Here is a 1,153,433-nt window from a genome sequence, read left to right as displayed (position 1 = left end):
AGGCAGCCTTTTAAATGTTTACTATAATGTTCACAACTTTATCTAGTTTCTGAAACATTCACTGACAAAGATTCTGTCATTGATCAAACTCTACTCAGGCTCCCCTGAACTCTTTTTTCAACTGGGCCTGACTTTTGGATTTCCATGTTTGTCTCTACCTTTTCCAGTTTTAGCAAGAATTCTGCTAAATTAGTTTAACCAGAACCCCCTACCCTTGAAATTCGCTCACCCTTGAAACCAGGTTCCTCATCCTCCAGCATCTTCTAGGTTATGCCTGAGGACCTTGGTCTGCCTTCAGCAAGAATTCTGTTAAACCAGTTTATCCAGAATCTCCCCTTACCCCGATGTTTCCTCTTGGTAATTTTCTATCCGCTGACCTCACACTGCTCCTTGGTTGTAAATTCCCATGCTGTATTTGAAGTCGAGTCCAAGACCCCATTGCAGTGGTCTTCACATCTATCATCATGGGCCCCCTTGAATAAAATCTTCCTTACCATATTTGACAAGTGTCATTGAATAATTTTTTCTTTAACATCATCTACCCATAACCATAGTCTTAGTGTGACTGCCCCTTGGTCAATGAACTAATGTTAAAATAAAAATGTTGAAATCAGGGGCTATTAGGGTCTGAGAAGACTTGAAAACAGTGTTTATCATTAGGATATAAGCAGTTCAACATTAGGATGGGAGTGTGGATAACTGGGAGGGCTCAAGATTTTATACTGGGACCCAGTGTTTCAAGGGATGTCCATACAGGACTCAGTGCTTCAAGGGGTATGGGCTTTGGCAGCTCATTAACCTTCTCTGAACATTTGAAAAGTGGAGATGGCAACATTTACATTTTAGTACCGCTATAATTTAAGGAGAAAACACACGTATTGTATCAGTCAAGACAGGCTGAGTCACACCATCAGAATAAACAATCTTCTGACCTCAGAGGCTTAAAACAAAGGTTTATTTCTCACTTCCATGCCCACTGTAGATTAGCTGGGAGTTCTGCTCCATCTCATTTTTGTTGATACTCTGGGAATTAGAGCAACAGATCAGCCACTATCTGCAACATTGCCAGCTACTGTGGCAGAGGAGAAACTCTCTGTATGGTCACAAATTAATCAATAATGTTTTGCCGAGAAGTGAAGTATGCCGCTTCCACTCATACCCAGCCCAACCTCAAGAGTGCCAGGAATATGTAAGCCTACCATGTGCCCAGAAGTAGAAAGATAAGTGCAATATTTAGCAACAAGTTCAAGTACAAAGCCTGACACACTCAACAAATGATAATATCTACCATAATAATTATACAATACAGTCAGTTCTCAATAGGCTGATATTCGATGGACTTTTGTTACAGTTGTCTGTGGAAGAGAGGCTGCCTGCAATTCCCTCCCTATCTCACCCCTTACTCCCCTGCCTAGTATATTATCTTCTTTTGGTAACTTATTCCCCAAGTTTTTGTTGTATACATAATTTCCTAGCAAAAAGACAGTATTTTTCAGTTAGGAATGTTCATGTGTCTAAGAGCAAATGGATATAAGTGGAATGGTTGTCCTTGAAAGGCCATATCCTTCTCCATCTTTTCTCTTTCCTGATGGTTAGAATATGGACCTGGTGGCTAGAGACGAAGTGGCCACCTTGTCCCATGAGTTAACTTTGGAATAGATTTCACCAGTAGAACTGCAAGATAGAAGACCCACTGTTCTAGTTCCAAAATATCTGCATCTAGACTTTAACTTCAGAGATAGATTTCTAAGTTATTTCACTCACAGCTATTTTGGATTTCATTGCTTCTTTCACTTTTCAATTATGAAGAACTGGACAGGACCTAGCAAATTTACACACAGATGTATTAATTAGAATGCATTTGGCTGCAGGTAATGGAACATCCAAATTAATAATGGCTTATACACTTAAGACACCTAGAACTGTCTAGTCATAGATGGTTATATAGTTTTGATGCTCAATAGACTCAGATTCTTTCTGTCTTTCTAATCTGTGGTCTTTAGCATGTTGAGTTTGGTCACTATATGGTTACAAGGTATCTCCTGCAAAGCTAGTTGTTCCCAGTAGTACTCAAGGCACAAAGAGGAAAGAAGATCTCTGTTATCTCTATTTTTATCAAGAGGCAATAACATTTACTGATCTTTATCACTGATCTCTGCTCCTCTCCCCTCCCATCCACCCAGCAAGGAAATTTCTTCTTTAGTATCTAGAATAAAGTCACTTGCCCACCCCTAAACCAATTACTAGCAAATGGGATTGGAATTATTACGTACAGTTTAGGACATCATGACTCATCTCCCAGGCTAGAGAATGGACTGTCCTTCTCTAAGTATGCTGCTGCCTAAATAAAATCAGAATTCTATAGATTAAGGAAGAAGGGGGAAACAGTATCCATCTCAGCAGTTAAAGTATCTCTGATTTCTTCTCTCCTTTGGTACTTAGCAAGTCATGCAGTGCCATGCTTATTCTAAACACATGGAACTACAAAATGAAAGGGTAGAGAGGAAGGATATCTTACTACTACCCTGCCTTTCATCCACCCTCCTACCTTCAGTTTATTCTCAAACAGCAAGCATCGGCTACTTTACTTTTTAAACAAATCATATGTTACTACCATTGCTTAAAACCCACCAAAAATGTGCTATTGCCTGGATGAAAACATCCACACCTCTGACTGTCCTCTACAAGACCCTGCACTATGTGACCCTGGCTTTCCTCAGTTCTACATCTCATGCCACTGTCTCCTTTCACTTCTCCAACAGCAAGGGGCTTCTGATAGTTTTCCAAGAGTTATGGACTCATTCCCACCTTGGAGATTCTGAACCTGCTTTCATCGCTCTCCACAAAACTTTACCAGATGGGATCCTCCTTGTCCGTTCCAAGTACCTTCTCTGAGAGACCTTCTCTGGCCATTCAATCTAAAGGAGCTCCCTCCATCCTGGCTCTCTCTTTACCTGGTTTTGTTTTCCCCATTGTAATTTCACTATTTGAAATTATCGTAGGAATGCATTTATATTCTTTTTGCATTTTCATTCACTGTTCTATCCCCACTAGACTGCACGCTAAATGAGAGCCAGGGTTTGTCTGTTTTCTTTGTCTACAAAGCTCCAGCAAATAGACCAGTCTCCGGTACATGGTAGGTGCTCAGCAGATGAACAGAAAGTTGGGGTATGCTGGAAGTATTCTTCCCTGCTTGGCTAAAGACAATGGCATAAAATCAATGTTCCTTTGTCTCTAAAAATGAAATAACATCCTACCTCATCAAGAGTATGTTGTCTCAAATCTATAAAGGGTCCTATAAAACAGTTATTTAAAAAGTAATGTAAAAAACCTATCCATTCATTTAATAAGTAGTAGTGTTTTAATCTATGTAGCTCACTGAATTTGTCTAAACCTGACTTAATTTTTTTTTTATTATAGTCTCCATTTTACTCAAGATGGCTGTTCAGGAGGCTATGCAATTGCCTGTGAATGCTATGGTCCATAATTTAGCAGATATGGAACAAGGAGACTAAAAATGGAACATCATCCTCTTTCCAAATTTATAAAAAAACTAAAAACTGTCATCAGATTTTGACTTCACCCAACATGACACCCAACATCAACTGGTAAAGCTTCTTCTTGGGTATGTGGACATACTTACTATTTACATGGAGCTTTTCTATGAAAATTTGGAATACAGGACATGGATCAAGATTCATTGTGGACATGGAAAGGGAGTTTATAAGTAACAAAGATGGAGTAGAGAAGTTACACAATTCAACAGGCAAGGATAGGTGGGGGCAGATCCTGAGAGAAAATCAAACTGATTACACAATGATAATTCCAATATGCTTGTCAAAAAAAAGGGCTAATCAAAAAACTGAATAAAATAAAACCTTTTGATAAAAACCTTAAAAGTGACAGCATTTGAGTTGCAAGTTGTTTAAATCAGTTCTGAAATGAAACAGTGGTTTGTCCACTATGCTTCAGGAAATAGATGCTCGCTAAATAACTCCTTCAACTTTTTTCTGGCATCTATTGATTATATCCATAGAGATTAGGAGGAGAAGGCAATTAAGTTTAAAATTTAATGGTGTTCTGCTGCTGTTAAATTACTGGCTGACTCTATCAATGCGTTGACTTGGATAGAAATCTATGCCCCCCCGACCCATGTGCTAGAAAACTCTATGATGCCCTTTCAGCTAAATTATAATAATCACAAGCAACCAAATAACTAAGAACCAGGGATCACACAAGGTCCCTGTACAGAGTGACAACATTTGCCTATAGGATTTGCCTAATCTACATTTTTAAAGAGGCCACTTAAATTGAAAATAACAAGCCTTGAGAGTTGTTTTGTTTACCTTACTAGTTGCCAATTTTGGAATTCACTAAATGGTATACATACCACACTCATAACAAAAAGGAAGCTTTTCCTACCAATGACAACTAAAATATATATATTCCATGGAATTTCATTTTGCTTATCAGTCAATGAAGTCTCTGATATATGTCATAATTTAATCTGGAAAATGCCTGGTTACTATCAAAGGAGATGATTCCATGTAACATAAAACAGCATATTAAGTAAGCCTAGAATTATCAATTTACTCGGTGACAAGGAACTATCCTGATGATATGACTTAAGACAAAACTAGTAGTAATCAGATATACAGTAGTGACAAGGAACTAGAACATCTTATTTTCTATAGAATTTATCTGGAATCAGTTACTATATTAGTCTTTTCTCACACTGCTAAGAAAGACATACCCAATAATTTATAGAGGAAAGAGGTTTAATTGACTCACAGTTCCATATGGCTAGTGAGACCTCACAATCATGGCAAAAGGTGAGTGAGGAGCAAATGCACGTCTTACATGGTGGCAGGCAAGAGGGCATGTGCAGATGAACTCCCCTTTATGAAACCATCAGATCTTGTGAGACTTACTATCACGAGAACAGCAAAGGAAAGACTTGCCCCCATGATTCAATTACCTCTCACCAGGTCCATCCCACACCACATAGGAATTATGGGAGCTATGAGATTTGGGTGGGGACACAGACAAACCATATCAGGTATCATTATGTTTGCCAAAATTTATTTCTTTTTAATTATATATTTTGGAAAAAATAAGTGTAGATATGTATTTAGGAACACTCAAAACACAGCAAAATACAAATAGAAACCCAAAAATCTTCTAAGCTTCTTCTCTATTTTATCTGCCATTGTGCTGAGAATTCTCCAGCATTTTCCAAAGTGTAACTTTTAACAGTGAAAATGTATTCTGTTTTTATCAATGTCTCACAATTACTAACTGCATTATTGCTGCATAGTTTGATTTTCCCCCCACTTTTGCTGAATAAACATCTTTGTTCCAACCCAGACAACAGCTCTAGGAGTGACTGTTTCTTTTCTCCAAAGGTATTTAACCCATTATATATTAACAGCCAAAAGTGCTACCAGAAAACTGGGTGTAAGTCACAGGGCGGAGTACCAGAAAATCAGTGGAGATGAACAGGTCTATGCTCTTGTCCTGAGTCCTAGGACAGAGCAGCCAGAGTTGCCTTCTATAGGAAAGACAACTGGGACCACAGGCAACTGTCTTCTGCTTGAGGACAGATGAACATAACTGAGACAGTTTTTCATTCTTACTGACATCATGGTGATACGTTGTGGTAGGCTTGGGTTCTACCTAACATTAGAGTTTCCTTGTGAAAGGAACATAGAAATATGGCAAGGGTGGAACACTAATTGAAAACTTCAGTCCCTCTTCAATTTGTCACCTCTACTAAGATTCAGTGAGAACAGCCTGAGCGGCTGAGAACAGATTGGATGCTGGTAGGGGAAAAAGAATTGGATCACATAGCCAGGTCCAACTAGCTAAAAATCTCTAGATGGGATGGAGATATATATATGCAGCTTTCATTGGCCTGGGTTCCTTCAGGGTATCCTGGCCAGATTTTTTTTTTTTTTTTTTTTTTTTTTGGCATAGTCTCACTTTCACCAAGGCTGGAGTGCCGTGGTGTGATCTTGGCTCTTTGCAACCTACATTTCCTGGGTTCAAGTGATTTTCATGCCTCAGTCCCCCAAGTAGCTGGGATTACAAACATGCACCACAACACCCAGCTAATTTTTGTATTTTCAGTAGAGTTGAGGTTTAAGTATGTTGGTCAAACTGGTCTCAAACTCCTGACGTTAGGTGATCCACCCACCTCAGCCTCCCAAAGCGCTGGGATTACAGGGATAAACAACCACACCTGGTTATTTGGACTCTTACCTGCCCTATCTTGGGCTCTAAGAGCTGATCTTCTTTATCTGTTTCTGGAAGAAGATTTCATTTTAAGATATATTTCTTTTCTTAAATATATTTTTTAAAATTTGAAGGAAAAGTTCTAGTCTAATGGGGTTCCCGAAGTGTGATCCCCAGACTAGCAGCATCAACATCACCTGGGAACTTGTTTGAAATGCAAATTATTGGACCCTAGCCCAGGCCTATGTAATCAGAACCTTTGCTGATGGGAGGCAGGAGGTAACCTGTGTGTTAACGAGCCACTCCAGGTACTGCCTCTTCTCATCCCTGGCATCTATGTGGGTGAATATTCACTCTCTGTTTCTCTGGGTTCCACCCTTTGGAAGGAGCGAGAGAAGCTCTGAATCTATAACACAGAGAAGAGGAGGAGGATGTGCTCCCAGAGATCTTACCTCTGAATTCAATACTTAAAAATATAGTTCAATTGCTTTTATTAGGATAGTTATGTTCCTCCTGGCATGTACCCTATACCATATTATGCTAAAAGTCTGTCTCTTCCCTGGACCTGAGTGGCAGTATTAAAAAAATAAAAATCCTTTATTCAGAAGGAACCAGACCCTAGGTAGTGGATGCTGAAGAAAAAAACACAATTTCCTGCCATCCTTGTATTGACATCTTCCACAAGGTAAGAAGAGAGGACCTGGATGTATCAGATGGTCTCGGATGGAACAGGATGCTCTAAAGTTTCCTTCCAAATCTGGAATTCTGAGATTTGAAAGGATGGATATATTTTGTCCCATCCCTTTTTTAACTTCACTAATGCCACCTATAGTCAATTTTCAGCTAAATTTTTGCTGTTGGGAGAGGAGGCATTTTTTTAAAAGCCTCGTGTTTTTTTTTTTTTTCCCTTCTGAGACCAAGAAAAGCTGTTTCTTAGCCATACTGGGAGATTGAAGGAACAACCATAAAGTAATTCTTTCAGAGATGATGTGCAGTTGTCCATCTCTCAAGCCTCGATAAAGGGCCTTAACACATGTTTCCCTCATGATCTACCTAAGCAAAGCAGTGGTTAATTACTCTGTGGATCTGAACAAACTAATATTAAAAGCATAACCCAAGTTTAAGGGGAAAAAGCATGACATCTTTATTATAGTTTCTAGAGCTTCAGGTATCTCTGATTACACATGAGAAGTTTACCTTTGTTTATCAATTTCTTTTATTTCTTTTATTTCACTGGGGATGATATTCATGAGTATTTGACTGGGACATCTTAAAATGAAAGTCTTATATGGGTAAATAGGGAATTAGGAAAAAGGTGGCAATGAGCTCTCTTCGTATTGATTTTATCACTCATTTCAAAGATGAGATAATACTTTCTATCAATAGCAAATACTTTCATTCGGCTCCCATAAAACCAGTATTAGTTTCATTTATTTTGTCCTCACAGTTAGGATTCAGTTATATTTATTCAATTCTCAGAACTTGTATTTTACAAAATGAACAGTTTAGTCTGAATCATTGCTTATTTCTCCCAGTGTATTAAAAAACAGAACAAAAGTATCATTTCTTTGAAATTAGTCACTACTTAAGAGTTTTTATTTATTTCTAAGATATAGCTTCTGAACTCAAGATCAAAGTAGGGGAAGAATTTTTCCAATAACTTCAAGGCTCCTAATGTTATAAAACCTGTCTACTATTTTTAAAAATAGTGTTATTGCTTATTGTCCTACAGGTTAAGGAACTTATTACTTGTAATGGACGTTGTGGGGTGCCACCTGATCCTCCCTGCTCCCCTCTCAGGACAAGACACTCATTCCCTCAGCTCCTGCAAGGGAAATTGCCCTCAGCTGATGAGTATTTCCTTGCCCAAAATGGTACCCCCCTCCCAGGGAGCACCCTGCACTCAATGACAGGCAAATGTGGGGATAGCATGGCTGCTTCTTTGCCTAAGGGAGAAGAACTCTGAAGGACTCTCACTGTGAGAACAAGGCTAAGGCTTTGTGGTGACTGTACCACAACTCAATTCCTTTTTCTGCTGATTGCTGCTTCCTAGCCCTGCCTCTCCCACAGATGCTGATCCTGAAGACATTATGCAATAAACCTCCTGAAAGTAAATCTGTTTTAGGGTCTGTTTCCCAGGGAAACTGCCCCAGATATTACTAAGTATAACTGGATTTACATTCAGGGTTGCCCGTTTTATAGAAGTAGTGATACAGTTAAGAAAAAAAAAAGTGGGAAGCACTGTTTAAAAATGTCTCTACTCCAACCACGAAAGATTGTTTCCTGAGCAGTTCAAAGTGACCTTCATATGGAATGTTTGTACATAAGACACCCGGAAATGTCATAACAGTAGTTGCCAACATGTTATTTATTTCCTTTTGAGAATCTATAGAGCCACTTTGGGAAAAGTGGGGTGAATAATAAACTTAGAATCAGATTCCTGTGTCTTAATACTGGATTCTGAGTTGACGACTTTGGATAGACCACTTAACTTTCCTGAGTCCTCTTAGAAATTATGAAACAATGAACAGGTATATGGTCCTCATAAAAAACAAGCTGTAATTCTGGCTTATCAAACGTCCATATACTAATTCATAGAATGCTTGTGTAGTAGAATAAGACCAGATGTATTAGTTAGTTCTTGCATGATATAAAAAACTACCTGAGACTGGGTAATTTATAAAGAGGTTTAACTGGGTAATTTATATAGTTCCACAGACGGTACAGGAAGCATGGCTGTGGAGACCTCAGGAAACTATCAATCATGGTGGAAGGTAAAGAGGAAGCAGGCATGTCCTACATGGCTGGAGAAGGAGAAAGATAGAGAGAAGGGGGAGGTGCTACACACTTTTAAACAACCAGATCTCATGAGAACTCATTTACCATCATGAGAGCAGCAAAGGGAAAATCCACCTCCATGATCCAATGACTCCCCACCAAGCCTCTCCTCAACACTGGGGGCTATAATTCAACATGAGATTTGGGTGGGGCCATAAATCCAGACCATATCACCAGATAATTAAAATGTTTAATCGATTCATCCTATGAGTTTACCCATGAGTAAAGGGTAAACTATTTCAAAGTATTTCAAAGCACGGTCCATGAGACAATGTCATCAGAATCACAAGATATTTGCTAAAATGCAGATTCTTGGATCTTATTTATGTGCGGACTCTAAAAAAGCTGAACACATAGAAACAGAAAGTAGAATGGTAGTTACCAGGAGCTTGGGGAAGGAGGGAACTGGGAAAATGCTGATCAAAGGATACAAAATTTCAGTTAGAAATTGAAGAGATCTATCATATAACATGGTGACTATAGTTAATGACAATGTATTATATTTTTGAAAATTGCTAAGAGAGTAAATTTTAGGTGTTCTCACCACAAAGAATGATAAATACATGAGGTAATACATATATTAGCTCAATTAGACATTCACAATGTTTATGTTTTTTAAAACAATATATTGTACTTGATATATAGTTGGCCCTTGAGCAACATGAATTTGAACAGTGCAGGTCCACTTACTTAGGTTTTAAAAAATAAATGTATTCAGAAAATTTTTTGAGATATGTGACAATTTGAAAAAACTAGCAGATGAACTACGTAGCCTAGAAACAGCAAAAACATTAAGAAAGTTAGGTATGTCATGAATGCATAACATACATTTAGATAGTAGTCCATTTCATCATTTACAACCATAACATATACATAAATCTATTATAAAAAGTTAAAATTTATTAAAATTTACACACACACACACACTTACAGGCCATACATGGAGCCATTCACAGTTGAGAGAATGTAAACCAAGATAAACATGCACTATTAATCCTAACTGCATAAAATTAACTGTAGCACATAGTATACTACTATATAATTTTGTAGCCCCCTCCAGTTGCTATTTCAGTGAGTTGAAGCATTACAAGTACCTACTTAAAATGCCACATGACTCTAATTGTCTCTGAGTGAACAGTACATCTCTCCAGTAAATTGCATACTGCAGTAAAAAGTGATCTCTCATAGTTCTTCTGAATTTTTCATCATGCTTAGTGCAGTATCATAAAGCTTGGGTAACACCATGGGACCCATATGAGGCGCCACTAGTGATGGTTGAAGTGTTTCTAGGAAACAGAGGAAATTTATGACATTACAAGAAAAAGTTGAATTGCTTGATTGAGGTCTGCAGCTGCAGTTGCCTATCATTTCAAGATAAACGAATCTGGCTTAAGGACCATTGTAAAAAAAGAAAAAAAAAAAGTGGGAAGCTGTAGCTGCAACTATGCCAACAGGCACAAAAACTTGCATGTTTTGCAGAATACCTTTTTATATCATATTGAAATTAAGCTTTTATATGGGTGCAAGATTGCTATAAGAAAGGCATACCCATAGACTCCAATGTGATTTGAGAAAAACAGAAGTCATTACCTGACAGCTTAAAACAAAAGGAAGGTGAAAGATCTAAACCTGGAGAAATTAATGGCAGCAAAGGATGGTTTAATAGTTTTAGAAAGAGGTTTGGCTTAAAAGATGCCAAAATAACAGGAGAAGCAACTTCTGTTAACCAAGAGGCAGCAGACCAATTCTCAGATGCTGGGGTTTTTTTTGAGACGGAGTCTTGCTCTGTCACCCAGGCTCGAGTGCCCACCACCACACCCGGCTAATTTTTTGTATTTTTAGTAGAGACAGGGTTTCACCATGTTAGCCAGGATGGTCTTGATCTCCTGACCTCGTGATCTGCCTGCCTCAGCCTCCCAAAAGTGCTGGGATTACAGGCGTGAGCCACCGCTCCCAGCCCTTCAGATACGGTTAAACAAATTTTTGAGGAGAAAGAGCATCTGCCTGAAGAGACTTTAAATGAAGATGAAAGTGTCCTATTCCAGGGGAAAGAAATGCCACAAAGGACATTTATTGGTAAGGAATAGAAGCAAGCATCAGGATTTAAGCCAGAAAGCTAACTCTATTGTTTTGCGCAAAATGCAGTTGGGTTTATATCAAGATTGCCCTTATATATAAAGTTGCTAACCCCTGAGCCTTGAAGGCAAAAGATAAACACCAATTTCCAGTCTTTTGGTTGTACAAGAAGGCCTGCACAATAAGAATCCTTTTTATCTGAATTGGTTCCATTGATGCTTTGTCCCTGAAGTCAGGCAGTACCTTGCTAGTAAATAATTGCCTTTTAAAGTACTTCTAATATTGGGCAATGCTCCTGGCTACCAGAACCTCATTATTAATTCAACAATGAAGGCATCAAGTAATCTGCTTGCTCCCAAACACCATGTATTTAATTCAACCTCTATATCAGGGAGTCATAGGACTTTTACTACATGTTTAAGGCTCCTTAAACATGACACTCTATAAAAAGTTTTTCAGTGCTATGTAGGAAAACCCTGAGAGAGGACATAATGAAAGTCTGGAAGGATTACACCATTGAAGATGCCATTGGTGTTACATAAAAAGCTGTAAAAGCCATCAATCCTGGAACAATAAATTCCTGCTGGAGAATGTATAATGTATCCAGATGTTGTGCATGAATTCATGACAAGACCAATCAAGAAAACCTTGAAAATGATCATGAATATGGCAAAAAAAAAAAAAAAAAATTGGGGGGATGAAGGGTTTTAAGATATGGATCTTGAAGAAACTCAAGAGCTAATGCACACCAGACCAGAGGAATGAATAGAAGACAAACTGATGGAGATGAATGCATCGGAATCTGATCATGAGGAAGAAGATGGAGAAGCAGTGTCGGAAAACAAATTGACCTTGGACAGTCTGGCAGAAGCATTCCAATTATTGAAGACTGCTTTGACTTCTTTTATAACATGGGTACCAAAACTAAAGCAAATGGTGGGAGGAGAATTGGTTCTATATAGAAACATTTTTAGAGAAATGAAAAAGCAAAATCCTCAGACAAATATTATGATGCATTTCTGTAAAGTTACTTCAAGTGTGCCTGCCTCTCCTGCCTCCCCATTCCACCTCTTCTACCTGCCTCTGCCTTTTCTATCCATGAGACTGCAAGACCAAGCCTTCATCTTCCTCCTCCTCCTCAGCCTAGTCAATATGAAGATGAGGAGGAGAATGAAGACTTTTATGATGATCCATTTCCACTTAATGAATAATAAACATATTTTCTCTTTCTTATGACTTTCTTAATATTTTCTCTAGCTTACTTGATTGTAAGAATACAGTGTGTAATATATATAATATACAAAATACATGTTATCAACGGTTTATGTTATCAATGAGGCTTCCAGTCAACAGTGGGCTATTAATTGTTAACTTTTGGGTGAGTCAAAAGTTATAGATGGAGTTTTGACTGTCTAGGGGGTTGGTGCTCCTAACCCTGTGTCGGTCAAGAGTCAACTATATACATTTATTTGTCAATTAAAAAATAAAAACAAACAAAAAATGCAGATTCTTGGATGCCACCCTAGCCTACTGAATCAGAATAGCTGGGGTTGGCCTTAGGGACACAGCATTTTAAGTAAACATTTTTGGTAATTCTTATGCAAATTATAATGAAGAGTAGAAGAATAAGCATGGGTGTGGAGGCTCAAGGAGGGAAAGGAAGAACTGAAATAGCAGCTGTTATGGACCAGCAACAACAATAACAAATACTTATCACTAAGAGCTCAGGTGAGGATGGAAAAACTGGTCCTTACATAGTGTCCAAATGGCTCAAGATTTCTAACTCTTCTTAGAAGCTCAGGGATGGGCTTAGAGGTAAGAGATTCCTCTACTAATCCAGAGCTGGGGGCTATATCAAACAGGATACAGTGGAGAGATATAGATATGGGCTTCCAAATTCACAGTTCTTGTACAAGGCTGTTTGAGATAGCTGACCCTAAAATCTGAGAGTGGGAAGGAAGGACATTGAGGCCAGTTGGGATTTGATAGGCTGGGGAATAGGGTGGGGACAATGGGGCTCACAATGCTAGTAAAATCAAGTTCAGTAAAAGCAACTGAATAGATGTGGTGAAAGGAAGAAGAATTCAAAGACAGGGAAGAATATTTAAGAGATTTAGTACGTATGATGATCCTGTATTTCTTATAGAAATAATGCTGGAGAGCCTGGAAAAGCTGTCACTGTTCTTTTATAATTCCTGTGTCAATTACAGTAGGTTCTCGTATTTTGAAGTTGCAGAATCTTCATTTAACAACACAATTGCAGTCAGTGCTATAAATTTACAAGTTGCTGTAGGTGCCCCATTGGTACAGAACATCTGTTAACCTGCTTCAACTTCCACAGGATGTGCAAAGAATTAATTTCTCATTTCAGCCCTTCTCCTTAAGCCTTTATTTACTCAGAGGCACCTGAGAATGAAGTTCAGATTTCCAGCAGAGTGTCAAGGTGAGAGGCCCTAGAAGTTACTGCATCTTTATCAATAAAGAATATGCATGCAGAGGATTATGGGAAATATGAACAGCTCAACTGCAATGTAAACCTTGTAGCTAATTGTCATTTAAATCATGGGGTTGATGAATAACATCCCAGGAATAATGAGTATTCAGCCTGACAAATAGTTCCTCAAAAATTATCTAACACAATTTTGGCATATTGCTATTTGTCAAATTATTCCTATGCCAGATGCTTACACAGAATCTGTTGCCCATTGCCAAATGGCCTAGCTGTACATTTTCTCATTAGATAGAATTGATATTCTATGCAGAGAATGTATCAAATATAATTAAGAACAAAGAGATTTGTATTTGCATTTTCCATCTACAAAACCACTGCACACCTCCACTCATCTGGAGGTTCAAGCCCGTATATATGCCATCCTCCTCATGTGGGGCATCCAGAAGCCTCCAGACTTACCGAGGATAGGGTTACAGCTTGCATTTTGATCAGAACAGCAATGAAAAGTGACTTGAAGAAGAGTTGCATTTAGAACATGCACCATTTCTGTCATTTTGGAAACATGCTGTATTTTCTGATTGCAGACATTTTCACATCCTAATATAGGACCTGTCAGTCCCCAGCACAAATTAAACAAGGGTGAAAGGAATCTGCAATGGCTCTCTTGTCAAGACAGAGGGCTTGGGGCACTACCTCTGACCTATTCAAACCCCATCATTCTTAAAAAGAATTCAAAAATCTGGAGTTGGGTAACTCTCAAGGTTAGTAAGTGCTTATGTCTCTGGAGATTAATTCATTTTTTGAATCTTACTGAAATAAAGCAATTCTATAGCAGCAAGGAAAAAAGCCCCAAGTATCTAGAAACACTGTAGTGTTTCAAATGAATTTATATTATCATTCAAAGAGGCGAGTAGATGAGCCCATGATTGACAACTACAGTTTTCAACATTTACAATTCCCTCTTCAGGGATATTCAGAATCGATTGAAAAAGAATGCAGTGTTTAGGAACTACTCAGGGGTACTTTCAGTAAAAATGCCTTAAATAATGATTGTCCAAAGCTTGCTAGACACTTTGTAAATGTCAGAAACACATTAAATATGTTAAATGGCCATGTTCAATATCTAGAAAACAACACAAATGATTTACAATCAATTTCACACATGCCCTGGATGTCTCCCTGATAGAAAACAAAGACGTCCTCTTTGACTGGGGCACATGATTCCAAGTCTTCATTTTGGTGTAGAATTCAAACTCACATGGCTGCTTGACACAATATAGGGCATTTTCTGGGGGCAAAGTTGTATTCTTTGGGGCTGAATAAAATCTGATGTTGAACATATCTTCCCTGGCTGATTAAGGATAGTAGTAGACATGTTCTTACTGTTTTTTTGTTTGTTATTTTTTTATTTTTTTATTTTTTTGAGACAGAGTTTGCTCTGTTGCCCAGGCTGGAGTATAGTGGCATGATCTCTGCTCACTGCAATCTCCTCCTCCTGGGTTTGAGCGATTCTTCTGCCTCAGCCTCCCAAGTAGCTGAGACTACAGGCGCCTGCCACCATGCCCAGCTAATTGTTGTATTTTTAGTAGAGATGGGGTTTCACCATGTTGGTCAGGCTGGTCTTGAACTCCTGATCATAGGTGATCCACCCACCTTGGACTCCCAAAGTGCTGGGATTACAGACGTGAGCCATGGCACCCAGCCAACATGTTCTAATGAAAGTACAGTGCATAAGAAAGCAACTTGTCTCCTTAAAACTGAATTCTCCTTTTAGATCACAACCACATGTCCTTTAGGCCTTCTCAGGCTCTCCTTCTACCCATCCTTACTCTTCACCATCATGGAAACATTCAGGCCCTTGGTCCTTTTATTTTCTCCCAGCCATCCTCCCCTCTCTCGGCCTCTCTTTCTATCCTGGGTGATCATCTGAACAACTCCCTCAGAAATCTATCCAGATTCTTTCACAGTTCCATCCTATCATCACAGTGTCCAGGAAAACCTCCATGCAGAACAGCACAAAACTTGCTTGTCACATTAAATGTATGGTCTCCCACTTAAGTTAGGCCATCAGAACTGACCTTTAATCCTTTTATTATCAGCCAACTCCCTGTCTCATTTTGGAATGGCCAATTTCATATCACCACCTCTCCTCTCCAGCCCACACAACTCTTTCATTCTTAACAGATGGCTCTGATCCCTATGGTGTGGAGAGAGTCTCATCTGTCAGTTTGGTCTTGTTGACTTTCTGTCCAGTGTCTTCTCATGTCATTATACCTGTATAAATCCCACTTCCATTTTCACCACTATACTTCTTTTCTTTTTTTTCCCCCCAAAATCAACCTCTTTTGTGCTCAGAATATTTTTGAATGTACAGATGGAAGGGGAAGATGACAGGGATGTGTGGATATGACTTCAAGGAAAATGCCTAATAGCCTTTTTTTTCTTTGTGATGCAGGAGTGTCTTCAGCACCATCTCTTTCTCCCTCTTTTGAGACATCACTACATCAGTCATTTACTTTGTCTTGCATTCCTTCAAGTTCCTCCTCTACTGACAACCTCCCTTCAGTCTTATTAATATGCTCTAGTCTTTACCCTCTGGATATCAGTCAACTGCTCTCATAATCAACATTTCTGATGCATTCATTTAACAAATGTTTATTGAGGACTTACAAATTATGAGACACTATGGTAAAAAGAACTCTCTAGGCTTAAAATATTTATTTTCCTATTGTCCATTCATTGCATGAGTAGGGTGGCCAGATGTAATTTTTCATCTAAATCTGGAAAGTGACTGCTTCATAGCCTGGATATTGGGACAATGGGCATAAACTGGGCTACCCTATTTGTTACTCACTGCAATATGAAAAGATAATTTCATAGTAATGAAGTCAAGAGCCTGGACTCTAGAGCTAAACTGCCCAAATTTGAAACTTTGGCTGCATCACTTATTTGCTGTGTTTCTTCAGGAAAGTAATGTAACTTCATTTTCATTCAGTTTACTCATTGTAAAATGGGGATAACCAAGGTGCCAATCTCATAAGATTGTAGTTTCAAATGAGCAATGTAAAGTGAGTTTAGTTGCAGTAGAGATATAAGGACAATACCAGATCATAATTACATAACACTTACTACATGACTACAGGCATGGCTACATTATTAGAGTCATGTAGTAAGTGTTATATGTAATTATGATCTGGTGTTGTCCTTTTAACTCTACTGAAATTAACTAAGAGAAACTATACATTTCAAATTTCCAAAATGTTGGGACCCCCTTTTCTTCATCTTTTATTGCATTTAATACTTCTGAAAAATCTACTTCCTTGGTCTCCATAACACCTTCATATCTGGATTGTTTTCACTCTTGTGCAGTGGTGTTTGGGGGGTCCTTTTTATGGGATCTGATCCTTAAAATACACTGTTGCCTGGGCACCTGCCCATGAGCCATTCTTGAGCCTCAAGCTCTCCTTGAGTAATGGAACTCACTTTCATGGCTTCACTTACCAACAGACTGTGGCTCACTAGTTAAATTCAAACTTGTAACAAAGACCTCTTTGCTTTCAGGCTCATACATCCAATTTTCTGTTAAACATTGCTACTATATGTCCCAGCTTTATCTCCAACTCAACATGTCCACAACAGATTCCATCCTCCTCACCCTAAATCTGCCTTTCCTTTCCTACTCTTTAGTTGAATGAATCATCAATAGCCTTAAAGTACAAACTAGAAACTAGGCAAATAACTGTTTTCCTCTATTATCCTCAAAGCTAATGAATCATGAATCCCATGGTTACATTGTCTCCAATGGATTGTTTGACTGCATGCCTCCTTTCCAACCTCAGAACTACAATTTTAACTCCCACTCTTATCATTCCTTGTGTGGATCATGGCAATCATCTAACTGTTCTACCTGCCTCCAGTTCTGCCCCATAAAATCCATTTTCCATGAGTCTGACAGTCTGTGCTGTGCCTGGCAAAAGGGGCTGCAAACAATGTCCAGCTCCAGGCAGGTCCCGTGAGTGAGAAGAGCAGGCTAGAGTAAGGAAGGAAATATCATCTCTTTCGTTTTTCTTGAAGCATGTGGACCTTCTGTTCATTCACTTTCCCACTTTTACCAAAAGTACTTTGTACTCACGTAGACATGAATACAAAGAAATATATCTTCACCATAAGAAAAATGTGCTTTAAGCTTGACGATAAATGGCCACACTCATTGGGCTCAGCGTTGGCAAGGAAACAGGAAGTGGGGAGATTATAGACACCTGGAGAGCCCATGTCTGCTCCAAATGAGACATCATTACTCAGATGCCATGTGCAATACGGACTCAGAAATATTAGATCTTTCTGTTTTTTTGGAGCGAGGGTAGTCTTATTTTTAAATATAGGAAGAAGAAATTCAATATACACATATGTAATTTAGATTTTTCTAGAACGTCACCAATTTGCAATTTCTTTCTAAAACATAAGTTTGATCATATAAATCACCTACTTAGAAGACATTAGGGTCTCCCACCCTCTATAAAATACTGCCTACGTTCTCTAACATAGCAGGTAGGACCTTCCCTATTCTCGCCCTTACCTCTCCCCTTTTATCTTTGGGACTTCATATTTTGGAAATGATGAAATGAGTCTCATTTCCTGCATACAAAGCTCATATCTTACTTCTGTTCTATGTATGATGCTGTTCCCTGTAGCTGTAACATCAATACTTCTTTCTTTGCCTAATTCCTACTCAACCCTCAAGGCCTGGTACACTGCCTCCTGCAGGAAGCCTTCCCTGCATCTTTTCTGCACATTTCTCTCTCACTGTACTTCACTATTTTGTGGAGATGTGTCTGTTTTTCCCACAGTAGACTCCAATCTCCTTAAAGGTTATATTTGTACCTTAGCATGGAAATAAACCTAGCATGGACACACAGTAGGCAGCCAATGAAGTTGTGTTTTTTTAAACAGCACTAATGAAAACTGAGTAATAGGCAGCTCAAATTCTGATACTACCTTGTGGCTGCTTCTCTAACAGCTATTAAGATCTCTTAGAATTAACAAAGTGTTTTATAGCCCACAATGTCATTCCAACTAGGTTATTTTTTTTCTTCTCTACATCAGCCTAATAAGAGAGGTTTAGTCCCATTTTACAGTGAGAAAATGAAAACTCAGAGATGTTAGCCGACTTATTCAGGTTACACAATTACAGAGAAGTTATTAAATTTCTTTCTACTGCCTTTCATATCCAGTTTTCCTCTTACAACATTAGCAGTTGAAGTATTCAATGTACTCTGAAGTTTCAGTGGATAGACCCACAGGGTCTGTGGCCTTAAACAGGAAAAAACAAAAATCACCTCTTTCATTAACCTTTAACTGCAATTTAGCATCTCCTTCAACTATGAAAGAATGCAACAAACTACCCTTGAATTAGCAGTACCTGTGACTTTGTCACAAATAGAAATCACAAAGATTTTTATTTAACAGTACAGTCGTATTAATAGAATCATTGAAAGGTTTATTCTCTTCATTATTTTAAAACTCTGGTTTCTATTAGACTCACTGATGGATCTTGTTATTTACTGCATTAATAAAGAAGCATGCATATTACTCTCTCTCAAATTTACATCTAAAAATATTTTGAAAATTAGATTTCAACATAATTGATTTTATTAGTTGCCATATATATTTTTGCTTTATGTATTTAAAAACATTATCCTCAGAAGGTGTCTGTGGATCTTATAACACTGTTAAGGGCTCCATGGCACAAAACAGATTAAGAAGCCCTGAGACTTCCTCCTCATTTCGTCCTTTTACTAGGAGATGACTCCAGGGATGCAAATGTCTCTCACACAACCTACTATTCTCTGGCAGAATTGCTCACACCCTCCACCAACTACAGCAGAATTCCTGAGCTCACTTCTCAGCTCTGCCACTTAATACTGAATGTGTGGTGTGGGTAAATTATTTAACCTTGGTGCTTTAGTTCTCTCCTTTGTACCTATCTTATAGGATTATTGCAGGATTAACCAACTTAATAAAGTGTTTAGATCCATATCTGGCAAGTCGTGCTGTACATGTTGATTCTTTTATTTACTGCTTACAGCATTCTTTCCTAAGAACAGAATATAGCTTTTCTAGGCAGAACATAGCTTCAGAATACTTCCCCACACAGGCTTGCAGCAGCTACTAACAACTGATCACAGTTCACTCAAGAGATGAAAATTATTTGCCAGCCTTGGCATTATTCATTTCATGAGTCTGGGTTTGTTTCTCTATGGTTTTTAGTTACATTACTCTACGCAAATGTATATTTTTTTAAATTTTCAACTACCACCCACACCCACCTAACTGTTGTCTAGAACTTTGGAATAAACCTTTGGCTTGTTAGTGATCAGATCAGAAACTGGAGAGTTTAGGAGCAATGGTCCTGAAGCAAGGACAATTTCTGTAGAGCAGACAAGAGGCTCATTGGGTGAATGAGTGGATCCTGAGCAAGTGATGCATAGTGGATGAATTAAGCAGTCAAGTCTAGCAAATTTAGGGGAGGGAACTGCAGTGGACAGAATGAAATAGCCAACAGTTTGGTTTCTAGACAGTCAGTCAATCCTGCTTCTAGCACTCCATAGTGAGATGACCTCGAGAAAGTTCTTTTAGCTTTCTACATCTCAGTTTTCCTCTCCATAAAATAGAATAATCTTACCACTAATCTTAGGAGGCTGCCATTGTGTGTGTTGGAGCTGATAAACATAAATGCCTACAATAATACATGGCACATGTATGGATATTTAACAAATGCTAGCTCACTTTTCTTTACCCACTTTTAAAATAAGGGGGCTCATTCCAACACTGTTCATATCCTTTAAAAATATATTTTCCAAATGGTGACAGCAACTGACCCAACATTATGAAAGAGAATCTGATTCTCCAACTTTCGCTGTTGGAAAACTCAGAAATGCAATGGATGGATCATTAGTGCCCCTAAGGTAAAGCACAGTGATCAAAGCCAAGAAGTCACCGGATTGATGCAGATGTCTCCCTTCTGACTACTCCACTCCACTAAAGATGACCTCATTAAGTAGTGATTGTATTCAGATTATTTGGTTCTATGCCATAGACACTTTGTTTCGGTTTCTGTGCTTCGGACGCAGATGAGAGTGTGTGTCTAATTAACTGGACATGCAGTGAACCATTCATCATATTGATGGAGCTTCTTTGCAACCTCAAAAGGGAAAGTTAACCTCTATGTCTTTTCTAGAAGCCATAAGTTTTAGATGAAAGCTGATTTTGTGATTCTTTTTAGACATAAGTCTTCTATCTATCTAGAATAAACTGGGTACTGAAGTAGGTAATTCGAATACCTTTAATTTTTATTATTTAATGACAGGCATATATAAATGATTTGTCCTTATAATTGAATATGCTGCTGGCAAACTCCTGCTAATGTCTAACTCCAGGTAATGAAGAGAATTTATGTGAGGCTCAGATAGAAGGGAGGGGGCCAGGACTCTTGCTGTCTTCTTCCATACTCACCTCCCTATTCTTTAGCTAGGGATCAGCAAATTTTTTCTGTAAAGGAACAGATATTAAGTATTTTTGACTTTGCAGGCCATATGGTCTCTATTAAGACTATTTATTCCTGCTGTCATAGTGTGAAAGCAGCTATAGATAATGCATAAATAAGGAAGGCTGTATTACAGTAAAACTTTATGCATAAAAATAGGCTAGACATGGAGGCTCGTGCCTGTAATCAGAACACTTTGGAAGGCTGAGGTGGGAGGATGTCTTGAGGCCAGAAGTTCGAGAACAGCCTGAGCGACATAGCAAGACCCCATCACTACAAAAAAATTAAAAAGAAAAATTAGCTGGGTATAGTGGTATGTGTCTGTGGTTCCAGCTACTTTGGAGACTGAAGAGGGAGAATTGCTTGTGCCCTGGAGTTTGAGGCTTCAGTGAGCTGTGACTGTACCACTGCATTCCAGCCTGGGCAAAGAGTGAAATCCCATCTCTTGAGAAAACAAATCAAAACAAAGAAACAAGAACAACAGCAGAAAACAAAAGGTAGGCCAGATTGGGTATGCAAGATGTAGTTCTCCAACTTCTGCTTTAGGCTGTGGTTCTCAGAATATGTTCTCAAGAACAGCAGCAGCATTTGGAAATTGTTTAGAAATGCGAATTTTTGGTCCCTGCCCTAGAACTCTGAAGAAACTTTGAAGACGAGGCCCCCAATCATCTTTTTAAACAAACCCTCCAGGTGATTCTGATGCATGCCAATATTGGAGAGCCACCGATTTAGGCCAAGAGGTCTTACATCTTATCCAAATAGAAAAATTCCCTCCTAGTCAGTTTATAGCTGGAATTCATTTCAAAAAATGTTCATGCTGAATGTTAATTTCAGTGTCTTCAACTACATCAGTATTTATATATTTGTTCAATATAAATATCTATGGAGAATTCTTCAGAGAAAATTAGTTTGCCCATACTTCATTGCATAAATCATTTATTCATTTGTCAACTAATTAAAACAATATTCTCGCAAAGTAGATAATCCTTCAGTGCTAAATTCTACACAAGTGCACATCCTACCACTACACAAATTTGGATCAAACACTGTGCAATCAGAAGGCTTTCTTGCAACTAAATTGGAGTGGTCGTTATCACTTTCCAAAAATGCAAAAATAAAAATGGCAGAAATAGAAAATGTACTATACATAATCTGCTAAGTAGATGTCACAGTAAACCAGCTAATTTTGCAGCAAAGAAAATAAAATGCTCAAAATGCAAGGTTTATAAAGTATGAAATGTCTTAGAGATGTAAATATCAGCATGTCTAAGTTTTGTCTAATTATCTTTGGGTTATGACAAAAACTGAACACAAATATGGGCTCTAGTCTCAAGATAATCATTCATATTCCTTTTGAATTACTTGGCCATAATTGATCAGTTAGATAACTATATAATTTAATTAAACAACCCTGTGATATAAGGACAGCTACCAATATTTTGTAGATAACAAAATGTGGTGTTCAGAAGGAATAGAGTAGTGCTTGAGATCACAGGTTATAAATGGAGAAGGTGGGATTTAAATCCAGATCCACTGTATGTATGTATGTATGTATGTATGTATGTATGTATGTATGTATATTTTTTTTGTAGAGACAAGGTCTCGCTATGTTGCCCACGCTGGTCTCAAACTCCTGGCGTTAAGTGATACTCCTGACTTGGCCTCCCAAACTGCTGAGATTACAGACATAAGCCACCACAATTGGCCTTGAGAGCCACTGTATTTAAAAGAAGAGCTTTTGGTGTTTTAGACATGAAGTCTTTGCCCATGCCTATGTCCTGAATGATACTACCTAGGTTTTCCTCTAGGGTTTTTATGGTATTAGGTCTAACGTTTAAGTCTCTAATCCAGTTTGTGTCCTTTGTAGGGACATGGATGCAGCTGGAAACCATCATTCTTAGCAAACTATCACAAGAACAGAAAACCAAACACCGCATGTTCTCACTCATAGGTGGGAACTGAACAATGAGATCACTTGGACTCAGGAAGGGGAACATCACACACCGGGGCCTATCATGGGGAGGGGGGAGGGGGGAGGGATTGCATTGGGAGTGATACCTGATGTAAATGACGAGTTGATGGGTGCTGACGAGTTGATGGGTGCAGCACAGCAACATGGCACAAGTATACATAAGTAACAAACCTGCACGTTATGCACATGTACCCTAGAACTCAAAGTATAATAATAATAAAAAATAAATTAAAAAAAAAAAGAGGCCGGGCGCGGTGGCTCAAGCCTATAATCCCAGCGCTTTGGGAGGCCAAGGCGGGCGGATCACAAGGTCAGGAGATCGAGACCACAGTGAAACCCCGTCTCTACTAAAAATACAAAAAATTAGCCGGGCGCGGTGGCGGGCGCCTGTAGTCCTAGCTACTCAGGAGGCTGAGGCAGGAGAATGGCGTGAACCCAGGAGGCGGAGCTTGCAGTGAGCCGAGATCGCGCCACTGCACTCCAGCCTGGGCAACAGCGTGAGACTCCGTCTCAAAAAAAAAAAAAAAAAAAGAAGAGCTAGCAGCAGCAGCATTTTGTATTACACACATACAGAATACACATATTCCTCCAAATATTCTTAGGGAGTTATAGTACAATGATTAACTCTTCACTCAAGATTTGTACTTCCTTACATGATGTAGCATTGTTACTGGAAAGCTCAGCCAAGGGCTACAATTCCCAGGCTCCCTTCAGTTAAGTGGGGTATTGTGACTTCACCTGGCCAACGGTATGTGAGAAAATAATGCTTGCCACACAAGAGTGACAGAGAAAAGAAAGAAGACTTGAGAACTCTTTCTAGGGAATAACATTGGCTGTGATAACTGGTAGGTATAAGTTATGGGAGAAAGACAGACTAGGGACTTTCTGAGTACTTGAAAGAACTATTTTACCCAAAAGACAACTAGCTCAGATTTTTTTAAAAAACATATTTCACTGTTTGAGGCTACAGCAACCCTTGGACTTCCAAATTTGTATGAAGAAGTAGGTTGTGAGAGTGAAGGAGCTCCAAGGTGGGCACACTGCCTGACACTCCTTTCAGATGAGGCCATAGAGGATGATGAAAAAGAAAACCTGTAGGGGTGCAGAGCCAGGGCCATGGAGGAAATGGACCAAGGGCTCCTCCCATGTGGGAATCTTTACGATGCTGCCTGGCAGAATCTCACTTTGTTAGGAAATGGTGATCACTGTTTCTTTTCCTTTCTTCCCTTCTTTGAAAGGGAGTTTTAACATTGCAGTTATTCTGCTCCTGACACAACACCTATATGTTTTGTATTTGGGATTTGGTGAGGGACAGATGATTCATGTTGTGGTTTATAGGAAGGCCAGACTATGAGGAGGAATTCCATTTAGACCTTGATATGATTTGGCTGTGTCCCCACCCAAATCTCATCTTGATATGTAACTCCCACAATTTCCACATATCATGGGAGAAATCTGGTGAAAGGTGATTGAATTATGGGGTCAGTCTTTCCTGTACCGTTCTTGTGACAGTGAATAAGCCTCACGCGATCTGATTGTTTTCAAAAAGAGAGCCCCTGCACAAGCTCTCTCCTCTTGTCTGCCACCATGTGATACATGCCTTTCACCTTCCATCATGATTGTGAGGCTTCACCAGCCACATGGAACTGTAAGTCCAATAAACCTCATCTTTTTTCTTGTAAATTGCCCAGTTTCGGGTATGTCTTTATCAGCAGCGTGAAAACAAACTAATACAGACCTGAGGGAGAAACTATTCATGACCTGGAGGTCCTAGACTGTGAGCTAGATGCTTGCAGGGTAGAACTTAGGGCTGTCTCTCTTTGGGAAAAGTAGGTACAGATACTTGGTGGCCAGACATAAGCATAGTGAGGGCAATAGGTAACTGCCTTCCAGGGTTCTGTGCTTGTGCTTCTTAGAGGAAGGATGTTACCAGGAAGAGGCTGTCTTACCCAGGACTGTAATTTTCAAGCCCCTTGCAATAAGGTGGAACCCCTCACCAATGCAATTTGAGTGTATGTAATCTGAGTCATTTCTGAGCCAAGGTAATTAAGAAGTAGATGGACCTTCTCCACTCTCCGCCACTTGATGTGGATGCCTTTAGCAGTCACACATAACAGAGCCACAATACATAAGGATTGAGGCTTCCTGAATCACCACATGCAGGAGAGCTACCTGCCATTCGGGTACACCTGAATCAGTTTTTATGTGAATGAGAATTAAATATCTATTGAATTAATCAAGAACGTGGAGGTATATAGGACTATAACATCAAATTACTGACCCTCAATCCTTATCAGCTATCTGATGGAGAGAAACAGTTTATAGTAAAGATTGCCTGTGAGATATTTAATTTATTCTTTTCTGTAGTTGCTAAAATCCATTTCTAGTTTCAGTCAGACTAGTTGAGTGCTGATGGCTACACTGAGCCATGTTGTGTATACTACCTCGTTGTTAACAAAGCATCCCATAAATTTTGTAGATTTAGAGTACAGATTTCTCCTCCTTCCCTTCTTCCCTGCCTCCCTCTGTCTTCCTCTTTCTTTTTCCTTCATTCACTCACTAGCAGCCACTACATGTCACATACTCTACTGGGATATTGAAATGTGATAAGAATATTAGTACCGCCATAGTTTGAATATCTCCTCTAAAACTCAGGCTGAAACTTAACAGTATTGAGAGGTGGGGACTCCAAGAGATGACTAAGTCCCATGAGGGCTCTGCCCTTATGAATGAATTAATCTCCTCATGAATAAATGAGTCATCATGGGAGGGGAATGGATGGCCTTCTAAGAAGAGGAAGAGAGACCTGAGCAAGCACATTAGCTTAGCCCCTTTGTCATGTAATATTCTTTGCCACGTTGGGATTCTGGTGTCCCCACCAGCAAGAAAGCCCTCTCCAGATGCAGCTAGCTCCTAGGTGTCCACAACTGCAAGAAATAAATTCCTTTCCTTTATAAATTACTCAGTTTCAGGGATTCTGTTATAAGCAACAGAAAATGGACTAATTAAAAAAATTGATATAAGGAGTAGGGTGGTGGTGATCATGAATACCTGAAAATGTGGAAGCAGCTTTGGAACTGCATAATGGGCAGAGGCTGGAAGAATTTGGAGGAGCAGGATTCTGGTGAGGCCTTAGAAAACAGGAAGACTAGGCTACAGCCCATGTATCAGTATATAATCACACATCTGGCCATTTATCCTTCCATGTAAACTGCACAACCAGGTACACTGCTCAAAGTTCTGCCTACTGGGAAGATATCGTTTCACTGCTGTCCTTCAGGGATGTCCTAGAAAGTGGCTGTAGTACTGCAGCTGTCTACTCTTAGGTGGTGTCTGCATATCATGCAGAACCATCTGTGAACCAGGCCCTAGTCTTCTCTTCCTCTGTCAACTGATCATAGGGAATGCCTCATGAGGCCGTCAGTGCAGGCTGGGGGAGAAAAGGCAGAGTGGCAGAGGTGCAGACCATGGGCATCTGAGACACTTCCTGATGTAACTTACTTGTACCTTCAGGGTCTTCTTGAGCCCAATCACGTATATAACAGTTCTATTTGATGATGGAGTGCTGCTGTGCATGACCCACTTTATGGCTAGATGGGTCAGAAAGCACCCAGTTCATGATAGGCAGTTCAGACTGCATGGTGAGCTGACGACCCATAGTTAAAAGTTCAGTTTCCACCAAAGCACAGTAACAGGCCAAGAGCTGTTTCTCAAAAGGAGAGCAGTAATCTGCAGAAGATGGCAGGGCTTTACTCTAAAGTCTTAGAGGCCTCTGCTGTGATTCACCTATGGGGGCTTGCCAGAGGCTCCAAACAGCATCACTATCTGCCACTGACACCTCAAGCACCATTGAATCTGCTGGGTCATATAGCCCAAGTGGCAGAGAAGCTTACATAGCACCCTGGACCTGTTGCAGAGCCTTCTCTTATTCTGGACCGTGCTCAAAACTGGCAGTCTTTCAGGTCACAAGATAAATGGGCTAGAGTAACACACCCAAATGACGAATATCGTTCCTCCAAAATCCAAATAGGCCCACTAGGCCTTGTGTCTCTTTCTTGGTTGTAGGAGTGGCCAAATGCAGCAACTTATTCTTTACCTTAGAAAGAGTATCTCGACAGACTCCATGCCACTGGACCCCTAGAAATTTTACTGAGGTAGAAGATCCCTTAATTTTAGTCAGATGTAGTTCCAGAGGGAGGAACATTGCCTCCAGGAGACACAACAATGATTCCATTAAACTGGAAGTTAAGATTGCGACCTGGACACTTTGGACTCCTCCTACCTTTAAGTCAATAGGCTAAGAAGGGAGTTACAGTGTTGGCTGGGGTGATTGACCTGGATTATCAAGATGAAATCAGTCCACTACTCCACAATGGAGGTAAGGAATAGTGTATGTGGAATACAAGAGATTTTAATATTACCATTCCCTGTGACTCAGGTCAATGGGAAACTACAAGAGCCAATCCAGGCAGGACTACAAATGGCCCAGACCCTTCAGGAATGAAGGTTTGGGTCACTCTACCAGGAAAAATTCATGACTTGAGGCGTTTGCTGAAGGCAAAGGGGACACAGAATGGGTAGTAGAAGAAGCTAGTCATTAAAACCATCTATGACCATGTGACCAGTTGCAGAAATGAGGGCCGTAATTGTCATATTTCCTCCTCCTTTTGTTAAAAACATGTTTGTGCATGTATACACTTGTGCTAAAAAATTCTTCATTTTGTTTCCTTTTTCCTTTATCATGTGACCTAAGATTTATTGACTTCTGTATTAGTCCGTTTTCATGCTGCTGATAAAGACATATCCAAGATTGGGCAATTTACAAAAGAAAGAGGTTTAATGGACTTACAGTTCTGTGTGGCTGGGGAGGCCTCACAATCATGGTGGAAGGTGAAAGACATGTTTCACATGGTGGCAGACAAGAGAAGAGAGCTTGTGCAGGGAAACTCCTGTTTTTAAAACCATCAGATCTTGTGAGACTCATTTACTGTCATGAGAACAGTACAGGAAAGATCTGCCCCCATAACTCAATCACCTCCCACCTAGTTCCTTCCATGTCATGTGGGAATTGTGGGACTTACAGCTCAAGATGAGATTTGGATGGGGGGACACAGCCAAACCATATCAATTTCATATCAGAATTTAAGTGTTGTTAACTTTACGTAATAGCATTTGAGTTGGGGATTGGTACATTTCCAGTTGTTCAAAGGAAGTTGTATTATGTTAGTCATAATTATGATATTATTGTCCTTATTTGAAGATTATGTATGATCTCAGTAGTTGTGTATGCATTCAAGTTGACAAGGAGTGGACTTGTGATGGATAATATTGAGAGTCAACTTCATTGGATTGAAATGCAAAGTATTGATCCCGGGTATGTCTATGAGGGTATTGCCAAAGGAGATTAACATTTGAGTCAGTGGGCTGGGAAAGGCAGACCCACCCTTAATCTGGGTGTGTGCAATGGAATCAGCTGCCAGCGCAGCCAGGATAAAAGCAGGCAGAAGAACCTGAGAAGACTAGACTGATTTAGCCTTCCAGCCTACATCTTTCTCCCATGCTGGATACTCCCTGCCCTCAAACATAAGATTCCAAGTTCTTCAACTTTGGGACTCAGACTGGCTTCCTAGCTCCTCAGCCTGCAGATGGCCTGTTGTGAGGCCTTGTGATTGTGTGAATTAATACTCCTTGATAAACTCCCCTTTATCTATATTTATATCTCTATAACTATTCTATTACTTCTGTCCCTCTAGAGAACTCTGACTAATACAGCTTTGTAGACTGCCAAACTCAAGAGCGATATACTAGGATATATGGTAGAAGAAATTTCTATGCGAAATATAGAAGCTTCATGGTTACTTTTGTCCCCTTACCCTGAGATTTGGGAGGAAAAGAATAATTTGAAGACAGAATTTATAATTAAAAGGAAAGAAGAATAGAAAGATTTGGAAAACTCTCAGCCTGGCCATGTAAAAAGTGACAAAGCATGTTCAGGAGAGAAAAACCAGTGAGGTAGCCCAGTAACTATTTGCTAAAGAGATTAGCATGGATAGAAGGGAGCCAAGTATTATTCTACAAGACAATGGAAGAAAGATCCCAAAGGCATTTTATAGATCTTTGAGGCTGCTGCTCCCATCACAGGCCCCGGGGGCTAAGAAGGAAGAATGATTTCAGGGAACAGGCCTGACACTCTCTAAATGGGCTTGCTGCTCAGGGATACCACAGCACTTTGCTCCCAGAACCCTGGTACAGCAATTTGTGGCCTCCCTAGCTGTGGCTCAAGTGGCCTCAATTGAGATGAAACCCACTCCCCAGAAGATACAAGCCATAAGACTTGGTGGCATCAAAGTGGTGCTAATTCTGTAGGCATGCAGAAGGCAAGAGCTATGGAAGCATGGCAGCCTTCACCTAGATTTCAAAGAATGTGTCAGACGACCAGAGGGCAAGGCAGAGACTTATCACTGGGGTGGAGCCACCACAGAGAACTTCCTCTAGAGCAATGCTGAGTGGAAAGGTGGGTCAAAGGGACTCCAGAGGGTCCCCACCAGAACAATGCCTAATGGAGCCATGAGAGTGGGACTAACACCAAGGTCCCATAACTGTAGAGCTAACAGTGTTCAATGCTGCCCTAAGTGACCTGGGTAGACTGAGTCCAGCCAAGCTGCAGGGGTGGGACTGCCCGAGGTCTTGGGGGCCCAACCACAACTGTTGTGCAGAGGATGCAGACATGGAGCCAGAGGAGATTGTTCTGTTATTCTGGAGTCTTTTTTTCTGAGACAAGGTCTCATTCTGTTTCCTGGGCTGGAGCACAGCGATACAATCCTGGCTCACTGTAACCTCCCATTAGGCTCAAGCGCTCCTCCCACCTTAGCCTCCCAAGTAGTTGGGGCTATTGGCATGTGCCACCAGACCCAATGAATTTTTGTATTTTTAGTAGAGACAGGGTTTTGCCATATTGCTCAGGCTGGTCTTAAACACCTGGGCTCAAGCAATCTGCCCAGCTCTATCTCCCAAAGTGCTGGTATTACAGGCATGAGTCACTGCACACTGCTACTCTGGAGTCTTACTACTTAATGTCTGCTCTTGGGTTTTGGACTTGCTTGGGGCCTGTTACTCCTTTCTTCTAGCCTATTTCTCCATTTTGGAATGGTAATGTGTACCCTATGTCTCTCCCACCACGTGTCTTGGAAGTAGATACCTTGTTTTGATTTCACAAAAGAGTAGATGGACTTTTGAGTGGGTGCTAGAACAAGTTGGGACTTTAGGGCTATGGAGTTGAAATGAATATATTTGTATGTGAGAAGGATATAAGTTTTGAGAGGCCAGGGGTGGAATGCTATGGTTTGAAAATTTGTACCCTCCAAAACTTACGTTAAAACTTAATCCCCAGTGTGGCAATATTGAGAGGTGGAGCCTTTAAGAGGTGGGGCCTTTAGAGGTGATTGGGTCATAAGGACTCTGCCCTTATGAATTAATTCATTCCTTAGTGAATGAGTTCCTTAATGGATTCATGAGTTTTCATGAGAGTGAAACTGGTGGCTTTATAAGAAGAGAAAGAGAGAATTGAGGTAGCACATTCTGTCCCCTTGCCATGTGATGCCGTGTTGCCTTCAGACTTTACAGAGTCACTCCTAGGAAGAAGGCCCTCCTAGGAAGAAGATGTAGCCCCTTGGCCTTAGGCTTCTCAGCCTCCAGAACTGTAAGAAATAACTTTATTTATAAATTAACCAGATACAGATATTCTGTTATAAGCAACAGAAAATAGACTAACACAACTGTTTTAAACAATATTTTCTTTATGTAGACCTGGACATATTTCTCTTTAACATTTTGCCAAGAATAGCTGTTTCTCTCCTAAGCAACAGTCTGGATTAAACTGGGAACATTCTAAATCTTGTAACCAATCTTGTTTCCCTCTTTGCATTGCCTGTTAGAAGGCTTACAGCCAAATTTGCGACACATTGCTGGCATATTTATAGGCTTGCGTGACCTTCTCTCAGTTCCCTCTCAGCTTTCTCTTAAACTTCTTACCCTCATTTCCCCTGTCTTCTTTCTTCTTTCATGTCTATATTACATTTTATGTTTACATTGCTGTGTGGGATTCATCCATGTAAGTTACATTTGCTCTTTTATAAAATATTTATAAATAAAAAGGGAAAGAGCAGAAGCAGTTTTCAGCACTATTGAGAGTTTTCTAATAAAATGGGCAAAATCTGGACAACAGAAGTGGGGCTGTATCTGCTAACAAGAGCCAAGGTGTCACCAGGAAAGGCATCTGCCTTCCTGAGTGCCAGGGGTTATTCATATCCAGTGACTCGCTGTTCATCTGTGAAGCTCTACACTGATTTCATCACAACTTTCCACAGAGACATCTGTTGGTTCCACATTTGGGTTAAATTCAAATCAGAGCCCAAGTTTTGGAATGGACTCTGAGCAATCCTTACATTTATTCTATTTTGTACAATATACACCTGCTGGTCTCACCTGCTTGGGGACTACGTTATTAGATGACCAATTAATGAACACTTGCTCAAATTTCAACATTAGCCTGGAGCTCAAGAAAGCAATTTGGCCCCAACTTGACTTTGTAAATTTTTTACCTATTACTCCCTGAGGCCTCAGCCAAACTAATTGGTGCCTTTGAAACATGCTTTGTGATTTCTCTCCTCTCTGTCCTGTTTCTCCTATTAACTTCACCTGAGTTAAGAACAATAGCTTACATCTATCAAACATTTATATGCCAGGTATTTACAAATCTTTTTACTTATTAACATGTTCAAAGCTAGGATAGATCATATAAGGTAGATACCATTATGCCCACTTTACAAATGAAGAAACTAAGGGCAGGGGATAAGAGTGGAATTCCTTTCATGTCTATATTACACTTTATCTGACTGTTTTGGAAATATCCATATAAGTCACCTTTAATGCCATATGGAATGTTTATAAATTAGAAATTAAAAGAACAGAAATAATTGTGTTTTCAACAAGAGCCAGAATTTCAATCCACTCTGCCTTATTTCCCAGCCCATGCTCTTAACCACTACAGCTTTGGTTCTCAACTCTGGTTATCCCTTAGTATCCCTCATGGAGCTTTTAAATATGCAAATGCCCAGGCCCTGCTTCAGCTCAATCAAGTAAAAATATCTAGGGGGTGTCCAAGCCAATGATATTTTAAAGAACCTCCCTAGGTGATTCTAACATGTAGCCTGGCAGGAGGTTAATCTTACTCTTCAATTTCCCTGATATGAAGGGCTTCCTTTTTACATGGTTAAGATATGTTAATCTCAGTCCTTCTTACTTTTTCTCTGTAAGTAGAATGAACACTCCCCTTGCCATAATGATCCTTGATGCAAAACCAAAAGCATGTATTCACAGTCATTTGGCTAAAATGTCAAGATTTCCTATGGGAGATACTACTTCTTTCATAATCTCCACTCTATTTTTTGCCAGCAAAACTGTGATGTAACTTTGTTATCCTAAATATCAGAGCACTGACCTAAACATCAGAATGGACCTGTATCCTTTCTGACATTTCTTGGATTTATTCTCTGTATTGGTTAGAAATCTGGGTTCTAAGTACAATGAATAGCAATTATACTAGAAAAAATTTAATTCCTGTGCTATGTAGTGATACGTCCAAACACAAATCTAACCATATCATTCATTGACATAAAACCCTTTAGTGCCTGATTCCATTGCTTTTGGGCAGCTTCAATGTCCACCATGGCTACCAGGCTGCTGCATGAGCTCGTTCCTAATGAGATTTCCAGACCCATCCCACACCCTTCTCTATCCAGGCACATTGAACTTCTTGTAGCTCCTTGGATTCATCAGGATCCTTCTTGTTGATGCTGGGCTTTTGCACATGCCATTTTCTGCCATGGACATTCGATCCCATCCTCTTACCTAGTCACTTAGAGTCCCAGACTGGATGTTAGTTCTGATGAGAAGCCATCTAGATCACCCTCCCCATTCCATCATTTAACACCCTAACCTCTGCTCTCAGAGCACTCTGGTTTCATCTCCGTCACAGCATACATCACACAACTTTGCAATCATCAGTTTACCTGTCATTTCCCCTGAACTTTATAATCATTGAAGCAGAAATCATGTCCTATTGGTCACTCTATCTGATGCTCAGTATTAAAGAGGGTTAGTATTTGCAGAATGAATCTTCTGATTTGGTATTTTCTTGGGCCTTTCATGTATCATTTTTGGTTTAGACAGGAGGTAGTATTAGACATATTTCTCTTGAATTCCACAGACAATGCAAAATGAAGTCCTCAAAAATGACAAGTTTTAGACAAATCGTGTTAACTCTGAAATGTATACCAAAATTCTGTCAGTCAGTCAGCAGACTGGCAAAGCCATTTGTAGTGCTTTCCCATCTGAACAATCATTTAGTATATTGAGTAATTCTACCCGTGGTCAAAAGTTCTGCGTAAATTCATCCTAACATGTGTTTTGTTCCCTCCTGGAACATTAGAAAAAGTCATAGATAGAACAAATGTCTGCTTGAGATCTTTTTTTGTATCAAAATAGAAGAGAAAAATTCATAGCACATGAACGCAAAGAAGGTGCCAAAGCTCTTCAATATACTGTAAAACAGACATCTTAGGTATGGAATCTGACAAAGTTCTATGGTTGAATCTGTTTATATTCAGTTTATTGTAAAAAGCAGCCAAGAAAATATTTACATTTTCTTCTATTGCTTGTAACAAGCTCATTGCTAGAAGAGGCTGTATTTAGACAGAAGTACAGAGGAAATGGTTGAGTCTTCCTTGAACAGTCCTTCAATTGCTGCAAAAACTAACTTGGTCCACACCAATCCCAAGTTACCACTTCACGTAACACCAGCAACTCAAAAGGAAAATAACATAAAAACTTAAGTTTATTTATTTCAGATGATACAAATGCTTAGAAGAGTTCATTGCCAATTCAGTTTTGTTGATAGAGATTATTGTAGCTTCTATAACATTAAAAACATCGGGTTTTTGACTGATTCCACCAAGTACAAGGACTTCAACTTTTCTCTGATATCCTTTTGCAGAAAACTTAGAGTACAGATAGTTCAATTGAGTCTGTGATACACTCAGGACAAAAGAGTCTCCTTTACACATAAACAGCACTCAAGTGTAAGTCTGGGAATTGTTCCTATGCTGTCTTCATTTCTCCATTTAACAGTGAAGAGTCCGAGAGATGGCCCACCAAATCTGTATCTCACATCAATCCTTTCAATTGTTAGAACTAATACTTATTGAGAACTAATTCTGTGCCAAGTGCTCTACATGCATTTCTTAAATAATTCTCATCATTACATTGTGAAGTTAAGTTCTTGTAATTCCTGTTTTCAGATTTGGGATCTTAAACTTAGGATCATAGTAGAGCTGGAACTGGAATATAAATCCATCTTTGATCTTGTCCCACTACAGAAGTACAAAAGACATGAATTATTTGAGCATCTGTACCAGGCATTGTGCTGGGCATTGGCATGCAGCTGTGAACAAGACCTTCATGAACTTTGCCTTCATGCAGCATTTGTTGTAAAGAAATAAAGAGAGTATTAAAATGTAACTTAAAGTGGGAAATTGTGTTCCAAAAAGGGAAGAACAAGATATATAGTAGCTTACCTCAGGAGGACTTAGATTAGTTTTTGGAGGCTGTGTATGATAAAGACTTTAGGCAATAAGAATGAAGATCCTTCAGTAATCAAGGTGAAAAGGTGACAATGGCTTGAGCTTGGTTATTGGATAGAAATTGAGATGAAAAGAAGGGAAAAGATGAAAGAGAATTAGGCAGAGGAATTAAGGAGGTCTGATGACAAAATGGACATGGGCCATGAGGAAGTGAAGAAAGACGAAAATGTTTCCCAAGAGGCTGGTTTGAATAAAGAGTAAATGCAAATGCTATTGAGTGACGCTGAAACCATGCTCAAGTAAGCAGACTGGTGGAAATGTGTGCTCCATTTTGAGCATATTGAATTTGAGGTGTCTTTGAGAAATCCAAATGGAGATGTCTAATAACTACACGAACAAAATGACCTAGAGTTCGGAAGAATGGATTAGGCTAGCTGCATAGACTTGGGAGCTATTTGGGTCTCTGAAGCCATGAGAATGAATGAAGTAACCTAGGGCGTCTCTATAGTGAGAAGAGAAAGGCAGCTCTTGTGTGAGGGCTTAGAGAAGACCAAAGTCAGGGGTAAGTCAATCTGTACCTAATGTGCCCCATCTTCAGTGAAATGCACACTCCTAGTTCCTTTTTGAATTCCATCATGCATATGAGATATTTCATTTCCAGAGATGCTGTGATGACCAATGGGAGTTTGGGAAATGAGTGTCTTCTCTTACTTGGACTGGGATTAGAAGATGTCCTCAATATCTTCACTTCTGAATAAAAACACAGCCTGTCACATTCAATTTCTCTCTTCTCTTCATGCCTGATGGGATACAGACTTCTATGTCATGACCAGCTTCTTTTTGTTTCTTTGCACACATTTCTGGAGGTTTGAAAGTCTTATTTTATGGTTGAAGGTAATCAAATGAGGAAAAGGTACACAAGTACAGGCATTACAATCAAAATTGCAGTTCTAACTCATGGTTTCTTATCTTAAGCTGTAGAAATGCACTCATTAATGAAAATACAAATTTAATATATTTTCTGAGCGCATTATTGCTATTATAATTGAGGGCTCACAATATGCATGGAGATTGGATTACACATTTGTGGTTTATATGAATTTTCTTGTTTAGTATTCCCTTCAACTCTTTGATGCTATATTATTTTCATTTTCTTTTTACAGAAAAAGAGCTGTGATTCCAAGAGGATAATATGTTTAAGGACATGTGACTAATCAGTGGCAGAATTAGGGTTGAAATTTAGGTGTCTGTGTGTTCCAAGTCACAGTGATTTTAAATTGCCATAACAAATTTCCATTTGTCTGTTTGAGAATGAATGCAATCTTAATGTCTTTCATAAGTAATACTATCAGATTGCTGGGGTTGAATTTTGACTCTTCAACCTGGTAGCTATGTGACCCTGGGCAAGCCCCTTCTTATCTTGAGCCCATTTCCTTATCATTAAAATGGCGATAATAATAATAGTACCCATCTCATGAGTTGTTATAAAGATTAGGTATCATAATGTTGGTAAGATTTTCAGTAGGATACCTGACACGGTATCAGTCCTCAACAACTCTCAGTCCCTGTAGTTATTATTATAATTCTTGCATAAGGGCTGCTAAGAGCAATAGACAATTTCTATAGTGCAAATGTGGTTTTATTATATTGTTTCTCAAACTTATGTGCTTGAAGATTTTAAAGGGAGCAGGACTTGGTAATGTGAGAGACAGCCATTTCTCCATCATCTCTTTCTTCACAAAATAGACTTATAACACCTGCATTTGAATTTTACAACACTATATTACCCCAGATTTCATGGAAGGTTGGTCAGGCATCCTTTGGTATAGGTGTTATAGAGGCTTTTGTGGGGGGTTAGGAGGGAGCTACATAGAACATGGTGTTGTCAATCCATAAAGAAATAAATTGGAGTTGAATAACTTAGGTGCCAATCAGGAAAAAAATAAATTGACATGAGCCTATAGTTATCTACCATGTTAAAATAAACCCTAAATGAGAAAAGCCCTTTACCCAGATGCCCTTCTCCTGTATAAAGAATCTCCTAGTTAACACAGTATCTCAAGACTGCTTAAGACAGTAAGCAGAATTGAAGAGAGCAATGATTTAAAATTTCCATCTGAAGGTTTTGTTTGTTTGCTGTGTGTGTGGAGTTGTGAGGACTCTTTGTAGCAGTGTGAATGGTCGGGAGTAGAGAGTGAGTGAGACATTCAGGTGACAGCAACCCTGTGTGGGTAACAGCATGTATGGAGGCTGGTGATATCAAAAAGACAATTTGGCTTGCTTTGCTTTGGCATTGTCTGAAGTGTTAATATAGAGGTTTTGAAATCTGTTGTCAGACACTTCATAGGAGATTTTTGTCTCCATAGAGGGCTCTCAGTGCTGTCTCCTCACTCACAAAATTCTAAGTTGACTGATTTACACAATTTCCCACTACAGATTCCTTTATTGCCCCCTCTAAGTACATGATTAGCATGACTCAGTTTTGAGAACTATGTTAGGTAATAGAGACACACAGTTTAATTACTACACTACTTATTGTTACTTCTTGTTTGGCCCTATCTAACTTTTCAGCCTTCTGTCTCTTGCAATTTTATTGTCCTATGGGTTTCCACCACCATGGTTTTCTCTCAATGTTTTGATCAAAACCCGTGGCTTTTCTGCATGCTGTCTTCTATGCCTGCAGTGCTGCTCACCCACTAGCTTGAGCTGTAACCTCACATTTCAGGCTTCCTGTCACGTCTTCATGGAAGTCTTCTTAGCTCCCCAATCTCCATTACATTCCTTGTTATTGCATCCTCTCCAAGGACAGAATTCTTATTCTTCTGAATGTGTGGTTTACTTGTATGTGTTTAGGCATGATTAAATTATGGTCTGTCTCTCCTGCTGTACTGTAGATTCCATGAGAGCAAGGGGCTGTCTTCGTTCAGCATTATGTGATTAAGCATTTGGCATAATTCCTGGCACATAGTCAATGCTCCAAAAATAATTGCTGAATGAATGAATGAGTTAATAAGTCTCTCTAGCAGAGGAGATCACTAGTCAACAAAGATTATAGTACATTGTAGTGAGTTATGAGAAATGTTATACAGGCTGTTCCAAGGACCTAGAGGTGGACATTATTAACTTTAGGCATAGTGTCTTCAGGAAGGACCTCTGGACTTGGTGATCTAAGTTGAGTAATGAAGAATCAGATGGTGTGAAGAAGGGGTATTGAGGGTGCATTTTAATCAGAGGGATTAACTAGGGTTGAGATATGAGTCTAGATAATGGCAGTCTTGAAATTAGGAAATGAGGAGAAATGGATGGATTTGGAATGTTTAAATACAGGGAACATGAATGCTGATGGTTTGTATGTTGGAGGAAGAGCTTAATCAGGAGGCTAGTGTGACTGAATGGTGTTATTGTTCTCCTAGGGAGCAAATATAAGAAGTGAACTGGTACTCTGAATCCTTCCTACCTTTGCTTCTGATCTTGTTTTCTGCCCATTATTTCCAGCAGTTCCCACATGGGGTCCCATATCTATCCCTATCATGTCCCAGAAGACATAATCTAACTTCTCTAAGGCATCAGGTTCCTCCCTTGTAAAGGGGGAATAGTAGTACCTATCTTATAAGGCTTTTATGAGGATGATATAAGTAATAAATTCAATATGCAGGGTCTAGCATATAGTAAGAACTCAGTAACTACAAACCAGTAAAATTACCAGTTTCAGGCTACTACGCTAAATAGTGTCCCATTTAGTTGAGAAGATCATTGCCAGCTGACATGGACTTAACCTCCCTGGTTTGTAAAGAAAAGAGAACAAGGCAGATATCCAGAATGAGCCCGTGATGAAAGGCAACATCTCCCATGAGATAGAGCTATGGGGAACACAGATAGGCTGCCTCCTGAAATCAGTATGTCAGTTTCAGGTGCCTCGAGGCATGCTGTGGAGCAATCTCAGCCCTTGAATTCCATGACCCCATGTATATTCTCAAAATAACTTCCCTTTTTACTTGAACCACTATTGAGAAGGTTTAGGTTTCTTGCACCTGGGAGAGCATTGATGAGAAGAGGCATTCAGTATAAAACAAAATTAGTGTGTAGGCACCAAAGGAGACCAGGAATGACAACTTCTAAGTTAGCATGTGCAGGTCATTCTAAATTTAAAGGATGTGACCTTCCTTTGAATGAGTGGCTAGTTAACTGCCCAATCATTTTACGAGCCTAAGTAATATTAATTGATAGTCCATTACATTTTACCCTCAATTTTTAAAATGATGCAATAAGGAAAATACCAAGTAATATCAGATATTATTGGACTTGCTTTTCATTTCATAAGTGAAACAGGTGAAATGGGGAAGGTGAGCGTGTTCCACCAATGTCCTAGGTCAATTGATGATCTCAAACTCATCCGTTCTTACATAGTTGGTGCATAAGATTTCCTTCCCATGACTACTCCACCCATCTAGGAACCCAGGTTTCTCCTCTCATCTCCTGGGGGTCACCTATGCAGGGTAGGAGGCTAAGGAAGTCTAAGGATACCTGTGGTTTATGACTTTTGTTGGAAAATAAATGTGCAATATCTAGCTGCTCTTAATGGATGGTCTTCACTTGAAGGCAGCTAATAAAATGGCTTGAACAAAGTGTATTGAGCTGTCATGTACAGTGTTCTCTTGGCTGGAGGTTGGAGATATGGATCTTTAGGTAAAGTCACATCTCTCTGGTACTAGTCACAGATGGCCTTTACTCTAGTGGGCCACATCCCGCTACCCATGTGGTCCTTCCTTCCTCCTCTCCCTCTGCTCTCAACAGTCTGGGGAACACGAAAAAACTCATTCTTCAATTCTAAATCTGAATACCTTAATAGGTTTTAAATTTAAATTCCACATGTTTGGGCCTCTCTTCTCTGGTTAGTGGGTGCATTAGTCCATTTTCATACTGCTATAAAGAAATACCCAAGACTGGGTAATGTATAAAGGAAAGAGGTTTAATGGACTATCATAGTTCCACATGGCTGGGGAGGCCTCATAATCATGGCAGAAGGCAAAGAAGGAGCAACAGCACAAATTACACAGTGGCAGCAAGAGAACATGTGCACGGGAATTGCCCTTTATAAAACCATCAGATCTCATGAGACTTATTCACTATCACAAGAACAGCATGGGAAAACGTGTCCCCATTATTCAATTACCTCCCACTGGGTCCCTCCCATGACACATTGGGATTATGGGAGCTACAATTCAAGATGAGATTTGGGTGGGGACACAGCCAAACTGTACCAATGGGTAATTCATATCTTGTTGTTTGAACTTGTATGGGGGGGAGGTGGTAGGTTTTCAGAAATTCAGGGAGCTTCAGAGGATGGAGGAACATATATATCATTAATTTTTAAAAATATTACTCATCTGTATAAGTTTATACGCAAGTCCCAGAAGGGGATACAAGTTTTACTACTTCCTTATATAAAGTTATCAGATTCTTCCGCATAGAAATGTACCGGTATCCTCGGCAGCTTCCGGTGTTGTTGCAGAAGGACAGGGCTATAGATTTTCCTAGAAGTGTGAAATAATTCACAAGATTTGCTTGTTATTCATATGGACAGCCCATTAATAACACAGGACCCTAGAATCCTGCCTTATCTAGGCTGCAGCCCAGCTAAAGGGATGTGGAGCTGACTCCTTAGATTTAGAACAACATTTTTCCTGCTTTCTGGAAAAAGAAAGAATGAAAAGTGCTATCATATCAGAGAAGACCAGGTATTTGAAAACACCTGAGCTCTCTGGGGAAACCAATGACTTGGCGGCTACTTTGGGGAAATTTCTTTGTGAATTTGAGGTTATGTGTAAACAAGTTTATGGCAGCTAGGTAACTGACAAAGATTTCAGGTGTGCTGTGCCATGACCTCTCTCTCTCTCATACACACACAACATACACACCGTGACAGATGTTTATGCACAGAATTTTGCTTCTCTCAAGTGGCTATATTGATGGGCTTTACAATGAGACTTCTACATTAAGTCTAGGATATGCACTAAATATAATTTTATATATAGTTTTCACATTAAAATGACATCAAAATTCTTGAAATATTTCTTAGATGATACCCACAGTCATGAATCTGATCCTGTTGAGAAAATGCAGAGAATTAAACATCCAAGAGATGTTGCTAAAGTCATTGCAATTATACTGCACATAATTTGTATTATGTTCCCCAAACAGCCAGTCTAATCACAAAATTTCCTATTTATCATCTTCTTTTTTGGTGAATCTCAAAGAGAAGAGTGGCTAACTAATTGAGTTTGTAAGTCATTTATCACTGAGTATGATTTAAATGTAATTTTTCTCTCTCTCTTCCTTAAGTCTGGGTATTACCAAACATTTTATCTCTGCCTATTTGATTGATGAAACACTGTAGTTCAGTGTTTAATTTACATTTCTTCATCTGACTGATGGTAAGCATTTTTTCCATGCTTACCAGCCATTTTTATTTCTTTCAGTGAACTACTTAAGATATTTCCTTGTGCTAAAAAATTTAGGTTTAGACCAGTCTATACAATATAATATCATTTGTATTTATAAAGTTTTACATGTCTGTATCTGTAGGCCTGTGTGTACCAAAACATTTTCTGTAAGGATATGTAGAAATATGACAAGGATCATTTCCTCTGGCAATTATGATGTGAGAGGATTAGAGGGAAAGAAAAAAAATGAAGAATTACTTTAATTTGTATTCTTTCTTTGTTAGGTTTATACACATATCTTTCTTTTGTAAAAATTTTTAATTGATAAATAATTATGGGGTATGATGTGATGTTTTGATATATATTTCTATTATGGAATATATGCATACATTTATATTCACAACAGATTATATATATTACTTTGATTAAAGAGTATATTTTTCTACAAAATTAATTTTTTAGAAAAAAACTTATTTAAAATTAGTTTATTCACTTGAAATTAGTAGAGAAATGACTGTATGAGCTAGTTACCACACATTCCATTGTCTTTAAGGATCAGGCAGGAAATCAACCTGTCAGAGCCCAGTGCAATAATAAGAAATAGTGAGCCTTGTAGGAAACCGGAGTGTCCCATATAAAGGCATGCAAAGTCAATTTTTTCAACAGTCTGCCAATCTCAGGAACAGGTCTGAGAATGGTTTTTGCCGGTGGGCTGGCGGCTGGCAACTGGCAACTGCTGCTCTAAACCAGAAAACAAACAAACAGAAAGATGACAACATCTGCTCTTGGACAGATACATATGATGACCGAATTCTAGTTGTTTTTGTTAGGAGGAACAAACGTAGACACCTATCTTTTATTAGGCACTATAAAAAGCTTTGACAGTTCTTGTACATTCATCCTCTTCTTCCTCTTATGGATGCAGACTTGGATCCCTCACACTCCTGTACATGCTTAGGTGACAAGCTGGGGACTAAATGCTGTTTCAAAGAGGATTTACATACAATTCAGAAAGTATGCCTGAAACTGCCATCACTTCATAAAGATGCTATGCAAGATCCTCTTCTAATAAGAACAATGGAATTTCCCTTTATAAATGTCTTCTGATAAAGTCATATGTGTTCAGCATTCCATCTACTAAACAAGCTTGGGTGTGTTTAAAAAGAACAAAGCAAGTTTCAAACAGAGACAGTTATGAAGGGACCACAGCCAGACTTTGTGGCATGCACCTGTGATCCACCACAGCAATGCATTATCTCAGTATTTCATTGTGTGTGGATTATAAGTAACAAATGGCAGAACCAAAATAGGTCATCTTCTCTGTCCCCTAAAACATTTAATATTTGTGAATATATATAGGGGCTTAAGTTTTTTCATACTATGCTTGCTCTGGAAGCTCTCTAGATGATTTCCAAGCTGCAGTTGAGCCCAACATGTCACTGAGATACTATAAATCACATCAGTATAGGATCAGTTGTGTACTGTCTGGCCAGCCAGTCTTAGGAAACACACTGAGCTATCTACAGGCATCACACTATCCATTAACTCAGAAGACTTGAAAGATAATCCTGAGAAACAAATCATTGTACAGATTCCACAGCACCATAGCCCCAAGTTTATTGCATGGAACTCTGAGGACTAGAGGAGATAAAAAAACTTTACAGTTAAAAAGGTTCTAAAAGTTTGGGAAATACTGTGTTCAAGTTTAATAAGTTACTTGTCTGCGGAACTTCTCAGAGCCTTTAATACACTATCATGTTTTGGAAGGCTAAGCAGAGGCTACCATACATAATCCTTTTCACATATAGCTCATGTTATTCTATGAAAAACTGTTGCTGAATTTCAAACTTCCTTCAATTCTCAAACCTTTTTCTCTACCATGGCTGTCTCTAGGAAATATGATGGTATGTGGTCAAGAAAATTGTATCATGTCTTTTCCCAAGGAGCAATCACCAGAAGGAACTTTTGCAGAAGTTCTTGTTCTAGAATAATGCCACTTGAAAAAAAATTAAAGTTACATCCTCAAATAAATTTTATTTTGTTAAAAAATAGTTATAAACTGTAACACTGAATACAAACAGTTCTCAGGAAAAATGAATCAAGCCATTTTATGGATAGATGTATTAACGTTCCTTCTAAGCATTTATTTATTAACTTCTCTCTTTTACTACCCTTAATCTCTGACTCTCTCTTTCTCATATGCTTTGTATGTTTCTTGCTCTCACTGTCTGGTCTGTCTTGCCTCCTTCTTGTCAGTCTGTCTTCCTGGGTCTAAGTCTTTATGTATCTCTTCTCTGTCTCATTTGCTCTTATCTTGGGGACTAAGTATGATGAGCCAGGAGCAAAATGTCCTGTTATGTTGTTAAGTTCTGCCTCTTCACAGAAATAGCAGGATGATTTTTTCATTGTATTAACTAAAGATTTTTTTGTTTTGTTTTGTTTTGTTTTAAACTTGGGTTTTCACTGCTGTGAAAGAAAGTTCTCTGATGTAACCTGGGCTTTTGTTAACACTTTCTCTTGCTGGTGATCCAGTATAAGAAGACAAGAATACCAGGTGAATGTTGCTAGTAAACAGTCATTGAAATGGTCATAATTTACATGAAAGGAAAAGACAGACTTATGAACTTATCACGAAGACTTTTTCTTAATTACAGTGATGCTAAAATCCACAATGCCTTAAAGGACCTCCCTACTAACAACTAGTTAAATGCACCTCCCCATATTTATCCACGTCAGAAACAGATAAAAATTACATGACAATAAAATCCTAAATAGAGAAAACTGCACAAAAATTTCACCACTCCCACTATGCTTAAACAATGAAGCTTCAATCATTCTATAAAAATAAAAGCACTGAAAGAACTGCTTCTAATTGCTCCATAACAATGACCTAAGAAAGCACAATCATCTTTATGATGTAGAAAGAAAAGGGGCAGGTATTGCCCAATGAACTGAGTGTTTCTGTAAGCATCCACATGGTTGGGCTCATTGCCCTCTCACCCAGATATTTGGCATCTTATAAGAATGCCCTTGGAATACAACATGTGTTCATGTTAGTTAAGGGTTTGCCTATGCTTGATGAATGGTGAGCCCTGTAGGCAGCCCTGGCTGACCTTCTGGCTCTGCCATGACTGGCTGTGTGATTTTTGAGCCAGTCACCAAATCTCTCTGGTCCTCAGTTTCCTGGTGAATAAAATGGAAATAATAGGAGGACACACCTTACAGGGTTAGAGTTAGAATTAAGTAAGTGTATAAACTTAGAGTAGTTGGGAGAGTGGCACATAGTAAGCCTTAAAAAATGGTAACTATTGTTTTTATTATTACTGGTATTAATTATATTCCATTATTTTTACAACTTTGAGATCGATACTATTTTCATGCCCATTATAGATTCATTAGAATCATAGAACGTAACTTAATAAGCCCTCCAGAAATTTATTTTTGTTTGTTTTATATCATTTGTTTGGAAAAATTGTTCTCAAATAAATAGGTGTGTTTTGAATCATCATCCTCTTGTTTATGAATCTTTATTCGATTTTAACTTTTAGTCCCTGAGAAGTACTTGGAAATTAATGAAAGGCTGTAGGTAATATTTTTAGTTGTTCTCAACTAGAGATATTGAGTAGCATGCTACCTACTTCCATTTTGGGTTATAGATTAATTAAGTAATAATTAGGGTATAATGATTTACCTTCCTTCAGAATAGTGCTAGGCACAGGTTCAAGGATATAATGCTTTTATAAGTATTTATAAATGACTATTTCATAACTTAATTTGGCAAGTGTGTATTTTGGTGTTTTCAATTATTAGAAAATAGAATATCATTTTTGAAACAAAAGAACACCACTTAAAATTTTCTCCAAATATATATACTTTTGAATAAGTTGCTAAGGTTTTACCCCAAATTTTCTGTTCTATTTTCAATAATCTGCTCTCAGACTCTCAATCTTAAAGCAATCCAATATATGCTTCTTTTAAAATGATAGCTGTTCTCTTGTTTTTGAAAACACTGTAAAAGGCAACTGACCTGCAATTTCAGAGGAAGACAAATAAGAGCAATTGGAACATTTACCATGGGAGATTCACTGCATAAGTCAGAATATGTTTAGGACAAACATGGTGTATAAATTATCAACTGCTGTCATGCAGAGAAGTTGATGCCTGTCTATTCTTAGGGAACTGAGATTGGGAATGCAAGAAACACTGCAAATGCCATAAAGTGGAGAGGATAGTTAAATAAATGGTGTATCCACCTCTGAAAAACCCACATAGCTATTAAAAATAATTTTTTGAAGAATATGTATTCCTTGGGAAATGATCATCATATATTAAGTGAAACAAGCCATCCATAAAACTTTGCTGCAGCATTTTAGTTCAATAAAATACCTACAATGTGAGTTTGCTCTTTAATAGCGGGGTAAGACTGGAAGGACATATATTAATATGTTATCTTACAATGTAGTAATAATCCCTGGGCAATGATATCATGGGTGATTTTAGTGCATGGATATATCTCTGAAGTTTTCAAAATTCCTATTATAAACATGCATTCCTGAAGATAACTTACCAGTGTTAGTAATATCCATGATAATTAGTTGGAAGCATTTCTAAGAAAAGATGATGGCTAAAATTCCACCGTATTCAATTAATATGAAACAAAACTCATATAAAAAGTTTCTCTCTAAGGATTATCCACATTTACTAGTCAGATAGAAAACAGATATTATCATTTAGTGAGCCTTTGACAGGAGTCGACATTGTGCAAAAAACATTATATAAAAGATTTCCTTAATCCCCAGAACAATCTTAAGAAGTAGAAATGTCTATAATCCCTGTTATACAGATGAGCAAACTGAGTTTAGGAAGCAAATTAATCATTCTATCAAAAATACAGATGAGGAAGCTGAGGTTAGAAAGCAAATGTCATTCTATCAAAAATGTCATTCTATCAGTAACAGTTACAGCTCTGATTCCATCCAGGTATATCAAATTTCTCAGTCCATGATGTTAATAACTACACTGAAATTTTAATTTCTATTCACACTTTAATTTAATTTTCATTCAGAGATCTAGGCCACCAAAACAATTTTGATCATAGCAACACAATAGACTTGCCCATACATGCCAATGGATTGAAGGATTTTGGAATAGAATGTTACCAAAAATATAAACAATAAACATGAGAATAAAGAACACTCAATACTTTATTGACTTTTACCTGGAAGACAGAAAGGATAGCCCTTTTGTTTGAACCAACCACACCAAAGAGTTCAGATTTTCCAAAGTCGAACAGTTTTCCTGAGATAAAAATATTACTGTTATGTGGCTTAACTTCTCACAATCTTAGGGCTAGATACCATTTCCCCCTCTGTCAGCATAGCAATGCATTGCACTTTGTGTTTTGTATCTAAATCCTAAAGGCAATTCTATTTCTAGATCATTAGAGATAAAAATGAACTGGAAACAAAACAAAGATTTATAGTTAACGGCTTCAAGGCTTTCTTTGGCAAAGAACATGAGAAACCATCATGGTTTTGTTTTATAATGCTTATTGGCTTCTAGGCCAAGAGTTTCTTCTTTAAGAGAGAGGGAAATAGCTTTACTCATCTAACTGCCTGCCTTCCCTGCATTAGAGGTGCTCACTGTGTTGACTGTAGTGTAGAGTAAGTAAATAATCATAGTGCTAGTTTTTCAACCTCAGTATCATTGACATTTTGAGCTGGAGAATTCTTCATTGTGGGGATTCAGGGGAGCAGGGGTTGTCCTGTGTATTGCAGGATGTTCAATAGGATTCATGGCCTCTACCCACTAGATATCAGTAGCAGCTCCCTTGTTGTGACAAAAGTGTAGACCTAAATATCTCCAGACATTATCAAATGATCCCTGGGAGAAATTGCCGTGGTGGCTCATGCCTGTAATCCTAGCACTTTGGTAGGCCTAGGCGGGAGGGTTGTTTGAGCCCTGGAGTTCGAGACAAGCCTAGGCTACATAGCACGACCTCGTCTCTACAGAAAATAAAAGAAAAATTAGGCTGAGGGAGAATATTTTCTTGAGCCTGGGAGTTTGAGGCTGCAGTAAGCCATGATGGTGCCATGGCATACCACCTGGGTGACAGAGCAAGACCCTGTCTCTAAAAAACAAAAATAAAATAGCTTGACCTTCCCATGGCATATAATTGACAGCTGTATATGCCACATAAGCTTGCTCCTCTGACTGTGACTAGTTGGGCAAAGGTTGACGCATTGGCCTAACTTGGGCCAATCACATCTTGTCTTCTCAGACAATGTATTAAGACACAGAAACTGAGTCAAATGTATATGTGCCCTGAAGCAGTACAATCATGCTAAGAGAGATTAGAGTCAGTACCATGGAAGTAAAAGCCTTATATCATTCTCTAATTTATGAGAAGGTAAAAATAAAAATCTTGAAAAGAGACAGTCTACACAGGAGAGAATTAGGCAAACAGAGATCAGAGACAGTATGTTCCATGAACAAAGAAAATGAGATGACAGCTGCCTGAAGAACTTACAAATTCCAAGAGGTTTGGCTGAATTTCCTATAATTGGTTCACCGAGATTCCTTTATTTCCTTAAAATACTTCCTTTTTACTTAGCCTAGCTTGAGTGTGTTTCTCTTTCTAACCACCTACTGATCCATAATGAAAATACATAACATGAATCGATCTAGAAGGTGTCCTTCCTTATCTATATCTAGAGGAAGAACAATGAACACCAAGCCAAGGGATTCAGGTTCAATGTCCTGTTATGTGAACTAAGCAAGTGACTCATTTCTTTGAGTCCTCCTCCTGATTTCTTAAATAAAGGATTTGAAAATCAATGCACACCCAGCTTTAAATTATGAAACACAAAGATGGGAGGAGAGATTTATAGTCCCTTTGCACCTTGGACTCATTGCTTGGCAGTAACATATAAAATTGTCTTAAAGCTGGTGGTCTAAATTTGGTATTAGAGTCCATTATGCTGGACTGAAGAGTCATTCGAGCCATGGGTTATCAACCATGGGATGAATGGAACACTATTCAACCCTTCCAAGCCTCGGTTTCTACATGTTGAAAATGGTAGAGAAAAATGAATCTCCTTATGCTAATCAGTTTCCATGGTGCCCCCCAATGATCCCTGCCTGCTGGTCTTCCAGCCCTTGTAGTCTACCACCACAATGAATAGGGGCTGGTGGGTATAACCTGTAGGATATTGTGGAAATAACAAAGTGTAACTTCTGAGGTGATGTATAAAGGCTTCTGTATTGTTTTCTTGGATTACTCACTCTGAGGGAAGCCAGCTACTTCAAGCTTTTTACACCAAGATTTTATGAGAGGGTGTTCACAAGGCAAGGAACCAAGACCACCTCCCAATAGCCATGTGAACAAGCCTTCTTAAAACCATTCTGCCATGTCAGTCTAACCTTCAGATCTTGACTGCAACCACATGAGATGCTCTAAGCCAGAACCTCATAAGTTTAATTCGTGACCCACAGAAACTACGACATAATATTTTCTGTCTTAAGCTGTTAAGTTTTGGGATCTGTTATATCGCAATAAAGAAAACATATACTGCTTTGTCGAATTGTTGGAAGGATTAAATAAAATAATGCATGAGAAGTGTTTAGCACAGGGTTTGACCCATACTGAGGACTCAGGACAATTATATTTATTCATCAGTTTTTCTGGAGCACCCAGAGTGGTACCTGGCATATAGTAAGTGCTCATTAAATATGTGTTGAATGAATGTTAGGTGTTGCTATATTTATTATCATTATCACCATCATCATTCTCTATAGCCTCAGTCCAAAATCATTTCCCAAATGAGCTGGACCTTCAAGTTTCTTGACCTAAAAAAAATTCCTTTACCCTAATTTGCTCTAAAAAAATTTCAAAATAAAGCTATTTGAAACCCCAGAACCCAGAAGTTTAGTTCATTTTGTGCTGCTATAATGGAATCTGAGACTGAGTACTTTATAATGAATAGAAATTTATCAGCTCACAGTGCCAAAGGCTAGGAAGTACAAGATCAAGGCATCAGGTAAGGGTCTTCTTGCCGCATCATCACATGATGAAAGACAGAAAGGCAAGTGTGCAAGAGAAGTATACACTTACCCTTTTATATTAGCATTAGTTCTACCCATAAGGGCAGGCTCCCTGATATGACTTGGATTTATGTTCCTGTCCAAATCTCATGTCAAATTGTAATCCCCAGTGTTGGAACAGGGGCCTGGTGAGAGGTGCCTGGCTCATGGAGGCAGACTTCCCCCTTGCTGTTCTTACGATAGTGAGTGAGTTCTCACAAAATCTTGTTGTTTAGAATTGTGTAGTACCTCCTCCTTTGCTCTCTTCCTCCTTTCTTGGCCATGTAAGACCTGCTTGCTTCTGCTTTACTTTCTGCCATGATTGAAAGTTTCCTGGGGCCTCCGTAGCCATGCTTCCTGTACAGCCTGTGGAGCCATGAGCCAAATAAGCTTCTTTTCTTTATAAATTACCCAGTCTCAGGTATTTCCTTATAGCAGTGTGAGAATGGACTAATACAGTTCCTCACAGCCCAACCACCTCCCGAAGGCCCCACCTCTCAATGCTGCAATGGCAAGCAAATTTCAACATGGATTTTTTTGGGGAAAAAACATTGAAATCATAGCACCAGAGAAAAAAGAATTTAAACTCTGCTGAGGCTGGCAATTGTATAACTTTTTAACACTTTGGATGCACCTTCTTCATTATCTGGAACCATAGCAGATAAAATGAGAAATTACATTATGTACAGTGAAGACCATATGAACTTTTCAAGAGGTAAAGCCAGGTACCTACCGTCGACACAGGAAGGCCGGTTTCTTGTTGTTCCAGCCACTTTTCCAGGTAGACAGGAACACTTTACTGTTTGTGACCTCTCCTCAATGCGATTCTTGTTACAACATCGGTGTGCTGCTATCACTTCACACGTCCCTCCTTCTGGCAAGAGAGAAAGAACAGGGACACTGATTAGAAATAACTCAGTGACTATTCGAGCCTCTGGGAGTACATGTAGAGAGGTTGAGGAAAGTAACTGAAATTATAGAAACAGTTTCCATGAAATATAATTACAAAAGGACTCTCTTCTACTATATGTAATCACAGAGAGGACAGTGCTGTACTTCCAAAGCAACAAAGAATACCAATGGATAGCCCTCAAGATGTGGCAATTCTGGGCTGTAGGTATTGAGAGGCAGTAAAGCAATGAATGCCTGGAACTAACACACCTAATAAAGATGCTGCCTGATTTAAATGCATATTTTGGGAGCCATCTTTTGTGTTATCATCAGATTTAAGATTCTCTGAGCTCTCTCTATTGACAACTGACACTCCAGTGATACAGAAGCTACAGTGCCAGAAAAACTGCCCAGAAATCAGCTCTCCTTTCCATTGCCTGCCTACTTCAAGGGGGCTAAATAGAAAATCTATTCGGGATATATTTCCCAAATCTAGACTTCATCCACAAATGAAAGAAAGAATTGCTTGAGAAAATGGGTAGGTGCTTTAAACAATGTCTCAAACTGCAGGCCTGGTCATATAGCTTGACTTAATTGTAACAGTTCATCCATGCATTCATCAGAATGTATTGGCAAACTAATGTGTGTCACCCTCCACTAGGTTCTTAGCAGGTGAACTGCCAGCTCCGTGTAAAGGTTGATAAGCATCCAAGTGGGTCTTTCTGGCCTACAGGAAATCAGCTAAGCCAGATCTCTAGGGACACATAAAAGATACACCAAGTGACCAGAAAGCAGGAGTCAACTTTCTCAACATCAAGTTTGGAGTTCAGAATAGACCCGGTCCACTTAGGATTCTTGGCATTTAGGATGCAGTTGGCAAAAATTCACCAAGCATTTGTTAAGCAACCTCTATATACAAATTACTGTGTGATAAACTATATGGATGATAATACATCCTCTGTACCCAGAGGATACATATGGACACTTCGAAAACATTGTAAAAAAGAAAAGGAGGGAGAAAGGAAGGAGAGAAGACTTAAGAGACAGCTTCATGCTTTCATCCTGTCCTCTGAGAACTGTGTAATGCAGCGATCCTCAGTGCAGTGGTGGCGAGGTGTGACGCTGCTCCCGCCTCGCTAGTAATAGCTGGCCAGTTTGGAGATATTTCTGATTGTCATCACTGGTTGGAGCACACTGCTACTTGTATCTTTCAGGAAGGAAGCAGGGCTATGTTAAACATCCCACAATGCCCAGGATGGCCTCCCATAGAAACAATGATCTGGCCTAAAAGATCAATATTGTGAAGATGTCGAGAAACCCTGGCCTAACATGGAAGAAACACAAGAGTCTCTGATTTTGAGTAAACTAATTATGTTTCTCTCCATGGGAGGGAAGAGTTCAGGCTTTCACATCAGCCTCTTTTAGTTTGAATCTCAGCTCTGTCACTTACTGAATGCCTTAGTTTCCTCACCTGTAAAATGGGAATAATAGTAACACCTGTATCACAGGGTTGTGTGAGTAAAAACAGAGAGAACACATGTAAAAGGGTTAGTGCTGAGCCTGACACATGGTAAAGAGTCTGTATATGCTTCCTATAATAAGAATACCAGAGTGACTGGATATTATTCATATCTTTGTAGGTGCCAACAAAGGTATAAATTTATATCTTTGGTGCCAACAAAGATATAAATAACACACTTTCTGTCTTAGAGGGATTGAAAATATGGTTTCTCCCGGAATACTCACTCCTACCTCCCATCCCTCCAACCTCCTCACTCTGACATAAATGATTTTACCAGTTAACTCTCCTTAGAGCTCAACTCAAAGGTCAGTTCCTTAGAGAATGTTCCTCACTTCCACCATTGTTCATTCTATTAGCACCCTACACATTTCCTGTGTGTAGTTGTTCATGTCTGTGCCCTAGCCAAACTGTAAGCTTGATTGGGGTCAAGGTCATCGCTTGTCTCCTCACAGCAATGAATGGGAATTTTTGGAACAAAGGACTGGTGTGGTACAGGTATTTCTCTAGGGCAACCACCTTGGTAAGCTGTGTACAGGAGGAGTTGGAGAAGTACAAGGTAGCGAAGGAGAAGAAATAAATGGCTCTTGCAAAACACTGAGTAGAAGAAAGAAGGCTGCAACTTGCTCATGGAAGAGTGCCTTACTATCTCCACATGCACAACACTGGGATTCGAGTTAATGGAATAGGGCTAATCATATATTACACTCTTTAACTCAGACACCTGCAATCATGTCACTTTAGCTTATAATTGTCAGCTACAAATACCCTCAGTCAAGTCAGTAATAGCTAGTTCAACACTTCACGAAAATGCCACTAATTTTAACATCACCTCTTGGCTCTAATACAAGAGTGGAGCAATATTTATGATTGAAAATGGCACAAGGCACATGAAAGCTCTCAGGATGTATTTGGAATCTCATATGATTTACAGTCAAGTCAACGGACACAATGACAGACATACCAGATTGCCTGAGTTACTGCACTGAGTTAAATAATACTGACAACAAGGTGGGCACTGAAGGGCCAAAGCCTGTCCCTCATGGCACTGCTGTCAATGAGAAAAAGGAATGCTTCTCTGCCACTCTTTGAACTCGCTGCTATTTCTGGAGCTCTGATTCGGATGCTGGATGCTGTATTAATTATACACATTCCAGCAATGTTACAAGGTATTGTCCCCACATTACACATGAGAAGCTGAAGCTCAGAGGGGTTGAATAACTTGCCCAGAATCACGTAAGTGTGACCCCAGTCTACTAGATCCCAAAACTCGTGCTTTTTGCATCTTTTCACAAGTGATTATTCCTTGTGGTTGAAAAACTTCCAAGAAAAAGTTTGACACTTGGCTTAGAAAGGTTATCAAGGTTGAATATCCGAGCCACCCCTCCTCCCCACATTGTGACTGTGACCTTATTCGTTTTGTTTGTTTGTTTTGAGATGGCGTTTCCCTCCTGTTGCCCAGGCTGGAGTGCAATGGCGCGATCTCGGCTCACTGCAACCTTTGCCTCCCAGGTGCAAGTGATTCTCCTGCCTCAGCCTCCTGAGTAGCTGGGGTTACAGACATGCACCACCATGCCCAGCTAATTTTTTTGTATTTTTAGTAGAGACAGGGTTTCTCCATTTTGGTCAGGATGGTCTCGAACTCCCGACATCGGGTGATCCACCAACATCAGATGATCCCGACATCAGGTGATGGGCCCTTCCAAAGTGCTGGGATTATAGGCATGAGCCACCACTCCTGGCCGATTTGTTATGATTCTCTCTTTTCTTCCCTTTCCTCCATGGACACTGTTTTGACAGTTACTGCATGAGCACCCTAGGCACGTACCCCGTGAGGGTCACTGTATCACCTGAGACACACTCCCAACAGATCTCTGGCTCACCCACTCCCCACTCCATCATTGCTCAAATGTCACTTAATAAGAGGCACACTTGACACCTGTCTACTCAAAATAAATCATACTCCCCTTAGCCAGTATTCATGAGCTCCCTTGCTTTATGTCCCCTCACTCCCCTGCCCCCAACACCTGTAACTTTCAAACACAGTATATAATTTTCTCATGACATTATTGTCCATGTGTCCCACTGGAAATCAAACTCCTCCGGAACATGGATTCTTATTGTTTTATGTATTCAACAATGTGTGGAATATTATCATCAAGGTTTAAAATGTGCTTTTAACACATATTTTATTTAATTTTCAAAGCAGTTCAAAGATGGAGGTAGAACTATTATTATTTCAGTTTTCTAGAGATGATACAGACTTAGAGCAAGCAATATAGCCATGCAACCAATGGTAATAATAATAGTATTAAAGAAATTAATCATTTATTGAGTTTTTCCTATGTGCCCAATACCATAATAAACACATCACAAATATTTATTTCATAGGAGAAGCAACTGCGACCAAGAGTGACTTAGAAACTTGCCCATGTTTCAACCTACAGAATGGGAGAAAATTTTTACAATCTACCCATCTGACAAAGGGCTAAGATCCAGAATCTACAAAGAAATTAAACAAATTTACAAGAAAAAATCAACCCCATCAAAAAGTGGGCAAAGGATATGAACAGACACTTCTCAAAAGAAGACATTTATGCAGCCAACAGACACATGAAAAAATGCTCATCATCACTGGCCATCAGAGAAATGTAAATCGAAACCACAATGAGATACTATCTCATACCAGTTAGAATGGTGCTCATTAAAAAGTCAGGAAACAACAGATGCTGGAGAGGATGTGGAGAAATAGAAATGCTTTTACACTGTTGGTGGGACTGTAAAGTAGTTCAACCATTGTGGAAGACAGTATGGCCATTCCTCAAGGATCTAGAACTAGAAATACCATTTGACCCAGCCATCCCATTACTCGGCATATAACCAAAGGATTACAAATCATGCTGCTATAAAGATACATGCACATGTATGTTTATTGCAGCACTATTCACAATAGCAAAGACTTGGAACCAAAAATTTCCATCAATGATAGACTGGATTAAGAAAATGTGGCATGTGTACACCATGGAATACTATGCAGCCATAAAAAAGTATGAGTTTATGTACTTTGTAGGGACTTGGATGCAGCTGGAAACCATCATTCTGAACAAAGTATCACAAGGACAGAAAACCAAACACCGCATGTTCTCACTCATAGCTGGGAATTGAACAATGAGAACACCTGGACACAGGATGGGGAACATCACACACCAGGGCCTGTCATGGGGTGGGGGGAAGGGGGAGGGATAGCATTAGGAGATATACCTAATATAAATGATGAGTTAACGGGTGCAGCACACCAATATGGCACAAGTATACATATGTAACAAACCTGCACGTTGTGCACATGTACCCTAGAACTTAAAGTATAATAATAATAAAAAAGAATATCCAAACAAATTTAAAATGCAAAAAGAAAACGAAACTTGCCCATGTTTTACCTAGCAAGGAGCCAATAGCATTGAGACCAGAACCCAGACCCTCATCCCATATACAGTGCTCTTTCCCCTGTCCCACCCTCACATACATGATGTCATTTCCTTGAAAAAGGGAGAAAAGCTTGGTAACTGGGAAATGACGAATGCTCCATTTTCATTAAAGACTTGTATATAAAGTCAATGACCCCAGGGCATATCTTCCTTAGATGCACAGATGGTGGCTTTGCACACAGGAGGCCAGGAAGGTGTTGCTCTAAATAACAGGCTTGTCGGTTTTGACAAGTTGAACTATGGCCTCAATTACACATGGTGCTCAGGTACACTGGCGCAGAGCCCAGAACTAGGTCTTGGTGGACACAGTGGAACCCCACAGGACCCCAACAGTTGGAAGATCTGATTGGCCCATCATACCTAAATCTCATTCCCAAAGTTTATGTTGTGACAGATCTAGCCACAGTCAAATGGAGCAATTTAATCTTTCAATCTATCCTGCCCATGGAAGCCTGGACTTGTATTAAAAAACTAAAAATATTAGCTCTTTGGCAGGAAAATTCACACTTACATAACTTTGCTCTGAAGATACATTTTGTGGGGCTTTATGGATTATCCAAGGGGGCTCAGTTACCTCCACTCTAAGAAAGGAGATAAGCTATTTTTAAAATTCAGTATAATAATCTATTCTTCACAGAGATTCTTCTGCTAATGAAAAAGTGAAATCAATCATACTTAGGTGATTATCAGCTATCTAAAGGAAGTATTAAATGACAAATATTTGATTGATACATTATTAACTAAAGGCTAGGCTTTATTCACAGATTCTTTTAGCTTTTACATAATATACTTTCCTGTTTCAGGGTCCCATCAAAGATACCACATTACATTCAGATGGGTAGATGAATGAACAAAATGAAAAATGAATAACAAATCTGTCATGGATTTCTGAATGATCAAATGATATGGAACCTAACCGAGAGGGGTGTATGCCTTTGGTATAGCAGAGTATATATACAGAGTATAGTAAGCTTGTAAAATACACACCTTCCCCCATTCCTATGTGTTTTTCACTTCTTGGCTATATCAAGAGCTCACCTTTACTTGGGTCCACCCATGATACAGTGAGAAGGTGATCAAATTCTATCAGGATATAAAAGGACATAAAATTCCTATTATAACCACAGAGATAAAATTTTTCAAGACTCCCTCAGACAAAAAGGTTCTACTTATCTACTGCCCCCATCAGCTGGCTTCTTGGAAAAGGAGAAAGGAAACCAAAATGTTCCCCAGAGTTGCTCTCAATGAAAGGGAAGAGTTAAGTTTGTCATACCCTTTCTGGAAATTAGAAAATGTCCATTTTAATCCAATGTATCTGCATTTTAAGGTTTACCTTGTGAACTATCCTTTCAAACTTAAGTGCCAAGGTCATTTCAAACTGATAATATTTGTCATTGAAATGTCTTTCAGACTTTTCCTTGGTGTCAATGCCTATCCATTTCTAAATTTCATCTCAATCCAAGTCAAAATGATTTCAAGATGATCTATGGTTTCTCAAAGCTAAGTCATCTAAGTGCTTCCTTAGAAAATGCAGCTTCCTTTCTTTTTTTTTGCTTATGGAAAATAGCCTCTCTCTTGGATTTCACCCAGGATCTGTAGATCTAAAAAATAAGACAGATGAAGTAACCTATCATCTAATGGCAGAGGATGTAGAATAAAGAACAGGCTAGTATGGAGGTTAATTGTACTACTCAGATTTTCCAGATTATTGTTTCTGTTATCAGTTAATCTGCAGAAAACACATATCTAAAATATCTATAAAATTATTCCAAACCCCTAAATCTAGCATTATAAGGGATCCCATTGTTCTTTCCAATTAGGAGGTAAATGCTGTAATTATCTGGCTAATGCACACTGATCTGAAAAATTTGGATGTGTTAAATGTACTCTGCTTTCCAGTTCTCTTTCTGCCACAAATCTTCAAAACAGTGGTCTTTCTTCTCATTCATTTTGCTCATGTTGACCCAGGTATTAACGAGAAGGTCCCCTGCAAAAAAAAAAAGCTCCATGGGGCATCTCTCTAGTTTCCCATCTGCTCTTTTCTCTTGGGTTTATCAGAGCCCTGAATACATTATCAAACCATTTTTAACAGGAAAAGAAAGTTTCTAATATCCAAAAAAGAGAAAAAGATAGCATTTCAAGACTATTTCTGGCAGCAGCAACTCTGAGCTGGAGAAGTTAAAAAAATGCCGAGTCCAATATGCTCCTAGCAATGATCCCTTCTTCCCAACTCAATGCATCACTGTCTTGACCTATACAAGTGAGGAAACAAGGAAGATAAATTGCTAAGGATAATGTTTCTTTTAAAAGGAGTCCCCACTGGTGACAATTATGTGTCATGATGGAAAGGGAAGAAGAGGTTAGGAATGACTGGCAGGCAGATGAGTAAAAGCTTGACAACTGGCATCATAAGCCAGGGTTTGCCCCCAGATTGGATATTTAATAGAAATAGCTCATACCAACCAACTGGATCACTCTGGGCTACAAACTGGGTCAACTTTTTAGAATGGACACCTATGGGAATTTGCAAATGTCCGATCTTTTTCATCTGCCAGGGAATTGGACATTCAGTAGTATCTTTTGCTGTTGGTGATTGTATTAGTCTGTTTTCACACTGCTGTAAAGATACCACCTGAGACTGGGTAATTTACCAATAAAAGAGGTTTAACTGACTCACAGTTCCGCGTGACTTGGGAGACCTCAGGAAACTTATAATCATGGTAGAGTGTGAAGGGAAAGCAAGTACCTTCTAAAAATGTGGCAGGAGAGAGAATGCTGGGGAAACGGCCACTTTTAAAATCATCAGATTTTATGAGAACTCCCCCACCATCATGAGAAGAGCATGGGGGAAACCACCCTCATGATCCAGTCACCTCCAGGCAGCTCCCTCTCTCGACATGTGGGATTACAATTCGAGATGTGATTTGGGTGGGGACATAGTGCCAAACCATATCTATCAGTGGTTTCATGTCCAAGACAAAGCATAGCCAAACAATTTAAAATTATCACAACAGCAGGTTTTCTGGGAAAGAAGAAACGATGCTAAGTGGGTAGTGTAAATTGGAATAGAGAAAATTGCTTTAAAAATAAAAAGAGAGGGAATGTAAACCTAAGCCTTGTACATGTACATGTATGTGGGTATTGCTGTGGTGGTCTTCCTGAACCATACTCTGAGATATATTCTCCTGTGTATGATCCTACATCTCCTACATAATTCTTGTACAATAATATTTACAGTGTGCATGATTTTGATTTTTTAAAAATAATGTATTGCTTTTCCTATAAAGAGGAAGGACAACATTTTTTTTTTTTCCTGTTTTACCACTATCCCAGTACTAAGCTTGAAATCTGGCACTTGTTTGGTCTGTATATAGTTGTTGAATGAACCTTTTCCTCAGAGACTCACTTTTGACCCCCATTATATGTCCTCTTAGCAAGCTGAACTTTTGTTTTTCAGCATGACTCCTAACTGGAATTACGGGCTTGTTGTCTAGCCTGTTTGGCTGGGCACTCTATGCTGGCAGGAGGACCACATCTTGTTTAATTCTTTATCTCTTGTGCCTGGAATAATAGTGGGCAGTCACACATTTACTAAATTATTAAATGACTGAATGATGAAAGGAAGGAAGGAAGGAAAGAAAGAGAGGGAGGGAAGAATAGATGGAATGTAAAGGGAAAGAAAAGGAAAATAGAAAGGAAAAGGTAGAAGAAGAAAGATAGAATATATAAATTAATCCTCTTTTGGGAACTTCTTCTGAACATCCATTATGTGGATATTTTCACAAAGATGAATTTGAATAAGTGTAGCTTTTGCAAATATGAGAACTTCCAATATACCTTCTAGAGAAATCAACTTGGGATTTTGGTTTGGGATGGTGTCAAAACATACAAAGGAAAAACTTTTTACTCTAAGTGAAATAGCTTTAAAATGAAATAGCAATTAAAAGTAACTGTGAGGAAACTTCAGTTCCCGTTAATAGGCCAGGATATATGCTTATAGCCAAAGGCAACTTTTGGAGAAAATGAATAAACCATATTTAAGGAATGTTAAGACTGACATGATTATTAGAATCCTTGCCTTTCCACTTTATTACAAATGGTTCCTTTCTTTAAAAGCTGTAATATGTAAGAAAAATCACAAATTTTTTTCAGAGTCACTTTTACAGGACTTCTTGATCAAGGTTTTATAAATAGCTTTTTTGGAATTCATTGTAGTGGGTGTCAGAAATGCATATTTAAGACTGTGTTTAAAGTGCTTTATTGACCCAATGGACTGGAAGGAAGCCCTGAGTGTCTTTGTCTGTAAATCATTGACAAGAGAGACACTAATGGATCTTTAAGCATGTTTTGGTTGAAGAGGGCAAAATAGCTGCTTGATTTGTTTATGCTTGTGATTAAACAAATTCCCATCCATTCTCTCCCAGGGTCCTTGGGTATGTAGAGGAAAAAGGTAGGAAAACGGAAGAAATTCTGGGCAGGACAACAATGTTTGAAGCAGGGTAGCATAATGGATAGGATCACAGATTCCAGAGCCAGGCTGCAGAAACAAGTCCTGGGTCTGCTGCTTCCTATTATTTTTCATTCCATATTTCAAGGTTCTCATCTGTAGAATGTGGATGACAGCATCATGTTTACAGGGTTGTTTTAAGAGCTACACTATTGCCTAGCTGAGTCAATGGTCTTGGTTTAAGAATAGGGTTGAGGGAGATCCAAAGGGGATTTAGGTCAAGAATACTGCATCCTATAGTGAATAGTAGACACATTATAGCCATTTTTCTAAGCCTTATTTCATTTCAATTCTTGTCCTAATCACAGTAGAACACAACTTATTTATTTTAGATGTTAGCTCAGGGAACCTGAAGGGCATTGATGCTGTGATTCAGTTTCCAGAGACTAACATTGACATCCAGGGTGAATGCCCTGGATTGCAATAGTTGCAATAATTCTTATACTTAACAGGTATACGAATTAAATAAATATAGGCAAAGTGATTATAATAATACCTGGTTCAGAGTAGGCATGAAAATTTACTCTGATATTACTAATACTATTGAAGTTATCATCTTTGACCAGGTCCTAATTGTTGGTGGGAAAAATATAACTCTTATTTTTTCCCTTTTTCCACCAATATGGACTACTCCTCACTCTTATCTTTCTACTCTCATTCCAAGCTATCACGGAGAAACTACATTTAGGCATCATTATCTCCCCGAAATAAAATTGCTAAAAGTAAGGTAATACCACAATCAACTCAACACCCATCCACTAGATTTCTTCATTTTTTTAAAAGAAGAAAATGGCTTATACAATGGATATGTTGAAATTCTACTGTACAAATAATTTTTAGTAACTGGTCTACCCCCATGGAAATACATTTTACCCAAAGGTGCACCAATGAGGTTACAAGAAGACACTTGATTCCTTACTGCTTTTTACATATTGTGGAACTTTTACTCTTTCCCAACAAGGATGCGTCAGAGAGCATGAGGAAAGGGAACCCTTGTAATGGAGTGGACATCAGACTGCCTTTGGGCTACTCTCAGATCTGCCTTCAAATTTTTGTTAAAATAAGCCTGAGGATATATCTTCGTTTTTCTATTCTCTGTCCTCAAATTTGCTTGCTTGATGTAGACTTTCCTTCAATCATTCCAAATTAATGCAATCTCAGAAATGAAACAACTGAAGGGGAAGTTTCTACCTCAAAGTGGGGCATTCACCCTGAATGTCAATATAAGTCTCTGGAAACTGAATCACAGCTTCCCTGAGCCAACATCTAAAATGAATAAGTTGTATTCTACTATGACTGGGACAAGAATTGAAGTGAAATAGGGCTTAGAAAAACAGCTATATCTACGTTCATTTTAGGGTGCAATATTCTTGACTTAAATCCCCTTTGGATCTCCCTCGACCCTATTCTTAAACCGAGACCATTGGCCCAGCTAGGCAATAGTTGATCAGGCTTTCCTTCACCATTGCTATCCTTTAAGGCTGAGAATGACATGGAAACAATTTCTAGAACAGACATAGGCCATGCTATTTTATATGAATAACTCCTCTGGCTATACTAATTTTTCTAAAATTATGTAACACACTGACATAAAAGACTAAATATACTAATATATAATATAATTCTGAATAATTAACATCACTTTGGTTACTAGCCGGATGATTTGGAGCAAGTTGTAACCTCTAAGCCCTTGTCCCTCTAAGCAAAATGCCTAAATTTAATGGATACTGTGAGCATTACAGATTGTATATGAAAAGTAATTAAGAAATCGAGCAGCACATAGTAGGTATATTATAAATAAGGGCTGCCATTCTCCTTGTTATTAATATAAAAATTGAAACCCAATTTCAAAGACAACACAGGAGGAGGATGAAAGGGTAGAATTCTGAAAGGTTGGAAAATGGAGTCATTTGCCTTTTAGGTTCCAGGTTCCAAAGACCCCAAATTTCTGAGCTGTTCCTGCAATGGCAAGTGGCCTAATGTGCTCTTTCCATTGCATACTCACTTTGTCTAGTCTTTTTGTTTTTTTGAGATAGGGTCTCACTCCATTGCCTAGCTTGGAGTACAGTGACATGATCACAGCTCACTACAGCCTTAACCTCCCAGGCTCAACTGATCCTCCCACCTCAGCCTCCTGAGTAGCTGGAACTGCAAGCACATGCCACTGTGTTTGGCTAATGTTTTGATTTGTATTTTTGTAGAGATGGGTGTCACCCTTTGTACTCTCTATGTATTACTCCTAGCTTATAAACCATGCTGGTCTCGATCTCCTAGTTTCAAGCAATCCTTCCGTTCTCAAGTGATCCTCCCACCTCGACCTCCCAAAATGCTGGAATTACAGGTTTAAGCCACTACGCCTGGCCTCACTTTGTCTACTCCTACCTCTTTATTCATTTTTGTTCTCTGTTTCTTTATAACATATTTAATGATATACAAGCAGGAATACATGCTGAGAAAGAAGCCCAACAATAATTGTTAACTTCTTTTTATTCTCTTAAAATGAGATACTTCCATTATTGTTCACAGATAAATGTTAAAAGGAACATGGGTGGTGATTATACACAAACTCCTTTATGAAGATATAAAGGTACAGTCAACAAAATAAAGCAGACACTGCAATATGAAGACTCCAAATCCATCACTTCTAAACCATAACTATTTTATGATATTTCTTTTCTCCAGCTAAATGAAAAAAAATGCCATGGAACAACATTTTTGAATTGGCTGAGAAGTGAAGATGAGAAGATCAAGACAAAATCTGAGATATTCAAGGAAGAAGTGGCCGTTAAATACTGTCCACTTTAGGGCCAGATGCCCGTCAGTGGGCCCTCTTGCTGAGCCATAAACTGATCTCAAACTGCAAATCACCCCCTTTTTTTTCTTTTTGAAATAGAGTCTCGCAGTGTTGCCTGGGCTGGAGTACAGTGGCACAATCTCAACTCACTGCAACCTCTGCCTCATGGGTTCAAGCGACCCTCCTTCCTCAGTCTCCCCAGTAGCTGGGATTACAGGCACTTGCCACCACGCCTGGCTAAGTTTTCTGTATTTTTTAGTAGAGACAGGATTTCACTATGTTAACCAGGCTGGTCTTGAACTCCTGACCTCATGATCTGCCTACCTTGGCCTCCCAAAGTGCTGGGATTACAGGCAAGAGTCACCACATCCAGCCCTTTCTTTTTCTTGGTCCTATAGGAGAACTGCACACCAATCCACAGATGTTAGATTTTACTTTCATCTATGGGCCACTTACTAACCACCTCCTAAATAAACTGTTAAATGTTTTGGAAATCTGTTATGCAGACACTAAAATTAGGGTTTTGCTTATGTCTAACATATTCCATAATTGAGGATTTTGTGAAGAAGTTGTCTCTACAGTGTCAATGAATGGCATTCTTTTAAATCTCAGCAGGTCTGTGAGTGGTAGGATGGTTGAGAGCATAGTGTTTGAGATTGAATTTTGGGGTCATTGACTAGGTTTTAACTGCTTCCACTCTTTATTAGCTAGATTTATCTCAGGAAAATCATACAAGCTTTCTATTCTTAGTCTCCTCATCTATAACATGGGGAAAATAGTAGTATAATACTTTCATCATGAGGTTGTTGTGAGGATGAATGAGTAAACACAGGGAAAGCACTTGGAAGAGTGTGGGAGTACAGGAGCAATGTGTTTGCTCTGATGCTGTTACTATTATTAGTGTTAGCTGGGGCAGCCATTAGGGATGCCAATGACTGTCTCCTCCTCCTGGGCTTATGGTAGTTACTGACCCCCTTGTGGGAGGAGGAGGCATTGACTGTTTTTAGTCAACTGGGTGTTAATGGACTTGACATATCACTACCAAGCTGAGCTTTTAATTGTCTGTGCAAGGCCTTCCAGGGCTCTCTTCCTGCTGGTGTGGCAGCCAGTGGTATTTTAGATCAAGGATCAGCAAAGTTTTTCTATAAACATCCAGATTATAAACATTTTCAGCTTTGTGGGCCATCTGGTCTCTGGAGCAACTACCCAACTTTGCTGTTATATCACAAATGCAGCCTCAAATGATATATAAACAAATTAGTGTAGCTGTATGCCAATAATATTTATGGAAACTGAAACTTGAATTTGTGTAATTTTTATGTGTCACAATTTCCAGCCATTTAAAAGGTAAAGATCATTTTTAGCTTGTGGATCATAAAAATCAGATGATGCACCAGATTTGGCCTACAGGCCAGTTTGCCAACCCCTATTTTAGACGGTGCTTGCAGCAGAAGTTCTAGTCCCTGAGTAACTCCTGCAAACACAGCCACACTGATGAATCACAATGGATGTGTTGTATGATCAAGCAATAAACTTTTGCCATTTGAAGCCTGTGAGATGTGGAGGTTGTTGCTGAAGCTTAACAAACTCACTATACAGTCTACTACACAGTCATGCCTCACTTAATGACACGGATAAGTTCTAATAAATATGTCATTAAGTGATTTCATCTTTGTGCTAATTCGTAGAGGGCACTTACACAAACCTAGATGGTATAGCCTACTACAAACCTAGGCTAGATAGTATAGCCTATTATTCCTAGGCTACAAACCAGTACGGCATGCTATTGTACTGTAGGTGGCTATGACATAATAAGTATTTGTGTATCTAAATCTATCTAGACATAGAAAACATACAGTAAAAATATGGTATTCTACTGTGTTATAATCTTATAGGTCTGTTGTTAACTGAAACATTGTTATGGGACACATGACTATTATTCTTTAAGATCATGACAGCAAAAGAGATGCCTTCCACCCTTAACAGTATTTAAGTAGCCTCTGCAAATATGTTTACTAATAACTGTTGGGTGGAGCTATTTCCAAGACTTTCACTCAGTGAAATACAGTCTTTCAAATCCATGTCTTCCATGCAGAACTAGAATGAGGTACTTTTGCTTATCTTTTGCCTGTGCATATATACCTCATCCAAGACAAGAGTCTGGCCCTTGTCATCTGGATATTTTATTGGTTTAGCTGAGAGGTAATAACAAAGTATATATTTATTTATATTTTGAGGGCTGTGCCTCACATCCATAGCCAGAGAGACCAGAAAACACACATTTAGGAGAAAAGAAGGCAAACAGAAATCTTGATTTGTGTTACACATTGTAGATGTCATTAACTATGACTCAAGTAGAAAAACTTATTACTCCTCTTTTTGACAGTGATGACAATTTAATAGTATTTGACTCTACCGAGTTACATACAGCATCAGCAGACATTGAAAGACTGTTTATCAAGATGATAAACAAGTTTTTCTTTTCCTCTCTGGCTGCATGGATGTGATCAGAAGTCTAAGACCATCTGAATTCACTTAGTCTGGCCACCAGGCAGAGGCTAAGCTACCTGGGACCATCTGTGCTTGAAATGAGCTTCCCTTAATAGACCCTCTCCAGGCATGTCAGCACTAACAGAGACAAGTTTGCATGAACGAATGAGCACCCGTGCATTCAGGGTGAGCTTCGGGGTGGAGGGAAGGGAGTTAGTTATACTGGAAATCCTACTCTCTGGAAATCTCGTGCTCACTAATTTCAAACTGCAGAGCTAGTTTTGTCTTCTGGGTTATGTAGCTATTGCAAAGCAGGCTGGCTAAATTCTTGATATGCCAAGAACGTAGAATTAGTTTTTATGGGGAAATTATAATAAGAAACACTTGTCAAATAAGTATTTGTTCTTAGTATTATTGCTATTGCTAGCTGTAGCAGTCATTAATGTTATTAGTTATTTCTACTCTGTAGCAGATACCTGTTCTTTCTGTCTGCCCAGCAAACAGTCCTACTTCTACTGATGACTGCTTCTTCTTTCTTCTAGGGAAGCCAGTGACCTCTCTTCCCCATTTTCAGTTCATGGAGTTTGGGAGGTGCTGATTTCACGCCCTGCTACAAGAGAAGACACAAGACTGAAGACTGGTAATGAAGATAATGACATCTCTAGTGACCAGGTGGTTGTTAACAAGGGCTGGTACTTGGTCCAAGCTATACACAAAGAGATCCAAATGCAGAACATTTATTCTTGGGGAAGTAGTAGAGTGTTTTCCTCTAAGCATTACTGATGAAAAGATGTAAGTCTGGAACTTGCCACTATCTAAGCACCATGATGGAAAAGCCTGCAGGAGAATGGAGTCAACCCAGAGGAACACTGAGTAGAGAGGTGGAGCAGCTCCTGACACTATGTTAGTATTATTTGATGCCACTGTGCCGGAACCAGGGTGCTGAACTTTAGCCAGTAAATGCCTTTTTTTCTTGATTGAGTTTGAATGAGATTTTCTGTGATTCACAATACAAAGAGCCATGAGGTACAGTTGTATTCAAAGTATCAGGAAAATTCTCTTTAGTTATCTCTTGTGGATTTGTTACATGCAGAACTCTGTAAATGCCAAAGTTGACTGAGGCACTGCGCTAGTTCCAGCGCCACCTCCTCAAGGAAGCCCTCCTTAACCTCCTGATTGGGTCTGTGACACTTCCCTCTTTATCATCCTGGATTCATGACTTCTTCCACTTCAGCACATTCACAACTGCAATTTTATATGTGTTTGTGAAATACATTGTCTGCCTCTACCAAGAAGTGCAAACTCCACGAGTTGGTGGTCATGCCTGCTTTCACTGATTGGGTTATCCCAAGTGTCCAGCACAATGCCTGGCTGTGGAAATCACTGCTGCCAACACAATATTCATTCTCTCCTTTTTCTGTATGGCTAGAACAGTAATTTGCCCCCACATTCAAAAATATTTTTCTGTCCCATTCACAGCTGTGGATGAACACCTGACACATTTCTTGTCAATGGTATAAAAATGAAAGTCCATGAGGCCATCTAGGAAGATTGCACATTCCTGACATAGTCACTGCTTCTCTTGTCTGTTGTCTCATTACCACCTAGTGTATTTTCTCCTCAAGTATATAGTTAGGAAATAATTAGGTAATTTCCATATATAAATTCCAGTATAAATGTCCACTAAGTTTGATATTTGAATCATTACCAATAACATCTTCTGTGAATCAACAGTATGTATAAGATTTACACAAATATAAAAACAGATTTGCCTCTTAAAGAATCTGATTGGTTAGAGAGGAATAGAATTTAGCAGTTTCTACTTCACTCAGCCTGAATACGACTCTGTTCTCCTTGTAGTTGGGAGGATTACTGGGGTTCAAATGCTCATGGTTCCTTATCAGGGCTGGAATAAGCAGCATAAGCAATAAAGCTCTCTTGAGAATCTTCGTTGTATGTATAGACTTCGTTGCTGGAATGCCCTATAATTTTGTAATTACTCTGGGTGTCACTGGCTGGAATATTGTCATTGTATTTTATAACTGGTTAATCTCAACAAATGAAACTTCTTGAACCTTAATTTACTTATCTGTAAAATGGGAATAATGATGACTACTACTATATGTAGTTGAAGTCCACTGTTATTGCTTGCCTATGCCTCATTCCCTCTTTTGGTAACAGCGCACCTGGTTTCCTTTGTAGAGTGATCACCCCTACCCCATTTTCAGTCGATGCAGTGCAAGTGAACAAGGGCTCCAGGAGTGGGATTGTGACCTGGCCAAACAGCACGGTCTTTTCCCAGCCACAGTGAGTGGCTTAAGGATGGGCTTGTCATCCAAGTTGGTTAAGTCAGACTAGACCTGGGCTATGTGGAAACATTGGGAAAGAAGCAGCTTTATTTCTATTGAACTTGAAAATGTGAGCTCACCTTTGGAGAGATCCTGTGTGAGTTGAGATTGAGCTGACATTCAGACCAGTGCAGAGAGGCGATAGAGATGAACCTAGCCCTTGTGACACCTTTGAGCACTAGATCCAATGCTGCCAGCTCTACCTCTCTAATTTTTGTTTCTGCATGTCAATAGATGGTCCTCCTTTTATTTGCTTCATACAGAATTAAGTTTTAGTGTTCCAACAATGTACCTCATTGAGTAGTTATGAGGACTGAATAAGAAAAATGTGCATAAAGCATTTAGCACAGTGCCTAGAACACAGTAACCACTCAAAGTGGGCAGTCATTTTTGTTACTATTAATAATATATATCCATTATTATGAAATTGTTGGAATTTTATTATCCTAACATGAATTATGGGTCTGCAAGAATTGTTGAATATCTTTAAATTTACTGAGAGCAATTGGGAAAGAGAATCAGTTAGATATAGATTTTCTGAGACTTCTACTGAAGGTGAAGTCCAAATAACTCACCATTATTGACTCCTAGCAATTGATTAACAGTCAATTGAACTGATTCTTAGTCAACTGGATGGTTGAGCCTCTGTTGTAAAGAAATCCCAAACAATAGAGAAATGAAATAATTGGCAAAATATTAATACTACAGTGAAATCTCCTGGGCTCAGTAATCTCCCAAACAGGGGTTCAAATCCCAACCCTCCTGCTTATAAACCATGTAAAATGGATACATTACTTAATCTCTCTGAGCTTTGTAAAATGAACACCTTCTTCATAATTGTGAAAAAGAAATGGAGTAATATGAACTGTTCGGTATAGCCGAACTTGGATTGTAAAACTGCATAGTTATTATCACTTTTGATATTTTAATTATATTGACTGTCATGAATAAGCTAGTTCAACTCTAAAGTTATGTAAATTAGAACTTAACATTCTTATGGCCAAAAAATAATGATTAATTGTCATTTGATCAATGTAGAAGCGATGTGTGGAAATAGAGTAATTTGGATGTTAAGTTGGTTAGACTAAATGAGAGAGAAATTTTTCTACTTTATTTAAAATAATGCAATTTTTGGAATATAAACTTATTCCTTTAGATAAGTTGTAAATAAAGAATGAGTGACTCTGCAGTGAGCAGTCTGGAAGAAAATGAACATTCTTCTTTGATTAGATGTCTATTTGCCAGCAGACATTTTATGACTGATAATCTGAAGAGCAGAATATAGTTACTGAAGTTTCAGTTCCCTGAACAAACACTTACATAAGTTAATGTTCATAATGAAATAACATCAAGGAACAGTTAGACAAAAAATACATAAATTTCAACCTAAGGTTAAAGTTTTCTTCTTCACGGTAAACTATATTCAGGTTAATGGGATTGACATGGGATCTGACGCAACTGGGGAGGCCCAGATGCTTTATACTCTATTTCTACTGCAGTCAATAATACAGGAAAGACATTTGTAGGGATGCTAGCTCCAGACAGCATTTGTGAAAATGGAAGATCCTTCTAGGGTTTTTATGGTTTTAGGTCTTACATTTAAGTCTTTAATCTATCTTGAGTTAATTTTTGTATAAGATGTAAGGAAAAGGTCCAGTTTCAGTTCTCTGCATATGGCTAGCCAGTTTCCCCAGCACCATTTATTAAATAGGGAATCCTTTTCCCATTGCTTGTTTTTGTCAGGTTTGTGGAAGATCAGATAGTTGTAGATGTAGGTGTTATTTCTGATGCCTTTGTTCTGTTCCATTGATCTCTATATTTGTTTTGGTACCAGTACCATGCTGTTTTGGTTATTATAGCCTTGTAGTATAGTTTGAAGTCAGGTATTGTGATGCCTCCAGCTTTGTTCTTTTCGTTTAGGATTGTCTTGGCTATACAGGCTCTTTTTTTGATTCCATATGAAATATAAAGTAGCTTTTTCTAGTTCTGTGGAGAAAGTCAATGGTAGCTTGATGGGAATAACACTAAATTTGCAAATTACTTTGGAAAGTATGGCCATTTTCATGATATTGATACCATTCAGGACATAGGCATGGGAAAATATTTCATGACTAAAACACCGAAAGCAATTGTAACAAAAGCCAAAATTGACAAATTGATCTAATTAAACTGAAGAGCTTCTGCACAGTAAAATAAATTATCATCAGGAAACAACAGATGCTGGAGAGGATGTGGAGAAATAGGAACACTTTTACACTGTTGGTGGGAGTATAAATTAGTTCAACCATTGGGGAAGACAGTGTGGCAATTCCTCAAGGATCTAGAGCCAGAAATACCATTTGATCCAGCAATCCCATTACTGGGTAAATACTCAAAGGATTATAACTCATTCTATTATAAAGACATATGCACACATATGTTTATTGTATCACTGTTCACAATAGCAAAGACTTGCAAACAACCCAAATGTCCACCAATGATAGACTTGATAAAGAAAATGTGGCACATATACACCATGGAATACCATTCAGCCATTAAAAAAGAATGAGTTCCTGTCCTTTACAGGGACATGGATGAAGCTGGAAATCATAATTCTCAGCAAACTAACACAGGAACAGAAAACCAAACACTGCATGTTCTCACTCATAAGTGGGAGTTGAACAATGAGAACACATGGACACAGAGAGGGGAACATCACACGCCAGAGCCTGTTGGCGGGTAGCAGGCAAGGGGAGGGAGAGCATTAGGACAAATACGTAATGCATGCGGGACTTAAAACCTAGATGACTGGTTGATGGGTGCAGCAACCCACCATGGCACCCTGTGTAACAAACCTGCATGTTCTGCACATGTACTAGGAACTTAAAGTAAAATAATAAATTTAAAAAAGAAAAAAGAAAGAAAATCGAAGATCCTCATGAGAACAGTCTTAGAGAAACAGCACCTTTCTCCTTTTTATTCTCCATAGTTTTGCTCAAGTCTTTCTTGGTTAATACTAAGATTTTTCCTCCAAACAATATGGCAAAGAACAAAGTATGACTGGAGATTGGAGTGCTGGGGTCAAAATGAAGGAAGATGCCATTGGAGATGAGCACAAAGGAGAGGGTGAAAGACAATCAGTTGTAAATTCATACTGGACCTTAAAATCCATTTTAAAATTTTCTTATTTTATTCAGAGGACACTGAGTAGCTCTTAAAAGATTTTAACAGGTAAAATAACATTATGAAAGCAGCATTTTAATAGAATTGTTTAAACTTTTAAGGACAGTTTGGATAACTTCATGTATGGATAAATTTTATGTTATCCTTCTACTAGGCCTATGTCCAAGAATAACAAATACATCCATCAAAGAAGTATGCAGAAATGTCCACAGCAGTTTTGTTGATTATAATCCCAAATTGGAAGTAACTCTGATGTTTATCAATAGCAAAACTAAATTGTGGTATGTTTCTACAGTAGAGTACTGTACAGCAGTAAGAAGGAAGAATCTACTGCTACATGCAACACAGTCAATGAAAGCAGCCAGACACCAAAGAGGATATAGTATAGAAGTCCATTTAAATAAAACGTTCTTTTTCGTTTTGTTTTTAAAGACAAGAGTAACCTGTAGTGCTAGAAGTCAGGAAGCTAGGACAGTAGCTACCTTGGGAAAGGTAGCAGAGACAGAGAAGGGACACCAGGGATACTTCTGGATTGCTGGTAACATTCTAGCTCTTGATGTGAGTTGTGGTATCATGGGTGAGTTCAGTTAATGGAAATCCACTGAGCTGTTCACTCATGACTTGTCTGTTTTTCTCAACATATATTACATTTCAATTTTAAAAATTTGTCTTAAAATGAAGCAAACACTAGAATTCTGATTTCTAAAATCCTCATCTCAACAGGGTTTTTGCTCTAAAATAAACAAAAACTGAATGACCAAAATCAAAAGTCCTCACAAAATAATAAGGAAATATAAAGTAAATCTACAAATATTTTCCCACAGTTTGGCAAAAATTATAAAAAATGCTAATATCAAAGTTGGTGAAGGTATGCAGACACAGACACTCTCAAATACAATTGGGAAGAATGTCCATAGATATATTATTATTATTATAGTTATTATACTTTAAGTTCTGGAATACATGTGCAAGTTTGTTACATAGGTATACATGTGCTGTGGTGGTTTGCTGCACCCATCAACCTGTTATCTACATTAGGTATTTTTCCTAATGCTATCCCTATCTTGCCCACCACCCTTCAACAGGCCCCAGTGTGTGATATTCCCCTCCCTGAGCCCATACGTTCTAATTGTTCAGCTCCCACTTATGAGTGGGAACATGCGGTGTTTGGTTTTCTGTTCCTGTGTTAGTTTGCTGAGAATTATGGTTTCCAGCTTCATCCATGTCCCTGCAAAGGACATAAACTCATTCTTTTTTATGGCTGCATAGTATTCCATGGTGTATATGTGCCACATTTTCTTTATCAAGTCTATCATTGATGGACATTTGGGTTGTTTGCAAGTCTTTACTCTTGTGAACAGTGCTGCAATAAACATATGTGTGCATGTGTCTTTATAGTAGAATGATTTATAATCATTTGGGTATATACCCAATAATGGGATTGCTGGGTCAAATGGTATTTCTAGCTCTAGATCCTTGAGGAATTGCCACACCATCTTTCACAATGGTTGAACTAATTCACACTTCCACCAACAGTGTAAAAGTGTTCCTATTTCTCCACATCCTCTCCAGCATCTGTTGTTTCCTGACTTTTTAATAATCACCATTCTAACTGGTTGAGATGGTATCTCATTGTGCTTTTAATTTGCATTTCTCTAATGACCAGTGATGAGGAGGTTTTTTTTTCATATGTTTGTTGACCACATAAATGTCTTCTTTTGAAAAGTGTCTGTTCATGTCCTTTGGCCATTTTTGATGGGACTGTTTTTTTCTTGTAAATTTAAGCTCCTTGTAGATTCTGGATATTAGCCCTTTGTCAGATGAATATACTGCAAAAATTTTCTCCCATTCTGTAGGTTGCCTATACACTCAGATGATAGTTTCTTTTGCTGGGCAGAGCTCTTTAGTTTAATTAGATCCCATTTGTCAATTTTGGCTTTTGTTTCAATTGCTTTTGGTGTTTTAGTCATGAAGTCTTTGCCCATGCCTATATCCTTAATGGTATTTGCCTAGGTTTTCTTCTAGAGTTTTTATGGTTCTAGGGCTTACATCTACATATTTAATCTACCTTGAGTTACTATTTGTATAAAGTGTAAGGAAGGGGTCCAGTTTCAGTTTTCTGCATATGGCTAGCCACTTTTCCCAACTCCATTTATTAAATAGGGAATCTTTTCCCCATTGCTTGTTTTTGTCATGTTTGTGGAAGATCAGATACTTGTAGATGAGTGGTGTTATTTCTGATGCCTCTGCTCTGTTCCATTGGTCTATATATCTGTTTTGATACCAGTACCATGCTGTTTTCGATACTGTAGCCTTGTAGTATAGTTTGAAGTCAGGTAGCATGCCGCCTCCAATTTTGTTCTTTTTGCTTGGGATTGTCTTGGTTATATGGGCTCTTTTTTGGTTCCATATGAAATTTAAAGTAGTTTTTTTTTTTTTTTCTTATTCTGTGAAGTAAGTCAGTGGTAGTTTGATATGGATAGCATTGAATCCATAAATTACTTTAGGGAGCATGACCATTTTCATGATATTGATTCTTCTTATCCATGAGCATGGAATGTTTTTCCATTTGTTTGTGTCCTCTCATTTTCTTGAGCAGTGGTTTGTAGTTCTCCCTGAAGAAGCCCTTCACACACCTTGTAAGTTGTATTCCTAGGTATTTTATTCTCTTTGCAGCAATTGTGAATGGGAGTTTACTCATGATTTGGCTCTCTGTTTGTCTATTATTGGCGTACAGGAATGTTTGTGATTTTTCCACATTGATTATGTATCCTGAGACTTTGCTGAAGTTGTTTATTGGCTTAAGGAGTTTTTGGGCTGAGATGATGGCGTTTTCTAAATATACAATCATGCCATCTGCAAACAGATAATTTGAATTTCTTTCTTCCTATTTGATTACCTTTTATTTCTTTCTCTTAACTGATTTCCCTGGCTAGAACTTCCAATACTATGTTGAATAGGAGTGGTGAGAGAGGGCATCCTTGTCTTGTGCCAGTTTTCAAAGGGAATGCTTCCAGCTTTTGCCCATTCAGTATGATATTGGCTGTGGGTTTGTCATAAATAGCTCTTATTATTTTGAGATTCATTCCATCAATACCTAGTTTATTGAGTGTTTTTAACATGAAGGGGTGTTGAATTTTATCAAAGACCTTTTTTGCATCTATTGAGATAATCATGTGATTTTTGTCATTGGTTCTGTTTCTGTGATGGATTATGTTTATTGATTTGCATATGTTGAACCAGCCTTGCATCCCTGGGATGAAGCTGACTTGATTGTGCTGGATGATTTTAATGTGCTGATGGATTCGGTTTGTCAGTATTTTATTTAGGATTTTCACATCGATGTTCATCATGGATGTTGCTCTGAAATTTTCTCTTTTTAGTTGTGTCTCTGCCAGGTTTTGGTATCAGGATGATGCTCGCCTCATAAAATGAGTTAGAGAGGAGTACCTCTTTTTCTGTTGTTTGAAACAGTTTTTGAAGGAATGGTACCAGCTCCTCTGTGTATGTCTGGTAGAATTTGGCTATGAATCAATCTAATCCTGGCTTTTTTTTGTTGTTGTTGTTGGTAAGCTATTAATTACTGCCTCTATTTGATAACTTGCTATTGGTCTATTCAGGGATTTGACTTTTTCCTGATTTAGTCTTGGGAGGGTGTACGTGTCCAGGAATTTATCCATTTCTTCTAGATTTTCCAGTTTATTTGCATAGAGTTGTTTGTAGTATTCGTTGATGGTAGTTTGTATTTCTGTGGGATCAGTGGTGATATCCCCTTTATCTTTTTTTTTTCTCTGTGTGTGTGTGTGTGTGTGTGTGTGTGTGTGTGTGTCTATTTGATTCTTCTCTCTTTTCTTCTTTATTAGTCTGGCTAGTGGTCTATTTTGTTAATCTTTTCAAAAACCAGCTCCTGGATTTATTGATTTTTTGCAGGGTTTTTCATCTCTCTATCTCCTTCAGTTCTGTTCTGATCTTAGTTATTTTTTGTCTTCTGACAGCTTGTGAATTTGTTTGCTCTTGCTTCTCTAGTTCTTTTAATTGTGATGTTAGGGTGTTGATTTTAGATCTTTTCCACTTTCTCATGTGGGCATTTAGTGCTATAAATTTCCCTCTAAACACACTGCTTCAGCTGTGTCCCAGACATTCTGGTATGTTGTGTCTTTGTTTTCATTGGTTTCAAAGAACTTATTTATTTCTACCTTCGTTTCATTATTTACTCAGTAATCATTCAGAAGCAGGTTGTTCAGTTTCCATGTAGTTGTGCGGTTTTGAATGAGTTTCTTAATCGTGAGTTCTAATTTGATTGCACTGTGGTCTGAGAGACTTGTTTGTAACGATTTCCGTTCTTTTGCATTTGCTGAGGAGTGTTTTATTTCTAGGTATGTGGCCAATTTTAGAATAAGTGCGATGTGGTGCTGAGAAGAATGTATATTCTGTTGATTTGGGGTGGAGAGTTCTGTAGGTGTCTATTAGTTCTGCTTGGTCCAGAGCTGAGTTCAAGTCCTGAATATCCTTGTTAATTTTCTGTCTTGTTGATCTAATATTGACAGTGGGGTATTAAAGTCTCTCTCTATTATTGTGTGGGAGTCTAAGTCTCTTTGTAGGTCTCTAAGGACTTGCTTTATGAATCTGGGTGCTCCTATATTGGGTGCATATATATTTAGGATAGTTAGCTCTTCTTGTTGCATTAATCCTTTACCATGACGTAATATCCTTCTTTGTCTTTTTTGATCTATGTTGATTCAAAGTCTGCTTTATCAGAGACTAGGATTGCAATCCCTACTTTTTTTTTTTTTCTTTCCATTTGCTTGGTAAATATTCCTCCCTCCCTTTATTTTGAGTCTATGTGTGTCTATGCACATGAGATGGGTCTCCTGAATACAGCACACTGATGGGTTTTGACTCTTTATCTAATCTGTCAGTCTATGTCTTTTAATTGGGGCATTTAGCCCATTTACATTTAAGGTTAATATTGCTAAGTGTGAATTTGATCCTGTCATTATGATTCTACCTGGTTATTTTGCCCATTAGTTGATGCAGTTTCTTCATAGTGTTGATGGTCTTTACATTGTGCTGTGTTTTTGCAGTGGCTGGTACTGATTTTTCCTTTCCATATTTAGTGCTTCCTCAGGAGTTCTTGTATGGCAGGCCTGTGGTGACAAAATCCCTCAGCATTTGCTTGTCTGTAAAGGATTTTATTTCTTCTTCACTTATGAAGCTTGGTTTGGCTGGATATGAAATTCTGAGTTGAAAATTATTTTCTTCAAGAATGTTGAATATTGGACCCCACTCTCTTCTGGCTGATAGAGTTTCTGCAGAGAGATCCATCGTTAGTCTGATGGGCTTCCCTTTGTGGGTAACCTGACCTTTCTCTCTGGCTGTCCTTAACATTTTTTCCTTCATTTCAACCATGGTGAATCTGATGATTATGTGTCTTGTGATTGTTCTTTTTGAGGATTATCTTTGTGGTGTTCTCTGTATTTCCTTAATTTGAATGTTGGCCTGTCTTGCTAGGTTGGGAAAGTTCTCCTGGATAATATTCTGAAGAGTATTTTCCAACTTGGTTCCATTCTCTCCAACACTTTCAGGTACACCAAACATAGGTTTGATCTTTTCACATGGTCCTATGTTTCTTGGAGGCTTTGTTCATTCATTTTCATTCTTTTTTTTCTCTAATCTTGTCTTCATGTTTTATTTCATTAAGTTGATCTTCAGTCTCTGATATCCTTTCTTCCACTTGATCAATTTGGCTATTGATACTTGTATATGCTTCACGAAGTTCTCATGCTGTGTTTTTCAGCTCCATCAGGTCATTTATGTTCTTTTCTAAACTGGTTATTCTAGCTAGCAGTTCCTGTAACCTTTCATCAAGGTTCTTAGCTTCCTTGCATTGGGTTACAACATGTTTCTTTAGCTCAGAGGATTTTGTTATTACCCACCTTCTGAAGCCTACCTCTGTCAATTCATCAAACCCATTCTTGGTCCAGTTTTGTTCCCTTGCTGGCCAGGAGTTGTGATCCTTTGGAGGAAAAGAGGCATTCTGGTTTTTGGAATTTTCAGCCTTTTTGTGCTGCTTTTTCCTCTTCTTCATGGATTTATTGATCTTTGGTCTTTGATTTTGGTGACCTTCAGATGAGGTTTTTGCATGGCCGTCTGTTTTGTGATGTTGATGCTATTGCTTTCTGTTTGCTAGTTTTTCTTCTAACAGTCAGGTCTCTCTTCTGCAGGTCTGCTGGAGTTTGCTGGAGGTCCACTCCAGACCCTGTTTTTCTAAGTATCACCAGAGGAGTTGCAAAACAGCAAAGATTGCTGCCTGCTCCTTTTTCTGGAAGCTTTGTCCCAGAGGGGCACCCACCAGATGCCAGCTGCCTCTCCTGTATGAGGTATCTGTCAACCCCTGCTGGGAGGTGTCTCCCCAACATAAGGCACGGGGGTCAGGAACCCACTTGAGGAGGCAGTCTGTCCCTTAGCAGAGCTCAAGTGCTGTGCTGAGAGATCTTCTACTCTCTTCAGAGCTGGCAAGCAGGAAATGTTTAAGTCTGCTGAAGCTGTGCCCACAGCCGCCCCTTCCCACAGGTGTTCTGTTCCAGGGAGATGGGAGTTTTATCTATAAGCCTCTGACTGGGGTTTCTGCCTTTCTTTCAGAGATGCCCTGCCCAGAGATGAGGAATCTAGGGAGGCAGTCTGGCTACAGTGGCTTCATGGTTCTGTGATGAGCTCTGCCCAGTCCGAACTTCCCAGAGGCTTTGTTTACATTGTGAGGGGAAAACCCTCTACTCAAGCCTCAGTAACAGGGGACTCCCCTTCCCTCATCAAGCTTGAGTGTACCCGGTTGACTTCAGACGGCTGTGCTGGCCATGAGAATTTCAAGCCAGTGGACCTTAGCTTGCTGAGCTCCATGGGGATGGGGTCTGCTGAACAAGACCACTCACCTCCCTTGCTTCACCCCTCTTTCTAGAGGAGTGAATGGTTCTGTTTCACTGACATTCCAGGCACCACTGGGGTACAAGAAAAAGTCCTGCAGCTAGCTCAGTGTCTGCCCATATGGCTACCCAGTTTTGTTCTTTCAACCCAGGGCCCTGGTGGTGTAGGCACCTGAGTAAATCTGGTCTGCGGGTTGCAAAGACCATGGGAAAAGCATAGTGTCTGGGCCAGATAGCACCATCCCTCACAGCACAGCCCCTCATTGCTTCCCTCAGCTAGGGGAGGGAGTTTCTTGTTCCCTTACACTTCTTGGGTGAGGCGACACCCCACCCAGTTTCTGCTCACCCTCCGTCGTTTGCGCCCACTGTCCAACCAGTCCCAATGAGATGAGCCGGGTACCTCAGTTAGGAATGCACAAATCACCTGCCTTCTCTGTTGGTGTCGCTGGGAGCTGCAGACCGGAGTTGTTCCTATTCAGCCATCTTGCCCGGGAATTCACCAATAGATACTTTTTAAAAGAATATAATTTGGCAGTATTTACCAATATTTCAATGGACATACCCTTTGACCCAGTAGTATCAATTCTTAAAATCTCTTCTATTGATATTCTTGCAAAAGTTTACAAAGTTATACATACAAAGATATTAAATGCCTTATTCATAATAGAAAAAAATGGGACAGTTATTAAAGATAATATAAGAAATGAATACAGTATTTTTAGTCACAAAGAGGCCAGGCTGATGAAAGCATTTTGTGTATGGCCAGTGTTTCCTCTGGTAAAAAATGTGAGCCTAGAAAGCCCTGCCAAATACATATTATATTTAAGTTGACATACGATCATTTATAAATCAAGGCAAAGCATGTCGTGGTCTTACAGATACAAAGTCTCCCCGATTCAGAATAAAGACTGTCTAGGCATGTTTCCCAAAATATCAACCTACATGGATGAACTTCAAAAACACAGAACTCTCTTTAGAAATATGGACAATGTGCTGCTTAGCAAACCCACAGTTTTATTTTAATTAAATAGTAATTTGACCTTTAACCCATGGTCAGAGGTACTTTTCTTACTTTCATAGTTAAAAAAAAAAAAATCACTCAAAAAGTATAAATTAAGTGAAAATTACAACCTAATTTTGTAAGAAACAGATTTCAAAGTAAAGCTGAAGTATTAATGGCTAATCACATGGAGATCTCTATTCTATTATGATAGAAACTAATTATTAAGGCTTAAAAACACCATCCGAAAGGTCCATTCTGACCCTGAAGTTTACATTCAAAAGAAATCAGATGGCCATACATTCTTTAAAAAGAAGAGTGTCTTTATTAAAAATGATTCATTTCAGTAGAGTTGTCAGTTTCAGAGTTTTGGAATATAGGACGAAAGGGTCTGACAAAACTAAGATCCTGTTAGCATGCCATCTAACTCCGTAGATGTGGGAATTTGTTGGGAAAAGCAAATAAAAAGGAGGCTGGTGGTTAGATAAAAAAAAAATTCATAGGTGGCAAAATGAGCTGAATATAGCAAAAATGGAAAATTACAGAGACAAATGTTAGCTATGATATATTAGAGAAAAAATGCATAGATACAGATGAAAAAGAGGCTTAGAGCAATAATGTTTAAAAAAAATAGAAAGGCTTAAATTGACAGTGAATGCACATTGAGGCCTCTGTGTAATATGGTTACTAAATTTGCTAATGTGCTTTGGAGCTTTATTAATAATGAATCCAATCATTTTTTCCTTTAAATCTATACTACCTTTTCATAAACATATAGTTCATATCTAGTGATTCTAATGTGTTCAATCAATGCCATGTCCCCTAAAACCCTCTAGTAAAAATTGTTATTTTTCTGTATATCTCCAGCCACCAAGATTTCTCTGACCCTAACTTTTTCTAATGTGAGTTAAAACAAGAGGAATTTTACTGTGGTTTCTAAAAATGACATATTGAAATACTGAATATGCCTTTTCAAACTATATAGAATATGCCTATTATGGAATTCAGGCTTAACATTCATTCATAAAGTAACATGAGTTATTTTAGTGGAATAGGGAAATTCCACTTTGAATCTCAGGAATTAGTTTTCAGGATATAGTCAGAAATGGTTTAGATACTTTTGTTAAACACAATAATAATTGTTTTTCATAAAAACCTAGAGCTGAATGAAGTGTATATTATAAATAACCTTCCAAGGTTGTGGTCTCAGAAAGTAACCATGAGTTCCTCCTCCATGAAGAGGGAAAAAGTTTTTTGTATCCCTGTTAGAGCCTGCGTGTACTACTGATGGACCTCATATGGGGAATCTTTGATTACAGCAGAGAACTGCTTTCAAGTTATGTCCTGAGTGAGAGCAGAAAAATGACTCACTAAAGGAAACAGAAAATCTGGGAAAATAAATCAATCTAATGCACTATCATGCTTTTATTTCACCAGCACCCATCATAATGCCTGGCTCAGAGTTATTTATTAGTAAATGCTTGTTGAAGGTTGAACATGGAGCAAACTCATACCACAATTCTCTGTTGAGATAAAACATTTCCATGGCACAGAATAGCATGCATAAAAATTGCCTGAGTGGCACTATTTAATGTAAAATATAAATAAATGCCCTAATTTCTTTAATAAATAAATAAATACCCTAGGCTCCATGAACATTATGTTTAACCAGTGACCTTAAGGAGAGGCTTATGTGTAACTGGAGAACTCCAATAATCTCTTCCTTAGTGTCTTAAAATAGTCCCCTTTTGCAAACTGAGCTATAGACTGCCATTTTGAGTCTAGCATAGAGAAAGTCAGATCTGTGAGAAACCTAATTATCACTGAAAGTACAATGTCTGGATTTATAGTCACCAGAATTTTTAGTCCTGCTTTCAGCCAACAACAAAGACAGATTTTTGAAGCTGTAGATTTTGAGATTCATTCCATCACACTCTTCTTGTGCTTAAGGGCTTCATCCGTAAGAAAGTGTCTCTATGCAGACACCAAAAAAAAAAAAAAAAAAAAAAAAAAATTAGGCACAGAGTATATGGATTTAATTTTGAACTTTACAAAGAAAATTCTGAGCACACTAGCAATCTAGATGTAGGGCAAGTATATGCATTTCCATATCAAACCAATACACACAAGAGAATAATCTTTCTTTCTAAACTAAAGAGTCTTGCAAATTGATCTCATGGGAAATTGTTTCTAGGACCTAATTCTTATGCATACAATATATTTCAAAAATGAATCAAAGGGAAATGGTATTGTCTCAAACAAAATAAGCTTCTGGCAGGCAAAGCTGCAGCTACACACATCTCTATAAACTTTACACCTACTAGCTACAGAGCAGACACCCAAGAGGCCAACAGAAAAGAAAGCAATAGTCTACAAAACTAATTCATCAGCTACACAGCTGGCCTTCTGGAGCCAGCAGTCTTGGTGAAGGCAAACAGTTCCCTCCAGGGAAGGGAAGGATAGTTGTCAACAAAGATGGTAGTAGAAAAACCTATCTGTAGCTAGGCCAATCTCCTCTAGGATTGTCAGGCTAGATCATGTGCATAGCACCCTAGATGAGTTCTCAACACTTGTAAAATGGAATTGATTGACCCACATGTGGACTTTTCAAATATGTGCTCTCTGTGCACAAATATCATCTACAAAGGATAGTAGAGACAATTAAAAACAAAAACAAACAAACAAAAAAAACTCGTAACCACCTCAGTCACCACACATCACCAGAGAACAACCTAACCTAATTTAAAAAATGTGATATAATTACGATTGTGGATTGTAGTGTCATATAAAAGTGCTTCAAATTCCAGCTGTGTCATTTGTTAGTTGTGTGACTTTGGACATTTTAAGTAGTAAATCTGAGTCTCTGTTTTCTCATATAAAAAATAAGGATAACAACAGTATCTGTCTGGTGTTACCGAAAAAATATTATTCATGGTGTGGAGAATGAATTTGGCACACTGTCTTGTTTATAGCAAGTCAGCAAAGTTTTTCTGTGCAGGGCCCGATAGTGAAAGTATTAGGCTCTGGGGGCCATGTGAACTCTGTGGCTACTTGTAACACAAAAGCAGCCACATTTTAGCACTGTAGGATGGCCAGAGTTAACACTAATATATCACACAGTTTCAGACAACTAGGAAAAGGATACTCAATGTTCCCAATATTAAGAAATAATAAATGTTCAAGATGATGGATATACGAATTACCCTGATCTGATCATTGTATGCTATATGTATCGAAATATTACTATATATCCCATAAATACGCACAATTGTATTTCAATTTTAAAAAATTGAAAAGCAACTACAAATAATTTGTAAATGAGTAAGTGTAACTGTGTTCCAGTAGGAAACTACTTAAAAAACAATGAGGCAAGTTGAGTTTGGCCTACAGGCTGTAGTTTGTAATGGTTTCTAGACATGCTTAACAATAATATTATGAATAAATCTAGTCATAGCAAATACTTGAGATTACCTACAACGTGCCACATATTGCACTAAGTGCTTCATGTGGATTTATTCAGTCTTTATAACAACTTTCAAGGTAGAAATGAATAGTGTATCCTTTTAAGAAAAGATAAAACAGGCCCAGAGTCTTTAAGTGCCCTCTCAAAATCCCACAGATAATATGGTGAAAAGTAAGGATTCAAATCTAGGTTTTCAGGTTTTGAAGTCTTGTTTTTTTAGCCACTTACTCTGACACTGACTATTATGTACTAATAACCTGGTTTAGTGAGTACTTTAGTCTTTGATTAGGATTTTATGCTGGGGAAACACCATGTTGTTTACACAGTCATTGGAAAAGTTTTCAAAATAAGTAAAAGTTTATTCCACCTATGGGAAACAACTTGAGAACAGTTCTTTCTATCTTCCTTGTAATAGTCTAGATGCTACATTATCTCATTTAATCCTCAGAGGGAAAAAACCCAGTGAGGTAGGCTCTATTATTACCTCCATTTAACAGAGGAGGAATGTGAGGTTAAGAAAGGGCAACTATCTTATCCAAGGTCCCACAGTTAGTAATTATAGAACCAGGATATATATCGGTTCAAAATAAAGGGACACAGAATAATCCAACAAGCCAATGAAAAACAAAAAAAGCAATGATTGCAATCCTTGTTTTAGACAAAACATACTTTAAACCAACAAAGATGAAAAAAGACAAAGAAGGGCATTACATAATGGTAAAGTGTTGAATTCAACAAGACCTAAGTATCCTAAATATATATGCACTCAATGCAGAAGCACCCAGATTCATAAAGTTCTTGAACACCTTAGAAGAGACTTAGACTCCCACACAATAATAGTGAGAGATTTTAACACCCCACTGACAACATTAGATAGATTATTGAAGTAGAAAATTCACAAAGTTATTCATGACTTGAACTCAGCACTGTACCAAGTGGAACTGATAAACATCTACAGAATTCTTCACCCCAAAAGAACAGAATATACATTCTTCTCGTTGTCACATGGTACTTACTCTAAAATCAATCACATAATTGTAAGTAAAACACTTTTCAGCAAATGCAAAAGAACTGAAACCACAATAAACAATCTTTCTGACCATAGCACAATCAAATTAGAAATCAAGACAAAGAAATTAACTCAAAACTATACAAGTACATCTAAATTGAATAACCTGCTCTGAATGGCTTTCAGTTAAATAATGAAATTAAGACAGAAATCAAGTTTTTTAAAACAATGAGAACGAAGATACAACATGCAAGAATCTCTGGGACACAGCTAAGGCAGTGTTAAGAGGGATTTATAGCACTTAAAGTCTACATCAAAAAGAAAGATCTCAAGTTAACAACCTAACACCACAACAAAAAGTAGAGAACCAAGAGCAAACCAATCCCAAAACTAGCAGAAGATAAGAAATAACTGAAATTAGAGCTGAACTGAAGAAGACTGGCATATGAGAGTCATTTAAAATATCAATGAATACAGGAGGCATTTTTTTGAGAAAATTAATAAAATAGCTCTACCACTAGCTAGACTAATAAAGAAGAAAAGAGAGAGGATCCAAATAAATACAATCAGAAATGAAAAAGGGAATGTACTACCACTGACCTCAGAGAAATACAACTGACCATCAAAAAATATTATGAACACCTCTCTGCACATAAACTAGAAAATTTAGAAGAAATGGATAAATTCCTGGACACATACATCCTCCCAAGACTGAACCAGGAAGAAGCTGAATCCCTGAATAGACCAATAATGAGCTCTGAAATTAAATCAGTAATTAATGGCCTACCCCCCAAAACAGCCCAGGACCAGATGGTTTCACAGCTGAATTCTATCAGATATAAAAAGAAGAGCTGATACCATTCCTGATGAAACTATTTCAAAAATTGAAGACGGACTCCTCCCTATCTCATTCTATGTGGTAAGCATCATTCTGATGCCAAAACCCGGCAGAGATACAACAACCAAAAAACTTCAGGCCAATATCCTTGATGGACATCAATGCAAAAATCCTTAACAAAATACCAGCAAACTGAATCCAGCAGCACCTCATAAAAGCTTCTCTACCACGATCAAGTAGGCTCCACCCCTGGAATGCAAAGTTTGTTCAACAGACACAAAACAAGAAATGTGATACATCACATAAACAAAACGAAAGACAAAAACCACATTATCTCAATAGATGCAGAAAAGGCTTTTGATAAAATTCAATATCGCTTCATGTTGAAAACTCTCAATAAATGAGGTATTGAAGGAACATACCTCAAAATAATAAGAGCCATCTATGACGAACCCACGGCCAACATCATACTGAATGGGCAAAAGCTGGAAACATTCCCCCCCAAAACTGGCACAAGACAATGATACCTTCTCTCACCACTCCTATTCAACATAGTGTTGGAAGTCCTGGCTGTTGAAATCAGACAACAGAAAGAAAGGAAGAGAGTAAGTCAAACTATCCCTCTCAGCCAATGACATGATCCTATATCTAGAAAACCCTACAGTCTCAGGCCAAAGACTCCTTAAGCTAATAAACAAGTTTGACTAAGTCTCAGGATACAAACTCAATGTACAAAAATCATTAGTGCTCCCACATCAACAACAGTCAAGCTGAAAGCCAAACCAGGAACACAATCACATTCACAACTGCCACAACATAAAATAACTAGGAATACAGTTAACCAGATAGGTGACAGATCTTTACAAAAAGAACTATAAAACATTGTTCAACAAGATCAGAGACGATACAAACAAATGGAAAACATTCCATACTCTTGTATAGGAAGACTCAATATCATTAAAATGGCTATACTGTCCAAAGCAATTTGTAGATTCAATGCTATTTCTATTCAAATTACTAATGACATTCTTCACAGAACTAGAAAAAAGTATTTTAAAATTCATATGAAACCATAAAAAAAAGCTCAAAAAGGCAATCCTAATCAAAAAGAACAAAGCTGGAGGCATCACGCTACCTGACTTCAACCTATAATATGGGGCTGCAAAACAGCATGGTACTAGTACAACAACGGAGACATAGACAAATGGAACAGAATAGAGAACCCAGAAATGAGGCCACATAACTATGATAATCTGATCTTTGACAAAGCTGACAAAAACAAGCAATAGGGAAAGGATTCCCTATTTAATATATAGTGCTGGGATAACTGGCTAACCATGTGCAGAAGATTGATACTGGACATGTTCCTGACACTATATACAAAAATCAACTTAAAATGGATTAAAAATTTAAATGCAAAAACTCAAACTGTAAAAACCCTGGAAGACAATCTACATTTAAGATTACAGTCTTAAGTGTAAAATCCAAACCTCAAAAAAACCCTGGAAGACGACTTGGCAATACCATTCTTGACATAGGAACAGGCAAAGATTTCATGATGTAGATGCCAAAAGCAATTGCAACAAAAGCAAAAGTTGATGAAAGAGATTTAATTAAACTAAAGAGCGTCTGCACAGCAAAGGATACTATCAACAGAATAAACAGGCAACCTAGAGAATAGGAAAAAATATTTGCAAACTATGCATCTGACAACGGTCTAATATCCAGCATCTATAAGGAACTTAAACAAATTTACAAGAATAAAACAACCCCGTTAAAGGGTATTAACAGACATTTTTCAAAAGAAGACACACATGTGGGCCAACAATCGTATGAAAAGAAGCTCAACATCACTGATCATTAGAGAAAGGCAAATTAAAACCATGAGATACCATCTCACACCAGTCAGAATGGGTATTATTAAAAAGTCAAAAAATAACAGATGCTGGCAAGGTTGTGAAGAAAAAGGAATGCTTATACACTGTTGGTGGGAGTGTAAATTTGTTCAGCCATGGTGGAAGACAATGTAGTGATTCCTCAAAGACCTAAAAACAGAAATACCATTTGACCCAGCAATCCCTTTACTGGGTGTATTAGAAAATATACCCAGTAAAGGTATATTTTCACACTGCTATAAAGAAATACCTGAGACTGGGTAATTTAGAAAGGAAAGAGGCTTAATTGACTCACAATTCCACATGGCTGGGGAGGTCTCAGGAAACTTACAAACACGGCAGAAGGCAAAGGGGAAGCAAGGACCTTCCTTACATGGTGGCAGGAGAGAGAGGAATGTGTCAAAGAGGAACTGTCAAATGCTTACGAAACAATCAGATCTCATGAGAACTCACTATCATGGGAACAGCATGGAGAAAACCTCTCCCATGATGCAATCACCTCCCTCCCTCAACATATGGGGATTACAATTTGAGGTGAGATTTGTGTGGGGACACCGAGCCAAACCATACCTTTCTGCCCTTAGCCCCTCCAAAATCTTAGGTCTTTTCACATTTCAAAACCAATCATGCCTTCCCAACAGTCCTCAAAGTCTTAACTCGTTCCTGCATTAATTCAAAGATCCACAGTCCAAAGTCTCATCCGAGAGAAAGCAAGTCCCTTCTGCCTTTTTTGATTTTGTGAGCCTATAAAATCAAAAGCAAGTTAGGTACTTCCTAGATACAATGTGGTTACAGGCATTTGGTAAATGCTCCTGTTCCAAGTGGGAGAAATTGGCCAAAACAAAGGGGTTACAGGCCCCATGAAAGTCTGAAATCTAGCAGGGTAGTCAATAAATCTTAAAGCTCCAAAATCATCTCATTTGACTCCATGGTTCATGTTCTTGGCATGTTGATGCAAGATGTGAGCTCACACAGCCATGGGCAGCTTTTTCACGGGCTGGCATTGAGTGCCTGCAGCTTTTCCAGGCACATGGTGAAAGCTGTTGCTGGGTCTACAATTCTGGGGTCTAGAGGATGGTGGTCCTCTTCTCGCGGCTCCCTAGGCAGTGCCCCAGTGGGGACTCTGTGTGGGGGCTCACACCCCACATTTCCCTTCCACACTATCCTAGCAGAGGGTCTCCATGAGGGCCCTGCCCCTGAAGCAGACTTCTGCCTGGACATCTAGGCATTTTCATATATCCTGTGAAATCTAGGCAGAAGATCCCAAACCTCAATTCTTCTGTGCACCCACAGGCCCATCACCACGTGGAGGCTGCCAAAGGTTGGGGCTTGCATCCTCTGAAGCAACAGGCCGAGTGGTACCTTGGCTCCTTTTAGCCATGACTGGAGCTGGAGTAGCTGGGATGCAGGGCACCAAATCCTGATGCTGCACACAGCAACAGGACTCTGGACCCAAACCATGAAACCATTTTTTTCTCCTAGGCCTCCAGGCCACTTGTTACTTTTAGGCTGCCAGGCCTGTGATGGGAGGGCTTGCTGCTAAGATCTCTGACATGCCCTGGAGACATTTTCCCCATTGTGTTGGCGATTAACAATTAAATCCTCATTATATATGCAAATTTATGCAGCCAGCTTCAATTTCTATCAAGAAAATGGGACTTCTCTTTTCTATTGCATCATCAGGCTGCAAATTTTCCAAAAAAAGAATGCTCTGCTTCCTTTTTAAACATAAATTCCAATTTCAGATCATCTCTCTCAAGTTAAAATCACCACAGATCTCTAGGGCAGGGCAGAATGCTGCCAGTCTTTTTGCTAAAGCATAGCAAGAGTGACCTTTGCTCCAGTTCCCAATAAATTCCTCATCTCCATCTGAGACCACTTCAGTCTGGACTTCATTGTCCACATCACTATCAGCATTTTGGTCAAAACCATTCAACAAGTCTCTAGGAAGTTTCAAACTTCCCACATCTTCCTGTCTTCTTCTGAGTCCTCCAAACTGTTCCAACCTTTACCCATTACCCAGTTCCAAAGTTGCTTCCATATTTTCAAGTATCTTTATAGCAGCATCCAATTCTCTGTGGTACAACTTTACTATATTAGTCCCTTTTCACACTGCCATAAAGAAATACCTGAGACTGGGTAATTTGGCGAGAAAAGAGGTTTAATTGACTCACAGTTCCATATGGCTGTGGAAACCTCAGGAAACTTTCAGTCATGGTGGAAGGCAAAGGGGAACCAAGGACCTTCTTCACAAGGTGGCAGGAGAGAGAGGAGCATGTGAAGGACCAACTATCGAACACTTATAAAACCATCAGATCTCAAGAGAACTCACTCACTATCATGAGAACAGCATGGGAGAAAACCCTCCCTATGATCAAATCACCTCTTTCCCTCAACATGTGGGAATTACAATTAGATATGAGATTTGGGTGGGGGCACAGAGCCAAACTGTATAACTGGGTAATACCCAAAGGAATATAAATCGTTCTATCATAAAGACACATGCACAAATATATTCATTGCTGCACTATTCCCAATAGTAAAGACATAGAATCGACTTAAATGCCTTTCAATGGTAGACTGGATGAAGAAAAATGTGGTACATATACCCCATGGAATACTACACAGCTATAAAAAGAATGAGATCCTGTCCTTTGTAGTGACATGGATGGAGTTGGAGGCCGTTATTCTTAGCAAACTAATGTAGGAACAGAAAACCAAATACTGAATGTTCTCACTTACAAGTGGGATCTAAATGATGAGAACACATGGACACATAGAGGGGAACAACACACACTGGGGCCTACTTGAGGGTAGAGGGTGGGAGGAGGGAGAAGATCAGGAAAACTAACTAATGGGTACTGGGCTTAATAACTGGATGATGAAATAATCTGTAGAAAACCCCCATGACACAAGTTTCCCTATATAACAAACCTGTACATGTACCCCTGAACTTAAAATAAAAGTAAAAAAAAAAAAAAAAAAAGAACTAGGATAGAATCCCAAGTTACTCAATTCCAAGATTAAACATTGAACCACTTAAACACTGCAATGAAATGTCCCTTTTCAGTTCAGGAATGTCATAAAATTGATTCAGGTTGAGGACCTGGAGTTCAAAAGGCCTGTATCCTGATCAGTTTTGCAGACCCTTGGAGATGGGCTGATACAACAAATACTAGTGCAAAGACAAACAAAAGATAAAGTTTAAAACAGAGTAGACGGTCAATGAAAAACATCATTTAATTAGGAGAGTGGTTCTCAAAAACTCCCTGGCTGTGCCTTTGGAAGTCTTTAAAAATATGTAAATACCTTGGCTGCTTTTTTAGAGATTATTTCACTTTTGACTAGAGTATAGCTAAAATCAGAGGTTTTCTTTCCCCTCCATTGTACATTATAAGCCTCTGTGGGATATTTATATATGCATATACAAAAAATAGGCTATAGCAATTGTCTCAAACTTGGCTGCATATGTGAATCTTTGTATATGTAAACTACTTAGCACTGAGCTTGATACACAGAGAACTTTCAAAACATATTAGTTATTACTGTTGATTAAGGTTGTTAAGCATGAAAAAGCAGACTTCATATCTGTTTTAATGAATTGAATTGAACAAAGAAAAGAATGATTCATAGTAGTCCTTGGGAATCATCTATAAGTTAATCTGATATTGACTTTTCTGAGGCATGAAAGTTGATTGGGCTTACTTATATACAAAATGTATAGATCACGACTTCCTTAAGGTCAGGGACAACATCTGATTCATCTCCATTCTTTTTTGCCCACTGACTTGTATGGACTAAGTATGCCAATATGTACTTTCTGAATGACTCCAAATATGCTTTGTTGGGTAAACCAGCACTTAACGATTTTAATCAACTATGTTTGAAGCAAAATAGGTTTAAAACTTAGTTGCATGGTAATAGAAAGTCCTGAGAGATATTGTCAAATGATAACACCACTGTCTGGAGTGGGATACACAATAGAAAACAGTCCTGCTCCTAACAAAAGCAAGCTCTTGCCTTTGATGACAAGCACTGATCCAAAAGCAGAGAGAAAAATGAGGCTAGAAGGCTATTTATGTTTGGGAGAATTACAGTTCAGGTGGGAACACACAAAAAAATCTGGCAGAATCATGCCAAAAGAGGATCTTCTTATACAAAGATTTGGTTTTGATAAGATCAGCACCAGATAAATTCATCCCCAAATACAATTATTCTGAAATGTGATTAGCCTATGGAGAGTTGACGAAGCCTTCGCCAAGAGAGAAAGGTGGTTGGAGATAATGCTCTTCTTTTACTTTTGCACTGGAGGATGATTTTGCAGGCAGAGAGATAAGAGGTGTTGAAAGTAATGTGATCCATAAAGAATGTATAGAGACAGAGTATCTGAGATCATTGAGATAATACGAAAAGGCTGAGCTGGAGTTCTTAGCAGGGATGGGGACATTTATCTCGCAAGAAAGCATAATAAGTAACTTAACAACAAGGAGACCTGGAAGTAAGCGACTTTCATCAATATCAAATCATAAGATGAATGCTTAACATGATGCTGGCATAGCATTGTGGGTTTTAGAAATACATGGGATGGGGTTATAGATGATGGAATGGTTACAGGAGTTTTAAAAGTCATTTTGTGCATCAAGGCATGCTGAATTGTAGAGTACTCAAAGAGCCAATTTATTGCCATAAATATTAATCTGTTAAAACCTTTATAATCAGTGAACTCTCACTTTAAATTCCACCTTTGCATTTGATTGTACACAGAAGGGTTATTTTTATTTGTATCAGTATATATAGATAACAGTACAGAAGGCAATTGAGAGTGGTTAACTTGCTCAGAACTCACTCCCCCTCACTCCTTTCTTCTTTACAGAGACAAGCCCTTTACAGCTCTGCTCCATCCATATGGTTACGGTGTATATAAAGTATGATCATGTTTATAAAATATGACCCCTGCCTACCAAACCTCAGTGGATTGGCCAGGACTGGGAAACTGACTCAAGCTGCACCAAAGTGGATTTAGAATTCTCGTATGCATCTGACTGGTCTCTTAAATAGCAGCATTTAATCACCGGAGTTGTGGGTGGCTACGTTTCACCATGTGGGATGAGAAGCAGAGAAAGCTAATTTGCAGGGTAGAGATGTAAAGAGGAGAGTGACACCATCTTTGGTCTATTTCTGAGTCTCAGATGCATTCCTGCCCTCAGGTTCCGGGAGACATTGTATTTCCTTATAATAAATTTCCTCCTTGTGTTGTATTCTTGCCCAAGTGAGTTTCTATTCCTGTCAAACAAGAGTCTGAACTAATACAGAAATGAGCTCTAGCTGTTTGCAGAATGCATTCAGTTTTACTCCTGAAAGGGAGTCCTAACAAAATGAATGTTTGCTAGGCAGAGTGACCCAAGTGTTCAGTGTGAATACTGATAAGCATTTCCCTCACATTGGAGTTAGATTTGAAAATCTGGTCTCAAATTAAGATTGGCATATCTGGTCTTCCAGATGGTGACTCGTATCTTGATGTAAAATGAAATGACTTGTGTCTCTTATGGTAGCTCTGACATCAACATTTATTACACTGTAGAGCGTGCTGTTGTCTGCTGTGTGAAACATACTCAAAAGGTATTGTTTGCCAAGGGCTTCAATGAGGAAAACAAAGCAGAAAGAGGGCATGGGGTACCTTAGAAAGGGCAAAGCAGGTAGAGCAGATAACCTGGATTCTAGTCTTATGTTTCCTTGAGCAGCTTGAGTCCCTCTCCCTGAGTTGATATGGATGAAGCTAAACAGAATGGCGTAATGAAAGAGTATGTTTTTAGGGTTAACTAACCACATATTCAAATCTCACTTTTGCCACTTACTAGTCTTGTGACTTTAATTTAGTTACTCATGCTTTCTGAACCTCAGTTTTTTCCTCTGTAAAATAAAAATATATGTTCTTCTTCTCTTATAGAATTAAAAAATAAGAAATAACATAAAAGCTGGGCACTTAGTAGGTGTTCATTACATAGTAGTTACCATTATGAGGCCAAATCAACTTGTTGGATTTAATTCCCTTATTAACTTATTTATGTATTCACTCCTCCCACAAATATTTTATCTGTGCCTGCTATGTGCCAGGCACTGTGTTAGGGGCTGGAATTGCACCCGTGGGAAAAAAGCGGTATCTATGTCTTCATGATGCTTACAATTCAGTGAGCACTAGAGCAAATGCAATGGATGATCAAATTTCTTGGTCTTTGGAGACCTCATCATGGTAGAGGAACCCTACATGTTCCTGTCTGAGCAGGCAGTGGTCTTCCTGTTTACTATTATTTTAAATGCAATGTTCGTGAACACCTTTTCTTCCTCATGCTCATGCTTCCACAACCTGTATGAGGATTTAAGCATGTGGATAATTGTCTGCTGGCCACCATTTGCAAGGCTATGATGTGAACCTTTGTTGTAGGCAACATCCTGGTACTCAACAAATGGTCGTAAAAACTTGCAATTTAAAAGTGAAAGATATATTGACTGTGAACTTTACATATTGCGGGAACAATTTTTTTCCCCACTGAGATTGAGGTCAAATGAATCCATTTCCATCTCCAGTAGAAAGTTTGCCTGAGGACAGATTGGGGGCCTTGTACACTGGCTTCCTTTATAAACCTTGACAGTTCTTCAAATATGTTTTGTATTTTCCAGCAGACTCTTTGGCTTAGCTTCTTATTGGGGCTATTCTTTAGTGGCTTTCACTTTTTTTTCCCCAATGGCTGATTTTTTTTCTTTGTTTTTTTTAGTGCTGAATGTATTGTTTTCCATCTGATTGATTCTGCTATTTCATTTTATTAATTCAAACTTTCTTGCATGTGGGTCTTTGCAGTTTATTTCCCAAATTGTGTTTTTCCAGCTCAGCTTTGGCCTCTTCCTGAAAACAAGGCTATACTGCATTATGCTCTGAAATTTCTTCACCTGCAGTTTCATATCACCTGCTGGTTGCATACTAGGCTATTTGTCATGTGATTAGCAATTAGTAAAAACAGCATTTTGATCACAAGCCCAGAGGAACACCAAAGATTGGTAGTCCACCTTCAAACCCACCTGGCTCTCTTCATCAAAGTGCTCATTAACTCAGAGTTTGGGCTTCCATACTGTCAGTTTCTGGGACTGATTATTCTCCATTAAAGTCTGGATCCATGTCCACAACAGCCTTGTCTTTACTTGCATGTACATTTTCAGCTGTCACTAAACCATCATACTGCCATCAAGGGCCAGAGAAGTCCAAATATTGCAAGGCTATGTTCTTCAGAGATTCCTGGGGCTTTGGCCAGACCACAAAAATAGTCATCACTGTCTTTATTGTATTTCAAAACCCAACAAATAACTACTAATGTCTATGATGCTTTGTTCACTTATTTTCAACCTGTGGGGCATCTTAAATAACTTAAATATTTATCCAAAAATTTGGATAAAAGTGGGAGAAATAAGGAGGCACTCTTATCAAATACTTTCTATGTGTTAGACAGCAGATCTCAAACTGCCTACAAAGTGTTGGCCCATTAGATACTAGCTTACATAGAGATTTTCAGAAGTGTAAATTAGTCCCAAAATAAGCATCTAGATTTCTAGTTTCTCTGAAAAATATCAGGTTGAACAACATTGGATCACAATGGGAACAATGCACTGGTACTGACACTGACCAGTAGCACCATTCCCAATTAAAAATAGTGTGTGTTCACCAGTTCTCCACACTCTCTAATACTCTTCTCTGTCTCCAACTTGGCCACTTTTGTTTATTTTTAAATTTTATGCATCCCGTGTGCATTTAAGGTTGCAATATCTAGCTTAGGTGATTTCAAGCATTTTAACTTCACAAAAACCCATTTATTGCAGCACTATTTACAATAGCAAAGTCTTGGAACCAACCCAAATGCCCATCAATGCTAGACTGGATAAAGAAAATGTGGCACATATACACCATGGAATACTATGCAGCCATAAAAAACAATGAGATCATGCCCTTTGCAGGGACATGGATGAAACGGAAAACCATCATTCTCAGCAAACTGATACAGAAACAGAATACTAAACACCTCATATTCTTGCTCATAAGTGGGAGTTAAAAAAATAAGAACACATGGACACAGGGAGGGGAACATCACACACTGGGGCCTGTTGGGGTGTTGGGGGCAAGGGGAGGGAGAGCATTAGGACAAATACCTAATGCATGCAGGGCTTAAAACCTAGATGACAGGTTGATGGGTGCAGCAAACCACCATGACACATGTATATCTATGTAACAAACCTGCATGTTCTGCATATGTATTCCTGAACTTGAAGTAAAATTAAATTAAAAAAGAAATAAAAATCATCTGTAGTTTACCAATGAAAAAACAGAGGCTCAGAGAAGTTTTCTTTATAATAAGACTGGACCCATGCTTATTTACATTGCATCAATGGGGAGAGGGGAAAAATACTACAATCTTTTTTTAACAGAAGAGTCAATAAGAAAAATAAAGTATCTCTGACTTGCTTGGCCTGTTGTGCATTTTGTTCAGTGATTTCTAGATTACTACAGTAGTTCAATTTTATAGTTAGAAGCAAATCAAAAACAGTTAAAGGTGGAAAAAGGCAAAGCAATGCTCTAGAAGATTATACCGCAAAGCATCTTCTCAAACTGATTCAACCACATGATCATAGTTAGTTAAGATGATAGATTATTTCCTGACACTCCCCAGTTTATTCAGGGATTATGAGTCCAGACAATTAAAAAAAAAAACCCAGCGAAACACAAAACACCGGAGGAGTTTTAAGAAAGAGAACAGTCATTCTCCAATTGTCTAGGAGTACTTTTGTGGCTCTTATGTGTGGTTGCATGAAGATAACTTCTAATTCTCATAAGGTTTTCAATTTCCCACACACTTAAAAAAGGAACTCCATCATCCTACTTGTAACATTTCTTAAGAAGTTAACAATTCATTTTGAGTTTTTGCCGTAAACGTTGAGTTACTTCACTCTGGTTAACTTTAGGTTCCAAAACATTTTTAAAAAAATTATCAATCATCTATATTTTAAAACAAATATATATTTAGGCATTCAGTTTCCTGAGTGGCTTAAAGGCACATCGGTGGTCTTGTTTTCTTTTATAATGTCTGAATGGAGGGTCTGTCTTGTCTTTTGAAGGTGTGGCACTTGCAAATATTTTGGGAGGGAACCTGGTTTTTTTCTAATAAGAATGTGCAAATGTGCACACCATTCTAAAAACAGGAGATCTTGTTTAACAAGAAGAGTATTTGGAGAAACAACACAAGAGGCAGCATCAATTTATATTGAAATTGAAAACAATGTGAGAGTGAGTGATGGCAAATCCCTAAGAAATGGAGGATTTAAATTGAACAAGGGCTATAAAATGGAATTGGCTAAAGGAAAACAATCATTCAGAAACTAGATAGGACAATATCATCTATGAACTGTGACTACTATTGGCTAATAACCGATGAGGTGACAGGGTTGATAGCACCAACTTTAAAATGTGGACCTCATAAATATTTTGCTAACTTCAATCATTTGTTTAAATACATATATCCTTATTGTAGGCCTGATTTCTTTGCAAAGAATAAATTGAAAATTCACTTTAGCAAATTTTTTGAACTTCAGCAATAATGTATCGATATATAATGCCAGCCAATGCATCACCTTTTTCTTCATATCAGCTATAAAAGATATTCTGATCCAAGGATTTATCAAAAGCTTATCTTAACTATTACAATGGTTGGTGGCCTTTGTTAGCCTTTCATTATAAAACAATTTACATACAGGACACATTAGATTTATTTTGGGTGTGTGTGTGTGTGTGTGTGCCTGCACCAACATAAGTGTGTGCTAAACAAATGTTCTAGAACATCTCTCTTCTAACTAGGCATGAAAGATTGATATTATAAAACCTGTTTTAAAGAAGTGAAGTTCCTGCTATAGCAAAACATAGGCCATCTATTTTGACAATGTCATAAGGTCATATCAAGCAATAAAATAGTGATTTACATATATTTTTATATACTCTACATAATAAATTTTATGTTCATCAGGTGCTTTCATAATTCTCCCACCACCCACTAGTCCAGGACCTACTATCAAGTTAATTCACAGAGAAAACAGCAGGAGAGAAGTAGTGGTATAAGCAATGAATTCAGAATACATTCTTGTGTGATGCTGTCTTGCTTCTAAATAGTAACTACTCCACAAATGTGTTGCCCCCCACTTTCCCTTGGGTTTAGATAGAGTAAGTTGGTGGAGATTTTGGTGGCACAGATAGAATGGATTTTTATTTTGTGTTCCCCTTCCCACATATACCTGTGCAAATAAGTCAATACAAAATGATATTAAGGAAATGAAAGAGGGAATAGGGGAGATAAGTAGAATCATCATGGTTTTCTTTTTCTATTAAAGAAAACATTAAAAAAAAAAATCTCAAGATGGCCTCTGGTTAGTGGACAGTCTGACATCCCTGCTGTCCTTATGATGTTCTGTGTAATGGGATTTCTTTTTACTTAGACTATGTTATCTATATGGGCCACAGAGATGTAAGGGCTTCAAGGCCCATCAGAAATGATTTTGCGGTCTAGTGATAAAGTCACTAAAATTCTGGCCCCAAAGGTGACCTCCCACCAGGGACTGAGAAACATCTATTCTCTCTATTGGATCAAATTCCACACTGCTCAGCACCTCCCTTGTTTAAAAACTAACCAGAGAAAACATATATTAATCTAACATTAATTTTTTGGGTTTATTTCATCTCATAAATTTAATTTGATTAAGAGATTATAAGAGACAATGGTGAGGTGGAGCACACTTTTAAAGATTATATGAGTAGTCTGTTACTTGAGAACAAAAAAAATCCTGAGGTTTTTCACTTGGGAATGTGGACAAAATGAAATTCCAGGCAATTAACTGGCAGAATTGCATGTATATTTACACGTAGAATGGCTTGCTTTTCATGGTAATTAGCTTTTAGAGTATCACTGGGGATTCAAATAAATGTATGGAAATGTGTACACATAAATCAACTGTTTGCATTTGAGTTAATTTGTTTCACCACTAGATATGGGCAGCAGCTAAGTGAGCCATTAGTGTTGAACATTAGTTTTACAAACAATAGAACCACTCCCTTCACCCAAACAGTTGTCCTTTATTTTTTTGTCTCCTTCCTAGAACCTGCCTTATTAGAACTTTTATATTCCACTTCTCAATCTTGGCTTAACATTAGAATCACCCAGGGAGCTTTAAAACAAACACACAAACAGGCAACACAAGTGAGCAGATGCATGGGTCCTGCCGCAGAGAGCCTTTTATTTTGTCTGGGGTACGGCTGGACTAGATTTTCAAAATCTTTTCAGGTGATTCTAATGTATCTGAGGTTGTGTACCACTGAACAACACAACATGAGTTTCGTCAGATATTAGGAACATCCCTCTGATTATCACAGCTTTTCCAGCCCTGCCTCTTTGCTTACAAGTGACTTGTGTGGTTCTTGACATGTTTAACCTTTGCCTCCCAGTGGAGGAAAATCATGGCATAGGACCACTGACGGACACTGAAAGTTGTTACTAAACAACTTGAGAATGCGTTTGACCTAACCTTTGTTTCCTTTTGTCCCATTAAATCTCATCACTGCAAGATTATTAAAGCCTAAAGAGATCTTGCACATTTTTATAAGGCAACTTTACCATGTTAAGCAGGAAGCTGGTAAACAGGTTGAGATTACTGTAGAATGACACTGTCATTTACAAGAATTCTGATTTCCCATGAGGGACCTAAATTACATTACACTTGAAGAGACTTCTGTGCCAGAAACATCCCACTTAAAGCTTTGGGTGGGTCTTAAAAATAGGCAACCTCATCATTTATGTGCTGGCACCATCTAAAGTGCTTTGCATGAGGTAACTTACCACATTCTCACAACCACCCCACAAGGGAATGTAGCACCTTATAATCATCTTAAATAATATCACTATTCCTGCTTAAGCGGTAAGGAAACTAAGGTTAACTTAGAACTGGGGGGTAAGGACAGTGAGTTTTAGACACTTTGAGTTGGGGTCAATGTCCAGAGTGTCAGAATTGACAGGTCAGAATATAAACACATTTGAACATGATCAGGCGCTAGATAGACAGATATGATTCCTGGTTTTTCATTCTAAATCTTGCTTCTAATAATAAACGTGAGCTCTGGTTATTGAGCATATACTATTCAATCGGCACTTCACTGGATACATCATTTAATTCCTTTAAAACCCACAAAAGCTAGATGAGTAAAATCATTCCTTTTGGTATATAGAAGAGAAAATTTATGCTTAGACAAGTAAAATAACCTGCCCCAAGTCCAAAGCTGGATTTGAACTGTCTGGTCTTGAAACCTCTGTTTTGAAGCCCTGCCACATATTGCCTGCCTGTAAGGAAAGGTATTATAGACGTTTGTATTCACTACATTACACTACTTCATGGTTCTTTACATTTCCATCCAGTGAATTCCGTTTCTCCATTGTCGACATGTATGCTTAAGAAGAATCAACACTACATTGTGTAGTGGTTTGAAAACAAGGACTTGGTGTAAGGATGTTAAAGGAGGACTATGAATTGCTGCTTTACACAAGAATCCTTGTGCCCTCTGTTCTTTCTGAAAGTTAAGATTTCAAGCTGTTTTCCTTCACACTCGTCCTGTGACAATTCTCTGTTGGACTCAGCTACAGACAAGAGGGAAACTGGAAAGGACACTCATCCATTGATATTGTTGGGCTGTGTCCCTACCCAAATCTCATCTTGAATTGTAGCTCCCATAATTTCCATGTGTTGTGGGAGGGATCCCATGGGAGACAACTGAATCATGGGGGCAGTTTCCCCTATATGGTTTGCATGGTAGTGAATAAATCTCACAAGATCTGATTCTTTTTTTTTTTTTTTTTTTTGAGACGGAGTCTCATTCTGTTGCCCAGGCTGGAGTGCAGGGCACAATCTCGGCTTGCTGCAACTTCTGCCTCCTGGGTTCAAATGATTCTCCTGCCTCAGCCTCCTGAGTAGCTGGGACAACAGGCACATGCCACCATGCCCAGCTAATTTTTGTATTTTTAGTAGAGACAGGGTTTCACTATGTTGGCCGGCTGGTCTTGAACTCCTGACCTTGTGATCCACCCACCTCGGCCTCCGAAAGTGCTAGGATTACAGGCATGAGCCACTGCACCTGACTGATCTGATGGTTTTATAAGGGGAAACCCCTTTCACTTGGCACTCATTCTCTCTTGTCTGCCACCATGTAAGATGTGCCTTTCACCTTCCACCATGATTGTGAGGCCTCCCCAGCCACAAAGAACTGTGAGTCTGTTAAACTTCTCTTTCTTTGTCGATTACCCAGTCTCAGGTATGTCTTTATCAGCAGCATGAAAATGGACTAATACACCCATCTTTATTTGAAGTGTCCTATGTGGTAACTCACATCCTTGATTTTTTGGGTCAACATCCCTTCTCCCTCCTTACCTCCTCATCCTTCTCATTGACAAAATATCTTGTCCATTCTAGTGTTGGAACATCCAAATCATATTTCTTGCCTTCCTCTGTAATTTGGAAGTTCTATAAATATCTTTAGCTGTGGTCCTTCCGTTAGAAGTCACATATAACTTTCAGGTTTAAACTTCTGTGCATACCAATACTGATTCCATAAGCAGCAGCAGGTAGAGGGGCCAGAAAATGGATTTTACAGTCAGAGCGACCAATGTTCAAGATCTAGATCTATCATTTACTATCTGTGTATCTTATAAAAATTATTTAGGATCTTAGGTAAGAAGCTCAGTTTTCCCATCTGCATAATGGACCTCAGCATACTTACTGGGTAATTCATTATACAATGCATACGAAGTGCTAATCACATTGCTTGCTTAGTGTATATGAGCTGCTACAACAAACACAACTACTATTATTATAACAAACTGTGCCTCCCTCCAATAAAAGAGTCTTTCAGCTTCATGATCAAGGTCAAAGGCATAAGGTCCCTTACAGACAAGCCAATCATCACTTTAAAAAAAGGATGCAGTGGAGATTCTGCAGACAGATGTTTAGGTTCAAATCCCTGCCTTGCCACTTTCTGACTGTGTGACCTTTGATAAGGAACTCAACTTCTTTGTGCCTCAGTTTCTTCATTTATAAAATGAGGATAAAAATAATATTCATATCATAGGGTTGTTGGAAAGATTCAGAAGTTAACAGAAGAGTTAACATATGGAAAGTTCTTAGAATTCTGCCTGGCACATATGAAGGAGTATTTCAATGTTAGTTATGTTAATTATTTCAGTTAACTTCACCCCAAATTTACAGTGAAAAAAACAGAATTGAAGAATATATAGTCTTTGCTTTTCTTAGATATATATCTCAGTTTCCCTAGAAACTTTTTACGTTTATACATTTTAAACTTAGATATCCGTACGTTTATAAGATAAATACATTTCTCTAGAAATGTCTTCCTTGAAATGCATCCTTCTCTTTACTGTCTTTATCCTTTTTAATTAAGTCTGTGTACCAAATCTCTCTTTACGGTGCTCTTCTTTATCATTTTCTAACTTCTTTTTTGAAATTTTGGAGACGTGCCTCCCAATTCAAACATGGTATCCAAGCTATGGAGTGTAAATAATAACTGCCATGAATCATAGTTTTCTGAAGTTTCCTTCTAGGAATCACCAAAAGTGCCTGTTAAGTACCCAGTTATCTGGCCTCTCCCTGGGAAGCCCTAACTCAGCAAGTCTGTATTGAAGTCCAGGGATCTGAATTTTAAACAAATATTACAGGATATTCTTAGAGCTAGATCCTTCTGTCCTAAGTGCTGACTTAAAGCTGAGATGGGAGACAGCAACAAGGCCTCCAGCTACACTTAATTCTGATTTCACTTTCTGTTGTCACTCCTCCCAGCCCCAGAGGGTAAATTTCTCAGCTTTTTTTCCTGTGAGCAATTGCTCTCAAACACACTCTGCAATCTTCATTTCTGAGATTCCTAACCTCTAGTAGCTCCTGCTTTCAAGCCACCAAATCTATCAGCTGGAAACAGTTTTTCATGGCATGTTGAACAAGACAGAGACAATGTGACCCCTGAGACACCGTAGAGTAGGGAAATGGGTAAAAACTTATGTTGGCAACGTTGTAACCTTGAGAAATCCCGCAAGGCTGCCTGTGTCTTGAGTTTGTGTACTCATAAAGACAGAAGCTGTAACTTGCCTTTCTTTTTGGATATATTGGGAGATTTCATTCGTTATTCCAGGCAAGAAAATGAGCCAAAGGGTCATGATTTACTTCTTTAAAAAGAACTGGGATGTGGAAATCATAAACTAGTGGAAAGAGTAACATCAGGAATTCCCCATTAGATAATTGGCAATATCGTCCAAAATAGAGAAAAGTTTGATTCAACCAATTTTAAGGTCAGAACAGTTAAACTGTATTATCAAAAAAAGCCCGCAAGACAGGGCTTACATCGTTTAAAAAAAAAAAAAAGAGAGAGAGAGAGAAGAAAACTAATTTGGGATTAAGGTGCTTTAAAACTGTGTATATTCTCATTCTATTACTCATTATCTACTAAGACATGCCCCACATTTAATTTCAGAGTAAAATGTGTTTGGAACTACACACATTTGTAGACCCTACTGTATCATCTCTTTCCTGGTGAGTGACATCATCCACCAACCACTTGTCTCCCTGATTTTTGGTTCTGCCTTCCAAAACCCTCAGACAGCTTGCTGTTATGTAGCCCCTTCTTAGAAACTCCTTAGGACTTTACATTCACTGCAGGAAGGATCGAACTGCATTTCCACTCCATTCCTGTAAGGAAACTAACCTCTCGTTATTTAATTATTTTTGGCAAACAAACCAAACACAAACCAACTCAGATACTTGTACATTGAGAAGGTGTCCAACAGATATGTATTAAATCAAGTCCATAAACCCCATACCAATAAAACCAAACCCAACATTATAGCTTGATTCTCTGTGGTTTTTGCCTGTGCTGTTTCCTGAGTCTAAGATACCATTTCTCCCTCTCTAGTCCGTGAGAATGCTTATCATTCAAAGCCCAGCCAAAATGCCACCTCTCTGGTAATGCTTTGCAAGTCTCTAGGAGCAAAGTTAATAACGACATCTCCTTTTAACTCTCACAGCATTTAGTATAGACTCTGATTATGGCTTGTGTCCAATACACCTGGCAGTCCCTCTAGGCCTGTATACAAAACATGTTTCCATTCTCCTCAGAAACCAGCACGGCACAGTTTGGACATTGAGAAGGTATCTAATAGGTATGTGTTAAATTCAACTTATAAACTCCATACCAACAAAACCCAACCCAACCTTATAGCTTGATTCTCCGTTGAAAGAAAAAAGTAAAAGACATTTTCTCCCTCTATTAGATAGTCAGTTTAGTTTTCAAAATCATTTAGTGCTAAGTTGGGGACTGGTTGGAATGGTTAGTAGATGAGTGCCATCATGTTAGTAAAAAGATCATTGATTTTGGATTTACACAACTCTGCAACTCACTGCCTCTGTAAGCTCAAGTAAATTCATTACCTTCTCAAGAGATTTAGTGCCACCTGTAAAATGGGCATAAGATACATCTCACAGATTTTTGTGTCACAAGTAAATTAAATAATGTGCAAAATCACCTAACACAAAAGGTTACAAATAATACATGCTCATGAAATGTTGGTTCTCTCCTTTGCTTTCTTTCTCATGTCTTACCCAGTTTTGTTGGGTTACAGTTTAACCTTTTTTTTTTTAATTTTAATTTTTTATTGATACAAAATATTTTACACACTTAGCGGGGACATGTATTTGTTACATGACTACAATGTGTAATGATCAAATTGGGAATATGGGGTTAGCCATTACCTTGAGTATTTACCATCTCTATGTGCCCATAACATTTCAAGTCCTCTCTTGTAGCTACTTTGAAATCTGCAAAGCATTGTTGCTAACTATAGTCACCCTGCTCTGCTATCGAACATTGGGGCTTTTTTGTCTAACTGTGTTTGTACCCACTAACCATCTTCCCTTTTTCTGTGCCCCCACTCACCCACACACCTTTCCCTGCCTCTGATGTCTATCATTCTATTATCTATCTCCACGAGATCAATTTTTTTAGCTCCTACCTGTGAGTGAGAACATATGGCATCTATCTCTCTGTGTCTGGTTTTTCACTTAACATAAAAACTTCCAGTTCCATCCATGTTGCTGCATGACACAATTTCATTCTTTTTTATAATGCTGCTTTTTTCTTGCTCAACACTTAGTGATACAGCCAATGGATTCTGACTTCCCACCTATACAATAATTATTTTAATACTTGAGGGCCATTGTGAGGTCATCCTTTAGATGACAGTAATTAGAGTTTTCAGCAAACTTGCATTTTGCCTTATTATTTCTTTAGCATAAAACTATACCATGCTTTTATCCATCATCATAACAGAAGACTGAAATCATAACATGTATTTCTTATGAACATTAAACTTAGTGATTTAAAAGCCTCTCACCAGCTTTTTAATATTCAATGGATAATAACTGATATTAATAACTTCTAGTTTTCATTAGAGTACCATAAACTTTTTTCATGGTTGCGTTATGTTGTCAAAATGCTAATGTATATAGTACAGTGATTTTGTTTCTGCATAAAATGTGAGCATTTCCATATGAATCAGTGATTTTAGCATTGTTGTATCTTCATAGGAGGCCCAGCTGTGAGTTTAAATAGAAACATATGTCATACTTACATGTACAAACAGTATTTCAAATGACTAACTGTGGCAATATTAATGGTACCAACTTGAAATTTTTAATCTGCTGAGTGAGCAGATTTGTGATTTAAGAAAACCCAACAACCATACTAAATGACATAACCACCAAGTAGCTGCTACTGTAGTTTGTGCCGTTTTCCTTCTACTCATCATTCCTTTCTCCATAAATATTGGGTGAAAAGTGAATTTGGCATCCTGCTCTATGATGAAAATTTAGTTATGCCAACATATGTACCAGAATACCACAATGTATAACATGTTATATTATGGCTGTAACTAGGCAAACAGCCTACAGAGATAAGCACCTATATTCTACTAAATGGTTAAACTGTTACTCATAAAAGTCTTGCATGTGCTCAAATGGTTGCTCAAAAGGGCTGCTAATAGTGGTGCAGTCAAAGTATTCTCTAGATGTCACACACCTCTATGAGGATCTGTGGAGTAAACATTCTCTGCCAAATCACCATGACATTTAGCATGAGGAGGCATGGAATTAAAGTGCCATCAAAGTTGGTTATGTACTCTTATTATTCAAGAGGGAAAAACTGTACCATACTTCAATCATAGCTGCAAATAATGGAGAGGCATTGATTGATCCTGATAATTATAAATGGGGGTCTAAAAAACATACGCTACCAGAATGGTGAGCCTATGACCCCACTTCATTTGAGATCTTATAAGGGAGCAGACTTGTATTTTTGTGTTTGATTTATACATGTTTCATTCAGTGTGTCTCATATCAAGGTCCTCACTAATAGGTTCTACAAAATGGCTCCTCATAAAACTAGAAAAGTGGTCCCTCTGATGGAAAAAGCCCTCTGTTTTGACACTGAAATAAACTTTAGCTTCATGAAGGGGCATTTGGTGGCTTAGTTTCCTATTACTGTTGTAACAACTTACCAAAATCTTAGTGGCCTGAAACAACACAAATTTATTATTTTACAGCTCTGTAGTTCAGAAGTTTAACATGGGTCTCACTGGGTTAAACTCAAGGTGTCAGCAGGGCTGTGATCATTCCTGGAAGCTCTAGTGGAGAATTCATTTCCTTTGAGTTTTCTGGCTTTTAGAGACTGCCCACATTCCACGGCAAATGGCCTCCCTTCCTTGATCTTCAAATCCAGTAATGACAGATAGAGTTCTTCTCACAGCATATCACTGCATTCTTTTCTTCTGTCTCCCTTTGTATTTGTATTATGCCAAACCAGATAATTCAGTATAATCTCCCTATTTTAAAATCAACTAATTAGCAGCCTTAATTCTATCTGCCACCTTAATTTTCCTTTTGCCTTGTAGGGTAACATATTCATAGGTGCTAGGGATTGTGGGGGCATCATTGGCGGGATCATTATTCTGCCTATCACAGTGGCCGATCCAAGTATTACTCAAGTCTGTTCTGCAATTTTTGATTAACGTGATTTTAAGAATATTGACCTTTTGCCATAGAGCATATGGGAAAAACTTTACATGTTTGCAATATGATATGTGAACAATAAAAAGGGAGATTTCTCCTTGGAGAAGGGTAGCATAAATAATATGACATCTGGCCCAAGAGTAGGCAACAGTGCACTGGGTCCAAAACTTATGATGTCAAACAGATTCACGCAAGGAAAAGACATTTTGTTATAGTGGTGAGACCCAGGTACAAAAAGTGGTGGATTGGCCACAGCCTTGACAGAAGATGATACCTGATTACTTCTACATGTTGGATGATTATTGCTTTAGGTGGGATTAAACTTCTTAGGTAGATTGAGGTCTGGAAACAGAAAATCAATTCAGATCACTCAATTGGTGACAACGGTTTATACAAATGGTCATAGAAGGATTATTATCTTCTCCATTATGCTACATGCTTACCTAAGAATCAGCATGGTATCACTAATACATGCCATAGACTCTGTAATTCTGAAGGCTGCAAGTTTTATTTTAAAGGAAGGGTAACATTTATTCACCAGCAATAACTCCATCTGAGGGCTGTGAGCGGCTGCAGGGATGGGGAAGGTAAGTAGACCATAGATTTGCAGTATGGGGGAAAGGCAATCAGTCTACCTGGGAGGTGGGGATAATGAGACATGCAGATGATGGAATAATATGTAACCATTTAAAAAGGGAAATCATATTATACAGTGTCTGAGAGAGTCCACCAGTAACTAGTTTTTCTTGGGCAAGTTGCTTGACTTCTCAAACTTCAGTTTCCCTGCCTGTTAGATGAAAACAGTGATAGAACTGATATAATGCCTCAGATTTGTTGAAATGTTAATGAGATGTAAATATCTTAGTACAGAGTCTGACATATGGTATGCCATCAATAATACAACTGGGTATAATTGTAAGTATTATTAGCTCAATAAGATGACATGGAAGATCTCCAGGATATAAAAATAATAAAAATCAATAGAACTAGAACGATTCAGTGTTTTAAATAAAAATAATTCAAAAGTATGTATACAGAAAGTTCATATAAGCATAGAAAAATGTCTGAAAATACATACCCCTAGTTGTTACCAGTAATTCTGGGAGCAGAATTTGACTTTTAGCTTTATTGCTATAATAACAATAAACAGCCTTGTTGAACGTTGGTTCCCTGAAAATACTACCAAAACAATCTGCTGATAAATAGTCCATTTAATAAATACATAATACTTCTGTAAGAATAGCAAGAAGGCACATGAATCAACATGTAAAGCATATTTAAACATTTTGTGTAACATCTGAAGGTTTATATAATCTGATATTATTCTATCACCTTTTAAAGAAAAATTCTCTCTCCAGTTTCCAAGATCCCAAATCTAAACTAAAACAGACCATCTTCTTCATAATTCCTTGGGAACTTGAACAGGTGTAATTGGGAATCTCCAAGTTCAGGAACACTTACATCTCTAAAAGCGATATAAAAATGCCCTGTCAGTCCACCCTCAGGCTGCCTTTTGCACAATATAACAAGAATCAGAATGCTTGGAAAGAATACAGTTAGCAAGAGCCATTTTCTCCCTGTGTCTAGTCTCAGCAACACTTTAACCAATTGTCAGCTAATTGGAGTTTTCTCCTTGGCTGGCTAAGCAGAGAAACACTACACTGACTAGTGTGGGGAGCTCCATCTTCACAATAGAAGGGGTGGAAATGGCCTGAAAGTACACAACTATGACCCTAGCTTCTTAAGGAATTAAACAGCAGCCAAAACCAACAAATTAAACCAAACGAATTATTTGGTTTTCTGAGAGATTTGACATTTTTGCCTTGCTATTAATCCTAGTTATTTTTTCTGAGAACAGACACTTCCACCTTAACTGCGGGCATCTATCAATGATTAAAGTGATAACAAATGTATACATAATGAACACTTTTTTTTCTTCATGAAGATGGACAAGGTTTCACTCAAGTAAGTTGCTAAATAAGAAACATGTCTTCTCAATCTGTGTTTTGAGAAGATTTACCTCTATTCTAATTAAGCAAATAGTCATTGAATCCTATGCAGTCTGTGCAGCTCTAGGAGACTCAGAAGAAATAAATGTTGGAGATACAACTCTTGTCTCAAGGAGTTAACAGTGTGATTGGCAAGAGAAAACACATACATGGCATCTTTATCTCTGCATGACAAAGGCCATACTGACATCAACCCTTAAAGGTTTTGTTCACCTGTTTTCTAAACAAGGATGCTAGCCTGGGAACACAGCTGTAAAACACCTGGTGCTAGAAAGACTTGCATCCAGATACTAGCTGTGCTAGTTCCTGGGTAGGAATTGTTTTTTTTGTTGTTGTTGTTGTTGTTGTTGTTTTTTGAGCCGGAGTCTCGCGCTGTCACCCAGGCTGGAGTGCAGTGGCCGGATCTCAGCTCACTGCAAGCTCCGCCTCCCGGGTTCACGCCATTCTCCTGCCTCCGCCTCCCGAGTAGCTGGGACTACAGGCGTCCGCCACCTCGGCCGGCTAGTTTTTTGTATTTTTTAGTAGAGACGGGGTTTCACCGTGTTAACCAGGATGGTCTCGATCTCCTGACCTCGTGATCTGCCCGTCTCGGCCTCCCAAAGTGCTGGGATTACAGGCTTGAGCCACCGCGCCCGGCCCCCTGGGTAGGAATTGTTAAGCAAAGCATTTAAATTTTCTTTTTTTTTTTTTTGATAGGAAATATATATATTTTAAATTATTATTATTATACTTTAAGTTCTAGGGTACATGTGCATAACGTGCAGGTTTGTTACATATGTATACTTGTGCCATGTTGGTGTGCTGCACCCATCAACTCGTCAGCACCCATCAACTCGTCATTTACATCAGGTATAGCTCCCAATGCAATCCCTCCCCCCTCCCTCCTCCCCATAATAGGCCCCGGTGTGTGATATTCCCCTTCCCGAGTCCAAGTGATCTCATTGTTCAGTTCCCACCTATGAGTGAGAGCGTGAGGTGTTTGGTTTTCTGTTCTTGCGATAGTTTGCTGAGAATGATGGCTTCCAGCTGCATCCATGTCCCTACAAAGGACACAAACTCATCCTTTTTTATGGCTGCATAGTATTCCATAGTGTATGTGTGCCACATTTTCTTAATCCAGTCTGTCACTGATGGACACTTGGGTTGATTCCAAGTCTTTGCTATTGTGAATAGTGCTGCAATGAACATACGTGTGCATGTGTCTTTGCAGCAGCATGATTTATAATCCTTTGGGTATATACCCAGTAATGGGATGGCTGGGTCATATGGTACATCTAGTTCTAGATCCTTGAGGAATCGCCATACTGTTTCCCATAATGGTTGAACTAGTTTACAATCCCACCAACAGTGTAAAAGTGTTCCTATTTCTCCACATCCTCTCCAGCACCTGTTGTTTCCTGACTTTTTAATGATTGCCATTCTAACTGGTGTGAGATGGTATCTCATTGTGGTTTTGATTTGCATTTCTCTGATGGCCAGTGATGATGAGCATTTTTTCATGTGTCTGTTGGCTGTATGAATGTCTTCTTTTGAGAAATGTCTGTTCATATCCTTTGCCCACTTTTTGATGGGGTTGTTTGTTTTTTTCTTGTAAATTTGTTTGAGTTCTTTGTAGGTTCTGGATATTAGCCCTTTGTCAGATGAGTAGATTGCAAAAAGTTTCTCCCATTCTGTAGGTTGCCTGTTCACTCTGATGGTAGTTTCTTTTGCTGTGCAGAAGCTCTTTAGTTTAATTAGACCCCATTTGTCAATTTTGGCTTTTGCTGCTGTGCAAAGCATTTACATTTTCAAAAATTCTTCACCTACATAATAGCTATAAGGATGAAATGAGATGATGCCTTAATGTGTTTAGCACAATATATGTATGTGTGTGCGTGTGTGTGTGAATATGAAATATTCCATATATTTCAATTTTTATAAGTAGCAATCATCGTGAGTCAAAAGAAGCTCCATTTGAATTCTGTATGCTGCCTTTTATAATCTTGGGAAATAATATAATCTCTCTAAGTTTTAGTACCCTTGGTGTGAGAAGCCACCTCACAGGATGGTGGCAGGAATTAAATGAGACACTGCATGTAAGTTTAGCTTGGAGCCCAGTACATGGTTAAGTGCTCACTGATGGTAGCTATGGTAGCTATTGATTTTGGAAAGATCTTGTTCTTTGGGAGGCTGCACAAAATGACTGTTTTACTGTACCTAAGATTGATGACTCTATATGTTTCCTTTCCTTTCACAGAAAGAAAGAACCCAAGCATCTGTGCACACTGCCTTGTGCTACATGCTGAGCTTGAGTTTTATCCCTTTATATGCACAACCACCCTTAGGGACAAGTATTAATCACATAATATATATGAAGAAACTGAGGCTCAGGAACAGTGCTTTTCCTGGGGCCATGCATAAGCCTGAAATCATGGAGTCTGCAGGTAAGTGCTCTATCACTCAGTATATCAATTTGGTTTTTTATTCTAACCGAAGTACTGGATTCAGAAATCTAGTGCAGGACATCCCTCTATAATGGTGGTGTTCAACAAAACTTTCTATGATGATGGAAATGTTTTACATTTGTGTTGTCTAATAAAGGAGTTGCTAGCCACTTGTGGCTATTGCTATTAGCACTTGAAGTATAGCTACTGTAATTGAGGAGCTGAATTTCTAATTTCATTTCATTTTAATTTTTAAAATATTTATTTCCTTTAGCCAGGATTTGAACTTATTTAATTTTAAATAACAAATTTAAATAGTCACATGTAGCTTGTGACTACCAGTTTGCCCTACAACTTGCCTAGCTACAATCATTCAGTCTTTGCCTGAACACCATGAGTGACAGGTTGCTTATCACCTTACAAGCAGTCACTTCATTGCTTTCTAGCTTTGAACGTAAGAAAAGCCTTCTTTATGTTGAACTAACATCTGTTTCCCTCTAACTTTTACTTACTTGGCCTGTCTGTATTTTTCCCTGGAGCTATATAAAGTATGCTCAATCAGTTTCACAAAATTGTATCCCCGAGTGCTCTTTACCATGTTCCCAATTATGAAACAGTCTGGGATTGGGGGATTTTTATAAGGCTAATACGGGGATTGAAAACACTGGGGTGATGCTATAATGGTGGAAATAATAATCATTACAATGCACTAAGCACTCACTACATGCCAGGTATTGCTCTCAGGCCTTTACACATATTAGGACATTTAGCTATCATAACAACCGTACTGGCTCGGTTCTATTTATTGGCCCAATTTTATGAAAAGGGAACTGAGATAAATGGAGGTTAAGTGACTGAACAAAAGTCATATGCCTCAGAAGTGGTGAAACTACCATTTGAAATGGGGTAGTTTGAATTCAAAGTCCATATTCTTAATTGTGCTGCAACCTGGCTTCCCAAGTCCAGAGTTAGAGGAACTAAAAGAGCCCAAAAGTAGGACTATGTTGATTGAGGGTCTGGGGCTCAAAACCCTTACCCTCAGTAAGAGAGGGTTGAAGAAGAGAGCATGATAGACCCCCTCTGCAAGACCCTCACAGTTTTTTGCAGAACTCTGGTCTGGCTACCAAACACCACTTCCCATATGCCCACAATGAAAAAAATGGAAAAGGTGCTCTTGTCCAGGGATTTCACACCAACATTTCCACAGGGATCTGAACGACCATATAAATGAGTGAAGAGGATTGCTTGTAATGATTTGAATGTTTACGTCCCCTCCAAAGCTCACGTTGAAACTTAATTCCCCTACAACGGTATTGAGAGGTGAGGCCTTTATGAGGCAATTAGGCATAAAGGCTCTGGCTTCATGAATGGATGTCTGGCTTGTAAAAGGGCTTGAGGGGACAAATTTGTCCCTTCCATCCCTTTCATCATGTGAAGACACAGCCTCTGGAGGACACATCCCCTCTGGAGGACACATCCCCTCTGGAGGACACAGCCACAAGGTACCATCTTAGAAGCAGAGAACAGTCCTCACCAGAGACTAAATCTCTTGGTGCCTTGATCTTGGACTTTCTAGCCTCCAGTACTGTGAGAAATAAATTTATTTGTTGTTAATTACCTAGTCTAAAGTGTTTTGTTACAGTAGCATGAATGAACTAAGGCAGTTATTTAAGTATATTTTAATTTCCTCAAATTTGTTCTTGCTCAATTTCTTTTTCTAGATGTTTCATATTCTCTTCACTGTATGGCAAGAGGAGGTAACAAGTGATGGTAATGGCGGCTGTCACTTGGTCTCATTGCCTGGGAGGCAATAGAGAGTAGGGGAGATTGGGGAAAATGGAGGCACATATCATGCCTAAAAGAGCAGTAGTATCTCAGCTTCAGCTTATCACTGCTAGATGTAAACACAGGGCTTTTGTTCTCCGAGTTGTCAAGGGAAGTGTGAAATCCACATCAGATCACCTGAGCTTTCAGAGGAAGTGTGAAATCCACATCTGTTATGTGAAATATTTCACTTTTTGAATATTGACAATTTCATTAAAAGAAATCACCCTGTACTAAAAGCATTGTGGTATCCTAGATTAAATCTTGGGATAGAAAAAAAAAAAACTTTAGAAAAATAAGTGAAATTCAAATAAAATGTGGAGTCTAGTTTTTTTGTTTGTTTGTTTTTAACAAACAAATGAAAACCCCTCTAGTCAAAACTTGAGTGTCAGCTAGTGTATATACATATAGTCCACTGGCTGCTAATATGTAATCTCTAATCCAGTCCAAGCACCACATTTAATGGTGAGAAAGCTGAGGCCCAGAGATCAAAAACACTTTGCTTAAAGTTGTATGAATTAGTTACAGCATTTTTGTCTGAAAACTGCATTTTGTACTGCTCAGGCCAGGGTTGATTAATTCTGGAATTACAATAGAGCTTACTCTTTTTTAGTCCATATGTGGAATAAAGCAAGCCTGGTGGATTTTGCTTGCGGAGTTCATCACAAGTGTTAAAACGTTAGGAGACTGAAATGCTGTGTGACCTTTGACAAGAATGCTTCCTCTTCCTTCCCTACTGACCTCCCTCCTCTGCTCTCTGCCTCAGGCTCAATTTTTCTCTTTCCTGCCTTTTTCTGAATATTTAGAGTTTTTCTTCTATTGTTTCCTACTTCCCTGTAGCCATTGTTGCACGAACGGCCAGATTATACAGCAAATAGTGGCTATGAATACAAAACAATGTACTTATCCACAAACCTAGATCAGAAATACCCGGTCGTTAAAGCATCAAAAACTTTTCAAACCCACCAAATAAAAATTACTACTACAGTGCTCATACCACAATAATCACATGATGTCCTTGTGCAGCTGAGCATAACCGATAAGGTGAGAATCACCTATAAATGGCTTACAGGCTATATCAGGCTTTACTTAAGAAAGAAAGACACAATCAAGTCTATCTTCACAATGTGACTTCTAGGAACAGAGACAACCAAAGAAACAAAAGCTACAGACTCCTTGTTTGTCCAAAGATAGACCAAAGACTACTAGTGCTTGGTGCTTGGATGAATTGCACAAAGCTGATGGGAGACAACTGAATGAAAAATCAGAGTTGGGGATAAAATGACTTAATTCCAGCCCAGTAGAGAGCAATAAATCTGTGAAGTATGCTTTTTTCTCCAGTGAGCACAATTTAAGGACAGATAAGGGAGTCATCTCATTTGTTAAAAGGTACAATTTTAGGGGAACAAAAAAGTCATTTTCCTGGCATGGTAGTTTAATACTGGGTCAATTTGGCTTCTTCGCTTTTTAATTCTGTTTTAGATTTGCTCAGAACAGAAGTCTCCGAAAGCAGCCCTATATCCTGTGAAGGTCGTCATAGGTAGAGGAGGTAACTGACAGATGTGGGCTCTAGGTCATCCTCACTTTCCCTTGCTTTGCTTCCAGGTCTTCTTCCCAACTTCTGACCCTCTAATCACCAGTGTCCCCAGGCCTATCACTGACAGTGGTACAACAGCCTTCCATGCACTTCTGTCAGTTTTCTTCTGCCATCCCACTGTGACTGTGGCATCTGCCTTCCTACTGACAGAAACCAGAATACGTCATGCCAAATAGGTCTCTTTGACATAAATATGGTTGAGCTAAAGACAGTTAGGCAGCAGCAAATAAAGGAAGAATGCTTTCTGTCCTCCCTTCTTTTCTACAGACAGATGGAATATAAATTCTCCTTTATTGGAGAAAACTCTTACCAGCTCAGATATGGCACCAGAGGAATCTACAAACAAATCTTACTCCATTAGTTCACTTCTATATATTTACCATCCCATAGTTTTTCACCTCTGGAAGCCTAAAACTACTTTATTTGCCTTGTCACTTCTCTACAATTTATTGTTATTTTGTTGAAGATGCTATAGGAGCTAGAGTTCTAAGGCATTGCCTTCAATTACCTTTCACTGAGGTTTCCCTGCATGATGTGTACTGCATGCGTTAATAAACCTGCTTGTTTTCTCTTGTTAATCTGTCTTTTATTACAGGGATCTGTCCCACCTACCAATTTATTACTTGAGGAGAAACTGTATTTCCTCCCTGATATCATATTCCTATGCAAGCTCCTACTTGTTTACCTACAAGTGCTTAAGAGGGTGGTTAGTGATTTTTCTCAGATCTCCCACCTCCTTCAGACCCTCACTTTCCTGGTTTCTCCCATAATTGTCTATTCTTATTTCTATTATACATCTCTATTCCTTAATGCTCTTAATAGTCCTGCTTTCCAGTGTGGAAGAATAGAACATGCTGCCCCCAAATAGAAATCCAAAATAGGACTGCTGAGCTGAAGACCATTAAGATGAAGCAGACGTAGGATAGCTCTCTGACCTCACTCTACTTGCCTAAAAACAAGACAGAGCTTTGCAAACACAAAGGTAAACTTCTCCCTCTCTGCTGGGGAGAACAAAGGTTGACCACTGAAGACAGCTTTACACCCTCATCAACCTGAAGATGATACCAGAGGAATCCACATTAATAAGCTTTTCTGCTATAACTAGCCTTTCTCTTCCAGTTATTTGTCTTCCCCCTTAAATTGCCACCTCTAGAGACTCAAAGTTCTTTTCCTTTGTCTTGTTACCTCTCTAAAAATGTATAGATCCTTTTGGAAGATGCTATATAAGCTGAACTTCAAAGTCATTCTTAGAGAACTACTCCATCTGAGTGTCCCCCATGAATATATATAAAATACATGTTAATAAACTTTTATTTATCTCTTGTTAATCTATCTTTTGTAACAGGTGTCCATTTTAACTACAAACCTAGGGGGGTTGAAGAAAAACCCCTATACTACATTGAATCTGCTTAATACACTAAAAAATTCTCTGGTGTGGTATTTACCGCAATTTATCTGATCCCAACAATCATCTTGGTTGCTTATCAAAAACACAGATTTCTAGAACCCATCCTAGGCTCAATGAATTGGATTGTCCAGGACAGGGACTGAAACCTTGCACTTTCAACAACCCAGGTTACTCTTTTAATTAAGTAACTTTGGCTACCATTTCTCTAGTGCTGCTGTTCTTACCTGGGTGGCACATTAGAAACACCCAAGGAATTTTAACGATGCCGATGCCTGGGTGCTAGCACCAGAAATTTGGATTTAGTTGATCTGGAGCATGGCCTGAACATCAGGAATTTAAAAAGCTCCCTGTATGATGCCAATGAGCATCCAAAGCTGGGAAGCCCCACTCTACTGGAATACAGGTAAGCCACCTATTAGGAGGGAATACTTTCCTTCCATCTCACTAGTAAAGTATGACAGTACCGTAAGTTTCAGCATAGGAATTCTTAAATAGAATTTCAAAGTCAGTTTCCCAGCTACACGGGTCTTGGTCTTTTAGCAATGCCCTCATTTCTGCCCTCAGATTAGAATATGGACACCAGAGCAGTTAAGTGGCTGGTCCACGGTCACATGACTACTTATTAGGTGACCCAGCATGGAGCTCTTTCTGACACAGATAAACAACCTCTTCATCAATGCTTAATTGTGCCTGGAATAAATGTTCGTACATGTAATTGGCTCTGTCCTGAAGATGTATCCTGCTGCTTTTCTGTTAAAAAGGAATTTAAATTACATCCAATAAACAAACAGGAAGTACGATGCCTGTCCTTGTTTTATAGGAGCAGTTATGCAATTTTATAGTGTATAAGAAATACCTTGGGACTTTTAAAAAATGCAGATCCTAGATGGCTAATTCAGGAAATCTGTGGTAGGCCTAGGTATCTGCAGTTCTAATCTAATTATAAGCATGTATCCCTCCCATCCATCATAATTCTACTGCAAATAGCCCAAGGACCAGCCTTTGAGAAGCTCTGCTCTGTTACTTGGTATAAGATATTTAAATAAGAACAGCGTGTATGAGATACTGGCATAACATAATTAAATAAGAACAGCATTTATCTCTCATTGTATATAACACATACTCAACATTTTGTTTTTTTGAATTTGTGCAGAACATTAAACTCTCAGGTCTTCTAGAGCAGGGATTATATCCACAGCCTCTTAAAGCAGTGCTTCATCAAACAAAGCCAATTGAGGCACTGAGTATGTACCAATTTCTTTCTTATTGCAGTCTTGTCATCCACACTTTGGCCCACCAAAGTTTTTAAGATAATATTTGCTACTTACACCAATAACTATACATATGCATTGTTCAGTTTACAACCCTTAAATCAGAGTTATAGAGTCTAAATTGTACAGAGGCCAGATAAATACTGCTAATGACTCAAGTAAACTGGGTTGGGAGTTCATAGGGAGTAGTGGGGACTGTGGCAAACCATACAGTTCTTGTGTGTGAAAAAGGACCAGTTGTTAATTGACTCAAGGCTGTTATGGTGAATATGGACCCAGAGATGCTGATCTTCTGGGCTCCCTTCCCCATCCCCACTAGAGAAGGTGATAGTCTAGATCACATGTTCATAATCTAAGACCTAATGGCCAAACCCAACCCCTACCTGTTTTTACAAGTAAAGTTTTATTGAAATGCAGCCACACCCCCTTTCATTTGCATATTGTTTATGGTTGCTTTCTCCCCACAATGGAGAAAGTTGCTTTCTCCCCACAGTGTTTGTGGTAGAGACCTGTAACCCTCAAAGCCTAAAATATTTACTATCTGGCTCTTTACAGATACAATTTGCTGCTTGCTTATCTAGACTTTTTTTCCTATGAAATTTTAAAATGCCAGTTGAAAGTGCAAATAAAACACACATGCTGAAGAACTAAACATATGTTACTGTTAACTCTTCCTCTTGTCTATATGGGTGCGGTAGGACTTTATCGGCCTTTATTAGTCTTTGCTATACGCTCCAAGGGATCTTTATTTCTGTAACACCTTTTCGTAAGAGAATATCATGTCCAGAAAAATGGGACTTATGTGCTGTGATTTCTGGTACAAATTTTTAGCAATTAGAAAGCATTTTGCTTGTGAAAACAAAGAAAAAAGTAGGCACGGATGACTTTGAATTTGAAGATGGTAAATGCTGATTTAAACACTCCAAGCCAAAATCCCCCAAAACTTGAAAAAAGAGATAGTCAAGATAACAGAGCCTGTGGGAGAATTGATCTCAAATTTTATGAAAGCCTTAGAAAATAGCAGAATTTTCTGAATCCATAGGGAATGATTCAGGAGAAATTTCCAGAAAGGAGGAAAAAAAAAATCAGTCTCCTATAAGGAAACAAGCAGCAGATTGGCATCAGCATTGTAATAAGGTTTTAGCATCAGAAATCCTGTTTGTTTTAGAAGCAAAAAGCTTCTAGACCTTATATCAACAATGTTTTAAAATTATTAAAAGCCATTCCTTTTGCTTTCACCCTAACCCCCTCTTTAATATGAATCCTTGATCTTCCTACTGCAGTTTTTCAACCATGCTACTTTTCATGAAGTAATGTGATCTATTTGATTATTTAGGGATTGCAGTAATTCATTCTTACATTGCATGTTGAGTTTTTAAAATTGCTTTCAGATGTTCCTGGGGTGGAGAAGAATGGGAAGAAAACAAGGATCATAAAGAAACTTTGACTGAAATATTACAGAACCAGAGCAAGTTGGAAGCCCTTTGCAATTTATTAGTGTTTCAGGAGTCAAATTTAATTAATAGCTCAGAGAGAAACAGGATGCCCGAATTGGATCTTACAGCCTAAATGTTCCCTCCTCTAACCTCTCAAATGTATCTACAGGAACAAAATTAGAAAAATAGGTCTCAGGTAGCTTGCAATGGTTGTCTGTTACTTAAATTTCTAGTTCAAGAAAGCACATGAGTAAGATGAAATAAGCTCTGTTATTTAAGTGGCCAAATATATTTGACGGAAGAAGATAAGATTAGTTTAGGCATTGTATCTGAATGTGTATTCTGGCTTGGAATTTATGAAGCAGTCCGTAAGTATAGTGATAAATAAGTGTAATGATACATAAAAAATGCAAATACTAGTTAGTATAGACTTACTGTGTGCAAAGCTCTGCAGTGAGCACTTTACATACATTATGTCATTTAATTTTTACAAGGTCTCATTTCATCTTACATGCAATATCACTGAGGTATAGAGCAGTTAAGTAACTTGCTCTAGATAACACAGCTAGCAAGAGGTAGGGGTCTAAGTCAAAAGCTCCTGCTGGTAGCACTTTTACCTTTCCAATAACCCCCTGAGGAGTGTCCGCTTTACAGATAAGGTGTGAAAAGGCTCTGAGGAATCAACATCAGGGAATTAGTAAATGGCAGCATCAGGACTAGCACTAAGTCTTCTGATTTTGGTTGCCTTTCAATAATGCCACACTATTCCCCACCTGAAACCCTTGCAGCCAAGAATTTCAAATGGAGAGAGATAAAGAATCCAATAGGAGAAAAGACCCAATAGGAGAAAAGTGGCTTGGAGATGTTATCATGAACAAGTTGCAGAAAAGGATAAAAATAAAGACCCCAAAATGTACCCTTTCAAAAGGCATATCATAGTTGACTGTTGCTAGAATATATGATGTGATTAAAAAGTAACCTCTTGCCTCTACTTTTTATAAAAGTAAAGGCAAAGCTAGTGATTTCTGAGCTGGAATCAGAGTGGCCCTATGGGCCAAATGCAGTCTAATATCTGTTACTGTAAGTAAAGTTCTTTTGGAACACAACCACGGTCATTCATTTTTATACTGCCCATGGCTGCTTTCATGTTGCAATGACAGAGTTGCACAGTTGCAACAGAAACCATATGACCTGCAGAACCTAAAATATGTACTGTCTGATCCATTATGAAATAAATAAGTTTGCCAAGCCCTGTCCTAAAGAAATGCTAAGTGTTATACAGAAAGTGTTATGGTGCTGCACTACAGGAGAACCATTTCCAGCTTGGCTGAGAAGAAAGTGACGTTTCCTGCAAACAGTAACACAATTTAAAACTCTTGCCTTTGCCCTGGAGAATACTCAGTCTTGGTAGATCCAGAATGAGAAAGCAAGGGAGAGGATAGCAAGAGAGAGGAGAGAGGAATTGTAGCATCATTCAAGGCATCCCTGTGAACTGGTAAAGCAGACAACTAGTATTTGCAGAGTATGTTAAAGGGAAGCAAAATCTTTCAGAGACTCAACAGCAAAAATCACACTTTCTGCAAAAGTATAAGCAGTAAGAGCATTCCAGATGAAAATGATGTATAATAATGGCTATGATTCAAGAACTGGTCATCCCAGAGTAGGTGACATAAGACGAAAGTAAGATCCTATATATGGGATCACAGTGGAGAAAACAGGCTGAACCAATGCAAAGAACCTTCTGAGATAAGGTATAGAACTAGTTCCCTCATAGAAAGATCTTAGGATCTTGGGCATTTGCATCACTTAGGTTATACGTCATGATACTGATTCTATCAGTCCTCTAGCCTCTGCTATTTGCTTGTAAAATACACCCCAGCTTGCTAAAACATTTTTTTTTCTGGCATCTTGTATCAGAAAAAGAAGTTAGGAAGCACCGGTACATCTCATTATTGAAGACTATGGAACGACTCTAGACAGAAAATTTAAACTTGTGAAAATTACTTTGTGGCTTGAAGCCTCTGAAGTCTGCTTAATTCACTTAAAGGAATTAATCTATAGCAAGTTCTGTGTATAGCAGTGGTCAGATTCATTCTCAATCAGTCATTCTCAATCAATGCTGTTGTCACCATAAAGGCCATGAGTTAAAGAACACTCCCAAATACTGTTGCTTTAAAATGTTTGAGCTGCTAGAGACCTTTATGACTATGGTCGTCAAAATTTTGGGGCCCAGAGAAGAAGAATGCCAGATAAGCAGCATCTGCTGCTGAATATTAACACAGATTGCCTGTAATCTCAGCACTTTGAGAGGCTGAGGTGGGTGGATGGCTTGAGCCTAGGAGTTCGAGACAAGCCTGGGCAACATGGTGAAACCCTATCTCTACAAAAATACAAAAATTAGCTAGGCGTGGTGGTGCACACTGGTAGTCCCAACTACTCAGGAGAGGCTGAGGTGGGAGGATCACCTGAGCTTAGGAGGTTGAGGCTGCAGTGAGCCATGATCATGCCACTGCACTACAGCCTGGGTAACAAAGTAAAACCGTGTTTCAAAAACAAACAAAAACAACAAACACACACACAAAACTTAATTCCATCCGAGTAGGCTGCCCATCCCTCTAGTACTTCTAAATATTTTGGCTTCTGAATTAGACAAATCTGATCCACGTGCAGCTAGTGAGGTCCCAAGGAACAGTGTAAAAAGAACAGCTGCCAAGCAGCCAGCCATTCCTTCTGGAAAAATTCTAAGCAGACTGTTAGTTGGCTGGCAGAGGCAGGCATGTAAGTTAACAAGCTTCTCTCTCCAGCCAATCTTTTCTATCTTTATCTCTTAAGAAGAGAATGTGCATCTCATTACCAAGTATCCCCAGCATATCTTTTGATCTACCCTTTCCTATCCCCATCTCAAAAAATATGGTATAAATTCTGAATGGGATACCTCTGGTTTTCCAAAATCTTCATTTAAAAAACAAATTCCAACATTACAGGTTGTAAACACAACACTTCTTGCAAAGGCCTTTTTATTATTATTTCTAGCTGTAAAAGTGCTTCCCAGGCAACAGCAAAGACTTGAATGAGATGGTATCTCTCTGCCTTAAAGAAATGCTTGAACATGATCTCCTGGGTCTCCTTGGCCAGCTTAAATGTCACTCTACTGTTCATATCAACGGATTGCTGATTTCTCACGTTTTCTCCTGACTTCTTACACCCTGAGTGCTGTTAATCCCCTTTTCTATTTTCCTCAAGTCAGAGGATTTTCCTGTGTAAAAGAGCAGCTCTATTTCTATATTCATTGGTTTTCTTTGGAAATTGCATTCTGTTATGGAAGGAAGGGCTGCAGGGATGAGAGCTACAAGCAGATGAGAAATACACAGCAGCCACTCACTGGTCCTTGATTCTGATTTCGTCTTCTAGGCCTCTCCGCCTGAACGAGTTAAGGATTAGATCTGGACCTGGTTGCTCACTTTCATTCCAATTCATTGTGACCTCCTGCCTTGATGACCGATCTGTGGGAATTTGGCAGGAAGTAGGGTGTCTCCAGAGGTTAACGGTTGGTCTGATTCAAAATGGTGATCTCTTCCAGAATGTAGACTGTGAAGGTGGACATTTTATTGCACTCCATATGACACCAATCTCCTGAGATCTGAGATCTAAATGTGAATGAGGCGCTAGATTTCACTGAATTTTTTTTTTTTTTTTTTGAGATAAGGCCTTACTCTGTTACCTAAATTATAGCTATTTTGAAGACTGTAAAGGAACTTAAATAAATTTATTTATAACTTTTGCAGTCAGTGATTAAGAGCATAATTTCCAGTGTTGGATAACCTGTGTTAGCTGCTACTTGACTGGTACAGAGCGTCACCTCTTTCTCAGTTTGCTTATCTATTAAATAGAAATAATAACAGAACCTAATAAAATAACTCAAGGATATTTGAGAATAAAAACAATGACACAAAACACTTAGCACAGTGCCTGGCAGCTAAAGACTGTGTAGATATTTATAACTACCGTCTTCCTTATCTCTGTTGCTAGGTAGCCAAGTCCAGCTAAAACCCTAAAACACAAGGAAGTAACCTAGCCGAAGATGTAGAGCTAGGGGGCAAAGTCAGGGCTAGAATCGGGGTTACTTGATAGTCAATCCAATCTGACAGTCAGAGGAATGAGAACAATGAACTCCTATGTTAATGATGCAGTCCTGAAAAGCTTTTCACACCCAAGCCTGTCCTCACACACATCTGTACTCTGGAATTCCTTGATGGGATTATGATCTAAGAAGCATCATTCAACATACATAGCATTTAGAGCCATGTAGACTTGGGTTCATAATTTACTTCCACAAAGTCATGACTTATACCAGAGGTTCCCAAACTCCAGTAAGGTCATGTGGTACTTTAGTGTCCCAGTAGTATTTCACTGTGTAAAGTAGGCCCCCAAAACACTTAATATTTCCATTTATTAAGTTGTTCAAACACCTTAACAGATGTTTATCTTCTGATGTTTTAACGTCTGTTTGAAAAAATATGCATGATTTGAGATATTATAAAATGTCACATAATATGTGAATATATCAAATATTATAAAAATATAATAAAGTCTTATGTGGCCCATGCCTGTAATCTCAGCACTTTGGGAGACCCAGGCGAGCAGATCACCTGAGGCCAGGAGTTCGAGACCAGCCTAATCGACATGGAGAAACCCTGTCTCAACGAAAAATACAAAATTAGCTGGGTGTGGTGGTACATGCCTGTAATCCCAGCTACTCGAGAGGCTGAGGCAGAAAAATTGCTTGAACCCGGCAGGCGGAGGTTGCAGTGAGCCAAGATCGTGACATTGCACTCTGGCCTGGGCAACAAGATCGAAACTCCGTCTCAAAAATTAATAATAATAATATTGCTGCACACCTCTTAAAATGTCAGAATCAGATTGGACAGCAGCATTCTTTTTTCTTGTTCTATATTGATTCTCACATAGGGCAAGCTTTTGTTCACAGCAACTACTACAAACCTGGCTACACAAACATGACAACATAAAAAATATATGTGGCAACAAGTACAGTAGAGATATAGTTTGAACCTGAAATGCTTTGAACTCGTAGTTGCCCAACAGATGTCAAGTATCACTGTAGTTTCCTAGAAAATTTAAAATATCCTGCAAAGCTCTGTAAGATCACTGTAGTATCCAGGGGTGCCTCAGCATGGAATTTGAGAACCCCATACTTAAGCCAATCTCTACTTTATTATCTTTACCTACAAGTCTGAAGAGACTACTATTATACATAACATTTGTTTTTTTTTTTTTTTTTTTTTTTTTTTTTTTTTGAGACAGAGTCTCGCTCTGTCGCCCAGGCTGGAGTGCAGTGGCCGGATCTCAGCTCACTGCAAGCTCCGCCTCCCGGGTTCCTGCCATTCTCCTGCCTCAGCCTCCCGAGTAGCTGGGACTACAGGCGCCCGCCACCTCGCCCGGCTAGGTTTTTTGTATTTTTAGTAGAGACGGGGTTTCACCATGTTAGCCAGGATGGTCTCGATCTCCTGACCTTGTGATCTGCCCGTCTCGGCCTCCCAAAATGCTGGGATTACAGGCTTGAGCCACCGCGCCCGGCCTACTATACATAACATTTGTAAGAATAAAATTAAATAGTGAAACTTGAAAGCACAGAGACTAGTATGTCTCAACCTTTAGTGTACATAAGAATCACATATTATCCTCTTTTTAAAAATGTAAATTTCTGGTCCTATCCCCAGAAATTCTGACTCAGTAAGATTGGGGGTACCTCAGAAATCTGCATTTTTAATCTCACCAGGAGATTTACACGTGGGTGGTCTGAAGACTTATACTTGGAGAAAAACTGCTTGAGATGTAACATTATTTGGGATATGTTAAAATGCCAGCAATTTAGAAAAGATGATTAACCTATGACATTTGCTTCTTAATGGATAATGAGAAAACTTGAAATGATACCAGTGGGTTGCTAAGTAAGTTGCTTTCATCCAAGTCCCCAGGTAATCAATCTATAGATCCTCACCCACCCCTACACAGTGCAACCTGACAGCACTTTGTTAAAGCAACTAAACCTATAGGAAATTTGATCTTTGAATAAGAAAAGACCTTGAAAGGGAAAAATATACTCTGTGTGTGTGAAGAATCTACTATTAAATCTTAAAGGCTGTGCTGTATAAAGTAAAATTATTGTTATTAAATTCTCCACAGATTACAAGGTAGCAGCAGCTCATATTGTAAAGGCCAGATTGGGCCTTTGTGATGCCCAACTCGCTAAGCACAAGGGATGTAGACTTTGCCTCTTGAAGGATATTTGCCTACAGCACAATACCAATAATGGAAATAATATCTGATCGTATAAAGTTGAGGCTTTTATTCTCCATAGAACTGAGAAATGATGAGAGGGGCACTCTGGGAATTTTCCCTTTAGATTAAATATTTGAATCATGACTGTCTGAGACAATCACATTCAGCTCGAAAATTACTTTGCTATCTCAAGCACGCTGAGAATAAAAGACACTTTTGGTATCACAATTAAGACATGAAAATCTTATTTTCTGCAGGATTTGTATAGTTAAGAGAAAAAAGTATTTGAATGGTACTTAATGTTTAAGCTAAATTTAGCCGACTCCATCTTCTGCACTGATATGGGAATAAACAAGTTCACAGCCTTTCGGAACTGATTAAAGAAACTCTCCAGAAGCTCATCAGTTTTAAGCAATATGAGACAAGAGAAACAAAAGCCAACTGGACAACCACTTTGTTGTTCTGCATCAAGATGACAAATCTTAGGTTTTCTAGTACCTTCTTACATTTACTTCCAAACTGGTTTGAATCTCACATGGGGCTGATACATTATGGAGTCTTTGGAGGACAGGTAGCATTTGTTTTGTGGGTTTATTCCCTTTATCTTACTTTTGCCAGATCCAGTGATCATTTCTAGGGAGGTCACCCAGCTTTCGGAATTGGTCAAAAGGGTGGAAGCCTTCCATCCATTCATAGCTCAACTAGCTTTAAGGGGAAGATGGTAACCATTTGATGATGCAATTTCTTCAGCAAGATCCCATTCTTCAAATTGTGCCTTCATTCAACCACCAACTGAAAATGCCACTATTTCCAAAACCATCTTGGTACTCAGGGCCTTTTCAGGCTAACCTTCCATTCTACGTCTCCCCGTTTTCCCTATCAAACTCCAGTCAAACTGAATAACTGAGATTTCTTGTTTATACTCTCTGGTCCTCTATCTCTAATCTTTACTTCTGTGACTCCTCCTGAAACCAACTTTGCAAAAATTATAATTCAGGAAATTATGACAGTGAAAGAGATCAGACCTAACAAACTCCATTTTCTTCTAACTTTTGAGCTGTCTTTGTTCATTTCTGGACAGAGGCTGAACTAACCTTGAGAAGGAATGTAGTTTATAGTTGAACTCTGAAAATTCTGAAACAACAAAATTGGTAATAGCCCCTTCTCCTCCCAAAAAAAACACCCTTCTTTCCTGGGGACCAGTCTGCCTTTGTACGACTAACAAATTAACTAAAAAATTAGAAATTATGGTTTAGGAGCCATGCAGTCTCTGGCTGCAAGAGCTTGAACCTCCCCAAATTTCTCCTGGGAATAACATCACTATTGAAAAACCTAAGATCAGTGTTTGAGATATTTTGCAGCCCCTGCACTGGGTGCATCAGCTGACACCACCCAGACAGGTTGTCTGGCTTAACTAGTTCTGCAATCCCACCTACGAAAAGAAGACAGCAAGAAAAATTTACTTTGACCCCCTTTGATACCATCTCCAACCCAACCAATCAGTACTCCCCACTTCTTGAGCCCCTAACTGCCAAATTATCCTTAAAAACTCCAATCCTGGAATGCTCGGAGAGACTGAGTTGAGTAATAATAAAACTATGATCTCCCACACAGCCAGCTCTGTGTGAATTACTCTTTCTCCATTGCAGTTCTCCTGTCTTGATAAATCGGCTCTGTCTAGGTTGTGGGCAAGGTGAACCCATTAGGTGGTTACTCTCTTATTCTGGAAAACTACCTCACTCTTTCCTAACTTTTATACATCAACATCTTACCCATTATTTAATGCTACCTCTTCCAGGAAGGCTTCCCTGACTCTCAATGTCTCTACTGTAAGTCTGTTTTCTTTTATCTGAATTCATAGCACACATCTCAATTTGCCCTTTATTTTCTTCCTGAGATTAAGGAAATGTGAATACAGGTCAGATTTCCTGTCTTCCTCATTAAATTGTAACTTTAAAAAAAATCAAATTTAGTTTTGTATCCATCCCAATATTTAAGACAGGGCATATCACCCTATAAATGTGCAGTACTTGAATTAATTAGAGAAAAGAATGGATGTGTACTTACTCCTGGAAATCCTTCCAGTGATCTAATGTGCCTAAGGTAGAAATGATTGAGTTTTCCCGTTCAAAGAAATATCCACAGGAAAAAAAAATGGGAGAGGAAAATACACAGAATATGTGCCCATCACTCAACTCTAGGAGGAGGGGTCAGTTGCTAAGGAGGACAGTGGGATACTGAGTCTACTTAAAGGAAACTTTACCCAGTCTCATTCTTATGCATAATACTTGGCAAAGGAGAGACTATTTCCACCATTCAAACGCTTTCTACATTTAAATGCATTCCATTCACATGAAAAAAGTAAGAAGGCATTGACATATATCCTGTTAAGTACATTCTCCAATGCAACAACAAAGGTTAGTTATCTGGATTTCATGTAGCTTATTTCAGATGGAATCAGAAGACAGGGAAGGAAATCCCTTTCGGTCCACTGAAACCATGGCTATTTAAATTCAAAGAGAACCTTAGTTTCCTTTCTTATACCATGAGGAACATGTAACAAATGATAGGTTGTGATCTTTTAGGATTCCATGCTGTCTTCTACAGTAGAATACTCAATTTGCATGTATATCAAAAACACAGTGGCTTGCTTTCAAAGCTTAAAGCACCATATTTTCATACTGGTTTTTGAGAAGCACTTAAGTCTCATTTATTGTTTTGATCGTGTATGAGAACAAACTCAGGCAGTATGAAAAAATAATTAGAAGAAAATAAAAAGGATAAGAAACTCTTTAGTGGAACAAATAGTATTCATATCAGAAGATGGTTGTGGGAGATGTCTCATAGCTGAATTTTGTGAGCTGATTGTTAAGCTACAGGCAAATCCAAAGCAGCCATGGTGGGAATATTTACACCTTACAAATTGGTGAACAGTACAAATCATAGCCCCGCCACCCCTCTCTTTTAGAGATGGTTTACCAGCATACCACTGATTAGAGGCTGGCATAGTTACAGTTTGCAAACAGGTGGGGAAAAAAGATTGCAATATCTTAGTGATGTTTTCTTTCCTCAAAAATCTACATTAAGAACAAAAGTGGCAACAACATATTCAAAAACACTGGCAATGTTTAAGAAGAGTTGTACACATTGCAAAAATGCGGTTATATTTAGAACAAAAGGATTGTAAGTCACAGCTCTATCAAATAAAGCATCGAAAGAGCTTTTAATAAACTTTTTCAGTACACATATTGCTTCTGTTTCTCATATAGTATATATTAATATAATGTCTTCAAAAAATAAATGAAGCTTAAATTTGTCTTTCTCTAATTGGGTTGGCTATTACTATCCATACTGCCATAATCATTTATAAACAGTAATCACAATCTATACTGAGCCCGTGTCTCTAATCATACAAGTCTCTGTATCTTTATGATTAAGTTTAACATGGCAAAAATGTTATGAAATTATAACTTTAATGAGACATAAAAATAAAATCTTATTTTAATTTGTAGAAAACTTCAGTTCTTTTAATGCCATGCTCAGAATCCAATGACATTTCAGTGACTATGAGAAGAAAAGGAAGGGTGACTATGGTAGATGTAAGCACTGCTGCGGTTCTTTACATACCTATCCTGCTCTCAGCATTCACACTAATTTCCATATTTCTCATCACATTGATGTTGGTTTTGGCCATGTGACTTGCTTTAGCTAATTTAAGGTAGGTGAAATTGATAGTATGCCTGTTTTAGTCCACATTCTTGAGAGGTATTGCATGTTTCTCTTGTCTTCTTGTTATTGATTGTGAGAAGACTATGCCCTAGGAAGATGCTGCCCTTTAGCTTGAGCCTCAGAAGGAAAAACTTGGCCCATACTTGAATCCAGTCTACAGCCCAAATCCAAGTCTTGCTTAGATCTAGCTTCAGACAACTCACCAACCCATAAGCAAACAACAAATGTCTCAAGGCATTGAGTTTTAGTTTAACATGTTATACAGCAGTATGGTAGCAACAGCTGATTAATACAGTTAGTAGATGTTAGGTTAAAGTGGAAATTATTACAAACTTTCTTCATGATAACTTACGTAAATCAACCTTGTATAGGTTTAGAAAAAGAAAGCAAAGTTTTGAATCCTGGCTCAATAGTTTCAAACGCCTCTAACCTCAGTTTTGCCATCTATAAAAAGAGGACAACGATGTTCACAAGTTTCTGGTGAGGATGAACAGAGAATTCTCAACACAAAATGCTCCATTATAAAGGGCTCAACATAGAATATGGCACATAATAAAAGCTCAAAAACTGATATCTGTGTTATTTTTATTAGATAGCATTTATCTAACATTCACTGTTAACAGAAGTGTGAATACTAACTGAAATCTAGAAGAGAAACAAAGCATATTTTTGTTTTAAACTCAGAGATCGCTAATAAAACAAAACCACCTGCAAGGCAACATATTCAGTACTGACTGTAGAACACAGCCAAAGGCAATTGCTTTGGAATTAAACACAGGTTTGGAACAGGGATTTTTTTTTTTTTTTGAACACCAATAAGCACTGACCATATCAAAAAGGCTCTGTAAAATTTGATGGATGAGTTCCATTACATAAGTAAAAATTAAAGCATGGCCTCATCCCAGTGTTGTTAACAACAGGCATGAAAGATCCATAGCAGGTAGTCCAGAGTTCACCAGGGAGAAGAGTTTTCAACACAAGCTTGTACTGCAAAAACAAATACCCACATCTTTAAATGAACTCCAAGCCAAAGAACCTTAAGCTTTGCATTTGAACGCCAGCTAATCTAATTTGACAGAAACCCACTAAGTGATCAGAAAATTCAACCATGTGGTCTTCAGTGAATTAATTAAATTGGTTGGGGACTCAATGTCTCAGGCATGCCATACTGCTCTTTTTTCAGGTGGAAGAGAGAAGATAGGCAAATAGAAAAGAACGTGAAGTTTAGGTGGATGTGTACCTCACTTCACATACCTAGGATTCCCCTCAGAAGCTACAATGTGCCCCATCCCTGTGTCTTCCTGATACTGTTTCATGATTACTTTAAGAAATGCAGTACTTAAACATTTAAGAGGATAGATCTTCTAGTAAGTGTTCTTACCATAAATACACACAAAACAAAAAACAAAAAGAATAACACAGGGACACAGGAAGCTTTTGGAGGTGATGGGTATGTTTATGACCTGAATTTTGGTGATAACATGAGTATATACATATATCCAAACTCACCAAATTGTATGCATCAATTATGTGTAGTTTTGTATACCAAAGCAACTTTTTTGTATACCAATTGATATGGTTTGGATTTGTGTCCTTGCCCAAATCTCACATCCACTTGTAATCCTTAGTGTTGATTGGATCATGGGGGTGGATTTCCCCCTTGCACCCATGACAGTAAGTGAGCTCTCATGAGATCTGATTGTTTAAATGTGTGGCACCCTCCCGCTGCCGTCTGCCTTCTCTCTCTTCCTCCTGCTCCAGCAGTATAGGACTTGCCTGCTTCCCCTTTGCCTTCACCATGATTGTAAGTTTTTTGAGGCTGCCCCAGCCATGTTTCCTGTGCAGCCTGTGGAACTGTAAGCCAATTACACCTCTTTTTCGAAACACATTATCCAGTCTCAGGTAGTTCTTGCTGTAAAGAAGTGTGAGAACAGACTAATACACCAACTATATCTCAATAAGCCTGGAAAAGAGCATAATATTTCAACTAATCTAAATTGTCAAACATTAGGCCGGGCACGGTGGCTCACGCCTGTAATCCCAGCACTTTGAGAGGCCAAGGTGGGCAGATTTCCTGAGGTCAGGAGTTTGAGACCAGCCCAGACAACATGGTGAAACCCTGTCTCTACTAAAAATACAAAAATTAGCTAGGTGTGGTGGTGCATGCCTGTAATCCCAGCTACTTGGGAGGCTGAGGCAGGAGAATTGCTTGAACCCGGGAGGCAGAGGTCGCAGTGAGCTGAGATCACGCCACAGCCCTGCAGCCTGGTGACAGATCAAAACTCCATCTCAATAAACAAACAAACAAACAAACATTAACGGACACAGAATCACCTGGAAAGCTTGTTTAAAATGCATATCCTGCCCAGACCCCAGGTATTCTGATTTAATAGTCTATAGTGATGATTGTAACTTTCCTTTTCATCCTCATACCTTTCAAGCAGATAGTTTGAGGATCATACTTTGAGGAATATTAAACTACACTTAATAGAAAGTCCCAAACTTTGGTTCTTGGCCAAAGATGTGTTTTCTCACCAATTTGGTGGTGGAAAAGAGGAAATTTCACATAGATATTCAGTGTTCTGGATTTTCTTTAAAACTAAGATATAGATAATTCTTGAGCCTAGCTCTTTCATGATAAAAGCACATCAGAGGTGAATAGTGTCACAAAAGTCAGTTAGGAGGATCCCAAAAGCATGAAAATGAGAGACCAAAGTCACTGAGGAAAGGATGTCAGAATTAAGGTTTTCAGATACAGAAACCCAGTTCCCATGGCTTTATAATAATCATAGTCAGCATTTAAGGAATGCATGCAATGAAAGGACCCCTCTGCTAGGTGCCTTACATATATTGCTTCTAATCCCCACAACAACTAGACAAAGTAGATACTACGTTCTTTACTGTCAAATTAGAAAGCCAATGATCAGAGAGAGGAAGTGTTTTACCTAACACAGCTGGCAAAAGGGTGGTGCTGGGTTCCAAGCTCAGGTTTGCCAGGCTTCAAGACTCCCCTCTTCCTTAATAATCTGCAACTTTTCCAACTCAATATATTAAGGTGGAAGAGATGTGCGGAACAAGTGTTGAAAGGAGTGTGCTGGGATTTGGGAACCGCAAAGAAGGTGTACAAATGACAACTTGACAAAGCAACAAAGGAATGTTTTCCATAAGTAAATCTTCTTTATTATTATTATTATTTTTTATTATTATTATACTTTAAGTTCTAGGGTACATGTGCATAATGTGCAGGTTTGTTACATATGTATACTTGTGCCATGTTGGTGTGCTGCACCCATCATCTCGTCAGCACCCATCAACTCGTCCTTTGCATCAGGTATAACTCCCAACGCAATCCCTCCCCCCTCCCCCCTCCCCATGATAGGCCCCGGTGTGTGATGTTCCCCTTCCCAAGTCCAAGTGATCTCATTGTTCAGTTCCCACCTATGAGTGAGAACATGCGGTGTTTGGTTTTCTGTTCTTGCGATAGTTTGCTGAGAATGATGGTTTCCAGCTGCATCCATGTCCCTACAAAGGACACAAACTCATCCTTTTTTATGGCTGCATAGTATTCCATGGTGTATATGTGCCACATTTTCTTAATCCAGTCTGTCACTGATGGACATTTGGGTTGATTCCAAGTCTTTGCTATTGTGAATAGTGCCGCAATGAACATACATGTGCATGTGTCTTTACAGCAGCATGATTTATAATCCTTTGGGTATATCCCCAGTAATGGGATGGCTGGGTCATATGGTACTTCTAGTTCTAGATCCTTGAGGAATCGCCATACTGTTTTCCATAATGGTTGAACTAGTTTACAATCCCACCAACAGTGTAAAAGTGTTCCTATTTCTCCACATCCTCTCCAGCACCTGTTGTTTCCTGACTTTTTAATGATTGCCATTCTAACTGGTGTGAGATGGTATCTCATTGTGGTTTTGATTTGCATTTCTCTGATGGCCAGTGATGATAAGCATTTTTTCATGTGTCTGTTGGCTGTATGAATGTCTTCTTTTGAGAACTGTCTGTTCGTATCCCTTGCCCACTTTTTGATGGGGTTGTTTGTTTGTTTCTTGTAAATTTGTCTGAGTTCTTTGTAGGTTCTGGATATTAGCCCTTTCCTTACTCCTTATACAAAAATTAATTCAAGATGGATTAGAGACTTAAATGTTAGACCTAATACCATAAAAACCCTAGAAGAAAACCTAGGTAATACCATTCAGGATATAGGCATGGGAAAGGACTTCATGTCTAAAACACCAAAAGCAATGGCAACAAAAGCCAAAATTGACAAATGGGATCTAATTAAACTAAAGAGCTTCTGCACAGCAAAAGAAACTACCATCAGAGTGAACAGGCAACCTACAGAATGGGAGAAAATTTTCTCAATCTATTCATCTGACATAAGTAAATCTTCTATGTCACCAGTAATATTGTGAGATTTTCTTCTTTTCTAAGGACATTTTTACTTGAGCACATCATTCAGTGGCAACTGGGTGTTCATTCTAGCTATTGATATCATCCAATATTTATCCAGTAATTTTTATAATTAATGAAAATTCTTATAAGTGGACTCAACCTACCAAAGTTGGAATACGATTTTATGTGTCTGATACCATTACGTGTATGTGTATAAAAACATGCCTTAGGCCGGACATGGTGACTCACGCCTATAATCCCAGCACTTTGAGAGATCGACGTGGGGGAATCATGAGGTCAGGAGATCGAAACCATCCTGGTTAACATAGTGAAACCCCGTCTCTACTAAAAACACAAAAAATTAGCCAGGCGAGGTGGCGGGCGCCTGTAGTCCCAGCTACTCAGGAGGCTGAGGCAGGAGAATGGGGTGAACCTGGGAGGTGGAGCTTATAGAGAGCGGAGATTGTGCCACTGCACTCCAGTCTAGGTGAGAGAGCAAGACTCTGTCTCAAAAACAAATAAATAAATAAATAAATAAAAACATGCTTTATATTTTATAGGATATCCTCCAATTAAAAATAAAAAATTGGTCCCACTGTTCCCATAACCATTGGAATGGCCTAGAAATTTGAGTTATTCAGCATCTGAAACCCATTTTAATCCAACTATTTTAAAGCTTAAAGGGATACAAAGTTCTATGTAAGATCATGTGTATAATCATGAGTATGGAAAAGTTGATCTCTGTGTGGATAACTCATTCATTGCTATTTCCCAGAGGGAAAAAATGGGCAGTGGTACCATAGAAAAACTCAGAGTTCAAGCCCAAATAACTAAATAATAGACCTAATAGTCTTGTTCCTGGAAAGCAAAGTGCTTATCATTTTTTATGTCTCTGACTCTCCATTTATTAAAAAAAGCATTGGTGATAACATCCATAATTCCTTTTAACTGCAAATTCTATCAGTCTAAAAGAATTATTAGCTTATCCTATGAGGAGAAAGAAAAGTCATACCAAATGCTCTTATAAATAAAAGTCATGTAACAAAAGCCATAATGCAAACACATTTCTCATGAAGCTTGTGAATACTCAACATGATCACATGACAAAACCCCAGGCACAATCACCTTGACAAATTACTAAGGTTTACTAATCTATGGTACTGCTCTGCTTCAGAATATACAAAAAATTACATTTCTTTATTCCCTTTAAGTTAGGTATGCTCTTGTGACTACTATTGGCTAATGAAATGTGATGTAAGTGACATGTGACACCTTGGAGTCAAAGTATTTAATTGCTGGCGCCCTGTTTTCCAACCCTCTCACTTCCTATCCCTCAGAAGATACAACAAACAGCAAGATGATAGACCCTTCATTGATATGGGTCCCTGAGGAACCCATATCAATGTATCTCATTGACTTGCCTCAGACATGTAACATGAGTGAGACATATAGCATGAGTGTCAAAACACTGGGATTTCAGGGTGAATTTCCTATCACAGCAAAAATCAAAGTGTGGTGCATGATCAAGCAGCACTAGTATCAGTTCAGAGATTGTTAAAAATGCAGAAACTTAGGCCACATCTCAGAACTAGTGAGTCAGAGGCTGCATATTAACAAGATCACCAAGTGATTTGTATAAAAATTGAGACACATTGAGAGTCTATCCTGACTTATACAATGTTTAAGTAACTGTCCAATGTAGATATATTTGAAAGATCTAGCTTCCTCTACTGAACATAAACTCCTAGGATTTTCTTCAACATGTTCAAAAGTTGTTTCACAAATTGACAAATGTAGCAACAACAACAAAAGAAATATAGTATCCCAGCACTGCTTTGAACTATGCCTAATAGTATGAATGTTCTCTGTTCCTATCTTGAAGAATGAAGAAAGGAAAACACATATAGAAATGGCCCTACCCATACCATTTTTTTCTATGTATAAACACATAGTAAAATCATTACCACAATCAAGCTGTTCATCACCTCATAGCATTATTTTGTGTGTGTCATAAGCTTACCATCTACTCTCTTGGCAAATTTAAAATATACAGCATATTAACTATAGTTTCCATGTTGCACATTAGGCCTCCTGAACTTATTCATCTCATAACTGAAAGTTTTGTACCCTAGGACCAAGATCTCACCATTTCTCCCACTTCCTGAAATCCTGGTAACCACAGTCTCACTTGTTTCTATGAGTTTGTCTTCTTTAGATTCCATATGTAAGTGAAATCACATTATACTTGTCTTGCTGTGGCTGGCTTATTTCATTACAATAACATCCTCCAGGTTTATCCATGTTGTAATCGACGGCAGAATTTCCTTCTTTTGTAAGGCTGAACAATATGCCATTTCTTCATTCATTCAGTAATGAACACTTGGGGTGATTCTATATCTTGGCTGCTGTGAATAACGCTGCCAGTGAACATGGGAGTGCAGATATCTCTTCCACGCACTGATTTCATTTCCTTTGGTTACACACCCACAAATGGGATTGTTAGATCACATGTTAGTTCTATTTTTTAAAATACTTCTATTTTAGGTTCAGGGGTAGATGTGCAGGTTTGCTATATAGGTAGATTTTGTGTCGCGGGGGTTTGGTGTACAGATTATTTCATCACTCATGTAGTAAGCATAGTACTCAATAGTTTTTTGATCACCTTCCTCCCATCCTCTACACTCAAGTAGGTCCCCTTGTCTGATGTTCCCTTCTTTCTGTTCATATGTACTCAGTGTTTAGCTTCCACTTATAAGTGAGAACATGCAGTATTTGGTTTTCTGCTTCTGTATTAGTTTGCTTAAGATAAAGGTCTCTAACTTCATTCACATTGCTGAAAGGATATGATCTCATTATGTGCAGTAGTATTTCACTGTGTATACTTACATTTTCTTTATCAAGTTTACTGATGGTCATTTAGGTTGATTCCATGATTTTGCTATTAATAGTTATGTGATAAACATACACATGTATGTGTTTTTATGACAGAATGATTTATATTCCTTTAAGTATACATCTAAGAATAGTATTGCTGAGTCTAATGGTAATTCTGTTTTAAGTTCTTTCAGAAATTGCCAAACTGCTTTCCACAGTGGCTAAACCAGTTTATATTTCTACTAGCAGTGTATAAGCATTCTCTTTTCTCCACAACCTCACCAGCATCTGTTATTTTTTGACTTTTTAGGAATAGCCATTTTGATGGTGTGAGATGGTATTTCATTGTGGTTTTGATTTGCATTTCTCTAAATGATTAGCAATGTTGAACACGTCTTCATATGGTTATTGGTTGTGTGTTCTATTTTTAATTTCTTGAGGAACTTCCATACTGCTTTCCATAATGACTCTACCAATTTACATTCCCATAAACACTGTTCAAGAGTTTCCTTTTCTCCATATTCTCATCAACACTTGTTATCTTTTGACTTTTTGATAACAGCCATTCTAGGAGGTGTAAGGTGATACCACAGTGATTTTGATTTATATCCATGGTGAGCGATGTTGAGTACCTTTCCCCGTATCTGTTGGTCTCCCCCATTTAAATGCATGTCTTCCTTAGGACAATGTCTATTCAGGTCCTTTGCCCAATTTTTATTTAAAAAATTTTTGTTGTTGTTGCTGTTGAGTTGCATGAGTTTCTTATATTTTGAATATTAACTCCTTGTCAAATACATGGTTTGCAAATATTTTCTCTCATTCTGGAGGTTGCCTTTTCATTTTGTTGACTGTTTGCTGTGCAATAACTTTTTAGTTTGATATAATCTATTTATTTATTTATTTATCATTTATTTTTGCATGTGCTTTTGGCCAAAAAATTATTGTCAAAACAAATGCTGTAAAGATTTTCTACTATATTTTCTTCTAGGAGTTTCATGGTTTGAGATCTTACGTTTAGATCTTTAATCCATTTGGAATTGATTTCTATGTACAGAACCAATTTCTTTTTTTTTCTTTTTATATGTGGATATGCAGTTTGCTAACACCATTTATTGAAAAGACCCATGGTTCATTCTTAGTGCCTTTATTGATGATTACTTTACAATATATGAATGGTTTTACTTCCGTGCTTTCTGTTCTGTTCCATTGGTCTGTGTATCTGTTTTACACCTGTAGCTCTGTAATATAATTTGAAATCAGGAAGTGTGATATCTGTTTTTCTTGCTCAAGATTGCTTTAGCTTTCAGAGTCTTTTGGTGATTCTATGCAAATCACACAAATTTTGTAATAACCTCCTAAAAGATGCATGATTTTGGCTTCAAACCATTACAATAAATATCTTTGTAATGGTATAGTCCTAGTTATCAACTTATTTATTTTTCAAAAAGTCTGTTATCTTACTAGCATTCATTATTTTTAAAATATTTTTCAAGTACCTACTATGTGCCTGAACTATACAATATAAAATTCATCATTTAAAGTGAAATTTAGTTGCATTTAGTACATTCACAGTGTTGCAAAACCATCACCACTATCTAGTTTGAGAACATTTTCTTCAGCCCAAAAGGAAAACTTGTACCCTCCAAGCAGTTACTCTCCATTCCTATCTCCCTATAACCCTGGCAAACATTAATCTACTTCCTGCTTCAATAGATTTGCTCATTCAAGATATTTAATATAAATAGAATTATACAATATGAGACCTTTGTGTTTAGCTTTTCAGTTAGTATCATGCATTTTAGGTTCTTCCATGTTATAGCATGTATTAGTACTCAATACTTTTAAGATTGAATAATATGTCATTGCATGGATATACCACATTTTGTTATACTTCATCAGCTGATAGACATTTTTTTTTTTTAACCTTTTGGCTATTGTGAATTGTGCTGCTGTGAACATACTGTAAAAATTTTTGTTTGAACACCTATTTTCAATTCTTCTAGGTATGGAACTATTTTTAAACTGTGAGAAAGACACAGATGAAATTCTCTGTCTTCAAGGTATTTAAATCTAGTAAGGGCAATACAAATATTTATTGAGAATAGAAAATGTCACAGCCAGATAGACTAAGACCATTAAGGCAGTCTTTAAGCTAAATATCTCACAGCTAAACATTTCCAAAATTATACAAACCAAATAAATGAACAAAACAGAGTCATGAAGCTTAGTAGTTTATTATGTCTTATTCCAATCCCAGTTCTACCACCTACTAGTTATATGACCTAAGGTAACTTAATTTCTCTAAGCTTTGATTTCCTCCCTTGTAAACTGTGAATACTGATAACATACCTCGCATCCCAGGGTTGTTTTGGGGATTAAGCGTGATAACACACATAACGCACAGCAAGAGCTCAATAAATCGTCATTTCTATTATGTGCACTTCAAAGCAAAATAAGACTTATGACAAAGTAAAAACATATGAAGGGGACCTGGTATAGCTCTCCAGATCCCCTTATGTTGCTTTATTATTGAAATAATCCACACAGTAAGTAATCCATTTATGTGGTTTGATGAAGCCAGCCTTACTCTCCAGTTGCAGAAATACACACCTGGACCAGCTTGGTTAATAGAGGACTCAATCACATGGCCAGATTGATGGTTTCAGGAAAGGGCATGCAACCCAAACTGAACCAGAATCTGAAGTGAGGGTTCTTATAACAACCCTGGAAGAGAAAGGCTTCTTTGCATCTAAACTATGAGGATGTAACCTGTAGTCCATGATATATGGACAAAGCCAGTTTCTGTAAGAATTAGTTCAACACACGTATATAAGTGGTATTGATACACAGTCACATATTTATTAACATTCTCTGAGCCCGTGGACCCAGCTATCACTGCAATTAGATGCAAAAGAACACTTCAGTTCATGTGTGCATGTGTATATGTACTTATGTAGTTATTTTGCCAGCTTGACTTGGGGTTTGGTCACTTTTAACTTAAAAAACCAAGACTAATGCAAAATTTAACCCAGAACCAGGTGAATTAACTTTTTATACAATTCTAAATTAATAAGACCTGAGAACCCTGCCATTTCTCTATCTCTCAGCACATAATTTTCTTCATAAACATGATAGGTCAGAGCTTATTCATACACAGCCACAGGCTGCCTCTGTCTCTCCTGTTTCCAACTTTATGCAAGTAAAACTCCTCCAAAGTATAAGGTTAACCAGCAGCTAGTATTGAAGATGTGTTCCTGGAGCCTGTAGAAAGCCAATGGTCAACATATGAGACTGTGGGCATTAAAACAAAGCAAAACAACAAGTTCACAAGAGTTTTGTTTGAGTAGAGTAAAAAGGCTCTGATAGTCAAGAACTGTAGCCTCTAAACTTTGAAGCCAATCTCTAACATGTCAATTACCATCACCACATGGAGTACAGACTTATCCCATGACAGAACTGGCACTGAATAGATATGCTGGCACAGATCATTCTGGAGGGGCAGTCTTTGGAAACATGGGCACCAAAATGTATCATTTTGTGACCACAATTAAGAGTGGTCACAAGCGGCCAAGTGTGGTGGCTCACATCTATAATCTCAGCATTTTGGGAGGCCAAGGCAGGTGGATCACGAGGTCAGGAGTTCGAGACCAGCCTGACCAACATGGTGAAACCCCGTCTCTACTAAAAATACCAAAACAAAACAAACAAACAAAAGGAGCCAGGCATGGTGGTGCGTACCTGTAATCCCAGTTACTAAGGAGGCTGAGGCAAAAGAATCCCTTGAACCCGGGAGGCAGAGGTTGCAGTGAGCCAAGATCGTGCCACTGCACTCCAACCTGGGTGACAGAGTGAGACTCTGTCTCCAAAAAAATAAATAAATAAATAAATAAAAATAAAGAGTGGCCAGAAGCAAGACTATTTACTTCTCTAAGGAGGCTCGGGAGAGGTAAGGGCACAGATAGAATCACAGTGCTTAGTAACATCATGGGGTTACTTTTTTTTTCAATTTTGTACATGGCTTGGAACCATGCTGCCATTTTGTTTTTGCCTTCCTATTTGACTTTTATTTCATAACATTTAAAAAAATCACTCCTCTTGGTTTACCACTAGTCATCTTTCTTCTTAGCTTCTATGTCATTGTTCCCTACCATTAAGCTCTAATTTCTAGTTCAACTTCGTCTGTTTCTGCTCTTCAGAGATGCAAGGCCATATATACATTCATTATATATAAAGAGTTTATTTTTAAAAATGAATAAAAAAATAAAGAGTATACAGAAATCGGTGTCACTTGTGAGTTGATACTCAGGCAAAGAGAATTCCAAAGGAAACTGCATAATAAAAATGAATAGGTAACACATCTATGCCTCACATTAGTCTGCTGGTTTATGCAAGTCCCTGAAAAATGCTGTAGACAAATTGTGATAATCCACCAAGTTTGAAATGTTTGTTAACATCTCTCAGAAAACAGCTGAAATGCTTAGACTAGCTTCCCAGCCCAGCAGACACTTTCCCCAGCAATTTTAGCTGAAGGGGCTTCAAAACTGTGTAATAACTACTTTCCCCAAACACAAATCTGAAACTAAATAGGATCATCAAGAAGAAGAGACTGTCCTTCTGAAACTGGGACGGCAATTGCTGTGTTCAATAAAAATAGCATCTTACCCAACATCAAAAGCAATTTTATGAAATTGGTAATTTCAACACTCCACACAGCCCAAGCCAGGCACTGGGGAATGTATTTGTGAGAGCAACACAAAATCCCAGTTGATCACCAACCAGCTGATTCATGAAAACCAGGCATGTAGAAAATATAAAATTTGAGGCTGGCTTTCCAGTTTTGCAAAATGAGAAAAATGCGATCCTACCCAGTGTCAAAATGTAACATGTTTTTATACCAACAGATTCATAGGCCAACGTTAACCAAGCTGAACAGGGCATAGGCCCTTGAAGGTACCATATTAAAAAAAAAGTTAGCACGCATGTAATCAATTAGTAGTCTTAATACCCAGATGCCTCCATTAAAAATTTCTCCATGTTATAAAAAGCTACAGTAAGAATTCAAGGATTTGGAGAGTGTCTGGTTTGTAGACCACCTGGGTCCATACCTTTTTCCTTATGGAGACTGATAGTAAAGTAAGGCAGCTCTATGTCTTGCTTTAAATGATATAATCCATTTGAAAAGCCTTCATTAATAAAAACAAGTCTTAGCATTTATGAGATGTTGGAGATTTTTATGCATGTTAGTTAATTATGAATAAATGATACTGAACTGTGCCCTGGGCAGTACTAATACCCCAACTAATGCCGTTTATTGAGTACTCACTTTGTGCCCAGCACTGAGCCAAGGATTTATATGAATTAACCCATCTAATCTTCTCAACAAGCCTATGAAGTTAGTATTGCTAGCTCAATTTTACCGATAAAAGAATTGAAGCTTAGAGATGTTTCATATTTTGACCAGTTTCATGCTGCTAGCAAGTGGTGATCTAGTGCTTGAACCCAGATTGGTCTAACATCAAAGCTCACACTTCACTCACGTTGCATCTCCTCAGTTATACAACCATTTTTCTTCCAAGTTTTTATAAAAATGTATTTCTTATAAGTACTTTTTTACTAAAGTCTGCTAAAACTGTAAATGATAGGCCTCAAATTTCTGAAATAGTCTCCCTGTTAATATCCAAATACATCTGAGAAAGAGAGAAATTTTGTATTATTCTGTTCTCATGCTGCTAATAAAGACATACCTGAGACTGATAATTTATAAAGGAAAGAGGTTTAATGAACTCACAGTTCCACATGGCTGGGGAGGCCTCACAATCATGATGGAAGGTGAAGGGGAAGCAAGACATGTCTTACATGGTGGCAGGCATGAGAGCTTGTGCAGGGGAACTCTCCTTTACAAAACCATCACATCTTGTGAGACTTATTCACTATCACTAGAACAGCACAGGAAAGAACCACCCCCATGATTTAATTACTTCCCACTGGGTCCCTCCCACAACAAGCAGGAATTATGGGAGCTAAAATTCAAAATGAGATTTGGGTGGGGACACAGCCAAACCATTTCAGCAATCTAATCTATAATCAATAATTTGGAACTCTCTATTTAAAGATGTCCAAGCTCTGTTTTGTGGTTTTGGGTTTGTCACATGACATCTCTCAGTCCCTATTTATTTACCTTTTTCAAAGGAGGTAATAATTCTTATTTCTCAGAGCCTTAAGGATGAAATTAGATAATACTGAGAGATAAGTGTGATATTGTGTCCATCTGATAATAAGGGATTTTCAAATTCTGATTTTCTTTCCTTCTGCCATGATCATCCTTTTTACTTTATGGTGAAAAATGTATATATTCTTTCAAATATCAAGTTCTGATAATGAAATGGCCACATAGATTCTGATAACACAGTGGCTAACAGGCAGCATGGACAATGCAGGGTTTTGCAGGACAGCAGGTGTGAATTGCAAGCAAACTTCCAGGTCAACATGGCCAAGACTGATGTGAATATATGATATCTTAAATGGGAAATACCAATGAGGCACAGATATGACCAGTGAACCCAGCAATTTCCCAATGGTGCTTATTCTGTCACAGTTCCTCCCTCTCCAGGCTTAATTTCCAAAGATAATTGTCAATGACACAAACCAAAGGCTGCAGTAAACAGTCATTTAAAACAACTGAAGACACATTTGAGGTTCAAATATGTGACAAAAGGAACACTTCAAAAGTTGGTTTTGTTCAATAATAGTATCAGTAAAAAGGAAATCCAGCATTTTCTGTCAGTCTGAAAATGTTACTTCCTTGTTTGTCAAGTAAAAATAAGAAAATATGTAGCTTTAGGGAAACATTTGGGACTTAGGAGCACCATGAATTCCATGAAGTCCTAACATTTTCTTTAAATTGCCATTTGTTTGAATTCTCAGACTTTCTAATTCTATTTCAAGTCTATTTATAAATAGCTAAGATCCAAAAGTGTTTACATCTGCTGCCCTGTAATGAGCCCTTTGTGTAACAGCTTCCCAATCACAAAGGAGTGATTGAGAATTTGGGATCTGGGTTCGAGTCTCTGATTTATCACTAGCAAGATAAGCGACATTGGGCAGATTATCTAACCTCGCTCAAATCCTAGCTTTCTCACTTAAAAAGGGGGCTTAGAAGAGCCTCTGGGATTCTTATAGAGTTATGGGAACTGAATAAGCTTATGAAGAATTGAATACATGCTGGCTATTATGATTAACACAACTGTGGGTCTTAAAATCCTAACTGGTTTACCTCAAAGCCCACAGCCATTTCAGCTCCTAGAGGGGAATTTTCTAGTTTGTTCCAAAGTTTACTCTTGATTTTACAGAAAATGAGGCCTAAGTAAAACGAGGTTAATTGACATGCCTATGTAACATAGCCAGAACATAGACTAAAATAGTTGCACAATTAATAGAGTGATAAACATACTCACTATCATGATAGTAGACACAAACATGCACTGAGCATTTATCTCATGCCAGGCACTGCTCTAAAATCTCCACATGTTGCCTAATTGAATCATCACAACAGTCTGAAATGTAGATACTATTATCACCCTTAGTTTGCAGATGAGAAAGAGATTGAATAACTAGCACAAAGGTCACATAATTAGTATTTGGGAGGCTAATTAAACCCAGATCTTGTGGCTCTTAACTCAGGCTCCTAACCACATTGCTGTACAGGGAAATATATGTGTTCAACTTAATCTTCTGGTACAAATGATGACATTGATGTCTTGGTGCTGTTAAATAATTATTCTAGGGTCACACATCTAGTAAGGGACAAACAGACACTTTAGTTCAGACCACTTCTTCTATTGCAATGATTTCCAAACTTCTGGGATTTTTGTGAATAAAGTTAATGAGAGGGACAGACACACTCTTGACTGGTGTCAGCTTGGAGCAGATCTGGCAGTAGACCATGATGCCCTTCTGCTGAATACAAACAATTTCATAGAATACCCACCCACATTAGACAAGGCCACTCTGTGACTGTGATAAAGACTGGCAAAATGAGACAACTTTCTAACTACGTCTGAGCATAGACCATAACACAGACACAAGCTAAACTACAAAAGGGACCAAACCATCCCTTTCCTGCCTAAAGAGTGACTGTTATTTCTTTGCTAATTACTGCTTTAGCTCCATTTCATTTCTCCCACCTACTTATAAGAATAAGATACCCAGTATAGAATTATTTCTACAAGTTGGTGCAAAAGTAATTGCAGTTTTGCCATTTTAGTGGGGGATGGGCATATGATTTAGGTTTAATTCTTAGCCTCCCAAGTACTAATTATGTGACCTTTGTGTTTTACAGTGGCAACAAATGCAATCATTTTTGCACCAACCGAATACTTTGCGAGCACTCAATTCAGGGCAAAACCATGAAACCTCTCCAAATTATGTCACAAGCCAAATCCCACAACAAATCCTTCCCTACATGCCTTCTGTGACTCCTTGCACTTCCAAGGTGTGCTCCCTCCCCTTCTGTTACAAGCAAGAAATTTAACATTTATTGACTACAAGTGTATTCCTAGTATACTTCGGTGCTTTTTGGCTGTACTGGCATAGAATTTTCAAACATATTTTGTTTTATGAGAAGATGTGTATATATAAATATTTAAAATTAGCATCTAACATCTATGACCATTGCTGTTAAAAGAAAGTATATTTATTAACAAGGCTATATTTATCAACAAGGCATAGAAAAATATCATAAACAAACACAATCCACAAACTGTAGTGAATACTAATTTAGCTCTATGAAAAAAATGTCTATTTTGTCCTTATTTTTCTTAATTCATTTTGGTCTAGCAAAACCTTTGTCATGGCCTAGCACTGCCAGGAAGAAATCTGGGCTTTGGAAAATCGAAAATCGAAAGCATATACTACAATTTGGAGATGGTGGAGGCTCTTCAAGAAAAGTACAAAATAAGGTGGGAAAATTGGTATTTATGGAGAATGAAGAAAGAAATGCAATAATTTCTGGAGTCTTGGAGACATAGGTGCCCTTCTTCTGATATTTCCTTAGGCGTTTTACCAGAGACACATAGACAGATTATTCCTTATTGCTCTCTGGCTTGCCCTCCCAACCTGGAACACAACATAAAATGCTTGTGCAAGTGAGGGTTCCAACCCTAAAGTTTCATATGTTTCATAGCAAATCTGTCAGTTGCTAGCATTTGGTAACACTGCCTCATGTCATGCTGCTTCAGAGAATTATTTTTCAAGAAATGAATTCTAATGAATCCCACAGGTTAAAGGAATAAACAATATTTGTATCATTCGGTTCACTATCTGACTGTTGGCTATTTGTCCTCCTTCCCTTTCAGCTTAAAACTACCATACACATTTTAGCCTTGAAAAATCATAATTTTGATAGCTGAAATTACAGAGTTACACATACAAGGACAGTCCACTCAAAACCTTTTGGGCAGAGAATTGTCAATCACTGACCTGTAGTTAACTCAGATGCTGTTGCTTCCTTTCCTCATAAAACTCAATGTTTTATTTGGTTTGGTTTGGTTTCTAATTCCCCTTCAGCCTTCCTTTACATTTGCGTTGGCTCCTCTTTCCTGACTCTTCAACCTGTTCCCTAGTTCTGGCCACGTGAATCTATTCATTTCAGTGAATTTTACACAGCTGGGTAGGCCTTCAGGTGGCAGCTAATGTATTGTACAGGTGGCTGCATAAATCCTGATTCATTTCAGCTGGAGGAGGTAATGTTCTCCCTGGAATATGTTTAGTTCACCTGGGCCTAGGGCAGACAGTCCTGGTCATACTGAAGCCAGTGTTTAGGGTGAGATGATATGTGGCAAAATCACATTAGGATTTTATGTAAGCTTTATTTTTCAAAACATCTTTTAAGATAAGCCATGGCTTATTGACCACAACTGGTCCTGATTTTCCTTGGCATAGTGATACTGTGTGCTATAGTGGGAGTGTCCTGGTACTCAGAGAAAGACTTTTTTTTTTTTTCTTTTTTTTTTTTTTTTTGAGACAGAGTCTTGCTCTGTCCGCCAGGCTGGAGTGTAGTGGTGTGATCTTTGCTCACTGCAACCTCTGCCTCCAAGGTTCAAGAGATTCTCCTATCTCAGCCTCCTGAGTAGCTAGGATTATGGGCATACACCACCATGCCTGGCTAATTTTTGTATTTTTAGTAGAAATGGGGTTTCACCCTGTTGGCCAGGCTGGTCTTGAATTCCTGAGCTCAAGTGATCCACCTGCCTCAGCCTCCCAAAGTGCTGGGATTACAGGCATGAGTGCCCGCCCCCTGACTATTACCATCTTTAAGGGACCTTGTAGCAGCCAACTCCTGAGCTCAGGCCATCCTCCCACCTTGGCCTCCCAAAGTGCTGGGATTACAGGCATGAGCCACTGTGCCTGGCCACAGAGAAAGAATTTTAACACTTGTCTGAACTTGGTTGGGCAAGACATGTAACTTCTCCAAAATTTGGTCTCCTAATAAAGTGGATACAACTGCACTGACGTCTTAGGATTGTGAGAATTAACTGACATAATTGAGTCTCTGGCTTCCTTAGGTGAAGATGTGTCTTCCTGAAGGTATATGATGATTTTGAGGGGAATAAAAAGTCAAGGGCACAAACCCAGCAAATCTTAGAGAAGCATTAATTTTACTTAAGGATTGAGCTTTAAATAATTTAATGAGTATGTTAAAATACTATTTTTATGTCAAAATAATTATGGAGCTTGAAGCAAAATATGGATGCTTTCTTTAAAGATATCTATAATACAAGATTAGAGAAAATTTGTACTTGTATATGTAATTTTAGCTTATGGCCCCAGGCCCAGGAAATTAGAAAATTAGCCTTCTCTGCCATTAGGCCTAGTTTGGTTTAAAATTTAAATATGTAAAATTCTTTTGTATTTATAAATTTCACGGTAAGGTTTTGGCATAATCTTAGTGTACATGTAGCTGTGGGAAAAAAACTCTTTGTCTTTGGGAATGGATAGAGCTGAAATGCATGGGAACTTCTTTTCAAGTGGAAATACATTTTTTATGAATGATATTAATGGAAGAGAGAAGGAAGTGATTATTCATATTTTGGCCCTTTTCAGGAAACCTTGGAGATTTCAGTCGACTGTTTCCTTTAAAATGGCAGACTATCATCCTCCTGTGGTTTTCATTGCTTCAAAGTCCAGATGGAGACTGAAGTGGGCTGGCAGAGCTAATAAAACTTAGAGAGCAAGGTGGGAGGAGGTGATGGGGATGGATGAAGGTAGGGAGAGGAGGGACATGGTCAGGAAAAGAGGATGGGAGATCAATGGTGGCTTCCTGTTAGCCAAATACTTAGCAGGCACCCAGCATGCAGCTTCCTGAAAAGTCCTAGCATTTTAAGTTTCAGACTTATTTTATTATTATATGCCATTTTCACCTAATGACACTTAGAAAAGTCAAAGCTGAAAAAGAAAGGTCTTGAGTATTTGGTTCTTACATATTTACAATTTCATTTATTTATTAACTTACTTCCCTCTTTCCTTCTCTCCAACATCAAAGGAAATATTAATTAAAGACACTCCAGAGAAGATGGCAATACTAATAGCTAATTTATTGAGCCTTAAATATGGCATACAGGCTTATTAAATGTTATGACTAAGCTATTGAAGTAGGAGCTACGATTATCCCCATTTTATGGGCATGACCAAGAGGGGTAATAATAATAGCAGCTAATGTTACGGAGGGTTTCCCATGTGTCAGGCAATGTTCTCCTTGCTTTTGTATATTAGACTACATCCACATCACAATAATTCCAGGAAGCAGGTCATATTTATCCCCTATTCGAGAGAAAAAGATACTCAAGTAAAGAGAGATTAATTGACTTGACATAACGTAGTTGGCAAGAGGTAGATCAGAGATTTCAACCCTGACAGTCCAGCCTTGAAGTCCATTCTGTAATATAGTCTGTGTGGCCCCCAATGTCGAAGAAAAGTGGAAACTTTACTCTGTTCTGCTGGAGGAGATATTAGGGCTGGACTTTGCCCAGCGCCTCCTTAGCACCTTCTTACTTTGTCTCATTGGGAAGAGGGAGCCTATCTGACTGCAGACCCAGTGAGAAGGAGGTAAGCAGGAGCACTGCTTTGGCTCCCTGTAGGGTAGAGCCTGTTCTCAGGCTGCATGCTTTCTCAAGTTCCTGCCTTGTGACACAATCTAGAGTCTGAGGTTAGAGTAAGAAGAATCTTTAGAACATGGTTTTCATCAGAAAACTGGCTACAGAGGTGACAGAAGAGCTTTGAAGCCAAAAAAAGAGATGAGTATTAGCAGTAACAGGGAGCCACCTCTGGCCCTGGGTCAGAGGGAGAGCCCAGGAAGGTAGGTTTACTGGAACTAAGTACCAGAGTCCAACAGTAGAAGGTGGAATCATGATAGGCCTTTCTGCCAGGATCTGGAACCAAGGAGGAGATAGGCTTGCTGCAGACAACATGGCAGAGCAGAGAGGGAAAAACACTCCTGCTTCTCCTTATCCCCCATCAGTACAGCCCATTGGCTAGACCCAGCTGGCACAATAGCCTGGGAAGTGCAGTCTGCAGTGGACAGCCTCTCATTGCCCAGAGCAGAGCAGGGCAAGGATGATGAGTGTATTTGAAAGCATGATGACTCAGGACGCACCCCTGCATCCATTCAACTTGGAGAGGAAGATACAAAGAAGCTAGGCTGTGGCCACAAACCAAAGCCTTGTTCTCAAACTGCTTTACCAGTAACAAAGCCAAAATGTTATTTTAATCTTCATTTTTAAAACATATATCATCTCTCAATTGACTTGGATTTTACTGGAAAAAGAGAAAGGGCTTGATAAGTAGTATATTCTACCCTCACCTCAAATGGTGAAACTTAAGGTTAAGTGTAAATATTTATGTGTGTGTATATATATAGGTATGTATATATGTACACACACTGTATATTTACTCAAACTGCACATAAAATATTCAGGTAAAATTATCATTTTAGAAGTAACACCGTTTTAGTAGTATTCTTATCACTTGCTTTATCAAAGCTATCAAGCATTCTAGTGTTACTATGAAAATAACTAATTATTTTTATGATAATGAAGAATTTAAATAGCTCAGTAGGATAAAGTAGATTCAAACCATGGCTTAGTTTCCCCCATCTTTGGAATACTAAACTGGAGTAAAGGATTTAATGCTTCTAATACGAAAACATGTCTTCTAAACTCTTTTTTTTTTTTTTTTTTGAGTTGGAGTCTCTCTCTGTCGCCCAGGCTGGAGTGCAATGGCACAATCTCCACTCACTGCAAGCTCTGCCTCCCGGGTTCACGCCATTCTCCTGCCTCAGCCTGCGGTGCAGCTGAGACTACAGGCGGCCACCACCACTCCCGGCTAATTTTTGTATTTTTTAGTAGAGACGGGGTTTCACCATATTAGCCAGGATGGTCTCGATCTCCTGACCTCGTGATCCGCCTGTCTCGGCCTCCCAAAGTGCTGGGATTACAGGCGTGAGCCACCGCGCCCGGCCCATGTCTTTTAAACTTTAAAGAAAAAAAGATATTTCTCAATCCATTTTGAGCATTATGAATTTATTTTGGGATGCGGATATGAAAAAGTGATTTTTACCTAAGGGACAAAGCCAAGAATGAATTTAACTTAATCAAAGTCCTAAGTGGTAACAATGGCACACAACAGCAATGCATATCCATGTGACAACCCTGGACAAAACTTGAGCAATAAGCCATTCAGGCAGGGTTTCTCAGCTTTGCAGTATTGATATTTTGGACCCAATAATTATTGTTGGGGATGAAGATTGCTCTGTATAATGTAGGATAAATCCCTGGCTTCTACCCACTAGATACCACTAAGCCTCTTCCCTGCCATCCCCCACCAAGCATCAGTCATGACAAACATGTCTCTGCTATTGTCAAATGTCCCCGGGGTAGGGGAATGATGAAGGAAGGGGGAAAAATAGCACCTGGTTGAGAATGCTGTTCTAGAGATTTACGTTTCTCACTTACATTATCCTTGGTTGTGACTGTTCTCTATTTTTATTGAAGTAATTCAAATTTTAGCTTTAAACACCACACACACTGAACTGTATTCTACTAGTGTAGAAGTAATATCCAAGGATCAAATCTCTTTGTGGGATTAAATATTTTTATAACTATCTCTTTTATGTCCTTAAGGTGAACCAAATTATAGTCTTAATATGCCAAATAGGACCCAAGATACCTCAAGTACATTGTGAAATGAATATATTTGCTGAGGACAGTAAAGGAGGAGGAGAAAGAATCATTTCTAAATAAAATGCTGTCTTCTGAGATATCTGCATTAAGGTAATTGTTTTAAAAATGGACGTTTATTAGTGTTATGAATTCTGTTTCTAGTTATGAATTTAACTATTGGGATCCATTTCTTTTATTAGTAGGTATATTACGTAGTGTATTTTTACTGAGAAGGACATCATTCAGAGGGTTTAAGTTCAATTATTTTTTAGGTAAATAAGCCTACTTAGAACAGATTACTTTAAAATCTTTTAAGTAATCATGAGGAAAGAACTAGTTTCATGTTTTCATGTAATACAACTTTCTCAAACAGTTTAAGAAAGAGATTTATCCTCTTCTATCACCTGTAATAAACACTGGAAACAAAGTAAATTAAACACTCAAAGAAGAAAACCATAACAAGAAATCAAAACAATTTAAGATTGGATGGATGGCCAGGAGAGCTGAATTCTGGTCAAGACTGTAGGAATGCACTGCAGTGCAACCTAAGCTTTGTTATTTCTGTGGGTTTCCATTCCTCAGCAGAAAGACATTCAAGCTTGGTGACTTTAAATATCCCTTATACCTGAAGGATCTATGATTCTATTAATAAATGTCTGTCTAACATATTACTCTCCTTTAGACTTAGGGCCTTCCAATTTCTACATATAATGACTTCAAGGATATTCAAATTCTTTCCATAAAACTCAATCATCAAAGAGGCCATCCTTGATAGCCAGGAGAGGGAGATGCATACAGTGCATCCAATCCCTTAAGCCGAAGTGTGTCACCATTAGAAGGACACAATTTGCCTTGGTATTGGTGGTCTCATCACCAGAGAGCTAAATAAGTCTCAGTGTGTGTGTGTCTGTGCATGTATTTAAATTTCTATCTTACTGACAAACTGGTTGGCAACACATGTACTATAAAACTAACATAACATTATAATTCTATTAGAATGAATATTTCATTCATCTATATTCTCAACTCAAGGTGGCTTCAGGTGCATGTGACCAATGCAATTGCAAAGGAGCCCAGGCTTAGTGTTCAATGTTCAGTAGTCATCACGTTTAAATTATTAGGGTTTTATCATAGTTTCTGTTTTGTAAGTGAAGTTTGATGAGACAATGGAGCATGTGTCAAGGGCTTAGAACCTTGGCTCACACATGGTCTTGTCTCATATCTCCTGCAGATTTTGATAGGCTACAAATCTGCCATGACGCCTTGAATAAAACCTACCTGGGATGGGTCCTTGGCCATCTGCTTCCACACACATGGTTCCCTGGATCCCTGTCAGCCTCCCCACCTCTGCCTCACTCAGCAGCTAGTGCCTCCTCCAACTCACTGGTGCCACATTGGTCTCTTCCTCTCTGTTCCTGCTCAATGACTGCTGCTACCCTCTGGGGATCAGAGCACAGGAAGGGTTTGGGATGGGAGTGTGTATCTACATTGTTTTGGGGTGGGGCATAGCCAGGGTCATCCCTGTTTCCAGCTGGCAGCACCACAGTGAGTTTGGCAGGTGACTTGGTCACCCCTGATTCTGGTACCAAACACACTGCAAACCTTTGGATTTGAGTCCTGCGGGAAGGGTAATTTACAGGCTCCCAGGCACTTGTTCACGTCTGTACTTATCAGCAAGTGTCTCTAAAACCTGGACAAGTACAACATTAAATAATAAATAAAAACAGCAAATATAAAACCCACAACATATCCAGAAGACAGAGAGACTACAGAAGAAAGAATGAAGTTTTAATTTTAGTAACTTTAATGGTACTTCCCCCCTACTTTTTGAATAAAAGCTCCCCATTTTCATTTTGTGCTGGGCCCATGAATTATGTAGGTGGTCCTGTAATCAATAATTATTGAGCATCTGGCATATTCCAGGGACCATGATAGGTACAGGGGACCCGACAGTGAGCAAAACAAAGCACATTTAAGCCAGCAGGGAGTTTTCAATGATTTCATCATGACCATCCTGCCTTCCATCCCTGAGATTCTGTCAAGACTCTTTTTTTTTTTTTTTGAGACTGAGTCTGGCTCTGTCGCCCAGGCTGGAGTGCGGTGGCCGGATCTCAGCTCACTGCAAGCTCCGCCTCCCGGGTTCACGCCATTCTCCTGCCTCAGCCTCCCGAGTAGCTGGGACCACAGGCGCCCGCCACTTCGCCCGGCTAGTTTTTTGTATTTTTTAGTAGAGACGGAGTTTCACCGTGCTAGCCAGGATGGTCTCGATCTCCTGACCTCGTGATCCGCCCGTCTCGGCCTCCCAAAGTGCTGGGATTACAGGCTTGAGCCACCGCGCCCGGCCTCTGTCAAGACTCTTTTTAAAGGCATTTCCTATACACTGGTGGGAAATTAGCAAAATCATTTATGATAGCATGATTTGCTAGCTTATCAAGTCTTTTAGTTTCCATCCCTGGGTATCCCTCCCAATGGCAGGACTATATGTCCTCTCATTGGTGATCTCGGGAGTGGCCATATGACTTTCTTTGACCAATGGAATGTGAGTGGAAGTGTTGTGTGTCACTTTCTGATAGGCATTTTAAGAGCCAGCACATAGCTCACCAGCTCTCTTTACCTTCTGTTACAGTGGCTGGAAATGTTCTATATGAAAGTTGGTTCTTTAGCCTTAGATTTAGGAGGGAAGGCAACATGGAGAAAAGCTACAACTGACATATAGCCTAAGTAAGATGGTTGTGGCAACTTGGTTGTGGCAAATGACTGAGATAGGAGTTGTTTGTTAATGCAGCATAGTCTAATTGTTCTCACTAAGCCACCAATTGATGACCTTTCTCTTGAAGAAAGGGGCCTCTGTTAAATCTTCGGAAATTTGGTCTGAAAGGCAGGACATGTAAACACATAATATCCATCATTATATTCAGAAAACAACAATCTTTTAAATGATACATTGGAACTATTTTTCCTAATACTCAATTTCCATTCCCTTCCACAACTCATTGCCAAATTATTGAGTCTTTAATTAATATGTATTTAGTTTGACTTACTTTTTGTGTTATCTGTACCAGCTATTTTAAATATTAAGTTAGTTCTAAGTCACTCATACACTGCTATCAGAAAAATGAATGAATGCAATTCATTGCATTGAAAAAAAGAGAGTGAGAAATAATGGAGGCATTGGGCTATTTTTGTCATTAATCAAAACACTTTAGAAACATTCATTCATTATGCTGTCTCTACTTTTTCTCCATATCTTAGTAAAGTAGATGAGAAAGTAACCAAATCCACTGAATTCAAATATTGACACATAGTTTAATAACTTCACCAACTCATTCAACACCTATTTATTGAGACCTACTATGTGCCAGACACTGTTGCAGGCATGAATCCCCTGGTACCTAGTATGGCATCAGGCATGCACAAAGTGGTCAATAAATACTTGTTATAAAAATGGGAATTTAATGAATTCAGTATTTACTCAAACCACCTCATAAAAACTGTAAGTTTTTATTATGTTTTCTGGACCCATTACTTTTCTTTGTCTGAAAGGAGATGCCAAGAAAAAAGAGAGAAAAAGCCCAGACCACTGCAAGTTAGCACCTAAAAGGCAGAACATTATGAAAAGTCCAAACAACATTACAAACACATTATTCTGCAGAAGATTTAAATCTAAAGCTACATGAAACTGTATTGGTTAAGAATGACTTCTATTTCCTTTTCTACCTGAGGGTACATCCTGAGGTATTTTAGGACAGGTAAATTTTCCAAGTCACTCTAAATTTATTTAACCAGTTTGTTCATTTCTAAGGGAAGGAGTCCTCCCCAGTGGGGTGAACCTCCTCCTCACTCCCTGGGTATTACTCAGTTTTGTCAACTTCAAAACTCAGGCAGTAAGAAATGAACATTTGAAACAAACCATTTCATTACGTGCATTCGTACAGTTATGGAAAAAAACAGTCTTTACTCAGCTTAGGCTAGTGAATCCCTCATTTAATTACAACTGGAAAGGTCAGAAACTTTTTATCGTGCACACATATTCTCTGGGAATTATCTAGCTCTGAAATATAATTAATCACCCTCTGTCATGCTTTCATTATATGCAGGGCCCTCCAGAGCCATTGCTTTCTTCTTTCTTCATTCATATTCCTCTGACCTTCCTCCTCATAGACCTCAGGTGAATTTCATCGACTGCTCAGAAATGACTGGATATTGTTAAACCCATTTGTCAACCACATTATCAGCTCACAAATACGAGATCTCTGCATATGTTTAGCCTTTTCCATATATAGCAGCCCAAGTATTAACATGGAAGGCATCTGTCAATGTTGACGAAAATTAAATTTCAAAACTACTGTAAATAATAAAGCAGTCATATAAAGATTATTTCTCTGGAGCATAAGCTACTAGTAAACACAATTTGCATATTGTGCTTACAGCTGTTTCAACATGAGATGTTTGTTGTGCTTCATTAAAATGATTTGATTTGTCAGATTCTAGGATAGTCAAAAGTCTGTATGAAGAACTATGTAAGGAAGTTTAGTGACATTTTTGATTTTTAAAGCTAGGCACATACGGCATAGGAGGAATAAAGTGAACTGAGTAATATATCTTCAGGAGAATTATTAGGGTGTGAAGGTGGGGAAATTCACCATTAGCTCAATTCCAAAACTATTTCTCTGCCCCAGCAGAGCCATTAACACTTTCCATGCATAACTTAATGGAAGTAGAATGGCCATTCCCAAAGCAAGCTGAGAGGACATGAGGTCCTTCCACACCAACAACTGAACGTGACAGAATCAAGCATGTACTTGGTAACTAAGCATATCTCGGACAAGTTTTCTGTGGAATTGATTTAACTGGAAAATTCTTTAACTTTCTTTTTTTGTCCATATCCAGTCAGAAAGCATAAAATCTAATTGCTCAGTGGGACTGGAAAAGGGCATGTGAATTGGCATTCTCTCTTCCAGGAAGAGAAGAGCTAACCTTTCTTAGAAAAATGGTTAGGGCCTCTGTTTCTTTATGATTTCCACAGGAGAATACTCCATGAACCTTTACTTATTGAAGTTCTCTTTAACAGAGAAGAAAGTCTTTATTTTGTGTCTAATTGATGATTTTCTTAATATATTTTCTTTTTCTCTCAGTGTTATATAGTGATATGTACTCATATATAATATTTATAAGAATATATCAATATGTGTACAAATATCTTGTGACCTAAGAATAACTATGGTAAGTCAATCTTTAGCTAACTTTCTCAAACTATGGACCTGAACATTCCTTTAAACAGAATTTGTGATCTTTTTAGTCCTGAAGCTCCTCCTGTTTCATTAAGATGGGGAAGCTGGGCGGAGCATCTCTTATCACAGGTTATATATTTAAAAAGAATGTTTAAGGTTTCAAATATAAAAGCACTTGCTAAATGCACTTACAAATGAAGCACTAGTATCAGTGAAAAGGCAACTTATTCATTGACTAGTAGCCATCACAAATCGTGATCTTGTGTATGTACAGACACAAATATGTGTACTATATAGTAATACTTTATCAAAAAGCAATCCCATCAGAAGAAAAATTTGTCAATCATTTTTATCTTATCTAATGATGTATCTTTGACAACAATCTGTGGAACACAGCAGGAGAATCTGTGTGTAGGGAACAGAGGAAGTGACAGGAATGATTATGTGTTGGTGGCTTGACTTTGCTGTAACTCTGTAGCAAAGTGGCAGATATTAATTCCCTTTATGAATAAGTCTCCAAATAAAGCTCAGTTCTGAACATACGATTAACCCTATGGACAGGAGCAGGTGTTCCTATTTGAATTTTATTTTTGAAAAAGTACACTTGCCTACTAATTCACAGGTCAACTATCGCTACCTAATCGGACCAGGTGTTCAATACAAAGGGTAGTTTCCTCCTAAAGGTTTTTCATAGACTACCATAGGTAAAACAACAGCCAAACACTAACTGAACAAAATCCTAAAGCCTAGCCAAATAAACAAGAATGATGGGAGCCATCTTAATCCTATTCAAGGGTGTACTTAGATGTTTACCTTTAGGCAGAATAATGGAGTGAAAATTGTTGCTTGGAATAATGCTGAAAAAAAAGGATTCCTTTTTACAGTTCTACTTATTTTATAATCAAACATGTAAGGGATATTTGATATCTGCAGGCTAATATTCATACACACTTCTTAAAATAAAATTAAAATACACATTTCTCCACTTCTAGCTTCTATGGAAATCGACTTTAACTCCAGGGCCTGAGAATGAGGCAAGGGCTATCAAAATAATTCAAGTTCCAGTCATAGTGATTGATTTAGGCAAACAACACAAGTCCATCCAGTTAGGGCCAAAGAGAGTGAGGATTAGGGCTTTTCTTTTCTGTACTCTTTTCAGAGAGGTGCATACCATTGTCCAGGCGTACACTGCAGAAGGACAATACATCTGAGGGGATACAATTCATATTGATACATCTTCAATATTTTGACTTTTTTCTTATTTTATCAGAACTTTGTCAACTCCAGCATACATGGTTTCCATATTTATTTGAACAATTTTGGGGAGACAGATGATGCTAAAACGTCTTGTTCTAAGAAAATTGGCACATTTGGACAATTTCCAAACAAATGAATGTAAAGACTGTTCTTCTACAAGTTATATGCAGATCATTATGCTTGGACATGGGATAGACAAGTTTAAGAATCAAGAACGTACCTATCTAGCATCTAGCATGACAAAAAAATAGCCTATGATTTGAAGCAAGGAGTTTAAATAGATAGGTTTTAGAATGCAAGACAATGCTACACTTTCAAAACTATTTGCTTTCAAATGTAATTGTTTACTGTTAATTTGGTATGATGTTTTAAGCAACATTAATGTTATAAACAACATGATGAGAAATATAGTTTGGCTCTGTGTCCCCACCCAAATCTCATCTTGTAGCTCCCAGATTTCCCATGTGTTATGGGAGGACCCAGTGGGAAATGATTGAAACATGGGATCAGGTCTTTCCCATTCTGTTCTCATGATAGTGTATGGGTCTCACGAGATCTGAAGATTTTAAAAATTGGAGTCTCCCTGCACAAGCTCTCTTTTTTGCCTGCTGCCATCCATGTAAGATGTGACTTGCTCCTTTTTGTATTCCACCATAATTGTGAGACTTCCACAGCCATGTGGAACTGTAAGTCCAATTAAAACTCTTTCTTATGTAAATTGCATAGTCTCAGGTATGTCTTTATCAGCAGCATGAAAATGGACTAATACAATAAATTGGTACCATGAATGGGGTGCTGATGAAAAGATACCTGAAAATGTGGAAGTGACTTTGGAAATGGGTAACAGGCAGAGGTTGCAACAGTTTGGAGTTCTCAGAATAAGACGGGAAAATGTGGGAAACTTTGGAACTTCCTAGAGACTTGCTGATGGCTTTGCCCAAAATGCTGATGGTGATAAGGACAATAAAGTGCAGACTGAAGTGGTATCAGATGGAGATAAAGAACTTGTTGGGAACTGAAGATGACTCTTGCTATGTTTTAGCAAAGAAACTGGTAGCATTTTGTCCCTGCCCTAGAGATCTGTAGAACTTTGAACTTGAAAGAGATGATTTAGGGTATCTGATGGAAAAAATTTCTAAGCAGCAAAGCATTCAAGGGGTGACTTGGGTGCCATTACAGGCATTCAGTTTTATAAGGGAAGCAGAGCATAAAAGTTCAGAAAATTTACAGTCTGACAATGTGATAGAAAAGAAAATCCCATTTTCTGAGGAGAAATCCAAGCCTGCTGGAGAATTTTGCATAAGTAATGAGGAGCTGAATGTTAATCCTTAAGACAATGAGAAGAATGTCTCCAGGGCAGCCCCTCCTATCACAGACCCAAAGGCCTAGGAGGAAAAAGTGGTTTCGGTGGGCTGCGCCCAGGATTCCCGTGCTGTGTGCAGCCTAGGGACTTGATGCCCTGCATCATAGCTGCTCTAGCCATGGCTGAAAGGGGCCAATGTAGAGCTCAGGCTGTGGCTTCAGAGGGTGGAAGCTGCAAGCCTTGGCAGCTTCCACATGGTGTTGAGCATGTCAGGACACAGAAGTCAAGAACTGGTGTTTGGGAACCTCCACCTAGATTTCAGATATATGGAAATGCCTGGGTGCCTAGGCAAAAGTTTACTGCAGGGGCAGGCCCCTCATGGAGAACCTCTGCTAGGTAGTGTAGAAGGCAAATGTAGGGTCACAGCCTCACACAGAGTCCCTACTGGGGCACTCCTAGTGGAACTGTGAGAAGAGGACCACCATCCTCCAGACCCCAGAATGGTAGATCCACCAACAGCTTGCACCTTGCACCTGAAAGAGCCACAGACACTCAATACCAGTCCCTGAAAGCAGCCAGGAGGGAGGCTATATCCTGTGAAGCCACAGGGGTGGAGCTGCCCAAGATCATGGGAACCCACTTCTTGCATCAGTGTGACCTGGATGTGAGACATGGAGTCAAAGGAGATCATTTTGGAGCTTTAATATTTGACTGCCCTGCTGGATTTTGGACTTGCATGGGTCCTATAGCCCATTTGTTTTGGCCAATTTCTCCCATTTGGAATGGTTGTATTTATCCAATGCCTGTACCCTCATTGTATCTAGAAAGTAACTATCTTGTTTTTGATTTTACAGGTTCATAGGTGGAAGAGAGTTGCCTTGTTTCAGGTAAGACTTCGGACTATGGACTTTTGAGTTAATGCTGAAATGAACCGAGACTTTGGGAGACTGCTGGGAAGGCATGATTGGTTTTGAAATGTGAAGATATGAAATTTGGGAGGAGCCAGGGACAGAATGATATGGTTTGGCTCTGTGTCACCATCCAAATCTCATCTTGTAGCTCCCATAATTCCCATGTTTTATGGGAGGGACCCAGTGGGACATGATTGAATCATGGCAGTGGGGAGTGGGTCTTTCCTGTGCTGTTCTCTTGATAGTGAATGGATCTCATGAGATCTGATGGTTTTAAAAATGGGAGTCTCCCTGCACAAGCTCTCTTTTTGCCTGCCACCATCCATGTAAGATGTTATTTGATCCTCCTTGCCTTCCACCATGATTGTGAGGCCTCCCCAGCCATGTGGAACTGTAAGTCCAATTAAACCTCTTTCTTTTTAAATTGCCCAGTCTCGGGTGTGTCTTTATCAGCAGCATGAAAATGGACTAATATAATGAGCAAACAAAATTTAGCATACATAAACACTTGACAGCACTGAAAAAATAAATTCTCTTAATAAAAATGAAGCGATGTTTTAAAAACCATACAATTGAAGCTAAATAAACTTCACTATCTTTTAGCATTGACATTGGCTTCTCCAGAATAGAAAGGATTAGACTCATTTCAAATATAAACAGCATGATTATGTTGATCATAGAAATTATCCAGAACTAAATTTTAAAATAAATTTATTTCTTCACATATTTATCATTAACATATATCACCTTTAAGATTCAAATTTATGACAGTGTTTAGATGAAATATAATTTGAAAAGTTATAATGAATATGAATATGAACTACAAATATGAACTATTTCAACAATATAAACTATAAATTGGAAATTTACCAAGGAATATAGTCGTGTGATACTGGGGGAACATCAAGAACATGGGGAACTAAAACTTATACATAGTTTTCTTACATTTAGAACATCTCTTGTTGAAGTACTGAAATATTCATGGCAATAATTCACCAGAAAAATATTCCAAACACTTTTATTTAAAAATATTTAGGGTATACTTAACTTAGTTGATACTGGTAATTGAGAAGCCAAGACCTTTGCTTCTCAAAATTAAACAATAGCTACTTAAGATCTCCATTCCTGCTAGAAAAAATAGTGAAGTCTATGGTTTGATTATTGGTACAAGTAAGCTTTGAAAGTATCATAATTTGTTTTCCTGAAAAAAAGACAAGAAATGTTTACATAACATCTAATATATGAGTGTACTTGAATCTTAAAAATTTACATATTCTACTATATTACTTCTAACAGTATGATTTATTTAATTTTGTAGAGTAGCTTATATGTTTCAATAATTATTGATAAATTACTCATAAACTAACTTTGGAAATTTCCTCAAGAAAGAGTTACCTTTTTCTAATTTGCACAAAAGTGCCATGTGGGTTGGTAGTAGTCTTTACTACTGGGGAAGCAAACTTCCTCCTTCCCACTGACATAAAAGAATATATAATCCCTGGAGCTGCTAGAACTACTATCCTGCCATATTAACACCAAGGAAGTGGAGTATGCAAATCAAGAGAGAACCTAGGTTCTGGTGACATGATTTGAGGACTACGTTGAGACCCCTTTGAAGCCATCACTCCCATCTGTTCAACTCTGTGGGGCAATACATTTACTTATATTTTAGATCAAATAGTTTAGGTGGCAGTTTCTGCCACTGTCAACAAAATCCTAAATGATACAAATCCTGAGAAAATTATTCATTCACGAATAGCTATTTCCAGCATCCAGATAGAAAAGTGCTAGTCAGGTACATCTGTATTTGGGTCTCTCAGTGTAAATATTCTGGGCTTCTTCCTATATTTATGCCCAATGGCTACTTACATGGTTTTGTTATAGGATAGACATGGGTTAAATTTTCTCTTGGCTAATTATTAGTGCTGTGGCACAAAGTTTGTGTGAGTATTAAATGAGGTAAGAGGTATAATACCTTGGTTATTGTAGGTGTTTACTAAGTGACAATAATTATTATAGCTTATGTCTTCCTTTTCCCTTCAAGGTACTAGATATCTTTGGGCATATTATAATTGATTATTATTTCACTTTTGTATTTTATAATTCATTATTGTATTCAGAAAATATGCCTTGGACACCTATTGTATGCTTTGTATGTTCTAGACTAAGGATCCAGTGGTAAAGAAAATAGACAAATTATTCACTTTTACAGAGCTTTCAAGGTTGTGGGATTCAGAGTACCAGGGGTGAGGTAAACCTTGAATTAGGAAGACTTTTGGGTTCAGATATAAGTGATGAGGAAGAATTAGCAATGTGCAGATCTGTGATGAGAGCATTCCAGATCAAGGGTAAGGGTTCTGAAGCAGGAACCAGCTTGGCTTCTAGGGATGTGAAGCAACTTGTATAACAGTAACATACTGGAGAAGCAAGGTGATAAAGATTGGAGCAGTAGGAAGGAAGAAGATCATTCAAGCTGCTAGGCTAAAATATTAAATTAAGATACTATTCAAGTGAAATCAAAGCTTTCCAACCACCTGTTACTTTTAGGTGAGTGAGTGAGTGTGTGTGTTTGTGTGTATGAGATGGGACAAGCTATTCACTACTTTGTAATGGCATCTCTTTCTCTCTGTCATTGATAAGCATATGATCAAAATAAATGAGCATTATCTTCCTGATGAAATCATTTGATGAGAATGACGAATTTTCCATGCCAGTGTAAAGGAGGAGGATGATGAAAACAACCTCACTATTGTTGACTATAAAATGCATCATGTAGTTTTACATGAACAAACTAGTAAATAAGAAGCCTTTTTTGTGTGGCTCCAGTGGTGCAGTTGGCTAGCATGTATGTGGTACTTATAAGAAACTTTTGTCCCTCTGAATTGTTTGTTATAAAGGCATCAACTTACTAAGTCATCTGTTCTGGGTAATAGATCTGTACAGGAGATAGCAAATTCACTAAGACAGGTAGGAGGGAGTATAGAGAAGCAACAGTAGTAGCAAAAGTATTTCTAATTTATTATAACATGAATACAAATAACTCTTTTTCATAAAACTAAAATAAAAGAGCAATAGCTTAGAGTATGACCACTCCAGGGGTGATAGCATTTTAATGAAAACAGAATGCAACATATAAAGTGAAATTTTGGATGTCAAGCAGTGTATATAAGACAATTACCTTCGGTATAAAGCCTTCAGGGGGCCTCTGAATTCATATAATATTATTGTTTATAAATCATAGGTTTTTAGCACGTGAATGCTCCATCATTTTGAGGCTCCTTTTCAAATTAGGAAGTAATATTTTCATTATGTCACCCGATTTATTACTATGCTTGGCATTTTGGGGAGTGATTACACATATTCATTCAACACTTGGCAATAGTAAAAATGAGCATTTTTTTCTTTAAAATATATAACAATTTTAGAACACTCAAGAAGGCTAAAACAGTCATATTAGAAACCAATGAGGTAACAAGGGCAATTGTGAGTCTCTTGCACGCTGATTAGCTATTTCTTATGCATCTTTACATATAACTAACCCTGACCTCAGCTCACCTACTCACATGGAGCTCACCCCTCATTAGGTCTTTCTAGTTCTTGGAACCCACCTTCTCAGGAATACTTAACTCTCCAGATGAAACTAATATGCTAAATCAAGAAAGGAGTCTGGAGTACTTTAAATCTCCAGTTTTTTCAAGTGCCTTGCCCTGTGCAGCTAAATGAAAGTAACAATCATATAGTAGAGATAAAATACAAATATTGTTTCAGAAAAAAAGTAGAGGCAAATCTCCAGTAAAATCACAAATAAGAACTGGACAAAGCCATATATCCAGTAAGTTTGAAAAATTAACATGTCGTATTACTTATGTATGTAGTTAAGTAGCTAAGTGTTACTGATGAATGTAGATGTTACTGATCCAAATATCAGATTGCTGGATGTGTAGAATTTGGAGTTAGTCTGTATTTATATACTTGGTGATTACTTTACCTATAAGATCACTCTAGACTGGCAATGGGATGCTACAACAAATATATTTGAACTATCTCTTTCTCATTTTGAATCCCAAGGTTGAGCAAATGATTCTTATTTAAGCTAACCAAAGAATTCCAAACTTTTGAAAAATGAGGTACAAATAAACATTCTAAGTAATGTTTTTCATCATTGTATTATAAAATGGACTTTGGTCTTAGAAAATGTGGAATGAGAAATAATAGCTAAATTTAGTGATGGTGATTAGGCACACTGCTATGTGCTAGGGCAATGTATTAAATTCTTAACACATATTATCCCAATAATATTATCATTATTCACACCTTATTGATGAAGAAACAGAAGCTAATAGTAGCTACATGGATTTCCCGAGTCATATGGTGGATCTGATATTTGACTAGTCCTTGCTGGAGCCAAAGATCATGTTCAAAACCACTACAGGTTTTAATGTTTTGAAATGTTAGTAAAAGTTTATAGAAAAGAAATGTAGGTATTTGTCAGAAAATCATCAGAAATATGAGAATTAAGCTATAATTGGTCTCGGGGGAAGCATCGGATGAGGCTGTTACAGGAATGTGGACACTCTAGAGAAAGATCCATCCCTGCTCCTGTGTAGGGGAGATTCAGCACCAAGGATAGCAACCTAGGTGGCTTACCCACAGGAGACCACAACTCAGTCCAAAGACCCAGAGACAAATGACTCTGTGGTTGGGACAGATTTTTACATAATGTAGTTCCAGAGACAAGCTTTAGCTCCTCTGAGATCTAGATCCATCCAGGGGGTGGAGGGGGAGGGGACACTCAACAGATTTGTATAAGACCAAATTGAAACTGTTCAGTCAAAATCTATTTTTGACAGCATGTAAATTTAAACACATACACAGAAACACAAACACAACTGTATGTTTGAGTTTAAAAAGAATGTTTCTGAATATGTGAAAACTAAACTCAGGCAAACCCTCTAGGGTAGCATGCAAGCCTTAGATATTTCAAAGTTAATAACAACCTGATAATTACTGTCACTTAATTAAATTTTTGCAAGGTCAAACCCAAAGAGAGACGTGTTATTTCCCCTTAGACACTTATCCCACTGGATAAACATCCCACCCAGTAAAGCGGAGATACAAAGCTATACTGTAATAAAAGTTAAAAGAAATACAACTACCTGGATAAAGACCATGAAGGTCACACACTAGACAATTATCAGGTAGCATTTAACCAACTCTAGTATTCTCCTAACACCTGGTCTTCCTTTTGGAATCTGAAGCTCCCTTGTTTGTATTTTCTCTGCAATAACAGTTTCAAATATCTAGCCCTTGCGTGAAGTCATGGTTTTGTATTTTTTCCTCCTCTCTGTTTTCAATCACCAAAGCGTTTTCATTAGTAACTTATTCCAATTCATTGTTTTCAAACATTTTAAATCTATGCCTTACCACACAAGGTATTATTCTAGGTGCTGTATTTGCCCATGTAATACTTACAGCTGCCTTGTAGTGTTATTATTTCCATATTACATGAAGAAAATGAGGTGTGGAGTCACCACATAATGTGCCATAGTTCACACAGCTAGGAAGCGGTGGAGCAGGGTGTGAACCAGATTTTTGGCTCTTAAGTTTTTGTCCTTAACAACTTCACTGATGGCTCTCAATATTCATATTACATATCCTCTTCCCTTGGTGATACTTGAAAACCCACTAGAGGCATAAGGCACTTTCTTTCCATCCCCTCACCCCCAACCCACTGGAGAATCTTTTAATTATTTACTCTAGCTAGGAAATTTATTAGTGTATCCCTACAATTCTCAGAGATCTAAAGAGATCTAAAGTGATTACTACTCTAGAAAATTACATTTCAAGGAATTCTCCCTTACCCTGAGCCTTTATAGGTTGAATTGTGTCTCCCCAAAGATATATTGAAGTCCTAACCCCTAGTACTTACACATATATATATATATGAAATAGTTTTATTAAAGATATAATCATATTAAGATGAGGTCATTAGAGTGAGCTGTAATCCAATATGACTGGTGGCTTTATAAGAAGAGAACATCAGGAAAAAAATACATGGGAAAAACACCATGTGACAACAGAGTCAGAAACTAGAGTTATGCACCTGAAAGCCAAGGAATAATGAGGATTGGTGAAGCTAGAAAGAGACAAGGAAGGATGCTACCCAGAGACACTGCAGACACATTGATTTTAGACTTCCAGCTTCTAGAACTGAAAGAGAGTAGATTTTTGTTGTGTTAAGCCACCCAATCTGTGGTACTTAGTTTTGGCCATCCTAGGGAAAAAATACATTATTTCATATTCTATTTTTACTGCAGTTTGCAGGAGGAGAGGTAAAATGGAGCTATTCTGATAAAAAATAGCTACTATGGGGTCTACTGGGGTGACTTTTTGCCTGGCCCACTAAAACACAAACGAAAACTGAAAACACCCAACTAAACAACTATATAAACCTTCTTTGGACAACATTTTCCTTGATAACTTAACTGTTACTTCCTCTTACCAACTGACCAAATAATTAACTAGCATCAAGAAGAATTTGCTTATTTCTCCATTTTAAAACTCTGACATTGCCAAATCATTCTTTAACTTCTCTAAGTAATTAAGTATTTTTTTATTATATTTCAGTGGCTGTTTGAAAATAATAGCCTGGAACAATGGTAAAGAATTTATCTCACTTCCTGGGTACATAGGAATGGTTATCACTTATTAGTACAACTCCTGGGAGTAAAATAACATCTGCAAACTTTATGAGCATCTCAATATCTCAAGGTGGGAGGTGGGCACAGAACATGATACAGATTCAAATCACACCCCTCATTTAGATTATTTAGAAAAATTTTCCATACTGAAAAATATAGCCATACTAGAAAGGTAAAATGATAGCCAGAAAGACCTTTTGCTAGGTTCAAATATAAAGAAAACTTTACGAAGAAAGTTTCTCACGGTGCTTACAAATTTGCTTGTATTAACCTAGGCTTTAACAAATAAAACCCTGTAGTATTTTGAATTTTGGATGGTTTCTTCTGTATGCAACCTTCTCCTTTACATTTTTTTCATATTAGGCATATATCATTTAAATCACATAGCTATTGTGTATTTTCTATTTTAATATGAACAGGACAAAAATATGGTTAGAATACTTTCACATGCTTTTAGACACCTTCATTTTCCCACATTTAAATATCCAATTTCAGATTTCTATCATTTTCAAATAGCTCTGCCTTAGTCTTTGTGGGTAAAACTATTCCTGTACACTTCAATTTCCACGAATGTAATGTCCACCTTTGTTAAGCAAGCACTGTATGGTGGGTGCAGTACTAATATTTGAAATTCTAGTGAGTATATTTCCAGCGTAACACAAGTAAATAAAAAGCTTTTATTTTTCTCTCTCTCTTTTTTTTTTTTTTGATAAGGGAAAGGGCTGTGGTTTCCTGACTGCTTTTCAAATACATGTCAGCAAACCAGTTGCTTCGTTTAAGAAATTTGTCTCTTTGTGACATACTTTTAATCTTTCAAAAGAATTTTTATAATGAGGACAATTGGACCAAAAATCATTGTTTTGTTTCCTCTTTAGGCAGAGTAAATGGCTAATTTTTGAAGTGTTATGTTAGGGTCAACCAAAAGCTCCCCCTTTGTAAAATCTCTCTTTATCGATATTTCATCATTTGGAAGGATCTTTATATATCTATAAATTCGGTTAAAAGCAATGTGGTTCTAGAAGCCTCCTGCTAGAAGACAAATGTTTGTCCTTGACAGGGTAACATGGAAATCTAGAAATATTTATCTGTGTAGCTTTTTATACAGTAAAAGTACTTTCATTCATGACATCTCATTGATTTCTCACAATAATGCTGACAATAGAAGTGGGTCATGTTTATTGAGCATTTTTTATGTACCAGGCACCTTGACATATACTTCTTTGAAAAAAACATGTAGTCATCACAACAATCCTATGAGGTAGATTACAAATATTTTTCCCATTTAAAAAATGAGAAAACTGAGATGCAGAAGTTTAAGTAGTTTGACTAAGGTCACACAGGGACAATTAGTAGTAGAACTTACACAGAACTTGGGTATTCTGGCTCTAGAGCCCTTATTTTGAACTTCATTTTATAATTAGCCCCATTTTATCAATGCATAAACTGAGGCTTAGGGAAAATGATTTCCTCGCTGGTTTGTACAGTTAGCAAATGTCCCAGTAGGGATGAACATTCTGGTCTCCCATACTTCTGGCCAGGTGGTCTTTCCTGTAGGAGAGACTGCTTCCTGTTTCCCAGTCATCCAAAGGTGTTCAGTTAGCACCTTCTACACCAGACATTGTCCTAGATGCTGAGGATCCAACAATGGAAAAGACAAGGACTCCGTTCTCTTGGAACTGTTATGAATAACAGAACAAAGATTCAAAATTAAAAAAAGAAAGATTAACAAGGAAAGAAAAGGGCAACGGATAAGTAGCTGGGAGAGTACATTGCCATTACCAGTTATTAGCATATGAACTGTTTACTTTTCAGAGTAGCTTAGCTGTCCTTTGGAAATGTTCTGTATTAAGAGATCATGATAAATTCTAATGGGAGAGACCAAAGGCATTCTCTGAGTGGGAAGTGCCATTCTGGACATGTATATGATGTTTAATACATAAGAGATGGTCAGTAAATAGTCACTGAATTTAACTGCCTTTCTTGGGAATTCTTGGAGTCTCTAAAGCAGTTAGAGGTCACTGGACTGGCCTGGAAATAAACACTCTATCTCTAGTAGTTTTATTTAATGAATTAAGATTTAATGTAATTATTACTTTGTAATGTAATTACTACTTTGGCCTTCCAAATTCCAACTACAACTATTTCTCTCTCCCTAAATGAGGGCAAAAGAAAACACCTGATCTTCTGTGGTGATTATTTTATCAAATATTTATAAAATATTTCATCATTTTATCAAAAGATAAAATAACATGATATAAAAATGAGTAATTAATCGAAAAAGAACTAGGATAAAATGAACTAAGAATAAAAAGCTGAACAAATCTTCCAATAAACTAAGAATACAAATATAAACTAAGAACATAAAACTGAATAAATTTACCAAAACAAAATAGATTTCCAAAATATGTACATTCAATCAATGCTATCATTCTGAAACACAATCTTTCAACTTGGTCTAGACAGTTAAATGATGTTCTTTCTTGCTTTCCCACATAAGTACCAGTTGTCAGTCATCTGATAGACTTCTGACAGTTTTTAGAGTATTGGCTGAGTCTCCAATGCTAGTTTTTAACTCAGTTATGACCCCATTATCTTAAATAGTTCAGATGCTCTTTCTCTTTGACTTAAAAATTCCATCTTTTTCATGTTTCATTAAATATTTTTTAAATATTGTTTTTTTAAAACCATGCAAATGTATTACTTTTAGAAAAGGTGCTAAACATTTTGTTTAGTGGTTGCATGAATCTGTACATGTGATAAAATTCTATAGACCTATTGTATTTGTCTGTTCTCATATTGCTATAAAGAACTACCTGAGACTGGGTAATTTATAAAGGAAAGAGGTTTCATTGACTCACAATTCAGCATGGCTGGGGAGACCTCAAGAAACTTACAATCATGGTGGAAGGGAAACAAGGCACCTTTTTCACAAGATGGCAGGAAGGGAAATGAATGCAGGAGGAACCAGAAAACACTTAAAAACCGTCAGATCTTATGAGAACTCACAATCTCAAGAACTGCATAGGGGAAACCGCATGCATGATTCAATTACCTCCACCTGCCCTCTCCCTTGACACATGGGGATTACGGAGATTACAATTCAAGATGAGATTTTGGGTTGAGGACACAGCCAAACCATAGAATTCTGCCCCAGCCCCTCTCAGATCTCATGTCCTCACATTTCAAAACCAATCATGCCTTCCCAACAGTCCCCCAAAGTCTTACTTCATTCCAGCATTAACCCAAAAGTCCAAGTCCAAAGCCTCATCTGAGACAAAGCAAGTCTTCCTTCCACCTAGGAACCTGTAAAATCAAAAGCCGTTTAGTTACTGCCAAGATACAATGGGGGTAGAGGCATTGGGTAAATGTTCTTGTTCCATTTTTTCTCACATTTGGCTAAGGTGAGAAATTAGCCAAAACAAAGGGGCTACAGGTTCCATGCCAGTCTGAAATCCACCTGGGTAGTCATTAAATATTAAAGGTCCAAAATGATCTCCTTTGACTCCATCTCTCACATCCAGGTCATGCTTATACAAGAGGTGGGCTCCTACAGCCTCAGGCAGCTCTGTCCCTGTGGCTTTGTAGGGTAAAGTCCCCCTCCCAGCTGCTTTCAAGGGCTAGCATTGAGTACCTATGGCTTTCCCAGGTACATGGTGTAAGCTATCAGTGGATCTATCATTCTGGGGTCTAGAGGATGGTGGCCCTCTTCCCTCAGCTCCACTAAACAGTGCCCCAGTGGGAACTCTAAGCAGGGGCTCCCATCCCACATTTCCCGTCCACACTGCCTTAGCAGAGGTTCTCCACAAGGGTTCTTCCCCTGCAGCAAACTTCTCCTGGACATTTAGGCAGTTCCATACATCTTCTGAAATCTAGGCAGAGGTTTCCAAACCTCAAGTCTTGACTTTTGTGCATCTACAAGCCCAACGACACATGTAAGCCACCAAGGCTTGTGACTTGCACCCTCAGAAGCAGTGGCCTGAGCTGTATATTGGCCCCTTTTAGCCACAGCTGGGATGCAGGGCACCAAGTCCCAAGACTGTACAATGCAGCAAAGCCCTAGACCTGGTCCACAAAAGTGATTTTTCCTCCTAGGCCTCCAGGCGTGTAATGGGAGGGACTTCCGTGAAGACCACTGACATGGCTTGGAGACATTTTCTCTATTGTTTTGCTGATTAATATTTGACTCCTGGTTACTTATGCAAATTTCTGCAGTCAGCTTGAATTTCTTCTCTGAAGAAGGGTTTTTACTTTCTATTGCATTGTCAGGTTGCAAATTTTCCAAACTTTTATGTTCTGCCTCCCTTTTAAATGTTAGTTCCAATTCCAAACCCTCTCTTTGTGAATACATAAAACTGAGCACCCAAGTCATCTCTTGAACTGTTTGCTGCTTAGAAATTTCTTCTGCTAGATACCTTAAGTCATCTCTCTCAAGTTCAAAGTTCACAGATCTCTAGAGCAGGGGCAAAATGCTGCCCGTCTCTTTGCTAAAGCATAGCAAGAGCTATTTATCTTGTGTATTTTTCAGAGTAGCTTAGCTGTCTTTTGGAAATTCTCAGTATGAAGAGGTCATAATAAATTCTAGCGGGAGAGACCAAAGGCATTCTCTGAGTGGGAAGTGCCATCCTGGACATGTGGAACTTTGCTCCATTTCCCAAGAAGTTCCTCATCTCCATCTGAGACCACCTCAGCCTGGATTTCATTGCTTATATCACCATCAGCATTTTGGTCAAAACCATTCAACAAGTCTCTAGGAAGTTCCAAACTTTCCCACATCTTCCTGTCTTTTGAGCCCTCTAAACTGTTCCAACCTCTCTCCCTGTTACCCAGTTCCAAAGCCACATCCACATTTTCAGGTATCTTTCTAACAGTGCCCCACTACCTAGGTACCAATTTACTGTATTAGTCCATTGTCACTCTGCTATAAGAACTACCTGAGACTGGGTAATTTATAAAGGAAAGAACTTTAATTGACTCACAGTTCAGCATGGCTGGGGAGGCTTCAGGAAACTTACAATTATGGTGGAAGGCAAAGGGGAAGCAAGGGACCTTCTTCACAAAGTGGCAGGAAGGAGAACGAATACAGGAGAAACTACCAAACACTTATAAAGCCATCAGATCTTGTGAGAACTCACTATCACAAGAACAGCACAGGGAAAACACCCCCATGATTCAATTCCCTCAACCTGGTCTCTCCCTTGACACATGGGGATTATGAGGATTATGATTCAAGATGAGATTTTGGGTAAGGACACAGCTAAACCATATAAGTGTTTTTGTCCCTCCTTTTATCTGTTCCATTCCCTCAGCTACAAGATTTTTTGATCACTGCTGCAAGCCCTTTCAATGTCCTCCTTTTTCTGTCCCTTCCATTTCATTCTTTTGATGTCCCCTCCCCAAATGGCTTCTCAGCATGACACACACATTCACTTGTCCATGGTTATTTATAGTCCCTTCAGCCCCCACATGGACCCTCACTTCCGTAGTCCAAATCAACTAATTCAGTATGTTGGATCCCTAGTTCAAACTCCTGCAAGAAATATCTAAGTGGCTCCACTAGAAGTAGTGTCCACCTCTGGCTGCCACCAAGATAGGGTGTCATTAGCTTGCCCTGTGTTCATCAGGGACTGAGGGCACAGGTTCACTGGGGAAGATGAAAGGAAACATAGACATTTCCTCCAACTAATGGATGAAAAACAACTAATGGGCAGGGAAAACATCTCCAAGTCCAATGAAACAATTTTGTCTGAGAGAGAAACACTTTTATATTACTTTTGAAGTGTTCAGAAAGTATAAATTATATTGATTGCAAGAAAGCATTAGAATCACAGTAAGTTCTTATTGAGTGAAAAACAAGATAAATATAGCACTATTGGAAAATGCTAGACTTACTGAGCTTGTTGTAATAATTGATCTAATTAAGTTCAAAATAAATAGAATATTAACTTACAAAGAATCGAAATTTCACAAGGAAGAAAGCAAAAGAAGGAATATGAACATATAGAAATATTCTTAATACAGAAGACCCCAAAAATGTAAAAAAATTGAATGATCAGAAATCCCACTGATATGAGGAGAGGAAGATCATGCTGTAAACTTTTCTTTTCATTAAATAATTTTCAAAAATGACCAGTAATATTACCTATTTCACTGAGGATGATAATATCTATCATTAAAAGAGGAATACACAAAACTGAATTTTGAATGCAATAGTTCCCAGACGTTATTGCCCATTAGAATCACTAGCCGAATGTTTAAAAGATAAAGATGGCTATGTCCCACCCTAGATCTATGGAATCAGAATCTCTAGGAATTGGGGTTGGAGGTGGCGGTGGTGTCTCAGTCAACAAATTTGTTGTAAATCTTCCCAGGGGCTCAGGGTGAAGACCCAGAGTGACTATTCTGAAGACTTAGGAAGGTTCCATGTTGTTGACTTGTGTGCAAGATTAAAGATAGTCTAGTTATGCTTTAATGCTTTAAGTAGTCCCTACAACCTTAGTCAATGAAGAGAAATACCCTAATCAAATGGGTACTTACTTTGGTTTCACTTAAAATAAAGATCACCATTGGTGACAGGGTCTACTGTGTTTTGCAACGTCTGATACCCTGCTACCCCTTCAGTGTCATCCTGTGTTATATACCTGCTTACTTTCTAACCTCCAGCTACATGGGCTTGCTCTGACCTCCTTGAATGTCCTAATTTACCTTCTACCTCAGGGTGTCAGAACATGCTGTTCCATCTACCTGCAAGGTCCACCCTTCTCTCCTACGGGCTGGTTAACACTCTTTCATATTTTGGGTTTCAGTTCAATTATAGAAGCCTTTGTGACATCTCCAATTAGGCCACTTATCCCAAACACTCCAATATCATCATTTTCCCAAACTTCATGTGCTATTTACTACTGTTAAATTTTCCATTCCAGTAGTAAATTTTTCCATTTACTACTGTTAATTTCCATTAACCATTTTCCCAAAAGGTTATTTGATGAACAGGTCTCCCCAGTGATAACAAGCTCCCTAAGGGTAGCAGCCATGTCTGTATCTTTTCACCATTGTATCCCAAGCACCTAGCACAGTGTCTGCACATGGTACACTTTCAATAATTATTATGTATATTAATATAGAGGCACACAGGTGGGCAACTTGTATGTTGAAACAGGAAGTGTATCCATAGAGACAAGTCAGTTCAATAGAGACCTAAAAGCCAGTTTGTTAAGAGCCTATGCAGAGATATTATCTTTTCTTTTCTTTTCTTTGAGTATCTTTTTGAGCCCCTAAAAATCACTTGATACCTTGTATTATTTTAAAGGATAATCTGAATATATTAAGTTGATTCTATCGTTCTGTGGCTGCTTAGCATGAAAACATCTAGATGAATTTGTATCATATTCCAAGGGTATGTTTAGGATTATGTGGTCTAAATAGAGATTTCAAGGGATATGTGACAGAAATTCATTTAGGCGGCTCTTGGGAACAACTCAACCAAACAGGCAGTAATTCTCCTGAGAGGCTAAAACTGAAATTCAACAGGTTACCATGTGGAGAGACAAGTCACGTGTTTTAAAAGGCTATAGATAAAAACAATGAACATGGATGTCAAATATGAACCCAAACAAAAAGTCATGAGGGTAGGTGGTCCAGATTGCTGGTGTTGACTTTGGTAAAGTTGTAGCTCACATGGACGATTCTCTAGAGCAAGGATCCCTCATGAGAAGTAGCTATGATTTATTGGTTTATCTCTATTAATTCTCATGTGCAATAATGGTGCTCATTTTCCAAAGAAGATTAACTTTATCTGTTGTCAATGGAGAATCAAAGCTCTTTATCTTATATAACATGATTTTGTTTTCATCTATACTGATTTTTATTTCAAAAATAATACATATCTTCTCTGTTCAAAACTGAAACATAGCTGGGCTTGGTGGCTCATACTTATAATGCCAGGAATACAGGAGGTGAAGGAGAGAGGATCACTTGAGGCCAGGAGTTAGAGACTAGCCTGGGCAACACAGCAAGACCCTGTCTCTACAAAAAAGAAAATTAGCCAGACATACTGGCACATGCTTGTAATTCTGGTTACTCAGGAGGCTGAGGCAGAAGGATTGTTTGTGCCTAGATTGAGGCTGCAGTGAGTAATGATGACATCACTGCACTCCAGCCCGGGTGACAGAGAAAGACCCTGTTCCAAAAAAGAAAATAAAACAAAACTGAAACACCAGGGAAGTCAATGAAAGAAAACAAGTCTCTCTCCTTTCCTTCTTTCTATGTAGGGGCAAACAGGCTTGACAATTTTGTGTGTTTCTTTTCCAAACACACACACACACACACACACACACACACACACACACACAGCATTAGACTGTGTTGTCAATTAAACTTTTTAAAAAGACTTAAAAAGTCTTTTTTTAACTGAAAAAATGGGTCTTAGAACTTACAGTCAAGATAAAAGCACTGATTTTCCTAACAAAGTATGAAAAAGAATTGCTTTAAAAAGCTACCAACCCACTACATCCTAACTTTAGGATTTATAATCATCATTGGCAATACTTAAAGGAGATGATTTCCTTCTGCCTCCACAAATGTCGTGGAATCTGATTCAAAATCCCTAAATAATTAACTCTGTACATATTATTAAATTTAAAATACCTTATATTTACATTTCATTTTACAGTTCGCTGGGACCTTTCCCTCTACATTATCTCATTCAACTGTCACAGCAAATATATGGGCTCAGGGGGTTGACTGAAGGGGACAATACTGAGGCTTAGAGAACATAGAGAGATGTGCAAAGACAGAGAGCAAATAGGAGAAGCAAGTTCAAATCTAGAGCTTCTGACTCTAAATTCAGATTCTTCCCTGTGAACCGGTGCTGCCTAATATAATCATTAGCCATTCGTGGCTACTGTACACGTGAAATGTGGCTGTGTGATTCAAGCATTAAATTTTTTCTTTTTTTTAATTGAGACAGGATCTCCCGCTGTCACCCAGGCTGGAGTGAAGTGGTGCGATCATGGCTCACTGCAGCCTCAACCTCCCAGGCTCAAACAATCCACCCACCTTAGCCTCCCAAGTAGCTGAGACCACAGGTGCATGCCACCATGACCAGCTAATTATTTTGTAGAGATGGGCTTTCACCATGCTGCCCAGGCTGGCCTCAGACTCCTGGGCTCAAATCATCTGCCCATCTCAGCCTCCCAAAGTGCTGAGATTATAGATGTGAGCCACCAAGCCTGGCCCAGGAGCGGCATTTTTAATCTTATTTAAATGTAAATTGACAAATGGAAATAGTATAAAACATTTTTTTCTCTAAATGTGACTTGTTTTGGCAGAACTGCATTTTACTTTTACTGTTGAAAGTTTATTGTCAGAATATAGATACACTGAAAGTGTCATAGATACATTGGATTTGAAGAGTTGGTATAAAATTAAAAATACAAAATATCCCTTTAATAAAGTTTTATACCAATTACAAGTTAAGATGATATTGGGGATATATTTGGTTAGATAAAATATATTATTGCAAGTAATTTCACTTTTTTTTTTACTTGTTAAAATGTGGCTACATGAAAATTTAAAGCAATATATGCGGCTTACATTTTACTTATATTGGGCAATGTTGTTCGGAATTACACTGTTCCTTTCGATTCCTTGATTTAATTGTGCATAGAAAATTAAATTTTGAATTCTTGTTGTTTATTGCATAATTTTACAGTTAAGAATATTATAAAATATTTCCCAAAATAAAGAAGGACTCAAGAAAGCATAAAATCAGAGACAATTGTAACTGCTGAGAGTATGTTTTAGTAATGTTCCTCTGAGTGCATTTCACAGCAAATGAACAAAAAATCCTAAATCTTAATCAATAGCTTTGCAGAGAGATTCTCTGTGCTTTGATCAAGTTGTGCTTCTTTGTGTTTTTTGACAAGGTTCTCTTTTCTCCTGACCTCGTTCGTAAGAGGGCTAGAGGGAGCAGTCCCTCAGTGGGCCTCAAAATGAAATCAAAAGGGCCTTTCTCACCACAGTTCTCGACCTGGAAATCGCTCTTCAATTTCCCCCAAAGGTCTCCAAAGACCAACTTCTTTGCCCTGACTTCCGTTTCTGCTGAGAAACCTAAGATATTAAATACAAATGCTTTATGAAGAGAACAATAGCTCACATTGATCAAGCACATGTGCCAGGAACCATGCTAAGTCCTGATCTATGCAATATCTCATTAATTCTTACAGAGACCCAAGGATGCAGACACTGCTATTAATCACAGGACTGGTTACTTTGCCTATGATCACATATCTAGAACGAAGTGACAATAGGATTTGAGTTGTCTATTTGATCCTGAGTACACACTCTTTTTTTTTTTTTTTTTTAATTTATTTATTATTATTATACTTTAAGTTGTAGGGTACATGTGCATAACATGCAGGTTTGTTACATATGTATACTTGTGCCATGTTGCTGTGCTGCACCCATCAACTCGTCATTTACATCAGGTATAACTCCCAATGCAATCCCTCCCCCCTCCCCCCTCCCCATGATAGGCCCCGGTGTGTGATGTTCCCCTTCCTGAGTCCGAGTGATCTCATTGTTCAGTTCCCACCTATGAGTGAGAACATGCGGTGTTTGGTTTTCTGTTCTTGTGATAGTTTGCTAAGAATGATGGATTCCAGCTGCATCCAAGTCCCTACAAAGGACTCAAACTCATCCTTTTTTATGGCTGCATAGTATTCCATGGTGTACAACCCCATCAAAAAGTGGGCAAAGGACATGAACAGACATTTCTCAAAAGAAGACATTCATACAGCCAACAGACACATGAAAAAATGCTCATCATCACTGGCCATCAGAGAAATGCAAATCAAAACCACAATGAGTACACACTCTTAATTAACCATTACACTTAAGTCAGTCTCCAAGATAATTGATGGGGTTGGTCTACAACAGGGATTTTTTTTTTCTATTTTTATTTTACTTTAAGTTCTGGGATACATGTCCAGAATGTGCAGTTTTATTACGTAGGTATACATGTGCCATGGTGGTTTGCTGCACCTATCAACCCATCATCTAGAGGGATTCTTAATCTGAGCTCCGTGGGTGAATGTCAGAAAGTGTGTGAAGATCCTGATGCTCTTTCAACATGCTGCCAGCATATGATTATTTTTTCCCTGGGGAGAGGATCTATACTTTCATTACACTATTAAAGGATCTCATCAACTATGAAGGGTTAAGCACCTTTGGTTTACAGAGGTAAATCTCCCAGTGAATTTTTCAGCTAGAAGGTTGTAGCTGTTAGTACAAACTTGAGGAATTTTTTAAAAGAAAGTCATCCTTTTATACTAGCGGTCTAAAAAAGGTACAGGATTGAATATGTAGCTTTTGAGAATTCATGAGAGAATAAAAGCGAAGCAATCAATGAAATGCCTCTTAATCTAACCTGTGGATAAGAGTAAGGAAGTGATTGTCTTTTTTGTTTTTGTTTTTGTTTTTCTAGTAGCTCTCACAGGATCAAAATGAAAAGAGTCTAGATACAGTGGCTCTCAACTATAATCCCAGCACTTTGGGAGGACAAGGCAGGAGGATCCCTGGAGGCCAGAATTTCTAGACCAGCCGGGCAACATAGCGAGACCCTGTCTCTACCAAAATGTTAAAACAAACAAACAAAAAAAACCAATTAGCCAGGTGTGGTGGCATAGCACCAGAAGTCCCAGCTACTTGGGAGGCTGAGGCAGGAGGATCACTTGAGCCCAGGAATTCGAGGCTGTGGTGAGCTGTGATTGTGCCATTGCACTCCAGCCTGGGCGACAGAGTGAGGCTTTGTCTTTTAAAAAGAAAAAGAAAGGAAAGAGGCAAACGATTATGAAAACACTTACATGAACCCTAAAGCATATGTAAATGAGAATTTTTTTTTTTTTTTTTTGAGACAGTGTCTCACTCTGTTTCTTAGGCTGGAGTGCTGTGGTGCAATCACAGCTCTCTGCAGCCTCGATTTGTCGGGCTCAAGCAATGGGAGTATGTATGGTAAATAAGCAAAAGAAGACCAAAAAGAAAAGCTGTGAAGAAGACGGTTTGGGAAAAGAGGAAAAGAAGACAGATGCCTTGCCCTTCCTTAAATCTCTAGGTAGATAACACACAGCTACTAAGAATTATATATACAGAAGTAAACTAAATGTTCTAAATAGCCTTAATTGTATGGAGTAGATAACATCTAATGTAATATATGAGGGGAAAAGAATAGTTTATGTCTAGGTTGATTTTTGGCTAGGAGGGAAGATGGTGATGAGAGAGTAAATTACATGAGTGAAAACTGAAACCGTATTTACTAAAACTGTGGTTGTATATTTTTTACTCCATTGGTACAAAATTCTCTAATTCTTGCAGCCACCTCCCAGATACTTATAGAGAACATATCAGATACCTTTACTGTATTATCTCCCACTAGATGATTAGATTTTAAAGACAGGACAACGCATTTCATTTCCGTTATCCCTTGTATGGCAGGTGACCCAGGATTCTCTAAATAAGCATGCATTTATTTGGAAGGGAGTATTCAGTCTAGCATGATTTGTGGTTTTGGGGACATAAATAATATTTTGGTTCAAAATACTTCGAAAATTTTTTTAACATGATCCAGATGTTTTTTGCAGGGAATGAACATTCTATGTTATATTGATTCTGCACTACCTTAACGTGTGGATTGTTTTTTGGCCTCCACTCCCTTTTTTTATACAATGACTTGTTTTCATAGGATTCTGTCAACAGTAGTATGTAGAGTAGTTAAGAGTATAAGTTCTGCATGTAGATAGTCTTAGGTCAAAATCTCCCTCCACCACTTAATAGGTCTTTGGTTTTGGGTAAGCCTAGGTCTAATATATTGTTGTAAATGGAATCTGCAATACTACCCACCTTGTTTTGGGGATTAACTGAGATCATTCCTGTAAAGAGTTTAGCAAAACACTAGGCACGTAAAAAACTACATAAATGCTATAACATTATTTTCAAAAGTGCCTTCTAGCTCCATCAATTGTTCATAGTTGCATTGCCAATTGTGCCTGGACCTAGACAACATCTTATAGTCCAAGACTCTAGCTCTAAATATCTCTCTTTCTATTAACGTAATAAGGGAAACTTTAATGTGAGCTGAAGTTATTTCAATTCAACACCTATATATTGAGCCCATATTGTTGTCAGATCCAAAAATCTTCATAATTGAGGTAGATAGAATCAACATTTCTTGAATATTTTCTATGGGTCAGATCCTGTTCTAATCCTTTCACACGCATCATTTTTACTTGATGTTCAGAGCGACACTAAGGCTGTTATTTTTCCCCATTCTACAGACGAAAAAAAAATAAAGCTTAGCAGGGTGAAATAAAACATGCAAGAATTTATAGTTATTAAATAGAAAGTTAGATCTTGAGGAAAAAAGCGGATTTTTTTTCTTTTTAAATAGTATTAAATCTATTTTGAGCTGAGGCTTTCACATTTATCTATTCACAGTTGATAACGAGTAATTTCTTTTAAAAATTATTTCACACATTCAGATCAAAGGTTATAAATTAATAGTTAAATATATTGGAGGAGTGCATTCTTTTTAAAGCAGCAATATAGATATCAATTAAGGAGAAAATTAGATATATTTTTTGACTTATGTGAAGAGAAGAGATTTGCTATAGTATTAAAGGGTTTTTAACTACAGGATAGTAAGGTAATTAGGAAGCTGTCAAAGCTTGTTATGTTATCTTGTAGCAGTTGGTGTTCAGAATATTTCTTGTTACTCCTGGTCTGAATGGGATGTGGTTAATATGCAGCTTCAGTCAACAAAGGTTCAAAGGGGACAATTTAATTACGACTCTGTAACTTCTTAATTTTCAATTATTATGACATGGGGGAACTGCCCTTGAGAAAGGGTAGTTAAAAGACATTCACTACTCATATAAGATTACAGAAATAGACAGACGTGAACAAGAATAATGATTACTGCTTGTGTATTTTAAGAGTTTTTTCTTACATGTTAACATGGTAGTAGATTGAATAACAGTTTCTCCTAAAGATTATTCCGTAGAACATTACTACTAGTATTATGTGATGTTTGCAGGTCTTCCTGTAAGAACGCTTTTACGGAAAAACAAATTTGAGAAATACTGGGTTAATTAAAGCTAAAGAGTAATTTTTTTCCTGCAGAATTTCTCAGAAACATAAGTAATATATACAGTAAATTATCAAGAGAGTTCTTAGATCAAATATGCCAAATTATTTGACCATGGAATCTTTATTTTTCCATAATACTTTGAAACTAGAGTTCAACAGAATATTCTCTGGTATATTGGTATAATGGATAAAAACCTTAATTTTAAGCATAAGAGTCAAGACACCTGGGTGCCTAGTTCTACCACTTACTTGCTTATTTATTACACAAATCCATTGGTTTACTCATTCATTCATTCATTCATTCATTCATTCATTCATTCATTTCCACTTAAATGATTCATCTCAAATTAACCTGAGCAAAACAGAATTATTCAGTTTGCTCCACAAATCTCTTGTCTGCTCAATCTTAATTAACAGTACCATTACTCAACCAGTTGCTGAAATTAAGAACCAGGGAGACACCCTTAATTTCTCTTCTTCCCTCATTCCTCATTCTATTCATTTGCAAAATTTGAAGGTTCAATTTCTAAAACATAGCTGACATCCAGCTACTCATTGCCATCTTCACTCAAATCCTAGCCATAATCATTTCTCACAAGGACTACTGCAGCAGAACATTCTAAATGTTCGTCCTGCTTCAACTTTGGTCCACAAAGCAGTCAGAGAGGAATGTCTTTATAAAATAGCAGCTAGTCCATATCAAGCCTCTCCTAAGAATATTCCAGTGTCTTCCTGTGACTCTTACACTAACGCCAAAATATGTTTTTGGGCAGATGTAGCTCTAATTATGAATGTAGTAATGCTTCTACAAAATAATAATGGGAACTATCTTTATGACCTTGGGATAAGGAGAGATTTTAAAATAGGACACAGAAAACATGAACCATAGTGGAAAGATTCGTAAGTTGGACCACATTAAAATGGAGCACTTATAGTCACGAAGACACCATTAAAAGAGTGAAAACGCAACCTGTATAGTGGGCTTTTATTAATACAAACAATGAACAGAAAATTCATATGCAACATTTGAAAATACTGTATATAAACAATACCTATGTATTTAAAAAGCAGAAACCAATAAATATGGGTTAGAGACATGAACAGGCACCTTAAAAATATACTATTTCTTCACCAGGCAGTGGTCCCATACTTTGTGAAAATTCATTGAACTGTACATTTATGATATGTGGTTCTCACTTCAACAAATGTGACAAAAATGTTATGTACCCAAATACTTGAAGACGTGAGCTAACCTCCTTGGAGAATGAAGTAACTTGGCCTAGTTTCAATACTTAGTTATTTCTACAATGATCTTCACAAAGCTAGTCATTTTTATCTTTGAAAAGATAGGCATATTTCATTTTTTCCCCCTACAGGGTAGTACTAGTAGAGCATTTTAGAATAAGAATTGCATGATTATATAAAGCCCTAGCTCTCCCATATCATGAAACAGTCATTAATAAGTCATTGAATCTGCCCATACAGTAGCATTTAATACAGATGGAGTTCTCACTGTTACGTTTTGCATAAGATGAATAAACAAAGAATCAAAGAACAAGGGATATTAATATTGTAAGTATGATATTTAATTTGAAAACAGGACAGAGAGATATTAGCATTGAAAGCAGATAGGCAAAAATGTCTGGATGAGAAATAGAGGATAGACATCATTAAAAAGGTGGGCGAGGTAAGAATACAAATAAAGGGAATCTAGCCTTGCTTGACAAACAGCTGCACCAACTCGGTGCAAATGGCGACATAATCTTCCATAGGCAAGTGCTCCAGGAAGCTGAGCCAATGAAATGGAATTTTTCCAGAGTCATTCTGCATTTTATTTGGCTCATTTCTGCTTTCACTGACTTCTTGGAATTCAACACAAATACAAGCCCAAGGATAGCTTTACCTTAGCAAAGCTGCTTAAAAAACTAAATGTTCTTTTTGCGCCTATGGCAATGTCAGGGATCCACGTGGGCCTGGAACCAGGCTCTGTTTTGCACCGCGGAGTGAGCAGCAGCATATGCGTGAGAGTTATTACCGCAAGGAGCAGATTTTTCTACTTCTGCTAATTCTGGATTAGAAACTGCCGTGAACTCTCAGCCATGAAAGGAGAGGGGAGATCACTCATGACCAGAGAGCAAAGTAATGAGAATTGAGAGCAAAGGAGGCTTCCAAACTCAAGGAAAGGGCTTCTCTAACAGGAATCTACCATGGCTCCCGGACAGTGGCCTGTGAAAATTGATATTTAAGAAAAATTAAACAAAATGGATCTAATCAGTTTAGGGTACTCAGAAAAAATTTTTCAAAGAAGCCCCCCTTAACAAAAACAAAAAGCAAAATCCTCCAGACCCGAGAAGTAGGCCTGTTGAAGGATCTAAAAATGTCCTTCAATCCAGGCAAATAAGGAGTATAATTAGATTTCACAAATGGGCCTTGCTTCGGGGTATCACGGAGGGAGGGATAAATAGCCCTAATTGGAAGTTTATATAGTGTGCAATGCAAGCCAGGAAACATCCACTGTTAAAATAATTTCCTCGGATGTATTTTTAAACACTTAAAATGCATACGGAAGCAACAGGAGGTACCTTTAAAGCCACTGGGAGGAGAAATGATGGAAAACTGAGGTCCGAAGGACTGAAGAATGTGGTGAGATGGTTCTTGCAGAGTGCCAGATGCACACTTCTGGACTTCAAGGGACAGAGAGCAGTGCTTAATGCTCCCTGTCCCGTGAAGGCAAAGCAAAAAATATCATTGCCCCTTATGGTGATTTTCATGCACAATAACTTCAACCCCAAATGGAACTCATCTGTTCTCTCAAGGAGGAGGGTGGGGGAGCAGCAAAGGTCAGAGCAGAACAGCTGCCATTAAAACAAAGCGACTGGATTTAGGTTTTCATAGTTAGCAGGAGATGAATGAAGGGCAAAGAGCAGCCTGTTCCTCATGTAATAGGGCGATAATAGGAGTCACATTTGGGCTGCTATATTCTACTTTGGCTTGTGTCAGCTTTTCCATTACACACACAGCTTTTCAGGAAGGTGATAATTCAATTCAGGAGTAAGGAAAAATAAAAGGAAAGTAAATTAACTGAGGGCTGAGACTTGGCAAATAGGGTCTCCACTTGGACATGCAGAGCCCCAGGAAATATGAAAGCTGATCACTTTTAATTCTAGGCCGGAGAACTGACTGTTCTCTGGCACTTTTCTTTGTACTGTGGCTGACTACGGGGGCCCCACAACTGCTGTGTTTCCCTTGCTGGAAGTGCGATGAGCCTCTCTTCCAATTGTACAGCACCAAGGATGGCCCTGTTAAGAGCTTGATGTCAGGGGGCCTGGCTCTCCTATTGAGGTGGTCTCCTTTTGTTATACCAGCACAAATAATAGAGTTTTTCTCTCAAATGTCCCGTATGGATTTTCTCTCTTACCCTTCTAGTTAGAGTGAATACTCTGTATCTTGATTATTCTTTATTACTACAAGCTTGTGCTTGTCCCCTCATATTCTCTGGGACAGCCCCGGGAAGATGTCAGCAATGACTTCTCCATAACTCAATTCCAGTGCCTACATAGCAGGTACTCAGAAAATACTTGCTGAATGAAATTCAAGAGCTGGTTTTTGCAATTCCTAACTTTCCTGGGTGTTTTTCCTCCTCCCAGTTCTTCCTTATTAATCCTTCTTTGCATCCTCTGGGATCTCTAGTTCCTTTGTGCACTCTCTGAGTGTTGAGGGTCTTCAGTTTCTGCTAGCTCTTTTGCCCATTCCAAATATTTTCCTGATCTGATTTCTTTCAAACTCTGAGCTACAACTTCAGAGACAGCCTGACATCTTTCTCTCCAGGCCAGACTTCAGTGAGGAGCTCCTGTCTCACACAGTCAACAGTTTTCTCTTGGATAGCCCAATGGACAAATACAGACTCATTCACTCACCCCTCAGCTCACCTAATAATGGTCTATTTTTAAAAAATATTTTTAATTTAAATTTTTAAAAATTTATTATTATTATTATTTTTAGATGGAGTCTTGCTCTGTCACCAGGCTGGAGTGCAGTGGTGCAATCTTGGCCCACTGCAGCATCTGCCTCCTGGGTTCAAGCAATTCTCCTGCCTCAGCCTCCTGAGTAGCTGGGACTACAGGTGTGTGCCACCACGCCCAACTGATTTTTGTATTTTTAGTAGAGACGGGGTTTCACCATGTTGGCCAGGATGGTCTCGATCTCTTGACCTTGTGATCTGCCTGCCTCAGCCTCTCAAAGTGCTGGGATTATGGGCATGAGCCACCACACCCAGCCTGGTCTACTGCATGTTTCAGTCTCCTAATTCATAAATCTTGGCCATATATTCAATGATTGGCTATTCTTGCTTCATCTCTTTGTTCTCATGTTGTTGGTTGAAATATTTAATGCAAATCTCATTACTTTTATCATTTCACCCTTAGTGACAATTGCATGATCACACTCAAAAATCTTTTCACGTTAAAAAAATATCAGGACCCAAACAAAATCCACATAAATTGCATGTGATTGATATGTCTCAAATCATTTTTAATCTGTAACAGTTACTTCTTACTCCCCTTTCTCATGCCACATATTTGCTGAAGAAACTGGGTATTCAGAAGTTTTTTTATATAAAGTCATTAATTTCCTGTGGTACATCTTACCTTATATTAATAAATCTCCTCTAGCACTATATATATGTGTGTGTGTGTGTTGCTATATATGTATATATGTTGCTATATATATATATATATGTTGTTTGACATTTTCGAGGCATACATGCACATATAGTAACATCTACAAATCTTAAAACTATGTCTTCATGAATTTTTACATATCTATGTATAAGCACCATCCAGATCAATATCTACAACACTTTCATCCTCCCAGAAAATTCCTTTATGTCCCTACAAGTCATCAGGTACTCTCAGAGGTAAATCCTATTCTGACTTCTACCAACATAGATTGGTTTTGCCTATTCTTGCAATTCACGTTAATGGACTTATATAGTATAACTCTTTTTGCCTTTCTTCTTTCACTCAATATAGTGTTTTGAGTTTCATCCATGATGTTGAATGTATTTGCAATTTGTTTGTTTGTTTTTTACGTGCAGGATCTGGCTCTATCACCCAGGCTGGAGTGCAGTGGCAGAGTCATGGCTTAGTGCAGCCTCTAACTCCTGGGCTCAAGTGATCCTCCTACCTCAGCCTCCCTAGTAGCTAGCTAGGATTACAAGCATGTGCCAAGTTGGCTGGCTAAAAAAAACCAAAAATTGTAGAGACAGGGTCTCACTATGTTTTCCAGGCTGATCTCAAACTGGGCTTCAGCAATCCTCCTACTTCAGCCTCCCCAGTAGCTAGGACTGCAGTAGCATACTATAGGCATATGCTAATTTAAAACAAAATTTTTTTTTGATAGAGATGGGGTTCTCACTATGTCGCCCAGGATGGTCTTGAACTCTTGTCCTCAAATGATCCTCTTGCCTTAGCTTCCCAAAATGCGAATTTACAGGTGTGAATCACCATGCCTGACCTTCTCTTTTTTATTTCTGGGCAATTTTGTATTGTATGAACATAGCACAGTTCATTTCTATCCATTCTCCTATTGACGGACACTTAGGTAGTTTCCAATTTTGGTTACTGTGAAGAAAGTTGCTAAAAGCATGACTGGGCAATCTTTTTGAAGACACATGCTTAGTGAAAGAATTTCTGGGTCAGAGGAGAGACATATGGCTTATTACAAATTCCCAAAAAGTTTTTTTTAACATTGTAACATTTGACATTCTCACCAAAGATGTACAAGAGTTCAATTGGTTCCACATTCTTATCAACACTTAATATTATCATTCTTTTATATTTTGGCCATTCTGATGGATTTGCAGTGATAGCAAATGTATTTTTTAATTCCCAAATCCATGCAAGAAAATTAAGAATAACCCAACAATTTCAGAAGCATTGAAACATTAGTAGGAGCCTACTATTTAAAGTGATACCTTCTGACATCAATAGAAGTTCAATTAAGGATAGTAGGGATGAAAAACACAGAAAGATTCCAATCTCATTTAAATCTTCGCTCTTTCAAAATTATTTGGCCAAGGTGGGCATTGATGCAGATTCAATATCAAAAGCCTAATGACAACCTGGTCAGTTGCAGATAACATCATAAAGAGCAACAGGCATTCTGCATTGCAGGAAATATCAGGTCTTGTCTTCTGGTTAAAGTTGATGTATCCTTTTACTTATGGCATTTACTTAACTTGATGGGATGTGCAATACTGCACAACCATTTATCCAGGAGGATTGAACTGATCAATGAAAATTTTGCCAATTATGCAGCCATGCAATGTATAAAAGGAAGTTGAGGGCTGATAAAAACAGCCACATGCTCTTAAAGCCAGGAATGATTACCCATCCCTGCTTTGTGCTGTGGGATGTGTTGTGGGGTAGGATGAGCTAGGAAGGGAAGTAACGTTTGCTAGATACTTATAATAGGCCAGGCATATGCTAAGACCTTTTGTGTAGATATAATTTTGAATCTAATTAGGTCCTCACAAAAGTACTTCAAGGTGGGTTTTATTACTCCATTTTATTGAAAAGGAAATTTATGCTTAGAGGCATTTAGGAGTGTTCACTGCAAATGCTCAGGGCCAGGATGCACCCAGGAATGTAGTAATGCCATGGAGTTTTATCTTACAAGAATGATGAGGAATATATTAGATTTAGAGGTATAAAAATTATGCATAAATTACTTTAAAAATCTTTTTAATTGCCCTCAAACTAGGACATACCTGACCTGGTGTGTATAATCCAAAACAGTAATACATGTGCATACTGAAGCTTGAGAACCAGCTAGTTAGACTATAAGAAAAACAGTCATGTGCAGATTCAGGGCTCTTGTCCCCTCTGCATTTTAAGATAGTTATCAAACCTCTAGAGTGAGGAAGTATAGCAGCAAGACCTCAAGCATTCCTGCTTGTGTGCAGGGTTTACTTATTTGGTTTAAGTATTAATTCTCTATTATCATAAAGCACATTACATGTCTTTATTGTTCTGAGAGTTTAAAAATATAGTAGATTCACAGCTTCAATGAGGAAGGTTACCTTCCAAAATCAGCCATAAAGTAAAATATTATGCAATAGGATTCCTTTGGATTCCTATCGTATTATAAATAAAACTGAGTTTCAGAGAAATTTAAGATATGTGCCCAAAACCCTAGTATAATTCAGGACCAGAAAGTAATATCAGCTCATCTGATTACAAGCTCCAAGGCCCCTTTCATGGATCAACTGACCAACAGTTTAGCAATAACAGATCTAGAATCAATTAACCTGGAATTTGATATACTTCAGATCATCTCATTGAAATAAAAGGTTGGGGGACTTACCCATAAAATTACTGCATACATCAGGCTTGATTCACTAGAGAATGAAAGCCAGTAATTTCCCTCTTCACGGACAAGATGCTTTAGGATAGCCCTTCCCAGCCTTGATTTTGCTATGATACTCATAACAGACGATGTTCTTCAGGGAGCAGAACACACTCCCTGGGTTGTTCCCAGGTGTGGACTCCATGAGTTTGCTCCAACTGTGCTTCCTTGTCTCGCATTCAAGGGAACGCATCAGAATGCAAGGTAGTTAAAATGACATTGCCTGGAGAACCTTGAAAGCTCTTAATTTTGTATTAAGAAGTAAGTCATACACAAATGACTGTGTTTTAACTATTACTTAGAGATTATTTTTTGTGACACATTTACTGTCACAACTCCACAAGGTCATTGGGAGAATTATGCACAAGAATGCACAAAGTACTCAGAACAGTGCCTGATCCATGGTAAGTGTGCAATACCTGTTGTCCATGATCACCGTTATCAAGAATGAGAAGAGAGCAAAGTGATGAGATGGTTGGGCTGTGTCCCCACCCAAATCTCATCTTGATTTATAGTTCCCATAATCCCCATGTGTCGTGGGAGGGACCTGATGGAAGGTAATTGAATCATAGTGGCAGTTACCTCCATGTGGCTGTTCTTGTGATAGTGAGTGAATTTTAATGAGATCTGATGGTTTTATAAGGGGCCTTTCCCCCTTTTGCTCAGCACTTCCTCTTGCTGCCACCTTGTGAAGAAGGACATGTTTGCTTCCCCTTCCACCGTGATTGTAAGTCTCCTGAGGCCTCCCCAGCCATGTTGAACTATGAGTCAATTAAACTTCTTTCCTTTATAAATTACCCAGTCTCAGGTAAGTCTTTATTAGCAGCCTGAGAATAGATTAAAACAATGATTCCACTCTCTTCTGTGGATCAGAAATAATATCAATCCTTTATTATAAGGAAGTCAAAGAAGTGAATAATGGTGCCACAACTGCATCCACTCTTTTAAGTATCTCAAGCAATGTAAAAGCTTCCCATGGGACCAGCCGCGGTGGCTCATGCCTGGAATCCCAGCACTTTGGGAGGCCAAGGCAGGTGGATTACTTGAGGTCAGGAGTTCGAGACCAGCCTGATATCTGTCTCTACTAAAAATACAAAAATCAGCTGAGCATGGTGGGGTGTGCCTGCTACTCAGGAGACTGAAGCAGGAGAATCACTTGAACCCAGGAAGTGGAGGTTGCAGTGAGCCAAGATCACACCACTGCGCTCCAGCCTGGGCAACAGAGCAAGACTCCATCTCTCTCTCTCTCTCTCTCTCTCTCTCTCTCTCTCTATATATATATATATATATATATATATATATATATATATATATATAGTTAATGTGGAAACTGGTGCCCAGCAAAATCAAAATATCTTAAATAACTACTTCTAGAGCTTGATATCCTACCATGTTTTCAGCACTCCTGGGTTTTAAAACACTAAAAATAAAATATTAACATGGTATAAAGATAATCTCAAGAGAAACACGGTATAGTGTTTTCTTTTTGTGGAATTTTAAGTCGTTTTGTAATGTATGAAGCTGCCAGTTTATATCCATTCTTCCCTTTAACCTTTTGAGACTTAATTTGCTTATCTATAAAACCTCAGTTAAAAGATTTATCATGCCTATCACACAGGGCTGCTGGAAGAATCAAAAGGAACAATGTAAATAAAAAATTTAAACAACTTATTGTAAAATATTTTATTAGAAATTTAATGGATTTCTTATTCCATAAGAATATTCCATAGGAATAAGAAATAAGTTACATACCACCATAAAGAACATTATTATAATATATGTATTTATCAAATATCATCTCATTTAATTCTCTAAAACACTTTTTAAAATAGATACTGTTGTTATAATCATTAAAAAGTAAGGAGATTAGGTGTCAGAGAGGATAAGCTAATTGCCTAAGAACACAAAGTTGAGAAGAACCAAGATCTGAACTTATCTGAAGAAATTGGTTATTATCCTGAGAGTAAATGCAGTTTTATTATTGTCATTTGATTCCTATTCTGGCACAACCTAAGCAAATTGTGTCTCCATCTTTACAGTTCTCTCCAATCCCTGAAGTCCCATGACCCAAATTTTTAGATCCATGAGAGTGATATAATTTGGGTTCTCCTTCAAATCAAAATATTTCTAATCATCCCACTGTGCAGAAAGGGGGAAAAAAAAAAAAGTCCGCTCAATGCATGGTCAATTCCTTTAAAAGTGGAGGTAGGGTTGTTTTGTAATGATGCAAAACCACTGGTTTATACCATGCTTCCATTTAACCATATGATATCCTGCCTAAAAGGTGGTCTTTACCATCTGAAAATTTTCCTAATTCACTTACCAGACTGCACCAACAAGACATAGAATGTTGAGACTGCCTAACAATGAACCACCGAACAGGGCAGAATGAATGCCACTAACTTTGTAACTTACAAAGAGAGATTGCCAGCCAGGGTTGTTAAAGGGATCAATGGTATTGAAAGAATGAGTTGTGGTGAGCAGAGTATTGACCATTGAAAAGAGTGATGGACAATTATAGTCTCAGTCCAATATCAGTGTTATAAAGGTCACTGTTGAAAGATGTCTCAGTTCCCCTTTTTAAAAGTCCTTTTATGCTTGATTACAGCTCTTCTTCTTCTCCATTATTCTGTTTTCTCAAGGGCTTCTTTCAGAATCTTAATGACAGTGAATAGCCCCATTCAGCAGACAGTAAATATATGACCTACACTAATAGCTTTATTAGAAATTTTACATTCTGTATATAAATGATAATTTGGGAATACAAGAATTTGGGAATTTTGTGTGGGATGAGAATTTGAGAAAATAAGAACACTATGCAAGACTTCAATCAGCACGTTACTTAAAATGGAAAAATCTACAGTTGTATATCATTAAGGCTACAAATTGAAATTTCTCCAAAGTCAAGAAATGAAAAAAGTGATGGTTCTCTAGGTGGCATTTGTTTCCTCACTGTTATCTGTACTGTGTAATGCACATGTTGTGTTATACTTAAAACCTAGCTAGTAACTGGGAACACAACCAAAGAGCAAAGCCCATATTATGACTTAATATTACATGGAAAACTATCTCCTTGGCATTTCTATGTTTTTATGAGATTTCTATTTGAAATGGGAAATTTCCTCCTGAGCAAATGTTTTTAATATAAGTTTCAGGAAGGAGGATACCGAGAAGGAGAGGAAACAGTTTTTTGTTTTTTGTTTTTTGTTTTTGAGACGGAGTCTGGCTCTGTCGCCCAGGCTGGAGTGCAGTGAGGTGATCTCAGCTCACTGCAAGCTCCGCCCCCCGGGTTCCCGCCATTCTCCTGCCTCAGCCTCCCGAGTAACTGGGACCACAGGCGCCGCCACCTCGCCCGGCTAGTTTTTTGTATTTTTAGTAGAGACGGGGTTTCACCGTGTTAGCCAGGATGGTCTCGATCTCCTGACCTCGTGATCCGCCCGTCTCAGCCTCCCAAAGTGCTGGGATTACAGGCTTGAGCCACCGCGCCCGGCCTAAGGAAACAGTTTTTCTGCTCTGACTTCCCACAGTAGTGACTATGTATTATTATGTCAATCTCTGTCACCAGGTTATCAGGTCTAGAGAAGTAGAATCTATGCCTAATTCTTCTCCGTATGACCCGTAGCATCTAATGTAGTCATGTAAAGACAGTGCCAACATTTGTATCTTGATAAGATGAATAATTAGGGGAGGGATCAGATGAATCCAAGAATGAACACCTGTGCATCATCCAAGAAGCATAAAGTAGTGGCTACCACACTTACCTGGGCTCCAAGGTTGGCAAAAGAACTGTATAAAGAATAGATTCCTCGACTCCTCCCCAAATTTCTCATGAAGGACAATTTCTCATTGTACAGACTTGAAATCTAAATTTTAAGAAAAGTTTCCCAGTTGAATAATTTTTAGCTAGCCTGGTTCTAGTCTATGTAATGATATTTAGGAAACTTTGAGATCAAGGAAGGCCTTGGTTCTAGGTCAGACTTGGCTGATTAATTTCACTTCACAAGCCAACTCTGCGTAGTAGTGACTATTGAGGATCTGATACTCAAATTTAGTCTATGATCCAGGAGTATCATCTGGAACTTATTAGACTTATTAGGGAAGATAAATATCAGGGCCAGAAGCAGACCTACTGAATGAAACTCTGCGTTGGAACACAATCTCCAGTGATTCATATATACATTAAAATTTGGAAGCACTGGTCTAGAACAATGCTAACAAACTATGATGTGTGGATAGGCAGAATCTGCGTCATCTGGCAACTTGTTAGAAATGTGGAATCTTAGTTCCCATCCCAGACCTACTGAATGAGAATCTATGGGGGTGGTTGGTGTGGGAATGTGTATTTTAACAAGCTCTCCGGGTGATTCTTAGGTATGCTGAAGTTTGAGAACCATAAGTATAAAGCACTGTGCTAAGAAAAGGTGCGAGGGACACCTGGGCTTACAGCAAAAAGATATCTTGATCAATTAATACTATCTACCCAGGTGCAGAAGGGGGAAAGCGATGGCATCACCTCTGCCCTAGACAGAAAACTTGATGCATGGCTGTGAGCTTTAAGACAAATACATAGGACGCACGAGGAAATCAAAATTCTTACTAGAATAAGAAGTAAAAGATGAACAACAACCTGCCTCCCTCCAAAAAAAAAAAAAAAGGGATGGTAGCAAAAATAGAAAAATGATTAAATTCTGTGCGGATAAAACAAGTGTGGCAATATATTGGTAATTATTGAAGCTGGGTGACTGGTAATGGGAGTCTTAGTTTGTATTATTTGTACTGCTTTTGAGTGTACATGAAATTCTTTATATAAATAGTTTGGAAATAAATCCATCTGGAGACATATTATTATAGCCTGAGAAGTTAGGAAACATTACCAGTCTTTTAAGACTGATAATATCCATTGTCGGTGTGAATGAAGAGAAAAAGAAACTTGCAGCTACTGTTGGTGAGACTGTAAATAATTATGGCCTTTATGAAAGGCAATTGAGAGTACCCATTAGAATGTTTAAACATGCTTCACACATATTGACCTGGCAATTCTGTTTCTAGCCTATCTACAGAAAAAGTCACTCATTTGTGTAAGGATACTGTATAAAGGGATGTACTGGGCTTTATTTGTAATAACAATTTTGAGAGAATCTATGTATCTATTATGATGGGACAGTTTCGTAATTGTGTTTTACTCATAGCATGGACTATTGTACAATTATTTCTAAATGACTTATGCCTAAATGTGCTGACCTGAAAAGTTGTCATGATATACTGTTGAGTAGAGGAAAATGTCTATTGTCCCCTTTTAATTGGGATGGAAAGACGACCTTAATGCTTTTGTGTGTATTTCTCCACACTTAGACAAGAATCTAGAAGTCTAATACTAAACTTTTAGTTGTTATCTTAGAGAAGGAGGCAAGGATTATGTCTGTTTTTCGGAGGCTGTCCATCACTTTTAACTTAATGTAAGTTTGTACTATTTTTTCTATCTTTTGCATCTTGGGGTCCATGTAAAATAGTTCCAAACAGTAACATATAAATGGATGTTATTGGGAAAACTCTTAAGTTTGGAGAAAGCTCTTTTATGGGCTCAGATTCAGGGAGCACCTGCCTTTTTTTTCCCTTTGCCTTTTCCCCTTTTCCAATCTGGAACCTGGACAAATACCTTAAGAAGGAGAAGCTGTTTTGCAAGCTTGAAACCAATGGTTCTATGCTTAGAAGTGGCACAAGAGAAAGCCAGAAGGATCCTGAGTACTCGATGGAAGTATGAATTCAGAGCATCAGCCCTGGTTGACTCTCTTTCAAATTTCTTATGCAAATGAGATAATACCTTTAAAGTCTAAGTTAATGTTTTTCAGGTTTCTTCACTGACAGCCAAATAATTGCCAGCCAAAGCATTACTTAACTATCTAGGTGTCCTGGTATGAATCTGGTATGAATAGAGGTGGAATACACATTCTAATATATGCACTAATATATATGCAAGTAGGTATACATAAGGAGGTAACTTATACATCTTGTTCTCATGTATTTCCAGCCTTAGCACAGTGCCTGGCACATAATTTCATGAAGGAATAAATAAATCCATGAAAGAATAATGTATATACTTATCTCTCAGTTGTGGGATTATAGATGATTTTAATTTCCTCTTGTATACTTGCCTATATTCTTTGAATATTTAAAATCAGAAAAAAGTCATTTTTAAAATTATTTAAACTGTATAGGAAAGCTAGCTATATAGTACAGCTTGATGAAGTGGAACTGTGTTATTCTACAGATTTTAGCATATTGCATATCAAACCTTTCCCTCCTCCCTCCCTCCACAAACTATTTTAAAAATAGAATAAAATCCTGGTAAAACTCAAGACAGATATTAGTCTGATCCTCCATCAGGATGATAAAGGAGGTTTACTCTACAATTATATTACATATTTATAAAGTAAAACTTAGAAGAAACTGGTTTCTTTTACATTGATGGATGTCTGATCACAAACCATAAGAAATAATAAAATATTAAGCATCTTTGTTTTCTGTTAAGAATGCATGTGTGATATACAGCATTTCAACTCAGGGGACATATTTATCATACTTCTTGCACACAAATCAACTGAACTTTGCACACAAACAACTGAAAACCCACTGGGTGGCACAACAACTTCTGCAACATTTTAGAAAGTGGCATGGCATTAATACTTTTATACCAGTGTTCTCAATAGAGCCATCTGGCAATGTCTGCAGACATTTTGGGTTGTCGCAACAGGGGGCATGCTACCAGTAACTAGTGAGTAGCAACTAACGATGCCACTAAGCAATGCTCAGGACAGCTCCTATGACCAAGAATTATTCAGCCCCAAATGTTAATAGCATTGATGTTGAGAAGTCTTGCTTTAGACAATTTTTTTCCTTTCTTGTTATTCAGTCTGTAGCTACTCTTACAAATGGTTTGACTACTTTGCCTTCTGGGTTTGTTTTTTTTAAAAATTGGGTTATTAAATTACCAATTGGCTGACTGAATTTTAACATTTAAATTGTTTTTATCTAGTCTTAGAATTGTAACAGTAGATATATAGTCACTGTATTGTAGAGCTGTCTTCATTCAATGAATATTTACTGAGAGTCTAACAGGTACTAGATGGGGCCCAGATACTAAGTTTGCAGAAATAAGTGGGAAGACCTGGTTCCTATACTCAGGCACTTACCATCTAGTGAAACAGAAAAGACCCCTAATCCTCAGCAAACAGCAGGCTCAGTTAGGTAGTCACATTTGGGGGCAGCATAATTAACTTTGAATTTGAACTCGAGTCCCAAGTCCAAATTCCAGTTAACCATTTCTTTCTTTCTGTGTATTAAACAAACAGCACAGTCCTGCTTCCTGATTTCTGCTCTATTTACTCTAATGCTTGAAATGCTCTTTCTTTAGATCTCTTCTCCACTAGCCCTTTTGTCCCATTCAGGTCTCCGTTCAAATGTCACCTCCTCATAGAGGATATTCCTGATCACTGTCTCCTCTAAACTTTCTCTATCCCATTGTTTTGCTTCATATACTTTATCTGAAATTATCTTGATCACTGTCTCCTCTAAACTTTCTCTATCCCATTGTTTTGCTTCATATACTTTATCTGAAATTATCTTGTATACCTGTTTAGTGTTTGTTTCCCCTACAGTGATTTTTTTTATGACTTATATAAAAAAAAATCCCCTAATCTTATAAGACCTTGGATGATCTGAAATCTGACAATGCAGATGATCTTGCTTGAAGCCCTTTTTCCTTCTTTCTCCTTTCCAGTCACACTGGTTTTGCTCTGCACCTTCAACAGAACACATTCTTTCGAAGCCTTTGGACATCTCTCCTCTCTTCCTACCCCTTGGCAGTTATCTTTAAATATGACGTCTTCCACTCCCCCACAAAGATTGCCCTCCATATTTCTCCTCAACATTACTTATTACATTTTAATTATTTGCTTATTTTGCTTGCCTTCTCTTTTAGTCCTAGACCTATAAAGGAAGGACTCTTGTCTTCTAGTTCACTGCTATCACCCCAGTACCTGCTATAATTTCTTCCTTAGATGTGCTCAGCAAATACATATTAATACATATATATATATATATATATCTCAACTTTATCCTGCAAATTTAAAACTAATTTTTAAAAATAAAATTTAATACAACATATAACATAACTTATATCTTTTTTGCCTGCCTATCTCAAGAAATATTAACTTCATAGTCCCACCCTGACCATGCTTCTGCTTTTGCAAATTGTATATGGTCTACGTTAATTTTGCAACAACAACAAAATGACAAAAATAATGTCCTTTGGTAATGGAATCATTTCTAGAGAAAGCAGCTAAACAAGAGAGAAAGAGAAACAGAGAGAGAGAATGCGCAACCAGTCGTATCTCATTAAATTAAAGCAGAAGCACACATTAGACTTTTGAGTATGGCTAATGATACACAAGCTAGACTGCCCCCAGACCCCACCACACAGTTATATGTGGGGGAGGGGAAAAAAGCAAACACCAAAAATCCTCACTACTTTTGTGAAATCTTGATGATTTGATTTATGGGTGCTGTAACTATCTAGGCTCCAAAGTCCTCCCAGTGGAAAATATCGCTTCCCACAGCAATTCGGGCAAACTCTGAAGAGTAGTCAAAGCAGGTTGTGTCTTGTCCTTGAGAATATTAGCTGTAGAACGATTTTTGCAAACCACACTGTGAAGCTCACATTGATCTGCCAGCAGTGTTTGAATCTGCAGGCAGAAATGAACTTTGGCTTTTCTTGAATGTATTGGCATCCCACACTGTTTTGCTCTTCTATTAATTTACCATTTTTCTCTGAACACTAGATAGAAAAATGTTGGAGGAGGTTTGGAGAGTTTTCTCTTTCAAATTCCTCATTTAATAAAACTTTCATCATAGCTCTTTTTAATCTCTTGCCCTTCTTCATGAAAACCATCATCCTAAACACCATAAAATGAAACATAACATTCAGAATATGGGTTTATGAAATTTGTAGTTTGAATTTGGAATTGGAAATTCGTGTACGCAACTGAATAGACTGTTTTGAAACCACCCTAAGTGTAAAACAGAAGAGATAATGCCATTTCAAGGCCAGCCAACTCCCACAGTTCTTAATAAGACTTGCACTCATTTCTTATTTCTTGGCAGGTTATCTCACATCTCTACCTTAGGGCCTGGCAAGAAAGCTGGTAAGAGCAAATCAGTGCATCAAAGCCATGTGAATTTAACGAAAGAGTTGGTCTGGCTTAGAGATTTTTAGAAATTAGAATAAAATGTTGACATACTAGTCCCTTAGAGGTTGTGTTGTACCTGCTCACATTACGGACAGTGAAATTGAGTCCTAGGGATTTAAAAAGAAATTTGGTGTCAGTCACACAGCCAGGGATAAGACTGGAATATTTCTTCCTGTGCATTATACTATTACCACCTAGTTTAGCTCACCGTTGTCTCTACCCTGGATTTCTCTGAGAAATTCCTAACTGATCTTCTAGCTTCCATTCTTATATTCTCTTGTTTATTTATAGAAGCAAGAGTGGTTTTAAATCATAATTTCTATTACTGTAGTCCTTCGCAAGATACAAAGAGGACAATGCAAACTCTGACAACACATTACAAGGCCATGTGTGATCTGGCCTCTTCCTTTCTCCAACCACAACTTTTACCACTGTCCCTGACGTACTAAACTTTAGCCATGCTTGTCATTTAGTCTGCAAACACATCTTACCCCAGGGCCTTTCCACTTGCTTTCCCTTCTGTTTGGAGTGGTTTCCTTCTTCCCCTTCGCATGGTTGAAGGCTTTTACTCTATATCTTAGCTTATTGCCTCCTTTCAGAGTCCTTTCTTTATGAAAATGAGGCTGGCACGAGTCGTAGTAATATTTGTTTCCTTGCTTGCTTTCTTTTTTTCATAGACTGTGGCATAATTTGCAGTTATTCATTTTGGGTTACATATTCCGCCCCCCCCCCCCCAATTAAAATACAACTCCCATGGATAGCATAAGATAGGGACAGAACAGGCCAAGCCAGGCCCTCAGTTCATTCATATAGAATAAAAGAAAAAAGAAAGAATGGGATTTGAATTCAAACTTTGACAGCCCAACTCGGTTTCTAGCTATATGAAGATACAGGTATTAAGGGAAATGTAATTTTAATATTTTTGTAGTTTCTGCCAGTACCCCTTATTGCTTGACCTGACTTAAAGGCTAGCTTTGGTTTGAAACCATTTAGGATGTCCTTACAACGTATGAAAACTAAATCCACAGGAATGTTTTCCTGAGAATTTTAGATCCTATTTGAATCTTTTGTTTCATAGATGAGGAAACTACAGCCCAGGCAGATGAATTACCACAAGTGTCACAAAACCTGATGGTATTCCTAATACTTTTCTTTTTAAAAAGTCCGGTTTCTCAAAAATAGGATAAAAGTACTGTTTGGCCTCACTTGCACTGAATCATTATATTCCATTTACTGCATCCCATTATACTAATAATCACATACTCATCCATCACCAATTCTTTAGTGATTTTATGATATGCCAGGTCCCATGTTACATGTTTTATCTTATTTCATCCTCTTAACCCCATATGCTTTAGGTCAATATGCCAAATCATTGAAGAAACAAGGAAACTTGGGTTTGACAAGCTAAGCAGGTAAGGTCACCAAGGTAAGAAAAGGCCAAGCAAGAGAACAACCTGAGGGCACATGGATTGCCACATTTTAAGCTCTTGCTACTACTCTGCCTCCCTAAGTGGAGCTCCAACAGCACACAGACGCTAACGTGGTTTTCCAGAGCATTGTGTTTTATTACAAAAGAGCAGCTTTTCACCTGGTGGGAATAGGCTCTTTTTATGTAAAGTGATTTTTATCTTTGGCAGAAAGCAACTGCAATACAAAGTCATATTTCACTCTGCTCAGAGCTTGGATCTCCACATACATTGTCGTAAGTCAATAGGATTGGGGAAAGAGAATTTCCCCCGAGCATCTATTTATAGTTACACAGTGCAAATCACTGTACACTTGAAAATCACTTAACCATATTTCAATCATGTTAGTGAAACCCTCCAGCTGGTATCACATCCCTGCTTCTGAGGTGAATAAACTCATTGTATATATTTAAGAGTATGTTTGTGTGTGTGTGTGTGTGTGTGTGTGTGTGTGTGTGTGTGAGAGAGAGAGAGAGAGAGAGAGAGAGACAAAGAGACAGGGAGAGAAAAATCTAATATGGAAGCGGGGAGATGAAATACAGGTGGATGTGATCCAAATGTTTCCCCAACTCCCATCCTCTGAAATATTAACTCTTTGGAAATTGTAGGGTATTTGGCAAAAACACCTCATTTGTGATTGTGACAAACATCAGAAAATGTTCCTCAACATCATAACTTTGTTGCAAAACCTGGGGCTCTCTATCTGTTGTCCAAGTTTCTTTAAGGAATGTGCCATTTTACTCCCTTTGGGTTCTTAGAAATCGCTGTTTTTCCCATCCAACATTCTTTCTTTCTTCTTCTTGGAATAATACCCCAGTTTTACTAGGGAAATCATCCTTGTTGCATTCTGAGTTATGTGGGTTGAGTGTGGCTGATGTGGACCAGGCCTGGTCAATTAGAGGTAGACAATTCCATCCCCAGATCATATGATAACCAATGGAGTGTGAGTAAGGCAAAGCCAGACCTATGAAATGTGATCCTAGGGCTGCTGTGGGTCTGGCTGAGAAGCAGGAGTTGTGTGTTTTGTTGGAATGAATGACCTGGCAGAAAATAGGCCTGGAGGAGTGGCTAATGGTCATCCTTGCCCCCTCATGAAGATATGTTTTCTGAATTTAAAATCAATCCAGGAGAAAGCAGCACCAAGAGAAGAAGGGCAAAGGGGCAGGGTGGGGTAGAATTTGATACTGTTTGACCCCTTGCCTCCTGTCATGTCCCAAATCAGCTACAACTTTGTGAACTTCAGTTAGTTAACCCAATACATTTTACCTATTTTTCTCTGCTTAAGCAGTTTAGATTGGGTTTCTATCATTTTCAATGAAGACTCTTGATTAACATGGACTGAAAATCAATGTTTTTAAGAAGTCTTCTATAGAAACAGAAAATGTTATCTTTTCATCACTCTGTGAGCTTTCTTAAAAAACAAAAGCTCATATATGCTAAATGCCCCCATGTGCTTCATTAATAAATTTTAAATTGTGGCTTGACTTTTCTCTACTGTTTAATCCATAATATATCCCATAGCTGCCAGTGGGCTAGTCAAGCACACCCTCTAGGAAATAAAGTTATATTTGACCTTCCCTCTTGTTCCTTCATCCATAGTATCAGCTCTAATTAATGAGGGTACCTCCAGCCAAAAGGAAGGATACTTGAGTTTGGAAGAGCCTTTTGGTAGACCTGGGTTATACTTTCACCCTGGGTCCACAGACAACCTGGTCCTCTTCATAAATTCTTTATACATAACAATAAGCAAATCCCATATGATTGCCCTGACAGGGGAATCGATGCTGCATAAAAACACCAATGAGTCTTTACATTGTACATGAGAACGGTCTTTTTTTGGTCCACATAAAACCAAATATTTTCTAACTTCAAGTGTAGGCAACATAAGAGGTTTGAGGATGCTCTGTCTTCTTCTGGACACAAACACACCAAGTGCAACAAGAGTCATCTCAAAATATTAGAAGCTAACATTTATAAACCCCCATGTTCTGATAACCTGTCATAGAAGCCCCTCCACAACCCCATTGGGTACCCATCACTTTCAACCTCATTCGAAACAGGGACTTAGAGGGATTAAGAAAGTGATGAAGCTGGAGCTACAGTGGCACAATCAGTTAGCATGCAGAACTTGTACAGATAGTGATGAAGCAGATATTGAAATTTACTTCCGCCGAAATCTAGAGTTCTAAGAAACTCCAACTCCTTGGCACAAAGAAAGGGAAGAATACATTTGGATATGGTTTCCTGCAACATGCCTTTTAGCCTGAAGAAAGGGGCACGGAGACTTTCCAAGGTAGGCACAGAAATTATTTCGCCAAATGCACTTCTGAGTAACCAGTTCGACCACAGAAAATGTACTCAGAGGAAAGGAAAAGGTAGAACTGAAAAGTTACAACATGCATAGGGTCATATAAGGCTTGTATCTTTTCCTTCCCTTAAATATTAAAAAAAAGAATCCTTCAAACTGGTTGGTTGGTGTGCATTAAAACTGGTTCTCTCTTTTTAAAAAAATTTTACTTGTTTTTAATTCTCTTAAAAAATTAAATAGGGTCTTTCTATTTTGTTCAGGCTGGTCTCAAACTCCTGGCCTCTGTTGATCCCCACATCTTGGCCTCCTGAAGTGTTGGGATTATAGGCATGAGCCGTCACTCCTGGCCAAAATTCATTATCTCTAATCCCACTGGAAATGTGTGGACCATTGTCTTGAAACTTCTCAAAGTGTTGCCCTGGTGTCAGCAGCATCAGCATTACCTGGAACACTCACAGGAAGGCAAAATCTCAGGTCTTACCAAAGACCTATGGAATCAGAATTCGTATTTTTTTTCAGAGTTGGGGGTCTCACACTGTCCCCCAGTCTCACACTGTTGAGTACAGTGGTGCAATCATAGCTCATTATAACCTCATCATTATAACCTGAACTCCTGGCTCAAGGGATCCTCCCACCTTAGCTTCTGGAGTAGCTGGGACCACAGGCATGTGCCACCACGCCTAGCTAGTTAAAAAAAAAAATTTGTAAAGACAGGGTCTCACTCTGTTGCTCAGGCTGGTCTCAAACTCCTGGCCTCAAGCAATCCTCCTGCTGTGGCCTCCCAAAGCACTGGGATTACAGAAGTGAGCTAATGCACCCAGCCAGAATCTGCATCTTTAATAAGAGCCTCAAATGATGCATATGCACATTACAATTTGGGAGAGATGAGTCTGAAACAGTTCGGCAAAAGTGTGTTCTTTGGATAGGCAGCATCAGCATCAATGGGACTACGTTAGAGATGAGAGAGAAGGGAAAGAAAGAAGGGAGGAATGAAAGAAGGTAGGGAAGAGTTGGGTAAGGAAATGAAGGGAAGAAATATCCACATTAGTTATAAATTCTTACATGCCAGAATGTAATGGGGTATTGGAATTAATGTTAGTTCAGTCAGGCAAGACAGCTTAGTGTAATGAGTTAGTGTCAGCTGCTCTGAAAGTTTACATCTTTTTTAATTATCATGATTACCCAACTGACTGGTTTCTTTCTAACAGCAGAAAAGTGCAGGGAGCATGTGAGTTAAGCAACATTAGCAGCCCCTACAGCACATGCATAAGGCAAGCAGAGTGGAAATGTCAATCAGGCAAGAGGTGGATATTTTTAGGTTCCTGGAAGACAACCAAAGGGCTTTGTTTGACCCTGTTTTCCCCGTATCAGGGTGCCTGGTCTCTACCCACTATTCATCCATTCTTTTCTTTGCTATCCCTTTCACCTTTCATTTCCTTCACCATATTTTCTCCCAGTGGGAAGAAAAAATGATGATAATACCCATCAAAAAGAGGTCAAATATCACAGGAAGAAAATATCTCAAGGACTCTAATATTTAGCTAACAGTTGAACTGCCTGGCCACCCCCCTCCACGTCTCCACACCCACAATGAGTTGAGTCATGGGGGCCACACGTTTTTGGTCTCCCGTTTGAATCTGCTAAAACTCAAAATGTCAAAGTTTCAGCAATATCTTAAAATATGTCTTTCCTCCTTTAAACTGAAATGGTGCTCTCTCTCCTCTTATTTTCTTATATCCTGAAGTAGCTGTCCTTTTTTAGAATATTGTCTCTCAGAGCCAAAACTTTGGTCATCTTTTCAGAATAAGGAGGACTCAGAATGGCAGTCAAATACCTTAGAACTTTATTTTTGGAAGCTGATGTTATAAAAGAGACTAACAGTATGATTCTGAAAACATGCCTCACCTCTTAACACCTCTTTGAAATGAAGTCAGAAATTTTCAATACAAAGAACAAGGAAAATGCATTCTCTGGGCTGCCAATAGCAAGAGACTAGCTCTTCTAATGAGTTCATGACTAAGAAAAACTCCAGAACTAAGTTATCTTTGCCAGTTCGTATTTATAGTAGCATCTAGCAGCCTTAAAATAATCTGACAATTGTCTAGCAGAGATTTATCGTGTGCAACTAGTCTTCCCATTGTGGACTACTTATTTGAAGAAATAAGAGGAGTCATAGAAAATGTACTTAGAGGAAAAGAAAAAGAAGAACTGAAAAGTTACAACATGCATAGAGTCATATAAGGCATATATCTTTTCATTCCCTTAAATATTAAAAAAAAAAAAAAGAATCCTTCAAATAACCTGTGCTGGATAGAACAAAACTTTCAAGACTCAATAGAGAAATCTCAACATAATCAGTTGTCTTTGTATGAAGGAAAGTCTCCAAAAATTCTCTGCACAAATTTACTTGAATCAAGGCACCAATCAAAAGCACTTCCATCTATAGGGTGGGATAATTCTTGGGATCACTAGGTACACGGGCTTGGTTTCCCACAGCTGCACCTCACATTTTGGCTTCAAAACTCATTTTCCATATAACTTATACGAGTTTCTAAAACTTCTGGAGTTTGGTCTCCTTGTCTGAAATGATAATGACGTGACAACCATAGACTCTATATAGAACTATTTTGTTTGAGTAAAATGATACATGTTAAGGGCTTAGCATACAAGTATGGGTTCAGTAAGTTTTTTACAAATGTTTTAAAATTGGCAAATAGTGATTGTATTTTTGGGGTACAATGTGATGTTTTGATATATGTCCACAGTGTGGAATGATTAGATGAGGCTAATTAACACAGCAAGTCTTCTCTGCGTGTTCCTATAGAACAGTTTACACAAATGAGTCGGAATAAACTTGACTTGTTGTGAGGAGAAACTCAGTTTTCTCTTGTTAATGATTCCCCTGCGGAGGAGGATTATTTGCATGCAGGAAGACTATCAATGGGAAATCTGTTTTTAGTGGCACCCAAAGTCCCCTGTACCTTTGGCAATATTCATAGGAGAAACTGGAGTCTATTAATTCACAGAAGGTTCTTTTGCTTGACTGAGCCCAGGAGTGGATGTGCCTCATTAAAGATTAGTCAGGCAGGACACGTAGCTTCAAATTATGATAACAAGCCAATTAAAACCACATCCTTATCCCTGAGAGTTGGGCAGCATCCTCTGGAGAGGTGGAACACAGAAGACAGGTTAACTGCTGAGCCAGAGCTGCCAGATTCTTTGGCCTTCCTTTTCCCATCCTTGCTATGTGCCAAGCATCTGGGAACTGTGTCTTTCTCTGTTCTCACCTAGATCCTTTACTCTGTGTCTCCTGGAATGTCCCATTCTCCCAAATCCACATCAAATAGTTTGCAGCCCTATGTTCTAGAAATGCAGAATTTCAAATGTGCAACAAGTCTTGGTAAAGGCAGAAAAAAATACTGTATCCTCCAGAGAGGTATAAAGATGAAATGAGTTTCTGTTTGTGAAAACTCTTATAAACCATAAAAAACAAACCAAATGTCAGTATCATGCGGAATGGTAGTGAAGGGGTGTCAGAGATTTACTTAGGACCGGGCTGTTTATATCTACTCTTTTGGGTAAAGACAGCAGTTATGTTTCTTATAAAACCTTCAACTTCACAACCCTTGTGACACAGATCTCTTCAATTAAAGATATTTTATATCTCAATCTCATTCTTTTAAGCTTCACTCTCTACCAACTGCTGGGACACCTTTATTACAGTGCGTAAAAGCTTAAATGACCATCCTGGCTGTAAATTAAAGTGCACGACATGAGAAAGATGACATTCCACTCCCGTCTCAACTCAGCCTGAACACTGACCACTTTTCCTTAATAGTATCCTTATCACGGGTGCTTTCTTTTGCCTATGAAGGAAAGCTTTTATGTCCTAACATGCAGCAGCCTGGCACAGGCAAGGAGAATAAGAACTTACTGATGATGTCGATAGAGCCTAATCTAATAGTGCCGTTCAATTTAGAAACTCAAGACATTAGCATTCCAGTGACTATACAATTTTTTTCTTCTTAATATTCAGAACTTTTACTTTCAGGACTAAACCTTTTAGGGTGACATGCTAGAGCTGTGAAGTGTCCCAGAGAAACAGCCCTATACCACTAAGGCCTGGCATTTTAATTAGCCATGTCGGGGTTACACCTGCAGCCCAGATGTAGAAGGCTGACTCAGCTTCTGCAGGACGCAACAGTTCACAGCCACGGGAATTAAGGGATCTGAGTGTCTTGGGCTGGTTCTGTAATGAGCCTCAGCAAGAAAGTCTCCTTTCAACCAGCTGTAAGGCCATGCTTTTCTGGTTCTCGTCATCTTTCTCAGGCCTGGAGGTGAACACAGTTAGTTCAGGCCTCGTATCACTGTGTGCCCTGGAAAAGTTGCTTCGCCTGGTGGGACAGATCAGAACATCTTTCTGAGGCTTCAGAATTCATAGAAATTCCCACCAGGAGTGTCAAGTGTGACGTGGATAAACCTTGACAAAAGTCAAAAAGCTGGTCTTGGTAGGATGCCTGGTAAGTGTGCTAAATTACCTTTAATGAATGAATGAGGTGACCCTGATGATGGAGAGTCATTTTCACATAAAAGGACCCCACAAATTAGGTTGACATGGAAAGCAGCCAGGCCAGGCCCCTTTGGAATACACAGCAAGAATGCTGTGGTTAGACTTCCTAGCAAGGAAGAGAAAGAAAATGAAATCAACACCTGGTAATGGCTGAGGGAAATTAAACAGGAGTTCAGGAGCTAAGTGATCAGAGCCTCAGAAAAGGTTTTGGATGAAATTATTTTAAAAAGAGCTTCCAAGTTTAACAGAATCATGATGAGGTGAAGATAAAAGTTGGGATTATGGAAATGATACTAAATTGAACACATATCTAGCTCTGCCAGCAAAGTTGTGTATGAGTTTTTAAATTTCATATATTAAAAGCCACAATTTTTGCATACATTTTCACATAAATATGAGAATTCTATATGGAGAGACGTATTATTATAGCAGATCTTAATAGTTATCAATAAACTCTTAACGTCTTTTTATGCATTTTTTTTTGAAAACCTGACCATCTCTGTTTTCTCAGATGCAACACTAAATTGCTCAAATTGTGAAGATCTTGAAATAAACAATTACCTATCGCTAAAATAGGTTTTAAGCGATTTAAGCAGATTTTTCTCAAAACTTTTCCTGTGAGGTATAATTTCTTTTCTTTTTTCTTTTTTTTTTTTTTTTTTTTTTTTGAGACGGAGTCTCGCTCTGTAGCCCGGGCTGGAGTGCAGTGGCCGGATCTTGGCTCACTGCAAGCTCCGTCTCCCAGGTTTACGCCATTCTCCTACCTCAGGCTAGTTTTTTGTATTTTTTTTTAGTAGAGATGGGGTTTCACTGTGTTAGCTAGGATGGTATCGATCTCCTGACCTCGTGATCCGCCCGTCTCGGCCTCCCAAAGTGCTGGGATTACAGGCTTGAGCCACCGCGCCCGGCCCCTCTGTGAGGTATAATTTCTATAAAGACTTTCACTGACTGTGTTAAGCTCATAATAGGTAATGCTAGTTTACTTCTGTACTAATAGGAATTCTAAGATTTACTTTAAAATGATAACACTGAAACATTGTGTTCTAGTAGTCACTACCTACCCATCCTCTGTCATTGAACTTTTATAAGTTAACTGGCGTAGTTTTCACACAGTTGCTTCCATTTCCTTGGCTAGAGTGACTGTAAGAGAACCACAGCCAGGTAAATCTTGCAGACACATAAATGGTGATGAAAAGGTAAAAGATATTAGGGATGTACGTTGACTGTTTCCAAACTTCAATAATCTATGTGCCCAATATGTGCCATCTCCACAAATGACCTGAACTATGGTTTATTTTGCAATCTACTTTGTTTTTTTGTTTTTTGAGTCAGAGTCTCGCTTTGTCACTCAGTCTGCAGTGCAGTGGTGTGATCTTGGCTTACTGTTAACTTTGCCCTCCTGGGTTCAAGTGATTCTCGAGCCTCAGCCTCCCGAATCGCTGGGATTACAGGTGCCTACCACCATGCCTGGCTAATTTTTTGTGTTTTTAGTAGAGATGGGGCTTCACTATGTTGGCCAGGCTGGTCTCAAACTCCTGACCTCAAGTGATCCGCCCACCTTGGCCTCCTAAAGTGCTGGGATTACAGGCATGAGCCACCATGCCCAGCCTCAAATCTACTTTATTTTGAACCAAATGATTATATTTAAAAAAAACACAAAATTCTATATAGCTGTTATTTGGCAAATCATTCTCATTTGTAAATAGAAGATACACAGATATTGACATGCATTAAAATAAATGAAGAATTTTGAAATCAACGTTTGTCTAAATATGGTATTCCCAAAATCACCTTGTGTGCTTGGATACATGAAACATAGGTTTATAGTGTGATAAAAAGACCTAGACCATGGACGAAGGATGCTGGGTGCCCAGTGCTGTGCTGGCCTGGAACAGAGAATGGCAGGGAATGATATCCTGGATTGAGAGGCAAGATACGTGACTTTGAGTCCTGACCACCCCACCACTCACTTGCTGTAACTGTTTGAGCAAGTGGCCCAGCCTCTCTCAGCTTCATTACTTGTTCTGTAAAGCGAGGTCATAAGACGAAATCTCTGTCATCCCTTCCAGAGTCAAATGCCAGTAACTTCATGACTAGAAGTAAGTCCCTGGGCCTCATTATCCCCTTACAAAATGTGTGTGTGTGTTGTTGTTGTTGTTGTTGTTTTTGTTGTTGAAGTATCTGTTCCACCTAAGTGGGATTATAGTCAAATTTTGAATATGAAAAATTTGAATTTTTGTATATGTTCCACAAAAAAAATGACAAAATACAAGGATGAAACTAGTCTCTATTAAAGAAACTAAACAGCACATTGTATGTCAGGTATTAGCAAATCACAGTGAAATTCCATGGTATAATATATTGGTTTATACCATAGAAATATACTTTTACCTATTTTCAGGGGTCAAAACTCCATGTGATGGATATTAGAATCTCTGAATTGAGACTAAGAGTTTGAGTCCAACCTGGGCATTATAGTAAGACACCATCTCTTAAAAAATATTTCTGAATAAAATCAAACTTCCAACCCTATGAGTAATGAGTAATACTCTAAAAACCTGTATTATGCTGACTAACAGAAAATGTGTGTTCTATCAGGGGTGACTGTCTTTTCACATGGATATAACAATCCATGACTCAAATAAGCAATGTCAGTGTTTTCAATAAAACTACAGAAATTATTAAAACTTTATGAGATCTGAAGATTTAAAATGCATACAACATTTAATGTCTAACATCATTTGAACCATGACATCTGGCCTAACCACAGTTCCAAATGTGTTCACAGCTACTGTTTGACCCAGCAATCCCATTACTGCATATATATGCAAAAGAATGTAGATCACTATGCTAAAAAGACACACACAGTCATATATTCATCACCACGATATTCACAATAGCAAAGATATGGAATCAACCTAGGTGCCCATCAATGGTGAATTGCATAAAGAAAATGTGGTACATAGATACCATGGAATATTACACAGCCATAAAAAAGAATGAAATCATGACTTTTGCAGCAACATGATGGAGCTGGAGGCCATTATTCCAAGCAAATTAACACAAGAACAGAATACCAAACAATGCGTATTTTCACTTATAAGTCGGAGCTAAACGCTGAGCATACATGGACATAAACATGGGAACAATAGATACGGTGGACTACTAATGGGGGAAGGAAGGATGTGGCATGGGTTGAAAAACTGCCTATTGGATACTATGCTCACTACCTGGCTGGGTTCGATATACCCATGTAACAATCATATATATATATATATATATATACCCCCCATATCTAAAACAAAAGCTGAAAATTAAAAAAAAAAAAAAATCCTAAACCTAGGACTTAGGGTTTGGGTAGTCACTGGTTAGTGAATCATAATGGGAGGAAAAAGCAAGAATACAAACTCTGAGAGGATTATCTAGCAGATGGAAACAGTTCCTAAGTTGGATGGTATTTTGGTCAAGTTGACAAAGCCCTTAGTTCACTTTGAGATTGAGCAGAGAGAGTTTCTCAGACTTGCTCAACATAGATCATAAATGATTCTACATAAAGAAATAAATCATCTTATAAAAGTCTGTCTTTTAGCAGGTATGTGATATAAATTTTTTCTATCAACTTTTTCTATCAACTTCTTGTGAAGGGACATCTCAATTAAAACTAAATCCCTTTTCTTGGCCATTTTGTATCCTAACTTGTGGAGTTCCACAAGTGTTAAATTGTTGAACTAAAGAGGTTAAGTTGATAAGGAAAGTAAAGCTCTGGAATATGCAGTTAAATCCCTAATGGCATAATTTGGTTAGGATGTCATAAAATGTAGTCCCAAAGACTTACAGTGGCACCAGGGAGCTTTTGGAAATTAAGAGTGTCAGGCCTCACCCCACACTCACTGAGTCAGCATCTGTAGTTTATCAACATCCCCAGATGATTTGAGAATCCCTGCCCATACATGCTTTGGGGAAGAGCTAGATGTGAGTCCTGGCACCCTGGTCAGATTCTAAGTTACTGTGTGGGCACTCTTGATTAGAATCCAGCAGAGCCTGAGATTTCCAAGGGTCCAGAGGTGAGATCTGTAGCGACTTGAAAATGGCACTTATTGGCTGTTCCTGACAGAAGATGCAGAAGAGAACAAACCCACAGCCAATATCATACTGAATGGGCAAAAACGAGAAGCATTCCCTTCAAAAACTGACACAAGATAGGGATGTCCTCTCTCACCACTCCTATTCAACATAGTGTTGGAAGTTCTGGACAGAGCAATCAGGCAGGAAAAAGAAATAAAGAGTGTTCAATTAGGAAAAGAGGAAGTCAAATTGTCCCTGTTTGAAGATGACATGATTGTATATTTAGAAAACCCCATTGTCTCAGCCCAAAATCTCCTTAAGCTGATAAGCAACTTCAGCAAAGTCTCAGGATACAAAATCAATGTGCAAAAATCACAAGCATTCTTATACACCAATAACAGACAAACAGAGAGCCAAATCATTTGTGAACTCCCATTCACAATTGCTTCAAAGAGAATAAAATACCTAGGATTCCAACTTACAAGGGATGTGAAGGACCTCTTGAAGGAGAACTACAAACTACTGCTCAATGAAATAAAAGAGGACAGAAACAAATGGAAGAACATTCCATGCTCATGGATAAGAAGAATCAGTATCGTGAAAATGGCCATACTGCCCAAGGTAATTTATAGATTCAATGCCATCCCCATCAAGCTACCAACAACTTTCTTCACAGATTTGGAAAAAACTACTTTAAAGTGGATATGGAACCAAAAAACAGCCTACATTGCCAAAACAATCCTAAGCAAAAAGAACAAAGCTGGAGGCATCACGCTACCTGACTTCAAACTATACTACAAGGCTACAGTAACCAAAACAGCATGGTACTGGTACCAAAACAGAGATATAGACCAATGGAGCAGAACAGAACCCGCAGAAATAATGCCACACATCTACAACCATCTGATCTTTGACAAACCTGACAAAAACAAGAAGTGGGGAAAGGATTCCCTATTTAATAAATGGTGCTGGGAAAACTGGCTAGCCATATGTAGAAAGCTGAAACTGGATCTCTTCCTTACACCTTATACAAAAATTAATTCAAGATGGATTAAAAACTTAAATGTTAAACCTAAAACTATAAAAATCCTAGAAGAAAACCTAGACAATACCATTCAGGACATAGGCATGGGCAAGGACTTCATGTCTAAAACACCAAAAGCAATGGCAACAAAAGCCAAAATTGACCAATGGGATCTCATTAAACTAAAAAGCTTCTGCACAGCAAAAGAAACTACTATCAGAGTGAACAGGCAACCTACAGAATCGGAGAAATGTTTGCAATCTAACCATCTGACAAAGGGCTAATATCCAGAATCTACAAAGAACTCAAACAAATTTACAAGAAAAAACAAACAACCCCATCAAAACATGGGCAAAGGATATTAACATACACTTCTCAAAAGAAGACATTCATGCAGCCAACAGACACGTGGAAAAAATGCTCATAATCACTAGCCATCAGAGAAATGCAAATCAAAACCACAATGAGGTACCATCTCACACCAGTTAGAATGGCAATCATTAAAAAGTCAGGAAACAACAGGTGCCGAAGAGGATGTGGAGAAATAGGAACACTTTTACACTGTTGGTGGGACTGTAAACTAGTTCAACCATTGTGGAAGTCAGTGTGGCCATTCCTCAAGGATCTAGAACTATAAATACCTTTGACCCAGCCATCCCATTACTGGGTATATACCCAAAGGATTATAAATCATGCTGCTATAAAGACACATGCACACGTATGTTTATTGCGGCACTATTCACAATAGCAAAGATTTGGAACCAGCCCAAATGTCCATCAGTGATAGACTTGATTAAAAAATGTGGCACATATACACTATGGAATACTATGCAGCAATAAAAAGGATGAGTTCATGTCCTTTGTAGGGACATGGATGCAGCTGGAAACCATCATTCTTAGCAAACTATTGCAAGGACATAAAACCAAACACCGCTTGTTCTCACTTACAGGTGGGAATTGAACAATGAGAACACTTGGACACAGGAAGGGGAACATCACACACCGGGGCCTGTTTTGGGGTGGGGAGAAGGGGGAAGGATAGCTTTAGGAGATATACCTAATGTAAATGACAAGTTAATGGGTGCAGCACACTAACATGGCACATGTATACATATGTAACAAACCTGCACGTTGTGCACATGTACCCTAGAACTTAAGGTATAATTAAAAAAAAAATGCCCTAGCATATTTCTGATAGAGTTCAGTTCTGTGACTTCTCAAGGAAGTAAGCAAACCTGGAAAAACATATTCAACTTCTGATACTCCAACAAGCCCAAAGTGAGGTTGGACTAGAAGGTTTCCAATATTAGGTATAAATTGGTATATTTGTTATGTGGCTCTGAGAAGCCACACTATTGATAGTTGGTCTTTCTTGTGCTGTGGCATTAGCATTATCTGGAGTTTTGATTAGAAATTATTCTCTGAACACTTAGATTCACCATGGTAACCACTCAACTAAACAGAATGACTTAAAGTCACACACAGTTTCTTATTCTTCTGAGAAAATAATTAGAATATACTTTTGAGTGAATAGAAAGTTGATTATAATTTTGTAAAAAGAGAGCATGGTTGGTAATTCTCAATACAGCCAACAACAGGCCATGCTCAAGTTCTGACCAATTGAAGTCAACACATCACATCAACTTGAATCATGTCAGCCATAAACCACCAGTGTATGCTGACTAAAGGTCAGCCCTGGTTTCCAAACCAATGTAACCATTGAAAGGAAAATGTTTTGAAATATTTTGGATTTACAGAAAGTTGCAAAGATCCTACAGAGAGCTCTTCCATACCTTTTACCCAACTTCTCCTAATATGAACACCTTATATAACCACTGTGCATTTGTCAAAACTAAGACATTAACATTGGCACATTACTATTAACTAAACTTTATTTGGATTTCACCGTTTTTTCACTTTAGTCCTTTTTCTGTTCCAGGATCACACGTTGCATTCAGCACACATATCTCCTTAACCTCCTCCTGATCTATGATATCTTTCTTTCCTTGTATTTCATGAGCTTGAGAGTTTGGAAGAGATATTTTATCAAATGTCCATAAAATTGAATTTTTCTGATGTTTCCTTATAATTAGGCTGGGGTTATGAATTTTGGAGAATAAAATCACAGAGGTGAAATGCCTTTCGTATCACATAATATCAGGGGGTACATGATAACTTATCGTTGGATATATTAACCTTGGTAACTTGGTTAAGGTAATGTCTTCCAAGTTTATCCACAGTGAGGTTACTATTTTTACCATTTTATCAGTTTCCATACTCTGTTCATTGGAAGCAAGTCACTGAGTCTAGCTCATACCTAGGGGAAGGTTGGCCGCTTTTTAGAGGATGTAACAGTCCCTTCTAAGTTTATTGCATGAAGAAATATGATTTCCTCATTTGTGAATGACAGTAATGATAATTAACTCAAAAGGTTATTGTAAGGATTAAATAAAATCACGGGTATTATACACTTAGCCCAGTGCTTATCACATACTAAATGTTCATTTGTTGATGTAATCATTGATTCAACAACTATTAATTGAGCACCAACCACATCTTGTCTGAAGCAGAGTACAGTACTTAAAAAAAAAAAAAAAAAGATGGACACCATCCATGGCTTTATGAAGTTAACTGTCTATTGGGGAAGACAGAGGTTCAACAAGCATATAGAAAACATGACTCCACAAATTATAATAAGTTATACAAAGGAAAAGGTCAATATGTCATGTTGGAAATTAGATTAAGGATGGGGAGAAGCTAATTTAAATTCTGGGGTCGGGTGGCTAGGCTTTAAAGGAGTGCCATCCAAGAAAGTTATGTTTAGCTGAGATCTAAAGGATGAGCAGGAGTGAGAGATAGAAAGTGTGAATGGCAGATGTCCCGTGTAGCAGAACAGCAGCTTGCAAATACCCTGAGACTGGAAAGAACTCCATATAGTCAAGGGCCAGAGAGAAGGCTGGCATAAGCAGAGCTTTATGAGTGAGGAAATATATGAGATGAAGCTGGAAAGGAGGCAAGAGCTTGATGCTTCCTGTTTATCTAAAGTCCAACCAATGAGTGATGCCAAGTGCAGGAATGACATGAGGTAGTAGAGAATCATAAGAAATGATATTGGCTGCTGGGTGGAAAACAGACTGGAGGGGGCACAAATAGTTCCAGGGATGTGACTATTGTGGCTTGTACAAAGGTTTTGGGGGCAGATGGTGGCAGCAGAGAGAGAAAAGCAGATGCAATCACTTGATAACACTTGATAATCACTTGATAACACATAAACATATATCAAATTTCCTCCAGTCGTCTTCTCCCAATTACCTAAATTGATTTATATTATAATTAACCCTCCAATTTTACAACCCTAGAATCAAATTTGCTGTCCTCCTCTTCCAGAGTGTCCAAATAACATTCTACACAATGCTAAGGCCATGTGCATTAAACTGTGTACAAGACTATGTGAATTTAAGAAACCCCAAAATAATTTTACACATGGAATTCTTTCAATGACACCTTTATCTCTTATGGTAGACACCTGAGAGTAACACCATGGATCAAGCACTGTTAAAAATGTGACTTTGTACTACAATGCATGGCGATAGGTGCTATTATTATCCCCACTTTACAGATGTGGTAACTAAGGCACAAACATGTTAGGTAGCCTACTCAAGGTCTTGGTCTCCCAGCCAGTCTACCTGCTCTGACCACTGTGACACACCTCAGAGCTAAGGAAGTCCTGGTTTGAGAGAACCCCTCGTATTGAAAAAGCAGCCTTTCTCCTGTGGCTAAAGGAAGACTTTTTGAGGTGAGGAAGTGTATTTAGAAACTGTGGAAACTCCTCAGTAAGTAGGCACTAGGACCTCCCTCCAGAGTCATCCAATATCAAGTGAGAATAAAAATTCCTTTATTCTACTCACACCTAAAAGGAATATTATAGTGCCTCAATCTAAAGGTGCTTGGAGTAGCCATCTGATCTGATGTTAGAATCTAATATTTGGAAAGTATTTTAATGCACTTTTCTGGCTTTGATAAACAGTATGTACTCTAGCAGAGTTAGCACTCTGAAAGGAAACAATTATTAGTAAATGGATTCATTAACAAATTAATTCATTCACAAATTATCAGTAAATTGATGCATTAGCCCCTCTTCTGTTAATTAAAAGTGTTTGTTAAAACTGAAATATCAGTGTATTACAGACTTAACTGCCTATTAGCCAGAGAAATGGACTAGTCTTTCACTTCCTATTAGCCCATCTCCAACCATCCCCACTTTGGACACTTTAGTCAATATCTTCAGAAGAGAGAAAATCCTAAGAAGCCTAGGGTCCCTTAAAAAATAAATCATTATCCTTCACAAAACAAACAGGCAAACAAATAAATTTAAAAAAAAAAAAACCTGTAAAGGTCTCAAGAATGGGCTTTGGTTTTCTATTAGTGATCCTCTGTGCTGTGGCTATTGACCCTGGTATCACCCGAATGGTCACAGAGACAATATTTAGCTCCAAACCCCAGAAATAAAGCGGGATATATGGGTATATAGGTCCTGTCACAATAAATGTCACATTTAATAGTGGTGATTACTGACTATACACTAAGACCTTAAAAAAAGTTGTCAATTCTCAATATTTCCTTGGTACACTGAAGAGTTGGTGAATATTTTTCATTATCCAGACTTCATGATTACTGCAATCAGAACCAAACCAATAAATGTAAATGAATGTTTTTCTAAATTGAACACAAACAAGATTTACAAAATATAGGTTTGTAAGCCAAACCTAATAAAAGAGAAAGAATAATATTTAATTAAAAGTCATTTGAGAACTAAAGAGTATTCTTTATTCCTTCTCTATCCATTCACATTTCTCAGATTGAATCATTCCACTTTAATCTTATTGTTTGGGTCAGTAGATGACCTAAAGATGAATGAATACTATTCATCTGTTTCACTAGCACTTATTTGATTTATTGCTTCCTTTTAGGCAAAATAGCCACTCTTCAGAATGATTTTTATTTCCTGCTGTAAACCAAATATTTTTTGAGTGACAAGTAATTCATTACAAAATTCATTTTCTCCCTACCTTTTCAATGAGGCCAAGTGGCTGCTACTTCCAAGGCTAGTGTTTTGGGCAGAGTGTCAAATTACCTTTTCTATTTATTGTACTGTGTAGGCTGGCACTGTGGGTTTAGCTTACTGCTGGCAGGATTAATTTAGCATTCTCTAACCAATCAAACAATCTCATTGCTGTCTTCTGCCTATATAATAGAATGGCCCTTAGTATATTAGAGTCAGACATGAATATCCCAGAAGGTCACTTTCAGAGAACTGAGACTTAATTGTGGTAGATCTACTGCTAAATCCTGGGATCATTTGTAATATTCCTATATATCTTTACCTTTCCTTTACCTTACCTTTATCTTTATTTCCACAGAGGAAATAACTTGGCATCATAACATCTCTTTGGTTCCCATATGAATAGATTCCAGTAGTATTATTTAGAAAGTGACCTCAGTAATTATAGTCCCCTCCCTACCATGGAAGCCATACGGAAGTGTTTCATTTCAGCGATTAATGCAAATGATGGTACAAGTATCTTCCTTCCAGGTTTAAAAAAGTCTTCTGAGATTTCACTAAATTTTAGGTAGGCATTAGCTGACATTAATGAAAAAGCATATCTAATTACTTTCACTAACAATCATCTTAGGTGGTTCAATTTTGATGTGATTGATTTTCATATTTTTCTCAGTAATTATTTCACTGTCTTTGTCCCATATTCTAATATTGAATTATCAAGTTATGTGTTTTATCCATGTTGAAGACCAACGCCCAGTAGGAACTATACTCATTTCTCAATGGATAGACAGATTAGATAGATAGATAGATAGATAGATAGATAGATAGAGAGACAGAAAGATGGATACACAGAGTTCCCTGCATAACTTTCAGAATCCCAAAGAAACTGATGCTCCAGCTATTTTTACAGATTTACCAATTATGTTTGCATCTTCTATAAAGTAGGAAAACAATGAATCAAAACCCAGTTGCCACATGATAATGACCTTCAATCTGAAACTAATGTCACACAATAATGACCTTCATTCTGCATTAACCTGTATTAGAAGGGTCACAAAACCTGTTTCAACTCCAGAACCTTGTTATTTAAAACATACTACCTGTTTCAATATTGTGCTCATTAGACAAACATCTGACCTTCTAATTTAGTATCATTGACCAAGAAAAATGTCATGATAAAATCCTCCCCATGAGAATTCAGAAAATAATCATTGTACAATCGAGCATTACCGCCTACTATTGGCCAGAAAGTTGAAACATAACCCAATCATCACCTGCCATGCATCACCATTAGGGTTCTTCAGTCTGGTTGGAGAGAGAAAATATTAACACAAGATAGTTCAACAGCAATGCAAAGGGGTAGATGAGCATGCAGTAAGTAGTGCACAAAATCAGAGCTACAGAAATGGAAAGAAGTGAGAAACAATGTTTAGACAGAGTGGCCAGTGATGGTTTCACAAATGGGTAAGATTTGAAGTAGGTCTTACTTAAGAGATGGATAAGATTCTGTGATCATAGAAGACTGGACCATTTGGGAAAACCATCTGGGAAGCAAGATTAAAGTACACAAGGTCAAGGAGATGGGACTGTAAAGGGCATGTTCATTTTGACAAGTATACCAACTTACCTAGTATACAGTGGGAATTATAAACAGCAACCTCAAAATGTAACCTTTATTGAGTGCTTTCTATGTCCAGCTATTTTTTCTAAATACTTTTCAAGTATTAGTGCATTTAACCATCATACCAGAAATATGAGGTAGTTATCATAATTACTTACTGTATTAGTCTGTTCTCACACTCCCAATAAAGACATACCCAAGAGTGGGTAGTTTATAAAAGAAAGAGGTTTAATGGACTCACAGTTCCACATGGCTGGGGAGGCCTCCCAATCATGGTGGAAGGTGAAGAAAGAGCAAAGACACATCTTGAATGATGGCTGGCAACAGAGCTTGTGCAGGGGAACTCCCCTGCAACTCCTCCAACTGGGTCCCTCCCACAACACATGGAATTATGAGAGCTACAATTCAAGATGAGATTTGGGTGGGGACACAGCCAAACCATATTACCTAAATTTCACAGGGCAGCCACAGAAATTTTAAGTAGCTGGGCAATAACATAAGTTTAGTACGTGGTAGAGCCAGAATTGGTACCCAGGCAGTTTGGCTCCAGAGAGTACTTATAGCCACTATTCCTAACTGTGTCAATGGCTGCAAAGATAAGACAGATGCCTGAAGATGTCTGATTATAGAGAGTAGTGGAGACTGTGGGGAACTGGAGAGCTCTTGCCCCATCCAAAATGGGCAGCCACTACTCAACTTTAGCTTTGTGGGACCATGGGCCCAGTACTGTCAGATTCAATTTTTTAAAGAGATATCAGAAACATAATTTGAAGTAATTTTTTTTAAGAATAGCATGTAGTCAAAATGTAGTCTGAAGGTGACCAGTTTGAGACATGAGAGAATAAGAAGGAATGAGATGGAACATGTAGGCTAGTACTGGATCGTTGAGGAATCCTGGGAAGTGGGAGCAGACAAGACTTGAAACCTGAATAGTAAGAGGAGCAATGGAAAAGAAGGGTTACATCTGGTAAATGTCATAAGAGATAATTAATTGGACCTGTGACTGGAGAGGGAGATTTGCTGACATTTAGATCAAGGAAGAAGATGATAAACAAGCCAACTGAGATTATGAGTGAAGAGATCTCAAAGACATCTCATTGCCTTTATAAAGCCAATGACAAAGCACATATACATGGAATTATCTGTTGAGTGACTTAGAAGCTGGGCTGTGATTATAAATGACTGAGCCTTGGGAACTGCATAGACCGCAGTGCGAGTCCCGATGATGGGGCTTCCCACATGTGTGACATGGATGAGTTAGTTAACATTCCTTTAGCTTCAGTTTCCTCACAGGTAAATCACATCACTCCTTCGCTAGCACCTACATATGGCTGATCAAAAGAAAGAAACCCAGTGTTTTTTCCTGCCCTCCAAGGCTTTGGCACTCTCTGTCAGCTCACATTCCTCCAACCCCTCTCAGCATATTTCACTCACAGAGGCCATGCTGTGTTCTTCACAAGCACCGTTTCTGCCTCAGGACCTTTGCACATGATAGTTCTTCCACCTGAAATGCTTTCCCTCTGAGCTCACAACATCCCTTCTTTTAGGTCTCTGCTTAAATATCATCTCCCTGATGTCTCCTCCTCCTTCTCCCCTTCTTTTCCTTCACTTTCTCCTTCTACATATTGTCTTTCTCCTCCACTGAAATGCAAACCTTTGTTTTCTTCATTGCTATATCCATAGCACTTAGGCTGTTGCCTGGTCTAGAGTGGGCATGCAATGAATGAATGAAATGAAAGTGACAAAAGAAGAGAATATTGTAACTCCTAACAGAGAAGTGGCATGTAGATAAAATGAGAATATGTGTCTTAGTACTTAGCATACAGCCATAGCAAACTTTTTTTTAAGTAGCTAAAAAGGATAGGAAATGCCAAGCTGTGGGCAGGGAACTGGAGTTGGGCCCTAGAATTTAGAATCTGAGACTATGAACAGGCTTCTGGGCGGCTCAGTCTGTATCCATTGTCACCACTCATACTCTCAAGGGTCTATTGTCTGAGTTCTTGAGGAGACTTCTGAATGTTACTCAGTGAGAAGTAGATTAGCCACAATGGTGTGTTATAGACTAATAATTTATTTTGTTTTATTTTTCTTGCTTAACAATAATCTACAAGCTGCCATTTATCGTTGCTTGTGGTAAGTTGGAGATTTGGGAATGGTATGGTATGAAACTAAAAGCAATGAAAAGTTGAAAGAAAGCAAATGCCATTTCTATCATATGTATTGTAGTTATTTTAAAAATTACTATTACATTACCATAATAAGAGAAATAGGATTCCTTTTCTGATTTTGTAAGTAATTATATCCTTTAGGAATAGTCATTGACTTGGAATTAGATCCTTGTCCTGCAGGGTCAGGCTCCAGGGAAGAAGGAAATTGCTAAAAAAAATCAACAAATGACTAAGAGATCATTTAGGCTTGCCCAATTTAGCTATTTTTTTTTTTCTCGGAATCCCTGTCTAAATCCCCACTCAAGTAATTTTTGTTCTGCCTTAGAGACTGGTCACCTAAAAAAATAAATAATAGGTGGGAATTTTAAAGCATGCAAAGTACCTCTTAGCTGACTGAGTACATCAAGGTTTTGGGAAAAGAGCTAGTCTCTTGAGAATAGGGAGTATTGTGGGTTATTCCTAGGAAGCCTGGAGAGATGCTGTGGGGACACCATGGGGACAAAATACGCAGTGGAAGTTAGTTCAAGGGGCCAGGCTGAGCCAGGAGTAATGTGATTCCTAGTTTAGTTTCTAAACTCCTAATATTAAGCATTGGTGTATTGCACTTTCTTGGACTACTATAAGCAAGTGTGTCTTATATGATAAGCTCATACTATAACCTTACCCTATAAGATCAGTTCTGTGACTGCTCCAAATGAAGCCAGAATGCGTAAACAATAACAGCCATGTGTACCTCTGCAGGGCATATTATTATTGTCCCCTTTGGACAGATAAGCAAACTGAGAGCCAGTTTTGCCCAGGGTTCCACAGTTAGTACATGGCGAAGTCTGGATTAAAATCATCACACTGGATGATGAGGCGGGGACAAAGCTGTAGGTGATGAGAGTGTATGGTTACTCCCTGGAAATGCTTTTCCTCCCAGAATGAATTTATTGTATGACTTAATATTAATAAATTAGTCTCAACATACATTTGGGAGATAGAAAAAGCTGAAGGAATAATAAATGTTTCTAGAGCCATTTTTCATTGTTTGGTGCTATTCTAGATACGTGGCCTTCAGAGGCTGTGTGATTGAAACATATGAATCACACTAAAGTGGTCTACCCGAGAGGAGACACTCCACATCTGGCTCTGGAGGGTACTCACAAAAAAACCAACAAATCTGCTTGTCAGGGCTTCATATAGGGTCAATGGTGTGCCTTTTCTACTTTTAGCAGCCTTAATTTAATTCTGCTTTTTTATGACTGAGTGGGCGAAAGGGACCTCAGAAAGGCTTTTTGATTTTCCCTTTTCAGGTTTCTTCTTCTTTCTCCATGCTACTTGATCTTGGTCCTGACTTTCTGCTGTCCTATGCCTTTCAAATCCAGGGTTGGTAGATGGGTGGTGGAGGGTACCCAAGTTGTTTTTTCCTCCTGAGCAGCCCTTTTACTGATAATAGAATCTCAGTTTCCTCTGGGGAAACACCACTCTTCTTATGCCATTTGATACATAGGACAAATGACACATCTCAAGCCCTGACAGTTGTGATTTTGTCAGTGATGCCTTATGACTCAAACCAGGTACTGAAACTGAGTTGTCAGAGCTGTGACTAAAGCAGCTGGGGAACACATTTTCTCCCAAGTGGAACTGCTGAACTAGTGGAGTTGAAGCCTGGAATTCCCAAAGAGATCTTGACATGGGAGAAAGGGTCTGCCTGGTAGTGGGGGCAACATGGGAAAGGCAGAGTCAGGGACTGGGGGAGATCAAGTCCTGGGGGTAACATCCACATGCCTCCATCTGATTATTTCCTGGGTTATTTTAGTCACCTGAGTGAATCTGTTTCTTTTGGTGCTTAAGACCATTTGAATTGGGTTTCTGAAGGCAGGTGGCCTGTGTGTGGGTGATGTGTTGTGCTGAGCTCCTATTACCTTCAGTAGGGAAGGCACCAGGTTCAAGAGGCTGAGGAAGAGACCCAGAGCCAGCAAATAAGATCTGGGGTTTTATTAGGGGCTTCTATACCAGTGACAGAGTCCAGTGGCAGAGGGCTGGACAGGAGAACAGCCTTAATTACAGAAATGATCCCATGGCAAAGGGCTGGACAACATATTCGCCTTCCTACAGTCCAGTGGCTGTAGGCTGGACAGGAAAACTACAACCACCTGCAAACATCATGCAGTTTATACAGCATTTTTACTTAACACCCCCCCCAACGACCTCCACCTGGCAAACTTCATCTATACCCTGTCCCCTGCCCGCCCCTCAACCACCCCGCAAAACTCAGGACTCAGATGTTTATCATAGATAAGGGGTGCATCTCCTGGTTGGCCATTCCTGGACTCCCCAGCTCTGAACACACATTCAGGTGCATCTTCCATACAGGGTCATTCTCAGGGTATGCTTAAGTTATTGCTGTCAGGTGCATTTACCCTACATTGTCTTCCGACCAAGCAAGTCAACTGTAATAAGATGTTTACTTTGAAGTCTGGTTTCTGTCACTTTGTGAACTTTTTAACCTCCAAATGGTTTATCTCATCCTTAATCTTTTCTCAATATTTTTATTTCTATAAACATCAAGGCTAAGGCAAATTGAAGTCTTCTCCCCACTAGTCATCTACAATTATATAGCTTTATCAAGTGTTTCTACTTACTGGTTCTTATTGAGGTTTTGTATTAACCAAACTGGGGATTTCTTGCATTTATAAAATAAGAAGCCCCGACCTTACACATTACAAACAAATATTTATGCAATATTGTCACTGCATAAGGGTTATGAGAAATTAACATGATGAATATTTTTAGTGATTATCATTACACTTTTTTGTTTTTAATGAGCATATGTTGAAAGTCGGTTATGTACAGAAGGCTCACATTCACCCTATTCTCAAAGTCTAAGCCTTAATGTGAGAATTTTCCCCTAACAGTCTGCAACTAAGTACTCCAAGTGAGGTCATATCTAAGTCTGCCTTTTAGCCAATAGTGGCTCAATATTCAAATTATCTTTACTTTATGAGGAATATAAACTGTAACCTGGAAATTTAAGGCACCCTTCCAAAGTTATCCTATATTATTAACACAGACAGAATTTCTACTAATTTCTATACAAAGAGAAAGGGAGATCGGACCAATTGATTCAGGCTCAGTGCCCAACTTCAGGAGAGCTCAGAGCGCAAGATACCCACCAGAGCTTGATTCAATTAGCCAGAGAGACTTGCTCCTTCACATTCTGCAACAGAGTCATGAATTGTGTTGCTGTTTTAAAAAATATATACATATGATATTCCTTTACCCCATACATGACTGCATTCAGATTGCGGCTAAAACGAACTTGCAAAAGTGGAAAGGATGTATAAAGTACAAATAAAAATGACATGGTGGGGAGAGGGAAGAGAGTAAAGTACGATCACCCGTACAGCTCTGCAGCACCCGGCCTTCAGTGTGCATGAATGTGAAATAGCCTGGCACCTCCAGGCCCCTCAGCATACCTGCAGCATGAGGGACCTGAGGTGGCTTCAGGCAAAAAGCACTGCAAAACTGACAAGGTTCCTAATGCTGTCCACTTGAGCAAGTGTGCTGGAGTTCACCAGAGCTGGAACTAGGACAGGCGTTAGTTCTGGTGACATCTGGGGAGAAGAAAAAATAATTCTTGCACATGCTTTTTTTTTTTTTTTCTCTCTAAAGCAAGAGGAGAAGAAATGAGAAAATTCCTAGCAAAAAGGAAGAGACTTTTGTCCAAAGAATGCATATGAAAGAAAGAGATTCAATTAGTATCTGAAGGAACATTTAGGTGGACTTTATCACAACAAAATTTTGTTTCTAATCACACTCATCTTTCAAGATCCAGGGAAGGAGGAAGAGAGGGAGGACAGAGAGTCAGTATATAGAGTAGGTGGAGGTATTATTAATAATATATCGATGTTCACTATGTGCCAGGCATGGTGCTGATCATTATATGTAGTCATTTATTTCTCACATCAAGCCAGTGAGGTAAGAGTCATTTTTTCATATGACATTTAACTGACAGAGGAATTAAGGCACCAAGAGTCAAAGCACCCTGATTCCATGTTCTAACATTTATCATGCTTCTGAATCCTCAGATTTCCCCAATCTGGAACTCCTTTTGATCTATAGGAAAAATGAGGCTTTGCCCATTTTCAAAATGTCTTAAACCCTCGTAGAATAGCCAAGATTTGAACCAGTCTGAGCAGAAACAGCTGTGGAACTACTTCACTTGATGCAACAGAAGCGATATTCTTAGATGGAGATAGTGCTTTGTCATTTGGAGAGTTCTTTCACTGTATCATCTCATTCTGTATTAACAATAGACCAATGAGGTCTGTAGTTACCTTCTCAACTTTTTTTTTTTTTTTTCTTTTTTTGAGACGGAGTCTCGCCCTATCACCCAGGCTGGAGTGCAGTGGCGCGATCTCGGCTCACTGCAAGCTCCGCCTCCCGGGTTCACGCCATTCTCCTGCCGCAGCCTCCCGAGTAGCTGGAACTACAGGCGCCCACCACCACGCCCGGCTAATTTTTTTTTTTTTTTTTTTTTGTATTTTTAGTAGAGACGGGGTTTCACCATGTTAGCCAGGATGGTCTCAATCTCCTGACCTCGTGATCCACCCGCCTCGGCCTCCCAAAGTGCTGGGATTACAGGCGTGAGCCACCGTGCCTGGCCACCTTCTCAATTTATAGAAAGAATATTGAGACCAACAGACGGAAAGCAGATTGAATAAGATTATTAGAGACTCTTTATTCTTGGTTCAGGTGTGTTTCCTCAGGATGGTTGGGACCTCTGGGAGGTTTGGGCACAATGAAGGCAAATAGATGCCAACAGTTCCAAGGCTCACGTGGCTGATTTCACTACAAGCTCCACATGGAGATGTGGAAACAGGCATGGAAATAGCAGACAGAGGATGGTACCAGACATCGTCGTTGACTCTAAAGATAGAACAGGGAACGAAACACACAGATCCCTGTCCTCAGGGAGCTTACATTATTGGAGACTGTTTTGAGTCACTTTATTACCCATGCCTGTGTCTTATACCACATCCGCTTTATTAACCTGGCTGTCCTAGATGAGCCCTCTCTTATGACTCTTGTAAAATACTAACATATTTCCTCTTGCTTCCAAAAGACCAGCTTATACATTTCACAAAACAAGAAAACAATAAAAGCTAATCCTCAAGAGCAAAACATTTATTTCCTTTGTGATCTGTACTTGCAGGATGGGCAGGTTTAGAATTAGAAGCTCCTCAAGGTCATTTAGCAAGTAATCAGTAGAGGAAGCAAGGCAATTCATCTTCTGATATTTGCTCTATCCATGAGATTTTCTATTTGCTAAAGGTGACCAAAGTATCAAATGTTTATGAAAGAAAATGGAACTACAGTAAAACTCTGCTATCAATCCCCTTCCGAGGAACGTATGGTATCCGGTGACCCTCCTGTTCACTTTGTCTTAGTATCCATATCTATGCAAGCCTCCATGAAATGAAAAGTAGAACATTAGAAATATATTTAATTGAGGGTGTAACATGTAAATCACAAAGAAATCATTACTACAGGTTAATGTCCGGGAAAATAGCCTATTAAGATTTTTAAAAAGAATTAGAGACTCAATAAATAAATAAAGTCATCCTTAGCTGCATGACCTTTGCTGAAAATCAACACAGCTTTGGAAGAAGTTCTGTTAAATACAAACCAAGTAAAAGGGAGCAAAACTGTTCTAGATGCTCAGGCTGTAACTACTGGCATGACAAAGTGTATGGGCAAAAACTGATTCAGGATGAAGACTACCATTTTATTTTTTAAAGTGGACATAGATAATATGTCAAATGCCTGCTCAAATTTCATAACCAGTCTCCAAACCTCCAGCTGAGTTCTTGAGATAGAAAAACGTATTTTTAAGGGTCTTCTAAAGAGGTCATTGGTCCTGACTATACAACATAATAAAGTCTTGATAGATGAAAAGCCTTAATTCTGAGCTTCCTTTGGCAAGAAAACATTTTATTCCTAAGCATATCATAGACTTTCAAGTCAGATAGATATAGATTCTACTTTGTGTCACACTGTCTTCATGACTTTGAACAAATCACTTAATTTTTCCAAAACTTAGCTTCCGTATTTCTAAAATGTTGATAATAACAATATCCTACATGCTTTTTTATTTTTTGCAAATAATAAATAGTTAATAATGCAGGGAATGTGCTTAGAAATATGCCTGGCACACGGTAGATGCTCAAACATTTCTAATTATTTTTACGTAGGACATGTGGTTTATTTAAGGACTATGTACCTTTAAATAAATCATGCTGGCTAGGGAGAGTGACTCACATCTATAAAGCAATGCTTTAGGAGACCAAGGTGGGTGTTTCTTGAGGCCAGGAGTTTGAGACCAGCCTGGGCAATATAGCAAGACCCTATCTCTACAAAAAATAAAATAAAATAATCATTCTTTGATTCAATAGGGGAGACATAATCTTTTCAACAAATGGTGGTAGAGCAATTGGATATCCACAAGCAAAAGAAATAAGCATAAACATAAATCTCACACCTTATAGGAAAATTAACTAAAATGGATCATGGTCATAAATCTAAAAGATAAAATACTAAAATCTCTAGAAAAAAAATAGGAGATCTTCTAAATCTAGGACTAGGCAAAGAGTGCTTAGACATCAAAACAACAATCAATAAAAGCAAAAATTCATAAATTGAACCTCATCAAAATTAGAAACTTTTGATCTGCAAAAGACCCCATGAAGGGGATGAAAAGGGAAACTAGAGTTTGGAAGAAAATATTTGCAAATCACATATGTGACAATGGACTTGCGCCTGGAAAAAAGATCTCTCAAAACCCAACTTAATTATAAAATAGGTAAAAGACATGGGCATTTCACTGAAGAGGGTATTTCTGTGGCAACCAAGCATATGAAAAGATGTTCAACACCAGTAGACATTAGGAAAATGTAAATTAAAACCACAATGAGATTTCACTACACATATATCAGAATGACCAAACTGAAAAAGAGTGGTCACACCAAATGCTGGTGAGGATGCAGAAAAGCTGGATTGCTCATACACAACTGCTAGAACTGTAATATGGCACAGTTGCTCTAGAAAATAGTTTGGCAGCTCCTTTAGTAACTAAAAATGGACTTACCATACCACCCAGAAATTGCACACTGTGGTATTTCTCTCAGAGAAGTTAAAACTTGCTTTCCTTGGAATGTCCATGGCCTCTTTATTTATAATGGTCAATAACAGGAAAATTCTCAAATGTCCTTCAATGGGTGAATGGCTAATCAAACTGTGGTCCATCCATAACTCTGAAATATTACTCAGCCATAAAAAGAAGCGAACTATTGATACACACAACTTGGATGAACCTCAAGGAAATTATGCTGCATGAAAAAAGCCAATCTCAAAAGGGTATATATGATATGATTTCATTTATATAGTATTTGAGATATAGAGACAGAGAAGAGATTAGTAGTTGTGATGGGTGGGGCAGAGGTGAGGAGGTATAGGTATGGCTATGAAGGAGTAGCTTAAGGAAGCCCCATGGCAATGTTACATTAAATATCGTAATTCTGGAGGGTGGTTAATGAAGGCACGCATGTGAGCATAGATGTACACACACACACATGCAAATGAGTACAAGTATAACTGGTGAAAACTGAATAAGCTCTGTAGATTTTACCAATGTCAGTTTCCTGGTATTCCTTGATATTATACTGGTATTATGCATGATGCTAATTAACATTGGAGGAGGCTGTGCAAAGAGTACGTGAGACATCCTGGTACATTTTCTTTGTAATTTCATAGGAATCTATAATTATTTAAAAATAAAAAGTTAAGGAGATTATTACAGCCAAGGTGACAGAGCAAGACCCTGTCTCAAAAAAAAAAATCATTAAAGAAAGATAAAGCTCACTGGTATGATTAAGATATATGATCCAGTGCCAATCACCACCCCCAGATCTAGTTTTCAGCCAAAATCCAGGGAAGACTAATAATCATAAAATCATACAATCCATCAGGGATAAGTTGATCTTTTTTCTGCTCTCTGTTCAAGAGAATAAATATCAACTTAAAAAGGTTCCTAGGAAATAGGAGATAAAAAATGTAGTTTATTTCATCACACTTTTTCCAATGCACACACACACACATCTCACATCATTACTTAAGAGTCACCATATGCTAAGTGTTACATACAACATACACAGAGATATGCTATGTAGTCTACATCAAAATGACAGTTTATATAACAATATATGCCTGCACTTAATTCTTACCGATAACACTTAAGTAGGACAAATAAATGGCATTTTCAGTTCCCAAACTAAATTTGTGATGTTAGGCAAATCAACTCTCAAAATAGTTTTTAATATGGCAATTAAACTAGGTGATTTTAAAGACTCTAACTATAATTAAATAACATCTAATTGCTAGGAACAAAAATTCATCAGGCACAGATGCTAGAGATGTATTATACTTTAATATACAGGAAAACCTCATTAATTTAGACACTGCTAATTTAGAACTTGTAACCATTTAGCATGGTTGCTTTATATGTCACAGTTTTAATATTTAAGAAAAGAAGAATTGTTTAGACTGTGCAAAGAAGAGTCTAAGAATATTTATTCAAACAGAGCACACTTTTAAAAGGATCAGTGAGTACTTTATTTGTTCTCGTGTATGTACTAGACTGGAAGGGTTCATTAGAAACATTCTTATCTAAACACAGAGTCATAGATGGACTTAGGATAATGCCACAAGCAGGGCAGGAGAAGGGACAAACCTTTGCAGAAGATTCTCCTAAGCTCATTCATTTCAACAAAAGGCCCTTACCAGCTCCCATCTGAAGCTGTGTAAAGTATCTATAGAGCTTGTTAGTGTACAAACCTGATTTTAGGCTGTATTACTGCAGACTTAGGCAGGGCAAGGTGTTGGTCAGGCCAAAGCCAAGGGTTAATAGTTTACAAAACAAAATTAACATGACAGAAGGGCAAAACAAAATCTCTGGAATTAAATTTTTGTGTGGTACTATTCAGATAATTTGCAAAACTTCAAGATTTTCCAATTACAGATTTTATGTCTTTCTCACACCCTACGCTTTCTGTTAGTTCTTTTGGCTTTGGCTCCAAAGTGAAATGGACTTTTTGGATTTTTGGTTCCATGGGGAATGAAAAACAAAACCTTTGAATGAAGCATTAAATTAAATGGGATGCTAGTGTGCCTGCCACACACCCTTTCCTCTGCCCATTCATAGCCATCTATCCATTGCCTGGAAAAGAGGAGGAAAAGTTGGGTCCTTTGTCTTAAGAAAGTCATAAGGAAAACTAATGATCCAGTTCAAAGGAAATTAAAAGGCAACATTGTTGCTCCCAAGGCACCATGGGAAGTGACTTAATACCGCCTAGGAAAAGCATACTTAGCTGGAGTTCAGGATTTGTGTTCTGTGTTTCACTCTAAAGTACTATTTCTCTTTGCACTGATTTATTTGTAAGCTGAAAACACAATTCCTTAAAAGTCATGAAGAGTTGGCCTTCTCAACAGTTTTTTCCATTATATGTCGAGTCTCCTGTGGAAATAGTATTGTTAGTCCAAAAACATCCCTAGAAGGCAATTGGGCTAATCTCAGGGTATCTGGAAAAGTAAAAAGAACATCACCAAGCAACTGCTGCATTCTTTTCCTTCTGTTTGAATCTGCAATAGAGACAGATTTGATTCATTTTATACTCCTTCCAATAGGATCAAGTACCAAAACTTTTAGTATGAAATAATTATTCTTATTTGCAATTTTATGAAAAATATAAGTACTATTTTGCAACCCTAATTTTTTTCTTTTAACTGCAGATAACTGACCTAACCACTGTGAAGACATAAAAAATTCATTCTTTAGTTTAAGTAGGTGAGCCCAAAATATGCTGTGATGATTTACATCTATGGTGGTGTTTTTGCCATATCTCAATCAAGGAAAAACATCAAAATATTCACACTAGTGCTGATTTTGTCATCTCAAAGCTTTCTTTGGCAGAAATAAGTGTGGCCAAAACGAAATTACTTAACACTACTTGCCATTCTGTGTCCATGGTTAAGTTGCTTTCTGTCTCTGTGCAGCAAAGCCTAGACTGATAAAAGGAGGTATGTCTGCTTTATTCCCTGACAGTACAAATCAGTAAAGGAATATACATGAGTTCTTTTGAAAAGACCTTGTAAAAATTACAGAGCTTCAGAGGGCATGCTGACCTCTAAAGGAGGGGAAGGAAGCAAGATTTTTCTCTCCTTCCTCTCTGTCTACTCTGTGTCTTTCCAAAGGGAGTGATATCCACTTAACAGTTCAGATACTACGACATACTAGGTCTATGTCACAGAATGGTTCCTGTTTACTAGTGGGCAGGGTCGCTGTGTAGTCAAAGGTCATGTAAACATGATGCAAGGGTGAGCATGGTGCTCCTTCTCTCTATGCAGCTGGAGTGATTTTAAAAAAGGAAGGGTTATGCTATGTTCTAAATCATACATCTTCTGGTACTCTCTTCTTTGCCCTCCTTTGTGCTCCTATGGAGTTGACCAATGACAACAGTTTGAGATTTGCCTTTGTATTCAACAGAGATGGAAGTCTTGCATTTGGCTAGATGATACTCTTTGCCTCCAATTTACAAGAGTTCTGACCTGCTATTCTGTATATTCTTAGTTACACATGCAATGTTATTGTGCTTTCTTAAACAACTTCCCTTGTTCACTGGTCTCCTAAGGGGACACCATAAAGTGGAATGGTATAGTTGGGAAGAAGATATGAGTATTCCGAGATCATTTGCCATAAAATATCCAAGAGCATCCCATTCTCTTCATCATTTCTAAAAGGATAGTAGAGAAAACACTGGATTGGCGTCAAAAGGCTTGTGGTTCTAATCCCAGCTCATATATAAACTTGGGTAATCATTTTACCTCTGTAATACTCTATTGTCTTATGTGTAAAACCACCTATTTTACAAAAGAGCTCCTGTGAACATCAGATTTCAGAATGTATAAGAAAGCCTTTTACACCATAACTTATAAACACCATTTATTTATAAAGTGCTATTATATATTTAAAAGGCAAATTCACTTGTAGTGAAACCATCTGTCTTCTCATCTATAAATGTGTCAACAAGGTTGTTACAGGAACATGGGGGCTGCAAATGGTTCTGACTAATTGTCTGAGGGATTCAGTCGATCAGTTGGCTGTTTGCTCTCCATGGCACAAAAGAAGCAGATGGACTGCTTCCTTCTCCCTGACTAAACCTGCTAATTGTTTTGGCAACTAAGCCTTTGAGAGATTAGAAGTTAAATGAAGCACTACTTAAAATCATATATGTGTGACTTGAGAGCTATCCAATAAGCACAGGCCCTTCTTCAAATGCTAGTAATATCATCATCATGGTGACTCTTTTTGTTTGGGGCTGGGTCACGATAGGGGTGTCGTTCACACAGAATTTCAGGTACTTCTCCTGGATAAAAGGTGAAATATTGGGAAAAAATATCCTCTACCAAATATTCAGGAAGAAAGGATTGTATCTGTTTTACCATAAAGCGGAAGTTCAACACAAAGGATTGATAAATAGAAACTCAGGCACATTAATTGTAAATAAGTTTCTGCATTTAAATTCAGCACTCCTGAGTTTAATAACGTATTGATGAACTTCGTAACATGATCTCAAGTCAATGCAGTCATAATTCTTAGTTCTTTCTTCCGTAATACACGTATTAATACTAAATTCTTGACAAATGAAAAGGGAGGTAAAAGGAAGAGAGAGAAAACTAAGAAGATTCCTTACTATTTGATTCAGGTATACATAAAAGTTAATTTTTGTCTAAAAAATATAAATACACACATCTCTACCATGATTCAAATCTGTGCTTCTCAAAATTACTCTCCAGTAAAAATTTAATATTCAAAAAGCGGTATTTCACTAAAGTATTTCCACCTGGGAAAACTTGCTTAGAAATTAACCTAAGTAAATCCATAAATCAAAAAAGTGGGATATGTTTTAAAGCCTTCACCCCCAAAGAATTCCATAGATCATTAGTTTCTACAAGTTTCAAACCTAAATATTGATCTAAATCAAAATAACCTTAAACTATGGGTTTAAATACTCATTAATAAGGTAACATTTTCATTCGGTGTAAATGTTCTCATATAATTAAGTATGCATTGATTGAGGCTATGGAGAGAAGAGAACTAGGAAAAATAGTGAGTTTAAATATTATGATTATCTGAAATGTCCATGTTTCTGTTAAGATATTACAAAATATTTAATCATCAGCCATCAGTTTGGCAAAGGAAAGGATTAACAAAACAATTCCACCCTTTCTTTTGGTATTTAGCAACTTTGTGCCAGCTTTTGATTAAACAGTCTCATTTAATCCTCTACCAAGTTGTCATCATCAGGAAATAAAATTTTCAAAATTAGCTGACTATATAGGTCATATAATATACTATGCATGGAAAATTAAAATTTCGTTTCTGCACAGTTTAGTTGGAGGAAACCTGTAAACTGCTTCTTCCAGATCTTACATCTGGCATCACATTGCCAATTCTTCAGAGAAAATCCTGAATTTCTTTATTCAGTTCATGTAACCAATAAGGAAAATTAACTGGTAAAATCAAGAAGGTCTGAGAAATCCCACAAGGTCCAGGTCTCAGCCTGAGGGAGGAAGGTTCTTCCCGGGGTCACCTATCTCAGCCCTAATGGTAGTGGTGTTACCAGCCCTCTGATGTCAAAAGACCACCTCTTGGGCACTTGTACAGGCCCATTTGAAGGGCTGTATCTCAATGGGTGTGAACTAGACAGAAGCTGACCCAAGTTCCTGAAAAAGCACCTGAAGCGAACATTACCATGGTGACCTATGAATGTTATCCATACAGTGACCAGTAAAGGTTAGGTTTCAGCATTTAGTGGTGAGGCCTTCAGCTACCCTAGCCTTCACCTTCATGGAAAAAGGAAAAAAAAAATAACAAAAAGCAAATGAGCAAAAGCAAGGAGGGCAGACAGATCTGATCAAATTAACACCCCAGTTTCAGTGATGCCTCTTTATATCTGCTATTATGATGTTTTGTAAAGTTCTCTTTAATTCTTGGCAGTCAGTCAATCTCTTGATACTCTAATCTCCTATTACAGTTCATAATCTTTATATTCAACTTTCTATCCCAATTACTATGTGATTGTTCATTTCTGATTGGACTCTGACCAGTTCAACATCTTTGAATACACTTTGACTTTTTAACAATAAGTAAGGAATAAATCTGTCATTGAACAAAAACCAATAAAATTTTAAGGCAAAACGTATATAGGTAAAAAAAAAAAAAAAATCAGAACCCTATTATATGTTGGTTACTTTGAGATAATCTGCCTCCAAGTTGTGTCACCCCCTCAGGATGTCAGGAGTTAAATTCATGAAAACATGAATTCATACATACATGCCTTGTTATCCATTTGTACCTGATGTGTGCATAGCATTTAAAACCAACCAAGTCAACGATCTACTTAGGATCAGCAGTGCATGTTATTGCTATGGTCTGAATGTTTGTGTCCTCCCAAGCACCCCCCTCCAAATTCATATGTTGAAATCCTAACTTCCAAGGTGATGATATTAAGAGGTGAAACCTTGGGGAGGTGATTAGGTGATGAGAGCTCTGCCCTCACAAATGGGACTAGTGTCTTTATGGAAGAGGCCCCAGAGAGTTGCTTTGTTCCTTCCACCATTGGGATCACATTGAGAAGACACCATTTACGAACCAGAAGGCAGGCCCTCACCAGAAATTGAAACTGCCAGAGCCTTGACCATGGACTTGCCAGTCCCCAGAACCTTGAGAAATACATTTCTGTTGTTTATAAGCCACCCAGTTTATGGTATTTAGTTATAGCAGCCTGAACAGACTAAGACAATGATCTATCTTGTGTATCTTGTCTTATAACATTACATATGTTGAGATATTATTCAATGTCTTAGTGTTCAGCAAACATAATCTAATTTTCATTAGAACAGCCTATTCATGTCTGAGATCTTTGTTGAAGCCCCATTAATTCAAGCACATGTTTTATGAGCTCTTATTGATGTGCTGTCAATAATTTTCCACTAAGTATTCCATGATCGTGATCTCATGAGAAGGTGCTACTCCTGCCAACATAACTCAGCTGGGAAATTGGAGGAAGCAGTTTCAGTGATGACTTCCTTCCATGTAGCTGTTTTATGTGACCAGGCAGGGACATTCTAATGGACACTTAGTTTCAAGAACAATTAAAGCCCACTTTAAGAAATACATTTTCCCATGAATAATATTAGCACACTGTGAATATGAAAGACTACAATTGGAATATTTGAGTTAGCAGAGTTTTTCAACAACCTCAAGCTTTAATTTATTTTTCCTATCATGCAGTTGGTTAGCAAATATCTGCCTCCTGAGTAGGTTCAGTCGATTAGTACCTCCTTTCAGTACATTTTGTTAGAATAACTCTGTCACAGAGTACATTACAAAATAATGAAAGGGAAGGAGTTTAAGTGGCTTTAGCCAAGTATTTTGGCATATATGAGAATGCCATTTCTCTTAATCTCACTAATGATAGTAATTTATACATTCATTTTGAATGGACTGGCTTGTGGAAACTTATTTGTTAGAGTATAAATTATTGAAATCCAGCTATAACCAACATAATTTTTTAGTTTTTTAACAAAATGTTTAGAATATTACCTAGTATGCCCGGGGGAATTAGAGGGGTGAATAATGAAGTGTCTCAGAATGTCTACCTTTATTATGAGTGGCCCTTTCCCTTGGTTCTGTCCTACTTAACTATGAGCCTTTAGGTGTTGCGCCTTTATTGAGCATCAACTTTGTATAACAAGGTAGACTGGCACAGGTGGGTAGTGTTGTGGTGGTTTTACTCTCAATAATTATATTGATGAGAAACATGTTAATTGAGACTTCCAGTTGCAGATGCCAAAAGTTAACTCAAATCAGCTTAAACAAATAAGGAATATTTAGAGCACCTCTTGGTGAAAAAGTCCTAGAATGGTGCTAATTTCAGAGATGGCCATGTAGATACTCAACCGATGTGAGGAAGATTTCATCTTTCTCTTTCCCATATCTCAGTTCTACTCTCTTCTACTTTATTTGCACTCTCAAGAAGTTTCCATGTGTGAAGTGGTTCTTTGAAGCACCAGGTTTACACTCAGCCCCTCTTAAGTCCAGCAAAAAGACAGCTTCTTTTTACCAGTATATGTATCAAGGTTCCAGGTCTGAGTCTCACTGGACTACTAGGGGTCACAAAACACTTTGATTGGCCAGCCATGCTTGATCTACAGAGCATGGGGTAGGATAAGCACCAACCAGATCATAATGACCCCTCCAGAGAAAAAATGAGCTACTCTATGGGAAAACTAGAAATAGAAACTGAGCCGATACAAACAAAAGTTCTGCATTCCCAGAAGCTGTTATTTTAGTGAAGTATGAACCTAGAATGCAATATTTAATCCCCACAATACCACCTATTTCTTAGAATCATTCTATGTTATTTGCATATGAGACAGCTGGTGCTGAAAAAAAATTAAATAACATGCCCAGAATTTTATAACTGGTAGGTGTCAAAGCTGCTATCAATATAATAGAGGCAAAGTTATTCCTCCTGAAGAGCACCAGTTCATTTAGTCATAATCTCAAAGACGGATTTCATAACTAATGTGTGAGATGTGGTAAGATACGGTGAGTGGAAGTGTTTAACTCAAAAATATTCATCGATTAGAATAAAATAAGATTCCTACCTAATTCGCTGAACTCAAAGTCTCTCCACAAAGTTGCCATATATGAGGAAATAAAATAGTTAAGGCCCTCACAGAACAGCAAATAGCCCCTTTACCTTGAACTGAGGTGAAAATGCATATTGGCCTCTAAGAACAACACCTTCAGAACTCCAGCAAACGTGTATATAAATGTGTGTGCACACAAGATGGGGGCAGGGGTCAGGAATGATTCAAGTGTTTATTACATACAATAGAGTTCATCTGTGCTCCTCACTAATTCATTCAAGGATCTCTACTGAGCATGTACACTGCCAAGGATTCACAGAAAGTTGCGTCAAATAGACATCAAACTACACTGCTTGAATCAAAAGTCACCTGCTCTGCCACTTTGCCTTTATGTGATTTTCAGTGATTTTATAATCAGAGGAAATCTAAGTATGTTTACAGCAAACACCAATGACATTGTTTTTTTTTGTTGTTGGTTTCTTTGCTTCCCAAGGCCGAGAATAAAATGTGGGAGAAACTAACCAATGAGTGAAAATGTGGGCAGTGTTGACTCTATCTTGAAAGGCCAAGCAGAGCTTTGGTGAGCCAGGTGAAAATTCAAACAGTGTCACTTGGGAATGTGTCAGAAACCAATCTTTTTGGAAACAGAAAAATGGGAACTGTGGCTGCACAGCGTGTTGGAAGAACCGGTGCTTTTTTATACTTTTATTGCACTCAGAGTTGATGAATCCTAAATACTCTCCCTTGGGTTAGCATTGACAGTTTTATCTCCAAAAGAGGAGATACTCAACATATGAAGGTGGCATTCCTGTTGCTCCCCGCTCCCCAACCCCTATATATATCTTCAGGGATTTAATGTGAAAGAAACCTAAATCTGTGTGCTTGGAAAGCTGCCATAGAAGCAACTTCCCTCTGAGAATGCCGTCGACTTCTCTCATCACCCACGAAGTCAGTATCTAGCTTCTTTCTGTAGGAGGCCAATTCCAAATGCAGTTTCCAAACACCTGCCACTGCTGTTCTTTGATTTCACTCTCAAATGCCATAGTGGGGAATCTGTTCAAGCAATCACCACCCCAGCTGATAACCCACAGAAATATCAGCTGCTGGATAATCTGTATGTATTCTTCCATCCTGTTATGCTTTGTGGAGGTACAGTGATATTCAGCAAAGCCAGATTCAGCAGTGAGCAGTGATGAACAGCAGGGACCTCCTGGCTTGAATTCCACCATTACCATTGCTTTTCTGCCAGTTTTGGTCTTTTCTTCTTCCTCATATTTCCCTCATTTTTTCTTGTCAGTAAAATGGGAATTTATTTAGTGCTCTAGACATTAAAAATTAGAGTGAGACTAAAGACAAGATACAGGAAGATGTATGTATGCCCTATAACCTTTGCTTCATTAAAAATAATAAGGTCCATCTGGTATAGACAGTTTCAAGACCTTTGTAATCCTGGAAGTTCCAGTATAAAAGGACTCATGAATTATTATTATGCTGCTGAGAAATGTATGGCTTTTTCAGTCTACAGATTCAATGCAATTCTTATCAAAATGCTAGTAACATTCTTCACAAAAATAGAAAAAACGATCCTAAATTTTGTAAAAAACCATGAAATACCCTGAATAGCCAGAGCAACACTGAGCAAAAAGGACAAAACTGGAAGTATCACACCACCTGACTTCAAAGCTGTAGTAACCCAGACAGCATGGCATTAGTATAAAAACGGACACATAGGCCAATGAAATAGAATACAAAACCCAGAAATAAATCCATGTATTTACTTCAACTGATTTTCGACAAAAGCACCAAGAACATACATTGAGGAATGAACATTCTCTTCAATAAATGGTACTGGAAAACTACATTATACTAAAAAGCTTTTGCACAGTAAATGAAACAATCAACAGAGTAAAGAGAGAAGCTGTAGAATGGGATAAAATGTTTGCAAACTATTTATCTAATAAGGAACTAATATCCAAAATATAAAAGGGACACAACAGCAAAAAAATAAAAAATAAAATTAACTCAAATAACCTCATTAAAAAATGGACAAAGTATCTGAACAGAAGTTTCTCAAAAAAAAAAAAAAAAAAAAAGATATACAAAAGGCCAGGGAAAAAATGAAAAAATGCTCAACATCACTAATTATCAGGGAAATGCAAATCAAAACCACAATGAGATACCATCTTATCCCAGTCAGAACAGCTACTATCAAAAAGGCAAAAATTAACAAATGCTGGCAAGGATGCGGAGAAAAGGGAACTGATACATTGTTAGTGGGAATGTAAATTAGTACAGCCATTATGGAAAGCAGCATGGAGATTCCTCAAAAAACTAAAAATAGGCCAGGTGCAGTGGCTTATGTCTGTAATCCCAGCATTTTGAGGGGCCGAAGAGAGAGGATCACTCAAGCCCAGGAGTTCAAGACCAGACTGAGAAACATAATGAGACCTCATCTTTACAAATAATAAAAAAAAAATTAGCCAGGTGTGGTAGTGCGTGCCTGTAGTCCCAGCTATTTGGGAGGCTGAGGTGGGAGGACCACTTGAATCCAGGAGTTTGAGACTACAGTGAGTTATGGCTGTACCACTGTATTCCAGCCTGGGTGACAAAGCTACTAAAAAAAAGAGAAAGGAAAAAAAAAAAAAAACCACTACAAATAAAATTACCATATTATCCAGCAATCTTGCTACTGTGTTACTTATGCAAAGGAAAGAAAATCAGTGTACTGAATAGCTGCACCCCCATGTTTATTTCAGCACTATTCACAATAGCCAAAATACAGAAGCAACCAAAGTGTTTGTCAATAGATGAATGGATAAAGAAAATGTGATACACAATGGAATACTCTTCAGACATAAAACAGAATAAAATCCTGTCATATGCGGCAATATGAGCCTGGAGGACATTATGTTAAGTGAAATATGTCAGGCACAGAAAGATAAATACCTCATGTTCTCACTCATATGGGGGAGCTAAAAAAGTTGAGCACATAAAAGTAGAGAGTAGAATTGTGGTTATTAGAGGCTCCTGAGAGTAGCAGGGAGAGGAGGATAGGGAGCGGTTGATTAACAGATACAAAATGACAGTAGATAGGAGGAATAACTTCTAGTGTCCTATAGCAGTGTAGGGTGACCTTCGATAATAATTATTTACTGTTTATTTTCAAGTATCTAGAAGAGAGTTTGAATGTTCCCAACACAAAGAAATGATAAATGTCTGAGGTGATAGATATGCAAATTACCCTGATTTATCACTGCATACTGTACACTTGCATCAAAAAATCTCTGTATCCTATAAATATGTACAATTATTAAGTGTCACAACTAAAAATAAAAGGAAAAAAAGTATGGCTTTTCCAGTCTGTAGAGACAGAAAATAGATTAGTAGTTACTTGGGCTAAGGGTAAGAAGAGACAGTTATTGCAAAAGGGCACGAGGAACCCTTCTGGGATGATGGAAATGCTCTAAAGCTGAGTGTGGACATGTCTGCACCCTTTGCAAATTTCTTAAGTCATTAGATTTTACCTTTAAGACAAGTGGATTTTATGGTATATAAATTATATCTCAATAAAGCTGTTAGCAAAAATCAAATAGATTAAAGCATGGGTAGATTGACAGATATATGCTAAAGCAAATATAATGAAAGGTTAATTGTGTAAGCTATGTGTTGGTAATGAGTGTTCATTGTTCAATTTTCTACCTTGAGTATTGAAATGTTTATAATAAAATGTCAGAAAAAATACTTGTGTACAAAAATTTGTATCTCTATGCTTGGTGGAAAGGATGGACCTTTCACTTTGTATATTCTGTGTAAATACAGGAACATACACATGCATTTAAATAAACACAAAATGTAAACATACAAAAACCCTCATTGTCTTTGATAAAAATACACTAAATATGACTAGTGATTAAAGAGGGCACTCAGTAAATGGTGAATGAATGATAATTACATAGTTATTTATCTGTTTGAAAAATGGGCAAAAGATCTCAACATTTATTTATCAAAAGAAGACAAACAAATTGTCAACAGGTATATAAGAATATTCAACATCACTAATATCAGAGAAATGCAAATGAAAACCACAATGGGATATTGTCTCACCCCAGTTAAGATGGCTTTTATTGAAAAGACAATAAGTAACAGATGCTGGCAAGGATGTGGAGAAAGAGGAACCCTCATACACTGTTGGTGGGAATGCAAATTTGTATAATCACTATGGAGAACAGTATGGAGGGTCCTCAAAAAATTAAAAGTAGAAGTACTATATGATTCAGCAATACCATTCCTTGGTGTATATCCAAAGGAAGGAAAATCACTATATTGAAGAGATATCTGCAGCCACATGTTTACTGCAGAACTATTCACAAGAGTCAAGATATGGAATCAACCTAAGTGCCCATCAATAGATGAATGAATAAAGAAAATGTGGTACATATACATAATGAAATACTATTCAGCCATGAAAAAGAATGAAATCCTGTCTTTTGAAACAACATGGATGGAACTGGAGGATATTGTGTTAAGTGAAATAAGCCAAGCACAGAAAGACAAACATGGCACATTCTCACTTACATGTGGGAGCAAAAAAAAAAAAAAAAAAAAAAAAAAAAAAATTGATCACATGGAGATACAGAGTAGAATGATGGTTACCAGAGTCAGGGAAGGTTCATGGTGGGGCAGCAGGGGGATGAAGAGAGGTTTGTTATGGGTACAAAAATATAGTTAGATGGAATAAGATCTAGTGTTTGGTAGCACATAGAGTGACTATAGTTAACAATAATTTATTGTATATTTAAAAATAACTAGAAGACTAGAATTGGAATGTTCCTAATACAAAGAAATCATAAATGTTTGAGGTGATGGATATTCCAATTATACTGATTGGATCATTACTTATTCCATGTTTGTGCTAAAATATCACATGTACCCCATAAACATGTACAACTCTTACGTATCCATAAAAGTAAAACTAAAAATTAAAAAAATAGTTACTTATTAAGCCATCACCATAGGTCCTGTGCTATTCTAAGGATTTTACATACATCATCACATGTACTTGTCATAAACGGCTGTTTGGGCCAAGCATTATATATATCTCCATTATATAGGTGAAGAAACTGAGCCTTAAGGGGGTTAAAATACACATGTAAGTAGAGAAACTAGAATCTGAAACAGGTCTGACATCAAAGAATTGACAGCTATATTTCATTCTAATGCATGCACATTGAGAGCTGTTCATATGACAATGATCACAATTTAATTAGTCTAATTTCTTCTTCCTACCTACCAAAAAGTAATGATTAACCATGTGAAGAAAATGTCAACTATGTTATAATCATCTTGGCCATGCTATAGTTCCAGCCTATGTTTCCACATTTCTCATTTCTACATTAGAAAAGTATTTTGCATCATTTGGCAAAAAAAAAAAGCCCACCCCAAAACAAAACAGTGCCTTGTGCTACTACTTTGATTAAGTTGGGATTTTTAAAATCCCATCTCAACCACAAACCAGTGAAAATGGTTGAGCAATGACATTTTAGACTGTAAAGTAGCAGGTATTTTTTCTGTTTTAGAATAAGATATCTTTGAAGAATTTCTCTTTTTTCACCTAGTATATAAGGATTTCTTATATATGTTTATTTCACAGAGGTAAAATTCTTATTTTTGAACATTGTAAAAACATGAGAAAGCAATAGCAGATCTTAGTTATCTGCTTGACTGCCAATGAAGAAAATCAGTGAGGAAATACTCACTGTGACTTCCAAATCTACTCCAACCCAAAATGCTGCTATGACTATTGTGCCTATCTGGTTCAAAAATCACAAGTCCATAGCCAAGATTTCTTGAATTTGATAAAAATGAAGCCTCCTGCTTTTTAAAAGTCGAGCCAGATGCCATATTTAGAGGGGGCAGATAGTGGGTGGCCAGGGAATCAGAGAAGCGAGTGGAAAACCATCTTGGGCAGAATGAATTCTTCAAGAGCAATCTTTGCTCTTTAAATCTCTCCCCCAGTGTCCCTTTTTTCTTCTACTTTCTCCCAAATTTCTTCCTCCAGCCTTCACTTAACCTTAAGTATTTGAACAAGGGCTCAATATAGGTGGAGGGAGGGTGCCATTCTCATCTGTTTCACTTGCAAGTTCAACACCAGATGATATGTGGTTTTATTCCAGTCTTGGCATAGTTTCCAAAGTTAGTTTTACTAACAGGCAAAGAATTGTTGCTTTTAAGTCCATTAAACATGTGTATATTGAGAACTAGTACATTCTAAGCTCTGTGCTAGGCACCAGGACTACAGAGACAATAGGTAATAAACCTGGTTCTTGAAACATTCATAGTATAGTAGGAGAGATGGACAAGTAAGCAAATCAATCACTAAGCAATCGAGCAGGAGTAAATGAAACAAGTAAAAGTACACAGCCAGATGGTACTGCTAGAACAGAAAATATTCAGTAATAATGTACTTTCTGCAGAAATATTTTTGAGCCTGATTATCATGGCTGACATAGCAGTTGATATTTGTAGAGGTCTGCCAGGTATAGTGGCATGCACTTGTAGTCCTAGCTACTTGGGAAACTGAGATGGGAGGATAGCTTGAGGTTAGGAATTCGAGGCTACAATGAGCTTTAATTGTGCCTATAAAAGCCACTTCACTCCAGCCTGGGCAGCATAGCCAGACCCCATCTCTAAAATAAATTAATAAATAAAAATGTAAAAATTAGGGAAAAGAACAGTACTTATAGAGGGTTTACAATATGCCAGGTGATGTAATGATGCTTTCTATCCATTATCTTGTATACTCTTCATGATAACTCAGTGAGTAAGTACTTTTATTCTCCCAGTTTTCACAGAGGAGCAAACCTCAAATGCATCTGCTGAAATAGCCTGTGTTCTATCTTTCCATCCTGAGGGCTCAGCTACAAGCTACTTATGCACTTGTCAAGCTGTCTCCAAGCTGCACCCTTGGCTGTTTTCTCCACAAGGCAGTTTCCAAAATAAAGTATATGCTCCACTCCAAGTTACAGCCAGTGATAAAACATATCCTTCTGGGGAATCACTTTTTACTTATAATGTACAGACCTTGCTCCATGGAGCATCTGTGGTGGGACAAAAAAATCATTTTAATAAAAAGAAAAGCCCCAGATGCTCCCAATATTGCGTGATAAATTCACACCCTGTTTGGGAAATCACCATGGATTCAAGCCAGATCTGTATAGAGAAAGTTAATATCCCTGACCAAAGTTGGGAGAAAAAGCCAACACTCTATTCTATAATATATAAGTGGTCAGCATTATATTTTCCATCTTCTATTCAGCCTTTCACTTAATGTCTCCTTTGTGGTCTTTTGTGATTCAGTATTTCCCCAGTATGCCTGTATGGAGCCTTGCTACATGGAAAGTTGCATTTTGAGTTTGAAGTACTCATCTTCCAAGTTCACCTAGAGGATGGAAACAGGATGTCACCAACTTGGCAAGGCTTTGAAGGGCCTGGCTGAATTCCAGCCCCCATAATTATGTTCTAATCTGTCTTGATTCCCTTTCCTCATTTTTCATGTAATGTTCTTAACACAGCCCAAACCATAATTTCATTGCTTTTTAGCAGGAAGGGAAATTAATGGATGTACTCTGAGATTATCTAATGACATGATTTATTTTTAGTTCTATTCCTGTTAGAGGAAACCTAAACAGAGATTGCTAGGATACAAGCTAATCCACATTAAAGAAATACAAATTTTTATGTGAATATTTGCATGTGCTAGAACTATTTGCCTTGTGTTAAAAAACAAAAAACAAAAAAGCAGACATTTTGAGATGTTTAACGACTAATCAATCCACCCCAGTAACAATGACTTGACTCTGGACTTTCAGCAGTTCATTGTTTCATTTGTGTGCATCTGGGCTCCCTTATAATAGTAAATGTTCTCTAGAGGACAGAGGCCAAATCAACTTCTCTTATGTGCCCCACAACCCGTCGGCCAAGGCTGTGTACTCTTTACTCCTCTGAACTGCTAGTCAGCTTCCTGGTGGTGCTCATTGGCGGTTGCTACCTTTTGTAAGATTTGTTTTCCCAAGCTTGTGCTAGGGAGATGTGGTAGGGAGAAAAAGATGTGGTAGGGAGAAAAAGCACTGGCATCAGGATGGGGGCTCAGCTGGGAAGTGACCAGACTCTGAGAACTATTGGTTCTCTGGCTTGAGCCAAATCACTTCTGAACTTTCGTTTGTCTGACTTCAAAAGAAAGCTAATAATTCATGTTCTGCCTACATCTCAGGGTGGTTGAGAGTAAAAGTCTTAAGTAGTATAATATACATGAAAGTACCTTGTAAAATGTGTTACACAATGAACATTAATATGAAGAAGAGGAGGGCAAGCAATGATGAGGCTGCCTCTCCATTCGGATTAGGTCCTTGAGGCCAAGGAGAATTTATCTCAAGTTTTATTTTCGTTAACCGCTTGTATCTCCTATATTGGAACTTCACCAAAAGGCATGACAGACATGGGAGTATGTGGGAGTGGAGTGGGGAGGAGGGCAAGTAAATATTTTGAATTGATAATTCACATATGCATATAAAATGATGTCCCTAAGAAGCATGAGAGTCATTCATTTGAACATGAAGCACAGTGGTGGAAAACCTATGATTGTGATGATATGGTTGTTTCTCTCCCTCTGTTAATAGGCATGAAAGCATGCCAGACACTTTGGAGCACGTCAGCCTGCCCATGAGTGAATAGTATTGGCATATGGCACAAAATCATTTTATTTTCAGCTATACCCTGACCCCTTGTTTTTAATTGTCTGATCAAGAAGCTCTAAGGAACAGTGGGAAAGGCAGACCCTTGAGACTGAGAAAGTCACAACACTTTTCCATCAATCAGTCAGTCTTTCTTTGAACAAGTAAACTGAACTCTGAAAACGGAACCTAAATTTCAATTCTGCTAATGACTACATGCAGCAGGAATATTCTGTTTTGTGAAGTACGACTCTTTAACATCATGTCTCAACTACAGGCTATAAATTTATGTATAACCAAATCTTATCTCTCCATACTGATGGTTTTCAAAGTGTTTTCATATGGATCTTTTTTTTTTTTTTTTTTTTTTGATGTTCACAGCAAACCTGAGATAGAGATATTGTTATTGCTTCATTTTCACAGATAGGTTATCTGAGGCTCAGAGACTTCAGAAAACATGCTCAAGATTATACAAGTTTCCAAGTAAGAATAAAGACAAAGAATTTAAGATGTGGAAATTCAAGCTTAGAGAAGTGAAATACCTTGCCTGACGTTTCATAATAAGTAAATAATAGAGACAGGACTTGAAGCTAAGGAGTCTGACTCCACTCTGGCTACCTCCTCTGCATGTTGGATACCTGATTCAGGGCCTGGCACATAGTAAGTGCTCAGGAAATACATATTTCCTATCATTATCAGTATCTACACCTTACAGTAGAGAGGGCAGACAAGATGAGAGGAGACATGACCTCTCCAAGGTTGCCAGCTGGCCCTCCTTCTGTGGCACCATATTTCCACCACAGGCAGGAATTATTAGGTAATTTATTTTGACTGTTACTCTCTATGGATTTCTTTGGTGTGGGTAAATTTATTTTAAATAGATGACCCTATAAAAGTTGTTATGAATAAATGGGCACAAGATCCTGATTAGACATTGCAGGTTGTTGAAAACTTCCCATTCATGTCTCCTCTTGACATGAGAGTACACTGGGCTTAAACCCAGGGGAATAAACGAACACTGAAACAAGTAATAAAGTGCCACAAACCAGCCAGGTGTGGTGGCTCATGCCTGTAATCCCAGCACTTTGAGAGGCCAAGGCGGGTGGATTACGAGGTCAGGAGTTCAAGACCAGCCTGGCCAACATGGTGAACCCTTGTCTCTACTAAAGATACAAAAATCAGTCATGCGTGGTGGTATGCACCTGTTGTCCCAGCTACTCGGGAGGCTGAGGCAGGAGAATTGCTTGAATCCAGGAGGCGGGGGCTGCAGTGAGCTGAGATCCTGCCACTGTACTCCAACCTAGGTAAGACAGCGAGACTCCATCTCAAAAAAAAAAAAAAAAAAAAAAAAAAAAAAAAAAAAAAAAAAGTGCCACAAGCCAAAGGTTTTGGAAAAGTTAAACAGCAAGGGAGGCAATCAGCAGTCACAGGCTCACACCTCCCGGCTTTTAACCCCCTCCCTGACTGAAAGTCTAGAATCTCCTTTTGCTCTTATTGACTATTTATATGAGCTAAAAGTCTTTTAGAAGTTGTTTGGTGTAAATGTCTAATTTAAAAGAAGTGGAAACTGAGGCCCAGAGCAATGAAAGGAACTGCCATAAATGAGAGCCTATGAGCCTCAGCCAGGAGGGTGACTCTGGTCACTAGCCTCTCTGTTCAGTGACCTTTGCTACCAACTGGGTACGGTCCCTCAAATGAAAGGCTACAGGCTAGAAAGCTTTCAGGAAACAAACACACATCTCCAGGTTAAAACGCCTCTAATTTCCGGATTTCTAGAAAGCCAAAAAGTTTGCCACAGAGACCAAGATGAGATTAGCAGTCCTTCGGCATAGGTTGCAAAAATTTTACAAACAGAGAATTAAAATTTATTAATTGACTGTGTTTTCCTCTGTCCAAGCCTGGGCCCCACAGGGTGGACATCAGTGTAATCCCTTATCCTTGAAGAAAAGCTAAATCAGCAGGTGTGTGGAGGGGGAAGGTCAGAGTTCTGGGGTGGAAGACACCTGCTTGAAGGGCATGTCGGTGCTCCTCTTAGTCTTAATTCTTTCTTATAAGGATGTCTTAAATTCGCCTACATTTACCTTTATTTACCAAAGGTAATTCATACATGCATTTAAATCTTTCTAAAATATTTTACATTTTATATTGACTGAGAGAAGCAAACCAGAAAACATCAGTCAGGGGGAGGAAAAAATAACCCACCCCCACCAAATACTAGCAGTTTCCCACTACTCGCATGGTTATTGGCTGTAAAATCTGGGTTCAATAAATTTTATTATCATTAATTGCATTCTAGACAAAAATTCTGGATTAAGGTTTAGTCAGATTCATATATTTGATGTTGAAGTATTCACATAAACATGGCTGTATAGCATTGCATTCAATTTTAACTGCGAAAGTTAAAAAAAAAAGCATGGTGATGCCCAGAAGGCATTGATCAATCACAGATTTCAGCCCAAGATTGCTAATAACTTCAGGTGTGCCATAAATTACTTTTGCCCTGATTAGCATTCATCATGGCCCTGGATACATAGCCATTACTGAAAAGACCCTGCCACTTTTCTAAATTTCTTCATCCCAACAATGAGCATCGGGAATAATCCCTTGAGTTGCTAAGTGTTTAACTTCCAAGGCTGTGGGCGGTTTCCCACAGTTGCATACTATGCGTCTCTGTAGGTAAAATTCTGGGAAGGCTCACATTTTTATTAGAAGGACATGGTGATGATAAAATTAAAAGGGCCTAACAGGCTTATGTGCATATAGATGTAGGCACATACATACATATATACGTACACACATACTCTGAAAAAAATTAGAAATCGTTTTAAGTTAGTTTTATTTGTATGACTTAGTTACGTTGGTTGTAAATATTCAATGATACTATTGAATAACACAGTGTATATAAAGTATTTAACATAGAATCTGAAACATAGTAAGTGCTCATTTATTGAAAGATGATTTTGAATGACAACTCCAGCTTGCTTATTGGCAGAGATTTCCTTTCAAGTATAAGTGGAAATATTGAGAGGCTTAATAAGCAATCTCAACCTTAAGTATGTTGGAAGTGCCTGAGTAATCATTTAATAGGCCCTCAAGGAATCACACTGATTATTTTGACAGGAAAGATGTTCACCCATTCTGAATACCTACCTAAGTCACCAAACTTGGCTCTGAAAGACTTGTTTTCTTCCAAAAAAGAAATCAAGCCTCAAAGCATTGTCATACTTGTGGAAAAAAAAATCCACAATGAAGAATATTCAATAGAAAGTGATATTTTAAAAAGCAATACTGGCCAGGCATGGTGGCGCTTGTCTGTAATCCCAGCACTAGCACTATGGGAGGCTAAGGTGGGTGGATCGCTTGAGGTCAGGAGTTTGAGACCAGCCTGGCCAAGATGGTGAAATTCCGTGTCTACTAAAAATACAAAAATTAACTGGGTATGGTGGCAGGCACCTGTAATCCCAGCTACTTGGGAGGTTGAGACAGGAGAATCACTTGAAGCTGTGAGCCAAGATCATACCACTGCATTCCAGCCTGGCGACAGAGCGAGACCCCATCTCTAAACAAACAAACAAACAAACAAATAAATAAATAAAATAATAAAATACTCTCCACCCTCCCCCAAAACAGACATATTAAGAAGTATGCTCAATGATCCTCCATTAGAAAATATGTTTAATCTGCCACATCGAGATGGAATAAAGATCCTGCACAAATAAACTTGAGAAGTTAATTCAACCAAATTTATTGATCAAATAGATATTGAATACCTGCCAAGTAGAAACATAACTAAGCTAGTAACCCTGAAGGCAAAATGAGGTGGATATATGAAGAAAAATGGCCTTACTCTTCATACAACTCAGAAAATGTCAGAGACAAGCAGGTAAAAGACCAATTCTTTTTTCCTTACTTTTAACTCTGCAAATAAAGATATATCAGAGGAGGAAATAGGAAGGACAATATATTGCTTTCCTGTATGGCACAAAATTCATCTTGTGAAAGGTACAATAACCTAACAGTAATGATATCAGATGAAGTTTGCACTAAAGGGCAAGACAAACTATGTCAGCTGTTTTTCAGGCTTGGTTTTGTTCTTCTAAAAATGGGTGGCATTGCATGTGTTAACTTTTAACTTGTAAATCAGAACCACGAACATAAATAAGTCAGGCTTTCTCTTCCACTCCTCTCATCCTCAATAGAATTATGAAAGTATAATAAAATGAAAGTTAGAGGATTTTTGGTCTGCTCAGATCTAACAGTCATTCATCTTGAGGGAGTAAGCTCTCCACAATTGACCCCAAAACACCTTCCGGGTGTCATTCCCTATTATATTTCAGTGTTCAACAAATACACCACGGATTTTCATTCTATTTCACAAATAAGTATCCAATTTTTGTGTTCAAATTATATTGCAAAATGTGATTGTTAGTGGTGTCTCTAAAGGGATTAAAATAATCAAATAGCACAATCAAATCATATTTATTATAGACCATATTCATTGAGAATCTCTGAACATTTGCTCATTCTATTCTCTCTACCTAGATACCCTGCTAGTTGCAATACTATTGAACCTTGTTTGAAATAATTTTTGAAACATAAATATGCTTTTTCTCTTTTCACTTTCTGACTTTTTAGAATTTTACCCCAGTTGTTCTAGTGTGTCCATCTGTTTGAGGGTGAAAGAGGAGGAATATTAGGAATTTAGGAACAGAAACAATATTGGGAGAAAGGTAACTTTTTGCTTTTGACATGTAAAAAAAAAAATGACATTGTTGCAAAACAAGCACCTTACTAGCCAGGCTATTTTCTTAAGAAAATATTATCTAAAGTTGTTGTATTTCTCTTTTAATATATCAAGAGCCAATCTACTCTCTTATCACAGAATTTTATATAAGGAAGATCTAGATAAGAGGAGGAATGGGACAAACCCATTCCCCCTTTTATTAGACCCTAAGAAATAATGGGAAGGAGAAAAGAGAAGGAAAGAAGAACAAAATTGAGTCCCAGTTTTCTTTATCCTAGGTTGAAGTCCAGTAAGTAAAGTTAATTAGATGAGCAACAGTAATACTGAAGTCAACTAGAGAGTATTTGTTACTGCACCAAGATGGTTTACAGGCCAGTTCCTGCACCAGTGGGTGGCCATAGTGAAGCAGAGGAGTGGCCAGAGGGAAGTCTTGAGGCTTTACATTCCTGAGCTACACTTGTGTGACTCGTGGGACTTGAAGCTGCTAAGGATATGGTTGGAGGCTTCTACAGGGGTGCTGTAACAGAAGTAAGACCACTCTGTTTCCAGGAGCATAAAGCAACCCAGTTAAGCCAGGTCTTGATGGAGATCACAGCCAATTCTCAGAGGTATCTGTGGTACCAGTGGGGACAATCTGAGAATGAGTCAGCTAGGAAGCTCCATGCACCCAGGGATGCTGAAAGAGATCTACTCAAGAATACCATGAGTGACCCTTAGAGCCAGCAGCGCAGCAAGAAAAAGATGAAGGAGTATTACTCAGTGAACAGAGGAACCAAAGAACACTGTGACCCAAGGACCATAATCCATCTTCTCCACAGAGACTGAGAGAGCCATACTCCTTTACCCACACACCTGATGGCATTTTGAAGAGTATCTTGGAGGTGGTGATGGAAATCTGAGATACTGATCATTTTGTACAAGATACTAAATTCCTCCTAAAGAAACTGTTTGAACTGGCAGATTGGATAGAGCTGTAAATCGGAATGGACATCCATCAGTAGTTTTTTTTTTTTTTTCTTTCTCTTCACTAATGAGTGGGTCTAAAAATCTTATGGAGAAATAAGACCATATTAATTATAGACAAATTAAAAGAACAGCACACTCAAGTTGTAATATGTGCTAAAGTTGTGAGCCTGCTTTTATCCCAGGCTCAGCATAAATGCCCCCTTATCTGTGAGATTTTATTCAGCTTGAATTAATCACTTTCTCATTTAAGTTCCATAAGAGCTCACTTTAGAACTGGCTTCATTCAGCCTTGTTTTGCAGACAATCTTTATATATCTTTGTTACAAAATTAAAAACTCTTTGAGGACATCTATCCCAGTGATCATATAAATTTCACATCTTGAGTTAATGAACCAGCTGAATTTGGAAGCTAAGTGACATTCTTTTCTAATTAAGAATGTTTTGTTTCAAAGGTCTAATCCATGCTCTACAGTTCATATTTCGACTTACACAACTAATTGGGGACCTATAAAGCTTATTAACCAATTTATCATATTAAAACCTCAAAGGATTGGAGAGGACAAAACCTTCTTTTGTATCGATTACTGATTATTGTCTAGCTATTGTTTTTATTGGCCTAATACGTATAAGGTCTCTTATTTTTTCTGGCAACAAACTATAATCTGCAAACATATAACCAGTGCTGAGACAAACTTGGTACCCATCCAGGACAGGCAGAATTTAAGATGGTCCCAGGGTTTCTGAACTTGGGTGTATACACCCTGTAGAATCTCTTTCCCTTGAGTGTGGGCAGGAAAAGTGATTATGATGAGATATCATTCCCTTGATTAGGTTACTAATCAGTTGACTTTGAGTTAATGAAAAGAAAGATTATCCTGGATAAATGTCATTCAGGTGAAATGTTTAAAAGGTGAAGCATCAGAGACATGTTCTCTGGAAGGCCTGGAAGAAAGCAAACAGCCCTATGTGAGAAAAGAGGGCCCCTTGAGTGCTGCCTCTAGAAGCTGAGAGTGATCCCTGGCCAACAGCCAGCAAGAAAGTTAGTTGGATGGGCCTGGATGTAGAGGCCAAACTAGAATGAGAGTTTATAAAGACACCTGTGTTTATACACAACTGCTGTTGGCAAAGGCCAAAAGATAAGGTAACAGAGTGCTATAACATGACTTCCTAAGCACTGTGAGTTCTAAACTATATTTTGATATTCAATTCAATAATGTCTGTATTAGTAAACTATATGCAAAGGTAGATCTAACTCCTCTAGGTTTTACTTTGCTATAGTTTTTGTCAAATTAAAATACTTTTAAAAAGTGTCTTTGGGTTATAACGAAACTGTTCTGGAGGGGAATATAAATGCATTTCTCACTGTCTAGCTATGCCTAAGATTTATTTTTTTAAGTTATAATAGCTGTAGCCATATTTCCCTAGTGATAAAAAGAAATCCCCTTAGTAATCCCTACAAAATCCTAAAAGGCTAAAAAGCAATGAAGAGGATTTCTAATGGTAAGTTATAAATCCTTTTAGAGAACATCTTGGTTTAAAATAATTTCAAAAAAAAAAAAAAAAAAAGGAATGCTTAGGAACGGAGTAGTACTATTTAGAACTCCTTCAGCAATATCAAGGACACTCAAAAGGATTTCACATTCAGAGCTAAGATGAAATGAAGTTACATTTGTGATGGTCACAGACAGTAAGAAACTAAAGTTATCGAATAAACAACACTATAGTCCCTCAGAGCCTGATGGAAATTCAGCGGCCACTTATTCAGCTCAACCCAAGTCCAGACTCTTCTCTGCATGAGTGGTAGCAGGGAATGATCTCATCACCTCATGAGTCAATGTATTTCTCAGGTTAATTAAGCAGAAATTTAACTCAATGTAACTTTTGATCTTTCTTACAAGTTTTGTTCTCTGGCATTCCAGAGAAGAAGCTCTACCTTTCTTCTGTCTGGATGCACCTCCAGTATTTGAAGGTAGCAGTTACTGGTATTAACTTTCATAGTCTGGATACCTATAGGAACAGGTATGAAATACAAACAAACATAAATATATGAGACATAAAGACACAATGGAGTGGTGATCACTGTGAGACTGACGCCCCATAGACTAATTCCTCATCCCTACACTGTGACCTTGGAATCAATCACAAGCCAGAAATCTGGATTATCAAGAATAAGAATATACTCTCTTTTAAAAGCTGTAATTAATTAACCTATATATTATTTAAAAGCTGTAATTAACCTATATATTAAGAAATTACATTTGATCCTTCTAAGTATGTCATTATGTCAAAACATGCTATAAAAATGGATATTTTAGAACATCATTTATATCTTAAAGCTGTTTGCCAGTCAATGTTGAGAAGATAATCTGGAATCTACATCTATTTAAATACATAGAAATGAAAATCTTGGGACTTTTCATTTAATTTCTGTAATTGTTACCTGAGAGGCTGGAATTTTCTACATTGAATTAATCCTGGAAAATTGAAACATCAAATCATGTGGGATGCCAATTAAATCTCCAGGAAACATATTGTGTAAAGATTCATTTGTCATAAAGATCTGAAGACATGAGAAGTGCTTCAGATGCTCTTCCCAGGAAGGCACACAGCATATGGCATTTAGTATATAATTTCAGAGGTTCACCTAAACCTTTAAAAGGTTTTTATTTTATTCAAATCTAAATACCCTTCAATAATAATAATGATGATAAAATCTAACATATTAGGCAAGAAAAAATAAATTTACTATGAAAACTAAATGAGATAGTAAGTGTGCTATTTCAGATTGTCTTTGTAAGAATGAAATAAATCAATACATATAAAGGGTTTGAAAAACACGTTATCTTAATTGTCATACCAACCCTCAAATTTAATAAAATATTTTAGAGCAGTATCAGATTTATAGCAAAATTATGAAGAGTACAGAGTTCCTATATCGCTACACAGCAGTTTCCTCTATTATTAATGTCTTACATTGGTATTAGTATGGTACACTTGTTACGATTAATGATTCAATTTCAATATATTATTAACTAGATAAAGTCCATGCTTTATTCAGATTGCCTTCGTTTTAACTTAATGTCTTTTTTTCCCCCTGTTCTAGGATCCCATCCATCCAGGATAATTGAGCCATCTGTCTCTTTAGTCTTCCCGGCTGTGACAATTTCTCAAACTTTTTCTTGTTTTTTTATGACCTTGGCAGTTTTGAGGAGTACTGGTCAGATAATTTATAGAATGTTGCTCAATTTCTATTTATCTGACCTTTTTCCATAATAACTGAGATCATGGGTTTGGAGGAGGAAGACCACAGAGATAAACTATCATTTCTATCTCATTATATCAAGGGTAGATAATATTAGGTTGATGCAAAAGAAATTGCAGTTTTCGCCATTAAAAGTAATGAATAAATTACATTAAAAATAATAGTGAAAACTGCAATTACTTTTGTTTGTGTTAACTTGGCTGTGGTAATTTTTGCCAGGTTTCTCTATTGGAAAGTCACTCTTCCCCTCACTCGTTTTTCCATCCTTTACACTTTGGAAGAAGTCACAACTCAGAGTTCATACTTAAAAAGCAGAGTTGTGCTCTCCCTCCTTGAGGGTAGAATTTCAGTCTAAATTATTTGGAGTTCTCCCGCATGGTAGATTTGTCTTTTCTCCTCCATTTATTTATTCAATCGTTTATATCAATAAAGCCAATGGATATTTATTTTGTACTTTGGCTTATCATCCCATATCACTTAATTCATTTTGTTGCTCATTGCTCCAGTGCTGGCTCTTGGGAGCTCTTCAGTTGGTTCCTGTGTCCCTTTGACTCTGTGATTATGGAGTGTTGTCTTTTTTGAGCCTTTTCTTTCTTGCTGTTACTACAAGATGCTTCAGGCTCATCTTGTATATTTCCTGTCCCATTCCTAGAATTATCCAAATTTTCCAAAAATCTCTGGTCTTTTTAATTGAATAATGGTATTGGAAACTATGATCTGGGCACTAAGTGCACTCACTGCTATGTCAAGGAAATATATGTGTATAACAATCCCACATACATGCACATTTAACCCATGCTCCTGTGGAATACAACTTTATCAACCCAATCTCAGTGCTTATGCACAGTCTCTTTTTCCTTTAGTTTTACGGACTACACATTTCCAAAATTACTAAAGTCAGCATTGTTCTCCCCTTCTGCCTTCAGTGAAGGTGTTTTATATATTTTAATAGAGTTAGGTTTTTTGGTCATATTCTGCATTTATCAGGGATTCCCCTGTTCTTGAAAATGGTTTTTTAAAATCTGTATACATTAAGGTGCACTGTTATGTGCATTCAAGTTTAATGGGTTTTGACAAATGCGTTTTGTCACATGTCCACAATTAGACTAACATACAGAATAGTTTTTCTGCTTTAAAAAAATCTTCTCTGCTTCAACTATTCAATCTTGCCTCCTCCTGAACTTCCGGCAACCACTAATGTTTTCACTTTCTCTGAAGTTTTGCCTTTTCCAGAACGTTTTGTGGTTGGAATAATATAGTAGGTAGCATTTTCAGATTGGATTCTTTCACTTAGTAACATGCATTTAAGTTTCCTCCATGTCTCTCTGTGGCTTGATAGCTCATTTATCTTTTTGGCTGAATAATATTCCATTGAATGAATGTGCCACAGTTTGTTTATCAATTCACTGATTGAAAGACATCTTGGTTGCTTACAGTTTTGGATGTTTATGAATAAAGCTACAATGAACTTGTGTGTGCGGGTTGTTGTGTGGACAAAGGCTTTCAAATCAGTTGGGTAAATAGCTAGGAGAGCGATTGCTGCATCATAGGGTAAGATTATATTTAGCTTTATAAGAAACTGCCAAACTGTCTTCTAAAGTAGCTATACCATTCTTTATTTCCATCAACAATGAGGTCCTGTTGTTCCACATTTTTGCCAGCATTTGGTATTGCCAGTTTTCAAGATTTTCGCTATTCTAATGGCTCATTGTACCTTATCAGAAACGTATTTTGCACATATTTTCTCCCCAGTCATGGCTTGTCTTTTCATTATCTTAACAATATCTTTCACAGAGCAGAAGTTTGTAAATTTTAATGAAGTCTAGTTTATTATATATTCTTTCATGGGTCATGCTTTAGGTGTTATATCTAAAGACTTGTCACCAAATCCAAGCAAGATTACCTAGATTTTCTCTAACTCTCCATTTTTCAGAAGTTATATACTTTATTTTTTCAGATGGCAAAATTGGGATGTGAAGATTAACTGGGCCAAGGTCACATAGCCTAAATTTCAAATTAGATTGTCTGACCTCCAAACCCTGTACTCTTACCACAATTTTATGCTTCTTGAGCACCACACTGCTTAGTGTGAAGATTAAATAGAATAATGCATGGAAAGTGTTTGGCGTATAGGGAGTATGATCTATTTATGATTATTGTTCTTGTTATTCCTCTTAGGTGTATACATTATGTCAGGCTTTGATTTCAGTTATAGCCACATAAATTCATAGTGAAACCTCCTTGTCATACTGGGCTAACGATGCTTCATTGAATTTAAAGTAGTTTTATGGAGCTTTATATTGATACGATTAAATAATGCAGAAATCTGAGTGTCCATCATTTCACAGATCAGCAACAGTATATACAACCTCTAAGCAAAAGTGCAACTTTCTTTCTTATTAAGACACTTGGACTAAGATTGTAGAGAACTCCCCACTCACTACTGGGTTCTCTCTTTTCTTCCCACTTAAAAGAAAATTGACATGTATTATTTTAAAAACAGGGAGAATAAATTCTCCTTTGAATGTAATAAATAACCAAATACAGTATAGGTAAGAGGAGGCAGTTTGAAAGGGCAAACTGCAGTTGCTGATGATAACTGTTAACATTTTTTGAGCTCTTTGTGTTAGACACAGAATCAAGAATTTAGCACATAATATCCTACTTAACCTCATATATTATTATTATATTTATTTGAAAACCAGGAAATAGAAGCCCAGAAAAATTAAGGAACTTGCTCAGTCACACAGTGAGAAAGAAATGGCATGAGAGTGAACTCTGGTCTCTCTGAACCAGGAACCTGAGCTCTTGAGCACTATGCTCCTCCAACCAATAAAAATCACAGTTACGTGGACAGAACTTAATTGCACCAAATTTTGTGCAAAGGGAAAGACCTTATAGTACCTAAGAAACTGAATGGGAGAATTTTAGAAGACTATATTAAAAGCTATATCTATGCCATGTGGCCAGGAGAGTATCAAAGCATCACAGCTTCTACACTCAGAGATCAATTCCTGATTGGTTTAATAAGGAAATAATATTGTTCCAAGTGTGCTTGGAAAATTAAGGAAATGCCTGAATTCTACAGTAACTAGAAAGCACGAAAAGGACAGACAAAGCATTTGGACCATGTTGAGTGTCAAGAGCTGTTGATGTATGTCAAGGAAAAGACCAATATCCCAGCTGATCTATTCCTTCTAATAAGGAATCCAAGAAACCAATACTAATGTGTTTTACTAGGATACTCAAAATCAACTGAGAAACAGCTTTGACACAGCCCAGTGGCATACTGCAGTAGACACATATATACATAGCTAATATTGGGAACAATATTACCTACTTTGTAGTTAACTCTTCTTTATATAGTCTTTTTTTGTGTATAATAATAACCATCTGAGGTTAAGGCAGGCAAAAATCAAATTACTTTTTATGAAAGTCAAGGTTGAATTGATTCAATATTGGAAGAAGGTGCTAAAGGCTCTCCTGGCTTTAAGCAGAACTTTCCCACTGACTCCAATGGTAAGAAGTTCTAAGCTGGATATGTCTTCTGATCACAAACTTTTACTGTGAGTGCAATTGCTAAACTGGAGGTCATTATGCAGAAAGATGTGGCATGTGACTTACTGTAATATACTGATCAAATTACTCGGAATACGTAAGTTGCACATCTTCCTGGCTGGGTGTGGAATTTATGGAATCCACACAGGCTTGATGACATTTCTCTGAAGATCTAATATCTTTCATATACTCCAGGCCCTACCCCCTGACTCCATAGGGAGCTTGGGGGTAGAATACATGAAAGTAAAGGGAAGGTATCACTTTTGGGAACAGCACTCTGATTTCCTCCTGGGATATTACTTCTCTTAACTACACAGAGCCAAGCTAGATCAATGAGCTCTCTTTTGAGATTTTTAATATTAAGCAGAAGGATGCGAAAGGGGAAAAAGACAACAAGAAAATAATGATGGCATTCATTCATTCCAGAAGTGACAACTTGAAGAGACTGTGAGCTAGATCTGGGTGCTATGTCTTAAATTATGGACACAGCTTGATTTTTCCCTTTTAAAGTTATTTTTCCAACATTTCCTTCAATTTTTCAAGTCTCCTGGTAGTCATCCAATAAATTCAGTTTCCACTTGCATTAGCTGGAGTTGGTTTCTTTTTTACTGGGAACAAAGTGTTATAAGGGATTATATCATCCAACAGAATCAAGGACTGACTTCTGTTGAAGTGCAGAGGAGCTAATAACCTCACTAGGTGTGTTATATTTTTACTCTCTCTAAAATGATTTTTTTGAAAAAATACCACCATTTGTAAGTTAAGTTAGCTAGGCCCAGAGGAGGGTTAATGAAAGGGAATGTGGCATATCCTGAGAGTTTCTAAAGATGACTTTTCCTCCTTTGGCTGGGACTGTGGGCTAGAATCCCACCTGGAAGCTTAGTGTGTGATTAAACCACATAGCTGAGTGTGTCAGTGCAGCACCAAGTAAAGATCGCACACGGGTCAGGGATGAACAACTCCATAGCAACCATCCCCTTTCTCCAACCCCACCCATCATTGCTTCAACTTCTCACTCTGCTGGCCTTATTTAGACATACTTCAAAAAAACTGATTGGCATATTGTATGGATAACACCAAGAAAAGGAATTCCAGGTAAAGTACAATTCTGAAAGGGGATAAAAGCTGAGAAGATGTAATAACCAGGTGAATGGATACACACTTATATTGTGTGAGTGATTCATGGATTTAATAATGTTTAGTGGGAGGAAAGAAAAATGACTGATCATTGCAAGGGGAAGATGTCTTATTTGAAAGCCAAAGTCATCTGGACTTGTAAGGAGACAAAAAGGGGAACAAAGATAATAGCAGCTGAAACTGACCCTCTATTTTCTAACTAGTAGCAAGACTGAGTAGCCCAAAACACAAAGAATATCATGTTGCTTCTCTACTAAAAAGTTCTCAAAGGCTGCCATTAAATTTAGAAGTGACTCACAGAGTACTATGTGATCTGGCCTTTTTTTCTCATTACAATCTCATCTCTCACCCTTCTCCTCCCCACTTTGCTTCAGCCACACTATTTTTTTTTTTTTCAGTTCTTGAACAGACCAATCTCTTTCCTGGTCTGATTTACCCCTCCCTCCCCAAGCAGCTCCCCGTCTTCATATTATAGGCTCATACTCAGGCTGTTGCTCCTGGGTCAAATGCCATCTCTTCAGGAAAGCCCACTATGGTACCCTGTCCTAGGGAACCTCCACTTACCACTCTTTTCCATCTCAATGGTTTTATCTTTATTATGAAGCTCATGGCAGTCTGTTGACTTGATTAGAGTTTGCTATAGGTTGGATATTTGACCCTCCGAGCGTAATGCTAAAATGTCATTTCCAGTGTTGGAGGTGGCACCTAAAGGGAGATGTTGGCCATGAGGGTGGATTCCTCATAAATGGCTTGGTGCTGTCCTCACTGTGAACAATGACCAGAGTTCTTGCTCTGTTAGTTCCCATAACAGCTGGTTGTTAAAAAGAGCCTGGTGACGTTCTTATCTCTTTCTCTTGCCTCGCCTCTCTTTATGGATCTCTGCACACACCAGCTCCCTTCACCTTCTGCCATGAGGGGAAGCAGCCTGAGGCCTTCACCAGATGCCAGCACCATGCTTCTTATGCAGCCTGGAGAACTGTGAGCCAGAGAAGCCTCTTTTCTTTATAAATTACCCAGTCTCAAGTATTCATTTATAGCAACACAAATGGACTAAAACAGAGTTTCTCCACTCTAGACTATATGCTTCATGAGGGCTGTCATTCTGTCTATCTCAATCACCACAGTATTTTTGGTACCCAGAAGGGTGATTAGCAGATGGCAGAATCTCAGTAAATATTTTCAAATATCCAAATTCAGATGGAATCATTATGAAAATGAAGGCATTAGTCAGTATGTTTAGAATCTTTTCTCTTAAATATATTCTTCACACCAGGAAAATGATCTAATTGAGAACAGCATATAGAAAATATACTTTATAAGTATAAATTATATGTTATATCTACATATTGGAGCCTCCAAGATGGGCACCAGTGATTACTGCCACCTGGTATTCATGTCTTTGTGCAGTCTTCCCCCACACTGAATGAAACTAATCTGTATAGTCAATGAGATATTGTAGAAATGATGGTGCATGATTTTTGAGACTAGGTCATAAAATACACAGCTAAGGCTGCCTTGTTCTCTCTTGGATCACTTGCTTGGGGGAGACTAGCAGCCCCATAGAGAAGTCCAGATGATAAGGGACAAAGGTCTCCTTTGAATAGCCAGCATCTGCTTGCAAATTATGTGTGTGGGTTGTCTTAGCATTGGGTCCTCCAGCCCCATAAAGCTTACAGATGCCTGCAGCCACAGTCAATATTTTAATTACAATCTCATGAGACAATGACCACAGCTGGAAACCACCCAGCAAAGCCAGTACTGGAAACTGTGTGAGATCATCAATCTTGTTTTAGCTGCTCAGTTTTGGAGGTTATATGTTATGCAGAAATAGATAACCAACAAACTGTCTCCTAGGGTGTGGAAGATAGTAAACATTACAAAAAGGGTAACTAGCAGCAGGAGCTGCATCAGTAGTAGCAGCAACAGTAGGGTGGCTCACTGAATAGAGTTTGGGAAGAATGGGTACACATGTTAGGCAAAAAACTGTTGAATATTTATAGTCCTTCTCAGCCCTGAGAAGTTGAGACATTGTGTATTGTACATCAAAACACATTCCCTTCATCATGCTAGACTGAAGGGTAAACATTGGAACTTTGAGATGATTCAGTGGGTCAGGTAATACCGGAGGATATGATCCATTTGGTAGTAAGTCCCAAGTCTATACATACCAGACTTTACCTAATGGATGAGCAGCTAGCAAAGCCCTTGATCACAAGAGATTAATTTATGCATATTCACACTGATAACCATGGCAAGAATACCTGGTCTGTCAGGATGGTTCCCAAAGGCATCTGTAGGTCCAACTTTCATGTCAGAGGAAAAACTCTAAAAACCAGGCCTTAAGACAGCTTGGTTTTCCTGACTTGAGTCATGATATTTATGATGAAGCCTTGCAAGTTAGATTTCATTTTTTTCGGGTTTTGATAACTGAATAACACTTCTAAGGTAAAACAAATGGAAGGTGTTAAATAATAGAAAAACCTTCAAAAATAGGAGTTGGTGGTAACAGGAGAGACAGTTCCAGTTATTTTCTCCGTTTCTGTTTCTCTCAAATACAAGCTCATTACAAACCCGGGCCAAGAAAAAGGGAAAAAAATTGTGATGGAGTTTGGCATTTTCAGACCATGTTTAACTGGAAAAAAATTAAAAGTGATGCTGATGAGTTTAAAAGATATGCCCACAATTTCAGCCACTATGGGCTCCACATCTATAGATTTGAACTATGTATTTTTGATTTGCAATCTGAGACAATAAAGTATATATAAATTGTGTGGGTTTTATGTCTCTTATTATAGCTGTATTTGTAGTATAAAATGAGAAAAAAGTAAGTTCCCCAACTTAACAACAAACATGAACAATATAAAGAAAAAAATTTTTAGGAATGTTATAGCATTTGTTGATAGAATGATAGCATTTTAACAATTTAAAAAATCAAAATCTATGACTGCAATTTTGAATCAATGTCTAAACACATTGGAAGCCAGAAAATCACAGGCTGAAACTGCTGAGAACACATATAATGTAATAATGCATGTGGGAGACAGCAAATAAACTGGTTAAGAAGCAAGAAGGGACAATGATAATATGATATGCTACCCTCTTAACTTAATTTTCTATGAGAACCACAACATTTCTATGTTGCTTTCCATTTGTTATAGAGCCACATTATCCATTTTTTATCTAACAGTCTTGGAAATTACTGCTGTATAATGTAATATCCTGCATGGAAGGTTAGGCATGTTCCAGGCTGTATTAGTTTTCTATTGCTGAATTAAAAAATCACCACAGATCTAGTGGCTTAAAACAACACAAATTTGTCACTGCACTGTTTCTGTGTATCAGGAGGCTGCTATGTTTTAGCTGGGTCCTCTGCTCAAGGTCTCACAGGCTGAAATTAATCTGTCAGCTGACTCTGTTCTCAAGTGGAGGCTTGACTGACTAGGTGAAGATGTGCTTCTGAACTCCTCAGGTTGCTGGCAGAATTCATTTCCTTGCAGTTGTATGGCCAATCGTCCCATTTCTTTGCTAGTCATCGGTTGGGTATCCCTCTTGGCACCCAGAGGTTACTCGCAGGCCCTTTCCATGTGGCCCCATCCATGAAATGGCAGTTGTTCCCCCAAGGCAAGAAAGAGGACATCTCTGCAGCTTGGAATTTCTTAGACATTTTGTCTCTTCCATTACGCCTGCTTTTTAAAGGGCTCCCCTAATTAGGCCAGGCCTGCACACACTCAAGAGGAAGCACTTATTCAGAGCACACTAGGTAGTAAGAACCTTGGGGGCATCTTAGATCCATGCCTACCACCCAGGCGTACAACCTGGAGGAAATTTTGCACAGCAGGGCAGCCTGAGCTACAGCATATGCAAACAACCAGAAGGCCTGGCTTGGTACTTTTTTTTTTTTTTTTTTTTTTTTTTCCTGTGGGGAGATTAAATCCCTGGGGTCCTGAAAAGATAGAGGTTAAAATGTTGTTCAGGCCAACTGGCATTACTTTCTTTCCCAAATGAGAATGAGGTATTGCTGGATCTGAGTTTGGTTCAAACACCGGAAGGATCTATATTAGAGCCAATCCCTTAATGGAAGAAGCCAGATTGGGTAGCCTGGTCCTGATTGGTGACATAAGCCAGACTACAATAGTGCAGTGGTGGAAAAATGAGTCACTTCTTTTCTTAAATCTGGTGGGACCATACATACACAGAAAATGCATCCCAGAAGTTTCTTGGGGCCAAAAGGAAAAGCTCTGCCCAGGCGTGTTGCATGAAGTTACAGCTTGCTGTAACTACTTGGCTGAAAGAAATAGGAACCTGGCTAAAACACTGCTCCAATCCACATGACGAGTTCTAAGGCTGTAAATGCACGATGGACTCTGCCAATGCTGCATGTTATTGAAATAAAATGACCAGGTTTGTACTGGTGCATGGATCATAGGCAGAAGGAAGGAATAGCTTCCAAACTTCCATATCCTTTATAAGGCAGTGATTGGAATATTGCATCTTACCAAGAAAAATACTGTAAGGTTTTTAAAAAATAATCCCATCTTCTCTTTTTTCATACAATGAAAAATATAAACGGACAGTGTTGACATTCAAGTGAATATAAAGCGAAACAGTGAAGGAGCTTATCATTTATAAAAGTCTCTGAGTCTGTTGTTACTCCATTGCTACCCGCGTAAGGTACTTTTCCAAGTGCCAAAATTATAGAATGAGATTGGTGATCAATAAAAGGAAGCATTCTTTATTTACTGTGTGGCCTTGACTAAGCACTTGGTTTTTGTTCTCAATTTTCTCTTTCGAAAAATGGGAATAACAAGGGCATCTAACTTCTAGAGATGTAGTCATCAACTGAGATATGCAGTGCCTGACATACAGTAAGGGATTAGTAAACATTAATAATTACTACAACTACTATTACTAGTGCAAGTACTATCAGAATAGATATTTTAATGAAATTTTTATTGCTATAAAATTGTTGACAACAAACGGTGTGTCAATGCTCAATTGGTAGTTCTTAAATCTTAGTATGCATCAGAATCCTGTGGTAGGCTTGATTAAACAGTGAAAGCTAGACCTACCCTCAGTTTCAGATTGTGTAAGTCTGAGGTGGGGCTCTGAGAACTGACACGACACACTCATGATCACTGTCTACTCTGTGAAGTTTCTCACTTCATTAACAAAATTTTAAAAATAGTCAATCCAGTGGTTAGACAATACTCTAGTGCACAGGTAACATGTGGTCACATTTTTCACTTTTATGAATTTTTCTGATGGTCTATAAAAATAGCACCAATTAACTATCACATTTTGATATGATTTAATCTGGAAAACACTTAAAAACCATAATGTTTAGCATCTTGAGGCTCTGCTTTAAGAACAAGAAAGTTTCAGAAAACAGTAACTTTATGGGTCTTGGTTACCAAAATGTCACTCCGTATTAGTCAACAGAGAACAGTATCTCCATTTTGTGATAATATGGGGCTGAAAAATACTGTTTTCTAAAAACCATTCATCATTCAATTTGATAACATTCAGGGTAGTCCCTACCAGGCAAGTTATGATTAACTCTGACTTCAAACATTTAGTTTACTACATATATAATATGTCTGGAAGTTTTTGATGTTGAATTACCCCACCTTCTTGATAAAAACACCTTATCACTTTGGGGAGTGTTAAGTCATTTCTATTCTTCATCACTGTGCCGTGTGGGTGACTAACCTCAGCTCCTAGTTTCTGTGGAGATCATGTGACTAGGTCTAGCCAATCAGCATGTTTCCTTCTCCGGGCTAGGGAAACTGGGCATGCAGTCCAAGTTGGTCCAATGAGATACAACTGCAGCACTTTGCTTGGAACCACTTGGAAAAAAGTTATCTTGGGCTTAAGGTAGTTAAGATGATAGAATGTGAATCAGAAGCTAGGGGTCGTTCTCTTGTCCGCACACAGAAATATTTTGCCAGATATGACCAATCCAAATGAGAGCGGAGCTCAGAGAGAAAGTGTAATTTATGGTGACATTGAATAAATGAATCCAACTATGCCTGAAGCCATGACATCATTATTTTTTATCCTCATATGGGTGTCAGTAAATCCTCTTTTTTACTTAAGCCGTTTAAATTGATTTTTATATCCATAACTGAAAGAGTCCTCAATAATATCATTTGGGAATTATTATATTTTTTATAAAACATGAATAACGATATCACCATGTAGTTGACAATATTTTATAGTATTTTATGACAAATCAGAGACATATTAAAGAGAGAAAAAGAAAACATCTATCTCATTTTAAGACTGTCAACATGCTATTATCTGCCATTGGTTGTTATTCTACATATTCTTTTTTCTGACAAAGTATCATGTTGTCTACATTGCTATAGAAGTAAATTCAAATCAGCCATTATTCTATCTCCTTAATAAATACATAATGTATCTCTTTCAAACTATTTCATAATATTGACATAGTTTAAAACCTACCCCCAAATTCTTTAGCATTCACCAAAGACTGCTGGTTTTTTATGTGTAAATCTGTGGTTTTAAAAATAAAGCACACAAAAAAGAATAAAAACATTTAAAAATCATTTTAATCTCTACATGACACATGGAATGATAAAAGAATTTTAGGTTATATTTTTAATCAGGGGGTGACTGTGTCATGGTGACTATATTTTCATTTCTACTGCAAGAAATTCTAATGCATTATAACCACTGAATATTTTTGCACATCTCCTGAAAGCTCAGTTAACTGTAGAGAAAATCCATATAAAATTTAACTTTTCCCTTTTTTATGTTAATATTTTCCTAACTAATATATTTTCATATTAGTGTAAAGAAGACAAATTTTGTGACTAATTGTTCTTTTTCCTTCATACATCCTTTGGTGAATGATAATGTTGGTTTTCTGGGACACCACTTGTACTTATTTGTACTTTATTAATAGTCTATTTCTGCGGAAATTCATGTCAATTGCAAACAAATGTAGTAGTTGAAGAAAAGATCATCTAGGGACATTTTCTAGTCTTCAGGAGTCAAAAGTCATGCTCAGTCCACTTTTGTCTCTTTGTAGTAACAGAGCTACCAAATAGTGTCAGAATCTTTCAGCTTTTGAGCTCTAAATAGCCACATTTCACCAATGTGGGAAGAGAGACCGAGAGAATTTGTGCCTTCCTTAGGGTCACAGAGTCCTGATGGACACCTGGCCCTGTGTTCTTTTTCATTCCTCATATCCCCTCATAGTCATTTTCTTCTTCATAAAGATGTGATGACAAGATCTAGGATATCACAGTGTATACTGGCTAGACAACAGACACTGTTAAGAGGGGTTCTGAAATGAACATAACCAGGACCTCAGTCCTTGTAATGATTTCCAATGGGTTTATCAACTAAGAGTTTCAGCTCATAAAGCACAAACCCTTGTTATTGAATGAATTTAAATCATCTCTGGAAAAGTGTGATGCCTAAAAACCACCTGTATCTTACAGAATACATTAAAAGAAATCCTTCCTCACATAATCCTTGCAGTGCAGTGCTATTAAAAGTCATGGTTCATTTTCTGGGGCTTAACTGGGTTATGGAATTCCAACACATTACATACAAGGTCAGTTTTATACTGTATGCAGATCTGCAATTGGCCAATCTACTTTATAATTCTATAATAGGATATGATTTACTAAATGGAATAGTTATGCTTGAAGTAAAAGGGAAAAAAAAGGAAGTGGGTTTATAGGACATCTGGGAGGCCAAATGATACAGTGAGAACAGGCTGTAGACTAGGCAACTGTAGATCTTCATTATCTCGTAGATTAGTGATTAACTCACTGGATGACCTTGAGGAAATCACTTCAGCCTTGAGAATTTCAGTTTCCCCATAAAGGGAGTTGAAAAATTTCACCATCAAAATAAGTTAGAGCTCTATATGGGAAGCCTGTTAGAGAGAATGTAGTGAATATTTGAACATTTGTGGTTGTTGCTTTTAATCTGTCCTTTCTTTTGGGATTAGCCCCCTCTTCACTCCTTGTGAGTCCCATGGGCTGCCAATCCTGCTTATGCCTTCTTGGCCTCTGCAAAGGCACATGATTCAGAACTATCTGTAAAAAAATCCTTTCCCTCCCTCCCTCAGGACACAACTATTGGTCCACAGCTGAGTACATCATCAAAGAAGGACAATCAGAATCACTTTTGGAAATTCTATGGACAAAGGGGTTGGAAGGTTAAACTAATTTTTCTGGAGTTGTTAACCAAAAGATCAGTGTAAGTGGGGATTTTCCCATGATCATCTCTGTTACCAGGTGAAAAGTTCCTAAGAATGAAGCCAGCCCAAAGGAGATTAGAGATGAAAAATGGAAAGAGACTTCTGTTTCCATGTTCCACATCTTAGAAACTTGGAAGTTGCCACTTCACCAAAACAACAAGTCAAAAGCTGAACGAATGGAAAAAATCACAAACTAATTTTAGGTCCATAAAACAGATGAGATCACAGGGCAAAATCCTGTCCCCCGAATTGGAAAGACAGATAGGTGGATACAGAGAATCACAATATACCAGGGCAAAAACCTCCCAGCAACAAGTGCTACGTAGGAAAACCTTTACTGTAATCAATGAATTGCTGAAGGCTTGGTGTAGACAAGTCTGAGAGCTAAAAACTACAAGGGGATGTGGTCATGTGGGGGGGTGGGCTTTGAAACTTTTGTGACTTTAACCTCCAGAAGCTCAACCAGGTTCTCACAGTGAATATTGGAGAAAAATCTCCTGGTGCTTCCAGCCAGGAGAGGGAGAAAAGCAATCATTTTGAAATATACCAGAGCACTGTGTTCTTAACCAGGTATACCACTAGAAGAAACTCGTTACCTAGAGCCTTACTTGCTGGGGTTTTATCAGAGCCTAACTGACATGGGGGAAGGACAGTACCCAACTTTAGTCAGTTCAAGTTTTTCATGTGAGAAAAGAGAAATACCTATTCTAGCTCACTCTAACCACCTAAGGGGGAAGAAAAATAACTGAAAAACATGAAGTTCACAGTACAGAGGCATAGGCTTACCAAAATCCTGAAACCCAATTATAGGACACTTCCCCTCTTCTCACACTTTACCACCACCTTACTAAAGATCTTTTTACAGCAGTTGCTTTTACCCAGTACATAATGTCTGGTTTGCAAGCAAAAATTACAAGGCATACTAAAAGACAAAACACGTAGTTTGAAAAGTCAGAGCAAGCATCAGAAACAGACATGTCAGGAATGCTGGAATTAACAAACAGAAAATAACTGCAAATTTCATTCAAATCAATGTCAGACACCAAACCACAGATCCAGGAAGGTCAGAAAACATCAAGCAGAATTAAAAAGAAAAGAAAAAGATGCCTACACCTAGGCACATCATTTTCAAACTACAGAAAAGGAAAGATAAAGTCCTGAAAGAAGTTAGAAGGAAAAGACATCTCACCTGCAGAAGAGCAAAGATAAGAATTATACCAACTTCCCTTCATAAACTACACAAGCAAAAAAGAGAGAAAAATGAAATATCTGAAGGATTGAAAGAAAAAACAGAAGTGTAGATTTTTGTACTCTGCAAAATTATTCTTTAAAGTGAAGAAGAAATAAAGTTTTTTCAACCACAAACTGAGAGAATTAGTCAGTAAAGGTGCCTTAAAGAAATGTTAAAAGTTCTTTAGAGAGAAGAAATATGGGTCAGAAATTCTATTTAAAAAGATCTATTTAGAAAAGACAAGCATTGAAGAAAAAATAAGTGAGGGTAAAATAAAATTTTTTTTATTCTTCACTGATTTAACAGAAAACAGTTTGTTCAAAATAAAAATAGTAACAACATATCAATTATGTATGCTCATATTACCATATATAAGATATATAATACTTATTTTTGGTTATATATAAGTAAATTTCACTAGAGAAATGATACAGGGGATGAGAGGAAGAAATTAGTATTGTTTTGTTATTGTAAGTTACTCACAGTACCCATAAAGTAGTATATTGTTATTTAAAATTTGGCTTGATTAGTTGTCAATGTATATTGCAAACTCTAGAATAACACTACATAAGTGAAAACAAAAGTAACAGAAGTATAACCACTAAATAAGTTGTAAAATAAGTATTTAATATAGTTTGCTAAAGAAAGAAGGGAAAATTGGATTATAAAAAATGTACAATTAAAACCACAAGGCAGAAAAAGAGTCACAGACAAAAATAGGAAAAAGAACATAAGCAATAAACAGAAATACTAACGAATATGGTAGATATTAATGAAACTATATCAATAATCACTTTGAGCAACAATGGTCTAAATATACCAATTAAAAGACAGGGATTGCCAGAGTAGATAAAAAACAAGACCCAACTAGATGTTGTCTACAAGAAACCAACTGTAAATATACAGATATACACAGATTAACAATAAATGGAAAAAAATATACTATGCTAATATTATTTAAAAGAAAGTGGATGTCACTGCTGTGGTCTGGATATAGTTTGTTTTGTCCTCACCAAAAGTTATGTTGAAATTTGATCCCCAATGAGGTCGTGTTAGGAGATGGGACTTAGTGGGAAGTATTTGGGTCATGAGGGCTCTGCTTTCATGGGTGACTTGGTACTGTTTTTGCAGTAGTGATTGAGTTCTCATTCTGGTGAGACTGGATTAATTCTCACAGGAATGGATGATTTCCCATAAGAGTAGGTTTACAGAGCCAGGATGCCTGTTGGGTTTTTCCTCTACCTATGTGTCAGCTTCTCCACTGAACTTCTCCATGGTGTTATGGCACAGCACAAAAAGTCTTCACACAGAAAGCCCTCACCCAAAGCCAGCAGATGCTGCTGCTATGCTTCTTGTACTTCCCATCCCATAGAACCATGAGATAAATAAACCTGTTTTCTTTATAAATTACCTAGTCTCAGGTATTCTGTTATAGAAACAAAATAAAGTCAGATAGTGGTTATATTATTTCAGACAGGGCAGACTACAATGCATGAAAGTTACCAGGGATAAAGAGGGACATTGCACAATGATAAGAAAGTCAATTCTCCAAGAGGACATAATAATCTTTATCTATACGCCTAATAACAGAGCATCAAAATACATTAAGCAAAAACTGACAGAACTGCAAAGAGAAATAGATGAATCCATTATTATAGTTGGAGACTTCAACACCCTTATATTAGAAATGAATAGATCTAGCAGGCAGAAAATCAGAAAAGACATAGTTGAATTCACCGCCACCACAAGTGAACCAGATAAAATTCACATCTATAGATTTCTTCATCCAACAACAGCAGCTCACACATTCTTCTCCAACTCACACAAAACACTCACAAAGATACGCCACATGCTAGGTCATAAAATATACTGTAACACATTTTTAAAAATATAAATTATAAAAAGTCTGTTCTCAGATCACAATGGAATCAAACTAAAATTCAGTAATAGAAAGATAACTAGAAAATCCCGAAATACCTGGAGATTAAACAATACATTCCTAAATAACACAGGGATCAAAAAAGAAATCTCAAGATAAATTTTAAAATATTCTGAACTAAATAAAATGAATGAAAACAAAAACACAACTTATCAAAATTGTTGGGATACAGTCAAAGCAGACATAAAAGAGAAGTTTACAGCATTGAATGAATATATTAGAAAATTTAAAAAGATCTAAAATCAAATATCTAAGCTTCTACCTTAGTAAATGAGAAAAAGGAGAGCAAATTAAACCCAAGTAAACAACAGAAAAGAGATAATAAACATTAAAGCAGAAATCAATAAAATTAAAAACATGAAATCAATAGAGAAAAATCAATTCGATCAAAAGCTGATTCTTTGAAAAGATAATTAAAATGATAATCCTTAGCCAGGCTAATTAAAAAAAAAAAAAAGAGAGAGAGAGAGAATGCATACAAACTACTAATATTAAAAATGATATCCTTTCATTTTTAATGTTAGTGCATGCTACAGATCCCACATACATTGAAAGGATAATAAAGGAAGATTGTGTACAACTCAGTGCTCACAAATTTAATAACAGGTGAAATGGACTAATTCTTTGAAAGACACACTCTGCCAAAATTCACATATGAAGACATAGACATTCTGAATAGACTGATATCTATTAAAGCAATTGACACAATCATTAATAACTTCCTTAATAGAAAGCATCAGGCTTAGATGGGTTCACTGGTGAATTCTATCAAACCTTTAAGGAAGAAGTTGTATTGATTCTTTACAATCTCTTTTAGAAGACAGAAGCTGAAGAAATACTTTTTAACTCATTTAATAAGGCCAGCACCACCCAAATACCAAACCAGACAAAGATGTTGCCAGAAAACAAATCAACAGATCAATATCTCTCATGAACTTAGAGGCAAAAATCCTCAACAAGAAATTATCCAATCAAATTCAATGTATAAAAAGAATTACGCACTATAATCAATAGGGATTTATTCAAGATTTGCAATGCTGATTCAATATTTGAAAATCAATTAATGTAATTTATCATATCCACAAGCTAAATAAAAATCACATGATCATATGAATAGATGCAGAAAAAGCATTTGACAAAATCCAATACCCATTTATGACTAAACACTTAGTAAACTAGACATAGAGGAGTACTTCAACTTGATTTTAAAATGTACAAAACACCTACGACTCACATTATATTTAGTGATGAGAAACTAGAAGCTTTCCCACTAAGATCAAAAACAATGCAAGGGTGTTGCCTCTCACCACTCCTTTTCAATGTTCATACTGGAAGTCCTAGCTAATGGAATAAGACAAGAAAAGAAAAAGTATACTGATTGAGAAGGAAGAAATAAAACTCTTTGTTCTCAAATGGCATTATTATGTAGAAAATCCAAAAGATTTAACTGAAAAACACACCTAGAACTAATAAGGGATTATAGAAAGGTTACAGGATACAAGTTTAATACGCAAAAGTCAATCATTTTCCTATATACCAGCAACAAACAGGTGTAATTTGAAATTAAAAACACAATACCATTTACATTGGCACCCCCCAAAATGAAATATTTAGTGTAAATCTAACAAAATATCTTTATATGAGGAAAACTATAAAATTCTGTTGAAAGAAATTAAAGAACTAAATAAATGGAGAAAATTCCATATTCATGGAAAAGAGGATTTAATATTGTCAAGATGTCAGTTCTTCCCAGCTTGACCTATAATTTCAATGCAATCCCAGTCAAAATCCCAGAAAGTTGTTTTGTAGATATTGACAAATTGATTCTGAAGCTTATATGGAGAGGCAAAAGAATCAGAATAGCCAAAACAAAATTGAAGGAGAAAAATAAAGTCGAAAGACTGACACTATCTGCTTTCAAGACTTACTATAAAGTTATAGTAACCAAGACAGTGTGGTATTGGCAAAAAGAATAGACAAATAAATCACTGAGACAGAACAGAGAACCCAGAAATAGATCCATAAATATACTCAATGATCTTTAACAATGACCAAAGGAAACACTATAGAGAAAGATAGTGTTGTTAACAGATAGGGTTGAAACAACTGGATATTTATGTGCAAAATCAATCAATCAAGACACAGACTTTATACTCTTCACAAAAATTAGCTCAAAATGGATCACAGACCTAAATCAAAATGTAAAACTATAAAAATCCTAGAAGATAACATAAGAAAAATTACAGATGACCTTGGGTTTGGTGATTTTTTTTAGATATGACAGCAAAGGTATGATCCATAAAAGAAAAAATTGATAAGTTGGGCTTCATTAAAATTAAAAATGTCTTTTCATTCAACAGACTGAAAAGACAAACCACAGAATGGGTGAAAATATTTGTAGAGGCATACCTGATAAAGGACTGTTACTCAAAATATAAAACGAACTCTTAAAACTAAACAATAAAAAATCAACAACCTGATTAAAAAGTGGACCAAAGACCTTAACAAAATCTCACCAAAGAAGGCATAGAAATTATAAATAAGCATATGAAAAGATGCTCCACATCATACGTCATCAGAAAAATGAAAATTTAAAAAAATGAGATATTACTATATCATTTGGCTATTAGAATGGCCAAAATCCAGAACACTGACAACACTCAATGCTGGGTGAGGATGTTTGGAACAACAGGAACTCTTAATCACTGCTGGTGGAATGCACAGTGGTACAGACACTTTTGAAGACTGTTTGGTGGTTTTTGACAAAACTAAACATACTCTCACCATAAGATTCACCAATTGTGTTCCCTGATATTTACCCAAAGGATTTGAAACTAATGTCCACACAAAACCTTGCACACACATTTACAGTATTTGTATTCATAATTACCAAAATTTGGAAGCAATGAAGATGTTGTTCAGTAGGTGAATAGATAAAACTAAGATACACCCAGACAGTGGAATATTATTATGTGCTAAAAAGAAATAAACTATCGGCCGGGCGCGGTGGCTCACACCTGTAATCCCAGCACTTTGGGAGGCCGAGGCGGGCGGATCACAAGGTCAGGAGATCGAGACCACGGTGAAACCCCGTCTCTACTAAAAATACAAAAAATTAGCCGGGCGCGGTTGTGGGCGCCTGTAGTCCCAGCTACTCGGGAGGCTGAGGCAGGAGAATGGCGTGAACCCGGGAGGCGGAGCTTGCAGTGAGCCGAGATCGCGCCACTGCACTCCAGCCTGGGCAGGGCGACAGAGCGAGACTCCGTCTCAAAAAAAAAAAAAAAAAAAAAAAAAGAAATAAACTATCAAGCTCTAAACAGACATGGATAAAACTTAAATGCATATTATTAAGTGAAAGAAGTCAGTCTGAAAAGGCTCCACACTGTATGATTTCAACTATAAGACTTTCTGGAAAAGGCAAAACTTTAGAAATTGAGATTTTCCTTTTTAATGACTAATATCACCATTCATTCATTCATTAAATGAATATTTATTGAACAACTTTTACATGGTAAGCCCTGAGGGTACAGTAGTAAACATAACAGACAAAAATATCTGCACCTACATAACTTACATTCTAGCAGGACCAGAGTTACATTACATTTAACTACAGATAATTCAAGTCTTAGAAACTTCCAACCCACCTATATATAGGAACAATTAAATGCAGAGTGACAAATAATACTATATACCTTAGAGATCTCAGCTTTCCAAATGCTTTTTCTCACCAGTGAATTTGGAAATAAGTTTATCATCAGAGCCTGAAGGTACATTTGTTAAGTGTTTAAACAAGGGCTCCTGCTTGCTGTTTTGACAAAGATATATTCATGCTTTGCTTGATTGTACACTTCTGTAGGAGAGAATTTTGAGCAGTCCCTGTCAACTAAAGTTAGATTTAATAAAACCACCAGCCAGCAATTAGAAAAAAAAGGCATCGACATTTCCTTCTTTATAATTAGATGTTGCCACTGATATGGAGAATAAAGGCACCGTGGTCCTGAATTCTGAATGTTGCCTGGTGGAATTTTCATTGCATTTCCCAAACCCCAGAGGAGCATGTCCTGCTGATTGAACTGTCATAAAACCTGCCAGGTAAAAATCAAGTAATTCTAAAAGATACACCTGATCTTATAAAGGCAAATACTCCATACCATATCCACTTATTTCTCTTAAATTTCATCATTTTATTTTAAAAAGCAATATAATATACTCAGGGAATATATATTTTAGCACAGCATAAACATTCTCTTTATGGGCTAAGAAAGCTGGCAAATCATTCTAAATAGACTTGTATTGGTAATACTTAACATAGTAAATTATTACACATTTACTTCAGTTGGTGATTATATATATTTACCAATTACTGCTGGGGTTTAAAGCATATCTAAAACATGATTCTAGACCTTCTAGAAGAAAGTGACACATGTTGAGGCTGTGATAGGTCATCTAATATATTGGAGTTCTACTATATTTTCTTGTCCAGGATGTCTTCTCCCACATTACCCTGGTAACAAAATACCTCTTTCCTCTGTGAAATTCATGCCATGCAATTGGTGGAGACTATCATCACTTTCAATGACCAGAAGGATGTGGTTGGCTTTGATCAAATAATCCAATTCCTTTGGCCAAAGTGATTAGTTCAGTTGTTGATAAATGGGCTAAACAGGGCCAATTAAAATTCTTCCTAGGACTGTTCTAAAGAAGCTATGGGGCATGGTCACTCAGCAGGCATGGATGGTGGCCATCTTGCCGCATAGTGAAACAGCCAGTCTGTGAGATGGACAGGGGCAGGGAGCACTGACAACAGCAGTTTGAGCCTTGGTTCAAAGCACAAATGAAACATAACACAGAAAAATAGAGCAGGAGTGAGAATGAGAGACAGAAATATGATAACATCATTTTTTCTCCCTATATGCAATACTCTGGGACTTTGAAAATATTTTAGGCAATAAACTTCCCTTTATTTTTCCTTATACTAATTTGAACTGCATTTCCTCAACTAAAAGAATGCTGAATGCACATTGGAAAGCAGGTGAATCAGAACAAATATAGATCCCACATAAGTATCACCAAAATTGACTGATTTATAGATAGATTGATTGATTGATTGACTGCTAGATTTGGTCAGTATTTGGTCAGAAAAATCTAGAAAATCTGAGACCATTAGAAAATGCTTCCAGGAGGACTGAAGACACAGAACAATGAACTAAATGCAAATTGTCCATTGGTATGAACATACTATTGTCATTTTATCACTTTTGAAGACTTAGGGGAAAGTTACAAGTTATGTGAACAGAAGAACGTCAAGGCCAGATGGGAGCTGCTTATACACAGATGTGAAGGGCAGAACCAGGACGCTGATTCTTGACCAGTATCCACTTAATTATACCTGTCCTTAGATGAGGATTATTTCTCAAAACTTCAGCTTTGTGACCTGTGGCCCATTTTCTAAAAGCCCAACTGTCTCTACAATTTTATACATTTCTGATGCTATTGAGACCAGAAGAAGAGAGAAAATATTTTTAGATATGTAAATTATAAGTGACAGGGGTCCAAGACATTTTCACAGCAGTAGATTCCATCCATAAACATTTTGTCAAGCACCTACTACTTTCCAGGGTAGGTGTTGAGAGTTAAAGGAAATACAAAGACATATGTGATATGGATCTGTATGGAAAGACAGAAGAAAAAAGAAAACATTATAAGAACCCTAATGAAAAGTAGAAATCTCTGTGGCCTGATATATTCAAACACAGCATGATCATACTAGGGATGGCTGAAAACAGGATTTCTCGGCCTTAACATGGTTGACAAGTTGGGCTGAATAACTTTCTGCTATGGGGGTCTTTCCTGGACCTTGTAGTATACTGAACAGCATCCCTAGTCTCTACCCACAAGATGCCAAGTAGCAAAACAGGTTGTGACAGCCAAAAATGCCTCTGGACTTTGCCAAATGTCCTTTCGGTGGGGCAGTTACCCCTGATTTAGAACCAGTGGTCTAGAGGTACTGATGTTTAGAGACAGAATGGTCATAATGTTGAATTTTAGATAAGACATGATCATAAGCATCTATATACAAGAAGTCCTCAAACTCAAATTGTTAATCCAGGATGCCAATAATCCCAGAAGCCTGCGGCAGTCTACCATGGGTAGGGGTGGTGTAAAGGCACAAGAAGTCTTATGTCATATTTTCCTGGGGCACAGACTTATCCCTTGAGGATTTAGAAAGAAATTAAGCATTCTAAGTAGTAATTTAAACATCCATTTTTATATTTAAACAAATGCACATATATTACAAGGCAAATCCAAAATTATAGTAAGGCTTGAAAGAACATTTCCAAATGCTCTGGGCTATTTAAGGCTATAGTTACAACCTCTGCAAGCATACATTCAGCCTCTTGATATGAAGAGAACACTGAAGCAGCATGTGAGGACCCAGACATGGATGGGCATGTCAGGGATAGATCCGCTTCAAACAGGTTTATAGGAAATTAAATGGGCATACCTAAAAACTGACCACTCCAGAGAAATGTGGGAGAAGACAACTATTACTAGTTAGTACTGATAATGATGATGATGGCGCTCACTCACCTGTAGTGAACACTTCCTATATGCCAGTCTCTGTGTTATACATTTTATCAACAAAACCTCACACCAACCCTGAGACAGCTACTGACATCACTGCCATTTAAAAGATAAGGAAACTAAGCCTTCATACTTTGAAGTATTTTGTCCTAAGTTGCAAAGCTAATGTATTAGTTTGCTAGGGCTGCCATAATAAAGTACCACAAACCGTGTGGCTTACAACAACAGAAATGGATTATTTCACAATTCTGGAGGCTGGAAGTCTGAAGGTACATTATTTCTTACATGGATATTAGGTACTCCCTGCCAACAACAACAACCACCAAAATATTGCTTCCATATTATTTAGTTATATATTTTTTAGTATAATATATCTTTCATAATGATTGCACAGCAATTGATGTTGAATCAATTGTCATCAGCATATTTGTAAAGAAAATTCTCTGGTTAGTCTCATCTTTTTAATTTGTTCTCAGTGGCTATGGAACTCCAATCTTGCACACTGGAAAAATCTAAGCAGGGAAAACAATGGAGATTTCCATTTGATGTTACTTCAGCCACCAAGGTACATAGGAATGCTCCTCCTAATGCCTCAATTTCTCCCCAGGGTAGAACTATACATGCCCTATGTCGTTTGGCTTGGTAGTGACTCCTCCCAGTGGAGGGACGGTATGCATTCCTACCCCATTGACTTTGAGGCTGGCCATTCTACTTGCTTTGATCAGTGGGTAGAAATGACTGTGTTCCAGTTCTAAGCCATAATTGTAAGAGTATTACAAGATTTCACTAGTCCGGTTGAGTTTCTGCCCTTTGCTGTGGGAAAAACATGCCCCAGAAAGTTATTAGTCTTTCAGCCCAAGTCTCAGAACAAAGACGCATGAAGTAGACTTGAACCTGACACAAAGCCTAAAGCCTAAAAATTTTAGGCTTTTAGACATTTTAGGCCTAAAGCCTAAAAATATAACTTAGCTCAGCAAAATTCAGCCAAGGTCAGCAACTGAACTGCAAACCCACAAACCTACAAACGAATGTTTGCAGTTGTAAGAAACTGCAGTTTGAGGGTTGTTACACAGTATTAGGGCAGCAGAACTTGACTAACACAGCTACCATATGTGATAGATACAGAAGACACCTGTTCATTTTTGTTGCAATCCACTGTAAAGCTTGGCTTTTTAAACCTGAAAAACGTGATACACAGAATTTCTCTAAGAACAATTGTGTTTTCCTATTGATTCACATAATAATTTCAGACACATTTTTGCTTAAGGAAAGATGTTTTCTTTAAAATGATAATAGAACTGATACTCAAAAATGCAGCAACCTTAAACGAAACTGTGTTCAATTCTCTGTTTTTCAGAATGCAAGAAACTATTGAGTATCCATACATGAAAAGGGGAGACACTAGAAGGAGACGTCTGACTTTTCTGTTTTCTTGTTGTTTGCTGTTTTAAGTTTCAAAGGTAGTTGTTTTAGATAAGTATTATTTCTGTAAATTCTACTGAACTTCTTCCCTTTCTTGACATTTTTGGTAAAAATCTTAAAGTTAGGGGACAATGCTTTACTATGTCTTAAACTTGGCATTAAAATACCTTTTTATCACAAAATAATCCATGTTTGAATAGTAGAAAAGTACCTAAAATAAAATATCTCTCCTACTAGATTCCATTCCTTAAATACCACAGTTAGCAGCATGGTATGTATAATTAAGATTTTTTCAACTTTTCTGCTATCCCAACTTACTTTGGAGCTTATTTTTTATTTATTTGGAGCTTATATATAGTCACAGCAAGTACTGTGACTAATTCCTCATACTTAAAACACTTCAGCGATTCTTTCATCCTCTTGGAGCTCAGCATCTTATTAAGGTTTAAAGAGACTACCATATCTGCCCATGCCTACCACTGGGCTCAGATCAAGACACCCTCAACTTTACTTTGTACATTTTCCTTTTCAGCCCTCGTGTGCTTCTATGGATGCATTTCCACACTCCATTCCCTATTCTGAATTATATCATAGTCTCCTCCATTCCTGAGTAAAGTCCTAGTCAAGTTTCAGGTCTCAGCTGATCCATCACACCCTCCAAGACTACTTCTTTTACTTCCTTAGACTAGATAACACCCCTTGTTATATGCTTAGAGTGTCCCTTTTATTTCCCTACTAAATCATTCATTAAAATTTTATTTAATTTTTTAATAGTAATGATTTAATATAAAGACAAATCACAGGATGTGAAATATTTCAAGATCAATGGATAAATGATTATTGTTCAACAGAAAGGAAATTGATATATAAAATAAGTATAGCACAAGAAAAACTGCATTCCATTTCTCTTAACTTTTTAGATTTTGTTTGTGAATTATACAGCTCTCTAGAGATGCTCCTGTCAAATTCAGATTCCATTCAATGGGATGATGAAGGCACATCATAATGGTGCCCAATGAGCAACTTGCGGTATTCCCATCAGACACATTCAGTTTCTCATCAGTTTTCATTTGTAACACACTGGCAGATGCCATGACCACATGATGGAACATGGAGACCAGGTGGTCAAGGAGGTAGAACTTTATCCTGGAGTTACCTAGTCTTCAACCTTTTGCCAAATGCACCATTTTGGAGAGAATTACAGAGCAGGAGAGGGGAAAAGACCTCATTTATTATAATTTTAATCACTCCTGTTTAGTTTTAATTGTCATAATCTCCATGAGAGCAAAAGCTGTATCACTCAGTCCCTTACAGCATCTGGATCTGGTACATAGTAGTTACTCAGTAAATAGTTGTTGGACTAGAGCGAATAGTGCTCTTATAGCTGAAAAGACAAGAAGCACTCAGGAACTAAAGCTGATGATATACGTAGGCAGGACTTTGGAAAGGAAAGGGAAACCAAACCAAAAGCAGATAAACCAAGAATATAGAAAGAGGTCCTACACTTAGAACTCACCTAAGAATGGTTGAAGCAAAGAAAGTGAATAATTTCTTCAACAGTGACTGAATGACGTTGAAGTGATTGAGTGACATTGAAGAGTTTACGAAAACACTATCAAATCACATCTTAGATAATGACTACAACAATCAGGCCTCCTGAATTACCCACAGTGAAAATCAGGTGCCCATTATCATGTGGCTTATGGGTTTGTATTTGCATAAAATCTATATGAAACAAAGTTTACCTAATATGTTGTAAACTTAAGATGAGCAGTGGCCCTTTTTTTAAAAAAGTCATCTTTCCCTTTCTTTGATTCTACTCTCTTTGCTGTGATAAAGTTTTGTGGCAAACTATAGAGTTAGGATGAGCTGATGAGCAAAGTCCAGTTTGACCTATCCATAAGCATGTCCTCAAATATTTCAATTCATCAATCCTACAGGTATGTACTAAAGCCAAACCAATAGAGACACAAAGAAAGACAAAAATAATTGGATACACTTTTAGCTTAGCATCGTTAGTGTGCCACAAGTTTCGGCTTCAGTTTACCTGTGAAGATAATTAGCTTCATTCTGACCATAGTTACGTTTTTCCACTGCTTGAACTGGCTTAATAAATACCGCCAAGCTGAATAGTCCTACATGTTCTGCAGGAAATGCCCTTAAGCTATAAATTAATTCATACTACTCTGAGTACGCACTCAACTTTTTGCCTTGTTGTTGAGGATTCCATATGAGGAATATCAGAAGAAAAAGTATGCCATGTAGAAAAAATATATATTATAATGTGTTTACCACAGAATTTAAAAATGGAAAGACAGAACAAAACAAAACAAAACCAAGATAGACACACAATAGACTCATCATAAAACAGCATTCACTTCTCCCGTCTCTTCACATGGGGATTTCCTGTAGGGTTTATTTTAAGTCCCCACCAAGACCAGCTGAATCCAAATATCTGAATTTCATAAGCTACGCAGATGAGTCTTAAGTTTTTTAAAACATAAGTAGTACAATGTACGCAGTGTCCAATATGACTAGGAAGTCAATGTGGGGTGAGAGGTATTTGTTAAAATTGTGCCTCAGGATAGATACTTTCTTTATTTAATTCATACTCTAGTCTAATTGGAAGTTAACATTATTTTGCTTGGAGAAGCTCAAGATACATAGTTAATTAGGAATAAATGAAAAATTTATCTTTCCATGGTTCATAAAGATATATTAAGAAAAAAAAAAAACTTAACAGTCCACATGGTGAATTTCCTATTCTGTTCTCACAAACTCCTCCCAACACACATACCTTTATTTACCATAGTAAGAAACTAAGGCTATGGATCTCAAATTTAATGTGCAGCAGAATCCCATGGGCACCTGCTGAAAACACAAATGTTCCCACTGACACAGAGTGAAAACAAGAAGACTAAGGAACTGCCTGGGATTTACATTTTACCCAGATTCCAAATGACCCTGAGGTTAGTCATCTAAAGAACACACTGTGAGAAACAGAGCAATGAGGTGATGGACTCTAAAAGGGTAGTTTTCCTACCTCAATATTTTGTCTTCAGAAAACAAATGAAATGAACAACGAACATCAACTTCAAATGGGTATGTGGAACCATTTTCATGAAAGACTTAAAAATGTGTTCCCAGTGACATATTGCTATCATCGTAAACTTATCCAGAAGTATAGCCAGGCTCCCAGCATCAGAAAGACTGCTAGGCTGTAATGCAGTGAAAGCAAGATAAGCTGTGATCTAATTAATCATCTCTTTCACTACAGGGTAATGTAGACATAAAAGAAGCTTTTGGTGACTGACATGAATCCTGAAGGAAAAAAAGAATGACAAAATGTAAGAATTCGTTAGTATCTCTTTCTGACACCACTCAAGAAAGAGATCAGGCTGATTTCACATGACTGATAGCAGTTCTTTTGACAGAATTTCCCTCAAGTGAAGAAAGACAATTCATTCAGCCACAGTAGCTTGATATAAATATCTATGAGGCTCGCCAGCTTCCTTTGTTCTAATTTATTCTTACCAAGCAATCTCTGTAACTGGGTCTTCAAAGTTCACTAACACACTAGGAGAAATTCCCCCACGTCAATGACTAATAATACCAGTGGTGACAATAAGAATTCCAGCAGTGACAACAGCAATATTAATGGCAGCTCCTTTTGTGCCAGGCATAATGCCAGACCCTTCTCCTGCATGATCTCATTTTATATTTGAAGCATCCTATGAGGAAGGTATAATTACTATCCTCATTTTAGAAATGAAGAAACTGAGGCTCAGAGACTTTAAATAGTTCAAATTAAATAGACAAGCTTTGATTCAGGTCATTTTTATCTGAATTGAGAACTTATCCACTATATTTCTCACCTTGCTCCCCTTCCTGGACAGAGTACCAGTCTTTGGCTCAGGGTGTGAACTTCGAAAGGCCCAGAGCTGGAAGTGGGAAGGTCTCACTGAGACCATGAAATCAAGATGATGGGCAGAGCTCTGAGAGGGCAGGCATATTTGATACGTGCAAAAAAGTTAGCAAAAAAGGCTTGCCAAGCCCAGAGCTGATATTTAAGCAGGGAGTACAGAGCCAAAAATTTTAAAAATGGAAATAAGAGCAAGGACGGGGTTGAATGGTAGTGAAGATCAGTCTGAAGCAACATTTAACAAAAGTTGCTCTCTGGGGCTATATTTCTTGTACCAGAAAACAGTGGCATTTAGGTGAGTCTACTGAATGGAAAGAGCCAAGGATGAAACAGAAAGTGCTAGTTATCGCACTCATTACATCAGTCTTCCTCTTTCAATAAGCCAACATCTACTTAGCATCTACCATGTGCGCAGCCATGGGAATACGATGATGAACAAGATTAGTCCTCACCTTCACAGAACTTCCACTCTATGATTTTACATTCCAAAATTCTGGGTCACACTCGAAGAACTTTATTTGGTGCAAATCAGTCCCCGAGAAGATAATCATTAGTGTACCTCCAATTGGAAAGTCTGATCATCTAAAACTGCTGACCAGCCTGGAACTATGAAGACACAAGCATGGTCACAAGTCTTCCCCCTTCAAAGTGCACACCTGGCCTTGCATCCATGAAGGAAACAGAGAGCTCCAAAGAGCAAGCAAACAAACAAACAAAAACAAACAAACAAAAAAATCACTAATCTGGATGATAAAAATTAATCAAAAGAAGCATCACATAAAATGTTGGTCAGCATCAAAAGTCATTGTTCCCTACCATGGTTTTGTCCTTAGTGCAAACAGCATGGAATTCAGAGTTTAAAAAAACCAACTTTCCTCTCTCCCTAAGACACTTAATGGCCTAACGGAAACACAAAGACTGAATTGCAAAAGCCAAGGTTGGTTCTGTAAACATAACAAAAATATAAGAGATATTAGTTTCTAATTGTTATAGATACATAAAAATAAAATTAGATGCTAGTTTCTGATGGTACTCTCTCTCTTTCTATATATATATGTGTGTGTATATATATACACACACACACAAATTATATACATATATATATACAATTTAGGGAGATACTACTTTCAAATGTATATACAGCAAAACATTTAGAAAGATAGCTAAGAAATAGAAAAAAACCTTTAAGACATGCAGAATAGATGCAAAGAGAAAACCATCCATTTAAAAATTCTGTATTAAAGCCAAATGACTATTTAAAATAGCAAACGTAGCAAGTGATGTGGTGGAATCAACCTTGCAAACTTATTTCTATCAATGTCCAAAAACATTAGGCAGTATGGAATTTAGTGTTCTCTAATTTAGAATTTCCTAAACAGAATGCAAATAGCACTTAGAAATTTAATTACATTAAAATTAAAAACTTCGTTCGTTTCAAAAGCAAGGAAGGAAATAAACACCCTCAAGAATATGAATAGGCAATCCACAGAATAGAATATGGAACAGAGATAACAAGGTCTTATATTCAGAATATAAAATAACTTCTACAAATCTTTAAGACAAAGCTAGACAACCCAATAGAAAAATAGGCAAGAAACGTAAATGGACACTTTATAAAATAGAATATCCCAATGGCAAATAATCACACAAACAATTGCTCGACTTCATTAGTAATTAACAAAATGCAAGTTAAAGCCACGATGCTACCATAATACTCACTAAAATGGCCAAAATTAAGAGGACTGACAGAACCAAGCACTGGCAAGAATTTAAGGCCAAAAGGATTACCATACATTGCTTCTGGGATAAGTATAAAGTGTGTAACGTGTCAGAAAACTGCTTGGCATTTTCTACTAAAGTTAAACACTGCTTTGCATATGATGATCCAAAATCCCACTCCCAGGTATGTGCTTAAGAGAAATGCATGACACGTGCTCCCAAAACACCTATAAGAAAGTTCATGGCATTGTTACTTGTAATAGCCCCAAATTGAAAACCAGTATTACAGAGGATTTCTAAAATTTATCATATAATCATACCATGCAATGATGAGCTATATCACCCAACATAATCAATTTCACAAATCTGCTGTTGAACAAGTGAAGCCACAATGAGTGTATCACCACTGAAAATTCAAAAATAGACAAAGCTAATCTCTAGAGTCAAATAGGATCATACCTTAGGCCAGGGGTGAAGGTGATTAGAAGGGGCATGAGAAAGCCATTTAAGTCTGATAATGTTTTATTTCTTTGTTTTTTTATGTTCACTTTGTGATAATCCATTAAGTAATACATTATATTTGTACACTTCTTTTTTTTTTTATATGCTATACTCCCCTAAACACAAAAAGATAATGAGAGGCTGCTTATAAACAGAAGGTGATGTCAAATTTTGCGTGGAGGAGACACATAAAAGACAATACTCATGTTTTATTTTTTATCCACGCCAAATAATGACAGGTAAAATGAATTTACTCAGAATTCAAGGCTTCATTATTGACAAGGTACTCCTAATTTCCATGAAAGTTTGGCTCAAAACTAGGAATATAAACTTAAAGATGGGATGGATATCTAAGAAAAGCAAACTGGCTTTTTTCCTACAAACTTCACACATTCTCAAGAAACTGCTAATTACCCACAGAGATAAGGAGGACAGATGATTTTCAGAAGAATCATATGTGGGCTAGGCCCATGGTATGTCTTGAAGGAACCATCTCCGAGCAAGGTGAGAAATTAAAGGCCATCCCAAAAGCTTGAGCTTCCTCAGCAGCCTGGAGCAATTCCATGCATCCTGAGCACTTACTAAAGAGCCAGGCACACACTAATATTTGATGAATGAATTAAAGAGAGGGAGGAGGGAGGAAGGAAAGTCCAGGCAGGTTGGGTGCATGGATAAAGGACGATAAGTAGACAGGTAGAGATACCTACAGAAGAATCAACAATGATCTTATCTCCAGGTGGGGATGGGATAAACATTCTTCTCATATATTAATCATACACCTACAATGTGTCTTTCCCAGTACAAGAGATGAGGCATACAATGGTGAAAGAAAGGGAAAAAAAACAAAAGACTAACTTCAGTTCTCACGTCTTAGTAAAACACAGGTTTCACTCAATGGTCTATTATTACAATGAGAGAGGGGTTGTGTGATGCTTTGGAGCACATCACACTGGAATGCTTAAAAGAGAACCATAGGAACTCGGAGACATCTTCAATTGACTGCTCTGTTTTCAGGCTGTTCTGGGTACTTCTGTGGAAGGGTTAGGGAAGCACACTAGGAACTGTTTAGAAATTCTCCACTGGTTTCTAATTGCCCTGGCAATAAAACCCAAAATCCTCATGATTAATAACAATTATTCCCAAAGAGTAGAAATGTATTGTAAGAGATCCTCAAGATGATATTTGCTAGCACGCCAAAGGGGGAGCTAAGGCAATAAACATCTCTGAGTTGTACAATGAGAAAGTTGTTTTTTCCAGCTTTCTTTCCAAGGAGAAAGCCTCATGTTGCTAGTAGGCTGGAGGACTTTACCTCCTATCACTGCTCACCTTCCTTTTTGACAAGTAACAGTCTTCGTGCTCAGCATCTTCTAATGAAAACAACATTGAGTTAGAATTTAACAAATTCATTGTGTTTCAGATTTATTTATTTATTTATTTAATTTATTTGAGACAGGCTGTCACTGTTACCCAGGCTGAAGTACAGTGGTGCAATCATGGCTCACTGTAGCCTCGATTTCCTAGGCTTAAGGGATCCTCCCACCTCAGCCTCCTGAGTAGCTGAGACTAAAGGCAGGCACCACCACACCTGGCTAGTTTTTACATTTTTTCTGTAGAGATGGAGTTTCTTTAGGTTGCCCAGGCTGGTCTAGAACTCCTGAGCTCAAGTGAGCTATCTGGCTTGGCCTCCCAAAGTACTGGGATTACAGGTATGAGCCACTGCAACTACAACAGTTCATTTTCAAAGTGACTTTCTACTTAGGTTAGATGATGCTATGGTTGCATTTACATAGAGATACAAAGTTTTATTTTAAAATAAATTAATTGAAGACAATAAGTGAATAGATTTAATACAACAAATTAAGGAAATAACAGCACAAGCTGTACTCTGGTGGAACAAACCATGAAAATGTTATGAAAAGACCAAAGACTGGAAAACACAGGCTTATAGCATCCCTGAGGTTCCAGTCCCTTCTACCTCCTTACATACCACAAGCTTCTGCTCTCTTGACCCGCCATTAAGGCTTCTGTGTTTCAAGTCCATTCTTCTTTACTGATGTTGGCTCCCCAAATGTGATTTGCTCTATTTGGAAACGTCCTTTCCCTTCTTTGTCCCTCCTTACCCTCACTTTACTGACTCATCCTTCCAGGTTCCCTTTAAACGTTACTTCCTCAGGAATGCCCTTCTTGCTGTCTCCCATGTGGACTGGTTCCTCTGGCTACACATCTCCACTTAGTGCTTGCTCAGATGTCTGTCTTTCCTGACAGCTGAGGAGCTTCATGAGAACAGAAACTTTTAGACACTGTCTTGGCAGAGTTCCTGACATATAGCAGGGTTAAATATTTGTTGATTTAAATTGAATGAAGAAAAACAGCATTTCAAATGAGAAATTAAATGTGTTAACAGTGACTGTTCAAGTGAAGGATGTAGAATAACATCCCGGTTGTGTCTGCAGAACACACTTTCCCATGTCTTGGCCCACAGGAATCTGCTTCATCACATTGGGTTGAAGAGTGAACATTTTTAACAAGTAAAATGGTGGTCCACAGGGCACTATCAAAAATATTAAGTCTATACATATGGCAGTCAACATTCTTTGGGCCTGATATCTTTCTTTCTCTAGAGCAGTTTCACATGAGTGAGTAGTTAACCTTTGCTTATTTAATCAAACCTAATATTCATTCAACACCTACTTTTGTTAGCAAATGGGAGCTTTCATGTTCCCAGTATATATTGGAGTTAATCAATAGTCCTGCTTTAGGGATAGAAAGGACATGCCAAAAAACACCTACGTAGCATTTCAGACTGTTTTCAGGGGCAAAAAATAATAATTTTTATCCTTACAGGGAATAAAAATCAACCCTCTTTCCTTTTGCTTTTCTTACACACACACAGCGCTTATCATCATAAATGTAAAAAATATGTTGGTATGCCTTCTAGCTACAGTGTTTCCAAATATAGACTCTAATAATTTTCTAAGCCTCCAGCCCTGCAAAGTTTATCAAACTTGATATTTGCTTTCATGTAGGACTTAGAATGCTTTGAAATTGCTGTCATGTAACATGTGGAGGTGATCTATTTCATCACCATATCCATCCTCTGTCAATCATCTGAATTATTATAAATATTAGTATCAACCTAATCATTTGATTCCTTATTCATGGAAATTCACAGAAAATTTCAGGGAGAATATGGTATGTATGGCACTTTTTGATGTCCAGTTCCTCTCTGAGGCATATGAATGTAAAGTGTCATATTGATATCCCAGAGAAAAGCAGTTAACGTTAGTGTTTGCATAAGACATTTGAGTTTTTTGTTCAGGTTACAGATTAGGAACAATTACATTAAATTGTACTGAAGGGGAATATCTTTTTGAGTATATTAGCTTTGCATTACAGAAGACCAAGGTTAGCTTACATCCCTCATTGTGGTTATCTCTGAAGCACATGGCATTATATAGTACACATTTGTGCATTCATTTTCCCTGACATGTTAACTACAGTTACTACTGTTTTGTATGCATCACTTCCCACTCTCAGAGCAAAATGAGAACTATAGAACTGACTCTGATCTAAATAGAATGTGCTTAGGAACAAATATGCTATCACAATCCCTTGTATTACCAAAGCGGGTTGGAAATCACCACACAGGTATTGAAAGAATGAACAGTCCCTAAATTCAAAAGTGATGCATGAACAAAATTATGTGTTTCAATTAGACTGCATAAGCTGTGAAATGATCAAATAACCTTCTCACAGTTGAGGGCAGCTAATAAATAATAAGAAGAAATATATAGGATCCAATAGTCTTCTGATCATAATAGTTCCATCAAAGTCTTTATTACATCAAAAATATAGTTTGTCTTTAAATGGGAACTTCATCAAGCTATTAATATGCACCTCACTTTTATACCTCACTAAAGACAATACATCTGAAACATAATAAGTTGCTGGAGTGTTCCAATGCACGACAATGCATGACTTCTAGTTCATTACTTCCTGATGTTATGACATTGCTGTCCAATCCTGGGGCATAATGAGGAGCTCGAGATCTTGTACTATCACTTAATGAAGTTCAATTAAGAATCATTAACCTTTGCTCCACTTCTCATACTTGATGCACAAAAGTGGTCCTGGGAAAACTTTAAAAGGTGAACTTGGGCAAGACCAGTCAATGGATTTTTTGAAGAGTTAAAGCCCTCTCAAACCACCATTTCACCCAAAGCAGTGGGGCAGGTGATACTATTGATTGATGACAAAACTACACACATACTGCTTAGGTCAAATGTATTGAGTAGTGCAAGAATTTTCTGATAGGATAATTATTTGGGAGAGTTGGTTGAACCAACTGAAATAAAGATACATGACTTTGATGATTTGTTTCAACATTTTATCTATGAACCTCTTCAACCTAGACACAAATTACATTTCTTTTTATTATTTTTTCGATGCAATCCAACCTATTCTTATCACCACCATATGCATAAAATATAAATAGCATCCATAAAACACGACATTATCACTAAATAATAAACTAAATTGGCTGAAATTGCTAATAAGTGTGTATAGTGCATAAAGCGATATGTTTTACATAGGATTTACAAGAATGCAGGGTTTATATACAGAAATGGCTTAAAGGCTGTAAGACATTACGTTAAAACACACGTTAAAATGTGTATGTGGATAAGCACTTTCAAAGGTTGTTTTTACTTTAAGTACTTTAAAAGGGTGTTGGATGTTGTTCATGTTAATGTGATAAATTCAGTATTCTATAGGATCAGATAAATCAATAACGAAAGTACCAATTGAAGCGAGAAACTAGTACAATAATTTCTAATTCCCATTTCTGATATTTGGATGTTAAGCTACTAGTAGTTTTGAATGAAATCCTACTGCATTGTATGTAGCACTTAAACCTTAAATGTCACCACCCCAGAAGCTGACGGCACCGTGCATCACACTATACATCTCATTCATTTTTATCTCCATACTGAGCACAACACACAGTACAAAACTGGAGCTTTTACAAAGCGTGCTGAATAAAGAAATGAATAGTATCCAATTTTCCACCTGGTAATGTAATACTGAGAAATCCACTAAGGGTTACATAGTTTGTCTGTCTGTTTATGAATTCATTTATGTTTGAGACAGGGTCTCACTCTGTCATCCAGGCTGGTGGTGATCTTCTTGCCTCAGCCTCACCAGTAGCTAAGACTGCAAGTGCATGCCACCCACACCCAGCTAATGTTTTTTACTTTGTGTAGAGATGGGGTCTCACTGTGTTGCCCAGGCTGGTCTCAAGCTCCCCAGCTCAAGTGATCCTCCTGCCTTAGCCTCCCAAAGTGCTGGGATTACAGGCATGAACCACCACCCCCAGTCTATAAACTGTATTTATCATACAGTTTAAAAGTAAGGAATCACATCCAGATCTTTAAGACAATGTTTTTAGCTCTGCTCTGCTTCTTTCATAACTTAGATTTCACCCTATTTTACAGATGAAAGAGTTGCAACCTCCACTCTTCTCCTTTTGATGTGTGCTAAGAGAGCCCACAAGAGATGTCTAAGCCATTTCCAGTCGTCTCCGGTAGGAGTCTAGTATTCTGGGAACTTGTCTTGATCAATAGTTTCTAACATTTTTGTATCTAAGACATACTTTCGATAATCAGAATGTTTGGAACCACATCTGAAGGGAATTTTTAAGAGATAAATTTGAACAGTGCATAAAAAATAATAATTACTCTGTTAGCAATGTATTAGTGTAACAGTTTCTAACAGCTAACTCACCATTGGTTACCCTGAGTTTACTTCATGGTTACTGAGTGCCTCCAACATCAGTTATTAGACCAAAACTATAGTCATTGGAACAGAAACATTTACTGCCTTGACTTACATAATTCTAAGGAAGTTTTTTTCTTTTCTTTTTTTTTTGTATGTTCTATTCAGTGCACCATCTTTCTCTGGAGTAAGGTATATTATTTATCTACTGTTGCATAACAAATTACTCTAAATGTTAGCAGCTTAAAACAACACACAGTTTCTATAGATCAGGAGTTGGGGCATAATTTGGCTGGGTCCCCACCAGCAAGCGCCACCTGACTGAGTCTCTCACCAGGCTGCAATCAAGATGGCAGGGACAACTGTGGTCTCATCTCAAAGCTCAACTAGAGAATGATCTGCTCACTCATTTGCTTGTTGGCAGGGTTCAGTTCCTTGTAGTTTGTTGGACCAAGGGCCCAAGCTTTTTGCTGACTGTTGGCCAGAGGTGGCCTTCTAGTCCGTACTTTGTGCATCTATGCAGCATTGCAGCTTGTTTCATGAAAGCCAGCTAGCCTAGAGAAGGGAAGACCGAGAGTGCCAGCAAAATGGAAGTCATGACTTTTTATAGCCCAATCTCAGAAGTCACATCACTTCGTTTTTGCTGTATTCTGTGGTTGTTTTTTTCCAGAATAAAGTCACTAGGCCTAGCCCACACACAGAGAGAGGGGATACAGAAGGGCATGAAAACTAGGAAGAGAGGATCGTCAGGGGTCTACCACACACATAATGGGCTGTGGAGGCCAGGGAAGAATTGTAAATGACTGAAGCATGTCAGTTGCCAAGAAAAATAAGGGGTGGTAGGGACTGGGGCAAACTAGGAGGCATATATCTTCTCTAGAAGGGGCAGACACTACTCAGCTCCTACTGACTTTTTCCAACTGGCTGATTTTTCAAAAGAAACCATAAATCCCAGTATTTATGATAAATCATCTGAACTTCTCATGTTGGGACAATATAGGCTAATCAAACAAAAATTGCCTACAGGCGTGATGCAGTTCTCGTTCAGTATCCTGTATCTCTTGTTACTAGTTATCTAGCTCCTCTGCCATTTCAGCTCACAATCTGAAAACCAAGCTCAACATGAGTCTGACATATATAAATAAAATAGACTGGGTATGGTGGCTCACACTTGTAATCCTAGCACTCTGGGAGGCCAAAGCAGGTGGATAACCTGAGGTTGGGAGTTTGAGAGCAGCCTGACCAACATAGTGAAAGCCTGTCTCTACTAAAACTACAAAAAAAAAAAAAAAAAAAAAAAAAAAATTAGCCAGGTGTGGTGGTGCATGCCTGTAGTCCCAGCTACATGGGAAGCTGAGGCAGGAGAATTATTTGAAACTGGGAGGTGGAGGTTGCAGTGAGCCCAGATCGTGCCACTGCACTCCAGAATGGGTGACAGAGTAAGACTCCCTCTCAAATAAGAATAATAAATTTTAAAATTATGTGTTATAGGCAGGGAAGAATCACGCAACTGTCAAAATTTGGTGTACACTAGCTGACTTGCTTACAGAGTTTAAGCATAATTAATAATTTATTTGCATTCACACAAGCATACATACAAATAAATGGGGTCAGGTAAATGAAGGACAGATGGGAAGACTGTCCTCCCAAATTTCAGGAGCATGCATTCAAGCGAAGTTGCCTTATTTGACAATCCAAAAAATAACTATTTTCTACTTCACATGTCTATTATCCAACTCATTTATTTGATAAGTAATAAGTGAAAAAATCTAGCATTGTGCAGTTACATCAAGAAGAGGCAGATTAGCTGATGTTACTTTGGAAACTTTACAAAGAAAACATTTTCAGTGTTCTCCAGGGCTGCAGTTGCAAACAAGATGTTCTTTAATAAATCACTAGATAAGTGCTTGTTATTACATTATTATTTAATAATTTAGAAACCCAAGGAGTACAGAAAAAGAAAACCCCTAGTTCAATTTTTACAACTTCACTTTCTTTAAAAATGCAGGCCAGTGTTAAATGAGGAAAAACTGAAAGATGAACAAAATGAGCAGGAACAACATGATGCAAATTTTAAAATCTAATGAGGATCAGAATTCCACATCCATTCTGTGATACTAATGCACTCAAATTAAGTTCTGAAGGTCATTTAGTAATATAGGGTTGTAAAAAGCCTAAAAATATTTTCTACATACAGAGGAGAAAAATCAAAGAAATATGCTGATCTGGTATATGCCTTAGAATTTTAAATTTTAAAAATATCAAAACTGGTGTTCTGTTCAGGGAAGATGAGGTGATATAAAATATAGTTTTCCTGGAAGTAAGTTATGACCTAATGAAATTATGAATAATGATGTGTGTTTCAAAATAGCAATAATGTAGTCTTGAGTGGTTCTGCTATAAAAAGCTGCTCTTATTCACCAAATTAGTGTGTTCCAAGTACCACCTCATCTCCTCCTTGATATGTTAACAGTAAAAACATATAACATCTCACAGTTTATTACAGAATGCACTGGCTACAAAATGGCCCCAGACATGTGTGTTTGGGGATTTCTCCTTTGATCCACAAGGAAACTTACTGACTTTCTTCAAGCCATTCTCCAAGACCAGCTGGAAGCACCTCCTTAAACGGTATCCCTTATTACATCATCTCTTCTAGGGATCTCACTATTCTCTAAATTGAATCTAAACTCCTTACATGGGTAACAAAGCCCTGTGCTACTCTGTCCATTTTTCCTTTTCCCAGCTAATCTCATTATTCTACCTTACCTTCCTTGTGGTCCAGCCAAGTAGCCATCTTTCAGATCCTTGTGCATGCCAAGCTATTTCCACCCCAGGGCATATAAACCTGTTGCCCTTCTAGCCTGGAGTGTCTTTCCTGAGCTTGTTTTCGAGCCTGTTTGTCAGTTAGGTAGCAGCTTTATAGATACCTCCTCCTGGATGCCTTCCCTGAACACTCTGAATGAGTTTTCATACCCATCTCTCCATTATTAATTTCCATCTTAACCCCTTGCTTGCTTCATTCCTAACACCTATAAAAAAATCATGATCATTTTACTTCTTTGATAACTTTTTTGGTCTGCTCCTTCCACTATAATATTAAATAACAAGAAAGGGATTATGCCAACCCTGCTCATTATTATTTCCAGCATCTAATCAGCACATCTGGCACAGTGGAAGCAACTGATAAGTATGTATTGTATGAGTGAATGAATGAAGAAATAGATGACAACTTGAAAATAAATTTTGGTTAGGCCATTACACAACTTAACATAATAAATAGCTACCATGTACCAGGTATGGTGCTTTGCAGGGTTATGTTTTTAATTTGATAACCATCCTCTGAAATATCTACTATTATTACCATCAGAGTATAGAAGGGGAAACTGAAGGTCATGGGCATTAAGTCATTTGCCAAAAGCCAAGACAGATTATAAAAGGAGTAGGAAGAGCATTTGAACTTGGTTCTCTCTTCCTCAAGACTTCCAGCTTGTAACTGTTATATACACCATTAATAGTTAAGCCCATGTGGAAAATCAGGAGTTTCTAATTATTTAGATTGGGACTACATTTTAGATAACTGCTTAAAACCACATTTAACTTGTACCCAAGATGACAATGTATCTAATCACAAATTGAATATAATAGTTCATTCCTATTATATTCCTGATTACTACAGCTAGAAGTCTCAGGATGACAAGTTTCTCTCTTCAAAAGAACAAAGTAGTGGTAAAGAAGCTCAAGAAGCACAGAATCCCAGGGCTTTTTTCACTAGTGAGGTTTTCCCTTTAGCCACTAGCTCTGTAGCTACATCTAAGAGAAGTCAAATGTGAATCTCAGTTTTCTAAAAGAGCTGGTTCTAAACTTCTCTGATCATTAATGGTGATATACCAATTAAATATCCCAGAGCAAATTCGAGGGAGCATGCCTTGGTGTCTACTTGGCAGAAATATATGGGCAACTAAGGAATTCTCTGCATCCTACTTTGATGAAATATGTTACCAATTCTGCCTAATTAGAATTACTCCTTTTCTCTTTTAATTACATCCCTATGCATATTTGTCCTCATTCATAGAATATAAACAGTTGACACCATCTGAGTTTCTGTAATATTTACAGTTTCAGTAAGGTCTATGAAGACTTTGGTGCAAACACCAGTTCTCGATGATCATCAGTCAATAAAACATCTTAATTCAAATGCCACCAGGAACCAGATGAGCAATATAGTGAATCATAAACAACCAAATCAATTTCCCCCCACATTCCTCCCAGAACTAGCAAACAATTTACTCCCAGGTTGAACTTTTGTGCTGAGTTTCATCCCAGAGTACAACTTTACAATGGAGTTTTAAGCCCCGAAATTGCTGATGTAGCCTTAATTATAACTATGCTGGTGACACCATTCTAATGAACTGTTTGCTATTTTATGTGGCCTGGGTATCCCAGGTGGGGCATTGTCTAAATGCACAAACACATTGGTCAGTGTTTAGTGGGAATGGAGAAGTGGTAAATACGTATGTGTATGTGTATGCAACATGAATTATGCAAAGTTTAATGAGTATAATATCAAAATGGTAATAGCACTTCCCATTATGGGAAGTATTTGAACTAATGCAAATACTGTCAATTAAAAAGCTTTATCAAAATTATAGGGGAGACTAAATGATCTGTAACCTTTATTATTTATTTGGTGGAGTCTCACTGTCACCCAGTCTGGAGTGCAGTGGTGTGATCATAGCTCACTGTGACTTGGAACTCCTGGGCTCAAGCAATCCTCTTGCCTCAGCCTCCCAAATAGTTAGGACCACAGGGACCTGCCACCATGCTCACCTAGTTTTTCAATTTTTGTAGAAACGGGGTCTCAATATGTTGTCCAGGCTTGTCTCAAACTCCTGGCCTCAAGCAATTCTCCCATCTTGACCTCCCAAAGTGCTGGGATTATAGGCATGAGCCATGGCACCCTGCCTGTAAACTGTATTTATATTTATGCATTAGTCCATTTTCATGTTGCTGATAAAAACATACCTGGGACTGGGAAGAAAAAGAGGTTTAATGAATGTACAGTTCCACATGGTTGGGGAGGCCTCACAATCATGGCGGAAGGCAAAGAGGAGCAATTCACATGTTATGTTGATGGCACAGGCAAAGAAAAAGCTTGTGCAGGGATACTCCCATTTTAAAACCACCAGGTTTTGTGAGACATATTCACTATCACAAGAACAACGTGGGAAAGACCTGCCCCCATGGTTCAATTACCTCCCACTGAGTCCCTCCCACCACATGTGGGAATTCAAGATGATACTTGGGTGTCAACATAGCCAAACCATATCATTCCAACGCTGGCCCCTCCCAAATCTCATGTTCTTACATTTCAAAGCCAATCATGCCTTCCCGACAGTCCCTCAGAGTCTTAACTCATTTCAGAAAGAACTCAAAAACCCACAGACCGAAGTCTCATCTGAGACAAGGCAAGTCCTTTCCACCTGAGAGCCTGTAAAATCAAAAACAGGTGAGTTATTTTCTAGATATAGTGGGGGAACAGGCATTGGGTAAATACAGCCATTCCAAATGGGAGAAATTGGCCAAAACAAAGAGGCTACAGGCCCAATGCAAGCACATAATCCAGCAGGTCAGACAAATCTTAAAGCCCCAAAATTATCTCCTTTGAATCCAGGTCTCACATCCAGGTCACACTGATGCAAGAGGTAGGTTCCTATGGTCTTGGACAGCTCTGCCCTTGTGGTTGTGCAGGGTACAGGCTTCCTCCTGGCTGCTTTCATGGGCTAGAATTGAGTGTCTGTGGCTATTCCAGGTACATGGTGCAAGCTGTCAGTGGATCTACCATTCTGGGGTCTAGAGGACAGTGGCCCTCTTCTCACACCTCCACTAGGCAGTGCTCCAGTAGGGACTCTGTGTTGGGGCTCCAACCCCACATTTCCCTTCCATACTGCCCTAGCAGAGGTTCTCCATTAGGGCGCTGCCCCTGCAGCAAACTTCTGCGTGGACATCCAGGTGTTTCTATACATCTACATTTAGGAAATCGAGGCAGAGGTTCCCAAACCTTCATTCTTGATTTCTATACACTTGCAAGCTCAACACCATGGGGAAGCTGCCAAGGCTTGAAGCTTGCACCCCCTGAAGCCATGACCTGAGCTCTTCATTGGCCCCTTTCAGCCATGACTGGAGCAGCTAGGATGCAGGGCACCAAGTCCCTATGCTGCACACAGCACAGGGAACCCTGGGCTCGGCTCACTTTTTCCTCCTAGGCCTCTGGGTCTGTGATGGGAGGGGCTGCCATGAAGACCTCTGACATGCCCTGGGGAGATTTTCCCCATTGTCTTAGGCATTAACATTTTGTTCCTTGTTACTTATGCAAATTTCTGCAGCAAGCTTGAATTTCTCCTCAGAAAATGGTATTTTCTTTTCTATCCCACTGACAGGCTACAAATTTTCTAACTTTTATGCTCTGCTTCCCTTATAAAACTAAATGCCTTTAACAACATCCAAGTCACCTCTTGAATGCTTTGCTGCTTAGAAATTTCTTCTGCCAGATACACTAAATCATCTCTCTTAAGTTCAAAGTTCCACAAATGTCTATGGCAGGGGCAAAATGCTGCCAGTCTCTGCTAAAATATAACAAATGTCACCTTTGCTCCAGTTCCCAACAAGTTTCTCATCTCCATTGTTCATGTCACTATCAGCATTTTTGCCAAAGTCATTCAACAAGTCTCTAGAAGTTCCAAACTTTCCCACATTTTTCTGTCTTCTTGGGGGCAGAAGAGACCTGCCCCCCATGATTCAGCTACCTCTCACTGGGTCCCTCCTACAACATGTGGGAATCTAAGATGAGATCTGGGCGAGGACACAGCAAAACCGTATCAATTTACTTATTTCCTTTATTGCAGTGGACCACACTTGTCTTTCAAATCAAAATAACAACCACCATTTTTCAGTTCCAGGCAAACCAATGCTTTTCGAAGTATAATGTGCCTATAAAGCACAATCCAGTTAAAATTCAGATTTTGATTCTGTAGGTCTGGAATGGGGCTTTTTTTGCATTTCTCACAAACTGCTAGTCCATGTCATTGTTTATTTGGAATGAAACTTCTATAAGAGGTTTTAGTTATCATTGCACTGTTTTTATAACATTCAATAATCACTTTTAAAATATGTTGGGTGATAGATTCATATCTCAAAATATGAATTTTCTTGCAAGTTAGAAATATAATTTTTAAAAAATTAAATATCCTATAACCCTGCTATTTGACATTGTTTAAGTTGCAGTTCTATAGCTGTTTCAAAAACCAAAAAGCTTCTGAAAAAAAATCAATGACTTTAAAAATGAAGGGAAAGGCTCTAAAAACACTATAAAGAAAGGCAAACAACTAGTACAATATACCACATTGCTTATTTGCAAGGGTCCTGAGAAATAGCAGAGTTAATGTTGAGAAGACATAAAGCAATATGAGAGTGAAAACTTGTCGGTCTCCATGCCCCATCCTATAAATGTACACTCAAAGGAAAGTGAGTCTTGAATTCTGCAAGTTTCTTAAGTGTTTGAAGTTTTTAAAATAGACCCTTCATATAAATATATATCCCCTTACATATTTAAAATCTAGAATGCCAATTCGTGTATGTGTGGCTGTATCACTGACATTTCATCAGATATAATGTCAAAGTTGTGAATCACACAAATCATTCAAGAGCCACTTTGCAAATACTTGAGTGGCAGCTCACACCCAGAAATGTATGTGTTTTCTGACAAGTTAGACTTGTAATTCATCCATTAAATATGACAGAATATATAGTTATTTCTATAGGGCTCTTAAGTGGCCTCTTTACATTTTTGTGGCAGTTTTTACTACTTAGTACATTTGAATGATGTACATATTTCAAGTAAACCCGCCAAGCTTAATAACAGTATCTCATGTTTTCTTTGATTTATTTCAGAGTAGGAATTGGAATCATCAGTCATGGAATGCAGCTTTTTTATATAATCATTAGTCACATACTGTGGTTTATGGGATACTTTTTTATATTGAGCTCAAGGACTATAGCTCTTGAGCTAACCCTCCATTTTTCCTTAACAAATTCCTCAGATTTTCCCTAAAAATAATACCCTCATGTTGCAAAAGAGCAGTGGCTTTGAGTATATTCACAGAGTTGTGCAACCATCTCTAATATGTAATTTTGGAACATTTTACCACCCTAAAGAGAAACCCCTGTCAATTAGCATTCACTAATTGACACTCTGTATTCCTCCCTACTATCAGACCCTGAAAATACTAATCTATTTATGTCCCTATAGATTTACCAATCCTGAACATTTTTTTTTATAAATAAATCATCTCTTATGCGGCCTTTTGTGACTGCCTTTATTCATTCAACATAAAGTTTCCAAGGCTTATTTGTGTTGCAGCATGTATCAGTATGTCATTCTTTTTTTATAGCTGAGTAATATTCTCTTGTATATATAAATTATTTTATTTATTGATTCAGCAGCTGATGGACACTAGGGTTGTTTCCACTTTTGGGCTATTATGAATTATGCTGCTGTAAATGTTTGTTTATATGAGTTTTCGTATTTTCTTTTTTTTTTTTTTTTTTTTTTTGAGACAGAGTCTTGCTCTGTAGCCCGGGCTGGAGTGCAGTGGCCGGATCTCAGCTCACTGCAAGCTCCGCCTCCCGGGTTTACGGCATTCTCCTGCCTCAGCCTCCGGAGTAGCTGGGACTACAGGCGCCCGCCACCTCGCCCGGCTAGTTTTGGTTTTTTTTTTTTTTTTTTTTTTTTAGTAGAGACGGGGTTTCACCGTGTTAGCCAGGATGGTCTCGATCTCCTGACCTCGTGATCCGCCGTCTCGGCCTCCCAAAGTGCTGGGATTACAGGCTTGAGCCACCGCGCCCGGCCGAGTTTGGGTATTTTCAAGGCTTTTTGGCATATATCTAGCAGTGGAATTGCTGGGTCACGTGGTAATGCTATGTTTAACATTTTGAGGAACTACTTAAGTGTTCTCTAAAGTTTCTGCAACTTTTTATAATTCCACCAGCAATGTATGCATGCATGAGGGTTCCAGTTTCTCTACATCCTTATCAGCAGTTGTCACTTTTTTATTTTAGCCTCTTAGGAAGTATGAAGTAGTATTGCACTGTGGTTTTGATTTGCCTTTCCCTAAGGATTAATTATGTTGAGCATCTTTTTATATGCCTAGCCTCCATAATTTCTGATGAAAAGTCATCTGTTAGTCTTATTGAGGAGCCTTTGCATGTGATAAGTCACGTTTCTTTGCTGCTTTCAAGATTCTCTTTGTTTTTCAACAGTTTGGCTATGACATATATAGGTGTCAGTTTTATTGAGTTTATCTTGGTTGGAATTCATTGAACTGCTTCAATCTGTAGATTATTATTTGTCATCAAATTTGGGAAGACTTAGGCCATTATTTCTTCAAATTTTTTTTCTTCCTCTTCCTCCCTCTTCTCTCCTTCTAGACTCAATCATCTATATAATGTTACACTTGATGGGATCCTAAGGTTTAAACTTCTGTTCATTTTTCCTCATTTTGTTTTCTTCATTTTGCTCAAATTGGACAATCTCAATTGACCTATCTTTAAGTTTATTTTTTTCTTCTGTTGATCTTTTCTTTTGTCCCCTCCAGTAGCTACTTGATTAGCCATTGATTTTTTTTTAATTGCAGTTTTTGTAATTTTCAACTCTAGAATCTGTATTTGACTCTTTTTAGTGTGTCTTTATTGACAATTTGTATTTGGCAAGACATTGCTCTCATACTGTCTGCAATTCTTTAGAGATAATTTTAGTCCCTTAAACATATTTGTAATTACTTAAAGTCTTTGCATAGCAAGTCCAACATACATTTTCCTGAGAGATAGCTTCTATTGATTGGCTTCTTTTCCTGTGTATTGGCCATATGTTTCTTTTTTGTTAGTGGACTTTTAAAATATATAATCTGGATACTCTGAAAATCAGATCCTCCCTCACCCCATATTACTTTTCTATTGCTGTGAAACAAATCACCACAATTTAGTAACTTAAAACAACACAGATTTATTATTTTGAAGTTCTGCTGGTTATAAGTGTAAAATGTGTCTCACTAGGCTAATATTATCATGTCAGAAGGACTGCATTTCTTTCTGGAGGCTTTATAGAACAATCTATTTTTTTTGTCTTCCAGCTTCTAGAGACTGTCTATATTCCTTCACTTACAGCCCATTCTGTCTTCTAAGTCATTAATGAGTATTTCAGTCTTCCTCACATTGTGTCACTCCAATACTAACTCTTTTACCTCCCTCTTCCACATTTAAAGAACCCTTGTGATTACATTGCACCCATCTAAATCATCCAAGCTAATATTGTTATTTAAAATTCAGCTGCTAGCAATGTGAATTCCTCCTTGCCGTGTAACATGTAACATAAATTTATAAGTTCTAGGGATTAACACATGGGCATCTTTTGTGGAGAGCATTATTCCGCCTATCATACTTCCTCGGGGCTTATTGTTGCTATTTGTTCTTGTTTTGGCTGTTGCTGTTTGTTGGCTTAATGAGTTTCCTGGATGAATTCTGTAAAGTATGTATTTGTGTGTGTGTGTGTGTGTGTGTGTGTGTGTCACCTGTATCCATAGAAGTCTCTATGTCTCTGCTTAAATGGCTTAGTGGTCAGGCAGTGATTGAACAAAGATTTCCTTAAATGACTTGAATCAATAAGACCCCAGCCTCTGTTGAGGGGCTGTGTGTTTATGAGCATGCCTCCAATGCTCTGGTAGTTTATAGCTCTGCCCTAGCCTTCATGTCCTACTCTGTGCTGAGTCTCAATGTCAGTCAGAGATTAAAGCTTGGGGCATTTTCAGTTTATTTCTGGGGATAAGCACAGCTCTGCACATGCATGTTGCCTTCTGGATTCCCAGAAATATATTGGAGCATTTCAAATGCCTCTATGGATATCTCATACCCCAATTTTCCCTTTAAAATTTTTTGGTCAGCCTCCTGTTTGTGCCACTTGTACAGCTGCCTCAGAAAGCTGCAACATTAAACAACTGCAATTGAATATTTTTGACAAACACCCTGGGGATAGGGCTGTTTGTGCAGAGAAATTTCAGTCAGATTGTATAAAAACAAGTCCTGGACATTGGACAATTATAGGGAGCCACTGGATAAGTAAAATAGTAAAAATTTTCTGGGAAGAGGTCTTTTGGGGACCCCCAAAACTATTTTTCCCTTAAATGGCTGCTAGACTGTTGGTTTCTAACAAGTACCATGGTTGTGAGTCTATTGGTTTTCAAGGATACTGCAGATTTGAGCACAGGGTGATGAGAATAAGGCATGTTAAATTCCATAAATCTTGCTCTTCTTACTGATACTCATGTTTTTTCTGAATAAGTGCTCCTTAGACTGTTATAAGCCTTTAGTTAATTTCCAGAGCTCTACAAAAGTTACATTTGAGGACTTTTGCAAGTGTTCTCATTGCTTTTATGGAGAAGCAGATTTTGGGGAGTCCTTATTCTATCATTCTGGAAGGACTTCTTGAAAGGTCTTTCTTAACTGTCAATATCTCTCTACCTTTTCTGTAAGTAACATACTTTGTCATTACAAGGACATCTAATCTTCTGGCCAGCTGCTGAAGGCACCCAGCCATCAATCTTTTAAACATTTGCTACAAACAAAGTTACCTTTCTCTTCCTCACCCATATACTATTATTGTAATGCCTAGTTAAAAAGTAACTTTTTGCTAAAAATATTCACATCACCCACAGAGTGAGATACAGACTCATTGTCATGAACTTTGGTGTGCATCAAATATTTTGAACTTTCATTTGTTATAATCTTGCCTTTAGCCATAGAATTCTATATTCATTTTTTATTGCAGAGTAATGAACTGCCTTAAGACTTATGAGTTTACAGCAATGATTATCACTTGTTAGACATAAAGTTCTGTCTACTAAATAAGATGTTCAGGGCTACATGATCAAGCAGCTATTGCTGCATGGTTTCTGTAGGAAAGGAAGTAGAATTTGTTTGGATAGGAGACTCCAGTTCAGGTTTCCTCATTTGTAATCAGATGTTGACTAGGTCTAGAAGATTCACTTCCAAGGTGATTCAATCATAGAGCTGGCAGTTTGGTACTAGTTTTTATTCAAGGGCCTCAGTTCCTCTCAACGTGGGTATCATCAAAGGGTTGAGTGTCATCATGACACAGTGGCGCATATCCTCCGGAGCAAGTGATCCAAGAGAGCAAGGAAGAAGCTGCAGTGCCTTTTATGACCTAGCTTTGAAAGTTGCACATCATCACATTTGGCATATTCAATCAGTCATACAAGACCAGCCTTGATTCAGTGTGGGAAGGGCACAGATACATGGAGACAAATCATTTGGGAACATCCTGGAGGCTAACTACTATAGTATCTATTTTGTCTAAGACCCTGCTTAGGATATTAAAAAAAAAAACTTATAAATATGACCATTCCTTAAAGAAGAACAAATTTATTTGCAGAGGAAATGGCATGCATTCCAATAACAAAAATACTACTACAGATAGCTGATGTGTCATAAATGAAAGAAAGACAATATACTTTAAAAGTTCAGAGAAGGTAGAAATTCCATTCAGCTTCCAGAACAGGGACTTTGGGCTGAGAGGGACTCCTGGTTGTAAATAAGAAATCAAAAAGCAATTGTCTATTTTTTAGTACCAATAAATTCTTAAGCTAAAAAGGAAAGTATGCACATTTGAACTGCTGAAGTCAAAAGCAAATTTAGACTCCTTGTTTAGAAATAGACTTGCAACCTCATGGCAAGCAACACAACTCCAAAATAATCAAGAATAATTTTTAGCTAAACCATTGATACCAGAATGCATTCATCACAAGTATAATTTGCTACCAGGATCTAAAGAAAAGACAGTCATTTCTGGATTTCAACTCCTAGACTGGAATAGAATTAAACAGACATTATTTATAACTAATTAAGATCTACATTATGACTATTTTCAGAAATGTAAAGTTATATCACTATCAACCACTAATACTTGCTTTAAAAGCTAGCATATGTATAAATATACAAGGGAGAATTAACGTGTGGTTCTAAATACACATTCTGACATTTCAGTGAATGATTTGCACCATCATTACTAATCTGTTGAACTTGATTCATAGCACATATTTATCCAAATTTTTATAATTCATAGAAATACATTTATTCATCAAGTTTCACTGTAATTACAGCAATTGCCACGGGGCTAGAAAGAATAGAACCCAACACAAGAGATAGTGATTCCTGTGATTTGCTGTTGAGCAAAACAAATCAAGCCTTTTTCTTGTTTTTTGTATCTGAAAGAAGCTTATTAGGACAAATAAATAGACACAAAGTTTTAAAATTCATAATAATCAGTAGCCCCTAAAATGGGAAATTTTGCTGTCAAAACTGAATAAAAAATAGAGGACACTATCACAGGACAATGACATTGAAAGTGACTTTTAAATTTACCTGCAAAGTTGTCTTCACAGATTCTTTAAAAAAACACCTGGGTTCTCCTGTTTTTAAGCTTTGTCCTAGGAATTATTTATTTATTTATTTATTTATTTAATATTTTGGGGGTAGGGAAACAATGTCTCTGTTGCACAGACTGGAGTACAGTGATGCAATCTTGGCTCACTGCAGCCTCCACCCTATCTTGGGAGTAATTTAGACTTCTGTAACTTTTATTAAACTATTTCAGCCTATGTTAGGTGTTCCTTGGTGCAGTGGTTCTCAAACTTGTTTGTCCCTGCTGCCCTTCTTAAAAATGCTTATACCTGATGTAAATGACGAGGTGATGGGTGCAGCACACCAACATGGCACAAGTATACATATGTAACAAACCTGCACGTTATGCACATGTACCCTACAACTTAAAGTATAATAATAATAAATAAATTTAAAAAAATGCAGATTCCTTAAAAATGCAGATTCTTTACTACTTAGTATGGTTGATTGATTGAGTCCCCCAACTCTGCATTTTTAACTTTTTTTTTTTTTTTGATACGGAGTCTCGCTCTGTCGCCCAGGCTGGAGTGCAGTGGAGAGATCTCAGCGCACTACAAGCTCTGCCTCCCAGGTCCATGCCATTCTTCTGCCTCAGCCTCTCCAGTAGCTGGGACTCCAGGCGCCCACCACCACGTCCGGCTACTTTTTTGTATTTTTAGTAGAGACGGGGTTTCACCACATTAGCCAGGATGGTCTCGATTTCCTGACCTCGTGATCCACCCGCCTCGGCCTCCCAAAGTGTTGGGATTACAGATGTGAGCCACCGCACCCGGCTGCATTTTTAACTCTTATGCAGTGATTCTGAAGCAGCCATCTGACACAACTTTGAGAATTGGAGTATTACTGTATGGGAGCTATGTTTTCAGAGCATAAAGGAAACATCTCACATTTTCATTCAGCAGACCTGAGTTTATGTCCCAACCACAGCACTAACCAGCCAAGTGACCTTGGGAGACTCATTTTACCTCCCTGAGGCTCATTTGAATAATGGTGAAAACTCCTGTTTTGTGCTGAATAGTGCTAAAGACGAAAAGAGGCAGCATTTGCAAAACCCTTCATAAACCTTAAAGCCTCCACCTACAATATTGAGAATATTCTTACTGCTGAAGCATCTGCCAGAGGTGGCCAGTTTACATCCTTGATCTTATTTATCATTCAGAAGATATTTACTGCATGTCTACTGGGTAAGGCTTCACGGCGGATGTACTTCCCCTGGCCCTTACACAAGCCTATAAGGGGATTTCAGGACTCACAAATGGGCAATTAAACCTCCAGCCTCTTCCTGAGAGTTCTGCCCTCCATTTGATTCGCAGAACTTTCTTCTGATGATTAAATTGGCACCTCTGTACGAAAATGTTCCCTTCCCATCCTCCAGGGAGGGGTGCTCTCCCATTATGCGCTTCACAAGGGAGGAGTGTGGCAGGCTTTGCTGTATATTGCACACTGTTAATTTTTAATGTGAAGAGTCAGACTCTGCCGGCTTCCTTTACGGTACGGATTGTGCTGCAGGCTTCTCATCCACTGTGCAACACAACCCGTTGGCTGTTGCCGAGAGGTAGCTTTACCTTTCTAGGGGTGTCAAAATGGCAAATGATTTAGTTACTCTCTAAATAAAGGGGAAAGAGGACTTAACTCTGCTCATTGTAAGCGACTAGTCTGAAAGAGCCTCAAACGCATGATAATATAATTGGATGACAGACTGTCTGACAAGTGAGAGGAAAAAGAACGCACTAATAGGAAGGAGGAAGACACAAACAACTACGGGGAGAAAAGTGGCTCAGGAAAGGGGGATCCTGAAATGTAGATGGGTTTAAGGCCCACTGTGATTAAAACTTTTAGGTATCCCCATTGTCCATAGGATAGCAAAATCTTGTCCCCACAAATAAGATCTTAACAATGAAGCTTCAACCTACTTGTTCAGTCTTCAAGCTCTGGCCACACTGAATTTCAGTACTGGGAATGTGCTATGCTCTTTCATACCTCCATGCCTTTGCTCAGAATTTTCTATCTTCGATCTGGCATTGCAATGTCTACTCACATCACTTTTCAATTTCCTATAGAGAGTTCAAGGTTGAGCTGGAGTTCTCTAGCTCTTGTAGCCAGAACAAACTATTCCCTTCTCAGTCCTCCATGACCATTTAAAATATGGAAATATTGTACTAAATTTGATTCACTTTCCTAAATATTTGAGTGCATACTATGTGCCAGGCACTGCAGTAGATGCTGGGAATATAGCAGTGAGCAAAACGAAGCCATTTGTCTTCTAAGCTAACTACTCATTTATTGTCCATCTTTCCTTTTAGACAAGAGGGCAGGGTTTTGTCTGTTTAGTTCATCACTGTATTCCCACAGCCTTAGAAATGTGCCTGGCACATAGAAAGCACTTGATGAATAAATATTTGTTAAATAAATAGCCTTTACCTTAATACTAAATTCTACTCTAGGATGCTAGTTAGTTACGCTTTTCAAAACACACTTTAGGCAATTTGAGAGTATAAGCCATACCTTCTTTGCCTGTTATATCTTCAGAGTAGAGCAAAATAGCTGGTATGTAGCAAATGTTCTGGAATGAATTAAACTATCTAAGCTTATTATTTTAGTTTCTTCTATATACTTCATATTCAAAAGCTGGGTAGCTATGTTAGACAATTATTTCTCCTGAGACAAATTAAAACCAAAGTGTAACCCTAAGAAATCTTTCTCTAAATATAGGGCTTCAGACAGAATTGGGAGGGGACATAATCTGCGTGCATGGGAGTTGCTTATTAGGCAGTTTTGCTGGTGAAAGAAAGATTTTGGGAGTTCCTACCTTATGCCACAGAGACTGTTGCAAATTTACTAACATTTTTCATTGTTAGAGGTGTTGATACAGAGAGGCACTCATCAGATAGAAGGTGAGATTCTAAAATTCCAACAGTTGATAGTTGATAGTCTCCATGCACAAAACATCATAGACTTCCGAGCTACCATCTATTTTCAGATTCTCTTTTGGGTTGCTGTCCCATGACCTGAACTTTACCCTTCTTAAACAACTGTGCAAAGAGTTAATGTATGAACAGCTATTCTTTGTTTATTCACAACATAGAAGGAAGAGGATTCATGGACTACAAAATACAGGGATATACATAACAGCATTTAAGTAATTGGCTTTAATTATATTTTAGGGAGTCGGGGTGGGAGAAATACATTCTTAAAATGATATATCTGCAAAGATGTTTACACAGTCACTAAATGTGTATTGGAATGAGAGAAAGGAATCAATTCGGTTACATTCCAAGTGGATGGGGAAAGTAGAATTGCAGGGAAAATACATCATAGGTAATCCACAAAGTGGGTAATCATATGTGAAAACTTGAGAGCTGACCCTAACAACTAGATTTTAATTTCCCCATGTAACTACCTCCTACACACACACACACCCATTGCAAAAGGAACAAATGTGGTAGATGAGATCATGAGGCAAAAGCTGGGTAAAAGCAAAAGTGCATAAAAAATGGGAGGGAGAATGTAATGAAAAAGAAAAGATTTGGCAAAAATGAAAATTTGTCGAGTTTACAAAAACCGGGAATATTCTAGAGGACATACCCAGGGCAATTACCCAAGGGGGAAAAAGAGGATTTATTCAAAACTTGCTTGATGACACCACTATGAAGTGTATTTCAGGTGATAGCAAAAGTTACAATACCTTAAAGGCCCTTTTCAGAATTCTACTTGAATGTTTGCGAATTCCACAATAGTTCACGTACATTAAATAGCTTACTTTGAGATTCTGTTTGAAAAAATATCATTCAGAGGCAAGACCTATATGATGTTTCTACCCTGAGTGAATTTTTATGGCCAAATTAGGAACCTGGGAAAAGAGAGATTGTAATAAACGTGCTGACTCAGCAGTTAACTGCAGAATGGCAATGGGATATTATTTTAATGATGCTAGAGCTGAAATGCATCATTCCTGAGATTAGCATATCTGCTAAAAAAATACATTCAGCAATCCAAGCTAAAGCATTTTGCCAGTGGTCAGCAGAAAGAGGATTTTTGCACAAATGGGAAGACTGGGATACAAGATCAGCTCAGAAAATTTTGAAGAGATTACACAATTTATAGACCTAAGAGTTTAAACTGCAAAAGTCTAAATGGGATTTAGTTTCTTTTTGTTCTGGAAGTGTGTTCTTTAGCAAGTTCCCTGGCAGAATTTGACTGGTTACATGGTCTACTTACCTGCTCCTTCCCATCCTTCTAGTAGATCTTCCAGTTTATTAGTTAAAAATTAAGTCTCTTTAATTAGTTCATCCATAAGAAAGCTATTTAGTACTGATGGCAAACCAGGTACTTGAGATACTCCAATGACCAAGATCCAGCTTCCACCCTTAAAAATGTCATAGTTTAAAAGGGAATACAACCAAAACAGCTAGTAATTTCAGTCCAGGGTGAATTATGCCATGATAGAGATAAATAAGTATAAAAGACTATGGGAGCATCATAACACTATGGGAGCACAAACATGTCTGACCCCAGTTTGGGAAGATCAATGAAATGAAAGGTTTAAGCCTTGACTTAAGGGTTGATTCAGCCTTTACTCTACTTTTCTAGAATAATTAACAGATTCAAAGTACAGCATCAACTTCATCAGACACTAAAATCAGTTTAATGCCCACATATGGGCAGAACCAGAGGATGAAATGGAGAGAGCAAGTATTGGCCAAAGGTTATACAGCAAAGACATTGCATATCTTACAGGGAAATAATGTTGGCTAACTCCCAGACCACAGGCTTAACCCAGTGTACTAAACTGGAGTCACCCTGTGATTTTTTACCATTGTCAGTACTTAGTTAAAATCAAACTAACACTGGAAAATGATGATCAATACACAGAGAAGTACTCCTTCAGAAGATTACATAGAAAGAAAAAATAAATTGTTATGCCCTTGAAAGAAAAGCTACTTTTATTTAAGTTAATAAAGCTTTATTTGTTCTCTAGCCGTTAAGTTTATAGAAATTAAAAGTCTTTACTATTTGTCTTTTGCCAACATGAATTTAAAAGTGGCTTTAAAAAATCTCATTAACATTGTGCTTTTTTTTTTTCTGTCCCAAGCTGATTCAATACAAAACAGATTACCTCCTGTCTATGCCACTAAAGTGCACATAAATATTTCACAAACCAATTTATCTAAAAATTTTGTCATTCCTCATTCTGAGTCTGGACATAGAGTGCACTAGAAAGCACTTTAGGTTTTTCAGATAACATAATCAGAGAGGCAAGAGTATATTATATTTCCTTTTCTGCCTCTTGTCTGGGCTTCAAATATTTCTCTTGGAGTGTTTTCAGAATTTTATTATGTCAGATTGGCAAACACACAGTTAATGGGATCCCAGAAAATACTTAATTGAGATAATTGAATAGTCAAAATAAATTCTACACTATTGAGCCATAGGGGAAGGAGAGAGAGAGTAAACTTAGTTTTACCAATTATGATGGGAAAAAATTATAGTCTTAATGAGCAGAATGGTCCAGACTAGGGGTCCCCAACCCCTGGGCCACAGACAGGCACTGGTCCACAGAGGTGAGTGGCCGTCAAGTGAGCATGACTGCCTGAGCTTCACCTCATGTCAGATCAGCCACACATTACATTCTTATAGGAGCCTGAACCCTATTGTGAACTATGCATGCAAGGAATCAAGGCTGCACACTCCTTATGATAATCTAACTAATGCCTGATGATCTGAAGTAGAACAGTTTCATCCTGAAACCATCCCCCAACCCCATCTGTGGAAAAATTTTCTTCTACAAAACCAGTTCCTGGTGCCAAAAAGGTTGAGGACCACTGGTCTAAACCACTGAGAAATACATGCATAGAGTTGAGGGACCTTTGATCCTGAAGTCAAAGTTAGGAAACTGAATGGCCCTCTTCTGCTGTTTTATTATCAGGCTTTATGTGAGTAATCTATTGCTTCTAGACCAGCACTTGGCAAATGTTTTCTCTAAAGAGCCAAAGAGTAGAGAATTTCTGATCTGTAGGCTCTACAACCTCTGTTGCAACTCTTCAGCTCGGCTGCTGTAGTGTAAAAGCAGCCACTCACAGTCAATAAAAAAGAAATGAGCATGACTGTGTTTCAAAAAGAATTTTGCGAAAACTGGTGGTGGGCCAGTTTCGCTGACCCATAGTCTAGAGAATTAATAATTATGAATCTGAAGGTAAAACCCAAAAGGTACCAGGGAACACTAATCAAGGAGAAATGATCAAGTCTCCATGCCAATAAGACTAAATATAAGTAAACAAGGCCCAGCTTAAGGAGGAAAAATACGAACTCAAAATAATAACAAAATGGGCTTTGAGTCTGAAATCTTAGCTTTGCTATCAGGATCTGTGCTTGCCTAGTTTTCTCACTAGCAAAATGATATAAGCAAACTTTTATTTCCCCCCTACTATTCTGACTACCTTAAAGATTATTTTGAAGCTGAAAATGAATATTTTAAAGTATTTTGGAAAAATATAAGGTGCTATACCAGTGATAGAAATATTATAAAATGATTTACACAACTCATACATTGCTGGGTTCCATCACCAAATTCTGGGCCCTAGAGTTTCTAATTGAGCAGGTCTGAGGTGGGGCCCAAGGTCTAACATCTCTAATCATTTTCAAGAGATATTGATACTGCTAGTTTGGAGAACACTTTGAGAACCTCCACTGTAGCCTCTTAAAATAGAACATAAATCCCGTGGTAGAAGTGGAGGTTAAGTACACAGATGAAATTCCAAACTAGAAAATTTAGGATTAAGTACAGATTTATATATAGCGAGTATCCCTAATCATAAGCCTAAATTTTTCATTCAGCATATCATAGCATTATATCTTGTATGGGAAAATTTATGTCCTTGGGATAGAGGTAACATTGTTTTCTTAGCTTCCTAACAGATCCAGAGAAATACACTTAGATTGTATTGACATCAAAGTATCATCATAACATTACATATATGTATAGTAAATATAGTTATGTAGAGTTTCAAACAAAAGCAGTTAAACGCATGATCCCGATTTTTTTTAAGATGTGGAACTAAATGGATAGTGACCCACACACTTAACACCCTGGGTATTTGCATTTTGACCCACTTGAAATCTACATGCTGTGATCATTGAGTGTGTGGGCCATCATCCATTGAGTGTATGGTCAGAAAGGCCAGTTGTGGCAAGACAGCATGGGCGCTGGAGTTAGCCAGACCTGACCTAAACCCTTTCTCCCCCAGCTCTGTGAGGGCATTGGAGGTAGGGTTCAGATAAAAGCACAGGCTCCAGACCCTGACCCTCTGAATGGAAATCCTGTCCCCACTTTTTAATGACTATGTGATGGTAAGGAAATTGATTAATCACTGAGTATTACCAAAAATGGCTAATGAAACAAGAATTGATTAAGTGCTAGATGCTATTGTAATTGTTTTGCAGATATTGTTACATTTAATTCTCACAATTCTGAGGTGAATACTATTATTATGTTCACATTATAGATGTGAAACTGATGAATAGGGAGATTAAATATCTTCTGTAGAGTCAATTAGCCAGAAAAAGACATATCTGGGGATATCATCTTAGGCAGTTTGACTCCAAAGCCCATTATGCTCTACTGTAAAAGTTGGCACACTAAGGCCCTCTTGCTAAAGCCAGTCACTGCCTGATTTTGCAAATAAAGTTTTATTGAAACACAGCCACGTCCATCATTTACAATATCATCTATGGCTTCTTTCATATTACATGCCAGAGTTGAGTGGCTGCAACAGAACAAAGAATATATGGCCTACAAAACCTTAAATATTTAATTGGTCCCTTTATAAAAAAATGTACACTTACCCCTGCTCTATGAGGCCCTATAATTAGCTGTCTCAGTTATCTGGCAAGTTACTTCATTTATTCCAGTCACAATTTCCCTCACTATAAAGTAAAGATCATACCACTGACCTTGCAGGAGCCCAGGAGCTTTCCATTTCTACTATGCACTTATTCACTCTGCCTATTAGAGGAAATGTAATCTAAACACAGGTTTGGTCACCTGATGCTTGCAGAGGCCAATTAACAAGAGCCAGGTCTAGTATAAAGGAAAGTGACTTTTTATTCCAAAGCTAGCTTAGGGGAAGAAGTACAGCCTTCTTCCCTTAAGAGGACTGTTTGGCTTTTGGAGCAGAAAGTGAATGCTTTTAAAAGGGGTGACTATATAGGGATAGAAATTAGCAGGTGGGGGTGGTCCATGTGCTAGTTCAGTGCCTTATCTACTGAGCAGCTGAGTTGGTGTCTTCATGGGCATAAATAGGTTTTAATGGTGGCCAAGAACTCTCTGGGTGGGAGAAAGTTTGTAGTGGGCATACTTTAGGTTGTAAATCAACTGTTATCTCTCCAGGCAACCTCGTGGTGGTTAAGAGTTCTTTTCTGGAATTTGCCCTGTAGGGAGTGTCCAGTGAAGAGGAGGTAAAAGGTTATTATTTGCATCTCTAAAAAACTAAGTAGGAAGCGGGGAACAGGGGCAAATGGAGAAGGGAAAAGAAAAAAAAATTTAAAAAATAGTAATTCATTCTCTTTTTCTTAGAAAAATGAGGATATTCAATTACAGAAAGTGTTGCTAATAATTTCTTAAATTGTTTGACCACAGATGTTCTGGCATGTTTCACCTCTGAAAGTCTCCTGTTAATACCATGAAGAACTATTTTTTCAAGGAGCACAATTTGGGGAATTTTAATAGGCTCATGGTCCAGCTGCCTCATTTCCAGATAAAGAAACAACTCAAGCATTTTGCATAGGGTTTCACCGCCAGTCAGGCAATGAGGGGATTTGAATCAGCTCTCCTGATCTCAGAATGGGGCTCCTCACCCCTGCAGGTGGTGTGCTGTCATCTTCTATCCAGTCCTCTCCCATGTTCTTTCCAGTCACATGGCTTTCCTGCTGTCTATCAACCCATTCTTTCTTTTTTTTTTTTTTGTTTTTTTGAGACAGTCTTGCTCTGTCGCCCAGGCTGGGGTGCAGTGGCCGGATCTCAGCTCACTGCAAGCTCCGCCTCCCGGGTTTAGACCATTCTCCTGCCTCAGCCTCCCGAGTAGCTGGGACTACAGGCGCCCGCCACCTCGCCTGGCTATTTTTTTGTATTTTTTAGTAGAGACGGGGTTTCACTGTGTTAGCCAGGATGGTCTCAATCTCCTGACCTCGTGATCCGCCCGTCTCGGCCTCCCAAAGTGCTGGGATTACAGGCTTGAACCCATTCTTTCTTAAGACAAGACTGCGAGCTCTTTGAAACTAAAGTTCATATCCTTCTCATCTCAGCCCCCAGCAAATTGCACAATGCTTGTAGTGTGGTTGGCATTCAGTAATTGCATACTGAATGAATAGGAGATTGAACAAAAGCCATGCCCTTCCCCAGCATTTGGGATTTCATTTCTTCCTTCAGTCACCATCTTCTTTGTCTAACTTTGATACAAGGTGCAGATTTTCTCCAAACTACAAGAATTTCTCCTTACTTCAGTATATGCAAAATACCCTCTGTCACAAAATACATATATGATGCTGTAACTTGTATTTATTTCAATTAAACTACATGAAATCAAGGGCACATATTTGTAAAAGAAAGGAGACATACGCAAATGGCAAAGGATCCAAAAAATTGTAAGGTCGTTACAAAGTGAGGCCTTCTCATCTCAGTACAACTCTAGCGTTTAATGATGTATTCTGCACATGGCATGGCCCTCTATTCTAGCCAATGACTGTATCTTATATTCAGTTGAACAAAGACTAAAGTTTCCTAACCCTGAAAACTTGGCTGGGTAGGACTTTTTGATTGATGAGACCTCATAGCCATCTCCAAGCTGACACGAAAAATGGCCACAATGTATCTAGTATCTATGTCATCAAGATTCAATAAAGAGAAAGGTATATCAGCTTCATGAGCAAGTCATACAACTTACACCTTACAAGTTGAATTTGAAACCAACCCCTATCTGTGATGCCCTTTCACCATACTGTATGCTGCACACATTCATTGCTTGCAGAGTCATGAATAAGAAAGTAGGGATTCCCAAAGCTTGCTGGGAAGCTAGCTGCCTGGACCACATCACAGAGTGGGGAGGCACTTCTGAATCGGAAATGTGGCTGAGAAATTTCAGTAATATGAATGCCAGTGTAAAAGATTTGCCAACATCTGAAGGCCATTTCCTCTCAATCTGGGACTGTCAGGCAAATAAAAGGCAAGCAGAGCCATTGGACTGGGCCTCAACATTTGGGTTGCTTTCCAGCAGCAGATTTTGTAAGGAGGTTGGGTGAGCCTCATCATAGATTTTAATTTCCGCTCATTCTAAGAGAGAACTATTGATCTCTGGAACTTGTTAAATCTAAGACTGAGGGAATAGATTGAGAGTAAAGGGACTCAAATGTGAAAGTTGGCCAGACCTCACAGGTTTTCCTCATAAGTCAAAAAACAAGACACAGTTTTTCATTATTATAACTCAAGTCTTTCAATCCAAGAATACATATTTTTGTTAATAATAAAACCAAAGGTGGTATCTGTCTATCCACCTAGCAGTTGATTATGCTAACAACAGTTCTGAAATGAAATCTGTAGCCAGAGCTATTTGGAGATAAACAGAAGAAGCCAGCCCTATTTGGAAATGACTAAAGAGACCACATATGAGTTTTTATTATCTTGGTTAAATAAATGGGAAACATAAAACCTGGGAGATGAGACCATAAGATTTCTTCGTCATTTCTATTGATTAGAAAACAGCTCAAGAAAAGACTCAAAACTATTTAAAAATAAAACTGTATTTTCTTTTTTTTCCTGTTTGCTCCTGTGTCATCCAAGCAAGGCAAGGCTTTTTCCCCTCCTCTTTACAGCAGTTGGGAGAAATGAGTTTCCAGTAAAGAACAAGCTTACTTATCAGATGTTCTTGATAGAGCTGTGATCATCTTTATTGCAATTATTTTTGATATCTCTTGGCAACGTTCCGTTTTCTGATTTAAGATCATGGACCTATAAAAGTTTCCTACCTGCCACTTAACATTGACCTCAGCACGAATTTCTACAGGATGCTCAAGAGCATGTTGTAAGCACAAAGACAGCAAACAAAAATAGAGAAATGCAATTAAATAAAAAATAAATGTAACAAATAATAATGGTTTTCCCAGGTCCTTTCTGAATATGCTCCAAACATGTTTTTCTATATCACACTTATTGTTTAAGTCAATCTGAATTAAAATACAAGAGCTAGGCTAGGATAATCTGGCATTAAAACATAAAAGTTTATTAATATTGCCAGAAAGAACCTGAGAACATTTTCCCCAGGACTTATAAAGGCAGTAAAGCACAGTGGTTAATGGCGACAGAATTAGGATATCTGAGTTCTAACTCATCTTCCTCATTTACTAGCTAAATATAGATATAAATCTCAGAGAAGTAACATAACCTCTCCGTGCCTCAGTTTTTCATCTATAAAATAGGAATATTAATATCAACGTTAACAGGAAGGATGACATGAATTAAAGCTAGTACAAGACTTATTATTTTCCCAGGCACAGAACACATACTCAGTAAATTATGGTTATTAATATTACAAAGATGAAAATGATTCTGTTCATCATTTGAAAGTTATATTGTTAAATACCCAATTCAAAATGTAGGTCACTGAACTGTTTTCCCTTCTGGATACAATACAGATAAAACAGGTTAACATTAATAGATCATTTTATTGCAGAACAGACATGTGCTGAGCAACGTTTATGCATTTACTCATTTAGTGGGCACAGCAGCCATATCTGTTCCTATTTTTCAGATGAGGAAACTGAGGGCAACAAAGTCATGTAGTTTGCCTAAAATCTCAATAAGAAGCAGACCCAGGAGAAAATAAAACAACCAAGCAGATAAACAAGAACATCTACCTGATTTCAAATCTGATGCTCATGACTAGCAGGCAACGTTGCTTACAAATTCAGATTGTATGCCTGCTTTTGGATCTTCATTCCTTCTTATTTCCCAGAGATCTAATTAGAAGGGCTAGTCTGAAAACCAAAATCTCAGAAATACCATGACTGCTGGTTTAAGAGTCTGTCCGTTTATCCAGACCTTATTTGGGATGCCGGATCCTCCTCCCTGATTCTGCTGCAGTAAGCCCAGTTTGGTACTTGTGCTTTTTTACCATGTTCCAGGCTAGTATATTCTGCCACCTCCCTTAGTTTCTTCAAAAGAACTCAGATGTCAGAAATGGTACCCTTGGGCCAAATACAGTCTGTCTGACCCTGGGGCTTGGACCACCTGGTACTTGAAGGGGAAAAAAAAGTAATAACCTAATTATTGCAACCACCTGCCTGCCACTGCGGTTGTGTTCCTGACTGCGGCCAGGTGCTATGCTGGCAGGCTTGGACCAATTAGTAATTGTAACTGAAGCTGAATGCAATTAATTACATAACTTTAAGCTGTTCAAATTTGACACCCTGCAATTACTTCATGAAACTGGGATATAATGGAAGTTTACAAGAAATGAAGAGAAATTATTATGAATAAGATTTCCATCAGTATTTTCTTCAGGTTTGGATCATACTCAATCTTCATGTATCATATTCACATCCAACCCTTTCCATTTTCCCTTTATGGATGGAATGATTTGTTAATTTCCAACTCGTGGCCCAAGACTTTTAAAAGGGATGGCTATTACTCTCATAGATCACAAGGGACAATCACTTCCCCTTGGGCCACACAGTGACAGGCCTTCTACGAGGTATAAGAGAGTGGAATAGAGTGTGAATTAAGGAGTCACAGGGATTAGGGTTTGAGACATGGCTCCACTCTGAAATAACAGGGCAGGCGATATCCTCACTCAACTTCCATACCCTCATCTGTAAGTTAGGGATGATATTAATGCTGGAAAAAGTAAGCAAGACAGAATCTACAAATTGACTAACATAATATCTGGCATAAGATAAAGGCTTGGTAAATGCCATTGTGCTATCCCTGTCTGCTAATGCTGCACAGTTCTGGGGGTTGGCAAGCCTTCTACTGAGACTATCAGAGTTATAGCTTCCCCACTGACCAGGCACTGCAGAGTGACATAGTGGTTGATGACCCAGGACTTGGAGTCTGCTGTACATGGGTTCTTGTCATGATTGCCATCTCATGAGGAGTGTGTCCAGAGATAAGTAATACAACTTATTCAATCTCAGTTTCCACATCTTAAAACGGAAGAAATGTTACTTACCTCATAGGACTGGTTTGTTGATAAGGCATGGGCCTGATATAAGTAATCAATATAATCAATGCATTTCAACTTTTATTTATGGCAAATTTTTAAAATTATGATTTGTATTTTTCTCTTGATCTTTTCCCCTATCTTCATTCCAGAATGGTAGCCAAGCCTTTCTATGCCCTCTTCCTCCAGTATATTTGGTGGGGGGAAGAAAATAGAAGTTAAACAATGTCCCAAGGACACTGGGGAGAATAGAAGTGGTGTGTGTGTGTGTGTGTGTGTGTGTGTGTGTTTGTGTGTATGTGTGTGTGTTGAAGACGGTTGGGGGAGTTATGTGAGAATGACGAAAGTTCAAGGTGAAGGAGAGGAGAACTACCCCCAAGGCAGGGCCCTCAGAACAGGGAAAGTCACATGTGTTCCCTGGCAAAGCCTAGGGTATGAGCAAGAACACTGAGCAGATGACTATATGGCTTCTCTAAGAAAGGCGGACCTGGTCTCTGGATTCCTATGTGGGATGAAAGAAGAGACATATGAGCCTCAAGGAAACAGGGGTTTGGAATAAGAGGATTGCCAGCTGCAATGTAATAAGCTAAAGATACTCCATTTTGCAACTAAGTTCCCTAGATTTTACTATAATCTAGAAGCAAAAGGAAGCCCCAGTAATAATTGTAGCAGGAGGTGGCTGAATGCTCACCAAACCCACTTTCCTGCTTAGGTACACTGGGAAATTACACTTATCAGCTTTCCCTGCAGTAAAGGTGGGATGTTGCAGGTAGATCTGGCCAATGGATTAGGGGAAAAAGTGATGTAGACAATTTCTAGGTCTCTAAAACCCTTCGGGTGATGTGCCATACTCTTTCTCTTTGCTTATTAGCTGACTGGATGCAGAGGAAGTAGGGTAATTTGAGGATGTTTTAGAAAATATTGGCAAAAAGAGATGAACAGATTCAGGATCCCTGAACACCACATGAAAAGTCACCTGCCAAATAAGCAATCAGACAATGGTGAGACTAAGAAATTAATTTGCTGTTAAACCACTAAGAATTAGATGCTGTTTATTAGGCTGGCTAGCATTAATTACTCTTACTAATAAAAGACCTGACATAGAATTTTTCATCAACCCTAAAGGATGGGAGTTAGAAAACAGAATTAAAGTGATTGAAGGGGAACAGAATATAAGGAAACTCATACTTAAGTTTGTGCATAGCTTTCTTATCATAAAAATTGAACTTTTCACGCAGCAATCTAAGCAACATGTAGGCAATAGCAATGAAAAAAGGCAAGTATTTCTCTACCATGGATTGTTCTGATGACTAATTCAGGGGAGTCATATGACAGGGTTCTCTCGCTCAAGGAAAATGTCAAGGTTGGAGTGGCTGTTTCTTAGCCATGAGAACACCATGGATTCATCAGAAACAAGATTCTTAACCAACTCATGAAGTTCTCTCTGCAAATACAAGTGATGCTAATTCCTGGTGGCTTACAATGAGTAAAACATGAACAAATAAAATAAACAAGTCTTTCAGAGCTCAATTCCAAAGACCTTCAAAGCCACAGGAGAGCTTTGCAAATGACAGCTCAGAAGCATCCTCATTTCTATTCACATCTTTCAGCTTTCCCAACAAAATTCCTATTCTTTCCACTCTCTCTCACATACCACCTTCTCAGCTTCTAATCATGATCTCCTAACTCTCTCTGAACTGCAGCATTTTTTAACTGGTCCTTGAAAGTGTCCTGTGACATGTCATAAACCACTGTATTCATTTCAGTGATTTGAAGCATCTGGGAAATAAATTTTATTAACTCCAATAATTGGGTCTCATGTGAATAGTTTGCTATTGGATCTATATATAGACACACCTGGTCGAGCACGGGATCAGGTTAGATTTAGTATCATTTAAAAATATTTGTTGAGAACATTGTGTTACCTATAGTCACCTAGGGGAAAATGATAGCTTTACTATGAGCATGAAGAGTAACTAACTCATTTTGTCCATTCATGGGTGAGAAGGGCATTCGTTGGTTTATTTGCCCAACATCCATTCCGTCTTCTTGTACTATTAAGACCCAACTTCCCTTTGGGGACCAAGTGTCCCTCACTCTCAGTTCATGTGGCTTGTAAGCAGCTGGTCCCACTCTCCATTTCCTCCTCCCTCTAGTTTCAGGACTTTGGAAAATATTCAAGTTTGTCTAGGGCATGCCACCCGGCTGACTTCTGCTTCGTTCGGAGAGGAGTTACCCAGGCCCAAGTCCCTAGGACTTTTCAAGGAATTATATTGAAAGATGAACTCTTTCCATTGGGAATTCAAACCTGGCAGAATATAAGCCTGGAGGTGGTGGTGGCCACCTCATCACCACTTTGGAAGTGCTACTTAAGAATAAGGCCAATACAGAGGAGAGGCAAGCCAAAACATGAAGAGAAGAGAAAAGTATCTGTGATGATTGTGGTTGAGTGCCTAGATGGAGCTATATTTTAAAAGAGCAATTAATGACCTTTTGAGCTTCAGCTACTTTGATTTGGGTTTCTCTAAAAGCATCAAGTCTTCATATCATGGGACTGAATTTAACTGATAGCATTAGGGTCCGATTTCTGTGGTATATTCACACATCTTTTACTTTGGACTGTCAAAATTGTCTTGCTCACTGACTTGCACCAGGGTTTTACAGCACTATCACTGTGTTTACTTCTTATGGAACTTGTCAAAAAGTTATAAGCTTTTCACATGAGTAAAAATTATATAGATGTCTGGGAGGTTTGGGAAAACTGCAAAAAAAAAAAAAACAAAATGCAGATTCCTGAGCTCTGAACCCAAAGAATCTGACTTAGCAGGTCTTTTGACTGTTCCACAAACCAGCATTCTCAACAAACAGCCTAGATGATTCTGATGCAGGTAGACACACTTTCAGAAACAGTGCTGTGGCAAAAAGATCAGAACTCAGGGCTCTGAGTCATATAGAAATTAATTTCAAATCCTGCTTCTAGGCCTACCAAATTATTCTTTTGGGCAAATTTCTTAATCTTTGTGTCCCTCAACTCCCTAATTTATAAATGAAGATAATGCCACCATAGAGGGCTTTACAAGATAATGTTTATGAAGAATTTAGCACCGTGTCTATTATATAGTAAAACTCCATTAAATGATGCCTATTGGTAATTCATTTATATGAATGAGCTTCTCAGATAAACTAATCATTGCTAATTAGAATCCAGTAGCATATAAGATTTTGCAGCAATGAGACATAGAATGTATAAATTTTGGTGTAGAACAGGGGAAGCAGGCTATATTCCTCAGTTCCATAGTTTGAATGTGTTCCCCAAAGTTTGTGCAATGGAAACTTAATCCCTAATGCAACGGTGTTGATTATGGTGATTACATCATAAGGGATCTATCCTCATAAACGAATCAATGCCATTATCACAAAAGGGGTTTATCTTAGGTGTGGGTTAGTTATTGCTGGAGTAAGTTTCTAACGAAAATCGTGAGTTTGGTTCCCTATTCTCAGTTCTCATGCTTTCTTGCCCTTCCAACTTCCACCATGGTATGACTCAGCACAAAGGTCCTCCCTTGCCTGGAACCTTGATATTGGACTTCCCAGCCTCCAGAACTGTGAGCAATAAATTTCTTTTCTTTATGAATTACTAAGTCTGGTGTATTCTGTTATAGCAACACAAAGCAAACTAAGATATTTAGCCTGATAAATGTTCTGGTATACAAAGGACAGGAAAATACCAAGAAAAGCTGCCTACCTTACTTTATAATCTTGCCTAAAGCCACTTAGGACATTAAGTTTTTCAATATAATTTTAGCCTTCACACTGAACATTTTTGTACATTAAATAACAATAGCCTAAATACATAAGTGAGTAAGGCAATGGAACTGGCATAGTATTACAAAATATGTTGCAGCTTGTGTAACAGTTACAGCTATACAAAGGAGAATGTTAATGGTAAAAGGTGTAGAGGGATAAAGAGGATAGTTGTATGAGGTATAAATCTATGTGACATTGTTATACGAAATACAACTTTTGAAGGATGGCCGTCCTCAGTTTAACAAATAGAAGCCCCGTCAGCAAGTCACTTAGTTTCTTTAGATTCTGGTTTCTAGAGTATAAATTGAGGAAAATAAAGCCAATGTTATTAGGTTGTGTTGAGGACTCAACAAAATGACTATGCAATACTCTTAATAAAGTGCTAGACATATGGCTAGTGCTCAACAAAAGTAGTCATTACTATTATTTCTTATTTTGGTTTTACTGAAGATCTTGTTTTTTAAAAGCTGACAAAAATGAGGATTTTTTTCCTGAAAAGAAACATTTTTTAATATTTTTACAGACATGACAGTGAGGAGGGGAAGCAATCAGAAATAACCTAACTCATCAATTTCAATAGGTGGGAAAGAAAGAAAGAAGTAAATGAAAGGTTAAAACAAGTACTTCCTGCCAGGACTGTCTTATAACACTTCATTTCTCAGATGAGACCTTGGTTAATATTCCTCTTGGTGAAGCAGCAAGAACCCACCAGCACCAATCATGGCTCTCCTGTTAAGGAGTCTCCAACAGCTACCTCCAAAATCCATTTTTTAATGATTTTCCTTTGTTGCCATAACAGTTGCAAGAAAAAAAAAATCAATTCTACAAATTTCTTATTTTCCAAACTGCCCTGGGTTTTGGCTGATAAAACAATGATTTAAGTCAATGGCTGAGGTGGGAATTTGAGTATGTTCTTCAAGGATAATCACTAGGCTCCTCCTTGAGATGCATTTATTTTTAACCAATTACTCAACCTCTCAGTGTGGTGATTAAACAGAGAGGTGTAGGAAACACAAAGAGTGGGAACTGCAAACCAGTTTCATTCGTCTTTGTATCTTAGGAAACTGCAGGTGTGTGTTAATGAATTACATGGCTGGTAAAACAAAATTAAAGGCAGCTGCATGTGTTTACAAAACTGCAGCAGCAAATTACAGGTATCTGTAGCATCCATAATTCATCCATAATTTGACAATTTTCATATTACTGAAATAAAGAATCAAGTCATGCAGAGGATTACAGTATTTGCCTCTCAGCACAAGAGACCTTGCTTCATTACCTATGCAGTATCTCAAATGAAATAAATACAGCTTTTCAGGTGGAGGTGGACCTTAAGATAAAGGAAGAAAGTATTGCAGAAAACCCAGCCCCCAGTTCCATCCCTTATGCCTCTAACTTCTATTTCCTTGTCAATAGAAGAAAGAGTTTGCACTCAACTTTTAGAAACACACATGCTAGGTCTTCTTTTGACATTGTTTCCTAATTCTAGAATCCTGAGGTAAGTTTCTTAAGACTGTGCTATAGTTTTGAAGTTTGTCCTCCCAAATATCAAGTTGAAATTTTATCCCAAAGCTGGCGGTGAGGTCTAATCTGAGGTGTTTTGGTCATGGGGACAAATCCCTCCTGGCAGGCTTGGTACCATCCTTGCTGTAATGAATGAGTTCTTGCTCTCTTCATTCCCACAACAGCTGACTGTAAACTACAGCCTGACACCCCTCTCTCTTGCTTCCTCTCTTGCCACGGGATCTCTATCTCCACACACTGGATCCCCTTTGTCTTCAGCCATGAGTGGAAGCTCCTTGAGACCGTCATCAGAAGCAGATGTTGGTGCCATGCTTCTTGTACGTTCTGCAGAACTGTGAGCCAAATAAGCTTTTTTTCTTTATAAATTACCCAGTCTCAGGTATTCCTTTATAGCAACACAAAACAGACTAAGATAGACCTTATGCCTTCATTTCAACTTATTTATCTGTGAAATGGGATAGCCTTAGTGACTGACTCAAAGGGTTTTTTACATTTAATTTAGTTAATTAAGATTAATTGACTTCATACATGTAAAGTGACTAGTGTAATGGCTCACACCAAGTAAGCACTTAGTGAAAATTTCACTATTAATATCTCCAAACTTCAGTTTTCTTAACCATAAGTTGGGGGTAAGAAACGTTGCTTACCACATATGGTCATCAGGGGGATGGAATGAGATAATGCATGCAAACAGCTTAGCTTCCTTCCAGGCACACTCACTATTACAGTCAGTAATACACATAATAATAGCAGCAGTTGTATCTCAAATAGACAGAATAAAATAATATTGCTAATTATTTAAAAATTTCTTTTATATATACATTCCAAGACAGGCTTATCACTTCTTTGGAAAAAACATCATTTTGGTATTCTATATTCCATTTCAGAGTGATGCAGATATTATTGGGGACTGGATTTTTACAAAGTATCTTGTACTTGAATAAATTTAATCTTGATAAAAAATCCCTGTATAAAGGGATGTCCTGTGCCTTGGAGGGAGAACCCTTAGCTCTGCCTCCCGAAAGAAGGCTGAGCAGAGTTGCACCTGGACTTCTCTGCTGCTTGATGAGGATGAATCAGGAGGCTGCTTTGGAAAGCTGCCGGAGTTGGCAGGAAGGTTGAACACAGCACGGAATGTGACAGAGACAGCGCTGAGAAGCTACAGAGACACAGGCCAAACGCTTTTCTGAAATCCGTGTGACATTCCCAGAACCAACTTTCTCAAGCGCCCATCATTGCACGGATGAGATCAAGGGCCTGGTGTTAACTATTACAATTCCCACCACTGAAATTTTGGAAGACAAGACAATGAAAATGTATAGTAAATTTAAAATAAACTTTCTGAGCCAAACTGATCCGAACACATGTCAAAGCTTATTGCCCATTAATAAGGGCCTCTGCGGGCAGGTTACATTCATGCAAAATGATATGAGAGAAGGAGGTTAAATACATAAGGCTTCTTGCAAAATACAGACTGCTGTGCTATGTTAAATAGTTCAAAAGGTCATATTTTTACCAGTGGTAGGATAAATTTGTGACACAATATGTAGCCATCTTCAGATATGACCCATTAGTCAAAAACAACAAGTAATCTATGAGAGAAAAAATGACAAGCAAATTGATCTGTGGCTATTAATTAGACAAACTAGGTAACAAAATTTCTCCTGCCTCTTCCACATAGAACCAATTAACACTGAGAGGCTGAGCAGAGGTCAAAGACAAGAACATTGGCAGAAGCAGAGTACTGCTTTTTCTCAAAATTCTGTAGCATATAATCAAAGGCACCAAACAACTGACTTATTTCTCAGAAATTGAGTCAACATTTTTCTCTCACAACAATAAAGACACTTTGTAACATTTTATATGTGTTTGGCACATCATTTTACCCAGTGTGTTTTCTCTGCCACATTTAATGCTCACAACAAGTCTAAAAGGTAGGCAGGGCAGGTGTGAGTCCTGTTTTCTACACGAGGATCAGGACATCTAGAGAAGTTCAATGTCTTTGCTCAAAGCCTATCATTAAGCAGATGAAAGAGCCAGGGATGGAATTCATGTTCAATAGAGCTACGAAAAAAAAAAATGTTTTGCCCTCAAATCTTTCAAGTGTTTCAAGAAAATTGTGTCTGGTTGGAGCCTGTGGTAGACACAGAGACATGCATTCAATGCCATGGGCAGTTTTGAGGAGTGTTTCATATTCTTTTATGTGACGGTCAGTCAGGTGGGGCCACTGGAGGAGACAGGAGAGGCTCAGGAAAGCAAGCTTATCATATTAACAGGCTCTAGAGATTGAAGGCATGGCGTGTCGCATGGGGCCACGTGGGAGAGACGTTAGGGTGGACAAGAGGCAGAGGCAGGAGCAGAAAGTTGGGAGGTAGGGATATTTTGCAGACTTTTTTGGAGTTTTCTTGGGAAAGGCAGGGGCAGGTGAACTATTTAAGATCAACTATTTTGGATAATTTTGGCTGGCTCTAAACTATAGGAGTGGTCCCTAGTTGCCTGATACCTGTCCCTGGAGTGGTTAAAGCAGAGGAATGTTGCCTTCTGGGTATATGGGCCAAGTTAAGGAGGTATGGCTCTGGATTGCTTAGTTTCCATATCAAGGGTATGCTCCTGGCTGAGTCCACTAAGAACCGATTAGTTCTAGGAGGGGCAGTCTCTCCCCAACTAGAAAGTTTTTTTTTTTAAGATGTCAACACATCATTATATAGAGAATACACACACACACACACATATACACACACATATCTAGTGTATGTGTGTGTGTGTGTGTGTATATATATATACATACCAAAGGGGTATTTAAAGGTCCTTGTTCTCTCTTTCCACTAAATCCATCAGCTCCCATATCTCCAAATTCCCAGCCTGCTTTAAGCCATTTAAGTCTTTTCAAATAAGAAAGCTATTGTATAAATGTAGGCTTACCACTTCAGAAATTATCACCTTTAGCATCTAATAAACAATGTTATTAGATGAGCTATTTTCACTGTAGGATTTTCTCCAAGTGTGTTCTGTTAGAATTTCCTATGCTTACACTGACAGACTTCAACCTCAGTTATAAATTGGGATCACCCACCGAGAGTTAAAGAACTACTGAAATCTGGGTTCCACCCAGGAGATCCTGATCTACTCTTAAGATATTTATAGATTATGTAAGGGGAATTCTAGAGCAAACCATAAGAAACATGTTCTTTAAAAAATATCAGGACTTCTCAGAGCCTTTAATACATCCATGCATCATGTGGGTCCCCAAGATGGGGAACTATGGTTTATGGTGCTTGGCAAACTTATTTTTACTCCACAGTCCTTTGGGTGTTGAACATCTCCTGAGATTCTTGTTCCACACTAGCCCCTGAATGCTGGGAGAGGAGAAGGAATGTTTTGATGGGATCTGAGCTTTATCAAGAGTCAGGCACCTCCTAAGGAGAAAGACTGCATCTAAAGATAGATGAGATAAAGACAAACTTCCTCATCTACACCTTGCTACACAAAGTGTGGTCCCTACGCCAGCCTCAACAGAACCCCTGGGAGCTTGTTAGGAATGGCAGAACCTCAGGGTCCCATCTTAAACCCACTCAACCAGAATCTGCATGTTGACAAGATTCCAGGGCAGTCATATGCATGTTAAAGTTTAAGAAGCAGTGCTCTACTACACCCGTTTTTCTCAAGCTTCCAAAATTCCATCATTCTGACATTGAGGAAACTTCTACCAATGTATCAACAGAGGTTCCTTCTGTAGAAAATTTTTAACATTCTATGGAAAAAAGTAATAAAATCCAGGGTTGTGGTTGCACAAACTTGAGGGACAAGGAGGGCAGTGACAGAGAACATGAGGTGGACCACATCCTCCGGGTTGTGTAAACCAAAGAAATAGTTTCAAAATGGAGGCTATACCGTTTGAAAGATGAAGGTTTTTTACGTCAATTTTGTCCAGGAGCTTTAATGAATTCAAGTTTATCACTACAAGTTACTACTTTTTGTGTACTTCATAGGGCCTAGGCATCTGGATGCCACTTTATCATCATTATTTTATATTATCATCACAACAACTCTCTAAGATATGATCTATTATTGTCCCCAATTTTTTGATGAGGAAATGGAGGTCTTTATGAGTTTGTAAAAGACATTGTGTTCAGGTTAAAAGTCAAAGAGCATAGAGTTAAAAGTAGCAGAAGTTGGGATTTGACCCTAAGTTGAACTCTGAAAACCGCACTCTTACTACAGAAAAACTAAGTTAAAAAAATTTTAAGACGGATTATTGAAGTGGGAAATTAAAGAAGAGTTTAGGGATCATATTTGAAGAGAGATTGATATAAAAATTGTGGCCAGAATGTGTTCTTAGGAAACATATTCTTAGTTTTGCCTAATTTTAAATAAACCGTGCATAAGTAGCCAATGGGGAAACAAGCATTTGTCACATGATTACAAAGTCCAATCATATTAACAAATAATTTTCATAGCAATTTTGAAATCTACAAATAGCTACCATCTTGTTTTATCCCCACAGCAATTCAGTGGAGAGTTTTACCATCCACTGGTAAAAGGACAAAGTAAAGCATGGAAGTCCTGAGATCTCAAAGTCAGGAAGTGATGGTCATAAGATTAAAAGTCGGGTCTTAAAAACTTCAAATGCTGGGCTCCTTATACTTCAGTACGGCCACCTTCCCAACCATCAGATAAATAGTAGGTTCTTCAAAATAAAAGATAGTGCATACCTCAGTCGGCCAACCCAACATGGACAGCCAACATACGGCAAAGGAAAGGGCTCATAGAAATAAATGGATAAAACAACAATAACAAAATTTAGAAAATGACTTCCAAGAATTTTTCACACTTTAGCAGACGCTCGATGCTAACAAATGGTTGGTTCTGGTACCTAGGAGCACAGAAAGTTATTTTCCCACAGCCCTTAAATTTGTTTTTTGGGGTTTTTTTTTTTTTTTTTCCTCTTTCAAAAAGAATGTTTCTGCCAAGTTTTCTCAAAAACAAAAAGAACTTTAAAAAAAAAAGACTCCTCCAGGGTTCCTGCTGACATAAAGTGCATGTTGGAGATGCAGCTGCCTGTTAGGCACAGTCAGGAGGGTCCATAGGAACAGGGACACAGAGGAACCAAACTAGGTTATGGGTAAAAAGTACCCTGGAATTCTAGGATTGGCAGGGATTTTAGGAGGTCATTTAGTGCATTCCTTTGTCTCCAGGAATGACTCATCTTTCCCCATTAATTTAGAACAAGATTCATTCTATTTTAGAGAATCTGTGAAACAACTACTGTTAGTCTTGGTTTGACTCAGTGGCTCTCAACCAGGGCTGATTTCTCCCACCCTGTTCCCCACCCAAGGAACACTTGGCCATGTCCAGAGACTTTTCTGGTTGTCATAACTGGGGATGTCCTAACTGGCATCTGGTAGGTTGAGGCCAAGTACAATGCTAAGAATCCTACAACAGACAGGACAGTCCCCATGACAAGGAATTATCTGGCCCCAAAGTAAATACGCTGAAGTTGATAAATTTCACAGAAGAGAGAAAGGGAGACCATCATGCTTTGCATATTGCTGTCAGAATGTTAGTAGAAAGATGGATAATGTGATGTTTAAGTATACAAGGACCTACCCTGTAATGGGACTAAATTTATTATGGTTCAGAATTGTATTTCTTCATAAGCCAATGTAGTACCCATTTTTGTGTGTGTGTGGCCGGACTGACATAAATCCCTACTTAGCTATTAGACAGTAACGGCCATGAGGGTAGAAACTATATATGGTTAATCTCTATTCGTCTAGGACCTGCCACAGGGAATAGCACATAGTAGGTATTTAAAATATGTTTTATAATTCTCTATCTAAAACTTTTAAGTTATCTAGTTATGTAAAAATAGCAAGATGGATTTTCACAAATAAGGAATATGTACTTGAGATTTTCTGTCTTGAACTTAAAGACCATTTTGTGTACTTGCTATTTTGGGGTTCCCTAGGTGAGGCATCTTAAAGAGTCTTCCAGAGCAATTGAAATCAAGAAGTCTTCGTGACTTCAAATGGGGCAGGACATGTTATATATATGAAGATTTTGTACACTAAAAAAATAAATAAATAATGATTTCCCAAGTGAGTCGCAAAGTGAAAATCACAGAAGCAGATTCTCCAATTTGTGGATGTTGCTTTGCTTTCCAGAAGGGCAACCCTGTTTAATTATGCACTGGTCCACTCCATGGAAATGAGCTGCCTCTGAGAGGAATGTCTTAAAGAGAATCAGAGCTGAGCAATTCAAGGCATGGGGTGTATTTAAAGTGCTCTTGGAAAGCTACCAACTACCACTATCATAGACACAACCCATTTCTGTTTTAACAGGAACTTCTTTAGCCCACCCTGTTAGAGTAGGAGGTTTTGCCAACTTCCTTTAGACTTTAATTGATAACACACAAATCTGTTGCCACAGATGGCTGGGTGGGCAGCATCTGAAGCTGAGATCTGGAGAAAGGCTTCCCACCCCCAGCAAATGCAAGAACGTTCAAGGACTGCACATGCACAGTGCACCATGGAAACAGAATTGAGGGAGGAGCTCTGGGCTCCACACTAAAGCACAGGGGGTTTGGATTAAAGGCGTCCTTAAATGCAGAAGGTTGCAGGTTCCCAGCTTGCCTTTCTATCACATGCTAATAAGACGACATGGTTTCGAATCCTAGCTATACCAGCTAGTAACTGTATGATCTTGGGCACTTTAACTTCTCTAAGTTTCACTTTTCCCATATGCAATAGAGATTGATACTAACATTTTCCTTTGGATATTTAGAGAAGCTTGAATAAGAAACAAAGCAATTTTTTCATTAGCTATTTGCATTTCCTCATGTATGGAACAAAACTACCCTGGAGATAATTACTATTTTTTTTATCTTTCCCCAATATGCCATGTGGGATCTAGGTAACTCTGCTAACCTAGGGGTAAAAGGGCAGAAGCCAAAAGTCAAGGACTTTGGTAACTTCAGATTCTTCGGAGATTACTGGTGGAGACTCACAATATGCCAAGTGCTCACAAGAAGCTTAAATTGACCTGGGAGGGAAAATGTCTTGGAATGGGGATAAAATTTGCTGAACTGGTTCTTTTCAGTGGCAGATGACTGGAGTCAACCAAAACTGCCTTGAGGAATAAATAGGAAGACATCTGTCAACCCTCATCAGAGATGAGAAGCGCAGTGGAAAGCTTCAAGCCAGGTGGTATCCAGTTGTTCAAAAGAAAAGATCAGGGCCCTGTCTCTTTCAATGGTTGGCCTTGCTTTCTTTGGTGCTGGCTTCAGTCAGCAAGGCTCCCTGAAGCAGTGGCCCTGAGGAGCTCCAAGCCTACATCCTTTCACTGTCAAGGCCAGCAGACCAAAACTTATCTTTTCCAATAACTCTGGTATAAGTATTAGGATTTAGTCTGATTTGGTCAGGCCTAGGTCATGGGTCTAGTTGGGCAGTGGGCATCCCACCAGAACCGGGTAGATTGCAAGGGCAGAGGAGTTATCAATAAAAGGAGAGACAGAAGTCAGTTCGGCAAAAACAGAAACATCCGCTGCACTTGCTGACCACCTGAGTTCTCTCTCTTAATAAAGGGCTTACCTACCTCTTTCTCTCCTGTGATATGATGAGGATGATTATGGAATTGAGTTCAACAAGGCCTGGAACTATGAGTATATTATGTATAGCTGGGCTGCCAGGAGATTCTTGTGAGGTATTTACATCACATTAAAGAAGTGTCCACCTTAGACACAGGGGCCATGTAAATGTCGTCTATTTCTTGTGAAGCAGTTTGGCTACATGAGAAAAAGTAGATTCTCACAAGCTGCTACTCACCATTGACCCATGGCACCCCTTTAGTTATTCTTAGACTCCAAGGAGCTGAGGTTATTAATGCCAGAAGGGGAGACTAGCTTAGGTACAATATTTTAAGTATAAATTCAGTCTGATAACCTCATAGGCAAGCAGAAATTTGTATTCATTCTAGAACGTTTCTGCCATGTATTTCTCTAGCTCAGGTTTGGTATGTTTCTTTTTAAGCTCATTGAAGTCACTTTAACCAACTATACATGGTTTTAAAGACAACAGAGCACCTGGGATTCACAGTTGTACAGAGTGAATGATAGGAAGCAGCAGGGCAGTAAAGGGGCTAAATGCCAAGATTTTGAAGGTAGGCATAGTGGGCTCTAATGCCCTAGGCAAATTATTCAACTCCCATGAGACCATTTGCTCTTCTATAAATTAGAGATAAGGTTAATACTGACTATTGCCACTGAGTACTTTCAATGTGTCCTAGGCTTAGTGCTTTATGTGCTTTAATGCACTGAATTCTCATACCCAACTCCAAGAGGTAGCTATCATCATTACCTTTATTTTACAGACAGTGGCACAAGAAGTTTAGGAACTTGACCAAAGTTGCAAGTCAAGTAAGTGGCAGGAAAGTGTTCAGCCCAGGACTTATACAGCATAGGCACTCAAAAAATGTTTGCAGTGGGAGAAGAGTTGGTAATACACGCAATTCCTCTTTTAAGAAACGTATAGTCCAAATGTACAGGATATCATCCAAGATGACTGAGGAGGAAAACGTATGATTCTTCATTGGAAAATGCAGTAGTTTAATATTTCCAGAAGAGAAGGTTTGTTTTCAGATTCTAGTAAGACAGCATCATACTCAGCTACCTCTGAAAAATGCCCAAGCTTCTTCCTTCAGAGTTTTAGGAGCAGATCACCTTTATATGCAATAAGTGAAGAAGGGCATTGGCCCCAAAGCCTGCTGTATTTTCTGAATCAACGTTGATAACCAACGTCAAGTGCTGTTGTCACCGAATTACCCTCCCACGTAGGCTGTGAATAGATGATATGACAGGCTAAAACTTGAGGCCACCTCAATTCACCCACTATGTATTCTTCACTGCAGTTTGAGATGCAAGAATCAAACTGAGCACCATGAACCACAGGAGAGCCAACTTGGGTGACATTTACTGTTTATTGACATATTTAGAATTTCACTCCAGTATTTCATTTAGTCTTAACAACCACTCCATGAGGTACTATTATTATCTCCATTTTGCAGATAGCAAAACAGGTTCTTTGACATTGCCCAATATCACATACAGCTAGTAAGCCATAGAGCCAGCCAATAATAAAGAAGTTATACTCTTAACCACTATATTCTCAGTTTCCCACATTGACATGGGTTGAAATAGAGCAGGAGATGAGTTCAGATAAGTAAGATGAGGCTTGTTATTGATTGCTTGGGATTCCTATACCACACTCTAGGCTTAATCAAAATGCAAAAACCAAAGTTGGCATAATTACATGATCTTAACTTTTTCATGCCCTTAGGGTATCCAAGTCATGAAAAAATTGCTGAGACCCAAGAAATCTCCTAGTTCATTCTATAAAAGGAAGCAATCTAAGTGTCCCAATTGTAATTAGCAATTCCACATATTTACTTCTTTTCTAAAGAAGAGAACAAGGAAAGAAATGGCCACAGACCCTGTCATTATGATAACAAGACTCACTGTGCTCAAAGTGAATCAATATCTCCCCATAATGTTACTTGTTTTCCACTGAATTCTTGGCAAATTATACAGAGAAAAGCAATGCTTACAGTACATTATTACATTGGTGTTAGGTGGGGAATTATTCATTTCCACATATTATTGAAACAGTGTTCACTCTACAGAACCTATTCCCAACTCTAACTTCCAGTGGTGTGTATTTCTCCTCTTATTGCTATTTAAATACACAATTACTTTCTAAAGTTAATTGACCTGATATTTGGTATGTCAATGTTTGCAAGTGCTAACATAAGTAAATATTATGTATATAATGACTGATATAACAATGCAGTAGAAATTCATTTCCTAATGGAATTTTCTTAATTAAAATATGTTGGTAGTTTCCAGAATTCCAAAGGCACATCAGTGCACATCTAAAACACAGGACAAAAACAATCTGCCTGTTTCTACATGGTCACACTCAAGGGCAGTAATTAACAGAGCAGAGGAACTGTCAATATGCTGGTTCATTCTTAGTTTCTCCCTTTGACAGAGGCCCACAGATCCTCAGTTTCACTAGTCCTGGCAACTTCCAGCAATGTCAAACATATCCTAACTCTACCCTGAAATGACTTGCAATGACTTGGTTCCTTACTAAAGGCAACCTCACCATTATAAAAACCAACTATCAATAGTAGCAAAAAACAAGGGCAACTTCCAGTATTACTGAATACACATCATGTGCTTAGTTCTGTGCTAAGTGCTTTATACTAGTTATTTTATATAAACTGCTCATGTAGATAGAGTTTCCATCTTATACATGAGGAAACAGAGGCCGAGATAGTAAATATCTTGTCTCATGTTCCATCAGCTCGTAAGTGGTGGAGATAGGATTCCAATCCATCTCTGCTTCATTCCAAAGCTCATAATTTTAACAATTGCTCCACCACCTTTTATATAAACTAAACAGAATGGCTAAAGAAAATCAGCCTTGATAACAAACATTTCATGTTTACTAGTCAGGATAGAAGAAGCTGTGCTATGGTAACAATCCCAGACTCTTTGACTAAACGTAAGGCACAAAACCCGAAGTACAATGTGGAACTTTCCTAGAGCTCCGTGTTCATTGCAGTGCTCCTGGTGACTTTTACCTGTGGCTCCACCATGTCAACATGTTTCTCATGGTGAGGCACCTAAAATCTGAAGGGATCTTGCACTAGCTCTTAAATGCTTCAGCCTACAAATAGCATATCAATTCTACTCTTGGCCATTCCTTGTCACATGGCTCTGCTTAACTCTAAAGAGGCTGAAGAATATGGGGGAAAACATGGATATTCACTGAGCAGCAAATGTCTCTACTATGTAACTTTTGATGATTGTTAAGTAGGAAAAGACCTAATGGGCTGCTCTCTCACCTTAGGTATATACAAATATATTCTATTAGACGGTTTCAAATCCTTTGCCCTAATTTCCGGGAGGTAAGTGTCTACTCATTGAATCCAGTTATCCACTTTTTTTTTTAATAGTAGCTAAGACTAGTCATGTGTGGTAACAAAGAACTGAGATATTTGGCTATAAGAATATACTTTTCATAAAGGTAACTGGAGTAGCAAGGCATGGATTTGGACATCTTTAGTGCTTTAGGGCTACTAGTATAACATTGCTATTTTTCTCTCAACAGTTTTTATGGGAAAAGATCAAGTTTCAGTGCCAGCCAGATGTGAAGATGACCTATTTGGGCCTTTCCTTACAGGCCTCTTGTGATTTACTGTTTATGCTTCACTTTCTGGCCACAGCTGACCAACACAACCACAGGTTCAAAGGATATCCACATGTAGGCAATGACTTGTGTGATAGGTATCTTTCCTTTATCTGTTTCTACTTCACTCAAACCTAGAGGCAAGATTTCAGAGTGGGAAAACCTCTGCATCTATGCATTTACTAGTCTTAGTTTCATTTGCTTTTTCTGTACTCCAGGAACCTATCAAGTTTCTAGAACTTTCTCTCAAGTTTCTAGAACTTTCTATCATGCAGTATTGCATGGTCCCACTTCTTACTGCTGCTGCTACTCACAGGTATGCTGCAATTTAGAACATACTTTCTTGGCTTAAAATCAAACTCTCATTTTCTGAATATAATCTGATGGGATAAATTACTTAAGAAAGCCAAAACATTGAAGGAAGGACAACACTTGTCAAGGCTTGCTCTTTCATTTAATTATACAATTGAAAGAACAACAAAAAATAGAACCTCTGGGAATGAAAAAAAAAAAAAAAAAAAAAAAAGCAGGGCATCTATATGAAATAGTTTGAAATGACTAAATGCTTGAGGTTTTTTTGTTTTGTTTTTCTGTTCAGAGGAGTCTCTTAACTTATTCCATGAGAACAGGAGAGAGATTTTTTTCCCATAAAGCACTCCTATTTCTAGATCTTGAGCAAAGAGTTTAGAAAACAATATTCCCCAGATATAATAGAAAAGTCATTCTGGTGCTCTCAGTCTTCTCTTTTAAAAACTTATATTCTTGAAAAACTATTCTGAGATTTTTCCCTCAGCCAAATCCTTTGGGTCTGAGTGGGTGATGACGGTCCTTAATGAATAGGTAAAAAGAACACTGAAGTATCCTTTGAAATTTCAGCAAACCACTGGGCTAAAACTTAGTATCAACTGCTATACAGATTAATTGATCCAAACCATGTCTCTCCAAGATGCACACTGATGGAAGAGAGAATCCAATGCACAAAGTGAATTTTAATCATTTCTTTTTGATCCGTATCCATGGAAGTAGGAGGCAAATTAAGAAAAAGGAAAAAAAAAAAATCCTCTGTGCTTTCCCTGGTGTCTGCTACTCCCTCCCTTTTTCCATTTAGGAACTCAAACACACATATTCCACTTCCTTCCCAATGTATTCATTTTAAAAAGAGAGAAGCAACGAGTGCACCCTGTGAAGGGGTTGCCATGGAGAAGCCGTTCCAGGTAAAGAACAGTCACTACGGAAAAGTGGCATGCAACTTGTCAGCAGAAAGGCTGCAGCAGCCCCAGAGCGATCATAATTTCTGTCCCCACTAATATAAATACAACCACGTTTCTGCTGGTCTCCAGAAAAGGCTCTGTCCTTTTATGGGTGTACCTGTACCTTACAGCAGAGCTGCAGCCTATTTGTATTTAAGTCAATGTATATTTCAAATGCATGCACAGGGTGCCATATTTAACAGAACCCTAACGACAATGCTTTGTTGAAAGCCTTTTCTCCTCCTATATAGCATTTCTGTTTTGGGGTTTACTTATAGTGGGTTACATTTATAGAATTCTGACTCCTGACCTCTGCCAGTGTGAAGGAAATATAGGTCTATCATGTGTTGCCTTAGTTTGCCCTCATTCTTGAAACTAGGCTATCAGTCAAAATGAGAAGAATTTTGACTGATAATTGACTGATAAAAAGAAAACTATTCTATTTTCCCTCATTCTTGAAATGAGCTATCAGTCAAAATCAGAAGAATATAATGTGCGAGTCAATCTTTCTGAAATTCAATCTGTTTTTCTCTGCTGGCTGAGAACTGTTTAAGAGTATGCAAGTAAATTTAGGCTTGTTTATTAGACTTCAGCAAAATGTCCCTGGTTTTAATGAAAAGAAATACATTTATATGCACATGAGATTCACCTCCCCCCAAATATGTGTGAAACATACATCTGGCATCATATCTACAGTTGTTTAAATGTAAAAGAAAAAGGGAAATCTTGATAAAGTAAAAGAAATGAAAAAACAGCTATTGTCATTCAGTAACAGCTGTTTAAATAAACTGCTATTCAGAAAGCCAAAATGGTTTAATCCTTAAAGGATCAACTTCCAACTTTGAGCATACAACAAATACCACTGATATTTCTTAAGCATCTATTGTATTCCAAGCACAAGGCAAGGTGTGTTCATTTGACCCTCAAAGCAACTCTATGAGACGGTAGTTTACAAACAAGAAAATAGAGGCTTGGAGTTGTTATGCAACGTGCCAAGTTATTTCTATTTTGCTAAAGCCAACCTGGGGGTTTGAACCTGGGTCTTGTAGACTCTAGAGTCTGTGCTTCCTTTTCCATGCTGCCTGGAAATCAGGAAATTCCCAAATTCAAATGCAGGATCTCAGATATGCAAAGCATGTGCCTGCCCTACCACTGAGTCCTGGGACAATGTCAAAGAAGAAATTACAGGCTTTGTTTGGCCAGAGCTAGCTACACTGGATATGTATTACAGCAGATATTGTTCGATGACTACCCAAAATCGATTTTCCCTTCCTCTTTACTAACAGGTGGCAATGTGCCCAGTTAAAAAAACTGCATTTTCCAGGCTCTCTTACAGATATGTGTGGCCAGTGGAATGTAAGTCATTCAGCAAAGCTTTTTAAAAGAGTCTTACTTGGCTGAAATGAGACCTTTTTGCTTCTCCCCCTGCCTTGTTCTTCCTATCTGGAACACCACCTCCCCAGCCACCAATGGCGGAAAAATGAGCAATAACTCATAATCACAAAGCAAGCCAGAAGATAGAAATCACGTACTAAGAAATTTCACATGCCTAAAGACAGTGCCTCAAGTTCACGCATCATGTTATGTAAGAGAAAAATTAACTTCTATTTTATTTAAGCCAGTATTATTTGGGGTTTCTGTTAAATGAAGCCAAAACTAGCTTCAACAGAAACTTACGTATTGTTTGAATAAGAAAGAAAAGGTAACTGATTCATGTCTTTTCTTCCCAATGACAGTAACCTCCTGGCGGCTAGAGACCCTATCGCCTATATTTCCTTTTAATATCTCCCCAGCATCTATAATTTTTCCAGACAAATAGCATGGAGTCAATAGGTATTTGTTTACTTGACACAGTGGACATTTTAGAAGAAGCACTGAGCAAAGTCTAACTTTCTGGATGTCAGCTTTTTTTAAAGCTAAGCCCAACTTACATCTTCTAACTATAAGAAAATGTATTCTGGACAGATTCCAGCAGGCCACTGACACTGACTGACAATAACAACCAACTGTTCCTCAACCTGAAGAAAACAAGAACCCAGAATTAAATTTGTCTCTCTAAATGTCAGTGGTTAACAAAGGAGCTAAATGGATCTTTAAATAATTACAGTTGGCAAAGAAACAACCATATGTACATGTATATATATAATATGTATACACACACACACGCACGCAGTCCTTTTAGAAACTTACCCTATTAAGCATTTGAATGTGACTTGAGTGTTGGTCTCCTGATTTAACCTCCTTTTCCTTCAGAACTCACTGTGTCCTTGTTCACCTTCAGAACATTGAATCCATTCACTATCAAATCTCCAATCTCCCTTCCACTCTTGTGCCCACTTTGCATATTCACTTTTCCCTTTTGCACAGGCCATTCTAGAAGGCTTTCTTCTCTAGCCAAGGACTCCAATCAATCCATCATTGTTTTTTGTTTTTTTCCAGTTGTCATCACACTTGTCATTTCAGCTGAATCCTATCTCTATTCTGAGGTCCAGTCCAACTCCCACACTTCTCAAAAGTTCAGTCCTGACTATTATGACCTCAGAAATATCTTCATCTTTTGTGAGTCCCTCTTTCGTTAACTCTCTGTCCAATTAATTGTATCTTTACTTAGAACTACCCTTTTCTCATATGGATATATGTCCCCTCAGCAAGTTTCTAAGGTTTTTGAGGGCAAAGACTGTGTCCTCTGCTGCTTTGGCACCCATTGACTGCCATGCTTCCTAATATCTAGTAAGCTTTTGTTAGTGAGAGCAGCTTGGTTGTTTGCCTTTGGGATTTGGATACAAAATCAATGTGCAAAAACCACAAGCAGAGAGCCAAATCATGAGTGAACTCCCATTCACAGTTGCTACAAAGAGAATAAAATACCTAGAAATCCAACTTACAAGGGATGAGAAGGACTCCTTCAAGGAGAACTACAAACCACTGCTGGAGGAAATAAGAGAGGACACAAACAAATGGAAAAACATTCCATGCTCATGGATCAGAAGAATCAATATTGTGAAAATGGCCATACTGCCCTAAGTAATTTACAGATTCAATGCTATCTTCATCAAGCTACTATTGACTTTCTTCACAGAAGTAGAAAAAAACTACTTTAAATTTCATATGGAGCCAAAAAAGAACCCATACAGCCTAGACAATCCTAAGCAAAAAGAACAAAGCTGGAGGCATCATGCTACCCGACTTCAAACTATACTAAAAGGCTACAGTAATCAAAACAGCATGGTACTGGTACCAAAAGAGATATACAGACCAAGGGAACAGAACAGAGGCCTCAGAAATAACAACATACATCTGCAACCATCTGATCTTTGACAAACCTGACAAAAAGAAGCAATGGGGAAAGGATTCCCTAGTTCATAAATGGTGTTAGGAAAAGTGGCTAGCCATATGCAGAAAACTGAAAATGGACCCCTTCCTTAAACCTTGTAGAAACATTAACTCAAGATGGATTAAAGGCTTAAACATAAGACCTAAAACTATAAAAACCCTAGAAGAAAACCTAGGCAATACCATTCAGGACATAGGCATGGGCAAAGACTTCATGACTAAGACACCAAAAGCAATATCAACAAAAGCCAAAATTGGCAAATGGGATGTAATTAAACTAATGAGTTTCTGCACAGTAAAAGAAATTATCATCAGGGTGAACAGGCAACCTACAGAATGGGTGAAAAGTTTTACAATCTATCCATCAGACAAAGGGCTAATATCCAGAATCTACAAAGAACTTAAACAAATTTACAAGAAAAAATCAAACAACCCCATCAAAAAGTGGGCAAAGGATATGAACAGACACTTCTCAAAAGAAGACATTTATGCCACCAACAAACATATGAAAAAAAGCTCATCATCACTGGTCATTAGAGAAATGAAAATCAAAACCAAAATGAGATACCATCTCACAGCAGTTAGAATGGCGATCATTAAGAAGTTAGGAAACAGCAGATGCTGGAGAGGATGTGGAGAAATAGGAATGCTTTACACTGTTGGTGGGAGTGTAAATTAGTTCAACCATTGTGGAAGACAGTGTGGTAATTCCTCAAGGATCTAGAACCAGAAATACCATCTGACCCAGCAATCCCATTACTGGGTATACCCAAAGGATTATAAATCATTCTACTATAAAGACACATGCACACGGATGCTTATTGCAGCACTGTTCACAATAGCAAAGACTTCGAACCAACCCAAATGTCCATCAATGATGTACTGGATAAAGAAAATGTGGCACATATACACCATGGAATACTAAGCAACCATAAAAAGGATGAGTTCATGTCCTTTGCAGGGACATGGATGAAACTAGAAACCATCATTCTCGGCAAACTAACACAGGAACAGAAAACCAAACACCACTTATTCTCACTCATAAGTGGGAGTTGAACAATGGGAACACATGGACACAGGGAGGGGAACGTCACACACTTGGGCCTGTCCAGGGGGTGAGGGGCTAGAGGAGGGATAGCATTAGGAGAAATACCTAATGTAGATGACGGGTTGATGGGTGCAGCAAACCACCATGACACGTGAATACCTATGTAACAAACCTGCACATTCTATATATGTATCCCAGAACTTAAAGCAGAACAATAAAAAAAAAGGTTAAAAAAAAATAAGGAGGTTCTATGATCATTCCTATTTCACAGGTAAAAAAGCTGAGACACAGAAACTAAGCAATGTACCCCATTCTACATCTGCTAAGTGGCGGTGCCAGGATTCCCGGCAAGGCTCTTGGGCTTTAAAAGCTGAACTCCAGCCTGGATGCTACAATGATTGTAAGGCATGAGACTTGAACACTGATGGCTGTATGCAGCCCAGCCCCCCGGTGGCAGGGCTCACATAGCATCCAACTCTGCCTGCTCAGTAGCTAAGGTCTGGACTTAATTCTTTGTGGATGTAACAGCTCACAGTAACCGCTAAAAAGTTTGCTTAATCTACCCAGGAGCATCACTAATAAGGACAGTAGCAGATTGAAGAAGGGCTGCAGCATGGCAGTGGAGAGTCTAAAAATAAAAATAAGGATGCAGGAAGGGTAATACTTGAAGGTAATTAACCGGTGCTCTTCCTCCCTCTGTGGAGAACAAAAGCCAGCTAATTGGCCAGCTTAAACAGCTCTGACAGCACCTTAGAGCCCAGCTCTTCTCTTGTGTGTGTGTGTGTGTGTGTGTGTGTGTGTGCATGTGTGTGTCTGTGTGTTCAGAGATGATTATGGCAAGAGGGTATTACACATCACCCAGACTGTGGAAAAATATGGGATCTTCTGAGAGGAATTATAATAGAGTCACTGATAAGTGCAAAAAATAGCCGTTGCTAGCTATGGTTTCAAAGGTCATGTGCATGACTAGTTATATATGGTGCAGGGAATCTCTCTGGGACAACATAACTCACCAATTCACTCATTTCTTATGTGCTTATTTCCTAAAATATTTAATAAGAGCCTACTATGTGCCATGCATTATCCAGTTACTAAGGATGAAATGATGGAGTCAAAAAACCTCCCTATTTTCGTGGAGCTTGTCTTTCACATTGGGGAGGCAGACCACAGACACACCCACCAATGAATGAACAAGAAAATAACAAGGAAAGAGACAGTGCAATGAGCTAGAAAAGGATAAGACTCTAGCCAGGGATGACAGGGAGGTATCAGATGGAAAGGTAATATTTGAGCAAAGGTGTCCAGGATGGGAAGGAGTCATTCCTACAAATTGCTGGTGAGAAGGGAGCCTTTCAGGCAGGTGGATCCAGAAGTGCAAAGGTCCTGAGGCAGAAAATAGTCTGATGTGCCTGAGGAAGGGAAATGTAACTGGAATGTAGTAGGAGGGGGAACGTAAGATGAGAAAAAGGTTGGAGAAGTGGAAAAGAACCAGAGAGAAAGGACTTGTAGGCAGTGGCACAAACTTGGCATTTTATTCTCAGAAAAGAGAAGTTTTTAGAAGGTTGTAAGAAAGAGAGCACCGTGCTGTGCTGTGGAGAGTAATTTGATTACTGGGTGGAGAAATGGTATTCAATGGAATTAGATGAGAAACAGGAAACTAATTGGGAGGCTGCTGTGGAAGCCTGGGAGGTTTGGTTGAGTGTGGTAGCAGCAAAAATGGAAATAAATGAAAGGGTTAGAGCTGTATCTTGGAGAAAGAACCACATTTGCCTTTTACCCAAAGGCTCCACTGCCCCAAATGTCAGCAGCAAACTGCTATAGTGCCTAAAATTCCTGGAATTAAATAATTAAAAAGTTAATGGGTTATGTTAGAAACTAATTCAAAAAAATGATTTTAGATAGTTTTCTTCCAGCCCTAGCTTCTTAAATGAATGGCTGCAATGCTGTCCACTAATTCTTTACCTTCACGGAGACCCTTTGGGCTTTTCCTTCCAGGGCAATGCCTGCTCTGTTTTCCTGGGAGGGTTGTCATGAGAAGTTAACTTATTAATACTAACTAAAATAAAAGCCTTTAAGGCTTTATGCCACTTTCCAAACTAAAACCTGTGTATAAAATTTTGCTCAAAGAAATGTGAAAATAAGTGTTTTATAGTCAAAGACACATATAGGCTTCTATATTGCGGGACTTATCAGAGCCTTTAGTGAGCTAACATGTATGAGAGTCTCCAACAAATAAGAAAATAACAAGGAAAGGAACAAGGAAATCAAGTCTGCTGTATTTCTCAAACTTACTTCAAGGAGGAACTTTTTTCTTTCAGGCCATGTGGTTCCAATTCCCATGGAACCCAGTTTGTCAAACACGGTATTACAGAGATGAGAAAGACTACTACTGAGACACACCAGGAGATCTTTCAGAAGGCCTTTTGAATTTTAAAATTGAAAATCTCCCATCAAGGAAAATATATATACATGCTTTAAATAATAAATAAATAATCCATGCTTTAAATAAAATTTATAAATTTTATTATAAATTTATAAATAATCCATGCTTTATACAAAAATTATCATGTTATGGAACCAGCAACTTGCCTAGGTCTAAGACATAAGGCATTGGTCTCAGAATAAAATGGAAAGAGATGCTTATGTAAGATACCTTGGAAGTGTTTTCTTCCTTACCTACACAAGAAACCTGTGAGGTAGTAATTATGATCCCCATTTAACAGATGAGAACACTGGAGCTTAAAGAGATTGAGAATCTTGCAGTAGTTCATCCAACATATGTGTAACCAACAAGTGTACTTCTAAACTTTACACAATATAGCTCTTTTTAAATGCTGGGATTAGGTGCAGCAGTCCTTCAACTAGTGTGGCCTCTATTCTAATTCGAACTGCAAGTAGCAGCGGAGAACAGACAAGGCAGTCACAAGGTTTACATCCCAGCTTTACCACTTCTCAGCTGTCTGATGTTAGGCAAACTGCTTAACCTCTCTGATTTCTGGCTAACTTGTCTGAACCAGACAGAAGACAACAATCCCCCTCCTGCCCCACTCACCCTTAGATTTGTCATGAATATTAAATGGGACAACACCAGTCAAGTACTTAGCGCAACTCCTGACAAGTGGGGAGCCCCTATGAAATGTTTAGACTCACTTTGTATAATACCATTTGTAGAAGTTGGGATTTTATTTTAGACAAATTACCTACTGAGGTAATTTTATGTCTAGTCCAGTTTAAATGACAGGATAAAAGCTGAATATTTTCATTTCATCTAGGAGAACTACCTTGGTCTAGAAATCAGTTTTGAGTAAAGGCTTTCTTTTCTTTCTTTCTTCTTTGTTTCCTGGAAGCACTCAGTTTGGAGTTAACTCACTGAGCCTGAGGAATATGAGAAAAATTGGAATCCCAGTGAGAGACAAGGACTTAGTTGCTGATGGCTAAATGATTCCCAGGGTCCTGCTCTAAGTACCAAACATTTCCTCTCCACAGAGCATATCTACATTGCACCAGATGGGCAGAAGAGCAGGGAGGACCAATCACAAGAATTTGATAGACAATCAGGTAGAACAGTTATGCATGTTTTGGCGGGGAAGACTGCTCTAACTACAAATCAAGCTTCTGATTTAAAATCACACCTTATTCTTGCCTTAGTTAAATCTACAAGAAACCAGTTTTTGACCTTTAAAACACAACATCAGCTTGTTCATAGTCCCCTTGTGAGTTGCTTGTCTACTTAATGAAATTGTTGCCTGCTAATAAAGTTGTGGTTGAAGTCCTGCCTCGTAGCCATTAACCTCAGGATCTGCGCACAATTTTCTCTTTATTACACTGTAAAGTCCCTTAGCAGTGGGATGTAGGGTCTTGCTTAGAATTGAATTTGGATGGTCTCTAATCATGATGAGTTTAAAATGGGATGCAAGATGTTAGATTAGTATAAAGACTACATGGAATTAAGTGTGTAGCCTCTGGGGAAATCCTGCCTGAGTCTGAGTCTTGGCTCCACTGATCATTAATGGTGCGACCCCTATAAGCTTGTTCCTTCAGTTTTAAAACCTGAATAGCAATTATGATAATGATATCTACCCTACATCAGTGACTTGTTATGAGGACTCAAGGAGAAGTAGAGGTTCTGAACCATAATAAACACTAGCTATCATTATTATTACCAATACCATCATCATCACCACCACCATAACAGTGCCATCAGCATCACCACCACCACCACCGCTCCCATCAGCATCACCACCACCACCATCACCACTGCCATTAGCATCACCACCACAACCATCACCACTGCCATTAGCATCACCACCACCACCATCATCACTGCCATCAACATCACCACCAGCACCTTCATCACCACCACCACCACTGCCATTAGCATCACCACCACCACTATCACCACTGCCATTAGCATCACCACCACCACCACCACCGCCATCGGCATCACCAACACCACCATCATCACTGCCATCAACATCACCACCAGCACCTTCATCACCACCACCACCACTGCCATCAGCATCACCACCACCACCATCACCACTGCCATTAGCATCACCACCACCGCCATCAGCATCACCACCACCACCATCATCACTGCCATCAACATCACCACCAGCACCTTTATCATCACCACCACCACCACTGCCATCAGCATCACCACCACCACCATCACTACCACCACCATCATCACCACCATCACCACCACTGTCATCAGCATCACCACCACCACCATCATCATCACCACTACCATTACCACACCACTACCATGATCACCACCACCACCACCACCATCATCACCAGCACTACCATCATCACAACCATCATTACCATCACCACCACCATCATCACCACCACCACTATCATCATTACACTACTACCATCATAACCACCACCAAGGTCACCACCATCACTACCATCAATACCAACACCTCCACCATCATCCACTACTACCACCACTATCATCATGATCACTGTCACTTTGTCCACAGCAGCAACAGGCGTGCCATGTTTCACCCAAACCCATTAGCCAAAATCTTCAAGACCTACTCAATATATTATACAACATTATGACCAAACAACATTACAACATTATAACCAAAAACAGCCTGAAAGCTAGCAAGATATTAGACAAAAGCTTTACTGGCAGCAAGGTTGAGTCATTAGTGCTGTTCACTTTAGTCTCTTATAGATAGTTTAATTAAAATGTTCTGCCCTTTGTCCATTTTCTATCTCTCACACATTGCCAATGACCTTAACAGTTTATTATTAGTCATTAAACAAGGCTCATTCTCTTTTTAAAGTTTATCTATACAGACCTCCCCCTCCTCCTTTTCAGTGACCAAGAGGAGGCAGACTTGCTCAGGAACTCCATAATTTGGATTGGTGAATTTTGCTTGCGTTCTGATTGAGTCAAAAGTCAGCTAAGATTATTCATGAGTTTGCAGTTTCTATTAATTGTTCCTGTAGTGAAGCTCTAGTGTATGTATTTTATCTTTTCAGGCTACGTAGTAATATCAGTTGTTCTCAGTCAGTATCTGGAAACCTTGAGTTCATCAGATTCTGCAGATTAAGTGCTCTAAACCTTAAATCTTTTCCTCTAGAAAAGATGAAATTATGAACCTATTGCCTTGAAGAGTTCATGCAGGCCACCTTTGTGTATTGAAAGCAGGTATCCACACACTGAAAGAGCATCCGACATTCTCAGTTCAGCCTAAGAGGCCTGTTATGTTATTATGTTTGCAAGTAAAATGTGTGGCCAATTGAATGTCCACATAACATAATGTGCCTCTGATACTAGCTTCCCCTATTGTGCCCAAATATTGTCCCATGATGTAATGTTAAGTGTGCATCTTTCCATAAGCTCCCTCTTGAAAGGTAAGCACCAAATAGTTCACCCTCATCTATTATCCAAACCTGGGGTGGGCCCATAACAGGATCAATGAGTGTAGCTGACTTATAAAACATTTATGTGCTTGGAATATATACATTTTTGAAAAGAGAGAGAATCAACAAATTTGCCAACTTTTTTTTCCTCAAGATTTTGGGGGAAAACTGAATGCTTGTCAGGACCAAAGATAGATGTAACCTGGCAAGACATAAGAGCCCTCCAAGGAAGATTTTGACATCCTTTACCACATTTCTGGTGCCACATTTAGTAAGTAAAATTGAGCAGTATCCAAGTGGTCTTCTCATTATCAAGTTCCAGGAAGTATGTTTATTCATTCACTCACGGACTCCATCATTCAACTAGCATTTGCCAATGCTTATGGGTGGCCAGACGCTGTGGTAGGCACTGGGGAGGCAGCATGGAACAGGACAAATGGAATTTACAGTAGATTTGCACAAAGACATCGGTTTCATCAGTAGGGCTTTGGAGCAGTTTATATCTTACTTTGGGTCACCAGAAATCAGAGCCTGAGACAAGGACCTGAAAGGTGATTCTAGGAGACAGGAGTGAAGGAGCAGAGACAGTGATACAACTAAGGCTCAAAATCAATTAATGGATGTGTTTCGAAGGTCTCTGTTGCAGGCATCAGGGGTTCCTGAGAATCCACAGAGCTACTGAGAAGCACGCAGAACACTTTCTAGAATCATCTACCTGGAGGATGAGGGGCTGCAGGATTTACCTACCAGTCTTTATCCCCACTGGTGAAGGTTGCATTGGGGCTCCCTTACACACAGGCTGAGCACACTCAGTCACTGTTGGAAAAGGCCTTGAAGCAGAAAGATAATTGAAGTACACCCGAGGCAGGCACTACATGTATAAGGTGAGTCTGAGCTGCCACAGCACTGCCCACCACAGCAGTGGCTAAAATGAGGGGTGAGCTGAGGGGATGTGATGTGGGACACCAGAAGCAGTCATAATCATTCTTTTAACAAGCATTTAAGCCTGCTTCCAGTGCTTTCAGTGACTGGCTCCACGGTAGGATTCCATATGTGAGCTTAAAAAGACAAAGGGCTTCCATAGCTCAGATATTACAATGGCTCCAGGCAGGGGCTGTGTCTCTCCAGTGTATTTAGAACATCTTTTATCTCATAGCCACAAACCAAATAAACAGATTTGGTGGTGAGATTCACTTTCGCTTTTTGAAGAGTTTTAAATGTTAGTTTTCAAAACAACAAGCAGTAGTAGCACTTGTAATAATAATAGCAAAAATCACAATAGCAGCACAGGTAGCTCTTACTACATACGAGGCTCTATTCCAAGTGCTTTGTGAATATCAGCCCTTTTCATCCTCACAATAATTCAGTAACATAAGTACCATTATTATCAGTCCAACTTTACAGACAAGGCAACTAAGGCACAGAGAAGTACTGTGCTGAAATTCACCCAGGGTGATACAGACAGTGGGATGCAGGATAAAGATTCAAACCTATGAACTCAGAATCCAGATTCTGTGCTCACTACATTCTACTTCTGCAGGCCTAAAGGAAAACCTGAGCATTTCCTCCATCTTCCAAGTATATGCATCCTTTTCATGTCTATTTCAAGCACATTCAGGTATTACAAGAGTCTCAGTCAATGCCAAGTGGATGCTGATTTGGTTTGCTTCTATTCCAAAACTGAAAGAAAATACAGAGCTTATCCAACGAAACCCCAACTCTAACGTGCCTCCCCTTGTTTTTACCCCCTTACCCATACTTACAGAAGCTCTAAGACAGCGAAAGTTCTGCCTTTTGGACAATGACGTGTCACAGGTGGGTAGTGAATGAGCAGGTTTCAGAAGCTCTGTTCAGTCAAGGGGCTAGGAGCCCAGGCTCTGGACCTAGATTTACTCGGTTCAAATCCTGACTCATAAATTCTCCATGCATTGGTTTCCTTCTCTGCAACATGGGCACAAAAGAGTGCCTAATGAATTAGATAATATTTGTAAATTCCATAGTACAGTGTTTAAGACACTGTGGAATTAACATAGTAGAGCACTGGCTATTATCATTATTTCTCCCCACTACCATACACTTGCATGGGAAGAGTCCAAACTATTAACTTAGGTGTTCATGATTCCATTTAAGAATGAATAAAATGCTATGAGTAGGCTTCCCTCACAAATGCACATATCACACAATTTTATATACTGTCTCAGAGACATTACAACCCACTGAGCATCCTTATGGGCCACATACAGACATCTCTAGACAGACCATGTAAAGTTATCTGATAACTCCCACATTAGCCGGGAAGTTTTCTCAGAAAGTATAGAGTGACAAAAAGCTGCATCAACTGCTAAGAACAGTGAGACCAGACAGAAAGAAAATAGAAGAAGCTTCTGTCATGTTTCATCCCCCAATAATTATAAAATCCGTGTAACCATTGAGTGACAAGGCTTAAAGCCAGCACATTTAAAATTTTCATTAATTAAGCTGAAGACAATATTAACTTACTTCAAAATAACAATTTAAAAAACCCTCAAACTCTTTATAAATGAAGGCTAACACAGATAATCAAATCAGCAAAAATTTCATGGACTCCTTCAATTAAAGGGACTCCAGACCCTCACACTTAACATAGTCCAATGGTCTGACCTAAGGAAGCTTTTTTAAAAACCCAAGATTACTGAAGGACAGTGATAGCTACAGTTTCTAGTGAATAAATAGAAAACTTTTTTTTGGAAAAAAAAGTGTCATTCATTATCAGAATATAAAATCAAGGTAGATATCCTCCTAGAGCATCTGGTTACAGAAAGCAAAAGTGGCTTATTGCAGCAGGACAAATAACCAGTTTATTATTCAATCTGAAACCAAACTTCAGATGAACCACATGGATTTAGAAATACTTCCAGTGGACACAATGTTAAACCAGTTGGTCACTAAAGGCAACTTTAGACCAAACCACTGTGTTAATTGGGAAGAGATAAAATCATGCTAAATGAAATAGATTCAACCATTTAATAAAAACTATCAAGGGCAGACCATCTCTTTTCAGACAAGTGAAGAAGCCTTACCAGACTGGAGATCACTGCAAACATGTATACCCACTACGTCTTCTTGGGCAATATAGTAGGGAAAGTTCTATGTTATCTCAGGCAGGACTCCTCTACACTGGGGCAAAGTAGTGCAAGAGAAAATGACTGTTTTCCATTCTCTCCATGTTCCTCTTCAGTGTCCTTCACCCATGTGTTTCTGTTGGACAACATCACTCCTCCCCAGGTACTTTGGGAAATATGTAAACCTTAAATGCTATGCCAAAGGCAACAGCCCACTCTCTGTGTTCTTGTTGCCGCTTCTCCCTTTGAGTGCCTCTACTCTCCTCCACTCTTCTGCACTCACAATGCATCTTAGTATCTAAGGATATAAACCTGAGAAGCTTGATGGAGTGTCATCAAGAGATAAATCATGCATTTTCCTAAGGCAAGAGGAAATGTTTGTGCAAGAAATGTCTGGGGTAGGGAGGGAAAGAAAGGAGAGAGGAAGGGAGGAAGGAAGAAATCTACAGACAGATTTTTGGAAGAAAAGGGTTGTTTTTTTCTTTACTGCTCTTTCTAGTAGGTTAGCCACCTCTCCTTAATGAGTCATGAAAACTTGCTGTATGTAAATATGTGTGTGTAAAACATATACATATTTTATATATACCTGTAAAATACAGATGCACATATGAAAATGTAAAAATCTGGTGTATAATACACACACACACACACACATACACAAATATATAGACACACACACATATACACAAATGGCATGAAGCAAGTTATGCTAAGAGCAACTGAAATCTTCATATAAAAATAAATTTCTTATTTATTTCAAGTTCTATTTACGGGATTATAAGCAACTTGCTTTTTTCAGGCTTTGCCTTTTAAAAAACTACAAATGTGAAGTATGCCAATGACAAACTATTAGGTTTATCTTGACACTGAATTTCATTAGGACATGGTCCTAAATTCATATTTAACTCATTTTCTCTCCTCATACAGGATTAAGTGTTCTTGTCATGTGAGTTGCTTAAGTTGCACATTTACGTCTAGATCCATATAATCTTTTCATTCTATTATCTTCATTTGCGATTCTTTTTCAATCTTCACTTCCTCTAGAACACATGTGATTATTTAATTTTTGATAACTGGTATTACACAGAAGACAAAACATTCTTCTGGTCAAGTGTGTTTATAAACATTATGAAATCTGTACATTGCAAGGATCACTTCTCCTAGTGCTGGTGTCATTGCCAATGGGAACATGAAATGCTGGCCATATGCTGGAATGGGAAATCCTCAAAATCATTAGGAAAGTTAAATTATGTAGAAAGCTTCAGAACTAAATAACATAAAGAACAGTCATATCAGAGACCTAGACAGAGAAGAGCACCATGAAAATTTGACTCTTGAGTTAGACAGAATGAGGTTTGAATCCAAGATCCACAACTTACTGGCAGACCTCCATTTGTTTCTTGGTAAAATCGAGTTAAAAAGAGTACCCACCTAATGAGATAGCAATGAACGTAAAATAACAATATAACTAAGGGCCTAGCAGAGTGCTTCGTTTTGAGAGTACATTGAGTGTTCTATAAACATTAGTTGGTATTATTAATAAATACAAAATACCTCAATATAGTTATATACATCCTGCAATTAATCTTCTCTCCTCCCTGCAAAATTACAGGAATCATTCTAGGATGCCTGCAAAATTACAGATACTGTAAATAAGAACCAGACTAAAACTTTGGAAGGGATGGACACCCCCCCACCTTTGAATTCATTGTCAATTGCTAGAAATGGCAGTGTATGCTACATTTTGATAGATCTAGATGAAAAAGATATGATGTTGAAAAAAATAGTAAATTATGTACATTTATATATTAGTACTTTTATATTCAGCCATGAACACTACCTAATTTTAAAAGAATTAGAAAAACTCATGTTATTGAATTAGGGACACCATGAGAATTTAGTATCCCAGCTGGTTCATTTGCACTCCAAACACACACTGTTCTTATTCAACTACAGCCTGTACATTCAGTTCAAGAGTGTTCTTCAAAAACCTTGTTAGTGAACTTCAGATTTCTTGGAACACCAAAAATAAGCTTGCATATGTGAAAGATCCACTGACACAGAATAATGAGTTCTGCCAGGGTTTTCAAAAACACAGGGAAATTGTCTTATTTTCTGTCTATCATTTAAAAATTATTGAGCCAGAATGACTTGAGTTAACTCATAGGAGGTCTCAGCTCTGGTTAGGAGTATATACACAGTACATACACACACATACACACACACACACACACACACACACACACACATTAATGTACAACGTTTGAGAAGTCTAAATTAAAATGTGTTCTATCAATAGTTAGAATAAGATGCCTTATAATAAAGCATTTTTCAGCCTGCATTGAAATATTATTAACAAAGAGAACTAAAATATACTTTTCCTTGGAGAAATCTATATTTTGGCTTTTCATCCCAATACTGATGACTCAGTAATGGACACGAGCTGAGACAAAAAGCGACTATAAGAAAGAAGAGACTATTGATTCCAAACAGGATTTTAATTTGTGATTTAGGCCTCCATCTAACTCATGTATGAAGTTCTTAAATGGTCTTTAGTTAGCCTTTCAGGTATGTGTCCATAAAAACTGGAAATAATCATTACATTCCTAAAGGTGATAGTTACCTGGGAAAAATATATTAGTGCCTTTACTATTTCAGAGATTCCTTTTTATTTTTTAGGAGGGTGAAATCCCCTGAGAAGATCCCCTACCATAGGTTTTTAATAAGGATCCCCAAAGACTCATGAGAAAACATGCTTCTTCCATAAACTTTCATAAAAGAACAGGCACATAATAAATATCCGTTGCATACAAACATGAAATTAGGTAGTGCTTTTTCTTCATGTGGCCCTTTTCTTTAAGTTTATGAACCTCACCTCAAGTAAGCTGAGGCTGTATCATTTCTTTAACCCTCTCACTACGGCAAAGAGATTTACATAGAAATATAGAGGTTGGCCAGGCATGGTGGCTTACACCTGTAATCCCAGCAATTTGGGAGGCTGAGGTGGGTGGATTACTTGAGATCAGGAGTTCGAGACCAGCCTGGCCAACATGGCAAAATTCCATCTCTACTAAAAATGTAAAAATTAGCCAGGTGCAGTGCTGTACACCTGTAATCCCAGCTACTTGGGAAGCTGAGGCACGAGAAGCACTTGAACCCAGGAGGCAGAGGTTGCAGTGAGCCGAGATCGTACCAGTGCAATCCAGCCCAGGCAACAGAATGATACTCTGTCTCAAAAAAAAAAAAAAAAAAAAAGAAAAAAAAAGAAAAGAAAAATAAAATGAAATATAGAGGCTTACTATGAAAACCAAATGACAAAATCTCGCAGGTAAGCAGGACGACTTGAGTATTCTTTACTGCTCTCCCACATCCTACCCTACTCTGACTTTTAAGGATTTCATAGTTCTCTTAAAGGAAGAATGGACTGAAATTTCCTAGCAGACATTTGCATATGGATGCTCCTTTTTCCCCTTGCTTTAACCTAGGTCAATAGTTCTCAAACTTGAGTATACCTAAAATTTACTTTATAGAGTTGCAAGACACTAGGCATATAAAACGGTATAGGTAACCCAAATAGCCAAAACAATCTTGAAAAAGAAGAAAAAGATTGGAGGTCCCACAATTCTTAGTTTCAAACTAATTACTATAAAACTACTGTAATAAAAACAGTGTGGTACTGGCATAAAGATGGATATATAGACCAATAGAACAAATTAGAGCACTCAGAAATAAGCCCTCACATATCTGCTCAAATGATTTTTGACAAGGGTGCAAGATCATTCAATGTGAAAAGAACAAACTATTGCATAAATAGTGTTGACAAAACTGGATATCCACATGCAAAAAGAAAAAAAAAAGTTGGACACTTACCATATACCATATACAAAAATTAATTCAAAGTGGATCAAAGACCTAAACTTAAAAGCTTAGAAGAAAAATAGGGGAAAGCTTCTTGACATTGGATTTTAGCAATGATTTCTTGGATATGACACCAAGAGCACAAGCAACAAAAGCAAAGGTAGATAAATTAGACTACATCAAAATTAAAAACTTATGTGCACCAAAGGAAAAAAATCAAGAGTGGAAAGGCAATGTATGGAATGGGAGAAAATATTTCCTAATCATGTATCTGATAAAGAGTTAATAGACAGAATGTATAAAGTACTCCTACTGTTCAACAACAGCAACAACAAAACCAAACAACTTGATTAAAGATTAGGCAAAGACTTGAACAGATGTTTCTCCAAAGAAGATATACAAATGGCCCATAAACTCATGAAAAGATGCTCAATGTTAGTAATCATTACAGAAATGCAAATCAAAATCATAACGAGATACTACCTTATATGTATGGCTACTATCAAAAAAAAAAAAAACCTAAAAATCAGAAAATAAGTTTTGACAAGGATGTGGAAAAATTGGGTCGTTTGTACACTGTTGGTGGAAATGAAAAATGATGTTGTCCCTATGGAAAACAATATGATGATTCCTCAAAAAATTAAACATAGAATTACTATATGATTTGTCAATTCCATTTCTATACCAAAAAGAATTAAAGCAGGGTCTCAAAAAGATATTTGTACATCTGTGTTCATAGCTGCATTATTCACAATAGTGCAAAGGTGGAAGGGACCTAAATGTCTATCAACAGATGAATGGATAAGTAAAATGCATTGTATACACTCAATGGTGTATCATTCAGCTTTAAAAAGGAAGGAAATCTTGCTACATGTAACAACATGGATGAACCTTGAGTACATTATGCTACATGAAATAAGCCGGTCACAAAAAAGACAAATACTGTATGATTCTAGTTATTTGAGGTGTCTACAGCAGTCAAATGTATAGAAACAGAAGGTAGCATGGTGGTTGCTAGGGGCTGGGAGAGAGGGGGACACAGAGAGTTGTTGAAAGGTATAGAGCCAGGGTCCCTAACCCCTGGGCCACAGACCAGCACCAGTCCAGTTCCCTGTTAAGAACCGGGCCACACAGCAGGAGGTGAGGGGCAGGTGAGCAAGCAAAGCTTCATTGTATTTACAGCTGCTCCTCATGGCTCGCATTACAGCCTGAGCTCTACCTCCTGTCAGATCAGTGGCAGTATTAGATTCTTATGGGAGCGAGAACCCTATTGTGAACTGTGCATCCGAGGGATCTAGGTTGTGTGCTCCTTGAGAATCTAATGCCCGATGATCTGTCACTGTCTCTCATCACCTTCAGATGGGACTGTCTAGTTGCAGGAAAACAAGCTCAGGGCTCCCACTGATTCTACATTATGGTGAGTTGTATAATTATTTCATTATATATTACAATGTAATATTAATAGAAATATAAAGTGCACAAAAAATGTAATGCACTTGAATCATTCTGAAACCATCCCACCCTCGGTCCATGAAAAAATTTTCTTCCACAAAACCAGTTCCTGGTGCCAAGAAGGTTGGGGATCACTGGTACAGAGTTTCAGTTCTGCAAGATGAAAAGCTCTGGAGATTGGTCACACAACAGTGGGAATATAATTAACACTAGTGAACTGTACACTTAAAAATGGCTGCAGTAGTAAATTGTATGCTGTGTGTGTTTTACCACAATTTTAAAAAATATATTGGCCACATACATAAAGATCAAAGGTAATTTTGACTATATGAAAAGTTTCATTATAAATTAATGAAAATTTTTAAGACATAACACTTACATTAAGCTGTGATTCCACTATGCTTTCGGGCTATTTGTTATTGTGTTCCCTATTTATAAAGCAATATAATTATAAGAAACTATAAACATCGACTAACCCAGATTTTTCTGGTTACTAAAGAAGAAACTGTGAAACTCTCATTTGTAGAAGTAACCCACTGCCCAAGATTATATAGAGAGTTAATGGGATTAAAAACCTAGAAATATTTCACTGTGCTTTTGCTGTCTATTGAAAGATAGTGTACTTCATCCCTGAATACTGATAACCTATCATTAAATTCAGTTGGGGATTACAGCAAATTATACCGGCCACTCTAATACACCACATCCCATCCTTATTAACTTGGTTTTCCATTTAACTTGTAATCTGATACACTGTTGCCACTCCTCTGAGAATGAAAGCGAGCTTGGGAAAAAATCTCACAGTATGTTATTAATGTGCTCCTGAGAAGTTTTGCGTAAATTGATTCATATCTTCCCATATCTTGTTGTACTTTAACTTAACCAAAACCCCAGACTGGCTCCAAGGGAAAATGAAGGGCACTTAATAATGCAATGAGGGGAGTAAGTTTCCATGAAGAGACCACAGTGTAATAAAACAATTAATTAAGGATCACATGGAAAAAGAAACTTATTTGTGCAAACGAGAACTGCTGAGAGGCACTAATAAATGATTATTTCATTCATTCAACATTCAACATATGTAGAGAGCCCCACTCTATGCTAGCCATTTTTCTAAATCAGAGATCAGCACGTGGTTTCTGTAAAGGGGCAGACAGTAAATATTTTAGGTTTTGCAGGCCAGATGGTCCCTGTCACCGACTACTCAACTTGCACAGTGGCATGAAAGCAGCCATAGATATTAAGTAAATCAATGGGCAATGCTGTGTTCCAATACAACTTTGTTTATAAACCCAGGCAGGTGGGCTGGATTTGGTCCAAAGCCCATAGTTGCCAACCTTTGTTCTGTGCCTTGGAAGACAAGGGTGAACTAGGTCCAGAGGTCCTTGTTTTCATGAAGCTTATATTCTAACAGACAGGAGAGGGCAAGCAGACAAAGATAAATAAATGAACAAAAGAGTATCATGCGATATTGACAAATTTTGATGACCTGAATCTAGAGTAGAGCTTGGGAAGCACTACTTTTTAAAAAGTTCTCCAGGTGAGACCTCTGGTCAAATAACCTTTGTTTCTATAACTGTGGTTGGGAATAATTAGATTGTTAATGTTAATTTCATTGAAAGAATAACAGAGAAATAGTGAAGTTGAATGAATGATCTACCAATAAATTAGCTTCTTCGATATACGAAGGCCAACATATGTGCATTATTATTTTTTTTTTTTTTTTGAGACGGAGTCTCACGCTGTTGCCCAGGCTGGAGTGCAGTGGCGAGATCTCGGCTCACTGCAAGCTCCGCCTCCCAGGTTCCCGCCATTCTCCTGCCTCAGCCTCCCGAGTAGCTGGGACTACAGGCGCCCGCCACCGCGCCCGGCTAATTTTTTGTATTTTTAGTAGAGACGGGGTTTCACTGTGGTCTCGATCTCCTGACCTTGTGATCCGCCCGCCTCGGCCTCCCAAAGTGCTGGGATTACAGGCTTGAGCCACCGCGCCCGGCCCATATGTGCATTATTAGTAGCATGGCTGATTGAGATACTTACACTTCACTTATATAAGAAAGCCAAATAAAATTGCCTTATGTGTATAATATAAATATCATGTCGGTGTTTAAGCATTTCTCAGATTGACATATTTTTATTAGAGGGTTGTCTTCCATATCATTACTAGAGGGTGGTTCATCCCCAAATTTTGTTTTTACAGAAATGTTTTGTGGTGACAACAGGACATGTGTTACACAAGGATTACAAGCAATTCTGATTCATCCCTAGATACATTGAGCAGGTTTTGAATTAGATAAACAATCCTCTTATCACACACAAAAAAATAGGATGGGGAGCAGCACATGGGAAGAAACCGATAAGGTCTAGGCATCTCCTGGTTAGCATTCTGCTGTGTTTTCTGCTGACTGGTCTGCAAAACTGAGAGACAGGGACACACCTCCAGCATGACTGAGACGGTTCAGGGAGCAAGGAACAAAGCACTCTAAGGGGCACCTTAGCTAATATGGGTTGCTATTCAAATCACATCAAAACTTCAACCTGTTCCATTAAATGAGAATGAGAATAGTCATTTCTCACTAATCCTGGGGCTCATTATTTGGTCTGTGTGCCAGAACTATTGTACTAGCATTCTACTTTTACACTTAACACCCCAAAATGACAAAGAAGGATTTAACGCTTATCTGGTTAACCCAGTTTTTGCTTCAGAGATAAAATAGTAGTGGTATCATCTGGGAAGCAATAATGGGCTGATTAGGTTGTAAGCAACAGATTCACAAATGCCACTCTTGAACTCCCATGATGCCTCTCTCTCTTTAACAGTTTCACTATGGAATATACCACGCTAACAGTAAGTGCGTAAAACGTAAGTGCAGTAACTAATTAATTACTGTATAGCAAACTGTCATGTAACTGCCACTCAGGTCAAGAAATAAAACTTTGCCAGTGTTCCAGAAGGTTCCTGGCTGTCCCTTCCCAATTATAATCTCCTCTTCCCCTTCTAAATGTAACTGTAACCAGGGGTTCTGACTTTTTTACTTATCACTTCTTTGTTTTTCTTCATGTTTGTCTTCTATGAGCTATAAATTATGTTATTGTTTATTTTTGCCTTGTTTATTTGCCTTATTTTTAAGCATTATATAATTGGAATAATATAGCATGTATTCTTTAAATCTGACTTCTGTTGCCCAATATTCACCATGTGAGTGAAAAATTAACTGTAATTTTTCCTTTTCACCGTTGTGTAGGATTCCATTATATGAGAATATCACTATCCATTTTACAATTGATGGACATTTAAGTTGTGTTAAGTTTAGGGCTATTACACATAATACTGATATGAACACTCATATATATTTCTTAGTATACAAATGCACATAGCTAGATATGAAATTACTAGTCTGTAAAGTGTTTGTATCTTCAATTGTATTAGCTAATGCTAATATTTGTCAAAGTGTTTCATACCAATTTACACTCTTACAAGCATCATGTAAAAATCGAAGTTGCTCATATCCTTTTTAGCACTTGGTGTTGTTAGGCTTTAATTTTAGCTACTCTGGTAGGGATCTCATTGAAGTTTTATGTTTCCCTAAGGATCAATGAGATTGAGCATCATCTCATAAGTTTATTGGCTCCTGTATATGCTCTTTTGTGAACTAACTTATTTTAAGACCCTTGCCTATTTTTATCATTTAGCTCTTGCTGAGTGACAAACTATTCCACAACTTAGTAATTTAAAACAATAAGCATTATTTAGCTCAGAGCCATTGAGCCTCCTGGTAGTTCTTCTGCTCCAGGCTAGGTTTAGCTAATTGTGACTGTTCTGTGGGGCGTATACAGGCTGAATGGGGGCTGGATGGTCTAGGATGGCCTCACTCACATTCTGGCAATTGGCCAGCTTAGGACAGGGCTGTGGGGAAGACAAGGCCACATCTCCTCCATCCTCCTGTAGGCTATCTGAGATCCAAGAGATCTAAGGGCACAGAGAGATCTGAGATACCAGACCAGCCTGGCCAACATGGTGAAACCTCCTTTCTACTAAAAATACAAAAATTAACTGGGCATAGGTGGCGGGTGCCTGTAATTCCAGTTACTCAGGAGGCTGAGACGGGAGAATTGCTTGAACCCAGGAGACAGAGGTTGCAGTGAGCCGAGATGGTGCCACTGCACTCCAGCCTGGATGACAGAGTGAGACTCTGTCTCAAAAAAAAAAAAAAAAAAAAAAAAAAGAACTGCACCCCAAACCGTCATGGTCACTTCTGCAGGATTTTACTGGCCAAAACACATCACAAAGGATTCTACCTTTTGATGAGAGTTACTGCAAAGTCACAAAAAGTATGGATAAAGGAGGAAATGAATGGTCAGGGCCATTACTGCAACTAATCTACAAACCACTTTTCTATTGAGTTTCTTTTTTTCTTAATACTTTGTAGGAACCTTGTATAGGGTCTTTATACAAATCTTTTGATGGTTATTTGCATTTCATATTTCTTCTTCCATGCTGTTAGAACCTCTTTAATTTTGTTATGAAATCGTTTAATGAAGAGAGGTTTTAATGTACCTAAATATGTCAATATTGATGTTAATGAATAGTATTATGAGTCCTATTAAAATCTTTGTCTATCCAAGCTTATATTCTCCTATACTTTATTTTTAATCATTTACTATATTACCTTTCACATGTAAGTATTCAATTCATCTGGATTTGATTTTTGTATACTGTGTGAGTCAGGTGTGAAGTTTGCTTTTTCCATATGGATTTCCAGTTTTCCCAGCACCGTTTATGGAAAAGACCATCACTTTCCTACTGCTCTGCCGCACCACCTTTCTCTTGAATCAAGTGTTCTTAGGTGTACGTGTTCGTTGCAGAAATCCATTCTGTTCTATAGCAATCTTTGCCTATCCTCACGATAATATAAACACTGCCTTAGTTACTGTAGTGTTCAAATAAATCTTGGGATCTGGTGCGAAAAATTGCTCTTAGCATATTGTTGATTTTCAAGAGTGTCTTGATTATTAATAGGACTTTGTATTTCCATATAAATTTTAGAATCAGCTCACCAATTTCTAAAATACTACCTGTCAAGATACTGACACCCAACATTGAGTGTCAAAAGTAATCTAAAAAATTAATTTGAGGATAATTGATAGCTTTAGAATTAAATTTCTTCCAGTCTATGAATATAATATATATTTCTATTTAGGTCTTTTAAATTTCTTTAAATAATGTTTTATCATTTTATTGATAGGAACATTCCATATCTTTTATAATTGTATTCTTTGTATTTGATTATTTTGATATTATAAATGGTATTTTTAAAATTTATTTTTTCTGTTTATTTCTGGCATATAGGAATTTAATTGATTTTTATATTTACCTATTCAGCAACCTTGCTAATATCACCTATTACTTATTTCAACATCTGTCAACCATGAATGTATTATTTCTTCATTGCCAATCCTTATTTTTTTCTTGCATTACTGAACTATCTAGGGCCAAGGATACAACGTTAAAAAATAATGTTTATAGCAAGCATCTTTGTGTTAATCCCAGATTCTAAGGGAATGGGGAGAGGGTCAACATTTAACCATTGAATGTAATATCTATTTATGGTTTTGGTCAATATAATGTATTAGATTAAAGAAATTCTCTTGTTGATTAGTAAGAACTTTTAAACTCTGAAATAATTTTATTAAACACTTTTTCTGCATTAATTGAAATGATTTTCTTCTTTTATTCCATTAATGTGGCACATTACACTTAAAAATAAGAAACGTTAAGCAACTTTGAATTTCTGAATAAGTTCATTCAACGGGATGCATAGTTGAATTTGATTTGCTAATTATTTGTTTAGCATTTCTACATCAACACTCATGAGTTAGATAGTCCTATAATTGTCCTGTCCTGTAATACCTTTTATGAGTTTTCTTGGGAGGGGCCCACTGACCACAGGGAACAGATGCCCACTGTTAAAGCTTGCCTTGCTCTGTCTCTTCTCCATGTGAGTAAAGCATTTTTTTTTTTTTTCATCCAGTGCTTCACTGTGTTATTTTCCTTGGTGACTCTGACACCAAGATGCAATGGACAGAAGTGCTTGAACTTCTACTCCTGATAATAGGCAACAGATGTTGATTACCCAACAGTTAGTGTTTTCATGGAGCATCTTTTCCTATTCTTTTAGTGAAATAACTATCTGAAAAATAACTGGCTTTTAATTGGGATATTTAATGCAATTATTAATGTATTTGTAGACAATCTACTAAGAATACTACTAATCTCTAAACAATCTACTAAGAATTTGTCCTGCCCTACATTTCTTCTTTCTGTCTCTCTCTCTCTCATGTGTGTGTCATGGATTATTTATTTCTACTATTCTTTTTAAGAATTATAATACACTTTTTGAAATTATTTTGTTATCCTAAAGATTAAAACATATTTTCTTAACTTAGCATAATCTAATGCTGATTAGTATTTTTATTTTTACCCTCTTCCCCAGAATTTCAAGAAACTTAGAACACTTTTGCACAATTTATCTGATGTTTATGCTATAAGTATTATATATTTTAATTCTGCCTATGTCATTTATATTCGTAATCGATTTACCATTTTACTCTGAATCCCTTCTTAATTCTTTAAGTTTCTCTCTAGGAACATTCTTTTTCTGTTTGTAAGATCTTTCTTTAGTTTTTAGTTTGGGTATTACTGACAAAAATTACTCAGCCTTCGTTTATATGTATTTTTATTTTGCCCTCTTTTTTGAAAGTTATTTTTATTGGGCATAGAATTCATGATTGGCAGCTTTCTTTCTCTTGGAACACTGAAAATATCAGCTCATTGTTCTTCTAGCTTCCATGATTTCAGTTGAAAAGTTAGCTAGTAGTAGATTCCACCTACCCAAATAGTGGTCTAGGAAATAGCAGCACATTATATCTTGTTACTTTTGATTATGTTTTGAAATTTTATTTTAAATGTTGCTTGTAAAACTAATTTGATCTATAGTGATAGCCTATATTTCTACAAGAAAGATGATCATTTTGTTTCAGCTTGGCAGCTCTGCCCTAGCAGCTCAGGATCACATTAATTCTAGTGTTGGGGACTGAGATTTGGGAGGAGGGGGGCATTCAAACACCTGTTACTGTGGTGAAGTCTTTGCGATGTCTGCTTTACCTTTGGTTCATCCTTGCTCCTAGGGCACCACTCACCTTTCAGGATCCCAGACCAAAGCAGAAAGGGTTTATAATAGAACCCACCGCTGGTAGGCTCTGGACTCCAAGTTTTTTTCATTTTCCAAGTACTGCGAGCTGTCAAAATTACTTTTATGCCAAATAACCGCCTCTTTTAGATAGGAAGATAGCCATAGTTTATCTCTTTCTTTCACATCGTACATGCGATTCATCACCAAGTCCTCCTGTCCTACCTCCAGAATACATCCTTAATACATGATGGCTCTCAATCTGCAATGTGTGCCCTAAATATTGTCCTACTTCGCCTCCTGGTTTCCACCCTTGCATTTCTTAATCCATTCACTAAACAAATGTTTAAAATTAACCACCTATGATTTCTCAAACATCTAGAGGCAGAAATACCATTTGACCCAGCAACCCCATACTGGGTATATACCCAAAGGAATGAATATAAATCATTCTATTATAAAGAAACATGGATGTGTATGTTCATTGAAGCACTATTCACAATAGCAAAAACATAAAATCAACCCAAATGCCCATCGACGATAGAGTGGATGAAGAAAATGGGGTACACATACACCATGGAATACTATACAGCCATAAAAAGGAATGAGATAATGTCCTTTGCAGAGACATGGAAGGAGCTGGAAGCCATTATCCTCATCAAACTAAAACAGGAACAGAAAAACAAACACCATGGGTTCTCACTTAAGTGGGAGCTGAACCATGAGAACATATGGACACATAGCAGGGGGAACAACACCCACTGGAGCCTGTTGGAGGGAGCGGTTGGGAGAGATCATCACAAAGAATAGCTAATGGATGCTGAGCTTAATACAAGGTGATGGGTGGATCTGTGCAGCAAACCCCCATGGCACACGTTTACCTATGTAGCAAACCTGCACATCCTGCACATGTATCCCAGAACTTAAAATAAAAGTTGAAGAAAAAAAAGAAAAATTAATAAAACTAAAATCAGCCACATAATCACATCAATTATATTATGAGGCTCTGCAGTTTAAAAGTCTCCAACAGCTTGCAACTGAACTTGAAGTACTTTGTTTTTCTAACATCACCTTCTTACTCTGGTACTCAAGGCATTCCGTGGTTTGCCCTCTACCATTCTCTTTAGATATACTGGAATAACTTTTGTTCTATGAATAATCCAAATTAGTTCCTTCTTTAGTTTATTTGTACTCATAGTTTCCTTTATCTGAAAAACAACAACAACAATAACAATTTTCTTAGTAAATCTCTTTCTTAGTAAATCAAGAGGAGCAGCCTCCTCTTGGTCATGCAGTTTTTCCTCGAATATTACCTCTTCTTAGAGCCCTTCACTTATCATTTCAGCAAAGTCTTCCTCCTTTACCAATGCTCTTGTGTATTACTCTATTTAATTTTATTCATAGCATTTGCCACTTTGATATTCTTTTTTATTCCATGCAATAAACTTCAGTCAAAGATAACCTGAAAATATCTCTTTTTTTCCAATATAAAGAAGTGCACCTGAAAATGACATAATTGATTAAAAAATCAAGTCAATATAAAGAGATAACACATGAAACTATGTGGCACCATGATGCCACATTGCTGAAATAGAGAACACACAGCACTGGATCTTACACATAAATCACTAATCTAGTCCCGGCCTTATGAATTCAGCCTTCCTATAGCAATCTAATTCTCTTCCTTTCTATCCTTCACTCCAAATATCCAATTTGATATCACCCACTTTCCTTCTCAAGAAAACATTTTTTTTTTTTCTTTTCAACTCAAAAATCTACTTCTAACCTATCCAAAGGGACTGTCACAGAAGCAAGCAAATAATCGGGTCAACAATGTGCACCATAATAGAGAAAAACTTAACACTCTAAATATTCATTAACAGGGCTTTGGCTAAGTACATTTAGAGCTTCATTATATGCAGCCTTGAGGAAGATCTGTAGATATTTTCATGGAAGAAGTTAATAATAAATTAGCAATTAAAAAAATGTGTAGAGTATGACAATATGACAGAGCTTTTATTTTTAAAATCTCTCTATATACACACACATATGTATTAAGTCACCCCTACAGAGTGAAATGGGATTGGGTAAATATTATTATTTTCTACTTCTAGACCTCTGTTTTGTTTTAGTATTTCATTTCATATTATGTTTTTATAATAACAAAAGACAAATTAAGCTACTCAGAAATTTAAAAAATCATATTCTGTTTTGAACATTTCATTTAGGTATTTTTTTTACCTTCATCTAATCAGCAATGACAGCATTTCAAGGTATTGAAAATTACTAATGTGCTTGTCAAGCTTTATACTGTCTAGATTAATTTGTTCATGTCTAGTTTGGCAACGATTTCCAGGAACCTTAATCCCAGGGTACTCACCAACAAATGTTGTGGAATCCCAAGCCTAATACTGTAGGCATAGTAGCCAGTGGCTAGAGTGTATCATAATGCTTAAAATGCTTAATTCTTTACTTCACACACACACACACACACACACACACCTTCAAATAAAACATCTTTCCTACTATCCTATCTTGGCTTTATTACACTAGACATTACATAGAGAAAAGTTACTTCAGTAAACAAACATTTTTTGTCCTTTTTTTTTTGTCTTGGGACCATTGATGCATTAGAAAAAATAATATTTAATACAATTCAGTTCAATTAGTTTGTTGCATCCAAAAGCAGCTCTCACAGCTTTTATCTAACAAGTTTCTACTTTTTTGACATGAAATAAACACTTTAGAGGACAAAAATCAGCTATTATATACCATTTGACACATCTCTCTCATAAAGTTATACAATAATGAAGGGTAAAAGGTGACTCCTATAAAAGGTGATTTTTATAAAATCCATAAAAAAACCTGGTCAGAAATATTAGAACATAATGTGATTAGAAAAAAATCCAATCAGCCCGTCATTTTCTGCACTTCCTCACCCATATATTATAGCATTGAATCACCAGGGTTTGGCATGAGTAGATAATTTAGTTCTTAACAAGTATTTAACAGAATTTGTACCCTAATGACTAGGGCAGAACCATCCAAGGGCCTCTGTAAAATCAATAAAAACACAAGTGGTAAATTGGAATAGACATCAAATTATGTGCTAAAAGACATTTGCTCCTTGAATTTGGGTTTAAAACTAGACTCTGTTAATTGGTGCTATGTCAGAGTATCAGAAATCATACTAAATGCAGCCACTCCTGGAAACTTAATTGAGAGGGAGAATTCTAAGCTCTTTAGTCTCGTAAAAGATATGACATATCTCTAAAATTCATTTGATGGACTAATAGCAACTATAGCTCACTTGGCAGTTCAGAAGTATCTTTCATGTCCAAACAATTATGACAATTGATAACGTTAGAAGAAAATATTGTAGAACCAGGTCCCAAAGAAAATATTTAGCTTAATTCATGTTTATACTTTGATTTTTCTTACTTTGTAAGAAACTGCCAAACTGTTTTTCAAAGGTGTTTTGACACTTTGCATTCCCACCAGCAATGGATGAGAGTTTCAGCTGCTCCACATACTAGCCAGCATTCCAAGTTGTTTAGGGGTTTTCCCCTTTATTTTAGCCATTCTTTTAGATGTATAATATTATATCTTGCAGTGGTTTTTTTTTTTTTTTTTTTTTTTTTGAGACGGAATCTTGCTCTGTAGCCCAGGCTGGAGAGCAGTGGCGCGATCTCAGCTCACTGCAAGCTCCACCTTCCGGGTTCATGCCATTCTCCTGCCTCAGCCTCCAGAGTAGCCGGCACTACAGGCGCCCATAACCACGCCCAGCTAATTTTTTGTATTTTTAGTAGAGATGGGGTTTCACCATGTTAGCCAGGATGGTCTCCATCTCCTGACCTCGTGATCTGCCCGCCTCGGCCTCTCCAAGTGCTGGGATTACAGGTGTGAGCCACAGTCACTTATGGTGCCTTAAATTTAAATTAAATCAAATCAAATTAAATTAAAACTTTAGTTCCTCAGCTATACTAACCACATTTCAGGGGCTCAATAGCCTCTTTGGATGGTGGCTACTGTATTGGACAGAACAGCCACTGATCACTTCCATCATTGTTCAGTGTTCCACTCGGATAGCACTTCCCTAGAAGTTTCATAGTTTTAATTTTATATTTAGTCTTTGATATATTTCAAGTTAATCTTTGTATATGATGTGAAGTATGGCTAAAGTATTTGTTTGTGGTTTTGTTCTTTCTTTTTTTGATTTTTCATATGAATTCCAAATTGTCCCAGTAACATTTTTGAAATCCACTTCTGTGTTTATCACCATATGATTTTTGTGTGTGAAAGTTAGATACAAGGGCTTTCCTTTGGCATTTTAAAATTTCTTTTAAACAAGCATACCTGGGAATAAAATATTAGATACTGAAAACTGTGGTTGAATTAGGCTCATCAAATTTACCAAGCAACACTTGCATTACCTACCATAGGCTGTCTCTCAAGCCAACACCAGTTTCTGACATATCCTGTCCACAAATCTTTAAGGGACTAACCTGTGAATACTGGGTAGATTAGGCCTGGTTTACATAGGGAGGCAGCTGAAATGTAAGGGAAAATTAATCTCTTGCAAAGAAATTATTGAATAATCTAATCAAGGTAGGAAAACATCACTGTATCTCCTTAATAGAGACATAGAGACAAGCCTCTGCAAATGATCCTCTGTTAGTGGGGAAAAAGTGTGACTGTATTTTTTTTATAAGTTTACTTAGCAGAAACTATGTATTTCTTAGATGAAATTTTTCTGTTTATCTTCTCCCATTTTAATTCTGCTTTAGATTAAACGAAGCAAATACTCAATTCTGTGTTTTATCACAATACCATCTATGGTTTTTGTTGTTTTTCATCTCTTTCACTTTATTTGGTCAATTTTGAAAAACATATTTTTTGCTTAAAGAGCAGTCATAGGATTGAGATAACCTCACCTTGATTTTGTGATATTTTTCAAATTAATGTAACAATAAAATAAAACATGTTTGTTTAACTGGCGGAACATTTTAGAATCTAAAAATTATTTTGACATGACTGTGTTTTTGTCCATTTGCAAAGTCTCAAATGTTAGGGGACTCTATGGTACTACTGGAATATGTGCCAACCAATAGTTTAGTTTTGACACTGATATATTTTGAATGTTTGTCCCCTCCAAATCTCATGTTGAAATGTGATCCCCAATGTTGGAGGTGGAGCCTGGTGGAAGGTATTTGGACCATAGGGGCAGTTCCCTCATAAATGGCTTGGTATTGTTCTCACACTAATAAGTTCTCATCCTATGAAGATTTACGTGAGATCTGGTTGTTTAAAAGAGTGTGGCACCTCCTCGCTCTCTCTTGCTCCTGCTCTCACCATATGATACATCAGGTCTCCCTTTGCTTCACCATGACTGGAATCTTCCTGAGGCCTTAACCAGACACAGATGCCAGCACCATGCTTCCTGTACAGCCTGCAGAACTGTGACCCAAAATAAACCTCTTTTCTTTATAAATTACCCAGTCTCAGGTATCCTTTTATTGCAATGCAAAAGCGGACTACTACAGACACATAGTTTAGAGCAGGGGTCATCAAACTATTTTTTCCCCCGAAGGACAGATAGTAAATATTTCAGTCTTTGCATGCCCTAAGGTCTCTATCACAACTATTCAACTCTGCTATTATAGTACAAAAGCAGCCATAAACAATATGTAAACAAATGAGCTTGGTCATCTTCCAATAAAATTTTATTTATAAAAGCAGGCTCTGGGCCAGAGTTGGCTTCCAGGCTGTAGTTTGCTAACTCCTGGTTTAGAGATACAGATCTTTATTTCCTCTCCCTCGAAAAAGAGAAAATTCATTTGAATGTAATTTGTTTAAAAATAAATAAAATTTAATGACAATATATTCCATTTAAAGCAGACTATATATATTCAAGGAATGTGATATTTTTAACCACAATAAAAGTAATCAAATTTTTTTATATAAATAGTAATAAATTTTTCTGCTAATTTATTTTACAATTTTTACATATATTTTTCACATTTAAAATTTCTATATCTTACCATACACTTGAAAAGATAATAAAGACTTAATTGAATGATGTAAGAATTCTTAGACAATTGTAATTGTTTTATCTAAGTTCATCACCCTAGTAGTTAGCTAAATAAACACAATAGACTCATATTAATCTGAGTTTTTTAAACCCCTCTGTCTCTTAATGACCAGAATCAGACTGATATAAAGTGGCCATGAGTACAGAATGTGACAGTTATTATAATAAGAGCAATAAAGACTAATTATTATACACATGATGATCTAACATTACACTTTAAATTCCTGTGATGCACTGGCGACACATAAAGGATGAGTCAGTAAATCAGGCTGATGAAAGACACATGCAAATAAAGTGGGAAACTTAAATCAATGGGAAGAAGCTGTCTGAAGACCTGGGTTCAAATCCTGATGCTACCTTCATAGGCAGGTGCTCTGGGATTCGAGAAAATCATTTGTATTCTCTGTGCATCATTTTTTATCATCTGTGTGATGAGGTAATAAAAGTACCCACTTCATAGGTTCAATGAAGACTGAGGGATATGATTCATGTAAGGTGTTTAGGACAGAGCCTGGCACATAACAAATGCTCAGTGAGTATTAGCTGCTGGTATTTAATTATTTTGATGACGATGATGGTGGTGGTGGTGATGGTAGTAGTGGTAGTGATGACAATTAGAGTGCTGAAGCTTAAAACCTTAGCAGATTCAGGGAATTCTGATACTCTTCCAGACACTTATTAATTCAACATGAGTGAATTATACTAATCTTGTGGCTTTTCCTCTGAGCTATGCTAGGTGAGTGGCTAATAAAATAAATGCATGCAAATATGTTAATTGGTACTGGTGAATAATAAAGATGTATTTTCTCCTTTAATAATTAGTCATATTTTAACAAAAATTCAATATCTAAACTTAGGAATGAATGGCTAAGGCTGGAATTACCATGACATATAATTAATAAGCATGTTTAAAAACAAGGAAATCTTTAGCCACACTTACCACACAATACTTCCTCCTCATATATATTGGGTCAGCCCTTCCTGCAGCCTGCAGCTAATTCCCCTGCAACTTCTTCTAAAGGGTGGGAATTAACAGTTCTTACCAAATCTGCCTCAACACTTGCAGGGCCTGAAGCAAGAGTACAGATTGAGACTCCTCAACCCACCTCCCCTCATCCTCACCTCTGGCTCCAGCCTGCACTGCAGGGAACAGAACACGTGACTTTGGACACCAGAGTCCTTTATCTCCAAACTTGGGTAATGTGTACTCCTTGGTCACTCCATGCATGCACACTCCCAGCATTCTTCTCTGACGTTAAGAGAATAAACTCAGGGAAGAAAGAATCTGGAAACAGATTCAGGGCCACTTACGCTGAGAATCCTAGGGTCTCCAGTACCCAGAACTTGACGTGGGTAGGAGGACACTGGTTCTGGATAGACACAGTCCTTGGCACGAGCATTCTCAGTTCATAGGAGCACAAACAGAAAAAAGCCAGAGCTGGACCCTTAAGCCCAAGACCTTGTGCCAGGGCTAGTTGGCCTAGTCTAAAGGTGGTACAGACCATAACTAGCTGAAGAGAAATCTAAGAATCCGAGAGGTTATACAACTTGCCTCCTTGCCAAGGGTAAAAATAAATTATAAGTAGAGATAACCTGCAAGTTCAGGCACTATTTTCCTATCTACTTAGAAATGTACCAATAAACTTATAATAATCATAATATACAACGGCAAGTTCAACAAATTTTTATAGGAGTGCTGATCTGAACCTCACCCCCGGGTAAAACTCCAGGAATTCAGTATGGGAAAAAAATGAGAGCCAACCTTCTATGCATCTTAATGGTTAACTTACATTGATGTTTCTACTTGGTTCCCCTATTAATTATGGTAGGGTAAAAATTTTGCTATATACATAATTGAATGGTTGGACAGAGAGCTACAGAATGTTGCAAAATTGTAATATCACAGTTACCTGAGAAGTAGATAATTAAATGGTAGTAAAAAAGCAGACTTTTAAATCTTAAGCAGAGTATTTAAAGAATTGGAAAGGGGTTTTAGAACTTTCAGAGTAGGAGAGTTAACAGCCTTTTAAACGGTTAAGAGATGCCATCAGCCTCACATCTTAGGCCAACCTTGACGTTTCTACCTAAAATGAATTAGCATAAGAGGAAAGAAAGGAAGGCTTTCCACTGAATCTAAAGGCATAATAACTTCCAGAGTCAAAATGTCAAAAAGGTATCAGCTACTCTAACACCTTCACCTTTATTCTTATAAAAAATGAAACAAAATCTGTAATGCATTTTTATTTTTGACAAGACACTTGGTTAAAAAATTGGTCTGACCCTACCCCACCTTGAAGAATCTGACCTACTTAGCATTATTCATGCAATTTTCTCCATCTGGAACCATCCACTTTGAGATCTGTGTTAATCTGGGTCTCAGAAAATATGCTTAAGGAGTAACAGGTCACACAAGCATCAGGAGTTGTCCAAAAGTAAAGATAATTTCTGCTTGGGTATAGGAGGAAGTTGCTGGTTTTTGGAGAGCACTCCATGACATGACTCCACTCTAAAATTCCCCAAGTCTTCCCAAGAGAAACCATCTCCAGTAGAACCTAGCAATGGTCTCAGTTCTCCATTGCATTTCTCAGCCTCAGTCTTCTCACAAGACATGGGAAGTACTGCTTTTTAGTACTGCTTGTGCTCTCCTCTTTCCTTTTCAAAACATAGAAGGCTATTCCTACTGACTAACCTTTTGACTTGTCATTCAAAGCCTTTGAAATCACACCTTCAAGCCTTGGAAATCACACCTACCTTGAGGGCCTGTTCTCTCCTCTTTCCCACATCTAAAATAGGGGTCTGTATCAGAGGATGGAGGGTGGGAAGAGGGAGATGATCGGGAAAAATAACTAATGGGTACTAGGCTCAATACCTGGGTGATGAAATATTCTCTACTACAAACTCCCATGACACAGGTTTACTTATGTAACAAACCTGCACATGTATTCCTGAACTTAAAAGTTAAATAAAACCAATCTTCCACCAAAACAAAACAAAATAAGTGTCTAAACCTCTAGTGGCTAAAGTGGATGAACAGGTAACTAAACATGTGGTGCTGGCTAGGTATGCCAACTTATATGGTTTTCCTGCCTTTTTTTCCTGCTGATGGTTTTACCATGTTTTGTCTTGTGCTATCATAATGTGTATCTTTATTACATCATTTCCTAGGATGGAGAATTCTTAAGAAGAGGGATGAAATCTCATTCATTCTTGATTTCACAGTATAGTATCTGAAACACAAGGTATGTTAAAAAAAATCCCTTCATTGAATTATTGAAACAGACATCAGGAAATATGCCTTTACTGATTAATAGATCTATGTTGGGTCAACAGATAGCTGGAATCATTGAATGATAAATGACAAAAGAATGCTTAGAATGAAATTGAGCTGAGTGGAGTCTAAATATGCATGAAAGACCTATTGACAAGCAGTATCAGACACTAAATTTGGAATTGAGATTCAGAAATTAAAAGACCCATCTGGTGGCCATGACAGTCCCATGCTAAACCAACACCCTCTGTTGTCCAGGCTGGAATGCTCTTGGCCCGCTACAACCTCCACCTCTCAAGTTCAAGCAATTGTCCTGTCTCAGCCTCCTGAGTAGCCAGCATTACAGACCCTGCCACCATGCCCAGCTAATTTTTGTATTTTTAGTAGAGACAGGGTTTCACCATGTTGGCCAGGCTGATCTTGAACTCCTAACCTCAAGTGATCTGCCTGCCTCAGTCTCCCAAAGGGCTGGGATTATAGGTGTAAGCCACTGTGCCTGACCTTTCTGCATGTTTATAGCTTTTGTGGTTTTTTGCTTTCTTTAATTCAAATTTTATTTTATATTCAGGGATCGTATGTGGAGGTTTGTTTCCTGGGTATATTGAGTGATGCTGAGGTTTTGGTATGATTGATCCCATCATCTAGGTAGTAAGCATATTACTCAATAGGTAGATTTTCAGCCCTTGTCCCTCTCCCTCCCTCCCCTTTCTAGTAGTCCCCAGTGTCTATTATTTCCACCTTTATATCCATGTGTACCTAATGTTTAGCTCCCACTTATAAGTGAAAATATGTGATATTTGCTTTTCTGTTTCTGTGTTAATTTTGCTCGGGACAATGGCCTCCAGCTGCATCAATGTTGCTGCAAAGGGCATGGTTTCATTCTTTTTATGGCTGTGTAGTATTCTATTGTGCATATGTACCAAATTTTCTTTATCCAATCCATTATTGATGGTCACCTAGGTTGATTATATGTCTTTGCTATTGTGAATAGTGCTGCAATGAACATATAAGTTCATGTGTCTTTTTCATAGAACAATTTATTTTCCTTTGGGTCTATACCTAGTAATGGGATTGTTGGGTTGAATGGTAGTTCTGTTTTTAGTTATTTGAGAAATTGCCAAACAGCATTCTACTGTGGTTGAACAAATTTATTTTTCCACCAAGAGTGTATAAGGGTTCCCTTTTCTCCATAGACGCACCTGTTGTTTTTTGACCTTTTAGTAATAGCCATTCTGACTGGTGTGAGATGGTAGTTTATTGTGATTTTGATTCACATTTCTCTGATGATTAGTGATATTGAGCATTTTTTTCATATATTTGTTGACCACTTGTATGTCTTCTTTTGAAAAGTGTCTGTTCATGTCCTTTTCCCACTTTTAAATGGGGTCATTTTGTTTTTGCTTATTGAATTGTTTAAGTTCCTGATAGGTTCTGGATATTAGCCCTTCTTCAGATGCACAGTTTGTGAATACTTTATCCCATTCTGTAGGTTATCTGTTTACTCCATTGATAGTTTCTTTTGCTAAGCAGAAGCTCTTTAGTTTAATTGAGTCACACTTGCCAATTTTTGTTATTGCTACAATTGCTTTTGAGGACTTAGTCATAAATTCTTTCCCAAGGTTTATGTCCAGAATGTTATTCCCTACGTTTTCTTATAGGATTTTTACAGTTTGAGGTCCTAAATTTAAGTCTTTGATTTGTCTTGAGTTAATTTTTGTACGTGGTGAGAAGTAGGGGTCCAGTTTTATCCCTCTGCATGTGGTTAGCCAGCTGTCTCAGCACCATCTATTGAACAGGCAGTCATTTTCCCCAGTGCTTATTTTTGTCTACTTTGTTGAAGATCAGATGGTTGTAGGCATGCAGCTTCATTTCTGTGTTCTTTATTCTGTTCCATTGGTCTATACATCTGTTTTTGTACCAGTACAATGTTGTACCAGTTACTGCAACATTGTAGTATAGTTTGAAGTTGGGTCATGTGATACCTCCTTGTTCTTTTTGCTTAGATTTGCTTTGGCTATTAGTAATATGCTCATAGCATTTATATCTCCCTCTACCATAGCACTTACTACCCTCCATTGGAATAATTTGCACAAGTCCATCTCCACCCACCACCCTACCCTGTGCTCCTCCTTGCAGATATCTCATCATTTGACTGGCACAATGCATTGCATATCACCAGAGGCCACTAAATATTTGGTGAATAGATGAATCCAAAAAGAAGACCCTAGGCAGACAGAGGCCTAGTAAAAACTCACTAAGTATAGAGGTTAATGCCTTTATACATTTATTTTTATTCTTTCTATTTTATAGTTTTGGAAACTGAACCTCTGGGAGATCTAGCAACTTCCCCCAAATCACAAGACAGTGGCACAGCATAATAGAACATCTTGGTCTTCTTAAGAAGACATCAGTCATTTAGATGCATGTAACAGAAACATTTTAAAAAACAGTCACACCTTAAAATATCTCAAGTTGAGAGGTTGCGCTTTTTTTCCTCCATTTGACACATTCAAGTATTGACTTCCATCACGATTCTGTTAAAACACTGAATCTACTGCAAAGTTTCATTTGAAAGGAATAACATAATTCTGCACAGTGAGACCACAACAGGTTCTTTGCAGTCAACAGTAGCTACAGGTATTGCCTGTCCGTCATGTGCTGGTCACTAAGAGCATCATATGGGTAATTTCCTATTTCACATTTGAGGAACCTGAGGCTTGGGAGGAATAACCTGTCAATGCTTTCAGACCTGGCAAATGTGGAAGTAGGATCTATACTCCTATCTACCTGACAATGGAGGCCATGTTTTGTTGTGCCATGCTGTGGGATTTCTCTTTCCGAGAGCGTCTGCCTCAACTCTTTATTCCCTTCCCTGCGGGAAATCAGTCCAGTACTGTACATTTCCACGGTCCTCTAGTAGTCCTTCTTTCACAGCTCTGAATCTATTTTATTGTGCATACACTCATTCAACAAGTATTTATTGAGCACTTACTAAGTTCCAGGCACTGGGCATAGCAGTGAACAAGATAGACAAAATATCCTGCCTTGCCTCCTGCCAGACTATAAGCCACGTTTAGGCAGGGGACATGTTTGCCTTCCTTCCTCTCATATCTTATTGAATGAATAAGATCATTAAATCGACATGGATTCAAAACACTGAATAACTGCTTTGAGACAACAGAATATAAACCCATATTATACATGGAGCCACCTCATCTAATGCTCACTTTAGGGCAAGTGAGAAGTGTTTAGTATTGGTGTGCCATGCAGCAAACATGGAACCAAACACAAATGGGGAAGGAAAACAGAGACAATAACTTGTTTTGTTTACTCTCACATAAATAAAAACTAACTGCTCTTCAATCTGAACATAATTGTTGTGGCCTTGAAGCTGAAAGGTGTTCATTTCAAACAAGGACTACTATGAGAAAAAAAGTGTCTTCTATAAAAATCTACATTAATGAAGCTGAGATTCTGTAATTACAATCATGTGAAATCCAACCCCAGGTTACACTTCCCATTGCTTGTGTGTCAGGTGATCATTTCTCTTATGATATGCTCATGGTGAACACAAGGTTGGAAAATGCATCTACAGTGACAAAAGATAATTCTTTTGCTTAAGAATGATCCCAGAGCATCTGTTATTAAATCTCTCAGCTCACAGAAGCACAATGTAAACAGAAAGGAACACCTAGTGAAAGAAATATTCAATCAGGCCCCAGATACCATTTCACCTGCTGAAGGCGCCTAGGGGTATACACCTGCTGGATGGTAATTAGGTGTTTTCAAAAACTCTCCAATCTATCTGATTGCTTTCCACTATTACCTCTGAGAATAACTTTCCCAAACTCTCACTTCTAAACTATATAAAAGTGCTTTGCGATTCTAATTCTCTTAAGGTGCAAGGTGTGTGTGTGTATTTGCGTATTATCTAGACACAACTCCGTGTTAGTGGCAGTGTCTTTCTTGTTAGACATCATGCCTCTATAATAGGAATTAATTTAGCCTGTAATTTAAGAGTACAGGTTTTGTTATCCTTTATCCCAGCTTGACTGTGAATACAAGCTGTCTGACTTTGGAGAAGTTACCTAACCTCTCTGAGCCTTAGTTTCCCCAGCTGAAAAAATGTAGCTAGTGCTACTACCTTACAGGATTTTTGAAAGAACAAAATAAGATGATGTATCCAAAACATTCTTAATGAAGGAAATTCTCTGAAGTCAGCTCTACTGTCTTGGCAAGGCATTTAGCCTCTCTGACACCAGTTTCCTGATCTGTAAAATGAGAACACTCATTCATGGGCAATTTTGCCGGGATTAAATTAATTAATATGTGGATAGCAAAGATAACAGAATCAACCTAAGTGTCCATAAATGGATGAATGAATAAAGAAAACGTGGTACATACACACAATGGAATACTATTTGACCATAAAAAAGAATGAAGCCTTGCCATGTGAAGCAATGTGAATGACTGGAGGTCATTATGTTAAGTAAAACAAGCCAGGCACAGAAAGACAAATATTGCATGTTCTCACTCATATGTGAGAGCTAAAATGTTTAATCTCAAGGAGGTAGAGAGTAGAATGACAGTAGAATGGAAACTGTGTGTGGATGGTAGGGGGAGAATGAAAAGAATTTGGTTAATGGGTACAAACACAGTTAGATGGAACAGTTAGAAACAATGTATTGCATATCTCAAAATAGCTAGAAGAGAGGTTTTGAAATGTTCACAACACGTAGAAATGATAAATGCTTGAGGTGACGGATATCCTATCTGCCATGACTTGATCCCATAACACATTCTATGCATGTAACAAAATACTACGTGTACCCAATGAATATACACAAATATTATGCATCGATAAAAATAAACAAGTAAAGTTAAACATGTTTCTTTAAAATTAACTAATTAATGCATGGAAAGTGCTAACACAGTGTCTGAGATGACACAGTAAGTGCTCAATAAATGTTACCTATTAGTAGCATTGTTACTTTTGTTATCATAAGCCTCATCACCACCATCATCACTGTCACCACCGGATAATCTGATTAGGGGTAAGGACCATGTCTTACAAATATTTCCCCAGCCCATATTTTGGGAAGCTAAATATTCCTTAAAATTTATGGGTGGCTATCATGAGAATTTTTGGATGAAATCTCTACAGCATAAAGACATACCACCATGGAAAGTGGGTCCTGATTTTAATAATAAGAGATTAAACCTGTAACATTAAAAACCAATATTCCAGGACCAGCATACAAAGCTTTTTATGTCTGAGTGCCTACAGGCTTGACTAGCACCAAGCAAAGGTATCTCATTGTAAAAATATTTCCAAATAGCAGTCTTTGAATTAATAAAAACTGGTTTTTTTTTTAAATGACAAGACCACTTAAATGAAACTCAGAGATATTTCCACTTCAACTGATATCAAGATCAAAGGATTGCATCTTGTGGGATGTCAGAAATAAGAGAACTTGTAAGTGGCAGAGGTTAGAACCTAAGAGGTATATCAAATGTGGGAAGAACAGGAGTGTCCAGGGAGCTGTAAACACACTTTGGAAAACAGCCCATCAGATCTGTCTGGCTTGAAGACAAAGAACCAGAATGCTGCCTGCCTGAAACCAAGCCACTTAAGGGCCTCTGAGATGGTCACAGGCCATTTCCATGATGGGTGACCTTGTATAGTCTGCCATAGGAGTAATTCTCTGAAACTATCAACAGTTATTCTACAAGATGACTCCTTGTTAATCAGAGAAAAATGACCAACAGGAGCCAAAGCAACTTCTAGTTACGGTAAAGGACCAAGTCTGTGTTCAATTTCTTTTTTCTCCCTTCTCTTCTCTGACTTTTCATATCACCCTATAGGTTGACACCTGGGATAGTGAAGCAGCAAAAACACTAACATCCACTCAGTACTTGTGATATAAGTACAACACTATGGGGTAGGTGGCCATATCTCTATTTTACACATGAGAATACTGAGCCTCACGGGGTTAAATAACTTGTCAGAGCTAGAATTAGAAGAATTGATCTCTCTCCTTCTATTCTTCCATGAGAACTGGCTCAGTATGTCTGTTCCCTACTGTAACCTCAACACCTAATGGATACTTGTTAAGCGTTCTTCAGCAAATATTATTAACAATCCACTTTCTCAGCTACATACAAAATCTGACTTTCTTAATATCTGTCATAAAATGCATATAGGAAAGTCTGTTTCTTTTGTTCCTTCGTTTAACAGATAGTTACAAGTCCCTACTGTGTTCCAGAAACTGGAGATACTTCCGGGAATATAGTAGACTAAGAGCCCTGCCCTGTGGATCTTATCTCCTAATTGAGGAAGTGAGATAGTAAATAACAAAGTCAATAAATAAACAAATTACTTAGGATGTCAGAGAAAGATCCATTGGTTCAGAGAAGATGAATAATAACATCAATCACAAACCCACCAAAGATGGAATCATGATGGATAGAATTAGGGTTTTGTTAGGTATCATTTTTGAAAATGTTAAACTGGTATATATTTTATATTTTTCATTTATCTTAAATCACAGTACCCTAAGCATCCACCTCCCCACCCACTCTAATGGGCACCTGAGAGAAAGAACAGGCATCATCTACAATAACAAAATCCTTGTTCATGTTGGCTGTCAAATTAGATTTATTTTCAGTCCATAACATGAAAATAGTTTTGACAGTCAGGCATTGTCAAAAAGAGAAAAATATATGTAAATTGCAAAAATTTCCTTTCCATACTAAGAGACAGGCCTGGCGACTATATCTATGAGGTTTTTCTATATGCCATGGGTAGAGGAAACTCAGGATAGAATATACTGTAAGTTCCCATCTAAGGGGGAAACAGAGAATGCCTCTAGTTGATAAGAAACTTGGATTCTTATTTTTCATCAACCTCTATCCACCTTTGGTAGCCAATCCTCAGGGGGAATAATAAGAACACAAGATATATTGATATGGGATGCTGTAAGCAGCTTTCCACCTATAGCTCTGGGAGAATGCAACTAGCAATGTACAACCTTCTGACCTGGAGCAGCTGCAGAAGAATATAAATGGCCACATCACATAGTCAGACAGAAAGTGACCCATTAGACTGACCTACCTCCCCAGATCCCACCACAGTGCTGCATAGATTGGGATGATTGGGATAATATAAGAAAGATCTAAAAGTTTCTGGGATCTCTTAGGCACAATATACAGTAGTCAAGAAGGGCCTGCCATGGGTCTGCTAGGAAAGTTTTTAAGGTCTTCCTCAAAGCTGAAATAAGGAGGATGGAAATCAGTTTAACATCATCATGGCTCAGACCCAAAGGTAGCAAAATTAGAGCAAGTTATGGGACAGGAAAGAGGAAGTAGGAAGGAAAACCATGGTGGGAAGAATAAATTCATCAGCTGTGAATTTGAGAGACATATACAGAAAGAGGCTCAGTGACCAGGCCAGACAAGAATTAAACTCAATAAAGACCAAGAAGAGCCCAGATAACAGTCCAGCTAGCCGCTCACTCCAGCATTCTTTCCTCCATCACTGAGAGTACACAAAAGCCTTTTTCTTTGTTCAACACCATCTTGGATTTTGAGGAAGGACAGGGAAAACTTTTGAGAGGAAATAAACATACATAAAGTGAATTTCATGTATTAATCTGACTGATTATGTATTCAAAAGAAACTGAGCTAAATTGAAAGAGACTGTTTAAAACTAGCAGGTAATAAAATACTTAAAATTAAGTTTTTCCCAGCCAGCCTTGTTCAGCAGAAACAATAAAGCTAATGGAGTTGTAGTGTGTAAATCTTGGCCTCTGGGTTAAAGGGATACTAACTCAGCGATTATGATTTATCCTGCCTTCTTCTGTATGCACATGGAGCCAGCTGATTTTATTTTAGTACATTTGGGGAGTGCAATTGCTATTCTGGTGGGTGTCCAGATATTAGGAGTTTCTGTTTATGACTTCTGAGAGCTGTTTGTTGGAAAGAAGTGTCCTTTTGCCTGCTAATGTAACTATAAACTCTTTAATGAAAACTGCTTAATCAGCCCCATGAAAGATTTACCTGAGATGGAAGGAGGAATTTATGGGCAGAACATGACTCACTTTCCTTCCTATTTTCTTGTCCATTTATCACTGGTCTAAAACTCTTCTTGAAAAGTTGAAATCTCTCCCCATGCTCGTATCTGTTCTTCATAGCTTCTTCCCAAGAAGTCATCCTTCACCCAAAGCATGTAAGAATACATGCTGACCTCCACCTTCTCAGAACCTTTTTCTCTAAATACCTCTTAGGCTTCTAGATCTTTCTGACTTTTTCTCTATAACAAGTCACTGTTGACTGAACTATTTTCCTCTTCAGGTATATTTACATTTTGTCAGGTTTTATCACAAATCTAGAATCAGCAGTCCAATCAGGGATAAAGCCTTTAGGCATCAGGAAAAAAAAAAAAGGTATGTGTTTCATTCATTAATGCTCTCAAGTCAAAGACCAATAAAAATACACCTTAATTTGAACAATGTTGGGTTTATTCACTTGCTGCAATGAGGAAGAGCTGATGCTATTGGGACTGAGGTGATTTGGGTATTGGAGAGGGCTTATTACAGAATTTGGGCTTATGTTATGTGATTTGGGAGATAATTTCAGGAAATGGGACATTGTTTTGAATTGGATGTTGTCTAGAAGCTGGGGTAATTCTACAATTGGGTATCTTAATAATTCTTACCTAGGAGATGAAAACATAGGACAAGGTGAAAACTGTTAAGGAAACCAGCAGTCACTCAAACTGTTATAGGAGATACTTGGTCAATTTTTGTGGTTTGGAAAATGTTTACGCTTTTGTCTCTGTTCTTAAATGATTAGAGTTCTAGTCTTGATCCCAGCATTGCAGCGTGGTCTTGTGTGATGTTGACGTTCTATGAAATCATTTGGGTTAGCCAGGTGAACAACATGGCCACACTGCATGTGTGAGACTGGCTCCTGCCTCTCAGGGCTGCTTTTCTTATCTTCAGTTTGCTCATTCATTTATTCATTTGTAGTGGTTTATCAAAATTAATGAGTATATAATTCATTGAACTGCTTGCTTGATTTTGATCTGTTCCTTATATTAGAAAATAAGCTCTATAAACTCAGACACCATGTTTACTTTGCTCGTTATTTTATACCAATAAAATATACTTTTCAGTGCCATGAAACAAAGCACCTGTCAGACTGAGGAATCTTGGAAGGTCTCAAGTCAGATACTGATAATTAAGTTAAATATTATGGTTTAAAGCACTGGAGAAGTGAGAATGGATAGAAAGCCAGCCAGCTATTTTGTGCTCCCAAAGCCACATTTTCAATGGAAAAAACAATAAACATACTAATTTTAAGACATATCATTTGTTCTCAGGTCTGGCCATAAAGGCATACTTCTTTATTAGACTATTTGTTTCAGATAACCTGCCAAGCTATTTAAAATGCCCAATTTTCAACACTCCATTATCCCCAGAGAGAAGTCTGTAGGTGTCCTGGGTGATCAAAAGAAAGGTTTAGGGAAATACTAACTTATATTGTCATTTTATAGGGTAAATCATTCAGCTAAGATTGTCCAGTTGATTAGAACAACATTAGACAACAACAAAGTGTTCCTCATCAAGAAAGCTATTCTGAAACAGATTATTCTTGAAATCAGACTTGATTTCAAGATATTTCAGTGCTCCCCTAATACTTAGCTCAGATTGGATTGTTTTAAAAAATAGTATTTTTCCCATGTGTCCGAATACATAAATATTTAGTTGTTTTGTTAGCTGGGAATCTTTCTGAAGATAACAGAGTTGGAGTCAAAGAAGCAAAAGTCTTACTAACATTGATTTTCAGTAGCGTTACCACTAACATCCTGGTGGTCTCTGACCTGTCTTTTAGAAATGCACTTCTCTCAGCTGGGCAGATTAATTGATTCTCTCACCCAAGTAAAAGTCATCCAGCCTCTTTGAGTGCCAGACACTTTGCCAGATTCCATAAAAACAGTAGTAAATGGCAGATATAATTTTTGCCCTCTGAGGTTATAGTCACAAAGGAAAGCCGATATTGAACAAGGAATCACTGATGAACTGAGTGTCACCAATGAGAGGCACGAAACACAACTAGACATGCAGAATGCCTATCCAGACCCACAGGGTCACAGGTGGAGGGGAACAACATGGGGTACAAAGCAGGAAAAACAGCACTGGCTAAGATGTCTTTGTATGTATTGTGGTTTTGAGTTGTGGTTTCCAATCTGACATTTATAATTCTAATGATACCAAATCTTAGTGTAAAAATGAATTGTCAGTATCCTGGTCATGATATTATACTATAGTTTTACAGGATGGTACCATTAGAGGAAACTGAGTAAAGGGTACACGCGATCTCACTATACTATTTTGTAGAACTGCATGTGAATCTGTAAGTATCTCAAAATAAATGTTTGATTCTAAAAGACAGAAACATATCTTGCAGGGATTTGTTTGTTTTATATGTTGGAGAGAAGACTCTTGGGTTATTAACCAATGATGACTCAGCTGTCACAACTCCAAAAGCACTGAAATTCTCAGCTATTTGGATGCCTGGCTCACATTAATTGCTCTTCACATCTTTGGTGATTGAATGAATGAAGGAATTCTTAGTGAGTAGAAGGGATCAAGCTGCTAACCTCAACTGCAAAGTCTTGGTCATTATAGTGAAATCTTCACTTCGTGTTTAAGGGGGAATCTTAGGAGGTGAGCCGGTCAATTTCATTTTCAGAGATCACACATATAATAGCTCGTGAGTCATGAACATGTTTTTAAACTAGAAATTGTAATTCAAGCCAGGGTTGTTTACATTTGTGCCTTTAATATTTTATCCTTTATTCCTAACAAGACCTAGCCCAGACATTGAGGGACTAGCTAAATACAGATGGCTGAATTATTAAAAAGGATTCTCTCTGAGTGCCTCAGGAGCTACACAGGCTTTTCTAGTTAACATTTCCATCTAGGCAAGAGGGGTCAGGACCACACTTCAACCACAAAGACTGGAGTTGGCAGAGTCAACCATGATAATATGCCCCTGGAATTCATGGCTTGGGTTTCCCTGGAAGGTGTAATTAATAACCCACATGCATCCAACCACTAATAGAAGTAAATGTCTAGTATTGGCTTTCTCTCTTATATCCCACACTGAAACTGGATAAACAAACTTCTTTTCTATCTTTTCCAAGATGTACCAAACCTCTGAATTACATTTAAAGAGTATTCATGTTTATTAACTAATTAATCACCAATCTGTCCACCTATACTTCCATCGTCATAATGAAGAGGAACAGCTAATGTTTATTATCTACTTGCTACGTAACAGCCAGTTTGCTGAAAATTTTATAAAATTCATATCATATCATTTAAACTTCACGAAAAGTATTACCTCCATTTTACAAATAAGTAAATTCAGGCATATCAAGATTAATTGCCTTACGATCACTTAGCCAATACTGAGAACTCCCAAATTTAAACTGCTAGCCCTGAACTTTCTCTTGAGTTTCAGGCTCACATATCCAGCTTCACATTCAAACATCTCCAGTTGTATGTCTAATAGGTGCCTCAATCACAGCACTTGCAAAACCAAAATCTTGACTATCCTCCCCTACCCATCCTCATGAAAACCTCAGGACACTCCATTCAGTGAATGGCAGCCACCATATATCCAGTTGCTTGGGCCAAAAACTGTAGAGTTATATTGAACATCTCCTTCCCTCTCCCCCTACATCCTAGTTACCAGCATGTCCAATCAGCTCTACCTTCACATAGAGCCAGAATGTGGCTGTTTCTCACCGTCTCCAGTGAGACTGTTGCAATCTCTCACCTTGTCAACTGTAATAGCCTTCCAGCTGGTCTTTCCACTTCTGCATTTGACTTTCTACAGGGTATTCAAACACATATAGTGAGGATAATCTTTTAGAATTTTATATATCAAATCACTCCTTGGCTCAGAGCTCTCATTGTATTTGTTGTTTTATCATCCCTACCTCTCAGCTTGGCTTTGATAGATGGAATCAATATTCATAACAGGGTCCTTGACGATTTCAGTGTAAACTTCCAGTAAAAAAACAATGAAAAACCCACAGCTTCAAAATTGCTAGACTGACAGAAACTAAGAAATTATCCAGTTCTGTGCTCTCATTTTCAGAGCAGGAAACTGAAGCTTTGGAATATTTGATGACCTCCAAAGGTCAAGTAGTTAATAATTAGCTGAACTCGGTTTCATATTGAAGATCCCTGGTTCCCAGCCAGTGCTTTATACATGATGTCACACTGTTTCCACCTTCCTGGTTGCTCTGAGCGGAAACCTCTATATGTGTCAAAACCACAAATGATCAATACAACCAAAATCTATGAAAAAATAAATTCTGAGCATTTGCCTGATAGCACCAACTTACTGTGGCTGTGGAGGCAGACAGTATGATTCCTATATTATTTTTCAGTTAAATTAATACAGGCTATGGATGCTTTGTAAGTACATATTATTATTTTCAAGTCCACATTATGGTATTATTTATGTAAAATATTTTAATGGCCTTGGGAAGTAATTGCCAGCTGTATTAACCTTCTCACTGATGATAAAGACTGTCTCAGCAAAAATAAATGTTGTCACTTCAAACTAAATTTAAATGATCTTGCTTTATTTATTTATCATAGAAGTAAAAAACACAAACACATGAGCTGTGTCTAACATGGTTGTAGTCCCAGAACCTGGCACATAGTATCAACTCAATAAAAGTTTATTGAATGAATAAATAAATAAGTAAACAATGTTTATACCAAAATGTCTATAATAGAAAAAAAATAAAAATATATAAATTCTAATAGTAAGAGATTGTACATATAATTCAGGTGATGTTCACAAAATGAAATAAAATTCTCATGAAGTAGACGTATATTTATTGGCATGGAAAACATTCAAAGTATGTTGCTCCATTTAAAAAGTTGGTTATGAAAAGTTGATGTTTAATATAATGCTATGTTTTAAATACAAGGATGGATGGATATATGGACAAAGAGAAGGAAGGAAAGGAGGGTGGGAGGGAGAGAGGGAAGGAAGAAGGAAGAATGGAAGGAAGAAGGAAGGAAGGAAGGGGGGGAGGGAGGGAAGGAAGGAAGGAACGAAGGAAGGAAGAAAAGAAAGACAAAAAGTCTAGGAGGATATTTTCTAAAATGTTTTCTGTAGGTGGTAGTTATAAATAATCTATTTTTATATATTTTTGTGTTAGCAAAATTGATCACTTGTATTAACATTAATTATTATCTTTTTAAATGCCTGGCACAGACAGTCAAATTTCACTGTCAACCCCATGTCCTCTAACTGAGAGTGAAAATATTGATAGTAATTATTTTCTTTAACCATCATCACCACCAACAAAAAACCTCCCAAACCAAATTAACATCTATTTCCCAGCATTTTCAACTATTGTCTCAAAAGGATTTCTACTGAAGTATCTGAGTATGAGAGCTTTACGGATTTTGTAAATCAGATTCTATTCCTTTCTAAATGCAATTCCTGTACAACAGTAGGTATCCAATGGTAACTAAGCAGGGTTATTTGAACAATGCATAAATATTTCATAGTGTGCAAAAAGCCACAAATGCCAAACTAAAATGTCTGCAAACATGCAAGATTTCCAGTTCCAAGAATGTAATTATTGTCTTGGGATTTGCGGGGTGTCTTGTTGAAGACCCTTTTCATTTTGATAAAACGATAATGTTGCAAGGAGAATAATGCTCTAACATTCTATGTTAACCTCAATGGTCCTGATCAAGGGGAAAGATTCCTTTTGTAAATGATTTAAGAGAACACTACCTAAAGCCTTTTGTTATCTGTTAGCCTAAAGAATGCCTCTCTACTAGTCCACTGTCTGGGAAAATATCACAATAGGGGTTTACATCACAGTAGAGTGTGTGGCCACAAGTCTGACAACTTCAAAATCATTATTAGCAAAAGCTGCCATCACCATTTAGGCTGCATTAAAAGTAAGTTTTGGTATTTCATCTTCCTTTCCCCTCATTCTCATTACAGAATAAAGATATTTTTAAAATATCCCAGTAATTCAGATATAGATTTTAAAATTAGAAAGAAAAATTATAGTCAAAATGTTTTATACAGTTCTATAAGAAGTTTATTTTATAAGAATAAGTGAAAATGAAAAGTAAGAATGCTGCTTTAACATGCAACAATCAGAGATGCTTCCAAAAATCAGATAATTGAGACGTACAAAATACACATACTGCTGAAATCAGACGGCAAAGAGAAAGAAGAGAACTTCTGCAAATTGTAAAGGATCACCCAGAAATTCACTTGCATCTCCAAGAAATCCCAAAGATACCCTGGACTCCACACAGTTACCGACACCTGACCCTGGTTAAATGCTTTCCTGGATAAACTCAAATGACTAAATGCCCTCAATAACCTGGAAACTATGCTGGGAGTGTCTGTGACCCTAGACTACTTTGAGAAAGGAAAGGAAGTGACCTTAGGTGGTTTACCTCATAGACCACTAGTCAAATCAGAACATCAGGTAATTGTCCACTTCCAGATGCTTGATTAATAACTGCCCATTTTAGTATTACTATTTACAAATAAGCTGTACTTTGTGTAAACAGAGACAATTCCTTCAGGGCAGAGGAGAGAATAGCGGGTTCATCAAGAGGCAGATGTTGATTTTCTAAAACCAAAATTACTGAGTGCTCAGCTTCTGCAACAAAGATCCAGACCTGTGGCTAGAACCTTCCATGTTAGGTACACCTGTTCAGGCATGGCTGGATATTGTGTTGCAGATTCATTACATGAACTGTGGAAAGAGATTTGGGGAAATGCTTCAGAAGAATACTAATGTCCTTACTTTGAGGGAGTTTATTGAAAACCCCCTCAGCTAAAGAATATCCTTTCCCTATGCTCTGAGTGGCGAGGTAGTTCCAGTGATTTCTAAATATGTGACAGGAACTTGGATTATTGAAATAGGCAGATATACTCTTTGGAGTGGATAAAAATCAAAAAACAAATAAAAGCCACTTCAAAGCTCTACAGAAGGCAGCAGCTTGATCTTCCGTCTCTTATGAAGATCAGGAGTGATGATAACCATCAAGAACCATATTTGACAATGTACCAAAAAATTCTGTCATGTTTGATATTACAGTCACATTTAATCTCCAGGAGAATCACTGAAATGCCCACTCTAATTCAGGCATTACCATTTGCCTTGCCATGCTCAAAATGTGTTCCTTTGTGCACTAACCCTACAAGTTATTCCTCAAAATACATAATCATGATCAAATAAGTTAGGAAATATTGCATACTATGTATGCTTAGAGGTTTCTAATGGTGGTGTTTCACAATTAAGGCCTTGATAAGTCCTGTTGGAGAGAAAACGGTTAACTTTCTTTAATTGAATGTCTCCAGATTTCTTTAACCACAGAATCCCTTTAGTAGTTACTGACTTTAGACTTATTATCCTATAATCTCTATAAAATAAAGATAGCAATGCCTTACTCTCAGGAATTATAAAAAGGGTTAAGTGAGAAAGTCCCTGACTCACAGTAGGTGAGAAATCCCATTGTGAGTCCATTTTATCATTCCTATATTGTAACCCCAAAGTGTTTCATATGTTTATAGTGTACTAATGATACATGGATAACGAGATAAAATTTTTATGGCCTGGAGTTCACATTACAATGGGGAGGCAAGTACATATAGCAGTGACTCTAACGTAAGAACAGATATTTCAAAGTGCTACAACATAAGTACAAAGAATTAAAGAGTATAGGAGAGAAGGCAGTTGATTCCCACTGAAGTATGGGGGATCCTTTTTTTTTTTTTTTTTTTTTTTTTTGAGATGGAGTCTTGCTCTGTCTTCCAGGCTAAAGTGCAATGGCGCAATCTCGGCTCACTGCAACCTCCACCGCCCAGGTTCAAGTGATTCTCCTGCCTGAGCCACCCAAGTAGCTGGGATTACAGCCACCTGCTACCGTGCCCAGCTGATTTTTGTATTTTTTAGTAGAGATTGGGTTTTGCCATGTTGGCCAGGCTGGTCTCCAACTCCTGACTTCAGGTGATCCACCTGCCTCAGCCTCCCAAACTGCTGGGATTACAGGCGTGAGCCACCATATCTGGCCGGGGACTAATGTTTTAAAGGAGACAAGACTAAGAGTTAGAGGTGAAACCTGAATTTTGGAAGCATCCTGGCAGAGAAATTTTTTGGACTGATCTTCCAAGCACAACGTATAATATAAGCAAAAGCACAGCAGCATAAAAATGTGGCAGAAAAGAGCTATTGATATAACAAAGACATACATAAAGAGAAATTATTACCTTTTCTAAGCTGGATGTGAACAAAATTCTTCTATTAATCTACTTCCAATGCTAAATATATATTTTAAACATAAAAATAACGTAATAACTCCACTAAACAGGTGCCTGCCACACCCACATTCCTCAATCAGGGAAACTTTCCAGGTCATAGTCCCTACTCAGGGATGGGCCTAGACAGCCATGTAGTGTACCCACCACATCATGTATTTGGTCACCTCCAGAACTGAGGGTACCCAGCCAATTAGCTGGCCAAGAGCCCACGTGGTATACTGGCATGAATAGCATTGCCTACAGAGAAATGAACTGAGCCATTAAGATTTTCACTCTATGATATTTAAGTAGGAAAATATGGAAAGAAGAGTCTTTGCAGTGATGTCTGAATTTGAATGCATGCAAAGAAAAAAGAGGTTCCTGTGGTAATACACAGGTCGGGAGGGACCCTATCAAGATACGTGGTGAATGTACTGAATTTATGAAGAAGCAGTGATCATGAAAAAACAGAAGCTGAGGGAGAGAAAAAAAATATCAAAGCTGAATGTCAGCTAGTTGATAACGGACCAGCAGCAAGAAACGATGCCAAAAGAAGGCAAGACCAAGAAAGTAGCTGAAGCTGGGAATTGCCAGAGCATACAGGATCTTCTACTGCTCAGACCTGCAGTGATGCTTCCCATTCAGCTCCATTTCCCATGAGCCACAATGGTGTCAGAATGCCTGTTCACAGATTGTCAAGAGAGCCCAATATGGCCTAGTGACCACAAACATCCATGCACTTGTGCTGGTCTGAATGACTCTGTTCCATGCTACTAAATGAGCTAAATTAAACCAAGTTTGGAATAAGAAAGAACAAGGAAATCATCTACAATCTCACTGCTCACACATAATGATCACTTTGTGGTGTTCCTCTCTGGTCCTTTTAATGTATTATTTTACTTGAAATGTTTTTCATATAAAATCTATAGAAAACAGGTAATTAAAATTCAGATAATTCAAACAAAAGCAAAAGTGATTATCACCCCAAATATTTAACTACTTAGAAGTTAATAGGTTGGGGTTGAAGGTTTGGCACAGTTGATTGCCTCAATTAATTTCCTTACTGCCCAGAATGTATTTCGTTTCTAGATAGAGCCCTTCTCTGATGTTGGAAGCTCTCTCTCATTTGGTATGTGCATGACATAAGACCTAGGCTTCACATTTTTCCATTCGGGCTCCATTATGCTGGTGTGTACTTTGCAACTACAAAGAAAGGAGTGAAATGGAAGGCTGTGAACTTCATTAATATTAAATATTAATCCTTCACAAATTAAGGTGCAATTTGCCCTTAAATGTTAAATGCATTCTTACAGCATCCCTAAAGGGTAGGTAGAATACCTCCTCCTTATATATGGAGAAGTGGATAAAGCAAGAAGGGCAATGACTTTCTCAATGTCAAATAGCAACATAATTAGTAACGACAACCAGGACTTGATAGCTCTGAAGCTCCATTTCCTTCCATTTAGTCTCACATTTTTAGATGCCTCCAAGGTAGCTGAAACAGTGTCAGTCTCTGAAAGACACAACATAAATACAATTCATTCCTCCCTTCAAGGCCCTCACTGTATAGTGTGACAGTCAGACATAAACAAAGTATTATAACACAATATAAAACTAAACTCATCATCATCATCGTTATCATCATGATCAACAGCAACAGCATAGCGGTTGCTTTGGTACTAACTTAAACTCTTTCAGTGCTCAGACAACCAAAATAATTTAAGTACTATGCATTGGTCCATTTTACAGATGTGGAAACAAGACTTTGAGAGATTAGTAATTTGTTTGATGTCACAAAGCTAGAAAATGTTATATTTTAGGACCTGACTTCATGTCTATCAGATAGCAAAATTCAGGCTTATAACCCTATGTTGATGTACCTCTTATATTTAAGGTTTCTATAAATTGCTTCAGGAAAAAAATGAGGAATAAATTAATTAGGAAGTAGGAACAATGGAAAAACCCCTTATGGCTTATTGGGTTCTGTGAGGGCTACTTTAGAATTCTCTTTTATCAGACTGTCATCTCCAAAGACCACTACACCACAAGTAAAAACAGTGGGTTCAGGCCCTTGCTTTTCCATTCAGCTTTCACCACAAATGCTTAAATAACAGTGGAACAACCCAACAAAAATCTCACAACATTTCTGTGATGCTCTCTTAATTATGCTGACGGAAATTTTTCCTAGATGATTGGGATGGATTTCTTTTTCCTATGAAAGATAGTGGATCAGCCAGGCACAGAGGCCTGTAATCCCAGCACTTTGAGAGACTGAGGCAGCAGTATTGCTTGAGCCCAGGAGTTCAAGACCAGCCTGGGAAACATGGTAAAACCCCATCTCTACAAAAAATGTAAAACTTAGCTAGGCATGGTGGCACGTGCCTGTAGTACCAGCTACTAGGGAGGCTGAGGAAGGAGGATGGACTGAGCCTGGAAGGTCAAAACTGCAGTGAGCCGAGATTTCACCACTGTACTCCAGCCTGGGTGACAGAGCAAAACCTTGTCAAAAAAAAGAAAAAAAGGAAAGAAAGAAGGAAAGCAAGATAGATAGTCGTTCTTGGTCCATCACCAGTAGTGTTGACATTGGCTTCATTTTTCTACCCACTTGAGACACTTGGGAAATTCTAATAGTTAGAATGTTGACTAACTTAGACAACATCTTAACTGCTGCTTCTTCATGATATGTAATAAAGTGGCATTTACTTTCAGCAGCCCCCTTGTTAAAGTCATTGGGATTTAAAGTGGTGTAAAATGAAAGCAATTCATTATAATTCCACTGAAGTAGACTTTCTTTGTGGGGTTGAATGTAATATCCTAGTTAGGTTTTCAATATTCTTATCACAAACTACAAGTTGGTTTCTGAATCAGCTTATAGAAAAGGAACAAAGAGGAAGGAAACTCATTGAAGGTGACAAATAGTCTATTAGCCTAGGAGTAAGAGTCAGTCTCAGAGGTCACAGGCTTCAATGGAAAGGCAAAAGACAGCTAATTTTATCCCTAGTGCCAATAGTATATCTGTACAGAAGGTCAGGCAATCACTATGCAACCTGTACAAAGTAGGCACCACCTCTGGCCTGTCTCAATGCAATATTGTATACAAAAGAAATAGGCAAAGTCATAGTTTTAAATGCGTTTCCACTAACAGTGTCTACTGACCCTGGCTCTGTCTTCTGTGATTCTACTTTGTCGGGTCCTCAGTCTTGCAAACCAAAGGAACACTTTTGTCACCTGCCAGATTCATGGGGAAGGTTAATCATGCATAATCCAAAGGACTACTGTTTACAACAGAAACATCTTGTTGCAACAATTTCAGAGAATTCAGAAATGCAACATTCTATATGTTGACAACTATCCTGGAATGGCAAACGCAAAAATGACCTAAATAGCTTGTTTTTCAAGACTCAAGAAGTAATTTTCAGGATTCAAGATTGAAGCAATTTATCCAAAGAAAATGTAGATGGTGGTTATGAGACAAGCTCTAGAGTCAGATAGAACTGATAAGAATTTCAGCTCTGCTATAAAATAGACTTGTAGATTACTTCATCTCCCTGGGTCTCTGTTTCCTAATATGTAAAATCGAGGTAAAAATCAAATCTCTCTTTCAGTCAGGGTTACAAGTTTTGTCGGAAGCCTTATATACTTCTCTCTTTTTTATTTTAGTGTCATTATATCCCTTTGCTGTAGGCACTATTGTTTTCCTTCTTTTTATTGATGAGGAAATTGAGACTTCCAGAAGTTTAATATTTGCCCCAGGTCATAGAGCAGGAAATAGTTCCACTGGGATACAACCTCAGGAATTTGAACTTGAGCATCAAAGTTTCCCATTAAGCTTCTATACAGCCTCTAAAGCAGGGGTTCCCAATCCCCAGACCACGGACCAGTTCCAGTCCACTGCCTGTTAGGAACTGGACCACACAGTAGGAGGTGAGCAGCAGGCGAGCAAGTGAATTTTCATCTGTATTTTCAGCAGCTCCCTGTCACTCGCATTATGCCTTGAGCTCCACCTCCTGTCAGATCAGTGGTGGCATTAGATTCTCATAGGAGCAAGAACTCTACTGTGAACTGCATATGTGTAAGATCTAGGTTGCAAGCTCCTTATGAGAATCTAATGCCTGATGATCTGTCACTGTCTCCCACCACCCGCAGATGGGACCGTCTAGTTGCAGGAAAACAAGCTCAGGGCTCCCACTGATTCTACATTATGGTGAGTTAATAATTATTTCATTATACATTATAATGTAATAATAGACATAAATTGCACAATAAATGTAATGTGCTTGAATCATCCTGAAACCATACCCCCCACCCACTCCAGGTCTTGGAAATTTGTCTTCCACAAAACCCGTTCCTAGTGCCAAAAAGGTTGGGAACCACTGCTCTAAGCACTCACTAAATACATATCATCATCACCATCACCATCATCATTACTACCTCCACCCCTGCCATTCTACTGTAGCAACTCCTACCACTGCTGTGGCTGCTACTAAAACTGCTGTGCTACTCTCACCACTAGTATAACTAATATACATTGGAGAAAAAAAATATTGTGCATAGAGATGCGATACTTATCTTTTAAATATGGAAACATTTTAATTCCAACAGAATTTTCCAACTAAACCTTATTAGACAGCTTGAGAGGAATAGGGTATGTCCCACTGAGGAAAGTTTTCCCAGACAACATGGCCACTCTCATAGTGCTACATTTATTCTTCTGTTTATGTTCTCTTTAGCAAGATAAAAAGGAAAAAGAAAGAATTAGGAGGTGGGGGACATATTTGTTAATTCCGCAAAATGAGAATCAGCATAGAACACTGAAGAAGCCCACTGCTCTAGTCCCGTGGACCTTTGCTAGGGCCTGGCTTTGCCATGTGTTGAAGATGAAACCTGGAGTAAATCACTCAACCTCGAGGGACTTCTTCTTTCTGACATGTAAGATCAGGTTGCCTCTAACTCTAATATTCAGTAAGTCTATAAAAATATCTTCTTATAACAAAGCACTAGGTGTAAGTGATCCTTCGAGAAACCCAAAACAAACAGAAAAGCCTACCCAAAGGAGGTCTCTTCTACTGGTTTATCTATTTATTTTCTAATTAACCAAGAACGAGGATAGCCTGTCTTGAAATTTTCTTTGGAAGCCTGGAATTTAAATGCATGTCATTGCACACAGTATTTTCTCTTCAGAAATCCTTCTAATGAGCCAGGGGAAGAGTACATTGTTCCTTTTTAGGTAAATTTCAATGGAGTCCTTTGTATTCTAACAAACTAATTAATGCTGAAGACTACAAGAGCCAAATAACACTGCTCTGAATGTTTTATGTTTGTAGTGTTCTTTTCAGTTTACCAGAGCTGTTGTTTATACTAGATCATGTGTTTCAAGCTTCAGACAAAACTAGTTACTAAACTTTAGATCCATAATGTCCAACTGCCTGTAGGCATCTCTCTGGGGACACCCCACAGGTGTCACAAACTCCACAGCCCAAAACTGAACTCACTAAATCTGTAAAAACTCCCTTTTCTGCTTTATCTCTGTGGTGTCACCATTCACCTAATTCCAAAAGAGAAACGTGGCTCTTCGCCCCTCTCTTCTTCCTAACCTCTCTCTTGAAAATCAGGACGTGCCTATTTTATCTCCTAAATGTTTCTTGGCTATCCTTTCTATCCTTGTTCTCTCTCTTCCCCATCTGTCACAGGACTCCTGCAGGTCTGCTTGACTTGTCACCCTGTCTCTGGTCTTATTTTTTCCCAAATCCATTTTCCACATTTCTACCCTGGAAACAACTAAAACACCACCCTCTGTAACTCCTGGGAATGGTTCTCCATCACTTTAAAATTCACAATATAAAACTCAAGGACCTTCACAACCTGACGTCTACCTACTTCTCTAGCCTCACTTCCCATACTTCACACTCAAGCCACACAAGCCTGCTTCTTGTATCTGTGCTGTTGCTCATGATATCTGCTCTGCCGCAGAGGCCACCTGCTATTGCCACATCCGGTCCTTCACTAGGCTGACTCTTCCTCACCCTGTAAGCCTCAGTTCAAGAAGTATATCCTCCAACCACAAAAATGCAAAGAGAGAAAATATTAAACCACTCTTAACAATGTTACTGAAATGTTCTAAGCAAATTACAGGCATTGGTCTATTTAATTCTTGTAGTGACTATATGCATAAAATACTATTGCTATTCTCATTTTATAGATGGTGATACAGTTTAGATATTTGTCCCTACCCAAATCTTCTGTCTAATTGTAATTCCCAGTGCTGGAAGTGGGGCCTGGTGGGAGGTGTTTGGGTCATGAGAGCGGCTCCCTCATGGCTTGGTGCTATCTTTGTGACAGTGAGTGAGTTCTCCCAAGATCTGGTCATTTCACCATGTGATGTGCCTCTTCCTCACTTTGCCTTCTGCCATTAGTAAAATCTTCCTGAGGCCTTCCCAGAAGCCGAGCAGATGCCATCACCATGATTCCTGCAAAGTCTGCAGAACCATGAGCCAATTAAATCTTTTTTCTTTATAAATTACCCAGCCTCTGGTGTTTCTTGATAGCAATGCAAGAACAGGCTAACACAGAGGGGAAACTGAGGCACAGAACTACTAAGTGGCACAACTAGCAAGTGGCAGAGCTGGCATGAGAGCTGGAGCTCCCTGGCTCCAGAGTTCTGTTTCAAACTGCTATACCACACCTCTTCCAGTGAGCCTTCCCTGATTTCCCTCCATCACCCCATTCTCCCCACTGATGATACATAGTTACTGGAAGACCCAGAACTCTTGATTTCCATCTGACACATTTTGGCTATGTTCCCACCCAAATCTCATCTTGAATTGTCTCTCCCACAATTCCCATGTGTTTGGGAGGGACCTGGTGGGAGGTTGTTGAATCATGGGGGCAGGTCTTTCCCAGGCTGTTCTCATGATAGTGAATAATTCTCAGAAGATCTCATCTGTAAGAGGGAGCTTCCCTGTACAAGCTCTCTCTTTGCCTGCTGCCATTCACATAAGGTATGACTTCTTCCTCCTTGGCTTCTGCCTTGATTGATAGGCCTCCCCAGCCACATGGAACTTTAAGTTCATTAAACCCATTTTCCTATATAAATTACTCAGTCTCAGGCATGTCTCAGCAGTGTAAAAATGACTAATACAGTAAATTGGTACCAGGAAAATGGGGGACTGCTGAAAAGATACCTGAAAATGTGGAAGTGAATTTGGAACTGGGTAACAAACAGAGGTTGGAACAGTTTGGAGAGGTCAGAAAAAGACAAGAAAATGTGGGGAAGTTTGCAACTCCCTACAGACTTGTTGAATGGCTTTGAGCAAAATGCTGATAATGATATGGACAATGAAATCCTGATCAAGGCGTTCTCAGATGGAAATGAGGAACTTGCTGGAAACTGGAGAAGGTGATACCTGGTACATTTTAGCAAAGAGACTGGTGGCATTTTGCCCATGCCCTACAGATTTGTGGAACTTTGAACTTGAGAGAGATGATTTAGGATATCTGGAGGAAGAAATTTCTAAGCAGCAAACATTCAAGAGGTTACTTGGGTGCTGTTAAAGGCATTCAGTTTTATAAGGGAAGCAGGGCCTAAAAGTTCAGAAAATGTGTAGCCTGACAATGCAATAGAAAAGAAAATCTCATTCTCTGAGGAGAAATTCAAACTGGCTGCAGAAATTTGCATAAGTAAAGAGGAACCAAATGTTAACCCCCAAGACAATAGGTAAAATGTCTCCGGGTATGTCAGAGGTCTTCCTGGCAGCCCCTCCCATCACTGTCCTAGGTGGAAAAGATGGTTTCCTAGGCTTGGCCAGGGGGCCCCTGCTGTGTGCAGTCTAGGGACCTGGTGCCCTGCATCCCAGCTGTTCCAACTGCAGCTAAAATGGGCCAAGGAACAGCTTGGGCTGTGGCTTCAGACGGTGCAAGCCCCAAGTCTTAGCAGCTTCCATGTGATGTTGAACCTGCAATTGCACAGACATCAAGAATTGAGGCTTGGGAATCTCCAACTAGATTTCAGAAGATGTATAGAAATACCTAGATGTTCAAGCAGAAGTTTGCTGTAAGGACGGGACCCTCATGAGGAACCTCTGCTAAGGAAGTGTGGAAGGGAAATGTAGGGTCAGAGCCCCCACACAGAGTCCCTGCTGGGGCACTGCTTAGTGAAGCTGTGAGAAGACGGCAACCATCCCCCAGCCCCCAGAATGGTACAGCCACTGACACCTTGCACCTTGCGCCTGGAAAAGCCATAGACACTCAATGTCAGCCCATGAAAGAAACGAGGAGGGAGACCGTACCCTGCAAAGTCACAGAGGCGGAGCTGCCCAAGACCATGGGAACCCACCTCTTGCATCAGTATGACCTGGATGTGAGACATGGATTCAAAGGAGATCATTTTGGAGCTTTAAGATTTGACTGCCCTGCTGTATTTTGGACTTACGTGGGGCCTGTAGCCCCTATGTTTTGGCCAAATACTACCATTTGGAATGGCTGTATTTACCCAATGCCTATACCCTCATTGTATCTAGGAAGTAACTAACTTGCTTTTTATTTTACAGGCTCATAGGCAGAAGGGACTTGTCTTGTCTCAGATGAGACTTTGGACTGTGGACTTTTGAGTTAATGCCGAAATGATTTAAGACTGTGAGGGAATGTTGGGAAGGCATGGCTGGTTTTGATATGTGAGGACGAGGTTTGGGAGGGGTGAGGGGTGGAATGATATGGTTTGGCTGTGACCCCACCCAAATGTCATCTTGAACTGTATCTTCACAAGTCCCACCTGTTGTGGGAGGGACCCAGTGGGAGGTGGTTGAATCATGGGAGCAGGTCTTTCCCATGCTGTTCTCATGATAATAAATAAATCTCACAAAATCTGATGGTTCTATAAGGGGGAGTTTCCCAGCACAAGCTCTCTCTTTGCTTGCCACCATCCACATAAGATGTGACTTGCTCCTCCTTGGCTTCTGCCGTGATTGTGAGGCCTCCCCAGCCACATTGAACTCTAAATTCCTTAAACCCTTTTTGCTGTATAAATCACCTCGTCTCGGGTATGTCTTTATCAGCAGTGTAAAAATGGACTAATACACCATCCCAGTGATTTATCCATTATGGCACATACAAACCATTATTTTCCAAAGTCCAGTCTTAGCAACACCTTCATTACAATGTTCCAGTATATGTATTAAAAACTGCAGTTACTCCTTTTCTTAAAACCTTCCAAAAATGCATAGTTCTGTACCTCCCCCAGACCTCTTGAATTAAACTCTCAAAGGGCAGAGCACCGGAACCTGTGTTACTGACAACCTCTGTATTAGCGTCTATGCACATAAAATAATATGGGGATTAAATCAGATAATGCATGTATGGTACTTAGTCCGCAAATTCTCACATAATAAGCGCTCCAAAATGTTAGCCCCTGTTGTTTTTATGGCTGTCCTTATTACTGTTTGATACAAAGGAACAAGACTAAACAAGAGCTAATGAATTTTCTATTTACTAAGAAAAAAAGTAGAAAAGAAGAGAGATGATAAACCATGTTACTAGAACCATAACACATGAGGTCTTTTGTGATCAGGCAAAGAATAATTTTGAAGGAAATAAAAAGTTTGTGCTTTCCAGGTCCATGTTCTTTCGGGTTTGTCTTAGGTAAATCACGGGAGAAGAAAAGATACAGATATATTTTTATTTTAGCAGTTCTATTCCTGAGAATAGTGGCGCCTATTTAAGTAACATGACCCCAAGTACAGGAATTAGGGTGATTAAAGATTTAAAAGCTTAGAACCATCAGCACTGTCATACTATGAAGTCTCAAGTCTCAGAAAAGCAGAAATAGCCAGCTAATATAAACAAGAAAAATCCGTCTGAGCTAGAAGTAAGTATCTTATTCTGGAAAAGAAGATCTACAATAAAGTTAACCCCTTGAGGAATGCATTAAAGTCCTTGATAGACAAAATGACATCTTGAATATAATATCCCATAGCTTCAAAATCTTGCTTTTTCTGTATGTCTTCTTTTATATGTATCACTTATTGAAACCAGTTGTTTAACTTATCTTTCATCTAATGGTCAATTTGAAACTTTTTATTAAGTTAAAAGTATTTGCTTAGCATGTATTAATTCCTAATCTCTAGTCACCAATGCCCAAAGCCAGGTGATCTGTTATGACTTATTTTCTTGAGTTACTGAAGACATTACTGCCATGTGAAGAATTGCAAGAATGGCAAATGTCAAAGGAAGCAACAAGAAGTGTTACGGAGGCCGACAGTAACTTTTGTTTTGTTTTGTTTTGTTTTTATAAAGCATTTCCTAGTTTCTTCATTAGAATAAGTATTGTTCTTGTTATAATTGTTTATGTATCTGCCTTTCTACTACTCCTGGACAGTAGGGACAGGGTCTCATTCAACATTGTGTCATTAGATTGAGCAAAGAATAGGCAATCAGTAAATGCTAGTTGAATTGAAGGAAAGAGGGAAGAAAGGAAGGAAGGATGGAAGGAAAGGAAAGGAAAGAGGAAGAATGGAAGGATGGAAGAAAAGTTGGTTTCTGGATGGTCATAATGCTTAGCAATTTACAGTTAAAATGGATGCAAATTCAAAACTTGCAATAACAACACAGTGAAAATAATTCTGTAAAACCACTCCCTCTACAAATAAATAGTAAATGCCTACCATGTGCAGGAGCATGCTAGGTCCTAAAACTAAGTGCTTGTATTACCTCTCAAGCCATGTACTAAACAAATACAATAACCACATTCCTCACTCTCATGGAGCCTCCAGTCTTGGAGGAAAAAGGACATTAAACTTTTAATGGAAAGTCGGTTTATTGTGGCCATTGGGGAAGTAATAAATGATGGAATGAATAACAAAAAAGCTGGTGAGAAACTCTGAATATATTTAATGAAAAATATCATGAAGGAATGGGAGTGTTTAACCTGGAGAAGATTAAGAAGATCATAAAAATGCTCTGGGACAATTAAAGAGGCATATCCTTACGTTAGGCATATTTAGGATGGCCATGGAATGCAAAACAAGGACCAAAATGTAGATGTCACAAGGAAGTAGATTTGGGGTTAATTTGAGGAAAACTAATCTCATTATTGACCTCCAACTTGAATCCTGGTCAATATTATGGAGACAGTTAGAGCCTACTGCCTGGCTCTATGCCAGTTGCCCCAAATCAAATCCAATGAGAAAGTCTATGAGTTATTCTACATGGAGTTGGTCATCTTGCTTGGTACCATGTCAAAGACTTTACAGCATTGACTATTTTTATTTAATTGCCCCTAAAAATCCCTGTGCCTTACGGAAATCTGTCACTCTCCCACCCTGACAGAGAAATAGAGGCATCAGCTTATAAAAACCCCAGACTGGCCGGGCGCGGTGGCTCAAGTCTGTAATCCCAGCACTTTGGGAGGCCTAGACGGGCGGATCACGAGGTCAGCAGATCGAGACCATCCTGGTTAACATGGTGAAACCCCGTCTCTACTAAAAAAAAATACAAAAAACTAGCCGGGTGAGGTGGCGGGCGCCGGTAGTCCCAGCTACTCCGGAGGCTGAGGCAGGAGAATGGCGTAAACGGAGCTTGCAGTGAGCTGAGATCCGGCCACTGCACTCCAGCCTGGGCGACAGAGCGAGACTCCGTCTCAAAAAAAAAAAAAAAAAAAAAAACCCCAGAGTTCCCTCCTCGCGTTCTTCCCAGCTATTTTGTATATCTTCCTCTCTGTCCTGAATTCAGCAGATCTTAGTCCCAGGTTATCCTGCCTCAGCTTTCTGTTACCTCTTGATGCCTTTTATAATCTTACAATAATTCCCAGAATCACCTGAAGGTTTTATCTTGTGAAAATCAGAAATTATGTCTTCATGGTCAGCTCCTCTCATGAAATATTTGGTTAATCTACTGTATCTCAACCTACAGTTGAATTCTCCTTCTACCTGGTTATTCTGTATAACCTGGGTACTGCTCAGTTCTTTGCAACCTGAATTTATTTTATATTTTCTAGAACTGTCTGAGATATATACCATTCTTGCACCACTCAGAGAAAAAGATGGTGATGTTCTTTAGACAGATACACATTTAAAAGCAGAAGCACAGTGCTTACATATATCTACAGAGGGGTGTATATCACTTCTTTGCATTTATTTATTTCCTAAATATTTGTCAAGCTCCTACCATGTACCAAGCACATTCTAGAAGCTGGATTATAGCACTGGACCAAAGATAAACTTACCTGCTCTCATGGAACTAATTCTTTGTTGGCAAAAAAAAAAAAAGAGCACACAAACAATACACTCACCAACACAGAAATGTGTACGTACATATATGGCACATATGGCTTTATTGATACAAAATAAAATGTAAATATTTTATGTATTTGATAAATTTTGATGTATGCACACACCTGTGAAACCATCACTACAATCAAGAGAATTTCTGCCTGCTGCTTTATAATCTCTATCCAACTCCCTCCCAAATAACTACTGATCTGCTTTCTATCACTATTGTTTGTATTTTCTATACATTTATGTAAATGAAACCATACAGTATGTACACATTTTTGTCTGGCATAATGATTTTGACATTTATCCATGTCGTTGCACATTTCAATAGTTCATCAGTTTTTATTGCTGAGCATCCTATTGTATGGATATATCATAATTTATTTCTCTATCCACCTGTCGATGAACATTTGGGTTGTTTTCAATTTTTTGCTAATAAAAATAAAGAGAGATACGTTGATCAATAGACAGATAGAGGCACATAAATGTGTGTGTGTATATATACACACACACACACACACATCTATGTATATACACATATGTATATGTATATGTCATCTCTATATCTACCTATGTAGATACACGCATATACAAATTCTTCTAGGTCTCTACTCACAATTTGTACTCTCCAGCACTTTCACTGGCTCCCTTGTGGGTTCTAAGTCAAAAGGCATTGACAGAAATACGTTTGGAAGGCTGTGAATAGGATTCAAGCATTCAGCAGGAAAGTGCTCAATAACTTCAAGGATTTCTTTAAACATAAAGGGGAAGGCACTGGGACCCTCTCAGTTGTTCACTACGTGCCCTTGCAATGTGCTTGCACACTCAATACATTGCCCATCACAGCAAGATGCTCTCATTCTAGTTGAGAAAATCTCCCAGACCTCGAAGATCACAGACTCCGATTTATGTGATCAGGTAAAAATGTATTCTACAGTCATCCTTGGAAAATCCCAAGTAAAACAAATTAAAAGACACAAAAACCCCTACAATATACCAGGAGAGCAAATCAAAACTGAAAAACTGTGCTCCGATAAAAATTAAAGTTACAATAGACATTCATAGTTAGTTGCTCTCTGTCTGTGGTAGAGGTAGAAGTACTCCAATCTCCCTAATTTGATGGCTGTTACAGTTTAGATTACAGATGATACAAACCGAATACACAATCAAAAGGAAACCACTTGCAAAGCTTAAAATCTAGCCTTATACATGATTTTGCTCTTCTTGATGGGTCTACATTTACTCATGAACCCATAGCTCTGGGAGGCAACCGACCATGGAAAGTGATAATTAGCTAAGATGTACATATCAGGGCAATTAGTTTATTTTTTTCTCAAAAATGCAGATATTCCCCAGAAAGAATAAAGAAAAGAGTTTAAATGAAGAGAAAAGATTCCTAGAGCTTGCATCTTTGCTGATGTTATTAAATTTACAACACAGGACAATTTTATCATTAAAATTATACAATGGCATAACCACAACAGGATAATTCTCAAGCAGAAAATGGCAAAAAAAAAAAAAAAAAATTACACAAAACACAAAATATTTTCTGAGGAGTTAAGAAGCTTTCTTGGACAAGTTATGTTACCATAAAATATTAATGTGTGCTCATTTGTCATGTGTTAATTAGCAGAATAAGCTGTAGGAAGTCCGGATTACCATGCAAATGTTAATTAGGTCATAATTTATGTTAAACATTTCTAAGTTTAGGAGCACCGCGTCTCATTTAGCAGCAGTTGAACTTTAGAAATAATTTGCATGTGCAACTGCTCGTTTTCAATTTTAATATGACAGTCACTTCATTTTAATAAATACAAGAAACTGCATTTAAATAATAGCAAATTCTGGACTAATTTGGTCACAGCCAGTGCATTTCCCCAGGAAATTGAAACTTTGTCCTTTCATCACTGTTCAGGTAATAAAAAAATAGGCTTCAGAAGATATTTTTCCTAAAAGAGCCCAGAGAGTCCTCCTGACTCCTCATCAACTATCCCCACTTCTTTTTTTGGAGAAGTGTCCTCCCAGCTGGTTTTTCACTTCATCCAGGTTGGCCACCTTCCTTTCCCATCTCATCATGTTTTTACCCCTCCACTAGGGTGTGCTACACAGCAGTATTCTGCCGGTTCTCCCCTATTTTGCTTTTACATATTTGAATTTATCTTTCTTTAAGCTGTCAACTTGTTAAGTTTATTTTTTTATTCTGTTGCAGAATTCCTGTAAGCCACAGGAAACTCACATTGGAAAGGTAAAAAGTCCTTTATCCCAGGTAGGAAATCTTCGGAAAGAAAAGCAATTCTGGCATCGCCAGAGTAGGTAACCTTTTTATTTACAACTACACTGGTTCCAAACAGCCTTCCTAACTTATCTCATGCCATGGACTCCTTTAGTAGTCTGGTGAAGCCTATGCATTCCTTTTAAAATAAAGTAAAGGATTAAAAAGAAAACTAATTATAATGAAATAACATTTTAAAAATGTGTGATATAATAAGATGTATGCTTCTTTATTAATGCATTAAAGAACGTAATCTGACTGCAGGTCTGCAGGTCTGAATAATGACTGTAATTTCAAAATACCTGTAGTAAGAACCCTAATTGAATTTTCAAGCCATCTGTATTTCAACAGTATAAAAATACCTGAGATTTCTATTGGTGACAAAGTCACAGAACTCTAGAAGGATATTTTTAATCAATGTTTTCCTAACTTAAACTTTACATTATAATAATGAAATGTAACCTTTTAAAAATATTTTTACTTTCAAAAACTATTTTCATTTTATACTTTTTGTCCATATGCAAACTTTTTAAAAAAATATATGTATAATTATGGTGCATGCCAAATTTATTGCATCTTTAATGGTTTCTTATTACCAGTAGTACTATTTAAAATGTTCTCTAAGATGCGACCCACTATTAGCTCAAGAAGGGAAAATATGTAGCTCAGTGGCTGGGGCCTGGGTAATCCCAGCCCTCATCACCCGCAGCCCTGAGTTTATTTTACATTTGGGCTTTCAAATAAGCTTTGATTCACACTTTTCTTTTTTAATGTGAATTTGCTGCCAACATTTTAAAATTCTAACTTGCAAATAAAAACCCAGATTTCAAACTTCTCGTAGGCAATGCTGGTGCTGCATTTCTACATGGCAAGGATCCACTGGAGCTGAGCCTGTTTTTTTAAATCTGGATACAGTGTCCCCTTCTCCAAAATCATTTTTCTTTTTAGGTTACCTGTCTTGCCCCTGTGGGCATTTGAGTTGGCAGCAATCACCTGTTAGATTATAAAGTTCAGACTTCTTAAGACTGCCACTGAAGACTGTCAAAAACTAGTGTTTGTAGCTAATTACTTTTGAGAGCTTTTGGTGTTACTATTTCCCCAGAAAAGGAATTGATAACTTTCCCTACCATGGAGCATTTCTTCCCTTCTTTGAACCCAAGAGGACTGCTTCTTCATTATGGTTATCTCTTAACCAGGCCACATCCAAATTTCAAATCATAATTCAAATATTACCTCTTCTATGAATCCTCCCCTACTACTTCAAACTGAAATATTTGTCTCCACTCTTGATGTGCAGCCACCAGAGAACAGGGATTTCAGGTTATGGTTTAGATTTTTCCACTGAAAAACCCTAGGGTCAGGCATATGTATAGGAAGTCACAATTCCTTGTTGATTTTATTTTCATTGGTTTGGTCAAGAACCTGCTTTTTGTTTTGTTCATGCTTTGTCCTTGCTGTTTATTTGTTTGGTGTTCACTTTCTCAAGAATACATTATTCTCCAGAAGTCATGAACTAGTCTTTCAGGGCCTGTGCATTATTTTAAACGACAAAAACTTTGCTTATTTGACCATGTTTCTGGCATCTCTTGAAAAGATTTGCATAGGATCATAGTCTTGGGCCTGAAGCCCCATATGGCACCTACTGGTTGCAAGTGAGTAGCAGAAGTCTCCCTTAACAAAAGCATAGGAGCTCCAGTTTCCTACAGTCCTCACCATCCCCTACTATGGTGCCCTTGATTCACCTTGAGAGTCTGTATTACCTACCTCCTCCCTACCCCCAGAAATAGCTTGGTTTGAGACCACTTAGTCTACACAAAAATAAGATTGTTAGAGAAAAAAATAAGTGATCGTCACTAAGAGGTTTTGGCTGTTAGAAATGTAGTAGCAAAAGATCAACTGATAGCATCTAAAATAAAATACCACACACTTATGTCTAGTATATGCTTTTTGGAAGCATTGAACCCCCTACCATGTCTTCAGAAACAAAAACCATATCGTTTGAGGTATCATTTCTACATTTCCAAATAAAAAGGAAAATTTCTCTTTGATGAGGGATAAATGTGATATATTCAGGGCACACAAAAAGAGAGAAACCATGCAGCACCAGTGGTTCAACCTCCCCCTCCTTCCCTGAAGGGTGTTTTGTGCAGAAAGATGACCTCATCCTCAAAAATAGAGGTATTTCTTGAATGTTCATAATGTACCTTTAATCATCAACTACAGTTTTATTCTTCATGTACATATCTGCTCTTTTTTGGAATCTACTTCCCTTTCAAGACACTGCACATGATCAATAGTGCTTATGACCTATGCAAAATGCACCTGTTATTATGGTCTTAAATCACCACTTTCAAGCTTCAAGCAAATCCCCCTTCCCGGTTTTCAGTGATGTGATAAATAAGTGCATTTTCATCCTGCCTGTACCCTCTCTAATTCTGAGGATGGATGTGCCATTCCTACTCAGACCTTGCATCCCTGCACTGATTCCCACTGTGCCTTTTAACCGGTTCTCATGGAGAAGCCCTTGTATGATGCTGAATGTACTCAGTCTCCTTTCTCAGGAATTCTTCTCTCAGGACACACAGACTGAATTACATGTAGAATTCCTGAAATGGGAAGTCTATACAAACAGAGAAATTTATCAACCAACATAATTGTTTTTAAAATTATATATCATTTCCATAATCAAGATGAAAACACAACTCTCAACCTGACACTTAATAAATCTCCTTTTCAAAGTCTTCTAGCTGATATATACCATCTTCATATAGCATCAAAGAGAGAGACAGACTCACATATGCCATGTCACAGAGCTTTCCACGGGGAAGTTTCACAGTATTCTCATTGGCTCCTGTCCACTCAGTTTCGGCAGATATTTATTTTCTACAACTGTTAGCTCCATCTCCAAACAAAGCTGAGAAAGAGATCCAGAGAGAGCCAGCAAGAAAGAGAGCACACACACGCTAAAGAGGAATATGGTCAGTACACACTTGAACCTATGTCAAACCCACTGTGGGATCTGTTCAATCATCCATCCTGACAAGCTGGTTTGTGATGGTGAGACTTGAACAATCCACATTTTCATTATATAGAGCCTAACCGCTAAGAAAAGCAATCAAAAACCAGCTAATTGAATTATCCATGAGCCCATTTAAAGAAGAAATATTGCTCAGTAAAATTATACAGCCTCTCTCAAGCCAGCCCCTCCAACTCTTGTATCTTTTCTCTAAGGCATATGTACCTGACATCCATGACAAAGACCCACAGCAAAACAGTGACTGACCCAAGAGACATGGAGGCCAGTTTCCCCACATTCACAGGGACCAGAGAAATGTTATGCATAAGCAAACAAGCAGCTCACTGTAAAAACATGATGCAAGGATTTCTGGAGAAGGACCCACCATCTCATTTGCTGGTCTAGAATAGTCCACGCACCTGTCTGCTTCTCTGCCTGAAATTCTACCAGCCAAGTTTCACTCCTTCAAGGTAAAGTGTTATGGCCTAAAACAATGTTCTTTCAAAATATCTGCCCCAGGCTGACTTGAAGTTGCATCAGTCATTTGTACGGCCAGTGTCTGCCTTTGCTGGTTTCTATCCATGGAAACCATGTATTTGGAGCTGCTGTGTGGAGGTGGTGCCACAGTAGAAGGCTGAGGAAGACAGGGATTGTGAAAAATTGTGAGGGCACTGGCACTTTAGGAAGGTGACACCCCCAGAGGGAAAAGGGAGATTCGGAAAGACACACACACACACACACACACACACACACACACAAACACACACAGTTGCAATGGTGGACTTTTGAGGTGATGAGGCACATAAGTCAGAAAACAGTATGGAGGCATCAAAAATAAATGTCTCTTCCTTCCCAGTTTTTTTTATTTTTTTCTCCTTCAGTGAGCCTTGATTATACATGGAGCGAGCCCCTTTAGCATTCAGGAGTAAATTCTCACTTCAGCCTAAAGAAAGCTGTGTGCTTAGCTGGCTCCCCTAACCCTCAGAGGAGGAGGCCAGGAACAAGCCTGCGGGGGCTCCCCAGCTGCCTCCCAGGAATAGATTTATTTGCACCCAGCAATTTAGGCTCAGGTGCTCTTCTAAGTAAAAACAATTATGTTCACTCTGCCCTGGCACTTGGGTTAATAATTCCCAAATGAGTCAGTAAATCAAACAAGAACACTTTTACAAAAGATCTTATTTTCTCTGATTCTTTAATTCATTTACCTAGGGCTGGCCCTTGGCTAAGCTGTGGACAAGATAAAGACTATTCATTATCGGCTCCCTATATCACAGGCCCCTCTGTCATTGTGCAGATACACACTGAGTGCCCCTTGCTTACTGTAGAGGTCAGGGTGCTGCTGTGGCCCCTTACCTGCATCTGTACTCCCTATCCAACATTCCCCTCTTGCTCTCAAAACCCACCTGTTTGTGTTCTGCTCTCTCAGAGATGTGTACTATTCCTTCCAGGGTAGCTTATTAGTGGGTAGAATATAGGCTCTGCGGTTAGGCTCCCTGAGCTCAATTCCCACCTCTGCCATTTGCTAACTCTGTGACCTTGAGGAGGTTACTTAGCCTTTCTGCCTCAGTTTCCTCATCTCTGCATTCAAATGATACAATCTACCTTCCAGGGTTGTTATAAGGAACAAATGTTTTATATATATAATATTTGTGGTGTGTGTGTGTGCACGCGCGTGTGTGTGATTAGTGCTGTGCCTGGCACTTTCCATGCACCCAATGAGCATTCGCTGTTGCTATTATTATTGTAAATGACATATAAGGCATAGTCCTCCAATTGTATAGTCTTCTTCTTCAGGCTGTTCACGTGAATTTTCTCCAAAATGTCTTCTCAGCTCCTGAAGAAAGTTTGAGGAGGCAGTAAAGAAAGCACCTTGATATTATTTATACCATGAAAGTGATAGAAACAATAACTTATTACTCATTATCATGTGGGAATTTTATATATAATAGCAAATATCTCCACAATTTGGTCTCATCTTCAGCAATCACTGGTGGTTTCTGATCCTGAAACCTCCCAATTTACAACCTTTTTCTGCCTTGCCACCAGAGCTTATCTTTGTAAATAGTTATGGACCGAACCCAAAGATACAGCAGCCATAGAAAACATTATACAAGCCTTTTTCTACGGGCTATTCATTTAAAAATAATAAAACTATAGTTTTTAAAAGTCTGAAAACAGGTATCAATATACAACTCTGTTCAACAAGCAGCAGTCAGTTGTTTTCTGAGAGACATTACTAAATGTGTCTGGCTTTGTGTATCACTTTGGTTAAGAACATTTTTTTCTTTACCTCTGGAATTTAGAAACTTACTATATTTTCAACATTGACTCAGGAGTGAAAAACTGAGCTCTCAAGTATGTCTATTAATAACTCAGAGACCTTGTGAACATTCATTACTCCCCAGGACTCTATGTGTCTATCTGGGAAATGGTAAGGGAGAGAAGAAGGAGAAAACAATCTCACAGAATTGATTCAAGCTTAAACACCTATATGTGAGAACACCTTGCAAATGGAGATCATCACAAAGATAAAGATCATTATTGTTATGTTGCAATAGTCAATGTTTTTGAGCTGCTACTATGTACTGGGAACTCTCTTAAATGCATTTTATAAATTTTCTTGCTCAATGCATATAACTACAATATAAGATACAAATCTTTATTTCCCCTATTTTACAGATGAGGAAACCAAGGCTTAAAGTTGTTGCGTAACTCTCTGAAGGCCACATAGCGAATAAGTGATAGACCTGGGAACTTGATTTCACTAACTAGATTATTAGCATCTATACTAACTATAGTTCCAGCAGAAGTAGAGACATCACTGCTTCCACTTTAGCTGCAAAGATGATTGTCATCCATTACACCTGTGATGAGTTTCTTATTGCTGCAGTAGCAAACTACAATGAACTTAGCGGTTTAAAATACAAAAATGTATTATCTTGCAGTGAGATAAGGAGTCTGAAATGCATTTTGGGGGGCTTAAATCAAGGTGTCAGCAGCGCTGCACTCCTTCTGAAGGTTCTAGGGGAGAATCCGTTATTTGCTTTCTCCAGCTTCTAGAAGCCACCCACATCACTTGGCTCATGACCACCTCCTCTGTCTTCAAAGCCAACCATCGCGTCACTCCACCCACTGCTTCTGTCGTCACATTTCCTTCTCTGACTCTCACCGGAGGCTGTATCTTTCACTTACAAGAATTCTTGTAATTACATGGAGTCCACTCAGGTAGTCCAGGATAATCTTCCCATACCAAGATCCTTAACTTAAAAACACCTGCAAAGTCCCTTTTGCTATGTAAGGTAGCCCATTCACAGGGTCTGTGGATTGGGATATGGACATCTTTAGGGAGAGTCCTTATTTTGTATGTCACACACTGCAATGACCAAGTTATAAAATTACAATTAAAGAATTGTTTCCAATATATAAAAATGGAAAGGAAGCAGATTGCTTCCACCCTAGCATATTTCCTGAGATGAAGTTCCATATTTAAATGAAGCATTGGAATTGATATTTTCTCATTAATTTAGTAAAATGATTAATGAGATGTGCAACAGAGGCATGAAGAAAATACACAGGATCACCTCTTTTCAATGCTGATGAGAGGGAGCTGGTCTTGGGTGAATACAGAAGTTCTGTTTCAAGTGATGAGATTCGGCCCCATAACATAGATAACTGAAATATCTCTAACTATGGACCATTAGACACCATTTGAATTATCACACTGCCAAATCTACAAACTACAAATTTCTATTCCTGGCTCCCAATTCAAGAGGGTGAAATATACGTTGATTCCAGTTCAGAAGAGGATGCTCTGCCCTCAGTGGGGAAACAGAATTGCTGGCCAAGGGCAGAGGAACTTAAAATATGTGTCAGAGAGGGGATGATGGGCAGAATTGTAGCTTTTTCCATAAAAACTCCTATAATAAGTCGTGACCAGTCAGCCACTCCCTTAACACGATGATGTCAACTTAACATGGGTCACAAGTGGATCTCAGTATTGCAACGGGTGAGCAGTAACAAATGCTCATTTTTCCTACTTATCTCATCCAGACCCCTCAGTGTCTCCAACCAAATTCCTGCTGCCAATGTCTGCATACTTAAGCCAGAATTTGCTTTTTCTCTTGGAACTACAATTAAACCATCCTATTCGTGGCCAGCATGCTGAAAGTGCCTGGAATTTAAAACCCGCTAGGAGTAGCCCTTCACCAATGAGTCTCAGAAATTGGCATGTAAATCTCCCACACACTTTCTTCTCTATTGGGAAATTTCTGAAACATGTGTTTTGCCCTATTTCCCAGAGTTCCCCCATGGGATTAAGCTCTGATTGCTCACTATGATAGCTGGCTTAATAATGTTTCTTTGAGGCCGGGCGCGGTGGCTCAAGCCTGTAATCCCAGCACTTTGGGAGGCCGAGACGGGTGGATCACGAGGTCGGGAGATCGAGACCATCCTGGTTAACACGGTGAAACCCCGTCTCTACTAAAAAATACAAAAAAAAAAAACTAGCCGGGCGAGGTGGCGGGCGCCTGTAGTCCCAGCTACTCGGGAGGCTGAGGCAGGAGAATGGCGTAAACCCGGGAGGCGGAGCTTGCAGTGAGCTGAGATCCGGCCACTGCACTCCAGCCTGGGTGACAGAGCGAGACTCCGTCTCAAAAAAAAAAAAAAAAAAATGTTTCTTTGATTGATTGGCTGTCTTATCTTCACTGTATTATATTAAAGTGTTTTGCATCTCCAAAATAAACCTGGATCTACCTCAGGATCTAATTCTGGAGTAATTAGACAGTTGGAACTTGGGTGACCACCCATCTTGTTTGCTCAGGATGGAGGGTGTTCCTGGGACATGGGACTCACAATTTTAAAACCATCACAGTCCTAGGAAAAGCATTTCAAATTTGCCTAGAACTTGCACCTTTTCAGGATGTGGCACTTTCAGTACTAAAATCTGGGAACTCAGGTTGGAACTCAAAGTAGTCCTAGGAAACAGATCTTTAGAATTGGTCTTTGCAGCTAGAAACTAGCAAAATGGCAACAAAATCACCATTGCTAGTCATGAGTGGAATGGCGTGCTATGAAATCATAACTGCTGAGACTCTTACATAAGATTGAATTGGGATGGGGCACAGCTGGAAGAGGATGCACTAGCTTATGCACTTTCTCTAGCAGTTGAGAGATAGGGTGGCAATGGTCATTGGAAAGACTGTGGAATTAGATAGTTGGACCAAATACCATCAATGAGCTGAAATAAGAAAATGACAGGCTCCCGTGAGCTGAACACCAACTCAGGGCACAGTGTGGAAAGCCAGAGGCCTCTCTGGCATCATTTAAAGAAACTCTCATCTTCTGCAGGCAGAGAAAAGATCAGGCTGAAAATCAGGGCTAGGACCTGATGTGAGAAAAGAACTGTCTAGAGTGTTGAAGTAACAGCCCCAGCCAACATTCTAAGGCAGAGCATAGATAAAGAAGATGGGAAACCCTGAGATATGTCCAGGGAGAGGGACATCTGGGTAAATGCACTCCAGACTCGAACTCTCAGGTTCTCCTTAACCCTCTGAGACTTCAGAAGTTATCTACATCTTATTTTTAGAGTATAGCATCCTTTCCTTGCTGGGAGACCAAGCAGAAGCTTCACCTAGGAGGTGGCCTTGGGAGATGATACTTGCCTTCCTCAAGATCTGTCTCCACATTCCAACATGGCTTGACTAGGGAAGCACTTACTCTGCTTCAAGAAGTAAAGAATTATTCAATAACTGTGTTTCAAGATCTGATTAACAGGTAGCTACTGAAACTGGGAAAACAGGTGTGGCAGTGAACTCTGAGAGTTCTGTACCGTTGGGGTAGGGGAAGGGAGCAAAATATAGTGCTGGGTAATGGAGTTTATTGATATGGAGGCACTCACCATACAAGGCAAGCAGGGAATTAAACCACACCACCTCTTGGCCCCCACACACATACACACACATGAGTATCTACCAATGACACTTAAGAGTTGGACTATAAATACCTTTGCTCCTCAGCCCTTACGTGAGATGGTTCTGAGTTGTGCGCTTTGCAGATTTCCCAGAGTTTCTTCAGGGAATTAAGTTTCTTTCGCTCACTATGGCAGGTGGCTTGGTAATTAACTCTTTTTTGACTGCCTTCCCTTTCCTTTCATACTTCCCCACTCCTGGTCATGTTTCTTACCATCCAATTAAAATGCTTCCACCAAAATAATTGCCTGAAGATCTGCTGGTGGAAGACCCTAAACCAAAGCGTAGAGGTACATATCTCATTATAAAAACTTCAGAGGATAGTCTACCGCAAATAAATAAAAGAAAAACATACTTAGTACTAGATTAAGAAATTGAGGATCATAAACTTGTCTAATAGTATAACTAGTGCTATAACCTTAGATCTTAAAATAGTGTCTGGCAAACGGTAGCTACTTATTAACTGTTTGTTAAATAGATTAATAAACAAATGAATTAATAAGATTAACCCCAATCAATTAGACTCAGAGGTTGTCCAAGCTTTGCCTGTAAATCGCCAGATAGTAAACAGTTTAGGCCTTGCAGGCCGTACAGTATGTGCTATGACTATTCATCTCTGCTGTTGTAGTGTGAAAGCAGCCATGGACAATATGTAATGAATGAGTGTACCTGTGTCTCAATAAAACTTTATTCACAAAAGCAGAACATCAGATTTGGTCCATAGGCCACATGTCTTAGTCTATTTTGTATTGCTATAAAGAAATACCTAAGGCTGCGTAATTTATAAAGAAAAGGGTTTATTTGGCTCATAGTTCTGTTGGCTAGAAGACTGAACATCTAATAAGGGCCTCAGACTGCTTCCACTCACAACAGAAGATGAAGGGGAGCTGGAGTGAAGAGATCACATGGGGAGAGAGGAGGGGAGGTGCCAGGCTCTTTTTAACAGCCAGTTATGGTGGGAACTAATAGAGTGGGAACTCACTCACTACCCTCCCTACTCCCCTGACCTCTGGCTCCCAAAGGGAAGACATTCATCTTCTCATGAGAGGTCCATCTCCATGACCCATGCCCCTCCCACTAGGCCTCATCTCCCAAAACTGGGGATTACATTTCAATATGAAATTTGGACTGGACAAGCATCCAAACTATAGCAACAGAGTTTGCCAATTGCTAGTGCAAATAAAAATCAAAACCATATCAAAACTTCATATCTGTGAAGGGGAGGCCAGAAAACTTGTGATTTCTCTGATGGCTATTTTGATACTTTTTAAAATGTAAAACTACGTCAGTCATAGTGGCTCATGCTTGTAATCCCAGTGCTTTGGGAAGCCGAGGTAGGAGGATCACTTGAGGCTGGAAGTTCAAGATCAGCCTGGGCAACACAGTAAGACCTCATCTCTACAAAAAAAATTTATCAATTAGCCAAGTGAGATGGTGCATGCTTATAGTCCAAGCTACTCGGGAGGCTGAGGCAGGAGGATGGCTTGAGCCCAGGAGTTCAAGGCTGCAGTGAGCTATGATTGCATCACTGCACTTAAGCCCAGGTGACAGAGTGAGAGCCTATCTCTAAAAAATAATAGTAAAATAAAATATAAAATTATTTTCCAAGAAACTGATTTCTCATTTTTTGTGGCCCTGCTTTGCTGGAAGCTTGATTTGCCATTTGGTTGTCTCTACATCACATAAATTACTGTGAAATGCAATGTTACAAAATGAAGAGCAGAGGCAGATTCCATAGCCTGCATAAAAGTAAATAGATACATTAAAATACAGATGCCAAGGTTTTGGAGGAGAAATATAAAGAGATAGACTATCTAGTAGGTAGATCTGATTTTGTTTCCATTCCTACTAGAAAAAGTACCAGCAGACTCTACAGGTAGCTTATGCTCATATCTTAAATGCCAACACTTGTCACGTGTAGATTAAGGTCTTTATCACATCTGTTAAGATATAAATAGGCAACCTATGGGGAGTAAAACTTGAAACAGTCATCAGGGGAGTTCTCCTTGGCTCCTCCATGTAAAGAAGTCCCCACCCCCACCAGCTACTCTGTTTCCCAACACACTACTTTATTTCTGCCATTGCACTCATCATATCTGAAATGTTTGTATTTGAAAATTGTCCGTGCTAGTGTTAAAAAAAGTCATGAAGACTTTGAAACGGACCAGAAAAGACTGCTATAGAATGCTGGATGAAGTTTAACAGATACTCCAGGGATAATATGATTTCATGGGGTACACACACACTTTTGATGGTCTTTCAAGAAAAAAAAGTTAAATTGCTGATGGTGCCAGTGAAGTAAATATTTCCTGTCCAATGTAAGGCAAATTATTCCCGCTTGTGGTGATGAAAACAAATATTGTCCAGTAGAGATTATAAATTTTTGTAAATCCAGTTCTCATTTGAACCAATTATAAACTCTTCCTGTTCTCCTTATTAATTAGTAAGTCACATAAATCTTTGACATGTGTTCATGTTGTATTTGTGGGAGTCATGATTTTACCTTTTTGAAAATTATCCTTTAACACTAGACACAATATTCATAAGTGAGTCAGATAGAGGATGTTGTCTTGTTCAATATCGTGCCAGGTACATAAGGGAAACAGTAAATATTTGTTTGGTGAGTGAAGAAATGAACAAATAAATAAACAAATAAAGTGAATGAAGATGTTCAAATAGGATGTAAAGCCAGGAGACAAACCTAGCTACAGTATAAAACTTTCAGAAATGCCAAGTAAGAGTGTAAGTTGTGCGCTGATCAAGAGTTGCCAGAGTTCTGTGTCCTAGTTTATGAGGTGTATCTTCTCAGAGGATTTCCTTGTTTAATGATCTAAAGTTCCACCTGGGCTAGAGGAGGATTTAAAAACATTGTGAGGACATTGGAGGACTCAGAGTAGTTACAGGAACCTGGGGATATTTAGGTGAAATTTGAGTATTAAAACAAAAAAAAAAGAGTGCCACTGAGAAGGGATAGTTTGATGGAGATGGCCTATTGAGAGCCATTGTTTAATAAAAATTCTCTAGCAAATTCATCTGTCAAGTTGAGAGAAGATCTCAATACTTAGAAAATAAGAGAAAGAAGAGGTCATGGTGGTTTCTTGACAGCAAAGAGCTATTAACAATTACTCCAGTGTGGTGAAATTCAGTACAGAAAGCATTTTGAATGGGGATATTCCATTTCAAAAATCATGAAGTTATAATGTTGAGAGTTAAACAGGTGTAAATAATAGCTTTGCACACTTTTCATTGACAGACACCTCAGTAATTTATGGAAAAAAGACTTCCTTAAATTACAACAAAGATGAGGAATTCTGGAGTCTGTCCTCTATCTTCTCAAATTTTCCTATATTCATAGAAATTATAGAATGCAAAGAGTATCATTTGTATTCTTAAAAGGACTCTCCAAAATTCAAAATTATTTTAGAAGAAAATTATGTAGTTTTGTCAACTAGCTACCTGGTGTATTTTTAAAACGACAGCGTCATTAAAAAAAAATAACACTTCACACCTAAATTGACTTATCTTGACAAAATATTTCCATACATCTTTTCAAAGCCTGTGAGTCAGAGAAATCATGATGATGATTTACAGATCATGTGAAATACTATGATATAAACAGTGCCATATATTAGAGGGTAAAAGTTCAGAAGTGACATATACAATCTAAATGAGGTTTCTTAACCTCAAAACTAATGTCATTTTGAGCCAGGTAAGCCTTTATTGTACAGAACTGTCCTATATTATAGGATTTTTAGATTTTACTGGCCTCTACCCATGACATGCCAGTAGCCCACTCTTCCCTAGTACGACAATCCAAAGAATCTCCAGATATTGTCAAATATCCCCTAGGTGGCAAAATTACCCCTGGTTAATAACCACTGCTCTGAATCCATGTAGTTCTAATAGGTTATTCAATTTTAACTAGTAAATATCTGTGTCAGATCTGATTCTTAGTAAGACTATTATTCTGTTGTCTTTTCTCCAATAGAATTGCAGTGAATTCTGCCAGTAAGAAAGCACAGTAATAGTAGAAACTGAAATGAATATAATAGAAACATTTATTCACTTCTGTAATCCACATACGCTAAGCCTAGCATATGGATTAGCCCATGTAATCCATCTCCCCTAACAACCCTATGAGCCAGGTGTATTTATCATTCCTGTATTACAGATGAGAAAACTGATGGTTAACAATAATAAATGTGTGCATATAGTTGGCAAAGTAGAAAGTCTTCAGGCTGAGATACAATACCAGGCAGGTTGACATAGACTATACTTTTAATATCTATGCTGAGAAGTAAACTGTTTTTTCTCACACTATGCAGCTGTAGGAAAAGATACTTCGGCTTACGGGCCAAACAATGGCTGGTGGGTCAAATCCAGCCCACCACCTGTTTTAGCAAATCAAGTTTTACTGGAACACAGCCATGACTATTCATTTACATATTGTCTTTGGTTGCTTTCACACTAAAAAAACAAGTTGAGCAGTCACAACAGCGACTGCAGGGCTGGCTAAGACGACAAATAATTATTCCCTGGACTTTTACAGGAAAAGTTGGTCAATGGCTGATCCCTGCTTTAGAAGCTGAAAATCTGGCCCCTTAAATGGTAAGTGGCAGAGCCAGAACTTGAATCCAGCCCTGTCTGGGATCCAGGCTCTCACCCACAGGGCTCTGCTGAGGACACTAGGAATGGCATCCAGCACAGACATAGAGCTTACTATATGTCAGGCACTTTTCTACACATTCCTATAAGCAAACTCATTAATCTTCCCAATAATTCAGTGAAGTATCATTACATGCCATAGCAGATGATGGTGGTACCTAGCCCAAATCCCCTCAGCATTCACTTCTACACACTGAGGAATTTTATTTCCTCACCTTAGAAGCACATTGGATGCAAACACAGGACAAGTGGCACATGCCATAGCATAAATGGCCCATATGCAACCTTCAAAGATTCTGAGGGTGATACATCACTCAGGGGCCCTTCTATACTCTCTTGAGTACCCACGTCCTCTCAGTGGTAACTGGTTTGCTAATACATCCTTCATTGGTTTTTCCTTCTTCCCTACTGCAATTCCTCTCTTCCCAATCTATGTTTCCTGGCATCACCTTCCAAAGGAACTACATATAGTTGAATTCTTGTTTCGGAGTCTGTTTCTGAGGGAGTTAAAACTAAGATACACCATTTTTACAGGCAAGAAAACTAAGGCCCAGAGAGGTTATGTAACCTGCCTGAAGTCACACAACTGGCAATTGGAGATTTGAACCAGGACATCTAGCTGCAGAGTCTACAGTCTTATCCAAACCATTCCCACAGAACAGTCATTTATGGTAGTATCTAAGTATTCCTGTTCCCCTTTCTCTACAAAGCAGGATAAACACACTATCATGAACACCATCTTTGGGAATTTATTCAGAGAGGGATGAAAGTCATCTGAGGGTGGAAAAAAAAATATGCAGAAAATGCTCTCTTCCTGCTCCTTCCCCACCCCTCCTAAAAAGGACAGAGTTTCTGTTATGATGGCAGTCAATTTCTGTGCTGCCAGCCAAGTGAGAGGGACAGAAGGAAACTTTCCTCTCTCTAGTCGTAGAAATTAACATCTGTACACTTCCTTTGCTTATGCTCCACTGCCAGCCTCAACTGGGAAATAGTCCCTCCAACTCCAAGTAACCTATCAGGGCTACCATTTCCCCAGGCCTGATAATAGTACAATTCTGTCCAGGTTCCATTACTGAGATGCAGAATTCATGTGTGCCCAGCAACACAAATCACATTTCTTCTCCTCTTCAGTGTTGGAAAACAAACAAATAATCGCTCTCTTTTCTTTAGGGATTAAAAAAACCCATATACTTGATTGATAGACAGCTACCATAATTCCTCATCTGCAGCCCACAATCCTCATATAATGAGAGGCACTGAAATCATTCTGCCTGTCACACAGACACCTGGTGGCTGAGCAAGAGCTGCTCCCCAAGGAGAAAAGCCTTTCTTCAATAGACACTCTAGACACCATAGGCAAAGATTTAGAGTTCATTTCTTTTTGATAGCCTATGAGTTGTAAAAAAAAAAGGAAATTTCTAAGAACTTCAGTGGTCTTAGAGAAAATGAGTAATTAAGCCAGGGCCACTGCATATAGTTATACATTATAGGCTATGATTGGTGTCCCCCTAGAAATGTGCAGTAAAAAATGTGCCCAGCTGTAATGTAACTTAGTACAATCACTATGGAGAACAGTTCGGGGGTTCCACAAAAAACTAAAAATAGAACTTCTATGTGATTCAGCAATCCCACTGCTAGGTATATGCCCAAAAGAAAAGAAATCGGTATATTAAAAAGAGATATCTGCACATCCGTGTTAATTGCACCATTATTCACAACAGCCAAGATTTGAGAGAAACCTCAGTGTACATCAGGAGATGAATAAATTTTTTAAAATGTGGTACATATGCACAATAGAGTACTATTCAGCCATTAAAAAGAATGAGACTTTGTCATTTGCAACAACATCAATGGGATGGGAGGTTATTATGCTAAGTGAAATAAACCAGGCAAAGAAAGACAAACCTCACATACTCTCACTTATTTGTGGGAGCTAAAATAATTAAAACAATTGATTTAATGGAGAGAGTAGAATGATGATTACCAGAGGTTGGGAAGGCTAGTGGGGGGAGAAGGGGAAATTAGGGATAGTTGATGAGTACAAAACTATGAAAAGAGAGAACGAATAAGATATAGTATTTGATAATACAACAGAATAACAACAGTTGACAATAATATATTATACATTTGAAAATAACTAAAAGGGTATAATCGTATATTTATAATACAAAGAAAGAATAAATGTTTGTGATGATAGATGCCTCATTTATCCTGATGTGATTATTATGCATTGTATGCCCATATAAAAATATCTCATGTACCCCATGAATATATTTACCTACTATGTACCCACAATTTTTTTTCTAATTTGAAAATATCCCCCCAACTATGCATGACAGCCCTGCCATAAGCCCGTCTTCAACATTCATGAACCCCACATTCACCTATTTTGCCTAATACATTCTTATAATCATAGATATTATATTATTTAATATTAATGATTTGCAGAGGGAGTATCAGAATGTTTCCACTTGTCAGAAACAGAGTACTCAATTAACAGTACTTACATTTCATAAAGCAGGAAGAAAGGAAACAGGCAGTTCTGGGGTTTGTTACCTGCATGATTCTATGATGTCTGGGCTCTGGGTTGATTTCTCCACAATTAAGCTTGGGTTCCTCCTCTTGGTTAGAAGATGGTTACTGCAGCTCTAAGCATCATCCCTCACAATCATGTGGCCAACTTCATCCATTTGCATAACCTGGAAGGCCCTTGCAGTGATCGAGTCTCCCTCTCTTGCAGTAGAGTGATGGAGTCAGAAGCTTCTGACATTTCTGAAGTCTCTACAGCTATCATACCTATTAGGTTGGTGCAAAAGTAATTGATTTTTGCCATTACTTTTAATGGCAAAAGTTGTTGTGTCTATTGGGTGATTATATTGGCAGGTGTCTTCTTCAGGTCAGGTTATTGTGCTCCTGGGTTCCATAGATGTAAATATTGCCAATATATCCCCACCCTTCATTACTTAAAATAACTTGAGTCTCTATTCGTTATAGCCAAATAGTATAACCAATCCACTCAACTGTTAACAGAGAAGGGTATTTCTCCTTGACAGCTGGATCCAGCAAAATTATGTGGTGTTTCCAGAAGAAAGAACAGATCCCATTAATTCTGGTTCATTTCAGAGATGAGGGCTTCCCATCTTCATTAAAAGTGGCTGCTACCCATATAAAATAAATTTTCCCTTGGGGCCTTCTGTGAAAATTCAGTTGGCTGCTATGCCATCCCTTTGTGGTGAGCCCCTTCTTGAATTTATGCATTTCTCTCATATTTTATGTGAACTTTATTTCAACTGGAAGGTTGTTCCAGAATTATTTCATATCTTGGGCCAGGTATGTGGATCTATGTCAACATCAGAGGAAGGATATTTCGAATCTGCATAAAAGTTTCCTAAGCTGAAAGATGTGCTAGTGCCCCCATATAAGATCCTAGACTTATCTAAAGGAGAGAAAAACTGCTCTCACTGTAGATGCTTTATAAAGATGTGTGTAGCACCCGTAGCTTGCCTACCCTCATGGGGATGAGAACAATTGAGCAGATAAATCTCAACTACTTTCAATATTAAAACAGTTTTTCATAGATATCACACTAAGATAATGAATGAAGCAAAAGCTTTATTCAAATATGAAACACAGTGCTTGCATATTTGTAACAACTTCTGATGCAAGAGGTATATACTTGTTTTTTTAAAAAATCAATATGCCTTATGTGATACTATAATACTTGCCAGGGATAAACCAATATCATCAGGTTTAACCTTATTTTAGACACAGTACAGCAGCATGTACAGTACCGTTCAGGATCTAGAGCCAGGTCTCTGGCAATGACTGGAGGCTGTGTTCAAGTCCTAACTCTATCACTAGCTGACTGTCTAGCCAAACAAATTACTTAACCTCTCCAAATATCTGTCTACTTATACATTCAGTTGGCTTACCTACCATATAGAGTGTTATGTGAATTAAATGAGATAATCCATAAACGACCCTTATCATGATGCTTGAACTCAGTAAACACCCAATCAATATTTATCATCAAAGAATCAACTTACTCAACATTGATCTTAACAATAAGACAATGGGACCCTAACTGGACAATTTTGCTGATTTATTTCTAAGATTCTTATAGCCAACCATTTGCTTAAAAAGTTGAAAATGTATCATTGCAAACTTAGTAGCACAATTGTTAAAAAGTTGAAAATGTATCATTGCAAACTTAGTAGCACAATTGTGAGAGAGTGTATTAATCATAGAAAAAATTTTAATAAAGTTGACATTAAGTATTTTCTGGAATTAATGAAATAATAATACATTTAGAAGTCTGGTTAACTATGTCTTTGTTTTAAGGATAAATTATTTTGCACTCCTACAATCAGAGTCACCTAAATATAACCTTATCAATGTAGGGAGCAATACAAAAAAATTATCTAGACCTGTGTTCCATATTTTCATGTAGTACAGAAACTAAATAAAAATATGGATTTGTTCCAAATCCTGAAAACCACTGCCAGAATCACTATATTCCATCCAACACTGTGGTTGCAAAAGTAAGTATCCTCAATGGGAATATGGCTTACATAAATAATGGAGATAAGAGAAAAATGAAGGAATTACTGTAAATCTAAAAGGAGCTGTAAACCTATTAGGGGAAAGATACTGCCAGGGGTCAAATTAATTAAAACATGTCACTAAGCTAATTCCCAAAACTTTAGTAATTAATTTATGACAATATCATTAGAATGCTACTTCAGATTATTTACAGCTATAGTCACTTATGAATAAGGTATTTTCTAAGGTACAAAGTGTCCTCAGCCTAAGAATGTTCCCTTTGTTAATTTTCAAAATGGAATAAAACTTGAAATATAAAGAAATGAATGATTAAAGAGTGGAAAAGGACTTAAGAGATCATCTAGTTGCAGAATAATACATACACATCATCTGTGCCACCACTCCCTTCCCTAGTGCCCACACTAGACATACTCAAGCCAAGTACTGTATTTGTCCTTAAAGAATGCAAGGTGACTATTCCCAGTCACTGTCACTCCATACTAGGACTCAAGTCTCAAGACCAAGTCCATTGACCATATATCTAGTAGCAGAATCTCATCATTCTACAGATGTTGAAACCAAGACTTGGAGAAAGAGTTTCCCAAGGCTGCACAATTTGTGGTAAAGGCAGAAGAACCCAGATTTCCTGACTATGCATCTAATTTTCTACAATACTAACTATGGTGTATTAAATTATTGGTCCCAGTTCTTCAGCTTTTCTGTATGCTTATCTTTTGCCAGATACCTTTGTAGTTTATCTAACAAAAGAAAATGTAATGCACCACCTCTGAACATTGGTCTCGCACATATGACTTTATTTAGCCAATGGATTATAGGGATAGTTACATTGTGCCAGTTCCAAGCCTAGGTCTTAAGAGGTCTCTTGTATTATTTTTGCCTTATTGCTCCTCTGCCATTGCCATGAGAAGAGCTCCATTTGGATAGCTAATGCCCTTCTACCTAGGCCAGAGAATGAGACACAAGGAGCAGACCTCAGCCAACTGGTCCCACGACTCAGAGCAGAAACTCCCAACCAAGATCAGCACACTCCTAGTTGTATAAGTGAGCCAGCTGAGATAAGCTGAGGTGCCCCCAGTCAACCCACAGAGGCCTGCAGAAGAAGAAAATGCTACTATTTTATGTCCTGAGTTCCTGTGGGTATCTTTCCACACAGCAATACCCAATTCATACAATTATGATGAATATGTGATCAAAATTACTATCAAGTAACTTCTATATACCAGTTATTTTGCCACGTTATGTCTAATCCTCACAACATTTCTGCAGCAATAGTATTATCATTCCCATCTTAAAGACTGGGAGAAGAGACCCAGAAAAATTTTAAAACTTGCCCAAGGTCTAACACCTACCAAGTGGCTGGACCATAATTTGAACTCTGGTCCAACCATAAAATTCCATGTTCATTCTTTAGTAGCACACTTTCTCTCTCTCTACTTTCATCTTCTATTTGACTATCAATGTCAATATATCAATGTAAAACAAAGAAATTGTTTTCAGTGTCTTGAATGAAGAGAATATATCTGTTTCCTTAAACCATGAGAGAACCCAGGCCCAGGCTGGAGTGAAACAGCCAAGAGCGAAAGCAGCAGGAGGTGAAGTCAGGGAGGTGACTGGAGGCAGGATTATCCAGGGCCTCTTGAGTCACTGCAGAAAGTTCAGATATTTTTCTGAGCAAAACAAAGAGCCATAAAAATGGGCAACATGAGCTACTCGCCACGTTTTCACTCAACAGATATGTAATCATCATTTTGTAAGACACTAGGGTTTCAGTGACAAACCATAAAAGAACAAAAGCCACTACCATCACAGAGTTTAATGTGCCAGAGATAAGACCAAGATATTAATTGAAGAATTAAAGATAAAGGTAACACTATAATTGCAGTGAGTCCTGCAAAGGAGAAGTACCTAATCCTTTAAGAGTCTGAACTAGGAGAGAAGTTGAATTAGGAAAGAAGAATGAAGGAACAAACGAATGAATGAAGTAACAGAAAGGATTCCCATCCAAGTCTAAGGACAAAATGTTTGTGAAACCTGGTACCAGACTTGGGTCTTCAAACAGTAGAATCCTAAAATCGAGGACTGTGATTTTCCTAGCCTTTTTGTCTGAGTGGAAAATGTTGACTCGGATAATGGGCAGAGGATTCTAGGTCAGAAAACAGAAATGAATTTTTCTTTATTTTTTTAAACATGTATACATATGTAACAAACCTGCACGTTGTGCACATGTACCCTAGAAACCAAAGAATAATAAAAAATAAGTAAAAAAAAAAAAAAAAACAGAAATGAATTTTTCTTGAAGACTCCTACATGCATTCCTAGAAATAGCCTACTTCAAAATAAATGCCCTCAGCAACAACACAGGCAGGTTTTGACTCTGGCAAGCGGCATCCGAGAGCCTGCCTGTAAAATGACCCGGGAAGAAAGAAATCTAGGAGAGAAAAAATGTTTAAATCCTTCAAGCAGCCTTAGCCTCTTTTAGAATTCAGAGGGGAAAAAAAGGCAAAAGTCCAGCTTCACTTTTAGATGCCAGAGAAAAAGAACTCATAGAAAATTCTATGAATAATGGACTCACTTTTTTATTTTTCATGTGTGGCTTCAGATTTTTTCTTTAGTAGCAAAAGCAAAATTGAACTACTTCGAAGAATTCTGATATATATTAAGTGAAATTAGTTTCTGAAATAGACTAAATGCTTATGTGTTTTGGTCTGGCTGATCTTTTAATCATCTACCTTGAAAACACACATTATATATGTATATAGCGAAAAATAAAAATTTGTGAGTAATTTATTTGAAACTGAGCAGTATTCCTCATTCTATTTGAATAGTTCTTTACTTTTAAAAGAAATTATTTAAACAAGTTAATCTTTCAATTAATTTTTTAAAACAAGTCTTCTTCCATCCCTTATAGAAAATCTCAGAGGTTCAGGGGACCCAGGTGGCTTATAAAGAACAAAAATAATAAATTATTGCTTAGACAATTTTAACAGTCCCTTTTCTCCTTCCAGTATCACCACTTTCCACTTTAAGTAAGTAGCACCAGAATCACTCAACAAAGAGTGAAGCAAAAGGCAGCACCTGCCAGTTTTTTACATAAAGCAGTGCACTCTCTGTTAACATACAAACTCAGAATGGTACAATATAGGCTGGGCACAGTGGCTCACACCTGTAATCCCAGCACTTTGGGAGGCCGAGGTGGGCAGATCACCTGAGGTCAGTTCAAGACCAGCCTGGCGAGCATGGTGAAACCTCATCTCTACTAAAAATACAAAAATTAGCCCGGCATCATGGCGGGCATCTGTAATCCCAACTACTTGGGAGGCTGAGGGAGAAATGCTTGAACCCGTGAGGTGGAGGTTACAGTGAGCCGTCCAGCCTGGGTGACAGAGTGAGGCCCCATTTCAAAAAAAAAAAAAAAAAAGAATGGCACAATTTAAATGGTGATTAAAATGAAAATTAATGTGCACTTGAAAGTTTGAGGAATTGAACTGGAGTCACCAGCCTCTGTACCTCTCAACTATAAAACAGTAGCAAAAATAGTACCATTCTAAGATATGTCATGAAAATTAGTGCATAAACACATAGACTATGCACAGCTATAGTTGGTGCTCTATTTAAATATAATATATAAAGTTTTTGCTTGTTTGTTTGAGATGGAGTTTCGCTCTTGTTGCCCAGTGTGGAGTGCAATGGCACAATCTTGCCTCACTGCAACCTCCATCTCCCAGGTTCAAGAGATTCTCCTGCCTTGGCCTCCCAAATAGCTGGGATTACAGGCATGTGCCACCACACCCAGCTAATTTTTTGAATTTAGTAGAGACAGGGTTACACCATGTTGGTCAAGCTGGTCTTGAACTCCTGACCTCAAGTGATCCATCCACCTCGGCCTCCCAAAGTGCTGGGATTACAGGCATGAGCCACTGCGCCCAGCAATATATAAAGTTCAATGTTTTCATTGATCAAAATTGAAAACAGTATCTCCTAGGTATAATGAACAATGATGTAATCATTAGACCAATGTAAAGAATTATTATGGTCTCAAACATTGGGGAAAATATATATTGTTTAGTTTCCCAAATATAAAGTTAAGTCTATAAATACAGTACCCTATAGGCTCAAGGCAGGTAATGCAAATTAGGGTAGGAAAAAACTGAAAGTGGAGGGGTGAGGAGTCTATGATGAATTGAGGTCAGTCATGGGAATGAGAAGGCTCATTGTGGCCAAGTCTGTCAATTTTCCCATTAAAGTAGAAAATCTGGATTTTTTTTATATTTTAAAACTATTGGCAAATAATGCAAAACTGTTGAACAACATGATAACAGCACTGATGGTGTCCATCCAAAGCTCTTTGTAAGATATGTTTGCAGTCTCTACTCTAGGTCCATGATTTTCAAGCCATGGTATATGGAGAACCAAGAGCTCAGATAGGAAACAAAGAATTGTGCTCAACAACCCACACTTTCTTGGGTTGTCTAGGCCCTTCTTTCACCAGAATAACTCAAATTTTATCTTTTACTGTAGATAAGATACATTTGAATCAAAGGTGAAGAAATTGAGAAAACTCTGGTTTGTAGTGGGAAAAGTCCTTGAGAACATGGCTTTTGCCCATTCTAGACCAAATGCTCTGACTGACTGTACTGTTTCTCCATACAGCTCCAGCACCTAGCACAATACCTAACATAGTAGACACTCAACAAAGAGTTTTCAATACCTGAATGGTATTGAAAAAAAGTGAGCGAAGTATTAGTTTCCAAACCTTTTCAACCCAGGTTCAGTTTCTAAACCTCTCCAATTTGAGTTATCCCTATTAGGAAAATGGGAGAAAAAAAAAAATCTGTCCTTCACAGGGATGGAGCAAAGATGCATGAAAGAATCTATAAGACTGGCATAATGTTCTCAGTAAGAATGTTTCCATTGCAACTCAAAAGCATATATGTTTGTTCTCTCACTTTAATCCACGCATAAACTCTTGGGGAGTACAAAAACTGAAGTTTGGTAAACAAAATTAGTTGGTTCCATTATTTTTAATCAGGTCACTTTACATGCGAGAAAGATATGTTTATGTAAAAGAATCTCAACACAGAGTCTTTCAGGAATGTAAACAATCATACAAGGTGGAGGAAGAGCAACTGAAATAAAAGGGATTTTTTTTTTTGTTTTTGGATTATATATTTATTTACAGCGAGGCACATGCCTTTATAATTACTAGCCATATTGTTTGCAAATAAGATAATTAATGTGTACATTTGCAATAATCTTTGATGTTTGGCAGAAAAGAGGCACTGTCTTAATGCAATTATCAAAACAATGTTACATATCTCAGAGTTGCATAATCCATGAATGTGCAGGGACCGAGAGCAATGGGATTTTCATTGGCGATGGATGTGTTATTAAAGAAAAAAAGTTTTGAAATGGAAAGGAATTTACTACTTCGCTCAAAAGTTTTTATTTTGTAAAAATTGGTTGAACAAAATAATGGGGATAAATATAAATTGTAAAAGACTAGAACAGTGATTCTCAAACATTGGTGCTCATCAAAATCTCCTGAAGGGCTTGTTTAAACATATTGCTAGGTCTCAGTGTCAGAGCATTTGATTTAGTAGGTCTGGCAGAGGAAGGAAGGAATCAGCAATGTGTACTTCTAACAGGTTCCAGGTGATGCTGATGCTGCTGGTATGATGACCACACTTCCTGAGCCACTGGACTAGAGGAAACCATAACGATCTTCTCAAAATAAGGGTAGATCATTAGTCCCACCACCAGAGCACCAGGAAAAATTACATTCTCTTTAGTTGATATTAATGTAGGCACTTTCTTGGACACGGAGTTTATATTGGAGCTTCAGAGTCATTAAATCAGAGACTAGGTTTCTTGACTCTACTCAGTTGAACCCCACCTGTAGGAGCAGTGACCCTCCCTTGAGAGAAGGTTACAGAGAGACAGACTTCATTTGTTTATGGGACAGTCAGAGAGTATTAAGGTGATTGGCTGGCTCAGCAGGAGGGGAGGCTTAAAGGGAATAGGAGCAGTTTTGAGTGACTGAACGATGGAGCCGGTGAGTAAGATTGCCTTGCAATAGTGTTTTTCTCAAGAAACACAGCAAGCCAAGATGTAAGGTACAGTTACAAATGTTAAAAGAATAATTTGAATATCATCCCAAAAATATTTATTAAAATATAGCCATAAACACAAAACAATGTTGTAGCAGATGCCCTCGATGTCCTGTCCACATCCTATCAGAAAGCATCGCTCCACATACCAGCAGCTTCCTACTGTGCATGTCTGTGACCACTGGAGGACTTTCTATGAACATAAATGCAGGGAGATGCTTGGCCCACCCACAGGGCAGATCAGAAATGTGTAGAGTGATTAGCCCTGGGAGCGTCCCCAGCCAATAAGCTGGAGTTGGTGGGTTAATACCCTGGTTTATTCACCCCTCCAGTGGACTTCTCTGAGGCATGTCCTTCACAGTCCCCTAGAAAGCCCCAGCAAAACTGAGTCTCCGTTGTCTGCGTCAGCAACTCACTTATGGAAGCAACACATATTGGCTGCTTTCCCTTCCCTGTCTCATTTGCCCACTTGTATCTCTGGAGATCATCAATGACCTCCAAGTAAACTACCTGACTCAAATCCTTGTTTCAAGGTCTGCATCTGGGGTAATGCGGCTGTTCATTCAAGCATGGTTTAAAATAGTAAGAAATATAAGAGATTGTCTATCATAGGAGATCCATAAGATGAAATGCTACGCAATCTTTGAGGGGGGAGAAATTTGCAGAATAATAAGAATGACATCTTATCAATTGTATAAAATACACACATGTACAATAGTATACACTTTTCTTAGTGCATATATATTATATAAAAGCCTAGAAAATGACCTAAAAAGACTCAAACTGATTATTATGACTCTCCTTGCATAGACAGGTAATTGTTAAAGAGTACTTGTCCCTTATCCATAACGTTTCCACTTTTACATGGTGATTATATTCATGTATTATTCTCTAATAATTACTAAAACAATTAGAAATATACATAATTGCTAATATTAATATGAGTAAAATCACCTATGAATACTCTGGAGAAAAACATTTTTTAAAGTCTAGGATTTCAACAATAGAAGATTAAGCAAATGAATTATGCTATATTCAGAGAATAAGAAACTATGCAATTAATACAAACAAAACAGTAGCCATCAATCAACTAGTGCTGATATGGGGACCAGCATATGGCAGGGCTTGCATATAGAACAGAGGATAAGAGAGACACAGCCCTTGCCCACTTGGAGTTTATAGTGTACTAGAGAAGGAAGATACTGAAGCAGGATCATGTACAGTGAAAGTTATGTATGAGTTAAAATGCAGATATGGGTGATAGATTAGTAGAAAAAAATAGGCTACTGAACTGAACATACAATAGCATCCCTTTTTATGAAAATAAACGTGCACATAGATTTATGCATTGTAAACAAGATGAGAGGTTACATAATGAAATGGTAACAGCAATGATCTCTTGGTAGTGAAATGAATTCAAAAACATCTTGGCTAAGCATCTCCAAGAAACTAGGGTTGTTGTTTATCTTCCTACTTTTAATGTCATTGCTTTTCCGACAAGTATTGACCCCTGCCTAGTTTTTTTAAAGTTTCTTTTAAAAACAATAGCTTCTACTTTAAACTGCTTATAGTTCAGCAAATGTGACTACCCCAAACCCTAGGTTCCATAGATTAATACTGCAGCTACGCAAGCATCATTTATACATCCACTTGACATCCACTGAGCTCCTGCTAGAGTTCGGGCTCTGTGCTGTGTGCTGTGGATTTGGCTGTGAACAGAGAGGAACGTGGGTTCTAGCCTCAGAGGGCTTACTGTCCAGGAAAGAAGACAGGTTCCACAAAGCACTGGACAAACTCTTACACTGACCTCGATACAGAATTCCTGATTGGTTACCCTGAAATTACACCTTCCCACCAGCATTGACTGAAGATTCCTGGGACACAAAATCTTGACTTTCTAAAGGTTTTGATGATCTGTCTCGATTTTTCCAACTTTCTTCTTGGTCATCACCTTCCCAAAGTGACCCACTAAAAAATCATAAGGAAGATTTTTCAGACTCATTGTTCTGAAATATGACAATGAGAGTCATTAAAATTATGAAAAAATAGGATAAATAATTCTACAAGGCAACACAGTCCATTAAACTATACATACTGTAGACAAAATTCAGCATCGCCCTGTGATTTCCTAATGCTTCTATCTGTGGTCTGTTAATGGTACAATCAGCAGAGAATCATTTATAATATAATAATTCAAATACCATAAGGCTTTTATGCAATCTATGGAAAGGTGTCTTGTGGTTTTCTTTGTCTTTCTTTTCTTCATTTCTCTGTTTCAGAGAGAGAGAGAGCGCGCACACAATTTTCTTTGGATTGCATTCCCACTTGCATAAAATGGTATGCCATGAAAATATGTTTTCTTCCTGTTGTCCTGTCTGGCCAAAAGATGCTTTAAAAGGATTTGCTTAAATTGGGCCTTCAGAGCAGTAGAATGCATCTTGCCAAAGACCGTCTCTCTCTACATTGCCTCTGGAGTGATCTCTCTAAAATGCAAATCTTACTGTTTCTCTTCCCTGCAGAAACCACTGAAAAAGACCCCTTCCACACACCAGAGGAAAAGATTAAAATATTTATAGGCTGATTTTTTTTCACTAAAACTGAAAGTAGTTTTACTGAACTGTATTTCCTCCAAAATGGACTACCTACTTTATTGAGTAAAAGAATGTCATTGGAAAAAATTGGAAACTGTAGTTTAGACATAAAATATTAACACCTAGACATTTTTTAAAAGCAGCAACAAGAAGGTAACTTTCTAATCTTTCCACCTGAAGCAAGACTGTGGGCTTGGAGATGCTTCATTACAGTCTTCTAAGATAGAAGGACAAATTCTCCAATATGATATACAAGGCCCCGCACATCTGGTCCTTGCCTCTTTGGCATCATCTCCAGACAAAAGCCCCTTCATAGGTCACCCACCTGCCATTCTACACTCCTCAAGTTTCTCTGGACACACTGCGCTCGTTCATGCCCATTACCTTTCTACTTTTTCTTTCTTCTGTCTGGAACACCCTTCTCCTACCCTTTTCTGCCTGGAAACAAGTGCACTCATTCTGCAAGATGTGCCACAGCTACCATCATTTCTACATTCTTCCCTGACCTCTCCCAATAAAAAATTAATCACTGTCTCCTCATAGCTCCATGTCATCGCTGCAATTATCATGACACATCTAACAATCACATATTTGTCTGTTCCACTAGACTATGGGTTTCAGAAGGCAGGACTTAGTTCCTGGTGCAGGACTTAGCACTTCATAGGTGTTAGATAAGTGCTCAATAAGTGAATGATTGTACAAATGAAAAAACGAATGTCAATGTGGCAAAACAGTATTCAAAATCCCATTGATCTCAGAATGGTTAAGACTACGTTTTCCTTATTTGAAGAAATGGCTTTATTACTAAATGTTCTGGGCTCCTGAGAACCACATTGGCAAGGAAATGAGATGAATTGCCCTTGAAGTCAGTCTGTCTTTGGGGATTCACAGAGTAGCCTTCAAGCTGCAATATTTATTAGAAAGAAGGTGGCCAAGATTTGGAGGCAGGGCAGATGGATAAGTAGGAGAGAGTTAAGGGACTCACCTTCACCAGTAATTGTGCAACTAGTCTAACCTCATATGGATTTACCAAGCCTTCTCTGAAGGTCACCTGTAGCCAAAGTTGACATCTAGGAATTGGTGGGCTCAGAGAGAGTTTTCCCCAACTTGAAAGATAGAAGGTCAAAATAAAGAGAGGTGACAGGGTCTACGATTTTAGGCAAAACTTATAAATGATGCCAAGGGATCTTTTTGTTGTATATTTTATTCACTATTTTAAAATTTACTTAGAGTAAAATTCCTTTTTTTTTTTTTTTTTTTTTTTAACGGCGTCTCACTCTGTCACCCACGCTGGAGTGCAGTGGCATGATCTCAGCTCACTGCAACCTCCACCTCCCGGGTTCAAGTGATTCTCCTGCCTCAGTCTCCTGAGTAGCTGTGATTACAGGTGTGCTCCACCATGCATGGCTAATTTTTTGTATTTTTAGTAGAGATGTGGTTTCATCATGTTGGTCCGGCTGGTCTAGAACTCCTGACCTTGTGATCTGCCCACCTCGGCCTCCCAAAGTGCTGGAATTACTGGCGTGAGCCACCACACCCAGCTGTAAAATTCTTTCTTTTTGGTGAACTGTTTCATGAGTTTTGACAAATTCACAGCCATATAACTGCAACCAGTATCTCAATATGTGGAGAATTCCCACCACCCTCCCACCAGAATTTCCTAACACTGACTCTTTGTAATCAATGCCTACCCTCAACCCCAGCCCCTGGACACCATTAATCAGTTTTCTATCTCTTTTTTGCTTTTTCCAGAATGCACATAAGTGGAATCACGTGGTTTTGTGCCTGGCTGCTTTCACTTAGCACTAACACTAAGTGATTCGGCCCTGTTGCTGCATGTTTCTGCAGTTTGTTCCATTTTATTGCTATTCCATTGTGTGGCGGCACCAGTTTGTTTACCTATCCAACCCATCAAAGGACGTTTGGAGTGTTTTCAGTTCCTAGTGATTGAATAGAACGTCTATCAATATTCACACGTGGTTTTCGTGTGAACATAAGTTGCATTTCTTTCGAGCGAATACTCAGAAGTGGGATTGCTGCTTCGTAAAGTGAATGTATGTTTAATTTCATAAGAAACTTCCAGTTTTCTGAAGTGATTATGTCATTTTTTGTTCCCATACAATTGTTTCACATCCTCGTTAGCACTTGGCATTGTTGGGAATTTTTCGATTTTTGCCATTCTAATCAGAATTTTTTAGATGAGATACTTGGAAATAGAAGGTGAGATTTTAAACAGATAATAATTATGCATAATGTTATAAAATAAATTAGTATTAATGATATACTAAAAATAGAGAGATTTTTTTTAACCAAATATATTAAATATTTAATCAACGTAAGGAAAAGAATGAGGGAATATACATAGAATCTTGGGTTTGAGAAGACAGAGTATATGACTATTAGCAAATAGGTTTGTGCTGAGTGAGGAATGCCTCAACATTGCATGTGAGAAATAGCAGTCATTGAGCTGATAGGAACACAGGCTGGCCTGGGCCACAGATCTCTGGAAATAAAAGTCTAATTATAGACCATAAATCAGAGGGTTGCTTTGTTTCTTAAAAATATATCTGAGATGAGGCAAGATCTGGGAAATAAATTACAATTATTGACTTTTTTTTAAAAAGGCCAAAGTGGTGTCATGGTAAAGTAGGGAGAATGTAAAAGTCCACTGGATAAGAAGCCCTGTCTGTAAATATTGGGCAGGTGACCCAAAGCCATGATGTTCAGGTGGAAATAAGGAGAACTTGTGAGCAAGCCCTTAGATGCCACCCAACTGGGCACCGCTATATAAGGATGAATGTGTAACCAATAATCAATAGATAATACATCGGGTTTGGAGTGTGAAATTTTAAAATTTCCCCTTTCTAAAATAATATCACATTTGCCAGCACAGGCGTCCAGCCCAAAATTCATCTCAGAATTCATGTCTTTCCCCTCTCCTCCGATCTATAGTGTTCCCAGTATCTTTCTCCTCCAAACTGTCAGGTAAACAAGGACAGAAGAATCCCTACACTCTGGAACAGAAAGTGTTCCTTCTCACCAAGCAAGGACATGAAATGGTAATAGCAATTTCTTCGTTGTCCACTCAGAGGAAGATGAGTACTAAAGCAGAAATCAGCATTTTGTAAAGACACTGGTTTATGCCTCCTGCTGAAAGCTAGGTCACAATAGAGTCCATTTAAGCTAACATGAAGAGCATGGAGTCTGAAATCAGACTGCTTGGGCTCAAATCCCTCTCCCTTACTTGCTAAATGTGTGACACTACTGGACAAGTTATGAAGAGCTGTGCTGCAGGTTCCTCTTAAGTAAAATGAGGTTAGTAATGGTAGTACATTATAGGTTTATGGTGAGGATCAACTGAATTTATACAAGCAAGGAGACTAGAGTAGTGCCAAGTGCAGAATAAGTGTCTCATGTTAGCTGTTATGTTTACATTTGATGTTATAGTCATAGTTAACAGCATCCTATAGCAAGTAAAGGAAGCATTCCAGGGGCTCTCAGTCTCCTTTCATGCTAAAATCACATGGCTCATTTTTTCTTTCACAAGCCCAAGGTACTATTTCTTTGGCTTAATCTATAAATTAGGTAATGGACACTGGAGGTGGTTATGGGTAGCAAGTAGGCAATGTTGTACCTGCAGAAGACACCACTGTCTCTAGTTTGAGGTCAAAGGTGAAGAGGGATTTCACAATGAAGATCTTTGCTCCTGTCTATACAGCTTTGCTTTTTTACAGAGTGATTATGCTTTCATTTATTTCACAGTGATCCTGTAACCTGTCCATATTTCTTCCAAATGAACTGATCTGAAAAGTACACCAAACTCCTAAGTGAAAGGTGATATGGGATATCTAATGATAGTGTCTATGTGTTCATCACATTTAATCCAAGGGAGGCTGTAAACTGTATTTCCAGCATTTATAAGCAGATAATGATGTCCTCTAATAAAGATTTTTTGATGGGGAAAACATATATTCCAGTTCCTCTTCACACAGAAAAGAAGAAATACTGTCTGCTTTAAAAAAATACTTCATACACTAATTTTTTCATTCTATCCATTCCTTAACAAGGAAATATCTAGCATGATTTAATCCAGCAAATCACAAACTGATATTTGTCATATCATATTGGCTTACATGCATATAAAAGTACTATGCTCTCAGAGGAGGTACTGAAATTGGATGGAGAATGTTCTTGTTTAAAAGATAAATGTCTAGCATAATGCAAAGAAAATATCAATGTCAAAAGCTAAATGCTTGCATTGTGAATGCCTTTAAAAAACATACAAAATAAAATGAAAAAGTACAACCATTATAATCCAATGCTCCCAAAGGATATAAAGATAAATGACTTTTTGAGGTAGAATGTTCCAGATATGTCAGGTGTTGAAAGTCAAAGTATAATCCCCAACTGTGAGGACAGACAGAAGGTGAAGATCGGAACAGCTGAGCAAGTTGGCAGAAAAGGAAGTGAGTATGAAAGCTCAGTTACAGAAAAATACGAGTGCTCACTTTTATACAATGAAATAGCAACTAGGTCAATGGAAAAACGTGGAAAATTACAAGAGATGTTAGCTATTTTTGTGGAAAATTGAAGGCAATTTGACCACTTTTTCATTATTGTAAAAGTGTTTCACAACTAGGTATTACCTTCCTAAGTGACTGTTGAGTATATATATTTTCCTTCAACCATTTATATATAAATGTTCTTGCTTCTGACTTATTGGGGGAAATGGAAGGATATCATACATAGGAAGGAAAAGGAAGAGAATGAGGAATTGGGAGGTGACAAGAGAAGAAACAAGTTGAGCAGGAGTAGGAAGCAAGTGCTGAAAAGAATTGAAAAGAACTGAAAAGCACAACAGCAAATCATTAGTTTACACATTTTGACATTCCCCCAGATTCTTGGCTCTGTAGGTCCTAAGGAAGATCCTTTTGTTTTCCTGGGCAGGATGATATGAGGGTAAAGCTCAAGAGGAACTGATTTCTGTACAAGAAATGGCTTGAGGTTCCACTGAAGGAATCAGACACAAGAGTCTGGGAGGGAAAAAGCAGAACCGGAGAGAAGGAGGAGTGGGAAGGAAAGTGGAGCCAGGCAGTGGAAAACGGGTGGTTTGGAGTCTGGAAAAACATGGAAGATGATACAGACTGAGATATGGACAGGAGAATTTCAGCAAATTCTCACTCTGTGTTCTAGGATGTAGTTCTTTTTGTACTACCTCTACAAAAGTCTGTCAACAAAGGCCTACTTTTCTTATAAAATTTTTGCCATCACAATGGTGTTTCTTTTGGATATGTGAGTGAGTTGAAATGAGCTCTGGGTGAGGGCTGGATGCCCAGCATTTATATGGCATGAGAGTCAGAGGGAAAGAGGAGAGAAGTGTTGAGATCAAAACAAGGGTAGACTAAACATACGAACATTTGATAATTTTAGCACATTTCTTTCACATTTACTCTCCCTACTTTAGTACACTTGCTCATCTAGGGAGAATGTTTGTCTACCTTTTAAGGCATCGTTTAAAAAAAAAAAAATGCCTTTTCAGAGCTTCAACTAATGAACCTCACATAGACCAGAGAAGCTGTTACTTTGTTCTCAAAGATCAGGCAGCCAAAAACCAAAATGGTCTGAAAAAAACATGAAGGTACCTGCATGACATTAAAGATTTAAGATTAAAAATGCAATGAAATCTCAGAGAATATAAAAATATCAAGACTTAGATGTCAGTGCACTCAATAAGTAAATGGGTAAACACTGCAGCTTAGAGAAGGAAAATTTATAAGAAGATTCAAATCGGTATAGTTTAGAGATTAACTACTAAAAAACGTGTCCCAACGATTCTGGCTTGATTTATAACAATGGGATATGATTCAAGCAGTATCTAGATTTGAACAGAAAATGAAGCCATGGGAAAAATAATAGAAGATACAAGTCATCCAATCTAACCGTCTGACAAATAGTATAGGTCGGGGTTATTTTGGGATGGATGTTCACATAATGAAGCCTCAAATTTTTTTAATAAAATGTTTAAAATTGCTTGTTTCATGTATTAATCATCATTTTTAATTACTGGCCACTCTGCTAGGCTTTGGGATTTATGGCAAGCCTGCCACATAGGAACATTTCAGCAAATGGAAATGACGATTTTCATCTTTCACCCAGCCAACTCCTCCACGAACAAGGTCTTTCCCAGTCCTTCTAGATTGGAATGATTATTCTTTTCTCTTCCTCACACCTTTACTCAGCATATACTTCTTGCCTTATATTATTTTTCATTTATAAGCACTGCCCACTATTTCCGAGTGATTTGCGATAAAGTATCCTTTGATTCATCCTCTCCTTTGGCACTTGTAAGTGGTAGCATAGCACCCCACATAAATGTTTGTGAAATGAAATAAGAACCCAGATGGGATATAAGATTAGTCAGCAGATGCCCCATAAGGAAATGAATTCAACATCAATTTCTCAATACAAATAAATTCAGGCCCCAATCCATACTGAATATTTATCTTTTTATAATAATGATTGTATTAAAACATTATTGACTCAAACGTTCAGGTCTCTAATCTTCCATAAGGACTTTTTTTTTCTAAAAATTGACTGAGAATTGATTCTGAATAAGAACTTCTAAGTTAACATAGGAAACAATCCCAAAGCTTGAAATTGATGTATAATAGCCAAAAGAGTAGCAACATATTTTAGAAGCTTGATCATCTCAAAATCCATGATATTTCTTTTTTGTTGGTACAATTCTTTCTGGTAATGAATCTAAACTCTTGTAAAGTAGTATGTGAGCCGATTTGTAGTCTCTCTAAAACCACTAAAATGGGGACATCCTTTCTATTCCTAAGGGTACATTGCTATAAGGAGCAAACCAACAGCATCTTATTTAGGAAAAATCTCAGGCAAAATACAGTGCATGAGAGATAGACAGATGGCTTAAAATTCCATCAAGTGGAGTATATACCCAAGGATTATAAATCATTCTACTATAAAGACACATACACACATACGTTTATTGCAGCACTGTTCACAATAGCAAAGACTTGGAACCAACCCAAATGTTCATCAATGATAGACTGGGTAAAGAAAATGTGGCAAATATACACCATGGAATACTATGCAGCCATAAAAATGGATGAGTTCATGTCCTTTGCAGGGACATGGATAAAGCTGGAAACCATCATTCTCAGCAAACTATCACAGGAACAGAAAACCAAACACTGCATGTTCTCACTCGTAAGTGGGAGTTGAACAATGAGAACACATGGACACAGGGAGGGGAACATCACATACCGGGGTCTGTCTGCTGGTGGGAGGTTAGGGGAGGGATAGCATTAGGAGAAATACCTAATGCAGATGACTGGTTGATGGATGCAGCAAGCCACCATGGCACGTATATACCTATGTAACAAGCCTGCATATTCTGCACAGGGATCCCAGAACTTAAAGTAGAAAAAAAAAAAAAATCTCCATCAAGTGTGTGCTGGTGAAAAAAAAAAAAATTAAAGCATGAACTGGTTTCGTTTTTATAATGTGTTTTACTCTTGTGACATTACTGTTTGCCTAATAATTTCATCCATTTTATTTCCATTTATCTTTATTCTCATGATATTTTAAGTATATTCTCTAATTTCTTCATCTTACAAAACATCAAGTTAATATCCTCAAGAAAAGTTAAATAGAAGGGAATTCAGCTTACACTTGATGGAAGGTTGAAGATCAGGTTCTACTGAGGTTCTGATCATAGGATCTCTGCAGACTAAGCTGGCTTCTTACCCAAACATTTTCAGATGTATTTTCCCAGTGGTTTTCTTAACTATCATCCCATTCCAATTTCTGACAGCTGGGATGTACGCAAGGTAAGGAAACTAACGTGCATTCAGACAGAAAACCCCATGAGGTTGAGACCATGCTGATTTTGTTTATTACCATATTTACAGGTCTTGGCTCCTGAGGGCACTCAAAATACTTTCAGAATAAATTACCAAACTTAATGCTACTTAAAGTCTAGGCATTATTACATAAGAGTACATCCACTACTTTATGTATTATAGTTCATATGCTATAATTGAAGTGGGCTCTATGTTTGCATCACAGCAGAGTATAAGACAGTAGCCACTGGCCACTGTACAAGGAGGTCCCAGGCTTCACTTGAAATGTGGCTAGTGAGACTAAAAATCAATGTGCAAAAATCACAAGCATTCTTATACACCAGTAACAGACAAACAGAGAGCCAAATCATGAATGAACTCCCATTCACAATAGCTTAAAAGATAATAAAATACCTAGGAATCCATCTTACAAGGGATGTAAAGGACCTCTTCAAGGAGAACTACAAACCACTGCTCAGTGAAATAAAAGAGGACACAAACAAATGGAAGAACATACCATGCTCATGGATAGGAAGAATCAATATTGTGAAAATGGCCATACTGCCCAAGGTAATTTATAGATTCAATGCCATCCCCATTAAGCTACCAATGACTTTCTTCACAGAATTGGAAAAAACTGCTTTAAAGTTCATATGGAACCAAAAAAGACCCTGCATTGCCAAGACAATCATAAGCCAAAAGAACAAAGCTGGAGGCATCACGCTACCTGACTTCAAACTATACTACAAGGCTACAGTAACCAAAACATCATGGTACTGGTACCAAAACAGAGATATAGACCAATGGAACAGAACAGAGCCCTCAGAAATAATACCACACATCTACAGCCATCTGATATTTGACAAACCTGACAAAAACAAGAAATGGGGAAAGGATTCCCTATTTAATAAATGGTGCTGGGAAAATTGGCTAGCCATAAGTAGAAAGCTGAAACTGGATCCTTTCCTTACTCCTTATACGAAAATTAATTCAAGATGGATTAGAGACTTAAATGTTAGACCTAAAACCATAAAAACCCTAGAAGAAAACCTAGGGAATACCATTCAGGACATATGCATGGGCAAGGACTTCATGTCTAAAACACCAAAAGCAACGGCAACAAAAGCCAAAATTGACAAATGGGATCTAATTAAACTAAAGAGCTTCTGCACAGCAAAAGAAACTACCATAGAGTGAACAGGCAACCTACAGAATGGGAGAAAATTTTTGCAATCTACTCATCTGACAAAGGGCTAATATCCAGAACCTATAAAGAACTCAATCAAATTTACAAGATAAAAACAAACAACCCCATCAAAAAGTGGGCAAAGGATATGAATAGACACTTCTCAAAAGAAGACATTCATACAGCTGACAGACACATAAAAAAATGCTCATCACCACTTGTCATGAGAGAAATGCAAATCAAAACCACAATGAGATACCATCTCACATCAGTTAGAATGGCAATCATTAAAAAGTCAGGAAACAACAGGTGCTGGAGAGGATGTGGAGAAATAGGAACACTTTTACACTGCTGGTGGGACTGTAAACTAGTTCAACCATTGTGGAAAACATGTGGCAATTCCTCAAGGATCTAGAACTAGAAATACCATTGACCCAGCCATCCCATTACTGGGGATATACCCAAAGGATTGTAAGTCATGCTGCTATAAAGACACATGCACACATATGTTTATTGCGGCACTATTCACAATAGCAAAGACTTGGAATCAACCCAAATGTCCATCAGTGACAGGCTGGATTAAGAAAATGTGGCACATATACACCATGGAAGACTATGCAGCCATAAAAAAGGATGAGTTTGTGTCTTTGGAGGGATATGGATGCAGCTGGAAACCATCATTCTCAGCAAACTATCGCAAGAACAGAAAACCAAACACCGCATGTTCTCACTCATAGGTGGGAATTGAACAATGAGATCACTTGGACACAGGAAGGGGAGCATCACGTACCAGGTCCTATTGTGGGGAGGGGGTAAGGGGGAGGGATAGCATTAGGAGATATACCTAATGTAAATGATGAGTTAATGGGTGCAGCATACCAACATGGCACATGTATATATATGTAACAAACCTGCACATTGTGCACATGTACCCTAGAACTTAAAGTATAATAAATATATAGAGAGAGAGCAAAAAAAAAAAAGAAAAAAGAAATAAATTTTTATTTTTTACTAATTTATTTAATTTAAATTTTAAAACTGATGTTTGATTTACTTGCTAGAACATTTTAAATATGGTTGAAACAACTCAAGTATGTGAATCAATATTTATAACTGTAGATTTTATAAAATCTAAATGCAGATCAAGTATTTTCAAGAAAAATTGAGCATCTGAATTGAGATGTGCTGTCAGTGTCAAACATACACCAGATTTCAAAAACTTGTTACAGAAAAAAAGCAAACTATCTCATTAATAATTCTTTATACTGATTACATGTAGACATAATTGTAGTGGGCTGATAGCCTCCAGAAAGATATGTCCATGTCCTAATCCCTAGAACTTATGAGTACTACCTTATATAGTAAACAAGCAAACATTACCTTATGTGGTTAAAAAAAAGTGTGATAGAGAATCTTGAGAGAAGGAGCTTACCCTGGATTATCCAGGTGGCCTTAAATCCAATGACAAGTTTTCTGTTAAGAGTGAGGTTAGCCGGTCACGGTGGCTCATGCCTCTAATCCCAGCATTTTGAGAAACCAAGGCAAGGGGATAGCTTGAGCCCAGGAGTTCAAGAACAGCTTGGGCAACGTGGAAAAACCCCATCTCTGCAAAAAATACAAACATCAGCCAGGTGTGATGGCATGTTCTTGTAGTCTCAGCTACTCAGGAGGCTGCGGAGAAAGAGTCACCTGAACCTGGGGAGTTTGAGCCTGCAGTGAGTCATGATTGTGTCACTGCATTCCTGCCTGGGCAATAGAGTGATGCTCTGTCCCGAAAAAATTAAAAAAAAAAAAAAAAAAAAGAGTGAGGCTGAGGGAGATTTGACAGGCAGAAGATGAACAGGTAAGATGGCAATGGAGGCCAAGATTGGAGTGATATGGCAACCACAATTCACCATCCACAAGAATCTGGAAGAAGCAAAGAAGGGATTTTTCTCTAGAGCCTCCCATGAGAGAGTAGCCCTGCTGACACCTTGATTTGGTGTCTGGGACTTCTGTTCTCCAGAATCATGACAGAAAAAATTTCTATTGCTTTAAGCCACCCAGTTTGTGGTAACTTGTCACAGCAGTCATAGAAGACCAATAAAGTATTTGGGCCTAAAATAATATTTAAATTATTTTCATCTTTTTGTTCAACTTCTTTATGTGTCTAGCTAGAAAATTTTAAATTATAGATGCAGGTAGATAGATAGATAGATAGATAGATAGATAGATAGATAGATAGATAGAGACACTTATTTTTTTTTGTTTTTTGAGACAGAGTCTCGCTCTGTCACCCAGGCTGGAGTGCAGTGGAATGATGTTGGCTCATTGCAACCTCCGCCTTTCAGGCTCAAGCAAGTCTCCTGCCTCAGCCTCCTGGGTAGCTGGGATTACAGGCATGTGCCACCACGCCTGGCTAATTTTTGTACTTTTTGTAGAGACAGGGTTTCACCATGTTGGCCAGGCTGGTCTTGAACTCCTGGCCTCAAGTGGTCCACCCGCCTCAGCCTCCCCAAGCCCATCATATTTCTATTGAACTATACTGCTGTAGAATAAACTATCCCAGAGTGCCTATTTTCCCAAATATTTTTCTTGGGATTTCTATCTCTTAGGTTACATATGTAAGAAACCTAAAACCCTCTTCAGCTCACAAAGTGATGAAACGATAGCATGCTATCATCATTCCTGGAACATGGAATCCTCAATTTATGTTTGGGAATTAATTTATTAAGTGTTAAATTGTAGGTTTCTTTAGTCATTCAAAAACTTTAAGCTGAGAACCCTAGTTAATACATTAGATAAGAGAATTGGCATTTTCAAAGTTTCCATTAAGATGAAAGGAAGATTGAAATCCAACATGATAGAAAATAACAGAGACAAATTTAAAGTCCACACTTAGGATCAAATAGCAAGCTGTGAAAACAGAGACAAGGAGATGTGACTTCATGGTGACATGTGTGAAAGAGACCTGGGGGTTCTCAGTGATGGCAGACTCAATCCGAGTTGGCAGGCTGATACATCTGCCTATTGTGACCTTGAATTGTTCAAATAAATATCGGGGTTCCACAAATGACAGTAATGTCTTAGGCCACAGCTGAGCCATTTCGTATGACAAACAATTATCCTGGAAAAAGGACAGTCCAGGAATAACATAGGAACTGTGTTTACAACTAAATGGCTGTTCACTGAGAGATGGCTGGCTCTGCAACCTGCCACAAAAATAGAAACAATCCACATCTTCCCTAGCCCCAGTATATTCAGGAGTCTGCTAAATATTGGGAGATAAGTCTAATTTCAACTCCCCAGTATTGAAACAGTCTACCTTAAAAGGTAGTAAACCTCTCATGTCTTAGAGAAGACTCTCAGAAAAGGGCCCACCATGAAGACTCAGAATATTGCTTACTTTTCTTAAGAATGAACTCTGATATAATTTAGATGTGTGTCCCCACCTAAGTCTCATGTTCAGTTGTAATTCCCAATGCTGCAGGTGGGGCCTGGTGGGAGGTGATTGGATCATGCAGGTGGTTTCTCATGGTTTAAACCATCCCTGCTTGGTACCATCATCATGATAGTCAGCTTTTGATTGTTTAAAAGTGTGTGCCACCTTCCCCCTCTCTCTCTTCCTCCTACTCCAGCCTGTGAAGTGCCTGCTTCTCCTTTGCCTTCTGCCATGATTGGAAGCTTCCTGAGGCCTCCCCAGAAGCAGAAACCACTGCGCTTCCTAGATAACCTGCAGAACCCTGAGCCAATTAAACCTCTTTTCTATATAAATTACCCAGGCTCAGGTATTTCTTTATAGCAATGCAAGAATGAATTAATACAACCTCCCGGGGTAACTGTGCACTCTTTTTCAGAAACAAGGTACATTGAAGTGAACAGTAGTTACATACATCAGAACAAGGTACATAGGACAGTAGTTAGGAGCATAGACTGCAGACTGAGACTGCCTGGTTTGAATCCTAGCTCTGTCCTTTACTAGGTGTGTGACATTGGGAAAATTACTTTGAGTTTCTATCTCCTCATCTGAAAAACTGGGATAATAAAAGTTCCTACCTCCTCAGGTTATTGTCAGGGTTAAATAATACATACAGATGTGTATATGTGGGTGTGGGTGTGCAGTGCTTAGGGTAGGGCACAGTACTTAATAAAGACTCCATAAGTTTTTGGTATTATTATTACATCAGAAGAAAAGGACATTTAAATCTGAAAAGTCTCTCTTTAAAATTCTTCTGTGTTTGAAAATCATAGTAACTTGCCATTTGGATTTCTGTTAGACGATTGGGAGAAAATGTACCCTCTCGGTGGGAATGGGATTTCTCCATTGCCCATAATATCAGCTTTAGCAGCAAAAGGCCTCTCATTCCCCACCTGCTGGACCAGTCACCTCATCCTCACAAGGATTTGCCTGTGGGCCAACCCCTGCCCTCACTCCCATGACCAAAGAGTCATGCAGTTCTGGGGACCAGGGCCACTGAAACAAGGGAGGAATTTCATTTTTAGTAAAGAGCTGAAGGCTGTGGAGGAATTATGTAAATACTTACATTAGATTTGATAGGAAATAAAAGGAATGGTCTTTATCTCATGTGATCCTGAAATTTTTATTTATTCATTCATTTAGTCTGCAAATATTTATTAAGAGCCGTCTTTTTGCCCTCTAACATAGCAGGGATCAAAACTGATGGCAATCCCTGCCCTTGTGGAGCTTACATTCTTGTGGAGGGAGACAACAAGCTTGGTAAGTAAATGAGTTATAGTAAGTTAAAAGGCAGCAAATGCTACTGCAAAAATAGGACAGGAGAATGGAGATGTGCAGTTCTGAGATGAGGGTGAAATTAAAATCAATAAAGAGGTAAGGGAAGACCTCACAGAGGAGGTGATATCTGAGCAGAGACTTGGAGCAGGGAGAACGTATATCATGTAGACATCTGGGGAAGAGCATTCCAAGCCAAGCAGGAGTCAATGAATACAGATGTGTGCCTGTCTTTAAAGGGCCAGCACAGAGCCCAGTGTGGATAAAGGAGAGTGAGCAAAGAAGAGCGAAGTAGGAGAAGATGCTGTGGAGCTAATGGGGGTAAAAGTTGAGGGCATATTATTAGGGCCCTTTGTAAGGACTTTGACTCTTACCCTGAAATAATGAAACCACTGTGTATGGGTTTGGGACAGATGACTGACAAGACCTAACTAACTTTTTAACCTGACCACCTGCCTGCTGTGTGAAAAATATAGATTGTAGAATACAGACTGTGGCAAAGGTGAAAGCAAGATACCACAAGCCTACAATCCACCTAGAGGAAGTTGTGACTGGGCCCTGGGTGACAGCAATAGAGGTGGTGGGAAGTGGTTTGAGTCTGGATACATCGTGAAGTTAGAGAAAGATAGCTGTTCCAATACATTTAATGTAAAATCTGAGAAGAATGGAATGTAAAATCTGAAGACAGTAATTGGCAATTCCTAGGTTTTTGATGTGAGTGAGGAATGGAAAAGATGGAGTTGCTATTAACTGCGATGAAGAAAGGTACGGATGGAAGAGGTCTAGGGACAAGGGAAGATCTGTTTTATAATTAAAAACATTTTGCCCAGGCCAGAGAAAGGAGTCATCCCCAATTTCAGCATGCCCCAAAACAATATGGCAGAAAATCCAACCAATGAATCAACAATCACTTGGCAGAGGAGGTTTTGAGGCAAATGAAGTGTCCAATGAAAGAACAGTCTTCATGGTTACTAAGACGACTTCCAACTCTTTATTTCTGAAATATGATTTTTAAATACCTTAACAACATATAATTGTGTGTGTGTGTGTGTGTGTGTGTGTGTGTGTACACACATGCATTAAGGAGATTGTCTAGAGAGTCCTTTAAAATCTTGACAAAATAATTGCCTCAGCCTTATTCTACCCCCAAGAGATGGAAGGTCAGAGATTAAAGCCAAGTTTCACAAAACTAAACCTGATATGTAAACGCCATCTTCCTGAACCATTAACAGGAAAGCAGCAGTTGGTAAAGACATTTGTGACACAGAAATATTGGTAAACCAGGCTAGCCTTCCCATTTTTTCTTCTCTTCTTTTGGCCTCACAATGTACTCTGCCCATTAAGGCAAATATTTTAGCTAATAAGAAAAACTGTTTATTAAATAATTAGCTCTTAGGAAGCCTAACTTTCCCTAATACAATTTTTCTTCAGCTGGGGTCACTCTGCACTACAAGAATGTTTAATCAAAGGAAGGGGGAGAGGAATAATATTGCCATACTCCTAGGGTTTGAAAATAACTCATTTAGCACCTAAAATTGCAATGTCCCCTGCCATCACTGTTTTCCTAGCTTCATTAATTTTTTTCTTCCAAAGTCAGCATCCACCCTTACAAGGTTTCATTTCCTATCATCATCAAGGCATTTATAGGCATTCATCCATGACAAATGTATGCATTTGATCCATAACTGATTTATCTGCCTACCAACTAGAAACAGATACAGTTCTGGATGTAAAAATAAGGAGAATAAAAAATGCTTAGGATAATATAAAAATATCACCTACTTACTGAATTTGCCCTATAAAAATCTCATCTGAAGCAAACAGCAACATTCCATACAGTGTAGTATTGAATGCTTTGACCTTTTATTCCAAGGTGGCAATTCTTCTTAAAACTGGGAATCAGTTCACAGATTAGATTCACAAATGAGAAGGTGGAGAGAGGGCAGGAGAGAGTGAGCAAGCAAGACCTTTAGGTGTTTGCTATCGGGAAGAGACTTGATGGAGAAAAGGAAAGAAAGTTCCATAGCCTCAAAGGTTTGCTTCATTTTTACTTAAATGAGGAGTTGGGCCATATGATATTTCATTCAAAAGTCGGCTATATGAAACAAAACAAAACAAGCTTGATGTCATGTTTTTTTTTTTTTCACACACTGGATTATTCCCTTCTCAAATCTACACTTTTGCCTTCTTTATAGACTGAGTAAACTGATCCAACAGTTGGATATTTAAGTATCCAACAAATACTGAAATAAGCTAAGATATCTAAGCTTGGATATCTAGGAATGAAAGAGTACTGTCACAAAGAAAATATCATTTTCTAACCACTAAGGCATTTTGTGGCCATATCATGAATGCTGTTCAACAAATGGCTCTTGCTGTCTGCCTTCTGGGAACATGGTAGAACTGTACTTCATGGCCTCTTGCTACTGGGTTAAGCCATATGACCAGGTTGGGCCAATGAGCTGTGATGCAAGTCACTTCCAAGTCAAGGCATTTATTTTATGTTGAACCTACAAAACACTCCTTTTTCTGCCATGGTGAACAACACTGTTTCAAAAAGATGCTGCTCTGAATTCTGGATTGAAGACAACGTAGAGCACAGTCCCCAGCCAACCCTGGCAGACAGTGGCATGAGCAAGAAAGAAGTATGCATAGAGATATGGGGCTGATTGGTTACCAAAGCATCACCTGGCATATCCTGGCATACATTTACTTCCATCTTAACACTGTCCATCACAACGAAAACTAATGATACTAGCAGAGAAAGTTTCCGTATTGTAGTCTATAAGAGCATGGGATCTGGAATCAGATTACCCTAGTTCAAATACTGGCTTTACCACTTACTAGCTGTGCACTTTGAGCAAGTTATTTAACCTCTCTGAGCCTGATTTCCTTCACCCGTACAAAGTAAAAAAAAAAAAAAAAAAACAAGAGTAACTTTCTCACAGTGGTAAATATAAGGATTAATGAAATAATATAGAATGATTAGCACAGGGCCAGGAACATAGTAAACAATACAAATCTTAAATTAATATGTATATAAATCTTAGACATAATTGAAGGAGAAAAGTTATATCTTTTTCTTCCAAAGCCAGCTTCCACTCTGTCTTCTCCTACCTTGAAAGCATTTACATGCATTAATGGATGACCAACCAATGCATTTTCCCTTATATTCTTCTGATTTTCTCTAATTCTGATTTTCTCACATTCTGCCTCCTGACTAAAGGCAATGTTAGTTTCTTTGCCTATAATTCTTTGCTACTCAAATTCCATCCCTTACTCTTGGCATAACCCATTCCTACTTCTTCAGGTGATATTTGAAGCACTGCTTTTCGCTGAAACTTTGATCCGTGTAATAGACCCTCCCCCCCAACCAACAGCCCCTCCAAGAAAGGAAAGAAGGATGGACAGATAGGCTTGGAGCTACCCAGGGGCCATAGTAGAAAGACAAGAATGTCTGTCCTGTCAGGAACCCCACTTCATTTACCTAACAGTGGATATAAGTTTAGAAATACCATGCTTCTGCCTCCAAATGTTCTATTATGATGACAACTTTCCTGAATTATCACTTTTATATTGTTTTCTGTTGATGAATAATACCATATCCTGTAGAAACAACTTTACACCAGATCTTATTCACATAAACTAGTACATCAATAGGATTTTCTGCTTACAATAATAATAAACTACCCTTACTGGTTTTCAACAATTTAATTAAATACAATCAAATCTAGTTTGTTTTGGCAACCTATTAATGTCACAATTGAATATAAACAGACTCATGAAAAGATTATAATTAATAAATCCTTTACACTACTGTACAATTACTCTGATGCTCAGCTTGCCAGAAATACTTAACAGCATTTTTGAAGTATGTTAATGAGGACAGTAAAAAAGAGATAATAAAGTTTGATCAAAGCACTTGGTAAGGCTTCTATATGGTTTTTGCCCCCTTCAGTAGAGAGCTAGTGCCTGTTGGGTACAAATTCTTAGGAGATCCTGAAACACTAATTGTAAATTTATCATCATCTTATAATGTCTTTAATCCATGGCTTTTACTATATAGGCTATTCTCTCACACTAGCTCACATTCCCTGGAGTCTCAACACATAAGAAACTGACTATTGATACTTCTTTTTTTCTTCTTCTTTTCTTTCTTGCTAGAGCTCAAAATATTAGACACCGTGTTAGGTAATTCTTAATATACATAGATGTCATTTTGTATTCAGAGTATAAAATACAGGGTACATACAGCAGTATAGACAAAACACACATATGATACCTTGGGATGCACATTTAGGTACCATTATGTTTATTAGAATATGCCTGGATTTCTTCCTTTAGTGATTGCAACCTATGATAAAAGGGTGACGGATTATTGTAAGAACAACACAATATTGAAAAGAAAAAAAAATCCCAAGAAGTGTGGATACACACTATAAGATTTCAGCTGACTTGCAGCTCTTTTAATAGAATTATAACATGATTATAATCCAGTCTGAGGCTCACAAAACACCAATGCAAACTTTTGGATTATTTCCCTTTAATGAGTTATTGGTCAGGTATCTTCATTAATTAGTCAAACTTCCCTATTAGTTGACACCACACAGACACCAGACACCACTAAACTTTTTCTTTTTTCTTTTTTTTTTTTTTTGAGACAGGGTCTTGCTCTGTTGCCTAGGCTGGAGTGCAGTGGCGCAATCTTGGCTCACTGCAGCCTCCGCCTCCCAGGTTCAAGCAATTCTGCTACCTTAGTCTCCCAAGTAGCTGGGATTACAGGCACACCACCACGTCCAGCTGATTTTTGTATTTTTAGTAGAGATGGGGTTTCACCATGTTGGCCAGGCTGGTCCTGGACTCCTGACCTCAGGTGATCCACCCTCCTCAGCCTCCCAAAGTGCTGGGATCACAGGTGTGAGCCACTGCGCCCGGCCAGACACCACTAAATTTCTTAACTAGACCACCTTCACCTGTAATTACATACACAATGTACTTTTGGAAGGAAGGATACAATAAGCATTGACCTGTTTATATTGACTTAGAACATGTGGCCAACTATTATGTATTCCATAGGAGAGATTAACCATAAAAATCCATATCATGTACTGTGTTGAGTACATGGATTTTATTATCGGAAGACTCAGGTGTGATAATAAGTGAGTAAATAAGTCCAAGTTGTAAAACTTCTATGTGCATCTTTTTATATAATAAAATATTATGAGCATACAGGTTAGTAGTAGGCAGTTTATCTCTTCCATCCTTGCTCTGACATTGACATATTTACATAAAATATAAGAAGATATCATATCCTAAACACCTACTATATGGCAGATGTAGAACAAACATTGTCTCTATTTCTTACAGAATACACATTATCTCTATGTCTTACTTCAGCCTGCAAGGTAGGGAATTAGAAACTGGAATCCTCACTCGATGGGTGAGGCAGGGAAAGTTACACTGACTTGCCCACCCTTAGAGCAAATAAGTATAATAATGATAGAGATGGGATGTAAACTCCTGGTTGGCCTAGTAGACCAAGTTTCCCCTATCCCCACAGATCCCTCAGACCAAGAGTCACTGGTAGAAAAGAGGGTGAAGGCAGGTATTTAAAGACCTGCAAGCAAATCACCTCTTTGCCCAATTTCCAAAGACGTAAGTAGATGCTGCATGGCCCATCTTGATGGGACAACTGAATTGCGTAAAAGAACAGCCTATCCCAGGAACAGACGACATGTTTCATCTCAAAACAAAACAAGTAAGTCTATGTAGGGCACTTAGCCCATTATGTGACATATAGTAGTGCTGGATGATGATTCTTCTGAGAGGAGTTATTCTAGTTGCTTCTGAATTCATTCCTGTCTCATTTAATTACTCAGTGACTGGAGAACTATACTGTGCTTGGAAGGATTCAGAGGTTGAATCTGGGTTCAGACACAAAGCATATAGTAATTGATCAGCAATGTCTCCTGGAGCAAATCATAGGAAGAATGTCAGGAATTTGCCATCACTAGCTAAGGGGCTATTTTTGGAAGAGAGGGGTGTTGTTGTTTTGTTGTTGTTGTTGCTGCTGCTGTTATTTGTTTTTGATGGTGACAAGAATTGGAAAGGGAAATTTCAGGTCTGATTATACAGGCAATTTCTACCTGACATGCTATTGGGCTATGGGTCCAGCAAGTTTTATTTGAAAGACAGCAAATTCTATATTTTAGCAAAAAGACACTGCTGCAAATGATCAAATCACTTACCAGAAAGGTCAACCCATTATACAATATTCTAGGTAATTTATAAAGTCTCAACATGATAAATGCCAAACAATCTTATGAAAAAGTTAAATTGCAGTTGGAGAGCATTCTTTTCCAGTGTGAATGATTTATAACTTCATTTTAAGTAAACCAAAAAATCTACACTAAAAGCAAGTCTAATAAATGTAGATTTATCCTATGCTGCTGCTTCCCTGACTGGGGCACAAAAGTGTCTTCAGAGTCTAAAAGAATTTACTGGGAAAAAGTAACCCTATAAAAAATGCTTGAAAATTAGGCACTGTTAATCCAGAAAGGAAAGAAAGCATGCTTTCAGCCAGGCCTGTTTGCATAGTGAAATGAAGAATCAAGCATTATTTAGCTGCAGTACTCAAAACTATTACATGATATAGAACAAGCTAACTGCCCAAGAAACAGATGTCTGACTAATGTAGAACAATGCTCCTCAACATAGAAATTTGCTGTTTAATTTCAATTGACCAAGAGTAGATTGCTGATATTCCTAAAAGTAGTACTTGTTTGTAATGGAAACCTGACTGAGAGTTGGTACACAACCTAAGTTTTCCTTTTATGTTTATACTTATTATGCATATTTTGCAAAGTTTTGTACAAATGGGAATAACAGTACCAACTCTGTAGGGTTTTGGTGCAGAACAAATGTCATATCATAAGAAACATCCCATATTGGGGCCTGTATACAGAAGGCACTCAGTAAACCCAGCCATTATTCAGAAGCTGGCAAAACTCCCAACTTGCCCTCCCAAGCTAGGTGAACTTAAACAAATCCATTAACATATTCTTTTACATTTTTGTAATTAGAAAAATGGGAAGATGTTCTACCTCATGAGGATATTGTGAGGATTAACTGAAATATCAAATGCTTAAGATTGTTCTTTCATTTAGCAAGTATTTATCTGGCCCTCACTGTGTGCCACACTGTTTCAGGCATTGTCAGACTGCTGAGTTCCTTACCCTCACATAGCTTGTGATGTGGTTAGGGAAATCAGAGTTAAATCAAGGACTATAGTAAAGTGTCATTTCTATTACTACTAGGTAACTGTAGTCCTCTGCACCTAGGAGGTGCAATAAGCCATTTGTTGGATATGGATATAAATATTAATTTTGTTGTAAGTTAAAAATAATTACTATCCTTAGGTTTGAGTTAGAGTTACGCAGCTTCCTTTAATATAATAACCAGATGTTTGAAATCAACAGTTATGACACATCTTGTCTTTCATTGCACAAAGATACCAATAACTCAAAGGTGTGAAAGGTCCCACAGGGCTCAGAGAGTCTGGCCAGAACATGGTTGCCACGTCTTTGACAATTGGCTGACTTGTGTTCCATAGAGACTCTCATTGTGACACTGGGGCTCTTTCCATCCATCTCCATCTGTGATCATCAGTGTACACTGACAAGGCAGCCTTGAGATTATAAAACTAAGTAATTAAGAAATAAAATCTTGTTTTCTCTTTAATTGGAATGATACAAAAGTTTTTCTAACTAGTGCGGGCCCTCTAGCCATCAAGGTCTGCTACCCCATCCTTTAACACTTGCCTGTCTCTAAGTGTTTACTTGTCCTGTTCCTTTGGGTTGAATATACTACCCTTCTGTTCCTTCTAGCTGACTTCCTACCCAACCTTCAAAGTCTAACACAAAATCATCTCCTTCATGAGGGCTTCCCAAATCTTCTCTGCTCAGAATGAATTGCTTCCTGCTTTATGATTACGTAGTACCCTATTCAGTTATGACCCGTAACACAAGCAGCTTTGCATCTTAGACACAGAGTTAGAGAAGAATCAGGCAAGGACTCGAAACTTTCTGGAGGTAATACAAAGTACGTTTTCCAACTCCCAGAAGTTGACAGAACGGTCTAAAGCTGCACTATCTTAAACAGTAGCTCTTGGACCTGTATGGCTCTTTAAATTTGATTTAATTCGAGTTAGGTCATTTTCTTCTTTTTTAATGAAAAGAATTTCATGGCACACATTTTTTGGATAGAAGAGATACTCTGAAGATGGTTAGCCAATTAACCCACATAGGTGATGGTCTATGACTCTCAACTTGCATGCCAGTGTCAATCAATTGACAGGGAGTGCCCGGAGAAAGATTGAAAAAATTCTAAAATCACGTGTAGGCTCTGTGAGAACAATTACTGTGATTGATTAACCTAGGCTGGTGATAGATAGAAGTCTGGAGATTGGCAACATGCATGCCATAAATTTGCTCTTACTTCTAAACAATCCTGCAAGCAGCTGTCAAAAATGTTGCCCTACAAATGTTCACCCAGTGACCTAGATTCTCAAGCACCTGTCCAGTAGGTGGCATCTTGCATGTTCATCAGATAAAGAGATGTAAAAAGCTACAAAACCAATTCATTTTAATAAGACCCCCATCTGGGAAGCTTCCAAGTGACTTGTACTCATGTCTTATATCTTATTATTTTATTTCAGAATAGGGGATTTATTGATTTAGTTATACCTTTTGCTATGCCACATATTTTAAAGTCACAATTTTTATAAAGGGCTGACCTCTAGTTACCATTTCTCCATAGAACAGTGGTGTTCAAACTTTCCTTGACCACAGCACACTGAGTAGGTGAAATATCTAATTTCTGTCTTCACTTCCCAGTGGAAAAGTACTTAAGTAATAAATACTTGGAAAGAAATTTTTATGAATCACTAATTATTGCTCATACAATAAGAAAAACATACTAACATGCTCTTATATTATAAAATGATGCCCTATGAACCAAAAAATAAAAGATAAGTGTTATGGGCCATGAGAATATGTTGCAGAGGTTCACAGGCAGTGAATGTCACCAACAATGTCACCATACATCACCACACAAGCAAATTTTAAGGTATTTACAAATACAGTTATGTATCACTTAACAACAGGGATATATTCTGAGAAATACATCATTAGGCGATTTTGTCATTGGGTGAACATCAGAGTGTACTCACACAGACCTAGATGAGATAGACTACTATCCACCTAGGCTATATGATATAAATTATTGCTCCTAAGCTACAAGCTGTATAGCATGTTATGGTACTGAATATTGTAGGAAATTGTAGCACAACGATAAGCATTTGTGTATTTAAACCTACCTCTAGTACCTGGGTGATGAAATAATCTATACAACAAACTCCCATGACACAAGTTTACCTATATAACAAACCTGCATATGTATCATTGAACAGAAAATAAAAGTTTAAAAAGTGTCTAATTAAACCTAGAAAAGGTACGGTAAAAATACGGGACAACTGTGGTATAAGCCATTCAGCATTATGCAGCATATGGCTATACATGTTTTAGCAATATAGAATATAGATAAAGAATATAGATAAAGAATATAGATAAAATATTTTCTAAACCACAATTAAGCCATGTCTCAAAGTCTAGTCTTCAGCAAATTTAAAATCCAAAATATGTAAACATCCATCATTACAGACTATAGGGTTAACCCAATCATCCACAGCAAACTTAATTGATAATGATGAAACTAAACCACTACTAATTTATAATTAAAAAACAAGGACCACAGCAATTGAAAATCACTAACAACTCAGGACAACACTCATGATACACTGATAACAAATTATCCTTCTCCACATTGCATGAATTCTAATTCTTTGCACACAGAAACTTTGCAATGTTTCCAAGAGCTGGCAGCCAGTTAAAGAATACTGAATTAAGGAAGTTCAGTAAACATTAGTTAATGTAATTTATAGCAAAATGATAACTCAGTTGTTTTACTAATAAGTAGCCTTTATTCATAGACAAAATGAATATATATGATACCATAAATCATTTTCCCAAAAGAGAACCTTGGGTTTCAAGATAAATTTACAACTCACTAGAGGGCTACAGACTAGATTTTGAGAACTTTCATAAAGTATTAAATTAAGAGTTTTACATATGCATCTCTATGCTGCTTGATGCTTCTGTTTTATTAGATTTGCTGATTACTATTTTTTCCCAACCATAATCAAAAAGAAAATTAGGCTGGGCCGGTGGCTCACTCCTATAATCCCAGCATGCTGGGAGGCCTAAGCAGGCAGATCACCTGAGGTCAGAGGTTGGAGACCAGCCTGGCCAACATGGTGAAACCCCCGTCTGTACTAAAAATATACAAATTCACTGGGTGTGGTGGCATGTGCCTGTAGTCCCAGCTACTCAGGAGGCTAAGGCAGGAGAATCGCTTGAACCTGGGAGGTGGAGGTTGCAGTGAGACAAGAGCGCACCGTTGCACTCCAGCCTGGGCAACAAGAGCAAACCTACGTCTAAAAAAAAAAAGAAAGAAAGAAAGGACATTAATTGATTTTTAGCTGAGATTCAAATGAGACTCAAGAGCGAAACTATGTCTCAAAAAAACAAAAACAAAAACAAAAAAACAGAAAGAAAATTAATTGATTTTTAGCTGAGATTCAAATAAGGCTACCGAATAGACTACTATCTTCATTACATCAAAGCTCTCTGTTTACCAGAGGCCCAGTAATACCATTTAGCTTACAGATACAATGTTTTAGCCTCCTGGGTATAATCATCCACAAAGTTTTCAAATAGTTTTAGCAGAATGCTTTTTTACATAAGAAAAGGTAATTTTGAATCAGGCTATGTCAAATAGATAAAGTTAATAAACCAGTTCCTTGGGTAGTTTAAAACTTATTTGGCAGAATATACTTCACTGTTTATGGAACACATGAATCCCCCTCTTGGAGCTACTAGGTACAAGATGAAAATTGTTGAATTCCTTCCCACCCTCTCATCTGGAACTTTGCAATTTGACAACTTAAAGGAGGTCTCAAAAGCTCCAGCCTCTGACTCCTACTCTGGAGCTCTTTCCTCATTACCATGTGATATTTTTTTAAAAGGTTTAATGTGATGTTTTTCTACCACTTTTTGAATTTTAAAGAATGTAAAGTTCTCACTCGGCTAAAGCTAGGTTGATCAATAAATAATTATTGAATACATACCCAATATTAATTCAGTGAGAAATAAGACCTGCTGACCTGCTGATCCTAATCCAGTATACTGTTAATTTCAGGAACAATGAGGTGCTTTACCCCTCACCTGTGTGGCAGCTCATCTGAATCTAGGAGCTGACATTCTGTATTCACTTGAAAGCATATGGGTCAATTAGTCCATTCTTCATCCACAAAAGTGGAAAATAAGAAAAGTCCTTTGGATGTATACAGATTCAGCTTGGATTTATTCTTGTGTGATATGAAAGCATGCCTAGAAAAGAAGGTCTAGTAACTGCACAGTAAAGGCAAATGCTAGTAATTGCATCAGTAGAACAATGGCCACACCTGTGAGAGGTGTGAGAGATGTGAGAGGTCTGTGAGATGTGAGAGGTGTGAGAGATGTGAGGATGTGAGAGGTGAGGATGTGAGAGGTGTGAGAGATGTGAGAGGTCTTCCTCCCTTGCAAACTCAGAGAACAACTTGGTTTGACTCCTTCCCTGCGTGAAAGAAAGATTTGCTTAAGAATAGGCAGATCCCTCAGCATTCCTATCCATCTTCTTGGAGAAACCCTGTGATAATATCATTTTTCTTTTCTTTTTTGGACCTTTATTATATGAAGTTGGGAAAAGAGAAAGAAATAATGGGCCAACAGAGTTCCCTAAGTGCTTTGCAGGTATTATCTTCGGGGAATTCAATTAGTTATACAAATTTTAAACAAAATTCATCTTCTCTTTATTCCCAAAGAAAGGAAAAAGTGCTTGTCTGGTGTTACTTTCTCTCTGCTACAAAGGTAAAGTGACTTTTTCTCTTGATATCAAAAGATTTGGAAAATAAAAGTCCTTTCCCTATTTGCCAAGTGAAGCCTCCTCTTCAGTCCCTCAAGACAACTCCTATAATCTTTTCCAAACTTATAGAGGGGAAAAATCCCCAAACCTGTGACTGAAAACCTTAGGGATTTAATTTTTTACTACATTTGTATGTATAATCTTTGAATTATTTTGAATGGAGTAGGTGTCAAAATTGAATAGAGTCAAATATCTACGTAAAGATACACACAGAATACATGTATGTTATACTGACAATATATGTCACTCTCCATTTGAGAAATCTCAAAATTATAAACACACATACACAAATGCACATACATCCGTATGTACACACACACTCACACACAAGTAGTAACAACTAAAGAACAGTTTAAGATTCCACTAGAACCTTCATTCCTCCTTTTCTTAGTAATTAAACAAGTATTTTCTGAGAACCTATTATGTGCCAACTCAGTAGAAGTGAGAGATAAAAAGATGAATATCACAGGATTCCAGAATTATCTTGGCCCATGCTTCTCATTGCATGTAATCTGAATAGGCATGGTAGATGCTACCCAAATAAAAAGTGTCTGGAAAATTTTAAACAAAATCAGATTTCTTACCTGCAAATCTTTTCAGAACTTTCATATACTTACAAGCACTGCAAATCTCCAGGAGGAGAACATAACAAACAGTGGGTGTTTCCCAGCAGGTAATTTCCACACTTTTGTCCAAGGAGTATCTTGAGAAGACAGTGTTTCATGAAGTATAATTCTGAAATGCTGGCCTAGACATTTTACTGGATTAAGACCCTTAAAAGGAAAAGGGCCTCATGATATTTTCCTGCTTATTCTCCCTTCTTTTTTCTTAAACTGGAAACATGGTTTGATATCTCTCTAATTTTACCGTTGAAACTCTATCACTAATATTTTAAGCTTTTTGATAAAAAGCAATATATGCTCATTCCAAAAATGCATCCAAAAAATAAAAAATTCTAGGAAGTTAAAAGTTGAAGTCATTCTAGTCCTCTCACCAGATTTAACTACCACTGTAGAAAGGATGTTTATATCCTTTTTGACATTCTTATGTATGTGCAAATATGATTCTTTTCTCCAAAATTATTTTGAAGCAGAGTATTCTATTCCTTGTTTTCTTCACTCTGCAATGTATCATGGGCATTTTTCCACATGGGTAGATAGACATATTCTCATCCCTTGAAATGGCTACATCAAATCCCATTGTGTGGGTGTGCTATGATTTATCAATCCCCTTTTGACGGAGATGAAACTCCTCTCCAGTTTTTTCCATTAAAACCATTGTTGCAATAACTATAGCTTAACATATATCTTTTCACATTTGTCTAATAATTTTCTTAGTATAAGCACCTGGAAATGGAAGTGTCAGGATTTGCACATTTTACCTTTTGGGAGATGTTACTAAATTGTTATCAAAAATGGCGTGCCAATTTATCCAGTTAAGCTTTGATACTTTTGCACAAAGTTTAAAATTGAAAGAATTTTTAAGAGTTCAAGTTGTCTTCTTAGGTAAACTTTAAGAAATTAACAATTAAAGGCTAATCTTCATTTTTGCCATTTCTAAATATTTTTGTTTGCAGTGTAGTATAACATCTATTTTCCCTAATGAGGAGTTGAAACCACAGGCTTGAGCTCACATAAGTAAGAGTTTTTATAGCATTGTAATAATTTTCTTATAAGTTCATAGGATCAGCAGGAAATATTTATTTGCATCTCTACTTGGCTTTGATACTATAGGGTCTGATCAAATATCAATAGCTGCACCCTGACTCTACAATGAGGTCAATATGATCAATCGGATGATCGATGGATTATCACTAAGCACCAGTTTGCACCAAATAACAACCTGTCTGCTCCAATCCTTAGGCCAATTCGCTATACTTAGCAGCCTAGCACTGGTACGCATTCTTAAAGAGCCAATATGCGACTATGGTTGTTGCTACTATTTCTTTTATATTACAGTTATAAAACAACCCTTTATTGTAATGTACTCTGGTATTCTACTGCATATTCTTTGAGCAGCTTTCAATAAAGTAATATTGAATAGTAAGATATAAATAAACATAAGGCACACAAAAATGCTTTTTAATATTTTAACAAAAATATCATACTTTAAAATGGATAGTGATGTTCAGTATGCAATAATCAAGGCATAAATGAATATATCTAACATACGTAGTTTGCTTAATATAGCTGTAAATCAGGTCAAGTATAAATTACACAGACAACTCTATTCAGAGTAATCTTTTTATATATCATTTCCATACACCCCTGTCAATAAAATAGCAGTGACTCAGGAATAAATGATTCATTAAGCACTTAAAACTTCTTGTCTCATGTAATTTATCTATATAATTTAAAATTACTGAAGAATCCCAAGGATCTTTTCTTGCTAAATTATTTTGAGATGATTTATATTTTACTAAGTTTCAAGGACACCTCCCCCCACCACACACACACACATTCAAAATTAGGTAACTATCAAAATTGCTGTCATAATTCATATATCCATAAGGGGAAAACTCATCCTAAAATAGAAAATTACAATTAGCAAAAACCATTCAATCTTTTTTTTTTACCTGTTACACAAAACAACCTGGTGATTATAAAGAGTTGAGGTGTCTATTTTAATTACCTGAAACAACTGAACACCACTTTTGAGTTTTCATTGTTCAGTGTGTCTTTTTAAAATGAAATGTCCTGTCTATAGCTTTATAATGAAAAATAAAAAAAAAAAGCACAAGTATTCTTCAAGTTGTTAGGGTAATTTCCTACATCATTCCCCAAATAAAAACTTGATCCAGCCAAATATTAAATTATTGAAATTACAAATCTGTTAATCTATAGCACATTTTACTCATTAGTGTAATTTTAAAATTCACTTTCATGTGATTGACTGTTTTAATCTTCCTTAACTAGTGAGTAACTGAAAATAAATGGTGCATTCCTAATACTATAAATATGAAAAATAGGAAGTACTTAGGGACTGCAGGCGAATACATTAAAATCAGTCAGTTTTCTAGTTAACATATTCTCATTCTGTTTGTGTAAAAACCCACTGCATTGAGAAGACAGATCACAAATTCATGGCCTCACAAAAACATGGTCTCGATTTCATGTTATGACAGCAGAAATTGGCCCAAATCTCTAACCATTTCCCCTAAAGGATCCTGGCTGGCTGGTGCCATCCAGGTTAGGCAATCTGAATGAGGGGAACATCATGTCAAATTCCACTCATCTGTCAGTGTAGTGGATTATTTCTTGAGAGACTGAAATTGGCTGTTTGCTGTCTGAATACCATCAATCTTACCATGTAGGGAACAGCCAAACTGCCTGTAAGAGGCTGGGTGGCAGAGGGTGGGGATGGGGGGGGAGCCATTCCTAATCAGGTGAGGAGGCAGCTGTAAAGCTTTCACTCTCCCTCCATTCAAGGCTCTGAGTGAAAGATTTGTCATTTTCCACATTTCTCAGATACTTGGTATGCACGTGGAGTCTGCCCGCTCTTGCTTTATGAAAGAGGTGATTTTTCAAGCTTAGGCAAATGTGGCAGAGCTCAGGGTCTGCGGGTGTCTCATTTTTTCTCATCATGTCACTTGTTTTAACCGATTTGAGAAAATGAGATTATGTTTTTCCTTTTTGCTCATTTATCCAGCAATTTATTTATTTATTTGTTCATTTAGGGGTGGATTGTCACAGATAACTGGCCCTGATTTCTATCTTGTTTTCATACACATTTCATTAGTGTCCCTGGAGATTTAAGACCTACAAGGCAAAACGTCACAACTCTAATCCAAAAAAGGCATATTTTTATTCTTAAAATCAAAAGATTGTATTAAAGGATCTGACTGGAATAATCTAGAATATGGCTATGACCAAGATCTATCACCTTAATCTTTGCAGCTATTGTCAAAAACCAAGTAAACGTATTATATAGAACTATTGGATGTTAAGTTTAATATCATTTTAATCATTCTGCATCTAGGAAGGGATATTTATAGTTTCTTCATTTCAGCAATAAAGTTGAAATGAGTCTCAAATGTATTAGCACTTGGGGTCAAAATTGGTTTCAGTGCTGCAGTTTCTTGGGGTATTTGACACACAGATCAACTATGCATTCGTTGATAATACACAAATTCTAAGGAAGAAAATGGAGCAAACAAATATTGAGTTTAATTTCAGCCAGAACCTAATATGTGATTTTCAGTTTAAAAATATGATATTTTAATAATAAGCCCTATACAGACATAAGTTTAATTATTACACATAACCCGCACAGAAAAACTCCATATATTCACTGATTAACAGAGACAACTATGTGAAAGCTTGTTACAAATGGTACTGTATCTATTTCATGATTATATGCATAGAGTAAAATAAGACACATAGCATTGGTGGTATATTCTAGCCATGTACCACATGGTTAACAAAACAATAGCAAGAGAAAAAAAAGAGTTGTTGCCTTGGCTATGTGGATTATTAGCTGTGTGAACAGCAAAACTTCATTCATCAAACATCCCTGGCTTGCAGGTTTACAGTCTATTAAGTGGGGACATCAGTAATTTCCAATATTTGTGAAGAACTTTACAGCTTACAAAAGACTTATTAGAAGTTATTTTTACTATATTTACACCCCACCTCACCCCCACCACCACCATATCTATAAATGGGAAATGAGAGCAGAAAAGTCAGTTGTCCAAGGTTATGTCACTAACCTTAAGTGACAGACTTGGATGGCCAGCCCTGAGCCCTGCCTTCTCCCCTCAGCCATGTGCCACTCGCCAGTTCTGCCATGGCCACCCTCAGAATGGGTGTGCAGTTCAGATGAGACCAAGTTTTGACATAATGAAAGTTTTCAAAAATTATATGCAGGGGCTCACACTTCTGCAAAGAAGCTATTTGGCATGGTCACTTGGTGCACTGAGAGGCATTTTCCCCTCCTAGGGACACAGGCTCTGGCAGTGAATCATACTGATCTGACTTCCAAAGACAGCTATTCCCTGTGTGGCCTCAGACAAGCCACCTAACCTTTCAGAGTTTCTGTTTCCTGGGCAAAAGGGGGAGAAATTACACCCATTTGCATCAGGATTCAACTAAACAGTGTGAATTAATCCTAAAAGCCCTGCCTAAAACATACGCGTAATAGTTGTTTTACCATGAATTCTTACTGTTGAGCATCACAACGAGTGCAAATGTCCCGCATTGTTCATTATTTATGACCATGTAGTGAAAGACATTTGTGCCAGAACTGACTGTGATTAAGCGATTGGAGGTAATGTGGGAATCTCAAATTCACTTTTGTTTTCCCTCCATCTCGGTTGCACTGAGGCTTGAGTGACTGTTCCCGCGCCAGGCTCCGGACACAGGATGCAGAAATACAAGCGCGTCCTGAAGCAGGGCGGTTTCCATGCCCACCTGCAGGGGCACTAGCGCCCCCTCGCCTTCCCTCTCAGACCAGGGCGTGGGGAAACAGGATGGCGGGGCCCAGAATCAGCCCCCAGCCTCAGCCCCAAGCACAAGCCAGCCCCACCCCTTCTCCCGGGGCGGCCCGAACTCCAACACCCAGCAGGCTTGCGCGCTCACTGCAGCCTGGTGCAGGCGCGCGGGAGGACCCTGGGCTGCATCCGCGCTCTGACAAGCCTGCCCCCAGCAGGGAAGCTGAGCCCCGAGAGGCAGCAAGCGGGGCCCCGGAAGGTATTGCTGGAGGACTGTACAGAAGAGCCTGGAATCGGTGTCCAGGCCGCCTGAGGAGCCAGGGAAAGGCAAGGGCGTAGACGCTGGACCACGCAGCAGGAGGAAGCTCGACGGATGGGAGGAGGCCATTGATGGGATTTGGAGAGGCGGGTGGAGGGCTGGGAGCACTTCAGAACTCAGCATCAGAAACTTGGGCGCGCAACTGGTCCCCAGAGCCCGAACTTGACCGTCGCGAGAGAGGAAGGGAGGGGAGGGAGGGAGGTTGGGTGGAGGGTGAAGGCGGGGTGGGTAGTAGAAGGATGCGAAGGCTGATGCTGAACAGAAAATGGAAGGAAATTTTTCCGAGAACCGGGGAAGGTAAGGACAATCGAGCTGGGAGGGACTGTAATGAGAAAGCTGGCGAGGCAAAGAAGGAGAGCAAAATCCAGATTGAGGAGCGAGGCCGTGGATGGGTGAAAAATACACTTTGAACATTAAGAGGAAGAAAGCAAAATGCGTCCGGAACTAAAAATTCAATATAGGGAAAACAAAACAAAACAAAAATCAGGTGGGAGGGACCTCATCCCTGAAACTGCCAAAAGAGAGGGAAAAATGCCACTGAGCATACCGGAAGAACAGAAAGTGAAGGGAGAAAGGAAAGGAGGCATATTATACCAGACAAGAAATAGTAAGTTACTTTTTAATTTCTTTTCATTGACAACTTGCTTCCAAAGTTAATTTGGGGACTATGCCCCCAACAAAATTCTTAGCCACATACAGACCAAGATTATAGTAGGTAAAATCCTCAAGTCTTGAAAGTTATTCCACCTTTTGCAGAATATTCTGCTATTGGCCAAAGCGTCCAAAAACAGATGACTTCTACTTTTCAAGGTGTGTAGAAGCAGGTGGGGTGACACTTAGAAAAACCCACCTTTTCTGAGAAATTAATAGGAATACCCCCAAGACATTTTGGCACACTCCCCTTCCCCCAAAGCATCCGGCCAACAATATGTCTTGGAATTCAAAGGCAAGCTGCCCACACTACAGCACTTTATGTCACTTGCATTCAACCATCTGTTAAGGAAACAGTGGTAAGACTGGAGGAGGCTGCAGTGGATCCAGCTCCTGACTTACCTGGTCTGTGCAGGTGATGCTGCTGGAAAGTGTGCTGAAGGGATCCATGGCAGAGTAGCATTGCACAAGCACTTATCCACAAATACAGGACCCAGGACATCGCAGAGACCATTGCCATTCTCTAAAGAGAACATTCGACAGGAAAGGTTACCCGCGGCTTCAAGCCCCCAGCTCAGTCAGCCCCACTGATGAGGGAAGGGAGGTCTCAGACGTCATGTTCCTTTGCTACTTCTCTGGCTAGAACTAATGATCCAGCAGAGGTCATGCCATGAAGTGGGATTGAGGGAAAGCCCTTTTCAGATGATCATACATTCATTTTTTTTCTTAATTCTGCAAAACTCCAAGGATTGCCAAAATGCAAAAATAAAGTTTTAGACTATCAGTCAGTTTAAAACAATGCGTGCTGACTAAAAATCCTACTTTACACAATGATCTTTAAACTATAGTTATCTCAGGCACTGAAAAGCTGCAGACTCCTCCTGTTCATTCTAACTTCATTGCAAGTCTGACATAAGCCTGGAAGGAAAGAGTGGGTTCTTTTTTTTTTTTTTTTTTTTTTAATTCTACAGTCATGAATTTTTAATTGCAATGCTGTCTTCTAAACTAAGTAATCATTTCTCAGAGGCATGTTGTAATCTCCTGATAGAACCGATCCTTTTGACTGGACCAAAGAATCAGAAGGGATTGTGTTTAGCCAGAATGAGTTTCAGATGCAAGACCTATGCTTCTATCCTAGAGCAAGCCATAATTTACAATATTGCTTAGCCTCCTTAGATTTCATTGTAGCTTTTGTTGTACAGCATTGATGAATATGCATATACAGGTGGCATATGTATTTATGGATGAATATGTACCTTTTCTTGGGCACTGAAACTTTGACAGTCTTATCTGCACCTGTGAGGATCTTAGGAACTACAAAGGCTCAACTGCGCTATATATTGTCCAATTTCTCAAACAACACCTTATGCTGCATTTCATATTGCCAAATTAATCAAACTTGAAGCACCGTCCTTACTCAGCCAGTTATAGGGAAGCATTTTCTACACAAGAATCCAGTTAACTGTATGCTTTTCTGTTAGGTCGAGAGGACTTTGGAAGAAGATTTCTTTCTTTCTTTTCCTTTTCACTGTCAAATCATACCCTTCAAAAACCTCAACTATACATTGAAAACGTGCTAGTAACCTCCCAGCCTGGCTTCTTTATTCATGAAAATTGGTTCTTTATTAAAAACTGTGATGTTCAGAAAACAAAAATATACATCATATATATGCACATAATGCAGGCTCATTTGTGGATTTTAGCAGACAGATACAGCCTTGGAAGGATTTTAGGACTATAATAGACAAATGGTGACAACTATAATTAAGGGCAAAGTAGGAAAACATTATTTTCAACAGTTTGGTGCTATTCATGCCTAAGTCTGTGATTCAGATGGAGCATTCACTTTCTAATTAGTTTCACTGCCCACTGTTTACTTTTGTATACAACATACTTTGCCTTATTGTTTTCAGAACTATCGGGATAACATACATGCATTCTCTTCAGTGGAAATGAATAGCAGCACCCCTCCTGTGAAACCTAAAATGAATGTATTTGGGGACTTTTTCAGAATACCCTGCAAATTACAGAAAGACAAAAACAGAGATGACTGTGAATGTATTTACTGCTTGTGAATTGCAGTTAAAATGTACTAGAAATTCACCTAAACTTGAAAGAAAAATCCTGCCACAACCAAAACTTAATAGTTTTTCAATGACTGCTTTCTCTTGCTCATTTCTTCACCCATATAGATCCTACTACTCAAAAGGATTACTGTGACTTGATGCTTGCAATATTTTCTTTTTTAATTTAACTTTCTTTAATTCTCAGCATTACTTCCAAACCTCCTGCATGCCACTCTCACTGCTTGCTCTTTTACCAAGAGGTTGTCTCAATGTTATTAAGTGTCTTCCCCAAATAAAGCATTCAGCCTTGCACAGTTCTCTAGATATGCCTGGATATGCTTCAGATCTGCTTTCTGAATCTTAAACCCTCAAATATGCTTCTTACCTGAAAAATCCAGCCAAGAGCAGAGTACTCTATTAGTGTTCATTGGAAAGATCTAACACTTTTTAAAATCCATCTGTGCCACAATTTGAAATCTTTTTTCAAAGAGCTTCCCAACAATCTTCTTTATCAGGATTTAAAAAAAAAAAAAAAAATGTTACTCTCTTCCGATCCTATTTCCACAGTTAAAAAAAAAAAAGAAAAAAAAAGAAAAAAAAGACATCGGTTCATTCAGACTGTATTGTCAGAAAAGGAGCCAAGGTTTGAGGGGTGGAAACCTTGTCATTTTCACCTTTAAATCATCTCCTGGCGTCACCTCTGCCTGACGAGACCTTTGAAGTGATGGGGAGATAATGTGCAGTTTCCTGATGAGAATCGGTTTATAGTTGCCGATGGACCATCCCCACTCCAGTGCATTCGGGGCAGAGTAAGGCAGCAAAATGTAGGAGCAGGGCTGCTATACGGTGCTGTAAGTAGCAGTAGTCTGTTTCAATACATCCCTCCGCTCCAAAGTATCACATGTCTTAAAGTGACATTACCCTCTATTACAGCTACAGTGAATTGTAATATCTGCCCACTAACTCTTCAACAACTCAAGCAGCGCTTTAACACTATATTGCCTGATTTATTATGTTAGAGGTCCTACTGATACCACTGATTTAACAAAAGAGTAAAGAGGGAAGGAGAAACAAGAAAAAAAGCGTTCTGCAAAATACTGATAGTATTAGTGGGAGTTACACTTCTCACAGTAAATGGGAAAGTGAAATATAAGCCATTTCTTACCTCTTAATGTTCTTTTTACCAGTAAGTTAACCACAAATATTGTCAGGTTTATACTAATTTAAGTCTGCTGGTTGTTTCAGCAGTTAAATAGGAGACTAGAATTTACCTGGAATAGGACATAGATGCATATATGCATAAGTCCAATAAAAACCTTCTGAACTTTTTGAACATGTTTAATAAATAAAAATGTGTTATTTTTAGCACCAAATGAAGAAATATGCTCACAGCTCTTTTTAAAAAATTTTTTCTCTCCTTCAAATAACATGCTGGGATAGGGAGGGAAAACACTCAGGAGTTCAATGTCTTGTTTCTCGTACTATGGTTTGAACCCTTTCTTTTTCAGAAATACAGTATAATTTTGCCTAAACTTCAGGGATGCATAGAAAGGGATTCAGTTTTCATTTGTCAATTGCACAGGTGATAATTCTCTGAAATACCCTCAGTTATTTCACAGATCACTTATAAAGCACCTACTATGTGTTAGGTGCCTGGGGAACAACGCAGAAAACATGATTGATGAGATCCTCACTGTTATAGATCACACTGTCTAGTCTTTTATGGTGTTTTCAAAATCAAGGTAGTTCTCATAATATTCCTTCCTTGGAAACATTTTGAAATTCCCCAGGATACTCTCTTGCCTTTCAGAGGCCCAATAAAGAAGGTCCAATGCTGCTGCGCATCTTTGCAAGTGATTCTGTTTTCTCATGTTACACACAGTGAGAGAGTGAGGGATCCTTCAGACTCACCAATCTTGTCAATTGGTCTTTCACATTGCACAAAACACACATAATAACTCTTTGTAATATAACAACTGTTCACTAACTCTTACATCTAAACAGATTTCTAAGTAGTAGTAAATATTAATCTCACAGTTAAAAATTAGTTAAAAATGCCAAAGTTCTAGTTGGTATTGCATGTTTCACATCTGTGCCTCATTCTTGTTGTTCATGAGTATGTACAGAAAGTTTACACTGACTGTACAGCATCAAGATAAACAAACAAACAAACAAAAAAACAGCAGTGGTGGCAGGTAATGTTTATAAAACCTTCACCAGATGCTAGCACATTCTATAGTATGTCTTGTAAAGTCTAATTTAATTCTTTTTACCAACCCCATAAGATAAGTATTATTATTATTATCTCTGTTTCACAGTTGGGGAATGTGAGAGGAGACAGGAAGGTTAAAGAACGTACACAAGGTTGTATGGTAGTAAGTGATAGAGCAGATTTCAAGCCCAAGAGAACATTTCTAAACACTGGAATAAAATATTTAATGGAAAAAATAATCCAAAAATATAGCTATTATATTTTCTCATTTCTTTAGCATTAAGATAGTCTCAAAAAATGATTATTCATTCTTTTTAGAGGTACATATTACACCAGGTATTTGAAATACAGAAGTATACAAGACAGCCTTTGCCCCATGATTATTGTTGGTTGTGGTTTTACTATGCTGATGAATTAAAATTAAAAGGAAGTTCACCTTTGCTAATAAAGGCTACCATTTTGAAAACCTGTAACCATTATGTTTTTCATTTCTAGAGATTAAAATAAGGGTCAAGATAGTTACTTCCATAATTAAATTTAATCCACCACCTAATGGACTACATTCAAGGTAGTCAGATAGCCATTGTTGAAAATTAAGAAAAAAAATACTGGAATAAAGACTTGCCTTAAGTATCATTCTAAATGTATGTAATGAAGCAAGAATATCAACAGAGTTCCATGTTTTTCTTCCAAATACCTTGTATACCATTGCATTACAGCCAATGATCATTTGTCCTAATAATGTAAGAATCAACATATATTGATCTTTGAGGCCATTTAGTGTATTCTCCCAACTCAAAGCAAAACTAGTCTCACATTTTTCAGAGAAGTTGAGCCTTTCCATCTTCTGACCATGGCAGGATTGCACTTCCTGATCCATTTAGGGTGGGGTATGCCATAAGGTTCAGCCAATAAGGTGTCTTTAGAACTGATGGCATTTCCTCAAGCAATAGAGCATTTAATTGCTGAAGTGACACCCTGAGATCTCTTCTTGCCTTTGAAGCAGGGACAAGCTGTGCTATCAGCCTGAGTCCTTGAGCAGAGGCCTCCTCTTCCCCTACCAACCTTTGATGGATCTACATAGTAAATAAGAAATAGTTTTTGTTTAAGCAATTACAACTTCAGTGTTATTTGTTATTGCAGCATCATCTAGTCTATCCTGACTGATGAAAACTTTATCTCGTAATTCACTTATTAATTGAATTTTTATGTTCCATGCACTGTACTAAGCCATGAGGAGAGCATTATACACATCAGTAATCACAACTATGTCTTAAAAATACAAAGCATTCACAAGGTAAACACCAAACAAACAAACAAAATCAGTAACAAAAAAAAACACACACACAACAAAATAAAACCCAACTACTGCTTAAGAAAGAATAAAGATCCTTAGTAGCAACAGGGAATGCACACAGTTTGAAAGAGAAGCTAAATCATTTTCTATCAAACTGGTGATATTCCATACTACAATTTGAATCTGGATCCGTAAGGCAGAATTTTCAGTAACTGTAAGAAAAAGAAAATGGGAGACAAGATTTTTCTTAGGCTGGAAAAAAAGATAACCTTCATGTAGGAGTCTCATTTTTCACCTCCAGCAGCCTAGCTCTACAATTACTTTATCAACTGTGATTCCTCATTGCTTATCTTGTCTGTCTTCCAGGTAGAAGAAAAAGAAAGAATAAGGTCCTTTCTTTCATTCTTACACTTCTCATTTCTTTATTCTTTATTCTCCTTTTAGCACAGAGAGAAAGCTGAAATCCCACCAGCTTCATCTCCTTTTCTCTAACCAAAGCAATACATATATATTTTTATGGCAAATAAGTAGTCCCTTTTTTTTTTGCAAGGATATGAACATATATCAGAAGCACATAAAGGTCATGAAAATGATTGCTTTGGCAATAATAAAAACAATAATATGATTTTTTGGTTTATAAAACTTTCAAATCCATAGCTGATTTAAGATCAGATCCCCCAAAGCTACTCAATTCCAATGGCCATTCAACAACCCAATAGTTTGAGCCAGAAATGAAGACTCTTCTGGACATGTCTCTCCCCATAAACTTCCGCATCCAATCAGTCACTACTGCCTACTAATTCTACTTCCTGTTTATGCCTCAGATCCATCCAGTCTGTCCCTCTCCATTCAACTACTGTCGTCCAGGCTACCATCATCTTTTACCTGAACTATAACAAGTATACTTGTCTTGGAGTATGTAGCTCCCACCTGTGTCTCCCCGACTCTGCATCTGGAGGGAGCATATTTGAGACACATGATGATTATGTCACTCCTGCTACTTAAAAACCTTTCAATGGTTTCCCATTGCACTTAAAATAAAGTCCAAATCTTATGTCCGTGGTTGACGAGGCTCTGCATGAACTGGCCCACCTACTTCTCTAGCTTCATCTCTTACAAACGTTCTAACTCTTGGCTTCTAGTAGACTCTTCTCTTGGATTCTTGAATAGGATGGAGAAACTTTCTTTCCAAAGCCTTCTCTAGTGCTCCAGACAAGATCAGGTCATTGTGCTATGTCCCCTTATATCCCTTGGGACAGCACATCTAGAATATTAAATAGCAGTATAAATAGCAATTTCTGGAATTATTTGTTTAATGCCTGCTTTATCTCCTTACAAGAATCACCATGAGGGCAAGGAGGACAAGCATATTGGTCATTGCTGCATCTTCAGAGTCTAACATACTGCCTAGCATATAGTAGACAGTAAAATGCTTGAATGAATAAATGAATAATAATGAATGAATCAAAAATAAAATACTAATTCACCATCAGGATGGCATGCATAATGAACTGCCTTTACAGAAATAAGTAGATTTGACCAGGCGTGGTGGCTCACGCCTATAATCCCAGCACTTTGGGAGGCCGAGGCAGGCGGATGGCCTGAGATCAGGAGTTCAAGACCAGCCTGGCAAACATGGTGAAAGGCCATCTCTACTAAAAATATGAAAATTAGCCAGGTGTGGTGGTGGGCACCTGTAATCCCAGCTACTCAGGAGGCTGAAACAGGAGAATGGCTTGAACCCTGGAGGCAGAGGTTGCAGTGAGCCAAGATCACCATTGCACTCCAGCCTGGGTGACAAGAAAGAAAAGAAAGAAATAAGTAGATTTTGTGACCCTCCCCATAGGCTTTGCTCGTTTTTTTGGTAGGTAATATATTCATGTATGAAGTGGTGACCCATATTCAGGGTGACCACCTTGCCTTGTTGCGATAACACTAAGTAAAGGGAATTGGCCTGTACACTGTTTAAAACAATGGCTACTTGCCACTAAATTTGTGTTGGATTTTATTTTATTTTATTTTTATTTTTATTTTTATTTTTTGCTAGAAGAAAAAAAAATGAAATCATTGTGAATTTTCCACCCTGGTTCTCAGGATTTGATATCCAATATGATCTGATGGTAGATCTCACACCTGATCCCTGGAGAATAAAAAAAGTCGTCTACAGATGTTAAAAGTCAAAAGAAAGCACTTAGAATTTCAGTATATTGGACCTAGAAGAGACCCCCAAAATCTCCTTGTCTAGCCTGTTATTTTTAGAAGAAAGATGAAGACATAAGAAAGGGGAAGAGGCTTACTCAAGGGAACATGGCAAATTAACCAGCATAGATGATGTTAGAATACAACTTTCCCAATCTAATGTCGCTCTTTTGTGTGCTTCCCCACCCTCCAACGTAGACACACACATACATACAAACACACACACACACACTCACAGAGAGAGGGATAGAGAGAATAAGAGAGAGAGAGAGAGAGCAGTATTCAGTAGAACTTTCTGCAATGTTGAAGATGTTCTCTATTTCTGCTGGCTAATATGGTAGCCACTATTGGTATGTAGCTATTAAGCATTTGAAATGTCACAAGTGCAACCAAGAAACTGAATTTTTAATTCTATTTAATTTTAACTATTTTAAATTTAAGTAGCCACATTTGGTTGATAGCTACTGCATTGGACAGCACAGTTCTAGAATATACCAGCCAGGTCAAGAAAAATAAAACGTGTGATTTTTCAATAATTTTTAGTAAGCTAGAAGAAAGATCTTTAATTACGTGATAGTAACCTTCCAGGAAGAGAATAGCATAGAAAGAAAGAAGTAGGATGTGTTTGGTTACAATTAACAGAAAAACAAATAGGCACACACAAAATTCAAACTGGAGTAAATAATAAAGAAGATGTACAGTTTCCTATGGGTTGATAGCCCACAGGTGGCACTCACTTGCAGGTGGGTTTGATGAGCAGTTCGACTAAGCCATCAAAAACTAGCTCATTTCAAACTCTCTCTGCCTTCCAGAATTTCTATTCATTCTAAGGCAGGTGTCTCATCACGGCTGAAACATGGCTGCCAATGGCTGCCTGGGCTATGTGCTTCCTCATCCACATAGGAACAAGAGAAAGGATTGTTTTGGGTTTTCTCACATGAGCAAGGATTATTTATTCCTAGCTTCCTCCAGCAAACTACTAGTCATGCCTCATTAGTTTAACTTGGGTCACTTGCACCTCCTTGAGCCAGTGACCTTGAACAGGGGGAAAGATCACATTGTTGGGCTTAGAGCTACAGTACGTGCCACATCCCTAACTCTGGAGAGCATCCCCCAAAGAGATGCATTCAGTGGGGGAGGGTGGCACTTAAAGGAGAATCAGGATAATAATGGGAAAAGGAGAATGAATATTGAAGGCATGATTATAATGTTGACTAAGGCCAGTAAAGCTTTCATATATACTTTTAGGACTAAAGGACTTTGACATGTTTTATAATTTCTTCCTACTTATAAAATAATGTATTCGTATGTTAAAGGGTAGATAACTCAAGATCTAAACTAAAAGTTTTAAAAGTCATCTATAATCAATCACACAAATGTTACCAGCATTCACATTTAAGTATACATACTTCTAACACTTTTTCAAACATGCCTATTTGGTGCTTTTTTTTTTTTTTAAATTGTAATTTAATATATTGTTTTTTGTTTTTTGTGGGTTTTTTTTTTTTTTTTTTTTTTTGAGATGGAGTTTTGCCCTGTGACCCAGGCTGGAGTGCAGTGGTACTGATCTTGGCTCACTGCAACCTCTGCCTCCTGGGTTCAGATGATTCTCCTGCCTCAGCCTCCTGAGTAGCTGGGATTACAAGTGCCCACCACCATGCCCAGCTAATTTTTGTATTTTTAGTAGAGACGGGGTTTCACCATGTTGCGCAGGATGGTCTCTATCTCCTGACCTCATGATTTGCCCGTGTTGGCCTCCCAAAGTGCTGGAATTACAGGCATAAGCCACCGCACCTGGCCAATATGTTTTTATTATGTTTTACGATTTTTCATTGTATTTTTTATATTTTATTATTTTTTTCTCAAAATATCACATTTTTCATGTCAGTCCTTTAATGGTGCTCTTAATCCACTTAACCAATCTAAAGTACTGTACTTTTGTTTCTTGAAATATTCAACATCCATTTGTTGCTTGTAAATTGTGGTTGATTTTACTTTTGTGGCAGTAAATTTTTTACTACATGAACCAAATATTAAAAACAGGAATGCCTTTCTTTTTCTATGGGATCCTACATAGTGTCAGTGGTTAACTACAAAAAAAAAGTAATCATACATGTATCTTATTTTCCTGGTGTGGGTTTAAGTACTATTAACTTTTCTTGACTTCGTATGTTTATATTTGATTTTCCATTAAGTAAATTTCTGAAGAATAGGAGTTTTTGTCTTACTATTAATATAGCTTATTATTCTCTTTTATCTGGCTTGAGTTTTTAATTATGTGAACTAGACAATTTCCAGAAATAGTAGAAAAACACAGGAAAATAGAAATACATATATTTTAATCTATACCTCTTTAGGTCTTCCTCCTTTCATTTATTTATTTTTTAATGTGGTCAGAGAGGCAATCTAATAGCAGGAATGAGAAAATAAACTCTGGAGTCAAACTGCTTGAGTCTATTTCAGCTCCACCTCTTACTAGCTGTTGGATTCTGTGTAACTTCACCTAAGTTGCCTCACTGATACCTGCTTCAAAGGATCATTGTTAGATGCATATCAGTGTATCTGGTACACTGTAAATCTCTATAAAGTTTTAAAATTAAATTTGATTTATTTGGTATAATTAAGATTTTGCTTAGAATTGTAAGATGTTTTCTCACTTCTCTATAACTTTGAGTGTGCAAAAGTATAGAATTCTACTGAAACATTCTTTCTATTTGAAAAATACTTGCTCTGTCTTTCATTTCTACCTACCATTTCCCTTCTCCTTCCTTTTTCCTAACTCGGCTTGCTTTTCCAGATTAGCTTCTTGATGTCATTCTCTATGGAGTTTCTCTTGGCCTCCCAAGTCTAAGTTAGAGATCCCTCCTCTACACTCCCACAGATTCTGTCAACTGCACTTGCTGTAGCATCTATTGTTCTGTGCCATATTTCTCCGTTATTGTCTCCCCACTAGACTATCTTTTATATCCATATAATTAGGCAAAGCAGCATAGTGCCTTTCAGTTCCTCAAACATATTATACCATTCTTTTGTTTTGTTTTGTTTTGTTTTGTTTTGTTTTTGAGGCCAAGTTTTGCTCTGTTGGCCAGGCTGAAGTTCAGTGACCTCGGCTCACTGCAACCTCTACCCCCCAAGTTCAAGGAATTCTCCTCCCTCAGACTCCTGAATAGCTAGGATTATAGGCACACACCACCACACCTGGCTAATTTTTGTATTTTTAGTAGAGATGGGGTTTCGTCATGTTGGCCAGGCTGGTCTCGAACTCCTGGCCTCAAGTGATCTGTCCACCTTGGCTTCCCAAAATGCTGGGATTACAGGCGTGACTCACCACACCCAGCCATATTATCCCATTCTTGACTCAAAGCTTTTTCACATTCTGTTCTCTCTTTCAGAAACATTTTTCCATTCTGTTATTTTCCCAAATAGCCCTTTCTTTATCCCCCCTGATTTCAGGGATACTTTCTCTGACCGTATCGGTCCTTTCTTGAAAATATGCAATTATTTCCCAATGCACAGAATATAATGTCTGATTTTTAAAAAAACTAGGTCCAGCATGAACTGATATCCACCCCTATTTCCAAGCTAATATTATTCCACTTTTCCCTAAACACCTGCACATGCACCATGCTCCAGTCACTCTGGTCTTTTCTCACTAATTCATTTGGGCAGTCATTCATTTACCAAGGATTCACTCAACAAATGAGGTACGGAGACTAGAACTCAATTCCTGGTGAAGAAGATAATCACTGCCCTGCTTTATACACTCCAAATCCTTTCTAGATTTAAGGCCTTTAATGTGCTATAAGCTCCTGTTTTATTTATCACTGTTCACTCACCATCTGGCAATGAACCTGGCACATAGTAGGTGCCTAATCAATATTTATAGAACATATGAATACATGAATGTGTGAATGAATGAATACACAGTCACTTCTCATTTATTCGTGTTTTAGGTGTTTTATGAATTTGCAGCAAGATTCTAAGCAAGCGGTTGGCAGTGGGCTGAGCAGGGAGGAGGCTGGGAAGAATTTCAGATGATGTGTCTGTATGTGTATGGGTGTTTGTGTGGGAATCTGAGTCTGAGAGTGCCTAAATGTGCATCTCCAACCTCATCCTAGTGCCAGAGGAAAATGCTTTTTGCATCACTTCTTGTTTTCTCCACCCTTTTGTCCCCTTCTTCTAACACACCCTATTGACAGTACGCCTTCCCTACTCTTGGTTTCCACCCTCACATTCAGGTTTTTGCCATAGTGTAATGGAGAACATGTGGTATCTCTGGGAGTCCCAGCTCAGGGAGAAGAATGTAACAGTTACAAGTTTAGAGTACAGAAAAAGAGAATTATAAAAGGGACTTCAAGGGAAGAGGGGATGAGAACACACATAACATGCTCATGTTTGGAGTCCCTAAGCCAGAAATCCTCAATCCTGGCAGTAATTTACAATAATCTGGAGAGTTTTTAAAACTCTAAATGCCCAGGCCCCCACCCAGATCAATCAAATCAGGAACTCTGGAGACGGGACTCAAGCAATAGTGTTTTTCAAAGCTCCCTAGGTGGTTCCAATTTGCAGCCAAGTTTGAAAACCACTGCACTAAAACAAAAATGTACGGCAGAAGGCCTCTGGTCACTATGGCAACCCCCAAAATACCTGCAATTTCTTGTTATTTAGTTGCCAACGAAGAGATATGTTCTCTGTGTTTAACAGATTTAAGTTTAGCCCAAGCTAGGCATCTTTATTGAATACTTACTATGTGCTTGGTACAATAATAGCTACCATATAAAACCTCTATTTCATTAATTTTTTTTCTAGTTGTATTTAACTGTGTAGATCATATGAAACTTAAGTGTTCCAAGCCATGTTTGGTAGATTTCATGGTTGCTTCCATTACTTATGATCCTTCTTGATTTTCACTTATGTAACCACAATCTCCCTGCCAAGCTAATCGCTGGTTCCAGAAGTCTTTCCTGTAGTTCACGGTAGCCCCATTCTCTTGACATGATCACAGATGTGAACAAAAGTCAGTTTGGGCCAAAGTTATGCAAGGGCAAGCTTTCAGGAATCTTCTAAAAGACATTTCCTCCCTTGTCTAAGACAGCCTCAGAAGTGATCTTCTATTTTCATCCAGAGTTGTATAAAAAAGCATGACATTAACCAGGAGTCATTAACTGATATTTTCAGATCCTGAAGAGCCACCAACCCATCAGGATGAGGCTGACACCCTGGAAAGAAGAGTAAACAAGTTGGGGAAATGTCCTTTGTTGAATCAAACCAATCCGAAAGTCCACTCAACACTAGGCTTGCCCTGTGATGAATTAAAACAGCTTCAGTTGGGCTTTCTGTTACTTGGAATCAAAAGCATCCTAACTAACTGAGCACTAAGACACAGCCTACAACGATGGAAATATAAAACCAAGATTATCCTATAGATAATTTAATCCAGACTCTCAGTTTAAAAATAAACAAACTAAGATTCAAAGACCTGAAGTGCCTTGTGTAAGGCAACACAGTCTACCTGGGACTGTATTACCTAGAGCTGGGCCTGGACCTCAAGTGTCTTCATTGCCAGCTCACTGCTCATTCTACTAAACTATAAAGACATATTCATTGTGAACATTCACTTTAATTTTCCATTCGTGTTAAATTACTTGTAATGGCCCTAATTTTTGAAATGTCGTAAATTTCCTTGGAAGGAACTCTCTCTAGAAATATATATTCTCATCCCTCTCTCAACAGACACACCCAAAACTTATAGATACAATTTGATTGTTAAATGTAGACATCATGAAAGAATATGGAAAACTGTTAAAAATACATATCACACAGCTCACCCCCAACCAAGAAAAAAATTAAAAATTCTACCAGGCTAGGCTGCTTCACTAAATGATGTTGCTGAATATATAAAATACTTGAATCTAAATTTGAAAGTGCTCCCCCCTCCCCTTGATTAACCAGATTGTCCCCTCCCCTATATATAGGAACGCTATGTGCCTGAGCCCACTTGCCATCTGTCACCACATTTTCCAAACTTCTCTTCCACCCCCTCCTCTTACACAATCTTATCACACAGAAATATTAGATTTCAGGGATTTGTATAATTTCATCAGATTTTCTGAGCAAAGTAAAAATAGAAGATGTACTGGTATACTAAACTGACTCAGTTTTTGAGTGTCCAACACATATCTACGGTAGCCAGTAACGCCCTTTACACAGACCTTATGTGGCCAGGAATAGCAAGAATAAGGTTTTTATTTTTCCCCCTGTAGTATGGTATTTCATATTAGGAATTTTCAGGCATTCCCCATATTACAGAGAGGAATTTGGATAGTTTCCAGAGAGTCCTGACTCATATAACATTATATTGCTTTGTTTATTAGCTTTTGTAAAGTTTAGTAAGTTTTCCCAGATCACTGGAAAAAACTTACAAGCCAACTTGGGAGTATCCATATTGTTGTTTCCCCCTTACAGTTTAGGAGATGAATTCTAACCATCTAAATATATGGTACCTCTACTCACCCAGGCGCTTTGGCCAGAAACTTAAGAGTCTTCTTAGTTTGCTGTATTCCCTACCTCTCAGAACCAATCCATCAGAAATACAAGCTAACGCTTTTGTTTCCAGATCCCACAGGAAGTCTTTGAAGAATATCCAGGGAAATTGGCTGTGAAGTATCAAGCCTACTACCCAATACACATTTGTTAAGGATGGTCCTGTGAACTAGGTTCTTTCCTATTTCGTTCTTTCCTATTTCTCTGCATGTGTAGGAGAAAAGAGCTTGTAAGAAGCCCCCTGTTGTGTCTACTAAGCATCTTACTTTCTTCCATCTGCACCCCTGATGGCTCTGAAGGATTAATCAATCACAGACCATTCTCTGATCATCCGGGTGGTCACATGACTCAAGCGGTGGTCACATAACTCAAGCCTGACCAATCAGGAATTCCCATGCTCTGTCAGCAGAGATTGGCTCAAGTGTGGGCACATTACCAAAGGAAGAACACAGGGGAGGAGGGGATTTACTTCCTTTATAACAGGGCTACTGGTGGCTACTTTTATCTTTGAGGAAAAAGGTTACATGGGGAAGCAGAGAATACAATCACACCCACAAGCGAAGGAGGAAAACTAGGGTTGAAGATTTGAAGATGGAGAGAGAGAAGGAGGGAGAGGGATAAGAATAGAGTCTAAATGAAGGTTACAGACTATGGTTTGCCTTCTGTTTTTATAAATTAAGTTTTACTGGAATACAAATATGCCCATTTGTTTATGTATTATGTATACTTGCATTCATGCTACAACAGTAGAATGGTTGGAACGGATATCGTATCCAATGGGTTATTCCTGACTGAGGGCACATGAAGTATGTTGCCCTTCTCAAAGATCTTATAATTTAGTGAAGGGCAAGAAATGTAAATATTAAAGTACATTAAGATAATGGGAATAAGGATGAAATGCAGGATAGAAATAAATCTAACAAAATAACAATGCTAACAACAATGATAATGTTCCTGATGACGACAGATACCACTGATTGATTGCATAGTGGCACTGTGTTGCCTCTTTAAGTATATTGTCACTCATCCTCCAAACAACCTTGCCAAATAGATGTTTCAGTTAGGATACAAAAATGTTTGCTGTAGTAACAAGCAACCCCCATAGCTCATGCTGCATATCCAGGGGGGATCAGTAGGAGGATTTGCTTATTATAAACAGTCAAGATCCCAGGATAATGAAAGCTTTCTCCATATGTTTTCATTTGCCTCACTGGGGGAAGGGACCATTGTAAATCACACACTGTCTCTAAAAGTGTCTGTCCACAAGTGAAACACATCCCTTCCACTCACATTTCATTAGTCAAAACAAATCATTTAACCATTCCTAAACTGAGAAGTACTGGTGGAATGTAATGCTACCATGTGCTTAGAAAGAGAAGAGCTATAAATATTTAGAGAATGCCAGTGCATTAGTCAGGGTTCTCCAGAGAAACAGAACCAATAGGATATAGATATATTGATAGATTATAGATGATAGATAATATAGATATAGGTATAGATATAGACATAGACATATGAGGAGATTTATTAGGGGAATTGGCTCACATAATTATGGAGGCTGTGAAGTCCCACGACAGGCTGTCTGCAAGCTGGAGATCCTGGGATGCCAGTAGCGTGGCTCAATCCAAGTCCAAAAGTCTCAGGATCAGGGAAGCTGATGGTGTCAGTCTCAGTACAAGGCCAAAGGCCTAAGAACCCAGCAGATTGCTTTTGTAAGTCCTGAAGTCCAAAGGCTGGAGAGCCTGGGGTTCTGATGTCCAAGGACAGGAGGAGAAAAATGTCCTAGCTCTAGGAGAGAGAAAAAGGAAATCTTTTTCTCTCCTTTTTTGTTCTATCTGGGCCCCCAGCCAATTGGATAGTGCCCACCCACATTGAGGGTGGATCTTCCCCACTCAGTCCACTGATTCATGCACCAGTCTCCTCTGGAAACCTCGCAGACACAACCAGAAGTAATACTTTCCAGTTTCCTAAGTATTCCTTAATCCAACCAAGTTGACACCTGAAATTAATTATCACAACCATGAATCTTTACTCAAATCAGTATCATTAGTATTCACTTTTCTAATGAGAAAACATAGTAAGATAAGTTAGGAGACTTCCTCAAGGCTGTCAGCTAATAAGTAGTCATGTTAAAATTGAACCCAAGTCAGTATGAATCTAAACCCCAAGGCATTTTTTTTTTGTTTTACCATGTCACAGTCTTTTCTCATCAGCTTTGTGTTAGTTGATTGAATAAAATAGTAAATTCACATGATGTAGGACCAAGCAGGACATATAAAACATTTGGGTTTGATGAGCTTGGAAATAGTAAACCCTTTAATATTTCTAATAAAGACATTTACATTATATAAGCAATACTTAATAAAGACATGGACAGCAGTTTTGACCAGAGAATTGGGTCTGCAGTGGGATAAGGGAGCAGTATAAAAGTTGGAATAAGATAATGCAAAAAAAAAAAAAAAAAAGTGAGGGAGAGATTAAAGAGGAAGACAGAAGTGAGTAGTTAGAAGGGAGGTTTCAGACAGAGACCTTTCCTGCTCTTGAGTAGCTTAAGTATAATTCTTTCCTAAAAGGTGCAAGTTCAAATATTTATGAGACAGAGTTACTATTCCTTTTAGAGGCTTGTCAAGTGTAAGAGGAGGAAAAATCTGTTTGTGAAGGGAGTTTACAGTATACTTAAAGTTTATTTTAAAAATAAATAGGACTTGATAGATAGGGCAATAAACAACAGGCCCCATCAGTAACCTGCCAGGAGCACTAACAGGAAGCATCTGTAGGCTGCCAAGAGCCAGAAATAAGAATGAACAATTCTTACCGTCAGAGTCATAGGACAAAGTCACAAGTCACAAACAAAGTGACAGGACAAAGTCAGAGTCACAAACAAAGAGGATATTTGGGATGCAGCATCTCTAAGCCAAGTTACTCTCTGTTATGGTCACACTCACAGTTATGTGAAATACACCCACGCAGGTAAAATCACATCTGAATCAGATGTTGCTGGTTCCCTTTGCTATGAATTCCAGGTTTTGTTTTAGCTTGAAATTATGACACAGCACACAAAAATATATGGGGATCTTTAGAGAAATATAATAGCACAAAGATATTAAACATTGTATGCTGTCAGTAATTAGGAAGTATATGTGGTCAAGAAGAGTTTATGTGTTCTCTCCAACCACTTATTCTCTTAATATTTATATGTATTAAATGTACACAGGCATGACTATTTATTTAGGTGCTCCTACAATATGCTGGGCATGATTACAGGAGCAAGGGATGCAGACGTGAAGAGGAGAAACAATCTTTACCTTCATAGAGCCTCATATTTTACTGGAAGAGTAAATCGAGGACACAAATGCACAAGGTGATTAAAGATTGGGGCATGTGATCTGAATGTATGAAAAGAATGATGTCGTGGAAAACCTGGGGAACAAGGAGTGGAACTGACTATAGGTAGTGGTCAAGGAACCCTTTGGGGTACTAACCTTTGAGGTGAGAACTGAAAGGTAATAAGCCAACCATGCAATGACAAAGCATGATATATATTTGGGCTTGCTTCAGTTATAGGTCAGTGCAAAAGTCATTGCAGTTTTTGCAATTTTAATGGTAAAAACTGCAATTACTTTTGCACCAACCTAATAATAAAGACTTTCTTTCTGGAGACAAAAATATAATAGAGCTGGGTTGTAAAGCTCATTGGATTGAGGATCTGAGCTTTGTTCTTTCTGAGATCTGAGATCCGTCTCTGTTCTGCCACTTAATAGCTGTACACTCTTAAGTTAACCATCTAAATTTTATGAGTGCGGATTTCTTCATGTGTAAAATGTGTGGGTTGGGCCGGCAGATCTCTAAAATCTCCTCTAGCATGAAAAGTCCATACTACTTTGTCTTCTGTTGCCACTGCAATAGTGTCCATATGCTTTCTCTCAACACACCACACACATACACATGTAAGAATATGTGTATTAAGTCTTCTACTTGCAAACTGCTGTCAGGAATTGACCCTGGGAAAAATAGGAAATGATTTTTCAATACGATTTGAATATAAGTGAAAATCAACCTTAGCCCCTTACTCGAAACCCTACTTTGCTGAGGTAACATATTAGCTATTCCATAAAGGTCCCTGGCCTTTCTCTTATCTTAAGACCTTATATTAGAGAATACACCACTCCCCTTTCTCAAACTATCCATCAGTGGCCACAGCTTTGGATGCTCCCTGTGTGTGTGTGTGTGTGTGTGTGTGTGTGTGTGTGTGTGTGTCTATGTGTGTCTATGTGTGTTTGTGTCTGTGTGAGACTCTTCCTCCTTATTCTCCCCTCAATGCAACTCAACCCAACTGTGTGTAATGGGCTGTTTGATGACCTGGGGAATAATGGGAAAAGATGAGGGAGGCCAACAGATTTGCTTCCAAGGAATTTGGATTTGGGATTCTAAGATAGTGGATGGGTTAGTTGCAGGGCCCAAAATGAAGGACACACAAAAGGCTACAGACGCATAATGATGACAAAGCATTCAAATGCAGCCCATTGACTCCATGTCTGTTGAGGCTCTCAGAGCTGTTTAAATCCAGACTCATTTTCCAGTTCTGTCTCCCACGAGGCCCAGGCCTTATAGTATTTCCTGCCCCTGATTTCTATGAAATTTCTCTGGGTCCTATCAGCAATCACATTTCTACTTGACGTACCTTAACTGGAATTCTTTCAGTCACATTACATTCACTAAAACAAAGGGTGGCTCATTCAATAAGATAAACTCCATGAAGATGTTAATGGTGACCAGATTTAGAAACAGGAGTAAGAAATACAAACAAGGGAAAGGCTCTGCTTTCAAGGAATAGAGGTCAGGTGATCAGGAGCTGCTGGCACGGGGAGAGGTAAATGACGCCTGTTGCAAAAAATGGATTCCACAAAATGCAGTTTGGAGTAGGGTTGGGGAGGTGCTCCAAAACTGGCCTGGGAGGATCTAAAAGAGAAGAGTGGGAGAAAGAATTTTGGCCTACAATTTTGCTAATGAGAAGTACTCAATTCCACAGGATAGAAACTGCCCTCAAAGCTCCCAGAAATGTTTATCTTCTTCTTCCAGGTACCTTCCAGCATCGTGCCTAGCATACAGTAAAAGTGATAATACTACTACTTATTCGTGGGGGCTTGAAATTGTCTTTCAGGTGCCACATAGAAAGACATTCTCTCCTCGTCATTCTTTAAAGAACTCTATTCTTCTCCCACGGAACCACTCATTAAACATTTTTGTTAATTCTGTGGCTTATGATTCTCCACTTAGGAATCATGGGTAGGACAATTAAGCTTGTCATTTTTAAGAAGAGGATGGTATGGAGTGATTGCCCAGTAGTCACTTCCAGCCACCAGCTGTGATGAGTCTATAAAACATTTTGTTTGAATAATGCGTGGGAACTTAAAATACAGCACACTGTTACAAAAGGTAGAAATATTCTAAGTCAAGTTATTTCTCCTCATAAAATAGTATCCCCCACCTCCAGTATTAGCAACAAAGCAGAATTATTCTGTATTGCTTGAAATGTAAACATCTAATGCTTAAGGAATGACTGAATAGATATTAAACCTAGTTTCATCCCATGCTGTAGACAGGCAAAGTTCTAATGAGAGTAAGGCTGAGCAAAGGTCATTTAGCTGAAAGATGCTTATTTGGATTGAACATCTTCTCTGCTCTAGGGTAAGCAAGGACAGATCGGCAATCAGCTTATAAAAGCAGGCACTGTGTGCCATCCATAATGTAGACCTATATATCTGACCTAAAAAGGCCACCACTCATGTTTCCAGAGTGGAAAAATGCATATGAAATACCTTACCTGTAAGAAAAGATCCTTCTGTTTAGCCAGAAGTGGGCCAGCAAACTGATACCTTGACAGCATGCTGGAGAGTCTAGCAAAGGGGGCAGGAGGGGATGTAGACTTCATTCCTGCCTTGTCTCAGTCCCTAAAGCACAAGGACATCTTTGCTCTAGAAAAATGACACTTTGTGTAGGTGCAGAATTTTTAATCATGTTCAATTGTTCTCCCAGAGTAAAACCTAATCGTCGCTACAGATGCAACTTTTCTAAAGTCACCATGTTAATCACAGTTGTTATTTCCTGACCATTTGAGTAGCTCTCAACATGCTATCCAAATTTTGATGATCCATGGGGGGAAGAACAGGATAAATAGGGAAAGGGAGATAGATGGGGGGGTTCTTATCTTGAGCATTTTAATTAATCCAGTCTCATAAAGTAATTTAAATCAATGGATGGTTTAAGTCTGATTGTCAAAGCATTCGTATTGAAATGGAAGCCTTGGAAATAACCTTAGGAAGCATTTTTTCATAGTTTGGATCCAACTCTGTCCAGAGTGCTCAATCCAGGGCTGGAGAAACTTATAAATGGTTTTCCTTTCCAAACAATCTGAGTGACAACCACATCATACTTCTTTTAAGACAGATGGTGAGAGCACAGTTTGCCTTTCAGTTTCAATTCACTGCCATCTTTTATAAGCAGCATGGTTAAGTGAACTGCTAAAGAGAATGGCCTCCCAAGCCATTCTGCCTAATTTTAACAATACTGGGATGAAACGTCATGCTTTAATATTATGGTTCACTTTCCCAAAGTGTTTTATGAAACTTGCCTTAAATTTGCCATCCGAGATTCATATCTGATAAAATGTAGGCAACCTCCCTAAAAGTAAATACACAAAAAGTTGGCAATTTTTCCTATGTTCCTGACACCATTGTCTGCCTCTTGATTTGTGTGGGTGTTCCCATTTCCAGAACTCTGGCTCACGTTGTTTTCATAATTCCATTTTTTTATGTCCCATGATGCCCTGAAAGAGAAACCAAGATCCACCAAACTCTTGAGTATACCATCTGGATTTATGTTTGTCTTGAATACCAACTTACTGAGTGCTTACTGCGGACCTCCCACTATGCTAAACCTTACATTTTTTATCTGTGTTAATCACACAATACTGAAAGATTAATGCCATTTTATAGATGAGAAAACAGCCTCAGATAGGTTAGGTACCTTTTCCAAAGTCATATATCTCATAAATAGCAGTACAGAAATGCAAACTTGGGTATAACGTTAAAGCCCTGCATTCTAACCTTCACTGAACAGCACTTTCATTTAATTCCATTGCTCACGGGGATGCTTGAGCACTGACTCTAGTAACAAAGCCTGATCAATAGCAGACTTACCTTTGAAATTGCCCCCAGTCCTGTTTTGGTGGCTTCCCACTTGACCACTAAATATCTGTGTTATTTTGTGCCTAGACTGGGTGAAAAAATAGTTGATTTTCTTTGGGGTAGGTACAGAGATAGTTCAAGCAGTCCTTGCCAAAGAAAAGAGTGGCTATCATCACTTATATTGAATCTCTTTCTACCAGGGAAATTACAGACCTAGACTTATATCCCAAGCTTATATCCCAGAGCTCAGCATTTAGATATGCAAATATTTGTTGAATAAATGAACAAGTGTATGAACAGAGACTTCATTACCCAGGGACAAGAGACTGCAATGGGAGAGCCTTTTACTCTACCTTGCTTTGAACAATGATACTTCTGATACCAGTTCTTTCCTGATTCCTGGGTGCCAGTTCAGTTATCCAGAAATATCCCCAGAAACAAAACTTCCCTTGGGTCTTTCCCTGATAGAAAGCCCTGTCCACCAAGAAGCTTACCATTTATTTTAGAATAAATTTAACTTTTCTCAGGTGGCACTGTCATAATACTCTCTCTGTACTTAGCCTCCCGGGCATGAAAAATAAAAAATTTTTAAAAAGAGAGTGCTTTCTGTGCTTTAAATTAATCAGACTTCTGAACAACTAAATGATGTTGTTAGTGATCTATCATTTTCATTAATTCAACATACATATATGGAGCCACAACTGTGTGCCAGGTATATTCTAAAAGTATGGATTTTATGGGTATGAAAATGAAAGGGACAAGAATCTTTGCTCTAATGAAACTTAAATACCAGTGGAGGGAGCCAGACAGGAAGCCAAATAGAGAAGTAAAACGTAAAGTGTGTTGGGAGGTCACAAGCAGCAATAAGAGAAACAGAGTACAGAAGAAGTGGGGTATGCCATGCCAAGGGCAAGGTGCAAATAAAATAGGGTGGGAATTAGAGGTTACACATGCACCCCCATTAAGAAGAGATATATTGACGTCCTATTTTCCAGTGCCTCCAAATGTTATCCTATTTGGAAACAGATTTGTTGAAGATGTAGCTAGCTACGATAAGGCTATACTGGAGTAGAGTGGGCTCTGAAGCCAAAATGACTGATGTCCTTCTAAGAAGACAGGGTGAAGACACTCAGGGAGAGCACCATGACAACAGAGGCAGAGACTGGAGGGATACAGAGACAAGCCAAGGAACACCAAGGATGTCTGGCTGTCACCAGAAGCTAGGAAGAGGCAAGGAAGGATTGTACCTAGAGTCTCAAAGGGAGTACAACCCTGCTGGCACCTGGATTTTTCTAGCCTTCAGAACCGTGGGAGAAGAAATATCTCTTGTTTCCTAAGCCCCCTGGTTGGTGGCACTTGTAATGGCAGCCCTAGGAAGCTTGGGCAAGGAGGCCTCGCCTATGAGGATGGCATCTGAGAAAAGACTTGAAGTTGGTGAGGGTAGATACAAAAATAACTCAAGCAGTCCTTGCCAGATCAAAAGAATGGCTGTGATGCAATGGTCATTGCTTATATTTAACCCCTTTTTACAGTGCAAATTCCCAAAGTTCAGAGACCTAGTCTTATATCCCAAGCTTGTAGCCCAGAGCCCAAAATTTAGATATGCAAATATATGTTGAATAAATGAATGAACAAACAAACAAGTATATGAGCAGAGACATCATTACTCAGGGACAAGAGACTTCAGAGCATGTAGCTATCTAGGGGAGAGGGAATACAAAATCCTAAGTCCCTCAGGTAGGAATGTACTTAGCACAGAGGTCAGAGTGGCTGGGGTAGTGTGAGAAGAATAGCAGTCAATGAAGCGAAAGGGTAAATGTGACACAAATACCAAGGGTCTTCTAGCACAGCAGTGTTCAAACTGAAGCTCAGCATCATAATTATGCGGGGGACTTGTTAAAATACTGATTTCTGGGCTCAGCTCACCCTCAGTATTTCTGATTCAGTAGATCTGGGGCAGGGCCTGAGACGATGTATGTCTAACAGCTTCCGAGGGGATACTAATCTTGCAGATCCAGGGACCACACTTTGGGAAGTACCGCTGTAGGCCATCCTAAGGACTTAGGCCTTTGTTCTGAGTTGGCTAAAATATTTTTGAGGGTTAGAGCAGAGGAGTAACACAGTGTGACTTCCTCTTCAGCAGGAAACTATTTGGGTTGAGAATGGACTGTAAGGGATGAAGACCGGAGGCAGAGTCCAGTTGTGAGATTAGTGTAACCAAAACTGCATAATGTGAAGCATCTACTAAAAAGTAGACATGAGCAAGTATGCACTGCCTGTGACCCAGAGAATTTCAGGAGTGGGGAGGAGCAGTTGCATTTGTTCACAGAAAACAAAAATGTAAATAAGATTTGACTTCCCTGGTGCCTTGAAAGCTTGGCATGCTTAGAGAGGAACATTTATTTCATAGGAATTATATTGCTTCTGAGGGCCACTGGCTTCCCCTCCATGTGTAGCCAATTTAGCAATCAAGCTCATGTCACATCTTGAAAATTTTAATAGGCCCTGTAGGCATCCCCTGGAGTTGATTGCCTGGCTTGCTTTTGAAGGAAAAAAAAGGGGTCTTTTCATTCCACCCTCACACCAACTCAGAATCCTGTGAATTTTAAGACCTTTTGTTTGAGTAGCTAATGAGGACTCCAATGCACATGCTCTGGTAAAGTTCTCAGATCATTCACAGGGTGACCTTTAAGAATGTCCTAAAATAGAATATATATTATCTTTTTATATAAAACCCAGATCTCACAGTAGAAGAAATTCCCAAATATGAAGAATAAAGCAAAATACCAGGATTAATAATGACAGGAAAACAGATATTTAGAAGAGAACAATGCATTCAAGCTTTTTGAAAGCATTTGATTTCTATTACCACATTTCCCTTTCATTCTGTGTGTGCTCCCACCTTCCCATTCATCTATCATCTTGGCAATATGCTCATAAAATCTACTCAGATCCCTTCAAAAACATCATGGTTTTAGGTCTTACTTGTTTGAAAGGAATTCAGAATTTTATAATTTGGGTTTTACAAATACCATAGTTAAAAACAAAAGGGTATTTTGTTTAAATAACCAAAATCTTCATGAAAGATATAGCTTAGGACCTTTCTATTTCAACATAAAAAGTGAAGTATCTTCCAAGTCTTACTTAGACCACTTAAGAGCTGATATACTGTATCATTAGTGATGTGACTGTAAGCAAAACTTAACTTCTCTAAGTTGATCTCATGGAGGCAGAAAGTAGAATGATAGATACCAGAGGCTGGGAAGGGTGTATGGGTTGGGGGTGAAGAAGAAAGATTGATTAATGGGTACAAATATATAGTTAGAAGGAGTAGTTTTTAACGTTTGATAGCAGCACAGGGTGACTATAGTTAACAACAAAGTATTGTGTATTTCAAAATAGCTAAAAGAGAATACTTGTAACATTCACAAAACATAGAAATGATAAATACTTGAAGTGATAAATACCCTACATACCCTGACTGGATCATTGTACAGTCTATGGATGTAAGGACATATCAAATATATCCTATAACAATGTACAAATACTGTGTTACAGAAAAGAAAAATAAATAAAAACTTCTCTGTTTCTCAGTTTCCACATCAGTAAACTAAGGAAATTTGGACCCTTCACTTTTATTTGGAGTCATGAAGGCCCCAGTAAATTCAAGAATCAGCTAATTTAAATTGTACTATTTTGCCCTATATTTATTTTGACTTTAAAAAAGGAAAGTTATTTTAATGCATGTCTTCTAGGATATTAAAACTGAGATCAAACTTCAAGTTCCTTTGGAGGCTAGGCTAGTAGCATCAATGAGTGAAGCACGTAAGAGGCAAAGAAAACAAAACCAAGAACAAACAAGGTGCAAGCTAGGAGCAGGTAGTGAAAACTTCCAAATAAAAAGCAACTGGTACTCAGCTCCAGGCTGTGCAATGCATGCAATGCAAGAATAGAGACCCAGGTTTGTTACACAATCCATTTCAGAAGCTCAAAATACTCATTTTTGTTGTTGGTATTTAAAACACCTGGATTTTTTTTTTTTTTTTTTTTTTTTTTTTTTTTTTTTTCTGAAATGGAATCTTACTCTGTCGTCCAGAGCTAGAGTACAATGGTGCAATCTTGGCTCACTGCAACCTCCACCTCCCGGGTTCAAGCAATTCTCCTGCCTCAGCTTCCCGCATAGCTGGAACTACAGACTCGTACCACCACACCCAGCTAATTATTGTATTTTTAGTACAGACAGGATTTTACCATGTTGGCCTGGCTGGTCTCGAACTCCTGACCTCATGATCTGCCTGCCTCAGCCTCCCAAAGTGCTGGGATTACAAGTGTGAGCCACCACACCCGGCCTAAAACATCTGGATCTTTAAATCACAAGCAATTCTAATGTGAAACATTTTATCACTATGTGGACCAAAGCAACATGTCTTCTAACTGAATCCAACCTGAAAGCTATAAGTTTGCATGATGAAAGCCATATTGTTGCATGCTAAATGTCCATAAGGGGAGTATCAGGTCACAAGAATCCTCATCTTAATTAATTTTCTCTCTGAAAAATATTCGGTTGGTGCAAAAGTTATTGCGGTTTTTGCCATTACTGCCAATGACAAAAACCGCAATAACTTTTGCACCAACCTAATACTAGCCTTATGCATGCCCCTACAAGAAAAAAGTTAGGTGTTCATAATAGACCAAGATAGACAGACAGAAAGACAGGCATGGGTTATAATAAAAATGCTAACAAAACAACACAAACTGGTTTTCCTGAGGGGCCTTAGACAACTGCAATTTGACCTTTCTGACTCTAAATCAAGATATTCTTTATTTCTGATCACTTGCATTGAAATGGTGAACAGAAGTGGTCAGAATCATGAGAATTGTCCCAATGCCCTAAGCTAAAAAATAGACAAGTGAGGATATAGTTGACACTATATATAGGATTTTTTTCCTTCCATGGAAAGACTAAAAGGATTAAGTAGTAAGCACCCTTAGGATATCTAAGTGGCTTTTTTTCTTTTCCTTTTTGTTTTACTAACAATATATTTGATATGCAGGGGCCCATAAATAATTTCAAGAAACAGTATTTAGATTTATGGATTTGCTATATAAATAAAATTAGACTTTTGTCAGCTTGTCTACTGTTACCGCATCACAGGAAAAATGTGTGGATGAATTTTCACCAATTTTGGAGAGAATATTTGTGAAGATTTGAGTGATAATAGAGGTTATGTTCTGCATATCAAGTTGGATTCCTTCACAAAGATCTGAAAGTCTAGAGTAATTTATTTGAGAGAGAATTCTGGGTGGCAAGAAGGAAGGAAGGAGAAAAAGCCAAGACAGCTGCATCACTGAACTGGTGATGACTATAAGCACCTAGGCTCATTCCCACTGGGGAATGTCTGAGAACCATAACGAATATGTTTCAGAATGGTCCCTTCAAAAGCCAGAGAGACTGGGACATTTATCCATAGACTCTCATCCTCCAGTGGTTGGGATTTACCCTGGGTATTATCTTCCTTGCATATGAACACTACACATGGCTTGGGAAGAAGTCTTGAGGCAGAAGAGCAGAGAGTTACTGGGGGCATTTGATGTGGGATGACCTCAGCATCATAGGAACCCTCCATCACATCAGCAGCTGCTGTGTAATCCAGGTAGAACACACACACACACAAAATCTGCTAAATTATGTATGCAAAATGGAAGGTCATCACTGAGAAAGGATGCTATTCTTCAAAGCTTGAGAACTTAGGAACAAAGAGAAATCTATGCCTTTTCCAACTGAGAGAGAAAAGCTATCATCACCATATCGTGACAGCCAGCACTGTTGGGCACTGACTTTGAGCAACACTGTCCCGTGTGTTTTGCGTACATCCTTCATTCGGTCTTGCCACCACTTAATGCCACAGGCACTATTTTTATCCCCATTTTATGACAATCAAACTAATGATTGGGCAGATTAAGTCATAACACTTTATTATACCAAGAGAATAAACACTAACTGTGTTCCAAATGCATGCTCAAACCAAGTCATAGAGAAGACACCTTGAATTTCAGGCATTGATTTGCCACAAGCTGCTTCACACGTGGGCAGCCCTCGAGAATATTCCTGGACCAGTAGCCATCAGGATATATTTATTTCATTATGGTTTATGATTCTCTCCCTACCCCCCACCAATTCTATCAACTCCTTTATTTAACGTATAATGACCACATAAAAGGAGAACAATCTCAAGGTAGTAAGAAAAAAATAAGTGTACTTTTTCAGGATTAGAGAGGTTACAAATGAAAAATTTGCTTTCTCAGCATAAATACACATACAGTTATCTCATTTAGTGCTGCCAACTAAAGAACAACTTGGATATAACACCATACTTTTCAGAAATATTTTACATTAAATATATACATATGTATGCACCTCTTTCACCATATATTGGCTTTATGATTCTCCTAAGCAATGATCAGTACACCAGTAAGTCACGAATAAAAAATTTTCTGAAAACCTAGTTAAATTATCTGGGTAAACAAAACTCATGTTAGAAAGGTCTCATGGCTATTGAACTTTCAAGAAACACACCTACTCCATGTCACAGGATCCACTCATAAAAATCAAGTGTTTGTGAACGTGTATCTGAAAAGAAATTCACATTAAAGGGAATTATTTCTTAAAAGAGAATTTTTCTCTCCTGCTGGGTATCACCCTGCGGGGCTCTAAAACAGAGGTAGGTGTTTGCAATTCATGACTTCAGAACCACTTGGACACCAAAGATGTGTGTGCCTCGTGCAGAGACCTCACTTCTCTTTCATGGTAACTAATGACTCCCATACCCTCTGCTCTGTTGGCTTCCAATAAAGGTTTTGAATACCAAGGTAGAGAGAATGGAGAAACAAGTAAAGAATGGAAAAGGAACTGCTGAAAAATAATGGGTAAAGTGTCACAATGAGCAATTTTCTTCTAATTTATTTAATTTTGTTTAGGCAGGCCAAGTGGGTAAATGTTGTGGGTGTGGTAAAAGGAGTCCTGGTAGGTGAAATAACATGAAATCCTCTTAATGATGCCAACCAAACTGCTAAAAACTGATACCTGGCAATTAAGATGTTTATCCACCTAGATTATTACTGCTTTCTTCTCTGTTCTTCGTAGACGTCTCCGTGATCTGCATCTCAGTTGTGGCTCAACTAAAGAGGTTTTGTGAAACTGTTTTCAATTTCATTCTATTAGTTAGATAACTAAGTTAATTTTCTAAGATATAAAATCATACTGAGAAACAGACATACACACTGTTGCAAAAGTCTTTTCTATGTTACTTAATACAAAAGTATTAAATAAAGTAGAAAAGAAAGGAAAAGTAGACAGCTAGAAATTGTAGACATAAATGCTGATGGACTTGGATGTGATATGAGTTGATTTGTCCAGCATATTAACATACGTTCAGAGATGCTAGTGTCTTGTTTAGTCCCTTAATTTTTCTTAGGTAGCTTTGATTTTTAAAGCATATGGTTCTGCTAACAACTGGCCAAAAAATATTTGCACATGAGACTTTGCTTTTTTAAAAAATAATTAGTGCCTACAACAGTGAATTCTTTGCAGCTGATTACTTAAGAATAATACAGTCACATGGATATTTAGGGAGGATTATGTGAAAAACATGTTTCTGTATTTTTATGATCGTATAGTAAAGGGGAATGGACATCTTAGGACTTTCGCTTAGCCTTCACAGCCTCCTTGATACGCCTGATGCAGTATGTCAAGTTATAGGTGGACATATATAATTGGATTTTTCTAGGGATAAGGGCCATGGCTTTCATCAAAGTCTCAAAGGGGTCTAGGACATCTCCCCACAGCATACACAAAAAAGTAAGACCAACCAAGAGAAAATAAACAATTCTGAAGAGATGGTAGATCTTTAATTGCTTTTGTTGATCTTCTCTTAAGTGATGAACTGCTGGATTTCTTTGAGGGGCATCAAAGAGTCACTCACTCTATCTCATGTTATTTGCTCCATATATGAAAATCATTCTAGGCCTCTATTTGGGCAAAATGTTCCTCTCATAAACACCTCCACGGTATCCGTGTTTTAGACATAGCCAGTCTTAAACAGTTGGATACTCCTTTTTGCTTTGACTTGTAGGAGGTTTAGGGTCAAGTCTATGGCCTGTTTCCAGCAACTGTACCAGACTTTAAAGTCTATATGTCTGTGATTGAATTTAACCCTGGAATGTAATAGTTTTTCTAACCTTATACCCAACTCCCTCTAATATTTATGTTATTATTCTGTGCCTTATGTTATTTTTAGAAGCTGTTTTAAACTCTCATACCCATTGAAATAATAAAGCTTGTGAGGAAAATTAAACCCAGGGCAATTAGGTCACACTCCTATCATTTCCAGCCCTACTCTTGTTTTGTTTTTCCTGGTAGCACTTAAAATTAATCACCTAACAGTATATTACATATCAATTTATTTATGAGTGTCTATTTATGAGTGTTGTCTGTTTCTCCAACAGAAGAAAGTAAATACCACTGAGTCAGAGACATTATCTAACATGGTCAGTCTTGTATCCTTAGTACCTAGAACAAAGTCAAGCCCTAATAGGACCTCAGTAGAGATTTGCTGAATGAATCTAGTGATCTCAGTTCATAGAAAAGGTTATTGATCAATTGATCCACAGAGCTCAGCCAGTTAACTCCCTCCTCTGTGCTCTTTTGACTCCTGTTGAATTTTCCATAGCATTCAAATAGAATCATTTTTAAGTTTGGCAATCTCCTAAGCTTAGATAGAAATCCATTCTATATACATGAATGTTCCCTGTTTGAATAACAATATAATTCTTCCCACTTGTTTTAAGTGATTCTAAAAGGAGGAAATCATTGACTTTACAAGAATTTTGTAATTGGAAATCTGGGTACATTTTAGCAAAGGCTAATGGATGCATACTTATTTTTCTGTGGAGCTCTGTTTCTATAGTACCTTGAACGGAACTCTTATTAAACTTTTAAAGATATTCAAAACAAGCTTTCTGTTATGTCACTAAGGAAAATTAGAATACTGTTTGTAGCCTTATACCAACTTCAGTTACATGGCCCTTAAATCATCATTTATATACTCTCAGTGTTCAGCAAAGAACAAAATATGAGTCCCATAGAATTTGTGGTTTGTTTTAAGGACGCATGAGAGTACAATTGAGAACCATGCAATTCATAACAAATTCAATCTAGACAAGACAGTGTACTATTAAATGAAGCGCCACCTATTTCTTCTTTCCCACAAGAGGCTGAAGAATGGAAGTCATTCACTCAAATATGAAATTCATGAAACACTTTAATTCTATGACAGCCATACACCAAGGAACAGAAAAAAAATTATTTCATCTCATAATGTTTTAGAGACCTCAGGCAAATGTAAACTGTAGATGCTGTTAGACATTAAGGATTCATTGTGAGTACTAAACAGCGAAACTGAAAGTCTACTGGTTTATTTGAAATTTCATGGGATTCTAGTAGGAGATTTATTAAATTATTTACCAAACTTCAACGGGAAAGATTACCATTTATTCGGTCTGACTATAATGCTGATAGGCTTATTTCTTTCACAATGTGGTTTATATTAAGTGATAAAATATATGGTAATTAACATCTAGCGTCTACCATTAATTCACCAGTCATGATTCATTTAAATAGAAGACAGCAGTTCTTCTATGAGCTGACTCACTGGTGATTAAACATTCCCACAATTTTGTAATAAGATTTACCTTCTGTCAATGAGATGCATCTGGGTCCCAGAGACCAAGGTTTAGTATTTATACACAGAAAATGGTCCTCTATTCACCAATGTCTTTTGAGGAAACTATCTACATAATTCCCATCATAGCTGGTTCCATATAATTCATCTTTAAATCTTTCTGAACATACAGCACTGGATACTATTCTTCTCTTAAGTGTGTATGTTCTTGCTAAATATTTATGTCCATGAATTACATATAGTCATATATATATATATATGTATATACACATATCCATATATTGTGAGCATCTGTATGCGTCCAAGATATGATGTGTATCTGCATACACACAGACATTGTGGGCATCTATACACATGGCAAAATGGAAGTGGAGAACTAGAATTAAGCCAGGTAATTCTGAATAATAGAAATTTCATGGAGAGGATGGAAGAAACAACACCAGTGATGATACACAAATATCATGCAGAAGAAGGACCTAGCAGCATTGTTGCAAGATTGTAAAGTAACCAAAATCTCAAGAGGACAGATGACAAAACTTGCTTTATCTCAGATAAATGTGTTTCCTGGTGAAGAATGCCTCCTAGGTGATAATTGAGTCCAGTAAAATGGTAAGTTATAGAAATGAGAACAATGCTAGCCTAAAGCAGGACCGGTGACTACCAAGACTTGATGACAGAGGACTTGGGAAGAAAGGAACGGGGAAAAGTTGAACACAGAGAAGACAGCACAAAGAGTTTGTGACTTTGCAATGAAGGGTGGTTGCCTCCAGGTTCTGATCAATGGAAAAGGGGGCAGAAGAGAGTGTTTTGAAGATGCTATTCTGCTGGCCATTAAGGTGGAGGAAGGGGGCAGAAGACATGGAATGCAAGCAGCCTCCAGAAGCTGGCAACCTCAAGGAAACAGATTATCCTCTGAAGCCTCCAGAAGGAATGTAGCCCTGCTGGCATCTTGATTTTTAGCCCCATGAGACTTCTGATATACAGAACTGTAATAGAACCGGTCCTTTTTTTACATCACTAAATTTGGGGTAATTCGTTATAATAACAATGGGAAATTAATATACTCTTTCCTACCAGGAGTGGTCTTTTCTCATGTGAATTTGCTGGAACTATATTATCCAGTAATTTAGAAACAATATTTGGGTTTGAATAAACTTCGTTCATCTTCCATTTTGCCTCTGTCTCCCTCAGTTTAGGGTTGAGTGACTTATATGCTTGTGGGTGTTTTATTTTCCAGCAAGAAAGATCCAAGGAATTCATATCATTTCCAAATGAAATTTCACTGTTCAAAACATTAAGCCCCATAGATCTCATACTGCTTAAGGTAAATTACTTAAGACAAACTTTAAAACAACTTAATAATAAATAAGAAATCTTTTTTTTCATTCAATGAGCAAGCAATAAAATAACTTCAACTTTCTTTTACCCAATTTTAAAGTTATTTTAATTTATTAATACTGGTTCTGTCAGAACAAAGACTCTTAAATGTGTTTGATAACTTGATGATTCTGTTGTGAGAGAAAAGGTAAGCTCTAATATCTCAGAGCTTATAGAGAAGTAGCACAGAGTCATTTTCACAGTCCATTTCACATACTCTCCCTGTTTGCTCCTTAAATCAATTTACATGTCCCTCAAGGAAGAGTGTCTATATATTTTGTCCATTATAACTCAGCTAATTCCTCATCCTTTATATTTATTCCCACCGAAACTGAACACATCAAGGGCCTCCCTGGGGTCTCTGCCCAGGGCTTTATAACCCTGAAATGGGCTGCCTCCTTTCCTTCTTGGCGTTTGCTACCAAAGAGAGTCTAGATCTGACAGATGCCTTCAATTCACATTCATCCAAGACTAACCAAAAGAGACACTGAACGGTTAGTTTGTAATTCCCTTATTGTATCATTTTGCTTAAAAACAAAACAAAACTAGTAAGAAAAACAGCAAAACACAATGTGAAGCCCACAACTTTGGAATCAGACTCCAGTTTACACCCCAACTCTTCGCCTGCCTGATGTGCAACTTTAGACAACTAGCCCAATCCCTCAGCTTCCATTTTCCCACTCGTGTCATGCAAGAAGCAGCAGTATTTCTTTTAACCACTTGTTACGGGGACTAAATGAGAAGTTGTCTTCAAAGCTTTTATATAGTGCTGACTGATGGCAATTGCTTGATAAAATGCCACTATCACTCTTCCATCTCTTAAATAACTATTTTAGAACAAGACCTGTTACTTAACTTCTTTGGGTGGCATCTTTATCATCTGTTAAGTAAGGAAATTTGACTAGATAATACTGTATCATTTCTCCTTTAGTGATGCAAATTTACAATACTAAGGACAATAGAAATATAAAGTGCATGGTTGTAAAAGTGAAGGGATAGTTCGGTTAAAGGATATAGAAAGAGAGAATTGCATTGACATATGTTTCTACAACTGTCTTTAAGCATTTTTTATTTGTCCACAGTTTATTTAACAGACTCCTATGGGACTACCTACTCTATCAGGTGTTATTCTAGGCTCAGAGGATTCAACAAGAAGCACAACAAAGATCCTGCCCTTAGGCAGCTTACATTCTGGTGGGCAGACCAATGACAAACAAATGTATAGAAACATGTCAGGTGGGGGAAAGTGCTGTGAAGGTGGATAAGGCAGGTAGGGGAGAGTGACTGATGGGATGGGGAGAATATTAATTTATTTTATTTTTTAGTGATACATATTTGTACCTATTTATGGGGTCCATGTGATAACTTGTTACATTCATATGTGCAACGTTCAACTCAGAGGATTTAGGGCAAACATCAGAGGATTTAGGGCAAGCATCACTTCAAATATTTATTATTTCTATGTTACAACTGTCTTTTACTAATAATCACTCTCATATTAGCTATTAAGTTCTATTGTGCCGTAGATCATTTGGAAATATACTGACCTGTGAGGTATCTCCAATCCAATTTTATAATAAAATAAAAGCTAATATTTGTTATTTATTCTATGGCAAACACTGTTCTATGTGTTTTATGTTTAACTCATTTGATCCTTGAAAGACTCTCATACACACACATAGGCACACAGTATATGGGGAAACTCAAGCAGAATTTCCCAATGTAATTATTCAATAAAATTTTACTTTAAGTGCCCTCCCTGCAGGATAAAATTGATTTGTGCTATGCCCTCTCCCTCTGCCTTTATACTTTGTCCTTTTCTTTTTCTTAAGAACACACTTGAAATTCTAACTTGAAAGTAATTTTGAATATTTAAAAAGGTTTTATAATTTTTTTAAAGTTATGTGTTTAGCATAACAGGGTCTAGATTAAAGTGTCAAATGTCAAATACAGGAAATAAACAGATGATTATGCGATAATGAGGCTTAAGTGCTGGCAGAAAAGCTTCAATCATTTTGAAGGAGAAACATAGTAAATAAAGAGTAAAAGCAGGAACTATGCCCAAGAACAATTAAAAACTCTAGGGCAGAGCTGTCCAATAAAAACAGAATGTGAAGCATACATGTGAACCACATATATTATTCCATATTCTCTAGTAGCCCACATTATAAGAATGTTTAAAAACATGTAAAATTAATTATAATGGTATATTAAACACATTACATCCAAAATATTTTTATTTCCATGTATAATGAATATTTAAAATTATTAATGAGATATTTTACATTCTTTTTTAACAATTAATTACTTGGCTGGGCATGGTGGTTCACACCTGCAATCCTAGCACTTTGGGAGGCAGAGGTGGGCAGATCACTGGAAGCCAGAAGTTCCAGACCAGCTTGGCCAACATGGTGAAATCTCATCTCTACTAAAAATACAAAAATTAGCCAGATGTGGTGCCATGAGCCTGTAGTTCCAGCTACTTGGGAGGCTGAAACAGAAAAATCACTTGAACCCAGGAGGCAGCGGTTGAAGTGAGCCAAGATCTCACCACGGCACTCTAGCCTAGGCAACAGAGCAAGACTCCATTTCAAAAAATAAATAGATAAAATAAAATAAGTTAATTTATAATTGAGAAATAAAACTTGTATATTCTGTACAACATGATGTTTTGAAATGTTTGTATATGTTATGGAATGGCTAAATCACACTAATTAACATAAGCATTACTTCACATACTTATTTTTTGTGGTGAGAACACAAAATCTACTGTCTCAGTGATTTTCAAAGGTGAAATTCATTGCTATTAACTGTAGTTACCATGTTATACAACAGATCTCTTGAACTTACTCCTCCTATCTTAGTGGAACTTTTTATCCTGTAACCAACATCTCCCTGACCTCACCCTCCAACCTGGTAACCACCATTCTACTGTCTGCTTCTATGAGTTCAACTTTTTTAGATTCCATATACAAGTGAGATCATGTGATATTTGTCTTTCTGTGCTAGGTTATTTCACTTAACCTAATGTCTACTTAACCTTCATTTATGTTGTCACAAATGCTACTTGGGGGGCTGAGACAGGAGAATCGCCTGAACCCGGGAGGCAGAGGTTGTAGTGAGCTGAGATCATACCACTGCACTGCAGCCTGGGTGACAGAGCAAGACTCCATCTCAAAATATGATAATAATAATAATAATTGTTATTATTATTATTAAATTTGCTTAACAGTTTCTCTTCATTTCACTTAGTCACCAAAACCAGATCTTTGGTTCTAAAAAATTGTCAAGAGATAAAGGAGATAAGCATGAAGAACATAGGTTTATACTTCCAGGAGCTATATATATATAAAAAAAAAATGTACAGGGAAAAAGTTGTGTTAACTATATTATCATAGTAAATCATTACATCAACATTTGTATTAAAAAAATAGATAGATTAGAAAACATTTTATCAGGAAATTGTTAGAAGAAACAGGTGAATTAATTAGTTACTGTCATTAGTTGGATCAATAACAATTCATTTATTCTAGACTGGTTTATTGCAAATACAAAGTGTTCTTCCAAGTAAGAATATATGATTTTATGTTAGAATATGCTAGAAAGTGTTTAAAGAATTTTGGAAAAGCATACAGTTAAAGAAGTAAATTGTAGTTGGCATTCTTTCTTGGTGAGTAAAGTCAGTCATAGGTTCATGAGAGAAAAATCTAACTAGTTTTTAAAAAGCTTTTTCAAAAGCTTTACCTTTATTAGTCAAGGTAAAGCAGAGAATACATACTGTTGATTTAAAACAACAACAACACCAATGTTTTATAGTTTTTAGTTTATAGGTCTTTCAACTCCTTAGTAAAATTTATTTTGAAGTTTTTTTGATAATATCATAAATGGGAGTGTTTCCTGATTTCTTTTTCAGGTAGGTTGATATTTGCGAATAGAAATGTCATGGATTTTTTGTATGTTGGTTTTATGTGTTACAACTTTAATGAATTCATTTATTAGATATAGAAGTTTTTTGGTGGAATCTTTGGGGTTTTCTATATATAGGATCATGTCATCTGCAAACAGAGATAATTTTACTGTTTCTTTTCCAATTTAGATAGCCTTCATTTATTTTTCTTGTCTAATTGCTCTTGATAGTGCTTCTAGTACTATGTTGAATAGAAGTTGTGAAAATTAAGAATGTCTCCAGAGATTGCTAATGTCCCCCAGTTGAGGGTGGGGGCAGCATGCCCAGTCAAGAACCACTGTACAAGATTGACTGGAAAGTGAGTTGTGCTGTTGTTGTTGTTGTTGTTATTTCATGGAGAGGAAAGGATTCAAAACTGAAAAAAATACATCCAATCAAGCGATGATTTTGGAAGCAAGTTTTCCAAGCCAGTAAAACAGCAAATGCTATACCTGATAATGAACTTGAAAGTCCATAAACATACAAAGGATTTGTGTGACTGAAGCACACAAACGAAGAAGGAAATAGAATCAGAGAGGTAGCAAAAGACTTTCAGGTCATGACAGAGAGCTTAGATTTATTCTTTCTTTAAGTGTGATTAGAAATTTCAATAAAAGAGAGAATTTCTGATTAGCTGTGAAGTAAGAAATGTTCTGACTAGACCTTTAAATGTGGATAGGCCTGGAATTTTACAGCCTGGGATGAAAGATAGAAGTATTCCAGGAATGGATAAGGGATGGGAGATGATAAATTCTGGCTGGGCTGGCACCTATTTCTGTGTAGAAATAGGGTTTTGGAATTGTCAGAAATGTAGTCTAATGCTGGAAAAAGGGACATCTTCCACTCCAACCACTACTGGGATGACAACTTGGAGAAGCTCTCTCAAGGAGATTGTGTTCCGGGCAACACACTGGCAGCAGCTGTGAGCTGTGGTACCCACTGTGTGTATATAGATTCTGGCTCAGCTCCAAACAAAAAGGCCCAAAGCCAAGGGCAGGTGGAGCAACCCAACACAAGCCAGAGACTGACAACCCAGGGACAGGCAACTAACAGCACAAAGATGTCAGCAACTTGAGTTTAAAATATTCTTGTTAGAGGTTTACAGAGTCAACACCTTCAGACCAATGGAGACAAAGATAACAGACTTTGGGTCTTTATTCTAACTCCCTTGCTGTTGTTTTGTCACTATGGAATTAGCATGTTCAAGGCATTCTTCTAAGTGCTTGCATTCATTTTCTCACTTAATTTTATGAATGATCCTATGGGGCAGATTCTCTTATTTTCAGTATTTTTTTAAATAAGACACCAGAGTCTAGAAATGTTCTGTTTCTTGCCCATGCAATTTGAAACCTCAAAAATCTGATTTCAGCACAACTTCTTTAGCCACCATATAATACTCAAATAAAGCAATAAACACACTGTAGCACTCTGATGAAGCAATGACAAAAATGAAATCACCTGCCAAAAATCATATCTGGCTAATTCCTAATAATTTGAGGAACAATTACTACTAAATTGCTAGGATTTGACCTTCAACTAGTACCAACTGTACTGTATATGAATTGCCTAGTTTAATCGTCGTAAAAACCTATGAGAAAAGTCTTATTAGTTATTTCAATTTATAGATGAGAAACTTGAAATACAGAAATCTGAAGCATCTTGTCTGAAGTCATACAACCAGTAGGTGGTGGAATTGAGATTATAACCCAGACAGTCAACTACCCAGTGCTTTACTCTGATACTAAATTATTGAACCCAATTTTCTCCCAAAGAGGAAGTGTTCAGAAACTCAGAGCTTTATTTGATAAAAATCAGGTGTATTATTTAAAATCTAGACAACATTATTTAAAAGAATTTCACAAACAAGGACATCTGATAATGTCATACACCAAGGCAACACTTTGGAAAGCTTCCCTTATGTTCTTACTGTTTGTGCAGAAGTTTTAAAGAAAATACATTAAATTCATTTGTCAATTTATTTCACATGATATCTGAATTTACAAATAAGTCTATGGAAAGACGACTTGGTTTCTTGATTCTGTAATCTTGTATTAATGCACTGTACAGTTGATGGGTTCAGATATTTCCAAGTACCTTAGGTAAGGATCTGTCCCTACTCCATCTACTCCCCCACCTTTGAATCTTCTAACCAAAAACAGTTTGAGAAACCAGCAAAGACCAAGAGTTCCAGAAGCCACTGTCAATGTTTTAGAATTTGTATATTTGTATGAGTTCCAGTGTCTGACATAGGAATGACAGAATGCCACTATGTATGTGGTAGCATACTTCCTGTGACACCAGGGTCACGTAAGAGACTGACCCAACCTGTTGGTGACCCAATCTATTGAAAATTGTCTATTCTTGAGCAAGAAAATTGTGAGCATTAAGAGGCATCCATGAGGCAGTGAAAATAAGCCAGGGCTTGGCATTAGAAGTTCTAGATTTGAGTCCTATTGTACTGTACAAGCTTTGTGGCCTTAGGCAAGTCACTCTAACTGCTGAAAGATTAGGGCTTTTTACTACACGGGAGGCAGCATAATCCTGACCATGGCTATCGGGAAGATTGGAGTGCAGATCAATAGGACAATAGATGCATGAGTGGTTTAAGGACTGTACAATATTCTAACAACAAAAAGAGGCATTCATAATATTGATGTCAAACAGCCAATTACACAACTGACTCCACTAAACTAGGGATAGCATGTCTCTCCTCTGTGCTCAGGTCTTTTTCACAATGGCAGTGTATGCTGAAGCAGAGCTGATACAAGCCAGTGTGTTCTGGAGATATAGGAGGGATGAAGCTAATGTGAGTAAGCCATTTATGCTTATGGCAGTTGCTCAAGATAGAAATGGAAAGTTCTCCATGTTTTAAGGCATTAAACAATCAGTTTAGTTACAACCAGTGGGCATGAGATAAACATTGCAGACCCAAGGGCAACTATCTTTGTTATCTTTAATATAAATAATAATTATTAAAATAATAATAGCAGCACATGTATTGGTCAACTACTTTTATAAACAAAATGCTCTAAGACTCATAGGCTTAACACAATTATTTATTCTCAATTCTTCAACCAGCATATCAGCTGGGGATTTGTTAATTAAGCCTGGGTTCAGGCAGGCAGCTCTGTTTCAAACTGCAAGCTCACTTGGACTTAGATCCTCAGTGTGGGCTGGGCTCATGTGTGTTCATTCTAGAACCCAGGCAAAAGGGGCAGCAGCTACCTGGAGCAAGGCCTTTCCAGGGCAATGACAGATGGGCAAGACAGCACTTGCATAAGTATATTTCAGACCTCTGTCTAATCTACATACATCACATTCACTAGGTGCTTACTGCATGTTCAAGCAATTGTTATGAAGAACTTTACCCCCATTGTTTTATACGATTTTCATAACAACCCTATAAAGCAAGGTCCATTTTTATCCTAGTTTTATAGATGAGAAAACCAAAGCAAAGAGAAGTTAAGAAAATTTACCAATATCCCACAGTTAGTCAATGTTCAAGTCCAGATTTGAGTACAAGTTTTGTCAGTACATTCTATTGATGACTTAAATCCTTGTTCATCAGTATTGCAATTAAAATGGGGCTAGTTTCAGAGTGTTGAATATATCTGGGTTCCCATATCATAACATTTAAAACATATTTCTTATTTATATCATGGAATATTTGCTATACACAAGCATTCATAGCACACATCCACATGGTAATGCCTAATAAAACAAACACATAAAAATCTACCACCTATTCACAATAGCAAAGACTTGGAATCAACCCAAATGTCCACCAGTGACAGACTGGATTAAGAAAATGTGGCACATATACACCATAGGATACTATGCAGCCATAAGAAAGGATGAATTTGTGTCCTTTGTAGGGACATGGATGCAGCTGGAAACCATCATTTTCAGCAAACTACCACAAGAACAGAAAACCAAACACCGCATGTTCTCACTCATAGGTGAGAACTGAACAATGAGATCACTTGGACTCAGGAAGGGGAACATCACACACCGGGGCCTATTATGGGGAGGGGGGAGGGAGGAGGGATTGCATTGGGAGTTATACCTGATATAAATGACAAGTTGATGGGTGCTGACGAGTTGATGGGTGCAGCACACCAATATGGCACAAGTATACATAACAAACCTGCACGTTATGCACATGTACCCTAGAACTTAAAGTATAATAATAAAAAAAAAATGGACGTATTGGTTCGACTGAAGGAAACAAAAAAGGAAACAAAAAATGGAATTAAATTTTTTTCTGTTTTAATATAAAAAAAAAATCTACTACCAAAGAACTAGACTATTACCAATATCCTCGTATGATCCTTCTCTGGCTCAACTTCATGACTCCTCCCTGAAGGTAACCACTATCTTGAATTTTATACTTGTCATTCTCTTGCTTTTTGTTAAGGATAGATTGATCACACATGTCTGTACCAAATAGTTTTGCTCAACTGTGCTGTCACCTGTATCTAGAGTTAATTTATTTTTTATTGATGTGTAAAAATAGTACAGTTGATAAATATATTACATCAGTTATCTTACCAATGAATGCTGGTTTGCTTTTAATGTTTTGCCATCATAAATAATGCTTCTATGAACAATCTCACTAGTAATGTATGAGGGTTTCCATTATGCTAAATCTTCAGCCATCCTTGGTATTGTCAGACCCCATAAATTTAAGGAAAGTAAAAAAATATTTTATTGTGATCTTAATTTCCATTTCTCTGCTTACTACAAAGGTTTAGCACATTTTCATAAGGTGATTCATCATATATGTTTTCTCTTCTGTGAACTGCTTGTTTATGACCGTTGCCCATCTTCCTATTGCATTATCTTCCTGAGTCATATAGGTTATGTGTCTGTTTATACAGTACATTCACATAAACTTTTCCATTGTATATATCATTAATATTCTCTCTCAGTTTATGGCTTATCTTTTTATTCTCTTCACAGTAAATAGTGAAAGGATTTGTCAGTCTTTTCCTTAATGGTTGATATGGTTTGGCTCTGTGTCCCCACCCAAATCTCATCTTGAATTGTACTCCCATAATTCCCACATATTGTGGGAGGTACCCAGTGGGAAATAATTTGAGTAATGGGGGCTGTGTCCCCCATACTGTTCTCATGGTAATGAAAAAGTCTATGAGACCTGATGGTTTTATCAGGGGTTTCTGCTATTGCATCTTCCTCATTTTCTCTTGCCACTGTCACGTAAAAAGTGCCTTTTACCTCCCACCATGATACTCACCATGGCCTCCCCAGCCATGTGGAACTGTAAGTCCAATTAAACCCTTTTTCTTCCCAGTCTCGGGTATGTCTTTTTAGCAGCATAAAAGCAAACTAATACAATGGTTATACTAGTTTGAATAGTGTCCCCCCAAAATTCATGTCCACCGGAATCTGTGGATGTGACCTTATTTGGAATAGGGTTGATACAGGTCACACTGGATTAGGGTGGACCCCAAATCAAAACACTGTTGTTCTCTTAAAAGAAGAGAGAAATTCAGACACAGAGACAGAGGAGACACATGGAAGACAGTCATATGACAAAGAAAGAAGACACTGGAATGGTGCAGCTGTAAGCCAAGGATGCTAAGGACTGCCAGCAAACATCAGAAGTTGCAGAGGCAAGGAAGGACTTCCCCAGATATTCAGAGGGAGCATGAGCCTGCTGACACCATGACCTCGGACTTGCAGCCTCCGGAAATGTGAGAGGAGAAATTTCTATGTTGTAAGCCATGTAGTTTGTGGTAATTTGTTATAGCAGCCACAGAAAACAAATAGAAAAATTTTTTACATCTGAAAGCTGTGAAGATACCCTGTAGATTACCTTCTGAAGTTTTAAAGACTTGTCTTCACATTTAAATGTTTTTAATTTATCAAATACTGACTTCGCTTATGGATGTGAGGCAGGGAATTAATTGTATTGATTTTATTGTTTGGGTTTTGTTCTTTTGTTTGTTTTCGGGTAATAAATTTTTCCAGTACCATTTCCAATACCATTTACTGAAATGTTCATTTTTCTTTTATTAATTCACAAAGCAACGATCACATACTAAGGTGCGTTATTAGAGTGGGTTTCTTTTTAGGATCTTGAGTCTGTTTCAATGGCTAATTTGCCTACCACACTATTCTGGGCAAATAATTGTAACTTTATTATAGTTGTTCTTATGTGGTAAAGCTAGACCTTTCACATTCCTCCCTTTGTTTTGTTTTGGTTTTTCAGGAGTCTCTTGATTGTTCCTGGTCATTTGATCTTCCATTAAAATATAAAACCAGCTTATAAATCATTTCTTAAATGTCTGTTGGGATTGTGATTAAAATTTAATCTCTAGATCAACATGGAAGAATTAATATTTTTACAATATTAAGCCTTTGTATTCATAACTTTTATTGTCTATATTTTCAAATAAAGTAATAAAGTACTATATTTCTCCACGTTTTGCACATTTACTGCTAAATTTACCCCTAAGTACCACACATACTTTGCTGCTAATATAATATTACCTTCTCAAAATTATGTATCCTAAATTTTTGGTTAGTGTATATAAATGCAATTTTGGACTGCTGGTGTTACATCCATTCACCTCTCTACCTTCTATTATTTTGACATATATATATAGATATATACATGTATATATAGAGATACCTAGATTATATATATATACACATATATCTCATATATATATATATAGAGAGAGAGAGAGAGAGATCTTTCAATTTTTTGTATGGATAATCACGTGCCAAAAAATGATAAGAGCATGATGTTTTTCTTTTCCATCTTTTACATTTTTTTCCTCTTTCTTTCCATGCTGCACTGGCTGGGACCTGCACCACAATGTTGGATAGAAGTAGTAAAAATGAGCATCCTTGCCTTGTTTGAAGTTTTAAAGATAACGTTTTTAATGTTTTACTATTAAGAATTATATTTACTGTAGGAGTTTTTTGGTACTCTTTAATAGATTAAAGAAATTTCCTTTTTATTCATAATTTGCTAAAAGTTTCATCACAAATAAATGTGGAATTTGTTAAGTGCTTGTCTGACGTCTGTTGAAATCATGTTGTTTTAATCCTTAAATACATTAATGTGGAAATTACATGAATAAACTTTTAATTTTAACTCACTTGTGAATTTTTGGAATAAACTCAGCTCAGTTTTGGTGCATTACCCTTTGTGTAGATTGCTGAACTTTATTTTTCTAAAACAGATTGCTGAATTTTATTTTTCTAATATTTGGGGTAATGTCTTTGCATTTATATTTTGAGTAAGATCACTTCTTGTTTCCATTTTGGATCATAGAATGAAATTATGTGATAGTATCCTTTTTTTGTATCTTGTGAAATAATTTTTATAAAATTGCAATGATTTGTTCCATAAAGTTTTGTAGAATATCCTATAAAGCCATCTAAATCTGGTGTTTTCTTGGTTTGAAAAAAGAAATTTATAAAGCTAAATCATACAAGGTTTGAATGATATAATTAATAAGCCTGAATCTATAGAAGACTATTTTATGAAGTACATATATGTTTAGAGTTATGTCTTGGGCCTATCAAGTTGATAAGCCACATTCTTCTTAAACCAATGTGAAACTTTCGTAAAATCTTACCATGATCTAGGCTAAAGAGCAAGACTCGGCCCATTTTAAGGAATCAGCACTATTAAAAAGATTAACAAGACAGATAATTCTAATGAGATGGATGCCTGACAGACCTTTCAGTAAAGATAAAGTTCTGTAAATCTCCTACTGTGATGTTAGATTTGTCGGTTTCTTTCTGTAGTTGTAGCAATTTTTGCTTTATATATGTTGAGACTATTTTGTAAAGTACATACATATTTAGAATTATATCTTCTAGTGAGTTGAGATTTACTTTTAGTAAATGATTTTTGTCTCTAAGAATATTTTAAATTAAAAAAATTCGGGTACATAGCAAGAGTATACATGAGTTATTTTTATATAGTCCTTCAGTACATAAAAATTACATCAGGGCAAATGGGGGTATCCATCACCTCAAACATCGATCCTTTGTGTGATAAACAATCCTATTATAGTCTTTCAGTTATTTTTAAATATATAATTAAATTATTATTGACTATAGTCACACTGTTGTGCTATCAAATATGAGATCTTATTCATTCTTTCCTACTATGTTTTTGTAACCATTAACCATCCCCACTCTCCCCAGCAAGCACCACCACTACCTTTCCCAGGCTCTGAGAATCATCCCTTTACTCCCTGTCTCTATGAGTTCAATTGTTTTAAGTTTCAGTTCCCATAATATGTGAGAGTATGCAAAGTTTGTTTTTCCATGCCTGTCCTATTTCATTTAACATAATGACCTCCAGTCCCATCCACATTGATGCAAATGACAGGATCGGATTGTTTTTGTGTGTTTTTTATTTTACTTTAAGTTCTGGATACGTATGCAGAACGTACAGGTTTGTTTCTTCGGTACATATGTGCCATGGTGGTTTGCTGCATCTATCAACCCATCATCTAGGTTTTAAGCCCCACATGCATTCGCTATTTGTCCTAATGCTCTACTTCCCCTTGCTCCCCACTCTCGACAGGCCCTGGTGTTTGTTGTTCCCCTCCCTGTGTCCGTGTGTTCTCTTTGTTCAACTCCCACTTATGAGTGAGAACATGAGGTGCTTGGTCTTCTGTAGGTGTGTCAGTTTGCTGAGGATGATGGCCTCCAGCTTCATCCATGTCCCTGCAAAGAACATGATATCATTCTTCTTTATGACTGTATAGTATTCCATGGTGTATATGTACCACATTTTCTTCATCCAGTCTATAATTGATGGGCATTTGGGTTGGTTCCATGTCTTTGCTATTGTAAACAGTGCTGCAATGAACATACATGTGCATGTGTGTCTTCATAGTAGAATGATTTATATTCATTTGGGTATATACCCAGTAATGGGATTGCTGGGTCAAATGGTATTTCTGGTTCTAGATCCTTGAGGAATCCCCACATTGTCTTCCACAATGGTTGAACTAATTTACACTCCTAGCAACAGTGTAAAAGCATTACTATTTCTCCACAGCCTCACCAGCATCTGCTGTTTCTTGACTTTTTAATAATCACATTTTGACTGATGTGAGATGGTATCTCATTGTGGTTTTGAATTGCATTTATTTGGTGATCAGTGATGTTGAGCTTTTTTTCTTGGTTGTTGGCTGGATAAATGTCTTCTTTTGAGAAGTTTCTGTGCATATCCTTTGCCCTCTTTTTGATGGGGTTGCTTTTTTCTTGTAAATTTAAGCTCCTTGTCGCTTCTGGATATTAGACCTTTGTCAGATGGGTAGACTGCAAACGATTTTCTCTCATTCTGTATGTTGCCTGATCACTCTGATGCTAGTTTATTTGCTGCGCAGAAGCTCTTTAGTTTAATTATATCCCATTTATTAATTTTGGCTTTTGTTGCAATTGATTTTAGGGTTTTCATCATGAAGTTTTTGTCCATGCCTATATCCTGAATGGTATTGCCTAGGTTTTCTTCAGGGTTTTTATGGTTTTGGGTTTTACATTTAAGTCTTTAATACTCCTTGAGTTAATTTTTATATAAGTTGTAAGAAAGGGGTCTACTTTCGGGTTCCTGTGTATGGCTACCTGGTTTTCCCAGCACCACTTATTAAACAGGGAATCTTTTTCCCATTGCTTGTTTTTGTCAGGCTTGTTGAAGATCAGATAGTTGTAGATATGTGATGCTGTTTCTGAGGTCTCTGTTCTGTTCCATTGGTCTATATGTCTGTTCTGGTACCAGTATCATGCTGTTTTGGTTACTGTAGCCTTGTAGTATAGTTTGAAGTCAGGTTGAGTGATGCCTGCAGCTTTGTTCTTTTTGCTTAGGATTGTCCAGGCTATCATATTGTTTTTTATGGCTGAATAGTACTGCATTATGGATATGTACCACATTTTCTTTATCCATTTGTCTATTGATTGGCACTTAGGTTGTTTCCAAATCTTGGCTATTGTGAATAATACTGCAAAAAAAAAAAAAATGAGAGTAAAGGTATCTTTTCAATATACTGATTTCCTTTCTTTTGGGTATACACCTAGCAGTGGGATTGCTAGATCACATAGTTGCTATATTTTTTAGTTTTTTGAGGAAACTCCAAGCTGTCCTCCATAGTTGTTGCACTAATTTACATTCCCTCCAACAGTGTACAAGGGCTCCCTTTTCTCCATATCTTCACCAGCATTTGTTATTTTCTGTCTTTTGGATATAAGCCATTTTAACTGGGGTGAGATAACATCCCACTGTAGTTTTAATTTGCATTTCTCTCATGATGATGTTTAGCATCTTTTCATGTGCCTGTTTGTCATTTGTGTGTCTTCTTTTGAGAAATGTCTAGTCAGATTTTTTTGCCCATTTTTAAATCAGAACATTAATTTTTTTTCCTATAGAGTTGTTTGAGCTCCTTATATATTCTGGTTATTAGTCTCTTGTCAAATAGGTAGTTTGCAAGATTCTGATTCTAATTCTGTTGGTTGCTGTTCACTTTGTTGATTGCATCCTTTGCTGTTCAGAAGCTTTTTAACTTCATGTAATCCCATATGTCCATTTTTGCTTTGGTTGCCTTTACTTGTAGGGTATTACTCAAGAAATCATTGCCCAGTCCAATGTCCTTAAGTGTTTTTCCCAGTGTTTTTGTGTAGTAGTTTCATAGGTTGAGGTCTTAAAGTCTTTAGTTCATTTTTATGTTATTTTTCTGTATGGTGAGAGATAGTAGTCTAGTTTTATTCTTCTGAATCTGGATATCCAGTTTTTCAGCACCATTTGTTGAAGAAATTGTTCTTTCCCCCAAGGTATGTTCTTGGCACTTTTGTAAAAAGTGAGTACACTGTATGGATTTATTTCTGGGTTTTCTATTCTTTTCCATTGGTCTACGTGTATGTTTCTAAGCCAGTACAATGCTGCTTTCGTTACTATAGATCCATAGTATAATTTGAAGTCACGTAATGTAATTCTTCCAGTTTTATTCATTGTAGCCAAAACTTAGGATAGCTTTGGCTATTCTGGGTCTTTGCAATAAATCTGTACATTACTTTGAGTAGTATAGATGCTTTAACAATATTGATTCTTCCAATCCATGGACATGGAATATCTTTCCTTTTCTTTTTTTTTTTTTTTTTTTTCATCTTTAATTTCTGACATCAATGTTTTATAATTTTCATTGTAGAGATCTTTCTTGGTTAAATTAGTTCCTAAGTATTTAATTGTACTTGTAGCTATTGTAAATGGGATTACTTTCTTGATTTCGTTTTCTGATTGTTCACTATTGGCATATAGATATGCTACTAATTTTTTATGTTGATTTTGTGTGCTACAAATTTACTGAATTTGTTTATCAGTTCTAACAGTTTTTTGATGGAGTCTTTAGGTTTTTCCAAATGTAAGATCATAACCTGCAAACAAGGATAATTAGACGTCTTCCATTTTAACCCATTTATGCCTGAGGTTGCAATTTTTTTAATTTGAAAAATCAGACTTTGGTGATGACCTTAAGCAGTAGGATATAAATAACTCCCACACGTTTAGCGTTCCAATAATGGAACACTAGGCATAAATGGGTTTTGAATGCCCTTTATATCTTTCTCCTGTCTGATTACTCCAGCTAGGATTTCCAGTACTATGTTGAATAACACTGGTGAAAATAGACATGCTTGTCATGTTCCCCATTTTAGAGGAAAGCCTTTCAGTCTTTCCTCATTCAGTATGATACTAGCTATGAGTCTGTCACTATGGCTTTTATTATGTTGAGGTACATTCCTTCTATAACCAGTATTTTTAAAGTTTTTATCATGAGAAGATGTCGAATTTTTAAAAAATTTTTTCACCATCAGTTGAAATGATCACATGGTTTTTCTCCTTCATTTTGTTAGTACGATGTATCACACTGATTGATTTGCATATATTGAATTATTCTTGCATCCTTGGAATAAATCCCATTTGGTCATGATGAATGACCTTTTTAATGTGTCGTTGAATTTAATTTTCTAATATTTTGTTAAGGCTTGTTGCATCAATATTCATCAGGGATGTTGGTCTGTAGTGTTTGTTTGCTTGTTTCTTTGATGTGTCTTTGTCTGGTTTTGGTATTAGAGTAATACTGGCCTTGTAGAATGAGCTTGGAAGTATTCCCTCCTCCTCCATTTTTCTGGAATAGTTTGGATAGGATTGGTATTAGTTCTTTAAATGTTCAGTAGAATTTAGCAGTGAAGATATTGGGTCCTGGGCTTTTCATCACTGGTAGACATTTTATCAGGACTTTGATCTCACTACTAGTTATTGGTCTGTTCAGCCTAATAGTTTTTTAATCAATTAATTTTTTTCTGTATTGATTTACATACATTAACCACGTATTTGTCTTTTCTAGCACAGTTCTAACATCAAAGAGTTGGCCATACTGTACGCAAAAATAGACTTTTACTTGGTAAATACCTGATTATTTTAAATAGCTTCCTTATTGCTCATTTATTTTTATTTCATCTTTTCTTTCTTTAAATATTTCATAAAGTAATTTTGTATTTTGTTTCGGATATTCCCATATTAAATAATTAGGTGTCTAAATCTGATTGTTTGCTTGCTTTTGCTGACTCTCACCCATGGTGGTTTTTGGACTCCTATTGGTTGACCTCAGTGAATTGGAACCCTAGGGGGTTATACTGGGGATACTTTTCACCATGTGGGATTTGCTTCTGGACTTGCTAAGAGCCAGAAGATGCTATTAGCCAGGAATAACTTTAGACCCTTTAAGGGCACAGGCTAAATCTAGGAATATAATGTTCTGCTCATGTAGTCATCCTTGATAATCATGTTCTCCTGACATTTAGAGATGGACAATACTCAAGCGTATGCATACATAATTTCTGATGATGTATCAGATGCCTCTTCTACAGCACTTTATATAACTTCTTTGTACCATCTCTCACTCTAGCCACTGATACCATAATGGCCTCTCCCAAGTTTTGATGAGCTTCATACTGGTACAACCTTACAGTGACTCATGCCTTTTTAAAGTCAGATCAATTTCCAACATTTTATGCTTTTCATTTTCTGTGTCATACAATATACCCAAGAGTTCCTTGAAGGTGAAATTTTGCCCCACTTCACGTACCTCTTGCTTCCTGACCCAAATTTATCTAAGACACTATGCCACGGGGTGCCTACAAGAAGTTGCTTAATTCTTGGAAATGTGGGATAGTTAATGCCATGGGGCTACTTCTGACCCCTGGGGGCTGGAAACATACAGATAAATGTTTCTCCATCCTCAAGATTAATACCTCAGAAACGCATTTCAAAGGGTCTAGTACCAGAGTGTCCCTTAATAGCAGCCAACCCTATAACTCATCCTTATATTGGCTTTCTTTATTTCCCTGTTCATCAAGCTTATCTATTTCCCCTGCTCCCTGGATCATTTCTCCAGTAAGCTTCCTGCACTCAGAACTTTGTTTCATACTCTGATTCCTGGTCAACCTATCCTAAAACAGAACAAGATTAGGAAGAAAATAAAACAGAGTAAAATGATAGAGTGATTGGAGATGAGGAGAAGAAGCTCAAAGAGCCTTTTAGGAAGACAGGACAGTTGAGCTGAGATCCAGAGGTATAAAAGGAGTCAACCCCATGGGAATGTGGGTGCTGTCTTCTAAATGCAGAAACAACTGGTGACAAAGCTCTGAGGTGAAAAGAAATAGAAAGAAAATCAACGCAGTAAGAAAGGAAGTTAAAGGATTAGTCAAGGTCTACTCCTAGAAGACCTTATCAGCCACTGTAGAGAATCTGGGATTCATTCTGATTGGATCAAGATGGCTTTTGAGAGTTATGGGAAGGAGACTAAGACAATCTGATTTGTACATGGTCAAGAAACCTGCTAGGCAGTCCTAAGAGTCAGATCTCAAAAACTGTGTTCATTGTTTAAAAATACATATAACTCGCATTGCGGTGGCTCACATCAGGGATCCCAGCACTTTGGGAGGCTGAGGCAGGTGGATCACCTCAGGTCAGGAGTTCGAGACGAGTCTGGTCAACACGGTGAAACCCCATCTCTACTAAAAATACAAAAATTAGCTGGGCATGGTGGCGGGTGACTGTACTCCTAGTTACTCGAAAGTCTGAGGCAGGAGAATCTCTTGAACTCGAGAGGTGAAGGTTGCAGTGAGCCAAGATCACACCATTGCACTCCAGCATCAGTGACAAGAGCAAAACTCTGCCTCAAAACATATATATGCATATATATATATATATATAGCCATACATACTAAGAACAATTTGAACTTGTTCTGAATTCATAATCTTCGTTTTGTATTTAAGAAAATTTCCTTATGTCTGTCTTCTATTAGTTTGTATCTGAAGCCACATTACCTCTTCAGCGAATGTAGCAATCTTTGATGCTAAAAATAAACATCCTGGTATATAAATATCTGACTGTGTCTCTGTTTCCAGGTGACATAATCCAAGTAATAAAATTACTAGGCCAGAAATTGTAATTTTTTCTATTCCCTGTTACATTCAGTCAACTTATCCTAAATGAGGAGTTTGATTTATTAATTTCTACTTCTGCTAGCTTTGTTTGAGAATGCTCACCTCACTGCAAAGTCACCAGCACTCAGCCCAAGTGGTCCTTCCTTTGATAGGCAATCTGAGAGTATAAAAATGACCACACAAACTGAAACTGTACAAAGGGATCTTAATAGCCAATAGAAAAATGGCAATTATTCTATGACCTTCAAAACTTTTTGTTAAATCATTAAAACTTACTCTCAGTTATAAATGTATAGAGAAATTTAAAAGACAGTAAAATGCATATATTTAGTAGAACACTAAACATTAGAAACATTGAAAAGTAAGGTGTGCTATGAACTTAATTGTGTTCCCTCCTCAAATTCATATGTTGAAACTTTAATCCTCAAAGTGACTGTATTTGAAAATAGGGCTTTTAGGAGGTAACTAAAGTTAGATGATGTCCTCAGGGTGAATCTTATCTTACGTGATTGGTGACCTTATAAGAAGAGAAGGAGAGAGAGATCTCTCTCTTCCCTCACTTGCATAAAGAGAGATCATGTGACACAGTGAGATAACAGCTGCCTATAAACTGAGAGAAGCAGCCTTGGAATAAAATCTAGTTAGCCAGCCCTTTGATTTTAAACTTCCCAGACTCCAGAACTATGAGAAATAAATTCCTGTTGTTTAAATCACCGAGTCTATTGTATTTTGTTATGATAGCCTGAGATAAGACAAGGTATTTTATTTCTCTATTAAAAGGAAAACAAAAAGTTGGGCATGGTGGCTTGTACCTATAATCCCAACTACTTGGGAGGCTGAGACAAGAGGATTGCTTGAACCCAGAAGTTCAAAACCATCCTGGGCAACACAGGGAGACCTCATCTCTTAAAAAAAAAAAAAAAAAAAAACATAAAAAAATTATACAAGTGCAGTGGCGCACACCTGTAGTCCCAGCTACTTGGGAGGCTGACATGGGAGGATCTCTTGAGCCCAAGAGTTTAAGGCTTCAATGAGCTATGATTGTGCCACTGTACTCCAGGCTGAGCAACAGAGCAAGACTGACCCCAACTCTAAAACCAAACAAACAAACTTATCAAGAGTAGTTTAACCAGTGCTTGCCTTCCTCTTCTCATCACAGAACTTCTATACTCAAGCCGAATCTTTTCTATACCTTGGCAAATTGTCATACTCCATTTTAAATCTCAATTGGCTTCCAACATTTTATCCTTCAGGATTTCAATGTCATGAAATATCTTCAGGAGTTTCTTGAATGTGAAAATTTTTTCCTAATGTCACTTTCTCTAGGACATCTTCATACTTTCACATCAATCACTTTTCTCGTTTACATTGACAAGTTCACCTTCACTAAGTTCCACTGGCTATATATGTAGAATCTCTCAAATGGTGGTAGTGTTAATGTTCCTACAGTTAGCTCTTTCTTCTCTGATTTCACCCACATTCAATTTTCATTTCAGTTCCAGTATTATCGTTTTTTGTTTCCTTCCTCCATTTTCATATTTATTGGCCAATTTCTTAATTCAGCTATCCATTTCTGTAAAATGTCATGTGGTTCTATCACTGGCAGACAAGAGGCAACACAACTACATGCATTGCTGTCTGTGCATAATCTAAATAACAGGTGCACAGTGACCAATTGCCAACGGTCTTTGAAAGGAATGACATCATGGGTCTCTAGTTATGATGCTCATCTCTTATTTATGTAGTGATTTGTAGATTGAAGAACTAGTAAGAGAAGACTGGAATTCACACAATTACAGTTAATATTCTGTGGTAACTGAAATTTGAACTGTTTTTGGAGGGCTGGTGTTAGTAAATTAACTGGTGGTGAATGAAATTTGTGCATGTCACTACCACACAAAACAAATACTGAGTATATTATAATGTTTTTCATCTTCATCATTTAGATAGATGAAAGGTGACAAGTCTTGGCTTTTTTTTTTTTAATTATGCATTAAGTTCTAGGGTATATGTGCACAATGTGCAGGTTTGTTACATAGCTATACATATGCCATGTTCGTTTGCTGCACCCATCAACTCGTCATTTACATTAGGTATTCCTCCTAATGCTATCCTGCCCCAGCCCCACAACCCCCAACAGGCCTCTGTGTTTGATGCTCCCCGCCCTGTTTCCATGTGTTCTTGTAGTTCAACTCCCACCTACGAGTGAGAACATGCGGCGTTTGGTTTTCCATCCTTGTGATAATTGGCTTAGAATGATGGTTTCCAGCTTAATCCATGTCCCTGCAAAGGACATGAACTCATCCTTTTATATGGCTGCATAGCATTCTATGGGGTATATGTGTCACATTCTCTTAATCCATTCTATGCATGACGGACATTTGGATTGGTTCCAAGTCTTTGCTATTGTGAATAGTACCACAATAAACATATATGTGCATGTGTCTTTATAATAGCATGATTTGTAATCCTTTGGGTATATACCCAGTAATGGGATTGCTGGGTCAAATGGTATTCTGGTTCTAGATCCTTGAGGAATTGCCACACTGTCTTCCACAATAGTTGAACTAATTTACACTCCCACCAACAGTGTAAAAGCATTTCTCTCACTCCACATCCTCTCCTGCATCTGTTGTTTCCTGACTTTTTAATGATCACCATTCTAACTGGTGTGAAATGGTGTCTCATTGTGGTTTTGATTTGCATTTCTCTGATGACCAGTGAGGATGAGAATTTTTTCATATGTCTGTTGGCTGCATAAATGTCTTCTTTTGAGAAGTGTCTGTTCATATCCGTTGACCACTTTTTGATGGGGTTGTTTTATTCTTGTAAATTTGTTTAAGTTCTCTGTGGATTCTGGATATTAGCCCTTTGTCAAATGGGTAGATTGCAAAGATTTTCTCCCATCATGTAGGTTGCCTGTTCACTCTGATGATAGTTTCTTTTGCTGTGCAGAAGTTCTTTAGTTTAATTCGATCCCATTTGTCAATTTTGACTTTTGTTCCCATGGCTATTCGTGTTTTAGTCATGAAGTCTTTGCCCATGCCTATGTCCTGAATGGTATTGCCTAGGTTTTCTTCTAAGGGTCTTACATTTAAGTCTTTAATCCATCTTGAGTTAATTTTTGTATACAGTGTAAATAAGGAATCCAGTTTCAGCTTTCTATATATGGCTAGCCAGTTTTCCCAGCACCATTTATTAAATAGGGAATCCTTTACCCATTGCTTGTTTTTGTCAGGTTTGTCAAAGATCACATAGTTGTAGACATGTGGTATTATTTCTGAGGCCTCTGTTCTGTTCCATTGGTCTATCTCTCTGTTTTGGTACCAGTACCATGCTGTTTTGGTTACTGTAGCCCTGTAGTATAGTTTGAAGTCAGGTAGCATGATGCTTCCAGCTTAGGATTGTCTTGGCTATGCAGGCTATTTTTGGTTCCATGGGAACTTTAAAGTAATTTTTCCAATTCTGTGAAGAAAGTCATTGGCAACTTGATGGAGATGGCATTGAATCTGTAAATTACCTTGGGCAGTATGGCCATTTTCATGATATTGATTCTTCCTATTCATGAGTATGGAATATTCTTCCATTTGTTTGTGTCCTCTTTTATTTCGTTGAGTAGGGGTTTGCAGTTCTCCTTGAAGAGGTCCTTCTCATCCCTTGTAAGTTGGATTCCTAGGTATTTTATTCTCTTTGTAGTAATTGTGAATGGGAGTTCACTCATGATTTGGCTGTTTGTCTGTTCTTGGTATATAGGAATGCTTGTGATTTTTGCAAATTGATTTTGTATCCTGAGACTTTGCTGAAGTTGCTTATCAGCTTACGGAGATTTTGGGCTGAGACCATGGGGTTTTCTAAATATACAATCATGTCATCTGCAAACAGAGACAATTTGACTTTCTCTTTTCCTAATTGAATACCCTCTATTTCTTTTCCTTGCCTGATTGACTTTGCCAGAACTTCCAACACTATGTTGAATAGGAGTGGTTAGAGAGGGCTTCCTTGTCTTCTGCCAGTTTTCAAAGGGAATGCTTCCAGTTTTTGCCCATTCAGTATGTTACTGGCTGTGGGTTTGTCATAAATAGCTCTTATTATTTTGAGATACTTTCCATCAATACCTAGTTTATTGAGAGGTTTTAGCATGAAGGGGTGCTGAATTTTATCAAAGACCTTTTCTGCATCTATTGAGATAATCATGTAGTTTTTGTCACTGGTTCTGTTTATGTGATGGATTACATTTATTGATTTGCATATGTTGAACCAACCTTGCATCCCAGGGATAAAGCCAACTTGATCGTGGTGGATAAGCTTTTTGATATCCTGCTGAATTTGGTTTGCCAGTATTTTATTTAGGATTTTCACATTGATGTTCAGCAGGGATACTGGCCTAAAATTCTCTTTTATTGTTGTGTCTCTACCAGGCTTTGGTGTCAGGATGATGCTAGCCTCATAAAATGAGTTAGGGAGGATTCCCTCTTTTTCTATTGATTGAAACAGTTTCAGAAGGAATGGTACCAGCTCCTCTTTGTACCTATGGTAGAATTCGGCTGTGAATCTGTCTAGTCCTGGACCTTTTTTTGTTAGTAGGCTATTTATTAATTATTGCCTTAATTTCAGAACCTATTATTGGTCTATTCAGAGATTCAACTTCTTCCTGGTTTAGTCTTGGGAAGGTGTATGTGTCCAGGAATTTATCCATTTCTTCTAGATTTTCTAATTTATTTGCATAGAGATGTTTATAGTATTCTCTGATGGTAGTTTGTATTTCTGTGGGATTGGTGGTGATATCCCCTTTATCATTTTCTATTGCATCTGTTTGATTCTTCTCTTTTCTTCTTTATTAGTCTTGCTAATGGTCTATCCATTTGGTTGATTTTTTCAAAACACTAGCTCCTGGATTCATTGATTTTTTGAAGGAATTTTTGTGTCTCTATCTCCTTCAGTTCTGCTCTGATCTTGGTTATTTCTTGGCTTCTGCTAGCTTTTGAATTTGTTTGCTCTTGCTTCTCTAGCTCTTTTAATTGTAATGTTACGGTGTCGATTTTAGATCTTCACTACTTTGTCTTGTGGGCATTTAGTTCTGTAAGTTTCCCTCTACACGCTGCTTTCAATGTGTCCCAGAGATTCTGGTACCTTGTGTCTTTGTTCTCATTGGATTCAAAGAACATCTTTATTTCTCCCTTCATTTCGTTATTTACCCAGTAGTCATTCAGGAGCAGGTTGTTCAGTTTCCATGTTGTTGTGTGGTTTTGAGTGAGTTTATTAATCCTGAGTTCTAATTTGATTGCACTATGGTCTGAGACACAGTTTGTTGTGATTTCTATTCTTTTACATTTGCTGAGGAGTGTTTTACTATCAATTATGTGGTCAATTTTAGAAAAAGTGCAATGTGGTGCTGAGAAGAACGTATATTCTGTTGATTTGGGGTGTAGAATTCTGTAGATATCTATTAGGTCTGCTTGGTCCAGAGCTGAGTTGAAGTCCTGAATATCCTTGTTAACCTTCTGTCTCATTGATCTGTGTAATATTGACAATGGGGTGTTAAAGTCTCCCATTATTATTGTGTGGGAGTTTAAGTCTCTTTGCAGGTCCCTAAGGACTTGCTTTATGAATCTGGGTGCTCCTGCATTGGGTGCATACATATTTAGGATAGTTAGCTCTTCTTGGTGAATTGATCTCTTTACCATTATGGAGTGGTCTTCTTTGTTTCTTTTGATCCCTGTTGGTTTAAAGTCTATTTTATCTGAGACTAGGATTGCAACCCCTGTTTTCTTTTTGCTTTCCATTTGCTTGGTAGATCTTCTTCCATCCCTTTATTTTGAGCCTATGTGCATTTTTGCACGTGAGATGGGTCTCTCAATACAGCACACCAATTATTCTTGACTCTTTATCCAATTTGCCAGTCTGTGTCCTTTAATTGGGGCATTTAGCCCATTTACATGTAAGGTTAATATTGTCGTGTTTTAATTTCATCCTGTCATTTGATGTTAGCTGGTTATTTTGCCTGTTAATTGATGCAATTTCTTCATAACGTCGATGGTCTTTACCATTTGGCATGTTTTTGCAGTGGCTGGTATTGGTTGTTCCTTCCCATGTTTAGTGCTTCCTTCAGGAGCTCTTGAAAGGCAGGCCTGGTGGTGACAAAATCTCTCAGCATTTGCTTGTCTGTACATGATTTTATTTCTCCTTCACTTATGAAACTTAGTTTGGCTGGATATGAGATTCTTGGTTAAAAACTCTTTTCTTTAAGAATGTTGAATATTGGCCCCCTCTCTCTTCTGACTTGTAGGGTACCTGCTGAGAGATCTGCTGTTAGTCTGATGGGCTTCCCTTTGTGGGTAATCCAATCTTTCTCTCTGGCTGCCCATAGCATTTTTTCCTTTATTTCAACCTTGGTGAATCTGACAATTGCGTGTCTTGGGGTTACTCTTCTCGAGGAGTATCTTTGTGTTGTTCTCTGTATTTCCTGAATTTGAATGTTGGCCTGCTTTGCTAGGTTAGGGAAGTTCTCCTGGATAATATCCTGAAGAGTGTTTTCTAACTTGATTCTATTCTTCCTGTCGGTTTCAGGTACACCAATCAAACGTATATTTGGTCTTTTCACATAGTCCCATATTTCTTGGAAGCTTTGTTCATTTCTTTTCACTTTTTTCTCTAATCTTGTATTCTCAGTTTATTTCATTAATTTGATCTTCAATCACTGATATCCTTTCTTCCACTTGATCAAATCGGCTACTGAAGCTTGTGCATGTGTCATGAAATTCTTGTGCCGTGGTTTCCCCTCCATCAGGTCATATAAGGTCTTTTCTAGACTGTTTATTCTTGTTAGCCATTCATCTAATATTTTTTCAAGGTTTTTAGCTTCCTTGTGATGTGTTAGTACATGCTCCTTTAGCTCGGAGAAGTTTGTTATTACTGACCTTCTGAAGTCTACTTCTGTCAACTCATCAAACTCATTCTCCATCCAGTTTTGTTCCCTTGCTGGCGAGGAGCTGCGATCCTTTGAAGGAGAAAAGGCGCTCTGTTTTTTAAATTTTCAGCTTTTCTGCTCTGGTATCTCCCTATCTTTGTGGTTTTATCTACCTTTGGTCTTTGATATTGGTGACCTACAGATGGGTTTTTGGTGTGGATGTCCTTTTTGTTGATGTTCATGCTATTCTTTTCTGTTTGTTTATTTTCCTTCTAACAGTCAGACTCCTCAGCTGCAAGTCTGTTGTAGTCACCAGCAGAGGCTACAGAACAGCAAATATTGCTGCCTGAGCATTCCTCTGGAAGTTTCATCCCAGAGGGGCACCTGCCTGTTTGAGGTGTCTGTTGGCACCTACTGGGAGATGTTTCCCAGTCAGGCTACATGGGGTTGAGGGACCAGCTTGAGGAGGCAGTCTGTCCATTCTTGGAGCTCGAACGTGGTGCTGAGAGAATCACTGCTCTCTTCAGAGTTGTCAGGGACATTTAAGCCTGCAGAAGCTGTCTGCTGCCTTTTGTTCTACTATGCCCTGCCCCCAGAGTTGGAATTTATAGAGGCAGTAGGCCTTGTTAAGCTGTGGTGGGCTCCACCCATTTCATGCCTCCTGGCCTCTTTGTTTACACTGTGAGCTACTCAAGCCTCAGCAATGGTGGACGCCCCTCCCCCTATCAAGCTGCAGAGTCACAGGTCGAACTCAGACTTCTGTGCTAGCAGTGAGCAAGGCTCTGTGGGCATGGGACCCGCCGAGCCAGGCAAGGGAGGGTATCTCCTGGTCTGCTGGTTGCTAAGACTATGGGAAAAGCACAGTATTTGGTCAGGAGAGTACTGTTTCTCTAGGTAGAGTCTGTCACAGCTTCCCTTGGCTGGGAAAGGGAAATCCACCCCTTGCACTTCCTGAGTGAGGTGACACCCCCCCCTCCTTCAGCTCACCCTCTGTGGGCTGCAGCCACTGTGCAACCATTCCCAATGAGATGAACTAGGTACCTCAGTTGGAAATGCAGAAATCACCCATCTTCTGTGTCGATCTTGCTGGGAGCTACAGACGGGAACTTTTCCTATTTGGCCATCTTGGAAGCACTTGATAAGTCTTGTTTAATAAGTTTGAATCCTACCTCTCAAACCTATCAGCTGTATGATTTGAACAAATTATTTATTCTAATCCCTTCGAGTTTCAACATCTTTATTTGTAAAATAGAGCCAGTAGCCGCACTTAACATTATTGTTTTTTCTTTTGGTTATCATTCATTGGGCACTTATGTGCCAGGTAGGACGCTAAACATGTTAATATGGTAAATTCCTAGTAAAAGTTACATTTAATTTTCCCTTTCTTTGGGGATTTTAGTGTTTTCCATATTGTTTGGTAAATGGTTTCTTTATCTCCCTCAAAGCTGCAAGTTTGGCTTACAAGTTTCAAAGATATTCTGTTCATATCAGATGCTATTCACCCATAAGATTAGAATACACAGCCAGGTGCAGTGGCTCACGCCTGTAATCCCAGCACTTTGGGAGGCCAAGGTGGGTGGATCACGAGGTCAGGAGATTGAGACCATCCTGGCCAACATGGTGAAACCCTGTCTCCACTAAAATACAAAAAAAAAAAAAAATCAGTTGGGTGTGATGGCACACACCTGTAGTCCCAGCTACTCAGGAGGCTGAGGCAGGGAAATCACTTGAACCTGGGAGGCGGAGGTTGCAGTGAGCCGAGATCACGCCACTGCACTTCAGCCTGGTCAGAGGAAGACTCTGTCTCTAAATAAATAAATAAATAAATAAATAAATAAATAAATAATACACCTCAGAACCGTCATGACCTGCATATAAAGTCTCTTTACATAAGGCTTACTTTAAATGAATAACTAAAATAATTAATAGTTAATCTGTGCACTAATGTTAAGTCAAAATAATTGATATTATCTGAAAATGACTATATCCTTGATTGATAAAGCCTTTTGTATTGCAGCACAATACTTACAACTGAGAAATGGTGACTTTAAAGTCATACCACTATTGACTTTGAAGAGTGCCTCCCTATAGTTTCTGTAATTTTAACTTTTAAATTCCTAATTTAGTTAAGCAATTCACAAGAATTCTATTACTGACTTTATAAGTCATAGCTCCCAAACAAAATACTGATGAAACCTTCAATTCTACAAAAATTACATGCCCTTGAGAGAGTTACTATTTTTAGAGACATTTTATCTTTTCAGATGCAAAAGGGAATCTTGCATGTACAGATGGGCATCTTCTTTGAGGCATATGCTAAGATAATAAAACCACAGGCATTTCTTCTGCATAGAATTGTGTCACAGGATTGTAATGCACAAGACTGCTTTGAAAATACTGTTTTCTAACTTGAGACCTCGGTCATAGGTAGGAAAGAGAACCAAAGTCACTGGACACAATGAGGAAAAGAAAAAGATTCTTTTGCATTGAGTATTTTTAAATGAGTATACAGTATAGATTAGTCACTACTAATGGTTTGAAAAGATAAAGAAAACCAAAAGATACACACAAACCAGCTACCATCACTTTTAAATTAAATTTTAATGATTCTGTGTCATGTTTTCATGAAGGTGAGTTTAGTGTGATCCTTTTAAGAGTAATATCTTCCCTTGAATCATCAGAGGTGTCTTTTAATAATTATCTTCTTAGAATTGTTAACCTGAAACATTGAGATTATATATATTTAGTACAGGAAACTTCAATCATTACAGTGTTTTAAGTAAGAGGAAACCATACTAGCTAAGATAAAAAAGAAGAAAAATACCAAGTACTAGGAGCTCTCATATACTTCTGATGGCAGTGAATTGGCAACCACTTTTGAAAAGTGATGTTTCTTACCAAAGATGTAAACATGCACACTCCATAACCCAAACGTCCATTCTTAGATATATTCACAACAGAAATATGACATGTGTTCATAAAAAGATATATTAAAGTATTTATGAAACATAATCCCCAGCGTTGGAGGTGGGGCTTAGTGGGAGGCGTTTGGATCATGAGGGCAAATTCCTCATGAATGGCTTGGACTATTCCCTTGGTGATAAATGAGTTCTTGCTCTGAGTTCACAGGAGATCTGGTCATTTAAAAATGTGTGGCACCCCTCCACACACACGCTCTCTTTTTCCCTTGCTCCTGCTCTGCTATGTGAGATTGCCTGCTCCCCCTTTGTCTTCCACCATGATTGTAAGCTTCCTGAGGCCTCCCCAGAAGCCAGGCAGATGCCAACACCATGCCTCTTGTAAAGCCTGCAGAACCACAAGTCAATTAAGCCTCTTTTCTTTATAAATTACCCAGTCTTAGGTATCTGTTTATAGCAATGCAAAAATGGCCCAATACAGCCCCTACCATTTGGGTAGGAACTACCCAAATGCTCATCCCAGTTTAGTGGATTAATGGTGGTATATTCACTCATCATCAATGCAAATGAACCATCTGCAATGACATGTAGTCTGGTGGGCCAATCTTTCAAACTTAATGGTAAATGAAAGACCTCAGACACACACAGGAAGTACATATTATATAGGATTCTATTCTATGAAATACAACACAGGCAAAATTAATCTATACAATTAAAAAGCCCAAATAGTGGTTACTCTGGAGAGTAGGGAGATTTGTGTCTATAGGTAGCATGAGCGGGCTTCTAAGATGTTTGTTTGTGAGTGCTAGTCACACAGTTGTTTTCAGTTTGTGAAAACATGTTGAATGGCCAATTTCATGTGCACATTTCTCCATGTAAATTATATTTTAATAAAATTTAAACAGTAAAAAATAAAAGCAGAATGCTTTTAAGATAATGTGGTTTGCTCACTTCAATTTATATACTGTTTTCCACATTAACTTTATAATAATCAACAGCAAAGATTTCTTAATAACAAAACTATCATCTTCCCTGCAGAATATTTTTTAATTAACTAGTGATTCATTCATAAAACACAATGCAGAGTCTAGTTCTGCCACAAAATGGCATTGCTGTAGACATCATCATAGTAATGTCACTTATTTTTCTGATGTGTTTAACCAAATTAGTACATCTGAAGATTGCAGAATAAATATTTTATACCCCACTTTAGAAAGGCATTTTATTACACAAACATTAAAATCTCCTTCCAGAAAATACAACCTAGTTAACTGAATTTGTATCCTACTGAAGTTTCCTTAGCTCTTCAAGGAAAAATACATAGCGCCAAAATTACCCTTGAAAATTCCCCAGTGATGTGGTACACCAGAGATTGAACGACAACTCATAGTCTATACAAGATAGATGGTTTTTGCTTTAACACTAATTTGATCACTTTTTCTCTGATTGAAGATGAGATAAAGGAACTAGCTGGTATTTATGACCATACTAATAAGAGGAAACAAAAATATCAGAATCCCATCAGCCTCAGAAGCACCTGGAAGCTGTAAATAACCAAGGCAACAGCAAAGTCACAGAGTCCAACTCAGAGTTCCTGTAGGACGTACTCTCACTGGGTAGAGTGGCTGGTTGGATTGCCCTTATTTAAATTATTTTCCCTTTTGCTTTCTCCCAGTCACTATCCCTGACCCCAGTGTGGTGTACTCATAATTGAATTCATAAAATTTTTAGTTTACCCTTCTGAAAAATCAGAATATCTACCTTACATTGTAATGGCAAAATGTAAATGTATCTAAAATGCCTCCTGGGCAGCATAGTATCCAGCATGTCGTGAGTGCTCAGTAAATAACAGCTATTATTATTGTGGTAGAAGAATGTGAAAATAAATAAAAGGTATCAAATTATGACACAGTCCCAAAACAAAGTTTAAAATTAATTACCCTTTTTCAAACTGTGCGGAAAAATTTTAAAAATTTTAAAAATATGTATGATTCACCTCACTCAGCACCCTTTTCCCAAAACTCAAGATCATGTGGCCACCATGGCTCCCTTTCCATTCCCCTGGCAATATGGCTTTGATGGCGCACCATCAAGAGGTAAAGCGCATTTCTCAGTCCACTGGATGATAACTGACTATGGAATGTTTGGCCATCTGAAATCAGCAAAAGGGGCTGAGTGCCTGTTCCAGATTTGGGCCTCCAGAAGCAATGTGGGTTCTCACTTTGTCTCTGGGGACTCTGCCTCAGTCATGAGCATAACCTTGGGCTAGCCTGCACGAGGAAGAGAGACAATGTGGGTCAGAGGCCAGTTAGCCTACTTATGCCAGTTGAGGTCCCAGATACCTGCCAGACCCACATTGATCAGCAAAGCCACCAAAGCCAGGCTACAGCTCCACTGTGGTCACTCACAGCTGACCACAGACACACGAGAAGACACACTAGTACTGCCCAGCAGAATCATGAGCCAAATACACAATTGTTATTTTAAGTCAACATATTTTGGGTGAATTTTTACTCAGCCGTACCTATCTGATAGAGACTGTATATTTTCTAATCCCTTCAAAATTTTTATTTAACCCTAGAGCATTAATTGCAATGTGTGGTTCAGACACATTGTAGTATTCCTACACATTATGTAATTATGTTCAGACATTCCATAATATTCCACAAAGACACATATATGCACTAACCTAGGGGCTGGGTGTAAAAAAATGTGTCCCACTGATTCACCTCTTTCATAATAGAGTATCCATGGACCTACAATAACAAAGACTTAGACCTTAATCACCAGCATAGTCTGGTCATTTTCTATCTGTCACATTATAAATAAATTATTTAACCAACATGTGTATCAGAGATTCTGGCCAATGTAGTTGGGCATGCATCTTCTTTCAAACTTGATGCACAATTAGGAAATACCTAACTGAGAAGATCAACTTTAAATACCAGCTTAGAATCATGAATAGTTACACAGGGGTAGGTACTTTCAATCTTTTTAAAATTTAAATAGGTAAAAAGGAACATATAGGCTGGTCACAGTGGCTCATGCCTGTAATCCCAGCACTTTGGGAAGCCAAGGTGGGTGGATCATGAGGTCAGGAGTATGAGACCAGCCTGGCCAATATGGTGAAACCCCATCTCTACTAAAAATACAAAAAAATTAGCCAGGCATGGTGGCGTGTGCCTGTAGTCCCAGCTACTCGGGAGGCTGAGGCAGAAGAATCACTTGAACCCAGGAAGCACAGGTTGCAGTGAGCCAAGATGGTGGCACTGCACTCCAGACCGAGTGACAGAGCAAGACACCATCTCAAAAAACAAAATATAAAGAAAAATTAAGTTTATCTTCTTTCGCTGTTTCATTTTAAAGGCAGCGTCATCATTGCCAGTGTGTTATGTGTGCTTCCAGGGACACTCCATTTGTTTTGTATATATATTGTATATGCATGCATATTTGCATGTATGTTTACCTGCTCCCCTTCTTGATGCTTTGCATTTTACAGTTTGTTTTGGAACTCGTTATCGGTATGCATAGATTTTAAGGCAGAGAGACTTGAAATGAGATGAGCCCAGGCCAAGGCATATGGGTGTTAGTGCTGTTGAGTGACGGTAATGGCCAGTCCTCCAGTATCTAGAAGACTGTTAAAAGCTTCACATTTTTCTATTCACCTTTCAATATTTTTTGTATTCCTTTCACTGACAGGGTATGATTGCCAGACATTGGGGATCATTAGATGCCATTTTTTTCCTCTCTCTTTGAACCAACATCTAATGAAGCCATCCTACATGCTTAAGCCTGCAGTTATCACTGATTTAAATAAAAAATCAGTCCCAAAACTTGAAAGGGCTGAGAGAATAGGACTTCAATTTGGACCTAGCTCTTATAAGGGTTTAATTATTTGTTTATGGAAATATTTTATTGTCTTAATGATATTAGTCATTACTTAATAAGAAGTCATGTATTGCCTAAGACTGTCTTATGTGGGGGATCAATTTACATCCTTAAAAGAAAATCAGATGCTGAGAAAAGTAGCAACCAAGTGTCAGAATGTCTGGTTTATAGACCCCAAGCCCAGAAATAATTAGATCATGCAGGCGGTGATCTTACAGATGCAAGTACTGTGTTGAAAGAACAACACCACACTTACTCAGAAGCCAAGTTTATCCAACTCAGGATTCTGCATCTTTCAGAGGAACATTTGTGGCTAGATGATTGCCCATCACGAAATCACCTTTAAAAATAGAATAATGCACCACAAACACATCTAAATTCTTTTTAGCATCTAGTACAGCAAAACAAATCAGTGATATAGTTTCTAAATTTCTGAAACAGTTTCTAGTCTGCAATATGTTTTGAAGAGATATGGCCTGGGTTTGGTTTGGTTTGGTTTTGGTTTTGGTTTTTTTTTCTTTTCATTTTTACCACCTACTTTAGATGACTTGAGCCACATTCTGAAGATATAAAGTCAATAACATAGTAGCAAGTTATTTTAATAAATTAGACCTACAGTTCTTTTTTAATAATCAGATTAAATTCAGGATACATTTCCTATCATCAGAATTTCCAAGTGCTTAAAATCTGGGACAGATTTTTTTTCAGCAATGTTACAGGAACTAATGTGGGAGGAAGAAGGGGAGGGGGAGGTGGAAGAAAAGGAAGAAAAGGAGGAAGAAAAGGAGGAAAAAGAGGGGGAAAAAGGCAGGGCGGGGGGAGGAGGAGGGAGGGAGAGAGGAAGAGAACCAAGATAGTCTACTCCCAAAAGTAGTGTTTCCATGGAGAAGCAATGCTATTAGAGACACTTAGCTTGCAAGATGACTAGGAGACATTCTTAACTTTATATTGGAAGATTACCGTGTATGCTAGTTTTATCTCATATGAGGCAGCAAATTTTCTTAGAATACCAACAAGTGGGCTTCAGAGAATTGTATAGTGAGGACACAGTGATCACTACAAAAATAAACAAAAGCTTTCGGTTTATTTCTTACTGGGAGAGAGTCTGTAAAAGGCTGAACTTTTTGAAAAGTGAAATCTGATGCAAAAACTTCATCTAAGGAAACATTAGCTTGAACATCCGGGGAGGTGGGAGTAGAAATCGTTTCACACTATTTTTTCCTCTCTATTATATTTTCTCTTCCTGATAATTTTGGGAATAACATCATGTCCTATATTCTGCCAGCTACTGCTAATGCTCTGAACTTTCAGTTCCTGCCTGGCAGGGATCCATCAATCCACAGTCTTTTCACTATTAAATCTATTTCTCAATATAGGTCACTTGAGTCCAAATTACTCAGTTACAGATAAAATATAACCCTCCACTAGAGGGATGTATTTTTATCCCAACATTCAAAGAGCTGCCTTTTTAACATGGCCCAGTGTTAATGGAGGTTACACTCACAACTCTTCAAGAAGAGACTATCACTTAGAAATCTACTCTCCCTTGATAATTAGGTTTAACTTCTATTAACATAAAATGAGAATTATGTGACTTAGAGGAAGTGAGATAAGATGCCTAATGATGAAAGTTGTGACTTCTCCATATTGCAGAGGTCTCTTCCGAAATCGTATTACCATTTAGGGAAATGCCACTATAACCGCCACAGCTGTTGTCTAGAACCCAAATATTGAGAAAGAAATTAGGAAGCTCTGTATCAAGTCTTTATGTTGTTAGTGACACTGAACTTCCTCATTCGTTATTTTAAATAATGACTTATTGTACTTCATTGTAAGGGAGATTCAATTTCTGAGTGTATAGTTGACCACAAGCAATGTATTCATTTTTTTTTTTTTTTTCTCAATGTCTCTTATTACCTCTTACAGAAGGGCCTAGTAAGGCTTTTATGCCAAATCCTGATTTGGCTTTAAGTCACTATATATGTCCTATTCTACACATTTAACAAGATGTAAATGCAAATTTAGGCATCTATCAGATATTTAGCAAAGACCATAACACTTAGACAATTTTCATCAAAAATTTAATGTTTATAATATTGAAAAATCCACTACTTATGCAAGTGGTATATTGAGAATATTATTTAGGAAGTTTTACCCTTAAATCCTAATGTTTTCCTACTAATATGTTACATAACCAAAGAAAAGTTATATTACCTAAATCACCCGTTAGAAAAACTAACATTAAATAAAGACCACCAGTTGAGCTCATGGAATTATCAGAGCACTTTGTAATGATCGTTCACGCACATGGGGAACTTTTTCAAGCAAACTCATATGTGGCATTCAACTGGGATGAGAGATTGGGTTAAATAAGACCCTCAACAGAATCCTGAGGCACCGAAATGTATAAAGGTCACCAACTAAGGTATTTTATTCTTAGGAAAGTGTACTCACTAATGGCTTATTTACTTTTACTTTTAACAGTGTTAGCTATTTCATTTTCCGGTACATATTATTAACAAATAAATTATAAATAGAAAGAAAGCTCTTAGGGCACACTTTCTGCAAGAAGTGCTGTCTAATATTGAGGCAAAGTACAGAAAATAACAGCATCGTATGCGAGTATTCAAAAAGCGTACTCCTCTTGAATCAGCAAAGGCACCTCAAGATACCTCTGTTTTCCACATGGTTCGACAATAGGGAAAGAGATAACCCCCAGGCATCTTGTACAGAACGTGAAATTCTGTTCAAACTGCAACTTAAGATGGCAGAGAAAGCCACAATCCATTGTAGAAAGGCTTTCATTTTATGGCTAAAATGGTTTCTTATTGTTATTGTTAAGGTTTTTCCCACAGATGACATAACTACAGTTAGCTAAGCAAGTCACCTGTGACAATGTGAACTTGCCACTGTCATAAAGGAAACAAAGTTACTGTGTATGCTTTGATTATAAACTACTGGGAATCAATTTCATTTGACCAATACTGAGTCCCTACTCTAGGCAAAACACTTGGCATGGAAATGCATTGAAATGAATAACTTTGTTATACATATAAGTAAAATTTCTAATCTATTTCATTTAATTAATTTATTTACTTTTTTCTTTTTTTATTATTATTATACTTTAAGTTCTAGGGTACATGTGCACAACATGCAGGTTTGTTACATATGTATACATGTGCCATGTTGGTGTGCTGCACCCATTAACTCATCATTTACATTAGGTATCTCTCCTAATGCTATCCTTCTCCCCTCACCCCTCCCCCAGTGTGTGATGTTCCCCTTCCTGTGTCCAAGTGATCTCCTTGTTCAATTCCCACCTATGAGTGAGAACATGTGATGTTTGGTTTTCTGTTCTTGCGATAGTTTGCTGAGAATGATGGTTTCCAGCTGCATCCATGTCCCTACAAAGGACACAAACTCATCCTTTTTTATGGCTGCATAGTATTCCATGGTGTATATGTGCCACATTTTCTTAATCCAGCCTGTCACTGATGGACATTTGGGTTGATTCCAAGTCTTTGCTATTGTGTATAGTGCTGCAATAAACATACGTGTGCATGTGTCTTTATAGCAGCATGATTTCTAATTCTTTGGGTATATACTCAGTAATGGAGTGGCGGGGTCAAATGGTATTTCTAGTTCTAGATCCTTGAGGAATCGCCATACTGTTTTCCACAATGGTTGAACTAGTTTACAGTCCCACCAACAGTGTAAAAGTGTTCCTATTTCTCCACATCCTCTCCAGCACCTGTTGTTTCCTTACTTTTTAATGTTTGCCATTCTAACTGGTATGAGATGGTATCTCATTGTGGTTTTGATTTGAATTTCTCTGATGGTGAGTGATGATGAGCATTTTTTCATGTGTCTGTTGGCTGTATAAATGTCTTCTTTTGAGAAGTGTCTGTTCGTATCCTTTGCCCACTTTTTGATGGGGTTGTTTGTTTTTATCTTGTAAATTTTTTTGAGTTCTTTGTAGGTTCTGGATATTAGCCCTTTGTCAGATGAGTAGATTGCAAAAATTGTCTCCCATTCTGTAGGTTGCCTGTTCACTCTGATGGTAGTTTCCTTTACTGTTCAGAAGCTCTTTAGTTTAATTAGATCCCATTTGTCAATTTTGGCTTTCATTGCCATTGCTTTTGGTGTTTTAGACATGAAGTCCTTGCCCATGCCTATGTACTGAATGGTATTACCTAGGTTTTCTTCTAGGGTTTTTATGGTTTTAGGTCTAACATTTAATTAATTCATCTAGTCATTAATGACAATGGCCACTAGAAAATTTTTGTACCTATATCTTACAAACCCTTCCTCAGCCTATCAAAACACAGCTTCAAGAAGAAAAATGGATTTTAATAATAACAATAGCAAAGCCTTCTCTAGACTTAGCTAGGTTTCAGACACTGTTCTAAGTCCTTTGAACACATTACTTCATTTATTCACTTAATCCTTACAATCTTTTGCATAATAGGTACAATCATCACCCTTATTTTTGAGGCAAGGAACCCACCCAGAGTTATTTGGAAAGTTGCTCAGGGTCTTACAGCAGAAGTAGCAGAACCAAGATTCAAAAGCCAAAGTTTTCTGGACAGAGAGGGAGGATTATCAGGATGTTCACGGATACGGGTTTTAAAACAGTCCACAAAAGAAATGTTGCAAATATCCTGAATGCCAGCTATGCTATATTTTGATCTATCTATTGAGTATAATGGTCACTTTTGGGGTGATGGGTACACTAGAAGTCCAAACCCCACCATTAAGCAATATATACATGTAACAAACCTGCACATGTACCCCCTGAATCCAAAATAAATAAAATTTTAAAAAACAATAAGAAAAACAAAAGTTTTTATTTTATCTTCCAATAAAGAACTATCAACGTGCTCCGGCTAAGTCTGAGTAGATATTTAAAACTCTCCAAAAGTTGTTAGGATTTGTTTCAAAGGACTGGCCAAAGATACATGCATTGCCTATCACCTGTTCAAATGCAAACTGCCTCAAAGGGCCAAAATGCCAGAAATATTGGATAGCCTTGTATACAATGGCCTAAGAACATTTTCTTTTCAATCTGGTTTATCACACAATATTCAAAATTTACTATTATTAATGAATCATGAGAACTAACGTTTCAAATGCATAAGAAAATGTAAGCCATAAGAGATTAATACAATTGTGTGCATGAAGAAAGATTCTTGGTGAAAGCAATGTCTGAAAGAGTGAATTCTTTTGGTTACAAATGGTGGAAACCCAGATCAAACTAGTTTAGGTAAAAGGGGTGGGAGGAGATATTTTACTCACTCATAAAACTAGAAGGTCACAAGTTCAGCTGACTCAGAAGCATAAGCAACGTCCCCAGGAGTCTGCCTCACTTAGCTTTTAATTCTTCTTCTCATGGTATGTGGGCTTCATTCTCAGGCCCATGTTTCCAGAAGACTCAGAAGATAGCAACAAGTAACCTCAAATGTGCACCTTTATTGATGAGCTACTAAATCTCAGATAAAATTCTAATTGGCCTGACTTGGATTGAGGGCCCTTTCTTGACCTAATCACTGCAGCCTAGAAGTCAAAGAACCCATAAGGTTGTGCCAGCACAAAGCTGGTCAAAACTTGGAAGAGGCCATCATTGCATCAGTGACTAGAGTAACAGACGGCACAAAGAGGTTGTATAAAATGCCGTATAAGAGACATCTGATACACTGTCAGAGGTTATGTATGCATACAGTTGAATATTGTTTGTCTCTAGAATTCAGGAGAACATGACTGTCAAGGATGACTAGATGAGCAGAACCTGAGATTCCTAGATTTATCCTGTGGCCCCCAAAGGGTTTAAAGTTGTCCCAGGCTAATAACATCCCCTGGCTCTTAGCAAATGCAAAAGCAATCCCCCATGGTGGAAAGTATTGCCAGTGTAACCCCCTATGTTTCCAAAGCATTAAGGTCAACCAGTAGAAGTCCACAAACCACCATGGGTGAGAGTCAGCAAAGGCAAGCAAACAATCAGATTTAGACACCTAATTATTTAATATAGGAATATCAGAGACAAAATATAAAATTAGTCATGAATTATAGTAACAAAATCAAAGAACCTGTGGGGCTCTCCCTGAGTGCCTGCATGGGATTCACTGCTTAACAGGGCACCATGGCAGTTACCCAAAGGAAAAATACAATGTTTTCTTACATGAAGAAAGGGGAAGATATGTTGGACAGGTAGAAACAACATTTGACTACTACTATCATGATTTCCCCATGGAAAAAGCTCAGATTTCATGCAGGGTAACAACTTCCTTGTATTCAGGGATAATTATGTGTCAAGCACTGTGCTAAGCATTTCACGTGCCTCCTTTAATTCTATGGCAATATTGAGGTAGACATGATTGTTATTATTTCTAGGAATGATGTGAAATTGTGTACCAATTCACCTACACCAGCTATTTACACCAAGACCTTTCTAATTGGCCAATGCCCCTTTCAGTTAATTGGTTCCTGTGCCATACTAGTTGATATATTTCAAATAACCAGTTCTGCTTTTTCTTTTGTTTCTTTTTGAGACAGGGTCTCACTCCATTGCTCAGTCTGGAGTGCAGTGGTGTGATCATAGCTCACTGTAGCCTGAAGCTCCTGGGTTCAAGTCATCCTCCCACCTCAACCTCCCAAGTAGCTGGGACTACAGGAATGTGCCGCCACACCTTGCTGATTTTTAAAAAAATTTTGTAGAGTTGAGGATTCTCTATGTTGCCCAGGCTGGTCTTGAACTCCTGGGCTCAAGCAATCCTCTCACCTCAACGTCCCAAAGTGTTGGGATTACAGCTATGAGCCACCAGACCAGGCATTCCTATTTATTTCCACACTGAGACTCACAGGGTTTCATAATTTAAAAATGTAAATTCAGTAAGTACACATCCACTAGTAGGAACTCAGTAAATTTTATTCATTATTAATGCTAATTACTGTTAGCATAAACATGACAAATGTTATAGGGGCATTATATTTTAATGGTTTAAGATATTCATTAAAGTGTAATTTTCGTAGAATAAAATGCAAATTCTATTTAAAGTGCACAGCTTGATGTGTTTTGCCCAAAGTATGTAGCCTTGTAACTACCACCACATAACACAGACATTTCTCTCATCTCAGTTTTCTCTTGCCCCTTTGCAGTAAATTCTCTCGTCTCTCTCTGGACAACCACCAACATGCTTACTGCCACTATAGTTTTGCCTTTTCTAGAATTTCATATGAATGGAACCATATAATACACAATCTTTTGGATTTCTGTTCTATTGTTCAGTATAACAACGAAGTATCTATTGAGAGTCATCTATGTTGGTGCATTTATAAGTGGTTTGTTCGTTTTTACTCTTTAATAGTGTTTTATTGTTTGGATATACCACATTTTCTTTATCTATTCACCAGGTGATGAAAATTTCAGCTGACTCTAGTGTTTGGATTTCACAAATAATGCTGCTTTGAATATTCACTGCAGCATGACAAATCTAGGGTGGACAGTAACTGTTGAGCAGTTAATCCCCTGCAGTTTATCCCATGCATGTTCATTTTCCTTGGGTAGATAATAAGCCAGAAAAGGAACTGACGAGTCATAAAAACAAGTACAAGCTTAACTTCATAAAAAACTGCCAATCTGGCTGTAACATTTTCTCATTTCCACCAGCAATGAATGAGAGTTCCATTGGCTTTACATACTTGCCAACACTTAGTATGGTGAATCTTTTTAATGTCAGCCATTTTAGTGGATATCCAGTGCTTGTTTGTGAATTTAATTTTTATTTTCCTGATGACCAGAGTATGGAACACATACAATATGCTTATTTGCCATCATATATCTTTCTTGGTGAAGCGTCTGTTCAAATTTTTGTACATTCTCAATTTTTACATGTTTTCTTATTGAGTTGTAAAAGTCTTTCACAAGTTCTGGATACAAGTTCTTAACAGATATATGGTTTTGCAAATATTTTTTACTGATCTGTCAATTACCTTTTCTTAAGAGTCTTTCAAAAACAAATGGTTTTTAACTTTGATAAAGTTCAGTTTATCAATTGTTTTCTTTTCTGGTTAATATTTTTTGTATAATACTTAAGAAATCCTTGGTTAAACCAAGGACACAATGTTTCTTTTTCTTGGTTTTATACACGTTTTATGGTTTTAGGTTTTATATTTAGGTTTACAATTTATTTCCATTTAATTTGTAAATTGTATAAAAATAAGCGTTGAGATGCTTCTGTATTTCACCCCAGATACTTAATTATATTACTTTTCTATGGCAGCTATAGAAAATCAACACAAACTTTACTGTTTTAAAACAATGCAAATATATTATTGTGCAATTCTATAGGTTAGAAGTCCAAGTTGTCAGCAAGGCTACATCTCTTTCTGGGATACCTGGGGGGGAATTCATATATTTGCCCTTTCTAGCTTCCCAAGGCAGCCCACATTCTGTAATTCATGGCCTCTTTCTCCATCTTTAAAGCCTGCAACATTGGATCCAGTTTTTCTCTTCTACCATCTCTCTGGTTCTTTCTGCCTCTCTCCTCTCAAGAACACTTGTGATTACAGTGAGTCCACCTGGATAACCCAGTTTATCTTCCTATTTTAAAGTTAACAATTTGATTTGCAAACTTAATTCCTCTTTGCTATGTAACCAAACACATTCACAGGTTCTGAGGATTAGAATCTGGACATCTTTGGGGTGGGGGTGGAGGCATTATTTTGTCTATTGCATCAGCTGTATCAGGGCTGTGTGTTACGAAGACTCCTTTTCCCATTGAACTAATGTGGTGCCTTGGTTGAAAATCAGTTGACCATGTACGGATCTATTTCTGGATTCTATTCTATTCCTCTGATTTCTTTCTCTATCTTTTAAACTGGGGGTCTCCAATCCCTGACCTATGGACTACTTCTGGTCTGTGGCCTGTTAGGAATCAGGCCATACAGCAGGAGGTGAGTGAGCAAAGCTGAGCTCTGCCTCCTGTCAGATGGGTGGTGGCATTAGATTCTCATGGGATCATGAACCCTATTGTGAACTGTGCATGAGAGGGATCTAGATTGCATGCTCTTTATGAGAATCTAATGCCTGATGATCTCTCACTGCCTCCCATCACTGCTAGATGGGACCATCCAGTTGCAGGAACACAAGCTCAGGGCTCCCACTGATTCTACATTATGGTGAGTATGTAATAATAATAGAAATAAAATGTACAATAAATGCAATATGCTTGAGTCCCATCCCATCTCAACCCATCTGTGGAAAAATTGTCTTTGACGAAACCGGTTCCTGGTGCCAAAAAGGTTTGTGTTTTAAACAAAACCACATTGCTTTGTTCACTGTAGACTTAGGTCAGTCTTGAAATCAGTTAGTATAAGCCCTTCAACTTTGTTCCTTCTCACAATTATTTTGGCGATTCCAGATCTTTTGTATTTCCATATGTGGATTTTTTGTAGGAATTGTATTGGGTCTATATGTTGATTAGAGAATGGACATGTTAACAATATGGAGTCTTCAGATTGCGAACATAGTATCTGTCTCCATTTATTTAGGTCTTCTTTATCTCAGCACTGTTTTGTAATAATTAGTATACAGGTCTCACATATCTTTGTTAAATTTATTTCTAAGGGCTATACTTATTTCAGGTTCCATTGTCAATGCAATTGTACTTTTAATTTCTTTTTCCAGTTGTTCATTACTGGTCTTAGAAATGCAGTCCTTTTTTGTATATTGACCTCAGACCTTGTGAAGATACTAATAGCTTTTTAAATATATTCCTTAGGATTTTCTACATATATGACAATGTCATCTGCAAATAAAGATAGTTTTTGTCCTTTTTGTACAATCTTATCTTTTTTCTTCCCTTATTGGACTGCAGAACAATACTGAATTGAAATGGTGAAAGCAGACATTCTTCATTCTTCCATATTTTTGGTATAACAAATTTAGTCTTTTACTAAGTATTATGTTTACTGTGAATTTTTATAGAAGCCTTTATCAAGCTGAGAAAGTGTTTTTAAATGCTAGTTTCCTGAAGTTTTTATCATAAGTGTTAATTTTTAACAATTTTTTCTACTGCTATCAAGATGGCCAAATAATTTTTCTTCTTTATTCAATTAATATGATGAATTGCATTGAGTGATATTTGAATATTAAGCAAATCTTCAATTCTTGAGATTAAAGCCTCTTGTACGTGATGAGCTATTCTTTTTATATAATGTTGAATTTGATTTGCTAATATTAAGAATGTTTGCATCTATATTCATGAGAGCTATTGGCCTGTAGTTTTCAGTTTTGGGAATATCTTAATCTGGTTTTGGTATCAGTGTAATACTGGCCTCATAAAATGTGTTGGGAAGTGAACCCTCTTCTATTTTCTGAAGCAGTTTTTGTAAGATTGTTATACTTTCTTCATTAAATATTTGATAGACTTCACTAATGAAGACACCATGTCCTATCGTTTTCTTTCTCAGAACATTTTTAAATTACAAATTTAATGTTTTCAATGAATATAGGGTTATCTAAGTGCTCCATTTATTCTTGAGGCTATTTTGGTGAGTTGTTTTTCAAGATATTTGTCCATTTCATCTAAAGTGTCAAATTTATTGGCATAAAATTGTTCATAAAGTTTCCTTTTATTGATTTATGCTCTTATTTTTATTAATTCATTTCTTCTACTTAGTTTGCTGGATTTTGCTAGCTTCTTATGGTGCAAGTTTAGATCTTGATTTGAGATGTTTCATCTTTTAAATACAAGCATTTAAATCTATAAAAGTGCTGCTGAACGCTGATTAGCCACAATCCACAAAACTTAATATGCTTTTCTTTCATTTTTGCCGTTAAAATGTTTTCTAGTTTTTAAATAATTTATATGATGATAAAAAATACATAAAATTTAGCATTTTAACCCTTTAAGTGTACAGTTTAGTAGCACTAAGTACATTCACACTGTTGTGCAGTAGTCACCACCATCCATCTCTAGAACAACTTTGTCATCTTCCCAAACTAAAACTTTATCCATTAAACAATAACTCCTCGTTCCTTCTCCTCAACCCCTGGAAACCACCTTTCTACTTTCTATCTCTACAAATTTGACAGTTCTAGGTGCTTCACATAAATGAAATCATACAATATTTGTCCTTTTCAGTCTGGCTTATTACACTCAGCATAATGTTTTCAAAGTGTATCCATGTTGCAGCATGTGTCCGAAATTCCTTAATTTTAAGGCTGAATAATATTTAATTGTACATATGTACCACATGTTGTTTATCCATTTATCCATCAATGAACATTTAGATTAATACCACCTTTTAGCTATTGTGAAAAATGCTGCTGTAAATGTCAGTATTAAAATATCTCTTTATGTCACCATTTTCAATTTTTTCCGATATATACCCAGAAGTAAAATTTGTAACTTCTTTTTGAACATGGGTTATTTATAACTGTATTTTTTATCATCCAAATATTTCGGTGATTTTCCAGATAATTTTCAGTTATAAGTTCATAATTTAATTCTATTATAGGGAAAACATTGTATGATTTAAATATTTTTGTATTTGTTGACATTTGTTTTATGACCCTGCATTGGGTATATCTTATATCTTAGTGAATGCTCCACGTGTTTGTGAAAAGAATGTATATTATTCCGTTTAGGCATAAACTATTTTACAAATGCCAGTTTCTTCATGTTTGTTTATATTGTTCAAATTTTTTTTTTTTTTTTTGAGATGGAGTCTCACTTTTTCACCTAGGCTGGAGGGCAGTGGCACAATCTCGGTTCACGGCAACCTCTACCTCATGGGTTCAAGGAATTCTCCTGCCTCAGTCTCCTGAGTACCTGGGATTACAGGCATATACCACCACGCTCAGCTAATTTTTGTATTTTTAGTAGAGATGGGGTTTCACCACGTTGGCCAGGCTGGTCTCCAACTCTTGACCTCAGGTGATCCATCTGCCTCGGCCTCCCAAAATGCTGGGAATACAGGTGTGAGCCACTGCACCCAGCCTATGCAAATTCTTTTTAATATCGTTACTGATTTTTTACCTATTTGTTTTAATTACTGAGACAGGAGTTTTGAAATTTCTAACTGTACTTGCTAATAATTGTTAAATTGTCTATTATCTTTTCAATTCTGACAGTTTTTGCTTCATGCATTGTGGAGCTCTGTTACTGGGTACACAGACTTCTATAACGGTTTTATAGAACCATTGTTCCTGTTGTACTGATCCTTTTTGTAATCAAATATCCCTCTTTGTCTACTAATACTACTTTATCTTGTTTTCATAGATTGAAAAAAATCTTGTTTTCTTTTTAAATAAGTGTCATTGTACATATTTAAAATATACAACCTGATTTTACAAAATACATATATAGAGTTAAACGGTTACTATAGAGAAACAAATTAACATATCTATCATGTCACATAGTTACCCATTTTTCCTTTCTATAGCAAGAGCAGCTATAGTTTTCTTATTTAGCAAAGATCCTGAACACAACGCATTATTATTAACTATAATCTTCATGTTATACATTATATCTTTCAACCAACACTCTTTGTCTTAAAGTATAATTTATGTGATATTCATATATCCAGTTTGTATTTTCTTTCTTTCAATGTATCTCTGACAAAGAGTTAATTTCTTTAATTCACAAAGGGCTCAAGCAAATCAGTCAAAATAGTAAGAATGGGCAGTGTTTATGAACAGGCAGTTTATAGGGGAAAATAGCATAGACCAATAAATGTAAGAAACATACTTAACCTCACTAAAACCTAAAGTAAATACAAATCACAATACTAATGCTATATCATTGTGCCTTAATTAGATTGGGAAAAATAACAAAACATTGATAATAGTATATATTGGTAAAGATTTGGGAAAATAAATTCATCACTTTTCATGGCAGTATTCAACTATTTGGAGAAGCTATTTGGCAATATCTATCAATATTAAAAATGCACAAAGCATTTGCATCAACAAGTTGAGTGCTAAGAATTAACTCCATAAATAATAATAATAATAAAATACTTGCAAAAGTATACAAGATATAAATATAGACATGTGAATTGCAGGATGGTTTTAATAGCAAAAAATTGGGAAAATACTTAAATATTCATTTTTAAAAATCAAGTAAATAAATTATGGCACATCCCTACAATATAATTCCAAGTTGCCACTAAAGGAGGTACATCCATATTTCCTAATCTAGACAAAAGTCTATAATATATTAAGTGTCTTTAAAAGTTATGAAATAATAGGTTTTATATAAAAATAAAGAAAAATAAAAACTCTCTCTGTGTGTGTGTGTGTGTGTGTGAATGCATAGGTTAAAAAAAGTCCATACCATGTTTTCTCTCAATAGTGGTACCATGAGTGATTGTCACTTTATATTGTAGCATATTTTCTGAAAATTTTACCAAAAACATGAATTATAATCACTAAAATAGGATGTATATTTTATATACATAAACAATGGGCAGGGATGAAGAGAGGTGTCAAAATAAGGAGGTCATTTATGACAAATTAGGTTTTCTACTTTGAGAATGTTTGCAGTTGTTTATGGCAGAGTGTGCCTTCCCCTAATCCTTCAGCTTCACCAGTCCTAGCCCACCCCTACAGATCACTGGGAGCTTCTGGGTACCTGTCTGTCCTGGATACTCACTCAGGCTCCCCTCTGTTGTAGCCTCTTTCTCTCCTGAGAGCATTTCTCAGGCCACCTCATTCATTTCCTGTTTGTCCAATGTCTTGGATGATGGGGGCTGGTGGAGGTAGAAAAGTGGAGAGCTTCTCATCAAATGCAAAGGCTGAGGACCTGGACTGCCTTCCCTCACAATCTCCTCCAGACCCTGCTTCTTGGTGTCTGACCCTCACTGGGTTTCCAAACTGCCAGCCACACAATGAATCAATTTACTGTCATGGCCAGTGTTTTAAAAAACTACAATAGAACAGAATAGAAAATATCAAAATGTGTCATGTGCATTAAAGGCAAGTATTGCTTACAAAAACTTTTGTTTGGGATATATATATGTATGAACTTCTGGAAGTCCATCCAGAAAGCCCCAGCCCCTTTCCAATTTTGGGCTCTTTCTCCTCCTACCAAACCAGAAAATCGCCAAAAAAAAAAAAAAAAATGGTGAAAAGGAGAGCAGGACTCTGACCTCTCGTGGTGGCCAGGTGACTTCTGGTGGATTACACGGTCTCCACCCAGATCCCAGCAAGGATCATAGCTTAACATTGGAATATTAAAGCATGGTCTTGCTTTAATTCTCAACTGGGGAATTCTAGCATACAAAATTCTGGTTCTGAGAAGTCTTCTCTCTTTTTTGCTTGACTCTTTTTGTTTCTAGTTCAAGTTTTTCAGTTGTGAAGTATTTGGGCCTTTACCTCTGGAACAGAACAATTCACCATCAAGACTTTGCCTTCTATCATCTCCTTCTTGTCTTGCATTGCTCTGGGACTGACCACTCCTTTCACTAACATCTGGTACTCTGGCGTGGTTTTCTCCTTGTTGTTCTGAACCACAATGTACTTCTATTTCCCTGAGTCATAGACCCACTCCTGAGAAATGAAAAACACTTTTATGTTCGCTAGGGAGAAGTAAAAAGGTTGAGCCATCCTTCTAAAAGAGCACCAGGTGCTGAGGCTTCATGTACAAAGTGGTGCTGGCATCTATGACGCACTGCAAGGTCAGTTTCCGCTCTGTTTGCACCAAGTTTGGCAGGATCTTCATGAGGATGCTGTTGATGGTGTAAGAGTTTTCTTGACCCTCAAAGCATGAAAAGAGAACTATCAGTAGAACTCAGGGTTACCCCAGTAGGATCCCGAGGTTAAAGACTGCCAGGCGTAGTTAGTTCCACCTTCAGACCATGCCTTTTGGGCAGAAGACACTTCCATACTTCTGTGCTCTTCAAATTGTTCTGTCACCATGTCCTTCCTTCCAGTCCCTCTTCTTAAACTTACTATTTGAATAGTGTGTATCATTTTCTATCCTTTTACTTAGAGTTTATTTGTGTCTGTAAAGTACAACTTTTATAGACAGATCTTGGTTTTTAAAAATCCAATCCAATATTATTTTTCTTTCATTTAAAATATTTAATCCATAAATTTAATGTGATTATTATATAACAGGATTTTAGACTGCCATTGTGCTATTATTTTGTCTCATCCTTTTTTATTCCTCTCTTCCTCCTTTCCTAGCTTTTCTTTGGTTTTCCACAAATAATGTAGTATGTTATTTTACCCTCTGTTAGCTTTTAACTATATTTCTTTGCATGTTTTTAGTGCTTGCTTAAGGGTAACAACATGCATTGTTAACTCATGATAATTTTCTTAGATTTGATATTGAATAATAATAACTATTATTATTATTATTGAGACAGGGTCTCACTCTCACCCAGGCTGGAGTACAGTGGCACAATCACTCCTCACTGCAGCCTCATCTCTCCAGGCTCAAATAATCTCTCCACCTCAGCCTCCTGAAAACTTGGGACTACAGGTACGCATCACCACACCCATCTAATTTTTTTTATTTTTAGTTGACACAGGGTCTTGCTATGTTGCCCAGACTGGTCTTGAACTCCTGGGCTCAAGCAGTCAGCCTGCCTTGGCCTCCCAAAGTGCTAGGATTACACGTGTGAGCCACCACATGTGGCCTTGAGTTCTTATTTTTATTAAAATATCAGAATCTTAAAACAATACAGTTCCATTTACCCTCCATCTTCCATGCTATTGTTGTTACATATATTATACCAATGTACTTTATAAACTCTATAATATCTTTTCAAAAATATTTAAGAGAGAGGATAAAATATTTGTATAATCTTTTATATTTCACCACATTTTTTAAATGCTTCTTATTTCTTTCTGCAAATTCACATTACCATCTGGTGTCATTTTCCTTGCACTCAAAGTTCCTTTAGTGTTTCTGGTACTGCTAGTCTGCTAGCTATAGATTTTCTAGGTTTTTGCCTAAAAATTTCTATTTCATTTTTACATTTGTAGAATAGTCTTACTAGTTATAGAATTCTTGGCTGCCAGTGTTTTGTTTTGTTTTGTTTTTTTTAATTACTCAGTATGTTGAATATGTAAGTCTAATGTCTTCTGGTCTGCATTATTTCTGGTGATAAATGAGCAATTGATCATATTGTTTTTCTCTTTCTACTTTTTGCATGTAATGTGTTGTTTTTCTCTTGCCACTTTTAAGATTTTCTGAGGTTTTTGTGTTTTCTTTTTAGGTGTCTTGCTCTAGTGTACTGAGATTGGATTGTTGGCGGGGTGTGTGTGTGTGTCTTTATATTATTTGGGTTTCATTGAACTTCTTGAATCACTAAGTTAGTGGGTTTTCTTTAGCAAATTTAAGAGGATATGGGCCATTCTTTCCTCAAATTTTTTTTGTCTCTTTCTCTCCTTCTTCACCTTCTGGGACCCCATTCACACACATGTTGAACTATTTGATGTTGTTCCACAGTTTTCTGGGGTTTTGTTCATTTTTGCTAAATGTTTTTTTCCATGTTTTTCAAATTTGATAATTTCTACTGATCTAACTTTAATTTCTTCTTCTTCTTTTTAAAGACAGGGTCTCCTTTTGTCACCCAGGCTACAGTGCAGTGGCACAATCATGGCTCACTGTAGCCTCGACCTCTTAGACTCAAATGATCCTCCCTCCTCAGCCTCCCAAGAAGCTGGTGCCAGAAGTGCGTGCCACCATGCCCAGCTAATTTTTTATTTTTTGTAAAGACAGGGTCTCCCTCTGTTGCCCAGGCTGAGCTCAAACTCTTGGGCTCAAGCAATCTTCCTGCCTTAGCCTCCCAAAGTGCTAGGATTACAGATGTAAACTACCGTGCTGGCCAATTTCACTGATTCTTTATTCTGTCATTTCAGCTCTGTTTATGAGCCCATATAGTGAATTTTTCATTTCCAGTATTGTACTTTATAGTTCTAGAATTTCCACTTGTTTTTTTCTTATTGCTTACATTTCTCTGTCACAATTTCCTATCTGTTTATTTATAAATATTATAGTATCCTTTAATTACCTGAATGAATTTAAAATTGCCTCTTTGAAATCTTTACCTGCTCAATATATCATCAAGGTCCATTCAGTGTCAGTTTCCACTGACTATCATGCAAACTCAGGCAAAGAAGCACCATCATGTTTCTTTGTATATCTAGTAATTTCTTGTTTTAAATTAAACGTTGTAGATTATACCTTGTAGTGACTCTGAGACATCTGAGAATTATTGGTTTGCTTGTTTTATTATTTTCATTTGAGTAGGCAATTTGACTGGTCTAGATTCAAGCTATGAAAATGGTTTCCCCTATTACGTACAGTAGCAGGTGTTTATAGTTCTGGGGTCAGTCAGAGATTTGGGGAAAGTTTGTACTCAGACTTTGAACTTCAATACTTTTGCATCTTTCTCACTTCCAGAATTCCTTTTTAAAGGTCAAATATTTCTGTCCTCTTGGTTTTATAATCTACTTCAAACTGGTACGACTGGTTGGGGTAGTTCACTGGGGGAAATCATGAACAAAAGCCATAAAATATATAATTTTTGCCAGTCATGCCACATATAGTAGTCCAATTTTTTAAAATATTTGTTATTAATATAATTTAAATGATTATGAATTTGTAAGGAACAATAGAGATCCTACCTATACTTTATTTAGTTTATTGCAAATGTAACATTTTGAAAAACTACAGTACAATATCACAACCAGGATACTAACACTGACTGATATAATCCACTGATCTTATTTATATTTCCCTGATTTACATGTATTCATGTGTGTGTGTGTTTGCATATGTCATTCTATAAAATTTTATCGCATAGGTAGATTCACATATTTACCACCACAATCAAGCTACTCAACACTTCCTTAACCCCAAGGATCCCTTTTATGACCAAATGCACTTCCCTTCACCCCCATCTCTCTTAGCCCCTAGAAACCACTAATCTGTATTCCATTTCTCCAATTTTGTCATTTCAAAATGTTGTATAAATGGAACTCTACATTACATAACCTTCTGACATTGACCTTTTTCACGTAGCATACTTTTTCAGAGATTCATCCAAGTTATGACAGAAATCAATCGTTATTTTCTTCTTATTATTGAGTTGCATTCCATGGAATAAATACACCACAATTTGCCATTCACCTGTTAAAGGTTATCTGGGATGTTTCCAGTTTTAAGCTATTATGAATAGCTGCTATGAACATTTGTGTACAGGATTTTTTGTGAACATGGGTTCTCATTTCTCTGCATAAATGCCTAAGAGTGCAATTGCTTGGTTATATGGTAACTGCATGTTTAGTTTTGAAAGAAACTATCAAACTATTTCCCATAATGACTATCATTTCTCACTGTCACTAGCATAAGTGATTATTGTCTCCACATTCTCACCAGCATTTGGCATTGCTATTATTCTTTACTTTAGCCACTCTGATAGATGTGTAGTGATATCTGATTGTGGTTTTAATTTGAATTTCCCTGAAGGACTCATAGCTAGTATATATAAGGGACTCTCAAAACAATCTTAACAAACAATTAGAAAATGGGCAAAAGATATGAAGAAATGTTTCACTGGAGAAGACATACAGGTGGCAAATTCCAAATATGGGTCTTTTGACACTGTTTTCTGAAGAAGGACTTGCCTGGCATCTTTACATCACCATTACTGTATGTCCACGGTGTAACGCTCTAGAGTCATTTTATTATGTAAATAAGGACTTGAAATTACATACAAAAAATTTACAGCATAAGTATCATGTAAAATAGAATTTCATCATATATTTTAATGTTGCACTATTAAAAACACAAACAGGCTATGTGTAGATAATGGAATAGAAATAAATATACCAAAAGTTAAAATTATCTTTGATAATAGTAATATGAGTGATTTTTAAATCTATGTTCCATTTATTTGTACTGGTGGGAAGTTAGAAAGTCAGCTTCTATGATTACTAAACTGTGTTTAGCATTTTTATTAGGTTACAACTTAATCATTGCTGAAAATGTGTTTCCCAAAGAGGTTAATGAAAATTCTAACTTGAACATTATGCACAGTCACAAGAATTTCTATTTACTCTCTGTACTCAACTTTAATAAGGCAGTACATTACCTTAAATCTCCTGAAATCACAAGTAACTTCAGATAAGAAAAGCATGTAGCCTTTTCATATTAAGCACATGTTTAGGTAATGATTACTACTAGATTTAGTGGTATCATCCATACAAATTACATGCACATAACATGTTAACTATAGTAACATCCTATGAATAATTTGAGCGAGTTTTAACAGTATTCTAAAATGAGAACTTTAAGGCTAGCCCACTAAAATAATTAAATTAGTATGCAATAAATTAATGGAAACTACCCCTAAGGAATATTATCCAAATATGAGATATATTTTTAGTTGAACATTTAAAAACAATTCACATACAATAAATAAAAATTCAGCAATGAACTAAAACCTTTATGGACATTTAGGCAAAATCTCTTAGGAAAAGCTAGGCCCTGAGCAATTCGTTCTAATTTGCTAAAGATGATATTTTCGAGTTATTGAGTAAATTAGGGTTTCCTATGAATGCAGCTGAACATTCTGGATTAGCTTAGACAAATCCATATAATCTACTTAAAATTTATTTTGGTTCTTTGTTTTCCCCCAGAACCAACAGGGAAATCCTTGCTGCCCAAAAATCAGTAAATCCAGCATATCAAATTCAGTCATTTTGACTCAATTATTATAGACAACATTCCAGAAAGTTGCGATTTTTAATTTATAAAAGTTCATAAACACCTATAATTAAAAGAGAACTAAAAATGACTTATAAGATAATGAAACCATTCCCATGCCAGGATTAGAAAATTCTGAAATCTCTAGGTGGAGAGTATAAACCTTTTTTCTTTACCATAAGGCCATTAACATTTAAAAATTGGCAAGGTTGGCATTTCATGTAATAAATAATTTCTTATGATATTACTATCCACACATCAATGCCAGAGGCCCATGTTCCAGCCTGACCTAGCCATGCTTGTCTGGAAGTTGCCAAATATTACTTTTAAGAACATTCTTTTTGCCTGCAATAAGAGCTAGAGAAAAAATAATCCTCAGAGCACAATATTAATAATTAGTATGCTGATGATTAGTGTACCTTTAAGAGCTCATAAATTAGAAGTTCAAGTCATGAATACTGCAAACACTCCACTAATACATATGCTCCTAAAAACACAGTGGACCATAATGAGGGAGCTGAAAAGGGACAGTCTTAAAAATTTGTATATTATTCATTTCCCATTGGTTTTTATAACAAACAACTCCTCGAAGGAAATGAGCTGCCAAAGAAAAGTTACAGCAAAGTAATCCTGGGGCTGGGACTGAATCAGAGAATAAGAAAATATTTTATTAGTGTTGAAAATTCTGCCCCCAACAGATAGAGCAGCGGACTGGCTATAAAAGGTCTGGTTTGCTCCCTGTGGCCACAGGGGATGAGAATTAAAGATTTAACTCACTGCATCTGAAAGGCATTTTAAGTTTTTCAACAGAAATGAAAATGTGGCAATATGCTTATACTGATATCACATATCTCAGAAAGCCCTGCCAAAATTTCGCAGCAGCCAATATCCTCAATTTACTTCCTCTAGTAAAATGTTAGTTTCTGCTTTAGGGGTCTTATTTTAATTTGAAAACATCCCATTGAGTATTGAGCATATGTGATGAATTTATGCCTGAGGGCTTTCCCCTCTTGGTGCCATTTCCATTTCGGAACATTTTGTTGAATAGGTACATGTTGTACCTTGATAGAAATACCCAGTTGATGGTTTGGAAGGTTGGTATGCCCAGGATGATGTATTGGTCTTTTCATTTTTTTTCAGTGATGTATTTGGCGGGGACATATGGTAAGGACTGAGAATGCACAAAGTTCACTTCCATCAGAGAATTTATGTTTCGGTGAATTGAGCTCTCTCATCATAAACTTTTATGTTTCCCCCAAAAACCACACCCACTGACCTAAAGCTAGCACCCTGTAGCACACTTTTCTAAGAGACTCCAATGATAGATAGATGGTCTTCAATTCCAGTCCTTCCCACCCCACTGGCACTATGACCTTGTAGGCAAATTGCAGTCTTTGACTGTTCTAGGAGTTACACTGTAAGATGAAATTTATTGTTTTTGCAAAAATGTTAATGGAGATGGCCTGTGCTATGGACTGAATATTTGTGTAACACCCCACTTCCCAAATTCCTATATTGAAGCCCTGTTCCTCAATGTAATGGTATTAGCAGGTAGGTCTTCCAGAAGCATTTAGGTTTAGACAAAATCCTGAGGGTGGAGCCCCATGATGGGATTAATATCCTTTTAAGGAAAGGAAGAGGCACAAGATCTCTCTTGCTCTGTTCTCTGCGTGCATACATCAAGGAAGGCTGGGTGAGGACATAATTAAGAGCAAAGCCCTCACCAGAACCTGACCATGCTGGCACCCTGATCTTGGACTTTCAGCCTCTGTAACTGAGAAATAGGTCACTCCCATTTATAAGCCATACCCAGTATATGGTAATTTGTTATAACAGCCTAAACTGACCACAACAGCCTACTAAGTTCTTATTTGGTTTTGAAATTAATTACAGCTCAAAATAAGAGTTAGCTATAACTATTCAACCCTGATTGACACACTTTGGACACACTTTGAAAGAACTGTGTTCACACTTTATTAAGGGAGTTTAATCCTGGGGTAAGAAGAGTAACAGAAATGGGGACGTGAATTAGGGAAGGAAGGGAAACCAAAGCAGGGTGCTGCATCGGCAAGCTGACCTTGGCTTCCCAGTAGAACACAGCGCCATCACTCAGTCACTCAGAAGCCACATGGAATGGCCATGTTGAAGAACGGTCCATCAAGGGGAATGGTAGCAATACTATCTGTGGCTCCTTTCCCCTCTCCTATCACTTACTGATTAAAGTTCTCCCAATGGGCTATTATCTTCCCTGCACTTTCATATCGTGGTACAAGGTCCTTCTAGGCAGTTCTGGGAAAGCCAGAGCATTGTAGGTCCAGATCCGGAGGCTGGAACTGCTACGGACCATGCCACAGTGAGTACAACCAAGCCTAGGCTTTTGTCCCTAGGGAAGGGAATGTCCACAGGAACTTTGGAAACATGAGAACAGGAGCCTTCCCTGGGCCATTCCAATAGGATGCTGGGCAGGTAGTTGAGGCCCCAAGTGACGGGGTGCAGGCAGACTGAGCAGGCATGAGGTGGCACATAACCTGGATCTAGTACCTCTCGCCTTGTGATGGACCCATCTAAAGAATATGTGGTTCTCGTAACAACATGGGTGGAACTGAAGGCCATTATCTTAAGTGAAACAACTCAGAATCAGAAAGTCAAATACTACATGTTCTGACTTATAAGTGGGAGCTAAATAAAGGATATACATCAAGAGTGTGGAATAATAATCACTGGAGACTCTGAAAGTAGGAGGGTGGGAGAGGGATAGGGGATGAGAAATCACTTAATCAGTACGATGTACACTATCTGTGTGACGGTTACAATAAAAGCCCAGACTTCACTACTCTGCAACATATCCATGTAACAAAACTGCACTTGTACTGCCTAAATTTATACTACATATATATGTGTATACATACACATACATATATATGCACATATACATGTATATGTATGTGTGTATAAATGTATGTATATATACACATATATGTAGTATAAATGTATATATGTAATATAAATGTGTGTGTATATATACATACACAAACAAATACACACACATATACATATATATGGTTCTTCCTCATGGATAGAAGATGGGTCAAGGACACTTTGTAAAGTACCTCTGAACAAAAACATGTCGTTACTTATATGGCAGCAAAAGCCCACTGCATTATTGTTTAGCCAATTTAAGCCCTGGATAGAGAGAACTGCAGTAAGATTTCAATATGCTTCTTGACCTTCAGGGTTTTTGACTCCCAGAAATCTTTCCCAAATCTGATGACTACAAGTCAAGCATTTCTGTTCATGATGACTGAAAGAGAGATATGGCTGCTTGGAAGCAGAGGATTGATGCAAATGACTTTGGCTACAATGCTATTTTTAAGAAATGTTGCAGATATTGAAATCTAAGGCAACAGGTATCATTCTGCAGAAAATATGTTTCACCAGCTGGTGCCACTAGCCAGTCCTCTCTTACAACTTTTTTGCTTCCAATCCTCTCTAGGGTCTGGCTGGGCAAATAACTGATTGTGCTGTGTCTATAATCACTTTTCCAGTTATCCTCCCAATTAGGTACTGACCCTTGCTTTCTTCTGCTAAGATGCACTTGTCCTTAACCTCCAATGGATGTGAACAGCTCACTGACTTAGAGAGGTGCCTCTGTATCAGCATGTCTGCCTGAGATTTCTAACTTCCTGCCTGAATCAGTCCTTTCTGCAATCAGGAGCTTAATTCCTATTTTTAAATAATGGCAAGGAAGCAGCGGATGGTAGTGGCAGCAAAGAAAATGGCATTGAAGTGATTTGTTTCCTCATGTGTCTCCAATTGAAAGGGCTCCTCAAGGGCAGAAAACATTTCTTTCTGAGCTTTGTATCCTCAGTGTCTAAGCCAGAATTTGCCCTATTGGAAAGACTCAACAAATATCTGTTAAATAAATGAATGGCACAAGACAAGGGGAAGAAGATTGACTCTAAAAAGCAAAAACATAGGGAATAGTGGAAAGAAAATTCGTATTTTTCCATCACAATGTTATGTGGAATATCACATGAAATACCTTTATGTGAATAAGCAGGATGTAAATTATGTGTATATTTATCATGGCAGTTTTTTGGTTTTTGTTTTTGTTTTTGTTTTTTGAGACGGAGTCTCGCTCTGTCACCCAGGCTGGGGTGCAGTGGCCGGATCTCAGCTCACTGCAAGCTCTGCCTCCTGGGTTTAGGCCATTCTCCTGCCTCAACCTCCCGAGTAGCTGGGACTACAGGTGCCCGCCACCTCACCCGGCTAGTTTTTTGAATTTTTTAGTAGAGACGGGGTTTCACCATGTTAGCCAGGATGGTCTCGATCTCCTGACCTTGTGATCCACCCGTCTCGGCCTCCCGGCAGTTTTGTTTTTTAAAAAGTATATAATTACAAACATTGACATGCATATATATAGAGAAACATAAAGGAAAACATTTCAAGGAAATGCAGCAAAATGTAAACAATTGGTATCCGTGGCCAGTGGGATTACAGGTAATTTTTGTTGTATTCTTTATATTTTTCAGATTTTTTCTAGATGAACATATAATTTACAATTCAAAAAGTGATGCTATAAAGAGTCCACCCAAAATTCAATAAAGAAAAGAAGAGAGGGATGTGGAAGAAGAAAGTCATTTTATAATTTATTAGAAGATAGGATAAAGACTGTGCCTACTGGGGCAAAACTACTCCTACAGTGGACCTTCTTCATCTGAGCTTTTGCTTTCTGTGGTTCAGTTACCCAGGGTCAACCGTGGTCCAAAAATATGCAAGTACGGTACAATAAAAAAAAAGTTTGAGAAAAAGAGACCACATTCACATAACTTTTATTACAGCATATTGTTATAATTGTTCTATTTTCTTATGATTGTTCTTAATATCTTATTGTAAATTAAATTTTATCATGAGTATGTCTGTACAGGGGAAAAAGAAACATTATATTTAGGATTCAGTACCATCTGTGATAGGCATCCACTGGGAGTCCTGGGACAAATTCCCCAAGGATAAGTGTAGACTACTGTACTGCCACTCATAATCCTTGTCATCATCATCATCATTATCATCATCATCATCAAATAATGTACAGGACATTGGGTGAGGTAGAGTAATTCTCCCTAGAATATACTTCTGCCACATGGTTTTCTAATAGTTCAAGTCCTGTACCACAATATCAGTGGGGATGGAAGAGACTCCTCAAATAATCACAGGGTGAAGATTTGGGGCACCAGGAAGTCCAGCCACTACTCTTGCTACATACCCAGATACAGACTCAGTCTCCCTAAACAAAACTCTACTGGTCCAGGGACAGAAAGCCACTCTGTGATCCTTGTTCCAAATTCTTGCTCTGTGGAACTTTTTAAACCTCTCTTCTTACACAACACAAAACCTAACAAGAGGATTGGAAGAGTTGTAGAAGCAAGCTCTATGATTACAGAGAAGAGGTTCTCAACAGGAGGCATTTGGTCCCTAGGGGACATTGAGTAATGTCTGAAGACATTTTTGATTATCACAACTCCGGAGGAGAGTGGGTGCTATAGACATCTGACACGTAGATGATCCACATTCTACTTTGCACAGGATAGCCCTCACGACAGAATTATTTGACCCAAAATGTCAACAATACTTAGGTTGAGAAACTCCATTTTGAATATGAAAGAATGGGTCCAAAGTGAGACTTATTACCACTGTCACCATTAAGAAGGTCCACATCTTGGCAAACAACAATGGAATGGTCAACTCTAGGGACTAACACAGGTATCAGAAAACCATTGCCATCCAACTATGGGTTTCAGAGCTACACCCTGCTTCTTAGATCCACCTTGGCAGGAAAGATAACTAACTTGATACCACAATTCATGATTGGAGAACGGCAACAGAAAACTCAAGGCTTCCCCTCGGGTGCCTGCAGCAGAAAACGCAGAAGTCAAGACAGCGTGCCTACACTTTATTTCCGCATTCAAAACCTTTGTCTACAGAGCATCTGGTTGGCACAATCTAAATTAAGAGATACTGGGAAATGAAAGTTTTGCTTTCACAACCTTGCACTATAAATGGAGGGTAGGATGGCTGTTGACTAAGTTACTTTCCTACACCTGCCAAAATATCATATTTATATTTAAACACAGTCAGTGCTCCCCACCAGACTGTTTCTCATTCCTGGATTTGTCATTCCTGAATTCTTACTCTGATTGGTCTCTCCATTGGCTGGCTTTGGTTTTCAGGAGAGTTTTCCCCCAGCAAGAGCTCACAGGCTCTACATTTCCTGATTTCTTTCATGTTTGACAATATTGCTCTGCAACCATTAGAAATGAAAGCAACATTTGTGGGTAATCTCTCACTGGGTGGTGCTGTCTCTCCCTCACGCACTGCAGACAGTGCTTTCTGTCTTCTGGCCTTGGATGTCAACATGGAAAAGTCTGAGGCCAGCCGGATTTCTTCTCCCAGGTACATAATTTGCTTTTTCTGCCTGGAAACCTGAAGGATGGGACGTGCTGAATCTATGTGTGCTCGTGGATCTGCAGATGTGATTTTCTCTTCATTTTGGGGAAATTATTTTGTGTTATATCGTTGAATACCCTTTTTTTATTTTTATTTTTTGCTTTGGGAGTAATATCCACCTTAGAGACACCACTTATTTTTATGCTGCTTGTTTTAGTCTTATTTATCTATTAGCATTCTTACTGTTTTAATCTCATCTGGATTCACTGTAATTATGTATAGTCTCCCTTCTATGTCAATAATTAAATTCTCAATGTTGATTCTCTTACTTGATATTTCTACTTATTGATCTGTTTCCTTGAGTCTACAAATCACTCTGTTGTTTTTATAGCTAATACATGAGAAATGCTGGACTCAACAAGATACATCATGAAAAAAGTTGGTATGCTTCCTCCCCGTCTCTTCCAACCTGTACTTTGTGTTATTCTTTTCTGTTCTTACGTGAAAAGTGAGATAAGACCCAAAGCTTCTCTGGTCCCTTTCAAGTCACAAGAACAATCTCATTTCAGTAATTACAAAGTCCACTTTAAAGTATATTATGACTGTAAATTTTAAATTGTTCTCCTTCCCTAGTTCAAATTCACCTCAGGAGGGGAAGTTTTTAGTGAGTGCAGGAGGTGTGGTTGCTTCTCTTTTCCCACTGTCCCATCCTTCCACACTGTGATGGTTAATATTGAGTGTCAACTTGATTGGATTGAAAGATGCAAAGTATTGTTCCTGCGAATGTAAGGGTGTTGCCAAAGGAGATTAACATTTGAGTCAGTGGACTGTGAGAGGCAGACCCTCCCTCAATGTGGGTGGGCACCATCTAATCAGTAGCCAGCATGGCTAGGATAAAAAGAGGCCGAGGAGCATAGAAGGGCTAGACTGGCTGAGTCTTCTGGCCTCCCATCTTTCTCCTGTATTGGATGCTTCCTGTCCTTGAATATCGAACTCCAAGTTCTTCAGCTTTTGTACTTTTGGACCTACATCAGTGGCTTGCCAGAGGCTCTCGGGCCTTCGGCCACAGACTGAAGGCTGCACTGTTGGCTTCCCTACTTTTGTGGTTTTGGGACTTGGACCGACTTACTTGCTCCTCAGCTTGTAGATGGCCTATTGTGGGACTTCACCTTGTGATTGTGTGAGTCAATTCTCCTAATAAATTCCCTTTCATATATACATCTATCCTATTAGTCCTGTCCCTCTAGAGAACTCTGATTAATACACACAGCTTCTTTACCAGCTCCATTTCTGAGGCCTGAAGACTGTAATCCAGGAGGAAGTCATGGCTTAGGAGTTGAGCCTCCTGGAGGGTGGCAGGAATACAAATGCAGATTCCTACATGTGGGGGCTCTATGGTGCTTCCTAGGACATCCTCCCATGGGGAACTTCCAATCACAGCTCCTATGACTCTAGCAATAACTTTGGTATGCTTCCTAGTCTAATCTTATCCCTGGAATTCCTACTCTCCAACACCCTCCTGGGTCACGTGGCCCCCCATGGAAGTTCTCTGGGTGGAAACTCTTTCACACTGCCTCTGTGAAACCATACATCTTTCCTTAATATGGAGATAAGCACAGATGGTTCCAACTCACTATGGTTTGGCTATGTTTTTTCAACTTTATAATGGTGTAACTGTACTTTAAGTACACACAAAACCATTCTGTTTTCATTTGTAGTACAATATTCATTAAGTTACATGAAGCAATCAACATTATTATAAAATAGGCTTTGTGCTAAATGATTTTGTTCAACCATAGGCTAATGTAAGTGATCTGAGAACATTTTAGTCTAGGCTCAGCTATGATGTTTGGTAGGTTAGGAATATTAAATGCATTTTCAACTTAGAATAGTTTCAACTTACAAAGGGCTTATTTGGATGTAAAGCCAAGAAGCATCTGAGGCCAGGCATTGTGGCCCACACCTATAATCCCAGCACTTTGGAAGGCCAAGGTAGTGGGGGATTGCTTGAGCTCAGGAGTTTAAGACCAGCCTGGGCAAAATTCTGAGACTGCATTTCTATGAAAAAAAAATTAAAAATTAGCAAGGTGAGGTGGCATGTGCCTTTAGTTCTAGCTACTTGGGAGGCTGAGGTGTGAGGATCACCTAAGTCCAGGAATTTGAGGCTGACTGCATCACTTCTCTCCAGTCTGGGCAAAAAGAACAAGACTCCATCAAGAAGAAGAAGAGAAGGAGAAGAAGGAGGAAGATAAGTGGCAGAAGGAGGAAAAGGAGGGGAGAAGGGAAGAAGGATGGGAGGAAGATGAGGAGAGGAAGAGAGAGAGAAGAAAGAAAAAATATTCTGTCTGTATAGCGTAGTCCTCTTTGTTTTACCACCATAGGCCTAAACCAGAATGAACAGGCATCTATCTCCACTAGTGTTTTCCTTGCATCACTTAAAGTTGGGCTTAGGTTGCACACACAGCTCTCCCCTCCTCCATAAGGGAAGGTGTGAAAACAAAGGGATGTACCACACCATGCATTTCCTCATATCTTCCTCCCACCTTAATTGCCAGAGGTGGGTATTATCATAACCTGACTAACCAGCTTTGCCATCTCTTAGCATGTACTGCTTTGGTGACTTAGTTTCTCACTTTAGGATAAGAGGGTACATAGCATCTATCATATTTTAAAATATCATATGTCACATGCAATAATTGAGACATGTTTATACTTAAAAAAGTAGTCGTATTAATGTTCTCTTGTTGCCGTAACACATTACCAGGCTTAAAACAACACAGATTTCTTACCGCACAACTCTGTAGTTTAGCCCAACATGAGTATCACAGGGCTGAAAGTAACATTTTAATTGACAGGGCTTTGATCATTTCTGGAGACTGCTGGGGTTCCTCAATGTGGGGAACACCATGTCCTCATCGTTACACTGTGTATCAAGGTGCCTTTCCCTCTTCTGGCCAATGAAGGGCAGTCAAACCATTTTCCCCCAGTATTTGAATTTTGAGGGCAGTAATTTAAGGTTGGAATCCACCAGAGTTATTTCATTGCATCTGCAAGAACTTGAAATGACTGGTCATTTATTTATACCTTCTAGATCCCTGGCATCACTGCCTGTGTGAAATCATACATCTTTTCTTTACATGGAGATGGCCCTGATTTCTGTCCTTTCTGAATCCTGGATATTTATCTAGTCTCTTGGCTCTTTGAGCTATATCTTATCTTCCCAAGAAGCTTTTTGGACGTTTTTTCTGTTTGTTTTTACCCGAGTTAGCCAGAGTCCATTTCTGTTAGTTTCTACTAAATAATCTTAACTGATACCTAGTGTTAGTGTTAAACAGAAGCAAGGAGCAAAAGGCCTTTGGGCAGTGATTCTGTACTGTCAATTTCACGGGTAAGTTCTGTTGCTATGTTTCTGTGACATATTGGATCCTAAGAATTGCAGATCAATTATAGCTTAGTAAAATATAATACTTCATTTTGCCTCACTCAGGGAAGAATTCATTTTGTTTGGGAGAAGTCAATGAAAGAAGGATAACTAATAAAAATTCAGTGTTTCTTTATAGTGATTTAGGTTTTTGCTGAATTTGAAATTTTTATGCCAATACTGCATGGGTCACTGATTTAGACAAATTAAAGACATAAATCATATGAAAGCTGTAATTGCCACAGTTGTTTGGTTTTCACTTTATATTTATAAAACCTATTTGTTTTGCTCTATTTTATTGCCTCTGCTTTACCTGTTTTTGTTGTTGTGCTAAAACAGTTTCTTCCTCGAAATATCCATTTACCTATGCCCTGCTTGGAAACACTGTGGAATCATAGTTTGGGTAAGCCGAGCTTTTCCAGTTTGCCAGACGTAACACCTTCAAAAGGGAGCCAGTTTTTGTGCAGTAACATTCATGTTATTATCAATCCATGAGGAAGTCCTTTGAGAGATATCTGGGTAAATAAGTTCCTATCCAGTATATTACAATGTAAAATGATTCTTTTAAGGAATTTGTTCCTTAATTAGTAATTAATTATAATCAATAATTAATTATAAAGAATAGCTACTTTATTAATTTATAGGGCATTTATTATATGCTAGTTGAAGATAACATTAAATTCAGTTTTCACAGCAACCCAGTGATTTAGGAATTTATTATCTTCAATTCATAGATAAGGAATCTGAAACTTAGGGAGCGCAAACAACATGGTTCCCATTCACACAGAGGCAGAGCTAGAATTTGAAACCAGGTCTGGCTGACTCAAAACTAATTGCTTCCAACAACACGAACATTTTGGCTTTTATCAAATTTCCACTCACCTCCTAATTAATTCAAACTGTGTTTATATTTATTTTAGACAATTTCATCAAAACAAAAGCACACATTTTCTATGTTATTATAAAGAACTCAGAAATTTCAGTAGGGGGTCGACCTTTAAGATTGGACCATCTATCCAACTTGGGAATGATTGTTCAGACATTTACTATGATACTGTAGAATCCTTGTTAAATCAGTAAATGAAGGGGAGTGCTGAATAATCCCTTTAAAAGCAAACTCCCAAAAAGGTATACTTTTCAGGGACCTGTGAATTTGAACCATGGTCCCACCCTCTCTTGTATGGCAGCAGTTGGGAGATTTCGGTGAGCAGGACTAATCTTTTTCCTGACTGAGTCATACTCATGGGAAAACAAAAATAAAGTTAAATGACGGAACTTGAGATCTGGGAAGAATCTCAATACAGTCCATCCTTTCCTTTTCTATATGGTGATACTAAACACGTACAGTTGATCCTTAAACAACGTGGGGTTTAAGGGTGCTGACTCCTCGCACAGTTGAAAATTGGAGTGTAACTTTTGACTACTCAAAAACTTAACTGCTAATAACCTACTGTTGACCAAAAGTCTTACTGATAATGTAAACAGTCAATTAATACATATTTTGTATATGTATTATATACTGTATTTTTAAAGTAAGCTAGAGAAAAGAAAACGTTATTAAGAAAATTATGAGGAAGAGAAAACACATTTACAGCACTGTACTGTATTTACTGATACCATAAGTTTATGTTTTCTGTTTGCAAAGTCAAATGTCTGTCTAAAATGGGCAAACAAAGCTGCAGACCTCAATCAGGTACATATCAAGCAATTCAACGTTTCCTTGTAATGTCATGACTTTTTTTCTGTTTTGGGGAGCACTTCCAACATCACTAGAATGGGTTCTATGGTGTTATTTGAGGCTTACGGTATTGCACTAAACACCATGAAAAATACATGAGAACTATGAGAGATCACGTTTTACTGCAATATGCAATTTACTGGAGAGGTGAACTGCCCACATAGAGATGATCAGTATCACACAGCGTTTTAAGTGGATACTCGCAACACTTGAGCTCACCATAATAGCAACAGGAGGTGGCTATGAAATTATTACAGTAGAACAGTATGTACTACAGTTAATTTTTGCAGTTAGGCTTTAACACAGGTCTTTACCTTTGTTTACATTTCTCTTGACTGCAAATAGTTCTATGTTCAGTCTGTGTTTGTGTGGGTAAGTTCTGATACATTTTAACTTTTTGTAGTAGATTTGTGTATATTTTATGATAGTAAAGAATAAAATAGACCAGTATCTACACATAGTTTATACTCTCATGTCACACTTAACTTTTTTCTAATTTTTATTCTTTCTAGTCTATGGGGTTCAGCTGCAAGTTTTTCAAATTGTTGCAAGACTCCAAAACATTTCCCAAGATATGTACTAAAAAAAAAAAAATTGCACATCAGTAGATCCAAGAAGCTCAAACTTGTGTTGTTGAGGGGCCAACTGTACTTAAATATATATTCTTCTTAGCACTTTATGAGTATTTGTGTTCTACCTGTGTCTGTACATTTGTACATATGACATAATGAAGCATTTTACATATGACATAATGAAGCATGGCAGTTAATTGCAGGCTCTGAACTCAACACCCGGGCTCAAATGCAGGTTCTGTCACTTACTACTTGTCTGGCCTTGGAAAAATTAATTTAGTTGCTCTGTGCCTCGTTTTCCACATCTGTGAAAAGGATATCATAGCAGAACCAACTTCACAAGGTTTTTGAGGATTAAATACTTTAACATTTGCAAAGCACTTGTAAACATCCTTAACATATAGTAAATGCTTGATAATTGCTAGCTATTATTTTTATTTTGTATATATATTTAGGTGTGTGTCTCAAATGTTTAAGAAAACACTTGATACTTGATACTGAAAGAAAATGCCCTTAAAAAATGAATTCCATGTTTTTGTCACAATAAAATGATATAGAAATTACTCTTCCAAGGCCAGGTGCGGTGGCTCACGCCTATAATCCCAGCACTTTGGGAGGCCGAGTCAGGTGGATCATGAGGTCAGGAGATCGAGACTATCCTGGCTAACACGGTTAAACCCTGTCTCTACTAAAATACAAAAAATTAGCTGGGCATGGTGGCACATGCCTGTAGTCCCAGCTGCTCGGGAGGCTGAGGCAGGAGAATCGCTTGAACCCAGGAGGCAGAGGTTGCAGTGAGCTGAGATCGTGCCACTGAACTCTAGCCTGGGTGACAGAGTGAGACCTAAAAATAAAAAAAATTAAAAAAATTAAAAAAAATAAAATTACTCTTCCAAAAGACTTGCTGCATACACATTAACCTATTGGGCTAATATATTAGTAAGCTTAGTTTCATTTTTACTATTGGGTAAAAACAGCCTCAAAATCTCATTGACTTGCAACAATTAAGTTTTATTTCTGGATCACACTTCACATCCGTGTCAATCAACTGAAGATGGGCTATGCATCACCTCATGTATGCCTCATCTGTGAAAGAGCAGCTCATGTCTGGAGATTTGCTGGCCTAGGGAAAGTCTCATGGTAGAGGGAAAAGGGAGCACTGACTAATCACTCAATGACTCAACGACTTTTAAGGTTTCTACTTAAAAACAACACATATCACTTCTACTTGTTTTTCACCTGCCAAATCAAGTCACATGATGTAGCCTAACATCAAAGGGTCAGGAATGTATGATCATCCCATGGAGGGGGAAATGGGAGGGGAGGAGAAGAAAACATTGTGAAGAATAATACTGTTTCTACCATATCTAGCAATAACTATTATTTATTGAACAATTACTATATGCTAAGCTTTGTGCTACATGCTATTAGAATTATTATAGCTCATCTTTACAAAATTTCTGTAAGGTACATGTTTTTGTTCCTTCTTTATGAATGAGGAAACTTAGACACCAAAAAGTTTGATTTATTCACCTACAATTCTTGCATTAAGCTCAGTGATGAGTATTTCACTTCACTGGAGACACATAACCAGCATCTTTACCTGCATGGAATATTAGTAGAAGAGACTGTTTAACAGATAATTATTTGATCACAATCAGGATTAAGCGCTCAAGGAAGAGGTATAGGATGTCCTAAGAATAAATGCAGAGAGAGGTTAAGGAAAGTTTCTCTGAGAAAATGACCTTTCACCTGAAATCTTACTGATGAATAGAAGGTAGCGGGACAAATAAATGCGTGAGTGGATTTTATGTGCAAAAGACCTGAGAAGAAAAATGATACTGTGCTGATTTTATATTGACACAGTCAAATGGCTGATGAGAATATGTCAGAAGTCACAGCAGAGGAAACAAGGTGTTTTAAGGGAAGTAAAAGAGAAGTTCTATACCCTAGTGGGCATGGGTTCCAATCCTCATTTTCCCACTTATTATCTGTGTGATATCAAGCAAGTTAAACAAACTCTCATTGCTTCAGTTATCTCAACTACAAAATGGGAATAGAATGGGGTACTTATCTTAGAATTTTTTGAGTCAATTTTTACAAAATATTAAAACAGTGCCTAGGACACAGTGTTCAGTAAGTTTTTGCTTTCCTTACTATTATTACGAAAGCACACTGAAAAGGAAGCACAGTGGCATAGCTTTGGAGCAATCAGTTGTCAAAGTGGCCAATTAGAACAATGAACCAAACTGACAGGAACAATCATGCCATTATTCACTCACCCTGACAGTGCAATTAAGCAGTGCATAAGAGGTGCCGGCCCCACAGTGTGTCACTTTCCCCCACAGAACAGTGCTGGGTGAGGGTCAAGTGGATGCACCGCAGATGGGGGAATCAGCACATTGCCAAGGAGCACCTGTCTCTTTATGAGCTCATGTAGGGGGCAGGGTAGGGGGACAAGAGAGGGAAAAAGGTGTAAGAGAGGAGAAAAGGTACAAAATCAAAGTGGAGAAAAGTGCCTCAGCCATAGCCCCTGATAAAAAGGTATCAGCCAGGTTGCCTGGGCAAGGAAAGCAGCTGTGCCAAAGAGCATGGCTGGCCCAGTGGGCTTGAGCCCTTGACTGCAATTCCCTCCAGAAAACTTCAGTGCACTGCCTGTGCACCAAGTATGGTGTAGGTTGAGCAGCTTCCTCATGAGGACGTCCAGGCAAAACCTTGTATGTGATTGCCTATGGTTGGATATGAAAGATTGCATGTTGAATTTTAGGCTTGGAACCAGACTCCTGAACATTCAATCAGAGCTATAAATTTCGGGTGGCTAATCTACTCCCACGAAGTTTCCTAGCTGCTGATCATACTGTTATTGGAGTAAGAATTGCAGCAGGTCATTGGAAAGAGACTTTGCCAGTCTCAGTCATTTTTAAATAACCTTCTGCCTCACCTCAAAGGTTTTGGAGTCTGACTTTCTACCAGGTGGAAGGCAACCCTGGCACATTGCTGAGTGCCACTCAAGGTGAATGCTCCAGGTATATCAACCCCCTAGTGTTCTGAGGCTTCACCCACTCAAAGGCAAATCCTGCAACTTGTTTCAAGAAAGAAAATGAAAGGTCAGTGTTACCGGGATGAGGTTAAATGGTAGCTCAAGATGAGGCTGGAGAGCAGAAAGGGACCAGATCAAAATATACATGAATCCACCAAGGTTGTATAGCTAAATCCAGAGGGAGTCAAAACTCAATGCCACGTGCACCTGGTTCTTCAGCCTTGCTCAGTACACTGAGCTAGGTCAGAAAAAAAATCATTTGAAGATGATGATGGTTCAGGAAACTGTTTGGTTATTTCCAGGGGAAAGTAGTGATATTAAACATATGTCACTGGCAAAAATAGAGGAAATATTTGCCTGGGATCCTAGAATGAAATGTTGGTCTTTTGGTCTTAACGACAGAGGATGAAGCTCACAGGTCTATCAAGCTGGTGGGCAATGACAGTCCAGAGAAACGATCTGACTCCAATAGTCTACTAGTGCAGATGTGTCTAATGCCCTCTTCAATTCAGCATTTAGCTTTTCCATGCAACTTAATGAGGGGAAAAGTAAATCTGAGTCAATGATACATCTGCTCGTAAACTTCCATTTGTTAAATATGAAGCAAAATTCTGACAGCCATAAAACAGGGGGAACAGTTGTGTGTTTGTATTAAAATATCATTGAGATAAGCAATAACCAGCAATCCGAGCAAAGGAACATCTGCGATATTATCAAGCTATTTCTGACTGAGTCATCTCATGCTGGGAGAAAACACAGGAAAATGAAGTTATCACTTGTGGTGTTCTTAATTGAGTTAAGAAAGGACTCTGGTGTGTGCGTGTGTGTGTGTGTGTGTGTGTGTGTGTGTGTGTGTGTGTATGTTCCCAGGGTAGGCCCTAGAGATACAACAGGTGTCATTTAAAAACAAATTTGTAGCTGATTCTGAAAGTTCAGCACAAATCATGCACTGCCACCACCTTGAAAATAAAATCCTGTCCTGATAATTCCTAGAATAAAATATAAGCACTCAAAGCCTTATAATCATTGCATCTGCCTATACTGTTTGCATATTCGAAAGGACTGTTTTGTTTGACATCTGGAAGGAAGGTCGTATATAAAAACATTCGATAATGCTGGTTTTCAGGTTTTTACCATGAGAAAGCTCAACTGATAGGCAAAAATTCTTCCATAATAGATTCTAATATGGGCTTAGTAATTTATTAAGTGCATATCTTGGATAAAGATAAAACAAAAAAGATGCTTATTACACTGAATTATATTCTATACAAAATATTGGATCAATGGTATCAAGATAGTATTAATAAAATGTTGCAAGAAGCATTGGAAGTAATTTACTGTTACTCTGTTATTACACAGATGGTAAAAATGTACCCATATTCATGAAATCGCATGGCAGGAAGGATTCATAGGTTATAAAAAGGTCCAACATGCCTGGATTAAATATTAGATTTTTGGCCATGAATAAATTAATCATACTGAACCTCAGTTTATCTATCTCTAAAAGAGGAAAAACATTAGTCTTATCTTATAAAGTTCTTGCATAATATAAATGAGATAATATGTTTAAACTGCTAGGGTACAACACTCTCCTCATCAGAGATCCTTAGTAAGTGGTTCTTAGTATCTGCTTGATTATAGCTGAAAAAAATGGAATTTAGTTAGCAAGTTCACTACATCAAATTATTTCTGCATATACAGTAAAAGAGAAAACGAAAGCCAAAGAATCCTAGATGGTGGTACATTTTGTCAAGTTTTTCCAGACCTTCCTACTAAGTCCATGAAAAGCATACCAGTATACCCAAGGCAGTCCACAATTTAAATCACAAGTTTTAACCAGACCTTTTTGCCAATCTAAGTAATGCAAAGAACAGGTAATCTTAACCTTAGGATAGACTGCAGAAAACTAGACACATCAAATGATCCTCTAACTTAACTCTCTAGGCAGTGGAGAGAAACAGGTACTTTTAGCCTCATTCCCAACAAGGTGAATTTTGCCAGGTGGTTATCGTTTTGGCACAGTCATGCCTTGTGCTTAGGATGTCTGACTCACCAATGTCTTCAGTCTCCCTATACATCTACTGAAAACAAAGAGCCCACAGCCCAAAAGCCATTTATATGGACAAAGTCCAAGTCAGACATGCAGATATGATATGGACTGAATTTTAAAGACAATTGTCTCTGTGTGTGTGCCTCCATTCAACATGGAGATCCCTTTGAAAATCACCTTCAAACAGGAAAATACAAAATAAACAGCCGGTGACTCGAAATAGAAATGTAAGTAGTGCAAACTCTAGTCGTCAGCTTAAGTTTGTGTTATTTAATAATATCAGCTATAACTTTGTGCAGTGCCTTTTATCCATACTTTATTAATCAGACAGCACATTAAAAATATAAAATATTAAACAATAATCAGAAATACCAAAGTGGGGTTGTTTTACTTCTAGTACATGGTTCCTATTTAAATATAAACTACCTAATACAAATGTGTAATAAATGTATGCATTTCTCCCAAATGCTCAGCTTCTTTATGAACAGATTGACCTTCATGACAGCTCTATAAAATGGGAATAGACCGGTGTTTTACCTTCATTTTCTATACAATATACTATGAGAATAATTACTTTCAGTGTGATGTTTGTTGGTGCACAATGGAATTGGTGCCCCCTAAAGGTGTACAGCATGACAGCCCCATTTGCTTCTCAAATGATGCCCTCATTTTAAATATGTTTACCAAAATTATTCCAAGACTCTGTTGCCTGGGTTTTTTCCTATAAATGCTTGCTCTGAAATGGACAGCATCTACATTCTTGCTTTGCTTGAGTTCTTACAGGTATTGACTTCAGCCCTTTTGATAAGGAATTAGAGACATCTACCAGTCTTCCAAGTTCTAAGAGTCATGCACATCAGGGGTCTCCCTACCCATCCCACAGGGGAATCTCAGAACCAAGCGACCTTATCAAACACAGCAACTGAGTATCAAGAGTTGGCTAAAATGAATCATCGGTACATGAAAACCTAAAATACCTTTTAAAATATCACAGGACTCACACTTTATGAATTGGCAGCTCTTAAAGCATTTATACTCAGTTGCTGGTAACTTTATGGTTACATAAAGATTTGGAGTGAGTGACAAAAAAAAAGTCACCAGCATGGATCCTCTAGACTTTAGTGGTTTAGTTTTAAAGTTTTTACTTTGGATTGTTATCTTTATAAATGCATTGTTTAACATCATACAAGAACCTATTTGTTATCCTTAATTGTGGTTTACATTAGAGTTTATATAGATTGGTTTTTGATTAGCTCTGAACTCTTTGTCCAGGGACAAAAAAAGTAATTTCCATGAGAAATTGTCAGTAGTTTCTATGCTATTTAAAACATACTTTTTAACAATGCATGCTGTTATGATGATGGGAGCAACGATCATTTTTAACTACATCTAACCTCAGTTGTTGGGTTGTGGGAGTAAAATAATATAAGGTTTACATGTAATCTAAAATAATTGAGGATCTATAGTTGCCAATTTGCATGAATGTTTTACAAAGTCTAACTGATTCTTCCAATAATAGAATTTTTAGTTTATATTGTCTCAAAATATTTGAATTTATATTTATACCAAATAAAAAAGTAACATGGACTAACATGCCATTTCTCCACATATGGTTTAGAATCTCCTGGAGGTGCTTATTATAAATCCTAGGCCCCTCTCAAGTTCTCATGAATCAAATCATGTGAACATTATTATGGTAAGATAGTGGTTGGTTTTAATGTTGGAAGTTACATAGTATAATTGTGGCTGTTTGTTGTTGTTGTTGTTGTTGTTATTCCCATCCTAAAAGTAAGGAAACTAAGACTTAAACTTGCCAGAGTTTACTTAGATTATTTAATAGCAGGTCCAGGACTTAAACCCACATGAATACAATACCACAGCCTATACACTTAACCAAATGCTTCAAGATTATCCCAAATTCACATGAAATTTATAAATTTACACAAATTGAGTGTGTGAAAGATTGGCATAGAATATATGTAAGAGAAACAAGAGAGATGAGAACAGCGTGCAAAGACTGGAAAAACAGAAAGGTTAGGTTTGCTTTGGGACTTCAGGTATAACTGATGGGACAAGCTCCGTATAGGGAAGCATCCAGAATTATCAGGCTGGGGAAAATGCTGGGGAGCAATAGCGTGGTTTCTGACTAGGAACACTAGTCTGTATGTCTCTCTATGCCCACAACTCAGGCCGCCTCCAAACTGGGCCACAGGAGCATTGTGAGTGGGCTCTCTCCTTCAGTCTTGCTTTCCCAGTGTATCTACCATGCTGTGTTCACAGTGCTCATTCCAAAATGAAAATCTCGGGTCATTACTCTGCTTGAAATCTATTTTGATGTCCTATTACCCTTAGAATAAGGGAATCCAACATGCACATCATGGCTTTTACCGCCATATAAAATCAAGCATGAATGTCCCTCCTTACCTCTCCATTCTCCACCTCTGATGATGTCCTTCCTCTGTCTCTGCCTCCACCTAGGCTTCCCACTCACCCATTGCCCTCTAGTAACACAGACATACAACTTCTTCCATTTTATTCCCAAGGCCATGATCTTTTCCCCTATTTGGACTTTACATATCCTGGACCCCTGCAAGAAACATTTTTGTATCATTCATAGGCATTTCATCTGCCAATTCATCTCCATTTTTTTTTTGTTGTTTGTTTTGTACTAGAGATGGGGGTCTCACTATGTTGCCCAAGCTGGAGTGCAATGGCTATTTACAGGTGTACTGCAGCCTGGAACTTCTGTGCTCAAGCAATTCTCCTGTCTCAGCCCCCTAAGTAGGTAGAGCTACAGGAGCATGCCACCATGCCCGGCATGCATCTGCCAATTCTTACATATCACGTAGCTCTCTGTTTACTTAAAATCCTCCGTACCTCCCTCAACCAACCTACCCAGACACATTTACTATTACTACCCTTGCTCATTCTAGCATGTTTCTCACAGTGTCATAATAAGCTTTGTGCTTTTCTAGAAACCTCATCAGAAGTAGTATTCCCTTAGGTGCAGTCATGCTCCGTCTTCTTTACTGGGGAACCGGTATAGACTCATCCTTACTATACTGCCTGCCAGTAATTGCTTGACAAATATTATTTCTCAAATACATTAAGAGATGGATGGGCAAATGAATGGCTGGGTAAAATATGACAGAGGACAGGTGAGTAAATATAATAAAGAATACATGTGAAAAACATAACAGTGTAATTTAATTGCCTTAGATAAAGGAATCAAAGGATAATATATTTAATACCTCAATGTATCAAAGCACTCTTTTAAAGATAAAAGAAATCCATTTCTTCAATGTATCTCTACAGGATGTTCACAATTTCTGGAAACGCAGATAATAATTTATTTTCTGTAAAGATTTATTTGATGATATTATAATAATAATAGTGATATATTTGCCCGTTTCTAGATTTTTTGGACACCCATAGATATAAGCACTATGCAAATGACTTTCACAATCCTTGCTGCCCCAATTTCTGCCTGATTTGGGGTGACTTCCAGCCCTTTTAGTTGGGGAAAGGGGAGAATTAGTTGATGTGATTAGGTGAATCAGGAACATCTCATTAATCTGGTGCATGCTACCTACGGCTTGTTTTATCTAGTAGCCTCTTCCCACCTTTAGCATCGAGGGGGTTCATGTGACAGGCTGATGAAGCATGCCAGTCAAGAGTATAGCCTTTTGTGTCACATAGACCTAGGTTCAAAGCCTAGCAGAACAGTGTCACCTTGGAACACTATAGGCCTGTTTCCTGATTTGTGAAATGAAATTAACAAACGGGCTTTTAAGAAATTTATTTGAGATAATTGTCTTGATTTTTGAACTAGTCTCAGTTTATCTTCCTTTATTTTTCAGGTAGTTTTAGCTCCAAAGTAAACAAACAACAGGCCAAACTACATCTTCTCTGTGACCTAAACCCCGTGTCTTGAAGCACGGTTCTGATGTAGTATTCCTGACAGTTTTCTACTGGGCAGTATCTTAGCCCCCAACTTAAGCTTATGTTTGTATCTAGTACTTCCTCATCCTCTTATTTATCCACCTATTTCTTATAACACAATTACTTCCTGATGCCTAAATCTCACACACAACTCTGCATACCTAAATAATGTTTTTGCACCACCCTTGTATTAAGAAGTGGACTCATTCCCTGATACTGTGGCCCCTACAGAAAAACCCATCAGCAAGTGACAATTTTCCTCATTGCTCTTTAAAAATGATACTTAAAATGAAACTCAAAATAACTCTAGGGTGAAGGAATAATATATAAGTAAACAAAACAATCAAAAGCTTGTCTACCTAGAAATCAGGAAAGGTATTGATCAAGAACAAGGTGCAGAAAGACGGCTGGTCACGGTGGCTCACACCTGTAATCCCAGAACTTTGGGAGAACAAGGTGAGTAGCTCCCTTGAGGTCTTAAGGTCAGGACTTCAAGGCCAGCCTGGCCAACATGGTGAAACCACATCTCTACCAAAAATACAAAAAGTAACCAGGTGTAGTGGGGGACACCTGTAATCCCAGCTACTCGGGAGGCTCAGGCAGGAGAATCGCTTCAACCTGGGAGGCAGAGTTGCAGTGAGCCAAGATTGCGCCATTGCACTCTAGCCTGTGTGACAAGAGCGAAACTCTGTCTCAAAAAAAAAAAAAAGTGCAAAAAGAACACAAGATCCAGACACTTTCTATTATGGAAGAGAAAATATGACACATGAAGAAAAATATTCCTGTGTGAATGTTCCATATGCATATTACTATCTCAAATTATATACAAATCATTACTAATGGTAGGTTTCCTAGTGAGGGGAACAATTAACTTTCCTTACTGTTTATTCCCATACTGCTTATTACATTTGTAACTTTTACAATATTTTACTATTATTTAAGACAATAGAAAAGTACTATGGTGAATTGTTCTGCAAAAGTACAAATCCTGGTCTATTTTTAGACCTTTTGTTCCAGGCCTGAAAATCTTCCCAGAGTTTCTTAGTTTAGTATTTTGGGGGCATGATTTTGAAGTATTCTGAGACATTATGCTGCATATTAGTTTCTTTAAAAATAATATTTCCATATCAAATATTAAATTCTTAAACTTTTTGTTAATGCTTCAAATATTTCAGGATTGTGTTATACTTCCCCTTTTCAAAGGAAACCACTCTTTGCATCTGCTGCAGTTAGAGCAAGAAACATCCTTCTCTCCAAATTGTCTTTTTTATTTTTTACTGTTGTGTTACAGCACAACCTTCTGTGTTCAGCATACAAATGATAGGTGGTAAAGATATCGTGAGTTTGCATGCATAATAAATATGGTTCCATTTGAGTAGTTGGTGAGTATTTCATAATGCAAGAGTAGAAAATGGGGCAATTTGAATATTTTGGGAGGCTTCAATATATATTCACTGTGCATGCATATACATATTTACATACAATTTTCAACACTCTTATTTATAAGCAAATAGCCAAACAGACCATTATTTCTATGTGGACCCATATGACACAGTCAATGGTTTGGAAAATATAGGCTAGTTAACTAACTCATTATTGTAAAATAGAAAATGCAAGTAAGGTATATCAGCTATTTGAAACATAAGCCACTGAAGTTAGAGTAGCTCTCTTGGAATCAAATTTAGGAGCGATGTTTAGATGTAAGTCCTCTCGTTTTTGTAATATTTAAGAGCACATGGAAATATGAAACATTTGAAAAAGCCATTTAGAGTAAAATGGGACTCAAGACCTTTCTATAAAATAAGCTGGCAAATCAAAAGCAACGTATTCCTTATGATTTTACATTTTCATTTCAGGGCATGTTATATTGGTTGGGCCGCAGCTTCTAATGCATTTGGTCGTTGGAATCACAAATGGTAATACCTGTAGAGAGTGGTAAAGTAAACGTAATGAGCTCTTACATTGGTGTCAGAGTCTCTGTGGAAGTCAACTAGTTGAAATTACTCAAAGAAGTAGAAAGAGGAGGCAGACACATAGAAACGAGTTAACTTAGAGAGTTAAGGTGTCACAGGCATGTGACCGATGCAACCAGCGCTCCGTCAATACCCATCCTGCTAAAACAGTGAATGAAAATGACTGATCTACAATTTGCATCCTCTTCCAGTCCATCAACTGAACATTATTAAAACCAGTCAGCCAAAACCTATTAGAACAGCACTCACGTATGAAACAATGCCCAGGTCTGCTTGTTCTCCATTTTTATGCACTGCTACAGGACTATAAATATTCATCGTAATGTAACTGAAAATTATTGAAGTGAGAAAAAAGAGAAACAGGGAAGCCATTTGCTTCAATTCATAAACAGCATCTGTTGGGAAGTTATTCATAGATTGCTTCAGGGCCTGCTGAGCAGCAAGCCCACGGAAAAGGATGCCATTGCAAGCAAATTGGCGCAAACTGCATGGAGATGCCATTAGACATGATTCACTGACAGCCGGGGAGAATGATCAGGCACTGGGTTGTTTTATGTGTTCTTTTATCACTGGGACACAGAACTGCCCTCCAGCCAAAGTCTCACACAGTTCAAATTAGACGAGCAACCTTCCAAGTACATTAAGGCCTAACTAGTGGCTAGGGAGAGTTAGGGAAACCACCACACTCCAGGTGATAGAACTTGTTCATCTGCCCACACCTTAGGCACGCTTCAAATCCTGCCTGCACAACTTGGCAGATGTGAACGTCCCTGGTAATACATTGTCCATCAAAAATTAAATGTTAAAGAAAAAACTTTTGAGAAGGTCCAAGCTAAATCAGCGGTGCGTTAGCCCCGAACGGAGTGAATCTGAATACTCACCACTTAGCAAAGCAATGCGAAGAAGAAAAATTAGCAAGGAACTCTTTCCAATCTGGCATTGTGGTGAAGTCGTATTTCATCAAAAACTGGATTTATGGCTTCCTAGTCAAAGCCCCAAATTCAGTTCAAAAAATAAATAAATACAGGAAGAGCTTTCAAATGTGAAGTGATCATGAATAAAATAGATGGGTTGATTTAGTAATTGTTTATACACATATATTGATTTATGTGTTTGTGGTTAAAAGGCATTTTCGAGACTGAGAAAGAAAATATTTATCTCAGATTTTGGGTGTTTTTCTTTTTTTTTTTTTTTTTTTGGCAATGTGAGTGTTGTCTGTTTCAAGCTGAACCCACTGATTGATCTTAATATCACTAAAAGATGAACAACCAGGCACAATGTGTCTAATATGAGGCAATAAGAAAGTTTTACACTTCTCTATGAAGGACCCTTGTTCTCACACACACACACACACACACACACACACACACACACACACGAGAGAGACAGAGAGAGAGAACCTAAATTGGATCAGGCCTTTAGATCTAGTTACCCCTTTATAGAAAAAATCAGGGGACAGGAGGACACATTAACACCACGAAAGTGCCATCAGCAAATTTCAGGGAAAACTACAAGATGAGTGACCTGATTTTCCCAACAAACAAATTGCAAAGAAAACAAAAGGATGGGGAAGGGAAGAAGAAACTTACAGATTTAAAGAGAATTAAGAGATATATCAATTAAAGGCAGTGTATTGACTTTGCTTGCCTCCTGATTTGAATAACCAACTGTGCATTCCTCAAAGGAATAAATAAATATAATACATATATATGTATTCAGAGAAATTTGAATACTGACTAGATACTTACGGTTTTCAGGAATTGTTAATATTTTTGATACAGTAATTGTATTATATTTTTAAAGATTCCTTATCTTTTAGAGACACATATTGAGATATAGGCTTCAAAATAATCTGGCTGGGGATGGAAGGAGCAGGTAGGGTACAGAGAAAGGAATTTTACTTGGTTTGATAATTATTGAAGCTAGGTAATGGGAACACGGGGATCTGTTAGACAGTTCTCTCTACTCTTTGAAGCCTCCCATAATCAGTTTGCATTACTCCATAGGTAACTCATTCAGTGTTTTGCTGGATTTGGCTCACACTGGCTCAAAAAAATGACTGTCAAACTTTCAGAAATTTTATGAGCCTGTTGTTAAAGCACTGACAGCTTCAAATCAGCCATGGCAGTGTATTTATATCATGAAAATCAGCTAATGATGCAAATCAAGGTTGCCTTTGTTTTTCCTGAAGAATTGATTGTTAAACATGAACTAGCACACCATTGCTTCTACCCCAACGCCAAATACAAAGAACTACACACACACACACACACACACATACACACACACACACAGGAAAAATAGAATTAGGAAAACCTCATCAGTAGCAGAAAGGGCTGAATTTTCAGCTTAGTTTCCTCTACTCTCCCTCCCCATCACCACGTATTGTTAAGCTGCCTCAGATCCCAAGCTGGGGTAACCTATGGATCTATATCCAATCATTCCTTCCTATAGCAAGTCCTTACTGTTTTTCCTCCTATCAAAATGTATCCAGCCTGTGGACATTTTCCAACAGGACATATTTTGACATAGACCAGTCCTCAAATGATCAGATTAAATGATTCTTGCCTAGGTGTGAAGAAGTCTAAATCCTTCTAAAATAATTTTCTTTGAAAGTTTCTGGGCTTTTGGGAGGCTTCATATTCCTGTGTAGTTCTGTATCACTAAAGCTCCTTCATACTCATTGTTGCATTTACTTATTTTTTTTTTATTCTTAATATTTACTAAGTGACTGTATATTTCATACAAGATCAGTTCTCACTAGCACGTTGTCTTAATGCCTTCTATCAAAAATATAAGCTAACAAGGGGGTTAAAATGATCTTCCTCTGGCAAATAAGGACCTTAAAAAAGGGGATAAATGAAGTGTCTTATCTGAGGCCACTGGGCTAGTTAGGGACAAACCCAAGACCAAAGCCTCAGCATATTTTCTATCCTAATCTAAAAATCTTTCTACAAGCCACCAGTACATTGTTTGCATAAACATGGCAGGTTTGCATAAACGTGTGGACCACAAAGGAAAGAAATTTCAAAGGCATTTTTTCCTTTCCCGCATGCATTGGTAGGAAGGTCGCTAGCTAGTTAAGTCCAATTCATAAGTATTTATTGAGTGCCTATATAACAAATGTGCACCTACTAGATGCTATCAGGAAATGAAAACATCCTAGATTTTATTTATTTATTTATTTATTTATTTATTTATTTATTTATTGAGACAGAGTTTCACTCTGTCACCCAGGCTGGAGTGGAGTGTGGTGATCTCAGCTCACTGCAACCTCCGCCTCCCGGGTTCAAGCAATTCTCTGCCTCAGTCTCCTGAGTAGCTGGGATTACAGGTGCCCAGCACCACGCCTGGCTAATTTGTGTATTTTTAGTAGAGATGGGATTTCACTATTTTGACCAGGCTTGTCTTGAACTCCCGACCTCAGGTTATCTGCCCTCCTTGGCCTCCCAAAGTGCTGGGGTTACAGGCATGAGCCACCGCTCCTGGCCCCATCCTAGATTTTTAAAACAAGAGAGACACTGGTTCCCTGAATTTGTAGTTATCCTAGATTGCCAAAAGGGTGTGCTTTGTTTGAAATACTGTGATTTGCAAAATTATGCGGTTGTCATTCCTGGTTTCTTCATGCATTCCAACAGAAGCCATGCCAAACGTATCCAGGAAACGTTTAGAAGGCTGGGGCTGTTGTCCCATAAACATCTAAATTTTCTGCATTTGCATCCTTCTCAAACTAGATGAGTAGGACCAACAATCCCATCAGCACTCAAGGTTTCCTTCTGCTTTTCTGTAACTATTCATTCTAACTCAGATCCTGCAACGGAGAAAATGGACAGGTGTGGGGGAAAGATGTGATCTCCATGCTAACACTAAATAAAATGGATGCATTCTGTCCCTGTGTGCTCTTGGTAGATATTTGAGTAGAAACTAAGTGCTCCTAATTGCTCATTAATTCCACTATCTTTTTTCATGTGTGTATTCCTGTATTTTACTATTGACCACTTGCTACCTGTCAGGGACTATGATAAGCACATGGGATATGACTGGGAAAGATTCTGACTCCAAGGAGCTCACAGGCAAGTGAAAGGGAGACTTATGAGCAAAGATGCAAGTATATGAGAGTATGCAAATTACTATAATGGGGCTAAATACCAAAGAGTTCAATGGGAACACGGAGGAGCACTTACTTACTACAGGCGAGGGTCTATAGTCTCAGGTGAAAAGAAATATTCTTAGAGGCTGAGACATATAGGTAAAACCTGAAACACAATGGGAAATGTTTCCAGTGAAGTCATTAAATGGGGAGTAGACACTGCAGACCCTGGAAACACCATATATGCTAATGTTGGGAAGATCCCACCTTGAGGTGTTCTGAATCTGTAAGTTTCAAGTGAAACCCAGGAAAGTATATTTTTAGCAAGCGTCACCAAGAGATTCTTGTGCAAGTGATTAAAAACTTCAAGAAGATTGATGGCAACATGATTATCGTTTCAACTAGTTCAGAATGCGATCATCCTGGAAAATTTGTCTCAGGCATCCATGAAGCAACTTGTTTGGCACCATTTATATTGCCAACTTAAGTCATGTCATACCTGTTGTGTGTAAGCTTTGGAGGCTAGGAATGTAGTTCAGGCGGTGGATCAGATATCTACCAAGCTGGAAAGAAGGGCAGGAGTATGGAATGCTTGAGGAATATACCACAAGGTGTATAGTACGAAAGGAGGGCTCCCCAGCGTGGAAGATGCTGAACCAGGACCCAAAGACAGGATGGAACATGTAAGGGAGGGTACAAGCATTTCAGGTAATTGAGATTTGTAGTTTCAATGTCTGGACTGAATGTGGGTTTGGCTTCTTCCTACCTGTGACATTCAGCAGGCTGTATAACTTCTCTTTGCATCAGTTTCTTCATGTGTAAAATGGAAATAATAATTTCCACTTGGTAAGACTACTGTGAAAGGCATATAAAGTGATTCATTGAGTAAAGTACTTAAGGGACCTAGTACATAGTAAGTGCTCACTCAATATTTATTGAATAAAAACTAAAAACTAGTTATCATTACTTTGATCTATTGGGTGTCCCAGTCTTGCTACAACCTCAACAAATACTTCTGGAAGTGATGGCTCAATATGCCATCTCGAAAAAGCAGGTATGTTATCAGAGAACCATTGCTTTCAGTTGCAAGGGGCAAGAAATAATTTTGTTCCAGTTCTTTATTTTGCAGTGGGCATAGTACAGTGAAAGGAGCAGAGATTTTGAAATTAGATGTATCTAGGATTCTGTATAACCTTGAACATGTTTTACATACTCTCCCAGGCTTGGTTTCTTCAGAATACAATAAGTGTATAACTCTCAGAACTGTTAAGAGACCTTATTAATGCATTCACTCAAAAAATATGAATTAAGCATTTACAGTGTGTGAGAAACTGTTCCAGGATCTGAGGATCAGCAGTGAACAAAATAAATGAGAGATCCCTGCCCTCATCTAGCTGACATAGACGAGAAAATGCAGATGTATTCATTCCCTAGGGCTCTGCAACCAATTACTACTAACTGGGTGGCTTAAAACAACAGAGATTTATCTTCTGGTGGCTAAAAGTCTGAAATCAATGTGCCAACAGGGCCACATTCCCTCTAAAGTCTCTGGGGAAGGATTCTTCATTGCCTCTCCTAGCTTCAGGTGGTTGCCAGCAATCCTGAGTATTCATTGGTTTATAGACACCTCACTCAAACTATTCCTCCATTGTCATTGGCACTCTCCCAGGGCGTCTGTGTGTCCAAATCTTCCTCATCTTATAAGGACACTAGTGGTTGGATTTAGGGCACACCGTAATCCAGTGTCATCTTAAATTGACTACATCTGAGAAGACTACTTCCAAATAAGGTCACATTTACAGATACCAGGGGTCAGTATTTTAAAATATATTTTGAAGGAGACACAATTCACCCACAACAGGAGGTAATGAACAACCTGACCAGGTAATGTCTGATAGGAAGATCCTGGCTTCCAGAAGACCCTTGGTAATGATAGGTAATACAGGTAACATATCTTGCTCACTGTTTACATATAAGGCCATAGATCTGCCTTGCTCACCAAAGATCACAAACCCAATATATTGGAAACTAAAACTCTGGTCAAATAACTTTCCACAGAAGGAAGGCTCTTTCCAAACACTAGTGTCTCCCCAAATAGGTTATTCATAGGCCTTAATGCTCCTAAAAAATTGGGGGGAATTAAGTGGATAATCTTTATCTTTAATGAGTATTTATTCCAATATTTGTTGGAGGAACTATTACAAACACAATAAACTCGTGATTTTACAAATAACACTTATGATGTGTTTAATAGAGTTTAAAAATTTCTAATTAGCTATGTATTGTAGATAAATTAATAGAAAAAGTTGAGGGAAGAGTTGGTAAGTGGCTATAGAAAAAAATGCTGCAGTGATACTTGAGTAAAGCAAGTTTTCAGAAATACCATATTCCTACGTGTTATTTCTCTGTTCATCCTGTCAAACAAACTAGCATCCATGGTTATATGTTTAACATGAATCCAATTTGCAAAATGCAGTTTGGGAAATTCCCCAGTTGGAGCATTGAGCATTGTATTAGGCCATTCTGGCGTTGCTACAAAAAAACACCTGAGATAGGGTAATTTATAAGTAAGGAGGTTTAATTGGCTCTCAGTTCTGCAAGCTTTATATGAAGCATGGTGCTGGCATCTGCTTGGCTTCTAAAGAGGCCTCAGGAAGCTTACAATTACGGTGGAAGGCAAACCGGGGGCAGGCACTTCACATGGCAAAAATAGGAGCACAAGAGAAAGACAGTGGTGGCGGGAGGTGCTGTACACTTTTAACAGATCAGATCTCGTGTGAACTCAGAGCAAGAGCTCACTTATTACCAAGGAGATGGCCCAAGCCATTCTTGAGGGATCTACTCCCTTGATTCCAATACCTCCCACCAGGCTTCACCTCCAACACTGGTGATTACAATTCAATATAAGATTTGGATGGAGACATATATCCAAACTATATCAAGCATGAAGACTATGTTTGCATGTCAGTGACCTGCTAATGATCGTTTCCCTCAAATCAACATCTTTTCAACAAATGGTGCTGGGACAATTGAATAGCCACATGCTAAAGAATAAAGTTCAACTCCCCCTCACACCACATAAAAAATTAACTCATTAATATCTGACAGGGGTATACATTTGACACGTGTGTGTGTGTATCTATTACTGCAAGTTATTTCTTCCACTTGGGGGCTTATCTTTTTACTTTCTTGATGGTGTCCTTTGATCTATTTTTTTCTTTGATTGTTGTACTTCCTTCTAAGTATTTTATAGTTTTAGCTCTTACATTTGGGTCTTTAATCCACTTTGTGTTCATTTTTGTATATGGTATTCTCTCAATTTTTGCTTATCTTGGAATGTCTTTATTTCTCTTTTATTTTTGCAAACAGTTTTGATGGATTTATTGGCTTACGGTCTTTTTCTTTGAATACATTGGCTATATCATCCTACTGTCTCTGACCTTCATGGTTTCTGATGAAAAATCAGTTAATATACTTGTGGATCCCTCGTAAGTGATGAGTCACTTTACTCTTCCTACTTTCAAGATGATTTCTTTGTTCAATTTGTTTATGATTTGTCTAGGTATGAATCTCTTTGAGTGTATTCTACATGGAGTTCATTGAGCTTCTTAAATACACAGAGAAATTTTTTTCATCAGATTTTGAAAATTTCAGCCATTATTTCTTTAAATATTCAATCTACCCCTTTTGCTCTCTTCTCTCCCTCCAGGATTCCCATTATGTGTAGGATGATACACTTGTGTACCACAGAAGTCTCTAAAGCTCTGTTCATTTTTCTTCCTTCCTTGTTCCTTCTGTGTCTTAGACTGGATAATCTCCATTTACTTATCCTCGAGTTCAATGATTCTTTCTTTCACCTGTTCAAATTTGCTGTTTAGTCCTTCTAGTGAATTTTTTATTCCAGTTATTATACTTTCAGCTCCAGAATTTCTATTTAGTCTTTAAAAAATGATTTTCATATCTTTCTTGGTAGTCCCTATCTGGTACAAAATTGTTCTGACACTTAAGTTTTATTTTTTTAACAGCAATAACTCAATTTATTGAATGGATTGCAAAAGATATGAATCAATGTCTATATATACCATTCAAATTTAACTACAAAGAATTCGCATTTTTGAAGTAGAAACAATGAGTACTTATTTCATATAGACTGTTTCTGTATCTTTTTTCTATTTTTTATTTTATTTATTTACTTTATTATACTTTAAGTTCTAGGGTATATGTGCACAACGTGCAGGTTTGTTACATAGGTATACATGTGCCATGTTGGTGTGCTGTACCCATTAACTCGTCATTTACATTAGGTATATCTCCTAATGCTATCCCCCCCATCCCCCCACCCCACAAGAGGCCCCCGTGTGTGATGTTCCCCTTCCTGTGTCCAGGTGTTCTCATTGTTCAATTCCCACCTATAAGTGAGAACATGCAGGGTTTGGTTTTTTGTCCTTGTGATAGTTTGCTCAGAATGATGGTTTCCAGCTTCATCCATGACCCTACAAAGGACATAAACTCATCCTTTTTTATCGCTGCATAGTATTCCATGGTGTATATGTGTCACATTTTCTCAATCCAGTCTATCATTGTTGGACATTTGGGTTGATTCCAAGTCTTTGCTATTGTGAATAGTGCCGCAATAAACATACGTGTGCATGTGTCTTTACAGCAGCATTATTTATAATCCTTTGGGTATATACCCAGTAATGGGATGCCTGGGTCAAATGGTATTTCTAGTTCTAGATTCCTGAGGAATCGCCACATTGTCTTCCACAATGGTTGAACTAGTTTACAGTCCACCAACACTGACACTTAAGTTCTATAAACATATTTCTTTTAGATTTTTAAGACATACTTAAAATAGTCAATTTAAAGTCTTTGACTATTTATTCCAACATTTGGGCTTCCTCAGGGACAGTTTCTATCAATTTACTTATTCTTGGTCGGGCCATACTTATTTATTTGCATTTCTCATAACTTTTGTTGGAAGCTGGACATTTTACATAATATAATGTGGAAACTCTGAAAGCCAGAATTTCTCCTCCTCAGGGTTTATTATTGCTGATTGTTCTCGTGTTCTCATTCCGTAACTTTTCTGAACTAATTCTGTAAAAGCAGTACTCTTCATTTCGCTTGGTCAGTGAAATGTTGCTCATTAGCTTAGTGGTTGCTAATAATTGAACAGATGTGTTCTTAAACACATGAAACCGATAGCTCTTCCAGTCTTTGCTGAGTGGCGCTGCATGTATGTTGGGGCATACCTTGAATATGCAGCCAGTCAGTTGACAATTTCACCTTAGTCTTTACTTCTTGCTAGCACAGAACCTCAAGGTCACCCAAAGGTGAGAAATTAGGACATTCACAGGTCTTTCCAGAGTATCCACACAGCCCTAGCCCTGGACCTGTGTGCAGCTTTATACATGTGCATGACCTTCTAAATTCCTAACAACATGTTGAAGTTTTCCAAAGCCTTTATAGACTGTCATTCTCCAGCTTTTTATTTTAAGTTTTTTGGTTTAGCCTATTATTTGACCCAACTGTTGTCTATTGCATCAGGCAGCCACAAAGTTAAACATTTGGCTCTAAATGTTTTTGACAAATGTCCTTAAGAAAACAGATTTCTTCATTTGGTGAGATGGAAGTCGGGTCAAATAAAGACCGCTTTGCAAGTGAGGTCTTTCCAGGAACCACCAAAAACGTCATATAATAACAATTGTCTGGAAATGAGCTCCAACCACATTCTGCCAGTAGCCCTTCCAGTGGCTACTATGTTGCTGGTTTTCACTGTGATTATGGTCTGCTAGGTTTCCCTTTTTCTTTTTTTTTTTCTTTTTTTTTTTTTTTTTTTTGAGACCGAGTATCCCTCTGTAGCCCAGGCTAGAGTGCAGTGGCATGATCTCAGCTCACTGCAACCTCCACCTCCTGGGTCCTGGTTCAAGCAATTCTCCTGCCTCAGCCTCCTGAGTAGCTGGAATTACAGGCACGTGCCACCATACCCAGCTAACTTTTGTATTTTTAGTAGAGATGGGATTTCACCATGTTGGCCAGGCTGGTCTTGAACTCCTGACCTTGTGATCCACTCACCTCGGACTCCCAAAGTGCTGGGATTACAGGCGTGAGCCACGGTGCCCGGCCTGTGGTCTGTTAGTTTTCAATGCTACTGTGGAGCTGGAGAGAGGGAGATAGAAATAGAGTACATTAAAATGCAACAATGTTCACTCTTCTTATGAAGATTCACTTGTTTTTTAGAACAAATGTTCCCCAGGTTACTGCAAGCCCTTGGTTAATTTCCAAAGTCTGAGAAAGTTGGTTCTGATCATTTTTGCCAGCTTTTTCATTGTTTTTATGGAGAAGAGAAATTTCAGAGATCCTTACATCATCATTTTTAGTGCTGTCACCTCTGTCCTTCTTTCTTCATCTCTAAAAGCATGGTTGGCTTATAACCTGTACTGTACTGACTCTTCCCTTTTTCTCCCCTGGTTTTTTTTTTCCTCTCCCTTAATTTATTCCCAGAAAATACTGTGTATACTATGTGTCAGGGCTGGGTAAAGATGCAAGTGTCCAGTTTGGTCAGTGTTCAGAAGATGAGAATAATTGAAGGGTAAGTCATTTTAAAATTTATTTTGTTCCCTCTAAATGGTGATTATTTAATTAACTATGTTGATATTTACACTACAATAAAACTATGTACCAAAGCACACACATTAAATGGCATTTGTGTCCTGACACTGGGAAGGAAATACATAATGAGACCATCACCTACCAAAGCACACACAGTAAATGACATTTTTGTCCTGACATTGAGAAGGAGATACACAACGAAACCATCACAAATTCTAAAGCTGATGAATATAGGTTGACTTCCTCCTTTTTAATTACATCAAGAAATACATATTTTCTCTTATATGGTCTTCCTCCCCGATAACCCAACTTTCAAGTTTGACCCACATGTACCTTTATTTGGTAGTCAGTTTCTTAAAAAAGCAAAGTTGCTGTTGTTGTTTTAATAAATTCACAAATGTTGCTAAATATAGGAAACAGTCAAAGATATCAAAGCCTCATTGAGATCTTGATGCTGGGCAGTTATCTGGGCTTACTCACTAGCAAAGTGACTTATGACTTATTCTTTCACCTTACCCAAAAAATTTGAATGCTGTTACCTGTTGCAGACCTTTGAGGCTACCAGCATGTAGCTTAAACTGTGAGCTTTTGAATAATAAGGACCAAGGCTTCTGTGCAAACTTTGGAGATTTTTTATAGTTGCTTTCTAGAATAAAAAAGCCAGTAATACCTAAGAGCAAAAGTAGCATCACCAGTTATTTTCTATGCCCTTTCCAGTCAGACTTGACCTTTTCTTCAATGCTTCCCCAAATTCCAAATTATTTTCTGCCTGAGGGAAGGAAAAGCATTTCCTCCTGCCAGAGACAGCCAAGATGCTGCAGAAGCAACAGCTGGCCAGAAGTGATTTTCTGTGATTTTCCCTTCCTGTGGAGCATGCCAGTCATAGAAGTGGATCATTATGTTTCTAGGTAAGAATCCCAGATTGGTAATTCTTTGGGCTTTATTTAACTTCTTTTGTTTGATGAACATTACCAAGCATGCCTCTATACTCAAAGGTCTAACATTTACAGAGCATAACCAGAAATACGTCTGACCAAATAGAATGATGGAAATTATTTCAGCTAAGGCTAAAATGACAACATTAAGACAAAACTTATGCCATAGCACCTTACAGCAATGAACTCACAAAAACAAGACACAATTTAGGAATGGTTATAGTCCTGAGGTCTCCTAGGCAGTTGGGAAATGGGAGCTTGGGTTTCAGTATAAGAAATTATTCACTAAATGGAAACTCAGTGTTCCAAGTTTGGCCAGGGTTTGGTCACATTAGGGAATTTGTTTGCCATTTATTTCCTAAATATTTTGGTTTAGAGACTTTGAGTATTTGTTTTCAGATCTTGGAACTAAAATGTAAACAGAATTTGTTGGTTAGTTTCTTAAATCATTATGTTGAGAAAGAACCCCTATCCTCTTCCCCAACTGGAGAACAGTTCAGGCATTTCCTAACTACTCAGTGAGGCTACTTTGATCTGCCAGAGACAAGGTCAGTAGTACAAATGGTGACTGTTCCACTGGACACATTTGTCTGCCTCTGAGTATGGCCTGAAACATCTGGCTGGGACAGAAACTCACAGCCACTTTGTTCACTGTTACAGACAGATCATGAATGATATGGGTCTGGGGGAGGGAACACACACAACAATGTCCTGGACACTTATTTTAATTCATGAGGGAGATAAGGAAATAATAACCTTGCTCTTAATGTGAATTCCAAGGAGGGAGCTAAATAAATCACCTCTACTCTATGCACACCATTATTAATCTATACAAATACTCGTCAATTAAATTAGATTACACTTGAAAAGTGCTTGGCATTGCAGCCTGACACATAGTAAGGCTTTTTGTAAGTCTTAGTGGCAATGAATAATAAATCATATTCTGAACTACTTAGTGTTTATTTTGCATGCACTTAACATTCCAACAGAGAAGATGACGTGGAAAGACACAAGACAAAGTGCTCTTTGTAAACTCATTGGGCATCATGTAATATTTCATATGTCTGAGAGGTCAGATGTTTGGCTTTTGAACATGAAAGAATGTTATGTGGGTGTGATTTTGGGAGGAGAGATAGAATATCAGCAACTATGGATGTGAGAGGTTTCAAGAAACACAATTAATGAAAGTGTAATGTGAATTGTCTGACACTTACCTCCTTTGTGGACACTATGTATAGCCAATGATCCAATAACATTCAAATCTTTGAATGTCTATGGGTTAAACAATAACATACTACTTTGTTTCAATATCCTTTGTGTAAGGCCCTTAGTTAATTTCTGCTTTGAGACTTATTTCAGGAAAATCGCTGTCTTTTTAGATTAATATATCTTCCTTCTATTTTCAGAAATCACACTGCTTCACTTGGCATCTTTCTTTTGTTGCTTTAGCCACTTTAGGGTTATACCTCACTTTATCACCCAGGTGGGTAAAATCTGCTCAACCAATATGTGGAGTGCTAAAAACATCAACTCCTTCTGCTTTCTCCAGACAGTTTAGAGATATCTAACCCTATCCAGTGTTTGAAGTTGCTTTAAGCATATAAAAGTATAAAGAATAGCATAAAATAGCATTCACAAGATAGCATTTATAAGAGAGCAATGTGGTACTATGGCAGGTTAAGTGTGATTCTCATTCGGAAAGCTGGGGTTCAAATACAATTACTTGCCTCTTCAGCTTCTCCATATGCCATGGTTCTTTGTCTTTGTTCCTTTGGCTTACCTGGCCAGAATGCCTTCCCCTGCTCTCCTCTTACCTAAGCCTGGTCATTAGTCAAAACCTTTCAGTTTCCACATCTTTGGCAGATCCCTTGTAGACAGCTCATGTCAATCACTATATTTCTAGTCCTCCAAAGATAGTGAATGGCTCAGGAGAATGTGTGACCCCCAAATAGTCTCACCGAAGTAAAGTGCTTGAGTGCCTAAGATTTGCGCTGAAACCACTTGAAGAAGAGGGAAAAGAAAAAAGGAAAACTAACAGGCCACAATCATAGGGAAAACCAGCAATGTAGTAGCCACTGGAAGGGCCACTGGCAGAATGTGGTTGGAGCTTTGGCAAGGCAAAGACTCCTTTCCAGAGAATTGTTATTATACGACCTTTTTGGTGGTTCAAAAAGGGGCTTGCTGGTGGCCATGTTGATGCCCAAAAGGAAGAAGTTCCCTGAAATTAACACCAGCACTAAGGAAAAAAGCTTCAAGAGACAGAGACAACATACACCTTTGGGTATTTAGATCCAGTCCTGCCTGAAACCATGTACAAAGGGACTTTCCAGATATTGAGCAATTAGTTATCTTTTATGGTTAAGCCTGTTTCAGTTGGATTTCCCTACTGAAATGCTGAAAGCTGCTGCTGAAAGCCTACTAACTAACATACCTACAGCATACACAGTACTAGGAATTCAACAGTAACTAAAGTAAATGTAGTCTCTGCCTCATCAAGTTAACATTCTTGTGAAATAGGTTAAGATGTCAATGAGTCATAATAACTGCTAATGATGGAGACATACAGAGGGCTGTGGGAGCTCTCAGAGGACCACCTGATCCAATGTAGGGGAGCCAGGGAGGGGGAGACTTCTCTGAGGAAACCCCACCAGATGAATTCCCTGCCAATGTTCCTTGGGGTCAAATTAAAGATATTACGTTTTTGGCCTCAAATTGAGTGCGCAGTGAGTAACAATGTTGATGCCTAGCCATAGGTACCATTATTATAACTCTAAAACTATAGCTTTACCTTAAAATTCCCACCCAGTAAGATGTCATCCCTTCATTCTATTTTAATAGCTAGATTTGCATTATTCATGATTATTGCCTCAAAAACATAAATTATCTCAGCTGTTCAGCCATCATATATATAGTTTCCAACCGTTCCACCCACTTCCAATCAGAATTTTGGCCATGGCCCCAGTTGGTACTGAGAGAGAACACATAAACGTTAAATACTATAACAATCTGTGGTAGAAGGGAAAAAATCAGCAACTGACAGTGCTGCAAAATATAACCAGGAAAACAAAAATACCTCATCCAAATGCCCATTTTTTTTAAAAGTGATACACGCTGACACAGCAATCTTCTGTTGGGTTTAGTAAACCCGTCAAAAAGCTGATAAAATGAACTCAATAAAACCTTTTTGGTGTCCCTTTTCCTGAGAAAATAGTAGAGTTGGTGAACGCTTGAGCAGTAGATTAAATATCAGCAACTCAGGAAGGACAACATGAATTTCCATGCATTATGTACATATTAATTACATGGCAGAAGTTGTAAGAACTGAACATTTAACCCTTAGCTAGAAATTTCAAAGGACCAATAATATTAGGATGCTTAATATCTGGTCTGAGAGTTTTTCTTCCCAATCCATGTGCCCTTTGATAATTAGGTATAAAAGGTTTTCTGAGTAATTGCACACTAAGAGATCCAGGATGGAACGTTATCAAGCTGTTCTTCAAAATACCTGTATAAAAAATGAGTTCAAATTAAAAAGCACAAGAGAAAAAAAACACGCACTGAACTGTAAAATTATGCTGAAGCTCTCTTTGATCAAGATATTTCAAACTTGGAAGAATATGTGAGAAATAAATCTACAAGGGTAGGACTGATCAGATGTGGCGGCCGATGTCCAAGGCAGTCCTCAATGATTCTTGCTTCCTCATATTTATTCTCTTGTGTATTCCCTTCCCACAGCGAATAGGGCTGGTCTGTGAAACCAAATGAGTATTGCAAAAATGAAGTGTGACTTCTGAAGTCAAAAAAAAAAGGTGTTGTGGCTTCTTTCTTTTGAATCAGACACTCTGGGGAAAGCCAACTGCCATACTACAAGGACACCCAAGCAACCCTCTATAACAGACCATGCTGGGAGGAACTGAGGCTTCTTATCTGCAGCCAGCACCAACTTGCCCATCATGTGGGTGAGCCACATTGGAAGCAGATCCTCCAGGCTCAGTCAGGCCTACCAACAGCTGCAGCCCTGGCTGACATCTTGATCATGACCTTCTGAAACACCGTGCACCAGAACTACCCAGCTAAGCCACTCTAGGATTCCAGACTCACAAAACCCATGAGATAATAAATGAACATTGTTGTTTTAAGCCCCTGTATTAGGCTGTTCTTACATTGCTATAAGGAAATACCTGAAGCTGAATAATATATAAAGAAAAAAGGTTTAATTGGCTCAAGGTTCTACAGGTTGTACAAGCATGGTGCCAGCATCTGTTGCGTTTCTGGAGAGGCCTCAGGGAGCTTTTACTCAAAGTAGACGGTGAATTGGGAGCAGGTACATCACAAGCCAAAAGCAGAAGCAAGGGGAGGTAGAAGGTGCCACACTTTTAATTGGCCACATCTCGTGAGAACTCAATCACTATCACAAGGACAGCACCAAGCCATGAGGGGTCCTCTCTCATAACCCAAACATCTCCCACTAGGCCCCACCTCCAACAGTGAGGATTACAGTTCATGTGACATTTGGCAGGGACGTATATTCAAACTATACCAGCCCCTATATTTTTGGGTAATTTGTTATGCAAATGATAGATAACTAATTCACTAGACAGATTACCTCAATTTTTTTCTCTAACCTCTAGATTGTAAAGTGATTATTTAGTAATAGAAGACACATTTATTGTTCTAAATATCCATCTATGGCTGATTACTACTTCATCTGCAAGGAACTGTTTGGTAAATGATGATTGTACACATCCATGCATCTATAATATCTCTCTGTACCTTGGTCTTCAAGTAATTGTGAAATAACAAAACTGGCAAAAGACCATGAACATCCTTAAATCCAATCCCTCTTCAACATGCTGGCTCTATTTTTCCCAAACTAAGCCTAAACACCTTGAGTGAGAGTAACTTATTATTCATCAGAATTCATTCAAAATCTCTCAAGCAAATGAACTCAAGCAGAATGTATCTCCCTGTGAATTCCAAATACTGACTTCGAACACTAGTTCTTATTCTTCTCTGGTCAGTCTTTTCAGATTACCGAAGAAAATGTTACCTTCTGATTTGAGTTCTCTCTTACATAGGATAAAGTATCCAGCACTATCTCATAAGATATCATTGAACCCCTGACATCCCTGATGCTCTGAACTTGCCTCAGTTTCTCTATAATCAGAGCCCATTAACTAGCAGGCTACAGATTTGTGGAGCTTTCCTTGTGCTTCTATTTGATTATTTCCAGAGATTTGAACTTGGACGCTTTTTGATGCAGCATGGTCTTTCCAGTACCCGTAAGTCCCACAGCTCTTTCCTTTTTTGTAACTCTGTTCACTTCACCCATTTCTTACCTTTCTGTCCCAGGACTCCTAGAACACAGCAAATATTTCTGACCTACAATAGGTTACAACTTCTGCTATTCCTGTTCCACATGCCACAAGTGGGGTTGATTCAGAAAGCTTTCCATGGTTATTGGTGGGATGAAATCAGGACTTCATCACCTTCGTGGCTCATTCTTAGGCATTTTAAGTTAATAAGTATTTATTAATCATCTCCTGAGTGCCTCGAATCAGAAGCTATGTTGAATCATATAGAAAACAGAAAACTCGGCAGGTGCAGTAGCTCACACTGTAATCCCAGTGCTTTGGGAGGTCAAGGCAAGAGGATTGCTTGAGACCAGGAGTTCAAGACCAGCCTGGGCAACATAGCAAGACTGTATCTCTATTAAAAAAAATTTTAATTAGCCAGACATGGTGATGCACATCTATAGTCCCAGATACTCAGAAGACTGAAGCAGGAGGATCACTTAAGCCCAGGAGTTTGAAGTTGTGGTGAGCTATTATCATGCCAGTGCCTTCCATCCTGGGTGAGAAAGTGAGACTCTGTCTCTTAAAAAAAGAAAAAGACAGAAAACTTGCCAGTCCACATCTGAAGGCCAAGGAGCTGTGTCTGTCTTATTCATCCCCATTCTGCTGCACACAACCTAGCACGTAATGACTATGCAACCCACGAGGAAAGGGAGAAAGCAAACAAACATGCTACCCTAACTGAAAGATGGAGTCAACAACCAGCAAACCTCAACTGATTAAATACAAGCAATAAGTACTTGAGAAATTTAAGCAGAGGGAGATTGTCTAAGCTTCGTATGGTCAGAGGAGGGGACGTGGAAATATATGAATTCCTTACTGGCCAACTGTGATTCTGCTCAGTCCATAGTACGAGCCTCTTTGAAGAACAACCACTTCGAGTGTGTTTAATCAGGGCCTGGCAAGAGCCACCTCTCCTTTTGCTCCCTGGTGCTGGCAGCCTTAAGGACCAGATTTTGTTGTTGTTGTTTACTATGTGATTTAGTGATGATATAAATTTGGGAGAGTTAGCTCTGAAGTGTTTTTACCTTTCTATTAAGGAAAAAGTTATAGTGGATCAAAAATGTAGGCTGCGAATTGTTCTCAGTGAGGAATATGAGGGGGAAATAAATAATCCACGGCAGACCTCAAGAGGTCTATCTTTATTGTTTGTTTCATGGTACACACATCCCGCAAGCCTCAAGTAGAATAATTACTTCTCTAAATATCAGCTGAAGGGGGGGACCAAATTCAGCACACAATGGCACTAGACTTTTAATTCCAGTGACAGCTAAAACACCATTAAACTGTACTTCAAGTCTTTGAAGTACTAAAAAGTTCGGTTAGAAAATAGTATATGGCCATGTATCCAATTTAATAGCTAACATAGTTTCTCTCTCTCTCTCTCTCTCTCTCTCTCTCTCTCTCTCTCTCTGCAGTTGAGAAGACATTCAAAGTACAAAGGAATGGTACTGGAAGCTTTAAAGACCCAAAGTAAAGTGGCAAGTCTTTTAGAATGAGTTAAAAGGGATATGGAGGTTATAACCTCCTCTTCCCACTTCATTGTCATTATCCAATCATATTGGATAGTCTTGAGAGGCAGTGGGGATTATTGATTACTGATTAATAGCATAAGCTTTCTCTGAGGTCAGACAGACCTCAGTTTGTCTCCTACTCTGAAGCTTACACAAGGTTGCCCTGATTCAACAACGTAACTCCTGTGATGCTCAGTTTTCTCATCTAAATATGCAGATAAGAGTAGTACTTACCTCGTAAAGTTCTTAGAAGGATTAAATGAAGAGATATATGGTAATCATTATAACTGTAAGCCATATATTGAGAGCTTATTATGGACCAAACTCATAGCTAAGTGGCACATCATCTCTTTTAATCCCAACAGTGGTGCTTCTCTTTATCAATATAGAGAATAATAACAAAAAACAAATAGGAGAGAGAATTACATTGGATTCCATTTATTTATTTTATTCTATTTATGAGGAAGTGTCAACAGGCCACAGGAGGAGAAAACACGAACTCCACATCTGAACAGTCTCTCCGGATCCTCCTTAGACAAAGCCATCCCAGAATTTTTTACTTTTCTCACCTGCCACTAATGTCCTTAAGAAAGGAGTCCATGTTCTAGTTATAACCTGATAATACTGTGTGTAGTGACTCAAGGCGTGCACCTGTGGTCACATCATCTGTTTAAGCAGCTAGTTCTATAGGCAGCACTTGTCATCTAGGACCTCTATTTTCCCCTTATTGAGCAGATTTTAAACCAGATTAACCTGATATTCTAGGAATTTTTATGCTTCTGAACTTTTATTGTTATCACAACTACACTTAATGGAATTCTCTCCTCCATTTGAGCTCATCCTGTTGGATTTTCATTTGGATTTTGACATTTTTCACATTAGCTTTCCTTTCCAACTTTGATATCACCATCGTATTGTAAGGAGTCTTTCACGATAATCTTTAAGCCAAAAAAAAAAAAAAAAAGCCAAAAAAAAAGCAAACTGAAGCCAAACAAACAAAATGACTTCATTGTCACTATAAAGAACATGAAGAAGCATTTCCAACATTATCTAGAGTCCAGCAAATGAAATACCATGTCCGACTCTGTCCAATGTGCAGTAACTGACATGCTGTCTACATCACCTATCAGTATGAAACATTTGTATATCCATACCTCTAGTACTTTAATTCTCAAGCCATGAAAGAAAATTTTCCACAGAAAATACTAGGAAATTACAAGTTACAATTTACTACAGATTGAAAAATGTGCAGTTATATGGCAACAAGTTGACTTCAGGCATTCCCTGAATTTTGAGATTCTAACTTTGTGCAAAGCAATGTTCAGTTACTGAAACTGGAAACTGCCAATGAAAAATGCATTTCATTATCAGGTTTATGAGTTATTCCTGTGCATGTTGAAACTTGTAGAATTATCTGTTCTACTTTGGATGTGACCAGATCCTTTCATGATATTAAATACATACCTCTTTGTTTCCTGTATTCTGACACAAGAAATGAAGCAGGAGGCTTTATCAAGAACTGATGAAAAGACACTTTTCATACATCAAAAATGTTCATGTGAAAGAAATGTAAACAGCTAATAACTGTTTATACTGAAAGAACAGTTTCCATTTTGTAAGGTTAAAAATTATTTAAAATATGCAACCATAACTCACCAGATATTGAGAAATAAATCTATGAATGGCCTATAAATATGTACAGTTGTAACCACTTAATCAGTAAAATTACATATAGAATATATCAAAGTTATTTTTAAACACAGAGCAAAACAAATGTCCAGAAGTTCGTCTACAAACTATGAATTTCAGAGAAGAATGTTCACTGTCAAGGATATTATAGGTTATATGTTTAGAAATCCACATGGACTTCTAAATGGTTTGTTGGCTCATTCCTACAACAACCTGTAGAAAAGAACTGACAAATCTTGTGGCTTATTCTTTTTTTTTCCTAAAAGCCATTATTAATGACATTTTTCTCAAATCATTTTCCTAAGAGTGCATCATGGACCAGATCTTGCCCACAACATTTGGGCTAAATGGATAGTAGCAAGGTTTTATATTCAGTCACATCTAGGCTTGATTCCAAGTTCTACATACAGCTTCTTAACTCTGTGACCTTTGACTCATTACTAATTACTAATTACTCATTCTCTGAGCCTTGGTTTCCTGATCTGTAAAACGAGGATTGAAATGGTTTTAGAATATGAATATTCACAATGTTTTATAAAGGAAGATTAACTCCTTTTTCTTTTTTCTTTATGAATTCTGAAGATTAATTTTAAGAATTTCCCTTTACTTCCTGGCATGATTTAAAGTTTAGGTTTTTGATTCTGAAGTCAAACTTAAAAAAAAGGGCAACTTAAAAAAAATTTTGGTTGCTAATAATTTGAATTATGAGTTTAATGAATCCTTCCTGTCAACTGTGAAAGAACAAGAGAAAAAATAATTGCAAAAAGAAAGAGAAGGAGGTGAGGGAGGGGCAGCATAGAGACCAAAGTAAAGTGGAAGAATTACTTTAAGGAAAAAAAAAAAAAGGCTCTGAGATGTTAGAATCTGATCCTAGAGACAATTGCCTTGAAAGATAAAAGATTATCCTACCCCTCAAGAACCAGCTTGCAAACTCCTGGAAGGATCACTTGGAGTGGCACTGTTCACATCTACTAAAGGGTCAGGTGGAATATAAATGATCACTCTCATCACTACCTGCTTAGCCATCACAAAAGGAAGAACCTTCCAAATTATTTTCATTGGAAAGCCAAAAGAGCAGTATATCACCTGCAAACACCCTGCAAGAGTGATGCCTATTTATGGAAAACAACTTGGTAGATGTCACCTAATTAGCCCAAGTGACACCTCGCTAATACACAACCTTTCAGGGCAGGCCCCTAAAATGATAATGAAACTCTCGACACTAATTAGGGTGAGTGGAGAGGATTCCTATCTATATGAGGGGTAGGTGAGGTGAGGTTAAACTAAATAATCCCAAGACCCTCATGCTGAAACCATGATTATATACTGCATATTAATTCCTGCCTCACTGTGTTCTTGGGAAGATTAACTGAAACGACTTATGTCAAGAGCTTAATATTGTAAGAATTCAAAATAATAGCTATTTTCATCATTATCACAGCTGCAGTGTCTTTTAATGTTATTGGGGCATTAAGAAACATGAACATGAAAAGAAATAAGAAAGTGGGATAAATGACAGGGTGTACTCTCAAACTTGGCAAGAGTTAATCTCCTCATCAAGAATTGCCAGAAAATACCAGGCAATATCATGGGATCATTGCAAGAAAAGCTATCTTAAAATTTTACACTTCTGACCTGTACGTAATCTAATTCAACCATACCTTGCTATAGATGTGCAAACACTGACAAGAGTTGAAGCTTCCAAAAATGTGTTTTTAATAAAAAAAAAATCTAGAAGTAATTTTTTACTTGGTGCATGACATATACTTCTGACTTTCTTCATTCTAGGTATAAGGGCTGTGCTCTCAAGAATCAATTCCATTGAAAAGTTTTAAAAAATCAAAGTGTAGTAATCAATGTGCTTTTTGACTGCAAGTGAATCTCCATTCAAATCAAATGTACTAGAGAATTTACTGGCCGATACAATTGCAATGGCTCGGGCAGAAGAACTTTAGGAAAGAACGGATTCAGATGTGCCTAAACATTATCATCACAACTTAGCTTCTCCCTACTCCCTATTAGCTTTTTTTTTTTTTTTTTTGGTTGACTTTTCTTGGGTAGGTTCTGTTCTTTGGTTAACAGTCAATACAGTAATCCTAGTTGAAAGATGACTCCTGTTTTACAACAGTTAGACCAGAAGTCCAAAGATTGAATGTATTTGTCTATATTGGGCCTTGTGAACATTACTGAAAAAAACATTGTGACCAAGATCTATGTTCATTGCTCTGGCCTGGGTCCTATGGCCTCTCCTGGAGATGGAAGAGCAGTAAATCATTACACAAGTCAAAGGAATAAAACTGGGAAGTTATTCCTCAAAACAAACTGGGAAGCTGTTAGCAAGGAAAAAAAACAAAAAACAAAGAAAATAAATGCAGGACAAGAAAAAAACAACAGATGCCTACTAAAACTACTTTTATGAGAATACAGAGAATGTTAGGATGGACAAAACCCAAGTATAAATTCAAAGTTCTTCAGGATACATTATTATTGTTTTCAGAGCTCAGGCAACTGTCCAAGTCTTAAAGCACTTCCACAGAATGCATAAGGTCAGAGGTCTGCAGACTCTTGTCTCTCATCTCTCTTCATTGACTTACAAATCCTAAATCAGGCATTTACAGTTAAATTGTGGTTCCCTTACCATCTTAATGACCAGTTTTATGCAATCTTATTGGTCATTGGATCGATCTTATTCAGTTTCAAAGACAACCCCAAACATCAAATTGACCTTTTCAGTCTAGTGTCTTTTTAAAATCCTAGACACTGTCTCCTTCACTCTCGCTTATGGTTTTCCGATCCATTTTTTTCTTCTGCTTTCTTCTTTTCCACTCTTCTCCTATACGCTCTCACTCATATATATGCTTTCACAACAGATTCTTGAATTCAACTTCACTTCGGCCTTTATTTTTTCTGTGTCAAATAAAGATATTGATTAAATTCTACTCTATTACATTTATCCACAAGTATCCAAATTCTGGGCACTTATTTCAGACACATGGGTCACAGGAACAAGTAAGTCATAGAAAATCTCTGTTCTCATGGAATTCCCATTCTGGTGAAGGAGACAGACAAACGTGCCACTTACTTATGCTTCCTTGATTACTGCTGTCCACCATGACCTGTGATCATCATAAACTGGGTGGTTTTTCAAAACACATTATCTGATTTAACCTTGTCAACTCTTTCAGGGGAGTGGAGCAAATTCCACTGACCTCATTTTACAGATATAATTGAACCAAGAGGCAAAGTGAGATCATTAATTCAATCATTCGATAAATATCTACCTAAAATATGCCAGATACTATTTTAGAATTTTGGAACTCTATCAATCAATAATATTGACATGAACATTATCCTCATGAGCCTAGTGAGGGACAGCAATAAATAAAATGATAACTAAAATGCGTATGAAGTTAAACAGAAAATTCGTGGTGGATGGACCCAAAATAGTTTTCAGCATTTCTAACCTAAGCCTGCTATCCTCACATACAGTAGGACCACTCTCTCCAAATGATAATTTGACTAAAATCCCTGCAAGGATGAAGCACCAGCAACAAAAGCTATTCTTATCTTCATGTCTGCTACATAGGGCAGGCCTAAAAAAAAATCTGTAATTCCCAATCAAGACCATGCTGCTACTTCACAAGGAATTCTGCTAACCCTACCTCCTCCAAACACCTCTACTGTTCAACATTGTATGAAGGTCAGATCAATGCAATGTGATAAGATGGATTGGATAGGATAGGATAGGATAGGATAGGATAGGATAGGATAGGATAGGATAGGATAGGATAGGATAGCAGACAGCTCAGCTTCTATCTCAGGCAGCTTTGCTACAGAGACAAAGTTCCTAACCATTCTTTTATGCTTCCTCTCCCCAAAGAAGCCCTTCATAAGTGACAAGTACAATTCACAAAAGAAAAAACATAATTTTTCCAAATGTTAAGTATTGACTTATGGATAGTATAAAGCAAATAACAAAGAGAATATAAATAGCTATTGTAATGCACCGCAAATAGGATTAAGTATTAAGTATAGTATTAAGAACAGATAAGGACTGTTACAAACTAGGTAGAAAAAATGAGCCAAAGATGTGAAGAGGCAAAATAGAAACCCAACAGCCAACAAACAAACCAACAAACAAAAACAAACATAACTTGAATCAGCAACTAAACTACTGCAAGTTAAATTAACATTTGGATACCAATTTATACTCTTCAAATAGGGAGAAAAATATCAGACTTCACAAAGTGTTGATAACAGTATACATTTCTGGAAGGAATTAAGTTGCCGCAATCAATTCTGAAAAGAGTTGTCAATATATCGATAATTTTTAAAAGAACATAAAATTCAACAATTCCATTTCTACCTATAGATTCTATAGAAGCTCTTGCACTTATGTCTCAGAAGACTGCTCAAGAATGTTTAGATCAGCATTCATGAAATTGTATTATAATCAAGCTAAATATCCATTGACAGTAGAAGAGATAAGATGGAATGTAGTAGAATTTAAGATTGAAAAGCTATACCTATATGATTCAACACAGACTTTGAAAACATAAGGCCAAGTGAAAAATGTATGTTGCAGATTGTTACATATAGTATATTATAACTTCTGGATATTTTTAACACTCAAACAATACAATATATATGTTGTGTTGCATATATATAATATTATAGAAAAACACTTTCAAGAATACAGAAAAATATTTCCTAGAAATAGAAAAACATGACCTGGAAGGAAACAAGCACAGCTCTGGGAAGGGTAGGAGAGAAACTATGAATTGGGAGGCATAAAGGGAATGTCAACATTATCTGTTAGGTTTTGTTTATTTTACATTAAAAAAATATGAAATAGACTGACAAAAAGCCTTTATCAATGTGAATATCCCACCATTTGTTATATGCTTTTCTATATTTTCCATTTTGTGTATTTCTCAAGATTTAAAAGACCAAACAAGACAACTTTCTGTATGCTTGCTACTTTCTATTTCTACCTGTGCATCATTCTCCATCTCATCATTCCAGACTGGCAGAAGAGCATTATGATTAAGAAATGGTACTCCACATACCAAAGAATAAAATCATGTCTTTTTCAGCAACATGGATGAAGCTGAAGGCCATTATCCTTCAAGTGAAATAACTAAGTTATTTCTAAGTGAAATAATTTAGAAAATCAAATACTGCATGTTCTCACTTATAAGTGAAAGCTTCACAATGAGTACACATAGACATACAGATGGAAATAATAGACAATGGAGACTTCAAATGGTGGGTGGGTGTGTGGGAGTATCAGCTTAAAAATGACCTATTGGGTACAATGTTCACCATTCAGGTGATGGGAATACTAGAAGCCCAAACCTCACCATTATACAATATATCCATTTAAAAAAAATAACCTGCACAAGTACCCCCTGAATCTGTAAAAATTAAAATATTTTTTCAAATAAACTAACAAACAAGTATATAAATAAATAAGAAATTGGGCCCTATAATGAGAAACTCTTTGATTCAAATGTCAGCCTTGTTGTGTATCTGGCAAGCTAGTTAACTGCTCTCTGCCACAGTTTCCTCATATGTAAATGAGGAAAAATAGTAGTACCTACAGTGCAGGGATGTTGAATGGAATGAAGTGATACATGTATTAATAAAATACATGTACTATAAATACATGTACTAATGAAGTGATACATGTATTAATAAAACACTTAGCACAGACTGGCCCTGGTAGATCATGTCATGAAGACGAGTGGTAGGGAAAGCAGGCTGTGTGGCAACTTGTCCAGGAGCCTGTGCTGGGCCAGAGTCTTTGCCCACCTGAAAATGGCACCTCAGGCTTCCAACCCAGAAAAGAGGTCATATCCATTCATCTCTGCATCTTTCGCACTGGGTCTTCCCTATCCATAGTAAGTGATCATTCAATATTTAACCGAATAATTACTATTCAGACAGCCATAAGTGCAAGGCAACAACAAGATATCCAAAGAAAGAAATCACTGACATATACATGTTAGCCTTTCTTTATTTGAATTACTTCATTCAATAAATATTCCCTGAATGTTGTCATACACTAATGCTACACAGAGTGGGATCCATGAACCAGCAATTTCAACATGAGAGCATGTAGAAAATGCAAAACTTGGGTGCCATTCCAGGGCCACAAAATCAAAATCTGCATTTTAACAAGTTTTGTAGGTGATTTATATTCAATGTAAAGTTTAAGCACAAGTATGACGGTCTATGGGTGCTCATATCAAGACCTAATTCTGATTTTTTTTTTTTTTAATGGGCTGCCTGGGTTTAAATCCTGACTCTGTCATCACTGTGTGACCTTTGACCAAGTCATCTGGCTTACCTGAAACTCACTCCTCCTATCTGCAAATGAGATATTAAGTACCTATCTCACAAAGTTTTTGTAAGAACTAAAAAATTGTCCCAATAGAGTTATTTAGCATAGCCATGAGGTTTTACTTTTATGTTAGTTTTGTTAGTAAGTGATGTCAGTTTTTGTTATTAATGTAAACATTTGGAAGAAAGAAAAATAGGCAAATGAAGACATGGAAGAAAGAGGGGGCAGAACCTGCATTAGGGGAAGAAATTGAACCAGAGGAAAAATGGCTTCTGGAGGTGCAATGGTGAGAGAATAGGACAGGATAGAGGATCTGAAAAAAGGTTTGCTATGTGTTAACCCTGAAGTAGATTTCCAGCTACATTATATACCCACTTCTGCTCTAGAATCCAATGCAACTGGCCTTTTCTTCTTCATTTCTTAGAAACAAATTTTGGTAGTGGTGATGGTGGTTTATTTAGGTATTCCGGATTTCATATCTTATTTTTTAAATCCAGCTCCTACGGGATCTTGTATTTTTCAATGCATCAATCAGAAACCACACATACAGTATAGATTTTTTGCCAATGTTGGAGTATTCTATCTACTCCTCTTTAGCACCAGAAATGTAACTGAAGTACTGAGCAAAGTCCTGCGTCCTTCTGTAGGAGCTATCTCCCCCACTGCCTTCCATGATGTCCTGTTCATGGCGTTCTCTCTCCTGGATCATCTTCTACTCATACCCTGCTGTAGTCCCTACTAGAAAAAGTAGCAAGCAGATGACTATAAAATAGTAATTCTGATGTTGCCACACTGCTTACAATGCTTAATAATTGCCCATTGCTTTTCAGATACAGGTAAAATTCCTGCCCCCATTAAGATTGAGTCTTTATTAGCTTAGCTTTCCAGTCTCATAATGCACACTTTCCTTTCTCTCTCTCTCTTTCCAGCCATAGCATCCTTTCAGTCCTTTCAACACTCCCTGGCCCCTCCAACCCAGACCTGACTCACACAACCAACCTTCCACTAAGACTGCCCACCCCTGGTTGCCACTACACTCATCCAATTTATTTTATTTATTATTTATTTTATTGTTTTCTTTGAGACAGAGTCTCACTCTTTCACTCAGGCTGGAGTGCAGTGATGCGATTTCAGCTCACTGCAACCTCTGCTTCCTGGGGTCAAGCGATTCTCCTGCCTCCGCCTCCCAAACAGCTGGGATTACAGGCAAGCACCACCACACCAGGCTAATTTTTGTATTTTTAGTAGAGACAGGGTTTCACCATGTTGGCCAGGCTGGTCTCAAACTCCTGACCTCAAGTGATCTGCCCAACTTGGCCTCCCAGACTGTTGGGATTACAGGCATGAGCCACTGCACCAGGCCTATTCTTCAGAGTCACTCCAGGTATAGTGTCTTCTGGGAAGCTTCCATAGCAGAGGCATGGCCCACCTTAGGCCACATTATCTGGCTTGATGCCCTCAGAACACAATTTTGCTTTCTTTTGGATCATTACCTTAGTTTGAGGGTTTAAATACACTGTCCGCTATGTTGGTTGACTCTCACACACAGTGACCTGTTCCGTGTTATGTATAACCTGTGAGGATTTTTCTCTCTTGCTCCACAGACAAGGAAACCTGAACTTTAGCCCACACTCCCACACTCCTCTCTCTGGTTTTCAGGGGTTTCTTTTTGTTTTTCCTTTTTTTTCTGGTCACTGAGGACTTCTCTGACTTTGGAGGCATTTAGTTCTACTTTTGAAATGTTTCGTGTTTGTTTGTTTTGAGACACGGTCTTGCTCTGTTACCCCGGCTAGAGTGCAGTGATGTGATCACAGTTTACTGCAGCCTTGACCTTTTGGGCTCCAGCAATCCTCCCACCTCAGCCTCTCAAGTAGCTGGGACTACAGGCTCCCACCATTGCTCCTGGCTATAAAATGTTTATTATTATATTTTTTCCAATGTTCGACATATTTTGAAACTAGAGGACTTCTTGTTATCCTCGTACATAATATTATGAAAAAAATATAATTACCTAAGAATGCAAATACATATTCTATTATTTAAGAAAACTTGTCTATTTCACAACATTGGAATCTCCATGAGAAAAGGGAATGTATGTGTTTTGGTTCATCACTGACCTCAGTGTTTTTTTCTTAATCAATATCTGCCACAGAGTAGGCACTCAAAAAATATTTCTTGAATGAATGAACAGATCAGACCCTGAAGGATGGGGGATTTTTCTTGGAGCACTTTGCTGAATAGCAGGCTGAATTTAACCAAAGGCGATATGACAAATTCCAAGATGTTCAACATTCTCCCAGGCACTTGCAGATGAAAGCCTCAGAGTCTTTGATCACCAGAAAATGTGGCTCTCCCACTAGTCTAAAGTCATTAATCTTTAAAGCATTTTTCACTCCATCCATCCTACACTTAAGTTTCCATATTCTTCATTAATTCTGACATCAGCAGTCTGAATTCCTCCGAGGCCCAAGGCACTAGAGCTCTGCCTTCAAATACCAAGGGCATATTTTTTAAAAGACAGGCATAATTTTCGCCCACAAGATTTTGTGTAACAATATTACCAATTAGCCCCTTGTACCATCCAAATAAATTGCCTACTAGTCATCACTTTAAGGGATTAATTGACCATGCAAATACTGAGAGGCATAAAATTCTGCTGCCAAGCAGGGACCTAGTTAAGGCCCCTTTATTTCTCCTTGGGAGCAAACTCCTTTATATTTTAATCATATTGTATCGTTTAGATAAAAATTACAAAGTTCACTTAAGTTTTTAGTCCCCAGGATCATCCTCGATTTATCTGTTCTTTGCCATCTGGGTTGGGCCAGCCTTTCTTCAAAGATTTCACATGAAGAAGGCAGCTGTTAGAAGGTAAATGTTAGAACTCCAGCTGGTTTTCCATCTCTCCTTTAGTGCCTTGGAGAGAGCAACCATGGCAGAATTCCCTCTGTGAACAAAGGAAGTCTACGCTTATCTGAGCTATGGATGGAATTAGAATGTTGGTCATAGGCAGTCCCTTAAATATCCTCCAAGTCCAGTGAAGTGTTAAGGAAGTGAATAAGGTGGAGTCTATGAGGTAGGGCTCCAGTGGGAAACAAATGGCACAGTCAAATAGAATAATAAGGAGAGTTTTGATGAGGGAATTGTTGACAGAGGGTGCAAGAAAACTATAAAAGCGGTAACAGTACCCTGATGTTAGTACCCACAGAGCTGTTCCCACTTCTTAGCTGGAAGGGGACAATGGGAGGGAACTATTATCAAAACCTGGAAAGAAAGACTTACAGAGAGAGCTGCCTTCTTAGGAGCTGTGGTTTCTGTTTAAGGTGACAGCCAGTCCAAAGTGATCCCTTTGAGAAGGAACCCAAGGGAATAAAATACCGCAGTCTCCCTTTCCTACCCCCAACCACTACCCCATGTCCTGCCAGTGCTCCCCATTGGCTGATCCTAACAGGAAGCCAAAATCAAGGGAGTTCTCCAAGGCATCCCAAGTGCTCAGTCTTCTGAGAATGGAGTGTGGTGGAAAAAATAAAATGTGAGTGTACATCTGGAGGAGAAAACAGAAGGACTCCAATTCTGCTGGGATCAGAATCCTGTGTTCAAAGTCAGCTCTGTCTTAACAAGTTGATTAAACTTGATCAAGCTATTTAATCTCTGGGCCTCAGTTTCCTTATCACTCAGAAATTGAACAACAACAAAAAAAGCCCACCTCATAATGTTTCTGGTCAAAATACCCTATTTTAAGATAAACATCATTATTTGATTAATTGGCTAGGAAGAGCAAAGAAAGGAAGAAAAAGAAAAAAAAAAAGCATTGAAGTTTAAATGTGCAGAAAAAGACAACATATTTACATGTATATAACCATACAAATAAAATGTCATTTATGGAGCTATTATACTTCACCAAGTATATAGTAGTAGCTTTGCACACATTTAATTCTCACTGAATTAATAGGTGATATTCTTAAACCCATTGTACTGAAGACTAAGCTCAACTTATAGCCCCATTATTATAAATACGACCTTTAAAAATGCTTACCAGCTAGTCATTAACATCCAATTTTAGAAAAGAGAGAAAATGGCAGAGTACTGGTTTTTAGTAAGAAACTCATAAAACTACAGTATAGAGAAAAGTACATTTTATTAAGGCCTCTGTATTTACCAGGATTGGTGAAGTTCTGGAATGTTAATTCACCAGAGAGGGTCACTCTCGTAAGTGCTTTAGAGGCCTGTAAGCAAAGCTATTGATTTCTTCTTCTGCAAGACTTTATTTACAAGTTTATTAACATGATCAACATCAAAGTAACTTGTGTCTCAGGAACCATAGTTGTTACAAGAAAGCAGTTTCTCAGGAGACTGCAAGTTTAATCACATGATTTGGAGGCCATTCAACTCTGTTCCATTCCCAAACTAGGTGGATTTTATCTTCAACGCACATCACATTTAGAAAACTGGCCTCATGGGGTCTAGTAATGTGTTCTTTAATAAAGACCACTATGGTGGCAAAAATGAAGGACACTTTGCTGACTCATCCATGAATAGAATAAGAAGAAAGTTCTAAAAACCAAAGCCACAATGAGATACCATCTCATGCCAGTCAGAATGGCAATTATTAAAAAGTCAAGAAACAACAGATGCTGGTGAGGTTATGGAGAAAAAGTAACACTTTTACACTGTTGCTGGGAGTATAAATTAGTTCAACCATTGTGGAAGACAGTGTGGCAATTCCTCAAAGACCTAGAGGCAGAAATACCATTTGACCCAGCAATCCCATTACTGGGTATATACCGCAAGGAATATAAATCATTCTATTACAAAGACGCATGCATATGTATGTTCATTGCAGCGCTATTCACATTAGCAAAGACATGGAATCAATCCAAATGCCCATCAATGATAGACTAAATAAAGAAAATGTGGTACATACACACCATGGAATACCATGCAGCCATAAAAAGGAAAGAGATCAAGTCCTCTGCAGGAATGTGGATGGAGCTGGAAGCCGTTATCCTCAGCAAACTAATGGAGGAACACAAAATCAAACACCACATGTTCTCACTTATAAGTGGGAGCTGAACAATGGGAACACATGGACACATGGTGTGGGGGGTGGGGGGTGGAACAACACACACTGGTGCCTGTCAGGGGATGGTGGGAGGCGGCAGAGGATGAGGAAGACAAGCTAGTGGATGCTGGGCTTAATATCCAGGTGATGGGATGATCTGTGTAGCAAACCACCATGGCACATGTTTACCTAAGTAACAAACATGCATATCCTGCACATGTACCCCTGAACTTAAAAATAACAGTTAAAGATTAAGGCTAGGTGTGGTGACTCACGCCTGTGATCCCAGCACTTTGAGAGGCTGAGGTGGGTGGATCACAAGGTCAGGAGATCGAGACCACCCTGGCTAACACGGTGAAACCCCGTCTCTACTAAAAATACAAAACATTAGCTGGGCGTCGTGGCAGGCACCTTTTGTCCCAGCTACTTGGGAGGCTGAGGCAGGAGACTGGCATGAACCCGGGAGGCGGAGCTTGCAGTGAGCCAAGACTGTGCCACTGCACTCCAGCCTGGGCGACAGAGTGAGACTCTGTCTCAAAAAACAAACAAACAAAAAAGTTAAAGATTAAAAAAAAAATACACACTGTTTTGCTACTCATGAAAATATATTGACTTTGGTTCCCATGCTTTATAACTGGTGGAAAATTCAATACCATGACTCACCTTCATCTAATATAGGGCCCTGAAGCTCCCAAGAGCTTTTGCCTCCTACTCTCAGGAAATCCACACCACAGCCACATGATGAACATGTTCCTTCCGCCCCCGCTTGTGGGACAGGTTGAGAAATTTGTCTAAGGTGGTGTCCTTAAGCGTGTCTTCTTAAGAAGCCGAATCTGAGCTCCACCTCAACCTCTTCAGTCAGAATCTCGGGGCGCTGAACAAGTTCTTCAGGTGATTCCAATTGATGCTCAAGTTGAAGAATTACTATTCTATACCAGATTTATTAAATTTACCTGACCTGATAAAACTCACCTGGGATGTTCTTCTTCAACCAGGGCTTCTAGCTGATCAAATTGGTAGCCTCTGAAAGTCCCTCCCACAGAAAGTCTGGTCTCAGTGGTTCTCAGATGGTGTTACAGACTGAATTGTGTGTCCCCAAAATTCATATATTATAATCCTAACCCAATGACCGCATTTGGAGATAGGAACTTTAGAGAGGTAATTAACTTAAAATGGGACCAGTAGCGTATACTTTAATTCAATACAACTGATGTTCTTATTAAAAGAGGTGATTAGGACACATAGACACACCAGGGGCACACAGACACAGAGACACAACCACGTGAAGAGGTGGCGAGAGGGCAGCTGTCTGCTGATCAGAGAGGGAAATCTGAGAAGAAAACCAACCTGGGGATACCTTGATCTTGGGCTTCCAGCCTCCAAAACTGTTAGAATATACATTCTCATTATTTAAGCCATTCAAACTGCAGTACTTTGTTATGGCAAAGTATCCATATTTTCAATAGGCACCACAGGTGGTTCTTCTATTCTAGCCAAGCTCGAGAAATAGCCCCGCTCATGCTTGCCTTTCAGATGTGGTCTTTAGAACAGCAGCTTCAACATAACAACGACTGACTCAGAGTCTGCATTTTAACAAAATTCGCAGCTGACTTACATGCAGAGTAAAGTTTGAGAAGCATTGCCATGCACCACAATCTAGGGTTGTCATATTTAGCAAACAAATATTTGCAATATTTGAGACATATTCATACATACATCTATAAGTATACACATTTATACTAAAATATTCATTGTTTATCTGAAATTCAAATTTATCTGGGCGTCCTGTATTTTAACAGGCAACCCTACCACAACGTCCTCTCTCAGAGCATAGAAGGAAACTGGATTGGTTCACCAGAATGATGTCAGAACAAGATGGCCAAAGACTCAACTCTAGTTTCTAAAAGCATCCTTCAGTATCGTGTGTTTCTTATTCCCAAATTGAATAATGTAACAACACTGGGAAGGACTGATATTTCCATTAGTTAAACAAAATAGCAAAACCTGATGATATTGTCTAATCTTCAGGTACTGAAATTTCTCACTGGAAGCATCTATATCAATTCTCACCCTTAAAGCTGACAGCTTGTTTTCTGGAAGGCAGCCCTGAATTCAGAGCTCCTTATCACCCAAACATTCTCAGAAATATCACATGGTTATTTTTTTGTGATAGTGCCATCTCTCTCAAAGTTAAAATACCAGGTCATTTATTTTGTTACTTCTAAAAGAAAAAAAAAATCACAGAATGCTAGCACTTGGCTCAGCTACCCACTATCAGTGTCAACCTTGGCAAGTAACTTAAACTCTCTGAGCCTTGATTTCCTCATGTATAAAATACGGGTACAAAGAGTATCTAGTATACAGAGTAGTTGTGAGGGTTGAGTGAGTTAATGTGTGTGGTCAGAAGAGTGCCTGGTACAATTGTAATTGCTATGAAGTGTTACCTATTGCTAACAAGGAAGTGGAAGTTCCCAGATAAGACTTTTTTCAAGCATAGACCCTGAATCCCTTAGGGTCCCTAAGTCAGAATCCCTTAGGGTGCCTTTTAAGAAATATATACAATGGAATAGTACTGGGCCATAAAAATGAACGAAATCATGTTTTCCTTTGCAGCAAGATGAATGGAACTGGAGACCATCAGAAACAAAGTCAAACGCTGCATGTTCTTATGTATAAGTGGGAGCTAAATAATGTATACATGTGAACATAGAGTGTGGAATGATAGACATCGGAGACTCCGAAGAGTGGGGAGGATGAGAGAGGAGAAATTCATTAATGAGTACAGACGTCACCACTATGCAATATATCCAGGTAACGAAAAGACACTTGGACCCCCTAAATTTATAAAAAAAAAAATTAAAACAAATTTAAAAAGTAGATTCCTGGGTCTCGTCCACTGAATCAGAATCTCAGAGATCTCTGATTATTACAAGTATCCCTCACCCCAAAAGTGATCCTGAAGTACATGAAAGTTTGAGAGGCCTGTTATGGAGGTTAGAAGGCCTGCCCACTTCTCAGTGGCAGTATCTTTGCTACCCAGTAGTGTATGAAATAGACAGATGCATGACAAAGGACTCAGTGCATTCCACTAGAGGGCTAAATACAGTGGAAGCTTAAGTGGTTTTTCCAAGGTAACAAGTTACCCTAGTAACAGGCAGAACCAGGATTTTAATGCGTATCTCTGACTGTAAAGATCTGCTCTCACCCACCCCACCAGCAGGAGCACAAATCTACCCAGAAGAGACTTTACCTGCATCTGATGATAGAGGAGAATGAAGTCTTCCAAAACTACTTCTTCTCTGAAGAGACCCTGTACTGAACAGTGGACTCCAACATCCCTGTGGAAAGGGTGGGACCTCCCAAGTGCCCTGCTAGAGCCAGCCTTGACAATGAAGGCCATCTATCTGCTGAGGAGAGCCTCACTTTGGAGCAGCCCATACCTGCAGGCGAAGGGCTCACATATCCCAGAAGAAGCCTGCAACCTGAGAACTTTCTTTGAGAAACAGAAGTTTTTAATGTTTAGAAGAGGAGACGATCAACAGCTTGGTCTCTACAACAAGTCAATGTTAAAGAGGAGAACAAAGGTGGAGGGGATTGCTCTTGATGGAAAGACACTTAAGAGATGCAACAATCAAACGTAATAACTGGTCCTTGGTTGGATCCTAATTTGAAAAGCGTTCTCACTCATAAGTGGGAGTTGAACAATCAGAACACATGGACACAGGGAGGGGAACATCACACACCAGGGCTTATCAGGGGGCGGGGGGCTAGGGAAAGGATAGCATTAGGAGAAATACCTAATGTAGATGATGGGTTGATGGGAGCAGCAAGCCACCATGGCACATGTATGCCTATGTAACAAACCTGCACATTCTGCACATGTATCCCAGAACTTAAAGTATAATAATAAAAAAAAAACTAAAAAAAAGAAATAAAATAAAAATTAAAAGTTGGTGTTCAATGTTAAGAAATAAAAGCTGAAATGGCATTTTGGACAACTGGGAATTTTTTTAATGGACCGTATATTAGATATTAGGGAATTGCACTTAATTTTGTTAGGTACAATAATTATATGGGAAAAGTTCTCACTTTTATGAGACATATATTTACAGTAGTGGGTGAAATATCATGATAGATATGTTTTATTTTTAAATACTTAAGAAAAACATATACCAATCAAGTATGGCAGAATGTAATCAGGCTGAATATACTTGCTAGCTATATGTTTGTGTTCATTGTACTGTCCTTTCTAAATTGCTGTGGGTTTGAAATTTTTATAATGAAATGTAAATTTTAAATAACTGAATTGGACATTTGGGGCCAGTTAATCCACTTTTAGAAACTTGTCAATATTCATTTGTTTATTGAAAAAATATTCCAAGCAATAAGAAAATATTTAGACAAGTACTTAAGTTGAGTATTGCAGGGCTATACATAATAGGCAAAACTTTTTTAAAGAAAAGCTAAACATCCAACAATTAGAAGCTGTTAAACAAATAGGCAAATTGTAGTTCATGTACACAATGAAAGATGTGCATCTCCCAAACACAATGATACAAGTGTTTGTTTCCAGAGTCATAGAGGAAGGTATTCAAGATAAATGTATTATGTGAAAAAGCAGGTACATACCAGCATGCGTGCTGTTTTGCAAATGATCCCATTTTGTGAAAAGAATCATATATTTATTTAATAGTGATTTTACAAGCTAATGTGCATTGAGAACTTAATATTTTCCAGCCCCTGTGCCACATTATAGGATTATTTTAATATCATCACAATTTTCCAGACTGGGAAGTTGAGGCACAGAGTGGTTATATAATTTGCCCAAGAGCTCATACAGCTAAAAGAGACAGAACTGGGATTTCAACCAGGTTTGTGGGATTTTTCAAGCTCAAAGCCCTTACTCACTGCACTGATCTCCACCCAGGAAGACAACATACCCAACACCAGCACATTAATATGGATTCTGATTGTGTGGTGGAATGATGGGGAATTGTTTTTTGTTATGCGTCCCTGTAGCTTTTCCTTTTTTCTATAAGATGTATTACCTGGAGCTCTTTTCATAGTTTCAGGAACAAATCATAAAAAAAGATGGGAAAAAAATGCAACAATGAGCAGAATTTTCTGGATCTGGGCCCAGACATCCATCATCATCTGGCTGTGTAATGCTGTCTGCTTACTCTGCTACTACCCTGGGAGACTGTTTCTAGTTACCTGCTCTAAATTTCTCTATGTGTTTGCTTGTGCCTGGCTTACACTGAGAATGCAATCTGTCTCATTTTGTCGAGCCTTCTTGCCTTGATAAACTTCCCTTGCAATAATATCTTCTACTTTGTTGTAGATTGTATTTTCCAAAGATGGTGATAACAATATCTCCCATCCCACATGCTGTGAATATATGACTTCGCCACTCCTGTATAAAGATATGTTGTCTATATCCCTTCCCCTTGAACCCAGTGGAAATTTGTGACTGCCTCTATCAGTAGTATGTATGGCGGAAGTGACTCTATATGATTTCCAAGGCTAGATCATAAAAGATAGCACAGTTTCTACCTAATTATTTCTTTTCAGGGATGCTTGCTCTTGGAACTGGGCCACCATGCTGTAAGGAAGTCCAGGCCACATGGAGAAGCCATGCATAGGTGTTCCAGCCAACAACCCCAGCTGAGGTCCTAACAAAAGCCATCACCAACCACCAGATACATGAGCGAGACCTTGAGATGAGTCTAGCCTAAGCAGTATCAGAGTGAAACTACAAGAGAGATTTGATCAAGAAGCACCAAGTTGAGCCCAGTCCACCTCCAGAACCATAACAGATAATAATATATTGTTATTTTACATCACTAAGTTTAGAGTATTTTGTTACACTGAAATAGATAACTGATACATAGTTGGATAGTACATTGCAATTTATGAAGCATTTTTACTTTCATTCTTATAACTCTTACAATCTTGTGAATGTAGATAATAAGATTCTTTACACAGAGGAAAAAGCTAGAGCTCTGAGAGTTAGGAATCTGGGATTATAAATATGAGAGAACTGGGCCTAAATCCTATTTCAGGTACTTACTCTTAATAGCTACATGCTCTTAGACAGTTTACTTAAATTTTGAAAGACTGTTTCTTTATCTGTAAAATGGGTATAATAATATTACCAATCTTACAGGGCTGAGCAATGGGTTGTCTAATGCATGTGAAGTCATTAGCACCACCTCATCTCAATAAATGTTTCTGGTTTGGGGGCCCAATACCTTGGAGGGAGTCTTGACTCCTTTTTCTCATCCCTCATATTAAACCCTCAGCATATTCTAGTAGCTCCAGCTTCAGCATACATGAAGAACCCCATGACTCCTCCCAATCTCCACTGGTCCAAGCCCCTATCATCCCTCGCCTTCATTAGGGCAATTGTCCCTAGGGTCTTCCTACTCTACCCTGGCATCCACATGAGTCTGTTTTCCATACAGCTGCAGAAGTGACCCGGCAATCATGGAATTGGGTTGTGTCATGCCTATGGCTTCCCATTCAGCATATGCTAGCTGCTCCAGCTGCAGCATACATGAAGAACCACATGCCTCCTTATTCCACTCAGAGCAAAAAGTCCCAACAGGAAACAGCCAGGCCTGTGGGCATAATCTGCCCCCTGTTATCTCTTCCACCTCATCTTCTTCCACTTTTTCCCCTTGCTCACTTCCCTTCTGCCTTGCTGGCCTCTTTACTTCTCAAAAGAACCAGGCCCTGTTCCAGCCTCAGGTCCTTTGCAGTTGCTCTTCCCTGCACCCAGGAGACTTTTTCTCCAGGCATCTACTGGGCTCATCCATCCCTTCTTTGGATACTTTACTCAAATGGTAGCTCTTACTAAGGCTTTCCAGGACCATCTTATTTAAAATTGCCACCTTCCAGTACCCCGGCACTCCCATCCTCCTCCCTAATTTACTTTCTCTCTAGTGCTCATCATCATCAGACATTCCATATGCTTCAACTTATTTATCTGTCTGTCTCCACCTATATCCAATAGAGAGTGGCCTTTAAATTTCTGCCAGTTGCGTTTGTTACTTAAGTCTGAGAACCTAGAATACTGCCTGGTATATAGAAGATATTCAATAAATATTTGTTGATCATAAATGAGTGCTCGACAATTGATTTAAAATTTTCTTGAAGGATAGCTATTGTCATATTATTATAATTAAAACCCAAGTTTTCTGACTTCTACCTGTATATCCACTTAGTGGGTTGATAAGTGGCATCCTCAAAAGATATGTCCAACTCCTAAACCTCATAACCTGTGAAAGTGGCCTTATTTGGTAAAAGAGTCTTTGCAGATGTAATTAAGGATTTTAAGACGAAATCATTCTGAATTTAGCATGGTCCCTAAATCCAGAGGAGATTTCCCTGAAAGAAGAAAAAAGGCATAGAGACCCAAGACGAGATGACCATGTAAAGAGGGAGGCAGAGACTGGAGTAATGCATCTGCAAGTCAAGAAACATGAAGGACTGTAATGTAGCCACCAAAAGCTAGGAGAGATACATGAACTGATTTCTTCTCAGAGCCTCCAGAAGGAAGCAACCCTGCCAACACCTTCATTTTGGACTTCTGGCCTCTACAACTATGAGAGATTACATTCCTGTTATAAGCCTAGTTTTGTTACAGCAGCTCTCAGAAACTAATACATCTGCTACACCCTGATGTCTCCTTGGACAGCAAACTGGTCTCCAACTCAGTCTGGCAATCTGGACTTGAGCTTATTCTGACATCAAGCCTCATTATAAACTGTATGCCATTTTTCCATGTGGACAAGCACCTTGGCACAGCCTCTATTCTAGCCTTGGTACCATGTTGGCCACTTCTCTCACCAGCCTGGTCTGACCTCTGATCTTGATGCTTCCCAGCTTGCCCTGACCACGGCTCAGTGCTGCTGCAAGTGGCTGATAAGGTTCCTTGGTCCTGCCTCTGTGCCTGTATTTCCAAGTACCATCTCTAGACCTAAGTGGGCTGGACAAAATACAGCATTCAGAACCAGAACAATTGGTCTTTTGAGTCCCAGCCAACTGTCTGTGGATCACTCAGGGCTCCATACCAGCTGGTGATCTCACTGCCCCTCTGAACCTTCTGGCCAGACTGCATTAATAAACTGCTGAAAGAACCTTGGGTTCCTGTAACTTTTTCCAGCCTGATGTCTACTGTGATATTTAATTTATGTTGTTAGGAAATAAAAGAAGTGCACTCCTTCCTGCTTAAAATGTTTACGTCAGCCGAGACCTGGCACTGCTTTTCCTGTATCATGAAGAGAGAGCATTAGGAGGAAGATTTTCTCTCTGAATCCAGAAAGGTTTAGCAACATCCTCCTCCAAACAGATTGGGACAACATCATTTCAGATTTCCTAAAGCTTGTGGATAGATGAGGACTCCCTTGCACAAACTGGTACCCAAATGTCAAAACCTCTTTCTTCTTAACCTACAAACAGGGATTGGCAACTAAACAGATAGATTTCAAAATATGTTCTGCTTCCTGTTAAGCAAGCTGTCATGCTCCCAATCTACCCTAATTTGTCAAGTCTTCCCTCAATTCAGGCAAGATGAAGCAAGGGACACCCACTTCCTGCCCACCTCCTCCACCCACCTCCTTCCTTTACTCATTCACTGAGAGGGAAGCCTTCACTTTAAAAATAGAATTAAATATATATATATATAAGAGCAGAGCTCTCAAGTACTCATCAAAGGGAAGTTTTTATCTCTGAATAGATGAAGGCTAAGAAAAATAGTTTTCTATCTAGGTTGAAGATTTTTCAACACAAAAAGAAATTCCATTCAATTGGCCCCATATGTATTGAGTATTTGTGTACCTAGAATAGTATGTTTATGAAAGGCCTGCTCCCCCTTGCATCTAAGTTCCCCAAGGGCAGGTATTTTTCTCTATGTTGACTAGAGATACTGCTTCTAATGGTCCTGGTGCATAGTAAGTACTCAATAAATACATGAAGAATGTTGAATGAAGAAAGTTGAATCCTCAGGGAAGAAAGCAACTGGAGATTCTGGGAGAAACTTCAGAGAAGATCCTAAAATTCCAAAGCAGCCAGGCCTTCTGGGGATAATCTAGTCTATACCTGAATTTTTTATTAATGATAATAATAGCCAGGGCTTATTACCGAGTGCCAGGCACTGAGCTGAGCTCTTTAGTTTCATTTCCTTATTGAATTATGTTGTTCTCCTTCTTATTCATATGAGGAGATAGGCGATCCAGGAAAGAAAGTAAGTAATCTTAGGTCACACAGCTAGTGAATGGTCAAGCCACGATTCACACCCAGGTTTTTGACGCCAGTGCCTAGACTCCAAGTCTTTCATATACTGCCACTTTTTATAGTTCAGTAAACTGAGACCTAAAAAGTGGAAGAGGCTACCCTAGTTTGCACACCACAAAAGCAGCATGGAGAACTTAAACTTGACATTACTGGATTCTTAACTCAGTGTTCTTGCTACAACACCACGCTGCCTCTTATCACTAGTAAAACCAGGAATTTTAAAACTTCAGCTCTTCTCATAAAAATGTTTTCTCATCCTGATACTCTTCCCTTTGGTACTTGGAAAGAAATCTGGTTGGTATCTTTAGAAAAAACCTTTTTAAAAATCAAAAAATTCTTTTGAGAAAAAGCAACATGTTTGATGACCAAAAGAATAAAGGCTTTTATTCACCTAGAAAAAGTTAACCTGCTTAAAATATTAATATAGTGTTTATATACTGCCTTTCTTCCAGGAACTGAAAGAATTTAATATAGCTCATTAATTCTTAGACTATTTCTGTGAGAGAAGAGAACAAGCATCATTATCTATATTTTAATATGAGGAAACTGAAGCATAGAACCAACTGGAGAGTTGGGAAATAGAGCAAATTTGTATTCCAAGCCAAATGCGAAAGACATGATCATTAAGTCAAGCTACAGCTAGAATGTTTGTTGAATGTGGATCATTTCTGTGAGGTACGTTGGCCTTTGTTGAGGTGCCTTGAGAAGACCATGGCATGATAGCTTTAATCAGTCAGTCCTATGATTAATAGAGCATTTTCTTGAAGTGACAATTTTTAAAACATGAGTCTCAAATTTGAGAATGTATCAGAATCACCACGATGGAGAAAACACACATTGCTAAATCCCGTCCCCGAAGTTTCTGATTCACTCACTCTGAGAAGTGGCTAAGAGTCTGCATTTCTCACAAGTCCCCAGGCCATGCTGCTGCTGGTGGTCCCTGAACATGCTTTGAGAACCACCCATCTACAGTGAGTCGCCATTGCAGATGGCCCTGCCAGAGGTCATATACAGACTCTGCAATGAAAGCTGCCCAGGTTTGAATCCTGCTCTGCCACTTCCTAGCTAAATGACCATTAATAATTCATATGATTCATTATTTTGTATTACAATTTCTTTTGAAAAAAAAATCAGGCTTATGATCATTTTACACAGCATGCAGCAGATAGGAAGTGCTCAATAATTGTTAGCTACCCTCCTATTTTGTCATGACTTAGGCTATAGGCTTAGAAACCTTGCCTGATGCTACAGAAGCCCTCATTAACGAGGTATCATAAATTAGGAAATATCCCTCCCAAGAAGTTGGGCAGTCCCTAGGGAAATTAACATCAGGCAGAAATCTTAATTATGGGAATGATCATGAAATTTGCAAGGCCTGATACTTTGATCAACAGGGAATATTATTTTAGGGCATGAACTCACAAGGTTTCCTTTAAAAGTCCTGTTAGCAAGGGTAGGGACATGAGCTTTGATATATTTCCAGAGAGTTAAGTACTGTAACAAATTATCAAATTTTAATGATGCTGGTGAAGATAACTATGTTTGATGGAGGTGTATCCAGAAATACTTAGTCTGAATTCTAATGAAAGAGATTTTCCTCCATTCCTAGGTTGCATTTGTTCCCCGCTCAGAAGAAAGGATTCTGTGTGTGTGCTAAATGATAATAGTATGTCAGAAATTTTACCCAAGTTTAACAATTCTTCCAGAGAAATAGAGGATTTATTCTCCATAATTAAATCAAATCACCAACAGAATGTAACAGAAATGATGATGTGCCTGTTCTGTGACTGTCTTAAGAATGTATAGCATCCTCTGCTTTTGCACTCTGGGGAAGGCCAGCTACCATGTAAGATCTGAATATCCTAAAATTGCCAGGCTGTGCTAAGTCCAACCTAATCGTGTGAACTGAGTCCCAGATCAGGAGCTCCAGTCAATACCCCAGCCAACAGGCAGCTCTGATTTCCCTGCCATGTGGCTGAGGCTATCTTGGAAGCAGATTCTCCAGCCTTCATCAAGCTGCCCCAGCTGATGCAGTTTGGGACCAAATAAATAAAATGGTTATTTTCTTAAGCCACCTAGTCCAGTGTGGCTTCATTCATGAAGCAGCAACAGATAACCAGAATAGCTAACTTAAAGAATAGCCCAGTGCTGTTTACTATAGGCACTCTGCATAAAAGTTCATCTTGATACAGCCCTAACCAGCCCACAGTGATTTCTTGGTGCTTTGTAATACATATCGATTCCAAATAAACAATTATGCATATGTTATTTGATACCAGTTACTAATAACAATTTTTTTTACTGTTCTGTTCACAACTTTTTGATTTTTATATCAAGGAAGAAGGCCAAGGGAAATTCTCTTTCTTGATCTTGACTGTGACAGTCTGATGATCTAGACCTAACATTTCATTACTTCTCATGTTCATTTTTTATCATTAAAACATCAGGAAAAAAAGCCAACTGGTCAAAAGTACAAAGGTGATGACTTAATTGACCAGATGGCTTCGTGTGTATTTAAAACTGCATGCACCCCAGTGCATTTGGAGTCCGATGATAGAAAGATGCCGACTGCACAGTGACACTTCCCATCCTCCAGCCTTACATAGCCTGCCTTGGTAGAACCACACATTTCTGTAGGTGATGGGGACCACTGTGCACAGTCAAAATATCTAAGTTTTGTCATTGCCCTTCACTTTTACCACTGCACTTTCCAAAATGAGAGAACACACACAAAATCCAAATGTACAGATGAGCAAATTGCTGCTGCATAAATCTTTCATAAGATCTAATTTTGTTCTATTTTAAGCCCTGAATAAAAACTCATGCATATCCAGTTGTAACAGCCCGATACTTCTCTTAAAAGAGAGCTAATTCTCAATGGAACCATTTCTCCAGATTTCACATTCCCTCTAAATCTTTCTTTTCCCCCAAAGAATAGCAGGTGGTTATATCAACGGTTTGCTATACTAAGGAGACTAGAATATGTATGAAGCTTGTGTGTTTACTTTTGCAACCGTGGGGCTTTCCAAAACTTCTGCAAACAGGTACTTTAACCTCATGAAAGGTTTCATGGGAATTGAATACAGAGAGACATACACCTACAAAAGAAATGAATTGTACTATTTGCATAGTACATTTGTCTTCTGCTGCCTACAGGGAGGAAGGAAGGTAAGCACTCTGGGAAGAGAATTGTGCTTAGACTGCAGTTAATTCCATGGCTTCCTGGCAAGTTATTGCATGTTGGAAGCTCAGTATTCCCATCTATACAAGAGAATAGAAATGTCTCCCCATGAATGAAGCAAAATAAATGAGGTGTTTGGAAAAGCACATTGATATAAACTCTACACAGGCAAAGAACTATCATAATGATATTATTATTATTATTATTAATATAGTCTTAATTACCTCTAAATATTAAGAATCATTATCATTGTTGGTTATCTGTTTTGCACTCTTTGAAAAATTATCTTTACTACAGTAGTAGTTCTAGACCTTACACAAGTTAATTTTTCATCCCTAAGGATCTCTTTTTTCCTCACCCAATATGGCGGAGTTGTGAAGATTACACAAAATAACCTTGGAGTGCATCATCACCACTTTAGCACTCTATCCTGGGAGCCAATGCTGATTCAAGACCCTGAGTGCTTCAACCAGGGTTTCACCACCACAGGAGATTCCCCCAGTTTTATTCTTCTGCATCTGGCTCCCAGAATGAGGCAGCTGCTGTCAATACCCCGCCCACCTCATATCTTCTCAGCACAGCTCTGAGCTGACCTGCCATCAATATGCCATCATCTTCCCTCTCTATCTTTCTACTTTGCCACCTGAAGACTTTCTTTATGTACCCAAGAGCTCCACTAGCCTGTGTGCTGGGAAAAATCTCAACCAATGATGGATGGAAGTTGGTGAATAAATAGCCCCGCTTCTCACTGCAGCACTTCTACCATGCTTTCTAGAAGATTTTTGATGATTCTCGGGAAGATCGAGACCCACCTGTCTACAGCAGTAACCCACTCATTAACATTCCTTTTAACGGGCTTTGCTCTCTCGCCTCCTTCACCTTCCCCATTCCTTCACTTGAGCTTCCTGGTTGACTTCCAAAACAAACACATGAGCCAAAGACCTTGTTTCAAGGTCTGCTAGCGGGAGATCCTAACTAAGTCACCAAAGTCTGGGATGGATGTGCCTGACTTGCCAAGCTTATCATTAGCCCTTGTCCTGACTGTACAACAGCCCTTGCCAGGATAAGTGAGTGCCTGGCATTTTCAGCTTCTATAGTGACAGTAATTATATAAGCTCTGTCTCTGTGGGATCTTTATTTTCTATGTTCTTCAAATATCAAAATATTTTTAGATACATACAATAAAAATTATAAATATCTGCTACTCAATATTTCTTTTATCAAGAGAAGGAAGCACACCTAGCTTTGTATTTCTCTGGTATGTAAATATGTTCTAAAAATTCAAACATCATCTCTGTCTCTACTGCGTGGTTCTCAAAATCTGTTTATGAGCCCTCATCGTCCCTGAGCTCCCCATGAGACTTCTGGGGCTTTTTGATCTGATGTTACAGTCAACCAGCAGGTCCACTCTTTGATAATCCAAAGACTAGAAGGGAAATTGAGACACTGTCTTTAGCTCTCAGCTAGACGACAATCTAGTTAAGAAGACGATCATTTGCATAAATAATTCTGATTTAAGATGAACTCTGGCTAATGCTGCAATGGAAGTACAAAAAACAGGATACTGGGGAAAGGAAGGATTCATTTCCAAAGAGGAAGTCAGGAAAAGATTGGGCATTTAGCCATTTACAGACTCAATGTCATCTCTCAGACGAGGGCAACATGGCCATTTAAAGCATAGCACTAATCTGAAAACGTGCAAAAGTTGCTTTTGGCCCTGTGAGCAATCTGTAGCTACAAGAGTGCTCCTGTGAGTGACATGGTTTGTTATAGATTTACAGGGAACTCCTCTAGGGAACTGCATCTAGCAGTTATCCAAGTATGTACCTAAGTAAGCACAAGGTCAAGACCAGGTCAAGTAGGGAAGATGACCACGTACTTGACACAACATTGAGACTCTGGCAGGACAGGGAATTTGTTCAGGAGATTTGCACTCACGGTCATATCCCATGAATCTCCTTCATGTTTGGGGAGAATCGGCTGTTTATTGGCAATGGCAGGGCTGGTCCATGTTGGTCGGCAATGTTTTCTCTTTTTTAGTAGCCATAGCTTACAACTGAGCTATCAGGAGCTGGTTACACATAATGCTTTGGCAACTCTTGTACAGCACTGTACAAATGTCATATGTTAGCACTTCTGTAATTGTCATATTTCAATTTCTGGTGTATCTTCTTATATCTAATTCTAATATATAACATAATATTCAATATCCATGTGAGAGTTTGATGGCTTTGGAGGCAAGGAACAGAAAACCCATCTCAAACCAACTTAAACAATAAGGAAATTTTTACTGCCTTACATATCTGAAAATTCTAGAGATAGGCAAGACTAATCAATACCTGAACTCAGTTTCTTTGTGATTCTCTTGGCTGTCTCTCTTCTCTCTTAGCTTCATTCTTGAGCTGGTAGTAAGAAAGCTGCCATAGTTTTACCATGGTGATGTCCTTGGTGGAGAGAAGCCATGTTTTCCAGTGGCTTTCATTTTTCCAAATGCTCCCTGTAAACATTGTGTCTTGTCTCCTTCTCCTGGACTGAGATGCACACTCTTTCCTGAGTCAATTCTTCTGTACAGCAATGGTTGGTTGTCCTGGATTCCTATACCAGTTACTGTCAAGGAGACAGGAAACAAATCAGACCCATCCTGAAGCTGGGGACAGGCTCCCCTCCTCTGAAGCATTTGTTGCTGATATGGTTTGGCTGTGTCCCCACCCAAATCTCATCTTGAATTGTAGCTCCCATAATTCCCACTTGTTGTGGGAGGGACCCAGTGGGAGATAACTGAATCATGGGAGCTGTTTCCCCCATACTGTTCTTGTGGTAGTGAATAAGTCTCACGAGATCTGATGGTTTTATAAGGTGAAACCCCTTTCATTTGGTTCTCATTCTCTCTTGCCTACCTTTCGCTTTCCGCCATGATTGTGAGGCCTCCCTGGCCATGTGAAACTGTGAGTTCATTAAACCTCTTTCATTTATAAATTATCCAGTCTCGGGTATGTCTGTATCAGCAGCGTGAAAACAGGCTAATACAGTTGCCACAAGGGGGAAATCTAAATGCCCAGAGTAAGTCAGGAAGGAACGAGTGAATTACAAACTACATCCACCACGTTAGTGAAGATTAAATGGCTTACGACAGGTAGAGCACTTGGATAATAACTGTGATATGGAAAAATGCTTAAATAATATTAACTGCTCTTTTTGGAATGTTAAAATTACTAACTAACCCATTTTTCTAAATAAAATTCTAGAAATTCAGGCAAAGAAAAATTGGTGTCTAATCAAAAAAAATTATATAAACTATTTTATAGATTTTTTTACTTGCCCAGTGATTAGGTATTATATATTTTCCAGTAGAATTTTTTTTTATTATTATTATACTTTAAGTTCTAGGGTACATGTGCGTAACGTGCAGGTTTGTTACATATGTATACTTGTGCCATGTTGGTGTGCTGCACCCATCAACTCGTCAGCACCCATCAACTTGTCATTTACATCAGGTATAACTCCCAGTGCAATCCCTCCCCCCTTCCCCCTCCCCATGATAGGCCCCGGTGTGTGATGTTCCCCTTCCCAAGTCCAAGTGATCTCATTTTAGTCAATCAATATGTTTTAATATCTGCACCATGAAAGACACAATTACAAATGCTACATGAGACATTAAGTGTAAAAATATAGCTTCTTCTAGGCACTTGGAAGCTAACACAAAACATACATACCATATCAGTGTACAATAACAACACTCGAAACAATATTGAATAATAAGTGAAAAGCTAATATTTATATGTAATATAAATATGTATATATAATCTATATAAAAATAGAAATATTGAAGAACTGTTTCAGTACTATAGGATTTAAGAACCTGGTCATTAATGCCATGGAACGTATGGTTTGAATTCTTGCCCTAGCATTGGCATCTGAGTGATATTGAGAAACTTGTTAATCCTTCCCTAGCTTTACTCCTCTGTACCTATCTCATCGGACTATCTAAGGGTTAAATTAAATTAACTGATGCAAATAACTGTTGACACTGCATCTGGCACATATTACATACTCCAAAAACATTAGCTACCCTTAGAATCACCATCCTCATAATGAGTCAGGTTTACAAATTTGATCTCAGTTTTAAAGGAAGTGTATGAAGCTGAAAGGTTAAAAAAAAAAAAAAAAAAAAAAAGGAGATAGCTGATCGTGTAATCACAAGTCACACTTGGGAACTTAGGGAACAGCCAAATAGGGGCAGAAGAAGACTCCAGGTAATAACAGGTCATATTTATACAACATCATCTCACTGAATCCTCACCCTTTTTAAATTCAAGAAAGAACAGTACCTAAGGTATTGAAGGTGCCACATGAATAACTGTTCAATGGGTGATGATGGAATAAAAATAAAATAGTTAATAAAATGACTTGCTTTTAGTGTTTGACTAGTAAACAGCAAGGATGAAACTAGAAAAGAACCCAGGTATTCTAATTCCTGATCTCTTTTTCATGTTTCCTATGATACTCAACTCCCTCCATGTAAAGAACTAAGAGAGAGAAGTTTGGTAAAAAGCATCTCTAGGGAATGTAATATCCTGAAGCTCAGGTGCACCCCTAAGAAACAAATGCATTACGTTCTCAGAGTTAGCACAGTGTGCGGGAAAGCACGCAGGTCAGGTGAAAGCTTCAATTTGTCCTTCACAGCTCTGTGACCTTGAACAAATTACTTACCTTATCTGTATCTCATTTCCGTCATCTATAAAAGGGTGTAAAATACTCATTCTCATCTCGTAGAATTGTAAAGATTCAGTGCAGCAATGCATGGAGGGCCTTTTAGGACACTGCTGGTTTTTCTTTGGGTTCTCCCCACTCTATATTTGAATCTATGCAATTCACAGCTCTGTTCTCCCTTTGTCAGAGACTTTGATGTTTGCTTTTCCAGCTCTAGGAACTACATATTCACAAAGAAGGGATGGCAGGGATTGCTGTTCCACTGAAACTCCTGCAGGGAGACAATCACCTCCCTCATCACACACAGCATTCAAACTAGAGAAAATGGCTGCAATTTCATTTCCATGAGTCTGACACTCAGGACTGGCCTGAGTATCAATGCCCACATATTTGGGGTCCGGTGCAAAATGAAAATGTGGAGTTTCTTATTTCAAAGCTATTAAAAATTTCAAGACAGGAACAGCAGAGCGTTAAACAAGGTATGGGACCCTTTTAAGCTCATGCACAGGTTGCACACTCTAAAGCCCATTCTGCTGATACTTTAAGCACCCTCCTTCCCATATTCCTTTAGGGCGGAGGTATATACAATGGAGATTCCGTTGCTATAACTTATCCACCTATGTAGTCAGCCTTTTGCTACTTTTGTCCCAAATGCCTGACTGTAAGTGTTCCTCCTTCCTTTGATCTTTGCGTTAAATTTACTTAGAACTCTGAAATCCAACTACCTAGATTCACGTTTGCATTCCACCCCTTACCAACCTGTATGACACGGGCATATTACCTAACTTCTCTTTACCTTTATTTTACTGCGTAGTGTAAAAATCCTGAAAATTGAGGATAATGATAATAGTAACCTTATAGACCTGTGGATTAAACGAGCTAATAATATAAAGTTTATGAATAGCATCTAATGCAGTGGTTCTCAACCATGGCTGCACATTCAAACCTCTTGGAGAGGTGTTTAAAACTTCCATGTTGCTGGGTGCCCACTCACAACCAATTGGATCAGAGTGTTTATGGGTGAGGCCAGAATATTGGTAGTTTTAAAAAGCTCTCGAGGAGATCTGAGTGATCAAGAGAGTAGAGGACAAAACTAGTCTTGTGCATGGCAAGTATTCAATACAGTGTTGGCTAGTTAATACACAGTGTAGCTAAACAAAGAAGTAACATGTTCTGCATTTCAGTTCTTCCCTTGGATCTACTCTGCATCTGGCTTCTTCTCTCACTCCCATCTGCTTTTATCCAACGTGTACCTGAAAGCAATGTAAATCAACACCGAAGATGTCTTAAGGTGTTCCCACTGAGACGAAGGTGCCTTTGAATACAGGTCTCCCCATTAACCTCGAGATGAGAGGGGGAAATGTCAACTTCTCTAACAGGGATCTTTCTTTTGATATCAAGGTGGGCTGTATTCCAAAAGCTTGGCACACAGGGGGCATTAGGGGACAGGGAGGACTTCAGTCAAGTCACCAGAGATCCTTAAATAATGCAAAGCAGAGAAGCAAGGCAGCGATGAGAATGTTAATTTCTTGAGCTCATATTTCTCTCCCATCAGTGTGGATAATCATCTTTTGAAAATGTCCTTTTGTCATATTTATGATGGTGACACATCCATTATGAATACAGTGGCTGATTTGCAACATGACCTGACAAATATTGAACGTTCTAGACTACATTTAATTCCACGATAACTAAAATCATTTGTGTTTCTTTGTAACCAGAAAGGGTTCAGATTATATAAAGCTTAAAATAGGAAGGACTTTATGACTTGTCCTTCACAATCAGTCCAACAACCAGGACGTGGCTTGGGGTTGAGATAGGAGCTGTAGGAGCGGAGCCAATTTGACCTCAAGATCAAGAGGATTTCAATTTCAAGCTGAGGTTCAGGGACACATTTTTGGAGGGAAGCTGGATGAACTAGTGACAAATGGTTTGCTAAGTAAAAGTCAATGACCATCTCTTCCAGCTAGGTCAAGGAGTCAGTTTACAAACCCAAGGTCTCTGAAACTCAGACCATAAAATCTACTTGGGGAGAATCTCAGAGGCCCGAATTCCAACATCCAGTTGTTGAATAATTGCTACATTTGCTGTGATTCTGAGTCTAAGAGAAAGGAGGAAATCCTGCCTGAAAGCTATTTATGTTCTAGTTGGATTCCCAATTCCTAAACACCTGAGAAAGAAACTCCTAAAAGGTATTACAAAATAACATAAGTTTAGATGGCAAAAGAAGCATTATAGTCAGGACAATGTTTTCAATGAATTTTGCAATCATGGTGAGTCCTGAAGTTCGCTGTGTAGGTTAAAAGAAAGATTTCTTTTTTGAAGAACAGAAGAGAATAAACTGAACTAGTCTAAATCATAGTGATTTTCTTTTAGTTAAGGAAATTGTTAGGATTAAGTACTGTTTTCTAAAAGTTTTGTTTCATTTATATATGCTTATATATGTGCATCTTAGATTATGATGTAAAATGGAATTTTGCTATCGTATTCAAGGTCCAAAAAGAATGAAATTCACCATTATTAGGGGACAGAGTCTCCTCAGGGCCCTTAGGGCAGAATTTACAAATTGATGGTTCACAGGATACATATAGCCCATTAGCAGTGGGTCGATTGGAAATTTTATTGTTGTTGTTTTATGGTTCACAAAATGAGGTTTTGAAAAAATAAGAGTAAGTGGTCAGCAGTTAAAAGCCGGGAGGTTTCATATTTTAAAAACACAGATTTTAGCTGGGCACGATGGCTCATGCCTGTAATTCCAGCACTCTGGGAGGCCGAGGCGGGTGGATCACCTGAGGTCAGGAGTTCAAGACCAGCCTGACCAACAAGGTGAAACCACATCTCCACTGAAAATACCAGAATTAGCTGGGTGTAGTGGCAGGCGCCTGTAGTCCCAGCAACTCGGGAGGCTGAGATAGGAGAATTGCTTGAACCTGGAAGGCAGAGGTTGCAGTGAGCCAAGAGCGCGCCACTGCACTCCAGCCTGGGCAACAGAGTGAGGCTCTGTCTCAAAAATAAAAAACAAAAATAAAAATAAAAAAACAGATTTCTAGCTTTTCTTCAAATACCAGAACATTTGGAAATAATGAGTCTGTTTACCCACAGACCAGGAGTGCCCAGAAAAACTTTCTTCCGAAAAAGGAAAAGTCTGATGGGTAAATCATGTGGATCGATTCCCACATTATTCTTTATCCCTGTATCTTTTGGCTTGACAATGATTGGGACCTGGTAGGTGCTCTTGCCCCAGCCTACATTTTTGACCTTGTTGCTCACCCACCTTCTGTTGCAGTCAAACTGAAGAGCTAAAGTATCCAAGAATAGTTCCGGCAATCCTCTAAATGTGTAACACACTTTCTTCACCTCAGACCCTCTGCTGGTTGAAATCTTTGCCAAAGCCCAGTCCAAACATACAGACCTTCCAAAAAGCTTTTCTGAATCTTGTATCTCCTGATAGTTTCCATCCCTGAATCGCCCCAGTATATTCTCTACTGCCCTTGACGTACTCTATAATTCTGTACTCTATAATTCCCTAAAATATGTCATTCTTATTTTTCATCATCTGTCTCCTTGAGTAGGTCATGAGCTCCCTGAATGCAGGAACCATGTCACATTTGTCTCTACTTTACCATCCCATTGTCTAGGCCAGTGAATTGCGTATAGCAGATACTCAATAATTGCTTGATGAATTGCATTACAAAAGATTTCAATATAAGCTTATTTATTAAAAAAAAAAAGGAAAACAATCCAACTGTCCATCAGTTGAGTTTGAATAAATCAATTGCAGCACCTCCATACAATGAAATACTCTGAGACTAGTAAAAGTGATTTAGCTCTATATTTGGTGATATATTATAGAAAGATGTTCAGGGCATATTACTAAGTAAGAGAGCAATTGCCAGAACCACAAAGACATCATTATCTGAAAAAAAATTTGAATAGACACTTTTATGTGTAAAGAAAATCTAAAACAATATTTATTCATTCATCTCACAAATATTTCCTGAATTCCTACTATGAGTCAGAAATTATGCTAAGAGCTGCACGTATAAGATTTTACTAAGCAGAATCTCTATGAACATGGAGTTTAAATAGTCCAGTATGGGAGGTAAAGAAAAATTATATGCAAGAAAATAATGACTGCAACAAAGAAAAATAAAGCAGAAAAATTGGATAAAGAGTGACAAAACTAACGTGGAGAACATTTCTATATTAAATAAAGTGGTCAGAATACAACTCTTCAATTAGGGATTATTTTTCCCAGAAACCTGAATGAAATGAAAGAAGAAACCACATCGTTATTTGGAGGAAGAGGATTCCAGGTAGAGAGAACTCAAGTGGAGAGGTCCTGAGGTACAATTGTACTGGCTGTGGTGAGAGACACGAAGGAAAAGGAAATGCAATATGAAATGAGATCAGGAAATTAGTGTGACATCACATTATGTAATGCCCTATAGGGGACTTTGAGTCTTATTCTGAGTTGAGAGAGAGGCTGGGCAGGCATTAGAAGAATAATAATACGTTTGGTAATGAACTTCGTAAGTTCAAGTGATCTGTTAGACCTCCAAATGGGAGGTAGTTTGATACTTTATCTACCATTCAGGAGGCATGTGTAAGCTGTGTTATAGATTTGGGATGACATATACAATGGTATTTAAATCCATTTTCTAGGTTGACAAGACTACTTTGAAAATAAATGCAGAAAGCAAAGGGATCTGAAAACAAAAAATAAAATTTTAAGCCCTTCCAACTATCTGAATGGACCCCTCCTCTCAGTCGCAGGCTTTCAAAGTTAACCTGAAAAACTACTTCAGGCTATAATGGGAAGTGGCGGAGGAGAAGGTGGTCAGATATACTTCATTACCATGAACATTAACAGAAACCTTAAGACTGATAGAACAGACTCTAAGTCTGATAAGAAACATTTACAATCTGTTCTCTCTAAAGCCTGCTATCTGGAGGCTTCATCTGCATAATTAAATCTTGGTCTCCACAGCTCCTTATCATAACCCAGACATTCTTTTCTTTGCATAATAACTCTTTCAACCAATTACCAATCAGAAAATCTTTAAATCTCCCTATGATCCAGAAGTCCCCACTTTGAGTTGTCCCACCTTTCTAGACCAAACCAGTGTACATCTTACATGTATTGATTGATGTCTCGTGTCTTCCTGAAATGTATAAAATCAAGCTGCACCCCAACTACCTTGGGCACATGTCATCAGGACCTCCTGAGGCTCTGTCATGAGCAGCGTGGCCTTAACCTTGGCAAAGTAAACTTTCAAAATTGATTGAGACCTGTCTCAGATACGTTTTTGTTCACAGGTTTGAGAACTGAGCTTCATGGCATTCCATCATTTAGGGGTCTGGAAGATTAAAGAAGCTGAACAAGCATTACTTACAAGGGGAGGTCTGAGAAAGGAGGATAAAGGAGAGAGCCACATTAAAGGAACTTAATGAAGAAAGTACAGTAGTAATGAATGGATGCTTACAAGCTTAATGACGGCAGCAATAGCTTTTGTTTATGAACATCTCTATTGATAAACTCCAAAGAGCCCAGATGAGGATGTCAATAGTGCTATAAGGCTATCCAGTTGATGGAATGAGTAGCAGATATTTCCTCCCTTGGCTAATTTTCCTAACCTTTGGGTATCACCATCTCCAGTAGTTCAACCACAGACATTCCTTTTGTCAGGTAACTAAAGAAACTATACACTGTCATTGTGTTTTTTAACAGAAGTCAGTAGAAGACAGTATGCTAGTAGGTGGGGTCAGATAATTATACAAATCATTTACACCTGGCATTTGCATGTTACAACACGATTATGCAGCGTGCCATTCTAGATTTTAATCTTATTGGGTTTTTATATGAGCCTGGTGAGTTAGGTTATGCAGATATTGTTACAATTATTATTACAGTAGAATTGCATCTTACTTGGCAGTGGGGTTCTAAAGTACATAAAGAGAAACTTGTATATAGCCAAAATTACCCGTGAGAATTTTTTCTCTCAAAAACTCCAACACACTCAGTTTTCCTGCAAGTATTAGAATTTGTTGCTGCTTCTTCCACTCATGCCTGGTAAAGTGGATGGCTTCTCTTTGGGCTCATGCTGTTCAAGAAAATAGAGACATGTTCAGTATAGCAAGATGCATGCTATTTCTTCATTTTTTTCCTTAGCGTTCTTCTTCCTTACCTCTTTTCATAAATATTTATGACCTCTGTTACATATCAGGCATTATCATAGGTGTTGTATATACTGTTGTTAAACACAGGGACTATATTCTTGGTCTCAGCAGGCTTACAGTCTAGCATACACTGTGAGAAGCACATGTGATGCAGGAACAATAGTCCAGACCTTTGGCACACATGCTATTGCCATTTATGGCTAGCAGAACTCTTGCACTAATTAAATTATTTCTTTTCCTCTTACAGAGTGCTTGTATTTGAATTTGCCTAAGATAAACTCCCATCAGATGCAATTCTATATTACCATAATACAAATAAAGAAATAGGCTTAGAGAGAAAAGGTGGCTTCCCAAGAGTTATACTATCATAGCAGAATTAGACTTTAAATCCCGGTTTAAAAAATTTTACATCCCATGTTCTCCATCTTCTGTTCTAGACATCTCTTCTCTCCTCTGACATAGTTACTCTTTTGGGCTAAGTCTACGCCTTCCCTTGTCTCTCCTAAATGGGACAGCATGGCCTTGCTCTTGTCTTTTGCTTGTCTTTTGCTCTTGACTTTTCCCTCCCCAGATACAAATTTCTGTTTCTATCCTCATCTTAGCCTCACCTGAAGAAAATGTGGCTAGAAACGTCTCCATTGCTTAGACATTTTGCTGTTGGTATCCTTGACACTTGGTCAGAATTAACCCAGGCATGGCTATTGAATAGAAAGTGCTTAATTTCACTTTACTGACATCTTGACTTTCCAACTTCCCTGGAGATTCCATTATATTCCTACAACCCAGGTAGGGAATTGTCATTTTTACTGAGGATAAACCTATTTAGGTGAATGTCCCTCTGCAGAATCATTTATCTTCCATTCCAATTTATACTGTAGACATGGCTCTTGTCCAAAACACGGTGATTTATTAGGGTTTCTATTTAGGACTGTGTTTATAGACACTATGCCCTACATTGTGAGATTGTTAAAGTAAGAAATTCCCATAAAATTAAATTTCAAGCAGAGCAAATTGTGTGGGGAAGGAGAGACAGGATTGTCTGAAGTACATTAATTCTTACTGGTGAGACTGTGAAACCCTTTGTATCATGTCAGGTTGACCTCACCAATTACTCGGTAAAAGTAGAAAGTTAAAGCAATGTGACTTCATTTAGGTAAATAGATGTGCTGTATTATGAAGCTGCTCTAAATGTTTTTGAATAGTTGCCACTTTAATTTTATGATATAATGACTTGGTTTAATTTCTTGGTCATTTGATGAAGTTTTTATGTTCACCTGAGGTAAGCTATGAGAAGGAACAAGTGATTACTTGCAAACAGAGACCTTTACAAATTGGATTTCAAAAATAAGGGGAAGAAAAGGGTGAAGTCTCCAGATCCTTTTCTTCACTAAAGAGCCATGGGCATGCAGTCACCTTTCAGTGCCTCAGTTTCTGTCAGGTTAAGAAATGTTAGCTGCTATAAGAAGCAACCTTAAAATCTCAATTGTTATTTGTTCACTCACTTCAGTATAAGGTGTTTGTGTGGGAGGTGGGTTCTGGCCCTTCCAAATTGTGACTCCACCATTTTCAGCAAATAGTCCCAAATTAATGCCATTTGAAAGTTTTCTCATGGTTACCACCATTGCCCTTATGAGAAAACTATTTTCAACAGTCAGCTCCCTCTTTCCATGATTTTCTCTTACCTTTTTCCTACACTACAGACTGGCTACAACTTTAACTTGGATACTAGTGAAAGAGTCGGCTATCTCTTTGATACCAAATTATTACATTGGAAATAAATGTTTACATTGTTATCTACCTCTAATTACGTAACATTTTAGGCTTCTTCATTACTCAAGTATGTGAAATAACAAATTTAATAACTTTTCAGTTCATTGATTCTGGATGTGTTTTTCACGAAACTTCAGCCATAAGAGAAAAGATATCTGGTTGATTCAGGAAAAAAAAAAAAAAAAAATACAACCTTTTTTCCAAAAAGCATTTTCTCAAAACAATTTTTCAGTGTAATTGAATGGTATTTAATATTCAAATTCTTCTCTTCTTTCTTTCTCCTCTGAGGAAAAGCAACTAAATTACCAAGTAGATTTCAGATCACCAAAAAGAAGAAACCAGCAGGAGGCTTAACACTTAGTGTCTTGGATTTTTTTCCTACTACCACACAGTCCATATTTTTTCTTTTATTGTACTTACTTAACTCCTTCTTCGTATCTACACATGACTTATTTACACTGGTAATTTTTCATTATTTGCAGTATTTACTATCTAAGGTTTGCGGTGGCTGGTTTTGCACTGTTTTTAGTTTAAAAGTTTGTTGTTTTTGTTTGGCTATATGAGGTATATTCCTGCACTTCTTTACTTCCTGCCACTGTGTAACACCATCTAATTATTCAAACCAAGATTATTTGAATAATTAATACTTTATTCCACCTTTGAGAACCTCACACATAGTCTTGGCCCTACAGAAATCATCTGTGTGTGGAATTTCACGAGGGTGGGATTTAAAACATGTCTTATAGGAAGGAAGGGAACATGAAGAGCAAGCCTTATGATGCTGAATGGGGTAATAAGTTTACAGGTAGAATGTGCAAAATACAAGGTCTATTTTGGCAGAGTTAGAGAACAATTTGGGGAAATGGATGAGACCCAGATAAGGATGCCTCATATAAACCCCTAGAATATTTAGACTCTAGAGAAGATTCTTCAAAGTATATTTCAGAAAGCACAATTTCCTTACTGCTCCATAAGAAGAGGAAATCATGTATTTAAGATATGCTTCATATGACTTTTACCTCTATTATTAATGTAGAACTTTGGTTTAATGCTTACTCTTGCTCTGAACCATGGCTAAGTTTACTATTTGCATTATCATTTGTCGTTTTTGGTAGGTAGATACTATCATCACCAACATCATCATCATTGTATTTATTATTTATTGTTGTGTAACAAATTACTTAAAACAACCATGAACATTTATTCTCTCACCTTTTCTATGGGTCAAGAGTTTGGTAGCATCTTGCCTGGGAGTTCAGACTCAATGTCTCTCATTTAGTTGCAGTCAAGTCATCAGCCTTAGCTGAAGTCCTCTGAGGGCTTGATTATGTCCTTAGGATGCACTTCCCACTTGGCTTGCTCACATGGCTGCCATGTTGGTGCTGGTTATTATTGGTTGAAGGTTTTTTCTCTACATGGGCATTCTAATGGGCTCTTAGAGGGTCCTCATGACATGGCAGTTGGCTTCCTCCAGAGCAAGTTATCCAAGACAGAGCAAGGAGGAGATACAGTGTCTTTCATGACTCAGCTTTGAATACAACTCTGCAACATCCTGTGGGCTACACGAGTCAGTCCTTTCTCATGGGGGAAGAGACACTGTGTGAACACAGTGTGAGAGGATAGTTGCAGGCCATTTCAGAGGTCATAATCATTATCTAGTTTTGCAGATCAGGGAACTAAAATCAGAGAGACGAAGTCATTTGACAAAGAACATAGAACATTGGGAAAGGTCACTTAAACCCAGACACTCTGATGTAGAGAAAGCAGATTTTGAAACTATTCTATATTTATCTCCAACAGATGATTTCTTTCTTAGTGTCACATGGATATTAACATAATAGTCTGATAAATCTTTCTGTCATGAAAGTGCTTTCCAAACTTACGAGTTTATCTTTTCTTTTTCTTTCCTTTCTTCTCCCTCCCTTCTTTTTCTTCCTTCTTCTTTTCTTCCTTTCTTTTTCTTTCTTCCTTTTTCTTTCATTTAAATAGAATATTAACATCTTGAAGAACATGCTTTGGGAAATGTCACTGTAGGAAATAGGGATAATTAGAAGATTCTAAATAAGACAAAGAAATGAAGAGAATGGTATTGGGGTAGATTAATTTGATAAGTGTGGGGGACAGATTGGTGGGAGAAGGAATCAGAGGCATGCAAATGTGTTTTGTTAAGAAAACAGAAACCAAACACACAGACAAAGGCAAACAAAAAGCAAAGGACTTCTGCACATGTGACTTGGAAAAAAAATCAAAAGAGAGTGAAATAATGCAGGGTGGTGAAAGGGGGAGAGCAGTCTACAAAGTACATAAAGCAGAAGAGTAGAGTGGTTAAAGGCAAAGCACTGAGTCAAACACGTCAGGCTTTGTTTCTTAGCTCTGCCCTATAAACCAGGGGATATAGGAAAAGTCACTTCAAAGCTCTCTGACCCCAAACTTATTCGCCTGAACAGACAGGCAAAATTACGGTACCTCCTGTTGTTGGAAGAATTAAAAATCACATGGTAAATGTTCATAAAAGATCTTTATTATTATTTTTCATATTGAACTATAATTATCTGAAGAAATTCAAAATTAAGTGAATATTTATTATAAATAGGATATTAATTTTTTTAAACTTTTTTCAAAACCTCAGAACTCTGTCCTTGAAGGTCTTGTAAGTGATTAATGTATCATGATAAATATGACATTGTTCTAGTTGAAGGAAGGAGCCTACCTTCTTGCTCCCATTCCTTTTCTATCCTGCAGTGTTAGTCAAAGAAACTGTATAGAATGCCAGGAAATTTGCAAGGTGCTTTTTGAAAATCATCAGATTAAAACCAAACCACCAGTGCCAATTTCTGAGATGAACTATGAGAAGATCATGGTACAAGTAGAAGAGATGTTTCCCCACAGACCACATATAAATAGAGACAGATGAATATATCCTAATGCAAAGCATCTGCAACCCCAAAAAGCTTAATTCTAGAGCCAGAGAGGAGAAAAAGTGAATAAGCAATAAGCTTGACTACTGACGTCAGAATTTAGTTTTTGTTATTACTAATGAACATAGATTTCCATAAATATTCATCATAACTTTGCAGGGCAGGTGCTGAATCTTATTTACTGCCATATCCTCAGTGTCTTGCTCAATACATACCATTTAATGATGCTTGATAAACATCAGTGGAATGAATGAATGATGGAGTCAGTGGATAAAGAAATGAATGTTTGCATGAAAGGGTTCAGTAGAAATGAGAATAAATGGATGTGACAAATAAACACTTAAAAAGAAGAATAAATACAATTTCACTAAAAACTGATGCACTGAATGAAGGAAAGAAATTTCCTGACTTATAAGAAACAAGACAGCTCAACTTTATGATTCTCTTTTGGCTTAAAAAGTCCATACTTCTAATGTTTTGTAAGTCACAAAGTTCTCTACATCTTTAAGCTTCACTTCAAGACTGCATCAATAGTACTGAATTTCACAGAAATTTGCAATTGAGGAGGAAAAGCCCATTTCAAAGAGAAGGTAAAAGAATGCACGTCTATTATATATCAGTTACAAAATTGAAAAAGTTTTTAAAAAAGAATTTGGGGCCTGTATTAGTCAGAGTTCTCTAGAGGGACAGAACTAAGATGGATAGATATATATATTTATATGTATATACACATATACATATTTATATGTGTATATATATAAACATATATAATATATGTAAGATATATATCCATATATAGATATATATGAAAAGGGGAGTTTACTAAGTATTAGCTTACACAATCACAACGTCCCACAATAGGCTGTCTGCAAGCTGAGGAGCAAGGAGGGCCAGTCTGAGTCCTGAAACAGAAGAACTTGGGGTCCAGTGCTCGAGGGCAGGAAGCATCCAGCACAGGAGAAAGATGTAGGCTGGGAGTCTAGGCCAGTCTCTCCTCTTCACGTTTTTTTGCCTGCTTTATATTCACTGGAAGCTGATTAGATTGTGCCCACCAGATTAAGGGTGGATCTACCTTCCCCAGCCCACTGACTCAAATGTTAATCTCTTTTGGCAACACCCGCACAGACACACCCAGGATTAGTACTTTGTATCCTTCAATCCAATCAAGTTGACACTCAGTATTAACCATCACAAGTCCACCCTGTGTCAATTTGAACCCATACACATCTCCTGAGATCATAAATAATCTTCAAATAAAGACAATAATAAGGACATAATTATGCCTAGCATAATACAACTATCCTTAGAACAACGGGAAATGCAACAATCCCCAACGCAAATACTATTACATAAAGTTAACAATACTTAAACGCTGATATGAAGTCAGTACATCTTATGTCACATGATAAAGGAAAAGGAAATAAAATGAAGATTTTTCTTAGTAGAAGTGTATACATGCACAAACATGTTTTTCACAAAAGAAGGAGGAAATACTCATGACAATTACAGTCCTTGTTTCTGCAGCTGGTCACGTGGTCATAGCTGGTATTGGTGACTTCTTCTGCTTCCCATTCTGTATTTCCTTTGCCTTCAGCAAGCATCTCAGTAGGTCGTGGGGTTTTTTGTTTTTTGTTTTGTTTTGTTTTGTTTTTTTCCTGGTGGAGTGACCCAAACCTTCATTCCTGAGGGATCTGGGCCATTTGTAGTCCTGCCTGGATTGGACTGTTGGAGTTTCCCGTTGACCTTAATCACATGGCATGGGAATACTAAGAGATGCCCTATTGTAGCTCCTGTATTCCACGCCTATGCTTCCTTACCGCCGTTGTGGAGTAAACTGATTTCATCTTGATAGTCCAGGTCAATCACCTCAGCCAACACTGTAACTCCCTTCTTAGCCTGTTGACTTAAAGGCAGGAGGAGCCCAAAGTGTCCAGGTGGCAACCTTAACTTCCAGTTTAATGGAATTTCTACTGTGTCTCCTGGTGGCAGCATTCCTCCCTCTGGAACTAAGACCTCTAGGCCGGCAGAATGTAATGTCTTGGGAACAGGAAGAAAAATTTTGCTAGTGCATCACTAGGGGTGATGGTGACTGGTGCCACTTCTACTTCCGCCCCTTGAGTCCTGGACTTGTGAATCCTGGCTATGAGAGAAACAGTACCATATGTGGGACACTGATTCAGAGCATACATGGCCTTCTGGAGAACTCTGCCCCATCCTTGCAAAGTGTTGTCACCTAGTTGGCATTGTAATTGTGACTTCAAAAGGCCATTCCACCGTTCTATTAATCCAGTTGCTTGAGGATGTTGGGGAACATGGTAAGACCAGTGAATTCCATGAGCATGAGCCCACTGCTGCACTTCTTTAGCCATAAAGTGAGTGCCTTGGTCAGAGGCAATGCTGTGTGGAATACCATGCTGGTGAATAAGGCATTCTGTGAGTCCACGGATGGTAGTCTTGGCAGAAGCATTATGTGCAGTATAGGCAAACCCATATCAGAGTAAGTGTCTATTCCAGTGAGGACAAACTTCTGCCCTTTCCATGATGGAAGAGGTTCAATTTAGTGAATCTGCTACCAGACCGCTGTCTGATCACCCTGAGGAATGGTGCCATATCAAGGGCTCAGTGTTGGTCTCTGCTGCTGGCAAACTGGGCACTCAGCAGTGGCTGTAGCCAGGTCAGCCTTGGTGAGTGGAAGTCCATGTTGCTGAGCCCATGCGTAACCTTCATCCCTGCCAACATGGCCACTTTGTTCATAGGCCCACTGAGCGATGACAAGGGTGGCTGGTGAAAGAGGCTGAGTGGTGTCCACAGAACGGGTCATTCTATCCACTTGATTATTAAACTCCTCCTCTGCTAAGGTCACCCATTGCTGAGCACTCACATGTGATACAAATATCTTCAGTTTTTGACCACTCAGAGAGGTCCATCCACATATGTTTTCCCCAGATTTGTCACCAGTTTTCCAATCATGCTTCTTCCAGGTCCCTGACCATCAAACCAAACCATTGGCTACAGCCCATGTATCAGCATATAATCACACATCTGGCCATTTCTCCTTCCATGCAAAGTGCACAACAAGGTGCACTTCTCAAAGTTCTGCCCACTGGGAAGATTTCCCTCTACTGCTGTTTTTCAGGGATGTCCTAGAAAGGGGCTGGAGTGCTGCAGCTGTCCAGTTTCTGGTGATGCCTGCATATCATGCAGAACAATCTGTAAGCCAGGCCCTAGTCTTCTCTTCCTCTGTCAACTGATCACAGGGAGCTCTCCACGAGGCCATCATCACTGCAGGCTGGGGTTGAGAAGACAGGGTGGCAGGAGTGGAGATCATGGGCATTTGAGCCACTTCCTCACATAACTTACTTGTGCCTTCAGGACCTGCTTGAGCCCGATCACACACACACCACTTCCATTTCATGATGCAATGCTGCTGCTGTGCCATGACACTTTATGGTTAGATGGGTCAGAAAGCACCCAGTTCATGACAGGCAGTTCAAGTCACATGACTTGATGACCCATGGTCAAATGTTCAATTTCCACCAAAGCGCCATAACAGGCCAAGAGCTGTCTCTCGAAAGGATGGTAGTTATCTGAAGAAGATAGCTCCAAAATCCTAGAGGCCTCCACTGTGATTCACCTATTGGGCCTGCCAAAGGCTCCAAACAGCATCCTGTCTGCCACTGACACCTCAAGCACCACTGGATCTACTGGGTCATATGGCCTAAGTGGCAGAGCAGCTTACACAGCAGCCTGGACCTGTTGCAGAGCCTCTCCTATTCTGGACCCCACTCAAAACTGGCAGCCGTTCAGGTCACTTGGTAAATGGGCCAGAGTAACAAACCCAAACGAGGAATGTGTTGCCCCCAAAATCCAAATAGGCCCACTAGGCATTGTGCCTTTCTTGGTTGTAGGAGGGGCCAAAGGTGGCAACTTATCCTTCACCTTAGAAGGAATATCTTGACAGGCCCCATACTACTGGAGCCCCAGAAATTTCACTGAAGTAGAAGTTCTCTGAATTTTAGTCAGATTTATTCTCCATCCTCTGGCATGCAAATGTCTTACCAATAAGTCCAGTGTGTTTCCAAGACTGCTCACTGGATCCAGTCAGTATAATGTCCTCAATGTAATGGACCAGTGTGATATCTTGTGGAGGCGAAAAATGATCAAGGTCCTTCTGAATAAGATTGTGACACAAAGCTGGAGAGTTGATATAGCCCTGAGGTAGGACAGTAAAGGTATATTGCTGGCCTTTCCAGCTGAAGACAAATTGCTTCTGGTGGGCCTTATGGAGAGAAATGGAGAAAAAGGCATTTGCCAAGTCAATGGCTGCATACCAGGTATCAGGAGGTGTGTTAATTTGCTCAAGCAATAAAAATCACATCTGGTACAGCAGCTGCAATTGGAGTCACCACTTGGTTAAGCTTATGGTAATCCACTGCCATTCTCCAAGATCCATCTGTCCTCTGCACAGACCAAATGGGAGAGTTGAATGGAAATGTGGTGGAAATCTCCACCCCTAAGTCTTTCAAGTCCTTGATGATGGCACTAATGTCCGCAGTCCCTCCAGGGGTGTGATATTGTTTTTGATTTACTATTTTTCTAGGTAAAGGCAGCTCCAATGGCTTCCATTTGGCATTTCCCATCATAATAGCCCTCACCCCATGCAATTTTACTCAGTAAAGCAAATGATTAGAGGTCTTAGGGCCAAATCAATCTCAACCTATCCTCAAACTTTAAATGTGTAAGAAGCCTGGCTCACTGGCGTGGAGCCAGGCATGCAAAACACCCACTTCTGGTACCAAAATCTGTATTAGTCAAGCTTCTCTAGAGAGACAGAGCTAATATGATACATATAAAGGGGAGTTTATTAAGTATTAACTTACACAATCACAAGGTCCCACGGTAGGCTGCCTGTAAGCTGAGGAGCAACGAGAGCCAGTCTGAGTTCCAAAACTGAAGAACCTGGAGTCTGAAGTTTAGGGCAGGAAGCATCCAGCACAGGAGAAAGATGTAAGCTGGGAGGCTAGGCCAGTCTCTCCTCTCACGCTTTTCTGCTTGCTTTATATTCACTGGAAGTTGATTAGGTTGTGCCCACCAGATTAAGGATGGATCTGCCTTCCCCAGCCCACTGACTCAAATGTTAATCTCTTTTGGCAACACCCACACAGACACACCCAGGATTAATATTTTGTATCCTTCAATCCAATCAAGTTGACACTCAGTATTAACCATCACAGGGCCTATGATATTTGAGGAATGGACATTAAGGAAGAACTATCTATAAGACAACTGGGGTTGTGGTAGAAGACAAAATAGGTAAAAATGAAATGCCAACTCCATATTTGCACTACACCATGAGCATGAGTCTTTATGTTGAATAATAGGAATGAAGATCACTGATTAATTGGGTGAATTGACAACACAGAGGTCAGTGAGTAGAGATTATAAACATGATAATGACAATCACTCACAATTACTAAGCATTTACAATGTCAGGTACATTGGTATTTTCTTTTCATGTATTATTATATTTAATTATTCTGGCACTTCTGTGATAAAGATCAGAGATTTGCAAACTTCCTTTGTAAGGACCAGATAGCAAATAATTTAGGCTTTGTGGGTCCTATCATCCCTGTTACAACTATAGCCACGCACCACATAATGACATTTAGGCCAATGACAGACCACAAAAGTGGTCTCAGATATTATAATGGAGCTGAAAAATTCATATCACTTGGAAAATTTCTATTCCTTAGTGACAATTTCCAGTCCTGCAAGTTCCATTCATGGTAAGTGCCTTATGCAAATATACCATTTGTTATCCTTTATACCATATTTCTACTGTACTTTTTCTATGTTGAGATACACAAATACTTCCCATTGTGTTACAATTGCCTAAAGTATTCAGGGCAGTAACATGTTGTACAGGTTTGTAGCCTAGGAGCAATAAGTGATACCATCTAGTCTAGGTATGTAGTAGGCTATCCCATCTAAGTTTACATAAGTACACTCTATGATGTTCAAATAATTAATGAAATTGCCTAACAATGCATTTCTCAGAAGGTATCCCCCATTAAGTGATAGATGACTGTACTTAATTCTGCAGTTGTAGGAGGAAGCAATCATGTATAATACACAAATAAATGGGTGTGGTTACATTCCAACAGAGTTTATTACACAGCAGGCAGCAAGCCAGATTTGCCAACCCTGGATGTAGATCATCATTCCCACTCATTGTCTTTTGCTCTACAGAGCCAAGACTCCAACTCGAGTCTTTCTATGCCAGAACCCACACTCCTAACAACTTCATTATATTGCTTGCAATCAAGTTTCAGAAAGGTAACTTCAACAGAAGACTGTAAGCTGAATTACAAAGGAAAAACTGATTTCTAGAGACCCGAAGGCTAGATGGTAAAAATATAAACGGGATTCACTCACATGTAAAATTAGGGAGGTGTATTAGTCCATTTTCACACTGCTGATAAAGACATAACTGAGACCGGGTAATTTACGAAAGGAAGATGTTTAATGGACTTACAGTTCTACGTGGCTGGGGAGGTCTCACAATCATGGCAGAAGGCAAGGAGGAGCAAGTCACGTCTCACATGGATGGCAGCAGGCAAAGAGAGAGTTTGTGCAGGGAAACTCCAGTTCTTAAAAACAACAGGTCTCATGAGACTCACTATCACAAGAACAGTTCAGGAAAGACCCACCCCCATAATTCAATCACCTCCCACTGGGTTCCTCCCAAGACATGTGGGAATTGTGGAAGCTATAATTCAAGATGAGATATGGGTGGGGACAGAGCTAAACCATATCATTCCTCCCTTGGCCCCTCCAAAATCTCATGTCTTCACATTTCAAAACCAATCATGTTTTCCCAACAGTCCCCCAAAGCTTTAACTCATTTCAGCATTAACTAAAAAGTCCACAGTCCAACATCTGATCTGAGATAAGGCAAGTCCCTTCTGCCCATGAGCCTGTAAAATCAAAAGCAAGTGAGTTACATCCTAGATACAATAGGGGTACAGGCATTGGGTAAATACCGCTGTTCCAAATGGGAGAAATTGGCCAAAACTAAGGGGCTACGGGACTCATGCAAGTCCAAAATCCAGCAGGGAACTCAAATCTTAAAGCTTCAAAATGATTTCCTTTGAATCCATGTCTTGCATCCAGGTCACACTGATGCAAGAGGTGGGTTCCCATAGTCTTGGTAAGCTCTGCCCCTGTAGCTTTGCAGGGTACAGTCTCCCTCCTGGCTGCTTTCATAGGCTGGTGTTGAGTGCCAGCGGCTTTTCCAGACAAAAGGTGCAAGCTGTCGGTGGATCTACCATTCTGGGTTCTGGAGGACAGTGGCCCTCTTCTTGCAGTTCCACTACATGGTGCCCCAGTAGAGACTCTGTGGGGGCTCCAACCCAACATCTCCCTTCCACAGAGGTTCTCCACAACAGCTTCACCCCTGCAGCAAACTTCTGCCTGGGCATCCAGGCTTTCCATACATCCTCTGAAATCTAGGCAGAGGCTCCCAAACCTCAATTCTTGACTTCTGTGTACCTGTAGGCTCAACACCATGTGGAAGCTGCCAAGGCTTTGGGCTTGCACCCTGTGAAGCCATGGATCAAGCTGTACCTTGTCCCCTTTCAGCCATGGCTGGAGTTGCTGGGACACTAAGCACCAAGTCCCTGGATTGCACAGAGCAGAGGAGTACTGGGCCTGGCCCATGAAACCATGTTCTCTTCCTAGGCTTCTGGGTCTGTGATAGGAGGGGCTGCCAGGAAGACCTCTGATGTGCCCTGGAGATATTTCCCCCATTGTCTTGGGGATTAGCATTTAGCTCCTTGTTACTTATGCACATTTCTGCAGCCCTTGAATTTCTCCTCAGAAAATTGGATTTTCTTTTCTGTCACATTGACAGGCTGCAAATTTTCCAAACTCATATGCTCTGCTTCCCTTATAAAACTGAATGCTTTTAACAGCACCCAAGTCACATTTTGAATGCTATGCTGCTTAGAAATTTCTTCTGCCAGATACCCTAAATCATCTCTCTCAAGTTCAAATTTCCACAAATCTTTAGGGCAGGGGCAAAATGCCACCAGTTCCTTTGCTAAAACATAACAAGAGTCATTTTTGCTCCAGTTCCCAACAAGTTTCTTGTGCCCATCTGAGACCACCTCAACCTGGACCTTATTGTTCATGTTACTATCAGCATTTTTATCAAATCCATTCAACAAGTCTCTAGGAAGTTCCAAACTTTCCAACAGTTTCCTGTCTTCTTCTGAGCCCTCCAAACTGTTCCAATCTCTGCCTGTTACCAAGTTCCAAAGTCACTTTTACATTTTTGGGCATCTTTTCAGCAATGCCCCACCTTACTGGTACCAATTTACTGTATTAGTCCATTTTTTACACTGCTGATAAAGACATACCCAAGACTGAGCAATTTACAAAAGAAAGAGGTTTAACGGACTTACAGTTCCACATGGCTGGGGAGGCCTCACAATCATGGTGGAAGGTAAGGAGGAGCAAGTCACATCTCACATGGATGGCAGCAGGCAAAAGAGAGCTTGTGTAGGGAAATTCCTGTTTCTAAAACCATCAGACCTTGTGAGGTTCATTCACTGTCACAAACACTGCTTAGGAAATACCCACCCCCACAATTCAATCACCTCCCACTAGAGGAGCCAGTCAATCACCTCCCACTGGTAGGAATTGTGGGAGTTACAATTCAAGATGAGATTTGGGTGGGGACACACAAAAACCATATCAGGAAGTTATAGTAGCAACAGATGAGAGAGAATGGATAGAGGTTCACAGTAGATAGAATCTCCATGATTTTGCAACTAATTGGTGTGGTGGAACTAGGAATGCGTATGCAGTATGGTACTCTCAAGTAAGCTGAAGAGATAAACTCTATCAAATTCTGCTAAGAGGTTGAATGAAAGACTGAGAATTGACCATTGAATTTTGTGACATGAAGGTCACTAGTGACCTAAATAAAAACAATCTTGGAAGAGTTATAGGGACCAAAAGTCAGAATAAATTAGCATCTCAAAAGAATAGGAAAGCAGGACTGAAAGTGAGTTCATATAACCTTTTTAAAGCCACTTCAAAATTAAGAAATATCAAACCAATTGAAAGGCATTCTAGAAATCAACTGGTTTGTTCTCCACAAAATTGTCAATGTCATGAAAGATAAAGAAAGGCTGAGGATTGAAAAAAAGGTACAAAACATGACAGCTACATTTTATACATGATTGGTGATTGAACTCAGGATCATGGAAAATTATTATAAAGAATGTTGTTGAAACAATTGATAAAATTTGAATTTCAGCTGTATTTTAAATGAGAGTATGATATCAATGCTTAGTTTCTCAAATATGATAATTGAATTGTGGTTATGTAACGGAATGACTTTGTTCTTAGGAGATACACCCTGAAGCACTTCAGAGTCACTTCAGAGTGAAGGATTATGATAGATGCAACTGTCACTCAAATGATTAATAATTTAGAAAAAAATGTATATGTGTGTGTGTATGTATATACATATTTTTCTGAATCATTTATGTGTATATAAATATATATATGTATGTATATAAAAGTTTATATGTATATATAAAAAATAATAAAATAAATATATAAAAATGGTGACATAAGTAAAAATAGTAAATAGATATACAGGTAGAATATTGAATATATACATATGGAATCATTGAGGGGAATATGGGAGTTCTCTGTATTATTCTTACAGCCTTCCTATAACTATGAAGTTATTTTACAATAAAACATTTTTGAAAATGTTGAGTAATTATTTCTGAGTATTGAAATGAGTTTTGTCTGTCTCCTTATCTCTATTTCAATTTTTTTCAACAGCAAATAAGGATCAATTGTGTAAAAACATAAATATTTTTCAGTGATGAGAGAAAAATATATCAATTAACTTTATTGACCACTAAAAGAGAAGTATTGTAGCAATTTGGGCAAATATTAATTTCATGAAAGATATTTGTTGTATTTTTTGTAATTATAGAAAAATATTTAGGACAGTTCTTTAATGGTGAGATTATATAGCACGGGTGATATTTTGTGGGCCAATGTTCTATGTATCAATAAAGAAGGAGTTTATAAATTGGGACATTGCTTTAAGTATTTTCATATTTATTATAATGATAAAACACCAAGTGAACTACTAATTTTGAATTTTCCTGAACTCAATAGGCACAACTTGCTTATGGGCTTAAATTTTTATCTCAATGTTCTATGTGTTGCTTTACCATCCACAGAGGAAAAGATTCCAAAAGCAATTAACTATACCCTTTAGTCTCCCTGGGAAATTCCTACAGGGAATCTGTGAAAGAAAGGGCAGGATTAGGGTAATCACACAAAATCAGTCTAGTCAGATTCTCACCCTTGAGAAAATCTGGCTTAACACCCCTTGGCTAGCAGAACAAGTTTGCCATTATCACAGTAACAGATTTTTGGTAGAAACTCAAAAGCCACTTGTTGATTAATTGGCAGAAATGGGAGGAAAGTTTTTATCAGAGACAACTTGACTCTGCAAGATCTAGCAAGGTTAGCGTTAACTCTCACTGTCACAGAATGTGCAATATAAAGGCCGTGGTGTTAGGAGACTGGGTAGATTGTTTTAAAATGTCAATCCACCAAATAAGAAGGATAAGCCAACTTTGTTGACCATAGGTCTTAAAATACTTTATTGACTTAATAACCAAATAAGAAAGAAAAATGGAGAAGGAAAAAATAAATCAGTAAAGAAGGTTGAATAACAATAATAACGCTGCTGAGATTTATAATTCAATGGAAACAAGTCATTTAAATTCAGCCTTTAAAAAAATTACATTTTTTGGAATTATTATAAATATTGGGTTTTAAGGGGTTTAAAACTGTGTGTGTATATATATGTATGTATATGTGTATATATATGCATTTATGTGTGCATATGTATGCACACATATATTATACACATACATGCATACACATACACATACATATATACTTTATATATATATATACATACACACACACACAGATACAATTTCAGCTTCTGGCAGCATAGTAGACTATATAAACTAATTGATTGATCCTCTTGACTAAAACCAAATACAAATAAAAATAAACATCTATTTTAATGCATTGATAAACTGGCAAAAATATAAGGATTTTCCAGAGGGCTTAAGGAAGAACAAGAGCCCAGGTAAAGAAGGATCAAAGCTCACCTTTACCCTGAGGGCATCTTCTAAGCCCAAATGACTTTGGGCTTCATTTTTCATGGCCTCATGAGGAATGAAGACAAGAGAAAAAACTTTCAGGGTAGTAAATCTAATAGGAGACACTACACATATACCTGGAGCTAAAAAATTTACACCCTCAGCAGACAAACTAGAAATAAAACTACACCTCCTAGGAGTAAAAAATAAAATTAGGTTTCTATACCTTGTTATTGAGTGGAAGTCAGGAAAAAAAAATCTAAAAATTACAAAGAAAAGACCATACAATATACTGAAAAACCAACTGAATTTCCATATGATAAGCAGTTTAAATATGTAAGTTTTTTAAAAATAACATTTTAAATAGTACCAACAAATCAATTTAACTAAAGATATACAAGACCTTAACAACACAAACTTTTGAAGCTTTATTAAAATATATTAAATAAGTGCCAAATAAATGTACAGATTTATCATTGTTCATAGACAGGAAGACTTAATATTGTAAAGAACAATTCTTCCCAAACTGATCTATATATTCAATACCAACTGGCTTTACTTTTAAATTTGACAAAAAGATTATGTGATTCAAAGAGCAGGTCAAAGACTAATAATAGCCAAGACAGCTCATAATAGGATGTACATGGTAAGATACTTGCCTTAAAAGACATCAAGAGTTTTTATAAAAATCTAATATTTAAGATATGGTGGTATGAGCCCAGGAATAGATGAATAGAGTGGTGGAACAGTATCTGGAATCCAGAAGCATATTCAGAAATGTATGGATATTTGATTCACAGATTAGTGGGAAACACGAGTTTTTCTATAAAAGGTGCTAAAACAATACAATTGAACCCCTAACTAAAACAAGACAATTTCTTATGAATTAAAGACCTAAGTTTGAACAGCAAAAGGGTGGCAAGTTTAGAGGCAATGTAGAAAAAATGGCTTCACCATTCCATTCAAGGAATCCTCCACTTTTTTCTGAAACTGACCTTGAAGTAGGGAAGGACTCTTTAAATAAGATAGAGGAAAAAAATCATAATGAAAGAGAATTAAGTTCAATTACATTAAAATTAGAGCACCCATTCCTTAAATGGCACCATGTGGCAGATACTGTGAATCCTCCAAAATATTCATGTACTTCCCTACACTTTCCAACCTCCCTCACATTAGATTGGGGCCAGATGTGATTTGGACAGTAGTGGCATAAGCCACTTCCAAACACAGCACTTAAAAAATAACCTATGCAACTCTCCAGCTCTCCTTCCCTTGCTGCAGCAACTGTAAAGGCCATGTGTTTTATAAGGTACAGCTACTAACATCAGACTTCATTACTCCACTAAGAGTTGAGATTCATTTGTTATCCCAGTTTAGTCTGTTCTATTCTGACTAAGAAAAACAGTAGAAAAATGACAGCTACAAAGTGAAAAAGGCATTTGTAGTACATTTAATAGACAAAAGATTAATGTTTAATATACTTTTAAAACACCTATGAATTAATAAGAAAAGAATAAACATCTCAATGGAAAAATGGGTGAAAGATTTAAACAGCCTCTTTTATAACGGTCAATAAACACATAAAAATATATCCACTTTCTTTAGTTAATGAGAAAATGGTACCTTTTCATTTTCATACCCATCAATATGACAAAATTTCTTAACACAAATATGGAACAATAAGAATTCTTATCAACTGCTAATGGAAGTATAAATCAATACAACTACTTTGGAAAACATCTTATCATTTTCTAATAAAGGTAATGAAGCTCATACTCTTCAAACCAGTAACTCTGCTCCTAAATATGTACTCTAAACCAGCGCTACCCAATAGACAGTTGATGATGAAGAAAGTATTTTATAACCTCATTTTCTAATGTGGTAACCATTTGCCATGTGTGGCTACTGAACACTTGAAATGTGGCTACTGTGAAAAAGGACATATTTTGTTTTAATTCACTTTGATTTTAATTAATATTCCCATGTGCTAGTGGTTACTGCATTGGACAGAACAGATCTAGAAAAATTCTTGTACATGTCTATCAAGAGATTGTTTATAGGCCTGCCTGAGGTCTACCGCTGCCACCATCAGTGTTTGCATACTCTTCCTCCTCTTGAGGCTTGAGGACTGACCCATGAAGGTCCCTATATCATCATAGTTGTGTGGCAGCCTCCACAAACAACTGCAGCATAAGCCAATAAGGAATTCACAGACAGTACTGATATTGATTACAGCCAAAGACATCATATGAAGATTACACTACTATGCCCATCCAGAACCAAAGCCAAAGCACCTTACACAAACAATACTATAGGTACCTCTACAGGAAAAAGTGTTACTCCATGAAGACAAACTGAATGTTTGGAACCCTGAAAAATAACACAGTAGTAAGTTCCTTGGCTGTTCTTTTTGCCTCATATATACCAGATTTGGAGGTGAGGAACTCAACAATTCAAAAATGACAAAGGAAACAGACCCTCAAAAAGCCCCCTAAAACTCTTCTCTCTCTAGTCAAAGGACCAGGAAAAGCACAGCCTAACAAGCCAGAAAATTTTAAACACCAACTTCACCTCTATAGCAAAATACCACAGAAAAAAAAAAAAATGTGACTCCAACCCCACCCATACTATCAAAGGTCAAATGGAGAGCTTAGACTTCTACCCTTCCAAGACTATAAGGAGGTACTACAACATCTCTGGCAGGGTGATATCATATAATGCCAAGTGGAGGGCCTGGACATTCATCTCCACCCAGCAATAATGAGGTGTCTTTCCAGCTACCCACTGCGGTGGTGTCAGAGGAGGTCTCAGGAAGAGTCAAGATGTTCATTATTGCTCAGCAGTAATGAGGCCATTCCCCACTGCAATGTCAGTGGACAGCATGCAAGGAGCCAGATTTACACCCCAATTCATCAAGAACGAGAAGTCTCTACCACAGGTATCAACAGGGACTGACTGTGGAACCTTGATGCCTATCTCCAACTGGAAGTAGCAAGACTGTGCCTTCTTTTTCCCCTGTCAGAGTAGTTTCAGAGAAAGCAAGCTAAAACAGAGGTTTAAACAAGATTCACAGTCTCATAAAATAAAGAAAACTGCCTAGATTTCAAAAATGTACTGACTCACCCTGCAAAACCCAAGAAGGGCTTAAATTGAATTAAGAAAAATAAAATCAATAGATGTCAACACCAAGATGGCAAAGATATTACAATTACCTATCAAAGATTTTTAAGACAGCCCATCATAAGAATGCTTCATCAAACAATTACAAACATGCTTGAAACAAATGAAAACATAGAGCTCTTAGGCAATAAATTAAAAATCAAATCAAAGATATTTTAAAACTAAAAGCAAATTTTAGAGCTCCAAAATACAATACAGAAAATAAAAAGCTCAATGAATGGGCTCAACATCAGAATAGAAGGGACAGAAGAAAAATCAGTAAAGATAAAACAACAAAAATTATCCAATCTGAACAAAATAGTGAAAAAGGACTAAAACCAAAATGAACAAATTCTCAGGGCCTTCTGGGACTATCACAAAAAATCTGACATTGATTTTATTGGAAGGAGAGGTGAAGAAAGAGCAAGAATAAATAAGCACTCAGAGAAATAACAGCTGAAAACTTGCCAAAGTTAGCAAGAGACAAACCTCTACAGACTCAAGAAGCTGAGCAAACCATAAGCAAGATAAACTAAAAATAAATTTAAAAATCTGTGCCAGAACACATTACAATCAATCAGCTAAAATTTTTTTAAAAAAATAATAAATCTTGGAAGCAACTTGAGAAAAAATGATACATTATCTACAAAAGAATACTGTTAGAATGACAGAGTTCTCATCGGAGCAGGTAGTCAGGAGGAACTGGCACAACACTTGCAAGTGCTGAAAGAAAAAATATATACACTGAAACTATCTCTCAAATGAAGGAAAAATCAAGACATTCTCAGATGAAGGAAAACTAAGATTATTTGGAAACAGCAGACTTACTCTAAAGGAAAGGCTAAAATAAGCTATAAACCAATAGAAAACAATAAAGGAAGGAAACTTGGAATATCAAAAAGGAAGAATGAACATGGCAAGCAAAAATATGGGTAATTACAATAGGCTTTTCCTCTCCTGTTGTGTTTTCTAAATTATGTTTGATGATTGAAGCAAAGAGTATAATACTGTCTGATACAGTTCTAAAGTATATAGAGGGAAATATAGAAAATTATGGTCATGTGTCACTTGATGACATGGATACATTCTAAAAAATACATCATTAGGCAATTTCATTATTGCACAAACATGAGAATGTACTTACATAAACCTAAATGGTATAGCCTCTTCCACGTGTAGGCTATATACTATATAGCCTATTGCTCCTTGGCTACAAACCTACAGGGCATGTTATTTGACTGAATACTTTAAACAATTGTAACACTATGGGAAGTATTTTGTGACCAACGTGGTGAAACCCCACCTCTACCAAAAGTACAAAATTAGCCAGGCATGGGGGCGCATACCTGTAATCCCAGCTACCTGAGAGGCTGAGGCAGGAGAATCACTTGAACCAGGGAGGCAGAGGTTGTAGTGAGCCGAGTTTGTGCCATTTTGCACTCCAGCCTGAGCAATGAGCAAAACTCTGTCTCAAAAAAAAAAAAAAAAAAAATCTAAACATAGAAAAGGTATAGTAAAAATGTGGTGTGAAGGATAAAAAATGGTACACTGGATAGGGCATTTACTATGAATGGAGCTTGAAGGAGTGGAGGTTGCTCTGGATGAGTTAATGAGTAAGTAGTGAGTGAATGTGAAGTCCTAGGACATTACCATATGCTACTGTAGACCTTAAAAAACACTGTACACACTTATTACCACTATCATTATACACTACACAATTTTATGTGCTATACCTTTATATGACTGGCAACACAATAGGTTTGCTTATACCAGCATCATTACAAAACCATGAGTAACAAATACATTGTGCTACAACATTATGACAGTTACAAACTCACTAGGTGACAGAAAATTTTAAGTTCCATTATAATCTTATGGGATCATCATATATGAGGACTATCATTGATCAAAACATTGTTATATGGCTCACGACTATATATAATAAATATCAGAGTTTAAAGGGGTATGAAAGGAGCCTGGGATTTTATATATCATTTCAACTGATGAAATGATGACACAGTAGAAAAAGATATATCCTCAAAACATTAACAAAATCAAAGTTAAAGTGGCTATCTTAATATTAATAACAGAGTAGACTGCAGAGAAAATTACCAGAAACATAGAAAGACATAGTGATAAAATATATAATAATAATACATTATGACATACAATGATATATAATATATAACGTTAATGATATATTTATTGATAAAAAGATATATAGTATATAATGATAAAATATATACAATAAAAAGGTAAATATATAATGATTAAAAAGGTCAATCAAACAAGAAGACATAGCAATCCTAAATGTATATGCATCAAACAACAAAGCTACCAAATGCAACATAGTTGAAAAGAAAAGCAGACACATACACATTTATAGTTGGTGATTTCAACACCCCTCTCTCAACAACCGAGAGAACAACTGGATAAAAAATTAGCAAGTGTAAAGAACTCAACAACATCATCAACCAATAGGATCCAATCAGCATTTATAAGTAGCATACACAGTATTTAATAACTAACTTAATGTTACTCTAACGTTAGTCTAACTTGCCAGAAAGTTCAACTGGTATAAGCATTAAACTTCTGTAATGATACCATTGCTAAGATATGAGCCCTTTGCTCTTGCTCTGTCTTTTTTAATCACTCATGTCTGTACCACGTTTTGTGTTGCCAATGGGGGGAAACCAACTCTTTATGTGCTGTTGTCAAGCAAGTATAAGTGAGAAAAGTGCTATGAGGAGCTAAAAAAAAATCAAATTGTTACATTTTTGCTGATTGCACAAAGAGGACCTAACATGAGAAGGAAAGTGCTGATTCTGGTGTAGTTGGGAAGGAAACAGATTTCTGAAGCAAGGGACTTAAGGTTTACATCATGTGAAATCGATTGTGCATTGTCTTCTCTAAGTATTTTGAAGGAGGGCAAAACCCCAACTTTCTCTATTTGTTTGATAAAACAAAAAATAGTTTGTAAAAGCAACAACAGCACACTGAAAAAGTTCTTCCCTGAAAAATGGCAAAACACTTTCCAAGAGCACAGAACCGGCTGGCTTTTGGTTTAATTCAGCAATACTTCTATCCATTGGCAGAAATAACAGCATATTTCCTGCAGATCAAATTTGAAGTTTCTCTCAGAAAATATCTTGGGTTTTGTATATGCATATTCATAAAATGAAAATAACTTGATTTGCTGGCACTCTGGGCCTGGATGCAGAGAGGTAGAGAGGGAGAGTAATATTGTTAGGAATTCAAGTAAAAGAGCAGGGCCAAAGAAAGCAAGAAAGTGAAGTAAAAACACAGGTCAAGTCTCTAGAAAGAGCAGAAATATGCAGATGTTAACTGTGCAGATGTGCTTGGGAAAGAAGGCGGCTTTTCTTCTCAGGATCCTATAGCATGAGCTTGAAAATATTGGTTGCCTGACCCAGATGGTAGAGCGTCTCACGTATGCCAGTGCAGAGCCGAAGGTGTGTCTGGATGCAAGCTGGCTGGGATTCCAGCCAGGGAAACAGCAGTGAAGCTCAGAATGAGAGGGAAGCATCTGATCTTTTCTAACAGAGGTGCCCTTCAGAACAAGGCTCATGTCTGCTTAGGTGGCAGCAGCTTGTAGAAAAGTGAAGGAAATAATCAGAATATTCTTTGTTTGCACCTCCAGTTCCATTTTCTACTTTGTCTTTTCCTTCTTTCCTTCCTTCCTCTTTCCTTCCTTCCTTCCTTCCTCCCTCCCTCCGTGTCTTTCTTTCTCTTTCTTCCTTCCTTCTTTCCTTTCTCTCTTTCTTTCCTTCCTTCTTTTCTTTTTTTCTTTCTTTCCTTCCTTCCTTCCTTCTTTCTTACCTTCTTTTTTTCTTTCTTCCTTTCATATATGGGAGGGGCATCACAGTTTTCATCCCTAGTTTCTCCCCGACCAGGCTGTCAGGCTGCAGTGGCTGCCTTTTTCCAAGACTACGGCTGCTGTTTGGTAGCAGGAAATGTTCCCTGCTGTCACTAGCCATGGAGTCCTACACCATTGTTTGTGAGTTTCTCTTAACACTACCCATACCTATGTAATGTCCCCTTCATAAAAATTAACTCAATTATCTCATTTGAATATTTTATCTGTTTCCTGCTGGGACACTAACCTAGAAAGTAAATTGGTCCTGATTGGTAAGTCAGTTCCAAAAAGGTGACTTGAAGTGGAGGAAAGAGAATAGTAGCGATGATGGGAGAGAAACCTCCAAGACAACATGCTGCTATGGTCCTTGGCTGTCCTCTAGGAAAGCAGCACTACTCCCTAAGCCATCTGTCTTAGCTTACAGTATGGCAGAAATTAAGAAAATGACATTGGGTGTCATTGGGAGCTTGGAAATGACAGGCAGTGTGAAGTTAATAGAGTTATGGAAAGAACCCAGGATTGAGAGTTACACAAACCTGGGTCTGTTACTTAATATCTGTGTGGCCTAGAAAAAGTGACTTAAATCTTTGAACCTCACTTTTTTTCATGTATTCAAAAAGATAATAGTATCCACATCTTGGTGATTTTGTGTGATGGTTAATTATTAAGATAACAAAATGCATCTAGGACAGGGTCCAGAGCTGTCTAGTTTCTTGGTCAATGTTAGTTCCCTTCTTCCTTCTCTGCTTCCAAGTAACAAAACAAGTCATGGGATGCCAAGGCGTGGGAAAGTTTATGCTCCTAGAGCAGAAACGTGTTTAGTGGCATGATGGTGCTGCACCATTGCTTTACTAATAAGCGGCTATGGTGCACAGTACCCTGCACTGGCATCAGGACTAGATTAAAGATTTAGACAATCCACAAGGCCAGTTGGTTTTTTGCAACATACTTGTCTTCTCTGAGCCCCAGTATCCCATAAGTAAAGTGAAGCATTTGGGCCAGATCAGCTTTTCCTAAAATATGAGTCACAGTCTGGAATTGAGAGGGAGACAAGGGCATAAGAAGGGGAGTATGTTTCCCCTCAACTTCCAGAATGAAAAGATAGAAGGCAATAGAAATGACAGCAGTCCATTTAATTATCTGTAGCAAAAATAATGTGCTGGTAGGTCATAAGCTGGATACATTTGCAGATGTGTTTTGTTTGACCTGCATACTGGTTTTTCAAAATTTTGCATTATTTGACAACCTTTAAAACTCAGGAGACATTATATGAAAATTGAGATTGCCAGCTTCTCTCAAATATCTAGTCATACTCCCTCCCCTACTACACAAATTTCTACAGGGTAGTAGTGGCCAGGGCTGAGAAAGTGCTGCCACCTAAAGAAAGAACCTGAGCCCTCCTGTTGGTCACAGTCTTCATCTAGCCCACTTCTCCAGTATGTATGTTACCTGGCAGACTCTTGAGGACATTTGAGTGCTTGAAGCTTAATAAATTAAGAAATGTAGGTTGCAATGTAAATGGTTCCAATAGATTAAAAATTGCCTTTTATCTTCACTAAAATAGAAAATAAAACTAAGCACCAAGGACACGTTGGTATAATACAGCTCAATACAAATCAACTAATAGCAATGTATGGACCTTTATTGGAACTTAATACAAGCAAACTGTAAAAATCTAAAATAATTCATGAGGTACTCAGGGAAATTTGAACATTGAGTAATATTTATGGTATTTGGGAACTACTCATATATTTGATGTTGTAACAGTGACACTGCTACTTTGGCTTTTTTATTGTTAATACATTTTATTTTTTGAGCAGTTTTAGGTTCACAGTGAGATTGAGCAGAAAGTGCAGTGAGTTCCTATCTACCTCCTGCTCCCCACCCACCCCGCTGTCCCCCACACACACAACATACCCTGCTCTCTACATCTGACATTAGAGTGTATGTTTAATGCAACCAACCTACACTGACACACAATTTTCACCCACAGTCCATAGTTTACATTAGGGATCACTTAGTGTTGGACATTCTGTGCATTTGGACAAATGTATAGTGACATGTATTCACATTAAAGTATCATGCAGAATAATTTAACTGCCCTAAACATCCTCTATGCTCTCTATCTATTCATCTTTTCCTCTCACCTAACCCCTGTCAACCACACCACTTTTTTACCGCCTCCAGTTTTGCTTCTCTTTCGATATCAAGTTGGCTATTCTGGGTATTTTGCCTCTCCATAGAAACTTTAAAATCAGTTTGTAGATATCCACACTTGATCATGGTGCGTAATTATTTTTATACATTGTTGGATTGAATTTGCTAATATTTTTTGAGGATTTTTGCACCTATGTATGTGTGAGGTATTACTGTATATGGTTTTTCCATGTAATATCTTTGTCTGATTTTTGTATTGAAGCAGCATTGGCCTCTTAGACTGAGTTAGAAACTATTCCCACTGTTTTAATCTTCTGGAAGAGACTGTAGAGAATTGGCATGATTTTTTTCCTTAAATGTTTGGTATAATTTAGCAGTGAACCCATCTGGGTCTGGTGCTTTTTATTTTGAAAGGTTATTAGTTATTGATTCAATGTCTTTAATAGATATTGGCTTATGATCGCCTCTTTCTTCTTGTGCAAGGTTTGACAAGTTGTATTCTTCAAGATATTGGGTCCATTTCATCTAGATTATCAAGTTGTGAGCATAGAACTGTTCATAATAACCTTTTATCATCATTTTAACATCAATGGGTTCTGTAGTAATGCCCCCTCTTTAATGTATGATACTAGCAATTTGTGTCATCTCTCTCTCTTAGCCCAGCTAGAGGTTTTATTGATCTTTTCAAAGGACCAGTTATTCATTTCATTTATTTTTTTATTGACTTTGTGTTTTTCAATTTTATTGATGTGCATTCTAGCTTTTATTATTTCTTTTCTTCTGCTTACTTTGGATTTAATTTGCTCTTCCTTTTCTATTTTCAATAATTTAAGTGAAGGCTTAAATTATTGATTTGAGATTTTTCTTTTCTAATATGTGCAATACAAGTTGACTGATGGTGCTGTTGAGTTCAACCATGTCCTCTACCTTTTGGATCTGTCCCCTTCTAACAGAGGAGTGTTGGAATCTCCAATTATAAGGGTGGACTCTCCTTGCAATTCTATCAGTTTCTGTTTCGAGTATTTTGACACTCTGTCATTAGGCGTACACACCTTAAAGACTGTTATGTCTTCTTGGAGCATTGACACTTTTATCATTATGTAACACCTCCTCTGTATTTCTGATAATTTTCCTTGCTCTGAGGTCTACTGTGTCTGAAATTAGTATAGCTACTTCCACTTCTTTTGATTGATGTTAGCATGGTGATATGGTTTGGTTGTATCCCCACTCAAATCTCATCTTGGATTGTAGCTCCCAATCTCTCCAGTTTTGGGGACAGTAGTCTTCCCTGTGACCTCATTTCTCTGATGGGTCTGATGACCTCATTTCTTTGTACTTGTTAGGACAGAGTGGCAACTTCTGTGTTTCTTACCTGCCAGATAAGCAACTGGAAATCTCTGTTTCTAAAAAAAGTTCTTATCTTTCTAAGATTACTGCTGAGATACATATAGATGAGATATGATACCTGGGATTTGCTTCAAAATAATCTGGGAGGATGAAAAGAAATGGATGGGATGCAATTGAAACAAGATTGGTCATGACTTGATCTGAGAACCCAACAAAATCCATTGTTGAATCTGGGTGATAGCTATATTGGTGTTCATGACATTATTCTCTAAATGTTTGTATCTGTTTTTTCAAAATGTAGTTTTGAATTTTTCTCTTTTTCTACTCGGTGAACTTTGAATAACTATAGTTCTCTAAGAGGCCAGGTCCATTCCCACTCTATCCTCCCTCCCTTTTCTCCAAATACTTCAGAAAAGACAGACAAGGCTCACCAAAATGTCTTAAAAGGAAGAAAAATAACTCTACCCTAGCAGTAGTTCCCATACGTCAGTCCTTCACTTTCTTCATGCATAACTTGCATACCCCACTGTAGTATTTTCTCTAAAATTGTCTTTAACTTTGTTTCAGATTAAGGCCTTTTTTTTCACAATGTCCTGATAATTTTATGCATGAAACCAAAGAGTTGTGGTTCTAGCAATATTTTAATACATATAAAAATGAATCTGTAGCCACTAAATAAAGTACATTGTTTCGACTGGGCACAGTGACTCACGCCTGCAATCCCTGCACTTTAGGAGGCTGAGGCGGGCAGATCATGAGGTTAGGAGATCGAGACCATCCTGGCTAACACGGTGAAACCCCGTCTCTACTAAAAATACAAAAACAAAATTAGCCAGGCGTGGTGGCGCACACCTGTAGTTCCAGCTACTCGGGAGGCTGAGGCAGGAGAATGGCACGAACCTGCGAGGGAGAGCTTGCAGTGAGCCGAGATCACACGACCGCACTCCAGCCTGGGTGACAGAGCCAGACTCCGTCTCAGAAAAAAAAAAAAAAAAAGTACATTGTTTCATGTACTTTATTTAATTATCTTGTATTTTACCAGCCAATATGTGTGCCATGCTGCATGACTGCACTAGCTAAGTCACAGTCACAATCATGGAGAGAGGTGCATAGATCCCCAGTCCCCTCAAAAACTTAAGTCATATTATACTTCCTCTTTCCCGGCCTAATATTCAGAAGATGATTAAATGGCAGAATTAGAATCTCTTACCTCTCCAATGTAGCAGTTTGACATATATAGGAATTTTCAGTAGAAATCACATGTATTTCACTGTGCAGATTCCCAATAGTGTCAAAGAATTCAGTTGTTGTCCTAAGCTGACCATCAAATGAGGGAGATATAAATCCATGTTTGCTTCTTGAGAGAGGTTAGATCTGTAACTAAAAGGGGATCTGCTGCTGTGGATTCACTTTGTTTTTAATTTAACTGAGAGGGAAACTGTATAAATTAATCACAGAGGATGGTATTTTGTTTCTGAATGTAGTCATGTAAAAATCGATATACATATAAACGTGGCAATCCATTTCAACTGTGTCTTGGAATCTTGGTTTCTCTTTCACCTCCTAGATTGAGTTTTCTTTCATTAGATCAGTGCTTTGGAGACCTTGAGGGGAAAAAAAGAGAAAGGAGTGAAAGTTTGGGCTGTGATTAAATCTTATAGAACTGGAAAAAGGACAAGTATTTGTTTCTTTGGTCATTGCAATGCAACAGGAGCAGCAGCTGAGTGACTATAAGAAAATAAATATACCAATCAATTGGTCAGGTACTACCACCATCATTAAAACCTGAGCATTTATTCTGAGGACCCAACAAAATCCATGAAATCCATGTAAAAACATGCTTCTGAAAATCGAATGACTATTGAACACTGGAACTTTATAAAAAGCAACCAGAAAAACTTCTGTAAATGCACAAGGCTTTTAAATTAGCTCTAAAATAACGAATGTCAGTTTTCAACCTTTTTAGACCATTTTATATCAAAAAAATATGATGAATGTTGCATTATCACTTTTTACTCTGGCAAAAAAAAAATATATTATTCTCTTTAGACATTACAACGTAAAACAAAAATGCTTTTACTACCAGTAGCAATGATGTGACAAGCTTGATGAAGGCAAGTTTAAGATTCCTTTGGGTTTTGGCATCCCTTCACACTTATTTTCATGTTACTAAGAGATTCTGTAGGTTTGACTAGCCATCATTTAAGAGCATCATTTAGTCTGAAATGACAGAAAGTAAAATGTTCTTAAGTGTCCAATTTTTCTCTTTTCCCTGAATGAGCTGCTAATGACAAAATGTAACATATTTTATTCATGTTGTCTTAGTGAAGAAATGGTCATTGCCAAATGATGACTATCAAACAGAGATGTTTTCACTTAACACTCATGAAAAAACTGTAACAGAAACCTGGCAACCCTGTTGTGTTTTGTGCTGTATTTTTCAGAGACTTGGATTGGCAGGTAAATTTTTCCAACTAAATGGGCCTTAAATATCCCCCATGTAAAACCTGGATGAGTTAGACTGAGCCAGCTACAAATGAGTTGGCTTATAGGCTAATTAGTGCATTGAAGATCGAAGCACGCCTCTAATGTTATTTCTTCAACTAGGGAAGTTTCTGAAATGGTGGCAGTTGTGAACCTAGACGTAAATAATTAATGACAAAACAACTCATGGCTTTCCAAGCAGAATTTTCTTTGAAAGTTATGTGATCATATTTGAAACACCACATAACAGCCACATTAGGGATCACTAGGCTGGTTACAATGAATTTTGAAATGTAAATAACCAGCTCTGATGCCTCTGGGTGTCTCATAGGCTGAAATTTAACTCTTAGTTTGCCATTTGGCAAAACATGGCTTTCTGTTTATCTTTATAAAGAGTTCCAAGGAAATATTAGGCATCTCAAAGATTGTATAAAGCAATACTTATTATTGTTGGAACTTCTCATTTCTTTATTTAATTCATTTTTTAAAAATTTGTTTCCATTGTATGCTAACTATGATGCTACACATGGGGAACAATGGTAAACAAGACAGATAGGTCTCCTTTCCTAGAGAAACTATGCCAACAGGGATTTAAATAATGAAAAACAAATAAGGCAGATGCACATAGTGAAAGAGTGGAAGAAAAGGATGGGAGGATAGGATGTTACTTTGGATAGAAGGGTCAGCAAAGGAATTTGTGTACGTGAGCAGTAATACTCGAAGTGTGTTCCCTGTACCAGTAGCATCTGCATCACCTGAGATCATGATGGAAATGCATATTCTAGAGTCCTACCCGTGACCTACTGAACTGGAAACTCTAGAGGGGGGCCCAGCTGTCTGGTTTTAATGTGCAACACCTCCCCCCATACACGGGTGACTGTGATGAGCTCTTGAAGTTTGAGTAGAACCTAACAATCTCATTTGAGCAAACTCTCTAGGTAAGTCTGATATATCATTTTACTTTGAAGTTCTTGTGAGTCTACCATTTCTATTCTACCTTCTTTTGACCACACGCCTCTTTCCCACACTCCCCGTAATTGCCCATTTCTTTGTTCTTCTTTACAACAAAATTCTCAAAGAGTCTAATTTATTTTCTTATAATCTCTCTTAATCCTTCTCCAATTAAGTTTACATCTATATTACTACATCAAAACCACTCAGGCCAAAGTCACCATTGACCTCACATTGCTAAATCCACAAGATTTCAGTCTTCATTTTACTTGAGTTATTCACAGCATTTGAACAAATTGACCTACATTCCTTCTTTAAGCACTTCCTTCCTTGGCTTTCTCTTTCTTTCCTAAAGTATCCATTCTGTTAACTACTTTTCTCTTCTCCACCTGTAAACATTGCCACACCCCAGAGATTAGACCTCGGGCCTTTCAGCTACTCTATCTACAGTCAGTGATTGCATTTAGTTTCATGGGTTTAGAAACCATCTATATGCTTTCAAACCCCAAACTTAGATCTCCACCATTGACTTTTCCCAAAACTTCATATTCCCACTTATCATGTGGATGTTTAACTGGCATCTTAAACTTAACAAGACCATAATAGAACTTTTAATTCCCTCCCTGCAACCTGCTTCCCCATCTCAATAAATGACAGCTCTACCTTTTCTGAACAACTCTGGTCCCAAATCTTGGAGTCATCCCTGACTCCTTTTTTTTTTTTTTGCCCAAAATCTAACCTTTGATTATATCCTCCCTGTTGACATTGCTTTTAAAATATATCCAGAATTTAGGCCAGGCACAGTGGCTCACGCCTGTAATCCCAGCACTTTGGGGGGCTAAGGCAGGTGGATCACCTGAGGTCAGGACTTTGAGACCAGCCTGGCCAACATGGTGAAACCCCATCTCTACTTAAAAAATACAAAAATTAGCCAGGAGTGGTAGCAGACATCTGTAATCCCAGATATTCAGGAGGCTGAGGCATGAGAATTGCTTGAACCTGGAAGCCGGAAGTTACATTGAGCTAAGATCACACCATGGCACTGGGTGATAGCGTGGGATTCTGTCTCAAAAATAAAATAAAATAAAATAAAATAAAATAAAATAAAACATATCCAGAATCCAAATAGTTACCACTATCACCACTGCTACCATTCTGGTCCAAGGCACCATCCTGTCTCATGTGTATACTTGCTCTAGCATCCTAATGTGCATTCCTGATCCCACATTGCTCCCTACAGTCTATTTTTTACCACCAGGCATTGTCATCCATCTTACTCAAACAAAAAGCCAATGTTTTCACCATCAACCACAAAAGACCACATAACCTAGACCCTTTTACCTCTCTGAGCTTCTCTTCTATTATCCTCTCCCTCATTCCCTTCTTTCCACTCACATTGGCAACCTAGCTTTCCTCAAACAGGCATGCTGCTGCCTCAGGACCTTTATATTTGCCTTTCCAACTGCCTAGAGTGCTTTTCCCCTAGATAGTTTCATGGCTTGTCTATGACTCCCTTCGATGTCAGCTCAAATGTTTTCCCAGCAGTGCCATATGCCCTGCTTCACTTTTCTCCATAAAATAGATCACCCTCTATATTTACTTATACATTTGTTTATCTGTATCTCCTCACTAAAATTACAAGTACAGATTGTCTTGTTCCCTGCTTTATCTCCAGTGCCTAGAATAGTGTCTGGCACATAACAGGTTTTTAAATAAATATTTGTAGAAAGAGTTAATGTAATACTTCAGGTCTCAGATCAAATATCTACCACCTTAGCGTGGATCAACCCATCCAAAACATCCTACCATATCCCCACTCTATAGCCTATCACCATGTTTATTTCTGTATTGCAATTGTGAGGCTATATGCTATCTTCTTTAGAGTTTTATTTATTTATTCATATTGTCTCCCTCCCAAAGACACTAGGTTATATGCCCCATAGGGGCTAAGACCTCATCTATCCTCCTAGTGCTTAGCATAGCACCTAACCCAGTGATGCATTTCAAATATTCTTTAGCACAAGTGTGTAAAGAAATAAGGTGCTTCTCCATGCTCTCTTGATACTATCTTATTAAATCTTCATATTGAAACTTTGAGGGCAATGATGTCATCTCCCTTCTATTTATGAGAATACCAGACCTCAGCAAAGCTACTATTTTGCCCAAAGTCACTCAGAGAGCAAATCACAAAAGCCAAGTCAAACTCTAAGTCCACTTTCTTTCTATTGCATTGCTTTGTAGTGAAACCAGCCAGGAGGACAATAGGATTCCTTTGACTTAATATTCTAATTTGATGATATTGGATATTTGAAGATATTTGGACTAAGACATTAATCATCAGTAATGTTTTTATGGCCACCCCTATTACTTTACTATGACTTTAAAAGAGGAATTTAATATTTTAACCCAAATGAATAATAAAGAAATTTAGACTTACGGAAGAAAAATGTTTGGAGAAATAAAGCCTTTTTTATTTTAATGACTCCAAAGTCGTGGCTAATTTTTTGTACCACATCTAGAGAATGATGGTGCAGTGGAGAAAATATTACGTTCAGAATCCAGGTCTGTCACAAATTATACTTCAGAAGAATATAATCACCTCTCTGAGTGACCATTTCTTCACCTAAAAAGTGAAGATAATGCCTATTTCAGAGAACTGCAGAAATAAGAGCAATTGCAGTAAGTATGCCAAACTGTCTGTTGTCACCTCAACATCCTTGTCTTCCCCTTCCGTGGTGTCCTCTACATTGCAAAGAAGTCAGAACCATAATTTCCAGAATTTCCTTCATGGAACATCTCCAGGTTGGATTCTGCCAGAGAGAAGTACTTGTACAAGATTTGGAAAGCAGAAAGGAGAATTAGGCCATGATCATAAAGAGGCATCGCAGCACAGGAAAGGTTGGCAGTGGCTTCTGGGGACACCTGTGTGCATCCCCCGCTTCAGTGCTGTGGACACCTGTAGTGGTGGGAGGTGTCTGCTGGAGACTTTCTCCCCTAGAAGGCAGGTTGAACAGCACAGTAGGGATTCCTGCAGCACCCTGGAGCTCTTGAGAGTTACAGCAGCTTTCCATGGGTGTCTAGACCTGGTGAGTTCAAGGCTGCTGACTGAGATGATTAGAAATATCTCTCCTGACCATTGACCTTTGCTACCACATCCTCCCCAAAATTGCCTAAATCTCTATTTCCCTAAATTAAAAGTCTTTATACTTGGAACACATTGAGGGGCTTCTGCGCATTTGATGAAACCCAAATCATAAATAATGGTAACAACGTATACATACTGAATACTGCCCATGGGCCGGGTATAGTGCATCTTCTTATTGAATTGCCCTGTAAATAATAGATATTATGAGGCCCATTTAGTTGATGAGGAAACAGAGGCTTATAGAGATACTTGCCCTCAGTCACACAATTTATGAGCACCAAATAGGGATTATACAAGAAAGTACATTAGAAACTGAAAAGCTCTGTACTGACGGGAGATATTTAGCTCTGTATCCTTTTCTGGTAGAATTTCTCACAAGAGTGAAAATAAATCCCTGTCTTTTCAGGGACAGAGTCCTCAGTGTTCTCTATTCTAACATTTCTCAATCTGGTACCATTAACGTTTTGGGCTAGTTCATTCTTTGCTGTGTGGGGAGTTGGCAGGGGTGGGGTAGGGGCAGTGGCTCCCTTGTGCATGGTAGAAGGGTGAGCAGAATCCCTGGACTCTACCCACAAAATACTAGGGGCACCCCCCACGGGCGACAACAAAGTGCCTCTGGTGCTGCCAAATGTTCCCTGGGGAGCAGGGTGGCAAAATAGCCCCCAGCTCTGCCTCCATGAGAATCACTGAGTTGTAATCTTCCTGCTAGGCATCTAGAATTGTAAGGGTCACAGATCTAGCCTCCCGTGAAACACCCTACCTTAGGTTTCTGTGCTCTCTTGCAGTTAACAGTTCCTGCAGGGAGGCGTATGCTTTCACAAAACCACCAAAAAAAAAAAAAAAATGCAGATTATTGTGTTTAGTATGATATCATTTGGTTTAAAATATATTAAAACCTACCTACAGCAAAAGATATGAAAGTATTCATCCCAACCTGTTCACGTTTGTTACCTCAAGGATATGGGCAGTACAAAAGACAATGAGTTTTTTTGTGTTTCTGCTGTGGTTTAACTTATTAGAATGAGCAAATTTTACTTTTTCAAATATTTTTATCCATGATAATTAAACATTCAGTAAACATTAGCGCATCCAGTATGTGCAGACCCTAAGCTAGACACAGTAAAACAGATCAAAATGAAGCACATAAAGTCCCTTCAAAAGCCACCAATCTTTTCTGCAAAACTCAGGAGGTTTGAAAATCTGAGTGGTTAGGTATTTCAGGAATAGGCACCCAAGGTTATGGCCTTAAAGTAAAGCGTCAAGCAAGACACTAATTCTGGGTACATCACTTCCTTGCATCCTAGCCACCCCCAATCAATGCCTTTCTTGATTACTTTGTACCTCACCATGACATTTACTGAGACCCAAATCATAGGCAACAGGACTTCCATTCTCCACATCCAAAGAGCAGACAATTTCCTCTCCTCACTTACCCCAACCATCTTCTCCACTCCAGAAAGAACAAGATAAGGTCTGTCCCAATAGAAAGCAAAAGGAGTTGTAAATATGTATGTTCCCTCATTGAATTAACAACATCAGGCACTAGGGTTGTAAGTTCTTTGTATTAATATTACTCAACTCTGGAAGCTTGTAGACACCCAGTAGTACAATGTCTCTCAAACTAATTGAATAAAAATCACCTGGGACTCACACAAGATGAACTGAATCTGAATATGTGAGTGGGAGGCAGTGGTAGTGTAGAAATCTGATTTTTAACAACTACTCAGGGAGATATTTTTGCACAGAAAGTATAATATCTTCTATACAGTATGCATTCAATAAATATTTTTTAGTCATTTTGAATTGATTCAGATGAAAAGCCAGTGAATCTTTCCTCGAATGGTAAAGTATAAAGAGATGCTGAGTAGAAAAACTCTGAGTTTCAAGCTAGGCATTTTCCTTCCATAAACCTCTGTGATTTGGGTAAAAGCAGAGCAGCTTTAAAATTAAAGAGCAATTTAAAAGGCCTTTAGAAATGGATATGACTTTCATCACAGCAAATGGCCCCACATTCTAGTAGACTTTGGAATTTAAGTCTAACATCTGGGCAAACTATTAGTCAACTCTATTCCTCTGAGAAGTGTTTGAGAGCAAATGATTATTAAAAACATCACCAGAAGGTCATTTTATCACCTTCCTAATTTCATTTTAGAGGATCTAAATTTCCTTCCACCGGGATGTTTGCCTGCAGCAATCAAATCATCTCTGTGCCAGCCAGGTGAAGGGGACTGATATGCGAACACACTTCTAAGAGCATCTGAGCTTTCAAGTTTTAAGTCATTGAAAGTTTCAAGCCACGTTCTAACTCAAAAGAGATGTGCTATACATTATGATATGCAAAGGGGAAACGGGAGTATCTCTTTAAACAAACTCGAAAAGGAAGATAGCTATAACAAATGAAAAGGAGATTTTAGCACACAACAAACAGGAGGAAATAGGTTTAAAACAGTAAATAAACATTAATTAGTCTTTATAAGAAGGTTGTTAAATTTAATTCATACCAAAAGGATGAAATTTGGAGGAAAGGGTACACTAAAGGCTTTGTTTTAAATTATAAATTTTCATCTAAAGAACAAATTGTCTTAAAGGCTCCATTATATTACTCAGCACTGTTTTCACTTTATGGAATATTTTGCATTATATTTTAATTAAAGTTATAATTACAGAACTAAATATAATTAGCTTCTTTCTTCAAAAGAAATTGGAAGTGAACTTACTTTATTAAATTTTCAATTTGTTTCTTGCAGTGTTACATAGTTTATTCTAATTAATTGAAGGAGAACTCATAAATATTTTATCAACATGGGGATGTGATTAAAAACTCAAGAATTTTTCCCTTACTTTTTAATTTTATACCCCCTAATTTTTGGCTCATGCTCAAATGTATACAGATGATGTAGAAGGTTGAAGTCCCTCATTGTATTCCCTCTCAACTGGATGCTTAATCCCCAGGTTGGTTGGAGCATTTATTCCCTCATTTTCTTTCCTTTTGGGTCAGCATTTTGCAGCCTTCCCAAGGAAGAAAGGTGATTATCAGGCTTTTTACGTCTTTCCAGAATGGATACAATAATGGACATCATGTCCCCGACTGTTATATTTCTGCCTATCTTATCGCCATCTTCCCAACCTCAGTGCTCCACAAGGACAAGTACTTCATATTTGTGTCATTGACTGTCCATGCACAACACCACAAACAGCATGCAGAACAGAGTAAGTGCTCAATAAATGATGGTTGAGTCATGAACGAACTCAAAATTTCCAAAATTTGTCCCCCTGAAAACTAGTTCTGAATGATGTTTATAGTAAATATTCATTCAAAAAATTCCATGTCAGAGGGTTTAAGATAACTGACTAGAGACGCTGGACATCAGTTATCCCTAGAAAGAACAAAAATAATGAATAATCATACCTCAAATAGAATATCAAAGAGAGAACACTAGAACCCAGTGGAGGGCTCACAGGAAAAACCTGAAGCACAGAAAAAGAAGAAGAGAAAAGCCAACTTAGTCATAATCAGCTAGAAGCTTGGAGGGACTCAGTATGTAAAGGTAAGTGCGAGTGTTTCAGTAGCCCTCATCCCTACTGCAGACTTCTAGGATCGGAACTATGGGAGAGCTCCTCTGTCTTCATGACTGCACTAGTATGGGTGGTAGTTTGGAGAATACTTGAGAGCATTGCAGCAGACTGTAAACTCACACTGGGTCACTCACCCAACACCCAGACTCACTGGCTGCAGCAGGATGCCACTGTGACAGCACAGCTGTCAGGTACTGTATCCTGCCCTAGGAACCTCAACTCTGGTATCTACATATCCCTGGAGCTCCCTCTGACATTACCCAGTGCCCAGTAGGAGGGCTGTAGCAACACTGCTAGCTGGACCTAAAGGAGTTGCAGGATTCCCAGCAGTGTAGCCCTCAGGTAGTGCTACTTCTTGGGGGGAAAGACGAGTACAGCACACCAAAAGGGCAGCCCCTGGGATAAAGAAAACGAAAGGACTTTCTAGAGCCCAAGAGCTCCCGGCATGGGGCTGTGAAAGTGAGTCCATTTCCAGCAGGAGCACAAATTCTGTGCTCAGTTCTCAAAGAGTGAAATTCCCTCCGACCAGCTGAGCAGCCTCTGTGCTACAGCCCAGGCATAGAGAAGGAGACCCCTGTTTCTCCTCCACACAACACTCCAAGCATAGCCACAGCTACAACCACAGGAAGTTGGCACAAACTAGCCAGACTGCTGCCTCTCTCAGTCTGTGAGTGATGACTGCCACTCCACTGGTGGAATAGCCTTTTAGCCTGGACTTAAAGGAAAGGAAAGGCCCCCTGCCCCAACTAGGTAGCCCAATAAGAGGTCCTCTAGTGCTGCCACCACAAAGAGCAGGAGAGCCTGAGAGCTCCCTGTTTGGGGCAGTAAAAAGTGACTCTGCCTTCAACAGTCATACAAACTCTATGCTGAGCTTTGCAGATAAAGAGTGAAGTCCCCCACCACTGGCCAGACAGTCTCTGCTCACTCTGCCTCATGAGTAGACAATAAGAGAGTAACTGTGCTCCACACGCTTCTGCAGGAACAACCACTGCTGCTGCTCAAGGAGGCTGGTGTGGACGAACTAGAGTGTGCTCTATCTGGGACTCTGAGGGACGACTATGACCCCACTGGCAGGATGGCCTCAGCCCAGGATTGCACAAAGGGTGGTCTCTTTCCCTCCTTCTGCACAGAAATGCAGCATGGCTGCCCTAGAGAGTAACACAGCCTGAAAGCCGAGTGTTTGGGGCTGTGGGTGGAGACTCCACACTGCACGCACTGCCAGTTGCCACAGAGATTTAGTGTTGAGTCACTGGAGTGGCATCTCCTGTGGTCCTGGGCTACATTGCAGCCTAAAAGCAAACTGTAGTGTCGAACCTAACTGACTATTCTGAACACTGGGGCAGGGGTGTGAAAGGGAAGAAGACCTCATTCCTGACTGCTAAGGAAGAGGCACTGATACTGTCCCTCACTCCCAGTACAGAGACTTCAGTGCAGCAGTGATCACTCATAACTCAAATATTTGGTCTAAGACTCCTTTGCCACCCCTGTCAGGGCTGGTACTTACCTTGAGGGACCTCAAGTCTTTCCTGGTTGGCTTTGCCCACCTTTGCCACCCACTCCTAGACAGAGGGGCAGGACCTAGGCCTTGAGTCCTCTAGGGCCTAATCCACTAATTGGGACAACAGAATACTTCTCTCAGTTTACGAAGATCAAGCACAAACCTACTGCTACCACCACAGCTGGGTTTTACCAGCAAGCGCCAACTACTGGCCTAGAGGTCAACCCACACAGTCCATTACAACATCTGCTGACACAACTGCACAGTGCTCAGGAATGAGACAAGCCTCTTAGGACCTCTACTACCACCATTGCCTATGCCATTCCAGCTACCCAGGATGCCATGAATCCACTCACACACTCAGTACACTGCTCCTACAACTGGCATTTGAGAAAGCCACCATACTAAGGCTATTCATAACCAAGGAAATCATACAGTCTTCACTACCAAATGCACCCATAAGCAAAGTCAACAGCCCTACTCAAAATACCTCACAATCATATCCTCAAGGAAAGAAAGTCCTGCCCCAATGAAAGCTAAATTCAAAAATAAGAAGAGACTGTTTCTCCAGATGTGAAGAAATCAGCATAATAATTCTGAAAGTATGAAAACCCTAGGTGTTATGACACTCTCAAAGGAACATAGCCATTCTCTAGCAAAGGATCCTAACTAAAAGGAAACTTCTAAAATGCCAGAGAATGAATTCAAAATATTCACTTTAAATATGCTTAACGAGATACAAGAGAAATCTGAAAACTAATACAAAGGAATCAGAAAATCAATTCAGGATATGAATGAGAAATTTACCAAGGAGATAGATATCTTTTTTAAAAAAGCAAAACTTCTGGAAAAAATAAAATAAAATCACTGAAGGAACTGCAAAATACAATTGAAAGCTTCAATAGTAGAATAGACCAAGTGTAAGAGAGAATATTAGAACCTGAAACACGTCTTTTGAATTAATCCAATCAGACAAGAATAAATAAAAGAGAGTTTAAAAAAGAATGAACAAAGCCTTCAAGAAGTATGGGACTATATGAAATGACCAAACTTATGAATCACCAGTATTCTTAAGGAAGAAGAAAAAGTTCAAAGTTTAGAAAACCTATTTTAAAATACAATAGCCAAAAATATCCCTAGTCTATCATGAGATTTAGACATTCTAGTATGAAAGGCTCAAAGAACACCAGAAAAATACATTACAAGATGTACTTCACTAGAAAAGTCATCACACTATCTAAAGTTCACGTGAAGGAAAAAATCCTAAATTCACCAAGAGAACATTTTCTAGTCGGCTATAAAAGAAGCCCCATAAGACTAACAGTGGACTTCTCATCAAAAACTTTTCAAAAGTCCAGGAACGGTGGCCCATGCCTGTAATCCTAGCACTTTGGGAGGCCAAGGCAGGTGGATCACTTGAGGTCAGCAGTTCAAAACCAACCTGGCCAACATGGTGAAACTCTGTCTCTACTGAAAAAAAAATAACCAGGCATGGTGGCGGGCACCGCTATTTGGGAGGCTGAGGCAGGAGAATTGCTGGAACCCAGGAGGCGGAGGTTGCAGTGAGCCGAGATCATACCACTGCATTCAGCCTGAGTGACAGAGTGATACTTCGTCCCCCCCAAAAAAAACCTTTCAATCCAGAAGAGATTGGGACCCTATTTTCAAAGTGTTCAAAGAAAAACAAAAATTTCCAACCATGAATTTTATGTCTTGCAAAAAGAAGCTTCATAAATGAGGGAGAAATAACGTATTTCCCAAAGAAGCAAATGCTGAGGAAATTTGTCACCATTAGACCAGTCTTACAAAAAATGCTCAATGGAGTACAAAACATGGAAACAAAAGGTCAGTATTTGCCATCATAAAAGCACAGGAAAGTATAAAATTATCAATACTTTTTTGTTGTTGTTTTTGAGACAGAGTTTCACTCTTGTTGCCCAGGCTAGAGTGCAATGGTGCAACCTCAGCTTACTGCAACCTCTGCCTCCCGGGTTCAAGTGATTCTCCTGCCTCAGCCTCCAGAGAAGCTGGGATTACAGGCACCTGCCACCACACCCGGCTAATGTGTGTGTGTGTGTGTGTATGTGTGTGTGTGTTTTTAGTAGAGAAAGGGTTTCACCATGTTGGCCAGGCTGGTCTCAAACTCCTGACCTCATGTGATCCACTCACCTTGGCCTCCCAAAGTGCTGGGATTACAGGCATGAGCCACTGCGCCCAGCCTAAAAGTCTTATTAAATAATTACACAAAGGAGAAAGAGAAAGAAATCAAGTGGCAATACAACACCACTCCACTTAATCACAAAGACAAACAGAAAAACAACAACAACAAAAAAAGAATCTATAGAACAACTAGATAACAATTAACATTATGATAGGAACAAAACCTCACATATCAATATTAACCTTGAAAGTAAATGGATTAAATCCTTCACTTAAAAGATATGGATTGGCAGAATAAATTTTTTTAAATGAATGAACTATATTCTGCTTTCAAGAAACTCACCTTATAGCTAAATATATTTATAGACTGAAGGTAAAGGAGTGGAAAAAGATATTGCAAATAAATGAAAACCTAAAGTCCTAAAGTGAGCAGGAGTAGCTGTATTCATATCTGACAATATAAACATTAAATTAACAATGTAAAAAAAAAGATAAAGAAGGTCATTATAAAGCGATCAATTAAACAAGAATATATAACAATCCTAAATATATATACACCCAACACGAGCGCACCCAGACTTATAAAACAAAGATTACTAGACCTAAAGAAAGAGATAGACAGTAATACTAATAGTGAGGGACTTCAACACCTCACTCACAGTATTAGACAAATCATTTAGACAGAAAATCAAGAAAGAAACACTAGACTTAAATTGGGCTGTAGACCAAATAAACCTAACAGTTAATACGGAACACTCTCCCCAACCACTACAAGACATATATTCTTTTCATCAGCACATGGAACATTTTCCAAGATAGACCATACATTAGGCCACAGGTCAAGTTTTAACACATTTTTTAAATCGAAATTATATCATGTATCTTCTCAGACCACAGCAGAATAAAACTAGAAATTAATACCAAGTGGAACTCTGTAAACTACGAAAATTAAACAACTCCTGAACAATGTTTGGGTAAACAATGAAATTAAGACAAAAATTAAAACATGTTTTGAAATGAGTGAAAATGGAAATACAAAATACCAAAACCTCTGGGATACAGCAAAAGCAGTGATAAGAGGGAAGTTTATAGTGTTAAATGCCTACATCAAATAAAAATAATCACAAATTTACAACCTAATGTTGAACAAGGAACTAGGAAAACGAACAAAGCAAACTCAAAGCTGGCCAAAGAAAGAAATAACAAAGATCAGAACAGAACTAAATGAAATTGAGACCAAAAAAAGATACAAAGATTAACAAAATTTTAAAAAATTATTTGAAAAGATAAACAAAATTGATAAGCTACTAGCTAGACTAACAAAAGGAGATCCACATGAATAAAGTCAAAAATGAATAAGGAGACATTACAAATGACATCACAGAAATACAAAAGATCATCAGAAACTACGATGAAGTACTATATGCTCACAAACTGGATAACCTAGAGGAAATTAATAAATTCCTGGAAATATACAACCTCCCAAGATTAAAGCAGAAAGAAACAGAAATCCTGAATGGACCAATAATGAGTAATTAGACTGAATCAGTAATGTAAAAAAAATCTCCCAATGACAACAAAAATCCCAGGAACAAATGAATTCATAGTCAAATTCTACCAAATGTACAAAGAACAGTAGCGCACCCAGACTTATAAAACAAAGATTACTAGACCTAAGGAAAGAGGTAGACAGTAATAATTCCAGTCCTCTCAAAACTGTTCCAAAAAATCACGGAGGAGGAAATCCTCCCTAACTCATTCTACCAAGCCAATATTACCCTGATACCAAAGCCAGACAATGACACACACACATAAACACACAACTAGAGACCAATATCCCTGATAAACATAAATGCAAAAATCTTCAACAAAATACTAGCAAACTGAATCCAACAGCACATCAAAAAGATAATACACCAACATCAAGGGAGTTTTATTCCGAGGATGCAAGGATGGTTCAACATATGCAAATTGATACATGTGATTCATCATATAAACAGAATTAAGGACAATGACCATATGACCATTTCAATAACTGCAGAAAAAGCTTCTGATAAAATTAAGAACTGCTTCATGATAAAATTATTCAACAACATAGGCATTGAAGAAACATACCTCAATATAATAAAAGTCATATATGACAAACCCATAGCCAATATCATACTAAATGGGGAAAAGTTGAAAAAAATGCCCCTAAAAAGTTGAACAGACAAGAATACCCACTTTTACCACTCCAATTTAATACAGTACTGGGTGTCCTAGCCAGAGAAAACAGGCAAGAGAAAGAAATAAAAGACATCAAAATTGAAAAAAAGCAAGTCAAATTATCTCTGTTCACTGACATATGAGCTTGTACCTAGAAATTCTAAGGACATCTCCAGAAACCTCTGAGATTTGCTAAGTTAATTAAGTGAGGTTTTAGGATACAAAATCAATATACACAGTCAGTAGCATTTCTGTACAACAATAATAATCAATCTGAGGACTGAATCAAGAAGTCAATCATATTTATAATAGCTACAAAAAATAAAATATCTAGTAAAATGTTTAACCAAGGAGCTGAAAGGTCTCTGCAAGGAAAACTATAAAACACTGATGAAAGAAATTATAGATGTTGCAAAAACAAATGGAAAAACATCTCATGCTCATGAATTAGGAGAATCAATATTATTAAAATAACCATGCTATTCAAAGCATTCTACAGATATGATATGATCCCTATTAAAATACCAGGGTTAGCCGGGCACGGTGGCTCAAGCCTGTAATCCCAGCACTTTGGGAGGCTGAGACGGGCGGATCACAAGGTCAGGAGATCGAGACCATCCTGGCTAACACGGTGAAACCCCGTCTCTACTAAAAAATACAAAAAACTAGCCGGGCGAGGTGGCGGGCGCCTGTGGTCCCAGCTACTCCGGAGGCTGAGGCAGGAGAATGGCATAAACCTGGGAGGCGGAGCTTGCAGTGAGCTGAGATCCGGCCACTGCACTCCAGCCTGGGTGACAGAGCCAGACTCAGTCTCAAAAAAAAAAAAAAAAAAAAAAATACCAGGGTTATTTTTCACAGAATTAGAAAAAAAAAAGAATCTTAAAATTATTATGGAACCAAAAAATAGCCTGAATAACAAAAGTATTCCTAAGTAAAAAGGACAAAGCTAGAAGCCTCACATTAATTCACCTGAAATTGCATAACAAGGCTATGACAAACAAAACAGCATGGTACTGTAGTAAACACAAACACATAGATCAATGAGACAAAATAAAATGTGCAGAAATAATGCCACATATCTATAGTAATCTGATCTTTGATAAAGTTGACAAAAACATACACTGGATAAAGGACGCCCTTTTCAATACTTGTGCTGGGGAAATTGAATTGCCATACGCAGAAGAATAAAACTGGGTCCCTATTTTTCACTACATACAAAAATCAGCTCTAGAAGGATTAAATATATAAATGTGAGGCCTGAAACTATAAAAGTACTAAAAGAAAATCTAGGAAAAACTCTATGAACATTGTTATAGGCAAAGAATGAATGACTATGACCTCAAAAGCACAAGCAACAAAAACAAAAATGGACAAATGAGACTTCATTAAACTAAAAATCTTCTGCACAGCAAAATAAATGATCAACAGAGTGAAAGACAACTTGTAGAATGGGAGAAAATGTTTGCAAACAATGCATCTGACAGGTGACTAATATCCAGAATATACAAGGAAGTCAAACAACTTAACAACAAATCCCCAAATAACCCCATTAAAAAGTAGGCAAAGAACATGAACAGACATTTTCCAAAAGAAGACATACAAATGGCCAACGAGCATATGAAAAAAAAAATGCTTAATATCACTAATCATCAGGAAAATGCTAATTAAAACTACAATGAGATATCATCTTACACCAGTCAGAATAACTATTATTTAAAAATTCAAAAATGACACATGTTGGCAAGGATGTGGAGCAAGTAGAATGCTTATGCACTGTTAGCGGGAATGTAAATTAGTATAATCCATAAAAAACAGCATGGAGATTCCTCAAATAACTAAAAATAGAACAACCATTTCGTCCAGCAATCCTACCACTGGATTTCTGCCCAAAGGAAAAGAAATTGTTACATCAAAAAGATATCTGAACTCAATCATTTATCACGGTACTATTTATAACAGCAAAGATATGAAATCAACCTAAGCTCCATCAACAGATGATTAGATAAAGAAAACATTATATATATATATATAACATTATAAAACATTATATATATATAATGTTTTCTTTATATATATATATATACACACACACACACACACACACAATGAAATACTCTTCAGTCACAATAAGAATGAAATTATGTCTTTTGCAGCAACACGGATGGAATTGGAGCCTTAAGTGAAAAAACTCAGAAACAGAAAGTCAAATACTGCATGTTCTCACTTCTAAGGGGGAGCTAAATAATTTCTACACTTGGACATTGAATAGAATAATATACACTGGTGGCCAGGCACAGTGGCACATGCCTGTAATCCCAGCACTTTGGGAGGCCGAGGCAGGCAGATCACCTGAGGTCAGAAGTTCAATACCAGCCTGGCCAACATGGCAAAAGCCCATCTCTGCTAAAAATAAAAAGTCAGCCAGGCATGGCGGTAGGTGCCTGTAATCCCAGCTACTGGGGAGGCTGAGGCAAGACAATCACTTGAACCCGGGAGGCAGAGGTTGCAGTGAGTCCAGACTGTGCCACTGCACTCTAACCTGGGCAACAGAGTGAGACTGCATCTCAAAAATATATATATATATATATATATATATATGTGGTGTGTGTGTACACACACACACACACACACACATTGGAGACTTGGAAGGGTGGGTGGGTGGGTGGGAAGGGAGTGAGGCATAAGAAATTACTTAATGGGTACAATGTGTGTTATTCGGGTGACGGTTACACTAAAAGCTCAAATTTCACCACTACACAAAATATCCATGTACATATAACAAAACTACACTGTTACCCTTGAAATTTATACAAATAAAAAAGAATTCCATGTCAGGAAACCATCGTTTCTGACAAAAGAAATTGTCAGAAAAGACTTTGACAAAAAGACTTCCAAGAAGAGATCAAACATATAATGTTATCCATACTTATTTAACCAGAAACAGCTTTTTCCCTGCACTCAGCTCATGGGACCAGTGTTCAGCAGAACATACATTGTGTAATTCTGCCGTCTGTCTTAATGGCTTTGAGCAGGGTGGGGGGAAATTATACTTAAGTATTTGAGAGTGCAGTTAGTCATATCCCCTGGTTCATTGTATATAACCATCAATGATCCCTGGGGTAAAACCCTATTTTGATCAATTGATTGATCAATAAGTTCCCCTTTAACTTCATTCTCTTCTCCTTCCCCTATAGGCAACCATATCACTGTGTTTAATGTGAACATTTTCATTCATATATATTCTTATGTTGGGCCGGCAAAGGAGTGGAGGGGACGAGGAAGGAACTGACATCCTACAATATTCCTTTTTGTATATAGTTTTGACTTTCTGAAGCCTTTAATCTTCTATATAATACAAATAACTAAATCAATAAGGGTGGAAGGAGGAGGGGACTAAAACTGAAAGTAAAGTGAACCACATGAATTAAATCGTATTTCAAAGGAATGCTATAATTGCTCTTAAATGGAACAGAAAGAAAGGAGAGAGGAAGAGATGGAGGGAGGAAAAGAGAGAGAAAGAATAAGAGAATAAAAAATAAAAAGAGAGAAAGGAAGAGATGAAGGAAGGGAGGGAGGAAAGAAGGGAGGGAGAGAAAAAAGATAAAGAAATAAAGGAAGAAAGGAAAAAAAATCCAAGTAATTGACCATACACCCTCAGTTTGCAGCAGAGTAGAGTAGGGTGGTAACAAGAATTGTAAGCAAACCCTGAACTCCTTTGGATAAGCTTTTTTTGGTAATGGTGTGGGAAAAGTTGTGAAATTATTTTAGATGTATTAGACAGTTGAGCAAATGAATCAATTTAGGAGCCAGGGTTCTCAATGAGAAAGAAGGTACATACAAATATGAAATGGCGAAAGACAAGAAAGAGCCACGTAGGGATGGTTTGAAAATTGTGAGTATTGGTGTGAATTCAAAATTTCAAAGATATGTAAATATATGTACATGCGCATGAATATGTGTACATATTTAAGTATATATGTATGCATATGCAAGTGTGTATATATAAATATGTCTCTGTATATAGCATGTATTTCCTAGTTCTGTACATTGAAAGGGTCAAAATGCCACACCTAGTAACAATGAGCACACCTAGTACCTAGAGCTTGCTATCTAATATCATTCCCCACTAAAAGGAACCAGGACTCCTTGAAGAAGTGGCTGATTCCAGGGCTTGGGTAAATAGGTGTAAGATGAGCCTGGAGCATCTTGGTATGCTATCAAGTAAGTGCTCAAAGAATTGATGGGAGAATGCCCAAGGATACAGAAGCCAGCTTAAAGGTGCTCCCACTAGCCAAATATGGGGTAATTTCAACTCCGCAATAATTAACTGATCTATTAAAAACCGTTTGGGGAATAAAGAAATGTATTATTCCATATTGATAATAAATATGTAGAACAATAAATAAAAAGAGAAGATGAGAGGACTCTTATTTATGGCAGAATACCATGTGCTGGCTAATAAATGTGGAAGGAGTACTGGGATAGAAAATCAGCAACTTGCAGCCATTGTTTATAAAGATTAGATAAGCCAAGAATTATGAATGAATACAGAAATGTAGGGAGAAAATTTGATGTGGAGAAAAATATGTGCATGCTCTTAATGTGTCTCTCCACAGATTAAATATTGCAAGGGAAAAAATATTAATTACACAGTAGAGAAATCAGACAACACCTTAACCGAATGGTCAAAATTAACACCAATTAGGAGTAGATGGGAGTCCTGCCTCCAGATGTGGCACCCCAAGAGGGATACGCCATCACCTATGCAATATTCTGGCCAAGAATGCATAACCTAAATCTAATCAGGAAGAAACATTAGATGAAGCCCAAATGAAGATCATTCCATTAACACATATGGGTATTGAGGAGTATATTTTTAAGTATCATTGTTGTACAGAAACAAAGAAAGGATATTTTGCATTAAAGGAGGTAAAGAGACATGACAACCAAAAGCAATACCTGACTCTAGACTGTATCCTGTAATAGAGAAGGAAAAGTACTATTTAAAAAATCTTTGGGTAAACTGATAAAACTGGCATATAATAAAATTGTACCAATATAAAGTTATGATGTTGATAACTGTACTGTAGTCATGTAAGAGCATATCCCTATTCTTAGGAAATACACAGTGAAAAATTAAAAATGGCCATGACAAGAGAAAGAAATAAAGGATAAGGGTATTCAAATAGGAAGAGAGGAAGTCAAATTGTCTCTATTTGCAGATAACACAATTTTATATTTAGAAAACCCCATCATCTCAGCCCAGAAACTCCTTACACTGATAAGCAACTTCAGCAAAGCCTCAGGATACAAAATCAACGTGTGAAAACCACAAGCATTCCTTTCCACCAACAACATTCCTTTCCAACAACAATAAAGAGAGCCAAATCATAAATGAACTCCCATTCACAATCACTCAGAGAGTAAAATACCTAGGAATACAGTTAACAAGGGATGTGAAGGACGTCTTCAAGGAGAACTACAAACCACTGCTCAAGGAAATAAGAGAGGGCACAAACAAATGGAAAAACATTCCATCCTAATAGATAGGAAAAAATTGATATTGTGAAAATGGCCATACTGCCAGAAGTAATTTATAGATTTAATGCTATTATCATCAAACTACCATTGACATTCTTCACAGAATTGGGAAAAAAACTATTATAAATTTCATATGGAATTTCTTTGTAGGGCACTGGGCAGATAAATGCCCACACCATACAAAGAAAACCCCATATAGCCAAGACAATCCTAAGCAAAAAGAACAAAGCTGGACACATCTCACTACCTGACTTTAAACTATACTACAAGGCTACAGTAACCAAAACAGCATGGTACTGGTACAAAAACAGACACATAGACCAATGGAACAGAAACTCAGAAGTAAGACCGCACATCTACAACCATCTGATCTTTGACAAATCTGACAAAAACAAGCAATGGGGAAAGGATACCTTATTTAATAAATAGGGCTAGGAAAACTGGCTAGTCATATGCAGAAAATTGAAACTTGACCCCTTCCTTACACCTTGTACAAAAATTAATTCAAGATGGATTTAAAACTTAGATGTACTGTAATCCCAGCACTTTGGGAGGCCGAGACGGCCGGATCACGAGGTCAGGAGATCGAGACCATCCTGGCTAACACGGTGAAACCCCGTCTCTACTAAAAAAATACAAAAAACTAGCCGGGTGAGGTGGCAGGTGCCTGTAGTCCCAGCTACTCGGGAGGCTGAGGCGGGAGAATGGCATGAACCCGGGAGGCAGAGCTTGCAGTGAGCTGAGATCCGGCCACTGCACTCCAGCCTGGGCAACAGAGCGAGACTCCATCTCAAAAAAAAAAAAAAAAAAAAAAAAAACTTAGATGTAAAATCCAAAACTATAAAAATCCCAGAAGAAAATCTAGGTAACACCATTCAGGACATAGGCATAGGAAAAGATTTCATGACAAAAACATCTAAAGTAATTGCAACAAAAGCAAAAATTGACAAATGGAATCTAATTAAACTAAAGAGTTCTGCACAGCGAAAGAAACTATCATCAAAGTGAAAAGACAGCCTATAGAATGGGAGGAACATTTTGCAATCTATCCATCTGACAAAGGTCTAATATCCAGAAGCTGCAAGAAACTTAAACAAATCTACAAGAAAAAAACAAACGACCCTATTAAAAAGTAGGCAAAGAAAATGGACACTTACCAAAAGAAGACATTTATGTGGCCAAGAAATATATGAAAAAAAGCTCAACATCTCTTTTCATTAGAGAATGCAAATTGAAACCACAATGAGATATCATCTCACACCAGTCAGAATGGCAATTATTAAAAATTCAAGAAACAACAAGGCTGTGGAGAAGTAGGAATGCTTTTACACTGTTAGTGAGAATGTAAATTATTTCAATCAGGACAACTAGCTAATACACATGGGGCTTAATACCTAGGTGATGGGTTAATAGGTGCAGCAAACCACCATGGCACACGTTTGCCTATTTAACAAACCTGCATGTACTGCACATATATCTCAGAACTTAAAATACAATAAAATTTTCAAAAACAGGATGGGCATGGTGGCTCAAGCCTGTAATCCCAGCACTTTGGGAGGCTGAGGCGAGCAGATCTCCTAAGGTCAGGAGTTCGAGACCGGCCTGGACAACATGGTGAAACCCTGTCTCTACTAAAAATACAAAAATTAGCCTAGCATAGTGGCAGGTGTCTGTAATCTCAGCTACTCAAGAGGCTGAGGTAGAAGAATAGCTTGAACCCAGGAGACAGAGGTTGCAGTGAGCCAAGATTGCACCATTGTACTCCAGCCTGGGCAACAAGAGCGAAACTCCATCTCAAAAAAAAAAAAGAATAAATCTTTAACCTGAAAAAAAAAAAAAAAGAATAGATATGGAACCTGAAGAAAAAGAAAAGAAAATGCCTATGAGGGGTACAAATCATCCTAAATTCAGAAAAAGAAATGTACAGAGAATGAGGCGGAGGGGGAACTGCGGGGAAGTATGTGCCAATGATAAAGGAACAGTAATAAAATATTAACAATGGGTGACTGGATAAAGGGTTTATGGGTGTTCTTTATGCTATTCTTGTTCTTACTTGAAATTATTCTATTTATGTTACAGTTTTCTGTATTATTCCATCTAAGCTACTCTTATTTGACATTCTTTCCAAATAAAAGTTTTAAAATCAAAAATATATTTTTAAAGGAATGGTCTTTACTACTTTTATTTGACATTATTTCCAAATAAAAATTTTTAAATCAAAAAATATATTTCTAAAGGAATAGTCTTTCTAGAATGGTAATAATATTGAAGCTGAGTGATGGGTGTATAGAATTCACTTTTCTATCTCTTTGGTATACATTTGGAATTTTCCATAATAAATAAATTTTTGTTTTTCAGAAATGGTTTGACTTGTCATTGGTTTACATTTAAACAACTGATTTCATGTATTGACCAGGGGCTATTTGGAAGGGCTCCTCCACATGTGAGATGTTGTCAAACTTGGTGGCACTGGGCAGGTGAATGCCCACGCCATATAAAATTTGTCCTCAGGGCCCGGGTGCAGTGGCTCACACCTGTAATCCCAGCACTTTGGGAGGCTGAGGCAGGTGGATCAATTGAGCCCAGGAATTTGAGACCAGCCTGGGCAACATGGTGAGACCCCATCTTTAGAAAAAAGTATATAAAAATTAGCCAGGCACGGTGGTGGGTGCCTGTAGTCTCAGCTACTTGGGAGGCTGAGATGGAAGGATAACTTGAGCTCAGGAGGTCAAGGCTGTAGTGAGCGATGATTGCTCCACTGCACTCCAGCCTGGGTAACAGGGTGGGACCCTGTCTTTAAAAAAAAAAAAAGTCTTCAAAGCTTTAGCAATCTCTCCTCTCTCTCTCTCTCTCTCTCACACACACACACACACACACGCACACACAGAGAGAGAGAGAGACATTTGCTCTTTTTGGGCAGTTTATGACAGTGTGATATAATAGGACACTTTCTGGCTTCCTTTCCTCCAGGCTATTTTCTCACTCTGTTCTAGAACTTTATTTTTTATCACTTGTTTAATATTACCTTATACCTCTACAGAATTACTATGTTTTCCAAAACACTTTCACATACACTATCTCATATCATCTATAACTATTCTGTGAACAGAGATACACATTACCATGCCACCTTGACCATCAAAGAACAAGGAGAAGGAAGTATCAAATCCAAGGTCAGGAGGAGCAGGAATTAGAACACAGGGCACTTTTTTCTATACTGTGCCTCACCCAATTGACAGCATATGACATGATGAAGTTAGAGAAGAATGGCAAAATTATGCCTGGCCCATGCCTTTTAGGGGTTTCTGGTAAGCTTTTAAATAACAGCATGGGGTTAACTCCAATATCCATGTTGTTTTTTGCTGTGACTATGCATAGCCTGGCATTCCAGTATTGGAATTGTGTCTTTTGCATTTGTCCATATTGACTTTGCTTCCATATGAAATATTTACATATGTTTATCACTTTGTCTTTATTTAGAGTGGCATCTGTTTGCCAAAAATGAGTCAGGTCTCAGTCACAGCAGCTTGTTGAATCAGTGTGAGCATCTCTGAAGGAAAGGAGAAATTGCCTTTTGATAGGCTCCCTTAAAATTGAGTTACTTTATTAATGATTAACTGACATTTCATTATCTTTTGCTTTCAAATATGCTTTGCATGTTTTCCTTCATTTCAGACTTATAACAACCTGTGGGATATGTTAAACAGCTTTTATTATCCTATGTATTGGCTGTTGGAAGGTGAAATTATTTTAAAATGTCACAGGGCTAGGAGCATGATGACCCAGCTCTCCTTCTCACACCTGTGGTCTTTTTATTAAACATGCTAAGTCACCTTATTAAAGAAAACACTAAGAAACAATGACTTTTCAAACATTCCAAAGAATGATGTTGTAATTAAACTAAGAGCTACAACTTGGTGAGTGTCTAAGTTTTAATTTACATCTATAAAATAATATTAAAATGCTTTCTGTTGGTTCTGGAAATCAACTAAAGTCCCAAAGTCCCAAAAGCCTATAGAAAACCTCATATTTAAAAAAGAAAGTGGCCAAAGTGGTCATTTTACCCACATGCCCATCATCTCATCCAGCTCATATAGGCAGAAGACTAGAGCTAAGAGAGATTGCTGAATCAGGAAATTGTTGGCTGAGTGGCTATTGCACAAACCAAGTTAGGGCATTTCCATGAAGTGAATGAAGGCTGATTATCAGATGGGCAGATTAAGGTTTCATTCCCTGGCAGATTGCTTGCAGGTGGACAGAAAAATATGTTAGTGCTCCCCAACCTATCCCCATTCCCCAACACAGAACTCGGTGACAAAATTCTTGAAGGAGTTTTATATGTATTTCTTAACTATGGGAGCATATGCAAAACAAGAAGCTGCTACTTACTTCCTGTCTGCGATCTTCTGAAGATGGTAAACTGGTTGCAGCCAACCCCAGTAACAGGGAAAGGAGAGGGCAACAGTGGAGACCGTCTACACAGCAAGCATGACAAGTCTCCCATGTACCAAGTCTTCACCTAACCCCAGTAACAGGGAGAGGAGAGGGCAACAGTGGAAACCGTCTACATGGCAAGCATGACAAGTCTCCCGTGTACCAAGAATCTTCACCTGTCTCAGACCAACCTGATGGGGCCACACTCAATATCGCTCCATGAAGAAAACAATGAGCCCCCATCAGAAATAAGTTGTGGTGTGGGCCACGAAGGCAGCGGCTGGTCAGTGCCTCCAAACCCTCAAGCAGTGGGAGATGAGCATAGTTAAATAATTGCCCCGACTTATGTCAAGTTCCCTAGAAGCACAGATTGAGACAGAAATTCAGATGCATGAGTTTTAGTGATAGAGATGCCTCAGGAGAAACCCATAAAAGGAGGGAATAAAACAGAAGAGAGAAGAAAAAAGAACCAAGCTAGTGTAAGATCACAGGTCCATCTAGCCAGATTCGTGAGTAGAAAAGGGCTCTGTAGCTTAAATTACGCATCAGAATCGTCCCCTGTTGAGGCAAAGGGCTGGCCTTGAGTGTCTCTGTCATTCATCCGCTCTTGGCAACTGGAGTGAGAGGGTGGCCTAAACTAAAAACAATTCTCAGGAGAAGGAGCAGGGGGCAGCAGTGAGCCATTCAATGCTCGGAGTAAGAGGGGATGTGTGCACTAGAGCAGACAAGAGGATCCACTTGGGGAACCAATGGCACTCCTACATCCCCTTCTTCCAGAGAAAATGTTCCAAGGTGTCTTCCACGTGGTATTTCAGAGAGATGGAGCCCCAGCTACTCACAGTAATGACCTGCTCTAAAGCTTTTGTTGGTTTTTATGTTTTCCTCTTTTCCTCTTTTCTTCACTTGTACTACCTGCACCCACTTCCCAGATAGACTAACTGCACCCATATTCTCCTCTCAAGATCATTTCTGGGGAAATCCAAATTAAGACAACTATCTGAATGAAATTATTGTTATCACTGAAGGCTCCCAACAGCCATGGGCTCCAATTAGATAGCCTTAAGGAACGAGAAATTAAAGATCATGTTGGGGGCAAAAACAAAATAAAGCTCTTTCCTGCTTGCACCACTATGAAATTTACATTGGTTAACAAATTCATACCCATTCATTATCTCATTTAATCCTCACAGCAACGTTTTGAAGTAGGTATAATTATCTCCACTTTATATGAAAAAACAGAGGTTAAAAAAAAGTAAGTGTGTTGCCCAAAGTTTCCCAGCTGAGATTCATGTTCATGTAATTTAATTCTAAAGCCAGTAAACATTCTTGTTACTAATTCACACATTTGCATTTGCTCACTTTAAAATTAAATGTGGGACTTCAAGAACAACTCTTAAGACAATTGTGGTGAAAAGTATACTTTTTATGTGATGAAGGGGCACATTTTTCTTTTTCTAATATAGCCAGGAAGATGAAAAGGGCAGATAGCATGTTTTGTTGTTAAACTGACAACATTATTGATATTTTTCAAATTATTACAAGAAAGACCCAGCATTCACATGTTTTATTTAAGGCAGTTTCTGCATCGTTTGGACATTACATTATTTATGTCAAAAACAGTATTTTGGGTGAACATTTATTCACCCGGTAACATTTATTAGTTACAACCAAGCAGCTTTAAGACCAGAATAAAAGATTGGAAAAAGGAGGATAAGGGGAATAAACCAGTGTCTTATTTCTCTGGGACTCTCCCTGACATGTAGATATTTTGTTCAAGTTATAAACTGAATTCCCAATGTTTGCTCTATAGGGTTGACACAACTCCCCAGGCAGCCGGCTGTTAGGAAGGACTATTAAATCAGTCAGGTAAATGGGAAGATGTCAACCACAGTTTCTGCACAGAAGGCTATGCTGTATGGTGATTAGCATGATAAAAACATGGGTTATTAGGCAACCTTTGATTTAAACTAGGCCATGACACTCAGCTATGCAATCTTACACTAACTACTTATGCCCCCTAAGTCTCAATTTTCCAAAATGCAAACTGGAGAAAATAATGTTAGTTAACTGTATTCATCTGTTTTCGCATTGCTACAAAGATAGTACCTGAGACTGGGCAATTTATAAACAAAAGAGGTTTAATTGACTCACGGTTTCACATGGTTGGGGAGGCTTCAGGAAACTTACAATCATGCAGAAGGTGAAGGAGAAGCAAGTACCTTCTTCACAATGCGGCAGGAGGGGGGGGGAGAGAGAGAGAGAGAGCAAAGGGGGTAACTGCCAAACACTTTTAAAGCATCAGATCTCAAGAGAACTCACACACTATCAGGAGAACAGCATGGGGGAAACTGCCCCTATAATCCAATCACCTCCACCGGCCCCTTCCTCAACACTTGGGGATTACAATTTGAGATGAGATTTGGGCAGGAACAAAAAGCCAAGCCATATCACTAACTGACAGGGTTTAGGAAGCATTAAATGGAATCAAGTTGCATAGTATCTGACAACAGAGCGAGCACTCACTAAATTTTATCTATAATGAGTAAAATATTTATTTTTCTGGTTAGAATAGGATATAAGGAAGACACTTTAATGAAAATGAACACAGTTAATTTTGCAAAGTTCAACCTATGCTGTTCCAGTCCTAGCCACACCCTAGTTTCCTGGACACCACCAGTATCATGCCCACGAGGAGGTTCTACTTGCACAAATTCACTGAGCAATGCATATTGGGATGATTGCATGACCGACATTGTTTATCTGGAACAATTCCGCTTATAACATCTCCCTATGTGGTACCTTTTGGGAATTAACCCTCTCCTCTAGGAAAGCAGCAGGAGTAGAGAAGGTTGCAAACACAGTGGAGAGAGAGTATATGTTGATATGGAATGCTGTAAACTTACATTACTGTGAATCTGGGATGACATAAGTCACAAGAAGGGAAGCATTAAATGAATTACACAGGCCCTCTCCAAGAAGTGACAGTAAAACAGTAGAGTACTCTTCACCATCCCATATTTCATTTATGCCACATAAATTCAACTCAAGAATCTTATCTTAATTCTTTCCCATTTTTAGCCTCCTTCACATTCCCCCTGTCATATGACTCAGAATTATTCTTTCATTTCATCTGTATTTATTGAGTGCCTTCTCCTTTGTATAGACATCCCTGTAGGGCGTTATCAAGGTATAAGTGCAAGCTACAGTGGTTATCTGCATGGATATCTCACCAAATTAAATTGTTTTCCTGATATAAAAGATAGATAATAGAAAGCCAGGTAAAAAATAACTGTGTATTAAACTTCATATGTAATCAATCACTCTCTAACCAACACCATTATTCTGTGTAAATTAAGAGTAAATGTCAACTGATTTTATGGTTGTGCTTGTGAGAATGTTAATACTATGACAAGGAAGTACACTGCAAAATCATCTTTTGTTAATTTGCTGAAAATACGATGTGGGTACCGATGGGGTATAATTATTAAAAAATAAGGTGATCAGGCTTCCCAAGTTATTCTGGGCACCCATTCATTATTTTCCTGATTGAGGGATGGCAGAAATGCAGCACATGGTTCACACTCCCCTCTGCCCCCAGCAACACACACACATGCACATATATACGCATGTGAATAATTGAACATGGGGCTTTTCTCTACTGAATGTTGATATTGCCTCAGAATCTTTCTCAACACAGCACTCCAGGAAATGCATTCCACTATCAGTGTGGGCATGTGCAATTACTTCTACTAAGGATATAATAATCCTTAGAGTTGATGGAGGGGCTTTTTACAGTTTTTGTCAAACTAAGTCCTTCAACTTCTTAACGTTGTGCACTTTTAATATGCATCCTACCCACAGTGAAGCAATAATAATAAGAAGAAGATGAAACACCTTAATGCCTTGAGTTGAGAAAATTTGGATTTGAACTCATAATTTCAAACCATTTAAAAACATAGTTTTATTTATGTATTCCACAAAGATCTCTATTCTGTCATTTTTTTGTCCAGGTTCATCCAGGAACTAGAATAAAAGGTGAAGCAGCCATTGTTTATAAATTTGTTACTTGTACCAACCACTTCTCTACCTGGCATGCTGTAGAGGTGAAACTCCCAGTCCTAATACATCAAAACCCAGGTTCTGATTCTGAGCCTAGATCTTCAAAATCCACATAACATTTCCTGCAATTTCCAGAGCTAACTCAGTGAACAAAAATGTTTTCTATTTAAGACAGTCCTTGCTAATTTATCTGAAAGGAAAACTCTTATTCATCTTTCAAAACCCAGGTTAGGTATCATCCCCTGTGGAAAGCCATCTTTGTCCATCTCTTCTGATGATCTGATATGATGAATTTCCTTCATTTCTTCTGCAGGTTTCTCTAACTGCCCTTATCAATAACTCATTTGCACCCTCTAGCAAATAGGGAGCTTCTTAAAAGTCAGGTGATGTGTTAGTCGTCTCCTCACCCTGAGCACCTATCAAGATTCCCCACTTAAACGCTAAATTATCACATGTTGTTAAACTGAACTAAACAGAATGCTCAATTTTAAGCACAGGGAATTACCTTTTCAATCAGATATTCTTGAAAGTCGCTATTGGAGACAGTGGAAACATTAAAGAGCAATTGATACCAAGAAGGTAAATAGTGTGGTAGGGAAAAATCTAATATTTCATTCATCATCATTCAAATATTTGATAAGGGTCTATTATAAAGAAAAGAAAATGAGAGACAGTATGGAGCTCCTATATAATAGATAGTGGGAATTATGTACCACCAGCTACAAGTAAATGAGTGTTTATCCACTAGTCACAAAAAAAATTTTGTAGTAAATAAGTAGAAAGGGGAATGGTTGAGACTAAGGAGGGATTGATAAACATGAAAAAACCAGGTCAATGAGCATAATACTGCACTAGTCCTATTCTTCTATATTCTGTTAGCTGTTGAAGACAACTACGCAAAATTTTCCATCAGACTTACCAACCACAAAAACTGGGTAACAGGCAGAGGTTAGAACAGTTTGGAGGACTCAAAAGAAGACAGAAAAATGTGAGAAAGTTTGGAACTCCCTAGAAACTTGTTGAATGATTTTGACCAAAACGTTGATAATGATATAGACAATGAAATCCAGGCTGAGGTGACCTCAGATGGAGATGAGGAACTTTTGGGGAACTGGAACAAAGGTGACTCTTGTTATGTTTTAGCAAACAGACTGGTGGCATTTTGCCCCTGCCCTAGAGATTTGTGGAACATTGAACTTGAGAGAGATGATTTAGGGTACCTGGCAGAAGAAATTTCTAAGCAGCAAAGCATTCAAAAGGTGACTTGGGTGCTATTAAAGGCATTCAATTTTTGTAAGGGGAGCAGAGTGTAAGAGTTTGGAAAGTTTGCAGCCTGACCATGCAATAGAAAAGAAAATCCTATTTTCTAAGGAGACATTCAGGCTGACTACTGAAATTTGCATAATTTATAAGGAGCCCAGTATTAATCCCCAAGATAGTGGGGAAAATGTCTTCCACATTTTCAGGTATCTTTTCAGCAGCACCCCACTCTACTAGTACCAATTTACCATATTAGTTTGTTTTCATGCTGCTGATAAAGACATACCCAAAACTGGGAAGAAAAAGCAGTTTAATGGACTTACAGTTCCACATGGCTGTGAAGGCCTCACAATCACGGCAGAAGGCAAGGAGAAGCAAGTCACATCTTACATGGATGGCAGCAGGCAAAGAGAGAGCTGGTGCAGGGAAACTACAATTTTTAAACCATCAGATCTTGTGAGACTTATTCACTATCATGAGAACAACATGGGAAAGACCCACCTCCATGATTCAATTATCTCCCACCAGGTTCGTCTGACAACAGGTGGGAATTATTGGAGCTGCAAGATGAGATTTGGGCAGGGACACAGAGCCAAACCATATCACCAAGAATCTTAATTTCTCTAATAACAAATTTGTGTGTGCATGAGTGAGTACGGGTGTGGGTGTGGGTGTGTGTTTCCCATTGATATACATAAACAGAGATAGGCAAACAGACAGATAGAGCAAGAATTTTAGAGTCAGGTAGATCACTGATTGAGTCTTAGAATTATTTCTCTCCAGGTGTGTGACTTTATGAAAAATTACTTCACCTTTCCAAGCCCGTTTCCTCATGTATTTACATGACTGTTTTACACACGAATATTCTTGTTGGAAATCAAGACCTTATATATCAAAACTAGCAGAAAACCCAGCACATAGCAGGAACTCAATAAATGATGGCATAATCAAAATATGATTATAAGTATGATTATCATATTTATGTACCCTAAGCCACTCTTCCTCTACTACCCATCCTTCTAATTCTTCCCCTGCCCCCAGCAGTCAGTAATGAATCACGGTAGATAGAGAAGTCATAGGTGAAGCTGAGCATTTGGAGTTCCTTAGTATGGAAATTAATAGTCTTTTGAATTTGTTTCATAGTAGTCTAATGAATATATGTGGTTAATCTTGATGACCTAAGCTCCCTCATTTATAAATTGGAGATTTAAAAAAATACTTTCTTTGAAGGCTTATTTTGAGAATTGTATATAATGTATATAATTTAGCACAGATCCTGGCACATAGTAGAAACTCAAAATGGTGGCTATAACTGTAAATATCATAATTAATTATATGAGCTTATTGTTCTCAAAATGAAAACAATAACTAAAATGTATCTTTAATTCCAAAGAGTCCTGACAGGAAGTAAAGAAGGTGTCAGCATTCTCCCATCTCCTCGCAGCCCATGACACTCTGTTCATGTTGGTACTGCTAGGACATCAAAGCAGGTCTGGGAAAGCTAATACCTTCCAGGAGAGCATCTAGCAACTCTAGATGGAATGTGCTGTAGACAGCTGTAAGTACACAAGAATCCAGGCACAAAGCAGACTGTTTAACTCACTGTGAATTAGATTTTTGATTCTTTATATTTCCCCTTCAATTCCCATGACTTTGGTTTTAAGTAGCATTGGGTCATGTGGAATTTTAACAAAGGCTTCTCTGAAAATCCAAAAGAACGATCCTCTCTGTGTTATTGTGTAGCCTCTTTTATGACCTTATTACATAGACAGGTTTAGTTAAACAAGATTTTCTCTTCTTCAAATTAGTAAAGAACATACTTTATTTTTTGTGTCTCGGCAAGGTTTCTAAAATCCTTCCCACACTGGGATTCACTTAGCCCAGCTAGGATTCCACAAACAGAAGATAAACTACGATGTTTAAAAAGACAGGCAGGGAATGTAAACTGGTTTGGCCATTCCTGAAAACAGCTTGGCAATTTCTTAAACAAAAACAAAACAAAACTAAAACTAAACATGCAACCACAATAACACCCAGCAGTTGCACTCCTGGAGAAACTTCCCAGAGAAATTAAAATTTATGTTTACCAAAATGAAAAACCCATACACAAATATTCATAGCAGTTTTATTTGCAATAACTAAAAACTGGAATCAGCCCAGATGTTCTTCAACACGTGAATGATTAAACAAACTGTGACAAGTACATTCCATGGAATACTACTCAGCAATAAAAGAAACAAACTATTGATACAAGCAAGAACTTAGATGAATTTCAGAAAACTATGTTGAGTGAAAAAAGCTAATCCCAAAAGGCTACATAGCACTGTTAATTTCATTTATGTAACATTTTGAAATACGAAAAATAATTTAGATGGAAGTAGATGAGTAGTTGGCAGGAGTTAGGGGATCAGGAGCAGGGGTTGGAGAAGGAGGGTGGAAAGCAAGAGGTAAGCGTGGATATAAAAAGGCAACAAGGGGATCCTTGTGGTGTTGGAACTGTTAGTATCTTTACTGTGGCAGTGGATACAAGAACCTGCATGTAATAAAATGGTATAAAATTTAATACATACAAATATACATACGTGTGAGTATAAATAAAACTTGGAAAATCTGAATAAGATTGCTGAATTTTATCATGGTCAATATCCTAGTTCTTATAATTTTGACAAGTGTCACCATTGGGAGAAACTGGGCAAAATGTACCTAGGAGCTTTCTGTATTATTTGTTATAGCTGCATCTTATCTACAGTATCGCACAAAGTTTTATTTTCAGTTAAAAAATAAACTCAATAAAGCCACTGGAAGAAGCAAAAGGAAAAAATACTTTCTATGTTATCATTGAAAAAAATTATGAAGTTCAAACCTCTAGAAAAATATTGAATTATTACATAGTGATTTCTTAAACTCTCTTCAGTTCAACAAAGAGAGAACTTACCTCCTGAAATAAAGGCCAGGCATAGTGTTTCGCACCTGTAATCGCAGCACTTTGGGAGGTTGAGGCAGGCAGATCACTTGAGGTCAGGAGTTTGAGACCAACCTGGCCAACACTGTGAAACCCCGTCTCTACTAAAAATACAACTATTGGCTGGGTGTGGTGACCCCATAATCCCATAATCCCAGCTACTCACGAGGCTGAGGCAGGAGACTCACTTGAACCTGGGAGGCAGAGGTTGCAGTGAGCTGGGCAACAGAGTGAGACTCCAAAAAAAAAAAAAAACCTCCTGAAAGTATTAATATTTCCTGAATTTGAAAAATTCTTCCTAAAATTGAAATGGAATCCGTTTTTTAAAAAAACACTGTATCTTTTGGTCTTACAGAACAACTCTAAGTCCTCAGACACATGGGAGCCCTTCAAAATCAGAGAGCTAAATATTTTACCCTGAGCTTGATTTTTATTGTGATAAATACTGTATTCTTGGTTATTTTTCTTCATAGGTCATGCTTTTGTGCTCCTCCCTGATTCTAAACAATTCTTCTCTAAACACATTTCAATGTCACCAATTTTTTTCTTAAAGTAATTATAGTGTTCTAAGTGTGATATAAACAACAGAGAGGTAGGATTGCAGGCAAGATGGCCGAATAGGAACAGTTCCGGTCAGCAGCTCCCAGCAAGATCGAAACAGAAGGTGGGTGATTTCTGCATTTCCAACTGAGGTACCCAGTTCATCTCGTTGGGACTGGCTGGACAGTGGGTGCAGCCCACAGAGGGGGAACCAAAGGAGGATGGGGCGTCGCCTCACCCAAGAAGTGCAAGGGGTCAGGGAATTTTCTCCCCTGCCCAAGGAAAACTGTGAGGGACTGAGCCTGAGGAACTGTGCACACTCGGGCCCAGATACTGCTCTTGTCTCAGGGTCTTCACAACTCGCAGACCAGGAGATTCCCTGTGGTGCCTACCCCACCAGGACCCTGGGTTTCAAGCCATTTGAGCTCGGGTGGCCATTTGAGCAGACACCGGACTAGCTGCGGGAGCTTTTGTTTTGTTTTGTTTCGTTTTGTTTTGTTTTGTTTTCCATACCCCAGTGGCACCTGGAACACCAGTGAGACAGAACCGTTCACTTCCCCGGAAAGGAGTGTTGAAGCCAGGGAGCCAAGTGGTCTGGCTCGGCGGGTCCCACACCCGTGGAGCCCAGCAAACTAAGATCCACTGGCTTGAAATTCTTGCTACCAGGACAGCAGCAGTCTGAGTTCAACCTGCGACCCTCACGCTTGGTTGGGGGAGGAGCGTCCACCATTTCTGAGGCTTGGGCAGGCAGTTTTATACTCACAGTGTAAACAAAGCCACCAGGAAGTTCGAACTGGGCAGAGCCAACTGCAGCTCAGCAACGCCCCTGTGGCCAGACTGCCAGATTTCTCTTCTCTGGGCAGGGCATCTCACAAAAAAAGGCAGCAGTACCAGTCAGGGATTTATAGATAAAATCCCCATCTCCCTGGGATAGAGCGTATAGGGGACAGAGCACCTGGGGAAGGGGTAGCTGTGGGCACAGCTTCAGCAAACTTAAACATCCCTGCCTGACAGCTCTGAAGAGAGCAGCAGACCTCCCAGCACAGTGTTCCAGCTCTGCTAAGGGTCAGACTACCTCCTCAAGTGGATCCCCCCATGTATCCTGACTGGGAGACACCTCCCAGTAGGGGCCGACAGACACTTCATAAAGGAGAGCTCTGGCTGGCATCTGGCAGGTGACCCTCTGGGACAAAGTTTACAGAGGAAAAAACAGGCAGCAATCTTTGCTGTTCTGGAGCATCTGCTGGTGATACCCAGGCAAACAGGGTTGGGAGTGGACCTCCAGCAAACTCCAGTAGACCTGCAGCAGAGAGGCCTGTTAGAACGAAAACTAAGAAACAAAAAGGAATAGCATGTCCACTCAAAAACCTCATCCGAAGGTTACCAACATCAAAGACCAAATGTAGATAAATCCACAAAGATGGGGAGAAACCAGCACAAAAAGGCTGAAAATTCCAAAAACCAGAATGCCTCTTCTCCTCCAAAGGATCACAACTCCTCACCAGCAAGGGAACAAAACTGGACAGAGTAAGTTTGATGAATTGACAGAAGTAGGCTTAAGAAGGTGGGTAATAACAAATTCCTATGAACTAAAGGAGCATGTTCTAACCCAGTGCAAAGAGGCTAAGAACCTTGAAAAAGGGTTAGATGAATTGCTAACTAGAGTAACCAGTTTAGAGAAGAACACAAATGACCTGAAGGAGCTGAAAAACACAGCACGAGAACTTCGTGAATTATACAGAAGTATCAATAGCTGAATCGATCAAGCGGAAGAAAGGATATCAGTGATTGAAGATCAACTTAATGAAATAAAGTGAGAAGACAAGATTAGAGAAAGAAGAATAAAAAGGAATGAACAAAGCCTCCAAGAAATATGGGACTATGTGAAAAGACCAAACCTGCATTTGACTAGTGTACCTGAAAGTGATGGGAAGAATGGAACCAAGTTCAAAAACACTCTTCAGGATATTATCCAGGAGAACTTCCCCAACCTAGCAAGACAGGCCACCATTCAAATTCAGGAAATATAGAGAACACCACAAAGATACTCCTTGAGAAGAGCAACCCCAAGACACACAATCGTCAGATTCACCAAGGTTGAAATGAAGGAAAAAATGTTAAGGGCAGCCAGAGAGAAAGACTGAGCTACCCACAAAGGGAAGCCCATCAGACTAACAGCTGATCTCTTGGCAGAAACTCTACAAGCCAGAAAAGAGTGAGGGCCAATATTCAACATTCTTAAAGAAAAGAATTTTCAATCCAGATTTTCATATCCCCAAACTAAGCTTCAAAAGTGAAGGAAAAATAAAATCCTTTACAGAGAAGCAAATGCTTAGAGATTTTGTCACCACCAGGCCTGCCTTACGAGAACTCCTGAAGGAAGCACTAAACATGGAAAGGAACAACCAGTACCAGTCACTGCAAAAAAATACCAAATTGTAAAGAACATCAAAAATAAGAAGAAACTACATCAACTAATGGGCAAAACAGCCGGCTAGGATCATAATGATAGGATAAAATTCAAGCATAACAATATTAACCTTAAATGTGAATGGGCTAAATGCCCCAACTTAAAGACACAGACTAGCAAATTGGATAAAGAGTCAAGACCCATCAGTGTGCTGTATTCAGGAGACCCATATCATGAGCAAACACACACATAGGCCCAGAGTAAAGGGATGGAAAATATTTACCAAGCAAAAAAAAGCAGGAGTTCCAATCCTAATCTCTGGTAAAACAGACTTTAAACCAACAAAGATCAAAAGAGACAAAGAAAGGCATTACATAATGGTAAAGAGATCAATGCAGCAAGAAGAGCTAACTATCCTAAATATATATCCACCCAATACAGAAGCACTCAGATTCATAAAGCATGTTCTTAGAGATTAACAAAGGGACTTAGACTCCCACACGATAATAGTGGGAGACTTTAACACTCCTCTGTCAATATTAGACAGATCAACAAGAAGAAAATTAACAAGTACTTTCAGGACTTGAACTCAGCTCTGGACCAGGCAGACCTAATAAACATCTACAGAACTCTCCACCCCAAATCAACAGAATATACATTCTTTTCAGCATTGCATCACACTTATTTTAAAATTGACCACATAATTGGAAGTAAAACACTCCTCAGCAAATGCAAAAGAATGGAAAACATAACAAACAGGCTCTCAGACCAAAGTACAATCAAATTAGAATTGAGGATTAAGAAACTCACTCAAAACGCACAACTACATGGAAACTGAACAACCTGCTCTTGAATAACGACTGGGTAAATAATGAAATGAAGGCAGAAATAAAGCTGTTCTTTGAAAGCAATGAGAATGAAGACACAACAGGAATCTCTAGGTCACATTTAAAGCAGCGTGTAGAGGGAAATTAATAGTACTAAATGCCCACAAGAGAAAGCAAGAAAGATCTAAAACTGACACCCTAACATCAAAAATAAAAGAACTTGAGAAGTAAAAGCAAACAAATTCAAAAGCTAGCAGAAGACAAGAAACAACTAAGATCAGAGCAGAACTGAAGGCGATAGAGACACAAAATTCCCTTCAAAAAAATCAATAAAACCAAGAGCTGTTTTTTTGAAAATGTCAACAAAATAGATTAACTGCTAGTCAGGCTAATAGAGAATAAAAGAGAGAAGAATCAAATAGATGCAATAAAAAATGATAAAGGGGATATAACCACTAATCTCACAGAAATACAAGCTACCATCAAAGTATACTATAAACACCTCTACACAAATAAACTAGAAAACCTAGAAGAAATGGATAAATTCCTGGACACATACACCCTCCCAAGTCTAAACCAGGAAGAAGCCAAATCCCTGAATAGACCAATAAAAGTTCTTAAATTGAGGCAGTAATTAATAGCCTACCAACCAAAAAAAGTCCAGGACCAGATGGATTCGCAGCTGAATTCTACCAGAGGTACAAAAAGGAGCTGGTACCATTCCTTCTGAAACTATCGCAAACAATAGAAAAAGAGGGACTCCTCCTTAACTCATTTTATGAGGCCAGCATCATTCTGTTACCAAAACCTGGAAGAGACACAACAAAAAGGAAAATTTCAGGCCAATATCCCTGATGAACACTGATGTGAAAATCCTCAATAAAATACTGACAAACTGAATTCAGCAGCACATCAAAAAGCTTTTCCAGCACAACCAAGTCGGCTTCATACCTGGAATATAAGGCTGTTTCAACATATGCAAATCAATAAACATAATCCATTGCATAAACAAAACTGATGACAAAAACCAGGTGATTATCTCAATAGATGCAGAAAAGGCCTTTGACAAAATTCAACACCCCTTCATGCTAAAAACTCTCAATAAACTAGGTATCAATGGAGCATATCTCAAAATAATAAGAGCTATTTATGACAAGTCCACAGCCAATATCACACTGAATGGGCAAAAGCTAGAAGCATTCCCTTTGAAAACAGACACAAAACAAGTATGCCCTCTCTCACCACTCATATTCACCACAGTATTGGAAGTTCTGGCCAGGGCAATCCGTCAACAGAAAGACATAAAGGGTATTCAAATAGGAAGAGAGGGAGTCAAGTTGTCTCTCTTTGCAGATGACATGACTGTATATTTAGAAAACCCCATTATCTCAGCCCAAAATCTTCTTAAGCTGATAAGTGACTTCAGCAAAGTCTCAGGGTACAAAAGCACTGTGCAAAAATCACAAGCATTTTTATACACCACTAGCAGACAAACAGAGAGCCAAATCATAAGTGAACTCCCATTCACAATTGCTACAAAGGGAATAAAATACCTAGGAATACAACATACAAGGGATGTGAAGGACCTCTTTAAGGAGAACTACAAACCACTGCTCAAGGAAATAAGAGAAAACACAAACAAATGGAAAAATATTCCATGCTCATGGATAGAAAGAATTAATATCGTCAAAATGGCCATACTGCCCAAAGTAATTTATAGATTCAATGCTATCCCCATGAAGCTACCACTAACTTTCTTTATAGAACTAGAAAAAACCACTTTGAACTTTATATGGAACCAAAAATGAGTTCACATAGCCAAGACAATCCTAAGCAAAAAAAACAAAGCTGGAGACATCATGCTACCTGACTTCAAACTATACTACAAGACTACAGTAACCAAAACAGCATGGTCCTGGTACCAAAACAGATATATAGACAAATAAAACAGAACAGAGGCCTCTGAAATAACACTACCCATCTACAACCATCTATTTTTGACAAACCTGACACAAACAAGCAATGGGAAAAAGATTTCCTATTTAATAAGTGGTATTGGGCCAGGCATGGTGGCTCACATCTGTAAACCCAGCACTTTGGGGGGCCGAGGTGGGCAGATCACGAGGTCAGGAGATCGAGACCATCCCGGTCAACACGGTGAAACCCTGTCTCTACCAAAAAATACAAAAAATTAGTCAGGCGAGGTGGCAGGCACCTGTAGTCCCAGCTACTTGTAGTCCCAGCCACTTGGGAGGTTGAGGCAGGAGAATGGCGTGAACCCAGGAGGCAGAGCTTGCAGTGAGCCAAGATTGGGCCACTGCACTCTAGCCTGGGTGAGAGAGCCAGACTCCATCTCAAAAAACTAACTAACTAACTAAATAAATAAATAAATGGTGTTGGGAAAACTGGCTAGCCATATGCAGAAAACTGAAACTAGACCCCTTCCTTACACCTTATATAAAAATTAACAGAAGATGGATTAAAGACTTAAGCATAAGACCTAAAACCGTAAAAACCCTTGAAGAAAACCTGGGCAATACCATTCAGGACATAGGCATGGGCAAAAACTTCATGTCTAAAACACCAAAAGCAATGGCAGCAAAAGCCAAAATTGACAAATGGGATCTAATTAAACTAAAGAGCTTCTGAACAGCAAAAGAAACTATTATCAGAGTGAACAGGTAACCTACAGAATGGGAGAAAACTTTTGCAATCTATTCACCTGACAAAGGGCTAATACCAGAACCTACAAGGAACTTAAACAAATTTACAATAAAAAAACAACCCCATCAAAAAGTGGGCAAAGAATATAAACAGACACCTCTCAAAAGAAGACATTTATGCGGCCAACAAACACATGAAAAAAAAAAGCTCATCATCACTGGTCATTAGAGAAATGCAAATCAAAACCATAGTGAGATACCATCTCATGCCAGTTAGAATAGCGATCATTAAGAAGTCAGGAAACAACAGATGCTGGAGAGGATGTGGAGAAATAGGAAGGCTTTTACACTGTTGGTGGAATATAAATTAGTTCAGCCATTGTGGAAGACAGTGTGGCAATTCCTCAAGGATCTAGAACTAGAAATACCATTTGACCCAGCAATCCCATTACTGGATATATACCCAAAGGATTATAAATCATTCTACTATAAAGACACATGCACACGTATTGTGGCACTATTCACAATAGCAAAGACTTGGAACCAACCCAAATGTCCATCCATGATAGACTGGACAAAGAAAATGTGACACATATACATCATGGAATACTATGCAGCCATAAAAAAGGATGAGTTCATGTCCTTTACAGGGACATGGATTATGCTGGAAACCATCATTCTCAGCAAACTATCACAAGAACAGAAAACCAATCACCACATGTTCTCACTCATAAGTGGGAGTCACACAATGAGAACACATGGACACAGGCAGGGGAACATCACACACAAGGGCTTGTTGGGAAATGGGGGGCTAGGGGAGGGGTAGCATTAGGAGAAATACCTAGTGTAGGTGACACGTTGATGGGTGCAGCAAACCACCGTGGCACGTGTATACCTATGTAACAAACCTACACCTCTGCCCATGTACCCCAGAACTTAAATTATAATAATAATTTTTTTAGAAAAAGAGGCTACAGTTGTCAAGGGTTAAGGACAGGGAGTGGGAAAAGGGAAGTAGATGTGATAGAGTCATTAGGTAGACTGGGGCAGGTCCCCACTGAAACCCCACATTGAAGGCAAACAGCCTGAAACCCCCAGCCTAAAGTGAAAACTATTCCTGCTTGCCCACTCTCTCCCAATTGGTTCTTTCTGAATAATGCCTTTTTGCCAATTCAATGTTGCCTTTTCCTAAACTACCTATGGTCCACCTGCCCCCCATTCTGTGCCTATAAAGACCTCAGACTCAGTCAAAAGAGGATAGAGAGGTGGCTTGACTGGAGAGAGGCAACTTGGCTTCTGGGAGACAACTGGACTTCACAGGAGAACCAGCCAGACTTCAGGGAAGAGATGACTGGACTTCAGGAGAAGACTACCTGACTGTCCCACCCCCTCTCCAGCTCCCCTCTCCACTGAGAGCCATTTCCAATGCTAAATAAAATTCTCCACCTTCACCATCCTTCAAGTGTCCACACAATCTCATTCTTCTTGGATGCTGGACAAGAGCTCAGGACCCACCGAATGAGGGTAGTCAAAAAAGACTGTCATACTGGCCCTTTGCCTTCACCACTGGAGGGCAGCCACCCCACGTGATGAGGCAAGGGGTCAACGGAGCTGATAACACACCACCATCTGCAGACAGCAGAGCTAAGAGCATTGTAATACACCTTCTGTGACTTTGGGGTTGCAGGCACCCCTACCTGGGCACCACTGTGGGCCCCACATGGAATTTGCTTCTGCTGGAGTACAGAGTGGCTGGCTTTGCTCGCTCTGAGTAAACAGAGCCTGCTCCTCCCAGTGCCTGGAGTGGCAGCTGGCTGGATCCTGCACTTGCTCACTCACGTGGTCCCTCCTAAAAGGGATTGAGAGTGGTGAGCCCAGTAAAGGGGCACCCCTGTCGCAAGTCCAACAAAGGGGTTGAGAAAATCCAGCATCCAATGCAGGTATAAAAGGGCACCTAAAACTAGAGATCATTGTGGTTATGGAATTGTTTTGTAGCTTGATTGTATCAATGTCAATATTCTGGTTGCAATATTATACTATAAGTCTGCAAGATGTTACCATTAAGAGAAACTGAGTAAGAGCTACACAGGATATCTCTGTATTACTTCTTAAAACTACATGTAAATCTACATTTATCTAAAACAAAACAGTTTAATTAAAATGAGAGAGAGAGAAACAGAATGGCAAAGCCTGCCTCAACTAAGCTGTCATAAAAGTTTGAGTACTTGTAAAAACAAAACAAAGCAAACCAAGAACACCCATACTCCAACCAAGTCTACGTGGATCACTACTGAATGTTCGTAAATAACCTGAAGTGGTGTGTGTCTTGGCTCCAAACTGCATACCAAAGAAAACTTAATATATGAACTCCAGATCTGAATGTTTAGACAAGTATATATATTTATTGATTACACTGTCTTCATACTTTGGCTCTTCAAAATAATGTCCAAACACAACAAAAAACCTTGGTATCCTTTTTTTCTTTCTTTTACACCACATTTGTAATCTGTCAGTAAATTATTTTGTCTCTGCCTTCAAAATATACCCAGAATCTAGCCACTTTTTCATTAATTTCACTGCTACCACAATCTCTTAGCTAGATTATTCTAATATTCTCACGAATGGTTTCTACAGTCTGCCTGCTCCTGTACAGTGTTATTTTCAACAAGGGGGCCACAGTGATCCTTTAAAGCATAAGTCAGACCATAACATTCTCCTAAGAACCCTTCAATGACTTCCAAGCACAAACACAATCATGATAGAAGTAAAAATTCTTGGCCGGGCACGGTGGCTCATGCCTGTAATCCCAGCAGTTTGGGAGGCCGAGGCAGGTGGATCACAACGAGGTCAGGAGATTGAGACCATCCTGGCTAACACGGTGAAACCCTGTCTCTACTAAAAATACAACAACAACAACAAAAAATTAGCCAGGCGTCAAGGCAGGCCCCTGTAGTCCCAGCCACTTGGGAGGCTGAGGCAGGAGAATGCCATGAACCTGGGAGGCGGAGCTTGCAGTGAGCTGAGGTGGAGCCACTGCGCTCCAGCCTGGGCGACAGAGCAAGATTTCATCTCAAAAAAAAAAAAAGAAGTAAAAATTCTTGCCAGCATTTCCCAAGTCCTTAATGATCTGACTGTCCTCCACCTTCAACCTTGTGTCTTCTACTATCCCTTCTCTTTATCCTTCAGCTTCAGCCTCATTGATCTCTTTGGTATTGTTGGAATATGCCAGCCAGATGCCTGCCTCAGTGCCTTTGAACTGGCTTTTTCCTCTACCTTGACTGTCTTTCCCTAAGAGATGCACATAACTAACTCCCACACCACCTCTAGCTGTTTGCTTGAATGTCGCTTTCCCACAAGCTCCCTGTTCCTTTCCCTGCTCATTTTTTTTTCTGTAGAACTTCACATCATCCACATATTATTTATCTCATTTTTTAGCCTCACCATTAAATTTGTATTTTGTTCATCAGCACCAAGAACACTGCCTAACACATAGAAGGCACTCTGTAACAATTGAAAAAAACTAAATGAATAAGTAATCAGAATGAATGGATAAGGCAGTTTAATAATGAGAAATATTAGTTAGAAATTTTGATGAAATTATTTTTCTTAAAGTCCAAGTTTCTTTCCATAATGAACAATTCCACACTTTCCATGATGTATAGTTCCACAGCTTCCACAATGTACAACTTCTTCACCAAGTTTACAAACTCCTCCATATCACACATTACTTATTTTTGTTTGTTTGTTTGTTTGTTTTAATTATTTTTGGATGGCTTGTCTTCTCAGCTAAATCTGAAGCTTAAGAGTAAGAGCCATATTCTAGCCTTTTTGAATCCTCCATCATTTCTGTTAAAGCACTACAGATACTTATCATTTCTGTTCGTGGATTTCGTGACTCCTCCTTTATTGTTCTCATTTTGATATATTTCTTATAATATATTTTAATCTCATGTTGATCATGTCTCTTTTTCTAACGTAATTGAGTGTCAACAGCACTCTGGCTGCTCAAGATCCTCTGCTGAATTGATCGAATATGATCTTTCACCACCCAACCCACTAACATTCCCCAGCAGTAGAATCTGTCACCACGTTCTTGCCATTAGTTAACCTGGAAGGTAAGGGCTGTCGCCATGAATATGTAAGTCACAAAGAAAGAGAATTCACAGGAAAGTTCATCATCAGGAAAGGAGACACAATTCTGTAGCTCACAGAACCAAGGAAAAGCTTGGATTAAATTCTCCTGGCGTTGGAGCTTTTACCTTGCCATGCATAATGACTGAAGCAACCATTTCTGCTAGACTTCAGAAATGCAGATTCAGAGAATTCATTTTAGAGTAAATCAGAAACTTATCTTTTTATCTGGCTGTTTCTATCCTTAAATGTCACTCTGAGTTTAAAGCTCTTGAATATTGTTTTATGTAGAGTCCTTAGAGATAACTTTATTGCAAATTTGGTTTGTATAGCACTGAGTTTGAAAAAAAGGACTAAGGCAGTAAGAAAAACTATAGGGAATGAAAATTCATAAAGGAGACTCTACCGATATAAAAAGGGGCAGACAGGAAAAAAAAACACACATTTTTGCAAAAGATAATAAAATACAATAAGTGTTGGAGGGAAAACCCTGAAACTCTTTTCTTTCAACCTCGTCATATCATACAGGTAAGAACTTCTTCCCAAAACGTGAAGTAAATTGCCCAAGGTCATGGAGTAGTTAAAGACTAGGATACTCATTAGCAGCATAATAATGGCAATGATAATAATAACGACCTCCTCTACAGGGCTTCATAAATCATTGAAAATAACCATTCTAATTTATATTACCATTTTCCTTAAATCTATTACGCATTACTATTTAAGTTGGAGGCTCATTCAAACCAGATGGAAAGTTTATGCCTCCGGTGCCCAATTTCTTAGTATGATTATTATCATCATTATTATTATTGTTGTTCTAAGAACACTAAACATAAGGTCTACCTTCTTAACCAAATTGTGACACAATACAATATTGTTAACTGCAGTTACAGGATCATACACCAGATCTCTAGAACTCATTCATCTTACATAACTGAAACTTTATACCTGTTGAATAGCATCTCCCCATTTTCTCCTTCCCCCAGCCCCTGGCAACCACTATTCTACTCCCCGCTGCTATGCATTTGACTATTTTAGAAATCTCATATAAGTGGAATCAAGCCATATTTTTCCCTCTGTGACTGGCATATCTCATTTAGCATAATGTCTTAACTGCCATTGCAAAATTATGACTGAGACAGTGAAAGAGATCTGACTTAACAAACTCCATCTTGGGCCAGGTGCGGTGGCTCACGCCTGTAATCCCAGCACTTTGGAGGCCAAGGCAGGTGGATCACAAGGTCAGGAAATCGAGACCATCATGGCTAACACAGTGAAACCCAGTCTCTACTAAAAATACCAAAAAATTAGCTGGGCGTGGTAGGCACCTGTAGTCCCAGCTACTCAGGAGGCTGAGGTAGGAGAATGGCGTGAATCTGCAAGGAGGTGGTGCTTGCAGTGAGCAGTGATGGTGCCACTGCACTCCAGCATGGGTAACAGCAAGACTCTGTCTTAAAAAAAAACAAAAAACAAAAAAACCTCCATCTCACTTCTAATCTCTAAGCTGTCCTTGTTCATTCCTGGGCATAGGCTGAACTAACTTAGGGAGAAACTTATAGTTTAAAACAAAAGTGATGCTGGGTGCAGTGGCTCACACCTGTAATCCCAGCACTTTGGGAGTCCGAAGCGGGTGGATCACCTGAGGTCAGGAGTTCAAGACCAGCCTGGCCAAAATGGTGAAACCCCTGTCTCTACAAAAATTAGTTGGTGTGGTGGTGTGCACCTGTAATCCTAGCTACTCGGGAGGCTGAGGCAGGAGAATCGCTTGAGCCTGGGAGGGAAAGGTTGCAGTGAGCCAAGATCATGCCATTGTGCTCCAGCCTGGGCAACAAGAGTAAGACTCCATCTCAAAAAAAGAAAAAAAAAAAAAAAGGCAATAGTGGCCCTTTCCCAAACTTCCTTCTTGCCAGGGAACTAGACTGCTTTAGTAGGACTAACAAATTAGCCACAGGATTAGAAAGTATAGTTTAGGAGTCATGCAGCTGGAGGCTATAAGATTCTGACACTCCCAAAATTGTTCCTGGGGATAAAATCACTAGTGTAAAGCCTAAGACCAATGTTTGAGATATTTTACAGACCCTGCACTCGATGGATCAGCTGGCACCACCCAGACTGATAAGCTGGCACATCTGATCTTGTGGCCCCCACTCCAGAACTGACTCAGTGCAAGAAGACAGCTTCCACTACCTGTGATTTCATCTCTGACCTGATCAATCAACTAATCAGCACTGATGGTTCACTGGCTTCCCCCACCCACCAAGTTGTCCTTAAAAACTGTGATCCCCTAATGCTGGAAACTGATTTGTGTAAGAATAAAACTCCAGTCTCCCACACAGCCAGCTCTTTGTGAATTACTTTTTCTCTGTTGCAATTCCCCTGTCTTGATAAATTGACTCTGTCTAGGCAGCAGGCAAGGTGAACCCATTGGGAAGTTTCATATATACCATATTTTCCTTTTCCGTTTACCTGTTGATGGACATTTAAGTTGTTTCCATGCCTTGACTATTATGAATAATGCTGCACTAGGCATGGGAGTGCACATACCTCTTTGACATACTGTTTCTATTTCCTTTGGATATACATCCAGAAGTGAGATTGTGGGATCATATGGTAGATCTATTTTTAATTTTTTAAGAAATCTTCATAATGTTTTTCATAACAGCTTCACAGTTTTACAGTCCCACCAACAGGTTCGAATTCCACTACATCTTTACCAATACTTGTGATCTTTCAGGTTTGGGTTTTATTGTTTGTTTGTTTTTGACACTTCCTAACATCACATTGAGGCTTTGATTTGCATTTCACTGATGATTAGTTATGCTGAAAATCTTTTCATATGCCTCTTGGCCATTTGTTTGCCAAGCCAGAGCAATTAGGCAGAAAATGAAAGAAAGAAAAAGGATCAGAAAAAAGAGGTAAATGATCTCTCTTTGCAGATGGCATGATCTTATATATGGAAAGTCTCCACCAAAAAAAAAAAAAAATTAGAACTAATAAACTATTAAACAATAAAGTTGCAGGATACAAAATTGACATACAAAAATCTTGCATTTCTATACACAAACAATAAACTATCCCAAAAGGAAATTAAGAAAATAATTTCATTTATAATATCATCAAAAAGGATAAAATCGTTAGGAATAAACTTAACTAGCGAGGACTTGTACCCTGAAAATTACCAAACATTGATGAGATAAATTAAAGCAGACACAGATAAATGGAAACAGCCTGTGTTCATGGATTGGAAGGCATAATGTTGTTAAAATGGCCATACCACCCGAAGCAACCTACAGATTTAATTTACGTTTTGGTTGTTATTTTATAAAATCATTAATTTCAGGCATTGCAAGATAATAATAATTTCAACAGCTAATATTAAATATGCTAAGCTTGGTGCTAAGAGTTTTACACTGATTGTCTTAATTTACACTAAAAGAAAAGCAGAAGTGAGTATTCTTTTTTTTTTCATTTAAGTGAAATTATTTTATTAAATACTTATTTATTACAAGGACTGTTATGCCCAGACCGTTTGTTCCCCGAAGAAGACCACCAGAGTCCAGAGTCAAAGCCAAGCGGCAAGGATCTTTACTGCAAGTTCGAACTTGGTCCCTCCATTCCACAGCATACAAGAGGGCCCCGAACAATGCGAGTGCTTGCTTTTTATAGCCTGATGTAAACAGGATATGTAAAGTTACAGGGGAACAAGGTAATTCTCTCGGTTACAGCGCATTTAGCATTTTTTATTGGTTCCCGCAGTGTCCTATCGGGGATTTCCTAGGTGGTGTTTTTCTGAAGTTTGAGAGAAATATGGAGGAATGTGTTTGTGCTGGGCTCAGGAAGTTGGGAGATATATGGGGGATGTGCCTCATTCCTTTCAGGACAGAGTGCTAGCAATGCATTTTACTAATTTTCTTACACCTTATTTTTTTTCCTTAAACTTTTTTTTTTTTTAATGTTATACTTTAAGTTCTAGGGTACATGTGCACAACGTGCAGGTTTGTTACATATGTATATTTGTGCCATGTTGGTGTGCTGCACCCATCCAACTCGTCAGTACCCATCAATTCGTCATTTACATCAGGTATAACTCCCAAAGCCATCCCTCCCTGCTCCCTCCTCCCCCCTCCCCGTAATAGGCCCCGGTGTGTGATGTTCCCCTTCCCAAGTCCAAGTGATCTCATTGTTCAGTTCCCACATATGAGTGAGAACATGTGGTGTTTGGTTTTCTGTTCTTGCGATAGTTTGCTGAGAATGATGGTTTCCAGCTGCATCCATGTCCCCACAAAGGACACGAACTCATCCTTTTTTATGGCTGCACAGCATTCCATGATGTATATGTGCCACATTTTCTTAATCCAGTCTGTCACTGATGGACATTTGGGTTGATTCCAAGTCTTTGCTATTGTGAATAGGGCCGCAATAAACATATATGTGCATGTGTCTTTATAGCTGCATGATTTGTAATCCTTTGGGTATAATATACCCAGTAATGGGGTGGCTGGGTCATATGGCATTTCTAGTTCTAGATCCTTGAGGAATCGCCACACTGTTTTCCACAATGGTTGAACCAGTTTACAATCCCACCAACAGTATAAAAGTGTTCCTATTTCTCCACATCCTCTTCAGCACCTGTTGTTTCCTGACTTTTTAATGATTGCCATTCTAACTGGTGTGAGATGGTATCTCATTGTGGTTTTGATTTGCATTTCTCTGATGGCCAGTGATGATGAGCATTTTTTCATGTGTCTGTTGGCTGTATGAATGTCTTCTTTTGAGAAATGTCTGTTCATACCCTTTGCCCACTTTTTGATGGGGTTGTTTGTTTTTTTCTTGTAAATTTGTTTGAGTTCTTTGTAGGTTCTGGATATTAGCCCTTTGTCAGATGAGTAGATTGCAAAAACTTTCTCCCATTCTGTAGGTTGCCTGTTCACTCTGATGGTAGTTTCTTTTGCTATGCAGAAGCTCTTTAGTTTAATTAGATCCCATTTGTCAATTTTGGCTTTTGTTGCCGTTGCTTTTGGTGTTTTAGACATGAAGTCCTTGCCCATGCCTATGTCCTGAATGGTATTCCCTAGGTTTTCTTCTAGGGTTTTTATGGTTTTAGGTCTAACATTTAAGTCTCTAATCCATCTTGAATTAATTTTCGTATAAGGAGTAAGGAAAGGATCCAGTTTCAGCTTTCTACTTATGGCTAGCCAGTTTTCCCAGCACCATTTATTAAATAGGGAATCCTTTCCCCGTTTCTTGTTTTTCTCAGGTTTATCAAACATCAGATGGCTGTAGATGTGTGGTATTATTTCTGAGGACTCTGTTCTGTTCCATTGGTCTATATCTCTGTTTTGGTACCAGTACCATGCTGTTTTGGTTACTGTAGCCTTGTAGTATAGTTTGAAGTCAGGTAGCGTGATGCCTCCAGCTTTGTTCTTTTGACTTAGGATCGTCTTGGCAATGCGGGGTCTTTTTGGGTTCCATATGAACTTTAAAGCAGTTTTTTCCGATTCTGTGAAGAAAGTCATTGGTAGCTTGATGGGGATGTCATTGAATCTATAGATTACCTTGGGCAGTATGGCTATTTTCATGATATTGATTCTTCCTATCTATGAGCATGGAATGTTCTTCCATTTGTTTGTGTCCTCTTTTATTTCATTGAGCAGTGGTTTGTAGTTCTCCTTGAAGAGGTCCTTTACATCCCTTGTCAGTTGGAATCCTAGGTATTTTATTCTCTTTGAAGCAATTGTGAATGGAAGTTCATTCATGATTTGGCTCTGTTTGTTTGTTACTGGTGTATAAAAATGCTTGTGATTTTTGCACATTGACTTTGTATCCTGAGACTTTGCTGAAGTTGCTTGTCAGCTTAAGGAGACTTTGGACTGAGATGATGGGGTTTTCTAAATATACAATCATATCATCTGTAAACAGGGACAATTTGACTTCTTCTTTTCCTAACTAAATACCCTTTATTTCTTTCTCTTGCCTGATTGCCCTAGCCAGAACTTCCAACACTATGTTGAATAGGAGTGGTGAGAGAGGGCATCCCTGTCTTGTGCCAGTTTTCAAAGAGAATGCTTCCAGTTTTTGCCCATTCAGTATGATATTGGCTGTGGGTTTGTCATAAATAGCTCTTATTATTTTGAGATACATTCCATCAATACCGAATTTATTGAGCGTTTTTAGCAGGAAGGGTTGTTGAATTTTGTCAAAGGCCTTTTCTGCATCTATTGAGATAATCATGTGGTTTTTGTCTTTGGTTCTGTTTATATGCTGGATTATGTTTAATGATTTTTGTATGTTGAACCAGCCTTGCATCTCAGGGATGAAACCCACTTGATCATGATGGATAAGCTTTTTGATGTGCTGCTGGATTCGGTTTGCCAGTATTTTATTGAGGATTTTCACATTGATGTTCATCAGGGATATTGGATTAAAATTCTCTTTTTTTGTTGTCTCTGCCAGGCTTTGGTATCAGGATGATGTTGGCCTCATAAAATGAGTTAGGGAGGATTCCCTTTTTTTCTATTGATTGGAAAATTTCAGAAGGAATGGTACCAGCTCCTCCTTGTACCTCCGGTAGAATTTGGCTGTGAATCCATCTGGTCCTGGACTTTTTTTGGTTAGTAGGCTGTTAATTATTGTCTCAATTTCAGAGCCTACTATTGGTCCATTCAGGGATTCAACTTCTTCCTGCTTTAGTCTTGGGAGAGTGTAAGTGTCCAGGAAATTATCCATTTCTTCTAGGTTTTCTAGTTTATTTGCGTAGAGGTGTTTATAGTATTCTCTGATGGTAGTTTGTATTTCTGTGGAGTCAGTGGTGATATCCCCTTTATCATTTTTTATTGCATCTATTTGATTCTTCTCTCTTTTCTTCTTTATTAGTCTTGCTAGCAGTCTATCAATTTTGTTGATCTTTTCAAAAAACCAACTCCTGGATTCATTGATTTTTTGGAGGGTTTTTTGTGTCTCTATCTCCTTCAGTTCTGCTCTGATCTTAGTTATGTCTTGCTTTCTGCTAGCTTTTGAATGTGTTTGCTCTTGCTTCTCTAGTTCTTTAATTGTGATGTTAGAGTGTCAATTTTCGATCTTTCCTGCTTTCTCTTGTGGGCATTTAGTGCTATAAATTTCCCTCTACGCACTGCTTTAAATGTGTCCCAGAGATTCTAGTATGTTGTATCTTTGTTCTCATTAGTTTCAAAGAACATCTTTTTCTGCCTTCATTTCGTTACGTACCCAGTAGTCATTCAGGAGCAGGTTGTTCACTCTCCATGTAGTTGAGCAGTTTTGATTGAGTTTCTTAGTCCTGAGTTCTAGTTTGATTGCACTGTGGTCTGTTCTTTTACATTTGCTGAGGAGTGCTTTACTTCCAACTATGTGGTCAATTTTCAAATAAGTGTGACATGGTGCTGAGAAAAGTGTATATTCTGTTGATTTGGGGTGGAGAGTTCTGTAGATGTCTATTAGGTCCACTTGGTGCAGAGCTGAGTTCAATTCCTGGATATCTTTGTTAACTTTCTGTCTTGTTGATCTGTCTAATGTTGACAGTGGGGTGTTGAAGACTCCCATTATTATTGTATGGAAGTCTAAGTCTCTTTGTAAGTCTCTAAGGGCTTGCTTTATGAATCTGGGTGCTCCTGTATTGGGTGCATATATATTTAGGATAGTTAGCTCTTCCCGTTGAATTGATCCCTTTACCATTATGTAATGGCCTTCTTTGTCTCTTTTGGTCTTTGATGGTTTAAAGTCTGTTTTATCAGAGACTACTATTGCAACCCCTGCTTTTTTTGTTCTCCATTTGCTTGGTAGATCTTCCTCCATCCCTTTATTTTGAGTCTATGTGTATCTCTGCATGTGAGATGGGTCTCCTGAATACAGCAAACTGATGGGTCTTGACTCTTTATCCAATTTGCCAGTCTGTGTCTTTTAATTGGACCATTTAGTCCATTTACATTTAAGGTTAATATTGTTATGTGTGAACTTGATCCTGTCATTGTGATATTAGCTGGTTATTTTGCTTGTTAGTTGATGCAGTTTCTTCCTAGCATTGATGGTCTTTACATTTTGGCATGTTTTTGCAATGGCTGGTACCGGTTGTTCCTTTCCATGTTTAGTGCTTCTTTCAGGGTCTCTTTTAAGGCAGGCCTGGTGGTGACAAAATCTCTAAGCATTTGCTTGTCTATAAAGGATTTTATTTCTCCTTCGCTGATGAAGCTTAGTTTGGCTGGATATGAAATTCTGGGTTTAAAATTCTTTTCTTTAAGAATGTTGAATATTGGCCCCCACTCTCTTCTGGCTTGTGGAGTTTCTGCCGAGAGATCTGCTGTTAGTCTGATGGGTTTCCCTTTGTGGGTAATCCGACCTTTCTCTCTGGCTGCCCTTAACATTTTTTCCTTCATTTCAACTTTGGTGAGTCTGATGATTATGTGTCTTGGGGTTGCTCTTCTCAAGGAGTGTCTTTGTGGCGTTCTTTGTATTTTCTGAATTTGAATGTCGGCCTGCCTTACTAGGTTGGGGAAGTTCTCCTGGATGATATCCTGAAGAGTGATTTCCAACTCGGTTCCATTCTCCCCATCACTTTCAGGTGCACCAATCCAATGTAGGTTTGGTCTTTTCACATAGTCCCATATTTCTTGGAGGCTTTGCCCAGAGAGGAGGAACTTAGAGAGGCAGTCTGGCTACAGCAGCTTTGCTGAGCTGTGGTGGACTCTGGTCAGTTCAAAATTTTTGTCAGCTCCATTACTCAAACGTTAGTAATAGCGGATACCCCAAACCCCCCAACAAGCTCAAGTGTCCCAGGGCAACTTCAGACTATTGTGCTGGCAGTGAGAATTCAAGCCAGTGAATCTTAGCTTGCTGGATTCTGTCATGGTGGGATCCACTGAGCTAGACCACTTGGCTCCCTGGCTTCATCCTCATTTCCAGGGGAGTGAACGGTTCTGTCCCCGTGGTATTCCTGGCACCACTGGGGTATGAAAAAAAAAACTCCTGCAGCTAGCTTGGTGTCTTCCCAAACTGTCGCCCAGCTTTGTGCTTGAAACCCAGGGCCCTGGTGGTGTAGGCACCTGAAGGAATCTCCTGGTCTGAGAGTTGTGAAGACGGTGGGAAAAGCATAGTGTCTGGGCTGGAGTGAACAGTTCCTCAAGGCGGATTTCCCTCATGGCTTCCCTTGGCTAGGGGAGGGAGTTCCCTGACCCCTTGCACTGCCCAGGTGAAGTGACCCCCCACCCTGCTTTGGCTCGCCCTCTGTGGGCTGTGCCCACTGTCTAACCAGTCCCGATGAGATGAGCCAGGTACCTCAGTTGGAAATGTAGAAATCACCCATCTTCTACATTGATCTCACTGGGAGCTGTAGACCAGATCTGCTCCTATTTGGCCTTTTTTTTTTTTTTTTTTTTTGGAGACAGGGTTTCACTCCTGTCTGGAGTGCAATGGCATGATCTTGGCTCACTGCAGCCTCTGCCTCCCGGATTCAAGTGATTCTGCTGCCTAAGCTTCCCAAGTAGCTGGGATTATAGGCACCCACCACCACACCCAGCTAAGTTTTGTATTTTTAGTAGAGACTGAGTTTCATCATGTTGGCTAGGCTGGTCTCAAACTCCTGACCTCAGGTAATCCACCTGCCTTGGCCTCCCAAAGTGTTGAGATTACAAGCATGAGCCACTGCACCCAGCCAAATGTTGATTTTTAAATACCTTTTTATAATAAAAGGAACAAAGGCTCCCTGGAGAAACAGCTGATTCTAAGCCAGGAGTAGAAAATATACAAGATAATCCTGGAGCATCTTGTAGGGCCAGAAAGTAAACAAGTGCATTAAAAATAAGTCATATTGGTAACAATATGTCAAAAGAATAAAGAAGTCTACTGAAAGAGCTCCCAAAAGCTGAAGCTGGAACAAGTAGAGCAAGAAAGACAATGTTCTCTCCAAGAGGAGTCTAAATAGAGAGGCCAACTAAATTTAGTATGATATACTGGATGAAATCCTGGAACAGAAAAAAGGATATTAGGTAACAACTCAGGAAATCTGAATAAAGAATGAAATCAGTTAATAACAATGTATCAGTATTGCTTTATTAATTATGACAAATGTACCATACTAGTGAAAGATGAATAATCGGGGTAACAGTGTGCAAAGACTGGGTAGAGAAGATATTATTAAAACTTTTAGTACCAGCTGCTCAATTTTCCTATAAATCTAAAATTGCTTTTAAAAATAAAATTTTGTTAATACAAAATGTATTATCATTGAGAAAATTTGATACATAAAAGTATTAATTATGCTATAGCTTAGAAGTATAATTAGGTTTTGGTTGTTATTTTATAAAATCATTAATTTTAGGGCTCTTTTAAAGATGAACTGCCCTGGTTAGCACATCCACAATGTGATTTTATTTACAAATTTTTTTTGCAATTATATAATTCTACAGTGTTATAACTGTGGGACCAATTGAGACGTTCCTGATTGGAAATGATTGATGTAGAATTTTTCAAGAGAATCCAGCTATGGATTTTTTGTATATATGACGTTTAGAGGACTCAATTTATTCAAAGTTTATACATCTCTCCATCCTTGTAGGTTATAATAATCAGTGACAATTACATGTACACTGAATCTGTTATAAAATAAATTATTAGTTTTTAAAGTGGTGTTATAAACTTAAATCCTGACCTGTTAATGCATTAAAAATGAATTATGTACATTGCTTAATTTCTATATGTTTTTCTTATCTTTAAAGCAGGTGATTAAGAATACTCACTTCAGGTGCGAGAAAGGTGGCCGAATAGGAACAGCTGCAGCCTCCAGCTCCCAGCACGAGCGACACAGAAGATGGGTGATTTCTGCATTTTCAACTAAGGTACTGGGTTCAGCTCACTGGGGAGTGCCAGACAATCGGTGCTGGTCAGCTGGTGCAGCCCAACCAGCGAGAGCTGAAGCAGGGTGAGGCACTGCCTCACCTGGGAAGCACAAGGGGGAAGGGAATCCCTTTAGAAACTGAGACACACAACACCTGGAAAATCGGGTAACTCCCACCCTAACACTGTGCTTTACCAAGGGTCTTAGCAAATGGCACACCAGGAGATTATATCCCACACCTGGCCGGGAGGGTCCCATGCCCATGGAGCCTCCCTCATTGCTAGTGCAGCAGTCTGAGATCTAACTGCAAGGCAGCAGCAAGGCTGGGGGAGGGGCACCCGCCATTGCTGAGACTTAAGTAGGTAAACAAAGCCTCCAGGAAGCTCAAACTGGGTGGAGCCCACCACAGCTCAAGGAGGCCTGCCTGTCTCTGTAGACTCCACCTCTGGGGACAGGGCATAGCAAAAAAAAAAAAAAAAGAAAAAGGCAGCAGAAACCTCTGCAGATGTTAATGACCCTGTCTGACAGCTCTGAAGAGAGCAGTGGATCTTCCAGCATGGAGGTTGAGATCTGAGAATGGACAGTTTGCCTGCTCAAGTGGGTCCCTGACCCCTGAGTAGCCTAACTGGGGGACATCTCCCACTAGGTGCAGACTGGCACCTCACACCTCACATGGCAGGGTACACCCTGAGACAAAGCTTCCAGAGCAAGAATCAGACAGCAGCATTCGCTGTACAGCAATATTATATCTTCTGCAGCCTCCGCTGCTGATACCCAGGCAAACAGGATCTGGAGTGGACCTCAAGCAATCTTCAACAGACCCACAGCTGAGGGTCCTGACTGTTAGAGGGAAAACTAACAAACAGAAAGGACACCCACACCAAAACCCCCTCAGTATGTCACCAGCATCAAAGACCAAAGTCAGATAAAACCACAAAGATGGGGAAAAAGCAAGGCAGAAAAGCTGGAAATTCAAAAAATTCAAAAAATCAGAGTGCATCTCCCCCTCCAAAGGAATGCAGCTCATCACCAGCAACAGATCAAAGCTGGATATGCACCCAATACAAGAGCACCCAGATTTATAAAGCAGGTTCTTAGAGACCAACAGAGAGACTTAGAATCTCACACAATAACAGTGGGAGACTTTAACACCCCAATGTCAATATTAGACAGATCAATGAGACAGAAAATTAACAAGGATATTCAGGACTTGAACTCAGCTCTGGACCAAGGGGAACTAATAGACATCTATAGAACTCTCTACCCCAAATCAGCAGAATATACATTCTTCTCAGTACCACATTTCACTTATTCTAAAATTGACCACATAATTAGAAATAAAATACTCCTCAGAAAATCCAAAAGAACAGAAATAACAGTCTCTCAAACCACAGGGCAATCAAATTAGAATTCACGATTAAGAAACTCCCTCAAAACAGCACAACTACATGGAAACTGAAAAAAACTTTCTCCTGAATGAGTCCTGGGTAAATAACAAAATTAAGACATAAATAAATTAGTTCTTTGAAACCAATGAGAACAAAGACACAATGTAGCAGAATCTCTGGGACATAGCTAAAGCAGTTTTTAGAGGGAAATTTATAGCATGAAATGCCCACAGTAGAAAGCAGGAAAGATCTAAAATTGACACCCTAACATCACAATTAAAAGAACTAGAGAAGCAAGAGCAAACAAATTCAATAGCTAGCAGAAGATAAGAAATAACTAAGATCAGAGTAGAAGTGAAGGAGATGGGGACATGAAATACCCTTCAAAAAAATCGATGCATCCAGGAGCTGTTTTTTGAAAAGATTAACAAAATAGATAAACTGTTAGCCAGACTAATAAAGAAGAAAAGAGAGAAGAGTCAAATAGACACAATAAAATAATGATAAAGGGAAGATGACCACTGATCCCACAGAAATACAAACTACCATCAGAGAACACTATAAACACCTCTATGCAAATAAACTAGAAAATCTAGAAAAAATTGATAAATTCCTAGACACATACACCCTCCAAGACTAAACTAGAAAGAAGTCAAACCCCTGAATAGACCAATAACAAGTTCTGATATTGAGGCCGTAATTAATAGCCTAACAGCCAAAAAAAGCCCAGGACCAGACGGATTCACAGCCAAATTCTCCCAGAGGTAAAAAGAGGAGCTGGTACCATTCCTCCTGAAACTATCCAAACAACAGAAAAAAAGGGACTCCTCCTTAACTCATTTTACTAGGCCAGCATCATTCTGATATCAAAACCTGGAAGAGACACAATAAAAAGGAAAATTTCAGGCCAATATTCCTGTTGAACGTCGGTGCAAAATCTCAATAAAATACTGGCAAACCAAATCCAGCAGCACATCAGAAAGCTTATACTCCACTATCAGTCAGCTTCACCCCTGGGATGCAAGGCTAGTTCAACATATGCAAATCAATAAACGTAATCCATCACATAAACAAAATTGATGACAAAAACCACATGATTATCTCGATAGATGCAGAAAGGGCCTTTCATAAAATTCAACACCCCTTCATGCTAAAAACTATCAGTAAACTAGGTATTGATGGAACATATCTCAAAATAATAAGAGTTATTTATAACAAACCCACAGCCGATATCATACTGAATGCACAAGAACTGGAAGCATTCATTTGAAAACCGGCACAGGAAAAGAGTGCCCTTTCTCACCTCTCCTATTCACCCTTTCTCACCTCTCCTATTCACCATATCCAGGGTAATCCGGCAAGAGAAAGAAACAAAGATTTTCAAATAGGAAGAGAGGAAGTTAAATTGTCTCTGTTTGCAGGTGACATGATTGTATATTTAGAAAACCCCATCGTCTCTGCCCATAATCTCCCTAAGTTGATAAGCAACTTCAGCACAGTCTCAGGATACAAAATCAATGTGCAAAAATCACAAGCATTTTTATGCACCAATAATAGACAAACAGAGAGCCAAATCATGAGTGAACTCCCATTCACAATTGCTTCAAAGAGAATAAAAAACTAGGAATACAACTTACAAGGGATGTGAAGGACCTCTTCAAGGATAACTACAAATCACTGCTCAAGGAAATAAGAGAGGACACAAACAAATGGAAAAATATTTCATGCTCACAGATAGGAAGAATCAATATCATCAAAACGGCCATACTGCCCAAAGTAATTTATAGATTCAATGCTATCCCCATCAAGCTACCACTGACTTTCTTCACAGAATTAGAAAAAAACCACTTTAAATTTGATGTGGAACCAAAAACGAGCCTGCATAGCCAAGACAATCCTCAGCAAAAAGAACAAAGCTGGAGGCATCACGCCACCTGACTTCAAACTGTTCTACAAGGTTACAGTAACCAAAACAACATGGTATTGGTATCAAAACAGATATATAGACCAATGGAACAGAACAGAGGCCTCAGAAATAATACCACACATCTACAACCATCTGATCTTTGACAAACCTGACAAATAAAAGCAATGGGGAAAGTGTTCCCTATTTAATAAATGGTGTTGGGAAAACTGGCTAGCTACATGCAGAAAACTGATACTGAACCCCTTCCTTAGATCTTATGCAAAAACTAACTCAAGATTGATTAAAGACTTAAATGTAAGACCTAAAACTATAAAAACCCTAGAAGAAAACCTAGGCAATACCATTCAGGACATAGGCATGGGCAAAGACTTCATGACTAAAACACCAAAAGCAATGCAACAAAAGTCAAAATTGACAAATGGGATATAATTAAACTAAAGAGTTTCTGTACAGCAAAAGAAACTATCATCAGAGGGAGCAGACAACCTACAGAATGGGAGAGAATTTTTGCAATCTATCCATCTGCCAAAGGGCTAATATCCAGATTCTAAAAAGAACCTAAACAAATTTACAAGAAAAAAACCCCATCAAAAAGTGGGCAAAGGATATAAACAGACACTTCTCAAAAGAAGACATTTATGTGGCCAACAAACATATGAAAAAAAGTTCATCATCACTGGTCATTAGAGAAATGCAAATCAAAACCACAGTGAGATACTATCTCGTGCCAATTAAAATGGCAATCATTAAAAAGTCGGGAAACAACAGATGCTGGAGAGGGTGTGGAGAAATAGGAACGCTTTTACACTGTTGGTGGGAGTGTAAATTAGTTCAACCATTGTGGAAGACAATGTGGCAATTCCTCAAGGATCTACAACCAGAAATACCATTTGACCCAGCAATCCCATCACTGGGTATATACCCAAAGGATTATAAATCATTCTACTATAAAGACACACGTCCATGTATATTTATTGCAGCACGGTTCACAGTAACAAAGACTGAGAACCAACCCAAATGCCCATCAATGATAGACTGGATAAAGAAAATGTGGCATATATACACCATGGAATACTATGTAGCCATAAAAAAGGATGAGTTCATGTCCTTTGCAGGGACATGGATGAAGCTGGAAAGCATCATTCTCAGCAAACTAACACAGGAACAGAAGTCCAGATACTGCATGTTCTCACTCATAAATGGGAGTTGAAAAAAGAGAACACATGGACACAGGCAGGGCCCATTGGCAGGTAGGGAACTAGGGGAGAGATAACATTAGGAGAAATACCTAATATAGATGACCGGTTGATGGGTGCAGCAAACCACCATCGCACGTGTATACCTACGTTACAAACCTGCATATTCTGCACATGTATCCCAGAACTTAAAGTATAATTACAAAGAAAAGAAAATCAACAGGACAGGGCTGGTGACTCATACCTGTAATCCCAGCACCTCGGGAGGCCAAGGCAGGCAGATCACAAGGTCAGGCATTCAAGATAAGCCTGGCCAACATGGTGAAACCTCATCTCTACTAAAAATTCAAAAAGTGCGAATGCCTGTAATCACTGCTACTCCAGTGGCTGAGGCAGGAGAATTGCTTAAACCCAGGGGGCGGAGGTTGCAGTGAGCCAAGATTGCGCCATTGCACTCCAGCATTTGAGTATTAAGTGTGCCCATAGTTACCAGGGTGTTATTTATTTTGGGTGTGTCATGATTGTGCTTTTGTGTATTTACATAAACATCCTTGAATATTTCTATATATAACCACCTGTATCTATATTAAGTTAAACGTGAGTTCTCCCTGATGTCTACAACTGTAATGATTACCACATGGATTATTCAAGACTCTTCCCCTAGTTGATCTGTAAATTTCCACACCAACTGTGAGAAATATAACTCCCCATGTTTGCCATTTATAGGCTTAATTGTTCAATTCCTGTATATATGTATCGCAGTATAAGACCTGTTAACCAGAATCCAATGAGAAATAATTTTTATCAGCTAGAGTACAGTGCTTTTGTGCAGCTCATTTTGCCTTTAGTCTGACAGATTCCATTCCTTTTCAAAGATATTTATGTTAAGACCTTTTTCTCTCTCCACCTTACTAAGGTTATCTCATACTTTGTAATGCAGGGAATTTCTTCTGTAAAGTCTGCATTGCTCCTGGAATCCCTTGACCTTCTAAATTATTTTCTAAAATTTGCCTGCATTATGGTAATTCTTTGTGTCAAAAAACTTCTATTGCTTTTGGCAAACGCATAATGTTGCCAAATGTCCACCATTACGATATTGCACAGAATCATTTTACAGCTCCCCAGATGCCCTGTGCTTAACCTAATCTTCCCTTTCCCTGAACACCAGGCAAAAACTGATCTTCTTCTTTATAGTTTTGCTTCTTTCCAAAATGTCGTCTAATTGAAACCATACAGCATGTAGCCTTTTCACACTGGCTGCTTTCATGTAACAATATGCATTTGAGTTTCCTCCATGTCTTTTCATGATTTGAAAGCTCATTTCTTTTTACTGCTGAATAATATTCCATTTTACAGGTATCTTATAGTTTATTCATTCATCTATTGAAAGACATCTTGGTTGTTTTCCATTTTGGTAACTACCAAGTAACAATAAACCTGCTATAAACATTTGTGTTCAGGATTTTTTTGTAGACATAATTTTTCAGTGTAATTGGGTATATACAGAGGGACACAATTGCAGATTACAATGCAAGGCTATGCTTAGCTTTATAAGAAACAGACAAAATGTCTTCTAAAGTGGCTGCACCGTTTATAGTCACATTTGAAAATTGAATGAATGAGAGTTTCTCTTGCATTGCATTCTCAACAGCATTGGTTGTTGTCAGTAATTTGGATTTTGGCCATTCTAATGGTGTAGTTGTTTCCCATTGTTGTTTTAATTTACTATTCTCTAATAACATAAGATGTTGAGCATCTTTTCATATGCTTATATGCCATTTGTATATCTTATTTGGTGAGTTGAATGTTCAGATCTTTTGCTCATTACATAGAATTATTTAAATGCCTTGGTGTCATTTGGATTTAGCTCCTTTACTGGATATGTGTTTAAATATTTTCTCTCATTCTGTGGCTTATCTTCTCATTTACTTAGCAATATCTTTCACATAACAGTTTTTAAATTTAAGTAAGTTCAATTTTTTTTTATTTTTTTCTTTGATGGATCATGATTTGATCAAACCCAATGTCACCTAGATTTTATCCTATATTATCTTATGGAAGTTTTCTAGTTTTTGTTTTACATTTAGAAATAAGGTCCATTTTAAATTAATTTTTGTGAAAAGCATAAGGTATATGTCCGGATTCATTTTTGCATGTATGTGTACAATTTTTTGATGATTATTTGTTGAAAAGACTGTCTTTTCTCAATTGAATTTATTTTGCTCTGTCAAGGATCAGTTGACTATATTTGGGAGTGTCCATGTCTGGGTTCTCTCCTCTTTTCTATTAATCCACTTGTCTATTCTTTTACGAATACCTCACTGTCTTAATTACTGTAGCTTTATAGTACTACTTGAAATTGAGTAGTGTCAGTTCTCCAACTTAGTCCTTCTTTGTCAGTATTATGTAGACTATTCTGGGTCTCTTGCATTTCCATATAAATTTTAAAATCATCCTTTGAGATGAAGCTAAAAAATAGAATACATTTGTCAATAACCACAAAATAACTTGCTGAGAATTTATTAGAATTGCATTAAATGTATACATCAATTCATGAAGAATTTATATCTCAACATTATTGAGTCCACCTATCCATGAAAGTGGTACATCTCCATTTATTTAGATCTTCCTTTATTTATTTCATCAGACTTAACATTTTCCATATACATGGTATATGTCCTACACATATTTTGTTGATGATATTTCATTTTTGCTAGGGGAAGGAATGAAAATTGTATTTTGTTTTCAACTTCAATTTTCACTTGTTCACTGGTGGTACATGAAAAGACAATTGACTTCTATTAACCTTGCATCCTGCAACCTTGCTATAATCACATATTGGTTCCAGGAATTCTTTCAGTTTTACTAAATATATAATTATGTCATCTGTGAACAAACGTAGTTTTCTTTTTTCTTTCTAATCTGTATATATATTTTTTCTTGCCTTGTTGCACTAACTAGGACATCCAGTAGGATGGTGAATAAGAGTGACAAAAGAAACAACCTTGTCTTGTTCCCAATAATAGAAGAAAAGTATATCATTTCTCACCATAAAATATCATGAAGGCCTATTTTTTAGATGTTCCAGATTAAGTTGAGGATTTTTTTATTCCTAGTTTTCTAAGACTTTTTCTCATAAATAGATGTTGGAGGTGTTGGATTTTGCCAAATGCTTTTTCTGTATCAATTGACAGACTAATAAAATAGTTCTTTAGCCAGTTAATATAGTGTATCACATTAATTGATTTTGATTTTTAAATGTCAGATCAGTCTGGCATGCCTAAAATAAATTCCACTTACTGTGATGTATAACTATTTTTATGCATTTTGGATTCAATTAGCCAATATTTTATTGAAAATTTTTGCATCTATATTCATAAAATATATTGAGCTGTAATTTTCATTTCTTGTAGCGTATTTTCCCAGTCTTGATATTAAGATAATGCCTGCCTCCTTGAATGACTTAGGAGGTATACTTCTTACTTCTATTTTCTAAAAGTGATTATAGAGAACTGATATTATTTCTTCCTTAAATGCTTGGTGGAATTCATCAGTGAAAGAATCTGGGCCAGATGCTTTCTTTTTTGAAAGATTAATAATGATTTATCAATTATTTAAGTAAATATAGATCTATTTAGGTAATGTATTTCTTTTCCCTAAGTTTTGATGGTTTACATCTTTCAATGAACTGATCCATTTCATCTAAATTACCAAACGTGTCAGTATACATTTGTTTGTGGTATTTTTTATTGTCTTTTTAATGTTTATGGAATCAATATTTATAATTTGTGTCTTCTCCCTTTTTCACTTGGTTAGCCTGGCTATGGATTTATCAATTTTATTGATCTTTTAAAGGTATTGCCTTTTGGGTTTATTGACTTTCTCTGTTGACTTCGTGTTTTCAACTTTATTGATTTCTGCTCAAAGTTTTATGTCTTTTCTTGTGCTTACTTTAGGTTTAAATTGCTCTTCTCTCTTTACTTTCCTAAGGCACATTTCTATTATTGCTTTTAGATCTTTCTTCTTTTCTAATATATGCATTTGCTGCTATAAATTTGCCTCTAAACACTGCTTTTACAGCATTCCATGCATTAAAATATAAAAAAAAAATAGGACTTGTAATGCAAAATACATCTGCAATCTCAGATTTTAAGAATATCTTAAGGTTTGAGACATTTATTTAAAGATACAACGGAAGGACTATTAGGAGACAAGAAACCGTGGGTGAAAAGAATTATCTTTTCTCTTTTTTTTAATCACCTTTTATTTTAAGTTCAAGGGTACAGGTGCAGGATGTGCAGGTTTGTTACATAGGTAAACGTGTGCCATGGTAGTTTGCTGCACAGATCAACCCATCACCTAGGTATGAAGCCAAGCATCCAATAGCTATTCTTCTTGAGCATCCCATAAATTTTGATGTACATTTCATTTTGTTTAGTTCACAATATTTTTAAATTTCCCTTGAGACTTCCTCTTTGACCTATGTGTTATATAAAAGTATGTTATTTAATCTCAAACTTTTGGGGGATTTTCGAGTTTTTTTCTGGTACTGATTTCTAGTTAAATTTCATTATAGTCTAAGAATACATGCAGTAAGACTTCTATTCTTTTAAATTTGTGAGGGTATGTTTTTCAGCCCAGGATGTGGTCTATTTTGGATAAAGTCCCACACAAACTTGAGAGGAATATGTATTCTGCTGTTACTTGATTAACTATTCTGCTGTTACTTGAACAGTTAGACTCTGTTCATTGTTAGTGCTATTCAGTTGAACATTTTCCTGATTTTTGCTTGTTGAAATTAGCTGTTATTAATATAAGGATGTTGAGATCTCCAAACATAATATTACATATTAAATTTGATTATTTCTTCGTGCAATTTTATAAATTTTTGTCTCATGTATTTAGATGCTGTGTTGTTACCTGAATAACTTAAGAATTATTATTTTTTTGAGTAATTGCCCCTTTCTCATTATTTAATGCCCATTTTTATCCTTAATAATTTTCCTTTTTTTTTTTTTTTTTTTTTTTTTTTTTGAGACAGGGTCTCATTCTGTCTCCCAGGCTGGAGTGCAGTGGCACAATCAAGGCTCAGTACAGCCTTGACTTTCTGGGCTCAAGTGATTATCCCATTTCAGTTCCCTTCCACCCCACACTGCCCCCTACCATACACCCTCCCACCACCACGAGTAGCTGGAACTATGGGTATGTGCCACCATACCTAGATAATTTTTTATATTTTTTGAAGAGATGAGGTTTCACCATGTTTCCCAGACTGGTCTTAAACTCCTGAGCTCAAGCAATCCATCCGCCTTGGCTTTGCAAAGTGCTGGGATTACAGGCATGAGCCACCACGGCCAGCCTCTCCTTCACTTTAAATGATAATTTCAATGGATATAGAATACTAGGTTAGTGAGATTTTTTTCTTTTATTTCTTTAAATATTTACTTCATTCTCTACTTGCTTGCATGGTTTCTGACAAAAAAGTTTAAAATAGTTCTTAGTCTTGCCCCTCTACACTTATTCACTCCCTTGCCACCATGGCTTCTTTCAAAATTATTTGTCTTGGGTTTTCTCCCATGATATGCTTAGGTGTAGATTTTTGGTTTTTATTCCTGCTGGTGTTCTCTAAGATTCCTGGGTTTGCAGTTTGGTGTCTATCATTAATTTTGGGAACTTCTTGGCTATGATTACTTCAAGTACAATAGTTCCTCCTTATCCATGGTTTTGCTTTCCACACTTTCAGCTACCCATGAGTCACTGTGTTCTGAAAGTACTAAATGAAAAATTCCAGAAATAAACAATTCATAAGTTTTCTGTTGTGCTTGGTTCTGAGTATTGTCATAATTTTTCTATTTTATTATATTGTTAATCTCTTCTTATGCCTAATTTATGAGTTAAACCTTATCATAGATATGTGCATGTAGGAAAAAACATAGTATGTATATATAGGGTTTGGTACTATCTGCATTTTCAGGCATCCACTGGAGGTCTTTGAATGTATACCCCATGGATAAGAGGGAACTACTGTACTTCCTTTGCACTTTTCTGCTTCTTTCTCTCTTCTTCTAGTACTTCAATTTTACATGTTATACTTTTGTAATTGTTCTTGGATATTGGAATGGAGGTTGCAGTCCTTTTTCTCTTTGTATTTCAGTTTGCAATGTCTCCTTTGATATATCTTTAAATTCATTGTTTTTTTTTTCTTGTTTATGTTCAGTCTAGTAATGAGCTTATGAAAAGCATTCTTCATTTCTATTGCAGTGTTTTTACTTTCTGTCATTTTCTTCTGATTCTTTCTCAGAGTTTTTAGTATTCTGCTTACATTATTCATCTGCTCTTGCATACTTATACTTTTTCTATTACAGTCCTTAACATAACTAATCATAGTTATTTTTAATTATTTATTTGATTATTGCAAACATTGTTTCATATCAAAGTGTAGTTCAGATGCATACTTTGTCTCTTCTGACTGTGTTTTTCCTTTTCTTTTTGTATAGCCTTATGATTTTTTGTTAAAAGTCAAACATGATGTATCAGATAATGAGAACTGAGGAAAACAGGTCTTTAGTATGAGGTTTTATGTCAATCCGTCCAGCTGATGGGTTGTGCTTCATGTTTTCCATAGCTATAGATGGCAGAGACTTTAGTTTCCCCAGTGCCCTTGTTTTCTCCACATTGGATTTCCCTAAGAATTCTTTCTTAAATAGAGTCTGTGTTTTGTAGCTCTTTCCATTCTAACCCATTGTGATTATTCTGGAGCTGTGTTGATGTGGTGGTAAGGTTTGGAGGAGGTCAGCATATCTCAGTCTTTTAGTGGGCTCAAGTCCCTGAGCTGGACTTCAGAAGTGTTTCTTAGTGTTTTTTTTTTTTTCCTTCCATTAGGTAATACAGGAAGCCTAGAGAGGGATGTAGGGGGCTAACTGCCCTTCTCCATGATCAAATAAGATGTTGGTAAAGTTGTTTCCCTTGAGGAGTAAACCTTGGCTATGGAGAATGCTCTAGGATTATTTCAAAATGGTACTTTCCCCCAATTGACCAAGATATGAGAGATGTTTTCTAAGATCATCACCATGAAAATCTGGTGGGCTTCCTGAAGATAAAATCCAAGAAAGTGTGAGGGGCCTCCTTCAGACTGGGCCTCCCCAAATTTTTACTCTCAAGCTAGTCCATAGTGAGCCTCCAACAATTCATCCTACCAGTTTATGGCTTCAGTGGCACCTGCTCCAGGTAAGTTTATCTAGGCTATGATCTAATATTCCACGCATGAGATTTCTCCATGCTGTTGTGTGTAGATTTAGATTATTTATTCTTTCTGCTGTATAATTTTCAATTGTGTGAATATTAACACAACTTATTTATCCTACTCATTGTTGATGAACATTTCCAGTTTTTGTGTCTCACGACTAGTGATACCATGAACATTCTTGAACATGATTTCTGGTGAACATACACCCACATTTCTGTTCATTTCTGTTGGATATACACCTGAGAGTAAAAATTCTGGGTTATAGGGGATGCATATACTGGGCTTTATTAGACACTTCCAAGTTGTTTTCCTACGTGGATGTTCCTCGAATGATGTATAAGAGTTCCAACTACCCCACTTTCTCATCAGCACTGAGTATTTTCCAACTTAGTCATTTTAGTTATTCTGGTAGGGGCGGTGTAATATTGCATCATGGTTTTAATCTGCATACCCCAGATGACTTATAAAGTTGAGCACCTTTTATTTCCGTTTATTGACCATTTTAATATATTCTCTTTTCTGAAGTGTCCAAACCTTCTTCCCACTTTTCTACCGGGCTATTGCTCTTTTTCTCATTGACTTTAAGAGCTCTTTATCTATTCCAAATGTGTATTCTTTTGGGAGGGAATATAGATATGTCAATATATTTTTTAATTTGTATTTTCACTGGCAGACTGTCATTTAAAACTGTGACTTTCAAAAGAATGTGGTTTGGCCGAAACACAGTACAGGCCAGTAGCCTGTATATTCACTGTTCCACCAAAGAGAAGGCACATACTGTATGTCTTGGTTGAATTATGGTTAAGAATTCCTCTGACTCTCCAAACTAGGCCCTTGTTATTAATATTAACTATTAGGTTCATGCAAATATAATTGCAGTTTTTGCAATTACTTTTTTTCCCCATAAGTTATTGAGGTATAGGTGGTATTTGGTTACATGAGTAAGTTCTTTAGGGATGATTTGTGAGATTTTGGTGCACCCATCACCTGATCAGTATACACTGCAGCATATTTGTAGTCTTTTATATCTCGCCCACCTCCCACCCTTCCCCCAAGTCCCCAAAGTCCATTGTATCATTCTTATGCCTTTGCGTCCTCGTAGCTTAGCTCCCACATATCTGTGAGAACATATGATGTTTGGTTTTCCATTCCTGAGTTACCTTACTTAGAATAATAGTCTCCAATCTCATTCAGGTCACTGCAAATGCTGTTAATTCATTCCTTTTTATGGCTGCCTAGTATTCCATCATATATACATACCACAGTTTCTTTATCCACTCGTTGACTAATGGGCATTTGGGTTGGTACCACGATTTTGCTATTTTGAATTGTGCCACTATAAACATGTGTGTGCAAGTATCTTTTTTGAATAATGACTTCTTTTCCTCTGGGTAGATACCCAGTAGTGGGATTGATGGAGCAAATGGTAGTTCTACTTTTAATTCTTTAAGGAATCTCCACACTGTCTTCCACAGTGGCTGTACTAATTTACATTCCCACCAGCAGTGTAGAAATGTTCCCTGTTCACCGCATCCATGCTAACATGTACCGTTTTTTGATTTTTTTAAATTATGGCCATTCTTGCAGGAGTGAGGTGGTATCACATTGTAGTTTTGATTTGCATTTCCCTGATCATTCGTGATATTGAGCATTTTTTCTTATGTTTGTAGGCCATTCGTATATCTTGTTTTGAGAACTACCTATTCATATCCTTAGCCACTTTTTGATGGGATTTTTTTTTCTTACTGATTTGTTTGAGTTCATTGTATATTCTAGATATTAGTACTTTGTCAGATGTATAGATTAGGAAGATTTTCTCCCACTCTGTCGGTTGTCTCTTTACTCTGCTGACTGTTCCTTTTGGCATGCCAAAGCTCTTTAGTTTAACTAGGTCTCAGCTATTTATCTTGGTTTTTATTGCATTTGTTTTCAGGTTCTTGGTCATGAAATCCTTGCCTAAGCCAACATCCAGCCCTAGACAAAAAATCAGCTCAAGATGGATTAAGGACTTAAACCTAAGACCTGAAACTATAAAAATTCTAGGAGATAATATTGCAATTATTTTTAAATGGCAAAAACTGCAATTACTTTTGCACCAACCTAACATAATTTTGTTAAGCATGAGCATGGAGTGGCAGCTCATCTCCCCTCCTCTGCTAGAACAGAGGAATTAGAGGGGAAGAGATATTTAATTTGAAAAGGACTGTATGGTTGAATTTTCTGCATTTTCAGTCTTCTTTATTTTCTTTTATCTATTTACCTTTTAAAGTAGGTTGCATTAGAATGCAGTGTATTGCCATGCATTGCTCCTGTGTCCACCAGAATCTCATGATCCTCAGGTTGGTTTCTAATGATCTTTCAAAAGCCCACACAAAGAAACCAATGCATCACTGATTTCAATCATGGAAAGCAGCCAGGGGAGCTTCTATGTTCTCAGATTCTTCAAAGAATGCCTAAGCTTCTGAGAAACTCTCAAATTCTTCCTTTCCCCTATGTTATTATTAGAAAGCTGAAAATGAAACATAGGAAGTGTAATCAGTGGGGAAAAAATTATATTTTCCATTCTTCTGAAACCCACCCCCATTCCCAGGTAACACATGTACACATGGATCTGAGTCTTCCTGTCTCTACACAGTCTTGAAGTTAATTCGCCCTTAATGTTTATGCTGGTAGGGGATTCCATTTTCAATCTTGTAAAGGTAGCTAGGAGGCTGGGAGAAAAAAGAAACTAATAAATCAGTTGAAATGGCAAATCTAAAATAAACATGCATTAACAGCTAAGACCGTCATAGTTCTGGTGGCCACTGCGGCACATGGTGGCCCTAGGACATCTTGCCAGGGAGGGGGTGGCGTCCCCAGGCCTGGGTACTCCCCGTGAGTCCCGCAGACACCAGCTTCCTGGCCCAGTTTCCAGCACCCGGAATCCTCCCACTGCCTGCCTCTGCCCAGGGCAACCCATGTGCAGTAATGCCAACTCCAGACGTTAGACGATGAAGGCAGCGCAGCGTCAAAAATACAAAAGAATAAGAAGAAAACCCGGAACACGGCCTCTGTGGCAAATGGAGGCTAGAATGCCTCAGAGAAACCTGCCCCAGAGGAAGTTCCCCTAAGGGCTGAGGCCCAGGTGCAGCAGTTGGCCCAGGAATTGGCTTGATGTGTGGAGCAACTGGAACTGGGCCACAAGAGGCAAAAACCCACCCTGACACAGGAAGAGCAGGTTATTGGAGCAATCCAAACCCTGCGCAGCAAAAGAACGTCCCTGCCCCAGAAGAGGCAGCTGATGCCTTCCTTGTTTGGAGACTACAGGGCTCAGATAGAAGCCGAATGGTGTGAGGGCCTGCGGGCTCACAGAGCTGCTGCTTATTCAGCCCAGGTGTAGCCTGTAGATGGAGCCACCAGAAACAAGAGCCAAAGGGTCTGCAGGCCTCGCCCTTTATGGAGAGCCAAAGCCACTCTGGACACTCATGATGAAGAGTTTAGGTTCAGTTTCTTTTAGCTTCTCCCCCAACCTGGAACAATCCCTCTCCCTTGGGGTGGTGTAGGGGTTTGTTTTGAGTGCAGAGCCTTTCCAGGACTTCTGTTGGCAGAGAACCCTGGGGTTGGTCTGTCCCTGTCTGGTCCAAGGATTTGGAGCTGTTGTGAAGGTGTGAGACCATCAGATAGGCACAAGACCCCATTTGTTTTCTGATGAAGTGTTCTCTCTTTCAGAAGAGAGAGAGAGAGATACATTTAGAAAATATACAATAAATTGGAGTGTTCAAGGTATTGTAGAAAGAATATTGTACTCAGCCTTTAGGATTAGATTAAGTGGCTATTGGTAACAAAGAGTAGTGGAGAAGCTATATACTCATACACTGGTTTTCACTTTTGAGAGGAATCCCTGTCAAACAGTTTAGTGCTTAATGCTGTTATGTCACATTGCCCTAATCTCTATTTTTGATAAAATTGGATAACGAGTGAAAGAGTGTGCTGACCACCTGTGTTAGAGGAAGTACAGAAGATTCAGGAGTCTGGTATCCCCGGGTCCAGTCCCTCACCGGGGTCCTTTGTCCATGTTGCCTTCATTCCTGAGCAACCTCCTCAGGGAATCAGCATGGCACCCACCAGGCCAGGCTCTGTTCTTAGGTGGCAGGAGCTTCTTGCCCTAACAATTCTGGCCTGAGACCTGGATTGAGCCTCGGCAGACTTCTTGTCTAAATGTTGGCCATGTCAGTCTCAGGCCCTCTGTTGCATGGAATTGGGAATCTTCAGGTGACCTAAGCCTCATTGTAGCTTGATGTTTGCTGGGGTCTTCCAAACTCAGTTCCCAGACTAGATTGATACCTGGAGCCCAGCTGCCTACTCAGCATTTCCACTTGGGTGTTTCATAGGCATTTCAAACTTGACATGTTTAAAATACTTGATTAGGCTCCAGTTTCCCTTTGGCTTCTGCTTTTCAGTGAATGGCACTACTGCCTGTCTAGTTGACTCAGCAGCAAGCCTGTGTCATCCTCGATTGCTGTCTCTCCAGCACTGTATACTTTTTTTTTTAGAAGGAGCTTTGCTTTTGTCTCTACCAGGCTGGAGTGCAATGGTGTGATCTCGGCTCACTGCAACCTCTGCCTCTAGGGATCAAGCGATTCTCCTGCCTCAGCCTCCCCAGTAGCTGGGATTACAGGTGTGTGCCACCATGCCTGGCTAATTTTATATTTTTAATAGAGATGGGGTTTCTCCATGTTGGTCAGGTTGGTCTCAAACTTCTGATCTCATGTTATCCACCCACCTGGGCCTCCCAAAGTGCTGGGATTACATATATACTTTTAATACTTCGACTGGCATATCAGCTCTGTCTTCAATATAAATCTCGAATATTTCAAAAAAAAAATAGTTAAGACCACATTCATCTAAGGATTGATGAGAATTATTGGCTGGCCACGGTGGCTCACACTTGTAATCCTAGCACTCTGTGAGGCAAAGGCGAGTGGATCACCTGAGTTCAGGAGCACAAGACCTGCCTGTCCAACGTGGTGAAACCCCGTCTTTACTAAAAATACAAAAATTAGCCATGTGTGGTGGTGCACACCTGTAATCCCAGCTACTCAGGAGGCTGAGGCACGAGAATCACTTGAACTCAGGAGACAGAGGTTGTAGTTATCCAAGATCATGCCACTGCACTCCAGCCTGGGCAATAGAGTGAGACTCTGTCTCAAAAAAGAAAAAAAGAAGTATTAATATATTTGGTTGTTTATGAATCAGATACACAGAAAAGTTAAGAGATCATATAATGCACACAACATATTTGATTAACCATTTTGCCGATTTGCAAATAAATCTTGCACCCATAACAAAAGGTATTCATTGATACATACAAATAGTTAAGTTTGAATTTGCTGTCCATGAAAGAAAGAAAATAAATCAGAGAAGTGACTTTAAACATATTTAGCATGGGAACCCAGTCCAATTCTCCTTCTCAACATGTTGCCATTAAGTCTTAAAATCAACTAGAGTGAATTTTTGCAAATGATCTGACCAGGTATTTTGAAGGAAGTGAGGCTCAAAGGATTTAGAGTTAAATACTAAATATTCACCTTTTTCTTATCCATACTGCCCAATAACCAGGTAGTAAACAATTACATAAACCTCTTAAATGTTTTTGAAGGTTGATACATCCTATGGAGATTAACATTACTCATATAGTGACACTGATACTGTCTGTAATCTATCAGGTGTGTCGAAGCACCTTGCTTTACCTTGGTAAGAGGAAAACGAGATAGTCAGATTGCAAAGCCCATCAACTTTGATATTTGATCTTGTCTAGACCGTTGATGTCCCTTCCTTTTAAGGACAGTAGCCAACTGCTTTGCTTCAATAATTTGATACTAGGGCATTTTTAAAATGCCATGCTCTCCTGCTATCCCTTACTATCCCAAACGTCTATTTTTCTACTTTCTTTATGACTTAGTAACTCAGTAGGCTTAGTTATGCTTAGTTTAATCAAAATTTCTCAAGACCAAGAACCAGGAGGGCTCATCAGCTTACTACTGTCTGTGAACTAATTAGAAAAATGGTAACTAAATTTTAAGTCTCTAAAATAGTTGCACAATGTGGATTTGTTGTAATAGCGTTTGAAAGCAATTGTGTTGTCTAAACTTGAATACTAGTTTTTCAAAACCTGACATAATTAAAGTTTATAATAAATAGATAGATTCAAGATAGTATGGCCAACACTTTTTCAGAAAAGGGGGAAAAAGGTGGAGCTGCAAAGAGCAATGAATGAATCAGAGGTCTATGATACTGACAAAAATGGTGGTAATATCACCACCTACACATTTGTATAAACTTCATTTTATATCAGTTATACCAATAGACTAACCCTGTGGGGTTACAATCAGCAAATAGTATTATACCCATTTTAGAAAAGGAGGCATTAGATGATTGGAGTGAATTCTTTTTAACAACCTAGCTAGGTCTAGAATCAGAGTCTCTAACTTCTTAGTCTATGTATATAGCAATGAGAACATGTCAAAGCAAAAACAAAACCTCCAGAGAATTCAGATTGACTTTTGGAAACAAAATAATGTTTATTTATTTCCAATGAATTTGTTATAATACCATTTAGAGTTACTATTTGTTTCCTGTTACTCCATGCACTATTCTAGTGAATCCATTTAAAATGTACAACAGTCCTATGAAGTAGAAACTATTATTTCCATGTTTCAGATAATTTGCCAAAAGTTACATCTGTTGATCACTAAAGGAATCGTTATCAATATCTTATCAACAAACATATGAACTAAAAAAATTCCTAAAGAACTTAGTGCCAAGAACTTGATTATTAATTACACACTACAACAAAAAAGAGCAAGGGCTACTTGAAGAAATGGTTGAATCTTGGGCTGGGGCAGGATGTATGATGAAACTGGAGCCTCTTGTAGTGCCAGAAACTAAAGAAATATCTGCAAAAAAGGAAAAAGAAATCCCGCAATGATAGAGGTACATCAAAACAACACGGGGGTCAGACAAAAGACCTTCAATGACTAAAACTGACATAATTTAGCAACAAAATAATATAATATTGGGTTATAACCTAAGGATAAAACAAATGTCCATGGGTTCATACTGCCATAAATAAATGATTGTCAGGTGCAGTGCTGCACGCCTGTAGTCCCACCTGCTCAGAAGGCTGAGACAGGAGGATTACTTGAGCCCAGGAGTTTGAGACCCATCTAGGCAACATAGCAAGGTCTCAAATCTAAAAGAATAACAATAGATTGAATAAATAAATTGGAAAAATAGACAAATCTCCTGGGCAGAAAGATTTCAAATATTTAATGTAGTTACTCTGCTCTCAAAGAGATGGAGCTCTCCTTAAGTACAGCCTGTGCATAGTGACCTCCTACAAAAGAGTATAGCATGGAAAGTGGGGAAAAGTAACTTTTACAGTGGAGAAATCTGACAAATACTATCTCAGTCAAGTGGTCAATGTCAACATCATCAGTAATAAGTCATGTTGATGACATGGTATCTTTGATGTGATGTGATAAAAAGGGTTCTTTACATCCATGATCTTTCTTCTGAATATCCATAATCCCAATTCAATCATGAGCAATTCATCAGTCAAAGCTCAGTAGAGGGACATCCTAAAAAACACCTGCCCAGTACCACTCAAAACACTCAAGGCCCTTAAAATTTTGGCCCTGAAACTGTCCCTACAAAGAGGAACCTTAGGAAGCATGACAGCAATATGAAATGTGGTTTCTGGGATAGATCCTAGAACAGAGAAAGGGCATTAGGTAAAAACTGAGGAAATCTGAATAAAGTATAGAATTTAGTTAATAATAACATATCATCAATACTGGTTCATTAATTGTGACACATGTACCATACTAATGTCAGAAGCTAATTATAGGGAGAAGCAACTTTCCCCATCTTTGCAACTTTTCTGTAAATATAAAGCAATTCAAAAATTTAAAAAAGTTTATTTTTTTAAGAACTGTATGCCAGGCGCAGTGGATCAAGCCTGTAATCCCAGCACTTTGGGAGGCCGAGACGGGTGGATCACGAAGTCAGGAGATCGAGACCATCCTGGCTAACATGTTGAAACCCCCTCTCTACTAAAAAATACAAAAAACTAGCTGGGCGAGGTGGCGGGCGCCTGTAGTCCCAGCTACTCGGGAGGCTGAGGCAGGAGAATGGCGTAAACCCGGGAGGCGGAGCTTGCAGTGAGCTGAGATCCAGCCACTGCACTCCACCCTGGGCAACAGAGCGAAACTCCGTCTCAAAAAAAAAAAAAAGAACTGTATAACTTTGGAACAAAGTTTAAAACAATTTTTTTTTAGTTTAGAAAAGTAAATCTGAAAGAAGTAAATTCATTTAATCAACACATCAGCTCATTAGTTTGTTTGTTCATTCATTGATACCTTTTATTATTCAACAAATACTCTTGTGTCTACTTCGTTGCAGCATAGCACTATATCATAAAGGCTTCACAGCTCTATAATGGGTTTTTTCTCTATCTAATGCCTTGTATACCCTTGAGAAGATGTTGTTTACTATGCCGGGGAGTTCGAAATTCCAGCACAGTGCAGCAGACCATTTGGTGAAATCCTGAAAAGAAAGGAGGGCAATATTGAAGGGCAGGTGCTACTCAAAAGATTACTATGGATGGACGATTTCTCGTAACTGGATTTTGATGATAGATTACATTGCACAGATTGGTCTATCGAAAATGTATTTGATTATTTTTTGACTACGTAGTCTTCAAATGCACTGCAGTGTTAATCAGAGCTTGTAATAACTTCCTGTTATTGGTTGACCTGTGACATTAACCTGTTCTGATAGTGGCAATGAAAGTCAGTCTTTGAGTACTATGTTCAATTTACTAAAAATATTTAGAATACTAAAGTATTTCCAAAGACAAATCTTTTGTGTGACAGATATAAAATAACACCCGTAAGCTGAAGGGTCTTTCTTAGAAAAGCGTTCTGTAGCAGCTTTAACAAAAGTATTGGGTGTCACTTTAGGAAGCTCACTTTTTTTGGCCTGCAAATAATTTAATATTTAAATCAAATTTAAATATTTAATTTTGAATATAAGCTGATCTAATATTCAAAGTCCCATACTTTAGAAGAAATGATTGAATTATTCTCATGGTCATTTTCCCTTCTATAGGAGTACACTCTGATCATCAAAGTCATTTTCCACTGCAAAATATATTGAACACAAAAACTGAAGTTCTTGAAGCATTTAGATACCCATTCTTTTTAGTGACCACTGCAATGTGGATGAAGGTTGACTAGAAATATACCTTCAACTTAATGATCTAATGGTTGTCCCCCAAGCCCACAGAAATAGCACATGGCATAAATCTGTGTTTTCTGAAAATATCACATTGTATTCTTGAGGTCATCAGCATGGAAATGATCTCCAGTGTAAAATCTATATGAGATATATGGTACTCTCTACAAGGAATATTGGATTATTGCACTCTGTAGCTTTGAAAACCATCTTTCTTGGATGACAGCAGAAAGCTTCAATATACTTGCATGAATTATAAATGACACCCAGTACTCTTGTTGAAGCAGCTGCAGAATGCTTTTCTAAGACCCTTCAGCTTGTGGATGTTATTTTACATCTGTCACACCAAAGATTTGACTTTGGAAATACTTTAGTATTCTAGATATTTTTAGTAAATTGAACATAGTACTCAAAGACTGGTTTCCTTTTTTTTTTTTTTTTTTAATAATTCTCAGAATGGAACAGACATGTATTTAACCTGAAAATGAAGTCATGGCTTTTAAACAATTAGCCCCAAACAGGAATTGATTTAAAAAAAAAAAAAAAAAAGCCTGTCTGTGAAGGGGAGAGAGACAAAACTAACATTGATTTTGTAGTATAGCTTCTTAATAGTTCAGACTTTTAGGTGCCTTTGAACATCTTTACTATCAGTAGTGAAATGGAGTAACATAAGATCAGAAGCCCCAAATCAACACTCTCCTTTCAAAGACACAATTGCTGGCTTAATTCACATTCTCTTACATATCTTCTTTTGATATTCTCTCTAAACACTCCACATATTTTCAGGCTGGGCACTTATACCATGGGCTCTTACCATGTCAGCAATTTTCTTTAGTGACAGCCTAAATAAATAAATAGTTGAATTTTAAGGACATACCTGTCATTGAAAAACCAATAGAATGAAATCAGACTCCTTCGGTATTCAAAGTGAAGATCATTCAACAACCAAAAAAGTTATTTTAAACTGTTCATACATTTACACTTTTGCTCTACCAAAAAGTACCTTTCTAATGCCTTTAAATTATTTTTTAATGTGTTGTAAGTTGGTAGGCTCCCTGGAATCTACAAAGGAAAGCAAATAATGTATATGCTATTGAATTATGTAGATTTATAATTTTTTCCTAACAAGATAACAGAAAGTACACTAGGTTCACAGTCATACCATGTTTTGAAAGAAAATTATAGAGTGAAACTAGAGCTTGGAAAGATGCAGAGGCAAGATCACTGGGCAATGTGTCCAGAGGACCAGAAAGATTTGGGTCTCTTCTATGGGGTTAGTTAGTTGTGTGACTGAGGGTGAGTTACTGAGCTTATTGAACTCCAAAGTAGTCATTTGTTATAACTTTTTCATAGACTCGTGAATGATTGGAATTTAGAATAATGGGCCAGTCATGGTGGCTCATGTCTATCCCAGTATTTTGAGAGACTAAGACAGGAGTATTACTTGAACTCAGGAGTTTGAAGCCAGCCTGGGTAACATAGTGAGACTCCACTTCCACAAAAAGTAAAAAATATTAGCCGGGTGTGGTAGCACCTGCCTGTTGTCCCAGCTATTCAGGAGGCTGAGGCAAGAGAATCAGTTGAGCCCAAGAGTTCAATGCTGTAGTGAGCTATGATTGCGTTACTGCACTCCAGGCTGGGTGATGGAGCAGGAACCTGTTTCAAAACACGTTTTTAAAAGAAATTTAGAACAATGGAGTTAAAAGAGACTTGACTATCATTCCAGGGTCACTAGTCCTTACTAAAAAATGAGAACTTTGTAAATTAATATCAGGAAAACACAAAAATGATTCTAAAAAGAATAAAAAGTGAGTCCTCTAAAAATTTAATGTATGAGCTTCCCATTTCAGTTCTGATATGTAAAGTGGTAGTCACATTCCAGTCATTTCCATCCTTAAAACAACAATAAAAAGCTGACGAAATTGAAAGTCAATGGCTTTTCTTGGACCCATCAGAAAATTGAGGTCCCAAAGTAAAATACCATCTTCACACCTGGAGAATGTCTTTACTACAGAAAACCACTAAATCACAAAGATAAATCACAAGACATAAATAAGGGAACAAAAGATATATAAAACAATTAGTTAACAATGAACAAAATGACAAGAGTAAGTTCTCATCCATCAATAAAAACCTTGATTGTAAAATTTGAATTCCCAGTTAAAAGATAAAGACTGACTGAATGGATGTTTTAAAAAACTTAACCATATGTTGCCTATGAGAAGGTACTTCACCCATAAACACATACATAGACTTAGAGTGAAGTAATATAAAAGTGTATTCCACACAAATGGAAATCAAAAGCATGCAGAAATAGCTATACTTATATCAGACAAAACAGATTTTAAGTGAAAAAAAAACCATAAAAAGAAATAAACTCATTATATAATGATAAAAGGACAAATTCAGCAAGAAGATAAAACAATTATATATGTACCCAACAAAGAAGCACCCAGGTATGTAACAAGTTAGCTCTAATAATATAGTAAGAGCTGGGAACTTCAAAACCTCACTTTCAGTATTGCATAAATCACCTAGACAGAAACTCAACAAGGAACACTGGACTTAAACTGCACTATAGACAAAATGGACCTAATAGACATTTACAGAACTGTAAATGGAAATTAAGCAACATGTTTCTGAATGATTATTCAGTCAATGAAGAAATTAAGAAAGAAATAAAAAAAATTATTGAAACAAATGAAAATAGAAACATACCAAAACTTGTGAGATACAACGAAAGCAGTACCAAGAGGGAAATTTTTAGCAATAAATGACTACATCAAAAATGTACAAGGATTTCAAATAAACAACCTAATTATGCACTTCAAGGAACTACAGAAGCAAGTACAAACCAAACCCAAAACTGATAGAAGGAAAAATTAATAAAGATTATAGCACAACTAAAAGAAATTGAGACAAAAAAAAAATACAAAAGGCCAACAAAGAAAAAGTGGGTTTTTTTGAAAAGATAAACAAAATCAACATACCATTAGCTAACTTAAGAAAAGGAAGAGACCCAAATAAATAAAATAAAAAAAAAAAAAAAGAGAGAGAGAGAGACATTACAACTGATACCACAGAAATACAAAGGACTATTAGAAACTACTATGAGCAACTATACACCAACAAATTGGAAAATCTACAAGAAATGTATAAATTCCCAGACATACATAACCTACCAAGACTGAATCAGGAAGACACAGAAAAACTGAAGAGACCAATAATAATTAATGCGATTGATTGTTAATAAAAAGTCTCCCAAAAAGGAAAACCTAGTCTGAATAGCTTTGCTGCTAAATTCCAGACTTCTAAAGAAGTCACACTAAATCTCAAACCATTTCAAAAACTGAAGAGAAGGAAATTCTTCCTAACACATTCTATGAGATCAGCATTACTGATCTCAAAACCAGACAAAGACACAACAAAAAAAGAAAACTGCAGACCAATATCCCTGAAGAAGAAAGCTGTAAAAATTCTCAACAAAATACTGGCAAACTGAATCAAACAATGCATTGAAAAAACAAAATACATCATGCTAAACTGGGATTTATCCCAGGGATGCAAGGTTGCTTCAACATTTGCAAATCAATGAATGTAATACATCACATCGACAGAATAAAACCCCAAAATCATACGATCATCTTAATAAACACAGAAAAAAATTTTATAAAATGATTTAAAAAAAAAAAACTTTAAACAAACTAAATATAGAAGGAACATACCTCAAAACAAAAACAGCCATATATATGACAAACCCACAACTAACATTGTACTGAATGGGGCAAAGCTGAAAGCTTTTGCTCTAAAAGGTAGAGAAAGATAAAGATGCCCTCTTTCACCACTTCTACTCAACACAGTATTGGAAGTCCTAGCTAGAGTAATTAGCAAGAGAAGAATTAAAGGGCATTCAAATTAGAAAATAGAAAGTCAAATTGTCCCTCTTTACAGAGTACATGATCTTGTGTATGGAAAAACCTAAAGATAAATACTCTTATCACTGACAAATAAATCTAGTAAAGTTGCAGAATACAACATCAACATATACAAAATCAGTAGTGTTTCTATACATCAATAATAAACTAGTTTAAAAAGAAATCAAACTGCAATTCCATAGCTACAAAAAATATGTAAAATACCAAGAAATAAATTTAACCAAGAAGGTGAAAGCTCTCTATAGTGAAAACAACAAAATGCTGATAAAAGAAATTGAAGAGACAACACAACAACAACAACAAATAGAAAGACATATCAGGCTAATAGAACGAAAAAATTAACATTGTTAAAATGATTATACACCCAAAGCAATCTACAGATTCAATGCAATTCATATCAAAATATCAATGGCATTCTTTATAGGAACTTTTAAAAACTGTTTCAAAATTTGTATGAAACCACAAAAGACCTTAAGTAGCCAAGGCTATGCTGAGCAAAAAGAACAAAGCTGAAAGTACTACACCACCTGACTTCAAAACATACTACAAACCTACAGCAAACAAAACAGCATATTACTGGTATAAAAACAGACACATAGACCAGTGGAACACAACAGAGAATCTAGAATTAAGTCCATGTGTTTATAGCCAACTAATTTTTGACAAAGGCACCAAGAATACATATTAAGGAAAGCACAACCTCTTCAAAAAGAGATTGTAGAAAAATTGGATATCCATATGTAGAAGAATGAAAGAACCCCTGTCTGTCACCATATACAAAAATAAACTCAAAATGAACTGAAGACTTAAATATAAGACCTGAAACTATAAAACAACTAAAAGAAAACATAGGGGAAACACTTCAGGACATTGGTCTATGCAAAAATTTTATGGCTAAGACTTCAAAAGCACGAGCAACAGAAACAAAAAAGACAAATGGCACTATATCAAACTAAAAAGCTTCTGTACACCAAAGGAAACAATCAACATGATAGAGAGACAATGTGTTGAATGAGAAAAAATATTTGCAAACTATTAATCTGATAAGGAACTAATATCCAGAATATACAAGTAACCAAACAATTCACACAAAAAAAGATCTGATTTAAAAGTGGGCAAAGGATCTGAAAGAACACTTCTCAAAAGAAGATATACAAATGGCCAAGAAGTATATGAAAAAAAATGCCCAATATCACCAATTATCAGGAGAGTATAAATCAAAACTACAATGGGATATTATCTCCCTCCCATCAGAACGGCTATTATCAAAAAAACAAAAAATAGCAAATGCGGAAGAGGATGCACAGAAAAGGCAATTCTTATACAAAGATATATGTGAACCCCCATGTTTACTGCAACACTATTCACAATAGCCAAGATATGAGATCAACCTAAATATTCATCACCAAATGAATAGATAAAGAAAAAGTGGTATATATACACAATAGCATCTATCCAACCATTAAAAAGAATAAAATCCTGTCATTTGTGGCAACATGAAAAAGCCTGGAAGGTATTATGTTAAGTGAAATAAGTCATCACAGAAAAATAAATACTATGTGTTCTCATACATATGTGGGAGTTAAAGAACTGAACAGAGAGGAAAATTGTGGTTATAGAGGCTGGGGTGAGTATGAGGCAGGGCAGGATAGGGAGAGTTTGGCTCAAGATACAAAATTACAGCTAAATAGGAGGAATAAGTTCTCATGTTCCATGGCACTGTAGGGCAAATACAGTTAACAATAATTTACCATATATTTTCACAAAGCTAGAAGAGAGGATTTTGAATGTTCACAATACAAAAAAAAATGATAAACATTTGAGGTGATGGATATGCTAATTACTCTGATTTGATCATTACACATTGTATACATGTATTAAAATACTACTCTGTATCCCATAAATATGTACAATTATTATGTGTCAACTAAAAATAAAAGGGAGAAAAAAGAAATCAGATGCAAAAGGGTGCATACTGTATGATTACGTTGGTAAAAAGCACAAAAAGTAAAACAACTAATATAAGCTGTCAAAGCTAGTTGTTATATTCGGAGAAAAGCTGAAAAGAGGCAAGAGATAGGCAGTTGGAAGAGTGGCAAACTTTGGTCTCTTAACCTCGGTCCTGGCTACATGGCTGTGTTCAACTTGTTAAAATCCTCAACCTACACACTCATGATTTATGAATATATATATTACTATAATGAAAAGTTTAAACAATTGGCTCCTATCACTGAAATGTACAGGGTTAGTGTTCAGGAACAACTCTATCATGATACCCAAATGATGCCTTCAGAATCTATCTCTCTAGCTCTCTGCTTATCTGCCCTGCTTCCTTCTTTGTTGGTTATTCTCTTGGACAGGCTCTTCCCATGTGGTATCAAAATGTCCACGAGCAACCTCAGCTGTCTGGTTAGAAATATAGCAAAAGGAGCGTTCCTCCACTCTTCCTCAAGATCAAGGAACTGCATCTCATTGGATCAAACTGAGGCACATGTTCCTTCCTGTACAAAGTAGTATTGGCAGGGAGTTAAAATGTACTGACAGGTGAGGTCTAGATCATGTGCCCATCCCAAAGCCATTATATCATTATTGTCATCATCATCATCTGTCACAGTTCTGGGGGTTGACGGCACCAGCTAAGCTGTTCTCACTGGGGGTCTCACAGTGTAGTTGCATCCAGATGGTGGCTAAGCTGGACTCATCTTGAAGGCTTCCTCCTCACATACCTGCAAGGGAAGATGGCTTGGACGCTGGGGCTTCATGGGCATCTCTTTCCATCTCTGTGTGTTCTTTCCTCATAACCTCTCTAGCATGGTGGCTTCAGGGTGAAATAAATTTTCATCAGAAAATAGCCAAGGTTGTATATTATCTATGGCTGCTACATGCTACAACAGCAGAGCTATGTAGTTGTGACAGAGGCCATGTGGGTGTGGCCTGTGAAGCTGAAAATATTTACAACGTGGGCCTTTGCAGAAAAAAATGCACTGACCTCTGACCTAGGCTCAAATGTCACAGTGGTATTTCTGCTGCATTCTATTTATTAGAAGTAAATCACAAAGGCCAGTTCATATCCAAGGGGATAATTTGTGGGTATATTCTAAACCAGGGGTCCCTAACCCCCAGGCCATGGACCAGTACCAATCTGTGGCCTGTTAGGAACTGGGCCACACAGCAGGAGGCAAGTGAGCATTACCGCCTGAGCTCTACCTCCTGTCAGATCAGCAGGACATTAGATTTTCATAGAACCATGAACCCTATTGTGAACTGCACATTCAAGGGATCTAGGTTGCACATGTCTTATGATAATCTAATACTTGATGATCTAAGGTGGAACAGTTTCATCCCAAAACCATCCCCCACCCCCAGCCCATCTATGGAAATACTGCTTTCCATGGAACCGGTCCCTGGTGCCCAAAAGGCTGGGGAGTACTGTTATAAACCACCACAGAGGTGGAGTCACCTAATATATGTGCACCGTGAGGAAAAGGAAAGTGCTGTTGGCTACAGAAGGTGCAAAGATGTTGAAAAGACCAAAACAGGAAAACCACGCTAGGTGAGATAGTGTGTTTTTAGTTCTCTGAGCAGGTTAACTGAGTTCAGTTACGGAGGTGCATTTCTTCTCCAAGCAAGCTAGCACCATTTTCCATACCAGGAAGGTAACAGCAGAAATTGCTCCCCTCCAAAATTATCCCTATTGCTCAGGGGCACTTATGTTAAAAGTCATTATGACAACTTTTACAATGCTCTAATTGAGCTGCTTGGGCACAGAAGAATTGCTTCTTGCTAAAGGAAAATAGCTGGGAGAATTACAAAAATGGCATATCAGAAAAAATGCAACATACTCTCAGGCTTTTGAAATGTCAGACTTCTGGGCACCAATTTATCTGACTTACATTACAGGGCTACAAACAGTCAGCAACTCTTATTTGGTCATTTTTCACAATAAAAATACATTTCTAAGTGCTATTTTAGGTCAATAATGATTGTGCAGATCTACTTATTTTTCATTTATATGTGTGTATGTTGGGAGGAGGGGGTGGTTCCCTAAGTAATACCTTGCCCTTGGCAATGTTTGGCAACAAAGGAGAATGTATTATATTAATCAAATTGGACCACTTGCTTAGTGGAAGATTGTAATCTGGATTTTAACAAAATGCAAAGCATTCAAAATCTACATGGAAAATTAAGCAGTCACTGAGTTGTTCCTACAGGAATATGTCACTGACATCATCTCTTCAGCTCCAGCATAATGGAGGAAGCTGAAGGCCATTATTATAATCAGGAAGAGATTCATTGTGATTGTATGATTCCCAGAGAGGCAGCTGAAATGTGGGTTGGAAATGCGGAGGAGAGGGGTGGGAGCGGGAAGCAACCAATCCAGGAGAATAGCAGGCTCCTTTTGACTGGCCGTACTTCTCACGTTAGTAGATGCATAGCATCTTAACAGCGAAATACTGGCCAGCAAGGATACTATGAAACACAGGCTAGATGTTGATGAAAATGATTTTTTCACTTATATTTCAAGTGTTCGAGTGGAGAGGAGATTATTTTTAAGGGGCAGGGAGGCGGCCTTTACTCTGCAAGCTCATCACCTAATGGGAGAGTTGGGCACATGCACAACTTATTATAATGTAAGGCGTAATGTAAAGAGGACCCATCACAGAGTAGGAATTTAACAAATACAGATGGGTGAGAGCTAACATTTATTTAGGGTTTGTACATAACAGACAATATGGTAAATGATTTACATATGTTCAACCCTCACAGTCGATTTATTAATTGTATAATATTAGTTACTTATTTTAGATGCAAGGAAATTAAGGCTTCATAAAGCCAAATAACTTGATAAAAGTTACTCAGTTTTGTTTTGGAATCTGACTTTTGAACTAAGAAAATCTGGTTCCAGAGCTTGCCTTCTTAATTACTATGTATTACAGCCAATGAATGGGTGGGTGGATGGATGAAAGGATCAAAGAATGGATGAATAGATGGATGGAAAGAGAGATGATATAACCAAAATGTTGTGAAAATGTAGGGGAAGGAGTAAGTAAATCTGACTAGCTATTGGATAAGGTTAAATAGAAAAGGTTACATTTGACCTAAGTCTTGGATAGGACACATGTGTCCAAGCAGAGGAGCTGGAGATGGACTTCTCAACCTGGCAGTAGAGTCTGAGCAAAGACACCTGACACCCAAGTCTCCATTAATCTAAAGGGTGACAGGTAGTCCTGCAGGACTGGACACAGGGCAACCAGGGCAGTATCCCAGAGAAGAGGCTCTGAGTGATATAACACGGTGAAGGAATGTCTTGTTGACAAAGATAGGCTTCCTTCTGTAGGCAGTAGAAAGCCTTCGAAGATTTTTTTAAATGGTGGACAATATTTATTGAAGACTTAATTTATGCTAGCTACAAGGTGTTAAAATCCTCACAAGAACTTTATTGAGCCAGGTGATGTGAATCACTTGCACAAAGTCATATAATCCAGAACTGTTTGAATCATAATTTGAAACCAGGTAGCCCTCCAGAGTGACAGAGCTAAACAGAGCAAGAGAACAGCATGATTTATCTGTGTTTAAAGAGCTAGTCATAGCAGCAGTGTGCATAAGGATAAAACGAAAGGTAAAGAAACTGATTAGAAGGCTATTTATGTTCAGACAAAAGAGGCTGAGGAAATGAGCTAAGGCAGCATTCTCAACATTGATGCTACTGACATTTTGGGCTGCATAATTCTTTGCTGCAGGGGCTGTCCTGTACATTGTAGGGTACTTAGCAATATCCTTGGTCCCTATCCAGTAGATACTAGTAACCTCTGCCTTCAAGTTGTGACAAACAAAAATGTCTCCAGGCATCACCAAATGTCCCCAGGAGGGCAAACTGGCCCTGGTTGAGAACCAGTGAGTTAAGGTACTGATGGGAGATTGAAGAACAGGAGATATTTTACCAATAGGATAAATAGGACCAAATGATCAAAGGGTGAAAGGGCCAAAGACTTGTCCAGATGTATACCATAGCCATGGAAGGCAGTAATATGCCCAGAGGTTCATAAGTCTAGTTTCAGCAAACCTGGACCTGAGGGTCTAGATTCAGCAAACCTGGGTTGAAAATTCAGCTCTCAAACCTGCCATTATGTGAATTTGAGCAAATTTGTCACACTCTCTAGTTCATAAAAGGAAGATCCTAATGGCATCTACTTCAAAAGTTGTAGAGATTAAACCTGGACTTTATGAGTAAGTGCTTAGAAGAGTTTCTATGACTTAGTGAGTGTTCAATAAATGTCACTACTGGCCAGTAAAGGAAATACAGGGGAGCTTTCTTCAACTCTAGTTTTTGAAGCTCGTGGTTTTAAAGTTTATTCGTAAGTGGGCATGGTAAACTTTATAAAAAATTTTTCATTTGATAGGATATTTTTCAACTCATTAAAGTAAAACTGACAAAAAGAGTATATAGCTGAATATTTGGTCTGATACTAATATAGTTTGGCTCTGGGTCCCCACCCAAATCTCATTTTGAATTGTAATCCCCACATGTGGAGGAAAGGACCTAATGGGAAGTAGTTGGATCATGGAGGCAGTTTCCTCCAAGCTTTTCTCATGATACTGAGTGAGTTCCCATGAGATCTGATGGTTTAAAAGTGTTTGGCAGTTCCCCCCTCACTCTCTCTCTCTTCTGCTACCATGGAAGATATGCCTTGCTTCCCCTCTGCCTTCCACCGTGATTGTAAGTTTCCTGAGGCCTCCTCAGGCATGTGGAACTGTGAATCAATTAAACCTCCTTTCTTTATAAATTGCTCAGTCTCAGTTAGTTCGTTATAGCAATGTGAAAATGAACTAATACAGATACCAATTGTGAGTGTCTGGTATGTGTGTGTGTGTGTATGTGTTTCTAAAAATACCTGTGTGTATGTGTGTGTGTGTGTATATATATATTAGATTATTGGAATCACACAAAAGACTAATAACATTATTTCTGATTGGTAAGATTATGGGTAAACTTAGTTTCCTTGTCTATTTTTCTATCCTCTTTTATATTTTTCTAAAATGAGTATTACTTTCATAAATACAGTACAAAAGCAAATGTTCTCAAGTGTCTTTCTTTAAGATATATTAGTTAATATCCCACTATGTGCTAGGAAGTATGCTACAAACTAACAGTACGATAAGGAAACACCCACCCTCCACACACACATATCCACACACACGTATCTACACACAGAGCAACAACAAAAGCAACAAAACCACAATAAACCATGTGTACATAACAGAAAATTAGAGGTTGAAAAATCAGGTTCAAATTTAATACAGATACTCTAAAAGCAAGGAATCTGGCTGGTTTTGGTGGTGCCATCCTAATTAATCATGCATATAAGTCTGGCAGAATATTCAAAGAATTTTCTAATTCTACTTTGCAAATGGTTCAGTAGAAAACACCATCATCTTCTCATTTTTAGGATTTTGCTTCTCTCATTCAGTAATTTTTATCCCAAAGGAAAAATCATACAATTTTGTAATGTCCCAATCAACCTTGAGTCTGATTAGTAGGGATAGCTCACCTGAAAACTATAATTTTCCACAGGGAGACTTATTTCTGTAACAAAGGCTCTCCTTAACAATGGAAAAGAAGAGGTTTTCCATTTCAAAATAAAAATCTTTGCCTCCATGCACATTTAGGAAAATTTAAATAGTATGTATTTTTATAAGCTCCCATAGACTCATGAAAACAGTAAGTTGAGCCTCAGGAAAATTCTCCAACATCCTGACTGTGTTTAAACAAGAAAGAAGTGACCACGTGGGACTTGCTCCAACACTGTGATTCTGACATAAAGGTATCACTCTCAGTTTCAACTGGTGTCTCCGTGTAGAGTGTAATGGCGATGATCAACCATGGATGCTCACTCTACCCTCTGTATCTTCTAAAATTAAGTACACACTGAAACGATGGAAAGTATGCAGCTGTTGAATAGGCATTCTGTGTGTGCCCCTTGTCATTCCTTCTCACTGCTATATTTCTAGAATTAGGTTTCATGTTCTGTCATCTTAAATATTTTAATACTTTACTGATCTCCAACATGTTTAGCCATAGGAGGATAGCAGTAAAATAAAATTTTATAGCCAACAAAGTCCTTTATACCTAAAGTTTATTGCACATTTTATATTTTGTTTAACAACACATTGTTCCTGGAGACTCTGAAATACACACGGATTCCTCAAATTGCAGTATGGTCATGTTTTTTTTCCTTATTGAAGGTTGATTTCATTGTCAAGGTAGAAATAATTACTGATAATTGGCTAGGGTGGCTGAAATTCTACTAGGAAGGCACTTATTTCTTCGAAAGTGTGGAGGCAACCTTAAAGTTCTTCTGTGTTAGGAGAATACCCTCACCTGAATGTTAGCTTGCGAAATATATTCATTCTCCATTCAAAGTAACCATTTTCCAAGAACTTCCCAATTTTCATCAATATAGTCAGGATTTAATTCCATTTCAACCAACAAATCAGGGAAGTCAATTGATGAAATAGGAAGGAGCCCAATGGATCTTCATATAGATGATGTTGCTTGGCTAGAGTTTGTAAAGATATTGTTTCATAGTACTGACCAAGTTATTGTTTTCTGTAACGATGATTTTTAAGAATAATGAGCACCACCCTTTTATTGCTCTTTTGTTTAGAAAGTTGCCATGGTGGCACCGAATTGATGGAAAATTTTTAACCTGGTATAAGACATTAAAGTAGTTGCCATTTTTCACAGATTGAGATGAAAAAAATCATCTTTCTACATTTTTTGCTATAGGGATAAGAAATAAACAACTACAAAATTCTAGCTTTTTCTATAAGGTAAGTTGCAGAGAGAACTGGCATCCTAGAAGAGTGTAATGGAATGGAAACACCATCATACTGGATTGAATTTGCAGCACCTGTGCAGTTATCCAGATGGCAAATGATTCAGCTGCTCCACCAATGAAATCTAAATGAATAATAATATAATTATATTTGATTTCTGAGGTCCTTTCCAGCTCAAATTTTCTATAGGTCTAAACAAAATACATTAACCTGATTTCATCCCAACTATACTATTGTCAAAGAGTCACTGGACCCCATTCATACCTTCTACTAAGATTTATTACAAAACCAACATTCACCAAGACCTCAATATCCTGCGTTTATCTTCAACATTAACATTTCTTCACAGGATATATTTCAGGATATTCTTGTGAGAAAGGGTTAAAAAGAACACCAACTGCCGTACAGAAATAAATCACTGATCTTCTTGGTCTTACTGAGCTCTTGACCTATTTTCTTGCCTGAATTGTCAGAAAAGAAATTCAAAAGCCTTTAACCCTCCTCATACTTAGAAATAGAATCTAAAAATATACAGTTCACATAGAAGTTTCTCATCACCTCTTATTATCTCCAAGGATGAGATCACTGAGTCTTAGAATGGGAGGGGTGTTAGACGGGTCACCGTTTCTGGATGCTGACCTCAGATCTACAAAACTCTTGGGCCATTGCTGTCAGATACTGAGTTACTGAATCTTCTATTAGGCCATGTTAAGAACCGAAAGGTATCAAAAAGAGCGGAATTTAGCTCTTGGAATTTAGCTCTTTTTAATGACTTCTTTCCCCTGATATTCTTGTGGTCAGGAATTTCATTCAATTGTCTACCTTCTTTGGGTTCAATATAAATGTATTTTGCCTCCAGTCTGTCTTCTATTGAGATGGAAATAATGTCTCACATGTCTCTTTGAACATCCCTTCTTACTCTTGAATACGGTTGTTAAGGTGTCCTTCAGCTATCATTACTGTAAGCCCTGTATATTTTGCAATAAACATAATTAAAAACCGCTCTAGGGTCTTCTTAAAGTAATGTGAAATTTTTCCCTTTTTACGCCTGGCATGGGTGATGTTAAAGCAAGTAGCACTGGGATAGAAAGGTAGAAGAGATGTCAAAAGATACCCTCCATCCTTAATGCTCCTTTGATGGAAGTGACAGCCTTATTTGTTTTGTTAACTACTGCATAATTAAAAGTCAATATTCAAGATCATAATAAAAATCTGTATAACTACTCATGTTGTGAGTCTGTGGTTTGGAAGGAGAATCCATTAAAACACAGCCATGTATAATTCACAAGAAATCAGCAATAAAATGTTTGCTCTCAACGTTATCTGCCAAATGGTCTGTATATTACCAGTATAAATCCATATTACTTGGAGCCTGTAGATAAACATCCATAGGCAAAGTTCACATTGAGGTTATCTGCCTCCTGCTCTGAACTGGGGAGTGCGATTTAGAGGAGATAAATTGTAGTTTACTTCTCCAAGTCTCAAGTATGTCGTGCAGAAATGAGTTTAGTTCCTGAGAGGATATCTGTCATATCCAAATAGGAAAGCATGCCATTACAGGGTTGTACCCATTTCAAAAGGAATATAGCTTTTGTCCTCACTGGGAATCAAAAGGAAAATTCTTAACAATTAAAAGTCCTGGATGCACCTTCTGTTCACATAAAAAAGAGAGATTTAATGGCTTATAAAACACTGATTCACTGGCGGTATTGTGATATTTTAAGTCACTGGTGAATTCACGGTTCATGTATGTGGAACTGTTTATGTGGCTATACTTTGAGTTTTTAAGGCATTAATTTTTATCAGCTTTTTAATATATTGGAAACAAATCTAATAGTAATAGCGTGGGGCACTAAAGCACCCTGAAAGAGAAGTTTAAGACTATGTCTCCCTAGCAAGCCCAAGATGTTTTAGAAGAGAATAAAAGTTGTTGGGCTGATGCTCGCTCATTAGATGAGGTACCTTCATTTCTTCATCCATTCCACAAATACTCATTAGGTGCCTCCTAGGTTTTAGAAACACAAAAATGAACAAGACAAGGACATTTTTTTCAAGAAGCTTGCATCGTCTGGGGACATCTGGGAATCAGGGAAGGAAGGCTTCTCAGAGATGCAGGGACTAAGGGGTGACCTGAAAGACAAATGGGAGTTACCACTCCCTGCCTTTCAATGGCCAGAACCTGCTGCTAGTCAGGAGCCCAGCAGGTTTGCCCAGAGGCACTAGGCAGCTACTAACCAATACTAGTCAGTGCCCGGGATGTGAATGTCCATCTTCCTTACCTTAGCTTGGGATAACTCTGAGATGAAATTACACTCAAATTCCCTTGGGGACTCAAGCCGAAGCCTTCCCTTTATGGGCCTTCTCCTGGGATCAAGATAGCACACTTGGCTGGGCTACTCGGGAGGCTGAGACAGGAGGATCGCTTGAGCTCAGGAGTTTGAGACTAGCCTGGGAAACATAGAAAGATGGAAACATAGCAAAATAAAATAAATTTTAAAATTGTACAAAAAAAAGAGAGAGAGAGAAAACAAAGACCACACATTTGCTCAGCTTCCTCCTCCGCCTGTCCTGCTTCTTCCAGGCTCTCACCGGCCTCCCTGGAGCACTTCCTCAAAAAAATCACCTGCAAGTAAAGATACCTTTCAGGGAACCCAACTTCAGACACTTTCAAAGGATCTAAAGTTAATTTGGCTAGAACTTGAGGTGCAAGATGGAGAAAAAGTGAGAGATGGATAAAGAACATTTTATTTTTGTCTGTTTGTTCTGGCTGGTAAGTGATCCTAGGGCCAGCTTCATGGCTGTGCGACCTGCACAGTCACACGGGGCCCTGCGCACAGAAGCACACTGCACTCGATTTAATGCTCTGCTGTTGCTGCCTTGAAAGTCTTGGTTTCTGAACATGGACCCTGTGTTTTCATTTTGCACTGAGCCCTGCAAGTCTAGCCTTGATAAAAAGGCAGTTTCCCAGCCTTTAAACTGTTAAAATCCTTTAAAAATAAAAAATTAAAAAAAAAAAAAAAGATTTTTCTAAATAAAATATTTGAATTAGTGATTCTCAGGGTGGTGACTAAATTTTCATTTTCCCCTCACCTATTCATTTAGGGCCATTTGTACTTCACAGAAGGCCTGTCATATTTATTGGAAGTCCTTAGAAGTCCTTATGGGGTATTTCAAATGGGCTCCCAAATAACTGTGATCTACCAGGCTCTGTGGCTATGCTGCCCTGCCAACTGGGACATCAGACTCTATCTAATTTCTCCTCTGAATGCTCTCCATGGCCACCCCACCCGTCAAGAATGCAAAGCTGTTGGTATTCAGTGGCAAAGCAAGAAGAGCACCTGTCCCTCTGCTCACAATAAAGGCCTGCAAGCAGTGCTCTTGGGCCCCAATGTACAAAGGCATTTAAAGGGTTTTTTGAGACTGTACCTGAAAATAAAGAGATACATCCAAGAGCCAGACTAGGAATAAATTAGAATATCATTCACTACACCATCTCTTCTCCTCCCTCGACAACCACAGCTTTGTGAAAGGAACATTTGCAGACTGCCTGCTTTCCTTCTGTAAGATGAACTCCCCCTCAGGCGGTTCCTTAGACCCCCAGGCCAATTTCCCTCAGCCCCCCTCACCAGTTCACCAGAAATTCTCCAGAAATGCCCAAGACCTAATGGTCAGCAGTGCCTAGGCCCCAGCTCAGATCCCAGCCATGGTGGAAGCCACCTAAGATTCCAGTGTCTATCAAGATCTTGGCCCAAAGTATCAACAGAGAGCTCTTCAGGGTCATTTGTTGAAATTTTGGAACTAAATAAAAGGTGAAGATGACAAGAGTGTGGCATTTCAAACAAACATTTGAAATCACATTATTTATAGCATCTTGAGGTACCTCTGAATTATATCTGTCCTGGAAATAACATGATAGGATTAAAATGTAATCCCTAGCACTGCCGCCCCTTCTCCCAGAATACTGTTGTTTTCTTTATCTGCCTTCCTTTTTCTTTGGCGCTCCCATTCTGACAAGTTGTTGTGAAAAGACACACTTCTGCTTGCCCAGTTTAGAATAGTCACATGCAGGTAAACCAAGAGCTTTGGGATTAGGTGCTCAGTCCTGCCAGTTTTACCCTCATTTTTCCTGAATGGCTCTGAGCCCAGGGAATGGAAGAGCTGTCTGCTTCTGGTGTCGACATTCTCTGCAAGCTCCCAGCACTCTCCCAGTGTGCTGTTGCTCCTCTCTCCCAGCCTTCATGCACTGGATTCTGTGCTCAAGTGTGTGCGGTTGGTCTGTTGTCTCCATGTGGGCAACACGAAGCCCACTCCTGGGGAATTCAGCTTCTTCCCTATGGACAGTCTTCCTTCTTTCCTTCTGAGAGCTGCTGACCCTCTGCATGTCTACCAAGTGGCAAATTCTACCTGGTTCTACAGATCTGTGCACTGTGCTGTGTCCACTCCCTGGGGTGCTCTCCAACTCTTTATTCTTGGCTACCTTTTGCATCCCCTCACCCAGCCACCAGAGTCTCATAGGAACTCCTAGATGTATTCAACATCGTGCACAAGCCATACAGAAAAAGAAGAGCCGTGTCTCAGACCCCCTTTTTGCCCCTGGATGCCATCCACCATGGCAAGTTCTGCACTCATCTCATGATGGCACAGAGCTTCCTGAGAGACCTAAAGCAACTGAGGCAAGAATATGGGCCCCACCTTTGGCTAGGCCTTGATTTCTCCAAATTAACCACTAATTGCTACTTCCAGTGTTTTTTTTTGTTTTGTTTTGTTTTGTTTTGTTTTCAGACGGAGTCTCGCTCTGTCGCCCAGAGTGCAGTGCAATGGCAGGATCTCGGCTCACTGCAAGCTCTGCCTCCCGGGTTCAGGCCATTCCCCTGCCTCAGCCTCCCGAGTAGCTGGGACTACAGGCGCCCGCCACCACGCCCAGCTAGTTTTTTGTATTTTTTAGTAGAGACAGGGTTTCACTGTGTTAGCCAAGATGGTCTCAATCTCCTGACCTCGTGATCCACCCGTCTTGACCTCCCAAAGTGCTGGGATTACAGGCTTGAGCCACCGCGCCCGGCTACTTCCAGTGATTTACACTAGACTCTAAGATGGTGTTAGGGGAAAGGGAGGAAGAACATTCTTTGTTTTTTTGTTTTGTTTTGTTTTGTTTTTTGTTTTTTAAGACAGTCTCGCTCTGTGGCCCAGGCTAGAGTACCATAGCACAATCTCAGCTCACTGCAACCTCCGCCTCCTGGTTCAAGCAATTCTCCTGCCTCAGCCCCCTCAGTAGCTGGAACTGCAGGCACATGCCACCAAGCCTGGATAATTTTTGTATTTTTAGTAGAGACAGGGTTTCACCATGTTGGCCAGGCTGGTCTCCAACTCCTGGCCTCAAGTGATCAGCCCGTCTCGGCCTCCCAAAGTGCTGGGATTACAGCCATGAGCCACCACACCTGGCCAAGAGTAAGAACATTCTATCTCTTCTTAGTCATTTTGTCTCCTTCCCCACCTCTGTCCAGTAGCAGCAGGATTTTTTGTCCTGTCTGGCAATGCCTACTTACATCTATTTACGATAAAACCAGTTTTAGAACTCCAGGTTTTGGTATTGATATGGGAATGGAAACTCTAAAATTTATAAATCTTTATTCTATCTCAGTAAACTTGACTTTCAATACTATTATCTCTCTAGGTTGTTTTCAAAGTACTCTAAAAATCAGCATGTTAGAAAAACATGTTAGAATGCAAATTCTTGGGCCCCAGCCCAGACCCAACACTCAATCAACAATGATCTCTTTCTTCTAGATGATACTTGTCCATTCCTAACCTATGAATGCTATGGATCTCATGGGTGAGGAATCACAGAGCAACAAGATTTCCTTAAATGAAAAGTAGGCCAGGTGCGGTGGCTCACGCCTGTAATCCCAACACTTTGGGAGGCTGAAGTGGGTGGATCACCTGAGGTCAGGAGCTCAAGACCAGCCTGGTCAACATGATGAAATCCTATCTGTAATGCACCTGTAATCCCAGCTACTTGTGGGGCTGAGGCAGAATTGCTTGAACCCGGGAGGCGGAGGTTGCAGTGAGCCAAGATTGCATCATTGCACTCCAGCCTGGACAAAAAAGAGTGAAACTGCATCTCAAAATATATATATATCTTTTTTATATTTAAAATACATTAACTCCTTTATACACATCCTCTCCTTAAAAAAAAATAATAATAAGCAAACAAACCAAAAACTTTGGCAAGTCTATTGTGTTTCCATTTTCACCAGGATTTTCTGTTTCTACAAATCTATGCCTCATTCTCTTTCACCACTGTCAGAAAAAATAATTATTCCCAAGTCATCTGCAGCCCTGGACTAATGCAACATTACTCAAATTAAAGAAATAATATATTGTATAGTACAGTTAATATAAAACCAACATTCTGATGATAGATCTATACACTGGGTCTCACTGAATTTATTAGACCTGTGTTAATAAATGCTCACAGTGAAGGACCCCAAAACTCAGACGGGCTTCTGAATCATTAAGAATAAAAATACAGTGAGCTATGTTGACTCTAGATTTAAGGAATGAGCGTATTATGTTATTCTCTTCAGATTTGATAGTTCATCCCCATGAATGTAGTTCAACAAAACGAATGCTGATTTAGTTATTGGTCACTCTTCAAGTTCATGTTTTTGACTCAGCAGAATTCTCCAGTCCCTGGCCAAATCTTAATTCAAATTTGGGGATTGAGGCTACCGATAGTACTAGAAGTTGGGCTCTCATACCCAAGTGAATAAAGAAAAGATTACTAAAGCTGGAGTTCTCAGAGTGCACTGGGCTGCTACGGCAAACAGAGGGGTGCAACAGGGTATTTTAAATTTGTAAGAGTACAGCAGTACTCAAGATCTTTTGACATTGTGTGAGTTACTGGGAGGTAGTTCACAGCCTAAAGATGAGCACCAGCTCCTTCTGATAACATCATACATTTACAAAGCTGGCTTTTCAGCCAATGCTGTGATAAAAAGCCAGTACCATGCAAAAATCAATGTGGAATGGGAAATAAGGGTGGCAATGTCTAATATGATGCCAAGCTTTCAGAAGTTGTGTGGTGTCCAATGGGCACACACATCATCAGTAAATACTATAGATGTTTAAGAATTAGATAAACAAAATGTTCAATTTTTGTGTATTTTGTTGTTCAAGTTTTGTGTATTTTTTCAAACAGCTACCAACTTTTTAGGACATAAATGCATTATATGTTTTAAACCATTTGGATCTAACTATTTAACAAACAAAATCATTAGGCATTTCTTTTGTCCTACAGGTACTAGGAGCCAAGAAAGTTTTTGAATCTCTGGGCCCAGGGAGTCTCCTTGTTTGCAATTATAAAGAGTAAGATACCAGAGAGATGAAGGCAGAGGTGGTAGGAACCAAATGCTGCCATACTTACAGACAAGGTCAAGAATGCAGGGTTATGTGTCTCATAGGTCCTTTCTTGGTCCAGAGCTTATAATTCCAGCATAGCAAATGTTTCTCTCTGCCTTGTTTTATAATACATTTTTACACATCAACTTCGCCACTAGACTGTGAAATTCTGAGATCTTTCCTTGTTTCTATATTCATCGACCCAAAGCCTAGAAAGCTCTCTGAGCTCTGCCTCGGAATCATGCAGCTTTCAGATTCAGGTTGAGGATATTCTTTCACTCTCTAATGTAGTTATACTCTCAGCCCTTGAATTCTAGGCAAGTTCAACATTTGCGATGAGGCCTCTTGCTACTTCCATGAACATTGTTGCATGTAACACTTCAAGGTTCTTTTAAGCTTGAAGCTTGAAGCCCAATGACCCAGTTGGCTTCACCTTTTAGAGTCCTATGCCTGTGTCTGCTCAGTGAATAAATGGATGGATACATAAATGGATGAATTCTTACCGAAAGATTAAGCTGTGTTATAACAACACTACTATCAGTCTTGAAAGTCACAAAACCAAAGGCAGCAGACAACAATGACCAATATAAACACTGCTTTTCTGCATGCCAAGGAAAGGAAATGGAATCTGTTTAAGGTACACTCATCTCTAGGTCCTTTTATAGAAATAAACATGGTTAATCCAACCCCTGTATATCTCATCATATCAACTATAACTTTGCCCTGGGAAGATGCCTGGTTACTTGAATAGAGAAGGAAGACTAAGTTAATCAAAACGATTCCATGAAATTGAAGTTCACTGATACATCTTCTAGATTTCTTAGAATTATATGCTTGCAAATCAATTGTATTCCAATGGTTCATTTGTAAATAAGTTGCACAGAACATGAATCTTTTTTCCATTAAAAAAATAGTTTTAAAATGTGGTTAAGTTTCCAGTCTAGTCCCCAAACTTATGTAGCCTGTAACTTTGCTAGAATAAAGCATATTCACAAATAGGGTTCATATTGCCTTGATGGTACAGGTTAAACAAAGTAGAAGAAACAATATTGAATAAGAGTTTCTTTTTAAAATGCATCTTGAAAACTCATGCTTTTTAATTGAAAAGGACAAGATAGATAAATACTTTTAGAAAGATTCTAAAACAGATTTTAAGAATAACTGGAACCTTGAGAATCCTACCCCTAGTTCAGAAGAGATGCCTAAACCAACAATAGCAAGGATAGCCTTGGTGTTCTTGGGATTAATTCTCCCTGACCTCATTATGTATCCACATTACAATCTTCTCTGTAGGTAGTAGATATATGTTGATTTAACCTCCTGGCATCCTTTGCTCCTTCTTCTGCTGATAGCATTTCAATTTTGGGGGGCAGGGGAGGAGAGGAATGCCTTTCTTACTTTCAGTTTATATTTAAATAGAACTGACTCCATAACAGAGGTCAAGAAGTCAGAAATTTAGAGGATTCCAGCCCTTGGCCTCATTGATTGGTCAAGAGATGAGCATATAACACTAGCAGTTCCAGTCACAGTCAATGTGCATGACTTTTAGTGGAACTATTGGGAAAAATATCTTAATTCCCCAAGGGTCTCTAATTTTGTAAGATGCAAACCTCGTGCTGCTTACATTTTTTTAAAGACAAGCCTACTTGGAAATTAAACCAACACAGGATGGCAAAGTCAAGCAATGTAAAAAATGAATTCCTGCCTTCAACTTTTTAGCACCTGGATCCATCTGTGCCTCAAGCTTGTTTCGTAAGTACATGAGCCAAAAATTTTCCCTTTATGTTTCAGGATTTTTTATTGTCTCTCCATCACTTTCAACCGAAATAAAAGACTTCATTTGTTTTACAACAAATATCAACTAATAGTATATGTTTTCACCTTTTTCTATGAGAATACCAAGGAGAACCTACTCAACTCCTCTTCTCAGGTGAATTCACCAGGTGGGTTGTATTCCAGAAACGTCAAAAAGGATTCACATTAGAGGACACTGGCTATTTACCAAACTTCACTTGTCTGTGCATGGCTTTTTTGCTCTTGATTTGGGTTTATTCCTGCCATTAATCACCCATTGTTAGTGGTGTTTTATTTTTCCCTTCCTTGCCCCCAGGGAGATTATAGAAATATAGCAAAGAGAGAGAGAGTTACAGAAATGTAACAAAGACAGGAATAATTTTTTTTGTTAGAGAACCAGAGATCTTATTCTCTCTTTCCACTATTAATATACATATTTTAGCAAAATCACTTTTTGATTTTCTCCAGGTCTTTGCCTCATACTTGTATAAGAAGTAACTATGATTTTGAGATTTTTGAAGCATTTGGAAGAGAAAGAGTTGCGGACCGTGATTAAATTAAAGGCACAAGCACCAATAAGAAAGGGATTCCCTAAGATGTAACTGAACTGAGAACAGTGAAAGACAGGAAAACTGAGCATGCCCTGGACACAATATCAGTGAGTGGAAAAGGCAGTGGTTGGAAGGAGATGCTGAATCAGATGACTCTCTGTCAGAGCCTGCCCACTGTATCATCAGCCCCAGGCAGGGGCTTGTACATCCAACATCCACAGGTTCCTAAGGAGGTGTCCGTTGACTGAAAACTGTAATCTTCATTTTCATGAACATACCCAGGAAGGCTATGCTTAATAATCTGGTCATTTATAAGACTATGATAGGAAAATCCAGATGAGGCAACACTTAAGTTTTTATAACAAGGAGGTCGTTGGGGAAGGGGTACATGTTTTGACAGAAGGGGATTTTTTCCTCTGAAAATGAACATAACCCTAGTTAAAATGAGCAAGAATTTTCAACCTATTGGAGTAATTAGTTGACATTTGCCTATAAAATAAACCAATTTTAGAGTGCTAATTTCTGCTTTTTCTACAGCTTTTTAAAAACCCCAGAAAAGTTTTAATTCCAAATGGAATGGGTTGCTGATAGTATGTTAACAAGCTACTCAGTATATAAAACTATATAATATGTATAGATATAAATGCAGAAATATAAAGTCAGCACTGAATTGTATGTATAACATATTTGTCAACATGCTTCATTAGGGAGACTTAACAATGTTAACCTATTGCCACAGGGTATTTGACACGTGGCCTAGGGTGCTCTCTTGGTTCAGGTGATGTGCATGCAAAAAGAAAAAACTGTTTGTGTCAAATCTAGAAAAGCCAAAATCCACATTGGAATAAAATTTAAATCATGAGCAGTTAAATGATAGAATTCAGGGGACTTCCACATCAGGGAAGATGTAGACATACTTCTTCCTATTCCACCTGCTAAGTAGAACTACAAACCCTGGGCATTATATAGAAAACAAACATTAGGAGACTCTGAAAGGTAGAGAGAAGACAGATGAGCTAGGTAACTTAACCGCCAAATAACAACATAGTGGAAAGTTCCCTGGGTTTGTTTAGTTTGGGGGTTTTGGTCTTTGCTTTTTCACTTCACATATTTCAAACTTGCCACTGACGAAGCCAGAAATCCAGAAATGCTAATAGGCACAGACAAAAGTATCCCCACAAATTCTGCTCTTCAGCTAAAGGCTAGCAAACAGGCTGCCCAGCAAGGGGAAAGCTTTTAGAAAATAACTGGTCTACTCCAGCCACATACCACAGAAATAACTGTGGCCCCTTCCTGAGCCATAGCAATCAAGGCTGACTGAGGAGCCCAGGCTTCTCTCCTGAGAGGCTGTTTAACAAAGCACAACAAAGCACTGTGCTGTGGAGGAAGGAAGAGCTAAAAGGCAAGACTTGTATCCCACAGGGCGGTAAAGGCCCTCACCCTTTCATAATATAAGGCCACTGGGGAGCTAGAACTCTCACTTTGCCCACTAGCATCAGAGGAAGCCAGCTAAAACAGAAAGTGTACATAACATCCAGAGTCTTCAGAACATAAAACCTTCAGAACAAAATGCCCATATTTCAATAAAAAAATGCATCATATGAAGAACTGGTGAAATATCTCAAATTGAATTTTAAAAATGAATAGCTGCCAACACGAAACTTGACATAGATGTTAGAATTAACTGACAAAAACTTTTAAAGCAGCCTCCACAAAAATGCTTTAACAAGCAATTAAGAACACTGTTAAAACAAATGAAAAAGCATCATTTCAGCAAAGAAATAGACGGTATCTCCAAAGAAATAGAAAATACAAAGAACAGCAATATGTAAATTATAGATTTGAAAAATATATTAACCAAAATTTAAAAACCTCAATGCATGGGCTCAAAATTAGAATGGGTAGGACAGATGAAAGAACAGTCAACTGGAAGATAAAGCAATAGTAATTACCCAATCTAAATAAAATAAAATAGATTTTAAAAATAAATAAATAGAGCTTCAGGAGGCCATGGGACTATAACCAAAGAGTCAACCTTCACGTCATTGGTGTCCCAAGAGGAGAGGAGAAAGAGGGCAGAGCTGAAAAAGCATCTGAAGAAATAATGACCAAAAACTTCCTAATTAGGCAAAAGACGTAAACCTACAGAATCAAGGTGAGTATCAAACCACAAACAAGGTAAACTCAGAAAAATTTACACCAAGTATATTAGTCTACTCAGGCTGCCATTACAGAATATCATGGACTAGATGGCTTAACCAACAGAAACTTATTTTGAAACTTATTTTCTTACAGTCCGGATGCTAAAGGAAAGGGAAATAAATCTTGGGGCCCCAAAATCACTAAGCCAAAGGGAAAAGTCAAGCTGGGAACTGCTTAGGGCAAACCTGCCTCCACTTCTATTCTAAGTCACGCCACTGTTCACTGAGATAAATGCATATCTAATTGCCTCCTTTGGAGAGGCGAATCAGAAGCTCAAAATAATGCAACCATTTGTCTCTTATCTACCTATGGCCTGGAAGCCCCCTCCCCACTTCTAGTCTTCCCACCTTTGCTTCGAGATGTCCCACATTTCCAGACTGAACCAGTGCTCATCTTGTTTGTGTTGATTGATGTCATAGGTCTCCCTAGAATGTATAAAACCAGACGGTGCTCTGACCTCTTTGGCACATGTCACCAGGACCTCCTGAGCTGTGTCACCAGTGTGCATCCTCGACCTTGGCAAAATGAATTTTCTAAATTCACTGAGAGCTGTCTCGTATTTTCGGGGTTCACAAGTCCGCGATCAATGAGCTGGCAGGGTAGGTTCCTGGTGAGGCCTTTCTTCCTGGTTTGCAGATGGCTACCTTCTCACTGTGTCCTCACATGGCCTTTCCTCTACATCCACAGAGAGAGAAAAAGGGAGAACGATCTGGTGTTTCTTCCCTTTCTTGAAAGGACACTGGTTCTATAGTATTGGGGCCCCACTCTTATAAGTTCATTTAGCAGCCTTAATTATCTCCCTTAAAGGTCCTATCTCCAAATTCAATCACATTGGGGGATTTGGGCTTCAATATATGGATTTGATGGGGAGGAGCAGCGGTAGTGGAAATAATTCAGTCTAAAATACCAAGAAACTTCATAGTCATACTTCTGAAAACTAAAAGACAAAGAAAATACCTTGAAAGCGGCAAAAAAAAAAAAAAAAAAAAAAAAAATGACACCTATAAGACAAAAAGGTCTTGTAGGTGATGACAAGTGGCGTTCTCATCAGCAGATGACAGTGGCGTTCTCATCAGCAACAATGGAGGCCAAAAGGAATTCTCACAATATCTTTTAAGTGTTGGAAAAAAGAAGTGCCAAACCAGGACTTTATATCCAGAGAAAATGTCCTCCATAAATAAAGGGGAAATTAAGACATTTCTCAGATAAAAGAAAACTAAAAGAATTTGCCTCTAGCGCTACCCTGGAAAAAAGATTAAAGGATATCCTCTAAACAGAAAGGAAATGACAAAAGCAGGAACTGTAAAATATCAAGCAGGAAGAAAGAGTATGGCAAACAAAAACACAGATAAATAAATAGACTTTCCTTCTCCTCTCCAATTTTCTCATTTACATTTGATGAGTGCAACAAAAATGAAAACATTATCTGATGTGATAGTAAATGTGTGCACAGAAAATATTTAAAACAATTATAAAAAAGAAAGAGTAAAGAAACTTGGCTGGGAGCAGTGGCTCAAGCCTTAATCCCAATACTTTTGGGAGGCCAACGTGGGAGGATCACTTGAGCCTAGGAGTTTGAGATCAGCCTGGGCAACATAGGAAGACTCTGTCTCTAAAAAAATAAAAATAAAAAATAAAGAAAGACAAATTTTCTATAATTTATTCAACCTGCTAAAATGACATCAGTAGGCTATAAAACACTACACAAAGTGATACCTTCAAAAACACTATAGATAGGCCAGGCGCAGTGGCTCACGCCTGTAATCTCAGCACTTTGGGAGGCCAAGGTGGGTGGATCACTTGAGGTCAGGAGTTCAAGACCAGCCTGGTCAACATGGTGAAACCCCGTCTCTACTGAAAATACAAAAAAATTGCTGGGTGTGGTGGTGCATGCCTGTAATCCCAGCTACTCAGGAGGCTGAGGCTCAAGAATCACTTGAACCCAGGAGGCAGAGGTTGTAGTGAGCTGAGATTGTGCCACTCCACTCCAGCCTGAGTGACAGAGTGAGACTCTGACTCAAAAAATAAAAAGATACACTATAGCTAAACCAAATTCTAGAAAATGAAATCTAGAAAATGTTCAAGCAGCCCACAGGATGACAGAAAGGAAAACAAACCAAAGAAACAAAATGAAAACAGCAAAATCAGACAGAATAAACGGAAAACAGAAAATAAAATGGCAGGCTTAAGCCCTAACACATCAACAATTTCATTAAATGTAAATGGCCTAAATACAGCAAATAAAGGAATAGAATCCATACTATCTACAAAACATTTGCATTAAATATATCAATATAAGTAGGTTAAAGTAAAAATATGGAAAAAGATATATCATGGAAGCATTAATCAAAAGAAATGTATTCACAAAAATGAAGTTGGACACTAACTCACACCTTATATTAAAAAAAGAAAACTCTAAATGGATCAAGATGTAAACATGAGAGCTAAAACTATAAAACTCTTAAAAGAAAACATAGGTGAAAATCTTCATGACCTTAAATTAGGCAATATTTAACATTTAGATATGACAGCAATGAAACAAAAAATTAGGTAAGTTTGAATACATAAAAATTGGAAATTATTGTACTCCAAAGGACAGTACCAAGAAAGTGAAAAGACAACCCACAGAATGGAAGAAAATATTTGCAAATCATACATCTGATAAAGGTCTAATATCCAGAGTATATAAACAACTCATAAATTAATAATATAAAGACATCACTAATTTAAAAATGGGCAAAAGTGCTAAATAGAAATTTATGCAAATAACCAATATGTACATGAAAAGATGCTCGAGAAATGAAAATCAAAGCCACAATAAGGTACCACTTCATACCCACTAGGAAAGCATGAATGAAAAGGACTGACAATAAAAAGTATTGGCAGGATGTGAAGAAATTGGAATCCTAATACTTTGAAAGGTAAAATGGTGTGGCCACTTAAAAAAAAAGTTTAGGCCAGGCGTGGTGACTCACACCTATAATCCCAGCACTTTGGGAGGCTGAGGTGGGCGGATCACAAGGTCAGGAGTTTGAGACCAGCCTGGCCAATGTGGTGAAACCCCATTCCTACTAGAAAAGTACAAAAATTAGCTGGGTGTGGTGGTGGGTGCCTGTAATCCCAGCTACTGGGGAGGCTGAGGCAGGAGAATGGCTTCAACCCAGGAGACCCAGGAGGCAGAGGTGCAGTGAGCTGAGATTGTGCCACTGCATTCCAGTCTGCGTGACAGAGCAAGACTCTGTCTGAAAAAAAAAAAAAAAAAAGAAGAAGAAGTTTAACACTTTCTCAAGCAATTAAACGGATACCCAGCAATTCCACACCTGGGTATATAGCCAAAAGAATTAAAAACCTATCTCTATACCCAAATGTTCATAACAACATTATTAAAAAGAGCTAAAAAGTAGAACCAATCCAAATGTTCATCAACTGGTGAATTAACAAGCAAAAGGTGCTGTATTCATACAATGGAATATTATTCAATCATAACAAGGAAGGAAGTATAAATTTACGCAAATTACATAAAAGAGTCTTGAAAACATTGTACTAAGTGAAAGAAGCTAGACACAGAAGGATACTGTTGTATAATTCCATCTACATGAAATAGCTATAATAAGCAAACCATAGAGGAAAAAAACAAATTAGTGGCTGCCAGGGGCTAGAGAAATGAGTAAATGGGAAATGACTAATAGTGGACATGATATTTTGAAGAGAAGTGATGAAAACGTCATGGAATTAGAGAGTGGTCATTGTTGCATAACTTTGTAAATATATTAAAACTATTGAACTGCATACTTTTAAAAAAGGAATTTTATGATATATGAATTATATCTCAAATGTTTAAAGAATGCAGGAGTCACTGCATTATATCATGTAACATAGACATCAGCACACAAAAAAAATTACCAAAGACAGAGAAAGACATTATATAATGACAAAAGTGTCAATCTGCCAAATGATAGCAATCCTAAATAGGTATATACCAAACAAAATTGCAAAATATGAGATGCAAAAACTAATAGGAATGAAAGGGCAAACAGACAAATCCACAATTACTGTTAGAAAGTTTAATACTCTTCTTCAACCGTTAGATAGGACAAATAGGTAAAAAATCAGCCAGGATATAGAACTCAACACCACCATCAACAAACAGAATCTAATCAACATTTACAGAACACTCCACCCAACAAGAGCAGAATACATAATCTTTTCAAGTGTCTATAAAACATATACAAAAATGGACCATATCCTCAGTCAATAAACAAACTTCAACAAATTTAAAAAATTGAAAGCATACAGAATGCTTCCCAACCACAATGAAATCAAACTAGAAGTTGATAAGAGAAAGATAACAGGAAAATCCCTAAGCAGTTGGAAGCTAAACAACATACTTCTAAATAATCCATGTGTAAAGAGGAAGTCTCAGGGAAATTTAAAAACTACATTGAACTAAATGAAAATGAAAATACAACATATCAGAATGTGTGGGGACACAGTTAAAGACATACTGAGTGGGAAGTTTAAAGCATTAAATGCAAGCATTAGAAAGAGGAAATGTTCAAATCCCGAATGTAAGCTCCTACCTCAACAACCAAGAAAGAGCAAAATAAATACAAAGCAAACAGGAGGAAAGAAATAAGAAAGATGAAAGCAGCAATTAATGAAATTGAAAACAGGCCAACAATGGAGAAAATCAGTGAAACAAAAAGCTAGTTCTTTGAAAGGATCGATATGATTGACAAACCTTAATAAGACTGGCCAAAAAGAGAGAGAGAGAGAGAGAGAAAAGACACCAATTATCATTATCAGGAATAAAATAGGGGATATCACTACAGATCCTGCAGACATCAAAAGCATAATAAGAAAACTCTATGAACAACTCTACACACGTAAATTTGACAGTTTACATAAAATGGACAAGTTCCTTAAAAAAAATGAATTTCCACAATTCACCCAATATCCAATATGAAGTAGATCATTTGAATAGCCATAAAGCTATTATGAAAATTGAATTGTAATTTTAAAACTCCAAGAAAAAGAAATCTCCAGGCCTAGATCATTACATCAGAAAATTCTAGCATATGTTTAAAGAAGAATTTACACTTAGTCTACACAAAATCTCTTCCAGAAAATAGAAGAGGAGAGAATATATCCCAATTCATTTTGTGAAGCTAGTATTACCTGGATACCAAATTATGCATAATGATAAAAGTCAATCACAAAAGGTTAGTTACTATATGATTCCATTTATAGAATATTCTGAAAATGACAAAATTAGATAAATGGAAAACAAAAAAGTTAATGTTTGCCAAGGACTAAGGAGGGGGTGGAAGGGAGGTTGGCATGGCTACAAAAGGCCAACATGAAGAACACTGAAGTCACAGAAATGTTGTCTTTGACTGTATCAATATCCACATTCTGGTTGTGATATTGTACTATATAGTTTTGAAATATGTTAGGTAAAGGGCATATGGTATTTCTTCCAACTGCATATGAATCTTTGATAATTGAGATAATTATAATTAACTCAAATAAAAATTAAATTGAAAAATGCTGTTTATTAGTGTGAATGCAGCCATCTGCTAACAATACGAGTATCTGCAAAATTACGCTTAACTCTAGTTAAAAATAAAATAAAGGATAATGTGAATCTAAAATATACGTATCTATGTGTGAATTAAATCCTGAAGATTCTGAGTATATTCTCAGCGGTTTTCAACACAGATTTGAAACATCTGAATCTGTAAGTCTTCAGTCCAACATGCATTTAAAATTGTTCCAATTAAGCTTTAGACCACCCCCATCTTCCTTTGTTAAATTGGTAGAAACTAAGCCTGTTTCATAAAAGACCTGCCATAAAAATACATGTGTAATACGTATTACACATGATTTCCCCATAATTAGAGCAACCACGACAAACCTGTTCCTTTGACACAAACCTCAAAATTATACATAATGGTAATAAGTCAAACGGGTTGATTGATGAGATCCTGCAAGGCAGAATCCCAGGGGAGTAACACACACACACACACACACACACACACACACACACACACACACACACACACACACACAAGCACACACACACGCAGAAGGTTTCTCTATTATTCCCACTGCCTGATTGCTGGAGGCAGGGCTGGTGAGAAGCTATGTTTTTCTCCACCCCATGGTGTCTTGGTTACTAAGTATATCTCCCCTTTAACCACTGCCAAGCCTTCTTCTAACATTGAAACTGTGGTAGTAGTAGTAAATAATATTGGCTAGAGTCTTCTGAGTACTTACTGTGTGCTAGACACTGTGCTAAGCATATATTTAGTATTATTAATAGTAACCCTAAGTGCCAGGTACTATTATTGTCTCTAATTTGCAAAAAGACCTGGAGGTCAGAGTGGTCAAATAACTTGCCCAAAGTCATATGGTTTTGGGCTGGGATTGAAACTAAGATCTGTCTAGATTCAAAGTGCAAGCCTTTAACCATTACTCTAATGGTTCTTAAATTTTGCTGCACGTTAGAACCGATCAATTTTTTAAAATCATTATGCCAGGTCACACTCCAGAAAATTAAATCAGAATGTCTGGAATAGAAGCAAATTTCAGTATTGTGTAAAAGATTCCCAGGTGATTTCAATGTACAGTTCATTTGGGAACCATTGCACTCTTGTGTGGCCTTTTGATTAAAACTCTGACTTACCTGGGTCCAACCTTCATTCACAATGCTCTGCCTATTCCACATCCAAGGTTCTAAGTACACTCTGCCCCCTTGAATCCCCTCATCTTGAATCCAGCTTCCCAGAAAATTGGATAGATTTTCTGGATTACCCGGGAGAGTCATCTACACCAGGCTATAGGCTAGTAAAGGCTCACTATCTTTGCCTTCTAATGATTCAGACAGAGGCCTTTGATGCTTTAGCTACAAACAGAACAATATGGGAATGCAGATATTTGGGGCCCTTGAAGGTTTTCTGAAGCCAATTTTGCGGCAGACTTAGCAACAGCCTACATGAATAGATGTGAGACCCATTTGTGAGTAAAGACTATTAAAAGTTAGAAAATATAAACAGGGTGGGAAAACTATTGGCTTTGATAAATAAAGACTTTAGCAATGACTTGGAAAGACTCTCAGTGTGAATTGTGAATTTGTTAAGCTTTCAAGTTGGCAGAAGAAACAGCAGATAAAGGGAAATAAGGCTCAGAGAATAGAAAAACCAAGGCACACAGCTTGTCAGGGGTGACGGTGAGATGAGTCTATCCTGAAGGATGTGGCTAGGGTGAGGGCAGATGAGTTAATGCATGGTAAAGTTATTTGCACAGCACCTGCTCTATGCATATTTATCTATAGATTGTCAACCAGTTTCTTTATCCCTGTTCAACAATTTCAGAGATGTTGCAAAACTGGGGCGGGGGGCGGCGGTGGGGAAGAGCAGATGAGTAACTAATGGGCACAAAAGTTGGTAGACCAGAAAAGAAAACTAGTGATGGAGGAGAGCTTATAAAATTCAGTAACCAAAAAGCAGACAATCAAAGTAGATGTGTATTGCCCACAATAAGTTGAATATATGGAAGAATATGGAAGAAATAGAATTTAGTTTCTGCTTTATGCAAAACCAAATCTAAGGCCAAAGCCAACTGGGAAATATGCAGAACCCAAAAGTATTTTGGCTGTTCTTGTGTCTTTCTCACCCCCACCATAAACAGTTGAATTTATTAGCTTGTTGACAGTGGCTCAGAGAAACTTGATATCTTGAAATTTTCCAGGACAATGTTGGCAATCGTCCATTCACAATTGCCTCCACAAGCATGGAAGCTGTATTTCTCTGAGTTTGCCCTCCAGTTTTGCTAGCCCCAATTAGTGACCATACATCACTTTTAAAATTTATCAGAACACCTTTGATATGTTTTTCTTTCAAATTTAAACAATGATAAAGTCTTGAAATTGTGTTTGCCTCCCAAGAACTGAATTTCCCTGGGTTGGTGATGGGAGAAGAAAACTGTTCCCTTAAGCAGAAGATATTGGGTGATGGGAAGAGCAACCACGGGCAGTAGGGAAATTCAGGACTCACTGTAACAGAGAGTCCAGAAATCCTCCTTTGAGGCCAAGGCTGGGAAATTGCATCTGACACAGATATTGGGTTTATATCTGTTCTTCTCAAGTAGACTTCAGGCCTACCATGTGCCAAAGAGACAACGCTGCAGAGAAATACTCCTTAGGTTAGAGAGTAGTTCTTTCCAAGGTCCTAATCCAGTGTGTTCCTCAGGAAAGCATTAATTCCACATCATACCCTTCAGCTGTCTCTCCATAGAGTAGTCACTATCTGCTTCAAATATGGACAGTTTCTACACAGCAGTACGAAGAAATGTTCATAATAAACATGTGAAGCATATCTCTTAAGTTTTGATGCAAAATTAGTAAATTAACCAACATTTTGGACAATAAATCTGCATATTCTGAAATAAGTAAAAATTTCAGTAGAAAGTTTATGCATCCTGAAAACATGACGTCAACATGCATTAGTTATCTATTGCTGCATAACAAATTATCCAGAAACATAGTAAATTAAAATAACAAATACTATCATTGCTGTGAAAGGAAATTAAATCTTGGGACCCCAAACTCGTGAAGCCAAAGAGAAAAGTTAAGCTGGGAACCGGGTCATGCAAATCTGTCTCCCACTTTTTTTTGGTTCCTAAATAAGATGGCTACAAGATGAAAAAAGCTACACAATTCCCCCAGATTTTGTCCACAAGGAAATTCCTCGTGAGCTCCAAGATCTTTACCCCAAAGTGTTTCTGTGAAAATATCACCATGGCATTTCACATTTCATAGTGAGTGAATTTTACATTTCACCCAGTGTAAATTGACAGCTGATCTTTACAAGTGCAGTCATTCCCCTGTCCACCTGAGACAAATGCATATCTGATTGTTCCCCTGTCCCATTTTGTCCATGTCATCTTATGTAAAAAATGCAGATTCACTGAGCCAGACAAAGGCATGAATGCATATTTTTCCTTATCCCTCTCTTACATGAAAATCGTGTGCTTCTCAATATCCCGCCCTTTCCCCTTTAAATTTTGACCCCTTAAAATCATCTTCAGAGAAAGGCATAGACCTGTCTCTTGGATGTGTGTCCTTAACTTTGGCAAATAAACCTCCTAAAATGAATGAGACCTGTCTTATCATTTTTCTTGATTGACATTGCACAGTTTCTAAGGCTCAAGAATTCAGGCACAGTTCACCTGAGTCTCTCTCTCTGAGTCTCTTGCCTGGCTTCAATCATCTCATCCCTTGACTGGAGAAGATCTGTGACCAAGCTCTCTCACATGGTTGTTGGCAGACCTCCTGTTCTTGGTATCTGTTGGCTGGAGACAGTTTCTTGACACATGGACCTCTCCATGGAGCTACTCACAGCCTCTTTCCCCCAGAGCAAGAGCAACATGAGGGAGAGGGAGAAAGCAGAAAAGCAGAAAAGCAGAAAAGCAGAAAAGCAGAAGTCATGCTCTTTTTTTTTTTTTTTTTTTCAGACAGTCTCTCTTGTTGCCAGGCTGGAGTGCAGTGGGGCGATCTCTGCTCACTGCAACCTCCGACTCCCGGGTTCAAGGGATTCTCCTGCCTCAGCCTCCCGAGTAGCTGGTATTACAGGCACCCACCACCACACCCAGCTAATTTTTGTATTTTTAGTAAAGATGATGTTTCACCATGTTGGCTGGGATGGTCTCAGTCTCCTGACCTCGTGATCCACCCACCTCAGCCTCCCAAAGTCCTGGGATTACAGGAGTGAGCCATCGCGCCCAGCCGAAGTCATGGTTTTTTGTAACCTAATCTCAGAAGTTCAGCCTATTTTTTTTTTTTTTTGTCCTATTCTATTCATGAGAAGCCAGTAAACCCAGCTGACACTCAAAGGGAGATGATTACATAAGGACATGAATACTAACAGGCAGAGTTCTCTGGGGGGCACCTTACAGGCGGACTGGCATCAACATAATTCCTTCTCATCATGTTAAAGAACACTGAGACCAACATCCTTTCCTGACCCCAAGTTAAACAATTCTGGGGTGGGACATACTTTCCCTACATTAAACAATACTAAGAAAGAAAAAAAAATAACTTAGAGGCTTGCTTCTGGAAGAAAAGAGCATAAACTAAGACTGTTTACTTAGCAAGACTAACATCGTGCTCACTGTGGCTGCTTTCCCACTTTTCATCTCACGGCGCCCACCAGCCCAGACGTCCTCTGTCATGGACTCTGCCCCATCACATCCAGTGTCCTCTTTGGCAAGATTCACCTTAAAATTGCACAGCCCACACTCTAAACACCTATACGTGTCCTCACCTAATTTCTTATTTTCATATGCTACCAAGACTTTGGTAAGGTGTGTTCTCTGTTACTGCAGTAGGTTTAACAAATTTAGTTTTGTATAACCAATAGACTTTTCAGTGGGGCTTTTGGGTTGACAATCTTGTGTAAGAAGGATTGTTTCAGTTTTCCATTACTAATGAAATCTTGACCTACTGTCCCTATAGAATGATACATTATTTTAGTCCAACTGCTCCAATATACAAGTAAAATAAAATAGATAAATAAAATTATAAGGAACCTATTTGAGAGAATGAACTGTGGCTTGCTACACATTCAACTGTTACATTAAATAATCTTATTTAAAAGTATACATTTAATGAGATTTATGGGCAGCAAAGCATTCAAGTTAATGCCTATAGTTGCTTCATATCATTCTGCTATTTCTTACTTGCTTGTTCGTGATGGCGCTTTTGCCACACTTCCCTACTATCCCCATGAAACAAGGAAGTTGCAGAGTTGCTAAACCCTCTTTTTCCTACACAGACAAAACCTTTTCTAAATTCACCACTCACAAGATAATACTCTTTCATATCTCACAATGTTACTTTGGTGTTTCAATGTATGTAAGCTATTCTTTGATATATTTAGAATCTTTCTTGACTTTTTTACTTTTTTATGAAAAATAAAGCATTGAGCTCTCTTTTCTGTCTCCAGTGTCAAAAGCAAACACCACTGTGATTCACAGCAAATCTCTATGGTGCTTAATTAAAATGAAAGTATTTTGTGGGGTGGGGAATTTTTTTGGCATTTTAGCTTATAAAAATTAATGGTGTTATTCATGTGAAAATTATAGTTGATACTCGGAATTTTAGCATGATTGTAATATCCAAATCATAAAATAATCTAACTTCCTTTGAATTGTTTCTTATTGTTAAGATTTGTTTCAGAAGATGCATCTTTACTTAATAGCAGGTTTTCTTCTGCCTAATCTCTATCCTCACTCCAAGCTGCAGTGTTCAGTGGTAATGATGGAGAAAATATTTTTAATATGTAAGAAATACTTACAAGCACTACTTATATTCTAATAATGATTAATGCTGCTAATTTGATGCTCAATTGAACTTATGAATTTTTAAATTTGGTTATTATTTAAACAGTCACATAGGCCACCATTGTAAAATAGCACCCATACAATCACTCATGGGAAATGGAGAAATGTTTGTCCGTAGATGATCAAGCATTCAGAAGAAAAAACAGGGGCATGGTGGCAGGCACTTGTAGTCCTAGCTACTCCAGAGGCAAAGGTGGGAGAATAGCTGGATCCCAGGAGTTAGAGGCTGCAATAAGCTATGATCATACCACTGCACTCCAGCCTCGGTAACTGAGTGAGACCCTGTCTCAAGAAAAGAAAAAGAAAAGAAAAACATACATATCCCAATGTTTCAACTTTGAAAACGCAGGTAGACAAATGGTAACCTGGTTATTGATCTCAAAGGGGGATCTTTTGATTAAATAAGCATATGAAAAAGAAGGGTTTCACTATGTTAGTACCAAGTGAGAACTTCCTAAAATAATTTCTCTTTCATTTTAGATCAAAACCGTGTTCTTATAGCTCAAAATACAAATCCATTGAGACTTTGGGACCCAGCCAACCCTTTGAATAAAAAATCATTATATTTTTTCAAGTCCTAGGGTATTTTAGTCCTTGCATTCTAATGAGTAATTAGTACCACTACCAACCCATTAATCACACATACGGCTGCTTTAATAAGTAATTTTTCTGTGAATATAGCTTAAAGATTATGATTGAAATGAAAATGTCTCTGCTTTATCAGCTTATTGATATTCTTGATGAATTAATTCTAACCCCATGTTTTCATGTATTTGGAATTGGTTTCACGAAATAAATTATGTCATTTTTCATAAATGTTTCTACACTTGCTAATGTTCAATATTCAACCTAATCAAGCATTACAATGTGAAATATTAAGAGCCAGTAAAAAGTCTGATGTCAACATGTAATGAGATAAATTATTTTAAACATATTAATCTTTAGTTTCTCAGGAAATGATTACTTGTGGACTTACAAATATGCCTCAATACAGTATGTTAGAGAGATATTAAATGTTTACATGTAAATAATTCCTTCAGCTACAGAACCCCTTGCCCGCCAGTTTTCAGTCACCTTGGCTCTCAGCTGAGGAATTTGACAGTCAAAAGAACAGAATCAAGTTCTCAGCTTTATTCCTTTTAGGACTCAGAATCTAAAGGACAAAAACTCCTCTTTTCTCAATGACCTACTGTACTTATCTGCATCACCACCAGCACCACCACCACCCAGAGGAGGGAAAATTTGTTTTAGCAGTGGGCAACATTCCATCAAAATTATTTCCAGTGCCAATTTCCCAAAGGTATTTATCTGTCCACATCATAATTCTGAATCTAAAATACTAATTTTTCAATCTATTGATTTTTTAAAAATTTTTATTTGACAAAAATTGCATATATTTGTGTACAATAAGATGTTTGAAATATGTATACATTCTGGAATGGCTAAATTGAGCTAATTAACACGTGCATTACCTCACATACTTATCATTCTTTGTGGTGAGAACACTTAAAATCTATTCTTTTAGCCAGTACAATAGATCATTCGAATTCACTCCTCCTGTGATTGAAATTTTGTGGCCCTTGACAAACATCTCTCCATCCAGCCCCCTGACCCCTGGCTGACCCCTGGTAACTACTATTTTACTGTCTCCTTCTGTGAGGTCAACTGTTTGGATTCCACACATGAGTGAGATTATGCAGTATTTGTCTTTCTGTGCCTGGCTTATTTTGCCTAACATGATGTCCTCCAGGTTCATCCATGTTGTCACCAGTGACAGAATTTCCCTCTTTTTTAAGACTGGATAGTGTTCCATTTTGTACATGTTTTCTTTATCCATTCATCTGTTGATGAACACTTGGTTGATTCCTTATCTCAGCGATTGTGAATAGTGCTGCAGTGAACATGTGAGTACAGATATCTCTTCGACAGACTGATTTCATTTCCGTTGGATATATACCAAGTAGTGAGATTGCTGGATCATATGGTAGATCTATTTTTAATTCTTTGTGGAACCTCCATACTGTTTTTCCATAATGGCTGTACTAATTTATAATTTCAAAATTCAGGTTGGATGTGGTGGCTCACACCTATAATCCCAGCACTTTGGGAGGCCGAGGCGGATGGATCACCTAAAGTCAGGAGTTTGAGACCAGCCTGGTCAACGTGGTGGAACTCCGTCTCTACTAAAAATACAAAAATTAGCCAGGTGTGGTGGTGCATGCCTGTAGTCCCAGCTACTCAGGAGGCTGAGGCAGGAGAATCGCTTGAACCCTGGAGGCAGAGGTTGCAGTGAGCCAGGATCATGCCACTGCACTCTAGCCTGGGCAAAAAAGCGAGATTCAAACTCAAGAAAAAAAAAATCATTTTCAAAAAATTAAAAGTACTAAAACCTCAAGAAAAAAATTTAGACAATCAAAACAGTTCATGAAATAAACAGTAAAATCTTACCTGGCACACCCAGTTCCCCACTACCATGGAGGTACTCCTTGTTTATTGTTAAAGCTTTTAGACATTTAAAAAAATCCATTTTCAAATTTTATATGTATGCATATATATATATATACACACACACACACACACACACACATACACATACATGTTAATTGCAGCATTCTTTTTTAGTACTAGCAAAAGATCAGAGAAAATTGTAATACCCATTACCAGGAGACTAGTAAATGTTGCATCCATATAAAAGAATTTTCTGGGGCCATAAGAGACAAGTCGGGAAATCTTATGTATAGATATGGCAAGGCCTGAAAGTTATACTGTCAAATGAAAAAAAAAAAAGCAAGGCCCAGAACACTGTATATTATATGAATCAATTTTTATAAAAATTGTATCACTAAAAGAATGATTTTTAAAATCTCAAAACCTGATACCCTCCAGGGAAAAGAATGAAATGACTGGGGTAGAGGTGAGAGGGAGTCATCACAGATAAACTTTTTTACATTTTTCACTTCAATAAGAAAATAAAATATATAATAAAATTAACTTTTCAAGTACGTAAACAAATTTAATTTTGAAAGCGCTTTTGAAAGTCGTACCTTGTGACTTTTTTATGTTAAGTATTAAGACACTTGACAATGTGTCTCATACATTTTTTGTTTTTCAGTACATAGGGGGCTACTGAATTATTTTTCAAAGCAGCATATTATTTCAACATAGGTAAACGAAAGTTTATTTTAAAAGTCTTCTATTTTTATGCTACATCACTGAGCAAGGGACCAGTCAATAAGCTCTCCATGGCCTAATTTAATTGAGCTCTTCTCATTTACTATTAACTCCTCCTTTGGTTTACTAGTATGTAATAAATATAAACTAACAAAAATGTTCAACCTTACTAATAGTTAAACAAACGAAAATTAAAATAACAATGAGAAAAAGCCCATTACTTGTAAAGGTGTGAATAATAGGGCACCATAATATATTACCACTTAGAGATAAAATGGTACACTTCGAAGGGCCTTTGGTAATCTGATTGAAAACATTAAAATGTACATTTTTTTCCATAAATTCCATGTCTATTAATTACTCTTAGCTAAGCAATTGGACAAATTAGCCAAAAAAAATGTGTAGCTTTTTATTACAACTGTTTTGTTTTGTTTTTTTTGTGAGGCAGATTCTTGCTCTTGTCATCCAGGCTGCAAAGCAATGGTGCGATCTCAGCTCACTGAAACCTTGAAAGTAAAAAACTTTGATATTTTGGAAACAATCAAAACATTTAACAATAATAAATAATAAGTGAATTTATTTATGGTACATCCATACAATAAAATACTATGAAGCCATTGAAAACAAAGCTGCAGAGCATTATTTATTGAAATTTTAAAAAGACAAAGCTTAAAAAACAATATAAATCATTATCTCATTTTGGTAAAACAATGTATTTGCATTAAAAACTCTGGAAAAATATAAATACTAAAACATTAATAGCAATCACTGTCAAAAAGTGGAAAATGAGGCCAGGCATGTAATCCCAACACTTTGGGAGACTGAGGCAAGAGGCTCACTTGAGCCCAGGAGATCGAGGTTGCAGGAAGCTAAGAAGATGCCACTGCACTCCTGCCTAGGCCACAGAGCAAGACGCGGTTTCTAAACAACAACAACAACAACAACAACAAACTGGAATCCTGGGTAATCTTTTATCCCATTCTTAATATGTATTCTATTTTTTTTTTCTGAAATTAACATGACTGACTTGTATTATAAAGAAACAATACAAGCTTTTGTAACTAGTTAGTAGTCTCTTAAACTCTATCTAACATAATATGAAATATATCAAGGGCCAAAGGATAAGAGTAATGGGTTTAACCATTGTCTCCTTTTGCATCTAAACATTGAATAATATTTAAAACTTGCAATTATTTGTGGGTATGGTGCCCTTGGTTGAAAAATATTGTGTAAAAGTAAAGTCAGCATTGAATAGACAAAGAATGAATCCACCTTTAACAAAGGATTAGATTCAGTAGTCTTTACTATCCACCTTGATATATCTACAAGATCACATATTCTCCTGAAAGATTCATAATTGATCTTACAAAAGTAAAAAGCAACTCTTAAAACTTCATACCAGACATGTACAACTAGTATTATACTGACCATGCAAACCAAGTTTGACAAGGGAAAAAATGTTTGAATGAGTAAACTAAACATAAGAAGCATGAGGGGAATACTGAATGAAGAACTCTACGTGTGAAAGTTGCCCCCTAAGTTGCTATTATGCCATTTTTCTTTGTAAATATTCTTTGAAGCTCCATGAAGTCTTTAAGGAACTCTCTGTACTCTGATCTCATCTCAAGGGAGCTCAGAACAGAGCATTTATCGCATCATGTTTATTATTTGTTTACACACATTTCACCCCATGGAGTGGATATGGAGTTTGTGAAGAGATCTTGTGACGTGGTTTTGTGCTAAACATAGTGTGAGGGGTTTGCTGTCTGGTTGCTCTATTTTTATGTGCGGATTTAGAGAGATTGACAAACTATGCTCCCCAGCTGCAATCTTCCTTTCACAGTATATTTTTAAGTGAAAAGAGTAACTTACGAACAGTATAGACAATGGGATCAGAGGGTTACCAATGCCATTAAAGAGTATAGATAAACTATATCCAAGTACCTCTCGCTATCCAAATCAGTTCTCAGTTATTGGGATTTTGCACAGCAAGTTCAGATAACAAGGGAGTCTGTGTTATCCCAAATCTATTTGTTTGCTGATTTCAGATAGTAAGTAGTAGCAGCAGTTTGGATAGTGAAGGAGTTATCAGAAAGTATATCCAAATCTATTCATCTCCTGAGTACAAATAGAGACATTCAAATTTTAATTGAACATTGAATGCTATTTCCAAATTGTAAACACTCAAGATGAAGTTTAAAGACATCAGGTGATTTTTACTTTCTCCTCTATTCCCATCTGCAGTCTAGTAATTTTCTAAGTCAAACTCGAATGTTTTATTTTGTTTTAAGAAAAGAATTTGAGTAGCAACTAACATTTCAACATTTCTTTTCAGGAAATAATGATCTAAATCTGTACCAGTGTGATTTGTCTTACAGACCTTTGGACTGTTGTTCATTCAGTATAAAAGCATCAAACAGCTAGAGGTGCCTTCCTGATCAAAATAATCTTTACAATCATCTGAATAAGCAATAGTTCAAGAAATGTGTTTTCTAACTGCCCCCAAACCATTCCACACAATGCTAAATAAAATTCATCGTCGTCTTCTCTTACTATATTAAACCAATAAATTTTTGAAGGAAAAAATCTGTAATAAAATAGGATGTAAGATTATTTTTCTTGTAATGACTATTTTTTTAATCAGGTCACTGTGAATTCAATAAAACCAATTTATTTTTTCTCTGTCTGCCTTGTTGAAATCAACTCTTCAATAGCAAAAGCAATAGATGAAACAAATTTAAATGTCTGAAATAAAATCAATATAATTTATTCCAGACTTCACTCCCATTTTCTTGAAATTTCCAAGGCCTTTGGAGAATCCCTGCACATCCACTGATGTGTGTGTAAACATAAAAATGTATCCTAAATATAGCAATATAAGTACAGTAGCAACAGCAAAACCAAGGAGGCATTTATTGTTAATAGTGTGCAGGGTATTATGACAGGCGGCACAAATGCAAATGTCTGGGATATGAATATATAAGATATGAATCCTATGTTCCAAAACCTGACATTGATATATAGCTCAGAATGAACTTTCCCACAAAAACTATATCACCTGGGGCTTGGGGCAGATCACTACATAATAATAATAATAATAACCCCTAATGAATCCTGTTCCTGGTCCCATGCTCCATTGCCACCACTCTCAAGAGGCCAAATGTATTTCTCTACTCACTTGAATTTGGTCTGGCCTTATGGCTTCCTTTGACTAACAGAATCTGGAAGAAGTGACTTTGTGTATGTCCTAAAGCCTGGGCCTTCTTAAGCTGCTGGCAGCTTCTGCTCTCTTGTTGCCCAGGCTGGAGTGCAATGTCATGATCTTGGCTCACCGCGCCCTCCGCCTCCTGGGTTCCAGCGATTCTCCTGCCTCAGCCTCCCAAGTAGCTGGGATTACAGGCATGTGCCACCACACCCGACTAATTTTGTATTTTTAGTAGAGACTGCGTAGTTGAAACTGCAGTTGATTTTACAGCTAATAAGGCATTAAACCGAATCCCTTAAGCTTTTCATATTGAAAGTAATTGTAAATTGAATTTGCTAAAATAATAACTTAAAGAGGCAAGACTCCATGTTGGTAGGCTGGTCTTAAACTCCTGACCTCAGGTGATCCACCTGCCTTGGCCTCCCAAAGTTCTAGGATTACAGGCGTGAGCCACCGCATCCGGCCAGCTCTCATGTTCTTAAATCCTGAGACCACCATGCCTGAAGAAGCCTAGCATGAAACAGTATGTAGCTAGAGAAGCCGGGCACCCTAATTGTCCCAGCTGAGCCCACCCAGGCCAGAAAGCAGAACTGCCTGCTACCCAGGAAATCCAGAAATGTATAGTTTTTGTTTTTAGCTAATTACTTTGCAGGTAGTGTGTTATGCAGCACTAAGTAAAGCACTGTTTCTGTCATTTATTCACCCACAACTATTCTTTCAATGTCAACTTTGTGCCCATCAATTGGCACTGGAAAAACAGAGGTGAACATTGACAAAGGTCCCTTCTCCCACAAAGTTTCCATTCTCACATCTGAGGGTGGAGAGGGCAAGACTGACAATTAGAAAACAGACAAATAAATAATAATTTCACACACAAAGAGGTGAATGCTGTGATAAAAACAGAACAAGATAAAGGAACAGAGGGTGACTGAGGCAGGGAGGGAGAAGATGATTAAAGAAGGCTTTACTGGTTTGGTGACATTTAATCAGAAGAAGATATGACAGCCAGGAAAAATGTGAGGGAACAGCATTCTATCGATAGATACAAAGGCCATGATGTGGCATCAGCTTCTTCTCATGGGGGCAGCAAAGATTTGAGCAGGAGGACAATGAACTAGGGGTGCGTGACTGAAGAAGAGGGCCAAGCAGCAGGTGCTGGGAAGAGCTTACAGGACTTTGCACACCGTAGTAAGAAGGTCTTTTATATTTCATATAGTGAGGATTTTCTTCACTCCTAATATGTAGTTATCCAGAGACACAAAAGTACATTATTATAAATGATTCAAACAACACAGTAACAAACTCTCTCTCCCCCCAACCCACACTCCAATCAGGCTGACTTTCTGTAATGGCCATTTAGTCCCTCCATTTAAAAATAAAATTATCATGGTGAGCTTTCAAAGGTGCCTGTTGCATGGATCACATTTGATGAGCAAAAAATCATGGCTGAGAGCAACCTGTCTTCAAAGTAGCTTATTTTTACCCCAGAAATCCCTGACACGGGAGGGAAATGTAATTTGAATTTGGGTCCAATGACCAGGAGCTTAGAAAGCAAGTATTGTGAAGATAGCTCCACAACTGAAGAAGCTGCCCCTGGTCAGAAGCTCAGAGGGAAAGCTTCGCCAAGAACCGAAGCCTTTTCACCGCTCCTCACTCCGCCTAGTTGAAACAGCAGTTGATTTTACAGCTAATAAGGCATTAAACCGAATCTCTTAAGCTTTTCATATTGAAAGTAATTGTAAATTGAATTTGCTAAAACAATAACTTAAAGAGGCAAGACTTGAATGTTATCAGAGCAAATCAAATGATGATGCAGAATTTAAAGAGCCACTGAAACAAGTGTCTTCAAGTACTTTATCGATCTGCCAGAAGCAGCCGCTGTCGACGCCGAGCTTTGCTTGGCAAGTGGAATTATGGCATATTGATTATTCATCACGAAGTCAGCCTGTAAGTCTCTAGCTCCAGGTGGGCTGGTCATGTGTTTCAACACCGACTCTTAGTAAAGATAAGGCCACCATGGAAGAAGCAGAGAGACAGCGTCTGGCCTGGGCTCAGAGACGGGAGATGGCCCAGAGAAGGGAATGGGGACTGAAGGAAGCAGAACATTTTAAAGTTAGGTCTTTAAAAAATGCATTTATAAAGGCGCTGATTGTACTGTTCACTAGGGCTGCTGTAACAAAGTACCACATGGTCGGAGATGGAGGAAGCCTAAAAAACAGAAGTTGGCCAGGTGCAGTGTAATCCCAGTACTTTGGGAGGCTGAGGCGGGCAGGTCGTTTGAGCTCAAGAGTTCAAGACCCGCCTAGGCAACATGTTAAAACCCTGTCTCTACAAAAAAATAAAATAAAACAAGGAAATTTATTTTCTGATCATTCTGCAGGCTACAAGTCCAAAATACACATGTACTGCAAGGGTTGATTCCTTCTGAAGACTTCGAAGGAGGACTCTGTTCCATCCCTCTCTCCTGGCTTCTGGGGGTTTGTCTTGGTATTCCTTGGCCTGTGGAAGCCTCACCCCAATCTCTGTCTTTGTGTCCACATGGCATTCATCCTGTGTGTGTCTCTGGATCCGAACTTCTTTTTTATAAGGGCATAGGTCATATTAGATTAAAACTCCTTCTAATGTCCTATTTTAACTTGATTACCTCTACAAGGTAATCACGTTCTGAGGTGCTGGGGGTTCGGACTTAAACCTGTAAATCTTGGAGGGACAGTATTCAACCCAGAGCAGTGATGTACCAGTGACATTAAAAAAAGCGCACAGAATCACTCAGTAATTTTCAATGTTGGGTGCAGTTCACAATATGCTGGGGAGCTTTAAAAAGTAGCCATGCCTGGGTCTCACCTTCACTGATGTTGATTTAATTGGTCTAGGGTTAGGGCCCAGGTACGGGTATTTTTAAGAGGCACCTTACGTGGTTCTAATGTGTAGCCAGGACTGAGAATCACTCATTAAATGCCTCATAAGGCCTGCTGTCATTCAGAGAGGAAACTATAAAATATATCCATTATTTTAAGCATTATGTTGAGTCCTAGAAATATATTGGTGATCAATGCAGATACAGAAACCGCAGATACAGTTTGGATCCAGAGACACACTCAGGGTGAACAACATGTGGACACGAAGACAGAGATTGGTGTGATGCTTTCACAGGCCAAGAAACTGTATCTGCATCGATCACATAATGTCTGGCCTTAGGTAGCAGCCCCATAAATATTGATAAAAGAATGAAAGAATGCATATATGAATAAATTCAAGTCAACACATATTCATTGTCTACCATATGTTAAGCATTACATTACTGGAGAAATGTAAGTAATTTTTTAGTAAATGAATGAGTGAATGAATGGATGAATGATGAGATCATATTCCACATTACCTTCTGGTCTACTGATAATTTCTGGTGAGATGTTACAACATGGGATTTAGCATTTTCAACATGCTAGAAGAAATCCACGCTAGCAGAAATATTTTTAAATCAACTAAACAGCCTGACTTCCACCTAGAAATTTTGATTTTTTAAAATTGCAATGACTCATATAATTAAGACCTTAGGATCATCCTTTTTTACAACTGAGCACAAAGATGCTTACATAATAGACCATGAACCATTTGTAGACACATTTCAGTAACCCTACAGAATGTCCAAAGGGTACCACTAATGTGTAGGACAGAAAGAGATGGACAGTCCCAATATAAAAAATCATAGTCATAAAAAATGCTTGCATTCAAAATAATACTATTCAGATGCCACTGACAACAGAATTATCTAACCTAAGATGCAAATGTGAGGATTTATTTTTCACAGAATTAGTCAAACAGAAGTTGAATAGCATATAAGGTGAGCAGTTACCTGCCAAATTTGATCAGTTTTGATAACTGGACTAGATGATTTCAGTCTTGTGAAAAAGCTTCTTTTGCATCTTTTTGTTCATTTGTTTTGTAATATTAATAGCTATAGAGGATTATGGGAAACTTCATTTACTTGTTTCTTTATACGTCTATTCAACAAGGTCAGTTACTAGCACATACTATGTCCCTATGGAAATTGCAAAAAGGGGCCCTCCTAGGTAAAGAAATTACAAAACAGGTGCCCCTCCTTAGGGCTGAAATAGGCCTAGACATATGGTCACAAGCTGGATTTTAGTGCCCTTTCCCTTGGCTAGATGTCTTTGGGTAAGATGCTAACCACCATACACAGCAGCCCAGTATCCAGCAAATATCTATAAACTGCCTACTTTGTGCCAGGCCTGTGCTGGGTCCTAGAAATACAAAAGTGAGTGAGATTAGGTTCTGTCCCTCATGGAGTTCACAGTCCACTCGGGCAGACAAAAACCACATGAACAAATGTAGGATAATGTGAATAGTGAAGGAACAAGTAACCTGTAGACAGCAGCCAAGGCCTCATAGAGGAGGGAATGTTAGAAATGGGTCTTGGAGGAGAATGAGTGGGACTTTATTACACAGCAAAAATAAGCAAAGCAGAGAGTGATAGTCAATGTCAAAGTGTGGTCACAGTAAAAGGTCATCAGGGGAAGTGAAAGTCCCACAAAGTCGGAAAGCAGAATGAGTGGAATGGGAATAGCTGGAAAATTAGTCTGGAAATGTACCTTGGCACTACACTGCTCAGATTAGCTGGATAAAAGATAAAAATGGATAATTTAAGGTGGAGGAAAGGATTCGGGCAACGAAGGTGATGTTAGGAAGCAAGGCAACAAGCAAACCAGCACTGGGGAAAAGATCCACCGATTGTCCCTGAAAACAGAAAATATCCAGTGTAATTTGGCATCTGTTTTTTGTTGCACATTATCTTCATGGATCATTTCTGTAAATTACTTGGCTTATCAGATGAATTGACTTCAAAATTCTCATGTTGCATTTCACTTAAACTGTGTTTTCATTTAGAAGAAACTGAAGCCTGGCATGGTGGCCATACCTGTAATCCCAGCACTTTGACAGGCCAAAGTGCTGGAGGCCAGGAGTTGGAGACCAGTCTGACAAAAAAGCAAGACCCTTATCTCTACAAAGAAAATAAAAAATAAAAAATAAAAATAGCCAACCATGTGCCTGTAGTCCAAGCTACTCAAGAGGCTGAAGTAGGGGATCATTTGTGCCCAGGAGTTGGAGGCTACAGTGAGCTATTAACATACCAGTGCACTCCAGCCTGGGTGACAGAGTGAGGCCCTTTTCCTTTCTCTAAAAGAAGAAAAAAAAGGAAAAAAAAAAAAAAGAAAAGAAACTGAAACATCAATCCAGATTGGTCAGGCCATTTTGGTTTTGATCTTTAAAGTACAGGATAATTTTCCAATATTCTCTAATTTGCAAACAAAGAAACTAGAACACGTGGCTTCTTCTACTGGCATTGCTGATGAGGGAAAGATGCTATTAATTGTGAGGATGTGCATTGCTATGCCCTGAAGCCAGCAAATATTTTCCATCGAAGCTGGCATGTGCCCTTCTGAGTCTTTGGTTTATGACCATCTTTTTTTTCTTCCCCATTTCACCTCCACACAGGAGTAAGAGGCTGTAATAATTAACAAACCCAGTTTATGGCCAGTACTGATTTGATAGTAAGTGGTATCATAACAATATGTGACTGCCAAGTTTCTGTTAAATTTCAAATTTGATTGGTTTTTGGTAAGGCTGTCAGTCTCTGTTTTCTTTTTTCAGTTGCTTATATTTTCTGAGTGCCTTGAGGCTCTGTAAAGTTCCTACTCAGCTAAAATAACATGGAATCTAATTTGAAAAATCCAGTGGAGTTTAACTATAAATTATTCTGTGTTATATTCAAAGGCTAGAGGTTTTACATTGATCACATCAGCAACGTTGAGCTCTAATTGCATTAGGTTAATTGATAATGTTCTAACATACAACTTTTGCAGAGTATTGTTTGAAAGACATTTCTTTGAAATAAATGGAAACATCAGACACTGCACCTTAAAGGAAACTGTCAGATCTGAAGTCAGTTATTGAAATACGTATGGCAAAATTAAATGCCTTGTCAGACTATATAAGTGACATATATTGCTCCAACTGTGTGAATTGGGAAACTTTGAGCACTGATCATTTTTTTTTCCATAATCCTGACTTGCTATCTGAAAATATTTTTTATGCCATCTTTTGTGAACTCTGAAGGTAAACTAAAGAGGGTATTATCCACCTTTGCATCTTCAGCACTTGGCCTTTGTTCAGTATATATGAGGTATTCAAAAAATATTTAATAAATAGATGAATAAAAATAACTTTTTCCTGTATACCAAACTCTACACAAAATGTTTTATGTGTACTTCTCATTAATTCTTTGCAATAACACCATGAAGTCCATTACCCATTGTTAATTTTACAAATGAGAAACTGAGGCTCAGAAAATTCATGTAACTAGTAAAGGGTAAAGCAGAGATTTTGGCAGTTATAGATTACCCATTCTTAACTGCTGTGTTACACGTGGTGAGTGCATAAAAGTTTTAAGCAAATAGTGATTGGTATGAATAAATATTCATTTGTACAGTGCAACCACAGTGCCAACATGGCAATGGGATGCACACCCCACAACCCACAGGTTATGAGACGCTGCCAGTGGAAGCACTGCTACTGAACAAGAGGTTTAGGTTAGAATCATGCTACGTGGTTGCCATAATTTATGAAATCATCAGGTTATTTTCTAATTCTTTTTTTTTTTTTTTTTTTTTTGAGACAGAGTCTTGCTCTGTCACCCAGGCTGGAGTGCAGTGGCGCGATCTCAGCTCACTGCAAGCTCCGCCTCCCGGGTTCACGCCATTCTCCTGCCTCAGCCTCCCGAGTACCTGGGACTACAGGCGCCCGCCACCAAGCCGGGCTAATTTTTTGCATTTTTAGTAGAGACGGGGTTTCACATGTGTTAGCCAGGATGGTCTCGATCTCCTGACCTCGTGATCCACCCGCCTCGGCCTCCCAAAGTGCTGGGATTACAGGCGTGAGCCACCGCGCCCGGCCCTAATCTCTAATTCTAAATAGTCTCATCCACTTTTCCTGTTGAAGGCATGAGGCAGTCATCTATCACTCAGGCAAGTAGCCATCACGTGAAATTATGGATTTTTTCCAATATGGCCTTATCTTAAACAAGCAAAACTTGGAAAAACATTATTTTGAATCAAATTTTGTTCAAACAATAGGCAGATAGCTAAGACAGGTTTAAATTATATTCAATTACAAAAATATAACTGACTCAATAATTCTTTCTTAGATATCAAACTCCTGAAGGGCAAGAATTTGACCTGTGTAGTAACAAGTTCTGCATATCCGGTAATTAGGGAATTCTTTTTAGATATACATATATATAGGTACAACAACAACATAGAATTATAACAAATCCTGAGACTACTTCCTAAAAACAAAAAAAAGAACCCTGAGTTATTGATAATTTTTTGTTTAAAGCATTAAGCAGAGTAGCAAAGAAGGCTCTTACCTTGAAAACAACATGGTCCAAATTGAAACCCTGGTTCTGCCACTTACTGGCTGCATGCCTCAGTTATCTCGATAGGCCTATTGTAAACTCCAGGGGCATGTTAATTACATTGGTCACGTCATTGCTGTATCTGAACAGTGTAATAAGTAATGGGAATAACAACAATAGAAAACAGTTTTGATTGCTTTCCATCTGCCAGAGACTGAGCCCAGTAAACAAATAAGCACTTACTGCATTGTGAAAGTACATTATTATTATGCTCATTTTATGAATGGGTGAATTCAAGCTTAAAGCTCAAGTAACTTACCTAAGGTCATACAGATAGGGAATGACACAACCGGGATTTGAACTCAAGCTATCAAACTTGCAAACTAACGTTTAAAAAATATTTGCTACAATTAAGAAAGGTAGGAAAGGAGGGGGCAAAGGAAAGAGAGGGGGAGACAAAGAATAATGAATGATGGAATGAAAGGAAAGAAAGAAAAGGGAATGGAAAAGGAGAGAAGGCAAGGCAGTGAGGAACGAGTGGGAGGCAAGGAGGATGGATGGGAGGAAGGGAGGAAAGAAAAAAGTAGAGGAAAAGAAAGGGAAGGAAAAAAAGAAAAAACATCACAAGGTTGCTATGAGGGCTAAATGAGATATGGAAAGCCCTTTGTGATACACAAAGCAAGTTAAGCATGCAAGGTAATACTTCATGATAGTAAGGGTAAGTATCAATAAGCATTGGGAATTAAAATGTCAATATCAGTGGAGAAAACTGCTGTAAATAAGGCATTACAAAGCAAATCAAATTAAAAAGACTGACTTGACAGGTTATTTACTGAAATTATAGGCAAAATGCATTTTCCTAACCCAATCAGCTATACAGCTATGAAATCCTCTTTCATCTGTTGGGCATAGAGGATGAATGTACTCTAATAGGGGAAATGTTTCTCCCCACAGCTTCATTTACGGTACAAAAATGACAGCACGGACGACCTCACTTGAATCTGCTGGCATCAAATAGATCTAAGCATTCCAATGTTGCAAATAGCAAGGAAGGTAGTTATTCAGTCACGTTTACCAGACAGTTCATTCAACTTTGGACCACCCTAAAATAGCCCTCCTATTTCCTCTCTATCATTCACAACAAAGAAAAGATAGGTTTCAAAGAGTCACTTGGAGATACTGTAAGGTGTATACAGGTGAATGAATATATTTCACACAAAATGATTTGCCACCCAGAGCAGACACTCAATACAGAGGAAATGAGCCATTTAAAAGCAGTAAGTGCTAAAATGCGAGCCAGCCCTTGAAGGTCCTGGGTGGCAGGCCTAGGATCCTGTGTTCTAAGCAAGAGTGCAGAAGTAATTCTAAAACTATGGCTGGATTCACGAAGGCAACTTAAGTGCCTTAGGAGAAAGAGTCTGAAAAATCCATTTCATCCTTTCAGTCACAGCTTAAAAGCCATTTCATCAGACAAGTCTTTTTTGATCTCCCACCTAGACTAGGTCCTCTAGTATGTACTTTCAGAGTAGTCTGTTCCTCTATTTCACAGACCTTGTAATACTTTTAACCTTTTAAATGTTTTGTTATAACAAATCGTAAAGTACTCGACAATATTCTCCTGTGTACTCAATACTCAGATTCAACAGTCGTTATAAATTTACATTTGTTTCATCTAGCTCTTTCTTCTCTTTCTTCTTTGATATTAGTGAAACACTTAAACCTAAAGCCGGGCATCATGCCATTTCATGTCTAATTACTTCAATATGCATCCCTTAAACATAATCAGCTGGCCTGGCGCAGTGGCTCACACCTGTAAACACAGCACTTTGAGAGGCCGAGGCGGGCGAATCACCTGAGGTCAGGAGTTCGAGACCAGCCTGACCAACATGGAGAAACACCATATCTACTAAAAATACAAAAATTAGCCGGGCATGGTGGCGCATGTCTGTAATCCCAGCTACTCAGGAGGCTGAGGCAGGAGAATCCCTTGAACCCGGGAGGCGGAGGTTGTGTTGAGCCAAGATCATGCCATTGCACTCCAGCCTGGGCAAATAAGAGTGAGACTCCATCACAAAAAAAAAAAAAAAAAAAAAAAAAATCAGCTATTTTTTAAAATTATTATTATTTTTTTGAGAGTCTCACTCTGTCACCCAGGCTGGACCCAGGCTGGAGTGCAGTGGTGCAATCCTGGCTCACTGCAACCTCCATCTCCTGGGTTCAAGAGATTCTCCTGTCTCAGTCTCCCGAACAGCTGGGACTACAGGCATGTGCCACTACTCCCGGCTAATTTTTGTATTTTTAGTAGAGATAAGTTTTCACCATGTTGGCTAGTCTTTTCTCGAACTCCTGACCTCAGGTGATCCACCCGCCTCAGCCTCCCAAAGTGCTGGGATTACAGGCATGAGCCACCACACCCAGCCTGATAGGTTTTTTTTTGTTTTTTGTTTTTTGTTTTTTTTTTCTTACAAAAAACACTATTTCAGCCTGGGTTCCCCCTAAAAGTAGAGCCTGAAACAAGGGCTTGCATGTAAGTTGTTATTTTGGGAAGTGATCCCAAGGAGTGTGGGGCTGAGAAGAGTGAAACAGGGAAGGAGGGAAAGCCTACCCAAGGGTACATTCTCAGAGAACCAATTCCATGGGCACATGGGGCTGGGTTCTGCTGAGTACTCTCAGAGGAGCTATAGAATGCAATTTAGATCACGTATTGAGTGACCACAATGGGAAGTATTTATCCACTGGTTCTCCTACCCATTGGTCAGGAATCACCCAACGGGGCATTAACTCTTACACACCCAGATTTGCAATGGAATGCTTCAGAAAGAGACAGAATAGCTAGAACAGTCTCCACAGGTGTCCCACAGGGAAACAGAGGCTCCCAGAGCAGAAAGAGAGGTATGTGGTGAGGTTTAGGGGAGGTGCTACAGAGTTTTACCTATGCAACACTAGGGGTAGCCACAACAGCTGGGAGGAAAAGGTGGACTGAGTGGATGTGACACAGGACACAAGAAGTACGTGACACAACTACAATGCTATTGTCACTGCTAATCAAATTCATTCCAATTCCTAGGTACCAACTCACACCCAGTTCTAAATCAAATTACTCCATCAATTCAAAGATGTCTTTTTTAGAGCTAGTTTGGTCTAATTAGTATTCATATAGGATCCAAAACAAAACTTGGTTGCTGTGTCTTTAAATCTTGTAATCTAGAACAACCCATTTTCTACCTTGTTCCATGCCATTGATTCGTACCAAAAAAAAAAAAAAAAAAGTCCATTGTCCTGTAGAACATTCCACATTTTGTGTTTACCTGATTAGAAAGTCATTTCACTTATTACTCTTTCATAAATTTAAATTTAAATTTTTTTAGAGATTGGGTCTTGCTAGTTTGCCCAGGCTGGCCTCAAGTGATCCTCCTGCTTTGGCCTCCTAGAGCCCTAGGATTACAGGAGCTAGCCACTATGCCTGGATTATTTCATTTATTTCTCTATTTCCAATATTTTCTGTAAATGATTATAAGCTCCAAGGGTTTGGTTAAACACAGAAAAGCTTTTCTGTCAAGGAAAGGTGGCAAGTGAGGCTATGTGCTTCACAGTGCATCCCACCGGGAGACACACGTGGTGGAGTGAATGGAGGCCCCAAAAAAGATATGTCCACATCCCAATCCTCAGATCTATGCATATTACCTTATATGGCAAAAGACGTAATTCACTGAAGCATCTTAAGAAGAGGAATTTCCCCTAGATATCTTGGTGGACTATATGTGCAATCATATATATTCTCATAGAAGAGAGGCAGAGAGAGTTTGAAAGAGAAACACAGAGGTCTTATGAAGATGAAGACAGAGATTGCAGTGATGTACCACAAGCCAAGAAACACTGGGGCAGAAACCAAGAATCTAGAAGACGCAAGAAACGAATTTGCCCCTAAAATCCCTGGAGGGAGCGCAGTGCTGCCAGATACTGGACTTCTGGCCTCCAGAATACTGAGACAATTAATGCTAGGTAACAGTAGGAATGTAACAGCCTAATTCCTTCATTGCCAATTTCCCCACAAACTTTCCTTTTAATGACTCCATTCATTGATGAGTGTAGCCTGCATTCACTATTTATTTGAGGGAAATAAAATAGTGATTTGTGGATTCTATCACTCCTTTCTCCTTTATTAGTAAGAATTTTTTCACATACAAAAATAAACTTTCCTTGATCACCTGGGGCTTTTCGGTTATTCTAAAATATAGTTCATACAAAAACCACTAAGAATAAAGTGGTTCAACTGCTATATTCCCAAATAAGGAATTGGTCTTGATACAAATTTAAATCCCTATTTATGCCATTGTTTATCTAATATCTGTTTCCTCCACCAGACTGTAAGCTCTGTGGAGCAGAAAATCTGTCTACCTTCTTTGCTGCCTAATCCATAGTGCTTGCCACAAAGGAGAAGCATACCTAAGACATTTTAATAAATGTCTTATTTATTAATTCTTCTACTATCCTGGAGAACTTCTACTATCCTGGCGAAATCCCAGAGTCCCAAGAGGAATGTGAAATCACCCCCTTCTGCTTGCCTTTTTTTTTTTTTTAATCCCAAAGCCCTGAAATTATTTCAGGGGATTTCTTTTCCCTATCCCTAAAGCAAGGAAGCAAAATCCTCTGAGGCAATATAGCAACTCCTTGTGAAGAGAGCCAAATTTTGAAAGGAAGGAATCTCAGGGTCACTTAGGTGAAGTCTCAGCTTATTTTTCTCATCAGAACCATCCTGTTAGGATGTCAGTGCAGGGAGGGACTTTAGCAATCATCTAGTCAAGTGCATTTAAACCTCGCAAATTCAAAACAGCCATCACTACAGCAATAACGTCAATCATAATAGTAATAATCATAAACATACCATACGAATCCCCTGGCTCACTGTAACAGCCCCTTCAGGAACATCTCAGGAAACTACATCTTAAGTTCCTTGGGTAATTCTGATGTAGCTTGTCTGTAGCATTGAATTTGAACAATACTGATTATAGTTGAGAGGCTTTCAAAATAATATTTAATAACAGAACTGTTGGTAAAACCTCTGTAAAGGTCTGATGTTTTAAAAATTAATTCACTCTAAAACTACTTAATGAAAGCTTCCTAAGAGCTAGAAACTATTCTAGAAGCTGAGCATACAGAGGGAAACAAAATTGAAAAGGTCCCTGACTGCTATGGTTTGAATGTGACTCCCCAGAATTCACATGCTGGGAGCCTAATCTCCAATGCAACAATGTTAAGAGGTGGGGCTTAATAAGAGATTGGACCCTTCCTCTTAAAGTAAGTTCAGCCCCTGGTGCCTCTCTCTGTTTTGTGTGCGCACTCCACCTTTCACCATGGGATGACTCTTATCAGATGCCAGAACCATGCTTTTGGACTTCCCAGCCTCAAGAACCTTGAACCAAATTAAACCTCCATTGTTTATAATTTACCCAGTCTGTGGTATTCTGTTAAATGAAAAGAAAACAGACTAAGACACTGCCCTTGTGGGACTCACACTGGGAGGTAGAATACACAGAACAAACTGAAAATAAATAAGTAAATAAGCATATATATATATATATATATATATATATATATCATAATAGCCCCCTTGTATCTTTCTTGGAAAACATAGGGTTTCCTGAAGCATAATTGGAAAGTGTGCTCTCTACAAGTACATGAAGTTACGGGAATTTGTTACCCAACCTCCCAAAGCCAGACCCTGGCAAAGTAGGGACTCCTGCAAACATTCCTTCCTTTGACATTTGTCTACACATGGCTCTTAACATAGAGGTCCAGACAATTTTTTCACTTGGCTTGAGTTTTCACTAGTTAATGAACCTGGTTGAGAGGAGAATGACTACTGGAAGGAAGGAGAGAAATATAATTAGCATCAGAATTGGACGGTCTTTCTCCAAATCAGCCAGGAGGCACAGAAGTTCATGGCAAGGATATGTCTGAAGCATCGAATCCAGGATTTCCAGCCTGTATTTTGCAGGACCAGAACTGAATCAGCATTACCTAAAGAGCCTTTCAAAATACTGAATCCTAGAATTTTATCCCTGAATATCTTATTCAATGGAATCAGAGTCATACCTGGAAATATGTATGTTTGTGAATCTCTGTATCAGAGCTGTCTTTTTGTTGTTGTGCAAGCAATAAAAAACAACTCTAGCCTCTTTAAGGGGAAAATAAATATTTTGGAAGTTTATAGTGTGGCTCAGAGAATGAAAGAAAATGCTTAAAATTCAGACCTTGGAAAGAATAAGAACTGAGGGTTATGGGAATCTGGGAAACAAAACTTAAAGGATGGCTTCTCCACAGGTCATAGTAAAAAAGAATTGGCCCCTACTGTTATCCATGCATGTGTCACTATAGTCAAGATTAAATTGATTAAATTCCAATAGAAAGGATGTGACTAACTTGACTTGGGTTATATCTCTATTTCTTGACCGTGGAAAGAGAGGTATTTCAATTATCAGTCCCATCAAAACTTCAAATCATGGAGAGATAATTAGCCAAACACACACACACACACACACACACACACACACACACACACACACAGAAGTGCTGTTAGAGCAAATGGCCACCTCTACCTTCCCAGGTGATTATGAGGCACAGCCAGTTTTGAAAACCAGTGACTTGGTTCAACAACCAACCAGATATTTGAATTCTCCCTACAACAGACATACCAATGCACTTGAATGCAAACTTTCCAAGATGGCTTGAAGTTCTTTCTTCTTAGAATAAATGTATCAATTGCTTTTCCAAAGGAGTCTGCCCTCCCTCATGTCCCTATTGAATAAACAGAGTGTCTCACCTCACAGATAGTCTCAGCTAACTCCTCCCTGCTCAATTTGCAAGGTCACACTGGCATCTTACTACTTCTTATGCACACATCTCCTGAAATTGTTTTGCACTTGCTGCTCCCTCTGCATAGAACACTCTTCCTCCAGAAACCACATATCTTATTCTCTCCCTTCCTTCATTCTGTTCCTCAATTTAAATTACTCAGCTGGGTGCAGTGGCTTATGACTATAATCCGAGTGCTTTGGGAGGCTGAGGTGAGAACATTGCTTGAGCTCAGGAGTTCAAGACCAGCCTGGGCAACATAGTGTGACCTCGTTTCTACAAAAAATTAAAAATTAGCTCAGCATGGCGCTGTGTGCCTGTACTCTCAGTTTCTCAGGAGTCTGAGACAGGGGAATCCCTTGCGCCCAGGAGTTTGAGGCCACAAATAGCTATGATCATGCTGTTGCACTCCAGCCAGAGTGACAAAGCAAGATTTTGTCTAAAACAAAAAAGAGAAAAAAAAAATTGGCTGGGTGTGGTGGCTCATGTCTGTAATCCTGGCACTTTGGGAAGTTGAGACAGGCAGATCACTTGAGCTCAGGTTCAAGACCAGCCTGGGCAACAGTGAGAACCCGTCTCTACAAAAACTACAAAACTTAGCCAGGCGTGGTGGCGCACGTCTGTTCCCAGCTACTTGGGGGGCTGAAGTGGGAGGATCACTTGAGCCCAGGAGGTCAATGCTGCAATGATCTGAGATCACACCACTGCACTTCAGCTTGGGTGACAAAGTGATAGTGTCTCAAGAAAAAAAATGACGTAAGTTCACCTATTTAAAAATCAACTTCATTCCTCTCTCCAGTACTTCCTAGCTCCTTTTCCTGCTTTTTTTTTTCTTTATCACTTATTGCTGTCTGACATACTATACATTTTCTTAATGGATTTGTTCATTGTCCACCTTCCCCCTCTAGAATATTAGCCACTTGAGGATAGGAAGCCAGTATGTCTTATTCAGTTCTATATCCTTACTCTTATAACAGTGCCTGTCATATTGAAAATGCTCAATAAATATCTGATGAATATATATATTTAGATATATATTTTATATATATAAAATGTTTTTTATATATTTTATATATATTTTTATATATAAATACATATATTTTATATATATATTTTTATATATATATATTTTTTTTCTCTTTTTTGTTTTAGACAAAATCTTGCTTTGTCACTCTGGCTGGAGTGCAACAGCATGATCATAGCTATTTGTGGCCTCAAACTCCTGGGCGCAAGGGATTCCCCTGTCTCAGACTCCTGAGAAACTGAGAGTACAGGCACACAGCGCCATGCTGAGCTAATTTTTAATTTTTTGTAGAAACGAGGTCACACTATGTTGCCCAGGCTGGTCTTGAACTCCTGAGCTCAAGCAATGTTCTCACCTCAGCCTCCCAAAGCACTCGGATTATAGTCATAAGCCACTGCACCCAGCTGAGTAATTTAAATTGAGGAACAGAATGAAGGAAGGGAGAGAATAAGATATGTGGTTTCTGGAGGAAGAGTGTTCTATGCAGAGGGAGCAGCAAGTGCAAAACAATTTCAGGAGATGTGTGCATAAGAAGTAGTAAGATGCCAGTGTATATATATATATATATATATATATATAAAATCTTTGAAATACCTCTATCAGTATCAACTCTGGTGCTTTGTTCAAAATTTGGCTTTATGTCCCACGCCCTTTCAGAACCTTCAGTAAATGGAGACTAGGAATCTGCATTCAGAAACTTCCCAAGTGATGCAAATGAACAACTGAAGTTTGAAAATTGCTACTTTAGCATTCTCCAAAACCAGTATAAGTCCTCTTTTATGTTATACTTCATTAGATGTTTAAAGACAGCTCTTCTAACCCCTTCTTCTCACCGACTTTGGGTTTTCTTTGTCTTAGACCGAGCAGCTAAACCTTCTATAGCCATCCCTCCTACAAGGCTCCTTACTACCCGAGAAGGTCAGGCTGCGCTCTCTGAACGCACTTCCATTCATTCTCTTTCCATTTAGAGTGATCTTGGTTGGAGAGTGAGTCTCTAAAGAACAGCTCTCTAAAGATGCTTGCGGAACTTTTTGAAATTAGTTCTTACACATGAGAAACTCTGCCCTTTTTCCCTTTGCACTATCCCTTGGGAAGATGTTCAAAAAATGGTAATGTTCAGGCTTGTGATCTCAGAGTAGAAAACACACCCAGTCTGCGTGTTTCTGTCCTGTGTGTTTTTGCCCCACTAGAGACCAGACAGAGCATCTGTGTATGAGTCTTCAACAAACAATCACATGAAAAATGATGTGTGATGAGAAGGCAAAGAGTGCAAAAGAGCTTGTCAAGTGAAAGGAGAGGACATAAAGGAGCTATTGTCAGAGCGTGTGTTGGTCAACAGACAGATAGCAATCTAAAGAATGTCTTCTGTTAGAGCTCTACATAGCATACGGCTTACGTTCTACCTGAGTAGGCTGGGTTTTGTTTCATGATACTGAAAGAGTAAATGGTACCTTAATATATATTTTCATTACAAGGGTATCTATTATTCAGATGATCTATGTTAGCTAACTGATTATGCTATTGTATATTTTTTTTATTGTTTTAAAAATTTGAAAAAGCAAATTTGGCAAAAATGTTGAAACTCTGCTTTCCTACAAACTAGAGTAGTCTTTGTTGATTAATTCATATAACCAATGTGCTAGCCTGACTAATATCCAACTCCCCATCAAGTATTCACACCTTAGTCCTCAGAACCTGTAAATACATTATGAGACAAAAGGCAAATGTGATTATATTAAGAATCTTGACGAAGGTAGAAAATCTTGGATTCTCCAATAGGTCCAATTCAATCTCATGAGTCCTTAAAATCAAGGAATTTTTCCTGTGGTTCAGAGAGACGTGACTATGGAAGGATGATCAGAGAAATAAAAGGTTATTGGTTTTGAAGTTGGAAAAAAGAGCCATAAGCCATGGAATGTTGGTGTCCTCTAGAAGCTGGAAAAGGCATGGAAACAGATTCTCCCTGAGAGCCTCCAGAAAAGACCACAGCCCTGCCAACACCTTGGATTTAAACCAAGTTTCAGACTTGCAAAACTGTAAGATAATAAATTTGTATTTATTGAAGCCACCAAGTACATGGTAATTTATTATAGAAGGAACAGAAAACTAATACAACCAATGTTCAAATGTAGTAATAAAATAAAGTATATCAGGTACTATGCTCATAATAGCATCATTAGTAAAAGTCCCAAATTAGAAACAATTCATATCTACCAAAAGGCAATTATACCCTGGGTACAGGTCACACAAGTATATCCAGTTGACAAAATTCATCAAACTGCAACAGACAATAAATACAATTCTCTACATGTATATTATAATACAACAACATTTATTAAAGGGCATTGATGGCACTTGTGTCCATGTATGTACCATCTATACTATGCAATCATTTAAAATTCATGGTTTAAAAGAGAAGTCAGCAAACAATCTTACTCAATGCCTGCTTTGAGCACAACCATGCCCATTCATTACATATTGTCTATGGTGGCTCTCCTGCTATGGTGGCAGAATTCAGTAGGTGCAACAGAGACCATGTAGCCTGCAGAGCCACTAAAATATTTCCTCTATAGTCTGTATTTCAGGGCATACCACAAGGAGTTCCATGTAGATTTTCTTAAGTTTCTAGATAATTTTTCACAGTCATTGGCACAACCAAAGGCAGAGCTTTCAAACCAAGTCTCTCACCTACCAGGTTGGCAGGCAACCAGCAGTGGCTTTTTATTCATCCACTTGACAGATACGTATTGAGTGCTGGGTGAACATGGGCCAGGCTCTGTGATAGAAGCTGGATATATTTAAATGTATAAATTACATATGTCTAGCCTCTTGCAGAGGTTACGATTCTATCAATCCATGCAGTCCAGATGTGGAAGTCCCCAAAGGTGATTCATGAACCACCAGCATCAGCATCACTGGGAAATTGTTACAAATGCAAATTCTCAGGCCCTACACTGCCTCTATTGAATCATATATCTAGGAGTGGAGCCAACTATGTGTTTTTACCATACCAGCAGGAAATGCTGATGTATGTTCAAGTTTGAGAATCACTGAACTAAACCCAAAAAGTCTGTGCTAGGATAAATGTTTTATGAATCAGATTTTAGGAATGTAAGTAGCTCTTCACAACACCCATGTTGGAAGATACTTTGTCCACCTTAACTATTTGTCTTACTCCATTTTTTTATTATTTATAGCAGAATACCTAAACCTAGGTAATTTATAAAGAAAAGGAATTTATTTCTTACAGATATGGAGGCTGAGAAGTCTGGGGTCAAGGGACGGCATCTGATGAGCACCTTCTTGCTAGCTGGGACTCTCTGCAGAGTCCCAAGGCAATGTAGGGCATCACATGGTGAGGGAGCTGAGTGTGCTACCTCAGATCCGTCTTCCTCATCTTTTAAAGCCACCAATCCCACTCACTTAATAATACACTAACCCATTAACACATGAATCTATGAATTCATGAATGCATAAATCCATTCATTAGGGCAACACCTTCATGACCCAATCCCTTCTTAAAGTCCTGACTTCTCAATGACACCACATTGGGGATTAAATTTCAACACGAGTTTTGGAGGAGACAAATATATTATTCAAACCATAGCACTATCCTATGTAATAATTTATTTTTATTAAAGTTATAGGAAATTGACAGTAAAAGCACACCATAGAATGTGTAGATTGCTTAACAGGTGCAGAATGCAGAGCAAGGCACTGCAGTCAATGCTAAGGAAATATAAAGGATGCTTGGTTATGTGCTGCCTTCTCAGTGAGAGAGAAAAAAAACCCCATAGTATCAGCATCATTATATACCATACATTGTCAAACATTTTCTGTAAAAGTCCAGATTGTAAGTACTTTAGACTTTGTGGGCCATATAATCTCTGTCACAACTATTCAACTCTAGTGTTGTAGCACAAAAGCAGCATATTTATAGACAATATGTAAATAAATGGGCATAGCAGTGTTCCAATAAAACTTTATTTACACAAACTGGTAGTGGGCCCTTGTGTTGTAGTTTGCTGATCCCTGTCACATACCATTATTACCATATATCATTATACATGATGCCATGAACCATGCTGTATGGCTTCACCACATATTTCATTTTGTTCAAACTTTTAACATAATTTTCCCTGTAATTTTGTCATATATGATCACCTAACTTTGACCTTCAAAAGCTCAGTTAATATCTTGTTAATGAAAACATTATTCAGAGCAGTAACCTTCAAGATATAATCTTGCTTCAATGAGTGAATACATTCTACTTGTTTATTATCACAATACTAGCTTCTGTAAAAAAAAAAATTCTGAGGTCAGCATTGCTGTTTTAGAAATTAGAAACTAAACTTAAAGAGATTAAGCAATTGTTGAAGTTCATACAAAAAGTCATTTTTTTGAGCCAGGGTTCAAACTCCGGTATTTTTGGCACTGAAGCAGTCATTTCTAGGTACTGTCTCCCCATGCAGTGAATATGCTTAAAATCTAACCAGAAATTGGGTTCAGGGTACAAATGGAATATTCATGCCTCAGTGGCTATTTCTCTTCTTGACTGTGTCTTATAATTATTATTTCAGTTTAAAAGCATTTCATATCTTTAAATTTCATGACAATCACATGTACATCATAGATAAGTCATAACCCAAAACTCCAAGCACATTACTAGTTAAGTAATTACAGAATACGAAACATTCTGTAACAGCTCAATCACTAATACAATATCCTTCACAATATAGTTCTATAGTCATCTGTGTTAGCCCATTCTCATGCTCCTAGTAAAGACAGCCCAGACTGGGTAATTTATAAAGGAAAGAGGTCTAATTGGCTCACAGTTCAGCATGATCGGGGAAGCCTCAGGAAACTTACAATATGTTACAATCAAGGGGAAGCAAACACGTCCTTCTTCATGTGGCAGCAGCAAGGAGAAGTGCCAAGCAAAGGGGAAATCCCTCTTATAAAACCATCAGATCTCGTGAGAACTAACTCACTAGCTAACTCACTATCACAAGAACAGAATGGGAAAAACAGCCCCCATGACACAATTACCTCCACCTGGTCCCTCCCATGAAATGTGGGGATTATGGGTACTGCAAATCAAGATGGGTTTGGGTAGGGACACTGCCAAACCACATCATCCTCTATCCTGGGTCTAATAGCTACATGACTGTTGGCAGGTCTTTTTCCTCCTTAGACAATTTTCCAGTCTAAAATGGAAGGTCTTGGTCTGTTGTTTATAAGGCTATCTTTAAATTCCAAATTCTAATTCTATAACCATATAATATTCTTCCTCAAAGTCTTCCTCTCTTATGGAACACAATCGCATATGGTTACAGAATGCATACTTTGGCTCTTGATACATATATGTTGAACCAAAGGTCCAACTTTGTAGGATTTACATCCTTAAAAATTAAGAAATGAATCATTGCAAGTCATAGAGGAGAAATAAATATCTGGGGCCACCATTATTTCTAAAGAAATTGTAAACAAAACCAAAGATGATAGAATTTTCAGGGAGTTCACTTGTGATATTCTGCAAATAGGAAATGAAAATGAAAGTGATAAAATAAGGCTTGTTAAATCTGAGAATATGAGCAGATCTGTACAGATGGGAACATCAGTGAACAAGCACCCATGCATGTTTTCAGGTCAGATGAAGAGTCACTGAAAATAGATCAGAAAGCAACACATCCTGGCAGCATTTAAATTCAGCCTCCATGGGAAAAAGAAGCTCACCATCATCCCATTTCCCTTATTAGATATGGCTCTAATATGTTGGTCATTCAGAAAACAAGAGTCAAAGGAGAGAAACACAGGCTTTGGACAAACACATGAACAAAGAAAGGGGTTCCAGCCTTTCCTGGGTATTCAGCAGTTCAACAATGCCTGCTTTGGATGAATTTTTTTCATTCATGGTGAAATGAAAAATTAAAAACTTTTGTCATGAATCTACATTTATTTAATTTAAAGAGTCGTATTATTTTCTTAGATTTTGTCCTTCCTTTTGTGTTGTTGTTGCTAAATTTCTTTCTTTTGCAAGAATGATGAGAGTTTAGTTGGCTTTGCTTTCTTCTTTGTTGCTTTCACTTAAGAAAATAAAAGTAAATTTTGTCCATTTTATATCAGTTCCATTAAAAAAAAAATTGAAATTGGGTACAATTTTCACTATTTAGGTGATGGGTACACTAAGAGCCCAGACTACACCACTGCACAAATATACCCACGTAAAAAAAACTGCTCGAGTACCCTTTGAATCCATAAAAATATTAAACACTAAATTTAATTTAAAAATAAAAATACGTGAAATTATTTGGGTTCATGAAACCCAAAAGACTCAGGGGCCTGCTTATCGTGTGACATTTGGATGCTGTCGCTTTGTGGATCTTCATGACAGCTTCATTGCTGAGTGCCTATTCAAGTCAAGCACTTTACATTCATTATTTGTAATTATTCCCCAAATTCTGCAAGGCATATATTGCCATTCAAAGTCTACGAATGAGGATGATAAAGTTCACAGAAGTTAAAGGACAAGCCCAAGGTTACATAGCTATTAAAATGGACATCCCCAAAGTCCTTTCTTAGAGCAATGCAGCCACTTATATCTGACTGCAAACCCATAGAAATCTCCTTGGTGGATTATTGAAAATTGGCAAAATTCTTTTTTACTTCAAAGGGGCACAAATAGAAATCAACAGACTCACATTCATCCTCACAGGCAACCCCCACAACTAAAATGTTAACATTTTCCCCCAAACAGTAAAAAAGTTGTAAGTGATTTTAAATGTTTATATGTCTTAATGTGGCTCAATGCATCAGTAGCATTTTGGATATACTCCATTTTGGAAGAGTTGGAAAAACAGTTGGCAACATTGTGTGCATTTTGTTTTAATTTAGAGGGGGGACATTTGAGATCTGCAATTAAAAAGAGGTTTGCTTTGACTGTGATGAGCTGATGTAATTCACAATTTAAACTCATTTGAGAAAAATAACAACAGCTACAACTGTCACATTTACCAGGGAGGGAAATGGTATGAACAACAGTAGGGCCCGGGAGGAGGAAAACAGCTCATCGATAGGACTACAGATTATACAGATTAGTCATTGAAAGGGCAGAGTAAGCATCCATGGACAATCATTTGACATGTTGTAAAATAGAATGGCGATTTTGCTTAGCAATATTTTCAAAGGGATTCACCAAGAAGCTTTGATAACGATGGTCTATTTGAAGCTACAACCTAGTGATGGATGGGGTATTAAAAGAGGAAATTTTGCACACTGAATCGTTAAATTAGGATGTAAACTGGAGCCCAGAGTGGTATGAAATATACAGACCAAGTAGTCATAGAGGGAATCTTTCCATTCTGTCCGGTCACAAGTGAAAACTGAGAATTCTCACAGCTTGAGGTTTTAAATCCTGGGGAAATTATAAATGCCTGGGTTTACCTGGGGACTTAATCTGGGTCTGCAAAACTAACATTTACCCATTGAGTGATTTACAAGAAAGCCTATGTTCTTGTGAGGCTTATTGCAGCATCCTCTTTGAAAACTCCTCTGGCCTTGAAAGTGAGTGAGACAGTGACAGAAATTAAGTTTTATTTCCCATGAGATGAACTCAAGTTATGGCTCAATGTTTCGAGTTTTTCACTCAAGCAATCAATATATATGAAGGAAATGACAGTTTGAAATATCAAACTGTATTTTGCTTCTTGGGATGAAGTTGTTTTCCCCATTTGCAGCTCTTCTGCCATGAAGATTGGGCTAAGAAGCTGAGACCAATTGCTTTATAGATGGAGACAGAAATGATACACAACCAGATATTTCCAGGAAGGAAACTGGGAAGCCCTGCTAACAGGTATAGTCTTGAGGGAGACCAAAAAACAAACAAACAAAACCAAGAATCTAGACCCTTATGTCTTCCTATGTGCCTAGCAGATACAACCTTTGGACTCCAAGGTGAAACAAGCTAGCTACAGGCAAAGCCAACATTAAGAACTGTCACCCTAAATACCAGAATGAGACAGGAGCCCCCTTATGGCAACTGCTCTGGGAAGAAGAGCCAGAGAAGGGGAAGGACAATAATCTAGAGTAGCTCTGTCCAACAGAAACATCATGCAAGCCATGCATGCAATTAAAAACTTTCTGGTAACCACATTTGAGAATGCAAAATTAAACAGGTAAAAATTTTAATAATATAGTTTATTTAACCCAATATAATCAAAGTTCTATCATTTAAATATATAGTCAACATGAAAGTATTAATCAGATATTTTACATCCTTAAAATCCAGTGTATATTTCATTGGATTTCATTCATAGCAAAGATCAATTCAAACTAATCACATTTCAGGTGCTCAATAGCCACATGTATTGAGTAGCATAGATCTAGAGTAAATCAAGTTTAAATTTTGGGGCATTTAAAATCAGAAGAAACCAAGGGACCTTGAATAGACAAAACTATTTGCTTAGTTTTCCACTTAAATCCAGGGCAACAGTTAAAGAGAAAAGAGAGACCAGTATTAGAAAAATAAAAGCTGGCCAGGCATGGTGGCTCCCACCTATAATCCCAGTGCTTTTGGAGACAGAAGTGGGAGGATCGCTTGAGCCTAGGAGTTCAAGACAAGCCTGGTAACATAGGGAGACTTCTTCCCTACAAAATTTTAAAAATTAGTCAGGTGTGGTGGCACATGCCTGTAGTCCCAGCTACTTGGAAGGCTGAGGTGAGAGGATTGCTTGAATCCAGGAGGTCAAGGCTGCAGTGAGCCAGGTTTATGCCACCGAACTCCAGCCTCAGTGACAGAGCAAGACCATGTCTCAAAAAAATGAAAAATTAATTAATTAATTAAAATTGAACCACAGAATTACATAAGTGATTTACTGGATTATTTCAGGTATCACATAGAAAACCTAATCCTACTGCACAGAAGTCTGCTGAGTGCCTACAGGCACTGGATGGGACTGAGAAAATGCAAAGATTAATAAGACACTGAATTGTTTATGATGCTCAGGGGTAGGCCCATGATAAAAAATAATAAAGATGTAATAGAACATAAACAGAGACAAAAAGCAACAGTGTGGGAATCTAGGAAAGGCAGTAGTTAATGTTTCTGGGCTGCTGTTGGCCATAAGCTCCAGAACGGTTGCAACCATATCTGTTTTATCTGTCACTTTCCCAACAGTACCTAACATAGGGCTCACTAAAAATGTGTTGAGTGAGTGAGTTAATGATTGCTGGTTACAGAGAACCAGGTGAGGAAAGGCCTCATATTTGGTGTGGTATTTGAATTTGGCTTTGAAGAACTAACTGGTCTTTACCTAGGAGAGTAGAATGCTTTAGACCAAAAGATCTGAACATCCAGGTAGGTGGATATTTAGGGCACATTCAGTCAATGATATTTGATCTTATGAGACAGGAGTGTAGATGGGGACAGTAGATGAGATGGAAAAGTTAAGTTGGGACCAGATGGTAAAAAATGTGGAGGGGTTTTTTATGAATTATTTGCAGGATTAGTCTATTCTAGCCACCTACTGATAGCACTACAGTGTGGTGAAAATTCCTGCAATGCTAAAACAGACTTTTGCAGCATATTGATCTCCTGTTTTTAGAGCTTTCAGAAAGCAATCAACCATCAGACAGCCTAACAGCAGTAAACGACAGTATACATTCTTTAGAGCTCACTGTACATTGCTGTTGAATTTTCCCCATCTCAGTAAACTTTCTTTTTCTTTCCTGAATAAATTTACTGAGAGAATAATATAAGCAGCGAATAAAATGAAAATGCACTAGGTTACATTTCACCCCAAAATAATAGAATGAGTTTTTTTTTTTTTTTTTAGTGGGAAGAGGAGTGGCAATTTTTGCTCACTGTTATCATCAAGGATTTCTTATCTACTAAAATAATATAAAATATGCTATCCAACTGGTAATATTAACACAAAAATCCCAGGACTACATCTAGAAATGTTTTTGCTATAAAAAAAAGAATGTTCCTGACTAATATGGTACATTTATAAATTCAACGTGCATATGGCAATAGCAAGTTTAGAGAGTGGCGATAAACAAAAAAATAACGAGGAGAGGATAGTTTATGAAGCTTATAAAGGCCTTATTAGAGCATTCGGGTAATTGGAAATTTGATTACGGCCAACACAATTTGGGTCCAGGTTAAAAGAGAGTTGGTTCAGTGTTGTAGTTAGCAAAATAAACATCAGAGTCAGAAATGCAAGGGTTTCAGTACTGGCTCCTTTTGTTACTATAAGGTTGATGCAAAAGTAATGGCAAAAACCGCAATTACTTTTGCATCAACCTAATAGAAAGTGACTTACCTCTCTGATCGTCAGATTTGTATCCATAAAATGAGGGGATCATAACCCTAACACTGAGGGTTGTTGTGAACACTGAGTTCTATTATAAAGAAGTGCCCAACACATGGTAACAGCACAAAAAAGTGATGGCTATTGTTCTTCAGTCATTGAACAATTTTTCAGCATCTATTATGTACTAGGTTCTGGAAAATCAGAGACAAAAACACCTGACTTGAAAAAGTTCATTGTCTAATGTAACAAATATTTTCTGTAAGAGCATGCATCATTACATAGACCTAGAATATATGTTATATATGATAATAGTAATGTGTTTCTCATACTGATTCACATAGCTTAGAGTTTCTCAACTTCAGCATGGTTGACGCTTAGGGATGGGTAATTCTTGCTTGTGGGGGCTGTCGTGTGTGTTGTACAATGTTTATACACATCTCTGGCCTCTGCCTATGAGATTCCAGTAGCATTCACCAGTTGAGACAACCAACAACATCTAGTCATTGCCAAATGTCTCTCCTTGGTTGAGAACTACTGGCATAGCCTGATGGAGGTACTGCCTGAAAATCAGCTAGCATGGCTAAGGTTTCATTTAGTCACCAAAACCTGACTCCACATCCCCCAGTTTGGTGACATAATCACTTATCACTACAGCATCATCTGAATCTTGCCTCTACTCTATGTTCTGACACCCTCTTTCCTAATCCAGACTCCTGTCTCTCTCTCATCAGAGCCACTGCCCAACTGGAACTGGTCTCAGGGCCTCTTTTCTCTTCCCACTCATTATACACACGGCAAGTAGATTAATCCAAAACACAGCTCTCATCATAACACTCTCCTCTTCAAAAACCTACACTTGTTCCGGGCAGGAATGTGCTAGTGCTTCATTGGCAGTGATAGAGGAATCAGTTTGTCTTGCTTTGCTTGGGATTTCCCCAGCTTTAGCATTTTAGCTTTGAAAGACTGAGAGAGCCCTGGCAAATCAGGGTAATTGGTCACCCACAGCAGTGAATTCAGTTTACTTCCAGATAATTTTTCTGTAGAACTCCAGAATGTACATAACAGATATGAATCTTGGGCCTTAGACCCAGGTAGGTAAAATTTGTCATATATCTGTATTTGTATTTTTAAAATAATAGCTTAATTTCTGATTATTCCTTTTTTTTTTTTTTTTTTGTGGAAAGAAAATCTCAGTCTAACTCATGACCTCTCCCACATTTCCAGGGTTGAGCCATAGTGCAGGGATCCTCAGTTGAGCCAAAAGTCTCAACAATAGAGGGGTTTTCCTGGTTCTCAGTAATGTGTGGGATCAAGGAATTAGCACCGATTACCCCTACACTCTTCCTGTCCACCTGGCCCTTCCAGTGCACAGGGTCTCTGCTGCTTCCATGCTGTGTCTGTTCATGGACAGCCACTGTCCTGAGGCTTTACTACCTTCCAGGCAGCCCTGAGGGCAGGATTCAGGCACCTTCTAAACTTCCCTTTTGTCTCTCCAACCCCTCCCCAATCTGGAGCGATACCTCTAATCTTGAGGGATGGGGAGAGGAAATCATAGGCTCCCCTTTACTTCTTTAGCACATTTTGGTATGTATACCTGTAAGTTTTAGACTTTTTGCTTTTCTATTATCTTCTTCACCCAATTCCTCCAAAATTTAGTCAAGGGGTCATAAACAGGTGGCCTGGGGCTGACTACAGTGCACAGACAGGCATTGTATGGCTTGCACAGTGTTTTGTTTTCTTGCTTAAGTTAGATTTAAATCCTTTAAAGGAGAAAAGTGGCTCTTCAGTTTACTACAGACCTCATCATCTCCTGGTTCTCTTGCACCCAGTCCACTTGACCTGTTTACGTATGTTCCCTGCCTCATCCTTCCAGGTAATTTGAGTTTCCAACCTGCAGCCTTCACTGTGGAAAAACAAAACAGGACATGAGTGTATACAGCATATTCCTATTTGAGTTGAAGGAAATACACAGAGGAAACATAATATAGATTCATATCTGTGACTCTATAGATAACAAATTCATGTCTCAAAATACTATGTTAGCCACACGTGAAAAGATAGCAGCAAAGGTGCCACAGTGATGTGAGGGCACGAGGTGCAGAGCACTAACACCTGGCCTCCTGAGTTTCAAAACCACAAGTCCGCTACATGAACACAAATCTGTACAATGGCATTTCAGACTGCTTGTTATAAGGCAATTATCTCCTTTTTAAATTCTCTCTCTCTCAGCCTCAACAATCAAACTATGTAACTTGCCCTTGCCTTCATCTGCCCTGCTCACTTTGCCCTGAATGATTAGCTCATTATCTTCCCTCTATCCCTGAATGTCCTTCCTACTGATATCTATAGTCAGAAACTTAATTATCCTTCAAGTAGGAACTCAAACTCTATCTTCTAATGCTTTTACAAAAGGTTCTTGTCATCTTTTCAGGCTCATCCTCCTTTACCAGCCCATTAGCCATAGGTATTCCTCAGGAATCTTAGGGCCTCTCTTTCGATCCCCCTCCTTGGATAATCTCATTCATGATCATAGATTCAATTATGATCTTTATGCAAATGGAGCACATATATATATGCTCAGCCTGGGAGAGACCACATATTTAATTTTAACAGTTCCTTTTTGGTTGTTGTTGTTGTTTTGAGACAGGGTCTTGTTCTGTCACACAGGCTGAAGTGCAGTGGTGTGAACACAGCTCACTGCATCCTCAAACTGCTAGGCTCAATTAATCCTTCTGCCTCAGCCTCCAGTGTAGCTAGGATGACAGGTGTGCAGGCTCAGCTAACTTTTTTATTTTTTGTAGAGACAGGGTCTCACTTTGTTGCCCAGGCAGATCTCAACAGCTCCTTTTTTTTTTTTTGGATGTTTCAAAAGCATCTCAAGTTCAACATGACTTACCTAATGATCTTTCTCCACTTAACTGAGATCCTTTCTCAGGAATAGCCACTGTCAATCATTCATTTTATTAACATGTCAGAAACCTAGATGTTGTCTAGGATATGCCCTTCTCTTTTACTACCCATGTCTAAAACATCACAAATATGATGTTTTCTAAAAGGAAGATGGCCCAATAAGACCCACTCAAAAAATGGTGTATCCAACTCTTGTGTTCATCATTGTAAATTGTAGGCACTTTGATTTCCTTCTCTTAGTGTTTTTGGAAGGAATCGTTCATCAATTCTGGGACATTGATAGTGTGAATTTTATAATCAGTAAGGATGAGACGGGAAGTGCCTGGAGCTGTAATAATTCCCCAGGATAAATATCATAATGTGAGGACCTGTCTGAGTAGTCCACTCATGACTCCAGGTCCCTACCACTCTCTGTCACTGTGAACCCAGCTGTATTAGTCTAGGTTCTCCAGAGAAATAGAACCAATAAGTGATACAACTATAGATATAGATTTACTATAAGGAATTGGATTGCATGATTATGGAGACTGATTAGTCAAAGATCTGCAGTAGGCAAGTTGGAGACCCAAGACCCAAAGCAAGAGGAGACTGATGTTCCAGTTTGAAAATAGACAGAGAAAGAGAATTTTTTCTGCCACAGCTTTTTATTTTATTAGGCCTTCTCAACAGATTGGATGAAGCCTGCCCACACTAATGAGGGCAATTTGCTTTACTCAGTCCACCAATTCAAATGTCAATCTCATCTAGAAACACCCTCACAGATACACCAAGAAATAATATTTCACCAAATATCTGGGCACCTCATAGCCCAGTCAAGTGGACACATAAAATTAACCATCACTCTCACTAAACATTGCTAACTCATCAACTCAACCTTTACTACCATCCCACTCAACCTCACCTCACCTCACTACCAACCATCAAGTCAACCTCATCTCACTAACTCATCAGCTTCAACCTTCATCCCACATGGATGCCAGGTTCACCAAAGGGGCGTGCATCCCTTCTCCTCTTAATCACAAGCTCCAGCCATTCCTGGTTACAGAGGCTGTGCCTAACCATCAGTCTTTCTCTGAAGGAGAAAAGAATGCCATAAAAAACACAGCATTTCCCAAAGTTGATTCTATGGAAAACCAGTCCCATAAGATACTCTGGGGGAAAAAAGAAAGACTTCTTGAAAACAAAATGTTATATCTCTGTATGAGTTTTCCATGCTGCATAACACATCACCACAAACTTAGCAGCTTAAAACAACGACCATTTTTTATCAAGGTCAGGAGTCCAAGCTTAGCTTGGCTGGGTCCTCTGCTCAGAGTCTAACAAGTGAGAAATAATGGTGTTAGCTGCGTTCTTTTCTGGAATTTGGGGTCCTCCTCCAAGCTCACATGGTAGAATTCAGCTCCTGGTAGAGGTCGAACTGAGGCCCTCAGCAAAGAGAGATGGACTCTCTCCATAGGCTGTCACATTTAGCTGTCTGTTCTTCAAGGTCAGCATGAAGAGCCCAGTCCCTCTTATTAAGTCAGGCCCACACAGGAGATTCTCTTTTTTGACTAATGCAAAGTCAACTGATTTGTGATCCTTCACTTTTGCTACATCATATAGCCTAGTCACAGGAGTGCTATCCCATCAGTTTCACAAATCCCACCCTCACTCAGAGGAATATCAGATAGGACAGGTAGGCTGGGGGGTTGGAATCCTAGGAGCCTGCCATAACTCAGATTTAGTTTGTGAATTAGCATATTATGGGCTCTGAGAAATCCTATAGTAAAGAAATATGATTGACTTTGTTCCACCTATTGTTAACCAAATTTATTTGGCCCATATAAAAACGTAATTTTCACATAGCACTGATTATCATCTTTGTAATTACTGGTTTGTGTCATCCATGTTTTGGGATATGCTGAAACAGAAAAGGCCTGCACTGTGAAGTTAGATGGTCCATGATTAAAATTCCACACCGGACCAGGTCCAGTAGCTCATAACTGTAATCCTAGCACTTTGGGAGGTTGCGGCGGATTGCTTGAGCTCAGGAGTTCAAAAGCAGCCTGGGCAACATAGCAAAATCCCATCTCTACTAAAAATATCCACACATAAAAAAATTATAAAGAAAAAAATTTAAAGGAAAAAAAAATCCCCACCCTGACACTTTCAAGTGACTTCAGCTTGGGCAAATTTCTTGACCTAGCATAACCTTGATAAAATGGATGTGGACTATCAGCACTCTGCTTCTCAAACTGTTACCACAATGCAATGAAAGTAATTAACACCTTGGAATATGCCTGGCACAGGTTAGAGGTCCAAAAATATTTTTTAAAACATGCTGGCTCCCTTCTGTCCCATTTTTCACATGAAATTTTATAAACAACTACAAAAATGATACTCTATTAATGTTAGAGTGTTACAAGCTTCCTAGATAACAGACTTGAAGCTTCATAACATCCTTAAGCTAAAACAATTATTTAAATTTAAGAGGTAGTTTGGGTGTGGTGGCTCACACCTATAATCCCATCACTTTGGAAGGCTGAGACAGGTGGATCACCTGAGGTCAGGGGTTCGAGACCAGTCTGGCCAACATGGCAAAACCCTGTCTCTACTAAACACACAAAAAAAATTAGCTGGGAGTAGTGATGCTCACCTGTAGTCCAAGCTACTCAGAAGGCTGAGGCAGAAAATCATTTGAACCCAGGAGGTGGAAGTTGCAGTGAGCCGAGATCACGCCATTGCACTCCAATCTGGGCAACAGAGCAAGACTCAGTCTCAAAAAAATCATCATCATAATAAAATGAATAAATAAATTTAAGAGGTAGAATCTTTTATTCTGCCCATTGTAATTAATTTGTGTTTTAAACAGTATGTTTCACCCACACTACCAGCACAAGGAATCTAGAAATGAATCATTGGCATATATATGTAAAGAGTTTCTGAAATCTTCTAAACCACCAAAGCAACAAAAACATGAAAAATTTGATGTTATTGTCTAAGTTGAATTGGTTAACATGGATTGAGATGTAACAACAATGTTAACTGCCATTCCTTTTATAATAATTCAATCAAAGTATTATGTAAAGCCTTCAACAACATAATGTAAATCACAAGCTATTTAATGCCTTCAGAACAAGTACCAACTATTAGAGAGAAATTATTTGACATTTAGGTTAACCTGCAGGGGAATGTCTATATAGTACTGATTAAAAAGGTATAAAATGACAAAATTTGTGATTAATATTTAAACATTTTAATAATTGTGTGACCTCCTGCAAAGCATCGTTTCTCAGTCTCAGTTAGTTTATCAATAAAATGAGTATAGTACCCACATCATAGGAATATTGTAAAGACAAAATACATAAAACTTAGTGTAGTGTGCATAACTTGTTAAATGCAAAGTTAATTATTATACAAATTCAAGTTACAATTTGTGTTAGTCCATTCTCACACTGCTATAAAGAACTATCTGAGACTGGGTAATTTATGAAGAAAAGAGATTTAATTGACTCGCAGTTTCTCAGGCTGTACAGGAGGCATGGCTGGGGAGGCCTAAGGAAATTTACAATCATTGCAGAGGTGAAGGGGAAGCAAGCATGTCTTCTTATGGATGGCAGGAGACAGAGAGAGAGAGAGAGAGACAGATAGAGAGAGAAGGAGAAGATGTTACACATTTTCAAACAACCGGATCATGTGAGAACTCTATCACAAGACAGCACTTGGGGGATGGTGCATAGCCATTAGTAACCACCTCCATGGTCCAATCACCTCCGACCAGGCCCTGACTCCAATGCTCAAAATCCCAATTCAACATGAGATTTGGGTGAGAACACAGAGCCAAACCACATCACAATTTGACCTCAATTTTTGTTGTATGCTGTGCTTTGAAATCCTTGAATGAAAAGTTGTTGATGAATTCTGAATAATTCAGAAACTTTAGACTGAAGTTCACGTTGTACCTATCACTTATTAAAAGAAAAAGAAAGAATGATTATATTATTCAATGTCATTAGGCATTAACAGAGGGAAGAAAAGTGTAGAGAATATATTACTCATAAGCAAAATTCTTTCTAAATGGAATCCTTTACAATGTATCCCATGAGGCATCTGTAGGCCTTTAGGGACACAAAACAATTTATTGAAACTTCTGTGCAAATTGAAACTCATATTTGGAGCAATGCATTAAGAATGTACAGATTATTTATTCATGCTCTTCTCTGAAGGAATTGCAGAGATCACTTTTATTATACAAATGCTCCTTCAGTGATTAAAATCCCTTCTCTCTGACATATGGATGAGAAAGGAATAAAAGCAAGTGCATAAAAAATGAAACCTACTCTGATAGATAAATTGCATATATTCAAGAATGAGGAAAATTGTGTGTGCATGTTATCATATTAAAAAAATAAAATATATTTGGAACTCCTTGAGTTTCCTTCCTCAATAATGAGAGGCACAGAATGAGAATGTTCACTTACAGTAATTTTATCAGCACACCATCAGTAAGGCCAGAATGAATGGTAGACATTACTCTTGCAGAAACATGAATAGGATATCATTTTGATATTACTTCTGCAAACACAGCTAGCAGAGCCAATGTTCATTCTAAACTGCTTGTCAAGGTTTCATAAGAGTCACAACAAATAAAGAAAAAATCCTTGCAGTTTAACCAGCTTTTACTGGGAGCTGTAATGTATCCAGTCCTTTCCTGGGCACTGCCATAAATATAAGAAAAAGATGTTGACATTTTCCAGTGCTAACAGGTGAAGTTGTGTTAATTTTGTACTCCACAATTCCAAGGAAGCTAGCTTGAGACTTTTTATAGTGTATAAAACATAGGGTTGAGGCAGGGCATGGTCACTCATGCCTGTAATCCCAGTACTTTGGGAGGCCAAGGCGGGCAGATCACCTGAGGTCAGCAGTTGGAGACCAGCCTGGCCAACATGGTGAAACCCTGTCTCTACTAAAATTACAAAAATTAGCCGGGTGTGGTGGTGGGTGCCTGTAATCCCAGCTACTTGGGAGGCTGAGGCATGAGAATCTCTTAAACCCAGGAGACAGAGGTTGTAGTTAGCCAAGATCACACCACTGCACTCCAGCCTGGGTGACAGAGCAAGACTCTGTCTCAGAAAAACAAAAAAAACAAAAATACAAAACATAGGGTTGGGATTCACTCATTTGGGGGTGCGGGGCACCTGACTTTGCCACGTAAGGTGTAAACATGGGTAAATTTTTCAGACTTCGATTCGTTCATTCATCAAATGAGAATAAAAATATCCACCTCTTATCTTCATTATGGGGATTGAACGGATAAATGTATATAAAATATTTAACCCAACATGTTATACACGTACCATGGTGGTTAACGTCTGTCTTTGGCTTTCCCCAGTATTAGCCTCTGAGACAGGGATTTTGGTGCTAGAAGCTTATTTGAGAAGTGATTCCAAGACACACAGGGCGAAAAGCTGAGACATGAGACAGAGAAGGAAGATAATAAAGGGTGATGTCTTGAGCAGGTAACTGCTGTGGGTAACAGAACCCAACTCACTGGGGGAACTCAAAACAAAGTAGAACAGCTTTAGAATTACCCATCCCCAGAAGCAAAGGTGCTAGGGTACTTATCTACCAACTCTCTGTTATTGGTTTAGGATTGATTCCTGGAGCATTAACCTTTCTGCACTTCTAGCCTGCCCTGCATGCTGGCCAAGCTTGCTTCCAAAGACAGAGAAATGACCTTAGGTGGAGAGAATTAAAGGGTTTTCAGTAAGCTGATTACAGAGGCAAGCACTTAGGGGATATAGACAGAGCTTAAACAGGATCTTCATGACTAAGACTTTATTTAACTTCCCCATGACTCCTTAGCTTCTAGGCTCTCACTGCTTTATGAGGCTTCTATAACTCAAGTAAAATCTTTCTAATTGTATTCTTTCCATTTGGAAACATTAGGCCAACAGGATTAGAAAGTATACCATCTGGGTTGAGTGGAATTAGAGCTTTGAACTTGGACATCTAGATTTTATACAGAGTTGGCTTGCTAGATGCTCTCAAAGGGTTCACAATTGAATTGGGGAGACTGTACATACACAAGTGAAAACATGTAAGTGAAATGCAATTTAGAAGTTTAGGGCACTAAAGTCAGTGCAATGGCATTTTTTTTTTTTTTTTTTTTTTTTTTTTTTTTTTTTTTGAGACAGAGTCTTGCTCTGTCGCCCAGGCTGGAATGCAGTGGCGCAATCTCGGCTCACTGCAAGCTCCGCCTCCCGGGTTCACGCCATTCTCCTGCCTCAGCCTCCCGAGTAGCTAGGACTACAGGCACCCGCCACCACACCAGGCTGATTTTTTGTGTTTTTTTTTTTTTTTTTTTACTAGAGATGGGGTTTTCACCGTTGCAATGGCATTTTCTAAGAGGTAAGATAAAGTTTCATCACTGCAAAATCTGCTGAAATTCTTAATGTTTTTCATCTAGTATCATTTGCCATCTTACTTTGAAATTTCAAGGCATCTGAATAGAGCACGCTTACTGTTGATTTGTTAAATTGTGAGCCATTTGGCATGATAGTAAAATGGGCTAATCGTTCAGTATAGTAGAGTAAAAATGACCAAATTTTGGATACTGAATTCTTCTGGTTTATTATTTTGAAGAGAAAAGAGAGAAGAAAATAGGTTATTTCCCAACTGTGGTATAAATGCAGCATCAAAGCTGAAAGTAAGTGCATAAAATTGGAGAAGCTTTTCTGAATATGTAAGCTGTGCTAATTAGAGTAGATAAAAATCAACTAATGAGTGTCTAACTTTGTGTGCAGATCTGTGCTTAGAAAGATGGTGAGATAAGAAAAAAATAGGCTTTATTGAGTTAAAAAACAGAGATCTAAGCTCTGCTTCTTATTAGCTGAGCAATTAGGTAACTTAGTTTCTCTCTCTGAAGTCTAAATGCATCTTCCCTAAAATGGGCATAATAAGACTTACCTCACAGTTGTGTGAAAAGAATATGACATATAAATGTAACATGACATATAAAAGTGTTAGAGGCCATCAACAGCTGAACAGACAAACAAATTGTGGTACATCTTTACAACAGAATGCTACTCAGCAATAAAAAAGAATGAACGACTGATGCAGAAACCAACATGAATTAATCTCAAAATAAATACAACAGACAAAAGAGAGTATATACTCTAGGATTCTATTTATATAACATTTTAGAAAATACATAATAATCTATAGTGATAGAAAGCATATGAGAGATTACCTGAGGATGGAGGAATACAGAGGAGTGAGATGGCACAGGAAACTTCTGGGGTAAACGAGATGTTCATTACCTTGATTGTGGTGCCGGCTTCATGGATGTATACATATGTCAAAATTTATCACATTGTGCACTTTAAATGCATGCCATTTATTGTATGCAAATTTTACTACAATAAAGCTGTTGATAAAACAGTATTAGATGCTCAGTAAATGCAACTGTCCTTTTCTAAGTGTGTGTTTATCGGACCTTAATGCAACTTGCTTGGGGTCAAATTTGGTAAGTCCAAATCAGCTGAAGCTATACAGATTTTGTCTGCCCATCACTTCTTTCTTCTTCAAAAGAGCAACAGCATTGTCCCTCTTTTGGTAAACCTCTCCTACCTGGCTCAAAAGCATGGTGCTTATTGGGGTTGCCAATCATACAGACCCAACACTTTGGACCCTTAGGAACTGGCATGTGCAGGGAACACCATGTGGCCCTTTCAGATCCCTTCTACCAAATGCTGTGTGCCCAGTCCCCAACTACTTCTTCCTTTTGCTGCAAAGTTTGCACCTGCAACCTTCTTCAGAGGATTGCCTTTGAGCTAACAGGGATGACTTGCCTATAGAGAGCCGGGGTTTACATCCTGCTGACCAAGGCAAACTGTAACCAATGACGGGCACAGTGATGTTTTGCCCAGCTCCCTTGCTGTGAGAGGGGACAAACTCTGACATGCAATTTATGCTCTAAGCGCTCTGTGGGCCTAGGCTGGTGCTTCATCTGAAATTGCAGCTTTGACCAGTAATTTTCTCTTCCTTATCCTGCCTTCTTATTCCCTTACCATTTTCTACTGAGAAATTTTCCTTAATAAAACCTCTTGTACCTGAATCTGACTTCAAATGGCATAGCAGCCATCTCTTTGGCCACTGAGATTTCCAGCAATACATCTGGGACCTCAGCTGACCTCATGAGGGTCTTTTAGATATTTTGAGACTTGAGCTGGGGCTGTCTTTCCTCTTTGGTCAAAGGGAAGTATGGATGTGACACTGGAGCTCCTAGGTTCCTCATCTTGAGAAAACCACTGCTTCGAAAGAGGAATGCTAAATAGAGAAACTCACCAGAGATGAAGTGAGAAACTCCTGGTGATGGTTGGGTCCATGATGCCAGATACCTTTAACAACAGCACTCTTTTTCCTTCTGGGGTTGTTCACACTGACCAATAAATAAAGCATGTATTTTAAGTCATACTCAAATATTTAAAAATGTTTTTCATACTTTTCAGTTGTTTTTAGTAGTTTGAATTGATTTTCTTTGGAACACCAAACTCTCCCCTTGCATAGACTGATGAGATGAAATCACACTGGGGGAATTTGGAGCTAATCTTAGGTTTCTTTCATTAAAAATTATTATTTTCCACAAGACACAGACAATAACATAAAAACTCCTTGTATCAAGGAAAAGCTAATCTTAATGACACAGGCTAATGCTGATAGCATAAAAATGACTTCCTGAGAAAGTTTAGCTCACAAATCCTCTGAACCCTTACTAAATCAGATGGATAGCAGGACCATTAATGGCTTGGAGAATTTTCAAATTGAAATTTGCTATTTTGTGCAGAATATTAGAATAGTGCTTCCTCGACTTGGCTAAAATCAAACTAATGACAATGGAATTACTATTTTAATTCATTTAATGATTGCTTGATGAGTTAAAACTTTTTGCTTCTCTCTTGTTATATTTTTAAAAAATTAATCCACTCTAAAAGATGAGATATATGAAAATAAAACATTTCATGCAATAATCTCTGTTGTTTTTAGTGGGTTTTTTAGTGGAGGGAGGAGATATATCTTGGATTATTAAAGGTCAAAAAGGTGAGATTGGCAATATTAAGTGTTACAGTATTTCTGCTCTAAGAACAAATATTTATAATACTGGTCCTCAACCAGGGGAGATTTTACTCTTCCTCCCCACCCTTGTGTATTAGTCCCTTTTCATACTGCTATGAAGAAATACCCGAGACTGGGTAATTTATAAAGAAAGGTTGAATGGTCTCACAGTTCCACATGGCTGTGGAGGCCTCACAATCATGGCAGAAGACAAAAGGCACGTCTTACATGGCAGCAGGGAAGAGTATGTGCAGGGGAACTGCCCTTTATAAAGCCATCTTTATAAGATCTCCTGAGACTTACTCACTATCATGAGAACAGCATGGGAAAAACCCATCCCCATGATTCAGTAACTACCCACAACAAGTGGGGATTATGGAAGCTACAATTCAAGATGAGATTTGGATGAAGACACAGCCAAACCATATCACCTGCTTCCAGGGGATATTTGGCATTACAGTATCCAGAAAGATTTTGAATTGTCACAAGTGTAAAGGAGGGGGAATTGGCTACTGCATATAATGGTAGAGGCCAGGGATGATGCTAAATATCCCACTATGCATAGGACAGCCCCCCACAACAAAGAATGGTCCAGCCCAAAAGGACAATAGTGCAGAGGGAATTAAATTCTCATTTACACCCTTGTTACCAAATCTTCCCTTTCTTTTACCTCAGAACTGTACCCCGGAGAAACAAAAGGAACTACTCTAGACTGGAGTCTAGGTTAAAATGTCAGTCCTGAAACCTCTTAGCCATGTCATCTAAGGTGAACTACTTTGCTCCTCTGTATGTTTTCCTTCTAATTTTGTAACAGTGCGATAGCACTTACCTCATAAAGCTATTCGGAGAACGAAATGAGGTAGACATTTCTAGTAAAACTGCTTAGCACAGTGCCTGAACATAACATAGATCCAACACAGCTTAGCCATTTATTGTTTTTGTTACAACAGGCAGAAGTTTGGGGCAGATATAGAAGATAAAGCAAGAGACTGGGCTTGGTGGCTCACACCTGTAATCCTAGCACTTTGGGAGGCCGAGGTGCGTGGATCACTTGAGGTCAGGAGTTCGAGAGTAGCCTGGCCAACATGGTGAAACCCTGTCTCTGCTAAAAATAGAAAAATTAGCTGGGTGTGGTGGTGAGTACCTGTAGTTGCAGCTACTTGGGAGGCTGAGGCAGGAGAATCACTTGAAACTGGGAGGTGGAGGTCACAGTGAGCAGAGTTCATGCCACTGCACTCCAACCTGGGCAACAGAGTGAGACTTTGTCTCAAAATAAATAAATAAATAAGTAAATAAATAAGAAGCAATCTTTTCTTGGACTGTTTTGATTAACTCATAGTAATACTAGAGATATTTTATTGTATCTTAAAAAATAAAATATTAGAATTTCATTTAAAAAATTACTGTATATCTTCTACCACAGACACCCTTACTCCATTCTTAAGCCCTAGCCTCACCTTTCTCTTTAATCCCAGAACCGCTTGTTCTTCTCTCATTATCAACCTATCTCCATCTTCATCTTTTTTTTTTTAATAACTTGAACTTACCTTAGATTCAGGGGGTGCATGTGCATTCAGGGGTGTCTGTTCCGTGGTTATATTGTGTGATGCTGAGGTTTGGGGTATGAAGGAGCCCATCACCTAGGTAGTGGGCATAGTACCCAATAGGCAGTTTTTCAGCCCTTGTCCCTTTTCCTCTCTCCCCACTCTGGCAGTCCCCAGTGTCTCTTGTTTCCATCTTTATGTTCATGTGTACCCAATACTTAACTCCAACTTACAAGTGAGAACATGTGCTATTTGGCTTTCCTATGTTAATTTGCTTAGGATAATGGTCTCCAGCTATACTCATGTTGCTGCAAAGGAAATGATACTTTTTTATGGCTGCATAGTATTCCATAGTGTACCTGTACCATATTTTCTTTATCCAATCCACCATTGATGGACACCTAGGTTAATTCCATGTCTTTGCTATTGTGAATCATGCTATGATGAACTGAAGTTAATTCTTACTTTCCCCCAGCTCTCTCTGCATTCCTGAACTCCATGGGCTTTAAAGTAAAGTTTCAAATAGGTTATAAGATCAGGCAGTATAACGTCATGGTCTACAGGGCAAATTTAGTCAACATCCTTGCCTTTGTTTGGTCTTCTTTTTTTATTATTATTATTTTTTATTATTATACTTTAAGTTCTAGGGTACATGTGCATAATGTGCAGGTTTGTTACATATGTATACTTGTGCCATGTTGCTGTGCTGCACCCATCAACTCGTCAGCACCCATCAACTCGTCATTTACATCAGGTATAACTCCCAGTGCAATCCCTCCCCCCTCCCCCCTCCCCATGATAGGCCCCGGTGTGTGATGTTCCCCTTCCCGAGTCCAAGTGATCTCATTGTTCAGTTCTTTATTTTATTTGACTGCTTTTAGATAGGACACATACATGTTACCAAGGCTCCCATGACTCCTTATTCCCTTGTTTGGCTTAATTTATTCATTTAGGTTTCTTTGCTTTGTCTCCTGAAGGCAACTGGGTTTAGATGCTGCAGGAGGTTACAGGCAGAGGATTTGACTGTGAGAAGGACTGAGGAAGGCTACTGGAAAGAGCTAAGCACTGCAGCAGTGGGCTCAGGAAGGTGGTGGAAAGGGCAGCATTCTGGACAGGTCAAAAGCTGTGAATACCTGTGCCAAAGTAGAATGTATATGGCCTTTTCTGAGGACAAAGAATATCACAGTCTGGGTAAATAAACCATCAGTGCAGGAGAGTCATTGCAGAGACAGTCAGAAATACATACTTAAACCAGAGGCTCTATAGAAAGAAGCATTAGGTGGAAGAATTTGGATTTCATTTGTAGTAATGGAAAGCATTACAGTTAAAAAAAAAAAAAAAAAAAAAAGGACATGGAAGTCACAAAAGGAAAAGGATCTTTTAATTTTTTTAGAGAAATAGATTTTCTTTTTTTCCTATCAATTTGTGTTCATTGTAGAAAGGTTAGAAAGTAAAGGAAATGGGCCAGGCGTGGTGGCTCATGTCTGTAATCCCAGCACTTTGGGAGGTTGAGGCGGGTGGATCATAAGGTCAGGAGTTCAAGAACAGCCTGACCAACATGGCAAAATCTGGTCTCTACTAAAAATACAAAAATTAGGTGGGCGTGGTGGCGTACACCTGTAATCCCAGCTACTCAGGAGGCTGAGGCAGGAGAATGACTTGAACCTGGGAGGCAGATGTTGCAGTGAGCTGAGATTGCACTACTGCACTCCAGCCTGGGCAACAGAGCGAGACTCCATCTCAAAAAAAAAAAAGAAAAGAAAGGAAATGAAAATCACCCCACCCACCTCCTAGCCTTCAAATTATTTATAGTTACCACACATAAACACACACACACACACACACACACACACACACACACACACGGAGTTTTAAAAACAAAGTTTAGAGTCATCTATAAAAGTTTTAGTCTATTTTAAAAATTTGAGATACCAACAGTATTTTTCCAAGTTGTTAAAGTTGTTAACTATTTTTTTAAAATATTTTGTCTGATACAATTGCAAAAGTAAGCAAAGATCTGTGTTCACTGCAACATTATTTGTAAAACTCAAAACCCAGTAAATGTAAAAACAATATGAATATACTTTAACAGGAGCAACTGATGATTTCACTAATATTTATTGAGCATCTACTGTGTGCCAGGCACTGTTCTAGCCATTGGGAATGCAACAGCAAGCAAAGCAGACAAATTATTTGCACTCATTGAGCTTACATGTCAATAAGTTTATATTCTGGTGCAGGGCTTAGCAACTTTTTCTGCAAAGGGCTGCATATTACATGTTTTTAGTTGTATGGTCTCCAGGGTCACTACTGAATTCTACTATTGCAGGTGGAAAGCAGCCATAGACAATACATGCACCAACAGGTATGGCTGAGTTCCAATAAAACTTTATTTACAAAGATAGGCAGTAGGCTAGATATATATGTAGATACAGATTATAGATATATAAAGAGAAAATATATGAACAGACAATATATAGATAAAATAAATTATTGGACTAGAGGCTTTAAACTATTCTAGGATCTGAATATATTAATAGATTGCCAAATTATCCTTTAGAAGGATGTAACAATTCAGTTTCCACTTCTACCAACAAGAAGGAGAGTGCTCACTGCCTCCACAATTGTATCCACATTGGGCATTTTAATTTATTTAAAAATGTACAACTTTAATAGGCAGTATTATATTTTATTTTGCATTTCTTCAATGCAGTCAGGGAAGTTAGCCATTTTTTTCTTGTTTATAGGTCACGTCTATCTTTTTTTCTGAATTGTTTATTCTCATCCTTTTTGTCTATCATTGTGCTTTTTAATTTTTCTTTTTATAAGAGTTTCCAGATACTTAATATTTTCATGTAAAAATTTTACTCTTTCCAACCTCAGCTAGATGAATTAAAATTTAAAAATGAAATTTTACTTTAGTCTCCCTCTAGTTTTTTCCTTGTGGCATTATGAACTTCACTCTTCTGGAAACTCTTTGGCTAACTGATCTGAGGTTATTTCAAATTTTCAAGGTAGAATTTTGAAAGGAAACTTGCAGCGGCTTTTAGCTTAGAGATATCTCTACAGGCAGGTTCTTCTTTGTGGTGGCTAAACTCTCTTTAGCTCATGGCCAGCCATTATGTCTGATGGAACTCTGCTAACATTCATTTTGCCTACAATATCAAGAGTTCTCCACATTATTTCAGCCCATGGTTGTAGGAACTAGGGGCCTAACTAGGTGACAAGGCTAGGATTCTTTGCCCTGCTTTCTTTGCTGAAGTGAGCAGACCTCCTTCAGAAGCTTATCTGCCTCTTTGACTTGGCTTTCAGTCAATTTACTTCTGTCATAATCACGTTTGCTTTTCCAGGAACTTAACAAAGCTTGATATCAGAAGAGGAGAAATGATTATTTGCACCACTTCTATCTACTTCTGCTGTAAAATCTTTTTTTTTTTTTAAACCAAGTATAGGTTCTCTCAGATTTTCTTCTCTTGCTGTCTCTAATCTTTTTATACACATCAATAAAAGTCAACCAAACAAACACTTTCTAGAATGCTTGAGTCTCCTTATGTCTGCACTGAGAAAATCCCAGGGCACCATTTTTACAGCTACATTGCAGGGCCCAGACTGCAGGAATGTTTAGAGAATCCATGCTGTGCTAGAAATAATATGGAACAGGACACAAGTTAGTAATTGAGGTGGTCAGGAAAACAGGTAGGAATATAGTTTAGAGCTATAGTTCCAAAACTTTTTTTCAAAATACAGAATCTTTTTTTCTAACAGACTCAAATGCCTCTCTTCCTATTCCAAATAAAACACTAAAATGATCTAATATGGTTCGTTGTAAATGAGAGGCAATATAGTCTACCTTGACCCCACATCCCCCTTGATCCACCCTGGAAGTTATTTGCAGCTCAGGAGGATAGACCCAGCCTCGAGCACCTGAATCTCTTTGCCCTAAGGCTTTATCTAGGTATAAGGCCATGAAAGGGCCCATAGGGGAGGCAGGCTGGAGACGAAGAAGGAGTTCAGAGCAGGTGTGAATGCCCCTAAGAGCATCCTTCAATCAATAAGGCATGAGAGTTGGTGAATAAACATGATCAGTTCTGTGCTCCTCAATGAAACAATTGTATAGCATTTTCCATAAGTCTCTCGAAGGTTTCCAAAAAACAAACAAACAAACAAAAAAACCTCAAGTGCCTACACCCTATCAATGTAGTCTTTTATTAGTTTTCACCTTCTCCATCTCACTTCCTCAATCCTTCTCCTGCTGTCTAGGATCACCTCTTAAATAATCTCTTTGTATCCAAATTGTTGTTTTAACGACTGCTATGGGAGAAACCCACTTTAGAAAATGGAATGATGATGCAGAGATTGTACATCAGAATTAGATAGCCTGTGTTGACCAGTATGGTAGCCACTAGCCATGTGTGGCTATTCAAACTTAAGTATAAATTAAATAAAATGAAATGAAATTAAAAATTGATCTTCTCAGTCGCACCAGCCATATTTCAAATATTCAATAGCCACATAGGGCTAACGACTGTGATAATGTACAGCACAGATATAGAATATTTTCCTCATTGCAGGAAGTTCTATTGGACAGTTCTGGCCTAGAATCAATTCCAGATTGATTGGAATTGGTCTTCTCCTATTCATTACATCAGGCCACTTACTCTCTGCTTTAAGACTCAGTTTGTACGTCTGTAAAATACGTCGGTGGTGAGGATTAAGATAATTTCTGTAAAGCATTCAGAAAGCACCTAAGTGTTCAATAAAAGGAGGGGGAAGGAGAAAGAGCGAGGTGGAGCTCTAAGGTGTCCAAGGACTCTGAGAAACTGTATGTAAAAACAACTAGTGTAGTGCGTCACACAGGGCAGGTTATTTCCCTTCATGGGCCTCCACTTCCTTTCTCACTGGGGACTACTGGCAGATTTCTAGACACTCATGAATCTTTGCATCTTCTAATTAGGGATATTTTTGCACCAGCTTCATCTTTATTTATTTACCCATCCAGTCAATAGCAGTTGGGCACCTCCTGTCTTCCAGGCACTGTACTGTGGGCAGAGTAATAACAATGCAAAAACACGGTCCTTGTCATTGCAGATTTTAAAATCCTGAAGGATGAAGCAGACAAGTAGCAAATGCAGTAACAAACCTCTAATAACCACTGAGATACCCCTAGCTTCTGCTTCAGGGAGGCTTCCTGAAGGGGGTGACTGAAACTCAAAGGATGAGAGAAACTCATGCTGGTGAACAGCATGGAAGGGTGTTTCAGATAGAGGGAAGAGCATAGAGGCATCTTTTGGAGCCTCAGTCCATTCTCCTTGCTGTCATGTAGTAAATTAGGTTTTAGAGGGGATGGGGAAAGTTTGAGGAGGATGGTAGAAGTACGGGAAGAAAGGGAAGACAAAATGTGAAAGGAATGTGAAAGGTGGGAATTGGATAGCTGCTGATCTTCCCTCTAGCTATGCCAAAGTGCTACCTTCGATGCTGGCGCTTCTTTATTTATTTATTTATGTATTTATTTATTTTTCGAGACGGAGTCTTGCTCTGTCATTCGGTTGGAGTGCAGCAGCGTGATCTCTGCTCACTGCAATCTCCGTCTCCTGAATTCAAGTGATTCTCCTGCCCCTGCCTCCCAAGTAGCTGGGATTATAGGCCCCTGCCACCATGCCTGGCTAATTTCTGTATTTTCAAGAGAGATGGGATTTCACCATGTTGGCCAGGCTGGTCTTGAACTCCTGACCTCAAGTGATCTGCCTGCGTCGGCCTCCCAAGGTGCTGGGATTATAGGCTTGAGCCACCGCGCCTGGCTAATGTTGGTGTTTCTCCAACCATGAAGCATGAACCACCTACAACAAAGACAGTGGAGTAGGGGCATTATTTATAAGAATGCGGATCCTTAAGCCCCAAGACAGACCTACTGAATCAGAATTTCTGGAGAGGATGGCCCAAAGGAATTCTGTTACATACCTAAGCTAAGAACCATGGCCTGTGGCTGGGTACAGTGGCTCTTGCCTGTAATCCCATAACTTTGGGAGGCTGAGGAGGGAGAATAGCTTGAGTCCGGTCATTTAAGACCAGCCCGGGCAACACAGTGAGCCTCTATCTCTATAAAAACATATATTTTTTAATTAGCTGGGCATGGTGGCATATATATGTAGTCCCAGCTACTCAGGAAGCTGAGGTGGGAGGATTGCATGAGCCCAGGAGCTCAAAGCTGCAGTGAGCTATGATCATGCCACTGCACTCCAGCCTGGGTGACAAAGCAAGACTCCATCTCAAAAAACAAAAAAAGAGAAGAAGAAAAAGAATCAGTGCTGTGGCTGCTCACTTTCTAATGAGGCAGGACATTTGTAAAAGAATGTTCCTTTAATTTTTACTTTACTGTTTAAAAGAAGCTTTCTTAATAATATTGAAGGTGCTGAACTCCACAGGTTCCAATTGCAAAAGGAATTTAGGTTTTATTTCTAACTTCTTTTCCACAATCAATCTAATGCTACTTTTCTCTTTTAGTTCAAGAGCATCCATAGTCCTTTGTGTAAATGTTCTTTCCTCAGCTTTTACCATCTTCTTCATCCAGCTCCAAACTCCCTGCCAAAAGAATATCATCACCCTTGTTTCCACCATTTCATCTTGTTCTCTTGTTCTACTGACCTTGTCTCCAGCTGGGCCTTCCCTAAGTTAATGATGTTCCTTACTCTTCCTTCTTTCTCATCTTGACTTTGACCTGTCACCACTGCTCTAAACTTGCTTGCTGTGAATTCTCTCCAGGGTGCAGTGAGAATTTCTCTTGAGCAACTTCAGTTTTGGCAAAGGAGACACTTTTTGTCATAAATCCCTTTTCTTCTGGGCACCTTACATAGTCGTCCCTCACTGTCCATGGAGGATTGATTCCAGGAACTCCCATGGATAACAAAATTCATGGATGCTCAAATCTCTGATATAAAATGACATAGTATTTCCATACAACGTATGCACATCTTCCTGTATACTTTAAGTCATTTTTAGATTACTTGTAATACCAAATACAATGTAAATGCTATGAAAATAGTTGCTACACTGTATTTTTTTACTTGTATCATTTTTTATTATTGTATTGTTATTTTTTATTTTTTCCCCAGAATATTTTCAATGTGCAGTTGGTTGAGTCATAGATGTGGAACCCACAGATACAGAGGACCGACTGTCATTTAAATAAAGCTGCTGAGAAATACCATCAAAATTATTCATTTTAATGCATTATTGAAGAGGGAAAAATAACTTAAGCACAATGACCATTCTTTCTGTGCCACTGGCAAACAATACAACTGAAGCACTGGTTAAAATGGTTGTCACAAATTGCAACAGGGCTATTACCTATGCATATAATGAAAGGCCAAAAAGTTTCTTCTCCTGTAAATTCCAGAAATCTGTTATCCATTAAAAAATAAATAACCAAATGACATCCACAGATGCCCTTTATTTCATCATTGTAATAGTGATTTTCATTCCTGACACGCAGCAGCATGAACTCAAATATGTAATTCATGAAAATTAGGGTTGTTTCTTAAAACATTCTATTCGACTCTTCTGGTTATAATGAGTTACTATTTGTCAAACAGTTTTTATGCTTAAGTGAAAAGGTAATGGTAAACAACCACCGGAACTGCCAGATGCAGTATCCCTTTGCTGGGTTTCATGATATGTCTCTTTGGTAAATCTGGGCCCCTGGAGTAACCAGTGCGAATATGAAAATGAGCACATTATTTCACTGTTAACAGGCACTGCTAAGATGAAAGAGAAGGCACGTAGGCCTACTGATGTTTTTATTTTTCTTTTTGCAATGATTAACTGAATAAGAAACAGTATAGCCAAGGTGCTAGAAATACAAAGCTTAATCGTAGAGTTTTAGAACTTCATATATCAAATGCATGCAGTTTATGAGAAGTGTTACACTGTCAACTCACAGCTCAAATAAGATGTCATACTTGACCTTCATTTTACTAATAGGAAAACTGAGGCTCACAGATGTAAATACTAAAGAAATAAACACACAAAAAAGAGTTCTTAGTCAAATAATGAAGGCATGGTAGGTAACAGCCACTGGGATCTCAAGTGTTTGAGAATGCATCTCATTGGCAAAATAGGTACTATCATATCATAATCCCCTTTTCACAGATAAAGGAATTGAGACTGTTAAGTAACTGCCCAGGGCCATGGAGTTTTTAAATCGTAGAGTCAACACTTGCAATGTCTAACTTTGTGCTTCAATCTGATACCAGAGAGTGCAGAATGCTTTCAATAGTGCTATTGCCTATGGCCGTAGTTACTGTTCAAGCAGTTCACAATTGCCATTTTGACATAGCAAAAGCATAGAATAGCTATTCATTCACCTTAAGCCAATGCTTCTACATGTCCCAGCTGATTTAGACCACGGGTAGAGAATGGGTTTTGTACCAGGTGTCAAGGCTCTCTCAAAGCATCGGTCATCATCTCCACCTATGATTTATCAGCTTTTTGTCCTACATTTAGGAAACAAATGGGGGATACCAGAGTAACTCATCTTTGGATTCACCAGGAAACATCTTGAGAGTTCATGCCTATGATTTGGTTTGTTTGCTTTTTTATTTCTCAAACTAAAGATCACTTTGAAAAGATTATTTAAAATGCAGGTCCCAGTCTCCATCCTAAGTGATTCTGATTCCATGAGTGTGAGATGGAGTCCAGGAATCCCAATACTTGAAACTCTAAAACAAAATGTAATGGTTCCTTGACCACTACTCTCTATCCTCTTCTTGGAGGCAACCACTTTAGACTCTTAATACTTTTGTCTGGCATTTGTACATCTTAATACTTTTGTCTGGCATTTGTACATCTCTGTAATTCTCTAGTGCTATCAAGATAAATTACAAAGTGTCAGGGGTCTCCTAATCCACATCTCAAATTGGCCCTGGTGTTTCACATTCGATATCATGCAAATATTTGTTATGGACCCACGAGAGGAAGAAAAAGAACATTTATGAAGTCTTTACTTGTGCAAGGTCTTTACATGTAACATCTGATCACTGACTACTTACTGGCACCCTATGAAGCAGGCATTTCCCTAGCCACAGGTGTTCAAGTGGGTGGAGGTCCAGTTTGGCTGAAAACTTAATGTTTGTTCCAGGAAAGCACAGGGCAGAACTCTGGTAGAATCTAGATTCCTATTTTGGGGAGGTTGGAGGATGGAAGCGGGGAGTAAGAAATAGGGAGAAATCTTACAAGGAAATCTATAATGCAACTCATTCCACATATGTTTATTGATTACCTTTTCTAATCCAAGTCCAGTGTTAGGCACTGGAGATGCTATATGAATGGTTATCTTTCTTCCTTCTGTCCCTTCTCCCCTACCCACTTGCTGCAGAGAAGGCACAAAGAGATAATGTGAGTAAAGACACTGAGGAATTGCTGATGAAAGATTTGGACCCCAGAGCCGAGGATCAGACAGTCTTCCAAGTCAGACAGGAAAACTCTTAGGAGGCTGATAAGCCTGGAAAGTCCCCAAGTTACGCACCAGTAGACAGTGAACCAAAGAATACCAAATATACTTGGATGACAATCAGAAAGCCTCTCCCCACTCCACTTTCAAAAATCCCACCATAATAGAAAAATCGCATCTTAAAAGAACACTCATCAATCAAAGACTGTCTTAAGAGTCTCTCCTTTATCTCTATAAAACAAACACTTCTTTCAAATGCCTTCTAGTCTCATTTGGAAGGAAAGTGACAGTAGCCAACTCCCTTAGCATAGTAAAGTCTGAAATAACAGCCTTTGATTAATTCTATAGGTGGTCTTCCTCCTTTTGGCAAAATGTTCAGAGCTCTCAACAAGTTTAAACGTTCACTCTCAAACGTTAGCAAGTCTTTGCTCTATCCCAGCGGACCCAGTAGGGCTAATGATGAACAATATGGAAACTCAAACCCAGTCTTGTCAAGAGGAGGGTGTTAAGGAGAGTGATTAGAGTCCAGCTTTGGGAAATTTGATCCCAAGCTGTGTCACCCTTGGCAAGTTACATGACCTTAGAGTCATGTAAATGTCATGTGGAACTCTGTGGCCCAGTTTCTCTCTGGCAAAATGGGAATAACAGTAGGACCCCTTTTGCAGGGATCCTGTGAAGATTAAATAACTGAAAACAAAGGCAGCAGAGTATACGTATCAGGAAAGAGCATCCGTTTGCTATTTAATAAAAAAGAAACATGAGTCCATACTGATACAAGTGAATAAAAGAATTCACTGAAGAATAGTGTTGAAGTGAACTAAATATGGCCTAAGAAGGACTTGGTACTTCTATATTTGAGTCCTTGTGGACGAACTGCAACCTAGCTTAATAGGTAGACAAGATTGAAAACCTAGCTTAGAAGTATGCGCCTAAAACAATAGCTAAGTCTTGGCCAATCCCAGTGGCCATATTTCAACCATTTATACATTGCTGAGTGTTCAAACTGTTTAAGGTAAACGCCAAGCTGTAACCAATCCAGCTGTTCTGTACCTCACTTCTGATTTCTGTACATCATTTCCCCCTTTTTTTTGTCTATAAATCTTCTTCCACCACGTGGCTGCACTGGAGTCTCTGCGATAATCTGTGATTCTGGGGACTGCCCGATTCTTGAATCGTTCATTGCTCAATTAAACTCTTTTACATTTAATTCAGCTGAAGTTTTTCTTTCATCAGTGGAGATGATGGGAAGACAGCGCAGTTTTTCTGAGTAGAATACAAACTAATAAAGGAAGGATGGAGTTAGACCATTGCCACTTTGCCACCATCGTGGCAATAATTGATTTAAGCAATCATTATCATCATCAAAAGATGCTAAATCTAGTGGGTAAAATTAGGTCTCGAAATGGGCTAGAAATTATATTGAAATAAAAATCCTCAGTTCCCCCACTTTCCGAACAGAGAGGTTAGGAAAGAAGCTAGTAGCAACAATTGTCTACTTGTGTTACATTGTACCTTTTTTCATGATCATATGCTCAAGAATGAGTAAGGTTAAAAAAAAATCTAAAATAGTGCTTAATTTGGGGGTGGGTGGAAGGGATGTGAATCTCATCTCTTATCAGACCTGCCACCTCTGGCAAGTTACTTAACCTCTCTGTGCACCTCCGTTTACTCTTCTGCAAAATGGAAATTGTACACTTGTACCCGCTTAAAAGGTTGCTATGAAGACTAAACAGGTTTATATTTGTCAAGTGCTTGGCACATATTCAGTAACTTTGCTGTTGTCGTTTTTATTACATGTACATTGGTTAGACTCGTGTAAACTCTATGAAAGGGAAATACTCTTGGGACCCCCAAAACACTAAGCTAAAGGGAAAAGTTAAGGTGCGAATTGCTTAGGGCAAACCTGCCTCCCATTCTATTCAAAGTCATCCCTCTGCTCACAGAGATAGATGCACAGCTGATTGCTTCCTTTGGAAAGGCTCATCAGAAACCCAAAAGAATGCAATGCTTTGTCTCCTATCTACCGACAACCTGGAAGCCCCTCCCTGCTTCCAGTTGTCTCGCTTTTCCGGACCAAACCAATGTACATCTTATGTACATTGATTGATGTCTCATATCTCCCTAAAATGTATAAAACCAAGCTGTGTCCACGACCGCCTTAGGCACTTGTCGTCAGGACCTCCTGAGGCTGTGTCACAGGCGCGTTTTTAACTTTGGCAAAACCAACTTCTTAAATTGATTGAGACCTGTGTCACGTATTTGGGGTTCACAACTCCAGATGAATGTCGCTTTTATCATTCTGATTACTGGGCTTAAAATCCTCTAATAGCTTTACGTTGATCTTGGTTTAAGGATAAAACAAAACAAAACACCCACAACTCCCTAAGGGATGGAGAGCCTCCCCGACCTCTCCTTGACCCACCTGAAGCCCTGGGCTGCAGGCTCCTCACCCGTCCCTATTCCTTAAAGTCTCAGCTCCAACACCACTGTTCCAGATAGGACTCCGGGACCCCAAGACTAGACCAGGGGTCTCTGCGGAGAGTGTCAGCTACGTGAGCCACCCTTCCAGCACCCACTGCCATGGCGAATATTCGCTTGTTTGGCCATCCAGGGACTGTTTGAGCCCCAAGACCGCAGGGCTCGGGCTCTGTCTTTGCTCAGGACCATAACCCGCGGACTGCACAGTAGGCCCTGAGGCCTTGGGACCGCTCAACGTGAACCGGGGCCAGGTCGGGGACCGAGAGCTCTGCGACCTTAGGAACGCCTGCGCCCCGGAGACCCAGGGGGCCGGCCTGGCCAGGCGCGCCTCTGCCTCCTCCTCCCGCCTGCTTCTGCTCCGACCCCTCCTCCCGCCACTCCTCCGCCTCCTTCCCCTGCACGCGCCCGCCCTACTGCCCCTTGCTGGGTTTCCTGTTTAAGATGGCGTCCCCCGTGGCAACGCAGGCCGGGAAGCTTCTGCGAGCCCTAGCACTGCGTCCCCGCTTCCTGGCGGTCGGGTCCCAGGTGAGCGTGGAGGCAGGAGCTGCGGGCGCTGACAGCGGCGCCCGCCTGCCCGGGCTTCCCTAGCTCCCTGCTGCTCTTGCTCTCCGGCTGGCCCCGTGCGCGGCCCCTCGGGCGCCCCACTTCGGGAGGCGCAGCGGCGCCGCGCCCGGGTCCAGGAGGGACCCCCGCTCCAGTGTGGGGCAGGGGCGGCGCGGGGGTGGCCCCGGGTGCCTCGGGGTGTGAGCGGCCCAAAGCACGGGAGTCTCCGCTGTCTGCCCCTCAGGTTCACGGCGAAGGCGCTGAAGCAGGCGCTGGATGCAAGTTTAAGAAAAGTTTCTCGGACCGGGTTTTGGAGCCCTGAGGTTTTATTGTCAGCTATACTAATTCTGCTTTTCAGACGGCTCGCACTAACCCTGAGCACATTTAGGCCACGTGATAAACATGCCTGGAAACCCATTTCAGCCCAACTAGGAACTCACCCCCCCGGGTGAACTTCCTGCGGGCTACCTGCTTTTGCAGACTTTTAAGGTGCCTGAGTTGGTCAAATCCATGGGTCAAGGAGAAAAATGGGAAACGATCTTTCTCCTCTTTTCAATGAAAAATCAGGCCTGTCACTAAAACGCATTAGACAGTTGACCCTGTCCATGTCCTCCTTGTCGATGGAGAATGAAACCAAAGAGGGTCAGTGGTGGGCTGGATAGCGATTGGAACTTGGCCTCTAGGAGATTTTTACCTTGTGCAGATGGCAAGCGTTACAGTAGTCAGAAGGACTTAAGGGAAGTTTTGAGTTGGTGATGACTCTTGGAGAAATCACTCAACCACTGAACTGGTTAGTCTCCGTAGATTATCTCTCTCCCCTTTTAAAGAAAGCACAGTCAGGGATTCAGCCACAGCAGAGTTAATGCCTTGCCTATTTCCCCGTTTTTAATTGATGAGAGGCAAATTATCACTCATACAATTTTAACCAGGATGTGCATAGTATAGTTTTTTAGAAAATTTAAAAAATAGCGATTGACGGTTTTTTGAGTTACTCTAAACTTTGGTTCATTATGACATCTGTGAGCTATTTTTACCCCTCTCCTTTCGTTTCCTGCTTTCCCATTTCTCTGTTATTGTTAATGTAAATTTAAAAGGTGCTAATACTTACTACTGTAATATTCTTAATAGGTGCTTGACAGTATAGTGAGGTAGCAAAGGAATGGCAGTTTTGTCTAATTAAAACTCACTAATAACTTGTTAGTGTTATTACTGTTGTAATACAGTAAGGAGAATACCTCCAGGTGAGTTAAGTCTTATTCATTATTTAAGTGTTAGAAAAAGCAAGAACTAGGGTGCTAACCATGAGTGTAGCCTTGAATTGATGAGAAACATGGGGCCCAAGGGCAGTGAAAACTCATAAATTGTACAGAGAACCCTAAAATGCAGAGTGTTTAGCTGAAGTATGTGAAGCCTATGTGCCTAACCAAGAAACAAGAGGCTGAACGCAGGAGAAAATCTGGTTGGGGAGAGATACTCTTGGTTTCTCAAGAAAACTGGGTAAAAAGATCTGTTCACACACGCCATCTGGTTACTATGATTTACATACTTGTGGATGATGTGTTATTCTGTAATGTCTTAGAAGACAAAAATAGGTTTTTTGTTTAAAAGATAGAAATATATACAATGTCCAACAACTGAAAATGGACATTAGCAATCATTTAGTCCAGCCAGCTCATTTCATGGGTAGAGAGATTGAGGCCTAAAGAAGTTCGATGACGCATTCAAGGTTACAGTGAGAGTTTGTGGTATTCCAGAGTAAAGGCTTACCTTTACGTTTCTGTTACACCATGCTGTTTCCTGGTGAGTATATCCTTCCTCGTGAAAATAAATTATATCAACATGCAAATTAATCTGCAGACCAGTAGTAACTGTGTAACATCCAAGTCATTAGCACCAGAGATACATTTTTATTTTTTTCTTTATGACCATCTTAGAATTGTCCATAAAAATGGTGAGTATTGCTCATGACTTGTAGGAAAGCCTATTTTCAAATTCTTGGGTGCTTCCTATGATCTGTTTCATGTACACTGATTTGATATTATGTCTGCATAGTCCCTTGCCCGTGGCAGACATTACGGGTAAACATGGCCCACTTCTCCCATCATACTTAAGAATCTTCACCAAGTATCCCAGAAATCTGTTGCCACTCTTGGCCCAGACCTACTTTATACCACCAGGCCTTGTGAAAAACTGTTGTCTCTACAGAAATAAAAGACCCAGTTTCTGCTTAGAGAAATAACTTTAACTGGTCTCTCAAAGATACCCATGGAATGACATTTTGTCTTCCCCCTCCCTATGGTTAAATTTAACATTTGACACATATTCCTGATTCTTAGTGTCGTTGATTTTTTTTTTTTAACCTTTGCTCTTAGCTTTACTATTTTGACTTTTGATTGATAATGTGTCCTTAAAGGGTCCACTTTAGTCATTTCTTATCTTTCATATAGTTTTTATTCAGCCCATACCATTTGGCAGGACTGTTGTAGGCCCTGGGGTTTGGGGGTGGTGAATGAGGCAGGCAGAGTCTTTGGCCATGTGATACTTTATTTTAATGGAGGTGGGAGAGAGTGAGCCAGAACACATATAATGATTTCAGCCAATCACAAATTCTATGAAGAAAATCAGTCAGGGTCATGAGATGGAGAACGAATAGCTTCACAGTAGGGTAGTTTAGACTGGATGATCAGAGGAGACCTATTTCACAGAGTGTGTTTTTGATTGGCATAATTTTTTAAAACTGAAATAGAAGATGTCATGAAAAATGCACAATTATAAATGAACAACTTGATGACTTTTCATAAACTGAATGCACGCCCAGCTAACTAGGTACAGATCAAGAAAATGATCATTTAACAACAACCCAGAGGCCCCCTGGTGCTCCTGCCTGTCATTACCTCCACCCTACAAAGGTCCACCAGTCCCCTGACTTATAACACTGGTTTTGTTCATTTTTGTACTTTATGTAGGTGGAATTATATATATGCATACACATACTTGACATTGCTCAGCATTATGTGTAAGTGATCCTGGAGATGGCCTTTTTGACATTTGAACTGAGACATGAGTGATGAAAGGTAGCCAGCTAAGTGAGACTAAAGGGAACAGTGCCGTTAGGCAGAGCAGACAGCAAGTGCAAAGACTGAGATGAGAATGAGCTGGGCATGTCTAGGTAATTAGAGGGGGAAAGTGGTAGTAGACTAGGTCTGAGAGGAATACAAGGGCCAAATCGCATGGAGACCTGCAGGGTCTGCTAAGGAATTTTCAGGGGGTTTAAACCCTACAGAGGCTGAATCCCAGTCCTGGCAGCCAAAGCACAAGCATGTAATTAATGTACAGTACATACCCCCTATTATAAATCTAAGTTAGGCCGACTTTGAAACTTTTAGCAGAGTAGTGTTCAGTGAATTTAGCAGTAAGAGTCTAACCATGGTTAGAAGTCTTTCCAAAGAACTAAATCGTGGTAGACAGGGACCATATTGTTGTGTCCATATAGCCAAGTGAACAGAGTGTGCAGTACTTGGTGGTGTAATACAGCAAGGTACTGCCATGGTGGGCAAGTGCATGCTACCAGTTAAGTCTTAGGGGAAATGTTGGCTGAGGGCACTGAGTTTGAAATGGTTCTTAGTTAAGTCTAAGCACGGTTTTGTTGTCTTTTAGGGTATTTGCCCTCTCTTATGGCTAGTTGAAGTTCATGGAGCTCTCTTGTAGGAGAGGCACTGCTTTTCAGGCCTCCAATTTTATTTTACTTTTTTTTTTTTAAAGCGTCTCAGTCTTTCACCCAGTCTGGAGTGCGGTGGCATGATCTTGGCTCACTACAACCTCCTCCTCCTGAGTACAAGCGATTCTCTTGCCTTGGCCTCCTGAGTAGCTGGTACTACAGATGCCCGCCACCACACCTGGCTGATTTTTGTATTTTTAGTAGAGATGGGGTTTCACCATGTTAGCCAGGTTCGTCTCAAACTCCTGACCTCAAGTGATCTGCCCCCTTCGGCCTCCCAAAGTGTTAGGATTACAGATGTGAGCCACTGTGCCTGGCCAGGCCTCCAATTTTAGAATCATTGTTGTATGTTTTCAATGCAGCCCGGAGCTTCTGTCCAGGGACTCACAGAGGAATGTATGTTGTCGAAGAAAACTGCTTAAACCCATGCCCCTGCTGTTGTATACTCAGAAAGAATGGCTCCAGCCTAATTTTCTGCCTTTACGGAAGTGGGAGGAGAAAGATGCATGCATGGCTTTTATAAGTGAAGGACTAAAGGTTATGTGCAAGTTCTTATCAGCTAAATGAGGCTGTGGCAGCCGCATTGGAAGTTGTGACTTACCTATATCTGCCTCTTGCCTAGGAGAATACATATTTGACATTTTTCTTATTTTAAAATGAAGTACAGCTGCAATTTCTGCTTTTAGAAAAGGGAATCCATCTCAAATAATATAGATGCTAAACTGTTGACCTTCCTTGTGGGGAAGACCATTAAGTGATAGCTTTTGTCCCAAATTGTTTTTTTTTTTTTTTTTTTTTTTACTGTAAATAAGGCATTTCTTTTATGGGTGAGTGATTGAGTGCACAGACCCACAGTGGTGAAAACTTTCCTGCCCTTGTACCCTGGTCTAGTTCTGTAGGCGCAAAGCCCAGAAAGTCACAGGAATATGGCATATTTGGGGGAGGAAAAGAAATTACAGAAGTAACCTCAGATCATTTGTCCTTCAACTGTCTTACCACTCAATCTTCAATTGTCACTTGATGCATCACTTTCTATTACTTGAAGGAAAAGTTTTACTGAAGAACTTGAGAGATTTGGAAATATTTGAACAAATGATAAGATCAGTACACTAATGAAATTTGTAAGTTAATCCTGAGAGTTTGTGAGGAAGGTGGAGGTGATGGAGAAGGCAGTCCAGGTGAATTCATGCAGAGACAGGTGAGAGAACAGGGGGAGAATAGTTGTAGTGAGCAGTTCAGTATGGAGAAGGGAGAGGCGGTGGGTAGCAGAAGTTGAGGGACAATGGCACTTTCAGGTATACAAGGAAGTCTGAATGGGGCTTCAGAAAGCCCAGAACTCAGCAGGGAATAATTTAACCCCCACAACTGAAAATCAAACAAATATCTTTTATGTAGCAAATATTTTCTGAATGCTTATTACACCTCATGCTTAATAGAATGTTGGGCAGATAAATATGACTGAGTGAATGCAGACAGGAAGAAGAGACACATGGCTCCCACCTTAAGAGGGCACAGATTGGTACAACTGGCCTATAAACCCGTAGTTATACTAAACCATAGTGGGTGCTGCAGTTGAGCTGTGTTCTTAGCCTTGTAAGACACTATTGGCCTCTGTCAACCACTTACCCTGTGTCTGCAGCACTATTTCCTCTGATCATTCGTTGCCTGATCTCTCTCTTCATCAGCTTTCTGATTCAAAGTTGATTCTTCAAATAGGCTTTTTCCTAATTATCTTACCCGGCCCCGCCTTTCCAGGGATTATTCTCTGTAATCTTATCTGCTTTGTTCTTTATCACACTTGACTGTACCTGCTAGTGTTATTTATCGACTGTCTTCCCGGCTCTCCTACAAATGTAAGAATGTAAGCTCCACAAAGGCAAAGTGATACAGCTTAATGTAACAGGGTGAGTGATTCCCCAGCTGGCCCGAGTAGGTATTGAGTAAGCATTTGTGGTCTCAGTGAATGAGTGGGGGGCACAGAGAAGGGAGAGGGAGGTAAGGAACAGGCAAAGTTGAGGGGTGATGTGGCTCATTTCAGCAAATGAGGAAGAAGGAAGGGGCTATAGAAATCCTAGTTGTGAAAGGGCCTTCATAATCGTAGAACTATTCCTTAGGCATGTAGTATGTAACAAGACTGTATGCAGTAATCTCCACACATTATTTCTTTAACCCTTACAACATCACTGCAAGGAAGATTTCATAGTCACCATGTTTTATAGAAGCAATCAGAGGCATAGAGAGGCCCTATAGTCATTTGCTTAAAATCACAGTGCCAGGGAGTTACCCGCCTCATGCTGATAAAGGACTTACCCTGTTAAATCATTAAGCTCTGTCTCTGAAAGATCCTGTTTGGGCTGAACTAGGCAGTTAAACTGATTGCTTACCTTTCCCCATCTCTTTGCCCTTGAGTGACACTCGCCTTTGGTCATTTGGACTTGTGCTGATGAAGGTGTGCTAATCAACTCAGCATGGTTGCCCTCTCTGGACTCTTATTCACCTTCGTCTTTCTCTGGCTTCGGGGTTTTGGCAACAGAGTAGTAGGGGGATTAAAAATACGAAGTCTGGGTTCAAATTCAACTGAGTTCAAATTCTTATGGGATATCCCATTTCTTTCTCTGCAACCTGGAGCACATTATTGAACCTGACTGAGCCTCGATCTACTGCTACTCGAAAAGGGGATCGTTTGCACAGATGGTTACAAAGATTAAATAAGACGATATTTAAGACATTTGGCATATGACCTGATGGTGGGCCCAGGATGATTATTTCTGTTGCACTGAATTTGAAGCTAAATTCGCTGGCCTTTTCTAAAGGCTTTATTGAGCTAGAATAATTTTGCTTTCCCAGATTCAGTAAGCATTTATCATGTGCTCCCATCTCAGGGTTAGTCACTGGCTTGGTGCTTCCATACATTTTATTTCACTTAGTCCTTGCAGTAGCCATGTGAAATAGGAGTTATTGTTCCCAGTTTACTTCTGGGAAATCTGAGGCTTAGAGGGATGAAGGTCTGCCTGCCGGGCTCTGATTATCTTCAGGATCCCATAGTTGGGTTTAACATCTGGTGAGGCCTGACGTGGCAGTGGGGAGGCTCACATGGGAAGCTTAATTGTACCATCCTGGTTGTTGAACTCATTTCAGAAACATTTACATGTCTCAAGGTTGACTTATGAGTGACGGCTGCTGGACCTCGTGCATCAAAGATTTGAGGTGAGGGAACACTTAAAGAATTGGCAGTAGCCACAGCATGAACCAGAGGCCACCTGGGACATGCCTTTCAATGTCCTCTTAGCACAAACTACTGCCCTCAGCATTTCAAGAATGCTGGAGAAATTGTGAAATTTCATTGCCTTTGCAGAGTGGGCTTTGGGGGATGGTGTTGGAGGACGGAGTTTCCTGGTATTCTGAGTTCAGACTTTGATCAGTGTACTGGGTATGGTCAGCTTTTACCCTTTCTGGAAATGATTCCAAAAGAATAGGACTTAGGCAGTGGCCATGAATGCATAGATTTCTAACATTTACCTCTGAATTTAATTTTTATTTTAAAATTGGAGGGATTTGGCATAATATGTGAATTGATAATGGAGACATGGCAAAGCACGAGGAATGGTTTGTGTAAGTTTGGGTCCTGGGTGGGAGTGGGGAGACTGGCATCTTTTTTCTGCTGCCATCCATTTCTCCCTGTGCTTGCTGTATTTCCATTTGTGGGCTGTCTTAGTCCTAGAGTTGTGACTTGAGAGCCCTAAGGAGGTTCAGGAGGGCTGCCTTGTAGAGTTTGAGGTGAGAAATGAGGCCAGAGACAACAGCAAGGACAAGATTGCTGATCCTGGTAGGCCTTGCAATGAAGCTAAGCTTATTCTCGAGGAGGGCAATGGGGAGCCATTGAAGGGTTTTAGACAGTGAAGTGGCAAGGGCAGTTTAATGCTTAGAGTACTCTTTCTGGATATAGTGTGGAGAGGGTTGGAGAAATGCAAGAATGGAGATCATTTGGGCGGCTTTGGCACTGGTTCAGTGCCATGAGTCATTACGCCAGGACGCTAGACATACACCGTGAGTGGAATCAGACGGCCTGGGTTTAACTCTTGCCTTCAGCACTCCATAGCTTTGTGATCTTGTGACAATTACTTATATTTCCTTGTAAGATTCCTTTTTTTTTTTTCTTTTTCACATTTCAGTATCTCTGAAAGCTGAATTTATTTATTTTTATTTATATTTTTTCAGACAGAGTCTCGCTCTGTTGCCCAGGCTTGAGTGCAGTGGTGAGATCTTGGCTCACTGCAGCCTCCGCCTCCCAGGTTCAAGTGATTCTCCTGACTCAGCCTCCCAAGTAGCTGCAACTACAGGTACTCACCACCACACCTGGCTAATTTTTGTGTTTTTAGTAGAGACGGAGTTTCACCATGTTGGCCAGGCTGGTCTTGAACTCCTGACCTCAGGTGATCTGCCCACCTGGGCCTCACAACGTGCTGGGATTACAGGCGTGAACCACCGCGCCCTGCCAAACCTTATTGTTTCAATATTGTCTGGTTTTAAGTAAGGTGTCCACCTCCATCTTACTGTCTGTGGCTTAAATCGGGAGGCCTGTGGAGAGGAACAGCACCATGCTTTCCTCCCTGCCTGAAGCAGGGCTCAGGGCTCTGGGTACAGTGTCTGGGGAGTGGCCTGATCCATTTAGGGCACCATTTTCTCCCCTACCTTCCCTTTCCCTCCCTTCCCCATGCCCACAGCATTGATTGATGTGCCCACAGCATTGATTGGAAGTAGAGATCAGCATTTTAGCTTTACCAGAAAATATTAAGGTTTTCTCCTTATCAGTGGAGATCTCTTCACATTTTTATAAGGAACTGTTTTTTATCCTTCGCTTTTTGTCACCAGCTTCTGCTTGTGTTCTCCTACCTGTTGTTGAGATGCTGTGTTATACCACCTGGACTTGAAGGACTTACTTGAGTTAATAAGTCCTTTCCTACCTTTGAAAGGAAGAGGGGAAAACCAGTTCTCGTATGCCTTCTCATTTCAGCCTGAGGGCTTACGTAGGCCTTTAATAAGTAATACAAAGAAAGCGGAGAGTTATTAATTATTTTTGACTAAGGGAATAAACTTTTTTTTTTTTTTTTTTTTGAGATGGAGTCTTGCTGTGTCGCCTGGGCTGGAGTGCAGTGGCCAGATCTCAGCTCACTGCAAGCTCTGCCTCCCGGGTTTACGCCATTCTCCTGCCTCAGCCTCCCAAGTAGCTGGGACTACAGGCGCCCGCCACCTCGCCCGGCTAGTTTTTTGTATTTTTAGTAGAGACGGGGTTTCACCGTGTTAGCCAGGATGGTCTCGATCTCCTGACCTCGTGATCCACCCGTCTCGGCGTCCCAAAGTGCTGGGATTACAGGCTTGAGCCACCGCGCCCGGCCGGAATAAACTATTAATGATGAGTGTTTCTTTGTTAAGATTCAGGGCTCTTTTAAAGTGATGTGTCATTAAAACTGAAAGCCAACAATACAGGGAAAAAAGGAATTTTTCAGTTTTTAACTTTTTTATAATTACCATGGAAAAAAATATACATGCTATTTGGCACATTAGAAAAACTAAGTAAATTTTGAGATGGCGAAGTTGTAAACAGATTATCCTCGTGAATTTGAAAATGATGCAGAAGGACTGAATGGCTGAGTGTTGAGTAGGATGGTTGGATATGGAGGCAGAAGGCTTGTGACTGGTCCTAAGCGAGCCTGGGCCTGAGGGCGCTTTTAGGATTGGAGTCCCACATCCAAAACTCACAGCATGGCATGTTGTGAGTGTGTAATGGAGCCTTCCTTTTTTGTTTGATGTGAGTTTATGATGAGGCTTTTATGACCAGTATAAAATAGCTTTTATGACTATATTTTATATAAAATATAATTTTAATATGGGGGAAACTTACAGAGTTAAACTTTATAGGAAGACGAGAGAAAAATACTAAATTTTCTTTATGTTAGAGGGCCCCAAATGAGAATATTTAGTGGTGGTATTTCATTTTGCGTAATATTGGCAGTATATCAGTCATGTTATGCTGATGGTAAGCCGAGAGTCACAGTGTTCCTTTCTTGAAGATGTTTTGTCCTGTGCTACAGGATGAATCTGTTTCCTCCTGCATACTTCGGAGTCCTTCTTTTCAGGTCAGTAGAATCTTTTTTCCTGGAATTTTGACGTTAAGCAACATTGACATAATTTAGGTAAAATTAATTATTGACGCAAAGCAGTGTTTTGTGATCCACTTTTAGGGTGTTGAGGGAGGTGGCAAAGGAATTGCATTTTTCATTAAAAATTTGGATCATTAAGTGCCTTTTTTGTCTCTGAAACCTTGTTTTTGATTTCCAAAGCTTCTAAAGGTACTAAAACAATGAATGCGTATGTTCTTTAATTTAAAATTTTTGTTATGTATTTATTATTGTATTAAAATATACAGGATATAAAATTGACCATTTTAACCATTTTTGCCATTTTTACCATTTTGCCATTTTAACCATACTCTGGCATTATTTTATATTTATATCGTTAGGCAGCCATCACCAACATCCATTTCCTGAACTTATTCATCCTCCCCTACTAAAACTTTATACCCATTCCATGCTATCTCCCCCATATCCCTAGTCTCTTCCCCTAGTCCCTGCCAATCACTGTTCTACTTTTGATCTCTGTGAATTTGACTACTCTAGGAACCTTATCTAAGAAGATTCATACTATAGCTATTCTTTTATGACTGGCTTATTTCATTTAGCATAATGTCTTCAAAGTTCATCTGTGTTGTAGCATGTGCAAAAATTTCCTTCCTTATTAGGCTGAATAATATTCCATGATATGCATATATATCATTTTGTTTATCCATTAATTTGTCGGTGGACACTTGGGCTGCTTTCTCTTTTTGGCTATATGAATAATGCTGCTATGAACATGAGTGTTCAATGGAGGTATACCTTATGTTAACATTCACCTGAGCAGAAATGTTGTCTGATATGTAGCTTGGGCTACATTTTCAGTTTCCCATGTCCAACTAAAATGTCTATTAAGAAATATCTTTCCTGATACTATTTCTGTTAAATATTCATATTCATTTATTCTTTCAGTGGGTCAGATGCAGCACAGGTCCACTATTAGGCCCAGTAGATGATGGGTTTGTAGAAAGCTTGGGGATATGAGACAGTTGCTACCTTTAAGGAACCCACAGTCTAGTTTGTTGGAGACTGATGAGGAATGGACAATTACAGTGAGATGTGTTTGGTGTTGTGAGAGCACACCAGGCTTCTGGGGATACTGTAAGTCCTCACTAAAGGCATTCCAATTTGTTCTCTGCTTCCATACCCATTCCGGCACTGAATGTAGGCAGAGGATAAGACGTTAATTACACAGCCTTGGAGGACAGAAATGGTTTCACCATAAAGCAAACCAGTTTTCCGTAGGCTAATTGGTGTAAACTAGAGTTTTTAAGTTCAGCATACTTCAGGTCACAGAAACATCAGCAAACTTCCAGAGACCAAAAACACCGCTAATATTAAGCACTGAATTAAATGTAAGCTCTACATATGTTTCAAAAAGATTAATAAAAACAAGTAAGATAATGATTTACCCAATTTCTGGTGATCAGTGAGTGATGGCGGTCATAGTAGTTGTGGTTTAAATCACAGAATAAATGTTTGTAAAGTGAAAATGGTAGGGAGCACCTCCTTTCACCACCAAGTTCAAAAACGAACACAAACACTGAGTACTTTTGGACCATGTTGTTTAGTGTATTTGTATGATTATTGTAGACTTGATGAATGTTTATTTGACAATCATTTATATTCATTCATTCATTTTATTCTAGTTCCGTGTCACAGGTGGCAGATGCCCATCCAGTAACTCAGGGAGCAAGGCAAGGCAGGAACCTGTTTGCCAGGAACAAGGATGCCATTCCCCTGCAGGGTGCCATCACACACACACACACACACACACACACACAGCCCTTTCCTGTTGGACTTGCCTGTACAATGGCTATTAATAGTGTCTGGATAACCTGAAGTGAAGCACATGTACAAATAGACACCTGATGTTTATCAGGCACATTCTGTGGACCAGGCTTGGCACTGTGCACTTGAGGAGGATTGTCATGTTGAGTATTCATGGCAGCCCTAGGAGGAAGGCATTATTATAGCCATTGCTAAGCTCATTTTATTTTATTTACTTATTTATGTAGAAATGGGGTCTTGCTGTGTCACCCAGGCTGGAGTGCAGTGGCAAGATCATATAACAGCTCACTGCAGCCTTGAACTTTTGGGCACAAGGAATCCTCTGTTCTCAGCCTCTAGATTAGCTGGGACTACAGGTACATGCCACTATGCCTGGCTAATTTTTTTTTTTTTCAATTTTGTAGAGACAAGGTCTTGCTTGGTTGCCCAGGCTTGTGGCTTCAAGTGATCCTCCCACCTCAGCCTCCTAAATTGCTGAGATTACGGGTGTGAGCCACCTTGCCTGGCTACTAAGCCCATTTTAAAGAGGAGCAAACTGCGCCTCAGGGGTTTTAAACAACTTCCTTGTTGTCACAGCTGTTGCCCTGCACATCTCTTCAGGATGCCACTCACATGGGTCCACTGAATTATGCCTGATAGTGGGTGGAATTGTGTCCCCTACAAAATTCCTGTGTTGAAATCTAACCTTCAGTATCTCAGAATGTGACCTAATGTAACTCAATTTTCTCTGTCAAGACTCTATCTCCAAAGGAGAAAGAAGGTAGGAGATAGAGAGACAGAGAAAATCAAGTGAAAATGAGGTCATTAGGAAGGACCCTAATTCAATATGACTGGTGTCTTATAAAAAGAGAAAATTTATACTTGGGCACACACACCCAGGGAGAAAGCCATGTGAAGATGAAAGTAGTGACGCTTTTGCAAGCCAGGAACACCAAAGATTGCCTGTGAACCACCAGAAGCTAGGAGAGAGGCATGGACCAGATTCTCCCTCACAGCCCTCAGAAGAAACCAACCCTTCTGATCCCTTGATCTCAGACTTTAAGCCTCCTAAACTGCGAGAGAACACCTTTCTGTTGTTTCAGCCACACAGTATGTGGGTACTTTGTATACCAGTCCTAGGATACCCAGTATGTGGTACTTTGTATGCCAGTCCTAGGATACTAATACACACATTAATGAACTTTTTGTGCTCTGTACATTTGTGAAGAATGAGAGTGACAAAGTCATCCTAGTATTATTATGAAAATAGTTTCGGGCCGGGCGCGGTGGCTCAAGCCTGTAATCCCAGCACTTTGGGAGGCCGAGACGGGCGGATCACGAGGTCAGGAGATCGAGACCATCCTGGCTAACACGGTGAAACCCCATCTCTACTAAAAAATACAAAAAAAAAAAAAAAAATAGCCGGGCAAAGTGGCGGGCGCCTGTGGTCCTAGCTACTCGGGAGGCTGAGGCAGGAGAATGGCGTAAACCCGGGAGGCGGAGCTTGCAGTGAGCTGAGATCCGGCCACTGCACTCCAGCCTGGGCGACAGAGCCAGACTCACTCTCAAAAAAAAAAAAAAAAAGAAAAAAAAAAAAATAGTTTCGACCTCACAGACCTCCAGAACCACCCTGCCTTGAGACAATGTGGGTGTGATTGATTTTTTTGATCAAACATATCTGAAATTGTAGGTTGGTGCAAAAGTAATTGTGGTTTTTGAAATTTGTAATTTTGCACCAACTTAATATATGACCAGATGAGCCTTTGTTTTTTCACCTTGGCATTTCTGGAGTCTCTGAACTTATGCTGGAGATGCATGCTTTTTTGGCTGCTTGGAGAGCTAGCTCATGGACCACGGCCATGAGTTCTTTTGCTTTATGCTTCCTGCACTTGTTTTCCAACCAAAACATTGTTTCCTACACCTTATTTGCTAGTGTTGGATTTGAGAAGCTCTTTCCATTTCTACAAGCGAAATCAAAGACAGACGAGTTGCAACTGGGAAGAATATTCCAAGGAAAGGGGCACAGGCTTGATGTCATTTCCCAAACAGGAGCTCTAGAAATATTTTAAACAATAGCAAGAGATTGGAATAAATGTAGAGCCTTATTCAGATGTATGAATTTTGGTATTTTTTATTTTGAGTTTAAATAAATCCAGCAAACCTCATTATTATTTTTAATCTCACTTAGTTTTTAACCATTCTCTTTATTCAGACAGCTCACCCAAGGTTAAACAAAAACACTACATTTTAATGCCTATGTTCCAGGCCTTTTGAAATTCAGTTTTGTAACTTAATTCAGCTGATTTTTGGTAATCAGAAGCATAACACCAAGCACTGTTTTTCTTCAGCAGTCTAAAGTTGAAATTTAAGAACAATCAGCATGCAATCAAAAGCTGATTATAAATGAACAATAATGAACATAAAAGTGAAATCACTTCTGAGGGTTCTAATGAAAGAAAAAAAGGAGTAATAGCAGTAGTTGAAAAGGAGCATGATAAAAAGTGGGTACGGTTATGCCAGTAGGCAAATAGTGGGTGAAAATTAGCCAGCAATAATGTTCCATGGAATGCTCAATGAGTTTTGGGGAGAATGGGGAAAACAAACTTAAGAGAGTGAAAAATCTATATAAATGTGTAGATTTACTGCTGTAGATGAAGTCATCTAGGAAGAGTCGTAGTGGAATTTTAGGAATGAATCAATCACATCTCTGTTCTAGATGCGGGCAGATGGTATGCAGAGAAAAGGTTCAGTTTTTCCTGTTTCTGGCCCACTGATTAACAGGGTGGCTTTAGGGAAGAGACTCAGTTTCCTTACTAAACTCTGTGTAAAATTTATTGTACATCTATCATGTGTCAGGAATTATGCTGTGTGCTAGATACATGCTTAACTTTGCAAAATGGCTGTTGAAACAGTGCTGCCCAGAGCATGGGACACATCCATGGGCAGTACACGAGATGAGTTTAGGTAACGCAGGGATGCAGCATCCAATGCCAGTGAGTCATACAGTGCTGAATTCACTGTTACTCTCTTTGGAACCTTAGGGTTTTGTCATGGAGAAATTTTCAGTTTTGTGCTTGTGTGCTTTTAAGATCTTCAGCTTAGGACTTTGTACTTCAAATAATCAGAATTTTTTTTTAAATTTTTTATTTTATTCTTTTATTTTTTAATTATACTGCTATTTCCTTCTACTTATACAAACAGTATAGGTAGTGCTCTAAAGTTTCCTCTATCTTTAAGTTAAAATAAACATCACAAAGAAACCGATACTGGTATTAGTGTTCTCTAGATGTAGCAAGAATTGTGTATGAGTGACTCTTGTTTGGGGAACTTTGGACCATAGTAACCCTACTAGTTTTCTTATTGTTTCCTGGTCACAGATCCTGAGAAAAGGATTCATGTGAAAGTGATTTTTCGGGGAGGTATTCTCAGGAAAAACTCAAAGGGGTTTGGAGAAGTTGAAGGGAAGGAGGCTGAGAAGGGTGTGTTATTAAACTGAATCCCAAAGAGGGTAACTTTGCTTAATTCCACAGGACAGCTATGGAAACTGTGTAGGTTACACCTCAGAGTTGCAGTTAGGGGCAAGAGAGTTGAAGTATTTATGTACCCTCTTCAAGTTTCTTTAAGGGCATGTTGTCTTCAGCATCTCAAGACAAAGACCTGCTGGGGCTGCTCTTGGGAGTAAGAGTACACAGTGAGTCTGTATAAAAATGGTGGAACCATCTGAGGCCCTGCAGATGGAGTGCTGAGAGCACCTGCTGCAGGATTCTTCCATGGCTAATGTGACATGTAAGCCACTTACTAGCTTTGTGCCTCAGACAACTGGTTTAACACTTTTCATCTAGGGTAAAGAAATAGTAATACCTCTTCGGGGCTTTTTGTGATGTGTAATTATCAGTATGATTGACTTCACATTTTTCTTCTAAATCTGTTCACTATTAAAAAATATTTAAATCCTTGTTTGAGCCCCTCTATAAATAATAGTGTCCATGAAATTATGGGCTTGGTAAATTACTGATACATATACATTTTTTTCTAATGTACTTTACAATAAATTATACAGATGAAAGCCTTGACAGAGCTTTCTTTAAAAACATGCCAGGAACTATTATCTGTTAACTGAAGCCAGCTCTTCTTTTCTCTGGACACATGGCTGTGCTGGATCTCCCAGCTTGCCTTGCAGCTGGACAAGGCCACGGAATAGCTCTAGACCAACGGAATGTGAGTAGAGGAGCTGTAGGCCAGTCCAGCTTATAAAGAACTCCTGTATGTTTCCTTTATGTGTTTTCCCTTCCTGTTAGGTGGTGATGACCAAGTTGATTTGGAAGCTGTGTGGTTATGATGGTGGAGCCTCTGTGGAGGAGAGCTATCCTATCTACATATTCACCTTCCCAGGACTGTGACTTTAGCAAGAAGCATGGTTGTGTTGAGCTGCTTCGTGTTTGGGCTTATTTGATGCTGTAACCTATTGTGCATGAATTGATACACAGTTCAGAAAATGTTGGGTAAAATCATACATCATGTGACCTTGAGTCAATCAGTTTACCTTTCTGAACCTCAGTTTCCTCAGTTGTGGAATGGAAACAATCAGAGATGGGGAATTGTTAGTGAACTTTGAAAAGCTCCGCATAGACAAGGGGTTACTATTGGCTTTCACTTGTGGTTGTAAACAGTAAGGATTGGGGGTATCGCACCTTTCCAGCAGACGTCAGAAGGGGAATGCTATTTGGCTGCCATTCTCATCTCTGAGATTTCTCTAAAGTTTAACCATGTTTATGGGTTCCTGCTTTCTTATGACCCCTGTTACACTAAGTCTGGCAAACTAGAAGGACAAACGAAGGACAGCATTTGCCTCAGTGTGGTGCACAGACTGCTGATTGGCAGGCATCAAGAATGATTTTAGGGATATCCTACTGAACATTTATATGTAATAGTAATGCATTGTATATTATGAAAAGTATATAAGTAGCATTCTAAATTTGTAATTTTATAAATACTTATTGCTTAGGATGAGGCTAAAGTAGGTATTTAAGTAAAAAACATAGGCAGTAGACTTAAACAAGTTAACAATTTTACTTGTGGTGAGCATCTGTTGTGAAAATTACTGCAGTTGGTGTGTGAGTGACCTGAAGTTTGGGAGGCGCTAAGATAGGCAGAGTCCAGTATATACTATCTTTATATATTGAATGAACTATATTTAATTCATTCTTTCAGCAAGTACTACTTGTCTATTTACTATGACCTTGGAACATTTTTAGGCACCAGGATACAATGGAACAAAGCATATTCTTTGTGCATTGTCTTTTTCCCAGTGACCATGTAAAAGTTTGTATTGCCCGTACAGAGTGGCCTTAGCTTCTGTGTTAGGATTGAATCATTTCCAAAGTTCGTTACCATCCTAAGATGCTGTAAAGAAAGTAGAGATTTTTATCTGTTGTTCAGATGACATATATGCTATTAAGAAAAATAAGGCAGGAAGGATGAGATAAGAAAAATAAGAAGAGAATGTGAGTAATGGGTTGTACCTTAATTAGAGTTTCCCAGGAAGTAGTGATCTGTAAGGTGGTATTTGAGCAAACACATGAAGGAGGTGAAAGAGTGAGCCATGGGGAAATCTAGAGAAAGGGTGTTCCAGGCAGAGGAAGCAGGAAGTGCAGAGGCCCTGAGATGGGGGCATGTGCCTGGCATGTTTAAGTAACAAGCAGCCAGTGTATCTGGGAAGGAAAGAGTAGGGGGAAGAGAGGAGTTTGGAGAGATGGGCAGGTGAGATCCATTCAAGTCTGTCAATAGCTTGTTCTTTTTCATTGCTGAGTTGTATTCCGTGGTATGAATATACCACAGTTTTTTTTTTTTTTTTTTTTTTTTTTAAAACTATCTCCCCACTGAAGGACATTTTATTTATTTCTAGTTTTTGGCTGTTACAAATAAAACTGCTGTAAAAGTCATGTAGAAGTGTTTGGACAAACATTTTCATTTCTCTGGGATAAATGCCCAAGAGTGTAATTGCTAGGTCATTTTTAAGTGTATGTTTAGCTTTTTAAGAAACTGCCAAACTGTTTTTCAGAGTGGCTCTTCTATTTTTGTTCCTACTAGGAATGTATGAGAGATCCAGTTTCTCTACATCCTTGCCAGCATTGGATATTGTTAACTTTTCTTATTTTTAGTTTCAGCCGTCCTAATTGGTATGTAGTGATATCTCATTGTGGTCTTAATTTGCAACTAATCGCTACTGATGTTGAACATCTTTCTATGTGTTTATTTACCATCTGCCATATGTTCTTCATTGAAATGTCTCTTTATATCTTTTGCCCATTTTCTAATTAGATTGTGTTTTTATAATGTTGAGTAGTAAAAATTCTTTATATATTCAATTTTCTAGTCCTTTGCCAGATGTGTGGTTTGCAGATATTTTCTCACAGTCCATAGCTGCTTTTCATCCTCTTAAGAGTTCTTTCACAGAGCAAAAGTTCTAAGTTTTGATGAAGTCCAATTTATCTATTTTTTGGATGGATCAAGATTTTTGTGTCATGTCTAGGAAGTCTTCATCAAGCCCTACATCGACAGCGTTTTCTCCTATGTTATCTTCTAAAAGTTTTCATAGTTTTACACTTAAATCCATGATTCATTTTGAATTAATTTTTATATAAGGGGTGAGGTTAGGTTGAGGTTAACTTTTTACTCATTGAGTTCCTCTTGTATCATTTGTTAAAATGCTATCCTTCCTCCATTGAATTGATTTTGCTTAGAAAGTTTTTAATTCTTTTGATGGAATTCTAGGATTTTAGAACTGGTAGATGTCTTGACATCATCTCTTGCATAATAAAGCAACTGAATTATAGAGAAGTTAAATGTGGGAGACTAGCTTTGCTGCTTAGAACAAAGCTTTTGATTTCCATTCCAGGGCACTTCCACCTTCTGCTTCTAGTAAAGTAGGTATATATACTTGGATCTTTGGATATATTTTGTTTTCGATGCAAACTCAATGGTTTGGTGTCTCTGTGTGGCATTGCTTGGATTTTAAGATTTTTTGAGTCCAGGACCATTTGCGATTCTGGAAAGTGAAATTGAATTTGGCTTAATATTCCCATGGACTCTGGGCTAACAAAGCCAGGCTGAGCTGTTCTATCTGTCTGCATTAAAAGAGATATTAATCTCGGCTGGGCGCAGTGGCTCGTGCTTGTAATCCCAGCACTTTGGGAGGCCCAGGCGGCCGGATCACGAAGTCAAGAGATCGAGACCATCTTGGCTAACATGGTGAAACCCCGTCTCTATTAAAAATACAAAAAATTAGCTGGGCATGGTGGCACACACCTGTAGTCCCAGCTACTCGGGAGACTGAGACAGGAAAATTGCTTGAACCCGGGAGTCGGAGGTTGCAGTGAGCCAAGATCGTGCCACTGCACTCCAGCCTGAGCGACAGAGCGAGACTCCATCTCAAAAAAAAAGATATGACTCTTGAAACTTGGTATTTTGGTGAAATCAGTTTATATAGTTTCTGTTTAGAAGCTTTATTTCCCTGCAATTTTGAAGTGTAATGGACCACAGGAACCTGGAGAATGTAATCATGTGATAATCTCAGTAATGTTTACAACATGTTGATTGAATAAAAAATGCTGAAATGGATTTGAATGGTTGGTAATAATGAATTTACTTCTCTCGGGTTCCTTTGTGTGGATCTCTTAGGAAAAAATTTGATAGAAGCTTAAGTCTTCTTGACTCCCTCAAGAATGGGGGAAAAACAATGCACATATTGATTGTAATTCTACTTCCATGGCGGTTTATAGAATCTTAGGATGGTAACGAACTTTGGAAATGATTCAATCCTAACACAGAAGCTAAGGCCATTTTGTATGGGCAATAAAAACTTGTATATGGTCACTGAGAATAGAAATCCATGTGGGTTTTTTGTTTTGTTTTGTTGTATTTCCTTTTTTACACTAGAGTATGGCTGTTATATAGAATCAAATTGGTGTTTTGAAGATTTTCTTTTCATTCAGCTTTCATAACATACTGTAACTAAGACAAATACTGTAACTGTAATATATAGTTTAGTGGATTAAAAACACAGGGTCTCAAGACAAACTCCCCGAGTTCTAATCATAGCTCTGACTGTGTTGTCTATCCTCTGTTGTGAAGACAGACTGTCCTGTGCATATAGTAAGTGCTCAACAAATGTTGGTGATGGTGATGGTATTAGTAGTACTCATAATGATAATAATAATACATTTTTGTCTTTTTCTTTAATGAGTCGAACATACAGATTTTTCTGATATATCATTTTACGTATTGGCATGCTGTAAGATTGGATTACATGGTATGCTTTCTTGAAATAGCAAGCTAAGTAATAGGTGATAAATGTCATACAGAACTTACCAGTAAGCTGGTTTCCCATATTTAACCTCTCTGAAATTCAGTTGCTTTATCATGTAAGAGATGATATCAGGACACCTAATAGTTCTAAAATCCTAGAATTCCATCAAAAGAATTAAAAGCTTTCTAAGCAAAACCAATTCAGTGGAGGAAGGATAGCATTTCAACAGATAATGCAAGAGGAACTGGATATGCATAAGCAAGAAAGGTTAAACGCATCCTAACTCATCAGTAAGCTGAATTCTTACTTTCCATGATATTCTTTCTGAATCATGAGAAGGGTGTTACAGAGAGTAATATTGGTACCACATTGTATATGTACAGCCTTCATATGCTTTTTCCAAACTATTACGGGTGTCATCCTCTTTCCTTCTGCTCCATGTAGACTTCCATGCAAACACAAATCCCCACGTTCTTGCCACACTGAACTATGTGAGGTCCCTTCAAACACGGGACTTGGATGTTGCACGTTAAGTTTCCTCTACTGGAAATGCCTTTTGCCAGCATCTCTCCATTCCGTCTTCGGGATTCAGCCTAAATAGTACTTCTCATGATGTGTTTCCCTAACTCCCTCTCCGCTCTCAGCAGTGGCCAAGTCTCTTTCATCTTTCTATCTCCGGCATCTAGCACATGGTGGTTCTATAGCATGATGATGACGAGTTGCAGGTTAGCGGAGGCTTACATTAAACTGAAGGCAAGGAGTTTTCTGCCTTTGATGAATGATTAGTAATTTTAAATTATCCGGAAGAAAGTTTGGGCATCTGGATGGCATCATCAGAACTGGAAAAGTTGAGAGAATAATTTTATTTCTCATTTAATGAAAAAGTGTTCATGAATAACTGGCAAAAATTTGAGAGAATAATCAATATTGCCTCCAGCCATCCCCACCCCCATCCCATTTGAAATATGAGTTGCTTCATCCTTTTACCTGAGGAGCTCTTTAATCAGTGATATTTGGAATAGTATGGAGAAGTTAAGATTTGGAGTTTCAATATCCGTTCTTAATTTTCAGGGCTGGTAAGCTTTGTGCTATACCACAAGTTCACACTTATTTTCTGTATTATTTACACCTATTAGCATACTTTTCTATACAGTAGAATTTATTGTACTAAGTGGCAATATTGCAAACAAACATAGACATGGTTGGAGAAGCTTTTGTTTCTAATATGAGGTCAGCTACATAGAGGACATAGAACATTTAATCTCCATTTTGTTGTTGTTATTGTTCTAATCTTAGCTCTGTATTTTGTTTCAAGAAATTACCTGATGGCTACTGATGTCTTAGTTAATTTCATGGTATGAAATGAAGGAATGAATGACTCAATAGGAAACTATTTGATAGGACAGCAGAGCCAGCATCTAGTCTTTCCTAAAATATTTCATTTGTATATGAAAAAAATTATTTCAGAGAAAAGCTTTTGATTAAAAAAATTCTTCTTAGCTTGTCATTATCTGTATATTTTATGGTCCTTTGTCCTGAAATTCTGACTTCTTCTGTCACTAGGCTTGTGTAGTTTTTATTGACCTTCTCAAAATAGGATGTCTTCTAGCTTGACAGGTAGCAGTTGGCTTTATACTGAATCTTCAATTCTAGGAATTTGAGATTTTTTAAGAAACTGTTTTTGAAGAGTAAGTAATATTTTGAGGATACCAAGTTGCTGACATAAAATGACTAGTATAAAAACATGTACTCTTGGGGAAAAAAAATAAATGTATATTATATTTTTAGATACCTGATCTGAAATAGGTGATGTCATATCTTTTCTAATTTTTTGATTTAGAAAATTTAGCTTGTGCTTATTTCAAAAAATTTGAAAACACAGAAAACTATTTAAAGATCCATAATAATCACCTACAATCATCTGTGCTCTAGAGAAGGCCATTATGAATAATAATGTGGAACTTTGTACTGTTTTGCACACATGTATGTTTTATGTATATATGCAGTTTCTTTTAAACAAAATTAGGATCATACTAATTAGACAATGTTATTTCCTTCACTCTTAACATTAAATCAGAAGTGCTCACCCGTGCATTAAAAATTTTTACAAATATTATTTCTGTTGCCAAAGATTTGGAAGGAAAAGAAGGCTGCACTCACATAGATGCCATCATTTATTTTGTCATTTCCTTATTAGTGGGCATTTGTGTTATTTCTAGTGTTCTGCTGTTTTAATGATGTGATTAATATCCTTGAATGTAAATTTCTCCTTACTAATCAAATTCTTGAAACATTCTGCCCTCCAGAAAATCTGTATAAATTTATACTCCTACTCATGTTGATTAATAATAGCAAAAACAATAATAATGACTACTATTTATTGACAATTTATTATATGCCATATCTTATTCTAAGCACTTTGTGTGGATTAACTCATTTATTTCTCACCAAACACCAGCTTCCTTTTAGAGGTAAGAAAATCAAAGTGCACTATGTAAGAATGTGAGTTTTCTAGTATCTTGACCAACATCAAGTATGACAGTTAGACTGGCTGCGGTGGCCCATGCCTATAATCCTCATACTTTGGGAAGTCTTTGCGGGAGAATCCCTTGAACTCAGGAGTTAGAGACCAGCCTGGGCAATTTTATGAGACCCCATCTCTACGAAAAATTAAAAAAAAAATTAGCTGGGCATGGCAGGAGGATCACCTAGCCCAGGAGTTATTACTTGCATGCACCTATAGTCCCAGATACTCAGGAGGCTGAAGCTGGAGGACCACCTGAGCCCAGGTGATCGAGGCTGCAGTGAGCCAAGATCAGGCCACTGCACTCCAGCCTGGGTGACAGCACAAGGTCCTGTCTCAACAAAACAAAACAAAACACAACACCTAAGTGACAGAAAAAAGTCTTCCAATTTATTAGATATGAGAAAAACCTCTCATTGCTTTAAATTGCATTGCTCTAATACTATAAATACTATACTTTTTTTTTTTCATCTGCAGAAAGCAAATGTTATTATCTTCCTCTGCCTTAGGAAAAAATTTGTTCCTAAAAATTTCCTAGGAAAAATTCTAAATTCTCCTTAGTCACAAGTATAGTTACTATTAATTTTAGTAGCAAAATTTTGAATGCATGGCAAAATTTCAAAATTAACACCAATTTTTGCTAAACAAATAACATAAACAGTTAAGTTTGACGTGAGCTGTTAAAATGGACACGGTTTCCTCAGGAATTACTCATCATCGCATGACATAACAAGACGTTATGCAGTCTTTACCCATGCATTATTTACCCTGTAACAGGCCTATTACCTATGTTCCTTCAGTTTTTTTTTTCTAGTTTTACATATAGTACACTTAATATTCTACTTAACAAATATTCATTTATACTCAATGTTTATGTAATTGAAACTTTAATCCAAGCCTCATTCAAGAAAACTATAAACCATACAGAAGAAATCAATGAAACCAATGCAAGTGATGCACAAGATAATCAGTATAACAAACTAGCAAACTATAAACACACATCAAATGTACAGATCTAAGGCTCCTTGCATGATGTGTCATTTCCCAGCTTTCAGCTGCTCACAAGACATGATGTATTTAAAATGATCCTTGTAAACGCAAATAAATGCCATGTAAGTCAAACTAGGTTTGTTAAAATTCCTCATTAAGTTGAATTCTTGTAACCTGATATGTTATATATATCTCAGGGTCTTCCTGTGTTATAAATAATTGGGATTGGGGAGAGAAACAGAAGTTTATGTTCGTTGCTTAGTTAAGCTTTTTAATTGAGTGTTGCCAATGGCAGGTTTGTAGCAAAGAGGCCATGTGGTTAGATATCAGTTTTCAAGATCACATTGGCTGTTTATGCAGAGTAAACTGTAACCTGCAAAAGTAGAGATGGTGAGACCAGAGGTAGGATGCTGTTTGGGGAGTTAAGTGGAGAGAGCTAAGTGTGAGCCTTAGGCCACCTGCATTAGGATAACCTGGGATACCTGTTAAAATTTCAGATTCCTGGCTCCCTTTGATTTAATCTATGGGTAAAACTCAGGGAACTACATTCTAATTGACACAGGATATTTTCTTGACCCCTTTGCGGGACTTGTGACAGGGGTGCCTCATTCCCCTCGTGGGAGAGAACATGCGAGTGCAGGAACTGGAGTGAGTGCTTTTGGGTGCTGGCAGGAAAAAACTCTGTTTATTCGGCCTGCCATCCTCAACCCGTTGTGGGAAGGAGCATGCAGGCAAGCGAGCATGGGATCCTGCTGGCTGCTTTTGGGTGTCAGCAGGAGCAAACTCTGCGTGGGCTCCATGGCAGCATCCAGGTGGGGGTGCCCGTGACACCCAAAGCCCATGAGGGCATGTCACAATGCTCTTTTAGCTCTGCTGGCCACAGACAGCTTAAGTGTTAATAGTCAGTGGGCCCTTTGCCTCATGGGGTGGGGTGGCTGCCCTCTACCAGTGATGGCAAAGGGTCAGTGTGACAGGCTTTTTTTTGGTATCTGCACTCGTGGCTCCTGAACTCTTGTCTGACATCTGGAAAAAATGAGGTCTCGTGAAGGAATTGAAGGATGGTGAATGTGGAGGATTTTATTGAACGATGAAAGTGACTTTCAGTAGGAAGGGGAGCTGGAAAGGGGAGAGGATGGGCAGGTAATCTTCCCCTCAAGTCTGGCCGTCTCCAGCCAGACTCTTCTTCGAAGTCAAGCTGTCAAGCTAGCCCTCTGAAGTGAAGTTGCTTCTCTCCAGTGTCCAGCCACTTCTCTGCTTCTCTCTGACTGAGTCTGGGGTCTTGATAGACACAGGATGGGGGCAGGGCAGGCCATGAGTAGTTAAGGATAAGGCAACATTCCAGTGGGAACACAGGGATAGAAGTTCTCACTTTGGGTCATGGGTTTCAGGCTTTTCGGCTGGAAGGTGTGGCTTTGCCAGGGACCTGCCCTTGTCTGCCTAGAATTTCTCTGCCTCCTGCTGCTATCGTTATATCATAATGAGTTCCTCACACAAAATGTCTCACATTAATGTTTTAGAACCACTAAACTAGTGATCCCTAGGGTACATTTTAGTTCTGGCAAACCCTAAAACACTTGGGCCTATTTTATAGATTTTTCAATGAAGAAAAAGATATTTTAATACTTTAAGAACTCATTTTAAGGTGTCTTCTGAAGAACTAGAGACCATTTATTGGATACTGGATAGTTATAACGCATGGTCCTAATTAATCTAGATTTTTTTTTTTTTCTTATTTTCTTAAACTTCTAGGGGAGAGGAAGTTCTTCCTATAACCTTCCTATTAGACTTCCTGTAGGTTATCACTGCTGGGGATTAGGTCATATGCTCATTGCTGAGCCAGTTATTGGCAAAAATCGGAAATCTCCATCATTGGCTAAGCTGCTGAATAGTTTAGAAAAAGATACTAGTGAGTCACTTACAGCATCCACTATAATTGTGTTACTGGTTAGTGGCCAAGATAGGATTTGAACACCCATCTGTCAGACTCCCAAGTCTAAGTGATTTCTTCTGTGCCTTACAGCCTCTCTAAATCTGTCTGCTTGCTATAAAGGCTTTCCATTGAATTGATTTCTTACTGGAATTAGACTTTGATGACCAGTAATCCCAAATTATGTTCGATTGTCCACTTGCTGGCTTTCTTTATCCACCAAACTTGCCTGTCTCTCAACTATAGGGCATACCCTGATACGTGGAGCTCCTAGGTAAGGCAAAAGGACTGTGTTTGCATTCAGCTGTGTGTTGCCCTACAGCAGTATGAACAGCTGCACACTGTCAGCTAAGAGGTGAAATACCAAGTGTAGTTGCAATCTGGAAATACATTGATGTATGTCAGCTTGGAAACAATGCAGGGGGCAGGTTTTGGGCCTTTGCAATGGAGAGACCAGCCCAGAGAGGGCCACTAAGTGCTAGGCATTCCAATGGCATATTCTCTTTGACACTCAACAGCAATCCTGTGAAATATGTGCTATCATTATCATTATCTATCATTTATCTTCATTTTACACAAGAGGAAACTGAAGCTTTGAGAGGTTGAGTAGGTTGTCTAAACTCATCCAACTTGTAAATAATAGAGTCTGAATTTGAATTCACGGCTATGAGGCTTAGAAGCTTACACTTTTCTTTAAAGCTTTTTAAAATTGTGCAATGTAGCATAAAATACTGAAAAAAATACCTATCATATATATAGTTTAACATGTAATTATAAAGTAAACACCACTTCCTAGGACCTAAGTAGAAATTTACTAGTACTTAAGAAAATCTATGTCTGTTCACTCTTTTTACTGATTTGTAACCGCATGTCTAATTTTAATGGTTGTCATTTAGTTGGGAAACTTGCCCTCTTTAATTACCCTGTTTAACTGTCCTCTTATAGCAAGTCATAATATGCTATAGGGGAAAGCTACATGGATCAAAAGTTAGAGGCATAGATGCTCCCTTTCTGAACTGGATTTACCTTGGATAAGTCATCTCTCTCCAAAAAAGAAAGGCATAGTGCCAAAATAACTTATGGAAACCTCAGCCACCATTATCCTGATAAAGAATTGGTTCCCTGGAGCATGAAGATCAGGTTGGAGGGCAGCCTTTGCCTGCTTTTTTTCTTTGTTAATTTAGTAGTATATTATATAAACCCTTAACAGTTTCAGTGACAGACTTCACTTATTTTGAACAGCAAATATTTTGTTCATTTATGTAAGTCAGTAAATTGCCCTTACACTTTATTGATTAAAATGTCCTAGCTTTTGAAGGACTCACAAGTATAATTTTCCTGAGACAGACTGTACTTTCGTTTTTTAAAATCCACCATTGAGGACTGTGCATGATAAAGTGGAAGCAAGTGGTTATTAATTTTTTATTGAAATCTTCTGAATAAGTGTTTTCTCCTAGCTGGTTTCAAAAGGAGTCATATTCCTGAATCTAATTAGAAGCAGTTCATATACTGTGGGCTTATTAAGATTCAAGGCACTTTTTTATTTTAGCCTGTCTGATATCCCTTTTTAATTTCACTTAAATTTGAATTACTCTAAACATCATCTGGGCATATTGAAGAAACTCAGTAATATTAATAATGATGATGTTGACAAATCTGTCCTATCTTACTCTTTTCAAGTCCCATAACCTTATTCTTGATTTTGGCTTGTGAATACCTGAGACTGAGCTGATCCTCTCTCTTCCTGTTGTAGACATCAGTAATCACTCATGACGATGTTCTGAGTGATTACTGATGTCTACCATGACAAAGCCTTTAGGTCTTACTTTCTACATCTCCCTGGGCAGCCAGTTGGTCAGACTTAAGAGGCTCTGCCATCCCTCGTCTGGATGTTGGCTGTTTTGGGTCTGAACGTTTATATCCTCCACCAGGATCTCTGAGTAAATTACATTATCAGCTGATTCTATTAAAAAAAAAAATTCTGCTGGCTGGGTGCGGTTGCTCATGCCTGTAATCCCAGCACTTTGGGAGGCCAAGGTGGGCGGATCACGAGGTCAGGAGATCGAGACCATCTTGGCTAACATGGTGAAACCCCATTTCTACTAAAAATACAAAAAAAAAATTAGCCAGGTGGCCGGGTGCAGTGGCTCACGCCTGTAATCCCAACACTTTGGGAGGCTGAGACAGGCAGATCACGAGGTCAGGAGATCGAGACCATCCTGGCTAACATGGTGAAACCCTGTCTCTACTAAAAACACAAAAAATTGGCTGGGCATGGTGGTGGGCGCCTATAGTCCCAGCTACTTGGGAGGCTGAGGCAGGAGAATGACGTGAACCCGGGAGGCAGAGGTTGCAGTGAGCCAAGATCGCGCCACCGCACTCCAGCCTGGGCGACAGTGCAAGACTCCATCTCAAAAAAAGAAAAAAATTCTGCCTTGGTTTCCATTTTCCTACCTCTTTGAATGAGAATCTTCTCCTTTTCTAGACCCTTTCTATTACCATACTTTCTGTGTGTTTTCATAGTTCTCAGGCTGTCTGCATAGTTTGTTCATCCCAAACAAGCTCCTGGACTTATTCTTTGGCCAGTCTTTACCCATTCCTTTGTAGTTTCTGCTTGGAAGTGACTTCCTCTCCTAAGGTGAAGACTCTTTGTCATTTAATAGGATGAACTTTCAAAGTATTACCCTGTTCATGAGTTAGTGTTCCCTGGCTGTGTGGAATAGAAAAGAACATCTCCACTTGAGCTTGAATCCCTCTGGAATATGTATCATTGACAGACCCTATTTCCTGTGTGACCATGTAAGCTCTTAACAGACTGGTCTTTGCATAGCTAGTAACTATCTTTGGAGAAAATGTAAAACAAGTACTTGAAGGTTTTGGAAAGTGCCAAAGGCAGGGAGACCCTGGAGGGGAGTTGAAATTGAAAGGAGGGGGCCAGGCACGGTGGCTTGTGCCTGTAATCCCAGCACTTTGGGAGGCCCGAGGCTGGCAGATCACGAGGTCAGGAGATCGAGACCATCCTGGCTAACACGGTGAAACCTCATCTCTACTAAAAATACAAAAAATTACCCGGGAGTGGTGGCGGGTGCCTCTAGTCCCAGCTACTCGGGAGGCTGAGGCAGGAGAACATAGTGAACTGAACCCAGGAGGCAGAGCTTACAGTGAGCCGAGATCGTACCACTGTACTCCAGCCTGGGTGACAGAGCAAGACTCCATCTCAGGAAAAAAAAAAAAAAAAAAAAGAAATTGGAAGGAGGGGAGTTGAAATGGGAAACAAAAGGCATGCTTTGAGTTTCCAGTTTTTACTTCCAGCTTTTTGGTCTTGATGAGAGAGTGCAGTGGGAAAACCTGTAGTCTTTTTGCACTGGAGAACTGAAGGACAGAGTTCAGGATCCCTAAGCAGCTGGAAACTGGGGGTGGGAGGGTATCTCAGAAAGGAGAGAGTCAGAGTGGGGAAGTCCTGGATTCTGAGTATAAACTGACCAAATCAGAAGGTATTTCATGAACGACACAAGCATAAGGCTGACTGTAAGTGGCCCAGCTAAAGTGAAAAAGAAGTAAGACTTGAGCTGCTGCCCAAGAGACAGAGTTTGCAGTTTGAGTCTGAATATGCGTCACCCATGAATCACTCTTCACTGAGATCTCAGCTTTTTTCACTTATGTCTGATACACACAATGTAAATATTCTCTTTTCCCACTGTTCAGTTGCCTGTCTGAGTTTCATATGCTTAGTTCACAGTTTTTGGGCTTTGAGAGGTAGGCAAGAGGTCTGAAAATTTGTTAACCAGTGCAAAGCCTCAGCCGAGGCAGGAATTTGATATGAATTTTTAAGGGTGATTGTTCTGCCACAGTGCCTACCTCTTTTGCACAATTACTGGTGTGTTGTGAAGATTTTCCTCATGTATTTGAATGTCCTAGGTCACTTCATGTTGCTTTGCTGACTCTTCATGATGATGTTGGAAGCAGTGTTGAATATTGCAAAAATCATAGTATAATAGATGAGAATAACTGATATTTTCTGAGCTCTCCTTACGTGACAGATGTCCTAAGCACTTTACTTATCCTATTCTCCTAGTAATCCTGTTTATTATTCCTGTTTTACAGTTGAGGATTAAAGGCACAGAGGGGTTGAATGCACAGCTGTTATGTGGTAAAGCCAGGAGCTAACAGGAAAAGGAAGATAGGTTAGTATGACATGTACACATGTGCACATTCTCAAGCATGTGGTTAGAATTGGAAGATAGGTATTATCTGCACTGAGTTTCAGCAGATTCCTGAGGAAGATAGATATGCAAAAATACCATTTTCCTGCTACTGTGCCTATCAAGTTTACCAGCATGAACTTGGCAGGGAAAAGACTAAGAAATACTAGCAAGGGCCCAAAGATTGAATGAACCCTTTAGTTAAAGAGATAAATAGTGATGAGTAGTTTGCTTATCCACATGAGTTAGATTCTTTAGGCAATGGTTTACTGACTCTTGTAGCTAGAATACTGCTGAAATTTTCATTCACATTGAGGAGCAGATTATTAAGTGTAGTTAATTAGAATGAAATGATGAAAATAAACTTTATAAGATAACTAATAGTTTACTTTGTTTGCACTAGAATTCTTGAAATCTGCTCCAAGAGAACCATAGACTCTTAAAAAAAATTCTTTTTTAAATTTTAATATAATTTTACAAATTGAGACTGGGTCTTGCTGTATTGCTCAGGCTGGTCTTGAACTTCTGGGCTCAAGCAGTCCTCCTGTCTTGGCCTCCCATAGTACTGAGATTATAGGTGTGAGCCACTGTGCCCAGCCGAAGAGTCCTATAGACTCTTGATAGTAACCTTGGTGATGGTAGAGTTAGCAAAGGAAGAGAATTCCCTGCCTGTTGTGGCACCAAAGAGCTTTTTACAAGACACGGAGCACTGCAATATACTGGCTATGAAGAAGCTAAACTCAGCAGGATCATGTGGATACGAAAGGAAGTTGTAGCATTAGGCTTATATAATATATGGAGGGTGTCTACAATGGGGACATGATGTTTCAGCTCTATTCTGTATTCAACCACATCTCAAAATTTTAGTCTTCTGAACACCATGATTATAAAATGAATACTTTATTCCAGGAATGGAGTAGTCTTGTACTGGATTAACAGATAGCAGATGAAACAGTGATAACTTCTGGACAAAATACATAAAGTATAAGAAATATTTCAAAATATTGAAATATTAGTCCTTTGTCAGATGAGTAGATGGCAAAAATCTTCTCCCATTCTGTAGGTTGCCTGTTCACTCTGATGGTAGTTTCTTTTGCTATGCAGAAGCTCTTTAGTTTAATTAGATCCCATTTGTCAATTTTGGCTTTTGTTGCCGTTGCTTTTGGTGTTTTAGACATAAGGTCCTTGCCCATGCCTATGTCCTGAATGGTATTACCTAGGTTTTCTTCTAGGGTTTTTATGGCTTTAGGTCTAACATTTAAGTCTCTAATCCATCTTGAATTAATTTTCATATAAGGAGTAAGGAAAGGATCCAGTTTCAGCTTTCTACTTATGGCTAGCCAATTTTCCCAGCACCATTTATTAAATAGTGAATCCTTTCCCCATTTCTTGTTTTTGTCAGGTTTGTCAAACATCAGATGGCTGTAGATGTGTGGTATTATTTCTGAGGGCTCTGTTCTGTTCCATTGGTCTATATCTCTGTTTTGGTACCAGTACCATGCTGTTTTGGTTACTGTAGCCTTGTAGTATAGTTTGAAGTCAGGTAGTGTGATGCCTCCAGCTTTGTTCTTTTGGCTTAGGATTGTCTTGGCAATGCGGGGTCTTTTTTGGTTCCATATGAACTTTAAAGCAGTTTTTTCCAGTTGTGTGAAGAAAGTCATCGGTAGCTTAATGGGGATGGCATTGACTCTATAAATAACCTTGGGCATTATGGCCATTTTCACAATATTGATTCTTCCTATCCATGAGCATGACAAAGGGCTAATATCCAGAACCTATAAAGAACTCAATCAAATTTACTAGAAAAAAAACAACCCCATCAAAAAGTGGGCAAAGGATATGAACAGACACTTCTCAAAAGAAGACATTCATACAGCCAGCAGACACATGAAAAAATGCTCATCGTCATTCGTCATCAGAGAAATGCAAATCAAAACCACAATGAGATACCATCTCACACCAGTTAGAATGGCAATCATTAAAAAAATCAGGAAACAACAGGTGCTGGAGAGGATGTGGAGAAATGGGAACACTTCTACACTGTTGGTGGGACTGTAAACTAGTTCAACCATTGTGGAAAACAGTGTGGCTATTTCTCAAGGATCTAGAACTAAAAATACCATTTGACCCAGCCATCCCATTACTGGGGATATACCCAAAGGATTATAAGTCATGCTGCTATAAAGACACATGCACATGTATGTTTATTGCAGCACTATTCACAATAGCAAAGACTTGGAATCAACCCAAATGTCCATCAGTGACAGACTGGATTAAGAAAATGTGGCACATATACACCACGGAATACTATGCAGCCATAAAAAAGGATGAGTTCATGTCCTTTGTAAGGACATGGATGCAGCTGGAAACCATCACTCTCAGCAAACTATCGCAAGGACAGAAAACCAAACAACGCATGTTCTCACTGATAGGTGGGAATTGAACAATGAGATCACTTGGACACAGGAAGGGAAGCATCACACACCGGGTCCTATTGTGGGGAGGGGGGAGGGGGGAGGGATAGCATTAGGAGATATAGCTAATGTAAATGACGAGTTAATGGGTGCAGGACACCAACATGGCACATGTATACATATGTAACAAACCTGCATTTTGTGCACATGTACCTTAGAACTTAAAGTATAATAAAAAAAAAATTGAAATATTTTAAAGTCTTGGAAAGTATAAGTAGGCAGAAAGCAGAGAGGATTCCATCCTTGAAGGAAAGGAACCACACTGAGCAAGACCCACGCTGACATGGCTTTTCCTCTGAGGGCCCTTCCTAGCCCACAGCATTCATGAAATAACTGTCTATTAAAATATTTCTGCCTAATAAAGTTTTGTTTTACTGTTGCCAGGTAAACTTATTGAACATAGACATTGACAGGAAACATTGTTCTTTAACTGGCATTTACTACAACTAGGTATTTTCCTGGCATTTCATTATGTGATATTTATTTAATTTCATCCAAACTTGGGGAGCAAATCATTGTAATCATGCCTGTTACATTATTTTATAGGCTATAGAACATGAAGAAATCAAATACAGAATGAAGGAGTCAGGGTATAATAACTCTGATTTTTGGTTTAGAACTTGGGGTTTGAAAACATGCAGACTTTGGTTTGCTTTTTCTGTGTTTGAAAGGTTTGACCTCTGTGTAAATGACTTTACTACAGAAACTGATTGCACTGTACTACATTGTTTATGAATATTGATATAATAAATATTTAATGGATACATTTTGCTCGTAAGTACTTCATCTAGCATAAAATTAGAGAAATTTTACTTGAGACAGTCTGCAAAACAGCCCGAAAAATAATCATGTCCTTTCAAATAACCTTAAAAACATTTTACTTTTCATTATTAATTTGTTCTTGCATTTGTTTTCTGGCTTAAGCACATTAATTAAAAAATGCACTACATGTACCTTCATCCTCCTACACTTGTGGATTCTAGCAATGAGAATGGTGAAAAGCACAGTTGGACAAGCTCAGATTTATATCTCAATATGAAGGGTTATAAAATATCTTCCTACACGTTAGTTAAATCTGTGAAAGATCAAATGAGTTCTGTGCTTGACAGTGTAGATGATTATGGTGATATAATAGTTATAGTGAAAGCATTTTTTGAGTGTGTGCTTTGTGTTAGGTACTGTGATGTATCCTCAAAAGCAGGATCTCATTGATTACACATAATAATGTGGCAGTAAAGTGATTAAGGTCATAGGCTCTAGAAGTTAGGTTTGTATCCTTGTGACCTTGCAAACATGTCTTAATCTTTCTGTGCCTCAGTTTTCCATCTGCAATTGGAGATCATCCTTTACTTATGATTTCAAAATCAATACACTGAAACAGTGCCCCATTCCCTGGTCAGCTTGTATTATTAATAAGTGGTTGTGGTCATTATCATAGTGAGACCAGGGCTCAAACAGGTCCATGATCCAGTGTCCATGATCTTAACCACATCACTGCATGCTTGAGCATCACTGTGTGCCCAAGCATGCCACATGGCACATAGTAGATGCTCATTAAAAAATGAGCTTTGGGCCATGCACGGTGGCTTACACCTGTAATCTCAGCACTTTGGGAGGGCAAGGCGGGCAGATCACTTGAAGTCAGGCGTTTAAGACCAGCCTGGCCAACATGGTGAAACCCCGTCTCTAGTAAAAATACAAAAATTAGCTGAGTGTGGTGGTGCGTGCCTGTAATCCCAGCTACTTGGGAGGCTGAGGCACGAGAATTGCTTGAACCCAAGAAGGGGAGGCTGCAGTGAGCAGAGATCACACCAGTGCACTCCAGTCTAGGCGACAGAGTGAAACTGTGTCTAAAAAAAAAATGAGCTCTGGATTTTCCCTGTAGACTTTGTGCTTGAACTGGCTTATTTGTCTATTTATTTGTACATAATATATGGCTGGATGCAGAGAGAAACTTTTAAACTTTGAAGTCTTAGAGATAAATGATGGGCATATGGGCTGAAATCTGTATTATTCTAGAAACATGATTACTGAACTGTTAGCCCTGGGAAGTGCCTGACCTTGCCAAATAATTTATTGTCACAGGAACCATTATTATTTGTCTGCCATGAAGGCAAATCAGTGGCCCCAGTTTTAGATTGAGGGTCATTGTGTTCTTGGTCTTTGTATCTAATTAATTAATTATCATTCAACAAATACTAAAGAAGCACCAGGTCTGTCCCAGGCATGGGAGATGCATTGGTGAATGCACCAGACATGGTTTGTGCCTTTGAGACCATCATAGTCTCATGGGACGTGGCAGACACTGACAGATCACCCACATATATAATTATACATTGAGAGGTGTTATGATGAAAAATGAGGGGTCAGTAAACTTTTTCTGTAGATGACCACGTAGTAAATACTTTATTTTTTTTAATTTTTATTTTAAATTTTTTTTGAAATGGAGCTTCACTCTGTTGCCCAGGCTGGAGTGCAGTGGTGTGATCTCAGCTCACTGCAGCCTCCGCCTCCCAGGTTCAAGCGATTCTCATGCCTCAGCCTCCTGAGTAGCTGGGATTACAGGCGTATGCCACCACGCCCGGCTAATTTTTGTATTTTTGGTAGAGATGGGGTTTCACCATGTTGGCAAGGCTGGTCTCAAACTCCTGGCCTCAAGCAATCCACCTGCCTCAGCCTCCCAAAGTGCTGAGAGTACAGGTGTGAGCTCTCACACCCGGCCATAGTAAATACTTTAGACTTCTGGGCCTTACATTCCCTGCTGCAGCCATTCACCTGTATCACTGCAGGTGACAAGAGGGCCATCTTCTTTTCCTGTGGTCTAGGCCAGTGAGGAAGACTAGCAGGGAGATTCTAATGAGAGTCAGAGAGCCTTATCATTTGCTTAGTAAAGCAAATGTCTTCACATACCTGCGCTGGGAGGCTGCTAAATGCTGTCACGTAGCTAGTGAGGACCTCCTGTGGGACTCTCAGTGCTGTTGTAAGAGAGCATCAGGCTGCAATTTCCTCATCTGGACTCTCAAGAAGTTTATCTGTATCTTCCTATAGGACATTGGTCTTCTTCATAGGACCTTGGTCTGCAAATTTTTTCTTAAAGGACCGGGGAGTGGATATTTTAAGTGTTGCAGCAATATGTCTCTGTTGAGACTACTCAAAAGCAAAAGCAGCAGTAGACATCAAGGGGCAGGCATGGCTGCATTACAATAAAACTTGCTGATACAGGGCTTTGTATCGTATGTGAGTTCAGGACAGTTGATTAAAGTTTAATATTCTAGGCAAGTAGGTTTCACCTTGTATTTCAACTCCTGTTGATGGTATCCATGTGGAACACTGTGTAATGAGGATTGTGAGGCTGAGGTCATTCTTTTGGGAAAAGGAAGCAATTGACTAATGTCTGTTGTAGGTTCAGCTTGTGGGAGCACTGGTTGGTACAAGTGCTGGACGCCTGTAATCCTTGTGGCTAGGAGTGCCTTATGAGCAAGGATTTTGCCATCTATCTTTATACATCAGGTGCTTGGCACAATTGTTAGTTTTAAAAGGGTTTATCCAATGAATGGACATTTATCTTGATGCCTTCCCACAAAACCATATTTAAATCATTTATCCTACACAAGTACTTACTAAATGCTTATAGTGTTAATGGCAGTATCTTTTTATTCCAGTTGTTTTCGAAAGAAGGGAAATTCACTGCGTTCTATGTTTAATGTCCTTGACCATCAGTATTTAATCTTCTGTATAATAGAACCACCAAAGTCTACAGTTTAAATGATTTTTTTCTCCTTCTGTCCTTCACGTGTTTGTGCTTAAGGCCTTTACATTTCTTATAGGTAATATTAAACAACATGATGCAATTAGAATTTGTTTAACATTTATTTTGAAATATGTAGGATAGGTAATTAAGGAGTTTTTTTTTTCACATTTGCTTTACAAAGTAGGTTTCATTCCTTTATTGTAAATAGAGTGTGCATTGCCTTGTATCCTCATAATACATTTCTCTAAATTTTTTTTTTATTTTTTATTTTTAGAGACAGCATAGGAATCCTTTTATAAGCTCAATATGCATTTCCTGGCTGTACCACATAGTTTCTCTTTTGTGTTTTTAGAGTTGCAAGATGAGAGGGGGGCAGAGATTAGAGAATGCTGTAATTAAAGCTGATTTTCCTAGCATGTAATGTGTGATATAATGAATATATATATATTTGGTCTTGGTTCCTGGTTCCTGGCACAGATCTAAAACCTTGAGTGGTAGGAGCTTCTTTTGTTATTTATAAAATGTTCTTCTGTTATTTATAAGCCCCTTTCAACCATACCTGGGTTTTTATGCTAATGAGGTGACTCCTGGTGGCCCTTTAGATAGTTTCAAGGGAGGGGCTAGCCGTGCCAAGAAGGGTGGATAGAACTTTTGGTTTTCACTCCCCTGCCCCAACACCTCTAAGTAGGGGAGAGAGGCCGCAGATTGAGTTCAGTCACCAATGGCCAATTTCTTAATCATGGCTAAGTAATGAAACCTTGATTAAACTCTGAAACACTGACATTAGGGGAGCTTCCAGGTTGGTGAACACATATGGGCACCACCCCCCATACCATGCTCTATTGCATCTCTTCCATTTGGCCATTTCTGAGGTTTATCCTTTATAATAAACCAGTAATCATAAATATTCTCCAGAGTTCTGTGAGTTTTTCTAGTGATTTATTGAACCTGAGCAGTGGATTGTGAGAACCCCTGTGTATGTAGGTGGCCTGCCACCCTGTTTGCTGCTGGCGTCTGAAGTAGGAGCAGTCTGGGGGACTGAGCCCTTAACCTGTGGGGTTTGTGCTAACTATAGGAGTTAGTGTCAGAATTGAATGGAGTTTTTGAACAACCAGTTGGTGTTGGAGAATTGGAGAATTCTGAGAAAATAACACATATTTGGTGTCAGAAAACACCACACATGACATCTGTCTTTGCCAATGCTTAACTCAATATGGTGCTCAGCCTCTCTTCATATTCAGCTGAAAACGCTCTTACACCAAAGCGTCACTGAACAGATTATGCCGCAGGTTTCAGAGAAGAAATGTGAAGGCATGTGAATCCACAACATCTGTTCTCACGCATTCTCATCACATGTGTCTGTTCTTCCTTGTTCTCTTCCCCTCTCTCTGCCTTTTCCCCCTGCTCACAGATAAGGTTCTCCTGTGTTAATATGGAGCAGTCCCCCAACTTGCTGTATTAGTTTGTTTTCACACTGCAAATAAAGAGATATCTGAGACTGGGTAATTTATAAAGGAAAGAGGTTTAGTGGACTCCAGTTCCACATGGCTGGGGAGGCCTCACAATCATGGTAGAAGGCAAAGGAGAAGCAAAGCACATTTTACAGGGTGGCAGGCAAGAGAGCATGTGCAGGGAAACTCTCCTTTATCAAACCATCAGATCTCATGAGACTTACTATCATGAAACGCCCCCATGATTCAGTCACCTCCCACTGGTTATTATGGAAGCTATAGTTCTAGGTGAGATTTGGGTGCAGACACAGCCAAACCATATTAGTTGCATGTCCACTCACCAAAGAGTCCTGTGGTCAGCTAGACTCCCTTCTCTTCGATAGAAGTTTGCTTTCCATCTGTGGTTACTTAAACATGCCCTCTGGGTGTCTCATCTGCTCATCCCAAATAGTGTATCAAAATATTCCTTACAACTGCATATAGGGGTAAATCTACTTTTGACCATCTTACACATTCATACTTGCCTTCATTCAATGAAAAACTAAGTTGAATGCCTACAATGTCTCATGCAGTGTTCTGGGCACTGGGCACTCATTAGTGAACAAACAAGTGTTTGCCCTATGGAGCTGGTCTAGCCGTATACATACATAAAATTAGTACACATAAGAAAATATGAAACAGGGAAGCATTTACTAAATTTCTATGTATTTATACATTTCTTCCTATTCCTGCTTTTATCATTTGGGGTCCAGTTAGAAAGATAGAGACTGTGCTCGTTATTTTAACAGATAAAATTTAGCATACAGAATTGAGTAAAGAACTATTGGAGGACTAGAAGGGCAAAAAACTGCAAAAAAAAACCACCACTAACTAAAACAGAGATTATAACTTGCAGGAAGCAGTGCTCCCCACCCCCGACCCCCACCCCCACCCAAGATAAAAGGAAGAAGTTGAAGCTTTCCAAGAACTTGGAAACTTGGAGGAGAGGTCCTGCAGAGCTGGGACCCAGAGTTTTAGGAAAGGCTGCTGCTTGGCTGGTTTCAGTGGCTCTGAGGCTGGTCAGGGAGTGCTGGTAGCACCTGTAATCTGGAACCAGCTGGTCTTGAAACCAACTTCTTTTGCCAGGGTGAGGAGGTGTGGGGCCAGGGGCTATGGTGACAAAACATTAGAAAGGAACAGATACCATCTCTTATCTGCCAGCCCTTTAGTCTCCCTATAGTGTGCCCCATATGGGCTGACCCTAATAGGAAGCCAGCTGGTGAAAGAGAAAGTAATTTGCAGGATTATCAGCCCCGCAGAGCAATGGGCACCTAGAAAGGAGAGTTTGGAGCTGAGACAAAATAACTTCATAACTGGCACATCACTGATAGGGCCCAAGTCTGGGTCCTCTTCGTCTTTCTTTTGATTTACTACATTGAATCCCAAAGATGCTGTTCAGATCCATTGAGAAGATAATTATGAAATATCCAAATAAACACAAGTATTTTCACACAAATGTGCAACAGCTCCAGTTTGCTTCTATATGGTGTATGGTTAGTTGTGTACTTTGTCCTGTTTTGCAGTCTAGGGCATTTCCCAAAGGAGTAACTAATTCCATGGGATTTAACACAGATGCCAAGTCAAAATTGGTTGGGGGATAACTGTGCAAATATAGTTAAATAGATTTTTTTAAATGGTTGAGCTCCTCAGAACCTTAAGTAAAGCATATATTGAGAACCTTTAAGTGAAGAAAATAAAACTGTATTTCCCAGATGTTTGACCATGAAATTCCCCCATCTTCAATTTTAAGCTCACTGATTTGTCTTCTGGTTATAGTCTGTCTACTTTCAACCCATCTCTACTAGTCATTTTTTGAAAACAAAAACACTTCAAACTTCTAGTTAAAAATTTTTTGATACATATATGAACCTCTCACATCTCTCTGATGTATGATGCTTTTTAAAAATTTTTATTATTTTTTTGAGACGGAGTCTCCCTCTGTAGCCCAGGCTGGAGTGCAGTGGCGTGATCTTGGCTCACTGCAAGCTCCGCCTCCCGGGTTCACGCCATTCTCCTGCCTCAGCTTCCCGAGTAGCTGGGACTACAGGCGCGTGCCACCATGCCTGGCTAATTTTTTATATTTTTAGTAGAGACGGGGTTTCACCGTGTTAGCCAGGATGGTCTCGATCTCCTGACCTCGTGATCCACCCACCTCAGCCTCCCAAAGTGCTGGGATTACAGGTGTGAGCGACTGCGCCCAGCATATACTTTTAAAAAACAGTTTTGTGCTATGTCCTCCTTCAACTTCTCCTCCAGCATTAGTTCTTCTGTTTCTCTTTCATGATGTTGGTGTGTGTTGTTTCATCATTCTTGCTGTTGTGCCTTAGAGCATCCTGTCATCAGTGACTGCCAGTAACTGGTCTTTTCCTGTTAGTAGTCCCCTGAGGCACTGTTTCATCTCTTGGGCCCGTGTACCCTACAGTTGCTGTTTTTGTCCAGCATACTGCTTGCTACTTGATGCTGATCATTTTGTTGGTTGCTGGAGCCCCCGCTCTGCTCCCTGGGTGCCCAGCCTTCAGACTTAAAATATAACCCTGGCAGCCGGATGCAGTGGCTCACACCTGTAATCCCAGAACTTTGAGAGGCTGAGGGGGGCAGATCACGAGGTTAGGAGATCGCGACCATCCTGGCTAACACGGTGATACTTGGTGTTCAGCAGATTGCTTTTGGGAGGGGGCTTGTTCTCAAGGCCTCAGGTCATTTTCCCAGCCATCAATATACCTCCTTGGTGTTTCTTCTGTCCTGAAAAGGTGAGTAGCTTTTATATCTAGTGTTTTGAGAGGCAGCAGGAGCTTCAGAGATCAATTTTAATTTTAAGCCGACTCTCCTCCTTTAGAGGCAAAGGTCCTCAAGAGAAGAGAGTAATAGCCAAAAAGGGGGAGTTGTTTAGAATCTATCTTCCTCCTGCATTGGGTAGCTACTTAGATGCTGGCTGGATCTACCTGGTGGAAGGTCATGGAACCAAATCCCCATTGTGGTGCATTTCTCGCCTCCCTGGTGTTGCTTCTTGATCCTGGACAAGGTGGAAAAGAGATTTCACAGAAATCTTTTATTTTACTTTGCCAGCAAACTTGTAAGGTCATGGTGGTTGATATCCTCAGTTAACATAAATAAAGGTCACCTGTGAATAAATGGCAGGGTGAAGATGACCCACAGAGCCTTTGATGCCACTCACTTAAGCTTATTTCTCAATTATCAACTCCCAGAACTGTCATCTTGACATTACAGCATATTTTGATCCTTTCTGCCTCATTCTCTGTTCACTTCTAGTTTGGGCCAGTTGTTAGCTTGTAGCAATATCATCTAGCATTTCACTATGGGTTCCTTAAAGAAGAATCATTAGTATAGAACTTTCTTTATGTTTCTTAGGTTCTTTGACTCCTCCGATTTTAAAAGGGTGTAGTATGTTTAGGATATTGTTTCCTTTGCTGCTTAGATACTGTGTCAGATTGTCTATTTGTAGGAGTCTTTTTGTGTATGCTTTTCTGAGTTCTGTGTCATCACAGTGGACTTTTCAAATGAATGACAGTATGTATTTCACACGTTTCCTGGACAGTGTGGCAGGCTCATTTGATTATCGTGCATTCTGCACCTGGGTATAAATTTTTTTTTAGGGATTATTTTGAAGTTTCTTTTTCATGATATCTAGTTTTCTGAAAGCTCACCTTGAATTTAACTTCTATGGATTATTCTTATAGATAAAAGTACTATTTGGATGATTTACCCTCTCCCCCTCCCTGGCTAAAGAAATTCAAATTACTATAAGGGAAGAGATGACTAACATAGATGGAAATATTTGGCATGTGATTTTCTTGTTTATAACTAGGGCATTTTATGTGGAATACTGGGGAGGGCAATGGAATTTAATCATCAAAATTATAATTTCTCCTATAAATGGAGATTTTGACAATGAAATTGTGAAAGAAAGGGTGCTCTCTACAATGTTTTATTTTTCTTTAAAAGCATCTAAGATCTAGTTTTCCATAGCAATAGTATTTTACTCATCAACAAGAATGAAATGTCTTTCTAAACACAAATAGTGGACTTCAGATCTCACAGACACCAATTATCATTCTGCACAGAGAACATTCAAAATGTCAGAGAGATGATCTCAGGAATTTCCCCAGCAAAGGTCACTCATTTCCTACTCTGTAAGTCATTTCTTTGGCACACCAGTGTGACAGGCAAGCTTGTGAGATTGAGTTAGCTAGGTCACTCAAAACTGCCACTATAAAGAAGTGATGAGAAGTCTATTGCTATCAGGTAAATCCCATTAAACTCAAATGTATCCTAAACTATTAAGCACTATTAGATCGTTAGAAGGAGCTGGAGTGGGTTGATTGAAATAAAGTCTGTCCCTTGCAAGCTTTCATCTGGATTTGTTGGAAAGGACTTTGGGGAGTAATTTAAGGAGGGCTAACAAATTGGTAACTGCAAGGTGTGGAGAAGGTAGCAGGGCCCTGTGAGGGAGTCAAATCTGATGCACACGTTTGACCCATGGTAATGGTGATGGTGAATGTGCACGTAGGTTCTTTAGGGTTTACAAAGCACCTTCATGTACATTATCCCAGCCACCCTGGAAGCTTGTGTTTTGCTAATATCTCTGCTTTACCCGCTCAGCGTGCAAGCTCATTTGATGTAGAGATCTTGAAAAACACTGCTGTTGTTCCTCTCACACCGGTGATATGTTTGGGCAACGTGATTGAATAAAAATATCTAGTACTTTCCCTTCTCTGAGTATTGTAAAGGATCTGCTCTGATGGCATGTCTAAGTGTGTGAAATAGTTGGGCAGGTTTTAACGAATAATGAATGGCCCCAGAACAAGATATTTTCCCCTCTTTGAAAATTTAGAGAATGAGTCCGTGGCCTAGTATCGTACCCTTTTTAATTTGTTTTCAAATGAGCACTTTGCATGGAGATGATTCTTGGAACGCAGACCCTCTTTTGCCACCACAGAGACTCACCTGAGTGGGTGGACACATACATGCATATAGGTATATATATATATTTAAATGAGATGGAGCAGTGACTTAATTTTCGGGAAACGTCTTCTAGAGTTATTTGTGCCACAAGTGAGCAGAGACTCAATTTTTATGAACATGAACCTGACATAAGACCAAGCTACTTGGCACAAATATCCTCACCTTCTTCCATGAGCTCACCTGTTCTACAGAGATGTTGTCTTGGCAGGCTGCAAGGGCAGTGCCTAAGCACAGGGATGGGCACTTAATGCTGGCCTGTTGAGGGTGTGTCAGTTACTCTTGTAACTTCAGGCCTCAGTTACTCATGTGTCACATGGACCTTTGCCTGGTCATGATCTCAAGTTTCCTTCAGATCTTATTAGTCTTTTCAAAGTAACTAGAAAATTATTAATTTTATTAAATGTAATTAGAATTCTTGTTTTCTTTTTCTAGCTTGCCTTCTTTCATTTTATTAATAAACCCATCTTTGGGAAATTAAATGTAGTTATTAAATTAACTACATTAAATAGATAACTTTTTATTCAGGTAAAAACAGAATATAGAGATTAATATCACAGTCATCTGTGGGTCCAGTATGAAGAAGTTCCAAATAATATTTTCTCAGATTTGCTCAGATCATTTTAAAATAAAAAACGTAAAGTATAAGTGATAAAATTGAAGTCTATTGTTGTCTCATCGGAAAATCCATGATCCCTTCTGACCCTTTAACATAGTCAGTGTTCTAAACTTGGCATGTCACCTTCCAAATGGTTTTGATATATCCATGTATGTATCTTCCTAAGATTGTTTACTATTATTTTCTATTTAAGTGTGCGTAAATACTCTTATGTGTTCCTCTTGTTCTACAACTTGCTAGTTTTTCCCATATATTTTGCTTTGTAAATGTATTGGCATTGACATATTTCAAGAGCTGGTTCATTCATTTGAACCATTTTACAGTATTCCATTGGATAGGCCACATCTTATTAATCCTTAGCTTTAATGTCTTTGGTTTTTTTCTATGTAGCATCTCTTTAATCCAGGGAGGCCTTGTGTTCTCTCCTAGGAGAGAATCTCAGATAGGCCACTGTAGCAGATAGAGGTACTGCAGGCTGTTGCCCGCTGAGATTGATATTAAATAATGGAAGAAGGTTATAAGATCAAAGGCTCAGCAGCTCTGATGTGGTGGAATGATGTACAGAAATGTCAATAATTAAAGTAATACAAAGGCCATGTCTTAGTTCATTTTCTGTTGCTTATAAGAGACAACCTGAAACTAGGTCATTTATAAAGAAAAGGAATTTATTTCTTACAGTTATGAAGCCTGAGGAGTCCAAGGTCAAGGGGCTGTATCTGATGAGGGCCTTCTTGCTTCTGAGAACTCTTCTACATAGTCCCCAAGGGATGCATGGTGAAGGGACTAAGAGTACTAGCTCTGATCTCTCTTCTTTTTCTTAGAAAGCCACCAATTTCACTCCTGTGATAATCCGTTAACCCATTAATCCATTCATCCTTGAATGGATTGGTCCATTCATGAGGGCAGAGCTCTTATAACCCAGTCACCTCTTACAGATCCCACCACTAGTACTGCCACGTTGGAGATTAAGTGCCAATATGAGTTTTGGAGGGGAGAAACATTCAAACCGTAACAGGCCAGTTCGGGCAAAAGATTTGACGTTAAGATTGTTTTGAAAGAAGTGCCTTTTTTTGACTAGCAAGTACATCAGATTTACCATGTGCATATAAACTAACATTGTAAAGTGTGTTTGTGTCTAATACTAGATTTCTTTTTTTTTTTCCTTAAACCCACATCTAATCCACGAGTAAGCTTTACCTCATCACCAAACTTTATCCATAATCCCCTCATTTCTTTCTATCCCCACCTCTACTGCCCTTCTCTATAGTCTAGTTGAGGGATCAGCACACTGACCTGCTAGCCAAATAAAGCTTTATTAGAACACAGCCATGCCCATTAATTTGTATATGATTGATGGTAGTTTGCACTACAAAGGCAGAGTTGAATAGTTGCAACAGAGTCCACCTGGCCTCAAACCCTAAAATATTTACTATCTGACTCTTTATAGAAAAAGTTTGCTAACCTTAATCTGGTTGGATGCAGCTCTTTCCAATTGGTTTTATTGTCCAAAGAGAAAGCAGTGACTTTTTTAAAACGTGAATTTGATCTTCTCACTTCCCTGTTTAAAACTGAGTGAATGAAGTCTAAACTCTGGATTTATCTTACCAGCACCCGCATTATCTGGTCCCTGCTGGCATTGTTATGCTCCTCTGTCACCATACTCCCTCATTCGTGCACGTACCAACCCCTTTCCTGCCCCAGAGCCTTGGAACATGCTGGCCTCTCAGCCTGCTGTGCTTTGCCTCAGTTCCTTCACAAGTATACCTCTTTTCTGTCTCCAGGTTTCTGCACGGATGTCATTTCTTCAAAGGTGACCACTCAGTCTAAAATTGACCTGCACAGCTCATGTGTCTTTCTTTTTTTTTTTCTTTTTTTCTTTTTTTTGAGACAGAGTCTCACTCTTTCGCCCAGGCTGGTGTGTAGTGGTGCAGTCTTGGCTCACTGCAACCTCCGCCTCCTGGGTTCAAGCTATTCTCCTGCCTCAGCCTCCTGAGTACCTGGGATTAAAGGTGTGTGCCCGCACGCCCAGCTAATTTTTGTATTTTTAGTAGAGACAGGGTTTCACCATGTTGGCCAGGCTGGTCTTGAACTCCTGACCTCAGGTGATCCACCTGCCTTGGCTTCCAAAAGTGCCGGGATTACAGGTGTGAGCCACTTCACCTGGCCTTATCATGTGTCTTTCATTTTCCTCATAGCACTTGCTACTCTGTAATTACACTCTTCATTTATGTGTTCATGTCTTTCTTCCCTGCCTCTCCTCCTAGGGCGAAAGCTTGGTGACCACAAAGAACTTGTCTGTGCTGATTACTGCTAGATCTTGGATGTCAAACACAGTGACCACATTATGGATGCAGTGGAAAATTGTTAAATGAATGAACAAAGTATAGGTTCTGCCGATTTCCTTGGTAGGAGTTAAATGCCAGTATATGTTTATATTACCTTAATTTGTTTTCTTTATCTATAAATAAATCTTGCCTACTTCTGTTCCCAAGGTAAAATTAAGGTGATTTTCTTCTGCAATGTGATTGAGGTAGCATACTCTCCAGGAGGGAACAGACAGGGATTCTGAAAGGATGCTCGGTATTTTTAGAGCCGTTTATACGTTTGTTTCTGCTATTGTGCTAATATGCTAATGTTTATCAAGGTTGTATTTTTTTTCCCTCCCTTTCTTTCTTGCTGCTGGCAGAGCAACAGTATAGAGTTATGCAGCAAGCCCTCCTTTGGGCATTTGTCCTTACTACAAAGTGCTTTACATTTCTTTGCTCCTTAAAATATATCCTGCTTTTCTGCTGAACCTAGGATAAAAAGAACAAGGCAATATCTTTGCGAATCTTAATTCTTTTGAGTTGGTGAAACCCATCCAGCAACCTCTCTTTCACACCTTCCCATTTTCCCATTGAACCTCATATTCGGTACAACTCTGTACCTTCCTGCAGTGAAATCTATAAATCAGAGCCTCCTGCTTCTTCTCTTGCCCCGGTTGACTTCAAGGCTCAGGGCCCATGTTTGTGCACTGGGAGATGATACACCAGCACTGCCTCCTTAAAGGGCACGGGTCCTCAGTCAGACGTACCTGTATTTGAATTATGGCTTTGCCTCTGACCAGCTGTGTCACCCTGAGCAGGCACTTAGTTACTCTGAGCCTTCGTTTGCTTATCTGTAAAATGGACTTCTGCTGGTATCTTCCTTTATTTGGAGAATTTCACGAGGTAATGCTTTCCAAGTGGAATAACACAGTTTCTGGAACTTCATGGGACTCAGAAATGTTCACTAGTATTTGATTTGGTTCAATAACGTAAGAGTTTGCCAAGGCACCCCAAGAAGAATGAATTCTAAAATAGCAACCTGCTATGATCCAGTTTCTGGATAATCTGAAAGCTCAAATGTCAATTCTTTTTTGGAAGTACAGATGATTTTATTACTATTATTTTAAACTGATGCTGCTTGCTTTACTGCTGGAGGCCTTAGATAAGACATGTAGTACTATCAGAGATGTGTTGTCAATGGAACAAAAATGGCCTCGGGCAGCTGGTCTGATCCTAGTCGGATGTCCTATGAAGAATAACTCAAGTGTTTCTCTTGATGCGGCGACTTTAAAGCACTTTTCTTCTCTAGCCATCCACCCTAATTAAGTTTTGCATCCCTTCAACACTGGCTTTTCAGGTACCATATCATCATTATTATCATTACCAAGTTGTCAGCCGCTTTATTTGTTCATACTTTAAAATGGGAAACAGTAATTTTAGGTCAGGAATGGCAGTATAGTTTTTGTCTGTGGTGGTTCCAAGTAGTTTTTAGTTGACACAGCATTTACAGACTGACTAAAAAGAGAAAAAGTCAGATGTAATAATAGAAAGCTCATGGGCTTTTTTAAGGCCGGGGGACCTGGGTTTGAACCTTGCCTCTCTATCAGATGAGTGGCCTTAGACAAGCTATTTAACCCACTTCTTTCACCTTCAGACTTCTTCTGTGAGATGGGATAACCTAGTTCAGATGAGATGAAAAGTGAATTTACTTATACTAATTAGCACAGGTTTTCTTTTCTTTTTTTTTTTTTTTGAGACGGAGTCTCGCTCTGTCACCCAGGCTGGAGTGCAGCGGCCAGATCTCGGCTCACTGCAACCTCCACCTCCGGGGTTGAAGCCATTCTCCTGCCTCAGCCTCCCGAGGAGCTGGGACTACAGCTGCCCACCCACCATGCCCGGCTAATTTTTGTATTCTTAGTAGAGACGGGGTTTCACCATGCTGGCCAGGATGGTCTCAATCTCTTGATCTTGTAATCCGTGCCCCTCGGCCTCCCAAAGTCCTTGTATTACAGGTGTGAACCACTGCGCCCGGCCCTAAGTAACACATTTTAAGATGCTTTCTGAATGTGAGATTTTTCTAGTTCTTCCTTTTGCCAATTACTGTTCTTTTTCTGTGATTGTTGAGTGATTCAAGTATAGAAATTCCATGATTACAGTTTAAAAATGCCTCCCCAAATGTATTTAAAACAATGAGCAGGGCTCAGTGGGTACTATTAAAACAAAATTATTTATATGATCACCTCCTATTTTTATCTTAATGATTGCCAGATATCTACTTGTTACACCTTTCCTCCACTTTTATATTTCTGAATTAAATAATAATGGGTAACTTTTTTTGAGTACTTGTCATGGGCACCATTTCAGTTTATTTGCATATATTAACTCATTTAATCTTTACAACAGCCTTTGAAGATGGGCCTGTTAGTATCCTCTATTTTATAAATGAGGAAGTGAAACTCATGTCGGCTGCCATTTCTGCCATCCATAGGGTAGGTAGGATCTCTCTGTACCCCTTTTAGAGTTTAAGAACTCAGCCACAGGGAGCTAATTAATGGTTGATTCATTTCCTTATAGTGTGCAAAACAGGGAGAACACAAGTGGAGAGTGGTGAAGAGTATTGCAGTGCTAAACAAAAGTGACGTTCTGTTTTCAATGAAGACCACTCTTTAGCCTGAATGTGGAGGGAAAAACAGCAGTGTCAGTACCCACATTCCTACTCTTCCTTCTACATCTGACATTATTATTTTGTTCCTTTCCATAGGCTTAGGCTTCTAATCACAATGGTTACTTTTCTTGCCTATTTCTGTAGCATGTTTTCATGCTGAAAGAGAAGTTGACATGCTGGTGTCATCATATTAAGGCCTAAACAGAACAGCATTATTGGTATTATTTTTTCCCTCTTACAAACAGGATTCCACTTAATCTCTTTTATGGGATGGCACAGTTAAAGTGCCTTCTTCATCAGAGCCTGTTTTAAACAAGCAGGCCTTTTATTTTATGACACTTATATTGAGACACATTGAGTTATATCTGTCTTTTCATTTGCACCAACACGTTTATTTGAGGCCTCATATTTCCTAGGTAACGTGACTAAGGTAGATTTATCGGTGCTAATTTGCATACAGAACAACATTGGCGAAACTAAAATATAACAAACACATACTAACTTTTGACTTGCCACAGCCCACCAAGCATCTGCCTTCGTTGCCATGCCTGTAATGAGAGGGAAATATATTTTCCTCTGAGTTTACAGCTAATTCCTTGTTTGTATTCCACTGTCGTCACTGCTGTTGAGAGCTCGAAATGAGGTTTAAGAGCCTCTTCATATCTAACAGCAGGAGTTTATATTAGAGGTGGTAGTTCTGTATAACAGAAAATGCGACTTTCGCTCACCCACCTCGATTTCATACCACATTTGAAGAACCCCGCTTCATTTAAGTAAGGGGCAAGCCCTTTGTTTTGCAAACAAGTTCATAGAGACTTAAGGCTACACCATTGTGTTAAAGCCTGGCTTGTATTTCTTTTTCTCAATGTTGCTTTTAAGTAGTTTGATATTTATGGAATAAATAATAAATGAATTTATTTAACAAAATTTTTTAAAATTACAGATTAGGTTGAAATTTCTTGGTCTGCCCTTCCCAAGTTTACTGGCAGTAGGTTGGGGAACATTATCTGGACCTTTTCTTATTCATTTACTTATGCATTTATGTTTCCTTGGAAGACACACATTATTGCTTTATGTGTGAACATGTGTGTCTAATATACATTCTTCTACTGTATATATTGTTCTGCAACTTGTTGGTTTTTTTTAGTCTTGTGCCTTGTAGAATAATCAGTGCTACCATGTTCAGACTTAATAGGCTAGATTAGTCAATGCTGTTGTAATGAGTTATTCCTAAGATCTCAGTGGTTAACACATCAAGCGTTTATTTCTCAGTCATGCATATGTGGGTCAGGTGACATCCCGCATGTTGTAACTCTTATAATCTAGCCTAATCTCACCTGTGACTCCACCATCTCCACATGTGGCTTCCAGGGCCTTGTAGCTAACAAATAGGGCTCTGGAGGGTTGCACATGGTCTCTTAAAAGTTTTGGCATACTAGCTACAAGGAAACTGAGAAATGTAGGGGTACACATGGTTACATGGTGATACTGTGTTGCTATAGATAATTTTAAATACTTCACACGGAGTATATTATAGTTTGTTTTGCCAGTCTCCTATTTGATGGGCATTTGGATCATTTCCAATCTTATCCTTTTGTTATGTACGATTCTACAGAGAAGATCTTGCATGTATCTCTGGTACATGTTTTGCTAGGATGGATACCCAGGAAGCAGACTTACCAGGTCAGAGGATGAGGGTGCTTTAGTTTTCATAAACACTGTCAAATTGTTTTGGAAGGTGGTTACACTAGTGCTCTATTGTAAGGGTAGTATCTGAGAAAGTGCATTTCACCAGACCTTCAATGACAATAGTATCAGATCTCGTGTGTGTGTGTGTGTGTGTGTGTGTGTTCAGTAGCATCTTCATTCCTTTTGGCAAAATGGCTTCTTCTGTTTTGTTTGAATTTCTGTTTTCTTGATTACTAGTAAGTCCTGGCCTCTTTCTAATACTGCTTTATGCTGCCTTCCCAAGTGAGCAATACTAGTGTGCAAAGTCGGGCTGAAGAAGGATGGAGCAAGTGCAGAGCCAGTGGGTAGACACTTTTCCCTTTCGGGGTACCCAGCTCAGGGACATTTCTTTTGTTATTCTCTATTGATTCCCCCACCTCCCCACCCCAGGTGCTATTTCAGTTGTCTCTACACCTCTAATTTTAAAACCATGGGGCAAAGGATGATTTCTTGGGCATGTCGTTTTTTTTTTTGGTTTTTTTTTTTTTTTTCTGTGTAGCTGTCCAGTTTTGTGCTTGGAGTTTTTATGTCAGTTTTTGCCCACTTAGCCATTGTCTTATTATCTCTTGGTTTTCTTTGTCCCCTGCCTCATTTTTCATTCTTTTTCTTCTGCTTCTGCTCCCTTGTTCCCATAGGCCCTTAAATCTTTATGTGCTGCTTTTCTTTTAAGTTGTATTTTTCCCGCTCCCCTCCAAGCTTAGAAATGCTTGCTGTGTCAAAGAAACACAGGAAGGAAGGGAAGGATGGCAAGGATGTCGTACAAGTCCAAAGGGAACAAAACCTAGGTGCCCACCTACCCCAGCTAGTTTAAGAACATGATGCTGTTCCTAAGATGGTCACTTTGCCAAAATCCATGTGAAGGAAGGAAAGAAGCTAAGAATCAGTCCAGCTTTCATCAGGCCTCTGGCTTACTATATGATCCCTAGGCAAGTCACTTTCCCTCATTAGGCCTCCAGGTTCCTGACTGTAAACTGAGGACCCCAGTGGTCCCTTTGTATCATGAAACCCCAATATTTGAAAGATGTGACTAACTGGGAAACTTCTCCAGTATAGGGTCCCAAATACCTTTGTAAAAGTGGATCCTGCCATTCCCCTTTACCTTCAACCTGCGAAGCACTGAGTCAGTAAGGGCTCGGTCGGGAAGACAGGGATTCCTTGAGGTCATTTAATAGAATTTAACAAAGATTGTAAGGCACACAGTCTGGGAAGGCAACACAGAGATGGATGGACAACAGCAGGAATCTTCCGTGAGCCGTAGGAGAGGAAGGAAGTGGTGTTGGTAGAGTCCAGGGCCAGCTGTTGGAAGCAGAAGTCATGGCAGGGGAGGCAGTGGGAGCTGGAATGTGGAAGAAAGAGCTGTCTGGAGAGACCTGGAGCTTCAGAGGAGATGCCGTTGCACCCACAAAGAGGACAACAAAGCCTGGTGTCTTCCCCCTATTGTTCAGTCTCTGAACAGAGTGCCAAGTTTAGGCAGAAGAGCCTGTGGAATGGTCCTGAGGGCAGGCTGGCAAATGACTGGCAGAAACAATCGAAAGGCACAGGGCAGATAATCTTTATACTCCATTCCATTGCTTGCATTTTAGAATTCATGGATTCTCTGAGAGATTCTTCATGTCTCCTGCAGCAAAGATGTTAGTTTAGGGTCGTAACAGGTAGCTCTTCTTAGGAGTTGAAATAAACTTCTACCATTCTAGCATCTTAGGACGAGACCTACTCACATCTCCACCTCCCTCCCTCCCAAAGCCTGGAGTAGTTACATTTTACCTTACATGAGCTCTGTCAGCATTTCATGAAAGCCCTATTCCTGGTAGACTTTTGACAAAAGGGACAGTATTTTACTTATCTCTTTTCTCAGTCTGTATCACCACAGAGCCTCTGGGGCCATAATACAAACACAGGGAACCAACAATGTTACCCAATTGATCCAGAAGCTTTACTGTTTCTTAGTAACCTGTGATCTTAGGCAAGTTCAGCCCCAGTTTCCTAATTTGTAACATGGCTTTATTGGTCAGTAAAGCCAATTGGGCAAAAAGGTTGTGCAATAGTAACAACCCCCAGAATTTCGGTGGCTAAAAATCCACAAAGGTATATTTTTTACTACACATTTATGTAAAGTCACTTGGTATATGACCATCCTTACTCTGGTCCCTGGCTGATAGATCAGCTGCCATCTTGAATGTTGCCATTCCGCATATCTAGAGAGGGCGAACTTGGATGGGGTGGGAGGGATGGCAATTAACTGTTGGCCTGAATGCGTCATGCAACATATGTACTCACAACTTACTGGCTGGAACTAGTTAATTGATATGATACTGTGATATAATAAAAAAATAACATATTTGGTCTTTACCTCTGGTTCCTGACACACAGTTCCTAAGACCCTTGGGATATCTGAAGTGATGAGTGTCTTTTGTACCTTAATGATATGACTAGTGGTTGGAGTCCCCTAGGTAGCTTCAGGATTGTGACTGGTTACTAGAAAGCCCAAGGCATAATTAGAGGATTGAGACTTTCGGCCCCATCCTCCCAGTCTCTGGGGAAGAGAGAGGGACTGAAAGTTGACTTAATCGCCAATGGCTAATGAGGTAACAATCATGCCTATATAATAAAACCATAAAACCTTAAGAGGACAAGGTTTGGAGAGCTTCCAGATTGCCAAATATATGGTGGTATCTGGAAGGTGGTACTCCCAGAGAGGGCATGGAAGCTCCATGGACTTACTTTGTTATGTACACCCCTTCCATCTGGCTGTTCACCAGTGTCTTTTGTCGTATCCTTTATAAATAACTGGTAAATGTCAGCAGTGGTTTTTGTGAGCTCTGTTAGCCATCCTATAAACTTTATTAAACCCGAGGAGGGGGTCATAGGAACTCCCAGTTGATAGCTGATTGGTCAGAAGCACAGGTAAAATAACCTGAGGCTTGTGCCTGGCATCTGAAGTGGGTATAGTCCTGTGGGACTGAGCCTGTAACCTGGGAGATCTGATGCTAACTCTAGGTAGTAGATAATGGCATCACTTAACTTCAGCTGAAGTAAGAAAGTGCCTAGAGGGAAGAAGACTGGGGATATTTCTTGATTTGCACTAATGACAGCTACAGAGAGAGAGAATAATTCTTGACATTTCCTGATTGTTTTAACCATGAAACATGAATATTTAATATAATGCCTAACTCAAGATAAATGCTCAATTAATAGTAGATGGAACTATTATCATTACTATTCAGCAGTTTATATTACATTTCCAGCATACTTTCTACCATCCATTTGCATAGCAGATTTCTCCTCACCCTTTTTTACAACTGAAAATGCAGAAATAAACATAAATTATTTTTCTGTAGATTTATCACAATTATGATTTTTTTTTTGAGACTGAGTCTCTCTCTGTCACCCAGGCTGGAGTGCAGTGGCACAATCATAGCTCACTGCAGCCTCAGCCTACAGGCTCAAATTCTCCTCCAGCCGCAGCCACCCAATTAGCTGGGACTATGGGCATGCACCACCACACCCAGCTAATGTTTTTACCTTGTGTAGAGGCAGGGTCTCACTATGTTGGCCAGGCTGGTCTTGAACTACTGGGCTCAAGCAATCTTCCTGCATCAGTCTCTCAAGATATTGGGATTACAGGTGTGAACCACTGCACCTGCCCACACCCGGCTACAAATTCTTAGTAAGTGGAGTTGTCTTGAAGTTTTAGAGCCAGTCAGGGTCCTACTCTTCCAAGTTTTGGATTGACAAAAATAGGTGATTATTCTGTAAAAGAATTCCTTTGTGGACTGATAGCTGGGTGTCATCAGTGGTTTTGGAACTGTGCTTACTGTCCTGGTTTTCAATTTAAGAGCAACAGACTTTAAGCTGGCTTTCATTTGAGTCAGTGTGGAAACAGTCAATATATGTTATATGTCTGTGAAACTGGCCTCTGGATCAATTGCAATTAGTTTTCAGCAGATTGCATTAACATATCTAAAATTAATACGGCAAGTGTTCTGATGAAAAGGAATTGACCACAACCACATTGTGGCTGTTTTTAGTCTCCCTCAAATGCTCTTTTCAAACTATATTTTTTCTTCTTTGGTTAATGGCTTTAAATTGGTATGTCAACGTAGACATAATCTATTGATTGTTCCCATTTGCCTTTTAAGAGTGGTCCTAGATAATAGCACACAGCTAATGTTTAATGTTTTCTTTCACTAAGGAGCTTTTTCGCTAAATGCCTTAAACTTGTATTTTTCTTTGTATGTTATATAACACGCTATTAAGACTATAAAGCCTTTGAGTATGTTCATTTACAGAAGTTTGTGTTTTTCAAATTACTAATGTTTCATCAAGACTTAAAAAGTAAGATTAAGAAATAATGTATAGTTAAAAAATAATATATAGTAAATGATGTGAGCATTGCTTGTCTGGCAATTTATGTTTATCCCAGTATTATTTATTTCTAAAGAAGAAGTATAGGCCACTTCAATGTTAAAAACAAAACCAAACCATCATTACCAGCAGCTACAAGGACAGAACAGAGAGCTATCTTTAGGCTTTATCATGTTGAAATTTGAATTTTTTTACCACTGTGTATACATTGTATTATGTTTATTTCAGGTCTTAAGGACTAACTTGTACTTTTTTATTTTTAGAGGTGGCCAGTTTTGGGAATGAAAAGTTGTCTGTATCAGGAGACAAAAGGCAGGGTTGATTCATTTGGCCATCTAAGTGGCATTTTTTTGGGTGTCTTTCATATGTCAAGCACTGTCACCTTTTTCATAGAGATACAGAGAAGTTTAAGGCACACTTTCTACCCTTTAGTAGAACACAGTCTAGTTGTGGGGTTCTAGAGCTTTGAATCACCCTATTTCAAAAGAGCTCCATGAGTACATCATAGCTTGGGGATACCAGAAGAAAATGACATTGTAAGGATACAGTAGATGTCCTGAAAGGTAATGGCTCCATGTGATGAAGCCCTGTGGGCCTCACTTTTATGGTCTGTGTGACACTGCCTTGGACATCCACCAAAGCCATGGACAGAAGCCAGTAGGGATTGTGTCAGGTGATGTCCATGTACTACCAGTCTTGTGATCCAGTTGCGTGATTGATGTTTTGGTTTGTGCATTAGTGATATTGTCATCCTACCTCTTGTGAGTAGTGTTTCCTTTGCCTAGGACTCATGGATGGAAAGGAGCTTACATTAAGTGTATTCATTTTTCCTTTTTTTTTTTTCCTTTTAAAAATGGGGCTTATGGATTTGGTAGGGAATACTGTTGATATTGGATAAAATGTAAAGAATTTATTTGTTCACGTTATTGTGTCCTTTGACTATGTCCTTTTAACGCAGATAAAAACACGTAGTGCATGTTGGAAAACCACTTCTACTTGAAACTTAAGCAAGATTCCTTTAATACACAAGTTGCAGTTTAGGAACTATTTAATTAATGGTGACTCTTTCAGTTTATTGCACTCAACCTTGGCGCTTGAAAGAGATAATCTCGTTAAACACACAATGGCCCTACCTAGACTCTGTTAAAAACTATGGTAAAGAAATGAACTAGTCTGTGGCCCAGTGACTTCAGAGTGTTTAAACAAATTTCCTGAAAAACCTTACAATGATTAATAGTCTATATACAGTTATTAAAATAATGCTATGCTCTTTATTTATTTGGGGTGAGAGGTGGGGAGCCATATCCATATAATAGAGTCCTTAACAGTTTTTAAGATAACTTATTGTGAAATACTTGTAGACTTACAGGAAGTTGCAAAAATAGTATAGCAGCCCCATGTACCCTTCATCCAACTTCCCCTAATACTGACACCTCGTGTAGTTGTGGTACAATATCAAAAGCAGGAAACTGATATTTATGTAATAATATTAACTAGATCACAGACCTCACTCAGCTTTCAGCATTTTTAAAAAACCTGCATTCATTTGTGTGTGTATAGTTGTCCTTAACAGTTTTTGTTAAAAAATAAATAAGCATGAATTTAAGTGGATTTTTTTTTTTTTTTTTTTGCTTTTGCTTCTCTCAATTCTGGGTTGCTGATTGCCAGTCGACATTACCTCTAAGCCTGGCCATATAGGTTGACTTTTATTTTTCTTGTTATTAATGAATGTTCTTACCTCTCTCCTTCAATTTCTGTAGGCAGCTCAATTAACCTCCAGAAGATGGCTGAACCTGCAGGAATACCAGAGCAAGAAACTGATGTCTGACAACGGAGTGAGAGTTCAAAGATTCTTTGTAGCAGACACTGCGAATGAAGCTCTTGAGGCTGCTAAGAGACTAAGTAAGCTTATTCATAATGGGTGAAATACACTTGCCCAAATCAGTGAATTCACAGGTAGCGGTTTCCCACTAGTTAATTTTTTTTTTGTTGTGGGTTAAACTGAGAGGGACAGATACAGGGGAGAGCTTAAAACTGCAAAAACAAAAAAGTCCAGATTGTCTTGTGTACAAGTGTGTAAGTGTGCAGGAATCACGTGGTGACTGCAGGATAAGGGGAGGGGTCTGCTTTCAGAGCTTTGTTCCTGTGAGTCTTCAGTCCTGCTGACCTGGGAGGAGATGTGGAATCACAGAACAGCCTTCAATGTGATGGCCTGGGTGTAGGAGAATAGAGCCCTTCTTCCATGGCGCACCTAGAGGTTTCCTCTAGGCCGCGCCCTGCCTGACCCATGCTGCATGAGATTCACAGGCACCTCTGTGTCCTCAGTTCCGCCAGGATCACTCACTGGAGGCACTTGGCCTAAGTGTCAAAAACCTTAGAACAGGCTCTGTGGGGTGGCTCATGCCTATAATCTCAGTACTTTGAGAGGCTGAGGAGGGAGGATCACTTGAGTCCAAGAGTTTGAGACCAGCCTGGGCAACATAGCAGAACCCATTTATACAAAAACTAAAAAAATTAGCCTAGTATGGTGGTATATGCCTGTAGTCCTAGCTACTTTGGAGGCCTAGGCAGGAGGATCACCTGAGCCCAGGAGTTTGAGATTGCAGTGGGTTATGATCATACTAATATACTCTAGCCTGGGTGGCAGAGTGAGACCCTAGCTCTTTAAAAAAAAAAAAAAAAAAAATTTAGAACAACAGACAACTTCCCTTTCTTTTCAGTATCCCTTAGGGAGGGTGCATCCTCAGAAATTCTTACAGTATGCATGAGGGTGTTTTCATCCCAGCTCTTTTTGAAATGAAGAATCGTGCAACAGTGGAGCATGGTTCAGTAATTCCCTCAATAATGGAGGGAACGGATGGAAGCCTTCAACAATATTTGATGACACAAAAGGAAATTGTGATCCATGTTAACTAACAAAGGAAATGTTAACTGCAATTTAAAGAAGCAAAAAATATCAATTTAGGAAAACTTTATTCTTTTACATGAGATAGCAGCACATGGAATGTCGCTCCATGGTAGTTTTTTAGAGATTTTAGTCACTATTTCACCCAGTTTTGTTAGCTGTGGATTAGTGGCTGGGAGAAACATGGCTGAAGGGCTTGAGAAGCCATTCATTGCAGGATGAATCAGTTGTTGACATCCTTCTTTAAGTCCCTTAGAACATGGGGAGAGCGCCGTCTGAGTGACTGGAGGAGACCAAAGGCAAGAGCATTACTTTAAAGTCAAGCTAACTTTGCTTCAGTGTTTTGCCCTCCCTTTTACCAGCTTTGTAATTTTGCAGAAATACCTTCTCCGTCCTTGCCTCAGTTTCTTTATCAGTAGGCCAAAGCTAATAGTACTTATTTCCCAATGCTATTGGGAGTCTTTAAGAGTGTATTAGTCTATTCTCATCCTTCTAATAAAGACATACCTTAGCCTGGGTAATTTATAAAGGAAAGAGGTTTAGTGGACTCACAGTTCCACATGGCTGGGGAGACCTCACAATCATAGTGGAAGACAAAGGAAGAGCAAAGGAATGTCTAACATGGTGGCAGACGAGAACTCATGCAGGGGAACTCCCATTTATAAAACCGTTAGATCTCGTGAGACTTACTCACTACCATTAGAACAGTATGGGGAAAACTGCCCCAGTGATTCAGTTATCTCCACCTGGCTCCACCCTTGACATGTGGGGATTATTACAATTCATGGTGAGATTAGGGTGTGTACAGCCAAACCATATCAAAGGGAGATTGTTGTGTGGTAGAACATCTAGCCAGTTTTCCTACTTACAGATCCAGATATTAGGGATCAGGTCCTGCTGTCTGCCTTTCAGTGAGCATCCCCCCTCTGTGTGGCATGCAGACTCTCTAGGTATCAGTCTGGATTGCCACTGTCTAGTAGGAGTATAATGTGAGCCATATAAATATTTTAAAGTTTTCTAACAGTCACATTAAAAAAATGAAAAATAAATGGGTAAAATTAATGTTCGTAATACATTCTGTTTACTCCAATATATCTAAAACAACATCATTTCAGCATGGAATTAATGGAGTTATCAACGGGATATTTTGTGTTCATTTCTTTGTCCCAATCTTCGGCAACCTGGTTGGAATTCTACACTTCCAGCACATCTCATTTCAGACCAGTCACATTTCAGGTGCTCAAGAGACTCATGTGGCTAGTGGCTACCATCTAGCACAGTGCAGATATGGACATCAGAAGGATTTGCATGTGCATCCTTCAGCCTTGGGAATGCAGTTGTTTCCCACTAAAAATAAAGAATTGTGAGTAACAACTCAGTTTTATCCAGGGATCAGTAGCAAAGATTGAGAGTGTAAGATAGAGGCACTCTCCATATTTCAATTTTCTGATTTTCTATGCTCTTTTAAGAGTAAGTGCGTAGGTACTTCAGCTAGTAATTGTTGTTCTTTGAACTTTTTAAAGTTCTCCCAGATGCTAATACACCAGACCCTCTCTATGTTATGTCAGTTGAACTGTATATGTGTTCTTTTCTGGAACAAATATTTATTGAGGGTCAACCATGTACTAGGCACTGTGTATATAGCTGTGGAAGACAGGCAAACCCTTTTTCTTCATAGAATTTACGTTCTAGAAATAAAATTAATTTGTAATTTTCAGATTAAATGTAGAAATTGAAGTGACATATTTTAATAATGAAAATTAATTTCATTTTTAAAAACTATCAAGATTGGTTTTTACCATGAAAAAATCCCAGTAAAATTAGATCTAAACCTGGATGACAGCTCCTCAGTGAACTGTGATAATAGACTCAGTAAAGGTTAGTACTGTATTCCAGCCTTTTCGTAAGAAAGGATCATTTTTGTTTTATACTCTTGTGGTTTGGGGATTGGGAAGTGAGAGCAAAGAAATGTAAAGTTCAAGTTGGTCTTTGATCTTATTTCCCTGTTATTTTCTTTGAAGCACTAGCATTACAGGTATAACTAAGTTTTTTAAGATAATTCTGGAAGCCAGTTGATTACTCCCCTCACCTCTCTTAGGCATAACAGCTAATCTCTTTGAGATATTCCTGGAGATATGTACTTAGTGAACTAATTGACTTCTTAGTTATGGGTTTGTTTTATGAACATTTAGCCATTGTATTGTGGTTGGGGATTGTATACTATGCTTTTTATTTTTATTTGTATTTATTTTTGACTTCTTTTAGAGACAGGGTCTCACTCTGTCACCCAGGCTGGAGTGCGGTGGTATAATCATAGTTCACCACAATCTCCAACTCCTGGGCTTGACTGATCCTCCCACGTCAGCCTCCACAGTAGCTAGGACTACAGGCGCACACCACTATACCTGGCTAATTTTTATATCTTTATTTTTTGTAGAGATGGGGTCTCTCTGTGTTGCCCAGTTTGGCCTCAAGTGATCCTCCTGCCTCAGCCTCTCGAAGTGCTGGGATTACAGCCGAGAGCCATTGCACCTGGTTGTATCTTGCTTTCAATAGAATTTCTGCTCTGGAGGAATGAACAGTGTTGCATTGACATGCTGGAGCTGGGACAAGGGAGGGAAAAAAAAGAGACAATAAAACAATTTTAAGTAAAAGAAAATTAGTTCTTCAGGTATGCTTTCAAGAAATACAAACTGGATAAAGGGTTGAGAATGATAAAAGGATAGACAAAATCAAGCTGGATAAAGGAATGGAGAATGATGCATGGTTGTGTGTGTGTGCATATAGGAGCATGTGAGTGTGTGTGCATGCAGGTTTCACCTGTGCATATCTGTGATGCTCCTTAAGGTGATATGGCCAACAGAGGGCCTGTTCCTATCTAGGGCTAAACAGCAATTTGGAAAATTCAAGCTCCTTATTTGGTGAATGAATGAGTAATCCTTCCCGTACTCAGTGAGTAGTTTTGGTAGAAGGAAGGACTCCTCTGATTTCTGTTGTTGAATCGTTTTGGTCTAAGGGGAAATTTATAGCATTAGAAGAGGATATGGAACCAATTCTAGTTGGTTAAAAGTGAAAAGAGTTGATCATAAATATAAAAATTGTGTGCACATCACTGAGATTAGCTGGAGAGAGCAAAGCAAGAAGAATCTGGCAAAAATTCAGAGTATTTACATTCTTGTCACCACAAGATTGACAGAACCAAGAGCACAATTGAAATTTTAGCAAATAGATTTGAGGTTAAGATTAAAACTGGATTTTGCACACATCTTCCTGATTGTACTGAAAAAATGGGACCTTCACCCTATAATTATGATACTATCATGGGAGAAAATTGCCTAGAATGATAATGCGTTTAACATTCCGAAAGTGCTATATAAGATTTTATTGCTATCATCATCATCATCATCATCATCATTGTCGTCAATGGCAGCAAATTCCAGGAGGTTCATTACTGTTGTGATTCTAACTCACAGAGAGATCAGAGACATCATAATAACTATCCTGCTAATCATGTGTTAGGAGAGTTCATATTTTAATTAGAAAGATTTGTAAATAATTGAAAGGTATTTACTTACCTTTCTACTTTATTCATATTTTGATGTGTTTTGAAATGACATTTTATAAAATATTTTGAAAATAAATGTGATGTTAATCATATCTGTGATTTCCAGGGTGACCTCTGTGCGAATTATCTCTTTCTTTGTGCCTGAACCTGCATTCCTACTTGTCTGTTGACCGCTTGTTCATGGGTGTCTTTGGCACACCTGACCCAAATGGAACTTGTCATCTCTTGGTTGCTCCAAACCTTCTCTTCCTCTTCTCGCCACCGTGCTTACCCAGCTGAAATACCTCTGCATCCTTAATATCTCTCATGTCTATTATATCCAGTTGGTTGCCAAATTCAGTCATTGCTTATGTCATTTTACAAGCAAGGAAACAGGCAAGATAAAGTTAAAAAAAATGCTGAGATTGTAGAGCTAATTGACAAAGATGATGGGATTTTAATCCAGTCAGATTAGATTAAATCTCCCCTGGCATTTTCCTTTTTGCTAACTTGGTGATGATATTCTTGGGAGATTTTTATGTGTGGGTCAGCATTTTAAAGATGGAAAATGCATATTAATCAAATTAGAAGATTGGATTAAAACTAGACATGGCAGATTTTAAGGTGCAATATATAGAAACTGTGTCATCTGCAGGTATTTTCTTAATGATTCATTTGGTTTTATCTCTGAGCAAATAGAACCTTTTGCTGTGTAGTTAGGGAAAGCTTGTTAATTTGAACATTTGTTTAAAATGGGTAATGCAAACATTTTGTTTCTGAAACACTGTTCATAATGGTAAGATATTGAGTGAGATCCTCATTTTCTTGCATAGAAAATGGATTTGTGTCTGAGAGAGCAAATTTAGTTTGAATTAAGTTTTTAATGTGGATAATATTCATTGCTGCTGCCATTTATCGGAGCCACCTTTTATAATCACGCTTTAAAGGAGGAGTTGTTTACGTTGCATACAATTTTCTTAGGAGGCTTATTAAGTACATACTTTTCTTCTCTTATGGATTAAATTAATGAATACAGTCAGCAGATCATTACAGAATACCTACTGTGTGAATGACTGATCTTCATGTTACCTTTTCAGTTCTCTTTGAAGGTGAATGAAGGATTGTGTCTCTCATATCACTGGAAAGACCTGTCTTAAAAAAGCGTTTGTATATAAACTTAGATGAATCGTGTCTAGGACTAGTTCCTTTCAGTTTTTAGAATCTCCACAATTTATTAATTATTCCATGCATGTTGACATGAGACTCTTACCATTTGATTAAGCAAGAAAATTGCATTTCAAAAACTCACATTTTTATTTTTTGTCAGGAAAGAAAATTGAACTATGAATGGAGAAATTAATCTTCTCTGAGCTAATGACATGCATCCTAAAATGGAGATAAGGAGCTTTTATTGAACTTGGCTAGTTTTTGATTGCTTTCAGCTATAACATGTTTCCATTCGTCAATATGATAACTTGCTCTTTTGGTTTTATGTAATCGTGTCCTAAAGCCTGGTGAATTACTTAACACCATTAAGGAATTGTATTTTATGTAAAAAAGGAATTGCTGCCCATTGGCTACTGATTGACATGTACTATTAATCCCATAGGCAATTAAATACATTGCAAGCCTCTTTGATTGTTGTGGCTTTGTCCTATCACATGTGGTTAGGATTTTGCAAAAAGATCTTAATATCTTTTTTGTTGAGATGATGGTCATTTTTGTCTTATAATGACAGACAAGGATAACATTGATTTTTGTGAAGTAAGTTTTCATTTTACCAACATATCAGCTGCCCATTGTTTTGACTTTGGAGTCAATAATATAAAGCTGCTCCTAGGGTAATGGCATATGTGGTCCATCAGAGGTTGAAGCGGTATCTGCTTTCTAGGAATAACAGTGGTGTCCTCACCAGATAGATGGTTTCTGTGGTGTGGTTTGATTGCGTTCCCGGCTGCTTTTGGCCTCTTTGCTTCCTTCCCATTTTTTAAGTCTGATTCTCCTGACTTCTTGGTGATTATGTGAGCCTCCCAATTTCTTTTTTGTAATTTAGTTCATGCTTATTTCAGCTAGAGTTAATTTCTGTTGCTTGCTGCTAAGAACCTGGTGTCATCCAGATAGAGTGCTTCTCATAGGTCCTCAGAGGCAGCAGATGCTCACAAATAAATATTGTTATTCAGAAAATGTTCACTTGCTCATGCTCACTTGCAAATGCTCCTTAAAGGAGCACCTGAATTGAAATTGATGGTTTTCCCTAACTGTATTTATAAAGAGGATATCCCATTCAACAAGTTGTAGCTTTTAATGACATTTTTCTATTGTATGTATTTTGGCAAAGAGATCCCCCTTTTATAAAATGTTATTTTTTCTTCTTCCTAAGTCTGCAAATATAAATGGTCTTCTCTGGTCATCTCCTTATAATTTCTCTGTGCTAGAATATCTTTTCCCTAAGTGTCTTGTGGTATTCACTGAATAGAAGCAGCAGGAGACCTGCAGAGTGAAGGGAGAGATCAAGGCGGGTTGTGGGCAGGCAGGCTTTATGGGAGTGTACATGTAGCTTCCTTTCAGTTTCCTAAGAAACAAATGAGAACAGTACTTTGAAACTCAATGCCTTAACTTCAATTTTAACAGTCTACTAAAGCAAGCATTAATTCTTCTTACAGTTTAACCAATAAAAATAATAGTGGTGGCATTTAAGCTTTGGGCCTTTACCATGTGCCTAGTATTGTGCTGAGCATTTCACAAATATTATCTCCTGGAATCTTCATCTAAACCAAAGGGAAAGACTTTCCTTTAATGACTGGTACTGAGTACCACTAGATCTCTTCATGCCCATGATTGTGTATCCACGGTAACTAACATAATTTTACTTTCTGTCTTTTCAGTGTGTCATTAATAGAGTTATGTATTATCTTGTGTTTATTCTTATTTTTTTAATTTTTAATTTTTTAATTTTTTGAGTCACAGTTTCTCTCTGTTGCCCCAGCTGGAGTTAGGAGGTGCTATCTTAGCTCACTGCAACCTCTGCCTCCTGGGTTCAGGCGATTCTCATGCCTTAGCCCCCTGAGTATCTGGGATTACAGGCGTGCACCACCATGCCCAGCTAATTTTTATATTTTTAATAGACACGGGGTTTCACCATGTTGGCCAGGATTGTCTCAAACTCCTGGCCTCAAGTGATCTTCCCACCTTGGCCTCCCAAATTGCTGGCTTTTGGGAGGTCAAGGTGGGAAGATTATAGGCCTGGCTGACTTGTATTTTTAAAGCTACCTCATTGAGAATGGACAAAGAAGTTATGTTGGCATATGGTCTCATTTTCCAGGACTTTCCCATGAAATATTATTCCCTGGGGCCTTTGATTCACCCCAGTGTAAAGTTTGGCAGTTTTGAAAGTTCAGAGGGTACTTTATGGGCTATAAATGCAGAAAAACTTTACCTAGGGTAAATGACATAGGACCTCACTGCTGTAATCTGTCTGGGTGGATTGCCCCTTTTAAAGAAATCTTAAACATAATTACACAAATCTTTTCTGATTATCAAAGGAACATGCTCATTATTTTGATATTGGAAAATATAGGAAAGTACAAAGAAGTAAAAAATATCTTCTAATCTCATTACTTAGAGGAAACCTGTACTAATATTAACATATTTTCTTTCATTTTTCTTATGCATGCCTTCATTCAGCAATATTAATTTCTGTGTACATATGTATATGACATAATTGAGAGAGAATGAACTTGTTTCTAAATATGGTAAGGTACTAAGTACAGTTTTGTTTATAATTTTTGTTTTAAAATTCTATATTATAAAATGAACATTGTCTAAATATTAAATATTATTTTAAGGTTTTATGATAATCTCTAGATTGCGTTATTTCGTCTTGTAGCTATTTTTGGATTGTTTTTCTCTGTACTGGCATATTAGGTAATGCTAGCATCTGAAGCACATAAGCTACCCCATTCCCAGTAGCCTGGTGCAAGAAGGATTTATTTCTTATTCACATAAACATCTAGCATGATGTTCTTGGTCTGCTGCAGGAACCTAGGCTCCTTTTGTTTTTCATTCCGCTGTCTTCCACACATGGCTCCCAAAGATGACCTGGAAAGTATGCCCATTCCAACCACTCAAAAGGCAAAACAACCATGGAGGATTGCATGTAGGAATTTGCACGGACTATATCATTTCAGCTAAAAGTGATCGCATGATCTCAACCAACTTCAAGGGTGGCTGGGAAATACAGTTTCAATCCATGCTTAGGAAAAGGAAGAATGGGCTTGATGATCATGTAGCAGTTGCTTCTGAAAGTAGTGTTTGGCATCTTGAAAACGTTTGTCTCTTTGCTTCAAGGCTTAGAAGAAACATGGGCTATACAGTCAGAACAGAGCTCCCACCCCAGCTCTACTTTGACTGATTACCCTAAACCACAATTTACTTGACTATAAAATAGGGGATAATATGTACTTCAAGGAATGATTGAGATAGCAACCAAGATAAATGAAACACATGTTTCACACAAATGAGGCACTCACCAAGTTCTCTTTCTTTTTTTCTTCTTTTTTGGATTGAACAGAGCCAGTGTTTTGAGCTATCGTAAACGAAATACAAAACAACTATTAAAAACATCAACAGCAGATAAAAATAAAAATTTTCAATACTTTTCAATAACACTCAAGTGTGAAGCTATATTTTTTATACAACTTGTCAGATAACTTGATAATGAATATATAATGACTCGTATGCTGTTGGTTGATATTTTCTAGGTAGATGAGCATGTAAGTCAAATGTTGCATAATTTTTAAGGAAAATGAGAATCATACTTTCTTTACATTGCAACAGAATAAGTATTACATATGGACGTATGCTTTTAAGATGCTACGCTATTCCCCAAGGTGGTTGTAACAGGCATTGGCAATATTTAACAGATGTTCACAAATAGTACTAAGGCTTCACTTGAGTTTTCTAGGCTACGGACAAAAAAGTCAGGAAATGAATTGAGAAGGTTTAAAAGAGTTATATTACTTGATCTACCTTAGGATGAAAATTGGGTAAGTAAACAAGCTATCTCAATTATGTAATTTTTTTTCTTTCATTCAACATGGAACAAGCTAAGAGATTTGGGAGTCTGTTATTTCTCTCAAATTAAATGTGAGCCAAGTATTAGAATTTTTTTTTCGTCTTCAGGCTTTTATTTGAGCAAATATACCAGTCACTTCAGTATGGGGAAGAGGAAACAGATGGGATGTGGATAACAGGGGAAAAATAACAGTGCTAAAAGTATTTGATATGCAAAAATCAAATTGTTCCCAGAGTCATCAGGTGCTAGATGTAGCACTGAAAAACAACTTTACATAAATATATATTTTCTTTATAAATAACCTGTCCATTAACATCATAAGCATGAGAAAACCTGGATTCCTTTGAGACACTCTTGCTCAGAATTTCTTACTACTGTTCCTTGTTTAGTGGATTCAGTTTTAACTCACTGTGGCATACACAGTCAGCTGTGCATGACACAGTCACAATTTATCTTTCCCTCACTGTCCTCTCTTTATGCCTGTTTCCCAGCGTGTGGCCACATCAGTTTCCTTCCTGCCTTCATCCATATTCTTTCTTCCATAGTGCACCTTCTGACATGGTGAAGATGACTCTGGAGTTTGCCTTGAATTCAAATCCTGCATTTGCTCCATGATAGCTGCACAACCCTAGGCAAGCTACTTAGCCTCTAGAATCATCAGTTTCGTCATCTGTAAAACGGGCTTAGTAATATTGCTTCCTAGGAGAGCCAGGAGAGTAAAATGAGATCATGCCATGCATAAGGTTTAGCAGAGTTGCATACTCTAAAGTTTCCAATAATGGATAGTTAGGATCATTATCATTGTCATGATCTCCCAGTTTTTGTGGCTCAACTTAATCATCACCTCTTCAGTGATGTCTTTGAGAAGGCACTGCGGTAGTATTTAAGAAGATGGGCTCTGGAAGAGACTGCCTTAGTTTGAAGCATAGTGCCACTCCTTTTTAACTGTGTTGTAACTTCTCGAAGGCTCCATTTCCTCATCTATAAAATATGGGATGTCAGTAGTGTCTACTCATGGCTTTGATAGGAGGAGTGATCTAGGCCTAAACATTGTCTGGCTCATAGGAAACATCAGTAGATGATGTGCCTTTTGCTGTTATGATAAGTAGTGTGTTCCACATCACAGCATACACTGGGTGGTGCAGGGGCTGAAATTTAACCTGTTGCCTGTGTACCCAGAAAGAGGAAGCACATTCCTTATATCATAGTTGTGAGGTGACCTTTCACATGATACTTTTCATATACAAAATAAAGCATAGGTGTTTCCGGAAATCCGGACAGGCTTCAAGATTCATCTGGCATTTAAGCTTAGAATTTCTGTCTCTAAGTATAGGTGATCATCCCTATTGGTTTGCTTGGGACAGACTTGAATACATCTGCTTCTCCAGAACTATTATTAACTGCAAATCCCTTTTACTCTCAAAGTTGTCTCCATTTAAAGAATAAAGTTTGTGGTTACCTGAATAAGATTAAGGATGACTCTTTGATAGCAGCTGTCATTAACAGGAAGCCTGTTTTGTAGGAAAGACAATGAGAGTTTTGGCTGGGCATGGTGGCTAACACCTGTAATCCTAGCACTTTGGGAGGCTGAGGCGGGCATATTGCCTGAGTTCAGGAGTTTGAGACCAGCCTGGGCAACACGATGAAACACTGTCTGTACTAAAATTCAAAAAATTAGCTGTGTGTGGCAGCTTGCGCCTGTAGTCCCAGCTACTCAGGAGGCTGAGGCAGGAGAATTGCTGGAACCCGGGAGGCAGAGCTTGCAGTGAGCCGAGATCATGCCACTGCACTCCACTCTGGGCGACAGAGCAAGACTCCATCTCCAAAAAAAAAAAAAAAAAAAAAAAAGAAGGAAAAGAAAATGAGAGGTTTTTTTTTTGTTTGTTTGTTTTGTTTTCCGTTTTTGTTTTTTTTGAGATGGAGTCTCACTCTGTTGCCCAGGCTGGAATTCAGGGGCACGATCTTGGCTCACTGAAACCTCTGCCTTCCGGGTTAAAGCGATTCTCCTCCCTCAGCCTCCTGGGTAGCTGGGACTACAGGCACCCGCCACCATGCCTGGCTAATTTTTCTATTTTTAGTAGAGACGGAGTTTTACCATATTGGCCAGGCTGGTCTTGAACTCCTGATCATGTGATCCGCCCGCCTTGGCCTCCCAAAGTGCTGGGACCACAGACGTGCGCCACTGCACCCGGCCAAAGATGAGAGCTTTAAATATTATTCCATCAATTCATGCAGCTTTTAAATGAAGGATGAACAAGAGAAGAAAGGGCCTTCCAGACAGTTTGGGATGACTACTGGGAGTCGGGTACAGAAACAGATAGGGAGGACGAGGCTGGATTTGTTCTAGGGCTAAAAGTTTCCCATTCACCTTTGCATTCCTGGTACCTGGACCATAGTATGAATTCCGCAAGTGGTTACTGAATTGAAGAGTTAATAAGAGAACAAAGACGTCCAGGAACCCTCCATCTAGGCTAAAAGTTGCCAAGGAGGACTTCTGGTGTGCATACCCAGTGGCTTTTGTCTAATGTCATTGGGTCATGTTTGTAAGCTTTGTTTAAGGGAGAAGGTAAAACTAAGGAAGCAGCAGCCCTATAGGCAATGGTGGGAAGTTGGGAAATTATGAAGGGACATATCAAGTTGGTGGCTTTGCCTGTTGCCATCCTCGTGTCCAGGGTTCTCTTCAGGCTGGTCCTCCTGTCTGATGCCACAGAACAGCCTTAGTTGAAATGTGGGGATGGTTAGGTCTGGTATTACTAGAAATGAATCTCCTTAGACAAAGACAGCTTCACCTTCTGTGGGTTCTCTCTGATCCCTGGCAGGTCATGTTAACAAAAGTCCCTGGTCCATAGTGGCTTTTTGTTCTATTTACATTGATGAGCTCTGCTTTCAGTTATAGAATCTTTGGATATGTGCTCATTTCAGTTTAAAGGTGTCCCAAATATACTCATCTCAATGCCATTTTTGTCACTGCCTCCCCTACTTCTGGAAAAATAAATCAATATTCCTCAGTATTAGACAGTAGCTCTCCATCCTTGCCAGAGTTGTGTGTATTATAAGTGAGGGGACTATAAGGAAAACACGAGAGGGCTCAAAACCCCCTGTGATTTAAGTAACCTCTTTTCAATGGGACATTAATTCATTTATCAGTTATTGAGTACCTGAAATGATCAGGTACTGAGGTTGGTTGGGCACAAGGATGACTCCAAATGGTTGGTGCTTCCAAGACGTTCACTGTTTGGTAGAGAGACAGATGTGTAAACCCACAGGGATACAGGGATAGTAAAGGTGTGCCCAGATATCATGGGCACCCAGGGAAAAGCGATGCCTATTCCACTGTAGATGCTGGGTGGCCAGGGAAGCCTTCTTGGAAGAGACGGAAACTACTTTCCCTTTCTGACTCGTTATTAAATATAATACATTTAACAAACAGAGTGTTTCTCTGACCCAAAATAGAAACCTTGTCCTTAACTTTCTTTCTCCTTGGCTCTCATGAAATTTATCTTTCAAAATGATTAGCAAGAAGTTGGCAGTTCTAGCTTTAAACAGAGAAGTAGTAACTGTGACCGTCTTACTGTTTCTGTGTAAAGCTAGTTACTTGTGTTAGGGGTAAGAGAGAGGTGTGTTTCCTGATGGAAGTATAGATGGCTGCTTTCTGAGATAGATCCTATAGACAACCCGTCAAGGAGTACTACTTTAAGTAAACCAAACCACTCCTTGCCTTTTAGGTCAGGAAACTTATGGGTACCCACCCAGAGTTCATCAAACTAAGGAAGTTGGATGTTCATCAACCAAGCCTATGAGAATGATATATACACCAGAATGCCAATGGCACATTTACAAAATGGAATGATTTTCTCATGACTAGGATGTTCAGATCTGCCATCCTGGTGTCTTAGGAGACACATTCATCTTGTTTTACCTTTATGCAATTCTTTTCCTTTTCAAGACAAAGAGCACATTTCAACAAAACCTTAGACTTTCATTTACTTATGCTCTCATCAAATATTGATCTGGTGTGTGTGCTAGGTGGTAGAAAATACAATGGCTGAAATGTTTTGAAAACTCAGTGTATCTATAATAAACACTGTTAAGTGTTTATCCTGCTTTATCTCACTGAATCCTCACGTGCCTTTTCTGAGATATACCATTGTCCTAATCCATAGTTTATAAAATAATCATCTAAGAGGCCCAGGCACAATGGAGCTTCTCAGAGTGATAGAGGAACAGTCAATGGCCTTTGCTTCCAAGCCCAAAGTCCAGGGACCAGGGCCTCCAGCGTCCGGAGCCATGTTCATGAGGTTGCTTACCTTCACTTTGGATGCAGAGCCATTTCTTCACACCCTCTTTCTCCCGAAGTTCAAAACTCCCTAGACTGGGCAGACTCCCACCCCGGCACTCCTTTCCTGCTTGAGGCCTGGCTGACATTCTATGTCTTCCCTTCTTGGGATGGTTTTATTAGTCAAAACTCTCAGGAGCCCTGGTGCCTCCTCGCCTCTGTCTTGAATACTGCAAGCAGCCCCCTTTAGCTGAACAAGGAACTGGTCTGTTGTGTTTCACATTACAAAGGTATTCTCAATATAGAAACACAGCTACTTTCACTATTCACTGCCTTTTAACTTCACAGTGGTTGGAGTTTAAAGGGGTCTTTTGTGAACATTGAAGTCCCTGAAGAAGTGGATAGCTAAAATTTTCCACATGACCGGTAGTATGGAACTGTAACTAATGATAGAGAATGATACTTTCATTGCTTCTGTTTTTAACTTCTGTCACTAAAGGCTTGTGATTTCATACCACATCAAACAAATTTTTATTTGTTCAGCTTCCTTTGACTTAAGCAAAGTATTTTTTTGGGGGGGAGGGGGAGGGGGTATTGTTACTGGAGTCTGATTTTGAGGTATTATTTCATTTGGAAAGACTGATACAACTAAAAATCTGGTGTAATTCTTTCTGGTTTTAAAAAAGTTATATCCAGCTAACTCTTAAAAAATCAAATCCCTTTTGAACTTTTAATTTAAAACAATATCAATGATTGCTAAAAGTCATCTATAGCTTTACTGTCTTACTGATTTTCAGTCTGTTTTCAATAATAAATATCTTCTACCCATCACACCAGAAGGTACCAGGCTAAGGGATTTTCTGAGCCTTTGGGTGCCATTCAATTGGTATCCACTAACATATGCAGAAGATAGTTTGAATATTTGAGCTTGGTGAGGATGCAGAGTATAAGCAAACAAATTAGCAAATAATTGACAGATTGTGAGAAATACTGTGACAGAAACACACAGGTTTCATGTTATTAAATCATCTAGGACTTAGGATAGTCAAGGAAGGCTTCTCTGAGGAGGTGATTTTTAAGCTGGCCTGTGAGGATGAAAAGGAGCCAGTCATGAGAACTGGGATGAAAGTGTTTCAAGCACAGGTGACAGGAGAGGCCAATATCCTGAACTAGAAACAGCTTTATCAATTTGATAAACAGAAAGGAGATCAGTGAGAATGAAGTTGAGAAAAGGATAGTATGGTGAGGTCTGGCAAATGGGTTAGAGCCCAGATCATGTAAGGCTTTGTGCTCAGGTAAGTATATTTGATTTTACTCTTAAGTGAAACGGGAAGCTACTAAAAAGTTTGGATGAAATCCATGTCAGTTAGGTATTGCCTCGATAATGCTAGATAGCAAATCATCCCCAAACTCAGGGAGTCATTTGTTCTTGCTCAAGTGTCTGCATATTAGTGGGTTGAGATGGCCCTCTTTGGGCTTGACTGCAAGCTGCAGGTTGGATCCAGGCCTGCACCATGTGCTTGTCATCCTTCTTGGACTTGTGGGCTAGGTGTGGGTGTAGTTTTCACAAGGAAGTGGCCATTAGAATGCAAGAGAGCAAGCCCATCTGCAAGTGTGTTTCAAGCTCCTTGCTGTATCACATCTGCTAATAGCCCATTGTTGGAATCCAAAGACAAGGGGTCAAGACCTCTAGTGGGAAGAACTGCATGGTCACTTGGAAAAGGGATCCAGGGAGAGATGAGGAATTGTGGCTAGTGATTTCTGCAATGACCTGATCTTATCTATCTTATAAAAAGTTCACTGTAGTCTTGGGTGACCAACTGCTCTTGATTGCTCAAAAATGAGGAGTTTCCTGAACATGGGACTTTCAGTGCTAAAACTGAGAAAGCCTAAGGCAAACCAGGATGAGTCGGTCACCCTATGGACTGTCCTGTGGTAAATGGATTAATGGGGCTGCAGGAGAAGTGAGAAAGAGATCAACTGTCATTATGGTCTTCCAAGTGAGAGAAGATGGTGGTGTGAATGAGAGGTTTACACAGGAGATGTGGTGGAGCAGATGTCTTTGGGATGTGTTTTGGATGGACAGGTCAGGACTTGTTGATGTTTGGGATGTGGTAGATGAAGAAAGGCATTGAGGATGTGTTAGACCAATTGAATATGCTATTTGCTGGAGTATGATGATGCAAATATCCTATAGGGTAGAAGAACAACTTTTAATTATTATTGCAAGAATATAATAACAAGCCACTATTTGAAAATACATTATCTATTATAGACATGTAATGTGGTATTTATCTTTAAAACCATGTTAAAGGAATTGGTGGAATAAACGTGGAGGTTGCCGTGTATCCACCTGGACTATAGTAATGTACACAAATTGTATCAGAAGAATGGTTGTCACTAACAAAGGTAATTTTCCTAATAGTCTTCATTGACTACCTAGGTTCACCATAGTGGTTTGCTTCTATAGTAAACAAGGAAGCCATGAACATTGGGAAATGAGTGTATTTTCTTCATTTTGATTTGTCAAGGCCTAACCCATCAGGATTTACAGTTTACAATTGCATCATGGGTTTTTCTATACAGTATTGTGGGTTGACAGTGCACCTGGTGTGGTAGAAACAATATTTGAATAGGATTTAGAAGGTCTGGATTTGAGCTATGGCTTTGATATTCAGTATTTTTTTTTGGAGGATGTGGGAGTTACATATGCTTATGATTAGATATTACCAATTTCCTTTCCCACTCATTGAGTTGATGTCTTGAATAACAAGGAGGACCTATTCTCCAGACTATTTGGGGATGCTGGTTGAATTAATATTGAATTAACACCGTTCATATATGGGGAATGCCGCTAAATACTTTTGTAACGAATAACTTGCTTGGCATATTTGGTCTCTGTTTCTTTCTCTATGAACTGGGAATAACAATTCAGGGATATTGTGAAGCGATATCATATGAGAGATTGTATACGAAGCTGCTCCGTAAGGTCTTATCAGTATGATCTTCCTTCTCTACTAGGATAGTGAGTTTCCAGGCCTGGATTCACATTAGCTTTATTTGTGGTGTTTGTTTTTCCTTGCACCCTTGAGTGTGACAATGATGAACACAGATTTGTTGAAGGGCTGGCTGATCAAGTGTCAAGTTCCTGGCAGTTCTTCACTCTGTCCCTTACATGTGAACCATTGGCTACCTCTATAAAGCCAGACCTTCTGGAGTCTAAATACTCTTCTTTTAATTTTCCCACATGAGATCTTGGGCAAGCTTCTTAACTTTCCTGTGTCTTAGTTTCCCCATGTGCAAAAGGAACTAATCATATTTCTTGAATCAGATTGTTGCTGAGTCCTCATTAAATTAACAGCAATAACTCAGATCAGTGTATGGAAATCAGTCAATCAACAAAAAAGACAATAAATGTTAAATCCTTTATTATTATTGCTGTTATTATTTACAGGTAGGTTTCCTGCTGCATTTATTCGATTTGTAGACTTCAGAGACAAGGTAAAACTATTTAATTATATAGAAAATTGGAAAGTTCTGATATGATGAACTCTAAAGGGGAATGTGATACAGATTTCTGTTGTTTATTTTTAGGTGGTTTATGGTTTTTCTACAGTGACTAGTGTACTCCATGTGGTAGATCTAATGTATTATTATATTAGTCTGCTGATAAAGACATACCCGAGACTGGGAAGAAAAAAATATTTAATTGGACTTACAGTTCCACATGGCTGGGGAGGTCTCAGAAACATGGCTGGAGGTGAAAGGCACTTTTTACGTGGCGGCAGCAAGAGAAAAATGAGGAAGAAGCAAAAGCGGAAACCCCTGATAAACCCATCAGATCTGATGAGACTTACTATTACAAGAATAGCATGGGAAAGACTGGCCCCCATGATTCAATTACCTCTCCTCGGTCCCTCCCACAGCACATGGAAATTCTGGGAAATAAAATTCAAGTTGAGATTTGGATGGGGACACAGCCAAACCATATCAGTTGTGAAAAGGGGTTTTGATTTTTTTCAATCTCAGTCCATTGAAAACTCATTCTGGCTGGGCGTGGTGGCTCATGCCTGTAATCCCAGCACTTTGGGAGGCCGAGGCAGGCGGATCACCTGAGGTCAGGAGTTTGAGACCAGCTTAGCCAACATGGCGAAACCCCGTCTTTACTAAAAATACAAAAATCAGCCGGCTGTGGTGGCAAGCGCCTATAATCCCAGCTACTTGGGAGGCTGAGGCGAGAGAATCGCTTGAACCTGGAAGGTGGTGGTTGCAGTGAGCCGAGATCGCACCACTGCACTCCAGCCTGGGTGACAGAGCGAGACTCCGTCTCAAAAACAAAACAAAACAAAACAAAAACCAACTCATTCTGTTTTCCCTTGCCCTGCAGAGTCTGTTTCATCTACTGCTATACCCTAACCCACCTGCCAGCTCATTTTGCATTTCTCTTTGTTTGTCCTAGCTTCCTTGTGTGCACTATTTGTGCTCTTGATTTATTAAATCTCTGAGATCATCCTTTCTCTGGAATGGGAGGAAAGGCTTCTGGACAGACAGCTGGAGAGATCTAAAACAGCCCAAGGGGTATATTTCTTGTTCAGTTCATCCCAGCAACCGATTAGAGATCAATAAATGCATAGCACTAGTGTATATTATGTACTTTTCCTGGAAAACAGGTCAGTATTCAATAGGCTAAATAGGAGATGAGATATTTTTTTAGTTGGCACCTCTCTACAACTATAAATAATTAGAAAAGATTCTTTTTTTGAAATTTTTACTTTAAAAATTTTGTTAAAGAACTCTCTCTCTCTCTTAATGTCCAAAGTCTTAGACACTTGGACATCTTTTTCTTCTGGAAAGATGTGAAACTTTGTAGAATGGAGAAGAAATGTAGAGTACTTAACACTAAAAAAATAGGCAGTGAAAAGCCAAACCCTGTTGTGTTAGTCTGTTCTTGTGTTGTTTTAAAGAAATAGCTGAGGCTGGGTAATTCATTAAGAAAAGAGGTTTAATTGGCTCATGGTTTTGCAGGCTGTACAAGAGGCATGGTACCAGCATCTGCTCAGCTTCTGGGAAGGCCTCAAGGAACTTAGAATCATGGCAGAAGGCAAAGCAGGAGTAGGCATGTCACATGGTGACAGAGGGAGCATGAGTGGGAGGTAGGACATGCCATAGTCTTTTAAAAACCAGATCTCACATGAACGCAGAGGGAGAACTCACTCATGTCTGCAAGGAGGGCATCAAGCCATTCATGAGGGATCTTCCCCCATGACCCAAACACCTCCCACCAGCTTCTACCTCCAACACTGGGAATTACAATTCAACATGAGATTTGGAGGGGACAAACATCCAAACCATATCACCCGTCTAGTTCAAAAGTTTCTCAAAAGCCACAGTTGCTTTGGAATTGGTGATGGAAATTATCATGGTTCTCACTTGCTGGAATACATAGGGAGGTATGTGGGACACAACATAATAGAAATGTTTTACAATTATGTTTTATATTTGTATGTATTGTTCTTCACATAATATAAGGTGTTGACAGGACAGGAATTATTTCTCTTTCTCAAATGAAGAAACAGACTCAGTGAACTGAGGTACTTGATCAAGTTCTCAGAGTAGCAGTTAGGCCTCATCCCTAACATTTACAGGACCAAAGGCAGGAGGACAAATAGAGGCCCATACACCATGTGTTCAAAATACAAAATTTTATAAATGCATGTATAAATCAAGCTAATACTGTATCAAGTAGACTAAAGTATATCTGAAATTGAATAAAATGTCTTGCCCTGACAAACATACTTTCAGAGTGACCTGTGAGGCCTGGCTTCCATTTTGCATTCCCAGACTTTGTGGAGTTTAGTGCAGGAAAATGCAGCACAGGGATTAGGGATTACCATCCCCTAGCCTGTGGTTCCTCTTTCCACCCCCAGCTTCATTCTGCATTGTGAGGTGCCTCATGAGTATGTGTGTTCAGGTCCATCTGCCTCTCCTGCACACAGCCAACCCTTGAGCATAGGAGTGTAATTAGAGGACAGCACATGCTTCCCTCAGAAGGCCGCATCTTGAGAAGAGGCCCAAAATGGGCCATTTTGGTAGACTTCTGGGGATGTGCATGGGAGGGGATATATAGGCTCTGGACAATCCCTTAGGCCTTGAGGACTTATAACCTCGTTCCATGATTAAGTCTAATTATGAGGCCAGTAGTGGGGTATCCAAGATACAAGTTGGATTCCATTGGATTGTTTGGCCACTTCAATCGCATTATTAGTCAGTTTAGTGAAAAACAGTTTGTTCCTTCATTTAGTATGTATTATGTACAGGTACTTGGTGCTGGAGATATAACTGGAGTAAGGCATCTCTTGGGAGTGGCCTTGAATTCTAGTGAGAGAAGACAGAAAACCATGTAAAGAATTACAATATATTCTCCTCAAGTTAGCAATGCTATGAATAATATAAAAGAGGGAAGTGAGATAGTCATGGAAAAATAAGGGTGGGACTAATGGTGGGAGAAGTCTTCCCTGTGGAAATGACATTGTGATGCGAGATGTAAATGCTCAACAGCTGCAAGAAGATCTAAGGGAAGGGCGTTCCAAGTGGGTAGATCACATGGGTGATAGCCAGGAGCTTGGTGACTTCAAGGATTAGAAAGATGATCATGGAGGCATGGCGTCAGGGAGTGGAAGGAGATGGGGTTAGAGGGATGGGCAGGGTCTTAGAGGTCACCAGAGCCTTGTAGGCCCTGTAAGGGGCTTGGATTTTGTTCCAGCGAAATTCACTGGAAATTTTAAACAAGGGATTGATAGGAAAACTTCTGGTCAAATTCAATACTTAATAGTTAATTCAAAGTAGCCTGTCCAAATTGTAATCATTTTGCCAATATTAAATGAATCCCCCTGCTGTACATACCCCATCTCTTAGAGTAGTTGAATGTCACCAATATATTTTGTAGACATTTTGAAGACTTAAACATTGGTGCTCCTGGCAAGTAATGTGAAAAAGTGGTCATATATTTAGCTATCAAGTTTCATGTCTTTTGCTAAAAATATAGAACCAAGAGAGCTCTGAGCATAAATACAGGCATGCTCTTGGTGTTGGGTATTTCATAACTATTCTTAGGTGCCAAATGTCTTCATCTTCACGCGATTTATAGTAATGTAAGTAATGTGTTGGAGACTAACAAATCAAAATCTCATTTTGGATGTGTGACACTAATGTTGTGTTGACTTATTGTTTCATGTGTTAGATTTCTGATAAAATTACTAAAACACCTTCTTGAAAGGAGTAACAGGAAGAAACAATTGGCGTGTCAGATATTCAGCTGTGTGTACTTTCTTATGGATAGGAGATTACTGATAAATTCTTAATTGCATTAGATAGCATATTAGAGTACCACAATTTAGGAATATTTAGCAACTTAAAATTTTTTGATAGCCAAGCACTTACAGACCAATTTTAGTTCTTATTTATTATAATGATTTTCATTTTACTATTAAAGATGTTTCTTCAGCAGTAACCAGATGTGTAACATAGAAGCAGCTGCATGATATTTTCATTTTTATGCATAATATTGGAAATCTTAGACAAGGTTCATTGTCTGTTATGGAAAATGAAATGATCTTTTCCTAGTCTGAACAGCTGTGTAAAACAGAATGCTAACATCTTTTCCTGTCTCTAAGTGACCATCTGTTTTTATGGGACTTGACAGGTAATTTATTAATTTTAAGTGGTTTGTTTTAGGGAAATTTTGGCAAATGTGCATGTAGCAAAGTAGTAGAAAAATATTATAAAGCTCTGGAATTTTTAAGGGCCTTTTTAAAGGTCTGGTAGAATCTTTGAGTCTTTTTTCCTTGTGTGTTTTGAAATGGATAGAAATATTTGTCAATGAATGATACCATAGGGACTGGATTATAGGATTCGGTGACACATTTGACAATCATTCTGGTTTCGGCTAATTTAGAAATATTAATTGTACAATAAAAAAGAGCTTTTTTTTCTCCTTTCAGTACAATCTCCTGTTATTTCTGTGGTCTTAATATAAAAATTAAACACAAAAAATAAGTGGTAAGTTGCTTTTTAAACTCTGTCCTCCTCCATTCCAGCTGTCACTGCACTTTCCTAGGGTCCTTCTGGCATCTTCTCAAATCTTGGAAGAAATGTCAGCTCTTTTTCAACATTCATTTGTCACTTTTAAGGTTTCACTGAATTACCCAGGCTGAATGCAGAACGAAAAGAAATGCCACAGTTATTATGCTGACTGCAGACGCAACATGGGAATTCTTTATGATAGGCCCTCACTCATGTCTTAATACTTTCTTTATTCCAATGTGCTTAGCAAGCCAGCTTGGCCTTGTTTGTCTCCAGGTAGATCAGACGGCTAGAAATAGTCCTACCTATTTTCATTTGGGAAGCTTAAATATTTTTAAGATGAGTGATAATGCCGAGCAAACAGAGCCGGGTGTCATCAGTTCTGTCTCAGCCTCTCAGTCACCGAGGGAAGCTAGGAGACTTAATCATTTTTAGCTCAGTTCCCCAATCTGTAAAATGAGTTTTATGACATTTTCTTCCCTAGTTCACCGGAATAGCATTAGAAAAACAAATGGATGTGGTGACTGTTTATTGGATGACATTTGCTGAATGTGGCTTTTTGGTGTTCAAGACTGGATACATTAATAACAGTTTTAATTGTTACGTATAACCTGGCTGTCTGATAGTGATGATGATGAGGAGGAGAAGCAGGAGTAGGAGGAGAATAATGGTGGTGGTGATGGGTGAACAGTAGTAATAACAGTAAATGAGAGGCAGCTTAGGGTACTGACTAAACCCATAGGAGTCAGACTATCTTGGTTCAGATCCCTTTCATGTCAGTTATTACTTGTGTGACCTTGAACAAGTTACTTAAATCTCCGAACGTAGTAAATGTCACATTTGGAATTGGAACCTCCGCCTGTCCCAGCATGTGTTCCTAACCACCATACTGTGCTGCTTTAAACCAAAAGCAACAAACTTTGGTCTAGAGCATTTCAAAAGGTCATCCAACAGAACATATAAAAAGAGGAGAAGCCAGCAACATCCTTAATCTTCTTTATTTAAAATACTTACTTTACTTACTTTAAAAAACACCCCATAGGATCATGAACATCAGACCAATTGGGAAGGGTAGATGAATTGACTGCCTAAGGACTGAAATTGGCACATTAGACTCTGCTACAAAACTTATCTGTTTCTGATCTCTTGAAATCAATGAATCTCATTATTATTCATACCTCTTCCTTTAAAAAAAATAAAACACATCATTTGCAAAAAGAAAATTTTGTCCCATGCAGTCTAGGTTGTTCCAGGAGCTTACTGAGAAACTACAACAGCCCTCTGAGGTTAACTGGTACTGTTCACTGAACTCTCAAGTTTCTGCCTTGTGAATCTGGTGGTGGGAAATTTGGCTGTGGTAAAGAAGGAACCTCACTTGATCTCTGCGGAAATCATTGAGAATTATAAGTAGGATGCTTCATCCTTGTTTGAAAAGTAGAAGTAATTGTTTCTTTTGAAAGCAGCACACATAATTCTGATAAAGTGAGTGTGATTTTTTTGGCTAGTTTAGGATATAGGTTGGTTGATGTCAGCATTATTTTACAAATGTGGAAGAAAATCTATCAGGGAAATAACTGAAATAAGGCAGGACTCCTTTTTTAAATTTTTATTTTTTATTTTATTATTATTATTTTTTTGAGATGGAGTCTTGCTCTGTTGCCCAGGCTGGAGTGCAGTGATGTGATCTCAGCTTACTACAACCTCCACCTCCTGGGTTCAAGCAATTCTCTTGCCTCAGCCTCCCGAGTAGCTGGAATTACAGGCACCCACCATATGGATGCCTGGCTAATTTTTTTACTTTTAGTAGAGACGGGGTTTTGCCATGTTGGCTAGGCTGGTTTTGAACTCTTGACCTCAAGTGATCTGCCCACCTCAGCCTCCCAAAGTGCTGGGATTACAGGTGTGAGCCACTGTGCCCAGCCTAAAGCAGGACTCTTAGTGGACAAGGGAACATGAGTGGTAGCGGGGAAAAAGCATCAGCATGATAGTGATATGTGCATTCCTGGTGTAGTCACCTCTTATATTCTAGTGGCTTATTGGCATCCAGTGGCAGCTGGAGACAGATGATGGAATATCCCTTTTCTGAAGAATGTCCTTTGCCTGCTCTCTAAGCATCATAATACTTGTACCAGTTTTTACAGTCCCATTATTTTTCATTATATCTTCCCTTATCCCATTGGAGCACAAAGGGAACAGAGAGGAGCATTGAGTATCCTCTTCATGTTCTTTCCATGGTCAAGACCATGTGTATTCACAACTAATTTAAGGGAGAGCTGGAGCCAAAACAACTTTAACCTAGTTCGAAAGATTGGATTGGTGGGATCAATTGGAAAGGTCCTGAGGGAGGAATGTTCCTGGAGGTATCAGGTGATTAGAGAAAGACAGCAAGCAAGCTGTGGGACATGAGGTGAAATTGGAATATGGAGAATATCCTGTAGGGCTCTGTATGCAACTGGAGGGTTGCTGGCTTTAAATTTGCATGAAAGAAGATACAATTTTGTGATGGTTTTATTTATTTATTTTTAATTTTCTAACAGGCTAATTAAGTTATATATTATATATCATGAAATTTACCCATTTCAAGTATATATTTCAATGGACAAAATGGACTGTATCCATATGATGTGGTTTGACTGTGTCCCCACCTGAATCTCATCTTGAATTTTAGTTCCCATAATCCTCATGTGTTGTGGGGAGGTACCTGGTGGGAGGTAATTTAATCATGGGGGTGGTTACCCTCATGCTGTTCTCGTGATAGTGAGTGAGTTCTCATGAGATCTGATGGTTTTATAAGGGGCTCTTCCTCCTTTGCTCAGCCCTTCCCCTTCCTGCCACCATGTAAAGAGAGATGTGTTTGCTGCTTCCTCTACCATGAAAGTAAGTTTCCTGAGGCTTCCGCAGCCATGTGGAACTGTGAGTCAATTAAACCTCTTTCCTTTATAAATTACTCAGTCTCAGGCAGTTCTTTATAGCAGCAGTTACCAAAGAGTATTCCATTGTATGGACTAATACACGACACAATGGAATACTCTTTGGCAACACAAAGAACAAACTATTAATACATTCAACAACATGAATGAACCTCAAAAACATGATATCATGATATTAAGTGAAAGAAGCTTAGTTCCATGATGTTTAGTAAATTTACCAAGTTATATAACCATCACTGTAGTCCAGTTTTAAAACATTTCATCCTCTAATAAGATTCCTTATGCCCTTTACTGTTAATCTCATTACTGCTGCCAGCCCCAGCAACCATTAATCTACATTGTGTCCCTATAGATTTGTCTTTTCTTTAAATGGAATGCTACAACATGTGGTCTCTTGTGTCTAGCTTCTTTCACTTAATATCATATTTTTGAGGTTAATTCATATTGCTGAATGTATTAGTAGTTTGTTCTTTGTGTTGCCAAAGAGTATTCCATTGTATAGATACAGCACATTTTGTCCATTTACCAACTGGTAGATATTTATGTTGATTTGAATTTTTGGCTATCACGATTAATGCTGCTATGAACACTTGTGTAAAAGTCTTTGTGTGGAATGTATTTTTATTTCTCTTGGGTGCTGCGATAGACAGAATTCTGGCCCCAAGACTTTTGCCCCTAGTTTTGTGCCCTTGAATATGTGGTATTACATGGCAAAAAGGACTTTGCAGATGTAACTGAAGTTACTGTGCAGTTGACCTTAAGATCAGGAGATTATCCTGGATTAACTAGATGGATCAGTATGATCACATAAACCCTTAAAAGCACAAGATGAAGTAGAGGAAGTCAGAAGAGAAATTTAGAGAGGTGTAGCAGAAATCAAAGACATTTGAAGCCTGAGAAGGATTTGATGTACCATTGTTGGCTTTAAGATGAGGGCCTTGTGTCAAGGAACTGGAAACCTCAGTCTTGTAGCTGCAAGGAACTGAATTCTGCCACTAACTAGTAAGGTGGGAAGAGGACTCTGAGCTGCAAATACGAATCGTAGTCCCAGCCAATAGCTTGATTTTAGCCTGGTGAGACTCTAAGCAGAAAATCCAGTTACATCCTGCCAGAGTTCTGACTTGCAAACACTGTGAGACAATAAATGAGCATTGTTTTAAGCCTTTAAATTTGTGATAATCTGTCATGACAGCAAAAGTAAACCAAAACAGGTAGATCCCCAGCGGTGAAATTGCTGGGTCTTGTGGTAAATTACACTTTGAGAAACTTTGCTGTGGTTTTGAGCTCAAGGTGACATGATATTTTAAAACGATCCTCTAGCTGAGCTGAAATTGGCCTGTATGAGGGCCAAGAGCAGAAGCAGGAGACCAGTGAGGAGGCAGGCAAGCGGAGAGGATGGTGGCTCTCCCTAGGGTGGCTCTTACAAGTTGGAATTTGGACGGGGCAATGGATGACGGAGGCATCTACAACAGGTTTGGCCCTCTGCTGGAAGTGACGTGGCCAGAGATGGTGTGGCAGGAGGTGGTGTCCCAGAGCCTTGGTGACTGAACATACCAGGACCACTGGTGAGTCTCAGTGGGAGGCTGAGGCATCAGAGGAGAGGGAGCTATGTCATGGACTCAGTGGTAAAAGAAAGACAATGTAAGGTATGTAAAGTATTTCCCCTTTTATCACTGCATACAAATAACTCCCATTCACTACCCTGAGACAGTTGAATTACTGGAGGGAGGTGATGGAAGTTTGATGGAGGAAAACAAACATCAAAATGAATAGACTGAGAATTGCCTTATGGGAGAACGATCATGTGTGATGTAATAAAAGGTGTTTTTTGGGGGAGGGGAATGTCATTCCACTGAAATGAATGGTTTAGATGTGTGGTGTAGTCAGTCAGAATGGCTACTAGTAAAAAGTAGAAAACAGCAGATGCTGGCAAGATTTTGGAGAAAGGGGAACACTTATACACTGCTGGTGGGAATGTAGATTAGTTTAGCCTTTGTGGAAAACAGTCTGGCGATTTCTCAGAGAACTTAAAACAGAACTACCTTTTAACCAGCATGATTGGGTATATACCCAAAGGAATGTAAATCATTCTGCCATGAAGACACATGCACACATATGTTCACTGTAGCACTATTCACAATAGCAAAGACATGGAATCAACTTAGGTGTCCATCACTGGTAGATCGGATGAAGAAAATATGGTACATATATACCATGGAATACTATGCTACCGTAAAACAGAACAGGAACATGTCTTATGCAGCAACATGAATGGAGCTGGAAGCCGTTATCCTAAGCAAACTATCCTAAAGAACAGAAAACCAAATACTGCATGTTCTCACTTATAAGTGGGAGCTAAACATTGAGTATATATGGACACACAAAGAAGGGAGCAACAGACACCAAGGCCTACTTGAAGATGGAGAGTAGGAGGAGGGTGAAGATTGAAAAACTACCTATCAGGTACTATGCTTATTACCTAGGTGACAAAAAATGTATACACCAGACCTCTGAGATGTGAAATTTACCTATATAACAAAACTGTACATGTACCCCTGAATATTAAATAAGTTTTTTTAAGGAAATATGGTATATTGATATGTCATGCACATGGCAAAATTTCTCTGGTACTTATTAAGTGTTAAGTACAAAACTTTCAAAGGATCTAGGTTGGTTTAACCTGAGAACTAAACAGAGTTCCTAATTTGGCTTCTTAATTTGGGTATTTTAAGTTAATATTTAGTGCTCCAACTTTTTGGGAGCTAATTTACAACTCTTACTGATTTACCATTTCTGCACATTAAATGCATGTCTGGTGATTAACTGTATTGGTGGAAGTCACCTTACCTGACTGAATCCTATAAGCTGCCTTACATACCACCGGGTCTTTCTGTAATTATTCTTCCCTCCCTTTGGTACTTTAGTGCTCACCTCTCCTTAGCCTAGTACTCCAAGAAGTGTCTCTGACGTTCCATACTGGAGTTAGGCATCACTTTGAGATGCTGCCACTGCACTTTATACATCTTGCATTCTTTTGTCTTTGCCTTTATTTTATCTGTCTCCCTAACTTGATTTTGAGCTTGAAAAGTTCAAGGCTCACTTTTCACCATCGCACCTTTGGTGCAAAGAACTTGCAACAGGAAAGTGCTCAGTAAATACTGATTGAATTAAAGCAAAGAATTGCAACCATTACTTCATTGCATGTCCTCCTCTTCTAAAAAATACTGAATGTTTCATCTCTTAGAGAACGATTAAGTGTCCAGAGAAAGTCACTTCTCATTGACAGACCTTCCAGTCCTTTTGACAAACAAATACGGCAGAAGACAGCCCCATTATGTTGACCATAGACATGTGTGTGACACATCTGCTTACCAAGTCTTATTTTCAGTATTAAAAAATAGCTGGGTACTATGTACTTTTGATCTTTTGCCTTCTTAATTTGTCTGCATTTTTGGAGTTTAGTCTTGAGAAAAAGACTACCATGGGAATGGCTAAGCGTTGGTGACGTGCTCAGTAACTCCCTTTGTATCAGCACACAGAGATACATGTGTGAGAAATATGTTTATTGGAAAAGTGACTGGATATCCAAGTGTTAAAAGATTAAGTACTCTTCGGAGGAAGTTAGCACCATTTACCTTACAAGGTACCATGAGAGGGAGGATCCTTGATACAACTCTTGATAGATACAGGTGGTCATACTTTCGGAAGGTATTTTCTAGGCCTCCTGTTCATATACCCATGTAGGATGATCGCATGTTTTCCCCCTGTTATAAACAGCTCTAAACAATTTCCTAAAAACAGCTCAATTTAATTTGACATATATTGGGTTACACTTGACATTTCTAAGTGCAGTAGGAATTTTTTTTTCCCCCTGACAACTCAGTTGTGAAATTATGATTGACAGTCTATAATATTCAACTCAACCGTGTTCAAAACTGACCAATGGTTTTGGAAGATGAAACTGCTTCAAATTTTGTGACCTATAGATAACATTCTCACCCTAGAAGTAGAGTTAATAGTTAATCAAGGGACAGTCTCTGCCATTTGTCTGTTGTCTCAGGCTTCATTTCTGGACTCAGCTTTGGCCAGCTTTGGTGCATCTCTCCCAGTGCCCCGAGGAGGCACTCAGTAAATGCTGGGTGAAAGGATAAATGTAGCCACTTTGCAGATGTATCTTTCATTTATTTAACTTTATCTTTTTAGCACTATTTCCCTCAATTTAATCAAAAAGAGCTTGTTGCACAATTGTTCAAAAAATAAAATATGAAGAAGACCAAGTAAAATTTTCCCACCCAGATGTAATCACAGTTGTCAGGTAGTGGTATGACCTTCCAGAGACTTACATATGAATGTATAAGTACATACACACAGCCACAAAACATGGCTGTATCTGTGCATGTTATAAATGAAATACAGATATCATGGCAACAGGTACTGGTGTGGGCTTCTCTTATGTTGCTTATCTGAATACGCTAGAGAAAAAAGTGAGGGATTTTTACGTTGTATTCTTTATTCTATGAAGTTTGATTTTTAAAAATGTATTAGAATATAGTGTACAGAAGTAACATAAGATAAAGATGGACAAAACCATAAAACATCAATATGTTGAGATTTGCTAGGGTATATTCTAATTTAATGGTTTCTCATTTATTTTATTTTTTCTTTTTGTTGACTCACCTCCTTGATTTTTAAGTCATGTGGAGTTGTACTGACTGACATCTGCGACTTAAATATTTTATAATGTGTCTTTCTGTTTATGTATCTCAGAATAATAGGTACTATTTTACCTTGTAACTCAATGTCATGTGTTTTCCTATAAACAAGATAAACAAGTTAATTTTTTTAAACATACTAACGTCATTTCAAAGGATAACATTGCAGTATCTTTGACAACTGACATGGACTTTATTTTCCATTACCCTGTTCAAGTTTTAAAAATTTGTTTTTTTCTAACACCACCCTGATTTGTTTGAAAGGTGCTACACTGAAGGACATTAGTGCCCAGCTTGGAATATCACTGTGCTCCTAGAACAGTCTTTCCAATCAGGTAGAAAGAGAAGCCAGGACAGAGACCCCTCTGGAAGTTACTTGGTTTGTAATTTAGTGGCAGTAAGCTTATTAACATCTGTTTGGATTTTACCCCTGATTTTATATTACACGTAGTCTGAGTAATAGGATTTTAAAAAAATGATGGGCAGTAAAACTTGTAGTTCTGAAGGGCAGGGTATCAGACTATGATTATTGTGTTAGTCTCATCCAACTTCGAGTTTCATCGCAGAAAAACAAAGCTCTATGAGCACTTGGCATTAATTAAATTATGTGTAGAGAGCTTATTTCCACTTAAATTAATGCCACTTGACATTCTGAATTCTTCTACTCTTAATCTTATAATTGCCTTATCTTGCCACAATTTATAAATTGTGAACTTTGACCCTTTAACTTACCAGAAACTCAATTGTAAAATGATCTATTAATGAGGAAGGAAAATTTTTATTTAAGGGTGAAATACTTTTATTTTCAGCTTTATTTTAATTATAAATTCTGATATTGCACATAACATACTGAAATTCCTAATTCCTTTCTTTGTGAGGAAATTTTAGGATTGCAAGATAGAAATTTTGGCCTTTGGAAAACACTGTAAAATCCTAGAAAATATTCTGTATGTGTTCCAATTGATGCCAGGCCAGGTGCTCCTGGATCTTCTTCGAGAGCTGCAGCACTGGTGCCAGGTCACCCCAACCTCCCTGGGCCTCCCCATGTTGCTGTCCTGCCTGGGAACGCTTTTTCTCCTCTGAGGCCCAAGTTCAGCCCCATCAGATCCTCTGGGTTTCAGGCTGTTCCCACCGATGTTTGGCTGACTTTGACCAGGGAGAGAAAGGAGTCAGAAAAAGCCTGCAGATAAATTCCTTGCCTTGCCTTTCTGCCTCATCTTCACCCTTCTTCTTCCTTCAGAGATGATTTCCAAACACAGTGGTTCGTATGGCCTCTCTGGAGACACCCATCTCCCGTAACCAAGCTTCCAGCTGTGATCTCTGGTTCAGCCATGGTCACCTAGGCAACATCCCATTTTGCATTCCTTTCCTTCCTCCCTGGCCTCACTGCCCTGTCCTCTCTCTTTCTGGCTTCCCTGAGATTCTACCCTCACATAAGTATTGGCATACACATTTTTCACATGCTTTTGGTTTTTAGGTAAGCCAATCTAAGACATTTTGAAAACATAAATTCTCTTAATTATTTTGTCTAAATACTTACTGGAAAAATAGATAGTTCCAGCAGGCACCAGCTTACTCTTGATTAGGTGCCACTATTTCTCTACCTATTGGATATAGAAATAGGCTTTAAAATTATATATTATATGTTTTTATATATATAATATATAATACATATTACTGTGTACTCCTTATATTATTGAGTTTATGCTATTTATTCATTGTGCAACTTATAAATCAATCATCTTAACCGAAAGTAGATGTGATTTTGAAACGTTAGGAATTAGAAGTGTTGACCAAATCAGAGATGAAAGCCCAGAGAGAAAGGAAGATACAAAATAAACCCCTGGTCTTCCCCTCTTACTCCACCTGCTCTCACCAAGCTCTCTGCAACTGATGATACTTTTTGAAATTCAGATTTGACACCTTCTCTTCTTCCTATTGCTCTTAAGATCTTGAGAGGGTATCCTTCCTGATCTTGGCCTTTAGGTCTTTGGGCAAATGGAAATATAATTCCATTGTTCAGTAAAATTGAAGGAGAAAGTGCATATAAAATATGTAGCATGACGGCTGGCTAGAGAGTAGCGTGGATACCTCTTTACAGGAGGCGTGTACCTGGCTGCCCTGGTTGCATACCACTTTCTGAGGCTTTGAAGTGTTCCTTGCCTTCTTTCTTGCCATTCCTGCCCTTATTTGAGAAGAAGGATCCAGTGAAGACAGAGGCTCTGGCAGAGATTCTTTTGGCTGCCCAATTTTTGCCCTGAGCAAAACGTGTTAGGTTTCCACAGGTTGAAATGTCACCAGATTTTAAGAACTCTATAATATGGAAAGTCTTTTATTTAGCATTTAGTACCTATGAAAATTTAATGTTTACATCAGATCTCCTCCTGTGTCATTTCTATGTATGTCTTCTTTTACTTAGTGCAATTCTTTTTTTTTCCCTCTAGCTCATGATTCTACTTAAACTTATGAACCAAACTCTGCTGAGTCCTAATTATTTTGTAGTAGAGAGGATTCCTTAAAAGTCCTTTTATCTTATTTATTTGTAACTTCAGTATAAGCACTTCACTTTTTTTTTTTTTTTTTTTTTTTTTTGAGACTGTCTCACTCTACCACCCAGGCTGAAGTGCAGTGGCACGATCTCAGCTCACTGCAACCTCCGCCTCCTGGGTTCAAACTTTCTCCTGCCTCAGCCTCCTGACTGGGAGTACTGGCAAGTGCCACCACGCCTGTCTAATTTTTTTTGTACTTTTTAGTAGAGATGACATTTTGCCATGTTGGCCAGGCTGGTCTTGAACTCCTGACCCCAAGTGATCTGCTCACCTCAGCCTCCCCAAATGCTGGGATTACAGGCGTCAGCCACTGCACCTGGCCAGCACTTCACTTTTGAGTGTCCTAGTTGGACTTAATTCTTTCCTTAGACCATCTAGCTGGGTCGATCAATCAGGAGAGTTCTCTCAGGTAGTTAATCCATTTTGGACTTTTTGTAAAAAATAAAAATAATTAAATCACTGTTTGGTATTGACAGTGAAGTTTATCTGAAACATTTGGTTATCAGTTCTTAGTGAGGATTGGAAGTGTTCAAGCTCTGAATCAGGTGAACCTGTAGTATTTTCTGTCTTCTCAACTTACATGCTTTTCGCCTCCAACCCAGTTTGAGATATTTTTATTTAGTTGGCAAATGAGAGTAACTCTCAGCTGAAATTAACAAAAATCAACAGTTGGGAAAAATGTGGCACTCAGTAAGTTTCTTCGAGAAGGTTTCTATTTCCTTAAGATGATCTCCATCTTACAGAGCAGAGCAGTTTTCTCAAGCGGAGGGTGTTCTTGACATTTCCCCAAACTGTTGCAGCTCCTCAAGATTGCTCTGGAAATTTAAATATGTTTATCTCAAATCATCTATTTTCTATTTAAAGAGGAAAATGTTTCAACACATTTGTGAATGGGAAATACTTCTGAAAACTCTGTTCGATTCTGAATCAGGAAAATTTCCTAAGTCTACCTTTTTTATTTTTTATTTTTTTCCCCTATTAAAACTTGTACAGATTGTTTACTGGCCCATATGAAATACTTTTGTGTTTTGCTTTACACAAATCCTGTCATGGCATACTGTGTCTCTCTCTTCAATGAGAGTCGCTGGGTTATAAAGGAGCAATACCCCTGCAAATTCAATGAGACTGTCTTTCAGACAAGACTTGATCTGGGATTTCTTGAGGAGACCTATGTTGACCTGTGTTATCTGTTTGCTACTCTGTTGATTGGTGAATATTTCTTACTTATTATTCTCATGGCAATAGTCATGTCCACAGAAACTCTGCTGTGAAAATACCAAGGAGGCCCATCTTTTCCAATATATTCAGTCAGCTGCAGTTATATGGAAATTCAAGATAAAGAGGACTCAGCTGTCAGTGAAAGAGGATTCCCAGTCAAGCCCCCTGCACGGAGGTGCCTATATTTCATGTGACAAGAATGGCCTGATAGTAAGTGCCTAGTTTTTCTGTTTCAGTCCTTTAGGAGTCCAGAGAACAGCCGCCCAGAATCCACTAGAATTCCACTAGATTCGTGTTATATCACTAATTTTCTTCAAATCTGTCTAAAAGAGATGGACTTTTTTTATTCTTAGGTTCAGTGGTAATAGCATAATTGCGACAATTTCCCAAGAACACATGCTTCCTATTAGGATAATCCTCATAGGTTTCCTTGTTGGCTAGCTTTCTTTTTTAATAAGTTATTCTTAAAACAACTTTATAGAAATGCAGTTTACGTATCATCAATTCACCCATTTCAAGTGTATAATTGAGTGATTTTTAGTAACTTTAGTGAGTTCCACAACCATCACCATAAATTACTTTTAGAACATTTTCACCCCCCTCCCATAAGATCCCTAATGCCTGTTTGATGTTAATTGCCATTCTCACCCCTAGCTCCAGGCAACCCCTCATTCACGTTCAGTCTCTAAGTTTGCCTTTTCTGGACATTGCATATAAATGGAATCAGACGATATGTGGCTCTTTGTATCTGGCTTCTTAGCATACTGTTTTTGAGGTTATTCTGTGACTTGGCATATATCAAGAGTTATTTGTTTTGTAATGCTGAGTAGTATTTTATTATATGGATATGTTATATTTGGTTTGTAATCTGTTCACCAGTTGGTGGACATTTAGATTGTTTGCACTTTGAGGCTACTATTAATAATACTGCTGTGAATATTCATGTAAGTCTTTGTGAACAAATGTTTTCATTTCTCTTGAATAGATACCTAGAATTGGAATTATTGGATTGCATTAGCTCTATGTTTAACTTTTTGAGAAACTGCCAAACTTTTTCCAAAGTAGCTATACCATTTTACAGTCCCATTATCAGTGCATGAAGGTTTCTATTTCTTTATATCCTCACCAACTTTTGTTGTTTTCTGTCTCTTTAATTTTAGCTATTGTAGTAGGTATAGAGTGATATTTCACTGTGATTTTAATTTACCTTTTCTAACTAACTAATGCAGTTGAATATCTTTTCATGAACTTATTGACCATTCATCTAAATTCTTTGGTAAATTATCTGGCCATATAGTTTGCCCATTTTTTGATTGAAGTTTGTCTTATTGAATAGTAAGAGTTATTAATAAATTCTAGAGACAAGTCCTTTATTAAATATGTATTTTGCAAATACTTTTTCCCAGTGTGTTGCTTGTCGTTTCATGTTTCTAGTAGTGCCATTTGACGTCTATAAGTTGAATTTTAACAAAGTCCAACTTACTAATTTTTTTATTTTTTGGAGAATGCTTTTGATGTTGTATCTAAAAAATTTTTTTTCTTTTTACCTGAGTCACATCTCAAAGATTTTCTCCTGTATTTTCTTTTAAAAGTTTATTATTTTAGCTTTTACATTTAAGTCTGTGATCTATTTGGGGTCATTTTTGTGCATGGTATGTGGTGAGGGTCTAAGTTAAAATTTTGTTATTGTCTCAGTACCATTTTTTGAACAGAGGATACACTCCCCAATGAATTGCCTTGGCAGTTTTGCCAAAAATCAATTGACTATAAATGTAAGAATTTATTTCTGGACTCTCAATTCTGTTCCATTGATTTATGTATCTATCTTTATACCATGTGGTCATTAGAAAAGTAGTTCCCCAAAGATGTCCATGTCCTAAGCCCTGGAACATGTGAATATGTTATTTATATGGCCAAAGGGACTTTGTAGATGTGTTAACAAGTATAAACGTTTAGATGAGAGTTTATCCTGGATTACTAGGGGGACCCAATCTAATCACAAGTCCTTAAAGGCAGAATACCTTTCCATATTAGGTCAGAGATGAGAGATGAAAGGAGGAGGAGGTATCTGAGCATGACAGGGGCTTGACCTGTGGTTACTGGCTTTGAAAATGGTGGAAGGGGGCCACTAGCGAAGGAATGTATATGGCCTCTAGTAGCTGAGAACTGTCAGCAGGAAAACAGGGGTCTTAGTACTACAAGCCCAGGAACTGAATTCTGTTAATCACCTGAATGAGCAATGGCACAGATGCTACCTAGTGCCTCCTGGAAAAAATGCAGCCCTGCTATTGTTGCAGGACTTTTCCTTAGTTCAGCTAAAGATGGGGTTCCTTGTCCCACAGCCACAAAGTAATTCAGGCTCATGGACAATTTGAATTGTAAGACAGGGTTTTATTGGGTGAAAAGGAAAAAATAGGGGGAACCAGGGACTCTCACCAGGCCAGAGTCCTTGATAGAGCATTTCCCATCAGGTCATTTGAATCCCAGGTTGCACACAGGAAAGGAGGGGCCAGGTTCCTTTCTACTGGAAAGGTCCTGAACTTCTCCAGGCTCTACCCCAGTGGGCAGGCTGGTTGGAGTTTCTCCAGGGACCCCTCCCATGCGGCTGTCTCAGTAACACCTTGATTTTAGCCTGGTGAAACCAATGTTGAGTTTCTGACCTACAGAATTGTAACATAATACATTTTGTTAAGCTACTAAATTTGTGGTAATTTGTAATGGAAGCAATCAAATGTATGTCAGAAACATGCTGACTTAATAACTGTTAACTTTATTAGAAATTTTGAAATTTGAAAGTGAAAATCCTCCAATATTCTTTCCCTTTTTCAAATCCATTTTGGCAATTCTAGGTGTTTTGCATTTCTGTATACATTTTAGGATCTGCTTCTCAATTTCTGAAAGTAAACCTGCTGGAATTTTGATTAGAGTTCGTGGTGATCCTGTACATCAATTGTGGGAGTATGGCCATCTTCACAATATTGAATCTTCCGGTCTGTGAATGTAGAATATCTCTCTGTTTATTTAGGTCTTTATCTCAGCAATATTTTGTAGTTTTCAAGCATATGTCTTTCATTTCTTTTGTTAAATTTATTTCTAAGTATTTTATTTTTGATGCTACTGTGAATGGAATTACTTTAATAATTTCATTTTTAGATTATTCATTGCTTGTATATTGAAATACAATTGATTTTTGTGTCTTTGATTTTATATCTTGTGACCTTCCTTTTCTTGTTTATTCATGCAAATTGTGTTTAAAATTGATTCCTTAAGATTTTCATTATACAGAACTGTGTCTTCTGTGAATAGGTCATGTTACATCTTTTTGTTTTCTTCCAGTGTAAATGCCTTTTTTTTCCTTCCTTTCCTGCTTGTACTGGGTCAACCTCTAGTACTATGTTGAGTAGAACTGGTAAGAGGAGACTTCCTTATCTTGCCTTCTATCTTAGGGGAGTAGCATTAATTCTCTCCCAGTAAGTATGATATTTGTTGTATTCCTGGCTGTTTTAACCTGGAGTGTGTGGTGTGGTGTTGCAAAATGGAGAGTAGCTTCCTCCCAGTAAGAATCTAACCTGTTCTTACTGCTTTGGGTTAAATCACTCATTAACATTGAGAGAGTACGTTTTTTTTTTTGTTTGTTTTTTGTTTTTTTTACCGTTCAGAGTATAGCTGCAAACCAAGTTCTTTTGTTGAACAATTGTGTCCTGCTTATATATTTGTAAGAACACTGATATTTTAATGTTGTTGAAGCTCAAGCAGAAATTAGTAGTACTGCTATTTATAGGCTAAAGAACTATTTAATTATTCATTTATTCCTTCTTTTATTTGTTCCTCCATTTGGTCTTAAATTTTTTCATCCATTTGGCCATCTGTACATCTTTTCTTTCATTCATCCAAGAAAGATGAATTAACATATACTGTGTGCCAGGTGTTGTGATAGTTTGGGGGTCTGAAGGAAAAGTTATTCCTGTTTCTTGGGGAATTCACTTAGATGGAGGATTGTAGGAGACACAGACACAGGGGAAATAAATTAAACCTTTTTAGTTCTCAGATATAATATGCATAGATAGGCTTTTGACTTGAATAATGTCTGATGTGGGGCAATTTATAATTTCCTTGAAGAAGATCATATGGGAAGGAGCTGCCTACCTGGCAGTTGCATTTCACAGGAGGTTGTAATAGGTGGACTACAATCTCCTTTCTGGATTGCTTGATTGCTTCCTTTGTCATTGCCTCTTATGGTAACTCTTATATGTGGTATAAACTTTGTTTCTCTGAAGAAAATGGATGCATGAGGAAGCCACCAATAAGAGGTGATATTGGAAGGAAAGAGCAATAAGTGGTCTTGGTAAGAGAAAACAAATTTTGCATAGAAAGAAATATTTAATTTGTTAGTAGCCCACATTTATGATATCCAGGAGTCCTACATCTGTTCTAAACCAAAGAAAAAGTGATTTGTGACCCTTTACCAGTAATCTAATCAGTGCAAATTTTTTTTTATAAAATGTTTTACATTGTACAAGGAAAATTAAATGATACAGGATGAACATTTAGCCAGTGTTTACTTTGGTCTAAACAGTTTGCTGACTTGTTCTAGTATATGATCTTATTTCTTCTGTAAATAATTCTGTGGAATACATCCTATTTTAGTTTCATTTACAAATGAGATAGTTGAGGGCCAAGGGTTTGGATGTTTGCCTGACATTAAACAGAAGTGATTTATGTGGAATTGGCATTTGGACACTTGCCCTTGGAATTCAGGGTGCTATTGTCTCACTACTCCAAGAGTTGTTGTCTCAGACCTGGGGTTCATCCAGTAAATGTCAACAGTCTAATGCAGGGTTTCTTAAACTTGACGATGTAGACATTTTAGGTCAGATGATTCTTTGCTGTGGGGGCTGTCCTGTGCATTCATAGGATGGTTAGCAGCATCCCTGGCCTCCACCCGCTAGATGCCAGTAGCATCGCCCACTTGTAACCACCAGAACTGTCTCCAGACATTGCCAAATGTTCTCTTCTATGGGGGGCAAAATTTCTTCAGGTTTAGAATCACTGTAATTACCAGATAAATTAGGATTACATGCTGTGGAATACTGAGAAGGAAGGAAATTATGATTAACTCTGTTTGGGGTAGGTAGAAGTGTTGCTGAGATGGTAACATCTGAGGTTTCATCCCTACATGGAATTATCCAAAATGCAAACTTAGAGGGCTCAGTGTCCAAGACTGTCTTTACTTTTGACACTGACTTCAAGTGTGAGGTTCCCCCAAACCACCCTCAGTTTCAACAGTTTGCTAAAAGGACAAACAAAACTCACTGAGTGCTCATGATGGAAAAGATACAAATTCAGATCAGTCAGGGAAAGAGGAGACATCTAAGGTGGCGTTTAGGAGGATTCCATACACCAGGTTTCTGTGTCCTCTCCATATGGAGTCAGGATGCATTACCCTCCTCTCATTAATTTGTAACTGTATGTACAGAGTATTGCCAGCCAGGGAAGCTCACCCGAGCCTCAGTGTCCAGAGTTTTTATTGAGAGCTTCACTATATAGGCATGATCGATTGACCGATTGCCTGTGTGGTTGATTTCAGCCTCTGTGTTACCCAAAGCCCCACTGTAAATCACACAATTGATCTTTCTGTCATGCCCAGCCCCTAACCTAAGACTACTGGCTGTAGCTGGCCCCAGCTTAATAGTTCTTTCCCAAGACAAACATATTCCCATAGGGGTGACATAGGTTACCTCCTAGAAGTTGAGGACAAAAGCCAGACCACCCTTTGGGCAAGGCCAGATTTTCTACTACACAGTCCTTGACAAAAGGAGCAAATGTGCATTTGTAGATGAAGTAGTGTGGCACGTTGCCACAGGACTGACAACTGAGGGAGAATGTAAATGACAGGCATATTGGTTAGCTAGGGCTGCCATAACAAAATGCTACCAACTGGGTGGTTTATGTGAAAGAAGTTTATTTTTCACAGTTCTGAAAGCTAGAAGTCCAAGATCAAGGTATTGATTCCATTCTGAGGCCTTTCTCCTTGACTTGCAGATGATTACCTCCTTGCTGTGTCCTCTTATGTCCTTGCTTCTGTGCACACCTGTCCCTAGTGTCTCTCCCACTTCTATAAGGACATCTTCTTATTGGATCAGGTCCCTCCCTAATGGCTTTATTTTAAATTAATCTCCTCTTTAAAGACCCTGTCTCTAAATATGGCGACACTCTGAGGTACTGGGGGTTCAGAATTCAATATATGAATTTAGGGAGGTACACAAACAGCCCATAGCAGTCTGCCTTCTGCACACCCCCTCCCATCCCTGATTTGTTTCCTCTTGCATGTAAAATACATTCACCCTATCCCAACGGCCCCCAAAATCTTAACCCATCTAGCATCAGCTCTAAGTTGAAAATCTCATCTAAATTAGCCATGGATGAGGCTCTAGGTATGATACATCTTGAAGCAGAATTCTTCTCTAGCTGTGAACTTGTGAAACCAAACAAGTTATCTGCTTCCAAAATAGGTGGACAGGCATACAATGAACATTCTAGTCCTAAAGAGACAAGCTAGAAGGAAGAAAGGAATCCTGGGTCCCAAGCAAGTCCAAAACCTAGCAGGACAAAGTTCATTTTTTTTTTTTTTTTTTTTTTTGAGAAGGAGTTTCGCTCTGTCGCCCAGGCTGGAGTGCAGTGGCTGGATCTCAGCTCACTGCAAGCTCTGCCTCCTGGGTTTATGCCATTCTCCTGCCTCAGCCTCCCAAGTAGCTGGGACTATTGGCGCCCGCCACCACGCTTGGCTAGTTTTTTGTATTTTTTAGTAGAGACGGGGTTTCACCGGGTTAGTCAGGATGGTCTCCATCTCCTGACCTCATGATCCGCCCGTTTCGGCCTCCCAAAGTGCTGGGATTACAGGCTTGAGCCACCGCGCCCGGCCCAGTCCATTATATTTTAAGGCTCGAGAATAATTCTCTTTGTTTCCATTATTCTCTGCTTTTGGGCCCACTGAGGCCAAAGTCCAGCCTTCTGGGCCCACTTGGGCAGCAGCCATGCCCCTGAGGCTCTGAGTGATAGCCCCACCCCTAAGAGTCCAGGTGAGAGTACATATGATCAGATCTATATATAAGAAAAAGAAATATTGAATCCTACTTGATCTATCTTCATTTGCTTGGAGGTTACAGCCTAGTTGGGGAGACAGGCATCTCACGCAAATAGTTGTAACAAACTAAGAAATAGTAAACTCTATGAGTGCTAGAAAGATTATGTTCTAAGAGTCTAGCATTTTTAATCTGGAATGTCCTTAGGGATATTTTGAGATTTTTGTTGGCCATGTATCTTGCAGGAAATTACTGAGTTAATGAATCATGAAATGAGAGAATTAATACATTAGCTTTGGTAAGCTTGATAATTTCAGGATTCCAGTTAGGATAGGGGTGGGGATCATAACTGAAAAGCTCAATAGTCCAATCATCTTTCCTAAACATGTTTCTAATACAGTTTCAACTATAATAATCGTAGCTCTGATTTAGGAATTGAAAACTGAAAAAGTGGAAACTCCATATAGCTCTAAATTTGTTCTTAGAGCTTTCAGTCTTTATTTCTTAAAAGCTTGCTGCTTTAGGAGTAATGAAGGAAGGTAATTTTAATGATTCGAAGTTTGTGTTCAGAAAATACTTGTGCTTTTCTTTTGAAAAGAAGTCACTTAAGTTTTCTTTAAGACCAGGATGGAAAACATTCATTTTCTCACGTTTTCTCTCTCATTTATCTCTTTCTGTGTTGCTGTGGAATCTTAGGCTTACATAGGATCAGAGAATCATATTACATTTTAGTCTTTTATTTATTTGTATCCCTTCCTTACTTTGCTACTTTAAAATCTATTCGATGCTTTCCCTTCAGAGTTGTAGCCAGCTGGGTCTCTCCACTTGGCCCAAAACCATGCCCCTCAGTCTGATTCATTTGATGGATCATTTTGGATTCTCCTTATTCTGTTGCCTTTTGTGTCACATGAATACCCTTTTCTTCAGCACATTTAAGCCCGTCGACGAATGTTTCTTAGATTGTAACCAGTTCAGTGACTCTAATACCACAGTTCTTTTACTGTCCTGGTCTCTCACACACAACAGAAGTCACTAAAGACTGCTCTCCACGATGCCCTTGTTCTTACATTTTGGTGGAATTTAATTTGTGCAGCTTTTCTTAAGAGAGCTGATCAGTGCATATCTTTATCCTTTGTTGAGGCAGCTAATAGCGTTGTCATCATCATCTTTTCTCCCTCTCTCTGTTTTCAGTCAAGTACAATTGAATTAACTTTGTGGAATGATAGCTTCTGAAAATATTTTCACAAGAACAGAGAGACAGATTTTCTTTGTATATAAATAAAGAAGATAGTTTATGCTGGGAAATGAAGAATCTTTTAATAAAACATTGTCCCTCTTCCACTTTGGTTCAACTGGGGAAAAATCAATTTTAGGGTCTTCGAGTGTGAAAAAAGAACAAAAGGAAAAGTTGATCATCTAAACTTAGGCAAGGTCTGATATTTGACTTGGGTTCCATTATTCTGGTAGCCTCTTTCCAAATGCAATAATTTTTTTTTTTTTTTTTTTTTTAAAGAATAGAGTCTTGCTCTGTCACCCAGGCTGGAGTGCAGTGGCACGATCTGGGCTCACCACATCCTCTGCCTCCAGTGTTAAAGCAATTCTCCTGCCTCAGCCTCCTGAGTAGCTGGGACTACAGGTGCCCACCTCCACACCTGGCTATTTTTTTTTGGCATTTTTAGTGGAGATGGGGTTTCGCCATGTTGGCCAGGCTAGTGTCAAACTTCTGGCCTCAGGTGATCCGCCTGCCTTGTCCTCCCAAAATGCTAGGATTACAGGCGTGAGCCACCTTGCCTGCTGCCAAATGGAATGAAGTTTTTCTGTATAAGCGGGAATAAAGAAGGACTTGAATATAGAGGTTGCCAAAAATGTTTTCAAATTACTATTTTCCTTTAGTCTTTAAATTCCTGACATAGGAGGCTGGGCAAGGTACCTCATGCCTATAATCCCAGCACTTTGGGAAACTGAGATGGGAGGATCGCTTGAGGCCAGGAGTTTGAGACCAGCCTGGACAATAAAGTAAGACTCTGCCTCTGTAGAAAACTAAAAATGAAAAAATGTAGCCAGGTGTGGTGGTATGCACCTGTAGCCCCAGCTACTAGGGAGGCTGAGACAGGAGGACTGCTGGAGCCCAAGAGTTTGAGGCTGCAGTGAGCCATGATTACATCACTGTACTCTATCCTGGGTGACAGAGCCATACCCTGTCACTTAAAAAAAAAAAAAATCCTGATATAGGAAGTATAGTTCTGCCACATTAAAATGCAGCATTACTTTATATTTAAAAGTATTTTTAAGTTTCCACTGATATTTTTCCTCCTTCCCCCAACTTTTTTTCTTTTTCTTTTTCTTTTTTTTTTTTTTTTGAGACAGTATCTCACTCTGTCACCCAGGTTGAGTGCAGTGGCACAATCTTGGTGCACTACAACCTCTGCCTCCCAGGCTCAAGCAATCCTCCCACTTCAGCCTCCCGAGTAGCTGGGACCACAGGCACATACCATCATGGGCAGCTAATTTTTTTGTGTTTTGGTAGAGATGGGTTTTGCCATGTTTCCAGGCTAGTCTTGAACTCCTGAGCTCAAGTGATCCACCTGCCTTGGCCTCCCAAAGTGCTGGGATTACAGGCATGTGCCACCATGCCCAGTCTTTCTTGCCTTTTAAAGTAGGTTAGACATACTGCAATTATGAGGCATAAAAACATAGGATGGAAGGAATCTATAATTATAAATGAAACTATTAATCTTTAATGTCCTAGATAATTATATTTTTAAAATTTCTTAAAAGTGTAATTTATTCACCACAGAGAGAAACATAGTGGTTCATCTTTACTTCTGGTATATGCATTCTTCATGAATAAGATATAATTTAAAAATGTAAGAAAAGTGAATCATTGGAAGATAGTAGAGGAATTGTTACTTTGCAAAATCCACCATAAAGCCTGTTAAGAAATTATGTTTTTTACTTTAGAAGAAAAGCATGCATTATTTTCAGAATTTTTATAAATAATACATGATCATAGTTGAAAAAGTTGAAACTCCTTTAAGTTATTTTTCTGTGTGGAAATACATATGTATATGTAACTATTTTCATATAGATTTATTTCACAAAATTTTGATTATACTTTATATACAGTTGTATTCAGCTTTTTTAACATTAACATGGTATATGAGATTTTTTCCATATTTTAAAATATTCCCCCTAAATGTAATTCTAATGATTATACTAAAGTCTGTCATTTGATGAACTAAAACTTATTTAACCATTTTCCTCCAGTTAAGTTTTTAGGATGATTTTTACCACTCTGAATTTGCAACCTGAGAAGTAAAAATACAACTTTGTGAGGTCAAAGATAGAGCAGAATATGTTCACCGTATTCAGAAAATCAGTAAGATCACAGAAAAGGCTTATCAGCTGCCTGATGCTTGAGTAGCTCACTCAAATGCTTGTCGTTGAATGCAAAATCTTGTCTTAAGTGGACAGGTGTGTGAATCCTTCCACCATGCTATACTCTCCTTGCCTGATTGAGTCAAGGTTGTTACTGTGGTCCCTGGAATAGAGTGTGCCTCAGTAAATCAAAGATAACAAGAGGAAGGAATGATTTTCAGATAGGGTAGACAGCTGAGTTGAACAAGACTTTTAAAACATTTCCAATTTGAGCAGTGAATCTGCTTTGTGGAAGCTCAATATGTACTTTAAGTGACAGCTGCCGTGTAGTGTTCAAGTCCCCCTTTTTCACCAATGCATTTAGTAGAGCAGTATGGAGAGGCTGCAAGATGCTAGGCACTAGTGAGAGTGCTGGGGATACGTAGTGAATGAGACAGTGTTCCTGCATCTGAGGAGCTCACAGGTTATGGAGGATGACAAATTACTCTTGTACAATATGATAAACATCACAGTGGAAATTTGGATAAATTATCATGGCAACCAGAGAGTTTACAAACTTTACCTAGAGAGTCAGGAATGCTTCTCAGGGGCAGTGGCATATCTCATGCTGATGGCAATGAAGGGTTTTTGTGTACATGCCAATGTTACATAGTTTGTACTTAAGCCAGTGGCCAATGAAATAGGTTTTTAATTTTTTAAAAGTATGGCATATTTGTATTTTAATAGCTAATACTGGGTTATAAGGTTGGGGTAAGACTGAAATAATAAAATAATTGGTTTTCACATAGATATCTCCAAGGTACCCTGTAGTGCTACAGTACATTGATTTAAAAGAAGACTATACTGTATATAGTGGAGTTTTTATTACTAACTCTATATAAATCAGGAACTATGTAGAGTATATATGACTAAATCAAATAGTTTATGAAATTATTTGTGTGGAATGACTTTTCTCCCCTAGACATAATCCTAGTGAAATCAAGGAACCTGTCTGTTTTATTTGCTTCCTTATACCCAGCACCTAGTGCAGTGACCAGCACGTAGCACATATTTAATGTGTTTTCATGTCAAAATTCTGTTTAAGATAAGGCTTGATTGATTCTGTTAGGTACCACAGTCACTCACTTATTAGTTTAATTTCAAATGCTACAGTTTGAAAACCTAATGTATGTTTGGTTGTTAAAAAAAAAAAAAAAAGCAGTGGGAAGAATAGAAGTTGTATTAGAATACAAGGTACATTTTATTTTCACCACAAAGGAAAAAATATTGTTCTAAGATTATAAATAGCAGGATATGCTTATTTTAATTATTTAAAAAATATGATACCTTTCCACTACAGTACCTGGATTTTAAGCTCTAACTCGGGGGTGTCCAGTCTTTTGGCTTCCTTGGGCCATAATGGAAGAAGAATTGTCTTGGGCCACATACCCTAAAACATACTAACAATAGATAGCTCATGAACTAAAAAAAAAAAAGTGCAAAAAATTCTCATAATGTTTTAAGGAAGTTTTCAATTTTGTATTGGGCCACATTTAAAGCTTTCCTGAGCTGCATGCGGCCTGTGGGCCACAGATTGGACAAGCTTGCTAACTGTTTTGTATAGAATCTGAAACACAGATGATTAAGACAGGGATGCATAGTACCTGTAGGAGAGGATTTTGTTTAGTAACTCCTGTCCATTTTGGTGAATATAGAGTTTATAATTGTGGCATTTTGTTTCTACCCAGTTTCACTAATACAGTTTGCCATGCTGATATTTTGGTAGATTTGCTGTTTTGGTAGATTACTTTGCAGGTTGCTGAAAGTCTAAGTCAAAGTAAAGCATGAAGTAAAGATTGGAGTGAGTACTATTAATGGCAGGGGAAAAAACCAAACCAAAATAAAACAAAATGCTGGTGAGCCCGGTAAGTCAGCTCAACAAAGTGTATATGCTGCAATCCAATACTTTGGAGATAATCTTCCAAGGGGAAAGCAGTCCAAAAAATGGACACTGTTACTTCCTGTGCTGGCAGCCTGCTCTGTTTACAGAAGGAAAGAGTATGTTCGATTGGTCAAATTGCATTGCTATTGCAGATACGCTTGATTTTTCTAGAAGGAAAAATTATAATATTCTTAATGATTTTCTTTGTTATCCCTCTCCTTCTATTCTTTCACAGATATTACTTAATTGGCAAAGGAGAGCTTCAGGGGCAACTAGTACTTCTTTTCTGACATCTGCTAAAGTTCAGTTGCAAGGCTCCTTAAGAAGTTCAGTGAACCCCATTCAGTCTAAAAGGTAGCATACTGTACATTGTGTTCTGTACTTTGCCATTTTTTCACTGAACAATATTTTAGAGGTCAGTATATAGGGAACAGCTTCATTCTTTCCACACTGTTCATGGTGTTCCAGTTTATGGACGTATTATATTTACTTACACATCCTCACGGTCTCATTTTTCTCACTATTCTTGTTAAAGGCTAAATGTATTATTCTGAGCTAGTTGAGGACTTGCAACTTAGGGAATGAGGAACAATAGAGCATTTTACACATGACGGGCCTTGTTAAAAGTCAGAGCAAGAGGCTTAGAACTCCTTAAGAGACCATGCTGTTTTTCGCTGTTCATAGCAGTTGGACTCCCAAAACTAATTTTCTAAGATAGTGATTTCTGGCTCTGGCTTTGGGAGTACACAAGGTATTTTCCAGTCAGATTTTGTGGTATTGGGAAATTTTCAGAGAACACATTTTTTAAAAGTATGTATTATATATTATGTATATATGTATTATATATTAAAATTATAAACTATAATAAAAATAATTTTAAAAAAGAACATAAGTCGTACACATAATTCCTAAGCTATATCAAACATATCATTACTTTATTAATTTAATCATTAAAATGAAAAATAAAGTGTAAATTATGTAGTTTTCCATTTTAGAAATTACAGTATTAAAATATATAAATAATTTTTGTATCTGTGTACATACATATACAGTTCACTAAGGTTTGCAAGACTTTTTAGCCTTAATAAGGATAATACTAATAGCAGTAATAGTAGGAACTTACACCTACTGAGCATTTAACTATGTGCCAGATGTTGTATTAAGGCAATTTATAAAAATCAAGTCATTTAAATTCTTCAGCAGAGAATGAGGTGACCGGAGTGGCTGTCTTCTTATAGACAAGGAAATTAATGTTGAAAAAGTGTATGTAACTTGCTGTACACTTAACCATTAACCATCGTGTTGCATCTTTATTACATAAAATTGGGGGAATGGTTTGCCAAATAAAATCTAAATTGGGGACTGGGCGCAGTGGCTCATGCCTGTAATCCCAGCACTTTGGGAGGCTGAGGTGGGTGGATCATTTGAGGCCAGGAGTTCGAGACCAGCCTGGCCAACATGGCGAAAACCCCATCTCTACTAAAAATACAAAAATTAGCCGATCATGGTGGCCTGTGCTTGTAATCCCAGCTACTTGGGAGGCTGAGGCAGCAGAATCGCTTGAATCTGGGAAGCAGAGGTTGCAATGAGCTGAGATTGCGCCACTGCACTCCAGCCTGGGTGACAGAGCAAGACTGTCTCAAAGAAAAAAAAAATCTAAATTGGAGAACTTGGGCATTTAGGGTATATTTAAAGTGCAAACATGAAGGGATACCACCATGACTGAAGATTATACAAGGAAGAGTTTACAGTGAGAATGTTTGTGCTCTACTGGGCTCTACCCTAAGGGAAGGGGGGATGAATGGTCAATTGATGTCTTTAAGTATTTACAGTAGTCATTCATTCTCTCACTTACCTGTTCCCATTTCCCCCATCAAAAATGCAAAAGGGCGTAGGGGCAGGGCTGTAGGGAGAGGGGCCAAAACCTTGCTGGAAACCAAAGGCTTCATGGATGAGTGACTGAAAAGTAGAAGAGGAACCTTTTCAAATGATGTATTGAACTTTTTTTTTTTTCCCATATGGCAAAATCCAGTGGGCACTTTTATTTTCTTTTTTTGTTTTGAATTGTATCTCTCTCTCTCTTTTTTTTTTTTATTATTATCCTTTAAGTTCTAGGGTACATGTGCACAACGTGCAGGTTTGTTATATATGTATACATGTGCCATGTTGGTGTCCTGCACCCATTAACTCGTCATTTACATTAGGTATATCTCCTAATGCTACCCCTCCCCCCTCTCCCCTCCCCACAATAGGACCTGGTGTGTATGATGTTCCCCTTCCTGTGTCCAAGTGATCTCGTTGTTCAGTTCCCACCTATGAGTGAGAACATGTGGTATTTGGTTTTCTGTTCTTGCGATAGTTTGCTGAGAATGATGGTTTCCAGCTGCATCCATGTCCCTACAAAGGACACGAACTCATCCTTTTTTATGGCCGCATAGTATTCCATGGTGTATGTGTGCCACATTTTCTTAATCCAGTCTGTCACTGATGGACATTTGGGTTGATTCCAAGTCTTTGCTATTGTGAATAGTGCCGCAATAAACATACATGTGCATGTATCTTTATAGCAGCATGACTTATAATCCTTTGGGTATATCCCCAGTAATGGGATGGCTGGGTCAAATGGTATTTTTAGTTCTAGATCCTTGAGAAATCGCCACACTGTTTTTCACAATGGTTGAACTAGTTTACAGTCCCACCAACAGTGTAAAAGTGTAACTTTTAAAACCTTATAATGTAATAGCAAACTAACAACCACAAGATTTATTTGTAAGAACTCTTCAGAAAAGTGCGTCATGTGTGCATTTGTCTGCCTTTTGAACTGGTATATACAGGGATAAAGAATCCTAGGATACTCATAATAATGACAGCTATTTAATTTCATTTGAATTTTGATTATGCACCACTGAAAAGTGAAACCCCAAGAATTTCTTTAGTAATTTTCATGGAAGGGATGGGAATAGAGTAGGGGGAAAAAAGACAAACCAAGAGGGAATGGTTGATTGAATGTTGAAGGGGGACTTGTTTGACCTAACATGTTTTTCTAAATATTTATTTTTGCTGGAATATAAAGATATACTTCATCTTCCAGCTCATTTTTTGTTGGAATGGTTATTTAACAAAGCAAGTAGGGTGCTGCTGTTGCTAAGCTTTTTGTTATTATTTTGCCAGACAGGAGGGTATTTTTTAAATAGTTGAGAACTTTAAGACTTGCTGAGCAGGAAATGCCACATGTAAGGATGTCTTAATGTTGGCAGTGTTTTTAATGCAAGAAAGCAAAAGATGTTAAAGACCCACTTCATTTTCTCTGTGCTCATCCGTGTCCACCAGCATGAGAGTAAATAAATGTAGTATTTAATATTCATTAACCCTTTACTACAAAAAGATAATAGGCACAGTGCTTGTTAACGGTAGTTCTGACCTGTGTAATTTGTAGGAGTCACTAAAACAAGGTGCAATCAGCCCCTGGGAATAAGACAAAGCTAATATAATACTAAATGACTGAGAGTATTGGGTTGTTCTTACCTTAAGGAAGAAGATGTTAGCCATCAAAGAGGATTTTTTTGTGTTCTTTTAGCATCTCGCAGAGTCAGAAGCCTAGCATTCTAGATGAGCAAAGTATACAATTGCATTAGTATTAACTTGCTGAGTTTGTGTTTGTTATGCTGGTTTTATATTCACTTTGTGAGTATGGGTAAAGAGGGAAGGAAAAAAAATGGAGTTGGGAGGGGAGATTATCTATTTTAATTGATCACTGCCACCTAAGGCATCTCAAGGTTGGGCAGAAACTCCCACGTCTTGCTGTTTCCTAACTTGAAGGAGGAGGAGAGTTTGTGGTTCCAGGAATATGAAAAGGAAGACCTGGTGTGATGTTCTGTGTATGAAGGAGTTACTTGGAGGAGGCACTAAAATTGCAGGTGAGGTTCTCCCACACTCTTAAAGGCTGAGTTTACTCCTGGGGTTGGGAACATGGTGAAGAGAACCATGCAGGTATCCTACACTTACCTGGACACCAAGACTTGTGCATTGTACCTCATTTGCTTTGTGTATTAATAATTGAACCCCCACCACAATGCTGTGAGGAGGCTACACTTACCTTCCTCATTGAAAGAGGACATCTAGCTTAGAGACATCTCTTGCATAGCTAAGGGGTTGGCAGACTCAGGGCTTGAACCCAGATCTCACATTCTTTGCCTAACATGGCCATATTTATTTCCTAGGGCTGCCATAGCAAAGTAGCACAAACTGGGTGACCTGAGCAACAGAAATTGGTTGTTTCATGGTTCTAGAGGTTAGAAGTCTCCACTCAAGGTGGTGGCAGGGTTGATCCTTCTGAGGCTGTGAGGCAGAGTCTCCCAAATTTCTCAGTTTTTAAAAGGTACTATTGTATTGAATTGTGGCCTACCCTAATGATGCCATTTTAGCTAACTGCATCTTCAACAACTCGGTCTCCAAATAAGATCACACTCTGAGTTTCTGGGGGTTAGGACTTCAGCCACTGAATTTTCAGAGGTCCGGGGGCATAGTTCAACTCCTAACATGGACTTAGAGTGTGTCTTTCTTGTAGCCATTGTATAGATATATTTTAAAGATCTAATTTTTTAGAGCAGTTTTAGGTTCATAACAAAATTGAGAGGAAGGTACAGAGAGTGTTGTACAAATATATATATATATATATTTATGTATATATATTTGTCCTTATAGCATTATACAGAGTAGTTTTATTGCCCTGAAAATTCTCTGTGAAAAATTCTCTGCCATTATAATTTTTATTGGTAAAAATTTTGATGTCAGTTTCACAAAGTTTCACCTCTGATAATTTTATTTTTTTCTTTACAATAAACATATAGATGGTAGTCTGGCTCTACCTATGGATGAGATATCCTCACCCATATCTCATCTTGCATTGAAATCTGAATTGGAGTCCCCTCCCTGTGTGGAGGGAGGAACTTGGTGGGAGGTGATTGGATCATGGGGGTGGTTTCCCCCATGCTGTTCTCATGATAGTGAGTGAGTTCGCACAAGATCTGATGATTTTAAAGTGTGGCACTTCCTTGGGCTCGCTCTCTCTCCTGCCACCTTGTGAAGAAGGTACTTGCTTCTCCTTCACCTTCTGCCATGATTGTAAGCTTCCTGAGGCCTCCCCAGCCACGCGGAACCGTGAGTCAATTAAACCTCTTTCCTTTATAAATTACCCAGTCTCAGGTAGTATCTTTATAGCATTGTGAAAACAGACTAATACAGGTGGTTTTCTTACTTGTTCATACTAGAATCTAAAAAGACCTCTGACTTCTTACTCTACCTTCTCATGGTTCCTTCTGCCACCCTTGTGCACATTTATTAGCTGTAGAAGGGATTCGTCATAAAATAAAAAGTAATGAGATTTAGTCATGTTTTCAGCAAAGTAGTTAAGGTATTCTTTAGAGTACATCTATTAATACATTGTGATATTATTTGCTCCCACATAAAAACTTGAGAGTTTTAAGAGTTGAAACCTATGAGAAAGACTAATAAAATCAAGGATTTTAATTTTTTGTCACAGTGCTTATCTTGAATAGGGTCTTGATATGTTTCCTTTATTTTTTAACCTCCCAGCTGATAAATTTGATAAAATAGGGCCCTTGAGAATTAACTAAATTGTACTGTTTGATAAGGGTAAAAGGATCATCGATCTGGTTAACAAACTAGCCGGAGTTCCCAGGGGAGGGCCCTTTCTCCAGTCCTCCTCAGCCTTGGACAGTTACATTATTGCTTAACAAACATCACCTGCTTTTAGTGGAACTGCTTATTTTCTCCTTGGCTTGGGCAGATTGCCCCGGTGTTTCAGATATTGCCTTTTGGAAATGGATCAGTAGGAAATTTCTATTACCGGATATCATCTGTTTCTGAGGGAAACGAACTATTCTTTACAACTTGACTCACTGTTGTGAAATAGAAATCCCAGCACTTTCTCACAGCTGCTCTAAGACATTCCAACAGGGTAAGAGCAGTGAGGAATCAAATGTGCGACAAGCCAGGTGGGACCATAGTCCACAGCCAAGCAAGAAACCGGAATATCCGTGCCACAAATGTGGAAAGTGGGGCATCTTCTTTCTAGAGAGCTACAGATGCTGTTCAAGTTTCAGTTTTCTCTGTGGCATTTAAACCGTATGATTTTTTTTTTTTTTTTTTTTTTAGTGTCAAAGAATAGAAAATTAGTTTTAATTGTTACTTATCAGGCACCATATGGCTACTCTATAATTTTGGCTTCCCATGGAGCTGTATGTGCATATGGAAAATGAAATTAATTGGAAATCACACCCTGAAATCTATTATTAAGTTAATATAGCTAACAGCTTGTGGGGTGTCCTCACACTCAGCATGATGTAATTGCATATAATAATAAGTAACTATAAACTCATATCGGAGACAAGCTGGAATAAACAGAGGTCAAAGGGACAGACTTTGGAAGGGAAGAGCATTAATAATGGATGGTGCAGCAAACATTTCAGTTCCTCACCGTTCACAAACCCGGGGTAGAGGGAAACAGTTTAATCATATTCAAATGAATTAATCAGCAGTCTTGTGAATTTCACAGCCAAGGGACTGATTGTTATTTTGCAAACTAGTGTTCTGCGAGCTAAGGTCACCCTTGGTAGAATTAGTGACAGTGATTTTTCAGAGGTGACCAAATTTGCCTGTGCATCAAAACCCTCTGTGGAACTCTTAGAAACACTGAACTCTGAATCTAATTCCTGGGATTTTGATTTGTTCGTTTTGGATTTCTCAGTTATTAAGGTGCACTACAAGTGATTCTGATGCTGCTCAGCCATAGACCATGGAAACCACTGATTTAAGTGATACATCATACAGCTCTATATATTTAAATGATAAAGACTACAGCCAGTTTGTGTTCAGTTTCCCTACTGTGGTTCCTAACTTTATAATAGAATAAAGTAAGTTAAAATAAAAATAGAAGGTCTGGAACTTCATTTGGTAAGCCCAGAAACAAATAATTTGATGTCATCTGTGCTTTTTATGAAATTTGTTAGTTTATGGATCTGTCTCCTTGGGCTCAGTAAGGGCACTGGCTGTTTTATTCATCTTGGTGGTCAGGACGTGGTCGGAATTCAATAAATGTTTATGGAATATAAATTTGAATGTGAAAAGGAACAAAACGGATATTCTCTTCATTAGGAACATCAGACACGATCTCTGTTCATCACAAATTGATGCTAGGAGTCATGTTATAAATGTCTATGTAATTTGTGATATTAGTATTTCTTAAAATGTCACCTGAGTATTATAGAGGTAGAGTTGCATGCATTTGATACTAGGAAGGAGATTCTTCCTATCCTTTATTCCTCCTCCGGTGAGGGAGAAGTCTGCAAACATTAAGTTATACCTGTAAGAAACATGTCTAGAATTCTAGTTGGGAGATTCATTGACCAGACTTTTGGAATAAACACTAGTCATCATACTAGCAACAGGTGTTCTTGTGCATGGTAGAAAGGCAGTCCAAGCCTATGTCTCTGAAACCTGCTCTCATTTCTGTTTTCTACTTTACAATTTATGTTATCTCATTCTCCCCACATTGCCTGAGTATTATATTCGTTCTCCAGTTTTTTTACGTGTGTTATTTCCATTCTTCTATTCCTGCTCAATTTCTGCCCCAGGGCAGAGTTGTGTCGAAAAGCTCTTAAATGTAGCACAGAAACTGTGATGTTAAAAACATCTTGTTATCTGGCCCCAAAACATGTTGCCCTTGGTAACTCTGACTGGTTTGTACATAAAGCAAGTTTGGATCTCATTGATGGACTAGTGGGAAGGAGATAATGGTGTTATAGCAAACAACTGCAGCAGAGACAATGGGAAGAAGGACTGTGATTTTAGAGCTGAACAAAGCCAGGAAATATATGCAGATACAGTAGGATGTTTTGTGGCTTGACCAGCAGACACCACTAGCTGTCTCTCAGGGCTCCCCCTCTTCCTAAATAATAGAGCCTTGATCTTTTAAAAAAATTAATTCTCTATTTTGAAATAAATTCAAGCTTAGGGAAGAATTCCACGTACAATATAGACATCTCCCATATCATTTTCATCCTGATTCCTCAACCGTTAGCATTTGAGAGGAAGCTACAAACATGATACAGCATTTCTCCTAAACATTGTGGGTGTGTATTTCCCAAATAATAAAAACACTGCTATGTCGTCAGCATTCAGCCCTCCAAGTCAGGAAACAGTGTTGATGCACTGCTGCCACCTGAGCCACAAAGCCCACTAAAAGGTCACCAGCTATCCCAATGGTGATTGTCCTTCTTTTCTGACCCAGGATTTCAGTGAGGAACACATGTCACATTTAGGTATCACGTCTCTTGGATCTCTTCTACTCTGGAACATTTCTTTGATCTTTCCCTGTGTTTGATCAGTTTTTTTTAAGTCTTTTTTAAAGATGAGTCTTTGATAGTTTTTTTAAAGTCAGGTCTTCTCTCTTTAGAACATCTCTCAACCTGGATCCATCCAGTATCTGTACATGACCAGATTCAGGTCCCCCACTCGGGGAAAATGCCATAGAAATGATAGTCAAATGTTTATAGATGTCCCATCAGAAGGCATGTGGCCTGTCCTACTCTGTTCACATTGGTACATGCCAGGTTTCTCCACCTTGTATTTGACATTTTTCCTTTGTAAGTGATTAGAATTTTGTGAGGAGATGTTCTGAGATTATGCCAGTATTATGTTCCTTATCTACCTTCCACCCACCTGTCTTGGCTTTCTTTGTCAGTTGGTATTCTCATTTCCATCATTTGCTGGTTGGTATTTTAGTATAAGGAAGAGCCTTTTCTTCTACCTTATTTATATAATCAAAGACTTACAAATTCTTGTTTTATTTAGTGGATTGTCTTTTCATTTCTAAGCCTTTTTGACATGGCTTCATCATTTCTTTAAGCACTTCCTTACTTTATGGCACAAGATATCTCAATGTCAACTTGTCCCTTTTTTGTCCCAGCCCTGCTATCAGCCATTTCTCTAAGAAACCCTGGTTGTTTTGGGGAAAGATTATATTTAGAATCTAAGATCTGGGCACTTGGTTGTGATCATTATTGTTGAGGCGTTACTGCTTTTAGGCCATCTCAGGAGGTAGTATGTGTGTATACACATACACATACACACATATATGTATATGTAAGTATACACACAAATATATGTGAGTGTAAAATATACACATTCATTTTACTCTCCCTAGGTACATTTACATACATAAACATGAATCTGCAACCATTTATCTGTCTACCTGTGTTACCAAAAATACTGGGTTTATATTGATACTTCCAATTCCATTCCTAAATCTCAGGGTTCTTTCTAGCTTCCTACATTTCCATGTTTGGAAGTTCCTCCAACAGCAAGAAACTTGGCCCTCATCTTTTATACATTATTTCCTTAATTTACTGTTATTAATCAATGTGATCAATTTCCCAACTGTTCTGTCTCTTCTGCCCACAACCCCTGTGCTCTCCAACATCTTCAGTTTTGGGGTGCTGTCAGCTATGCTACTACCGTGTCTTTGTGAGGAAGCTCCCCAACATCCCTGAGTGCCTGGGTGCTTGATCTCCAGTATGCATGCCGCCAGTACCTTCACAACACTTCTTCTCCCCCTCAGCACTTGTCCTCAGGTACTAGGGGACCTCTCACTTTTTCACTGAGTATATGGCTACCTGGAATAAATTATTTCCCAACCTCTCTTGTAACTAGTTGTGGGCGTGTGATTTTATTATGGCTACTGGTAGCCAGTGTGACCATGAAGTGGAAGCCATATGTTGACAGACTGTGATCTTTGCGCAATTGCAACTCCAGCCCTCTAACTCACCTTGGGACTTCATGTGAGAGAAATAGAAACTTCTCTCTTATGTAAAGTTTTCAAAGTATTATTTTAATTTTTTGGTCCCTTAACAGCCAAACCTAATTCTAACTAATATTGCCCCTTCTAGACAAGAAGGAAATGAAAATAATTCTGAATTCAGTCAGGCAGTAAAGAAATTCATAGAGGAGTCTGGCACCAAATTTATTGAGGTTACATTGACAGTACTGAATTTAAATCTCCCTAAATCAAGTGACACAACTTATAGAAGTTTAAAAGAATTACAGCTGAGTGTAAAGAATTCTATTGCATGGCATCAAGGTTCTCAGGCAATTAGAAAGCAACTGAAATTCCTAACAACAACAACAACAACAACAACGACAACACTCCAGTGGAAGAACATTCACATGGTAAGTAAAGGTAATAGCTTCGGCCTTACAGAGGGTAGCTGACTTCTCTCTGCCAAAATCAGATGGAATTTGGTAAAAACAGGTAGTAGCACGTCCTGAGGGAACCCCGGGATGCCATCTTTGAGATCACTCTGTATGGGAGTTCCCATTTGTCTTGGAAACTGGTAAAAATAGCTCCAATCTGGCTATCAAGAGCATGCAAAAAATCACTCCTACCCTGACCAAGAGGGCTACCCCAGCTCCTTAGAGCTGTGACCTTGTCTATGACATGGAATTCAAAAGTATTCAGTTACTGGTTATGTTACTTTTAACCCAAGGAACGTTTAGAATTTAGTAAACACGATACAATTTCTGAAACCCATGATAATTAATGCTTATCAATTATTAGTGTTCTGCATACATTTTTCAGTTGATGTGTTTCTACTGTTTAAGATAACTCAGCATATTAAAGTAACGGACAAAGTGGATATTGATTCCACTTTCTATGTTTAGTTGAGTAATTACCATGACTCTTGTAATTTTTATGTTGAAAGATAAAGTTTTTGACAAAGATTATAAACAATATTGCAGTGCTTTTAAAGTATATGGAATCTTTTATTTTAATTTGTTAGGGAATTGCTGGTGCAATTTAATACTCAGTAGATTTTGCTTTCCAGGTCAGAAGTTGAAGTACTTTAAGAAAAGAAAATAGGTATAATGAGTTTGTAAATGCAGTTTAAAATGTTTAAGAAAAATTAAAAGTTAAATTAAATTTGTAAATGATACTGATTGCTTAAGGGAGTTTAGTGTATCTAACTTGAATTGTTTAAATCCAAAAGCCCCCTTGAAAGTGAATTACATTTTAAACTTACAATTTTAGGCTTTTAAGTAGAATGATAAGATTTGTAAGTTGAACTCAAAAGCTACAGAAAAGGTGAGGTTTTAAACATTTGTCATTTTATTAAAGCAAATGTTTAATTGAAGGCCACAAGTGGACCTTTTGTGGCAAAGCCACCATGGACAAAGGGAACAGTTCCCTACTGGAGTGGCCATAATGGAAGATCTGTGGTGGACAAGAGTACTGTCTTCACAGGGGCTGGATGCCACATTGGATGGCAAAGCTAATTTCTAGTGTCATTGTCTGGGCTAAGATGGCAAGATTAGGGATTGTTAGCCTTCAGTACCTGATCTCGATGCACTAGGCAGCAAGATAACATTCATATCCACTTCTTGGTTGGGATGGGAGATGTCATAGAAAAAGCATGGGCTGTCTTACTGTCTGTTGAATTCTGGTGTTTTAAGCAATTAATTGATGACAATAGTTTCTAAATTATGTGATTATTGGGTGGATTAGAAGTAATAGGTATACAAAGCATTCAGTATATTGCTTGTCACCTAACAGGTGTTCAGGCAAGAATGGCATTTTTTAAAGGAAGATGATGAGACCACTGAAATAGCTTACAAATGATTGGGGGCCAAATCAGAGAATTTAAGGTATAAAACCCACACAGTAGTTTACATTTATCAATCACTTGGGATGTTGCCAGACATTGTGCAAAGTCTTCACAGAGATTGCATCTTTGAATTCTCCCAATAACCCATGAAATATTTATTGTTACACTCTGTTTTGCAGACAAAGAAACTGAGGTTTACAGAGGTTAAGTGACTTCCAGTTTTACACAGCTAAGTAGAAAGAGTTGAACTGGAATGGTAATCCACAAAATCTAATGCTAGACTATTGAACTGAAATCCATGTTCTTGTATTCCTATGTTATAGACATCCATGTCTGCAGTAACAGTGTTGTAGAGAAGTTAAGACCAGCCAGTATTGCCTTTACTTTGCAGAATTGCTCTCTGACTTTTGTACCTCATCAATTCAGACTAGTGTCTTTTTTCACATGCATAATAAAAGTACTAGAGGAATACACCAATAGAGTGGGCCTTGTTTTATTTTAATTTGGTATATTAAATCACAAAAATGTTTGGTTAAATAGACAATAAAAGAAATTGTCCTTGAAGCCGTTAATACATGTGAGCTACCTGATGGGCACAGCCTTTCATATAGCTTGAAAGGAACGGTTTTTGTTTTGCTATTATTGGGTCATTGTGTTTTCTCTTTTCTTTTCTTTTCTTTTTTCTTTCCTTCCTTCCTTCTTTCCTTCCTTCCTTCCTTCCTTCCTTCCTTCCTTCCTTCCTTCCTTCCTTCCTTCCTTCCTTCCTTCTTTCTCTCTCTTTCTCTCTTTCTTTCTTTCTTTCTTTCTTTTTCTTTCTTTCTTTCTTTCTTTCTTTCTTTCTTTCTTTCTTTCTTTCTGTCTGTCTGTCTGTCTGTCTGTCTGTCTGTCTGTCTGTCTTTTTGATGGAGTTTTGCTCTGCTGCCCAGGCTGGAGTGCAGGTGTTTTCTCCATTTTAATTGGCAGGCAGTTTCCCCAGAAGCCATCATCAGGAGTTCTGGTCATATTTGAAACTGGGTAGCTTGGCTTCTTGGTGACTGTCACATCATGTTCCCACCAACTTCTTATATTCACCTGAGCTTGAACAGGTGAGAGCTGTGGGCAGCCTCTTAGCACCATGCTAAGGTGGTGTGGATAAGGTTTCAGCTCTGGCTGGATCTTGTGCTCTGGAGTTGACAGCTATGTGATATTGGGCAAGTGACTTTATCTGTAGAGGACTGCTGTGAAGATAAACGAGGTGAGGTTTGTAATGACCTTTGAATAGTTCCTGGTGCATAGCCAGTGCTGAATATGTGGTCTCCTTAAGACATAGAACAACAATCCCAACCATTATAGTAACAATAATGGCGACATCAGTAATCACACTAAAGGACAGATAGCTGTGTATGCTCACTCTGCCGCACAAAACGCCAGCCAAGCTTCAGTGTCTGGTTGCTTCCCAGCTCATTTTCTCTCCCTCCCAGGCTGCCACAGGGCTGGATCAGTCCCTGCATCAATGTTGGGGGAGGGATGTGCTGCGCTGGTACAAGCCTCAGCCTGCTAATGAGACCCAAAGTTGAGCAGCTCCAGAAGGAGTCAAGTGTTGTGTTCTCTGCCAGAAAATGTGGTGGATTTCCAAGGCCACCAACACTAGTGACAGCCATGGATATCACAAGGGAGACTAGTGAAAAGCAAGACAAGACACAGGCCTTGGAACAAAACAAACTATCAAAACATAAATAAAAACATGATGTGCATTTGTAGCAGGCGAATCCTATCTGGGATCCAGAGGTACTCATTTTATGTATAAAAGCATTAGTCCATCGGAAGGTGGCAGGGCAGTACTATATGTCTTTAGAATTTGGGCAGCTTTTGAAAGCATCTAACCCTTTTTAGCGTTGTACCGTCTCATCAACCATGAGCGCATTTTACTTATTTCTGAATACTTGCAGAAAATACAAGACATAAATAAATAAGTGTTTTATATGTTTTTAACACTTGGCAAAAGTCAGTAATAGATTACTTACTACAAAAATTATTTTACCCAATGGGCAACATATTTATCATTATCATCTACCATTTACTTGATACGTATAAGCCAGTATAAACTAAGCATTGTGTTAAGTATTTTTGATGCCTTTTGCCCACCCCCCCCCCTATTTAATACTCATAGCAACTCTTAAAGGTAAGCACTTTTATTATCAGCTTCATTTTGTAGATAAGAAAATCAAACCTCTATTCCCTTGGCCAAAGCCGCTCATCCAGCTAGAAGGCGACAAAGGGTGAGTTCTAATCCAAGGCCATCTGGCCTGTGGCTCATGAACTTATCACTGCACCTGATTATCTCTGGTAAGTTACCTTCTTTAGGAGGAATCTAAGACAGATGGTAAACTTGGTAAGACAGATGTACACAGAAAGGAGGCGTTTTGGCTGGGTGTGATGGCTCACACCTATGATCCCAGCACTTGGGAGGCTTGAGACCAGAAGTTTGAGGCCAGCCTGGACCACATGACAAAACACCATCTCTATAAAAAAACAAAAAAATTATCCAGGCATGGTGATGTGCACCTGTGTTCTCAGCTACTCCCAGCTACTTGGGAGGCTGAGATGGAAGGATCACTTGAACCCGGGAGTTCGAGGCTGCAGTAAGCCATGATCATTTCACTGTACCCCAGCCTGGGTGACAGAGTGAGACCCTGTCTCAAGGAAAAAAGAAAAAAAAAAAAGGAAGATGTGTTAACAGTCCTGCTTGTAGATCTTAGACGTTGGTGTTGGGGGACACCTCGAGAGAGTGCATCACCCCATTCTGCTTCACGAAAGGAGTCAATGACTTGAGATGCAGTAATGTGGCCCGAGTTTCACAGAGACCAATCTTGTTACCCACATGGAGCAGGTCAGATGTATGTGCCCCAGGCCCAGGGAAGAATATGGCCGGTGTTCGACCAGAGGATTAGCAGCCGAATTCAGAAGTGTCAGTTTTGCCCGTTACTTCGAGTCACTCCTCCCATGAAATGAAGAAGTGGTGTTAAGCCCAGTAGAGCTGAATGGTCTCTGTGTACACATCTCAGGCAGCTGATTTAATCTAATGTGTACTAAGCTCATTTAAAAATAGCTGTCATTTTCTCCACTTGCAGATATAATATACGTTTCTTGTAGCAAATTTGCAGTCAAAAAAAGAGAAAAAATTATCCATTACAACCTTTCTCTACCAGTAATCAGAGTTAATACCTTGGCATATTTCATTCCAGATTTATCCTCAGTTATAGATGTGTATATGTACATATATTTAATGTTATATATTTTGCACTATACTAGGCTTTTCTCCCTCATAGCAATGTACTGTTACTCTTCTTACCAGGTCAAAGAAACATCTTTTATTTAAATTCGAAAATAGTTTTTCTCTCATTATAAATAGTCACTGTAAAGAATGCAGGTTATAACAAAACTATAAAGAAGGAGGTAAAAATCAACCCCTACTCCCTATAGATAACCACTGTTGATGTGGACTTTATATTAATATCATTTCAGACTGTGTTTAGACATTTATATCTGTATTTTCTAAAGTTTGCAAAAAGTAACGTACTCTAGTTTGTACCACAGATATGTTTTGGCTTTTATCTTCTAAGTACTTTCTGGTGGTTTCCTTTCAAAAATCCTGCAGGCTTATCAAAAGTCTGAAGTCCCATGATGTCAAGCTTCAGGCAGGTGACAGTGACATTAACAGCATAGAAAAGCTTTTGGTTAAAGATAATCGTTTTCGTCACTTCATTGCTTAAGTATCAGTCTGAAGCTCCAAGCATCATCCTGGGTTTTCCTGAGGTTGCAAGTATTTCCAGGAAAATTCAATCCCTTGTTGAAAATGGAAGAGCCACACAAAAATACTTGGGCAGGTGTGGTGGAAGGAAACTTGTGGATGCAGCTATTTTTGATAATTTCCACTGAGCTTACACAACATCATTACTGTAAAAACTTATGTGTAAATAATGAATTGTTTCTATTTCTAAAGAGTTACTATGTTCATGGTTTTTAAAAAAAATCCTTTTGAACTCAGTATTTTGCATATAATTGGCTATGACTGATTTAGAAGTGTTTCAAGCAGTATTCTGATTTGGAGATGATAATGGGGAAGCTGATTCCTCTTCTATACACCTTTGAATAGTCTCATACCTGTTGGGGGCCTCTTGTAGGCCAGGCATTGGACATTGAGCTTTGTGCTAAGGTGTATAAATTAAATATTTTGTTATGCTTAGTTTCAGTAAGTATTTAGGAAGAGACTTGTGATCCCTATTGTCAATATTTTCGCTAGTTTGTCCTAAGGATACTCTTGTAATATGTTCTCAGAAACAATAATAGATGTATTGATTTGGGAATTGAGTCATATAAGTATATGCATTTGTTAACACTTATTGATTGGCACACATGAGATTTGGGTATTTCCCTGTAGTTAAATTTTGTCTCTTCCCCAAAGGAGCTGTACCTTATTTGGTTCTTAATCTTTATTATAAATTAATATTTTTAAACTCTAATATTTTTAAACTCTAATAACTGATATAGATACTGAAGAGTTTAAGAGTAACTGTACTGATGCATGGAACTTACTTTGAATTGCATGAAAAAATAAGATGGGTTGTGCTGATTGAGAGATGTGACAAAGCAAATGTGCAAAATGTGAACAGTTGTAGATCTAGGTTGTATGTGGATATCGACATTTCTATGTGATTGAAAATTTTAATAATAAAACATTGGGGAAAAATCAGTAATAAGGCTCTATGTGAGGAAGTTAAAGTACAGTCTCTAAAATGATCTTTCTGGCTTAAAAATCTCAACTCTGTTTCTTCCTAGCTGTATGACTTCAGGAAACTCCCTTAACTTCAGTTGGGTCATTTGCTAAACAGAAATGGTGAATACGCTCAGCACAAATCTTATTTTTCAGTAAGCTCCTAGCAAACACTGTGATTATTATTTCATAGAGTAAAGGAAGTGATGATTATGAATGAATGACTGTATGCCGAGGGCCTACTGTGTGCCTGGTACTGGTCATTTTCAGGAGAATGAAGCGATTTTGTTTTGCATCGTGCCGTATGTGTCGTTTGGTAGAAACGTTCATACTAGAGGCGGTGTAAGGGGCGTGATTAGGGAAACTGGAGAGTGGCTTCATTAGGTTTGACAGAACACCTCCCTGGCTTCGTGGGTCCCCCTTGGTGTAGCATCTCCTTTGAACTCCAAGGGCCTTCAGAGGAAGGGTGGCATCTGCTTTGTTAGACTTGATAGCATTCCCAAGTCAATGTTAATTTAGTTGATTCATAAAATTGTTCCCTTTGCATAAGGCTAGGACATCTTTTTTTCTGGAGTTATTCTGTTTTTAGCTTTTTGGACAGGTATCCTGGGAAATTCTTCTAGGGTAGCAAGATCTGCCACCTCCCCACAGTCAAACCATGTTTATGCATTATGACAGACTGTTCCACCTCGTGCTGGGAGGCAATGAGAAAGGGTCAGGAACCTGGAAGAGGCTGCAGCTGGGTTTAAGGACACCAGCGCTTGAGGATGAAGGAGAATATTTCAGCTAATTCTGTAGATGTGTTGTTTACTTCTGGATGTCAGTGCTGCTGAAAACTAAAGTAGAAAATGGAGTAAAACACTATGTGTTCAGGGAGTATCTTAGTTCATTCTGGTTGCTGTAAGGAAATACCAGAGACTGGCTGGCCTATAAACAACAGAAATTTGTTTCTGATAGCTTTAGGGCCTGGGAAGTCTAAGACCAAGGCTGATGCAGTGTCTGAGGCAAGCCTGCTTTCCGGTTAACACATGGTGCCTTCTAGCTGTGTCCTCACATGGTACAAGGGATGAGGGAACCCTCTGGGGTCCCATTTAGAAGGGCACTGATCCTATGCAGGAGGGCTCTGCCCCTCCGCCCCCAGTACTATCACCTTGGGGCATAGGATATCAATTTATGAATTTTGAGTACAAGAGACCCAAACATTCAGACCGTAGCAGAGAATGTGAGGGCATAGAAAAAATATTAGCCATATTAGTAAGCTGTCTGTGGGTAGGAGGAATAGACTTATATGCCAGTTCTCCAGCTGTGATGATGAAATATGAATCTTTTTTGTTTGTTTGTTTGTTTTTTGGGACAGAGTCTCACTCTGTCGCCCAGGCTGGAGTGCAGTGGCACAATCTCAGCTCACTGCAACCTCCACTTCCCGGGTTCAAGCAATTCTCCTGCCTCAGCCTCCCAAGTAGCTGGGATTACAGGCACCTGCCACCGTGCTTAGCTAATTTTGTTTGTTTGTTTGTTTGTCTTGAGACAGAGTCTTACTCTGTGACCCAGGCTGGAGTGCAGTGGCACAATCTCAGCTCGCTGCAGCCTCTGCCTCCCGGGTTCCAGTGATTCTCCTGCCTCAGTCTCCCAAGTAGCTGGGATTATAGGCATGTGTTACTATGCCTGGCTAATTTTTGTATTTTTAATAGAGACGGGGTTTCACCATGTTGGCCAGGCTGGTCTCAAACTCCTGGCCTCAAGCGATCCACCTGCCTTGGCCTCCCAAAGTGCTGGGATTACAGAGTGTGCACTACCGCGCCCGGCCTGAAATATGAATCATTAGTGCAAATTTCTTGTAATGATTGGAATTTCAAAGGGTGTCTTCCTGTCGGACTGCTTGGTTCATATGAAACAGGACTTGATTTCTCTGCCACCCTAATACCATTGGAGAACTACTTAAAAGCTGCCAAATTTTATTTCAGTTTTACCAGATATGGATGCTATCTCTTAAGTATTTTCCTGTGCTGTCTTGGGTGGTATAATTCCAAACTCAAGTCAAAAAATTTTGTATTCTTTTACTCCAAGAAGTAAAATTTATACCAGCTTGTTAATTCCCTCATTTCCCATTTATAACACTTGGCCTGACTTCCCCCAGTATGAATTCTAGCTCAAGCCAGGCATTGAAAAATAAGATGCAGAAAGTCCCAGAAGAGATTTGAATGCTCACATATAATCAGAAATGTCATTTGGAAAACAATCCAGGAAAGTAGATGCAGGTTTTATGGCTTCTGCGGTTAGGTGTAGCACATTGATAATGAGTGTTCCAATTCACAGGGATTTAAGTGGATAAATCCTTATTTGGGAGTGGTTCTGAGGGAGAGTGTAATGGAGGGTAGAATCTGAAGTAAATGCTGATCTTTCTGGCTGCTGAAACTGAAATTAGTTATCTCAGATATAGTCGAACATACAAATTAAATAACTTGGAAGCATTGCAGGGAAATGGGTGAGGAAAGGAAGAATGAAAAGGAGAGAGGAAAGGAGGGAGGGAGGGAGAAAGGAAGAAAGCATGAGGCAGGGAAGGAGAGAAGGAAGGAAAGGAGGAAGGAGGAAACCAAAGAAAGTGGCATAAGGAGAAAAGGAAATAGCTATTTCTCAGGCCTGCACAACCCTTGAAAGCCAAATGTAAACTCTTCCAAGTTCATTGATACTGCTCAGTTTCATCCTCCAGGATGTAATCTAGAGTCCCCTCTGTGTTTAGCATTCAAGCAATAGACTTAGATTTCGGACACAATGAATGCATCAAGACAGGCAATAAAAGAGCAAGACATTGCAATTTAAAACACAGTGCAATTTGAAAGCAACATAACAAATTATGCTGGACCTCAGTAGATGTGTGTATCACGGGAAAGTGGTTCTGAGATCTTTCATCTCTCTTGGGGTAGGTCATTCCTGGCTTCTGCTTAACTCCAGCATGTCATTGACCACTTTACAAACTTTAAAATTGAAGATAAATACCTCCTGGATTCCTTTTTATGGCAACAATATCAAGCTGTTGTCTGGAATTCTGTATCTCTGGCATTTGGAATTACAGCAGATTTAAAGTGTGGAATATGTGTTTCTTTGCAGGATGGGAGGAGGGGAGCATATACTTTATTATTGTTGCTAATAACTAATGCTTAGTATGAATCTCACTGAGCCCTTGAGGAACTTTTATAGGAGAGTTAGCTTACCTGGTTGGAGGCTGTTTTATCTGAGAGTTAGCTTACCTGGTTGGGGGCTGTTTTAAGACTGGCATGATAAAATTATTAGAGCTCTTAAAAACATTTGGGGTAAAATACCTAAACTTAACAAAAATGATCAATGTATCTATATGCTGTTCTTGAACATAGGGAAATAAACTTTAATCTGTAGAAGTTTTCTGAGTATCTGAAATAGCAAATTTGAATGATTTATAGTGCGGGATTCTGGCATGATTTGCTGCTTTATTTGAAGTGGTGCTATAGTGATTTCTAATTTAAACAGGAAACCAAGAAAGCCAAACAGAAATAAACAGAAGAGCAAAGTAGCCTTTTTTTAGTTGTTTTTCCCTCCATGTCCTTGCTCTCCAATCCCATCTTCCTAGAAGTCTCACAGCTCTTCTTCCTGACAGTGGCCAAGTACTCTTCTCCTTATAGCTGTATTAGTCCATTCTCACACTGCTTCCCTGAGACTAGTAGTTTATAAACAAAAGAGGTTTAATTGACTCACAGTTCTGCATGACTGGGGAGGCCTCAGGAAACTTACAATCATGGTGGAAGACGAAGGGGAAGCAAGCACCTTCTTCACAAGGTGGCAGGAGAGAGAGAGAGTGAAAAGGGGAGTGCCACTTCTAAACCATCATATCTTGTGAGAACTTACTTACTATCATGAGAACAGCATGGAGGAAACCATCCCCATGATCCAATCACCTCCCACTAGGTCCCTCCCTCCACAACAGGGGATTACAATTTGAGATGAGATTTGGGTGGGGACACAGAGCCAAACCATGTCAATAGCTCTTCTCTCTTTTTTCCTTCCCAGCTTTACTTGACACCATTTCCCCTTCCTAATTTGCTTCTTAATGCTTATTCTAAATTAAAAATTTTCAGTAATTTGTTTGTGTCTATTTCCTCCAGTCAATTTTAAGTTTACAAAAGGCAATGGCCATGACATTTAAAAAACTTTTTGAATTCCCATAGAGTAAGTAAGTGCTCACTAATATTTTAATAGGGCAAAACATTTTCCTGCCACTCTCAATTTTCTTGCATGACTCTTTAGGAGGTCATGTTATAAGATATTCAGCCATGTGTCGTTAAGATATCTTCTAGAGACTTCCTCAAATATAAACACCCCTGACTCCATGTGGTATAATGGTAAAGGCTCATATAGAAATGAGTAAATATTCAAGACAAACTACTATGAATAACTGCCCATATTTTACTCACAGTTTTTAAACTCTTATTTTTTATTTTTCTAACACATGATAATTGCAAAAAAATTAAATCAACACATAAAAGATATAATGTTGTACCCATAATACTACTCCCTACCCACTCAAGGTAACCTCAGTTAATAGTTTGGTTATTGCTCATTTATTTGTTTTTGAGACAGGGTCTCACTCTGTTGCCCACACTAGAGTGCAGTGACACAATCATGGCTCACTGCAACCCTGACCTCCTGGGCTCAAGTGATCCTCCCACCTCAGCCTCCCGAATAGCTTGGACTACAGGTGTGCCACTATGCCAGGCTAATTTTTGTACCTTTTTTAGAGACAGGGTTTCACCATGTTGCCCAGGCTTGTCTCAAACTCCTGGGCTCAAGCAACCCCCCTGCCTCAGCCTCCCAAGTCAACCCACCTGCCTCGGCCTCACAAAATGGCTTACAGGCATGAACCACCACACACAACCTTGGTTATTTAGATTTTATTATGACTATGTAACTATTTTCAAGTGTTTTTTTTTTTTTTTTTAAATACTAGTCATTAAGGTCTGCTTAAAGCTAAGTTTGTGTATGGGCATTTTCTGACATTTATACTTAAAAGTGTACTTAATTTACCCAGTAGTCATTCAGGAGCAGGTTGTTGAGTTTCCATGTAGTTGTGTGGTTTTGAGTGAGTTTCTTACTCCTTAGTTCTAATTTGATTGCACTGTGGTCTGAGAGACTGTTATGATTTCCATTCTTTTGCATTTGCTGAGGAATGTTTTACTTCCAATTATGTGGTCAATTTTGGAATAAGTGTGATGTGGTAGTGAGAAGAGTGTGTATTCTGTTGATTTGGGGTGGAGAGTTCTGTAGATGTCTATTAGGTCCACTTAGTCTAGAGCTGAGTTCAAGTCCTGAATATCATTGTTAATTTTCTGTCTCATTGACCTGTCTAATATTGACAGTGGGGTGTTAAAGTCTCCCACTATTATTGTGTGGGAGTCCAAGTCTCTCTGTAGGTCTCTAAGAACTTGCTTTATGAATCTGGGTGCTCTTGTATTGGGTGCATATATATTTAGGATAGTTAGCTCTTCTTGTTGCATTGATCCCTTTAGCACTATGTAATGCCCTTCTTTGTCTCTTTTGATCTTTATTGGCTTAAAGTCTGTTTTATCAGAGACTAGGATTGCAACCCCTGCTTTTTTTTGCTTTCCATTTGCTTGGTAAACATTCCTGCATCCCTTTATTTTGAGCCTGTTTGCTCGTGAGATGGGTCTCCTGAATATAGCACACTGACAGGTCCTGACTCTTATCCAATGTGCCACCCCGTGTCTTTTAATTAGGGCATTTAGCCCACTTACATTTAAGGTTAATATTGTTTTGTGTGAATTTGATCCTATTGTGATGATGCCTGCTGGTTATTTTGCCCGTTAGTTGATGCAGTTTCTTCATAGTATTGATGGTCTTTCCAATTTGGTATGTTTTTGCAGTGGCTGGTACCGATTTTTCCTTTCCATATTTAGTGCTTCCTTTAGGAACTCTTGTAAAGCAGGTCTAGTGGTGACAAAATCTCCCAGTATTTGCTTGTCTGTAAAGGATTTTATTTCTCCTTTGCTTATGAAACTTAGTTTGGCTGGATATGAAATTCTGGGTTGAAAATTCTTTAAGAATGTTGAGGGCTGGGGGTGGTGTCACAGGCCTGTAATCCCAGCACTTTGGGAGGCTGAGGTGGGCAGATTACCTGAGAGGAGTTTGAGAGCAGCCTGACCAACATGGAGAAACCCCGTCTCTAGTAAAAAATACAAAATTAGCCAGGCGTGGTGGTGCATGCCTGTAATCCCAGCTCAGCTACTCAGGAGGCTGAGGCAGGAGAATCGCTTGAAGCTTCTCCGAGATTGCACCGTTGCACTTCAGCCTGGGCAGAAGGAGCGAAACTCCGTCTCAAAAAAAAAAAAAAAAAAAAAAAAGGAATGTTGAATATTGGACCCCCTATTCTGGCTTGTAGGGTTTCTGCAGAGAGATCCGCTGTTAGTCTGATGGGCTTCTCTTTGCAGGTAACCCAACCTTTCTCTCTGGCTGCCATTAACATTTTTTCCTTCATTTCAACGTTGATGAATCTGACGATTATGTGTCTTGGGGTTGTTCTTCTTGAGGAGTGTCTTTGTGGTGTTCTCTGTATTTCCTGAATTTGAATGTTGGCCTGTCTTGCTAAGTTGGGGAAGTTCTCCTGGATAATATCCTGAAGACTGTTTTCCAACTTGGTTCCATTCTCCCCATCACTTTCAGGTACACCAATCAAATGTAGGTTTGGTCTTTTCACATAGTCCCATATTTCTTAGATGCTTTGTTTGTTTCTTTTCACTCTTTTTTTTCTAATCTTCATTAAGTTGATCTTCACTTTCTGATATCCTGTCTTCCGCTTGATCTATTTGGCTACTGATATTTGTGTATCCTTCATGAAGTTCTTATGCTGTGTTTTTCAGCTCCATCAGGTCATTTTTGTTCTTCTCTAAACTGGTTATTCTAGTTAGCAATTCATCTAACCTTTTTTTCAAGGTTCTTAGCCTCTTTGCACTGGGTTAGAACATGCTCCTTTAGTTCAGGGGAGCGTGTTGTTACCCACCTTCTGAAACCTACTTCTGTCAATTCGTCAAACCCATTCTTCATCCAGTTTTGTTCCCTTGGTGGCCAGGAGTTGTGATCCTTTGGAGGAGAAGAGGTGTTCTGGGTTTTGGGATTTTCAGCCTTTTTGCACTGGTTTTTCCTTATCTTTGTGAGTTTATCTACCTTTGGTCTTTGATGCTGGTGACTTTTGAATGGGATTTCTGTGTGGACGTCCTTTTTGTTGATGTTGATGCTATTCCTTTCTGTTTGTTAGTTTTTCTTCTTACAGTCAGTCCCTTTTGCTACAGGTCTGTTGGCATTTGCTGGAGGTCCACTGCAGAACCTGTTTGCCTGAGTATCACTAGTGGAAGATGCAGAACAGCAAAGATTGCTGTGTGTTCCTTCCTCTGGAAGCTTCATCACAGAGGGGCACCCGCCAGATGCCAGCCAGAGCTCTCCTGTATGAGGTGTCTGTCGACCCCCGCTGGAGGTGTCTCCCAGTCAAGGGGCACAGGGATCAGGGACCCACTTGAGGAGGCAGTCTGTCCCTTGGGGATCAGGATCAGGGACCACTTGAGGAGTCAGTCTGTGCCTTAGCAGAACTCAAGCACTGTGCTGGGAGATCTGCTGCTCTCTTCAGAGCCGGCAAGCAGGAACTTTTAACTCTGCTGAAGCTGCGCCCACAGCCGCCCCTTCCAGCAGGTGCTGTATCCCAGGGAGATGGGAGTTTGAGCTATAAGTCTCTGACTGGGGCTGCTGCCTTTCTTTCAGAGACGCCCTGTCCAGAGAGGAGGAATCTAGACAGGCAGTCTGGCTACAGTGGCTTTGCCAAACTGTGGTGGACTCTGCCCAGTCCGAAATTCCAGGCGACTTTGTTTATACTGTTAGGGGAAAACCATCTACTCAAGCCTAATGGCAGACGCCCCTCCCCCCACCAAGCATCCCAGCTCAACTTCAGACTGATATGTTGGCAGTGAGAATTTCAAACCAGTGGATAAATAAGTTCTTTGAAACCAATGAGAACAAAGACATAACGTACCAGAATTTCTGGGACACAGCTAAAGCAGTGAGTGTTTAGAGGGAAATTTATAGCACTAAGTGCCCACAGGAGAAAGCAAGAAAGAGCTAAAATAGACACCCTAACATCACAATCAAAAGAACTAGAGAAGCAAGAGCAAACAAATTCAAAAGCAAGCAGAAGACAAGAAATAACTAAGATTAGAGCAGAACTGAAGGAGATAGAGACATGAAAAACCCTTCAAAAAATCAAAGAATCCAGGAGCTGTGTTTTTTGAGGAGGCTAACAAAATAGATAGTCAACTAGCCAGAGTAATAAGGAAGAAAAGGAGAAGAATCAAATAGACACAATAAAAAATGATAAAGGGGATATCACCACTGATCCCACAGAAATACAAACTACCATCAGAGAATACTATAAACACCTCTATGCAAATAAACTAGAAAGTCTAGAAGAAATGGATAAATTCCTTGACATACACACCTTCCCGTGACTAAATCAGAAAGAAGTTGAATCCCTGAATAGACCAATAACAAGTTCTGAAATTGAGGCAGTAATTAATAGCCTACCAACCAAAAAAAGCCCAGGACCAGATGGATTCACAGCCGAATTCTACCAGAGGTACAAAGAGGAGCTGGTACCATTCCTTCTGAAACTATTCCAAACAATAGAAAAAGAGGGACTCCTCACTAACTCATTTTATGAAGCCAGCATCATCCTGGTACCAAAACCTGGCAGAGACACAACAAAAAAAGAAAAATTCAGGCCAGTATTCCTGATGAACATTGATGCTAAAATCCTCAATAAAATACTAGCAAACTGAATTCAGCAGCATATCAAAAAGCTTATCCACCACGATCAAGTCGGCTTCATCCCTGGGATGCCAAGCTGGTTCAACGTACACAAATCAATAAACGTAATCCAGCATATAAACAGAACCAAAGACAAAAACCACATGATTATCTCAATAGATGCAGAAAAGGCCTTTGATAAAAATCAACACCCCTTCATGCTAAAAACTCTCAATAAACTAGGTATTGATGGAACGTATCTGAAAATAATAAGGTCTGTTTATGACAAACCCACAGCCAATGTCATATTGAGTGGGCAGAAGCAGGAAGCATTTCCTTTGACAACTGGCACAAGACAAGCATGCCCTCTCTCACCACTCCTATTCAACATAGTATTAGAAGTTCTGGCCAGGGCAATCAGTCAATAGAAAGAAATAAAGGGTATTCAAATAGGAAGGGAGGAAGTCAAATTGTCTCTGTTAGTAGATGACATGATTTTATATTTAGAAAACCCCATTGTCTCTGCCCAAAATCCCCTTGAGCTGATAAGCAACTTCAGCGAAGTCTCAGGATAAAAAGTCAATGTGCAAAAATCACAAGCATTCCTATACACCAATAATAGACAAACAGAGCCAAATCATGAGTGAACTCCCATTCACAATTGCTACAAAGGGAATAAAATACCTAGGAATACAACTTATAAGGGATGCGAAGGACTTCTTCAAGGAAAACCACAAACCACTGCTCAAGGAAATAAGAGAAAACATAAACAAATGGAAAAGCATTCCATCTTCATGGATAGGAAGAATCGATATTGTGAAAATGGTCACACTGCCCTAAGTAATTTACAGATTCAATGCTATACCCGTGAAGCTACCATTGACTTTCTTGAGAGAATTAGTAAAAACTACTACTTTAACTTTCATATGGAACCAAGAAAGAGCCCCTAAAACAAAGACAGTCCTAAGCAAAAAGAACAATACTAGAAGCATCACACTATCTGACTTCAAACTGCACAACAAGGCTACAGTAACCAAAACGACATGGTACTAGTACCAAAACACATATATAGACCAACAGAGGCCTCAGAAATAACACCACACATCTACAACAATCTGATCTTTGACAAACCTGACATATAAGCAATAGGGAAAGGACTCCCTATTCCTAAATGGTGTTGGGAAAACTGGCTAGCCATATGCAGAAAACTGAAACTGGACCCTTTCCTTACACCTTATGCAAAAATTAACTCAAGATGGAGTAAAGACTTAAACGTAAGACCTAAAACCATCAAAACCCTACAAGAAAACCTAGGCAATACCATTCAGCACATAGGCATGGGCAAAGACTTCATGAATAAAATGCCAAAAGCAATGGCAACAACAGCCAAAATTGAGAAATGGGATGTAATTAAACTAAAGAGCTTCTGCACAGCAAAAGAAACTATCATCAGAGTGAAAAGGCAACCTACAGAATGGGAGAAAATTTTTGCAATCTATCCATCTAACAAAGGGCTATATCCAGAATCTACAAGGAACTTTAACAAATTTACAAGAAAAAAACAACCCCATCAAAAAGTTGGTGAAGGATATAGGAACAGACACCTCTCAAAAGAAGACGTTTATGTGGCCAACAAACATATGAGAAAAAGCTCATCATCACTGGTCATTAGAGAAATGCAAATCAAAACCACAGTGAGCTATCATCTCACGCCAGTTAGAATGGCAATCATTAAAAAGTCAGGAAACAACAGATGCTGGAGAAGATGTTGGGAAATAGGAACATTTTTACACTGTTAGTGGAAGTGTAAATTAGTTCAACCATTGTAGAAGACAGTGGCAATTTTTCAAGGGTCTAGAACTAGAAATACCGTTTCACCAAACAATCCCACTGAGTGTATACCCAAAGGATTATAAATCACTCTACTATATAGACACATGCACACATACGTTTATTTCGGCACTGTTCACTATAGCAAACACTTGGAACCAGCCCAAATGCCCATCAGTGACAGACTGGATAAAGAAAATGTGGCACATATATATCATGGAATACTATGCAGCCATACAAAAAGATGAGTTCATGTCCTTTGCAGGGACATGGATGAAGCTGGAAACCATCATTCTCAGCAAACTAACACAGGAACAAAAAACCACACACTGCATGTTCTCACTCATAAGTGGGAGTTGAACAATGAGAACACATGGACACAGGGAGGGGAACATCACACACTGGGGCCTGTCAGTGGGTTGGGGGCTAGGAGAGGGATAGCCTTAGGAGAAATACCTGATGTAGATGACGGGTTGATGGGTGCAGCAAACCACCATGGCATGTGTATACCTATGTAACAAACCTGCACTTTCTGCATATGTATCCCAGAACCTAAAGTGTAATTTTAGAAAGTATACTTAATTATTGTTAATGACTGTACATATGGCATTTTATTGTTTTATTATTTGGATACATAACATTTATTTTCCCAATAGTGTCCAAATGTTGGTGGACATTTGGATTATTTTTAGTGTTTCACTAGTATAACTCCATTGCAATGAAAATCTTTAATTCTCATGTCAGTTTTCATGGAAGTATGATTGTGCTATCAAAGGATTTTTTGTCAGTCTTGAGCAGATGGCCTTCCTAATTGCCTCCAAAGATTCCAGATACTTTTTAACTGTTGTGAATTTTTCAGCTGTATGAAATAAGTTGCCCAGCCTGATTCCTTGATTTGCACTGGGCTCAGGATCTGCGAGAGGGAGTTTGATTTCAGTCTGCATTGACTGTCTGGAGAATGAGTTCCTCTAAAAAGCAGAATGGGTTGGAGAGGTGAAGGGTTCCTGAGGGATGATGTGTCTGAATGAGAAGGAGATGACTGGGCAGCAGGGCCTGGTGATCTGCAGGCACAGAGGTCTCAGGTTTAGCGTGAAGTGGTGCCTGATTGAGCCAGAGTCTTCCCTGGAGGGTGTTCATATAGTCCATGCTGTAAAGGAAAAAACTGACACTAAGGGCTCAGCCACAATGCTTTAGGATCCCCTCTGAAAGGACCTACTCATGTGAAGGTGAAGGATTGTCCTCACCTTCCTTGTGGACAGGAATACCTCGAGAACACTGGCAGGAGTATGGTCCAGAGACCATAGGCAGTGAATGATGGCGATGAACAGACAGCAGGGCCAAGATTCTGTACAGTAGTTGTGATTGCCTATGAGGGCGCCCATCACTAATGGAGGAGGGTCTGAGAGAGGAATGGATTTAAATAACAGAAATTAAGGAAAATAGAAGATTTCTAATCAAGAAGGTGGATGATCTCTGAATATTAGTAATATTGCTATAAAAGTGAAACAAACATCTTTAAATATAGGTGCAGCAAGACAGTGTATATATTGCATACATTTTAAAGTTCACAGTCATTCCAATTGGCTCTGAAAATGAAACCTTCATGAGTTTATATTCCACCAGCAGGATATGAGTGTGTGCACACCAAGAGCTGTTCTGGCTGTGGCCACCTTTTGTTCTACCCTTCCTCATCACTGGTTATGGTCGACAAGAGAATCCCCTTAATGTCAAGTAGCCTTCAGTAATATGCAGCTAACGGAGAGATGGATTCTCAAGCCACTCAGAAACGTTTCAGAGCTGTTCATTTTGAACCCACAACACTTGTGGGCTCTGCTGTCAGATTTTTAGCTATCAGGTGTGATGACTTGTACTGTGTCACCTTGTTTAAACTGGAACTACATTTTCCAGGATTCCCTTCCCTGTATAGTTTTGGGTTCTAGTTGACTAAAAGAGGAGTTTGCACAGAATTTGTGTGAGTATGGATTATTTATTTATTTATTTATTTTTAAATTTAATTTTGTTTTAAGTTCCAGGTAATCTATTCATAAGGGATCCTCTCCCATGACCCAAGCACCTCCAATTAGGCCTGCCTTCCAACACTGGAGATCAAATTTCAACGAGAGATATTGTGGGGACATGCATCCAAACTGTAGCACTTAGTAGCAAGTCCCAAGTCCTTTTCCCCACCTCCTCCTTTGCCATCCACTTCTCCATCTGGAGGTGCTGATACCTGTGCTTGACTGGCTGGGGGCTTCTAGGATCCTCCAACCTCACTTTTAGACCTGCCCTTTCTCATCTCCTCTTGTAATTGTGCAAGCTTTGATTCCTATAATAAATCCCTTGTCTATAAGTCATAGTAGTTCTGCTTCCTTAATTGAACCCTGGCTGACTCACATCTTTGGTTTGAAAATCAGGGGGAAACATGATTTTTTTTATAGCTAATTTTCCTTTATCCTTCCTTCTCTTTAAATACGTACACATAATGCAGTAGAAATGCTTTTGGCTTTCATAAATGCTTTTCATCTTCCATGACTGTTTCCAGCATCTCTTGAAATTACAAGTGTTACACAGGTATTTTTACTGTCAATGTATATCATAATACGATTGCTCTAAACTGTAATTAATCAGTAGAGATTTCTTCTGGAAGTTTGTTCTTTTGAAGAAACTTGTATTCTTCTGAAAAACTGTCATTTCTTCAAGTGGCTTCATCTGCAGAAAATTTGTTTAATGTCCTGTGGTTTCATTCTTACAGTGTTAAAAATTCTTTAATTAGTTATGGGTGTTGAATGAGGTCACATGGGTATTTTTTTTTTTTTGCATCAGTGTTAGGGAGTTCTGTCCTAAGGCTTTTGTGTAGAAATGTATCTTTTAATATAATTGACACAGTGTAAGATTGGCTTACTAGTATTAAACTACATGAAAAGAGCAAAACTGTATCTTTTATTGAGGAGAAATAGTAAGATATTACAATTGAATTGGGTTTTTCTATAGGTAATTTTTATCTACCTTTAAAAATTTTATCACCAACAAAATGTATATTAACGGTTATGAAAGCAATAAAGTAAGATCAGTGACTAAGATCAGAAGAGTAGCCTAATTTATATTACAGATTTTAATGTGGCCTATAATACAGTAATAAATATACAATATTTTAAAGAGTATAGCAAATATGAAAAAAACAATGATTTAATAAACGTTAGGAATTTTTATAGGGACTAAAATTAAAATTATTCCATCCAAAGCATAAATATGTTTTGTGTTAAGATATCATTTTTAAAGACTCAAACTCTTCAAAATGGCATTATCATGCCCCCACAGTATCCGAATAAAGGATTTTTTTTCATAATATGGAATCATATTCAAAAGGAAATTTTAGATTTAAAACTTACATGAAAGCGTTATCAGTTAAGGATTTCTTGATTTGAAATAATATCTCCCGGCCGGGCGCGGTGGCTCATGCCTGTAATCCCTGCACTTTGGGAGGCCGAGGCGGGCGGATCACGAGGTCAGGAGATCGAGACCATCCTGGCTAACACGGTGAAACCCTGTCTCTACTAAAATACAAAAAATTAGCCGGGCGCGGTGGCGGGCGCCTGTAGTCCCAGCTACTCGGGAGGCTGAGGCAGGAGAATGGCGCGAACCCGGGAGGCGGAGCTTGCAGTGAGCCGAGATCGCGCCTCTGCACTCCAGCCTGGGCGACAGAGTGAAGACTCCGCCTCAAAAAAAAAAAAAAGAAAAAAAAGAAAAAAAGAAAAGAAATAATATCTCCCTGGATAACTTCTTATTTGTATCACAAAATCCTTGTCCTGGAGATGGTTCTATTTCTGTCTTTTACTTATATTTGAAAGTGGCTGTTTTAGACATATACGATTCAAATCTCTGATGGGCAGCAGTCTACTGGGAAGCCACATATCTCCAGTCTCATTCAGTCAAGTGATGTGACCAGCGGTGAAGTGGTTTATTCTAACGTGCTGTGTGTTTGAAATTCTCTCCCAAATTTGAAAAGTCCATGTCGGACATGTTGAAAACTGAAATAATTATTTCAGTCTCAAAGATGCCTTTGGACATATGGAGAATTATCACAGTATCATCTTATTCCCACCAACCCAGTTGCTACTTGAGGAAATATGTGTCAGTCTATATGTGATATTATAGTAATGATTGAAGATTGGTAACTCTCTATTTTTGTGTTTGGGTTTTGAAGTCATAATGCAAACATAGAAGTGAGCTCATTTCCTTCAGGAATTTGGCACCGAAACTCTAGCTTATCTCTGTATAATTGTATATTCTTTATTAGAAGTTCGTCTTTACCCAATATCTTTCGACTCTTCTCTTGCCTTTCACTTTCCCTTCTCCTTGCCTTCTGGTAATAGGTAAGTCTGAAATTCTGCAATACAATTTAACTTTCTCAATTAGGAATTCTATCAAATCTCATGAAAGGTGATTGCCATGCTATGTGTTATACAATGCAATTGTGCTGAGAACTGGGATATTCCAATTTTGCTCCAGTCAGTGAACCATGGAAATCAGTTTCCACAACAAGTCCAACATTATTGACTCCAAATAGATGATCGTTGTAGTAGTCATCTCATTGCAGTATCAGTGATACATTTAGCATTTAGGAAAGTATTATATTTTAGAAAAGAGCAATGCTGAATAAAAACCAGCTCAGTGACACAAATAGTTGATTCATCACTGAACTGTTTTTAAAAAGTAGTTGAAAATAACTTGCTTTTGTAAATATATTTAACATTTCAGACATTTACTATGATTCCTATTATGGCTCTGAAATATGTCTTGTGAACATTACTTTGTGTAAATATGTTTTCAGAAAGCCATCTCTAAGAAAATTAAGTGAACCACATTTTACAAAGCTTGCTTAATTAAAAATGTGTATTCTATTTAGATTATGCTTTTCTTAATGAATTGATTTTTTTCCCTTTAGATCCGCTGCTTCCAAGAATGTTTATTATCCAGCATGTGACTATTGGGGATCTATAAAAATTGGTATAAAACTGTATTATAATTAGAATAACACTTGTGGTAAAGAATGAAAAGAAAACATTTGCAAAAGCATTGTTATAATTCAGCCAATAAAGTAAAAAAAAAAAAACCACAGAGTGAGGTTTTGCTTAGACTTTTTAAATGGCTCTAAATATCATTCTCTTAAGTGATACTGTGTTTGAGAGTCTTACATGTTTATAAGTTTGTCAGATATGTCTTACAGTGTTTTCTATGAAAATATATGTAAATTCTAATAAACTGGTTCCCATTAAACTGAGTGAAAACTTAACCATGAGTACTGGTTATTTTCAGAAACTCACTAGGAAAGGAACAAAATTTAGTGAAGACATTGCATACTTAGGCTACTGCATATAAAAATAGCAATTAAGAGCGAAGACTTTGGAGTTATCCAGACCCGAGTTATACCAACTCAGAGTCCAATAATATAATTATCAATGTCTAGGTTGCAGTCCACTTCTATATAAAATCTATTTTATGCCTGTAATCCTCGCACTTTGGGAGACTGAGATGGGCAGATTGCCTGAGCTCAGGAGTTTGAGACCAGCTGAAGCAACATGGGAAGCCTCATCTCTGCTAAAAATATAAAAAATTAGCTGGGCATGGTGGCACGTGCCTGTAATCCCAGCTACTCGGGAGGCTGAGGCAGCAGAATCGCTTGAACCCGGGAGGAAGATGTTGCAGTGAGCCAAGATCACACCACTGCACTCCAGTCTGGGTGACAAAGTGAGACTCTGTCTAAAAAAAAAAAAGGAAAAAACAAAAAAAGCCCCAATACCTATTGGGGTTTTTTCCTCTGTCCTGTTATCTTGTTTTTCTAAAGGATGGTTAAATCATCTTATTCAGACAAAAATTGCATTTCATGTATTGGATTTTTTTTTTTTCTTTTCTTTTCTAATATTGTTCAGGATTGGGGCGAGAGGCAGTGTTAAAAAAAAAAAAGAAATTTGAGCTTTGGGAGAGATCAGATCTTTAAATAAATAGACACAGTGACATTTAGTACATGTGAATCAATTTGGTAAATACTGAATGAAGAGACGGGTTACTGTTGAATGGGATTTAGTCATTTTACTTAATTTTCAGCACCTTGAGTAAATAAGCATTGAATTAAATTACTTCATGAGAGTTTTTCTCAAGATGAGAAAAACTTGCTTTACTTTGGGCTGCTGACTTGCTGACTTACTATATTGATTTAGCACTTGAGATGTAATCAGAAGAGATGATTTTAGTGAACTCATTTTGGGCCTGGGGTGTATGTTGCAGATGTGCATAGGTTGTTGTCTTTTTCTATTTGTCCTGATCTATGGTTTCAGAGTCTCTGAACTGGTTGCTTGGTCTACCAACTGTTTTGCATGGAATGCTTTTGACTGGAGGTCAAATAGCGACACGTTCAATTGACAGCATTTCATTGAGGATACAACTGTTTCTGTGTCTTGATGGTTCATGACTAAAGCTGATCTAATCAAGCCTATGTAGTGCCAATTAACAATGCCCAATTAGGTATTCTCTCTGGCTTTCAGGTTTTGCTGCTGGAAAGCTCAGAGAGGAAAGCATCTCTTTGGGATGACAAGGATATGAAAAATGATAATGGCAATGGAATGCCAGTTATTTTAAAGAATTTGAAGTGATCACAATTAAAAATTTGAGTAGACAGCAAAAAGTATTTTTTCCAGTTGATGTCTTCCAAAGAAAAATAGGAAATGTCTTCCTGTGTGCCATTTTTTCTTAATTGCTGAAAATTATTATAATGATGATAGCTGTCATATTTTGACTTAAAAAACTGTGGCAGGCACTTTACTATATTTCATTTATTCTTCACATCATCCTTACACTGTAGACTCCTTTAATATGACTGCTTTACAGAAGGGCATGCTACTTTTACCTTTCTGAATCTCAGTTGTTTCTTCTCTGCAAAGAAAGTGACAGGTGCAGTTGGAGATTGTAACCAGGTCTGTTTAACTCCAATATCCTTGCTCTTACTACTGTTCTTACAGTATGCTAAATATGCAGTGCATTCATTTTACTTGGTTGCTTTCCTTGTAAGTTTCTGACAATTAATTTGTCTTCTACTCAGCTTGATGGAAACCAGTTTATTTTAAGACAGGGCTTGACCGATGTTGTGATGGTCCGTATCCAGGGCAGAAATTATTGCCGGAGGGTACACAGGACAGCATTCTAAGAAAAAACTGTGTTTGCTTCTGAGAACAAGGTGGGCTTCAGCTTTCTGAGTGTAAGCAAATATAGGAGACAAGAAGACTAACCAATAAAGACAGTGAAGGAGCCTCAATGGTGTGACATCAGCTGGCCGAATGCCTTCTGTAAAATACTTCTGTAGCTCCCCATTGCCTTCATGATAAAACCTTTCACGGCTCTTTCCATTTGAACCTTTACTTGCTTGCCTGTGAGTAACAGTGAGGATGACAGTGACAGTAGTAGCTGAAATAACCAAACTTAATGGAGCGCTTGCTTCATTGAGCAGTGGCAGATACCAACAAAATGTTAGTTTTTTGGTTTAGCCATCTCTGTAATGATCCCTTTCATTCTTTACAATATACAAAGGTAATGAATGAACTAACTGGTTGAGGCAATAGTTTTTAATTAATCATGAGTTTTCAGGCTCTGGGATAAAGCATTCATGTATGTTCATTTAATTTCTAAAACAACCCTCATCATCATTTCACAATTGAATAAACCGAGTTTCAGAGACATTAAGTAACTCGCCTCATGTCACACAGCTGGGTGAGGGATGAAGGCCAGATTGAAACCTGGGTTTGCAGATTCTAAATCTGTTATATTGAACCAGAATACTCTTACGGCCTTATAGAGGATCGATTGGGTTCTCTGATTTTAAATAAAGATGACTCACAAACAGAGGATATCAGTATCAGCTGTGGTCTGCAGATGTGTGCTGTTTGGTTTATTAAACATATTTGATTTGGAGGCTTTTTTTTTTTTTTTTTTTGGTGGTTGGGGAGGGGAGCTACCCTGTTTGCTAAAGGCCCCATTTGTCACTGGGCTACTTCACGCACCCAACTTCCCTGCAAGGGAACGTACTTGTGTTAATAACTCTCATCTAAAAAGTCAAGATTAGAGAGTTCTTTCATTCCTAGAGTGTGAAGAGAAACAAAGATTCCACAACCACTTTGCCCCAGGATATTTTGTTACCTTGCCAATAAGTTTAAAATACTGCTTGCTTTTAGTTTTAATCCATTTCCTCCTCCCTTGCCTAACCCTATCAATATATAGAACAACTGCTCAGAAAACTATTGGTTTCCAATAATGTAGTTATTAACTATGACCTTTGTGTCTTGTCTTTAAACCTTCCCCCACATAATCCAGTCTTCCCTTTGACATCTCTGATGGTTAGCTCCTCTTACTGGCAGACTGGTGCTTCTGCCATATGGGAGTGCCATTGCACAGGAAAATTAATACCTCCTTCCAGGGTTTATTTAGCTTTTTCTGACACACTCAAAAGAGCAAGGGAACACATGCCTTGCTTTCCCTTGGGAAGGTCAAGTATTCGATGATTAAACTGGTAGGAAGCATTTGAATATCCTCAGTAAACAAGCTTCGTACTAGGCACATTGATTTTTTTTTTTTTTTTTTTGAAGTTCTTCATTGCATTTGTTTTCAAAGTTAGTTTGAAAGAGCTTTTACCAGTTACTCGGAAGTTATGTGCCATTATTGCTTTCCTTGTTGCTTAAAAAACAAAAAAAAGAATTTAAAATCAGCTACCAACTCTGGATTTTTCTTTTTCAGATGCAAAAGAAATTGTTTTAAAAGCCCAGATCTTAGCTGGAGGAAGAGGAAAAGGTGTCTTCAATAGTGGTTTGAAAGGAGGTGTTCATTTAACAAAAGAGTAAGTCTGGAGGTTGTTATTCCTTGTCTTTCGGCCAAGCAGTTATGGAAGATCTTGCTCAAGATTGAAAGGCACACTGAGGATGCTTGTGGTGGGGTAGGAGCGGGCCAAAGCAACTAGAACAAACTGAAATCATAGGTAGAGGGCTCTGGCAGTGGCCTAGTTTCCCTTCTGCTCCCACAAAATGATTTTTCTTACTAATTGGTGAAAACTTGACAGTCCTTCTCTCCTAGACAATCAATGATTCATCATAAATGTTGGAAATGATACCACTTCCAACTGAAATGCTACTTCCATAATGTCACTCCTATTCAAGAACCTGCAGTGACTCCCCATTACCAGTGGCACCTGGGGTACCTCCCCTCTGATAGTCCAAGCCTTCCTTTATTTGGCCTGTCTTTTCACCTTCATCTACTGTGTCTCGTAGCACTGAACACTTTCCTCTCCTCCCTGTTCCTGTCACACACCTTTTTACTATTTACTTTGATCTTTACCCTCTTCCTATCCCTCTCATTGTTCAATATCTCCCCAGTTTTCCGCTGCCGGATCTTCAGTCAACTCTTATCTGATTCTGGTATGCATTTTAGCATTATCTCTTTACTATGACTGTAACTTTTTTGGGTGAAGAGGTCACAAAGCATCTTTTGTTTCCTTTATTCATTCATGAACTCATTTTTATTTTGCTCTCAGTGAACCTCTAGTACAGTGCTAAACACGTAGCACAGAAGCAGAAAGACCCATGGATTTTGTGAGGGTGAAGGTGAACCCTTTGCAGTGTAGACATGAGACTCTGTGTAAGGACTCTGCTTTAAAATGATTTTCAACAAACATTCATTTTCCCTTTGTTTTCTCTTTCTCTTAGCCCAAATGTTGTGGGACAGCTGGCTAAACAGATGATTGGGTACAATCTAGCGACAAAACAAACTCCAAAAGAAGGTGTGAAAGTTAACAAGGTAATATGGATGCTTTGGGTCATTTTCTATGTATGTGTTAAAAAATAGAAAAGAAACCCATCTTTTAGTTTTTGACAAAATCTAATGAAATACTGCTCTTTGGCAATGTGCCATTTTATTTTTTAAAGCTCATCTAATCTGTTTAGTAAGTGGTATGTCTTTGAAGAAAAATAAAAAGGGCTCTATGATAGTAATATTATTTATCATCATTAGCATTTAGCAAAAGTGGGTGACGGTGAGTGACCAAGCAATGGCTGTCCCTCTGAGAACACAGATGTATTCTATTTAGTTGAGAAGTGCTTGCTATGACAGCCTTATACTCAATGAGGGACATTCGCTGCTCCCACACAGTGGCCCTCCACTCCAGGTGTGTCTGTCAGAATTACCTATTGTGGTGGTTTTTCTAAATGCCCCATTCCTTATTTTGGGATGACTACAATTTTGAGCCATTTTTATTGCTGGGAGTATATTTCATTAGGAAGATCAGCTGAAGCACCCAAGTGTGTATAGTATGTGGACACACACCCCTCATCCACACATAGAAAATAAAGCCCACAGGAAAGTAGCCTGCCTCAATCATGAAATTGTGAGTGGTAGAGCTGAGACCAGAACCTAACTCTCCCTCCTGCCAGTCTGCCTTTCACCATTCCTTTTGTGTATCCAGACACTAGAACTAGCTATCTGGGTTGCAGAATCCAGTGCAAAATAAAAAGGCAGGGGACCCGTGTTAAAATTTCAAGACAGCTATTGCTAAACATTAAATCCCTATACAACTACACAGATCATATGTGTCAGCCCTGAAAAGCATCCATGGTTAGAAGGTCCTGTCCTAGCAGCAAATTAGGGTCCCGCCTTTTGGGATGGCAGCTGTCTGCTCCATTAACATAGCATCACAGATCAGTGGTCTCTACAGTGCACCATGCTGCAGGACAGTGCAGTGGTAACATGCTGTTTTTACTTTTCAGGGAGAGTTTTGTGGAAAACTCTTAAGTTGTTGTATTTATCAGTATTTAGTTCCATTTTCTTGTGTTAATTTTTGTGGGTACATAGTAGGTGTATATATTTACAAGGTACATGAGATGTTTTGATACAGACATCCAGTGTGTAAGAATCCCATTATAGTCCTTTTTCTTGCTATGTAGCAATCTATGATATGGATGTACCTACCACAGTTTGTTTAACCATCATCTGTTGAAAGACATCTGGGTTGGTTCGTTTTTGGTTATTACAAATAAAGCCACTCTGGACATTCATGAACACGTTTTTGATATAAATATAAATGTTCATTTTGGGGGATAATTGTTGGACTATATGGAAGTTGTATGATTAGTTTTCTTAAGAAACTAACGAATGTTTTCCAGCATGGCTGTTCCATTTTGCATTGCCATCAGCAATGTGTAAGTGATCAGGGTTCTCCACATTCTAGCCCGTATTTGGTGGTGGTGGTATTATTTTAGCTATTCTTATGCGTATGTAGTAATATTTCATTGTGATTTTAATTTGCATTTCCCTAATGGCTAGAGATGTTGAACATCTTTTCATGTGCTTATTCGCCATCTGTAGATTGTCATTGGTGAATTGTCTGTTCGTGGATGCTATGGTCTGAATGTTCCCTCCAAAATGGGTGTTGAAATTTAATCCCCATTGTGGTGGCATTAAGAGGTAGAGCCTTTTGGGAAGTGATTAATCATGAAGGCTCTGCCCTCATGAATGGATTAGTGCAAGCTTGTCCAACCAACGGCCCACAGGCCACATGCATCCCAGGATGGCTTTGAAAGTGGTCCAAGACAAATCTGTCACCTTTCTTAAATATTATGAGTTTTTTTCAATTTTAGTTTCTTAGCTCAATTATCGTTAGTGTATTTTATGTGCAGCCCAAGACAATCCTTCTTATTCCGGTGTGGCCCAGGGAAGCCAAAATATTGGACATCCCTGGTAGTGCCTTATGAAAGGACTGAAGGAAACTAGCTTAGACCTGTTTTGCATTTCTACTTTCTGCCATGTGAGGATGAAGCAAGAAAGGCCATGTCACCAAATGGCAGTACTTGGACTTCCCAACCTCCAGAACTGCAAAACAATATGTATTCATTTTTTCAACAGGGTCATTTGCAGGGCAAAAGTGTTTAATTTTGATGAAGTCCAATACATCAATATTTCCTTTATGGATTATACATTTTTAGTATCAGGTCTAAGTCCTGTTTACCTTGCCTTATGTAATAAAAATTTTCTCATATATTTTCTAGATGTTTTATAGTTTTCTGTTTTATATTTAGGTTTGTGATCCATTTTGAGTTAACTTGTGAATAAATTGTGAGACTTAGGTCAAGGTTATTTTTTAAGGGGCAAGGGGGATATGATATTCAATTGTTCCTGCACCATTTTTTGAAAAGGCTTATCTTTTCTCCATTGAATTGCTTTTACATCTTTGTCAAAATTCAGCTAGGCATATTTCTTTGGGTCTGTTTTGGGGTTCTCTATTTTGTTCCATTGATCTTTGTGTCTGTCCCTCCACCAACACCACAGAGTCTTAATTACTGTATTTATGTAAGTTCTGAAATTGAGTAGAGTAACTCTTCTTGCTTTATTATTCTTTTCTAAAACAGTTTTACCCATTCGAGTTCCTATGCCTTTTTATGAACAATCTAAAACAATTTTGTCTTTATGAAAAAATCCTGCTGAAATTTTGATAGGAATCTTATTAAACCTGTATATGAATTTGGAGGGAATTGATTTTTTGTTATATTAAGTCTTGCAACCCATGTATATGATACGTCTCTCCTTTTTTTTTAGGTCTCCTTTGATTTATTTCATCAGCGTTGTATTGTTTTCAGCATACACGTTTGGTATATGTTTTGTTAGATTTACACATACATTTTTCTCTTTTACAGCAATTACAAGTGACACTGGATTCTTAATTTCAGTGTCCAACATACTCATTGTTAGTTGGTGTTGATTTCTTGTTAAATGCTTGATGAACTTCCCTAGTGAAACCATGTGAGCCTGGAGATTTCTTTGTCTGTGCCTGTTAATGTTTTTGGGTTGCTGGTTTCTCTAGCACCCAGCACCCTGCCTAAGATTTATGAGGCCAAAGAAAACACAGGAGACGCGCTACCACTCGCTTCCTTGGACCTCAAGCTCCCTAGCTAGTCTCCCTTCTTCTCTATAACTTTCAGAGTCACCTTAAGTTTTATGTATATATATATCCAAGGTTTTTATTTGTACTTAGCAGGAAGAATAGGGAAAAATATGGCTACTCCATTTTCTCAAAAGTAGAAGTCCCCAGATTATAGAAGCTTTTGATTCTAAATTTATTTGAGAAGCTATTTAAACACATACACACATTTATACACATCAGATATTTGTTTCCTAAGTGTGTGCCAATGCGTTATGTGTTCCTGGGGCTAGTACTAGGGCCCGTGAGACAGCACTACTCATCATGTGGTCCAGGATTCAGTACCAATAGTGGTTACTGCTGTGTAATGAATTTAAAATTCAAGAATGTACTTTTAATCTTCTCTGTTCATAGGTGTGTTACAAATAGTTTGTGTGCTAGCACTCATCTCCTGACCACAATTCAAGTAGCATGATATTTGTAAGAAAACAGATTCAGTGGTAGATAGGTCAAAGAAAGTTAAAAAGCTTTCTATACTGGTGGACTCCACGAAGAGGACGTGTCAACATATTCTTTGTGTAACTCACAGGTGAAGCTCTTTTGAAATGTATCTAATGGAGTTGCTCAGGGATGAATGTTTGTGGATTCCATTTAGATTTCTCTATAACAATTCCTAAAATACTCTGTCATCCTCGGTCATTTGGAAGGCATGACGGTGTCAACAAACTGGTCTTTGTTGTGTAAAATTTCTTGAATTATCTCTTGATAATTATCATTTTCCTGGTGACATTGTCTTAAAGAGTCATACATTATTCCTATGAAGCAAGAGCTGTTTCAGACAGCAGCTGGGCTTCACAAATAGAAATTTGGTGGAATACAGAGCACATCTGTCAACATTTTTGAAGATTAAGAATAGGACTCTTGAATGACACTTACCCTAAAAAATTATAATTTTGTGTTGCCTCTAAGAATAACTACTGAAAGTCATTAAGTATTATTCACTAAACTAACTCTGTATTAGAAATGAACAGTGTTATGCTAGTGGACCTGAAAGCATATACCAAACACATTCCTCATTTTGTATTTTGTGCCAAATTTCTTAAAACAGCTTTCTCTTCTAGAGAAAGTTTTAGAAGAAACGACTATCTTAATTTCTTAAAATGTTTGTATTAATGTTGATGCTTAGAAAGGCAAACTTTATGTTATTTCTATAAACGACAAGTTGTTATTGTATTTTATTTTATTTTATTTTATTTTTTTTTTTGAGACGGAGTCTCGCTCTGCCGCCCAGGCTGGAGTGCAGTGGCCGGATCTCAGCTCACTGCAAGCTCCGCCTCCCGGGTTCACGCCATTCTCCTGCCTCAGCCTCCGGAGTAGCTGGGACTACAGGCGCCCGCCACCGCGCCCGGCTAGTTTTTTGTATTTTTTAGTAGAGACGGGGTTTCACCGTATTAGCCAGGATGGTCTCGATCTCCTGACCTCGTGATCCGCCCATCTCGGCCTCCCAAAGTGCTGGGATTACAGGCTTGAGCCACCGCGCCCGGCCTGTTATTGTATTTTATAAGGAAAGAATAGGGCTAAGTATTTTTGCTTCAAATATTGTCCTACTCCTCAATCAGAAATTCTGAAAGAATTGACGGTTTCAGGCAGCCTGAAGGCTGAGAGAATTAAGTACTGACTGATGGTTTGACCTTCATTGTTGGTGAGAAAAATCAACTTTAAATCAGAGTGGTTCTGTGCTAATTCTAACACTGTGCTGAGAAATAGTTTTTATACACTTATGAACTTCCATTTCTGATAAATCAATAGGAAGACGTGTATGTTTTATTTTTAACTAATGGTAAATTCAAAAAAAGTTTGAAAAAGAGGAGTTCTGTATTCATTCCATTATAGCTTTTTAGATCATCATATATTTATCCCATTTCATGTGACCTAAAACTTAAGTATTTTTGTGGTATCTGAGTAGTTAAAATCTAATGCTACTTAATCCTTAATCTGTAACTTTTTTTGTGGAACCCATCACCAAACTACTTGTAAGAAAAGCAATGTGGCCGGACGCGGTGGCTAACGCCTGTAATCCGAGCACTTTGAAGGCCCATGTGGACGGATCACGAGGTCAGGAGATTGAGACCACGGTGAAACCCCGTCTCTACTAAAAATACAGAAAATTAGCTGGACTTGGTGGCGGGCGCCTGTAGTCCCAGCGCTCGGGAGGCTGAGGCAGGAGAATGGCGTGGACCCGGGAAGCAGAGCTTGCAGTGAGCTGAGATCGCGCCACTGTACTCCAGTCTGGGCGACAGAGCGAGACTCTGTCTCCAAAAAAAAAAAAAAAAAAAAAAAGAAAAGCAGTGTAACTGCTTTCATTGTTTTCACATCTATTACTGATTATTTATGGGATTGTTTTTATATTCTTTAAACATCCAAGACATCTTTCACTGTTCTCTTTAGGTGTGTAAGTTGGAACAACCTCTCTCAAGCACTTGGACAGTACTTATCAAAATTTTAAATATTCACAGTTTAAAACCTAGACATTTCACTTTTAGGGTACTTATCTACAGGGATACTAAAAGTAATGAACAAAGATACATGTACAAAAATACTCACTAAAGTAGCATCTTAGGAAAATTGAAGTTCATGTAAATGTCTATCAGCAGGCCAGGAACCATGACTCGTGCCTGTAATCCCAACACTTTGGGAGGCCGAGGCGAGTGCATTGCTTGAATCCAGGAGTTTGAGACCAGCCTGGGCAACATAGTGAGACCCCATCTCTACAAAAAATAAAGCAAAAATTAGGTGGGTATGGAGGCACGTGCCTGTAGTTTTGGCTACTCAGGAGGCTGAGGTGAGAGGATCGTTTGAGTCTGGGAGGACAAGGCTGCAGTGAGCCATGATTGTGCCATTGCACTCCAGCCTGAGAGCAACATAGCAAGACTGTCTCAAAATAATAATAATAATAAAAATAAATAAAAACAGGAACATGGTTAAATAAATATTATCATATAAGTACCATGTAATCACAATGAAGAGAGAAGACCTTAGCAAGATATTTAAGTTGTAGTATTAAGATTTTAAAAAAGAGGCTAGGCGTGGTGGCTTATGTCTATAATCCCAGCAGTTTGGGAGGCCGAGGCAGGTAGATCACTTGAGGTCAACAGTTCAAGACCAGCCTGGCCAACATGGTGAATCCCCATCTCGACTAAAAATACAAAAATTAGCCAAGCATGGTGGCAGGCACCTGTAAGCCGAGCTACTTGGGAGGCTGAGGCATGAGAATCACTTGAACATGGGAGGCAGAGGTTGTAGTGAGCTGAGATCGTGCCACTGCACTACAGCCTGGGTGATGGAATGAGACTCTGTCTTAAAAAAAAAAAAAAAAAGATTTAAAAAAAGAAAGGCATCCTAGTGTGTATAATATGCTTCCTGATGATTCCATTACTGCAACGCTTGCAGATACATAGAAAAGGACTAGAATGTTAGCAGTGGTTTTCCCAGTGGGGCTGTTACATGCAGTTCAAGTCCTACAGAGCAAAAGGACACCTGGCTGAGGCAGTGAGTCCCCACTCACTCGTGGAATTGAATGACATTCTTCCATCCCACTTGTCCCTTGCCCAGTCATGGTCCTGGCAAGTGACTACATACTCCCAGAGGAAGGGGTGCCTTTTTCTAGTTATCACAAAGGATCCTGCTAGGCTCATATTTGCGCTGACTTCTGGGGCCCGAGGGGTTTGTTTGAGGTAGAGCTATGCGGCAGGGGGCTGCTTTCACTTTCTCATTTATGTATTTTTGGTATCGTTTCCATTATTTTTGAACAAGTAAATATTCTGTTTGTAAATTAAAAGAAAGTATAAAACAAAATAAAATATAGTGATCAAAGCGACAGAAATATACAAACATATGAAGCATCAGACATACTGTAAAAGAATCCTTCTGTGGTCACCATGCTTGGTTTTCCACCAGAGAAATCTGAGAAAAGTCAGTGTAGTAATATATATATATATATGAACTGTTAATATCTCAAATTAAAATAACAGCCACTTCTCTAGAGTATTTCTTAAGCGACACAGTTTCTTGAGGAAGGAAAAAAAGAAGATTAAAGTGGGAAGGTTCCTTGAGGCAAACCAAATGCGTGTCACTTGAACAAGTTAACAGAATCAATTAAGGAGGTGAAAATGGGCATTGTGTGCACCATGAGAGCAGAACTCTCAAAGCTCTGCAAACTCACTCACTGGGCTTTAAGAGCCTGAAAATGAAGCCGTTTGATTGCTGTAGCAAGTTTGTATAGATTTCCAAGTAGAAATCAGCTTAATGCTGAATTAATTTGACTTTCCCACTAATGTGGTAGGTGATGGTTGCTGAAGCCTTGGACATTTCCAGAGAAACCTACCTGGCAATTCTGATGGACCGGTCCTGCAATGGCCCCGTGCTGGTGGGCAGCCCTCAGGGGGGCGTCGACATTGAAGAGGTGGCTGCTTCAAACCCAGAGCTCATTTTTAAGGTATGTTTAAATTCCTGGCTACGCGCTATTAATTGATTGTTATTGTAGAAGATGTTAAATATTTAATGTGGAGTCTAAGGCCAGGAGCAGTAAATCTGTCTCTACAATTTAAGGTATGAAGATGTTGAGCCCTTTTTCTTTCTAAGTATCCAGTTGAAAGTTGAGTGGAATCAAGGTATTTAGTGTTCAAGGACTTTTTGTCTTTGCTTTTCCCATCCTTCCTTCTTTCCTTCTTCCTGCCTTTTCTTCCTCCCTGATTCCTTTCCATCCAATCTTCCTCAAGAATTAACCAATGGGAGAGGACTGCTATATTTTCATTTCTCATGGTTAACTCTCTTTCATTTAATATTATATATGATCTAGAAATTCTCTCCTAGGAGATGAATGAATTCTCTTTTAGTAGATGTACTAGAAACTGCTTTGTGATCTCTCAGTACTGTTGATGTAAACTAGAATCTTTATGAAGTCCAGATTCTGTCAGTTTTTTTCAGTCCTTGAAATCTTGACTCGTTTATTGATATTAAGATTAGTTTCAAGTCAGGGATGTGAGATCAAATTTAATCAGAGCACAAGTTTCTCAAAGTCTCGAAACCTCATTTTTAAATCAGTAAAATGAACATGGGGTGATTTCTACCCTGTGGGATTATAAGGATTAAATGAGGTGATATGTATTAAGTGCTTCTTAACCTACCTCAGCTATAAGGAGAAAAACATAAGTTTTCAGAACTAAAATTCAAGTTTTTAATCTGGGTTCTTGGGGTCAAAATTGCATTAAAATTTTCCACCAGAAACATTCAGTATTTCTTTTAGAAAATGATTTTTTGTTTCCCTTTGAAAAGGGGAGATTTTATTTCTTATATCTCTTTGTCTAAATAATGTGCAATAAACACCCACTTAGCATCCTCAACAGGTTCTTGGAAACTTTGACTTGAATGGAAACAATGTATAAGGAAACCAATGTTACCATACATAGGCTAATTGATATAAACAAGAGTTAAGTTCCTATGGCATATTTCTGCTCACAAAAACATCACGCAACTCCTAAATAAAGACCAACACACTTCTAATGTTACACATTATAATAAATAGGAGCTATGTATACATTTCAGAAAGATTTCATAAAAACAAGTAACGTAATTATTTATCCAGTTATTCCAGCTCAGGGTCTCTGATGGCTAGAGCACAGGGTGCAAGCAAAGAACCCACCGTGGATGGGACACCATCCCATTGCAGAGCACACTCACACACCACACCCGCACCCGCATCACACCCACACCCACTCAGAGTGGGACTGTGTATACAAACCGGTTGACCTAACCTGTACAGATTTGGGATGTGGGAGAAAACCGGGGGACCCAGAGAAAACCTACTCAGACAAGAGGGGAATTTGTAGACTCCACACAGACAGTGGCCTTGGCTGGGAATTGATTTTTTTTTTTTTCTCAACCTTATAACAAAACGACCTTGAATGAAGTAATGTTATTTGAAGACCTACTGTACTCATACTTCAGTGATTGCTTTTAAAATATTTTCACTAATGTTATATATTTAAGTTAATTACCTTGGAAACTGAATTGAGACTTTACATGCAGACTTACCGATAACACCTAGCTGTTTTCAAAGTTCACATTATTTAAAGCAGGCCATTCCATTTGTTAAGAGGATGCATGAAATAATGTATAATGACAGTGCTCGGTGTCTTTGAGACAATAGCATTTTGTAGAGCTAAGGTATCAGTAATCATTATCATCAATAGAGTGCTTAAATCATAAAGTAATATTTAACCTATCTATGACAGGCTTTAAACTTAACTAATAGTAGGCAGGAAAACCTCACTTTGGAGGTCTTCCAAAAGATGTCATAAAAATTAACTGACTAAATATTCGTCAATGCCATCTGTATAGTAATTAAAAGTGAAAACTGGCATCAGAGTTTCTTGTCAGCATGCCACCATGAGGAATTATATAGTTTTTGGAAGAGCTGTTTTATAGATGGTCTGCTAATTAAAACATACCCTACAGGCATCTGCGGTAGCCCTGCTCAGAGATCTCTGGATAGGTGCCACACTTTAATTACTCATTTGCAAATAAATACAAAGCATTTTCTTTTGAGGTTGTAAATCTTCTCAGTTGACTGTCTAAATTTCGTTTATTTGATTTATTTTTACTAGGAGCAAATTGACATTTTTGAAGGAATAAAGGACAGCCAAGCTCAGCGGATGGCAGAAAATCTAGGCTTCGTTGGGCCTTTGAAAAGCCAGGTATATAAGCCATTGGGGGATGGTGTGTCTGACTTGTTTCAGAAAACATTTGGGAACTTTCTTAATTGCCTCTAGTGTTTGTGATTACCAGGAAACAGGATTACTTATTGTTTTCTAATTTCTTCTTCCAGCTGTTTATGATGAAGAAAAATATTTCCCTGATGTTTTAAAAGAGGATGTTTATGATGTGTCTTTGAATGAATTTTGATATGTGTGTGCATGTGTATTGCATGTGGACACATACACTTTATGATGGATGGTAATCTGTATTTTTTCTGTAGCACTGCTGGTACTTAGCCACCTGGCAGGTAGGTGTGTGATTCAGCTCATTCAGACTTTAGTTTCATCTTCTATAAAATGGGAATGATGACAACTCCTGAGAGGTTTATTGTGGGGATTCAGTAGAATAATGTGTGAAAGTCCTTATTATAGTGCTCCATAAAGGTCCATTCTTATTGGTATTAATATTAATAATACATGTTATTTAGCTAATTGCTATTCTTTCATAGCTAATGGGCATTTGAAATGAATATTGATGGCATAAAGTTGATGTTTTATTGAGAACAGCTTAAAATATGCCAGTTTTGTAGTAATATCCCTTGGCTTCAAAGACCAAAACATTGGCCTTAGAGTTATTGAGGGACAGAATCTGTCCTAGCATCGTGCCCTGCTCTGCCTTTGGTCCAGCGCATGGCACCTGATTATGTGTCTAGCGGAGCAAGCTTCCTAGTCCCACAGCTAAATCAGATAAACTTACTTTTTCCTTCCTCTGTTACTCAGAGAGGCCACCTTAATGGCCCTAGATTGTGTGCATGTGTGCATGTATGTATGTTCTCTGGCCTGGGACTTTATGGAGAGGTTACAGAGTATGTCCTTTGGTTAGGCAGTACTATTCCCATAAGACAGTAGACGATGCACTCTTTTCTTTCCGTCTTGTCTTTTTCTTTTGATTGACTCTGTCTGGAAGTTTAATGACAACAGTAGGCAAGTCAAAGAGGGGTAAAGCAGAATAAGGTTTTAAGAAATATATATGCTTTAATGAAGAGAAACTACTTACTTGAAAATGAATAAAGGCTCACTTTGAAAGCAAAAGATTGAAGATGGTAGAATGGGACAGGGTCATCTGGAACTAAACCTCAGGATGAGAGAGAAAGGGCCAGGATTCAATGGACAGTTAGAGGAACTAATTGCCATTTCTGAGACTAGCAAAGAGATGCCAGGAAAGTGATCTGTTGAAAGGAAGATCCTGGAAGATTCCTGAATATGTGCTACAGTGGTTGGTTTCATCTCCTGCAAATGAGGATACCAGCTACATTAGCCATTCATTTGATGTTTATTAAGGGGCTTCTCCTGTGGCAGTGGTGGTCACCAAGAGCCCGTTTTCCATATAGCCACTGTGGTCAAGCTGCACTGTCCAGCAGTCAGCTCCAGAATATGTGCAGTTACCCTGTCTGCCTCCTCCATATCACTTTGGACATCTCTATTTCTCTTATTTATTTGCAGTCACCTTTGCTAGATCCTAATCTTTACCACGGCAGGGACTTTGTCCATCCTACTCAATGCTGTGTTGCCAGCAGCTGGCAAAGTGCTTGGCATCTATTTTTATTGCCCAAGAAACATTTGTCATGTGCCTGACTAGGTGAAACAACACATCTAGTTGTCCACTTTGAAGAGGTTCCTAGAGACTCAGCAATAGGTGGCTTTTCATGACAGAGAAATAAATCTGGAATGGGCAAAATCTGCTGACCACATATTTAAAACCTCAGGAGGTGAACATAATAGAGAGTTCTAGAGAAGTTAATAACAGTATAATGTACATCACAAGATACTCCCCCCTCACTACATATTATAAGATAAAATTAAGAGTTATTTATAGCTCTTGAATGTCTTACTCTTGTTTTCCTAGTACCTGAAACACTCTAGGTTTTAAATGAGTTACCTACGGAAGGAAGATGAAAATGTGAGAACTCAGGGGTCAGTAAGTGGCCATATTGTCAGTATACCTTTGAATTAATTTATCGAGGAAAGGAAATAAAATGTTTTAATTTGTTTTTTTTTTTTCTTTTTTCACTGCTAACTCCATGAAGGGCTTTAAATCTTCATTTTCTCAGCAGCTTGGAGTGAGCACTGATTGGTTGCTGCTCAGGCTGTTATGCCCTGGGGAACAGAGACAATGAAAAATAACTATTGTTCCTCAGGGGCTCACAGACCAGTGGACATCTGCCTGCTGGCTGAGAGGATACAGGAAGAGGGATGGATAAAGGAATGTGAAGGAGAGAGCAGGGGCAGAGGGAGAGAGAGGTTGATCTCAGCTGTAGACATGTTGGAAGTTGTTCATCTAGGGACACGTAAGTGTATTTCTACAGTAGAAGGGATATATGGCTTGGGAGCTCAGGGAAAGCTGTGCATTGGAGTTGTAGGCTTGGGAATCTGTGCTTTATGGGGTGTGCTCAAGCTGTGGGGATTAGTGAAATGCTCTAGAGAGCCACTGTACAATGAGCAGATGGGACAGTGTAGAAGGAAAAACATTTAAACAATCATCAATGATCTTTTCCTAAAAAATTGTATCTTAGAGGCCCCTTAGGTTCAGTGTGACTTTGAAAGTTACTTAATTTTCATCTAGGATGTGGTTTAGGCATTTGGAGGTACCTCACTCATGGTTGAATATCATGTAAGATGATAGTCTTGTAAAATTATTAATATCGTTCCTGTGACTCATGCCTGTTGTCTCTAAAATGTGATTAATATTAGACACAACAAAAATAAAGATGATATCTTACTTTTCATAAAATTACCAAGTATTTGTTCCCAACTAAAGTCTATTTCTGTGAGAATTTGTTGAAAAACGTTAAGACATAGAAAAGCTTGATATAGTAGTTCCCCCTTATCTGTGGAGGATACGTTCCAAGACTTCCAGTGGATGCCTGAAGCTTACCTGCTACCAAACCCTACATATACTCTTTTTTTCTGGATATCTATACTTTGGATAAAGTTTAACTTATAAATTAGGTACAGTAAGATATTAACAACAATAATAACATAGAACAATAGCAATATACTGTAATAAAAGTGATGCGAATATGGTCTCTTTCTCAAAATATCTCATTGTACTATACTCACCCTTCTTGCGATGATGTGAGATGATACAATATCTACATGGTAAGACCTGGGGTGAGTAATGGGAGCATTACGATATAGCATTGGGCTACTCATGACCTCCTGGCAGTAATTCAGGAGGGACATCTACTTTGGATGATTGTAGATCATCAAGCCATGGGTGTCAATGGCTGGATGTCAGGAACAGATAATGTCAATGGTTGGGGATCCTGGATAGTTGAAGGTTTTTCACGATAACCTTTTAGAAGAACATCATAATTAGAAGTTTGTCTCTTTCTTTTTAATTCATCAAAGTGTGGCTGTAGAGGTTGTAATCTGTCAGTGACTTTAGTGCTGTGTTCCATCCAAGGATCTTAGTCCATAATTTTGTCCTTCCCATTTAATAAATTGGACTCACAGTAGATCATGGTTAACTAAAACCACAGAAAGGGAAACAGAGGATAAAGGGGGTCTATCATATGACTGAAACTTACAAGTTTGTCAAGTGTGTCTTAATTATCATCTATACTGTTAGTTTCTGAAAACATGAGTGCCATGAATTGTCAACATGTGTCTCTAGGATTTAGGCTGATGAAAGATCGGATGCTCCAAGTCAGTGTAAGATCACTAACACCTCTTGAAGTGGTTTGTACTTCTGGCTAGATTTGAGAGCCATATGTGAATATTGATGATAATTTCTGGAATGCAGGAAAGATATTTAAAATTCTTAACCTGTTGAGACTTTGTTTTGATTAATAGACGATTTATTTCAGCAAGAATACACATAGTCATCATTGCCAGACTTAGATGTTAAATGTTCGATCCAATTTGCCTTCCTGGATAATTTTTTCTTTCCTCTCTCTGTCAGTTTTGAAATCATAAAACGAGAAGAAGAGGTGCCTAATTCCACACAAAGCTCCCAAGAGTGAGTTTTTAGGGGTGAAATTAGGATAGACATTTGCTGATCTTGCATAGGTCCAACAAATCAAGGCAGGATATTCAATGAGCTGTCAGCGGTTAGGGTCGTTGTACTGAAGCAAGTACTCTCCCGTTTCAGCTGGGCTCTTACGGCCAACCGCTTGGCTTGCACCCGCTGGGTTTCCAGGGATATGTCATATTCCACTGGGTGGAGGGTTGAGGGTGGAGTGGCCAGGCATGATGGAATAGACTTTGGGAACAATATCTTGGTGATGCAGCACACAACTGTGCCTGCGTGGTTCTGAGGCCCTTCCTCATTATGCTCCTGTTAAGACATTTTTAAAGATTTGTATAAACTTGTCAGGTTTTCATTTACATATATTTGATTTTATAGATTTTAATTTTTAAAAATTGCTTAATAGACAAAATAACAGTTGGTGGCAAAAGTGCAGAAAACCTTTGTACACAGTGGTTATGAGCTGAGAAAGTAATGGCAATAGTAAGCGACTGACTGCAAGTTGACCAGGAGAATGTTCTCTTTGACCTGTGCTTATTTTAAACATTTGAACCCATGTAGAAAGCAGGAAAGCTAATTTCAACTTGCCACATGCCATGCCATTCCATATCACACCTGGTCACACTTACACATTCTGTCTGCCTAGCCCTTATAACCATTTAGTGTATAGCCTCTGGAATAAGACATCTTACAAGGGTTTGTCATTGTGAGAGCTACAAGGGAGAACCAGCTTGGTTTGGAGATACCTCCAAGATCAAATTATGTTTTAGTCTTGCTCAAAAAATTACAGTCCGGCTTTGCACAACAGTAAAAATTAAAACAGAAAATATCCCCAAAATGCTGTGCTAATGTATAATTACAATGGGATTAATGTGTGGAAAACGCAGGCTTGTACTAAACAAAGTTGGTGTAGGCTTAAGAAGTTCTGAAACAGTTTAAGTGTATATCTGTGGATGAATTCATAAACAAAATGTGGTATATGCTATAATGGAACTTTATTGAACCTTGTAAAAGAAGATTCTGACACATGCTGCAGTATGGATGGGGCTTGAGGATATTGTGTTAAGTGAAATAAGCCAGTCACAAAAAGACAAACACTGGATAATTCCACAGGTATCTAGTGTATGTATATATGCATATCCTTTATTTTATGTATGTATGTATCTAGATATCTCTAATATCTATATGTCTGCTATCTATAGATATCTATACATATATATGCAGATATATATGGAGACATATATGTGTGTGTATATATATAGAGAGAGGAGTGTGTGTGTGTATGTGTGTGTATATATATGGGGAGATGGAGAGCGAGACAGAGAGAGAGATGCTATCTAGAATAGTCAAATTTATAGACACAAAGTAGAATGATGTTGCCTGAGGCTGCGGTAAGAGGAGAATGGTAAGAGGAGAACAGGAGTTTGTTTAGCGATACAGAGTGAGGGAAGATTAAGAAGTTCTAGAGATTGGTTGCACAACAATGTGAATATACCAACTTGACCCTGCAGAACTGTGTAGACACTTAAAAATGGTTGAGATATGGTGAATTTTATGTTTTGTTTATTTTATCACAGTTTTTAAAAAAGTTTTGAAGTAGCTGGATTAGATTTTTTATATATATATATATATATATGTGTACCCAGAAGTTATTTCTATTATGTAGTCCACCTAGTCCCCCTTAGAATTGAATTAATCTTTAATTCAACCAATATTTATCAAGTATTGACTCTGCAGAGGTTGTATGACGACAGTGGATGCCAAAGTGCCCAGGACACATAAGATGCCTGCCCCATGCAACTCACATTGCAAGCTCACATTGATGACCTAGAAAACCCCCTAAAATACAAAAAATATTCAGCAGTGAAGTATTTACTGGCTTCACACTTTAACTCAAATTTTATTTGGATTAAAAAAATGGAAACATTAAATAAAGAAATTATAAAGAATACTAGAAAAAATAATGGGAGAATTTTAAAAAATATTCTCAGAATGGGACTAGCCTTTTAAAAGTCTGACACAAAGCCAGAAGCCATATTAGAGTGACATTATTGTGAAATTTCCATGTGGCAAAACTAACAAAAGAATGTTCAAAAGGTAAATGTTAAAGGGGCTGAGGCAGGAGGATTACTTGAGACCAGGAATTCAAGAGCAGCCTGGGTAACGTAGCGAGACCCCCATCTCTAGAAGAAATTAAACTAAAAAAATTAGCTGAGCCTAGTGGCATGTGCCTGTAGTCCAGCTATTTGAAAGGCTGAGGTGGGAGGATCATCTGAGCCCAGGAGTTCAAGGCTGCAGTGAGCCATGATTGTGCCAGTACACTCCAGTCTGGGTGACAAAGCAAGACTCTATTGTACACACACACACACACACACACACACACTCTCTTCCTATAAATTAATAAGAGATCAAAATCTCAACAGGAAAATAGGCAAAATTCACAGAAAAAAAATAAGATATCTCTTAAACTCATAGAAATGTGCAAATTCATTCATAATAAAATAAATTAAAACTATATGTGAGTGTACTCATCTGTTCTCACACTGATAATAAAGACATCACTGAGACTGGGTCATTTAAGAAGGAAAGAGGTTTAATTTACTCATAGTTCCACATGGCTGGGGAAGCCTCACAATCATGGTGGAAGACGAAGGAATAGGGAAGGGACTTCTTGCATGGTGCAGGCAAGAGAGCTTGTGCAGGGGAAGCCCCCTTTATAAAACCACCAGATGTTGTGAGACTTATTCACTGTCATGAGAACAGCATGGGAAAATCCTGTCCCCATGATTCAATTACTTCCCACTGGGTCCCTCTTGCAACACATGGGAATTATTACAATTCAAGGTAAGATTTGGGTGGGGACACAGAGCCCAACCATATCAGTGAGATACCCTTTTTCACCTAACCCATTGGCAAAGATACAAATGGCTAATGATTGTGAATTGGAAAATAGTGTCTCTGATAATTTTCACTTTTTAGGAGTGGAAATCAGGGACGAATTCTATGAAGAACAATTTGGGCCAGGTGTGGTAGTTCACACCTGTAATCCCAGCACTTTGGGAGGCCAAGGCGGGTGGATCACGAGGTCAGGAGATGGAGACCATCCTGGCCAACATGGTGAAAACCCATCTCTACTAAAATACAAAAAACTAGCTGGGCTTGGTGGCACGCCTCTAGTCCTAGCTACTCGGGAAGCTGAGGCAGGGGAATCGCCTGAACCCTGGAGGTGCAGGTTGCAGTGAGCCCAGATCACGCCACTGCACTCCAGCCTGGCAACAGAGCAAGACTCTGTCTCAAAAAAAAAAGAACAATTTAGCAGAATCTTTTGATGTTTAAAATGGCTATACTCCTTTCTGCTTCACTCTGGGTAATTTATCCTACAAATGTTTAATCAAGTGTATGTTAAATATCCAGAGATACATAAGGCAGTGCTGTAATGTCAACCTATTAGAAACAATGCAAATGGTCATTATTTAAGTGAAAGGTTAAAGGAATTATAGCACATCAATACAGTAAGATATTATTTAGTCAATTAAAAGGATATGATTGATCTACCTGTGTTGCTGATGAAGTGTCTCTAAAAATCTGTTAAGTAAAGAAATGAGGCATAGGAACAAGTTTGCTTTTTTAAGACAGATGAAGGAGGAATGCATACTGTGTTAGGCATAGAATATCTCTCAGATGAAGGGCACATTTATGAGTGTGCTACCACTGGGGGCCTGTGTGGTTGAATGGTACAATCAGGGAAAACCCTTAAGTTCTTTGGGAATTTTGTATCATATACATGTGTTATCTACCCATACAAATATTTAATATTAAAAATATGTAATCATACTCGTTATGTGGGTTCTTTTATATCTACTGGGCCTCAAATTTGGATTTAAAGATGTTTGTAGGTAAACATAAAATACATTAACATAGCATGAATTAAATCTGGAGTTCTTCAGTCAAATCTGGAACCACCTGCAATATTTACACCAGGGGGGATTTACTTTAGGGATGCGTTCATAGGTGCTGCAAGAGCTGAGTAGTTTAAAAGTGGACAGGGCCGGGCGCAGTGGCTCACTCCTGTAATTCCAGCTCTTTGGGAGGCCGAGGCGGGTGGATCACGAGGTCAGGAGATCGAGACCATCCTGGCTAATACGGTGGAACTCTTGTCTGTTCTAAAAATAGAAAAAATTAGCCGGGCGTGGTGGCGGGCGCCTGCAGTCCCGGCTACTCGGGAGGCTAAGGCAGGAGAATGGCGTGGACCTGGGAGGCAGAGGTTGCAGTGAGCTGAGATGCCGCCACTGCACTTCATCCTGGGCGACAGAGCGAGACTCCGTCAAGAGTGGACAGAAAGGCAACCTAGAGTATATCCATCCGCATGCTCCAGGAACAAAAATGAGGCAGTGGTGTTACTGGACCTTAGATACAGAAGCTAGAACTCTGGTGGGCTTCTCCAGTGGGAGCAAGAGCCAGAGGAGGAGGTGCTGCCCAGACAGAAAGAGAGGAGTGGAAGTACCCTGGTTCTTCCCTTCTTCCCACCGCCATCTCTCACCGCTGCTTCTCATTGGCTGGCCCCAGCTGGAAACCAGCTGACCCAGGAACATAGAAAACTTAGCCTGTAAGCGTCAGCTTCCCTGATATACAGAGTAGAGTTGGAGAACTGAAAATGGATCTGCTGCAAATAATCCAAGGCTGGCACAGTGAGTGAAATGTGGCAGTGGGAAAACTTTGGCTTGGAAAATGGAGCCGGGAATGAGACTGATACCTAATTCTTCTCCATGATCGACCCTCTTGCTCTGTGCATCACATGCTCCTTTCGTTATTGACAGGAGCTTTCTAGGGTGGGGGCATGGCTCATTCATGTTCTCATTTCTAGCGCCAGCTCTCAGGATACCAGCCAGCTGTGTCATAGGCAGTGAAGAAATGTTGGTTGAAAAGAATGAATGAATGAGCGAATTTCAAGCAGAGTGAGAAAAACGAAGTCAGGGCATAACAGGGCGACCTTGGATATTCTTGCCCTTTGTGGTTAATGCCTTTGGGACAAGCTATTTTCAGTTTGAATTGTGCTGTTCAGTGACTACACTATTGAGCACTTACATCTTCCTGTTTTACAACAATTTTCGTTAGACACTCAGTAATTGTTGTTTCACAGATTATGGGTTGGATTGATTAATATAATAACTTTTATTTCAGCACAATAAGGAAAATCTAGTCATTATAAACTCTCAAAATCATGTTTACCTTTTACTTAAATGGAACTTGTTTGTATTAATGATTGTAGCTTATATTGCAGCATAACTCTGCTAATAGAGACATGATAATTTACAAAAAGATTAACAACGTTTTAGGCCGTACTGAAAATATTTTGTTTTCTTGATAATGGTCTCTTCTGGTGTCTGGAGGAGAGGTGAGCAATTCCTTTTAATGAATAGCAGCGGAAATTAAAATAATTATGTTTTTCTGTTTTTCCCTTCAGAAAACCTAACTGAAAATAAAGACATAACTTGCTATTTTTAAAGTTTCATTAATCCAGCAAAATAAATTTTCTTTTACTGCTTTGGTGTAATTCCATTTCACTTGATCACATTTAGGCTGCAGATCAAATTACGAAGCTGTATAATCTCTTCCTAAAAATTGATGCTACTCAGGTGGAAGTGAATCCCTTTGGTGAAACTCCAGAAGGACAAGGTAAGAAAAAAAAAGAATTGAGAAAACAAATGAATGTATTATAATTATTTATGCAAACTATAAATTGCACAAAAGACTGTAGCAGCAGCTTTGCATAAATTTCTTACAGTAATTTAATTTCTGCCATAGTTTGAAATGCTCCCATGATGCAGTTGAACATTTCAGCACTTAGGTTTGTTTGTAGCCAAATGCCAGGGCTCTAAGGAAGCTACTAAAGCTACTGCTTGTTTTACTTAAAAACATTCAGGCTTGGTGTGGTGGCTCATGCCTGAAATCCCAGCACTTTGGGAGGACAAGACGAGGATCATTTGAGGCCAAGACTTTGAGACCAGCCTGGGTAACATATTGAGACCCTGTCTCTACAAATAATAATAATAATAATAATAAATAATAATAAATTAAAAGAGAAGAAACATTCGTTCACATCTTTCTCTCCACCTTATTTTTTTAGGCCTATCACTGCTGCTACTAAGGTAAAGATTTGTGTAGAAATGGGAGCCACACACTTGGGTATAATGAACACATGTGCCTTTATGGAACTGGAACTTTTTGAATGTCTTTAGTTTGCCTAAATCAGTATATAATTTCACCTTGTGTTCTGGGCTGGATTTATATCACCTTGGTAAAGCCCCAAGTCCCCCCCAGTTGAGCTCTTTCACCTTACTTGGACAGCAGTTTCTGCTTCAGGCAGTAGTAGGTGGCATTTTTGTGGTGAAGGTTGCTCCTATCCATCAGGTACTTATAGAGTATAAATAAATGTTTTATATCTCAGTACCTACCACCACGGCACTGTTTCTTGCATACAGCAAATATTCCGTAAGTTCTTATTAATATGGTAGCGAAAACTTACGAATGCATGTGTGGTAAGGGGTAAAGTGGAGTTCCACACACACATTCACAAGCTTTTGCTATCAAAACCGTGGAATAGCAGATGGATAGGATAGGGATACCAGACTGTAAGCCCCATGAACCTCTCGTTTTTAGTACATTTCACCTCCAGTGTCTTGCATGTTGTCTAGTATGTTACAGTCAGTAAAGAGGAATTTGCATTGAATTGGTAACTGGGGTGAATCATTATGTGTAAACACATCAACTTTTGGACCAAGGTGGATGAGACAATATTTTCTCCTTAGCACATTTCCATTTCAGAGATTCTGTAGCTAGACTCAGAGAAACTACACTATTATTTCTTTGAAACCCAGAGAGGCCTAAGTATAAATTCTGTATCTGCCATGTTTTGGCTACAGATCTGGGCAACTTACTTAGCCTGCCTAAGTTTCAGGTCTTTTTTTTTTTTTTTTTTTCCAATCAAATAAGTGGTAGCAATGATGCCTAGCTCATAGAGTGTTGTGAAAATAAGATGAGATCATATATGAGTATGCATGCAGTATCAGATACAAAATAGGCTAGTCCCTAACATTCATAAAATGAAATTCCTCTTCTCAGGTAGTCTCAGAGTAGCCCAGGAATAGTATAGATTTTAGACAAGAACAAGCAAAGATTTTATGTTTAGGAAGCCATTGAAAATAATATATTTCATGATTTATACAGATGACCATCCGATATAAATCTGTGCTTGGTCATTTATAAACAAGCCACCTTTATTCATAAATACTTTTTTAAAAAGTTGCTATGGCTATAAAATTGTGAGTATTTTATAAAGGGAAGAAAGGAAGGGGAAGAAGCTGTTTCTTGAGCTTATATGCCAGGCACTGTGATAAGCTTATACCTATATTCTTTCATATTGTTTACCACAACCCTGAAAATTTAGGAGTCGTTATCCCCATTTTATAGAGGGTTGAAAAACCATTGTAACTGTCCCAGGGGCCAGTCAGAAGTTACAGAAGCTGGGATTTGAACCCATGTCCCTCTGAGTCCAGCATGCATGTTGATTCTGATTCTCCAGATTCAACTGCAGCTACCTGCCTTTTTTCTACTTTCTTCCATTTAAACTACTTATTTGCTTTCATGGACATGACCTAGAAGTAGTCTCCAGTTTGGCAGGGAATACCAGTCAGAATTCATGTTGATAATTAAGTCCAAGAAATGAAGGCAGAGGCTTAACAAAAGTTCTTAAAGGTCATATATTCCTTTTTAAACTAGTATACACAAGCAGCCTGTTTGCTTCATATTAAGAAAAATGGAAATTCAGCTGTAGCTATGGAGTGGGATAAAAATGGCTGCAATACATTTTTTATTCAACCCTTTGGGAAGCAGTCACAAGCTGTGTTCTGGCTTCAGGGAACAGAGGTATGGAAACCTTTTCTGAGAGTGTGTTTACAAAACGTCGTGAGTCTGAAGTTTGATTTTTAATTATTAAGAGAATGGAAGAGTCTTGAGTTTTTTTTTTTAAGGGAATCATCGTAAAACATTCTTTATATACAGTTCATTAAAACATAAGTCTTATGTGATATTTTTAAGAGCAAAATTATCTTTCATTATTAATTTGTTCATAGTACTATAAAAGTTCAGCGATTGAATTATAATCACAATTAAATGAGTATGTTGGTTTATAACTCTAATGAGCAGTAGTCAAATTAAACCCAATTAGGAAATGGTGATTAATGACCAAATGTACAAATTGATCTTCATCATTATCACAATTCCCTAAAGCTATCTTTTATTTAGAAGCTGTAAAAGCAGTCATTTATATTTTAGCAATATTGATAATCTTAATATTTATAATCTGAGTATTCATTATTTCTGTTTAGATCAGTAGTAGCAGAACATTTCACATTAAAATTTCCACATTGCAACTTTGATTTAATAATTATTCTTTAAATTTAAACGTTTAAGGAGCTCAGCATCACATTGCACCAGCTCTTTTTTGTTGTTGTTGTTGTTGTTTCTTTTTCTTTTTTTTTTTTTTGAGACAGGGTCTCTGTCGCCCAGACTGGAGTGCAGCGGTGCAGCCTAAGCAAACTGCAGCCTCCACCTCCTGAGTTCAAGTGATTCTCCTGCCTCAGCCTTCCGAGTATCTGGGATTATAGGTGCCTGCCACCGCACCCAGCTAATTTTTGTATTTTTAGTAGAGATGAGGTTTCACCACATTGGCCAGGCTGGTCTCCAACTCCTGACCCCAGGTGATCCACCCGCCTCGGCCTCCCAAAGTGCTGGGATTACAGGTGTGAGCCACTGCACCCAGCCTGTACCCACCTCTTTGTAGGAAAATTTTTTTGGCCTTCCATTGGTCAGTGAGTGCTATTTTTAATAATTCAGGTTATTGTTCATATAGTTGTACAGCAAGTGATGCCCTGTTGAGTGAAGAAATAGGGCCTTGATAATATCTATGCTACTAAGTCACCCATAGGGAATTTTCGACATGGAGAAAGAACTGCAGTCCAAGAACTCTTTTTTTCCTCTGTGATTAATAATCTGATTCAAAAAATATAATTTGACACTACTAACTGCAATGTAGTTTAGTGACTCTTAGCTAGGATTATAATGGTTGCTAATGACAGGAACCTATATTAGCTTTGTTTTTGTTAAAAAGTTATATTCCTGTAACAGGGAAGTCTAAGGTGTGGACTGGCTTAAGGCCTGAAGAGAATCAGGGATTTGCTGGTTCTCCAGCCCTGCTTCCCTCCAAATTGGCTTCTTTCTCAGCAAGGCTCTCAGAAGCTGGCAGCAAAGATGTCTCCCAGTGCTCCATAACTGTCCCTCAGCAGCCCGCTAAATCCCTTCAAATGATTCTGATTGGCCCTGCTTGGATCATATGTCTGTGCCCATGCCAGCCACTGAGCAAGAATCATATGGTATAGGAGACATACAGTTTCTTAATGGAAGAAGGGACACTGAGTCAAAACATACCTACCAGAAAGATGGAACCTTATTGAAACAAAAATAAACTGTTAAATAGTCAATAGAAATTAATTGTTATTTTCCTTGTTTGTCCAAATGCAGTGCCAATTCATTCATTAATTCTGTAGCCAAGCAAGAAGCAATGTTTTATCATTATTTATTTATCTACCTGCCCATTCATGTATTCATTCATTCATTTTGCTAGCCACTGTGAGATTTCATGTCATATTTCTTCCCACCTTCAGCCAGCTCTATCTGTACACGGACTCCTTTCTCTGATGTCTTTAAAGCAAGTTGTACTCCATGGGAAGGGTGGGCATTTTGTTCCCCAGGGAACATTTTTAGTCGTCACAACTTGGAGGCTGTGCTTCTGGCATGTATGACGCTAAACTACAATACACAATACTACATTCCCCGTTCACAGAGAATGACCTCACCCAATCTGTCCATAGTCTAGAGATTAAGAATTTCTGCTTTAGGGCATCTTCATCAGTTGGAAGCTGAAATTCATTCATTGGGCCAAAGAAATGAGATCCAATTTGAAACAGTGACAATCTGGCTAAGATTCCATGAGAATTAAAGCTGGGTGATCCACAGTTAACTGGCACATCAAATTCCTTTCTTTTTTCAGATTGATTTCCCTAAATAACTACCCTGTTGCTTCTTGTTAGCAAGTGCCCATGTTGTTGGTGGGTGTTTCTCTGTTTCTCTCTTTATACACAAGACTATTTTCAAGAACATTTTCGGTTCTCTACCTCCACTAACCCCCCTACCCACCCCATATCTATTTTCTCTTTTCACAGCCAGTAAAAAAAAGTTCTAAAAAGTATACAACTCTCAGAACATCAATATTTAATGGGAAGTGGGACTAATTTGAAAGTATCAGCATTTTAAGGCCATTTTGGCAAGACGTGTTTCAATGGCACATTATGGTTATTTATCACAAATCAAACGCAGTACATTGCTTGAAGACATTATTTTTCAAACTAATTGTGACAGTCTTATTTCCTGCTGTTTTTATGTTTCTTTTATGTGTAAGTTTCCCCTCTGAAATCTATTTTTCTTTTGTTTAATTCTGTGACACATTCTTCTGTTAAAATTCTAGGGTCAGAGGCCTCTAACTGCCAGTCATGTTTTCCATCAAGATTGTTGAATTAGCAGCTCACAGAATCTCACACTACTAAACAAAACAACAAAACACCCTATGCATATAAGTACCACAGCTTTCTTTGGTATTTGTTCAGAACGAAAATTCATTTGTATAATCTATCAAGCATGTAACAATGTGCTTTTGATGGTGAAAATTGTTTTATAAATATTAATAGGTATGTTTCTTTCACCCACTTTGTATAAAAAATGGCCTTTGTTCAAGATGAATTTTCTATAGAATTGAGGTTTCATTAATGTGACATTGAAAATCTTAAGGTCTGGACCAAGCTCAGCACCTCTGAAAATGTATTTTGTATTGTTTGTTGTTTTACTAAATGAGAAAGCTAAGGGTTTAAGCAGGCAAGTTTATTTTATTGCCCTGCTGTTGACAAAGACATCAATCCATTTTTAACACATCCGTTCAAGCAGTGCATTTAGAAGGGTTCTTACAGGGGGAAATAAGCATCTAAGAGTCAGTTAGTATTCAAGGATTAATCTACTCCTTTTGTGTAGCCACAGGTTTTTATTTCTTTGTTTGTTATTTTACTTTTTTTTTTTGGTTTTCATGTTAATGGAATGCACTTTTTCTAAGTTTCTCCTTCACTATAAAACATGATACCTGTGTATCTATAACTTGGTTAAGACAAGTGGATACAAGTGTGAGAATTGTGACTTAGCAGAGATTGGTAAACTTTTTCTGTCAAGGACCAGTTAGTAAATATTTGGGGGTTTGCGGGCCATACAGCCTCTATTGCAACTACTCACCTCTGCTTTTGTCTTGGGAAGGCAGCCATAGGCAATATGTACAAGGCTGTGTTCCAATCTGTTATCCATGAAAACAGGGCTGGCTTGAGGGCCTTAGTTTGCTACCCTTGGCTTAGATCTTCATTTGGAGCTGCTCTGTACTAATCTTTAGCCTTGGCCTTATGCACAGGTGTGATATCATTTGAGAGTCATCAACAGCCTGTTTTACCCTCATCTTTTAGACAGAAATCTTGTTTTCTACTATTTATGATACCTAAAATGCCAACTATTAATATTCTTCCTTTGGGAAAATTCTTATTTATTCAGAAGATGGCTTTTTATTGAAAACCATGGGTAACCTGTACATACGTAAAATATGACTGACATTTGCTTAGATTTGCTTTAAACAGAAATCTCATATTATAAAGGAACAGATAACTTTTATTGTTAGGAAGAGAGGAGAGTTCTGTAGCCTGGGCTGCAATAATGAGAAGCTCTTAAGTATAAAAAAGCATGTGCATATCAAAGGGTGGTGTGGTCATCTAATAACCTGCTAGGACCCACTGTCTAGGAAGCTAAGCGCTTTGCATACAATCTCTCCTGCCACCAACACCTAGAGTAGAACATACTCTGATCCCCATTGTATAGACAAGGCTTGGGTTTAAGAGAAGTTAATGTGCTGAGGGATGGCTGGCTAAAAAGTGCCAAGAGTTGTCATTTATACCCTGGTATTTTTGATGCCAGTCTACATTAAGTGGTCAAGTTCAAGGAAAAGCATTTAGATGGTACAACATTGTAGATGGTAAGACAGGAAAGCACTTTGTTTGTTTGGAACTATGTGTAATGGGAAAAACAAACATTTTTCTCCTACTAAATTCTCAACACAGAAGAACACTTCTTGGACCAGATATGTGAGTTTTTCCAACACTGACTAATCTCTGACACTAGCTAGGTATCCTGTGATTCAATTCAGTTCTTTCACTATCTATCTGGAACAGATCCTATAGGTTAAGGGGTCAGTCTTATGGGACTGACTTCACTTTAGATGTCAGTTGTAAGACCAAGCCTCTGGTACTTCTGATGAGCCAGCTATAAATTGGGAGTTCTCAGGACTCTCTCTACGTGCCCCATCATTTACTAGAAAGGCTCTCAGAACCCAGGGAAGCACTTTACTTACTACTGCTGATTTATTATAAAGGTTGTTTTATTTTTTATTTTAGTTTTTTTTGAAAGGATATTTTATTTTATTTTATTTTATTTTATTTTTTATTTATTTTTTTTTTGAGACGGAGTCTCGCTCTGTCACCCAGGCTGGAGTACAGTGGCCGGATCTCAGCTCACTGCAAGCTCTGTCTCCCAGGTTTATGCCATTCTCCTGCCTCAGGCTCCCGAGTAGCTGGGATTACAGGCGCCCGCCACCTCGCCCGGCTAGTTTTTTTGTATTTTTAGTAGAGACGGGGTTTCACTGTGTTAGCCAGGATGGTCTCGATCTCCTGACCTCGTGATCCGCCCGTCTCGGCCTCCCAAAGTGCTGGGATTACAGGCTTGAGCCACCGCGCCCGGCCGAAAGGATATTTTAAATGATACAAATGAACAGCCAGATGAAGAGGTAAATAGGGCAGGGTATGCATGAAGGGGTGACAAGCTTCCCTATATGCCACAGGTGAGCCACCCTGTAGCACCTCCCTGTGTTTGGCAACCTGTAAGCTCTCCAATTCCCTGGAGTTGAGAAATTTTTATGGAGGCTTTATTACATAGGGATGATCCATTATTCTTTCTGGAGCATGGAGGTGGGACTGCAATTTCCAAGCTTCTAATCATAGTTTGGTCTTTATGGCGACCAGCCCCATACAGAAGCCTCCACCAAGACTTACCTTAATAAAACAAAAGACTCTCTTATCTTCCAGAAAATCCCAAGGGATTAGGAGCTCTGCATCAGGAATCAGAGTCAAAGGTAAAATGTTAGAACACAAGATTCTCTTAGAACCCCTATTGCTTAGGAAATCAAAAGGGTTTTAGAGCGCTATGCCAGGAATTAGGGATGAAGACCAAAATAATATATTTCTTATTATAAATCACACTACCACAGTGTACTTTTAAAATATAAAACAGGCATAACAAATGTGTCTAAAAGAATCCCTTTACATCCTTAAAGTTTTTCATCCCTTACCCACTAAATAAAGACTTAGGTCTTGAAGGTGGCAGTTCAATTAGAATCCCCTTTCTTAACTCCTAAGTCCTCTAAATAAATTACTTCCTATTTAGGTAGTGTTTTTAACTTCCCAAAACACTTAGACATACATGCAATGATCCAATTAGGTTGTTTAGTTTTCTCTACAGAGAGCTAACAATTGGCACAGGACCATTGTAGATATATACCCCTTTTATCCCATCATCACCGTCTTGAAGCTCTGGGTTAACTGCAAAGTTCTGTCAAGATGGTTCCCTGGAGAGAACGTCATACCACAGAAAAGCATCCTCTGAAAATCTAGCTTTGCAGGCATTTACTTGGGATTGCCTTTTGAACTTTGCATACATACCCATTAATTATTCTCTCTCTGAAGCAGCTTGTAACTATAGTCCTTGTAAGGAGCAAAGGTCAGCTTGAAACTCTTTTGATTTACTTGATTATTGATCTCAACCAAGAATGCCTTTATTTGAAACTCTTCCCTTAGGAAGTCAATTTGATAACCTTTGTCCATTCATTTTGAAGGTGTCAGTTATAAGTAGTCTTGCCAATGAGTAATGGAGGAGCTAAAATTACTAATAAATTAATTAGAACGTATTTATAAACCTAGTGGAAAGCCAAGTATGAAGTTGCTTTTTTATTGATTATTATGCTGGTCATTAACTGCTGAGAAAATTCCACTGTAGCAAGCAGAGAATATTGGCCAATTCCTTTAGTAATTTTAGGATTCTGTCATTAAGCTTTCCATATTCTGGAAAGTAATTACTCATTCACTCCAGCTATTCACAGTGTGTGGACAAAGTGGTTGGGCATTTTGGGGCAAGACTAAGGATTTGAACAGATATTAACTTCCATATAAGATTCTCTCTTGTCACTCAATGCTACTTTAAGTCATGTGTGGTCTGTGTATATACTTATAGCAAGCATTCTTAGATGTTAGTATGCCGGTCTACACAGATTTGTATCAAAGTGCTTGAATATTGTGGTAGGAAAACCCTCGGAGAAAACCCTCTACCTAGGGTCTCTAATGCCAAGATGCCATATACAGCCATGTTTTATTTTCATAAGAAGCAAGTAGAATTAGGAGATTATACACTGCTTTACAGTAAGTGAGAAATGCTCTGTGGCTGTTTCCCTTTCAAGAGTCAGGTGCCTGTCAGCAACGCTGCAGGAGAATAGGTAGTATCTATAAATTATTGGTCAAAGATTCGTGGCTATCAATATCCCAAGTTAAGTAAAAGAACATTGGCCGGGCGCAGTGGCTCACACCTGTAATCCCAGCACTTTGGGAGGCTGAGGCGGGCGGATCACAAGGTCAGTAGATCGAGACCATCCTGGCTAACATGATGAAACCCCGTTCTCTACTAAAAATATAAAAAATTAGCTGGGCGTGGTGGCGGGCGCCTGTAGTCCCAACTACTCAGGAGGCTGAGACAGGCGAATCGCTTGAACCCGGGAGGCGGAGGTTGCAGTGAGCCAAGATTGCGCCACTGCACTCCAGCCTGGGTAACAGAGTGACACTCCATCTCCAAAACAAACAAAAAACCATTATGATGACATGTCATCACAGAACACTAATTTCTACACTAAGAGAGATAATAAAAGGGTCTCAGACACAAATAATGCCACCCTCTCCACTGCAGTCTCTCCCTGATTGTATGTATAGGAGAGCTGTAAATCAAGGAAAGTGCCCTGTAGTCTATCTCTATCACGGATTGAGTTTTGCAGGGTCCAGGAGATTTCCACCAGCACCAGAAGCTGGAGACAATTGTGCAATAATGCCTGGCATCCTGGCATTGTAACTGACCAGTCTTGGTCTTTTCGTGTCTTATAACTTGAATCTGAAGTGCCATAAGATGGTCCTGCACAGGCCAGGCGCGGTGGCTCATGCCTGTAATCCCAGCACTTTGGGAGGCCAAGGTGGGCAGATCACCTGAGGTCAGGAGTTCAAGACCAGGCTGGCCAACATGGAGAAACCCATCTCTGCTAAAAATAAAAAATAAAAAATTAGCCGGGTGTGGTGGCGCATGCCTGTAATCCCAGTTAGTTGGGAGGAGGAGGTAGGAGAATTGCTTGAACCCGGGAGGCAGTGGTTGTGGTGAGCCGAAATCGCGCTACTGCACTCCAGCCTGGGCAACGAGCGAAACTCCGTCTCAAAAAAATAAAGATGGTCCTGCACAGATCAAGGGCATGGCCCTAGTTTTAAGGATTGTTACTCCCATTTTTTCCAATTAAAAAACCAAGGCCCAGAGAAGAACTAGGTTATTTTATCAAGGTTGCGGAGTTAGTAATGTATGCTGGAAATTGCTAAAAGAATATATTTCAAGTGCTCTCCCACACCAAAAACAAAAACCAAAAACTGTATGAGAAGATAGATGTGTTAATTTGCTTCAGTATAGTAATCATCTCACTGTGTTTAATTATTTCACTGTGTTAGGTGTATATCAAAACATGATGTTGTATGCTTTAAATACAGTTGTCCCTCAGTATATGCAGGGAATCGGTTCCAGGAATCTCAAATATACCAAACTTCATTCATACTCAATTCCTGCAGTTGGTCCTGCAGAGCCCGCGTATGTGAAAAGTCAACCCTCTTGGGCTTTACATTTTGAGAATAAAAATCCACCTGTAAGTGGACCCTCACAGTTCAAACCCATGTTGTTCAAGAGTCACGTGTATACAATTTGTATTTTTAATATATGTTACAGAGTTAGTTAAGGATCAAATAAAGATTGAGTGATTCTAGCCTGGCATTCTTTCCACTAAATCTTTTGGAAATACTAGAGAGGATACTGATTCAATAAAAATTTCACTTCACCGTATCAAGAAAAGGACAAAAGAGGACAAAATAATTAATAGTATTATTTAGTCTCTCTTTACATAGAAGAGAAAGTTGATAATTAGTGGTTAAATACTAAAAATATATAATAAAAATAATGAATCAAAGCTGTATCTATGAAGCTGTGCCAGTCTGTAACTTTTGAAGGTTGATGGCAACTTTTGTTGTTATTCTATTGAAATGAGAACAACAGATACAAATTACTATGTTCTTTACTAGAACTTAAGTCCCTTGGCAACAGGGAGCAAACCCTAAAATTTAAAGGTCAAGAAAGCCACAGTAGCCACTCCTGCCTGTAGCATGAGAAAAAAAATGACAGCACTTACTTTCCCTTCTCTTGTGCCTACCAGCCTGAAGAACTTAATTTATAGATCCTCAAGAGATATTCAAGTATGATTGTTTTCTTCTTTATTTAGTTGTCTGTTTTGATGCCAAGATAAACTTCGATGACAACGCAGAATTCCGACAAAAAGACATATTTGCTATGGACGACAAATCCGAGAATGAGCCCATTGAAAACGAAGCTGCCAAATATGATCTAAAATACATAGGACTAGATGGGAACATTGCCTGCTTTGGTAAGAAGCAGTTATATCAAAAGAATGCTTTGTGGATTTTTATAGAATTTAGGAACCCTGGATTTCTGAAATGTCATTTACCAAGAAGAAGTAAGCATACAAGTTTTTTTGTAGCTGAAAGGTCGTAGAAAACAATCCAAGTTTCTTCTCAAAGTTTGTTTTGATTAATGGTTACTGGGTTAACGCAGAATTTCTCAACTCTGGCACTATTGAGAGTTTGGGTGGGATAATTCTTTGCTATCCTGTACATCATAAGATGTTTAGCATCCTAACCTCTAGATACTAGTAACAACCCCCAGTTGTGATGACAGATAAACCCATGTAAATCAATAAATTAAAATGAAAGTCTTCAGACAGTTCCAAATGACTGTGGTATACAAAAATCACCCCAATTGAGAACTACTGACTTAAAACATCTCAGTTAAACTTTGCTTAGTAAAAAATTAGAACCTTTGCTGCTCAACTCAGTATTAATATGCTAGAACTCTTCTGAAATTTAGGTTTAAAACAAAATTCCTTTATCAGAGGAAATAGAAGAGGACATACACTTTAATCACTTTACTAAAGTTTCAGATTCTGTGATAACCAAATGATAAAATGTTTAATCCATTATGCTAGTTTATTAATAAAACAATTGATTTCATCACACTCATCTAAATTTGTGAAAATGGCTTCTCCAGCTGAGATAAGAATGAGGCTATAGAGGCAGTACAGCTTCTATTATTGTTCACAGCTTATAGTGCTCAGATTTATACGCTTCTGACTTAATTGCACAAGACTGTGTTTCTGGTAGAATCAATTCATTGTACTGGAAACTGAGGTCTTAATCTTAATGGAATTAAAATAAAAATGATTTGTAGCTCATTAAACCAACAATATCATTATATTCAGAACTGAAAAGACCTCATCCAAGAGTTTGCTGTTCAGTACAATAGAAAATGACATCCAATTATAAGTGATACCAAAAGCTCTTGCTTTGTATTGGAGCAATAACTGTAATGTACCAGATCACTCACATCATTCTGATCCTGATAAGCTAATGCACTCTCAATATTTGTAGGCATTTAGAAAGGGGAAATGTATATGGGTTTAAAACAAATTAAATACAGATTATTTATAGCCTCTGTAGGAATGTGCATGGTTTGACCACATAGCAGCCTCAAAATCTATGATTTACGCATTTCAAATTGTTTTAAGATTCTGTATAAACCATTTTTATTTGAGTTACTCCAAATTTAATTAGTCACAGTTCATAGGCTTTTCTAGGGAATTGGAGGGTCAGAAAAATGAAGGGTACTTTACCTTGTGAGTTTCTGCTGTGTTAAGGAGATTTTTTTTTTTCTGTCTTGAGGAAAGTAATTTTATATCATTAAGCTTAAGAAGCAAAATAAGTGTAATTGATGAATAAAACTTAGCCCTGGAAAACAAGAATTTTGATGTTAAAACTCTTCACCTACTTTCTTAAGAAGGGCTCCTAAGATGTTGGCACATTTTGGTTCCAGTTTTAACGATTGGGTTGCTAGTGAGCATTGCTTATGTTAATTTGAAAAAAGAACAAGGGGATAGGAATATTGTTTTTGTGCTGTCATTTGTTCATTTGTTTCTAAGTTTATCCAGGTAACATTATATAAACATGCATGACTGTACTAAGTGTAGAAAGGTATAAAATCCCACTGAAGTTGGGACCACTGTGCTTCAATCCCAGAGATGCCACATTCAGAGGAGCGTATTCTCAGCAAGCAAAACATTAAGAGAATTCCATTCTTCATTCACTGTTTCTTAAAGTATATTAAAAAGAATGTAATTCATAGGCCCTAGCAACTTCTCACAGCTTGTTTCTCTGCCTCCTGATTCTCTTAAGCTTACACTTTCCAGAACCTAAAACTTCCTTCTTTACTACTGGCCCAAATCGGTTACTTACTTAAAGCTTTCCTTCTTTCTGTTTCCCAGATTGATTTAACTTCCCAATACATCCTGTTCCTCATTCCCAAGTCTTTTTTGCTTCATTGTTTGCATATACACGTCCTGATTCTTTATCCTAAAAGTCTATGCACTAATCTGGTTTAATGGAATTCCAAACAGGACATAAATTGGCCTGGCAATGACAGAGTTCTCTCTTGGCAATATGGGGGAGGGAAAATGTTTATGGACCATTTCATGTTGCTAAATTTAGCCTGTCTTGTGTCCCATTTGCATTTCACAGTGAATGGTGCTGGGCTAGCCATGGCTACTTGTGATATCATTTTCCTTAATGGTGGGAAGCCAGCCAACTTCTTGGATCTTGGAGGTGGCGTAAAGGAAGCTCAAGTATATCAAGCATTCAAATTGCTCACAGCTGATCCTAAGGTAACCTTTCTTTTTGTAGGGAGATTATATGTCAGTTTAATTTCTTACCGTCAAGAGCTCACTTGTTCTTCCTGGTGAGAGTTGATAAGTCAATATGTGTACTTTGCAGCCCCAGATGCAACTTCTATCTTTTTTTTGAGATGGCGTCTCCCTCTGTTGCCCAGGCTCAAGTACAGTGGCATGCGATCTTGGCTCACTGAAACCTCTATCTCCTGGGTTCAAGCGATTCTCCTTCCTCAGCCTCTTAAGTAGCTGGGATTACAGGTGCATGCCACCACGCCCAGCTAATTTTTGTATTTTTAGTAGAGACGAGGTTTCTCCATGCTGGCCAGGCTGGTCGAACTCCTGACCTTGTGATCTGCCCGCCTCAGCCTCCCAGAGTGCTGAGATTACGGGCATGAGCCACTGCGCCCAGCCTGCAACTTCTATCTTATATCGCGTTGGAATACATGATGATTTAACTCTCATTTTGGGTAAAAGGCTTATAAATAGCTCCTGGGATCTTACTTCAGAGGTTGTGTGTACAGTCCTGAGAAGTGGAAGGAAATAAAAAAAATACAGTGTGCCAGTTGAAACATTGGTTGGCATGAACTTTATTTGGGTAATTTACACAGAAGCGACTGGTCCTATGCTTACATGATTTAGAAGGAAGGTGTACTATGATTCCTTCCATAAAGATGCTGAAGGTATTACCAAATATTGGAAAATCTTAGGGTTGTAGGATCATATATCACTGGGAAATAATGGCCCCACCTACTTTTGTATGCTTTCTAATTTTTATCACTGACCATTAGTTTGTAACATATGCACTAAGTAGCAAGTAACTGTACCTGGTTTCATAGTTTCTATTGCTGCTTCATGTGCATCTTTTTAACTTGAGGGTAGTTGACTAGAATGTAGCTACCACACCCATGCTAGGGGCAGTGTGGGCATTCAGTTAATATTTAATCAGCTAGTTTAGTAACCAAGTTAAATATCAGTATGCTTTGTTTTACCTGTAGATACTCAGTTGACTATAACGTGGTTTAGGTAGATGCTTATTACATAGAAAGACCAAAATATTTTGAAAGACTAGTGTACATGGTTTTCATTTCATTCTTTTAACAGGCCTGTGAAGTACGTATATGCCACAACAATTTGATATAAAACTTTTTCTCTATTTTTTTAATTACTTTTTTTAGAGACAGGGTCTCATTCTGTCACCTAGACCATAGTGCTATGGTGCGATCATAGCTCACTATAGCCTCGATCTCCTGGACCCAAGCTATCCTCCCCTCACAGCCTCTTGAGTAGCTAGGACTACAGGTGCATGCCACCATGGCTGGCCAATTTTTTTTTTTTGTCTCGCCATGTTGCTCAGGCTGGTCTCAAACTCCTGGCCTCAAGTGATCCTCCTACCTCAGGCTCTCAGAGCACTGGAATTACAGGCATGAGCCATCACAATTGGCCTAAACTTTATTTGAGAATCATTTTCTCAATATTGTTAGAGTATCTAATAAATTGAGTTGGTTACTAAAGTATCTGAAGATGTAGGAAATCTGAATCATTACTAAGAAAATCATAAATGAAAATAATACCAGATTTTTAAAAAATGAAATGTGGTCTGAACTAAATATGGAAGCTTCCCATTAATAAATATACTGGCAATAGCCTGTTTTGTTTTGCATGCATAAAATTTTGTCTTATATTGGTAGTACACTTGTCTGTTTTTCTCATGACTTAAATAGTTGGTGGCCTTATATTTTTGCTTATCTTTTCTTCTGACTCACAAAACAGACGGCAAGGTATTATTAGCACTTATTTTCAATTCTCCAGTGCCATTCAGGAATAGCAAAGTTATTGAAGTTCAAAGGCAGCCAGCCATGAGGAAGGTATTTGCCAAAAGAACAATGTTTCCACTTACATAAGCGCTTTGTTTTCATTGGTTAGGTAGAAATACCTATCAGTGGCTCTCTAATCATGTATTAATTCACTTATTCTTTCTTCCTACTGCTTTCTAAGGGAAGAATCATTTTCCTCCCAGAGATTCCCAAACCAATTGAAATCTGTAAATACCGAGAGAGACAGCTCCTTAAGCTGCTCGAACCACAAAGTACCCAGAGGACAGACAACTGTAATAAAATACTGAACTTCCAGCATCTGCTGAAACTCTGTGCAAAGAATAATAGAGAGTCATTGAAAGATGAAATCTACCAGGGCAATCATAGGATTTCGCTGAAATAGCTTTTCTTAGTGCCTCACCTCAAATTTTAATTTTGTAAAACCTATAGGGTGGGGAGGGAGAGTGGAAAAATTACTGTCAGAGCCATTTTTTCCTTTTTAAAAAACTATTCTCTTCCAAAATTTTGACTTTATGGAATATTTTCAAATGCTTGGATTATTTCAACTTTTTTTTGAGATTAGCTGTCATCTTGGGTAGATAAAGGTATGTGGGAGTTATTTTATTTTTCTCATGCTATATCAGGAAAATGAATGCACAGCTCATCTCACAGTACTTTTTCCAAATCTTGAAATTTCAAAACCGGTTAAAAAACATAGAAATGTAATGAGTATTTTCAATCCTGGCTTCGTTTCACAAAATTTAGAGAACAGAACCTAAAAAATAGTATAGATGAGTTGATGTGATTTTGCAAGGAAACTGGCTGTAGTTTTTGGCAGTAATTATTTCGTGTCCACATGCCCAAAAGTAGAGGTTCCTGAGAGCCCAAAGCTAATTATTTCAAAGGTATCGATTGTCTTGTTAGATAAAATGGTTGGTTAGTTGAATACACAGAAAGTCAAAATTACAGAACACCAGTTTTTGTTAAACTTTTATCAACTGATGTTAACAACTGCTTATTTGCAGTCTGTCTAAGATAATTCTGTTGATTAGTAAACAAGCGTCATTGAATAAAATTATTACAGGTTGACATATATTTCCACTCATGATGTCAGTCATAGAGCAGAAAATGTTACTTCTTTTGCTTGACTGTTAACCCAAATGCTGATTTTCACTTGGACCTAACACAAGTATCTCTATAACTAATGTGTTTCTTATTATTTTTATCATATATATGAAATGAAGTTCCTCTACCAAGCTGAATAAAACAAGAGTCTTTTCAAGATAAACTCACTTACTGAACTGAATTCATATGAAGTGTATCATTAAATATTTTATAATTCTCTTATCTTCCAGCTGAGCTTGAGATGAGAGAAAAGTAATAGAGTTTGTTCTGCTGGTGGTCTTCATCACTAATTCTAAGCATTAGTATTCTTTAAATCATAAAGAGCAAAAATAATATAAAATAGGAAATAGAAGTAGGGTTTTGTGGTTTTCTGTTAAGAATTTGAAGACATTTAAAAGAAAAGCACTGTATAGAATGTTATCCTTGGGTTTTTGTTTTCCAAATTATACCCTGGTTTCTATTTTAGTTCTGAACTTAGAATTCCAAAGGTGTAGCAAATGTAACAAACTTTTGTGTAAGTTTGCGTTCACTTACACAAAACACCTTGTGTTCACTTACACGAAACATCTTGTGAAGTGAATACAAGGAAAGGACACTTGGCACGAATCTCCCCAGTGACCCCAACTCTGTTGGCCAAAGATAAACAAATCTTTTGCTCTCTGAGGGCCTAGTTTTGAAAAGCAAAAGTACATGATTGGCATTAGTAAAGGCTCCTCATTGGATTTGATTGTACTTCCTGGTTTAGATCCAACTTTGAGTCATATTTTCAAAGCCCTTGAAATATCTATGAAGAAATGTGCTACCTAAGCACCAAGGACAAGTTGAAGAATGGAAGGGACTCTTAGTGGGATTCTCATGCCAGACTGCCTGGGTTCCAGTATTGTCTTTACCACTTACTGGTTGTGGGACCTTGGGCCCGCTATTTAACTTCTGTGTGCCTTGATATCCTCATTTATAAAGTGGTGATAGTAGCAGTGCTTAACCTCAGAGGGTTGTTTTGTTACACAAGTTGAGACACATGCACACTTGCCATTTAGAGGGAAAATAATTTCATATGACAGTATCATTTAAAAAATTTAATAAACTTTTATTAAAGTATAATCTACATATAGAACAGTATACAAATTTTAAGTATACAGCTTGATGAATTATTACAAAGTGAACATATCATCTAACCTCCAGCCAGATCGAGAAATAGAACATGGCCAGGCGCGGTGGCTCACGGCTGTAATCCCAGCACTTTGGGAGGCCAAGGCGGGCGGATCACTTGAGGTCGGCCGTTCGAGACCAGCCTGGCCAAAATGGTGAAACCCCGTCTCTACTTAAAATACAAAAATTAGCCGGGTGTGGTTGCAGGCGCCTGTAATCCCAGCTAATCAGGAGGCTGCAGCAGGAGAATTGCTTGAACCCAGGAGGCAGAGGTTGTAGTGAGCCAAGATCATACCATTGCACTCTCGCCTGGGAGATAAGAGCAAGACTTCATCTGAAAAAAAAAGAAAAAGAAAAGAAAAAGAAATAGAAATAGAACATAACAGTGATCCTGGAAGCCTCCTCATGTAGTCCCCATCATTTTCCTACCCTGCTTTCTCTCCAAAGGTAATTTCTTTTCTTTTCTTTTTTTCTTTTTTTTTTTTTCTTCTGACTTTTAGCCTCCTGAGTAGCTGGGACTAAAGGCATGTGTCACCATGCCCGGCTAATTTTTGTGTTTTTAGTAGAGACGGGGTTTTGCCTTGTTGCCCAGGCTGGTCTCGAACTCCTGACCTCAAGGGGTCCTCCTGCCTTGGCCTCCCAAAGTGCTTGGGTTATAGGCAGGAGCCACTGTACTTGGCCCTCAAAGGTAATTTCTAATATCACAGATTTGTTTTGCCTATTTTTAAACTTAGTATCACTGGAATCATGTACTGTATACTCTTTTGCATTTGTTATCTTTTACTTTACTTTTGCTACTCGTTAGTCTTTTCAATTTTAGTCATTCAGTTAAGTATGAGGCATTATCTCATTATGGCCTTTCTGTCATGACTAATGAGGTAGAGCACCTTTTCACGTATTTGTTAGCCATTTGAATATACTCTTTAAACTTCTATTGCCTCATCTATAGACATGAAAATAATACCCTAAAGCATTGTTTTAAGTACCAACTTGAAAACCTTTCTAAAGCACAGTGAAAACTTTAGCTTTTGATATTTTCTGAGTGTTTCATTCCATTATCACTTCCAAAACTTGGATTTAGAATAAATGCACATCTACAGAAATGGGAGGTGTCTGATACAGGTTCAGTGATAATCAGTGTTACTGCATGTGTTGTTTTGAAATTGACATGCAGATGGAAGGTGTAAGTGACTCAGTAGCTTACAATGATTCTCTGCTCAGACAACCAAGGAAACAATTTAATAAAGGGAGGATTAAATTCATGTTTGCAAGAAGAACAAAATATCATTTGTTATAAATTTGAGAAGAGGCCAGCTCTTTTTGTGCTCTATGGTATATGCTTCAGAAACTTCAGAATGTGAAGCCAGAGAAGTAAAACTGCATGCCATATTTTCAGTATCAGGTATATGCAAATGCCTTACATTTTAATAAATATATTTTAGGATTTACTTGTGCTGTCTCATATTTTTAAATTATTGCACATTTAGAGTTTAAGCACAAAGAAGAATATCCTGTTTTCTTTCAGATACATGCTTATAACAGAGGCACGGAGCTGTTTAAACATAAACTGAGGTGCCATAAAATTGTCAAGAGTTGATTTGAATAACCAGTGATTCACAGGTTGAGCAGCTCCAAACCAAAAGTGCTTCCAGGGCTCCATCAAAAGAACGTAAAGGGACGATTTTTATAGGTCACGAAAGTAAAGCAAAGAAAATATTGGATTAGTTACAGTTATCCTGTTGCCTTATTTGGTCTATCCTGTTGGAAAGTTCTAGTTATGTAACCATAAGTTAGATAACTAGAACTTTCTGCTTCCAATTGGTTAGTCTTAAGTTAAGTTTTTCTTTAACATAGGCATTTACAAGAAATAGCTCAAGTTTTGTTTATGTCTGCAAATCAAGCAGAGTTAAGATCACTTATGAGGCCTAACTAGCTTTGTCTGCTTGGAGACTCTTCAGGTCTGGTGTCCATTTTAATTACTGTAACAAAGCAAAACCCATTTCATTACACACCACATGTATTTGCTGAAATAGCTTATCTGCAAGCGATTGTTTTCTTGGTAGGGCAATAGAACTCTTGTAGGAATTTATTTTCGAATACAGTGCTCAATACTTTATACAATGCGAGCATTATTTTTGAAACGACTACCCTGCATTTCTATTCTTGCAGGCTTGCTTGAAAATATATATTTTTTTCGTATAGAGTAGAAAAGATTAAAATTCCAGGCAGCCATTCTTTCTAGTGGTAGTTGACCTGATAGTCTAGTCTGTTAAGAATGATAAAATTAGGCCGGGCGCGGTGGCTCAAGCCTGTAATCCCAGCACTTTGGGAGGCCGAGACGGGTGGATCACGAGGTCAGGAGATCGAGACCATCCTGGCGAACACCGTGAAACCCCGTCTCTACTACAAAATACAAAAAACTAGCCGGGCGAGGTGGCGGGCGCCTGTAGTCCCAGCTACTCGGGAGGCTGAGGCAGGAGAATGGCGTAAACCTGGGAGGCGGAGCTTGCAGTGAGCTGAGATCCGGCCACTGCACTCCAGCCCGGGCTACAGAGCGAGACTCTGTCTCAAAAAAAAAAAAAAAAAAAAAAAAGAATGATAAAATTAATTTTGTGTTGATGAATTTGCAGCTGGTCATTTAGTCTCCACTTTCACTTAGAGTAGCTCCTTATTTAGGGACAGTCACTCTGCATAAGCTGGAGGATGGAAAACCGTCTACCACTCCAGGCCCTTTTCTTTTTTCCCCTGGCAGTAGTTTTCCCACTGTCAGGAATTCATAAATGTTGATTTTTGCATATCTTTTCCTGATGTCCAGTTAATTAAAATTTCCAATAATGTCTGGCCCTCCTTGCCCACCTCACGCTTGTCCATTTTACCTGCCAATACTTCTCAGTAATAAGTGGGTCCTGGTGACTGCATTTGGTTTTGTATCTTCCACATGATCAGTGTATCTGCTAGCTACCACATTTTCAAACCATCCCTAATGGAACACTCAAAATCTATTTTCATGCTCCTCACTGACATACCCTCAGAAACAAATCGAAAATAAGATTTTTACTCTTTACTCTGTCTTCAAAATCCAGATTTTAATGCACCCTAGTTTGTTTTATAGTAAGTGACTTAAAGAATTTAACAGATTTGGGGCTTAGTAAATTTTGTCATTAGTCCCAGCAAGCTCAGGAATTGATTATGAGTCGTCTGTGTAGATGCCTTTGTAGACTGTTAAAGATAAATGGACCATGAATCAAAGTATAATGCCATATAGTTTGAAAAAATATGTAATTATTAGAAGAGTTAGGGTTGTTGTTTTCCTTAATGTTATTGCATCGAAAAAAGAAGGAATTGAATGCAACAATTAAAAAACAGTGCATTTCTCAGAAAGAAAATCAATAGTGGTCAAGAATAATGTCAAGAATCTCTGCATCTTAAGAATAATCTTCTGTGGCAGGGCATCTGAAAGTTGCACTATTATTATTTTTGAGATGTTACTTTACAATTCAGATAAAGCCTGGTAAAGGTATCATTAGATGTGGGTAGTGAACTTGGGAAAATCATTCAGAAGAACAAGGCTGAAATCCTTTTGACTATGAAGGTCTCTGATTCCTTTCCTGTATAGTAGAGGTGAGATGTAGTCTTGTGGGATGTGCCCCGTGGATTCAGGAGATTGCAGATACTATGAGTCCTTTTTTTCCTCCTTCCATGCTGCCCCACCCACTGTCAGAGAATTAGGAATTAGAAAAGATGGTCTCATTCCTAAACGAGCAACATGTCCATATGGGCTTGCCTAAGAAATTGGCTCGACTTAGTAGTTTGCTAAATAGTCTTTTGTCTTTGTTTTAGGGCATTGTATAAATAGTAGTCCCTTTTCCTAATTATTAAAATAAGGAAAAACAAAACAGAAAATGATAAGATAGATTACATATATATATTTATATATACCTTTTTAAAAAACATATATATACACACACTAGTTTTGACAAAACTAGACTTGTATCACATAATTGACAATATTATATAGTCTGCTTTCTTTCGTTTTTTCATGTCTGTTTTAGCTGTCCTGGTACAGTTCTTTATAACATTTTCAGTGGTAGAATGGTATTTATTGGTTTGGATATACAAGTTTACTTAACCTAGTGCTCTGTTATTTTATATTCAGGGTGTTTCAAATTTAAAATAATGCTGTGAACCTCCTTGTACTCGTAACTTTTCATAAAGCTGGGATTATTCGTGTAAGATAAATTCCTAGAAGCGTAAGGGTCAAAACGTATGCAGATTTTAAGGTTTTCACATGTATCGCTGAATTACCTCAATAATAGTTGAAGGACCTGTGGAGGGCTAACTTCAGTGAGATGAGTGCCCATTTATTTTCTCATGTCTTGTGATTCTTTACTAACAGGAGAGGTAGCATTTTTTAATCTTTTTCTTTTATTCAGCAGTTTTAATGCCTCTTTATGACTTGCCATTTCATATTTTTTGTCTAGTTTTCCATTATTACATCACTCTCACAGTGATTTAGAATACAGGACTCTGTGTGTGTGTGTGTATGTGTGTGTGTGTGTGTGTGTGTTTGAGATCAAGGGAATGGGTAGTTTTATATATGTCATCACTCATGTTTTCCTGCATCCTGACTCTTGTCTTTAAATTTGTTTATATAAATTTTGATGTCTCACTATAATAAAGTATGTATACTTGAAATACTTTTGTGTAGAGTATATTGAAATCACCTCATGCCCGTTAGTGTTTTTTACTATGATTTCCTTAGTTTCCCCTGAAACTTGTTTTAAGACTTTTAAAATTTGTCATTTCATAAATCAAGGTACCGTGGTACAATTTCAAGTAAAAGATGGTATTCCCCCCCACCCCTCCCACAAAGGGAACAGTTCTCCCGGTCTGTTTAAAGCAAAATGAATATTAGGATCAGAAGTGACATGTTCCTCTAGTTATTAATAGGATTCTTATTTATTTCCAAGGAATACTTTTAAAGTGTTGGAGGAATTTCACTGTAATCTAATCTACATTGTTTTCTCTTAGTATTCTTAGTATAGTTGATCATTATTTGCTTATTCTGTATTTTGAAACTTGCCTGTGTGCTAAGATTAATTTGTACTCCAAAAGTCATTTGTAATTCCACAGCACTTTCAAGGTCATTCAAGGGAATGTGTAGAGTGGCGAAAAATTTTAGTCACCCAATGCACATGTTCCCAAATGAGATCAAACAAGGCAATCCTCTGCCTTCTTGTTTCAGCTTTCATACTGTAAAACGTGTCCTTTTGCAGTCTATTTATGGCCATGTGTTTTGCATTTTTTCCTTTTTTGTGTGTATGATTTCACTGTTGGCCCCTAAGCATAGTGTTGAATGCTTTCTAGCGTTCCTAAGTGTAAGAAGTCTGTGATGTGCCCTACAGAGAGCATACAGGTGCTAGATAAGCTTCATTCAGGCATGAGTTACAGTGCTCTTGGCCACGAGAAGCAACGATATATATTAAATAAAGTGTCCTTAAACAGAAGCATACTTAAAACAAAAGTAGGAATTGATCTGCTGATGAAAATATTGTGACTAGAGGCTCCTAAAAATGTAACTGTGTCTTTCCCCTAAGAACAATGGTTATTTTTAATTCAGTGCTTATAGTGACTGTATAGACCATAACTACTATGGATAATGAGAATTGCCTGGGTAGCTTTTTGGATAATTATGAGCAGCTTTTCTTGGATTGTACGATAGAGACACCTTTTTTGCCTCCCTCCCTCCCTCCCTTCCTTCCTTTTTTCTTGTCTGTCTGTCTCTTTCACAAGGTCTCATTCTGTCACCCAGGCTGGAGTATAGTGGTGCGATCGCAGCTCACTGCAGCCTCGGCCTCCTGGGCTGAAGAGACCCTCCCACCTCAGCCTCCTGAGTCACTAGGACTGCAGGTGCATGCCACTGCACCTGGCTAATTGAGTTTTTTTTTGTGTGTGGAGACAGGGTTTGTTGCCCAGTCTAGTCTCAAACTCCTGGGCTCAAGCGGTCTGCCTGTCTTAGCCTCCTAAAGTGCTGGGATTACAGACGTGCACCCCAACGCCAAACTGAGACACTTTTAAAGAAAGGACAATCAGAAACCCCTAGTCTAAATGTAAAGTAAAATATCTTTTGTTTTCATAGTTTACTTGTTCCCCTAAAGGAAGGATTTGATTATGAGAACCTTTAGGATATGCCAGTAATGGCTTTTTAGACATACTGCCTTTATAGCTATGGAATGATTAAAGTTTGAAGAAATTTTAATTAGTTTTTCGACATTTCAGTTAAGAATGATTTCCTTACAAATTTAGGTTATCTTCACTTTATGTTTTTGAAAGTTTTTTTATATCAGATAATGATCGCTGTTTCACCTTTACAAATTTACATTTCCTACTAAAAGTGAGATATTTTTAAAAATTCCCTAATTGTATTCCTGTAATACAACCACTATTATAATTTAAGAAATTTTTCTTCCAACATTATCCATCATTGCCTGATGAACATCTTCTCATGTTGTTAGTCTTCCTGATCATCATTTTCCTAGCAGTATTAAATAATGGACATTTTTATTTAGATATTTATTTAAAGAAGCCTAATATATCAGATCTCTTTCAAAAAGCATGTGGAACTTTGTAAACCAGATTTGCTTAGAGCGGGGTATGATGCAGTCAGCAATCAAATATAATAGTAACAAGTATGAAGAGCTTTGTTTCACAGTAAGCCATAAGACTTAGAGAGGAAAAAGAAAAGCTTTGGGGTACATAACAGTTTTATAACAATAAAAAAGGAAAATCAATATAATTCAGGACCAAGCTACATATTTTTTATGTATTTTATACATTTACTACCTCTGTGGACTTCTAATTTGAGTTAGTTTTAATTATCTCAGAATTAATGGTGAGTCATTTATTAATATTTGATACAGTCCCTCCAAGTTGCTAGGATGCTAAACTACCTAAGCATTCCAGAGGTGGCCGAATGCACCTTCCCGGTTATTCAGTTTAAGATCTTCCTGTTCAATGTCTTCCTGGTATATTTAGGTCAGTAGGGTTAGGAGGCCTCAAGCATGAGACTTGCTACTGGTCAGAAAATGAACTCACCTTTATTTTTCCATTATCTTTCTTGCTAGAATCCTCAAATGAATTATTTTACTAAAACCCTCTTAAGATTCCACTGGTTTCTCTGTGCATTCGCACCAAACTTTCTGTCTTTGTAAAGGAGTAACATACTCCAGGTGAACTTCTAAATTAAGTGTCTTTTTCATCTTTATAACCCTCATCAGATGTGTCCTTGGGGATAATTTGTGCCCATCTCCTTTTTCTTTTTCATGTGATTTTTACAATTTACAGTCCTCACCACTGAATAATCTCTTTATTCATTCACTTCTTTTTTAAAATTCTGTAAAATTGCTCAGAAATATTGTATTTTGTTTGCCACCTTCCCCATCCCTACATTTCTTGTTGCTTTTTGCTCCATATTCTTTAAAAATAACCAAGGTATAGAGCTTTCTTGAATTTTCTCCCCATTCATGGTTTTTGTTTTATTCAACTATTGTATACTTCATTATCTGTAGCCCCTATAATGGTACATAGAACATGATAGATGCCCCAAAAATATCTTTTCAGAACAAATTCATATTGTCAGCCTGTTTTTTAATTTCCATATAAGTCATCTAGCTGAATATTCTCAGCCAGGAAGAAAAGCATAATAAGTTAATGAGTTGCCCTTCTGAAACGGTTCAGTTTCCAGGCTAGATGCCAATGCCATGTGTCTGGCAAGACTGTAATACAATGGGGCAGTCTGGTGGGGGCCATAATGTAGGACTGGACTTGTTCACCAGGATCAGGCAAGCATTGGAAGGAAGGACCTCTTTGCGGAGAGTGGGATGAGGTTCCATCCAGCAGCCAGAGGCAATGAGTACAGGAAATGGTTGGTTGTACAGAAAGGATTGTGGCAGCAGGGAGGGGGCCTTATCCTAAAGCAGCATGTTAGAAGATAGCCAGAGCACACACAGAGGGAGGCAATTCTCAAACAACATATAGGTAATTCTCTTAACAAATAGCCAGTGCCACCAACCCCACACTGTAGTGCAGGCGCCAAACTGCATTCATGGCAAACCTCCTGTAAGCCAAAGTTTGGTTTTAGAAAGACTCAAGTACCAGGCAGGAGCTCAGCCATAGGTACAAGTCAGGGTGTCAACCATGAGGTCAAGATTCATTACACAGCAAGAATGACTTGACTAGGGGGTGTTCTCCAGCATGTCAGGGGGCAGCTCTACAAAGACCCCTTTGTGAAATCAGTTACTAGTTCCCCAGATCACAGAATGACCAAACTGGATTAAAAGCTATTTAGAAACATCAGCCAAACAAGAATATATTAAGTGTCATCCCTGCCAGGCATTCTTATAGGCACTGAGGATAAAGCAGTGAGTGAAATACACCTCGTCTTGCTCACCTGTGTCATTTTAAAAGCCAGTGAGTAACTAATAAAAAAAAAAATATGTAATATATCTGCTGGTGCTATCTGCTAGTTTGAAATATAAAAATGAAAGGGGGCTTGAAAATGCCAGGTGTTTGTTATTTCTGATATATTTGTCCAAGCAGACCTCTCTGATAGTTGACCTTAGAGGAAAAAATGTCATTGCCGTTCCGTGATTTGGAGTTGGAGTTTGTGGGCAATGACATGAATGCTATCAATGAAAGAATCTGCCCAGCAGAGCTGTCCTCCTTTATCTTGTCTTGGCCTACCAGAGTGTTCTGAGCAATGTTGCTTGCTTTATTACAGATTTTTTTTTTTTAAGTTTTATCCACTTAAATAGTTTACACAGCAACTTTACCCTAATTTGGGTGGCAACTCTCTTGCAATTAGAGGTCCTTTCTGAATATCCGTGGATATTTTATCTGCATACCCAGGAACCTCTCCTGAGGATGCTTCATTTCCACCTTCGAGGTCTTCTGAAATGGAGCACTGCAAACACACATATTAGCATTCCCAAGGGCCAGCTGGTACAAATCCGAGTTAATTATTTTTCTTCCGGCTTATCTGTGGGTTGTTTCATTAATTGTTATCTGTACGTATTCTGGACACATCCTTTTTTCTCAATTAGAACTCAGTAGAATGTTTTTGAGCAAACATTTAGGTGCCTGCTCTAATACTCAAAGGCCTAAAGATTGTAAACAGCAAGTAGAAAATCCATTTGGAGCTTTAACCCTTGACCTTCTAGGTTTCACTTGCTCGTTAATCCCAAGCAGCACATTTCTCTGAGAGGGAGACAAAAGTGACTTAGAATCTTCCCTGTGTCATTATGATCCAAAAGTGTTGGCATTTGGGTAGCAGGTGTGAGAGAAAATACCAAAGTCACCTCATATTTGGATGATTTCTGTTATTTTCTGTGTTTGATAACCTGTGATCAGTAGTTGCATTTCATGAGTGGAGCCTTCTTCTCCATTAAGCTGAATGACCAAATAGTTAATCCAAATGCTGACAGTGCTGACCAAATTCCAAAGAAGAGATATTTGGTATTCAAATGAGAAGGGTGGGTGAGGCAAAAGTGAAAAATACAAAAGTATAGAAACATGAAGAGAACTTATACTGAAAGAACAAATTCTTCGATTCAGTTTTTCTGTACAGGTACATCCTTAAAAGCACTACCAATTGAAAGTTGCACCAATTTATCCTACAGTGTGAAATACCTTAAATAAGGTATATGACATAAATTGAAGCCCCATCAGCATACTCTATTTCTCTTCCTAGTGGTTACAGCTTGGTATTTCTGCATCCAGCCTGCAATCAATAATCACTCCCTTCCTCCCTCCCTTCCTCCCTTCCTTCCTTTGTTCCTTCCTTCCTTCCTTCTTCTTGAAATAGTCTCACTCTGTCATTCAGGCTGGAGTGCAGTGTCAAGATCTTGGCTCACTGCAACCTCCACCTCCCAGTTTCAAGGGATTCTCCTACCTCAGCCTCCTGAGTAGCTGGGACTACAGGAGCATGCCATCATGTCCAGCTAATTTTGGTGTTTTTTTTAGTAGACACAGGGCCATGTTGGCCAGGCTTGTCTCAAACTCCTGACCTCAGGTGGTCCGCCCGCCTCGGCCTTGCAAAGTGCTGGGATTACAGGCATGAGCCACCATGCCCTGCCAATAGTTATTTCTTGAGCACCTACTATGTGTCACTTTACGAGCTATTCGAGAAAGTAGGAAACCATCCGATATTTGATGCTATTGGTTCCAGTGGGGCTTTCCTTATCAAGTTTTTTCTGATTGTAATAATCTCTTTACAGCAGAGAAAGGTAGGTATCTGAATGACAGATGTAGTCTTTTCTGCAGTCTTTTTAAGGCTCAATAAAAACCCAGTATAGAGCAAGTATTATACTTAAGGTCACATACCGGTCTCTAGGTTTACTGAGATTTGTCTGTGGAGCCTTACTAAGCAGAATGTCAGCCATGGACTGTCAGTGTTGACAACAATTTTAAAGCTGTTAGAAATGCACAGTCTGTGTTTTCATAGGATCTCCAGGTGAGAGCTCTGCACATTAGAATTTGAAAAGCCCTGTTCTAAAGTAGGGGCAGACAAACTACAGTCCATGGCCAAGTCCTGGTCAATGCCTGTTTTTGCAAATAAAGTTGTATTGGAACACAGCTATGCTCATTCATTTTCTTAATGAGTTAAGTAGTTGTGACCAAGACCCTGGTCCACGTGGTCCAGAGCAGTAATGCTTGAATGTGTGTTGTTGGACCCAGGCCAGTTTATGTACCAGTGCCTGTTTGTGAGCTGTTTTAGGTTTGTGTTAAGTACAAATACTGAGAGTAAGCATTTATAAACTTTTATTGCTAATTACCCTTGCCATGACATGCAAGAGGAAGATCAATTTTTTAGTAATTTGCATTATTATATTTTATAATAAGTTAGTGAGTGTTAGGGAATTATTTTTAAAAATTGATCCATCATCACCGATTATGTAAGAAACAGCACTCTATGAGTATAGATGATATATGTTTGTAAAAAACAGCATTATAAGTGAATTTGATTATACATCTTGATGCCAAAGTGAACTTTCTTATGGGCTGTGATAATCGCATTGTCCTATTCTTCTTTGCTCACCCTGCTTTTCTATGAATCTTCCTCTTGTCTCTTTGGGAATACTTCCTTGATCTTGGTGATGCTGTAAAATGTGATGCCTTCTTTCTCTCTGTGTGTCTTCACTTGGATCCTCTCTTCCCCAGCTACTACTCACAGAGTAAGCTTTTGCCCAGGCCAGGCCAATTGCTTTACTGCATCCCTGCCATTGTAGGTTGCTTTCTGGGATGGTCTCTGGCCACAAGTCCCTCAAGCTAGTTAGAACCTTCCCCAGGGCTTTTCCCCGGAACCTCACGAAAGCGACTGCCTACCTCTGGGATCATAAAAGAAAATAATGTGGCCCCGGAGGCTACATTCCCTACCAGCTGGTGAAAGCCTGTGTAAGCTCCAGGAGCAAAACTGTATGATGGAGACTCCTTCCATCCTAGGGCTTAGTTCCTCTAGCCTAGGTTTCCATGACTCTGTGGTTTTCAAAAGTGTGGTTGGACTAGCGGCATCAGCATCACCTGGTAATTTGTGAGAAATGCAGATTCTTGGGCTCCACCCCAGACCTTCAGAGTCAGAAACTCTGGGATGAGGCCCAGGAATCTGAGTTTTAACATGCCTTCTAGATGATTCTCATGTTTGCTTGCATTTTAGAATGTCTGCTATAGCTCTGTAGCTCCTCCTTATTTCTGTGAGTTACTTCAGCATACTTCCCAGGTGTAAGCCAACTGGTTCCCTTTAACCCCTTAAATTAGAGTTGATTTTCTGTCACTAACAACACAGAAAGTGCTGTTTCATATACCGTGAGTACTATTCTTACCAAACCGAGAATTTGCCTCAGCACACTCTTGTGCCCTATGGTGGCCCAGAGCTCATCTCTTTTAACACTTATTTTTATTTCCTTCCCCATACACTTTATAACCCCTTGTATTTGAAGATTTTTATTCTCTTCTATTTCAGTGTCAAAGTCTCTCCCTGAAACGCAGAGGACTGTATCCGTTCTAAAGTGACTTTGCTACCCAGATGAGAATTAAGGATAATCTACCAGATAATAGGTAGAGTTCATCAATGTGGTTTGTGAATGCATTTTTCTAAAGATCAACTCTCTCATGGAGAACTTTTATTTTCCTGCTCTCCAAAAGTAGACTACAGCAAGTTGTATAATTTTTAAGTGACTTTCTATAAACTTTATGAAATTACCTCATCTTGAGCTCAGTCATTGAGGTAGATCTAATTCATTTTTGTCCCCATTAAGTTACCATCAATTGCTTCTTTTCACAAGAGATTTCTTTCCTATTACTGCTCTTCGTGCCTTTAATCACTCTCAGTGCTTTCTTTCCCCCTCTTGATTTGTAAGTGTTTTTCTGTGATTCAGTCTCCTGCCTATTCTTGTTACAGAGTACAACCTTCATTTGTTATCTGGGTTCCTTGTGCTGTTTGGGGAGAAGGACAGTGGTCAGATCTTTCAGTATTTGACAAATGTCATGATAATAGAGTGTTTCAAGATGGAGATGTTGAATCAACTTTTATGTTTGGTCGAGAAAATTGATTCATAATGATAGGTGACATAAGGTCTTTGATGAGTTTTTCCTTGGTATGTGTGAGGAATGAAAAAAATCACTGCTTTTTTTAAAAACAGAATTTAATGTTTTCTTTTGTTGTTTTCTTTTTTACTTTGATGGCTCTTTGTACAAGCTCCCTTTACAGATTACTCTGTGGTCAGAGAATCAGCATGTGACTTTCTCTAGCTATTGGATAAATAGTCTTTATATCAACTACCATTTGGGAATTGAGATTTGAATGCTTTTCTTTTATTTCATACGTTCACTATCAAGATGAGACTCCATTGCTGTTTCTTGCACCTTTAAGGTTGTATCATGTTATTGGATGTTCATGTCTGTCTTAGAGCGTGGGCCAGAGAAGACATGACTTGAGCTACTTTTAATTCCCATTTGTAGATCCTGGGCATCTCTAGCTCTCTGTAGCCACTGCATAGCGGTGTTACACCCCATATGAGGGTGAAGCTCTAAAGACAGTTCTTAAGGCACAACATATTTACTACCAACATTAACACTGAAAATTCTTTAAGTGACCCATACGTTTTAGTGCCTTTACGCACAAGAGTCCCAATAGTATGGTGAGACGCTGACCCGATGAGGGTATGTAGAGCTCATTCCCTTCCTTCTTTCTCAGGAACTTGTGTACTTTGAATGGGAATAACAGTTGCAGCCTCCCACTAGATTTTACTCGTTAATTTTGGTTCTTTCCCCCTCACTTACTTGTTCTGTCTCTGTGCCTGTATAGTTGGATTTACATAAATTAAATGTGTATATGATGCAACTTTGACGTATGATACTATATAACATGCTAATGAAAATACAGAGAGAACAGTGAAAACAACCAGGGATCAAGGAATTGTTGAAGGGTATTCTTGTCATGCATATTAGTTTTCCATTTTTAGGATTTTTCGTTTGTTTAATATTCAATTATCCAACCAAAAGGGTTATTAAATATATGTTGGTTGAGAGCTTGCACTTCAATGACAGACAGAGTTCTGTTCAGTTCCTGCTCCGCCAGTTTCTGGCTTTTTGTTGATCAAAATCTCTTCACCTCACTTGTTTGGTCTGTACAATGGGGTTAATCCAGTGTTAGAGGAAATAACACATGAAGTGCTCAGCAGTGTCTGGCACTTTGTTGTCATTCCATAAAATTGTGGCAGTGGTGGCCATCTTCAGGGCTATGGGTATTGTGGTCATTTACATGGAAAGGACGGTTAAGGGGCGTCTCCCACTGGCCAGGCATTGTTGAGCTAGTTGATAAGGGATTCTAGAGCCAGGCTGCCTAAGTTTGAATCCTAGTGGCTCTGCCACTAACTGCTTGGCCTTGGGGAACTTAATCTATGTGTGTCTTAGTTTCTTCATCTATAAAGTAGACATGATAATAGTACCTATCATAAGTTTGTTGTGATTAATAAATGTGTTCATATTTGTAAAGCTCTTAAAACAGTTTCTGGCAAACAGTGTCTGTGTAAGTGCTAGCTGCTGTTATTTTTATTTTATTTGTTCACTATAGATCAGTTAATTTCTTTTATTCCACAAAATAAATATTCATTCTGTACCATATTTCTGCTACTCTTTGAGGAATGGGGATGTGGTGAACAAAAGAGAGATAATTCCTGATTGTATGGAGCATACAGTGTCGTGGGGCAGACAGACTCAGTAAAACCTCCACTAGTTTTCTTTCTTTCTTTTTTTTTTTTTGTTGAGACAGAGTCTTGCTCTGTCACCCAGGCTGGAGTACAGTGGCGCGATGACAGAGTCTTGCTCTGTCGCCCAGGCTGGAGTACAGTGGCGCGATCTCAGATCACTGCAACCTCCGCCTCTCGGGTTCAAGTGATTCTCCTGCCTCAGCCTCCCAGGTAGCTGGGATTACAGGCACCTGCCACCACGCCCAGCTAATTTTTGTATTTTTAGTAGAGATGGGGTTTTGCCATGTTGGCCACGCCAGCCTCAAATTCCTGACCTCCAGTTATCTGCCTGCCTCGGCCCCCCAGAGTTCTGGGATTACAGGTGTGAGCAGCCACGCCCAGCCTCTCACCAGTTTTCTAATTACAGACTGATTGTGAGAAGTGCTGTGAAGAGGACACTGGGAATCAAGAGATGATTAAGATCTAGAGTTTGCCTTCAGGGGGAAAAAAAATCAGCCAAATGGTGGAGCTTGTACACATTAGAAGCATCTGAGGGGAGTTTTCAGTACTCCATATACCCAGACCTTACTCCAGAGCAATTAAATCAGCTTCTTGGGATGGGGGAGGTAGTGAGGCATCGGGACTTTTGAAGCTGTCCAGGTGATGCCACGGTGTGGCCACTTTGAGAAGGAGTGATACAGAGAGTGATACCCTGAGCATATGGGAGGCCGGTGCAGATAGATACAAGGAGAGTTTACATATATCTGTAGATTCAAGAATCATGACAGTTGTTCAGGGGGCAGTAGATATGGTTATTCTGGCTGTAGAGACCGCCTCAAGATTATCACAAGAAAATATTCATGGCTTCTCCAAAAGACCAGAATCAGAGCTGGAATCAGCTATCCCTGGTTTTGCGAAGTATGGAATCATGTAGATGCCACTGATTTAAAATATCCACCAGTTTCCATTTTTTCCTGTTAGCTTCCACTGCTGCAGTCTCTGGAATTATTAACTCATGCCATTGGAATTAATGAATTGCCTAGCCTGGTAGCTACATTGTTAGGAGAATATTATAAGGCAAATTCAGTTCTTATCTTAGATTATTAGTTCCCAACCATTTTGGCACCAGGGACTGGTTTCATGGAAGACAGTTTTTCTACTGAGTGAGGGTCCAAGGGTGCGAGGTTTCAGGGGAAGAGGTGGTGATTGGGGGATGATTTGAGTGCATTACATTTATTGTGTACTTTATTTCTATTATTATTAATTGTAATATGTAATGAAATAATTATACAGCTCACCATAATGTAATGTATAATTATTAACCATAATAATTATACCATCCACCATAATCAGTGGATGCCTTGAGCTTGTTTTCCTACCAGATTGTCCCATTTGGGGGTGATGGAAGAGAATAACAGATCATCAGGCATTAGATTCTCAAAAGGAGTGCACAACCTTGATCCCTCACATGCACAGTTCACAATAGGGTTCATGCTCATGAGAATCTAATCCTGCCACCGATCTGACAGTAGGCGGAACTCAGGTGGTAATGCGAGCCATGGGGAGCAGCCGTACATACAGATGAAGCTTCGCTTGCTTGCCACTGTATTACATGAACGTGGGCCTGACTCTTGGTTTCTCAGAATCAACATATAAAACATTAATGGTTAACATTGTGCTTATTAATTAGTTACACATAAATTGAATCCCATTGAAAGTTTATTAAGCAGATAGGCAAAATTAGCTTGTGTGTGTGTGTGAGAGAGAGAGAGGGAGAAGGAAAGGGAAGGAATAGTCAAATTCGGTGGCTTTAAATGGGCTTTTGTACATCAACATCAATAATGTTATCCTTCCAGGCAGTATTTCAGGTTTATAACTGTACACACTTGCAAAGGAGAAACATTTTGGTTGGGCGTGGTGGCTGATGCCTGTAATCCCAGCACTTTGAGAGGCCGAGGTGGGAGGATCGTTTAAGACCAGGAGTTTGAGACAAGCCTAGGCAATGTAGCAAAACTCCGTTTCTCTCTCTTAAAATAAAAAACAAAAAAAACACCCAAAAAACTGGGGAAGGAAAATCAGTTATGGGGCAGGGGAGGTGGGGTGGACACATAAAGAAAATGCCTATGTAAAGTCAGTATGTCATAGTTGGTGATAGCACCTGAATGTTTCATGCTCAGCAAATCATTTGATTTAAAGGTTTGGACTACAGGAGATGTCTTTTCATTGGAAACATATAATAGGACATTTAAGTGTGCTGGCAAGTTGTAGGATCTCTTTGGAAATGTTTAGTTTCTGCATGTCCGTTAGAGGCTGTCCCCTTGAGCACCTGCCTCTTTGGGTATGTGCTCTCAGAATTGGGACACATTCACCTTTAATCAGAACTTCCAATCAACACAGCCTTTTTTAGGTGGAGGAGAAACTCAAAAGTTTCTTTGCCATTTTTACAATGAAGAGAAATAACTCAGTTTTCTTACAAATGAAAAACCATTTTCTTTGGTGAGCCCTTAATGTCTTGTTTCAGATAGGTAGGGTTTAATATCATTTTCATTCTTTCTGTTTTGCTAATAGGAAGTTGACTTAACTACATTTTCTTACAGTGTCAGGACTTGCCAACTCATGATTTGGGAGCTCTGAGTTGTATGTATGGTAATATTTTGTTGATCACTTATGCCATTCACTTATGTGACACTAATACAAAAGACATGACACTAAGACTACAATACTTGCATTTTTATTCATTGCTGGGAAGTATGATTTTTCCTCTTTTTTTTTTTTCTTCAGACCAGGAAAGGAAATCAGGGTTGGAGCTGAACACTCACACTTTGTTGGCATCATGAGTGAGCAATTCTGAGGTTGGGGAAAGTGGAGCCTACTTATGTTGGGGTTGTAGGGACCACTATGACCAGAGCTAGAAAGAGATGAAGGCACAACCCATAACCCTGTGGAAATCTGGGAATAGGGCTTCCCTAAGAGAAATCTCTGGAGTTTAAAGGACTTGTAGGGATTGTGAATGCCCTGGACATGTGCATGGGCATTTTTAAAAACTGCAAATAACCAAGACAAAATTCAGTAAAGATAAAGTAAAGGAAGGTTACATTCAGCCAGTAAAGTGTGTGTTTAAATTTAAAGTGAAGCTTCTTAAAAAACTATTTTAAAACTTTATATGTAACAGTATTTTAGAATTACATGAGCCCTTCTAAATGTGAAAGAAAGCAATATCATAATGCAAGTTAAATTTGAGCAAATATAGGAAGATTTGGCATGTTCTTCTGAAAGGGGGCCAAGTCGTTTATAGTCACCAATCAAATCACGTCTTGTCTCATCTCTGTCAGCTACTTGGTATAGCCACAGAAGTCTATAGAATGAGACCGGCAAGAAAGTAGCAAATAAGCTTCATTTGGGGGCATTATTTTGCGGCATTTTATCACAGTAATATTCATCTCTTCAATATATAGAAATTAAGTTCTAAAAAATTTTAGTCTGTTAGTGTATTCTTTTTATTTATTTATTTTTTTTTAATTTTTTTTTTTTTTTGAGACGGAGTCTCGCTCTGTCGCCCAGTCTGGAGTGCAGTGGCGCGATCTCGGCTCACTGCAAGCTCTGCCTCTCAGGTTCACGCCATTCTCCTGCCTCAGCCTCCTGAATAGCTGGGACTACAGGTGCCCGCCACCACGCCCAGCTAATTTTGTTTTTGTATTTTTAGTAGAGACAGGGTTTCACCGTATTATTAGCCAGGATGGTCTCGATCTCCTGACCTCAGGATCCTCCTGCCTTGGCCTCCCAAAGTGCTGGGATTACAGGCGTGAGCCACCACGCCTGGCCTGTTAATTTATTCTTAAACCTCAGTGGCCACAAGAAGGTGATGCTGACCTTGTACCCATTTTCCATCACTAAGGATAACAACAGTAGCCTCCTTCAGAGAAGAGCTGAGCAGGCGTGATAAGAGAAGTCAGGAGGTGATATGAATGATAAACTCTTACTCCATTTACTTAAAGCAAGTGGTTTTAATTAAACATAATGTATACCTTTATCACTGCACTTGGCAAGTTTTGGGAAGTTCAAGACTGGTGGTGCTGCTACTCAGAGGTTATCTGTAGAAAACAGCCTTAGGTCTTTTCCAAACAAAATATCATTTTAAAATGAAGTTGGGTCAAAATTCAAATAAAACTCACCCTAAAATGAAGTGTGCAGTATCCACTCTTAATGTGTGTTGTATCGTGTAGTCAAAAGACTCTTAATGATTGCCTGGGAGGTTGGTGCAGAAGGCATTTTTATTTTTAACAGTCTCTAAAACACACCTTTTAATACTCATTTTTTTTTTTTTTTTTTTGGAATTCTAAGTTAATTTCTATGCTTTATCACTAGTTCTTTTTTAAAAAAAAAAAGTCACAAATTTCAGAATTAAGTGTCTGAGGGATTTATTTCCTAAATAATTTAGCTCCATAATGTAATCCTTTACAGTAGTCATTACAAAGGATTTGGAATACAGAAAAGTGCACAAATAAAATAAAGTCATCAGGCTAGGTGGGACAAACACCTGAGTCCTGGAGGGCGAGGCTGCAGTAGGCTGAGATCGCACCAGTATACTCCAGCCTGGGCAACTGGAGTAAGACCCTGTCTCGAAAAAATAAATAAAAATAAAGTCATCCATAATTCCTTAGCTCAGAAATAAAAATTATTAAAATTTAATTTATCTACTTCTAGTATTTTCTTTTTATTTCTGTATAAATGCATATTTTTAAAAATTAAAGTGTAGATCATACTGTTTTTTCCACTTAATAATATTCTGAAATAATTTTATGGCATCATTAAATATTTTTCTGAAACAAGATTTTTAGTGGCCATTTTATTTCCCATTATTTGATTATACTCTTATACTTTTAATCATTTCCTATGTTTAAGATACTTAGCTGTCTTCCTGTCTTTTTGCTGTCACCATAATGTGATCATCTTAAATACGTTTAGTAGTATACATTTATACATGGAATTTGAAGTATATTATTATCCCCACTTCAGCCCCCCTTGGAGATATGGGACTACATTGAGTGTTTGTTTTTTTAACCCTACACCTACAAGTTGGAAAAATTTTATTTTTTGCTATCCTTCCCTAAAATAGTCCTCTGGTGACCATTTAGTTAATTAAGGCTGATTGGCTTCTGTCATCTGCTGAACAATGCATTTTGCTAAATGGTCCCAAGTGTTAAATAAAAACCTATTAACAAGTATAATAGATATTTAGACATTAACAGATGGCTTCGGAGGGTCTGCATATAATTAAAGTAAATAAATCTAAGTGTAATAGTGACAGTTGGGTAAAAACAAGTTATTTTTATCAAGGATACTTCATTATAAGATAACCCAGAAAACAGCCATTGTGATAAAATATAAAAATTATAGCATAAAATCCAGTATATCTTGTAATATGTCTTTGATTACCAGATTTCCAATCTAGATCTAACACATGATACTTAGTGGTTGCTACAGACTTCACATCCAGCATGAAAGGAAATATGGTCTTGTTTTTTAAAAAAATTATTTTTTAATGTATAAGTCAATAGTAAAATATGGACGTGTGAATTTTTTAGACATCACTGTTTCCATATATAGAATAAATGGACATCACTGTGTTAACAATGCCTCAAATTAGAGTCTAAGAAATAAGTTGTTTGCTTGTTCCTATTGGACTCATTTTATATGTCTTCATGGATGGACAAAGTAGGAAATCAATATGAAACTAGACTTGAGGTTTTTTTTTTTTCAGTGATTTTATCCATTTATAATGTAATATCAAATTATTTTTAGTAATTTTGTGAAAATAATTGTCTTAAAACAAGGTCATTAAAGACTCTAAACATAGGGAAATGTATGCATATATCTAATATGTTTTCTTTAATCACATTGTGGCCTCTGGAGGAACAAGTTCTTTGTGTCTACTTGTTTTCTCACCTCTCACGAAACTACTACAAGGATGAGGAGAGTTATGGATGTGGTTTGTTCCATGAAAGCATATTTAGTTGGCCTTGGTGAATGGAGCTGCCGGGTTTGGTTAAAAGATCCAGAGCCCAGGCATGTTGTCCCTTCTCTGCTACCCTCAGGACCTGGCTGAGGGTACAGACCAGGTTCTCCCCTAAAACTGGCCAAATTAATTTGCCTTCTTGTTACTCTTCATCGTCATCATCATTTCTCTCCCATACCTTTTTGTATTCTGCCCCAGAAAAGGCTAGGCCAGCCTCTACCAGACCAGTTTTAGCCATTTATGGAGAGTTCTCTGTCTTTCTTTCTGGCTACTTTTCCTGTAACTGTAGAAGAGTGAAGCTTTCTGGTTTCAATGGAGTGGTAAGTTAAGGAGCTTGAATTTAGAGGGGCTGCAGTTGGGTCATGGAAGTTGAGAGGGCAAGTGTGATGTCCTAATGTCATTAACTTAACTGGGATAAAGAAGCCCTCAACACAGTTATTCTGTCTTACAAAAATTTGGGGGTTCTCACCTCAGCTGATAATAGAGGTCATATTACTTAGCCTTACTTTGCTTGTACATTTATTTCCCTCATCACCCTTGTGTGGCAGCCTCATAAACACAGCTGAAGGCTTCAGACTTCCCAGGGTTCTCTGGCCAAATGCCATTTGAATACCATCTCAATTCACCAGTAATGTGATGTAAATAATGATTTCTCCAGTAACTCTTGCTTATCTAGAGGATACACCAAAGGAAACAAAATTGAAATGAACACCACTCTGATGCCAACGGTGTTAGCAATATTTTCTATCTTCTCCAGGTTTTTCTTTTGCAGTGCTCTTGTGGGTTCTTGCTCTAGTGTCCCTTTTTACATAACCCATCACCCTCCCAGTTAACAGGCACAACAGAAGAATGGGGTATTTCAGGTCTGTAACAGCTGTGCTTGAAAAGCAGCAGCTCCCCTATTTCACACGTTTGGTGTGTAGGGCAAGGATAGAAAGGATGGCAATGGGTATCTGTCTATCTAAGTGGTGACAATTGAAAACTCCTAGGCATTTGTCTTAATTCATTTTCTGCTGCTATAACAAAATAGCACAGACCGTGTAATTTATAAAGAAAAGAGACTTATGTGGCTTACAGTTCTAGAGGCTGGAAGTCCAGGAGCATGATGCTAGCACCTGCTCAGCCATCTGGTTAGGGCCTGCTTGTTACATTATCCCATGGCAGAAAGTGAAAAGGCAAGAAAGTGTATGATACAGAGAGAAAATGGGGGTTGAACTTATCTTTTCATCAGGAGCCCACTCCAGCTAACTAAGTTTTGCAATAAAGACATTCATGCATTTGAGGATGGCTATGCCCTCATGACCTAATCACTTTTTAAAGGTTCCACCTCTTAACACTGGCATAATGGCAATTAAATTTAAACATGAGTTTGAGAGGGGACATTCAAACCATTGCATTATTGTAGAGAAAAGCATGTAAATAAGAAAATGCAGTTACAGACTCAGTAGGCTGAAGTATATGAGAGGAATAAGCAGAGGAATAAAGCAGAGGCTGAAGTATAAGAAGCTCATTATGTGCACATCTTTGGCTAACTTGGGCCTGAGAGTACCACATGAAATGTGAAAAGTGGATTTAAGTTTCTCATTCAAAAGTTTCTTATTCGAACTGTGTCATTCTTTTTTAGTTTATTAAAGTTAGTTACATTCTATTCCCTGAATTAGATCAGATTTATGTATAGACCATACAATTAAACTCATTGTGTGAGATATAAAATTTGAATTGAGAAAGTGAATTCCCTGGACAACATAACTTTTTTTTTTTTTTTTTTTTTTTTGATATGGAGTTTCACTCTTGTTGCCCAGGCTGGAGTGCAATGGCATGGTCTTGGCTCACTGCAACCTCCACCTCCTGGGTTCAAGTGATTCTCCTGCCTCAGCCTCCTGAATAGCTGGGATTACAGGCATGAACCACCACACCTAGCTAATTTCGTATCTTTAGTAGAGACGGGGTTTCACTATGTTGGTCAGGCTAGTCTCGAACTCTTGACCTCAGATGATAGTGCCGCCTCGGCCTCCCAAAGTGCTGGGATTATAGGCGTGAGCCACCACGCCCGGCCCATAATCTTTTTTTAAAAAATTATTATTATTATTTTGAGATGGAGTCTCATTTTGTCACCCAGGCTGGAGTGCAGTGGTGCAGTCTCGGCTCACTGCAACCTCCGCCTCCTGGGTTCAAGCAATTCTCCCACCTCAGCCTCCCGAGTACCTGGAACTACAGGCACGTGCCACCACACCCAGGTAATTTTTGTATTTTTTAGTAGAGACGGGGTTTTACTGTGTTGACCAGGCTGGTCTCAAACACCTGACCTCGTGATCCACCAGCCTCATCCTCCCACAGTGCTGGAATTACAGGCGTGAACCACTGCACCTGGCCAAAAAAATTATTTTAAAATAAATTATAGCTAAGAACTTCCTAGTCATGTGAGGTCTGGGGTAAAGGTTGAGTGTCCCTTCAGGGCATCCTCTCCTTGATCTTCAAGAACTTATGTCCAGTTGGGGAACCAGTTAGGTTCCCCATTGATTTCACCTGAATCCCTCATGACAGTCACAGTGGCCACAAATCTTTCTTCCATCCTTTTGCTTAGCTCCCATTGCTTTTGGGATATAGCTCAAACTGCTTACTATAGCTTATAACTCTGTAATGAGCTAGCCCACGCCCAACTTTCCAGCCTACCTCATGCCAATTTTTATCCATCTGCTTTAATTTGGTCACTAATCTTGTCTCCCTTCCTAGAATGTGTGAGCGCATCTCCGTCTTCAGGACTTAGACTGTGCGAGCGCATCTCCATCTTCTGCCCCAAACTTTCCCTTCCCATGTTTTTCTTTGTTCAGCTTACTCTTCCTGTCTTAGCTGAATGTAATTATGCAGAGAGCCTTGTTTGAGCCCCTTACACCTGATTGAAGGCAAGGGCATGCTCCTTGTTGGGATTTCTCAAATTATACTCTTTCTTGTTTAGTTTAATTATGTAGTCATACAGGTAATTTTGTATTCAGCTCTGATTCCATTATGCTTTGCTTCCTTAATAAACCATCCCAAAGCTTAGTGGCTTAAAAACATCAATTTATCACTACCTTTCATGCTTCGGTGGATTCACATGGCTAATCTGAGTAGCCCCTGCTTGGAGTCTGCTATGCAGCTGCAGTTGATGGAGCCAGAGCCATGTGATGACTCAATTAAGCTGGACACACAAGATGGCTTCCTCGTATGCCTGGCATCTCATTGCTCCTTGGCCTGTCTCTTTTTCTTTCTCTTAACCTTCCATATGATCTCTCTGTGTAGTTTGGTGTTTTCATAGCCTGGTGGTCTCAGAGTGATCATCTATACTGAATGGCTCCCAAGAGGCAGGAAATGGAAACTTCCAGGCCAGGACTGACAGTGTGTCACTTCTATCATCTTCTGTTAGAGCAGTTACAGGTCCTGCCCAGGTTCAAGGAGTTGAATGGGTTAGAGAAACAGACCCCATCTCTTAATGTGAGAATGGCAAAGTTGCACTGCAAGAGTATGAAGCAGAAAATATTACATGACCGTCTTTTGAAAACTGCCTTACTTTTTCTGCTAGACTGTGCCCTTCATGAAGACAGGGTCCATGTCTATACTATATTGGCACCTAATAGGTGCTGCTAATTTTTTAGCAAATTCCTAACTCCAGAGAAAAGTCTTAGACAAATTGAAGATTCACTCAGAAAACAAGTTTGAGTGAGTTCGATTTTTTGCCTCCTCAGAGGCCAGACTCCCTCCTCTATCTCCTCAACCCACACATCATACAGAATCTGACACCATCCGGCCTGCTTTTTTTCACATTTTTGCCCCTCTTGTAGCACTCATTTGGGCATCTGTGTTATGGCTCTTTTCTCTCCTTTTTATTTTCCCAATAACGTTTCTTGACAGCATGCATTATATAATCTAGGGTACTTAGTTTGGTGTTAGACCATATAGTTAAAAACACAAGTCAGCCTTGGTTGGAATTCCAGCTCTGTTCCCTCTTACATCTGTGACTTTCCCAGGTGAGTTAACTTCTCTAAGACTTATTTTTTTTTCCTGCCTGTGAAATGGGTGTATTAATAGTAACAACTCAGCAGGGTTGCTATGAGTATTAAATGACAGGATAAAACATACATATCTCTTACCATATTATATATTTAATTATTATTCATTTCCAGTAACTCTTGGTTATGATGTTATACTGATCTGGTAGTCACTTATTAGATATTTGTTGAATGAATAAATATTTTATAGTTTTCAAATCATCTCTTTAAAGGATATCCTATCCTATACTTGTTCAAGGTAAAATTGCAGTTTAAGTTTCCAAAGACACATTCTTTTACTAAAACCCTATTTGAGAAACCTGTCATTGCAGGCCTTTACATTTCATCTTTTTTCCATGTGTAGGAAGGCAGTGGAGCAGCTTTTTTCTCGCTTCACCTGTCAAAGGTGTTCTCTCTGGAAATTAAGCAGGTATGACGTGTGCTTTGACCAAACCCTTTCAGCTTAAGAAAATTGTGAGAAACCGAATAACTTCCTATTCCTCAATATTTCAGGTGAGAAAAATATACTAGAGCTGCTGTTTTGATGTACGAGAGATTGTAGCTAGTATAGTAAAAACTTAGATTTCAGAGGATAATTATCGCGTAGCGAGGTGTGTTTATATTATCAATCTCAAGAGGTAAGAGAAAACACAAAGTTGTAGAGAACATTTAGAAATTCTCCTGAAGACTTTATAGGCCAGAGGTCATTAATTAGCAAGGAAGGTCTGGGTTTCTGTATTCATATCATAGTGGAAGTTCCCATTCTCAATTCTTAATTCAAAACAAATTAAATATTCCTACTTGTCAGAATCCTGACTTGTATCTAAATGTTCTAATGGACTAGATTTAATATACTTTTCCCCCAAAGGAAAGATAGTCAAGATTTATGTGAGAAAGCAAACTTCCCAATGGCTGCCCCCCTTTGTAAGCAGTAAAGCATGTTACATCTTTGTATCTTGAATGTTCAGCTGGGTAATATTTCATACCTTACTGTCCATATGTTTCCTGATAGTAATCAATCCTTTTTGTCATTATCACACTTACTTGCACTGTGGTTGGGCAATCACTGTACCAAAACAGTAGCATTTCTTCCTGGAGATGAGAGTACTTGATTGAAAGGGAGAAAAGGGAAAACAAGACCCAGATTTTGCCACATAGAAATCGATAGCGACAAACTTCAGTGCCATCTCATCTTGCCAGATGCCATCTTGATACCATGACTGCTTTTCCATGTTAGTAATGCAGAACATCAGATTAAGCTTCCCTCACAAAAGAGGGGATACATTGAGAAGTTTATTTTTACTGCCTAAAAAGCTACAAAGCCAGTTAGATACATGGAGGCAGTCAGCCTTGATCAAACCAGTGTTCTAGAAATTCCTTCAGTTTACCTAGTATGTTAATGCCCATTTTATTAAATCTATCCTTTTAAATGGATGTAAAAATACGACCAGCATAAATTCTTTTTTTTTTTTAAGACAAAGTCTCACTCTCACCTAGGCTGAAGTACAATGGCGCTATCTCAGCTCACTGCAACCTCTACCTCCCAGGTTCAAGCAATTATCTCGCCTCGGCCTCCCGAGTAGCTGAAATTGCAGGCATAGGCCACCATGCCTGGCTAATTTTTGTATTTTCAGTAGAGACAGAGTTTCACCATGTTGGCCAGGCTGGTCTTGAACTCCTGACCTCAGGTGATCCACCCGCCTCAGCCTCCCAAAGTGCTGAGCTTACAGGTTTGAGCCACCATGCCTGGTCAATTTTTTAAAGCAGGTTATTTAAGCAGAGATACAACCTAAGGACTGTATGTGTCATTAAAAGAGTACTGCTTGCTGAGAAATGAATGGGAATTCATGCAGCTGGGTCGTGATTCTCGCTCTGACTATAATTAACCATATAGCAATAGGTCACTGTTTCTCAAACTTGAGCATGTCCAAGAACTGCCTGAAGGGCATGGAAAATGCTGATTGCTGGGTGCCACCGTAGATAATTTTCTGTAGTACTAAGAAGATAGTAAAACAGGGTAGTAATAAATATGCTAGGGTCCCAGATGCCATCAAGACAGGATTAAATGTGCAAGGATTTTATCAGCAGAAATCCCTTTGAAAGAAAATGGGAAAGCAGCCAGGAGAGGTTGGCTCAGTCATCAGACTGTGATGTAGGTCCGACTCTGAGTGAAGGAGAGAGGGAAGGAAGATTGGATGCCCCTACTCAACTGGGAGCAGCCCAGGGGAAGCATAGCCTTGCTCCCAGTGCAGCCAGTCATGTTGCCTGCAGTTCAGAATCTGAGGTACATTCTGATGACCTTAGCATTGAGACAGCAATTGCTGTAGATGGAGTGGCCAGGGAGGGCTTCTCTCAGGAGGTGACATTTGAGTGGAGACTGAATGATGTAAATGAGTGAACCTCATTGATTTGGAGCAAAGTGAAAAGAGCAGGGGAAAAGCCCATGCCAAGGCTCGAAGGCAGGAGAGAGCTCTGAGTGTTTCAGAGCAGAATGAGTGAGGAGGCGCTGAGAGTGAAGCTGGGCCCAGCTCTGAAAGTACTTGCAAGCCAAATCAGGAAGTTTGAATTCATTCTGGATAAAATGGGAAGCCTCTGAAAGGTTTTAAGCACCAGAATGATGAAATCTTAGACAAAGATAGGAGTACGCATTATGGAAAAGGAAGAGAAAACAGAGACTAGTTGGAGACTAATTGTATTAGTCTAGGTGTCTCCAAATTGCCTCTATTTGAATTACCTACTTTTTCTCCGTGCCTCTGGGATCTTGAAGATATGGTGGCTGTCTGCTTATATCAGGGACATAACCACAGGTGCCCTGCTTTCTTTAGCCCTGTAATGTATTTCAGGCAGTTGACTGTCAAGGCCCTCTTCCGATTCATCCTGGCAGCTCTCACTCATCATATAACCCATGTCCCTATGCCATGCCTTTTTGATTTTTAGCACCATGCTGGCAGCTTTCATAGACTTTTACCATCACCTTCAAACCAGTTGAAGACTGATCCACCAATCTCATTTCTCTTTCTATATATTGTCTCAGAGATTACAAGCAACTGATTTCTAAAAGACAAAGTAAAGTAGGGCATCTGTTAATATATGGAGGTCACTTTTGGAGAAGAACAAATAAATGGAATTTGCCTAAATGTGATTAATACGAATATTCTCTTGTTGTGACAGTTCCTGTGCTTCCTTTTGCCCACATTTTTCTCTCAGAAGTGTAGCGTGTAAGAAGTGGAATTATAAGTTTTGACTTGGAGTTGAAGGAGTGTAGACATCTGCTCCTTCCCTGCGCACTCTGGTCTGCCTTGATTGAGAGAGATCTTTGAGACTGGCTTTTTGGCCGTGCGTTTTGATTGAGTTTTCAGCAGCGCATATGTAAAATCATAGCCATGATGGTTGAAATTTGGAATTGGGGATGTCCCATTTCAAAGATATGCCAGATCAACAAGCACTATTCCCAGGAAGAATGCGTACACACACTTGTAAAATTGCACGCCCAAAAGGGCTTCTTACCTTCTTAGAGCTGTGAATTTTTCTGTCTTTGGACATGTGAGGCACTCCTGCTGTCCAGGAGAGGTTGGTGCTTATGCTTTAAGTAAAGTTCTGATTGCCCTGTCAGTCAGAGCATGGAAGAACTTGGAACTTCTGAGATTGATGCTTGACAGAATAATTAGAAAAGTGTCACTTTCAGTAACCATTTGAGGACTCCTAAAAGGAATGAGCTTGGGCCAGGTCTCTGCTGTCCAAATCCAGAGGTTAAATGTTCAGGAACACAAAACATAGTATGTCACAAGAGAAAATTGCCTCAAATGCACAGGAAGAGATGGCCTTCCAACTCCTAAACAATGATGCTCAATTGTCTGGGCATTCACAGATGTGTTTCCTTAGCCCTGCTGCTGTTTTCATACCTTTGTCAATTGGTTGCCTTGAAGTGAGGTTTGCAGACAGCTGGCGAGACGGCTTCCTCCTTGACCTTTTCACAGGATGATACTTTCTTTCTCTTTATTTTAAGATGGTCCCTGGCCCTGGCATAATCTCTGGTTACCAAAGCCAGGGCCTTTTCCATACAGCCCCAGTCAACTTGATCAGGACAGTATTTTCCAGGCTAACAGTATCTCAATTAAGTATAAGTGGGACACCAACAGGATCTCTTGAGCGAGAACAGGAAAAGCATGGCCCCATGAACAAATTAATTCAAGAAAATATTTTATTTAGATACCCTTCTCGTTAATAAGAAAATATAAACTAGGTAAGCATTTATAACAAAATATATGAAGATAAATGTTTCCGTTATTCTACATCCTTTGTCAGTTTCCTTTTTAAAAGATAAATTTTTGAAAGAAAATAATTCTCTGTGTCTGCACATCTGTATGCATGTACAGATATTATTAACACTTCCAAGGCACCAGGGTGCCTTGGGCCCATACTGAGAAATGCTGACATCAGCCATCAGTGCCCCGCCCTGCTTTAAGACAGCCAGCAACAAGAATGGTAACAATGAGGAATTAACAGTGAGGGTACTCTATGTGTTAGGCAATGTGCAAAATACTTTCTCTGTCTCAATGTATTTCTGTTTTAAAATCCAGAAAATTTTCAATGACATTCAACACCTTGTTAAGAAGACCGTCTCAGAGAAGGGCTATAATTACTTCATCTGCTACTTCTCTTTAATTAAAGCAATCAAATGGCAGCAGCACACGGTCACACTCGCCTCATAGGACTTGCTTTTTGTGCATTTTACTGCAGTTTCTGCTCACAAACTTGATCCCTGAATGGAAAAACACAAACTGTATTTTCTCTGTTTTCACACCACAACAGTCAACACAGAAGTCTTCTGTGATCAACTATGCGGGGGGTTTTCCCCACCAATAAGCAAGCAATCAATTCTGCAGCAGACACCAGCTGGGCATCCTCTAATTGAATTCAGTTCTGACACTCCACCTGGAGATAATCTCAGATCCCACAGGTTGAGGGCTCAGTCCCACAAAACTGCCCCCTACTTTCGATGCCAGTTGCAAGCTCCAGGTTGTTTTACCTGTGTTTCTCACCAACCAGCTGTAAATTGGGGTTCTCATGACCTCCTCCTTGGGTTCAGTTCATTTGCTGGGGTGGCACACAAAACTCAGGTAAATCCTGACTTATGCTTATTGGTTTATTATAAAGGATGTTACAGAAGATACAGGTAAAGAAATGCATAGGATGTGGTATGGGAAGGGACTCAGAGCTTCTAGGCCCTTCCTGGGCATACCACCCTGCAGAAACCTCCATGAATTCAGCTCTCCAGAAGCTCCTGAACCCCATCCTCTTGTACCTTTTATGGAGACTCTATTGGATGGGCATGACTGACAGCCATGTTGAAATGTGACTAGACAGAAAAGATACGATCTAATACTAGTAGACTGAGTGGGAACACCCAGCAAGGCCTGTCTGTACAGATTCTTCTTGGCCTCCCTGTGCAGCGTTCCTTCTTCTTAGGTATGATACAGGACCCCTTCTGAAATGAAGGTCTAATGACCCACAATCAGAAAAGTGGGGGAAGATTGGAGTGTATTTTCAGTTTCTAAAGCCTGCTGTGGGGAGAAAAAGGAGCAGGTGAAAGGAAGGCAGGAGAACGTCAGAGAGCGAGAGAGATTGTTTTTTGAGGTTTGCTTCTGAGACCTAAAGTGCCCCAACATTATAACAAAAGGCTGTAACAGGGGCTGCGGGAGTTAACAGCTAGGAACTGTGGACGAAAACATATATATATATATATATATATATATATATTTTTTACATATATATATATATATATATATTTTTTACACATATATATATATATGTAAAATAATACCACATTCCCACTTCCTGCAAACTAAATTCTAAACTTCTGAGTCAGAGATTCAGAAGCTTGTGTCATCCGGCCCTGCATGACCTTACCTCCCCTTGCTGGCATGATCTCTACCATCTGTTCCAGAGACCCTTCTCCCAGAATGTTCTTCCTCTCCCTCCTCACTTTGCCTGCCTGTTATCCCTGTCTCCTTGGAAATCTTCCCAGGTTCTGTGAACTGGAGGGGATGGACCAAATCAGCTCTTCTCAGCTGGGTGCCATGCTACCCACCAGGGGACATTTGGCAATGTCTGGAGACATTTATTATTGTCATTTTGGAGTGGGTATGCTACTGGCATCTAGTGGGAAGAGGTCAGGGATGCTGTTCAACAGCACACAAACAGCTCACCATAACAAGGCATTTTCCAACCTTCCCAACACTAGTGTCCAGGCTGGGGACCCCTAGCTGCTAGATGAAAATACTAGTACTAGTTAGTACTAGTACTAGTACTAGATGGAAGGTCCTCCTTTTCTGATTGATCTCTGTTTTCCCAGTGCCTGATACATAATATATGATTCCAAAAATATTAAATGCACAAACCCCTTCCCCCTCAGAATGCCATCTTTATGCTTCTTCCGATACCGTTATATGGAATTTGAATTACATTTTATGTTTTTACTTGCCAGAATACAAGAATCACTTAAATATATAATCTATACTTTCAAGACTTCAAGCAGATTTATGGAGTTGGCAACAGAAAATGAGAAATGAGTTGGCTTCAATGCACTGTTAATGTTGAGAACCCTGAGTATCATTTGGAGCGTTAAACTCATGCATGCTGTGGGTAAATTGTTAATGGTCGTATTTCAGTTTTCTTTATCTCAGAGCTTGCAAGAGAAATTTAAAAAGGCATTTTCTTAAAAACCCATGAAAAGAAAGAGCAGTCCCTTTTCATAGAGTTTTAAATCTTGCATATAATGGGAATGCCTTTCAGCAGGAAAGGTAGGACTCATGAGTGCCTTGGGTCAGAGTACACTGGGCACTTGGGCAGAGTGAACCTGAGTGCTGGCTCTGCAGCGCAGAGATGTTAGACAAATTATGGAACCTCTGTCCCTCCACTTCCCCTCCCCTTCTTTATATCTTATCAGATAAACCCCAGAGAATGCTCACTAGAATGTTTGCATTGCCTGTATTTTCCCCAACTTTAGTGTTGGGATGATTTTTTTACTCTCTTCTTTACTGTATAGTTTTAATTTTTCCTTCCCAGTGGGCATGTATTATTTTTACTATCAGATCAAGATCACTATTAAAGTATAGAGCTAGGATGAGAGGCTAGATTTCCTAAGTCCTTTTCTGGCCCTGTTAGGATTTTTATAATAAAAATCCTACCATTGGTTCAATATTATAGTGAATTAAAGCACTCTGATAATTTGGACCTCAGTTTCCTTAGCTGTAAAATGGGATATTAATGACCTAATCAGGGGAATGATTAACACCAGTGTGATCAGGAGGGCTTTGATGGAATTGTAGTTCTGTTTTCCTCATGAAGTGTATAACCTTAGAAAAGTCACTTCCCATCTCTGAAGTCCATGTCCTCTCCATAAAATGGAGTTAATGAAAACCTCACAAAGTTGATGTGAAGATTGATGAGAATAAGGTATTATAGCACTCAGCACAGAATCTGGTGTTTAGTAAATGACAGATACTGCTATTAATTTCTGCTATCATTATTATTGTCTCATTTACTGTACTATCATGTGATTATTGTGTGAACCAGATTGTAACTTTTACGTGGAAGTTTTTCAGATTTAAGGTGTTACTACCACTGTTACTATTCTTAGCTACACTTCTACTACTGGAAGTAATAAGACCTCAATCAGTAGTGATTTACTACCAATACATTAATTGGTATAAGGCAGGGCCTACTGAGACATCCAATATCAATTTTTTTTTCTTCCTTAATAGTAGAGTCTCAACAGAATGTCAGTTCTATGATATTGTTCCACTTCCCTTTCAGCTAGGTGGAATCATGTCATTGCTTTCTGGCCAGTGATACATAAACCAAAGTTTTGATGTGGGACCTCTGGCCAGGCTGTTTTTAAGAAGCTGAAGCAGCTGAGAAGGGAGCCCTTTTCCCTGCTCCTCCCTGTTGCTTGGAATGACTTTACCATGGCAGGGGCTCCAGCAGCCCTCTTAGATGGAGAAGTAACCTTAGGACGGTACCATTGCATGGTAGAGGAGACAAACCAAAGGCATCTGAGTTCCTGATGGACTCCTGGTAGCATCCTACCATCCCGGGCCTATCTACCACCAGTGTTCCTTTATGTAAGAGAATAAATCCTTGTATGTTTAAGTTCTTATATTTATTTATTTGTTCCTAGCATCCAAATACAATTCTCAACTAATTTAGTCTTGGTGCAAAGAACTTTGGCATACTTTCTCTCATTTACCATGGGGTACTTTCAATAGTTCTGTTCTTCCCCGGTAAATTTCTTTTTCATTACATGACAAATAAACAAATTGACTCAAATTTAAACTTGACCCTTGAGCAAATCAGCAAGCAAAAGCCTTCATAAAAAGAGTAAAGACACATGGATGTTTTTCCTGACATGTATTTTAGGCTTGTTTTGAAGATGGAATAGTTTTAGGGAACGGGGCGATTTGCCTGGGAAGTAGATTTGCTGCCTGCTTGGTGTTTTCCTTCAAACAGATGGTGATAGCGTGAATCTGGTGGGTTTTCTGTGTACATTGACTCCAAAAAGGCCATAGAGAATGTTTTTATTTCAGAATACAAAGAGCAGTAAGTGTGTTTCCCTCTGCTTAAGTGTACTTCGTCAAGCAGGCCATGTTAGCTTAAATAGTTGAGAATGAGGAAAATGTAAAAATGTGATAACGAATTCATATTAAAACACACACACACAAAACAGCTGCCCTTTGGATGGTTCACTGGTCACCAAGATCGGAGGCAGGTTGAATTAAGAGCATTTGGATAATTGACCTTCCATGTGAATAAATTAGAATAGATTAGATTTGATTGACCACATAACAATTTAAATCATTAAAAAAAGCCCCTTTTCTCTTTCCAGGCTACTTTGTTATATTGGGTCTCAAAGGTGATTAACCGTGTGTTTTTCTTGTCGGAAGACTTTCCTAAACACAAATTAGCAGACTGAAAAGGAGATGGTAATATTTACATTTGCCATTTCTTTTTTAATTGAAAAACTCAAAGGACCATATGACAGACTGAGTTGTTTAACGATATTCCAGAAAGGCAGCATACTCAGAGTGTTTTAATATGCATTCAGCTGTCTCTTTCTGACTGGTGAAGTGGTTCCTGTGATTCAGATGGCCTGGGCAGTTGGGATGGGATGTTCTCAAGGTGCTTTTTGCCCCTCTGACCTTTGCTTGTGTGTGTGATGTGATGTGATGTGTTGAAAACTACTGTATAAATAATAAGCACTGACTACTTATTTAGAGTCGTGGAATTTCAGAGCTGAAAAGAATCTTAGACATTCAGTGAGTTATTCACTCTCTTTACTTTAGAGATGATAAGACACGGTCAATAATAGGAAATGCCCCACCCTCAGATCAGAAATGGAACTGCCGTGTGTTTGATAATATACAGAATTGTTCTTATGCAGTGAAGCCCTACCCCCTTCACTTATTGATAGGAGGCATTATTCAAATTGGATAAATGCTTCTGTAGAAGGATGATGTTATTAGTGCCTATTTCTTAGGGTTGTTATGAGATTAAAATGAGTCAAATGTCTATAAAGAACTGTTTTGGTTATTATTTCTGCATAGCATACCACCCTAAAACTTAATAGAACCATTTTATTTTCTTATGATTCAGCAATCTGGCCTGGGGCTAGGTAGGCCCTTTTTCCACTGTCCTTGTCAGTGTTCAGTCGTGTGACTGCATTCAGCTGGCAGGTTCTGGGAAGGCAGGCCTCTTCCCTCATCCCCGGTTGTTGAAGGCCTCTCTGTCTCCATGTGATCTTTCCAAAGGGCCCCTTCAGCAGAGTAACCAGACTCCCTATGTGGCCCATAAGCATCCGAGAGGGCAAAGGCAGAGACTTCCAAGCCTTCTCAAGGCGTTGGCCTGAAACTGGTTCAGCATCTCTGCTGCCACATTTTAGGGACTAAAGGAAGTCACAGACTCAGCCAGGATCCAAGGGGAAGGGACTATGCAAAGGCCTTTATAAACATTGATGTGGTTCATTAAAGAACACCATTGTAACGGACTATCCCAAGCATGTACCACTGTCTCTCATGCATGGTAGAAGTCCCATAAATGTTATTGCTCTCTTGTAGTGTAGTAGTAATAGTAGTAGTAGCTGTTTTAACAATAAAGACAGCTAAAAAAATGGCTGCTTTTGTTCTTCTGTTTTTATAAGTAGATATTGATGGAAAACAATTTATATAGTTTTGACAAATGAAATAATTTTATTTCTGTATCTCTTAGTTTAAATAGCACCACTATCCACAGTTTTCCTGGGGCATCTTCTGTAAGTAGAAGGGTAGAATAAATTCCTTAATTCAGTAATTCCCCAATAACTTCCCCACTTCCCCAATTCAAGCAGGTCTCAGTTAGGGACAGAGATTCTGTACTTCTAATAGTTATAACATTGAGAATCATAAAATTGATGTTATTCAAGTTACAGAGTTAATTTCTGCACATTCTCCCCACCAAAGTTGTTTTACATTTCCATGTATCACTTTAGAGCATGACATTTTTAGGAGAAGGAAACTAAAAATCTGTTCTTTTCTTCTGGACTGATACCTTACCTGTTTCCAGATACATTTAATGCTTAAGCTCTGGAGAACCATACTAGAGTCTACAAACTCAGAGGCACTGGTCTTAACCATTAGCAGTACCCAAAACTGGAGATTGGAGAGAGAAGGGACCATTCTTTCATTAAGAGCAAGTCTTTAGATTGTCTTGTGGAGGATATTTGGGAAATGTTTGCTTGTGATGAGCCTTCCATGTCTAATGTTCATACAGTGTTATTATATGATGACTTGAATGTTTTCCTTTTTGCAAAAAGCTGTTTATCTAATTATAAAAATTATGCATTCATAATTTAAAATTTTCAAAAACTACATAAAGGTATAAAGAAGAAAAGGAAAATAACCTGGAGTCATTTATGTCCACATTAATATTTTGGTGTGTATCATCCCAGACTTCATTTTAATATTTTCCCTCTAAACATGTTTTTCTCTCTGGCAAATATGTGCATTTGCTTTTAAATATTCAGAACTGAATGTCCTCAAGAAAGTTTCAAGTTTAGCTGTTTTGCTTGAGAGAGATACCGTGATGTATTTTTGCTAATATGTTTTAAACCTTGCATTATTTATAGTTTCTCCTTAGAAGCTTGAAATTAAAATTTCTTTTCTAACTGATTTTGATTCTTTCCTGTCTGGCTTACAATTGATTTCACCTCCCTGTGTTTCTAATGAAGCCTGAAATTACCATACCCCTTGTTTGAGTTGAGTGTGTTTTTCCCTATACCCTCACATACCATGGATCACAGGGCAACTCTGTTCCTATTATCGGCTACATCTTCCTTTACTATCTATATTCAATTCAGTATGTTCCAATAAACCTTTGAATGAGGGCTTATACTGGGATTGAGCAGACAAACACCTTTTTCAGTTACATTTGAGGAGCATTGATTTTCTCCATTGAGGGACCTATTTTTCTCCTTTGGCTTTGCTGATATTCCCTAAGATCTGCCTATGTTATAGCCCTTGCAAATAATGGGCCATATATTTTTGACCCAATTAATTTTTTATTTGATTGGTAATAAAGAAGAGTCCTATGCAGTATAATTTAAGATATTCAAGTATCAAAGGAGGAGGAAGGCCAGGCTGAATCCCCGAAGTCCCACCTCTCTACCCAGATAGCAATCACATGATTCCAGGTTGAAGGGGATGCTGAAAATATTATAAAATTGACATTCTCTTGAGATACTGCCACTAATGAAGAAAAAAAGAATTAACACTTGGTATCCTGATAGTCTCTGCCTTATACCAGTCAATATCATGGGAGTGAATCACCCCGATTGAGGTCTTATTACTTCCAGTGATAGAATTAGTTAAATGTAATAACAGTGCTAATAATACATTAAATTTGAAGAGCCTTGGGCACAACAGTGCCCCTTACCCCACATATTTTTAGGGCAGGGTGAGGGATGTAATAACCTGGAATATTGTGGTATTCTTGCTGGACTGAAACACTGGGTAGTAGAACAAAATGCCAAGGCCTACCCTTTCAGATACCCATATTTGAAAATCTTTATTCCTCATGCTTTTTCACTTTCTCTGCCATATTCCCTAACAGGATCTCTGTCCATCAGTGTTTTTTTTTTCCCTCCACCCAGTACCTAGAGCACAGTATAGTGAATTTTGATTATAGTGTTTGCGTTAACATTGAGAATTATAAAATTGAAATTGTTTAAGTTAGAAAGTTAATTTCTGCATTCTCTCCCCATCAAAATTATTTTACATTGCCAGTATATATCACTTTCAAAGATTCCATTTTTAGGAGCAGGAAGAAATTTAAAATCTCCTCTTTTCCTCCAATCTGATTCTGGAAAGTAGGCTCCCTTTTTAGTCATGGGATTTAAACTGAGTTGGTTAGGCAAACATGAAAGATGCTTATGGAGATTTATGCCCCACATCACAAGTGTATGTCAAGAGCAAAGTAACGCCCGATGTGCAGGAGGATGGACCAGAAGACCCTCACTTACTCAGAGTGTGGGGAGGATGGGCCAGAGGCATCTACAATGTCCTTTTTGCCTTAATCTACAAAGCTCAGTTTCAAGTTATGGATTTCAAAATACTTACTACAATTCAGGGACAAATGGACTAAAATATATATAGAAATAGAAAACTTGAAATAAGTAAATCTAAAACACTGAACATGATGAAATAGACCCTAAGAACTACATGCAGTGTGAACTTTGAATGCATACTGCTTTGGATATGTGTGTCTATAAAACATTCTTGGAATAACTGGGAATATTTCACTACAGGTTGCATATTAAATGATAATAGGGGAATTGTTCATTTTCTTACATGTTGTAATGTGATTAGGACAATGCTCCTATTTTTAGGAGATGCATTTGGGAGTGAAGTGTCGTGATGTAGGCCACTCAGTATGAAATGCTTCAACAACTATCCATCTATCTATATATGTATAGCTACATATATCTGTATAGAGATAGATATAGAGAGGAAGAGAGGGAGAAAGCAAATATGGCAAATCATTAAATACTGCTAAAGGTAGGTAGAGGATACATGGGTAGACTATATATTATTTCACCTTCTCTCTATTTTTTTTATATATTTGATGTTTTTCTTAGTTTGAAAGGTAAAAAAGTATTGTCTTGTAACCACCAGTGCAACCACAACCCTATCCTTTACTCTGTTTCCTGATCTCAAAGCTGAGTTTTTCATATTGTTTATTCAACAACTACTCTGTATACCAGCTACTGTTCCAAATCCTGGAGATATATAAATGGGTAAGATGTCGCCCCTCATCCCTGTACTTAAAGAGCTTGTGATTTAGTATGTTTCTTTTGCAATTTTCGTGCAGCTCTGTCAACTTCTTATCCAATATTGGGAAGGAACATAAAAATTTACATCCACTTATGCCTAAGAATATTTTAAGCAATTTATATTGATATAAGGCTGTCATCAGCCAGCCTGTTAACATCTAATTTTCTCCATAAGTTTTATGTAAGAACAATAGGCAGTAATGGAATATTTAAGCCATTTGCACACATATACATACACACACACACACAAAAAAGCACGACAATGACAGCCTTGAGGTTTTGCCCAAGTACATCATGGCATTCTGGATATATCTAGATATATTTCTGGCGTACACAGCTAGAATTGTGTTTCAACTGGATGGTCACATGTGTAACTGATACACATGTGACCATCCAGTTGTGTATGATACACATGTGACCAGTGAACACACCGGTTTTCAAGAGGCATTGCCTTCTTGGGAGCCACAGGCTTGATGTGGCCCCTCTATTAAGGAATATCAAGAGTTTCCCACTGCTTGAAAATAACTGCATTGAAAGATTGTTTTCTTACTTCCTGATTTGTAGCCAGGTAACCAGTAAAGCAATACATATATATATTCATGCTAAATAATTTTGTTGTGTTCTGAATGTTTGTGCTCCTCTCCCCACCATTCGTAAGTTGAAATCCTAACCCTCAAGGTGATGATATTAGGAAGTGGGGCCTTTAGCAGGTGATTAGCTCATGAGGTTGGGCTCTCATGAATGTGATTAGTGTCCTTATGAAATAGGCCCAAGGGAGCTCCTTCATTCCTTCTGCCATGTGAGGACACAGCAAGAAGGTGGCACCACCTATGATCCAGGAAACAGGCCCTAACCAGACATCAAATCTGCGGGTGCCTGGATTGTGATCTTTCCAGACTCCAGAACTGTGAGAAATAAGTTTCTGTTGTTTATAAGCTATCCGGTTAATGGTGTTTTGTTTTAGAAGTCTGAATATACTGAGGTAATTTTCTTCGTATTATTCCTGTGAAAAAGAAAATGCTCATATAACTCAAAAATCATAATATTTGATATTCAGTGTTGTAGTCCTTGCTAATCAGCTGCAGGGTAAAGAAGAGAAATATGCTGAAAATACTCGGCACACAAAAGAGATGAATGATGCATTTCAGGGTTATAATTAGTTTAAGAACTTAAAGGAGTTCAGAAAGAGAATGGGAAGGTCTACTTTAGACCTTCATCTATGATTCCATTGAAAAGAAAATAATGCCAGAGGCTCCTTTAAAACATGCAAGATTATGCGATTTCAAAATGCAGTGCAATGGCTAGAAGATTCTTATATGTGTCGCCAAGATCTGCAAAATTAAAATGGTATTCATGACTTGTAAACAAAGCTACTAATTGAACTATAATTAAGAAATGCAGTCCTGAATACAGTTTCAGTTGCAGAATGACAATTAGAGGAATTTATTAGATGTTATCTCTGATACAGGGGAGTGTCTTGGGTTGGATTTATTCGTCTGTACTTGCTTGATGCCTAAACATGTTGGTGTACCTCCCTTGAGGATTATTTAACATCTGGTTGATTTTTGTTTTGTCACTCTTTTCTGACAACTGTATGTGAGAAATAGTCCCATTTTGGTTGTCTTCAGACTCACTTACGAAAACGAAGACTTAATATTTCAGTTAGTTTATCAAATGTACATTTTGACCTTGCAAATATTGATTCATTTATTTAATTCTTAAAATATTTGAGCATGTCTCATGGAGGAGGTGACGTTTGAGTTAGGTCTAAACAAATGAGTAAAGTTTGGATGAAGGAAGTGTAGGAAATATATTCAAGCAGCCAAAACTACAGATTAACAATAGAATTGTGAAAGGTGTTAGAAGAAACATACATGGGCTGAGTGGAGGCCACTGCAAAAATTGGACAGCGTGTTGAGTTGTTCAATTATAAGACACTGTTACCACTTTCTCACCTATAAACTAGGAATAATAGGAGGGAAGACCTTCTTCATAGAACTGTTTTGAGGGTTTTATGAGATAAGCAAGTGAAATTCCTAGAACAAGGCCTAGCACAGAGTAGGCGCTCAATAAACATTAGCTGTTGGACATACCATGAGGCCAAAGAAGTGAATTAGGGCCAGGCTGTGAATGGCATTTATGGCAAGCAGAGTTAGTTTAGTTTTGCACTTATGTGTTAGGTACTAGAGATAAGGAAGAAAGACAGCCATGGGCCAGATATAGTAGCAAGCCTTCTGGAATGGGCCAAGAGCTGGGTAATGATGTTGTTATCTTTTACAATAGTCTTTCCAAAATGTGAATTGGAACCTGGTGATTCTTGAGAATCTAGGTAGTTAAATACCAATATTAAATTAAATAGCCTTGATTCCTCCATAGAGGAATAGATAGAAAGATGATGTCTGAAAGAGGAAATACAGCAAATGCCAGATGATAGTATCTAGATGATGGGCATATAGGTGTTCACTGTTCAATTTTTTTCAACTTCTCTGTATGCTTGAAAATTTTCACAATACAATATTGGGGGGAAAATGAGAAAGTGTATTCCCTCTTTAGTTATTTTTCAATTCCAGAAAATCTCAAGAAAGTCTCTCGGTGCCAGTATGGCTTTAACACTTTGCTTTGGCTCAGAGCCACTGGCAGCCTGTATCTAGTTACAATTTAATAAAAATATTGTACATTTTCCCAGGCTTGGTGGCTTGAGCCTGTAGTTTCAGCTACTCAGGAGGCTGAGGTGAAAGGATTGTTTGAGCCCAGGTGTTTGAGATCAGCCTGGGAATCATAGCAAAAAAAAAAAATCATAGCAAAACCCCATCTCAAAAAAAATATTTAAAAGTTAGCCAGGTGTGGTGGCACTTTCCTGTTGTCCTCGCTGCTGGGGAGGATAAGTTGAGAGGATTGATTTAGCCCAGGAGTTCAAGGCTGCAGTGAGCTATGATTATGCCACTGCACTCCAGCCTGGGCAACAGAGCAAGACCCTGTCTCTAAATTAATTAGTTAATTTAAAATTACTGTTATTTGCATTTTATTATCTTCAATTTATAGGAATTAATTTTTTTTAGTATTGATAGTGATACTGTTCTCTTTTCAAATAATGTATTTAAGCTTTAAAATATTCAGCATGGCGGAGTGCAGTCTCATGCCTGTAATCCCATCACTTTGGGAGGCCAAGGTAGGTGGATCACTTGAGGCCAGGAGTTCAAGAGCGGCCTAGCCAACATGGCAAAACCACATCTCTACTAAAAGTACACAAATTAGCTGGGCATGGTGCCACACACCTGTAGTCCCAGCTACTCAGGAGGCTGAGCATGAGAATTGCTTGAACCTGGGAGGTAGAAGCTGCAGTGAGCGAGATCGTGTCACTGCACCCCAGCCTGGGCAACAGAGTAAGACTCTGACTCAAAAAGAAAATAAAATATTCAGCAAATAACAAACAGGGTGCACTGGTGTGGCCGCCCAATAAAAAAAATAGAGCAGAGGTGTTATGTATATATCTGATGACTCCTATAGGAAAAGGAGGATTATTGAAGAATTTGAAGTAAAGGACTGGACTACTTTTTTTGGAAGTTAAATTATTCACCCTCTGCTCTTTGTATGACTGCAGAATGAGTGTAGAGTTTTGGGCTTTTATACTTCCTGTAGTCACTGTTAAACTTCAATATGTGACAGTGACTACCTCTCTGCATGTTCAGATTTTCTTCACAAGCCTATGAAAGCAGAGATCCCAGATAAAGCTCATAGGCTTTCTAGTGCTTAAGATGTGGCACTCTTTACTTGCTTTTGGAAAACATTCACATATTTCCTAAAGGGGGAAGAGATATATATCCCTGAAATAAAAAGGAGCCACTTAATCAGAGTGGTTTGCCAAATAGGCCTGCCTGTGGATTGGATTTTAATCTGTCTGTCACAGTCACCTTTTCTTTATAGAATGTTCTTAATAGAATTTAGAAAACACCATAAAATACCTCACTTACATAAAGTAAATATACAATAATGTGTTTCTGTGAAAGCAAAAAAGCAAAAAATATTCAAATTCAACAGTGTTTTTATATTACTTCCATCTGTCTATTGTTATAATTCTATGTTCGTTACTATCTCAATGGAATTCAAAAGGTTTTTTTCACTACCAGAATCAACAGTAACAATGACAAGCAGTCAGAATAACTAAAAGAAAAAAAAACCACTTTTTTTACACTTGATTCAGAAATGGTGTTTTCTCATGCAGTTTAAACATTATTATAAAAGTATATTGTTTCCTGGTACCAGCTATATGTTCTTATGAACTTTCATATTTCTGATAAATTCTTAGAAGTATAACTGCTAAAGCAACATATTAATATTTTAATTTTTATCTACTTTTTGAAACAAATTTTCTCAGCTGGGTGCGGTGGGTCATGCCTGTAATCCCAGCACTTTGGGAGGCCTAGGCAGGCGGATCATCTGAGGTCAGGAGTTTGAGACCAGCCTGGCCAACATGGCAAAACCCTGTCTTTACTAAAAATATAAAAATTAGCCGGCCATGGTGGCACACGTCTATAATCCCAGCTACTCAGGAGACTGAGGCATGAGAATCACTTGAACTCGGGAGGCAGAGGTTGCAGTGAGCTGAGATTGCACCACTGTACTCCATCCTGGGCTACAGAGCAAGACTCCGTCTCAATAAATAAATACATAAATAATTGTCTCCATAAATAAATAAAACTGAACAAATTTTTTGACGTTTTTATGAACTTTCTTTTCCATTGGCAAATATGTTGATTTGGAATGTAGTTCATTAATGACCTAATACTTCTATTGTGGGAATCAAAGCTTCTTCCTAAAGTATCTTGTTCCTGTTTTCTGTGTCCACTCATTGTATTGTATTCTGCATTTCTCCTGCCCTCCATGACACACATTTTTCCACTTCTGTACCCCCAGATTGTGGGCATAATCAAATCAGAGTTTTTCTGATTTTGTAGCTACCTCCATCTATCCCAGTGCCTGCCATGTGATAACTGCTCATGAATATTGAAAAGACGGTAGGAAAAAAACGCATTCCTACACTTCTAAAGTCGTATTTTCTGTATTTAAACAGTCGCTGTTTGGTAATTACTTGATAACACATTCCCTCTCATTGTTGGGGTTCAACTTTATAGTGAGTTTTGTATTTAATTGTAGTATTTTATGGTACTTCTAGTATTATTACATTTGAGAAATGAGGTAGAAATCCTAGATGTGAGTAGGTAAAATGATTTTTTTAAATTAACTCAGTTTTATTGACCTTGAATTTTGGCATGTTATTCAGTAGAAGGTGATTCCTGTTAACATCTGCATTTTGAGAACACACTTAAATAAAACTAGTGAACCAGAGAACAATGAATTTTCATGAGCTAATTACTAGTGATGATTTTAACCTGTTTCAAAAAACTAATGTTACCCTTTTTTGATTTTTAACCATTTTCTTCCTCAAACATAAAGGATTATTTAAAAATTTGCATCTTATTAAGGATTACATTAATGCAAGTATGCAATTAATAGATAACCTGTTTTTAATAAGTCACAATTTAAAATGAAGTGAATAGTGATTATAGTGAATAAAGTGAATAGTTATATATTTTTCTAAAAGTGATATACCCTTTTAATGACCAACATTCATTGAATGCCTGGCATTGTTTTGCCTAAAACTACCTGCACATGGCCGGGTGCCGTGGCTCACGCCTGTAATCCCAGCACTTTGGGAGGCTGAGGCGGGCACATCAGAATGTCAGGAGTTCAAGAATAGCCTGGCCAATATGGTGAAACCTCATCTCTATTAACAAACAAACAAACAAACAAAAAATTAGCCAGGCGTGGTGGCAGGCACCTGTAGTCTCAGCTACTCTGGAGACTGAGGCAGGATAATCCTCTGAACCCCTGAACCCGGGAGGTGGAGGTTTCTGTAAGTGGAGATTGCACCACTACACTCCAGCCTGAGTGACAGAGTGAGACTCTGTCTTAAAAAAAAAAAAAGAAAAAGAAAAAAACTGTACATATGTGCAATTTAGATACCAGAGAGATCTAATTTCATTAGTTCCTCAATATCCTTGGGGAATTGGTTCCAGACTCCCTTGCAGATACCAAAATCAGCACATGCTCAAGTCCTTGATAAAACATGATACAATATATGCATGTAACCTAGACATATCCTCCTTTATACTTTAAATCATCTCCAGATTACTTGTAATACCTAATACAATGTACTTGCTATGTAAGTAGTTGTTATACTGCATTGTTTATGGAGTATGACCAAAGAAAGTCTATACATGTTTAGCACAGGCAAAACCATCCTTTTTTTCATTTCTGAATATTTTTAGTCCATGATTAGTTGATTCCATGGATGTAGAACCCATGGATAGGGAGGGCTGATTGTATTATTTATGTGTGTGACTCTTACAGTTGTGAAGGGGATGCACATTTCAGGAGTGCATTTTTGTTTCGTCTGAATTTGGACTGTGAAATGATTAATTACAGGGCAGTATTTCTTGTCAAGTTGTGAATAAATATGTTTAGCATTAGTATAGATGTTTACAAACAAGAAAACTCATACTGCTTGCCAAGCAGTTGATTAAAAAATGCATTCAATTCATCACAAAGTCTCTGTAGGAAAGATCTTTACATTTGTATGAGTTGGCATTTAGTAATTAAATCTCTAAATATTTTCATTAGGCTGAAGGCCACCCAAAGTCTTTGGTCTTATCTGAAAAACACTTTCAGCCATCAGTAGGAACAAAGTTCTAGGACAGCCACTGTCATTTCACAGGAGTCTTTAATCTAGAGCAGTGTGCGTAAGAATCCCCTGGAAAGCCTGTTAGAACACAGATTCTTGAGCCCCACCTTTAGAGATTCCAATTTACTAGCCCGGGGTGGGGACCCTAAATGTGCAGTTGTAACTAGCTTCAGGCCAATACTGATGCCGCTGTTCCAGGTACCATAGTTTGAGAACCACTGTTCTGGGGAATTCGGTTGTGATTTGAAAGTAGACATCCTCATTGATTAAATCAACCCTTTTTAAAAAGGCTTTTTACTTGACAGGTTTTTTAGATATTTCAGAACAAGATACTGATGGGGAAGAAAGATGGCAAAGTGTTTTATGTAAGATTTGGGAGGAGGAGCAGATGGGAAGCCAGTATGTTTGCCCTTTTATTTCTCTTTTCATTAACAGCAGTGGGGAAATATTCTGAGTTATTTTTCTTGGTTCCTTTCATGCCCTCTCCTTCTTTCCTAACAGCAAGTATGTTGGAAGTGGTTGACAGCTTGAACTCTGCCACTTCTATCAATGTCATCTTGGGTAGATTACTGTATATGTTAGTTATCTATATTACTTTGTAGCAAAAGATCCTAAAGTTGAGCAGCTTAGAACAACAGCTGTTATCACTCCCAGTTTTTGAGGGTTGGAAATACAGGAGCAGCTTAGCTGGATTGTTCTGGCCAGGGGTGTCCCATGAGGTTACAGTCGAACTGTTGGTTAGGGATGCAGTCTCAGAAGTATTTGGAGTGTTTTCAAGCTCACACACAGGCATATTTGCAGGAGGCTTCAATTCCTTCCCATGATTCTCCACAGGGCTACATATGACAAGACAGGAGACTCAATACAACACTGAAGCCACAGTCTTTTTTTTTTTTTTTTTTTTTTAAAGTTCTGAGATACATTTGCAAAATGTGCAGGTTTGTTACATAGGTATACACATGCCATGCTGGGTTGCTGCACCCATCAACCTGTCATCTGCATTAGGTATTTGTCCTAATGCTATCCCTCTGCTAGACCCCCAGCCCCTGACAGGCCCCAGTGTGTGATGTTCCCCTCCCTGTGTCCATGTGTTCTCATTGTTCAACTCCTACTTACGAGTGAGAGTATGCAGTGTTTAGTTTTCTGTTCCTGTGTTAGTTTGCTGAGAATGATGGTTTCCAGCTTCATCCACGTCCTGCAAAGGACGTGAACTCATCCTTTTTATGGCTGCATAGTATCCCATGGTATATATGTGCCACATTTTCTTTATCCAGTCTGTCACTGATGGGCATTTGGGTTGGTTCCAAGTCTTTGCTATTGTGAACAGTGCCACAGTAAACATACATGTACATGTGTCTTTATAGTAAAATGATTTATAATCTTTTGTGTTTATACCCAGTAATGGGATTGCTTGGTCAAATGGTACTTCTAGTTCTAGATCCTTGAGGAATTGCCACACTGTCTTCCACAATGGTTGAACTAATTTACACTCCCACCAACAATGTAAAAGCATTCCTATTTCTCCACATCTTCTCCAGCATCTGTTGTTTCCTGACTTTTTAATGATCGCCATTCTGACTGGCATGAGATGATTTCGCATTGTGCAAAATTAGAGAAATTTGCATTTCTCTAATGACCGATGATGATGATCTTTTTTTCATATATTTGTTGGCCGCATAAATGTATTCTTTTGAGAAGTGTCTGTTCATACCCTTTGCCCACTTTTTGATGGGGTTGTTTGTTTTTTTATTGTAAATTTGTTTAAATTCTTTGTAGATGCTGCATATTAGCCCTTTGTCAGATGGGTAGATTACAAAAATTTTCTCTCGTTCTGTAGGTTGCCTGTTCACTCTAGTGATAGTTTCTTTTTCTGTGCAGAAGCTCTTTAGTTTGATTAGATCCCATTTGTCAATTTTGGCTTTTTTTGCCATTGCTTTTGGTGTTTTAGTCAGAAAGTCTTTGCCTATGCCTGTGTCGTGAATGGTATTGCCTAGGTTCTCCTCTAGGGTTTTTATGGTTTTAGGTCTTACATTTAAGACTTTAATCCATCTTGAGTTAGTTTTTGCATAAGGTGTAAGGGAGGGGTCCAGTTTCAGTTTTCTGCATATGGGTAGCCAGTTTTCCAAACACCGTTTATTAAATAGGGAATATGGTACTAGTACCATGCTGTTTTTGTTACTGTAGCCTTGTAGCATAGTTTGAACTCAGGTAGTGGGACGCCTCCAGCTTTGTTCTTTTTGCTTAGGATTGTCCTGGCTGTACGGGCTATTTTTTGGTTCCATATGAAATTTCAAGTAGATTTTTCTAATTTTGTGAAGAAAGTCAGTGATAGCTTGATGGGGATAGCATTGAATCTGTAAATCCCTTTTGACAGTACGGCCATTTTGATGATATTGATTCTTCCTATCCATGAGCATGGAATGTTTTTCCATTTTTTTGTGTCCCCTCTTATTTCCTTGAGCAGTGGTTTGTAATTCTCCTTGAAGAGGTCCTTCACATCCCTTTCAAGTTGTATTCCTACGTATTTTATTCTCTTAGTAGCAACTGTGAATGGGAGTTCACTCATGACTTGGCTGTTTGTTATTGGTGTGTAGGAATGCTTATGATTTTTGCACACTGATTCTGTATCCTCAGACTTTGCTGAAGTTGCCTATTACCTTAAGAAGATTTTGTCCTGAGACAATGGGGTTTTCTAAATATACAATCATGTCATATGCAAACAGAGACAATTTGACTTCCTCTCTTCCTATTTGAATACCCTTTATTTCTTTCTCTTGCCTGATTGCCCTGGCCAGAACTTCCAATACTATGTTGAATAGGAGTGGTGAGAGAGGGCATCCTTGTCTTGTGCCGGTTTTCAAAGGAAACGCTTCCAGCTTTTGCCCATTCAGTGTGATATTGGCTGTGGGATTGTCATAAATAGCTCTTATTATTTTGAGATACATTCCATCAATACCTAGTTGATTCAGACTTTTTAGCATGAAGAGGTGTTGAATTTTATCAAAGGTCTTTTCTGCATCTATTGAGACAATCATGTGGTTTTTGTCTTTGGTTCTGTTTATATGATTTATTATGTTTATTGATTTGCATATGTTGAACCAGCCTTGCATCCCAGGGTTGAAGCCTACTGGATCATGGGTAGATAAGCTTTTTGATGTGCTGCTGGATTTGGTTTGCCAGAATTTTATTGAGGATATTCAGATCAGTGTTCATCAGGGATACTGGTCTGAAATTTTCTTTCTTTCTTGTGTCTCTGCCATGTTTTGGTATCAGGATGATGCAGTCCTAATAAAATGAGTTAGGGAGGAGTGTCCCTCTTTTTCTATTGTTTGGAAGAGTTTCAGAAAGAATGGTACCCACTCCTTTTTGTACCTCTGGTAGAATTCGACTGTGAATCCATCTGGTCCTGGACTTTTTTTGGTTAATAGGCTGTTGATTACTGCCTCAATTTCAGAACTTGTTATTGGTCTATTCAGGGATTCGACTTCTTGCTAGTTTAGTCTTGGGAGAGTGTATGTGTCTAGGCATTTATCAGTTTCTTCTAGATTTTCTAGTTTATCTGTGTAGAGGTGTTTATAGTATTCTGTGATGGTGATTTGTATTTTTGTGGGATCAGTGATGATCTCCCTTTTATCATTTTTCATTGTGTCTATTTGATTCTTCTCTCTTTTCTTCTTTATTAGTCTGGCTAGTGGTCTATCTATTTTGTTAATCTTTTAGAAAAACAGCTCTTGGATTCATTGATTTTTTTTTTTTGATGGGGTTTTCATGTCCTTATCTCCTTTAGTTCTGCTCTGATCTTAGTTATTTCTTGTTTTCTGCCACCTTTTGAATTTGTTTGCTCCTGCTTCTCTAGTTCTTCTAATTGTGATCTTAGGGGATTGATTTTAGCTCTTTCTTGCTTTCTCCGGTGGGCATTTAGTACTATAAATTTCCCTGTAAACACTGCCTTAGCTGTGTCCCAAAGATTCTGGTACGTTGTGTCTTTGTTCTCATTGGTTTCAAAGAACTTATTTATTTCTGCCTTAATTTCGTTAGTTACCCAGTAGTCATTCAAGAACAGGTTGTTCAGTTTCCACATAGTTGTGTGGTTTTGAGTGAGTTTTTAAATCCTGAGTTCTAATTTGATTGCACTGAGCCACAGTCTTTTTGTCACTAATCTCAGAAGCGACAGTGCATCACGTATATATATATTCTTTTCACTAGAAGTGAGCCACTAAGCCTGTCCATACTCCAAGGAACAAGTGAGTTCCATCTCTTGAAGGGAGTATCAAAGATGGACATATCCTTAAACCCATCATACTACATTAGCATCAGTTTTCTGTTCCATAAAATGGGAAAGTGATATTTCATAGTGGCTCAGTCATAGTAGTAATTAAGTTATTCTGATGATTATAATTTTTTATCACAATCATTATCATCTCTTAAGAACTTTACATTCAACCAAATTTTCTGATGCATGAAATTCTCCCCACCTAAATCCATATTTTATAAACTGCCACATGTCATAAAAGCCTCTTCTTTTTTTAAAAAAATGAAAGAAATTTACCCTTATAATAAAGCCAGCCTCTCTACAGCCAAAAAAGTTAAAGACTGATATTAATATGATTAAGGATGAGAACATCTATAATAATTTATTACTGAATAGGAGTCAGCAACTATTAAATGAATAAGATGTATTACCAAGTGGGATGTATCCTTCCACACAAAGACTGATTCTATCAGGACGTTAAAAAAAACTGTCATATCATTTCGCCTTGTAGTCCATGTCTGGTATTTTGTCTTAAGAAAATAATACCAGCATTTTTGATGCAAGAAGATGTTTAACACAGGATTATATTTTCAGGCAGCCTTTAAAATGGCCCCTAGTGATTGATCCTTATCTCTTGTTGTTCAGGGTCTTGTGTAATCCCTTCCCTTTGCATGTGGACTAGACCTGCTGACTCACATCTAATGAATAGAAATGAAAGAATTCAGTTATTAAAGAAGACTGAATTTTCAGTCTTGGGGACTGCTACTTGCCCTTTCTTTTCACACACAGTATTTTTTTTAACAACCCCTGGCATAAAACTTCTCCCCACTCCCAGAAACATACTGGAAGGAAATATACAAAATTAATAATACTCCATGTGTTTCAGTGTTAGGATTCTGTGATTTGATCTACTTTTTTGTGTTTTTCTGTTTCCTATCTTGATCATATGTTATTTTACAAAATGGCAATATTTAAAAGGAAAATAATAAGTAAAAGATAAGAAAAAGCAAAGAAAAAGGACAAAGTACATGTAGGTGTTTAAACACAGGTAATATTTGAAAAACATTTGATTGTGTAGTGAGAAGAAAGTTGAAATGTGTGCATTTGTATTTAAATACCTACAAAAAATATATAATTTGTATTCAAGATTATATAATATTGAAAATTTGGTGGTCATACATCACTTGTAATTTTCTTTAAGCACTAAATGAGATGTTTATACAAAAATACTGGTTAATTTTGACCTAACACTTGCTGATGAAAAGTATCATGTAAATTTCTAGTAATAATATTGATGATGATATAGTGACAACTTAGTAAAAGTCCTCTAGTAATCTAGGCAACAGACTTGACTAGCACATTGCTACTAGTTGGTTTCTCCCAGTCCGAATCCTGCAACCAGTGAAGATTTTTGAATCGTTGGTCTTGTTTGGCTACAGGATTTTTATAAATGCCATTCAGTGAAGATTTGCCCTCTGGCCTTCTTGATGTTGGTTTACCCTCCCTCCTCCAGTCCATTATTTAGCATGGTGAAGCCTTCCATAATGACTGAACGCATCTTCTTGTGGGCTCTCTTTGGGGTCCACTATGGGTCACTGTGATATGGGTGTCTGGCAAAAGGCTAGAGAGCGGGAAATTGCTTCAGGTTGTTTCAGACCAGATAGTTTTTCTCCTGCAGGAACCGAAGCAAAGCAAGGTTTTCTCTGTTTTCCTGTTCATTTATTATTAGCAGTAACCTTGTCTTTGCAAAAAAAAGCAGGTTATTTTTCTCACTTTTGAGACCTTGGTTCTTAAAATTACCTGAAGCACTTTAAGACTTGACTTCATTACATATCTTTCTGTGATGCTCAAAACTAATGTTTGTCCTTAATTTTTTTAGAATTGCTCAAACCAAATAAAATAGTTTCCCAAGTACCAAATTTACTGCTATAACACATGCATCTCTTCGGATAGCAAATACAATTTCAGGACCACTTTTGGGAGACGCTATTTCTCACATACTTATATTACAAACAGTATTAATAGAACTTCAGTCTAAAATATATGAAGAAAAGAACATCTAACTACATTAAATGGTTAGTGGAAATTCCATTTAGCTATGTTCGTCTTTGTTCCTAAGTGAGGTTATTTAAGGGGAAAACAGTCATAACTGAGTGAGCATATAATGTTGTCTTGTCTGTACTTGGTTAAAGAAAAACTGATTACATTTAGGGCCCATTTTTCTTAATAGAAAATCACATCTAAAAGAATATTTTCTTTGCTTTCACTAGCTTTCCTATTCTTGCAACCTTAGAGGCACATATGTATGGACATAACATTGGGCTTAGATAATGTGTATTCTTTTTAATCCATAAGATGATGCATGTACATTCTCCCCACTGCATCTTAAGGGCTGCTGCCATTTGAACTGTGTAGTAATTTTGCATTTTCATTTTCTCTGACTTAATAATGTCTATAAATAAAGGCTGCATCTTACTTTAATAATAAAAAACCCATTATCGCCATGTGGTGGAGATTAAATATTATCATTACCACTATTAACAACTGCTAGTGTTAATAATACATATTTTCTGCTTCAGCCAGAGCCACCTTGCATTTGAAGGAAAAGATTGAGGTATTATAGCCTTTTAAGTTTATTGTTCTTCCTATTTTTTGTTCAAAAGGAAAATAATTGTTAAAGGATCCCGAAAGCATATTGTTTGGGCCTAAATCAATATGACAAGGCTGCAAACCGCAGTCATACAAGTGTACTTGTGATTTGCTAAGAATGAGAACTGTGGTCCTCGAACCTTTGTCAGCTGTAGCTACACCAGCCCATGGAGGAGAGATATTCCTATAGTTCACCCACTCAAGCAGATAAACAGGAGAAAGCAAGTGAGTGCAAGAAAAGCTATTATATGACTGACCTTGAGTCTTTTCTATTTCATTTAGAAGCACAAGTAAATTATTCACAGATTTATACATTTAATTATCATTAGTTACTGGTGAAGAACTTATCTAATAACAGATGAGACGTAGAAAGAATGCACATTTGAGAACTAGTACAATGTATGAGATTGGACTTGACCCAGTTCTTTCTGAGTACAGTTCTCTTGTCCATTTATTTGGAATGAAAGGAGAAAAGAAATGAACTCATTGCATCTCATGTTGCTGTGTGGTACACATAGTCACATATGTATGAAATCTGATAAAGAAGGAAATGCATTTTTTAAATGAAGCCTTTGCTTTGTATTCAGATTTGACTACCATCTACCCTTCTCCCAGCGAGTATAAAATATTACTGCTGGCCTTCTCTAATCCTAAGTGTTGAGAAATAATTTTAACACCTTTTTTTTTGTTAGGTACCCTATGTATAATATTTAAAAGCCGGTTCACTGTCCCACATTGTTGTTGTTGTTGTTGTTGTTAGAGACAGGACTTCACTCTGTCACCCAGACTGGAGTACAGTGGCGTGATCACCACACACTGCAGTCTCGACCTCCCAGGCCCAAGAAATCCTCCCACCTCAGCCTCCCCAGTAGCTGGGACTGCAGGTATGCACCACTATGCCTGACTAATGTTTTTCATTTTTTGTAGAGAGAGGTTCTTGCTATGTTTCCCGGCTGGTCTCAATCTCCTGAGCTCAAGAGATCCTCTCGCCTTGGCCTCCCGAAGTGCTGGGATAACAGGCATGAGCCACTATGCCTGGCCACAATTTTAAATTGAACTTATTTTAGCAGCATCAATTTCTTGATTATGTTAAACAACAGAAATGATCGTATATATTTGTGTGCTTTTCTGCTTTTCAAAGAGATTTCTAACAGATATTTCATTTACTCAGTTTGCATATGTAGCAGTTACTCATACTTTAATGATTTTGGGTTGCAAGATCAGTACTCACGAGACCTCTTTCTTCCCATGCACTTTGTCAACCTCTAGTATTTGTGTGGTGGCATCTTGGATTTGCCCTCATAGCTCAGTTAGACAGAGTTCCCATAGGTAATGATAACTTTTTTTTAACTATAATTTTTTTGTGAACAGAAATTAAGCTAATTATTAAACCAGCAAGAAAACAGTTAAAAAGCTGTGTTTTATAGATGCTTTTGTAGAGCTAGGCCAACTAAGCATCTCTGTGCAAATAAGTTTCTTTTTTACTACATCCTGAACCTCATACTTCCTGGCTAATATGACCCTGGTTTAGTCTTTACACCTTAAATTTAATTCACCCAATCTCTGGATTTATTATTAATTCTGCTAGGAACTCTCTCTCCCTCTGGGCATTTGAGCAGTTTGCTTATTAATCAGCAAATGTGGTAGGCTCATCTACCTCGCTACTCAGTTTATACCTCATTTCTCAGTTCTGTTTAGGAAGAAAGAGCCTTTCTTCCTCACACAGCAGCTAGCAAAAAGAAAGGTCACTTAGTCACTTGAATCTGGGCCCCCTCCCCCATCTTCTACAACTAGAAAGGATTCTGTCTCCTTCCACAGCCACCCTCCACCTTACTATCTTTATACTTAGTGGGCATCACGCCTCGCATCCAAAAGTTTCCCTGAATAAAATTGGTTCCTTTCAGCCAATTTCAAGCACAGATGAGGTCACAACTGGTAAATGGAATGAAAAAATAAACCAGTAACATATTTAGCTCAAGTAACATTCCAGGTAAATATTTTAAAACTCGTTAAACAGGGTTTGGGGAAGCCATATGAAGTGGTTTCTCCTGGAGGTCAACTTTAGGGTTTTTCAAATGGTTATAAAGTGATGTTTTATGGGATAGCTTTTATAGAAGGGCTGTTTTGAACTTTTATTAGAGGAAATTGCTAGCAGCAACCTCCCCACTCCCCCAGAAGTACAGTGAGAAAAACCCAAAAGACAAATAATAGACAACCTGTCTCCTAACATAGGGGAGAACAACAATACAGCATAACAAGATACCATCTCAACTTTGTTTCTTATCTATTCAGAAGATTTTAAGATAAGGAAGCTCGAGAGAAATTAGTTATTCCTTCCATTTAATTCAATCCAATAAATGAGTATGGAGTTCCTCTTCCTTTTAGAACTCTGACTTTGGTGTAACAGAAGGACCTTCTACTAGGTGAAAGGGTAACAGAAATAACAAAGATTCAATTTCTGCCCTCAGCAAATTCAAAATCTTGAGAGAAAGACATATGATATGATTATTTGATAACTCTATATTCTGATAGAAGAACCAGAGGGATATAAAAGACAGAAAGGTAAAATGGTATGGCATATGGTAACAACTGGAGGCTTAGAACCTAGCAGATCGGGGTCACCATGTTGGATGAATGTGAAGGATAATTATGCATGGAGAGGTCATAAGAAGAATCTTAAATGAAGCTTCTAAGGGTAGGCAGGATTTGACCAGGTGTAAAGAAAAAGGAAGCTCTAGGCATAAGGATAGAAATGAGATATAAAAATAAACAACAAATTTGGAATATAATATTGTATAGCTGGAGCGTTTATAGTTGACTACAGAAAGTTTCCTTTGCAGCTGTTTGCCCAAGGTTTCACCAGTGCATATGACTTTGTATTTCAGGTCAGGCCTTGGTGATCATAAATTAGTATTATCACCTCTAGTAGTGTCCTAGACCTGCAGGATACAGCATTTACTAAGACCAATTGCTGTCTATAAAAAGCTTCTTAGTCTAGTATAATATGCAGCCAGTTACTTGCTGCTTGTTTATTGAAACAAGTTTAATAAACCAGCAAAACAATACCAGTGGGTTTAAAAGTAAAGATGCTTGTTGTCATCTGCCAGGGGTGTATTTGAAAAGGTAGTTTGCCCCCTGGCTAGCCTCCCATTGTTAAATCTAGTCCCTGCTACAGTATCTCTTGACAGCTGAAAAATGCAGTTGGGACAAAGGGAATCTGAACAGACCATCCATCATCCCCTTCCTGCATCTCTTAAGGTTACACACACTCAATGTACCACCCAAAGAGAGCAAACATGGTCTCTAGTGCCCAACTGAGCCACCAGCTGCTGGCCCCTAAATAATTATTATTTGTTATATTTAACTTAGGTTTTAAGGTTGAACTGACTTTTCCTACCAACTAGATAGTCAGTTGACAACATTAGTTCTGGGATATAACGTGCCCATAGAAATAGTGTTGACCAGTAGCTTCCTTAATATTAATGCATTTCTGAAACCAAGCGTTTGTGTCTACGAACAATAAAGTCAAGTCTTGAGTTGCTGACCTGTTTTCTATTGTTTACTTTCTTGTCAAGGTCCTCTCCTCCTCAAAGTTATTTTAAAGCCAGATCTTACAACAATAGATTCAGTTTCACATGTGAATCGGTAGGCTACTTTTAAAGGAAAATAATTTTTTCTAAAAAGAGTAATAACATAAAATATATGTCTTTGATTATTTTAGATGGCTGGAACCATTACTAATAATCAGTTTCATTCAACAAAAAACTGTTCTGTCAAGTAATATATAAAACCTTTTGTTCATCCTTAGTATAAGGCCAATCAGTAGGAAGAAATCCTGTTGTAAATTACATCCTTAGTATTACTTATCATTTTATGTGTTTAAAGTAGGCAAAATGCTTGGTCAAATAGATGGATTTTGCCACCTATTTTTTGTTTGTTTGTTTTTGAGATGGAGTCTTGCTCTGTTGCCAGGCTGGAGTGCAGTGGCAAGATCTCGGCTCACTGCAACCTCCGCTTCCAGGGTTTAAACAATTCCCCTTCTCAGCCTCCCAGGTAGTTGGGACTATAGGCACGCACCACCACGCCTGGCTAATTGTTTGTACTTTTGTAGAGATGGGGTTTCACCATGTTGGGCAGGATGGTCTCAATCTCCTGACCTCGTGATCTGGCTGCCTTGGCCTCCCAAAGTGTTGGGATTACAGGCGTGAGCCACTGTGCCCAGCCTGCCACCTATTTTAGTTAGCAGAAAAGAGTGTCATGCTATTAAGGAACCAAGTATTTATAAATGAGGCATTTCAATACTGGAGAAAAGTTTATTTTCTTGCACATATTAAGTATGTTCTTTACAATCTTATTGTAATACATATTTTTTTACTCAGCAAATACTTTTCCTTAAATATTGCAAAAATAAATTTCGGAAGAGTCCATATTCACATTCTGAACAAATGGAGTTTGAAATGAAGAGTTTTAGTTGTCTGTTCAGAGCCATTATTAGCATTTTGGGTAATCAGAGCTTTTTTTGTTTAGCCAACATATTCTTTCTTATATGTCTATTTTACTTGCTATCAAGTGTGTTTTGGTTATTGTACAAACCAAACTTAATGACCTCAGGTGCTAATATATCACTGATATTTACAAGTAGTGAAATAATTGTGATTATGGGATTTTATTATTGTTTGTTTGCTTGTTTTGTCTATTTTTTTAGCTCAGGAAAGAGCAAACATTTTAAAATACTAAACCTTGGCAATCTTGTCTTGTCTAACCTCCTGGAATAGCACTCCTTAGCATTCTCTAATACTCTCAGATATAGAATCTTTCTCATAGGAGTTGTGTCTTATGTTAAGTGAGACAATTAATAATTGGGTTTTATTCTTTATTACAGGAAAGCAGGATCTTCCTGAGCTGGAATTCCTCTCTAACTATACGTTAGAATCCTTTTGAGCTTATAGTAACATTTTACAAGTCTCTATTTGAGACTAAATTTTATTTATTTTTAGGTTACTGGAAACCTCAATGGTTTGAATGTTTATGCAGTATCATGGTGTCCAGTGGAAATTTACTTCACCTGTTTTAGAGTTCACCAGACAAACAGGACTAATAAGAGATGTAAAGAGATTTATTATAAGGTATTGGCTCATACAGTCATGAAGGCTGAGGAGTCCCACTATCTGCTGTCTGTAAGTTAGAGACCTAGGAAGCCTGGTGGTGTAGTTTGAAGGCCTGATAGCCAGAGAGCTAATGGCTTAGCATCCATTCTGTGTCTGAAGCCCTGGGAACCAGGGGTGGCAATGGCAGAAGGAAGATACCCCAGCTAAATAATCACAAAGAGAGAGCAAATCCTCCCTTGCTCCACCTTTTTTTATGCATAGACCCCCAACAGATTGGATGGTGCCCACCCATTTTGGTAAGGGTGGGTATTCTCTATTCAGCCCACGAATTCAAATGCTAATCTCTTGTGGAAACACTCTCAGACACCCTCAGAAATGTTTTACCAGATATCTGGATATCCCATTTTCCAGTCAAGTTGACATATAAAATTAATTCTCTTACTTTCCAAGCATCCCAATATTCTACGGATAAATAATGCACTTAAAACAGAGGTGTGAGTCAGTCCATTGATACTACCCAGATCTTATTCTGTATTCCTAAAATGATGCTAAGTACAAGAAGGCAATACCAAGTAAAAATAGGAAGTTCTTTGCCCTATAATTAGAAAAACAAAGTAAATTCATGTCAATTAGGAAGCCATAAATCATAGTAATCTTATATGACATTGAATTTAAAACTAGAAGACCACTTAATCAAATGCAAAATGATTCTCTGGCTAAAGATGAGGGGGAAGGGGAGGCGATTGTGGGTGGAAGACGTTGAGTAGGCTTAATGAGCAGCCTTGATAGCAGAAGAGTTGGAAGGGTGTAAGAGAAGGTAAGGGCTTTTAGGCTAGATGATTGAGCAGGAGAAGACAATAAAGAGATTGTTCAGATTGGCTAAAAGTGGAATGCTAAGCAACATATTCAGCCAGAGAAAATGGGGCCAAATCTTGGAGGCCAAGGAATGCTGCTGTCACTTCCATAATCATTGTCCTGCAGCAGTTCATTTTGGGGTCCTCCATCAAGCAGCAGTAGTGAAAATGGTGGTGTCAGCAGTGGTGCTGGTGGTTTTAGTAATGGCCAGCAGTTACTGAGCTCTTACGATGTGCCAGTCTCTTGTACTTCATATGGATTGTTGTATTTTAAGGCATTATTATCTATTTTACAGCCAAGAAAAGGAGGCATAGAAGAGATTCATAACTAACCTGAGGACACAGAACTAGTATGGGTAAAGCTAGTATGTTGAGTCCAGGCAATTTTACACCATATTCCGTATTTCAGAACACATCCCTGTATTACCACTGGACAGTAAGTAGCTTCAGAGAGCAGCAGTTCCAATGCATCATCCTACATTTTAGGAGGGAGGTTGATGACTAGAGTCCATCCAGAGAAGGATAATTGGGAAAATAAAGAGTCCCTGAATCTCTGTGAATGGAAATAGAGATGTCAAAAAGATAATCATGTTTGTGAGATGAAGTGGTAAATTGGGCTTTAGATTCCCCCCTTTTTCTCCTCTTCCCCTGGCACAGTGGGCTGAGTCCCCTCACCATTGTATATCAGCGATTGAATAATTATGTACAAATGTTTAAGTGGATTACAAGATTATTCCAGGTAGATGGAACTATTTTTATCAGTGACAAAAGAGTTCCTAAGAGATGTCATTCACTGATCTTTTTTAAATGAATCACCATTTGCTTTTATATTGCACTAAAGCAATCCTTGAAGATCTAGTACAGAGAAAACAAAATCAGAGTATCAATTTCTGCAGTTTTGATTTTCCACCAAACACATGAGATCTGTTAGAGACTTCATGAAGTGGAAGAAGAGAAAAAGAAGTGGTGTATAGTCAGTCCTGTTATTGGTCAGGACCTAAACAACGGAATGCAGTATTTCTTCTGCTCTTGAATCTTAGCTATAGTAAGATAGCCCACTGTTTTAATAATGGTGTTTTAGGAACAAAACCCACTTCAGAAAAGGGAGATACTCATTCTAAGGGGGATTCTGATGTCAGAAATGTTAAAATGTCTAAAAGCTTTTTATTTTAAAATAGTAGAAATAAGAAGTAACTTCTGCTCTCATCTTTACAGAATCTTGTAGAGCAGAGGATAAGACAAAACTGGGCAAATATTAATAAAGGCAACATGATGTGTGAGTATTTGGGCTCTAAGAGGTGAGGGAGGCATGAGGAAGATGGACTCAAAGGCCAGGCACAGAAAAAGCCTAAATGAAGTTGGTGGATGTTGGGAGGAGGGAATTATAGTGTCTAGACTTTGAGTACTCATATCAGGTTAGCCCTGTAATGGAAACATTACAAACATGCATTTTATGGAAATGCATAAAATTATTCCTAGGTGTATTACTCCATTCTCACGTTGCTAGTCAGGAACACCTTAGACTGGGTAATTTATAAAGATAAGGGGTTTAATTGACTTACAGTTCCGCATGGCCCGGGAGTCCTTAGGAAACTTACAATCATGGCAGAAGGCACCTCTTCACAGGATGGTGGGAGAGAGGATGCAAGCACGGGAAATGCCAGACACTTATAAAACCATCAGATCTCGTGAGACTCACTCAGTGTCACAAGAACAGCATGGGGGAACTGCCTGCATGATCCAGTAATATCCACCTGGTCCCACCCTTGACCACCTGGGGATTATTACAGTGCAAGGTGAGATTTGGGTGCGGACACAGAGCCAAACCACATCACTACACCTGTTAACCATCCACAATCTTGGCAGCCTGATCCAGGAAAACCTGTCTTCTTCAGCCTAATAAATCTGTCTCCAAAGACCCTGACCATATAATTCTACCTTCCATTCTCAGGTCCAGAAGCTTCCACCTAATGTGATGGGTGTCTTCACAACCTTCTGAGTATTGACCATCTCTCTTGTTGTAGCTGAAGATGCTTATTAAGTGTAAATGATACAGATGCTCTATCTGTCAATTGCCCGCCCTTTAGTAAGATGCACAGATAATAAAGAGTCCACAGTTACCTCCTTATAGGCATTATCTTAGTAAATGGTAAAGTAGCTATTAAACTGGAACTTTATGGTTTATAAGAAGATGTTCTTAGTTGAGCTGTGCCTTTGAAATCTCTTTCTCATTCTCAACATGAAGTTCACCACTAGATTATAAAATTAGCAAAGGAAAAGAATGACTTTCTGGTCACAGATTTCCTTTGTCCCCACATCCCAACACAGTTGTACACATATTGTAAGATCTTAGTAAAATCATGTTGAATGTTCTTTTTTGTTGTTGTTGAGATGGAGTCTCACTCTGTCGCCAGGCTGGAGTGCAGTGGCGCGATCTTGGCTCACTGTAACCTCTGCCTCCCAGGTTCAAGCGATTCTCCTGCCTCAGCCTCCCAAGTAGCTGGGGCTATAGGCATGCACCACCACACCCAGCTAATTTATTTGTATTTTTAGTGGAGACAGAGTTTCACCATGTTGGCCAGGATGATCTCAATCTCTTGACCTCGTGATCCGCCTGCTTCAGCCTCCCAAAGTGCTGGGATTACAGGTGTAAGCCACTGCGCCCGGCCTGAATATTCTTATTTTTAAACCTCCCTGTCTTACTGTATTTCTCATCGAAGCTATTTAGGGTGAAAGAAAAACCCCAAGTTTTGAAGCTTAGTCTCTGCGCCTCAGGTAGAGCTGACAGCCATTCACTTCTGTTCTGCATTTACTTGCCTCATTTGAGTAAACTTCTTCCTGCCTTGAAGGACTGTACTGTATGCATGTAGACTGATTACTGTGCAAATCTTCTTTGCTTTTATTCTAAGAATTGAAAACGTTTCTCATTAGACTATCCTCCTCCTCAACATAACCCAAATAGACTTTTAAAAAGCCAATTTTGATTATTTTTCTAGTCCAGTTTATGTCAAAGATGCAATTCAGTTCTCTTAACAGTCTTTATATTCTAATTAAACTCTTCCAATTTGCAGTTTTTGTCTTCATTCTTCATTTATTCATAAAAGCCAAATTTGACCTAGATATGTAGTAGTAGATGACAAAACATGGAGTTGTTAAGCCCCATTCTCCCAGTGAATACTATTTATCTTTCATTTTTATAGCAGTAAAATATTTATATAAACATACCATAGTGGAATAAAAGCAACAATCTGGTGCTAGTGATCTTCACTGTGATTGACACATATTAGTTAACTATACATTTAGTGTGTTTGTGCAGAAATGTTTCTCAAGGATTTTCTAACAGGTGTTGCAATTGAGGTCCTGAGAGATGAGATGTGTCCAAGGTCCTGTACCTAAATCAGGGAAGAGCAAAGACTAGAACCCAGGTCTCCCACCTGACTGCTAGTGAATTGTTTTGCATCCCTGCTTCTTTGCTTGTTTTTTGCTGAGGGAGAATTGTTTTGGGAAATATAAAAAGGACTCTGTTATCATATATCTAGGGTCATATTGTACTGTAATAGAGTATGTGGGGTACCCTGGCAGTGGTAGGACAGTGGGTCTTTAAATGGGTCTTTAAAGTGAGTCTTTAAAGACAATGGGTCTTTAAATGTGGTAGACAGGGTATCAGGTTAAATAAGAGTTTGGGTAAGCTGCATGGTCAGATAGACCCAGATTGAAATTCCTGCTCAGACATTAAGCAGCTACAGGACTATGGGCAAGTTATTAACCTCTGTGATCTCCCGTGTTAACACCTGAACTTCTTGTGCGGATGAAATGACCTGATACTTATGATGTGCTTAGCATTACACCTCACACAGACTAACAGCCTGAATAAAAAGTTAACTATTCTTAGATATTACATGTTTATCTGAGTTATGGTTATTGAAAAACCCATATGTGCCTGACGGTAAAACTAGGATTACTGCAAGGAGAAAGGAAAAGATGACAGTCATGTTTCTTACTAACTCTCATTGGAACATACAACAAGCACCTTCTTTAGAATTAAGAGACACACACACACACACTCACACACATACACAGTATGCATGTGGTGTATGTCTTTGTGTGTGTGTGTATATTTCTTTGATTGTTTTTTACTTTATCATGCTGCCTTATGGAGGATTGTTTTTTGAAATATGAAAAGGACTCCTACATGTGTCTTTAAGTCATGTTGTAGGGTAGTTGTGGATTGAGTAGTCCTCTTGAGATTCTCCTTATTCTTCAATATCAAATTAAGAGAGAAAGAAAAATAGTTTTACTTTGTGGTGTATGGACCTTTGCAAATCAGTAACAAGAAAATAATCTATTATTTCCCACACCATCCCACACTCATACTTAATAATACTCCTCCTACTACTTAGTCTTTCCCTTACTTCTCCTGAAGCCAGAGATGAAAATATAATTTGCCAATATACAGCCAAATTTGTTTTTGGAACACATTGTTCTAGATCATTATCTTTCTCAGTTACCACCAGTATGGTATTGTTATAAAACAAAATCACAAACAATTTTCAGGTCAGTACATTTTAGTAAAGTCAATTTATTACGTTACATGTTTTGTAGATGAGATACCTGACTTGTGACAAACGCTTGGACTTATATATGATTGTTAAGTCACTTCAGACTCAATTCAATTTCATTTTCCTTTTTTCACCCAAGTCCATTTTCCCTATTTTTCTCCTGAATTTAGGATGGCAAGTGTCTACTTTATGCCTTGCAAATAAATTGGTTTCTGTGTAATCATGATAATAAATCAAGCCAACTGGGTGCTGCTGCCCATATCAAAGTCTGCAGTTTCCTAATACATGCCAATTAATTCTCTTCATGAAGCAATCAAACCATCCCTGCCTTCCTGGCAGTGTCTTTGATGTTTCCCTCTCCTTTTCTTAAACATCTTAAAGAGAAACATGCCTCTGTGAAATGATTGCACGGTTCAGCAGCTTTTGATTTTCAGCTTCCAATTCAATCATGCAACCTGTCGTTCTAATTTTTTTTCACTTCACAATTATCCTATTTCTTTTCCTGCTTGTTTATTATCCACTCTGTGGATCATGTCAATAACAGTTTTTAAATCATTGTAAATTATAATAGTTTGACACTTATTTGGAGAAGCCTCATTTTTGACAAGGAGGAGGAAATTTCATATCATACTGTCATAAATTGGGGGTCAACTCAACATAAATTTCTCTTCTCATTAACATTTGAGAGAGAATGCTTCTAATATAAGATTTTAAGAAAACAGTCACTAAGATTTGAGTTTAAATTGTTTCCTCTGGCCTTACTAGCTGTATGAAAGCACAGACCTTCCCAGATAAAGGACCATAATTTTTTGTTAGTATTACGGTTCATGATTTTAGTTACATTTCCCAGAGCTGGAGTCAGACAATTGGACATTCTGATTCACTGTAGTTTGTAAGCCAATTTCTTATGTACCTTCCTAATGAATAGGCAGAACTGTATCTTTTAAGTTCAAAGGAGTAGAAAATCTACATCAGAAGAGACCAGGATAACATCTGACCTGGTGTTCTAAGTGGGGTGTGGTAAGTGTATCTCTTCAGAAAATTACAGACATGATTTAGAGTTATTTTAATTGGTTCCTCTAAACAGGCCATCAACAGACAGTCAGTTTCTTTGTAAATTTAGCTGATGTAAATGGAATGCCAGCATCCTTTCATCACAGGACTGAGTGCTTGGTGATAGAGAACAGAGATGACTGAGCATGTTTTTGTAGTATCAGGAAGCAAGCAACCTAGAAATACTCTTAAATGACATACCATCGTATTCTGACCCTAACATTGTGCAGACCTTTTTTGTTTTTAATCCATGACTTGGCCTAGAGCATACACAACTATTTCAAAGGTTTCACTGAATGCATTTCTTATAACGTTCACCTGTGTGTCTTTATTCCCAACTAGATAGTTCTCTCTCAATACTTTTTTGTTATCCCTGAGTTCCAGGAGAGGTCCAGGCCATTTGTGATTATCCCATGAGGAACAGTTATATGCAGTGGAAGCCCCACCTCTATGGAGGCAGAGATTAATCAGGATGGTATGGGCTTCAGGAACAGAGGTTGGGACAGCAGGCAAGATAGCTCACTGGAAGCAGGACTCAGGGACTTCAAAGATTCTTCCATCTCCAGGGCCCCTGTTCTACCATGGCCAGGAAGGCAGGGATCTTGTGGTTAGCTTTTGGCACTAACTATATTTATATCAGAGAAAGGAAAAATTAGGGATGTGTCATAGCTTTTGTCAGTGAATACTGGCCCTGTCACTTTAGGATTAGGAATTCGCTTTACTGTTCATCAAAACAGCTTAATGTAATGGTGAAAGCGCTTGTCATTAGATAAACCTGTATTCAAATCCTTGTCTGGCCATTAACTAGCTGCTGATCTTGGCAAACTACTTCAGCTCTCTGAGCCCCAGTTTTCCTGTCTCTAAAAATAGTGGTAATAAAATCATAGCTCATAGGAGTTTGGAAAGGGTTGAATTACTTATATGCCAGGTAAGTGGTGAGTAGCAATAATTGCTGACTACTAATAAGTACTGGTTATAGGTATATAATAAGTACTGGTTAATAGGTACTGGTTTTAGTGTCTTATTTTAATTATCTCATTTAATCCTAGCACCAACCCTGCAAAGGTAGGTACTAATATTATTATCCCCATTTTAAAGATGAAGAAACTGAGGCCCAAAGAAGTTAGCTAATTCACACACCTAGTAAGTGATAGAGCCAGTGCTTTTGTTGCAGAGATCAGAATCAGAACCCTACTCCATGGGTGGAATTTTACAGCTCCTCGAAGTCAGGATCATGTGTTATTTATCTTTGTATCTTATGTCCTCTTTTTGGCCTCAGAAGCTAGAACAGTATTTTGTTGTATCAGATGAGGTCCCACAATATAAAGATTAAAGAATAACTTTCAAACAGCTATAGCCTCAACAATGCAATGGAGGGATGCAATGGGCCACCTTGCAAAGGAGGAAGCTCCCTGTCTTTGAAAAGGTTCAAGCTGCGGCTGGCTGAACCCTCAGGTCCTGCCTAGCTCTAAGATTTTCTGATTCATTCATCTCCCCGGCATGCCCACATTACATAAGGTGCCTTTCTCTGCTGGAGGAAAAGAGGAAAGAGTACACATCCGTGGGTTATGTGTTAAATCATTCAGCCTTCACTCCTACAAAGTAAAATCTCCGACTCAGGATTCTACCTACTGTTACTCTCTACGCTTTACTAAACAATCAGATTTTCATCTCCACTCCTATTTTTAGTTTTGAGAAACTAGTTCAGTTCCTTGTTAAAAAGTATTGTAAGCGTCATGTCGCACCATTATTAAGAAATGTCTTTTACAGTATGAATATAGTGCTAGGTGAGTTTATATAAATTATTCCATATTTGAGAAGGAACCATTTGGTACTTGTTCTGAATACAGTTGTTTAAGAGAAGAAAATTGCAGACAAGCAGTTTTATTCCCTGCCATTTCAAAACCCTTGGCCTTGTCTAGGCAGCTAGCAATGACGACTACCCTGAAGATGAAATTACTGTGGTACTTTCTAAGTACTCGAGTTCTTTAATTATTTCCAATATATTGCCAAATGAAACATTTATGAAAAAGCTTACAATTACACCAAGTATCTTGAAAATTTACTCTTACGTTGGTGAAACATCAAACAGTACAGTGTATGGTAGTACTGTTTTTTTTTTTTTTTCTGTAGACAAGAATTCTCTTTGCTCTTATTTTTCATGACTCATCCTTCCTTAACTCATCTTTCTTATCCTTTGAAATTTTCTTTTCAGAGAATCAAAAAAGCTTTCTTCATCATTTTTTTTTTGTCAATTCACAAGACCTCCACTTTTGAATAGTAGAAATAATGTTGGTTTTTCCACAGGGATTGGTTATAAATTCCTTCTCCACGCCGAAGTACACTGGCCTCTAGTGGATACCTGTCTCAGTTGTAGTTCATCTTGATCTTGCCTTAATTCACTTATTGTAGCACTAAATCACATATTTTAATAATTTTCAATAGTCTATATTAAGGAACACAATCAGAATTTCGGAGGGTTTGAAGTAGATTTTGTCATGAAATTGATTAAACTTTATGTGGATAGTCATATACTTAGCAACGTACTTAACAAATTTAGATTATTTCCTGCAATTTGTTAAGATGTAATTGTGATGTTAATTCCACAGTACTTTTCACTTAACACACATTGCACTTGAAGACTTAAGGCATATGTAACAGATCATTATAGAAATCAGCCCAACTTACTCATGTCAGAGAAATAAGATTCTAATAAGATAACAAATTATCTCATATTCCCTGTACATAGTCCTGATTAAGAAAAAGAAAAGCTAGCATGTTCCAAAGCAGTATTATTATAGTGGGATTTTTTAAGTGTAAAATTTAGGAAAATCATCTGTTTAAAAGTATGAATCTATGTCACTTTTTAGAACTTGCAGTTTAGTATATTTCAGTATGGCAAAGCATTCATTTCAATTTTCATATGTGGTCATTAAATGGTAAAAGCATATTCATGTTTATTCAACAATCTGCCATTAATTTAAGTGTGAAAAATATTTTATTGAAAGAGCTACCTAAATTCTTATTGAAAACTCTGCCTATCAGTGAACCAACAATTCAACCTTGAGTTTATTGATAAGTGACATCTGGTATTGGTTGTAGGTTCGTTCTGCCTCAGGGTCTCTCATGAGGTTGCAGTCAAGAAGTATGCCAGGTTCACTGTCATCTCAAGACTTGATTGATTGGGACTGGAGGATCAGTCTGCTTCCAAAATGACTCACATGGCAGTTGGTAGGAGGCCTGAGGCCTTGGTTCCTTGCTGGATAGAAGTCTCTTGAGCATTCGTCCTTATGGTATGGCAGTTGGCTTGCCCAGAGTGAGTGATCCAAGAGAGAGAACAAAGAGGAAGGAGGCCCAGTACTCTTCATAACCTGGTCTCAAAAGTCGCACACTGTCATGTCCACCATATTCTGCTCATTAGAATGGATAGTGATCCAGTCTAGCCCATGCTCCAGAGGAGGACGATTAAGCTCTACATCTTGAAGAGAAGAACATTAAGGGATTTGTGGGCATATTTTAAAACTATCATGGAAGGAGATCTTCAAGGGAGAATTTGTCTCATGTTTAAGGATTGTGTTGCATCTGGATGTATAGAAAGGACATTTTAAGCTCTGACAAGGATTTGAGCCAAGTTGGCCAGTAGGGTGACTGAAGGTGTTAGAGTGGAAGATTATAGGGCAAACCATATGACACAGTAGATCTGGAGTCACATGAGGGTTTAGGATTACCAAATGTGTGGCTTAGAGGAGTTACCTAATGCCTCTATACTGTATGCCATCTGTAAAATATGGAAAGTAGTTACCTTCTTTACAGGGTCGTGGTGAGATATCAGTAAGTTAGGACATATAAAAGATTTAGGAAGAGCCTGGCATCTAGTAAGTGATTAAGAAGTGATAGCTACTTCAGCCTTAGTATGATTGCTGCCATATGTAAATTCATGCTGTGTAACTCTTCAGTCGTTTTTGTAGCCTGAGAAATCCTACTTGTGTCCTTCTCCAAACTTGCTTGGTTTCTTTTCTATCTTTCTGTCTCTGTAGCTTTATTCTGCATTCCGTCATTCACACATGCAACAGTTTTCCAACCGAATATTTCATTATATGCAGAAATATTTTCAAATTCTGGCCAGGCATGGTGGCTCACACTTGTAATCCCAGTACTTTGGGAGGGCTAAGCAGGAGGATCACTTGAGCCCAGGATTTTGGGACCAGCCTAGGCAACATAGCGAGGCTCCATCTCTACCAAAAACTTTTTAAAAAATTATCTGGGCATGTGGCACATACCTGTAGTCCCAACTACTCAAGAGCCTGAGGTGGGATTGCTTGAGCCTGGAAGGTCAAGTCTGCAATGAGCTGTGATCGTGACATTGCAGTCCAGTCGGGGCAACAGAGCCAAGATCACAGCTCATAAAGAAAAAAGAAATAGAAATTCTCAGATTATTTGAGGGAGAGGGAAAATCTGAAAGTTGGAGAGGGTAGCAACAGTATCAGGAAAGATGCACTGGTTTGGAAAGCATCTTCCAGGATGTTGATACATCTGTGTGGTCATGGGAAATACATAGATTAAGCAGTAAGGACAGATGCTGTTCTCAGATACATTTTGTCTAGTAAGCCTAGTGTTTTTAAAAATCCAGAATTTTGGCTTTTGAAAACTGGAAAGATCTGGGCATAATAGGCCTACATTCCCATGGCAACAATTGGATGGATTGTGTAGCAACTGCCCCTTTTTAAAATGTCCTTGCTGGTATGTCAGAGTATTTTCTGTTGTCTTAATCTAATACCTGTCTACTGATTTACTCACCTGCCTGGCACTGAGTTTGAAACCACATCTTCCAATTAAAATTAACACTCTGCAAGTCAGTTAGTCAATAGAATCTCCCATAAGAAGTACCCCCAACATCAAGGTACTCGATACATCTATAAAAACAGTCATTTGGAACTGTAACATGAAACTGGGATGGAATTCCTGTTCTCAAATCTGCCAAGGCGGACATTAGTCTTCTCAACTAGGTGACAAGAACTTTAGAGTCTAGTTAGATGGCATAGTACGAAAGGGAACTCATGTAGCAGAAATGGGCATTACAGGAAGCATCACCTACTCAAGACAAACAAAAAAATGGGAGATGACCTCAGCTAGCCTTGAGCAACACAGAAGACCATCCAGGTTTCCGGGGTAAGAACTTTGACATGATATTCAAGGCAATCATGAAAATAAAAAGGAAATAAAAAGGTGGCACATCAAGACATTTACAAAAATATTGTTGTCAACCCAAGAAGTTTCTACTTTGATAGGACACACAATAGACATTAAACAGGTTGAAAACTATTTTTTGGATCTAACATATTGGAAAATACATGTTCATGTGATAAACCCATACTGAGAAACATGTGTGATAAGATGGATGAGGTAGGCATCTGCAAACAGGGACATTTGTCCAGACATTTCAGAGAATAAAGGAGAGTTACAGAGCAGGGAAGACAAAAGGAAGCTCTAGCATATCAGGAAAGCAAATGCTTGTCTACATTGTAGACTTAGGTACTGTGTGTGTATCTGTCTTTACTGAATGCTGCTCAATTCCTAGAAAAGCCATGTGAAATTTGAGAGCTTTAGTTTCCTTCCCCACAGTTTTTCTTGGTTGTTAAGCCATCCTATACATATTCCTTTTGGGAATTTTTTTTGGTTGACTGTTAACAGCTCAATAACACAGTTTATTTGCTTAGTAGAATGTGGCTTTTGAGATAAATGTATGGTGACTACTTGCAGCTGGGTCACTGGCATTTTATGGAAGTTAAACAACGCCTTTTGTTCAAGATTGCAGATCTACATTTTTAAATATTAACCATCTTCTCGAGTTTGTCTCCATGTTACACATGTTCCTTCTTTAGACAGACTAGGAGACCACATGGGGATTCAGTCTTATTGAGCCCATCTTTCATTATGCTGAAAATAAGGATTGCAAGTCACCTTCTTGATGGACTTTCCTTAGTTCTGTTTGTGGCTAATAAACTAAATGAAGCCATTTTAGTGCTGAGAAGCTCGTTTTCACCTGACAAGCCATCATCTGTCATTTATAATGGACAGGACCCAAGATAATAAAGCCTTTAGCTTGTTTTCCTTTTTCTGCCTTTAACTGGGGTGTAGATCCAGACAGCTAATGAGCAACAATCTCAGATTCTTAGGTATTAGCCATGTCCCAAAAAGAGCCAAGGAAAGAAATGTTTGTGATAATACTCATTTAATGGCTTGTGCTGACAATGTGCAGATTTATTTGACTTTTATTTCATTGTGTAACCCATGACCATGGTTATCTTGTGGAGAGGGGGTAACTGAAAAAAATATTAACCTTCCAGTTCTAGAAGGTTGAATGGATTTTCCCAAAAGCAAGCTGGGTTGGTCAGAATGGCACATTATCAGTCTTAAAAGGAAACAATGGCACACTCATCTCACAGTATATGGAGGAAAGTTTACTTTTTAAAATATTGATAATGACGGTGTATGTGGGGTTAAGGGAACCTGGGCTGGCAGCCTGGGATCCCTTCTGTCCCAAAGCTGAAAGAGAGAGAAGGAGGTGACTACTTGACCAGAAGAGAATATCCTGTAATGAAGACTTTCTTGAGCTGCTCAGATACCTTCTGTGGAGGAAACAGCCACCCAAGACAATCATACTGGGAGGGATGGGGGAATAAATGCCCCAGATTCCCTCTCCTCCTGCCAGGGTTCCCCAGATGTCAGATCCAAAAGGAACCCGTTAATCTGTTCTCTCTAGTCAGCCTCCCAGGTCCAAGAGGAGGTTGCAAAAGAGTGGAGAGGATCTGGAGAGGCCCCTGACAATTCTGCAGCACAGCTAGGTCCCAAATCATGATGTTTTGATAGTCTGTTTAACATGTGCCTCAGAGAATAGAATATTCTGGAATCCTTTTGGAAAAGGAGTCTAATAGCTAGAGAACTCTTCGAGGTCCACGAAAAGTTAACCATGGATGAGAGAAGGTGTGGCCAATCAATGATTTAGACACTTTGAGGTAGAAAGCATTTTGTTCAATTCCTTACTTAACAGGCTGTGGGGGAGTGCTCTGCCAATGTAGTTTGTAATTTGCTCCAGACGTGGTATACTGACATTTGCTGAACAGCTAAATAAATAGATCTGAGTTCCACATAACAGATAACAGCAAGGTCAGACAGTGATATTAGTAATTTTATAATATTATCTACAGCTGAGAATGTTTTTTGGCAACAGTGACACTTGATACTGCTGGTCAGTGTAGAATGAATTCTACAAGATTCCATTCCTCCTGATATTAAATATTACCGGGCACCAGCCCTGCCCAGGCATTTCAGAGGAGCCTTAATTCAAAAGGGATGTTGATTTTTATAATAAATGTTATAACTTTCTTGCATTATTGTTTATTTGGTTTTCCTCTTAATTCACCTGAATTTAAGTTTGAGATATTAATGAATTTTTTCAGCAGTGACTGAAAATTCTGAAATTTCAGAATTTAAGATTCTTAGTGTGAGGTTTGGCATTAGAGTCATTTTACTGGAATGAACAAAAGGTGGGGATTTGGGGAAATGAAGTGGAAACTTGTTTTTGTAAAGAAATTTGGCAGTAAATTGCCTTTCACAAATATACTAGTGAGATTTGTAATGAATAAAACATGTATGTGTTTTAAAAATACTTTTACTTAAAATAATTTTAATATAAATTTTAGCCTATAAGAAATAGCTTATAGATCACTGATATCTTCGCTGGAATTTTATGTTTTTACTCTTTCCAGCCAGATATTTATCCACTAGGATTTTGATATGAATCTTTATCAACCCCTTATTTTTCCAGAAAACTAAATGATCAAATAGGTTTATTTGAACAGATGCCTAAAACCTCACAGAATCATTATATTCCACCTTTGTTTTACATTAGATTTGTTATTTACAGAAACAGTGGGTTTTGCCATTAACTAAATTTGTCTTCATTTCTCTGTGGTGTGAAGTGTGAATCTGTGTGGTCCTAAGTTTTGGTTCTCTCTGCTTGGCTATTTTTTTTTTTCTAATTGATGTTAATCACAAATAAAGGAGAAGAAAGCACTCATGGAAATATTTTTTTCCCTCTTGCTTGTAGGGACAGTAACCCTGTGGAGACTGATATGTTGCAATGATAGATGGATAGACATCCTGTTTATAGATTAATAAATGGGTCCTTCACCAAGTTGCCAATTTTATGGGTGTTCTCTATATTAACCCTCCAACAAATGATGATGGATATTTACATGCATCAAGATGACATAAGTCTGAGATGATTGGACAAAATGTGGCTCAGAAAGAATGTGCCAATAAATATTCTTAATCTGCACCAATGTAACTCCCATTACAAATGAAATATAGATATTGCATTATAAGCAATGAGTATCCTGCTTTGAAAGCAATTATCTGTTAAGCTGGAAAGACAGTTTTGTAACCAAATATTTCTGAACAGTCAATTCTAATAGCTGATTTGTTAAGGGAGAATTATATACCTCTTTTTTGAAGTCTTTTGATGCCCTTTTATGAAATAGTATGACCAAAATCTCTTTGCTCTATTTTTTTTTAGCTTTGAATATCTCTGTGGCCAAATTATACATTATGGTAGTTTTTGCATGATTTATTTTAAACACACAGCACTCAAAAAAGAACCTTGCATTTGCCATTCTAAATGTCCAAGTGGTTTTTGTTTTGTAATCATGACAATGGTTCTGATTCTCAGTTCAGAAGGATATGGGAACTATTGCTGGAAAAAGTAGAAACTGTGTTTGTGCTATTCCCCCAAATTTCTGTGCCCTTCAGTCCGTTTAACTCCTTGTCTCCTGTTCCTATTTATAATGCCAATCAATATTTCCGTCTTTAGATTTTTCTTCTTCCGAAAATCCTGTTAATACCTGACTTAACCACTACTACCCTGTCTGCTGACAACTACAGAAGCATTTATATGCCACCCTTGGCCTGACCAGGGCCTTTGTAGTTGCTATTCTTGATTGTGAAAGGCTTCTACTTTTGTAGATACTATAACTTTGACCTAAATGATGAAATGATTAGCATCTATGTAAAGAAGGACCCTAGATCTCTGTGCCACCTAATCACAAATATACCAGCTCCTACACACCTTTTCTGACAGCTCTCTGCAGATCACATTTCCAACCCATTGACGCTTTTGCAGAAAATGACTAAATTAAAGTGTTATAACTTAGAACACAGATGGTCTGCTAAAGCTCACATTAAGCTAGAATCCAAATTATTTGACCAGAAGATTTTTTCAAGGAGCATTACTTAGGTCTAATACTCCATAGAATATACTTTGGGGAAGTTTGATTTAAGGAAACAGGTCCTTGTTTTGGGAGGAAGTATGGCTTTATAATTTATATGGTGCAGTATTCACATTAGTTTTTAACCTGTTAAGCTATACCAGTATTCCTGATGGAAGATGTCTTCATTCTCTTTAGAGCTGGAAGTCTATATTTAAATTTTTTGCTTTACATATACCTAAACCTACATAATTAATATATTCTTGGTGGTTATGCAGGATGTGAATTGGATTTCTTTACTGCCTGATCTTTTCTTTGTAAAAATTATTAAAGGAGGGGCAATGTTGACAGGCTACACCGTTAGTTATAATTATGTGTAATTAATATGTGTCATGTAACTCCAAAGTTAAGGAAACAAATATATTATACACTTGCATTGACTCTTTCCTCCACTTCCGTGACAGACATTGTTAACAGGTCAAAGATCTCTGCCATGGAACTAGAATGTGCCCCCATCATCATTCTCCGAGCAGCCACGTACAGAGTTACCATGCCTTCCAGTGGCCATTCCACTGCCTGATATCTAAAATCTGTATTGATGATGATGTCTCACCATTAGAATTTTTATGACCGTAATTTCAAAGAGTATTAGTGGCAACAGTATAAATTTCAGTGTTTCAGAAATGGGGAGGAGGAGCTATCAGTCTGCAGAGAGAGGTCTTGTTAGGAACATCTGTTTCAGCTCAGGACAGAGTTTAGTGTTTGAAGGCCAGGCCCCACTCTTGTACCTTCATGACCCCTCCCCAGCCCCATCTAACTAGGAAATGCAAACCATGAGCTCTGGACAACTCTTTTATCAGTAAACAGGAAATATCTTTATTTGTAAAGAACTAAAACCCATTGGTCCACAAACCTATAAAAGATATCTTACAAATCAAAAGATTGATTTTAATTCAGCAGCAAAATTTGAAAGCAAGAAATACTTGGGCACCAGAATACAGGACTCAGAAGCATGTCCTTGAAGCTTGGAAATAGGACCAACATGGAGCTGGAACTCTTGACTAATCTTGGGAGTCTCTGATTATAGAGAGACTACCAGAGGGAGTGGAAAGAACATGGACTTTACAGTAAGACTGACTTAGTTTAAATCTTGACTCCATTGCCTACTGCTGTGTGACGTTTAAGCTCATTGAGTTTGTTTATTTACCAGGGAAAGTTGAAATACATAATTTCTAGCACCTAGGAAAATTAACACTCAATAAACCTTAATCCTCCATACAATTTTGCTTATTCTAGCAAGGAGTAAATTATAGAATGTAAGTAAAGTGAAGAATATAGGAAGAAGAGAATAAACAGAGTAAGGACAGATTAGAGTCCAATTAGACCCATTTCCCTAGGTTCACCTGACTGCTGTCAGAGGTCAACCTGAATGGAAACTTGACTCTCCAACAAGTTACTGTCCCCAGAGGATCTATCCATAAGATGTCGTTTCCATGCTCTCAGTTCAGAGAAGTTGGAATAAAATGATGGGTTCATCTCAACTGATGAATTTAAAATTCCCAAATCTTGTTTTGTATTAAGGGTGTTGTATAAGACATTTCCTTTTGATTTTGAGATTTTCGGGCAGGATCGTGGACTCACTAAAATTATTTCTTTTTTCCTTGGAAGAAATTAAAAGGGCAGAGTGGGAGGGTATCTTTCGAGGAATGCTATTTTTCACATGTCAATTTTAGCTATTTTGGAGGTATATGAATTGCTTTATTCCAAGGATCGTGGCATTTGAATTCATACGAAAGAAAATAATTTCAAACTCCAAGAATATACCAAAGGTAGAAATGTGAGCCTGAGCAGCTTGCCAGAATTTCAGCAGAAGGCAAATCTGGTCCCAATCGAACCAATCTGTTGGTTTATTTGTATTATTACAATAAAGCCCAAGATTGAATTCCTCACCTGAATCACTTCCTTATTGACTGAATCCATTTAGACTCCCCTCTAATTTAGCAGAGTATTTTTTATTAAAGCCAGGCATACAAACATCAATTATCCAAGCTGCATCTCATTTCCTTCACCATTTATTTTCCTTCGTTGGCTGCCAATGGATTAGAAGACATGATTAGAATTCATCAGGAAAATAAAAACAACAAAAAAGAAAGAAAAACAGTTTCACAAAAACAGATGCTTAAACAAGAGCAACAACGTTCAGAATTAAAATAGCTTGTGATTTTTTTTAAAGTCCTTATCTTGACTAATATAAACATGCTTGCTTGATTTTTATCAACCTCGTGCTGCTGCAGTGGGACTAAATTAGCATTCCTGATTGGAATAGGAAAAGACAAAACCTAATAGTTGCACTTACTGTGCTTCTTGTATATGCTACAGTATTTCTAAATACAATGCAGTACTTAACTATTTGCAATAACCATTGCCAAGTGGCTGACTTACTGTGAAAGTTTTCTATTTGTTCACTTCCAGTCAATGTCAGGGAGGAAAAAAGAACAAAACAGAGGCTTTCCTTCTATGAACTTGTTAAGGTAACAGGTTTTGTTTTAAAGGAATGTTATTAAAGTTGGTTGGACTCCTTTATGTAATTGGCCACCACTACTTCCTGGGTACCTTAGTGTTATCAGTGATGGCAAGAAAATAACACAACAAAGAGAGACAACGTAATGTCTGAAAAGTGTTATCAAAGATACATCAAATGACACAAAGAAGGAGGGGTGATGGAATACTTGCGGTGAATTTGAGGGGAAATGAACCAAGTCACATCTATGTCAGGTTGGCAAACTATGATCTGTGGGCCAAATCTGACCCACCACTTGTTTTTGTAAATAAAGTTTTATTGGAATACGACCATGCTCATTCACTTACATATTGTTTGTCTATGATTGCTTTCATGCTGCAACAAGGGTAAGTAGCTGTGACAGAGACTGGCTCACAAAACCTAAAATCTGTACTGATAGAGCTCTTAAAAGAGAAACGTTGTCAGCCTCTGGTGGATGTCAGTGGCTCCCCTATCATTACCCAGCTGTTCCTGACTGCCCTGCATGTGCTGTAGTGAAACAGACATTGGTTTGAACTATAACTGCTTAATAACTAGGAGACCCTAAATTTTCTGAGCCTCAGTTTATCTATAAAATGGAGGTTAAAAATACATATATAGCTCTCGGCTTTCGGCTCGGAGGGGGCGAAGGTGCAACTTTCTTCGGTCGTCCCGAATCCGGGTTCATCCGACACCAGCCGCCTCCACCATGCCGCCGAAGTTCGACCCCAACGAGATCAAAGTCCTATACCTGAGGTGCACCGGAGGTGAAGTCGGTGCCACTTCTGCGCTGGCCCCCAAGGTCGGCCCCCTGCGTCTGTCTCCAAAAAAGGTTGGTGATGACATTGCCAAGGCAACGGGTGACTGGAAGGGCCTGAGGATTACAGTGAAACTGACCATTCAGAACAGACAGGCCCAGATTGAGGTGGTGCCTTCTGCGTCTGCCCTGATCATCAAAGCCCTCAAGGAACCACCAAGAGACAGAAAGAAACAGAAAAACATTAAACACAGTGGGAATATCACTTTTGATGAGATCGTCAACATTGCTCGACAGATGCGGCACCGATCCTTAGCCAGAGAACTCTCTGGAACCATTAAAGAGATCCTGGGCACTGCCCAGTCTGTAGGCTGTAATGTTGATGGCCGCCACCCCCATGACATCATAGATGACATCAACAGTGGTGCTGTGGAATGCCCAGCCAGTTAAGCACAAAGGAAAATATTTCAATAAAGGATCATTTGACAAAAAAAAATACATATATAAGCTTATTGTAAATTCATTGTAGATGCTCAATAAATGTTAATTTCCTGCCTGACCTTACTACAGTCTATGTAGGTGTCTTAAAACCAAAGACTTCTCAAACTCTGTCATGGCATTTGCCCTATGAGGCTCTGCATGATTTGCGAGGGGGCCCATCTCGTTTCCATCACTCTACTTCTCAGGCCCCAGGAACCTGACACTCCATATTCTGTTCAGGTTCTCAAATGCACCACACTCTTTTCTGTCCCTCCACCTTTATACATAGCATTCTGTTGTCTTAAGATACTTTTCTCCCTCTCTTAATCTTGATCTACTTGCCATCTTCTGGACTGCCCTTCAGACTCTAGCTTAAATGTCTCTGCCTATGAGAGGCCCTCCCTCACCACCTAGTGTAATATGGGTCTTGTCCCACTACTCACATAGGACCTAGCATTTTCCTCCCCTTCATAACTATTATCATGGTTTGCAGTTTTAGATATATAGAACCTTTTTGCCGAATTTTAAAATCTTTCTTGCTGGCTTAGCTACTGACTACAAGCACAGGGCCCATAGTAGGCCCTGAAGAATATATATATTAAATTAATAATTCTTTTTATTGAGCAATCTTGCAATATTTTTATTTCATTAAGGGGAGTCATTATCATGTTGAAGAAAAAGCTAAATTTGTTAGACTGACAACGTACAGGCTGCATAATTTGACACAAGTTGTTTTTGCCCCTCTGAGTCTTGGTTTTCTCATCTGCGAAAGGGAGGTAGGTGATATCTGTCTCACAAGTGTATGGCAGAGTTGGCTGTGGTAATGAACATGAAGAGACTAAGCCAGCACTCATTATAGGGCTTCTCTAGGTTTGCTGGCTCAGAAGGATATTTGACAGTAGATAAAGCTGTGACCCCTTGATTCTCCCAGATCTTCACCTCAATCTGGGGATGATTGTACCCACCTCCTGTGATACTCATGTGTTAAATGTGTTAGTACACATACAATAATTAGAATACTGAATACAACCTGCTAAATGCTTTAGTAACATTAATTATGGTTGTATTTGTGATTGCTATTCATATATCAACTCTTAAGGACCATGGACACTTTGCCTAGAAAAGTACACATTTAGACAAAAATTCTATAGACAGCTGCGAAAAATTCACAATTCCTCTGAAACTCACAATCCTCTCCTGAATACATATGGTGTGCACTAACACTTGCCATTATCTGAAACTCATAGCCCTATCCTGAATCCATGTGCTGTGGGTTACCACTTGCCATTGGAGGTCTTGGAGGCCATATCCTGTAGGAGCAGGGTAGCCATGGGATTTAACTACTATTATCCCCCCAAAATGTTGTGTTTGTGAATTCACCTGACTGGGGAATCCCCAATGTTCATCAGATAATCAAAAGGATCCATGTTCCAAAGAAGAGGTTTAGTATTGATTTTTGTTGGTTTGTTTATTTGGGCAGTGGGGATGATGTTGACAGAAGCTTGATAAATAGCAAGGGCTGTAGCTGTTCTTTTTTCAAAGTTTGGTTTTTACTTTTAATTGTGGACTAAAATCTGCAGCTAGAGTGTGTTTTGCAAAGCAAAACACCCACAGACATTTGAAAAACTTGCACGTGGACTGCCCAACCACCTGCACAGCTGCCAGCGCAAACTTGCCTTGGGATCAGCTGTCTGGGATCTGGGGACCTGGGCCCTGTATCTGGCACTTCAGCTTCCTCATTAGATGATCTTTACTTTTGTGAAACAGTAAATAGCAACCCTCATAATTGTCACCCGAGAATTAGAAAAAGCCTCGGTTCCCAAAAGCACTTGGGATCTTCCGGGAGAGTCTCTGGGTACTTAAATAGACCTAACACTGAATTCTTAAAAAAAAAAAAAAAAAAAATTCTCTTTGGCAGGGGGCTGGGGGAAGATAATTAAAAGTTACTGTTGATAACGTCATGGAACAGCAGTTAGTAGTTGTAAAATGAATGAACATGTGAGGCACACATTGACAATTTGACATGCTTTATAAATGCTAAATAATAATAATGATGTCACGAGGCTTTCATTTTTAAACTATCTTAATTTCATTCCCAGTTTGAGATTGCAGATTACAGTAGTTAATTATAGAAATTGGCCCAGAGTTAAACCTTAAATCAGATTTCCATTAAAGTGCATGACTGCAGCAAATTACTTTACAGTAGGAGAGAAGGCGAGAATAGCATAATCTCTGGTTGAGTAGCATCTTCTCACCACCCAGGGTGGTGACTTCCCTCTTAGGGTGCTGTGGTATATCGTGTGTCCTAAACAATCCCATTTCCCTGAGCTAAGCGGCCTGCGTATTTCTAGGTCTTGTTGCTCTTATTGTAGAAATCTCAATTACTTTGTTAGTGTTGGTCATACTCTTTCTGCTCCTCTATCTTCCTCATGACTTCTCACTCTCCCTTTTGCATTTTCTCTCTCTCTCTTATTCTTTTGCATTCTCTCATGGCTTCTCTCACTACTTCTTGTTCACTCATTCTCTTTCTCACTCTCTTTCTCTCTCTCTCTGTCTTTCTCTCACCCCCATGCTCTCTCATGGTTGTTCTGTATTTCTCATTGTCTCTCACGCACTCAATCTCCTCTGTCCTTCTGTTCCCCTCCTATAACTTCTCTTCTGCCTTTCAAGGAGGCTACTTTCAAGACTTGCCTCCACCCAGTTCTAAAGAAGGAAGAGGCTAGGCCTGGCGGCTCACACCTATAATCCCAACACTTTGGGAGGCCAAGGCAGGAGGATCAGTAGAGGTCAGGAGTTCAAGACAGCTGGCCAACATGTCAAAACCACGTCTCTACTAATAATACAAAAACTAGCCAGGTGTGGTGGCAGGGGCCTGTAGTCCCAGCTACTTGGGAGGCTGAGGTATGAGAACCCGGGAGGCGGAGGTTGCAATGACTCAAGACTGCACCACTGCACTCCAGCCTGGGCAACACAGTGAAAATGTGTCTCAAAAAACAAATAAATAAAATAAAAAGGAAGAAATAAGAGGATCCAAGTTCCCATCCCTGGCCTCTGGCACCTGACAATCTCGGCCTCACCTGTATTATCTTAAGTTACTTCACCATTCAACCATTAGTTCCTCAATAAACTAAGTTGGGTGACATATCTGCCTTTATCCTGGCTGCTCCCTTTATCTCAGATCCTGCTCTTTTTTTTCTTCTTGTCTACCAGACCGTCACCTCTTCCAAAAATCCTCTGTCATATCAGCAGCCTGCATCACTGCCTCTGCGCTGGTCTTGGCTGTGTGAGACCATCTGTAGACCCTGTATTGTCATTGCCAGTTTATTGGTCTGGCTCTCAAACTAGTCTTTGAATTCTTCCCTGAGGACAGTGATGATATTTTATCCTTCTCCATATCCCAAGAACTTAATTCTGTACCTGGTACAAAGGAGATGTTCATCAGGTGTCTGTTGAAATTAATTCATTCATTGTTAAACCATTATTCGTACATGATTATGCCATGTCATGGACTGTGCTGGCTACTGATCATTAAAAAATGGAAAAATACATAATCTTTGTCTTAGAGAAGCACAAAGATGATCCAAACACAGGAGTTGCATCTTGGGGTTGGGGAGAGGAAGGTAAGAGGAGAATCAAGTACATTGGAGAACAACAGCTATTCATTTCTTAGTAAATCTAACAAAGCCATTTATTCCTCTGCAGTTAGAAAAGAAGGCTTTTCCTGGAGTTCAGCACCAACTAAAGTAGTTGAATTTTAGGCACAAGTGGTTGTATGAAGAGTGTCTATTTTTAACGTCGGACTCTTAATTAAACACGAGATACTGATACATGAGAGACTTATGGGAACTGATGCCAATTGAGGCAACACTGATTCACAGCTCCTGTTTGACATTTACTCCAGGGACTCACCCACTAAGTAGAGTTGAATCACAGGGTCTCAAGCCCCTTCTGTCCTTTTCGCTCCTATCCCTCACTCCTGCCTGTTTAGGTGAATTCACATAAGAGTATCATGTGAACTATAATCTATAAAATGATCATAAAGCTTTAGATGGGTTAAACAGAGTCAGTGATTCTAATTTCATGAGAATTCCCTGAGAAGTTGACATCCGAACTTGTCCTTAAGGAACGTGCAGGCCGGAACATGGCAGAGGCATGCAGGTGCCAATGTGTGTTTTATTAGAATGCCAAGTTCCTCTGCACAAACCTTACTGAGCCTCAGCAGGTCCTGAGTTTCTATCACGGACCCCGTGGAGTCATTCTTGCTCCTGAATGTTTTTCTTCTATTGTTCTGGCAAGTTCCTCTCCATCCCACAGTTATTTGGAAACTGCTGCTGTACCAAGTCTCAATACTAACAGCATTTAATAGCTGTCATTAGAAAGCAAGCTTCTGCTTACCAGTCGGCCTGCTGTGAATGGTAATGGGAGATTTCTTTTTTGGGAGTAGCCCCAATCTCTAATTGGTTTGAAAAATATTGTTCATTTCTTTGATTCTTAAGACATTACCTTTTTGTTGAACTTCAATAAGTTTGTATTTCCATTATATTTAAATTCAGCATGAGCTGCAGTCTACTGAAAAAGGTTTTCTTACTTGCTCTCTAGGTAACCTGCCCACTTTCATCACTGCTTGCTGAATAAATGCATGTGTAAATATCCATTAAGTACATTTAAAGCCATGTGGTAAACATTTCACATGTATTATCTCATTTAGGCCTTTCAGCATCCTGTGGGCTAGGTCCTCTTTTTATTCCTGTGATACAGATGAGGAAATGTTCAAGAGAGGTTCTGTAAGTTGCCCAAGGTCCCAGCCCTAGCAACTGACATCAATGAACAAATCAGTAGGCAATCTAGGGGGCTGACTTTGGGCCTGGCCACAGCCACATGACAGCTGTGTGACCTTGGGACAATATTCCCTGAATGTACCCGATGGCTTTCTCAGCTAGAGAGTCAACCTTCACCGTACCTTATGAATAGGGTTCTGGAAAGGCTCACTATAAAAATAAGGATTTGTGTAATCCACTTTCTAAACAGTTAAATGCTATACAAATGTAAGATATTCTCTTCTCATATGTTTAGTGTAGGTAATTTAACACACTGAAATAATGGGATTTTTATGCAGCACATATATATATGCTTTACAATTAGTGTGGCATAATTTAATTGTGACTCTATTGTTGGAATTTTGATGCCTCCAGCTTGATGAATAGCCATTTTTCTGTGGGTGTTATCAATTAATCTAGGTAATGAATTCTCTTCATTATCTCGTTCTTCATGTTAATTATACAGGATTTTCTGATGCCTATTTATCAAGTCAGGACAAGTAGAGTTTGTTTGTTGATTTTTTTTTTTTTTTTTTTGGCCCACATGCCTTTGAATATGGAATATGTACAAGCAAGTTAACATGACGGGTTTACATTTACATTTCTGAGAAGCTCCAGTCAGTAGCTTGACTTTCCTTACATTGTTACTTATGCTATAAGCTTGCATCTCCTTATTTCAAGAGTCTTTTTCTTAATCAAAAAGGTTACTGTCTAAGATAATTAAACTATCTCTGATTTTTGAGAACATAACTTCTAGCATATCAAAGAGGTTTTAAGGAAGCATGAAAACATTTGAATCTTTTTTACCTTTTAATACAAAACAATAAATGGTTTCTAATTTTGAAATATTGTGTGAGGCACCATGACATATAAAAATGTAATTGTAAATCAGGAAGAAAAAAGCCTAAGTGCAAGAAATTTTAAATGATACTACTTATAAAAAGAATAGACAATATTTTCAAAAAAAAAGAAGACATTATATAATAGACAAATGAATGATGATTAAATTCATTTTGAGTTCAAAAGAGTGATTGATGGGAAAATTTGGTAATGTTATGTTGTGATATTTATTAATTCATTACTAATATGAGCTTGCTTAACATGTTATCAGTCTTTTTTGTATTTTGTGCTCTGTTTAAAACAAAAACAAAAAACAAGGAGTCTTATCTTAATGGTCTCTATTATTTAGCCAGTTGTTTTTGAGACTGTTGGCGATCCGCATTTTGATGGGTAACTTTTTATTTTTGATTTCAGGTTGAAGCCATCCTTGTCAATATTTTTGGTGGTATCGTCAACTGTGCCATCATTGCCAATGGGATCACCAAAGCCTGCCGGGAGCTAGAACTCAAGGTGCCCCTGGTGGTCCGGCTTGAAGGTGAGTCATGGTAGATTTCCACTGTGCCAGTACCCTCTCTCCAAGATCAGGTGACCAGCATGTTCTGGATTCACAGACTTCCTAATAGAAGGAAACACTGGATTGTATAATATGAAACAAACTCAATACAGCAGGATTTCCCTGGGCCTCTAACAAACTAATGTGGGTTGTAGCTCTCCAAGTATGGCAAGTGTTACGATTCTCCAGATATCCCAAACTTACTTCAGAGTGAAAGCCCTTTTATTTATGAATCATTTTGTGAGATTAGTGTTTGGGGAAAAACACTCTGAGAAATGTTTCTCTGAGAATTATTCGTCATAATTAAGGATCCCAAAAAACTTTGGTTTTTTGGCTTATATTTGTCAATATTTACTTGATTTAATTGATAAATAAATTTAATAACTGAAATTTCTTGGAATTTAAAAAATAATTCTTAAAAAATAAATTGTATATTTTTATAGTATTTTTATATATCAGTATGTATTACATATTTTGTGAAAATAACTGTTTTTAAAAAGTTTTAGTAAGAATAATGATATTGTTTTACAGGTTTGTAAATCCTTTTCACATCTAGATTATCTGTATCTACATAAAATGTTATAACATGTTTTGGTTGAAGTATATGAAGAAAATCTGGCCTCAGAGACATACATATTTAAAAAAAAAAAAAAACAGAGTAGTTTTGTCTGTCTGTGTGTTTGTTTGTTTGTTTGTTGCCCAGGCTGGTCTTGAACTCCTGGCTTCAAGTGATCCTCCTGCCTCAGCCTCCCAAAATGTTGGGATTATAGGCTTAAGCCACCACACCCAGCCAGGGGGAGTTTTTAATGCTCTTTTCATATAGTTTTGAATATTCTTTGGTATTACACTAAAAGTCTATAGCTTGTAGTTTATTGAAAATTAGTGTCCATGTGAAATCTGAAACTATCTCGATGAATTTTTCATATTCCATTAAAAGCCATTGATCTGTCTTACACATTAAGTGAGTTTTATCCATGTATGGTTCAAAATCATTCATTGATTATCCAGAAATTTGTGATTATGCAGATCTTCCAAAGGTTGTCTCATTTCAATGTACAATATCAAAAAAAAAAAAATCACATGCATTAATATTACCCCCATCATATCAGAAAAGCTTTTTATTAGGAAGCTGTTAAGTTCACAGGGCAGGTGCACATTGTCTAGAATTTGAATTTCACTTTATAGTGCAAATTTTATCAACCACAAGACAGTTAAGTTGTTTTCCTTGATGGGACAGACTCACTTCACTCATGTTTAAGAAAATGTCTGCCAACTAACCAACTCAGAGCAACTATAGTGTGTCAGTCTTTATTCCAAGAAATTTCATGGAATTACAGCATTTCATGGAAAAGCGAGCAGTTTAGCTTGATACCCAGACGATTGCACAAACACTTTTCCTCACAACAGTTCAGGATGCTGCAGAAGTGCTTTATGTGTGTTTATCATTTGGTCACAAAGAGAATCAAAAAGATGTGTACTCAAGGGTTGAGGTTTAGTGAAATAATTTTTTTTTTCTGTACTGTGAGTGTGTGGTAGTAAAAAGTACTATGATCAGTCGGGGTAGTGGTGCATGCCTCTAGTCCCAGCCAATCAGGAAACTGAGGCAGGAGGATTGCTTGAGCCCAGGAGTTCAAGGCTGCAGTGAGCTATGATCATGCCACTATACTCCAGCCTGGGCAACTTAGCAAGACCCCATCTCAAAAAAAAGTACAATGATTACTAGCAAAGTATGGTGCCACTGCCTTGATTCCATGATAACATGCCAGCAGTTTTGCCTACCATTACTTTTGACCTATCAGTACAAATGTCAACATAGTATTCTCTTATTGTTGTTATTACTACCACTATTACTATGAAAGCGGTTTTTACCTTAAGGAGCTCCCCGCAACCCCGTCTAAAGTGTGTTAGGACGTTTTCTCTAAGGTGAGGCAGTTGATGTCTAACATGGGATAAATTCAATTACTCACGTTATCCTAGGGGTAAAATGAAAACCCAAAGGGCCAAATATAGTAGATTATTTACCTGGAAATTAATATATTAGATCTAAGAAAGCTAGCCTAACTAATACTTTGATCAGGTCCTGTGAGCCTTTGTCTAATGTTTACGTGTGGTAAAGTTTAAGCATTAAGAAGTGTTTTTTAGACAATGGAGCAGATTTGAGGCTTGATGGCAGCGTGGGCTTCCCTCAGTGTCTTACTTGGTTTAAGTTGATGATGATGAACTGAACACCAGGAGGAAGGGGGATCTGCAGGGAAAATGGGGAGAGGATGTGAGTGATGAGGCAGGAGAGGTGAAATATGTCACTGTGAAGTGAAACTGGTCCCAGTACGGACACGTCCACAGGGGACAGTGAAGGAGGAAGGAGATGCAGAGGTAAGTGGGCACTGGTGAGACAGAGAGCAAAGTGATGAACAGGACATGCAGAAAATAGAGACCTGGAGAGTAGGAAGAGAAAGGACAATGAGAATCAAACATACAGAAGAGCAGGGGCATGCACTGACAAAAACATCAGACCCTCCTCCAAGAGCCATGTCTCCAATGACAGCAGCATGAGAATGACCTCGGAGAGGCTGGGGGTGGAGGTGGGAAACAGGTCCGTCTTACCTTGCAAGGGGACAGGGCTTGAATAAAGAACAGAAGATGGAATATTAACTCTGTACAGAGCATACGTTGGAAACAAGCACTGGAGAGAATGCCTAAATCCAGAAAAGTGCAAAGAGGCCAGGGGACATCATCAGACACAGAACGGGACCCTGGCTCGGATCTGCATTCACCCTGCCTAGAACAATTAATTCCACCACTCAGCCAGGGGCCCCTGTTCTCCACGTATTCTGGGTGTTAGCGGCAAACCTTGGGCTCTAATACGCCGAATAAAAATGTTTTCAAAGCTACTCAGCCCAGAGTCAATCTACCGAGGCTGCCTTTTTGATAGGAGGTAAAGGCATTATCACTGCTCTCATTTCTTTGTCTTAGAACCTAGCATAACTGAAGACTTGAAGAATGAATAGCCATCAAGCATATGGGACACAGCTGAAAACTCTGTGACTGCGTCTGAACTCTTTAATACCCATAGGTTTCTTTCTCTCCTCCAGCAGACCAAAGGATCACATACCATCCTGTAGCAAATAGGAGTGCAAACTGTGACCTTCTTAGCATACCGAGTCCATGCTGAAAAGGACACGATTTGTACTCTTCTATTTGTGGCTCCAATTTGTCTGTATTTCAGAATCCAGGATAAGAGAGTGTCCACCCAGAGGAGGTACAGTGCCTAGTCAAGAAAGCGAAAGACACAGAATGTGTTTATAGTCACAACAACTTTAGAGAGAGTTTAGGGAATGTTAGAGAGATTGGTAAGAATGAAGGGGGTGGGATAATTGTTTTTAAAGATATTTGGCAAAAGAAAGACAAAATGTTTATGTTGCTGAAACAAACCTTTTGGTATTGGGTGGAAAATAAAATTGAGAAGATTTGGCTAAGAGAAACAGGATCCAGTCTACAAATTATCTGGAGGTTTATTATTAGTATATTAAGAGCTCAACTTGGAATCATTATGCACACCTGAGAAACAAGCAAATTTCTCTTCAGAAATATTTGAGACATAGAAGTTTCCTCCAGATTTAAATGGGACAGTAATAAAGAAAAATGAATTCTTAAAAAAATTATTATATGATGTTGGTGGATTCTGATAAAGAACTATAAAACCACTGAAAACATTTTGTATACTGTGTTTGGTTGGCCAAAACGCTTTGTACACTGACTGTATAGAGCTGTCAATAAATGCACATTTCTCAACAGTTTCATGGGTTGGGCCAAGTTAACTGTCTAGGTAATTTTTGTGCCAAGTTTTGTATACATTTCAAAAAGGAAAAAAAGAAAACCTCATTTCAGGTAATTTGTTCTTTATTCATACCAGAAACAATTGGTTGCAAAGGCTGAATTTCCCCCAAATATGTAGCTGTTCATTTCACCCAAGAGTCTTTTGAATAAAAATAATCCTCTGTCTCAGTTGGTGAGTTCTATTCTGATAAGGCAAGTAAATACATGTAATTATAAAGTTACCATTTTCAAAGAGGAGAATAATCCTTTCCTGATCCACTGGTAAAACAGCTTGTAATTATTATACAGCTGAGAACAAAGTTTTGTCCACAAAATCCTACTACACCAAGCCTGATTTGATTGATTAAGACTTTTCTCATCAGGATATTTTTAATACATTGTGGGAGGGCAACAGAATCTTTAAACTGTGGGCTACATGTTAGAGAGACTTATGGCAAGGATCCTGGATCTTCTGAATGGTCACAGAACAAACAAGAAGGCCACTTACTGTATTCACAGGAAATAGATACTAGTAACAAAATGTGCCATTGGGTTTTGAAATGTCTGCTATCTGGGTCACTGAAAATCTCACAGTTCTTCAGACTGTTGTAAACGTGTGGCAGCATGCCTGAAACTTAGAAAGTACTTAATAAATATTAGCAACAGAAATTATTTACCATTGTAATTCAGTCTCTGGTAACATTTTTCCATCACATCTCATTTTTAGTGTCACTTGGCTTTGTAATAGCTACTGGGATGACGAAGACCCTTTTTACCTCGCTCTCCCTAGCTAGACAATGGTGTGTGTTCTGGGAGTCTGAGCCAATTTTAATATTGATACGAATAAAGAACCTTGAGAAATTCATCCATCAAAACAGAGTATAGTGTAATGTCAGGTCAAATAGAAACTACCACTAAAAGTGTCCAAAATGTTCCCATCTGTTTGTACCACTTTATCTTTCTTTGTCCTTGCAGACAATGAAGACTTGCTCTATTTAGAAACAACAGAAGGAACGAAATCATACTCTAAGGTTGGATAAACTACAACTAAACGTAGAGAAAATTGTGGGAGAATAAGAATTTATGTTTTGACGTAGAGGAAAGCAAGTGAAAAATTTAGATGGAAGATAAAAGACATTTCCCAAAGGTCCCTGTCATTGGCAACTTTTTCTCCACTGGAAGTACTGAGAACCACTATTTGTGACAAGATATTTTTGTTTTGGTTGTTTTTCATTTTCACTGAGCTGTCCCTGCAGAAAAGCAGTTTCCTGTGCAGCCAGTTCTGCATGTGGTTTATGAAGGGCCTTTAAAAGGAGCGTAACTTCTCCTTTTGTCTGTCACATCTCTCCTTGGATGGTCCCCTGTATTCACACGTCTTTCCCTACATGCATTCTATCCAGTGTTGCAGCTTCGTCTCTGATCCTCTCCCACGCTCTTATTGAGTTCCCTTTCTGACGTTCCCAAGTCCATCAACTATGCCATCATTCTCCTGGTTCACAAATTTAAATTCCTTAGATTCCCCTTGTTCTCTCATCTCCTTTCCTCTCTGCTCTTGCATCCATATCACTTTATATCTGTGGCAATTCTGCTTGGGTTTTTGGTTCTACCTAATGTCGTTAACTCGGTACCTACTCAGTTATCCCACTCTCTTCTTTTAGCCATAACATATTGCTATAAAACCATTACTCTCTCCAGGACAGCCTTCTGATCTACCCAGGTGCTGGGCTGCAGTTTTTACCACTGTTATGACCCCAGTACCAACTCTCAGGTATGGATGATGACTTACTTGATGACTGACTTTTGATCCTCTACTCACTCCTTCCTTCTTCCTTTGCATTGATTCAAATCTTACCTATCCTCCAGACTCAACTTGAAAATTCTCCTTTTATACTACTTTGCTAACTCACATCTCTAAATCTACTATAACTATAATAGTCCATGTTGAATAAGCATAAAAGTGGGTTGTGCCAATGAAAGTGAGCAAAGCTACTCTAGACACTGACTTTAATGGAAACATTATCAGGAGTCTGTATTTCCTTAGTCTAAAAAGCATTGCCTTGATTTGCATTTAGTTCCCTTTATGGATAATACCTTCTCCAAATTTCTGCATTGTTTCACCTATGATCAGTGCCAAGAGTACAGTTATAACAGAATGCTTCATCTTCCCTTTGTTTATTATGCATGGCCAATACAATGTTGGGATAGGTCTTGTCTTGCTATGGGGCTCCTGCATTCGCAGAAATCACACATATGAATATTAGTGAGTATCCCTGGTAGTTTCACGTTGAGTGTGAGAGCCTGTACCTATCCGAGGACGTTTATCACATGATGCCAGTTTCCACAAGAAGAAGAAAAGGACACCAGCTAGGACTCCAGAAATGTCCAAAGCTCTCTTCCTTTTTCTCTCTTGATAAAGATACCAGGTTCTTATAATAAGAGAGGAGCTATAATAGTGGAAAGAGGGTAGTGGCTGAGAAAGGTCACTATGTGTATTTTTCTTTACATAAATTTGGGAGACAGTGCCCTCTTTGATCTCATCCCGAGCTATCACATTCAATTCCTTCATGATCCAGTGGACATTGTGAAGTTATCAATATTTCTGAAGATTCAGCAAACGAGTCTGGTGGCTGTCTGGGATCCCCTGATGGCTACTTCTACTAAGATAGAAGCAGTTCCTATTAGCAGGTAACACTTGTTACCGTTTTATAGATATCATCTTATATTGTTAATTTTTTCCATTTTATTTTCCCAGCTATCTAGTAACTGACATATTTTTTTACATCTCTCTTGATCCTCTTTAATGCCTAAAGCTCATTGACCTGCACATGGTATTTACTAATATACTAATTAACTAATTAAAAAACCACAGGCATAAACCTTGGAAGTACATTTACTTAAAAGATGCAAATCTGAACATCTAACAAATTTAGAAATGTCAAAGCTGCTTCTTAGTGTCTCAGGCAGACCTCTGGTGCAATCAGCAGAGACTATTAAGAAAAATAATCTTTGAATGTGATATTTTGCATATTTCAGCATGAATATCATCTGGGTATTATAAAAATTATTTAATTCTTCTGGAATACTAAGCAGAGTATGAAAATAAAAGATGCACTCCTTTAAATCTTTTGGGAAAAGTTTAAGGCAGGGTAACTAGCCTTTCTAGAAATGTATGAATAACTAACACATTGTGGGCCGTTGTGACAACTCAGGCACAGAAAGGATCACCAGAAAGAATGGGTCAATCATAGTGTGCATTCATTTCTAGTTATTTCCAGTGACAAACAATAATATAATTTGCTAATAGAGACCTGTCCCCCTTTAAGAACAGGAGAAGAGTAGACTCTTAAAATCTGAGGGTCTCTGATCACTTTGACCCTGAAAACAGTCTGACATCAACATTTTAATCAGAAATACACCAATACTGATGCACTCATCAACTCCTTGATCAACTTTTTTCATTGTAGCTTTGTCAGTTATTTTCCTTTTATGACTTTTATTGGGATCAATTATGCTGCATTTACACTTCTAAGAAGATGTAATTCATTGGTATGTTTTAATGTTCATATTAGGCTTTGCTGACTGGAGTGTGTGCTATTTTCATTTTTCCTTTGTGATTATTATTTCTATCAAGTCCGTATTGTGCAGATCTAAGCATGTGAGGCAGACAGTCTCAGGGAAGGAGAGAGAAAGGAGAGTGGCAGAGAGTGGAAGAAGAAAGAGATACAAAAAGAGAGGCAAGCACGGAGAACAACACAGGCTACAGCTGTTTGGGAGTCTTAATGTCAAAGGATGGGGGTATACCAGCAGGGTCAAAATATCCTTGGACTTTTTCTTGAGAAGGTCTCCAGGGAATTATGGCTCTAACACAGAGCTTGGGAAAACTGAGCTGTTCCAAGATTGATACTGTAAATGATATGGCTTGACTCTGTGTCCCCACCCACATCTCATTTTGAATTGTAATAATCCCCACGTGTTGTGGGCGGGACCCTGTGGGAGATAATTGAATCATGGGGGTGGGTTTTTCCCGTGCTGTTCTTGTGATAGTGGATAAGCCTCACAAGATCTGATAGTTTTACAAAGGGGAATTACCCTACACATGCTCTCTCTTGCCTGCCACCATGTAAGACGTCCCTTACTTTTCCACCATTATTGTGAGGCCTCCCAGCCATGTGTAACTGTGAGTCAATTAAACCCCTTTCCTTTATAAATTACCCATTGTTGGGTATGTCTTTATTAGCAGCGTGAGAACAGATTAATACAGTAAATGATGACTCAGTGGGGCTCCTTGAGTATAGTAATCTGAGTTTGTTGATGAAGTGTATAAGACTTTTGGATAGTTATCATATTAAAGTGTCTGCTACTGCTTTTACTGTAGTGGTTCTCAGAGTATGGTCCACAGAACTGACTTTCTCACTCCTTTGTGTTTTTTCTTGGTGCCTCTGAGACCTTCTGGCCTCTCAGGAAGGCCATCTTGATCCCACGGTGTTCCCTAACAGTCCAGATCCCATAGGTAGCCAATCTAATTAGCTTATCTAATAGTCACCACTCCCATTGTCCACAGCTCATCCAACCAAGCCATGGGGTTAGGGTCTTTGAAGGGGCCCAACAGACCCTTTTCCACCTGGGTTCTGATCCCAGTGAGAAATAAAATAGACTGAGGAAACAAAAATAGTACCTTCATCACCAAATGAAAAAGTAGTTGGAGGATGTAACTTATTGTGTGACCAACAGTGAGCTCCTTACTCTGAGCCCCAGAATTAGGCAGCTTTGTAAACCCAGTCACAGGCACCACTGGACGTCAGTGTACCTTCCACCCCAGGATGGAACCCAAGGAGCAGAGGATGACGTGGACTCACTCTGAGTGGCATATCCCTAAAAGGAAGGCCAGAGGAAGGGGCGGGTCTATCCATGCCAACTTTCTCCATTCGAGTATTCAGTCAGCTCCCTACACCATCACCAATCCCAGATGGAGCCAGTGATAGGCAAAGAGAACAGGAGGGCTTACACTAATGACTGTCCCTCTGCATCGAAGGAAACATCCCCCAATGCACATCATCGGTCTTATCTGCCCCAGGAGTGGGCTGCCTTTGGTCGGGTGGCTGCCCCACTCTAGGCAGTGGTCATCCCTTCAGGAACAAGAGCCTGAAGTTGCTTCCCTGAGCAGCAGCTGTGGGTGTGGCCATTTTTATAAGGAGAGGTTTTAAAACTGGGCAGGTACCAGGACTGGCATATCCTGAGTGCTGCCTTATGGTATCAGGACACCACTGTGTGGTCTCGGGTATCTTCTGAGTGAGTAGTCAGTTCATTTCTTCCTGCCTCAATTTCCACTTGAAAGTCATATTTGATGAGCCACCAAAAAGAGTGAGCGAGCACATAGATATCAGGAGGAGACATACAGGTGATTCAGTCTGTAGCATCTTGTAGAGGCTTAGTGTGTCCCGCTAAGACTCTTCCAGAGAGCGCCACCTTGAGGCTGTCCTGAGGCAGAACTACCTACAGGGAAAGACTTCATGAGAAATGTTTTAGATGAGGGAAGACAGCTTTCATCTCATGCCACCTTCTCTTTATTGGCAGTGGCTGCCTGAGCAGTGCTGTGCCAAGAAAGATTCTGAGGCTATATCCCAGCTCAGTGGAAAAAGAGTTCTATGATCTTTCCAACCATACATGTGGGAAGGGGTGGAGGGAGTGGAAATTCGAGCCAATATTTACCATTGTCGATTCAAAGAGACCATAGGTGGGCTTTTTCTCTCCTAGAAGTATAGCTTCCCACCACTATATCAAGAGTCGGAAGTAGGGACTGCAAGCTTGGAAACACCAGATGAAGATGATTCTTGTCTTCACCTGGCCCTTTAGCACAAGGCCAGAAATTTGGATTGTATAGAGCAAAGGTCTGCAAACTTTTTCTGTAAAGAGCAGGATTTTAGGCTTTGTGACTGTATATTCCCTATTGTGATTACTCAGCTCTGCCATTCTAGTGTAGAAACAGCAATAGACGATAGGTAGAGGAATGGACATGGCTGTGCCACAGTAAATCTTTTTTTACTGAAAACAGATAGTGGAACAGATTTGGCTCATGAGCTATAGCTTGCAGATTCCTGGTGTAGAGAAGAGGCCAGGAGCAAGACCTAAAATTCTGGAAAATCTTCATGTTGTCTGTGTCTAAATCTCCCTCTCCCCTAAGCTCTGAAATGTCTCATGAGAGTCAAGTAAGAATTTGGCAGGCAATATTAAGCTCTTAGAATCTGACTTCCTCCCAAGGAAAATATTAGCAATGAGGTCCACTCAGTCATTTCCCCACATAAGGACAGGATCACACTCAGTGACGCAGTGATGAGGGTGATTCCGTCTCAGGCAGTAATGGTGTACCACAGTCAGCATTTTCGACAAAAGTCTCACACTGTTAAAATTACCTTTGAAAATTTCTTAAATCATCCATAAATTAGAGTATGCATGCCTTGAAAGCTAGCAGGAAGATTCAAGGGAAGCATGAAAGGTAAATTCACATGCAGATGTCTGGGTGTATAAAACAGCCCTTCTTTAAAAGAATTGTCTTATCCTTAGCAGATGATGGCGGGTAAGCATAGAAGTGTAAGGTGTTCTTGCTTGCCAGAGGGTTCATTCCATTCTAGTTTAATATTAAGGCTCCTTTCACTTTGGTTAAGTATCTATGTTGCTTTTTTTAAGGGTTAACATAATTGAAAGCATAAGCAACTAGCATAAGCTCTCAGTGAATATGTTAAACTTGATCCTAAGCCTTGCTTGCATGATCATAGCACATACACACCATTCTTTGAAACTGTGTAGAAAAGAACCTAGCCATTGGCTTCCTGCTACTGGAGCTGGGGGCTCCTTCTGTGATGGTCCGAATAACTATCACATTCCCACCCCAAGTGTTGATTTCTTCTTACTGTGCGAGAAGAAATCATCGAGGAAATTAGGTGTGGGTACAACACAGCCACACAGAATATCTTATGTCATCTTTAATCTTCATAAAATGTTAGGGGTGCGAAGCATTTAGTTAAGATACTCATTCAAGGAGAAATATAAAGCCTCAAAGCTGCAATAACTTCCCCAGGTTGTTCAGCTACTTGGGAACAGAACCGGGTTTAAAATCTCAGCTTCTTCCTCTGCAAAATGGGAATAAAAATAGGGCAACTCTCTAAGGTTGTAAGGAGCCGATGAGTTTTTAAATAATTTGCAATAGTCCTTGGCTCAGTAAATGTTATCTATCCTTATTATCATCTAAACCCTTGTCGGTATCTCGACTGAGGCCACATGGATGGCTAATGATGTTGGCTGCCAAGCATGGTGCTAGGTATTTGGCACATATCATCTCAAACAAGTAAGAGCTGCTGACATAGCAGAAGTTTTCCCTCTGATTCTCAATGAATTATTCTGTTTCTGACATAAAATAACAAGGCAAAAGAGACATGAGAAGTTATCTAAATTTATAGGTCACCAAGAAAATGGACCTCCTCTATCTGATTGCCACTTGAAAGGAGACTAAGGGAGGAAGAGCAAGGGTACAGGAGCAGTGGACATTTGAGGAGGAATTTGCTGCTTTAGAGAATTTGGCTTATTTCCACTGAATTCCCCTCTCCCAGTGGGGGGAAAAGACTCAGTTATTTCCAGCAGAGGGGCTGAAATACTTCAGGCTTTTGAGGCCATACTGTCTGCACCACAGTGACTGACCCCTCCCATTGCAAAGCACAAGCAGCCACTGATGATCTCTAAGCAAATCAGTTTGGCTGTGTTCCACGAAAAAGTTATTTATGGATGCTGGAATTTGAATTTCATGTAATTTTCATGTATCATAAAATGTTCCTGTGATTTTTTCCCTCCCAGCTATTTAAAAATGTAAACCCTATTCTTAACTTGCAGGTGATACAAAAAGAGGCAACTGGCTGGCTTTTGCCCAAAAGCTAGAACTTGCCAGCCCTGACTCGGAGCACTAGACCAAGAATCAGACCTGTCAGGGTTAACTGGTTGTTTGATCCAAGCAATTTGTCTGACATCTCGGGGCCTCATTTTCCTCTAGTGAAAATAAGAGACTTATCCAAAAGGATGCCTAGAATTCCTTCTAGCACTTAAAGGCCAGCTGCGTGTTTATGTGGCTTTGCACTCAGATGAACCTGGGTTCAAGTCCTGGCTCAGCCTCTGACTTGCTGGGGATGTCAGGCCAGTTCCTAAGCCTCCCAGTGTTTTAGTTGCCTCCCCTGTAAAATGGGGATTAAAATGGTGTCGACTGTAGGGTTGCTCTGAGGATTAAGTTTTAAGATACTTGTGAACCTCTTAATTCATGTATCCAACAAACATTTGTTGCACCTAATGTGTACTCCGTGAGTGCTAAGTGCTGTATTCTTTTTTAAAAAACTGAATTCCTATTAAAATAATAATTTTTAAATTACTGTTTCTACGTATTTCCAGACTGGAAAATGATTTCACAGCCTTATGATAAAAGGCAGGAGGCCTTTGCACCTTGCCAACAAAATCCTGTGCCATGTGCCCACTACCTTTATTTTCTCTTGTGTGTAATAAAAGCAAAGAAGAAATTTTGATAAATTAACCTTGCATCTTTGTTTACAGCTCTCTTACTCCACCCAGTGGCAGAAAGTCACTGGTAACATGCTGAGGAGGTCACGAGTTTTTAACATTTTAATAATTATTATTTATAATATCCCCTAGTAGTAGAGCAAGATTCCATTTTAAATTCATTCCCCTTTGATTTTCCATTTTTAAGGGCTGCAGTGAGTAGATAACCATTTAACTGAATGGCTCTCAACAAGCAGATATTAAGAAGTGCCTGAGGTTCCAGCAGCATGAGTTGATCAGTTATCTGTACAGGTGGTTATTAAAAGTGTTGTCCTGAAGGCTCATTAAAAAGCAATGCAGCATTTAATAAATATTAGAACATGGCAGTAGCACCATTTAAATGTGGGAAGGAGATCAATTTCCTTTGTAATTCTGTGCACAGGCATAAACACTCTCTTTAGAACACTTAATTCCATGTCAGAGTTTAAAGCAGCTATGATAATTTCTATTTAGAAGTAAAGGCAGAGAGAGGGTTGGGGAATAGATGTCAGACACTTGGTGAATTAAGAAACTAACCTTAAATACTCAAATAATATCATTTTACAAAAAAAGGAACGCACAAACTTGTGATCATTTCCAAGCCTTCCTCTAATTCTTTTCTTCCTTTTCTTTTTCAATGACCTGGTTCCACTGTCTGCTGTTTTATTTTTATTTTATTGTATTTCATTTATATTTATTTATTTATTTATTTATTTATTTATTTATTTATTTATTTTGAAAATAGAGACAGGGTCTCACTCTGTTGCCCAGGCTGGAGTGCAGTGGTGCAGTCACAGCTCACTGCAGCCTCGACCTCCTGGGCTCAAACGATCCTCTGACTTCAGCCTCCTGAGTAACTGGGACTACAGGCCACCATGCCCAGCTGGTTTCCTTTTAACCGCTCTTCTCTGAGTGTCCCCATCTCCCCTTCCAGTTGTTCCCTCAACAGGAAGGAGGAAGCAGCTGGTTATTAACTACCGGGGCAGGGTCAGTGGGCAGTAGAGCCATGCCTTCAAGAAGAAACCAGGTTGAATGCTGCAAAGACGTGTGCCAGCATCAGGGTACAGGCTGGTGTGTAAGGCACGTGGCAAACTCACTTTTTTCCTTTACTTTCTCTTACTCTCTACCTGTCTCTTTATTTTCATATGTCTGTTCCTTTTTGGACTATTCCCCATGCCTCTGTCTCTTGTCTCTCTCTTCATTTGTCTCTCTCTCTCTCTCTCTCTCTTTCTCCTCTCTGTCTCTCTCTACTCCCTTCCCCTTCTGTAACAAGTTTCTGCCTGGTCACAATGGCTCTGCATATGACCCATTTCTCATCACAGATGAGCTTTGTATTTGAACATGAGAATCCCTTCAAAAACTGCTTAGTTCTGAGCATGCCTAGTATATGCTTAATAATTAAGGCTGTAATTAAAGCGTAACTGCAAGTGTAATTAAAATTCATTTTTGTGGATCCTAGAATTATGAAGCAATTAGGCATTTTCACGCAGCACTGCAGGAGCAGCTGGGAGGAGAGAAGGGCTCTGGTTTTCTGGGGAGCTGCTCCCTCCCCTTTCTTCCCCTGGCCCTGTCCACCAGTGTTAGCCTCGAGCAAGGCCTCACTTGTCTGGGGCACCTGGAGCTGCTACAGGTTGGGAGGAGTGGTAACAGCTTGGAGTCCTCACTTAGGGCAGTGAGCACAGCCAGCTCTTCCTGGGCCCTTCCTAGCGAAAGGAGCCACTCCCAAAACCCCTGGGGAATCCTGAGAGGACCCCCCAAAAAATCCCTCCTGATTGCACCTTGAGCAGTTTGGGGTATCTATTTCAACCCTTTAGGAAAGAGTTGTTAGGACAGCAAGGAGATCTGTCAAAAAGCACCCACCCACTCCTCGTCAAGCACACTGTGTGTGGGAACCCATCTGGAGTTACCCCATCGGTCAGCACGTACTGCTAGCTAACAGATATTGGGAGGTATCTGGTGAGCAACGCTGACAAAGGAAAGTGGATGTTTGGAGGGGATGAGGGAAACATCAGTGAGCCATCCCAATAAGTCTTCATCCATGGGAAGATTTTAGAAATACCAGGTACTCTGGAAGTTCATTGTACCAGCCCCTGCTTTAGTTGGGGCATGGGGAGGTGGTGATAAGAAAGACATCCCCAAAGAAATGCCATTTAACAGATGCCTCGTGAATGAATGGTGTCAGCTCAGCAGAGAGAGGTATCAGCCCAACAGAGCTCAGGGTGGAGAGCCCAGCAAGGGCAGTGGCCCAGCACATCTGGGTGCTCATGAATTTCCAAATCATTTCTTTTCCCTTGTGAATACTGGTGCTAAGTTCGGTGCTAAAGAGGATATTAATTAAGGAACTGAATTATTTAGATTACTTGGTTGCAAGGAAGCAGAACTCATTAAAGTTATCTCAAAAAGTTAAAAGATCAAGAGCTCATTTCATCCATAAACATGCAAAGGAACTCAGGTAAAACTGAATAAGACGTTCCCTGAATAGGCGGGAACCGTGATAAAAACTAGTCTCCAGAAAGAGCAGGATCTGAGATGGAGGAAGACATCAGGAGCACCACTCCTGCACCTATCTGGAGGTCTTGGACCTGTCTTGAGATTGGAAGGTGCTCAAAAAAAGAAAGGAAGAGGGAGAAGAGCCTAGTCCATGTCTCTGCAGGAGGAGATAGAAATTTACACATGGGGCATGGTGGCTCATGCCTCTAATCCCAGACTTTGGGAGGCTGAGGTGGGTAGATCACTTGAGGTCAGGAGTTTAAGATCAGCCTGGCCAACATGGTGAGACCCTATCTCTACTAAAAATACAAAAATTGGCTGGGAGAGGTGGCCACTGCCTCTAATTTCAGCTACTCAGGAGGCTGAGGCAGGAGAATTGCTTGAACCAGGGAGTTGAAGGTTGCAGTGAGCCGAGATCACGCCACTGCACTCCAGCCTGGGTGACAGAGCAAGACTCTGTCTAAAACAAAATTTACACATGTAACTGTCATTTACCTTCTGGTCCAAAGACTGATTTGCTCCTGTGTCCATCAGGGCTTTTGCTTCACACTCTGTCATTACTCCATGAAAGCCGTGCTTATTGATTAATGTCTAAATTCCTTAGCCTGGTATCTAACACCTGCCACAGTCAAATGAATCAAAGTGCACACAGGTTGTATTAATGAAATAATAAATTTTTACATCTGCATTAGTTATCTATCAGTGCTTAACAAATTACCCCAAAATTTAGCAGCTTAACAAAAAGAACAGTGATTATCTCACAGTTTCTGTGGTCAGGAATCTGGGTGTGGCTTAGGTGGATCCTCTCACTCAGGGTCTCTCACAATGCTGCAATCACAGTGTCAGCCGGGCTGTAGACATCTCAAGGCTTGACTAAGGAAGAATTTGCTTCCAAGATCACTCATATGGTTGTTGGCCGGATGCACTTCCTCCTTGGCTATTAGACCCAGAGCCTCAGTTTCTCATCAGCCATTGGCCAGAGGTTGCCCTCAGTTCCTTGCTAGGTGAGTCTCTCCAGAGGGCAGCTCAGAGCAGGGTAGTTTGCTTCATCAGAGTGAACAAAGAGTGAAAGGGAGCAAGACTGAAGCTATAGGCTTTTGTAACCTAGTCTCAGAAGTGACATTCCATCACTTTTGCCATGTTCTTATCCATTAGAAGCAAGGCTCTGCGTCCAGATCATACTCAAGGGGGACAGATTCTATAAAGATGTGACTACCAGGAGGCAGGAGTGATTGATCTTTGAAAGCCATTTCAGAAGCTGCCTTCCACAGCATTTACAAAGTCATATGTTAGTCAAAATAATGCTAGCTCCTTCTGTAACAACAGAAGAATGCAGAAATTTCAGAGTCTTAACATTATAGAAGGGTCTTTCTCATTCCCATAAGGTCTAAGAGGGTGAGTGGGTAGGATGCTTGGCTCCACAGAGTTATTAAAGTATCCAGGCTGGAGGAGTCATTGCCATCTTCAAAAAGTGACTTGGCTGGGCGCAAGGCTCATGCCTTTCATCCCAGCACTTTGGGAGGCCAAGGCAGATGGATTGCTTGAGCTTAGGAGTTCAGGACCAGCCTGGGCAATGTGGAAAAACCCCATCTCTACAAAAAATAGCTGGGCGTGGTGGTGCGTGCCTTTAGTTTCAGCTACTTAGGAGGCTGAGGTGGGAGGATCACTTGGACCCCGGAGGTTGAGGCTGCAGTGAGCTGAGATCACACCACTGCACTCCATCTTGGGTGACAGAGCGAGAGCCTGTCTCAAAAACAAAAAACAAGACAAAACACAACCAAAACCAAAAAGGTGACTTCCAGGGCTGCCCCAACTAGGAACACTCCAGAAAGCACACGAGGAAAACAGAGTATGAAGAGTCCCTTTGGAGATTGTCATGGCCATGTGACATTCCTTTGGCCAGAACTCAGTCACATGTCCCCTTCGAGATGCAAGGGGGCCTGGGAAATGTAGTTTCTGGCTGGGCAGCTGCTTTCCAGCAATAGCACTCCACTGCAGAAGAGGTGCAGGAGTCTGTGGTAGAGAACCAGCCAGGCCTGCCACAGATACCGCACCATTTACAAAAATGCTTTTACACTCATTATTTCATTTGCTTCTCATCACAATCTGTACCATCAGCTCTACTGTCCTCATTTTACAAGCAGAGAAGCAGACTAGCATATCTTTAGAACATGCAGGGTTTATAATTACAGAGAACAGTTCAAGTCCCATCTCTGCCACTATGGAAAAGTGACTATGGAAAAGTTATTTAACTTCTCTGTGCCTCAGTTGCCTTATCTGTAAAACAGGAACAATAGGACTACTCATAGTTTTTGTAAAGATTTCATATGCTGTGTGTAAATTACTTAGCACTGTGCCTGGCATAGATAAACACTTAATGATATTAGTTCTGGGGAAGATTATGAGGATGATAGTGCTCTGTATGGAGACAAAAGTTAAGGCTCAAATAAGTTAAATGATTTACCCAAAACTACATAACAAGTACATGGCAGAGCCACGATGGGGATTTTAGGTAGCCACTTCCCACATTTTATGCTGTCACTTTCCAGAGAGGCCTTTCACCAGCTTCCTCTGTAAATACAGGAGTAGGTGAGCCTTAAGCTGAAGACGCAGTGCCAAGCGTTCGTCTTCACTGCTGCTTGGGTAGACCCAGGGTCCCGGGAGAATCAGTGCTGCATCATCTTTTCAATCCACCAGTTCCTATTTAACCCAGCATTTGTCTCTTTATACGAAACGTGCTGACCCAGTGCCTCTTTTTATTTACACTCCTTGTGGTAAGGCAAGTTCTCCAAGGCCTATATTTCAAGGTCTTTGTTTATTAATAGGCTCTGTCTTGCCAACTAGATAAAAGGACAGGAAATGATATAGCGTGAGATATTTCATTAGACACTTAAATTCTATTACATTTCTCCTACATTTCTCCTAAAGGAGTTGTTCACTCTAATAGGGCAGAAAAGCAGTTCTCATGTTAAATAGTCCCCAGGCACACCTTTGAATGAGATGACTTGGCCAGAAGATACTCCAGGTCCACCAGGAACAGGCAAGAGATTGCCATCAGAGGCCGCATTGCCCATTTTGAAGGGCTCAGCCCATTTCATTTTACAGAGTGAGGAGAAGGCAGAAATGGACATGCTGGATGCTGCCAGAGTCTTCACAGCAATGGATTTGTGGGCACAGCTAGGCAGATTCTCAGAACTTCCTTTCTCAAATCAGGTCATAGCCCAAACCCATGATGACGTCCGAGAGGGCTTTAAGACAGGTGACTTCTGGTATGGGCCAAAACCACATTAGATCCACATGGCTGCGATTATCAGCAGACATCTCAGCTTCCATCAGTAAAACATGTTCATTTCCCTCTTGCGAGCCCTTGCTTTCATCTTCATTTCTAGCTGGACCACAGCTTGAGATAAATTTCATCACATGATCTTTTCTGTCAGAGACCTTGATCAGAACCTATATTTAATTCATTTCCTAGTGAAAAGCTGTAGACAGGTGAGTCTTGTGTATCCTCGTGCAAACTTCATAAGGCGCCACCTCTAGTTTCATTCAGTGATTGTTCCCTGTTCTCCTTCTAGGAACCAACGTCCAAGAGGCCCAGAAGATACTCAGCAACAGCGGACTCCCCATTACTTCAGCCGTTGACCTGGAGGATGCAGCCAAGAAGGCTGTGGCCAGTGTGGCCAAGAAGTGATGTCTTTGTCCTGATCCGATGGAGAAAGAAAGCCTTTTTTCCATAAAAAGGGATGATTCATCATTGTGAAAGAAATGGTTATCTCATTGGGGAAGAAAAGGTGGGGGAGAAGGCAAGAATCACTGAAAAATCTTAAATCTCTGTTTTCTGGAATAAGAGGTCTAGACAGCCTAAATCTGATTTTAGTCTTTATAAAAATAATGTCTTGAGTTCTCATACTTTTCTGTCACTGCAAGGCTGCTCAGTAGGCAGTGTTTTGCAGACTTTGGGGAGCGGTCTGTGTGGCCAAATATCGTGTGTATAGGCAGACTTTGAAATCAAGTCCTGCTTCATTTACAAGAATTTTGGTGGGCATCTAATCCTACATAATGCAAAAGAAAAACAGACCATTTAAAAACTCAGACACGATTATATTTAATATATTAATTACTAAAAAGGCACAAGATTACACTGAACACATTAGCTACTAAAAAGGCACTGCTAAGACATTCAAGCAAATAGCTATTATACACTGCAGCAGATTTTACAGGTTTCTAATTCCAACATATGTTTGAAAAATCTGTGAGTGTTCTAAAATATATTTAATAATGGAAGGTCTGCATTAATATACCATCCATGTGTTTTTACCATTTGCCTTAATATTGAATATACTGTTTACCTCACTCTAAAAAGAAAACCAGAAGCCTTATTTGTGATTTTGGAGTGGAAGCTTCCATTTTTGTGTCAAAAATGAATCCTGATTCTTATGGAAATCTCTGTTATTAAGTCATTTCAAGATGAGACAACACTGAAGATCAAATTGTGTTGGGTATCAGTATCTTCTCTCCTCGTTTATCTCTTACTCCTCATCCTCCCAGAATCTATCCGTTTATGATAGAAAGATGGGAACCTTATTTGAATGTGGGGTTTTTCCATGATGTCCAATTTTGTTGTGGGAAAGGATTTGCATAAAGTTTTTGTTTAAATTTTGGTAGATTTTTATCTATACAAATTTAAATAAAATTATGTTTTGTAAGCTGAAACATTTGTGTGTATTTCTCATTTTAGTCAATTTTATTCCTCAAATAATTTTTTTTCTACAAAGACACTAGCCTTAGTGTCTTAGGTGTGTCTCTAAAATTTGATAATTTGGGTCATTCCAGGATTATTCCAGCTCCACTCAACTTTATCAGATACTCATTTCTGTGTTAGGAGATTGTTGAATGCGTAAAAGTTATACACAAGCCAGAATCCCAGGAATGTGTCTCAGATGTCTGACAGTTTAAACTGTGATGTCAGTCTGCGTAACGCAAAGGGAGATACCAGTATAAACTCCTTCCATTTAGCAAGGCTCAATTGCCACCATTAATTTTCCTTTCAATGTATAAATATGTAGCAGACCAAACATTTTTGTTTTTTTACCAGCTTACATTGTTCTTATAAATTTCATGTGTGGACCAAAGTATAAAAGTCATTATTGTTTAGAGCCATGTTTGCCATGGAGAAATAAACTATTTGATAGATCAGTCTTACATCCTTTCTTGATGCCTATGCAATGAATGAAAAATATTAACATCTTCTTAGGTGTGTTTTGGTTTTTGATAGCTTAATCACTAGTTGGTGTAGTAAAAAAAAAAAACAAAACAAACAAAAAAAAACCTGTATTACGTCAACAGACATTTTTAAATGTTTTGATCTCTGAAGAGGACTGTGAATCACTATGTTGAATCACAATCATTGATGTTTCCAGTCAACCCAATTTGGAGGAGGGGATAGAGCAATTAAATCATTTATGTGATTATTTCATAAAAGGGTTAATAACAAGCAAATAGCCTTTTATTTTCAAATAAGCTCAAAGCCATCAGAGCTTGTTCTTTTTGCATCCTTAGCGTAGCTTGTCTCGATTAGTTTTATTCTCAGGCAGGCCATTTTTACAGGTGAATAGTGGCTGCTGGCCATTACATGTGAGGTTCTCAAACTTAGCATCCTCAGAAAAGAAAGAGAGAGGGAGGAGAGGGAAAGAGAAAATAAATGAGCAAATAAGTGAAAGAAAGAGTAATATTGGGAGGAAGGAGAGAGGAAGGAAAGAAGCTTCTCTCGGTAACTCTAAGACACCTCCCAAAATTGAGTCTTTATGACTCCAGTGATCAATTTCAGGTCAGTAACCTATTCCTGAACCAAGCCCTGGTTCATTTACAAGAATTTTTGTGGTCTTCTATATAATAAATATATTACAGGCCATAAAAATTCAGACAAGTTTACATTTAATGTATTAACTACCTGATATGGTTTGGCTGTGTCCCCACCCAAAATCTCATCTTGAATTGTAATCAATGCTTTTGATTGTTTTGGCTTTGAGCTTATTTGAAAATAAAAGGCTATGTACTTGTTATTAACCCTTTTATGAAATAATCACATAAATGATTTACTTGCTTTATCCCCTCCTCCAAGAACGAGATTACAATTCTTCTACATTTTATTTTCATATCTCTTCCTCTCAGTTTTCTCTTTGAGGAAAAAAAAAATGTCATGAAGAATTATATTGTTTTTTAAGTGCAAAACCTTGATAAAAATGAGAAGGAAGATTATTTTTTTCACATTACTAAAGTAAATATTTGGATGTCTGATTGTGATCATTTGTAGGATAAACTATGTTCAAAAATAAAATAAGTGAGAAAATATATATCATAGTGGGGAAAAAACAATGTGGGGAAGTGAAAAGGATATGTTCTTTCATATCTTTCTAGATCTGAAGTTGGCAGCTAAGACCCAAGGGCCTATTTTAGTAAATTAAGTTTTATTGTCACAGACACACCCATTTGTGTGCATGTTGTCTGTGGCTACTTTCATGTTACACAGCAGTGTTGAGTAGTTGTGATAGAAACCTTATGACCCTAAAATGTTTCCTCTTTGACCCTTTACATAAAAGGTTTGCCAACCCCAGCTCTAGATAAATAAATAAAATACAACATTGCCCCCAAAATGACAGCAACGGAATATTGTTTTCAAACCTGGAAAAGGTAGATTTAGGCATTAAAGTGAAACAGAAATGGAAAAGTAGGGAATATGATCTTTGATCTTTCCATTTTAAACCCTGTGAGAGCTACAAAAAGTCTACAAAAAGCCACTTGCCAATGAAAACCAATTCAGGTTTGTTAGTTTGTGTCTTTCCATCACCACAAGAACTGTCTGCAGTAACTCCTGCACTTTTGAACATATGCTGTTCTTAACTGTTTACAGGTGCATTGGAATAATACCAAATCATGGCTATGAATATTAAACTACCAAAGGGCTGCACCCATCAACTAACTCATCCTCAAAGTGATCCTTGCTAGTGATTATGTCATGTATTGTTTAGTCTTGGGGTCCTGGGAATATAAAGAGAAAGCAAGGAAAAAAAAGTAACTTCAGTGTACCTGATCCCCACCACATTACTGCAAAGGCAGTATCCATTTTACCAGTGAGGAAATTGTGACAAAGTGAGATAAAGTTTCTCCTCTGAAGTTTCATAGTTAATGGCAAAGATTTTGGCTTCTGGACTTTGGGTTCTTGTTTAATTCTATCATTTCTTCTGTTGTCCAATAGAACTTTCTGTATGATGGCAGTGGTAAATATCAGTGCTGTCCATATAGTTATCCATCACATGTGACTATTGAGCATCCTGGGAACTAAATTTTAAAGTCTAATGCTAATTAACTGATAATCACATGTTGCTAGTGGCTGCCATATTAGACAGTATAGCTCTCTGGTCTAAATCTCCTGGGTATTAGGATGCATTACTTTCACTTCAGAGAGGCTCACATTGATTAATTGCTTTCTGTGTGCCAGGAACTTTACCTATGCTATCCTAATTAATCCTCTTTAGCAACTCTATGAATCTATCATTGTTGTTTTACTGGTGAGAACATCGTAACTCAGAGAATTTAGGCAACATGACCAAGAGCACAAAACTAGCATGTGGCTAGTCAGGATTGAAACTGGGTTTTCTGAGTCAAAAGCTGCTGGTCTTTGTTTTGTACCTGTGGGGACCCAAATTCACAAAGGTTGTGCCACTTAATGATCGTTTGAAAGAATGTTGGAGGCAAAGACATTTACCAAGCTGGGTTCTTGAATGTATTGCTTGCCCTGTGTATCTCATACTTTGGGAAGCAAGGTTTAGAAGCAGAAAGATCACCATAAGCAACTGGTAGGTCATATGAACTACAGTGTGAATTGCACCTCCTGGACTTGCATAAGGCAAGGGCCATTCTCTAGGGATCTAATTCCAAGTGCCTTCTCTTTAACAGTGCCTTCCCAACATCTATAACCATGACCATCCAAAAGACAAAAGGCAGAGGGGCAGAAGAGATAAAGCCTGGAGGCAGTTTTATCATATTAGGAGAAAATTTAGTTTGCAGCCTTTACCCTTCTTCTGGAGAAGTTTAGGTCCAGCAGTCTTATCTCATATTTTCATATTCTAAGTAGGCCAGGAGCAATTCCTAGGCACCTTATGCCAAATTTCACAAATCCAGAATTAATTAAATTGTATATGCCAGCTATGGGATATATATAATTGTCAGGTTTTTGTTGTTGTTGTTGTTGTTGTTGTTGTTGTTCTTGTTCCTTCCTTGTGTTTGTAGAGGCAGCAAAATAGAGGCATGTTTATTGGGAGCTCTCCTAATTCCTTTCCTAGCTAGGGAAGAAAAAAAATGAAAGTAAGCCATGATGTAGTAGTCATTAACACATCTGTTTTCAAACATCAGACAATGGGAGAGACTAGAAGATTTGAAGATTCTATTTGGAGTTTTCTTTTTCAATTACCTTTTAATGTTGAACATTAATGTGCTTTAAATCTTCATAACTAGTTGCCCTGAGCAAAACAAATAATTTTTGAAGGACCTTGTATTAAAAAGCACAAACGACATCACAATGATAAATCGTTTTAAATAAATAAATAGCCTTGTATTAGGAATCACATACAGTAGTCCTCCCTTATCCATGGTTTCACATTTCAGTTTTAGTCACCTGTGGTCAACTACAGTCAGAAAATAGATTAGTATGGTACAATAAAATGTTTTGAGAGAGACCATATTCATATAACTTTTATTACAGCACATTGTTATAATTGTTCAATTTTATTCTTGTTTGTCTCTTACTGTGCCTCATTTATAAATTAAACCTTTTCATAAGTATATATGTCTAGGAAAAGACATGCTATGTGTAGGGCTTGGTACTATATGTGGTTTTAGGCATTCGTTTGGGAGTCTTGGATGCCCTGCAGGTAAGGGGGGATTCCTGTACATTAATAAAAGTATTGGTTGGGTTTTATTTATCACTCTTCATGTATATGATCTCATGAATACAAACAGGTGACCTTGCCAATTGGTACTAACTTTTTGTGTGTTTATGAAAAGAACAGTAGTAGCCTTGCTCCCTGGATTCCAATAAAAAATCTATTAATTTTTCAAAAGAATTTTGGACCTCTAGTTAAAAGGTCATTGTTTCCCAACTAGATGACTCTATCTTGAAACATTTACATTGTTGTTCTTTATTAAACATATTTTTTAATGATCCTATGTTTTAAATAATTTCTTCCAAGATTGCTTCGTTTCAAGAGAACTTTTAAACATTCAGTTAAATGAGAACCCTTTAAATTTCTGTTAATTGTTTCAAATGTTACATAATTTGTGTGGACACATTGACAGTTGTAAACTTTCAGAATATTACATGTGAATTTCAAACAAATTGTAAAATATTTGCATACATTGAAATTCATTAAACTATGTTTTCTCATACTTTTATGTTTTTAAAAAATCTACTTGTATTAAAAATAAAAGTATTAATAATCAAGGTTGACAAAAATATAAGAAAACAGATACTCTTCATTAATTTAGTGTTTACTATATAATCAGTATAATGTTTCCAGAGGTCAGTTTTTTAGTGCAGATTAACAGCCTTGAAAATGCTCATAGTGCTACTTCTGTGGGGTATGGAAATGACTTCTGGGGGGAACAGTTGAAACAGGAAAACAATGCCTGGGCTGATCTGTGTGACAGAAACAATTGTTGAAATCTCTGTACTGAAAGCCAGAGAGCGCCTTTTCTTCCCACCATCCAGGGCTAATAAATGGCAATAGCATACACCTCCAACTAGGTAGATGCTTAGCAAAATCACAGAGGAGACAGCATGGTGCAGGTCTTCCGAACAAGACTGTACACAGGCCCAGCTGAACAGCTCCCATCCACCCTCTCCTACCCTACCCACTACACACAACACATTTCCACCAATGGCACACAGCCTCAGGAAAGGATTGCATATGCGCTTCCCAGCTCTCAGAGAGGTAGACAACTGATCTCAGATAAGCAGATCAGGGAGAATTAGGACACAATATATCAGAACAAAGAGAAGGCAGACAGAGCTGCTGTGTTCATCATGACCAAGAAAACAAGAAACAGAAACAGCATGGCATCTGTGCTATTCAGTAAAGGAAAGAGGGATCAGCCAACGGCAGAAAAATGAAGGCACCACCTTTAATAGACCAATAATCCCTTTTGGCAAAACATATAACTAAAGAAAAACATTTTTTAAATCCCTAAACAACTTATTAGTGTAATACTTAATAAAACTATTAATTCAGTTAATAAACAAAAAGTGATAAAATACACAAAAACAGAAAAAGAAGAAAAGGGAGGTAAGAAAACCAATGGAGAAGGAGGAAAACAATATTCAAGAACTAACCAATAAATCCCTAAATTAATGAATCCTAAATATATTGCAATGCACAGGAGAGCCCCCCACCCCCAGTGAAGAGTTTTCTACCCAAAATGTCATTAATATCAAGGTTGAGAAATCCTAGTTTAACTACATTTACTAATTTACCATAATAAATGTGGGTTATGGATTCATTAAAAGAAAATGCCCGCCAGGCATGGTGGCTCACACCTGTAATCCCAGCACTTGAGGAGGCTGAAGGGGGCAGATCACCTGAGGTTAGGAATTTGAGACCAGCTGGGTCAACATGGTGACACCCCTCCTCTACTAAAAATACAAAAATTGGCTGGATGTGGTGGCAGGCACCTGTAATCCCAGCTACTTGGGAGGCTGAGGCAGGAGAATCACTTGAACCCAGGAGGTGGAGATTGCGCCATTGCACTCCAACCTGGGTAACAAAAGTGAAACTCCATCTCAAAATAATAATAATAATAATAATAAATAAAATGCAGATGCCAGAAAAAATGGAAACGTATAAAATGATGGATTGTATGATTCACCATGAATGCAGAGGGGGAAATAAAGAAATTAAAGGAACTAGGAGACAATAATACATAGGACAAGGACAATCCAATACAAGGATAATTGGTGTGCTTAAAGTAGAAAAGACCAGCAACTAAAAATGAAAGTTATTCTAAAGATATAATAGAATAAAAGTTTATTGAAATGAATGTGAAATTTTGCCAAAAGACTGAAAAGAAACACTGTATTTTAGGAAATATCAATAAGTTGATACTTTAAAGACAGGTTTTCAACTTTAAGAATAAAGAAAGAATCCTTTGGGTGCCTTGACTAAACATGTAGATGAGCAAATGCAGAGAAGAAGAAATTTTACTAAATTCTTATTTCTCAGCCATTTTTAATAACAAAAGACAGTGCAACAAATCTGCGAAAATTTTAGGGGAAGAAAGTGTTTCCCAAGAATATCATACCCAACCAAAGGCACAGTTTTATCAAACATTGGGAATAACTTCAATATCTAAAAGTAGTAAATGGAATAAATAATATTGTATATAAACAGTGGAATAGTATGTAGCCATTTAAAAAATGAAGAAATAAATGTATACTTTTTTGTGAAAGAAAGTTCATAATACACGCTGCAAAAGAGAAGTAATAATGCTAATTTTAAATATGTGTTTATATATATTCCATATATAGAATATCTTATAGCTAGATGCATGGATGCATCTCTATATAGATAGAGAAAATTGACCATAAGAATATAAACTAAAATATAAGTGTGGAAGAAAAATGGGTGCCTTTGTTTTTTTTTCATAAATTAGTGGCTCTCAACTAAGGACAATGTTGCTCTCCCTGGGAAAACTTCACAATGTCTAGAGACACTTCTCTTTATTAAAACTGGGAACACTCTTCACTTCTAGTAGGTAGAGACCAAGGATGCTACTGAACATTCATTAACACAGGGACTGCCCTCCATAGCAAAGAATTATTCAACCCAAAGTGTCAATAGTGCCAAGGTTGAGAAACTCTGATTTAATTATATGTATTAATTTACTATAGTAAATATGGGTCATTGGTATAATAAAGATAAAAATTACCAAAAGAAAAAGCACTGCATAAAGTTGAGAGAAGAGTACACTTAATAGATAAATGTATTAAACTTCAAAAGATGCAAATTCATTTACACATTTCTCTGAGATTTTGAATTTACAAATGTTCTATTGTGAAAACTTATGTAAGTTATACTGTTCTTTTAATAATATTCTTTTTGGGGAGATAAATATTAAACAACAAAAAAATATGGTAAATACAAACCCAAGTAAGTTTGTTTTAAAGCTTTTCAAATAACATTTAAAAATCTCACTCACCTTGCATTTTAGTATCTCAGAATGAACGCTCATTTTAGTTCTAGATCTTTAATTGGAATAATATAATTTGTTGCTGGTTTTCAAAGAGCATGTATTTCTTGGATATGCCACCCAGTTTTGTTCAACATATAGAACTTAACTTTTTCTATAATATGAGTTGTAATTATTGATGACGTTTTTCATGTTGTTGTAAGTCTCCTTAACTTTGAAGTGCAGTGTCTAAAATTCTAGTATTTGAAAGTACGCCACATTTTGTTCCAGTAATGAATATCAAACAGTATGTTGATCTATACTGAGGTGTTTCATGGGGGTGAAGCTTGCTATTTAGAAAGAGGCATTGTGTAAGGACCATCAGCACCTCAGAAACATGGCTGGTTAAAGGCAACATGTCAGAACTTTGCCTCCTGAGTATACAAAAAAGCATGTCCCAGGCAGCTAACAGTTCTTCCCTAATTGTAACAGATTGCTGGAGGGGGCTACATTCTGCTCAACGTTGTCATCCTATGAGCTCTCAGGTTGCAAATATGGCTGGTGAGCTTCAGCTTCTTCTGAGTCATTTCATCCTTGGAAGCCAAACCTCTTCAGGACCACTGTCGCAGAATACACCATTTTAAAATAGAGCTTGGAAAATGTAGCTGATTAAGTTGAATTCAAATGTTTCTCTAACATCTGCTCTTCCCTGGCACCATGGCAGCTGCAGGGATAACACGGATTAAAGAGACAATATCCTCCTCTACTCAAGGAATATAATCCAGACATGCTTAGAACTACTCACTTGAACTGGACAGGACTTGGAGAAGTGATGCAACTTTCCACTTTTCTTTTTTTTTTTTTTTTTTTTTTTTTGAGACAGAGTCTCGCTCTGTCGCCCAGGCTGGAGTGCGGTGGCGCGATCTCTGCTCACTGCAAGCTCCGCCTCCCGGGTTTACGCCACTCTTCTGCCTCAGTCTCCGGAGTAGCTGGGACTACAGGCGCCCACCACCTCGCCCGGCTAATTTTTTGTATTTTTAGTAGAGAGGGGGTTTCACCGTGTTAGCCAGGATGGTCTTGATCTCCTGACCTCGTGATCCGCCCTCCTCAGCCTCCCAAAGTGCTGGGATTACAATCGTAAGCCACCACGCCCGGCCAAGTTTCTAGTTTTCTAGTGTTTCCACACTAGAAAAACTTAAGATTTTTTCCCATAGATGATGATCATACCACGTGTTCATGTATATGTTAGTGGGAGGGATTTTATGTCTTTAGGGGTAGGTTTTAGACATTGAAAAGATCTTTCAGAGGTTTAATTGTGAATAATTGATTAAGTTACAAATTTTAAAGCCAACTTTCTGAATTTGTAGATCTTCTCATTCTATTTATAAATCTATCCAATTTTGAAAAGTCACCTTTAAGGGGATTGATTCATGTTTTCAAGCAGTGAAACTCCTTTAAACACACAAACTGCCTGTACAAATTTAATCTATTTCATTTCATTTTTGTTTTCAATTTTATGCTAGGCCATTCCAAGCATTTAAGAAATTCTCACAAATTTAACTAAAGTTTTAAAATAGTCAAGAAATTCTTAAGTTCTCTTAAATATGCTGATATTGCCTGCATACTCAGTAAGATTTCAACTTAAAATTGCCAATTTCTAATCATGTGCTTAGTCACACATGTTAGATTGTATGGAAACAGGACACTGACCTGTTAATCTAAATATTTCTTACATGTGGAAAATGCATAAAATATCAAATGCACAAAAATATTGAACAATGGAGTGTCTTAAACATTTCTATACTTAATTTGAATCTTCCTGGGCTAACTGAAGTCATAATAGTCGATCTGGCTAGACACTGTCTAACACTGATACTGTAGCATCACTGATGGTCTCTGAGTCCTTTTCATAGGTAAAAACAACAACTTTATAACCTGAACAAAGTGATTATCTGGTGGCTTTCATAGCCTACATAATCATACTCAGACTTATTCTTGAAAATCTTGAGTTTCGTTCAGCTTCTTGATTCTAAAGGTGTATGTCTTTAGCCAAATTTGGTAAATTTTCAGCTATTATATCTTCAAGTATGTTTCCAGCCCCACTTTCTTCCTCCTCTCAATCCAGGAGTTCGGTGACATAAATATTAGCTCTTCTGTTATAATCCCACAGGTCCCTGCGGTTGTTTTCACTTTTTCTGTCTGTTTTCTGTGCATTGTTCAAATTGGGTAATTTCTATCATTCTGTCTTTCAGTTCACAGATTCTTTTCTCTATGCTCTCCATTTTGCTGTTCAGCTCATCCATTTTTTGTTTTTTTATTTTGGTTGCTGTATTTTTCAGTTCTAAACTTTCCATTTGGTTCTTTATATCCTGTTTCTTTGCTGAAACTTTCTCTTTGTTCCTATTTCAAGTGTGTTCATAACTGTTCAGTGCCAGCATTTTTATGATGGTTGCTTTAAAATGTCTAGATGATTCTGCCATTCCTATCATCTCCGTGTTGGCATCCGTGGACCACCTTTTTTTTCATTCAGTTTGAATCTTCCCAGTATGAAGCATGCCATTTGATTGAAACTTGGACATTGTGGATGTTACGTTCTGAGACTTTGGATCGTGTTTAAATCTGTTCGAGCCAGCTTCCTTTAACACTACTCCCGCAGAGGAGGAAGGAGATACCTCACTGCTGCCATGTTGGGTGGACAACTAAGTGGCCTTGGTTCACACCTGAAGGGAGGCTCCTTATCACTCCTGGGTGGGTGGGCGCTCTGACTTCTCATTACGCCTCCACTGACTGAATCCCCCAGGCTGGGAGAGCAAGGAATGCCTAGTGCTGCACCCCCCCCCCCCTGCCATGGCCCCACTAGCACCACAGAGGAGAGTTACGGCCTCTTTAGTTGGGAGTGGTGGTGGAAGCCCTGCCTCTCTGTTAGGCCTCCTCTGACTCCACAACGGTGAGTAGTTGGGCGGATACCTCTTTACTGCTGAGTTGGGGTGGAAAGCCAGGCTCCCCATATGTTCTCCACTGATCCCACGTAGGAGGTAGGGAGTCTTGTTACTGTCTTGAAGAGATAAACAAACGAACCCTCTACTCAGCCTTTCTGATACCAGAGAGGATTGGGTTCCTCCTTATAGCCTGGTGAGGGTGGAAGTCAGAGTGCCCCACTCAGCCTTCGTGGGCTTCAGTAGGACTGGGGTCACAGGTTGCTTCTGTGGTGTCCCACTGAAGTAGAGTGTGTATAGAAGGGTCCTGCCTTGTTAGGCTGCTCCTTCCTGGTCCTTTGGCTAGAGACAACAGGCTTTTGTTGGGGGTTTCCTTAGCTGTGCCCATTGGCATTTCTCCAGCTTCTTCAGTTCTAAGTCTGGGATATATGAGGCAAAATGAAAACCCAGGGAACTCACCACTGTGTTGTGTCTTGTTTCCTTAGATCCCTAGGAGATCTGATTTTCTTCACTTTTCAAAGCCATCTTATATTTGATGTAGAATGTCCAGAAATTTTAGTTTACATGTGGGGAGGAGAAAATGAAAGTATATCTGCTCCATCTTCCCAGAAATAGAAGTCTCCCTTCTCAGACTTCTGAACAGAGCTCATTTACGGGGGGGTGAGGGTGGGGGAAGGGGGAGGAAGTGCCATTGTTCTCTATTTGATCTGTTTGCTGAGTTACCCTTTTTTAAAACCGCATTTTTTCAAAAACTGCAGTCATGCTTTCTGTTTAAAATGTAGACTGTAAAATTGTAAAAGATGAAATAAAAATCTCTCATAACTTTACTACTACTGTTCACATCTTGGTATGCTTCCTTTCACTGATTTTCCAATGCCTAGATAGAGAGATGGATAGGTTTGTTTTATTATTTAAGATTGCACTGTGTGTAGCCTTATATCATTTTTCTTTTAAGACTGTATGACGGGCATTTTTCCAGCCACCATCACCTATTCTCTAATTATCTTCTGAAAGCAGAAACTCACAAATATAAGGGAGATGAAAATCCTGGCAGTCAGACATCAAATATGCTCTCTACTTGAATAGTGCTGTTAAGAAATGTATTATTGTGTAGTGGTACAATTATGAGAATAAACATTTCCAGGAATGAATAAAACTTTGCTTTAATAACCATGGAGGTTCTAACCAACCTCCAAATTATCAGATGTCTATGAATTTCTGTACTCTTTGAGAAGAGTGAGCTATAATTTTTGTCTATCCGAAGATTTATACCAATGGATACTATTTCAAGGTTCTTTTGGCTATTTTATTTTTTGGTTGAGCAAGAAATGCTCAAATTTAATGCATGTCTTTATTTGGGTTTGGTGAGAAGTAGAACCTAAAATAGGAATTTTTCTGCAAGTGATTTATTGAGGTCAAGTTCTCAGGAGAAGCATAAAGCAGGATGAGGGCACAGATTAGTGCAGGGAAAGGAACCTGGCAAAGATGTGATTGTAGAAGTCGAGCCTAGGCCCGATCTCTCGGGGAGCTCTAGGGCATAAATTTCACCATGGAGGTCATCTCATTCAGAGGCAAGCAGGCTGGACTATTCCATACCTACATCTATGAGTCACTGATTACAGGCTTCCTCTGGGGAGAGGGCTTGTTTGTGTACCTCTCAGGTATCTTTGAATGAGGCAGCTCCAGTCACTCAAGGCATAATTCTGGAGAAGGCTACAAATGTAACTCAACAGTCATCACCCACAACAGGTGGAGGATACAACTTATATCCTCATTCAATAAAAATTGGTGCCTGTCACTACATTAGGTAGCCTGTGCCTAATACACTACATTATCTGCTTCAACAGGATACAATGGAGATGCAGATAACAGTTGCATCCTCTAAAGTCATGGACTTTGCAATCTCATGGGGGAGACCAGCTTAACTATCACAAAAAATTAGAGTATCATTCATTAACAGAGACATCAGTAAAAAGTTCTCTAATATAAAGTAACACAAATACATGAGAATATATTGCAATTGTAAAGAAAGCTGACTTACTCTGGGTTGGAAGGAAAGCTTGCCTAAGGAAGCTACTTTTGAACTAAGAACTGATGAATAAATGTATTTCAGCTAAGGAGCTGGCCAAAGTAAGGGGCCAGGGGAGAAGCATAAGAGACAGCTCCAGGCAGAGGGAGAACAGCATGTGCAAGGATCCTGTCCTGGGGTACATGAAAAGTTCTCTTAAATAGGTAAGTCTAATGTTGCTGGAGTGAGTGTGGAGAGCAACGGGAAAGTGTTGGAAAGTATATCAGATTGAAAGCCACAAGAATGCTGTATAACAAATCATCTCAAAACTCAGTGGTTTGTAACCATAAGCATCTATTTTGCCTATGCGTCTGTGACAGTGATCTAGGGTAAGCACAACTGGGCAGTTATTCCTGTTGGTTTGGCTTATTCACATGTCTGGGAACCAGCTGGCTAATGGTTGATCTAGGTTGCTGTTGGCTGGGACACCTGGGCAGCTTGGCTCTGTTCTGTATGTCTCATCCTTCAGCAGCCTAGCCAGGGCATGTTCCCCTCACCATCCCAGAGGAGCAAGAGCAAAACCAAATATATGCAAGCACTTTCTAGACATCTGTTAGTATCACAACCACTAAAATCCTGTTAGCCAAAGCAAGTCACATGGCCAAACTCAAAATCAAGATACCCCAAATATACTCTACCTCTTTGTAGGAATTGCTTAAAACCCCATGGCAAAAAAGAAAGAATAAAAGCATAGATACAAGAAAGGATGAAGAATTGGGCCGTTAATGCTATCAATCTAATAATAGAGAAGTGGGCAGGGGCCAGGCCATTTTAGACCTTGTAGGCTGTACCACAGTTGCCAAGGCTCACACAACGGCCCATTTTCAAGTCTGGGGTAAAAATCTGCCTTGTCTATCTCCTGAGCCCTGCCCTAGAAAACAACCCTTCCCACCAGTAGCATCAGTTTCCTTTTTTAACTACAGGCTGCAGTTGTATTCCACATAACCCACATCTTAAGACATCTGTAAGTGCTGTGTTCATGATTCACAGTTTCTATTTCCCTTCTCATGCTGCTAGACTTTGTATTTAATGTACATTTTGCATTCCTGTGAGAGACTCAATGTGATTTATACTCCATGCATTAACTAAGCTGTCAACTACTCCTTTGAGATAGTTACACATCACAATAGATGGTGAACTCTATAATAGAAAAGTATAATTACCATTTATAGGTGCAGCCCAAAAAGGAACCAAAAGACTCTTGAGTGATATTGTTTTTTTCTGGCTCTCAGAACCAACCTAAGATTGAACAATCGGACCCAAGAGTCCTGACTTCTGGTCTAGCCTCTATTATAGTCACTCTATTATCTGTTTTATAAGAAAATTTTGTGCATGGTTGCTATTTCCATCTGGACATAAGAACATTTACTTGTTTTATCTGCCTTATTCAAATGTCAGCAATCTGAGAAGACAATGACATTGTTTTCCTAATAAATGAGGGAGAGACAGGGATAAAAGTTCAGTCCTCAAAGCATATTCCTCCAGTGGGAGAAGAACCAGTAACACGATGTTTCCATCAAGGAATAGGAGTAACAGGATCTTATAGATGACATACAGTTGTTGTGCATCTAAACATATTGCAAGAAAAAAATCATTACAAGAATCTCTCTCCAATTTCAGGTACTTTTATGGAAAAAAAGAAAGTTATATGCACATAAAGCAAGAAAGAGGAAACTCAGATGGGAATATAACCGGTATCCAAGAGAATGTCACCCACCAAAATCTGAGTAAGTGTGCCATCAGCTTTTTTTTATGTTAAAGATTTACTTTGCTAAGATACTTGCTGAAATTACTTTTCCAAATTAATGAATACCATCACAAAATTATTTTTTTACATTTGGGTTCAGCTGCATGCTAATGTAACTGGCAAATGGAAGGGCATGGCTTGTAACTGTTCATTCACCAAAAATATTTTAGAATTGTGTCCAGGTGGGTAATGTGTGCAAGAAGTGTACTTGTTTAATAAAGGCATTTGAAGAGTTATGAGGATGAAGAGTATGTATAATCGAGAACCATGTTCAGATTGCCAAGAGCTCTGGCTCCTTAAATGGGTGGGGAATGAGCCATTGGTCCTTTCCCTTTGGAGAGCTTCTGTCACATCACTTGTTAATCCTGCTTATTGTTCAGCACCTCCATCAGAGTTCAAAACGTTCTATATAACAGCCTCTCTTCATTCCTGACTCCTGTACCTATTAGCCATCCATGAGAGAAGGTCTCTCAGATTATTCCATTCCAGTGGGGGGGGAAAAAAAACTCTGCATCTCTATTTATAACCTATTTATAAAACAAAATTAAGAAACTGGTTCCAGCATGTTATATCCATTAGAATGTATTTGGCTCCAAGTCATAGAATATTCTTATAAGAGGTAATTAAACATAAATACTGTATTATCCCACATAACAGGAATCTGAAAATAGGGCGGTTCTGGAGTTGGTTCTTCAGGGGTTCAGCAATGTTCTTGTTAGCTTCTCTTATTCCCTTGGTTTCACCCTCATGATCCAATATGGTTGCCACACTACCAACCATCACATCTTCAGACAACGACATCCAAAATCTGTAGGGCAGTTTCTTGTCTTCTGATCTTTCCTGAAAGCAAATAATACTTTTCAAGAAGAGTTCTAGTAAAATTTCTCCTTTTTTCTGATTGTCTTTTTCACAAGAATTGACATCTTACCTCAATCACCAACAAGCAGAATGTAATTACGTTGATTCTCAGACTATTACGTTTTTAATATCTGTGGTGTATCTTTCTCCTTTTTTCTTGCTGTTATTGTTTATTTATGCCTATTATTCTTAAAAAATTAGTATTGCTACAGCCTTTTCTGTTTCTCAGAGAACCAAGCTATGGTCACGTTCATTCGCCCCAGTGTATTATCGTTTTCTATTTTATGTATTTCTTGATAATGTTTGTTATTTTTTCTTCTGATTATTTTGAGTTACTTTTTCTAAATTCTTTTTTTTTTTTTTTTTTTTTTTTTTGAGACGGAGTCTCGCTCTGTCGCCCAGGCTGGAGTGCAGTGGCGCGATCCCGGCTCACTGCAAGCTCCGCCTCCCGGGTTCACGCCATTCTCCTGCCTCAGCCTCCCGAGTAGCTGGGACTACAGGCGCCCACAACCGCGCCCGGCTAATTTTTTGTATTTTTTTAGTAGAGACGGGGTTTCACCGTGGTCTCGATCTCCTGACCTTGTGATCCGCCGGCCTCAGCCTCCCAAAGTGCTGGGATTACAGGCGTGAGCCACCGCGCCCGGCTCTAAATTCTTTATCTAGATCTTTAGTTAAATACTTAACTCATTTATATTTAGTCTTTCTTGATAATGAATAGATCCATTTAAACTTACCTGTAAATATTTTTATCTACATCTTACTAATTTTGCAGTTTCAGCTGTCTTTTCATTAGTGTTCTGTCCTAAATACTTTATAATTCTCTCACTGTTATTTTCCTTTGAATTATGTTATTTAGGAGTGAATGTTCTAGAGTTCTAAATATAAGATCTTTTATCTATCTTTTAATTTTTAATTTCTGGTTTAATTTCATTATGGTGAGATAACATAGTCGCTATGATATTGAAACTTTGAGATGTGTTGACATTTCATTGTAATACAGTTAATTACTGTAAATGGCACCTTTGTATTTGAAGAGAACATAGAGGTACAAATTTTATTATATTGCCTTACGTCAAACATGTTCATTCTGTTTTCAAATCTCTTCTATTATTATTAAGTTAATAGACGTAATAGAGTTGTGTTAAAAGTTCCCAGTTTCAATATGATTGTGTGTGTGTATGTGTGTGTGTGTGCGCGTAGAGAGAGAGAATGCTGTTAGATATGCATACATTAATGATTATTATATATCTTAGGAAGTTATTTTTGTATCATTAGTAGTATTCTTCTTTAACCCTGTAATAATTTGGATTTAGGTTCATTTTATCTGATGTTATATTAGAACCCTAGATATTTGGGGATTACAATTTTACTGCCATATCGTTTTTAGTTCCTTTCTTTTAATCTTTCTGCATTTTGTTGTAGTTTTTTAAGAATCATATAGCTGGACTCTGTGCACTTTACCCATTTAAAAAATCTATATCTTTCAAAAAGTAAACTTAATTTCTTTATGTTTGTTGTGATTATTGGTTTGTTTGTATTTCTTTCTACAATTTTTTGTTTCTTCTGTTTATCATTCATTTTTGTTTCCTATTGCTCCTTTTCAGTTGAAAAAGTTATACACATACAAATATACGGTATTACTGGACTGTAAGCTGTTGCTGTAATGAGATAAGACTTGTGGGAACTTTGGGAGAGGTAAATACATGTTGCATCTGGGAGGAATAGAAATTATTGGGGATTCAGAGGACAGACTGTGGTTGGCAGATTCTAAGGTGGCCCCCTAAAATTCCTTCCTTCTTGTATAATCTTCCCTGGAGTGTGGGCGGGATTGGTGCATATGACGGAACAGCACTCTGGTGCTTAGGTTACATTGTACCGCCAAGGGGAAGGGATTTTGAAGATGCAATTTAAGTCTCTAATCAGTTAACTTAATGAGGGAGGATATCCTGGTTGGGCCTGATCTAATTATGGGAGCCCTTCAAATGAAGGTTTAGAGATCAGAAACAGGAGTCTGAGAGATTCTCCTGCTGACCTCAAAGAAACAGTCATTTTGTGAACTGCCTTTGGAGGGAGTCAGGTGACAACAACCTGGGAATATCTCCTGGGAGCTGAGAGCAGCGTCTCACCGACACTAGCAGGAATTCTGGGATTCCAGACGTAAAGCTGCAAGGACGCGAATTCTGCCAACAACCTTAGGAAGGTTGGAAGGAGATTTTTTCCTAATGGAGCCTTCAGTTGAGGACACAGCTAGGCCCACACTTTGATTGCAACCTGGTGAGACACTGAACAGAGAAGACCCAGCCAGCCTGTGCCCATACTCCTGACCCACAGACACTCTGAGATAATATATGTATTTTTTAAGCTGCAAAATTTGTGATAATTTGTTATACAGATGTAGAAAACAAATACAGAAAGCATATCTTGTATTGTTTACTTTTAGTGGCAACCCTTAATTTTTTTCACATACCTATTTAATTATAAATATTTTAAACAAATCTATTTTTAATCATTTCTATCCTCCTACTTATCACAATTTCATTAACCAAATTGCTCCCTTTCCCCATCTTGTTGTTTTTCTCTAAACACAATGTTGTTTAACACACACCCAAAATAGTCAATACTTCATTAAATTTGCTGACATATTTCATCAGTTTCTTTACTCATCGTTATTTCTTTTCTCCCAAGTCTATGTGTCATAATCTATTATGTTCATGGTTTTACTCATTTTTGTCTTTAAATATCTTAAACATTTATTTTAGGCATCATCAGTTTCCTTTATAAAATAGATTTTTTTCAGGAATAAATTCTGCTGCAGATAAATCAGTATTTAATTTACTTTTGTTGATTGTTCTTGTTTTCTTTTCTCTCCTTCCTTCTTTTCCCTCCTCTTGCTCCCTCTTTCCATTGTCTACATTCAGCAACTGGACCCTGAGTCCTTTTAATGTCACCTTGAGGTTCCTCCTCCACTGGGATATCAGTATAAATCACTGTGAGTTTTTCACAGGAATGCAAAATGCACATTCAATAAAAGTCTAGCGGTATGGGAAGAGAAATAGAAACTGTGAATTATGAACACAGCACTTACAGGTGCCTTAAGATGGGAGTGAGTAGAAAACAACTGCAGCCTGTAGTTGAAAAAGGAAAATGATGCTGCCAATGGGATGGATAAGTTTCTCCCCAGATACTGGATCCCTGTCTTCTAGGAGTGAGCCTGACTCCAGTCGCCTCGCTTGTGTGCCTTTCCTTTGGTCCTTGTTGACACATAGAAGCCTAGCTCTTGGTAGCCACTGCCTGTTTCGGAAACAGAGTCCAACAGGCCTCCACTTTCAGCTCCTTTTATGACTTTGTATTTCTGTTCAGTTTTTGGTTCCAGATACATTTATCTTATTTTTTAGCCTCCACATATGTTACTACTTTTCTCTTTTAAGATTCTGCCTACCCTTATTATTTGCTTAGAGGAGAGGATGTGCACCGGTGTTTGAATCTAAGGTGCCAATATCTTCCCCAGTAGTCTCCTAGACATTTTGTGTACATTATCTCATTTAATCCTCCTTGCTATTCTTTGAGCTAGGCATTATAATTACCACTTTACCATGAAGAAACTGAGGCTCAGTGATGTTAAGCAGCTTTCCTAAGATCACACAGAGATCGAAAACCCAGAATTAGAACCTGAATGTTTATGATTCCAGAGCATAAGATCCAGACTTCTGAATCTTATCAGGAAGGAGATATTGAAGAAACCAGTAAGAATAGAGTGAAAAACTGATAGAAGAACATCCTGGGTCAGGCGCGGTGACTCACGCCTGTAATCCCAGCACTTTGGGAAGCCAAGGCGGGTGGATCACCTGAGGTCAGGAGTTCAAGACTAGCCTGGCCAACATGGCGAAACCCCGTCTCTACTAAAAATACAAAAATCAGCCAGGCATGGCGGCATGTGCCTGTAATCCCAGCTACCCAGGGGGCTGAGGCAGGAGAATCCCTGGAACCCGGGAGGCAAAGGAGGCAGAGGCTGCAGTGAGCCAAGATCGCGCCACTATACTTCAACCTGGGTTACATAGCAAGACTCCATCTACAAAAAAAAAAAAAATCTTGGAGGATATGATGCGAAGTGTCCCAGCCTGGGCAATGTGGCAAAACCCCATCTTTACTAAAAATACAAAAAAATAGCTGGGTGTGGTGGTGAGCACCTGTGGTCCCAGCTGCTCGGGAGGCTGAGGTGGGAGGATCACTTGAGTCAGGAAGTCAAGGCTGCAGTGAGCCAACATTGCACCACGACACTCCAGCCTGGAGGACAGAGTAAGGCCCTGTCTCAAATAAATAAATAAGTAAATAAATAAGTAAATAAATAAATAAATAAATAAATAAAGTGTGGGACAAGGAGCCATGGCCTAAAGGAAAGATATGTCTTTTTTATAGACAGAAGAGGTAGAAGAGAGAGCAGGTAATAGTACAGAGATATCCTGAGGAAGAACAAACATTGGCCAGGAAACAGGTCGATATGTAAGCTGTTGAATTAGAATTTGAGATCTTCTACTTAGACAGGGCAGGGCCAAGAATATGAGAGGTGAAAAACAATTGCTGTGAGAGATTTGACAAGGAATCTTGAAAGAGAATTATTAATCTAGTTCAACTTGGTAAGTTAAAAGAATCTGAAAAAACCAATGTGGAAATTTGGACTCAGGAAACGTCATTTTTCTACTGTTCCTTCTGTCTAATGCTTCGGGCAAGTAGGTGGGGGCAGTTTTTGCCACGTTAAACACTATTACTGTGGTTTTATTTGTCTACATTGCAACCATTTTCAAGTAATTATATATTACATATCTACAATTATACATTTCCTTCTATCCTTGGTTTCCTATACTGCCTAATAATAATTGCCAGAGCTGGAGTGACTACATACCTTACTTTGACTTGGATGGCCTTAGTTCACATCTTTTGCCCCCATGTAACTATTAATGGCACCCTCTGTTTATTCTCAAGTGTCCCAATATGTATGTCAAATTATACGGTCACCCTAATAATAACTAATTAATCATGTTTCTCTTCTAAAGCTGTACATGCCTAATCTTATTTCAAGTTTGCATCTACCCTATGAGGTAAATTATGTTACTGCCCCCATTATTCAATGTATTATTTCAGTCATTAAATATTTATTAATTAACTACCATATTCCAGGCAATGTGTTAAAAGCTGGTGATAAAATATGAGCTCAGTAGATAAGGTCCTTACCCTTATGTGGCTTGCAATTGAGTAGTAATAAAGAAACAGATCTGAGAAGTTGTTGCTTCATCAAGATCACATCGTTTGTGAGAACATAAGGTTTTAGCCCAGTTGAGAATGACATAAAAGCCTAAGTTTTAACCATGACTTCTTCTGTATTTCTAGTAATGATAAATATTTTTAGTTACACATTGTTGGATGATCTAGGTAGCTATATTAGCCATATAAATACTAAAAATACCAACATGTATCAAATTTTAACAGCTGATTAAAATATCTCATGTAATAATGTGTTATAGTAAAGATATTTGCTAGCAAATTTTTATTCAATATACATTACCATTTAATCTAATCATCGTTATATTAAAGATTAAGAAGGATTAAACCAAAAAGGTCCACATTAAAAAGACTGCATCTGGTATGATGACTACTGACCAAAGGCATTAAAGATCTTTCTACAGGACTTTTGTCAATATTGATTTTTTTTCTTCTCTAAAAACAAGTGCCTGTGATTTTCTATAGCAGAGAGCATGCAAAGGTAGTCCTTTATGGTCTTGTCATTTTACAAAATTACCCATTTAAAAATGATAAAAATTGTAATATTCAGAATATCCATCAACAACTTAAAAATGTTGATTGGATTGAATACACAAACCATTAAAAAGTAAGACTGGCCCTTTGACAGAGGAAAATTTGTTTCTCAGTATTCATTAATTTTTAATCAGAAGAATGATGACAACATGATGGGGTTAATATGAATAGACACTGTATTAATATCCCTTTCTAAGAAAGAATGGTGACTTTTTAAAGGAGGCCCGAATTAGGAAATTGGAAAGGTAAATGAGAACACTAGTCAATGATCCCCATATTCAGAAATCAACCAGTGGCGAAGTGTCATTTAATAGCCTCATAAAAGCATTTTTTTAATGCTCTTCCAAGTAGATAACAAGGTACAGTTCATCTCAACTAAAGTAATTTTATGACATGGGCATTTTTTGCTGTTATGTTATTCTACCAATTGACTAAAATAAATAAATGGCTGGAAATGGTTCAAGCTTAAAAGTAGTGATGAAACAAGTAAAATTATTTACTTTTTATTATTTACTATAGCTTAAGATGAAATTGTAAGCATAAAGATTAAACCCAATCTATGTTTCCTGGCACATACAAAATTAGGTGTAAGTCAGCAAAACAGCAAAATTTGTCTATAAAGTATAATGATGAACATCTAAAAGTTGGATTTTATGGGACCTATAGATAACCCAATGCTCAGTGCATTATCAATTTTTAAAATTCAATAATGTTGTAAAATATTTATGTTTTTTATCTTCTTCAAATTTTAACTGGTAAACTAATTGTGTTTTCTCAGAATGGGAAATGCAAAATAGTTTCCGGTACAAAACTGATGAATTGTTTTGATGCGGACAGAGAAGGGAACAAAACAAAGGCATCATGCAGAGTTGCATCCTCATGGCAAAGGTAGCAGAATTAGCAACATATTTGGAAAGAAAGCCGAGTGACCCTTCAGCAAAGTTCCTTCATCAGATGATGCCGATGGTCACTATATAATGCAAGTGGCATCAGGGAGAAGAAACCACATTGTGTGAGTAGGCAGGTGCTTTGCAGCACGATTGGATACCATGTTAAGGTTTCTTAGCCTTTTCATGCTATAGCCAAGAGAGGGAAGGGCTTGATGAGTTTCTGTTTTATTTACCATTGAGCATCCATTCTGCAGATGAGATATTTTGCTTGATGGTCATTAAAAAGCTATAAGGTGGAATAGAAAACGTATGTTGTAATCAGTAGCAAAGATGCAGCAACTACATATGAAGCATTGAAGGATTTTGAATTAAAGTAGTTGTACCTGATTATCAATCTAATATCACTATTTATAGAAAATAGTATGTCTCCAGATCTTGGTTTAATATGAAAGAAACAGTAAACAATATGAATATTAATGAATTATGGCTATTGATTTTAACTCTTTACAGAATACTGTAAAAAAGAATATGTAGCAGTTTCAAAACTCTACCCTTTCACACTCCTGTTATGGAACAAGATGCTTAAGTGAACCTTGAAGATGAAAGATGGGATTTAAAAATCACATTTCTTCATTACAGTGATGATGCCAATAGAGACCTTTTCTATCATTTCAGATGGTTTGCTCAAGTGGCAGATTTTAGTGATTTATTCAGTCTTGAGTGCATGCACCTATCACTTCAAGGAAGCATTGTCATTGTTTTTTTATTGTTGGAGATAAGACACCAGGGTTTTTTAAGAAGAACAAATTGTGGTACAAACACCTCAGTCTTTGCAAGTTGAATTCATTTCAAATGCTTGGTGTGTTTCCCTCACTCCCACTCAACTGTGAAAGAAATCATTGACATGTTTTTTGGTATGATTAAACACCCATCCAAAAACTGTAACAGCAAAAGAAAAACTACTTTCTACAGCTGAAGACAAGATTAGGATTCCATTCACTGTGATCCTTCAAGTTCCAACATTTGAGTGTGTTATGTGGTGTGATTATTATCTTCAGTGTCAGATAATGAGCTGACATGGTCTTCATAATTTGGATGTACATTTGACCCAGATGTCATTGTGTACCTTACTTCATTTATGATATTAGTTTATATTATTAGTATATTACAAAACAATCTCTCATTAAATGTGATTATTATTACCACCAAATAATAAATACTGTTGCATTCTTACTATAATTTTCTATGTAAGGCAGTGCATATGTCTGAAAATCTGTTAATTGATATACAGATGCCATAATTTGAAAAATATTGGTCTAATTCTTAAGGGATAGAAGGAATTAAAGTCTGTCCTATGAAAAGCAGACAAAAATAAAAATACAAGTGAAGCATTTTCAAACTAATATAAACAAATGGGAAATCTAGAGAAATACCTAAGTGTGTCAAGTGAACTAAGCTAATGTTTTAAAGAACCAAATTTATTTATTTCTTTTTTTTTTTTTTTTTTTTTTTTTTTAGATAGACTCTCACTCTATCACCAGGCTGGAGTGCAGTGGTGCTATCTCAGCTCACTGCAACCTCCTTCTCCCGAGTTCAAGGGATTCTCGTGCCTCAGCCACAGGAGTAGCTGGGATTACAGGTGTGTGCCACCATGCCCAGATAACTTTTGTATTTTTAGTGGAGATGGCGTTTCACCGTGTTAGCCAGGCTGGTCTTAAAGAATCAAGTTTCTAAATGGTCATTGCTATAGACCAAATGTTTGTGTCTCCCCAAAATTAAATTCTACAGCCTAAATCCCCAGTGTGATCGTATCTGGAGGCAGGAGCCCTCATGAATGCTGTTAGTGCCCTTATGAAGGAATATAGAGACTAGAGCTCCCACTCTCTCCACCAGGTGAGGCCACAACAAAAAGATGAACATTTGTAAACCAGGAAGATGGCCTTCACCAAGGACCCAATCCTGCTGGCACCCTGATCTCAGACTTACAACCTTCAGAACTGTAAGAAATAAATGTTCGTTGTTTCAGTCACCCAGTCGATGGGATTCTGTTATAGCCCAAACTGACTGAGACAGTTATTTAATCAAGCGATTTTCAAATTTTTTGACCACCTTCCTCAGTAAGAAATACATTTATTTCATCAGTCCAACACACATAAACATACCTGTTAGTCATCTTTAGCCAGGTTATATTATGGTAGCAAACAACTTAAAATCTCAGGGGTGTCAAAATAAAGGTTAATTCCTCATTATGTACATGCAGGCTGTTCATCAGTGGTGGCTCTGTTCTAGGCTGTAACCCTCTCTTCTAGTCTGTAGAAGGGCCACAACCCTGTTCTGTCATTCCAGAACTCTGCCTAAGGCAGCAGCCCTATCCTAAGATGTGCTTATGGCAAATGGAAAGAGTAAAGCACTGAGTAAACCTATATAATTGCTCTAAACACTACTGCTCAGGCTTGGTGTGTGTCGCATACTTATATTCCATTGACTCTAGTGAATCTTATGGCCCACTGCAAACATCAATATGGTGAGGAAGCACACCACGGTCATGGGAACCCTGCAAGTGAGCTAGCAGCAGAGTAGGATGCCTGGCATAATTCTCCAACAAGGAAGGGCAGGTGGCGCGGGGAGTGAATAATTGTGGAAAATAATACGATCACATTCATATGTGTACATGAGTACAGAATGTACATAGTTAAACCAACATATCACAATATAGTAATTACCCTTACAATTTTTGATGCAACGTATTTCCTATTCTACTGTGTTTTACTTTTTTTTCAAAGTTGCAACCCACTAAACTGAATATTTGACCCTCTGATGGCATTTTGAAAAGCCCTGCTGTAATGGCCTACACAAGTTTTTGCAGTTTCTAGTGTCCCAGTGAGAAAGTGAATGGATCTTTGCTCATTGGTTTTCTTACCGTTGAATGAGACAGGCCCATCTTTGATTCTGAATTTAAGGATGTGTATCAGTCTATTCTTGCACTGCTATAAAGAAATACTTGAGACTGGGTAACTTATAAAGAAAAGAGTGGCTCATGGTTATGCAGGCTGTACAGGAGGAATAGTAGCTTCTGCTTCTGGGGGGACCTCAGGAAGTTTCCAATTATGGTGGAAAAGGGGGCGTGAGATGTCCCCTATGGTAGGAGCAGAAACAAGAGAGATGGGGGAGGTGCTACATACTGTATTTTTTAGTGCATAATCAGATTTTTAAAAAAAATTTCTTCTACAAAAAAAAAACAGGATCCATGTGCAGAACATGCAGGTTTGTTACATAGGTATACAGTGGTTTTCTGCGTCTATTAACTATTAACCATGGTGGTTTTCTGCACCTATTAACCCATCCTCTAAGTTCCCTTCCCTCACTCCCCACCCCCCAACAGGCCCTGGTGTGTGTTGTTCCCCTCTCTGTGTGCTACACACTTTCAAACAATCAGATCTCACAAGAATTCACTCACCATTGCAAGGACAGTACAAAATGGGATGGTGCTAAACCATGGGAACCCACCCCCATGAACCAGTCACCTCCCACCAGGCCCCACCTCCAACATTGGGGATTACAATTCAAAATGAGATTTGAGTGGGCACACAGATCCAAACCATATCCGGGTGTGTGACTGATAGGGTAGAACACTAGAGTCAGAAGTTGAACAGTTTGGTTCTGACTCAGCCACTGGTTGGCTGTGTGATTCATTCACACTTTCTAAGCCTTTTTCCCATCTGTGAAAGGGGGATAATGACATTTGCCTATCCTACCTCAAGTGATAAATGAAACTTAAATGCTGCTTGGCACTGTTCTGAACACTTTACATCTACTAACTTATTCAACCCACGTGTCAACCCAGTAGATATTAAGTGCTACTAATATCCTTGTTTTGCAGAAGAGGGAACTGAGACACAGAAAGGCTAGTGATTTATAAATGGTAGATTCAAGATGCAAAGCCATGCTGTCTGGTTTCACAGTCCATGTTCTCGAACATTATGCTATTTGGCCACTACCATGGAGATATTTGAAGTGTGTGAAACCACCACCTTTAAAATTGTGCATTATCATGATGCTTGTTATTCATTCTCTGGGAAACTAATGGGCTGTTTTTTATTTTTCAGTGTGTTCCTAGTGAAACTTGCACATCCACTAACAGTGAAATTGGCCACAGTTCTGATGGGCAGATGGCTTGGTCCCAAGTCAGAGACCCATAACAGATGTAGCTTCCTATTTTGTTTCAGCATATCCCTTGGTTGGTTGAATCTCTCTCTCCCAATGCAGAGCAAGACCAGTAGGTTAGGCCCACAGAACATGACTGTGTATTCACCTACTAACAATTAACAACTAGAATCATTGCTTAACTTTTAAAGTTCAACCCCGTTCAGTTTTGGTATATTAATTTTGCTAGAGCATACAAGTAAATGAGGGCCACCATTTGTCCTGTAGGTTTGTATTCTGAATCTCCCCAGTGTAATCACTTTCTGGATTGCTCTTTAAAAGACTTGCTTACAATGACATCCAGTCTTGCCATAATGAGAGCATTTCTCCAAGAAAAACACCAAATCTGTGTTAAATTTATTTCTATTCTTTTAAAGACTCAATTTTGACAAGTTCAAAATAAACTATTTTAAAAAGTACTCTGTAATGAAAGAACATATAAAGACTTGCATATGAAGAAACTCTGTTTTCTGAAGAACTATTTAGGGAAGAAAACTGCTTTGTATCCATATATAATTTCCACTTTATAGATTCTATCACATAACTAAAGGTCTTTATCTTAAAGCTAGATGTGTGTTTTGGGACCGATTTATGACCAAATGTGTCAATGTCTGACCACCTAATGGAAGAATACTTTGCAATGATGTGTAAAATATCTGCTTTTGTAGAAAAACTGGATATAGTAGATAAAGTATTTAGCGTTTACCAAGGCTATCAAAATATTTGTGCTGTCACTTGGCATTGGTATTTTATCTGGAAAATTCATGACCTAACAAAATCTCACATCACTTGGTGTTTAAAAAAATATTATCTTGAAAATCAGCCTTGAGATATAATTTGAATATCTTAAAAGTCTTTAATTTTAAATGAACAAATGATGTTTTGACAATGTATACTGTAACATGACCACCATCGAAATCATGATATAGAATAATTCCATAATCTTGAAAATTCTTCTTGGGCCTTTCTGCAGTCCATCCCTCTCCCCAGTCCTGGTTCGATGTGGTTTCGATATGGGGGTGGTTTCCCCCATACTGTTCTCTGTAGTAAATAAGTCTCACGAGATCTGATGATTTTATAAATGGGAGTTCCCCTGTGAAGACTCTCTTACCTGCCATCATGTAAGACATGACTTTGCTTCTCCTTTGTCTTCCACCATGAATGTAAGGCCTCCCCAGCCATGTGGGACTGTGACTCAATTAAACCTCTTTTCTTTATAAATTACCAAGTCTCGGATATGTCTTTATTAGCACTGTGAGAATAGACTAATACATGGTCCATGATTATGACTGATCTACTTAATTATTGTCATTATAATATTGCCTCTTCTAGAATTTTATGTAAATGGAAACATACGGTAGGTATTCTTTTAATAAAATTGTAACTGCTTAATTGAACTATAATTCACATACTATACAATTCACCTTTTAAAGTTCAATGGTTTTTAGTATATTCAGTGATATGTGCAACAATCACCTTAGTCAATTTTAGAACATTTTTGTTACCTCAAAAATAAACCTCATACCTTTTAGATAACACTCCCCTACCTCCCTATCCCCACGTCCCTAAGCAATCACTAATCTACTTTCTGTATAGATTTTCCTATTCTGGACATTTCATATGAATGGAAGCATATAACATGTGGTCTTTTGTGCCTGTCTTTTGTTCATTTAGCATAATGTTTTCAAGGCTCATTCATGTTGTAGCATGTGTCAGCACTTCATTCCTTTCTATGGCTGAATAACATTCCTTTATATACATATAGTACATTTGGTTGATATTAAATACATTCATCAGTTGATAGACATTTGAGCTGTTTCTACCTTTTGGCTATTATGAATATATTATCATGAACATTGTGTAAAAGTATGGACATATAGTTTTGTTTCTCCTAGATGAAGCAGAATTTCTGGGTCATAGGGTGACTCTATTTTTAATTATTTGATAAACTACCAGGATGTTTTCCTAAGCATTGGCATCATTTTACATTCCAATCTGCAGTGTATGAGTGTTCTGATTTCTCCACATTCCTGCTAACACCTATTACTATCTGACTTTTTGATTCTAGTCATTTTAGTTGGTTTTATCTCATTGCAGTTTTGATTTGCATTTTTCTGATCACTGAGGATGATGAGCAACTTTTTACATACTTTCTGACCATTTGTATCTTTTTTGTTTGTTTGTTTGTTTGTTTGTTTTGAAACAGAGTCTCGCTCTGTTGCCCAGGCTGGAGTGCAGTGGCTGGATCTCTGCTCACTGCAAGCTCCGCCTCCCGGGTTACGCCATTCTCCTGCCTCAGCCTCCCGAGTAGCTGGGACTATAGGCGCCCGCCACCTCACCCAGCTAGTTTTTTGTATTTTTTAGTAGAGACGGGGTTTCACCGTGTTAGCCAGGATGGTCTCGTTCTCCTGACCTCGTGATCCGCCCGTCTCGGCCTCCCAAAGTGCTGGGATTACAGGCTTGAGCCACCGCGCCCGGTCCATTTGTATCTTTTTTAAGGAAATGTCTGTTCATATCCCTTGCCCATTTAAAAATTATTAGTATTTTTTATTGAATTGTAACAGTTTGTTTTGTATACTAGATACAAGTTCCTTGTAGTAGATTAGATGCAAATTCCTAGATGCAAATTAGATACATAATTTGCAAAATTTTTCTCACGTTCTGGGGATTATTTTTTTCACTTCCTTGATGGCATCCTTTGAAACACATTTTGAATTTTGATGGAATCAATTTATCTACTTTTTTATTTGTTGCTCATGTTTTTAGTGTCATTTCTATGAGTTACTCATGCTTGTAGTGTCATTTCTATGAATCCTTTACTAAATCCAGGTGATAGTTTTACCTATATTTTCCTCTGAGTATTTTATAATTTTAGCTCTTGCATTTAGTGCTTTGATCTATTTTGAGTTAATTTTATGTAAGGAAAGTTTGCATCGGGTCTAATTTCATTCTTTTGCATGAAGCTGCACAGTTGTCTCAGCACCATTTGTTATAAAGACAATTCTTTCCATATTTAATAGTCTTGGCATCATTGTCTAAAAACAGTTATCTAGAAATGTAGGGTTTATTTCTGTACTCTCAATTCTATTCCATAAATCTACGTGTCTATCCTTATGCCAGTCCCACACTGTCCTCATTACTGTTGATTTGTAGTAAGGATTGAAATTGGGAATTGTGTGTCCTCCAACTTTGTTCTTTTTTAAGATTGTTTTGGCTATTCTCCTTCCTGTTCAATTCCATATGAATTTAGAATAAGCTTGCCAATTTCTACAAAGTCAGCTGAGATTTTGATGAGAAGTGAGATAAATCTGTTGATTAGTTTGGTAAGTATTGCTATCTTAACAATGTTACATCTTCCCATCTAAGAAAATGGAATGTTTTCTTAGCTATTTGATCATATTTAATTTCTTTCAACAACTTTTGTAGTTTTCAGAGTATACGTTTTACACTGCTTTTTCAAATTTATTCCTAAGTATTTTCGATGCTATTGTAAATGGAATTGTTTTCCTAATTTTATTTTCAGTTAGTTCATTGCAATTGAATAGAAATACATTGATTTTTATATATTGGTCTTGTATCCTGCAACCTTGCTAAACTCATTTATTAGATCTAATATTTTTAAATGGATTTCTTAGGATTTTCTACATATTAGATCATATCTTCTACAAATATAGATTGCTTTACTTCTTCCTTTCCAATCCAGATGCCTTTTATTTTTTAATTTTTCCTTCCTTCCTTGCTTCTTCCCTCCCTCCCTCCCTCCCTCCCTCCCTCCCTCCCTTCCTTCCTTCCTTCCTTCCTTCCTTCCTTCCTTCCTTCCTTCCTTCCTTCTCTCTTTCCTTCTCTCTCTCTTTCTTTCTTTTTTGCCTAATTGTCCTTGCTAGTCCCTTCAGTATAATGTTGAATAGGAGTGAGAATGGATATCTTTGTCTTCTTCCTGCTCTTAGGAGGAAACATTTAGTTTTGTACCATTAGGCATAGGTTTGTTGTGAGTTTTTTATAGATGCCTTTTATCTGATTGGGGAAGTTCATGTCTATTCCAAGATTTTTGAGTGTTTTTTTTTTTATCTTAAAAGGGTTTTGGATTGTATCAGATGCTTTTTCTGCATTACTGATATGATCATGTAATTTTTAAAACTTCTATTCATTGTAGGTATTATATTAATTGATTTTCTGATATTAAATCAACCTTGCATTCCTAGAATAAACTTCATTTAATTTTGATATATAATTATATATATATATATATATTGCTGGGTTCAGTTCACTAGTATTTTGTTAAAGATTTTGCATCCATGTTTATAAAAGATATTGGTCTATAGTTTTCTTTTCTTGTGATGTCTTGTCTGTTTATAGTATCAGGATAATACTGGCCTCATAAAATAATTTGAAATGTGTTCACTCCTCTTCAATTTTTTGGAAGAGGTTTTGAAGAATTGTTATTCTTCTTTGAATATTTGGAAGAAGTCAGCAGTGAAATAATCTGGGTCTGGTCTTGTCTTCTTTTCTTTGTGGGTAGTCTTTTGATTAGTAATTCAACCTTCCTACTTGTTACAGGTCTAGTAAAATGGCTTACTTCTTTTTAAGTCAGTTTTGATAGTTTGTGTCTTTGTAGAAATTTGTCCATTTCATGTAAATTTTCCAATTTTTGACTTACAATTTTTCATAGAATTCCTTTATAATCATTTATGTTTCTGTAAGGTTGTGGTAATGTTTCATCTTTTATTTCTGATTCTGGCAATTTGAATCTCCTCTCTTTTTATAGTGGTCAATCTAACTAAAGGTTTGTCAATTTGGTTGACTTTGTTAAAGAAACTTTTTTGTTTTTATCAGTCTTCTCTATTACTTTTCTATTCTGTATTTCTACCCTAATCTTTGTTATTTCCTTTCTTCTGCTTGTTTTAGGTTTAGCTTGTTCTTCTTTTTTGAGCATCATAAAATGGAAGTTTGGGTTATTGATTTGAGATATTCGTTCCTAATGTAGAAATTTATGACTACACATTTTCCTCCAAGCATTGTATTAGCAGCATTATACTAGTGTTGATACGTTGTATTTTCATTTTAATTTATTTCAAAATATTTTATGGTTTCCCTTTTGATTTCTTTTTTGGTCCATGGATTATTTAGGAGTGTGTTATTTAACTTTCACAAATTTAGGGATTTTTCTTGCTATCAATCTCTAGTTTTATTTCATTGTGGTTGGAGAATATTTTTGTGATAATTTTATTTTAAAACATTTATTGAGGTTTGTTCTATGGTGTATTAGGCCATTCTCATATTCCTGTAAATAAGTACCTGAGACTGGGTAATTAATAAGAAAATAGGTTTAATTGGTTTCTAGTTCTGCAGGCTGTACGGGAAGTGTAGCACTAGCATCTGCTTCTGGGGAGGCTTCAGGAATCTTACAATCATGGTGGAAGGTGACAGGGGAGTAGGCATCTCACATGGCAGGAACAAAAGTGAGAGAGAGTGTGTGTGAAGTGGAGAGGTGCCACACACTTTTAAATGACCAGATCTCATGTAATCTCAGAACGAGATATCATGTATCACTAAGGGGATGGCCCAACCCATCAATGAGGGATCTGCCCCCATGATCCAGTAACTTCCACCAGGTCACACCTCCAAGACTGAGGATTGCATTTTAACATGAGATTTGGGTGGGGACAAATATCCAAACTATACCATATGACATGGCACGTGGCCTATTCTGAAAGTAGTTACTCATTTATTTCTGACTCTCTTTATTTAGTATAATGCTTTGAGATTCATCCATGGCATTGCAAGTATCAGTAGTTCCTTTTAATTGCTGAACAATACTTTATTGTATGGATGTGGATATTCCACTACTGTTCATCTGTAATCTAGTTGATGGATATTTGGTTTGTATTGAGTTTTTTACTGTTACGAATGAATCTGGTATCAGCATTCACATGTAAGACTTTGTGTGTGTGTGTGTGTGTGTGTGTGTGTATATATATATATACTCTCTATATAACATACAAATATATATTAACACGGATGTTCATAGTAGTTTTATTTTTTCTTTGGTAGCAGCCATAAACTAGAAACAACCCAAGTATTCCTCCACAGGTTAATGTTATAGTTGTGTATTCATACCATGGAATACGGTGCAGCAACACAAAGAAAAAAAAATATTGATGCAACAACTTCAATGGACCTCAAGGGAAAAAAAGCCCATCTCAGAAGGTTACATACTATGTACTTCCATTTATAAAATTTTCTTGATATAACAAAATTATAAAGATGGAGAACAGATTGGTGGCTACTAGGAATTAGAGATGGTGGTGGGTGGTGTGCCTATAAAAGGATAGCATGAAGGAGCCTTGTGGTGATGGAACACTTGTGTGTGGTAGTAGTTACACATTTCTACACATGGATAAAATTGCATAGAAACTACACATATACAAATACATATGCAAAATGATGAAATCTAAATAAGCTCTGTGGACTGTACCAATGTCAATTTGCTGGTTTAGATATTGTACTGTATTTAAGCAAGATGTTCATGTAGGGGGAAACTGGGTGCAGAATACATGGGATCTACCTCTGCAATTTTTTGGCAACTCTTGTGAATCTGTAATTATTTCAAAATGGAAAGTTCAAAATACAGATATATATTGTTAATTGCCTGGAAGATACATATCCCAATGTGGATGTTCTTGATTTATTGTGTAGTGTGTTTTTTGCTTTATTTTTAGCAATAATGCCTGATTAGGTTCTGGGAAAGAAGGTTGTATGACAGAAACACATTGTATTTTTCAGTGTCCAAATGCATACTAACAAGTATTAGTCTTATACTCATAATTTTTATTTTTTAAAAACAAAAAAGTTAAAACCAGCTAATCAGCTAAAAATTGTATCCACTGAGGTGAGAGCATTTAGCATTCACCATGTTAAAATTATGTACTTGTATTTATTTTAGAGCAGTGGTTCTTAACTTTTTCTGATTCATAATACCTTAAAAGCTTAGGAAGGCTATGCATACATCTTAGAATTGTGTTCTTTTTTTAACTTTGATTTTAGAATCAGGGGGTACATGTGCAGGTTGGTTACAAAGGTATATTGCATGATGCTGAGATTTGGGGTATGATCGAACCCATCACCCAGGTAGTGAGCATAGTACCCAATAGGTAGTTTGTCAGCAATTGTCTCCACTTCTCTCCCCAACCTAGTAGTCCCCAGTGTCTGTTGTTCCCATCTTTATGTCCGTGTGTACCCTGTGTTTAGCCCCCACTTATAAGTGAGAATATGTGGTATTTGGCTTTCTGTTCTTGTGTTAATTTGCATAGGAAAACAGCCTCCAGCTGCATCCATGTTGCTACAAAGAACATGATTTTGTTCTTTTGTATAGCTGCATAGTGTTCCATAGTGTATATGTATCACATTTTCTTTATCCAATCCACCACTGATGGGCACCTGGGTTGATTCCATATTTTTGCTATTGTGAATACTGCTAGAATGAACATATGAGTACATGTGTCTTTTGGGTAGAATGATTTCTTTTCCTTTGGGTGTATACCCAGCAATGGGATTGCTGGGTTGAATGGTAATTCAACTCTTAGTTCTTCGAGGAATCTCCAAACTGTTCTCCATAATGGTTAGACTAACTTACTTTCCCACCAACCATGTATGTGTCTGTTTTCTTGGCAGTCTTGCCAGTATCTGTTTGTTTGTTTTTTGTTGTTACTATCTGTTTGTTTGTTTGCATGCTTGCTTTTTAACACAAGCCATTCTGACTGGTGGGAGATAGTGTCTCATTGTGGTTTTAATTTGCATTTCTCTGATTATTACTGATGATGAGCACTTTTTCATATGCTTTTTGGTTGCATATATGTCTTTTTTTGAGAAGTATATGTTCATGTCCTTTGCCTACTTTTTAATGGGGTTATTTGGTTTTGCTTATATATTTAAGTTCCTTATAGATTGTCGATATTAGACCTTTGTCAGATGCATAGTTTGTGAATATTTTCTCTCATTGTACAGCTTGTCTGTTTACTACCTTAATAGTTTTTTGTTGCTGTTGTGCAGAAGCTCTTTAGTTTAAATAGGTCCCTTTTAGTAATTTTTGTTTGTGTTGCAATTGCTTTTGAGGACTTAGCCATAAATTATTTGCGAAGGCCAATATAGAGAAGGATATTTCCTAGGTTTTCTTCTAGGATTGTTATAGTTTTAGGTCCTACATTTAAGACTTTAATGATCTTGAGTTAATTTTTGTATGCAGCAATAGGTAGGTCTCCAGTTTCATTCTCCTGCAAATGTACACCTAGTTATCCCAACATTATTTACTGAATAAGGGAGTCTTTTCCCTACTGTTTATTTTTGTTGAGTTTGTTAGAGATCAGTTTGTTGTAGGTGTGTGGCTTTATTTCTGGGTTCTCTATTCTCTTCCATTGGTCTATGTGTCTGTTTTTGTACCAGTACCATGCTGTTTTGGACACTGTAGCCTTGTAGCATAGTTTGAAGACAGGTAATGTGATGCCTCCAGCTTTGTTCTTTTTGCTTAGGATTGCTTTGTTTATTCAGGCTCTTTTTTGGTTCCATATGAATTTTAGAATAGTTTTTTCTATTTCTGTGAAAAAAAATGATATTGGTACTTTGATAGAAATAGCATTGAATCTGTAAACTGCTTTGGGCACTATGGCCATTTTAATGATATAGATTCTTCTAACTCATGAGCATGAAATGTTTTTCTATTTTTGGCATCATCTTTGATTTCTTTCAGCAGCATTTGTAGTTCTCCTTGTAGAGATCTTTCATTTCTTTGGTTAAATATATGCTGAGGTATTTTATTTCTTCTTTTGGCTATTGTAAATGGGATTGCATTCTTGATTTGACTCTCAGCTTGAATGCTATCGGTGTATATAAATGCTACTGATTTTTGTATGTCGATTTTATATCATGAAATGCTACTGAAGTCATTTATCAGTTATAGGAGCATTTTGGCTGAGTTTTTAGGGTTTTCTTTTTTTTTTTTTTTTTGAGACGGAGTCTCGCTCTGTCGCCCAGGCTGGAGTGCAGTGGCGCGATCTCGGCTCACTGCAAGCTCCGCCTCCCGGGTTCACGCCATTCTCCTGCCTCAGCCTCCCGAGTAGCTGGGACTACAGGCGCCCACAACCGCGCCCGGCTAATTTTTTGTATTTTTAGTAGAGACGGGGTTTCACCGTGGTCTCAATCTCCTGACCTTGTGATCCGCCCGCCTCGGCCTCCCAAAGTGCTGGGATTACAGGCGTGAGCCACCGCGCCCGGCCAGGGTTTTCTAGGTATAGAATGATCTCAGCAGTGAAGAAAGATAATTTGACTCTCTCTTTTTCTATTAGATACCTTTAATTTCTTTCTCTTGCCTGATCACTCTGGCTAGGTCTTCAAGTACCATATGGAATAGGAGTGATGATAGTGGTCCTTCTAGTTCTTAGGGAGAATGCTTCCAACTTTTGCCCATTCAGTATAATATTGGCTGTGGTTTATTATAGATGGATCTTATTATTTTGAGGTATGTTCCCTTGATGCCTAGTTTGTTGGGTGGTTTTATTAAGAAGGGATGTTGGATTTTATCAAATGTTTTTTCTGCCTCTTTTAAGATGATCATATATGGTTTTGTTTTTAATTATTTATGTGATGAATCACATTGATTAATATCCATATGCTAAACTATCCTTCTATTCCAGGAATAAAGCTCACTTAATTGTGGTGAATTACCTTTGTGATGTGCTGCTGGATTCAGTTTATTATTATTTTGTCGCAAATTTTTGTGTCTGTGTTTATCAGGGATATTGGCCTGTAGTTGTCTTTTTGTTGTGCCCTTGCTAGATTTTGGTGTCAGGATGATACTGGATTTGCAGAATGAGTTATGGAGAAATCCCTTCTTTCTGATTTTTTTGGGATAGTTTCAGTAGGATTGATACCAGCTCTTCGTATGTGTGGTAGAATTTGGCTTTGAATCCATCTGGTTCAGGGCTTTCTTTTTGCTTGATAGATTTTCTACATTACTAATTCAATTTCATAACTCATTATTGGTCTCTTCAGGATTTGTGTTTCTTCGTGTTGCAACCTTGGGAAGTTGTGTGTTTGCAGAAATATGTCCATTTTCTTTAGGTTTTCTAGTTTGTGCACTTAGAGATGTTCATAGTAGTCTCTGAGGATCTTTTGTATTTCAGTGGAATCAGTTGTAATTCACCTTTGTCATTTCTGATTATGCTTATTTGGATCTTCTCTCCCTCCTTTCTTTGTTAATTGAGCTAGTGGTCTATCAATCCTATTTATCCTTTCAAAAACAATTTTTTGTTTCTATGATCCCTAGTAGTTTATTTTGTCTCAATTTCATTTAGTTCTCCTCAATTTTAGTTATTTCTTTTCTTCTGCTAGTTTTGGATCTAGTTTGTTCTTGATTTTCTAGTTCTTTTAGGTATGACATTAGCTTGTTAATTTGGGAGTTTTCTATCTTTTTGATGTATGTGTTTAGTGCTATAAAATTTCCTCTTAATGTTGCTTTCACCACATCTCATAGGTTTTGGTATGTTGTGGCTCTATTTTCACTTGTTTCAAAAATTTTTTTGATTTCTGTCTTAATTTCATTGTTTACCCAAAAGTCATTCAGGAGCAAGTTGTTTAGTTTCCATATGTTTGTGTGGTTTTGAGAGGTCCTCTTCAAATTAATTTCTATTTTTGTGTCACTGTGGTCTGCGAAAATGCTTGGTATGATTTCAGTTTTTTTGAATTTAAGAAGACTTGTTCTATGACAGAGCACGTGGTCGATCTTAGAGTCTGTTCCATGTGCAGATGAGAAGAATGCATATTCTATGGTTGTTGGGCAGAGTATTCTGTAGATGTCTATTAGGTCAAATTGGCTAAGTGTCGAATGTAAGTGCAGAATTTCTTTGTTAATTTTCTGCCTCAATTATCTGTCTAATGCTGTCAATGGGGTGTTGCAGTCCCCCACTATTATTATGTGGTCATCTATCTCTTTTCTTAGATAGACACTACCAGACTAGTGTCTAGTAGTCTAATTGTTTTATAAATCTGAGTGTTCTAATGTTGGTTGCATATATATTTAGGATAGTTAAATCTTCTTGTTGAATTAAACCCTTATCATTATATAATAATCTTCTTTGTCTTTTCTTACCGTTTTTGGTTTGAAGTCTGTTTTATCTGATACAAGAATAATGACCTCTGCTCTTTTCTGTTTTTTATTGTTGCATGAATAAATCTTTCTTCATACCTTTACTTTGAGCCTATGGATGTTATTTACATTTGAGATGGGTCTCTTGAAAACAGCAGATGAATGGATCTTGTTTATTATTCAGTTTGCTGCTTTATGTCTTTTTTTATTATTATTGAGACCGAGTCTTGCTCTGTCACCAGGCTGGAGTGCAGTGGCACGATCTCGGCTCACTGCAACCTCCAACTCCCTGGTTCAAGCGATTCTCCTGCCTCAGCCTCCCAAGTAGTTGAGATTACAGGCATGTGCCACCATGCCCAGCTAATTTTTGTATTTTTGGTAGAGACGGGGTTTCACCATGTTGGCCAGGATGGTCTCAATCTCCTGACTTCGTGATCTGCCCACCTTGGCCTCCCCAAGTGCTGAGATTACAGGTTTGAGTCACTGCATCTGGCCCACTTTATATCTTTTAAGTGGAGCATTTAGGCTGTTTACTTTCAAAGTTAATATTGATATATGAGGTTTCATTCCTGTCATAGTGTTAGCTAGCTGCTTTGCAATCTTGATTGTGTAGTTATTTTATAGGGTCTGTGGGCTTTGTACTTACATATGCTTTTGTGGTAGCAAGTATTGTTCCTTTGTTTCCATTTCTAGAACTTCCTTAAGCATTTCTTCTTACATCAGTCTGATGATGATGAATTTCCTCAGTGTTTGCTTCTCTGGGAGGGACTTTACTTCTCCTTTGTTTATAAAGCTTAGTTTGGTGGCATATGAACTTCTTGGCTGGCATTTCTTTTCTTTAAGAAGGCTAAAACTAGGCCCCCAATCTCTTCTGGCTTGTAAGGTTTCTGCTGAGAAGTCTGCTGTTAGTCTGATGGAATTCCCTTTGTAGATAATTGGACCTCTTCCTCTACTTACCTGCAAGATATTCTTTCATGTTGACTTTAGGTAATCTGATGACTATATGCCTTGAGGATGGTTGTCTTACATAGTACCTCACAGGAGTTGTATGGATTTTTTGTATCTGTATGCCAATGTCTGTTGCAATATTGGGGAAATTTTATTGAATTATACCCTCAATTTGTTTTCCAAGTTACTCACTTTCTCTTCTTTCTCAGTAATGCCAATAAATCATAGGTTTGGTCATTTTACAGAATCTCATTTTTCCCAAAGGTATTGGTTATTTTAATTCTTTTTTATTTTTTTCTGACTGGGTTAACTCGAAAGACCAGTCTTCAAGCTCTGAAATTATTTCTTCTGCTTATTCTGGTCTGTTGTTAAGACTTCCAATTATACTTTGACATTCTTGTAGGAAATTTTTTAACTCCAGAATTTGTGTTTGTTTTTTTTCTTAATATAACTATGTTGTCTTTCAAATCTTAGATTTTTTTTTCTGGCTTCTTTATATTGGATTTCAATTTTCTTTTGGATCTCATTGAGCTTCCTTGCCATTCATATTCTGAATTCTATGTGTGTCACTTTTGTCATTTTATTCTGGCTAGGATCCATTGTGAAGGAACCAAAACATGCTGGCTTTTTGTATTGCCAGAGATGTTGTGCTGAATACTTATCTGAGGAAAGTGATACTTCTTTTTTTGAATATCGTTTTGCTTGGATTGGGCTTTTAAATTTTCTATTCCTTTTTCCATTGAGGATATGACCATAGTGTATGTTGTGTATGATTGATTGGTGTTATATCTGGATACTGTCAGAGGGTCAAGGTTCTGTATGGGTTCCTTGGTTGCAGATAGGTTTATTCTGTTGCTTTCTCAGATACTGTATATCATAGCAATGTATTTTTGTTTGGTGGTATAATTCAGGCTGCCATCCAGTAGATGGTACTTAAGTGTAGGAGCCGTAAGCTGTCAGCATGAATTTGTCCCCACCTGGGGTGGAGCTACTGAAGTGCAGAAAGAACTCTCCTGAGCATGTGCTTGCCTTCAGCTGGGGTAGAGTCATTGGAGAAGTGGAGAAAGCAACCTTGTCCAGTGTGCACTCATCGTGCTCATTGGAAATAACCATAGTCATAGTCATGTCTGTAACAGTCTACTGGGGAGGGGGCAGGGGTGAGAGATGACCCCCTCTCCACGTCTGTTCCCAGCCTTTGGTAGTACCCCCTTCAGTGGCTGGCACTGCACTTGTGTTTCCTTTGTCCTGGGGAAGGCTTTGGCAGTCTGTGCTCTCCACTTCCTTGTGGTGGTATGCACTGAGGGTTAATTCTCCAGGAAACCCACAACTTCCTAGAGATCTGCCAGTTCCTTGTGTTTGCCAAAATCAGAGTGCGTTATGGGGATCGTCTGTGAGAGGTCTGGTGTTATTGCAGTTCAAGAGTGGAGCTCCAGGTAAGACAGTGGTGCCACAGGTGCACAACTATTATGGTGTCCACTGTCTCGAACAGGAGGTAAGAGGGTGTTGCATGGCTGTGCAAGCTGGCCACCCAGTTCCCTATTCCAAGGAAGATCTCTAATTGCCATTGACACTGATAGTGTTGTTGTTGGTCATAGGGACAGAGGGGCTTCCCATCAGTTTAGCAGTCAGCAGATTGTCAGAGGGGTAAGGAGAACAGAGAAGCACTCCCACCTATCCTTTTTGCTGGGCTCTGGCTGAGGGGTCAGTCTCAGCCAGACTTTTGCTGCTTTTTTTCCTGTACTCCCAGCTTCTTCATGTGGGCACTCTGACAGGTTCTGGCTATCCTCCCTCCATTTTCCACTCAAAATGATTATTTGCCAGTAACTTTGATCTTTCTTCAAAGGATAACTGGTATCCCTAGTCAGCCATGTGGCAGTCCATTATTCAGTGAGTGGATTTCCATGTGCACTTCAGGGGCTCAACTTCTGCCATAGCCCACAGCTTCAGAGTCTTCGCCCTGAGATTGCTGGCTCCAGCAAGACACTCAGCGCCATTTGACAACCTGTAGACTCTAAGTACCACAAATTCAAATGTCCATTGTGAGAAGATTTTTAGCTACAAATTTAAGTTTTGGAAATTGTTTTTGTTTTGGAATTGAAAATAAAATTATAGCTTTTATGGTACTGAAAGAACAAAGGTAGGTATTTTCTTAAACAAAGCAGTACTTTGTTTTTAAAATAAGTTTAACATCTGCATGTATATATCAATAGATTATAAGACACTATATCCACTTTATACTTTTCATTCTCTACAAATGTAAAGACTCACTTTTCCTTCTAGGGATGATATTTTAAAATCACTCTTCATATGTGAGTAATTATTCCTATACCTATGTGAGGTAATCTATACAGTTATAGATTACCCGAAATGTATAAATTAAACTGAAATGTGAGTTTCATTTTCCATTGATTTGTAACATAGTTTCATTTTCTATTCAGATAATTTAGAAAATTTGTTCATTGTAATTGGACTGAGCATGACTGTATGGTTTGAGGCTTCTTTCAGTTTATATAATGAGTCCTGCTAAATATTTCTGCATGTCATTTTGAGGATTGTTATGTCAACTACATTCATTCTGTTCTCTCTGGAGTAGTAAGATGTGTACTTTTCATCTTGCCTTTTCTACTGTATAGAGAGTATATTCGTACTGCTGTCTCTGTAAAACAAATTGACTTTTCATGCTTAGTCCTTTGCTCATTGCTAATTAACACCATTTCTGCTTTTCTTTATCATTTGTTCTGAATATTGTTTTTCTACTTTGAAATTTGTTCCTTCTTTGTAATAGTGCCTCTTCAGCAAGAAAATCAAAACAATTTTGTTATTTAGTGTTTCACCTTGATATTTTTGTAAAATATATCCACATATTCACTTCTTTCTTTCTTTCCATTCAGTGAGAATATTTGTTGCTCTCCCACAGAGTGTACTTTTTGACTATAATTAATAGTGAAATCTATATTAGTAATTCTAGAAGAAATTAGACTTTCATTCTATATTTGTCTAAAAAATAATCAACTCAATTAAAAGTATGTGAGATATTGCACATATTAATTAGCTCAATTTAGCCATTTCACAGTGTATACATATTTCAAAACATGTTGAACATGACCAATATATACAATTTTTATTTTTCAATTAAAAATATATGTTTTAAAGAACAAACTATATTCTTGGAACCCAGATAAGATTAAAAATACATACAACTCTTAGAAATGTTTTTGGTGGCTGATACATAAGCTTTATATTCAAGTCTGGTTTACAGAAGTATAATTTTCGTAGAATAAAATTAAATCATCTGTAACGTAAAATATAAATTTTTACATTGTGTTTTTATTTAATTTTATTCAAATTTAATGTAAATTTCAATGGGTTTTTAATAAATATAGTGCTGTAACAAACATTATAATCAAGATACAGAATAGCTATAGCAAGTTTCCCCATACAAAAGGTTGATGACCTTTTGTAATCAACCCTTCTCCTCACCTCCAGCCACAGAAAACTATTAATCTCTTTTCTGCCTCTATCGTTCACCTTTTGTGATAATATCATTTAAATGGAATCATATAGTGTATAGCCCTTTGAGTCTAGCTTATTTTACTTAGCATCATTCATTTGAAAGTCATCCATGTTGTTGCATGTGTCAGTAATACATTCCTATTCATGTTGTTGCATGTGTCAGTAATACATTCCTATTCATTGCTGGATGGTACTTCATTGCATGGATGTACCGCCATTTTTTAAATCTATTCATTAACTGAAGAATATTTTGATTGAGTGGATTATTGAGTGATGTGGTAAATGTCTGTTTAGCTTTCTAAGAAATTACCAGACTGCTTTCCAAAGTAGCTGTGCCATTTTGCATTCCCATCAGCAACATATAAGAGTTGCAGCTGCTCTGCATTCTCAAAAGCACGTGGTACTGTCAGAATTTTAAATTTTATTTTATTCATTTTTAATAATTGTATAGTGGTATGTTGTGGGGTTTTAATTTGATTTTCCCCAATAAACAATGATATTAAACATTTATTATCTGTATATTTGCCAGCTTAGGACTTGGTCTTCTGTACCACACTGAACAGTAAAATGAAATAAAATATGATAAAATAAAATTATAACTACTTTCAGAGAAGGCTAGACCTCATCACATAGAGACAGCTATGTGGCTCATGGTACCAGTTAAATATCTGTATGTTTAAATTAGCAAAGGGGGCCGTGGATGTAGACCCAGACTTAGCTAAACTGTCTGAATAGCACTTGTCTTAAGCTAGAATTCCTCAACAAACAGTGCTTGAGAAGGGTTTGTGTGCAGTCATTCACCTGTAGAGTCATCTTCTAAAGAGAGAGAATTTGAGGTTGGGGAAGATGAAACAAAGGTTCAAGAGTTATTGAGCTGACCACTTCTAGGGCAGCTGTACCTCAATTCTGGATCAAGGTGTAATTTCCCTGAAGCAACTATGATAACGTTGCCTTTGATTTCCTTCTTGTTTTATTATTTTCTTCTATCTCTTCTCCCCTTACACCCATCATTCCTAATTTCCTTTCCATTCTCCAATTGTAACTGTCATAAGCAACATACAGTCAAAAGTGAAGAATTACCTTTTGTCCAAATAAGAGAAAGAGCCCATTTCTCTTAATATCATGAAACACAGGTCTGTAAGCACTTTGAGAACTAAAAAAAAAAAAAAAAAAAAAAAAGCTTTATGTTTTGTTTATATTCAGTCTTTGCACAGAATCTGGAATATAGTGATTGTTCTAGGACTATATTTTGAATAAATAAATGAATGAATGATGTTTAGGCCATTCCAAGATCACTTGAAGATCCTCCCCTTTTCTTCTATGCCTAAAGACAAAACTATGGTGATAATTATGCCAAATCTTTTAAACACTCCCAAAGGTTCCTGAAAGATTGTTCTTGAGATTTTATTATCCTTGCTATTAGATGAAGTGCAAACCTTACAATTAGGTTACTACTCCATGCAATACCTTCTCCAAGGCTCTCAAAAATATATTTTTTAAATTATCAGAACAGAGCCTATGGAAATTTCTGTGTCACATTTGCATTCGAAGCTTGTCTAATAAGCCAGTGTTCTTCTCCCTATAATTCAAGCTCCAAGACACTGGTTTTACTCACCCAAGCCTGTGAACAATGATCTGTCCACTCAAGTTAGTAATATTAAGTCAAATTTATGCAGGTAGACTTTCAGCATATTTCCCATTTGGAGCTGCATTCTTCTTCCATAGTCTGTATATGAACAACAGCATTAGTTATAAATGTTTCCCAGTGAACCAACACGCCAAATGATAGAAGTGAAACTTATTGTAGTTCTTAAAAAATACTGACATGAATCCCACCAATCATGATGACATGAGGCTGAGAAACTCCATTTGACTCTGTGACTAGTGTTTTGTCATTTTAAAGTGAACTGGTGAGACTTGAAAGACTTCTGACCAGATAATTTTTTGAAGATGATGAGTGGAGTATTGTTGAGCAAACATATTTTTGACTGTCAAGGAGCAGAAGGACCAGTTTACTCCATAGAATGCAGAAATGATCACTTTCTGCTTTGAATAATAACAATGATAATTACCAATACTGTTTGAAAAAGGAAAAGGGAACAGTAGAAATCATGTTTTGTATTATAAAATGCTTTTCCACTTTGTCATTTTTCCTTTTTTTTTTTTTTTTTTTTTTTTTTGAGAGAGGGTCTCACTCTATTGCTCAAGCTGGAGTGCAGTGGCACAATCTCAGCTCACTGCAGCCTAGATTTCCTGGGCTCAAGCAATCCCCCCACCTCAGCCTCCCAAGTAGCTGGGAATACAGGTGCATGCCACCATGCCCAGCTAATTTCAACTTTGTCATTTTTCTGATCCCATTATCTCACTTTTTTCTTCCTATTGGCATATGATCCTTTCATTTGTGGCAACTGAACCATCTGAAATAGAAATTCTAGTTCACATATCATGATCATTGATGGATACAATAATGAAATGAAGGTGCCAATTTGCTAGTCTGTTGAGGACCCATTCTCTCAAGCACACATGCACCTGATCACTTGCTCATTCACACACACATAAACTACATTGATTATCATTCCTAACATTTGCATAATAACTTAGTTTGAAAAGCACTTCCAGAGCCCTCTTGCAGCTCATTTAGTCCTTGCCACACATCTGTAGGTTAGCTCTCATGCCCATGTCAGCTAAGAAATTAATGCCTATGAAGATTCAGTGACTTGAACCCACATTGTCCTACTTTTGGCAGGATGCTCTTCTAGTCTACTTGTGGGGATAATAAAATTATCTCCCTCAAAGGGTTATTTTGTAGATTACATGAGATGATACACGTAGAGCATTTACCACATGGTCTGGCATATAGCAAGGACTGAGTAAACAGTAGCTAAATTTACGAATATCCTAGGGGAAATGTACATCATACCACAACCCTTGTCTGTCCCTTTTAACAGCCTCCTGTGATAGACACATCTTCATGTGAAATATTTCTCAAAAGGTCATTCCTCTTAATCATCTTTAAAACAGTGTTACTTTCTAAAACCACAAGAATACTGTACTTTTAACACAGAGAATTTTGTGTCAGTCATCTATACATAAAAAGACAAATTGGCTACATCTAGTTATTAATATAGAAATCCATATTAAGAAAATCAATATTGCATAGACTTTTATAAAACTCACTCTATGAGGTCAGGAGATTGAGACCATCCTAGCTAACATGGTGAAACCCCATCTCTACTAAGAATACAAAAAATTAGTCAGGGATGGTGGCACATGCCTGTAGTCCCAGCTACCCGGGAGGCTGAGGCAGAAGAATCACTTGAACCAGAAAGGCGGAGGTTGTAGTGAGTCGAGGTGGCACCACTGTACTCTAGCCTGGGTGACAGAGCGAGACTCCATCTCAAAAAACAACAACAACAAACAAACACAAAACTTCTCTCTATTATATTATCATATCTCTATTTGCATTTCTGACATTTGAGGTTTTATGTTTTTAATATAAAAAAAAAAATGGTAATACTGGCCTTCCATCAGGTTCCTTAGGAAGGGGATTCTGAAGTAGATGCTTCCATATAGAAAGTTTATTGGAGAGTGTCCGTGGGGTCAACATCTGTGAGGGTCGAGGGAAGCAGGACTGGCAGATGGTAGATATTGCACCAGCAATGGCAGACAGATCCTCAGCCTGGACCTTAGATAACCATCAGGGTTGACCTACATGGGCCTTTGTACACCCTCATCCACCAGTCTTTGCATGCTGACTCTGTGACTGAAGGCATGACCTACAGAGCACCTCAGCTGAGACTGCAGCCACCCATACTCCCAGCAACTGAGCTGATGGCGGGGATCCACTACAAAACAATATCAACTTCATATCCCTTCCTACGCCTCTCTCATGTGCTTTTTCATTCTTGATGCTTTCTTGATCACATTCTAAGAGAGCTTGTGAGAAGAATGAAGCCTTTAATGCTTCTCTTTTGGATTTGTCAGTGTGATTTTTATTACCATTGATTTTTGCCTCTTTACCTTTAAAGATACTAGGGTAAGGAATTTTTTTAAATACTGAAATTGACTTGTTTCCAGTTCAGGCTAAGTTCAAGGATCCTGGCAGGAAACAAATGGCACACTCAAATGGGGGTAACCAAGGAGAATTTAATGAAGGGACTATTTAAAAATGTATGGGCAAAGTTAAGGGAAACAGACAATGAATGATGAAACCCTGTGTGGGTAACAGTGAGAAACCACTGCTGTCTCAAAGCTTGAAGGGCAAGGACCAGGAAAGGGTACAGAAATTGGAGAGAGATGTAGTCTGACAAGAGCTGTGCTCTTTGGAAAAGGAATGTAATTAGTAGTGATCTAGCCATCCATCAAAGAGGGAGCTGGCTCAATAAATACCCTGACCTAACACCTGCCACCCTCTGATCTCCTGCTGGTGTTGCCCGTTGGCTGAACATACCAGAAAGTAGCAGGTAAGGGAACTTGTGGAGACAGTCTATGTGGGCCAAACTCCTGTGCACAGAGCAGGGGAGAGTAGATTTGGGGCAGCAAATGGAATGCCTCCTTTTATGACCTTGTATAATTTCCAGTATCTTTAAAGTTTTTCAGTTTCATTTCAGTTTTTTGAGCCATTTTCTATAGGGTCAACTCTAGTTCATATCATCCTTGACTGCTTCTATTCTTGCCTCCTATGAGCCTTTTCCCCACCTGCTAAACCAGAATGTTATTTTTGAAGCAAAAAATATTTGTTTCTGATACTTGCTGAAAAATTCCTCAATGTCTATCCACTGCTCTTAAATATGAAGACCAATCATTTTACCATGAACCCTAGGACTCCAGGTCTGACCCTGCATGTGCCTACTCCTTGCCACATTCATGCCAGCCAGCCACTTGTTCTTTGGCTGAACATACGGAACTTCCTTGAAGTCCTTGAACAATCTAGGGTCGCTTCAACTCTTCTACTCTTCGCTCTCCCTAGAACACACTGTGCCTAAGTGACCTCTTCCAGTCCTTCACATCCCAGCTCCTACATGTGCTTCTGCAGGGAAACCTCTGACCCTTTCTCTCCTATTCCCAGAATAGCTCAGGACATCCTGTGAAATGCTTCCATAGCAGCTTTTACTTCATAGCACTCCTCTAAATGTGCAGTTTTGTAGAATTGCTTACTGTCCATTTCCCCTTAAGCTGTAAGTTTGAGGATGGCAGAATCTAGCACAATGTCTGCTGGCATATGGTAGGTGCTCAGGAAATATTTCTTGAGTGGCTATTTGGATGAATGAGTGACTTGCACTGGGTGGGAAACTTGCCACACTAGACTGCTCACTTGCTTAAAGGGCCAACTGGAGATAGTCCCTAAAGATTGCAGGCTCAGCCATGCTAAGAGGTGATTTTTTAAAAAAACTGAAATCAAAAACATCCTTGATTTTGTGTAAAACTCTCCTAATTTTCAAGTGGTGGTCACTAATTCTGATTTGTTTTAAAATATGGTACCGTCCAAAGAAAACACCCTGTGGGCTAAATTAAACCCAGAGGGTGCCTGTTTTAACTCCTGGTATCAGTCATCTTCAAAGAAGGTAAAATTTCACAACCAGCTTATAGCTCTCTGTTTAGCATGTAGACCCAGTGCATTTTTTTCTAATGCTGTTATTAATGTCCGGGTTTAACTCAAATTTATTTGTAATTAATTAATGGTCCAACCTAGCTTACACTTAATCATAATAAATCAAAATATTTTAGAGAAACATTTAGGCAGAAGACAAGATCTATGGAGGAGTCAAACACACCTACTAAAAATGTGAATTTGTAAATACTGGCTCATCTGATCTTTTTGATGATTACTTGTAGAAAATGCATTAATTAAAATGAATAGTGTTGTTTTCTTAATGGCAAATTATTTTTTCATGGACATGAAACTTTGCTGGAAGACAAGTTGCACTGGGAGAAAACATGTTTCTGTTTCTATGAATTCATCAGTCATTTCAGCTCCTGTTCCTATGAGAACTACTCAGTATGCAGTTACTAAAAAGCTATGTAGAGCAAGTGGTAAAGACATTAAATGGAAAGGAAGTCAGGGAACGATTATACTGTGGAGCAAACAAGGCTGCAATGGAGACTAGCTGAATAGAACTGTATAGTGTACTGTCTTTCAGAAACATTGCACAGACTTTTGAGCACCCTCATGAGAAGGAACCAATTTGGGCTCTTTGCTCAATCCAGTAAACACTCTGTTAGGAATTACAATTTCCTCACCAACCAAACCCCAATTTTCTGAAGAAAGATTTAGATCTCAGGCCTTTTTTGAGTTGATATATTTGTAAGCTCTATTTTATTTTCCTTTATTTTGCCATTGCTTCGAATGAGAAAACACATCACAACTACTGATGTCAAATACTATCAATATCAAACATTTTTCATCCAGGGCTGGGTTTCCTGCTGTCTTTGGGCCCCTCCCCTTGAACAGTGGCTTGTCATAGGTGATATTTTCCAAGTGAAGAAGTATATGGCATAATGACATCATGTAACACAGGTATATTTTTTCCAACCAGCCTCCCTTCAGGCTGTAGACTTACTCTACATAAAATTAGATCATCGCTGAATTAAAGACACTCTGATTTTCCTGGTCATATTAAGGCATCATTTCTAAACCCTCATTTCATTCTCCCAAATAGGAGGAAGTCTCACTCTTAAGCTGAAGATAGACTGTCTTTTCAAATGTGAGAGCAAATTTTGAGGGGTACATGTATTTTTCTCTTCAAAAGAAAGCTATTATTACAAAGAGAACTTTTATAAACGGTCCTGGTCAAACTTCCCATACATAGCAGTTCACGTATCTTTTTAAATGTAATAGTCTATAACTAGAGCCAGTGCTTTCCAGATATTTTCATATCAAAACATACATAAAATACGTGTAGAAGATACCAGAGTCTGCCTGGTCTGGGGCCTCCCAATAGGCAGCCCTGAAGTATGTAAGGAATAATATCCCTGCATACTTTATTTTTTTTTTTAATTTTTTGAGAGATAGAGTCTATGTTGCCCAGGCTGCTCTCAAGCTCCTGACCTCAAATGATCCTCCTGCCTCAGCTTCTAGAGTAGCTGGATCCCTGGGTACTTTTAATCCATTCAGGGCACACTGGTTGGGAATTCCTGACTGGGATCACCTACCTCTATTAACATTGAATTTGTAGATCAATTTCACATAGCAAAGGGCAATGATTTTTATATGTTAATTGTTTCAAATAAGTACTGTTTCCATTTGCTTGCCAAACATAACCTGCTATATTAAAAATTATTTTTATCATCCCTGAGACTGATATTTTCTACTCGAGTAGAAATATTTTTAAGTAAATATTTATTTGTCACATTGCGAGTATAGCAGTTCCAGGACCCCTTCAAGCTGCAAAGTCCAAACCCAAACCATTCGGTGTTTGTTATTTAACATAAATTCCCATTTGGTTAAGTGCATAGGTTTTCTCTTTTCGATAAGTACTTCTAGGACATTTTGGGTAAGGTCAGTAACAGGTACTTGTGAGTCAGTATTTTTTAATTTTAATTTAATAGTCCATAAAGTACTCACTGAAGATGGGGAGGGAAGATGAAAAGAAAAAAGAACTCCTAACATCAAAACTCCTTATTGACTCTCTTTTTCACATTCGATGTTAGGGAAAGTGCCAGAACAATGTGTTTGACACTTCCCCCCTTCCCCAAGGTCTTCTGCCACCAGTTTTTAAAGGAACCACAAACTCATGGGAAACCATAAAACCTTCAAAAGTTTTACTGCTATATCTCATTAAAAATATGTATACATTTTCAATATAAAAATATACAGTAGTATACTCTACCAGTAAAGAAGCAAGTTAAACAATACCCAAAACTAGAATAAGTGAAAATAAAAGTGAAGTACCATCTGTCTTTTCTTACTTGAAACAATTCTATAATGAGAAAATCTAGCACTGGAAATGGAATAATTTAACCTGAGTTAATTACCAGCATAGCTAATTTGATATGATACCATATGTTTCATATCTACTAAAAGATGTTAATAGTTTCTATGTCCTCCTCAACAATGTAGAAAATTGTCTCAAAATCAGTACAAATAGTCCAGACTTGCCATGGTCCAACTTAAGAGTTTTCGGCTCTACGATGGTGCTAAATCAATACACATTCAGTAGAAAGTAGTAAAATGCTCTCTTTATGATGCTGGGCAGCAGCAGAGAGCCTCAGGTGATCACGAGTGTAAACAACAAATACTGTACACTGTAATGTGTTGCCAGAAGGTTTTGCCCAACCATAGGCGAATGTAAGTGTTCTGAGAATGTTTAAGGTAAGCTAGGCTAAGCTATGATGTTTGGTAGGTTAGGAGTATTACATGCATTTTCAACTTATATTTTCAACTTATGATGGGTTCATTGGGATGTAACTCCACTGTAGTTCGAGAAGCATGTGTACTTTTGAGTACAGACAAGCGACACTTAACAATGGGTATACAGTCTGAGAAATGCATCGTTAGGTGACTTTGTCATTGTGCCAACATCATTGCAGACAGTTACACAAACCAGATGGTATAGCTTACTACACACTTAGGCTAGATTGTATAGGCTATTACTCCTAGGCTACAAACCTGTACAGCATGTGGTTGTAATAAATACTATAGGCAGCTGTAACACAATGGTAAGTATTTGTATATATGAATATGTCTAGCCATAGAAAAGGTACAGTAAAAACATGGTATTATAATTTTATGAGATCATTCTCATATGCCTGGCCTGTCGCTGACTGAAACATCTTCATGCAGCACATGACACGACCCCATTTTTTCAATAGATTGTTCAAAACTCTTTCAAAAGCTTGTTCCTTTTCTCTGCTCTCTCAATTGTCAAAGTAGTAACTGGTGGGATTGAATGGCCTTCTACCTCTCGATTTCTAGAGGTTTCATTTGCTTTAAAAGCAGTGCTCTGGGCTATAATTTCTTCCCATTACCCTCCCCACTTTCCACTCCAGAACACATTATCTCATGAAGTATGTTGGCTTTGGTGCATCCTCTAAGAAGACAGAGAGTCTATAGTCAATTGCCTTTATTTGCAATCACCAATCCATCCTCTTTTCTCATTTCCTATTTGCTCCGCGTTCACCTTCATAGGATTCCATGGGAAGGTATTGGCATTAATATCAGTCATGGATCACCAGGTTTGAGAGATTTCCTATATCTCAAGGCTTGTGATAACTGCAGATGAAATACCATTTGAATACTAAAGCTATAACCAGGCTGCTTCCAAAGTTGGTTCCATACTTCTTTGGGCTCAAAGAAGCTAAAAATGAAAGCATCTCCTATGAAAAGGATCTCCTATTTATGCACTATATTAGGGGAATAAAAATAATATTTCAGTGCTAATCCTGGAGATTGCATCACTCAATTACTAAGCTGAAATTTGTGAGAATGTAGGAAAGAAAAACAATCATGTACTACCTTCTTACTACTTTTTCAGCCTTTTCTTGTCATTCCCTGAACATGAGATCGGTATTAAGTGCCAGAAATCATGGCAGAAGATAGAGAAGAGAAACTGGAAGATTTGAAAAGTTATTCAGTAGTTTCTGCCTGACACTCATGATTAACTTCCCAAGTAAATTCATCAAGGAAAAACTAGAAACCCAGAGCCCAGGTTACCCCATATTTTGGTTATAGGGACACTAGCTAAAAGCCATCATCAGTATTTCACAAGCATAAATTTTTAAGCAAGTTATAGCTTTCCACTTACTCAAATTCCTAGTATTGGTCTGAGTATTTTATAGGATTCAAAATTTAAATTCTTGACTCTAACTTTCCATCAGCACACCACCTAACTCACTGCTCAGATTTACACCTGAATATTAACAAATAAACCATCTAGGCTGAATATATTCCACAGGCCCTCTTTTAACTTGGCTTTGTGTCCCAAGAGGCTGACATGGGTTTCCTTATCCTATGGCTTCCTTTTGAGTTCAACTATTGGGAGCTCCTAGAGGAGACTGGAGGGAGAAACAAAAGAGAGGTCCAGATATATATATGTTTTATCCCTTTGACACTGCTTTGGCCTGCATTTTCTCTAAACTGATCTCAAAACTAACTTCTCTGTGTGACTCTCTCCTTTTTAGTAGTGTAGACACATTCTCCTTCATCCTTATCATATCACTTTTATAAATAGTTTTCTGTCTCTTTTTATTTTTATATTTTTGATAAGTTGTTTCTGTAAAATAAACCCTCCTCTAAATATCCTAATTTGAGCATGCTCTCTGTTTTATGTCAGAATCTACTGATACACCGCCTAACCAATCATAGACTTGTGGTGCTTCTTCTTGAGTGTTATATAGGGCTTATATTTAATATCATTGAATATGGTAATATTAACCATGTAGATTTTCTGAAAGATTAGCATAGTTTTGCCACTCTAGGAATTATGAAATAACAGACCAACCATAAAATACTCGACTAAACTGAGAAGTAAAGCAAAAGTTTGTAGGAGTTTGAGAACAACAACAACAACAACAACAACAAAATACAAGGAATTTTTAAAGTCTGTAATTAGCTTCTAATTTTGGCAGAAATCTCTAGGAAAAAGCTGGGTTCAGCTCTCCACACAGAAGGTTAACATTTTTTGGTACAAGGCATCATACCAGTAAAATAACTTTAACTACTGGCAGAAGAGGAACTGAGAGCAAGGGCAGTGGACACTCCAATGAGACCATAGAAGAATCATCAATCACACTCAAATTGGCCAATGCGGGCTTGAACAACAGGGTTTCTAAAAATTTCCTGGATGAGAGCTTCTGCTTTCAGAAAGATAAAATAGATGTACTTTTTCCTATTTCTCTCAGTAAGGACAGCTAAAAAACCTGGATAGTATAGGTAAACCAACATAAGAAGACTCTAAAAGGTGAGAAAACAGAAGGAAACCCAGATAGCGAGGGACCTTGGAACCAGAAATGACATGGTAGTGAGTTCCTCCAAGTTTTCTTTTTGCCTGAAGTCAGCAATCCAGAAATGCCAATGGTTGAAACAAAACATGCCCTAACAAAAGCCCACTCTCTCCAGCCAAAGGACTAGGAAAGGGGAAGCTATGCAAAACAAAAAAAGAAAAACCCCTTTAGACAATAACTTATCTGCTTCAGCCACACACCACAAATAAAACGACATCCCTGTTCTCACCTGGTGATAAAGAGATGCCCCTCTTTTTTGCATCTTCTCACCACTGGGGTGGTGAGAAGCCCTTCACCACTAAGTTACAACAGAAGAATAGTCAAGAATCTGAGTTTCTACCCCATACTTGGTAGGGAGCATCCACTTTCCTGACAGACCAGTGTCATAGGAGGCCTGCTAAAACCAAAGATATAAAGAAGGTCCAGATCTCACAACATAATATTCAAAATGTTCAGGTTTTTTTGTTTTGTTTTGTTTTGTTTTCTCGAGACGAAGTCTCACTCTGTTGCCAGGCTGGAGTGCAGTGGCACAATCTCGGTTCACTGCAACCTCCACCTCCCAGGTTCAAGTGATTCTCCTGCCTCAGCCTCGCAAGTACAAAATGTTCAGGTTTTAATAATAAATAATTATCCATCCCACGAAGAACCAGGAAGATTCCAACTTCAATGAGAAAAGACAATAAATAGACACCAACACCAAGTTGACGAAGATGTGAAAATTATCTGATCAATATTTTAAGCAGCAATCATAAAAATGTTTCTTTCAGAATAAACTTGAAATGTATGAAAAATGAAAAGTCTCTTCAAAGATAAAAAGATACAAGGAAGAATCAAATGGAAACTTTAGAACAGAAATAAGAAAATTAAATGAATTCACTTAACAGTAGAATGGAGAGGACAGAAAAAGAATCAGTCAACCTGAATATAGAGTAATAGAAATCCCAACTTTAAACAAAGGAGAAAATAAACTCTCTCTCTCTCACTCTCGCTCTCTCTCTCTCTATCAGATTACATATATTATTTGTATCTTATATTTTAATTAACGTATTACATATATTTGTTATATTAATAAGTCATACATGCTTATTATCCAATTACATGTATTAAGTATATATAATAATGTACATAGACATATGCATATGCATATTATGGATATGTACACATGCCTATGATAGAGTTATACAAATAGGAGTTATATTCAGAGACAGGGTAACTATTTTTTTTTTAAATCTAACATTCATGGCTTGGAGTCCAAGATGAGGGGTGAAAGAGGATGAAAGGAAAGTATTCAAAGAAATGATAACTGAAAACATTTCAAATTTGGCAAAAGGTATACACCTATAGATTCAAGAAGCTGAACAAGTCCCAAGCAGAATAATTGCAAAAAATTTTTGCCAAAGCACATGATAGTCAAACTTCTGAAAGCAAAAGATAAAGAAAAAGTCTTGAAAGCAGTCAGAAAGAAATGATGCTTTAATTATAGGATAAAAAATTTAGTTGACAACGGCTGTCTCATCAGAAATCATGGATGCCAGAAGGAAGTGTCACAACATTTTTTTAAAGTGCTGCAAAAAAATGTCAACCCAGAATCTTATATCCAATGAAAATATCCTTCAAAAATCAGTAAGAAATGAAAGCATTCTTAGAAAATGGAAAATAAAGAGGTTTGTCAGTAGACCTAATCTATGGCTGAAGAAAGTTCTCTGAAAAAAAGAAAGGATAAAAGAAAAAAACTTGAAACATCAGAAAGGAAGAGGGAATGATGGAAAGAGCAAAACATAATAGACTTTCCCTCTCTTCTTGCATTTTCCAAATTTGTTTTGACAAAGGAAGCAAAAATTATAATAATATCTAATGGGGATCTCAATGTATGTAAAGGATAGATATATTTAAGGCAATTATTTCCTAAATGGAAAAGTGTAATGAGATGTAAAGGAAGGTAAGATTTCTATACTTCATTCAAACTGGTAAAAAGAGGATACCAGTAGACTGCAATAAGTTGTATGTATATATAAATACAATACCTACAGAAATCACTGAAAGAGCTATACATATAGAGAAATATGCTCAAAAAACGTTACAGGTAAATCAAAATAAATTCTAAAAGGTGTTCAAGTAACCCATGGAAATAGAGGAAAAAGAAAGCAGAGAAATAAAAAAGAGAAAAAAAAACAGAAACAAAACATAAAATGGTAGACTTATGTTCTAATATGTCAATAATTACATTAAATATAAATGGTCTAAGTAGACCAATTAAGACAAAAATTGCCAGATGACCCATCTATATTCCATCTATAAGAAAATCACTGAAATTATTATATAGATAGTTTGAAGATAAAAGGATGAATGGAGATTTCCATGCAAACATCAACCACACCATACAGAAAATTAACTCAGAATGGATTGCAGCCCTAAATTTAAGAACTAAAATATAAAACTCCTAGAAAACAGTATAGGAATAAATCTTTGTGACCTTGAATTAGGCAATGATTTCCTAAGTATGACACCAAAGCAAACACAAAAGCAGCAAAAGAACAAATAGGTAAATAGGACGTGGTCAAAATTTAAAACTTTTGTGTTTCAAAGGACACCAGCAGAAAACCAGTCCACAGAATGGGAAAAAAATATTTGCAAATCATGTATGTGGTAAGGGATTTTATGCAGAATAGCAGAATATATAAAGGGTTCTTACCACTCAACAGATAACCCAATTTAAAAATATGCAAAAGAGATGAGTAAACATTTCTTCAAAGAAGATATGCCATTGGCCAATAAACACTAAAAAGATATTCAACGTTGTTAGTCATTCAAAAAGTGCAAATCAAATCTACAATAAATTCCATTTAATACCCACTAAGATAGCTAAGTCAAAAAGACAAAAACTAGTGTTCGTGAGGATGCAGAAAATGAGAACCTTCATACATTGTTGATGGAATTGTAAAATGGTGAAGCCACTTTGGAAAACAGTTTGGCATATCCTCAAAATGATAAACACAGAGTTACCATATGATCCAACAGTTCCCCTATTCTAGGTATACACCCTGAAGAAATCTGAACATATGTGTACACAAAAGCTTTTACATTAACTTTTATAGTAGCATTATTCAAAATAACCAAAAGGTGCAAACAAACCAAATATCTGACAACTGATGAATGAATAAGTAAAATATGGTATATCCACAGAATAAAATGTTATTCAGCCACAAAAGAAATGAAATATTGATGCATGCTTCAACATGGAGAATCTTGGATACATTGTACTAAGTGAAAAAAGTCACAAAAGGCCATACGTTATGTAATTCCATGAAACGCCTAGAATATACAAATTCATAGAGAAAAAAATGGTAGGTTAGTAATTGCCAAGGACTGGATGGAGAGATAAAGAAGGAGTGACTGAATGGTTGTGGTGTTTCTTTTTGGTGATTAAATTGTCCTAAAATTAGTTAGTGGTGACGGTTGCACAACTCCGTGATTATACTAAAAACCACGTAGTTGTACATGTTGACAGGGTGAAATTTATGCATATGAATTATGTACCAATAAAGCTGTTATTTTAAAGTAAAAGACAAGAAAAATAAACCAGAAGTAATTATATTAATATCAGATAAATTAGACTTTGAACCGAAGACAATTACCAAGGACAGAGAGAGACATTTATGTTAAAAATGTCAGTTCACCAAGAAGACATGAGGATCTTAAATGTGCATGCACCAAATGATACAGTCACAAAATAGGTGAAACAAAAACTGAGAACTGAGAGAAAAATGGACAAACCCATAATTATAGTTGCAGATGTCAACACCACTCTCTCAACAATTGATAGAACAATTGTACAGAAAATCATCAGGGATATATCATCAATGCCATCAACCAACAGGATCTTATCAATACATATAGAATGTTCTACCGAATTACAGCAGACTACACAATCTGTTCAAGCATTCACAGAACATAGACCCATAATCTGGGCCATAAAACAAACCTCAACAAATTTAAAATAATTGAAATCATAGAAATGTGTTCTCAGACTAGAAATTAATAATAGAAAAATCTCCAAGATCTTGGAAACTATACAATTACTTCTAATCAATCCATGGAATTAGAAAAGATGACATGCCTCAAATCAATATTCTCCCATATTAGGAAACTAGAAAAATAGGGGCAAGTTAAACCCAAAGCAAGCAGAGGAAAGGAAATATTAACTATAAGCCAGAAATTAATGAAATTAAAAACAATAGATAAAATCAATGAAACAAACAAAATGTCCCCAGTAGGTGAATGGCTGAACAAAGTGCTATACATCCATATCATGGAATACCACCCAGAAATAAAAAGGTGTGAAGTATTGATAAATACAACACCCTGGATAAAACTCAAGGATGTCATGCTAAGTGATAAAGGCCCTTCTTGATAGGTCGTGTTTGTATGATTCCATTTATGTAAGATTCAGAAAATGACAAAATTGTAAAGATGGAGAACAGATTATTGTTTTCCAGATGTCAGGGGTGGTGAGAGCTGTGACTAAGTGTGACTATAAGGAAGTGGCATGGGAAGGTCTATTTGGCAGTGGTTTCACAAATCCACATGAGATAAAATGGCATAGAACTATACACACACCTTTTACCAGTGTCAATTTTCTTATCTTGATATTATAGTATAATTATGTAAACTGGGTGGGGAGAGCTCTCTGCACTATCTTTACAACTTCCTGTGACTACAATTATTTAATTGCTGGATAAATTTCTTTTTTATCCTTCTGGGACCATGCATATTTATTATTTATAAATGCCCACTTATGAATACTTTAGTTTGAATGCTTATTCAAAAACAGAAAAAGCATCCAAAAGACTGTTTTAAGGTTCTTGTTTATCCACATTTCACCTTGGTGACTTTGGGAAAGTAAATTAACCCTTTTGCGGCTTTCAACTCTATTTAAAGGAGTTGCATTTGGTCTACTTTGTGTCCTCTAATTTGTTATGCAAGAAGCTAAGAATACCTAGTCTGCTTATGCCTGCAGGATGCTTGAAAAGATCAAATGATATATCTCATCATGATTTGCAGAGAGCAAGTGATCAGTAACTACTTGCTAGACTTAATAGGGTTGGATCGTACCTTTATGATAAATTAAGTATACATTAAGTGTATAAATTAAGAGATGTACATTATGGGACATTATTATGGCCAAGTTTGTAGTGTGTAATGCATCCAGATTGTCTTTTTAGGACAGTTTAATTAAAAATTCTGCCTTTGTGAAACGTCAAGATCATCAGTGAATTTTGCACATAGAGGATGGTCTATGTAGTCCAAATGACTCTCTATAACCATAATATCTATGGTGGATGCTTTTGATGCCAAGATCTACTTTACTAGAAAAGCTCACTCATCTCCCAGCTGCTATGAGTTTTGCTGCTAGTAGCTGACATTTATCTTGTTCACGAGAGAATTCTCAGCAAAGAAGGTTATTCTTAACTAGAAGGCTATTCCCAGACCTGAGAATTGCCCACATCCAATACCAAACACAGGGATCAAAAGACCAACCCCTTTGCTTCAAAGTGGGACAACTCTGTGGTGCAGCTTATGCTTCAGAGCTTCTCTTGAGATCCAGCTGAATGGAGGTTCCAGCTGAGCCCACATCCTTGCTTGGTCCAATTCTGCCCCGCTCCCTGGCTCCCTTTATCAAAAACATCCCTTCAGTCAATCACATGCACCTGAATTCCTGTCTTAGGATCTACTCAACTCGGATTCCCACAAAGGCCAGTGAAGTGGATTGAGATTTGAGGATGGATTCAGTATGATCATGAATGGCATTAGTACCCTTACAAAAGGGACTCCAGAGAGATCTCTCTTTCCTGCCATCTGAAGTTACAGTGAAAACACTGCCATCTAGGGAGGAAGCCCTCACCAGACACTCAATCTGTTGGTCCCTGGATCTTGGACTTGCCAGCCTCCAGAACTGTGAGAAAGAAGTTTCTGTTGCTTATATGTCACTCAGTCTCTGGTATTCTGTTGTAACAGCCTGAATGAACTAAAACAGTGGGCATGTATTTGCATGTCTGCATGGGTATGTGTGCACATGTGTCTGTGTGCATGTATGTGTGCATATGTGGTTACAGTAAGACTGTACTATTTTGCTTTTCCTCTCTTAGCAGCTGCTGAAAACCGTCTGCCAGGAGTTCTAATCTCCTTTGTCTATCATGCTTGTTCCACCTTGAGAGGTGTTAGGAGAGCCAATTCCTAAAAACATGAATCTTGCTACTTCCCCAGAAGGACTCTAGCGTCAAGTGGAGATTTTCTTTTTAAGTAAAAGTATTTTCCCCCTCTAATATTTGAAAGATGGTCCTTTTGTGACTCCTTTGCAGAAGGCCTTCTTCTGATTGCATGGTCCTATACTTTCTGTCTCTCTTCATCAGATCTTCGTGTCTGTAGTGTCTTTTGTTTGTTTGTTTGTTTGTTTGCCTGAGCTAAAGACATAGGCTGACTTTTTATCGCTTTCCTTTGGAGGGACAATTAGTAAGAATCTTTCTGATTTTAAAAACATAAACTTGCTGATTCCCACCTCCCTCGTTTGCTATAAGAGCCTTGAGTTTTGTAGTATTACTGTATTACCGCCAGTACATGAGCTATAGTAAAATGTGTGCACATGCAGATATGCATATGGACCCACAAGTTCATGGACCTCACGTGTGTTTCTGTATAACCGTGTCCACTCAGCTAAGGACTTACACCAGTGCGTAAGCCATAGAGGCAGAGTCTCTATGCCCGACTTTCCAGGCTATTTTACATCTGAGTTGGTCAGAATCCCTTCAGTGTGGGATAGGCAATGTTCTCTAGAGGGATGAGCCCTTCTGCCCGATGAGGTCAGACTCACTCTAGTGCCTAACCTTTACTGGATAGACTAATTTATTTGACTGAATGAATTACATTTGACAGTGCCTGTCCCTGGTTTATGAAAATGAATATTACACTTACTTACATTTTAGCCATGTTTATAAAAATTGCCTTTAAATTATCCCTAATTGCAGAGAACACTGTACTCATAACCATTGGAGTTAGATGTGTGTCTCCAAAATCGACTTTTTATATTAGTTTTACCATTTTTTCTTAAAATTTACATACAACTTGTTATATTCCTTAATATGATTATATTTCTTACATTTTAATGTTTTAAATTATATGAGATA

At 38.3% G+C, this 1,153,433-nt stretch overlaps 3 protein-coding genes, 1 long non-coding RNA gene and 2 pseudogenes across 8 annotated transcripts in view; 3 read left to right on the top strand and 3 right to left on the bottom strand.

Annotated features, from left to right (window-relative positions):
* Nucleotides 1-472,256, bottom strand: part of TAFA1 (TAFA chemokine like family member 1) — a 558,244-nt gene extending 85,988 nt beyond the window's left edge. Inside the window, exons 1-3 of one of the 3 annotated variants that reach the window (XM_005547566.5) lie at nt 471,991-472,256; nt 456,531-456,651; nt 50,013-50,153 (exon numbers count right to left, since the gene is read on the bottom strand). In XM_005547566.5, coding sequence (XP_005547623.1) covers nt 50,013-50,153; nt 456,531-456,648 — 259 coding nt within the window. In that variant the 5' untranslated portion in view covers nt 456,649-456,651; nt 471,991-472,256. Of the gene's footprint in view, nt 1-50,012; nt 50,154-456,530; nt 456,652-458,579; nt 459,073-471,990 lie in introns of those variants that run through there. The other 2 variants (XM_045385899.3, XM_005547567.5) reach the window with 2 other exon arrangements.
* A 43,069-nt stretch (nt 472,257-515,325) lies between these two features.
* Nucleotides 515,326-815,855, bottom strand: LOC107128958 (uncharacterized). Its single transcript, XR_001488837.3, has 7 exons — nt 815,484-815,855; nt 801,305-801,398; nt 800,208-800,384; nt 621,765-622,580; nt 618,587-618,706; nt 573,965-574,064; nt 515,326-515,908 (listed from the first exon to the last, which is right to left on the bottom strand). It is a non-coding gene; the product is annotated as an uncharacterized lncRNA (long non-coding RNA).
* Nucleotides 715,483-716,338, top strand: LOC102145128 (UPF0488 protein C8orf33 homolog pseudogene; annotated as a pseudogene).
* A 99-nt stretch (nt 815,856-815,954) lies between the features above and the next one.
* Nucleotides 815,955-1,093,694, top strand: SUCLG2 (succinate-CoA ligase GDP-forming subunit beta). Of its 3 annotated transcripts, XM_005547564.4 has the most exons (11): nt 815,955-816,064; nt 871,833-871,974; nt 953,624-953,723; nt 954,586-954,676; nt 962,131-962,283; nt 964,454-964,543; nt 974,153-974,249; nt 985,387-985,548; nt 987,752-987,894; nt 1,073,966-1,074,086; nt 1,092,557-1,093,694. In XM_005547564.4, exons 1-11 carry the CDS (start codon nt 815,981-815,983, stop codon nt 1,092,670-1,092,672), a joined length of 1,299 nt encoding a protein of 432 aa, XP_005547621.1. In that variant the 5' UTR covers nt 815,955-815,980; the 3' UTR covers nt 1,092,673-1,093,694. The 3 variants fall into 3 exon arrangements, with proteins under 3 accessions (XP_005547621.1, XP_045241836.1, XP_015301670.1); XM_045385901.3 differs by lacking the exons at nt 1,073,966-1,074,086; nt 1,092,557-1,093,694 and adding an exon at nt 1,016,637-1,020,591; XM_015446184.4 differs by lacking the exons at nt 1,073,966-1,074,086; nt 1,092,557-1,093,694 and adding an exon at nt 1,004,005-1,012,946.
* On the bottom strand, nt 968,443-973,106 carry LOC123571680 (NADH dehydrogenase [ubiquinone] 1 beta subcomplex subunit 4 pseudogene; annotated as a pseudogene).
* Nucleotides 1,067,323-1,067,978, top strand: LOC102144130 (large ribosomal subunit protein uL11-like). The gene has a single exon (XM_045385902.3). The coding sequence runs from the start codon at nt 1,067,367-1,067,369 to the stop codon at nt 1,067,862-1,067,864; it is 498 nt and encodes a 165-aa protein (XP_045241837.2). The 5' UTR covers nt 1,067,323-1,067,366; the 3' UTR covers nt 1,067,865-1,067,978.
* Nucleotides 1,093,695-1,153,433: the final 59,739 nt, after the last annotated feature.

The sequence above is a fragment of the Macaca fascicularis genome, chromosome 2, assembly GCF_037993035.2.
Source record: "Macaca fascicularis isolate 582-1 chromosome 2, T2T-MFA8v1.1".
NCBI lineage: Eukaryota > Metazoa > Chordata > Mammalia > Primates > Cercopithecidae > Macaca > Macaca fascicularis.
Note: the sequence above shows the minus strand (reverse complement) of the source record. Positions and strands in the feature narration are given on the sequence as shown.

What these genes read in the sequence shown, in the direction of transcription:
- SUCLG2 (XM_005547564.4), top strand. Translation starts at nt 815,981, where the DNA reads ATGGCGTCCCCCGTGGCAACGCAGGCCGGGAAGCTTCTGCGAGCCCTA. An exon ending in TGAAACTCCAGAAGGACAAG is followed by an intron (nt 974,250 to 985,386) that starts GTAAGAAAAAAA and finishes TTCTTTATTTAG; the next exon opens with TTGTCTGTTTTGATGCCAAG. An exon ending in CCTGGTGGTCCGGCTTGAAG is followed by an intron (nt 1,074,087 to 1,092,556) that starts GTGAGTCATGGT and finishes TTCTCCTTCTAG; the next exon opens with GAACCAACGTCCAAGAGGCC.
- LOC102144130 (XM_045385902.3), top strand. Translation starts at nt 1,067,367, where the DNA reads ATGCCGCCGAAGTTCGACCCCAACGAGATCAAAGTCCTATACCTGAGG.